The 1,093,023-nt window shown below is 46.2% G+C and overlaps 7 protein-coding genes across 31 annotated transcripts; 2 read left to right on the top strand and 5 right to left on the bottom strand.

Annotated features, from left to right (window-relative positions):
- Window positions 1-11,223: 11,223 nt before the first annotated feature.
- EI24 (EI24 autophagy associated transmembrane protein) lies at window positions 11,224-27,935 on the bottom strand. 4 transcript variants are annotated; one of them, XM_088481780.1, is made up of 11 exons: window positions 27,830-27,935; window positions 26,847-26,996; window positions 26,448-26,593; window positions 23,022-23,082; window positions 19,654-19,720; window positions 19,031-19,155; window positions 16,885-17,004; window positions 15,545-15,656; window positions 15,023-15,134; window positions 13,273-13,347; window positions 11,224-12,154 (listed from the first exon to the last, which is right to left on the bottom strand). In XM_088481780.1, the coding sequence occupies exons 2-11, from the start codon at window positions 26,886-26,888 to the stop codon at window positions 12,010-12,012; spliced, it is 1,005 nt and encodes a 334-aa protein (XP_088337906.1). In that variant the 5' UTR covers window positions 26,889-26,996; window positions 27,830-27,935; the 3' UTR covers window positions 11,224-12,009. The 4 variants fall into 4 exon arrangements, with proteins under 4 accessions (XP_088337906.1, XP_088337905.1, XP_088337907.1 ...); XM_088481779.1 differs by having other exon boundaries at window positions 27,826-27,930; XM_088481781.1 differs by lacking the exon at window positions 27,830-27,935 and adding an exon at window positions 27,806-27,824.
- Window positions 27,936-28,014: 79 nt separating this feature from the next.
- On the top strand, window positions 28,015-168,503 carry FEZ1 (fasciculation and elongation protein zeta 1). Of its 6 annotated transcripts, none has more exons than XM_088481775.1 (11): window positions 28,015-28,098; window positions 43,521-43,638; window positions 109,242-109,602; window positions 122,593-122,692; window positions 134,904-134,990; window positions 138,099-138,267; window positions 148,413-148,687; window positions 148,774-148,854; window positions 149,758-149,833; window positions 162,406-162,471; window positions 167,582-168,503. In XM_088481775.1, the coding sequence occupies exons 2-11, from the start codon at window positions 43,626-43,628 to the stop codon at window positions 167,596-167,598; spliced, it is 1,245 nt and encodes a 414-aa protein (XP_088337901.1). In that variant the 5' UTR covers window positions 28,015-28,098; window positions 43,521-43,625; the 3' UTR covers window positions 167,599-168,503. The 6 variants fall into 6 exon arrangements, with proteins under 6 accessions (XP_088337901.1, XP_088337903.1, XP_088337902.1 ...); XM_088481776.1 differs by lacking the exon at window positions 28,015-28,098 and adding an exon at window positions 28,268-28,308; XM_088481777.1 differs by lacking the exon at window positions 43,521-43,638 and having other exon boundaries at window positions 28,076-28,098.
- Window positions 168,504-180,485: 11,982 nt separating this feature from the next.
- On the bottom strand, window positions 180,486-681,459 carry PKNOX2 (PBX/knotted 1 homeobox 2). 10 transcript variants are annotated; one of them, XM_088481787.1, is made up of 16 exons: window positions 576,457-576,528; window positions 553,583-553,635; window positions 506,948-507,058; window positions 451,092-451,153; window positions 371,345-371,407; window positions 353,747-353,819; window positions 332,259-332,368; window positions 307,017-307,153; window positions 283,425-283,596; window positions 261,219-261,407; window positions 238,495-238,627; window positions 235,087-235,184; window positions 213,508-213,627; window positions 196,847-196,923; window positions 193,247-193,425; window positions 180,486-181,406 (listed from the first exon to the last, which is right to left on the bottom strand). In XM_088481787.1, exons 7-16 carry the CDS (start codon window positions 332,343-332,345, stop codon window positions 181,192-181,194), a joined length of 1,407 nt encoding a protein of 468 aa, XP_088337913.1. In that variant the 5' UTR covers window positions 332,346-332,368; window positions 353,747-353,819; window positions 371,345-371,407; window positions 451,092-451,153; window positions 506,948-507,058; window positions 553,583-553,635; window positions 576,457-576,528; the 3' UTR covers window positions 180,486-181,191. The 10 variants fall into 10 exon arrangements, with proteins under 10 accessions (XP_088337913.1, XP_088337910.1, XP_088337911.1 ...); XM_088481784.1 differs by lacking the exons at window positions 353,747-353,819; window positions 576,457-576,528 and adding an exon at window positions 681,410-681,459; XM_088481785.1 differs by lacking the exons at window positions 353,747-353,819; window positions 576,457-576,528 and adding an exon at window positions 616,123-616,270.
- Window positions 681,460-790,239: 108,780 nt separating this feature from the next.
- TMEM218 (transmembrane protein 218) lies at window positions 790,240-849,103 on the top strand. 6 transcript variants are annotated; one of them, XM_088481844.1, is made up of 6 exons: window positions 790,240-790,416; window positions 814,183-814,234; window positions 814,801-814,860; window positions 816,647-816,757; window positions 818,486-818,588; window positions 848,820-849,103. In XM_088481844.1, the coding sequence occupies exons 4-6, from the start codon at window positions 816,648-816,650 to the stop codon at window positions 848,952-848,954; spliced, it is 348 nt and encodes a 115-aa protein (XP_088337970.1). In that variant the 5' UTR covers window positions 790,240-790,416; window positions 814,183-814,234; window positions 814,801-814,860; window position 816,647; the 3' UTR covers window positions 848,955-849,103. The 6 variants fall into 6 exon arrangements, with proteins under 6 accessions (XP_088337970.1, XP_088337972.1, XP_088337967.1 ...); XM_088481845.1 differs by lacking the exon at window positions 790,240-790,416 and adding an exon at window positions 803,766-803,793; XM_088481841.1 differs by lacking the exon at window positions 814,801-814,860 and having other exon boundaries at window positions 790,241-790,416.
- Window positions 849,104-861,909: 12,806 nt separating this feature from the next.
- On the bottom strand, window positions 861,910-906,888 carry LOC148513492 (high affinity cGMP-specific 3',5'-cyclic phosphodiesterase 9A-like). The gene is made up of 17 exons (XM_088481824.1): window positions 906,820-906,888; window positions 896,686-896,852; window positions 896,541-896,584; window positions 896,286-896,340; window positions 889,599-889,669; window positions 887,003-887,087; window positions 885,531-885,612; window positions 883,966-884,040; window positions 881,329-881,415; window positions 880,767-880,871; window positions 880,358-880,440; window positions 877,262-877,418; window positions 875,296-875,409; window positions 874,299-874,403; window positions 872,243-872,371; window positions 865,296-865,391; window positions 861,910-863,906 (listed from the first exon to the last, which is right to left on the bottom strand). Exons 1-17 carry the CDS (start codon window positions 906,886-906,888, stop codon window positions 863,838-863,840), a joined length of 1,593 nt encoding a protein of 530 aa, XP_088337950.1. The 3' UTR covers window positions 861,910-863,837.
- A 7,716-nt stretch (window positions 906,889-914,604) lies between these two features.
- SLC37A2 (solute carrier family 37 member 2) lies at window positions 914,605-975,446 on the bottom strand. The gene is made up of 18 exons (XM_088481794.1): window positions 975,235-975,446; window positions 954,072-954,153; window positions 947,534-947,624; window positions 944,503-944,581; window positions 942,212-942,347; window positions 940,581-940,657; window positions 934,224-934,390; window positions 930,475-930,512; window positions 930,045-930,206; window positions 929,868-929,958; window positions 927,069-927,131; window positions 923,507-923,592; window positions 922,413-922,461; window positions 922,252-922,325; window positions 921,978-922,056; window positions 919,124-919,221; window positions 918,894-918,958; window positions 914,605-915,064 (listed from the first exon to the last, which is right to left on the bottom strand). Exons 1-18 carry the CDS (start codon window positions 975,291-975,293, stop codon window positions 915,049-915,051), a joined length of 1,512 nt encoding a protein of 503 aa, XP_088337920.1. The 5' UTR covers window positions 975,294-975,446; the 3' UTR covers window positions 914,605-915,048.
- A 39,339-nt stretch (window positions 975,447-1,014,785) lies between these two features.
- CCDC15 (coiled-coil domain containing 15) lies at window positions 1,014,786-1,061,936 on the bottom strand. 3 transcript variants are annotated; one of them, XM_088481847.1, is made up of 10 exons: window positions 1,061,663-1,061,935; window positions 1,049,051-1,049,200; window positions 1,048,436-1,048,651; window positions 1,037,003-1,037,113; window positions 1,035,262-1,035,429; window positions 1,032,821-1,032,940; window positions 1,023,032-1,023,135; window positions 1,017,597-1,017,755; window positions 1,016,923-1,017,071; window positions 1,014,790-1,015,768 (listed from the first exon to the last, which is right to left on the bottom strand). In XM_088481847.1, the coding sequence occupies exons 1-10, from the start codon at window positions 1,061,846-1,061,848 to the stop codon at window positions 1,015,653-1,015,655; spliced, it is 1,479 nt and encodes a 492-aa protein (XP_088337973.1). In that variant the 5' UTR covers window positions 1,061,849-1,061,935; the 3' UTR covers window positions 1,014,790-1,015,652. The 3 variants fall into 3 exon arrangements, with proteins under 3 accessions (XP_088337975.1, XP_088337973.1, XP_088337974.1); XM_088481848.1 differs by having other exon boundaries at window positions 1,014,792-1,015,768; window positions 1,035,271-1,035,429; XM_088481849.1 differs by lacking the exon at window positions 1,032,821-1,032,940 and having other exon boundaries at window positions 1,014,786-1,015,768; window positions 1,035,271-1,035,429; window positions 1,061,663-1,061,936.
- Between the last annotated feature and the right edge of the window lie 31,087 nt (window positions 1,061,937-1,093,023).

A 1,093,023-nucleotide genomic window follows, 5' to 3' on the forward strand; every position in this document is an offset into this window, starting at 1 on the left:
CACCCATTACCAAGTACCCCAAATTTGAGGGCCATAGTTATTTTTCCCCAAAAAAACTTCTAAATACTCTTCTACATCACCTTCTTCAAAGCCGCACCTGCCGCGACTATTTAAAAACCCGACTTTCTTCTGCAGGCAAAAATGGGGGTACCCATAGTAATCCCCCAGGTCTGGACATCCTTAGGGGCATCCTACAATTAGTTCCCGAAAATTCCTGTATTTTTTTCGCCGATCAAAGTTTTGCCGGTTCCCGATTTCGCCTACTTTGAAATTGAATACGGGGAATAGCGGGCACGCGCGCAATACTTTTCACCTCAAATTGAATACGGGCCATAGTGTGTATTGTACAGACTCCCTCATACCCAGTATATTATATAGTGTGTATTGTACAGACTCCCTCATACCCAGTATATTATATAGTGTGTATTGTACAGACTCCCTCATACCCAGTATATTATATAGTGTGTATTGTACAGACTCCCTCATACCCAGTATATTATATAGTGTGTATTGTACAGACTCCCTCATACCCAGTATGTTATATAGTGTGTATTGTACAGACTCCCTCACCCCTAGTATGTTATATAGTGTGCATTGTACAGACTCCCTCATACCCAGTATATTATATAGTGTGTATTGTACAGACTCCCTCATACCCAGTATATTATATAGTGTGTATTGTACAGACTCCCTCATACCCAGTATATTATATAGTGTGTATTGTACAGACTCCCTCACCCCCAGTATATTATATAGTGTGCATTGTACAGACTCCCACATCCCCAGTATGTTATATAGTGTGTACTGTACAGACTCCCTCATCCCCAGTATGTTATATACTGTGTATTGTACAGACTCCCTCATACCCAGTATGTTATATAGTGTGTATTGTACAGATTCCCTCATATCCAGTATGATATATAGTGTGCATTGTACAGACTCCCTCATCCCCAGTATGTTATATAGTGTGCATTCTACAGACTCCCTCACCCCCAGTATGTTATATAGTGTGTATTGTACAGACTCCCTCATCCCCAGTATGTTATATAGTGTGCATTCTACAGACTCCCTCACCCCCAGTATGTTATATAGTGTGTATTGTACAAACTCCCTCATCCCCAGTATGTTATATAGTGTGCATTCTACAGACTCCCTCACCCCCAGTATGTTATATAGTGTGCATTGTACAGACTCCCTCATCCCCAGTATGTTATATAGTGTGCATTCTACAGACTCCCTCACCCCCAGTATGTTATATAGTGTGTATTGTACAGACTCCCTCATACCCAGTATATTATATAGTGTGCATTCTACAGACTCCCTCACCCCCAGTATGTTATATAGTGTGCATTGTACAGACTCCCTCATCCCCAGTATGTTATATAGTGTGCATTCTACAGACTCCCTCACCCCCAGTATGTTATATAGTGTGCATTGTACAGACTCCCTCATCCCCAGTATGTTATATAGTGTGCATTCTACAGACTCCCTCACCCCCAGTATGTTATATAGTGTGTATTGTACAGACTCCCTCATCCCCAGTATGTTATATAGTGTGCATTCTACAGACTCCCTCACCCCCAGTATGTTATATAGTGTGTATTGTACAAACTCCCTCATCCCCAGTATTATATAGTGTGCATTCTACAGACTCCCTCACCCCCAGTATGTTATATAGTGTGCATTGTACAGACTCCCTCATCCCCAGTATGTTATATAGTGTGCATTCTACAGACTCCCTCACCCCCAGTATGTTATATAGTGTGTATTGTACAGACTCCCTCATCCCCAGTATATTATATAGTGTGCATTCTACATACTCCCTCACCCCCAGTATGTTATATAGTGTGTATTGTACAGACTCCCTCATACCCAGTATATTATATAGTGTGTATTGTACAGACTCCCTCATACCCAGTATGTTATATAGTGTGTATTGTACAGACTCCCTCACCCCTAGTATGTTATATAGTGTGCATTGTACAGACTCCCTCATACCCAGTATATTATATAGTGTGTATTGTACAGACTCCCTCATACCCAGTATATTATATAGTGTGTATTGTACAGACTCCCTCATACCCAGTATATTATATAGTGTGTATTGTACAGACTCCCTCACCCCCAGTATATTATATAGTGTGCATTGTACAGACTCCCACATCCCCAGTATGTTATATAGTGTGTACTGTACAGACTCCCTCATCCCCAGTATGTTATATACTGTGTATTGTACAGACTCCCTCATACCCAGTATGTTATATAGTGTGTATTGTACAGACTCCCTCATACCCAGTATGTTATATAGTGTGTATTGTACAGATTCCCTCATATCCAGTATGATATATAGTGTGCATTGTACAGACTCCCTCATCCCCAGTATGTTATATAGTGTGCATTCTACAGACTCCCTCACCCCCAGTTTGTTATATAGTGTGTATTGTACAGACTCCCTCATCCCCAGTATGTTATATAGTGTGCATTCTACAGACTCCCTCACCCCCAGTATGTTATATAGTGTGTATTGTACAAACTCCCTCATCCCCAGTATGTTATATAGTGTGCATTCTACAGACTCCCTCACCCCCAGTATGTTATATAGTGTGCATTGTACAGACTCCCTCATCCCCAGTATGTTATATAGTGTGCATTCTACAGACTCCCTCACCCCCAGTATGTTATATAGTGTGTATTGTACAGACTCCCTCATACCCAGTATATTATATAGTGTGCATTCTACAGACTCCCTCACCCCCAGTATGTTATATAGTGTGCATTGTACAGACTCCCTCATCCCCAGTATGTTATATAGTGTGCATTCTACAGACTCCCTCACCCCCAGTATGTTATATAGTGTGCATTGTACAGACTCCCTCATCCCCAGTATGTTATATAGTGTGCATTCTACAGACTCCCTCACCCCCAGTATGTTATATAGTGTGTATTGTACAGACTCCCTCATCCCCAGTATGTTATATAGTGTGCATTCTACAGACTCCCTCACCCCCAGTATGTTATATAGTGTGTATTGTACAAACTCCCTCATCCCCAGTATGTTATATAGTGTGCATTCTACAGACTCCCTCACCCCCAGTATGTTATATAGTGTGCATTGTACAGACTCCCTCATCCCCAGTATGTTATATAGTGTGCATTCTACAGACTCCCTCACCCCCAGTATGTTATATAGTGTGTATTGTACAGACTCCCTCATCCCCAGTATATTATATAGTGTGCATTCTACATACTCCCTCACCCCCAGTATGTTATATAGTGTGCATTGTACAGACTCCCTCACACTCAGTATGTTATATAGTGTGCATTGTACAGACTCCCTCATCCCCAGTATATTATATAGTGTGTATTGTACAGACTCCATCATCCCCAGTATGTTATATAGTGTGTACTGTACAGACTCCCTCACACCCAGTATGTTATAGTGTGTATTATACAGACTCCCTCATCCCCAGTATGTTATATAGTGAGCATTGTAGACTCCCTCACCCCCAGTATGTTATATAGTGTGCATTGTACAGACTCCCTCACCCCCAGTATGTTATATAGTGTGCATTGTACAGACTCCCTCACACCCAGTATGTTATAGTGTGTATTATACAGACTCCCTCATCCCCAGTATATTATATAGTGCATTGTACAGACTCCCTCACACCCAGTATGTTATATAGAGTGCATTGTACAGACTCCCTCACCCCCAGTATGTTATATAGTGTGCATTGTACAGACTCCCTCACCCCCAGTATGTTATATAGTGCATTGTACAGACTCCCTCACCCCCAGTATATTATATAGTGTGTATTGTACAGACTCCCTCATACCCAGTATGTTATATAGTGCATTGTACAGACTCCCTCACCCCCAGTATGTTATATAGTGTGCATTGTACAGACTCCCTCACCCCCAGTATGTTATATAGTGTGCATTGTACAGACTCCCTCACCCCCAGTATGTTATATAGTGCACATTGTACAGGCTCTCTCATCCCCAGTATGTTATATAGTGTGCATTGTACAGACTCCCTCACACCCAGTATATTATATAGTGTGCATTGTACAGACTCCCTCACACCCAGTATATTATATAGTGTGCATTGTACAGACTCCCTCACACCCAGTATGTTATATAGTGTGCATTGTAGACTCCCTCATACCCAGTATGTTATATAGTGTGCACTGTACAGACTCCCTCACCCCCAGTATGTTATATAGTGTGTATTGTACAGACTCCCTCATCCCCAGTATATTATATAGTGTGCATTGTACAGACTCCCTCATTCCCAGTATATTATATAGTGTGTATTGTACACACTCCCTCATCCCCAGTATATTATATAGTGTGTATTGTACAGACTCCCTCATCCCCAGTATGTTATAGTGTATTGTACAGACTCCCTCATGCCCAGTATATTATAGTGTGCATTGTACAGGCTCCCTCATACCCAGTATGTTATATAGTGTATATTGTACAGACTCCCTCACACCCAGTATATTATATAATGTGTATTGTACAGACTCCCTCACACCCAGTATGTTATATAGTGTGTATTGTACAGACTCCCTCACACCCAGTATGTTATATAGTGTGCATTGTACAGACTCCCTCACACCCAGTATGTTATATAGTGTGCATTGTACAGACTCCATCATCCCCAGTATATTATATAGTGTGTATTATACAGACTCCCTCACACCCAGTATGTTATAGTGTGCATTGTACAGACTCCCTCATACCCAGTATGTTATATAGTGTGTATTGTACAGACTCCCTCACACCCAGTATATTATATAGTGTGCATTGTACAGACTCCCACACCCCCAGTATGTTATATAGTGTGCATTGTACAGACTCCGTCATACCCAGTATGTTATATAGTGTGCATTGCACAGACTCCCTCATACCGAGTATATTATATAGTGTGCATTGTACAGATTCCCTCATATCCAGTATACCAGTGGTTCTCAAACTCAGTCCTCAGGACCCCACACAGTTCATGTTTTGCAGGTCACCCAGCAGGTGCACAGGTGTATTCATTACTCACTGACACATTTTAAAAGATCCACATGTGGAACTAATTATTTCACTTACGATTCTGCGAGGAGACCTGGAAAACATGCACTGTTTGGGGTCCCGAGGACCGAGTTTGAGAACCTGTGCAGTATACTATATAGTGTGCATTGTACAGACTCCCTTGCCCCCAGTATGTTATATAGTGTGCATTGTAGACTCCCTCATACCCAGTATGTTATATAGTGTGTATTGTACAGACTACCTCACACCCAGTATGTTATATAGTGTGCATTGTACAGACTCCCTCGCCCCCAGTATGTTATATAGTGTATTGTACAGACTCCCTCACCCACAGTATGTTATATAGTGTGTATTGTACAGACTCCCTCATCCCCAGTATGTTATATAGTGTGCATTGTACAGACTCCCTCACCCCCAGTATGTTATATAGTGTGTATTGTACAGACTCCCTCACACCCAGTATATTATATAGTGTGCATTGTACAGACTCCCTCACCCCCAGTATGTTATATAGTGTATTGTACAGGCTCCCTCATACCCAGTTTATTATATAGTGTGTATTGTACAGGCTCCCTCATACCCAGTATGTTATATAGTGTGTATTGTACAGACTCCCTCATACCCAGTATGTTATATAGTGCATTGTACAGACTCCCTCACCCCCAGTATGTTATATAGTGTGCACTGTACAGACTCCCTCACCCCCAGTATGTTATATAGTGTGCATTGTACAGACTCCCTCACCCCCAGTATGTTATATAGTGCGCATTGTACAGGCTCTCTCATCCCCAGTATGTTATATAGTGTGCATTGTACAGACTCCCTCACACCCAGTATATTATATAGTGTGCATTGTACAGACTCCCTCACACCCAGAATGTTATATAGTGTACATTTACAGACTCCCTCACACCCAGTATATTATATAGTGTGCATTGTAGACTCCCTCATACCCAGTATGTTATATAGTGTGCACTGTACAGACTCCCTCACCCCCAGTATGTTATATAGTGTGTATTGTACAGACTCCCTCATCCCCAGTATATTATATAGTGTGCATTGTACAGACTCCCTCATTCCCAGTATATTATATAGTGTGTATTGTACACACTCCCTCATCCCCAGTATATTATATAGTGTGTATTGTACAGACTCCCTCATCCCCAGTATGTTATAGTGTATTGTACAGACTCCCTCATACCAGTATATTATAGTGTGCATTGTACAGGCTCCCTCATACCCAGTATGTTATATAGTGTATATTGTACAGACTCCCTCACACCCAGTATATTATATAATGTGTATTGTATAGACTCCCTCACACCCAGTATGTTATATAGTGTGCATTGTACAGACTCCGTCATACCCAGTATGTTATATAGTGTGCATTGCACAGACTCCCTCATACCGAGTATATTATATAGTGTGCATTGTACAGACTCCCTCATATCCAGTATACCAGTGGTTCTCAAACTCAGTCCTCAGGACCCCACACAGTTCATGTTTTGCAGGTCACCCAGCAGGTGCACAGGTGTATTCATTACTCACTGACACATTTTAAAAGATCCACATGTGGAACTAATTATTTCACTTACGATTCTGCGAGGAGACCTGGAAAACATGCACTGTTTGGGGTCCCGAGGACCGAGTTTGAGAACCTGTGCAGTATACTATATAGTGTGCATTGTACAGACTCCCTTGCCCCCAGTATGTTATATAGTGTGCATTGTACAGACTCCCTCACACCCAGTATGTTATATAGTGTGCATTGTACAGACTCCCTCACACCCAGTATGTTATATAGTGTGTATTGTACAGACTACCTCACACCCAGTATGTTATATAGTGTGCATTGTACAGACTCCCTCGCCTCCAGTATGTTATATAGTGTATTGTACAGACTCCCTCACCCCCAGTATGTTATATAGTGTGTATTGTACAGACTCCCTCATCCCCAGTATGTTATATAGTGTGCATTGTACAGACTCCCTCACCCCCAGTATGTTATATAGTGTGTATTGTACAGACTCCCTCACACCCAGTTTATTATATAGTGTGTATTATACAGACTCCCTCATACCCAGTATATTATATAGTGTGTATTGTACAGACTCCCTCACACCCAGTATGTTATATAGTGTGCATTGTACAGACTCCCTCACACCCAGTATGTTATATAGTGTGTATTATACAGACTCCCTCATACCCAGTATATTATATAGTGTGTATTATACAGACTCCCTCATACCCAGTATGTTATATAGTGTGCATTGTACAGACTCCCACTTACCCAGTATGTTATATAGTGTGCATTGCACAGACTCCCTCATACCGAGTATATTATATAGTGTGCATTGTACAGACTCCCTCATATCCAGTATACCAGTGGTTCTCAAACTCAGTCCTCAGGACCCCACATAGTTCATGTTTTGCAGGTCACCCAGCAGGTGCACAGGTGTATTCATTACTCACTGACACATTTTAAAAGATCCACATGTGGAACTAATTATTTCACTTGCAATTCTGCGAGGAGACCTGGAAAACATGCACTGTTTGGGGTCCCGAGGACCGTGTTTGAGAACCTGTGCAGTATACTATATAGTGTGCATTGTACAGACTCCCTCACCCCCAGTATGTTATATAGTGTGCATTGTACAGACTCCCTCACCCCCAGTATGTTATATAGTGTGTATTGTACAGACTCCCTCACCCCCAGTATGTTATATAGTGTGCATTGTACAGACTCCCTCACCCCCAGTATGTTATATAGTGTGTATTGTACAGACTCCCTCACCCCAGTATGTTATATAGTGTGCATTGTACAGACTCCCTCACCCCCAGTATGTTATATAGTGTGCATTGTACAGACTCCCTCATATCCAGTATGTTATATAGTGTGTATTGTACAGACTCCCTCACACCCAGTATGTTATATAGTGTGCATGGTACAGACTCCCTCACCCCCAGTATATTATATAGTGTGCATTGTACAGACTCCCTCACACCCAGTATGTTATATAGTGTGTATTGTATAGACTCCCTCACACCCAGTATGTTATATAGTGTGCATGGTACAGACTCCCTCACCCCCAGTATATTATATAGTGTGCATTGTACAGACTCCCTCACACCCAGTATGTTATATAGTGTGCATTGTACAGACTCCCTCATCCCCAGTATGTTAGTGTGCAATGTAGACTCCCTCACACCCAGTATATTATATAGTGTGCATTGTACAGACTCCCTCATATCCAGTATACCAGTGGTTCTCAAACTCAGTCCTCAGGACCCCACACAGTTCATGTTTTGCAGTTCCCCCACCAGGTGCACAGGTGTATTCATTACTCACTGACACATTTTAAAAGATCCACATGTGGAACTAATTATTTCACTTGCAATTCTGCGAGGAGACCTGGAAAACATGCACTGTTTGGGGTCCCGAGGACCGTGTTTGAGAACCTGTGCAGTGTACTATATAGTGTGCATTGTACAGACTCCCTCACCCCCAGTATGTTATATAGTGTGTATTATACAGACTCCCTCACACCCAGTATGTTATATAGTGTGTATTCTACAGACTCCCTCATCCCCAGTATGTTATACAGTGTGTATTGTACAGACTCCCTCATCCCCAGTATGTTATATAGTGTGCATTGTACAGACTCCCTCACACCCAGTATGTTATATAGTGTGTATTCTACAGACTCCCTCATCCCCAGTATGTTATATAGTGTGTATTGTACAGACTCCCTCATCCCCAGTATGTTATATAGTGTGCATTGTACAGACTCCCTCACCCCCAGTATGTTATATAGTGTGTATTATACAGACTCCCTCACCCCCAGTATGTTATATAGTGTGTATTCTACAGACTCCCTCATCCCCAGTATGTTATACAGTGTGTATTGTACAGACTCCCTCATTCCCAGTATGTTATATAGTGTGCATTGTACAGACTCCCTCACCCCCAGTATGTTATATAGTGTGCATTGTACAGACTCCCTCATCCCCAGTATACTATATAGTGTGCATTGTACAGACTCCCTCATCCCCAGTATGTTATATAGTGTTCATTGCACAGACTCCCTCATCCCCAGTATGTTATATAGTGTTCATTGCACAGACTCCCTCACACCCAGTATGTTATATAGTGTGCATTGCACAGACTCCCTCATACCGAGTATATTATATAGGGCTCTATTTACTACAATACGCATTGGTAATGCAGATTGTAGTGTGATATTACCGAGTGAATTCGCATTGCGAATTCAGGCAATATCACAGGGATTTACTACAATTCCCTTGCAGGGACAAAGCTTGTGATAAATCTCTGTCCCTGCTAATCCCCTTCGGAGCCTTATCACGGTATTTTCGCAAAAAATACAGTGATTAAGTGCCCGCGCATGCGCCGACAGTTCGCCGCAGCTACCCCCCGATCCGGCGCTAAGCCCCTCCCCCCACGATCGTGGCCCCCCCCCTCCCTCACCCCGCGATCCCCCCTCCCTTACACACACTTACCTGCATGCTCCAGGCCTCCGGTGATGTTCTCCATTCCTCCAGTCAGGTGATCTCCCATACTGCACTGGGGCCCGATCATCTGATGACCGGGCAGTAGTGCACTATGGGAGACCAGCTGACCGGAGGGGAGTCATCACCAGTCCCTGGAGTCAGGTAATTTTTTTTTTTACTATTTTTTTTTTACAGTAATCAGCTTGCGGTCTGTTTAGACCACACAGCTGATTACTGGGACCGACTCCCGGCTCTGCTCTCCCCGTTAGAGCAGGGCAGGAGGCCGGTAACCGGGGGAGACCCTGGATAACGCCACTTCCAGGTGGCGTTATTATCACAGGGCTTTCCCCGGTATTTTTTTCACATTTATTTTTAGTAACTATGGTCAGATCACATTTCCCATTACAGTTATGGGAAATGCGATCTGCTTTACTAAAAGTAAGTGATACTTAGGGGTTGGAGTAGAATTTTATGAATCCTACTCCAATTGCCCTGTAATAACTATAGGTGATACTAAAATAATGTGAAAAGGGTGTGAAAACACCCTTTTTCACATTATTTTAGTAAAAATAATGTTGATAAATAGAGCCCATAGTGTGTATTGTACAGGCCCTCTCATTCCCAGTATGTTATATAGTGTGTATTGTACAGGCCCTCTCATTCCCAGTATGTTATATAGTGTGCATTATACAGACTCCCTCATACCCAGTATGTTATATAGTGTGTATTGTACAGACTCCCTCATACCCAGTATGTTATAATGGACGCGCCAGCGGACTGTAACACTTGTATACATCTCAATCAGCATGTGAAATGCTATGATGCAGCAACCGTAGGTTTCCACAGACTCAATATACAATGGCACATATCACATTCATCTGTACAGGCTCCTGGAGTGTCCTAGTCATATTACAATTTATACCTCTTTTCCACCAAAAACCTGGGTTCGACATGGGTTTTTAGACATGGTTCCAACCCTGGTCAGACACCGTTTACACAGCACCATCGATTTGGGTTATTCCCAGGTCAGCCCCGTTCACACTGAACCTGGGTCTGCCCTGCTAAACTTGTGAGGTCATAAAACATGGGCGGTGACTGCTCCACAACCACCAATCAGCTCATTTTAGGCATGACCCAGGTTGGATAACCCGGGTCACACCGTTTACACTGCACCATTACCCAGGTCCATCCTGGGTCCGTCCCTGGTAGATACCTGGGTTGGATTGCTGGGTCACTTGACCCAGGTTATTTTTCAGGGACCCTTTTACACTGAGCTGCGACTCGGGTAGACCCAGCAAAAACCCAGGTTTTTGCTCTGGTGTAAAAGGGGGTATTAGATGCATTTTCAGCAAAAAAAAAAAAAGCCGGGAAACACTAGCAGAGTTGCACAGGACCTGACGCCGGGCATATCACGCGGCATCGCGTATTGACGCCAGATGAGCAAGGACACATCTGTACAGGTCTTTCCCCGTTCTAGTAATGATGGTGGTAACTATAGACATTCTGTCTGAGCCATATATGTCTTTCTCTTCCTCCTTTGCACCTAATGCAGTTATGCTTCAGGATGCGCAATAGTCTGCAGGAAGTAGAGGGGAGGCGCAAACAACTGGTACAGATAAAGAGTTACTGCCGAGATACAAAATACGGTCATACACCAGAAAACACAAGTCACATAAAAATTGTTCATTTGCTGCTTTTTAAAATCACAAAATGGTCAAATTCAGACATATTTTGTCCATAGCTCAATTAGACACAAATAATTAACATTAAAAACAGGAATTAACTCTTCATCCCTGAATGCTGAAGCCGTAGTGCTTAGTAATTAACAGGACATCCACTAAATATCTGCTGTGCTACAGCCGGGAAACCCACCTGTGACCCACAAAATGTGAGACCGATCTCACAGACCGGCTGTCAGTGCTCAGAGACTCATATTTATCAAGGAAACTACCTGGCGGAGGTCACCACATATTCACATGTAACACAGGATGGATTATTCTCCTCTCGTTTCATACAAAATATCACAAGGTCAATTCATGAACAGGCAATTACCCAAAGTACCCAAAACTGCCTGACGTGGTCCAAGTTCCTGTGCTGTAAACTAAAATAGGCATAAATACAACTCAGAAGAACCTCTGTACTTAAACATCAGCACCGGTGGGTTACTCTACAGGAATAAAAACGTTGGGGATGGCAAGTTGAAGTTGTCAGATTTTTCTACAAACTGTAAAAAGTGGGTGGTCCGGGGGGGGCGGCATGACCGACACAGACGTCGCTATTTTGACACACTCCAGACATTCACAAACTTGCAAGAGCGCTGGGGGTGAGGGTGGATGGATGGTATGGGCCCAGCAACATGGGAGAAAAACAGAAATAACCAGCGTGGCACAAGACTTGTGCCAGTCACAAAGGGTTAAAAACACGGCGGAGGGGATGGACTTCTTCCGTTGTAGATCAGTGTCCCGAAGTGACCTTGTGTTTGGCGGGTGACTGGTGTGGACTGGGGGAGGCGCTCAGAGTAGACTGCAGGTAGACGGTCTTGTGAAAGAGACGGTTACTGAGGAAGACGACCAGCGAGAAGAGACGCAACTGGAAGTGACTGTGAATAGAGGGGAGAGAATCAGATGGCAGCAATATAGAAGGTGTGTGCTAAGCTACCCACATACCAATACATGCTACCCGCTGTACCCACTACACCAGGCTAATGCCAATACATGCTACCCACATACCAATACATGCTACCTGCTGTCCCTGCTACACTGGGCTAATACCCACACATGCTACCCGCTGTCCCTGCTACACCAGGCTAATACCCACACATGCTAACCGCTGTCCCTGCTACACTAGGCTAATGCCAGTACATGCTACCCACTGTCCCTGCTACACCAGGCTAGTACCAACACATGCTACCCGCTGTCCCCACTACACCAGGCTAATGCCAATACATGCTACCCGCTGTCCCGACTACACCAGGCTAATGCCAATACATGCTACCCGCTGTCCCTACTACACCAGGCTAATGCGAATACATGCTACCCACTGTCCCGACTACACCAGGCTAGTACCAACACATGCTACCCGCTGTCCCTGCTACACCAGGCTAATGCCAATACATGCTACCCGCTGTCCCTACTACACCAGGCTAATGCCAATACATGCTACCCACTGTCCCGACTACACCAGGCTAATGTCTACACTTTACCCTGTCCCCGCTATAGTAGGCTAATGTCAATACTTTCTACCTGCTGTCCCTGCTACACCAGGCTAATGCCAATACATGCTACCCGCTGTCCCTGCTACACCAGGCTAATTCCTATACATGCTACCGAATATTCCTGCTACACTAGGCTAATGTTATATACTTTACCCCGTCCCCACTACACCAGGGTAATGTCAATACATGCTCCCTTGTATACCAAGCGAATGCTAATATACCCGCTGTCTCCAGTCTAGAAGACTAATGCCAACATACGACCGGTACTGTAGATATGGGTTCTTCTGCGCACTGAACTCGTGGTTTTATTTACTTTTACTATACGACCGGTATTACAGTTCCCTGCCCTGACCACACAGCACATTACCCGCTAGTCCTTGGTGTGCACAGGACTCATTCTGTACGTCTGGAGCAGCAGCTAATCTGTGCATTATATACAGCATCTGCCCTCCCACCCCCAGCAACAAAGAGACCTATATGGTGTATACCCCCGGGATACTTACTACGCTTTCCCAGGGGTCTTTGCTTCGTTAGCACTGATGATGAAGAGCGGGAAGAGAATGGAGAAGAGACAGCCACTGCAAAATACATCCGTGTTCAGTCCAATGAAAAAGCAGTGTACAAATAACAGCTTTATAGTAGGTTACCTGTTACCCGGGCAATGTATTACACCATGGTAATTACCAATATAATCTCAAAGCCCTGTGCGGGTAAGAGGGGTAATATTCTAATCCCGAGGTTACTATACATTGCTCAGAAGGGGCGAATGTGCAGTAACCTATGGCAACAAAGCAGCTTGTATCCCTCCAACACAAAATTGGACAATGGCAGCACATGTGAGAGAGGGGTTGCCATGGTTACCTGTAGGATTGCACCTTTGAACAATGGGCCTGATTCAGAGCCGCTCGTAAGCGGCCACTCGTTCGCTCCGAGCGATGTTTGCCCAACTGCGCATGCGTACGGATCGTAATACGCATGCGCGAACCAGTCAGTGCGGCCGAAAATCGTGTGCTCGCTATATAGCGAATGCCTGCTATTTTGAGTGACAGGAGGAGGCGTATGTGGGTGGTAACAGGGGAAGGAGCTTGAAAACGGGGAGTGGAGATCAGAACGCAGGCGTGCCAAAAGGTCAAAACGGGCGTTTTAAGGGTGAGCATAATTAATACAGCAGCGTCAATGACCACGTCACTGGGTTATTTTATAGCCCGAACTGCTCGCAAAATTGTGGTAGCAAAAACCAACCACAAGTATAGCGAGCAGTTCATACGCTGTTCGATGTACTCGATTAATCTAATAAATAGCGGACATGACGTAGGATGCGAGCGGCCAGGGGGCGTAGTTATCCAAAAAACGACCGCAAGTTTTGTTCGCTCGTTCAGACAGAGAGGCGTGAACAGACCGCAAAGAGCGAACGGTTCATTTGAATAGCCACCCCTATTTTCAGAACGAGCGAGCGCAAATAGCGTCCGGCTCTGAATCAGGCCCAATGTTCGTTACTAATCACAACCAGGTCACCTTGTTAATCACTATTCCTTCCTCTCCCGGGAGATAATGTGTAACCTTACTGACCGGGGACAATGGTCTGGTGCAAACATTATCTTTACTATTTACAGGGCAATAACCCAGATCCTCATCCTTTCTGTATAGGGGGGGATCGATACGGGTTGGGTTTGAATAGCCGCCAGCTCATTTCCAGATGCCGGAAGCCCGAACAGTTAAGATGCTACCCCTTTCCCCCCCTAACCCTCCATTAGTGGTGCCTAACCCTAACCTCCCCCCGGGGTTGCCTAATCCCCCCTCTCTGTAACCTAACCCTCTCCCCGGTGGGTGCCTAACCCTAATCTCCCCCTGGGGTCCCTAAAACGAACCCCTCCCCTGCGGCCAACACCTTACAGGGCTCCGCCGGCTGTCGGGATTGTGGCGTCTGGCTAAAGATAGGTCGGGATTTTGACGTCAGGATGTCGCCGGTAAATTAACTATATCCCGATTAATACCACCCCCAGATTGCTACCCTGAGCCAATACCATCCCCATGAGGAAGTGCAAAACACTCTCACAGTTATCTTCACTATACCATTGGTGAAGGGATGGAAGGGGGTAGGGGGGGGGGGGGGGGGGGAGGTATTACACTGACCTGTGCCCCCCAAAAAAAGAATTTTCCAATGCGGATGCCCAGTAACCTGGTAGTAGCTCAGGGAGGACAGGATTTCATCTCGATCACCTTCATCAACGAAGCCGGGCATTAGCAATTTACCTGATGATATAGGATGACTGCATGGCTGTCAGGGAGGCCAGGGGTAAACCGAATCCAAAGTAATAGGGCCAGTTGCGCTCAATGTTGGATAACCGCTGATGCATTTCCACCCCTGCCAGAGAGAGAGAGCGAGAGAACGGCTGCATGTGACAGTGCGTAGTTATGTGCGACATAGACAGGAACGCCAATCGCAACTTCATCATTTACACCAGGGGTTCTCAACTCCAACTCTCAAGTGCTCACCAGCAGGTCAGGTTGTGAGGATTTCTGTGTGCGGAAGCAGGTGGGATAATTACGGACCCAGAAAAAAATAAATAAAATAGATCAATTCACCTGTGCATGATTTAAGAAATCCGCAAAACATGGCCTGTCGGCACTGGAGTTGGGAACCACTGATTTAGTATTAGATTATAGTGAGATTTTAGAGCAAGAGTCTATGGATCAAAAGCCAGACCCTCGGAAGCACGAGCTGCTACACTGAAGTCCCTGTGGCTTCCGGCTATGAACGTAGCATCTCATTACCTTTGTTGAACCATCGATACTCAAAACAGTAGAGTGAGTAGAGCAGAGACATGTGGAGAAGACTGATGAGCTGTCCGATGACATCGATTGGGAAGAGACTGACAAACATGCCCTGCGACAGAACAGACATAGGACATGGTTTTCTCCTCAGTATACAGCAGGAGGCAACTAAAAAAGTTCTACGTTGTCATAATAAGAAAAAATAAATAAATGTCCCCCTTGATGCAAACATTGGCCCTGATTCAGAGCAGGACGCTCTGACCAGAGCGCTCGCTCTGAATCAGGGCCCACCTCCATAATTATGGAGCGTCCTCCTGGACGCTCGTATAGCTGTGGGTCACCACCCACAGCATATAAGAGCGTGCAGGATGATGGTCGCAATGGTCTTTGACCATCGCCACTGCGAGCCGAAGCCTGCGGTTGAGTTTCTCAACCGCAAGGCCCGGAGTGATTTTGGCTCTATCAGAGCCAAAATCACTCCCACTGACATCACTAGTGATGTCAGTGGGGCCGGCTTCTGACGGTAGGCGTTCCCTTGGGAACGCCCCCGGCACGCCCACCAAAGGGGGCGTGCTGTCAATCAACATCGACAGCACGCCCCCTTTGATCAGACACAACGAGCGAAGGAAAGTCCTTCGCTCATCGCGTCTCGCGCATGCGCACGACGGAGCTCCCTCCGTTGTGCGCATGCGCAGTGCACACCATCGACCCACTTGCGAGCGGACAGCCGCTCGCGAGTGGGTCTGAATCAGGCCCATTGCTCAGTCCGTAGGCATTAAACCTGCTCACTTTTTTTATATGTAACGGAGAACAAATGTAGCAATGAATATAGCGTATTACAGATGTATCAGTCCTCAGGAAATATAATAATAATGTTATTATATAGCACTTTTCTCCTAACAGGACTCAAAGTGCTTCACATTTGCCTTTACAGCACAAAATACAAAACAAGCTTAAACTCTGGTCATTAGTGAATAGGGGAGTCTTGGGTCTATTTTCTCTAGAGTGGAGGTCTCTGGAACTGTGCGGGGAAGAGAGTTCCATAGAGTCAGAGCCACAAAGTTGAAAGCTCGACCCCCCCAGATGAATTCCGGGAGATTCTAGGTACTGTTAATAGTCCTTCATCAATGGATCGCAATAATTGAGTGGGACAGTAAGGGATCAGAAGCTGCTTCAGGTACCTTGGGCCCTGGTCATGTAGGGGTTTGAAAGTTACCTGTGGCCGTGGGTGAAGCCGATCAATATAGAGATCCAAAATGCAGGATCCCTGAGCTATACGTAACCTATTGTTCATACTCTATGGCTATAAGTGTAATGAATAGGATACTACGTGACAATACCTGGATGAGGAAGAGAGCCTGCAGCAGCAAGTTAAACAGCATGTCAGCAATGATCTTACTGACACTGGGGAAAGGCTGTGCTTTTCTTCCAGACATCTCAAAGGCCAAATCTGCAATGTCCTGCAAGGTACAGGTAGAGTGTATCTCAACGTTACTGGTCATTGAAGGCCTAGCTAATGTACAGCCATGGCCAAAAGTTTTGAGAAGGACACAAGTATTGGTTTTCACAAAGTTTGCTGCGTCAATGTTTTTAGACCTTTTTGTCAGATGTTACTATGGTATACTGAAGTAACATTACAGCATTACATACGTGTCAGATGTTACTATGGTATACTGAGGTAACATTACAGCATTACATAAGTGTCAGATGTTACTATGGTATACTGGAGGTAACATTACAGCATTACATAAGTGTCAGTCTTTTATTGACAATTACGCAAAGTTTATGCAAAGAGTGAATATTTTCAGTGTTGACCCTTCTTTCTCAAGACCTCTGCAGTTCGCCCTGGCATGCTGTCACTCAACTTCTGGGCAACATACTGAGTGATGGCCGCCCATTCTTACCTAATCAATGCTTGGAGTTTGTCAGAATTTGTGGGTTTTTGTTTGTACACCCGAGTCTTGAGGACTGACCACAAGTTCTCAATGGGATTAAGGTCTTGGGAGTTTCCTGGCCATGGACCCAAAATTTTGATGTTGTGTTCCCCGAGCCACTTGGTTATCACTTTTGCCTTATGGCAAGGTTCTCCATCATGCTGGAGAAGGCATTGTTCCTCACCACACTGTTCTTAGATGGTTGGGAGAAGTTGCTCTTGGAGGATGTTTTGGTACCATTCTTTATTCATGGCTGTGTTCTTAGGCAAAATTGTGAGTGAGCTCACTCCCTTGGCTGAGTAGTAACCCCACACATGAATGGTCTCAGTATGCTTTACTGTTGGCATGACACAGGACTGATGGTAGCGCTCACCTTTCCTTCTCCGGACAAGCGTTTTTCCAGATGCCCCAAACAATCTGAAAGGGGATTCATCAGAGAAAATAACTTTACTCCAGTCCTCAGCAATCCAATCCCTGTACCTTTTGCAGAATACCAGTCTGTCCCTGATGTATGTCATGAAGAGAAGTGGCTTCTTTGCTGCCCTTATTGACACCAGGCCATCCTCCAAATCTTTGTCCTGTGTCATGCCAACAGTAAAGCATCCTGAGAACATTCATGTGTGGGGTTACTTCTCAGCCATGGAGTGGGATCACTCACATTTTGCCTAAGAACACAGCCATGAATAAAGAATGGTACCAAAACATCCTCCAAGAGCAACTTCTCCCAACCATCCAAGAACAGTGTGGTGAGGAACAATGTCTTTTCCAGCATGATGGAGCATCTTGCCATAAGGCAAAAGTGATAACCAAGTGGCTCGGGGAACACAACATCGAAATTTTGGGTCCATGGCCAGTAAACTCCCCAGACATTAATCCCATTGACAACTTGTGGTCAATCCTCAAGAGGCGGATGGACAATCAAAAACCCACAGATTCTGACAAACTCCAAGCACTGATTAGGCAAGAATGGGCGGCCATCAGTCAGTATGTGGCCCAGAAGGTGAGTGACAGCATGCCAGGGAGAATTGCAGAGGTCTTGAAAAAGAAGGGTCAGCACTGTGAATATTCACTCTCTGCATAAACTTAATGTAATTGAAAATAAAAGCCTTTGACAAATGAAATGCTTGTAATCTTACTTCAGTATACCATAGTAACATCTGAGACTTATGTAATGCTGTAATGTTACCTCAGTATACCATAGTAACATCTGACACTTATGTAATGCTGTAATGTTACACAGTATACCATAGTAACATCTGACACTTATGTAATGCTGTAATGTTACCTCAGTATACCATAGTAACATCTGACACTTATGTAATGTTACCTCAGTATACCATAGTAACATCTGACACTTATGTAATGCTGTAATGTTACCTCAGTATACCATAGTAACATCTGACACTTATGTAATGCTACCTCAGTATACCATAGTAACATCTGACAAAAAGGTCTTAAAAGACTGAAGCAGCAAACTTTGTGAAAACCAATACTTGTGTCATTCTCAAAACTTTTGGCCACGGCTGTAGCTTGTAATACAAATGTGTCCCACCTGGAACCAGATGGCGTTGACCACTTTGCTGAGAACAAACAGAGGAAGGACCCAGAGGGCACTAAACACCGACGTGAGGATGAACTCCAGCCAGGTCCAGACATCTCCATGCAAGGATGGGTCACCTGCCAAGACATGTTATAGTCAGAAGAGAAAATGTGTGGTGACCCCTCCTCAAGACAATATGTATAATTATAAGTGTACATGATCAGACATCAATATGTAATATAAATGTACTTTATCAGACTGTGGTACAAACTGTTTGTCAATCTTAGGAGGGGTCACCCATACAGCTCTTCAAAGTACGTTGGAATTCTATGACATTATTATAATACATGTCTGTATAATGAATGAGCAGAACCTGGTGTGCATTAGTCTCCTGAGAAACTTGAGGTCAAAAAGTACCCTGCATTCGCCCCAGTGTATATGCCTGTCCGCGGACAGGATAAAACCGCGGAGAGCTCATAATCGTGGTGGCACAGTAGATGCAGTGAAGAAACGCAAGTTTATACATATATTAAAATGCAATTTATAAATCAGAACGAGACCGCTTTCCAATGTATTCCGATTCCAAAACCATTCCAATCAGGTGACACAAGGAGCAGAGTAACGAGGGAACTCACCAATTATCCGCGCAGTGACTGACTGGAGCAATGGGATGAACATTCGGTAGAACAAGAAGAGACTCAACTACAAACAGAAGACAGGATTGAATGTCCTAAGTGCAGGGGAGAACGTGCAGCACAGTTTCCTGTATAACATACTACATACGTATAGTAGGACTTTGTCCCCAACAGCAGAAATGCTAGATGGTGACCACCAGCAGGGGCATATATTAATTCCCGAGGGCCGCCCCCTCCTCTGATCAGTGCTCCCGCCCCTCACCTGGTGCTGGCAAGCGGGTCCCCCCTCCTACAGTACACGCTGTCACCTTCCCACTGATAATCGAAGATTGGAGCACGCACACAAGATAGCAAAGGTTTTTGCTTTCACTGCGTGGCGCCATCTTTTTAAAGAAGTCACTGGGAAAATGTTGCAGCGTTAGGATGGGGGGCGCACTTGCTGGCAACAGGTTGGGTGCAGGGTATGCGGTGCGAGGCGCCCATGGATCCAGGGGCCCGTGTGCACCGCACACCCTTCACCCACTGTAAGTCCACCTAGGATCACAAGCATTAGCGCTACAAATAACAGTAACAAAGATATAATGTTGATGTCTAGGTATCAGCATAGGATATTCAAGTCATACTGATGGGGCCTCCAAAGGATACAGTGGTTGGGCCCATTTGTCTAACAACTGATCTATCTAATTTGGCCACCTGTGAGGCTATACTGTACAGAGCTAGTTATTACACGATAAGGTCCTGCCAGGGTAACCAAATGTACATATATTGTAAAAGGCGGACACTACACTATGCCTTTTAATCTTCACATGAAACAGAAAGTCGCTTTCAGGAGTACAAGAAGAACATAAGATACTATAATAGTCTACTTCTCTTGTAATAACCGTAAACACTATTTATAAATATCAGCTTTATACTCGAATATGAGCCAAAACATTGTGACCACCTAATACGCTGATGCAAAAAAGTTACAAGAAAGAAGAGAAAACGTTCAATGTGGTTCACTGAGAAATATGGTAATTAAAACAGAACCTTTATTTCAACAATTTCATAAAGTCCAGTGAAATTTAAAAGTCAGAATATCGTGTTAGTTAGAAAAACGTGATTTAAAATTAGCATGCGCACTCGTACTGGACCTCCACTAATTGTAGCAATAAAGTATCTTATATACATGGCGTCCTGATGTCTCTCAATTGTTAAGGATTCTCATTTACCATGAGATCCTTCTAATATCCTTGTTTTCAACTATATTGTCCTGTGTACATTGATCAAGATGAGATCATTCTTATATTTATATTGTTTGGGTCCTATACTCAAGACATCTATTAATTCCTCGCAGGTCTCTCATTCGGTATATGAACATATGAATCAGGGTATCGCCACTTAGTAAGTGACACTTGGCTGGTCCTATAACTTTATGCCAAATTGGAATCATTTTTATTAATGATCTGATCCTGTCATCATTCTCTCTTGTCATAAAATTATCCAAAATCTCCATTGGATAAAAACTCAGCAAACCTAGAGATTAGGATATTCGGAGTTATGTAGTGCGAGTTAGTGGGATCTCTCCGTGCTGGCTTCAAACAATTCTATATTATATATCAGACCACTGTAAAACAAAAACTGAGTGTATTCCATTAATAACTATTATGATCAAAGCAAGTGGTCATTATCACCCCTAATGTAAACGGATGTATCCAAGTGATATTATATATTTGTTAAACCCTCATTCATTCACTATATATATAGTCCTTCGTATGAGGACTATAATTATCTTTTTTCACATCACCCGTGGCTGGTTTTCCTGGGAGATAAATATGCAAACGATTCAGTATGTACGATTGCGTTAGGGAAATGAATATGCAAGTTGTGCAAGTGTGCAGACCGCCCAGGCTGTATGCTGTGGTGTTTGATATCCACTATTAACAGGCTATAAAGAGAACGAATACTAGACAGGCAGTCCTGATCACTCAGCTGCCTCCCAGTGACACCACGCTACTCCCAGTGACACCACGCTACTGCCTGCTAATGTATATCACTATCGTCAGTGTTCAAGTACTCTCAGGATATGCTCATATGGTTTCCGCTACAGTCACATAATAACCACAAACAGTAACATGTTGTTAGAACATGGGACCTGATTCAGAGCCGATCGCTCGCGACCCAGCGTATGCAAATTAGGCTAAGTGACGACATGGCAGGCGATCACACTGCAAGGCATAAGCACGCCCACTATGTATTGGCGACCGAGCACTTTGCGAATGTAGACGCCCATTAGCGTGTCTTGAGACGCCCACTAGAGCATCTCATCTCCAGGAAGTGTGGGCCTCATTCAGAGCCGGACGCTCTGACCAGAGTGCTCGCTCTGAATCAGGGCACTCCTACCTAAAAATGGAGCGGCCTCCTGGCCGCTCGCATAGCTGTGGGTGACCACCCACAGCTTATGCGAGCGGCCAAAAAGATGGGTCGCGATGGTCAAGACGATCGCGACCATCGGGCTTGCGACGAGACCCTGCGGTAGGGTCTCGCTGCCGCAAGCGCTGGAGTGATTTTGGCTCTATCAGAGCCAAAAGCACTCCGACTGACATCACTAGTGATGTCAGTGAGGCCGGACCCAGACGGTAGGCGTTCCCATGGGAACGCCTCCGTCTGGGCAGCAACGCCCCCGGCACGCCCACCAAAGGGGGCGTGGTGACACTCACCATCGACAGCACGCCCCCTTTGGTGCGAGACCCATAGCGACAGCATGCGCACTAGGGCACCATCGACCCGCTTGCGAGCGCTCATCGCTCGAGAGCGGGTCTGAATCAGGCCCAGTGTTCACTGTCGGTTGGTACTCGCCACAGCTGACCTGGAGCACCCACAAGCCTTGCCGATTCGGAAAATGCTCTGGCTCTGGTCGTCTGACCATAACTATTTTGGCCCTTATCAAAGTCACACTGGACCTTACAGCTACCCATATCTTCTGCATTCAACACCTCAACTACGGGTTCTTCTGTCAGCTTACTGTCCCATATATCAGTGACCTTTACATGCTCCATTTTTCGGGATAGTCAACGCCTTTCGCTCCATATGAGAGTGGGGTCATAATGTTTTGGCTCATTAGTATAAATGTTTAGCTCCTATAGACAGTGCCCTCTCTTCCTCTGCCAATGTAATTATGAAGTCTGCAGATAAGTATTATGTCATGAAGTATATCTGTATGTCTGTTCAGATGTGAACCGGTCTATAACTGTCCTGTTTTTATCCCTATGTGCTGCAGAGGTTTCCTTTACGTTCCATCCACTACGTACGGTGCTATGGAACCCTTGTGAATAATAATAAGATATATCTGATAGTTACAGTATAAAAAAAAACCAAAAACTACATACCCAGAAGACTCCACCATTCCAAGCACAACACTGAAAGATACGAGTGACAATACGAGGCTCACTGGGGACAAGAGAAATACAGAGTCAGAACAGGATCTATGGAACGCAATCTGTATTAGAGAGCTACAATAACACAACAAGGAGATGAAGAGCTAAATAGACAGTGAGAGTGCACGGGCAGGGTGAGGAGTAATAACCGGTGATCTGTAGGGTGAGATGTTAAGAGGTCACTTTCTCACAACCTCCAATGCTTGCAATGATGCCCCTACTCATTATCTCCTTAGAGCTTTGGTCCCCATACCTTAGGCTTGTCTTGTCTAACTCTCTCTCCATCTAGGGTTCCAGAAAATACAGCTCAGAATCACTGTCCAGACTCTGACCTGGTCATTTCTATGCATAAACCACCCGTAATATACACAACATGGGACTTGTGCACATTCATATGGCAAAGCTCTGAGATACATGTAACATATTAGCAACAGGAAGCGTTGGAGGCAATGAGAAGCAGCGCTGAGGACAATGGGCCGTTTCAGCAGCGATCGCAACTGCGATAACACACGCAAACGGCCGATTGTTGCCTTCTGCGCTTGCAACGCAGTGCGAGAGAACTCCACTCCGATCGCAGTGACTATGCAGACCCATTGCAAGGTGATTAACAGGAAGTGATTGACCGTTTGGGGGGTGGTGACAGGTGACTGTATACAAGTACAGTTACAGGGGCGTGCATAAATTAGCCACTGCAATGCCATACGCAGCTCGGGCTCGCACTGCGTGCGATGAGGTTAGCAATTCCTGAGTAAGGTCAGACCTTGGGCGAATGTGCGTGAGGCTGCGATTGTACTCAATGTTTTCGCAATCGGATGTATGTAAGGTAAGATGGGCGTCCTTATATTAGGCTACATATGGCATAGCGGTAGAAAGTCGCACAAAAAGACGCTTGGCGCTACAGAGTCACGCCACGGCATGGCGCGATTAGAAGGGCTGTTTAACGCGCAAAGAGGCTAGATGTATGAGGACACATTATTATTATATACACAAGTACACCGGTTATCCCATTTGGAAAGGGGGGGGGGGTTATTACATGTAATTAATAAGTATGTAGTAAGTATGAAGACATCATGGGGTATATTTACTAAGGTGCAGGTTTTTAGAAGTGGTTTGTTGCCCATAGCAACCAATCAGATTCTAGCTATTACCTTCTAGAAGGTGCTAGATAAATGTTAAGTAGAATCTGATTGGTTGCGATGGGCAACAAAACCACTTCTAAAAACCAGCACCTTAGTAAATATACCCCATGTGAGGAAAAGTAAGTACACACCATGGCCCTCATTCAGAGCCGCTCGCTATTTGCGGTCGTTCGTTCTAAAACAAGGGGTGGCTATTCAAATGAACCGTTCGCTCATTGCGGTCTGTTCACGCCTCTAAGTCTGAACGAGCGAGCAAAACTTGCGCTTGTAATTTTGAAAAATACGTCCCCTTGCCGCTCGCACCATACGTCATGTCCGCTATTTATTAGATTAATCGAATACATCGAACAGCGTATGAACTGCTCGCTATTCTTGTGGCTGGTTTTTTCAACCTCTATTTTGCGAGCAGTTCTGAGTAAAAAAAAAACAAGTGACGTGGTCAATGACGCTGCTGTATTAATTATGCACTCCCTTAAAACGTCCGTTTTGACCTTTAAGCACGCCTGCGTTCTAATTCCACTCCCCGTTTTCAAGCACCTTCCCCTGTTACCACCCACATACGCCTCCTCCTGTCACTCAAAATAGCAGGCATTCGCTATATAGCGAGCACACGATTTTCGGCCGCACTGACTGGTTCGCGCATGCGTATTACAATCCGTACGCATGCGCAGATGAGCAAACATCGGTCAGAACGAATGAGCGGCCGCTTACGAGCGGCTCTGAATCAGGCCCCATGTTTCACGAGAACCACCTTTAGCAGCTGAAACAAAGTAATTTTTTTTGTATTAGAATGAACCGTCTTTTGCAATATGTTGGAGGAAAAAGCCAGAATTCCGGTCAACATGGCATCAGGTCAGTGACGACTGAGAGCAATAATTACAGGGTCAAGCCTGGCATTTCACTTTCCTATTTCCAATCCTTGATTCTGTTCTTCAGCCACTCAGTTGTGGATTTGCTGGTGTTTGGGATCCTGGTCTACAGTTTAAATTGTTGGACTCTTTTATAAAGAGGAGTTCAAGGTGGACTCAATCACTGCGAGATGTCCAGTCTGCAAAACTACCCCAAGTCACCATCTCTCCACTCCCATGCTTGATGGTCAGGGTATTGGGTTTTTGTGATGACACACGGTTTTATTTATCAGAATTGTGCATTAATGTTAAACAACTCTACTTTGGTCTCACCTGTCCAGAGGACATTGTTTCACAAGTCTGGCACTTCATTCAGATACAATGTACAAAGCACCCACCTATTCTGCAATATTTTTATTGATTTTTTTTTTTTTTTATAGAGAGAAAAGCTTTCTCCTGGCTCCAACTCTGTGAAAGCCTTTCTAGTTCAGTCTTTATTCACTGTGCTGACAGAGGCCTGTAGACCCCTGGATGTAGATTTTTGGTCTCTGTATGAGTTCTTATGTAAATATATGGTCTTTGGTTGAATTTTCTGAGGCACCCACTACGGAGGAGATTTCACAGCTGTCTTCAATGTTCTCTGTTGATAAATAGCCTCTCTCACTGTTGGGTTATGGATTTCAGTGGTTTGGAAATCGTCTTGTAACCCTCTGAAGACTGAGGAGCTCCAACAATTGGTTCTCTGAGATCACTGCAGACGTCTTTACACCTGTGGCATAATGAAGTCCATTGGAATAACTGCACCTGGTTCAAACGTACCTTCTTTATAGCTATGGAAGCCGTGAGGGTGTACTTACTTTTTCCGGGATGCGGTCATAATACCGACCACTTGGATTCCGGCACCGTTATCCCGGCACCTGTCAGACACCAGGCGCCAGCATCTTGACCGCCGGAATCCCGAAGGTAAGTAGCGGGGTTAGGAGGAGGGTCTGCTTTAGGATTAGGCACTTGGGGAAGGGTTAGGTTTAGGCACTAGGGGGAGAGGGTTAAGGAGAGGAAGATGGTTAGGATACCGACCGGTGTCGGTATCCGGTCGGGATGCTAGCGTCTGGATTCTGACCTCCGGGATCCATACCCAACCCCTTTTTCCCATGTAACTTTTTCTTATTGAATGAAAGAAGGACGAGATAAGTAAAATCTATTGTAGGTCATTTGTTACAGGAGATTAATCTAATTGTGGGACTTGAGGCGAGTACTGGATGGTTGTTTGATGTGTAATAACACAGATTGTGTGCGTGATCTTCCCCATTTCTGTGGCCTGCACTGCTGCCTGTACGTTGGGACACTCTCCATGTATCAGAGATAATGAGGGGTGAGGAAGAGTCACTCACCTCTCCGGCTTTCTCTCCTCACTCTGCGCCCGTCTCTGCGCCAATGCACTATTCGCACGCCTCTTCCGCTGCTCCTCCCTCCTCTGCTGAATCCGTGCATCGAGCTTGGAGATCGTACAAATTCCCCAAATGGAGTCTTTAATACCCTACATGATATAAAAGGTTAGTGAATTATTAATAACTCATTATCCAGTAAATGGCTCCTTAAAAGCACAGAACAAAGCTAAAAAGGAAGCCCCAATATAATAGAACCTTACAAGACATATCTGTATGCAGAATATCAAGATATAATATTGTAATTAATGCTCTCATGTCTGTCTGCTCTTGTATTACCAGTTTATCTTGTATGTAGCAACAAATGGATATAAATATCTGTACACGTCTATGGACAGAGCTTACCCGGGCAAGGTCCTGGAGGAAACTCTTCAAGCTGTCGGCCATTTTTTCACCTCCTAACCGTTCACGTTAGTTGAGTATCAGCTGTATGGAGAGATGAAGAGAGATGATCCAGAACAGGTCATCATGAAGGAAGCGTGGGCTCCACCAGGCCTGGAAGACAGGAGAAGGGAGACACTGTCATTTTCAGAAGAAATTGAACAAGTTAAGAGGGAACAAGCACAACATACATACATACATACATACATACATACATACATACCACCTACATCACCGCAACCACACATGTAACCTATATGTCAACACAAAAATAACACAACCCCACCTACGTAGCACACAGAATATATATGTAACACACACTATAGATTGTAAGCTTCCGAGCAGGGCCCTCTTACCTCTATGTCTGTCAGTTATTACCCTGTTTTGTTCTATCAATGTTTCCAATTGTAAAGCGCAACGGAATATGCTGCGCTATATAAGAAACTGTTAATAAATAAATAAAATAAATCATGTACAACCCCCCCACCCACATAACCTGGACCACAATAACACACAGCATGTATACAAACTCCACAGAGCATTTTATATATAATACATACATATCACACTGTATATATACACCTCCCTCTCCCTCCTATATGGCATAAATAATATACATAATATATACACACCCCATTAACATAGCAAAAATTAAATGATAAACAAGTCAGTATGATATATACTTAAGACATATATATATATATATATATATATATATATATATATATATACACACACACATGTACACCCCATTTACATGACATATACAGTATATACTTAAGACACAGTATATACACACATATACAAACACACACCCCATTTACATATGACACATGATATATACATGATAAGGCACAGTATATATGCACACCCCATGTACATGACGCACACGATATATACATAAGACACCACAGTATACAGACATTGGACTCTGATTTCTCACCTACAGGAATCTGTCTGTCTACAGCTGGTTCACAACACCCGGGCCCCGCCCGCAGTGCGCATGTCCCATCCCGCAATGCCTGCCGGGGAATGGAGTCCCTCTCCGCCCGCTGCCTGCCGGGAATTGGAGTCCTCCGCGCGCGGGGCATGCCGGGATGTGGAGTCTTTGTGTGGAATGGAGGCGGGAAAGGAGGAATCGGATGTGAGGGAAGGAGGCGGCTCCGTGCTCTGTGGTGCTGCTGCCGGCCGGGTCACCGGGTGTATGAGGCGCTCTGTATGTTTTCCCCCCGGGCTCACCCACATCTCAGTTGTTATGTGACCCGAGAAGCGGTTCTGGTCCTAATGATCCGGTTCCCCCCCCATTATGTACCCACTACCCAGCTGCCTGACTCTATGTATGGCTGTGGTGACGTCCCTTGTGTATATATACAGTATATTCTAGTAGGCATTTATACCTGGCTTTTATCCCCAGGATATTTTATCTGTACGTATAGATTTTATATGTATATACAGTGTAATAATTCTGATCATGTAACATATCTTAAAAGGTATGCAATTGGAAGCACTACAAGTTCCAGCATGTCCTGCCACTGCTGGAAGGTTATCTTGCCCCTCTGATGGCAGCTGCTATTATCTGTGTTATGTTGGTGCCCCTGTAGTCCGGCCTGCCGGGCACACGTTCTAGGACGCCGCCATTTTCCCAGTATTATTGACATTCCCGCAGTAGAAAGTCTCGGGGTGCTCTGAAATGGAAACGTAGAACCTTCTTCAGGATGTAGTTTGGAAGCCGACGGTCTAAATGCCGAAGGCTGGTTTCCCGACTCTCTAATCCGGCATGGTATTAGTGACAGGCGTTGGAAACTCAATGCCTGTCATTAACCAGACGCCGGAAGACCGACGCCCGGCATACAGAACGAAGGTAAGCCGGGCGTGGACAGCTGCAGGGTGTAGGTTTAGGGTTCCTGGGGGGACTTAGGGTTAGGCACCCCCCCCCTCCCCCCCGGGAGGGTTAGTCTAGGGGAAGGTTTAGGGTTAGATGGGGGGGGGGGGGAATTAGGTTAGCGATACTTACCTTAGGGACGATTATTTTCACCCTTGTCGGGATTTGAACCGCCGGACGCATGGCCTACTACACCCCCTTCCTGCAATGGGAACGGCATAAAAGTTGGGAGTGTTGTGCTTGTGGCCGCTTCTGTCCAGTTCATCCCAAACAGCTGTGTGTAGCCATCTTGTTACTCTCCTGGATGGTAGCTCTGACCAGGGCTGTAACTAGGGTGGTGCGACGTGTGCCATGGCACTGTTCGGGCCGGTCACTTTTCTGTTTATAATAAATCATTCCAACTTGTATCTTCCTTTTTTATTCCCGGCATTTCCTAGCCGTCCCTATGTCCTCCGTGGCCAACTCTAGGGATGGCCTCGACTATCAAGGATTTGTAATCATCAATGGGTTATGGCAGATGTCAAATGTTTTTTCCATCAATGGTGATAACCAGATGGTTTTCCTCCATCGATGGAAGAACATAACCGAATAGGGTTTGTTTGTTTTTGTTTTTTTTACAAAGTGCCGTCAACGGAGCATAGCTTTGACACCTGTGAAGCCATGCCCCCCGATTCTGATTGGCCCATGGACCAGTCAGTCATAGAGCAGGGATGACCGTCGGTTGATGAAGCCATCGATGGTCATCCATTGCATAGTTGGCTACCATCGATGGCCACTTTCTATTTTGCCGTTGATGGTAACCATACCGATGGCAATCCCTAGCCAACTCCCCAAGCACCTTCAGTCACATCCTCTTTTACTTACGCACACATTTCAAAATAGTCACAGCCGGGACTCAAACCCATCACCGGTCATGTGGAGGTCAGACACCTAACACATGGAGCTATCTGCCCCACAATTTCTAATTGCATAAGGCTGCCAGCAGAAATTGTGGATATTTTGGGTGCGCGTCCTATGTCCCTATTTGAAAAACGGGGGGGGGGCACCAATGCTCAGAAGATCTAGTTACGGCTCTGACATAGGTAGGTTTTGGGTCATTGTCTCGCTGTAGGATGAAACCTTAATCAACTAGGCTTATACCAGATGGTGCTGCAAAATGTCTTTTTGGTGCAGACTCAGTGCAAGTCGTAGAGATGGACTTCGGGAGCCCCTTGTCGAATGGTGGGCCGGGTTTCCGCCCTTCGTATGTTGCGATGCGATTGTAGTTAACCATCGCATCACAAGCATCCGATGGAAAATCCATTGCAATGGTTAGCGCAATTTGTGCATGTGTAATACCCGCGCGGCCTGCCAGAGTTGAACTGTCACTGGAGGAGGTGGAGCGGGATAGGAAAGTGCCGCCTCCACCAGTGACTGACAGCTGCATAACAAAGCAGTCCTCAGTGCAGGGGAGAGGGTGATAATAAGTCCTGCGGGCTTTCTGATAGGGAAATGTGTCTCCTGGAGTCTGGGAGGAGGAGGAGGACGGGCTGCCTGGGTCTGTGTTCCTGGCCTCCCTCCCAGCCGAGACACACACACAGTGAGTATGAAACCTGATTGCACAATCCACACACACAGCACTGTGACTGTCACGGTGATTGGGACCCGTGCTGCTGAGCTGACTGAGGGGTAGATGTACTAAGCCGTGGAGAGAGAAAGTGGTCGAAAATAAAGTACCAGCCAATCAGCTCCTAACTGCCATGTCACAGGCTGGGTTTGAAAAATGACAATTAGGAGCTGGTTGGTTGGTAATTTAACTCCATCCAAAGCTTAGTAAATAGATCCCTTAGGGCCGTATTCAATTGCCGGGAAAATAGTTTTTGCCGATGACGTAATTTCGCCAGTCTTTCCGCCGTATTCAATTGCAAAGACTTTTTGCCGGTGCGAAAAGTCTGTGCCTTGTAACCAGCGGAAAAGATTCGCCCGTGAATGGAGGTGGAAAAAAGTGCAGAATTGGGGGTTAGGGGTGCAAAGTTGCGGGAACACCCTGCAGCCTTAGGACAGTCCCCCACAGGTAAACTGCGTCAAAAAAAGTAAAAAAAAAAATACTTTACAAAACCCCCCAAAAATACTTTCGTTTTGGGGGGGAAAAAATCAAAAACTAGTGAATCGACTCCTGGGGTCCCCCAAGTATGCCCAAGTTTTTTTTTGATTGCAGGTGTATGCTGGAGGTGTGTTTTTTAAAAAAACGCACTTTAGCTAATTTTAAGCATGCTTGCACCCATTTTCATGTACCCCAAATTTGCTGGGACTACTTATTTTTGCCAAAAACCCCCTGCAAAATACTACTCTTCACCACTTGTGCAAAGATGCTAAAAAGCACCACGTGAGAGCATTTAAGCACCCCAAATACCTTCAGCAGGGCTATTCGGGGGTATCCATAGTGACCCCCTATGTCAGTGCATCTTTTGGGGGGTGTCAGGGTGATTTCCCCAAATCTGACAGGACTTTTCGCCGATTTGAGTTTTGCTGGGACGTGTTTTTCCGTCCTTTGGAATTGAATAGGGCGAATCGCGGTGACGAGCGCGATACTTTTCCGGAGGCAAAACAAACATTGACGGCGAAAACTCCGGCAGGCGAAAAATCTGGGAACTTTTCGCGGTAATTGAATACACATTATCTCTTTCCAAGGCTTAGTACATAGACCCCTATGTGCCTGTTACAGTTATATTAAAAAAAAAAAGCTAACCATCAGAACACCATCAAATCATTACCATTTACTGGTGGCAAACATCAGATTGTAAAAGTAACCATCAAAAGGAAAACATTGATGGTCTGTAAACATCGGCCATTAATGTGAATTACTAGCAAGTCACTAATTGGGGATCCAGCAAGAGAGCCCCAGACCATCACTCTTCATCCTCCATGTTTCACAATTGGTTTTATTTACTAAGCAGCGACTTGTAAAAGCCGCCTCTTCCCAGTGTATGTAAGTCCCAAATTTCAACAAATGATGCTTTTAGCAGCAAAACATGGGGTGTTATGCTGTGAAAAACATTGCACTTAAACACGCCGAGAAGCTGCCGCTTTTACAAGTCGCTGCCGCTTAGTAAATAAACCCCAGGGAAACTAGGGAAGAATCCTTTTATCTATACACACAAAAATCCTGCGTGATGATCCAAAGATTTCATACTTTTGATTAATTGGTTTATGAGACCTTCTCCCAGTCTTCAGTTAGCCTATGGGCATTGTATCATGGCCCAGGTAGCCTATTCTCATTGCTGCAGAGCAGCTGTAAAGCGGCATACACACGTAAAGATTTTCTGTCCAACCATCCAACTAGTTGATTGGTTGGAATGAAAATCTGGTAATGTATGGGAGTAACTGATGATCAGCAATTTGCTCCTAAATGCCAGAAAACAGATGACAATGGTCGGTCAGACAAGTTTGTTAAATGTTTGATCTAAACTATTTGTTCAAGCAACAGACACTGTGTGTTTGTAACAGGCGGCTGTGTGTTTGTAATAGCAGCCAGCTAATGAGAGTCAGACAGACTCTCATTGGCTGCTGCGTCATCCGCGGAGGCACCCGGCTGGAGCTCACTAACGAGCTCCGTGTGCCGCCTCCCCCCGCAGCATGTGATGGGAGATACGTCATGACGTCTTTCCCATCCAGGACTCAGAGCGGACAGCGGCGGTTGCGTCAGGAGCGGGGATCAGGTAAGTTGAATTTTCTTTTCTTTGTGTGTGTTTGTGTAAGCCTGGCACTACAGAGGGGGCACTGAAATAGGGGGTGGCCGCTACTGGGGGCACTTTATGGGGGGGGTGCCCACTACTGAGGGGGCATTGTATAGGAGTGGCCACTTCTGGGGGTGGCCACTACTGGGAGCACTGTATAGGGGTGGCCACTACTGGGAGCACTGTATAGGGGTGGACACTACTGGGAGCACTGTATAGGGGTGGCCACTACTGTGGGCAAGTTAGGGGGTGGGTGGCCACTACTGGGGGCACTGTATAGGGGTGGCCACTACTGGGGGCACTGTATAGGTGGGGACTACTACTGGGGGGCACTGTATAGGTGGGGACTACTACTGGGGGGCACTGTATGGGGGGGACTACTACTGGGGGGCACTGTATGGGGGGCTACTACTGTGAGCACTGTATAGGGGGGCTACTACTGGGGGCAATGCAGCATAGGGAGGATTACTATTGGGGGCACTGCATAGGGGGGGGGCGCCAGTCCAGTATATTGCCAGGGGCGCTTGAATCACTAGATACACCCCTGGGGGGATAGTTTACTGTCCCTGCTGTGCTGGACATCTGACACTGGTAGCTTTTATGCTACACTTCATACATTGCACCTGTAATCCTGTTAATATTCCTGCTGGGAAATAGTAAAGATGGCTGACTCTCTGTTACAACTCCTCCAGTCTAATGCCTCTACTCAGAGGCTTCTTATTAATATTAAGCTTGGTGGCTTAATGGCTGTATCCCAGTGTTCTGTAGCAGCTGTATCTACGGCTTCTATAATGGAGCAACCTCTGGATTTATCCTGTTCACTGGTGGTGCTCACTTCTGAACTTAGGGCCTGATTCAGACCCACTCGCGAGCGGCTGTCCGCTCGCAAGTGGGTCGATGGTGTGCACTGAGCATGCGCACGACGGATGGAGCTCCGTCGTGCGCATGCGCCAGACGCGACGAGCGAAGGACTTTCCTTCGCTCGTTGTGTCTGATCAAAGGGGGCGTGCTGTCGATGTTGATTGACAGCACGCCCCCTTTGGTGGGCGTGCCTCCCAGACGGGGGCGTTCCCAAGGGAACGCCTACCGTCAGAAGCCGGCCCACTGACATCACTAGTGATGTCAGTGGGAGTGATTTTGGCTCTGATAGAGCCAAAATCACTCCGGGCCTTGCGGTTGAGAAACTCAACCGCAGGCTCCGGCTCGCAGTGGCGATGGTCAAGACCATCGCGACCATCAACCTGCACGCTCGTATAGGCTGTGGGTGGTGACCCTCAGCTATACGAGCGTCCAGGAGGACGCTCCATTTTTATGGAGGACGGCCCTCATTCAGAGCGAGCGCTCTGCTCAGAGCGTCCGGCTCTGAATGAGGGCCTTAAAACCTTCTCAGCACCTGGGTGCCAAAACTCTGTTGTGACTCCTTCGAAGATCAGTCCAATCGGGTTGAAGCTACAGGATTCATGCTAGAATGTTTTGTTCTATTCCATGTGTCCTTGAATGGTCGGGAGTCTTCAGAATTTATTGTTAATGTCTTATGTGTATTCTTCTTTATTTTCTTGGGGAGTCGGGGATGGGACATTCTCGCAGGTGACTGAGGCTTGGCCGGACTAATATTAATATATTTTTTTAAACTGTCGCTTTGCATTAATATTTCGTCATTTTCTCGAACTAATTGCTTGATTTTTTATGTTAGTTGGATACCAAGTATATTATTTGGGAGGAATGCCTTTTTTCTGTTAGTATAGTGGGAGAGTTGGTTTAACCTAGCTGGGGTCATTAGTATATTGCCTCTGTAAGTTATTTTTGTTTGCTATCCTTCAACAGGGGGGGGGGGGGGGGGTTATGCCAATTTAGTGTAGTTTAGGGGGATGGGGAGGGCTTTTAGGGATCCAGGTATGCCTGGGTTGGAGTTAGGCCTTACATGGTGGGGGGGGGACACATGGGGAGGTTTGTTTTGTTTAGTTTTTTTTTTTTAGGGGTATATGTATAATTTTGATATTTGGATAGATGTGGATACTCTCTGTTGCTTTGATATGTGATCCTTATATTTAGGTTTGTCGTGGTGGGATACCTGTATTATCTACATTTTTGTAGTTCTTATGCTTGCTTATTGTACTTCTTTTATCTCCGGATCTATGTGCTCAAATGGTGCCTTCGATTTTTTTTTTTTTCTTTCAATTTCTGGGCTGTATACAATTAGATGCGAAAGGCCGAGATCCGCAATAAAGTATCGCTGATTTAAACTTTTTGCCTGTTGGAAACTTAACTCCGTAATCAATTCCAAATACTTTTTGTCTACGCGGAAAGTCAATGCAATGTAATAAGCGAAAAAGATTCGCCTCTGAATAGCAGGAGAAAACAAGTGTTTTTTTTTATTTTGGGGTGCAAAGGCGGGGAAAATACTCAGAACCCTTGGGACAGCCCCTCAAGGACAACTGCTCCAAAAAAATCCAGAAAAAAAACTTAAGAACACCCAAAAAAATACTTTCATTTTGGGGGCGAAAAATCACAAAGTGGGGGGGGCAAATTTAAAAAGTAGCTAAATAATGTGGGGGTGCTCTAAGAAGGGGCCAAGTGTTTTTGGGGTTGCAGGTGCTTTTATGACAGAGGAAAAATTAACTTTAGAGACATTAAAAGATTACCCATTTTCAGGTACCCCAAATGTGACAGGACTACTTATTTTCTCCAAAAAATACAGCTTTATGCCATTCTTTACCACTTGTGCAAAGACGCTAAATAGAGGCAATTTTGCGAACTTATGTACCCCAAACAGTTTTATTAGGACTAATCGGGCACTACTACATTGACCCCCAATGTTTCTGCATCTTTTGGGAGGGTTCAGGCTGATTTCCCCGATTCTGACACCACTTTCCGCCTGTTCTGACTTCGCGTGTCGCCGTTTTCGCGTCTTTTGAAATTGAATACGGTGAATATCGGGGACGCGCTTATTAAGTTTCTGCAGCCAAAAGAGGCGATGTAGGCGAAAAGTCCGACATGTGGAGCTTTATCGCGTGTGCGAAACTAATTGAATACGGGCCTATATGTTAAGGAGTACTCTATATCCTGTTATGTAGGTACCATATCCTACTCTTATGTACACTGCTATATGCTTCTACCTACCGTCTGCTATATTTGTTTTTCACATCTGCCTCAATTCAGTTGTTTTATATCTTTTATTTAATGTTGGGTGTAAGTTTTGTAACTTCAATAAAAAATACTCAATTAAAAAAAATAAAAGTGGGTGTGTATTAAAAGATAGACCGTAAAAAGGTCGACAATGTCTAGATCACAGGTTCTCAAACTCGGTCCTCAGGACTCCCAACAGTGCATGTTTTCCAGTTCTCACAGAATCGCAAGTGAAATAATTATCTCCACCTGTGGATTTTTTTTAAATGTGTCAGTGAGTAATGACTACACCTGTGCACCTGCTGGGTGACCTGCAAAACGTGAACTTTGTGGGGTCCTGAGGACCGAGTTTGAGAACCACTGGTTTAGATAGACTCCAGATGTTAGACAGTCAGTAGGTCGACAGGGACAAAAGGTCGACACACTTAAAGTCGTCACGCAAAAATGGTTGACACTTTTTTTTTTTTTCCCCCTATCCCTCCCTCCTGGTCCATAACCGTCAGGGTGGGTGCCCTACCCTAACCGTCCTTTCTACTTCAGGGTCCATAGGGTATCCACAGGATACCTTGGGGTATAGGTGTGACGTCAGTCATCGGACACCATAGAGTTAAGCTTTCAGCCTCCCAGGATGCACTAGGGTCCCCCTCCTATACCCCGCCCCCGAGCCAAGGCACCTCTGTTTAGTTTGGTGCACCTGTTGGAGTGGGGGCTAAGAAGAGCCCCTGAAGCTTTCCTGTATGCAGCTGTGGCTGCACATCTGGATGTACAGCATGGACAGTCAGTCCTGACGTCCATGCTGTCTTCCCTACACCCCCGCCGGTACCAGAACGCCGGTACCGATCCGGGGATGCTGGTGAGCATCTGGGGTCACAGCTAGCGGTGACCCCAGATGTTCCGGACCATGGCCGGATTCAAGGGGGACAGCAAGGTAAGCAGCGGGGTCCCGCGGTGGGTCCCCGCTGTTACATGGTCCAGAGACCCCAGGCAGGGGGCTCACTGGGGACTGGCTGCAGCGTGGAGCCAGGTAAGAACCTGCGCTTCCACTACCCCCCTGGGACAGTGGACCGCAGCAGAGCAGTAGCGCTGCGGCGTCCTGGGGGTTAAATGCATGCCAGGGGAGCGCGCCTTCCCTGTCACACAGCCGGCGCCTCCCCCGCTGCACACAGCCCTCTCTGCCGACTGACCCTGTGGCAGCGCTCCTCCCCCAGGCCAGCCTCCTCTCTGCTCCTCGGCGGCCATCTTCCTTGAACGCATGGTGAACGCTGCTGGAAGCCTGGAAGGAAGCATCTTGGTCTGGTTCCCCCCGCATACCTCTCCTCCGCTGTGGTCAGGTCTGTGTATGCAGCGCTGTGTCCTACCAGACCCTGTGTCTGCGTAGTTGAGTGATCAGCGCTGGTTAGTGCAGGAATTGATTTTCTTTGCATTGTATGTGACTGTGCTAGCGCTGCTGCCTGTATCTTCTATTCTGACTGTCAGCTTTATTACTGTCCCTGTTCTTTCTGCTAAGCCCTTGCGGTGCGGTGCTGCAGGGTGGTCTCTCACCTCTTTAAAATACAATTGGTGAGAGGGGTCACATACTTGGTGCCATCATGTCTGAAAGTGATTTTCCTCTCCGGCTACAGTGTACTACGTGTAAAGTACCGTTAGCGGAGGGGGAGGGTAGCGCGGAGGGCCTCTGCCGGCAGTGTTTGTCAATGACGCGGCCTATTATGGTTACAGCACCAGTACAGGAGCCGCCCTGGGCTTGTTTCGCTCAGGCGCTTACGACCTTAGTGGGCCAGTTAGCTCCGCAGCCCGCGTTTCCGCAGATGGGTTTGTCCCAGCAGTCAGTGGTGTCGTCACCCATGCAGGGTTTCCCACGACAATTGGTGGTACCCCACAGTCTAACTATTTCCCCGCTCCCGGTTTCTCAGGAGCCGGCATGGGTTAACTCCCTGACGAGTTCTGTACAGCATTTGTCGGATGTGTTGCAAGGGGAGTCTGTGATGCGGCCACATAAACGGCCGGTGGCGTCTCTGTCGGCTCCTTATGAAGATGACGAAGGGACGTCTGATGATGGGGAGATTCTGGATCCTTACGATCAGGAACCTCTCCATACGAAGGACGCTGACGCTAAGTCCAAAGTATATATTCCTGGACTTATTCGGGCAGTCCGCACAGCCTTGGTGATTGAGGACGAAGTTCCCCCAGCGGCTAAATCCAAGTATGCCTTTTTTAAGGATGTGAAGGGCGATGCCACAGTCTTTCCTCTTTCGGGTCAGTTAGTGGACCATTTAGAGGAGGCGTGGAAACAGCCTGGCAAACGTTACCAGCCGCAGAGGCGCCTGGCGGTGGCTTTTCCGTTCGCGGATAATTATTTTGCAAAGTGGGAATCCCGTCCACAGGTGGATTCTCACGTGACCCGTCTTGTCCATAGTGCCACATTGCCGATGCCATCCATGTCCTCCCTTAAGGATGCTACGGACCGCAAGGTGGAGATCTGTCTGAAGTCCGCTTATTCCCTTGCGGGGGGGGGCAGCACGGCCGGCTATGGCCATTTGCTGGGTTGCCAGAGCGATGGAGCGCTGGGCGGATTCATTAGAGGCGTCTTTTGATTCCGACTGTCCGGCCAATCAGGCGGAGTTGATTGGTAATCTCCGTGATTCGGCCACTTATATCAACGAGGCGGCCTTAGACATTAGTACCCTGGTGTCTCAAATTTCTTCAGCAGTGGTGGCTGCTCGTCGCACCTTGTGGTTGCGATCCTGGAAGGCGGACGCTGATTCCAAAAAGGGTTTGGAGGCGTTGCCATTTACCGGAGAAGTTCTCTTCGGTCCGGATCTGGACAAGATTGTGGCCACGCTGGCGGCAGCCAAATCGGCATGTCTCCCGTCGGCCGCTGCTCCTTCTGGTTCTGGACCATCGTCCTTTCGCTCTCATAGGGCCCAGGGCAGGCCCAAACCACAGTCTTTTCCTCGACAGGCTGGTCCTAAGAAATCGGCCAAGCCTCGGAAGCAGGCATGGAGTACCAGACGTCCGGCCCCTAAGCCAGATGACAAGCCTGCGGCCTGACGGTCCGGGCATCCCTTTGGGGGATCCCAAAGTGGGAGGCCGCCTGCTGCAGTTCGCCCGGTGTTGGTCGGTTACCACGACAGACACTTGGGTTCTCGAGGTGGGTCCCAAGGGTACGCCCTCTCTTTCCGGCACAGACCCCCGGCTCGATTCTTCACCACGGGTCTACTATCAGACCGGAACAAGGCCACGGAGCTGCGGAAGGTCTTGCACACTATGCTCCAGGCTGGAGTTATAGTGCCTGTTCCATTCTCCCAGAGGGGCCAGGGTTTCTATTCAAATCTTTTTTTGGTGCAGAAACCCAATGGGTCGTATCGTCCGATTCTAAACCTCAAAGCTCTCAACAAGTCTTTGCGGGTGCCGAAGTTTCGGATGGAGACCCTACGGTCCATCATTCTGGCGCTGGAACCTGGGTACTACATGGTGTCATTGGACATACAGGACGCTTACCTGCATGTCCCTATTCTTTCGCGCCATCAACAGTTCTTCAGGTTTGCAATCCGCAGCGACCACTTCCAGTTTCGGGCGTTACTTTTTGGCCTGGCGACAGCACCACGGGTGTTCACCAAGGTGATGGCGGTCATGGCGGCTTCTCTGCGGCTGCAGGGAGTCCGTATGTTGCCGTACTTGGATGACCTTTTATTAGTGGCAGGATCTCCCGAGCTCCTTCTACGCCACTTGGACCTGACCATTGCACTCCTGCAACGGCACGGCTGGTTAATCAACTGGCAGAAGTCCACTCTAATCCCGTCTCGGCGGATTCTGCACCTCGAAGCGTTATTGGACTCAGGACAGCAAAGGATCTTCGTGACGGGGGAAAAGATCTCTGCTTTACAGTCGAGGGTGCGCAGTTGTCTGCACAGCCGCCGGGTGTCTCTACACTCGGCGATGAGGTTACTGGGCTCCATGGTGTCGGTGTTCAACATGGTGGAATATACCCAGTTTCACTCCAGACCTCTGCAGCACCTGATCCTGTCCAAGTGGAACGGGCTGCCTCAGTCTCTGAAGTCCCAAACGATTGTGCTCAACCCGGAGGTTCTCCTGTCCCTTGCCTGGTGGTTACAGACGACCCATCTCAGCAAGGGACGTCCGTTCTGGGTTCCAAATTGGGTCCTGTTGACAACGGACGCCAGTCTTCGGGGCTGGGGAGCAGTTTCAGGTCCACACTTGATCCAGGGCAGGTGGATGCCGACAGAAGCGGAGCTTCCAATCAATATCTTGGAACTCCGTGCGGTCTTCAATGCTCTCCAGCAGGCACATCGGGTTCTCCAGGGTCGTCCGGTACAGGTCCAGTCGGACAATGCTACCACCGTGGCCTACATAAACAGGCAAGGAGGAACCCGAAGTCGGGCGGCTCTCGTGGAGGTCTCTCGGATCCTGGTATGGGCGGAGCGCAATCTTCCGGCCATATCAGCGGTCTTCATCCCGGGAGTGCTAAATTGGGAGGCGGACTTTCTAAGTCGCCAGGACTTTCATCCGGGGGAATGGTCCCTGCACCCGGACGTTTTTCAACTGCTGGTGGACAGATGGGGTCTTCCAGAAATCGACCTCATGGCGTCCCGGCACAACAACAAGTTGCTGGTGTACGGGTCTCGCACAAGAGACGAAGGGGCGTCTCTGGTGGATGCTCTGTCCGTCCGGTGGACGTTCCGGTTCGCATACCTGTTTCCTCCGATTTCCCTTCTTCCACGGGTAATCCGGAAATTCAAACAGGAAGGAGAGACGCTCCTGTTGATAGCTCCTGCGTGGCCCAGACGGCACTGGTTCTCAGACCTTCCAGGTCTGTCCGTGGACAGTCCTCTGCGGTTGCCGCTACGACCGGACCTTCTGTCACAGGGTCCCTGTCTTCACCTGGACCTGACTCGGCTGTCTTTGACGGCGTGGCTGTTGAGACAGCCATGCTGAGGTCCAGGGGGTTTTCCATCTTTGTGGTGCGTACCATGTTACGAGCTCGGAAGCCGTCTACCGCGAGGATATACCATCGCGTGTGGCATACGTTCTTCCAGTGGTGTCGACCGGAGGTTATGCACCGCGGGAATTTCGTCTGTCTCGGATACTCGCCTTCCTACAAGCGGGACTAGATCATGGGCTTCGCCTTGCTTCTTTGAAGGTACAGGTTTCGGCCCTGTCTGTCTGGTTTCACCGTAGGATTGCTACAATCCCGGATGTACGCACCTTTATGCAAGGTGTTCTCCGCATTCAGCCCCCCTTTGTTCCACCTGTGGTGCCTTTGGATTTGGCTGTGGTCCTGAGGGCTCTCCAGGGACCGCCGTTTGAACCACTGGGCTCAGTGGATCTTAAATGGCTAACAGCTAAGACTGTTTTCCTTCTGGCCATAGCTTCGGCCAGACGTGTTTCTGATTTAGGGGCTCTCTCTTGTAGACCCCCTTTCTTGATTTTTCATGGGAAGAGGGCAGTGCTCCGCACTCGACCTGAATTTCTTCCCAAAGTTGTTTCCCAGTTTCATGTTAACGAGGAAATAGTTGTTCCGGCTTTTAACTCACCTGGTCTTTCTGTGGGTGAGGCCACTTTGGATGTTGTGCGGGCCTTAAGGACTTATGTTGACCGCACTTCTTCTTTTAGGAAGTCGGACGCCTTGTTTGTCCTCTATGGCTTCCGTAAAAAGGGTTGGCCTGCTTCAAAGCAAACTTTGGCAGCCTGGATCCGTATGGCTATTTCTGAAGCTTATCTTCAGGAAGGCCTGCCGGTTCCTCCTTCTGTGAAGGCTCATTCCACTAGGTCTGTGGGTCCTTCGTGGGCAGCTCGACGTGGTGCCTCTGCAGTCCAGATCTGCAAGGCTGCTACGTGGTCCTCTGTCCATACCTTCGTGAGGTATTACAGGTTTGACACCTTCGCCTCTCAGGATGCTTCCTTCGGGCGGCGGATTCTCCTTTCAGCACAGGAGCGTCCCCACCCTTAAAGGATACTGCTTTGGGACATCCCCAAGGTATCCTGTGGATACCCTATGGACCCTGAAGTAGAAAATATGAGATATGGTAAGAACTTACCATTGTTATCTGTATTTCTACGAAGTCCATAGGGTTCCACAGGACTCCCGCCCTGTCGCACCTGTGCTGCAGATGGGCTTTGCTCTGGTCACCGGTTTTTCCGTCTCCCTCTGGTGAGAATGTGATTCTTGTGTGTGTCCAGATCTTTTTTCTCTCTCTTCCTTCTCCTCCTCCGGCCTATGGCTTGGTAACTAACTGAGGTGCCTTGGCTCGGGGGCGGGGTATAGGAGGGGGACCCTAGTGCATCCTGGGAGGCTGAAAGCTTAACTCTATGGTGCTCGATGACTGACGTCACACCTATACCCCCAAGGTATCCTGTGGAACCCTATGGACTTATCTCATATTATTGTCCATTAATGTATATAATGGGGTTGACAACTGTGTATTACATGCTTGTGATTATTGATGATAAATTGCTGGGCATAACATATGGGTCATTAAATGTACACGGCATTGCCTTCAGAAGGGCAGCACCATTCTGCCATTGCTACATGCTTTGTGATGGCATATAACTTTGTTCACCATGTAAAGCATGGCAGCCGGGTGCATGCTTGGAAGAGCTCTGTTATGGTACCAGTGTACGCTGTGACATCACAAAGCATCGGGAACCCGCTGTCGGAACAATGGTTGCAAGCGTCAACCACTCAGAATAGAACAATTGCCATAGTTTCAGAAACACTGATGTTTCCAACGGTCAGGTGAACTCCATGGGGTAAATTTAATAGCCTGCCACTGGCAGGCATCGGAAAGTCCGCCCAATCTTTTAAATTGGCAATTAAAAGGCAAAACCAACGGGCTTTTAAATTAGTCATGTGGTGGAGGGTGAGGGGAGCAGGGGTACGTACACGGGAAAATGCCCCACTGATGTAATTCTTATTCATAAAGGAGTACATGTCTCTTGCACACTATGGTAATATTGCAGCCTTGGAAGATGCATGCACATTATAAGGGCTATGTTATGTTGTGCTGCTGATCATTACATTCACAACTGATTATCTGCTATGTGTTTGTAGACCTGCTGTGTTCATTCTCTAATAAGGGGTAAGTACTGGACATTGGGCCTGATTCAGAGCCGTTCGCTATTTGCGGTCGTTCGTTCAAAAACAAGGGGTGGCTATTCAAATGATCCGTTCGCAAATTGCAGTCTGTTCACACCTCTAAGTCTGAACGAGCGAGCAAAACATACGCTCGTTTATTTGATAAAAACGCCCCCTGGCCTCTCGCACCATACGTCATGTCCGCTATTTATTAGATTAATCGAGTACATCGTACAGCGTATGAACTGCTCGCTATTCTTGTGGTTGGTTTTTTCAACCGCTATTTTGCGAGCAGTTCTGAGTTAAAAAAACCAAGTGACGTGGTCAATGACGCTGCTGTATTAATTATGCACTCCCTTAAAACGCCCATTTTGACCTTTAAGCACGCCTGCGTTCGAATTCCACTCCCCCGTTTTCAAACACCTTCCCCTGTTACCACCCACATACGCCTCATTCTGTCACTTAAAATAGCAGGCACTCGCTATATAGCGTACAAACGATTTTCGGCCGCACTGACTGGTTCGCGCATGCGTACTAAAAACCGTACGCATGCGCAGATGTGCGAACATCGCTCGGAACGAGCGTACGGCCGCTAGCGAGCGGCTCTGAATGAGGGCCATTGTTGCTTAATAAGGATTAAGTCGCAGCTGATCCCATCCATGTACCTGGGTATAGCAGCTTTATTACCCCTGTAGCTCACCTTACCTATGTCCTATAACATGCTGCACTCAGATTGTCCTCTCTGGCTCATGCAAGGTCTATTGCCAGTTTCATTTATAAAGCTCTTAAAACCTTGTTCTCTTCTCTCTCCACTCAAGACCATTCCACACCCAGGGGAACACTGGTCACTATGGAAACTGCATATAATGGCTGCACGCGCCGCTCTGTGAATGGGAGCAGGGTGCATTGTGAGATAACACGTGATGTATAAGGAAGGTGAGTGTAGTAGCAGTTCTGTGACCTGAATTTCTATACCACACAATAGTCTGAGACCGTCTTTCTCCCCTTTGTGTTTGGATGGCAATAGAAAATTGATTTGTAATCGGATAAATAGTTGGTGTTATAGCACCACAATATACTGTAGATTGTAATTAAAGTGATTCGCAGAATTCCATCCATGAATGAGCAAAATCAGTTTTACATAAATTGACTGCAGGGGGCGCCACACTCCCCCCCTTCATGTGGGAGCCTGCTGCAACAGCTGTGATCTAGTGTGGTGGAAACTAATGCAAAATCTCAAGCATGGTCCTGAGGAGTAGTGTTTGTATGTCTAATAAATATATATATAGTGTTTGTGTTTTATTATGCTATATTTACAGATAAGTGTTACCACTCCATGGACTAATGCTCCACTCCGTGACACCACAGTAATGGAGCATACTCACGGTCAGATTTTTCTTCAGATCTGAACGATAACGATTTAAAAAATCGTTCATATCTGAAGGAAAATCTGACATGTCCGATTTGGACGATTCCATTCATTTTAATGCAGTCAAAAATCGGTCATAGTTCAAATCGTTCAGATCGTTGAATCGTTCATCTAACACATCTGACAAATCTGACCGTGTGTATGCTCCTTAACTGGACACATATTAAGACCCCAGCAAGGATGAGAGGGGCTCTTTATAAATAGGCTTGCCATAATATCCCTTTAATTCGGGACACCTATGATTTACCCAGGTTCTGTGGCCGATTAAAACCAGGTGAAATCCAGGCTTTACTTTAGCAGAACAAAGAACCTGTGTAATTCATATGTGTCCTGGATTAAAGGGATATCCTGGCAAGCCTATTTATTTATAAAGAGTACCTCTCATCCTTGCTGGGGTCTTAATATTTGTCCCTAGTTACTGTGGTGTCACGGAGAGGTAGTCTGCACATATAGGGTAACACTGCGTATATATAATATATAGGCTTGCCATATCATTCCTTTAATTCAGGGCACATGTGAATGACAGCGTAGCCCGTCGCTGGCAGCAGGTGAGCGGAGGACGATGCTGGACCTCGCCGGCAAGGTAAGAAATGATGAATACCAGTGGCATATTAGTTTGTATTACTGCAATACTAATCAAAATATGCCGCTGGTATTTAGGATCGTTGTTAAATGGGGCCCTTGAAGTCAGCAGCCACAGAACCTGTGTATTTCATGTGTCCAGGATTAAAGGGATATTATGGCAAGGCATATTTATAAAAGGCTTTTTGAAAAGAATGACTTTACAAGTACATGTAAAGTATGTTATGTAGAAAATGTTCATTCTGTCTCAGCACAAAAGTTGGGACAGTAGCTTACTGAAAATGAGGATCTGTGATGTAGTGAATGGTGCGTATAACCTGTGAAAGTAACCAGTCAGACCTGACATAGATCGTTCACATTAATACCCCTTTAGGACAGTGCCGGAGTCAGGGCCGGCGCTAGGCTGTGCTGCGCCCAGCGCCGTCCTGTGTTGCCGCCCCTTCCCTCCTCCGCTCCCTCCCAGCTGAGCTTAAATATATCCCATAGCGTTGGGAGGGAGGTGGGCGTTTCCTGCGAACAGTAGCGCTCCGGGCGACGGACCGGCTTGCCCGTGCCTGGAGCCGCTACTGGCCGGAGTTCCTTGTATCCATGAATCCACCAATCTGTTAGAGAAGCCCCTCGCATGCTGCAGCGGTGTGACAGAGAAACACGATGGCCATACACATGTATATTATTTAGCTCTGTTACTATCACATATTGGCTTTACCTGCATTAAAAACAAAAATACGTTCTTATAAATGTTCTGCACTCACCTATTACATTAGAAACTGCATTTAGGGACCTATGTATCAGAAAAAGTATTAACCAATTAGCTCCTAACTGTCATTTTTCAAACACATCCTATAAAATGTAAGTTAGAAGCTGATTGGTTGGTGATTTATATCTCACAATTTTATCTCTCATCAAGCTTTGATACATAGGCCCCCTAATTTTATAATCAGGGACTATTATTTCCACAAATTGCAATATATGTATAAGCCGGCCAAAGTCTTCCCTTCTGGCCAGTCCTACACTGAGAACATGACAGTAATATGCTTCCTACCACACTAGAAATCGCACAGATTAAACCCAAGCTTTGCTCTTTTGTGTGGGTTGAGGGCTGTCAGCCCATAGGCTCAAACAGACAAAGCCTTCCCCAAGCATAGCAATTAGCGGACACAAATTGGCTGGAACTGGGCTGACATGGGAAAATGTGGCCGCAAAATTGTATTAAGCTGCATACACACGGTACGATCTGCACCACCAACGATATCGCTGGACGATTTCTCTTGAACTTTCTGCAGTGCAGGACAAACGATAGTGGGTGTACACACTTATATCTACGATAGATATCTTTCAGTGAAGTCATCCTGCCACATCTCTGAACAGTCAAATAGTGATGAAATCGTCCAAGTTGGCCTGCATGTACGGACGGCAATAGATATCGTTATCGTCCATGTGGAATCTTTCACCAATATCGTTTATACAGCACATCGTGTGTATGCGGCTAGATTCACAGCCTATGACAAGAGGGTTTCGCCTCTTCAGGACCAGTGAAAATTTTCGTTTTTTTTTTTATTTTTCTCTTGTGATTCTAGTTCTGTAGCCTTTGTGTTTTTTTTTGTTTTTTTTTATGGAAGTTGTTGGGGCTATCTTTTTATTCTTTTGGTAACATACATTAGTATGTTATGGTTTTGATTTAGAAATTATAATTTTTAGAGACAGAGGTATACCTTTTTTTTTTTTTTATGCTTGTTGAAAATATATTGCAACTGCCTGCACATTATTACAAGGTATTCATGCACATAGATGCTCGGTTTGGGGTGGAATGGCAGGGGGTTCGCAAACCAATATTGGGGTGATGGCCCACATTGGGCGACAATTTTAGCTGTCTGTGGTGACTGCAAGAAAGCCCTATCTACCAAGATCCAAAGAGATTATCTTTTTAGAGCTTGGCCCTGTTAGCTAATGCCATCTTTCAATGTGTAATCCCAACCATATCCAACGTATTATGATCGGCGTCGCACTAACGGTAAATAGCCCTGAATGTAAAGAATGTTTCTTTTCTAGGCTCGGCCACATTTTGTTACATAGGCCCCCAGTGAGTACAGAATTAAATAACTGATAACATTGCTTCAAATAAATACATTTTAATAAAACTTCACAATATCTATATTATTGTCCAACAGTGAATACAGGCGATAACCCGTGTTAACGCACGTGTTTAATGTGCGTTTACAAGGCTATCGGGTGAATGTAGGAAGCGAATTGAATAGCCCCAGGCGTTAAAGACCGAGGCTACCTCCCGTTATTACCTGTGGTAATTTACCGCTGTTAATTGAATTCCACCCTGGGGCTGTATTCAATTGCCAGCAAAAAGCCGAGATCAGCGAAAAGTTCTCGTTGTTGACGTCATTTCGCCAGACGAGAACTTTCCCCGTATTCAATTGCAAAGAGTTTCCGCCGGTGCGAAAAGTCTGTGCCTTGTAACCAGCGGACCGCCTTGTAACCAGCGGACAAGTTTCGCCTCTGAAAGAAGGCGGAAAAAAGTGCAGGTTTGGGCTGCAAAGTTGCGGGAACACCCCTGCAGCTTTGGGAGAGCCCCCCAAAGGTAAACTGCATTAAAAAAAAGTTTATAAAAAACTTTAGATCACCCCAAAAAGTACTTTCGTTTTGGGGGCGAAAAAAAACAAAGTTGGGGGTCAAACTTAAAAAGTAGCGAAATAGACTCCAGGGGGTCCCCCCAAGTATGGCAAAGCTGTTTTTTTGTTTACAGGCGCATTTTTTTTAAAAAACGCACTTTAGAGATTTTTAACCATGCTTATACTCATTTTCATGTACCCCAAATTTGCTGGGACTACTTATTTTTCCCCAAAAAAAACCTGCTAATTGCTATTCTTCACCACTTGTGCAAAAGAACTAAATAGCACCAATTGAGAGGATTAAAGCACCCCAAATACCTTCAGCAGGGCTATTCGGGGGTATCCATAGTGATCTCCCATGTCAGTGCATCTTTTGGGGGTGTAAGGCTGATTTCCCCAAATCTTACAGTACTTTTCACCGATCTCAGTTTCGCATGGACGCGTTCTCGGGTCCTTTGCAATTGAATAGGCCGAATCTCGGTCATATGCGCGATACTTTTCTGGAGGCAAAACTGGCAATGACGGCGAAATCTCTGGCATGTGAAAAGCCCAGGACTTTTCGCCGGTATTGAATACGGGCCCTGGTGTTAAATGGGCCCCTATGTCACAACCGCCGGCATAGACAGGTGATTGTAACATCACCAGCTCAAGTTTAATATGGCACGGGAAGTTGGATGAGTAGATTGTACATTGGATGAGTAGATTGTGACTATAAAAAAATATTATTAATGCGAGTATCCCGGGTTCCACAAAGGACACCATTGGTGTCTGTTATTACAGATGTAGGCATTTGGTGCGAGAAAGATGCAGGGATGGGAGGGCAGGCCAAGGAAGGTGGACCATTGGAAAGAGGCAATACCCAACACACAAATAAAAACTTCCTGGAGAAGGCACATAGGGGCTTATGTAACAGCAGGATTTCAGCAAGATTGTTGCAAAATTTAAAGCAGCAGTTATAAGGCTGGTTATGTGACTGGTTCCGATTTTACTGAAGTGTCGGGAATTCAGTGAGGTTGCCTCTACAATTAAACTCATTTCTGATCATGGTTACCTCTTGTCCAGCTGTGCCCGTGCCCATATTTGAACAGGACATTGCTGACTCTGACTACATGCAGAATTTCCGGACTATTGCCAGAGTATGGAAATACATTTTTATTTAATCCTATGTGTTTTTTTTTTTTTACTTGCATACACACACAACGGTTTTTTGACGACTGAACGATAACGATATCGTTCAGTCGTCCAAAAAATCTTTCATTTTCAGCCCCAAAAGGATGAACGATAACTACCAATGCGTGCTCCCGTTTGTAGTTGGTAGTTATTGTTCATCGCCCGAAACCTCCCATCCAAGCTGACGATATTGTCAGGTTGATCATGTTCGGGGATGAGGGAGGGTGGCCGGCACTGAACGAAATCGTTCTAGATTTCGTTCAGTGTTTCGGCTCAGTGTCGTTAACGACACTGAGCACACCCCTGCTGGGGACACACTGGACGATGGCGCTCTTGGAGCGAATCGTCCCGTCTGTTTGCACCTTTAGTAGAAGTGTTTTTATATTGGATTTGGTAAGTTACAGGCAGCCATTATGAGGACTGACAGATCAGAGCAGCAGTTTTGCGAGGAAGATGAGTCTGATCGCGCTGCATTCAGAATAGATTGTAATGGTGACAGTCTGGTTAGGGGAAGACCCTAGTTCTCTCTCTGTCTTGCGTCTCTGTCTTTGTTTTGTCTGCTCCTATCACAGCCACTTCTCAAAATATCTAAAACCAAACTTATTGTATTTCCCCCATTCAAGGTCCTTCACTCCACACATTGTCCTAACTCACACTCACCTCTGTCCCTCAGGTCTGCTGCCTGGACGTCATCATGGTCTCCTCCCTCTCTGCTTCACTCCTCACATTGTCCTAACTCACACTCCCCTCTGTCCCTCAGGTCTGCTGCCTGGATGTCATCCTGGTCTCCTCCCTCTCCTTCACTCCTCACATTGTCCTAACTCACACTGCCCTCTGTCTCTCAGGTCTGCTGCCTGGATGTCATCCTGGTCTCCTCCCTCTCCTTCACTCCTCACATTGTCCTAACTCACACTCACCTCTGTCCCTCAGGTCTGCTGCCTGGATGTCATCCTGGTCTCCTCCTTCACTCCTCACATTGTCCTAACTCACACTCACCTCTGTCCCTCAGGTCTGCTGCCTGGACGTCATCATGGTCTCCTCCCTCTCTCCTTCACTCCTCACATTCAGTCTAACTCACACTCACCTCTGTCCCTCAGGTCTGCTGCCTGGATATCATCCTGGTCTCCTCCCTCTCCTTCACTCCTCACATTGTCCTAACTCACACTCATCTCTGGCCCTCAGGTCTACTGCCTGGACGTCATCCTGGTCACCTCCCTCTCCTTCACTCCTCACATTCAGCCTTTCTCACACTCACCTCTGTCCCTCAGGTCTGCTGCCTGGACGTCATCATGGTCTCCTCCCTATCTCCTTCACTCCTCACATTCAGTCTATGTCACACTCACCTCTGCCCCTCAGGTCTGCTACCTGGATGTCATCCTGGTCTCCTCCCTCTCTCCTTCACTCCTCACATTCAGTCTAACTCACACTCACCTCTGTCCCTCAGGTCTGCTGCCTGGATGTCATCCTGGTCTCCTCCCTCTCCTTCACTCCTCACATTCAGTCTCTGTCACACTCACCTCTGCCCCTCAGGTCTGCTACCTGGATGTCATCCTGGTCTCCTCCCTCTCTCCTTCACTCCTCACATTCAGTCTATGTCACAATCTTGCCACTTTCAACCTTTGCAATATCTCTAGACTATGACCCTTCCTCACCATGGACCGGATGTACACCACCAAAGCTCCCATTCATACACCTGTCATTTCCTGCCTTCATTACTCCCGTAACCTCCTCCTCTCTGGCCTTCCTTTCACTCGTATATCCCCAATGTCCCTGGAATTAAGTTTTCTTCTTCAGGGTCCATAGGGCTCCACAGGGAGACATGGGGTGTAGGTGGTGGATAGAAAGACCGGACACCAAACAGTTAAGCTTTTGCAATCCCAGAATACTCCGGTTCTTTCCCCCTATACCCTCCCCTGAGCCTGAGGTAATCAGTTTAGCTTGGTGTCCGGCAGGAGCCGGATCACTATTAGAACAGGGGGCTGCATTAAGCAGCCCAAACTTTTATTTTTATGATTTATTTTATTTTTAATACTGACAGGCGAGCAGCACTAGACTGTCCTCCGGACGTCTGTGCTGCCGCTCCATCACCCCACCGCGACTCCAGCCCTCTGCTTGGTACTCTCGGCGGGGCTCCCGGGGACCTTGCTAGCGGGCCACGCGGGTGGACCCCAGACTGCAGCTGGGTCTCCACGGGACAAGTAACCCGCGTATTGGCAGTTTTTTCTCCGGTCTCTGGGGACAGACCGGAGCTGCTGACGTGGACACCGGTCCGTCCGGGACTCCACTAGACCACCAGGGCATATATACTGGTGCTAGAGACCAGGGAACTGGTGGTTAAAAGTCAGCCTGAGGATGTCAGCTCTCTAGTAATGGGGCCCCTCCCCCAGCTCAGAGCGCCATTCCACTGCGGTCTTGCCGCCCATAGCTTATCCTCCGCCCCCTCAGAGCTCTCCGGCGGCCATTTTCTTTGTGCAGCAGCCACAACTCTCTCTGGGAACCCTAGGTCCTGTCCCCTTACATACCTCTCCTAGGAGCCATGTTATGTAGAGCTATAGCCACTGCGGTCTGCGTAGCTGATTGTAGTGCCCTTTGCAGTTATATTGATTTCTGCATTGTATGTGACTTATGCTAGCGCTGCTGTCTGTGTGTTTTCACTATACTGTCAGATTATGCCTTTCCCTTTTGTCTCACTATAACCCTAACATACCGGTGTATAGAATGTCCACTGTACTTCACACCTACTTGTATTTGTGAAGGCTGTCACATACCATGTGGTTGCGCTCTTCTCAATGCCATATTCTGTGCTGTGTTCTCCTGCAGCTGTATCTAAGCAAAGGCAGGGTCACTGTACTGCATACCCACGCATTTGTAAAAGCTGTCACATACTTGGTGGTTGCACGCTGTTCAGTGCCATATTGTGTGCAAACACACTGGTAATGCTTTGTAACTAGCTGTATTGATAAGCTGGTGCATTCCACAAACTGCATAGATAGATATATACAACATCTCTGAATAAGATTAACAAACAAGTGTGATTGCTAACCTTCCTATAAGAGCTCATTGATTACAATGCTATGAAACATGACATTAACTTGCGGCAGTAATTAATTGCTGGCTTAACAGAAGGAACTTGAGATATCACATTCACAAGTATCAGTAAAGAACAAGTGCAGTCCATAAACCACAGAGAGAGCTACTGTACAATGTCTCTGAATGAGAGTAATAAAGAATTATGACTACTAACCTGCCCACAAGAGCTCAATGATTGCAATGTTATGATACATAACACTGTTTTGTGACAGTAGTCAACTGCTGATTTAGCAGAACCTATTTGGTAGATAACAAATACTTTTAAAATACAGTATACTGATATATTATATCAGATTGTTCTTCTGTGCTCAGATAACCAGCTTTAATATGCATAAGGTATTTACCATTTTCTAGGGTCTTTCAGAGGGACTATTCTAATACCGCTTCTACACCGAAATTCCGGGTCTGACCCGGAGTTGGAACAGAGGGCCTGATTCAGAGCCGGACGCTATTTGCGGACGGTCGTTCAAATAAAGGGCCCGGATATTTAAATTGAGCGCTCGCTCTTTGCTGTTTGTTGACGCCTCTATGTCTGAGCGAGCGTCCGAAAAATGCGCTCGCTATTTTGTAAAGATGCCCCTTTGCCGTTCGCATCTCGTCATCTCCGGTATTTATTAGATTAATCGGGAACATTGAAAGGCATCTGAACTGCTCGCAGTGCTTGTGGTAGGATTTTCTTACTGCTATCACTGCGAGCAGTTCAGGCTAAAAGACAACCAAGTGACGTGGTCGATGACGCTCCTTTAATAATTATGCACTCCCATTAAACGCCCTTTTTACCGTTAGGCACGCCTGCGTTCGGATCTCCACTCCCCGTTTTCAAGCACCTTCCCCTGTGACCACCCACAAACGGTACATTCTGTCAAATTAGCAGCCCCTTGCTGTTTTACGAGCGCACGATTTCCGATCGCAATGACTGTTTTGCGCATGCGCATTAAGACCCATACGCATGCGCAGTTGTGCGAACATCGCTCAGAGCGAATGAGCGGCCGCTTACGAGCGGCTCTGAATCAGGCCCAGAGGCCCTGTGTCACGACCAGGGGTGACGGGCTGCTGAGATCGCGGCGCTTACCGCTCCGGGCGCTGTGGCATGGTGTTTCCAGCAGAGGTGCAGGTTCCTGGAGAATAGCGCTGGGTGCTGTGAGTCTCCGCAGACCAAGGGCTTCCATCTGGAGGCAGGTGAGAGGGGCTGAGACTGGCAGCGCTTCCACACTGACCACTGGGTGCGGCCATCTTGGATTTGGGTCACATGTCGTTTCTGGCCAATCAGGTTCAGTCTGGGCTGGGGAGGCTAGCAACCAACCCTGCACTACCTGAGGGTACTAAAGGGCTGTCAAGAGGCTCTTTAGTTGCCAGTGCAATGTCCATCACAGCGTATGCTGTGAGCTAGTTTTCTGTGCTCCTTTGCTCATTTAAAGTGTCATTACCAGTGTGTTTCTGCAGACTCCCCTCTCAGCCTTGGTGCAGTTTGCTCCTGTTACTACCTGTCTCCTGATCCCGACTACCTGCTATACCCAGCCTACCCCGGGTCTCTTGAGTTCTGCCAGTGTCTCGCAGCGTGCCACTCCTTCATGAGTCATACTCCCCTAAGGCTGGCTGCCTTCAAGTACCAGCTAACAAGTCCTCATTCCTCATCCGACTCCACTCCGGGTCCAAGCGCACGCCAAGCCGTGACAGTTTGCACTGGCCACATGGATTCGGCCAGTGGACAGGATCTGAGGGCCGACTTGCTCCAGGGTATCGCCAGTCGCCTAGAGGGACTAGAGGCGTCTCAGCGCCAAATGGCTCAGTTCCTGCAGGAAATGTCTCTTCGTCAGGATACGCTGCAAGCTTCCCTGGTTACTGTTAATTTGCCTGCTGCCACCAACCAGCCAGCAGCTCCAGCTGTCCCTGTTCCACCTGCACCTTCTCATTTGCACCTTCCGACTCCCAATAAGTTTGACGGGAACCCCAAGTTGTGCCGAGGGTTTCTCAACCAGTGTGACGTCCACTTCACACTACAGCCTGTGAACTTTCCATCTCCAAAATCCAAAGTGGCATATATAGTGTTTCTACTGACCGGTTCTGCCCTGGACTGGGTTTCGCCTCTCTGGGAGAGGTCCGACCCGTAACTAGACAACTACTCTGAATTCCTCACGTCCTTCCGGAGGATTTTCGACGAGCCCGGCAGAACAACCTCCGCGGCGACGGAAATCCTGCAACTTCGCCAAGGGAACCCTTTGCAATAAAGTGGATTTGCGGTACAGAGAACGCCACAGTGAGAAAACTAGGGGAGATCGCTTTAGGTTCCGGCCGACCATTACTCCAACCCTCCCTCCGTCTGAACCTGCGGGTGACGAACCCATGCAGATTAACCGGGCCCGCCTCACGGTAGAAGAACAGCAAAGACGCCAACGAGAAAATCTATGCATGTACTGCGGGGAGACGTGGTTGCAGCCTGCCCACGTCGTCCGGGAAACTCCCGATCCTAATCTGTGCCGGAGACGCCAGGTTAGGAGTGATGTCTCCGTCTCCGTCAAAAAATGAATCTACCCTCTCCATTACTTTTGAGATCTCCACTGGTTCTAAGACTGTTCTTTCTCTCCTCAATTCAGGGGCCGCTGAAAATTTTATCACCGCTGAACTTGTCCAGAGGCTCCGGCTTCCTGTCTCCTCTCTCGACCACACCATCACTCTATCTGCTGTAGATGGCAGTCAGATTACCAATGTAATCGTCTCTCAACGTACCCTTCCTGTGCCAGTTCGTATCGGAGCTCTCCACACTGAAACTATCCGATTCCTAGTAATTCCCAAAGCCTCCCATGAAGTCATCCTTGGATACCCCTGGTTACGCAAGCACTCCCCCAATATTGATTGGGGCACCATGCAGATCTTGTCCTGGGGAGAAACTTGTCAAGTATCCTGCCTTCCTCAAATCAAACCCGTCAAAGGTAGTTACATTGCAACCACTACTCCAATTCCATACCAGTATCGCTCCTTCTCCGATGTCTTCTGTAAGACCGGAGCCGATATTCTGCCTCCTCACCGGGAGTGGGACTGTCCTATTGAGTTGATTCCTGGCAAAACTCCTCCGCGAGGTCGTACTTAGCCACTCTCCCTACCCGAGACTGAAGCCATGTCAGCATACATCCAGGAGAATCTGCGAAAGGGGTTCATTCGACCATCCTCCTCACCGGCAGGGGCAGGATTCTTTTTTGTGTCTAAGAAGGATGGAGGCCTGCGTCCTTGCATCGATTACAGGGGCTTAAACGATATAACCATCAAAAATCGCTACCCGATACCCCTCACTACCGAACTTTTCGATCGAGTAAAAGGTGCTACTATTTTTACCAAGCTGCATTTAAGAGGGGCCTACAATCTCATTAGGATACGAGCCGGGGACGAATGGAAAACAGCCTTCAATACTCGAGACGGGCATTTTGAATACCTGGTAATGCCTTTTGGTCTCTGTAACGCTCCTGCTGTGTTCCAAAACTTTGTGAATGAGATCTTTCGGGACTTACTATATATCTCTGTGGTAGTATACCTCGACGATATTCTGATATTCTCCTCCAACATTGTCAGACATCGATCCCAAGTCAAGGAGGTGTAAACTCGCCTACGAAAGAACCACCTGTACTGCAAAGCTGAAAAATGCGTATTTTAAGTTCCCTCAGTTCCCTTTTTAGGTTACATCGTTTCAGGTGCCGGTCTTGAAATGGATCCCCAGAAAGTTCAGGCAATATTGGACTGGTCTCGTCCAAATTCTTTGAAGGCAGTACAAAGATTTTTGGGCTTCGCAAATTATTATCGAAGGTTTATCAAAGGATTTTCCACTGTCATGGCACCCATTTCCGCCCTAACTTGCAAGGGGGCAAATCCATCCCGATGGCCTCCAGAGGCTGAAACTGCCTTTCAACTCTTAAAGCAAGCCATCATTTCCGCCCCTGTGCTGAGACAACCCAACATTAACTACCCATTCTTTCTTGAGGTAGACGCCTTTTCTGAAGCGGTAGGGGCAGTACTATCCCAGAAACTCGAGGATAGCAAGTTTCATCCCTGTGGCTTCTTCTCAAAGAAATTTTCCCAAGCAGAAAAGAATTATCCCATTGGAGAGCAGGAATTATTGGCTGTGAAACTAGCTTTTGAAGAGTGGCGTTATCTTCTTGAGGGCGCGATGTATCCCATCACCGTTTATACAGATCATCGGAATCTCCTATAACTAAAAAATATTCAGTGCCTGAGTTCCCGCCTGGCTCGATGGTCAATATTCTTTTCTCGTTTCAATTTTACTTTAACTTTTCGCCCAGGCTCACTAAATCAAAAAGCAGATGCTCTCTCTCGATCACTCTCCTCCGACGCATCTTCCGAAGGTCATAAGGAAACTCCAGTTCTAGACTCCAGAGTATTCACTACCACTTGCATTCAACCTCCTCCCGGGAACACATTTGTGGCCTCAGACATGCGCAAGCAGCTTTTGAAGTGGGCTCATACCTCTCGTTTTGCTGGACACCCGGGCATACGCAAGACCTTGGAATTCCTGCAACGATCATACTGGTGGCCTGCTATGAAGTCGGAAATTGAAGCTTTTATCGCCTCCTGTCCACAGTGTGCTCAACATAAAACATCCAGACAGGTTCCTGCCAGCACACTCCTACCTCTGTCAGTACCAACCCATCCTTGGACACACCTTTCCATGGACTTTGTAACGGATCTACCTGTTTCTAATGGGTTTACCACCATCTGGGTAGTAGTGGATCGTTTCTCCAAAATGGTTCATTTCGTTCCCCTCAAGAAGTTGCCGTCTGCTCCAGAGCTGGCTCAGTTATTCATCGACAACATCTTCCGTCTCCATGGACTTCCAACTGAGATTGTTTCTGATAGAGGGGTACAGTTCGTAGCCAGATTTTGGAGAGCTATATGTTCTATCTTTCAAATCAAACTGAATTTTTCAACAGCTTACCATCCTCAGTCTAACGGGTCTACAGGGAGGGTCAATCAAGACCTTGAGACTTTCCTAAGAATTCACATGTCTTCATCACAAGAAAACTGGGCGGACACCTTACCCTGGGCCGAATTTGCCCATAACAGCTCCTATCATTCATCCATTCTTTGTAGTTTTTGGACTGTATCCCAGAGTACCAGAGTTTCAAGAATTGCCAGTCTTCGATGTACCAGCAGTGACCTCCACCCTACAGAAATTCTCTCAGATTTGGACTCCGGTCCATTCCTCCTTACAAAAAGCCTCTCTTCGATATAAATTAACAGCGGACAAAAAAAGGAGAGCCCAACCTAAAAACAGGTGACTTAGTATGGCTATCCACTCGTAATCTTCGCCTTAAAGTGCCGTCTATGAAATTTGCTCCTCGTTTCATCGGTCCTTTTCCCATCGTTCAAGTGATCAATCCAGTAGCCTATAAATTAAAACTTCCGTCCTACCTCAAAATACCAAATTCTTTTCATATTTCCCTGCTGAAACCTCTCATCCTGAATCGCTTTCGCAAGACTCTGCCACGCTCCACCAAAGTCTTGACTGAGAGGGGTGTAGAATTCGAGATCAAACAGGTCCTGGACTCTCGTTTTCGTTATGGGCAACTCCAATATCTACTGGATTGGAAAGGTTACGGTCCCGAAGAACGTTGCTGGGTGAAAGCTGAGGATGTCTACGCTCATCGCCTAGTGCTTAAGTTTCACTCTGAGAATCCTGGTAAACCCAAGAAGTGTCCAGAGGCCACCCCTAAAGGAGGGGGTACTGTCACGACCAGGGGTGACAGGCTGCTGAGATCGCGGCGCTTACCGCTCCGGGCGCTGTGGCATGGTGTTTCCAGCAGAGGTGCAGGTTCCTGGAGAATAGCAATGGGTGCTGTGAGTCTCCGCAGACCAAGGGCTTCCATCTGGAGGCAGGTGAGAGGGGCTGAGACTGGCAGCGCTTCCACACTGTGACCACTGGGCGCGGCCATCTTGGATTTGGGTCACATGTCGTTTCTGGCCAATCAGGTTCAGTCTGGGCTGGGGAGGCTAGCAACCAATCCTGCACTACCTGAGGGTACTAAAGGGCTGTCAAGAGGCTCTTTAGTTGCCAGTGCAACGTCCATCACAGCGTATGCTGTGAGCTAGTTCTCTGTGCTCCTTTGCTCATTTGAAGTGTCATTACCAGTGTGTTTCTGCAGACTCCCCTCTCAGCCTTGGTGCAGTTTGCTCCTGTTACTACCTGTCTCCTGATCCCGACTACCTGCTATACCCAGCCTACCCCGGGTCTCTGAGTTCCGCCAGTGTCTCGCAGCCTGGTTCTGATCCCGTCGCGTGCCACTCCTTCATGAGTCATACTCCCCTAAGGCCGGCTGCCTTCAAGTACCAGCTAACAAGTCCTCATTCCTCATCCAACTCCACTCCGGGTCCAAGCGCACGCCAAGCCGTGACACCCTGATTCAGAGCCGGACGGTCTGACAGAGCGCTCGCTCTGAATCAGGGCCAGCCTTCTTGTTTTTTAGAGCGGCCTCCTGGCCGCTTGCATAGCTGTGGATGACTACCCACAGCTATAGCGAGTGGCCAGGAAGATGGTCGCGATGGTCAAGACCATCGCGACCATCGGGCTTGCGACGAGACCCTTGTGGTAGTCTCGTTGCTGCTAGCCCCAGAGAGATTTCGGCTCTTACAGAGCCGAAATCACTCCCACTGACATCACTCGTGATGTCAGTGGGGCCGGCCCCAGACGGAGGCATTCACATGGGAACGCCTCCGTTTGGGCAGCCGCTCCCCCGGCCCGCCCACCAAAGGTTGAGTGACAGCACTCCCCATCGACAGCACGCCCCCTTTGGTACGAGACCCGGAGCGACGGATTGCCCGTTGCTATTCGGGTCTCGCACATGTGCACGACGGAGCGGGCTCCGTCGTGCGCATGCGCTCTGGGCCACCATCGACCCGGTTGCGAGCGCTCTACACTTGCGACCGGGTCTGAATCAAGCCCAGAGTTCCAATCCGGATCAGACCTGAAATTTCCGCGGCGCCAACCCACGATATTCCTGAGTTTGCTCCGTTCACACCGGAGCTGGGTCATTGACCCGGTTTTTCCGGCGTTGAAGTGGACACTTGGAGATGACGTCATCTAAAAGCGCCACTGAAGCCGGGCCAATTGGCCAACATGCGGCGTGCTCCAGGTCATCGTGACCCGGAGCACGCCGTTCATACTGCAGGGTTTCACAGGTTATTCCCGTGTTAAACCCTGCAATTTACCTGGGTTGGATTGCCGGATTACTCAACCCGGCATTCCAACCCTTTACCCTTTTACATCAAGGAGCTACCCGGGTTAACCCTGCAATAACCCGGGTTTTAGCTGTGGTGTAAAAGGGGTATGACTTTGTTTGCACCTTGATAAAGACCCTAGAGAAGGATTGAAATGCGTTGGTGGTTTGGACGTAGGACCCCGGTGTATGCTGTGATCGCTTACCGTGGTGGATGGAAACCTTGGCCGGCTGCTCACCCGGGACAGACGCTGGGGATTGAAATCCATATATGCTGTTAAAGAACTGACTGTTGTCAGCTCTTTTGGATCATCTGGTAATTGCTGTATTTCAGCTATGTGGGGATTTCTATGCCAAAGAATATTTTGCTGCTTGTATTATGTGTATTTTTATGCATTAAACTGTGTTACACTATATAATTTTTTTTCTATTTTCATGAACATACGGCGATGTGTTAATGAGGATTAATCCAGGAGTTATTAGCGCTCCATCTGATGATTGGTGGTGAATTCCAAATAAGAACTACAAATTATAAGGCTGTGGTTTGATATGTTATCTTATCTATTTATGTGATAGCGCTGGTGTAGCTGTGTCGTATCTATTTTTCATTGTTATGTCTTGGTGGAGGGAAGGAAAAAACATCCTGGGACATTTGCTGTCCTAGCTGCTGTCTTTACATTGCACACTTTTTAGTTCTTCACACACTCTCCTTATCAAGGGTAGCAAGCAAGCTGCTGCACCTATACTGCTCTCTTGCAGATCGCAGCAGGCTTAACTGAGGAGGATTTAATTCTGGATGGGCTATGTGTATCTTGTTATAATACACCAGGCCAATCAGCCCCTGCTCAGGAACCCCCTGGGCTTCTTTTTCACAGGTGTTGGCTACAATTCCAGACCACCTAGCAGTTTCGGCAGTAATTCCCTCAATGGGATTGCCACAACAGGTACATGCGATACAAGTACCTCCTATGCCTCCTCCATGGGTAGACATACTCTCTAACTCAGTACAGAGTCTAGCGACTACCTCCACTGCCTATCGAAATATGTTGCAAGGTGAGAAGGCCCTACCCAATAAATCTACTGTACTATCCTCACAGTCTACACAACTCTCTGATTTTGAGGTGTTATCTGAGGAAGCAGATCTCTCTCTCCGAGTCTCCCTCAGGGGAGGAAGAGCCTCAATCTAAAATAAATGTACCTACTTTAGTTCGGGCTGTCTAATCAATTCTTCAGTTAGAAGATGCTGAGCCCGCTCCCAAAACAGAGAAAAAGAAAAAGTGGTTTAAGCGGAGATTCCTCATTCGCATCAGATTTCTGAACTCATGAGCGAAGCTTGGAATCCTCCCAGTAAAAAGTTTCAGCCTCCAGAATGCCTGATTTCTCTTACCCTTTTCCAGCAGCTGATTGCGCTAAATGGGAAGCTCCCCCAGCTGTTGATTCCCATGTCACATGTCTGATTAAAAGCTCTACTTTACCTATCCCTATGACTTCCTCCTTTAAAGGACACGATGGATAGGAAGATTGAAGCTTGTCTCAAGCCTGTATTCTCTTACAGGAGCTATTACTCATCCAGCAATGGCCACTGCCTGGGTAACAAAAGCCATTGAGAGCTGGGCTGATGCTCTAAAGGAATCATTTCCCTTGGATGCTTCCCGGGAACAGCTGTCCTACATCTCCCACATCAGAGATGCAGCCTCCTATTTAGGAGATGCGGCTTTAGATACTGGTCTCTTGGCCTCCAAAGCATCTGATACTTCGGTGGTAGCTCGCCGTATACATTGGCTTCCTTCATAGAAGGCGGACTCTGACTCTAAGAAGGCCTTAGAATCACTGCTCTACAATGGGGAGATCCTTTTTGGTCCGGAGCTGGATAAGATTGTAGCTACCTTGGCGGCATCTAAGACAGCCTTTCTGCCATCAGCATCTACACTGAGGCCTCGGATGTCCTCCTTTTAGGTCCTATCGTCCCAAGGGAAAAGCTAAAGGCCAGTCCTTTCCTCAGAAATCCGCTTCCACAAGGGCCTCCAAGACCAAGCAGGACTGGGCCACCAGACGTCCTGCTACTAAATTCGAGGTCAAGCCTTCAGCTTGACAGGGCGGGCCTCCCCCTGGGGGATCCCAGAGTTGGAGGCCGACTTCTTCAATTTGCACAGTTGGCGTCAAACCACCACAGATGCTTGGGTACAAGAAGTGGTCTCTCATGGGTACGTCCTCATTCCTGAGATGCCCCCCCCCCCAACAGTTCTTTTACACAGGCCCTCCATCAGACCCGAGCAAAGCCCTGTTCCTCCAGAAGGCCATTCAGTACTTGCTGCACGCAGGGGTAATAATTCCAGTCCCGTCATCACAGTGAGGAAACCGTTATTATTCCACACTTTTCCTGGATCAGAAGCCCAGTGGGTCTCATCGGCCTATCCTCAACCTCAAATCTCTGTTTTTATCAGGGTGCCCAAGTTTTTGTATGGAAACTCTCCACTCTATTGTCATAGCTATGGAGCCTGGGGACTGTATGGTGTCTCTGGACATTCAGGACGCTTACTTACATGTACCTATAGCGCCATCTCATCAGCGGTATCTTCAATGTGCTGTCCTACAGCAACAATTCCAATTCCAGGCACTGCCGTTTGGGCTTTCTACAGCTCTGTGGATCTTTACCAAACTCATGGCAGTTATGGAAGCCCACCTGTGTTGTCAGGGAATCGGGCTGCTCCCATACTTGGACGAACTCTTGCTCATAGCACACTCTCCAGAGGTTCTTCACCACCAGCTTCAAGTAACCATTGCCTTTCTACAGAGAGACACGGCTGGTTAATCAACTGGAAAAGTCCTCCCTGACCCCTTCACATCTGGGAGCTCTTCTGGATTCTCAGGCCCAGAGAATCTTCCTGACAGCAGACAAGATCTCAGTACTGCAGGAATGGGTGCGCAGGTTACTCCACGGTCACAGAGTGTCAATTCACTCAGCAATGCAGAACTTTGGGGTCCACTGTATCCACCTTCAACATGGTGAAGTTTGCTCAGTTCCACTCCAGGCCCCATACAACACCTAATCCTATCCAGGTGGAATGGGCTGCCTCATCTGATTAGGTCTCAGACAATGTTCATCTCGCTGGAAGTTCACCTGTCCCTCTCCTGGTGGTTACAGAAGTTCCCACTTGAACAAGGGTCGCCCCTTTTGGATCCCGGAATGGGTACTCCTCATCATGGACGCCAGCCTCCGCGAGTGGGGCGCAGTGACCGGCCAGCACTCCTTCCAAGATCGCTGGACTCCGGCCGTGATGTCCTTAACAATCAACGTCCTAGAAATCCGAGGATCTGCAGAGCTCTCACTCCGTCTCAAGACAGGGGCAGACCAGTACAGTCTGACAATGCCACGGCGGTGGCCTACCTCAGTCACCAGGGAGGCAAAAAGTCGGTCAGCAATGGCAGAGGTGTCACGCATTCTCACATGGGCAGAATGCCATCTCCGCTGTATTCATCCCCGGGATTGTCAATTGAGAAGCGTATTTCCTCAGCCGTCACGACATGCATGCCGGGGAGTGGTCTCTACACCCAGAGGTCTTTCAACTCCTGGTGGACAAGTGGAGCCTCCCAGAAGTGGATCTCATGGCCTCTCGACACAATCGCAAGCTTCTGATGTACGGATCCAGGACAAGGGATTCCGAAGCAGCCTTCATAGATGCCTTATCAGTAAAATGGACCTTCCATTTGGCGTACCTATTTCCACCGGTCTCCCTTCTTCCTCGAGTTCTTCGGAAGTTCAAGCAAGACGGAGGCACTGTCCTGTTGGTAGCTCTGGCTTGGCCTAGACGTCATTGGTACTCTGACCTTCAGAGCCTCTCCATAGATGTTCCTTTCCAACGTCCGGACCTGTTGTCTCAGGGTCCATGTCTACATCCGGACCAGGCTCGTCTGTCTTTGACGGTGTGGCTCTTGAGACATCCCTCCTAAGGTCCAAGGGTTTTTCTCGCTCTGCCCGGATCTATCACAGAGTATGGCATACATGCATCCAGTGGTGTGCTGCCAGAAGCCTTGACCCTCAGGTTTTTCTGGTTTCTAGAATACTTGCCTACCTTCAAGCTGGATTGGATCTCTGATTCCGCCTAGCCTCTTTGAAGGTGCATGTCTCTGCTCTCTCCATCTGGTTCCAGCGCAGAATTGCTCCACTGTCGGATGTTCACAACTTCGTTCAGGGTGTCCTCCGTATTCAACCTCCCTTTGTCCCTCCAGTGGCTCCGTGGGATTTGTCAGTGGCTCTCCAAGCACTTCAGGGCCCTCCGTTTGAACCCCTGGATTCAGTGGACATCAAATGGCTCACTGTGAAGACTTTTTCTTCTGGCTATCGCGTCTGCCCATAGGGTCTCCGGTCTTCGATGCATTTGCCTCTCAGGATGCTTCCTTCCGGCGCTGGATTCTCCTCTCAGCTCAGGAGCGTCTCCACCCTTGAACAACTGCTTTGGGACATCCCTGTTGTCTCCCTGTGGAGCCTTATGGACCCTGAAGAAGAAAAGGAGAGTTATGGTAGACTTTTTGTTAACTCTCTTTTTTCGAAGTCCATAGGGTCCACAGGGCACTCGCCCTGATGCACCTGGTTCTGTGGGTTACGTTTCTTGGTCACGGGTTTCCTTCTCCATTGTGTGATTCTTCTGTGTAGCAGTCTTCCTTCTCTCCTATCCTGCTCCTGGCTTGTTGACAAACTAATTGGCTCAGGGGCGGAGTATAGGGGGGAAGGACCGGAGCATTCTGGGATTGCAAAATCTTAACTGTTTGGTGTCCGATTTTCCTATCCACCACCTACACCCCATTGTCTCCCTGTAGACCCTATGGACTTTGAAGAAAGAGCGTTAACAAGGGTAAGTCTACCATAACTCTTTTATTATTATTATTATTATTCTTTTTTTGTTTATCCCTTGTATTTTTGCAATATATATGTCATTTATTTGTAATTGAGTTATCACTGTATGTTGCTGTGGACACCTTGGGGCGCCCCATCAATACAAGTGAATAATAACCAGTAAGGAGACTATTGCAGTAATCACGTGGGAGATAATGACTGCATGAATTTGAGATTTTGCAGTGTCTTGTGTGAGAAAGATACGGGCATACTCTGTATAAGACAGGATTTGGAAACAGATTGAAGGTGGGGAGTAAAGGATAGTTCTAGTCGAGGATGACACCTAGCTAGGCAGCGAGCTTCAGGGGTGGGATTTGTTGTCGTGATGTCAACCTAGAGATCCCGGATAAGTTTCAGCTATTGACTGGTGGAATATTATTAGTTCTCTTTTTGAAAGACCGAGTTTGAGGTGGCGAGTGCATCCTAGATGAAATGGCAGAAAGACGGTCAGCAATGGGCACCATTACGGAGTCTGAGAGATCTGTGGAGGATCAGTAAATTTGGGTATGATCTGCTTAGAGATGATACTGAAATACAAATGAGCTTATTTGTTACAATGCTGACTTCCCTGGATGTTCTATATCATTTAACACTGTCTGATTGAGGGCATCATTTTATTGGATGTGAGTGTATGTGATTCAGTAACCAAAAGCCCTCTTCTCGTTGGGCCGCCTGCTGCTACTTCTCCTGGCCATTGGGTTTGAATTGCGTGATTGCGCCTGTAAGTATAACGCCACCCTAGGATGTAAAAGCTTTTTGCTGTTGGAACAATCAGTGCCACAATTACTTGTCACAGACTGTGACTTATACTAGTAGATCATAGACTGTGACTTATACTAGTAGATCATAGACTGTGACTTATACTAGTAGATCATAGACTGTGACTTATACTAGTAGATCATAGACTATGACTTATACTAGTAGATCATAGACTGTGACTTATACTAGTAGATCATAGACTGTGACTTATACTAGTAGATCAGAGACTGTGACTTATACTAGTAGATCATAGACTATGACTTATACTAGTAGATCATAGACTGACTTATACTAGTAGATCATAGACTGTGACTTATACTAGTAGATCATAGACTGACTTATACTAGTAGATCATAGACTGTGACTTATATTAGTAGATCATAGACTGTGACTTATACTAGTAGATCATAGACTATGACTTATACTAGTAGATCATAGACTGTGACTTATACTAGTAGATCATAGACTGTGACTTATACTAGTAGATCATAGACTGTGACTTATACTAGTAGATCATAGACTGTGACTTATACTAGTAGATCATAGACTATGACTTATACTAGTAGATCATAGACTGTGACTTATACTAGTAGATCATAGACTATGACTTATACTAGTAGATCATAGACTGTGACTTATACTAGTAGATCATAGACTGACTTATACTAGTAGATCATAGACTATGACTTATACTAGTAGATCATAGACTGTGACTTATACTAGTAGATCATAGACTATGACTTATACTAGTAGATCATAGACTGTGACTAGTAGATCATAGACTGTGACTTATACTAGTAAGCTGTAGAGAACGGAACAGCGTCAGTATAGTGGAGGGGAGTACCCCTTTATGTTATACACAGATCATTGTGCTGTGACAGTGCCTAGTGTCAGTTTAAGTGTCTCTTGACATTCTAGATATCTGCCAATATTCGCAAACCCTCCTTGATATGGATGTTTGTGAATACTATAAGGACACAACAGTATATGCAAACTTGTGACAAGTGCATCAGTTAAGAGACTTAGGCCCGTATTCAATTTGAGACGAAAAGCCGGAATCGGCGAAAAAGTTTCGTCAATGACGTCATTTCACCAGGCGGAAAAGTTTTGCCGTATTCAATTTGAAAGACTTTCCGCCTAGGCGGAAAGTCAATGCAATGTAATAGACGGAAAAGTTTCACCTATGAATAGCGGAAAAAAGTGCAGAATTGGGGTTTGGGGGTGCACCCTTGCGGGAAACACTTAACACCCCAAAAAAATCACTTTCATTTTGGGGACGAAAAAAAAATATGTTGGGGGACAAAATTAAAAACTAGCGAACTAGACTGTAGGGGGGTCCCCAAGTATGCCCCAGGTGTTTTTTTCTCATTGCAGGGGCTTGCGGCAGGTGGATTTTCACGATTTTTTTTAAACTTAACTTTAGCAACTTTAAAATATGCTGACCCCCATTTTCAAGTACCCCAAATTTGCTGGGATAAGTTATTTTCTGCAAAAAAACCTCCTGAATACTATTCTACATCACGTATACAAAAACGCTATTTAGCAGCTATTGAGCCTGTTTAAAAAGACCAAATACCTTCAGCAAGACAAATCGGGGGATACCATAGCTAAACCCCATGTCAGACACCCCCCATCTTTTGGGGGGTGTCAGGCTGATTTCCCCAAATCTGACAGTACTTTCCGCCTGTTTAAGTTTCGCCGGGTCCCGTTTTCTCGTACTTTCAAATTGAATACGGGGTAAAGCGGGCACGCTCGTGATACTTTTCCGCCTACAAAACAGGCGAAGTAGGTGAAAAGTCCGGGAAGCGGAAAAGTATCGCTGGTCCGCCCAAATTGAATACGTGCCATAGTGGTCTATTTACTAAGCTTTGTTTGGAGATAAAGTGAACGGAGGTAAGGTACCAGCCAATCAGCTCCTAACTGCCCATCTTACAGGCTGTGTTTGAAAAATGTCAGGAGCTGATTGGCTGGTACCTTACCTCCAATCATCTCCTAACAAAGCTTAGTAAATAGACCCCTTGGAGTATTGAAGTTTGGTCACATAGTCATTAGCTATGAGTAGATCACATTTGCCTAAACCCATTGTGTTATTTTCTGCACTCCTAGCTAGCTATGATTGGTTGTTACGTTATTTTCATATGCGAGTTGACATGTTCTATTGTCCGTGTGTTGCATACCTGACTCACCATTTCCCACGTTACTTCCTTTGCACAATATACCGGTCTGGTTTCCACAGTTATTTTGTATCCTTAAGTCATTGTGTGTGTTGGGGTTTGAAATTGATTGGGCAGGGGATCTCCTGACTCTCCCTTTGGTGATCCTGTCCCAGAAGAGGACAAGTATCAAGTATTAGTCACTCATCGTAAGCACCTCACACCGGTAAGGCCTAGTAAGGGGGTGTAACACAGTTATAATATTCCTCCCATACAGTGTCAGTGACTAACACATTGCTACGGCCCCATGACAATCAGTCCCCAATTTCCTTTAAGGCATTTGAAGATACAGAATAATTTCCATGTCCCTTCTGCACATTACGTCTTTGAAATGAAAGCATAGGGCCTCTGTTATTCTCAATCTATACCTCCTCTCTTGGCAAACTAATCAGCTCTTTTGGATTTCAGTAACATCTGTATGCAGATGATACTCAAATCTACCTATCTTCCCCAGATTTATCACCACCTGTATTGGTCCGTGTCACTGAATGTCTTTCTGCAATTTCATCTTGGATGTCATCTCGCCACCTGAAACTTAATTTATCCAAAACAGAATTAATTATATTTCCACCGGCCAATAACAGTTACCAACCTGATCTCTCTATCACTGTTGACAACTCGACAATCCACCCTGCCCCACAAGCTCGCTGCTTTGGTGTCATCCTTGACTCTGAACTGTCCTTTGTTCCCCACATTCAATCTGTCTCAAAATCATGTTACATACATCTAAAAAACATATCCAAAATTCGACCATATCTCACACAACACACTGCAAAAACTCTAATCCATGCACTTATTATTTCCCGTATTGACTACTGCAATAGCCTCCTTACTGGTGTTCCCAAAAACAGTACAATCTCCATTACAATCCATTATGAATGCAGCTGCAAGGCTTATCTTCCTTGCCAAACATTCATCGTCTGCTGTTCCCCCGCTCTGTCAGTCCCTCCATTGGTTGCCGGTTTTCTACCATATTCAATACAAAATACTCTTACTTACACATAAGGCTATTAACCAAACCACACCAACATACATCTCTTCACTCATTTCTTAATATCTCCCTACCCGACCTCTCCGCTCAGCACAAGCTCTGCGTCTCTCATCCCCACGCATTACTTGCTCCCATTCACGGTTACAGGACTTTCTTCGGGATGCACCCACTGTATGGAATGCCTTACCACGCACAATACGAGTTTCCTCTAGTCTCCAATCCTTCAAGCGATCCCTGAAAACTCACCTCTTCACCTCGTCACCCACATAACCTTCATAGCCTCCATATGTAATTACATCCCCTTTCACAGTCCACACACAACCTCACACATCGTCTTTCTCTCACATCCTCATGACATTTAGCCGACATTCCGGTGTAAATGGGTCATGCAACTGTGCATTCTGGCTGGACCAAAATGCAATATATAGCACCTATCCTTGTGTATCAATGCCTATTTCCCTATAGATTGTAAGCTTGCGAGCAGGGCCTTCCTACCTATATATCTGTCTGTTATTACCCAGTTTTGTTCTATTAATGTTTCCAATTGCAAAGCGCAACGGAATATGCTGCGCTATATAAGAAACTGTTAATAAATAAAATAATAAATAAATAATAAATGTGAGGAATTTCCAGTTGTGCTGCCATAACGAGGGAGAGTCACAGGTTACATACTGGCTGTAATTACATGGGGAATATGTCTGTGCTGCTTTCCTACAGATGAGCCTCTGCTCCTCTCCTCTCACACAGAGATAATAGTATAAGGCTCATGTCCCCAGCGCCCATCCTCCTTTGTCTTAGAATACACTGCGGTATTGTTGTGACTGAATGCAGGATATTAGTCAGCGACCCCCCCCCCCCCCCTTCAGACACTGGTGACAGGACTGCGCAGTCGATAGACGGTAATACAATTTTATCAGGCTGTTGGTCGCTGATTACAATTCACTCCTGTTCTAGGTTTTCTTACCATTAACATAGGTTCCCAGTCCTGAAAGAAGAAAATCCCATTTCCAGATGTTGAGTATTCTTCGTGTTCCTCTATTCCATATAAATATATTTTCTATTGCAGGCGATATGGGATCATCCCTTCCATACACCCCACCCCCCTATTTTGTTCTGTACAGTTACGGTCCTATGTAACAGTATAATGATCACTAACCTGTTGATGCGATTGTCTGGAATGGGTTTCGGGGAGGCTACTTTGTCAGACTATCTGCCACCAACCTTCAGAACACGTATGTAGGTGATCCTATTAGTAACAGATCATTTGTTATGTCTGCAGGTAGCAAAAACAGTGCATGGTCGTTACACAGTTAAACATGCAAATATGCTGATAATCCATGGCCCAGTCCCTCACCTCAAACGCTGGAAGGAATGTTCAGAGTATTGCAAATAAGGTACCAGATACATGTTGCTCCTATGGTTACTGGGTCCAGGAACTTCTATTGTCTGCACTTGTTCCCAGATTAATGGGAGAGAAATATTAAGTCAAAGTTTAGGCTAAAAACAAACGTGACAGTCAAGTGGGTCCCCCTTTTTTTTAGACATATAGAGGACAGTTTAATTTTTTTTCACCGTGATAATTAATGGGTGCTAAGTGTTGCAATTTAATAGTTCCGGTGCCCATTAATTATCACAGTCTTCATGCCCTAGATCGGGTTTAGCTGTGTAAGACTGCTAAACCCATCTAGAGTCCTGGTTAGGGTGCCCTACAGTGGCGTAACTACGGCCCCCGCAGCTCCCACGGTGGCTTTGGGGTGTCGGGGACCGTTTCTTCGCCACTGCAACTGTCAACGGTGGCATCAGTAGTGACTGGAGGCTAAGGAAGTCTCCAATCGCTTCAGAGGCCGGCTTTCCCAGTGATACAGTGCGCGGGTGACGTCATCCGGGACGTGAGGAGCCTGCATGGCTGCACCAGCAGGTTTTTTTAACCCTGACGACGGCAGTGTGGAGTCAGGTAAGTACTGGGGGGGGGCACAACTACAGGGGCACTAGTTCAAGGGGCACAACTACTGGGGGCCCTGCATAAGGGGCACAACTACAAGGGGGCACAACTACAGGGTCGCCCTGCATAAGGGGAACAACTACGGGGGGGCCCTGCATAAGGGGCACTGCTACGGGGGGGCATTGCACAAGGGGCACTGCCAGGGGGGGGGCATTGCATAAGGGGCACTACAACAGGCGGCATTGCATAATGGCACTGCTACAAGACATTGTATAAGGGGCACGGCTACAGGGGGCATTGCATAAGGGGCACAACTACATGAGGACTACTATGGGGGGCACTGTATAAGGTGGCACACACAGTTTACTGGTTATAAGCTATGTTCTCAATAACCTGGTTCTACACGGACATAGAAACTGTGCAACCTGTCTCGAGCTGAGGTGACAGACTGGCAGGAGCGGAGGGTTGGTGAAGTAGATCTTTCAGGGTGGGATGTAATGGGCATTACTGTGTGGCATAATGTGCAAGGGGCATTACTGTGGCACAATGTGCCATTAGGGGTATTAGTGTGGCATAATGTGATAAAGGGCATTACTGTGTGGCATTATGTTGTAAGGGGCATTACTGTGGCATAATTTGTTATAAAAGCATTACTGTGTGGCATAATATGTAAGGCATTACTGTGTGGCATTATGTGTTGTAAGGGGCATTACTGTGGCATAATTTGTTATAAAAGCATTACTGTGTGGCATAATGTGTAAGGCATTACTGTGTGGCATTATGTGTTGTAAGGGGCATTACTGTGGCATAATTTGTTATAAAAGCATTACTGTGTGACATAATGTGTCAAAACTTTTTTTTTTTTGTCAGGGGGGAGCAAAATTTATAGTTACGCCACTGGTGCCCTAACTGCCATTTGGGCGCCTTAACCATGGGTTTATTGCACATTTTTGCTTGCACCCCCCCTGAGGATGCAAACAGAAATACCCGCGGCTATCGCGTCCAAACGAAGCAACAATTGAATTGCTCCGTCGGGCGCTTTAAAAAAAAATAGCATCAGGATAAACAATTGCAACGCTCCCATAAAGTAAATTTGCATGTTTCTTTCTTTGCCATGTACAGCTGATAAAGCGACTCCCTTATGGGGAATGATTGTATGTTACAGTGTTCAGTAGTTCTCGCTATGCAGGATTGTTTGACAGAGTTACATAGATGAGGTGAATACAGATTTTTCTATTTTGGCAGAACTGGTGTGTTTAGGTGAACCCCAGTGATGTAATGGAGGTCTGTGCGTAGTTCAGGCTTTTGCCGGCAATACTTCGGTGGGCCTTGTTTGGCTGGAACACCTTAAGGGATTTCTGTATCCATGGTAACCGAGCCAGGGGCCGCGTTGCTGAGAATGCAAATGTGATTATTGCTCCACAGAATATTACATGGCTAGGACCAAGACTACGCGTGAGAATTGCAAACAGCTGATGTTCATTAATACTGACTGCTCTGTAATGTTTATTTACTGCTGATATTCCAGTCCTCCTATCCTAGCCCCGGCTCACTGCAATGTACGAAACAGAAAATGTTCAGAGCATTTGATAACATGTCTCGGTGATGGAAAATGGGACCATTCTTGTAACTAATCAGTGTGTGTTTTGCATCCCCCCTAGGGAGAATCTCTGTAGCTGGGTCTCTGCAGGTTTTTCTTGCCTTTTATTCACATGGAATTCCCTACTGCAGCTCCTGATCTGTAAGGTGCGAAAATAAGATGTTTAGTAAGCAGACCCAAACCTAGTTTGTAGTGGTAATCATGGCGGCCAGCATAGAGTGTTTCTAGTGTTGCGACTGTTTAGTACATAGGGCCTGATTCAGACCCGCTCGCTAAGCTGCGTTTGCTCGTCGTTGGCCGATTATCGCTAACCGCATGCGTAGCAATGCACGTGCGCGAACCACTGCGAAAGATCAGGAAGCATTCGCTCGCCCAGCATAGACTGCCCAGCTGAATGAGTGACAGGAGAGGCCGTTTGTGGGTGGTAACAGGGGCAGGCCACTAGAAACGGGGGAGTGTACATGCGAACGCAGGCGTGCCTGAGCGTCTCAACGCCGTTACAGAGGCGTGCAGAATTAACAGGCAGGTCATTGTACATGTCACCTGGTTGAATTTCACACTGAAGGGATCGCAGTGCTTGCGGCAGGGTATAGTCTACCTCAAGCGCTGCGATCGCATTCGATGGTGCTCGATGTACCAATGGTTTCATGCACATCCAGGAGATGACGTGCGCAAGTGGGCGTCTTATGAATGGCTGGTGGGCGTCTGCATACACTAAGTGATCGCACGCCAAGACACAGTGGGTGTGCTAATGCCTTGCCGTGCGATCGCCTGCCTTGCTGGGGGAGCGCACGATTTGCATACGCTGGGTGCGAGCGAACGTATCTAGCGACCAGGTCTGAACGAGTACCATAGTTCGTTAGGATCTGCACAACTATAGCTACGTACATGCTGGTGTGTGCAATGTGTTTCCCGCAAATAAACAGCATCTTAAAATGAAAACAATGGCGTTGCCTTGTTTAAAGCCTATACATTCGGAATATGTGACGCGTCTCATGTATAGATTAGTATTGCTGCAGAATGCCTGCGCTAGGCACGCGATCTTGTTTGGTACAATGATTTTTACCCTCACAGCATCTCTACTTGTGCTTCTATTAAAAACGCATCTTAAATGCAGACTATTAACACCGGTGAGCGCGCATATCCTTGCACATCTATGTATGTGCAATTGTGTATACATTGCCTAGTCTGCACATACATATGTTCCTGCCACCAGTGAGAGCAGAACAGTCCGTCTAATGTACGTGGTCATGGCAGCTGGGAACTCTGCAGCTCATCAGCTGTATGAGATAAGTGTGTGCTGCCACCACTCAGTTACCCTATAACTGCTGTCTGCACCTTCTATGGCAACAGTCCGTTGGCATGGCATGAGATCAAATGGCTTCGTATGTGCACCTTGTCCGCCCATGCCAGAACCTTTAATGACATTGTTCTGAAAGTCCTGTTTCCAGAGATGGATGAGAAAGTAAAGTGCATTATTACACCTAACCTGTAGCACTTGGGAACTCCCAGGATTCGTTTTGCGCAAAATGCTTCCGTTAAAATTGCTGCAAGACTTTTATGACATCACAGGCGCACTTGTAGGTAGTCAACATTCTATCGCTTTAGGAGAAATTTGTGTTTCTCGCAGTCACCCCCAGAGACACCATGACAGTGCGACATCTGTAATCCAGAGCTTGTCTGGACGGGATAAAGCCCACCTGCTCAGGATGAATCAAGCTTGGGAGAATGGGGCTGCGACCACATCTGCATCAAAGCCCCAAGTGCACGCCAGATATCGAAGAGGCCGAGCTCTTTAAGGTGACTATTGAAGCTGTTATGGGCAGGTTTACTAGACTTAAGGACTCAAGAATATGATCTCTGCTTTGTGTTATGATCCTGTTTATGTCGGTGTGATCTCTTTTAGACACAGTTCTTGACTAAAACCAGACCAGCGGTAAAGGTGTACATGCAAGGGGGCCTCACCTTGGGCTGTGACCTTGCGTGCAAAGATTCTGCAGCTAGCCAAAGTGTACCTACGTGTTGCACATATCTCAGGATACTTCCAACTATGGCCCGTATTCAATTTGAGGCGAAAAGTCCGGTTCAGCGATACTTCTTCACCGATGACGTCATTTTCGCCTGTTTTGCTTTTACCCCGTATTCAATTTGAAAGACTTTTCGCCTAGGCGGAAAGTTAATGCAATGTACTAGGCGAAAAAGTTTCGCCTATGAATAACAGGCGGAAAAAAGTGCAGAATTGGGGTTTTGGGGTGCAATGTTGCGGGAACCCCCCTGCAGCCTTCATACAGTCCCCCAAAGGTAAACTGTGTCAAAAATGAAAAAAAAAAAAAACACTTAAGGACACCCCAAAAAATTACTTTGAATAAGGGGGCGAAAAAAAAAAGTTGGGGTACAAAGTTAAAAGCTAGCGAACTTGACTCTGGGGGGGTCTCCAAGTATGCCCCAAGTGTGTTTTTTTAATGCAGGTGCTTGCGGCAGGTGGATTTTTCACCATTTTTTTCAACTTCACTTTAGCAACTTTTAAATATGCTGACCCCCATGTTCAAGTACCCCAAATTTGATGGGATATGTTTTTATTCTGGGAAAAATACTCCTGAATACTATTCTGCGTCAGGTATAGAAAACACTATTTAGCAGCTATTGAGCCCATTTAAAAACACCAAATACCTTCAGCAAGCCAAATCGGGGGTAACCATAGGGAACCCCCATGTCAGAGCATCTTTTGGGGGGTGTCAGGCTGATTTCCCCAAATTTGACAGGACTTTCCGCCTGTTCAAGTTCCGCCGTGTTCTGTTTTGAAATTTGAATACGGGGATACGCGGGCACGCGCGTGATACTTTTCCGCCTACAAAACAGGTGGAGTTGGCAAAAAGTCCAGGCCGCAAAAAAGTATCGCGGCTCGGCTCAAATTGAATACGGCTCTATAAATGGCTGCATTCAAATACATATTGTTACGCCCAATGATGGAGTAGATGTCCATCTAATAGGTTGGTTCAAATAGACACAGTCCAGTCTCTAACAACTGGTGGTCTCTGGTTTCCCACCTCATGCAAATCCTAACAGTTGGTCATTAATGTACATTTTGTTGCTTGAAGTCTCTGCGGTCCATAAGTTGAGAATGCCTGTTGCGATCTCTACATCGATGTTACCGAAATACTGTTGAGAGAGTACACATCAGTACAATACCAAACATGACTTACTTATCACATATAAAACCTTAGTTACAAAATAATCTTTATTTTATAGCAATTATAGTAAATGTGCATACTTGAATCTTATGCCTTAAAGCTTATGGAACCTTGTATGTAAATATGTAATGTGTGAGTATGTGGGGTTTGATGTAAAGAAGCTAGTCAGGTTTATCTGATTTGGGGCAGATGTGCATGCATGCAGCTAATAAACAGCGTTCGCATGCAGGATATTGTGCATTCGCTACTGAGCGTCATGTTAGCAGCTTAACTGTGCGTAATGTGCGGTGTTCATGCATGAGATTCCATACACATATATATATATATATATATATATATATATGTGTATACATATATCTATACACGTGTGTGTGTATATATAATATATATACATACACACACACATCTCATTCCTTATTTACGGTTTCAAACTGTAATGCAAATGTGTTACCCCCAGCTGTGAAGCCGGGGGCCATTCTGTCTGGGTGTGGGACTAAAACCTGTTTAGGATTCAGACAAATTCAATTGTGTAGATCAATGCCTGGGTTATATTACAATTGCCACAACTATACTTGCCTAAATACAGGGATTCCCAATTTGTATGTAAAACACTCACAGTATCCTGGTGCATTGTCTATTCTATTTACTTTTCTCAGGGGCTGCATTTCTAGTTGTTTTTGGTAGATTATCAAAAACATTGCTATCTGTACTTAGCTCGTGAGTTGTAACTTAAAATGGCGCTGGTCGCAAAATGGCGTCTTGCAGATTCTTGTTTCTAAAATGGAGTCTAGCTTCCATTCGCAAGATGGCGTCACGCACGCCAATTTCTACGCTGATTCCGTCTCAGCCACAAATCCAGCTTCGACATACCTCTGCCTGTCTTGGGTGTCTCCTGCCGTTTTAGTCATCTTGCATACGCAATCCAGCGTACTGCCGCTTGTGTTATATCGGTGGCACACGCCGTACTCCAGTGTCTCCTGCCGCTTGTGTCATCTCGGCGGCACAGGCCATATCCAGCGTCTCCTGCATACGCAATTTGGCGTACTGACGCTTGTGTCATCTCGGCGACAAGTCGCACACCAATGTCTCCTGCTGCTTGTGTCATCTCGGCGGCACAAGTCACACCTTGCCAAACCATACAAGTCCTCAAGGCTGCTACACGGCCCAAAGGCCGCACCTTGCCGAGCTCTACCAGCCCTCAAGGCTGCTACATGTCCTAAAGGCTGCACCTTGTCAAGCGCTACCAGCCATCAAAGCTGCTACACGGCCCAAAGGCCACAACTTGCCAAGTGCTACCAGCCATCAAAGCTGCTACACGGCCCAAAGGCCACAACTTGCCAAGTGCTACCGGCCATCAAAACTGCTACACGGCCCAAAGGCCACAACTTGCCAAGTGCTACCAGCCCTTAAGGCTGCTACTCGGCCAACGCCGCATCTAGCCAAGTTCCACCAGCCCTCAAGACTACTGCTCGGCTCAAGCCGTACCTCGTCAGGTTATTCCTGCCCTCAAGGCTGTGCTGGACTTTGCTCTTGGTATACCTCAGTCATCATAACAATATGTCATTGTACATCTTTATTCCTGACCCCTGGTTCCTGTACATTATACACCCGCACAGAGTGTATCTGAGGATGCAGCCACGTCTAATCATGTTGCCCTTACAGCTGACCATGCTCCTTACACCTCTCCAAAAATGTAATTTTTTAAAAATGATCAAATTAAATAAAATCCTGAGGTTGAACTCTGCAAAGAGGTGGCCAGATGTAATTCTGCTGTGCGTTGTGGGAGAACCGCCAACAAATCTATGCAAGAGTGGTCGGTATCAGAACAATAAATGCTGGAAGGAGATTCTGTCACCTGCCATCGTGAAGCTGGATGTTACGGAAGTCTGGGTTGAGGCTGGGTGGTAAGGAAGTTTGTGTCCTTATAGCAGATATCTATTGCAAAAGTTGGGGCCTTTGCAGTATTACAGAAGACTTATATTTATAAAGGAACCTGATGTTTACCTGTTCTGCCTACACGTATGATATTCCCTATCTATATCCAGTGTTCCAACTGTACTGCTAGCCTGGAGACTTGAGACTTATTGCGGGGTAGATTATCGGCCCAAAAGAAACTAGAAAATGCCAACCGAAGATGACCTAAAGATGTGACCAGCTGTGATTGGGAGATTCTGCACACCCTATAAATACTTCTCTGGGGACACGTGCATCTTGAAGAAGTGCCATAAGAGTATGCATTGTGGCCATCCTAATGCAATGCCTGTAACCTTCACATCAGGCTCCCATATGCCGCTTTTACCGTCCAGGTTTTAAAGATATCCATGCTTGAGGCAAGGTAGTTACATCAAATTGTCTGAGGTACTAATTAAGTCACCTGTGCTCAAGCATGGATACCTTCAAAACCTGGACTGTAATGGTGGAGTTTGGGAACCTCTGTCTTTAGACCGTATAAACCAATCACAGGACTAGACAGACCTGCAGGTAATGTGATGTGTTACCAGTAGAATGGGGATGCAGTCAGTCAGGAAGCCGACGGATGAAATGCCGACCGCCGGCTTCTCGACTGTAATCCCGCCAGGGGTCTAAAGACACGTGTCGAAATCCCGACGCCTGTCATTTTACCTATGCCGGGAGCCCGATTCCCGGCATACCAAACAAAGGTGATGCGGACAGCCGCGTGGTGGTGGGTGGGGGTGGTTTAGGAGCTCCCGGGGAGGACTTGGGTTAGGCACCCCCCCCACCGGGAGGATTAGGGTTAGGCTAAGGGAAAGGGAGGTCAGGTTTAGGCACCCCCCGGGGGAGGTTAGGGTTATGCACCCCCCAGGAGACTTAGGTTGTGGGGAAGGGGTGGGTTAGATTTAGGCACTTACAGTAGGGGTTAGGGTTAGGCACTTTTGGGGGGGGGGGGGGGTTAGGGTTAGGCACCCCTAAAGGGAGGTTAGGGGGATGGGGTAGAGTTAGTAATAGTTAAAATACTTACCTGTCGGGATCTTCACTGCCGGTCTTCCAGCGTAACAGAACAAATCACCAAACATTCAACATTACAGGCATGCACCAAGCTACTGTATAACCAATCTGTATATTTATGGTACAAGTGTAGCAATGTTGCCACATTTTCCAAATATTGCAGCATTTGTTGTGACACAGTGATTGGCATGACTACATATCAGGCGATTATTTGGAAAAGAAATTAGCCTGATATGCCCTCAAGATCTGTGTCTTAGTTTGACAGATGCCATCTGCTAATTACAGAAACGGGTCCAAGCACAGAATGAATGGGTCTCTCCAGTTTGGGTCTTACGCTTATGTAAATTACAAAACCTGACCCGTGGCCTGAGTAATGGAAGCAGCCAATTTGTGGGCAGCATTAGAGCTGTCCCAGAACAAGAACAACTAGTACGCAGTGAGGCGAATAACCATCTCCGGAATTAGCCAACCTGAAGCCAAGTAGCGGATTAGTACATTCACAGTATTGCAGTAGAAATGGACAGAAATTATATGTATGACTTAGAAATCCTATATCCACCTTCATCAGCATTATTCCTGCCACTGGGGGATCTGTGATCTAGAACAGGAGAAGTCATTAAACTATTGGCAGGTCCTATAGGTGACAGCAGTGTGTAACTGAGATTAGTCCACTCCCTAGATTACTTAACCAGGTTTTAGGTTTATTAACCAGGCAGAACATGTTTACAGGATGACACAGGGTTAATGCAGCAGGTATGTATAACAGGTACACATCGCAGTGTATGATGTGTGCACCAGATACAGCCAGGAATATATAGATGGGTGCAGGTGGTGTGTCACAGGTGGGAGCAGGGATTTAACTAGAAGTGTGCGACCGGTACCGCCGTACAGGGCTCTGTGGGCGGCACCGTTGCGGCCCCACAGCCCTTGCTTCTGGCTAGCAGGGTACCTGGAATAGCATCCCGCAGCAAGTGCTACCCCTAGCGTCTTTGGAGAGCTACAGGCAGGCAACCTACCATGTGTACGGCTGCCCGGAGTCTCTTGAAGATGCTTTGGGCACTGCCCCCTATGCATGATGCCATGCGCAAAGGGGGCGGGGCCAACACAGGCAGCTGTTAGCCCTATTACTGCCATGGGTGGGAGCACATACGCCTGTGTCTGTACGCACACTGGTTCTGTAAGTATAGCAGTGGTCCCGCAGTGGAACAGACATAGGTCAGTAGCCTATTTAATGCCCTTACCGTGAGCATAGCCTGGAGATTCTCAGGGGCACGTCCTTTAGCATGGAGGGCAGAGCCGCAGCACAGTTGCAGTAGCACATGAGGATCGGTACGCACAATTTACTTCACTTTACTACATTTTTTTCTGAATTTCTCAATGTAAAATTTTTGGCTTAGGGGTGCCATGAAAAGAATGCCGATACTCTAGGGCGCCGTGATTCAAAAAAGTTTGGGAACTACTGGTCTAGACAGTGATGACAGAAAAAAAATAATTTCCTGTTACCACCAGCAGCATTGCAAAGCCCCGCCCTATTCAACCTCGGATTTCTCTATCTCTGCCCATCCAGCCCCCTGCTCATTCACCTTGGCTATCTGAAGCACTGCCCATTCATCCAGTAGTCTGAAGCCCCGCCCACCCTTTCAGGTCAACAAATGCCCGCCCCCCATGGCACCTTAAGCCCTCCCCCCTTGTCACCTAAAGTCCCCTCCATACACTTTCCCCAATGCCTCTCGAGAGAGACCTTAAGCAACTGAGTTGGCGGGCCCTTGGCACTGAATTTATGAGAAAAGTGTAGCCACAGAGCTTTACAGAATGATGAGGAACAGATGGGCACTGGGCAGCTGTGGAAGTCTACATGCATCCTAGGTTAATGTATACCAAGTGGAGCCCAGGGTGAGATTTTCCTTTGGGGTGCCCACCCTCCCCTTCACACACAAGTTGCCCCCATACCCTCACACACACGCTGCCCCCATACCCTTACGGTAGTTGCTAGATCCAAGTTGGAGAAAGGACCTGTCTGACGTCACAACAACGTGACCGCTGCAGCAGCCAGACCGCTACCACTGTTACTATCCACATGAGCATAGAGGGAGAATCTAAACCTGTGGCGAGCAAAGCGAGCCACCGTGCCCAAAGCGTGGCGAGCGAAGCGATGCCCATGAGCCAGAAGTTGAGGCCAGCGTGGCCCGGGCCAGATGTTCATCCGGTGGCTTGGAGTGTAGGGCTGGCCTGTCAGTTTATGCCTTACGCTGCCCCTGCCAGTATATTTATTTTATAAAATAGATATTAAAAAAGATGGGTGCTAGAATAATCCAATGTTTAAGGGTAAGAGATGGAAGGAGAAGAAATCCTGAATGTCCACATTGTCATAGCAGTCTCATCAACATGCTGAATCGGAGATATCTGCTGCGGCACCGCCGTCTAAAATCCTGACTTAATATTTGCACATACCCCAAAAAACAGTTTTTTTCTCGCTGCAGCACTGGTCACACCCCCTGCAGCGGCACACTATAGGCCCTTCATACATTTCAGCCCCAGGCCCATGCGAACCTTAATCTGCCACTGATGGAGGGATGGTGTTTTCCATAAACATAATATAAACGGTCATCGGTGAGGCCTTACTGTGTCTATGGTGACTTTCCCTGACCACTCTGCATGTCTCTCGGGAAATCTAGGAAGGGGCTGGCCTGCATGAATGGAGAGCGCAGTCCAGCGGAATCACGATATTAACATGTTGGGCATGTTGCAAATACTTTCGCTTTAAGTTTGTTCCAGAATTTATATATAACAAATAATACACACTTTTTAAACTGGTTTTCTAAAAAATTTGGGTTTCAGTTTATTTCCCAAGAACTATGATTTATAACACGATCGTTGTGGAGATCTAGGGGACATTTATTTATCAATTCTGCCCTTAGATCATGTGGATACTGCTGTTTGTGCATGTTTAAGAGCAGAATGAAGTGTTGCTGGTATGTAACCATACAGAACGCAGGAGATTCCAGAGAGATCTCCTGCTTTCTGCCCACCAGCCCTCCCCATAGTTTTGTATGAGGACGGTATTAAACAAGATCCGCAAAGTAATGCGTTACCTTCAGTGGGGCGGCCCCGCCAGAGAGGGATATTGCAATCTGTGCATTGCGTTTTCTTCTGTATTGTGCATGAGCAGCCGAATAGCCAGGCATGCGCCATAGTCCGCATGGTGCACGAAGGCATTTGTGATCACATCTTACTGATCGTTGATAGTATCGGAGCCCGTGTCCTGGCAATGTAAATTAATACATTTTGAACTAAACAAGAATCATTATTGCTATGACATGTGGCAACAAGGATTCTTGATTTTCGGGGGCACACCACATATAAGAAATATGCTCCTTAGTAAACACAAACAGTCTGTATACATTAATGTTCTAATCTATAATGCCAACCAATTTGTTGTAGAGACCAGCACTGGAAGAGTTGTAGCTGCACCCAGCTAATGTTACAGATGTACCAGGTAATTATTATTCTTATCCTTTATTAGTATAGCGCCACAAGTGTTCCTCAGCGCCTTACAGAGTACATAGACAAATAAGTGAACAAGAGTAATTGGAGAAGGAAGCGTCCCTGCTGTCTATATTACACAATATAATAAAATGAATTGGATCAGAGACGTCCTTTCCGCTCCTGTGAGTTGGGCCTGCAGTGGTTGCTGCCGGTGTTTGGGCTTCTACTAACATGAATGCCCATTCTGAGTCTGGTGGCTGAAAACAGCTCTACTGTCAACCGATCGTTCCCTATATCCAGAATATGCCATTTATACTTTCTGTATTCCTAAACTTTACCAGTGTAGCTGAGTGTTCTGCCACTAGAGAATGCTTATTCAGCCGTGGCTGGTAAAGGGCTGTGCTGTCCCTAGTTATTGGTACTATAGGGGGAGCCTTCTCATATAAGTTACCTGAATACAAATAACTTGCAGTGATTGCATTCACATGTTCATAAAGTGGGATATTTAAAGGAACCTTTAAGTGGATCCTGTTTAGCAAGGAATTGTGACACTTCCACACAAGCACTGGGGCAACTTAAAATATTACAAACTCGGAATAATTTATGAAGCATAAAAATCCATATATGCTGTGGAAATGCTTTTATGGTTACATGTTCAGTTTAAAGGGAAGGAGCGGGGATGCATGTGAGGATAGTTTTCCATTGCTAAATTTTACATTAGGTCCCTGAATAAGTCTTTTTTAAGGACCCAGATGAGAAGCCCTGTTATATTTGTACCCAACCATTACTGATTTTGTTGAAACTAGAGTAAGACCCTGTGTGTATCTGGCACTCCTTGTAAGATGGCTTTAGTATTGCCTTTATAGGTGGGTTTGTGTCAATCTGAATGAACAGCGTGAAGGACATCTGGACAGGCCTGAATAGGAAGTAGGCAACTTATTTGGTGAGGCTTGAAAATACGTGTAAGGATTGTGGAAGCGTGTTCTTTTTCATGGCTGCTTTGAGGAAATAAGCCGTAATGTTGTCTTTGCTGGTGCCGCTTGTGATTCTAGCAGAGAGGTATTTATTCCTACTGACTTTTCTTTTTAAATCTGTTTAGGTTTGCAATGTAGAATCACAAGTAACCACAACAAAGTTGGAGCATGGTAGTTAAACGTACAACATTTGTGTAGCAGTGTACGATAACAGATAAGGCAATCAAAATGTAACACTGGGTTATTATGCCTACTGACTTCTATAGATGGAAAAGGCATGGAAGAGAACGGGCTGCATAATGAAGAGTACAGTAGCATATCATCTCCAAGTGCACCAACCTTATCTTCTTGTTGGCTTATTGTTGCTCAGCATGCATCTTCTGAGTTGTGCACCAATTTTCTAGTTTTACAGCACCCATATGAATATATATGTAATAGGGAAGCTAGGTTCATTGTGAAATAACAATTATAAGTTCCCCTACTGTCAAATGGATGCTTAAATATTGTTTCTTCCTTTTATGGGAGTTGAACCAAGTTGGGAACGAACGTTTACCATCGTTTGTAGAATAGTTATATTCTCTAAAATGTTCTGCAGGCTCTTAAAGAGCGATAGAGCTTGTTTTACTGATGTTTAAAAGAGACGATAAAGGTTTTGGTGTGTTTCTGCTGAGTACTTTGTCCAACAGTCCACCACATGTATCACCATGCTTATAATTCTGCTTGATCTTGAAATGGAGAAGCTCTGAGATCCAGCCAACCAGGCCCAATGGTTACATTACTACATGTGCACCACCGCTCTGACAGCAATCTCTTCAAGGAGATGATTTATTTGTTCTGTCTTCAACCATGCTCTATGTGATTTGTAAATTATCCCTGAAAATAGATCTCCAGTACCTTTTGTGAAGTGGTCTCCATCTTCGTAATCCTACATTATTGTGGGTTCAGTGTAATTGTTATGAGTCAGGGAAGGAAATATCGAGTGAAATGGGGGCCTGGTCCATGAATGTACAGTAGTGACACCAATTTCCAATTTAGACATGCTGGGAGGAATTTTTTTTAGGAATCTGGTAAATTTAAACTAATGATTAGCTTAAGGATATTTAGAGGTAAATTTCCTAAAGTGAGAGTTTTTAGAAGTGAGTTTTAAAAGTGATGTTGCCCATAGCAACCAATCACATTCTACTTAATATTTAACTAGCACCTTCTAGAAGATAATAGCTAGATTCTGATTTGGTTGCTATGGGCAACATCACTTTTAAAACTCCCTTCTAAAAACTCTCACTTTAGTAAATTTATCCCTTAGAGTGAGAAGAGTAAGGGGAGATATTTACTAACCATTGTTTTTGAAAAAAATGGCAAACCGACCAAAACCGCAAATTTGACAAAAGCCCAACCCGACGGGATTCTAAAATACCAATGTTGTTTAGAACACTCAATCGATAGTAAATTTGGGTGCTTCTATATAAAACTAACGGTCAGATTGTAAAATGACTCCTCTTGGTAAAACAGAAAAAGAACTCTGACAGGAATACATACGGACAATACTGTACAATATGTTCAGCGCTAATGTCGAAATGACCGTCCCCACGTGGGTCACTCTCATAGGAGTCTAGGGGGAAGCGCTGATTGGCTAATATCATTCAGCTCTAAGACGTTAAGTAGACATTGCCATAGAAACTGTCCACTGATTGGCCGGGAATGTCCAGCTCTTAGCTAATCAGTGCTTCCCCCTAGACTCCGATGACCGCGAGCCCCTTTGGAACTGTCATTTCAGGAAGCGCTGTACATACAGCCTGTCAGTGGGATGGGGTCACAAAGGGTTTATTATTTTACCAAGATGAGTGGACTACTACATGGAGAAGGGGACTGAGCAATCCAAGGAGTATGTAAGTCAGTTCCCGTGTCCTGACATTTTTAATATTTTCCTCACTGGGACTACAGGTGCCAGCAGGCCCTTAATGTCCGGGCATGCTGGCAGTAATAATTTCCACAAGTGCTGGTATGCCAGGCAGGCTTGCTGTAAGGAACAATATCATTTTTTTATTTTACTCAATTAACCCGGCTTCCAACTCCTCCAGGGATGCGGGAAACGCTGATACATCATCTGGAGAATTGGGACCCCAATTAATTTTTGGGGTCCAGATTTTCTGAGGATTTTCAGCCCCAGGCTGACCAGTTTGGGGCTAGTTTTATGTGATGGTAGGGGGACCCCATCAGTGTGTGCGTCCCTGTCATGACGTAAGCCCCTCTGCTGGTTCAGCCCGCTGCTGTTTATAGGGGGGAACCACACGGCAGTTTTTCCCCCTATTTTCCTGCACTAGACCAGACTTGAAAGGACCAGGGCTGGTTATGGATGTAAGGGGGACCCCAGGCCAGGTGGTTTTTTTTTTTTTAACCCTTTCTTTTGTAGTAAGGAAGCCTACACAGATCATAGTGATCGGTGCAATGCTTCTTTTTGGGCGGGTTTACTGTTGTGTTCTAACATGTACAGTATATGCCGTTGATTTTAAACTGAAAGCTAAAAACTGATGGCATTTAGAGCTGCAAACTAACGACAGACATCAATTGAAGGTGGAACCCGACGGCTGATAATCTGCCGTTTTTTACACCGCAACCCTATGGCGTTAGCAGTTTCCATCGGTTTTCAAACCGACGGCAAACCGACCTTGAGTAAATGTACCCTTAAAGGTGCATACACACACAAAGATTATCGATAATGATATCGTTTAATCGTTGAAAAAATCGTTCATTTTCGGAGTTAAAACGATGAACGATTATCGTTCATGCGCGTTCACGTTTGCAGTTCAGTCAAACTGACCAACTTAACGATTTTCAGAAAGGGAATATGCAAAAATCGTTTGTAGTTCAATAAAATCGTTCATTACATTTAGTAAATGAACGATTTTAGTAAACGATTTTCCCTTGGAAAAAATGAACGAAAATCGTTTACTAAAATCGTTCATTTACTAAATCGTTGTGTGTATATATGTGTGTATGTGTGTGTGTGTATATGTGTGTGTATGTGTGTGTGTGTGTATGCAGCTTTAGAGTTAAATCCTTAATTGATTGGCTTAATTGATTTGGCTTTGATCAATTTATCACAATATAGCACTGTTCTAAGCTTGCATAATGCCTGAAATTGTAGCCGAGGTATGCAAGATGAAGATGAAGTGTCTAGAGGGGAGGGAGGGTGGGGGGGGGTCCAAATTATTATTAAGCTCTCCACCCAAAACAAATCTATATTAAGTTCTCCGCCCACAACAATATAAAGCTATAAAAGTCTCTGCCCATAACAACTATACATTCTTCCCACACAGTTTTTTTAAAATCAGAGATAAAAATTAGCCCTGCCCAGTATTTGGTGAGAATATATTATTGATTGAGGAAATGTTATTGTAGATTGCCCCCTTACCACAAAGAAGTGGCTGTGTGTGTCACACTGCTACCACTGCAGGGTACATAGGAGCTCATTCAGAGTCTGGCGTGAGCACTGAGCGCTCACAACCAACTCGCTGCTGCCCCACAGCGCATGCACACAACGGAGCCGGCTCCGTCGTGCGCATGCGCGAGACCCGGCTAACGACGGGCGCTCCGTCATTAGGGGTCTTGTAGTAGACGGGACGAGCTGTCGATGTTGTGTGACAGCTCGCCCCGTTTGCTGGGCGGGCCACAGGCGTGCCCGGCCAAACGGAGGCGTTCCAGTCGGAACGCTTGCCGTTTGGGGACTGGCCCACTGACAGCATTGCTGATGTCAGTGGGGGAACTTCCTGCTCAAACAGAGCAGGAAGCTCCCTGAGGCTTACGAGTGCCCAGACCCTACCCGAGGGTCTGGTCGTAAGCACCGATGGTCGCGATGGTCTTGACCATCGCGACCATCACCCATGTTGGTCGTTAGAGCTGTGGGTGTTAACCCACAGCTTAACGATCAACAAGGAGGCAGCCATTCAGGATGCAAGCGGCCGCCCTGATTCAGAGCGACCGCTTGCATCTACCGACCGCCTCTGAATGGGGCCCATAGAGAAGAAAGTGAAATCACTGTCAGGTTGAGGATAATGCTACGATCGTCTGATTGTTGTGTATTACACTGATACCGCCAATTAGACAGGGACTGATGTTGGTTTCTAAAGCTAGGTACATACCGTACGACGATGCGATGTAACGATACATCTCGCGCACCATACTCCTTTGCACGACGGCCCGATATGTCGTTACATGCTGCATGTAACTGCAGTGTCATTCATTGCATCATCCTGTCTGACGTGCAAAACAGCAGATGGACCATTGCAATGAATGACTGATCTGGCGCACACCGTGGACCTGACTCAGACCTGCTCGCTAGGATGCGGCCGCTCGCACTGACCGATAGTCGCCCGTCTGCGTATGCATATAATTCGCAGTGCGCAAGCCAGTCTTTGCGAGGGGAAATCATCCGCTCGTAGTACACAGACTGGCCGCTACTTTGAGTGACAGTGCCGTTTGTGGGTGGTAACAGGGGAAGGTGCTTATGAAATGGGGAGTGGTGCTGTGGACGCAGGCGTATCTGGCGGTCAAAACGGAGTTTTGTGGGTGTGCATAATTAGCAAAGAAGTGTCAGAGTATACGTCACTTGGTGTTTTTTTACACTGAACTGGTCGCAGTGCTTGCGGGTGGGTAGAGTCTACCACAAGTGCTGCGATCGCTTCCGATAGTCCACGATGTACCAATGTTTACACACAGTTCTTGGAGATGACGTGCGCTAGTGGGCGTCTCTACACACGCTATTGGGCGTATATTTACACAAAGTGATCGCTCGCCATGACACAGTGGGTGTGCTTATGACTTGTCCTGCGAGCGGATGCCTTGATGTCACTTAGCCGAATTTGCATACTGCGGGAGCGAGCGATTGCATCTAGCGAGCGGGTCTGAATTAGGCCCTGCATACGATGACGATGTGTACGATATATCATTCCAATCTGCATGATATATCGAACGATTCATTGTATAGAGTTTACCCAGCTTTACAATAGCAACTGAGGGCACACAAGATGGCCGCGACTGTAAATATGTAAAGTTATTTGAGCCCTGTTGGGTGAATGGCGTTATGTTAATAATTATGACAAAAAGGTGGCTGATATCAAAACAACTCACAGTCTCAGGAATTGAAGCCGTGCAGCTGGTGGGTGTAGCGAAACCCATGGAAGTGTAGACTGATCTGTCCACAGGTCACGATGTGATGTATTTTGTCCTCCGCAGTGACTTTATATGAAGGGGGAGGAGAGAAACAGGTGACATTCTGTAATGGCAAAGATAGGGCGCCGTGTCCCCCATCTTTGCCATGGAAGACGGTAACTTAATCAGAGTTGCCATAGGCTCTTGTAGGACAGATGGTCAGTAGATCTTTTCTCTTTATGATGGGGCCTGACAGTGCCCACGGGGGTCCTAAAAGTCTCTGAGGTCATGTAAAACATCCTTATACAGATTAAACCTTTCTCCGCAATCCTCCGTACACGATACAGCGTGAGATGCCTGGCGTGAGTGAGCCGCTGGCTCCTGTGCAGTTCTGCTAACGTTGGGCGTCTTTTTTTGCGTCTTTTTTTAAATCAGCAATCGGGAAACCACAATTGAACAATTTGAAGATTTGTTACCTGATTTTATGATTTCCCATTCTAGCAATCTGCGCCCATACATTACAGATCTTTTTGATTTGCAGATCGCTTTCAGCAAATACAGATCTCTCAATCTTAAAATTCTCCATCCTTTTACTAGTAACGATATGCAAGTCTGCCGATTGTTATCATACACTAGCAATCTACAGCCCCAATCCATCTGTGACATCTAACATGTTAGACAACCTGAATTACCAATTCCAATCACTTTTTGATTGAAATCTGCGATCTGTAATCCCCATACATTGCAGATTTTTTTGTTACACAATCATCTGCAAAACGCAGAATTGTCACAATCGATTGATGTATGGGAGCCTTTAGTCACAATGTGAGGTGACTAGGGCGCACCAGAAGACTATGCTGATTTAATTTGGTAGGCGACACTTGTATATCTGTGTGCGTCTGATTCAGTAAATAGGTGCGCTAATCAGCCAGTTGCTATATCTTATTTAAACGGGCCGCTAAAGGCCCCCATACATCAGAGATTGATTGCAGCAATCGTGCAATTTGCAATCGATTATGTATAAAAATCTTTCCCTTTTTCAATCGATTGTGGCAATTCTGCAATCGATTGAAAAAGGGAAAGATTTTTATACACAATCGATTGCAGAATTGCCACAATCGATTGAAAAAGGGAAAGATTTTTATACACAATCTCTGATGTATGGGGGCCTTTATACAGCAGGTTCTGCACCTGCTAAAAACTAGGGGTGAGCGGGTTCGGTTTTACTCGGATCTTTTTATTGGCTATCGCCGATCACGTGTTTTGGATAGCGAATGAAATCGAGCCGAAATTGCGGTAAAGTGGCGATAAGAACCGAGTAAAACCGAGTAAAACCGAACCCGCTCACCCCTACTAAAAACATGAAGAAAGTGGGGGGCTAGTTACAAGTAGTGACCTCAACTATATTAGAAAAATGTATTTTTAAAAAACAAGTGACATATAAAAAAAATGCAAACAAAGACACGGTTACACACTATAGCAGAATGGACAGTAGCCTTTTGTGGTGCAAAGTCAATGGGGAGCAAAATTAGGACACAATAGGATCGAATACAGGACAGCAAAGATCAGGAACCACGTCAGGTGTACATAAGCAGTAGTGACTCCGTCTCTAGGCAGCGCTGCGTCTGTGAACGTAGTAATCCTTAGCGCTCCGTCTCCTGTCGGCTGTCTCTTAGCAAATCCATCCAGTGAAAGAGAAAGTTGTCCGTGCCTAAAATAATCCTTATCCTTGACGTGTTTCCCAGGGTTTAGAGCTCTCCTGGTTTCATCAGACGGTTTGCTTACACACGGGGGTAGGTGTATTATAGCGGCACTTAACGTGCCGCTATAACGCTTCCCGCTTCGCCTCTTTACCAAGGCGAAGCAGGAAGCACTACCGATCTCATCTCATCGGCCGGAGAGGGGGAGCGTTAACTCCCCCCTCCGGCGCTACCCGCTAGAGACAGCAGCGCATTAGCCTAGTGCTGATGCGCTGTCTCTCTCTCCCGGCCGGCTCCACTGAGGCCGAACGGTCATGCGTTATGACCGTTCATACATAGCCCTGCCATCGGCGCTGCTATCTTGTAGATAGCAGCGACGATAATGACAGGGGCGCATAGTGCCCCTGTCATTTACCGCCGAGACCCCCGATCATACATCGGGGAGAAGCGGTATCAGCGCACATAAAGTGCGCTGATACCGTTTCTGGGCTTCGTACATCTCCCCCAGGGAGAGCTGTAATAGCATTCTACACTGCAGAAAGTTACAGGAGACTGACTTTGCAGGAGTTCCGTATTCTGTCCTATTGTGTCCTAATTTTGCTCCCCATTGAATTTGCACCCCAAAAGGCTGCTGTCCATTGTTTTATAGAGGTCCAGATCATTATTAAGCTCTCCACCCAAAACAAATCTATATTAAGATCTCCGCCCACAACAATATAAAGCTATAAAAGCACAGACGGTGTAATGGTTAGCGTTACTGCCTCACAGCACTGAGGTCGTGGGTTCAATTCCCACCATGGTCCTAACTGTGTGGAGTTTGTAAATTCTCCCTGTGCTTGCGTGGGTTTCCTCCGGGTGCTCCAGTTTCCTCCCACACTCCAAAAATATACTAGTAGGTTACATGGCTCCCAACACAAGTTAACTCTAATGTGTATGTGTGTGCACATGTGATAGGGAATATAGATTGTAAGCTCCACTGGGGCAGGGACTGATGTGAATGGTCAAATATTCTCTCTGTAAAGCGCTGCGGAATATGTGTGCGCTATATACATAACTGGTAATAATAATAATAAATAAATAATATAAAAGTCTCTGCTCATAACAACTATACATTCTTCCCACTCAAAAATCGGAGATAAAAATTAGCCCTGCCCAGTATTTGGTGAGAATATATTGATTGAGGAAATGTTATTATAGATTGCCCCCTTACCACAAAGAAGTGTGCTGTGTGCCACACTGCTACCACTGCAGGGTACATAGAGGAGAAAGTGAAATAACTGTCAGGTTGATGATAATGCTGGGGGACGTCTGATTGTTGTGTATTACACTGATACCGCCAATGAGGCATGGACTGATGATGTTGGTTTCTAAAGTGACGAATAGTCCCGGGAAGGAGCTCCCGAAGCTATACAATTCGGCGCGTTGTTAAGTTGGAGAATGCCGGTCCTCGCAACTTAACCTGGGTGTATAGTCGCAAGAACCGGCATTCTCCGACTAAAGTGCCGGCCGTGAGGCGTTAAGCTGGCTGGATTTCTCCTCGCATCCCCAGGGGGGTGCGAGAACAAATCTTTTAGTTGGACCAAACATCGCGTTGAATTGAATATCTTAGGGAGTTCCCTCCCGGGGCTATTCATCATCGCATTGAATTGCGGCCGAGTGACATTTAACCCTTTTTGTCCTTGGCATTTTCTGACATGTTCTAGGGACATGAAGTGGACATGCACCTAGACTCGCTTGTGTTATTACTTCATAACTTACTTTTATTGTATGTAACTTTGCTAGTTTATTCAGATTTATGCATGCTATATAGATTTGCTGGTCATTACACAGGTTTCCTCCTAAGGACCAGAGACCTACTGGTGGGTAAGTTGGCCCTGGTCTGTGTGTTAGTGCGCTCTGGGCCTGATTCAGACACGGTCGCAAGTGCTGAGCGCTCGCAACCAGGTCGATGGTGGCCCAGAGCGCATGCGTCGTGCGCATGCACGAGACCCGGAGAGCGACGGGCAATCTGACGCTCCGGTTCTCGCAACAAAAGGGGCGAGCTGTCGATGTGGAGTGACAGCTTGCCCCCTTTGGTGGGCGGGCCGGGGGGGTGGCTGCCCAAATGGAGGCGTTCCCATGAGAACGCCTGTCATTTGGGGGCGGCCCCACTGACATCACAAGTGATGTCAGTGGAGAGCTTCCGTCTCTGTTAGAGCCGAAAGCTCTCTGGGGCTTGCGGCCACGAGACCCTACCACAAGGGTCTCGTCGCAAGCCCTATGGTCGCGATGGTCTTGAACATCGCGACCATCTTCCTGGCCGCTCGCTGTAGCTGTGGGTGGTCACCCACAGCTATGTGAGCGGCCAGGAGGCCGTTCTGAAAAAAAAAAAAAAAAAAGCCCGGCCCTGATTCAGAGCGAGCGGGTCTGTCAGAGCGAGCGGGTCTGAATCAGGGCCTCTGTACGGCTCTGCAGAGGACGTTGGTGTTCTATAATAATGAGCTTCAGACACAAGCCCCTAATTCAGGCCTAGCATCCATGTGTGCATGCAGCTACTGGTATCAATGTGTCTGCATGCAGTGACAGGCCGTGCCTCCCATCGTTACCTAGTTCAGCAATATATAGTAGCAGATGATAAATACTGGTTCCAGGGATCTGGGATTGAAATTTGAAAAAAACAAACCCCGGATCCCCCCATTCCTATCAGTGTGTCGGCATAAGCTTTGGTCGCCTTCCCAGGACTGCACCCCCCTCCCTCTCTCACTGAGGACAATCGCGGCTGTGATTGCAGTGAATTAGACACATCTCACTGGTTCTATCTGCAGCTATTCATGCTCCTGCCTATCTCTGCCCGCCCTGGGAGTGACTATTCTCTTGTCAACAGTGCTGTGGAGGCAATGAATATTCATGAGCAGCTGAGGCAGGGCTGAGCTGGTGGATTGCTTGCTTCTCCCAAGCAAGCCTGAACCATCATCACCATTGTACGTTCCATCGCCTATTCCAGCTAATGCAATAGACGCAGGCAGGACCCGGAGAAGATACAGGGAATAGGATGCTGAGCTAGGAAAAGACCTCTGTTCCCCGGCAGCCTTTCGTACTGATGCTGGTGACGACTGGTCCTGTTCTCTTTACAGGTGATGGTTTCTTTCATTCTCCTGCAGCATCTGCCCTGCGTGCAAAGGAGCCTTTATCTGCAGATGTGCTCATATTGTATATGGGAGGCTGTCAGACACTGGGTGCCTATGCCATTGTAGGCTTTCAGGGTGAGCACAGTGGTTGTCTGATAATTATTAGGGTCACTGGTCTGCTTTCTTACTAGTAGTGACTGTGTTGTGTCACATTGTATATCACTGTTTGTGTGTAGCCACTATGTAAACAGAGCAGCAATAATCTGTGTATAGCCGTGACCCAGTATACTGTGTTGTAATGTGACTTCTGTGCTGTAATGTGATATAGATGTATAATAAGCTCTGGGGTAGCGGCATCAGGCAGGACCAGACAGGTGTACACACACAGCCCTGCCATTATTACCTCTGCACACAGGGCAGGACCAGACAGGAGTACACACATAGCCCTGCCATTATTACCTCTGCACACAGGGCAGGACCAGACAGGTGTACACACATAGCCCTGCCATTATTACCTCTGCACACAGGGCAGGACCAGACAGGTGTACACACAGAGCCCTGCCATTATTACCTCTGCACACAGGGCAGGACCAGACAGGTGTACACACACAGCCCTGCCATTATTACCTCTGCACACAGGGCAGGACCAGACAGGTGTGCACACATAGCCCTGCCACTATTACCTCTGCACACAGGGCAGGACCAGACAGGTGTACACACAGCCCTGCCATTATTACCTCTGCACACAGGGCAGGACCAGACAGGTGTGCACACAGCCCTGCCATTATTACCTCTGCACACAGGGCAGGACCAGACAGGTGTGCACACATAGCCCTGCCATTATTACCTCTGCACACAGGGCAGGACCAGACAGGTGTACACACAGCCCTGCCATTATTACCTCTGCACACAGGGCAGGACCAGACAGGTGTGCACACAGCCCTGCCATTATTACCTCTGCACACAGGGCAGGACCAGACAGGTGTACACACATAGCCCTGCCATTATTACCTCTGCACACAGGGCAGGACCAGACAGGTGTGCACACATAGCCCTGCCACTATTACCTCTGCACACAGGGCAGGACCAGACAGGTGTACACACAGCCCTGCCATTATTACCTCTGCACACAGGGCAGGACCAGACAGGTGTGCACACAGCCCTGCCATTATTACCTCTGCACACAGGGCAGGACCAGACAGGTGTGCACACATAGCCCTGCCATTATTACCTCTGCACACAGGGCAGGACCAGACAGGTGTACACACAGCCCTGCCATTATTACCTCTGCACACAGGGCAGGACCAGACAGGTGTGCACACATAGCCCTGCCATTATTACCTCTGCACACAGGGCAGGACCAGACAGGTGTACACACATAGCCCTGCCATTATTACCTCTGCACACAGGGCAGGACCAGACAGGTGTACACACAGCCCTGCCATTATTACCTCTGCACACAGGGCAGGACCAGACAGGTGCACACACGGCCCTGCCATTATTACCTCTGCACACAGGGCAGGACCAGACAGGTGTACACACAGCCCTGCCATTATTACCTCTGCACACAGGGCAGGACCAGACAGGTGTACACACAGCCCTGCCATTATTACCTCTGCACACAGGGCAGGACCAGACAGGTGTGCACACATAGCCCTGCCATTATTACCTCTGCACACAGGGCAGGACCAGACAGGTGTACACACAGCCCTGCCATTATTACCTCTGCACACAGGGCAGGACCAGACAGGTGTACACACATAGCCTTGCCATTATTACCTCTGCACACAGGGCAGGACCAGACAGGTGTACACACAGCCCTGCCATTATTACCTCTGCACACAGGGCAGGACCAGACAGGTGTACAAACAGCCCTGCCATTATTACCTCTGCACACAGGGCAGGACCAGACAGGTGTACACACAGCCCTGCCATTATTAACTCTGCACACAGGGCAGGACCAGACAGGTGTGCACACAGCCCTGCCATTATTACCTCTGCACACAGGGCAGGACCAGACAGGTGTACACACAGCCCTGCCATTATTACCTCTGCACACAGGGCAGGACCAGACAGGTGTACACACGGCCCTGCCATTATTACCTCTGCACACAGGGCAGGACCAGACAGGTGTACACACACAGCCCTGCCATTATTACCTCTGCACACAGGGCCGTGCTTCTTCCCCTCAAAACCTTTACATGCATGAACCCTGTGCTACAACGTGTCCCAGTGACATGAATGGGGGCAATGTGTTTGTATCTGGAACGTGATGATTTGTCACAAGCCGAGGGATGAATGGGAATGTTTGTGCTTTAAAATGCGACTCGTGGATGAACATATTGCATTGTGGTGGTATTATCTGTAATAGTGTCTCCTGTCCATTCGTATGAGGAATTTGGCCCTGGAAAAGAACACCTCTGTTGTCCATTGTCCAATATGCCAGGTTGTCGGTGTTGTAGGCCGGTGTCTTTAGGTTTATAGTAAAATATTTTTATATACTTTTTAGTTATTTTGCACATTTTTGTTATGGTTTCAGGTGGAAAATGATGTATTGTATCTAACCTATATACATGTGAGCTAGATATTTCTGTGTCTAGTCTTTTCTATTTATTGTTTTTCTCACAGATCCTTCATCCCATACCTTCCCCAATTTACAACAGTGCGCTCTCTCTCTCTCTCTCTCTCTCTCTCTCATATAATTTATTTTTTTCATTTTGCTGTACTCTGTGAATCGTTAAACCTTATGCTAGACGCGGATGCCTTGACAGGAGGCCATATGTGTGATTCCAAAATTAAAACTGTGCAAAATAATGATCCCATTGAACATTTGGAGATCTTTTTGGGAATGCCGGCATGCCCCAGTGACACAGGAAGTGATCTGGCTATGACTAGTCAGCCCATGCACCTAGTGGCCAGATCTAGTTACACTTAGCTGCCCACGTCTTTCGCGAAATTAGACAATTATCTTGTTGCTTGGCCAAGGGCTGGGAAGTACAGGCCTGGATAGAAGCTATGTACTAATGCTTTCCCAGCAAACCGTCTGTAGATTAGAGCAAATTAACTTAAAAATTAGTAGTGGACATTTCATGTTAGCTTAGAACATTGTACCCAAGGCGAAGGATTCGCTGCATCGGAGGGATGGGACTGGTGGGTTTTCATGGGCGGTAATGGAAGACTGGAGAATTGTTGAGATAGGATGGCAGGAACAATGGGGAAGCAGAAGTTATGTTAGATGACACTGGAGGAATGATCAGACATGGGATGAGTAGGGGAATGGTAGGAATCACAGAGGACACAGAGTTTATGGCAGGGGTGGGGAACCTTTTTTCTGCCGAGGGCCAATTTGATATATATAACATTAGTCGCGGGCCCGGTGCCTGGACATGGCCCCTCCATGTGATGTCTTACAGGGATGTGGCCACAATCGCCAGTGATTACAGCAATGCCTGGAGCATCCTGAGGATGCTCCGGGGAGCTGTGAGGGCAGCGGTGTGACCATCTGAAGCGTCCTAAGCACACTCCAGGCGCACTGCTGTATAGATTTTGGCTGCATGGTGCCATTATAGGCACCCTGCTAGCCAGATGAGGCTAGTAGAAAAAAAAGCTCAGGGTGCCAGACCAAATGATTCCGGGGGCCTTATACGACCCCCGGGCCTGAGGTTCCCCATCCCTGGTTTATGGGGAGACTGCGGGGAGGAGGGGGGGAGCACATGTAGGATTGAAGATACACTATTATTATTTTAAGTTCTGCATTTTTGTGCTTCACATAGTAGCAATAAAGCATAGGTCCATATACAGATCTTTGCGCATCTTGCAGCTGCTTAGGCCTAATGCTGTGTACTCACTGGCCGATCAATTGATCGGCCGATACATCTGCTACCTGACGGCCAGTGTGTACAGACGATATGTCTGTGAACAACGTTGCTCATATCGCATTGGCTGTGCTGCACAGCCGATGGAAGGATATGTCTGCAGACCGCCCGTACACATGCAGCGGCAGCTCCCCCGACTCGCCTTCCCCTGCCAGCGCGACCGCAGCTCCCGGGTAGATGATGGTCGTACACTGCCTAACCCTAAATCCCCCCCCCCCCCCCGGGGGTGCCTAATCCTCCCTCCCCCTAGCCTAACGCCAACCCTCCCGGGGGTGCCTAACCCTAAGTCCCCCCCGGGTGCGCTAAACCTACCCCCCCCCCCCCCCCCCCTGCGGCTGTCCGCTCACGGTGCCCGGCGTCGGGAAATTGGCAGGCGTCTAGATAAAGCAGTCGGGAAGCCGGCTGTCGGGATCCTGTCAGCCGGTTTCCCGATTGCATCCCCAGGAGCATAGTCCTGTATATAACGTAATTGTTCACATAACTCAAGTAGACCTGTTGGGAGGTATATCTCTTGCGGGTTCTTCAGCTGGTGCAACAATACACAATGATTTAAATACCGGTCAGAAGCACTGTCTTGCCGCTGCTGATTGCATGAACCTATGGTTATTTCTTCACATTATTTCACTGACATTTACATTTGGACTACTACAGGAAGGATTTGTACAAGAGAAAACAAAGTACATTTATTTGTAATATTTTTTTTATTTGTAGTGTTTGTATTTAATCACCTGCTCAATTCCTTCTCTGATTCCTCTGCCACCTTCTCTTCATTTGATCTCACAAATGAAGGGGAAGTATCTACACTCTCTTCTCATCCTCCTACTGTACTACCTCTCCTCCTCATCCTATACCCTCGCAAAGCAGTGTAGATCGGTCTCCTTCGCTCATCCTAACCTTAATTAAAATCTGTTATCCTATTCCAAAATACCCACAAAATTCTGACCACCGTTCTCTCTCAAATTACCCTCCCATCTCCCAGCTCCCATGCCCCTTCAAGCCACTTGAGAGACTTGCCTACATCTGCCTCACATACTATCTTCACTTACACAACTTATTGCACCTACTTCAGTCAGGCTTTCGTACCCAACACTCAGAGACCTCACTGACTAAGGTAGCGAATGATCTGGTCACTGCCAATATCCCTTTTCCTCCAAAAACCCAGCTTCAATCCTGGACACTAACCATGGACTGAGCACGGGTTGGAGCCAGGTTTTACCCCTTTTACACTGGCTGGACCCGGGTTACTCTCGGGACCAGCTGTTCAATCCAGACTCTGGTCTTCAGGTGTTACAGTGGATGCTTGGAGATGATGTAATCTCCAATCTCTGCTGAAGGTTATGTGTGGGCTGTATAGAGGGGATGTAATTGGGTAGGATAGCTTATGGAGGATATGTGTGTGTTGTATAGAGGGGATGTAATTGGGTAGGATAGCTTATGGAGGATATGTGTGTGCTGTAGAGAGGGGATGTAATTGGGTAGGATAGCTTATGGAGGATATGTGTGGGCTGTAGAGAGGGGATGTAATTGGGTAGGATAGCTTATGGAGGATATGTGTGTGCTGTATAGTGGGGATGTAATTGGGTAGGACAGCTTATGGAGGATATGTGTGGGCTGTATAGAGGGGATGTAATTGGATAGGATAGCTTATGGAGGATATGTGTGTGTTGTATAGAGGGGATGTAATTGGGTAGGATAGCTTATGGAGGATATGTGTGTGCTGTATAGAGGGGATGTAATTGGGTAGGATAGCTTATGGAGGATATGTGTGGGCTGTATAGTGGAGATGTAATTGGGTAGGATAGCTTATGGAGGATATGTGTGTGCTGTATAGAGGGGATGTAATTGGATAGGACAGCTTATGGAGGATATGTGTGGGCTGTAGAGAGGGGATGTAATTGGGTAGGATAGCTTATGGAGGATATGTGTGGGCTGTATAGAGGGGATGTAATTGGGTAGGATAGCTTATGGAGGATATGTGTGGGCTGTAGAGAGGGGATGTAATTGGGTAGGATAGCTTATGGAGGATATGTGTGGGCTGTAGAGAGGGGATGTAATTGGGTAGGATAGCTTATGGAGGATATGTGTGGGCTGTAGAGAGGGGATGTAATTGGGTAGGAAAGCTTATGGAGGATATGTGTGGGCTGTATAGAGGGGATGTAATTGGATAGGATAGCTTATGGAGGATATGTGTGTGTTGTATAGAGGGGATGTAATTGGGTAGGATAGCTTATGGAGGATATGTGTGTGCTGTATAGAGGGGATGTAATTGGGTAGGATAGCTTATGGAGGATATGTGTGGGCTGTATAGTGGAGATGTAATTGGGTAGGATAGCTTATGGAGGATATGTGTGTGCTGTATAGAGGGGATGTAATTGGATAGGACAGCTTATGGAGGATATGTGTGGGCTGTAGAGAGGGGATGTAATTGGGTAGGATAGCTTATGGAGGATATGTGTGGGCTGTATAGAGGGGATGTAATTGGGTAGGATAGCTTATGGAGGATATGTGTGGGCTGTAGAGAGGGGATGTAATTGGGTAGGATAGCTTATGGAGGATATGTGTGGGCTGTAGAGAGGGGATGTAATTGGGTAGGAAAGCTTATGGAGGATATGTGTGGGCTGTATAGAGGGGATGTAATTGGATAGGATAGCTTATGGAGGATATGTGTGTGTTGTATAGAGGGGATGTAATTGGGTAGGATAGCTTATGGAGGATATGTGTGTGCTGTATAGAGGGGATGTAATTGGGTAGGATAGCTTATGGAGGATATGTGTGGGCTGTATAGTGGAGATGTAATTGGGTAGGATAGCTTATGGAGGATATGTGTGTGCTGTATAGAGGGGATGTAATTGGATAGGACAGCTTATGGAGGATATGTGTGGGCTGTAGAGAGGGGATGTAATTGGGTAGGATAGCTTATGGAGGATATGTGTGGGCTGTATAGAGGGGATGTAATTGGGTAGGATAGCTTATGGAGGATATGTGTGGGCTGTAGAGAGGGGATGTAATTGGGTAGGATAGCTTATGGAGGATATGTGTGGGCTGTAGAGAGGGGATGTAATTGGGTAGGATAGGTTATGGAGGATATGTGTGTGCTGTATAGAGGGGATGTAATTGGGTAGGAAAGCTTAGGGAGGATATGTGTGTGCTGTATAGAGGGGATGTAATTGGGTAGGAAAGCTTAGGGAGGATATGTGTGGGCTGTAGAGAGGGGATGTAATTGGGTAGGATAGCTTATGGAGGATATGTGTGGGCTGTATAGAGGGGATGTAATTGGGTAGGATAGCTTATGGAGGATATGTGTGTGCTGTATAGAGGGGATGTAATTGGATAGGACAGCTTATGGAGGATATGTGTGGGCTGTAGAGAGGGGATGTAATTGGGTAGGATAGCTTATGGAGGATATGTGTGGGCTGTATAGAGGGGATGTAATTGGGTAGGATAGCTTATGGAGGATATGTGTGGGCTGTAGAGAGGGGATGTAATTGGGTAGGATAGCTTATGGAGGATATGTGTGGGCTGTAGAGAGGGGATGTAATTGGGTAGGATAGGTTATGGAGGATATGTGTGTGCTGTATAGAGGGGATGTAATTGGGTAGGAAAGCTTAGGGAGGATATGTGTGTGCTGTATAGAGGGGATGTAATTGGGTAGGAAAGCTTAGGGAGGATATGTGTGGGCTGTAGAGAGGGGATGTAATTGGGTAGGATAGCTTATGGAGGATATGTGTGGGCTGTATAGAGGGGATGTAATTGGGTAGGATAGCTTATGGAGGATATGTGTGGGCTGTATAGAGGGGATGTAATTGGGTAGGATAGCTTATGGAGGATATGTGTGGGCTGTAGAGAGGGGATGTAATTGGGTAGGACAGCTTATGGAGGATATGTGTGGGCTGTATAGAGGGGATGTAATTGGGTAGGATAGCTTATGGAGGATATGTGTGGGCTGTATAGAGGGGATGTAATTGGGTAGGATAGCTTATGGAGGATATGTGTGGGCTGTATAGAGGGGATGTAATTGGGTAGGATAGCTTATGGAGGATATGTGTGGGCTGTAGAGAGGGGATGTAATTGGGTAGGATAGCTTATGGAGGATATGTGTGGGCTGTATAGAGGGGATGTAATTGGGTAGGATAGCTTATGGAGGATATGTGTGGGCTGTAGAGAGGGGATGTAATTGGGTAGGACAGCTTATGGAGTTTGTGTGGTGGTTCTGGAATCTGATTAGCTCTTAGCTGCCTGAATAGGTGAGTTCTCAGGGAACGCTGGAAGGTTTGGATGCTAGAGGAATGTCGTGTTGCACGAGGGAGGGCATTTCACAGAGTGGGTGCAACCTGAATACAGCCCTGTAACCGTGACTGGTATCAGATAATGAGTGTGGATGAGAGCCAAAGAATTTTATCCCTCAGACTCCCCACCCGTGCGCTCCACACCTACAGCACCTACCTTCCAGGGCTGCATTCCAATAGTTCTAGGTCTTGCGATGTAATTCATGCTATAATGTAGATGTTCTCCTGACTACCTGACCTGCATGTTTCATTGCGTCACCTTATTTCTTGTTATGTGTGTGGGTATTCTTGGAGAGTTTTGGAATGTTTTTTGGCTTTATACTCTTCAGCCGAAATCCTGATTAATGGAGCACCCTTTGACACCATTACCAGTCTAGGCATCTTTATCCTGGTGAAAGCAGATTAGGGTCCATGCTTCTACATGTCTCCCTTCAGGACAAAAAATCTCTAGTAACAATTTTTAACCGTGATCAAATGCTTGGGAGCGTTTATAACTTCTAAATATTAAGTTGTTTATCAGGAACATTTTCCTCCTTTTTTCCCCCCCAAATTTCATGCTGAATTAACCTCTTGTAGTCTAATTATCCCTAGGTGGTTGTAGCTATTATATCTCTAGATGGTAGTAGCTATTATCCCTAGGTGGTTGTAGCTATTATATCTCTAGGTGGTTGTAGCTATTATATCTCTAGATGGTAGTAGCTATTATCCCTAGGTGGTTGTAGCTATTATATCTCTAGATGGTAGTAGCTATTATCTCTAGATGGTAGTAGCTATTATCCCTAGGTGGTTGTAGCTATTATATCTCTAGATGGTAGTAGCTATTATCTCTAGATGGTAGTAGCTATTATCCCTAGGTGGTTGTAGCTATTATATCTCTAGATGGTAGTAGCTATTATCCCTAGGTGGTTGTAGCTATTATATCTCTAGATGGTAGTAGCTATTATCCCTAGATGGTTGTAGCTATTATCCCTAGGTGGTTGTAGCTATTATATCTCTAGGTGGTAGTAGCTATTTCCGAAGCTCGCCGTCACAGTTCCGCTAACTTTGTTAAACAACATTCAGAAACCTCATGTTCAATTTACAGTACTTGCAGCAGACCCCCAAGAATCTCCTCAAACATACCTAAAAGAAACCTATATCCAGTGGAGGAAGGGGTCCACCTGATATAAAAATCTTATTATCTTGCAGCACATATCACACACATGGTGGCTACCTTTACCCCTCCAGGATTGATCTCCTAGATGGATATTGAATCTAGCCTCCTGACATTGCAAATGGTATTGATGGGAAAGCTATGCCTTTTTGCAGATGACACAAAGGTATGCAACAGAGTAGACACACCAGGAGGGGTAAAACAAATGATTGATGATCTAGGTCAGTGGTCTCCAACCCGTAGCTCGAGGGCTACCGGTAGCTCGCGGTCTTAATTTTGGTAGCTCACCTAGCCTCAGTACTACTGAGTAAACTAGAAGGAAGTGACCTCTGACACGTGCTCCCCCGTGGTGTCAACACCATGGGTGAGGACACAGGGAAGCACGTCAGGTGATTGCCGCAGCTGTGCTTCACTGTGGTACCACCCACGGCGTCTATGCTACGGCAGAGTGAGTGACTCCCGCCCTGCCCTGCCAGAAAATCACACAGCAGCCCTGCTTATACAGGATCTACTGCATGTACCTCCTTGGAGCTGGTAATTAACAGTGAAATGTGCCTGTGCATAAATTTTATTTACAAACTACAACAATATCACTGTAATAATTAAATGCATTGTTGTTTTCTATTAAACATTTTTTTTACATTTTCCTTAGATTACCTTCAATTGTTCGGTTATTAGCCAGATTTTTTTTTTCTTTAATTTTAGTAGCTCTTCATGAGGTTTCATTTTACTAAAGTAGCTCACACCTCAATTAAGGTTGGCGATCACTGATCTAGGTAGACTAGAGCAGTGATTCCCAACCTCGGTCCTCAAGGCACACTAACAGTCCTGGTTTTAGTGATATCCATGATTGTGCACAGATGGTTAAATCAAATAACTGAGGTACTAATGAAGTCACTTGTGCTCAAGTATGGCTATCCTTAAAACCTGGACTGTTAGTGTGCCTTGAGGACCGTGGTTGGGAACCCCTGGACTAGAGGAATGGTCAAGAATGTGGTAACTACAGTTTAATGCCAAAAAATGCAAGATCATGCACTTGGGTCTCAAAAATCCAAAGGCTAAATATAGTATTAATGGCACTATACTGGAAAGTACTGAAGAGGAAAGGGATCTAGGAGACACTGGCCCTGATTCAGAGCCGGACGCTCTGACAGAGCGCTCACTCTGAATCAGGGCCGGGCTATTTTTTTTTTTAGAACAGCCTCCTGGCCGCTCGCATAGCTGTGGGTATAGCGAGCGGCCAGGAAGATGTTCGTGATGGTCAAGATCATTGTGACGAGACCCTTGTGGTAGGGTCTCGTTGCTGCAAGCCCCAGAGAGATTTCGGCTCTAACAGAGCCGAAATCTCTCCCACTGACATCACTTGTGATGTCAGTGGGGCCGGCCCCAAATGGAGGCGTTCACATGGGAACGCCTCCGTTTGGGCAGCCACTCCCCCGGCCCGCCCTCCAAAGGGGGCGTTCTGTCACTCAACATCGACAGCACGCCCCCTTGGTACGAGACCCGGAGCGACAGTTTGCCTGTCGCTATCCGGATCTCGCATGCGCACGATGGAGCCGGCTCCGTCGTGCGCATGCGCACTGGCCCACCATCGACCCGGTTGCGAGTGCACAGCGCTCGCGACCGGGTCTGAATCAGGCCCACTATTTCAGGTGACTTAAAGGCAAGCAAACAGTGTAACAAAGCAATGAGGAAGGCAAGTCAGATGCTTGGCTGCATAGGGAGAGGAATCAGTAGCAGAAAGAAAGAAGTGATAATAGCACTGTATAGGTCCTTGGTACGTCCTCATCTCCAATACTGTGTTCAGTTCTGGAGGCCATATCTCCAGAAGGATATTAATACATTACAGACTGTACAAAGAGGGGCAACTAAAATGGTGCAAGGTCTACACCACAAAACGTACCAGGAAAGACTAAAAGATCTTATTATGTATAGTTTGGAGCAGAGAAGGGAAAGGGGGGACATGATAGAAACGTTCAAATATATAAAGGGTTATAACAAGGTAAAGGAAGGAGACATTCTTCAAAGAAAGAGAAGTATTAGAACAAGAGGACATGATCTGACACTGGAGGGTGGTAGGTTCAGGGGACATTAGAGGAAAAATGACATCACAGAAAGGGTAGTGGACAAGTGGAATAGCCTCCCATCAGAGGTGGTAGAGGGTAAGACAGTAGAGCAATTTAAACATGCATGGGATAGACATAAGGATATCCTTCAGAAGAAGTAAGGATCAATAAGGGTTGAAGTAACAATATGTTTAAAAATGGGGCAGACTAGATGGGCCAAGTGGTTCTTATCTGCCGTCAAATTCTATGTTTAGATCTAATTTATCTCACACATGGGCTACATAGACCTGCCCATCACACCTTCCACCAATGGTGACATTTTACAATAAACCCAGGGATCAGTATCTGTTTTGTGATCTGTCCACTCCTACCTCTGTCTCCCATGTGGGACAATCCCCCGACCACAGCAGTAGTGTCTGTTAGGGGATTTACTATCTGGATCCCAGTAGGCCCTAATTACCCTGTAGGCACTACTAAAGGGGAGCAATGTTTCCACCTATCAGACAAAGATACTACTGACTATTTCATTTCATCCAAACACAGAACTTTGGCCCTCATTCAGAGCCGTTCGCTATTTGCGTTCGTTCGTTCAAAAACAAGGGGTGGCTATGCAAATGATCCTTTCGCACATTGCAGTCTGTTCACACCTCTAAGTCTGAACGAGCGAGCAAAACATACGCTCTTTTATTTCTTAAAAACGCCCCCTGGCCGCTCGCACCATACGTCATGTCCGCTATTTATTAGATTAATCGAGTACATCGAACAGGATATGAACTGCTCGCTATTCTTGTGGTTGGTTTTTTCAACCGCTATTTTGCGAGCAGTTCTGAGTTAAAAAAAACCAAGTGACGTGGTCATTGACGCTGCTATATTAATTATGCACACCCATAAAACGCCCGTTTTGACCTTTAAGCACGCCTGCGAACGGATCTCCACTCCCCGTTTTCAAGCACCTTCCCCTGTTACCACCCACATACGCCTCATTCTGTCACTCAAAATAGCAGGCACTCGCTATATTGCGTACAAATGTTTTTCGGCCGTACTGACTGGTTCGCGCATGCGTACTAAAAACCGTACGCATGCGCAGATGTGCGAACATCGCTCGGAACGAGCGTACTGCCGCTAGCGAGTGGCTCTGAATGAGGGCCTTTGTGTCCTCTCTTCCGTCAATGGAAACTCTGCTCTTTAGAGATAGCCAGACCTGCCCACACACCCCACAGTCTATGGGTGATATACTCCCTTTCTCTTTGAAAACGGAATTACACTCGATTAAGAAAATCACAGGTTACAGGTTTTTATTTTATTAAACAACTATAATATAAACATCCTACTCTGTTTTACAGTTCTTAATATAGCTATAGGCGATGAGCTATGATATAGCTCATAATATATGCCTGACCTAACCACTTTATGCTCTGAAATGTTTTTTCTTCTCCAATGTAGGCCCGTATTGAATTTGAAGCGAAAAGCCATTTTCGCGTGTTTTGGGCGAAAACTTATCGCCGATGATGTGATTTTCGCCTGTTTTGATTCTACTCCGTATTCAATTTGGAAGACTTTCCGCCTAGGCGTTAAGTCAATGCAATGTAATAGGCGGAAACGTTTTGCCTATGAATAGCAGGCGAAAAAAAGTGCAGAATTGGGGTTTTGGGGTGCAACGTTGCAGGAACCCCTGTGCAGCCTTCAGACAGTCCCCTAAAGGTAAACTCTGTCAAAAAAAAATTACAAAAACACTTAAGAACACCAAAAAAATTTCACTTTAATTTTGGGGGCGGAAAAAAATTGTTGAACAAAGTTAGAAGGTAGCGAACTTGACTCTGGGGGGGTCCCCAAGTATGCCCCAAGTGATTTTTTGATTGCAGGTGCTTGCGGAAGGTGGATTTTTCATGATTTTTTCAACTTCACTTTAGCAACTTTTAAATATGCTGTCCCCCATTTTCAAGTACCCCAAATTTGCTGGAATAACTTAGTATTCAGGAGTATTTTTTCCTGAAATATTCTGCACCACGTATAGAAAAACGCTATTTAGCAGCTATTCAGCCCGTTTAAAATGCCCAAATACCTTCAGCAAGCCAAATCGGGGGGTACCATAGGGAACCCCCATGTCAGTGCATCTTTTGGGGGGTGTCAGGCTGCTTTCCCCAAAACTGACAGGACTTTCTGCCTGTTCAAGTTTCGCCAGGTTCCGTTTTTGCGTACTTTCAAATGGAATGCGGGATAAAGTGGGCACGCGCGTGATACTTTTCTGCCTACAAAACAGGCGAAGTAGGCGAAAAGTCCGGGCCGCGAAAAAGTATCACGGCTCGGCTCAAATTGAATACGGCTGTATGGGTCTTTATTACTCTTTTATAATTTAGTATTTGTTCCTTTTTGGCGTCCTCGGATCCCATTCTAACTGTCAAAAATGAAAAAAAAAAAAACACTTAAGGACACCCCAAAAAATCACTTTGAATTGTTGGGGTACAAAGATAAAAACTAACGAACTAGACTATAGGGGGGTCCCCAAGTATGCCCCAGGTGTTTTTTTTTCATTGCAGGTGGATTTTTCACGATTTTTTCAACTTAATTTTAGCAACTTTTAAAATATGCTGACCCCCATTTTCAAGTTCCCCAAATTTGCTGGGATAAGTTATTTTCTGCAAAATAAACTCCTGAATACTATTCTGCACCACTTATACAAAAACGCTATTTATCAGCTGTTGAGCCTGTTTAAAAACACCAAATACCTTCTGCAAGCCAAATCGGGGGGTACCATAGGGAACCCCCATGTCAGAGCATCTTTTGGGGGGTGTCAGGCTGATTTCCCCAAATCTGACAGGATTTTCCGCTTGTTTAAGTTTCGCCGGGTACCGTTTTCGCCTACTTTCAAATTGAATACGGGGATACACGCGCGATACTTTTCCGCCTGCAAAACACGCAATGTAGGCGGAAAGTCCGGGAGGCGGAAAAGTATCGCGGCTCATCTCAAATTGAATACGGGCCATAGTTTGTTTATTCCATTGAATTCACTGTAAATCAAGGTCTGTTCAACAGTTTTCACCCTTATCGCGTTATTATGATTTTCTTGTTGGCCTGATGATAACATAAAGAATTATTCAGATAAAGATATGAGATACAGCATAGACCCATGTATGGATGAAATATGAAGGTATTATTCAGTGTGTACAAATAATATAAACAATAAAAATGTGAGCAAATCTTCCATCAAGTTCTACAACTGATTTAGGACCTCATTCAGAGCCGGTCGCACAGAGCGTGCGGTCGGTCTGAATGAGGGGAGGACGTCTTGAATTTTCAAGACGTCCTCCTTTGCGGTGGTTAGGCTGTTGGTTAACACCCCCAGCCTTACGACCGCCTAAGGTGATGGTCGCGATGGTCAAGACCATCGCGACCATGGGTTCTTACGACGAGACCCTAGGGTAGGGTCTCACTTATCGTAAGCCCCGGAGAGCTTTCGACTCTGTCTGAGCCGGAAGCTCTCCACTGACATCACTAGTGATGTCAGTGGGACCGCCCCCAAACGGTAGGCGTTCCCATGGGAACGCCTCCGTTTGGGCTGCCACCCCCCCCGGCCCGCCTTCCAAACGGGGCGAGCTGTCAATCAACATCGACAGCTCGCCCCCTTTGGATCGAGACCCGCTACGACCGGTGCAGTCGGTCGTAGCGGGTCTCACGCATGCGCACGACGGTGCCGGCGCCGTCGTGCGCATGCTCTGTGGGGGGCCATCGACCCGGTCCGAGCGCATCGGCGCTAACGACCGGGTCTGAATGACCCCCTTAGTAGCGGTACACGATTGTTACCCTCCATTCTGTGACATCCTCCAAGGCCGATCCCGTGCCCGTTCCTCTATGTCATTATATATGTTTCCGTTTAGTGCCATAAATATGTTGCAAATCCTTAAAAGGAGGAAAGACCTATTCAGTTACAGGTATGACGCATGTATTGTAGAACAGTCCTTCCCTTGTTTAAAGACACTTTTGCCCAATTCCAATTTTATACATTTAAGCTTCATTAAAAACCCGTACATCCATAAAAATATCTATAAGCATATGACACCTTTATCATGGGATCAGTGTTCAGCAGACTCGCCACGCCGACATACCGATGAGGAAGAATTAGCGCATATGCTGCATTTTTGTCGTTTTTGTATTTCTTTCAGTAGTTTGCGCCCATTTTGCTGCCAACACTGCATTGGCCCCATGGGGGCCCATTTATTTAATATTTGCAAATATATACCCCGAAAACAGGTTTTTGGGGAATAGTCGGCTGATGTACCATGGCGGGATCGCAGCTGATCGCTCCGATATGGTCCCTCAAGTTCCGTCAGCAGCAGCCACAACCCATAGGTTTCTATGGGGGATGCGATGCTGTCAGATTTACCAAGCTCCGGAATGCGATACCCCGCAGCTAACGCCATCTGAAGATGGCGTTGTGCTGCTGTAACCTAGGGGCTACACTTCGTAACATTTACCGGCAATGGCTGCAGTGCATGTGTGGTCTGTAGAGCGTGTATGCATAAGAGTGACCCTCTGTCCCTGCGGGTGCCATTTCGTATATTCCTGCACCGTCATCGCATCCTGCAATGTGATCACGGGTGCTAATATTGTGCCCATATCGCATTGACAATGTGATTTTTGGGGTGTAGTAGGTATTACCGCCGGACGTAGGGCCGGCAGTTCAAATCCCGACAGCAGCAGCCTGGCAAGGGTGAAAATCCCGATCGTCCCTAAGGTAAGTATCGCTAACCTAATTCCCCCCCTAACCCTCCCTTAGGTGTGCCTAACCCTAACCTCCCCCCAAGTGCCTAAACCTAACCCCCCCTTACCCGTAACCTAAACCTAAGTCTCCCGGGGGGGGGTGCCTAACCCTAACCTCCCCCCAGGGGTGCCTATTCCCCCCTTCCCTTAGCCTAAACCTATCCCTCCCGGGGAAGTGTCTAACCCTAAGTCCCGCCGGGAGCCTTAAACCTAACCCTCCCACCCGCGGCTTTGTTCAGAATTCCGGGCGTCGGTCTTCCGACGTCTGGTTAATGATAGACCTGTCATTAGTACCACGCCGGAATTAGAAAGCCGGCGGTCGGCATTTAGACCGTCGGCTTCCAAACTACATCCCGATTATTGCTAGTATTAATTAAACCCCCCCCCCCCAATGTTAACCACCAAGCTCGTGTTCAGTTGGAGGCATTAGAGAGCGCTTAGGATCAGAAGGCAACAGAGAGCGCGAGTCCAGCTTACAGCTCGGCGCAGCGAGTCTGCTGAGCGACAGTGCACAAGTTAAAGTAATGCACTTTGGAGCCATTAAATCAGATCTTGTGGTATGTAAAGACGATCAGCTCCATTTACAACTGCATATAATGAAGTTTACGAGCTGTTTGTGTAACATTTGTTGCACCACGTATACGCACATCTTGCACCGACCTTGTATTTTGCGCTCATAACGCCTTGTGCTTTGGGTGAGTGATGCAGTTCTGTAAGGGCACGCAGCTGCAAGTTAATCGCAGCCCTTTATATTGCATTTCCATTTTGGATATTTTTAATAAGGCTTTTAGCATTTGTATTATAAGGGCCATGGTTTTGCTCCGATACATTTAATTTTAGTTTGCACGTACCTTAATATATGCCCATATTTGCTATTATGCAAACCGTGCCTCTTTACATGCAACTTTTACAAGATGCCCATTGTTAGCAGGATGCTACACCTATACTGCCATCAGTTTTGTACATGTGAAGATGTAATGTTAGTGTGACCAGAACAGTCCTATGTATACACTAGTGCGTGTCTCAGATGGGGATGTTCTGTGCAGAGATCACTTAAGGTAATTGAGCAATTAACAGCAGCGCAGGAGAAACTCAGACCTCGTCCTGAAATGACATTAGCGTGCTAAGATAAAAAGGATTTGTTATTCTAGCTTGCAGCTTCTTAAACGGATGCCCCTTGGAGTATAATGCCAGGCTGATGGGCAGCATTAATGTGCCGTAACACATGGCAATAATGGTTAAATGGGCGATTATGTCACAAGGACGAGGCTTTTTGAGGACAATTTATTTTACTCCTATCTTTTTGTGTTCACACAGGCAAACTGAAAGTGACTGAGTCCTCTCTGCCTCCACCCCTGAGGCGCTCAGAGATGGAGGCCCCCTTGGTCTGCCTGGATGAGGAGTTTGAGGATGTTAGGTCTTACTCTGAGGATCGAGAAGACAAGTCGAGAAGTATCTACATGTCACCGTCTCGACATATGGAGGACGCATCTCTATCCGAGCTGGAAAACTTTAGCTCCGAGATCATCAGCTTCAAGTCCATGGAAGACCTGGTCAACGAGTTTGACGAGAAGCTGAACGTTTGCTTTCGAAATTACAACACCAAAACGGAGAACTTGGCTCCTGTGAAGAATCACCGGCAGATACAGGAGGAGGAGGAACGGCTCAGGGATGAGGAGTAAGTGGAAGTAGTGAATGGAGCCCCATTGTTCGGGTGACTGGGAACCAGTGTAAATAAAATAGCGATTACACTAAGAACATAGCGCTCCCCCGGTCACTATATTTGCATCAAAAATAAAAATTTCAGAGTGTTATTCACACAGCGAAGGGTAAGAAAGTGTCACCGTAAATACTTTTTCAAATAACACAGCACAGGACTGTTCCGTGTAAGCTTGAATGGGAAAATCCCTTTTATAATAGGTTGTTTTAAAGACAAGAATGTAATAACACGTTGCACTTACAATAAAATTGACACAAAGCGTATAAGTGACTCCTCAGTGGCACACAGCTCCCAGAAGGATGATTCCTGAGATCCCAAGATATAGATTTAGGGTGGTAGGATAATGACTCCAGATACCAAAGTCCACACAAACGGGTGCACACCACTACCCAGAGTCTGGTCACTGGAGTCTTCAGCACATAGGAGCCATAACTTGTAGCTTTACGCGTTTCTGACCAATGGCCCTTCCTTAGAAGCATAATTTCTGTTCCTATGGACATCCTAATATATCCCTCCTAATTACAGGGTATCTGTTGTTGATCGCCACTAATCGGCGTACACCGCGCATTTGCACAATGACCGGAAGTGGGACGTGGAATTGCCATTTGTGTTCCACCCTCCAGAAATGGTTACTTTTGAGTTCCACGTGCGTTCCAGCATCCAGGAAGTAGGCCAAGGTAGATGGGGGGGCCGGTTTTTGACCATATTGCTGTCCATATTGGCAATTATTATAAAACAGAATACCTCCCGTCCATATTTAGTCCTCATAGAATGGCCATAAAACATCAAAAATACATAACAATTTAAAAACTAGCAAAAAAAAACAAGTACAATAAAAAATATCCATTTATATATTTTATCATAAAATATGCAAATACCAAAAAAGTGCAGAAAACGTGCAGGGTGTGCAAAATACATGCAAATAAAGTGCAACAAGTTAGATATAGGGGTTCAGATAAGGGGGGCAGAGGGGGATCCTTTAGCTTAAGAAATTCTTGATTTCAAACACCCCATTTAGCCCCTTGGGTACAAGGGTCCCCAAATGATGGATCCACTTAATTTCTGTCTTGGGAGAGCCTCTTATCCACATCCCTTGTTCACCATTTAGGTCGAATCTGCTGAATGCCCCCCAAAAATTTGATATAGCACTCCTTTATACCATGGTGATCTTTAAAATGGGCTGACACTGCATGGGTTTCTAGCCCTTTCCGAATATTGTTGATGTGTCCAGCAAGTCGTACCTTTAAGCACCAGCTGGTTTTCCCAACATAAGGGAGACCACATGCACATTCCAGTACATAGATCACATTCCTGGAATGGCATGTTATAAACTCCCTAATGGGATACGTTTTACCATTCACAGTGAAATCTGTCATTTTGCGAATATTCGATCTCACTGTTCTGCACATAAGGCAACTTCCACACCAGTGGAAGCCTTTAGTTCTCTCACTTTGCCTACTTTAAATTTCAATACCGCTACCGACCAATTTATTTTTTGGAGGAGGAGCTTTTCTGTAAATAAAAACAGGTCTATCCGGTATTGCATTTCCTATTATTGGATCTTGTTTTAAACAATTTTTCTTAAAAACATTCTCTATTTCATTAAAACTGGTGTTAAACCAACTGATAAAAGCCCACTGAAAATTATTACCTATATCAGATTTCTTAATTTTTGGTTAAAGAGGGTCAGTTCTATAAGTCTGATCAATCTTTAATTTTGCTTTCTCTAGGACACTGTGTCAGTAACCTTTAGCTTGAAAACGATCTGATAGTTTTTTTTCATTTGTTTCTCACAGACCTCCAAATCAGTACAGTTATGTTCTATTCTTGAGAATTGACTAAATGGGATTTTTGAGTGATGTTGGCTGGATCTATCAATAAAACTGTTCGAACAGAATTCTGTGTAATATATATATTAAAATCTAAAAATGACACTTCTTTATCACTATAGGTACATGTAAAATTAATAGAATAAGGATTCAAATTCAGGGCAGTTCAAAAAAAGTTTAGGGATTCTTTGTCCCCCCATCAAATAAAAAAATAGAATCATCAATAAAGCGTTGCCAGGACACCAAGTTCGCCACCAGGTCATCATCTAACCATATATGATGATCCTCCCAGAATGCCATAAATAAATTTGCATAACTGGGGGCGAACCTGGTGCCCATAGCTGTGCCCACCATCTGTAGGTAAATTACACCATCACACCATCAAAATAAAAATAATTATTAGATAAAATAAAATCAATACCTTCAAGGATAAAAACTTTTTAGTGTTAGTATCATAATCACTCTTGTTTAGAAAATAGGAGGTTGCATTTAGGCCCTTCTCCTTATCATTAATGGTGTACAAAGTACTGACATCAGCACTACAGAGAAGATCACCTTCCTGTCAGGTGTAGTCTAAAATTTTCTTAAGTACATCACTTGTGTCTCTAAGATATGCTTTAGTCTTTTGCACAAGCGGTTGCAAGTAAAAGTCCAACATTGCAGAAAGGTTACTTGTTAGGCTATTACAGCCCAAGATAATTGGTCGACTTGGAGGGAGGAGGGGGTCCTAATATACTTTTGGGATTACATAGATTGTAGAAATCGATGGATCTTTTATATTCAAATAATCAAACTCACTCTTAAGGTGCCTATCCGCTAGACGATTAAAATAAGCGATTGAACGATATCGTTCGATAATCGTTTGCAGATCGTTTAAAAAGTTGGTCTTTTAGACATCTATCATCATGTAAACATGCTGGTCAACCTGATGATAACGTCAGGTTCAGCATGTTTGCAGATGATTGATTGTACCTACAGTGAACACCTGCTCGTTCAGTGCAGGCTCATCACAGACTGACAAACAACTGCACGATTACAATGTCGTAATCGTGCAGTCTTTTGCCTGTCTTCTAGTGGATAGGCACCTTTAGTGATAGTATTATTGTTAAGGGCTTTTGTAGTTAAAGCCCTTAAGGCATTCACAATCCTAGTAGCGGGGTCATGTTTCAATTTCTTGTAAGTGATGCCCTCATTCAATTCTCGATAGATCTCATTCATACTCATATAATTCTCCCTTGTCATAAGGACCACCCCTCCTCACCTATCTGCCGGCTTTATAACCACATTTTTATCTTCCCTAAGGGATTTGTCAGCCTCAAATTCTTTCTTACTTAAATTTAATTTGTTATTCTTTTTCTCTTTCTGAATTATTTTCTCTACTCCCTCGCATACAACGTTGCTGAAACAATCTATGCAGCTTCCTTTTGACTGGGTAGGATAAAAAGTAGAGGGTGGTCTGAATCTAGATCTCTCACCCTTTTCTTTATCCATATTTAAGCCCTCTTTAATAGTTTTAATAGTTAGTTTCCGGACATATTTTTGGATATCCAGAAAAAATTCTAAGGATTTGGGCTGATTCCAAGGTGCAGAATTTAATCCCTTTTGTAAAACACTTTGGGCCTGATTCAGACCCACTCGCGAGCGGCTGTCCGCTCGCAAGTGGGTCGATGTTATGGACTGAGCATGCGCACGACGGATGGAGCTCCGTCGTGCGCATGCGCCAGACGCGACGAGCGAAGGAAAGTCCTTCGCTCGTTGTGTCCGATCAAAGGGGGCGTGCTGTCAATGTTGATTGACAGCACGCCCCCTTTGGTGGGCGTGCCTCCCTGACGGGGGCGTTCCCACGGGAACGCCTCCCGTCAGAAGCCGGCCCACTGACATCACTAGTGATGTCAGTGGGAGTGATTTTGGCTTTGATAGAGCAAAAATCACTGCGGAGCTTGCGGTTGAAAACCTCAACCACAGGCTCCGGCTCGCAAATTTGATGGTCGCGATGGTCTCGACCATCGCGGCCATCACAATGCACGCTCGTATAGCCTGTGGGTGGTGACCCACAGCTATACGAGCGTCCAGGAGGACGCTCCATGAAAATGGAGCCCGGCCCTCATTCAGAGCGTGCGCTCTGCTCAGAGCGTACGGCTCTGCATGAGGGCCTTTGTTCGTGTATACTCAAAACATTGTTCGTAAGATTAAAGATTTTTCCTTTATATAGTAAGTCTTTCTCGTTATTTTCTATTGGGGATATAAATATTTTCGATCGCTTTCTGTAATTAAGCCCTTTTAGTCCCTGCTCTTTTATCTCTAATATTCAATTTGAGGTGAAAAGTCCGGATCCGCGATACTTTTTTTGCCGATGACGTCATTTTCGCCTGTTTTGCTTTTACCCCGTATTCAATTTGAAAGACTTTCCGCCTAGGCGGAAAGTCAATGCAATGTAATAAGCGGAAAAGTTTCGCCTATGAATAGTAGGCGGAAAAAAGTGCAGAATTGGTGTTTTGGGGTGCAACGTTGCAGGAACCCCTGTGCAGCCTTCAGACAGTCCCCTAAAGGTAAACTCTGTAAAAAAAAATTACAAAAACACTTAAGAACACCCCAAAAAAAAAATCACTTTAATTTTGGGGGCAGAAAAAAAATGTTGGACAAAGTTAAAAGCTAGCGAACTTGACTCTGGGGGAGTCCCCAAGTATGCCCCAAGTGATTTTTTTATTGCAGGTGTTTGCGGCAGGTGGATTTTTCATGATTTTTTCAACTTCACTTTAGCAACTTTTAAATATGCTGTCCCCCATTTTCAAATTTGCTGGAATAACTTAGTATTCAGGAGTATTTTTTCCTGAAATATTCTGCACCACGTATAGAAAAACGCTATTTAGCAGCTATTCAGCCCGTTTAAAATACCCAAATACCTTAAGCAAGCCAAATCGGGGGGTACCATAGGGAACCCCCATGTCAGCGCATCTTTTGGGGAGTGTCAGGCTGCTTTCCCCAAAACTGACAGGACTTTCCGCCAGGTTCCGTTTTTGCGTACTTTCAAATTGAATGCGGGATAAAGTGGGCACGCGCGTGATACTTTTCTGCCTACAAAACAGGCGAAGTAGGCGAAAAGTCCGGGCCGCGAAAAAGTATCGCGGCTCAGCTCAAATTGAATACGGCTGTATGGGTCTTTATTACTCTTTTATAATTTAGTATTTGTTCCTTTTTGGCGTCCTCGGATCCCATTCTAATAAAGGATGTCCAGATGTAGAAGGGTCATGATTTTCCTCACCAAGTATAGCGAATCTATTGGAGGTATGAGTGTCAAGAGGTTGTTTCAAATTCCATTTATTACGTGTAGGGAATCTTGTTTCCCAATCTTTAGTTGGTCTAAATGTGTCTCTATCATTTTTATCTCTCCTTTGCATTCGTTTAGAGCGCTGTATAGGGGATCTCAAATGATTTGGATCAGACCTGAAAGAGTGGCTTGAATCATACTGTACGTTATTATATTTCTTTCTCCAAAAAGGAGTTTTCTTATTAGTGTTAATAGAAAACTCTAATATTTCATATGGGTGAGGGAGATCTAACGTTCTCTTTTATTCCCGTAGATAGATTAATATCTCTTTTTTTAATATTTTTTTTATTTTTTTTATCCCTTAAATCCCTCGTACTTTTATAAATTTTCCCTAATAGATCCTTTTTAAATATTCTGAAATCTTCCAACTCTTTTAAGGGATGTATCATAATTTGTAGTACATTGATTTCTTTATTTAATTTAGACAATGTACTCCTCCTTTCTCTTATAATTAAACCAACTAGAGAAAGTGAACAGGTGTCTAAAATAGAGGAATTAAAGGATGGGGGTATGTTAATTTTCAACCCTTTAGGAACAACTTGGGCTGCTTGATACTGTTCCAAGGCTGCCACTTCCCACCACAATTTATTCTCTTTAACCATATTCAATTTTTTTGAAGACAGATTCCAGATCATCATCACAAATGTCCCCATACCTTCAGCTGATTGGGAGAAGGTACTTTTAATCAATATAGACCAAATAAAAAAAAATGATATATATATCTATATATATATAGATATATATATATATATATATATATATATATATATATTACACCCAAGGGAGCGCTGGATTAATTGATAGTAAATTTTATGCATATATAACATTACATATAAATACATCAAATTTCCTAGTTTCTCTAAATGAAAACATACTTGCAGCAGCACTTTCCCCAGCGGGATGTAACAAACTAGGAAATGCAATACCGCATAGACCTGTTATTATTTACAGAAAAGCTCCTGCTCTAAAAATAAATTGGTCAGTAGCGGTAGTGAAATTGAAAGTAGACAAAGCGAGAGAACTAAAGGCTTCCACCGGTGTGGAAGTTGTCTTATGTGCAGAACAGCGAGATCTAATATTCGCAAAATGACAGATTTCACTGTGAATGGTAAAACGTATCCCATTAGGGAGTGTATATAACGTGCCATTCCAGGAATGTGATCTATGTACTGGAATGTGCATGTGGTCTCCCCTATGTTGGGAAAACCAGCTGGTGCTTAAAGGGACGACTTGCTGAACACATCTACAATATTCGGAAAGGGATAGAAACCCATACAGTGTCGGCCCATTTTAAAAATCACCATGGTATAAAGGAGTGCCTTAGAATGTAAGCTCTCACGAGCAGGGACCTCTTCCCTCATGTGCTTCTCTTTACATTTTCTTCCACTCTCTACTCCCCATTAGGGCACCTAACACGGGACTGCCAACTCCCGGCAGCTTATTGTGAGTGCTTTAATCACTATTTCAGCAATGTATATAAGTTGTGTCCTTGTCCTGCACTGTAATGTACTATAAGTTACTTGTTTCTTGTTCACCTATTAGTTCTATGTACGATGTAAGGCGCTGCGGAACACTTGTGGCACCATATAAATAAAGGATAATAATAAAAATAATATATAAAATTTTCTCAAGGGGCGTTCAGGAGATTCAACCTAAATAGTGAACAAGGGATGTGGATATGAGGCTCTCCCAAACAGAAATGAAGTGGATCCATCATTTGTGGACCCTTCTACCCAAGGGGCTAAATGGGGAGTTTGAAATCAAGCGTTTCTTAACCTAAAGGATCCCCCTCTGTCCCCCTTATCTGAACCCCTATATCTCACGTGTTGCACTTTATTTGCATGTATTTTGTACACCCTGCACTTTTTCTGCACTTTTCTAGTTTCTCCTTATTTTATGATAAATTCTATAAATGGATATATTTTATTATACTTGCTGATTAGCTAGTATTTAATTGTTATGTATTTTTTGGATGTTTTATGGCCATTCTATGAGGACTAAATATGGACGGGAGGTATTCTGCTTTATAATAATTGCCAATATGGGCAGCAATATGGTCAAAAACTGCCCCCCCCTGCCTACCTTTGACTTCTACTTCTTGGATGCTGGAACGCACGTGGAACTCAAAAGTAGCCTTTTCCGTAGGGTGGAGCGCACATGGCAATTCCACGTCCCGCTTCCGGTCATTGTGCAAATGCGCGGTGTACGCCGATTAGTGGTGATCAACAACAGATACCCTGTAATTAGGAGGGGTATATTAGGATGTCCATAGGAGCCAGAACTTATGCTTCTGAGGAAGGACCATTGGTCAGAAACGCGTAAAGCTACAAGTTATGGCTCCTATGTGCTGAAGACTCCAGTGACCAGACTCTGGGTAGTGGTGTGTACCCGTTTGTGTGGACTTTGGTATCTGGAGTCATTATCCTACCACCCTAAATCTATATCTTGGAATCTCAGGAATCATCCTTCTGGGAGCTGTGTGCCACCGAGGAGTCACTTATACGCTTTGTGTCAATTTTATTGTAAGTGCAACGTGTTATTACATTCTTGTCTTTAAAAGGATTTCTGCCCTATTTCCTTCTTATGTGTCTTCCCTGATTAATGTTACTGTGAGGTACAAAGAGAAGGGAGGCACGGTCTTTCAGATTGTGGAGGAATGAATGAAGAACACATCTAAATTACAACCAACCTGTTATAAAAGGGATTTTCCCAATCAAGCTTTAGTTGTGTGAATAACACTGGAACTTTTATTTTTTTTATGCAAATATAGTTACCGGGGGAGCGCTATGTTTTTAGTGTAATCACTATTTTATTTATTGTGTCTTATTTGAGTAACATTGGATGTGTTTACTCGGGTTGCACTGACTAAGCTGCACTTCCAGTTTGATTGCGCACCTTTCCAGCTTTTCCCTAATATACTGGGAACCGGTGTAGCCAACTACCTGCTCCCATATTTGCTTTCCAGTGGGACTTAATCAAGATGAGATAAGTTTGATTATAGCTAGTCTCGATACCTATTAGTGCTGCTACTTTACCATCTCTAGAACAAAGGGATGTTCTAGAGATGGTATGTTCTTATTCTGAGTGGGGAATAAAGTAAGAAAGCTGTCCAGCGTCTGTGAGCTACATGCAACAGCAGCCAGTATTTACCCTGCCTGCAGACATAATCACTGTGTTTGCCCCTGTTCCATTGCAGCGTGGTTTGTCGAGGTGCACAGCTACTGGCTCTATCTTGCTTTATTCCCGAACTCAGAATCAGGCCCACAGTTAGGAAGCCATAACCCACCTCATGTGAGGAAAATCACATAATGCAGCAGCGCAGCCGATATCCAGCATATGTTAAGGGTCATATATCATGGAATCAAAATGTGCTCAGGAATTCTTAGCACCGCTGAGCACTAAATATCCTGTAATGGTCATAAAGAACCAAACATAAAACAACTCCAAAGCGGTTTCCTAATTACAGTACAACACAGACAGTAATTTATTGCATTAGTAGTCACCCCTCTGGTTTATATATTTGGTACTGTAGAAGAACTTTATCTACAGTTTATCTGGTCTCTTCCAGCTTTGCTCCCTGGACACCACAGCTTTCTTCTCTTACACTAGGACTCGGGTGGCAGGGAGACCATTGGTGAATGGCACAGGGGGACCATTGGTGAATGGCACAGGGGGACCATTGGTGAATGGCACAGGGGGACCAATGGTGAATGACACAGGGGGACCATTGGTGAATGGCACAGGGGGACCATTGGTGAATGGCACAGGGGGACCAATGGTGAATGGCACAGGGGGACCATTGGTGAATGGCACAGGGGGACCAATGGTGAATGGCACAGGGGGACCATTGGTGAATGGCACAGGGAGACCATTGGTGAATGGCACAGGGAGACCATTGGTGAATGGCACAGGGAGACCATTGGTGAATGGCACAGGGGGACCATTGGTGAATGGCACAGGGGGACCATTGGTGAATGGCACAGGGGGACCATTGGTGAATGGCACAGGGGGACCATTGGTGAATGGCACAGGGAGACCATTGGTGAATGGCACAGGGGGACCATTGGTGAATGGCACAGGGGGACCATTGGTGAATGACACAGGGAGACCATTGGTGAATGGCACAAGGAGACCATTGGTGAATTGTCTAAAGGAAGGCATCTGTCTAGCACTAATGTAGTCTTATTTAGGGGACATTGGATATTACCTAGCAGTATGTTTTTCCCACAATTATGTAGGGTTCCAGAGATTAATTTAAAATCACATAGAGTGGCCCAAAACAGAAGGTTATGATGATCTCTAGAAGCAGGGATAGCTTGTTCCCTATGTTGAGTACGAACTGTAAACCTCACAACTCATTGCCACTGTAAAGTACTGTAGGTATGCTATTTTTCCTTTTTGCGGACAGTTTTAGATCAACTGAAGCTCTGGGTTAAAATCAACAGTGAGTGCCTTAATTGATTAGTCATATTTCAGAACCCAGTGCACAAGCACATGGTTCAGTATATAATGCTGAGCCAAATCTGCTTCTCTGTATAATATACTGAGCAATGTCTGGTGACAAGGCTATAAACCAGAGCAATACCTGCTGCCGAGTATATAATACTGAGCCAAATCTGCTTCTCTGTATAATATACTGATCAATATCTGGTGACGAGGCTATAAACCAGAGCAATACCTGCTGCCGAGTATATAATACTGAGCCAAATCTGCTTCTCTGTATAATATACTGATCAATATCTGGTGACAAGGCTATAAACCAGAGCAATACCTGCTGCCGAGTATATAATACTGAGCCAAATCTGCTTCTCTGTATAATATACTGATCAATATCTGGTGACAAGGCTATAAACCAGAGCAATACCTGCTGCCGAGTATATAATACTGAGCCAAATCTGCTTCTCTGTATAATATACTGGGCAATATCTGGTGACGAGGCTATAAACCAGAGCAATACCTGCTGCCAAGTATATAATACTGAGCCAAATCTGCTTCTCTGTATAATATACTGATCAATATCTGGTGCCAAGAATATAAACCTGAGCCATACCTGCTGCCGAAAGGGGCGTATCTATAATGGGTGCAGGGTGTGTGCACACGGCCCCCGCACCGCACACCCTGCACCCATAGTATTACTTACATCTCCAGAGTTCCACGTCGGCGCGGTGGTCCGGTGCTGTAAAAACGACTGGAAAATGGTAGCCACGGACATTTTCCCGTCATTTGCTCATGCGTAGTACAGGGTAAATGGCCGCCGCGGCCATTTTCCCGGTGACCTACGCATACTCTTTAGACTATGGGAGCACTCTAGTGCCCAGAGTCTATAACTCCGGCGCTGGCCACGCACAGCTCAGTGCGCTGCCGGACAGAGAGGAGGGGGCCCATGTCGGAGACTGTACACGGGTCCCCTCTTCTCTAGAAACGCCCTTGGCTGCCGTATAATACTGAGCCAGATCTGCTTCCCTGTATAATACACTGAGCAATATCTGGTGCCAAAAATATAAACCTGAGCCATACCTGCTGCCGAGTATATAATGCTGAGCCAAATCTGCTCCCCTGTATAATATACTGAGCAATATCTGGTGCCAAGGATATTATCCTGAGCCATACCTGCTGCCGAGTATATAATGCTGAGCCAATCTGCTTCTCTGTATAATATACTGAGCAATATCTGGTGCCAAGGATATAAACCTGAGCCATACCTGCTGCCGAAAGGGGCGTATCTATAATGGGTGCAGGGTGTGTGCACACGGCCCCCGCACCGCACACCCTGCACCCATAGTATTACTTACATCTCCAGAGTTCCACGTCGGCGCGGTGGTCCGGTGCTGTAAAAACGACTGGAAAATGGTAGCCACGGACATTTTCCCGTCATTTGCTCATGCGTAGTACAGGGTAAATGGCCGCCGCGGCCATTTTCCCGGTGACCTACGCATACTCTTTAGACTATGGGAGCACTCTAGTGCCCAGAGTCTATAACTCCGGCGCTGGCCACGCACAGCTCAGTGCGCTGCCGGACAGAGAGGAGGGGGCCCATGTCGGAGACTGTACACGGGTCCCCTCTTCTCTAGAAACGCCCTTGGCTGCCGTATAATACTGAGCCAGATCTGCTTCCCTGTATAATACACTGAGCAATATCTGGTGCCAAAAATATAAACCTGAGCCATACCTGCTGCCGAGTATATAATGCTGAGCCAAATCTGCTCCCCTGTATAATATACTGAGCAATATCTGGTGCCAAGGATATTATCCTGAGCCATACCTGCTGCCGAGTATATAATGCTGAGCCAATCTGCTTCTCTGTATAATATACTGAGCAATATCTGGTGCCAAGGATATAAACCTGAGCCATACCTGCTGCCGAGTATATAATGCTGAGCCAATCTGCTTCTCTGTATAATATACTGAGCAATATCTGGTGACAAGGCTATAAACCAGAGCAATACCTGCTGCCGAGTATATAATACTGAGCCAAATCTGCTTCTCTGTATAATATACTGGGCAATATCTGGTGACGAGGCTATAAACCAGAGCAATACCTGCTGCCGAGTATATAATACTGAGCCAAATCTGCTTCTCTGTATAATATACTGGGCAATATCTGGTGCCAAGAATATAAACCTGAGCCATACCTGCTGCCGAAATGGGCGTATCTATAATGGGTGCAGGGTGTGTGCACACGGCCCCCGCACCGCACACCCTGCACCCATAGTATTACTTACATCTCCAGAGTTCCACGTCGGCGCGGTGGTCCGGTGCTGTAAAAACGACTGGAAAATGGTAGCCACGGACATTTTCCCGTCATTTGCTCATGCGTAGTACAGGGTAAATGGCCGCCGCGGCCATTTTCCCGGTGACCTACGCATACTCTTTAGACTATGGGAGCACTCTAGTGCCCAGAGTCTATAACTCCGGCGCTGGCCACGCACAGCTCAGTGCGCTGCCGGACAGAGAGGAGGGGGCCCATGTCGGAGACTGTACACGGGTCCCCTCTTCTCTAGAAACGCCCTTGGCTGCCGTATAATACTGAGCCAGATCTGCTTCCCTGTATAATACACTGAGCAATATCTGGTGCCAAAAATATAAACCTGAGCCATACCTGCTGCCGAGTATATAATGCTGAGCCAAATCTGCTTCCCTGTATAATATACTGAGCCATACCTGCTGCCGAGTACATAATGCTGAGCCAAATCTACTTCTATGTATAATATACTGGGTAATATCTGATGCCAAGGATATTATCCTGAGCCATACCTGCTGCCGAGTATATAATACTGAGCCAAATCTACTTCTATGTATAATATACTGATCAATATCTGGTGCCAAGGATATTATCCTGAGCCATACCTGCTGCCGAGTATATAATACTGAGCCAAATCTGCTTCCCTGTATAATATACTGGGAAATGATGCCAAGGTCTCAACACCTTGAAAAAAAACCCCAATGGTATTTAGAATATTATCATTATTATTTAATATTTTGTTTCATTTTCCTGTCTTGTTTGCAATCTGGTGTTTTTTATTAGTATAACCATATATCTGTTATTGCTTTAGCTCATTAGTTTCCTTACTAACTGAAGATAATTTATATGACTGATGTTGTTCATGTCTTTGATGTCTACACTGCAGCCTAATTGTTTATTATGTACTTATCTGAATGGTGGATGTGACTCTGTCAGACAGCTCAGTTGTTCCCCTCACTGCTTCTGCAGATTTTTGGGCACTGATGTCATTATCCTCAGGGTAGAGCTGGTCCAGCCGCCTGTTTCTGACATGTTTCTTCCATTCACAGAGTCTGGGACGCCCTCACCGACAACTACATCCCACTAAATGGGGAGAAATGGAGAGAGCATAGCGAGGAACTGCTGAATGGCAACCTGTCCGACTCTGAGGTATGTCAGACTCTGCTGTGCCGTATACTGTATTACCTTATGTGTATACATAGAGAGGTGTGTCAGTCTATGCTGTGCCTTATACTGTATTACCTTATGTGTATATAGAGAGGTGTGTCAGTCTATGCTGTGCCTTATACTGTATTATCTTATGTGTATACATCGAGAGGTGTGTCAGTCTATGCTGTGCCATATTCTGTATTATCTTATGTGTATACACAGAGAGGTGTGTCAGTCTATGCTGTGCCTTATACTGTATTACCTTATGTGTATACACAGAGAGGTGTGTCAGTCTATGCTGTGCCTTATACTGTATTACCTTATGTGTATACATAGAGAGGTGTGTCAGTCTATGCTGTGCCTTATACTGTATAACCTTATGTGTATACATAGAGAGGTATGTCAGTCTATGCTGTGCCTTATACTGTATTATCTTATGTGTATACATCGAGAGGTGTGTCAGTCTATGCTGTGCCTTATACTGTATTATCTTATGCGTATACATCGAGAGGTGTGTCAGTCTATGCTGTGCCTTATACTGTATTATCTTATGTGTATACACAGAGAGGTGTGTCAGTCTATGCTGTGCCTTATACTGTATTACCTTATGTGTATACATAGAGAGGTGTCAGTCTATGCTGTGCCTTATACTGTATTATCTTATGTGTATACATCGAGAGGTGTGTCAGTCTATGCTGTGCCTTATACTGTATTATCTTATGTGTATACACAGAGAGGTGTGTCAGTCTATGCTGTGCCTTATACTGTATTACCTTATGTGTATATAGAGAGGTGTGTCAGTCTATGCTGTGCCTTATACTGTATTATCTTATGTGTATACATCGAGAGGTGTGTCACGTCTATGCTGTGCCTTATACTGTATTATCTTATGTGTATACATAGAGAGGGGTGTCAGTGTGTCAGTCTATGCTGTGCCTTATTCTGTATTACCTTATGTATATACATAGAAAGGTGTTTCAGTCTATGCTGTGCCTTATACTGTATTATCTTATGTGTATATAGAGAGGTGTGTCAGTCTATGTTGTGCCTTATACTGTATTATCGTATGTGTATACAGAGAGGTGTGTCAGTCTATGCTGTGCCATATTCTGTATTATCTTATGTGTATACACAGAGAGGTGTGTCAGTCTATGCTGTGCCTTATGCTGTATTACCTTATGTGTATACATAGAGAGGTGTGTCAGTCTATGCTGTGCCTTATACTGTATTACCTTATGTGTATATAGAGAGGTGTGTCAGTCTATGTTGTGCCTTATACTGTATTATCGTATGTGTATACAGAGAGGTGTGTCAGTCTATGCTGTGCCTTATACTATATTACCTTATGTGTATACACAGAGAGGTGTGTCAGTCTATGCTGTGCCTTATGCTGTATTACCTTATGTGTATACATAGAGAGGTGTGTCAGTCTATGCTGTGCCTTATACTGTATTACCTTATGTGTATATAGAGAGGTGTGTCAGTCTATGCTGTGCCATATTCTGTATTATCTTATGTGTATACACAGAGAGGTGTGTCAGTCTATGCTGTGCCTTATACTGTATTATCTTATGTGTATACAGAGAGGTGTGTCAGTCTATGCTGTGCCATATTCTGTATTATCTTATGTGTATACACAGAGAGGTGTGTCAGTGTGTCAGTCTATGCTGTGCCTTATACTGTATTACCTTATGTGTATACACAGAGAGGTGTGTCAGTCTATGCTGTGCCTTATACTGTATTACCTTATGTGTATACATAGAGAGGTGTGTCAGTCTATGCTGTGCCTTATACTGTATTACCTTATGTGTATACATAGAGAGGTGTGTCAGTCTATGCTGTGCCTTATACTGTATTATCTTATGTGTATACATCGAGAGGGGTGTCAGTCTATGCTGTGCCTAATCCTGTATTATCTTATGTGTATACAGAGAGGTGTGTCAGTCTATGCTGTGCCTAATACTGTATTACCTTGTGTATACATAGAGGTGTGTCAGTCTATGCTGTGCCTTATACTGTATTACCTTATGTGTATACACAGAGAGGTGTGTCAGTCTATGCTGTGCCTTATACTGTATTATCTTATGTGTATACAGAGAGGTGTGTCAGCCTATGCTGTGCCTTATACTGTATTATCTTATGTGTATACAGAGAGGTGTGTCAGTCTATGCTGTGCCTTATACTATATTACCTTATGTGTATACACAGAGAGGTGTGTCAGTCTATGCTGTGCCTTATACTGTATTACCTTATGTGTATACATAGAGAGGTGTGTCAGTCTATGCTGTGCCTTATACTGTATTATCTTATGTGTATACAGAGAGGTGTGTCAGTCTATGCTGTGCCTTATACTGTATTATCTTATGTGTATACACAGAGAGGTGTGTCAGTCTATGCTGTGCCTTATACTGTATTACCTTATGTGTATACACAGAGAGGTGTGTCAGTCTATGCTGTGCCTTATACTGTATTATCTTATGTGTATACAGAGAGGTGTGTCAGTCTATGCTGTGCCTTATACTGTATTACCTTATGTGTATAGAGAGAGGTGTGTCAGTCTATGCTGTGCCTTATACTGTATTATCTTATGTGTATACATAGAGAAGTGTGTCAGTGTGTCAGTCTATGCTGTGCCTTATTCTGCATTACCTTATGTGTATACATAGAGAGGTGTGTCAGTCTATGCTGTGCCTTATACTGTATTATCTTATGTGTATACAGAGAGGTGTGTCAGTCTATGCTGTGCCTTATACTGTATTATCTTATGTGTATACAGAGAGGTGTGTCAGTCTATGCTGTGCCTTATACTATATTACCTTATGTGTATACACAGAGAGGTGTGTCAGTCTATGCTGTGCCTTATACTGTATTACCTTATGTGTATACATAGAGAGGTGTGTCAGTCTATGCTGTGCCTTATACTGTATTACCTTATGTGTATACATAGAGAGGTGTGTCAGTCTATGCTGTGCCTTATACTGTATTACCTTATGTGTATATAGAGAGGTGTGTCAGTCTATGCTGTGCCTTATACTGTATTATCTTATGTGTATACATCGAGAGGTGTGTCAGTCTATGCTGTGCCATATTCTGTATTATCTTATGTGTATACACAGAGAGGTGTGTCAGTCTATGCTGTGCCTTATACTGTATTACCTTATGTGTATACACAGAGAGGTGTGTCAGTCTATGCTGTGCCTTATACTGTATTACCTTATGTGTATACATAGAGAGGTGTGTCAGTCTATGCTGTGCCTTATACTGTATAACCTTATGTGTATACATAGAGAGGTATGTCAGTCTATGCTGTGCCTTATACTGTATTATCTTATGTGTATACATCGAGAGGTGTGTCAGTCTATGCTGTGCCTTATACTGTATTATATTATGCGTATACATCGAGAGGTGTGTCAGTCTATGCTGTGCCTTATACTGTATTATCTTATGTGTATACACAGAGAGGTGTGTCAGTCTATGCTGTGCCTTATACTGTATTACCTTATGTGTATACATAGAGAGGTGTCAGTCTATGCTGTGCCTTATACTGTATTATCTTATGTGTATACATCGAGAGGTGTGTCAGTCTATGCTGTGCCTTATACTGTATTATCTTATGTGTATACACAGAGAGGTGTGTCAGTCTATGCTGTGCCTTATACTGTATTACCTTATGTGTATATAGAGAGGTGTGTCAGTCTATGCTGTGCCTTATACTGTATTATCTTATGTGTATACATCGAGAGGTGTGTCACGTCTATGCTGTGCCTTATACTGTATTATCTTATGTGTATACATAGAGAGGGGTGTCAGTGTGTCAGTCTATGCTGTGCCTTATTCTGTATTACCTTATGTATATACATAGAAAGGTGTTTCAGTCTATGCTGTGCCTTATACTGTATTATCTTATGTGTATATAGAGAGGTGTGTCAGTCTATGTTGTGCCTTATACTGTATTATCGTATGTGTATACAGAGAGGTGTGTCAGTCTATGCTGTGCCATATTCTGTATTATCTTATGTGTATACACAGAGAGGTGTGTCAGTCTATGCTGTGCCTTATGCTGTATTACCTTATGTGTATATAGAGAGGTGTGTCAGTCTATGTTGTGCCTTATACTGTATTATCGTATGTGTATACAGAGAGGTGTCAGTCTATGCTGTGCCTTATACTATATTACCTTATGTGTATACACAGAGAGGTGTGTCAGTCTATGCTGTGCCTTATGCTGTATTACCTTATGTGTATACATAGAGAGGTGTGTCAGTCTATGCTGTGCCTTATACTGTATTACCTTATGTGTATATAGAGAGGTGTGTCAGTCTATGCTGTGCCATATTCTGTATTATCTTATGTGTATACACAGAGAGGTGTGTCAGTCTATGCTGTGCCTTATACTGTATTATCTTATGTGTATACAGAGAGGTGTGTCAGTCTATGCTGTGCCATATTCTGTATTATCTTATGTGTATACACAGAGAGGTGTGTCAGTGTGTCAGTCTATGCTGTGCCTTATACTGTATTACCTTATGTGTATACACAGAGAGGTGTGTCAGTCTATGCTGTGCCTTATACTGTATTACCTTATGTGTATACATAGAGAGGTGTGTCAGTCTATGCTGTGCCTTATACTGTATTACCTTATGTGTATACATAGAGAGGTGTGTCAGTCTATGCTGTGCCTTATACTGTATTATCTTATGTGTATACATCGAGAGGGGTGTCAGTCTATGCTGTGCCTAATCCTGTATTATCTTATGTGTATACAGAGAGGTGTGTCAGTCTATGCTGTGCCTAATACTGTATTACCTTGTGTATACACAGAGAGGTGTGTCAGTCTATGCTGTGCCTTATACTGTATTATCTTATGTGTATACAGAGAGGTGTGTCAGTCTATGCTGTGCCTTATACTGTATTATCTTATGTGTATACAGAGAGGTGTGTCAGTCTATGCTGTGCCTTATACTATATTACCTTATGTGTATACACAGAGAGGTGTGTCAGTCTATGCTGTGCCTTATACTGTATTACCTTATGTGTATACATAGAGAGGTGTGTCAGTCTATGCTGTGCCTTATACTGTATTATCTTATGTGTATACAGAGAGGTGTGTCAGTCTATGCTGTGCCTTATACTGTATTATCTTATGTGTATACACAGAGAGGTGTGTCAGTCTATGCTGTGCCTTATACTGTATTACCTTATGTGTATACACAGAGAGGTGTGTCAGTCTATGCTGTGCCTTATACTGTATTATCTTATGTGTATACAGAGAGGTGTGTCAGTCTATGCTGTGCCTTATACTGTATTACCTTATGTGTATAGAGAGAGGTGTGTCAGTCTATGCTGTGCCTTATACTGTATTATCTTATGTGTATACATAGAGAAGTGTGTCAGTGTGTCAGTCTATGCTGTGCCTTATTCTGCATTACCTTATGTGTATACATAGAGAGGTGTGTCAGTCTATGCTGTGCCTTATACTGTATTATCTTATGTGTATACAGAGAGGTGTGTCAGTCTATGCTGTGCCTTATACTGTATTATCTTATGTGTATACAGAGAGGTGTGTCAGTCTATGCTGTGCCTTATACTATATTACCTTATGTGTATACACAGAGAGGTGTGTCAGTCTATGCTGTGCCTTATACTGTATTACCTTATGTGTATACATAGAGAGGTGTGTCAGTCTATGCTGTGCCTTATACTGTATTACCTTATGTGTATACATAGAGAGGTGTGTCAGTCTATGCTGTGCCTTATACTGTATTACCTTATGTGTATATAGAGAGGTGTGTCAGTCTATGCTGTGCCTTATACTGTATTATCTTATGTGTATACATCGAGAGGTGTGTCAGTCTATGCTGTGCCATATTCTGTATTATCTTATGTGTATACACAGAGAGGTGTGTCAGTCTATGCTGTGCCTTATACTGTATTACCTTATGTGTATACACAGAGAGGTGTGTCAGTCTATGCTGTGCCTTATACTGTATTACCTTATGTGTATACATAGAGAGGTGTGTCAGTCTATGCTGTGCCTTATACTGTATAACCTTATGTGTATACATAGAGAGGTATGTCAGTCTATGCTGTGCCTTATACTGTATTATCTTATGTGTATACATCGAGAGGTGTGTCAGTCTATGCTGTGCCTTATACTGTATTATCTTATGCGTATACATCGAGAGGTGTGTCAGTCTATGCTGTGCCTTATACTGTATTATCTTATGTGTATACACAGAGAGGTGTGTCAGTCTATGCTGTGCCTTATACTGTATTACCTTATGTGTATACATAGAGAGGTGTCAGTCTATGCTGTGCCTTATACTGTATTATCTTATGTGTATACATCGAGAGGTGTGTCAGTCTATGCTGTGCCTTATACTGTATTATCTTATGTGTATACACAGAGAGGTGTGTCAGTCTATGCTGTGCCTTATACTGTATTACCTTATGTGTATATAGAGAGGTGTGTCAGTCTATGCTGTGCCTTATACTGTATTATCTTATGTGTATACATCGAGAGGTGTGTCACGTCTATGCTGTGCCTTATACTGTATTATCTTATGTGTATACATAGAGAGGGGTGTCAGTGTGTCAGTCTATGCTGTGCCTTATTCTGTATTACCTTATGTATATACATAGAAAGGTGTTTCAGTCTATGCTGTGCCTTATACTGTATTATCTTATGTGTATATAGAGAGGTGTGTCAGTCTATGTTGTGCCTTATACTGTATTATCGTATGTGTATACAGAGAGGTGTGTCAGTCTATGCTGTGCCATATTCTGTATTATCTTATGTGTATACACAGAGAGGTGTGTCAGTCTATGCTGTGCCTTATGCTGTATTACCTTATGTGTATACATAGAGAGGTGTGTCAGTCTATGCTGTGCCTTATACTGTATTACCTTATGTGTATATAGAGAGGTGTGTCAGTCTATGTTGTGCCTTATACTGTATTATCGTATGTGTATACAGAGAGGTGTGTCAGTCTATGCTGTGCCTTATACTATATTACCTTATGTGTATACACAGAGAGGTGTGTCAGTCTATGCTGTGCCTTATGCTGTATTACCTTATGTGTATACATAGAGAGGTGTGTCAGTCTATGCTGTGCCTTATACTGTATTACCTTATGTGTATATAGAGAGGTGTGTCAGTCTATGCTGTGCCATATTCTGTATTATCTTATGTGTATACACAGAGAGGTGTGTCAGTCTATGCTGTGCCTTATACTGTATTATCTTATGTGTATACAGAGAGGTGTGTCAGTCTATGCTGTGCCATATTCTGTATTATCTTATGTGTATACACAGAGAGGTGTGTCAGTGTGTCAGTCTATGCTGTGCCTTATACTGTATTACCTTATGTGTATACACAGAGAGGTGTGTCAGTCTATGCTGTGCCTTATACTGTATTACCTTATGTGTATACATAGAGAGGTGTGTCAGTCTATGCTGTGCCTTATACTGTATTACCTTATGTGTATACATAGAGAGGTGTGTCAGTCTATGCTGTGCCTTATACTGTATTATCTTATGTGTATACATCGAGAGGGGTGTCAGTCTATGCTGTGCCTAATCCTGTATTATCTTATGTGTATTCAGAGAGGTGTGTCAGTCTATGCTGTGCCTAATACTGTATTACCTTGTGTATACATAGAGGTGTGTCAGTCTATGCTGTGCCTTATACTGTATTACCTTATGTGTATACACAGAGAGGTGTGTCAGTCTATGCTGTGCCTTATACTGTATTATCTTATGTGTATACAGAGAGGTGTGTCAGTCTATGCTGTGCCTTATACTGTATTATCTTATGTGTATACAGAGAGGTGTGTCAGTCTATGCTGTGCCTTATACTGTATTATCTTATGTGTATACAGAGAGGTGTGTTAGTCTATGCTGTGCCTTATACTATATTACCTTATGTGTATACACAGAGAGGTGTGTCAGTCTATGCTGTGCCTTATACTGTATTACCTTATGTGTATACATAGAGAGGTGTGTCAGTCTATGCTGTGCCTTATACTGTATTATCTTATGTGTATACACAGAGAGGTGTGTCAGTCTATGCTGTGCCTTATACTGTATTACCTTATGTGTATACACAGAGAGGTGTGTCAGTCTATGCTGTGCCTTATACTGTATTATCTTATGTGTATACAGAGAGGTGTGTCAGTCTATGCTGTGCCTTATACTGTATTACCTTATGTGTATACAGAGAGGTGTGTCAGTCTATGCTGAGCCTTATACTGTATTATCTTATGTGTATACATAGAGAAGTGTGTCAGTGTGTCAGTCTATGCTGTGCCTTATTCTGCATTACCTTATGTGTATACAGAGAGGTGTGTCAGTCTATGCTGTGCCATATACTGTATTACCTTATGTGTATATACAGAGAGGTGTATCAATGTATGATTGATAATATAATTGATCACACAATACATTGATGCCAGTTATGTCAGTGGGTTTGTTGTGGTATGTGATAAAGCTGTCTTACTGTTCTGGAGCAGTGGTGAAGTAACGCGTTCATTAAGCATTTATTACTCCGTGTGACACTATGACCTTGACAATCCCCCACCTATAGGCTACCTGTGACCGGATGATCTCACTTTCCGGCCGATCATAGATTGGGGTTTGATCCCCACTGGATCTTGGGCTCTCAGGGATTCCCACTTACAGTCAGTAACCGCCTGTCACGGACTCCAACCACGGCGCAGTGGGCGTGTAACGATGCTGCCACCTTCAAATTCTACAATTGGCGTTTGGAACCGCTTCTTACGTACAACCAGGCTCCTACCGCCGGCACCTGGAAGTGCTTCTCCTGCGTATGCGTTGACTAGCTGCAGCCAGGGGCGCCGAGAGGGGGGGGGGGGAGCGGGTACAGATTACCCGGGCCCGGGCTTTCTGAGGCGCCCGGCGGGGGCCCGGGTCCGGCGCCGCCCCCCCCTCTCACAGCAGCCCAGTACTGTGAGAGGGTGGCCTGGCTGCAGCGGCACCTCCTGATTGGTTCCGGCTGATTCCTCCTGATCCCTCACAATGGACCAGGCTCTGCACGGTAGCTGGCAGAGGGCTTGAGCTCGGAGGCACTTGGGCTCAATCCAGAATACCCGGAGAACAGAATTCTGTTGTCGCAGGACTCTGATGCAGTCGTCGTAAATTCAAAGATGTTTATTGCTGAGTAGTCTTAAAAAACTCTTCCCTCAGCTTTAAGGGGGTCAGCATACAAAGATGTTTACAGCAGTTCAATCATTGATGGTCAAGAAGATACACACATAGGGCTCACATGCCCCCTGTGTTCCTTTTTACCAATCATGCTTCTCACAAAATATAAATAACCACATCTTACATTTCAAAGGAGTCGCCCAATTTCCTCCTTTCTAATCTACCACATAAAATCGTTAGCACGCACTGCCCGAAATAGAGCATATACACTTCAGGTGCGTACACACGGTCAGATTTGTCAGATGTGTCAGATGTGTCAGATGAACGATTGAGCGATTTGAACTACGAACGATTTTTGACTGCATTAAAATTAATGGAATCGTCCAAATCTGACTGCAAACACATCAGATGTCAGATATCGTTATCTGACCATCGGGAACGTGCACCGTTCATCGTTCAAACATGTCAAATATGTCAGCTTTTCCTCCAGATATGAACGACTGAACGATTTTTTAAATCATCGTTTAGATCTGAAGAAAAATCTGACCATGTGTATGCTCCATAAGCGATTTAGGCCCTCATTCAGAGCCGCTCGCTATTTGCGGTCGTTCATTCTAAAACAAGGGGTGGCTATTCAAATGAACCGTTCGCTAATTGCGGTCTGTTACGTGTGTACCCAGCTTTAGAGGTTACCAAACTTCCTTATACTTTTTTGCGTTCCTGGTTTTTGTACCCGAGCTATAGACCGGTCGAGCTATTCTGAGATCGGATTAGAAACGCCGATCTGCCGGTCGGCATTTCCATGGCCATCGATGTTCCGCTATCCGTCATAGGATATGTGAAATCTTTCATGTTAAATTTCACCGTTGTGCAAATCACGATCATATTTTGATTGTGATCGGAAAATCCGTGACATCCAACATTTCACCGATCCTGCAATGCCGGGTTACAGGAACGCGGCAATCTGTCGGTAGTGTATGGGTCCCTTAACACTGTGACAACCCTCTTCCACACTATGGCCACTGTATGGAGTTCCTGCCATATTGGATACAGGAAGGTGTATGATCAATGGCTCTTCCGCACTATGGGCCTGATTCAGAGCCGGACACTCTGACCAGAGCGCTCGCTCTGAATCAGCGCCCTCCTACCTAAACTTGGAGCGGCCTCTTGGGCGCTCGCATATCTGTGGGTTACCACCCACAGCTTATGCGAGCGTCCATGATGATGGTCGCGATGGTCAAGACCATCGCGACCATCGGGCTTGCGACGAGACCCTGCGGTAGGGTCTTGGTGACCGCAAGCCCTGGAGTGATTTTGGCTCTATCAGAGCCAAAATCACTCCCACTGACATCACTAGTGATGTCAGTGGGGCCGGACCCAGACGGTAGGCGTTCCCATGGGAACGCCTCCGTCTGGCAGCCACGCCCACTAAAGGGGGCGTGCTGTCAATCAACATCAACAGCACGCCCCCTTTGGCGCGAGACCTGGAGTGACGGCTTCCCCGTCGCTCCCCGGGTCTCGCGCATGCGCACGACGGAGCTCCCTCCGTCGTGCGCATGCGCACTAGGGCACCATCGACCCGCTTGCGAGCGCTCAGCGCTCGCGAGCGGGTCTGAATCAGGCCCTATGGTCACTGTATGGAGTTCCTGTCATATTGGATACAGGGAGGTGTATGATATAATGGCTCTGGATGGATTAGTACTTACCCTGGAAATTACCCGTTTTACCGGCCTAAGTGTAGGAAGATTCTGGTATAAGAGACGATGCAAATGACATTGTTATCGGAGTAGCAGAGAGTGGAGAACATTATAAAAGAGGCCTGAGGACTCTAATCTATTATTCAGGCCCATCAGCAATTCTGTTTTGCATATTGTAATCTGTGTCCATGGTAGGGAATGCTGCGGGAGGATTGCACTCCCGGGCGCTCTTACTGTACTTTGCTTTCTTGCTGTTCTAAAGGGAATTCTATAAATGGGATGTAATGTGCCGAGCTTCTTGTGTAAGAGCCGGATGCTGCTTCCACGCCGGCCTTCTAGTCGGAAGCCATTAACTGGAAGACAAGACGCTGAATCAGTTATCGCTACATCGTACATCACAGTTACTGACTGGGCAGCGAATGGGGGCATTTAAAAAAAAAACGCTATCACTACTGTATTCATTCTGCAAAACTGGTCCCAGTCTGACATGCCTGGTGCAATGAGCAGCCAATCACAGCTTCAGATGTTGACGGCAACACAAAGAATTTGATGTTGGGAAACTTTTGTGTATCTATGTCTAGGGATGTATGAGTGGGAGGCGCTAAGCCAACACACAGCCAATGCCATCCCACATTGTAAGTGCTAACAGCAGCACAGAGTATTTCATGCCAGTAACATCTTGTGTATCTATGTCTAGGGATGTATGAGTGGGAGGCGCTAAGCCAACACACAGCCAATCCCATCCCACATTGTAAGTGCTAACAGCAGCACAGAGTATTTCATGCCAGTAACCTCCTGTGTATCTATGTCTAGGGATGAGTGAGTGGGAGGGGCTAAGCCAACTCTTACCCAAGCCGATAATGTAATGGAAAGAGCAGCACAGAGTATTTAATGTCAGGATATTTTTGTGCATCCATGTCTAGGGCTGTATGTAGTGGGAGGAGCTAAGGCAGGAGTTGTCCAATAGCTGCATCATATAGGAGCAGAATTTAGCATTCGCTGCTGGAGGTGTTCGGCAGGGTTAGGCCGTTCCTTGCAGAATACAGAGTAGGCGCACCTGAGCACCCAACGCAGGGGGAAGAGCAGAGATCATGTAGCAGATTACGGAAATTAAATAAAGGCGTGGGGAGGGGGTATATAGGGGCGTTTCATGGTGTGTGGTCAGGCATTGTACCAGTCCTGAGCTGGTGATACTGGTTGTTTGTGCCGCATTTGGTGCTGGTGTCTGCCCCAGAGAGAACCTGTAGAGGGTGCTGATTTTTCCATGCACGCGGTTACAGATGTACAGAAGAGCCGCCATGTGTAGGTTTACGTATCGCTGTGAATAAAATGCCTCCATCATCTCATTACAGTTCCATGAGAAAGAGGAGGAGGAGATGAATGAGAAGAGTGAAAATGACTCCGGCATTAACGAGGAGCCCTTGCTGACCGCAGACCAGGTAATGCTCTGACCGACGGGGAGACACACCGCCATTGCTTGTTTCTCAGACCTCTCCTCATGGATACTCAACAGGTCATGTTTTCAGGAGTTCCCTGTATGGGGACATTGGGCATAATTGCTGGTTTAGTCAATTATATTCACACCCAAAACTGTTTTATCTGGAATCCGGCGTTAGAAGATATCCAGGTGATGCCATGGTGTGTTCTCCGTCCTGCGCACACCTGCTGGCAGCGGGTTGTCTGTGGAAAATGTGCCAGTTGTCTGAAGAAAGACAGAGCTGGCAGGAGTGACGTCTGCCACACGCGTTGGCTTATAAATAATGGCTCTGCTAGTAAATGTCTAATTTAGAGTTTCTATTAAAATGACTCTGTAATAGGTGTCCAAACTACGGCCCCAGCGACAAGCCCACCCCTGCAGCAATGCGGCCCTAATGTTCTAGCAGGGTGCTTGTGTGAGACTGCAGGAAGCGCCATGCGGAGCCTTCACACGAGAGAGCCACACAGCGTATTAGGGCATAGGAGTGCCAGCACCTTTATACAGTGTACTCAGTACATAAGTTATGTGTGAATTAAATAATGCAAAAAATGAACTACTGTTGCAGACTGATCGTTGTTGTCGGTTATGTGGGCGCCCTGTCCTGGCAGATGTCGCCGCACTTTGTATGCGATAATACTGGAAGACCTAAATAAAGCCGGTGTCCGGTCACATGTAGATGTGAGAGCTGGAGAGACCTGGGAGTAGTGACCCGTGGTCTGTATATGGCGAATATGATACTACATCATACAGTGGTCTATGTACAGTACTATACACAGGTACATTAGAGCCAGGCTGCCCGTGTAGTCGGTTGACTGAGGACGTCATTACATCCCAGTGTGTGCGGACAGATTGCTGCCATGGAAACTAATCAGACCCCAGTAATGTATCACGCAGTGTCACATCTCCCTCTGTATGTACCCACCAGCGCTGGATCTTCTGTAATTGTGTCACAGCGACAATGCTGAAGATTTATTCCTCCGTGTATCCCATCGCTCATAGGCCTGTCACCCTGAGCACGGTGCAGCTGTGTCATTTACTAACAACACAGGTCTCCGATCACCAGTAACAACAGGGCGATCTCCAGCTCCCTCCGCACAATGCAATCTCCAGCTCCTTCCGCACAATGCAATCTCCAGCTCCCGCCACGCAATGCAATCTCCAGCTCCCTCCACGCAATGCAATCTCCAGCTCCCTCCACACAATGCAATCTCCAGCTCCTTCCGCACAATGCAATCTCCAGCTCCTTCCGCACAATGCAATCTCCAGCTCCCGCCACGCAATGCAATCACCAGTTCCCTCCACGCAATGCGATCTCCAGCTCCTTCCACACAATGCGATCTCCAGCTCCCTCCGCACAATGCGATCTCCAGCTCCTTCCACACAATGCGATCTCCAGCTCCCTCCACACAATGCGATCTCCAGCTCCCTCCACACAATGCGATCTCCAGCTCCCTCCACACAATGCGATCTCCAGCTCCCTCCACACAATGCGATCTCCAGCTCCCTCCACACAATGCGATCTCCAGCTCCCTCCACACAATGCGATCTCCAGCTCCCTCCACACAATGCGATCTCCAGCTCCTTCCGCACAATGCAATCTCCAGCTCCCTCCACACAATGCAATCTCCAGCTCCTTCCACACAATGCAATCTCCAGCTCCTCCCGCACAATGCAATCTCCAGCTCCCTCCGCACAATGCAATCTCCAGCTCCCTCCGCACAATGCAATCTCCAGCAACTTCCACACAATGCAATCTCCAGTTCCTTCCACACAATGCGATCTCCAGCTCCCTCCACACAATGCAATCTCCAGCTCCCTCCACACAATGAATGTTATGTAGTGTTGTATACACTACAATAGTATCTTGTTTATATCAAGTATAATAATGTTCTGCCATAACAGGGCGCAGTGTATAGCTCTGTAGACACCGCATAGTCACCTGTATGAAATGTACATTTGGTGCAGCTTTTAGCCTCATGATTTCTGCACCCCAGCACTTGCCATATACATATATATATATATATATATATATATATATATTATATATATATATGTGTGTGTGTGTGTGTGTAAACACTGCTCTCATTGGGAGTGTGATCATCACGTTATTGCGTTATTGCCTGCGTTTCTGGAAAACATTTTGCCCAAGGCAGCTCAGCTTTACACTGTCTCTACGACCATACTGGCCCGCAGCGATACAAGATCACTTACAGCTTTGGCGAGCCGGTCTCTGCAGCTGTGCGTATGAGCGAGCCAGGTAGTGATGGAACCGACAGCCCAGATTTGTTCTTACAGTTATATAAATGTTATAAACTTGGAAAAAAAATCGCTAACTTCCCTTCAGTCAGAGTTACATCATTTGTAAACGTGGATTCTCTATAATGCTGCATTCTGACAGATATGAGCTCTGGTATCTTGTCTGTCTGTCTGTCCTCACCCAGGGGCCTATGTATTAATAATGTCAGTACCGCCTTGATTATTAACTGTCCAACTCGCCGGGGATATTTTCTATTTTAATAAAAAATATCGCCGGCTATGTACTACTGGGAACTTGCTGGGACAGCGTTTGCGGTAACCACTGTCCCCGCGAGTAACAGAAGTGAAAGACCTCTCCCGGGGAAGCTGATACTGCGCACGCGCACAGCGTCAGCTTCCGGAACTGGCCGGGGGTTGCGGTGGAGAGATCAAAAGCTCGCTCTCCTCCCCCTGAAGACCCCATAAGCTTACAGCAGTTTACACCATCTGAAGATGGTGTAAATTACCGGTGCTAAACTTTTGGATTTTAGCACCTAGGGGTCAGGACATAGTCCCCATTGATAATAATGGGGACTGCGATCTGCAGCGCTAATTAGCACTTTGCCGGAGATTTCTGTGAATTCTCCTGCATTGTGCTATTAGTACATAGCAGCAAAACATAAAATGATGCAGAAACTACAGTTTATGCTTAATTTATGTAAATAACGCCTTGATACATAGGCCCCCGGGTGCTGTACGAGGAAGGAGGACGGGGCATTGGTACTTCCAGCCATGTACACTATAAGCAGCGGAAAGCTGTGCCTTATGATTGCAGGTGATCGAGGAGATTGAGGAGATGATGCAGAACTCCCCGGACCCGGAGGAAGAGCTGGATGAGGAGGAGGAGAAGGACCTTGAAGACATCAGCTCTCACTCCGACGCTATCCTCCTCCAGGAGATGCAGGCTCTGAGCCAGGCCTTCAACAACAACTGGACCACTGAGGGTAAGGCCTTATCCCCAGATCAGTCACAGTCACCCAAAGTACTGAGACGCAGAGAAGCTATTACTAATTCATGTTATCGGCATGCAGAATGGGCTGGTGCACTGAGCTCTACACACAGATTAATCACATTACCAGGGCACATCCATAATCTTCAGTGTTAATGTATTTCCAGGGCTGCAAAGTGTTGTCAGGCTGCCCCCTGGTGGGTGTTAGCTGTAACAGATAAGGCTTCTTTAAACAAAGGACAACACTACAAAATCTGCTGTCAATAAAAGCGTGAAATCCCTGTAATTACCAGTTTTATGAAACATTTACTATATTATAATAGCTAAAAGTAAAAAATAAATAAATGTATAGATAACCTAGAATAACAAACATCCATTTTATCCTCAGAAGCTGGAGCCCGGATGATGTCATTAGTGATTTTCAGGATTTTTCCCAACCTCTACTTCCTTGCAAATCACCGGGGCCTTTGCCATGATGGTGCCATACAGTACATATGATGGTGCCATACATTACATATGATGGTGCCATATAGTACATAGTGGGCCTGATTTAGACGTGCGCAATGCCGTTATGCACACAGTCGGCCCATGTTGGAAGTACTGCGTCCAAGTTGCTCTGCGCCTGCGTCCCGATGGTTACTGCCCGGAGAGGAAGAACAAATTTGGACACGAGCTGTGGATTCCAATGGGGGTACCTTGGAGCTAATGGGGGTCGTTAGGCAGACGCGGGCATGACGCTGATAGCGACGCGCATCCGATGGTGGCGGCTAAAGACGCTGCACGTGTGCGTCTCAGTATTACTAGAATCAGTTGCGTCATTCACATAATGACGTAGACGACAGCTGCAGCAGGTGACATAATACATTATTACATGTCGTGTTATATTGTGTTAAGTAACGCAGTTTAATGGGTGTTGGTTTACTTTGGTGAGAAAGGTTTCAGCTAAATGGTGGTGGTGGGGTCTATGTCTGTGTAAGAGTAGGGTGGTGGGAGTATGGGGAAATCACATTTGGTAAGGTAGAAATCCCTATTGGGGAACCAGTTGGAGAGATTCAGGTCATGGAATAGTTTTGGCAGAGCCTAAAGAGAAAGCTTTGTGGTCAGTAATGCACATTATATAGTATAACAACCGAGTGTCCCACATGTGTAGGGTAGCCGAGATTGCGCTGGGGCTGTGGGCAAGGGCTGGCCAGCCATTGTGGGGTCTGTATTAGGTCCTCAATAGGGTATTCTGTGGCTAGGGCTTTCTCTACATCTACCTACCCTTTCAAGGGGGCATGATCGGATCAAAGTATTACCAATTTTACTTTTATTTCTTTCTAGACCACTCCATTTTATCCACATCCCTTTTGACCAGAATAAATGTAATTTAACTTTTCCATTTCAGTTTATTCCCATAAAGTGCTTGGCCTGAGGCGGTTGGTTGTTCCTAGTTGTCTAGAAGCCCCATCTCTATATGCCCTATAAATTATACTTTTAATCTCAAGGACCTTATTTCTCCAATACTTGTCACTCTTTACTAAGTAATGTCTGTGATGAAGAGGTCACCGTGAGCGTGTCCTCATCTGGTGTGGTCTGTCTGACGTGGCGGGGGCCTGGTCCTTCTCCCTGGATCTTCGTTTTAGTGTCTCCTGAAATCCCTGGGAACTGGTTGAATGCAATGAGAAGAAAGTAGAAAAATCCTGATAGCAGTTCCAGGGTCAAATTCTTATAAGATTGTGACTTGAGGTTGGCACTTAGACTGTCCTGTCCTATTATTGTAATGTATCCCTCTGGAGTGCATTAAGTTTCTGTGCCTGGCTCTCCTGTGGCTATTTTGTGCAACCTGTCTTTAGTACTTACAGTGTCAGTAGCCCATAGAACGTTTGATCACTACAGAATCCCAGGATACAGGGCAGATCGTTCCTACAGTAGATCGAAAGGAATCGGCTTCTATATTCAAAGACCGTAACTGAATCCAGAGATTACGCTGGATTAGGTAAAGAGAAATATAGAGAATAGAATACAGGAAATAATGTTATTGGTTCCACATGCTGAATAAAATGGCAATAGCGTCCACTCCTTCTTGTAAATGTAGTAATTTCCCCCATTCTGATCTGCAGAACACAACGGAAACTTGAAAATGACAGGATCTAGTACAGAACCCCTGAAGTAGTTATATGACCTCCAATTATGATTGTTGGATATACAAATTGGGGTTCTCCAATAATATTGCGCCCATATATATGTTATAAGCGGGTATATACTGTAATTTCCCCTATCTCAGGGCTGACCATGCGACTAATTACATCATAAAAGTGTTTGTGATGTCACCCAGCCACAGAACACACAGAACAGTCCGTTATCAGCTGTATAGTGTGTACTGTATATAATTCTATTTCTGTCACTGTCTGCTAAACTTATCATCACTTTGTCTAAGGTAAGACTGTTTTATATCGTTTAAAGTGTTATTCACACCTACAAAGATATAATATAGATTTCAGTATGTCACTAGTTGAATCATTTAATTATAATGTCTTAAACCTTTCTCTGTTTAACAATGTAGGCATCGTAAGGGTCTAACCTGAGTAACAGATTTGACATAATAATTATATCGATCAACATAAGTCTTATAAAGGGTTGAAATCAAATTATTCAAAACCGACCATAAACAATATATTTATTATCTGTCTGGTTTCAGCTTCAATTGAAACCCGGCGTCGATGTCAGTAGGTTTTTTGCAGTTCTAAATGGCGTCGGTTTTGATCATTCAGTTCAAAGTGGACGGCAAATATAAGTTAAAATATGACAACAAACCCGTCCAAACAGAAGCATTGCACAGATCACTATGATCTGTGCAGGCTTCGTTAGGTTGCACAAGTAACAAAATGTTAAAAATAAGTAAATGCGGGGGAAAAGATAGCGTGGGACTGCCCCAATTTTCCTATAATCAGCACTGGGTTGGACACCTCGGTGAGGGGGGGTTTGAGATTCCAAATATTATAAAGAAAGAGAAAAAAAATACAACATACGAAGACTTCAGTTCAAAAAGTGAAAACACAGCAAACATTAAACAGTTGAGAAAAGCTCAAAAGAGCCATCACTGTAACCATAGTAATATGGAAAATATAATAAAACACCCATGCTTAAGAAGTTTTTCTCTTTTTTTCTTAACCAAAAAAAACAAAACGTGACCGTCTCTGCAGCGTTATCCAGAGAGAGTCAGGTATAACCTGAACAAGAACTATAATAAGAAGGCAATTATGTAAAAGGGAGAAAACCTTAGGGTTGGGGTGGGGGGGAGAGGGGTCTTTAAACCTTTCTCTGTTTAACAATGTAGGCATCGTAAGGGTCTAAACTGAGTAACAGATTTGACATAATAACTATGGCGATCAACATAAGTCTTAGCAAGGGTTGAAAACAAATTATTCAAATAGAAAGTTCAGAGAATGAAGAGATGAATGTACAATAGGATTTTGGTGATTACCGATAAATCCCTTTCTCCGATTCCACAGGGGACACTGGAGCATAGACACCGGGGTAGTGTGGTAGAGTAGCGCCTGGTACTTTAATTAATTTAGAATTGTGACTGGCATTTTTAGTATATGTGCTGCCAAAGTGAGCACATTATATATGCAGTGCATCCGGAAAGTATTCACAGCGCGTCACTTTTTCCACATTTTGTTATGTTACAGCCTTATTTCAAAATGAAATAAATTAATTTTTGTCCTCAAAATTCTACACACAGTACCCCATAATGACAATGTGTAAAACGTTTTCACAGCCTTTGCCATGAAGGTCAAAATTGAGCTCAGGTGCATCCTGTTTCCACTGATCATCCTTGAGATGTTCCTACAGCTTAATTGGAGCCCAACTGTGATAAATACAGTTGATTGGACATGATTTTGAAAGGCATACACCTGTCTATATAAGGTCCCACACTTGACAGTGCATGTCAGAGCACAAACCAAGCATGAAGTCCAAGGAATTGTCTATTATAGACCTCCGAGACAGGATTGTCTCGAGGCACAAATCTGGGGAAGGGTACAGAAAAAAATCTGCTGCTTTGAAGTTCCCAATGAGCACAGTGGCCTCCATCATCCGTAAATTAAAGAAGTTCGGAACCACCAGGACTCTTCCTAGAGTTGGCTGTCCATCTAAACTGAGCGAGCGGGGGAGAAGGGCCAGAGCCAGGGAGGTGATCAAGAACCCAATGGTAACTCTGTCAGAGCTACAGCATTCCTCTGTGGAGAGACGAGAACTTTCCAGAAGGACAACCATCTCTGCAGCAATCCACCACTCAGGCCTTTATGGTAGATTGGCCAGACGGAAGCCACTCCTTAGTAAAAAGCACATGGCAGCCCGTCTGGAGTTTACCAAAATGCACCTGAAGGACTCTCAGTCCATGAGAGACAAAGATTGAACTCTATGGCGTGACTGCCAGGCTTTATGTTTGGAGGAAACCAGGCACCGCTCATCACCAGGCCAATACCATCCCTACAGTGAAGCATGGTGGTGGCAGCATCATGCTGTGGGGATGTTTTTTATCGGCAGGAACTGGGAGACTAGTCAGGATAGAGAGAAAGATAAATGCAGCAATGTACAGAGACATCCTGGATGAAAACCTGCTCCAGAGCGCTCTTGATCTCAGACTGGGACGATGGTTCATCTTTCAGCAGGACAACGACCCTAAGCACACAGCCAAGATATCAAAGGAGTGGCTTCAGGACAACTCTGTGAATGTCCTTGTGTGGCCCAGCCAGAGCCCAGACTTGAATCCGATTGAACATCTCTGGAGAGATCTGAAAATGTCTGTGCACCGACGCTTCCCATCCAACCTGATGGAGCTTGAGAGGTGCTGCAAAGAGGAATGGGCGAAACTGCCCAAAGATAGGTATGCCAAGCTTGTGGCATCATAATCAAAAAGACTTGAGGCTGTAATTGCTGCCAAAGGTGCATCCACAAAGTATTGAGCAAAGGCTGTGACTACTTATGTACATGTGATTCCTTAGTTGTTGTTTTTTTATAAAATTTGCAAAAATCTCAAAAAAACTTTTTACACGTTACAAGGATGATCAGTGGAAACAGGATGCACCTGAGCTCAATTTTGAGCTTCATGGCAAAGGCTGTGAAAACTTTTTACACGTTGTCATTATGGGGTATTGTGTGAAGAATTTTGAGGAAGAAAATGAATTTATTCCAATTTTGGAATAAGGCTGTAACATAACAAAATGTGGAAAAAGTGACGTGCTGTGACTACTTTATGGATGCACTGTGTGTGTGTGTGTGTGTATATATATATATATATATATATATATATACACACATACATGCATACCAGATGCCCATGGGTTGTTAGCCCTGGTGCCTGAGAAGTATATACTTAATATAGATATATATCATATGCAGCATAAGAGGAACCGCAGGAGACAGCACACCCGGAGGTCAATATATAAGTTAAGACCTATTGTGAGTCATGTCCAGCCTGGGGCCGGGACAGAGTCATCTGTTGGAAATACAAGACAGCAGTAATGCTAAAATATATAACAAGAATGACCACGCTAAATAAATGTCAAAATAAAATCGTGAACAAATGAAATCATATAATATACACATTTTTGAGTAAACTGGAAAAGGATGCTGCTATCAATAACCAGACGGTCACTTGGTGATTGTATCAAAGGAAAGAAAGTGGTGATAGCGCAAGCTATATGTAATGGTAGAAAAAGATGGATCGACAGTGTGTATAAGGATTCACATATTAAATAACCTATCACTAGGCAGATGCATATAAAACATATATTTAATGGTAATAATATAAAATATAACAACCTGATATATTGAAAATATCAGGTGATGAGTACATAAAATCAACCTAAAAGGTAAATCGGTGAAAGACTCAAATCATATAAAAACATATAAGAAATGTGACAGATTTAGGCATGTGCAGAAATGAAAAAAATTAATGAATAAATAAATATAAGAATAAATGGGATGAATATATCTAAATTCAAAAAATAAAGAAAAAATTGTATATATGTATAAAAATGCTGCAGCGCGTCACTGTATAGTAAAAAAGAGTTGCCCTAACCTGCAGGTTGGTATAATTAAAAATCCATGTCTCATGCTATGTTGGATGGACTGTAATTTCTCCCCAGAATAGGATCAGCGGAGTGGCTGGACAACTGGATGTAATAATCCAAAGGAGGTTTGTAATCCTATGGAAGGTTTTGTCGGCATTCCATGTCCCACAGATTTGCGGAGATGTTACAAACAGGTGGTATCTCTCAATGATAATAGCCGCTCAACACCGGACAGTATGGTGGATGGTGCAGTAGGAGATTCTATGATCCTGTATGTATGTATGTATGGCCACAGTCCAGCTGAATCGTCGGCAGTAAGCGGAGCAGGATAGTGTCCAGTGAGCAGTGTGCAAAGTCTATATCCAAAAATTTGTGAGTGGAGTTCCCCTAACGGGTTTCTCTGTGTTACAATGCTAACCCTGCGCTAATTATCATTTATAGAAAAAAATGGCGGGCTGTTGTGTGAGCGCGCACACCATAGAAAAGCGCACCCGGCCTCCTCTGAAGATACCGGACTCTAAGGGAACTGTGCTTCAGTGACTGTGTGTGTAGAGCGCAGACATTAGTCTTGAATCAATTTTGGAACATATTGATTTGACATCTGTGGCCAGTGTAGACCATCACAAGCCTTTGTATTCAGCCTGACTGGGTCTAAGGTTACTGACAAGAGGGAGGTTGCAGCTTACATACATTGTCAATTATCACAACATAAATAACCTGTAGCTCACCAGCTGTTGTTCACCATATTTCTGACAGGTAATGCTGGGCCATGTACTTCCACAATGGCTTGAGCACGACCGGTTGAGAAGAGTGGTCTATTTCCAATTTGTCACGACTAGCCGGCCGACTCTCTGAGAATCGCCACCAGTGACTTATGGTTACCTCAGCACATGCGGTTAATCAAACTCTGTACTGCCACCACCAACGATGTTCACGGGAGTCGTTAGGTTCTCCCCTCAAATATTAATATTTCACACCCACTTACATATAGGCACGTAGCTTCGACCTTACAGGCTCATGAATTCAACAAGGACACGGAGAATACACTGGATTAAGAATGACACCACTTCTCCTGCTGCTCTCTAGTCTTGGGGCCTCACCTTCTCCCACACCCCCTAGCCTGGGGGTCGCCATGGTGGTGGTGAGGGGGTCCTTCTATCTGCCAGTTATTTCTGCCAGCTAATACCCTCTGAACCATCCCTTACATTCCCCACATTTGAGGTTCATGCTATACACCTCTTCCAACCAGTAGCTGTCAGAGTAGCTGTCATTTACCGTCCCCCTGGCTCGCCCTCCAAATTCCTTGACAACTTCGCTTCCTGGCTTCCTCACTTTCTCTCCTCAGACCTTCCCTCCATTATCCTATGTGACTTTAATATTCCTATTGACATTCCCACAGAATCCTCTGCCGCTAAACTCCTTACCCTCACCTCTCCATTTGGTCTCGCCCAATGGACCTCATCACCCTCCCATGTGAGTGGGCACTCACTTGACCTGGTCTTTACTCACCGCTGTGATATTTGTGATTACTCCAATTCCCCATTCCTCCTCTCTGACCATCACCTTCTCTCTTACAACTTATCCCTCTCTCCTTCCCCACCTCTACCTCATAAGGCTACCATTACTAAGCGTAACATTGAGGCTATTGGCACTGTTGCTTTTTCCTCCCTGCTGGACTTTCTTCTCTCCCCTATCCTTTCTCTCTCCTGTCCTAAACAAGCCACTTCCCTGTACAATTCCTCCCTTACTTCTACTCTTGCCTCTGTTGCTCCAGCAATAACTACTCACCCGCGGAGGTCCACACCACAACGCTGGCATTCCAAATGCACCAGATACCTACAAAAGTATTCACGAATTGCCGATTGTCAGTGGAGGAAATCGCGCTCTAGGGCTGACTTCTTTTCAAATTTATGCTCGCATTCTATAGTGCTGTCCTGTCCCTCTCCACACAATCATATTTCAAGAACCTCATATCCTCTTGAAACCCCCAGAGTGCCCTTGACTTTGCCACCTACTTTACATCTAAAATTTACACCATACGTGAGGACATCATATACCATCAAACCCTCAGCACTCCTGCCCCTCCTTTCCCTGACCACCCTTCCCCATCTGTCTCACAAACTCTGACATCCTTCTCCCCTGTTTCTGGAGAAGTCATGGCCCTCATCTGGTCCTCCCCTCCTTCCACCTCTCCCCTTGACTCTATCCCTTCCCATCTCATCTGTTACCTGTCTCCTTTTGCCTGTTCCCATCTTGCCCACCTCCTCAATCTCTCCCAGTCATCTGGCATTGTCCCTTCTGCATTAAAACATGCCCTTGTCTCCCCCATTCTTAAAAAAACCTACCCTTGATCCTAACATACTCTCCAACTACCGACCTATCACTCTCCTCCCTTTTGCTTCCAAACTCCTTGAGCGTATTGTTTACAACCGCCTTACCACCTTTCTTTCCTCCCACTCCCTCCTTGACTCATTTCAATCTGGCTTCCGTTCTCTCCAGTCCACTGAAACTGCCGTCACGGAAGTCAGCAATGACCTCCTTGCTGCCAAATCCAAGGGCCACTACTCTCTGCTCATTCTCCCTGACCTCTCTGCTGCATTTGACACTGTGGACCACCCTCTCCTTCTGCAAATCCTTCACTCTCTTGGTCTATGTGGCACTGCCCTCTCCTGGCTTTTCTCCTACCTCTCTGATCGTTCCTTCTCTGTCTCCTCTCATGACTCCTCTTCCCTCCACTTCCACTAACAGTAGGAGTTCCCCCAAGGTTCTGTTCTTGGACCTCTTTAGGTGAGCTCATAAACTCCTTTGACCTCCAATATTATCTCTATGCTGATGATACTCAAATCTAGCTTTCCTCCCCTGACCTCTCCCCCTTGCTCCTTACCCGTATCTCCACTTGTGTCTCTATCTCTTCATTGATGTCCCAGCGCTTTGAGCTGATCATCTTCCCACCCTCTTCCATTACCTCACTTCCCACATTATCTATTGATGGCACAACAATCTTCTCTGGCCCCAAAGTGCGCTGTCTTGGAGTTATCCTAGACTCCTCCCTCTCCTTTAAACCACACATTCAGCGCCTCTCGCAGTCCTGCCATTTCCACCTAAAAAATATTTCCAGGATTAGACCCTTCCTCACCCCGGATGCTACTAAAACCCTCATCCACTCACTGGTCAGCTCCAGATTGGATTACTGTAACCTTCTCCTAGCTGGCCTCCCAGTCTCTCACCTCTCTCAATCGGTTCTCAATGCTGCTGCTCGGCTCGACTTCCTCTCCAGACGTTCTACATCTGCTTCCCCTCTCCTTCAAGCCCTACACTGGCTCCCCTTCCCCTTCAGATGCCAAATCAAGGTTCTTACACTCACCTACAAAGCCCTCACCAAATCCTCTCCAGCATACATTTCAGACCTTCTCTCCCTTCACACTCCCGCCCGTCCACTTCGCTCAACAAATGCATGCCGCCTCTCTTGCCAACTGATTACTTCTTCCCACTCCCACATCCAAGATTTTGCCCGTGCTGCTTACTGCCTTTGGAATGCTCTCCCTCTCCCTATCAGACTCTCCACCTCTCTACAAATCTTCAAACAGGCTCTCAAGACCCCACTACTTCATCAAGGCCATCCAGCTCTCAACCTAACCCACTTCATGCTCTTTCCTCCCTATCTACCCCTTCTGTGTCACGCCTGTCTGTCTGCCACTCCCCTTCTGTGTCACGCCTGTCTGTCTGCCCCTCCCCTTTAGAATGTAAGCTCTCACGAGCAGGGACCTCTTCTCCTTACATTTCCTTCTATTCCTTACGCCCCATAAGGGCACCTAACACGTGACTGCCAAATCCCTGCTGCTTATTGTGAGTGTTTTATCGCTATTGCAGCAATGTATATAAGTCGTGTCCTTGTCCTGCACTGTAATGTACTGTAAGTTACTTGTTTCTTGTTCAACTATTAGTTTATGTACTATGTAAGGCGCTGCGGAACACTTGTGGCGCCATATTAATAAAGGATAATAATATATCATTAAATGATGTGGTTACAAATGTATTAGATTGAGAAGTCTCACGTTCCCGCTTGTGTCACCTCCAGCAGGTCTTCAACACATGAATATCCTGGAGCTGACGCAGCTGCTGGACCGCGTGGAGCGAGCGATCTGCGACTACTCTGAAGAGCTGATACAGCAGCTGGCCCGGCGGGACGAGCTGGACTTTGAGAAGGAGGTGAAGAATTCCTTCATCACGGCTCTCCTGGAGGTCCAGAACAAGCAGAAGGAGCAGAGAGAGCTGGTGAAGAAGAGGAGAAAAGAGAAAGGCCTTAGCTTGCAGGGCAATCGCCCGGAGAGAAACGGGCAAATGCCCATGAAGGTACCCGAGTAATAATATCCCAGATAATGATACCCCAGCCGTTCTCTCACTGTATCCATTCTGACACACGGTGTCCTCTTCCCCAGCGTTTCAGCATGGAGGGGATCTCCAATATTCTCCAGACCGGAATCAGACAAACGTTTGGTAATTCAGGAAATGAGAAGCAGGTGAGCGCAGTGGACCCTCATACAATGGGCTTTTGGGAATATGGGAAAACAGTCATGTAAAACTATTGCAGCATCTGGTTAAACTGACTCGGATAAGCCGACTGTGGGCCTGATTCAGACCCGCTCGCGTGCGCACATCACTCGCAAGCGGGTCGATGGTCCCCCACTGTGCTTGTGCACGCCGGAGCCGGCTCAGTCGTGCGCATGCGTGAGACCCGGCCAGCGACAGGCTCTCCGACGCTACGGGTATCGCACCAAAGCGGGGCAGCTGTCGATTGTGATTGACAGCTTGCCCCGTTTCGGAGGCAGGCAGGGGGGGGTGACTGGCCAAACGGAGGCGTTCCCGAAGGTACGCCTGCCGTTTTGGGGAGGCCCCACTGACATCACGAGTGATGTCAGTGGGTGAGCTTCCGGCTCTATTAGAGCAGAAAGCTCACTGGGGCTTGCGGGAACGAGACCCTACCACAAGGGTCTCGTCGCAAGCCACGACGGTCGTGACCATTGCGACCATCACCTAGCCGCTCGCTAAAGCTGTGGGTGGTCACCCACAGCTTAGCGAGCGGCCAGGAGGCCGTCTTTAAAAAACAAAACAAAAAAAAAAACAGGGACGCCCTGATTCAGAGCAAGTGCTCTTAAAGAGCGTCCGACTCTGAATCAGGCCCTGAGTCTCTTCTCTCAGTCCTTACCTTGCCCTGTCTCATGCTGCACCATGTATTCCGTTGTATGCTGTGTTAGGTAGTTACTGTCCCCTGCGTTTTCTCCTTGTAGTAGAGGATAAAACTGCGACACAGAAACGCGTCCGAGCGTTAGCTGGATAAATATTCTCCCCGTGATGAAGGGATTTTAGTGACGTATGTACATGACACTGACGTGTGGGCCTGGTGTTGTGGCCGTCTCTTGCAGTACCTGAACACCGTCATCCCGTATGAGAAGAAGGTCACACCGCCGTCTGTTGAAGACTTACAGATGCTGACTAACAGTAAGGCTGCCCCTTGTGGCATGGTACAATTCATTCATTAACAATAGTATAATACAGAAGTGTCCTTATACATCTTTGCTGCAGTCGCCCTAAAAAGCCCTTTCTCAGCGAGCCAGGTCCTGTGAGGCTCTGCTAGCCCCGGGCGTCTTGTCTAAGTGGCAATGCAATGTGACTAGACGCAGCAGCAGACTGTGCTGATTAATGCGACATGCGACACTTACATCTGTACACACAGTGCTACAGTGTAGCGGCTTCTTTCTTTCTAAGTTTAATTGCGGTTCATATACAGACTCAGGTGCATACAGATTACAGATACAGATGCGCCCAGTTACATTGTTGCTGATCACGCCACAAACGTGCACACGCATCGCGCCATGCGTTTCCTTGCGCCTGCATATGCAATCCTATGGAGGTGCGGGTGCGATCACAGTGCGTGTATCCTCTCACACTATACGTGGCGCGATTTTCCGCAGCAGCAGCAAGGATGTAGCCAAGTGTCACATATCAAATTAATCGGCACAGTCTGCTGGCGCGTCCTAGTCGTATCACATTGTGACTCAGACGCTTTTTCGCCAAAAAAAGACGCCGGTAGACAGCTGAGTAGCACCGGACCTGGCGGCTCACTCACGCCAGGCAAGTTGCGTTGCGTGGCGTACTGAGGCTAGATGTATGAGGACACAGCTGTACATGTTGGTTTTCATTGACTAGATACCAGATAATTGCTAATTGACTGCTATAGTGCAGAATTTCACATTCTTATTTTGGTGAAGCGCTACCAGGGAGCCCTCAACAACATGGCGCCCCCACAAGCTCAGTCACCTGCCACAAAAGATATATACCACATGGTGGGGGTCTGGGCACCAGCACAGAACCACAACTGACAGTGAGGCCGCTAGAGCTCCTTTCCCTGATGCCCCTCAAATCTTACATTTTACTAATGTTTTACTCCTCTCTTCCCCGAATGTGGCAGCGCACATTGCAGCAATGATGGGCGTGACAATTTACTATTACACAGCTACTGTCTGTACCCTGTAGATTGCTTCAATCTGATACCACAGCTTGAAAAGTACACCAGGCCACAAATACTCACACCCCGCTGCAATACTCACACCCCGCAGCAATACTCACACCCCGCCGCAATACTCACACCCCGCCACAATACTCACACCGCGTCGCAATACTCACACCCTGCCACAATACTCACACCCTGCCACAATACTCACACCCTGCCACAATACTCACACCCCGCCACAATACTCACACCCCGCCACAATACTCACACCCCGCCACTTACAAAGACTGGAGCACTCCGCTAACAGCTCTGCACTAATAGGTGGGAAAAACTTCCCTTCCGTCACATTCGCTTCACTGCTCGTACCGCCCTCTTTAAACCAGGGCAGCCCCCCTGGCTCGCTTTACACACTCTCCCCCCCCCCCCCCCCCTGCCCCCTGCAATGCCACATCCACCCACATCCCCTGCCACCAATTTAAAAAGTAAATAAATAGATAACAAACATAAATCACAGAGCCTCCATTCGGACCCATCAGGCCTTTGGCCAACTTAAAAAAAATTCCCAGTAAGCTTTATGGCCAATTCTTTTACCAATGTGTGTACTTAGGCCCCAGGGTGACAGTTGTTTGGTAGTAAATGCAAACAATTTTTTTATACAAATTTTTTAATAAACAGTTGTTGCCCACAATGAAATTGCTTCTGCCAACATTTGTCTTATTTGAGATGTTGTAGTGTTGTAATTGTATTGCTTTGTATAGGGACCCTGTCGTGGGAGTGGCCCACGTGACCAGCAGCGCTATACAGACTGGTGACAGCAGCGCCTTCACCCACCACTCACACCAATGTCACTATGTGCCCTGTGCACAGACTGGTGACAGCAGCGCCTTCACCCACCACTCACACCAATGTCACTATGTGCCCTGTGCACAGACTGGTGACAGCAGCGCCTTCACCCACCACTCACACCAATGTCACTATGTGCCCTGTGCACAGACTGCTATGTAACCTCTCCTATTCACCCACCACTCACACCTATGTCACTGTGTGCCCTGTGCACAGACTGCTATGTAACCTCTCCTATTCACCCACCACTCACACCAATGTCACTATGTGCCCTGTGCACAGACTGGTGACAGCAGCGCCTTCACCCACCACTCACACCAATGTCACTATGTGCCCTGTGCACAGACTGCTATGTAACCTCTCCTATTCACCCACCACTCACACCTATGTCACTGTGTGCCCTGTGCACAGACTGCTATGTAACCTCTCCTATTCACCCACCACTCACACCTATGTCACTGTGTGCCCTGTGCACAGACTGCTATGTAACCTCTCCTATTCACCCACCACTCACACCAATGTCACTATGTGCCCTGTGCACAGACTGGTGACAGCAGCGCCTTCACCCACCACTCACACCAATGTCACTATGTGCCCTGTGCACAGACTGCTATGTAACCTCTCCTATTCACCCACCACTCACACCAATGTCACTGTGTGCCCTGTGCACAGACTGCTATGTAACCTCTCCTATTCACCCACCTTTCACACCAATGTCACTGTGTGCCCTGTGCACAGACTGCTATGTAACCTGTTCTATTCACCCACCACTCACACCAATGTCACTGTGTGCCCTGTGCACAGGCTGCTATGTAACCTCTCCTATTCACCCACCACTCACACCAATGTCACTGTGTGCCCTGTGCACAGACTGCTATGTAACCTATCCTAATCACCCACCTCTCACACCAATGTCACTGTGTGCCCTGTGCACAGACTGCTATGTAACCTGTTCTATTCACCCACCTCTCACACCAATGTCTCTGTGTGCCCTGTGCACAGACTGCTATGTAACCTCTCCTATTCACCTACCAGTCACACCAATGTCACCCTGTGCCCTGTGCACATACTGCTATGTAACCTCCTATTCACCCACCACTCACACCTATGTCACTGTGTGCCCTGTGCACAGACTGCTATGTAACCTCTCCTATTCACCCACCACTCACACCTATGTCACTGTGTGCCCTGTGCACATACTGCTATGTAACCTCTCCTATTCACCCACCACTCACACCAATGTCACTGTGTGCCCTGTGCACAGACTGCTATGTAACCTCTCCTATTCACCCACCACTCACACCAATGTCACTGTGTGCCCTGTGCACAGGCTGCTATGTAATCTCTCCTATTCACCCACCACTCACACCAATGTCACTGTGTGCCCTGTGCACAGACTGCTATGTAACCTATCCTATTCACCCACCTCTCACACCAATGTCACTGTGTGCCCTGTGCACAGACTGCTATGTAACCTGTTCTATTCACCCACCTCTCACACCAATGTCTCTGTGTGCCCTGTGCACAGACTGCTATGTAACCTCTCCTATTCACCTACCAGTGACACCAATGTCACCCTGTGCACAGACTGCTATGTAACCTCTCCTATTCACCCACCACTCACACCTATGTCACTGTGTGCCCTGTGCACATACTGCTATGTAACCTATCCTATTCACCCACCACTCACACCAATGTCACTGTGTGCCCTGTGCACAGACTGCTATGTAACCTCTCCTATTCACCCACCACTCACACCAATGTCACTGTGTGCCCTGTGCACAGACTGGTGACAGCAGCGCCTTCACCCACCACTCACACCAATGTCACTATGTGCCCTGTGCACAGACTGCTATGTAACCTCTCCTATTCACCCACCACTCACACCAATGTCACTGTGTGCCCTGTGCACAGACTGCTATGTAACCTCTCCTATTCACCCACCACTCACACCAATGTCACTATGTGCCCTGTGCACAGACTGGTGACAGCAGCGCCTTCACCCACCACTCACACCAATGTCACTATGTGCCCTGTGCACAGACTGCTATGTAACCTCTCCTATTCACCCACCACTCACACCAATGTCACTGTGTGCCCTGTGCACAGACTGCTATGTAACCTCTCCTATTCACCCACCTTTCACACCAATGTCACTGTGTGCCCTGTGCACAGACTGCTATGTAACCTGTTCTATTCACCCACCACTCACACCAATGTCACTGTGTGCCCTGTTCACAGGCTGCTATGTAACCTCTCCTATTCACCCACCACTCACACCAATGTCACTGTGTGCCCTGTGCACAGACTGCTATGTAACCTATCCTAATCACCCACCTCTCACACCAATGTCACTGTGTGCCCTGTGCACAGACTGCTATGTAACCTGTTCTATTCACCCACCTCTCACACCAATGTCTCTGTGTGCCCTGTGCACAGACTGCTATGTAACCTCTCCTATTCACCTACCAGTCACACCAATGTCACCCTGTGCCCTGTGCACATACTGCTATGTAACCTCCTATTCACCCACCACTCACACCTATGTCACTGTGTGCCCTGTGCACAGACTGCTATGTAACCTCTCCTATTCACCCACCACTCACACCTATGTCACTGTGTGCCCTGTGCACAGACTGCTATGTAACCTCTCCTATTCACCCACCACTCACACCTATGTCACTGTGTGCCCTGTGCACATACTGCTATGTAACCTATCCTATTCACCCACCACTCACACCAATGTCACTGTGTGCCCTGTGCACATGCTACTATGTAACCTCTCCTATTCACCCACCACTCACACCAATGTCACTGTGTGCCCTGTGCACAGACTGCAATGTAACCTCTCCTATTCACCCACCACTCACACCAATGTCACTGTGTGCCCTGTGCACAGACTGCTATGTAACCTCTCCTATTCACCCGCCACTCACACCAATGTCACTGTGTGCCCTGTGCACAGGCTGCTATGTAATCTCTCCTATTCACCCACCACTCACACCAATGTCACTGTGTGCCCTGTGCACAGACTGCTATGTAACCTATCCTATTCACCCACCTCTCACACCAATGTCACTGTGTGCCCTGTGCACAGACTGCTATGTAACCTGTTCTATTCACCCACCTCTCACACCAATGTCTCTGTGTGCCCTGTGCACAGACTGCTATGTAACCTCTCCTATTCACCTACCAGTCACACCAATGTCACCCTGTGCACAGACTGCTATGTAACCTCTCCTATTCACCCACCACTCACACCTATGTCACTGTGTGCCCTGTGCACAGACTGCTATGTAACCTCTCCTATTCACCCACCACTCACACCAATGTCACTGTGTGCCCTGTGCACAGACTGCTATGTAACCTCTCCTATTCACCCACCACTCACACCAATGTCACTGTGTGCCCTGTGCACAGACTGGTGACAGCAGCGCCTTCACCCACCACTCACACCAATGTCACTATGTGCCCTGTGCACAGACTGAAATGTAACCTCTCCTATTCACCCACCACTCACACCAATGTCACTGTGTGCCCTGTGCACAGACTGCTATGTAACCTCTCCTATTCACCCACCACTCACACCAATGTCACTATGTGCCCTGTGCACAGACTGGTGACAGCAGCGCCTTCACCCACCACTCACACCAATGTCACTATGTGCCCTGTGCACAGACTGCTATGTAACCTCTCCTATTCACCCACCACTCACACCAATGTCACTGTGTGCCCTGTGCACAGACTGCTATGTAACCTCTCCTATTCACCCACCTTTCACACCAATGTCACTGTGTGCCCTGTGCACAGACTGCTATGTAACCTGTTCTATTCACCCACCACTCACACCAATGTCACTGTGTGCCCTGTTCACAGGCTGCTATGTAACCTCTCCTATTCACCCACCTCTCACACCAATGTCACTGTGTGCCCTGTGCACAGACTGCTATGTAACCTCTCCTATTCACCCACCACTCACACCTATGTCACTGTGTGCCCTGTGCACAGACTGCTATGTAACCTCTCCTATTCACCCACCACTCACACCTATGTCACTGTGTGCCCTGTGCACAGACTGCTATGTAACCTCTCCTATTCACCCACCACTCACACCTATGTCACTGTGTGCCCTGTGCACATACTGCTATGTAACCTATCCTATTCACCCACCACTCACACCAATGTCACTGTGTGCCCTGTGCACATGCTACTATGTAACCTCTCCTATTCATCCACCACTCACACCAATGTCACTGTGTGCCCTGTGCACAGACTGCTATGTAACCTCTCCTATTCACCCACCACTCACACCAATGTCACTGTGTGCCCTGTGCACAGACTGCTATGTAACCTCTCCTATTCACCCACCACTCACACCAATGTCACTGTGTGCCCTGTTCACAGGCTGCTATGTAATCTCTCCTATTCACCCACCACTCACACCAATGTCACTGTGTGCCCTGTGCACAGACTGCTATGTAACCTATCCTATTCACCCACCTCTCACACCAATGTCACTGTGTGCCCTGTGCACAGACTGCTATGTAACCTCTCCTATTCACCCACCACTCACACCAATGTCACTGTGTGCCCTGTGCACAGACTGCTATGTAACCTCTCCTATTCACCCACCACTCACACCAATGTCACTATGTGCCCTGTGCACAGACTGGTGACAGCAGCGCCTTCACCCACCACTCACACCAATGTCACTATGTGCCCTGTGCACAGACTGCTATGTAACCTCTCCTATTCACCCACCACTCACACCAATGTCACTGTGTGCCCTGTGCACAGACTGCTATGTAACCTCTCCTATTCACCCGCCACTCACACCAATGTCACTGTGTGCCCTGTGCACAGGCTGCTATGTAACCTGTTCTATTCACCCACCACTCACACCAATGTCACTGTGTGCCCTGTGCACAGACTGCTATGTAACCTCTCCTATTCACCCACCTTTCACACCAATGTCACTGTGTGCCCTGTGCACAGACTGCTATGTAACCTGTTCTATTCACCCACCACTCACACCAATGTCACTGTGTGCCCTGTTCACAGGCTGCTATGTAACCTCTCCTATTTACCCACCACTCACACCAATGTCACTGTGTGCCCTGTGCACAGACTGCTATGTAACCTATCCTAATCACCCACCTCTCACACCAATGTCACTGTGTGCCCTGTGCACAGACTGCTATGTAACCTGTTCTATTCACCCACCTCTCACACCAATGTCTCTGTGTGCCCTGTGCACAGACTGCTATGTAACCTCTCCTATTCACCTACCAGTCACACCAATGTCACCCTGTGCCCTGTGCACATACTGCTATGTAACCTCCTATTCACCCACCACTCACACCTATGTCACTGTGTGCCCTGTGCACAGACTGCTATGTAACCTCTCCTATTCACCCACCACTCACACCTATGTCACTGTGTGCCCTGTGCACAGACTGCTATGTAACCTCTCCTATTCACCCACCACTCACACCTATGTCACTGTGTGCCCTGTGCACATACTGCTATGTAACCTATCCTATTCACCCACCACTCACACCAATGTCACTGTGTGCCCTGTGCACATGCTACTATGTAACCTCTCCTATTCACCCACCACTCACACCAATGTCACTGTGTGCCCTGTGCACAGACTGCTATGTAACCTCTCCTATTCACCCACCACTCACACCTATGTCACTGTGTGCCCTGTGCACAGACTGCTATGTAACCTCTCCTATTCACCCACCACTCACACCTATGTCACTGTGTGCCCTGTGCACAGACTGCTATGTAACCTATACTATTCACCTACCAGTCACACCAAAGTCACTATGTGCCCTGTGCACAGACTGCTATGTAACCTCTCCTATTCACCCACCTCTCACACCAATGTCACTGTGTACCCTGTGCACAGGCTTTTATTGACAATTACATGAAGTAGCCAGATTGTTTTAGGTGGGAAAAATGATGTGTGTGTCCTCCTCCCATGGCAGTTGGTGACAGTTGGCTCCCCTTGGAGCAGGTGCCCAGGAGTCCAATCCAGTCACTGGCACACAATGACTTTGCTTTAACCCATATTTGAATAAAATACGCCACATTTAAGAAAAACGTGTCTAACTTGTAGAACAATTAACATAAATAGGCACTGCATAGAATAACATGCACAAATAGAAACAATAAATAATTATAAACTGATAGGCATCAAAACAATGACAGTTCAGGGTACACAGAAATGGGCGCTGGACCACAAGTGCCCTCATGTTTTATTCACACCTCGTGGTTTCACACCCTGGCATGCTGTCAATCAACTTCTGGGCCACATACTGACTGACGGCCGCCCATTCTTACCTAATCAATGCTTGGAGTTTGTCAGAATTTGTGGGTTTTTGTTTGTCCACTCGCCTCTTGAGGATTGACCACAAGTTCTCAATGGGATTAAGGTCTGGGGAGTTTCCTAGCCATGGACCCAAAATTTCAATATTTTGTTCCCCGAGCCACTTAGTTATCACTTTTGCCTTATGGCAAGGTGCTCCATCATGCTGGAAAAGGCATTGTTCCTCACCAAACTGTTCTTGGATGGTTGGGAGAAGTTGCTCTTGGAGGATGTTTTGGTACCATTCTTTATTCATGGCTGTGTTCTCAGGCAAAATTGTGAGTGAGCCCACTCCCTTGGCTGAGAAGCAACCCACCACATGAATGGTCTCAGGATGCTTTAGTGAGGAGAGAGGTGAGGGGAGGAAAGTTAGATCTGAGTATCATCAACACAAGATTATATTGGAGGCCAAAAGAGCTGATGAGTTCACCTAAAGAAGATGTTTAGAGGTAGAATAGGAGAAGTCCAAGAACAGAACCTTGAGGAACACCTACTGTAAGAGACTGTGGGGGGAAGAGGAGTCATGAGAGGAGACAGAGAAGGATCGGTCAGAGAGGTAGGAGACCAGTGTCATGTAGACCAAGGGAGTGAAGGATTTTTAGGAAGAGAGGGTGGTTCACAGTGTCAAAAGCAGCAGAGATGTCGAGGAGAATGAGCAGAGAGTAGTGGTCCTTGGATTTGGCAGCCAGGAGGTCGTTGCTGACTTTTGTGAGGGCAGTTTCAGTGGAATGGAGAGAACGGAAGCCAGACTGAAGGAGGGAGTGGGAGGAAAAAAAGGAGGTAAGGTGGTTGTAAACGATACGCTCAAGAAGTTTGGAGGCAAAAGGGATGAGACAGATGGGTCGGTAGTTAGAGAGAGCGTTAGGATCAAGGGTAGGTTTTTTAAGAATGGGGGAGACCAGTGCATGCTTGAATTCAGATGGAGCAGTGCCTGATGAGAGGGAGAGATTGAGGAGGTGGGAAATGTCGCAGGTGACCTTTGCATGCGTCTGAGTCGCACTGCGCACGCGTCGTGTCATTACCAATGTCGCTTGCAGTGAGGGTTTATTCTCAAAGTGATTGATGGGCAGGGACCGTTTGTGGGCGGGAAAGGGGAGGTGGTGACTCAAACGCAGAGTTGTTGCTGCTGTTTTTGGGGTGTGCCTCTGCCTACAGCTGCGATACCATACGCAAATTGCTCTGACGTCTGTTACAGTGGCCAAATTGCACGAGCATAGGGTTACTCAGAGTTTTTACAATCGCCTGATCTGTAACTGAGCTGCGTCTTTGTATATAGTCGCTTGGATTTGTAACGCCTGACAATCGTCTTAAGTACAAATCTTGGTGGCTGCGACATTTGAATATTTTCACAGAGCCACTGCGTAAAAATCTGCGGCGGCGGGTTTAGCGTACATATTTGAATCCAGCCTTGAATATGCACCCCTATAGGGCTGCAAACAAAAATACGCAATTTTAGGGTGAATTGTCGTTTCTGCTCAGTTGCAGCTGTTCATCACCGGCATCACCCGCAATTCACCCCTAACATTTCCTGCACTTATCTGTGTCTATCACAGGGAATGTATATATTGGACATGGTTCTATGTTCTATATGCAGGCTATGGGAAAACCCAATAGGGTACCTCTGTTACCACTTTGCCTGGTCTCTACCATATTCTTTTTACTTCTCTTGACAAACCCATCCCCACAATGGCATCTCAACAAGCCCGCATAATGGACCTCATTCAGAGGCGGTCGGAGGATGCAATTGGTCGCTCAGAAACTGGGCGGCCACTTGCATCCTGACCGCTCGCCTGTTGCGGTCGTTAGGCTGTGGGTTAACACCCACAGCTCTAACGACCGCTCCGGTGATGGTCGCGATGGTCAGAGACCATCGGGGCTTACGACGAGACCCTAGGGTAAGGGTCTCCATTGTCGTAAGCCCCGGAGAGCTTCTGGCTCTGTCTGAGCCGGAAGCTCTCCACTGACATCACTAGTGATGTCAGTGGGGCCGCCCCCAAACGGTAGGCGTTCCCATGGGAACGCCTCTGTTTGGGCTGCCACCCCCCCCGGCCCGCCTTCCAAACGGGGCGAGCTGTCAATCAACATCAACAGCTCGCCCCCTTTGGATCGAGACCCGCTATGACCGGCGCTGTCGGTCGTAGCGGGTCTCACGCATGCGCACGCCGGCGTGCGCATGCTCTGTGGGGGCCATCGACCCAGTCCGAGCGCTTCGGCGCTAACGACCGGGTCTGAATGACCCCCAATGTCCCAATCTTGATGATTATGTCACCTCAGTTAGACTGACCGGCGAGATCTGTTTAATGTAAGCATTAAGGGATGGATGTGTATAAATATTCCTGTTAGAGGATGTGATCTAGATTGTATGGGGCAGATTCAATTGGCTAATTGCCGCGCTGGCCCAATTCAATTACCGGGCATTTCTCACGTGGGAGTCCCCGAGACCTCGTGCTCAAGTCCCTGCAGTCGGACTTTACCTTGCAGCTCATGGAGGTGCGAGGTAAAATCCACTTTAAAACAACCAAATCAGCCTCGCGTACGGGGAAAAACCACATTGATACCAGTTTACGCGGAATCAATGTGTTTACGCGTGTGAGTCCCGATTTTCCGGTGCGGGAAAAATACTATTTAATTGAATAGCTTTTCCCCGCGTAGCGGGGATTTTGGACGGCAATTAGTCGCGGGGAGAACCATGCGGCTAATTGAATCAGCCCCTATGTTGGCGCTTTTGAAGAGCTGTCCCTTCTGCCTTGCAATGGGAGCTACTGGGGCACGCGTCACCAACCTCCATTAGGCTTGAATAGATCATATGACTTATGTTTACACCATGTGATCGGCTACTTTGTCCGATCATATCAGGTATGTATATTCATTTAAATACTGGGTTTTTATTCCAAATAGTGAAGTTACATTCATTATATGAATTCTAGACATTTTATATGTATTTTCATTATTTGTCAGTGCTGAAATTCTATACGGCTTGGTTGATTATGTTAATAATGAGCTACAGCTGCTAATTTCATTCACATAAGGGTTTATAAAGCCCTTCTATGGACATTTGGGGAATATGCTATTGAGGAAGCTGTTGGTCATTCCACAGCGAAACGCGTTTGCCATCCCACGGATATTGGTTATCTAATCATTGAGTGCTCCACTTATCGACACGCCATTGCAGCATCATCTCTGCAGGCTACTGAGACATGAATTTCATCATAAGCAAGCCTGGTAAATATTAGATAAGCTGGATATTCACCCGGATAATCATATTGAGGCCAGTGACTGTGTTGTACTTAATGCCGATTTCCACATCTAAGAAAAACTTTTTAACAGAAATTCGTTACATAGTTTATTCAATTCATTCTTTCAATCATTCATGTTTTTTAATTATTCGGACTATATTACGGAATACCAAATTAATTTTGTGTATGCTTTTTAATTATGAATTGCAGTAATAGCTTTTTTTCCTCAACCAAGCCATATAGCTACATATATTATATGCTATATTTTATGCAAATGATCAATTTTTTTATTGAAATTGTTTGTTTATTATGGTTTATTTACTTTAGAATATTAATTATATAATATTTTATTTTATTGTTGCATGGTATATACATAATAGATAATATTAGCGCTGTTCAATTTTTGTTTCTGTATAAATATTCCTGTTAGAGGATGTGATCTAGATTCTATGTTGGCGTTTTTGAAGAGCTGTACCGTCTGCCTCGCAATGGGAGCTATTGGGGCACGCGCCCAGGCTTCCACTGTATGCATGTTGAGGTGATGGGACAAACCTTACACAATTATCAATCATATAGATGTCCTATAGCAGGAATAATTTAATGTAAATATTAAGGGATAGGTGTGCATAATCTAAATTTAAAGGGAAATTAAAACAATATATATATATATATATATGTCTGAAAACATGCTAAGGTGCTTCGTTTTGGGAGAATAAGGGATTTTATAATAAAAAAAAGAAAATAGTTAATGCCTATATGGAATTAATAGTCAATTCTTACAAGCAAAACATATTAAGAAGTTTATATTTGTGTGGATTAGACGGTGACGTCTGCAAATCATATTAATCCCAGTGAAGAATGTGAATACTGTCCTAATTACTGCTGTGGATACTGTGCATTGTCTGTCTTATTGTGTATTATTCACACATTATTATCATTAATACTTTATATTGCTTCTGCAGTATTGTCAGGAATGCTTTCTATTGCTTGTTGCCATTATCATTAATATCTTGTCTTATGCCCATATTAGTAGTGTTTTATATTTTGTATAGTCCCTTTTTATTGTGTCTCCAGCATTGTCAGTATGTTGTTATTGTATTCACAGTATTATTTGCAATGAAAGAAGACAGCGAGAAGGTTCCTACACTATTAACAGACTACATTTTAAAAGGTAAAATTTATTTTTTCAGCCAAAAATATTTATAAACTGTCTATAAAATGATCAAACACTTGAAATTAGACCAAACCAGTCCTAGTTTAAATTAATTTAAAATTTGAACAATATTAACACTATTTTTAGACTTTATATGTCATCTAGTTAACACCACTTTTCTAGGATAATTCTGTAAATCCCAGCCCTAAACATGGCTTGCCTGCTATTGCTCCTCTCGCTCCTGCTGGCACCACGTGTTTGTTGGTTGGTGCCGAGTGTCCAAGGAAAGACCAGGTCGGCAGGAGGCGAGAGTCTTGTGATGTCTACCGCACAGACCTTACCTATCCCGACGTGGTCTTTTTACACACAGGCAGTGGCAGTAAGCATGGCAGCAGGGGGCCCACTGCTAATGTTGGGTGACCACCAGATCGCATGAGCACTGGATCCACATGTAACTAATCTTTTAGGATCAGGTAACTATGTGGTATTGTCCATATCAATCAGACATGCTTTCATTATCTACACTGTGGTAACAACAATAAAGACTTAATATGTCTGCAACTACTGTATGATGAGACTTCAAGTAATGAAGCAAGAAAATAATGTGCAGTACTTACTAGGGACTTCCTCTGGGAAGACATGGTTCAGGTGGGTGTCTTCCTATTCCTGTCTGGGAGAGGGGAACTGACAGTCACGGTCAATCCTCCATTAAATGAGGCCAGGAGGTTTAGCAGGTGGTGGCCCCCTGGCATGGTATCTCCATACTAGGCACAGTCTGGCCGTTAAAAGCTTGTCCTCTAGGGCAGTGGCCATGTGATCTGGGATTTGGGTGGAGGTTCTAAATCCTAGACCGCTCAGCACCTCCTTCTTGGTTGACTTCCTCACAAAGGCAAGTCCAGCAGAACATGCAGACAGTGGCATATCAATAATGGGTGCAGGGCACATGGGCCCGCGAGTCCAGGGGGGCCCGCAACGCACACACTGCACCCATATTATTTTAAACTTACCTGTCCGTGGTCCCACATCGGGTGTCAGCGCTGCTCAGAACACCGGAAAATGGCCACCGTGGCCATTTTGCCAGTGTTCTGCGCATGCGCAGTAGACTCTGGGCACACTCTAGTGCCCGGAGTCTACAAAGGCTCCGGTGGCTGGCCAGCCGCATCAGTCGGCTGCCGGCCACTGGGGAGAGAGGAAGGGGCCCCACGGGAAGTGCACACGGGCCCCCTCCTCTCTTAAGACGCCCCTGCATGCAGACCTATACATCCCCTTCTTTCCTCTTCTATACTTTCTTCTGCAGGGAAGTTCTAGATCAAAGGGGTGTTTTGTTCTGGATGGATCTTGCTAGGGTCAGATGTCTGTTTTGCAGACGCACAATCACTTATTTGATTGTGCTGTCTTTTTTTTACCACTTTCTCGGTTATGTTGGATCAGATAAAGGGAGTTATCGAAGAGTCACGTCTGGAGGAGTGATGTCAGTGACAGTCAAGTGAGAACACCTTATGTGCAGCTTCCAAGGCTAAGGGACAGCTGCTCCACATACTCACTGATCTGGAATAACCACCCTGGGCTTAGCTTTTGGCCCAATTTAATGTGGAACTCACACAACTCGCTGCACGCCCCTGAGGGGTGAGTGATGTCATCTCCATTCTGATTCCTGCACTAAATCCTCAGGGAATGACTTGATTGATCTGAAAGCTCTTGGCTAGAGGTCTTTGGGCTCCTCAGCAGTATGGTTTTGTTAAGGTTTCATCTTCTTTAGAAAGGAGCCCAGGAGCAGATGCTCCTGCTAGGCTGGGCCAGAGTTCAGGTATTGCTTAGTCATGAGGGGGTATCAGACCCCAATGACCTTTCTCAGAAAGCAGATGAGGTGGTGGAAGCTTTTAACTGAAAGGATTCCTTGTACTTTGCCATAATCACCTCCACACCGCCACCTAGAGGAATTGTTGTCACACAAAACATTTAGTAAGGCAAAAGCTGTTTAAAAGGAAGAAGAAACAGTAAATCCTTTAACTTAAAGGAATAAAAAAAAGGAAATTAAATGTTAAGCATGGATCAAACCAAAATGAAATGTATGGGTCTTGTGCAGGTAGCAAAACTTCTCTCCCAAGTGAGCATAATGATTGTCCCAGGCCACTACTAGTCAAATTCCAAATGTTGTAGCCCGGATAGGAAATTCAAGATCACCCTTAAGTCGATCTACGCTGGAGCTCTTATACCAGCTTGGGTTGCACAAGATGGTGGAAAGGAAAGTTGCTTGGAGCAGCTGTTGGAAGGCTGGCAGTCAGGAAAACCCAGGACAGAATTGCTGACCTAGGGCCTGATTCAGACCCACTCGCGAGCGGCTGTCCGCTCACAAGTGGGTCGATGTTATGCACTGAGCATGCGCACGACGGAGGGAGCTCCGTCGTGCGCATGCGCCAGATGCGACGAGCGAAGGAAAGTCCTTCGCTCGTTGTGTCCGATCAAAGGGGGCGTGCTGTCAATGTTGATTGACAGCACGCCCCCTTTGGTGGGCGTGCCGGGGGCGTGCCTCCCTGACGGGGGCGTTCCCACGGGAACGCCTCCCGTCAGAAGCCGGCCCACTGACATCACTAGTGATGTCAGTGGGAGTGATTTTGGCTCTGATAGAGCCAAAATCACTCCGGAGCTTGCGGTTGAAAACCTCAACCGCAGGCTCCGGCTCGCAATTTCGATGGTCGCGATGGTCTCGACCATCGCGCCCATCAAAAAGCACGCTCGTATAGCCTGTGGGTGGTGACCCACAGCTATACGAGCGTCCAGGAGGACGCTCCATGAAAATGGAGCCCGGCCCTCATTCAGAGCGTGCGCTCTGCTCAGAGCGTACGGCTCTGAATGAGGGCCCTAGTTGGGCTTTCGGCATCTGATAGAGCTATTGATGCTGGACTCACTGAGGCTAGGATTTCAGTTTTAGTGGTCTTGGTGTGCCATATACTCTGGTTTAAGGATGGTGTAGTGAGAACGGTCTAGTGCCAAGCTTTTTCTGGAAAGGTCTTGTTTGGTCCAGATCTGGATTCAATTATTGGCCATGCCATGGGTAGAGTTACTGTGTCCCCATAATGCTCCAAAACCTAGGGCTCCTAGTCTTCTTTCCCTGCAGAAGGAAAGGACAGAAACCTATCACACAGGTTTGGCCAGTTAAGCAACCACCTTTTAGACCCACATAAAAATTGCTGGCACGAGGGGCACTCTGCCCACCCGGCAGCAACTATGGTGGGAGTCTTTCAACTGTTTTTCAAGATCAGTGGTTCAATTCCACTTCAAATTCCTGCAAAAGGAACATAGATCATTAATGTATTCTAGATCTACTGAAGTCCCCACCCAGACGTTTCTTCAGCACTGGGGACAGGACAAGATGATTAGCTCTGCAGGAAGCCACTCAGTCATTAATTCCCTCAGGGGTGGTCATTCTAGTTCCAGGAGAGGTTATTTACTTACCTGCTGAGATGTATCAGTTGCTTGCACTAGATGCCCATTGCACATTAGAGCCATAAGTTGTTATACAGGGCATGGAAAAGTGTCATTACATTGATGCTGGCCATCATTCACCCAAAGCTTTGAAATGGTAAATATATAGAGGAGATAACAACTGTATAGAATACTTCGATATAACATCTATTGGATGTAATACAATTTAGGTGTCTGCGGTCTCCCCTGAGATGAACTATGAAAGTAATTGGCAAGCCTTCATATAACCTCCTTTATTGTGTTTTAGCTAAGAGTCAGTCTCATGCTGGTAGGAACACGGCACTCTTCATCGGCTTTCCGTGTCCGATGCGCGGGGTACTAATACCCTGACACAGACAGGACTATACGCTGTAAATCCGATGTGCGGGGTACCAATACCCTGACACAGGCAGAAGTGCAGTCTGCATAGATTTATTTACTTGGACACGTTATTGCTTGTTTTAGTGCTTGAAGTTTCCTACTTATTCCAACACTGTTGAAATATATGAGAGATTAACCCCTTTGCGGTGAAGGACGAGTCCCACTTGTCAGCTGCTTGTACACTAATCTGCGGAGGGCGAGAGGGTGTTTCCAGGAAATGCCGGCACTGTAGTGTATATAAAACAATGAATCAAAATCTTGTGGGGTGGGGGGGTGGGTAGGTAGGTACTTTGACTCCCTCTGTCTTCCCCACTGTATAAGATAGAAATATAGGGGCTCCCTCCTTTGAAAGAAGAAAGCCCCCTGTATAAAACCATGTGCCCCCATAGAAATGTATGGCTAGTGATTAGTGTGGTCACTTGGTATTACTTCCTTCCCCCATCCCCCCCAAACCAGTCCTCTATAAAATCAGGGGCACCCACATTTGGAAGAGGCGGATACCCTCTTTCAGATGATGTGGCCCCTAGTTAGTTCTGGTGATCCCCTTTGATGTATACTTTGTATGGGTAATGTACAGAGAACATAAATCAGTGATGGTGATGTTGGAAAATGGCCTCAGCACAGGGGTGAGAGAGCTCAGCAGTGAAGGGGTAAATGCAATCACTTCTGTTATATGGGGGCATTCTATGAAAGTCGGGAAATCTGATAATATGCTAAATCTTTTTAGCCCTCCAAAAAAAAAAAAAAAAAAGAATAAATCCATATTTCCTATTTGTTTCAGACAAGAAAACTTACTACAGGTTTGTGGAGCTCTGATTCAATGACCACAAAAACCCATTAACATAACTATACAATTTCATATAGTCTATGAGTGAACTTTTACTGTGACCGTAACCAAAGCGCTCCCCATGTGATACCCCTCCGCATAAGGGTCGGGGAAAATGCCCGTTGTGTGATATTGTAGGAGGACTAGAACAAAGGATGATCTTACGTTACGTCAAAATGTCCATTTGTCCTTTCTATAGAATATCCTTCTTCATGATTAGACCTATACAGCTACATTATGTAATTCTCCTCCTGTCTGAGGCCACATGACTGTAGCCATCAGATGTAAGTAGACGGAACACCCTCTCCCTGAGCACAGCAGCTGTGAGGGAAGTATTGTCTGGGTCACACAATTGTCTTTTGGTGGGGAGAGAGGGGGGGGGGGGGGGGGGGTGTTATATTGTTACAGCCGGAGGCCTTATTTGTAACATTCATTCTCTTTTGTGTTTCCCTCTAGTGCTATGCCCAACCTAACGTGTGCCAAGGAGAACGCCAATCAGGGAGGGACATACGCGTTACATCCGGACTGCATGACATAACATTTACATTTTGCATTGAATTAATCTGATTTACAGGCCGGTATGGATCATTACCTATTGCTTTCTCGACAGTTTAACCACTATCTGCTCAGAGGAACCCGGGATTTAACCCCTGCTATTTTGTGTTATTCATGAGCCCCCCCCCCCCGAGTAGTCTTCTGCCGGGACATCTGCCCCCTGCTGGAAGTAGGCGGTAGTCAGGTGTCTTCTGGCAGAACCCTACTTGGGGGACAAGTTGTACCTTTATGGCCACGTAATGTGATATTTTAGGACCGTTTTCTGCTGTGTACAGAAGTGTCTTTCTGTCATGTGTGAACCCTGTAAATGACTTCCCGTGGAACAAGCTGAGGAGATGAATTATTGTCTGTACCTGTTCTGTGAGGTGGGGGGGGAAAGACGATGACCCGGAGCACATCCTCGCGGTAACCCATCTATAGTGCGCAGCATGGCGGGAAGGCGCCTCCGTGTCATTGTAATCACAGGGGACACGTGTCCTCCGGGTCCGTTATCTGTAGCAGTCCATATTGTTTTACTGACATCAGCCCTCTCTCTAACGGTATCGCTGAGGTAGTGACCTGTTCCGTGTAATAGGCCATTTTCTGCTCCTCCCCGGAGAGGACACCGGAGTACATGTGTAACATTGACCGCTGTGATGGAAGGTCTTTCTGACAGGTGGGAGTATTGCCACCTGCCCTCTCTCACCGGCATAAAGCGGCAATGTGGTTCCTGAAGACGGACGGAGGCGGGGACTGGCGCACGGAAGGCCTTTGTACATTGTAGTGTATTAGAACATGTCTTGCCATGTATTATATGATAGCTAAATAAATCTCATGTAGAGTATTGTGCTGTGCGTTACATGTGATTACCGGTATGAAGGAGAACGACCGCCTTCTGCTCAGTGAGAGGACGGAACCGAATGTTCTATTTACCAGTTATTCCCGGCTGTCTGGGATGAATAGTGATTTCCTTTATTATTCCTGGCCCTGCTCATCGTATAGATGCACTTGATTGGGGGGGGGGTCACACAGGATTGGCAGAAGCTCTGACACGCACAGCGGCTGCTCATAGTCTCACAATAAGGGGTCTAACGCTCGGGACAAAACCAGCGCTGAGACCGACTAATGAATAAAGAGACAACGTTCTGCCACAGCGACGTCACTCACCCAGGTGGTCACTCAGGTCATTCCCCATACTCATACTCCTGGACCTGTGTGTGTCACTATTCATTACCACCCTCCCCTGCTCCCAGCCTACCTCATCTACTGGGGAACAATCTCCCCCTTCACCCTCCAGCAGCCCCTCTACGCTGACAACACCCAAATCTCACCCTCCCCTTGTGTTCTGTCTCATCTAGCCACATCCATGTCCCAACATTAAAGCTTAACATGTCCAAAGTGAAGGTTCTGTTCCCTCCTCTCGTCATCACCTCCCCTCTCCCAATCCTGCTGCCTCGGGGTCACAGTGCCTCCCTTGTAGTCCTGTTGCCTCCACCTTAGAACTATGCCATGATCTTATCTCACCATGTGCTGCCTATAGCAGATGGGGCATTTCCTCACTATAGTCCTTCTCTTCCCCTCACATCTGAGGTCTGGAGGACACGAGGAGCAGTGCAGGGATTTGCAATTATAATTACTCACCGACAAAGCAGTCACCAACACCACCCTTCATACATACCAAATTACTCTCCATCGCCCTGTTACAGCTACCTCTGACCCGAGCCATCACTCACTCCTGCCCTCTAGGCATCTCCTGTGCTGCTACCTGCTACGGAATACCCAACCTCGCCCAATCACTGTCCCCTCTCTGAAAGCCCATTTATTTATTAGAGCTTACACTACTTCCACATTACTAATTCACTTCATACCTACTGTACTCCTACCTACAGTATATTACTCACACTAATGCACCCACTCCCACCTATACTACTCACACTCGTACACCCTCACACCTCCCCTACTCCTACCTATACTACTCACACTGGTACACCCTCACACCTCCCCTACTCCTACCTATACTACTCACACCTCCCCTACTCCTACCTATACTACTCACACCTACCATACTCCCACCTATACTACTCACACTGGTACACCTTCACACCTACACTACTCCCACCTATACTCACACTGGTACACCCTCACACCTACCCTACTCCAACCTATATTACCCACACCTCCCCTACTCCTACCTATACTACTCACACCTCCCCTACTCCTACCTATACTACTCACACTGGTACACCTTCACACCTACACTACTCCCACCTATACTACTCACACTGGTACACCCTCACACCTACCCTACTCCAACCTATATTACCCACACTGGTATACCCTCACACCTCCCCTACTCACACCTCCCCTACTCCTACCTATACTACTTACACTGCTACTACTCACACCTCCCCTACTCCCACCTATACTACTCACACTGGTACACCCTCACACCTCCCCTACTCCCACCTATACTACTCACACTGGTACACCCTCACACCTCCCCTACTCCTACCTATACTACTCACACCTACCCTACTCCCACCTATACTACTCACACCTCCCCTACTCCTACCTATACTACTTACACTGCTACTACTCACACCTCCCCTACTCCCACCAATACTACTCACACTAATACACCCTCACACCTCCCCTACTCCCACCTATACTACTCACACTGGTACACCTCCCCTCCTCCCACCTATACTACTCACACTGGTATACCCTCACACCTCCCCTACTCCCACCTCCCCTACTCCTTACACTGGTACACCCTCACACCTCCCCTACTCCCACCTATACTACTCACACTGGTACACCCTCACACCTATACTACTCACACTGGTACACCCTCACAACTCCCCTACCTCCCCTACTCCTACCTATACTACTTACACTGCTACTACTCACACCTCCTCTACTCCCACCTATACTACTCACACTGGTACACCCTCACACCTCCCCTACTCACACTGGTACACCCTCACACCTCCCCTACTCCCACCTATACTACTCACACCTCCCCTACTCACACTGCTACTACTCCCACCTCCCCTACTCCTACCTATACTATTTACACTGGTACACCCTCACACCTCCCCTACTCCCGCCTATACTACTCACACTGGTACACCTCCCCTCCTCCCACCTATACTACTCACACTGGTATACCCTCACACCTCCCCTACTCCCACCTCCCCTACTCCTTACACTGGTACACCCTCACACCTCCCCTACTCCCACCTATACTACTCACACTGGTACACCCTCACACCTATACTACTCACACTGGTACACCCTCACAACTCCCCTACCTCCCCTACTCCTACCTATACTACTTACACTGCTACTACTCACACCTCCTCTACTCCCACCTATACTACTCACACTGGTACACCCTCACACCTCCCCTACTCACACTGGTACACCCTCACACCTCCCCTACTCCCACCTATACTACTCACACCTCCCCTACTCACACTGCTACTACTCCCACCTCCCCTACTCCTACCTATACTATTTACACTGGTACACCCTCACACCTCCCCTACTCCCGCCTATACTACTCACACTGGTACTACTCACACCTCCCCTACTCCCACCTATACTACTCACACCTCCCCTACTCCCACCTATACTACTCACACTGGTACACCCTCACACCTACCCTACTCACACTGGTACACCTTCACACCTACACTACTCCCACCTATACTACTCACACCTACACTACTCCCACCTATACTACTTACACTGCTACTACTCACACCTCCCCTACTCCCACCTATACTACTCACACTGGTACACCCTCACACCTCCCCTACTCCTACCTATTCTACCCATTATACTGCACCCTTACAGCTGTCCCAATATCCACTCTGAGCAAACATGCTCATTTTATCTGATCTCTGTTATAGATTGTTCAGGTGCACATTTATCACATACTGCAAAGCAGGATACAGTTCATTTACCGGCGTCCGGAATACTGGACGTCAGCATCCCGACTCTGTACTAAAAAGAGGCGTCTAAATACTGACCCCCTATGTTCAGCCAGACGCCGAATTCCCGACGCCCGGCAGGGGCTTTTAGCTGTTAGGCGCGGGGGCGGCTGCAGAGGGTTAGTTTTAACCACCCTTCGGGGGACTTATGGTTAGGCACCTCTCAGGGAGGGTTGGGCTAGGGGAAGGGGGGTTTGTGTTAGGCACCAATAAAGGAGGGGTACTTACCAGCCCCAGTCGGGATCCTGACGGTTCGTGCTTCCAGCGTCGGTATTTAGTCCGCCAGCAATACATCCGATGGCATTACATAGCGATTCCTGCAAAGCGATATGGCCCATGGTCTTATTGCGATAAGCATGCTGCAATGAGAATGTACGATATAGATGAGCGCCCGTCGGTACGATATAGAACACGCACAGAGCCCGTCCCGGTGAAGTGTCCGGGTCCCGGCGTTGTGCTCGGAGTGAAGTGACCTGTGTCTTCACTCCTCTCGGGACTACTGCGCATCCTACTAACCACGCATGTGCAGCGGCCATTAGAACCCTCTCCCAGTCATTTTTGCACTGTGCAGTATGGGCTACAGCAGCACAACGTCATCTTCAGATGCGCATTCTGGAGCCTGGTAAAGCAGAAACCATCGCATCCCCCATAGAAACCTACGGGGGCTGCGGGTGCTGTCAGAAATGCAGATATCTGCTGCGATCCCTCCATAATACATTCAAAGGATACTTAATATTTTCAGGTATCCCCCGTTTCTACTTCAGGGTCCATAGGCTCCACAGGGAGACCTTAGGGTATTGCTGGATCTGGATCCCGGGCACCACGCAGGTAAAAGCTTTGCTCCCAGGATGCACTGGTCCATCCTCCCTGTACCCTGAGCCAGAGACACCTCAGTGTAAGTTGGTGCCCGGCCGAACTTGGGTCAGTTTGCGCAGAGGGGCTGATTAGCAGCCCCAAAGCTGGTTTTATTTCATGATTTCATTGTTTTTGATCATCTTCAGAGCGGGCAGCAGCAGATTGTCACAGGACGTCTGCGCTGCCGCTCCGTCACCCCGCCGGCGCCAGTAAAGATCTGGGCTTCTCTGCACTAGCCGGCCCCCACGTGACATCCCGGACTGCTGTCTGACGTACGGGGACAGGTAAGAGCAGATCACTGCTTGCGGTGACCCGCGTATTAAGCAGTCCTAACCTCCGGTCTCGGGGGACAGACTGGAGGTGCTGGCTGTGGAGGCAAGCACACAATACCCTGCACTCCACTAGACCACCTGGGACTTGTAGTTGGTGCGGGAGCCAGCGTCACGGGGGTTAATTGCCGGCCAGGGGAGGCAGCCTTCCCTGTTTAGCAGCTCCTCCCCCTCAGCTCAGCGCGCCTCTGGCTTTGCTGAGCTGTTTCCTCCTGCGACCACGCCTCCTCTGAGGTCTCCGGCGGCCATTTTCTTTGGATGGTGCAATGCAGATCTCTCAGGACAGCATGTAGTCCAGTCCCCCTGCATACCTCTCCCTTGGGTTAGTGTATACAGCACTATAGCCTTCCCAGACACTGAATCTGGGCAGATGATTGCAGTGCCATTTGCAGTATGTGATACAATGCAGATATATATGTGACTTATGCTAGCACTGACTGTCTTTTTTCTGATCTGTCATTATATTTATCCCTTTACTTTACTACCAGCCCTAAGAGGTGTAATTAGGGTGGTTCTTTGACCTCACATATATACATTCAAGCATTGTTGAGGTCTGTCACATACGGTTGTGTGTGGCACGGTGCCATATTGTTGGACCAGTGATTTGCATACATTGTGAGTGCCCAGTATGGCGTTTCCTGATTTTCCTATATATGTAAATATATATTGTCAGACATGTTTGACAAGGAGGTCGAGTGCAATGCTGCACCCTTTCTGCTCTCCTGTAGGCTCTGTGCTGCAGGGGTGAGTAAGGAGGATCTCAGGCCTCTATTGCGAGTTGTCTGGCGGTCCCGGCTGTTTTACCCCATATTGGGTTACCGCAACAAACCATCCTTCCCTCTCAGGGTATCCTGCATTGTTTGCAGTCTATTCCTGTACCAGAGTCTGTCACTTCCTACCAGAGATTCCCGCAGTATATGCAGTCCCCTTCGGTATCGCAACAGTCTGTCATTCCCTTCCAGGGACTAACACAAGCTGTGCAACCACCCTGGGTGGATGTTTTCTCTAGTTCAGTTCAGAGTTTGGCAGCTTCATCTACGGCCTTTCAGACCATGTTGCGGAATGAAAGACCTTAGAAGGCATCTAAACGCCCTGTATTGTCAGCCCAGTCTACGCAGCTATCGGACACAGATGTATAATTATGATGGGGAAGTGGCTGATGCGTCTGATTCCCCTTCATAGGAGGTGGAGCCTAAATCAAATAATGTTCCGGCTTTGGTGCGGGTGGTCTGATCCATACTAGATATAGAGGATGATGTTCCTGCCCCTATATCCAAATACCCTCAGTTTAAACAGGTTAATGTGACTTCGGCAGTTTTTCCTCTCTGTGACCAGCTGGTAGACCATATGGCGGAGGCTTGGCAAGCACCTAGTAAGAGGTATCAGCTGCAAAAGCATTTGGCCTCATGTTATCCATTCCCTGAGGGGCACAAGAAGTGGGAATCACCTCCTGTAGTGGATTCTCATGTTACTCGCTTAATAAAAAGTGCCACACTACCCATGCCTTCCATTTCTTCCTTGAAGGATTCCACGGATAGGAAGGTGGAGATGTGCCTGAAATCTACTCTCGGGAACAGTTGCTTGTCCGTCCATGGCTATCTCATGGGTGGCTAAGGCAATAGAAGGTTGGGCAAATGTCCTGGAGGACACTTTACCGGAGGAGGCTCCTGAAACTCATAAGTCTTTGGTGAGCCACATTAGAGATGCGGCTGTTTATATTGGTGAGGTTTCTTTGGATGCCAGTCTGCTGACCTCTAGAGTCTCGGCCATGGCTGTGTCTGCTCGCTGCTCCCTGTGGCTTCGCTCCTGGAGGGCGGATGCTGATTCCAAAAAGGGCCTGGAGGCCTTGCCCTACAATGGGGAGATATTATTTGGCCCGGACTTGGACAATATTGTAGACACACTGGCAAAATCTAACTCAGCATCTCTGCCATCAGCATCTGCACCTTCCAATTCTAGAACCTCTTCCTTTTGGTCCTTTCGTCCTCAAGGAAAACCCAAAGGACAGTCTTTCCCTAGACAATCAGCGATCAAATCTACCACCAAGCCTAAGAAACCCTCAGCCTGATGGGACGGGCCTCCCTCTGGGGGATCCCAGAGTGGGAGGCCGACTTCTTCAGTTCGCCCAGTGCTGGCGTCAAACCACCAAGGATGCGTGGGTAAAAGTAGTGGACTCTCAGGGGTATGCTCTCTCATTCCGGCAAACACCTCCCCACCAATTTTTCTGCACAAGCCCTCCTTCCGACAACAACAAAGCCTTGCGGATCCAGGAAGCCATAGAGTCCTTGCTGAAAGCAGAGGTAATTGTGCCTGTTCCACTATTTGGGACTGGTTATTATTCTACTCTGTTTCTGGTTCAGAAGCCGAATGGGTCTCCTCAGCCTATCCTCAACCTCAAATCTCTGAACAAGTTCCTCAGAGTGCCCAAGTTCAGGATGGAAACTTTACGTTCCATCATTTTGGCTATGGAACCTGGGTATTAAATGCTATCCCTGGACATTCAGCGTTATCTACGATTTGCTATTCTGCACCAACACTTCCATTTTCGAGCACTGCCCTTTGGCTTATCCACGTCTCCAAGGGTCTTTACGAAAGTTATGGCTGTCATGGCAGCCCATCTGCGGAGTCAGGGTATACGACTCCTGCCATACCTGGACGACCTCCTCTTGCGGGCAGGTTCTCCAGAGATGCTTCAACACCACCTACACCTGACAATCGCTTGTCTACAAGCACACTGGTGGCTAATAAATTGGAAAATGTCCTCCCTAATTCCTTCACAGAGGATGGTTCATTTGGGAGCTTTTCTGGATTCTCACCAGCAGAGAATCTTCCTAACTCCAAAAAAGATCTCCTTGCTGCGAGTGCGCAGATTCCTCCACAGTCGTCGGGTGTCAGTACACTTGGCGATGCAGGTTCTAGGGTCCATGGTGTCCACATTCGATATGGTGGAATATGCTCAGTTTCATTAAAGGCCCCTGCAGGGGCTGATCCTCTCCAGATGGAACGGCTTAGCCCACCGGATCAAGGCTCAGACGATGGTGCTCTCTCCGGAGGTGCGCCTGTCTCTGTCTTGGCTTCTATCACCTCATCTCACCAACGGTCCCCCCTTTTGGATCCCGGACTGGGTTCTCCTCACGACAGATGCCAGTCTCCGGGCTGGGGCGCAGTGACCGGTCCGCACTCATTTCAGGGCTGTTGGACAGCAGTCGAAGCAGCCCTGTCCATCAACATATTGGAACTACGGGCCGTGTACAGGGCCCTCAGGATGGCAAGTCACATTCACGGAAAATCCGTGCAGGTTCAGTCTGACAACGCCACCACTGTGGCTTACATCAACCATCAGGGAGGCACTCTAAGTCAGCAGCAATGACAGAAGTGTCACAAATTCTGACGTGTGCGGAATTCCACCTCCCGGCAATTTCGGCAGTGTTCATTTCAGGAGTTCTCAATTGGGAAGCAGACTTCCTCAGCCATCACGACTGCATCCAGGGGAATGGTCTCTTCACCTAGAGGTGTTTCAACTCCTAGTGGACAAATGGGGCCTCCCGGAGGTGGACCTCATGGCCTCCCGACACAATCACAAGTTACCAGTGTACAGGTCCAGAACAAGAGAGGCCGAAGCAAACTTGATGGACGCTCTGTCAGTAAAGTGGGTTTTCCAGTTTGCGTACCTCTTTCCTCCGATATCCCTGTTTCATTAGGTTCTTCGGAAGTTAAACCAAGATGGAGGCACATTCCTGCTGGTGTCTCCAACTTGGCCCAGACGTTATTGGTACTCGGATCTTAGGAGTCTCTCCATCGACACTCCGTTCCTGCTGCCTCAACGTCCGGACCGGTTATTTCAGGGTCCTTGCCTTTTCCCCGCACCTGGATCGTCTGTCTTTGATGGCGTGGCTCTTGAGAAATCCATCCTAAGATCCAAGGCATTCTCAAGCTCAGTCATCGGCACGATGCTCCGAGCACGTAAGCCTGCTTCGGACAGAATATACTACAGGGTGTTACATACATATTTCCAGTGGTGTCGCTCTTGGGATTACGACCGTCAGGTGTTTCGTGTTTCCAGGATTCTGGCATTCCTTCAAGCAGGATTGGACCTCTGCCTTCGCCTGGATTCATTGAAAGTACATGTCTCCGCACTGTCAGTGTGGTTCCAACGAAGGATAGTTCTGAATCCGGAGAACACCCTGTAGAAAGGTGTGGATATCTGGGTGCAAAGTCCCTTTGTCCCACCTGTGGCTCCTTGGGATTTAGCGGTTGTTCTTCAGGCCCTCCAGGGTCCTCCATTTGAACCACTAGATTTGGTGTATCTCAAGTGGTTAACGGCTGTGACTCTTTCTCCTGGCAATTGCTTCTGCCAGGAGGGTGTCAGAATTGGGGGCGCTCTCCTGTCGTCTTCCCTTTCTGATATTTCACCTGGACAGGGCTGTGCTTTGCACTCGCCCTGAATTTCTTCCTAAAGTGGTTTCTAATTTCCATATTAATCAGGAAATTATTGTACCGGACTTTCAGTCACCTGATCTCTCGGCAGGTGAGGCCTCATTGGTCCGTGCTCTTTGATTTCTGAAGAGAACTGGTCCGGTCCACATAAATCCAGACTCCTTATTGGTGCTCTATGGATTTCACAAGAAAGGATGGCCAGCCAATAAACAAACATTAGCCAGATGGCTTCGTATGACTATCTCAGAGGCTTACACACAGGCAGGCCTTCCTGTTTCGGCTTCTGTTATTGCTCATTCTACTCTGTCTGTGGGCCCCTCGTGGGCAGCTCGCCGTGGCACCTCGGCTGTTCTGCTTTGTAAGGCGGCCACGTGGTCTTCCATTCAGACCTTTCTAAGGTTCTATGCATTTGATACCTTCGCCTCTCATGATGCTTCCTTTGGGCGCCGGATTCTCCTCTTAGCGCAGGAGCGTCCCCACCCTTAAAAGAGCTGCTTTGGGACATCCTCAAGGTTTTCCTATGGAGCCTATGGACCCTGAAGAAGAAAATAAGAGTTATGGTAAGAACTTACCTTTGATAACTTGCTTTCTTCGAAAATCCATAGGGTCCACAGGGCACCCGCCAAGACGCACCTGGCTTCATAGGGGCTCGGTCACCGGTTTTCAGTCTCTTTCTCTGTGAGTGTGATTCTCGAGTGTTCCAGTCTTCCGTCTCTCTTTATCCTCCTCCGGCCTTTGACTACTTACCAACAGAGGTGCCTCTGGCTCGGGGGAGGGTTATATGGAGGATGGACCAGCTTTTAACTGCGTGGTGTCCGGGATTCAGCTATACCCCAAAGTCTCCCTGTGGACCCTATAGACTTTGAAGAAAGAGTTAACAAAAAGTAAGTTCTTACCATAACTCTCATTTTAATGATAAATAGGCCTCTTAATATCTCACATGAGCACTGCTCTTACCCACCCTGTGTTTCCAAGTCTGCATTTAGTTTGTCTACTTTGCTGGCCCGTGTTTTATGTACGCCCTGCTTTCTCCACTGTCAGACATTGTGGGACCTTACAAATCTACGATAATCAGAGTATCAACAATTAATTAAAATCCAGCCCTAATGGGACTGTGTACCCTCCCCCTTCCCGATTGCATTTCTGGCAAAGTCTAGGTGGGATTTCATGTGAGTAGTTGCCAAGGGTAGTTTTCGGTTTGCCTCTCCCCATAATAATGCAGATTAGTGCTGTGTCCAGCTGTTGTTGGACAGTTTCACCCACCTCTGCCATGGAAGACTGGTACAGTTACTGTGTAGGCTTCTGGTGACTTCCTAACAAATTTTCCTCTCAAAACGGATGCTCGGTTTCGGAGGGCGGCCTGTTCTGGACAGATAACTCTACATCTTTGTGTGATGGACCGGACAGGATGATACTGGAAGAGAACAATTCCTGAGGGAACAGGAGGAAGAGGTAAGAAGTACCAGACGCTAGGAATGCTCACACGTTTCCTGATGGCGCGATCAACGTTACCATGATGAACCCTAGATCCAGCTAATTATTCTGTAGCTGTGGGGAGGAAATGGATCATAGAAACAATTTAAGACTGAATTTGCTGCCAAACTATTTGAGCTGCACATTTTGCGTATCCGTCTAGCTCCGCTTCATAAACGAGGCGGGTAGGTGAATATATAAACTTCTAACCAGCTGACGAGTAGTTAATACATGGAGAGAAAGCACCACAAAATTCTGTAACTCCAATATGTTTAATAACTGATCTGGGGGATTCCTGGACGCAGCACTTACACTAATGATGTTTTGTGAATGTGTAAGTTGGGATGCGAGATGGTGATATTATATAACAACGTGAGGCTTTTATAATGCAAATATGCACAGTTCAAATGTTTCATAGTGCACTTCACATTAGTGGCAAATGGTTATTAACTGCATATTCCTCAGCTAGGGGTGCTAAATCTTCTCCAGGACGCATTATATTGGTAACATATAGGTATCCATTTAGTCTCCAATCTCCTGCTGGTCTGATAGTTTTGCATTAGCGGAGATAGAACAACCTGTAGATCGTCCGATTGCTCACAGAAGCAGATAAGTGGTTGGGAGGCAGTGACCTGTCTACAGTGTGAACTGGGCTGCATGTGACCTGTGTAATTGGGGGAATAACGAGGCAGCAGGAAGTCACAGACTGAGAGGTATATAGTGGGAGGAGCAGGGTCCCCAGCAGCACAGAGTATATCAGGAGATGAGTGATGTGTTAGTGAGGACAGGGCTGCATGTGACAGGGGCAGTGACATGATGTGAGGAGGGGAATGGAGGCAGCAGGAAGCCACAGACTGAGAGTTATATAGTGGGAGGAGCAGGGTCCCCAGCAGCACAGAGTATATCAGGAGATGAGCGATGTGATAGTGAGGACAGGGCTGTATGTGACAGGGGCAGTGACATGATGTGAGGATGGGAATGGAGGCAGCAGGAAGCCACAGACTGAGAGTTATATAGTGGGAGGAGCAGGGTCCCCAGCAGCACAGAGTATATCAGGAGATGAGCGATGTGATAGTGAGGACAGGGCTGTATGTGACAGGGGCAGTGACATGATGTGAGGATGGGAATGGAGGCAGCAGGAAGCCACAGACAGAGTTATACAGTGGGAGGAGCAGGGTCCCCAGCAGCACAGAGTTTATCAGGAAATAAGCGATATGTTAGGACAGGGTTGTGCAGAATCTGTGTGTGAGATTATTGGTGGAAAATATCACATATGGACCTTCCAGCTTTTCACCTAAGAATAAAACAACAGAACCCCCCCCCCCCAATTTCCTTTTATCCCGATCTATGGATTATATATAATCTTATGACTTCAACAGGACAAGACTTCACCTTGTGTGTTACAGGCTACCCTATAAAATGTACCTAAAGTCCAGTTAGCGCCTGCTATGTGCAAGTACACAGTCTCCAATCAGGAACGCCTCCAAGTATGTCTCTACGGCTCTAGCCCTTAGAGTTTAGCAGAACAGAATTTCCGTTTAGCCCCCTTGCAGATTGGGCCCACCACAAGCAGAAACGCCATATTACTGCACTATCCCTGCGCACTGTTCATTGCAACGGGAAAACGATCTCACAAAAAAAAGCAAACAGCCTCCGTTTTACCACTCTACGTCCAGAAATGGCTGCCGCTGCCATGGGGCATGAACCCACGGGCGCGCGCACACACACAGGCAGTTTTATAATCGTCATACTCTGTTTATATGGAAATTTCATAAAACAGTTTACTTGCCAAAATAGATGTCTGATAATATTACATCATTTGAAATTCCGGGGTGGAAATGCGGTTCCACAATTTTACACACAAATGTCAGTTTTGTTGGTGGGAAAACCATTTTGATATAGACATGAGAAGTTTATAGATGTCCGTATATAGATACACATGTGCATACAGTATATCTATAAATACACCCAAAAGGGCGATCTTATAACCTAAACGTTTCAATAGCATTCAGTCATAATACAGAAAAAAGCTAAAAACAAGTAAAGTTCTTTTAAAAAAACAAAACAGAAAACAAATTGGCCACAACATGTGGCTTTGTAAACATGTGTCCGTCACTTAAATAACAGCCGGGAACGGGGAGTGGGCGCTGACAGACGTGGGACAGGTGCCGATGAAGGGCGATGAGTATTTGCATTCCTCTGTCTGAAGAACGGTACAAGAAACTGCGTTATACACGGGTTCCAGCTTCCAGATCCTCGCGGTGAGAGATCATGTCCCATTACGGTGCTTTACTTTCCACCAAATGTGCAGAGGAAGGACAAGAGTCTCCCACCCGAGCGGCTGCAGTAACTCGCAGAGGACTCAGTCATTACCAATGATACTGCAGGGCGCAGGTCGCATCAGTTCTATTACGCGTGTCAGTGTCGCTCAGACAGTTCACTACTCCAGGGAGTCACTTTGTTCTAAGCCCAGGTCGCTGACATTTGTTGTTTGAAGATCTTCGCTGTCCTCTTCCAAGTCATCCTCTTCCATCTCCTCCTCCTCGTCCTCTTCCTCTGTCCCGTCCAGCGAGTCGTCATGTGCCGCCATCAAGGCTTGCTGCATAGACAGCGCGTCCGAGGACAGAGCCTGCAGGTTGTCCATGTTCATAGAACCTGTAAAACAACAACACGCTCAGTATACAATGTGACAACACTCACTATACACAGTGACAACATACACTCACTACAACACTCGCTCAATATACACCACAACAATAGACTCGCTATACATGTGACAATGCACGTTCACTATACACAGTGACAACATACACTCACTATATACATGTTCACTATACACCATAACAATAGACTCGTTATACATGTGACAATGCACGATCACTATACACAGTGACAACATACGCTCACTACAACACTCGCTCAATATACACCATAACAATAGACTCGCCATGTGACAATGCACGATCACTATACACAGTGACAACATACACTCACTACAACACTCGCTCAATATACACCACAACAATAGACTCGCTATACATGTGACAACACACGATCACTATACACAGTGACAACATACACTCACTACTACAACTCGCTCAATATACACCGTAACAATAGACTCGCTATACATGTGACAATGCACGTTCACTATACACAGTGACAACATACACTCACTACAACACTCGCTCAATATACACCGTAACAATAGACTCGCTATACATGTGACATTGCACGTTCACTATACACAGTGACAACATACACTCACTACAACAATCGCTCAATATACACTGTAACAGTAGAGTCGCTATACATGTGACAACACACGATCACTATACACAGTGACAACATACACTCAGTATATACATGTTCACTATACACCATAACAATAGACTCGCCATGTGACAATGCACGTTCACTATACACAGTGACAACATACACTCACTACAACACTCGCTCAACATACACCGTAACAATAGAGTCGCTATACATGTGACAACACACGATCACTATACACAGTGACAACATACACTCACTACAACACTCGCTCAACATACACCGTAACAATAGAGTCGCTATACATGTGACAACACACGATCACTATACACAGTGACAACATACACTCACTACAACACTCGCTCAATATACACCGTAACAATAGACTCGCCATGTGACAATGCACGATCACTATACACAGTGACAACATACGCTCACTACAACACTCGCTCAACATACACCGTAACAATAGAGTCGCTATACATGTGACAACACAAGATCACTATACACAGTGACAACATACACTCACTACAACACTCGCTCAATATACACCGTAACAATAGACTCGCTATATATGTGACAATGCACGTTCACTATACACAGTGACAACATACACTCACTATATACATGTTCACTATACACCATATCAATAGACTCGCTATACATGTGACAATGCACGTTCACTATACACAGTGACAACATACACTCACTATATACATGTTCACTATACACCGTAACAATAGACTCGCTATACATGTGACAACACACGATCACAATACACAGTGACAACATACACTCACTATATACATGTTCACTATACACCATAACAATAGACTCGCTATACATGTGACAATGCACGTTCACTATACACAGTGACAACATACACTCACTATATACATGTTCACTATACACCATAACAATAGACTCATTATACATGTGACAATGCACGTTCACTATACACAGTGAAACATACGCTCACTACAACACTCGCTCAATATACACCATAACAATAGACTCGCTATACATGTGACAACGCACGATCACTATACACAGTGACAACATACGCTCACTACAACACTCGCTCAATATACACCGTAACAATAGACTCGCTATACATGTGACAACACACGATCACTATACACAGTGACAACATACACTCACTATATACATGTTCACTATACACCATAACAATAGACTCGTTATACATGTGACAATGCACGATCACTATACACAGTGACAACATACGCTCACTACAACACTCGCTCAATATACACCATAACAATAGACTCGCCATGTGACAATGCACGATCACTATACACAGTGACAACATACGCTCACTACAACACTCGCTCAATATACACCGTAACAATAGACTCGCTATACATGTGACAACACACGATCACTATACACAGTGACAACATACACTCACTATATACATGTTCACTATACACCATAACAATAGACTCGCTATACATGTGACAATGCACGTTCACTATACACAGTGACAACATATACTCACTACTACAACTCGCTCAATATACACCGTAACAATAGACTCGCCATGTGACAATGCACGATCACTATACACAGTGACAACATACGCTCACTACAACACTCGCTCAACATACACCGTAACAATAGAGTCGCTATACATGTGACAACACAAGATCACTATACACAGTGACAACATACACTCACTATATACATGTTCACTATACACCATAACAATAGACTCGCTATATATGTGACAATGCACGTTCACTATACACAGTGACAACATACACTCACTATATACATGTTCACTATACACCATATCAATAGACTCGCTATATATGTGACAATGCACGTTCACTATACACAGTGACAACATACACTCACTATATACATGTTCACTATACACCATATCAATAGACTCGCTATACATGTGACAACACACGATCACTATACACAGTGACAACATACGCTCACTACAACACTCGCTCAATATACACCATAACAATAGACTCGCCATGTGACAATGCACGATCACTATACACAGTGACAACATACGCTCACTACAACACTCGCTCAATATACACCATAACAATAGACTCGCCATGTGACAATGCACGATCACTATACACAGTGACAACATACGCTCACTACAACACTCGCTCAATATACACCGTAACAATAGACTCGCTATACATGTGACAACACACGATCACTATACACAGTGACAACATACACTCACTATATACATGTTCACTATACACCATAACAATAGACTCGCTATACATGTGACAATGCACGTTCACTATACACAGTGACAACATATACTCACTATATACATGTTCACTATACACCATAACAATAGACTCGCTATACATGTGACAATGCACGTTCACTATACACAGTGACAACATACACTCACTATATACATGTTCACTATACACCATAACAATAGACTCGCTATACATGTGACAATGCACGTTCACTATACACAGTGATAACATATACTCACTATATACATGTTCACTATACACCATAACAATAGACTCGCTATACATGTGACAATGCACGTTCACTATACACAGTGACAACATACTCACTACAACACTCGCTCAATATACACCGTAACAAGACTCGCTATACATGTGACAACACACGATTACTATACACAGTGACAACATACACTCACTATATACATGTTCACTATACACCATAACAATAGACTCGCTATACATGTGACAATGCACGTTCACTATACACAGTGACAACATACAGTATACTCACTACAACACTCGCTCAATATACACCGTAACAATAGACTCGCTATACATGTGACAACACACGATCACTATACACAGTGACAACATACACTCACTATATACATGTTCACTATACACCATAACAATAGACTCGCTATACATGTGACAATGCACGTTCACTATACACAGTGACAACATACTCACTACAACACTCGCTCAATATACACCGTAACAATAGACTCGCTATACATGTGACAACAGACGATCACTATACACAGTGACAACATACACTCACTATATACATGTTCACTATACACCATAACAATAGACTCGCTATACATGTGACAATGCACGTTCACTATACACAGTGACAACATACTCACTACAACACTCGCTCAATATACACCGTAACAAGACTCGCTATACATGTGACAACACACGATTACTATACACAGTGACAACATACACTCACTATATACATGTTCACTATACACCATAACAATAGACTCGCTATACATGTGACAATGCACGTTCACTATACACAGTGACAACATACAGTATACTCACTACAACACTCGCTCAATATACACCGTAACAATAGACTCGCTATACATGTGACAACACACGATCACTATACACAGTGACAACATACACTCACTATATACATGTTCACTATACACCATAACAATAGACTCGCTATACATGTGACAATGCACGTTCACTATACACAGTGACAACATATTCACTACAACACTCGCTCAATATACACCGTAACAATAGACTCGCTATACATGTGACAACACACGATCACTATACACAGTGACAACATACACTCACTATATACATGTTCACTATACACCATAACAATAGACTCGCTATACATGTGACAATGCACGTTCACTATACACAGTGACAACATACTCACTACAACACTCGCTCAATATACACCGTAACAATAGACTCGCTATACATGTGACAACAGACGATCACTATACACAGTGACAACATACACTCACTATATACATGTTCACTATACACCATAACAATAGACTCGCTATACATGTGACAATGCACGTTCACTATACACAGTGACAACATACTCACTACAACACTCGCTCAATATACACCGTAACAAGACTCGCTATACATGTGACAACACACGATTACTATACACAGTGACAACATACACTCACTATATACATGTTCACTATACACCATAACAATAGACTCGCTATACATGTGACAATGCACGTTCACTATACACAGTGACAACATACAGTATACTCACTACAACACTCGCTCAATATACACCGTAACAATAGACTCGCTATACATGTGACAACACACGATCACTATACACAGTGACAACATACACTCACTATATACATGTTCACTATACACCATAACAATAGACTCGCTATACATGTGACAATGCACGTTCACTATACACAGTGACAACATACTCACTACAACACTCGCTCAATATACACCGTAACAATAGACTCGCTATACATGTGACAACACTCGATCACTATACACAGTGACAACATACACTCACTATATACATGTTCACTATACACCATAACAACATATTCACTATACAGGATGTGTCCTCAAACTCCTAGGGGTATATTTAGTGAGATTTTTTTAGAAGTGATGTTGCCCATAGCAACCAATCAGATTCTACTTCACATTTAACTAGCACCTTCTAGAAGATAATAGCTAGAATCTGATTGGTTGCTATGGGCAACATTCCACTTCTCATACACTAGGACAGAGGTTCCCAATCACGGTCCTCAGGGCTCCCCAACAGCTCAGGTGTTAGAGAAATCCATGGCTGAGCACAGGTGATTTAATTAGTACCAAAGTTAATTTGATATAACCACCTGTGCTTAACCATGGATATCTCTAACACCTGACCTGTTGGGGAGCCCTGAGGACCGTGATTGGGAACCTCTGCACTAGGGGGTATATTTACTAAAGTGAGAGTTTTTAGGACACATCAATGCAGTCAACTGCTGCACGAGACTGCACGGATACATGTGATATGTGACGCTTGTGTATCTGTGAGCGTCTGTATAACGGAACTTGGGGTGGCCGCTGCATCATAGCACATCGTATACAGATTCAGACTCGGTCGCACTCAGATATACAAGTGTCGCATATCAAATGAATCAGTGCCGTCTCATAGAGCGGTTTTGACACCGTGTTGCGATTAAGACGCACATTCAAGTCAACAAGGCAAGAGAATAATGCTCTATGCAAGCCAGGTCGCACGGAAGCTGGTGCACCGAGGCTGTTTGGTGCGACTGTGGCAATAGTGTATGAGGACACACATCTGTACACATGCTCACTATATATGTCACAACACACGCTCACTATACACAGTGAAAACAGATGCATGCTCACCATACACAGCGATTATGCTTGTTCACCACACAGTGACTACGCACGCTCACTATATATAGACTACATTCGCTCATTACACACTCACAATACATGTGACAAGACACGCTCACTATACACAGTGACTACACTTGCTCATTATATACACGTTAACGACAAACACTTACTCTACAGAGACAGTACTTGCTCATTACACACCGTAACATGCTTACTGTACATGTGACAAGACACGCTCACTTTACACAGTGATAATGTATGCTCACTATATGTATGCTTACTATACACGGTAACAACATGCTTACTGTACATGTGACAATACACACTCACCATACAGTGATGACACTCACACTCTGCACACACAGAAACCGTAAAACAACATGCTCACTATACATATGTTCACTATACAGTCACTCAAGGTCAGACTGGCCCACTGGGAAACAGGGGAAATCCCTGGTGGGCCCCACTTCTCTAGGGGTCCCCTATCACAATAATGTAGTTTATATAGTCAGGATTGCCATCATGTGCTTTATTGTTATACCTATGTTACATTATACTGCATTCCCAGGGCTGTAGTATATTCACTACAGTGCATTGCTGTTATCAGTCTGGTACATTATCATGCATGCACTCAGTATTTATTAGGCCCAGACCATGCACTCTGTACTGGATAGCCAAGCCTCTGTGGTGGCTGGCCACATCCCCTCTGGTGGCTCACCACATCCTACCGCTGCATTCCCCCGCTGGGCCCTTCATAGCCCAGTCCGACAATGCACTCACTCACTACACACCGTAACACGCTCACTATACATGTGACTATGCACGCTCACTACATGTTCACTATACAGTCACAACATACTCACTCTACAGAGACAACGCTCGCTCACTACACACCATAACACACTCACTATACATAATGACTAAGCTCGCTTACTTCATGTTCACTATACATTCACAACATACTCACTCTACAGAGACAACACTCACTCATTACACCACATAACACACACTCACTATACATGTGACTATGCTCGCTCACTACATGTTCACTATACAGTCACAACATACACTACAGAGACAACACTTGCTCACTACACACCAGAACACACACTCACTATACATGTGACTACGCTTGCTCACTACATGTTCACTATACAGTCACAACATACTCACTCTACAGAGACAACGACACCATAACACACTATACATGCTCACTATACATAATGACTAAGCTCGCTTACTTCATGTTCACTATACAGTCACAACATACTCACTCTACAGAGACAACACTCGCTCACTACACACCATAACACTCACTATACATGTTACTACGCTCACTATATGTTCACTATACAGTCACGACATACTCTACAAAGACAACTCTCGCTCACTACACACCATAACACTCACTATACATGTGACTATGCTCGCTCACGATACACAATGACTACGCTCGCTTTCTTCATGTTCACTATACAGTCACAAAAACGCACACTCATTAAGTCACCACTATAAGTATCTTCTGTATGCTTTACTAACCCAACACTTCGGTTATGGTGTCCCCTGGGGACCAGTGTTACTGATGTTGCATTAATGAAGCAGCATGAAGGATATGTAATAATTTCAGTTTTTTTTCTTGCAGTTTACAAACCATATCAGGTGATATGTACTAAACTAGGTTGGTTTACCATTATTTCCTATTGTCACTAGAAAGCTATAATTCAAACCCGCCGATGATCACCGAACTGCGGAATAGTAGATATACGCCATATCTCATGTAGTGTTCAGCTCCAAATTGTGATTTGCCATGCTATAGTGGTTTGAAAATTCCAGTTTATGTTCAATGGAAGGCACTAGATATTTTTTAAAGTATACAATAAGGAAAATTTTACTTAAACAAGCAGTCCAACACTTAAGGCCCCCCACACACGGTGCAATTTGCAAATGATCCAATCTCGTTTGCGATTTCCCTTGAACTCCTGAACACTCCCGGACAAACGATATTGTGCCTACACATGGAACGACTGTACAAACGATATAGATCAGTCGTTAAGGACTGCAGATCGATATATCGTTTATAGCAAACAACCTCACAATGCTGGAATTTAAATAATGGGAGGAAAAGTGACAACATCGTCCATCGCATCGTTCATTGTGCACACAGACAAAACGATGTTTGGCAAATCATGAAAGAGAGGTCGATATCTTTCTGCAGGTTCAACTGATCAGCGACAACGGGAGCGCACATCTGCATTATTGCCATGGAGACACACCACACTTTTTAAACAATTTGTCGTTCCAATTGGTCGAAAACGGCCAAATAGTTTTTTACAAAATTGCACCGTGTGTGGGGCCTTTACTGTACCCACTCTCATGACACAGTGGAATTGTGCACTAGGTCATGCTGGAACTTTTAGTGCCAAAAGAGCAGGCACTATATTTGAACATTTTAACCCTGCTACCTGCTGGCCAGAGATACCAGGAGGGACCAGTTCTATTTTTTTCTTCTCTAACTGGAGACCAGCGGGACGACATTGTCATAAAATGCATGCAGGAGGAGTGCAGCAGCTTAAGTCTGACTGCATTGCCCATTCTCCTTTCCCCTATAACTCATGCCTGCCATGGGAGCTTTATGGTAAGTGCCCCAGGATGGTGGGGAATACTTTGGGCTGCTGGTCAGACTTTTGTTTTTATTTCCTAATTTTACTTTCCCTAAATCGTCTGCAGAGAAGCTCCGCACAGCTCTCCCTGGGGATAGAGGTACTATAGTGTTAACTCCGTGGCCAGAAAGACCCTGGAATCTATGGAGAGCAAGGTCACTAATGCGCACTGGAGGCGTTGACTCCAACATAAGTAAATCCCCTCCACGTTGGGAAATGTTTTTTTTTTTCCGTTAAGTAAGATGAGGTGGTCTCTAGGACCAGCAGGTCTAGTATGGCTTGTGCCAGGTTGTGAACAAATGGACAGATGACCTTCCTGAGGTCTTGCAATAGATCAAGAGCAGAATCACAAACTTTGATGGAGTATTCACTGTACTCCCTAGAGTACTTGGCTGATGGAGCTTTGGATGACAGTCATCAAATCCTGAGACATAGGATGTGGCGTCTAAGATGACTCTGGAATTGCTCCCGTACTCAGGTGGGGATTTTTTCAGTCCAGAGCTGGATAAGATTTATGTGCAGACTCCTGGGTCAAGAGTTCCAATTGTTTTTGCAGCTAAGGTGTCCAGCTTCCAAAAATCTTGATAAGCAGTTGGGATGACGTGAATGACACCATTTGCTCCTCTTCTTGGATCAGTAGTTCAATTCCACTCTTGATGCTTGGGTAAGAGGCCTTGTGATCTGGGGATAGCATCTTTCTCTGCGGGAAGAGATTTAGTCTATATTGTACTTGGGTGTTGTCATTCCAGTTCTGGACTAACTTAAGGTTGGCGTTTTATTTTTCTTTCTGATGTAGAAATCAGACTGCTAAATTTCATCCCATTCCGAATTTGAAATCCTGGGACATCCAAACTCAGGTTGGACAGATTCAAGATCGAGTCACCGAAGTAATTTAAACACAGCATGGAGATGTACAACTTTTGGTGTCTATGGACATAACTTATAATAGCACGTCCCTATATGGGAGGTATATCAATATGCCTTCACCAGTTTGTGGTTCAGAACCAGTATTACCAAGTTCAGGGCGCTTCTGCTTGGTCCGGCAACCGCTCCATAAGTGTTCACAAAAATCATGGCCGTGATCTTCTGCAGTCCAGGGGGTCACTGGAAGTTTCCCAACTTTGCCTCAGACTAATGTGCTAGACACAGTGCAGATGATGAATTCCCATGGGTAGATTATCAATTCCAATCAGCCAAAATTGACTCTTACCTAGTGGATGGTTTTCCAAGGGCTTCATTGAACATCCAGTTACAGTTCATGTTTCTGCTTGAGGACAAGATCTTTGGTTTTATGTTTGGTGAGGTCTTTGCTAGCTTCAACACATATGTTCAATAATTATATGTCTGGAGAAAAGAGTTTTGATCTTCAAAATAGTCGACAGTAGGCACAGTTTCACTCAAGGGAGTTCCAGTTCAAACTCATTCTGAAGTATAACAATTCTCATTTGCTTGTTCCCCTCAAGTGGTGATGCTCTCGAAAGTGCCCAAATAAATGTAAAGGGAAGGCAATCCAGTCATCCTGGTAACTCCAAATTGAATATGGAGGAGATCAGAGTTTACAGAGGCTGGCTTTAAAGGCAAGGTTGTTGAAGCCATGATCCTTAGAGCAAAGGGTTTGCCAGGATAATCGATTCACGGGAAGCAGACAGACGGAATCCCGACCGCCGGCTTCCCGACTGTAATCCCGGCAAGTGTCTAATGACATTAGACCTACGCTGGGAGCCCGACACCCGGCTTACCGATCAAAGGTAAGCCGGGCGCGGACAACCGGGGGTGGGGGGTGGGGAAGGTTTAGGGCTCCCAGGGGGGTGACTTAGGGTTAGGCACCCCCCCGGGATGTTAGGCTAGGGGAAGGCGGGGTTAGGGAACCCGCCACCCCCGGGGGACAGGTTTAGGCACTTGGGGGGAGGTTAGGCACCCCTAAGGGAGGGTTAGGGTGGGGAATTAGGTTAGCATACTTACCTTAATGGACGATCCAGATTTTCACCTCTGTTGGGCTGTCACATGCGGCCGGCGGTAAATCATACCGATCCCCGGTTCACACTACACTTAAGGCAAGGAAACTAGTCTCAACCAGAAATTACCACAGAGTATGGAAGACCTACATAGCTTGGTGTGTGTTTCCTACATCGTCCTTCATAAGTTGCCCATGTTTCTATTCTTATATGTGCATCGGGAACAGGTGGTTGATTCATGGCTTTCTTTCATGGAAAACTGTCCCGGTCATTGGAGATCCAGACATTTCTACAGAGCAGTGTTCCTCACCTCAGGACTAGATTTTTGACTATTTCATTAGAGAGAAGAGTTTGGCATGGTCTTGTAAGTCTCCATATCCATGAGGATTGAGCAGTCCTTTGGACCAAGCTCTCATCATCCTAGTGGTTTCTCATTTTAAAATTAAACAGGAAACCGGTTATTCCGGCTTTGGATAGTTGTAGGCTTACAGAAGAAAATGGTTCTCTTTGTTCCTTGGATGTGGTTAGGGCTTTGTGGACTTATGTTTGGATGACGAGTGATGTGTGTAAGATGGGTGATTTCTTGGTCCTATGTGATTCTCAGAAAAGGGGTTGGAACATCTTCCAAGCAGCCCATTGCTGGGAACATTACTTCCATCATTAGTCAGGCTTATGGTGAGGCTGGGCAGACTGTTGCTGAAAAACACTGGGCCCCTGCCCTTTATGCTCTTCTGCTTTTGTTCTATTTGTGTTTTAGGAGGATGTTATTCTTCTCTATACCCTCTATACCCTCCTGTGGGGCTTTGTAAAACCTGAGTGCGCCAAGCAAACATGGTGTATAGGAGGCAGTATCACAAAGAGTTTCGGAGTTAAAGTGCCCACACTCTTCCACCACCCACTCAACTGTCTGTCATCCTTCCTCCGTGACATGCTTAACGCTTATCCTGTTACAGTCCCAACCACTTGTGTACTAAGCAGTGCTACTGTATGTAGATTGTCTGCTCGTGGACACAATTTACGCCTAAGGTTTTATCGCATATAGTGTCCAACTCCAGCCTTGGACAGGGCACTAATGTTGATATAGTACAGCCATAATTAGACACACAACCTTTATTAATGAGGGACCCCTGAGCCCAAAATAGAAGTTGGTCTAATATGGTCCCATTTGGCGACATATGGGTGGCCCTGTTGGTAAGTGGCCGTGTTATCTAGCTGATTGCAAGACATTGTCCTCTAATATCAACTGTGTTAGGACCTGAAAAACTTCCTCCAAAATTGGTTGTTGGTTTAAAAAACTGGAAATCTGCTGTGTATAGAAAAACAAGTTTCTAAAATATTTAACATCTAGCTCTTTACATAAAGCTGCCTATATTGACGATTATTAGTGGATCTTCCTGACAGTGTACACAGGCCCAGCGGTAGGAATAAACCCTCCTTCTGCCGTAGCTCACCATCAGGATTGGTCCCAGGTAAAATCCCTTGCTGCTGTAAGACTCCGGCTGCAATTGAGTTGGGCCAGAACCGCTGAGTTGGCCGGTGCTGAGACTTTATCTTCTTCGCTTTTGGTGCTGGATCGGGATTACTGGCATCTAACATTGGCTGCAGGATGCGCCGCCTTGCATTGATGAACCTAGAACACACACCACAATCGTTTCATGACATTCCTCTTGTCTCTTGTTACTGATTCCTTACCGCATCAACCCTGAAGGAAGCTAAACTGGTAAAACATGATTAACTCTGCATTTTAGTACTTTGTGTGAAGCTGAATGAATTAACTCCAAACAATATACATGATACTAAACTACGATTAGACAAAGTTCCTCTATGTCTGGCCAAACTTCCTGTTTCTGAGAAACTACTTATTAAATCACAAAGAACCGAGGCTTTACATAAAGTTTATAAAACTACAATCTTTATACACAAACTGATGCATGTGTAAATATTTAGTAGATAACCTGCTGGCAGTTCTAACTCTGCCCACCAGAGGGAGCACAAAGCATTACAATGGAAACACCAGTTAACCACTGATGTCATAGAAACATAGAATTTGACGGCAGATAAGAACCACTTGGCCCATCTAGTCTGCCCTTTATGTCACAAAATAAACATTTCACTTACACTATATGTCAACAAAAAGAAAAAAGTTTTGTACCCGTTGCTTTACGGCAAGGATCCTGAACTACTTCTTCAGTTTGTATGACCCCACATTAGGGGTACATACCGCTATATGGCAAGTTGTGCGATTTGGGACAGATCACAATCATACACTGGAATCTGCCCAGATCATGTTTGTTAGTTACACTGTGGGCATGGCCTTATCCAAAAAGTCCAGAAAGAGTGACTGAGAGCAAGAACACAGGAGTCAGATAGAAGCCCTCTGATAACATGAAACAATGGGCAGTACAAATATTGCCATGTGCCAGGCACAATCAGTGGCAGACCTATATTTTGGGGCTCTGAAGCTTGAACTGTTATGGGGGACCCTTTGCAACCAGCAACAATAGGGCAACATCCAACAGGGTCCAAAGGGCCTTGCTGTCCTTGGAAGCACCTTGAGGCCCAAATGGCAGAGATGTAGAAACCCCAGAGAGGGAGAGACTGTAGATAGATAGATGTAGAAACCCCAGAGAGGGAGAGACTGTAGATAGATAGATAGATGTAGAAACCCCAGAGAGGGAGAGACTGTAGATAGATAGATAGATGTAGAAACCCCAGAGAGGGAGAGACTGTAGATAGATAGATGTAGAAACCCCAGAGAGGGAGAGACTGTAGATAGATAGATGTAGAAACCCCAGAGAGGGAGAGACTGTAGATAGATAGATGTAGAAACCCCAGAGAGGGAGAGACTGTAGATAGATAGATAGATGTAGAAACCCCAGAGAGGGAGAGACTGTAGATAGATAGATGTAGAAACCCCAGAGAGGGAGAGACTGTAGATAGATAGATGTAGAAACCCCAGAGTGTGAAAGACTGTAGATAGATGTAGATATTCCCCAGAGAGTGAGACTGTACATAGATAGATGTAGAAAGCCCCCAGAGAGTGAGAGACTGTAAATAGATGTAGAAAGCCCCCAGAGAGTGAGAGACTGTAGATAGACAGATGTAGAAAGCCCCCAGAGAGTGAGAGACTGTAGATAGATGTAGAAAGCCCCCAGAGAGTGAGAGACTGTAGATAGACAGATGTACAAATACAGAAATATAGGAGATAAATCTGCTGTAAATTCACACACAAACACAGAAAACCAGAATCTATACTAAATATATAGGGAAAGCAACATCTGTTCTCTCTCCCTATATAAATGAAAGAGAAGTACATAAAATACATTGAAATAGCCTCGGTTTTCACATAGCACTGGGCTGGGAAGGGCGGTCAAAGAGCAGGGAAGGGCACTGGACTGTGGGGGGGCAAGGCAGGCTGGCCATCTTGACTATGGCGGGGGCGCAGGGAAGGCTGGGCAGACTGGGGGGGGGGATGGGACAGTGCAGGAAAGGCTGGCTGGACTGAAGGGGGCCTGGTATAGAAAGTGATTATTTTTAGTGCACATGAACACATGGATACCATACGATCACAAACTTTTACAACATCAGTTATTATTTTATGGAATAACAAATGATAACCGGATAATATGAAGCAGCTTTCTGGTTATAAAACTACTGCACAATGTAAAGTACATAAACTTAGCACTGCTGCCTCTCTGCACTAGGACCCTGGGATCTGTCCTGACCAGGGCACTAGGTGTATGTCCGTCCTCCATGCGGTTTCCAGAGAAGGGCCCCAGGTGGCAGCAATAAAAGAACATCTGCAGCATTGGAAATATGGAGCCATCCATTAGGCAATCACAGCTCGTGGAATGACAGCCAATCAGGAGCGGCCGCTACGGCCATTCCGAAAGGCTGTTATTGGCTCGCGGCCGACTCCATATTCCCAATGCCGCCCGTACACTTTCTCCTTGGCTGCCGCCCGGTGCATTCAGCTTCGCTAGTAACCAGTCCCGGGCCCCCTCGCTCTCTGCGCCCCGGGACTTGAGTCTCGACAGTCACCCCTCCCTTCCTGTTGGCGTCCCTGCTGATGGGGGAAGGGGGCGTTCTGGGTACTCGGAAACCCCCCTTACATGCACTACTGAAGAGCATTTTGTAAGGTCAATATTAAGTATTTCATCCCATTGGCTTATGATTCTATTACTAAAATAACCTTATTTTAATAACACACTTAAAAAACTCAATTGATTTTGTTGAAAAATTCACTCATTAAAAGAAATGTGCTTCAGGGCCCCTCTGGGATTAGCTTCATTAGTTTCACAGCAGATCCACCTCCGGGCACAATTACGCACATAACAGTTGTGACGTTAGTGTCCCTTTAAATCTGGTGAGTTCAGCAAACCCCTCACCCTGAGATCTGGCCGGCTCAGTAAGTATACTACAGACTGGTGTACGCCAGACATGCACGGGACAATAGAGGAGGACATGCCGGAGAGGACGGAGAATAATGAACCAATAAATATTTAGGTCTATTATTACAGATAGATATTACATATTTAAATTAATATTTTGTACTAAACTAGTTCTGGTCTCAGCGTAGGTCAGAATTATTATCTGTTGCAGCTTTTATTTGATTTTTTTTTTTACTGTAAAGAAAATAGCACAATACAGGAATGATGCTGGAACATACATCCACAATGCCCAAAATGCCAAAACAACATTATGAACAAAGATATACAAGAGCACATAATGAAAATGACGAGGCATGTGCAATAAAGGTATTGCAAGACAGGAGTAGCATATAAGGGGTTAATGCCACAAAGGGGAAACGTAAAGGATAGGGAAGGCAGTTGGGAGCAGGGGATGGGGTATGTGTCTCAGAGGTAATGGGATGCCATTGTTACACCGGGTAATAAATATACTCGCTGGAAGAAGCCGCACCCTATAATGATGAGAGTGTAAAGATGCCACTCGTCCGGCTTATGTCGGTTGGAACTTAATTTATTGTCCATAGACCCTTTAATAAGACTTGAAGCACAGACCTCACCGGGGAAGGGGGGGGCGGCACTCACCAGTTGTTGACTTGCAGCAGAGTAAGGTTTGTCTGCGCAGCGATCTGCCGCTTCTCATCCTCTGTCGGGTACGGGTGCTGAAACAAACAGTATGTCAGTCAGTGACAGGGGCACCGTATAGTATAGTACAATAAGAAATGGATAATATAACTGTGCCTCATGCTTTGGTGGGGTCACTAGTTCATAGTTAATCATGAAGGTGGCTGGCTGGACTGTGGTACTCAGCACCTCAGACTGATGTGTATATTTTCAATTTATTTTGAACCCTAAAATCCCAAATCTGCCTGAGAGGTTACATTTTAACATTTGTCAGTGCAGAAGAAGCAGAGATGGACGAAATGCGTCGCTGCCCCACTAGCAGACTGTGAATGTGAAGTTAGCAGCACTAGAAATATAAAATGACGGGGAAGCGGTTCCAATACAACTACGACCTGTGAGAGCCTCCAGCACTTGGCATAGCTGGTGTCCTACTGCAGGTGGTGTCTTGCAGAAGTCTCCAACTGCTCTTTCCACTACGAGGGATATGGAGCAAGCAGCCTCCGCATTGGTCACGGACCCCTGACAGCCTATAGTGTGTCTCCGGCATGGCGACAGCCTCACACCACCTACAGATCTCCGACCGTGACATCCGCCATTCAGGTGTCAAATGGAACGATGCAATGTACGATATGGTGCACATCGTGTAGTGTGACCGCACGTAGTGTACAGGAGAAAAGATTATTTGGATACAGTCCCCAGACACTATATATTGTGCAGTCATTTTGAAGATTGCATAGTGTGTATGCTCAAAATTGTGTGTTCTGGGATCGAAATTGTATGGGCCGTCGCATGGTTTGTTACATCGTTCAGGTGTGTACCTAGCTTAAAGCTGAAGACTTAGGGCTCGATCCAATTAGGTGTGATTTGCAAGTAGCGAGTTTGTTTCTTTAAACTTGCACACTTTGCCGCGAAGTGCGCTCCAGAGAATTCTCCAATCCAATTAAAAATGCCTATTCGCACTACTCGTAGCGGAGGAGTGCGAATTGACTGCTAAATGAGATTTGCAACAAATGCATGAAAATGTGGGGAGACCATCCTGGACCCCCCAAAATGGATAATTTCGTTAGCAGGACTGTATATAGATGGCTGTACGTGGCCATTAGGAAGTTACTGTAGGTTTTGAAATGGTGTCAAATGGCTGAGTTCTTTTTTTTATTTTTCTAAATGCAAGACAATGATAAAAACACATTTTTTTCGTGTAATCTCAAACAAATGAAACAAAAAATGCAAAAAAAAAAAATGGTGATTTTGGGGTACTTTGAAAAAAATAAATAAGTTATAAAAATAATTATTCATCAACTAAAAAATGATTGTAATTAAATTTTGGGTGCCTAAGCTAACAAAAAAGTTGACTTTGGGGTAATTTAAGGACATTTTTTTATTACCCCAATAAATGACATGTAATTATTGGACTAAATGAGCTAATTAGAAACTTCCAAATGCCTAATTGGTCATTAGGGGTGGGGGGGGGGGGGGCAGTGGAAAGCTGCGAATTCAGTCTGACTAATCAGTGTGAGTTGCTAATTTAAATTGCATAATGAATTCGCTACGCAAATTCGAAGTGACAATTGCAACTTGCATCTCGCAATTCGCACCTAATAGGATTGACCACTTAAGGCCTTCCATCATCATTAAGAGATCAATCCTCTTGAACCACAGAGATTATAGGGGATTGGAGGCGGAGGACCTCCGAAGACCAAGGAGATGGTTGTTAAGATATTCAAGAAGTGGTTTATTAAATTGTGAGATTGTTGAGTCCATTAAATTCAAAATCTGTTACTTGGAAGTGAGAGCGAGTGGGAACCCCGTTAATTCTTCTGAACCATTTGCCAAAACCCCTTATAAAAAGGATCACTACCACCAGATATGAGGTTACTCAGGACTGTCTACATCTCCAACAAAGGTCAGAGGGGCTGGGAATCATCCTCCCGGGTGGTGGTGCCACCTTGTAGGAATTTTATATTGCACCAAATCACCTTCACAGAACTGTTTAGGGTGAATTAAAATATACATTCCCACTGCTCCTTGTCCATATTTAGTTACAATGGTTCATTCTAGGCTAATGCAAAGGCAGGAAGGGAGGCAGAGGCCATATCTAGGCATAATTTGTAGCGTTGAGAAATGAACTGCTGATGGGGGTCCCCTGCCAGACCGGCAGATTTGTGTTTTGTGGAGTGAACAGGAATTGGGAGAGAGAGTAGATAGCGTTGCAGTTGGAAGTAAAGCCAGAGCGAGCGAGTTGGAAGGCAAAAGGCGCTGAGTCTCAGCAAGGATTTTATCCCTCCTAAATCCACTAGCAAGAGCAGTCTGTGCACACCAAGCCATGACACCATATTCTATTAGGTATAAAAGATGCTTTGTTTTCAGGTTGTGTTACCCTTACTGCAGGTGTTGACACTCGGGATACAAATACTAGTGGATGCATCTACAGTAAGTGACTAGGTCATAGGGGAGATTCCTACAATAAATTAGGTCTGTAGTAGTTTCCCGGCGATATATAGCTGATGTACAATTCAGTGAGAGAGGCCATGAATATATATTTGAAGTCAACTACACATATATAAATCAGGAGTGGGCCGGCCTCTCTCACTGCCATGGCAACATACATTTAGGGGTTAGGTGGATTATTAACGAGCAATAAAAGAAATGTGATATAGAGCATAAGCTCTACTGAGCAAGGCTATTTCCATGTTTGTTCCTGTATTACACTGGCCTATTTAATTATAGGTTATACAGCACCAGCATGTTCCACAACACTGCACAGGTCCCTGTTACTCATTACATGCAGGCGGTATTCACCATAATGACCAGAACGATCTCTGAGTTTTCACTCTACATTGGCTTCGCCAGGTTACTAATTGTATGTATTATTATCTTTTATTTATATGGCGCTACAAGGGTTCTGCAACGCCTTACAAAGTGCATAAACAAATGAGCACACAAGAAAAACAGTTATTAACAGTATAAACAATGCAGGATAAGGACATAGCTTATACACATTGCTGCATAACACTGAAATAAGCAGCAGGGCATCAGCAACCAAGTGTTAGGTGCCGTTGTGGGGAGTTAGCAGTAAATGGTAGTGTAAGTAAGGCAAGGAGAAGAAAGTCAGGGAAGAGGGCCCTGCTCGTAACATTCTTAACTGGAGGGGCAGACAGACAAGGGTGACACAGATGGGATTAGGATGAGAGCTGGGAGGCTTTGAGGAAGAAGTGGGTCTTGAGAGCCCATTTGAAGATTAGGAGCCAGGAAGCAAAGTTATCAATGAATATGGGGCTAGGGCCATGGGGACGATAAATGACAGCTACTCGAAGGTGAAAAGGTTGGAAGAGGCGAAAAGCATGAACCTTGAATGGTAAGAATGAAAGGGAGGGTGCAGATGGTATGAGTTGGTAGGAGTGACCAGAGGTTAGAGGGACCCTAACACCACCACCATGGCGACCCCCAGGCCGGGGTGTGTTAAGAGAATGTGTAGCCCTCAAATGAGATGTCTGCAGGAGAAGTGGTTTCAGAGGGGGAAATCCAGGAATTGGTGATGGCTAGGAGATTCAGGGGGCTGAAGATGAAGTGGTCATGGATGGGGACCAGTTTATAATAGACAGATCTGGCAATTCAGAGGGCACAGGAGAGAGGGAGAGAGATAAGAGGAGAGATGGGAATGAGATTATAAGGGTTCTTGTAGCGTGGAGGCAAGATTGAATAGAGCAGGGGGGTGAGGCGGGCTTCTGAATGAGGAAGGGTGACAGCAGGTGGGCAACGTGGAGGTTTAGTGTGATGTGGTGGAGGAAAGGAGAGGTGACTTGGAGAGGAAGGAGGGTGCAGGGCTTAGTGGTTTATATATGTGATTTCTTATGAATTATGTGTTTCTCATAGTCACTGACAACTACATCATTGTACATACATGGGTTTTCATACTACAAAAGGTTATCAAATGGCCAATAAGACTAGAGACTAAAATACAGTCTGCCATTATATGATCATTTCAATTTATGTTGTTTACATTTCTGCAAAGGTTATTTACTGATGTTCACAAATGTACCTGCCTAAGCTCAATATTTCCTCTTGTTGTAATCAGTAGTTTAACAAGTTAAAAGTATCCATACAAAATTTTAAAAACTTTTAAAAGAAAAAAAATGTTATCTCAAGATTGGACACTAGATGGCAGACTCAACAAGGACGAAAACAAAAAGAAAATGCCAAGGGTCGCTCTACTACTGCTACATCAGTGTCTACTATGGAATTCCGTCTTTACAATACAATTTGCTCCCAAGTGTCATAACTACAAAGCATTGTGGTCTATAGAAATGAGTAATGTTTTGTATTACTGACAATATGATGCATTAGCTGGCAGTGGGACTTTGACATGACATGCATGACAGGCACAACCTCACGCAGCCACCAGTCACAACCTGCTTCCCTAAAACCCTGTCGTTCTGTCCTGGAGACAAAAAGATACCATGGACGGTGTCAAATACAGGAAGGATAGAGAACATGTTGGAGTATAGCAACAGCTATAGGCAGGATGCTATACTGCAGCGACAGTACGTGGAGCTGTATCATAAGTTATCACTATGCAGTTTCCCTCTTAGGGCCGAATTCAGTTAGCATCGAAAAAGTGCCGTCTGGCGATAAGCGGACTGAATTCGCCTGTTTTGAAGCAATGTTTTCTCCATGCGCGTCCCTGCTCTTCACCCTATTCAATTGTAAAACAGGCGAAAACACGGATAGGCGAATGTCTTACAAAGCGAAACTAGCGAAAAGGACATCTGTTTTTTGGGGGAAATCAGTCTGTACCCCATAAAAAGCTTCAGTGACCCTGGGAATCTATATATATATATATATATATATATATATATATATATATATATGTAGTAATAGCCCTAATAAAAGTATTTAGTGGCAAAGGGCTGTTATAGTAATATTTGCATATGTGTGATAGAAAGCAATGTTTTTTTCAGTAAATTAAGTACCACAGTTACATTTGGGGTACATTTAGATGGGTATTACAGGTTGAGTCTCCCATATCCAAATATTCCAAAATACGGAATAATTTTGGCATGACTGAGATAATGAAACCTTTGATTTTTGATGGTTCAATGTACACAAACTTTGTCTAAGGCACAAAATATTAGAACTATTGTATAAAATTACCTTCAGGCTGTGTGTATAAGGTGTATATGAAACATAAATACATTCCGTGTGTATATTGGGGTCCCATTCCCTAGATATTTCATTATGATATGCAAATATTCCAAAATACAGAATATTACGTTATCCAAAATACCCCTGGCCCAAGCATTTTGGATATGGGACACTCCACTTGTAGTATATTTTGATGTCTCTTTAATGAAGATTTATTAATGAAGATTTTTAAAAAAATCTCAAAAATACACCTGCTGCAATCTCAAAAATACCTGTCATTAGGGGGTGTCTAAAGGGTTCTGAACCAAGTCTCCACATTTGTACCCCAAAATATAGATTTTGCACTTCTTTTCCCCTGCCTTTTGCTGGAGAAACTTTTTCGCCTGTTTTTGCCTAGGCGAATACTCCTGGGAATTGATTACTCCTGGGAGATGCTTTGAATATAGGTGAAAAGCGCGAATCGGCGAAAACTTTTCTCCATATGGCACTTTCCACGGTTAATTGAATTTGTCCCTTTGTTGTGAAAGAGTACTCTATAATAACATCTGTTTATCCTTTATAATATAAAGTTTTACATGTTCTATTAATGCAATTGCAATCTCTTATGGATCGCAGTTGTTAAAATATGCTAAGCGTAAACATCGGTAACATCGACACAGATCGGGCAGCACATGCGGCAGATTTCTCTGTAAAGCGCTGCGGAATATGTGTGCGCTATATAAATAACTGGTAGTAATAATAATAATAATAATCTGATCTGTTTCAAACACTGCAGCTCTCCTGACATGCACAAAGCTCTCATGCTGCGAAGAAGATCTCAACGGCTAATATACGCACGCCTATGAAACAGAGTTTAAACGGTCCCAACATGCCTGCGTTTGCCTAGCCACCCCCAGTTACCTCCCCCAAAAGTACCTGTCACTCAATTTGCGAGTGAATACTGTGCAATACTGATTGAGGTGACATTGCTGCACGTGCAGAGGGCCTAATTCAGACCCGCTTGATGGTGCCCTAATGCGCATGCGCACGACGGAGGGAGCTCCGTCGTGCGCATGCGCGAGACCCGCATAGCGACAGCCAAGCTGTCGCTCGGGGTCTCGCACCAAAGGGGGCGTGGTGTCGATGGTGAGTGACAGCACGCCCCCTTTGGTGGGTGTGCCGGGGGCGTGGCTGCCAGACGGAGGCGTTCCCATGGGAACGCCTACCGTCTGGGTCCGGCCCCACTGACATCACTAGTGATGTCAGTGGGAGTGATTTTGGCTTTGATAGAGCCAAAATCACTCCAGGGCTTGCGGCAGCGAGACCCTACCGCAGGGTCTCGTCGCAAGCCCGATGGTCGCGATGGTCTTGACCATCATGGACGCTCGCTATAGCTGTGGGTGGTAACCCACAGCTATGTGAGCGTCCAAGAGGCCGCTCCATTTTTAGGTAGGAGGGCACTGATTCAGAGCGAGCGCTCTGGTCAGAGCGTCCGGCTCTGAATCAGGCCCAGAGATCGGTATTCTCGCATGTGCAATGTCAAACAATTGCTCATTCTGCATAAATATCAGCTTTGCATAAATCTTGAAATCAGGCCCTATGTTTCCAGACACTGCACAATGTGAGAACAAAAGCAATCTTACAGTGAAACCTGCAGAGTGTATGTGAGTAACTAAGCACTGTATTTTAAAAGAAAGCACAAATACAAAAATATGGCCAGCAGCACAAATCTTAAATCACCAGTGTCTAATCTGAACAATGATAATTATCAGCTGCGGAAAGTTAAGGTTGAGATGCTACTATCCAAACAAAACTTGTGGAAGGTTATTACTACAGACAGACCTGAGTTTAAAGGTGCCCACACACATAGCGATCTGCACAGGATCCCACGATGTGTGCGATTTCCCCTGAACTCTCCCCCGGCAGCTCCTACACACGATTTGGAGTAAAAAGCATCCAATCTGACTTTAAATGTTTTTCTTTTTTTCCAGTGCATTGTGTCCCAGATTGTCAGATCTGCAATACTGCACAGGCAGATCTGACGATGCAATGTGCAACCAGTGGAGACGCGCATCGCAACGTGAGTGGGGACTCACGATTTACTCTCAATTTGGCCATATTTTACACGATCTGTTGTTCCAATGTGTCGGACTCGGCCAGATCGGGTAAAATATCGCTATGTGTGTGGCCAACTTAATAAACAAAAATGTCCATCTTCATGTGGAGTTCCCACGAAGGTGGCAAGCTATCTACATAAGATACAAGTCTACTGCAAAAGACATGTAGGATGCATTACAGAAGTTGCATGAAAGATCCAGACTCTGGCAAAGGGAAAGACATGCAGGATCAGATATATGAAATGCTAGAAACAGTAGCACAACTAGTGTCAATAAAAAGCTGCTTTCTTCTCATTCTACTCTACTAACAAATCAGTCATTCCCTGTATCCTGTGCTCATCCCAACCTTAACTGAAATCTGTAATCTATCTGTACTGGTAGCTTTCCAACATTATTCCAGAATGCAGTGATTACTCCTAAAAGAAGTAACAAAAAACAACTCTGACCCAAACACTCTCAAATTACCATCCCATCTCTCAGCACCTTTGCCCCTCCAAGCTGCTTGACTACACCCACCTTACTCACTTTCTTGCCTCACACACTTTACTGGGTCCCCATTAGCCTGACTTTCCTTCCCAACACTCCATAGAGACTGCACTGACTGATTTAATCACTGCTAAGTCTAAAGGCCATTACTCACTTCTACTTTCCTGTATATTACTGAATTGAATACCAAATATTTCTACTTTCACATAAGGCTATTAACTAAACTGCAGCAACATATATATATATTCTCTTATCTCAAAATATCTCGACCTCTCCGCTCTGTGCAAGATCTGCACCTCTCATCCACACTCATTACCTGCTCCCATTCACAGTTACAGGGCTCTTTTCTTCTGTACAATCTACCTGACAAATCCAGTGCACTGATTAATGCACTAGGAACAAGGCCCGGAGCAGAAATAACGCTAGATTTTATGAAAACCTGGCTTATAAATGAACACTAGCTTGGAAACGGCAACAAGGAAAGTGAAACCAGATTGACCGTTAAAGTCACAGAGAAATGAAGTTACACAATACGGAAACGAGTGCATGCCTCAGGTGCAAAAAACAAGGACACCAAGAAAGATTGTTCAATTTGGAAAGTAGAGCAACAGATAATTCCCCAAGGAGCCCAAGCAGAAAGTCAAAACCAACCTTGATGATACATTTGCAAATCATTGGAGTTGGACTTTGAAGCAACAAAAGGTTGTACATCAGACTGTAGGTGCATAGATTGGGAGCAACAAATCACAGGACTATGGATAGAAACAGGACAGAACCTAACCTGTATCACAAAAGTTTATCACCACTGAAGTGCAGTCTACTCGTGTGCTCCAATACAAGGGGGTGCTCTATGTTCCTAGCTTGGAAGACAGACCACCTGTACTCCTCTCATAAAGAGCATATGCATATACTATACACAAACCTACATTTTTAAGAAAGGGAAGTCAGATGGACGAAAGCGGCTGAAGAGAAAATAAAGTCCAAACACAACAACCAAACATGGATTCTCAGAGAGAGAACAGACGTAGTCTGCAAATGGACATTCAAATGTAAGTGCAACACAGATGACAGAGATGAAGGGTGCAAAGCCAGGCTAGTGGCCATGGGATACTGACAAAAGTATGTAGAGAATTTGCTCCACTACTCCAGGGCCGGACGGCCCATATGGCAAATACCAGAAGGGCCGATCTAGTGTTAAAACCTTGCCGAGCAGCTCCGCCTCCCGATGTTCTGCTTGGCCGAGATATTGAAAGACGGGGAATACTGTGAGGCCAGGCCCCCATGACTTTCAGCACACCCCCATGAGACGTAACCATTTCCCTTTTGTGGCGAGGCCATGCCCCTTTTGCGAGCGCATGTGCACGGGGACTGCCACGGCTGATCAGAAGCCACAGTACGTCCCTGCGCTGCGTCAATAGTCAAGCAACTACAAATCAGGATTCTGCTTTGATTGCGTTTGCATGGTGTGCTAAAGGAATGACTTAGGGACTCTCATAGGCCAAAACTTGTATGCACACCCTAGAAAAGTATCTATGTCTAGAGAATGCCGTGAGGGCATTGGAATATCAAAATAAATGACGTGTTCATAAAGGAGGATTTTGTGAGGAGCAAAGTAGACCGCCGTTTCTACATAAAGAGACTGGCTGACAGGTGGATCTATCTACTGATGTATGTGGAAGGTCTTGTAGCCTATTTTGAGCAAGAAAGGGATGAAATTGAAATACTACAATCCTTAAACCATGATCCTGAGATAGAAGACCTTGGGAACATAAGACATTACCTGGGTCTTAAATCAGAGAGACAATATGCATCAGATCATTGAGGAATTGGAATGGAAGAAGCAGAATCTGTTACCACTCCCAGTATCTTAAAGTTGGGTTCTAATATTGAGCCGTAAATGTCTAACTCATGAGTAGTTAGGTCTAAAGACCACAGAGATAATGAGGTCTGTCCCTCAGGAATAAAAATGTTTGATACTTTGTGACTATTGCTCTGAGCATTTCATCTGCCTCTTTCCATTAAAGAACTTAACTTATCTAGACTCAACTTTAAAACTATAAACCCACCCACCACCATTGCTACTACCCACCACCACTGAGGGGAAGCCCATCCTGGCTTACAATTCTCTACCACTACACATTACTACACTATCTGCACGGTAACAAGACCCCCTCCAATTTCTTCCCCCTCACATCCCAAGCACCTTTCCTTTTTTTGTTGATTATAATACCCAGAATCAACATTATTTTTATTCTCGACTATACATCAGAATTCCCTAATAGCCTTTGTACTATAACAAACTGCACTATGAGTGCACTTACAGTGTCCTCTGTGTATGATGCATTTGTTTTATGTATTTACTTGATGCTGTTAATGAATACATTATGAAATCATGTTCTAATGTCCACTAAAAATAGACTGGTTGTGCCATCATCAAACGTGAGAAGTAACGTAACTGCCTACAAAGAAGACATGATAAGTAACGTCACTGCGTACAGAGGAGACATGAGAAGTAACATCACTGCGTACAAAGGAGACATGAGAAGTAACGTCACTGCGTACAGAGGAGACGCGAGAAGTAACGTCACTGCGTACAGAGAAGACATGAGAAGTAACGTCACTGCGTACAAAGGAGACATGAGAAGTAACATCACTGCGTACAAAGGAGATGCGAGAAGTAACATCACTGCGTACAGAGGAGACGCGAGAAGTAACATCACTGCGTACAGAGGAGACGCGAGAAGTAACGTCACTGCGTACAGAGGAGACGCGAGAAGTAACGTCACTGCGTACAGAGGAGACGCGAGAAGTAACGTCACTGCGTACAGAGGAGACGCGAGAAGTAACGTCACTGCGTACAGAGGAGACGCGAGAAGTAACGTCACTGCGTACAGAGGAGACGCGAGAAGTAACGTCACTGCGTACAGAGGAGACGCGAGAAGTAACGTCACTGCGTACAGAGGAGACGCGAGAAGTAACGTCACTGCGTACAGAGGAGACGCGAGAAGTAACGTCACTGCGTACAGAGGAGACATGAGAAGTAACATCACTGCATACAGAGAAGACATGAGAAGTAACGTCACTGCGTACAGAGAAGACATGAGAAGTAACGTCACTGCGTACAGAGGAGACGTGAGAAGTAACGTCACTGCGTACAGAGGAGACGTGAGAAGTAACATCACTGCGTACAGAGAAGACGTGAGAAGTAACGTCACTGCGTACAGAGAAGACGTGAGAAGTAACATCACTGCGTACAGAGAAGACGTGAGAAGTAACATCACTGCGTACAGAGGAGACGCGAGAAGTAACGTCACTGCGTACAGAGGAGACGCGAGAAGTAACGTCACTGCGTACAGAGGAGACGCGAGAAGTAACGTCACTGCGTACAGAGGAGACGCGAGAAGTAACGTCACTGCGTACAGAGGAGACGCGAGAAGTAACGTCACTGCGTACAGAGGAGACGCGAGAAGTAACGTCACTGCGTACAGGAGACGCGAGAAGTAACGTCACTGCGTACAGAGGAGACGCGAGAAGTAACGTAACTGCGTACAGAGAAGACGTGAGAAGTAACGTCACTGCGTACAGAGAAGACGTGAGAAGTAACGTCACTGCGTACAGAGGAGACGTGAGAAGTAACGTCACTGCGTACAGAGAAGATGTGAGAAGTAACGTCACTGCGTACAGAGAAGACATGAGAAGTAACGTCACTGCGTACAGAGAAGACGTGAGAAGTAACGTCACTGTGTACAGAGAAGACGTGAGAAGTAACGTCACTGCGTACAGAGACGTGAGAAGTAACGTCACTGCGTACAGAGATGTGAGAAGTAACGTCACTGCATACAGAGAAGAGATGAGAAGTAACGTCACTGCGTACAGAGAAGATGTGAGAAGTAACGTCACTGCGTACAGAGAAGATGTGAGAAGTATATCCATTACACACACAGCCTTGGGAGGGTGTAATATTAGGCTATAGTCTACAGCTGGGAATTGTACTAGAGTGGTCAGTACCGGTGTCTGCTGGGTGTAAGACACTTAGGGCCTAGAGCAGGGGTCTTCAACCCATGGGGAGCTGTTCCCCGCGGCCAGCCAACAGGCTCCATTTGACGGGCGCCTCCTGAGATTTTGTTACCAGCGGGCGCCCGGCTCCCTACCTGAACCACCAGTCGGAGACTGAAGCTCACTCCTGAGCTTCGGCTTCCAGCTCCTGCAGTGCACTATGGGAGAAACGTCATGACGTCTCTCCCACAGTTCAGACAGAAGAGCAGTCGGGCGGACCAGAGGCAGCAGACGCGGGAGCTGGGTTTAAGGTAAGGAGTAGTTTTTTTTTTTTTTTTAGTAAGCGGCTTTACTACTACTAGGGGGCATTACTATTAGAGGCACTACTACTAGGGGGCATTACTATTAGAGGCACTACTACTAGGGGGCATTACTATTAGGGGCACTAATACTAGGAGGCATTACTATTAGGGGTACTAATACTAGGCTGCATTACTATTAGGGGCACTATTACTAGGGGTATTACTATTGGGGGCACTACTACAAGGGGGCATTACTATTAGGGACACTACTACTAGGGGCATTACTATTAGGGGCAGCAGTAATAAATACTAGGTGGCAATACTATTAGGGGCACTACTACTAGGGGCATTATTACTGGGGGCACTAATACTGGGGCACCACTAATGGGGGTACTGCAAAAGGGGCACCACTCCTGGGGCACTACCACTACTGGGGACACTGCATAAGGGGCATTAACACTGTGGGCTCTACATAATGGGCAGCACTACTGGGGGCGCTGAATAAGGGGTACTACCACTACTGGTGGCACTACAAAAGAGGCATTACCACTAGGGGCACTGCATAATGGGCAGCACTACTGTGGGCACTGAATAAGGGGTACTACCACTACTGGGGGCACCACATAAAAGGCATTACCACTGTGGGCACTGCACTACCACTACTGGGGGCACGGCATATGGGGCACTACCACTACTGGGGTCACTGCATAAGGGGCATTGCATAAGGGGTACCACTAAAGTGGGCATTGCATTATCGCACTACTGCTGTGGGCATTATGTGTAAGGGCCACTACTACTGTGGGCATTGTGTAAAAGGGGTACTGCTGTGTGTCATACATGAATAAGGGACACGACTATGTGGTGTAATGTGAATTGGTTGAATCAAGATTGTGCTACTGTGTGGCGTATAGCTTAGTGGCCCTCGGGCTTCTTGAATTTTTTTAATGTGGCCCACACTGTGTAAAAGGTTGAAGACCCCTGGCCTAGAGGTAACTCCCTGTGGGCTCCAAATTATTTTGTGATTATAAAGCTTAAATGAAACGTTAATATCATGGACGATATCTCTTATTTCCGTTCTCACTGTATTCCCGGACATTGAAGGGATAATGTGAGGAACTAGCAGGAAAGCTGTTAAACGTGCAGCCAATGGCTCTCTGCTGGGATAATGAATATTAAAGGTTCACTGACATTTAAGATCTCATTACTTTGCTCTAACGTAAAGCCGTCCTTAGATGCCCCAGTGGCTTCACCATCTCTGCGTTCCCAGAGAAGTTATACAGAAAAGGGACTAAAGTGGTGCGGAACCATTTCAGTTTATATTGCCGGGACACTAATAATACACCCACTCACCATTTGTGACCAAGGATTAATAATTAGACTCATGGGCAGGCGCACTGGACTCAAACAATACTACTCTTGGCTGTAAAGGTAAAGTCATTTATTATGGCTGGGTATCAGCTAGTGAAAACCACATTTTAGAGACCACAGCTTCTCATGAATGAATTAGGCGGCGCCAGGGATTCTGAAATCTTCCTCTGAATCACCTGCTAACACATGAAGCTGCCAGTGACAGTCTGCACCAGCAGCTGGAAGCTATAGAGTGGGGTACGGGCATTCCATGCAAGGTACAACATGGGGGCACCATGAAGTCTAGTCTTACAGAGCAGTGCACTAACTAGATAATGTGGTGTAACAACTCTGAAATGAGATCATAAAGGCATGATGTGGGTGAGTTTTTGTGGTGTTCCCTGTAGCCAGCTCTGAGCTGGTAGAGATAGTCTTGCATCCTACACCGTTAATGGGAAGCATTTTGCAGCTTCCAGTTGCCCTGGAATAACGCAGCATACTTCCAGGTTCACTACGTTCCAACCACACAAAATGCCACATGCAATGAAGGCAGCCCTGATGTCCACTCACTTATGTTCATTGTAATCCATAGATGAGGCCAAACTGACCAGTATTTTAGAAAACTTAAAAGTAGTATTCAATGAAATCGACAGAAAGATGGACTCATTGTGTGACATTTACACTTTTGCACAGTGTTCTGCCACAGGCCTCTGTATCTCCAGACAGTACATAGCAGGGCGTCCACAGTGATGTGCGGCAGAAGGCAGGCTATTCAAGCGCACAAGGTCTTTACTGTGCACCATAAATGAGGTCCTACGATAGCATTCCAACCTGGTCCATTTTCATCTGTTACATTCCTTATCCCACAAGACCCAGGACGATTCAATGAAGGACAGTACCAGACAAGGTTTCTAGAGCAAGACCACCTATTTCAGACTCAACAACGCTCTAAGAAATGTTTTGAGTGCTTCAGTATCAGATTTTGAAGGCAATGTGGATTCACTTGACCAACATTATCAGTGTTCTACAATTACAGTGCAAGTCGGGTCAGCTAGATCAGGTACGGTAAATGTGTTGTGTAAAGTAGGCAATGTTTCCTCTGCCATTAATATCCCTGTCACGGACACGTGGGGTTTGGCCTGATGTTAAATCCCAAGATCCCACAGTATTGCACCAGGAGTCAGGGAGCACTGAATAGGCAGCAGGTAGGTGCCCTGGGATTAGGAGCTGTGGTTATCCGTGTTCTTGCCCCTCATTCGGAGGCTTTGCTTCTTTATGTTGGTTTATGAGGCTTACACAGCGACCATGGAAGACTTGCAGGGCAGGTGATAAAGACTGTGGATTTCTAGTGGCATTTACTTGAAAAAAAAAAAAAAAAACCAAGGAGGCGATTCAATTGTTTAGCCGGCGGCTATTTGTTTAAGGCGCCCGACAGAGCAATTCAATTGTAGCTCCGCCTGAGCGCGATGCCGGCATTTCTCCTCGCACCCTCAGGGGGCTGGGTGCAATTACTGAGCGAGAAACCCGTGGTTAAGGCGCCCTAACCAGGACTTTAGACGTTTTACAAGCCTAAACCAGGTCTAATAGTCCGAGCGATAATTAATGAGTGCCCAGAAGAATATAATTGCAAAACTGGGCGCTCACTAATTATCGCCGCCCACGCAACAATTGAATCGGCCCTTAAGAAACCTATAGTAAAACAGTGACCGATGCTGGGCACATATCAGGTATCTTCTGCTAAAATATAAATATGAGAGAGAAGCAAATGTGCTGGCCTTCGTCAACAGCAGCCATCCTTCTTATCACAATCATAAACCACAGCAGTCAACGCCTCAATAATGCGATAACACATTGCTCAACAATGGGAGCTTTACAGTATAATGGAAATATGTATGTATATTGTATATCTCAAATAAATAGATCTTTCTTTATGACTTCCCTTTATTATTGTTAGCTCGGCTGTCTAATTAAGCAGCCTTCAGTCTTTCATAGTCAGAAACTATCTGCGGGTCTAGAATTGAAGGAGTTAATTTGTCGGCTCGTTTGTACAAGTCTATTCTCAGACTTAATTTCCCTTTTGTCTGCGACAGTTTAATTTACCAGGGAATTTATGCCTTCGTTAAAGGCTCCTCTTCCTGGTGACTTTTAATGGCTGACTTTAATGTTCTTGCATAATGCTCTTCATGTGGTTGTGTTGTAGAATTCAGCACTCAGGATGCAGAGTAAATAAAAGATGGTATCTCAGCGCTGCGGTCTAGTGAATGTGCGACCACCGCAGTCCGATTCTTTTTACGGGAGACTCCATCTCCTGGAGACATTTACAGTGACCAAGGTGAAGCGTGGAAAGCTGACCGTTGTAATTTCAGGACCATTTATTTGCAGGCGTGACAATGACATGGAAGTAGTGCCGGTCTCTCCCTGAGTCTTGCCGTGGTGTAATTGTGAGAAAATGCTCATATGTTCAGCACCTACATTATGAGGCTGCAGTCCCCTGTAAGAGGACAGCTCCCCGCTATATACATGACAACTATTCCTTACTTGATGTAGGGAGCATTATATGGGAACAGGTTTCAGCAACTAGCTGATTAGGGAATGGAACCCTTATCAGTGACACACACTAATTACACATTTCCCCTACTACATTCCCAACTAGACACTATTACACTGAGGGAGTGAAGCCATAAGGTCGACAATCTAATTGTCGACATTGATGAAATGTTGACAGGCAACATAGGCACTAGGGGGAGGCTAATGGGGAAGAATACTTACTGGAAGCGCCGCTCTGTCCACATGTGACCGCCTGGACCCAGAAGACACTGCTGCCCCTGGGAGCAGGTAAGTTACCGCAGGGAATGGTTTGCCGACATTCTATCATATCAACATTTCAGAAGTGTCCACATGATGAATGCTGAGCTTACATACCACACCTACACTGAGATATTTAATAGCTGGGAATGTACTAAGCAATACTAATGTGTTAGTGACTGGGGGGGGGGGGGGGGGGGGAATGCACCAAGGGCACAGAGATTTACCAGTGTATTCCCTTTAAGCAACCTCAAAAAGGTATAATTACCCGATTGGTTTCCAAGACCGCTTTGGCTCGGAATCGCAGGACAATTTCTGCAATACCGCATAGTCATGGGCACTGAGGGTCGGAAACTGTGAGAAGCTAATGTAACACTAAGGGGCGTTTATACTGCCACAATGTGAGGGTATTACTGATTAGCAGGCAGAATAAGTGGCTCTTTCTTACCATTAGGTGCTGGAAAAGCCACGAGCGCATTATGTTGGTGGCGTGCTTCGGAAGGACTCCACGCTTGTTTTTAGACTTTTTATCTTCCCCATCAAGCAGAGAGGTCAGTTCCAGATTGACCTGTGGGACAGGAGAGAAGCTTGAAGTTTACATACAGCAAATTTGTGAGTCCTGGGAGAACAGAATGGGACATAGCCTTTCACGTACAAGCAATCGACTAGCTGTAGGTAGCAAAAACTGCAGATGACCAGACATTTCTCTGACTATTTCTACCCCCCATCTATGTTGGTAAGAGGGGGTGTAGCACTATTTAGCCACATGTAACCCTGCCAGAGATGAGGTATGACAAAGAGGGCAGAAACTTGTAGACCCCCAGGCAACACATTAACCTACAAATCATACAAAGACCACCAAATACTACAACATGAGAATGGCTTAGGGAGGAACGTTGCAAAAGCTTTTCTTGTGCTACTGTGTAGTCTAAAACATTCTTCCCCAATCTTCCATCCTATCTATATCCATTAGTATCTATCATTTACCGAAGATCTTTAAAAGCGAATTCAATAAATCCAAATAGTACTGGTATCATGGTGTTGGTTGCAGCCCTACTTTCCAGCCTCTGCCAGCTAGAACTGTGCCACGGTTTGCAGGGAGGTGGCAAGGTCTGAGAAACCAGCTCAGCTTACCCTCCTCTATGGCTTACAGTAACCATGAGACTCAGGGGACATCTGGACCTTATTACATGTGGCACTTTGCTGTGTTTGAAGCTTTATTTGCCCAAAGTGTACCCAGCATTGAGCTTCTCCACTAGATAGCAACTTATAGGAGCAAAACGCGTCCAATGGAAAGACCTCACCTCTGCCAGGTCGGAGCTGCCTGCAAAAGTCAAATGGCCCCAGAAAAAGCATCCTATCCATCCCATTACCTAATTTCAATCATTTCAATCTGCTCCAGAAAGCTAGGCTTCATAGCTCACACTCGCCTCATCCAGCGCCTCTCATCGGCAGGAATCTCGGCGCACATTGATATGGGGGAGTATATGGATGTTGTAAATGAGACGAATGCAGCCGCACTGTTCAATGCCTCTCTCAGGCATCCTGAATTGAAGCACTGTGTCAGCACAGTTTATTGCTTGTCCACAGTACAGGTTGACTGCTTATAATTATTTACAGTGCTTTATTGGAACAAGAAGACGGATTGTTTCCTGCAGACCTGTGGTAAAGTCCATCCTGCATCCTGATGGATTAGTTTGTGTTGTTGGTCTCAGAAAGACTTATCCTATAAGCTGCTCTATCTTCCCAGGAAGTCAGGCTTTATAAGGTAGCATGCGTTGTCATGGAGACCACCTTCCCGGTCCCCTCACAATAGCATCTTCGTTCTCATGGTGACGGTGGAGGTGAAGTAAGAAAGACAATGTGTGTGTCCGATCACTGACAGATAATCCTGCATTATAGACGGGGAAAAGTCATTCACATCGCACCCAGGTGATGCAATAGAGACTATTACTGGTTTACTGCAATGTGGAGACTCGTCCATTCCCTATAGCTGACTGTGTATCAGATGTATCATGCAGCATTACACGTATGTGAGGTCATTGCAAATGTGGCTAGGAGATATGTTATGTAGCACCGCATTTATGAAGTGATGTCATTGTGAGATGTGTTATGTAGCAATGCATATGATGTCATTGTGGGTGTGGCTAGGAGATGTTATATAGCACTGCATTTATGAAGTGATGTCATTGTGGGTGGAGCTATGATGTGTTATGTAGCAATGCATTTATATGATGTCATTGTGGGTGTGGCTAGATGTTATGTAGCACCGCATTTATGAAGCGATGTCATTTGGGTGGAGCTATGAGATGTGTTATGTAGCAATGCATTTATATGATGTCATTGTGGGTGTGGCTAGGAGATGTTATGTAGCACTGCATTTATGAAGCGATGTCATTGTGGGTGGAGCTATGAGATGTAGCAATGCATTTATATGATGTCATTGTGGGTGTGGCTAGGAGATGTTATGTAGCATGGCATTTATGAAGCGATGTCATTGTGGGTGGAGCTATGAGATGTGTTATGTAGCATTGCATTTATATATGCCATTGTGGGTGTGGCTAGATGTTATGTAGCACGGCATTTAGGAAGTGATGTCATTGTGGGTGGAGCTATGAGTTGTGTTATGTAGCATTGCATTTATATGATGCCATTGTGGGTGTGGCTAGGAGATGCACCATGTAGCATCAAATTTATGTGAAAAAATCTTATTCCCGTAACATGCAAGAAAGGAGAAATCTTATTTTGTGAATAGTTCTCTAAGAAGATAAATAGAAATAATGTGTTTCTAACGTGGAACTCTCGTTAATTCAGGTTTCTTATATTGTTCTTTAATCAGTGTAATGTTAAAAATATAAATTTACATTTGTAAATTTTATATATTAGTAATGCAGTGTTATTATTGTGTGATTAAAATATGGTTAATATATTTAATAAATACACATTTATTTATAACTATATTTTATAAATATGTCTTAAATGTATTTTCCAAGAAAGTCAGTACAGGTACTATGAAAAGACTGCGTGAAAAATTAGCTTAGTGTCCTAGTTATAGTGTCCTGGTTTATGGATTGTGATAGTCTAATCTTCATCAGAGTGTAAATAATGTGATACACTATGGTATGGGTGGACTGGAGAGAGGTTAGTTACAAGCAGGGTTGGCTGGTTTAAACCAAAAGTTTAAAAAAAAAAAAACCTCTCTTTTTTTATTATGCTGTGACTACAGGCATGTGCCGTGACATCTTAAAAACACCTATTATAAGGGAATCCCCTTGATTTATTACACATTCTTGTTGCTTGTGGTCTACTTTTGAGTAAGCTGAACCAATACAGTCAATTCACTCACAACTAAATATGCCTAGCATTAGCGAAGACTCCACAAACTCCTCCCCTAACAATCCTATATGACAGGAGAAAAGCACAAATAATATTCTCAATGTTAGAGGGTAAACAACTCCAACACAGTAAAGAGGCAATACACAGAGAAACATCTCATGGCTTAATCACCTTCATGATTATTTAAATTCTAAACCTTCAGTCCTACTGAGATGAGTGGAAGGAAGAAAGACTTAAGCTGGGTACACACTGAGACGATGGTGGCATAATGACTTTCCGGCTGAATCGGAACGACATATCGGCTACACCGCTCAGTGTGTACAGCCAATATGCGTTCTACCATTTATATGGGGTGGTTTCCAGCCAATCCATCTGTAAGGCGTAGAATAATTTATTTCTAAACAAAGAAACTGATGGGGGCTATGGGCTGGGCCACATTTGGAGTATATTATTGCGGGCTACCACCGAAATTATCAGCAAAAAATTCTTGCTGTCATTTGGCGAGGGGACATTCGGGGGTAAATGCCTTATATCGTCCACTCTGCTGACAATGGGAGATAATTAATTAGATAAGAGGAAGCAAATCTATTAACAGATGTCCAAAATTGTCATATTAAGGGGAATTCCCACATACAATGTACAAAAGTTGTATTAGCTGCTCCACACTCAGAACAATCTCTAGTGTCCGACAAACCCATCACAAACCGTCTGGCTCTCTTTTGATGGAAAAAAAATGAGAGCAGAAAAGGATATAGAGCCCAGTGCAAAGGCATCTATACTAGTGTTTATATTCACAACATTTAATGCCAGTGGCATGCCCAGTGCTAATACTCATGTGTGTGTGTGTTGCTCTGAAAAGTGCTTTTGCATTCTCCATTTTGTATTACTATTCAGATTTATTTAGGGTCATTCCTCACCAAATCAACACAGGGTTTCAACCTGACCGTTTCAAATTGTAATGCAAGGCTGGACAAATCCCGGTCGCCAGGTCGCGGTGGCGACCAAGTTTTCAGACGTGGCGACTGGATTTTGTAGGGAAGAGAGAATTCATTAGAAGCTCTAGAGATCTCAGAAATAAGTTCAGCAGTCCCAGCATATCCTGTGGTTTCATATCCCAGCGGTCTCTGGGTCTCGGCATCCCCGGTGCGTCGGTCTATGGGTCCCGGCATCGGTGGTCTCTAGGTCCCAGCATACCTGCCTTTCTCAGGTCCCAGAAGCTTGGGAGAACCAGCGGTCCCAGGCATCCCCAGTGAAGAATCAGAGCAGCAGCAATCCAATACGGTAAGACACATGTACATCACACCACTGTCCTGACACCTACTATCTTGGCCTCCTGGTGTGCATTATTTGGTCCTGAAGCCACTCTGCTGGTCTGTCCAGCTACCCCTCCCCTCTCTGCTGGGCTTCATGGTTTTCAAATAATCTACTGCAGACATTTTATTTTAAAGTCTTCCACTTATAAAAGTATTATTAATTGGGGGCCCTGCTGTGTGGCATGCTATGAATTGGGGGCCCTGCTGTGTGGCATACTATATATTGGGCATCAGAGATGCATGTGGCTGGGTTTGATGGGCATTAAAGAGGCATATGTGGTGGTTAAATGGCATGTTGGGAGATCTGAGGGGCATTGAAGGTGCTTTTGTTGGTAGTGTATACAAAGCATCATATGTTTATGTTTGGGGAGGATGATCTGGCTTCTAAATTTTTAAGCTGGCTCCTAGATGTTAGAAAAATTTGTTGAGCCCTCTTGTAATGAAATCTGGTATATTAATTGATTTCTTGGGTGTGAAGATCAATTAAAAATCCAACCCATCAAGTAGCACCATCCATCCACAGCAGCAGCACCAAATGGTAATGATCTGTATTAAGCCTTCTTAAGGTGCCCACACACATAGCGATATTTTACCCGATCTGGCTGATTCCAACACATTGGAACGACAGATCTTGTAAAATATGTCAAAATCACGAGGAAATCGTGAGTCCCCACTCACGATCACGATGAGATGCACGTCCCCGCTGGTCGCACATTGCATCGTCAGATCTGCCGTGCAGTAGGGCAGATCTGACAATCTAGGATACAATACACAGTGAAAAGTCTGCATACAGGAGAGATCGTTTGAAGATTGGACACCAAATTGTGCGCAGATTGTGTGCAGATCTGCCGGGGAGAGTTTAAAGGGAAATCGTACATAAATCATACACATCGGCTGATCGTGTGCTCATCGGTATGTGTGTGGGCACCTTAACAGTGTGTGAAAAACAAAATTATCATAAAAGTTTTAAATATTTTAGTATTAACAAACTGTGTCATTGTACAATATACACTATACATCAAATGGATTGTTTTTAGGAAACACATTAAACAGTAAATAACAGGCCTAGACTGTTAAAATAAAGAAAATTAAAACTGTTAAAATAAAGTGAAAACCTCATGTAGCAGACAATCCAACAATAAAACTTTGGGGATTTATTAACAACAATATGAACAATTTTTTAGTTTGTTTTTTTTCAAAAATTTTTATTTACATTTTTTTTTTAAGAAAATCAAAATATTTTGATTTAAAAAAATTATTCTTATTGAAACATAATGCAGTGTTTTATAGCATATGAAAGCCCATAAAAATTGGTTTAAAATGAGACCTTGTACAACTCTCTATCTCAATTAGGAGAGCTGCAAAAGCAATTTAAAAAAAAAGAAAAATTAACAAATTGCAGTTTAAAGGCATAGAACTTCAAAACCAGTGTACTTATCAATCTAAGATTTGTTTTTTTTCTTTACACACGACAGAATTTATTATACCAAATTTCATTGAAATTAGAGAATGTAAGGCAGAATTAACATTAAACTTATTCTTATTTTGAATGTCATCTATCTCTGAGTGTACTTTTTAAGTTTTAATGTGTTTACTCCCATAACTGTGGACCTCGTGAGAGCCGACGACTGAGGGAAGCGGAAGTGCTGCGATTATGGTTTCCTCTGTCCGGGGAAGCGGGAGGGAGACTGGATGTCGGGGCGAGTGACTGTTCACCATAACAACGGGCCCAAGCCGCACAGGCTGAGGGCCCACCTGGCGGGTGTATGTACTGTGGTATGTATGGTGTGACACTACTGTGGTATGTATGGTGTGACACTACTGTGGTATGTATGGTATGACACTACTGTGGTATGTACAGTCAGGTCCATAAATATTGGGACATTGACAGAATTTTCATATTTTGGCCTCTATTCACCACCACAATGGCTTTGAAATGAAACAAACAAGATGTGATTTAGCTGCAGACTTTCAGATTTAATTTGAGGGTAATTACATCCAAATCAGGTGAACGGTGTAGGAATTACAACGGTTTCTATATGTGGCTCCCACTTTTTAAGGGGCCAAAAGTAATGGGACAAACTAAACAATCCTAAATCTAGCTTTCACTTTTTAATACTTTGTTGCAAATCCTTTGCAGACAATTACAGCCTGAAGTCTGGAACGCATAGACATCACCAGACACTGGGTTTCATCCCTGGTGATGCTCTGTCAGGCCTCTACTGCAAATGTCTTCAGTTCCTGCTTGTTCTTGGGGCATTTTCCCTTCAGTTTTGTCTTCATCAAGTGAAATGCATGCTCAATCAGATTCAGGTCAGGGGATTGACTTGGCCATTGCATAACATTCCACTTTTTAGCCTTACAAAACTCTTTGGTTGCTTTTGCAGTATGCTTCGGGTCATTGTCCATCTGCACTGTGAAGCGCCGTCCAATGAGTTCTGAAGCATTTGACTGAATATGAGCATATAATATTGCCCGAAACACTTCAGAAATCATTCTGCTGCTTTTGTTAGCAGTCACATCATCAATAAATACAAGGGAACCAGTTCCATTGGCAGCCATACATGCCCACGCCATGACACTACCACCACCATGATTCACTGATGAGGTGGTATGTTTTGGATCATGAGCAGTTCCTTTCCTTCTCTTCTCTTCCCATCACTCTGGTACAAGTTAATCTTTGTCTCATCTGTCAATAGGATGTTATTCCAGAACTGTAATGGCTTTTTTAGATGTTGTTTGGCAAACTCTAATCTGGTCTTCCTGTTTTTGTGGCTCACCAATGGTTTGAATCTTGTGGTGAACCCTCTATATTCACTCTTGTGAAGTCTTCTCTTGATTGTTGACTTTGACACATATACATCTACCTCCTGGAGAGTGTTCTTGATTTGGCCAACTGTTGTGAAGGGGTTTTTCTTCACCAGGGAAATAATTCTTTTGTCATCCACCACAGTTGTTTTCCGTGGTCTTCTGGGTCTTTTGGTGTTGCTGAGCTCTCCGGTGCGTTCTTTCTTTTTAAGGATGTTCCAAACAGTTGATTTGGCCACACCTAATGTTTTTGCAATCTCTCTGATGGGTTTGTTTTGATTTTTCAGCCTAATGATGGCTTGCTTCATTGATAGTGACAGCTCTTTGGATCTCATATTGAGAGTCGACAGCAATTGATTCCAAGTGCAAATGTCACACCTAGAATCAACTCCAGACCTTTTACCTGCTTAATTGATAATGAAATAATGAGGGAATAGCCCACACCTGTCCATGAAATAGCTTTTGAGTTGATAGTCCCATTACTTTTGGCCCCTTAAAAAGTGGGAGGCACATATTGAAACTGTTGTAATTCCTACACCGTTCACCCGATTTGAATGTAATTACCCTCAAATTAAATCTGAAAGTCTGCAGTTAAAGCACATCTTGTTTGTTTCATTTCAAAACCATTGTGGTGGTGAATAGTGGCCAAAATCTGAAAATTCTGTTAATGTCCCAATATTTATGGACCTGACTGTACATAGTAGTGTCACACCATACATACCACAGTACATACATACCACAGTAGTGTCACACCATACATACCACAGTAGTATCACACCATACATACCACAGTACATACATACCACAGTAGTGTCACGCCATACATACCACAGTACATACATACCACAGTAGTGTCACGCCATACATACCACAGTAGTGTCATACCATACATACCATAGTAGTGTCACACCATACATACCACAGTACATACATACCACAAAAGTGTCATACCATTCATACCACAGTAGTGTCACACCATACATACCACAGTACATACATACCTCAGTAGTGTCATACCATACATACCACAGTAGTGTCACACCATACATACCACAGTAGTGTCACACCATACATACCATAGCAGTGTCACACCATACATACCACAGTACATACATACCACAGTAGTGTCACACCATACATACCACAGTACATACATACCACAGTAGTGTCACACCATACATACCACAGTAGTGTCACACTATACATACCACAGTAGTGTCACACCATACATACCACAGTACATACATACCACAGTAGTGTCACACCATACATACCACAGCAGTGTCACACCATACATACCACAGTAGTGTCACACCATACATACCACAGTAGTGTCACACTATACATACCACAGTAGTGCCACACCATACATACCACAGTACATACATACCACAGTAGTGTCACACCATACATACCACAGTAGTGTCACACCATACATATCACAGTACATACATACCACAGTAGTGTCACACCATACATACCACAGTAGTGTCACACCATACATACCACAGTAGTGTCACACCATACATACCACAGTAGTGTCACACTATACATACCACAGTAGTGTCACACCATACATACCACAGTACATACATACCACAGTAGTGTCACACCATACATACCACAGTAGTGTCACACTATACATACCACAGTACATACATACCACAGTAGTGTCACCATATATACCACAGTACATACATACCACAGTAGTGTCACACCATACATACCACAGTAGTGTCACAACATACATACCACAGTACATATCACAGTAACACTTCAGGCAGCGCAACTGGAGTACAGGGCTGTCATCAGCAGGGCCGGGCTGGTTACACCTGTGCTGGTGAGGATACCCCAGGGCTGCCCCTCCACCTTGACTGTCACATGACCAGGAACCATCGGGACTGCCCCTCCAAGCTGGCTGCCCCTCTACTCTCTTCATATGGCCCACAAATTATTTTATAAATATCCAAATGGCCCTTGGCAGAAAAAAGGTTCCCCACCCCTGGTCTAACCACTTCACATTTATAGTACACGAATCCCCCTCCCCACCCTACAAAGCAAGTGTCCCTCCCTGTGCATCTGCAACCTCTTCACAGCCCCCATTTCAACTTTTCAGCTTTCCTACTAATAGACTGGCAGCTTAGCCTGATTTATAGCTTGTGAATCATGACAGTGAGGAGACATCGTGACTGTAATATAAGTGACTATATTGGGTGCAGAACACCTGTAATTGAATGAAGTGCACTAGGAATTGTGCTTCCCCGCCAAACTGCAGCACGCACTGTATATAACATGTGCCTCTCACTTATAGTATAGGCTAGCTGCGGGCAAATTCAAGTTATTACTGCGGAGATGAAATGCCCGTCTACACTGGGATACCCATAGACACGCAGACTCAGCACCCCTTAGTCTCAGCACCCATTTGCCTCATTTAAATGATTTTGAGAGTCCAAGTTACAATGCTGTAAATTAAAGGATGGATTTGCCCAGCCGGCCTGGTGACAGACTATATGTCAGCTTGACGACTTGCTATATAAAAATGATGCAACCACAAGTAGAATGGGAAACTCAATGTGACAAATATTCATATGAATGTGATTTATCCAGATGTGTGTGGATCTACCTCCTATACCCCCTAACATACGTTATTACCTACAGGATGGTCAACGCCATGCCCCAGTTGTTCACACTAAGGGACTGATATAAAGTCTCATGCAGTACGGCTGTACCTGCTTTGTTGTCCGCCTAAATACACAGTTGGCCATCCACCTTGGAATGTAGCCATAACCACTATCGTTGTGCGTTTGCACCAGCCCAATCCTGGTTGTAAGAGACAGATTTCTCCTTACGCACAACTGTAAGTAACTGTCACAGTGCGCCGTACATCGGCACCCACTTACCGGGTCCAACAATGCTGGTATCAGGCATTCCCTATAGGACAGAGGTCAGGAGGTCCCCGGCCAGCTCTCCCTCTTCTGCAGCGGCATAGTGCAGGCTGCTGTGGGTTCCCTTCGCAGCTCTTCCCCGGTGGTGCATTGTCCTCTACCTTCTAGGTACGGCTGCGGCTCCCATAGGGTCGAGCGTCCCGCTCAGTAATATTCTTAAAGATGGAGGCCGTCACATTGGTGCCAAATTCAAGTCTCCTCCTTTAAAAGGAGGTTCCTGAGTGCACTCCTTTTGCCAGAGAATAGGCTCACCAAGCTCCAGCGTTCTGAACTCTTCGTGCTTTCGGACACTTGTTGCTGACCTCGGCTAACTTTGTGACCTAATTTGATTTCTGATTTGACCTTGGCTAGTCTAGTGATCTGAATCTGTTTCATCCCTGGTACCAAGCTGTCCATCTGGTTCTGACTCTGCCTGTCAACTACGCTTCTGTACGACAGACGGCGATCCACCAGTTGCACTCCAGTGTATACCAGCACCTGGACTTGGGAACCCAGACAGAGGGCTGCGACCTACGTGTCAGGCGCAGCTAAGCCCAAACCACCTTGAGTGGGTTCCCGACAAGTTAGACTTCCACGTCTCTGTACTGGGTCTCAGGTAATCCTGAAGTACAAGCCAGCGTCCACTATCCTTCCATGAGTTGTGACAGTAGCCAGCAAGTGGAAAGCGACTGGGATGGGAAGGACTCTGAATCGCCTCTAGTTGCACAAAGTTTTGCAAGTGACATCTGACTCACAAGATAGGTCTGTGCAGTGGTCTTGCACGCAACTCCAAATCAGGCCGTAAAACGTCATTTAGACTTGGTGGCATCAGCTGAAAGAATGAGGATGCAGTGCTTGCCCCCTGACCGTTAAGTAAAGCCAGGAAGCTGTATCTCTGCAAAAAAGCCAGGACTTGCTCATACTGTAAGCAATCATGCTCATTAGGTATACTAAAGTGGTAAAAAAAAAAACCCTAGCTTTTATTTATCTCCAGCCAGCTGACTCTAGAGGGAATAAGCTCGATGTCCCTGGCGGCTAAGACTTACCCATGTAAAGCTTTATACGAGGGTTGTTCAAAAAGTAATGCCTAAATGCTCACAACTCAAATTTTATTATAGATACAGAGTTGAAGATTTGCAGTAAAATACTTTGAAGTCTTAGTAACAGAATGACTCTACTCCAAAAATTCACCATCTGCCCTCAAACATTTTCTCCACCTCTCAACCCAAGCTGTGAATCCACTTTGGAAAAATTCCAGTGGTTGGTGTTTGACCCAGGAACGTATGGTGTTTTTAACAACCTCTATGTCTTCAAAATGTTGACCCCGAAGACAGTATTTGAGAGGGCCAAGCAGATGAAAGTCAGAAGGGGCCAAATCAGGACTGTATGGTGGATGTGGCATTATTGCCCACCCCAGTTTAGCAATGGCCGCAGATGTTGCCATCGAAGTGTGAGGTCTGGCATTGTCATGGTGTAAGATGACATTTAACAGTGGAATTGTTGACATGTTTTTGCGGATGGCTTCTTTCAGCTTCTTAAGTATAAAAATTTATCGATCACTGTTGATTGATTGGTTTGGTTCCAAGTAATCGATGAGAAGAACACCTTGGCAATCCCAGAAGAATGTGGCCATGACTTTGTTTACGGATCGCTGTGATTGAAACTTTTTTTGACCTAGGTGAACTTAGGTGTTTCCATTGCTTTGATTGGGCCTTTGTTTCTGGGTCATAAAGGAATACCCAGGTCTCATCTCCTGTAATGACATTTTCCAAAAATGTCTCAGGGTTGGCTTCAAAGTTGGTCAAAAGGTCATTGCACACTTCCACCCTCTGGGCCTTATTATCCATGGTTAATTGCTTTGGAACCCATTTAGCACACACTTTATGAATCTAAAATCATTGATTAATGTTTCTACAGTGCCATGGATACATTCCAGTTCATCACTGATATCTCTGATGGTCACACAATGGTCTTTCTGAATCATGGCATCGACTTTGTGTCGGTTCTCTGCTGTCACTGCAGTTGATGGTCTGCCACCACGAGGTTTGTCGCACACGGACGATTCACCCTATTGAAAACGCTTCATCCACCTTCTGACATCGCTATAGTCATTTGTACGCTCACCATACACTTTGTTCAGTCTTCTGTGGATTTCTGTAGCACTGCAGCCTTCTTTTTCCAGAAATTCAATGACGGCTCTTTGTTTCATCTTGGATTCCATGATATTTCTTGGTCTACCTAAACAAAACTACATATATCGCTAGCAGACATATTAAACTACAAACTGACAAAGTTTCAAATAAATGTTGCGTATTATTTCAGAATTATGAGCATGTAGGCATTACTTTTTGGACAACCCTCGTACAATACCCTTTAGATTGTAAGCTCTCACGAGCAGGGCCCTCTTCCCTCGTGTGCTTTTACTTCCCTCATTTATACCATCACTATACCATCATCCCCGCTGCCTACAGCGGCACAGAACCTTTGGCGTTGGCTGCTACGCTGCTCATTTGGCTATTATGACTGCTGCAGCAAAGTTTATAAACCATGTCCATATCTGCAATGTGTTTGCTGTAAGTCACTTGTTTCTTGCTTTGTTCATACTGTTCCTGTTTATGTACTCTGTAAGACGCTGCCGACCCCTTGTGGTATCATAGAGATAAAAGATAATACTATTCTGCTTGTAATTGTAGATCTCACGATATCACATCATACTTTGTGTATTACTGTAGTCCCATAAGTGCAGGAATAATGTAAGAAGGACTCCGTCCAGCGTGCGCTGTGCGGTCAGGCAGTTTATGAATGTCTGGAAGATACAGCTTCTAGTTTCATGTTCTCAGCTCCTTCACCATGCAGCCGGCGTACGGGGATGGAGACATCAGTGCTGCAATGCTTAGACCAGGCTGTGCTTTTATAAACGCCTCCCTGGAGGTCATATTGAAATGCAGTATAACATTAATTTCATAACAAAAATGCTTTCATTTGTAGATGTTACAAGATTTTTACCATGTACAATGTTGCAGCTAAATCACCAGAGCGGGCTGCTTCGGGGCATCCTGCGAGGCGTTAGGTCTTATTGTAATTGGATACAAATTAAATTCTTTACCAGTGTGGTTAATTTCCTGCCGCTCAGCAAAGAGAATATGCGGGGTGATCATTAAAATATACAATTTCAAATATTAATGACGCAGTGTGGTAGCTCTGCATATGAATGCGCCCCTTGGCAGGTGACCTGAGGGGTGTATTTAGCAAAGTGCTTATCGCCTATATTGACCTATGGCCTTGTACAGCCAGCGAGCGCACAATGACTGAGAACCGCGTCACTGTCAGCCAGATAAGTAATTAGAGGCAGATGACAATTCATGCTTCCATTTAGCCCAACAACTAATTGGTGTTAGAGAGGAAATATGGAACCACCATTGTGTATGTTGGACGGGGCAGACAGGTGAAATTCTACAACTGACACAACAGTAGGAAATATACCAGGTCATAAGTTACATTTAATGGGGCTGAGGGGTCAAGTATGTCACAAGTTGTAAATATAGAGGAGGAAACCGAACATGGAATAAATCACAATTTCAGTTGTAAATGTTTTTAAATAGCCTCTAAGAACCGGCAAACAAGTGATAAGTAGGAAGGGACGCAGCCAAAATGTAACAGGTTGCTGCAAAATCTACCTAGTTTTGGCTCTCAAATGACTGCTACTATAAAACATCGGATATTCTCGCATGGGATACACCGAGGCTTAAAGTCCGCAGACTATTACATACTGTAGACCCCTAAGTTTGAACATAAAATTTCCTTAATATTTTTGATAATGAGGGTCGGTGCTGTCACCTCTACTTGCTATTGTTTTCACATTTACATTGATTTTCAAAATAAATAAATGAAAAATATGCCAACTATGACATATTTTACAACATACATAATCGTTCAGGCAGATGTTTTAGAAACAACAAACAGATAACACGATGAGCGGAACGTCTGTTATTCCCCCTTATTGGATTGTTTGGGACTTTCCGCTGTTACAGGATTACGCTACACTGGTGCCGAGCTCAGGAATACACGGTAAGACTATGTACATACACCACAGCACGCTACACATAATGATGATAATATATATATATATATATATATATAGATTAGATATACACATAGAAAGCCAGTGACCAACTATTGTGTCATATTCCCGTTCTTCTATCCATATACTAAGCAGTAAACGAAGGACCATAAAATTGTTCCCTTAGTGACCTTATTCACTTGGCAGCTTTATAGAAAACACTTATCTATCTGGTCTGCCCACGTCATAAACCGATAATAGCCCCATACAGAGAAAGGGCTCCTTTTCGCCCGATGGTGGGAAGTGAAGTGGGCAGCACCCAATCTTGGGGTTTCTGGATCGATACAGCTGGATATGCCGAAAGTTTACAATTGATGAACCTGTGTCTCTCTGTCATCATTATGAATGAAGCGCGGCTTATAATATAATAAAAGATCCATGATTTTAGTTCCTACAGCCAGGAAGTACGCGGATCTAGTGAATGAGTAAGCGGCAAGATCCTCGCCTTCGGAGCGGCCGTGCTTAGACGGACAAGGCCGGCGCACATGCTCTGTAGCCAGGATGGTGCGTTTGTCCTCTTACATTCCATGAGGAACTTTCACACAAACTCACCTCATCTCCGGCTTTCCCAGGAGAAACGATGAGAACTTTTTGATGAAATTGTGATTTATTTGTATGAAAACTTTGCTCTCCCGAGCCCCACTTTGTAGTACAGCAGTTTCATTTATGAATGGGTTTCACCAGCCCATCAAGCTGTTATGGACATAAACAAGGCTGGCATCCCAGACACCTTTATATTTCTTCATCCATCATTCAGTTTCTTGCAGGGGTGAAACACAGGCCGCCAATTCCGAAAGTACGTTCCTACTCAAAAAAAGCTGCTTCAAATGTGCTCTATTCAGCTGCAAATAAGCTGCCAGCTCTTATCAGGGAGCCTGGGGACAGCCCCTGAGACACAGAGCGCAGCACACATTATGCCTGGTGCTCTCTACGGGTCTCACATGCTGGTATCATCATCGCACGTTGTCTGATCATCTTTGTTGCTGGTGTAGTACAACAAGTAAACTAATGTCTAGTAGCAGCTAATCACCAATTGCCCAATAATACTACAGTACGGGATAATTTACCACCACGCGGACCTGAAACATCTAATTCCGATCGTGTCCACCCATATCCCCCATAGATTGCAAGCTTCGTCTTTACTACATGACTATCCTAGATGATCTCTACAGATGTATCCTAAAATCATTTATATTCCCTTGTACGTTGCTACACAAAACTTGCGGCGCTTTATAAATAAAAGATAATAATAACTGGATAAACGCGATGACAACAGCAAACTATTACGTACAGCACCTGCCAACAGTCACAGTTTTCGGAACAGAAAGGGGAAATGATCTCAACCAATGTGGGTGTGGTTTGGCCAGACCAATTGGAAGTCAGTTTTCTGATAAACAATGCCACCACTCAAACATAAATAGAGTCAAAAGAAAAAAACATGGGAGGGGTATGCACTTTCCCCTAAATGGATTCAGAGAAATAGTTTGGAGACCACAAATTCTCTTTTCCCCACGTTGGGTGCAGTGCTAACCTTGGAGTCATTCCAAAGCTGTTGGGCTACCCAGCTACCATATTATCCCTACAGATAGCAAAAATTACCAAAAATAAAATACAGATTTTATTACAAAAACTTATGTATAAAATCCTGCTTTTTGCAAACTCAGAAAGGCCTGTTAAAGCTGAAGCAAGAACCACAAAGTATTTTTTTTTGCATTGACCATTTTGGATCAATTTTGACGTAGAAGACAAAGTAAAACTATGAATGGTACTGTTATTTCTGGAAACCCCATTCCCCTCCCCCCCAGGTATATTTTTGTTGGTAAGCATCACAAGTGCAAATGTTGATAAATGCTCTCAGCAGGGGACTGAAAACCCACAGCAGCGAAACGGTAGTTTCTGAACACAAGAGGGAAGAGCTTATTCCTACGGCCTGAGAGATAATCCTGTCCACTTCTAGGCGAAAGGAGACACAACCATTGAAAGACAAAGGGTCTGATTCAGAGCCGCTCGCTAGATGCGATCACTCGCACGATGTGTATGCAAATTGCGTAGGCAGTGCTACTGCACAGCAGTACATTAGCACGCCCAGTATTTCTTAGAGAGCGATCACATAGCGTATGCAGACACCCACCAGCCTGTCTTAAGACGCCCACTTGTGCACGTCATGTCCAGGAAGTGTATGCAACCATCGGTACATCGGATGCTATCGCAGCGCTTAAGGTTGACCATACCCTGCCGCAAGCACTACGAGCACTTCAGTGTAAAAACCAGCCAGGTGACGTGTACTATGATGCTGTCTTATAATTATGCACACCTCTAAAACCCAATTGAGATGCTCTTGCACACCTGCGTTTGCACCTCCACTCCCCCGTTTTTAATGGCCAGCCCCTGTTACCACCTACAAACGGCTTTCCTTGTCACTCACTCTGCTGGGCTGTCTATGAGCGACGAGCGAATGTATTGTGAACTTTCGCTAAGGTATGCGTACGCACACCGCGATGCATACACACTGCATACCATCGGCAGCAGCGAGAGTATGCATCTTAGCGAGCAGGTCTGAATCAGGCTTAAAGCTTCTTTTGGACTCCATATCTCCCTCCTAGGTCCTATCCCACACAGCGAGCATCTAGCTCGCCATGGCTGAGATTCTGGTAAACTTGAAAGCAGTGTTCATGACAGCTTCTCCCAAATTCTCTGAGAGATGTTCCAGCAGCAATAAAGACTTGTATAAAAATCCCATTCACTGTTCATAACTGCTCTTTCGTCAAGGACACTGCATTCGAAAAAGTAGTAATGGTGGATTTAGCAAGACAGGCAATATGGGCATATAATGTAGGTAGGGTCTCCCATTTGCCCAAAATTGTCTCTGAGAAGTAATGTTGAACAAAAACAACCTCTTCGGAACCTGAAAAGCAGCCTCTTCCATTTCTGCAAGGCATCACCCAAAAGTTCTTTAACTTTGGAGGGCACAGGAAGGAGACCGTTTTCTCTTTATTAATAAGAAAATCTACTGAATCTCGGATTCCACTTGATCCAGAAAATTCAAGTCTATTTAATTGCTGTCTAACTCCTCGATACCCTGTCTGCTGGTGGGGTCATTGTCCCAGTCTGGGTCTACAGAAATCTAAACTTCCTCTATTGAGGACGATTCCAAATAGGAGTACCCAACATTTGCTGGATGACAAGATTTCAAAGAATCTCTCCAGTGAGGGATATATTTTGGCTAAACCTTTTATTTCCAGGTTACAGGTCCTTGGAGAGTGAAAACGATTTTACTCAGGCTGACTCCACCATCTCAAAAGCGTCCCTCCAGACCTGCAAAATTGCTCTGCAAATTGCAAATGCAATCTGCAGAGATACAAAATAAGTCCCACATTCAGAGCAAAACTCATCTATTGCTGAATATAGCTGCCTGACCATTCTGGCAGACTCTGGCCAAAGAGGAGATGCTACTACTGGAGAAATACACCTGATGCACTGTCCAGGTTCTGGGAAGTTATCAACGATGACCATAGCTTGTACCAAACAGTCGCATACCACAGAAATAGGCCTGGCCAACATGTGGCTCTCCAACTTTTGTGAAACTACAAGTCCCAGGATACCCTCCATTGATCAGCTGGTAAAGCATGTTGGGATTTGTAGTTTCACAACAGTTCAAATGACCAGTGTTCCAGCCACCAGAGGACCTGCAATGTCACAGATGCAGCCAGGATAGACCGCTACAAGCTCCAAGTTCCAAGTCATCTCCTGGAGTGCAGTCTCTGGGTTGTATAACGTGAGAAATTCTATAGTAAGTGTTACAGAATTCACCACTTTCCCTTATGATTAGAGAGACACAAATATTTAATTTCTATGCATTCATTGGATACTGTGCAGTCCATTGACACATGTAGCTGAGGCAGATCTTCATTAGCATCCTGGAGTTACTATTCACAGCAACTATACCTTTATGTCACTGGGAGCTGAATCCCCGCACCCCACATATGGCCATCACACTACAATGGACGGTGGCCACTTCCTGCGATCTGGGTCACACCAAAATCTCAATTGGCATTATATAAAGACTGCAGAGGTATGGCTGACTCGCCGCTGCTTCCATGGGCAGGATGCAGGGCACCCCTTGTATCTATGTCTTACATACTAGAAATTGTGTGTCTTGCAGATGCTATTATGTTTAATCTTAGCGTTTATTGTAAGAAACAGATCATTGCAGCGTGATGTAGTTATCAGCATTGTAGCTTTATATTAGGACAATGGAACTATGGCTAGACCGTCGGCTTCCTGACTGCATCCCGGCTAAGGAATCAGTATGAATGACCGCCAGCCCTATGGCCGGAGGTTCAAAACCCGACACAGGAAGACCGGCAGGAGTGAAGATCCCGACAGGGGATTAAGGTAAGTAAAACTAACCATACTCCCCCCCCCCAACCCTCACTCAGGGGTGCCTAACCCTAACCCGTCCCCGCAGCCTAAACAAAAGTCTCCTGGGGGGGGTGCCTAACCCTAAGCTCCCCCCCGGTGTGCCTAACCCTAACCTCCCCCTCTCCTAGCCTAACCCTCCCAGGAGGGGTGCCTAACCCTAAGTACCTCCCTGGGAGCCCATAACCTAACCTTCCACCCCCCGCGGCTGTCCGCACCTTCATTTGGTATGCCGGGCGTCGGGCTCCCGTCGCAGGGATAATGGTAGGGGTCGGGATTTTGACGCCTATCATTAGACCCCTGCCGGGATTTGACAGTCGGGGAGCCGGTGGTCGGCATTTCGACCGTCGGCTTCCTGGCTGCATCCCGGCTAGACAAGTATGAATAGCGCATGGAAATATCGTGTATGAAGGTTTCTGTGATACACAGCTGCATACGGTGATCAGATAGCAAACAGGTGTTTGGCATATGCGTTTGCTATTTTACTGTGCTGAAATGATGGCAATGGTGTTTAGCAGGTATTAGTGTAGTTTGTATGAACATATTGATAGAAGCAATGTGGTTTTTTTTATACATATATTTGTGGCATAGTATAATGTAGAGACACAATTGGCTGTATCAGGAGTTTGATCTTTCCAATATGGTGGACGGCAATGGTCAACACAATGGGCAGCATTCAATACACCCCCCCCCCCCAGTGCATGTTTATACTGTTTATTTATGTGTACCATTGTATGGAGCTTAGACTGTATATGTATCTTATCAAACAACAGGTTCCATGAGGTAAGATGGAGCTGCCAGTCAAAAGATGCTGGGATACACCCTCACCGAGCCACATACACCCCCTCCTCACAATCTGTGTCCACCTCTCTCTGTATCTATCTTTCCCTCTTCCCTCACACAGACACACACAAGTATTTTGAACATATACAGTATGATAAATTGGTTACACTTTGTATGTCTCAAACGAGTAGTAATAAAAAGTTATGAAATAGGCATTTGTACATCTGCTTCACTACTATATGCTTAAAGAAAAAGAGAGAGCGAAAAAGCACACTCCTTACCAGTACGTAATGTCACTACATCCAAATCAGACATCAACAAAACCAGTACCCAAAGGGGTAATATAGCACACAGCTCACACAAGGCAGCAGGAAAATAACACACCTTTCAAAGGACCACCATACGCAAAATACAACCATACCCAAAAAGGACCACCATACGCAAAATACAACCATACCCAAAAAGGACCACCATACCCAAAATACAACCATACCCAAAAAGGACCACCATACCCAAAATACAACCATACACAAAAAGGACCACCATACCCAAAAAGGACCACCATACCCAAAATACAAGCAGTCTTAGAATAAAGAACCTCTTAGTAGCCATAACACTCATCTATGTATAAGTTTGCAAATTATGACAGAACAAAAAAACATTTGGTATTACGTACATATGCATTCAGTGAGGATCAGACATGAGCTGTATCATTGCGATATTAGTCCCTGTGGAATTTTCCCAGTATCACAACTTTTTCTAAAAAAATCTTTATGTCTGACAATCTCCTGAAACTTATGTGCACATTTTAGAGAATGTTTGTAGAAACTTTTCGGGCCCTATTTATCAAAATCTGCCATTTAATTGCGGTTATCCAATGATAATGATTATTATGGCATTGCGAAAATCGAAGTTATCACACGGATGTATAAACATCTGCACGCTGTGACATAAGCTTGCGGTGAAGCTATGTCCCGGCGAATCCTCACCGCAGACTTTTCACAGCATTTTTCGTAAAAAAAATATAGTGAGATAACTCTGTGCATGCGCCCGCCGGCTAGCGCTAAACCCACCCACACACACACACACACACACACTACCCCCTTGCCCCACTGATTACCTGCCCGGTGATTGGTGGGCATTCTCCTCCAGTCAGCTGGCCTCCGTGTTCCTCCTGCACTGTGACCCCGGACAGCTGATGCTGTAAACTGACGGGCCGGTTTACAGCACAGCTGACTGAGGTCACAGTGTAGTGCAGATGCCCGAATGAGAGAGCTCACCGATCACCAGACCCCTGGAAGCAGGTAAGTGTTGTTGTTTTATTTTAAACTATTTTTTTTCCAATGATCAGCTTCTGGTCCAACTACTCCAATTGCTCTTTAATAAATTTATGTGATACTAAAATAATGTGAAGATGGTGTGAAAACTCCCTTTGTCACATTTTTTTAGTAAAAAATAATATTGATAAATAGGCCCCTTTGTAATTTAGTGTATGATATTTAGACAAGGAACAGACATGTTGTGACATTGAAAGGTAATAGCATGTCTATTGTAATCATCAGAAAGCGGGTGAGAAAAGTCGGAATGATGATAAAAGGTGAGATACACCACTTTTACACTAATAGGTGTAACAAAACATTTCAAATAATTCTACCTTTTTGCTGATTAAAATGAGAAATTCTCAGCACTGACTGAAGTTATTAATATGATCCTCAGCATTGTAATTAAAGGGGGGCAGAGGGGGCTGTGTACTGTCCAGCACGGAACTTTTGCTTTTTTTTGCACTAAGAAGAAATTTGGGGTAAACTCTTTAAACCATAATACAAATATACTGCACTCACCTGAACCCCAGTTATAGGGCACACGTCAGATGTTATACTGTGTTGAAGAAGATTTATGGAACCATACCATCCTCAGGGAATCAGCAGAAAATAAAATGTTGCTCTCTTGCTATCTGGTCGTCTCCACCAACTTTGTGTAATGCAGAATACTAATGAGCTGTTGGTGGGGGCAGTTCTGTGAGCTATAAAACCTATGATACTTTGAAACTTGCAAATGACGTGCTCAGTATGTTACAGGAAGGAATTATCAAAGGGGAAGCCTTTTGGCTTGAAAAAGGGCCAAAACCCAGCATCCTAAAAACAGACACCGCTGCTGTAAGTGGGAAGTCTGAGGTTGGTGTTGTCTCACATGAAAAAAAATATATAGTCCACCCAAGAGAGGTAGACCTAAAATATGGGAATGATCCTAAGAACATAACCATATCTGTCAGTGGTAAAAACAAACACACTCAAAAGGACACACAATACTCTATGAAAACTCACCTGAGCATTCTGGATCTGGATTGCTCCCTGTGGGATAGCTTGAGTTACTACTTGTCCCTGGGATGTTACCATGGTAACAGGTTGGTAAAGTGCACCACCTACAAGACACAGGAGGAGAGATACCAAGTGAGGTGAACAAAAATAACCATTAAGTCACATAAACAGACCAAAGTGCTATGATGTCACACACCACTGATGTTATTGTAGCAATGTTCTTATAATAACCGGTAGGTAGGTGCCAGTAGTACCCTCTACTACAGATAAGGATATTAGAAAGCATATTGGAGTCTAATGAGCCTACAGCAATGGTTTCCCAAACTGTGGGGGAGATGTATCAAACCTTCCATAAAATGGACAAGCTGAGAAGTTGCCTATAGCAACCAATCAGCTTCTACCTATCATTTTTAGAATGTACTTGATATATGCTAGGTAGAAGCTGATTGGTTGCTATGGATAACTTCTACAGACTTTAGAAAGTCTGATACATTTCCCCCTGTGTGCCGCTACCCTAAGGCTTCACAGCCCACTTGCAGATGTGATCCAGTGGGGTGGTGTGGTCCCAAATCAAATAATTTAGGGCAGCATATTTGTAGCCTTAGAGAGGCAGTGCACAGCAATTACACAGGTTGCACTGCTGAGTGTGTTCTGTGCACCACCACTCGTTCTTGCACCTTCCCTCTTCCTCCACATAATGCTGGACTCCAGGCAGAAGGCAGACCCCAATGTAAGCATGGTCACCTCTTCTCCACTGCTTCCTTTCCCATAATGCTTCCCATCCTGTGTCTGTCGACATCTTTGTGTTAGTCCCTCTGTCTTCAATCCGTGTGTATACTTCTCTCTGTTTACTTGGCTTTCCATTTCCCCCATGTGTGCCTCTCTGCCCCCCCATCCCATCTGTCCCCTTCTTTTTCTCCCATCAGATCACTCAACCCACTGTCCATTTGCACCACAACTCCTCCGCCCTCATCTGCTACTTCTCCTCTATAAGCTCTTATCTCCTCCTCTTCTGCTCAATAGGCAAAACCAATGCTAGTGACCAGGGCTGCCGAGACTGCCGGCAGGGCCCAGATACTGAAGGGGTGTGGTCAACTTTTTGAGGCTTGGTCACATCCACTCCGGAAAAAATAATCCAGTGCGCTACACAGCGGGACATTTGTCACCTTCAGCAGCTGGCCCGAGCCTCCGTTGGGCCCCTTGAAAAGGCCCAGGCCTAGGTAATTAGTACCCAGTCCCCCACTCTTGGCACACCTGCTAGAGACTACAGATCAGAGGGACAAACACAAGTGCAACCATGTACACCAACACTGTAAGCATATCTCCCTTATTGTAATAAGTTTTGCAGTTTCTAGAGCACCGCGATCCGAGATAGTTTGTGAACCACTGCCGTATAACCTTGAACTTTATAATGTTGGAGAACGGCACAGTGACTTCTGAGATCCTTATAATGTAAGCTAGGGAACAAATTAGAACATATATTTTTTTATATCAATAACATTTTGTAGCAAAGTGGAGTTTTTCTGCAGGTCAGTGCAAACACACACAATCCATTGAGGACAGCCTTCAGTACGGTATACAGTGCTAGCGTTGTGGCTAGCAATGGGTTAACACAGCAGCAAGTTTTTCCCACTTGGAGAATTTAGCCAGGCAAAAAAAAACAAAAAACAAGTTCTGGACCAACCAAAAATGACTCATTGTACGTTGCCCACAGTCTCATCCCTTCCAGTTATTTAGAATAAATAATAAATAGTGTGCAGCGAATGTTTATTCCGATTCTGCCGTTTATCTCCAACTTGCGCCTCTGTGTGGGAAGGCCGAGTGACGCTCAGCAATCCATACTGATGGAATGGAGAGAGATATTAGACAGGGGACATATACGGGACACACCCCAGGGACATGTCGCGTTATCGCTTTTACTATGCTGCATTTACTTAACATGACTCATAATCAAGTAGTAATTTCCCTCTACAGAAAGCAAAATTAGCAAACACAGTATCACTAAACCCGCAGCTGCTTGACATGTATCCCGTTTGCTTGCACGGAAGATATTGAGACTGTAAATGCAGCCATTATGGTACAAAAAAGTGGTCTCGGAGGGGTTAAAATGTTCCCTGAGGGATCCAGATCTCGCGTTCATGAATAATGCATCCACATTGAGAGATGTTAGTATCATTTTTCACATGAGGCCTCCTTTCCTCCAGGAGTACGAAAACAGTAAAGAGAGAAAATATTGCGCGGAGACGACAGTCACTCACAGCCAAGACAAGAGGCAGATAAACTTTTACTGATGGAGGCCTGAGACGCCGTCACCCAGGACCCACACTCTAAGCCCAGAGGCGCCGTTACCCGAGCCCAGAGGCGCTGTCACCCAGAGCCCAGAGGCGCCGTCACCCAGGACCCACACTCTGAGCCCAGAGGCGCCGTCACCCCGAGGCGCCATCACCCAGGACCCACACTGAGCCCAGAGGCACCGTCACCCCGAGGCACCATCACCCTGAACCCACACTCTGAGCCTAGAGGCACCGCCACCCAGAACCCACTCTCTGAGCGCTGAGAAGCCGTGACCCAGGACCCACACTCTGAGCCCAGAGGCGCCGTCACCCCGAGGCGCCATCACCCAGGACCCACACTGAGCCCAGAGGCACCGTCACCCTGAACCCACACTCTGAGCGCTGAGAAGCCGTGACCCAGGACCCACACTCTGAGCGCTGAGAAGCCGTCACCCCGAGCCCAGAGGCGCCCTTGCTTAGAACCCACACTCTGAGCCCAGAAGCGCTGTCGCCCAGAACCCATACACTGAGCCCAGAAGCGCAGTCCCTCAGAACCCATACTCTGAGCCCAGAGGCGCCGTCACCCCGAGCCCAGAGGCGCCGTCACCCACGAGCAGCTGTCACCCTGAGCCCAGAGGCGCAGTCACCCTGAACCCACACACGGAGCCCAGAGGCGCAATCACCCAGAACCCACACACTGAGCTCAGAGGCGCAGTCGCCCAGAACCCACACACTGAGCCCAGAGGCGCCGTCGCCCAGAACCCACACTCTGAGCCCAGAGGCGCTGTCACCCAGAGGTGCTGTTACCCACAACACAAAAGGCAGAAAATGTATGACTGACAAAGCCCATAGGTTCTGCAACAGATAGAGCCCATGGCCACTGCATCTGACAGAGGCCACGAAATCTGCACAAAGTAACAGAGCCCACAGATACCGTTACACATAGACCCTTAGATGCCACCACCGACAGTGCCCACTGATGCATATGTAAAGGCCCGTTTATTTTCTCAATCTCTTATTATAGAGAAGAACGCATGTACAGACCAGGCTACCTGTACACGCACATTTTAGTGTCATATAGTATATGCTATATTTGCAGCCCCAGCAGTACAATATGTCATTTCAGAGTCACATTTCCCACCTGTCACAACCTGCGACGAGTTGACTGTGGTCATGGCGAGACTGTTTTGCTGTAAAGCGGAGGACGGCACAACAATTCCTTGCGGGTTATTGGATAAAGCCGTCATTGAGTTGGGAGAGCTCTGCAACAGATCCTAAAATGACAAGAGAAAGAGATTTCCAAGGATCCCACAGTGAGAAACTGCCTACAAGTTTAGGAATAATCCCGTACATTACTGTATAATGACATGATACAGATACACCCTGGGTTATTTAAGCATACAACCTCTCATGTACCTCACTGGCACCCCTGTGTGGCCCAAACTGTTCAAGGCACCAGGGGAAATGAGGTGTGTAGTAAACCCAGCTACTGAAAGGAGGAAACACCCCTTATCCGTGCAGGATCCACATTCACCATCACATACTAAAGGTGTATAGGATTATTGTGCCCGTCTTCACTGCCAGCGCTGATACCTCTCACCTCTCCCAGTAGTCACCACTGGCAGCGCTGATACCTCTCACCTCTCCCAGTAGTCACCACTGGCAGCGCTGATACCTCTCACCTCTCCCAGTAGTCACCACTGGCAGCGCTGATACCTCTCACCTCTCCCAGTAGTCACCACTGGTAGCGCTGATACCTCTCACCTCTCCCAGTAGTCACCACTGGCAGCGCTGATACCTCTCACCTCTCCCAGTAGTCACCACTGGCAGCGCTGATACCTCTCACCTCTCCCAGTAGTCACCACTGGCAGCGCTGATACCTCTCACCTCTCCCAGTAGTCACCACTGGCAGCGCTGATACCTCTCACCTCTCCCAGTAGTCACCACTGGCAGCGCTGATACCTCTCACCTCTCCCAGTAGTCACGACTGGCAGCGCTGATACCTCTCACCTCTCCCAGTAGTCACCACTGGCAGCGCTGATACCTCTCACCTCTCCCAGTAGTCACCACTGGCAGCGCTGATACCTCTCACCTCTCCCAGTAGTCACCACTGGCAGCGCTGATACCTCTCACCTCTCCCAGTAGTCACCACTGGCAGCGCTGATACCTCTCACCTCTCCCAGTAGTCACCACTGGCAGCGCTGATACCTCTCACCTCTCCCAGTAGTCACGACTGGCAGCGCTGATACCTCTCACCTCTCCCAGTAGTCACCACTGGCAGCGCTGATACCTCTCACCTCTCCCAGTAGTCACCACTGGCAGCGCTGATACCTCTCACCTCTCCCAGTAGTCACGACTGGCAGCGCTGATACCTCTCACCTCTCCCAGTAGTCACCACTGGCAGCGCTGATACCTCTCACCTCTCCCAGTAGTCACCACTGGCAGCGCTGATACCTCTCACCTCTCCCAGTAGTCACCACTGGCAGCGCTGATACCTCTCACCTCTCCCAGTAGTCACCACTGGCAGCGCTGATACCTCTCACCTCTCCCAGTAGTCACGACTGGCAGCGCTGATACCTCTCACCTCTCCCAGTAGTCACCACTGGCAGCGCTGATACCTCTCACCTCTCCCAGTAGTCACCACTGGCAGTAAGCAGCTGGAGCCTGGTATTGATAAGGATACAGAGGAGCTGCGCTGAACTGTAAGTGGTTGTATACAGGTGTACGACTGTGCACATAGGCTCGCCATGTAGTTACAGTAGCTTAGACTCACTTTATAGTGTAAAGTGGTAAGGATTTATCACTCTTATTACTGTACGCAGTATACAGTACCATTACCTGTGAGGTCACGGCAGTAGTGTGATGAGGTAACTCGTTTACAGAAAATGTCACTAGTTACACTGATAATATTTAGCGGTAACAGAAGACATACTGTCATTACAGAGGAACATTCAGCATACTGCACTTAATAGGCAAGTAATAGGGGGGGTCCCACACTAAATAGTTAATAGGCACAGTAATATTAGCAATCTCTTTCTGTCTGTAACGTTTTCTCACATCAAAGCTGCACAGTGACAATTTCTTCACATTTAATGACACACATGAAATGCCAATATGCTGTAACTGTACAACACGGCGAGGTATGGGCTTCATATCATTGGTGGGCTCTAGGTCACCAGATTCAGCTATCACCATCTGTAACGCAGCATGAGCTGTCATTCCTAATAGGGAATTACATTTCTTAACCCTTTGTACTCATCAGCAATGATCCCTGGCACTGAGGTATCATCACTTAAATTTTTATTTTTAATGCCGGAACGGACGAAATTGCTGATTTTTGCTTAATCCAATCCAACACGGCATGGTCGTTTTATATCAGACTACCAGAAATGACACATTTGCTGAACTACAGTGAGAAAAAAAAATAGGGAGTGTGGAAAGTATTTTCATACTTCAAACATATGCCAAGCAATTGTTATCTTACGTAACACGTCACGGAGCAAACAGCAAAGTCTGCCACCAACACTAAAATCTACAGGCATATTCGGAATAGGCAGAGCCATATCCATACAGGCAGCGCCATATCCATACAGGCAGAGCCATATCCATACAGGAAGAGCCATATCCATACAGGAAGAGCCATATCCATACAGGCAGCGCCATATCCATACAGGCAGCGCCATATTCATACAGGAAGAGCCATATCCATACAGGAAGAGCCATATCCATACAGGCAGCACCATATCCATACAGGAAGAGCCATATCCATACAGGCAGCGCCATATCCATACAGGAAGAGCCATATCCATACAGGCAGCACCATATCCATACAGGCAGCGCCATATCCATACAGGCAGCGCCATATCCATACAGGCAGCACCATATCCATACAGGAAGAGCCATATCCATACAGGCAGCGCCATATCCATACAGGCAGCGCCATATCCATACAGGAAGAGCCATATCCATACAGGCAGCACCATATCCATACAGGAAGAGCCATATCCATACAGGCAGCGCCATATCCATACAGGCAGCGCCATATCCATACAGGCAGCGCCATATCCATACAGGCAGCACCATATCCATACAGGAAGAGCCATATCCATACAGGCAGCACCATATCCATACAGGCAGCGCCATATCCATACAGGCAGCACCATATCCATACAGGAAGAGCCATATCCATACAGGCAGCACCATATCCATACAGGCAGCACCATATCCGTACAGGCAGCACCATATCCGTACAGGCGGCGCCACATCCGTACAGGCAGCACCATATCCATACAGGAAGAGCCATATCCATACAGGCAGCACCATATCCATACAGGAAGAGCCATATCCATACAGGCAGCGCCATATCCATACAGGCAGCGCCATATCCATACAGGCAGCGCCATATCCATACAGGCAGCACCATATCCATACAGGAAGAGCCATATCCATACAGGCAGCACCATATCCATACAGGCAGCACCATATCCATACAGGAAGAGCCATATCCATACAGGCAGCACCATATCCATACAGGCAGCACCATATCCATACAGGTAGCACCATATCCATACAGGAAGAGCCATATCCATACAGGCAGCACCATATCCATACAGGCAGCACCATATCCATACAGGAAGAGCCATATCCATACAGGCAGCACCATATCCATACAGGCAGCACCATATCCATACAGGAAGAGCCATATCCATACAGGCAGCACCATATCCATACAGGCAGCACCATATCCATACAGGAAGAGCCATATCCATACAGGCAGCACCATATCCATACAGGCAGCACCATATCCATACAGGAAGAGCCATACCCATACAGGCAGCACCATATCCATACAGGCAGCACCATATCCGTACAGGCGGCGCCACATCCGTACAGGCGGCACCATATCCATACAGGAAGAGCCATATCCATACAGGCAGCGCCATATCCATACAGGAAGAGCCATATCCATACAGGCAGCGCCATATCCATACAGGCAGCGCCATATCCATACAGGCAGCGCCATATCCATACAGGCAGCGCCATATCCATACAGGCAGCACCATATCCATACAGGAAGAGCCATATCCATACAGGCAGCACCATATCCATACAGGCAGCACCATATCCATACAGGCAGCGCCATATCCATACAGGAAGAGCCATATCCATACAGGCAGCGCCATATCCATACAGGCAGCACCATATCCATACAGGAAGAGCCATATCCATACAGGCAGCACCATATCCATACAGGCAGCGCCATATCCATACAGGCAGCACCATATCCATACAGGAAGAGCCATATCCATACAGGCAGCACCATATCCATACAGGCAGCACCATATCCATACAGGCAGCACCATATCCGTACAGGCGGCGCCACATCCGTACAGGCAGCACCATATCCGTACAGGAAGAGCCATATCCATACAGGCAGCACCATATCCATACAGGAAGAGCCATATCCATACAGGCAGCGCCATATCCATACAGGCAGCGCCATATCCATACAGGCAGCGCCATATCCATACAGGAAGAGCCATATCCATACAGGCAGCACCATATCCATACAGGCAGCACCATATCCATACAGGAAGAGCCATATCCATACAGGCAGAGCCATATCCATACAGGCAGCGCCATATCCATACAGGCAGCGCCATATCCATACAGGAAGAGCCATATCCATACAGGCAGCACCATATCCATACAGGCAGCACCATATCCATACAGGCAGCACCATATCCGTACAGGCGGCGCGGAGCCATATCCCTACAGGCGGAGCCATATCCCTACAGGCGGCGCCATATCCATACAGGCGGCTCCATATCCCTACAGGCGGCTCCATATCCCTACAGGCGGCGCCATATCCATGCAGGCAGCGCCATATCCATGCAGGCAGAGCCATATCCATACAGGCAGAGCCATATCCATACAGGCAGAGCCATATCCATACAGGCAGAGCCATATCCATACATGTTTTTTTCCCACCCTCTGCAGTCGGCCAATGACCGCCACCTTTCCTCCACTCAGGTAACCACTTTGTTCTCCTGCATACAAGATTTCTCCCATGCTGCCCGGCATCACTGGAATGATCTCTCTCATTTTATCATGCTATTCGCTAGCCTCAATAGTTTTAAACAGTCATTGAAAACATACTAATCCACCACTTAACCACTTCACCATAAATATACCTGACACTTTGTCATCCTTCATCTCTCCCAACTCTCGCTCACCTCATGTGTCAACCGTCTCTCTGCCCCCTTCCCTCTGGATTGTAAACTGTATGGAGCAGGGCCCTCTTCTCTCCTGTTTCTCATTACCTACAAGTCATACTCACAGACTACAGCTGCACCTCCTCTCGTCACCCCTCACACCTCTTTCACTGAGACGATATGTCGCTCAGTGCAGGCACCCTCCTTCATCCCAGAACATGCACAATCTGATGATCGCGTCAGGTTAGCCTGCACGTTCAGGCGATGACACATGCCGACAACGACCAGCGGGACCGAGCATTGCTGGTCATTGCCGGCAACTTACTGTACGATAAATGAACTATAACGATGTCGTAATTGTTCAATCGCATTCTCGTCTAGTGGATACGTGATGTGTGCAGAGCAATATCTGGTGTTAAAACTAATATGCAGAGCCATATTTTGTGCTAAAAGTAGTAGGGTCAGCTAGATGTCGAAAATATGGAGAATGGAAATTACAAAATATAATACGTATAAAAGTTAATCAAAAAGTATGTAGTAGTCCTGCCTGCCTACTCTCATCTGTATTCACCCACATGCACAATAATCTGTGTATTTAAATCAGGGATGGGGAACCACAGGCCCGGGGGCCGTATAAGACCCGTGGAATCATTTGGTCTGGCCCTTGGAGCTTTTTTCTGTTAGCCTCATCTGGCTAGCAGGGTGCCTAGAATCTATGCAGCAGTGCCACCTGGAGCGCCCTTACGATGCTTCAGACAGTCATACCGCTGCCCTTACAGATCCTGAGGATGCGCCGGGCATTGCTGTAATCACAGGCGATTGTGGACCCGGCAACGTGTTATGTTACACGGAGGGGGCGTGAACTGCACCAGGCCCGCAAATAATGTTATATTTCTTAAAATTGCCCTCTGCAGAAAAAAGGTTCCCCACTCCTGATTTAAACGTATGTGATTTAATGATGTGCTTGTAATTGGTATTACTTGTTCTGTGAATATTCCTTAGGGTAGTATAGTTTATTGAGCATGTGTTTACTAGACACAGTGTAATGTATCTGCTTTGATCAGCTGACCATTTGAGTTCAGCTGTAATTAGCCATAATCAGACAAACTATTTCTTTAGAATCAGTAGGGTCAGCTAGATGTGGAAAATACAAAGTGTGGAAAGTACAAAGTGTGATATGCAGAACAGTTAATCAAACCGATGAACAAACACTGAACAACAAGTGAGACCAGAAAATATTAAATCGTTGTCATTGATTTATTGTGTTGGCTGAACATGGTTAGGATTACGAGAGGCACTAACAAAACTCTTAGAGCTATGGACCTCATTCAGAGCCGCTCGCTAGATGCAATCGCTCGCATCCAGTGTATGCAAATTTTTCAAAGTGACGCCATGGGATGCGATCGCTCTTCCAAGGCATAAGCACACCCACTTTGGCTGTGCGAGCGATCGCTCTATGTATGCCGACACCCATTAGCCTATGTATGGACGCCCACTAGCGCACGTCATCTCCAGGATGTGTATTAAAACATTGGTACATCAAACACCATCGGTAGCGATCGCAGCGCTTGTGGTTGCCTTACCCTGCCACAAGCACTGTGAGGACTTCAGTGTAAAAAAACAAGCATGTGTCATGTACTATGACGCTGCCTGTTAATTATGCATGCCTTAAAAACGGTGTTGAAACACTCAGGCACGCCTGCGTTCGCACCTCCAATCCCCCGTTATTAGTGTCCTGCCCCTGTTACCACCCACAAACGGCCTCTCCTGTCACTTATTTCACTGGGCTGTCTTTGCTGGGCGAGCGAGCGGGCTGCGATCGCACAGAGTAGTTCGCGCACTCGCAAAACGAAGCTTACACATGTGCGCTCACAAGCCATCGGGCCGCTTGCAAGTGGCTCTGAATGAGGTCCTATATGTGCAAATGCTTGGAGCTTTGGATATAAAATTTCAGAACTGCAATAATGACAATTGGTGATCGGGATATTGTGGCTATTACGGAGTCATATCCTGGATACTCTCATCACTGCACCTCGGTGACCTGTCCCTGAGTATCTATCCACATACCCTTTCCCCCACTCTTACCATAACACTAATACCCAAAAATCCTTAACCCCCGTCCCTAAGAAATCTTTAACCCTTTTACCTTAACACAACCTTAACCAACGACTAACAAACCCTTAACCCTAATATCCTAACTTCCTAGCACTAACCCCTAACTCTAATACCGTACCACTAATACCCAAACAATCTATAACCACTAACAACCTACCTTAACCCCCAACACTAACCTAACCCATCCCTAAACCAAAAAGGGCAGACTAGATGAGCCATATGGTTCTTATCTGCCGTCAAATTCTCTGTTTCTATATTTCGTGCTGAAACTAATGTGTAGATCTGGTGGCCATACAACTCTGGGAGGCCAAATCTTGTATCAAGCCAATGTACAAGGTCAGAGTTGATTAGCATTCCTGCTAGACTGTTTCTGCGGGGCGCCGCACCCTGCTCTATGAAGGGCAGAATGCATCCTGGCCTCCAGCGCGGCACCCCTATGAAACAGCCTGCGGGTTCTGTCCTCCAGCCGCAGAGTCCCACGGGTGGGGAAACCGGCAGAGCAGCGGTCACCGCCGGTGAATGGACGCCGGGCGCATGCGTCTGGCATCCATTCACAGTGACCGAGGCACTTGTTGGCTGCCCGGAATGTCCGTAAGTGCCGGGCACGCCACCAAGAGTGCCGAAAAGGGGACGCGTCATAAAGACACGCCCCCTTTTTCGGATGCGCGCAGATGTGCCCTGGCTCTAGGTTCGGCAACCTGCCTGCCGCTGGACCTAGAGTGAGCACTAGTTGATGGCATACAAATAACTGGATTGCCTGATTCAGCAAGGAACGCATTTGCTTATATGCACGCAATCGGCCAATTAATTCGCATTGCACATGCATCGCAGTGCACATGGACAAACCGGTCGCTGAGATCGGGACTGCGATCGCAGAGGATATGCAAACCCACGGCAGAGTGAATGACAGGAAGCGCAGTTTGTGGGTGGTGACTTGGGGGGGTTTCGGGCGAACGCAGGCGTGCCAGTGCGTTTGAACGCCGTTGCAGGGGTGTGAATAAATTAGCCACTGCGATACCAGATGCCACCTGAGGTCTCATAGCGTGCCCTGAGGAAAGAAATTCCTGAGTAAGGTCTGACCTGCATTAACTGTGCATATGGGTCCAATGTTACCGATTGTTTCTCTATGTTGGCCAAGTATACGGATGTGAGTAAGGGGAAGAGGGCATCATTATGTCAGGCTGCGATCGCAATGCGAATGCAAACATTTACATATCACCGCCGATATTAGCAACTACGTTGCGTGCGTATAAGCAGAATATCGATCTGCAGTGAATCAGGCAGTGTAGGATAGGAGTGAGAACAGCTATTAGACAATGCCTGCTTCATCCGATAACTGAGGCTCAGTGTAGGTTAGGAGTGAGAACAGCTATTAGACAATGCCAGCTTCATCCAATAACTGAGGCTCAGTGTAGGATAGAAGTGAGAACAGCTATTAAACAATGCCAGCTTCATCTAATAACTAAGGCTCAGTGTAGGATAGAAGTGAGAACAGCTATTAGACAACGCCTGCTTCATCCAATAACTGAGGCTCAGTGTAGGATAGAAGTGAGAACAGCTATTAAACAATGCCAGCTTCATCTAATAACTAAGGCTCAGTGTAGGATAGAAGTGAGAACAGCTATTAAACAATGCCTGATTCATCCAATAACTGAGGCTCAGTGTAGGATAGGAGTGACAACAGCTATTAGACAACGCCTGCTTCATCCAATAACTGAGACTCAGTGTAGGATAGGAGTGACAACAGCTATTGGACAATGCCAGCATCATCCAATAACTGAGGCTCAGTGTAGGATAAGAGTGAGAACAGCTATTAGACAATGCCTGCTTCATCCAATAACTGAGGCTCAGTGTAGGATAAGAGTGAGAACAGCTATTAGACAATGCCAGCATCATCCAATAACTGAGACTCAGTGTAGGATAAGAGTGAGAGCAGCTATTAGACAATGCCTGCTTCATCCAATAACTGAGACTCAGTGTAGGATAGGAGTGACAACAGCTATTGGACAATGCCAGCATCATCCAATAACTGAGGCTCAGTGTAGGATAAGAGTGAGAACAGCTATTAGACAATGCCAGTTTCATCCAATAACTGAGCCTCAGTGTAGGATAGGAGTGAGAAAAGCTATTAGACAATGCCAGCATCATCCAATAACTGAGACTCAGTGTAGGATAAGAGTGAGAGCAGCTATTAGACAATGCCTGCTTCATCCAATAACTGAGGCTCAGAGTAGGATAGGAGTGAGAACAGCTATTAGACAATGCCAGCTCCATCCAATAACTAAGGCTCAGTGTAGGATAGGAGTGAGAACAGCTATTAGACAATGCCAGCTTCATCCAATAACTAAGGCTCAGTGTAGGATAGGAGTGAGAACAGCTATTAGACAATGCCTGCTTCATCCAATAACTGAGACTCAGTGTAGGATAGGATTGAGAACAGCTATTAGACAATGCCTGCTTCATCCAATAACTGAGGCTCAGTGTAGGATAGGAGTGAGAACAGCTATTAGACAATGTCTGCTTCATCCAATAACTGAGGCTCAGTGTAGGATAGGAGTGAGAACAGCTATTAGGCAATGCCAGCTTCATCCAATAACTGAGGCTCAGTGTAGGATAGGAGTGAGAACAGTTATTAGAAAATACCAGCTTCATCCAATAACTGAGGCACAGTGTAGGATAGGAGTGAGAACAGCTATTAGACAATACCAGCTTCATCCAATAACTGAGGCTCAGTGTAGGATAGGAGTGAGAACAGCTATTAGACAATGCCTGCTTCATCCAATAACTGAGGCTCAGTGTAGGATAGGAGTGAGAACAGTTACTAAACAATGCCAGCTTCATCCAATAACTGAGGCTCAGTGTAGGATAGGAGTGAGAACAGCTATTAGACAATGCCAGCTTCATCCAATAACTGAGGCTCAGTGTAGGATAGAAGTGAGAACAGCTATTAAACAATGCCAGCTTCATCTAATAACTAAGGCTCAGTGTAGGATAGAAGTGAGAACAGCTATTAGACAACGCCTGCTTCATCCAATAACTGAGGCTCAGTGTAGGATAGAAGTGAGAACAGCTATTAAACAATGCCAGCTTCATCTAATAACTAAGGCTCAGTGTAGGATAGAAGTGAGAACAGCTATTAAACAATGCCTGATTCATCCAATAACTGAGGCTCAGTGTAGGATAGGAGTGACAACAGCTATTAGACAACGCCTGCTTCATCCAATAACTGAGACTCAGTGTAGGATAGGAGTGACAACAGCTATTGGACAATGCCAGCATCATCCAATAACTGAGGCTCAGTGTAGGATAAGAGTGAGAACAGCTATTAGACAATGCCTGCTTCATCCAATAACTGAGGCTCAGTGTAGGATAAGAGTGAGAACAGCTATTAGACAATGCCAGCATCATCCAATAACTGAGACTCAGCGTAGGATAAGAGTGAGAGCAGCTATTAGACAATGCCTGCTTCATCCAATAACTGAGACTCAGTGTAGGATAGGAGTGACAACAGCTATTGGACAATGCCAGCATCATCCAATAACTGAGGCTCAGTGTAGGATAAGAGTGAGAACAGCTATTAGACAATGCCAGTTTCATCCAATAACTGAGCCTCAGTGTAGGATAGGAGTGAGAAAAGCTATTAGACAATGCCAGCATCATCCAATAACTGAGACTCAGTGTAGGATAAGAGTGAGAGCAGCTATTAGACAATGCCTGCTTCATCCAATAACTGAGGCTCAGAGTAGGATAGGAGTGAGAACAGCTATTAGACAATGCCAGCTCCATCCAATAACTAAGGCTCAGTGTAGGATAGGAGTGAGAACAGCTATTAGACAATGCCAGCTTCATCCAATAACTAAGGCTCAGTGTAGGATAGGAGTGAGAACAGCTATTAGACAATGCCTGCTTCATCCAATAACTGAGACTCAGTGTAGGATAGGATTGAGAACAGCTATTAGACAATGCCTGCTTCATCCAATAACTGAGGCTCAGTGTAGGATAGGAGTGAGAACAGCTATTAGACAATGTCTGCTTCATCCAATAACTGAGGCTCAGTGTAGGATAGGAGTGAGAACAGCTATTAGGCAATGCCAGCTTCATCCAATAACTGAGGCTCAGTGTAGGATAGGAGTGAGAACAGTTATTAGAAAATACCAGCTTCATCCAATAACTGAGGCACAGTGTAGGATAGGAGTGAGAACAGCTATTAGACAATACCAGCTTCATCCAATAACTGAGGCTCAGTGTAGGATAGGAGTGAGAACAGCTATTAGACAATGCCTGCTTCATCCAATAACTGAGGCTCAGTGTAGGATAGGAGTGAGAACAGTTACTAAACAATGCCAGCTTCATCCAATAACTGAGGCTCAGTGTAGGATAGGAGTGAGAACAGCTATTAGACAATGCCAGCTTCATCCGATAATTGAGGCTCAGTGTAGGATAGGAGTGAGAACAGCTATTAGACAATGCCTGCTTCATCCAATAACTGAGGCTCAGAGTAGGATAGGAGTGAAAACAGCTATTAGACAATGCCAGCTTCATCCAATAATTGAGGCTCAGTGTAGGATAGGAGTGAGAACAGCTATTAGGCAATGCCAGCTTCATCCAATAACTGAGGCTCAGTGTAGGATAGGAGTGAGAACAGTTATTAGAAAATACCAGCTTCATCCAATAACTGAGGCACAGTGTAGGATAGGAGTGAGAACAGCTATTAGACAATACCAGCTTCATCCAATAACTGAGGCTCAGTGTAGGATAGGAGTGAGGACAGCTATTAGACAATGCCTGCTTCATCCAATAACTGAGGCTCAGAGTAGGATAGGAGTGAAAACAGCTATTAGACAATGCCTGCTTCATCCAATAACTGAGGCTCAGAGTAAGATAGGAGTGAGAACAGCTATTAAAAAATGCCAGCTTCATCCAATAACTGAGGCTCAGTGTAGGATAGGAGTGAGAACAGCTATTAGACAATGCCAGCTTCATCCAATAACTGAGGCTCAGTGTAGGATAGGAGTGAGAACAGCTATTAGACAATGCCAGCTTCATCCGATAATTGAGGCTCAGTGTAGGATAGGAGTGAGAACAGCTATTAGACAATGCCTGCTTCATCCAATAACTGAGGCTCAGAGTAGGATAGGAGTGAAAACAGCTATTAGACAATGCCAGCTTCATCCAATAATTGAGGCTCAGTGTAGGATAGGAGTGAGAACAGCTATTAGGCAATGCCAGCTTCATCCAATAACTGAGGCTCAGTGTAGGATAGGAGTGAGAACAGTTATTAGAAAATACCAGCTTCATCCAATAACTGAGGCACAGTGTAGGATAGGAGTTAGAACAGCTATTAGACAATACCAGCTTCATCCAATAACTGAGGCTCAGTGTATGATAGGAGTGAGAACAGCTATTAGACAATGCCTGCTTCATCCAATAACTGAGGCTCAGAGTAGGATAGGAGTGAGAACAGCTATTAAACAATGCCAGCTTCATCCAATAACTGAGGCTCAGTGTAGGATAGGATTGAGAACAGCTATTAGACAATGCCAGCTTCATCCGATAATTGAGGCTCAGTGTAGGATAGGAGTGAGAACAGCTATTAAACAATGCCAGCTTCATCCAATAACTGAGGCTCAGTGTAGGATAGGATTGAGAACAGCTATTAAAAAATGCCAGCTTCATCCAATAACTGAGGCTCAGTGTAGGATAGGAGAACAGCTATTAGACAATGCCTGCTTCATCCAATAACTGAGGCTCAGTGTAGGATAGAAGTGAGAACAGCTATTAGACAATGCCTGCTTCATCCAATAACTGAGGCTCAGTGTAGGATAGGAGAACAGCTATTAGACAATGTCTGCTTCATCCAATAACTGAGACTCAGTGTAGGATAGGAGTGAGAACAGCTATTAGACAAGGGGTAGCCAACCTCGGTCCTCGTGAGCTACCAACAGTTCACGTTTTCCAGACCACCTAGCAGGTGCACAGGTGTATTCATTACTAACATATTTGAAAAGATCCACAGGTGGAGCTAATTATAGCACATGTGATTTTGTGAGACCTACAAAACATGCACCATTGGTAGCTCTTGAGGATCAAGGTTGGCTACCACTGTATTAGACAATACCTGCTTAGTCCAATATTTGAGGCTCAGTGTAGGATAGGAGTGAGAACAGCTATTAGACAATGCCTGCTTCATCCAATAACTGAGGCTCAGTGTAGGTTAGGAGTGAGAACAGTTATTAGAAAATACCAGCTTCATCCAATAACTGAGGCTCAGTGTAGAATAGGAGAACAGCTATTAGGCAATGCCTGCTTCATCCAATAACTGAGGCTCAGTGTAGGATAGGAGAACAGCTATTAGACAATGTCTGCTTCATCCAATAACTGAGGCTCAGTGTAGGATAGACGTGAGAACAGCTATTAGACCAGGGGTAGCCAACCTCGGTCCTCGTGAGCTACCAACAGTTCACGTTTTCCAGACCACCTAGCAGGTGCACAGGTGTATTCATTACTAACACATTTGAAAAGATCCACAGGTGGAGCTAATTATATCACTTGTGATTCTGTGAAGAGACCTGCAAAACATGCACCGTTGGTAGCTCTTGAGGACCAGGGTTGGCTACCACTGTATTAGACAATGCCAGCTTCATCCAATAACTGAAGCTCAGAGTAGGATAGGAGTGAGAACAGCTATTAGACAATGCCTGCTTAGTCCAATAACTGAGGCTCAGTGTAGAAGATTTTGCTTGTTTATGTTTAAGCAAGTATTTTAGACCCTTCATTCACCAGGTCACTAGCTGTTGTGCCCAGCATTGCAGGGTTCTTTGTTTCCCTCAGTGTTTCCCCACCTTTCCACCTCTGTGTCCTCTCCACCGTTTGTGCCTCTCTCTCATCTTTGCTCGCTCCCTATCTGTCTCTCTCATCTGTCCCACCAGGCCACCATACCCCTGTATACCTCTCTTTCATCTCTGTCTCCCCCCCAGTCCGTCTCTCTCTCAACCCTCCACCCCGTCTCTCTCTAACATATCTCTGCGCCCACCCATCTCCCTTGTCTTGAACTCTGTACCACTTCTACACCGGGGTGGAAGTACTGGTTTGAAAACGATCATTGGCGATTCAGAGGTGGCTGGAAAATGTAGTAAGTTTGAGGGAAGTAAGTGGCTCCACGCCCTCTGCCCCTCACCCTGCAAATGTGTCTAATACACTTTTATACCAGGGGAGAAAACCTCTGCACATATAGCGGGTGTTCAGGTGTCTGAGATAAACACGTGTGACATCAGGATGATATAAAGGGAGAACTACTGTAGAGGTGATCTTGACATATTCTGATATTTCTTCCTTTATTTGCGGCTCCATAAAAGACATTTTATTTTTTTAATTAGGCACAAACTGTGAATGATTCAAAGTACGGGCAGCGAATCAATTCCACGTGAAGTAAGTTTGATTTGGAGCATTGTAGGGGGTGCCGCCAACAACTCGGAGGAAAAGATTATTTATTACCATTAATATATATTTAGTTTATGTTCTGATCTGGGATATTTGTGAAAAGTGTAATCCTCATTATGATTCCTGACCAATGCATTCTAATTAGATCAACAGTAATATATATATCTATCTATCTATATATTTATATTTCTCACAACAGCCACAGGACAGCTTTACATCTCATTAACTTCTCACTGACTATTTTCAGCAGAATTACTGATAAAAATGTGCATCTACGTTTTCCTGAGCTCGCAGCCTCATATCTAACATCTCTCTTGTCGCCCTGGATGCAAGCTGTTGCCATGACAACCCGCAATAATAGAAGCTAATAAATTACAAACGAGATGCTCGTTGAGCAATTATTGTCGTCCTTTATGCAAGTTTCTTGCTAATTTCGCTCATAAGGGAAACCGCAATAAGCAAAGAAGAGATGAGAAGTCTATTTCCAGAGGATATTAGCAAACAAGGAAAAAAAAAAGCTTTCTACCCACTTTTAAAATCAGTGATTAAGTGATTTTGTTATTCCAGGATGTCTAAATTAGATTTTTCGAGCCATTATTTGTTTGTATTTTTTGAGCTGATTGTAGAAGAAAGGTGAAAAATGACAGAAAATTGCTTATAATGGATCTATCTTTAATGTACGTGCCTCACCTGCTGCTGGCACGTGCTATATTTACATGTTCTCTCCGGCTCATACAGTGCGCAAGACAAAAGCTGTTGGAAGTGTTAGCGATGGAATGATGGATGACGAGAAGTGATCCAACAATCGTTACAGCATCTAGTGTGGAGGTAGAGTACTGTGCAGGACTGTATCGGTGTAGGCCTCAGGTGTACATGCCGCACCTGTATGGTCCCGGTAATATATGATCCTTCCACCTCTTGGTCCATAACTGAGGCAAGCTAACGAATATCACCATTGCCTGTTACCAAATGCCCACACTCCACTTAATACAGGGCCAGAATGAAATGTAGCTGTCTATCAACAGATATATATATATATATATATACACACACACACACACACACACACATACAGCAGGTAAAATAAGTATTGAACACATCAAGAATTTTTCTCAGTAAATATATATTTGTAATGAGGCTATTGTAATGAAATTTTCACCATGCAATCCACACATGCAAAGAAATCAAACCATAGATGTCCATAAACTAGTTATGTGTAATAATATGAAATGACACAGGGAAAAAGTATTGAACACATGAAGAGAGGGAAATGCAAAATCGCATGGAAAGCCAAGACACCAGCTGAAAACTATCAGTAATTAGAAAGCAATCCTGCCCTTTGTCAGTGCAAATTAATATAAACTAGTTCAGTCCCAACTGATGGCCTATAAAAAAGTGTCTCATTACCAAGGTATCAAACACGAAACATCTCATGATGGGTAAAAGCAAAGAGCTCTCTCAAGACCTTATTGTTGCAAAACATACTGATGGCATTGGTTACAGAAGGATTTCTAAACTTCTGAATGTTCCAGTGAGCACTGTTGGGACCATAATCCGGAAGTGGAAAGAACATCATTGCACCATAAACCGCCCACGACCAGGTACTCCTCGCAAGATTTCTGACAGAGGAGTGAAAATAATTATCAGAAGTTTGCTGCACAACATTTCTACTAGCCTGTGAAATACAGGAAGAATAGAGTCTGGTCAGATGAGACCAAAATTGAACTCTTTGGATGCCATAAAACACACGTTTGGAGAAATGGCACTGCACATCACCCCAAAAACACCATACCAACAGTGAAGTTTGGAGGTGGGAACATCATGGTGTGGGGCTGTTTTTTAGCATACAGTACCGGCATACTTCATATAATTAAAGGTAGGATGAATGGAAAAATGTACAGAGACATTCTTGATAAAAATCTGCTGCCACCTCCCAGGATGCTGAAGATGAAATGAGGGTGGAAATTTCTGCAAGACAATGATCACAAACACACAGCCAAGGACACTCTCAAGTGGGGCAGCACAAACGGTGTAATGGTTAGCATTACTGTCTCACAGCACTGAGGTTGTGGGTCGATGCCCACTACGGCTCTAACTGTGTGGAGTTTGTATATTCTCCCTGTGCTTGCGGGGGTTTCCTCCCACACTCCAAAAATATACTGGTAGGTTAATTGGCTACTAACAAAATTACCCCTAGTGTGTATGTGTGTGTGTGTGTGTGTGTGTGTGTGTGTGTGTGTGTGTGTGTGTGTGTGTGTGTGTGTGTGTGTGTGCATGTAATAGGGAATATAGAGTGTAAGCTCCACTGGGGCAGGGACGGATGTGATTGGCCAAATATTCTCTGTAAAGCTCTGCGGAATATGTGTGCGCTATATAAATAACTGGTAGTAATAATAATAATAATTGGTTTCAGAGAAAGAAAATAAAGCTACTAGAATGGCCCAGCCAATCACCTGACTTGAATCCAATTGAAAATCTATGGAAAGAACTAAAGATCAGCGTTCATAGAAGAGGCCACGGAACCTTCAAGATTTGAAGAATTTGGGCGGTTTGACGGCGGGTTCTATTCTGTTCTAAACCCCGGCGGTTTGGTGGCGGGTTCTATTCTGTTCTAAACCCCGGCGGATTGGTGGCAGGTTCTATTCTGTTCTATACACCGGTGGTTTGGTGGCGGTTTTGCAGTGGATTCTAAATGACAGCCATGTTCTATTCTATTCTATAAAGTGTTTTGATGGCAGTTTTGCAGCGGTTTTGGCCTTAGTAAATCTGCAGATAGCAAAACCGCCGCCAAACCACAGTCGAAACACATTTTAGAATATAATAGAATAGGGCTGTCATTTAGAAACCGCTGCAAAACCGCCACCAAACCCCCGGGGTTTAGAACAGAATAGAACCCGCCACCAAACCGCCGGGGTTTAGAATAGAATAGAAACCGAGATCACACCTGAGCAATGCGTGCGACTAGTTTCTCCATACAGGAGGCGTCTTGAAGCGGTCATTACCAACAAAGGCTTTTGTACGAAGTATTAAATAAAATTTCATTAAGCGTGTTCATACTTTTTCCCTGTGTCATTCCACATTATTACACATAACTTAATTTATGGACATATATGGTTTGATTTCTTTGCATGTGTGGATTGCATGGGTTGTTGCTGACATTGGTGAAAAACAATAACCCCATTCAGGGCCGGCTCCAGGGGTCTGAGCACCCTGTGCCGACCCTCCCCAGTGCGCCCTATATTCGCACGTGGTGAAAATGGGTGTGTGGCCTAATTACCATAGGCCACGCCCCCTATTTGACGTTATTAGGAGGCGTGCCCACCTCCAAATAACATCAGGCTGGGGGGAGCCTCACTAGCTGGGCTTCCCCCAGCCCCTCTTCCGTCACTGAATGAATGTCGCGCGCATGCGCACAGCATCCATTCAGAGTCTCCGGGTTCTGGCACCGCCGCACAGCTGCGGTGGTGGGGGTCCCCAACCTCCCAATTTGACCACCCGCGGGCCACTTCGGTCCACGGGTGGAACAGCAGGGACAGTACTGTCCCGCTGAAAACGGGATGTTGGGGAGGGGTGCGCCCTCTATGGGTGGCGCCCCTGTGCGACCGCACAGGTCGAACACCCCTAGAGCCGGCCCTAGCCCCATTAGAAATATATTTACTGAGAAAAATGTTGATGTGTTCAATACTTATTTTACTCGCTGTATGTATGTGTATATAAAAAATATATATATATATAATTAAATTACCTGACTCACTAGCGTCCAGCCCAAACCCCTGGACCTAGACACATGAAAATCCCACTACGAAGGGAATTTTCAAAATTCGACTGCTAAGGGGATGAAAAGTGCTAAAATGTTTTCTCTCCCTGTGCAGTGTCCTGCCTGACTGACTGTGCTACAGCCACGATGAGTCAAACGCTAATGGTGCGTACACACTGGGCGATATTACTGTGCGAATGCACAATTACGACATCGTAATTGTGCAATTGCTCAGTAATCGTGCACTATAATGTCAGAAACGCCCAGCGATGCGCGTTCCCGCAGGTCGTTTCCGACATTGTCCATCGCCTGAACATGCAGGCCAATCTGCTGATAATGACAGATTGGCCATGTTCAGGAGTGATGGAGGGTACCTGCACTGAACGACTGATCGTTCAGTGTAGGCACTACAGGGGGATCAGGAACGACTGCACGATTACACTGTCGTAATCGTACTCTTTCCTAATCGCCCAGTGTTTACACACCTTAACAGTCATCCCAAGTGCTGCCGAAAAGCACTGGCAGTTGGTGTGGTTCCCTATTTGAATAGTGAGGGAAGGGAATGTGTTACTACAGAGGTGAGGGAAGGTTATGTGTTACTACAGAGGTGAGAGAGGGGAATTTATAATGTGTTACTATGGGGTGAAGGAAGGTAATGTGTTACAACATGGGCGAGGGAGGGGAATAAGTTACTACAGGTGTGAGTGAGAGAAAGGTGTTACTATAGAGGTGAAGGAGTGGAATGTGTTAGTACACAGGTGAGGGAGGGTAATGTCTTACTATAGCAGTGATGTATTACTATAGAGATGAAGGATTAGTGTGTTAATGGAGTGGTGAGATGGAAAAGGTAAATATCTACGGTCTACCCGGGGGAAACCGGGTCCATCAGCTAGTGTAATATAAAAAAAGAATGCTGTTCACCACTTCCAAAATTTTCAAGGGGTGCACAGTAAAGGGCAACCAGGACACTCCAATTAAGTAAAAAGAAGAACAGCAGTCTCCAAAATAAAAAGGGCCCCCAAGTGATAAATTCTATGTAATATTGTGTGTCCCTTCCTCCAAAGAGTAAAATGGTCACACAAAGCCCCCTCTGCGATGTCTCCTTCCTGGATATCGTTTTTCAATGAGCAAATACCTCTTGGACTAATGTCCGACGCAATATATAACATGGCAGTGGAGATTATTAGCGGGAATAAAAAGGGACTCTCCACTGACATCTAACATTGTGCCGGACATTAGTCCAAGAGGTATACAGCCCAACTGCAAGCTTCAAAGAACCGGGTTTGGGACTTGCCCGATGGTTTTATAACATTTGGTAGGAGGACTGTACCTTGGTAATGGTAGGAGCATTTGTGGTTGCTATGAATAGCACTGCACTGTATCTACACGATTATGTGAGTTATTTGGAATAGTAAAATGTTATGTTGTGCCATACAGTGCTGCACCCGTGCACTTGTGTTCCTTGTCTATGTACGTGGAGGAGGATTTATAGGAGGGTCTTCTATTGAAACATGAAAGAGGTACCAGCAATTACTGATATGCTCATTGAATAACGATATCCAGGAAGGAAACATCGCAGAGGGGGCTTTGTGTGAACAATGTACTCTTTGGGGGGAGGGTCACACAATATTATTTAGAATGTATCACTTGTGGTGCCAATCCCACTAACAGTATTACACTGCGTTGTGTTTTTCATGTTATATGAATACACGTTGTCAGTGGAAGCACATCTGTACATCAACACTCAACATTAGACACAAGATAGTTCATACATCCAACTTATGTATGATCTTACCTTAGGCTATATAATGATATGTCTGACAGATGTAGTGACAGACATAAACAGAGAGTATATACAGTACACAGTTCCTGGCCGGTGGCTGATAAGTGAATGTTCTGTGACCGGCAAGAACCTGTATACCCTGGCTGTGTGACATCACAATCACTGTCTGATGTAATCAGTTACATGATCAGCTATTACACCCGCTGCCTCCTGTAATGGGATGGGAGGAATTACATGCCTGTTTAGAATGGACACTAACCCTTTTTTTTTGTTTTTAGATATTATTTAATCTCAGAATCCGATTTATGTTACCATTAATGTCCACTGTGAAATCATATTATTATTTCATGGATTTCTAACTAGTGTCTTCAGGTTATACCTCGTACCTCGCATTGGGGACTCATGCAGGAGATCTTTATCCTGGGTTCGCTCACATTTTTAAATGACAATGTATGATTACTGTACAATTTTACATGACATTATTTGTGTATATGGCAAATATACCATGTATAACCTTTTTGTGGATAAATGTCTGGTTACATAGCTGGGAAAAGCCGGGTCGTACAGATGCAAGTGTTTAGGTAATGTTGGAATAATATACTGTAAAGAGCCTGTTTAGTATTTCTGCAGTAACGCCAGAAAACATGTAATAAATCCCCTCTCACTTGTTTGTACATAGATTATTCCTATGTGTGGGGATAAAGGAATGCTCGTTTTCACATGTGACACTTAACCCTCGAAGATTAATTTGCCGTACAAGATGAAACGGCTCCATACATTGACTGCTGCGTACCTGGAACGGATGCTTACGTTATTCAGACTTGTTGGTAAGGATAAGCGTTGAAAATTGTTTTTGTTCTAATTCATATAGTGCATCTATAGTGCTGGCCCCATAATAATCCAGGTGAGGCAAATAGTGTTATATTTATCTTATATGTTGCGAATAGCAGGACACAGAACACTGTCCTCGAAAGCAGTTATATAGGACGCAAATGAGTTTTATGTGGTAAAAGCATAAAACAATATAAAACCCCACTCAGACGCTTTGCATGCATACAGCCACCTCCGCCGTGTGGGCGTAGATACAGAAATACTAGGACTGGCCCCTTCTGGGAAATAGACAAATGTCATTCATTTGGATTTACAATATGAATGGTGACATTAATCCCTAATACCTATTGACAAGCATTGGCCAGGCTTTATATTAATATATTGAACTCCATTCCATTCATTTCATTTGGCAATTGTATAACTTCCAGCAACTGTATTCAGTGATCTCTACAACAGCAGCGATCGTCAATCAATAGCGCCAAACGCCAGATTCCCGTTATGCTTCTCTGCATGAGTGTAGATGCGTCCGTCTTACATTTGTAGCCAACTGCCTCCTGCTTATTAGGAAGGATTGGTGACGGATTCTAGTAAAATATTATGGGGTCTATTCATAAAGTAGTGAAAAGTCCTGTTTAGCTGAAAATATGGCTCTTCACTGCATTTGGCGATTCATGGAGGGGGTTACCGTGGAGAAGGTTATTCCTGCTTTGTGTATGAATCGCATCAATCTGCTCTCTGTTCCTTCTAATGCGGTACAGATTGGCTGTCTGAGGGTGGCATAATCTGTACCGCAAGCACAAACAGAGCAGGGAAAGCTGCATACTTCCCTGTTGTCTACCTGTCGCTGGCTCCGCCCCCTTTTCCCAGTGTCCTTTGCAGCAGGTCTGACATGACCTGCTGCTCTGGGACGCCGTAGCATGCGCAGCGAGAATACAGACTCCCAATATGGTAGTGGATAGATCCCTTTCCGTAGATGTACCCTGACGTCATCAGTTACTGTCCAAAGTCATTCCTTTCCATCCACGGACATAGAGGGGCAATATAAACCTGTGGCAAGCAAAGCGAGCCACCGTGCCCGAAGCGTGGCGAGCGGTGGAGTTAATGGGCATGGAAACCGCACTTCCGCCCTCACTCACGTCACTTCCAGGTACAAATACTGAAGGAGATCTATACACAACCCACCCGATATGTCTGTCTTCTCGCTGATTTACGGAGGGGACGGATACCGCCTGAAGACGCCGGGCAGGTAATGGCTACTAAACATCACTATGTATAACATCGATGTGATGTGATGCGATATATAGTGATATTTTCAGAAGCCACATCATCTGCTACATGAATAGACCCGTGCTTTTCTGCAAATAACAATCTAACCGTGCCATGCTTTCATGCAACATGTCTGACCGTCTCATATCAATGGGGTCTTCAGAATACCAGAGCTAGCATGGAATCATGCAGTAACAACACAACAGATTAACAGAAATAAGAGCTAGAAATACATTACGGAGTCCTGTAACCCAGGTATCTGCGTAGCTCAGTTTTTAACTTTTTTTTCCCCTCTTATTTATGCAGTTTAAAAAAATGAAAGCAAATGAATGACTGGATATAATGGGCATCACCTCAATGCCATCACACAGAGCTAAAGGTGGCGCCCCCTCCAGTTACTGCACAGAAAGGATTCCTTACAGTCACAGCAGTAAAAGAAAGTGTACATGTTATCTGACCTGTGCATGAAGGCTGTTGGAGGGCTGGTTCGGGGAATAGGGTCCTCCCAAGTCGTTCCTGAGCAGATTATCACTGTGCATTTTGGTTTTCAGGCAGGTGATATACCGGTTGCAGAAATCCTTGCACAATTCATTCACCTTCTCTAGTTCTAGCAGATGGATCCTGAGAACCTGAATCGCCTTCACCATCTGAAAGAGCCAAGATATTCCATGATACAAACTAGCACCGTGCCAAAACAGTTATATATCAAATTATCGTAAGAAAACAATGACTGTAGAAGGTGATTATTGTCTAGCTGATACAATGCAGTGAATAGAATACTAGCGTTATTAACCAGTGACCAGTGCTCCTTAGTCCTTATACCAATAGGCACTTGATTTGTGTTATAAATCTTAAAGGATCCAGTGAAAGTGACAGATCTAAATGTATGTGACATGTGGCTGTTAGCTGTGTTTCCGATCACATTCTCAGAGGTCCCTGGAGGTTGCCTTGGCCTCCCCAATGTATTCAGTTGTAGCAAACCCAATGGATGGATCAGGAAGAGTAAAAAATAAACCCCACTGCTACAAAGCTTCCAAACAGGAGTAATGCAGCAAGTGAGTATAGAGATACATGAAAGTATGGTTTCCATTAATGCTACGAGTGAGTATAGGGATACAGGAAAGCATGGTTTCCATTAATGCTACGAGTGAGTATGGGGATACAGGAAAGCATGGTTTCCATTAATGCAGCAAGTGAGTATGGGGATACAGGAAAGCATGGTTTCCATTAATGCTACGAGTGAGTATGGGGATACAGGAAAGCATGGTTTCCATTAATGCTACGAGTGAGTATGGGGATACTGGAAAGCATGGTTTCCATTAATGCAGCAAGTGAGTATGGGGATACAGGAAAGCATGGTTTCCATTAATGCAGCAAGTGAGTATGGGGATACAGGAAAGCATGGTTTCCATTAATACTACGAGTGAGTATGGAGATACAGGAAAGCATGGTTTCCATTAATGCTACGAGTGAGTATGGGGATACAGGAAAGCATGGTTTCCATTAATGCTACGAGTGAGTATGGGGACACAGGAAAGCATGGTTTCCATTAATGCAGCAAGTGAGTATGGGGACACAGGAAAGCATGGTTTCCATTAATGCAGCAAGTGAGTATGGGGATACAGGAAAGCATGGTTTCCATTAATGCTACGAGTGAGTATGGGGACACAGGAAAGCATGGTTTCCATTAATGCAGCAAGTGAGTATGGAGATACAGGAAAGCATGGTTTCCATTAATGCTACGAGTGAGTATGGGGATACAGGAAAGCATGGTTTCCATTAATGCTACGAGTGAGTAAGGGGATACAGGAAAGCATGGTTTCCAATAATACAGCAAGTGAGTATGGGGATACAGGAAAGCATGGTTTCCATTAATGCTACGAGTGAGTATGGGGATACAGGAAAGCATGGTTTCCATTAATGCTGCAAGTGAGTATGGGGATACAGGAAAGCATGGTTTCCATTAATGCAGCAAGTGAGTATGGGGATACAGGAAAGCATGGTTTCCATTAATGCTACCAGTGAGTATGGGGATACAGGAAAGCATGGGTTCCATTAATGCTGCAAGTGAGTATGGGGATACAGGAAAGCATGGTTTTCATTTCCACATCCACATGAAATAGACCCCAGTAGGGATGATACCTAACAGGCAGACGAGACCTAATGCAATTTGAAAAACAATAAAAAATGTAGTATGAGAAAGAAATTCTGGGTATTGTACACTGTGATATAAGTTTCATAAAGCATCATCACATGTGTGTACAGCTGCATCTCTACAAGAACCTTGCACAGAAGTCAAATCTCCACTGGAATATCCCTTGCACTATTCACTCTGCTAATCAGGCTCAGGTTACACAGACCGTAGACAACAGCATAACCCCAAAAAGTAGGTTCATGGCTGAAAATTGACTTTTTTGTTTTAAATATTAGGCCTATAATTAGGATTGTGGGTATGATTAACATTCTCAGCTGATTACTATGAATACAAAACTATGAAATAGAGAACTAATCAGTCTTAAACTTTAAATATTCACAACATACTTTCATTACACCGTCCATTTAATGGTTGCAGCAATACACCCCGGGAGCCCACCATTGCCAATACTGGCTGTAGTTAAGATACTGAATGGTCAGCAGTATGAACATACTATTCCTCTGGGTATTAATGATGTGCTCATGGACCCTTTGTAAGCTGCTTGCATAGACCCTGGTGTAACTCTGCCTCTGACTGTGGTGAGATGTATACTGGGCCAGGTCACTGGTACTACACATGAAGAAGCACTAATTGGACAGTTAGCTGAATGGGCAGCCACATCTTATGGCTTGTACTATGTGTGAAATGCGTGGGGTAACAAAGGTTGATGAAGTGTTAGTCCTGTAAGCTCCTGGGATAACAGCTCCCTTCATACACAGCTGTAGCACGCTAGCCCTTCAACACCCAAGTACCCACACCAATCTCACGCTGCCCTTTTAGATGCAACATAGCATGTATCAGTGGACACGTAAAACCTCATTGGCACACTGATCTCCACTCTGTGCCTGTTTTGTGTGGAAGCCCTCTATAGATTGTAAGCATGCGAGCAGGGCCCTTATACCTCTATGTCTATCTGCTATTACCCAGTTTTCTTCTATTAATGTTGTTTCCAATTGTAAAGTGCAACGGAATATGCTGCGCTATAAAGAAACTGTTAAGGTGCGTACACACTGGGCGATTAAAGTGGACGACTGAACGATAACGATATCGTTATCGCTCAGTCGTCCACTTTATCGTCCATTTTTAACACCAAAACGATGAACGATAACTACTATGCGCGTTCCTGCGGGTCGTTCGTCATTATCGTTCATCGGGTAAACATGCAGGCCAACCTGACGATATTGCCAGGTTGCGGCATGTTGGGGAATGGGGGAGAAAGCTGGTCGCTAAACGATATCGTTAATTATATCATTCAGCGGGTGTGCTCAATGTCATTAACGACATTGAGCACACCCTGCCAGAGACACACTAGACGATATCGCTCAGGGAGCATATAGTCTAGTGTGTATGCTCCTTTAGTCTGGAAACATTATTATTACTATCTTTTTTTTTTTTTTTTTTAACACAAACAGACCCAGAGAGTGTTAAAAGAAGAGAGTGAGAATATGTAGTCCTCCACATACTGTGACGTCTGACATGTCATCTGTCAACTTAATTTTAAATTTCCAGAGTTAAAAATCCTTTGTGCATTGATGATTTTATTAAGACTAATTTTTTTTTTTTTTCTATAGAAATTCATGAAAGGAGTCTCTTCATTTAACTCTCTAACATTAAAGCCTATGTTAGAGCCTGCAGACCCATGCTCCAACACTAGGGGTGCCGTGTGGTAGACCCCGGTGAATATATATTGCTAGGATTCCCTGCTTGCCTGAGGTCTAATGTGAGGTATAGTGCACAGTGATCGCACCCCTGTATGTTACGCAAAAGATATTCAAGAGGATTCAAAATGATGCGCAGGACATGTAGGACTGATGAGAAGGATGTCAGAGGACAAAGGCTGGTAGAGGACAAAGGAATTGTGTAAACAGGACCAAGGGAGGGGGGTGACATATCTGACTCCCCTGGTATCATAGCATTAAATCTCCAACATGCAAAACTAAGCCATTCATGTTAATGGGAGCTCTACCAGTCCACATTTTAGAAAGAATAAAGATTTGTAAGTGTAAAAGATTTTACAGACACAATGCCCCTTTAAAGCTAGAGGTGCTGTTCATTTCAATTTACAGTGGAAATACTGTGTGAGCGAGAAAGGACAGAAAGATCTATCTATACGGCACAGACACTGAGTGACATAAATCTCTCAATTAGCTCAGATCATTTGTTGAGCTCTCATTTATGTCGCTGCCTGGCCAAGCAGTATATCTGTCCCCCTGAAGAGTTACAGGCCACTGCAGGACGTGCACAGGATTGTAAAAAACACAGATGCTGAATTAATTGACTGCGTGGCACTCTGCGGCTGATTGAGTTGATAATGGCAAGATCTGACCTTTTTCTATTTTCTAATTATGTGCATCTCGGCTGTGAGGAATACATGATTTCTCTTCTAATGATGGCTAATGTCGCTGGCCTTTTCATCATCTTTACGCCAGAACAATTTTTCAGGATTTACATGGCAGCAAAATAGGTAGAACATAAGGTGGAGACATGGATTTAGCATACTGGGGGCCGAGAGCCATTTCCGGTCAGTTAATATCCCAGCGATGATGCCCAGCACAAATAAATGGGCAGTGCAACAAAAGGTCAATGTCTGAGCATAAAAAAGAGTCTAACTTCTTCGCATCCTTACACAAACTACAAACTTTTCTGCCTCTTATTCACCTCTTGGATATAAACTCACCAGGTACCAGAGACCATAATAGCACTCAGATAATACATTCTAGCTTCTCTTAGAATACATATACTGTGAATTTGATGTTCCACTGTTTCCTAAAATAAAAGATATTATAAACCTGTCTCTTTATATAATGCTCAATCCATAGAATGCTGAATGAAATCTGCAGAAGATGAAAAGTGCCCTGTCCTGTCCCAGAGGATGGACACCTCCTGTCCTGTCCCAGAGGATGGACACTGCCTTGTACTGTCCCACAGGATGGACAATGCCTTGTACTGTCCCACAGGATGGACACTGCCTTGTACTGTCCCACAGGATGGACACTGCCTTGTACTGTCCCAAAGGATGGACACCTCCTGTCCTGTCACACAGGATTGACACCTCCTGTCCTGTCCCACAGGATGGACACTGCCTTGTACTGTCCCAAAGGATGGACACCTCCTGTTCTGTCCCACAGTATGGACACTGCCTTGTAGTCCCACAGGATGGACACTGCCTTGTCCTGTCCCACAGGATGGACACTGCCTTGTCCTGTCCCACAGGATGGACACTGTCTTGTACTGTCCCAGAGGATGGACACCTCCTGTCCTGTCCCAGAGGATGGACACTGCCTTGTACTGTCCCACAGGATGGACAATGCCTTGTTCTATTTCAGAGTATGTATCAATGCTGCTCTCGATTCTCAGGAGGAATCTGGCACTGCCTTTCCAGCCTTTTCCTGTCCCAACGGATGAGTCCTGCCTTTTCCTGTCCCAGCGGATGAATCTTGCCTTTTCCTGTCCCAACGGATGAGTCCTGCCTTTTTCTGCCCCAGCAGATGTCCTGCCTTTTTCTGCCCCAGCAGATGTCCTGCCTTTTCCTGTCCCAGCGGATGAATCCTGCCTTTTCCTGTCCCAGCAGATGAGTCCTGCCTTTTCCTGTCCCAGCAGATGAGTCCTTCCTTTTCCTGTCCCAGCGGATGAGTCCTGCCTTTTCCTGTCCCAGCGGATGAGTCCTGCCTTTTCCTGTCCCAGCGGATGAGTCCTGCCTTTTCCTGTCCCAGCGGATGAGTCCTGCCTTTTCCTGTCCCAGCGGATGAGTCCTGCCTTTTCCTGTCCCAGCGGATGAGTCCTGCCTTTTCCTGTCCCAACGGATGAATCTTGCCTTTTCCTGTCCCAACGGATGAGTCCTGCCTTTTTCTGCCCCAGCAGATGTCCTGCCTTTTCCTGTCCCAGCGGATGAATCCTGCCTTTTCCTGTCCCAGCAGAGAAATCCTGCCTTTTCCTGTCCCAGCGGATGAGTCCTGCCTTTTCGTGTCCCAGTGGATGAATCTTGCCTTTTCCTGTCCCAACGGATGAATCCTGCCTTTTCCTGTCCCAGCAGAGAAATTCTGCCTTTTCCTGTCCCAGCGGATGAATCCTGCCTTTTCCTGTCCCAGCGGATGAATCCTGCCTTTTCCTGTCCCAGCGGATGAGTCCTGCCTTTTCCTGTCCCAGCGGATGAATCCTGCCTTTTCCTGTCCCAGCGGATGAATCCTGCCTTTTCCTGTCCCAGCGGATGAATCCTGCCTTTTCCTGTCCCAGCAGAGAAATCCTGCCTTTTCCTGTCCCAGTGGATGAATCCTGCCTTTTCCTGTCCCAGCGGATGAGTCCTGCCTTTTCCTGTCCCAGCGGATGAGTCCTGCCTTTTCCTGTCCCAGCGGATGAATCCTGCCTTTTCCGGTCCCAGCAGATGAATCCTGCCTTTTCCTGTCCCAGCAGATGAATCCTGCCTTTTCCTGTCCCAGCGGATGAATCCTGCCTTTTCCTGTCCCAGAGGATGGATAAATACTGACCCCTACTGTCTTAAATAAGAATCTTTAAGCAAAGGTGGCTGCAACTAGATCACATATCGCAGCTGTAAAATGAGTTTACTGAAAAACAAACAAAAAAAGACACCAGTAGCACGTGGTGGTCTACGTCATAAATGCTACCTGCACTTATTTATTTTTCTTGCGGAATCCACATTTGCTATTAGACTTCACTAAAACGTAGAAAACCTCTCTCATACATCACATACCACTCATTATGTACTAAAAAGAAATTTGCAAGAACACGCACACAAAAGCATGCACGGACATTTCAGCTAACCACAAGCACTTCACTTGCAACAGTCATCATCATAATTATTGTTCATTTACACTTGTTTTGCAAAACCCTGGAAAAATATGACTTGTACAAGCGTATAGAGTATACCTCCCTGTGCCTCCCTGCATGTTAGCAATTACACAAACACGCCTATGTCAGCCCATCCCTACCTGGTTCCCGCCTCTACAGGTGCAAGTGTTCAATGGCGCATATGAACACGGCCTGTTATCTGGGCCTGCGCAGAGCGATTTTACCCTACTGGAGCGGTTCTCACTGTGCATCAGCCCCACAGTGCTTTTCCCCACACACATTTTTTTGTCCATGTACACAGAGGTGGGAACAAATAGGCCTCAGCCTATACCAGTGGTTCCCAAACTTTTTGAAATCACGGCACCCTAGAGTATCAGCATTGTTTTCACGGCACCCCTGGGCCAAAAGTTTATTAGAAAATTCTGAATAAAATGTAGTAAAGTAAATTGTGTCATCCTTATGTTCAGTTATGTGGTGGGGACAGGTTTGTGCTTCTGTTTGTCCATATATTTACATTACATAGACCATAAATCATTTGATTTAGTGCTGGACCACCAACCTGAGGCACCCCTGCAAGTGTCCCGAGGCCCCCCAGGGTGCCTAGGCACACTGTTTGGGAACCACTGGCCTATACTATGAAAGGAAACACTTTCAGATGCACTAGACCTGGTTATATTAGGAACGTGCTCTTTTAGGTGCAATTTGGCAAACATAATAAAAATTAAGACAATCTTGATGTCACCTTACGCTCATGTTATATTTAAGTCAAGACTGAGGCTAAACCAAGCAGTATTTTAGGTGAAACCCAGAAACACTGAAATGAATGAAGGTGATGGGACCTAAAAAGTTTCAGTCTTGACTTTGAGGTGATGTTTATACTTTTTCCACCGTGCACGTTTCCAGACAGACTGGTAACTCGCAAAAGGTCGTGTGGTTTGCAAATGACCTCTATTGTCCACGTTACTGGGCACACTACGGACAAATGCTGGGCCTGACAATCCAGCGGAGAGTCCGTCATACTAGTGAGATGCACTCACCTAGATCTCTAACACATGCAAAGTACTGGTGATCACGATCCCAGGAAGCGTCTGGGAGATAGCAGCTTCATCATTTAGACGTTTGCAGGATCAGTGATTAGGGAAGCATGGCAGGTACTAAAACACAGTTGCCAGAGCGTGTACACAAACTCATTGAGATTTGTAATCTGGCCTGCCTTCTAAACTAGAAATTACCATTTGGTTTACTAAAAGCCAGTAGTAAACATTGATCTAATAAATCACAGCGAAACCGCTGACTGCAATGTTTCCTCCACCCAACGTAACCAACCGGCTTTACCCTTGATGTGGACATCCCTCACTGTGAAGACAAAGTGTTACCACTTCTCCCCCTGTTACGCTATTTAATCTTTACTGCCCACATCCATACACGATAAGCTCTTTTACGCAGCAATATCAAATTACATTTTTATTATGTTTTATTTAGGCAGCTCCAATATATTCCGCAGAGCTGTACACCTTATTTCATAATCAGGGAATTCTATGGCCACAATACAAAATGTGCATCCCGGATGTACCAACTCCTACACAGAAGAGGGGAAAGAGAAAGCTAGGTACACAATATGCAATAATCAACCTGTGCAGTTGATTTTTGGCTGTTCGGTCCGATAATAGAACAGTTTACACACAGCATCCAGCGCCGATTACCAGTTACAAACCAGGTTGTTGCTTAGGAATGAGCAGCACAGTGTATAATGACCACAGTTGTTGGTTGTGACATCACTTAAGGTCAGATACAGAGCGTGCACCTGAGTTACAGCGTTGAGCATTGATATGTATAATGACACGGATGTTGGTTGTGACATCACTTAAGGTCAGATACAGAGCTTGCACCTGAGTTACAGCGTTGCACATTGATATGCACAATGACACGGATGTTGGTTGTGACATCACTTAAGGTCAGATACAGAGCGTGCACCTGAGTTACAGCGTTGCACATTGATATGTACAATGACACGGATGTTGGTTGTGACATCACATAAGGTCACCTGAGTTACAGCGCTGCACATTGATATGTACAATGACACGGATGTTGGTTGTGACATCACTTAAGGTCATCTGAGTTAGAGCCCTGCACATTGATATGTACAATGACACGGATGTTGGTTGGACCTGGAAGGAATGATACAATCATTCAGGAATATGCGGCAGATTCCGCACAATGCTACACAGCCTATGACATGAGCTGTAGTGTGGACTGTCCTGCGGAGAATAAGATTTCCTCATCCCCAGGATGCTGCAGGGAAACTTGGGCACACAAGCAAATTTGCATAGCCGTGTAGGTGGGTATCCGGTCTGCAGATATACAGTAAAAAGCTAGACAATGTCTTGATAGACACCAGATGTTAGACAGACAAAAGGTCGACACAGTAAAGGTCGACAGTGTGAAAATGGCCGACCTGAAAATGGTCGACACATGATGATTTTTTTTATGGTTAGGTACTTACAATTACAATTCTATTTTATTTGTCATTGACCGCACAAGTGATGCCAACGAAAAAACAATACAACACATACCATATAGTAAGACAGGCAGCAAAATTACACTGTAATACAACACCATATAACTATTTAAGCTAACCGTTTAACATACGCACGGCTGCAGGAAAAAAACTATTGTGCCAACGCCTTGTGCGAGTGCGCAACGCTCTAAAACGCCTATTTGATGGCAATTTCTCAAAAAGAACGTGATTAGGATGGCTGGAATCTGCTAAGATAGAAGTAGTTTTCTTCCGGAGCCTTTTATCATATATCTCCTGTGTGCACGGTAGCACCACTCCAATGATTTTACTATCTGTTCCAACCACCCTATTCCACGCCCTCCGCTCAGCCACAGTACAATCCCCGTACCAAGCAACAATACCATAAGTCAAAACGCTTTCCACAATGCTCCGGTAAAAATGTAAAAGGGTTCCCCTACTCACACACGCAGATCGCAAGCGGCGCAGAAAAAACAAACGTTGATGCGCCGTCTTAACCAAGAAGGCTGAGTTTAAGGACCATGACAAAGTGTTTGAGACATAAAACCCCAACAACTTAAGGGAGGGTACTACCTCAATGGTCAAACCGCCTACACACACCGGGGTCCTTCTAGTAGTACTACGCTTCCTAAAGTCGATAATCATTTCTTTTGTTTTCATAGTGTTTAAAAGGAGGCAATTTCCCCTGCTCCACTCAAACATACTATCCATCTCAGCTCTATAAGCAAGTTCATCCCCGTTGGTTATTAGACCAACGATAGTGATATCATCCGCAAATTTAATGATCTTAACAGACCGAGACTGGGACACACAATCATGGGTGAACAAAGAATACAGAGCAGGGCTCAAAACACACCCCTGCGGGACTCCCAACATTCAGCACCAACTCCTTGGAGCTACTTTTCCCCAACTTGACCACCTGGGGTCTGTCAGATAAGAAATTTAGCAACCATCTACAAGTAAACCCATTTAGGCCTAAGCCAAAAAGCTTAGTAATCAAAGCACTAGGTACAATAGTGTTAAATGCTGAGCTAAAATCTACACATAAACTCCTTGCATAGGTATCCCTAGTTTCTACGTGGTCTTGCACCTGAAGTAAAACATTTAGGATTACGTCCTCCGTTGATCGATTCGCCCTAAAATCAAACTGCCACGGGTCAAAGCCTGCTACGAACTGAGACTTTACATGGTTTAGCACTAGCACTTATCCCAACGGTTAGGGTTAGGCACCAGGAGGGATGGTCAGGCACCTACCCCGACGCTTAGGCACCAGGAAGAAAGGGTTAGGCACCAAGGGGAGAGTTAGGGTGAAGATTAGGGTTAGATAAAAACAAACAAAACACGTGTCTACCATTTTCATGTTGACCTTTTGACACTGTTGACCTTCCTACATGTCGACCTTTTGTCCCTGTCGACCTATTGCCTGTCTAACATATGGTGTTAACTAGACATTGCCTACCTGCTTTACTGTAGATCTTTCAATCATAACCGTGTAGGTGATGAAAACAACACTCCACATGAAATGTCAATGGCACACTATTTGCTCAGTAATGAAGCATTTGAAGACACTTTCGTGTCATTATACTCTGCAAATATTCCTAAAATGGAATATTTTGGTGTTTAATTACAAAGGCTTTAAATCTCCCATGCCTGCATGAAGAATATAATACCAAAAAAGACCAGCAATATTTAAAAACCAACATAGCGAATTACGTGGTGCTCTGTATGTGTTACGTTTATTACTATTATAAACTTCTGCATGTAACCCACAGATGCTGGGCAGCTTTATCTTTACACTGCAATTTAGGTTTGAATTGGGACACGCCCCTCCCACATCTCCCCACCTGCAGCGCAGCATGGTTCTGCTAAGGTGCAATGTTACCTGCTTTCTGAATGTCTGATAAAGCTTGGGAGAAATCCTGGGGGCGGGCAGGAGACGAGGCGACAGTCACTGACAGAGCGAAGACTGCAGGGAGGACGGTGCTTGGTGAGGGAATAAGGATTGGGGTACATGGAGGAGGAGAGTAGTTGAGGACTTTGTAGATGAGTTTGGGAAAGAGGTCATTGGATGGGTGAGGAGGGAATTATTTGCATGTAGTGTGATACTTTACATGGCATCCGGAAAATATTCACAGCGCTTCACTTTTTCCACATTTTGTTATGTTACAGCCTTATTCCAAACAGGAACAAATTCATTTTTGTCCTAAAAAATTCTACACACAATACCCCATAATGACAATGTGTAAAGTATTTTTGCAAATTTGATTAAAAAAAAAAACAACTAAGAAATCACATGTACATAAGTATTCACGACATTTGCTCAATATTTTGTTGATGCACCTTCGGCAGCAATTACAGCCTCAAGTCTTTTTGGATATGATGCCACAAGCTTGGCACACCTATCTTTGGGCAGTTTCGCCCATTCCTCTTTGCAGCACCTCTCAAGCTCCATCAGGTTGGATGGGGAGCGTCGGTGCACAGCCATTTTCAGATCTCTCCAGAGATGTTCAATCGGATTCAAGTCTGGGCTCAGGCTGGGCCATTCAAGGACATTCACAGAGTTGTCCTGAAGCCACTCCTTTGATATCTTGGCTGTGTGCTTAGGGTCGTTGTCCTGCTGAAAGATGAACCGTCGCCCCAGTCTGCGGTCAAGAGCGCTCTGGAGCAGATTTTCATCCAGGATGTCTCTGTACATTGCTGCATTCATCTTTCCCTCTATCCTGACTATTCTCCCAGTTCCTGCCGCTGAAAAACATCCCCACAGCATGATGCTGCCCCCACCATGCTTCACTCTAGGAATAGTATTGGCCTGGTGATGAGCGGTGCCTGGTTTCCACCAAACATAACGCCTGGCATTCACGCCAAACAGTTCAATCTTTGTCTCATCAGACCAGAGAATTTTGTTTCTCATGGTCTGAGAGTCCTTCAGGTGCATTTTGGCAAACTCCAGGCGTGCTGCCAAGTGCTTTTTACTAAGGAGTGACTTACGTCTGGCCACTCTACCATACAGGCCTGATTGGTGGATTGCTGCAGAGATGGTTGTTTTCTGGAAGGATCTTCTCTCTCCACAGAGGAATGCTGTAGATCTGAAAGAGTGACCATCGGGTTCTTGGTCACCTCCCTGACTAGGGCCCTTCTCCCACGATTGCTCAGTTTAGACGGCCGGCCAACTCTAGGAAGAGTCCTGGTGGTTCCAAACTTCTTCCATTTACAGATGATGGAGGCCACTTTGTTCATTGGGACCTCCAAAGCTGCAGATATTTTCTGTACCCTTGCCTAGATTTCTGCCTCGGGACAATCCTGACTCAGAGGTCTACAGACAATTCCTTGGACTTCATGCTTGGTTTGTGCTCTGACATGTTATTGCTATCTCTCTGATGGGTTTGTTTTGATTTTTCAGCCTAATGATAGCTTGCTTTCTGCTAGTGACAGCTCTTTGGATCTCATAATGAGAGTCGACAGCAACTGATTCCAAATTCAAATGTCACACCTAGAATCAACTCCAGACCTTTTACCTGCTTAATTGATAATGAAATAACGAGGGAATAGCCCACACCTGTCCATGAAATAGTTTTTGAGTTGATAGTCACATATAGAAACCGTTGTAATTCCTACACCGTTCACCTGATTTGGATGTAATTACCTTCAAATTAAATCTGAAAGTCTGCAGTTAAAGCACATCTTGTTTGTTTCATTTCAAAGCCATTGTGGTGGTGAATAGAGGCCAAAATATGAAAATTCTGTCAATGTCCCAATATTTATGCACCTGACTGTATATCTCTTTTCTAGCTTCAGAAATATCTCCCAACTTCACCTCTCATCCACAGAACGTTTTGCCCATTGCAGTCTAGGAACCAATATGTACTATTTGATTTTTCCCTCTTTCTCGTGGTTATTATCCCTCTGACAATAAATACACTGTATGCCCTTTAAAATGCAATCCCACTCGAAATGAAAACGGGATGGCTATTGAAAGGAAAGTCAGAACCATTAACATTTAGCCAAACAACAAATAAAAACTAGTGACCGTAGAATGGCTGCGACTTTTAAAGACAAAAGGCTTAATTAAGAGAAATTCATTTGAAGTGCTGCTGTAAGTTAATAACAGTATGCTCAACGGAACACATCATCAATAGAATAATCTCCCTAAGAAACTAAGAGAATCCTGTAACTGTGTACAGCTGCGATATGCACCTTGTTATGCGACTTGGGATTCGATGGCCGACATATAGGGCGGTCCCCACACACGGAGCGATCAGGTGGCCGCTGGCCCCCTCCTCCCCCACCCGCATAGTGCGCAATAGGATCGTACATCGCATCCCCAGATCCAGTGACCATGCAGTAAGATCTAGAGGTGCGATGTACGACCCCACGGGAGCGCACACTGGCCATTATCATGCCCCCACACGGTACGATATAGTAGCGATATCGTACCAATCCATCGGATCGGCTGCTATATCGCACCGTGTATGGGCACCTAAACTGTTATGTGGTGGTGAAACACTGCTGTCATCCTGCACAACAGACAACCTGTACTAAGCCTATAGTGCTGTCACCTATACCATACATTTAGTCACTGTGCACAGCAGACACCCTGTACTAAGCCAATAGTGCTGTCACCTATACCATACATTTAATCATTGTGCACAGCAGACACCCTGTACTAAGCCTATAGTGCTGTCACCTATACCATACATTTAGTCATTGTGCACAGCAGACACCCTGTACTAAGCCTATAGTGACGTCACCTATACCGACCATTTAGTCATTGTGCACAGCAGACACCCTGTACTAAGCCTATAGTGCTGTCACTTATCCCATACATTTAGTCATTGTGCACAGCAGACACCCTGTACTAAGCCTATAGTGCTGTCACCTATACCATACATTTAGTCATTGTGCACAGCAGACACCCTGTACTAAGCCTATAGTGCTGTCATCTATACCGTCCATTTAGTCACTGTGCACAGCAGACACCCTGTACTAAGCCTATAGTGCTGTCACCTATACCATACATTTAGTCATTGTGCACAGCAGACACCCTATACTAAGCCTATAGTGCTGTCACCTATACCGTCCATTTAGTCGTTGTGCACAGCAGACACCCTGTACTAAGCCTATAGTGCTGTCACCTATACCGTCCATTTAGTCGTTGTGCACAGCAGACACCCTGTACTGAGCCTATAGTGCTGTCACCTATACCGTCCATTTAGTCGTTGTGCACAGCAGACACCCTGTACTGAGCCTATAGTGCTGTCACCTATACCATACATTTAGTCATTGTGCACAGCAGACACCCTGTACTGAGCCTATAGTGCTGTCACCTACACCGTCCATTTAGTCATTGTGCACAGCAGACACCCTGTACTGAGCCTATAGTGCCGTCACCTATACCGTCCATTTAGTAATTGTGCACAGCAGACACCCTGTACTAAGCCTATAGTGCTGTCACCTATACCATACACTTAGTCGTTGTGCACAGCAGACACCCTGTACTAAGCCTATAGTGCTGTCACCTATACCGTCCATTTAGTCGTTGTGCACAGCAGACACCCTGTACTGAGCCTATAGTGCTGTCACCTATACCATACATTTAATCATTGTGCACAGCAGACACCCTGTACTAAGCCTATAGTGCTGTCACCTATACCGTCCATTTAGTCATTGTGCACAGCAGACACCCTGTACTAAGCCTATAGTGCTGTCATCTATACCGTCCATTTAGTCACTGTGCACAGCAGACACCCTGTACTAAGCCTATAGTGCTGTCATCTATACCGTCCATTTAGTCACTGTGCACAGCAGAGACCCTGTACTAAGCCTATAGTGCTGTCACCTATACCATACATTTAGTCATTGTGCACAGCAGACACCCTATACTAAGCCTATAGTGCTGTCACCTATACCGTCCATTTAGTCGTTGTGCACAGCAGACACCCTGTACTAAGCCTATAGTGCTGTCACCTATACCGTCCATTTAGTCGTTGTGCACAGCAGACACCCTGTACTGAGCCTATAGTGCTGTCATCTATACCGTCCATTTAGTCGTTGTGCACAGCAGACACCCTGTACTGAGCCTATAGTGCTGTCACCTATACCATACATTTAGTCATTGTGCACAGCAGACACCCTGTACTGAGCCTATAGTGCTGTCACCTACACCGTCCATTTAGTCATTGTGCACAGCAGACACCCTGTACTGAGCCTATAGTGCTGTCACCTATACCGTCCATTTAGTCATTGTGCACAGCAGACACCCTGTACTAAGCCTATAGTGCTGTCACCTATACCATACATTTAGTCATTGTGCACAGCAGACACCCTATACTAAGCCTATAGTGCTGTCACCTATACCGTCCATTTAGTCATTGTGCACAGCAGACACCCTGTACTAAGCCTATAGTGCTGTCACCTATACCGTCCATTTAGTCATTGTGCACAGCAGACACCCTGTACTGAGCCTATAGTGCTGTCACCTATACCGTCCATTTAGTCGTTGTGCACAGCAGACACCCTGTACTGAGCCTATAGTGCTGTCACCTATACCATACATTTAGTCATTGTGCACAGCAGACACCCTGTACTGAGCCTATAGTGCTGTCACCTATACCATACATTTAGTCATTGTGCACAGCAGACACCCTGTACTGAGCCTATAGTGCTGTCACCTACACCGTCCATTTAGTCATTGTGCACAGCAGACACCCTGTACTGAGCCTATAGTGCCGTCACCTATACCGTCCATTTAGTAATTGTGCACAGCAGACACCCTGTACTGAGCCTATAGTGCTGTCACCTATACCATACATTTAGTCGTTGTGCACAGCAGACACCCTGTACTAAGCCTATAGTGCTGTCACCTATACCGTCCATTTAGTCATTGTGCACAGCAGACACCCTGTACTGAGCCTATAGTGCTGTCACCTATACCATACATTTAGTCATTGTGCACAGCAGACACCCTGTACTAAGCCTATAGTGCTGTCACCTATACCGTCCATTTAGTCATTGTGCACAGCAGACAACCTGTACTGAGCCTATAGTGCTGTCACCTATACCGTCCATTTAGTCATTGTGCACAGCAGACACCCTGTACTGAGCCTATAGTGCTGTCACCTATACCATACATTTAGTCATTGTGCACAGCAGACACCCTGTACTAAGCCTATAGTGCTGTCACCTATACCGTCCATTTAGTCATTGTGCACAGCAGACACCCTGTAATGAGCCTATAGTGCTGTCACCTATACCATACATTTAGTCATTGTGCACAGCAGACACCCTGTACTAAGCCTATAGTGCTGTCACCTATACCATACATTTAGTCGTTGTGCACAGCAGACACCCTGTACTAAGCCTATAGTGCTGTCACCTATACCATACATTTAGTCGTTGTGCACAGCAGACACCCTGTACTAAGCCTATAGTGCTGTCACCTATACCATACATTTAGTCATTGTGCACAGCAGACACCCTATACTAAGCCTATAGTGCTGTCACCTACACCGTCCATTTAGTCATTGTGCACAGCAGACACGCTGTACTAAGCCTATAGTGCTGTCACCTATACCATTCATTTAGTCATTGTGCACAGCAGACACGCTGTACTAAGCCTATAGTGCTGTCACCTATACCGACCATTTAGTCATTGTGCACAGCAGTCACCCTGTACTAAGCCTATAGTGCTGTCACTTATACCATACATTTAGTCATTGTGCACAGCAGACACCCTATACTAAGCCTATAGTGCTGTCACTTATACCATACATTTAGTCATTGTGCACAGCAGACACCCTATACTAAGCCTATAGTGCTGTCACCTACACCGTCCATTTAGTCATTGTGCACAGCAGACACGCTGTACTAAGCCTATAGTGCTGTCACCTATACCATACATTTAGTCATTGTGCACAGCAGACACCCTATACTAAGCCTATAGTGCTGTCACCTACACCGTCCATTTAGTCATTGTGCACAGCAAACACGCTGTACTAAGCCTATAGTGCTGTCACCTATACCATACATTTAGTCATTGTGCACAGCAGACACCCTGTACTAAGCCTATAGTGCTGTCATCTATACCGTCCATTTAGTCACTGTGCACAGCAGACACCCTGTACTAAGCCTATAGTGCTGTCACCTATACCATACATTTAGTCATTGTGCACAGCAGACACCCTATACTAAGCCTATAGTGCTGTCACCTATACCGTACATTTAGTCGTTGTGCACAGCAGACACCCTGTACTAAGCCTATAGTGCTGTCACCTATACCATCCATTTAGTCGTTGTGCACAGCAGACACCCTGTACTGAGCCTATAGTGCTGTCACCTATACCATACATTTAGTCATTGTGCACAGCAGACACTCTGTACTGAGCCTATAGTGCTGTCACCTACACCGTCCATTTAGTCATTGTGCACAGCAGACACCCTGTACTGAGCCTATAGTGCTGTCACCTATACCGTCCATTTAGTCATTGTGCACAGCAGACACCCTGTACTGGGCCTATAGTGCTGTCACCTATACCGTCCATTTAGTCATTGTGCACAGCAGACACCCTGTACTAAGCCTATAGTGCTGTCACCTATACCATACATTTAGTCGTTGTGCACAGCAGACACCCTGTACTAAGCCTATAGTGCTGTCACCTATACCATACATTTAGTCGTTGTGCACAGCAGACACCCTGTACTAAGCCTATAGTGCTGTCACCTATACCATACATTTAGTCGTTGTGCACAGCAGACACCCTGTACTAAGCCTATAGTGCTGTCACCTATACCATACATTTAGTCGTTGTGCACAGCAGACACCCTGTACTAAGCCTATAGTGCTGTCACCTATACCATACATTTAGTCGTTGTGCACAGCAGACACCCTGTACTAAGCCTATAGTGCTGTCACCTATACCATACATTTAGTCATTGTGCACAGCAGACACCCTGCCCTTATTATTATCAACCTTTATTTATATGGCGCCACAAAAGGCTCCGCAGCGCCTTACACAGTATATAAATGAGCACAGAAGAGAAACAGTTAATAGTAATACAAAACAATGCAGGACAAGGACATGGTTTATAGACATAGCTTCGCTGCATAACACAAGCAGCAGGGCGTCAGCAACCAAGTGTTGGGTGCCAATTGGGGAGTTAGGAGTAAATTATACTATAAGTAGGGGGAGTAGAGTGAGGGATGAGGGCCCTGCTCGTGTGAGCTTACATTCTAAAGGGGAGGGTCAGACAGGGGTGAGACAGATGGGGTAGTGAGGAAGGAAACAAAAACAAGCAGTCTAGCGCTGAAATTAATATAATATGAAAGACACAGCTGTTTTTTAAAAAGACCACAAGACTGCAGCTTCAAATATCACGACAGGCTGTACTTTACCTGTCGATATGGACAACAACTAATACTAATAGAACAATGAAGCGTGATCTCGATATCAAATATTTATTAATATTCATATAAAATTATATATATATATATATATATATATATATATATATAATAATGTCACAATGGGAAAAATTGCCTCCTCTAGATAAATCCTAACTTAGAATCCAAATGGATATTAGACTGAACATAATAGAAATAAATATTTTAAAAAATATGACAACTGAACTTAGTTAACATATAAAATTCTGACACAAGAAAGGTCAAATAATGTATCCAAAGAAGTCCAGAATTATTGAGGTAAGATATTTGTTAATATCTGTAAATCCGCATAAGTAAAGAAAACAAAATATCTGAAGTATAAACACCTTAGATAGTTTGTTGCAATGGACTGATAGATAGCGAATATCTGTAAATTGTTTCAATGTAGCTAGCTCTTATTTGCGCTGTATTTGCTTCAATCCAATAATGAGTCAATACATATATATTGTGGACATACTCCTCCAGGAGGGTAAAATACTGCACAATCAGTCCGTATAGAAAAGGTATGCTGTTTGACAATACGTGGTGCACTCGCGTTTGTAACGAATACCAGGTTTTCCTCCCTCTGTTATCCAGAGGTTTGTATACTTGTATTCTCTGCAGCAATAGCTGATAAGGGTGTCAGGTAGACTGAGCCTGCACAAAGTACCGGGTCTGTCTCCTCTATCCACCGGAGGCCTGCACACCTGTAGTCTCCACGGCGGCAATGTGTCAGACACCTGTACGTCTGTGTTCTCCGCAGCGGCAATGTGCAATACGGATATCGGGCTGACTGAGCCGGCACACCAACGGACAGTGTGATCACACGGACAGTATAAAGCTTACTGCCGTCTATTCTTCTACGCGTTTCTCCGCCTGTATAGAGATCAGCGGCTTCATCAGGAAGTGAATAGATGTGTGGCTCAAAATTTCCCATGTTTAAATAGTACCTCAATTGCCATCAGCTGCATATTTTTAAGAGTTACAGATGTCAATCAACACAGCTAGACTTGTCTTGCACAGGGTTTGTTCATTTGCCAAACTCTTATATAGTAGTATTAACGTTAAAGCATTGTTTAACATATATATACATATTCTCATATAGATATATCAATACTAACTAATTGCAAAATAAAAAATTTAAAGATTAAAAATTAAAAATATATACAATTGACACCAATTAATTTATATATAAAAACGAAAGAAATATAGACATATAAAATGATATAAATAGCTCAGCACTAGTATTAGTGAGGAAGGAGCATGGAGGAGTGGGCTAGGATATGTGCTGCGGGATGTGTGTATATAAGATGACCTGATGTTATGTCAAAATTAAGTCCTTCATTCCTCTATCTCTATGACAGAAAATAGATACTGTTTATGTGTTATTTACATGAGAGATTTACAAAATAAAAAAAGTTGCACTTTAATTTGTGTCTGTTACATTTTAGCATCTAAATACATCCAGCTAAAAATGCAGCCATTATGGGACTGTCCCGCCATCCTAATACAGTAAGTGTAGATTTTAGTCCCAGCTGCTGGGTGCTATGCCATGCTCCTGTGAGTGGGTGCTTCCCATATGATAGACCCACCCACAAATGGGTGCAGCCATACCTTTCCACTGTAGTGAGTCTGCAGTGCTGTCACCTGTACCATTCATTGCTGTCATTGTGCACAGTCCACAGCAGTCACCCTGCCCATCCACTGTAGTTAGTCTACAGTACTGTCACCAATAGCATTCATTGCTGTCACCTGTCCCGTCCATTGCTGTCACCCTGCCCATCCACTGCAGAATGCCTACGGTGCTGTCACCTACTCCGTCCACTGCTGTCACCCTGCCCATCCACTGCAGAATGCCTACGGTGCTGTCACCAACTCCGTCCACTGCTGTCACCCTGCCCATCCACTGCAGAATGCCTACGGTGCTGTCACCTACTCCGTCCACTGCTGTCACCCTGCCCATCCACTGCAGAATGCCTACGGTGCTGTCACCTACTCCGTCCACTGCTGTCACCCTGCCCATCCACTGCAAGAAGTCTACGGTGCTGTCACCTATACCATCCATTGTTGTCACCCTGCCCATCCACTGCAGAATGCCTACGGTGCTGTCACCTACTCCGTCCACTGCTGTCACCCTGCCCATCCACTGCAGAATGCCTACGGTGCTGTCACCTACTCTGTCCACTGCTGTCACCCTGCCCATCCACTGCAGAATGCCTATGGTGCTGTCACCTTCTCCGTCCACTGCTGTCACCCTGCCCATCCACTGCAGAATGCCTACGGTGCTGTCACCTACTCTGTCCACTGCTGTCACCCTGCCCATCCACTGCAGAATGCCTATGGTGCTGTCACCTTCTCCGTCCACTGCTGTCACCCTGCCCATCCACTGCAGAATGCCTACGGTGCTGTTACCTATACCGTCCATTGCTGTCACCCTGCCCATCCACTGCAGAATGCCTACGGTGCTGTCACCTGTCCCGTCCACAGCAGTCACCCTGCTCATCCACTGTAGTTAGTCTACAGTACTGTCACCAATAGCATTCATTGCTGTTACCCAGCACAGTCCACAGCTGTCACTCTGCCCATCCACTGCAGAATGCCTATGGTGCTGTCACCTTTTCCGTCCACTGCTGTCACCCTGCCCATCCACTGCAGAATGCCTACGGTGCTGTCACCTGTTCCGGTCACTGCTGTCACCCTGCCCATCCACTGCAGAATGCCTACGGTGCTGTCACCAATACCATCCATTGCTGTCACCCTGTCCATCCACTGCAGAATGCCTACGGTGCTGTCACCTGTTCCGGTCACTGCTGTCACCCTGCCCATCCACTGCAGAATGCCTACGGTGCTGTCACCTGTCCCGTTCACTGCTGTCATCCTGGCCCTCCACTGCTGTCACCCTGCCCATCCACTGCAGGAAGTCTACAGTGCTGTCACCCTGCCCACCCACTGTAGTGAGCTTAGAGTCTTATCGCTTATATGGACAACTGGTTTTCAAAACTGCATCACCCTGTACCATTGTAACCAGATACCGTCCACTGCAACCATCCTACATCATCATTACCCTCCTCTGTAATCACCTGGTACCATCCACTATCACCATGCACCGTTCAATGTCATCACCCCAGTACCATCCTCTGCCATCACCCTGTACCTTCCACTGTCTTCACCCTATACCATTATCTGCCAGCATCCCGCCCCTCTCCTGCAGCCCACTATGCGTATAGTACATACTGCATACGTTTACACTGCAGAGGAGAGACAGAAGAGTCTATTGTGTCCTGGACGTGGCTCTACACTGAATACTTGTCCATTAATTTGGGCTCTATATTGCCAGGAGATTATCATCAGAACTGAACACTGCATTGTATACTGGTCAGACAGGACAGCCTTGTACTCAATGTCACTATGAAATTGCACATTTATGAAATGTTACCAGATGTGTGAAGCTACAGCCATACACAGACAACGTCCCTTGTTATAAAGTGGAATTATTACTGGCTCAATGTACCCAAAATTAACATCTCTCTTTGCTTGTACTTCATGCACCAAAAAGTAGCCAATATTAAATGGCTGGAGTAAGTACATGCACAGTCAGAAGGATCAGGGCAGCCTAGTACCGTTTGATCCTACAAGCACAATATCTGGTGTTTAGCTGACCGCAGACATCAGCTGAGGTGACCTTTTCAGTAATTGCTGATGGAAATCATTACCAGGTTGTCCAGCTCAGGGTCTTCACTGAAGAAAGGTTTATGCTCTTGTTCCTGCTGGTGGACAAAGTTCTCGATATCCACATCAAAGCTGGCAGACGTAATGCACTCAGAGCCCTGTGTGGCCTGCTCGCACTTCTCAAACAGCAACGTCAGCAGCGGGAACAGGGGGTGTCTGGGGGGGACACAGAACATATTCGCATTAGCAGAGACCATGACATACAATGGAGGCAACACACACAAAAAGAGCCCAACAGTGGAAATCCCACTCCAAGCGCTATGAATCAATCATATACAGTCTATGCAGGACATCTTATCATATTGAGATAAATGACTTCCGTAAGTGTTATAACACAGCCGGTACAGACTGCAGATAGTTATACAAACGGCAGTTCTGTCCAGGTTGGTCCGTTCAGAAAACATTATTCCTGTCTTACAGTACTTATATGATTTGCTCATACTACCATCATTTGTCACTGCAATAGCTGATGGGTAAAGGAAATGTGGTGCCATGGTTCTAGAAAAAAATGAGCGGATTACTCATTATCCTTGCTGGGAAGCAGAGGATCCCCCACAGTGTCTCAGCCAATGTAGACGTGTCCTAATCAAAATCAGTAGCAGTGGGTTAAGTGAGATTTTCCACGTGACCCTGCGGATTCCTGAAGGTGGAATGTTATGGCCGCTGCATATATAAGGACATGTAGATCAGGAAGTCCTGGGATCGCACAGGAGTTTGGTTACTCTACAGATATCTAACTGAAATAAAAAGGAAAATTTCCGCCTTTTAGAAATACGTCCATAGTGTAAAGATGGTCAGGGGCAAAGGTAACAAATAGCTGTACGCTGATGCCAGTGCCTTACCCTGGACATAATGCCTTCTCTCTTAACTAAAAAGGGATATTCATGTGAAAAAGGGCCATTTACGTATCTACTGTATATCGTTTGTAAGGCGCTATTAGAATCACTCTAGATCTGTTTTAGTGAAAATAAATAAATAGTTTAAAAAACTTATATATATATAAAAATATATTTTTTCAAATTAATATAATATTCACACTCTAAAATTGCTGCCCTATACCAGAGTAGTCTCTCTGGGAGAAAATATACATAAACAAAAGGTGAAGCGATAACGGCGCATGTGCGACATCTATAAATTATATATCAAAAAGTCGTGTGGATATCTTCATAAATGCACAATTTATTATACACAATAAAACACTAAAAAATATATATAAATATATACACACACACATATATATATATATATATATATATATATATATATATATGTAATACAAATGCACAATAAAGAATAAAATTGCTAATTAGCATATATGCAATAGAGCATGATTGTTCTTTCTCAGAGGTACATCTCCCACAAATTGGTTTTAAGAATGTGATGATAACATGTAAAGTTCCATATAGTTACCGGTTTTACCACTCTTGTAAATATAGATGAGATACGGGATGTGTCCAAGGTGGGTTATTAATATCCTGCAGTCCCTTTTCCCTTAGTTTCCAAAATCACAGTTCATAACAGCGGGTTCCAGATGACTGGGTGTGCAGCCCGTGTGATCTCAGTGTCCCGCTCTCCCAAATGCCACAAGATGTGCAAGTGTGGCTTCAGCATATATTCCGGTTTGAATAGGATATTCCAAAAGTGAAATTTAGTAGATTCCGTGTAGGGCATACTTGCCTACCCTCCCGATTTGGTCGGGAGCCTCCCGAAAATCGGGTGCCGCTCCCGACCTCCCGGGAAGGCAGGCAATTCTCCCGGCTGCCGCTCACCCTTCCTATCCCCCCGCTATAACCCCTGTAACCCCCGCAGCGGGGGGGCCGGTGACGCGATTCGCGTCATTTTGGCCCCGCCCCCTGCTGCACAATGCCTATTTTATCGGCATTGTGCAGTGGGGGCGGGGCCAATCTTCCCCGATCGCGTGACTCCGCCCCACCACGCCCACAAGTTACGTCACCCGACCGGCCACTCCCCCTTGTCTCGGCCACGCCCACCCCGTCCTGCCGACCTGGCTGCTCCCTCCCGGAAGGAGCAGCCAGAATATCGGCAGGTATGGTGTAAGGATACCTCTCTGTTCTCCGCCTGACGCGTTTCTCTGTACCAGACAGCTTTATCAAAGGCAATGAATAGTCTAAGCTTAGTTTGTGTATATAAATATCTCTTTCAATTAAGTGAAAGTATTTCCACCTGAAGTTTAAATTCCAACAATGACTAAAAAACATATAAAAAAGAAAGAAAGAAGAAATCCACACGACTGAGGGTTTTATCTTTATAATCAGAGACAAAATTGTATACAAATTTACGTATCTGAAAACCTTCGCTGCACAGTGCACACCCAGCTGTCTACCAGCCTCGGGTCTTTGATTTGCAGCCATCTATAGCTCTGCCGCCATGCACTGAGCATGACGATGGCATTTGGAAGTTGGCAGGGGTAAAGGTGTTCCTAGCAAAGTATACAGCAGGCACATTAGCAGCGCAAGATACAAGCATTCATTTTGCACAGCAAGGTTACCGTTATGATGTCATTATTAGGAGCGTTCTTAGGTGAGCAGCGGCCATGTCCGCTAAGCAAAGAGACAGGAGACTCCCCCCACTCACAGCTGACGCTGTTTGGGTACTGTATTATTGGGTTGCATTCTGCCCCTCCATGGTGCCATATGTAATAAATACAGCCAACAGTATATTAGGCTAAATTCAGCAGTGTTGTAGCATAAAATATATATTATAAACATAATAAAAAGTGGGGTGGGATGGCAGGATGGTAATGTTCTAAAGTGGACTCTGTGGCGATTCCATTTTACAAAGAGTGTCTTAAAAACTTTTTCCTCCTTTCCGCACACCTTGGCGCTCTTCTACACTGCAGAGGAATGTACTGAGGGCAGACGGCAGGTATGTGCTGAATGTGCTTTGTCAATGGTCTCATGTCTGTATAGTCAGAAAGCAACGCACTGCTCTCTGTTACAGTACAAGTACAACACACTGCTCTCTGTTACAGTACAAGTACAACACACTGCTCTCTGTTACAGTACAAGTACAACGCACTGCTCTCTGTTACAGTACAAGTACAACACACTGCTCTCTGTTACAGTACAAGTACAACACACTGCTCTCTGTTACAGTACAAGTACAACGCACTGCTCTCTGTTACAGTACAAGTACAACACACTGCTCTCTGTTACAGTACAAGTACAACGCACTGCTCTCTGTTACAGTACAAGTACAACGCACTGCTCTCTGTTACAGTACAAGTACAACGCACTGCTCTCTGTTACAGTACAAGTACAACGCACTGCTCTCTGTTACAGTACAGGTACAACGCACTGCTCTCTGTTACAGTACAAGTACAACGCACTGCTCTCTGTTACAGTACAAGTACAACGCACTGCTCTCTGTTACAGTACAAGTACAACGCACTGCTCTCTGTTACAGTACAGGTACAACGCACTGCTCTCTGTTACAGTACAAGTACAAAGCACTGCTCTCTGTTACAGTACAAGTACAACGCACTGCTCTCTGTTACAGTACAAGTACAATGCACTGCTCTCTGTTACAGTACAGGTACAACGCACTGCTCTGCGTTACAGTACAAGCACAATGCACTGCTCTCTGTTACAGTACAAGTACAACACACTGCTCTCTGTTACAGTACAGGTACAACGCACTGCTCTCTGTTACAGTACAGGTACAACTCACTGCTCTCTGTTACAGTACAAGTACAATGCACTGCTCTCTGTTACAGTACAAGTACAACACACTGCTCTCTGTTACAGTACAGGTACAACACACTGCTCTCTGTTACAGTACAAGTACAATGCACTGCTCTCTGTTACAGTACTAGTACAATGCACTGCTCTCTGTTACAGTACAGGTACAACGCACTGCTCTGCGTCACAGTACAAAGCACTGCTCTCTGTTACAGTACAAGTACAACGCACTGCTCTCTGTTACAGTACAAGTACAACACACTGCTCTCTGTTACAGTACAAGTACAATGCACTGCTCTCTGTTACAGTACAGGTACAACGCACTGCTCTCTGTTACAGTACAAGTACAACGCACTGCTCTCTGTTACAGTACAGGTACAATGCACTGCTCTCTGTTACAGTACTAGTACAACGCACTGCTCTCTGTGACAGTACAAGTACAACGCACTGCTCTATATTACAGTACAAATACAAAGCACTGCTCTGTTACAGTACAACGCACTGCTCTCTGTTACAGTACAAGTACAACGCACTGCTCTCTGTTACAGTACAACGCACTGCTCTCTGTTACAGTACAAGTACAACGCACTGCTCTCTGTTACAGTACAAGTACAACGCACTGCTCTCTGTTACAGTACAAGTACAACGCACTGCTCTCTGTTACAGTACAAGTACAACACACTGCTCTCTGTTACAGTACAAGTACAATGCACTGCTCTCTGTTACAGTACAGGTACAACGCACTGCTCTCTGTTACAGTACAAGTACAATGCACTGCTCTCTGTTACAGTACAAGTACAACACACTGCTCTCTGTTACAGTACAAGTACAATGCACTGCTCTCTGTTACAGTACAGGTACAACGCACTGCTCTGTTACAGTACAGGTACAACGCACTGCTCTCTGTTACAGTACAAGTACAATGCACTGCTCTCTGTTACAGTACAGGTACAACGCACTGCTCTCTGTTACAGTACAAGTACAACGCACTGCTCTCTGTTACAATACAAGTACAACGCACTGCTCTCTGTTACAGTACAAGTACAATGCACTGCTCTCTGTTACAATACAAGTACAACGCACTGCTCTCTGTTACAGTACAAGTACAATGCACTGCTCTCTGTTACAGTACAGGTACAACGCACTGCTCTCTGTTACAGTACAGGTACAATGCACTGCTCTCTATTACAGTACAACGCACTGCTCTCTGTTACAGTACAAGTACAACGCACTGCTCTCTGTTACAGTACAAGTACAATGCACTGCTCTCTGTTACAGTACAGGTACAAAGCACTGCTCTGTTACAGTACAGGTACAACGCACTGCTCTCTGTTATAGTACAGGTACAACGCACTGCTCTCTGTTACAGTACAAGTACAACGCACTGCTCTTTGTTACAGTACAAGTACAACGCACTGCTCTCTGTTACAGTACAAGTACAACGCACTGCTCTCTGTTACAGTACAAGTACAACGCACTGCTCTCTGTTACAGTACAAGTACAATGCACTGCTCTCTGTTACAGTACAGGTACAATGCACTGCTCTCTGTTACAGTACAGGTACAACTAACTACTCTTCTAAAAATGGAGAAGAATCTAGTTTTAGCAAAAGCAGAAGCTTAAGAACAGAATGATTTTGGTTGGTGGCTGTCGAAGCTGAATAATTGGCTGAGACAAGTTCAGTTTAAAATTTAATCGCAGCGACGCCATCTTGCGAATGGCCGCAAGACTCCATTTTAGAAATGCGATCGCAAAACGCCATTTTGCGAATGGCCGCCTAAGCGCCATTTTAGGTGAACTCACAATATAGTACATGTGGCGATATTTATATTAGCACTATGCGAACGCTTCTTTCATCATTTCTTATACACACAATAATACTCACAAGAGCGCTATTAACTAGTCGCATATTAGCGAATGCATAAGACTTTGTATGAAACCGCTGTTTTATTAGCTTTCTGCGCACGCATCTGCCCCAAGTTAACTAGCGTCCTTATACCAAACCCTGAACACCCACACATTTCATATTCACTCATAAGGTTCAATAAGCATCAAATGTATGATTCAAGTTGGTTTAGTTAGTTTAAATGCTGAGAAATAAAGGTTTTTGATAACTAAGGTATTATACATGATAAGCAACTTGTGTTTGGTCTTGTTCTAATGCGTACGTTTTTTACAGCATCCCGGTGTTATCGGTGGAGAGATCGCATCATGCAAACTCAAGTTATGGATCGCAGAACCTACAAGCAACAAAATGTTTAGCTGTTGGAATGTTACAGGAGGCATTATTAGAAAGATTCCCCTGCTGTTAGAGGCAGGGGGAGTCTATTTGAACCAGCCTGTTAAATGTGTTATAACATATGCTTCTCCTCTGGGAACCAATGACATCAGCAGGAAATTTCCCCTTTGTCCTGTTTTAGTCTGGGGGGGGGATAAATACATGTGCCCGAATACTGGATTTTTAGTCCATGCTGAAGGTTGTATGAACTGAGGGTCTCTAGTCTGAGGTCTATCTCTGGGTCCGGAGGCGCAGTGTATGTATACTGTACTTGGGTCTGTAATATTTCCTTTTACGCCTAAATTGTGTATGTATCAATAGCGTGTAACTGACTGTACTTTTACCTGAATAATACTTGTGCGTTGGAACCACAGATTCCACTCCTGTCTTTATTTGCGGTCAGACTGTGTACACAAATTAGCGTTATTCTTAGAGGTTTATAGGAAGGATATTTAGAAGGTATAGGCAGGGGTATATAAAGATTCTGATCCAGTTTTGTTAGGCACATATGACCAGAATTCTAGATCCTCATGTGTATGTAGGTCTTTTGTTAAATATACAGTCAGGTGCATAAATATTGGGACATTGACAGAATTTTCATATTTTGGCCTCTATTCACCACCACAATGGCTTTAAAATGATACAAACAAGATGTGCTTTAACTGCAGACTTTCAGATTTAATTTGAGGGTAATTACATCCAAATCAGGTGAACGGTGTAGGAATTACAATGGTTTCTATATGTGCCTCCCACTTTTTAAGGGGCCAAAAGTAATGGGACAAACTAAACAATCCTAAATCTAACTTTCACTTTTTAATACTTTGTTGCAAATCCTTTGCAGGCAATTACAGCCTGAAGTCTGGAATGCATAGACATCACCAAACGCTGGTTTTCATCTCTGGTGATGCTCTGCCAGGCCTGTACTGCAAAAGTTCCTGCTTGTTCTTGGGGCATTTTCCCTTCAGTTTTGTCTTCATCAAGTGAAATGCATGCTCAATCGGATTCAGGTCAGGGGATTGACTTGGCCATAGCATAACATTCCACTTTTTAGCCTTAAAAAACTCTTTGGTTGGTTTTGCAGTATGCTTCGGGTCATTGTCCATCTGCACTGTGAAGCGCCGTCCAATGAGTTCTGAAGCATTTGACTGAATATGAGCATATAATATTGCCCGAAACACCTCAGAATTAATTCTGCTGCTTTTGTCAGCAGTCACATCATCGAAAAATACAAGGGAACCAGTTCCATTGGCAGCCATACATGCCCACGCCATGACACTACCACCACCATGCTTCATTGATGAGGTAGTGTGTTTTGGATCATGAGCAGTTCCTTTCCTTCTCCATACTCTTCTCTTCCCATCACTCTGGTACAAGTTGATCTTTGTCTCATCTGTCCATAGGATGTTGTTCCAGAACTGTAATGGCTTTTTTAGATGTTGTTTGGCAAACTCTAAATCTGGTCTTCCTGTTTTTGTGGCTCACCAATAGTTTACATCTTGTGGTGAACCCTCTATATTTACTCTTGTGAAGTCTTCTCTTGATTGTTGACTTTGACACATATACACCTACCTCCTGGAGAGTGTTCTTGATTTGGCCAACTGTTGTGAAGGGTTTTTCTTCACCAGGGAAATAATTCTTCTGTCATCCACCACAGTTGTTTTCCGTGGTCTTCCGGGTCTATTGGTGTTGCTGAGCTCTCCGGTGCATTCTTTCTTTTTAAGAATGTTCCAAACAGTTGATTTGGCCACACCTAATGTTTTTGCTATCTCTCTGGTGGGTTTGTTTTGATTCTTCAGCCTAATGATGGCTTTCTTCACTGATAGTGACAGCTCTTTGGATCTCATATTAAGAGTCGACAGCAACTTATTCCAAATGCAAATGTCAGACCTAGAATCAACTCCAGACCTTTTACCTGCTTAATTGATAATGAAATAACGAGGGAATAGCCCACACCTGTCCATGAAATAGCTGTTGAGTTGATACTCCCATTACTTTTAGCCCCTTAAAAAGTGGGAGGCACATATAGAAATTGTTGTAATTCCTACACCGTTCACCTGATTTGGATGTAATTACCCTCAAATGAAATCTGAAAGTCTGCAGTTAAAGCACATCTTGTTTGTTTCACTTCATGGCCATTGTGGTGGTGAATAGAGGCCAAAATATGAAAATTCTGTCAATGTCCCAATATTTATGCACCTGACTGTATGTTTAAACATAGAAGACAGATGATTCCTTGGACCTTCCTCCTATAATACCCTCCCTACTGTATTAATAAACACTCCCGAACCCTGATATCCAATATAATTGTAGTGGTCAAAAGTCATATAGATATGAACTACTAAATATCCCAGCCCCCTTAATGTCATCCTTATTTAGCTTCTATGGAAAAGTAACATATTACCTCCATGACAGGGAACATGTTTTTGGACACGTGTAGATCCCACTGATCTTCACTGACATATAGATTCAGCCGTAAATTTCCCCAGATTACAATACACAGGAACCAGATCTCTGAATAAGACCCAAAAAGGACCCCACAGTCCATGTGCCACTTTACGAAAAAGGAGGAGCTTAACCTTTCATCTTTATACTCAACGATATTCAATATGGTGTACCCACCCCGTTCTCCCATCCCCACCTGATCACGACCCCTCCTATACTTACTATGATTTGTATTCACGCGACAGACATGTTTGTCTTATGATGTATAACGCTTACCTAAAACAAAAAAGGCTGTACAAATTGTATATAACTTTTTTCACTATTTAAATCAGTGGTCAGGGAACAGGGGAAAATTACCACACATGGGGTAAAAATTTAATTCCTGGGGGTAATGGACGGACAGCCGGGCATGCATATGAATCATTCTATAATGAATCATATGCATGCCCGGCTGTGCCGCAGGGAGGCTCTAAGCCGTAAACCCACTGAGATGTTATTACCAGCGGACGCCCGGCTCCTTCCCTGCAGTGCCGCGTTAGCCGGACGCTGGAGTTCTCTTCTGAACTCCGGCTCCCGGCACTCTCCATGCGCACTATGGGGGAGACGTCATGACGTCTCTCCCATAGTTCCGAGAAGCAGCTGGTGTAAGATGAATCTCATGCCATTGGCGGCTATACCTCGCTAGCTTCCATGATTGATGACACTACTATGGACTGGTGGTAATTACACCAGAGTGAGAGATGTAAGGTGAGTCTCATGCCATTGGCGGCTATACCTCACCAGCTTAACTGACTGATGACAACTCTGGGCTGGTGGTAGTTATACCAGAGTGAGAGATGTAAGGTGAGCCTTGTGCCGGTGGCCGCTATACCTCACTATCTTCCATGACTAATGACACTACTATGCGCCGGTGGTGGCTATACCTCGCTAGCTTCACTGACTGATGAGGTGTATAAGGAACAGAGCGAGAATATGAACCAAATATGGGTCATGGGCTGGGTAATATTGTCTCTTGCAATTTTTTACAATATGTGAGATTAGTTCTTCAGGCAGACAAGAGCGACATTCAGGTGACGTAATCTGTCTTCACTAAACCGACCCCTAACTCCTCAAAACAATGCACCTCATCAATGACACACATTGTAAATTGCTTTGGTGTTGCACCAAGATAAAACCCATTGTACATGAAGGTGGAGGCCTACATTCCCCCGCTACCGGAAGTGTGCCTTGGTGTACGGAAAGGTACAAAAGGAGGCACTGTGAATAAGCATAAAAGTCACATCAACCTCCAGCCTCTTTAACACCATCCCTTTCTTCTAAATACACTTTTCAGTTTTGCTTCTAAACTACTTCCTTAATCATGTGGAGTTATCATAACATGGCACTTGTGTGCTTGCAGATTTGTATTATTACTTTGTTTGATGTGTGCCTAGAGATGTGCTTCTCCGCCAAAGAGAAACTGGAAGGTGCAAAGTGGTTCTTATTAAAAATGGAGGACGAGACCTCATCTCTGAACTGGAGGAAAATGTAGGGCTGTGCGCCCCTTCGTACAGCATCTAGCAACGCAAAAATTCTCCCTCGTGACTGCTTTATGGATTTCAGTAATCTTAAACCACAAACTATGTCCTACTCTGTAAAACTAACTGCACCTACCCAATACAAGGGACGCCTTTCACTACCCAACTCCTTCCCTCGGGTGGTGACTATTTCTGTTCCTCCACAAAATTGATCCACTTTGACAAATTCATCCACCAAAGTGGTCTATGGATAACATCTCAGTTGCTCACAGCATTTTAAATGGGGCATTTCCGAAGGCAAATGCATTTGCACTGTTGCATCTGGCTGTGCGGCACCTAGAAACAAAAATTCTGCCCAATCTAGCGAGCCAGTCTCAGGCAAGAATATAAGCCCTCGCTCAGGGAGCCCTGAGTGCAGTCGTATCAAGACGCCAGCCTACAGCATTTCCATCCGCTTGCCTGTGAAATGCTAGCAGGTCTGCAAAGTGCCCTAGTCAGGGAATGAAATACACCAGGCTCTGGGATGAAAGGGTTAAAGAGTGTGCACGGTCTAATTTGCAGGCTCTAATGCTGCATCATATTATAGAGTAATCTGCACTGATCCCAGTTTAATGCAAGGCTCTGAGTCCATAACAGAGAGTATAAAGCACGGCCTCGCCTGCCGTAATTTAGGCAGCCCTGCAGGGGCTTAGCCCAGGGATATGAAAGACAAATTCCAGACTGTGTTATGAATTATTGCGCCTTATGAACCTTCCAACTCTCAACAGATGCCTCCTGCCATTTAAACAGCCACTAGATCAATTAGAAATGAAAAGGCACAAATCGACCCGGTGCAAGGGCACTAAATTACCAGAAAGTAATAATGCAAGCAGCAGAGCCAGGTGGTGGGAGTTCAGAGGCGAGCCCCAACCTCTGCACAACTTTATGGAGAGAATTAAACTGCGAGAGAGGGCTGTGGAGAGGTGTAATCCAGAAACCACGGCAAATTCCATGCCAGTGATTTATTTATAGGAGTGATATAGATCCTGGCGCTAATAATATCAGGGAACCACTGAGAATGTGCTGGTGTAACTGGAATCAGGTGAGCAGGCATCAATTACAGAGTCATTAGGTTTACACCCCACACATGAACCCATCAATCACACAAATATTCAACCACACAAACAATAGCCGTAAGGACCCCATACACTAGCGGACGGATTGCCGGTTCCTGCAAATCGCATAGGAAATGCCCATCCGCTGGTCGAAAATGGCGACCGATGGCCATCGATGTTCACGATCCATCGGAGGATTGTGAAAATATACATGTTCAATTTCACCGATTTGCAAATCATGATCATATTTTGATGGTGATTGGCATATCTGTGTAAACCAACATGTAGGATTTCACTGATTCTCCAGCCCGGCATATTAAGATCGCAACGTCGCGACAATCCGTCGCTAGTGTATGGGGCCTTTAGACATACCAGCACTGTATAGTGATCCCATCAAGGTGAGGCCTCACTCATATATGGGGTAATACACATCCCTGCAGATTATAGTAAAGCAGGGCGAAAAAATTTATACAGGACACTCCCCCACTATGAAGACGCCAGATGCTTAAGGGGTGATCGTCACTACGCATATATTGGGGATTAATCAGAGTTGGGAGCAAAGCAGAAAACAGGAAGTAACTCAGCACCTTGATAAAACCTAAAACCATGCTGCACTGCAGGGGGGGGCAGATGAACGCGCAGAGATTTAGGTCTGGGAGGGACATGTCCCAAATCAAATCTAAATAAAGCGGTCCAACATTTGTAGGCTACATGCAAAAGCAGCCAGTATTTAATGTACCCTGCATACAAACAAATAAATGTATTTGCCCCCTTAAATTGCAACATGGACTGTTCCAGGTGCAAAGATACTTGCTGTTTTTTTTTTTTTGCTCGGAACCCCGACTCAGAATCAGCCAATAATATCACTAATAAGTTTTAATCGTAGTAATTCTTCCAAATGGAGCAAATGAAGGTACCGTCTAGCGCTGATCATAATAAGGGTTGTGCAAAAATCAGGAGGTTTTGTTTGCCCAGAAAAGCTCAGAACACTAAGATCTGCGCCAACCACCATTACTATTTCATTCCAATATCTCATCCAGCAACGCAGGGCATGTAAGAACCAGGCGCGTTTCTGGGACACTGCCGGGAGCAATCTGATGTACCCAGCTTCTCTCAGCTAAGGGAGTACCATAATATAGCCCGCAGGTCCCAATGTGTGTACATTTAGAAGCAGACACAATTGTGCAATTATAGATACAACACACACAAAAAAATGTCATGAATAATAGATTACCTTCATTATGAAATTATAAGTCACTTATGAATGGGTTAATGACCAGGGAAGATTGTATGATTATTGGTTTTCAATTAAATAAAAAAAAGTAGATTATTACATTATAAAGTTTATACACACGTACCCCAGTGAGGGGTATAAGGCTTCTGCCGACTTCTGTCTAGCAATACAATACGGAAACTGCTAGACGTGGCGTACCTGCAATGCCTTTTAAATACAATGTAATAAAATACTGACTAAATGTGGGCCGAGATGGAGATACAGCATTTATGGGGCGAGAGGGTTAACATTCTGCAGTATTTGAAAGGTAAATAATTCTCTCCCTTTCTCCACTATTTCTGGGGCGAGTTTGATCCTCGTCAGCGCAGAACAAATAAAAGGGCTGAACTGGCATGACATTTTACTGCAGACGAAGGGTCGTTTGCAGCCACTAATAAAAAGGATTTGACACAGGCTAATTAAGAGGAATGCATTTCTCTAATGGCCTAATTGAGCGCATTCAGCACTGCTCTGCCTGGGAGCCAGCACGGGAAATGAAAGCCAGAGGCTCGCCTACATTTAAATGCTTCCTCGGTGTATTTCCTCTACAATTTCGGTCCCAATGAGGAAAATTAAAATGGTCAGGAGGAGGGATGGGTACATTACAGCAGTGAGGTGGGAGTACGGCATGTGTATAGCCACCAACATCCTCAATGTGAGTGCACTCCACCAATTTGCCTGTCTCCCCAAATTTGCTTAAAGTCCAACAATGATTAATCACACAATGTCACAATGACAGCACTCCATCTTCCCCAAGTGCCACTTTGAAGTCACCACACTAGTTACCCCACCTCTGGGAGGAAAGCCTGTGCTCTCGTATTCCAGCCTTCATGGTCAGACTTTACAAATGTTTCCCTACAAGTTTCGGAAGGGAGGAGGTGTACGGCTGTACCGACAATACGGCTATATAGTGTAGTATACTATACAGTAGGTACACTAGTGTTGTTGGTTTATTGAAGTATAGTAGGTGCAGCCGTACTCACTATTACATGCACACTGGTAATGGAGCGGAACTTGAGCGGGGTGGAGTTCTATACAGCTCACCAGCAACCTGTTTGCAGAGAGTGCTGCAAACAGGTAGCGGTGCAGGGATGCTGGAACAGCTTATAGGCGTGTATTAATCAGGTCTCTCATAAGAGCTACGTAGGAGACTTCTGTCTCCCACCATGTCACTCTGCACTCATCACTGTTTATCTCTACATATCACGGCAATAAACAATGTCTTTTCTGGGCTATTAAGTAATGTTGTTGCCAGAAGTGATAATTACCACGCTACCGCCAAGTTCAAACCTGCTTACCTATAGGATCTGGTGCCGGTGAGACTAACAGGCAGTGTATTCTCCATGTCTCCAAGAGTAGGCCCATGATTAATAATTAGGAGGCAAAAAGCATTTCAAACCACCGCATTACGGAGCCACCACAATTTCGATGAGCACAGATTTTTTTTTGCTACCGCATGGGTGTGAAGATCACTACACGTCTGAAAAGGGGGAGCAGTCGCGCAATGCTGGGGGTGTGATGGCATTATGTTGTGGACTTGCCGCATTCATCAGGTAGCACTCGTAATGCGCTTTTCTCTATTGCTCCCTAATACCACCTCTGTCATGTGTAACTATTAGGTACAGTACTTCTTCATTTATTATCTTTACTGTACATAAATATCACTTAACAGACATATAAGGTGGTTCAGGAGAGATTTCGTGCCAGCAATCCACATAAGAAACTCTTTACTGAAAATACTGGTAACTGTTGCGAGTGCACGTGGCAGCCGTGACATAATTATACTGGCATTAATTAGGATTTCTGCTATGAATCCCTGTAAAAGCGCTCATTCCGTTTTACAAGGCGACACAATATTACTACCCAATTAGTATTAATTTTATGTACGGTGGTGGCACAGGCTCGGATGACCTTGCAGTATATTCTTTGCTGGGAACACTTTGTGGGCTAGAGTCCAAATGCCTAGGAAGGAGCGGATATATTTGCTGGTATCACACTGTATAAGGCTGAGAACTTGGGAATTCACCATCAGAAAACCCGGCATGCTCCTCAGTCAGCACATTTATCCTGCTGCCTCCAGCATCAAACCGTAACTCAGATGTGTTTTATGTTTCCCTGGATTAGAGCAGCATTTGCACAGTTGGTCGGACAAATGTACCTACCGCTCAGGGTGCAAATAAGTGATGGAAACATGACATTAAGCAGAATTTTAGTAAGCGGAGGATTAGACAGCTGTAATCTAACAGAAACTTTATTACCAAAATGACTGTCCGTGAGTTGACCTGGACAGTGTACCCAGTGATAGGCCCGCCCCTGCTGCCGTTTTGTCACCCGGTAAGGCACCAGCTGACTGGCCGGTGGTTCCGTTGCGCGGGTCAGAAAGGTTTTGCTGTGTTTAGGTAAGGGAAATCTATTTTATTTACACCTACTGCTGGTATTCACCAAGTCCATATTAGTCCACAACATTTTTTCTCTTTTATCTATGCCGATACTATGGAGCGTGAAAGCCTCAGAGACCGTGTGTTAATTTGAATTGAATGGGGCCTTGTTAAATTTATTGACATGAAATGAAAAATCCCCACTGTGGTATTGAACTGTCATGCTACCCAGAGGCAAGAAAATTTAATAAAAAAAAAAAAAAATGAATAAAAAAAAAGAGGCATCCCTCCTGCCTCTCCGTCCCCTCATGCCTCCCTCCGTCAGTGCCGTAAGGAACCTGCATATTATTAGCATTTGTTTCCTGATTATACCCTGATCAGGTGACTTCTTCAGAAATCCTGTAGACAGAAGTCCATGGACAGGTCCAGACAGGCTACCAGGGACAGAACTTATGTCTTATTCCCAAACTGTATACCTGAAACACATCCTGCTGCTAAATCCTACACTGAAACCTGAGACAGGTCCTACTGATCATTCCTACACTGACACCTGAGACATGTCCTACTGATCATTCCTACACTGACACCTGAGACATGTCCTACTGATCTTTACAACACTGACACCTGAGACATTTCCTACTGACCATTCCTACACTGACGCTTGACCTACTGATCATTCCTACACTGACACCTGAGACATGTCCTACTGATCATTCCTACACTGACACCTGAGACATGTCCTACTGATTATTCCTACACTGACACCTGAGACATTTCCTACTGATCATTCATACACTAACACCTGATACACGTCCTTCTGATCATTCCTCCACTGACACCTGAGACCTGTACTAATGATAATTCCTACACGGACACCTGAGGCATGGCCTACTGGTCATTCCTACACTGACACCTGACCTACTGATCATTCCTACACTGACACCTGAGACATGACCTACTGATCATTTCTACACTGAAACCTGAGACCTGTACTAATGATCATTCCTACACTGACACCTGATACATATCCTACTGGTTATTCCTACGCTGACACCTGATACATGACCTATTGATCATTCCTACACTGACACCTGAGACATGTCCTACTGGTCATTCCTATGCTGACACCTGAGACATGTACTAATGAACATTCCTACACGGACACCTGAGACATTTCCTACTGGTCATTCCTACACTGAGACCTAAGACATGTCCTACTAATCATTCCTACACTAATACCTGATACACGTCCTTCTGATCATTCCTACACTGACACCTGAGACCTGTACTAATGATAATGCCTACAATGACACTCGAGGCATGGCCTACAGGTCAGTCCTACACTGACACCTGAGACATGACCTACTGATCAATCCTACACTGAAACCTAAGACCTGTACTAATGATCATTCCTACACTGACACCTAATACATATCCTACTGGTTATTCCTATGCTGACACCTGAGACATGTACTAATGATCATTCCTACACTGACACTTGAGACATCTTCTACTGATCATTCCTACACTGAAACCTGAGACCTGTACTAGTGATCATTCCTACACTGACACCAGATACACGTCCTACTGATCATTCCTACACTGACACCTGAGACATGTCTTACTGGTCATTCCTACACTGACACCTGACACATGTCCTACTGGTCATTCCTACACTGACACCTGAGACATGTCCTACTGGTCATTCCTACACTGACACCTGAGACATTTCCTACTGATCATTCCTATAATGACATGTCCTACTGATCATTCCTACACTGACGCCTGAGACATGTCCTACTGATCATTCCTACACGGACACCTGATACATGTCCTACTGATCATTCCTACAGTGACACCTGAGGCATGTCCTACTAATCACTCCTACAGTGACACCGGATACATGTCCTACTGATAATTCCTACACTGACACCTGAGACATGGCCAACTGATAATTCCTACACTGATACCTGAGACATGGCCAACTGGTCATTCCTACACTGACACCTGAGACATGTCCTACTGATCATTTCTACACTGACACCTGAGACGTGTACTAATGATAATTCCTACACTGACACCTGAGACATTTCCTACTGATCATTCCTATAATGACATGTCCTACTGATCATTCCTACACTGACGCCTGAGACATGTCCTACTGATCATTCCTACACGGACACCTGATACATGTCCTACTGATCATTCCTACACTGACACCTGAGACATGGCCAACTGGTCATTCCTACACTGACACCTGAGACATGTCCTACTGATCATTTCTACACTGACACCTGAGACGTGTATTAATGATAATTCCTACAATGACACCTGAGGCATGTCCTACTGGTCATTCCTACACTGACCCCTGAGACATTTCGTACTGATCATTCCTATAATGACACGTCCTACTGATCATTCCTACACCGACACCTGAGCAATAGCCTACTGATAATTCCTACACTGACACCTGAGACATGTCCTACTAATCATTGCTACACTAAGACCTGATACATGTCCTACTGATAATTCCTACACTGATACCTGAGAAATGGCCTACTGGTCATTCCTACACTGACACCTGACACACGTCCTACTGATTATTCCTACACTGACACCTGAGACCTGTACTAAGGATAATTCCTACAATGACACCTGAGGCATGTCCTACTGATCATTTCTACACTGACACCTGAGACATGGCCAACTGGTCATTCCTACACTGACACCTGAGACGTGTATTAATGATAATTCCTACAATGACACCTGAGGCATGTCCTACTGATCTTTCCTATAACACCTGATACATGATACATGTCCTACTGACCATTCCTAAACTGACACCCGAGACATGTCCTACTGATCATTCCTACACTGACACCTGACCCTACTGATCATTCCTACACTGACACCTGACCTACTGATCATTCCTACACCGACATCTGAGACATGACCTACTGATCATTCCTACACTTGCACCTGAGACATGTCCTACTGATCATTCCTACACTGACACCTGAGACATTTCCTACTGATTATTCCTACACTGATACCTGAGACATGTCCTACTAATCATTCCTACACTGACACCAGATACATGTCCTAATGATAATTCCTACGCTGACACCTGAGACATTTCCTACTGGTCATTCCTACACTGACACCTGAGACATTTCCTACTGGCCATTCATACACTAACACCTGATACACATCCTTCTGATCATTCCTACACTGACACCTAAGACCTGTACTAATGATAATTCCTACACTGACACCTGAGGCATTTCCTACTGGTCATTCCTATGCTGACACCTGAGACATGTCCTACTGATCATTCCTACACTGACACCTGAGACCTGTACTAATGATCATTCCTACACTGACACCTGAGACCTGCACTACTGATCATTCCTACACTGACACCTGAGACATGTCCTACTAATCATTCCTACACTGACACCTGATACATGTCCTACTGATAATTCCTACACTGACACCTAAGACCTGTACTAATGATCATTCCTACACTGACACCTGAGACATTTCATACTGGCCATTCCTACACGGACACCTGAGACATTTCCTACTGGCCATTCATACACTAACACCTGATTCACGTCCTTCTGATCATTCCTACACTGACACCTAAGTCCTGTACTTATGATAATTCCTACACTGTCAACTGAGGCATGTCCTACTGATCATTCCTACACTGACACCTGAGACATTTCCTACTGATTATTCCAACACTGATACCTGAGACATGTCCTACTAATCATTCCTACACTGACACCAGATACATGTCCTAATGATAATTCCTACGCTGACACCTGAGACATTTCCTACTGGTCATTCCTACACTGACACCTGAGACATTTCCTACTGATCATTCCAATAATGACACGTCCTACTGATCATTCCTACACTGACGCCTGAGACATGTTCTACTGATCATTCCTACACTGAAACCTGAGACCTGTACTAATGATCATACCTACACTGACACCTGATACATATCCTACTGGAAATGCCTACGCTGACACCTGATACATGACCTATCGATCATTCCTACACTGACACCTGAGACATGTCCTACTGGTCATTCCTACACTGACACCTGAGACATGTCCTACTGGTCCTTCCTACACTGACACCTGAGACATTTCCTACTGATCATACCTATAATACATGTCCTACTGATCATTCCTACACTGACGCCTGAGACATGTCCTACTGATCATTCCTACACGGACACCTGATACATGTCTTACTGATAATTCCTACACTGATACCTGAGACATGGCCTACTGGTCATTCCTACACTGACACATGACACACGTCCTACTGATCATTCCTACACTGACACCTGAGACCTGTACTAAGGATAATTCCTACAATGATACCTGAGGCATGTCCTACTGATCACTTCTACACTGACACCTGACCATTCCTATACTGGCACTTGAGACATGATCTACTGATCATTTCTACACTGACACCTGATACACGTCCTACTGATCATTCCTACACTGACACCTGAGACATTTCCAACTGACCATTCCTACACTGACGCCTGACCTACTGATTTTTCCTAAACTGACACCTGGGACATGTCCTACTGATCATTCCTACACTGACACCTGAGACATGACCTACTGATCATTCCTACACGGACACCTGAGGCATGTCCTACTGATCATTCCTATAATGACACGTCCTACTGATCATTCCTACACTGACGCCTGAGACATGTTCTACTGATCATTCCTACACTGAAACCTGAGACCTGTACTAATAATCATACCTACACTGACACCTGATACATATCCTACTGGAAATGCCTACGCTGACACCTGATACATGACCTATCGATCATTCCTACACTGACACCTGAGACATGTCCTACTGGTCATTCCTACACTGACACCTGAGACCTGTACTAAGGATAATTCCTACAATGATACCTGAGGCATGTCCTACTGATCACTTCTACACTGACACCTGACCTACTGATCATTCCTATACTGGCACCTGAGACATGATCTACTGATCATTCCTACACTGACACCTGATACACGTCCTACTGATCATTCCTACACTGACACCTGATACATGTCCTACTGATCATTCCTACACTGAAACCTGAGACCTGTACTAATGATCATACCTACACTAACACCTGATACATATCCTACTGGTTATTCCTACGCTGACACATGAGACATGTCCTACTGATCATTCCTACACTGACACCTGAGACCTGTACTAATGATCATTCCTACACTGACACCTGAGACCTGCACTACTGATCATTCCTACACTGACACCTGAGACATGTCCTACTAATCATTCCTACACTGACACCTGATACATGTCCTACTGATAATTCCTACACTGACACCTGAGACATTTCCTACTGGCCATTCCTACACTAACACCTGATACACGTCCTTCTGATCATTCCTACACTGACACCTAAGACCTGTACTAATGATAATTCCTACACTGTCAACTGAGGCATGTCCTACTGATCATTCCTATAATGACACCTGAGACATGTCCTACTGATCATTCCTACACTGATACCTGAGACATGTCCTACTAATCATTCCTACACTGACACCAGATACATGTCCTAATGATAATTCCTACGCTGACACCTGAGACATTTCCTACTGGTCATTCCTACACTGACACCTGAGACATTTCCTACTGATCATTCCTATAATGACACGTCCTACTGATCATTCCTACACTGACGCCTGAGACATTTCCTACTGATCATTCCTACACTGAAACCTGAGACCTGTACTAATGATCATACCTACACTGACACCTGATACATATCCTACTGGAAATTCCTACGCTGACACCTGATACATGACCTATCGATCATTCCTACACTGACACCTGAGACATGTCCTACTGGTCATTCCTACACTGACACCTGAGACATGTCCTACTGGTCCTTCCTACACTGACACCTGAGACATTTCCTACTGATCATACCTATAATACATGTCCTACTGATCATTCCTACACTGACACCTGAGACATTTCCTACTGACCATTCCTACACTGACGCCTGACCTACTGATTTTTCCTAAACTGACACCTGAGACATGACCTACTGATCATTCCTACACGGACACCTGAGGCATGTCCTACTGATCATTCCTATAATGACACGTCCTACTGATCATTCCTACACTGACGCCTGAGACATGTTCTACTGATCATTCCTACACTGACACCTGATACATGTCCTACTGATCATTCCTACACTGAAACCTGAGACCTGTACTAATGATCATACCTACACTAACACCTGATACATATCCTACTGGTTATTCCTACGCTGACACCTGATACATGACCTATCGATCATTCCTACACTGACACCTGAGACCTGCACTACTGATCATTCCTACACTGACACCTGAGACATGTCCTACTGATAATTCCTACACTGACACCTGAGACATTTCCTACTGGCCATTCCTACACTAACACCTGATACACGTCCTTCTGATCATTCCTACACTGACACCTAAGACCTGTACTAATGATAATTCCTACACTGTCAACTGAGGCATGTCCTACTGATCATTCCTATAATGACACGTCCTACTGATCATTCCTACACTGACGCCTGAGACATGTTCTACTGATCATTCTTACACTGACACCTGATACATGTCCTACTGATCTTTCCTACACTGACACCTGAGACCTGTACTAATAATAATTCCTGCAATGACACCTGAGGCATGGCCTACTGATCATTCCTACACTGACACCTCAGACATGACCTTCTGATCATTCCTACACTGACACCTGACCTACTGATCATTCCTACACTGACACCTGAGACCTGTACTAATGATCATTCCTACACTGACACCTGATACATATCCTACTGGTTATTCCTACGCTGACACCTGAGACATGTCCTACTGGTCATTCCTATGTGGACACCTGAGACATGTCCTACTGATCATTGCTATACTGACACCTGAGACCTGTACTAATGATCATTGGTACACTGACACCTGAGACCTGTTCTAATGATAATTCCTACAATGACACCTGAGGCATGGCCTACTGGTCATTCCTACACCGACACCTGAGACACGTCCTAGTGATCATTCCTACACTGACACCTGATACATGTCCTACTAAACATTCCTACACCGACACCTGAGACTTATCCTACTGATAATTATTACACTGACACCTGATACATGTCCTACTGATCATTCCTACACTGACACCTGAGACCTGTACTAATGATCATTGGTACACTGACACCTGAGACCTGTTCTAATGATAATTCCTACAATGACACCTGAGGCATGGCCTACTGGTCATTCCTACACCGACACCTGAGACACGTCCTAGTGATCATTCCTACACTGACACCTGATACATGTCCTACTAAACATTCCTACACCGACACCTGAGACTTATCCTACTGATAATTCCTACACTGACACCTGATACATGTCCTACTGATCATTCCTACACTGACGCCTGAGACATGTCCTACTGATCATTCCTACACTGACACCTGATACATGTCCTACTGATCATTCATACACTGACACCTGAGGCATGTCCTACTAATCATTCCTACACTGACACCTGATACATGTCCTACTGATAATTCCTACACTGACACCTGAGACATTTCCTACTGGCCATTCCTACACTAACACCTGATACACGTCCTTCTGACCATTCCTACACTGACACCTAAGACCTGTACTAATGATAATTCCTACACTGTCAACTGAGGCATGTCCTACTGATCATTCCTATAATGACACCTGATACACGTCCTACTGATAATTCCTACACTGACACCTGAGAGCTGTACTAATGATCATTCCTACACTGACACCTGATACCTAATGATCATTCCTACACTGACACCTGAGACATGTCCTACTGGTCATTCCTATGCTGACATCTGAGACATGTCCTACTGATCATTCCTACACTGACACCTGAGACCTGTACTAATGATCATTTCTACACTGACACCTGAGATCTGTACTAATGATCAGTTCTACACTGACACCTGAGACCTGTACTAATGATCATTCCTACACTGACACCTGAGACATGTCTGACTTATCATTTTCAGACTGGGACATAACATAAAAGAGATATTCCTCATTCCTACATTGTCCTATCTAAAGGCCCCCATACATCAGCAATTGATTGCAGCAATTGTGCAATTTGCAATCGATTGAAAAAGGGAAAGATTTTTATACACAATCGATTGCAAATTGCGCAATTGCTACAATCAATTGCTGATGTATGGGGGCCTTAACAGAAAGAGAAAACAGCAAAAATCATATCAGGATCATATTAGCATGGATGAGGCTATTGTCATGTCCCTATAAAAAAATTACAATACTGCAATAGTAAATATATAAAAATATATTATACCTACTTTTTTAATGTTAAAATGTGTCAATACATAATGTACTATTGGAAAACAGAGACTCATCAGCGTGATACATCTTGCTTTAATAAATAGGCCCTAAGATCTACAGTACTTAATGGGGGTCCCTGAATATAGGTGAACCCCTCCATACTGGACACTGCTGACGCATCTACACACCGGTTCCTCCACCTGCGTCTGGCGTCATGAGGGCTGCACTCAGCGCCCGACACGTTCACTGATCTCCTCGGTCTTTAATCTCATTATAAAGGCATGTTGTTGAGGAAAAGAAAAGAAGAGAAAGACGCAATGACAAGTACTGCTAATACAAAACCCATGCTGACAAGCCAGCCTGCGGCTGATTCACACTGTACCTTGGCACATCGCTATGGAGCTGCACATTAGCATTTTACAGAGTCTGCAAGAAGCTCTTTCAAGTACCTGTAGACAGCTCGCTTGTCAGCTTCCAGCTGCGCCTGAGGGTCAATTGGAGCACCAGGGACAGGGTTTGCTGCCGCAGAGGATGCTGGGAGGTGGACTGGTTGGGCCTTGGCAGTCTGCTGAGCCGTGGCTGTCATCTGCTCAAAGACAAGTATGGCACTGTTAGTGATTATTGGGCAAGTAAATCAATTCTATATCATAATGAAAACTCTCTCTAGATGAGGCTACAACAGCACAACCTAAGTACTAGACAACACGCACACTATAAACGGGAATTTCAGGCGTTCGTAAATCTAGAAAAATCCAGGACGGTGTCCCAATAATATAAATATTGAACTGAATATTCTGACGGAAGAATATTCAACAATATACACGGATCCGCAGATTTCAGATAAGCAGTTTTACACAAAGTTACACGAGCATTTAGCGGCTTCTTTACAATATTTTAAAGTATAGTACCATATTGATATGGCGCACTATGAGCCAGGGGTGAAGGAAAGGGGGCTGCGAGCGGTGCCGTCCCACAGGGTGCGATGGCAGCACCACTGTTGCTCCACAGCCCCTGCATATGGCGATCAGACGTCAAATGTATGGGGCCGGCACATATATATATATATATATATATATATATATATATATATATATATTAATTACACCCCACACGCGTCAATACACAAACATTTACCACACACCCCCATCCACTTGCAGAAGTAGCTGCCATTCACTACCAGCGCACATGTGCACCAGCCGTGTCCTTGCTGACATCAGCCAGACTGAGTACGCACGACACTACATAGTCCATAATTCTGCCTCCACAACATGGCTTCAGAACAGCGAATGCCGTCCAGTTATACCCAATCAGCTGCAAAAGGCGATGTGTATAACTATGCTCGACAAATGTGTCCTCGTGCCCCAGCTAATTTACAGGTAAAAGTGATCCTGTGAGAAGGAACCATTTTCCAGAGATCTCACCCTAATCCAGGGCTCTCCTGGTGAACAGCCGATTTATGGTAGGCTCTATACTATAAATAAACGGCTAACTACTGTATACCAAAACATACTGTAGTAAAATGGTAATAAGAATATTCAAATGTCTCATTTCAAGATATTACTAAATTGTATGGAAAGAGATTAAGAAGCAGGAAGAGGGATGTTACTTTTTAGATCGCTGGAGTTCTGGAGGTACATTACTATCTTTCGAGAGACTGTACAAAAAAAAGACATTCGCAGAAGGGGTAGTAATTGGTGCACGGGTTGCGCTCCTTTTGTGCTATTACGTATCAGAGCTGAGTAAACACTAAAAAAGAAGTATAATTTACAGTAGAGGTATATAGGAGGAATATCAAGCTGTGGTTTATCTATGTAATGGATTTGTGAGATATTACTATACTATAATAGTCACATTCTACAGAAAGAAAGCCAGGGAGATACGTTGCACAGTCTCTGGGAAACCTCCATATGTATTAATATGAATAACAATGTCACTTTGCTGCGAGGTGCCCAGACACTAAACCAGTTCTCCTCTACCATACTGGGTCAAGTCCACATAACTCATCTTTCTGGACTTTATTATTCATGTTGATAAACAAGTGGGAATTAAACGGCTGCATAAACTAACTGCTTAATATACCACCTAACATGCACTGAGCCATCATTAGTTATTTACCACCAGTTATGTATATAGCGAACCAGAGGCGTATCTATAATGGGTCCAGGGGGGCCTACATCGCACACCCTGCACTCATAAGTTTAATAACTTTCCTCTCCGGAGTCCCATGTTGGCGCTATCACCGAAAAATCGCCTGGAAAATGGCTGCCGCAGTACTGTGCTCAGTGCGCTGCCCGCCACCGGAGAGAGAGGAGGGGGCCCCCTCCTTTCTTAATACACCCCTGTAGTGAACCCAAATACTGCTGCGTGTTACAGAGAACTCTTGGCCATACACATCAGTCCCTGCCCCAGAGGAGCTGACACTCTATGTTCCCTGTCACATGCTCACACACATACACACAAAGGCTAATTTTAGTCAGGAGCCAATTAACCTGCCAGAATGTTTTTGGAGTGTGGGAGAAAACCGGAGCACCCGCAGGAAACCCACGCGAGCACAGGGAGAAGATACAAACTCTACTCAGTTAGGGCCGTGGTGGAATCAAAGCCTGGACCTCAGTGCTGTGAGGCTGTAATGCTAACCACTATGCCAGCCCTGCTGTCCGTGCTAAATATGAGGATGTCTAAAGCCCAATTTTTAAGTTGCACATCACAAGAGATTACAATTCCTGCATGAAATTCAACACGAGTTATGAAAATGTGTCATTGGTCGGAAAACTAGTGATATTCACAACCACTGACAAAAAGCTCCAATGTCCCATCAACACTAATCCGTTGTATGAAAGGCGTGGCCGTCCTCCCTCCTGTTCTCACTACCTACTGCTCGTACACACCAGCTACACACCAACCCCTACAGGAACCACTGCATCACTCCCTCCCCACCTTTAGCGGCTATAAGCCTGTTAGTTGTGCCCACACTAAGGAGTACAGGTGCACTTTCCCTTAAAGCACTTAGTTCCACAGCTGTGTTGAGAGTATTGCTGTTTGTTGTTGCTGTAATGTACTGTTTACTCTCGGTACGGCGCTGCGGGCCAATGTGGTGCCCTATAAATAAAGTATAATAATAATAATAATGATAATGAGTGCTAGATTACAGCTAACATGGTTGGGATACTTGGAACTCTGTTGCTCCTAACTGCATTGCCTGTAGTGATTTATCCTCCTGCACAGATTTAAATGCAGATTATTTCACCACAATACCATCTAACGCAGTGGTCGGGGAACAGGGGTAAATTTCTGGGGGTAATGGACGGACAGCCGGGCATGCATATGAATCATTCTATGCATGCCCAGCTGTCCGTCCATTACCCCCGGCTGTGCCGCAGGGAGGCTCTAAGCCGGACGCACGCTGAGATGTTATTACCAGCGGGCGCCCAGCTCCTTCCCTGCAGCGCAGCGTTAGCCGGAGGCTGGAGTTCTCTTCTGAACTCCAGCTTCCGCCTCTCTCCATGCGCAAACTACAGGGGCATAACTATGGAGGCACTACTACAGGGGCATAACTACGGGGACACTACTACAGGGGCATAACTATGGAGGCACTACTACAGGGGCATAACTACGGGGACACTACTACAGGGGCATAACTATGGGGGCACTACTACAGGAGCATAACTATGGGGGCACCGCTACAGGGCATTATATGGGGACACAACTATATGATTTCCTTCCTTTCAAATCAAGGGGGTAACGTCGGCGTATCTAAATATATTTTGGGGTAAAAGGTAAAAAAGTTCCCTGACCTAACGCATACCACGGAGTTCCTTCTCAGTTGATCTCTGTGGCTTACACCAAGTGGGCAAGGCAAGGTGCACAGTATGACAATGACTGCCAACCTTGGGCTAAAGAACTTCCCTTGCCAACTTATTGATGGGTCAGATATGTCTTCAGCCCGCAGCATAGTGGACACAATGGCTCCAGTTATCCATTTTATAGAATGTACTAGATAAATGATAGCTAGAATCTAATTGGATGCTATGGGCAGTTTCTCCACCCTTTAGGAGGCTTGATACATCCGCCCTAAATAAGTAGAAATATCAGTCCTGTTTGATGCTGTAAACCTCGTGGTATTTTGTGGGGAGTGAGACGATGCCCCTCTGTGCGCCTATAAGCTAATGAAGGCGTTGATGTGGTAGGCTAGCTCTCCATCCAGAATTACCTTGTGTTACAGGGGTCCAGATTCACCATAACTCACACGCGCCTACTCTGCCGAACCGGCCGGGAGGCTTCCGAATCTCAGGTGCTGCTCCCGACTGCCCAGAAGAGCATTCAAGTCTCCCAGAGGCTGACCCACGCCCATCCACAACTGCCCTTTTCCCATGTTAAGTGAACGGTCTGGGAGTGCGATGACGAGATTTGCGCTGAATCGAGGCATCGTAGCCACTCCCTCGCTTTACAATGTCTGCATGGTATAGCGGGGGCTTCACCAGTTTCTGTATCTGTGGGCCGTCAAAAATCCCTGCCTTTCATTTTTCAATACTAAGAAATGTTCGACAAATATACGTGAAACAATCGTCTGACTTGTCCAATGCTTTTACAAATTGTTTCATTAAACCCAGTTTGATATGGAGAGGCGACAGTATGATTTTTTTTTCCTATCAATTAAGGGCTCATGAATAATGTTGGCTTCTCCTAGAGTTATAATTTCTCTTGGAGGCCATACAGTTTGCTGACAGTGCTTTTGTTTTGCACGACTATCCCATACGCATATGTGACAAGGATACCTAGTATATCCACTTTACTGCCCAAGAAGAAAGTTTACCATTTTAAAATCGACACAAACAGACCACTGATGCTGAGAATAAGCAATTTTTTCTAAGACTAACTTGATATTTTCATACTGTTCTTTAAGTTTTGTTGAATGACCGATAGGAATCGGCGCAAATTTAATCCCATTGTGCAGTAATACGCATTTTAAGCTCCTTTAAGAACTAACCAAAGAGAGCCGCCAGTCTTCTGCTCGATATTCTGGTAAACTCATCATCTGGAGAAGTTCCGGAATATTGTTGCAGTACACAAGATTATTATCTTGGCTAAAGAACGGCAGTATGGCTTGCTCTCTATTGCGATACGTTATAGTACCATCCGGCTCAGGACTGCGCTTTTCTTGAAGTCTGGATGCTAAAAGCTCAGCTCCTTTTTTCGATAAATTCAAGTCACGAAATAAATCGTTTAGTTCCTTTTGAGGAAATTTGTTTGGAGTAGAGGAACTTTCATCTGCGTTGTCACTTGCACTGGATGAAATGAACATTTCCACATCATCACATTCAACTTCGCACAAAGAACTGAATGACGATACAGGTAAATCTTCGCTATGTGGTATCGGTTGTTTTGCAGAATTCATACTTGGGTATTCCTATTTGTATTTCTTAAATCGATTCATACCCGTCACATTTACAGCACAAAAATACCAGTCACTCAAGTGATCTTTTGGCTCACACCGCATCATAGGTATGCCGAAATGAAGTCTTTTTCCATCACCTTTAGTCCAGTTGCGGAGTGATTCCACGCAGGTTTTACAAACTTTGTGCGGCATCTAAATCTTGTCTTGCTGGCTTATGTGACGTCCAAAAAAAGCCCGATACGCTTCTTTTATGAATACAGTTCTATATTTTCTCTTTCTTTTGCAACACTATATTTGCCACAAATATAACAAAAAACATCAGAGTTGTTAGTACACCGTCTCTGAAAAGAAATTATTTTTTCGGCAAAAACGTTTTGTTTCATACATTCAGTGCTAACTCCCAACAAAAGCCGAGGACAAAACAAGCCCAACTGGTGGGAAATTGGTTATGGTGGGACAGAGAGAGCGGAACAAAGGAACAGGTGGTGTGCTAACCGCGTCACTCGGTCCTTTCTGTATGCTGGGAGGAGGGGTGGCTGTGGCCTGAGGATGTCCCAGCCGGCTCAGCAGTGCATTGCTCCCCTCTGTATGCTGGGAGGAGGCGTGGCTGTGGTGTGAGGATGTCCCAGCAGGCTCAGCAGTGCATTGCTCCTCTCTGTATGCTGGGAGGAGGCGTGGCTGTGGCCTGAGGATGTCCCAGCCGGCTCAGCAGTGCATTGCTCCCCTCTGTATGCTGGGAGGAGGCGTGGCTATGGTGTGAGGATGTCCCAGCAGGCTCAGCAGTGCATTGCTCCTCTCTGTATGCTGGGAGGAGGCGTGGCTGTGGTCTGAGGATGTCCCAGCAGTGCATTGCTCCTCTCTGTATGCTGGGAGGAGGTGTGGCTGTGGTCTGAGGATGTCCCAGCAGTGCATTGTTCCTCTCTGTATGCTGGGAGGAGGGGTGGCTGTGGTATGAGGATGTCCCAGCAGGCTCAGCAGTGCACTGCTCCTCTCTGTATGCTGGGAGGAGACGTGGCTGTGGTGTGAGGATGTCCCAGCAGGCTCAGCAGTGCATTGCTCCTTTCTGTATGCTGGGAGGAGGGGTGGCTGTGGCCTGAGAATTTCCCAGCAGCCTCAGCAGTGCATTGCTCCTCTCTGTATGCTGGGAGGAGGCGTGGCTGTGGTCTGAGGATGTCCCAGCAGTGCATTGCTCCTCTCTGTATGCTGGGAGGAGGCGTGGCTGTGGTCTGATGATGTCCCAGCAGGCTCAGCAGTGCATTGCTCCTCTCTGTATGCTGGGAGGAGGCGTGGCTGTGGTCTGAGGGTATCCCAGCAGGCTCAGCAGTGCATTGCTCCTCTCTGTATGCTGGGAGGAGGCATGGCTGTGGTCTGAGGATGTCCCAGCAGGCTCAACAGTGCATTGCTCCTCTCTGTATGCTGGGAGGAGGGGTGGCTGTGGTGTGAGGATGTCCCAGCAGGCTCAGCAGTGCATTGCTCCCCTCTGTATGCTGTAAGGAGGCGTGGCTGTGGCCTGAGGATGTCCCAGCAGGCTCAGCAGTGCGTTGCTCCTCTCTGTATGCTGGGAGGAGGGGTGGCTGTGGCCTGAGGATGTCCCAGCAGCCTCAGCAGTGTGTTGCTCCTCTCTGTATGCTGGAAGGAGGCGTGGCTGTGGCCTGAGGATGTCCCAGCAGCCTCAGCAGTGCGTTGCTCCTCTCTGTATGCTGGGAGGAGGCATGGCTGTGGTGTGAGGATGTCCCAGCATGCTCAGCAGTGCGTTGCTCCTCTCTGTATGCTGGGAGGAGGCGTGGCTGTGGTCTGAGGGTGTCCCAGCAGGCTCAGCAGTGCATTGCTCCTCTCTGTATGCTGGGAGGAGGCGTGGCTGTGGTCTGAGGATGTCCCAGCAGGCTCAGCAGTGCATTGCTCCCCTCTGTATGCTGGGAGGAGGCGTGGCTGTGGTCTGAGGGTGTCCCAGCAGGCTCAGCAGTGCATTGCTCCTCTCTGTATGCTGGGAGGAGACGTGGCTGTGGTGTGAGGATGTCCCAGCAGTGCACTGCTCCTCTCTGTATGCTGGGAGGAGGCATGGCTGTGGTCTGAGGATGTCCCAGCAGGCTCAGCAGTGCATTGCTCCTCTCTGTATGCTGGGAGGAGGGGTGGCTGTGGCCTGAGGATGTCCCAGCAGCCTCAGCAGTGCATTGCTCCTCTCTGTATGCTGGGAGGAGGCGTGGCTGTGGTCTGAGGGTGTCCCAGCAGGCTCAGCAGTGCATTGCTCCCCTCTGTATGCTGGGAGGAGGCGTGGTTGTGGTGTGAGAATGTCCCAGCATGCTCAGCAGTGCACTGTTCTCTCTGTATGCTGGGAGGAGGCGTGGCTGTGGTCTGAGGGTGTCCCAGCAGTGCATTGCTCCTCTCTGTATGCTGGGAGGAGGCGTGGCTGTGGTGTGAGGATGTCCCAGCAGCCTCAGCAGTGCACTGCTCCTCTCTGTATGCTGGGAGGAGGCATGGCTGTGGTGTGAGGATGTCCCAGCAGGCTCAGCAGTGCATTGCTCCTCTCTGTATGCTGGGAGGAGGCGTGGCTGTGGTCTGAGGATGTCCCAGCAGGCTCAGCAGTGCATTGCTCCTCTCTGTATGCTGGGAGGAGGCGTGGCTGTGGTGTGAGGATGTCCCAGCATGCTCAGCAGTGCACTGTTCTCTCTGTATGCTGGGAGGAGGCGTGGCTGTGGTGTGAGGATGTCCCAGCAGGCTCAGCAGTGCATTGCTCCTCTCTGTATGCTGGGAGGAGGCGTGGCTGTGGTCTGAGGATGTCCCAGCAGTGCGTTGCTCCTCTCTGTATGCTGGGACGAGGCGTGGCTGTGGTGTGAGGATGTCCCAGCAGCCTCAGCAGTGCACTGCTCCTCTCTGTATGCTGGGAGGAGGCATGGCTGTGGTCTGAGGATGTCCCAGCAGGCTCAGCAGTGCATTGCTCCTCTCTGTATGCTGGGAGGAGGCGTGGCTGTGGTCTGAGGATGTCCCAGCAGGCTCAGCAGTGCATTGCTCCTCTCTGTATGCTGGGAGGAGGCGTGGCTGTGGTCTGAGGGTGTCCCAGCAGGCTCAGCAGTGCATTGCTCCTCTCTGTATGCAGGGAGGAGGCGTGGCTGTGGGCTGAGGATGTCCCAGCAGGCTCAGCAGTGCATTGCTCCTCTCTGTATGCTGGGAGGAGGCGTGGCTGTGGTCTGAGGATGTCCCAGCAGTGCATTGCTCCTCTCTGTATGCTGGGAGGAGGCGTGGCTGTGGTCTGAGGGTGTCCCAGCAGGCTCAGCAGTGCATTGCTCCCCTCTGTATGCTGGGAGGAGGCGTGGCTGTGGTCTGAGGATGTCCCAGCAGGCTCAGCAGTGCATTGCTACCCTCTGTATGCTGGGAGGAGGCGTGGCTGTGGTCTGAGGATGTCCCAGCAGGCTCAGCAGTGCATTGCTCCTCTCTGTATGCAGGGAGGAGGCGTGGCTGTGGGCTGAGGATGTCCCAGCAGGCTCAGCAGTGCACTGCCACGCCTCCTCCCAGCGTTAGCGCGGAGATGAATGTGTTATGTGTCTCAAACGTGACTACCAGCTACGTTATCACAAATAAAACAAATTCTTGTTATTGTTGAAAGAGGGTAGTTGTTAAAAAAGCAAAACTAAGTCGATTCTATTAAGTAGCGCTGGCCTAGACTATTAAGGTACTTCAAATTGAGAAAACAATTTAATTTTATAATTTTTTATTAATTTTAAAACTGGAGCCAATTCAGCTATAGCGAAGATCTAATGCGAAAATAGGACCAGCAAGTACTCTCACACCGATCTTACATCCTTGGCAAGAAAAAAATATATTATTTTGTTCCCCAGTGTAATGATTGCAGTGTGAACACCTAGAATATTAGCGTGTCTCACCTCCTAGTATGTTCCAATAGATACCAATATGCCTGTGTTATGGCTAAGTTTCCTACTGGAGGGAAAGAACTAGAGCCAATTCGAAAAAAAACCACTTTCATATTTTAATTCAACCCCAAATTTTATTTAAATATCCATGGCAACTAAACTATTTTTTTTATTTCTTTCTTATTTTTGTTGTTCCTTTATATTGCGCCACCAATATGGAACTACACGTATAGGGGTATTCAATATGGGTGCGATAAGTCAGTTTTTTGTGTTAATATCACTGGTTTTAGTTTTACACCGTATTCAATTTCAAAGACTTATCGCAGTTTTGAAAAGTCTTTGATAAAAAACGGTGATAACTTTTCACCATTGAATAGGTGTCGAAAAAAAGTGCAGAATTGGGGTTTAGGGGTGCAGGCTTAAAAAAAATAGCCTGCACCCCTGAGAATGACATTTAAAAAAGAACTGTGTCAAAAAAAGTAAAAAAAAAAATAGGGACACCCCAAAAAATTGGGGTGCAAAAAAAAAAATGGGAAAAAATTGTTTAACAATACGGAAATAGGGTCAGGGCTATTCTGCAAGTATGCGGCAGGTGTTTCTAGAATAGATTTATAGCGGCAGTTGCACAAATGCAGAATTTTTAAAGCTTTACTTTTGGGACATCAAAATATGCTAGTACCCATTTTCATGTACCCCAAATTTGATGGGACCACTAAAAAAAAATGAAAAAAATAACTCTTCTGCATCACTTCTTCAATGTCGGGGAAAAAAACACCTGCTGCGGCTATTTAAATCCCCGACTTTCAATTAAAGGCTAAAACGGGGGTACCCATAGTGTTCCCCCATGTTTTTACAACTTTAGGGGGGTCTTACAATTATTTTAGTTTACGGAGTTTCCCGTTTTCGTTAATTTGATATTGAATACGGGGATAAGCGGGAGCGCGCAGCAGACTTAACGCAGAAAAAAACTCCGTTATGAAACGTTAACTTCGGCAGTGAAGTTAACGCTTCATATTGAATACCCCTCGTAGAGTTAAATTTTCCACTTTTTCTTATTTTACTTCATGGAGATATCATTTTGTATTTATCGTGCTTATAATGAATAGGATGCAGTTTGCATTTTCTCAGCACAGGTATCGCAAAAGGAGGGTTTTATATCGCAAAAGGAGCGGTTTATATCACAAAAGGAGGGTTTATATCGCAAAAGGAGGGGTTTATATCGCAAAAGGAGGGTTATATCGCAAAAGGAGGGTTTATATCGCAAAAGGAGGGGTTTATATCGCAAAAGGAGGGTTTATATCGCAAAAGGAGGGTTTATATCGCAAAAGGAGGGTTTATATCGCAAAAGGAGGGTTTATGTCACAGCTGAACTGGATGTCACAGCATTCCTCAGTGATCTGACAAGGCCATCAGATCAGGTCGACAGAATCTGTGTTGAATGCATATTAGGTGTGGTCCAATTGCGTATAGGAATTAGCTAATATCAAGATGTACCCAGAAGGGTGTGGTATATTTTGCCAATGTTCATAATGTCAGCACTGACGAAATGTCGACATGATTAGAATGTCGAAAAAAATTCCCTGGTGGTCTAGGGGTGACTTACCTGCTACGGCGGGTATGGTGGCTCCAGTGTTTTCCGGGTCCGCGGTCAGCTGATGACGAGTTCCAGCTCATTCTGTGCATCTTCTCTCGGTAAATATAACTAATCCTAATCCCAAACCCTCCCTCTAGTGCCTAAACCTCCCATTTCGTAGCCTAACTGTAACCCTCCCCTGCCGCTTCGACCAGAAAGTGGGCATTTTGTCAACATTTCAGCAAAACGGTTGACCTTAAAACTATACCGCCCTCAGTGACTTATGTGACCACCATTGTTGCCAGTGACCTGTAGCCGCCTCAGGGCCTGTCCTGGGGAGTGGCTGTGATGAAGGACAGGACAACAGAGTACCCGTTTTGCTCACCTTTGTGGGAGCGATCAGACTCAGGAGGGAGGAAAACATGAGTTCAACACCAATCAGGATATAGTAAAGGGTGGTGGTTCCTGTGGGTGGGGTGATGGATGCTGGGGGGCATATAAATATAAAGCTTGCAGTAACTCCAGTTCTTCGGTCACGCTCAGCAATCCCATATGGTGGCTGTTGTGTCATACCTCCCAACATGACCCTCTCCAGGAGGGACACGATGCTCTGTTCCTGGACTTCCCTGGTAATAAATGATTGGCGGAGGCTCCAGGGGTGGGGCTGCAGCACAGTCCAAAATTCTAATAGGGGAGTCACACCAACTGCCAGTGAGTCCCAGCCAGTGATGTTTGGCAGTGTGTGAAATGACAGTTGGTGACTCCCCTACTTGAATTTTGAACTGTGCTGCAGCCCCACCTCTTACTAGGGAAGTCCAGGACCAGAGCACTGTGTCCCTACTGGAGAGGGTCATGTTGGGAGGTATGGTTGTGTGCACAATGTGCGCAGGTATGGTTACGTATGGGAATAGGACGGATGGGTGATCCAGCTGCAAACTGAAACACGGATCCCAGCATTGCAGCTCTTACTATGTAACTCAAACCAGAGTGAGGTATTTTGTACTTGTCGCCTCACATTTGCCTCCTCTCGCACTGGGCCTGATTCAGTGAGGACTGCAACTGCGATTACGCACGCAATAGGCCCATTGTTGCGTTCTGTGCATGCATTTTCATTTAAGTGCGTGTGCGCGAACACTCCACAGCAATCGGGACTGGGACCGCAGTGGCTACGCAGACCCATCACTGGGTGATGGGCAGGAATTACCGTTTGGGGGTGGTGACGGGGGAGTGGTCGTTGAAACACAGGAGTGCCAGTGCATTTTAATGCCGTTGCAAGGACGTGCATTAATTAGCCAGTGCCATGCCATACGCAGCTGAGCTCTCACTGCGTACCGGAATGTTAAGTATTACGGATGTGTGTAAGGTAAGGTGGGCGTCCTTATGTTGTGCTGTGTCCGCATAGCGATCGCAGTGAATTAGCATATCTTTGCAGCAAGACTGCGTGCGGAATCGCTATTGCGAACCTTACTGAATCAGGCTCACCGTCCAGCGCTGGCTTTATACTGTTGGGTAAGCCTGGTTGCACAGGACTTTGCTGAGTATTTATTGGCTTACAAGCAGTTGGCTGAAGAGATGTTCGATGGCTTTTAAATAGGAAAAATTAGAAAAAGGTGAAAAATGTAAAATGGATTTTCCATCCCTTATAAATAAACCGCTTAAGCACTAATCTCCTAAAGGGCGACTTAGAATGTATATTGCTGTCCAGCTGGAGACCTGTAGACCAAATATAAGAGCTTTTCTGCGGCCCCCAGTTTCCATGACAACATGCATATATTCTCCTGGACAATGTATATTTATTACCGTATACGTGGCCTGCTTCTTTTTAAAATGCTAGATTGTTATGTCTATATATAAAAAGTGGGATGAGTGCAGATATGAGTACACGGAGCCAGGCCCAGATCCGGCTCACTTCATCCACGTTCCAAGGTCATCTTATGCTGGTCTCCGCTCTCATTCCAAAGATGGAATAATACAATATTGGGAGATTATAGTAATGGGTGTGGTATGTCGACATTGACTACATTGCCATTCATCATGTAGACACTGATGAAATGTCGCCCTGGTGGCCTAGCGGTGACTTACTGTACCTTCTCCCCATGGATACATCGGCTCCTGCAAGCGTCTTCCAGGCTCCCAGTGGTAATTCGAGTGTCACTGCCAGCTGAGCCATCTGATTGAGCAGCGCTCTAGTGTGTATTCTTCCCTTATTCCTAACCCTAATCCCTAGCGCTCCCCCTAGTGCCAAACCCTAACCTTCCCGTCCAGCAACCTAACCCTAATGTCGACATGGGGCTGCTGCGAGCGCTGACACTATTGATAACGATTATGGCGGTGGATGGGAAAACAGCGGGCAGTGTGAGTTCCCGCATGACGCCACACGGATCCTCGCTTTAGGCCCATGAACCGAGCATTAGAATAAGGTAACAAATCTGTCTTCTAGCAAATACAGCCTCTCTACATCCAACTCTCAGGCCCTGTAATGTAGCCTGACCCATGCGAACAGCGTAAGTGTGAGCAAGAGAACGCACATCCACCCCAAATACAGAGAATAGAAGAGAAACGTTCATTTACAGGACGTACTAGAGACAAGGTCACTGTGATAAGTCCTAGAAAGTCCTTGTGATGGAGTATTTACATCTGAGTGTAACAAGCGAGACGTAAACATGCCACCCGGCGCTTGCAGATTTCCTTCATCGCTCACTCTGTTCTATATTAGTCCATATGTGGGCCATTATTCTAATCTCTGCGCAATCTTCATAGTGTGATATTCCGCACACCTCAGACCTGCGTGATAGGCTTCCTCTTCCTCCTTTGTCGGAGCTCTAATTGAAAAGGACAGAGGCAGCGGAGATAAAAGGAGCAGCGACCGAATGCAATGAAAATGTAAATCTGGAGCCAGCCAGCTCCCAGCTTCAAAACAAGCACCAGCTGAGACGCTGTTATTGCATCTTGCTCCGGGATGCTTCAGATTTACAGAGCTGCTGGGGGCCTATTCAGTCAGCTCCTCGCTGCATTGTCACGGCTGCTAGCAAAAGTGTTTATCTCTAAATAGATTCCTCTTTCCTGTAATAAATCCTTATTTGATATCAGCTGGATCAAAAATGTAGGGAGAGTGGAGGATTTAAGGGTGACCCCTCATGTAATCCCCCCCAGCTGGGAAAGCCAGATCATGCAAGCACAATTAGCTGGGCAAGGATTCTGGTTTTAATAATACGACAAACTCAATAAAGTTGTGAAGAATCCCATAAAATAAACAAACCATATTACAGCGAAATGTCCTAAGCAGAAAAGGTCAGCTGACTGCTGTAATAACTGGCATATAAGGGAAACGGTCCTATGAATGGGAAGACCTATGTACAAGGTGTGTACCGCCCATGCTGTGAATGAGCACGCTGGTTCACGTTCCGACAGGAAGGGGCTGGGTGTATTGGGGGTTTCTTGCTGAGTGCAGGCTGCAAATACTTCATTTAAATAGGAGATTTCATGTTTCAGGAGATTATTACTTACAAGGGGGTGGAAGGTGAATTCAGAGTTTCGTAGGGAGGGTGCAGAATGAACTTAATGTTACACGTCCTTGGAGGTGGTGGACATCTGGCCTCGTCCTGTACTAGGGGCGTCTTCTGGCTCTTCCCACTGCATTTCTAGGATCATCACCATCTTTAATACTTTATCAATAGAATAGAAACATTGCCACATCTATTAAGAACAGAACCCCATGCCTCTCTAATTATACAGCAAAAGCAGACGAGAGATAAAATAATTGAAGAGGCATGTCCTAAAGTGCAAGTAGGAAGGACTTTAAAATTATCATTTCAAGTTCTCAATGGGATTAAGGTCTGGGGAGTTTCCTGGCCATAAACCCAAAATGTTGATGTTTTGTTCCACAAGCCACATAGTTATCACTTATGCCTTATGGCGAGGTGCTCCATCATGCTGGTAAAGACATTGGCCCTGATTCAGAGCCGGACGCAAGGGGCTGCTCGTTCGCTCCGAGCGATGTTTGCCCAACTGCGCATGCGTACGGATCGTAATACGCATGCGCGAACCACTCAGTGCGGCCGAATTTCATGTGCTCGCAAAATAGCGAATGCCTGATAATTTGAGTGACAGAAAGAGGCGTATGTGGGTGGTAACGGGGGAAGGTGCTTGAAAACGGGGAGTGGAGATCAGATCGCAGGCGTGCTTAAAGGTCAAAACGGGCGTTTTATGGGTGTGCATATTTAAAACAGCAGCGTCATTGACCACGTCACTGGGTTCTTTTATAGCCAGAACTGCTCGCAAAATTGTGGTAGCAAAAACCAACCACAAGAATAGCGAGCAGTTCATACCCTGGTCGATGTACTCGATTAATCTAATAAATAGCGGACATGACGTAGGATGCGAGCGGCCAGGGGGCGTATTTTTCCAAAAAACGAACGCAAGTTTTGTTCGCTCGTTCAGACCTAGAGGTGTGAACAGACCGCAAACAGCGAACGGTTCATTTGAATAGCCACCCCTTGTTTTAGAACGAACGACCGCAAATAGCGAGTGGCTCTGAATGAGGGCCATTGTTCCTCACCAAACTGTTCTTGGATGGTTGGGAGAAGTTGCTCTTGGAGGATGTTTTGGTACCATTCTTTATTCATGGCAAAATTGTGAGTGATCCCACTCCCTTGGCTGAGTAGTAACCCCACACATGAATGTTCTCAGGATGCTTTACTGTTGGCATGACACAGGACTGATGGTAGCGCTCACCTTTTCTTCTCCGGACAGATCGCAGATTGCAACCAGAAAGTGATTGGAATTGTTAAATCAGATTGCCCAACATGTTGGATTTCACAGATCGATTGGGGCTGTAAATTGCTAGTGTATGGACATGATCAGTAGTGTATGGACATGACCAGCAGATTTGCAGACCGTTACTAGTAAAATGATGGGCCTTTCAAGATTATCAGATCTGTGTGTGCTGCAATTTATGGGCGCAGGTTGCTAGATTGGGAAATCCTAAAATCGGGCAATAAATCTTCAAATTGTTGTATGGGGGCCTTCAGAATGTTTTACGCCCACCTGTCTCTGATGTTTTTAATTAGGGACCCAGCATTTGCTGACTGCCCTGTCTGTATAGCAAAGCCACAGGTAAGAACTATATGCATTTAGAACTACAGTATATAGCAATGAGTTATGGGGTGAGTTATGGGGAATCACAACTTAACACTTATTTTTAACACTATGGGCCATATTCAATTGCGTCGAAAAGCTGTTATCGGCGAGACTTTTTCACCGATTACGTCATTTTCGCAAATATGGACTTATCCCCTTATTCAATTCTTCCGACTTTTCGCCGGTGCGGAAAGTCAATGGATAGAACCCTGTGAAAAAGTATCACCTAAGAATAGGTGCCGGAAAAAAAGTGCAGAATTGGGGTTTTGGGGTACATACTTCCAGAAACCACCCAGCACCCCTTGGACTGTCCCCCAAAGGAAAACTGTGTCAATTTTTTTTTTTAAAGTTACCCTGGACACCCCAAAAAAGAACTTTAGCTTTGGGGGCGAAAAAAAAAACCAGTTGGGCGACAAACTGCTAAACTAGACTAAACTAAACTAGTGAAATAGACTTAGAGGGGGTTCCCAAGAATGCCGCAGGTGTTTTTTTTTATTGCAGGTGGATTTCTCAAGATTTTTAAAAGTTCACAAGGGCCACTTTAAAATATGCTTGCGCCCATTTTCATGTACCCCAAATTTGCTGGGACTACTCTTTTTTTTCTCAAAAAAAACTTGCTAAATGCTATTCTTCATCGCTATATCAAAGACGCTAAACTGCACGTTTTCAGACCATTTAAAGACCCAAAATACCTTCAGCAGGGCTATTCGGGGGTACGCATAGTGAACCCCCATGTCACAGAATCTTTAGGGGGTGTCAGGCTGATTTCCCAAAAAATGACAGCACTTTTCGCTCACTTTGTTTTCGCCGATTTAGAATTGAATACGGGGATACGCAGGGACGAGCGCGATACTTTTTCGCACCCAAAACCTCAGATACCGGCGAAAAGTCTGGCAACAGACTTTTCGCAACTAATTGAATATGGCCCTTTATATCACTGTTTGCTGTTTATTTATGTAACATTTTCACACATTTTCCATTTTTCTAACACTTTAAACACTAAGCAGCCACTTTCACTTACCTAACACTTTACTGCTATTTTTTTATGGTGCCCTGGGGTGGTTTGGCTGGGATGGTTTGTGGTGGGTTCCCCACGCCCCAGACATGAACCCCATATAGTGTTAGGGACTTACCCGATGAGGTTACCTTGACGTTTGTGGGTAAGCTCATAACTTTGGCCAAGTTTATCCCAAAAACCTGGCATATGATGTATAATTATTAATGGTAGTATGGTGCATCTGGTCTTTCTTTTTGTCTATGTTAAGAGCTGTCCAATGCCTGTGCTTCATCCACAGTGTGAACTATATATTCTTTATGGTTTTCCATATACATCGGGCCATTCCATATTGGAACTGAAGTTTAAGAAGCGTCAGAACCACCTATTGCTACATTATACTACCCTTGAGGAATCCTGTTGAAAGGCTTCTGCTGTTCTTGGCTGCACACTTTAACCCTCGTCCCCAGGATATCTATTGGTGCGAGTCATCTCTAGGCCTTGATATATCAAGGAGCGAGAGGCTCTAAGAGGCCCTAGGGGGGAGGTTAGGTTTAGGCATAGGGAAGGGGGTGTTAGGTTTAGGGTGTGGGGAAGGTTAGGCTTAGGCACTAGAGGGGGAGGGGAGGGAGGGTTAGGGTAGTGGTTAGAAAAACACTTACCTGTCTTCCCTAAGGGTGTCGGGATCCCGCTGTCGGTATTCTTATCCGCGGCATCCCGACAGCCGGGTTTTCATACCCAACCACTGGCAGGATGTAGCCGGCTATATTTTCTTTATAAATTGTGGAAATCAGGGACTTTTTAATTATTGTGATCAGCTGCTTTTAATTGGTGAAGCGCCCGTTGCTGAATGCTGGCCATAGTAACACACCTAAATCTACGCACAAACACTAACCAGATTCCATCTCACTGGAGCAGATAACGCAATCGGCTCCAGGGGTGGAGACCGCACACTTTGCATTTGTGCCAATATATAGGCTTTCTATATAACCCCCATAGATGTGCAGGACGGTTTAGAGGTTAAGGCCCCCATACATCAGAGATTGATTGCAGCAATCGTGCAATTTGCAATCGATTGTGTATAAAAATCTTTCCCTTTTTCAATTGATTGTGGCAGTTCTGCAATCGATTGAAAAAGGGAAAGATTTTTATACACAATCGATTGCAAATTGCACAATTGCTGCAATCAATCTCTGATGTATGGGGCCCTTCAGGGATATTGGTAAATCCATTTTTACCAAAATGTGAGGCAGTCATTTGCTAACGAGATGCAACTGATATAATTGAAATGTTATTCTCTTATCTTACGTGCGTTTCAGCCGCTTGGCTATACTTACCTGCAGAAAACCACTTGACACTAAATCCCATCACTAACATGTCTGTGAGCCAGGTACCGGGGACAATCCTTTCTCGTTAAACACTGAGCGCGGAAGCAGAATACACTTTGTTACATTCTGACCTTTTCCCATAAAAATGCACAGAAACATGTTTATGAATATTTATTACTAAACACAGCAAGCGATGGTATGCAAATGAGCGAGCAAAGCTCAATAACGAGAGAATCAGTGCTAATTATCAACAGCTCGGAGAGAAGCACAAATAATGCCATTTCTGTCATGAAAGTTTTATTAATCCCAAAATGTTTAAGGACCAGGTAAAGTTTGTTAGGTCCGCTGCGTTTATTTTATATAACAAGGCTTCAAAAACATCTCACTTTGGTTATTTGCTCAAATTAATCCCAATTATTATTAGAATACTTTTTTAATTGATGTCTCATCCACTGAGCATCTTCGTTGCTCGCTGGATAGTTATGTGCAAGTTTTCAGACATTTAAATGGCCGTGTAGAACTCTATCCGCACGTATGTCTGCAGCCCCAGAGATCTCTCATTGGGTGCAGAGAGACAGGGTGACTCAGACCTTGCTGGATTATTCACAGGACATTCATGTTTGCAAACAACATCTGCATATATGTCAGTGATCATGTATGACCACATGCAGATGTGTACGATGAGAGCAGTCAGGGAGCATACCTTGCACAAATGATGCCATCACCCATAAGGGCAGTCCTTTATCACCGTTGGCCTGGTCCCACCATTTATGCAATCATGACTTATTATTTTCCCTCTTGTCAAATAAGTAATATATTCTATTCACTCTTTAGTTTTAAACATTACTTAACATTTGTGCGCGGTGCCTGACTTATACCTGCTGCTCTACCGAGAGTAAGAGGTCATGGGGGGTGAGGGCATGTCTGGGCATTTAGCTTGGTGTAAAAGCCCAGTGATGCGCGCGCCCCCCCCCCCCCCCCCCCCATAGCATCAGGAAAAGCTTTGTGAAACGCTGTTTTTGGGGCTCTCACAACACATCAGGACATGCAGAAACAAGCCGTCCCTTAGAGCACCAACAATCCAGCTCATCTAACGGTATAATGGCAGTCCTTTACCATGTGAGCCACCACGGGGATTTAAATAAAACACCTCACATTCCTCACTGGCCCATGGGATGGGGAGCGTGTGAGTACTGAAACTTAATTGAGCACAATCTACGCCAACAACGTTTAGTGGCGCCGCCGCAGGAGTCTTCTCCGTGTCAGTGATAGGCTGGGAAAACGGTACTGTGCCGTGACATCGCCAAGCAGTCACCACATTCCCACGACCCTGTGCACATGTGCCGTGCCGGAAAAGGCAATGGAGTAACAGCTGGTAATAATCGTAATACTGGCTGCACCTTTTATATAGCATGAAATTACGGATTCCAAAGCAAGCGCAAGCAACAGCCGAACGTCAACCCCATAATGGCTGAGGGCATCTGTAGAGCTAGTAATGCACGGGCCTCAGTAGCAATGAATGCTGTAATTACCACGCTACAGCCCTGGTGTATTTCATATACATTCAGATACAGGTGGGAAAGCTGGTCTAATAAAACCTGCCGGGAGGGACTGGCCATACCAACCCTTACAAGGGTGCTGAGGAGTTAGAGAGGAGGAGGAGAAGGGGTGCAGATTCCCTGGGGTGGGCAGGGGCCGTCGCTCAGCAGCTGTGATGAGTTTATTTGCATTAAAATGTGAATTTAATTAGACTCTTCACACTTAAGTAACTCTTCTATTTCTGCAGATCTGAGGTATTTGATTCTCTCAGCTAATCCTTTTAGCCCTAAACCTCTTCCAGCTGCTGGTGAATCTGTGCAAACTCCAGCATTTCCATCCTCCACAGATGGATAAGGTTGTACGAGACAGAGTATAAAGTTCTTCCCCTTGGGAGCGCTTGGCACATACAGTACTATAGAAATGTGGTTAATCCAGTGGCGGACTGCCGTGGTCCGCGTGTTATACCGGATGTCCTAATGCCTCAAATCTTGGAAAACCATAAGTGCTGAACTCTCCAAGAAAAAGAATCAAGATGCAGAGAAGGTAGATCTGAGAGAAGCAGCCTCTACCGCCTTTCCCCCTACACCAGGGGTCTTCAACCTTGGCCCTCCAGCTGCTGTGGAACAACACATCCCAGCATGCACTGCCATAGGTTTAGCATGCTGTTCTATCAAAAAGGTGGCAGTGTATGCTGGGATGTGTAGTTCCACAGCAGCTGGAGGGCCAAGGTTGAAGACCCCTGCCCTACACCAACACAGTAGGGGCAGCATCGTGATTGGCAGCTGTGCAATCTGAAGGTAGAATCTGGGGCTGATCATGGACTACCAATGGCGTCGCTGCCCTCAGGACTGGGGCCTTCGGTTGCAGGGTGCTGCCAGTATGTTCTCTCTGTATGTGCATGAGTTTTCTGCAGATTCCTCCCACAGTCAAAACAATATACATCTACTGTAGGTTAATTGGCCTCTGACTAAACTGGCCCTAGGGTGATACAGGGCATTAGATTGTAACCTCCACTGGCCCAGGGACTGAGGAGTCGGAATAAAATTTTACAAAGATGAAGAATTGTGTAAACTAAACAGAACAAAAAACGAACTATTTCTGGGTTATCCAAATGAGATCTCAACATTTCAGAGTGTTTAGAGCAGTGGTTCCCAAACTGTGTGCCTAGGCACCGTGGGGTGCCTCGGGACACTTGCAGGGGTTTGGTGGTCTAGCACAAAATAAAATTATTTATGGTCAATGTAGTGTAAATATATGGACAAAAAGAAGCGTAAAACCTGTCCACCACCACAGAACTGACCCTAAAGATGACAAGTAAGCACAACTTACTTTACTACATTTTTTTCAGAATTTCTCAATTACAAACATTTGGCTTAGGGGTGCCGAGAAAACAATACTGATACTATAGGGCGCCGTGATTCAAAAAAGTTTGGGAACCACTGGTATAGAGTATTAACATGTTATATCACCAAATACCTATAACAAGGCCGATGCACCCTGCTGTGCATTTAATAAAAGCCCAATTTAAGTTAAGAATGACAGCACATATCTAGAAAAGACAGAAGAGTGAGTGGTGTGACATTGAGCTCTGCTAAAGATATAAATACTGTAGATCTAAACGCGGATGTTGATGTTCTGGGTTAAGATTGTTTAAGCGTTGCAAGGTTCAGGAAACCGATGCCCTTGAGTAACATAGACAGAAATGTGTAAGAAAGGTGACGATGGGCAACATCGCACCAAAAGAGCCAATGCTAGATCTCAGGAGACAGAAGTATCTTTGCTCTACCAGTCAGGAGGAACAGGCCTGGCACCTCTTACGCATGTTACAGTAATGAATACCAGCAGGGATGCTGTGAATGTCACCTATAGGCAGAGTCATCTGAGTGACTACAAAGGCAGCTTTTCACGGTGGAGCTTAATCAGAGTAAATTATATATATATATATATATATATATATATATATATAGTGTAGCAATGAATGAAAGACTTAAAACTCATTACTACATATCAGCGTATTAGAGAGTAAAACCTTTTTTAATCACATTACATTAGGTCTGTCCCATTCAGTTTTGCTGTTTGTTTTCTGATAACCACTATGGGTTCTTTTCCTAGAAGTGTATAAAAGTCCTCAAGAGCATTTCCAAACATTTTTTATTTTATAATGATATTTAAGTGGATGTGGTAATGATACAAGAGCATTTTCGGAATTTAGAGGGCATATTCAATTAGGTGCGAGAATAGCAAAAATCTCAAGCTGCTGGGTTTCTCCTGCGGGTGCGAGAATTTTGCTATACAATTGGGCGAGGGGATTTTGAATTTTTTGAGCGGCGGAGGATTTATTTTCCGCAGCCCCAGAGCACAACCATTTTTTCCTAAAGTACGTATATTTACGAATTATGGTTGGGAATTGCTCTGGAACTCCTGCGGAACCCCCTGCCCCAGTGACTACTTAAACAACTGGAAGTTTGAAATTGACTTAATTAGTCCTTAATTACTCTCCTTCCGCAGCACTGCCTCCTCCTCCGGTTCTCTTCTCCAGCGTCAGACAGCTTCCAGGGACAGGTCAGGTACAGGGCAGGTACAGGACAGGTATGTACTACCCCCTTGCCTACCCTCCCTGTACACAACACAGTACCTCTCACCCCCATCCCCTTCAACACTACACTACTGCCGCTACCGGGTCCAGCAGTCAGAGGATGCAGCAGCCGGACCACAAATGGCAGCTGAGCGTCTGGAGCAGGCGACTTCTTCCAAAATTGGTTGCAAGGTCCGCGTAAGTTTTTACGTGGAAATCCTCGCAGCCAATTGAATGTGCCCCTAGGAGTTGCCTATTTGTGACTGGCAGAATGAGAGCAACACCAGTGTGCGAAGCATAAAATAAGATTGCATTAATCTGACACCTGCGACCACTTGCGCACAGAGCGACGGGCCACACTACTGCCCGCAAAGCACAGTAAAGGCAAGTTTGCGGAATTGTGAACAGATGTAGAACGGCACAGAGATGAATATACACCAGTCTGAGCCCGATCATTTGCGGGTTCTAGAGAGCAAGTTCAAATACACAATGCTGTCACCAGCACTAGAAAACCGCTAGCGTTTGGCTGATGGCGAATGCACGGCTGATGCTGAAAGGTAATTTCTTCGATTCTCATCAATATGTTATGACGTGCATGTTTACACACTATTTGTCTTTTTCATACACCAGATGGAGCGTGCAGGCCTATCTGGGTTATTTATGTTTTATTGAAGCTTCACAGAGAATGCGTACTTTGCAAGCAAAGCAAATGGTTAAAACACGGTTGTGCGACGTAAACGATACGCATGCTGGCGCTAGCTGAAGCTTGCATATATCCATCATTGCGTTTCTTTCAGTGAACACAGCTTACGTCCACGATTTGGTGCACAACTGTGTCCAACTAAGCATCAGCATGTTCCACAAAACAGCGTCCAGCAACAGAGATAGAGACTACTGTAAATATATATATATATATATATATATATATAAATAATAATGTAAATAGCTTTTTAAAGGTATAACATATGCAAAACATAATTATAGGATGACAGCCAACTGAAAAAATCGTCCAAAAAAATATATGTTTTTTCTTTCTTTCTTACATAGGAAGGAACCTTTATATTTGTAATTGCGACAATAAGTTTTCTATACTAAAATGTTCATTTAAGGGTTGTTTTTCTTCCATAAAAAGGTACAAATTAATTATGTGCCCATGTTGAAGTAATGGTACCGCATTTCCCTGCCATCCACACAAACAGAGGTTTTCTCTCTGCAGACCCAACACCTTCAGGTGCGGAGGCTGGCACTGTAAGTTACATCTCACTGACATGTCGCCTCTAGACACACCTTCAGGTGCGGAAGCTGGCACTGTAAGTTACAGCTCACTGACATGTCCCCTCTATACACAGCTTCAGGTGCGGAGGCTGGCACAGTAAGTTACATCTCACTGACATGTCGCCTCTAGACACACCTTCAGGTGCGGAAGCTGGCACTGTAAGTTACAGCTCACTGACATGTCCCCTCTATACACAGCTTCAGGTGCGGAGGCTGGCACTGTAAGTTACATCTCACTGACATGTCGCCTCTAGACACACCTTCAGGTGCGGAAGCTGGCACTGTAAGTTACAGCTCACTGACATGTCCCCTCTATACACAGCTTCAGGTGCGGAAGCTGGCACTGTAAGTTACAGCTCACTGACATGTCCCCTCTAGACACACCTTCAGGTGCGGAAGCTGGCACTGTAAGTTACAGCTCACTGACATGTCCCCTCTATACACAGCTTCAGGTGCGGAGGCTGGCACTGTAAGTTACATCTCACTGTCGCCTCTATACAGCTTTGTACTTTTACACATGCACAGCAAAATGAAGAGAAAACACAGACGCCAACGTCTGAATGAGTAGTGGGGCGGCTGGAGGCAAGTATTATTATTTCACTATGTACTGTCTATGGGCACACAGGGCCTGAGTCAGCAGAGCATGGTTGGGAATCTGTGCAGGCGCCAGACCCGTTCTGTGCATGTGCAGAACGGGTCTGTGAGGCCGCACGCAAACTGGCAGCAGACTGTCAGTGATTGACAGTCAGCTGCCCTCTGTGGGCAGGGATGGGGCGGCAGTACCCTTGGTTTCCTGAAACGGAGGCGTGTCGCCACCTTTGTGGGGGAGGGAAGAAGCCAGGATCTTCGTCAGCCGTCGGGGATTTCCTGGCCTCTACCCCTAAACTACGGCGGCCGGCTGCAGGACCCCTTGGGTCACCGCAGCCAGCCGATGGTACGCAGATTAACAGATGCAGCTCAGATACGTAAAGCAGCAGGAGGCGTGATGTTCTCCTGCTGCATTACCATAATTGCAAGGATTGCTATTGCAAAGCTGCCTGCGTGCATCCATCATATATCTATAGCCTGCGTGCATACATCATATATTTATAGCCTGCGTGCATACATCATATATCTATATCCTGTGTGCATACATCATATATCTATAGCCTGCGTGCATACATCATATATCTATAGCCTGCGTGCTGCTTTACAATTGCGGTCCTTGCTGAATCAGGTACGTAGTTCTTTACACTTCTCTGGAGTAACACTTGCTTGCTATTCTATATTACAGATGTGGTGATGTTATGTCTAGGATATGGACCTGCATTAGCAGTGTTAGCTGTAGAATAAGGACTTGTTTCTGTATCAGATAGAGCTGGTATTCCATGTGGAACGAGGTCTTCCTTGCTATTTTATACAAAGCTGGTGTAGGAGTAGAATAGGGTCCTGCTTGCAGTCCTGTAAGGGATAGTTCTGGTATGACAGTTGTGTATCAAATAGTGCTGGTGCTAGAGTATGGGATGAGGCTCTGCTTATAGTCAAGTAATGGAGAGTGGATATTGGAAATCAGACAGAACTGGTGGTAGAGGTCAGATGAGGCCCTTCTTACTGTCCTGTATTTAAAGAGAGGATATTGGATACCAGATAGGACTGGTGATAGAGGGCGGATGAGGTACTGGATGTATGAGTGTCCTGTATATTGGATATCAGACAGGATTGGTGTTGGAAGTGGGAAGATGAACTGCATACAGTCCTGTACTGGAGAGTGGACACTGGATATTAGACAGGTCTTGTATTGGAGGTGGGATGAGGCCTTGTCTACAGTCATATATTGGAGAGTGGATAATCAGTAAGGATTGGTGGTAAAGGTGGGATGAGACCTTGCTTACAGTGTGGGGTAAGGATCTGCTTACAGTCCTGTATTGCACTGTTAATGCATATTACATAGCCGATAGGGCTGGTATTAGGAGGGGCAAAAACCTTTCCATTCAACACACCCTGTTCTAGATGTTTCTCTGCACTCACCTGCGGACTCTCTTGGTAAGGGGGTGGGGGCACACTCTGGGTGGCCATCATTGACAGAGCTGGTGCTGGGGACACATGTTGCATCATGGGATTGATTCACATCTAGAGCCCTGTTGAAGGGGAGAAAGCTTGCATTAAAAAAACTTGTCTTTGGATGAAAAAAAAAAAAGTGTTTAATAATCACAAATAATGTCTGTTTTCAGCTGAGGTACATGTGAAAAAGGTTTGTTTGTTTTTTTGATGATGCATCATGTGAACCCAGGGCCAACAATTAGGGGGAGACATGGAATTTGCGCTACTGTTTTTGTGTGTGTGTTAGTTTGGGTGTTTACACGCGCATCTAGAGTATAAAAAGTATCAACCTAGAACAAAAACATTACACCTTTATGAGAAGCCTTAGGTCAGCTTAGATTACACTGTGACTCCCACAAACCCCACAAGACACAATTGCAAATACATATTTGTAAATAATAAAATATTTACATTTCATTTTCATTTCTAGGGAATCATAGAAATCTAGTAAGTTTTTAGCATATGGTCTTTAAATCAATATGAAAGTGTGTACACGTACTGACTGAAAACCTTTAAACTAAGGAACCACAAAAGCGCTCAGAGTAGGTGTTCAAGTGTGGTGAGGATGCATTTGTAGCACGGTTCCTTGTGTGTGGCATTTCCCTCTCTGTTGGAAGCCTGGGGTAATTAAAAGGATTGTGACACTCTTTAGCATTCCAGTAGTCCCAGTATAAAGGGCAGGACCTCCCTGTTCTTTTATTTATCTATCTACAATATATAAAATAAAAAATGGTAGCGATATAGCGCTACACCCACAGTGTCTGTATTGGTGTCATTTTCAAGATACTCCTTCAAAAGAGACTCTTCAAATACAACTCCCTGTATTTAAGGTGGCTGCTGATATTCTCATGGGAGACTCTTCTTGTTGTGTTTTAAATAATGATAGATTTCTAAGCAAAGGGTGAGAATCAAGCACTCTCTACTGTAATAGTTTTAGTGATATCATATAACCAAGGAGGTTAGTATTATGCGTACCGCAATTCAGTAGTTTAAGAGCACATCAAAATGGGTCTTTACAGAACCAATGCTTGTGATTGGTTGGTGGTGAAGGCAGATCTTGGATTTGTTGGCTTTTTACTGCTTGTTGGTTGGGTCAGTTTTTAATGGGAATTATCTCTTTCCCCCATATGTACTATGATGAATAATTTTTTATTTATTTGCTGAGAAAGGCTTTTGAGGAGTTGTTTGTTAAACATTCTGGGAGAGAAGGCAAGTATGGTACACATGATGCATGGGAAGGTGATAAATGGGTGTTTTATACTGACATGGATGAAGAAGCTGCAGAGGAAATTACTATGCTGCAGGTACTGAAGTCATATTAGTAACTTACTGCTTCCTAAAACTGAATCAATGCAAATGGATCTAATGCCTGACACTCTAATATTGCCTATACACCGCACAACCTCACTACTTGGAACAAATTGAACAAATGGGCGAATAAGTTATTTCTGAAATCATAATTTAGACCCTTTTAAAGACTGAATTGTACAGATCTGGTTGTTAGTGCATAGGGCAAAACACATGGATCACGAGTACAGGGAGCACTTCCTAGGTGACCCCGTACAAATTACACTAATAGTCCTGTCGACCTTTTCAGATGGCGCAGAGCAGGGATCACAGAACACGGCTGACCACGTCTGCACAGAAGTTCCCATCATTATATTATACAGTCACATTGATTCCACCAGCATGAGACAAACATGCAGTGAGCAGAGCAGTACACCAAATATTTCACCTGCTTTTTTATTTATCAACAACTATATGGAGCAATTAATGTGTTTATCAGAGCAGGCCTACATAAGACTGTAAAGCGGGGGAGTCTGCAAAAAGAAGAACATTTGGGTAGTATATGCTGCCTTTTGGGCATTTATAGGTTTCAGCTTTGCAAATGAAAAGCTCAGTTTCTTGGGACTAGTGCTGGCCGCTCCTCAGGTATCCCTCACATCAGCAAAGAGCACTGGTCCTGGGTGGCCCTCGCATGGGTCTCCCTGTCTGGGACTAGTGTTGGCCGCTCCTCAGGTATCCCTCACATCAGCAAAGTGAGCTGGTCCTGGGTGGCTCTCACTGCCTGGGACTAGTGCTGGCCGCTCCTCAAGTATACCTCATATCAGCAGAGAGCGCTGGTCCTGGGTGGCTCTCACTGCCTGGGTGGCCCTCGCGTGGCTCTCACTACCTGGGACTAGTGCTGGCCGCTCCTCAGGTATACCTCTCATCAGCAGAGAGCGCTGGTCCTGGGTGGCCCTCACTGCCTGGGACTAGTGCTGGCCGCTCCTCAGGTATACCTCTCATCAGCAGAGAGAGCTGGTCCTGGGTGGCCCTCACTGCCTGGGACTAGTGCTGGCCGCTCCTCAGGTATACCTCATATCAGCAGAGAGCGCTGGTCCTGGGTGGCCCTCACTGCCTGGGACTAGTGCTGGCCGCTCCTCAGGTATACCTCTCATCAGCAGAGAGAGCTGGTCCTGGGTGGCCCTCACTGCCTGGGACTAGTGCTGGCCGCTCCTCAGGTATACCTCATATCAGCAGAGAGCGCTGGTCCTGGGTGGCTCTCACTGCCTGGGACTAGTGCTGGCCGCTCCTCAGGTATACCTCATATCAGCAGAGAGCGCTGGTCCTGGGTGGCTCTCACTGCCTGGGTGGCCCTCGTGTGGCTCTCACTGCCTGGGACTAGTGCTGGCCGCTCCTCAGGTATACCTCATATCAGCAGAGAGCGCTGGTCCTGGGTGGCTCTCACTGCCTGGGTGGCCCTCGCATGGCTCTCACTACCTGGGACTAGTGCTGGCCGGTCCTCAGGTATACCTCTCATCAGCAGAGAGAGCTGGTCCTGCGTGGCTCTCACTGCCTGGGGCTAGTGCTGGCCGCTCCTCAGGTATACCTCTCATCAGCAAAGAGAGCTGGTCCTGGGTGGCCCTCACTGCCTGGGACTAGTGCTGGCTGTTCCTCAGGTATACCTCATATCAGCAGAGAGCGCTGGTCCTGGGTGGCCCTAGCGTGGCTCTCACTGCCTGGGACTAGTGCTGGCCGCTCCTCAGGTATACCTCTCATCAGCAAAGAGAGCTGGTCCTGGGTGGCTCTCACTGCCTGGGACTAGTGCTGGTCGCTCCTCAGGTATACCTCATATCAGCAGAGTGAGCTGGTCCTGGGTGGCCCTCGTGTGGCTCTCACTGCCTGGGACTAGTGCTGGCTGTTCCTCAGGTATACCTCATATCAGCAGAGAGCGCTGGTCCTGGGTGGCCCTAGCGTGGCTCTCACTGCCTGGGACTAGTGCTGGCCGCTCCTCAGGTATACCTCATATCAGCAGAGAGCGCTGGTCCTGGGTGGCCCTAGCGTGGCTCTCACTGCCCGGGACTAGTGCTGGCCGCTCCTCAGGTATACCTCATATCAGCAGAGCGCGCTGGTCCTGGGTGGCCCTCACGTGGCTCTCACTGCCAAAGGCTTCATCTGCTACCATGAAAATATTAATGCACGCCATGAAAAGCAGACAGGAAAAATAATGAGCTCATTATACATCTGCTAACTTGGGTGTGTTGACAATAAACCCATTAGACCAATTAACATCCTGTTACCGGTGCTAGCGTTTGTCAGGTCACCGAGGGGTTAATAGTGTCTGGTAATTATCAGGCTGCTGTGTACCTGTGAGACTGTACCCTCCACACAACACACAAGGTGTAACTGAGAGAGCCTGGTGCCACAGCAGAGTGATCGGGAAGGAGCCAAGTCTGGCACAGGGATCAGCGCCTCCCTAGCACACAGCGGGCGCTTCTGACACCTCGCGACGTGTAATGAGTTAAATGAATGGCAGCTTTGGAAAATTGAACATGAAGTAAACAAAACACAGCTGGGGAAAAAAAAAAAAACAGTCTATACAATCATCAGACTGGGACAGTCCTAAGTAACGTAAAGGCTTAGCCGTGTTCCAAATAAATAAATGCCGCTCTCATGCAATGCGGATAGCTTGGCTCATGTACACGTCTGGATGTAATGCATACACGCGTGTTCTGCAGGCTGTAGGTAGAGGTCCAGTCACTTGTATCCATGCACCTACATTTCTCACCATTAATACATTACCCTCAGTAACACACTGGAGGTGTCATCACTGGGAAACAGGGACAACACATATATAGGACCTGCCTCCAAAAGTAAAATATGGCAGTAAGCTGTGTGCCAGTGAGTACTGGCGCCAGCTTGATGTGCCCAGTAAACGGCTGGCGCAAACACCGATATAAGGTTAATCGATACAAAATTGATACATCTCATCCTCCGGTAACAATACTTTCCTAGTAATACCATGGTTCGCAGTCCCTTTTCACCCTCCCACTCAGTACTTAAGCAGACATCAATGAAAGGGTTAATACACCCCTCCAAAAGAGAGAGGGAAAAGAAAATCTGGAACGCACTCCGCGGGCGAGCTGTGTGCAATCAAGAGAGATTGTTTTGCAACATGTCGGTGGCAGCCACCAAGCAGGGATAATGGCATGTGTTTGTTTTACTGCAGGCACAACACGGGGGCAAAGCCTGGCTACGGGGGCTTCCCACAAATCCGCAGCTGAAATAATCAAAGCGTAATTGCAGATGAAGACACAGCCCGGCTGGAGCAAGTGATTTCTAATCAAGAAAGAAAAAGAAATATTGGTAGAGGGATTACCATAAATTTCAGCAGACCAGGGTATTTATTACTCTCATGTGGCTCAGGTGGAAGGAAAGGCAGAATATTCATTTCTGGTACATATGGAGAGACTACGAGAATCTCTGTTATTAATCCATTGTGCTCTACAGGAAATAGGATATAACAAACAGATACACATTTCTGGAAAAATAGATAAATATAATGCTATATACAGTATACACACGTCACACGTGTAAAGGAGCCGTACTCTTCACGTAAGGCCAGTATTACAATAATAACCTGGAAACCGAGCCTCACCGATTTATATCATCAGCCATGAGTCCATACACCACTGTGTGTGCTCCATCCATCCAGGATATCAGGCGAGTCCTCACTAATTCTACGTTTTCAGAGACGCACACGGCACATTCGCCCCGGAAAGTGAAATCTAGCGCTGCAATGGGGGCTTAAGGCCCCCATACATCAGCAATTGATTGCAGCAATCGTGCAATTTGCAATCGATTGTGTATAAAAATCTTTACCTTTTTCAATCGATTGCAGAATTGCCACAATCGATTGAAAAAGGGAAAGATTTTTATACACAATCGATTGCAAATTGCACGATTGCTGCAATCAATTGAAGATGTGTGGTGGCCTTAAGTCAGGCTTCTCCCAATGACTAAAATCCAGTGCCACACCCAGTTCTAATACAAACTACTGGTAGGTCACACACATTCGCAATGCACGTGCGCAAACTAGCTATTACGATCAGAAATTGCTCTCTCCTTGAACACAGCCAGGTCGTTAGTTTGAGTGATAAGATGAGGCGCATCCTCTCCTCGCTCGTCCAGCTAACTATCCCATCTTAAAGACGCAACGTGCGAGCGCTTCATTTGCATATCCAGCCCCTTTTACCTTACGACTGAGCTGCCGCAACGACCGACCCTGAATGAGGTCCTAAGTGTGTACCAGCTACAGATTCCCACACTCCGTGTGGACCAGCTACAGATCCCCGCACTCCGGGCTTTATTCAGAGGCGGCCGTGCGGTTTGTCCAGTGCGCATGCGCACAAGGGAGCCGGCTCCTTTGTGCGCATGCGTGAGACCCGCTACGACCGACAGCGCCGGTCGTAGCGGGTCTCTTTCCAAAGGGGGCGAGCTGTCGATGTTGATTGACAGCTCGCCCCGTTTGGAAGGCGGGCCGGGGGGGTGGCAGCCCAAACGGAGGCGTTCCCATGGGAACGCCTGCCGTTTGGGGGAGGCCCCACTGACATCACTAGTGATGTCAGTGGAGAGCTTCCGGCTTTGACAAAGCCAGAAGCTCTCCGGGGCTTACGACAAGTGAGACCCTACCCTAGGGTCTCGTCGTAAGCCCCGACGGTCGCGATGGTCTATGACCATCACGACCATCACCCTAGCGGTCGTTAGAGCTGTGGGTGTAAACCCACAGCCTAACGACCGAAACAGAGGCGGGCGGTCAGGATGCAAGCGGCCGCCTAGTTTCTGAGCGACCGCTTGCATCCTCCGACCGCCTCTGAATGAGGGCCTTCGTGTGGACCAGATACAGAGCCACACTCCGCGTGGACCAGATACAGAGTCCCACACTCCGCGTGGACCAGATACAGAGTCCCACACTCCGCGTGGACCAGATACAGAGTCCCACACTCCGCGTGGACCAGATACAGAGTCCCACACTCCGCGTGGACCAGATACAGAGTCCCACACTCCGCGTGGACCAGATACAGAGTCCCACACTCCGCGTGGACCAGATACAGAGTCCCACACTCCGCGTGGACCAGATACAGAGTCCCACACTCCGCGTGGACCAGATACAGAGTCCCACACTCCGCGTGGACCAGATACACAGGACCTCATTCAGAGCCGGTCGCACAAAGCGTGCGGTCGGTCTGAATGAAGGGAGGACGTCTTGAATTTTCAAGACGTCCTCCTTTGCGGTGGTAAGGCTGTGGGTTAACACCCACAGCCTTACGACCGCCTAAGGTGATGGTCGCGATGGTCAAGACCATCGCAACCATCGGGGCTTACAACGAGACCCTAGGGTAGGGTCTCCCTTGTCGTAAGCCCCGGAGAGCTTTCGGCTCTGTCTGAGCCGGAAGCTCTCCATTGACATCACTAGTCACTAGTCATCACTAGTCACTAGTGATGTCAGTGGGGTCGCCCCCAAACGGTAGGCGTTCCCATAGGAACGCCCCCGTTTGGCCTGCCACCCCCCCGGCCCGCCTTCCAAATGGGGCGAGCTGTCAATCAACATCGACAGCTCGCCCCCTTTGGATCGAGACCCGCTACGACCGGCGCTGTCGGTCATAGTGGGTCTCACGCATGCGCACGACGGCGCCGGATACAGATCCCCACACTCCGTGTGTACCAGATACAGATCCCCACACTCCGTGTGTACCAGATACAGATCCCCACACTCCGTGTGTACCAGATACAGATCCCCACACTCCGTGTGTACCAGATACAGATCCCCACACTCCGTGTGTACCAGATACAGATCCCCACACTCCGTGTGTACCAGATACAGATCCCCACACTCCGTGTGTAGCAGATACAGATCCCCACACTCCGTGTGTAGCAGATACAGATCCCCACACTCCGTGTGTAGCAGATACAGATCCCCACACTCCGTGTGTACCAGATACAGATCCCCACACTCCGTGTGTACCAGATACAGATCCCCACACTACGTGTGTACCAGATACAGATCCCCACACTACGTGTGTACCAGATACAGATCCCCCCACTCCGTGTGTACCAGATACAGATTTGCAGCCGCATTTTGTACTGTGATGAACTTCACAAGCAGCCTGTGAAGCTGTCATACAGTATCTATAAGCGGGCTGGAGAGCCCAGACATAACTGAGCAGCGTGTGCAGGTGATCTCAGGCTGGCAGTGCTAGGATTTCCCCTTCAGGTGGCAGTCTCTCTCCTCAGAATGGCTGCATGCACAGTATATACTCTTTATGGTGCCCCTCTCCTCATTACGGCCTGTGCTCGCTGACCATTAAATGATGACTCATTTTACCTCGTTGAGCCACAGTCTAGTTGTAGAATAATAAGAACTGTCCCAACTCTCTAGTTATCTATAGATGATGTCCCTATGTCATCTTTATTGCAATATCCTCGGCATGTACTTAAATGGCTCTTGTACCACAAAATAAATGTATATGTACTGTGTGTAGATTCCACGGTCACAGTCGTTATGAAATGGGCATTTATGGGTGTCAAATAGGCAGAAAGTGGATGTATGCATAACTTGAGAACCGACTCACGGGACAGTGTTACATTGCCAAAAGGTAATGCCTATTTCAGACGTAACTTTTGCACCCAATAAAACAGTATAGCGCAGTGCAGGCGATTTGTTCAGGTGACAGGCTGAGGCCTGGGTGTGTGCCTAGTTATATAGTACAGTGCGGGCAAATTGTACAGCTGACAGCCTACCAGAGTGCTGGGTGCGTACTCTGCCTAGTTATATAGTACAGTGCGGGCTATTTGTGCGGGTAACAGGCTACCAGAGGGCTGTGTGCTCTGCCTAGTTATATAGTACAGTGCGGGTGAATTGTGTGGGTGACAGGTTACCAGAGGGCTGGGTGCATGCTCTGCCTAGTTATATAGTACAGTGCGGGCTATTTGTGCGGGTAACAGGCTACCAGAGGGCTGTGTGCTCTGCCTAGTTATATAGTACAGTGCGGGTGACAAGTTAGCAGAATGCTGGGTGCGTGCTCTGCCTAGTTATATAGTACAGTGCGGGTGAATTGTGCGGCTGACAGGTTACCAGAGGGCTGGGTGCTCTGCCTAGTTATATAGTACAGTGCGGGTGAATTGTGCGGGTGACAGGTTACCAGAGGGCTGGGTGTGGGCTCTGTCTAGTTATATAGTACAGTGCAGGTGAGTTTTGCAGCTATCAGGCTACTAGACTGCTGGGTGTGGGCTGTGCCTAGTTATATAGCACAGTGTGGGTGAACTGTGCGGGTGACAGGATACCAGAGGGCTGGGTGCATGCTCTGCCTAGTTATATAGTACAGTGCGGGCTATTTGTGCGGGTAACAGGCTACCAGAGGGCTGTGTGCTCTGCCTAGTTATATAGTACAGTGCGGGTGAATTGTGTGGGTGACAGGTTACCAGAGGGCTGGGTGCATGCTCTGCCTAGTTATATAGTACAGTGCGGGCTATTTGTGCGGGTAACAGGCTACCAGAGGGCTGTGTGCTCTGCCTAGTTATATAGTACAGTGCGGGTGAATTGTGTGGGTGACAGGTTACCAGAGGGCTGGGTGCATGCTCTGCCTAGTTATATAGTACAGTGCGGGCTATTTGTGCGGGTAACAGGCTACCAGAGGGCTGTGTGCTCTGCCTAGTTATATAGTACAGTGCGGGTGAATTGTGTGGGTGATAGGTTACCAGAGGGCTGGGTGCATGCTCTGCCTAGTTATATAGTACAGTGCGGGCTATTTGTGCGGGTAACAGGCTACCAGAGGGCTGTGTGCTCTGCCTAGTTATATAGTACAGTGTGGGCGATTAGTGCGGGTGACAAGTTAGCAGAATGCTGGGTGCATGCTCTGCCTAGTTATATAGTACAGTGCGGGTGAATTGTGTGGGTGACAGGTTACCAGAGGGCTGTGTGCTCTGCCTAGTTATATAGTACAGTGCGGGTGAATTGTGTGGGTGACAGGTTACCAGAGGGCTGGGTGCATGCTCTGCCTAGTTATATAGTACAGTGTGGGCGATTAGTGCGGGTGACAGGTTACCATAGGGCTGGGTGCTCTGCCTAGTTATATAGTACAGTGTGGGCGATTAGTGCGGGTGACAGGCTACCAGAGGGCTGGGTGTGTGCTCTGCCTAGTTATATAGTACAGTGCAGGTGAGTTTTGCAGCTATCAGGCTACCAGAGGGCTGGGTGTGTGCTCTGCCTAGTTATATAGTACAGTGCGGGCGATTAGTGCGGGTGACAGGTTACCATAGGGCTGGGTGTGGGCTCTGTCTAGTTATATAGTACAGTGCAGGTGAGTTTTGCAGCTATCAGGCTACCAGAGGGCTGGGTGTGTGCTCTGCCTAGTTATATAGTACAGTGCGGGCGATTAGTGCGGGTGACAGGTTACCAGAGGGCTGGGTGTGGGCTCTGTCTAGTTATATAGTACAGTGCGGGTGAGTTTTGCAGCTATCAGGCTACCAGAGGGCTGGGTGTGTGCTCTGCCTAGTTATATAGTACAGTGCGGGCGATTAGTGCGGGTGACAGGTTACCATAGGGCTGGGTGCTCTGCCTAGTTATATAGTACAGTGCGGGCGATTAGTGCGGGTGACAGGTTACCATAGGGCTGGGTGCGTGCTCTGCCTAGTTATATAGTACAGTGCGGGTGATTAGTGCAGGCCCATCATCCTCAGTAACATATTATAACCATTAGCGCAGGGAGAACACAGAGCAGTGACGATCTGGTCAGTGAGAGTCTGGTGTATTGTGGAAGCGGGGCGGTAAACAGAGTAGCACTAATTGATTATTTATAAGCTCATTAGAAAGTTGTATTTATAGGGCAAGCTTCTCTGTTTGTGCTCTAGTAAACCAGAAAATACTGTACAACTCAGTACACTGCTCTCCAGCTTTTCCTTCTCAGCAATCTGTTTAGTAGTTAATCCTTCAGGCACTGAATAAAGGGTCAAAAAGTGTAACTGTGCAGCTGCATACTGTATACTATGGTATAAATGACATACACGTGGTACCAGCTAGATTTCCGCACATAACAAGCGGATAACAGAGGTGATAATTTGCACCAAGGACCTGGAAGCCGTCACCTCTTTATGTCTTACACTAGTTATGTGAAGATGCTTCTGGCTACATCTCATTGGTAGGTTCTGTATAATATGGATTCTGGCTGCTCCTTGACATATAGACTCACTGATGATCTCCATCTCGCTATAAAGCCACTGGGGCTGCTACAGCGTTAGTGATAAAAATGATCATAAATTACACACAAAACAAGCGCCCATGTGCAGAGCTGTACACATCCGACATGGGTCTGACTCCGCATCACTGATATATAATCATCCTCATGTGTATGTACCTGTCCTCTAGTAAGTGCAGAGCTGTACACATCAGACATGGGTCTGACTCCGCATCACTGATATATAATCATCCTCATGTGTATGTACCTGTCCTCTAGTAAGTGCAGAGCTGTACACAACCGACATAGGTCTGACTCCGCATCACTGATATATAATCATCCTCATGTGTATGTACCTGTCCTCTAGTAAGTGCAGAGCTGTACACATCTGACATAGGTCTGACTCCGTATCACTGATATATAATCATCCTCATGTGTATGTATCTGTCCTCTAGTAAGTGCAGAGCTCTACACATCCGACATGGGTCTGACTCCGTATCACTGATATATAATCATCCTCATGTGCATATATCTGTCCTCTAGTAAGTGCAGAGCTGTACACATCCGACATGGGTCTGACTCCGTATCACTGATATATAATCATCCTCATGTGCATATATCTGTCCTCTAGTAAGTGCAGAGCTGTACACATCCGACATGGATCTGACTCCGCATCACCGATATATAATCATCCTCATGTGTATGTATCTGTCCTCTAGTAAGTGCAGAGCTGTACACATCTGACATGGGTCTGACTCCGTATCACTGATATATAATCATCCTCATGTGTATGTATCTGTCCTCTAGTAAGTGCAGAGCTGTACACATCTGACATGGGTCTGACTCCGCATCACCGATATATAATCATCCTCATGTGTATGTATCTGTCCTCTAGTAAGTGCAGAGCTGTACACAACCGACATAGGTCTGACTCCGCATCACTGATATATAATCATCCTCATGTGTATGTACCTGTCCTCTAGTAAGTGCAGAGCTCTACACATCTGACATGGGTCTGACTCCGCATCACTGATATATAATCATCCTCATGTGTATGTATCTGTCCTCTAGTAAGTGCAGAGCTGTACACATCTGACATGGGTCTGACTCCGCATCACTGATATATAATCATCCTCATGTATATGTACCTGTCCTCTAGTAAGTGCAGAGCTGTACACATCTGACATGGGTCTGACTCCGCATCACTGATATATAATCATCCTCATGTGTATGTACCTGTCCTCTAGTAAGTGCAGAGCTGTACACATCTGACATAGGTCTGACTCCGTATCACTGATATATAATCATCCTCATGTGTATGTACCTGTCCTCTAGTAAGTGCAGAGCTGTACACATCCGACATAGGTCTGACTCTGCATCGGTGGTATATAATCATCTTTATGTGTATGTATCTGTCCTCTAGTAAGTGCAGAGCTGTATACATCTGACATGGGTCTGACTCCGCATCACCGATATATAATCATCCTCATGTGTATGTACCTGTCCTCTAGTAAGTGCAGAGCTGTATACATCTGACATGGGTCTGACTCCGCATCACCGATATATAATCATCCTCATGTGTATGTACCTGTCCTCTAGTAAGTGCAGAGCTGTACACATCCGACATAGGTCTGACTCCACATCGGTGGTATATAATCATCTTTATGTGTATGTACCTGTCCTCTAGCAGGTGCAAGAGCAGAGAAGCGTTGTAGCAACTACGAGGACCCGTGTGCAGCAGCACAATTCTAGAGTTTTTATTGTCTCTGGTGCCAGCGCCATCTTTCCAAAGACATTATCAGAAAGATGGTGCCACAGTCTGGGTGCAGGGTGTGCGGCACAGATCTCCCTTTGACTCACAAACTGTGCGCACCTCACACCTTGCACCCATTACAGACTCCTCCAATGTGCAGAAGATGCGTCTCCTAACAGGCATATGTGTGTTTCCACAGGTCTGCATGAGTCGCATTCATGGCTTATTAAAGTAGCAGTCACAAAAACTTAAGGCATTTGTAAAATTTAAAACTAAATTCATGATCATGGTATTTGTACCTGCCTGGTCCATGGCCGCAGTCTCAGCTAACCCCAGGTCTATGGCAGCAGTCTCCGCTAACCCCAGGTCCATGGCCGCAGTCTCCGCTAACCCCAGGTCCATGGCCGCAGTCTCCGCTAACCCCAGGTCCATGGCCGCAGTCTCCGCTAACCCCAGGTCCATGGCCGCAGTCTCCGCTAACCCCAGGTCCATGGCCGCAGTCTCCGCTAACCCCAGGTCCATGGCCGCAGTCTCCGCTAACCCCAGGTCCATGGCCGCAGTCTCCGCTAACCCCAGGTCCATGGCCGCAGTCTCCGCTAACCCCAGGTCCATGGCCGCAGTCTCCGCTAACCCCAGGTCCAAGGCCGCAGTCTCCGCTAACCCCAGGTCCAAGGCCGCAGTCTCCGCTAACCCCAGGTCCATGGCCGCAGTCTCCGCTAACCCCAGGTCCATGGCCGCAGTCTCCGCTAACCCCAGGTTCATGGCCGAAGTCTCCGCTAACCCCAGGTCCAAGGCCGCAGTCTCCGCTAACCCCAGGTCCATGGCCGCAGTCTCCGCTAACCCCAGGTCCATGGCCGCAGTCTCCGCTAACCCCAGGTCCATGGCCGAAATCTCCGCTAATCCAACATCCATGTCAGCTAACTACGCTAATCACAGGTCTATGTAGGGAGGCTATGTTAAACCAAGGTCCATGCATTTAGGATATGCTAATCCTAGGTCCATGCGTGCAGGATATGCTAATCCTAGGTCAATGCGCGCAGGATATGCTAATCCTAGGTCTATGCGCGCAGGATATGCTAATCCTAGGTCCATGCGCGCAGGATATGCTAATCCTAGGTCCATGCGCGCAGGATATGCTAATCCTAGGTCCATGCGCGCAGGATATGCTAATCCTAGGTCCATGCGTGCAGGATATGCTAATCCTAGGTCCATGCGCACAGAATATGCTAATCCTAGGTCCATGCGCGCAGGATATGCTAATCCTAGGTCCATGCGCGCAGGATATGCTAAGCCCAGGTCCATGGCCGCAGTCTCCGCTAACCCCAGGTCCATGGCCGCAGTCTCCGCTAACCCCAGGTCCATGGCCGCAGTCTCCGCTAATCCAACATCCATGTCAGCTAACTACGCTAATCACAGGTCTATGTAGGGAGGCTATGTTAAACCAAGGTCCATGCATTTAGGATATGCTAATCCTAGGTCCATGCGCGCAGGATATGCTAATCCTAGGTCCATGCGCGCAGGATATGCTAATCCTAGGTCCATGCGCGCAGGATATGCTAATCCTAGGTCCATGCGCGCAGGATATGCTAATCCTAGGTCCATGCGCGCAGGATATGCTAATCCTAGGTCCATGCGTGCAGGATATGCTAATCCTAGGTCCATGCGCACAGAATATGCTAATCCTAGGTCCATGCGCGCAGGATATGCTAATCCTAGGTCCATGCGCGCAGGATATGCTAATCCTAGGTCCATGCGTGCAGGATATGCTAATCCTAGGTCCATGCACGCAGAATATGCTAATCCTAGGTCCATGCATGCAGTTTATGCTCCTTCCACATCTGTGCTTGCTGTCTCTGCTATGGCCAAGTCTATGTCCATGGCTTCTGCACCTGCCAGGCCCATTCCCGCTGCCTGTGCCCCTTCCTAGGTCCATTCCTGCCTGCAATACCTCTCACAGGTCTGTGGCCGCTGTGTTTGCTCCTTCCTGTTCTGTACCCAAAAGCCTTTGCTCCTCTCAGGACTGTGCCTCTGCTCCACTCGCTCCTGCCAGGCCCCACTCTGAATTTACTATAGTTGTGTTAAAGTACATAATTAGTGCAGTGTGCAGCTGCAGTTCAATGGTTAAATAATAGTAAATTATTTTTATCAATATTTCATACCCATAATTTATTGATAATGTGCCTTATAATTCCACAGCGCAGTAGACACTAGGTGTTATTGGTAATAACAGGATGCACACTCGTTTATACACTAGAAAGTGCATGTTACAGATACAAAAGAAAAACTATCGAAAGGTAAACAACGACAGACCACTGCAAATCCCATTGTGTGGTCTATATAGTCCTTATGATCCTGGGTTGACATACAGACACACACACACAATTTTTTACCCTAACTGCATTGCAATTTGTTATCACAGCAATCTGGAAGAACCAACAGTCTCAGGGATACAAGTTGAGAACTCAGACATCTGCAAATAACTCTCCATAGAGTGCATGTTATGTACAGCCATGGCCAAAAGTTCTGAGAATGACACGAGTATTGGTTTTCACAAAGTTTGCTGCCTCAGTGTTATTAAACCTTTTTGTCAGATGTTACTATGGTATCCTGAGGTAACATTACAGCATTACATAAGTGTCAGATGTTACTATGGTATACTGAGGTAACATTACAGCATTACATAAGTGTCAGATGTTACTATGGTATACTGAGGTAACATTACAGCATTTCATATGTGTCAGATGTTACTATGGTATACTGAGGTAACATTACAGCATTACATATGTGTCAGATGTTACTATGGTATACTGAGGTAACATTACAGCATGACATAAGTGTCAGATGTTACTATGGTATACTGAGGTAACATTACAGCATTACATAAGTGTCAGATGTTACTATGGTATACTGAGGTAACATTACAGCATTACATAAGTGTCAGATGTTACTATGGTATACTGAGGTAACATTACAGCATGACATAAGTGTCAGATGTTACTATGGTATACTGAGGTAACATTACAGCATGAACGGGCAGCTATCAGTCATTATGTGGCCCAGAAGTTAATTGACAGCAAATTGCAGAAGTCTTGAAAAAGAAGGGTCAACTGCAAATATTGACTCTCTGCATAAACTTAATGTAATTGTCATAAAAGCCTTTGACACTTATGAAAAGCTTGTAATGTTACTTCAGTATACCATAGTAACATCTGATAAAAAAGGTCTAAAACCACTGAAGCAGCAAACTGTGTGAAAAAACCAATACCTGTGTCATTCTCAAAACATTTGGCCATGGCTGTAGTGGGTTAGAAGAAGAGGTGCTAAAGGGTTAACTAATTAGCCAGGATAACCTTCATATCAGAGATTTGGGAACCTCAGCTGCTATCAGAACATTGTTAAATCCTTTACATTCCTTCTTTAAACACCCTGTGCTATCTCATCCGGCGCATCAGCCAAACAGCTGCACTCAGCTGCCGTCATCTCCAACTCCCCTCACCCCAGCCTCAGCTAGAAGATCCAGCACTGTGGTCCCTGTATCCCATTGTTTCTCTCTACCCCAGCCTCTGCTACAAGATCTAGCACTTTGGTCCTTGTATCCAATTGTTAATCCTCTCCCCAGCCACAAGATTCAGCACTGTGGTCTCTGTATCCCATTGCCCCTCCCCAGCCTTAGCTACAAGATCCAGCACTGTGGTCCTTGTATCATTGTTTCTCTCCTCCCCAGCCTCAGATACAAGATCCAGCACTGTGGTCCTTGTATCATTGTTTCTCTCCTCCCCAGCCTCAGCTACAAGATCTGGCACTGTGGTCCTTGTATCCCATTGTTCCTGCCCTCCCCAGCCTCAGCTACAAGATCTAGCACTTTGGTCCTTGTATCCAATTGTTAATCCTCTCCCCAGCCTTAGCTACAAGATCCAGCACTGTGGTCCCTGTATCCCATTGTACCTCCCATTACCAGCCTTAGCTACAAGATCCAGCACTGTGGTCCCTGTATCCCATTGTACCTCCCATTACCAGCCTCAGCTGTAAGATCCAGCACTGTGGTCCCTGTAACCCATTGTACCTCCCATTCCCAGTCTCATCTGTAAGATCCAGCACTGTGGTCCCTGTAGCCCATTGTTCCTCCCCTTCCCAGCTGTAAGATCTAGCACTGTGGTCCCTGTAGCCAATTGTTCCTCCCCTCCCCAGCCTCAGCTGTAAGATCCAGCACTGTGGTCCCTGTAACCCATTGTTCCTCCTCTCCCCAGCCTCAGCTGTAAGATCTAGCACTGTGGTCCCTGTAGCCCATTGTTCCTCCCCTCCCCAGTCTCATCTGTAAGATCCAGCACTGTGGTCCCTGTAGCCCATTGTTCCTCCCCTTCCCAGCTGTAAGATCTAGCACTGTGGTCCCTGTAGCCCATTGTTCCTCCCCTCCCCAGCCTCAGCTGTAAGATCCAGCACTGTGGTCCCTGTAACCCATTGTTCCTCCTCTCCCCAGCCTCAGCTGTAAGATCTAGCACTGTGGTCCCTGTAGCCCATTGTTCCTCCCCTCCCCAGCCTCAGCTGTAAGATCCAGCACTGTGGTCCCTGAAACCCATTGTTCCTCCCCTCCCCAGTCTCAGCTGTAAGATCCAGCACTGTGGTCCCTGTAACCCATTGTTCCTCCCCTCCCCAGCCGTAAGATCCAGCACTGTGGTCCCTGTAACCCATTGTTCCTCCCCTCCCCAGCCTCATCTGTAAGATCCAGCACTGTGGTCACTGTAGCCCATTGTTCCTCCCCTCCCCAGTCTCAGCTGTAAGATCCAGCACTGTGGTCCCTGTAACCTACTGTACCTCCCCTCCCCAGTCTCATCTGTAAGATCCAGCACTGTGGTCCCTGTAGCCCATTGTTCCTCCCCTTCCCAGCTGTAAGATCCAGCACTGTGGTCCCTGTAACCCATTGTTCCTCCCCTCCCCAGCCTCAGCTGTAAAATCTAACATTGAGCTCTTGAATCCATGCATCCTGATGCTACCTATTCTCACTTAATTGACAAGATCGAGTATTATACTTTCTGTATCCCTAATTCACACTTCCACTACAAGACCCAGCATCGTGTTCCCTGAATCCATGTGTCCCTAAATCTCATACTCTACACTTCTGTTGCAATATATTGTACTCTGTGAACCCATGACCCTTCCCAATTCACAGTCAGCTAAAGGATCCAGTGTTCCTCTCCAAGAATTCAGCTGTTCCTGACTCTTCCACTCCCCAGCTACAAGGGTACATACTGTTTACATACTATACAATGTATTGTACGCAGGGCCCAACTATCTATGGAATATATTGTTTCGACACGGATCGGAACATCACATCGTAAACATCGTACAGTACGGTGCGTGCAACGTATCGTTACATCGCGCACCGCATCGCTGGGACGCACCGTTATGTGGAGTGTACCCAGGTTAAGTCTATCTGTTCTGAAGATTCCTGATTGCAGACTCCATGGCAAGATACAATAATGTGCTCCCTGAATCCATAGGCTCCAACGCCACCCTGTCCTGCTCTCCTCACTCACATGGACTGTGCTCCCCCTCCATGAGCCCAATCTATTTCCTCACACAGAAAACGTGATAGCATGGTGCAGGGCTACCAATTATCCACCCAAATCTCATTGCCATAATCCAGTGCAGAGGGTGTGATTCAGCAGCGGACGCAATGCTGATATTTTCGCAGATCGAGCGATTGTTTGCAATTGCACAAGTGCAATCGCCGTACTGTGCATGTGCAGCAATTGCGTTGCGATTACGTCCGTACAGAGGAACCATTCAGGTAGACAGCGTTTTGGGGACGTAACGGGGGATGGATAGGCAAACGAAGGCATGTTTAAATGCCGTTACATGGGCGTGCACAAATCAGCTACTGCCATCTCCTTCGCAGCATGAGAGCGCTCTGCGCGTCAGGAGAGCTGCAGTGTTTGCGGCTGGCCAGACGTGTCGTACGTATTGCGTGACTTGTGATGTTACCGATAGTTACCCTGTTGCATGTCGTCGGATGGAAATGAGCAAGCAGCAGTGGGCGTCCCTACACTCGGGTAAGCTATGGAAGCAGCATATTTTTGCAGTTGCGTTTCATGCGGAATTGCAGCTGCGATTGGATTAGCATCCGCTGCTCAACCAGGCCCTGAATACGAGTGCATGGAACAGGTTGCTTTGCTGGCTGACGTTTAACCAGATTTTTCCCCAAACAAGGCGCCGTGTGACCTAAGGTCAGATTTATTATCTTTGCTGGATGATTTCACTCCTGCCTACTAAGACCATCGTTTCAGCTGAGGAAGTGAAAAAAATACAACTCCCTGAGATCAATTAGCTTTACATACTTTAGGACTTGTGATTAGTGACAGAGCTGGGTTATTTATGAGTCTGCGGTCTGCTCAGGATGGATGAGACCAGCCTTGTAGAATTTACTCTCCAGGAAATGATGGAGCAAATTCCCTCAGCTAATCCTCTTGTACAGCATATGATAGATTTCCAGCAAGACATACAAATCCCTTTTACAACCCGTGGCAAAATACAATTTTAGCACAGATACATTTTCCAAGGTTTAGGAGAGATGAGAGGGAGGGTGGGGACAGAGCGGGGTCTCCCGCAGTAAATCACGTCACTGTATCACTGTACCAGTCTGGGAGGACACAACCAGCACAACACACGTTTCTAAGAGGAGACATGAAGGATATATAACATCCAAGGAAGCGACAAAAAATGTCCCTAAGTTCTACAAAATGTTGCGGCCTTCTCTGTACTACAGGTGCCACCACAACAAGACGCACAATGACAAACCACTATATACAAAGGCAATCCCTTATACAGTATATATAACAGGAATAAACCCAAACCAGCACATCATCAATACCTCCACTTACAAAGTGCTACAAAATATGATTCCTCATGTTCTCCATTCACAGATGACAAAAAGAAACGAATAACAAAACTAGTAGTGTTTCCCACAGTCCTCAGGGCACCCCCCACAGTCCAGGTATTAGGGATATACACGAGTCACCCATGCCCAATCATGGCTTTCCTTACAACCTGGACTGGTAGGGTACTCTGCATACATTAGAAACATGCTTATATAATGTATCACAGTTTTAAATAATAAAATATAAAAATATTGTGTTTACTTCTTTTTTAAAGTATAGGGGCATATATATTATTTATCAGATTCTGAGACCCAATATTTATCATTTCTTATTGTGGTAATAAGAAATGACGTATGGCAGGGACGTAGCATTACAGACGTGCAGGGACAGGGCACAGATAGCTCATCCCTGCCATGTGCAGACAGGGCACAGATAGGAGCTCATCCCTGCCATGTGCAGACAGGGCACAGATAGGAGCTCATCCCTGCCATGTGCAGACAGGGCACACATAGGAGCTCATCCCTGCCATGTGCAGACAGGGCACAGATAGGAGCTCATCCCTGCCATGTGCAGACAGGGCACACATAGGAGCTCATCCCTGCCATGTGCAGACAGGGCACAGATAGGAGCTCATCCCTGCCATGTGTAGAAGTGAAATGATCGCTGCGGATGCCAGCTTCGCACTCCGGAGCTTGGTAAATCTCACACATAATAGTCCCCATAGAAACCCATGAGTGCTGCTATTGCCATGAACAACAGAGAGATCTGCTGCCGTTGTCCCTTAGATACATCCAGGGGATACTGTTAATTTGCGGATGGATATTCCCCGAAATCTGGTGTTTTCGGCGGATATCCTGCAAATTTAGAGAAATAAGATTTAAAAAAAATTTGACTTTATTTTTTTTAATAGTAACAAACATGCATGTAATATCACTACCCGCAAGCTGCTTATTTAGAGGCTGATTCTGAAGTGGCTGCATCTATTGCAGCAGTCGCTACATCTTTATGCTAATGCCGCTGGCGTACATCCGTGAGTGCCAATATGCAAGGCCTGAGACACCCACTGTCAGCGTCCGTAGATGCTGAAATACCCCTTGGACACCAGCATTGAAACACATCAGTCCTATGGCAGGTGCAGGTCTCGGTCCGTGTATGGTCTCCTATGAAACCGGTTGAGCATCTTCATACGCTGTTCTCTCGTTGCGCCAGATAAAACCTCCCGGCGTGCCAGGTCCCGTACATGTCAGTTGGGCAGCTTTATTGCGCGAAATGTGCATCTATGTCACATACAGATGGGCCCATCTAGTTTGTTGCTCCGTGCACCATGTAGCGGGTCATGCATCTCACGCCTAACTGGACGCCTTGAATCGCGCCATTCAGAATTAATCGTAACAGAACGTACCGCGGCACAGGAAAATGTAATAATTTGTAATACAACTTTTTGTCCACCAGGTGTCGCTTTTCCTAAACTACATTGCGCATGCGTCCGATATACAATGCATTTTCTGTATCACCGCCCGATGATTGGCTGACAGAAACTGTGATTCGGTTCACTATAGTACATCGTTTTCCTCATGGAGTCAGGGCTTTAGAAGAATGTGTAATACAGTTTTAAAACATTACATTAAGTGTGTGATTCATGTACTTTTAATGATGCGCGATAAATATTCACTAATGCTCACCAACCATCATTCGCTTCTATTCAATGACGCGGAACTCAATACCTTGTCCACAACTTCCAACCACCTGGCATTTTTATGCTGCTTTCTGCCACTGTACTGCTGATGCACTGTGTGCTCGCTCCATACAGTACGCCACGTAGCGCCATGCAAGTCACGCTATGCTGTGGCGTATGGAGTCTCATAGTACTGCGCAGGCCCAGTGAAGCCGGTCGGGAGTGACACACAGTGCATCAGCACTAGGCAGATCCACTGTGTGCTGTACACGTCAGGTGCAGCTTTCGACATGGCTGGCGTGTGTGGGTTAGAGGTTTGGGTGAGTACCTTGCAGAGTGGGCGTCCAAGGTTTGAGACCTGGTAAGGGACAATTTTTATTTTTTTATTTTTTTTTTAAATCTTCACTACAAAGAAATCACTTGGTGGTGTGTGAGTTCTGTCATTTATACAAATACACATATATATATATATATATATATATATATATTTATATATACCCAATATTCAGCGGCACTGAAGGTCTTAATTAATCAAGCTCTTTATTGTTCCACCAACGTTTCAGGGCTTCTATGCCCTTTTGTCAAGGTATCAAAAGTAAAAAAGACAACAGTCTTACCTTTATAGCACCCAAGTGTATCACTGCTTCCCCAGAGTTGCCCGCGTCTGCACGCTGCAGGGTGCGTCTCCCTCTGAAACGTTGGTGGAACAATAAAGAGCTTGATTAATTAAGATCTTCAATGCCGCTGAATATTGGGTCTATTTACAAATTTTGCGGAGGGCACGGAGGCAACGAGATTACCGTTTGGAGTAGTGCCGAACCAGTTTGGATTTGTTTTACATATATATATATATGTGAGGAGCACTGAACAATATGCAGTCAACACGGCTGCACTCCGGAAAAAACACAAACACACGGCTGATTAGTCAAAAACAGCCGAGTGATGTTGGTGTTTTTTCCGGAATGCCGACGTGTTGATTATATATATATATATATATATATATATACATACACAGACATATATATTATGTATATAGGAACCAGAAGCTACCCGGCACTCAATCTACATGAGCTATGCTCCAGTGCCCTTCCAGACAAAACAAATGTAGGATGTAGAAACAGGACGGCACACAATGAGACTCCATGAATAATCCAAACCACTCAACTGTACTGAGGGTCAGTTGCGTGGTTTGGATTATTCATGGAGTCTCATTAAGTGCCGTCCTGTGTCTACATCCTATATATATATATGTATATAAATATATTTATATACATATATATATATAAATATAAAGAAACTGTATATATACATATTTACATACTACCTACTGCCGATGCACCATGTCTCACTCCCGACCGGCTCCACTGGGGATGCGCAGTACTATAAGACTCTATATGCCACAGCGTAGCTCGACTAGCAGGGCTCTACATTGCATACTGTATGGAGCGCTGCACACCACTTTCTTGAGCACACAGTGCATCAGCAGTACAGTGTCATAAAGTAGCATAGAAATGCCAGGTGGTATTAAGTTGTTAACAATGTATTGAGTTCGGTAGGCTTGGATGATAATACTGAACTTCAATTGCTCGGTCTTTATGCAATGCTGGGAGTGCGTCTTTTTGGTCAGCACAGAGACCTGTATAAATGACAGAACTCACACACTACCAAGTGATTTATTTTTAATCCTGTAGAGAAGATTGAAAAAAAAAAAAAGGTTTTTATTACCAGGTCTCGAACCCAGGATGACCACTCTGCAAGGCGTTCACCCAAACCTCTAGCCCACACACCAGCCATGTCAAGAGCCGCACCTGTCATGTATGTGATGTGACGTCTGCGAATTACAGCAGACAATGTGTACAATGTCAATAGCAGGCTCATCCTTTTGCACTACACCCACTCGCTGCTGTCTTTAATAATAAAAAATGTGTCTTCCTTTCAAAATATTACACTACTGTAGCACATGTAAACATAGTACTCCACTATTAGAGAATAATTATTCCCGTCTCAATGAAAGCTGTGTGTGCAAACCATTAATGTACACTATCGGTTATACGGTCATAAGAACATGGCAATTACACTACTGTATTTATGTATGTGTACTGATTTGTGTCCCATTCAAAGAGCTTCTGCGATATTATTAAATAGATTGGTTGTGCGAACATGCAACATGCAAATACAGTACACTGCGTGAACGGGACTGGCCCAATTGTCAGGGATATCTATTAACTTCTATAGTATGGTATTGAGTAGTACAAAATTCATCAGTGGTGCACTTGCCACCCAGCGGTTAAGCGGAGTATTACATGCCGTGGATTTTCTTTCGTTATAGAACGCCACGGTGCGTCACAGTACAGCCATCACGTAACGTTTCATGGCTCGACTCAGAAGCCTGAATGTTGCGCTATGAGCAACAAACTAGTTGGGCCCATCTGTATGGATGTTTTATTTATGTGACTAACCTACATTTGCTTGCGCACTGGGATTTGCGGTGCTTGAACATCTGTGGGCGGCTCTTGACATGGCTGACGTGTGTGGGCTAGAGGTTTGGGTTAGCGCCTTGACGAGTGGTCGTCCTGGGTTAGAGACCTGGAAATTAACTTTTTTTTTTTTTTAATCTTCACTACAGGATTATTATTGAACGAGTCAGAGTCTGTAAAAAGGGTTTTAGCATGGGCATCCGTGGCTTTTTCTCTCGTTATTGTGCTTCATCTGTGACTTTGTACGTGTGTTATACCATTGTCTGTGTGCAGAAAGTCGCAGCCTAGTGCCTCTGGTAAACTGCGAGTGGCTTTTAACTGTGTCTGCAATGCGACAGATGCAAAATTAGGTATGCTACTTGTTTTGGAGCGTCTCAGTTGCATCGGACGTCTTGTGTTATATGGTACAAAGAGGCCAGGTTTAAGAGGCCACATCTGTATGTATGCATCCGCTCTCAGCAACTTGCCCGCAAAACTCTCATAAGACGCAACATCTCTCTGTGCGTCCTGCACACATGACAAACTCTAAGGAATGCAGACTCTATACAGAGACAGAAGGAAGTCACGTGTAACAATGCATTATTACTACACAGAACCCTGAGATCCTAAATCCATCCTGCTACGTATTCCATCATCTGTTTTTCTGCAACGATGGGTAGATTTGCTTGTCTAGAGGACAGATCTTGGGGCACAGTTGGGTATTTTGACAGAAAAGGGCAGATTTGGTAGTTCCAAGCGAGGGGGTATGGATCAGTTGATAATTATTAAGACATATCTAGATAACCTGGGGGACAGATTTGTTGGTTGTTCAGATAGAAGTGGGTGCAAGATACAATCGATATAGAAAAGCTTGTGACATTCACTATCAAGACAGGAGGAAAAAAATATAAAATTTTGCAGCAATTAAATGTGACCAGTAGCAGACACCCCAAAAACTGAGCACCAAGCAATGTACAGTGCCTCCGGAAAGTATTCACAACACTTCACTTTTTCCACATTTTGTTATGTTACAGCCTTATTCCAAAATGGAATAAATTCATTTTTGTCCTCAAAATTCTACACACAATATCCCATAATGACAACGTGTAAAAAGTTTTTTGAGATTTTTGCAAATTTTATTTAAAAAAAAACACTAAGAAATCACATGTACATAAGTATTCACGGCCTTTGCCATGAAGCTCAAAATTGAGCTCAGGTGCATCCCGTTTCCACTGATCATCCTTGAGATGTTCCTACAGCTTAAATTGGAGTCCACCTGTGGTAAATTCAGTTGATTGGGTATAATTTTGAAAGGCATACACCAGTCTATATAAGGTCCCACACTTGACAGTGCATGTCAGTGCACAAACCAAGCATGAAGTCCAAGGAATTGTCTGTAGACCTCCGATACAGGATTGTCTAGAGGCACAAATCTGGGGAAGGGTACAGAAAAATATCTGTTGCTTTGAAGGTCCCAATGAGCACAGTGGCCTCCATCATCCGTAAATGGAAGAAGTTCAGAACCACCAGGACTCTTCCTAGAGTTGGCCAGCCGACTAAACAGAGCAATCGTGGGAGATGGGCCATAGTCATTGAGGTGACCAAGAACCCGATGGTCACTCTGTCAGAGCTACAGCATTCCTCTGGGGAGAGAGGAGAACCTTCCAGAAGGACAACCATCTCTGCAGCAATCCACCAATCAGGCCTATATATTAAAGTGGCCTTATGGAAGCCACTCCTTAGTAAAAAGCACATGGAAGCCCACCTGGAGTTTGCCAAAATGCACCTGAAGGACTCTTCAGGACTGGTCTGATGAGACAAAGATTGAACTCTTTGGCGTGAATGCCAGGTGTTATGTTTGGAGCAAACCAGGCACCACTCATCAACAGGCCAATACCATCCCTACAGTGATGCATGGTGGTGGAAGCATCATGCTGTGGGGATGTTGTTCAGCAACAGTTACTGGAAGACTAGTCAGGATAGAGGGAAAGATGAATGCAGCAATGTACAGAGACATTCTGGATGAAAACCTGCTCCAGAGCTCTCTTGACCTCAGACTGGGGTGACAGTTCATCTTTCAGCAGGACAACGACCCTAAGCACGCAGCCAAGATGTCAAAGGAGTGGCTTCAGGACAACTCTGTGAATGTCCTTGAATGGCCCAGCCAGAGCCCAGACTTGAATCCGATTGAAAATCTCTGGAGAGATCTGAAAATGGCTGTGCACCTACGCTTCCCATCCAACCTGATGGAGCTTGAGAGGTGCTGCAAAGAGGAATGGGCGAAACTGCCCAAACAAACGTGTGCCAAGCTTGTGGCATCATATTCAAAAAGACTTGAGGCTGTAATTGCTGCTAAAGGTGCATCAACAAAGTATTGAGCAAAGCTTGTGAATACTTATGTACGTGTGATTTTTCTTAAGTCTTTTTTTTTATAAAATTTGCAAAAAATCGCAAAAAAACTTTTTACATGTTGTCATTATGGGGTAGTGTGTGTAGAATTTTGAGGACAAAAATGAATTTATTCCATTTTGGAATAAGGCTGTAACATAACAAGATGTGAAGTGAAGCATTGTGAATACTTTCCGGATGCACTGTATTTCACATTTGCAGCACACCTTATCAAAGTACATGGGGACCAAAATGTAACTGCTGATGAAGGAAAGACACATTCTCTGTCTGTATGGCAAGGGTAACTGAATGCTCTATCCCTACAGTAACCTGTATGGAATGCTGAATGCAGACACTGTGCTCTTGGGCTTGGAATCGATCTCGTAAATTGCACAGCCATGCTGAGCAATGGGTCCTGTCCATCTTGCAGTTACATGACATCAGTGACTGAAGCATACATACAGCCACCTTCAAAGCAGTCTTTACCATAAACTAGAGGTGGTCATCAATGGTCGATGTTGGTGAACAGTCGGTGGTTGCGATCAGATGGAGATGGAAGTGTCATTTGAATGGGGCATTGCAATAATCTCCTCAGTGGCGTATCTATAATGGGTACAGAGTGTGTGGTGCACCCATACAGTCCTCCTCACCGTGCACCCATTGACTATACTTTTATCAATGCTGCCATGGGATGAACGTGGGATGGATCTGGCTGTTCCATGGGATGAATGTGGGAAGGGTCTGGCTGTTCCATGGGGTGCATGTGGAATGGGTCTGCTGTTACATGGGATGAATGTGTGATTGGTCTGGCTGTTCCATGGGATGAATGTGGGATGGTCTGGCGATTCCATTTGATGAATGTGGTAAGGGTCTGGCTGTTCCATTGGATGAATGTAGGAATGTCTGGTTGTTCCACTGGATGAATGTGTGATGGGTCTGGCTATTCCACGGGATGAGTGTGGGATGGTCTTGCTGTTCCACGGGATGAGTGTGGGAAGGGTCTGCCTGTTCCATGGGAAGAATGTGTGATGGGTCTGGCTATTCCATGGGATGAATGTGTGATGGGTCTGGCTATTCCATGGGATGAATGTGTGATGGGTCTGGCTATCCCACGGGATGAATGTGGGATGGGTCTGGCTATTCCACGGGATGAATGTGGGATGGTCTTGCTGTTCCACGGGATGAGTGTGGGAAGGGTCTGCCTGTTCCATGGGAAGAATGTGTGATGGGTCTGGCTATTCCATGGGATGAATGTGTGATGGGTCTGGCTATTCCATGGGATGAATGTGTGATGGGTCTGGCTATTCCATGGGATGAATGTGTGATGGGTCTGGCTATTCCATTTGATGAATGTTGGGAGGTCTGGCTGTTCAATTTGATGAATGTCGGAAGGTCTGGTTGTTCCAATGGATGAATGTGTGATGGGTCTGCTGTTTCATGGGATGAATGTGGGAAAAGTTGGGCTATTCCATGGGATAAGCTTGGGAAGGGTCAGGCTGTTTCATGGGATAAGCTTGGGAAGGGTCAGGCTGTTCCATGGGATGAGTGTGGGAAGGGTCAGGCTGTTCCATGGGAATAATGTGGGAAGGGTCTGCCTGTTCCATGGGATGAATGTGGGAAGGGTTGGGCTGTTCTATGGGATAAGCTTGGGAAGGGTCAGGCTGTTTCATGGGATGAGTGTGGGAAGGGTCAGGCTGTTTCATGGGATTAATGTGGGAATGGTATGCCTGTTCCATGGGTTGAATGTAGGAAGAGTTGGGCTGTTCCATGGGATATGCTTGGGAAGGGTCAGGCTGTTTCATTGTTTCATTGGATGAGTGTGGGAAGTGTCAGGTTGTTCCATGGGATGAATGTGGGAAGGGTCAGGCTGTTTCATGGGACGAGTGTGGGAAGGGCCAGGCTGTTTTATGGGAAGAGTGTGGGAAGGGTCTAGTGGTTTCCAGCAATGAGTATGGGAAGGATCTGGTTGTACCAAGAGATGAGTTTGAGAGGATCTGGACATTCCAAAGGAAAAGAGAGATGGTTGGGGCTGATAGGTTAGTGGTTCATATGCAGAAATTAAATTACAAATGATTCAGGAATGCATGCCCAGACACTAATATATAGCCAGGAATTAATGTTTTGTCACAGGAGTATCAGGCAATTAATTTAGGGTAGTTTCTGTAGTCGCCTCTGCCACTTTATATAATACATCAGTATTCTATGTACAAAATGTAATACCGATCCCTAACCAATATGACACATTAATGATAACTAATATTATGCTCCATCACTGCACACCATACACAATAAGTGATGAGCAGGTATACATCTCACAGGAAAATTACATAAAATATGGCTAGAAATAGAAATCACACTGTTGCCGAAATCTAGAGCAGACTATCACAGAGATATGACCAGGATCAGGGTGAGGAATCCCAGCAGAGACCCAACACATGCTCAGTCCACAGGGCTGACCAGTGTGATCCATGGAAGATGGAACAAGCAGCTGTTCTCTGGTTTATCTTACTCAAACCTGAAGACCTTCCAGTAAATGTTTGATCAAAGTGAGCCCTCTGGGCCAGACCTTGCTGGAGAGGACCAAGTACAATTGCAGAAAGAAAGTCCACAGCAGCCGAAAAGATGCTCTCTAATTATGAACTACGGCAAGTCAATCCAGTTATGCCTGCCGGGCACACAGCTACTAGAGGAGTCATTATTTTAAATTAATCCTTCACTGCCACAGGCTTCAGCAATTGCGCACAATTCTGGTAACCAAGTTTATTCAATGAAAAACCTGTTATGTTACAGTTAGACATTAACTAGTTCAGTGACAGTATTCATTGGCCAGTCAGAAGTCAACAGAGGTGACATCTTATACGTAAAGACACAGCACACTATTCGCTTGTCATGGTTAATTGCTTTAGTGGCAATATGATGGACAGTTTTGCGTAAACATACAATTAGGCAAGTGACATAAAAGACATTGGTGTTATTTCAATCGGTGGCTTGTCCACGATGTGCCATTCAGAAGGACACATTGCAGCAAGTAACACTGCTAGTTTTTCCTCATACTCATATGCAGGAAACCAACTGATGCTCAGCCCACCATAACAGGCAAATATAAAGACTTCACACAGTATAGGCTGTATATAGGCTTATATTAGTATAGTGACACTACAGATGGAAAGATGACACCATACTGGCTGGTTATATAGTATTATCCTTTATTTATATGGCGCCACAAGTGTTCCGCAGCGACTTGCAAAGTACATAAATATGTGAAGAAACTTACAGTACAATACAATGCAGGATAAGGTTATACACACTGCTGCATTAGCCATCATAACACTCAAATAAGCAACATAGTGTACGCAACCAAGTGTTAGGTGCCCTAGTGGGGAGTAAGACATAGATGAAAGTATAAGTAAGGAGAATCACAAGAGGGTAGAGGGCCCTGCTAGCGAGAGCTTACATCCTAACAGGGAGGTGAATTTGGTCCCTGCAATACCAATTGGCATCAGGGACCACCTAACTCCCTATTCAAGATCTTTAACAACCCACTACTATACTTTCATTTCTGTGGACACCAGCTCTCCCACTCTCTCATCACTTGTCCAATACAGGACCAGATGTACAACAAGTGAAAGCAGAAGTGGGGGACACTTGCGTGCCTTACTTTTACTTATTCATGTGCAAACAATAACATAACCTGTGTTCATTTATCTGCCCAAATGTAAATGGTGATAATAAGAAAGTATTCTGCCCATAGCAGCTAATGATATACATATATCTTCAGAAACACTATTGTGTATATGCGATAATACTTGATTTGAAGATAAGAGATAGGTACAAAGGTTACTTTTACAGTTGAACTTGGGGATACGAACCCCCATGCACACACAAAGTTGTTGCTTGTGGATTCCTAACCCTATAGTCAAATTATATGATCTCTCACTTTTTTTCCACACCTGGTGAAATTGTCTGCTTCATGGCTAAACAAAGCGATTGTTGTTGATGAGACATGCAATATTTTTATGTTAAAAAAGTGATTATGATTCGAACAAAAATATACAGGGAAATGTGCAATATCTATGCACTTTATATTAATTGACACATTGCTGGAAAACGCTATATTGCCATAATCAATTGCCTTTAATAACCAATTGTGTTTTATTTGATGTGATCTGTGCAATACTTCTATGTGACAAATGATAGTACATTCAACAGGGATATCTGCAATATATATGATCTGAGATATTACAGTGATATGTGCAACATTTTTGTCATATGTCACACCTGCAATAGGTGCAATATCTAAACGTTTTACATAAATTAGCACTTTACAGAGAGAAGTGTAATATTGCTATTATTAACTACAACTTTTTCAGGGGCATGTGCAACTATGTGGATTGTGCTGAGTAACGTTATAAGAGGGTTATATTTTCCCCTGTCACTTACCTGTTGAATATAGATAACAGTGATTGATAATTTTCCTTTCCCAAGGTGACTATTATTAACATACAACTGTAATTGATTGAGTGTAATTTTGTCCTATCTTTTTCTGATTTTTATATATGTTCGCCTCATAATAATTTGTCTATCCATGTAGTGACGTGTTTTCCCGTCACTTATTTTTTAAGTAAATTTAAATAAAAGGTAGGTTTTAAATATCTACAACCATATTATAGATTTATATACATAAAGAGTGCCCCAAGCAAGGAAATTTTATTTTTTTGCCTGTGCAAAACCAAACGAAATATCCTAACGGGGAGAGGCAGACAGGTGACACAGATGAGGTAGACAGGGAGGAAGAAGAGTGACGTAGCGGGCTAGGATAAGAGCTGGAAGGCTTTGATGAAGTTTAGTGACGGCTGATCGTATATTAGTATAGCGACACTACACATGGAAAGCGTAGTTGCGGGTCCTTTCATACTATTACTGTTATTACAATAGTTTGCATGAACCTTCAAAAAGAAACACAAGACAAGGATGTGACTGGGGGGAATCTAGCACCTCTGTGGAAATCTGGAATAGAATGTTTGGAAAGACTGATAATGAAATTTAGAATAGATTTCCGAGCTCCTGAGAACCATCATTAACACAAACTCTCTTCCAATGTTACAGACCTTTTCCGACAGAATAATTCCTTCTTTTACTACAGTAACTTTGTAGTAGTATTTTCAAAGGCTTATAATGACACTTCCTAACGAGCGCTTATCCGCTTGGCAAAGAACAGAATAAATCACTCGGATGACCTAATGGGAGTATGGTATACAATGATTAAATAGCATAAGATGGTCATATACTACAAATCAGAAGGCGGCAAAGGATATATTTAACATTTGGGATGAGGCATCAGGCCCCGACACGGCATCTATGTGACGATCCAATGCTGTATGCCGATAAGCTATGTACCGAGTCCTCTCTGCTAGCCTCTTATATGCCAGCATGCGCAATTCATTATTTAAAGGTCTGTGAATGCAGAATATGAAAATTGCCATAAAATCCAAATGCCCCGTTCATATTTACCAGCTACGGAACTTTGGCTACAGGTTTACAATGGAATCATTGCACATTGCTTAACTCCATATTCGCAGTGCTTTCCAGACAGAGGGGGCCCAGCTCATTACACAGCTTACAGTCTATATGGTATGTAACAGCTGAAACAAGAGTGAGTGACTGTAGCCTGGGACCATGGTGAGGGTGCATTAATGGGGGGGGGGGGGGGGAGTACAATTGAGGGCTGTTGGAGAGCCTGATGAGGAGAGTAGGAAATTCTGTAAGCATGGGAGAACCCTTGAACGTGTCAGTGAGAGTTGCTTACCAGAGACACAAAGCAGGTGAAAGTTAGATCTGAGAGGCCAAGGATGAGGCTTGAAGTATAAAGTGTGCTGTTGCTGAGGGCTTTGTAGGTAAGAGTTGGGAAGGATTCTGCAGGACGTGGGATGACAGTGGATGGAATTGCAAAGCGGTACGGCGAAAGTGGAGTGGCGAGAGGAATTCTTGCTGCAGCTTTTAAGATGGATTAAAGTGGTGGTAGATACGTGGGGCGAATGCCAGAGAGAAAATGGTTCCAGTAGTAGGAAATAGGGAGTGAATAAGAATGTATTGTAATCCAGCAAACGGTGCAGACTTTGCACCTGGAAAAACCATTATGAGCTGTATGGAGGGGGGAGGGCAAGAAATGCACAACGAGATTCTGTATTATAGGAGATGCATGGCTTACCACAACTCTACAATGCAGAGTAAACACTGAGATGGCCAATAGGTGCCTGCAGCATACAAAATCATACCCACGTCTTGCTGCCCACCACGGCTCGCTATGCACCACGGCTTGCTTGGCTGCAAATCAGCCCCGTAGTCTCCACCCTTTGTGAAACATTATCACATTCCATCTTGCGAAATAAAACTGTTCTCATCAATTGTTGTTCCTGGACCATAATTCATAGGTAACACCCTAATCCTCAGGCCCTACCTATCAAAGCCGAATTTAGCACCATCTTGGCATACCTGTAAAACAAGGCGTGACTGCGAGAACTCCTAGGCTACTCCTAGAAAAAAAAAGAAGCCCTTGCTCTGTGCCTCGATAATGTTTTATGTTTGTAAACAACCTACTGTGAAAGTTTTTAACCAAGTACACGATGCGCACACGGGAAAAGCCTACTCTGTGCTCTTAGGAGGACCACTGCGCAAAACTGAAGCTTGCAAAATTTGAGTCGCCTTCTTGAATGGAAATGACTGTGCGGCCCTTTGCTAGGAACTTCCAATGAAGCGCAACAGAATATGCTGCCGCTATATAGAACAAATGTTAATGAACTCCTGTTCATAAAACTCCCTTTGTCTGTGCAAACTTCTGTTACTCTACCAATACTCCCAGCTTGCTCCATAGACCCATACACCTTGGCAAAACTTTAGGCACACATCTAAGGGTACAGCGGGATCCAGAACCTGGTAATACGCTGCAAAGCAGATGTTTGACGAAATTTGGAAATTAACTCCAACGTCATAGGCCTTTTATTGTAGGAAAACAAATGAACAGAGAACAGAGGATTAATCTGAGTGCGGTGAAAACTTATTGCAGTCTCATCAGGTGTGGGGCAATTTTTAGCAGAATCATTGACAAAAACTCCGTCACTAGAGCACGATCATGATACAAGCCTTTGTATATATTGCCGTTTTTTACTTGGCATCCAGACAAGACGTCAGCTGCCATAGCATATAATATTACAGGACCTACGTCTTCCCCGTTAATGCTGGCTCTGGGTTAAAGCACCATTTCTAAGTGGAAGTAAACGACTGCCCCGTTACACCGACCTTCTCCTGCTGCAGCAAAAGTTTTTCTTTTTGGGGGGGGGGGGGGAATAATAATAATAAAAAAAGTAATTGACTTTTTTTTTAATAAACGTTTTAATGCAGTAACTTTATTGGCAATCAAATTTGACAGAGCTCATTAAAGCATTGTAAGCCAAGATTCTAAATATACAGCCGGATTCTGGCAGCACTTTAAAACACTCTCCTTTATAGAAAAGCATTAACTCGCTTTTTGGGCCTTGACATCGAAATGAAAGTCAGGTCAATAAAAAAAGTGGAAGAAGTTGCTTTTATTTCAATAGAGTTTGTCGAGTCCAGTTCACTGTGTTAAAATTAAACGAGAGTGAGGTTTACAGCACTTACTAATAAATACTCTGCGGACGCAGAAAAACATGTTCCCACTTTATGAAACGCACAATACGATTTTGGTGAGCGAATTACATTACCAATAATTGTCCCCGTTAAGGGGTTTTCTTTTTTTCTGGCAGTGGACTACGTGGTATGGCATTTAATGTGCATGTAATAATCACGTAACGGGCAGCCCCAGCACAGAGAGAGGTTACTGTACGTATTGATGTGTAGTGTTGCTTTGTGACGCTGGAGCCACACACTTGGTAAGACCAGAGTCTCTGGAGCTTCTCCTGGACCCACCCTCTTTATCAGAGAACGTCACTGCAGCGCCCGCCATGATGGTGGGGAGAGTTTTACTGTTTGTCTTTTTAAATTAAAGTGGACATGTCACGTCCACAAACTGGAGCCACTGTGTGAGCTAAATACCTATGAGAATGCAGCCAAGGAATACACCAGTATCTCTTGAATAAAAGTCAGACTTCATTGTAAGTAGTTAGGCAGTGTCTCAATGATGTCACTTAACAATCTGTGCAAAGTGTTCTGTATCCTAGCAAATGACATCCGTGGTCAGAACTTATGTGAAATGTTTGTGTTTACTAAGTTCATGGCATGTAGTCACATCAATGTTCTCCCAGTCAGTGTAAGATAAAATCCATGGACACTAGAATCTACTGAGCAACGGAGACCCCTGGATCAATGAGGTCTACGTAGATCTGGAGAAGAGGGTCACAGACACAACAGTACATGTGGCCTTGGTGACTAACTGAGGCTGCACACTGTGGCTGTCTACATAAGATGTAAATGAAAGTAAATATTGCACTTTATAAGAGCACAGTAACATTTATATTTTGGGAGACTTTTTAAATAAAAACGTAGGTTCTGACAATTGCTTGGACACAACTTTAATTCTTATAACTAGTTCTAGAAACAGGAAGGAATCAGTGAAATCACTTTCAGAAATGAATAAAACAACATACATACCAACCTCCTGCAGCGGTGACCCAGAAATGGGTGTGTCCTCACAACACTAGGGCATAGCATTGTGACACGGGGTACGTCTGTACATCACACCCCCATTACTGGCACTGTTTAGATGCCGGGTGCGCAGCAGGGACACAGTGCCCCAAACCAGTGGGGCTGTGAGTTACTTTAGATTAATGGGCTCATTTCAGGTGTAAAGCAGAAATCTACTCCCAACACTAGTGCATAAGAGTATTCACACAATAAACATTAATCGATCCAACGGCAACACACGCCGTAGTCTGTAATACCTTGTGGTCAGATTAGAACAGAATTATTAATTTTTTAAAGTAATTATTTTTTAAAAAGTAGAACAAACTGAATGTAAAACCAGTATAATTCCACAAGCATATATGTCAAGATACAATAGGTATGTAAAGAAGTGTCAGAGGTCAGAACTAAACATGAACATAATGTATATCTGCATTATCTAATAAAGTAGGAGATACCTAACCAGATGCTACAGAAGAAGGAAACGATAACTAATGTAAAAGAAATGTACAGGTAGTCTGAAGAATGAATATGGAGCAGAAATAGATCAGATGAATGAAGGTGAGTGGAGGACAGATATGGAAAGGGGCGGAGAAGGAGAATTGGCCAAAAGGTCACGTTAGCAAGATATTAGAATGAACAATCTGAGGGATCTGCCTCTGAAACAGCAGCTCTCAGCCCTCAGATTTTCCCAACAGGCCATGTTTGGAGGATTTCTGTCTGCAGAAGCAGGTGGGATAATTACTGACCCAGTAACATAGATTAGCTCACCTGTGCACGGCTGCAGACATCCACAAAACATGGCCTGCTGGTGGTACCCGAGGAAGGAGTTTAGAACCCCTGATCTAATTCCTTTGCTCCTCATTTTGATATAGCCATATTATGGGGGGGATTTGCTAAGCATCGCATCCGCCATGCCGTACATATATAGAGCAGGATGTAGCGGGTACACACCGGTGAATAATATCGCTGGTATGCAGCTAGAAAATTGCTAAGGACAGTTATCGTGGTAAGAGCTGTCCTTTGCGATAGCGGCACTTTCAGGTTTATGACCCTGAAGTCCCTCTGTCGCCCTTCTGCGCATGCGCAGAAGGACGCGTGTGCGCCACGGGAGGAGCTGTGGTGGATCCTATTGGAACCATCTCAGGGGGCGTCCCAAAAATAATCCCATAGTCTTCTATTGGTTAACACCATGTAATGATGACGCTACTCACCGGGACGATGCACTGAAAAGCCTTGATTCCAGTGCTTAATACATATGAGAAATGTATTATTTATTTATTTATTACCAGTTATTTGTATAGCGCACACATATTCCGCAGCGCTTTACAGAGAGAATATTTGGCCATTCATATCAGTCCCTGCCCCAGTGGAGCTTACACTCTATATTCCCTATCACATGTGCACACACATACACACTAGGGATAATTTTGTTCTGAGCCAATTAACCTACCAGTATATTTTTGGAATGTGGGAGGAAACTGGAGCACCCAGAGGAAACCCATGCAAGCACAGCGAGAATATACAAACTCCACACAGTTAGGGCCATGGTGGGAATTGAAACCATGACCTTATTGCTGTGAGGCAGTAACGCTAACCATTACACCGTCTGTGCAGTAAAACCTTTGAAAACTGCATTTTTCGAGGGTTTTACAGCATTTCTGCCCTTAGTACATCTCGCTCTATGAGAAGAAAGGATCAGTAAGAGTCTTGTTATGGCAGTCTGCGTTTATGTATGATAGACCTTATCCCGAAAACTATTTTCCTGCACTCCCAAAAGTAGTTGTGTAGATTACTATTACAACGTTTATACATCAGACATGTGCCCGACTCCTCAGATATAAGAGGTTTCCCCTGAGAGGGGGAGATATATGGTGTGTTTAGCAGTTTGTAGGGCAGAAGATTCTTGTCATAATATGTCAGGAATATATCAGGTTAGGGATTAACCAGCCCCAGGCTTCATAAATCTTATTACACCGTTCGGATTTTGCAAATCTCCATAAGTGAAACTGACCAGAAATTTGCTGGTAAAACCATCAGAGGCTGCCGGTGAGCGGAGGACATTAGAAGTAACGGTAATGGCATTACCGTAGGTCTAAGCTGCAGTTACATAAAATAATCTGAGGGGTGGGTTTTCCTTTAAGAAAGGGATACATGCCTTCTTCTCTCAATAGTAGATATGTACCATCACTGGTTGTCCCAAATGATATCCAACATGTTTAATGTAATTAGTGACAGAGCCAGCTGCTGAATGTAACCATTCTGAAGTCAGCTGGAAAAGGGTGAAAGCACTTGTTCTGTACAGGCCTCACAGCAGAGTATATACGGGCTTGGAGAAGACACGGGGGCAGCAAGGACTACCTTTACCCAAACACAACATTGGAATGTTATCTTTCACCTCAGACAGCGCTTGCACATCCATGTCTAGGCAAGGTCCAAGTGAAAGGGACTAGAGCACTATGTAGTTAAACTGGGCATCTAAGCATGAACAACAGAACACATCTGGAGTTATCCTGGACTCCTCCCTCTCATTCAGCGCCTCTCGCAGACCTGCCATTCCCACCTAAAAAATATTTCCAAGATAAAACCCTTTCTCACCCTGGAGGCTAATAAGACCCTCATCCACTCACTGGTCATCTCCAGATTGGACTACTGTAACCTCCTCCTATCTGACCTCCCTGACTCCCATCTCTTTCCATTACAATCTGTCCTCAATGCTGCTGCTCAGCTCATCTTCCTCTCCAAACGTTCTACATCTGCCTCCCCTCTCCTACAATCCCTACACTGGCTCCCCTCTCCTACATGCCCTACACTGTCTCCCCTCTCCTACGTGCCCTACACTGCCTCCCCTCTCCTACAATCCCTACACTGGCTCCCCTCTCCTACATGCCCTACACTGTCTCCCCTCTCCTACAAGCCCTACACTGGCTCCCCTCTCCTACAAGCCCTACACTGGCTCCCCTCTCCTACATGCCCTACACTGGCTCCCCTCTCCTACATGCCCTACACTGCCTCCCCTCTCCTACATGCCCTACACTGGCTCCCCTCTCCTACATGCCCTACACTGGCTCCCCTCTCCTACATGCCCTACACTGTCTCCCCTCTCCTACAAGCCCTACACTGGCTCCCCTCTCCTACAAGCCCTACACTGGCTCCACTTCCCCTTTAGAACCCAACTGAAGTTCACTTACAAAGTCCTCACTCAATCCTCTCCTATTTACATCTCTGACCTTATCTCAAGTCACACTCCCGCCCGCTTCACTCAACAAATGTATGCCGCCTCTCCTGCCATCTAATAACTTCCCTCCACTCCGGCCTCCATGATTTTCCCCATGCTGCTACCTACCACTGGAACTCTCTCTTTCCCCCCATCAAACTCTCCACCTCTCTACAAATCTTCAAACAGGCTCTCAAGACCCACTACTTCATTCATCAAAGCCTTCCAGCTCTCATCCTAAAGGTGCCCACACACATACCGATGTCCTCACGATACGATTTTATGGCCAATTTCCTCATGAACTTTCACGGGAGCTCCCTTGCCGTCGTGATCACGATTTGGAGTTAAAAATGTCCAATCTGACTAAAGATCTATCTTGCAGCCAATGCATTGTATCCCAGATTGGCTAATCTGCCCTACAGCACGGCAGTTCAGAAGATGCGATGTACGACGAGCGGGGACGCGCATCGGCATCGTGCTCGTGAGTATAAACTCACGATTTGTACTTTTTTTACCCGATTCGTCGTCACGATTCGTCGAAATCGGACAAATCGTTTAAAATGTCGCTATGTGTGTGGGCACCTTAACCCGCTGCTACATGCTCCTTCCTCCCTGTCTACCCCATCTGTGTCACGCCTGTGTCTGCCCCTCTCCTTTAGAATGTAAGCTCTCATGAGCAGGGCCCTCTACCATGTATGCTTCTCCTTATACTTTCATCTACTACTCACTCGGACACCTTACACCTGGTTGCTTATTTGGGTGTTATGATAGCTAGTGCAGCAATGTGTATAAAGCTTGTCCTTGCCCTGTATTGTATTGTACTGTAAGTCACTAGTTTCTTGTTAACTTATTTGCCTATGTACTTTGTAAGCCGCTGCGGAATACTAGTGGCGCCATATAAATGAAGTAGCATAATAACCTGCTGTTCGGTAGGGAGCTGAGTTGACGGCTTAGTGTGAAACTGCGCTGGGTCCTGCTGGAGGCCCAGTTGGAAATAGACATATCTGTCCCAATGAGCATTGGATTCCTCCAGACAGGAGTTTAGGAGAGTCCTGTGAGAAGAGACACTAGATCTCTAGTATGTAACATGGAGACAGGAGCTAGTCCTGTTACTGAGTAGCTGGAACCACAGCGAGTGACTTCAGGGGTGCAGGGGCAGTGCATTTCCAAGCCCATTGATAGAAAAGGGGAAAGCAGTAATTTTTGCGCTCCCTATGGTGGCTCGATCTGTTGTTTTCTTGAAAACAGTTTATTTTTGCTTTACCGGCGCTGATAATTAAAGTCAATTTATATCCCAAACTCTGAATTAACTTCTATTAGCCTCAGCATCCCCATGGGCCGTGATGGGCATTATGCCACAGAATTGAAGAGATGGAAAGATCTGATGACGCTTGGCATAAGCTTTATACCCCCGTGCACTCTGAATTTTCTAACCCAGGAACCACGAAGTTAGTAGCAGAAGCTAAAAATGGTATAATTAACGGATTACATTTACCAACCTTTTGTAATTTCTGCGCGGTGACACAGGAAGCAGAATCGTGACACAGCGTTATCCCATACACCTACAGAGACACAAAACGGCGACAGCTCTCGTTAAGACACATCGTCATCTACATACAGTATGTCCTGTCACAATTATTTCATACAATTAAAATTATTACATTGACAAAGTTAGTTTTCATTCATAAGGTTTCATTTATGGAATTAACTGTCGGAGCCTCATATATATATATATATATATAACATTGTATTTTACTACTCTAACATCTCGCTGAGCGTCACCACTATGGGACATTGCAGCTGTATGAATTGGCCCCAAAGTGTTCGTTGGGCCTTCCCTCATATGCATCAGGTGACAGTAAGCATTTATAAGCTTACTATATAGTAGCTGCTGTCTGCACAATACAACAGCAGCGATTTATCGATCTCTAGGTTATGCCGGCATGCCGCACTTACAATTGGCAATGATATATGCACCATGGGGGTTATAGCATGAAAATGATGCAGACATACTTGGCCTGGCATAGAAATCAATACGTTTCTATGCTATAGTTGTTCCCCAGCCGTTTTTATGTGTTACATTTGTAACGTGACAAAAGAAAGCTCCCATGTGGATGAGCTCTATGTAAGTTTTACTACATCTTTCTGGATATCAAAGTTCAGTGGATAAAGCGTAACACTCATGGAATTGCAACAAAACACCAACATTAATAATACAGAGTGAATAAATACATGATCTGTAATTCCCCCATACTTGGGGAAAGAAATCAGCACTAAGGCGGTGCCAGCCCTTTTCTGTCTTCTACTTCCTGCTCCAATGTCTCGGTTATTTATATGTACTGTTCATATGTCATGCCTGGTGTCACTAGTCTCATGTGATCACTCAGAGCCAATCACGAGCCTGGAAGACATCCAGCAGTCTGTATTGGCGCAAAGTTTCCCCTGAATCCCGGATGCTGCTCCCAGCTGCCCTGGAGAGCTTTCGAGTCTCCCGACCCTGTGCCATGTCTGTCTGGCGCCGCCCACTTCCCGGAGGGGGTAAGCAGAAAGTTGGCGAGTATGACATACACTAGGGGTTATTTAAAACCAATAAACCTGCCAGTATATTTTTGGAGTGCAGAAGGAAATGCAGAACCCAAATGGAGATCATACAAACGCCACAAGGAAGGAGGCTTGTTCGGGAACTGACCTCATTGCTGAGAGGTAATGATAAACACTACGTCACCACGCTTAATGTATGTTAATGACAGCTTCATGACGTGAAGAAGCCATTAAATTGCAAACATACATTGATACAATAGGAAATAACCTATTCAGACATTTACATGTTACTCATATTTGTGACATTTCCACAACCCTGACAGAAGTAGAGATAAATAATGCTACATTTATAATTACTATGTTACTCTCATTGTTATCAGTTATTTCAGACACTAGTCTCCTTCAAGGGTCACAAGTGCTAAATACATGTGGCTCAAAAATACTCATACAGATGAAAGCTGTACGTTATGGTATCTAACCCTACATCGGGCTCACATCTTTACAAACCTTTCTCTAAGTACAGCAGGAATCCCTACACATTGTGCATCAATCTGATCACCGCGCTCTCCTTCCTGTCCCTATATTTCTCACTCCGGCAAGTAAGGTATTCTCACTATGAGAAGCATTACCACTCGGGGGACGGAGGGGCTTGTAAGTCCCCTGCAGAGCTAAACACACAGGGTATATAATAATGACATCACTCAAAGGTCTTCTTTCTTCACCTAACATACCTCCCGTGTGTAACAATGGGGGGGATCCTCCTGGGGACCCTGTGGCTGCACCTGAGGACTCAATTTATCCAGAGCTATGAAGATCTCTATTAATGGCACATAACGTATATATAGAGTATAGTGCTGCCCAAGTAGAGCCATTCCATTACTACTCCCTTATGTCACAGATGTGATTAGTGACGGTGGCGTCTGACTGGTGGACAGGCAAATACTATACATATAAAAGCACTGTGTGATTTACATACAGGCAGGTTACTGCGCCTCCACCATTGCCTCTGTCCCCTCTACCCCTGACACCAATTCCATGACTGCACCAGCTCTCCATGTATATGGAATGTGTGGGTTATAGCAGGATAATGTGTATTAGTAACACAGAAAACCGTCCGTACAAACAGGATGTAGTTCTGAGACCGGCGGCCGCATGGATTAGGGGCTCTAGCGGGGACAGTGTTAGGTTTGGGGGGGGGGGTAGGTTAGGGTTAGGCACACACCCCCAGGGGATAGGGATAGGTTTCGGGTGCGGTGAGGGAGGATTAGGTTTAGACACCCCTGGGGACGACGACTTCAGGTTAGGCACCACCCTGGGAGTTTAGGGTTAGGCACCCCTAAGGGAGGGTTAGGTAACTTTCCTGATGCGGTCGGGATTTCATCCTCTCGGGCTGGCACTGTTGGCTAAACAGCCGCCAGCATTTCAATCCCAATTCCGTACAAACTGCCAATATGTCGGCCAGTGTGTGCCCAGCATTAGCCTCTATCACCTCTGACGGGTGACTATTTCACTTATCCACTATTTTGCTTTTCACGTCACATAGGGCTGTATAAAATAGAATATATACAGTATTTATGGATTTTATTTGGAGTATAAAAGTGAAATAACTTTAATCATAGTTCTGCCCTTTGTTACTTTATGCAATTAGTGCAACCCCTGAAGCTATTCAGTAACTGCTGCAGTTCTGAGCTGGCAAATGTGCACCGTCCTTATTATAGGTTATACCTATTTATGTGACAACTATGTGTTTCCATGGCGTGCTTCTTCTATTAGGGCCATATCCAATTAGATGCGATAAAGCAAATACTTAACGAGGGTGAACTTTTCGTACACTTCCGTCCTTTTGGAGCAAAATTTTCGCAACTTTTTGTCTGTGCGCAATCCTGTTTTTCGCACTATCCTGTTACAAAAGACACAATGCGACATTTACCCGAAACGGTCAGTGGTGTAACCTGCGACAAGTACAGCAGATTTTGGGGAAAACTGTCTGCACCCCATAAAAAGGCTAACTGACCTAGGAAATCACTTTAGAAGTGTATTAGTGGCCCTAATAAAAGTATTTGGGGTTCTTAAATTGTGTAAAATGTCTGTTATTTGCAACTTTGTGTAATAGTGGAAAAATTATAGAAATCAACTTATTTATTTTTTGGGGGGAAAAACAATTGCTGCAGTTAAATTAGGGGTACAATGAAATGGGTGCAAGTATGATTTTGTGTCATAAAAGTGCACTTTTAAAAAATGTTACAAATACACCTGGTACTGGATCGCTATGAATTACCGCCGTACGCATGTTCAAATCCCGACGCCGGAAGACCGGCAGTGAAGATCCCGACAGGTAAGTATTTAATCTATTACTAACCTAACCCTCCATTAGGGGTGCCTAACCCTAAACTCCCCCCAAGTGCCTAACCCTCGCCTCCCTGTAAGTGCCTAACCCTAACCCCCCTGAAGTGCCTAACCCTAACCCCCCTTCACCGCAGCCTAAACCTAAGTCTCCCAGGGGGGGCCTAACCCTAACCTGCCCCCGGGGTTCCCAACCCTAACCCTCCTGGGGGGGAGGTGCCTAACCCTAAATTTCTCCCGGAAGCTCCTAACTTAATCAGTCCGCGCCCGGTTTACCTTCGATCGGATCGGTATGCCGGGCATCGGGCTCCCTGCATAGGTAAAATGACTGCCATTAGACCCCTGCCGGGATTAGACAGTCGGGAAGCCGGTGGTCGGCATTTTGACCGTTGGCTTCCTGACTGCATCCCCCTGGTACAGCAACCTGCAATGTTTAAAACACATGCCCCCCAAAATACCAGACCCACTACCATGAAACACTTTTGAATGTTTCATCACAAAAACGACAGTCATTATTGGCCAAATTAAGCTATTTAAAAAATTAGTTTTGCCTAAATTTGTCGTCAGGAGGGGTGTCCAAAGGATTCTGAACCAAGTTCTCACATTTTTTAGTCCAAAATATGGGTTTTCCACAACTTTTCACCTGCTCAGAGATGGTGAAAGATTTTCGCCGGTTATTAGTCTATGGAGAATTCGCACATTGGAAAAGTTCGCCAATAGGATTGCAAGATACGGATTTTGTGCAAAAAATTTGCATCGGCGAACACTGCGCAAAAACGTGGCTTTTCGCGTCTAATTGAATTCGGCCCTTAGTATGTTAACAGATGATCTAATCATCATTGCTGTGAGAGCACCTATCTGGAATATATTGTCGTCACCGGGAACCCTGAGGCTCTGCAAGCATAATAATATTCAGGAACCAACTGAAATGGTAACTGGGTCAGGGTCTGCACAGCTCTGGTGCAGGATGGGGACCGATCTACAGCAGTGAGTATATGCACCATCAAAGGAGGAAAAGACATTGGCCCTCATTCAGAGCCACTCGCTAGCGGCAGTACGCTCGTTCTGAGCGATGTTCGCACATCTGCGCATGCGTACGGTTTTTAGTACGCATGCGCGAACCAGTCAGTGCGGCCGAAAATCATTTGTACGCAATATAGCGAGTGCCTGCTATTTTGAGTGACAGAATGAGGCGTATGTGGGTGGTAACAGGGGAAGGTGCTTGAAAACGGGGAGTGGAGATCCGTTCGCAGGCGTGCTTAAAGGTCAAAACGGGCGTTTTATGGGTGTGCATAATTAATACAGCAGCGTCAATGACCACGTCACTGGGTTTTTTTTAACTCAGAACTGCTCGCAAAATAGCGGTTGAAAAAACCAACCACAAGAATAGCGAGCAGTTCATATCCTGTTCGATGTACTCGAATAATCTAATAAATAGCGGACATGACGTATGGTGCGAGCGGCCAGGGGGCGTTTTTAAGAAATAAACGAGCGTATGTTTTGCTCGCTCGTTCAGACTTAGAGGTGTGAACAGACTGCAATGTGCGAACGGATCATTTGCATAGCCACCCCTTGTTTTTGAACGAACGAACGCAAATAGCGAACGGCTCTGAATGAGGGCCATTAACATGAATGCATTATATTAACATATATTTACAATTGCATGCAGCATAAAAAGAGATTTAGCTGGTTAGGGAAAAAACAGGGACAATACCAAGGACAAAATGTAAAAGGACAAGTCTTGAAATAAATGGGCAGCTGGACAGTTTGCAAAAGACCACCTGCCGCATGTCTCGGGACAGACACGGCACCATCTAATGTGGTCCCTGGTAATAAGGACACCATTAGATGTAACAGACTCACAGTCATGGCTGCACAAACACAGGCCAGCAGCAGCCACACGTTCTATGGATTCAGCATGGCCTTTAGCATCCAAATCGCTCTCTGATCCCAGAAAAACACCAAATGTTATTACTTCAATAAAAGTCAAGAACGTTTCCAGAAACATTTGGGCTCATTATGACCACGTGAAAAAGTTTCCACAAGCAGACGAGGGCCAGTCACAGCCATGGCCCAAGCAGAAAGCATTGGCAGTCATTGCAGTGAGCTCCACGCAGTGAGGTGCCTATTCTGGCAGGGTCCCGGGGGAGCTCATTTTCTGCACAGACCTCTACAGGCGAAGACTTGCAGGCTGCAGCCATAGCAAACTCCACAGTTGCCAGGAGCTGGATGAGCTCAGCGCATACACAGTGTGGTGTCAGGAGGCGCTGTATACAGAGGCAGAGTATAAGGGAAGCAATGTAACAAAACTCTGATCACACATTACAGATGATCCCTCCCTGGTACACGTCTTCTGCATCTATCACAGCACAAGTTACCTGCAGGAGAGTCACACAGAGCTCTCTCACATACCTATCTATGCTGCAGTTACTAATGATTACTTAGGGATGCGGGCATGAGAAACAGGACCTGCTGGAGCACAGCAATGTCACTTCATGTAAATTCATCACAGTTTAGAAGGAATCGTTGTGGTGACCCAATGTAACGCTGTCCTATATGCCCCACATGGCTGCAGTATAACCAGTGCCATGGTAGGGAGGAGCAGACGCTCTAGGTAGCATTCTGGTCCTGATATAGAGATGGTTGCAAATTGCGCCTAAGAGGCAGGTGTAAACTTGCCAGACAAAACAGATGCATTTCGCTTGCAAAACTGAAGTCAGATGACTCTGCGAGGGTAGAATATAGGCTACTGGGATAAAACAGGAGCATGGGGACCAGGAGATGTAGCATGTGTGTTTTAAGGTGCATACGCACACAACGATTTTTTGAACGATTATCGATATCGTTCAAAAAGAATCAAAGATGAACGATTATCGTTCATGTGCGTTCACGTTTGTAGTTCAGTCAGATTGACCAACTCAAAGATTTTCATTAAGGGAATATGCAAAAATCATTTGTAGTTAAAAAAAAAAAATCGTTCATTACACTTTAAAAAATCTGACAGAAAATCGTTAAGAAAATCGTTGGTAACAAAATCGTGTGTGTATGCAGCTTTAAAATGCATACACACGTAACAATTTTTTTAACGATTTAACTATAACGACGTCGTTATCGTTCAATCGTTGAAAAAATTGTTCAGTCTCTGAGTTATAACGATGAGACATTATCGTTCATGCGCATTCCCATTTGTAGTTCATTCTGACTGACCAACTGAACGATTTTCATTAAGGGAAATTCCAAAAAATCGTTCATTACACTTTAAAAAAATCTGACAGATAATCTGACAGAAAATCGTTCATAAAATCGTTGGTAACAAAATCGTTACGTGTGTATGCACCATAATGGAGCATACACACGGTCAGATTTGGCAGATGAACGATTTGAACTATGAACGATTTTTGACTGCATTAAAATGAATGGAATCGTCCAAATCTGACTGCAAACACATCAGATGTCAAATATCGTTATCTGACCATCGGGAACGCGCATCGTTCATCGTTCAGACATGTCAGATTTTCCTACAGATATGAACGATTGAACGATTTTTTAAAATCTGACCGTGTGTATGCACCATTAGAGTTACAGTTCACAGTATGCACTCAAAATAGTAATTGAATCCCTTATATCGCTGAGCGTTCTCTCTTTTGGCAGTTTTCAATACAACAACAATAATCAGTAATACGTTTGTGCAGTGCCCACATATATAGTTTGCGTGTTTTCTCAGAAGTCTTTGAATTTTCAGAAAATATAATGTATTTGCTAATTTCTCCTGACAAGGAAATGTTCCCAAACTGGGCCAAAAAAAGCGTTAATCACAGGGCGGTAAATAGGGGTATGCCTGGAACAGCGCTCCGCAGCCAGTATCGCTGTTGCAGAGCTGCCCAGAGCATGCTCTAGACCAGGGATGGGGAACCTCAAGCCCGGGGGCTGTATAAGGCCCGCGGAATCATTTGGTCTGGCCCTCAGAGCTTTTTTCTGCCAGCCTCATCTGGCTAGCAGGGTGCCTAGAATGGCAGCCAGAATCTATGCAGCAGTGCCGCCTGGGGCGTCCTTAGGACACTTCAGACGGTCACACCGCTGCCCTTACAGCTCCCCGGAGCATCCTCAGGATGCTCCGGGCATTGCTGTAATCACCGTCGATTGTGGCCCCGTCCTCGTGTGACGTCACATGGAGGGGGCGTGGCCTGGGACCGCAAATAATGTTATATATATTAAAATGGCCCTCGGCAATAAAAAGGTTTCCCACCCCTACTCTAGATACTCCAGGCACACACTCTGCATACTGTACATCCAGCCAGAGCGCCTTGAGGACACTATGGACAGTGCTGTACTTGCCGATGCTGGAGGCTCTGCACCCTTGATATGACGTCACAAATTCAGGGGGCATGGGCGCAATAGGGTGCAGTGCACCCTTCCTTTCCAATACAGCAAAAAGCAGGATATTATACAAAGACTTTCAGAATTAAGGGCCTGATTCAGAGCCGCTCGTAAGCGGCCGCTCGTTCGCTCCGAGCGATGTTTGCCCAACTGCGCATGCGTACGGATCGTAATACGCATGCGCGAACCAGTCAGTGCGGCGTAAATTGTTTGTTCGCTAAATAGCGAGTGCCTGCTATTTTGAGTGACAGGAGGAGGCGTATGTGGGTGGTAACAGGGGAAGGTGCTTGAAAACGGGGAGTGGAGATCCGAACGCAGGCGTGCTTAAAGGTCAAAACGGGCGTTTTATGGGTGTGCATAATTAAAACAGCAGCGTCATTGACCACGTCACTGGGTTATTTTATAGCCAGAAGTGCTCGCAAGATTGTGGTAGCAAAAACCAACCCCAAGAATAGCGAGCAGTTCATACCCTGGTCGATGTACTCGATTAATCTAATAAATAGCGGACATGACGTAGGATGCGAGCGGCCAGGGGGCGTATTTTTTAAAAAAACGACCGCAAGTTTTGTTCGCTCGTTCAGACATAGAGGCGAGAACAGACCGCAAAGAGCGAACGGTTCATTTGAATAGCCACCCCTATTTTCTGGACGAGCGAGCGCTAATTGCGTCCGGCTCTGAATCAGGCCCTAAATCTTCACTTTATTTCACCATTTTGAATGAAACACATCAGATGTGTAGTAATAACACGGTATCCCAATAAGCAGAACATTCTGAAAACCTGCAGCACAAAATTAGAGGAATATTCTGTTTTTATTTAACTCAGGATGGGAAAAATCTGCTCATCAGAATATCGCTGCATATAATCCCACTCCCATGAATATCACTGTATATTAATACCACTATCAGGTATATTGCTGCATATAACACAACTCCCCAGAATATCGCTGCATATAACACCACTATCAGGTATATTGTTGCATATAACACCACTATCAGGTATATCTCTGCATATAACACCACTGTCAGGAATATCGCTGCATATAACACCACTATCAGGTATATCGCTGCATATAACACCACTATCAGGTATATCGCTGCATATAACACCACTATCAGGAATATTGCTGCATATAACACCACTATCAGGTATATCGGTGCATATAACACCACTATTAGGAATATCGCTGCATATAACAGCACTATTAGGAATATCGCTGCATATAACACCACTATCAGGAATATTGCTGCATATAACATCACTATCAGGAATATTGCTGCATATAACACCACTATCAGGTATATCGGTGCATATAACACCACTATCAGGAATATCGCTGCATATAACACCACTATCAGGAATATCGCTGCATATAACATCACTATCAGGAATATCGCTGCATATAACACCACTATCAGGAATATCGCTGCATATAACACCACTATCAGGTATATTGCTGCATATAACACAACTATCAGGAATATCGCTGCATATAACACCACTATCAGGAATATCGCTGCATATAACACCACTATTAGGAATATCGCTGCATATAACACCACTATTAGGAATATCGCTGCATATAACACCACTATCAGGTATATTGCTGCATATAACACCACTATCAGGAATATCGCTGCATATAATCTCTCTCCAAGGAATATCGCTGCATATAACACCACTATCAGGTATATCGCTGCATATAACACCACTATCAGGAATATCACTGCATAAAACACCACTATCAGGAATATCGCTGCATATAATCTCTCTCCAAGGAATATCGCTGCATATAACACCACTATCAGGTATATCGCTGCATATAACACCACTATCAGGAATATCATTGCATAAAACACCACTATCAGGAATATCGCTGCATATAACACCACTATCAGGAATATCGCTGCATATAACACCACTATCAGGTATATCGCTGCATATAACACCACTATCAGGTATATCGCTGCATATAACACCACTATCAGGAATATTGCTGCATATAACACCACTATTAGGAATATCGCTGCATATAACATCACTATCAGGAATATCGCTGCATATACCAGCACTATCAGGAATATCGCTGCATATAACACCACTATCAGGAATATCGCTGCATATAACACCACTATCAGGTATATCGCTGCATATAACACCACTATCAGGTATATCTCTGCATATAACACCACTATCAGGAATATCGCTGGATATAATACCACTATCAGGAATATCGCTGCATATAACACCACTATCAGGAATATTGCTGCATATAACACCACTATCAGGTATATCTCTGCATATAACACCACTATCAGGAATATCGCTGCATATAACACCACTATCAGGAATATTGCTGCATATAACACCACTATCAGGTATATCTCTGCATATAACACCACTATCAGGAATATCGCTGCATATAACATCACTATCAGGAATATCACTGCATATAACACCACTATCAGGAATATCGCTGCATATAACACCACTATCAGGAATATCGCTGCATATACCCACTGTCCGGAATATCACTGCATATAACACCACTATCAGGAATATCGCTGCATATAACACCACTATCAGGAATATCGCTGCATTTAATATATCTCCAAGGAATATCGCTGCATATAACACCACTATCAGGAATATCGCTGCATTTAATATATCTCCAAGGAATATCACTGCATATAACACCACTATCAGGTATATCGCTGCATATAACACCACTATCAGGAATATTGCTGCATTTAATATATCTCCAAGGAATATCGCTGCATATAACACCACTATCAGGAATATCGCTGCATATAACACCACTGTCAGGAATATCGCTGCATATAACACCACTGTCAGGAATATCGCTGCATATAACACCACTATTAGGAATATCGCTGCATATAACACCACTATCAGGTATATCGCGGCATATAATATCACTATCAGGAATATTGCTGCATATAACACCACTATCAGGTATATCTCTGCAAATAACACCACTATCAGGTATATTGCTGCATATAACACCACTATCAGGTATATCGGTGCATATAACACCACTATCAGGAATATCGGTGCATATAACACCACTATCAGGAATATCGGTGCATATAACACCACTGTCAGGAATATTGCTGCATATAACATCACTATCAGGAATATCGCTGCATATACCAGCACTATCAGGAATATCGCTGCATATAACAGCACTATCAGGAATATCGCTGCATATAACACCACTGTCAGGAATATTGCTGCATATAATACCACTATCAGGAATATTGCTGCATATAATACCACTATCAGGAATATTGCTGCATATAATACCACTATCAGGAATATTGCTGCATATAATCTCTCTCCAAGGAATATCATGACATATACTAACTCTTCTAGGACTATTAACATCATGCATGTTTCCAGCAGAGGGTCAGCTACAAAAGACGACATCCTAAAGACCAAGATAAACTAATGTTTGCTCAGAAGGAAGTATATCTATGTAATGATTTAAAAGTCATATTTAATTTCTAGCCTCATATAAAATTTACTTTATGAGTAAATGTTACTCTGCCAGGAAGCTGTTCCCATTATCACCAGCAGTCCCTCATCTGTTCTAGTGCAACCAGTACTGAAAACAAGACACTGGCCTGGAATTCCCAGGTTCTGCTGGACTTTTGCAGTCAGAAGCGAAGGAAGGGTCAGCATTAAAATGAGCAGTGCGGTTTGCATTGTCCTTTCTTGTGTGGAAGTCAGGAGTTCTCTACCTTTTACTAGAAATGAAAAACAGGATTCAAATCGTATTCATTAATTGCATCTTAAAGCCCAGCAGTATAAAGTTCCAGGTGTGCATTTAGATTGAGAATCAGATGTAGACGAAAACTGCAGCAATTCCTTGCAGCAAACTGCCCCAGAGGCTGCAAAGCGGCCGCTAAAACAGCCATCAGCCATCATTTCCCCTAACGCCTAATTAACAGCCAGACTGCCAGTTCTTCATCTCCATGGGAGGCCCTTTGTATGGCCTGGAAACATAGTGAGAGAGACTGAGTGGGCATCTCGCAGGGAAATCAATGCCATTCCCAACTCTCCTGTGTGGCTGCATTCTGAAGGAGTGAGGATTTATTAAGCGTACACATTTGCACAACTGCAAAATGCTTTCAGCAACAAGCAGAGCACACAAAATATAGTATAGTATAGTGATAGGATATCGGTAAAGGGCAGCCAATGTACATAGGCACAAAACATGGAAGTGAAATATGCAGAGCAATTGTAATCGCCATGGTCTTGTTACCGGACTAATGGATTTAACCATTTTGTGTGGCTATTAAAACAGGAACTATTTGCAGTTACTGTATCAGAAATGAATAAGACTACTAGTGGCAGATAATGACCATCTTGTTGGAGCCCTGAAGAAGTTGTGCAGAGGTTACTCAAGAATGGCAACCTCCCAAGCCACCGGAACAGGCAGCCCAGAAAGTAGGTATTTTTGAGGTATCTTTATTACAAAATCGAAGTATGTGCTCTCTCTCTCACAACAGATAGACGTCACAGGAGAGACCTATGTAGTATTAATCTTGGTGACGTAGAGCCTTTGGACTGTGACGTGGAACACAAACAGGATCTAACTAAGTACAACCTGGATATCGGAATAGAAGAGGAAACTGCCATACTCTGTAACTTGCTCAAGCTTGTGTATTATCAAGTTTACTTTACTTTATTTAATATCATACAGTACAGGATAAAGATTTTCTAGCACTGCACGAAAATCTTTATGTCCAATTTATCAATCTAAATTGTCCAATCAATCAAACAATTAACTCTTGGTACGCTCTTAACTTTCATCATTACAAAGTTTCTGACGTTCCTACATCGAAACAAAATAATCTGTTTAATAGTATCCTAAATGGGGCAACCACCCAGTCCTGCATCGTTGCCAACCTGGGACAGCTCTGGCCTACGTCTACAACTAGAGCTCCATTTTCCTCTACAGACATTGCCAAGATCTTAGCTAATCCGCTGAACGCTCTTTTTCCTTCCAAAATTCAAGTCGGTTTTGCTCCCGTTCAACGTCGATTAAATTCAGACTCTAAACAGAAGCAAGCTCTGTTCCCTTTTATTAGCTCTGGATGTCAACAATGCGTTCAACCAGATCTCCTGGCCATACATGTTCTGGCTTTTATGGGAAGCATCCTTATGGGTGTCTCTGGGTTAAATAGCTTCCTGTAATTGGTATAACCAATGGTAGGAGGAAGGCTGGCCTCTCTCTCTTTTAACCTTTGGGTTGGTACATGAGCCCTTTGCGTCGAATATTTGTTCCAGCCCAACCATCTGTGGCACCAAATTGAACATAAAATCACCCTATATGCCAAAAATATCCTCTTTATAGTCACATACATGCAACATTGGATTTCACCTTATGCCTCAACTCAAATTCTCTCTGGAATCTAAAATTCCCTCTATATGGCCCAACAAAAAGCAAGTCTCTTATATTTATATACAGTAACAAAACAATATTGTCAGCTCTAAGAAGCAATTTACCCTCATCTCTGTGCCTTTGCTATCCTTTGGAAATATAGAATTCTGGCTATTTTCCATTATGCTTTTCTATGACCATTTGTTTTGATATGTTTCTTTTGGTTTTCATTGAAGTTAGAATATTTTTTTCATTTTCAACTTCCACTGTGCGATGATTATATTAAAGTTTGTTGAAAGAAAAAAAAAAAAAAAAAGTAAATCTCTTGCCTGGGTAAATGATAGATGACATCAGTAAGAGTATTGTTACCACGTCGTCAGAAAGGCAAGGTCCCATAGGCGCAAGCGTTACCCAGCAAAGCCGGGTCACGCGTCCGCACTGCAATGGAAGCCCGGACCTTGAATTCTAATTATTTTAATATATTTTTCAAACTAAGAAGAAGAAAAAAAGTTTGTGTTAACAATAAAGCATTTTCTTTAAGTCTCCTGCATCTCTCTGCTATAGCCATCCTGAGCCGGCAACAGGACAAGAGCCGGCGGCACGTGAGCCGCCACTGTCCACGCTAAACACGCGATAACTAGTAAGAGTTTAATAGCTTTCTGTAATGATATGGAGAAACATTTGGCCTGTAGTCTCTTCTTCCAAACAGTGAATTTCCTGAAATTAAAATGAATTAATGTCACTACTCCAAGACCACTAGGATGAGGGACCAAGTGTGGGGGGGAAGCACAATTCAGAATTTATATGATTTACAGCCGGACCCCTGGCCGGCGGTTCAAATCCCGACAAGGATAAAAATCCTGATCGTCCCCAGGTAAGTATTCACTAACCTATTCTACCCCCTAATCCCCTCCCTTAGGGGTGCCTAACCCTAATCCCCCCTCTAAGTGCCTAATCCTAAGCCCCCCTTCCCAGTTGCCTAAACCTAAGTCCCCTCTGGGGGAGCCTAACCCTCCCACCCCCTAGCCTTCCCCTAACCCCCCTTCCCCTAACCTCCGTGACAGTACCACGTGCAATGTTGGGAAGCCCCAGCACAGGAGCAGTGTTTCATGATCATGTGACCGCACTAGCATCTATTAAGATAAGTAATATATACCGCTCTACAGTAAACCAAAATACTGCATTGGAAGGGATGTGTTCAGGAGATTCCTTGTTTTATTTTATATATTTCCCTTTGTGGCTCCTTCTGTTATGTATCCATCAGTATATTATGTGCCTGGATTTGCACCTGTAGCAGATGAGCTCCTTCCATGCTCTCATTCCGCAAACATTTTCAGTTTTACCCTCTGACGTGCAATCTAAGGTCTGTTCAGACCGGGGAATATGATGTCGCAATAAGACGTAGGACAGCTCCGTGAAGCATTCAGACACCTTGTGCCGAGCTTGGGTGCTGCAAGGACGGCCAGCAGCGTATTTCAGCCATTAATGCTGGATCAGCACAGAATCATTTACAGTCCCGAAAATACCCCATAGTAGGAATACACCTAAAACAGAGCATTTCCCGTCTGCCAGGCCATATGTACTCAACCAAGCACTTGTGTGTGTCGACTGGTGGAGGAGAAATCTGAATAAGAAGAATCTATAGTAGTGCAGCACATTATAAACTCATTGCTCTGCAGGTAAAAGGTGCAGATGGTCTTAACAGTTCTACACTAAGTATCCCAGGATAATGTAGCAGACGTGGCATGCAGGACAGGACACCTAGGAAATGCCTGTTCTTGACTGGACTCGGGGCCCGGATCAGCACATTAGCCACTGCTAGCCCTGAGGGGGAAATCTGACAAGTCAGGAATGAATGTCAGGAATAAGGGAGGGGTAAGGGGGGGGGGGGGCACAGCGTTACCTCTCCCTGTCTCACTGCACAAGGCCAATAAATAAGAGAAAGTTAAAGCACCCTGAAGTAGTGAGCACCACACTGTTTGGCCTCAGGCGAATGAGAGGTAGAGAGAGAGAGGAAACGCGCTGCCCGCTAGCTCTGAAACAGTGGGATTAATAACGCATCAATTTTAATGCAGCGGCCTTTTTCTCTGCTTCACAAACAGCAAAGTGAATGTTTGAGCATCTCCGCGGGTGGCTAATGAGCAGTCTGATTACTTATTCAGATTTCTACACACGCAGCCATCTTCCATTGTGGGGAGAGGGGGGATGGAGAGGGTAATACACAGAATAGCCTGGAAAGGACACAGCTAGAGTACATGACTATATGCCCCTCTTCTGTGTAATGATGGGTCACACACAGATCTCAGGTGGTGAATGACAGCGCTCGGCTCTGACCAGCTCACAGGGATGTGATGAGAGTTGTATTTTCAGTTCTCCAACAGCAAATGGCTTCATAACCTTCCATAATGCTGATCTGCTGCAAAGCAGAGATATCTGTACCCTGTGTGAGGCGGCTTTGTCCTTATAATTAATGTGAGGGCTTTATACTGGAAGTTGCTCATTGCAGGAATTGTTTAGAAAGCTGAGGTGCATGTAAGTATTGCACTAAACACTATTTATTGAAGTGTTGTAGCTATAGTGTGTATACATACAAGCCCTTTATGCTGGAATGATGACAGCAACAGTGTAACTCAGAACTGTCACTGACCCAAGGTAAATCCTGACCCCAGGCCTGTGCCCATGGAAAAAGTAGTACGTTATTGGGCACTCTGACACTTATGTCACACTGCCAGCAATAACCCAGGTTATTTGGCTTGAGCGCGCAGTAACCCGGGATATTGCTCAGTGTGAAAGGGCCCAGTTGAAATAAGCAGGTGAAGGGCGACACAACATTTCAACCCAGGTAACGAGCAGGTGCAGTGTGAACGGGTAACCTGGGTTGATGCTACCCGGACCCGTTCACAGCATAGGAAGCGCTTGGAGATGATCTCGGCACGTGATGGCGGGTTGGGTCGCCAGTCTAAAAAGGGGTCTAAACTGGGTTGCATCCGGGATGGACCACTGTACAAAATCCCGGGTGCGACTTGGATTCGCGGTGTGAAAGGGGTATTACATTGTGCTACCCCAGGCTGGGCACTGCACAAGCTCACAGCCCAATTCAGAGGGGATGCGTATGTGATCCCAAGGTCGTAATGCCGGCGATCAGAATACCAACAGCGGCATCCCGACCCAATTAGGCAACTGTCCTAAACCTCCCCCTAACCCACCTTCCCCGCAGCCTAACCCTGCAGTCTAACCCTAACCTTCCCCCTAACCCCCCTTCCCCGCAGCCTAACCCTGCAGATCTAACCCTAACCCTCCCAGCAGCCTAACTCCAACCCCTAACCCACCTTCCCCGCAGCCTAACCCTGCAGTCTAACCCTAACCTTCCCCCTAACCCACCTTCCCTGCAGCCTAACCCTGCAGTCTAACCCTAACTCTCCCAGCAGCCCAACTCAACCCCTAACCCTACCCCTAACCCACCTTCCCCGCAGCCTAACCCTGCAGACCTAACCCTAACCCTCCCAGCAGCCTAACTCTAACCCTCCCCCTAACCCACCTTCCCCGCAGCCTAACCCTGCAGACCTAACCCTAACCTTCCCCCTAAGCCACCTTCCCCGCAGCCTAACCCTGCAGACCTAACCCTAACCCTCCCAGCAGCCTAACTCCAACCCCTAACCCACCTTTCCCGCAGCCTAACCCTCCCACCTGCAGTCTCACCCTCTCCCTAGCCCACCTACCCTGCAGCCTAACACTCCCACCTGCAGTCTATCCCTAAACCTCCCCTAACCCACCTTCCCCGCAGTCTAACCCTAACCCTCCCAGCAGCCTAACTCTAATCCCTAACCCTAAACATAACACTCCCACTAACCCTAATACTTACCATCGGGATGCCGTCAGTCGGGATTCCGACAGCTGTTTGGATTACGGTGTCATCCGTCGCCGCCATATTGCTTGCCAGGACGGTAACTACATCCCCATTCAGAGGTGTATGCTACTGCACTCGCAGATGTGAACGTAGCTGCGAAAATATGCTAATGCCTTCCAAAGCTTACCCGAGCATAGGGACGCCAACTGCTGCCTTCTCATATCCGTCCAACAGCCTAAACATCGGTACCATTGATGCACATCGGACAGCCACGCAGCATGTACGTCAAGTCTGACCAACCGCAAATATTGCAGCTCTACTGACTTCCAGGGAGCTCTCATGCTGCGAAGGAGATCACAATGGCTAATTTATACACAGCGCAGCACGCCTACATTCCCTCTCACTGTACCAGCTGACCTAGCTTCTCCTGCAAAAGGGACTCATGTGGCCTGCCACTATAGCCTGCATCTTAAGCATGTCATCTGAAGCATGGAGTTAGAACCGCAGTTTGAACTGGATTTGGACTTTTGATTGCTTTGTAACCAAAAATTAAATCATTTCCCAAACACAGCAGCACAGGAATGCAGCCCCTCCACCTTCATTTACACTCCCCTGAGACTGGGTTCGGGGGCTGTCAAATGCTGCAGCCAAATCGAACTCCACAAACTGCTGGATGCAACAAGACCACACACTCGAGTGAAGGAGATGCTGTGGCTTTTTCCAGATCACTATAATTTTTAATTTCTGATTAAGTTTAACATGGTTTTTAACTTATAATGTGGTCATTTTTTTTTTCTCCACCTGGACTTTATACTTCCGCTACTTGCACACCCTGCCAGATGTAACCTACACAGTGCGCCCCAGATGGCTGCCTGGGATGGTTCTTTCTTGGGCAGGATGAACAAACACGTGGATCTATTCATTCAGTGCATTTCATATTTCAAATGTTTCAGTCACCCGTATACAGTCAGGTGCATTAATATTGGGACATTGACAGAATTTTCATATTTTGGCCTCTATTCACCACCACAATGGCTTTGAAATTAAACAAACAAGATGTGCTTTAACTGCAGACTTTCAGATTTAATTTGAGGGTAATTACATCCAAATCAGGTGAACGGTGTAGGAATTACAATGGTTTCTATATGTGCCTCCCACTTTTTAAGGGGCCAAAAGTAATGGGACAAACTAAACAATCCTAAATCTAACTTTCACTTTTTAATACTTTGTTGCAAATCCTTTGCAGGCAATTACAGCCTGAAGTCTGGAACGCATAGACATCACCAGACACTGGGTTTCATCCCTGGTGATGCTCTGCCAGGCCTCTACTGTAAATGTCTTCAGTTCCTGCTTGTTCTTGGGGCATTTTCCCTTCAGTTTTGTCTTCATCAAGTGAGATGCATGCTCAGTCGGATTCAGGTCAGGGGATTGACTTGGCCATTGCATAACATTCCACTTTTTAGCCTTAAAAACTCTTTGGTTGCTTTTGCAGTATGCTTCGGGTCATTGTCCATCTGCACTGTGAAGCGCCGTCCAATGAGTTCTGAAGTATTTGACTGAATATGAGCATATAATATTGCCCGAAACACTTCAGAATTCATTCTGCTGCTTTTATCACATCATCAATAAATATAAGGGAACCAGTTCCATTGGCAGCCATACATGCCCACGCCTTGACACTACCACCACCATGCTTCACTGATGAGGTGTTACGTTTTGGATCATGACCAGTTCCTTTCCTTCTCCATACTCTTCTCTTCCCATCACTCTGGTACAAGTTGATCTTTGTCTCATCTGTCCATAGGATGTTGTTCCAGAACTGTAATGGCTTTTTTAGATGTTGTTTGGCAAACTCTAATCTGGTCTTCCTGTTTTTGTGGCTCACCAATGGTTTACATCTTGTGGTGAACCCTCTATATTCACTCTTGTGAAGTCTTCTCTTGATTGTTGACTTTGACACATATACATCTACCTCCTGGAGAGTGTTCTTGCTTTGGTCAACTGTTGTGAAGGGGTTTTTCTTCACCAGGGAAATAATTCTTCTGTCATCCACCACAGTTATTTTCCTTGGTCTTCCGGGTCTTTTGGTGTTGCTGAGCTCTCCGATGCGTTCTTTCTTTTTAAGAATGTTCCAAACAGTTGATTTGGCCACACCTAATGTTTTTGCTATCTCTCTGATGGGTTTTTTTGTTTTGATTATTCAGCCTAATGGTGGCTTGCTTTACTGATAGTGACAGCTCTTTGGATCTCATATTAAGAGTCGACAGCAACTGATTCCAAATGCAAATGTCACACCTAGAATCAACTCCAGACCTTTTACCTGCTTAATTGATAATGAAATAACGAGGGAATAGCCCACACCTGTCCATGAAATAGCTTTTGAGTTGATAGTCCCATTACTTTTGGCCCCTTAAAAAGTGGGAGGCCCATATAGAAACCGTTGTAATTCCTACACCGTTCACCTGATTTGGATGTAGTTACCCTCAAATTAAATCTGAAAGTCTGCAGGTAAAGCACATCTTGTTTGTTTCATCTCTTCTAGGCGTAACCTATTCCACCCAAGGTAATCGGTGGTCGATGGTGGACGGAGCCGGACCGCCAGCCAGTTGAGTAAGCCTTAACTTATTCAGGCTGGCCAGCTTGCGAGGCCAGGACACTGTCGGTTGACGCAGTCCCTGATCTTGCCACTCCCGGAAAATGGGGCGAACACACCCCCATTTCCATGAACACCAGCCGCCCCCGCACTTTAAATGCCTCTGCCTGCCAATCAGGCTGAGGCATCGAAGGGGCTGCGTGTGACTATGGAGGACCCATTCTGCACACTCGCAAAATGGTTCCTGCGCAAGCGCAAATTCCCGAAATCGGGCCCTGTGTATATAGAAGGTGCACTAATGCAGCATAAAATAACGTTACGCAAATGCATTAATGCGCAAGTCCACATCACTTATACATGATGCAGTCTGCAGGACTTGTTGTGCACTCAGAGTAGAGTGCTAGCTCCTGTGCTGACTTCCTCTGTGCCTGCTCAGCAAGCTGGAAGGCCTCTGCCTGCGAGACAGCACAGTGTAATAACGCTAATAAGCACAGTCTGACTATGGTTCTTTCATTACTGCCACAGGATCAGGCAACACAGGAATTCCTCCCTTACGGGACCCAAATTACGTGTCTGAGTCAGCTTAACTAATTCACTTTACAGTAATGTACATTATTTTAATTACTCTACTACTGTTGTCTTCAAATTAATTACACTACTGATAAAAAGAAATAAAAATAGGAAACTGTGATAGTGTACAGGTTAAGACTATAAAAATAGGATTAATTGGTGCATAATGTTGCTGTACACACGACTTGCCACAGAGAACCTCTATCCAGCACTTTCTCCAGTTTAGTAATGGGATAACGGGAGAGAAATCATAGATTATTCCTGTCCTAACCTATTTACTTATTGCTTATAGTCCATCTATAAACGCCATCTCACCATGATGTTACATATCTTTAATATGGATTCCAGTGCCACCGGAAAGCTCGTGCTGGACTCCTTACTGGGCCACATCGCTATGCACAGACATTAGCTGCACATAAACGTAAACTAACAAGGACGTGACTAATCACGCACAGCGTTAGGCTGCCAAGTAAAAGCATTTAACTATTACCAAGGGCGTAACTAGGGGGTTTGGCGCCCAGGGCAAGCAGGAAAAAACTGTGCCCCCCCATTTATGTGGCTTATTGTCCAGGATCACTTATGGCCTTAGGAGCATGGGCCTAATGCCTGCCTATCAGTGCCACAGGCCTGATTACCACAACGGGCCTAGTGCCCGACAACCCGGTGGTCTAGGTAGGGAGTAATGATAGGAGGCCTCAGAGGGCCTACCTTCCAGTGGGAGAGGATGCAGTTGGGAGCTTCGTTATCTCTTTCCTACCACTGCAGCACTCTCCAGTAGTCATCCGCATTCTATGGCACTGACCCGTCCTGGTCAGCGACAGCGCCGCCGGAGCTCTTCTCTCATGAGCCCGGCTCTTTGCGTGACGTCTTCATCCTCCGCCCCCCCTATCGCCAAATTGTCTCTTCCATCCAGCTGCTCTCTACAGTGTGATGTTGTAGGAACTGGGCTTTAATGGTGAAGATAATTGCTTTATCTTCTCCATTAACCCATTCCTGAACAGCTGGTAAACTTAAATCATGCGGAAACGTTTTAAGTGACCCCTAACTGACCATAGATTATTCACCCAACATTTCGCTCCTTTAGACAGATTTGTCCAAGCCTCTACACTTCCCAATACTCCTTAATCCCCCCTGCGCCTCTACACTCCCCAATACTCCTCAGTCCCCCCTGCGCCTCTACACTTCCCAATACTAATCAGTCCCCCTGCGCCTCTACACTTCCCAATACTCCTCAGTCCCCCCTGCGCCTCTACACTTCCCAATACTCCTCAGTCCCCCCTGCGCCTCTACACTTCCCAATATTTCTCAGTCCCCCCCTGCGCCTTTACACTTCCCAATATTGCTCAGTCCCCCCTGCACCTCTACACTCCCCAATATTTCTCAGTCCCCCCTGCGCCTCTACACTTCCCAATATTTCTCAGTCCCCCCTGCGCCTCTACACTTCCCAATACTCCTCAGTCCCCCCTGCGCCTCTACACTCCCCAATATTTCTCAGTCCCCCTGCGCCTCTACACTTCCCAATACTCCTCAGTCCCCCCTGCGCCTCTACACTTCCCAATACTCCTTAATCCCCCTTGCGCCTCTACACTCCCCAATATTTCTCAGTCCCCCCTGCGCCTCTACACTTCCCAATATTTCTCAGTCCCCCCTGCGCCTCTACACTTCCCAATACTCCTTAATCCCCCCTGCGCCTCTACACTTCCCAATACTCCTTAATCCCCCCTGCGCCTCTACACTCCCCAATACTCCTCAGTCCCCCCTGCGCCTCTACACTTCCCAATACTCCTCAGTCCCCCTGCGCCTCTACACTTCCCAATACTCCTCAGTCCCCCCTGCGCCTCTACACTTCCCAATATTGCTCAGTCCCACCTGCACCTCTACACTCCCCAATACTCCTTAATCCCCCCTGCGCCTCTACACTTCCCAATACTCCTTAATCCCCCCTGCGCCTCTACACTCCCCAATACTCCTCAGTCCCCCCTGCGCCTCTACACTTCCCAATACTCCTCAGTCCCCCTTGCGCCTCTACACTTCCCAATACTCCTCAGTCCCCCCTGCGTCTCTACACTTCCCAATATTTCTCAGTCCCCCCTGCGCCTTTACACTTCCCAATATTGCTCAGTCCCCCCTGCACCTCTACACTCCCCAATATTTCTCAGTCCCCCCTGCGCCTCTACACTTCCCAATATTTCTCAGTCCCCCTGCGCCTCTACACTTCCCAATACTCCTCAGTCCCCCCTGCACCTCTACACTTCCCAATATTGATCAGTCCCCCCTGCGCCTCTACACTTCCCAATATTGCTCAGTCCCCCCTGCGCCTCTACACTTCCCAATACTCCTCAGTCCCCCCTGCGCCTCTACACTTCCCAATATTTCTCAGTCCCCCCTGCGCCTCTACACTTCCCAATATTGCTCAGTCCCCCCTGCACCTCTACACTCCCCAATACTCCTTAATCCCCCGAGCCTCTACACTTCCCAATACTCCTCAGTCCCCCCTGCGCCTCTACACTTCCCAATATTGATCAGTCCCCCCTGCGCCTCTACACTTCCCAATATTTCTCAGTCCCCCCTGCGCCTCTACACTTCCCAATACTCCTCAGTCCCCCCTGCGCCTCTACACTTCCCAATATTTCTCAGTCCCCCCTGCGCCTCTACCCTTCCCAATACTCCTCAGTCCCCCCTGCGCCTTTACACTTCCCAATATTTCTCAGTCCCCCCTGCGCCTCTACACTTCCCAATACTCCTCAGTCCCCCCTGCGCCTCTACACTTCCCAATATTTCTCAGTCCCCCCTGCGCCTCTACACTTCCCAATACTCCTCAGTCCCCCCTGCGCCTCTACACTTCCCAATATTTCTCAGTCCCCCCTGAGCCTCTACACTTCCCAATACTCCTCAGTCCCCCCTGCGCCTTTACACTTCCCAATATTGCTCAGTCCCCCCTGCACCTCTACACTCCCCAATATTTCTCAGTCCCCCCTGCGCCTCTACACTTCCCAATATTTCTCAGTCCCCCCTGCGCCTCTACACTTCCCAATATTTCTCAGTCCCCCCTGCGCCTTTACACTTCCCAATATTGCTCAGTCCCCCCTGCACCTCTACACTCCCCAATACTCCTTAATCCCCCGAGCCTCTACACTCCCCAATACTCCTCAGTCCCCCCTGCGCCTCTACACTTCCCAATACTCCTCAGTCCCCCTGCGCCTCTACACTTCCCAATATTGCTCAGTCCCCCCTGAGCCTCTACACTCCCCAATACTCCTTAATCCCCCCGAGCCTCTACACTCCCCAATACTCCTCAGTCCCCCCTGCGCCTCTACACTTCCCAATACTGCTCAGTCCCCCCTGAGCCTCTACACTCCCCAATACTCCTTAATCCCACCGAGCCACTACACTCCCCAATACTCCTCAGTCCCCCCTGCGCCTCTACACTTTCCAATACGCCTCAGTCCCCCCTGAGCCTCTACACTTCCCAATACTGCTCAGTCCCCCGAGCCTCTACACTCCCCAATACTGCTCAGTCCCCCCTGAGCCTCAACACTCCCCAATACTGCTCAGTCCCCCCTGAGCCTCTACACTCCTCAGTCGCCCACGAGCCTCTAAAAAATCCCCAATACGGCTCAGTCCCCTGATCCTCTATACTTCCCAATACTCCTTAATCCCCACCGAGCCTTTACACTTCCCAATACTACTCAGTCCCCCCTGAGCCTCTACACTCAATACTGCTCAGTCGCCCACAAGCCTCTAAAAAATCCCCAATACGGCTCAGTCCCCTGATCCTCTATACTTCCCAATACGCCTCAGTTCCCCACAAGCCTCTACACTCCCCAATACTGCTCAGTCCCTTGAGCCTCTACACTTCCCAATACTCCTCAGTCCCCCACGAGCCTCTACACTCCCCAATACTGCTCAGTCCCCCACGAGCCTCTACACTCCCCAATATGGGTGCACAAAATATTAATCAATTCCGCACATGGCCACCAAATGTTGCACTTTTTGCAGGCGTAACATGTACTTAAGTCTTACTACCCCTACCCCCAACCACATCACACAGCTGTATGATCATGGCTGGCCAAGACTATAATACCACTGCTACTTTATATACATGGCGCATAATGATGCAATAGGGAACTGGAAAACTAATACAGAGTGTGACAGTCAGGGCATTGTAGAGATGAAAATATCTTCCATTAATAATTCAATCATTGCTCAAATGATGACAGCATGGCCCCGCTCCCCTCACCCACCCCGTCGTTGCCGCCATCGGCAAGTGTGTATGCACCCTGCCACTGCCGACACATCGTCCAGTGTAAACGCACCTCAACTAATCACACAACCTTGGATGGACGCAGAGTTGATTAGCCAGCCACCCATCCACCAGATATAAGGGGAAGACAGTTCATGGGGACCTTTTGCTCCATGTCAGACTCTGGGGATCAATTCTGAACTGAAACCTCTACCGCCATTTTCCTGCGTACGTTTTTCCTTTTTATTTTGAAAATGCAATACATGTTTGTCTATATAATCTGTAACCCTTTTATTTCTATTATTTCTGTAACTAAGCTTTGTACTTATTTTGTGAATAAAATGTGCCTTTATTAGTCTATATTCATATATGCTCCGGAACCCAGTGTTATTTATTGCTAGAAGCAGGAGGAAACCAACTAAGTGCGTGCTAATTTCTTCCGCGGGTGATGGCAGTAAAGAGAGGTGTATGGTATGCAGGCAGAGTGACACAATAGTCATTAGTAGTATTATATTAGACTCAGCACTGGCTACATCAGGACCTGGGGATCTGCACGATCGCAGTACTGACACTGGTGTAGTACCAGTCAGGGTAATACAGTCATTGACTCCGACCTAGCCAGGACCAAATCAGGGATACCTACTGGTGTCCCTGACACAGGGACTCTGCAAAATAGCCAGTTCACAGATTTCCCCTTACATTTCAATCCGGTTTCCTTTTGTATTACAAGCATTAGAGCAGGGCCCTCATTCCTGCTGTGCATCCCTGCCATGTAATTGCTATAATGCTCTGTATGTAGAGTTTAATATGTGCATCAACTCCACACAACCTCTGTCTGATGTGATAGAGTCTTTATACGGATATGTTCTACAGCTCCCTACCGAATCCGATATCTGTACCCCCATTTGCATAATCTTCAGGTTAGATGGTCAAGAGACCTTCCTGAATTACTGTAGGAAACATTCAAGAATTGCTTTCTCATAGGTACTATCCTGAAAACATTAGGATCCTCTAGATTACAAGAGGTCCATATCAAATCCATACAAAGAGCATTTATTCCGCAGAATCAACGAAAATATATGATTTCGGGTTCCACTGGTCAATGCATCTTATATTCATGCTTTCTGGTTTTGTTATAAGATCAAAAAATTCTGGCGTAAGGTATTACATTTTATTAATCAAACTTTTGATATTAATCTGCCCTTTTTACCTATCCCAATTTTATTTGTACATTTCCAAGCATGGAAAGAGGGAACACGTATACGGCATATTTTACCGCTCTTAGGGCCTCATTCAGAGGCGGTCGGAGGATGCAAGCAGTCGCTCAGAAACTGGGAGGCCGCTTGCATCCTGACCGCCCGCCTCTGTTGCGGTCGTTAGGCTGTGGGTTAACACCCACAGCTCTAACGACCGCTCCGGTGATGGTCGCGATGGTCAGAGACCATCGCGACCATCGGGGCTTACGACGAGACCCTAGGGTAGGGTCTCCCCTGTCGTAAGCCCCGGAGAGCTTCTGGCTCTGTCTGAGCCGGAAGCTCTCCACTGACATCACTAGTGATGTCAGTGGGGCCTCCCCCAAACGGTAGGCGTTCCCATGGGAACGCCTCCGTTTGGGCTGCCACCCCCCCGGCCCGCCTTCCAAACGGGGCGAGCTGTCAATCAACATCGACAGCTCGCCCCCCTTTGGATCGAGACCCGCTATGACCGGCGCTGTCGGTCGTAGCGGGTCTCTCGCATGTGCACGACGGCGCCGTCGCCATCGTGCGCATGCTCTGTGGGGGGCCATCAACCCGGTCCGAGCGCATCGGCGCTAACGACCAGGTCTGAATGACCCCCTTAATCCTTATAGTCACGATAGCAAAAAAAGCTTATACTTGAAAAATGGATTAAAAGAACAGCCCCTTCCATTGAAGAACTTAAAGCAATGATATTGGAACATATATATTTTGATAGGCATTATGGGCCTGATTCAGAGCCGCTCGCTATTTGCGGTCGTTCGTTTAAAAAAAAGGGGTGGCTATTCAAATGAACCGTTCGCACTTTGCGGTCTGTTCACGCCTCTAAGTCTGAACGAACGAGGAAAACTTGCGGTTGAAATTTTTAAAAATACGCCCCCTGGCTGCTCGCATCATACGTCATGTCCGCTATTTATTAGATTAATCGAGTACATCGAACAGCGTATGAACTGCTCGCTATTCTTGTGGTTGGTTTTTTCAACCGCTATTTTGTGAGTAGTTCTGACTAAAAAAAAACAAGTGACATGGTCGCTGACGCTGCTGTATTAATTATGCACACCCATAAAACGCCCGTTTTGACCTTTAAGCACGCCTACGTTCTGAATTCCACACCCCGTTTTCAAGCACCTTCCCCTGTTACCACCCATATACGCCTCCTCCTGTCACTCAAAATAGCAGACATTCGCTATTCTGCGAACAAACGATTTTCGGCCGCACTGACTGGTTCGCGCATGCGTATTGCAATCCGTACGCATGCGCAGTTGTGTGAACATCGCTCAGTGCGAACGAGCGGCCGCTTACGAGCGGCTCTGAATCAGGCCCTATGCTCTTTCTGATACTGGACAAGGTGTGCGGAGATTCTATACTAAGTGGGAGACGTAACTTCTCACTCTCCCATTACAAGTGCAGACTGGTATAAATAATGTATTTGAAAATACGACCTGGTATCTTCTCCAACATGTTGTATGGCATAATGCTGTATCCATTGACATCTCCTTTTGATTCTTTCAATATCCAGACATATCTGAATGGTTTAATTGTATGGGCAATACTAATGTCGCTTTTTATTTTTGTTCTTCATTTTAATTTTTACCCCGGTTATGGTTTTTCTTTTTCCCCTCAGACTGACCTCCCTCTTCCTTTGTTCCTATTTTCAATCTAATTGGTAAGCTCAGCTGATAATATTGTATTGTATTACGTTGGGAACAAGTACAAAAAAAAATAACATCAACATTCACCCTATTTTTAAGTATAAATGAGGTTATGGGCTCTATTTATTAACATTATTTTTACTAAAATAAAGTGATAAAGGCTGTTTTGTTTTGTCACACCCTTTTCACATTATTTTAGTAACACCTATAGTTACTAAAGGGCAATTGGAGTAGAATTCGTAAAAATTCTACTCCAACCCCTAAGTATAACTTATGTTTAGTAAGCATATCGCATTTCCCATAATTGTAATGGAAAATGTGATCTGACCAAAGTTACTAACAATAAATTGTGAAAAAATACCGGGGAAAGCCCTGTGATCATAATGCCACCTGGAGGTGGTGTTATCCAAGGTCTCCCCCGGTTACCGGACTCCTGCTCCGCTATGACGGGGAGAGCAGAGCCCGGAGCCGGCTCCAGTGATCAGCTGGGTGGTCTAAACAGACCACACGCTGATTCACTGTAAAAAAAAAGTTAAGTAAAAGGAAAAAAAAAAAAAAAAAAAAACTTACCTGACTCCAGGGACCGGTGATCAGGGCTCCGGTGATGTCCTCCCTCCGGTCAGCTGGTCTCCCATACTGCACTGCGGCCCGGTCGTCACCTGACAGGGTCCCAGTGCTGTATGAGATGTCAGCTGACTGGAGGACATCACCGGAGCCCAGATCATGCAGGTAAGTGTAATTAAGGGAGAGGGGGGAGTTTGTCGCGGGGGCGGGGCTTAGCGTCGGGGAGGGGGTAGCAGCGGTAGCCGGCACTTGTCACAGTATTTGTTTGCAAAAATACCGTGACTAGTGTGCGGAGGGGATTCGCAGGGACAGAGCTTTCTCACAAGCTCTGTCCCTGCAATGGATTAGTAAATCCCTGTGATATTGCCTGAATTCTCAATGTGAATTCAGTTGGTAATTTCACACTACAATCTACATTACAAATGCAGATTGTAGCAAATACAGCCCTATATCTGTTTCGAATATATTCATATTTATGTTGTCACTACTAACCTTGTGAGTTTCAATAAAATGTTTGAAAAAAATTAAAATATGTGCAGCTCACAACACGGGTCTCAGAAGGCTTGGAGCATGCAGTGGTCAGCACAGAGAGAAAAGAACATTACAGCTCCCAGCAGCAGGAGAGGCTGCAGCCACTAAGCTCTTCGATAGAGATACATTTTAATTCCATAGCCATTTGCAGGCTGTAACTTTTATTAAACCGTATATTGACTTCCAGAGCTCCTTTTCTTCAATTACAGAATGAGCAGGATGTGTATAACCCATTCAGGGTCTGAGGCAGAGGGACAGCAATTGTAATCCTTATCACAGGAAAATCAATATCCTCACTCGTGGCCGGGCGGACATTAATAAAGCCGAATACAGAAATCCCTTGTATCATCTGGAAGAAATGCAAAACATCATACAAGTTTTCACAGGAGACGATATATAGATTCCTGTACTATGAGGATTGAAAAGTAATGGGAGTGCCTCTGTATTTCTGTCCCATAGGTAGATGTGGCAACGCTATGCTGGTTATTGTGAAGCTCATACATCGATGTGTCTGAACCTGCGGTTGGACTGCTGTAGTCTTCTCTGTTTGGTCACAGCGAGTGGAAGATCTTCATACTTTTCCTCATGGCGGATGAGGAAGACGTATCTGTGAGATTATGTCAGAGATGTGTGATTGAATTTTGTGTTAAACTTAGAAAAAGCGGAAAGAAAACTCATGAAATGTTACGGCAATCGTACGGTGGAGAAACAATTAGCCGTGCTGCAGTATTTTGGTGGTGGAAGAACTTCAAAGATGGTAATACGTGAGTGACTGATGAAACGCGTTCTGGGAGACCATCCGCCGCGGTTACAGATGTCACCATTGCTAAAGCTGCGGAGATGTTGCAAAATGACAGGAGGTTATCTTTACGCAAACTTTCGGCTTCACTTGGCATCTCATTCCAGCGGGTTCAGCATATTGTGCTAAAGGAACTGAAAATGCATCGTGTGTGTGCCAGATGGGTACCCAGAGACTTCACAGAAGAGCAGATGTAACGACGCGTTAAATCGTTCAAGAACGATTGAATGTCGCAGAGGATACCCGATTTCCTGACATCGATTGTGACGTGTGACGTAGTGAGGATTTGTCATTATGATCTGGAATACAAACAACAGTCCAGTGTATGGAAACATGCGAATTAGCCTCTGCCCAAAAACTTCTGTGTGATTCCTTCGGCGTGTAAAGTCATGCATCCGCTGTTCTTTGTTGCACACGGTATGATCCTACAGCGCTGGGTTCCCTGTGGACAGACAAGTAATGGTGACTACTATGCAAACGTCCTGAGAAAGAAACCCATTTGCCTGGAGCCATGATGAAGAAAAGACATTTGCTGAAGAAACAGTGGTTTTTGCTCCAAGACAAAACCCGACCCCATGTTGCTGCTGTTACATTGGCAGCACTGACTGAGATTAATGGGACAGCACTGGAGCACCCTCCATATAGCCCGGACTTAGCGCCCTGTGATTTCTGGGCATTCCCAACCCTGAGAAAACAACTGCGCAGAAAGACGTTCTCAACAGAAGATGACGTGAAAAATGTCACAGCTGCAACATTAACAGCGATGTCACAAAACAATTGTTGTTGAAACGCTGCAAAAAATTTATTGAATGTGAAGGACGCTACTTTGAAAAAGAAAAATGTTCAGATCCTGTGAAGTCATCTGATTCTGAATGGAAAAAAAAAAATCTCTTATTACTTTTCAATCATCCCACAAATAATATAACTTGCATCTTTTTCACCATCAGCACAGGCAGAGCCGGACTGCCCATCCGACCCTCCTGCTAGGCCGGGGATACTGGGCGTGTGCCACGAGGCCACACCCTGTAACTGGAGACACGCCCCATGAGGAAAGAGTCACGCTGCTTTTGCCATGTATTACGACACCACACGCTTCTCAAACAGTCTGCACAAATTGTATTATCCACAGAGCACAACCCCTATAGAGCAATGAGAACACCGTGCTCTCTCTGTGCTCTACATTTCTCAGAGCTGGTGGGTGAAAACACAGCAAATGAATAAATACAAGGGTTAATAAATTGATACACACTTTACACAAAATTACTACCCTGCAAAACATGGCTGAGCGGGGTGTGCGTCTGCCAAGAGACTCGTCCTCATCCACTGATTGGGCTTAATTAATCAGCTGGGTCCTCATTATTTCCTCTAAGTTGCATTTGAAACTAAACTCAATAATTGTGATAGTCTGATGAAGGCAGCCAAGCAGGTGAACCCACAATGCATAATGATAGTTTCTCCTTCCTTGTGTCAGGTAAATACATGGAGAGAACTAAGGCAAGGAGGGTCCATAAAATCTGCACAAGGTTACTGAAATCCTGGAGCCACTCTTTAGACCTGTTCTCTCTGTATTATACATCTACATAAAGGTAGCAGCCTGCACTGACACCTACTCTACTGAATACATATATACAGAAACACTCTGTCACAGCATGAGTGGCAATATACAGCTTCATTAAATATATAATATATATATATAAAAGATACATGCAATATTTTATATATGTGCAGTGCGTACATTATGGTCCTGATGTGCAGATTAGAGGGGAACACAGATGATATCTAACAGTCTAAAGCCACATTATCTGCTGGTTTCAGCTTGTCACATAAACTGTCTGTCTGTCTGACAGTGTGAGCCTGGCATTAGGTAATTGCAGCCTTAGCGCAGGCTGGTGCCTAAACCTAACCTTAACCACCCCACACACCCCCGTGCTGCCTAAACATAACCCTCCCCCCTGCGGCTAACAGCTTACCTGCGATCGGGATGCCGTCTGTCGGGATTCCAAGGCCCGTATATAGGCTGCCGTCGGGATTTAGCCGCCTATGGCCCTCATTCAGAGCCGTACGCTCTGAGCAGAGCGCACGCTCTGAATGAGGGCCGGGCTCCATTTTCATGGAGCGTCCTCCTGGACGCTCGTATAGCTGTGGGTCACCACCCACAGGCTATACGAGCGTGCTTTGTGATGGCCGCGATGGTCGAGACCATCGCGACCATCGAAACTGCGAGCCGGAGCCTGCGGTTGAGGTTTTCAACCGCAAGCTCCGGAGTGATTTTGGCTCTATCAGAGCCAAAATCACTCCCACTGACATCACTAGTGATGTCAGTGGGCCGGCTTCTGACGGGAGGCGTTCCCGTGGGAACGCCCCCGTCAGGGATGCACGCCCCCGGCACGCCCACCAAAGGGGGCGTGCTGTCAATCAACATTGACAGCACGCCCCCTTTGATCGGACACAACGAGCGAAGGACTTTCCTTCGCTCGTCGCGTCTGGAGCATGCGCACGACGGAGCTCCCTCCATCGTGCGCATGCTCAGTCCATAACATCGACCCACTTGCGAGCGGACAGCCGCTCGCGAGTGGGTCTGAATCAGGCCCTATGTTGTTTAGTCCCGGGTCGGGATTATGACGCTGGGATTTAAACATACAGCATCTCGGCCATCGGTATTACAGCTACATCCACATTTACCTACAGAATTATCATATGTCTTACTGGGGTGGGTACGGGATACCGGTGCTCGGGATCCCGGCGGTCAAAATCCCGACACCGGCATCCCGACAGGGTTTGGAAACCAACACCCGTCAGTAGGTATCCTAACACTCTCCCCCTCTCCATACCCTCCTTCACCTATACTTGCACCTAACCTCTCCCGTAGCGTAGTGACTAAACCTAATTTCCCCCTCCCGGCACCCTAAACCTAACCCTCCCCCCCATAGTGCCTAACACTACCACAAACCCAGTTACTTACATTCGGGATGCCAGGGGTAGAGATGCCGTTGCCAGGATTCTGGCAACGGTATTCTAAGCGCTGGCATCCTCTGTGCTGGGATACTGAAGGAATCCCCCACCTTACTAGCAGGACACCCATGGTCTGTGTCTATGGGATACCCGAAGTAACCAAGTAATTCAAAGAGAAAGAAAGCCAAGAAGTGCCGGTACATATAGTGTGTTGTGAGTGCGTTGTGTGTAGTGAAAGTGTTGTGTGAGTGTGTGTACACATACAGACATACACAATTAGTTTGAGTGAATACTAGAACGCATTTGAAAATGTAAGGATGTTTCCCCACAAAAGTCCTGTAAAACCCCAGCTCTCTGTGTACTGTAGCTGAAGAAAAAAAGAAGCCGCTGGGAGTGAGTGGAGAGAGATGGGGAGATGGGCTGCTAGGTGCCGCATATCACTGACTATTACACTCACACAGTGATAATCAGTGAGTCACAGCACTGGGAGAGGAGAGAGATGGGGAGATGGGGAGATGGGCTGCTAGGTGCCGCATATCACTGACTATTACACTCACACAGTGATAATCAGTGAGTCACAGCACTGGGAGAGGAGAGAGATGGGGAGATGGGCTGGTAGGTGCCGCATATCACTGACTATCACACTCACACAGTGATAATCAGTGAGTCACAGCACTGGGAGTGAGTGGATAGAGATGGGGAGATGGGCTGCTAGGTGCCGCATATCACTGACTATTACACTCACACAGAGATAATCAGTGAGTCACAGCACTGGGAGAGGAGAGAGATGGGGAGATGGGCTGCTAGGTGCCGCATATCACTGACTATTACACTCACACAGTGATAATCAGTGAGTCACAGCACTGGGAGTGAGTGGATAGAGATGGGGAGATGGGCTGCTAGGTGGCGCATATCACTGACTATCACACTCACACAGTGATAATCAGTGAGTCACAGCACTGGGAGTGGAGAGAGATGGGGAGATGGGCTGCTAGGTGCCGCATATCACTGACTATCACACTCACACAGTGATAATCAGTGAGTCACAGCACTGGGAGTGAGTGGATAGAGATGGGGAGATTGGCTGCTAGGTGCTGCATATCACTGACTATCACACTCACACAGTGATAATCAGTGAGTCACAGCACTGGGAGAGGAGAGAGATGGGGAGATGGGCTGCTAGGTGCCGCATATCACTGACTATTACACTCACACAGTGATAATCAGTGAGTCACAGCACTGGGAGTGAGTGGATAGAGATGGGGAGATGGGCTGCTAGGTGGCGCATATCACTGACTATCACACTCACACAGTGATAATCAGTGAGTCACAGCACTGGGAGTGGAGAGAGATGGGGAGATGGGCTGCTAGGTGCCGCATATCACTGACTATCACACTCACACAGTGATAATCAGTGAGTCACAGCACTGGGAGAGGAGAGAGATGGGGAGATGGGTTGGTAGGTGCCGCATATCACTGACTATCACACTCACACAGTGATAATCAGTGAGTCACAGCACTGGGAGTGAGTGGATAGAGATGGGGAGATGGGCTGGTAGGTGCAGCATATCACTGACTATTACACTCACACAGTGATAATCAGTGAGTCACAGAACCGGGAGTGAGTGGATAGAGATGGGGAGATGGGCTGCTAGGTGCCGTATATCACTGACTATCACACACACACAGAGATAATCAGTGAGTCACAGCACTGGGAGTGAGTGGAGAGAGATGGGGAGATGGGCTGCTAGGTGCCGCATATCACTGACTATCACACTCACACAGAGATAATCAGTGAGTCACAGCACTGGGAGTGGATAGAGATGGGGAGATGGCCTGCTAGGTGCCGCATATCACTGACTATCACACTCACACAGTGATAATCAGTGAGTCACAGCACTGGGAGAGGAGAGGAGAGAGATGGGCTGGTAGGTGGCGCATATCACTGACTATCACACTCACACAGAGATAATCAGTGAGTCACAGCACTGGGAGTGAGTGGAGAGAGATGGGGAGATGGGCTGGTAGGTGCCGCATATCACTGACTATCACACTCACACAGAGATAATCAGTGAGTCACAGCACTGGGAGTGGATAGAGATGGGGAGATGGGCTGCTAGGTGCCGCATATCACTGACTGTCACACTCACACAGTGATAATCAGTGAGTCACAGCACTGGGAGAGGAGAGAGATGGGGAGATGGGCTGGTAGGTGCCGCATATCACTGACTATCACACTCACACAGTGATAATCAGTGAGTCACAGCACTGGGAGTGAGTGGAGAGAGACGGGGAGATGGGCTGGTAGGTGCCGCATATCACTGACTATCACACTCACACAGAGATAATCAGTGAGTCACAGCACTGGGAGAGGAGAGAGATGGGGAGATGGGCTGCTAGGTGCCGCATATCACTGACTATCACACTCACACAGAGATAATCAGTGAGTCACAGCACTGGGAGTGGAGAGAGATGGGGAGATGGGCTGGTAGGTGCCGCATATCACTGACTATCACACTCACACAGAGATAATCAGTGAGTCACAGCACTGGGAGAGGAGAGAGATGGGGAGATGGGCTGCTAGGTGGCACATATCACTGACTATCACACTCACACAGTGATAATCAGTGAGTCACAGCACTGGGAGAGGAGAGAGATGGGGAGATGGGCTGCTAGGTGCCGCATATCACTGACTATCACACTCACACAGAGATAATCAGTGAGTCACAGCACTGGGAGTGAGTGGAGAGAGATGGGGAGATGGGCTGGTAGGTGCCGCATATCACTGACTATCACACTCACACAGAGATAATCAGTGAGTCACAGCACTGGGAGAGGAGAGAGATGGGGAGATGGGCTGCTAGGTGGCACATATCACTGACTATCACACTCACACAGTGATAATCAGTGAGTCACAGCACTGGGAGTGAGAGGAGAGAGATGGGGAGATGGGCTGCTAGGTGCCGCATATCACTGACTATCACACTCACACAGTGATAATCAGTGAGTCACAGCACTGGGAGTGAGTGGAGAGAGACGGGGAGATGGGCTGGTAGGTGCCGCATATCACTGACTATCACACTCACACAGTGATAATCAGTGAGTCACAGCACTGGGAGTGAGTGGAGAGAGATGGGGAGATGGGCTGCTAGGTGCCGCATATCACTGACTATCACACTCACACAGAGATAATCAGTGAGTCACAGCACTGGGAGTGGAGAGAGATGGGGAGATGGGCTGGTAGGTGCCGCATATCACTGACTATCACACTCACACAGAGATAATCAGTGAGTCACAGCACTGGGAGAGGAGAGAGATGGGGAGATGGGCTGCTAGGTGGCGCATATCACTGACTATCACACTCACACAGAGATAATCAGTGAGTCACAGCACTGGGAGAGGAGAGAGATGGGCTGCTAGGTGCCGCATATCACTGACTATCACACTCACACAGTGATAATCAGTGAGTCACAGCACTGGGAGTGAGTGTAGAGAGATGGGGAGATGGGCTGCTAGGTGCAGCATATCACTGACTATCACACTCACACAGTGATAATCAGTGAGTCACAGCACTGGGAGTGAGTGTAGAGAGATGGGGAGATGGGCTGCTAGGTGCAGCATATCACTGACTATCACACTCACACAGTGATAATCAGTGAGTCACAGCACTGGGAGTGGAGAGAGATGGGGAGATGGGCTGGTAGGTGCCGCATATCACTGACTATCACACTCACACAGAGATAATCAGTGAGTCACAGCACTGGGAGAGGAGAGAGATGGGGAGATGGGCTGCTAGGTGGCGCATATCACTGACTATCACACTCACACAGTGATAATCAGTGAGTCACAGCACTGGGAGTGGAGAGAGATGGGGAGATGGGCTGCTAGGTGCCGCATATCACTGACTATCACACTCACACAGAGATAATCAGTGAGTCACAGCACTGGGAGAGGAGAGAGATGGGGAGATGGGCTGCTAGGTGGCACATATCACTGACTATCACACTCACACAGTGATAATCAGTGAGTCACAGCACTGGGAGTGAGAGGAGAGAGATGGGCTGCTAGGTGCCGCATATCACTGACTATCACACTCACACAGTGATAATCAGTGAGTCACAGCACTGGAAGTGAGTGGAGAGAGACGGGGAGATGGGCTGGTAGGTGCCGCATATCACTGACTATCACACTCACACAGTGATAATCAGTGAGTCACAGCACTGGGAGTGAGTGGAGAGAGATGGGGAGATGGGCTGCTAGGTGCCGCATATCACTGACTATCACACTCACACAGAGATAATCAGTGAGTCACAGCACTGGGAGTGGAGAGAGATGGGGAGATGGGCTGGTAGGTGCCGCATATCACTGACTATCACACTCACACAGAGATAATCAGTGAGTCACAGCACTGGGAGAGGAGAGAGATGGGGAGATGGGCTGCTAGGTGGCGCATATCACTGACTATCACACTCACACAGTGATAATCAGTGAGTCACAGCACTGGGAGTGGAGAGAGATGGGGAGATGGGCTGCTAGGTGCCGCATATCACTGACTATCACACTCACACAGAGATAATCAGTGAGTCACAGCACTGGGAGAGGAGAGAGATGGGGAGATGGGCTGCTAGGTGCCGCATATCACTGACTATCACACTCACACAGAGATAATCAGTGAGTCACAGCACTGGGAGAGGAGAGAGATGGGCTGCTAGGTGCCGCATATCACTGACTATCACACTCACACAGTGATAATCAGTGAGTCACAGCACTGGGAGTGAGTGTAGAGAGATGGGGAGATGGGCTGCTAGGTGCAGCATATCACTGACTATCACACTCACACAGTGATAATCAGTGAGTCACAGCACTGGGAGTGAGTGTAGAGAGATGGGGAGATGGGCTGCTAGGTGCAGCATATCACTGACTATCACACTCACACAGTGAAAATCAGTGAGTCACAGCACTGGGAGAGGAGAGAGATGGGGAGATGGGCTGCTAGGTGCAGCATATCACTGACTATCACACTCACACAGTGATAATCAGTGAGTCACAGCACTGGGAGAGGAGAGAGATGGGGAGATGGGGAGATGGGCTGCTAGGTGCCGCATATCACTGACTATCACACTCACACAGTGATAATCAGTGAGTCACAGCACTGGGAGAGGAGAGAGATGGGGAGATGGGCTGCTAGGTGCCGCATATCACTGACTATCACACTCACACAGTGATAATCAGTGAGTCACAGCACTGGGAGAGGAGAGAGATGGGGAGATGGGCTGCTAGGTGCAGCATATCACTGACTATCACACTCACACAGTGATAATCAGTGAGTCACAGCACTGGGAGAGGAGAGAGATGGGGAGATAGGGAGATGGGCTGCTAGGTGCAGCATATCACTGACTATCACACTCACACAGTGATAATCAGTGAGTCACAGCACTGGGAGAGGAGAGAGATGGGGAGATGGGGAGATGGGCTGCTAGGTGCCGCATATCACTGACTATCACACTCACACAGTGATAATCAGTGAGTCACAGCACTGGGAGAGGAGAGAGATGGGGAGATGGGGAGATGGGCTGCTAGGTGCCGCATATCACTGACTATCACACTCACACAGTGATAATCAGTGAGTCACAGCACTGGGAGAGGAGAGAGATGGGGAGATGGGCTGCTAGGTGCCGCATATCACTGACTATCACACTCACACAGTGATAATCAGTGAGTCACAGCACTGGGAGAGGAGAGAGATGGGGAGATGGGGAGATGGGCTGCTAGGTGCCGCATATCACTGACTATCACACTCACACAGTGATAATCAGTGAGTCACAGCACTGGGAGAGGAGAGAGATGGGGAGATGGGCTGCTAGGTGCCGCATATCACTGACTATCACACTCACACAGTGATAATCAGTGAGTCACAGCACTGGGAGCAAAGGCTCTCATCCCAGCAGGAGGTAGAGGGGCACAACAAGGACCAGCAGAAACACACACATACAGGGAAAATAAAGGAAAGTATAATGATTGTTATGACTAGTTTGTACAATACATTTTAGCTAAGAACTTTTTATCCAGTCAGTATTAAAGATGGGAGCAAGGTATATGCGATTTTTATGTATACGATTTTCGTTTGGATTTTCCCCTAAAAAAAAGTGAACGATTTTTACAGCGATGAACGAAACATGTTCCTTCCCTTAATGAAAATAGTTATGTTGGACAGTCTGAAATGGAAGATGAACGATAACTACAAACTACAAATGGGAGCGAGCTTGAACGATTATCGTTCATCGTTATAACTCAGAAACTGAACAACTCGTTAACAAGGCGTTCAAAAAATCGTTACGTGTGTACGCACCTTAAGTCAGGGAAAGCCTTTATAAGCTGCAGGAGAGGATATTCTACTACGTGTGTCACTGTCTGTATTGGAATAAAGGAGACGGCTTACTTGTGACCTTTTCTAGAAATTGTCATAATCATTTTTCTAGGACGAGGGAGCTGCTAAAATATGCAAAGACCTCTGCATAGTAATCCCCCATTCTTCCTAGTATAACTTCACCTAATCAGCAAAGACCATACTGAAATGTCTTGTACCAGACAGACAGGTCCATTGTTCTCATTACATTGTTGCCAAGTGTATAGGTAATTCCACTTGAGTGGCACAAGCTCACAGCCAGGCCGGTGCTAGGGTGTTTGGTGCCCCTCTGCACACTATAAATTGGCGCCTTTCCTCCCATTTTCCTATAAAGGGACAGAACGCGCATTGGCGCATGCCGCAAAAAGGGCGTGGCCTCACAAGAAAGTGGTCACACAATAGTATCCCCAATTCAAATTACGCCACACAGTAGCACAATCTTATTAACACCATCCATAGTGCCCCTGATTCACTTTACACCACATAGTATTGTCCCATATTCACATTACGACACAGTGGTGCCCCTTATACACAATGCCCACAGTAGTAGTGCCCTTTATACACATAATGTCCCCATTAGTAGTGCCCCTTTATACACATAATGCCAACAGTAGTAGTGCCCTTTATACACATAATGTCCCAAGTAGTAGTGCCCTTTATACACACAATGTCCACAGTAGTAGTGTCCCCAGTAGTAGTGCTCCTTTATGCAGTGCCCTCAGTAGTAGTGCCCCTTACATATAAAGACACAGGGAAGGATCTGCAAGGCGCCCGCTAGTAACAAAATCTCAAGTGTCGCCCGTCAAATGGAGTAGGCAGCAGCGGCGTCTCTCCAGCCTGGAGCCTCGTTGCGGCGCAGGGCCAGCTAAGCGAATTTCGCCGGCCCTACTTACAGCTGTCCAGTAAGGAGTCGGGAGACACTAAGTGCCTCAGATCGCTCCTCAAGCACACAAACGAGGTGTGGCTATTTCATAACGAGCCTGTACATGTGAAAAATAATCCATAACGTGTGAGTTAAAAGAGACTGGGGGAACATTGACCTTGGACTATCCCAAAACGGTTTTGCAAGTTACACCTCTCTCGCACAGATAATTTGCCATCACAGTGCGTTTGAAGAAGTTGCGTTTTCCCGGGCATTGTAAAAAAGCAAAGTTCAAAAGTAGAGTAACGCGTTAACTTAAAATGTTTAGCTACATTGAACAAAAATGCCCACCGAATCGCTCCATATGATAAACGAAGCTTACAGGGAAGATTGTCACGTGCACGTGCATTTGAGTGGCACAAAAGATTAAGTGATGGTCATGAGGATGTCGAAGATGATGTACGTCCCGGATGGCCTTGCACATCACAAACAAATGAAAATGTGGGAAAACAATTTAGAAAATTGTTCAGATTCACAGTTGACTCAGCATCCGAATGATCGCAGAAATGGTAAATAACATTGACATAGACACTGTCGGGCAAGTTTTGCATTAAGATCTTAACATGACAAAAGTTTGTGCTAAGATGGTTCCCAGGCTTCTCACTGCCGAGCAGAAAGAATATGGAAAGCGAATTTGTACAGACATTTTGGAACAAATTCAAGCGAATTCACATTTTTTTTTTTAGATAAGGGCCCTCATTCAGAGCCGTACGCTCTGAGCAGAGCGCACGCTCTGAATGAGGGCTGCCCTCCATAAAAATGGAGCGTCCTCCTGTACGCTCGTATAGCTGTGGGTCACCACCCACAGCCTATACGAGTGTGCAGTTTGATGGCCACGATGGTCTTGACCATCGCGACCATCAAAACTGCGAGCCGGAGCCTGCGGTTGAGGTTTTCAACCGCAAGGCCCGGAGTGATTTTGGCTCTATCAGAGCCAAAATCACTCCCACTGACATCACTAGTGATGTCAGTGGGCCGGCTTCTGACGGGAGGCGTTCCCGTGGGAACGCCCCCGTCAGGGAGGCACGCCCCCGGCACGCCCACCAAAGGGGGCGTGCTGTCAATCAACATCGACAGCACGCCCCCTTGATCAGACACAACGAGCGAAGGAAAGTCCTTCGCTCGTCGCGTCTGGCGCATGCGCACGACGGAGCTCCCGCCGTCGTGCGCATGCGCAGACCACAACATCGACCCACTTGCGAGCGGACAGCCGCTTGCGAGTGGGTCTGAATCAGGCCCAAAGTTATTACCTGTGAAGAAACATGGATCTTCCAGTACGACCCTGAGACAAAACTACAGTCCATGCACTGGAAAACTTCATCAGTTATGTTAATTGTTTTCTTTGATATCAGGGTGTTATTTAGGAAAAGTGGGTACCAGAAGGTGCAACTGTGAATGGACATTACTACAAAAATGTTCTAGCAACTTTGCGGAAGAGAATCAGTAGAGGCCAGAATTGTGGAATAATTATTATTATTTATTATTTCCAGTTATGTATATAGTGCACATATTCCGCAGCGCTTTATAGAGAATATTTGGCCATTCACATCAGTCCCTGCCCCAGTGGAGCTTACACTCTATATTCCCTATCACATGTGCACACACATACACACTAGGGTTAATTTGTGTTGGGAGCCAATTACCCTACCAGTATATTTTTGAAGTGTGGGAGGAAACCCACGCAAGCACAGGGAGAATATACAAACTCCGCACAGGTAGGGCCGTGGTGGGAATCAAACCCATGACCTCAGTGCTGTGAGGTAGTAATGCTAACCATTACACCGTCTGTGCTGTAAAAAATAATAATGGTTTCATGCTCCATCAGGACAACACACCGGCCCACACAGTTCTCTCTGTGACGTAGTATTTGGCTGAGAAACAGATTGCAGTGCTAGAGCACCCTCCATACCCGCCAGACCAAACACTGTGTGACTTCTTTCATGTCCCTAAAGTCACATCTGTACTCAAGGGAACCCGTTTTGCATCAGTTATTAAGTAAAGAAGAAAAAAACGGAGCTACAGCACGTCTCTGACCAATGGAAAGTAAGACTGCAGCGGTGTGGGGATTCAGAAAGGGAGAACATATATAACTTATATAATTAAACATAAATTATAGCATCAGTCTCATTATTTAATAACCACACTTCATATTGCATGACCGCAGCTGACTGTACGTGCCAGGACCTTGCTGAATATAGCAAACAGTTGGCGCCATTGGAAGAGTCTCCCCCTCTCACCAACGAAGTATCAGTACTACTCACAGAGACTTGGCATGTTTATAAGTGCCGGGCACGCTCCCAAGAACTGTGATAGGGGGCGCATCTTAAAGACATGCCCCCGCAGCGTAGCCAGTCTCCCTGCATGTGCTGAATGATACATCCGGGCGCTATGATCGCATACTGCAATGTGATCATGGGCGGTAATATCATGCCCAGATCGCATTGCAATAGCAATCATTAATAAATGGGAGCCTTGGAATCAAGTTTAAACTACTCACCCTCACTTACAAAGCCTTAACCACTTCACCCCTCTGTAGATCTCAGACCTCATCTCTGCCCACGCTCCAGCCTCCCTCTCCTCATCTGACCACCACCTTATCTCCACTCTGGCCGCTTCCTCTCATGCTGGTCTCCAAATTGTTGCTTTAGATGCCCCCATTCTCTCTGGTCTCCTCCCCTCAAGCGATTCTGAATATGACTTTTCGCCTATACATTGAGCATAGGATCACAGAACACAATCAATTCCCACCTGCGACTCTTGCTAGCTTTAGCTACCTGTTCTACCCTTTCCCTGTCATCTGTCCTACAGAGTCTGTAGTGTGATATAAAGCAGGGTTGCATAAAAAAAGTATTTTTAAAAAAAAAAATCAAAACTAATTTATTTGATTTAAATTAGATTTTTTGGAATTAAATAGAATTTTTTATTAATAATTTTTTTGAAGTTAACATTTTAATTTTTAAACGTTTACATAAAAAAAATTGTTTATAAAAAATCCTAAGTAAACGTTTTACATTTTTAAACGTTTATTTAAAAGAAAAAAAAAATTATAAAAAAGAACCTATTTAAATCAAATAAATCCAGTATTTTTTGTTTGGTTGGTTTTTTTTAAATCCAATTTTATGCAACCCTGAATTTTTTGATACTCAAGGATTGTACTTATGTACTGATACTCTGGGCCTCATTCAGAGGCGGTCGGAGGATGCAAGCGGTCGCTCAGAAACTGGGCGGCCACTTGCATCTTGACCGCCCGCCTATGTTGCGGTCGTTAGGCTGTGGGTTAACACCCACAGCTCTAACGACCGCTCGGGAGATGGTCGCGATGGTCAGAGACCATCGGGGCTTACAACGAGACCCTAGGGTAGGGTCTCACTTGTTGTAAGCCCCGGAGAGCTTCTGGCTCTGTCAGAGCCGGAAGCTCTCCACTGACATCACTAGTGATGTCAGTGGGGCCTCCCCCAAACGGCAGGCGTTCCCATAGGAACGCCTCCGTTTGGGCTGCCACCCCCCCCGGCCCGCCTTCCAAACGGGGCGAGCTGTCAATCAACATCGACAGCTCGCCCCCTTTGGAAAGAGACCCGCTACGACCAGCGCTGTCGGTCGTAGCGGGTCTCACGCATGCGCACTGGCAAAACATCGAGGCGGCCGTGCGGTCGTAGACCGTACGGCCGCCTCTGAATAAGGTCCTCTGTTACTGTTACAAAGTGTACGGTGCTGCTTACACTTTGTGGTGCTTTGTAAAAACAAATAACAGCCACCGCAGAAATACTAGTAGAGCTGGAAGATGAGAGAGGGTACTCAACATATCCAGTCTCCCTTATCCTGACAACTATACACTTGGGGGCACCTTCATTTGAAAGAAGGGGTCCTCCCAATCACACAATGTGTCCCATTTAGTATTTCTTTTCATCAGACCTAACAGCCTATAGTAAAGAAAACATTAAGAAGTCCAGAGATGAGGGGTTCTAATAACCCAATCTCCCACATTCTGGAATCAGCAAACACAGGGGTCCCCAATGTGGAATTTTTATCCTCCCTCTGCTCAACGTAGTTTATCTTATGGGACTAAAGTTCTCCTGGCACGAGTATCGGCAGCAGCAAAAAAAAGACTATTCTTTCACATAGTACTTTGTTGTACTCAGGTTACCCAGATTATCCTTCCCTTTTCACATGGACTGAACAGAAATATAAGGAATAGAGAAGGAAGGCAGTTGAATCTGGCTTCCCTGTGCTCGCACCCTACCTACCCCAACCAAATCTGCTCTTAAAGCTGTCATCCATTTAACCTCTTGGTATAGTTTAGCATTATTGGCCCAGGGCTCGCCTCCTTTCTGACTTTCACCACCTGGTTACTGCAGCTTTGCGGGAACCCTCTCCACCTCTTATTTCTTGAAACCTGTGTTGTGATGCATCATTTCTTTAGTTTGGTATCATCTTGAATTCTACTGTTGTACACATTCTTTCCATGATACCTTGTGGCTTTTGTGACTTCACTGGCTGTATGCTAAATGAACCTTACAATAAAAAAAAAGTGGTCCTGCATCATAAAAAGGCAACAAACTTTGCGAGAAAAAAAGGTACCTTGGAGGTATCCTAAAATGTAAAAATATATAAAACTCAATAGAAAGAGGTAATTTCAATCAGGTGCAACTTAGTTGTGTCCCCATAGGGCTGCATTTAAAAACCCACGAGTCTGGGGTGAGATTGGGCCACAAGGGGGGAGAGTTGTGGGGCCATTGGAGGCGTTTCCACGCCATTACAAGGGTAACTTGCCCCCCCCAGCGCATGTGCGCCTAAGTGAATTGAACCCAAAGATTTGTCTGATGAACTTTTCATACCAAGGATCATAGCACTATGACTAATGGGGTCACGAACTGCAAATGACAGAAGGGAGGCTCCAGAATAAGAAGGGAGGCTCCAGTATAAGAAGGAAGGCTACAGTATAAGAAGGGAGGCTCCAGTATAAGAAGGGAGGCTCCAGTATAAGAAGGGAGGCTCCAGTATAAGAAGGGAGGCTCCAGTATAGGAAGGGAGGCTCCAGTATAGGAAGGGAGGCTCCAGTATAGGAAGGGAGGCTCCAGTATAGGAAGGGAGGCTCCAGTATCAGAAGGCTTCATTTTCTGTAAGCTGAGGTGGTGACGACAACAAAAGCAAAACCTGCATCAAATGGCTTAGTTAAAAGAAAGATTATATGTAGCTTAAACACATAAAATTATATTATGGGAGTATTTATCGGACCACCTCCCCTCTTCCTGACAGGGTAAAAGGTCACCTGGGTTTTTGTCACTGGTTTCCTATGGATCAACACAATAAAGGTGCCCACACACATAGCGACATTTTACACGATTTGGCCGATTTCGACGAATCGTGACGACGAATCGGGTAAAAAAAAAAAGTACAAATCGTGAGTTTATACTCACGAGCACGATGCCGATGCGCGTCCCCGCTCGTCGTACATCGCATCTTCTGATCTGCCGTGCTGTAGGGCAGATTAGCCAATCTGGGATACAATGCATTGGCTGCAAGATGGATCTTTAGTCAGATTGGACATTTTTAACTCCAAATCGTCATCACGACGGCAAGGGAGCTCCCGTGAAAGTTCATGAGGAAATTGGCCATAAAATCGTATCGTGAGGACATCGGTATGTGTGTGGGCACCTTTGGAGTGTGAGAAAAGCTGAACTTTGTATAATGCATGTTTATTTCCCATCTTTACTATGTAAGAAGAGGACAGAGAGCCCCTAAAGTATACAGTTAATGGTGGGGCCATGTAGCCCACACAGGTTCTCAGAAACATTTCTAATCTGCAAAGAGAAAAAAATTAGACTTTAGAGAATCATCGTCATATTATTTGTATAAATATTTAATGCCAAACGAAGCACCAGGGGGATGCCACGGATTCAAGCAAATGTGAAATGCGGAGACCGATCTTTAAGCCATGTGAATATGGTGAGCATACTGTCCTGTAAATGTTCTCATAAGTGAAATACTCTGTACAAATTATTAATGCTGTGGTCCATTGCTGCCTGCTTTACGTTCCCTAATGTCCTTTATAGAGACGTAAACTGCCTAAAACTGCACATCATACTGAGGGAGAGCTCTAACCGGGGACTGAATTATGGAGGCAGATTCACGTCCTCCTCTATCCTCTAATATCTTTTTCTACAAAGTAAAACGCTCCTGGATTTCACAGATTAGGGACACTGAGCCTTTTGTTTCTGAAGATACTGTATGGCCAACAAGCACTGGGGATACTCAGTCCCATAATGATACATACTGTATGGCCAACAAGCACTGGCGATACTCAGTCCCATAATGATACATACTGTATGGCCAACAAGCACTGGGGATACTCAGTCCCATAATGATACATACTGTATGGCCAACAAGCACTGGGGATACTCAGTCCCATAATGATACATACTGTATGGCCAACAAGCACTGGCGATACTCAGTCCCATAATGATACATACTGTATGGCCAACAAGCACTGGCGATACTCAGTCCCATAATGATACATACTGTATGGCCAACAAGCACTGGGGATACTCAGTCCCATAATGATACATACTGTATGGCCAACAAGCACTGGGGATACTCAGTCCCATAATGATACATACTGTATGGCCAACAAGCACTGGCGATACTCAGTCCCATAATGATACATACTGTATGGCCAACAAGCACTGGCGATACTCAGTCACATAATGATACATACTGTATGGCCAACAAGTATTGGCGATACTCAGTCCCATAATGATACATACTGTATGGCCAACAAGTATTGGCGATACTCAGTCCCATAATGATACATACTGTATGGCCAACAAGCACTGGGGATACTCAGTCACATAATGATACATACTGTATGGCCAACAAGTATTGGCGATACTCAGTCCCATAATGATACATACTGTATGGCCAACAAGCACTGGGGATACTCAGTCCCATAATGATACATACTGTATGGCCAACAAGCACTGGCGATACTCAGTCCCATAATGATACATACTGTATGGCCAACAAGCACTGGCGATACTCAGTCCCATAATGATACATACTGTATGGCCAACAAGCACTGGCGATACTCAGTCCCATAATGATACATACTGTATGGCCAACAAGCACTGGGGATACTCAGTCCCATAATGATACATACTGTATTATTAACAAGCACTGGTGATACTCAGTCCCATAATGATACATACTGTATATTGTGCTGAAATAGTTAAAGAGCCACATATTTAGCTTTAGGAAGTAATTACATTTCTTCTGCAGTAATTAGTGGTGATATGATGGGTATGTGTTGAAGGCTCACACTGATCCGCATTTGTGCTAAGTGCTGTTCTGGTCTCCGTGATCCAAGCTAAACAACACATTTTGTGTTCTGTACATGACACCAGATGTGCAAAGCTCTGGATAAATTGTTCCATTTTATTGCATTTCTCCAGTCTGCAGTCTCACTTACAGGAGCTGAAAGTCAAAAGGCCGCTGATTTTTCATCGGGTTGCCGAGAATAGCTCCAGCGACACTTTTTTGTGTTGTTTCATTCCAATCTCTCACTTAGCTGGTACACTGCGAATGTCACAGCAGAAATGTCCTTGTTGGAAATAATACCAACAGCTTATCTGGTTACCAAGCACCCGGACAATTATCAGCATGAGAGAAATGTGTAAACTCCCAATATGTGTCACTCAGTGATAGTGATTTTGGGATTATAATACAGAATAGTGCCTGTTAGGAACCAACTGATTCACATCAGACTAATTAAATACAAAGAATACTGGGCCTGATTCTTAGCCGAACGCTCTGACCAGAGCTCTCGCTCTGAATCAGGGCCCTCCTCCATGAAAATGGAGCGTCCTCCTGGACGCTCGCATAGCTGTGGGTGACCACCCACAGCTTATGCGAGCGTCCATGATGATGGTCACGATGGTCAAGACCATCGCGACCATCGGGCTTGCGACGGAGACCCTGCCGCTGCCGCAAGCCCTGGAGTGATTTTGGCTCTATCAGAGCCAAAATCACTCCCACTGACATCACTAGTGATGCCAGTGGGGCCGGCTTCAGACGGTAGGCGCTCCGTCTGGCAGCCACGCCCGCGGCATGCCCACCAAAGGGGGCGTGATGTCAATCAACATCGACAGCACGCCCCCTTTGGTGCGAGACCCGGAGCGACGGAGAGCCCGTCGCTATCCAGGTCTCATGCATGCGCACGACGGAGCTCCCTCCATTGTGCGCATGCGCAGTGGGGCAACATCGACCAGCTTGCGAGCGTCCTGCGCTCGCGAGTGGGTCTGAATGACCTCCACTGTGTTAAATTGCAGCAACCCTCTCGATGCAAATCGTCAAATGTCAAATCGTCAAATGTCAAATGTTTTAATGTAAAGACTTAAACCCGAGGGGTGTAGTCAGAATCCAGACGGTCAGAGTACTGGACCCAGAATACCGGCGTTCATCAGAATATCTGTTTCCGAATACCGGAATCCTGATGGTAAATATTAGGGTTAGGAGTTAGGTTTAGGGTTAGGCACTAGGAGGAGGGTTAGAGATAGGCTGCGGGAGGGGAGGGTTAGGGCTAGGCTGCGGGAGAGGAGGGTTAGGGCTAGGCTGCGGGAGGACACGGATAAAGTGAAGCTGCGGAAGGGGAGGGTTAGGGTTAGAATACTCACCAACATGTGTCAGGATTTTGGCCATCGAGATTCCAGAGCCGGCATTGTGACCATTGGAATTCTGAACGCCGGGATCCTGTACCCAACCCAAACCAGAATATCATGGAGGATGCAAAAGAACATCTGGGCAAAGATATGGAAACAACAACTACACAACTTAAAGTGACAGTCGTTACATGTCCAGAGCCTGGCTGAGCTGCAATGTCTGTACAACTAGATGAAGAGAGCATGTGTGTGTGTGTGTGTGTGTGTGAGACTGTGTGTGTGTTTATAGTGTGTGTATAAACATAATATATGCTGCATGATCAGGGGGATTATTGCATAGCATAAAGTGAAAGGCAATGCTAAGCGCCCCTGATTCCATTAGACCACCCCTCACCTGGATACAAGTCATTCTGAAGGCCACTTTGATGACGAAGCCTGATTTTTGCCTGTCCAAAGTGACCCTTAAATATCAGATGTGTATAGTGTTTGAGATGGGTACTACTTGTACACCTTGAATACAGTTTGGAAAATTTGTAAACAAAAAAACTCAAACAAAAACAAAATCAAGACAAATATTTCATATCAGAAAAAAAAAAAATTCTAATCTAGAAAGTTGTGGACCTAACACCATACTTGTCTACTTTTAAAAAAGCATTTCAGGGAGATTGTGAAAGCAACGCCTATGAGCGGGTGTTACAGTGGGCGTGTCCTGATAAATCTGAGAGGCGTGTCCTAAACCTGACTTACATCCAAATGTAAACCAGCCCAAAAGCAGTTAGTAAGATCTGTTTATTAATGAAAACACACTAATACTTTTCAGAAATTCATAGGGATCATTGGCCCTCATTCAGAGCCGTACGCTCTGAGCAGAGCGCACGCTCTGAATGAGGGCCGCCCTCCATAAAAATGGAGCGTCCACCTGGACGCTCGTATAGCTGTGGGTCACCACCCACAGCCTATACGAGCGTGCAGTTTGATGGCCGCGATGGTCGTGACCATCGCAACCATCGAAACTGCGAGCCGGAGCCTGCGGTTGAGCTTTTCAACCGCAAGGCCCGGAGTGATTTTGGCTCTATCAGAGCCAAAATCACTCCCACTGACATCACTAGTGATGTCAGTGGGCCGGCTTCTGATGGGAGGCGTTCCCTTGGGAACGCCCCCGTCAGGGAGGCACGCCCCCGGCACGCCCACCAAAGGGGGCGTGCTGTCAATCAACATCAACAGCACGCCCCCTTTGATCAGACACAACGAGCGAAGGACTTTCCTTTGCTCGTCGCGTCTGGCGCATGCGCACGACGGAGCTCCCTCCGTCGTGCGCATGCTCAGTGCAGACCATCGACCCACTTGCGAGCGGTCAGCCGCTTGCGAGTGGGTCTGAATCAGGGCCATTGTGTCTTATAATAACCAATGCAAGGAAATGACACTAATGATCCCATTTGAATGTATATATCTCTGTTTTTTAATATAACAGCTTCATAATGGGGGTAAGGATGACATGAGGGAGATTGCTAGACTCTTCAGGGAGATTGCTACTATTTTAGGGAGTCTCCTTGACAATGAGGGAGAGTTGGCAAGTATGCCTAACACATGACACCCAAAGAGCGCCGCCCTGCCTCTAAGGGAGATGGCAGCATCTCAGGGATTAAATTTTGAGACCCACCATAATCTCTTTGCCCCCATTGCTACTGGAGGTTTGGACTCCCATCACAACATATTAGTACTCAGAAAACAGAGGCTTTCTACTAGCAATTAAAAGGATAGTCTATAATAATGAAGACATTTAAAAAAAAAATTGCATTGCAGATAAACGGCAAGTAGTTGCGGCCTTTGCAGGAAGCTGGTCCTCAGCGCATCCGGCTGCACAGATATTCGCACTACACCACTTTGGGGAACGTTACAGGGAAATGCTCAATGCAGAAAATTCCTTGGTAAACAGGAAGCCGATAATGGGGGACAGGATTCACCATCCAGGGGAGCAATTATCCAGACACAAAGTACAAGAGTAACACATTGTACTCAGCTCCTCTATAGCTGCTAAGCGTCTAATCCTTCCACTGGATTTTTCTTTTTTTTGTAAAATAATAAGAGTTTGCAATGAACTTTAAAACAGTAACAAAGAGAAATAAAAAAAATAAAAAAATAAAACAGTTATGGAACAGAATTTGATTAGGTGTAAAGAACTTTTTTTTGGCGTCTTTAAAACAATAATGTTCAAACCACCATGAAACAAATATCATGCCGGCAATTGCTTCCTCCAGGACTTTGAGAATGTATTGCTGCATAAACAGAGCCAACTTTGGCAGCACTGGAAATGCAAGTGAGGCGTGAGCTCACTGCCCCTACAGTGGATCTAGTACCCCTGCTGTGGCACATCTGCTCAGTACAGAGAGCCGAGCTTATCCGCCAGCCAGCAGCCTTCCCCACTTCTTAATGGCAGCAAAAAAAATAAAAAATAGATTACGGAACTGAGTGGAAATGTTTTATGCAAGTTATTAAGTTTGGAGAGTGTTATGGAGTGCTGTGCTGTGCTCCATGATTGCTGCCATCTAACAAAGCTTCACAAGGAACATTTCTAGCAAGTAAATTAAGGAAAGTAAGCAAATTTGTTTCTTATAAACTGTTCTGGGATTACATGTTAGGGCAGCCGCCTCTGTGTCCGGCAGATCAATCTTAGAGGCAGCTGCTACACCCGGTGTTGGATCAAAATGCAAACTCTACACATTGAGAGAAATACGCTGCAGAGATCCGCACATAGGACTTGGCTACGGATGAAATAGCTCATCGCGTGTGGATCTGCTGTTCTCTCCGTCTTGGATCAGGCTTTTGATTTCAATAGATATTGTATTTTTAAAAAGTAAATGAAATTAATTGTAACAAATTAGCTACAAAAGGCTGTTGTCCCATGAAAGATGAATGAAAATAAGCAAAGAAATAAAAACACATAAAATAATAATAAAAAAAACAAACAACTTGTCCACATTATAATACTAACACTCAATGAATGTTACAAATGTCACACAAGGCAATAACCGGGTGTCGGTAGTAAGTATGGGATACGGTACATAGACAAAACACCATCATTCCTGGCACACTTCCTATGTAACAATCTACTAGTTAGTGCATCATAACTGATTTAGCCGGGATGTTTGATATTCTTGTGTTAGGTCAGAGCCCTTGGGCTATCTACTGCACATAGAGGAGGAGAAGTAGGAGGAAGCACAAGATAGGAGGAGCGCATCACAGGCAGATACCATTTATCCAAATCAGCCAATGGGCATCTCAGGGGCATGATGGTTAGGCCGCACAGAGCAATGGAACCCAGTCATTGCTGACAGACATTGTGGCACTACTCTGGGTGGAGGAATGCCAAAAGGTGGGGCGCCCTCTTTAATGCTTGTTCTTATGTGTAATAAAATATGCCACGAGCAGGGATCGCCATGCTGGAAGGGGGAGAGAGACCAGCTTGCCATAATGAGTAGAATGTTTTGCAATTTGGGTAATAAAGCCCCTCAGCACGATCTGCACCGTTACCACCCAGAGGCTCAGCTCCACAATGGTCAAAGCTATGTCTGATCCAACAACAAATGTAGCAACAGAGGTTAGAGAATAGCATGGAATGAAGAATGGGACAAGATACCACGTTACCATGGCCTTCTGTCAAGCTTCTAAAAGGCTAGTGTTATAATTGCACCTGTTCCCACTCACCAGCCTCATTAAAAGAATTCACACACGACTCTATTGTATACTACTGGTGAGACAGATGGGAAATAAATCTGGTGTAAAGAACTGTAAGAGAATCGCTCACCAACATACGCATTCTTCAGGACACTGAGGGGACAGCAAAACCCTGATAACAGGGGTAAGGGCTGGGCAGCAATCCTGGGCCTGATACAGAGGTGTACACCATGATATGCATAATCTTTGGACACAGAAGCGATGCAAAACTAAGGAAATGCCACAGGAGGTGTCTGAAGGCAAAAGACGCCCACTGCTGGCATTGCCGATCCGGGTCAGCTCACATCTACAGTCTACAAATATTACGGTTATATCCCATACTTATTCATCACATACCACTCTGCTACAATCACACAAAAACATCACATTAAACTAAAACTACCGCAGAGGCCACATACAGAAAGAAAGAAAGAATGAGGGTGTCCTAAAAAGAATAATAGTACAAATGAAAAGTAAAAATGTAATGCGAAATATAAACTACATAATAAAAGCAAGCGCTGGTTAAAAATTGATTTGCATGTGTGCACGTCAGACCCATCGCCAACTCTACACTCTGATCATTGCGCAGCCTAGCCCCGCACCATACTAATACGAGATAATGACACTAGCACAACCCAGACATGTGTATGTGCGCACGCCAGACGTGTGTGTGTGTCACACCTTTCGCCAATTCTACACTCTGGGCACTGCGCAGCCTAGCCCCGCCCCTAATACAGGAGAGAAACAGACAGGGGCAGGAGAGAAACAGACAGGGGCAGTAGAGAAACAGACAGGGGCAGGAGAGAAACAGACAGGGGCAGGAGAGAAAGGGACAGGGGCAGGAGAGAAAGGGACAGGAGAGAAAGGGACAGGAGAGAAACAAGACAGGGGCAGGAGAGAAACAGACAGGGGCAGGAGAGAAACAGACAGGGGCAGGAGAGAAACAGACAGGGGCAGGAGAGAAACAGACAGGGGACAGGAGAGAAACAGACAGGGGACAGGAGAGAAACAGACAGGGGACAGGAGAGAAACAGACAGGGGACAGGAGAGAAACAGACAGGGGACAGGAGAGAAACAGACAGGGACAGGAGAGAAACAGACAGGGGCAGGAGAGAAACAGACAGGGGCAGGAGAGAAACAGACAGGGGCAGGAGAGAAACAGACAGGGGCAGGAGAGAAACAGACAGGGGCAGGAGAGAAACAGACAGGGGACAGGAGAGAAACAGACAGGGACAGGAGAGAAACAGACAGGGGCAGGAGAGAAACAGACAGGGACAGGAGAGAAACAGACAGGGGCAGGAGAGAAACAGACAGGGGCAGGAGAGAAACAGACAGGGGCAGGAGAGAAACAGACAGGGGCAGGAGAGAAACAGACAGGGGACAGGAGAGAAACAGACAGGGGACAGGAGAGAAACAGACAGGGGACAGGAGAGAAACAGACAGGGGACAGGAGAGAAACAGACAGGGACAGGAGAGAAAGGGACAGGGGACAGGAGAGAAAGGGACAGGAGAGAAACAGACAGGGACAGGAGAGAAACAGACAGGGACAGGAGAGAAACAGACAGGGACAGGAGAGAAACAGACAGGGACAGGAGAGAAACAGACAGGGACAGGAGAGAAACAGACAGGGACAGGAGAGAAACAGACAGGGACAGGAGAGAAACAGACAGGGACAGGAGAGAAACAGACAGGGACAGGAGAGAAACAGACAGGGACAGGAGAGAAACAGACAGGGGACAGGAGAGAAAGGGGCAGGAGAGAAACAGACAGGGGCAGGAGAGAAACAGACAGGGGCAGGAGAGAAACAGACAGGGGCAGGAGAGAAACAGACAGGGGCAGGAGAGAAACAGACAGGGGCAGGAGAGAAAGGGACAGGGGCAGGAGAGAAACAGACAGGGACAGGAGAGAAACAGACAGGGGCAGGAGAGAAAGGGACAGGAGAGAAACAGACAGGGGCAGGAGAGAAACAGACAGGGGCAGTAGAGAAACAGACAGGGGCAGGAGAGAAACAGACAGGGGCAGGAGAGAAACAGACAGGGGCAGGAGAGAAACAGACAGGGGCAGGAGAGAAACAGACAGGGGCAGGAGAGAAACAGACAGGGGCAGGAGAGAAACAGACAGGGGCAGGAGAGAAAGGGACAGGAGAGAAAGGGACAGGAGAGAAAGGGACAGGAGAGAAAGGGACAGGAGAGAAAGGGACAGGAGAGAAAGGGACAGGGGCAGGAGAGAAACAGACAGGGGACAGGAGAGAAACAGACAGGGGACAGGAGAGAAACAGACAGGGGCAGGAGAGAAACAGACAGGGGACGGAGAGAAACAGACAGGGGACGGAGAGAAACAGACAGGGGACAGGAGAGAAACAGACAGGGGACAGGAGAGAAACAGACAGGGGACAGGAGAGAAACAGACAGGGACAGGAGAGAAACAGACAGGGACAGGAGAGAAACAGACAGGGGCAGGAGAGAAACAGACAGGGGACAGGAGAGAAACAGACAGGGGACAGGAGAGAAACAGACAGGGGACAGGAGAGAAACAGACAGGGGACAGGAGAGAAACAGACAGGGGACAGGAGAGAAACAGACAGGGGACAGGAGAGAAACAGACAGGGGACAGGAGAGAAAGGGACAGGAGAGAAACAGACAGGGACAGGAGAGAAACAGACAGGGACAGGAGAGAAACAGACAGGGACAGGAGAGAAACAGACAGGGACAGGAGAGAAACAGACAGGGACAGGAGAGAAACAGACAGGGACAGGAGAGAAACAGACAGGGGCAGGAGAGAAACAGACAGGGGCAGGAGAGAAACAGACAGGGGCAGGAGAGAAACAGACAGGGGCAGGAGAGAAACAGACAGGGGCAGGAGAGAAACAGACAGGGACAGGAGAGAAACAGACAGGGGACAGGAGAGAAACAGACAGGGGACAGGAGAGAAACAGACAGGGGACAGGAGAGAAACAGACAGGGGACAGGAGAGAAAGGGACAGGAGAGAAACAGACAGGGGCAGGAGAGAAACAGACAGGGACAGGAGAGAAACAGACAGGGGACAGGAGAGAAACAGACAGGGGACAGGAGAGAAAGGGACAGGAGAGAAACAGACAGGGGCAGGAGAGAAACAGACAGGGGCAGGAGAGAAACAGACAGGGACAGGAGAGAAACAGACAGGGACAGGAGAGAAACAGACAGGGACAGGAGAGAAACAGACAGGGACAGGAGAGAAACAGACAGGGACAGGAGAGAAACAGACAGGGACAGGAGAGAAACAGACAGGGGACAGGAGAGAAAGGGACAGGAGAGAAAGGGGCAGGAGAGAAACAGACAGGGACAGGAGAGAAACAGACAGGGGACAGGAGAGAAAGGGACAGGGGACAGGAGAGAAAGGGACAGGAGAGAAACAGACAGGGACAGGAGAGAAACAGACAGGGACAGGAGAGAAACAGACAGGGGACAGGAGAGAAACAGACAGGGGACAGGAGAGAAAGGGACAGGAGAGAAACAGACAGGGGCAGGAGAGAAACAGACAGGGGCAGGAGAGAAACAGACAGGGGCAGGAGAGAAACAGACAGGGACAGGAGAGAAACAGACAGGGACAGGAGAGAAACAGACAGGGACAGGAGAGAAACAGACAGGGACAGGAGAGAAACAGACAGGGGACAGGAGAGAAAGGGACAGGAGAGAAAGGGGCAGGAGAGAAACAGACAGGGGCAGGAGAGAAACAGACAGGGGCAGGAGAGAAACAGACAGGGGCAGGAGAGAAACAGACAGGGGCAGGAGAGAAACAGACAGGGGACAGGAGAGAAACAGACAGGGGACAGGAGAGAAACAGACAGGGGACAGGAGAGAAACAGACAGGGACAGGAGAGAAACAGACAGGGACAGGAGAGAAAGGGGCAGGAGAGAAACAGACAGGGGCAGGAGAGAAACAGACAGGGGCAGGAGAGAAACAGACAGGGGACAGAAGAGAAACAGACAGGGGACAGAAGAGAAACAGACAGGGACAGGAGAGAAACAGACAGGGACAGGAGAGAAACAGACAGGGACAGGAGAGAGAGGGGGAAGAGAGCATGAGAGGAGCCATGCAGGGAGTGAAAGGAGGCAAGAAGCAGTGAGAGAGGAGGAACAAAGAAACAAGGAATAGAGAGAGGGGAGAGACTGACAAAGCGAGTAAGAAATAGAGGTGAGAGGAGAAAGATGGGGAAGAAAGAGGAGGAGAAAAAGATGGGAGAAATGAAAGAGAGAAGGACAGAGAAAGAACGAGGAAGTAATATCCCAGGCAGCACCAGGGACAACAGATAGTCATCTATAATTACATGTAGATAGGTAACTTATGCTGGGTACACACTAGACGATGTGTACCCAGCCCGACAACTGCCATCAGAAGTTGCGGGGCCCGGGACTGACAAAACAGGCGGTGTGTTCCAATCCCCCACCCCACCCCCCCCACCCCGCTACCTTATTCATACCAGACCCTCCCCTGGTTATTAAGTCCAGTCTCTGCCCAGCTTTTTTTTTTTTTTTTTTTGACATAGTGACATAGTGGCTACACACAAGACGATTTGAACAATATGTCGTACCAATGCGTCAGAATTGGCCAAATCATTCAAAAAATCGTTTAGTGTGTACCCAGCATTATTCTATAGTTTAGCCTCACAGAGCCACGGGCTCCATCTATTGGGTGGACATCATCTGTGCTCATGGCACTTCAACAAAACGCTACCATTATGCAGACATAACATTAATCTGATTGGCTGCACCTAGGAGGTCTCCGTGTTCTGTCAGTCATAGCAGGACTATATGTGATGCACAATAAACCAACTGCAGTGGTGCCTATTTAGAATTGGGAAAGCCACCTTCTTTTACCTAAGTGCCTTCATGCCTATGATATGTTACTGTATGGGATTGGATGTAAAATGTGCTTTAGTTTTTTTTAGATTATTCTCGTTTACAAAGTTTTAAAGTATATAGCATCCAGAGGCTACCGATTATATGGCTCAGGTGACCAAACACTTCTGTTTTTCTTGATACAAGATAACAATACCCTATGTCAGAGAACAATACGGCCGCTCATGGTAACGCCGGACACGCACCACGTGATTTCAAAACAAAACTGGCCAGAGAGTGAAATTTGACATGAACAATGAAATTGCACAGCTGGCAGCTGTGTTGGAAGAGGCCCGTATTGAGGAGTGTGTTCAGTGATCTGGCCCCAGAAAGTACGGGCCCTCATGGTAAGCACTGTCTGTCCTGCTCCGGGTGATCAGCCCGACCTCGAAACAACTGGATACGACCAATTTAAGAGAATTCAATTTACAGACTAAACCAAATCAAAGTGTTAATACCAATCCGTGGTTACAATTAAAGGCTCATTTCATTATTTACTAGCTTCCGTCTCAAACTGCTAGTACAAATAGGATTGCTAAACCAGTTTAAGTCCCTGATGTCTGGAGAAGGCATGGCTGTTTATGAATGAATGAATGAAGTTGGATAACCTGAAATAGTCTGTGCTGCTGTTATAATTACAATGCACCAATTGGCTAAAGGATGTTCTAAAACTCCCAACTTTGGGCCTGATTCAGAGCCACTCGTAAGCGGCAGCTCGTTAGCTCCGAGCGATGTTTGCCCAACTGCGCATGCGTACGGATCGTTATACGCAAGCGCAAACCAGTCAGTGCGGTCGAAATTCATGTGCTCGCAAAATAGCGAATGCCTGATATTTGAGTGACAGAATGAGGCGTATGTGGGTGGTAACAGGGGAAGGTGCTTGAAAACGGGGAGTGGAAATCCGATCGCAGGCGTGCTTAAAGGTCAAAACGGGCGTTTTAAGGGAGTGCATAATTAATCCAGCAGCGTCATTGACAACGTCACTTGGTTGTTTTATAGTCAGAACTGCTCGCAAAGTAGTGGTTGAAAAAACCAACCACAAGAATAGCGAGCAGTTCATACGCTGGTCGATGTACTCGATTAATCTAATAAATAGCGGACATGACGTATGGTGCGAGCGGCCAGGGGGCGTATTTTTCAAATTTACGTTCGCATGTTTTGCTCGCTCGTTCAGACTTAGGGGCGTGAACAGACCGCAAAGTGCGAACGGTTCATTTGAATAGCCATCCCTTTTTAGAAAACGAACGACCGCAGATAGCGAGCCGCTCTGAATGAGGGCCTTTATCTCCTGTTTATTGTGTTTGTAAACAGCAGTGAAGAATGGCTGCAATATGTGCTGTAAAGCTAATGAGACACATAAAGGTGTCGCGTGCCTGTGGCTTTCTCCTTAGAGTTATAGGAAAAACCTAAAAAGTTTATTAATGTTTATTCCTTAGAACAGCAAATCTCAGAGAGTAAAATCAGGCCCGCAAACTGTGTGCAATTTGCGAATGTAAGAATTAGGATAAAAACAGGATTTTGGTACTTACCGTTAAATCCCTTTCTCCGATTCCACAGGGGACACTGGAGTCTCAGTACAGTGGGTATAGATGTGGGATAACTGGGAGCTGGTACTTTAATAAACTAGAATAGTAGCTAGCTCCTCCCCCTCTATACCTCCCTACAGGTCAGTCTTAATAAACTGTGCCCGAGGAGAGCTGGAAATAGAATAACAGAGAAGAGAACTAGAACATATATAAACAACAAGCAAATATGCCAACAAATCAAGCAGACCTTGAAGAAAAAAAACTGACTGTCCAAACCCGGCATAACAATAACAAATGCCAGCGGAACAGCGCCAGGTGGGTGTCCAGTGTCTCCTGTGGAATCGGAGAAAGGGATTTAACGGTAAGTACCAAAATCCTGTTTTCTCCTCCATCCACGAGGGGACACTGGAGTCTCAGTACAGTGGGGACATCCCAGAGCTCACATCCCGGGCGGGAGAGCGCTGATAACCCTGTAAAACAGCACGGCCATACTGTGAAGCAGAAGCCGCAAACGTGTCAAAACGGTAAAACTTTGTAAAAGTATGCCGGCCCGACCAAGTGGCCGCTCGACAAAGCTGGGTCAGGGAAAACCTGCGAGCAGACGCCCAAGAAAGGACCCACCGAGCGCGTAGAATGCGTTGCGATTGTAGTAGGTGGCTGCTTTGATGCAGCCAGATAGGCTTGTCAGACGAATCCATCTAGAAATAGTAGCCTTAGAAGCCAGCCAGCCCGGCCGCGCCATATCATATTGAACAAACAGCGTATCCGACTTCCGGAGGGATGCCATCCTATCAACATAAAGACAAAGAGCCCGGACAAAATCTAGGGACCTGGCAGCCGAAGAATCCTCTTTAAACACCATAACCACGATCGGTTGGTTGATGTGAAACGCAGACACTACCTTAGGCAAAAAGGATAACTGCGTGCATAGCTCAGCCCTATCTTCATGAAAAATGAGGTAAGGCGGATGACAAAAAAGCGTCCCTAGCTCAGACACATGCCTAGCAGAGGAGAGCGCCAACAGGAGAACCACTTTCCATGATAAAAATTTTAATTCTACTGTTTGTAAAAGGTTCAAATAGGGAAGATTGGAGAAAAGAGAGGACCAAATCCCATGGGGCCGTAGGAGGTACAAACGGAGGTTGTAATCTGACAACCCCCTGTAGAAAAGTCTGGACATCCGGTAATAATGCTAGACGCTTTTGAAAGAAAATCAACAAAGCCGATACTTGAACTTTTAAAGATCCCAGACGAAGACCTGCTGATAAACCAGCCTGTAGAAAAAGAAGCAGCCTGGCTAAATTGAATTCTGACGGAGACACACCCTTGCGTTCACACCAAGCGACATATGCCTTCCATATACGATGATAGTGCTTAGAGGTAACTTCCTTTCTAGCCCTTAACATAGTAGGAATTACCTTCTTTCTTAAGGGCTACCTTAAGAAAGAAGGGATACCCTTCTTTCTTAAGGTAGCCCTTTCAACAGCCACGCAGTCAAACAAAGCCGCTTTAAGTCCTGATAAATAAACTAACCCAGTAGATCTTCTTGCAGAGGAAGAGGCCACGGGTTATCGATCAGTAGAAGACGTAGGTTGGAATACCACACCCGTCTGGAGCTACCAACAGAACCTTTACCCTTTCTCGTTTGATTCTTTGCGGCAGACGAAGGAGTGGGAGTGGTGGAAACAGATCGACAAACTGAAACCGCCAAGGAGTTGTTAGAGCATCCACCGCCACTGCCTGCGGATCTCATGTCCTAGAGCAGTAACGTGGCAGTTGATGGTTCAGTCTTGACGCCATAAGATCTACCTAAGGAAGACCCCAAGGCTGAATCAGTTGTTGGAAGACCTGCGGTTTGAGCATCCACTCTCCTGGATGAATGTCCTGTCAACTGAGGTAATCAGACTCCCAATTTTCTACCTCTGGTATGAAAATTGCTGATATCGCTACCGCATATTCCTCTGCCCAGAGAAGAATGTGGCTTACCTCCCTCATGGCGGACCGACTCTCAGTACCGCCCTGTTTGTTGATGTACACTACAGCCGTGGCATTGTCGGATTGTACTCTTATGGCCTGGCCCTTCAACAGAGGATGTGCCACCTGAAGAGCATAGAATACGGCCCTTAGCTCCAGAATGTTTAAGGGCAGTATTGCCTCCAGCCGAGTCCAGCGGCCCTGAAAGTGGCTTCCCTGAGTCACTGCCCCCATTCTCTCAGACTGGCATCTGTGGTAAGGAGAATCCATTCCCACAATGCAAACCTCTTGCCTGCCAATAGGTGAGAGGTATTCAGACACCAAAGGAGAGATGTCCGAGTCCTGGGTGACAGTTGAATTCGCTGGTGAAGGAAGAGGTGGGACCCTGGCCACTGAGAGAGGAAGTCCAGTTGGAATGGATGGGCATGGAACCTCCCGTATTGGATGGACTCGAAGGACGCAACCATCTTTCCTAGAAGGAGAATACACAGGTGCACTGACACCCTGCGATGTCGCAGTATCAATCGCACCATGTATTGGTTGGAGGTGACTTTTTCCTGCGGAAGAAATACCTTCTGCTCTACTGTGTCCAAAATCATCCCTAGGAAAGGCAGACGCTGTGTAGGCTGCGGATGAGAATTTTGGTAATTCAGGATCCATCCGTGTTGCAACAGTAGACTGTGTTACCCGGATGTCCTGCAGTAATTGAGAGACTGATGAAGCCTTGAGGAGTAGGTCATCCAAGTAAGGGACGATAGTAACCCCTTGTATCCGAAGGGTCATCATTACTGCCATGACCTTCGTGAACACTCTTGGTGCTGATGAAAGACCAAAAGGTAAGGCATGGAATTGAAAATGAGAGGCCCGCACTGCGAAATGAAGGAATGCCTGATGAGAAGGCCAAATGGGTATGTGGAGATAAGCATCCTTTATGTCTAAGGATACGAGAATCTCGCCCCTCTCTAGCCCTGCAATGATGGATTGCAGGGACTCCATCTTGAACTTGAAAGTCCGCAAATAAGGACTGAGATGTTTCAAGTTCAAAATGGGTCTCACAGAGCCATCCGGCTTGGGAACCACAAATAAGCTGGAATAAAAGCCTTGACCTTGCTGGTGGATAGGGACATGCACTAATACTTGAGAAGACAGTAGCTTTTGCTTTTCTATTGCCTCCTTTAGAACAACCTATTTGTCCGCAGATGCCGGCAAACTGGTTGTGAAAAAACGAGGAGGAGGTTGGATCTGAAAATCCAGCTTCAAACCCTGAATAATGATGTCCCGAACCCATAATTCTTGGCAAGACTTGATCCAAACTTCTTTGAAATTGCAAAGGCGAGCTACCACCCTGGAGTCCCCCAGGAGAGAAGGGAGCGCGTCATGTTGGAGGCTTAACTGAAGCCTTATCCTGCTGGGAGGAGGATGCAGTGGCTCTATCCCTGCCTCTGGAACCACGGGAGATAGCGGGAGCGCCTCTGCCATGGACCCTGAATCTCCCTGGAATACGAAAGGACCGAAAGGACGGTCCGGCAAAGGGCTTCCTGAGGGGAGGAACAGCAGATGGGAGATAAGTGGACTTACCACCTGTGGCTTGAGATATCCACTTATCCAGTTCCGTTCCAAAAAGAGCCTCTCCTGTAAATGGAAGCGCTTCCACGGCTCTCCTGGATTCCGCATCCGCCTGTCATTGTCGCAGCCACAGAGCTCTGCGGGCTGAGACCGCAAAGGCCTAGGTCCTAGAGGAAAGACTACAAATATCCGTAGAAGCCTATCCAAGAAAAGCAGCAGACTCTACAATTTGTTCCGCTAGAAGAACCAGTTCCTCCGCCGGAGCCCTAGTCTTAAGGCCCTCAGCGAGCTGCGTAGCCCATGCTTCCACCGCCTTGTTGACTCAACAGCTGACTAATGCAGGTCGAAGAGACACCGCTGCTACAGTGTACATTGACTTCAAGGTAGTTTCTAACTTCCTGTCAGAAGGCTCCTTTAAAGACACTGCCCCTGGAACAGGGAGCACTGTCTTTGACAGATGTGACACTGAAGGAGGTGTTTCACATAATTTCCTGCTTTCTGCAGGAAAGGGATAGTATGATAAAAGCTTTCTTGAAATCTGAAACTTTTTAACAGGGTGTTTCCACGCTGAGGTAAGGATCTCGTCCAATTCTTCAGACTCTGGAAAGGAGGCTGCCAGTCTTTGCTTTTTATTAAAGATAGACGGCCTAACCTCTATAGGATCCCTGTCCTCAACATGTAACACCTGGCGTATAGCTGCAATCAGTGCCTCTACCCCCTGATATACAGGCTCAGGTTCCTCTGGCGCCTGTTCCTCTATAGGGTCCTGTACCTCCGCTTCCTCCGTATCAGGCATGTCGTCCTCTTCCGGATCATCCCACATAAGAGGATTCGGTATTAGTCTCCTGGCAGGGACACTAGAGGACAATGCCACGGGAGGAACCTGGGATGACATAACTCTTGTGAGCCCTTCCACAGACCAGGCTAAAGACCGCGCCCAGTCTGGTTCAGAGAAGGCAGACTTTCGAGATTTTTCAACCTCTTTCGCCCTGCTTCTAGCTCTGCAAACATTTGAGACATGACTGATGTAATTTGATCAGTCCATGAATTTTGTTAGGATGTTGCAGTCTGTGTCTCTGAAACACACTTCTCACACAACAGGGAACTGGATGATAGTCCCTGTGTAAATTGCTCTGCACAATTCTTACAGGAGAAAGTTTTTAGTGCAGCTTTAGATCCCTTAGATGTCATTCTACCACTTCACCGTACACAGACAGAGAGAAAAGTAGTGATACAGACACACAGAGAAAGACTGTTTGAAGAAGAGATAAGGGCATAGAGGGAGATTATGCTATCAACCCCGCCCAACCAGCGCTGCTTCAGAGACCAGCGCTATTAACACAATATAATGCTGTAATCACTGTGTAAACACAGTCCGACCTGGTCTTCACAATTCTATCCCCACTGTGCAGACAGGTCTCTTTCTCTGCGTGTGTCAGCTGCCTTGATTTAAAATGGCCACCAGCCTCCTTCTGGAAGCGCTGGGGCAGAACTGTGTGTTAGGCTCCGCCCACTCCATTCTGGCGCCTTTCAGCGCTGCTGCTTTGTGTTTTTAATGCCAGTTTGTCATTTCCTCCTGGTCACCCTGCTACTCAGAGTGCCAGGAGTCACTAACCTTCTGCTGAAAAATGCTGCCGGCAGCGGTCTTGTTAATGGGGGAGCGCGACGAACGTCGCACGCAGTGCGTCTGGCTACCCCCCAGAGACAGTGGTCTCTGTAGCTGAAGACCCCAGCGCGCGCTGCAAGCAGCGGCGGTGAGGTCTCTCTGCAGCTCCAACGAAGCAGACAGGCAGGGTCAGTGAGCTGCCTGTCTGATCCTCATGCTGATCGAGGATCCATTGATTTTTTAGCAGAGGGCTTTGTATGAGACCAGCTCCCTTGGCACAAAATTAAGACTGACCTGTAGGGAGGTATAGAGGGGGAGGAGCTAGCTACTATTCAAATTTATTAAAGTGCCAGCTCCTGGCTATCCCACATCTATACCCCACTAGTGTTCCCTCTAGCTCTGGCGCGAGGCAGGGTGCCGGAGCTAGAGAGTGCGCGTCCGAGAAGGGGGCGTGGTCATCAAAAAGGGGGCGTGTCTATAAGACGCGTCCCCTTTTTGTCACTCTTGGGGGCGTGCCCGGCACTTACGGACACGCCGGACAGCCCCCAAGCCCTGCAGACAGGGAGAATAGATGCCGGGCGCATGCGCCCGGCGTCTATTCTCCGGCGGTGACCGGGTTACCGCACATTTCTTCATACGCGGGACACTGCGACCCGCGGGTGAAGACAGTTCCCGCAGGCTGTTAGGGCAGGGCGCTTTTTGCCCTCCTTCTGGAGGGCAGGGCGCTTTTTGGCTTCCAGAAAGAGGGCAGGGCACCGCGCCCCGCTAAAACAGCCTAGCGGGAACGCTACCCCACTGTACTGAGACTCCAGTGTCCCTAGTGGATGAAGGAGAAATACTGAAAGTCTCCTTAATAATTTGCATGCCCGCAGAACGTAAGGCTCTTTCTTGCTCTCTCCAGCACAATTTGTGTACCCTGGAAAATGTTGTAAATTCAAGCTTTAATAATAATAAGAAGAAACAGTTTGAGAGTAAAATAAACCCAGAATATATTAAATCAGGGAAATACTTGTAAGAGTAAAGTGGAGGAGATATTGGGGTAAGAGCGCAGCTCTGGTTATGGGAATCATACACATCTGGAATGTATTATTATGGCGGGTGTGTTTCATATCACAAACAGGTACTTGGTTGTGCTGGTAGCAGCCGGCTCTGGGTGGGCGAGGGATTAGGCAAAGCTTTGACATGACGGAGGGCTGTGGGCCACGGTGCTGACATGTCTCTAACACCGCTCTAAACCTCAGGGGTAAGATCAGAAAAAAAGAAAAAGGCCCAAAATATGAAACGATTTATTACGCAGCTGATCCCTAAATCAAGCCGTTAACAGCCCTATCAAAAATAGTAAACGGCTAAAGGAATGAAATCCTTTCCACAGCTGCAGGGGAGGCTTTCCACAAAACACTCGCTTGCTGCTTAAGAAGAAAATTGCTTTGGAAAGATCAGCGAGATGTCGGGTCTGTAGGGGCCGCAGCGCCCCGGGGGGAGATGTTCCCCATTTCAGTGACTTCACTAATATTTACAACACAAATGTACCTAAATGTGCTAATCCAATGCTAAGCATTTGTTATAACACTATTCCAATCTCAGAGATTACAGAAGATTATAAAATAGACGTCACCAGCAATTGCATCCACTAAAGTATCATTACTAATATCCCAGTGATTGGTCCCAATGAGCTCTATAGGGCTGGCTATATGCCCATCTCCTGGGCTCAGGTTATTACCACTGGATCAAGATCATCAAAATGTACAGATGTGCCCTAGCTAGCCGCAATACGCCATGTTATGCGAGACGCCTGGCGCGAGTAAGCTGCCATGTCCAATGCAACTCTGCTTGCGCCGAGCTTCTTTTTTTTGCCCGAAATTGCATCTTCGTCGCAGCCCAATGCAACCACGAGACAGCGCTAATACAAATGATATGTGACACGTGTATATCTGTGGCCTGGAAAAAAAAAAAGCCGCAGTCTCTGCATCGTAGCACTTACACAGATTCCCACTCAATCGCACACAGATATACACATAACAAATGTACAGTCGCCTGGTCCATCCTAGTTGCATCGTGTTGCAACAGACACATTTTTGGGTGAGAGAGAGACTTGGCGCAAGCAGAGTCGCACCGGACCTGGGGTGCAGAGAGGGAACATTTGGCGCGACTGTAGCAATAGTGTACGAGGACACATCTGTATGCATAGCATTAACGTAAAATACTTAGGCCTAACAGCTGAAGATCATAAAACACAGCAACACTAGATTTTATTATTTATTACCAGTTATTTATATAGCGCACACATATTCCGCAGCGCTTTACAGAGAATATCTTACCATTCACATCTATCCCTGCCTCAGTGGAGTTTACAATCTATATTCCCTACCACATGCTGGCAAACATACACACTAGGGGTTAATTTTGTGTGGAGCCAATTAACCTACCAGTATATTTTTGAAGTGTGGGAGGAAACCGGAGCATCCGGAGGAAACCCACGCAAGCACAGGGAGAATATACAAACTCCACAAAGTTAGGGCTGTAGTGGGAATAGAACCCATGACCTCAGTGCTGTGAGGCAGTAATGCTACCATTACACCATCTGTGCTGCCCCAGATGTTACACTAGATATTATTAATAATAATAGAGACTTCCCAGAACAAGAAGTGTGGAAGGTGTGAGACCATAGAGATGGAAAGAGGGCTTCCGCTTATGCATTAAACATATATGTCCCATACATTACTTGCTCATAACTGTATGAAATGATCTTTGGTGATATAAATCTGTAATTGGGTTATATCTGCCATGTATTTAGTGGGCACTATACTTCCCAACTGCTCTGGTACAGCCAGGATAGTCCTGACCCAGGGGCAGATTGGGCTGCCGGGACACCGGGCCGGTTCCTGCTGGGCCAGTCCCTTTGGTGGACAGCGTCTGCCCAGCCTGCCCTTCAATGGTTCACCCCTCCCCGGTCCTCCGCTCCCCCGTCCCGCTGCCGCGATCGGAGATCGGGCAGATGTAGAGCTTCTGCGTATGTGCAGAACCATAGAGAAAGTTAAAAAAAATGGCCGCGGCCCACCTCCAGCTTGGCCACAGTGACCAGACAGTTACAGGCACCGACTGCAGCACAGTGCCTGCCAGCCAGCCGAGCAGTGACCAGCCCGAACAGAGGAGGGATGCGGCCTGCCAGATATCGTCAAAATACGAAAGGTAATGATATATATATATATATATATATATAAACTTTTCATCTTTAAATATGCACACATATATATGTATATATATATCATATTTATTATATATAATATACATATTAATATATACAGTACTGTATTGCAGTGTTTTACACACACACACGCAAATATATATATTATATATATATATATATATAAAACATCTTTTGTGAAGACAGTATGCTGCCCTTTTACTAGGACCCGCCCCCAACAGACTCCACCCCCATCATCGCTGCTTCCTTTAATTTCCCGGTCTGGTTTTCAGACCCAATCCGCCCCTGTCCTGACCTGAGGGAAGAGTCTGCCGGGAATGCTGGGAGGAACATTTCACTCATACTGCGGTGGGAGTAAAGCAAAAAACAAGTAACTGTGCACATAGACAAACCATGGTACAGTGCAAGGGGGGCAAATACATGTATTACTTTGCATGCAGGTGTAATACTGGCAGCTAATGCATGTAGCCCATAAATGCTGGACAGGTTTTTTTTTTGCACTGCAATTTAGATTCCAGTTTGGAACATACTTGCCTACACTCTCGGAAGTCGCGGGTGGCACGCAATTTTTTTTTTTGGGTAGTCCCCCGCACCCCTGGAGGTGTAGGCAGATCTCCCGCATCCTGCCTACTTCCTAGTGAAGCGGGCAGGATAGGGAGATTTACGGGGGAATTTGCTGGTCCGTGAGGAGGGGTGGGGCTGATTTGCATCATTTAGCCACACATCCCCTCGCAGACCCGCGAATCGCAGACTTTGACCGGGACAGGGGCGGGGTCTAACTACAGCAAGCCGGGCTCCCCCACGAACCTGACTATAAAGATATTATAGTGTAGAAAACGCTGTCATGTGTCAGTTTTCCAATCAGCTGCTAGAGGGAGGTAGTCAGCCTCCTATAGAGCAATAGAAACAAGTGATAGGCAGCGCTGATATTGAAAATGTATACAATTTAATATACATAAAAATTACACTAAATGCAATAAATGCAATATAAAAACCATAGAGATTGAATCATATGAAACATCAAAAGGTCACATGTGACACGGAGAGATAAAAACACACTTGAAAAAGCTGCTTGTGTGCAGTGAAACGCGTTGGTGCTTTCCCCTGGCTAACGCCACTTAATATTTGGACATCAACATTTACCAAATTGGATTTGGGACTTTGGCCCTCATTCAGAGCCGTACGCACGCTCTGAATGAGGGCCGGGCTTCATTTTCATGGAGCGTCCTCCTGGACGCTCGTATAGCTGTGGGTCACCACCCACAGGCTATACGAGCGTGCTTTGTGATGGCCGCGATGGTCGAGACCATCGCGACCATCGAAATTGCGAGCCGGAGCCTGCGGTTGAGGTTTTCAACCGCAAGCTCCGGAGTGATTTTGGCTCTATCAGAGCCAAAATCACTCCCACTGACATCACTAGTGATGTCAGTGGGCCGGCTTCTGACGGGAGGCGTTCCCGTGGGAACGCCCCCGGCACGCCCACCAAAGGGGGCGTGCTGTCAATCAACATTGACAGCACGCCCCCTTTGATCGGACACAACGAGCGAAGGACTTTCCTTCGCTCGTCGCGTCTGGCGCATGCGCACGACGGAGCTCCCTCCGTCGTGCGCATGCTCAGTGCATAACATCAACCCACTTGCGAGCGGACAGCCGCTCGCGAGTGGGTCTGAATCAGGCCCTTTATTTATTGTTTCCAGCACTGACTGTTAAGAGGCAACATCCCTTGTGTTGGATTTTCGCTGGCTGTGATGCCATCGCTAATTTCTGGATCCGCAATCATCTTGGTCTAAGCTGGGAAAACTATTGCTATACCATTGGATTTCTTTCACAAACTTCATCCTACCCTCTCCTTGAATGACGTTTCATTGGTGTCCATTCCAATACTATTGCAGCAGCATTTAGTGCCTACAGGGTTCATCTGTTTGCATGAGATTAAATATCATGTGTTTTTATCTCTCCGTGTCACATGTCACCTTTTGATTTTTCCTATGATTCCATCTCTATGGTTTTTATATTGCATTTATTGCATTTAGTGTAATTTTTATGTATATTAAATTGTGTACATTTTCAATATCAACGCTGCCTATCACTTGTTTCTATTCCCCCACGAACCGGCCAGAAGAAGCAGCTCTCCAGGCTGCTCCCAGAAAGCACTAATACAAAGTCGCTAAGTATGGTTCGGACATGTCCACCCTAAAGCTAAACCTCTCTGCACAGTCTACCACTGCCCCATCTCATACTTACTGACTTTCCCATCATCCGCTCCGGGAGTAGCCCCTAGAGGAGACATTGCTATCAGCTTCGGAGGGCGAGGTCAGACTGTAGGCATCATTAGGCCCCGCCTATTTTACAGGAAAAGACCACGATTTGCGGGTCTGTGATGAGGGGGTGGGGCTAAATGACGAGATTTGCTTCACTTAGCTCTGCTCGCTCCCTACAGACCTGCAAATTCCCCATAAAATCTCCCCATCCTGCCCACGTCACTAGGAAATGGACAGGATGCAGGAGATCTGCCTTCTCTTTCGGGGGAGCGGTGGGCTACCTGAAAAATTGGAAGCATCGTGCAACTTCCGGGAGAGTTGGCAAGTCTGCCCCCCCTTCAGGGCAACACTGCTTTACCAAGATGCACAGTTACGGCTCTTATACATCTGCAATCAACTGGGGCAATTTGGCGTTTTGCAGCTGATTACCCACCCCAAAAAAACGGCAATGTATGGGGTTCACCGATTGCCGATTTCAATCAAAAAATAATCGGAGTCCCTAATTCAGGTTGTCCAATATGTTGAATTTCAGCGATCAATCGGGGCTGTAAATTGCTAGTGTATGGAGGCGATTTGCTGAGCGTTACTAGTAAAATGATGGCAGACCAGGATCATGCCCACTGTGCGCCCCTGCCACTGGTGTGTGCCATAGTCCAGGGCTTTTTATAGGGGAGGGGGCAACCTAGCAATCTGGAAGCCTTAGGCAATTTTTGGAAGTACAGTACACCTACAATAATGAAAGAAGTTACATACAGATGCGCCCAAGTTCATTGTGGCTGATCGCGCCACAAACGTGTGCACGCATCACTGTATGCTATGGAGCATCCATTCAGTCCTATGGCGACGCGAATGCTCTACGGAAAAAGGATGCAGCTGGGCGTATCTGTACATGCACAATGTGCGACAGAAACTTTTAGCTGGTCTGGCACCGCAGCCCGATCATTTCTTTATATACAGAATATGACCTCGGGTCTCTGGAAGACGGAGTGTGATGATTACGTAGGTTGTTCTAGGGCGGATTATACACTGCGTATAATTATAGATTCATTTGGTATCACTGTCATGTTTCAGATGCCATCTATAATAATTTAGGTGACAAACGGATCGCCATTACCAATTAACAGACAACGGATCAGCACAGAGATTAGTGTAAGATCCAACCTGCACTTGTCAAACAAAAGCTGCCAAGTGATCGTTTGCTATAAGCAAAAGCACAAACATGACAGCACCCAGCGTGGCACTGCCAGTGACACATAGTAACAGTCCTCAGAGTCTATGTATCCTGCATAGTCAGCTACCATGGGGTGTATGTACTATGGTAAATATTGGGGAGAAAGTCTTATTTCCACTCTTCCTCCAATAGTTCCCTCCTCTGGGGCGCTTTGTGCGGCTATTTGCCTGGAGGATCCTCGTCACCTCTATGCCATAAATATTACACACTAATCTACTATAACCAAATGTGGCATGTGGCACTGCTCTGCCCCACAAACATGCACAGAGAGCCCGGTTGTGGTAGGGTGTAAAAGAAGCATCCGCAGAATGGCTTTCTCTTCCCCATATGCCCCCATGGTAGTGCTCCATATGCCCTGACCACAGTAGTGCCCCATACGGCTCTGACCACAGTAGTGCTCCATATGCCCTGACCACAGTAGTGCCCCATACGGCTCTGACCACAGTAGTGCCCCATATGCCCTGACCACAGTAGTGCCCCATACGGCTCTGACCACAGTAGTGCCCCATATGCCCTGACCACAGTAGTGCCCCATATGGCCCCGACCACAGTAGTGCCCCATACGGCCCCCGACCACAGTAGTGCCCCATATGCCCAGCCAGTCATTAGTGCCTTATATGCCATAGCCCCGACAGCGTGGTTGGTAATCCACAGTGACAAGTATAATAAGCATCAGGAATCCCAAAGCCAACATGAGACACACACGAGTTTTGCGGATTATCTTCAGACATATTAGCTAATTTGCTGCTGCGAGTCATTGCAAACGGGAAGAGTGACAGATGCTGCTGTGCCCCAGCCCCTGCAGCTGATCAGACCGTCACGGTCTGTCTACAAATGGTGGGCTGAGGGCGGCAATCTGCTTCTGCCGCAACGTATATAGCTGCTAAACTCGTCCCACCTGCGATGATGGAAACGAAGCACAGGAACAAAGGTTCTATCCTGCACTGGTTAAAGGAATATACACCGTGTGGAACTTCAGGATATGACCCTGATGTTGTATATATGATATACAGCTTAGCCCGCTGCAGAACCATTATGGTGGAGGTGGTCCAGTCCAGGGAATGTGTCCAGGAGTCTTACTTAGTCAGCTCCGTGGTGCGCCTGCATTGCACCCGTCCAACGGGCCTTGAGCTGTCCCTGCTTGATGACATCATCTCCAAGCGTCAACTGTTACGGCTACCACTGAAACCATGGATGGCAGCCGTCCTTGTCAGTAAATATTACCAGCTGTAACATGGCGACCATGCCATATGCATCTTTATAATGGGTGCAAGGTGTGCTGTGCACACAGGCCCCTGGGACTAGGGGGGCCCACACCGCACACCATGTACCCATAGTTAATAATACTTACCTCTCCACAGATTGCGATGTACTGCTACGCAGCGCCGAACCGGCGCTGCAGAGCAGCAAAAGATCACTGGGAAAATGGCGGCGGACATTTTCCCAGTGACCTGTGCAGAAAAAGGATGTCCTCTGGAAAATAGGCGCGGGCGCCATTTTCCCGAAGACCCGCGCATGCGTAGTAGATTCTGGCATGAAGCCAGAATCTACCATGATCAGTGCGCTGACAGAGATGAGGGGGCCCGTGTGCAGCCTCCGTTTGGGCCCCCTCCTCTCTTAAAATGCCCCTGGTCCGTCCCATCTGAAAGGACCCATCTATTTACATAGTTCACTAAAATTAGTACAAAACCGGTGTGTGTGAAATAGCCCTTAGACAGGAGACCCAGGTCCAGTGTGAAGGGTGATGACCCGGAAAAAAGGGACCATCACCCAGGTGTGAAAGGGGTTTAGTACTGAAACCCTGGCTTCAACCCGTGTTCAGCGTCCGGAGTTCCGAGCCAGGTTAAAGCCAGGATTTATAACACAGACTGGTGCTGCCGGAGAATACAAAAGCTTAAGCCATACAATGAAACCAGGACCTATACCAAACTGTGATAATACACCCCACAAGAGCAACTATTATACAAAATCAACCGCCTTGGCGGCATATACTGTATGTAGATAGGAGTAGAGACTTCTGATAATAGTCGATTAGTGGACATGAAGTCAATTTGGTCATAGTGAACAAACTCCAAAATATATATCCTTATATAAATGAATCCGCAGTATTTTGTCGTCAGTGGACAGCAAGGACATAAGGCTATAGGAGTCCGAATAAGCCAGATTCTTACTGGGCTTTGGTAGAACCCCTTTTAGGGCCTCTGACATACAGTAGAGGAAGACCAAGAGCCAACAGCAAAAAGTTCATTATACATCTCAAGCAACTTAGGGAACATAAAAAACACACACACTGATATGGGTCTTCTAAAGCTCAATAGGAACACAGGGCCTGATTCAGAGCCACTCGTAAGCGGGCGCTCGTTCGCTCCGAGCGATGTTTGCCCAACTGCGCATGCGTACGGATCGTTATACGCATGCGCGAACCAGTCAGTGCGGCCGAAATTCATGTGCTCGCAAAATAGCGAATGCCTGATAATTTGAGTGAGAAAGAGGCGTATGTGGGTGGTAACAGGGGAAGGTGCTTGAAAACGGGGAGTGGAGACCCGATCGCAGGCGTGCTTAAAGGTCATAACGGGCGTTTTATGGGTGTGCATAATTAATACAGCAGCGTCATTGACCACGTCACTGGGTTTTTTTTAAGCCAGAACTGCTCGCAAAATTGTGGTAGCAAACACCAACCACAAGAATAGCGAGCAGCTCATACCCTGCTCGATGTACGTTAGATTAATCTAATAAATAGCGGACATGACGTAGGATGCGAGCGGCCAGGGGGCGTAGTTTCCCAAAAAACAACCGCAAGTTCTGTTCGCTCGTTCAGACCTAGAGGCGTGAACAGACAGCAAACAGCGAATGGTTCATTTGAATAGCCACCCCCTTTTTCTGAACAAGCGAGCGCAAATAGCGTCCGGCTCTGAATCAGGCCCACAGTCTACACCAGGAGACTTACCACTAAGAAAATATTTTATAGCATCCGCAATCTCTTCTAGGGAGGTGGGGGAGTCCAAAAAGATACGACTGGCAGGTGACAAAGATGGCAGGGGTATATTGGGCCTGGGAAACATAAACATCAACAAAATGATGATAAAGCACCCTAGCTATAGATTGAGTAGTGGTATGAATAACAGCATCTGCATCGATCAGTCTGTACACAGTAGGGAGGACAATGCATAGATTTGTGGAGCAAGAAGGCGGCACGTGAGGATGAGCACACGGTCATACCAGTTGCACCTAGTCTAGCAGAGCAGCACAAATATGACATTTCAATTTCTAGCGTGAGATTGCTGTAATACAACAGAGGATGGGCCTCATCTTATGCCTTTAATAGGTCATATTTTGTGCCTTCCAGAGAAGAGGACACTACAGGAAATGTGATAAAAAATCTTTAAAAACATAAGAGTGCTACAAGTAGTAAAGGCAGAGCCTATAGCACCTCACCCTCATGTTCCATCATACCACAATGGAGAATAGGCAGCACAGTATTTTAGGATAAAAAGTTATATTTCACTCTTGAAAGGACACTCACACTGGGCGCCTCTTCAGATGTTTCCACTTCTCTGCGCACTTCTAGCTGGTGAGAGCACAGAGCAGAGATTAAGCGTGCATAATGGCAGTGGTACAAAGGCCCTGATTCAGAGCCGGACGCTCTGGCAGAGTGCTCGCTCTGAATCAGGGCCGTCCTTCTTAATTTTAGAGAGGCCTCTTGGTCGCTCGTATAGCTGTGGGTGACCACCCACAGCTATAGCGAGCGGCCAGGATGATGGTCGCGATGGTCAAGACCATCGTGACCATCGGGCTTGCGATGAGACCCTTGTGGTAGGGTCTCGTTGCTGCAAGCCCTGTAGTGCTTTTGGCAATATCAGAGCTGAAAGCACTCCCACTGACATGTCAGGGGGGCCATCCTCAGACGGTAGGCGTTCCCATGGGAACGCCTCCATCTGGGCAGGCACGCCCACCAAAGGGGTGTGTTGTCACTCAACATCGACAGCACGCCCCCTTTAGTGCGAGACCCGGAGCGACGGTTTGCCTGTCGCTATCCGGGTCTCGCGAATGCGCACGACGGACCCGCCTCCGTCGTGCGCAGGCGCACTGGGCCGACATCGACCCGCTTGCGAGTGCTCAGCGCTCACGAGCGGGTCTGAATTAGGCCCAAAGTGTGAGGGCACAGAGCAGAGATTAAGCGTGCCTAATGGCAGTGGTACGGTACAAAGTGTGAGCGCGCTTTGTGAATGGTCAGTAATGTACACTGCGTCCCGGAGCCTATACGGTGTCATTATACCGGGGAGAAGCAGTTCTGATTGAAAGTAAACAATCTCCTGGAATGAGGACGGCTCCTGGTTTGGTGGATTGACTGACAGTGGAAGATGGTAACAAAGTTTTCCTCAATCAGGGCTCAGCCTGACTAATTACACTGTAATGGTATTTATATGCTGCTGAGATACATTACCTGCAGCACATCAATATTAATGCTCTATCCTGCATGCAAATAGTCTGGCTCATCTCCCACTCATGGAGCTTACAGGCTTACAGTCCCCCCTTCAGGGCACGGTCATACCTATCCACTGTCAGTGCTGTACAAGCGTTAATAGACACATGAAGGTTGCATTGGAGATACTGTAATACAAATCAGTGGTAATGGTACAATGGTTTTCTATCATGTTGAATTTGCATATAACGTTGTAGAACTTAGAAAACTCTAAGCTGTGCTGTGGCAAGCAATAAAAGAGCATCTGATGGGAGCAGTAGTGATAATTTACCTAGTATAATACTCACTACTATAGACAGTACAATAGATAGTATTGATAAGAGCACATGAAAAGCGTATGGAAAACAAGTTAAAAGCGTATGACAAAAATGTATGCCATCCTTCCCAATTTACCATGTGTGAATGAGCCTTCAAGGGACAATAGGACACACGAAAAGGAATAAAATACACCCACAGTACATCCATTCCTCAACAACGTGATTCACAAGTAGTAACAATGAAACAATGTTGTTGTAAAAGAAGAGTACCGGGGCTCTCAGAGCGGGGCCCACTCACTCCATGATATACAACAAATTCCTTCAGCAATACAAATTTACATCCATTATCTATTAATAAATGCAAAATATATTCTATTCCAGAGTAACAATCTATCACTGGAAGCAGCATGACGCAATCACCTGACAGGGTCTACGATATGGGGGGTAACACTCTAATGTCTCGGATAATTAGATCCCACAGACAGGGGACAGGGGTTGCCAAACCAAGTTATCAATATGGGATAATGCTTTATACTGTATGTTTACCAAGCATTGCCTATTAATCTGCACTGCCGAGAAAACCGTACCAAGTCCACATACAGAACATGCTGACACACTGCTGTGAATGGCCAAATAGTCTCTGTAACACGCTGCGGAATGTGTGCGCTATATAAATAACTGGTAATAAATAAATATATAAATGTTGTACGTGCAGACATTGTGGTGTCTCTATAAATGACTACGATAAAACATACCAAACCCGTGTAGCAGGTCAGTATATCCTGCGATGACTTTACCCTCCGGCTTAGGATAGTAACCCTCCGGCTAACTGACACGCGACGACCCCACTACAGCATGTATGGGTGGACCCTCTTTCCACATGATAATATACACTATGGTCTCTGCATGAAATCACTATGCATTAATATAAAGATGATTGTACTGTGATCCTGCTGAATACATAGCGTTTAGTTGTTCCACACACACATACTGTACACAGCAGCACCACGGCAGGCCAGCACTAGCTGCACACACACATACTGTACACAGCAGCACCACGTCAGGCCAGCACTAGCTGCACACACACATACTGTACACAGCAGCACCACGGCAGGCCAGCACTAGCTGCACACACACATACTGTACACAGCAGCACCACGGCAGGCCAGCACTAGCTGCACACACACATACTGTACACAGCAGCACCACGGCAGGCCAGCACTTGCTGCACACACATATTGCACACAGCAGCACCACGGCAGGCCAGCACTAGCTGCACACACACATATTGTGCACAGCAGCACCACGGCAGGCCAGCACTAGCTGCACACACACATACTGTACACAGCAGCACCACGGCAGGCCAGCACTAGCTGCACACACACATACTGTACACAGCAGCACCACGGCAGGCCAGCACTAGCTGCACACACACATACTGTACACAGCAGCACCACGGCAGGCCAGCACTAGCTGCACACACACATACTGTACACAGCAGCACCACGGCAGGCCAGCACTTGCTGCACACACACATACTGTACACAGCAGCACCACGGCAGGCCAGCACTAGCTGCACACACACATACTGTACACAGCAGCACCACGGCAGGCCAGCACTAGCTGCACACACACATACTGTACACAGCAGCACCACGGCAGGCCAGCACTAGCTGCACACACACATACTGTACACAGCAGCACCACGGCAGGCCAGCACTTGCTGCACACACATATTGCACACAGCAGCACCACGGCAGGCCAGCACTAGCTGCACACACACATATTGTACACAGCAGCACCACGGCAGGCCAGGACTAGCTGCACACACACATACTGTACACAGCAGCACCACGGCAGGCCAGCACTAGCTGCACACACACATACTGTACACAGCAGCACCACGGCAGGCCAGCACTAGCTGCACACACACATACTGTACACAGCAGCACCACGGCAGGCCAGCACTAGCTGCACACACACATACTGTACACAGCAGCACCACGGCAGGCCAGCACTAGCTGCACACACACATACTGCACACAGCAGCACCACGGCAGGCCAGCACTAGCTGCACACACACATACTGTACACAGCAGCACCACGGCAGGCCAGCACTAGCTGCACACACACATACTGTACACAGCAGCACCACGGCAGGCCAGCACTAGCTGCACACACACATACTGTACACAGCAGCACCACGGCAGGCCAGCACTAGCTGCACACACACATACTGTACACAGCAGCACCACGGCAGGCCAGCACTTGCTGCACACACACATACTGTACACAGCAGCACCACGGCAGGCCAGCACTAGCTGCACACACACATACTGTACACAGCAGCACCACGGCAGGCCAGCACTAGCTGCACACACACATACTGTACACAGCAGCACCACGGCAGGCCAGCACTTGCTGCACACACACATACTGTACACAGCAGCACCACGGCAGGCCAGCACTAGCAGCACACACACATATTGTACACAGCAGCACCACGGCAGGCCAGCACTAGCTGCACACACACATACTGTACACAGCAGCACCACGGCAGGCCAGCACTTGCTGCACACACACATACTGTACACAGCAGCACCACGGCAGGCCAGCACTTGCTGCACACACACATACTGTACACAGCAGCACCACGGCAGGCCAGCACTAGCTGCACACACACATACTGTACACAGCAGCACCACGGCAGGCCAGCACTAGCTTCACACACACATACTGTACACAGCAGCACCACGGCAGGCCAGCACTAGATGCACACACATACTGTACACAGCAGCACCACGGCAGGCCAGCACTAGCTGCACACACACATACTGTACACAGCAGCACCACGGCAGGCCAGCACTTGCTGCACACAGGGATGCGCACACAGCAAAGGAGGGATCTCCATCTGCAGAGCCAAAAATGCTGATATACCATTTGGCATTCTGGGCCTGATTCAGACACGCTCGCAAGCGCTATGTGCTCGCAAGCGGGTCGAAGGTGGCCCAGTGCGCGTGCGCAAGACCCGGATGGCGACGGGCAAACAGTCGCTCCGGGTCTCGTACCAAAGGGGGCATGCTGTCGATGTTGAGTGACAGCACGCCCCCTTTGGTGGGCGGGCCAGGGGCGTGGCTGCCCAGACGGAGGCGTTCCCATGGGAACGCCTGCCGTCTGGGGCCGGCCCCACTGACATCATATGTGATGTCAGAGGGAGTGCTCTCGGCTCTGTTTGAGCCGAAAGCACTCTTGGGCTTGCGGCAACGAGACCCTACCACATAGCTGTGGGTGGTCACCCATAGCTATGCGAGCGGCCAGGAGGCCGTTCTGCAAATCCAGAGGGCCGGCCCTGATTCAGAGCGAGCGCTCTGTCAGAGCGTCCGGATCTGAATCAGGCCCTCTGTACTGTGTGGAATAGGTCAGACACCAAAAGGATCTGATTTCTGCATTTAGGGACTGCGGAGAGGGGGGGGTCTTGTCCTATGCTGGTAATGGGATGCATTTTGGGACTTATTGTTGCACTTAGAAGAAAAGTGAAGTTGGACTTTTCATGTGGCGCATTTCCTAAGTTTCTGCCTCCCCACATACCGAGGTGCACCTGTAGATTGCAGTGTTGTCTCCGCAGAACTAATGCACGACAGGAGGACCAACTACCATCTATAGCAGTGATTCCCAACCTCGGGCCTCAAGGGACACTAGCAGTCCTGGTTTTAGTGATATCCATGATTGTGCACAGATGGTTAAAGCAATATAACTGAGGAACTAATTAAGGCCCTCATTCAGAGCCACTCGCTAGCGGCAGTACGCTCGTTCCGAGCGAAGTTCGCACATCTGCGCATGCGTACGGTTTTTAGTACGCATGCGCGAACCAGTCAGTGCGGCCGAAAATCATTTGTACGCAATATATATATAATAATATGTACTCGATTAATCTAATAAATAGCGGACATGGTGCGAGCGGCCAGGGGGCATTTTTATCAAATAAACGAGCGTATGTTTTGCTCGCTCGTTCAGACTTAGAGGTGTGAACAGACTGCAATGTGCGAACGGATCATTTGCATAGCCACCCCTTGTTTTTGAACGAACGCAAATAGCGAACGGCTCTGAATGAGGACCTAAGTCACTTGTGCTCAAGTATGGCTATCCCTAAAACCTGGACTGTTAAGGTGGCCACATACATGGCGATCTGCACACGATCAGCCGATGTGTACGATTTCCCTTGAAACTCTCTTACTCCCCAATAGGGCAACCAACACTCGGCTGCTTATGTGGGCGTAAAGGTCGCTAATATAGCAATGTTTATTATACATGTCCATGTCCTGCTTTGTATTATATTGTAAGTCGCTGGTTACTTATTTGTTTATGTACTTTGTAAGGAGCTGCAGAACACTTGTGGCGCCATATAAATAAATGATAATAATAATAACTCTCCCCGGCAGCTCTGCACACGATCTGCACACAATTTGGTGTCCAATCTTCATACGATCTCTCCTGCTACAGACTGTCACAGTGCATCGCTTCCTAGATTGTCAGATCTGCCCTACTGCACGGCAGATCTGACGATGCGATGTGCGTCCAGCTGGGACGCGCATCGCATCGTGAGTGGGGACTCACGATTTACTCAGGATTTGGCCATATCTTACACGAGCTGTCGTTCCAATATGTCGGAATCGGCCAGATCAGGTAAAATATCGCTGTGTGTGTGGCCAGCATTAGTGTGCCTTGAGAACCATGGTTGGGAACCCCTGATCTATAGTACAACTCCGAGCTACACATCCAATTTATTGACATTCCAATAGCGTTTTGCGACTGAATACTTTCCCCAGCAAGTTCTGGCGCTGACAGGCAATGGGTTCGTCTCCAGGTACAAAACAAAGACTAATAAAAAATAAATAAAAAAAGGATTACCTATCTGTAGCGCAATGTGCACTCCCCGCTTGATCAAAGCATCACAAATGTTCTCTTCACACCTGAGGGAGAAAAAAAGTTATATAAAATTTTATGAACAGGTAAATAAACTGATAGAATCAAACATTGATATACATGTATCAATACAAAAATGCACTGCAAGATACTAATGCTACATACATCTATAATCAGATAGTGGAACTAGAGGTCAGCAGTCTTTCATTGTAACATATAAAGGATAATTCTGTAAGTTTCTTGATGATCATTAAATGTCAGGGCACAGAAGGAGAAGGAAGCAATGAGAGAGGAAGGTACATGGTCAGCCGATATAGGAATGGCGAGTGTGGGCGCCACGGCACCGGGCAGGACAGAGTGGCAGATACAGGGCACTGGATACACATTATGCAGGTAAGAGGTAGTAAGAGGCAAATGACAGATAGATGAAGATTCAGCCACATGAGGGACAATATAGAAGTAGTAAAGATAATTTAGCAAATGAAGCAAATCATTCTCCCAGCTGAATTATTGTAGTGAGAACACAACCTATAAGTGGCAGAATGACCTGTCTGAGATACAGGGTTTAGGAGCCGAGCTTGTGATAACATTATGAGCAGCAGGAAAATTCCCTGGTCCTGGTATGCTGGCAATGACATTAGCGAATAGCACAGAGCATAAAACCGGTCATTATTCATAGCACAGAAGTGATCATATTACCACTTGACATTAACAATAAGAAAGACGGGTACATCTAATATTACACTTCACACTGATAGGCAGAGCGTGTGCGCTCTCATTACACAGCTGTCACTGGCTGCAAATAATAGGAAAACAACCATTTGATAGAAGTCTGTGCACTAGACAGACTGAATGTGATTTCATGTAGAGGACACATCTATCATTATGTCAGTAATGGGTGAAATCCATGTAATTCCTTCCATTTGTTTGTGTGCGCCATATGCAAGTGTTATTGTGCACTCAGCACAACAACCACAAACCGAGACTCACAAATAACCATCTACATTCACAGGAAAACTGTACAGTACAATAATATACATTATAATACAATCCCATGCCACATCACTAAGTACTGTACAGTGCAATAATATACATTATAATACAATCCCATGCCATATCACTAAGTACTGTACAGTGCAATAATATACATTATAATACAATCCCATGCCACATCACTAAGTACTGTACAGTGCAATAATATACATTATAATACAATCCCATGCCACATCACTAAGTACTGTACAGTGCAGTACAATAATATACATTATAATACAATCCAATACCACATCACTAAGTACTGTACAACAGAGGCTGGCAACCTTTTGCTAACAGTGTGACGGCTGAACTATAGTTGTGACAGTTCTATACACACACATACATACACACACATACATATACACACAAACACACACATATACACCAACACATACATATACACATACATATATACACAAACACACATATATACACACATATACATATACACAAACACATACATATATACATATACACATACATAAACACATACATACATATATACAAACATATATAAATATACACAAACATATATACATATACACATACATATATACAAACACATAAATATACACAAACATATATACATACATATACACAAATACATACATATATACAAACACATACATACAAACACACACATACATATACACATATAAATACATAAACACACACAAACACAAACATACATATACACAAACAAGAACACACACACACACACACACACATACATACATACATACATACATGGGTAATTTTAAATTAAATTTACTCTATTTTAAGCATTGTGTTCTAAATGACAGAATGGGGTAGATGTATGATAGCTGCACTTAACGTGCTGCTATCATACATCTACCCCATTCTGTCATTTAGAACACAATGCTTCCCACTTTGCCTCTTTACCGAGGCGAAGCAGGAAGCACTACCGATGAGATGTAAGAACATCTCATCGGCCGGAGAGGGGGAGCGTTAACTCCCCCCTCCAGCGTTACCCACTAGACACAGCAGCGCATCAGCCTAGTGCTGATGCGCTGTGTCTCTGTCCCGGCCGGCTCCACTGAGCATGCGCGGGATCTCGCAAGTATTGAGAGATCCCCGCGTGGAGCCCTGGAGCCGACAGCCGCCGCAGCAGGGACAGCGCTGTACCTGCTGTGGGTATAGGCTAGCTCCAGGCTGTAGCTGTCGATAACCACAGCTACAGCCGGCCGAACGGTCATGCGGTATGACCGTTCGTACATGGCCCTGCCGCTCGGCGCTGCTATCTTGTACATAGCAGCGCCGATAATGACAGGGGCGTATAGACCCCCGATAATATATCGGGGAGAAGCGGTATCAGCGCACATAACGTGCGCTGATACCGCTTCTGGGAGTCGTACATCTACCCCAATATCTCCTAATCGGGAAAACCCTACATCCCAAAAATTGGGGACAGAAGAACCTGCACCTGTATACTGTTCGGGTTATTACACATCAACTTAAACAATATGTAATTACGTCTTTACAGTAGGTTTCACAATGTTTATTTGCACTTTCTATACCAAATGGACATTGCAGGTGACTACAACTATTTACTATATATTTTCATGGGCTGGGTATGGGATGCTGGCGCTCAGCATTCCGGCGGTCAGAATCCCGAAGCCGGCATACCAACAGGGTTAGGATCACCTGTCGGTAAGTAACTTAACCATTTACCAACCCCTAACCCTTTCTCCCCGTAGCCTAAATCTAACTCCCCCCCCCCTGCAGCTAGCCCCAAACCCTCCCCTCCATCCCCCCCGCAGCCAGCCCCAAACCCTCCCCCCCATCCCCCTCCCTCCGAAGCCTAACCCTCCCCCTAACACCAATACTTACCGCCGGAATTCTGACTGGTGTCGGGATTCCGGCACTGGCAACTCGACTGTAACTTGTTTTTATCTCATATAGTTTACTAAATGTCCCCATCAGTGTGAATTGTTTGACAAATGTGAAGCAGGCAGCTGCGGGCTCTGGAGTCGGTAGGGACCTGGCCTTGCATGCATTGACAAGACAGTGATTTGGAAAAATGAATGTGTATCACAGCAACCTATCAGATTCTCACTGTCATGTGTCTGCTAATAGAAAACATCTGATTGGTTGCTATGGGCTGGCTGGAGAAGTTTTCCTGTGCTTGTACTGTGCAGTTGACCCATCAGAAGAGTAGGAAACCCTCTGCAATGTTGGCTTCACGGCTTCACACTGTTCCTGTGTACAGATGTACTACGTGCACTGTTTCTGTATTGTGTACCAAGCACCTAGAGATGAACACAAAGCTTTCGTATTGATGCCATCTGGATCCCTGTAACAGACTGCAATGGGATATACTGTTTTTAGTAAATGTTTCAGAAATTCACCTGTGACTGACTCCCACTGTTTGCATGTAAGACTGTCTATCATCTCTGTGTCCAATTTCTTTCTTCAAAAGATGCTTCTTCACCTGATCAGTACCTGGACAGTAGTTACATCCCTCTATAGAGTGCTACTGAGCTGCGGGTGTACATATCACCTGATCAGTACCTGGACAGTAGTTACATCCCTCTATAGGGCGCTCCTGAGCTGCAGGTGTACACATCACCTGATCAGTACCTGGACAGTAGTTACATCCGTCTATAGGGCACTCCTGAGCTGCGGGTGTACACATCACCTGATCAGTACCTGGACAGTAGTTACAACCGTCTATAGGGCACTCCAGAGCTGCGGGTGTACACATCACCTGATCAGTACCTGGACAGTAGTTACATCAGTCTATAGGGCGCTCCTGAGCTGCGGGTGTACACATCACCTGATCAGTACCTGGACAGTAGGTACATCCGTCTATAGGGCACTCCTGAGCTGTGGGTGTACACATCACCTGATCAGTACCTGGACAGTAGTTACATCCCTCTATAGGGCGCTACTGAGCTGCAGGTGTACACATCACCTGATCAGTACCTGGACAGTAGTTACATCCCTCTATAGGGCACTCCTGAGCTGCGGGTGTACACATCACCTGATCAGTATCTGGACAGTAGTTACATCCCTCTATAGGGCACTCCTGAGCTGCGGGTGTACACATCACCTGATCAGTACCTGGACAGTAGGTACATCCCTCTATAGGGCACTCCTGAGCTGCGGGTGTACACATCACCTGATCAGTACCTGGACAGTAGTTACATCCCTCTATAGGGCACTCCTGAGCTGCGGGTGTACACATCACCTGATCAGTACCTGGACAGTAGGTACATCCGTCTATAGGGCACTCCTGAGCTGCAGGTGTACACATCACCTGATCAGTACCTGGACAGTAGGTACATCCATCTATAGGGCATTCCTGAGCTGCAGGTGTACACATCACCTGATCAGTACCTGGACAGTAGTTACATCCGTCTATAGGGCACTCCTGAGCTGCGGGTGTACACATCACCTGATCAGTACCTGGACAGTAGTTACATCCGTCTATAGGGCACTCCAGAGCTGCGGGTGTACACATCACCTGATCAGTACCTGGACAGTAGTTACATCAGTCTATAGGGCGCTCCTGAGCTGCGGGTGTACACATCACCTGATCAGTACCTGGACAGTAGGTACATCCGTCTATAGGGCACTCCTGAGCTGTGGGTGTACACATCACCTGATCAATAACCGGACAGTAGTTACATCCGTCTATAGAGCACTCCTGAGCTGCGGGTGTACACATCACCTGATCAGTACCTGGACAGTAGTTACATCCCTCTATAGGGCACTCCTGAGCTGCGGGTGTACACATCACCTGATCAGTACCTGGACAGTAGTTACATCCGTCTATAGGGCCCTCCAGAGCTGCGGGTGTACACATCACCTGATCAGTACGTGGACAGTAGTTACATCCGTCTATAGGGCACTCCAAAGCTGCGGGTGTACACATCACCTGATCAGTACGTGGACAGTAGTTAGATCCATCTACAGAGTACTCCTGAGCTGTGTGTGTACACATTACCTGATCAGTACCTGGACAGTAGTTACATCCGTCTATAGGGCGCTCCTGAGCTGCGGGTGTACACATCACCTGATCAGTACCTGGAAAGTAGTTAGATCCATCTACAGAGCACTCCTGAGCTGTGGGTGTACACATCACCTGATCAGTACCTGGACAGTAGTTACATCTGTCTATAGGGCGCTCCTGAGCTGCGGGTGTACACATCACCGGATCAGTACCTGGACAGTAGTTACATCTGTCTATAGAGCACTCCTGAGCTGCAGGTGTACACATCACCTGATCAGTACCTGGACAGTAGTTACATACGTCTATAGGGCGCTACTGAGCTGCAGGTGTACACATCACCTGATCAGTACCTGGACAGTAGTTACATCCGTCTATAGGGCACTCCAGAGCTGCGGGTGTACACATCACCTGATCAGTACGTGGACAGTAGTTACATCCGTCTATAGGGCACTCCAGAGCTGTGTGTGTACACATCACCTGATCAGTACCTGGAGAGTAGTTAGATCCATCTACAGAGCACTACTGAGCTGCGGGTGTACACATCACCTGATCAGAACCTGGACAGTAGTTAGATCCATCTTCAGAGCACTCCAGAGCTGCGGGGGTACACGTCACCTGATCAGTACCAGGACAGTAGTTACATCCGTCTATAGGGCACTCCAGAGCTGCGGGTGTACATATCACCTGATCAGTACGTGGACAGTAGTTACATCCGTCTATAGGGCACTCCAGAGCTGCAGGTGTACACATCACCTGATCAGTACCTGGACAGTAGTTACATTCGTCTATAGGGCACTCCAGAGCTGCGGGTGTACACATCACTTGATCGGTACCTGGACAGTAGTAACATCTGTCTATAGGGCGCTACTGAGCTGCGGGTGTACACATCACCTGATCAGTACCTGGACAGTAGTTACATCCCTCTATAGGGCACTCCTGAGCTGCGGGTGTACACATCACCTGATCAGTACCTGCACAGTAGTTACATCCGTCTATAGGGCACTCCAGAGCTGCGGGTGTACACATCACCTGATCAGTACCTGGACAGTAGTAACATCTGTCTATAGGGCGCTACTGAGCTGCGGGTGTACACATCACCTGATCAGTACCTGGACAGTAGTTAGATCCATCTTCAGAGCACTACTGAGCTGCGGGTGTACACATCACCTGATCAGTACCTGGACAGTAGTTAGATCCATCTTCAGAGCACTCCTGAGCTGCGGGTGTACACAACACCTGATCAGTACCTGGACAGTAGTTAGATCCATCTTCAGAGCACTACAGAGCTGCGGGTGTACACATCACCTGATCAGTGCCTGGACAGTAGTTACATCCGTCTATAGAGCACTCCAGAGCTGCGGGTGTACACATCACCTGATCAGTACCTGGACAGTAGTTACATCCGTCTATAGGGCACTCCTGAGCTGCGGGTGTACACATCACCTGATCAGTAACTGGACAGTAGTTACATCCGTCTATAGGGCGCTCCTGAGCTGCGGGTGTACACATCACCTGATCAGTACCTGGACAGTAGTTAGATCCATCTACAGAGGAAGCCTGAGCTGCGGGTGTACACATCATCTGATCAGTATCTGGACAGTAGTTACATCCCTCTATAGGGCACTCCTGAGCTGCGGGTGTACACATCACCTGATCAGTACCTGGACAGTAGGTACATCCGTCTATAGGGCACTCCTGAGCTGCAGGTGTACACATCACCTGATCAGTACCTGGACAGTAGTTACATCCCTCTATAGGGCACTCCTGAGCTGCGGGTGTACACATCACCTGATCAGTACCTGGACAGTAGGTACATCCGTCTATAGGGCACTCCTGAGCTGTGGGTGTACACATCACCTGATCAATAACCGGACAGTAGTTACATCCGTCTATAGAGCACTCCTGAGCTGCGGGTGTACACATCACCTGATCAGTACCTGGACAGTAGTTACATCCCTCTATAGGGCACTCCTGAGCTGCGGGTGTACACATCACCTGATCAGTACCTGGACAGTAGTTACATCCGTCTATAGGGCACTCCAGAGCTGCGGGTGTACACATCACCTGATCAGTACGTGGACAGTAGTTACATCCCTCTATAGGGCACTCCAGAGCTGCGGGTGTACACATCACCTGATCAGTACGTGGACAGTAGTTAGATCCATCTACAGAGTACTCATGAGCTGTGTGTGTACACATTACCTGATCAGTACCTGGACAGTAGTTACATCCGTCTATAGGGCGCTCCTGAGCTGCGGGTGTACACATCACCTGATCAGTACCTGGAAAGTAGTTAGATCCATCTACAGAGCACTCCTGAGCTGTGGGTGTACACATCACCTGATCAGTACCTGGACAGTAGTTACATCTGTCTATAGGGCGCTCCTGAGCTGCGGGTGTACACATCACCGGATCAGTACCTGGACAGTAGTTACATCTGTCTATAGAGCACTCCTGAGCTGCAGGTGTACACATCACCTGATCAGTACCTGGACAGTAGTTACATACGTCTATAGGGCGCTACTGAGCTGCAGGTGTACACATCACCTGATCAGTACCTGGACAGTAGTTACATCCGTCTATAGGGCACTCCAGAGCTGCGGGTGTACACATCACCTGATCAGTACGTGGACAGTAGTTAGATCCATCTACAGAGTACTCCTGAGCTGTGTGTGTACACATTACCTGATCAGTACCTGGAGAGTAGTTAGATCCATCTACAGAGCACTCCTGAGCTGCGGGTGTACACATCACCTGATCAGAACCTGGACAGTAGTTAGATCCATCTTCAGAGCACTCCAGAGCTGCGGGTGTACACATCACCTGATCAGTACGTGGACAGTAGTTACATCCGTCTATAGGGCACTCCAGAGCTGCGGGTGTACACATCACCTGATCAGTACGTGGACAGTAGTTAGATCCATCTACAGAGTACTCCTGAGCTGTGTGTGTACACATTACCTGATCAGTACCTGGAAAGTAGTTACATCCCTCTATAGGGCACTCCTGAGCTGCGGGTGTACACATCACCTGATCAGTACGTGGACAGTAGTTACATCCGTCTATAGGGCACTCCAGAGCTGCGGGTGTACACATCACCTGATCAGTACGTGGACAGTAGTTACATCCGTCTATAGGGCACTCCAGAGCTGCGGGTGTACACATCAGCTGATCAGTACCTGGACAGTAGTTACATCCATCTACAGAGCACTCCTGAGCTGCGGGTGTACACAACACCTGATCAGTACCTGGACAGTAGTTAGATCCATCTTCAGAGCACTACTGAGCTGCGGGTGTACACGTCACCTGATCAGTACCTGGACAGTAGTTACATTCGTCTATAGGGCACTCCAGAGCTGCGGGTGTACACATCACTTGATCGGTACCTGGACAGTAGTAACATCTGTCTATAGGGCGCTCCTGAGCTGCGGGTGTACACATCACCTGATCAGTACCTGGACAGTAGTTAGATCCATCTTCAGAGCACTCCTGAGCTGCGGGTGTACACAACACCTGATCAGTACCTGGACAGTAGTTAGATCCATCTTCAGAGCACTACTGAGCTGCGGGTGTACACATCACCTGATCAGTGCCTGGACAGTAGTTACATCCGTCTATAGAGCACTCCAGAGCTGCGGGTGTACACATCACCTGATCAGTACCTGGACAGTAGTTACATCCGTCTATAGGGCGCTCCTGAGCTGCGGGTGTACACATCACCTGATCAGTAACTGGACAGTAGTTACATCCGTCTATAGGGCGCTCCTGAGCTGCGGGTGTACACATCACCTGATCAGTACCTGGACAGTAGTTAGATCCATCTACAGAGGAAGCCTGAGCTGCGGGTGTACACATCATCTGATCAGTACCTGGACAGTAGTTACATCCGTCTATAGGGCGCTCCTGAGCTGCGGGTGTACACATCACCTGATCAGTAGCTGGACAGTAGTTACATCCGTCTATAGGGCGCTCCTGAGCTGCACGTGTACACATCACCTGATCAATACCTGGACAGTAGTTACATCCGTCTATAGAGCACTCCTGAGCTGCGGGTGTACACATCACCTGATCAGTACCTGGACAGTAGTTAGATCCATCTACAGAGCAAGCCTGAGCTGCGGGTGTACACATCATCTGATCAATACCTGGACAGTAGTTACATCCGTCTATAGAGCACTCCTGAGCTGCGGGTGTACACATCACCTGATCAGTACCTGGACAGTAGTTAGATCCATCTACAGAGCAAGCCTGAGCTGCGGGTGTACACATCATCTGATCAGTACCTGGACAGTAGTTACATCCGTCTATAGGGCGCTCCTGAGCTGCGGGTGTACACATCACCTGATCAGTACCTGGACAGTAGTTACATCCGTCTATAGGGCGCTCCTGAGCTGCGGGTGTACACATCACCTGATCAGTACCTGGACAGTAGTTAGATCCATCTACAGAGGAAGCCTGAGCTGCGGGTGTACACATCATCTGATCAGTACCTGGACAGTAGTTACATCCGTCTATAGGGCGCTCCTGAGCTGCGGGTGTACACATCACCTGATCAGTACCTGGACAGTAGTTACATCCGTCTATAGGGCGCTCCTGAGCTGCGGATGTACACATCACCTGATCAGTACCTGGACAGTAGTTACATCCGCATATAGGGCGCTCCAGAGCTGCGGGTGTACACATCACCTGATCAGTACCTGGACAGTAGTTAGATCCATCTACAGAGCAAGCCTGAGCTGCGGGTGTACACATCACCTGATCAGTACCTGGCCAGGGACTTGCTGGCACTATACTAAGCAAAAACAAATAACCAAGGGTAAGCCCCCCCCCCCAGTTACTCCCATCTGCCACTGCGCATGACCCATAAAAGTCAATGATGCTGCCTTGGCATAATTCTGCGTCGACACTGTACAGCGCCGGCCCTTCTCTATCACTACCTGAGTTAGTCCCTGCTGCCGCGGCCACCGAGGAGGAGACTGGAGTAGGAGGATGAGCCGAGCTGGCCTGAAAGAGGCGACCTGGCATGGCCAACCAAGCAGCAGAAAGCAACAGGTCAACTGCACAGCGGCACTGCATAAACCCTCCCCGCTCCTGAGGCAGCCGCAGCACAGCAGCGTACCCAGTACCAGGCCAGCGGTACCTGTCCATCAGCACTGACCAGTGAGTCTTCTGAGTAATGTCTACTGTCAGACTCTACAAAAAGAAGCACACACTGACGGGTGGAAGCCTGCACCAGAGTTTCTATAACAAGCCTTGGTTCTGATCTTTTTCAATAAAATGGATGTGTGGGTGCAGGGGTCAATGGTGGTGCGGGGGTGGGGGCCGCAGAGACATTAGTGTACTGGGCCCCGACATTTCTATTGCTGGCCCTGCACACACACACACACAGAATGCGCACCACTCTCACCTGCTAAGACACAGGCTTTATGATGCAGCTCACTACAGTTTTGAAATCCCAATTTCCCTGTTGGTCGTTTACTTTTCAGCTGCTCATAAGTCTCTTTCAATTTACCAGGAATTAGCGTATACTGGGCCTGATACACTATGGATCGCTATGACGATCGCAGCAGAGATTACGCACGGAGGTCTGCTGCAGAAATATGCTAATGAATGCAATCACAAAGCCGTCGCACAGCCAGCATTAGAGACGCCCACAACCGATCTCACCTCTCTCGTACTATCCGAAATACCTCGCAGTCCTGCGTATACATCGGGAACATCGGTATCATCGGCCCCTCGTGCACAATTACAGCAGCCCTGACCTTACTCAGAAATTGCTATCCTCATTGTACGCAGTGAGTACTCCATCGCGGTGGCTAATTTATGCACGCCTACGCAACGGCGTTCAAATGGACAGGCACGCCTGCGTTTCTCCGACCACTCCCACGTCACCCCCCCCCCAAATGCAGACCTCCTGTCACTCACTCTGCGATGGATTTCTTTCTGCGCGAGTGATCGCAGAGCAATCGCAATGCTAACTCGCGCACGCGCACTGCGGTGTTTACGCATGCGCAGTTCGCACCATCAACTGATCTGCGTACGCTGTTGCAATCCGTGATGAATCAGGCCCACTGAACATAGTCGCTGTGATCCGCTCCTTCACTTAAATCACTGGATTGCTAAGGCATGCAAGGCCACGTCCAGGGCCCCGGATCTGCCGGCTTATATCTGTCATAACAATTCACTCTGATGAAAAATAGGAACAAAATAACTGCATACCATGATCTGCAGAAACCACATTCACGTTATCAACAAGCCATCCCATTAGTTAATAAATCGGGACAGGAATCGGTTAGAGGTGGCTCTTCAAACCCCAGAAAATTCCAAAGGAACCATATCCTTATTTTATAAAATATTCAAAACTCCTTATTACTGCGGCTACTATGAAACCGCTATAACTCGCTGGCAGAAACACTTCCCGGATCTTAGCGAGTCAAAAATTCTAAAAGCACTTCTATATTCTAATAGAGTTCTGACAGCAATCACATACTGTAGCAAGAAATGTTTTTTAAATTATTTTACAGGTGATATGTATCACCTTCTCGTAGCCATTTAATTGGTCTCTCTTCTTCAAACTGCCCAAAATGCACTAGCTCGGAAGCTTCACTCTATCACTGTCTATGGGACTGTATTTCCATTAAAAGATTCTGGTACCAAATAAAACTGGCAATTTCAGAGTTAATAAATGATCTACCATTGACTCCTGAATGGGCTCTCTTTGGAATCTTAACACCAGATTCAAGGATTTCACCAGGGTGCCGAAAACTGCTCTTGATACTCTCGGCCGTAGCGAGGAAATGTATACTCCAGCAGTGGATACGTCCCCCCCCGGCCTCCATGCAAATGTTCAAAGAAAAGCTTTTACATACTTTCAAAATGGAATGGATGGAAACATCATTACACAAAGAACAACGAATAGAAAAGTTCTTTGAAATTTGGGAATCCTGTATTGACACTTTCAGTATATCAATTAAACAATAAATTCATAGTTTTCAAACAACTCTATGGTATGAAACTAGAGTGTTTCAGTTGGCTCCTATTCTATTCAGTTGAACTAACCGATAGCGAATTGTGGAAGGAAGCTGCAGATGATCCCTCCCCTTCCTCTCTTTCTCTACTTACCTCTTTACTCTCTTTCCTTTCTTATTTAATTTTAATGCTAAAAAATCTTTTTGGATTAATAATAATTGATACAAGTATGTGATCTTTTTTTTTTTTTTTTAAATATTATATTACATGAGTTATGTATTTTATATGTCAACGAAAGTACTGCTGTATCAATATCTTGTTGTTATAATATGTATAACTAAAATGTTTGAAAACCCAAATAAAACATTCTGAAAAAAAAAATGAAATAAAAATCGGGACAGTTTAGCTGAAATCAGAATCATTAGGATGAAAATATATAGCTAAATTAAAATGTTTTGCCGTTCCAGAAAATTCTATACTGCCCGATAAAACGGAGCCACCGTGAGGACTTGTCCGGGGCTAGAAAAAATGGCTGTACAATAACTTTTCTTCGCATTTGAAACAGCTCATCCAGGGTTTCTGTTCTGACATGACTCCGGTTTCAGATTTGGTAATACATGTTGACGTGCGAGTCTCTACACACACACAAAGGAAGCTATTCTCATTGTGGAGCTGTTATTCAGCTCATCATTTCACCAGAAACTAGTGACATCATGCCGTGATGTCACTGCTTCCTAGGAAAATGATAGTGGGCATTCTCATAAATAGTGGCACAGGCCACAAATGGCGGCCTCTATACTGTGTGAGATAAACATATCACATTTGTGTTACGGGCAACTGTACAGCCGCCGATACATTGTATTATTACCTGGTCCTAACGGCTGCTGCCATTCTGGTCAGGCTGAGATACACTGCTCAGTATGGTGCCAGGGAGATGTATTACAGACACGGAGTAATGCGATTACTATCCCTCCCCTCCAGTCCCAACGGTGAGCATTTCCCACAAATGGCTGCTTTCTGAGCGCTGTTCTGGATATTTCAGCACATCAGAGGGGTTATTGCGAGTCTCATGAGCCTGCAGCTGTAGATTTCGCTCTATAAGCTTCTTTTACTTTACAAAATGTGTCAGTGATTTCAAATATTTTTTTGTAGATGTTTAGAACAGAATAACCAGGGGATTATTTTTTTGAGCCTTGGCGCAGTCTGTAATGCAGATGAATCTCTCAGTTGGGGAGAGAGGAATGTAATATCAATGGTTGAGTAGGACACTTTATATGGTTTTTTTTTTTACAGAAACCAATTACTCCCCTGCAGAGCTGACACTCTAATTTTTGCGTCTAATGAACAAGCAAAATAAAAGAACTCGCCCGAAACCAGGACTACGATTGGAGCTGGGTTCGCAATGACCTTGCTATTAAACGGCTCCCGCTGTGCTGAAACTTCCACAAATTCAGACTCTGTTTCCTGCCTCGGTCATTTACGCAGCGCGATCGACGGGAAAGCACATTTTATTTCGCACTTTACATGGACAAACATACAAAGCTAGCTGCTGTTTATCCAAAATTATCTTTTCAGCTAAGTTGAAGCAATTATGTAAAAAAAAAATATATATATAACTTTCCATAGTACAACTTTAAAAAAAAAAAAAAAAGAGCGCGAGGATAAGCACCAGCAGCTGTAGAAAATTAAACGGTCGGGGGGATTTAGGAGATAATTAACTTACAAATGTCATCCTATAGCAAGCCCTGGGCAAGCAGAAAACGCCAGAGTCAGAGTAATTGATGCGATGTAGAAAGACGAGCGCTAGCCAGACATGCCCTCATACAAGTAATGGGATTTTACCAGCTCAGGGCAGCAAAAGCAGGATAGGTACTACATACAGAATGCTACAAGTGATACTCCTGAGGTTAGGTGCTAATATAAGTTCTAGAACACACATGCAGGAGAGCATGCCACGTGTTCACGGCCTGCAAGCCACTAAAGGTTGACCGCACCTGCAGGGGCGTAGCCTCCTCCTCCATCTGAGTCATTATGGGTGAGGAAAGTGGGTGCGTGGACCAATAGCTTCTAACTGGCTGTGCGGTCACATCCCTTCAATTGTGCAAACAGGCATTTGCAAGCCTGCAAGGGAGGGTCTGTCTCGCCCTCTATTTTCTTTTAAACACAGGACTGTACCCGTTCATTCTGCTACAAGAGGTGGCAACAAAAATGTTGCACTTTTCCTTTTCACAAACGGATAACAAACTGGCTAATACAGAGTAGGTTTGGGTCATGTTTGCGCACAAGATGCACATTTTCGAGCTAGTCATGTGCACCACGGCAATGAATCAGCATCCAAGTTTTGCCCATATAGAGATTTTAGTGCACTCACCATGCTTTACTCTCAGCTCAAACCAGCCCCAATGTGTACACAGACAGCTGGACAAATTAGTGGAGTGTGATTTGCTCAAATTGACAGGTTTTTTTTTTTTTTGTAATGATATTTGGCAATTTTACTAGTACAAAGTCGCTGAAAAATTGTCGCAAAACAATATCCCTAAATTTGCTAGCGAACCAATGGAATTTAAAGTTTATAACCAGTTTTTATATTTTAATGTAAGTGCAAACCTGTGTATTAAAATGTATGTTTGCCTGAGTAAAAGAAATTGCACTAAGTTGCACTTTATTCTCTTTCTCATTCTACCATAAGAGAACCCATTCTATAGAAGTTGGGGACAGGACTATGATAAGATCTCTCTAATCTTGTACAGGTTGAGTCTCCCATATCCAAATATTCCGAATTACGGAATATTTTTAGCATGACTGAGATAGTGAAATCTTTGATTTTTGATGGTTCAATGTACACAAATTTTGTTTAAGGCACAAAATAATAAAAAATAAAGTATAAAATGACCTATAGGCTGTGTGTATAAGGTGTATATGAAACATAAATAAAATTCATGTATGTACATAAACTTTGTTTTGGCCACAAAATTATTGAAAATATTGTATAAAATTACCTTCAGGCTATGTATATAAAGGTGTATATAACACATAAATGCATTCGGTGTTAAGATTTGGGCCATATTCCTAAGACATTTCAATATGGTTTGCATATATTCCAAAATACGGAATAATCCGATATCCAAAATACCCCTGGTCCCAAGCATTTTGGATATGGGAGACTCAACCTGTATTATGTAAGGGTATTTCATTCATTACCACTGTGGAGTTAGCGTGGAACCTCTTCTATTTTGGAATAAGGAACAACTAATAAGGACAAGATGATTACTTTTTTTTTATAATAATGTATTAAGGGTAATACACCATATATGTTTTTTTTTGTTTTTGTTTAGAGAGATCAAATGTTTTCTATGCTATAGTAAGAGAAGTGTTCACAGCAATGGAAAAAGTAAATGCAAACTTAAATGCTACTGTAAGTAGCAATGGCCCCATCCTGTTATCACTGTTAAAGAATAAAAAAGTGCCCCCTTAAATAAATAATTTGCTGTTGGTATCCGCATAATAATTTTTAAGATATTTCCTTTAATAAATTGCCCATTATTTTTATTTTTTTGTACAAGCTCTTTATTCAAAAGTTTTAGCAGAATAGAAGTGAGACGGACGGAGGACAGAAGGCAAAATAGGAGAAAGGGGGAGGGGTACAAATGAATAAACTCATCTAAATAAAGGCGTGGCTTTATCATCTGCGATACTAGAGATATGCTGCAGTTGGTAAATAAACCATATTGCTTCTCTAATAGAGTCAAAGGAATGCAGTAATGCCAATTTCCAATGAAATTCAACATTTCACTGCATTTCATATGTGCCAAGTGAGTTTTTGAGTGTATTATGGACTTCAGGATTGGGCCAAGGCAAGAGAGAATAGGGTAGGTGTAATTAGGATGACCTGAGTAAAGAGGAGGTGTACCCTAGCACACAAAAGGTCAACTTCGGGCAGTATCAAAACATGTGGTACAGGAGTGCCCTTGCCCCCTTATATTTGTTAATATATGGGTCATCCGCACTATATATATATATACAAAAAATGAACAAAGGGGGTGCACTCACCAGTCTTCTAAAATGAGTTTTTATTTCATCTTTTTAAAAAAAATTTACAGCATCATAGTAAAGCTTTACTATGATGCTGTAAATTTTTTTTAAAAAGATGAAATAAAAACTCATTTTAGAAGACTGGTGAGTGCACCCCCTTTGTTCATTTTTTGTATGCAGGGATACAGGTGATCCCATTTGGGTGGCTACCCCAGCAATTGGATTTTCAGACGTGAGTGTGGACTAATACTGGACTTATTTTTATATATATATATATATATATATATATATATATATATATATATATATAAAATAAAAAAAACTTGAAGTTTATTATTTCACTGTTTACTGTTTAATGAAGCATCAGTTCCACTAGATTATATATGTATGTATATATATATATATATATATATATATATATATATATATGCACCCCTATAACAAGAGATTTTCTCTCTTACCCATAAAGAGAGTGTCCACCACCGTACAACATAGATGCCCGCCAGAACGTAATGTTTATTACTGTGGACGAATGGCAGCAGAGCAATTGCCAAATTTAGTTTGTTTAAATATATGTATGTTTTACATTTGCACAATATATAATAAATAAAGAGCACAACTAAAATGATCAAGAACAAAGGTTGTGCCCGTAAGATAACCAGTAAAGGAACATGTATTATTTAAAAAGAAAAAGACAAAATCATAAGCAGGATAAAATCATCATCTTTCAACATCTGAACATGGGAAAAGAAGAATAGCATTAGTGTGATGTAGCTTCAGCATATCAAATAAAAGATCAAACATAAAATGAATAGGAGCAAAAATACAGAAGAATTGGGGGGAGGGGGGAATATAGAAATCGGATGCACCAACATCCTATAGGCAGAGATAAACAGCAAAAACACATCCGAAAGCATATCTTATAAAGCAGTGTTGGCTAACCTTGACACTCCAGCTGTTGTGGAACTATATATCCCAGCATGCCCTGCCACAGTTTTAGCATGCCCTAATAGCAAAACTGTAGCAGTGCATGCTGGGTTATGTAGTTCCATAACAGCTGGAGTGTCAAGGTTAACCAACACTGTTATAAAGAAAACCCAGTAAGGCAGACACATAAGGCTGTAGCATAACAGCAGTAGCACTGGTATTGATCGCAATCCCAATGTCAATAGTGACAGTAATAGGTACAAGAGCACTAGTATAAATATTAGTCACAATTTGCATACATTAGCGGTAATAATTATGCTTCTATTACTGTCCTTGCCGATGTCATCCTCAAAGTACAGAGGTAAATATATAAAAATAGCCATGTGCAGAGATTATTCCCAAAATACATAGTGGGTCAAATATGGTCAAAATAATATAAAGGAGGACACATCATAATTAAGAGAGCACCTTATGAATCATTCTCCAATTGCCGCTATAAAAACCAGTGGGTAGACTTCAAATAACCTAAGAATATGATTTTGGGTGGAGATATCCAGACTAGCCATATAGAATCCCCACTTATCATAGAACGCCATATCCAATATCAGGAAGGGTACATCTACCAAAATAGTAGGATACACTTATCACCAGGTACAAACGATGGAGAGTGGCTTTGTTTAGCTACAGTCTCTACGGTGGTAAGAATTGGGAGAACATTCTGTTTCTGGGGGTCAAAGTTAGAGCACTATGGGGCGAAAGGACCTTTATATAGGCAAAGGAAAAAAAAAGGAATAAATAAAAGCAGTAACTTTGTCCCAAAAATCTTCCCACGCTCCCAAACAAAAGGTGGCTATAGAGAAACATATGTATTTAACAGATTTGAAATACTACAAAATTATAGAGCAAAGTTAAAACTTTTCTTATTTATATGAACCAAACAAATGTCCTGAAACATACGGCACGGCATAAAATGTGAGAAAGGTATAAAGCACCCACCGATCTGGAACAGAAAACGTGCACCTTTCTCACTGATCTAGAAAAATTCAACACAGGTTCAAATAGTAAAACATCCTAAAATGTATATAAATTCATATAAAATATGGAAAAAATTCTACACAGGTTCAAATAGTAAAACATCCTAAAATGTATATAAATTCATATAAAATATGGAAGAAAAACTACACAGGTTCAAATAGTAAAACATCCTAAAATGTATATAAATTCATATAAAATGTGGAAGAAAAACTACACAGGTTCAAATAGTAAAACATCCTAAAATGTATATAAATTCATATAAAATGTGGAAAAAATTCTACACAGGTTCAAATAGTAAAATGTCATAAATTCATATAAAATATAAAAACCAGGTATATAGAATGGAGTTAATCAGACATTACATGTATGCAATTTATTTACCATAATCCTTACAAAACCATAGAGTTTCCCAAAACCAGAGCGACTCTCGTCAGTGTATGATCTGGAACACGTGCAAGCATCTTACAAATAGTTTATCACTTTATAGAGCTGCAGGCTGATGGCAGAGAGAAGAGTTTATTATCTTCCTGTTGCATAAACACGATTGTTTTATGAAAGCATTTAATGGAAATACAACAATTGGATTGAAAAGCAATCATTGTTCATCACAAGTTGTTGACAAATGAACACGAAAAACTACCCAGCAAGAAACCTGTACAGCTGTCAAGTCCCAATAAATCATGATCATGAAGAGGAAAAACTTTCCTCAGGTGCCGAGGCAGTGAGGATGGCACGGTCTGCTCACACAGCCAGAGGCACCATCTGCTCCTCGAAGCAGGAAAGTCGCGGAGGACCCTATTACACACTACTGTGACCACTCTATAGCGCCGATCAAGGATTATTTATGATGGACGCTACATGTGTGGCACAATTACCACTGGCTATACATGTCATGTAAAGCTTACATTTAGGGGCATATTTAAGAAAGGTGGCAAAAGGCCCCCTAGTGCTCCCATTTTTTGCCAGCGATAGAGCTCATTTATGTGTCTTAGTATTGTAAAGCCTGCTTAGCAAGTTTTGCAGCCGTACCCGTAACCCCACGATGCCTGTTCTGTTATATCCATCTATACAAGGCGAGAACAGATCATAAGCATCTTAAAATGAAGCATTGAAAAAAAAACAACTACTACTTAAAATATTTATTTCATTAAATTAAAATAAATTGCATCTATTTTTTATCATTCAGTGTAACTTTTTTTTCTTTACATAAGTGGAACTGTCCAGACTTCAGTGTGTAGTGGTTTATGCATATACACATCTGCAAAGACGGGCCCAGAGACAGTGTCATTTACCTATTACCAGTTTAGGCTCAGCTGCACCCCCCCCCCCCCCCCGCATTTATTTTTATTAAATTCCGACTGCACGTCAGATGGGACGACGATGCTGACAATGGCACGCAGGTGCATGCTGGATGGAAGGGTATATTGCGCGGCCGTACAACGCTTCGGGCAGTGTGCCGGCCAATGGGTCGACTGGGATACATGCCGTTGTTATGATGTGTAACCAGCCTTATTCTCGCTCTATACTCAAGCAACCCTCTGACCGCCAAACCCACAATACTGTGTGATAGGTTCACTGAGCCACCAGGCACTTTTCCTCTTTGCGGTCTGGCTCAATATGCTCCATGTGTCACTCAGCTTCATGTATCAAACTCCTATTGTCTTATAGATATTAAGTGTGTGAGAGCTGCACCCCTTACCCATCTGTCGGCTAACACCCAGTCTCATTAATACAGAACTGTTGCTGGTGCCATGTAAATAAATAGTAACAATAATATTCATAACAGTGACTTAAGAAAGAAAAATATTAAAATTTAAAGTTGGGATAGTAAAAATCACAGGCAATGGTGTGTCAACATGCAACCAAACCAAACATAAAAGCGATGTAGCCGACATGGCAAATTCAAGTCCGCGGAAGAAGATAGGGTCACACAAAGGCATTAGGCAAATTTCAAATGATAAAAAAAGGTCACGGTTAATGCTGCCAGTAGAGCAAGGTCAATGTCACGGATAGACAACTGCCGGCAGAGAGCAGAGACCAGAAAAGTGAGAGGTCAGAGCATGAAAATCCAGCTAAATGGGTCTACAGAAGTCTGATACGGAAATCTGCCAAGATGGATCTTACAATAAATGACTGAGGAGCCTATGTATTAATAATCACGACTGACTTTTTCATTTTTACAAAAATACCCTGGCTATCAATTGTAACGGGCAGGGACAGCGTTCGCGATAACTGCTGTCCCTACGAGTTACATCCCCAGCATATGGGGGTCTCTCTCATTTGGGAAAGACTCCTCCGGGGGAATCTGACACTGCGCATCTGCACAGTGTCATATTCATGAGCCGGCCGGAGGCTGCAGGGGAGGGACACCAAGAACCCTCTCCTCTGAATACGCCTCCATAGACACAAAGCAGTTTGATGAAGTAATCCAACGGGTCCAAACTCGGAATTGGGGACTGCAATTTGTAGCACTAATGAGCCTTTTACAGATTTAGGTGAAATCTCCAGTATTAGGCTGTTAGTACATACAATTACAATTATCCAGAAACTACTGTTTCTGCATAATTTTATGAAGAATGGACTTGATAAATAGAACCACTAAGTGTCAGGAATCTTGGTTGCACAAGACGGACATCCAGACACCTGAAGATCAGCACGTTCCAGCCTTCAAAACACACTCCAGAATGCAACACTATCTGTCAACTACACAGATACAAGTTTAGTGTAAGAGCCAAGAGGACGTCATGGACTTGCTCACAATTTAAAGAAGTGTGTTGTCTGCTCAACCACATCTGTGTTCTTACTCCCCCTTGTGGACATTTCTTGAATCTCCAGTTTATTTAACACATAGATACCCCTGTATGCATTATTGGTACAATACATCTTAATTTTCTATAGTATTTGACATTTGAAAAAGGACTTGGCTGAAAACAGACAAAGGGCCAAATTCAGCACAAATCGCAATTGCGACAGCAGCTGCATAATGGCACGCCATGCAGCTGCGAAAATATGCTAATGTCTGCCACCGCTCAGTCAGCATAGAGACGCCCATTACTGCTTTCTCACATCCGTAATACCTCGCAGTCCTGCGTATACATCGGTAACATCGAAGCACATCGGGCCGTCACACACAATTACAGCAGCTCTGACCCGTCACAGAAATGGCAAGTCTCGCCGCACACAGAAGGCTCTCAGGCTGCGTATGACATCGCAGTGGCTAATTTATGCACGCCCATGTAAAGGCGTTCAAATGTACAGGCATGTCTGCGTTCCTGCAGCCCCTCCCCCACCACCACCCCCAAGCGCTCATGGACTGTCACTCACTCTGCGATGGATTCCTGTCTGCGTGCATAATCGCAGTGCAATCGCCGCACATGCGCAGTGCAGTACGCAACAACCTGCGTATGCGGTTACAATTGCGATCCGTGCTATCAGGCCCAAAAACATTAATATAATCTGCCTGACAGTGGTATATAAAGCACATTCCTGTATATCTGGGTCTGCGCTGGCAATTGGTAGGAGATGTCTGCGGCGGAATAGCCTAACCCTAACCCCCCCACACCCTAAACCTAACCCTCCCAGGGGGGTGCCTTACCCTAACCTCCGCCCAGTGGTACCTAAACCTAATCTCCCCCAGGGGTGCCTAACCCTAACCCCCGGCTAACTGCTCATACTTACCAACGTTCCGGCATGTCAATATCCTGAAGTTCGTCAGGGTATCGCCATTATGCCGGTCGGAGGGATTATGGCGGCAGTATTTCGACAGCCGGCATCCCATCCACCGGCATATAAACTACATCCCCTGCTGAGTATTACACCAAAGAAACCAGAATCCTGGCCTGGATGTTGCAGAAAGTAACCCGTGCAAACTTTCAGACCTCTAGTCTTCAGCATCTCATTAGCACAAGATGCAGGTTTTAGCAGTACGTTGGGAAATTATTCAATTATCTGTTCTCCGCACATTTCCTAGCCCTAGGTGTGGTTTAATTAAAGTAATCTAAAGTCACAGAGGGGAGAGGTGCTGTTTCGCACATCAACCGAGCGACCACATACCGGTACGGGAAGGGGAAACCTTGATTAGTACATTTATTTTTCACTCCTAGTTTGCAGGCAAAGCTGAAAGTTCAGTCTGATTTTATTTTCCTTTCGCTGCATAAAGGAGAGAAATATTAGCTAATCTTCTAATCTCCGCCAGTTGTTCCTAAAACAGGCTTGCCTGCCGGTGACCTTTTTTCAGAACAGGCTGTTTCTATGACAACTGGACTGTCGGCATCAGCCTATAAAAGGGTGGGGGGGGGGGGGACAGCGCTTGGTAGAAAAGTGTTTAATTCTGCTAACGTGTTGGCAGGTTTAAGGGTAAATTCACACTCTTTAATTTAACTGTCCTCAGTTACGTTGTTGATTGAGACTGTTTAGGGCTCTTGCAACGTCTGGAGTTGGTGTCTCATTATTCATGGTTAAACATAGTAACACAGCGACAATTTTCACCATGGAATGTAAGTGATGAGAAAAGATGTAACGTAAACGTTATAAAATCACCAGGCATAGAATTATGCACAAAAACACTTACTGTAGATTAAATAAAATAAAAAAAAAATGTAAAAAAACAGACACCTCCTCACATCTATGTAAATATGCAGTCCTTCGTGGATCATACGTGACAAGCTTGAATAAATGGTTATATGCACGCTAACGTCACATATTGTTTGCTTAGCTGTGTATAGTACAGGTAAAGGTCTATAATCTATAGCAATATGTGGTTTTAGACTGGGAGGAAATTATGGACCTGTGTGGATTTGTAGTAGCTGCAAGTTTAAGAACACTATTACGGAAGTTAAGAAAAGTCCTTCAATAGTAAATGACTGCAGATTCACCTCTGGCCACAGCCAACAGGGTCCACAGTAAATACAATAATAAACAGTACACTACGAAGCAAAGTGCCAGCAGGGCAAAAGCACTTACAATAACTATATATACGGATATATCACTGTAGTCTGATACAGCTTTTTCCCCACATACAGATGTGTCCTTGCCATAATACGCCATGCAACACAATATGTCTGGCGTGAGTGAGCAGCCAGGTCCCGTTCAACTCTGCTAGCGTCCAGCGTGTTTTAGGACGTTCCAGGAGACTGAGCTGATCCCTTTGATATGTGACACTTGTATATCTTTGTGCGACTGAGCCTGTAAACACACTTAGAGAGATAGAGAGACTGATAGAGAGACTCAGGTGCACATAGACATCCAAGTGTCACATATTAAATTAATCAGTACAGTCTCTTGGTGCGTCCTAGTCGCATCATATTGCTAGTTAGACGCATTTTTGGAAAGAGAAAAAAAAAAGACGTCCGGCACTAGCAGATTGGTCTCGGAGCTATGCAATTCACCTCGCAGTTTGGTCCAACTACATACACTTAAGTCGGGGAACGCCGGTTCCCGCGACTTATCCTGGGTTTGTAGTTGCAAGAACCGGCATTCTCCAACTAAAGTGCCGGCCGTGAGGCTGTTAGCGTCACGCTAAGCTGGAAAACAGCCTCGCGGCCGGCACTTTAGTCGGATTTCTCCTCGCACCCTTAGGAGGGTGCGAGGAGAAACCCTTTAGTCGCCCTAACAGCACGCTGAATGGAATAGCTCCTGGAGCTACCTCCCGGCGCTATCAATAGTTTGCTTAATGGAATCTGTACCATTGTGTCCTGTTTGCATACTGCATACCTGCAAGATACCATATAGTTTATGCACTTCTATTACGGATAGGAAACCCAGAAATATACACAGGTACAGTATAAGGATGGGCATTCTATTCCCCAAGACATGGGGTTATTTACGGGTTGGGTATGGGATCCCAGCGGTCGGAATGCCGCCGGTCAGAAAAGCTAAGCCTAACCTCTACCCCTAATCCTCCCCGGAGTCTAAGCCTAACCTCCTCCTTCCCGATGCCTAACCCTATCCCTCCCCCCTTAGTACCAAGTCCTAACATCCCTCTTCACGGTGCATAAACCTAACCCTCCCCCTAAACCCCGATTCCCACGGAATGCTGGCATTCGGGAATCTGGCGTCACACTGTCGTCATTCCGGCGCTGGTATTTCCATCGTCATCACCCCGCACGCTGAGATGCTGACTACATCCCATTATTTACATGGCCATTCACATTAGATAAATGTCTTCTAACCTACTGCAAGACACTTCCTAACGTCTGTAAAGATGTTATTACTGCAAGCTTAGAGATACATTGTTTCAGGCTACAGCCATAGGTGGACACAGATGGGTGTGAAATGTCAGTGTATATAGTTACTTTTAATGATATTGTCCTGTTGGCACTTTGCTAAGAGCCATACTATTTATTATTTTATCCACACTTTATACCAATTTCATTGCGACAAAACCACTAATCCTAAATATTTATCAAGGAGTGATATTCTTGTTATCACGCGTTACTGATCACTAATGGGGCTCCAACCAGTCAGCTCCTGTCAGGTGTTTGTAAAATGACGGTTAGGAGCTGATTGGTTGGAGCACCATTTAAGATTAGTGACGAGTATCAAGAATATCGAGTAACAAGAATATCACTCCTTGATAAATCTGGGCCTAAATTCAGGAAAAAGTATGAAAGTCCAGAAATTGCTATCAGTGACATAAGGTACAAAAAGGAGAAGTGTCTGAGGACACATCTGTAGATGAGGGTATAAAAAGGGTGTTCGTATTTACACCTATACCTTAGAAGTAATGTACTGTACAGCCGATCAGTAACCCCTTTCCATATTTTTATTTTATTATTTAACCACGTAACATTCTCTGCAAAAAAAAAAAAAAAATTATATATTTTCTTAAAAAAGCTTTAATGAAATTTACAGAAAACATAAAACATGTTAAAAATATTGTTCTCAAAATGCTCCACTTTTGTCTGTATGCACCATAGCGATCTGTATTACCCCACCAGGTTCATCCTTTATCGCATTCAAAATAACCTTCATCTTATAAAGTAAAATCTTCATTTTATTTGGCAAAACTGTTTATTTGAATAAAGTCTCTGGAGGTTTCTGTCCGGCCTGAGATCATGTTAAAGATTAAATGGAATAACTTGAATCCAATTACAACTGCTTTTACACACGGTAATCCTGGAAGGTATGACGTATATGTGTATAAGCCAGTATTGTGAGATGGGCAATATTTCCAGGCAGTGAAATTCCCTAACACATAAAAGATTTCAGATAACACGGACGCCCTGTGTCTCCACGATCCAATGACGGCATTTCTCTAACAGGAGATTAGGAAGGGCTTCCAGTACATCAGTTTAGTCACTAGACACATTAGGAATAGTTTCATGATGAGAGCCAGAACTGGGAATCAGATGATGACACTTGCTCTTGTTAGAGGATGATGGGTGCAGTTGTTGCGGCACAGGCTGAGGTAACAAGACTCTGTGAGTGACGCAGAATGCATGGGATCTAAGCTGAAGACAGGTATTAAATGACTCCTGTGCTCTGCCAACACCTCTAACAGGAAAATTGGCAGCCTCTCCATACCAACACCTCCGACGCTTCTCTACTTTATTAGCCACGAGTTCTCCCCGAGAAGAGCCAGTAAAGTAGGTGCAGATGGAGATCAGAGTGGAAGAGGTGCCAAATGAAGCCATGCGAGGGGGACACAAGCGCTCCCTCTGTTTATGTACTGCTGGAATATGGCCACACGTGATCGCTGTAATACATGAGAGCCCATGTATCACTGAGCTATGTAATGGAACTGAAGCTGTCCTGCAAACTGCCTGCCCCCGTTCCCAAAACTGACAGATTCTCTAATGTACAGTACAGCACAGAGCCCCAAGTCTGAGGGAGTGCAGTTCCCCTGCTACATGTAACTAGCCTGCCCTGTACAGGCTGCTGGTGGTACCAACGCCGACAGCTTCTCTAATATACAGTACAGCACAGAGCCCCAAGTCTGAGGGAGTGCAGACCCCTGCTGCACGTACAGTAACTAGCCTGCTCTGTACAGGCTGCTGGTGGTACCAACGCCGACAGCTTCTCTAATATACAGTACAGCACAGAGCCCCAAGTCTGAGGGAGTGCAGTCCCCTGATGCACGTAACTAGCCTGCTCTGTACAGGCTGCTGGTGGTACCAACGCCGACAGCTTCTCTAATGTACAGTACAGCACAGAGCCCCAAGTCTGAGGGAGTGCAGTCCCCTGCTGCATGTAACTAGCCTGCTCTGTACAGGCTGCTGGTGGTACCAACGCCGACAGCTTCTCTAATATACAGTACAGCACAGAGCCCCAAGTCTGAGGGAGTGCAGTTCCCTGCTACATGTAACTAGCCTGCTCTGTACAGGCTGCTGGTGGTACCAACGACGACAGCTTCTCTAATGTACAGTACAGCACAGAGCCCCAAGTCTGAGGGAGTGCAGTCCCCTGCTGCACGTAACTAGCCTGCTCTGTACAGGCTGCTGGTGGTACCAACGCCGACAGCTTCTCTAATATACAGTACAGCACAGAGCCCCAAGTCTGAGGGAGTGCAGTTCCCTGCTACATGTAACTAGCCTGCTCTGTACAGGCTGCTGGTGGTACCAACGCCGACAGCTTCTCTAATGTACAGTACAGCACAGAGCCCCAAGTCTGAGGGAGTGCAGTCCCCTGCTGCATGTAACTAGCCTGCTCTGTACAGGCTGCTGGAGGTACCAACGCTGACAGCTTCTCTAATATACAGTACAGCACAGAGCCCCAAGTCTGAGGGAGTGCAGTCCCCTGCTGCACGTAACTAGCCTGCTCTGTACAGGCTGCTGGAGGTACCAACGCCGACAGCGTCTCTAATATACAGTACAGCAATGAGCCCCAAGTCTGAGGGAGTGCAGTCCCCTGCTGCACGTAACTAGCCTGCTCTGTACAGGCTGCTGTAGGTACCAACGCCGACAGCTTCTCTAATATATACAGTACAGCACAGAGCCCCAAGTCTGAGGGAGTGCAGCCCCCTGCTACACGTAACTAGCCTGCTCTGTACAGGCTGCTGGTGGTACCAACGCCGACAGCGTCTCTAATATACAGTACAGCACAGAGCCCCAAGTCTGAGGGAGTGCAGTCCCCTGCTGCACGTAACTAGCCTGCTCTGTACAGGCTGCTGGTGGTACCAACGCCGACAGCGTCTCTAATATACAGTACAGCACAGAGCCCCAAGTCTGAGGGAGTGCAGTCCCCTGCTGCACGTAACTAGCCTGCTCTGTACAGGCTGCTGGTGGTACCAACGCCGACAGCGTCTCTAATATACAGTACAGCACAGAGCCCCAAGTCTGAGGGAGTGCAGTCCCCTGCTGCATGTAACTAGCCTGCTCTGTACAGGCTGCTGGTGGTACCAACGCCGACAGCGTCTCTAATGTACAGTACAGCACAGAGCCCCAAGTCTGTGGGAGTGCAGCCCCCTGCTGCATGTAACTAGCCTGCTCTGTACAGGCTGCTGGTGGTACCAACGCCGACAGCGTCTCTAATATACAGTACAGCACAGAGCCCCAAGTCTGAGGGAGTGCAGTCCCCTGCTGCATGTAACTAGCCTGCTCTGTACAGGCTGCTGGTGGTACCAACGCTGACAGCTTCTCTAATATACAGTACAGCACAGAGCCCCAAGTCTGAGGGAGTGCAGTCCCCTGCTGCATGTAACTAGCCTGCTCTGTACAGGCTGCTGGTGGTACCAACGCTGACAGCTTCTCTAATATACAGTACAGCACAGAGCCCCAAGTCTGAGGGAGTGCAGTCCCCTGCTGCACGTAACTAGCCTGCTCTGTACAGGCTGCTGGAGGTACCAACGCCGACAGCGTCTCTAATATACAGTACAGCAATGAGCCCCAAGTCTGAGGGAGTGCAGTCCCCTGCTGCACGTAACTAGCCTGCTCTGTACAGGCTGCTGTAGGTACCAACGCCGACAGCTTCTCTAATATATACAGTACAGCACAGAGCCCCAAGTCTGAGGGAGTGCAGCCCCCTGCTACACGTAACTAGCCTGCTCTGTACAGGCTGCTGGTGGTACCAACGCCGACAGCGTCTCTAATATACAGTACAGCACAGAGCCCCAAGTCTGAGGGAGTGCAGTCCCCTGCTGCATATAACTAGCCTGCTCTGTACAGGCTGCTGGTGGTACCAACGCCGACAGCTTCTCTAATATACAGTACAGCACAGAGCCCCAAGTCTGAGGGAGTGCAGTCCCCTGCTGCACGTAACTAGCCTGCTCTGTACAGGCTGCTGGTGGTACCAACGCCGACAGCGTCTCTAATATACAGTACAGCACAGAGCCCCAAGTCTGAGGGAGTGCAGTCCCCTGCTGCATGTAACTAGCCTGCTCTGTACAGGCTGCTGGTGGTACCAACGCCGACAGCTTCTCTAATGTACAGTACAGCACAGAGCCCCAAGTCTGTGGGAGTGCAGCCCCCTGCTGCATGTAACTAGCCTGCTCTGTACAGGCTGCTGGTGGTACCAACGCCGACAGCGTCTCTAATATACAGTACAGCACAGAGCCCCAAGTCTGAGGGAGTGCAGTCCCCTGCTGCATGTAACTAGCCTGCTCTGTACAGGCTGCTGGTGGTACCAACGCTGACAGCTTCTCTAATATACAGTACAGCACAGAGCCCCAAGTCTGAGGGAGTGCAGTCCCCTGCTGCATGTAACTAGCCTGCTCTGTACAGGCTGCTGGTGGTACCAACGCCGACAGCTTCTCTAATATACAGTACAGCACAGAGCCCCAAGTCTGAGGGAGTGCAGTTCCTGCTACATGTAACTAGCCTGCTCTGTACAGGCTGCTGGTGGTACCAACGCCGACAGCTTCTCTAATGTACAGTACAGCACAGAGCCCCAAGTCTGAGGGAGTGCAGCCCCCTGCTGCACGTAACTAGCCTGCTCTGTACAGGCTGCTGGTGGTACCAACGCCGACAGCTTCTCTAATATACAGTACAGCACAGAGCCCCAAGTCTGAGGGAGTGCAGTCCCCTGCTGCACGTAACTAGCCTGCTCTGTACAGGCTGCTGGAGGTACCAACGCCGACAGCTTCTCTAATATACAGTACAGCAATGAGCCCCAAGTCTGAGGGAGTGCAGTCCCCTGCTGCACGTAACTAGCCTGCTCTGTACAGGCTGCTGGTGGTACCAACGCTGACAGCTTCTCTAATATACAGTACAGCACAGAGCCCCAAGTCTGAGGGAGTGCAGTTCCTGCTGCACGTAACTAGCCTGCTCTGTACAGGCTGCTGGTGGTACCAACGCTGACAGCTTCTCTAATATATACAGTACAGCACAGAGCCCCAAGTCTGAGGGAGTGCAGTTCCTGCTACATGTAACTAGCCTGCTCTGTACAGGCTGCTGGTGGTACCAACGCCGACAGCGTCTCTAATATACAGTACAGCACAGAGCCCCAAGTCTGAGGGAGTGCAGTCCCCTGCTGCATGTAACTAGCCTGCTCTGTACAGGCTGCTGGTGGTACCAACGCCGACAGCTTCTCTAATGTACAGTACAGCACAGAGCCCCAAGTCTGTGGGAGTGCAGCCCCCTGCTGCATGTAACTAGCCTGCTCTGTACAGGCTGCTGGTGGTACCAACGCCGACAGCGTCTCTAATATACAGTACAGCACAGAGCCCCAAGTCTGAGGGAGTGCAGTCCCCTGCTGCATGTAACTAGCCTGCTCTGTACAGGCTGCTAGTGGTACCAACGCTGACAGCTTCTCTAATATACAGTACAGCACAGAGCCCCAAGTCTGAGGGAGTGCAGTCCCCTGCTGCATGTAACTAGCCTGCTCTGTACAGGCTGCTGGTGGTACCAACGCCGACAGCTTCTCTAATATACAGTACAGCACAGAGCCCCAAGTCTGAGGGAGTGCAGTTCCTGCTACATGTAACTAGCCTGCTCTGTACAGGCTGCTGGTGGTACCAACGCCGACAGCTTCTCTAATGTACAGTACAGCACAGAGCCCCAAGTCTGAGGGAGTGCAGCCCCCTGCTGCACGTAACTAGCCTGCTCTGTACAGGCTGCTGGTGGTACCAACGCCGACAGCTTCTCTAATATACAGTACAGCACAGAGCCCCAAGTCTGAGGGAGTGCAGTCCCCTGCTGCACGTAACTAGCCTGCTCTGTACAGGCTGCTGGAGGTACCAACGCCGACAGCTTCTCTAATATACAGTACAGCAATGAGCCCCAAGTCTGAGGGAGTGCAGTCCCCTGCTGCACGTAACTAGCCTGCTCTGTACAGGCTGCTGGTGGTACCAACGCTGACAGCTTCTCTAATATACAGTACAGCACAGAGCCCCAAGTCTGAGGGAGTGCAGTTCCTGCTGCATGTAACTAGCCTGCTCTGTACAGGCTGCTGGTGGTACCAACGCTGACAGCTTCTCTAATATATACAGTACAGCACAGAGCCCCAAGTCTGAGGGAGTGCAGTTCCCTGCTGCACGTAACTAGCCTGCTCTGTACAGGCTGCTGGTGGTACCAACGCTGACAGCTTCTCTAATATACAGTACAGCACAGAGCCCCAAGTCTGAGGGAGTGCAGTTCCTGCTGCATGTAACTAGCCTGCTCTGTACAGGCTGCTGGTGGTACCAACGCTGACAGCTTCTCTAATATACAGTACAGCACAGAGCCCCAAGTCTGAGGGAGTGCAGTTCCTGCTGCATGTAACTAGCCTGCTCTGTACAGGCTGCTGGTGGTACCAACGCTGACAGCTTCTCTAATATATACAGTACAGCACAGAGCCCCAAGTCTGAGGGAGTGCAGTCCCCTGCTGCACGTAACTAGCCTGCTCTGTACAGGCTGCTGGTGGTACCAACGCTGACAGCTTCTCTAATATATACAGTACAGCACAGAGCCCCAAGTCTGAGGGAGTGCAGTCCCCTGCTGCACGTAACTAGCCTGCTCTGTACAGGCTGCTGGAGGTACCAACGCCGACAGCTTCTCTAATATACAGTACAGCACAGAGCCCCAAGTCTGAGGGAGTGCAGTCCCCTGCTACATGTAACTAGCCTGCTCTGTACAGACTGCTGGTGGTACCAACGCTGTCAGCTTCTCTAATATACAGTACAGCACAGAGCCCCAAGTCTGAGGGAGTGCAGTTCCCTGCTGCATGTAACTAGCCTGCTCTGTACAGACTGCTGGTGGTACCAACGCTGACAGCTTCTCTAATATACAGTACAGCACAGAGCCCCAAGTCTGAGGGAGCGCAGTTCCCTGCTGCATGTAACTAGCCTGCTCTGTACAGACTGCTGGAGGTACCAGTGGGATGAATTATAAGGACACTTATCTCTGAAGATTTTGAACTGGTGAAAGTAAAAGGACAGATAAGAGTGTAGTAATGGGATAAACGCATTGTGTCATACTGTACATTGCCACCTATGCTATATACCTATCAGGTACCAGTGTGTTGTAGTGAGTGGTCATATAATATGAAGGCAGATAAGAACCACTTGGCCCATCTAGTCTGCCCCTAGTTTAACCATATAGTAACCTAAAACCCCATTTGATCCTTAGTTCTCTGTAAGGATATCCTTATGCCTATCCCAATCATGTTTAAGTTGCTGTACAGCATTAGCCTCTACCACCTCTGACGAGGGCTATTCCACTTATCCACCACTATTTCTGTGATGTTGTGTTTCCTCAAATGTCCTCTGAACCTTCTTGCCTACATACAAGTCACCTGAGAGTGTGACTCCTAGATCCCTCTACTCCCCAGTAGTGCCCATTATAGCACCGTTATACTAGATTTAGCCTTTGGGTTTATGCAAGTGCATGATTTTGGCATTAAACTGTCCATCCAGGGCTTCTTCATGTTGCTGGGGATCCGAAATGGGAGAGGTTTTATGATCACCAGTTATCTCTGGTATTATCTCCATCCGGCATAATCACACGTACTCCCAGCATTATCCTCACTTGTGTGCCTCCATCTCCCTGGCTCTTCCACCAATCACTATAAGCCTGCCGCAGCTATTTCATTCAGTTACTGGTCTGTCTGCCCCAACCTGTAAGTCTCTCACCCCCTGGCTCATCATTACTTATCTTTCCCCCCATTCATTATAATGCTCATCTCCCCAAGCCAGTGTCCCCCTAGTACCTGTCCCAGTACCATTTAACCTGTACCCCTCATACTGTCTGCATCATAAATAACCATTTATCCCCCAAAACACATACACATCTCAACACCCGTCTCATCAAGCTCAGTCTGTGTCCCTCTCAGTACCTTTCCTATCACCCCCATCCAGTACCTCTTACTCTCTGAATCATCGCCCTTTTACCATCAAATGGGGGCACAGTGTTGAAACTGGGACCACTGTGAGACACACTATGGGAACTGGGGGCACTGTAAGGCTCACTATGGGAACTGGGGGCACTGTGAGGCTCACTATGGGAACTGGGGGCACTGAGGCTCACTATGGGAACTGGGGGCACTGTGAGGCTCACTATGGGAACTGTGAGGCTCACTATGGGAACTGGGGGCATTGTGAGGCTCACTATGGGAACTGGGGGCAGTGTGAGGCTCACTATGGGAACTGGGGGCACTGTGAGGCTCACTATGAGAACTGGGGCACTGTGAGGCTCACTATGGGAACTGGAGGCACTATGAGGCTCACTATGGGAACTGGGGGCACTGTGAGGCTCACTATGGGAACTGAGGGCACTGTGAGGCTTACTATGGGAACTGAGGGCACTGTGAGGCTCACTATGGGAACTGAGGGCACTGTGAGGCTCACTATGGGAACTGGGGGCAGTGTGAGGCTCACTATGGGAACTGGGGGCACTGTGAGGCTCACTATGGGAACTGGGGGCACTGTGAGGCTCACTATGGGAATGGGAACTGGGGGCACTGTGAGGCTCACTATGGGAACTGGGGGCACTTTTAAAATGGCCTAATATTTGAGATTTTAAGCTTGTGGATGCAAAACAAGAGCAATTATAGCCGACTTGCATCCTACTTGGCATCGTCCCTACATGTCAAACCTCCAACCACATGACAGTGCAGGCAGCGTATTCTCATACCGTTTGGAATGGGGAATATCAGGAGCAGACTGAGTACATTGTCCTCACCTATAACCTGGATAACAATGCATATTAGGATTAAGTGACAGTGCAGGCAGCATAGTCTCATACCGTTTGGAATGGGGAATATCAGGAGCAGACTGACTTACACAACTGAAATTAGTATAGCTACCAAATAACTTGAGTTTCAGAAATCACTGCAGAACAGAGGGGGTGATTCAGCAGAGGATGGAGTTACTAATATGTTAGCAGCTGCGATAGCTGTAATATGGTAATACAAGCAGGAGGCGTTACTCCTCATGCATGCATTACTGATCCAAACAATGTCCAAGGACGCAGCATCGGATCATCTGTGATCCCTTCAGCTGGACTATGGAGCCGGCCACCACATATGAATAAAAGAGGCCAGGAAATCTCCTTCAGCCGATGAAGATCCTGGCCTCGTACGGGATCGCAGTACGGGTCAGGCTCATGCACAGATTTCCGTAATTGGGATTCTGAGTGATCCTTATCACCGCGTCCGCAACTAATTCACCCCCTGAAATCCCTTTGCAGGCCAACATTGAAAACCATGTCTAGCAGGGCTGCCATCAGGGGGTGAATGCTGGGACTGGAGTCACGTTCCCGGAGAGAAGGGGGCACGCCCACTGAGGCACTATATGGTTGCGATCAATCTCCCCTGCTGTTTGTAATCTCCATATGCTAAGCTTTGCCAGGATCAATGGTTGTGGATTGATTATGCTGTCTGTTACAGTCTGAATGTATCCAGAGTAATGTATCAAGTGCTGAGCAGTTCATGAGCCTCAGAGCGTGACACTGTGTGTATGAAGCCAGCCGCTCAGGCCCAGAACCTGTATAATTTAAGTGTGTCCCAGTTTTATGGGATTGTGTAACAGTGTGTGGCCCTAAAGTTCAAACCTAGGCAAAAAATTTAATCCTGGTCAAACTACACCACCATACCAAATTTGGTGGAAATAGGGGCCTGATTCAGACCCACTCGCGAGCGGTTGTCCGCTCGCAAGTGGGTCGATGTTATGCACTGAGCATGCGCACGACGGAGGGAGCTCCGTCGTGCGCATGCGCCAGACGCGACGAGCGAAGGAAAGTCCTTCGCTCGTTGTGTCCGATCAAAGGGGGCGTGCTGTCAATGTTGATTGACAGCACGGCCCCTTTGGTGGGCATGCCGGGGGCGTGCCTCCCTGACGGGGGCGTTCCCACGGGAACGCCTCCCGTCAGAAGCCGGCCCACTGACATCACTAGTGATGTCAGTGGGAGTGATTTTGGCTCTGATAGAGCCAAAATCACTCCGGAGCTTGCGGTTGAAAACCTCAACCGCAGGCTCCGGCTCGCAATTTCGATGGTCGCGATGGTCTCGACCATCGCGGCCATCACAAAGCACACTCGTATAGCCTGTGGGTGGTGACCCACAGCTATACGAGCGTCCAGGAGGACGCTCCATGAAAATGGAGCCCGGCCCTCATTCAGAGCGTGCGCTCTGCTCAGAGCGTACGGCTCTGAATGAGGGCCTAGGTACACAACTCTGGCCGTACATAAAGGACAAACAAACAGACAGACACTTTGTTGCTTATTATATAAATTATCATATACCTATTTCTGCTGAAAGCTTACTGTATCAGTGGGCTGTGTACAACACCAACCACCCCCTCCTGACAAAGTCCTGGTAAAGAAAGAGCCTTGGCATGGTTTTTAAAATGAATCACTGCAGTCATCAGTCTATCGTGTATGCTGCAACAGTACTGTGCTACACTTCACAGTATTAAATATATGGTACGTGTTTTGTAATAAAATCAGGTTTTACATCACAATTTAATTTAGAGATTGGCATGGTCCATGGAGATCATCTGACCAGGAAGTGGAGGCTGAAGAGAGACGTTTTGGTGCTTCAAGAAGCCTATTACACACGGAGCACTAACAGAACCATACTGGACTATGAACTAATGGCCGTGTGTGTGGGTGATTAGCGCACAGTATTGTTTTGTTTAGATTTAAAAGATTTGTGTTATCAAAATGTTCTTGATTTTACCTATTTGCAATGATGGTGCCAATACCTCTTTACAGAGCTCAGATTTCAGTAGAGATACTACGGTTTGTCTTCTATTTCCCTTAATTCTTTTAAAATCCCCAGACCTCTGCTGTCAGCCTTATTAAGGTGCAATTCACCCTAATGTTCTAGACAAACCAGAATCCCTTTTTAATACTCATTAGTCCGATCAGTTCTAAAAGCGGTAGCAGCGTTGGGCGTCCACAAATGTAACCTTTTGGTAAAATATGGAATTCAGTGCAATCCTTTAATCTAGAAAGAATCCAGTCTGGATGACTATTGTGCCAGGTGAGTGGATGAAGAATTAGTGGCGGCTGGGAACACTCTCCCCCTTTCAGTGAGAAGAGAAAGGCGTCTGTTGTCTGAGTTGGCAGCCACCGATCTCAATGAGCAGCATGTTCTGAGACAAAAATAAAAATGTTGACATGGGATGTCCTTACTGCAAGCAATTAACGGGCTGCCCTAAGCTTGTAATATGAATAGTGTTGCATCACTGATATGAGGGGAGCTGTGAGCACTAAATCTGGACGAAGGAAGCACTAGAGTCATCTATTTGGCCTAGGGGGGACTTTATGGCCAGTTTTGCAGGAAGCAGGAATGATAAAACCAGCTGCTCTATACATTTTAAACTAGATGAAAATGATGTGGAGGCAGAATATAATTAGTTTAGCAATGAAACCTAATCAATCTGCTAATCTCCTATTCGATGATACAGAAAAATGCTTTTATACGTGTATATACACAATACATACATACACATATACTCAGCAGTTTCTGAGATACTCAAAAAAAACCCTGTCTTTAACAGTCATTTCACAATCACTTTTCCTCCCCATACTGGTGTATGGTGTGAACAACAGCTGCACCTCTTGACCACACCTGCATGCTTATAAGCAGTAAGTTGCTGCCACATGATTGGCTGAATAGATATTTGCATTAACAAGCAGGTGTACCTGATAAAGTAGCAATTAAGTGTATATTATGTGGTGACATCCTGATTGAGAGCTGATTAAATAATAGGCTGAGACACACAACTATGGAACACAAAGCATGCTGCAAAAATGAAAGACGTGTGACCAGGCACTGGGGCTATATACTAGGAGTAGGTTAATGAATGTACAGTATTCCTCATTTTTTGTCAAGTCAAGAGGTGAGAATCATTACCTCTGAAAAGGCCAATGCTGTCCGGTTGAATGTTTACGAATCCCATTCACCTAAATACACGCATTACATACATGTGGTCTTACTCAGGTAAAGATATACTGTAGTTACAATGCAGCTTAAAACGCTTTGGTTGCAGAATTACATTAACACAGCCATAAATACACAGGTGGCAATCAGATGGACAAAAATGTGATTAATAAGAGACCGTATATAAAGATCACTGACATAACGGTGCTAGTGACACCACCTGTAATCATGGTGACCTGTACACTCACACTGCCCAGCCTCATCTGATAACTAGACTGTAACTTAAGGTGTATTCAGTATATAAAGGTCACTGTGACATAACGGTGCTAGTGACACCACCTGTAATCATGGTGACCTGTACACTCTCACTGCCCAGCCTCATCTAATTATACTGTAAGGTGGATTCAGTATATAAAGGTCACTGTGACATAACGGTGCTAGTGACATCACCTATAATCATGGTGACCTGTACACTCACACTGCCCAGCCTCATCTGATAACTATACTGTAAGGTGGATTCAGTATATAAAGGTCACTGTGACATAACGGTGCTAGTGACACCACCTGTAATCATCGTGACCTGTACACTCACACTGCCCAGCCTCATCTGATAACTATACTGTAAGGTGGATTCAGTATATAAAGGTCACTGTGACATAACGGTGCTAGTGACACCACCTATAATCATGGTGACCAGTACACTCACACTGCCCAGCCTCATCTGATAACTAGACTGTAACTTAAGGTGTATTCAGTATATAAAGGTCACTGTGACATAACGGTGCTAGTAACACCACCTGTAATCATGGTGACCTGTACACTCACACTGCCCAGCCACATCTGATAACTATACTGTAAGGTGGATTCAGTATATAAAGGTCACTGTGACATAACGGTGCTAGTGACATCACCTATAATCATGGTGACCTGTACACTCACACTGCCCAGCCTCATCTAATTATACTGTAAGGTGGATTCAGTATATAAAGGTCACTGTGACATAACGGTGCTAGTGACATCACCTATAATCATGGTGACCTGTACACTCACACTGCCCAGCCTCATCTGATAACTATACTGTAAGGTGGATTCAGTATATAAAGGTCACTGTGACATAACGGTGCTAGTGACACCACCTGTAATCATGGTGACCTGTACACTCTCACTGCCCAGCCTCATCTGATAACTATACTGTAAGGTGGATTCAGTATATAAAGGTCACTGTGACATAACGGTGCTAGTGACACCACCTGTAATCATCGTGACCTGTACACTCTCACTGCCCAGCCTCATCTGATAACTATACTGTAAGGTGGATTCAGTATATAAAGGTCACTGTGACATAACGGTGCTAGTGACATCTCCTGTAATCATGGTGACCTGTACACTCACACTGCCCAGACTCATCTGATAATTAAAAAAATATATATTTGTCCAATAATAATAGGGTATGCGTGTAATTATTTTAGGGGATGTAGGGAAAGCGAGGAGTACGCTGTAATAACCTGTGTCATGGAAATCACAGGAAATATTCCCATACACAGGACTACTGCAGGAGACTGAATTGCAGGAATGATAAGTTAGTGAGCTGGTCACTTCCTTTACTATCAGTTTTCCTCTGAGTTACAATTTCTTACAGCGGACAATCCTCTCTGACGAGGACTAATGAAATTACAATGATTCTCTACAGAAGCAAAATACTGTGCCAGGAGATCTGGATCACAAATGCTGTAATAATTGTTTCATTGTTTTATGTAAATACAATACCAGCAAAAATCTAATTGACAATAAATAGTGTGTGTGTGTGATCACAGATTGCGCAGCAGATGCTGGCAGAGGGCGGCTGTCACCGTTCTGTGGAATTAGAGCCACATTCTCTGTGACAATCTTCCCTATTTTAAATGCTTAATCCTGGGCGGGTCTGTGTGTGGGACCAGCGTTTGCTCCAAGGCGGCAAAGTGTTAAAGAACTTGATATTCAGCACACGTTCATTAAGGAAGATCTATGCAATAAAATGAGAGACGTGACATGACAAGGTCACAGCCAGTAGTCTCACCTCTCAGGGAAGATAATCTCAGATTTTCTCAGAAACTAAAATAAAAACATGGGGGAGCAAAGACTTACTAAGTTATTGGCAGAGCATTGCCTGGCTTCCACACACTAACAATGACATACAGCGCCTCTGTTATCATAGATCAGGGTGCTAGATCACATTAGGGGGTATGTAACAAATACTAAGTTATTGGCAGAGCATTGCCTGGCTTCCACACACTAACAATGACATACAGCGCCTCTGTTATCATAGATCAGGGTGCTAGATCACATTAGGGGGTATGTAACAAATACTAAGTTATTGGCAGAGCATTGCCTGGATTCCACAGACTAACAATGACATACAGCGCCTCTGTTATTACATATCAGGGTGCTAGAACATATTAGGGTCATTCCGCATCAAATCAACACAATTTCTGAAAAAAATTCTACTTTACATTATCCAATATAAATAAATCCCCCAAATCTTAGGCTGATAAGTACAATGGCTTTGACGTTATATGCCTTTAAAACTGCAATTTTTTAACAAACAATGTGCGTTTAACACATTTAAATAGCTTTTGCAGCTCACCTAATTGAGCTAGAGTTGTACAAAGGTCTCATTTTAAACTCTTTTTTTTTTCTGGGCTTTCAAATAATATAACACAGCAGTATGTTTCAATAAAAATAAAAAAAATATTTTCAAATCAAAATTTTGATTCTCAAAAAGTAATTTATTTTTTTTTTTTATTTAAAAAAAAAACCCCTTAGAAAAATTCTTCATACTTTTGTTAATAAATCCCCAAAGTTCTATTTTGGGATGATGATGGGATAACTTGCTATAAGAGCTTTCATTTTTGAGTGATTCATGAAAATTGTATTTATTAAAGGAACTACACATCTGAGGAAATAAACAAAACAATATATTTTCCAGGTAACTTCAGTAGAGAAATGCACGTTACACTTTAGATGTGTTTGGGGATAAAACTCTACAAACAGAGCCTGCTCCCACTTTTGCGCAGACGTGCAAACTTAAGTGGAAAGATACTCCGTGTAGAACTAGAAAGACACTTCAATTATGTTGAATAGGCCCGCCTTTTACTACAAGTGGTCCAGGGAAAGGTGAGGTTTGGGTGAAGAAAAGAAGCCTTAGTCACCCGGCCAGGCAGAGAGGAAAAGGTACAGCCCATGGGGCTGCTGCTGATCTCCACAGGTCAGAGGAGCACGTGATGGGCTCCTGCAGTCAAAGCTCAGCACATACTCCTCTCACTCCTCAGCAAAGTCTCATGAGAACTATTTCCCAGTAGTGCATTGCCCTAGTAACTGCTGGACCCCAATAACCCTCCTGCCATCTGCAGCCACTGCCGGGACAGTAAGACAGCTGTGATAACTAAGTAGCTGCACCGCACCCTGAACTCTGATTAAGCGACCAGCGCAGTCGCCATGGTCCCATAAAGACCATAGAGGGTATGTAACCGCTCTCTGAGAAGACAAATGGTGGCTCGCATTTATTCTAGAGAAAAGATGACAACATCGAAGTGTAAGTGACATTACAACATACAGCACCATCTTTTCCAAACCAAGGGAAGCCAGATGTTTTATGGATCCCCATGGTAAACGTTCTGTGTAAGGTGAATCTGGTAACCGGTGGAACGTACACCCAGTTCTGAGATGGAAATACTAAAAACAAACGAAGCCTTCAGCCAGTTCCAACCCATCAAGTAGCACCATCCACCCACAGCAGAAGCACCAAATGGTAATGATCTGTAGTAAGCCTTCTTACAGTGTGTGAGAGACATACAATCATAACAGTTTTACATATTTTAGTATTAAAGTACTGTGTAATTGTACATTATATACATCAAAGGGATTGTTTAAGGAAATAAATTAAAAAGTAAAGAACTGGCCTAGATTGTTAGTGAAAAACTCATGTAGCAGATGATCCCATTATGATCCCAAAATAATACTCTGGGGATTTATTAACAACAGAAGGAACTATTTTTTTGGAGTATTTTCAAACATGTTAAAATATGGCTTTTTGAGAAAATCCAAATTTTGATTTAAAAAAAAAAAAAAATTGTACATAGAAACATACTGCTGTGTTATAGATCATACGAAAGCCCATAAAAAAAGGTTAAAATTAGACCTTGCTCAACTCTCTTTCTCAATTAGGTGAGCTGTTAAAAGCAAAATTTTTCGTTAAAAAAATGGCAGCTTTAAAGGTATATAACTTCAAAACCAGTCTACTTACCAGCTTAAGATTTGGAATTTATCTTTACACCCACAGAATCAATTGATATACAGGTTGAGTCTCCCATATCTAAATATTCCGAAATACGGAATAGTTTTGGCATGACTGAGATAATGAAACCTTTGATTTTTGGTGGTTCAATGTACACAAACTTTGTCTAAGGCACAAAATTATTACAAATATTGTATAAAATTACCTTCAGGCTGTGTGTATAAGGTGTATATGAAACATAAATGAATTTCATTTCTGTACACAAACTTTGCTTGAGCCACAAAATGATTGAACATATTGTATAAAATAACCTGCAGGCTGTGTATATAAGGTGTATATAACATATAAATGCATTCCGTGTGTATGTCACGGTCCCATTCCCAAGATAATTCATTATGGTATGCAAATATTCCAAAATACAGAATATTCCGTTATCCAAAATACCCCTGGTCCCAAGTATTTTGGATATGGGAGACTCAACCTGTACCAAATTTCATTACATTATCCAACGGTCAGGTTGAAACCCTGTGTTAATGTGTTGTGGAATGACTCGTATGAAACAAATACTAAGTTATTGGCAGAGCATCGCCTGGCTTCCACACACTAAAAATAACACACAGCGCCTCCTGTTATCACATATCGGTGTGCTAGAGCATATAAGGGGGAATATAGCAAATACTAAGTTACTGGCAGAGCATTGCCTGGCTTCCATACACTAACAATGACATACAGCACCTCTGTTGTTATCACATATCAGGGTGCTAGAACATTTTAGGGATATGTAGAAAATACTAAAGTTATTGGCAGCGCATTGCCTGGCTTCCACTACCTAATAATGACATACAGCGCCTCTGTTATCACATATCAGGGTGCAAGAGCATATAAGGGGGGATGTAGCAAATAACTGAATTATAACTAAACGATAATTTTGTTTTTTTGAATACTTCATGTCAGCCTTACCCCTGAGATTTCATCCCTTTCCCTTAGACTGAGACAGGAAGTTTGTCCCTCCTTAGGGTCAGTCCACTCCGGGTACAGTATATAGGTTCCCTCCTCAGTCTTTTGAATGTCTCCTAAACTATAGGGGGAAAAAACACATAAGGGAGGGTAATTTATAGCCTGCCATGAAGTATTTAGAAGAAACAAAACTATCGGTAAGTTATAATTTGCAGTTTTCTTCTTCCTACTTCATGGCAGCCATTACTCTTGAGATATTCCAAAGCATAACTATATGGGAGGGAAACAAATAGTCTATAGCAAAAATCATCCTTAAATGATTGAATTTATTCAAGCCACTGCTCCTCTGAGGACATGACTTCTAAAGTGGGCTTCTGCAACAGCCAAAGCACAGTGCCTTGAGAAGGTATGAACACATGACCAGGGAGCTGCTCCACAGATATCTTTCACAGATACTTCAGCTTCCTTTGCCCATGAAGCCGCCATTGCCCTGGGCGAGTGTGCTTTCAGATTTTCTGTAGCTTTATGTCCCTTCATACACAAACGTAACTAATTGTTTGATCCATCTTGCAATTGTCTGTTTCGTGGGTGCCCCACCTTTCCTTGCACCTCTGTGCAGGACAAACAGATGTTTAGTCTTCCGAAATCCTTTAACTCTGTCTAGATAGACAGAAATCCCCCGCACCAGGTAAAGTGATTTCTTGATTTAGATGAAAAGTTTATACCACTCTTGGCAAGAAACTTGGATTTGTCCAGAGGACAACTTTATCTGGTAGAATATTCAATTAGGGCTCTTCTGCCCATAATGCTTGACGTTCACCAATTCTTCTTGCTGAAGTGATAGCGGTAAGGAAAACTACTTTCCAAGTCAGTAGTTTTATCGGAATTTCATGCAATGGTTCGAACAGAGGGCCTGATTCAGACCCACTCGCAAGCGGCTGTCCGCTCGCAAGTGGGTCGATGTTGTGCACTGCGCATGCGCACGACGGCGGGAGCTCCGTCGTGCGCATGCGCCAGACGTGACGAGCGAAGGACTTTCCTACGCTCGTTGTGTCTGATCAAAGGGGGCGTGCTGTCGATGTTGATTGACAGCACGCCCCCTTTGGTGGGCGGGCCGGGGGCGTGTCTCCCTGACGGGGGCGTTCCCAAGGGAACGCCTAACGTCAGAAGCCGGCCCACTGACATCACTAGTGATGTCAGTGGGAGTGATTTTGGCTCTGATAGAGCCAAAATCACTCCGGGCCTTGCGGTTGAAAAACTCAACCGCAGGCTCCGGCTCGCAGTGGCGATGGTCAAGACCATCGCGGCCATCAACCTGCACGCTCATATAGGCTGTGGGTGGTGACCCACAGCTATACGAGCGTCCAGGAGGACGCTCCATAATTATGGAGGACGGCCCTCATTCAGAGCGTGCGCTCTGCTCAGAGCGTCCGGCTCTGAATGAGGGCCAGAGTCCTCGTTAATGCATTCAAAATCAGGTTCAAATCCCACGGTGTCAAGTTCGATCTCACTTGAGGTCGTACTCTTTTCATTGCTTGGCAGAACATTTATTTTCTTCAGATAATCTCCTATCCAACAAAATACTTAATGCTGCTATTTGCACCATAATGGTTGAAGTTGCTAGACCTATGTCAAACCCATAATGTAAAAACTGTAGTACGTGCGGTGTACTAGCCTTCAGCACATCAAATCTTGATCCGGACCAAAAATTAACCGTTTTCAGGATTCGATAACAGATATCCAAAGATACAGTTTCTGTTGCAAGCAAGAAAGAGTACCACTTGTTCAAACACTCCCTTCTTTCTTAGTAGTTCCCGTTCAATTTCCACGCCGTCAAATGGAGAATTTGAAGATATGAATGTAACAACGGTCCTTGGTATAACAGACCTGGCGTGAATGGTAAAGTCCATGGCTCTTCCACTGCCATCCTTACTACTGTCGGGAACCACACTCTTCTTGGCCAAAAAGAGGAAACACTATTATCACCTCTACCCTCTCTTCTCTGATTTTCCCTAGCATGCGAGGAATCATAGTAAACGTTGAGAACACATATCACAGTTTGAACTTCCATGGTATAGAGAACGTGTGTACTTGTTTGCGGTAGGTGGTATCTGCAAAAGAAATGTGGTACATGTGTTCTGATGAGTTGCCATCAAATCTATCTGTGGACGACCAAATTTTTTCACTATTTTCTGGAAAACTTGGACATCCAATTCCCCTTCTCCTGGAAGCACCTTGTGTCTGCTAGCAATTCCTTCTGACAATCATCACAGAATTTAGCATCCCAGCTACTAGAAAAAGGCTCATCCCCTGCAGGGCAAATGTCAGGATGAGGATTGGGATCGGCCGCTACTCACCCCTATGCCGGCGTCTGCGTGTTCTGAGGCGTATAGATGTAAAGTCTAGGAACCGGTAGTGGCTGAGTATTCTCCCCAGGGTCTGCTAGGATCCTCATGTGCGCGTCTTGGTTGCCACTGGTGCGGACATGGGCGCCGCCATGTTGGTTCGTGTCATCTGACCAGTACCCTCCCCTGGAAGCCTGCGGTCGATCAGCTGCCTCATTCAACCAATGACCAGTTACCTAAGGGTATTTAGTTCAACTCCTGGAACAGGAAGTTGCCTGTGCAACTTCGCTTCTCTAGTGTTCATTTGCTGAGACTGCGTACTAGGCTCTACACTACTCCCTAGTGTTCTCCACTTAGTTGCAACCTTTGTGTTTCCCATCACTATTTAGCGTCTGGATACCTTACCAGCTAACATCGCTATTCAGTGTCTGGTTCATTCGAGCTGTCGCCCATCGCTATTCAGCGTCTGATACCCAGTCACCAAGAAACCTCCATTACACGTCATCAAAACCGCCACACTGTTACCCATCGCTATTCAGCGACTAAACCACTAAAGCAGTATTCTTCACCATTTATCGTGGAGTTCCTCCAGTACATTCGTGTCCTTGTCTTCTTGCTAATCCCAGATTCCTACTCCGGGGGCCGCGACCTGTTCACTTGGTGCAGCGAAACCCATATCCCGCTTGGAGGGGTCACTGGTGAACACCATCAAGTGGATTAGACTCTGCGCCTTGGAGTAGGTCTCGACAACATCTGCAAGTAGCTTATGAGGAAGACCTATTCTGCCACCCTGTCTCCTACCTCCAACTCTGCCTAGCCCCCGGCTAATGAATCCTTAGTGGAGGACAAATTATACCAGGGCCTGACAGTAAACACTTGTTAGATGCTTCTTCTTGCAAGTTTTCTTCCAAGCTCCTGTCACAGCTGGAGACACACTGTAGAACAAAAACACTTTTTTTTTTATCAAGTGTTAGTGAGTGTAGTTAGTAAACATCACCAAAGTGGCTTCTATATGAGGACTTGCCTCTTTTGGGCACTCATAGTTGTTTGGGGAGAAGGCTCTTTATCCATAGCTTTTATCCGAGGTATACTGGAGTGCAAATCAACTCCATCTTCTCCGGTGCGCTGCGCCAACTAAAGTCCTCTCACCCCTTGACCTCGGGTGAACTCCTGCCGCAACTCCCGCTGGGTACGGCCGGGTATGCTGGGACGGCCGCGTCATCAGGACTTCCGCCCACCGCAAGCCATCCTCAGCCACTACTATGAACCGGCACTTCCGCCTACCATCTACGTGGGGGAAGACTGTTTAGCTGGCGGCTATTCAACAATAGCAGGGGAACACTGGAAACAACCCTGTTCTTCTCCACGAAGGAGAAACATCAGCCGCCGGACCACCGTGAGAAAACACCAGATCTCTCTCGGGCGCGCGCAGGAGCCCATTAGATTAAGCCTCACCCAAGGGTACTACCCTCCTCCAGATCGCGGCTACCAGATGCGCATTTTTCATGGGAATCCATGAAGTAGGTTCTAGCTTTCAAAAAATAAAACTTCTACACTTCCTTCTAAGAGACAGGAAAAACCTAAGGAGGGCTAGGAGGAAGGTACCTATATACCTGTCTAAATCTAGGGGAAAGGGATGTAATCTCAAGGGTAAGGCTGTCATGAAGTAAGAAGAAGAAACTATGTTACTGGCAGAGCATCGCCTGGCTTCCACACACTAACAATGACATACAGCGCCTCTGTTATCACATAACAGGGTGCTAGAGCATATTAGCGGGTATGGAGCAAATACTAAGTTATAGCAGAGCATTGCCTGGCTTCCACACACTAACAATGACATACAGCGCCTCTTATCACATAACAGGGTGCTAGAGCATATTAGGGGTATGGAGCAAATATTAAGTTATTGGCAGAGCATTGCCTGGCTTCCACACACTAACAATGACATACAGCGCCTCTGTTATCATAGATCAGGGTGTTAGATCACATTAGGGGGTATGTAACAAATACTAAGTTATTGGCAGAGCATTGCCTGGCTTCCCAACACTAACAATGACATACAGCGCCTCTGTTATCACATATCAGGGGGTATGGAGCAAATACTAAGTTATTGGCAGAGCATTGCCTGGCTTCCCAACACTAACAATGACATACAGCGCCTCTGTTATCACATATCAGGGTGCTAGAGCATATTAGGGGGTATGGAGCAAATACTAAGTTATTGGCAGTGCATTGCTTCCAGTTTTTCCAAACCAAGCAAAGTTGCCATCTGCGTTTGATAAATCTGCCACATATTAAATGTAAACTAACTGATTAATAATGAGTGTTTGTGAATCTATTTGAGGAAATGAAGAGCCTTAGCGCTCAGTTGTCATTCAAAAAGAAAGATGACCAAATTACACTTATAACATCCATTTACAGACAGCTACCGACAGTAACCAAACCAGAAAATGACAATGTACGACTGGCTCTGGCAATGGTAAATGGAGATCATGGACCTACAGATATAAGCAATGGCCTACAATCCTCTCGTCATTAAGGTGATTTTACGTCTGCTTTACTGCAAGCAATATGGACACGTTACATTTTCGTCTTAGTCATGCTAACATCCAGTCAGTGAGCACCTGATTACCCGAACTATGGTATGCACGGGGAGACCGAGAACATAACACACAAACACAGTTGATAAGGGGAGAGCATGTAAACAACTGTATAAAGCAATGTAGAGCAGGTAAGTGAACTTATCACGCATCCTCTGTGTTTTTGCCCAAAATAGGATTTTGTCATGCGGTAAAAATGGAGGGTAATTGAATTGCCCCCCCAAAAAATAATTGCGGTAAAATCCCATTCTTACCACACGGAAAATGTATGTGATCAATTGAATTCCCCTTCCCTAATGGAAAGCTCCTCATATAGACCAGAAAACCACTTTTACTCACAGAGCTGCAATGTGGAGATGGAAAGCCGCCATATGTGGCTGACAAGTGAAAATAACAGTATGAAATAAAATTACTACAATACTAAAAAACAAAAACAAATTAGCAATCCCACTGGACAAATATTCAAAACAATTATTTTATTACCAATTATTCATATAGCGCACACATATTCCACAGCGCTTTATAGAGAACATCTGGCCATTCACATCAGTCACTGCCCATGTGGAGCTTACAACCTATGTTCCCTATCACATGGTCATACACTTGTATTAATCTTTCTTGGGAGTCAATTAACCTACCAGTATATTATTATAGTGTGGGAGGAAACAGGAGCGCCCGGAGGAGACCAATGTAAGCAGAGGGAGAACATACAAACTACATGCAGTTATAGCCGTAGTGGGAATCAAATCCGCCACCTCAGTGCTGTGAGCCAGTAATACTAACCATTACACCGTCTGTGCTGTCCAGACCCGACTGAGGCCCAGCACAGTCAATTATGACTACAACTTTACTAATATTCATTTGTTTCACTACATTTTCTAAAAGTTATATATATTCTGTGATCCGTTTAGCTTTCCTAAGATGAACCTTCTATTAGTGGCAAAAGGCATGGATCAGATGTCAGACTCGACTCCTATAATCCAGCATATAAATAAACTTGCCCAACACCTTTCCTGACACATTAGGGTAAACCCTGACCCCTGCAGCCAGCTACCAAACACACTTCTAGAGAAGTGATGCACTTACTACCCTTAATGTCAGTGACCACGGGAGCACCAAAAGTTCTGACCGACACAGAAACCCCCTGACTCACCGCACAGACCCATGGATACAAGGACTAGCAGCACTGAACATGACAGGCACTAATCCACAATAAAGCATCACCACTGTTATCACTGACCTCATTCTCACCAGTAATAATTAAATGTAATTTTAAAATAAATTCATTTCAACTGTACAAGCAGAAATAATTGCTATAATAGCCAAAGACTGTTAAATTGCACCCTCTGCTCACACATGCTGACAGCAGCCATTCATGAGAAGGCAGAACGCTATATCCCAGCAGTTCCCACTGGCTGGGACCAGGATTAGCTAACAGGGGACGCTCACTGCTCACTACGGTCTGTGCACAAGTACAGCCAATCACTGATCCTTACACATCCAGCACAATTCTCTAGTTCAGCTCTGCATACATTCTATGGCTGCACTACTGGGGGTCACAGCAAGGGAAAATAGTCACAACCTAGGACATAAACAGCTGCATGTAGTTCATGCACAATCCTATACTACATTAATCATCATGGGAAAATAATCGTATACATATGTGTGTGTGTGTCAATCTTTTCTATATTTCTGTACTACAAGATTGTTCATATATATACTTATATATATATATATATACAGCAAATTACCATGACGACCGTTAAGAAATGAATATAGCTTCAGTCTTATGTCTTTAAGGCATGTCCTTAGTGTCTCCTTCCCCCCTCCTCCAAACCTTGCCTCCCCTCCTGAGCTGCATACCCTTTAGCTGAGCTAACTGCAGGACAGGGCTGAGTAGGGGGATTGTTCAGAGAAAGTGGCCCTTTGGATGGTTGCTATAGTAACCGACATACCACAGCTCTGACCCCTGAGAGGTTTTAACACTCTCCCTCAGCGGGGATGCCAGCAGCTGGACGGCAGCTGTTAGTGAGGCCAGCACAAAAGCAGGAATCCCGGCCACTTACTCTGAAAAATAAACAGTAATCCTGTCCAACCAAACATCAAGGACACTGCCTGCAATCTACAGGGCTACACTGCAAATAAGATCTATACATTGCACAGATAAACTGCTATATGGACATGATCACACAGTATTCTCTCTGCCATAGCTGCAAAAACAGGACTTGTTCTCTGCTAGACCATGCCACATCTGTATAATGACAGGGATATGCTCTCATACACCAGGGTAATGTGTTATACAGGACACATCTGTATAATGACAGGGATATGCTCTCATACACCAGGGTAATGTGTTATACAGGACACATCTGTATAATGACAGGGATATGCTCTCATACACCAGGGTAATGTGTTATACAGGACACATCTGTATAATGACAGGGATATGCTCTGTCACACACACGGGGGTAATGTGTTATACAGGACACATCTGTATAATGACAGGGATATGCTCTGTCACACACACCGGGGTAATGTGTTATACAGGACACATCTGTATAATGACAGGGATATGCTCTGTCACACACACACCGGGGTAATGTGTTATACAGGACACATCTGTATAATGACAGGGATATCCTCGGTCACACACACACCGGGGTAATGTGTTATACAGGACACATCTGTATAATGACAGGAATATGCTCTGTCACACAAAACCGGGGTAATGTGTTATACAGGACACATCTGTATAATGACAGGGATATGCTCTGTCACACACACCAGGGTAATGTGTTATACAGGACACATCTGTATAATGACAGGGATATGCTCTGTCACACACACCCCGGGGTAATGTGTTATACAGGACACATCTGTATAATGACAGGGATATGCTCCGTCACACACACCGGGGTAATGTGTTATACAGGACACATCTGTATAATGACAGGGATATGCTGTCACACACACACCAGGGTAATGTGTTATACAGGACACATCTGTATAATGACAGGGATATGCTGTCACACACACACCAGGGTAATGTGTTATACAGGACACATCTGTATAATGACAGGAATATGCTCTGTCACACACACACCGGGGTAATGTGTTATACAGGACACATCTGTATAATGACAGGGATATGCTCTGTCACACACACACCGGGGTAATGTGTTATACAGGACACAGCTGTATAATGACAGGGATATGCTCTGTCACACACACACCGGGGTAATGTGTTATACAGGACACATCTGTATAATGACAGGGATATGCTCTGTCACACACACCGGGGTAATGTGTTATACAGGACACATCTGTATAATGACAGGGATATGCTCTGTCACACACACCCCGGGGTAATGTGTTATACAGGACACATCTGTATAATGACAGGGATATGCTCCGTCACACACACCGGGGTAATGTGTTATACAGGACACATCTGTATAATGACAGGGATATGCTCTGTCACACACACCGGGGTAATGTGTTATACAGGACACATCTGTATAATGACAGGGATATGCTCTGTCACACACACCGGGGTAATGTGTTATACAGGACACATCTGTATAATGACAGGGATATGCTCTGTCACACACACCGGGGTAATGTGTTATACAGGACACATCTGTATAATGACAGGGATATGCTCTGTCACACACACCGGGTAATGTGTTATACAGGACACATCTGTATAATGACAGGGATATGCTCTGTCACACACCGGGGTAATGTGTTATACAGGACACATCTGTATAATGACAGGAATATGCTCGGTCACACACACACACCGGGATAATGTGTTATACAGGACACATCTGTATAATGACAGGGATATGCTCGGTCACACACACCGGCCAGATTACAGATGATGGTTGTCCAGTGTTTATGAACAACCATTATCTGCAGATATATCGGATAGGTGTGTACCCAGCTTAAGGTATACTGTACTGAGCAAATCTAGTAAGAAACAAATAAATGCTTCTCAGGTGTTTAGCTAAAGCCAGTAACTGAATTCATGGTTATAACCTGTAGAATAAAATATCACCCAGCAACTAAATAATCATCTGCAGCTCATTCATGTAGTAGATATCAATGAACCACTAGTTATGAGATCACTGTATTACTTGATCACTAGTGGAGTAGAAGTGAGCCAGTAACTAACTTATTAACTACCTGCTTATTATAGCTGAATATTGGGCACACAAAGTGGGAGGTGACTGCTCCACAGCCGCCAATCAGCTCATTTTAGGCATGACCCGGGTCGCACCTTTGACACCACAGGTGATTTGTTGATAATACTAGTAGCTACCAGGGTCGAGGCCCTGGCAATTTGGACACGGGTAGACCCTTTCACACACATAGATAAAGGACACAGGTTTCCCTGGCATTATACCAGGTCTAAATCTCTGTGTGAAAGGGGTATAGCTGTGGTACTAAACATTTGCTTAGGATGACTCGGAAGAGCCTGCTGCCATCTGATTGGACAACAGTCAGCAGAGGATATGTTACGGCTCCTAACTTTTTGATTTGCCCAGGCAGGTAAAGATGTGACTGTCCATAATATGGAGGAGTGGAAGGGAGCGAGACAGCCAGTGATGGGTACTGCAAGTGGCAGGAGCAGAAAAACAAAAAAATAAATAGATGGGTTAAAAAAAAAATAGACTGCTGGTGGAGGACAGACGTCCAAGGCATGGGGAAAGTATAATTGCTGGGAGGAGAAAAAAAAAAGAGCACTGGTTAGAGGAGAGAGAGAGCTGGGAGAGGAGCGCTGGGGAAAGGTGATCTATATGATTGAAAAAAATATAATATTTATTTATTACCAGTTATTTATATAGCGCACACATATTTCGCAGCGCTTTACAGATAATATTTGACCATTCACATCAGTCCCTGCCCCAGTGGAGCTTACAATCTATAATCCCTATTACATGCACACACACACATACACACTAGGGTTAATTTGTGTTAGGAGCCAATTAACCTACCAGTATATTTTTGGAGTGTGGGAGGAAACCTGAGTACCCGGAGGAAACCCACGCAAGCCATTGTGGGAATTGAACACACGACCTCAGTGCTGTGAGGCAGTAATGCTAACCATTACACCGTCTGTGCTGCCCAATAAAGCTAGAAGATAGAAATAGTGAGTGGGGCCTGTAAAAAGATGGTGGGTAGAAGAGAACAAGGAGAAGAAGGAGCGAGGAGCGTTTGCGCTTTGAGGAGGAGAAGAGAGTGAGCGCATGGAAGAGGAAAAGAGTGAATGGAGGAGAAGAGAGAGAGCTTGGAGGAGAGTGTATGGAGGAGGAGAAGAGAGAGAGCTTGGAGGAGAGTGAGCACATGGAGGAGGAGATAAGAGAGAGCTTGGATGAGTGTGTATGGAGGAGGAGATGAGAGAGTGAGGACATGGAGGAGGAGATGAGAGACAGCTTGGATGAGAGTGAGCACATGGAGGAGATGAGAGAGCTTGGAGGAGAGTGTATGGAGGAGGAGATGAGAGAGAGCTTGGAGGAGAGTGTATGGAGGAGATGAGAGAGTGAGCACATGGAGGAGGAGATGAGAGAGAGCTTGGATGAGAGTGTATGGAGGAGGAGATGAGAGTGTGAGCACATGGAGGAGGAGATGAGAGAGAGCTTGGATGAGAGTGTATGGAGGAGGAGATGAGAGTGTGAGCACATGGAGGAGGAGATGAGAGAGAGCTTGGATGAGAGTGTATGGAGGAGGAGATGAGAGTGTGAGCACATGGAGGAGGAGATGAGAGAGAGCTTGGATGAGAGTGTATGGAGGAGGAGATGAGAGTGTGAGCACATGGAGGAGGAGATGAGAGAGAGCTTGGATGAGAGTGTATGGAGGAGGAGATGAGAGTGTGAGCACATGGAGGAGGAGATGAGAGAGAGCTTGGATGAGAGTGAGCACATGGAGGAGGAGATGAGAGAGAGCTTGGAGGAGAGTGTATGGAGGAGGAGATGAGAGAGAGCTTGGAGGAGAGTGTATGGAGGAGGAGATGAGAGAGAGCTTGGAGGAGAGTGTATGGAGGAGGAGATGAGAGAGAGCTTGGAGGAGAGTGTATGGAGGAGGAGATGAGAGAGAGGAGAGTGTATGGAGGAGGAGATGAGAGAGAGCTTGGAGCAGAGTGTATGGAGGAGGAGACAAGAGAGCTTGGAGGATAGTGTATGGAGGAGGAGATGAAAGAGAGCTTGGATGAGAGTGTATGGAGGAGGAGATGAGAGAGTGAGCACATGGAGGAGGAGATCAGAGAGAACTTGGAGGAGAGTGTATGGAGGAGGAGATGAGAGAGAGCTTGGAGCAGAGTGTATGGAGGAGATGAGAGAGAGCTTGGAGGAGAGTGTATGGAGGAGGAGATGAGAGAGAGCTTGGAGGAGAGTGTATGGAGGAGGAGATGAGAGAGAGCTTGGAGCAGTGTATGGAGGAGATGAGAGAGAGCTTGGAGGAGAGTGTATGGAGGAGGAGATCAGAGAGAGCTTGGAGGAGAGTTTATGGAGGAGGAGATGAGAGAGAGCTTGGAGCAGAGTGTATGGAGGAGATGAGAGAGAGCTTGGAGGAGAGTGTGTGGAGGAGGAGATGAGAGAGTGCTTGGAGGAGAGTGTATGGAGGAGGAGTACTTGCACTGTACACAATATCATTTGGTTAAACACAGTGGGCCTCATTCAGAGGCGGTCGGAGGATGCAAGCGTTCGCTCAGAAACTGGGCGGCCACTTGCATCCTGACCGCCCGCCTCTGTTATGGTCGTTAGGCTGTGGGTTAACACCCACATCTCTAACGACTGCTCCGGTGATGGTCGCGATGGTCAGAGACCATCGCGACCATCGGGGCTTACGACGAGACCCTAGGGTAGGGTCTCCCTTGTCGTAAGCCCCGGAGAGCTTCTGGCTCTGTCAGAGCCGGAAGCTCTCCAATGACATCACTAGTGATATCAGTGGGGCCGCCCCCAAACGGTAGGCGTTCCCATGGGAACGCCTCCGATTGGGCTGCCACCCCTCCGGCCCGCCTTCCAAACAGGGCGAGCTGTCAATCAACATCGACAGCTCGCCCCCTTTGGATCGAGACCCGCTACGACCGGCGCTGTCGGTCGTAGCGGGTCTCACGCATGCGCACGACGGCGCCGTCGTGCGCATGCTCTGTGGGGGGCCATCGACCCGGTCCGAGCGCATCGGCGCTAGCGACCGGGTCTGAATGACCCCCAGTGTCTTTCTTGAAGCAAAATTGTTTTACTTACGCTTATGTTTTGTTGCTTTACTTTAAGGGCAGCGCATTCAGAGACCCCACTATAGAAATCATGCAGTGTAAACAAAATGTATTATTTTAAGCTTAATTTATTATATTTAATTTATTATTATATTTATTATACAATAAAGGAGTAGTTTAGAACTAATCAATTAATGATTGTCTAATTACTTTCTATTATCGCTAATAAAGCACCAACATATTTCACATGAAAAAAAGATGGCAGTGATGACCCTGCCCAAATGAGCTTACAATCTAAGACATGTAGGGCACAAGTGGTAAATACGGTATTGGATTACAAATTGTAGCTGCAAGTGGGGAAAGTGTGTGTGTTACTACTAATAGGCAGAATCATCATCAGCCACCAATGTTAAAACAGCTTTCTGTGTCACAGAGGTCAGCATAGCAGTGGCTTTCACTTACTGCTGGGTGCTTGGCCGACATTAGATGCAGTCAGTAAGCCGATGGTCGAAATGCCGAACGCCGGCTTCCCGACTGTCAAATTACTGGTCCTACACTTCAGATAATTAGTAGTCTAGTTACTGGGCTAAATATAGCGGGCTCTTATTTACTGATATGAAACGATGTTAATTGAAATATTAGTTACTAACCAGACACAACTTCACCAATAATTAGCAGGCTGGTTATTTAATTAGGTCCTGAATAGATGACTGAGTTATTACATCACTGCATCATGCATAGAGGCCACCTGCAGACACGAGTTATTGGTATGCACAGGTAATACAGTACTTACCGAGTCTCTGCCAATCTGCCTATTACGTCCACTTCAACATGAAACTGAACAACTGGCTGGAAAATAGCCAATCATTTTAAATGCATTTCAAATGGTTGTGAAAGATTTTCCGGTACACCTTGATCCAATAACATACATTTTCCAGTCATCCAATTTGCTGAAATTCTATATATTCCTCTGCATTTTAGTCTCCCCAGCACAGCGAGAAGGCAGAGCTTCCAACCAGACAAGAAATTGTCCGGAGGTATTAGGAACGCATGGGGACTGAGGGACATCTATCTCCTGATCTCATGTGTCTAGCAGGTGAACTCATAGCCGCTATTATGCAATTATGGCTAAAATATGTAAAATGCCTCTCGCCGCACTCCAGTGCGCTCCTAATGATATCACAGGCCATTGTTGGGACCCCCTGAGGTGGGCTAAGCACATGGATGGAAGCAAAAATGGAATGTTATTAAAAACCGAAGAATCTGCAAGTGAAAGGACTTGTGATAATCTCCACTGTACAGACTGGGGAGAAACCAGGGACCTCACCCTCTACTAATGGCTCACCGGGGCCCCACAAGTATAGGGGAATGCAAGTAAGAAAGAGATGGATCTACACTACCCTCTGGTAACTAGAATAACTTTAAATGTGTCAAGAGGCAATAAATGAAACAATACACTAGATTACCATGATTTGCTGTGCTCCAATGCACGTATTAGGGACATCTCTCAGCGGAAGTGGCAAATATACCCAACTCTTATGGACCTAAATGGCAAAGGCGTTTGCCACCTATATCTCGCCAATGTAATTCCTTCAGCAATTTTTAATGCCTATAATTATACTCAGACTGATCAAAAATACAGTAGTTAATTTCCGGTGCATTCCAAAACACATCTGCAGACAGGTTCAATTTAATATTAAAATGTAAGTCTATCCATAGACTTTATGCGTTGGTAGCTGATCGGGACATATCTGCAAAGATCAGAGAAAAAGAATTCCCACCTTGTTTGGCCCTACCGGCTTTCCATAGTATAACAGTGAAGACATCTTCTCATGCGGAAGCTGCAATATCAGCAGCCCCCAGCTAGACACAAATGGACCTTCTAGCAGGACTAACAAAACATTCTTTACTGCCACCACCAGGGATCAGAGAATCTTTGTGGGATTAGACCCAGCCGGCGTTGGTAGTTGTTCCCGACTCTCCAGATCATTTATGAAAGTATGCTGTGTATCAATCACCTCTACATACTCTAAAAAGAGCTTAAAGACACTATCATTTGCATCTAGTCAGCATAAATGCTGTGTCATAAATTTTATTTTTACTTCGAAACTTTAAATCATTTTGTTTCACCAACTCTTTCATTTATGCACAATTAAGAGATTTTTGCATGTATTTTTACTCTGCTTAAACTTGTATACCAAATACACAAAAACACTGGAGAACACAAAGGTACACTCACTAGTTCTCCAGTGATGAAGATTGTCATCCAGACAGACAGACGGTATGATGTGTTACTTGCAGCTCATTACAAGGACTGTACCGTGTCCAGCTCATACGCATCGACACAAACCTGCCGAGAGTAAAGAATGATAATAAAAAGAAAGAAAAAAAATCTCATAGCAAAGCATAAAAAGCAGCATCTTAAAAAATATGCAGCGCAAGAAAGCAAATTAGCATCCCCAGAATAGCAATTAGCCGGCAAACCAGTAAACAAAACACATATCCGCTCTCTCCCAGGGCCCCCAAATGCTTTTATGGTCCATGGAAACCAAGCATGATTTCAATCACTTAACTCTAATATCGGGAATGGGGGCTGCTGCACCTAATGAGTTTCTCTAAATATAACTAGTGCTGCAGAAGAATCTCTCTCAGCAGAAATTTCAAACACACGGCATTCAAGGAATATGGGGTCTGAGTACACGGTTACATGTGGACACTTCCTTCAGCAAAAACAAAACAAAACATACAGATGGAAACAATGATAAGTTAATTCAACAATAAAAGTTTATTTTGTAAATAAAGTACAGCTTCTAGTTTTGAATGTTTCAGCTAGTATGTCTCTAGTGATAGGAGATCAAACAATGTCCTCTAATAGCCCTTCTACACCACATCTAATAATTCAGGCTATTGCAGGGTTAACCCGGGTTGCTGCTAGGTGTAAAAGGGGCAAGGGTTGGATTCTCAGGCCGAGTTACCTGGCAATCCAACCCGGGTAACTGACAGGGTTTAACAAGGGAACGACCCGTGAAAACCTGCAGTGTAAACGGGTAATCTTGGACGTCCGACTCGGGTCCCGTTTACAGCATGGGGACTTCCTGATTTATCGGCACTTGGAGATGATGTCATCCCCAAATGCCGGGAGAAGTGTTCCTCTGCACCCGTGTGCAGTGTAAATGGCGCCGACCCAGGAATAACCCGGATTGGCACCGCAGTAGAAAAGGGGTTTGCCATGGGTCTGACCTGTTTTTGAACTGTCCTAAATCTCGGGTCAGACCCAAGATTTAGTTGGAAGAGCGGTATTAGAGAGCAAAACACTTTGGACACTGAGTCTGGGCCTATTATTGTGGTCTACATGCAGAGCTAGATCAGCTTCCATTATCTGGCTTCATGCTGACAACGTTTATTCTCGTACATCACAAACTGACCAACACACTGCAATGTAGTCAAACTGACCTAACACATTAATTTCCTGGATTACTATAGTTTATCGCAAATGTGTGCAATGTAAGAATACAAGTAGCCTTAAGTAAGACTGTATTTTTCCTGTAAAGTGGTTTTTCCATCAGGATTTTTATGCCAAGAACGATACATCCTTGCTTGGTGTAAATTAGAAGCACCTCTAACAGGCGGAGCAGTGGGAAGTGCAGGGTTAGTGCTACTGGTGAGAGCAACATACCTGGGATCACCAGGCTACTGGTCACAGTGACATAATCCCCAGTTTCTGCTTTTTACATTAGTTTTATAATTGCAATAACCTAGCACGCCCTTATCTCCATATAATCTACTCTGCACAGGTGACTGCAATGGGAAAACACATGTGAAAAGCAGGACCTGCTTTATCTCACTGTGGAAAGGAGTCAGGCTGGCAGGTGTGGGGCGTACACGAAGAAAATGTAAACTGCGCACAGCTTCGCCCAAACACGCAATCTATAACGTGACAACTCGCTTTATCACCAGCGAATATTCTAAACGAGATGAGGGGGAACATAAGTGACTCCTGATCTGTGGTAATCACATTTCTGGGAGTTAATTGAGCTGTGCAGTAACAGATGTCGACATTTCCCCATCACACATTTGCAGAGTGAGCAACGCTTCACTCGTGGCACAAGGAGAGCGAGATGGAGACAGGACCGGAATGAAGCGACTCTCATATACCTTAGCAATACACAATAGGGAAGGCCTTACAGAGAGTGACAGGGAGAAGCTACGCACAGCACGATGGGGAGCACTGACAGCAACACTAAGCTCTGCCTGATGGGGAAAACACTTTCACTTTCTTCACAATGTAGTTGTCAACAGCAGTAATGCTATTCGTAAATATTACATGTTTTACCTACACAGAATATTTTTACATTTCAACCGCTTTTTAAAGATTGTAAGCCACACCCCCAACAAAAAAACAAAAACAAATAAAAGTTCTAAAATTTTGAGAAAAAAAAGCCCATTGCAACACTGACATTTTGTTGACAATTACTCCACATTAAACACCACTTTCATCTAATGCCAGAAACATGACTGAATAAGCTCTTACGAGCAGGGCCCTCCTCCCACATGTACTTATCTTTATTATTATCCTTTATTTATATGGCGCCACAAAGGTTCCGCAGCGCCTTACACAGTAAATGAGCACACAAGAAAACCAGTTAATAGTAATACAAAACAATACAGGACAAGGATATGGTGTATAAACATAGCTGCATAACACAAGCAGCAGGACATGAGCAACCAGGTGTTAGGTGCCGTTGTGGGGAGTTAGGAGTAAATGATACTATAAGTAGGGGGAGGCGAAGCACGTGAGAGACGAGGGCCCTGCTCGTGAGAGCTTACATTCTAATCTTTCCTCACTCACACCATCATCTCCTCCCCACCTTTGGCCTTGGCTGCCCCATACTATGCTACTGCAACAATGTTTATAAACCATGTCCTGCAATGTTCTAACACGGTTTATTGTTTTGTTCATAATGTTTCTGTACTTTGTAAGGCGCTGTAAACCCCTTGTGGCATCATATAAAAGATCCGCTGGGGTAGGGACTTATGGGAATGTCTGACATATCCTTTGTAAAGCACTGCGTATTGTGTGCTATATATAAATAACTTAATAGAACGCATTTGTGTGTCCGCGCTACAACAGTTGTCTGGGAATGACGGAATTATGCCAATAGTGTGATGATTTCAGGCAATTGCTTTCAGTGAAAATCCACAGTGTGCCAGGATATTATAAGTGCCCCCATATATGCAACTTTAATATCTGTCTGAAGTGCTACTCTGAGGACTGAGAGCTAAGTGTGGGGTAAGGATAACAAGACCTGGAAAAATGAGACAGCGTATAAAACAGAGCTAAGCCTCCGAGCCCTGACTGTCTAAGTTAAGGCTGTTTTTCTTGGGCCTCAAAGGGAACAGGCTTCAGCCTTTCACAGTTTTAGGTTACACTCTTTCTGGCCAATTAGAAAGATAGTGCAGGAGAAAGTGATCCACCGGCAAGCACTAGGTCTGATAACCAGGATAGGAATGGAATTGTCTGCAATTAACCAACATGTAACTGTTCCCCATGGACATGTGGTCTGGGGCTGAAACGGATCCTCCGTCTATGAGAAAAGCACATATCCTGGCCACAATCCATGTTTACATGGGAGACTAACTTTCTTTCCAGTTAGACATTCCTGCCTAGAGATAAGCCACCTTCTGCACGGCCTCCCAATTACTGCATTTAGTGGGGCAATTCTATTGTAACGGACACTGTGGGCACAGCCTGGATGAGGGGGGTGGGGAATGTCGTGCGGGAAGGTGCTAATTAAACATGAGATTTAGGCACATTAAACATGTTTTTGCTTCTAGCTCCCCACAACAGAACGGCCACAGAAGCAGCGAACGCTGCATTCCTGGTAAATTGCTCTGAAAAGCGATCTCAGACGAATCTGATCATTTCGGGACGGGATACAAGGAGCGTTTCTGCTGTATATAATAAAATAAATGTACCCAAGTCTGCTCCTCGAGGTTCATCTTAGCGTCTCCTTCACAAAGATCCTTTTTCAAACAAGGTAAAAGTGATCCCTACGTTATACATCAAAGGCGTAAGGAAATAATCAAAGGCTGGGTACACACGTAAAGATTTTCTGTCCGACCATCCAACTAGTTGATTGGTCGGAATGAAAATCTGGTAAGGTATGAAAGCAAATGACAATCAGCAATTTGCTCCCAAATGCCGAAAAATGGACAAAAACTGTTGTGGGAACAAATTGTTTAGATCAAACATTTAACAAACTTGTCTGACCGACCATTGTCATCTGTTTTCTGGCATTTAGGAGCAAATTGCTGATCATCAGTTACTCCCATCAGTTACCAGATTTTCATTCCAACCAATCAACTAGTTCGATGGTTGGACAGAAAATCTTTACGTGTGTATGCAGCCTAAGTCTTTCGCCCAGAGCTCAAAACCATCATGTTACAGACGGAGAGATTTAATATCATCGGATTGAAGACAATTATAAAAAAGTTTTATCAGTTTACAAAAAAAAAAAAAAAAAAAAAAAATCATCAATTAAATGTGTGTGTCTTATACAAAGGCGTAAACACACGTTTTTGTGCTGTTGCTGCAGGAGCGAACGTTTGTGACGCAATTGTTTTAATGATCTGATTGGTTGGCCTTGCTAATCATGTGACTGTTCGCATGCTTGCTGCAAAGTTGCGCACAAGTGACTGACTTGGAGAAGAGAATACAGTAGCAGTTACAACAGACACCCACATCCAGAATGTAACTAAAATCAGAAGCAATACGTTGTGGATCCTGCACTGTGCAGGGACTGTAACCTACGTAGACAAGTGGACTATATATGCTCTGACAAATGATAAGAGACCTAGGGGATGTGCCAGCCACTTCTTTGCCTGGTCTATGTCCTATAAGCAGCCTTGGCTCAAATAAGGCCATTCATATGTAGCCACTAATCCACACCATCAGAATACTGTATATCAGACCTGACTAAAAGCACCCAACTACACCCCAGGTCTGCCGCTCAGTGAGTTAGTTTAAGACTTCACTGACCACAAATTACTGTACAGTGTCTATTTGCCTCTGATCCTGCTCAACAGCCGATTGATGTCATTCAGAAGTCACAGGAACATTGACCTGCACCAGGGTGTGGCTGTTCCTTATGACCACCTCCTAGGTCTCTGCAAAAGCACAAAGCTGCCTGAATGCGGTGTCTGGTGTGACTGCATTTACCTGTCCACCTCCTGCCGACATTGGGCTCTAGGAGGAGACACAGAAATTATAGGGAAGAGTGCACAAAGTACCAACACCATTCAATGGCGACATCTGCACACTTATTACTTGTAGGTCAGGCATGTCAAACTCAAAATACCAACCGGGGCGAATATTCAAGGTCTAAGAGTGTGTGGGCCGCAAGAAAAAAAAAAAAAAGTCTTAAAAGGCAATTTTGAAAGGATTATTATTGATAAAAATGAATGTAGTGCCTTTTATGCAATGCTCCCCTGTATTAGAGCCCCTTATGCAATGCTCCCTGTATTAGAGCCCCTTATGCTATGCCCCCTGTATTAGAGCCCAATATGCAATGCCCCCTTGGTATTAGAGCCCCTTATGCAATGCCACTGTAGTTGTGCCCATTATGCAATGCCCCCTCTATAAGAGCCCCTTATGCAATGCCCTCTGTATTAGAGCCCCTTATGCAGTGCCCCCAGTAATACCACTTGTTGTACCCCTTACGCAATGCCCACAGTAGTGCCCATTATGCAGTGCCCCAGTAATGCCCCTAGTAGTACCCCTTATGCGGTGCTCCCTATGTTGTGCCCTCAGTAGTGCCCCTTATACTGTGCCTCCTCCCAGTGTAGAACAGGCCCCAATGCAGTACATACCTCTCTCTTACTTACCTCTCTTCACTCTGGCACTGGGCACCGCTCCCGCGTAGATGCTGCCGCTGACTGGATCTAACTAGATCCAGCAGACGCAGGCTCCTCTCATCGCGGGTGACGTCATGAAGCCAGTGATCGCTTCTGGCCTCTGAAGCGATCACTGGCTTCTTTAGTCTCTGATAGCTTTAGAGACCAGAGTTCCCAGTTTTAAATACAGTAAACACTGCCCGAACGGAGCTGAGCTCCAATCGCGGCAGGGGTTTGGGCCGCATTATATTTGTATTTGGGCCCACAGACGCGAGCCGCATAAAATGTTTATTTGGGCTGGATGCGGCCCGCAGGCCGCATGCTTGTCATGCCTGCTTTTAGGTTATATAAACAAAATAGAGGAAATAAAAAATACAGGGCGAGAGGTACCTTCGGCCTTATGGCGAGTGATAAAGGTCATCTTTCTATTACGCTGCTGTAAGGTCTACGGATTCTGTCTTCTCCCAATTACTTCCATATGACAACACATCTAGTACTAGGAAACCAGAAACAAGCCTAAAATTAAGCATTTCTGCAAAATCTAACACAAAGGTCTTGTATGGTCCATCAAATGGTGGATAGTTTATTTCATACATACAGATGTGTCCTTGCACACTCCCCTAGCGCTGGATTTTTGTTTTGCGCCTATTTTTGCCACAATCCGATGCGACTAGGGCGCACCAGGAGTCTGTGTTGATTCGTTTGCTTTTCGACACTTCGACTCTTCATACGAAGTGCTTAGATGCAACGGCCGCAGCTTTTTTCCTACGCCACTTTCCGTTTATAGACTCAGGTGCACGCAGATATACAAATGTCACATAAATTAATCAGCAGAGTCTCCTTGCGCGTCCTAGTGGCATCGTGACTAAGACGTATTTTCGGCGCCTGACGCAAGCAGAGTTGCACGGGACCTTTCGGCTCACTCACCCCAGGCATATTGCGCTGCATGGCGCATTGAGGATGGACGTAGAATCCCACTTGCAAACATACAGATATCAGATGGTTCCGTGCTGAATTTTAGAATGCCGCAGCTCTAAGATACAAGCAGAGGTCACTGACTAATGACAAGAATCCCACAAGCGACTTTCCAAAAAAATAAAATTATAAAAAAAAAAAAAAATCCTTCACCTCAAATAAGGCCACCAAAATAAAGAAAATATTGCAGAGTCTGTGGCTGAATAAAAAGCGAAGCTGTTTAAACGTCTCACTTTCAAGCCAGGCCCCACCGCGCGGGAGCTGAGAATACATTAGCCTTTAATGAAGTGAGACTCTCATCTTGCTGGAGCCACCTCATTTAGTGCAATTGTTTCTGAGCCATTATGGAAAGACAATTACAAGGAAGCGGTGAGAGTAATTGGAATTGCTAGCAGGAGTTTGGTGAAATGATCATAAATAAAAAATATTCAAACTAATAAGCTTCCATGAGGGGGTGGGTTGATGAAAATCAACATAATTACAAGTGAACCTTAGCAAGGAAAAACAGACAGCGGGGTAGCAAGTGCTCAGCTTGCACAAAGCAGAAAAGGGGGGCGCTGACGATATGAAATTAACACGATTACTCACTCGGTCTGGACTAACTTGGGGAGAGAGTGTGAGGACAGCTTAATTGCCACATTCACAAGAAAGGATTACATCCAGGGGGTGTCACAGCATTCAGAACCCCCAAACTGTCTGAGAGCTGGACACTGGCACAAATGCACTTACACAATGGATATGTGATAATAAAGCAAAGAGGAGACTTGTCCCAAAGACAGAAAAGTCCAGATGTGGGCAATGGCGTTCCTGTAACCCTATTCTACCTCACAAGTGCACCCCTTACTAGATAGAACAGACCACAAATCATTTCCTAGTAGACTTGTTTTTACATAAAGGCTGTAGGAAAGGCAGCTCTTACCATTTTTACTTGGTTTGTTTCCTCAGGCTGCTACTGACAATTTATTGCTCTGCATCACAGACCGCCATGGCAACCACAGTCATGTGGCACCTGATTTAGTGAGCAGAGGCACAGGGAAAACCCCTATGTGCTCTAAAATCTCCTTCCCCCTCTAACTTTACATGCTATGCCGAGCTCTGTGAGCCTGTGTGTTTGCAACTGGCAGACCGTCCGGAGAGATTATGAAAAGGAGACACAGGATAGCCAAGAAAAAACAAACAGTCTATGCGGAATTGCTGCTGTAACAGCCACAGTGACACAAGATATAGAATTACCATCTGCCTAAAATAATACCTCTCTCTAAATGAGTGTTCAACGCACTGAGGCACGGGCTTTTATTTATATTAATGTACACAAGTGGATTTATTTGCTCATATTCTTGTGCTTGCCCCATGTAGATTTCAATTATTTTACTAAACTAAACCCCCATCATATTAGGAGGATTTCCTGTGGATATGACAATTCTGCTGCTGCTTTATGGCTCAGTTTCATAAGGATTCTCAGGACTTGTTTAGATGCCGCCTAAAGAAGTTTCCTTAGTGCCCTTACACACAATTGGGAGAGATTTATCAAATCTTGGTGACCGAGAGAGATAAAGTACCAACCAATCAGCTCCTAGCTGTCATGTTACAGGCTGCGCTAGATAAAAGTGTGTATAATCTATTCATATCTGTAAATATGCAATGTGTGCGAGGGCTGTGTAAAAAGGAGCGTGTGTGTACGTGTAGAATGCGTGCGTGTACGTGTAGAATGCGTGTGTGTATATATAGAATGCATGTTTGTTTAGTTATTAACTCATAGTGCCACTGGTGGTGTGTACAGCACATTACATGTACATACATAGGGAATTGGAATGTGCACAGCACAGTACTCTATCACTTGCACCGCACTCACATCTGTACTACAGTACGTGTACTTGTGTATGAGGATCAGGATCATGCCTGCACGTTTAGGGTGACTGCATGACTAGGGCGCCGGACCTAGAGCTAGGACACTTCTGCGTGCGCCCAAATAGGGGTCGTGGCCAAAGAAAAGGGGGCGTGTCTTTATGACGTGTCCCCTTTTGGTCGCTCCTGGGGGCGTGCCCGGCACTTACGGACATGCCGGGTAGCCCCCCAAGCACTGCGGTCACAGTGAATGGATGCGGGGCGCATGCACCCGGCATCCATTCATCGGCGGTGACCGCTGGGCCGCCGTTTTGACCACCCGTGGGACACTGTGACCCGCGGGTGGAGACAGAACCGGCAGGCTGTCTCAGGGGGGCGCCGCGCTGGAGGGCAGGGTGCTTTCTGCCCTTCAGAAACAGGGCTGGGCGCAGCACCCCGCTAAAAAAGCCTAGCAGGAATGCTACATGACTGTATGGGGATCAGAGAACCTGCATGCAGATGGGAGTTTTCTGTGTGTATGAGGTCTGGAGCCTGATTGTGTGCGCGCGTGTGTGTGTATAATTGGAATTCATGATCCTATGTATCAATGGTTTACTTCTAAGATGATGTGTACAGGACTGGCCACGTATATGTGCATAGGAGTCAAAATGCATATTCATTAGGGCAGCTCACAAAATATATGTGATGTTCTAAATACATGTATGTAAGGATTAGAGTGTGGAGTGTGCGTGTGTATATATGAAGTGCCAAAAGTCATGGGATACCAGTATGTAAATGTAATAGTAGGTGGCGTCGTCGTCGTACTGTGACATCTTGGAGATGCCCAGGCCTGCATCAGTTGTCATCTGACATCTTGTGAGTCAGTATGAACACCGGCAAGGCTGCTCATGGCAAGGCGATGTGAATTATCGGCGTTCAAACGAGGCCTGATATTGGGTGCCTGACAGATGGGACATTCCATTTCCGAAGTTGTGCGGACATCAACCTTCCTCGATCTACGGTGTCACGGGTGTACCAGGAATACCTCATGGAAGGCATTACCACCCACTGTGCACAGCGCAGTGACTGACCACAGGTGCTTAATGATAGTGACAGCAGTGTATGGCCAAAATTGTCCGTGGTAACAGACCAGCAACACTGGCTCATATCACATCCACATACAATGCAGGAGGTACCAGACGCATATCCATCAGGTCAGTGCAGCCTTCTTTAGCTTCCATGGGATACTGGAGCAGAAGACCCACCAGAGTGCCCCTGTTACCACTACGACACCGGACACAGCACCTCACCTGGGCTCTTGATGTCGCTAATTGGACCCTGGGAGGACTGGGAACATGTGGTGTAGTCCGATGAGTCACTGTTTCAGTTTTTTCGGGATGATGGTAGGGTTTGGGTGTGGTGCAGGCACCATGAGTCCATGGACCCCAGTTGTCAACAAGGCACCGTACAGGCTGATGGTGGGTGTGGGGTGTATTCATGTCTCATGTATTGGGTCCGAAGGTCCATCTGAACAAATAATTGATCGCTTATCGTAACGTTGCATTGCTTGACGACTATTTGCAGCCCTTCATAAACTTCATGTACCCCCACAACGATGGAATATTCCAGTAGGATAATGGACCATGTCATCAATCCCAAGATGTACAGAACTGGTTTGAGGAGCATTCTAAAAAGTTCCGACATTCGCCCTGAACCAAATGGAGCATTTATGGGCTGTGGTGATGAGGTCCTATAGCACCCAAGCTCCTGCACCTACAAATATCAGGGAGCTGTGGGAAACTACCAAGACGCCATCGGTCACCCATCTCTCTAATTAGTGCATGTGTGTATAGTGGTCGGCACATGCGTCTGCACAGAATTCGGCAAACAAAAAAACCCCATCTTCACTTAAATAACACAATATTATCCAGACATCCTGTCATGCTACACGGACAAACATGCCCCTCTAGAACCCACAACTATTCTGTGCGACTCTTCTTTTCTCACAATGCAGGGTATACATTCATGCACATGATCTATCACTACATACAGAACGCCTGTGGACACCAATCACAAAGCTATATCCAATAAAAGTAATAGATATGAATTCATGTGTCAAACTGGACCTTTACTACTAGAAATATAGAATGACATCTAAACAGCTCATTTTACTGAATTAACAACTTAAATACTTTGCACATTTTCAACTCAGTAAGTGGCTTTTTGTATTGTTTATTACCTAACTGAAAGCAGAAAACACTCAGAGTATACTACATCCCTATTGTACTTATACTCAGGGGGTGTTGAGCATAAGTTCTACCTAATGATTTTAGCCATTCTGGATTCTTTGCAACGATCAATACAAAATACATAAATAATGCAAATTAATAGGCATCTCTAAAGGTTTTTCTAAATCATACAAGGAAAACCAACAATGACTGATCATATACATTACCTCCCTCTCTCAATTTAATACTGTACGTGGTAAGGGCACATTTAGTTGCAGTTACAGCTGTGTGCCTATCTAGGTCTCTACCTACCTCAGTCACCATCTGGGCCCTGCCATTCTCGGCAGTATCACTGTAGTACCGTCTGGTTGGACTGTAGGTGATCCGTAAGTATGAAATCATTCCTCTCAATGGACTGAGGCCCCGGGCTTTACCTGGGCCACTTCTGATGCTTTATAATTACCTTAAAAGCAACATTGAAAGCTCCTTGATACTCATCATAACATTCCTAATTAGGATACAGTAAACAACTCTGGAGCCTCTAATTATCCAAACAATGGGCTCGATTCAATTCAGCCCGACGCTGAATAGCCCCGGAAGGGAGCTCCTGGAGCTATTCAAGTCACCGCGCTGCTTGGTCCGACAGTTGCCAGTTAAGTCGGAGAATGCCGGTTCTTGCGACTTAGGGCCGTAAATTATTAGGTGCGAAAAGTCACGTTTGGCGACAAGCACTTGCATGGCGAAGTTTCTTAATGCGCGTTCCCGCTTTTCGCCCTATCCAATTGCAAAACACTCGAAAACGCATATGTGCGATAATTGCGCATGGCGAAACCAGCGAAAAGTACAGCACATTTTTGGGAAATCAGTCTACACCCCATAAAAGCCCATAGAATGCCTGACACTGGAAATCATTATAGAAGTGTATTAATAGCCCTAATAAAAGTATTTTGGGTTCTTAAAGTGAGTCAAAGGGCTGTTATTGTATATGCATGTTTGTATTAGTGTGGAAAAATGATATAAAGTAATGTGTTTTGGAAAAAATAATTACTGTAGTTAAATTGGGGGGGTACATAAAAATGGGGTCTAGTATATTTATCTGTCTATAAAGTACACTTTTACATTTTTTTAAAATACACCTGCTGCAGCCCCCTGCAGTCCTAAAAACACCTGTCCCATCCATACAGCCCCCCAAACACCTGTCCCATCCATACAGCCCCCCAAACACCTGTCCCATCCATACAGCCCCCCAAACACCTGTCCCATCCATACAGCCCCCCAAACACCTGTCCCATCCATACAGCCCCCCCAAACACCTGTCCCATCCATACAGCCCCCCAAACTGTCCCATTCATACAGCCCCCCAAACACCTGTCCCATCCATAAAGCCCCCAAACACCTGTCCCATCCATAAAGCCCCCAAACACCTGTCCCATACACACAGCCCCCCAAATACCTGTCCCATCCACACAGCCCCCCAAATACCTGTCCCATCCATACCACCCCCCAAAATATCTCACCCAGTACTTTAAACCCAGTTTCCAAAACTTTTTACATTTTCACACCAAACATGACATGTAATTTTTAGGGGGAATTAAGTTAATTTTTAAATTGTTTTGCCTAATTAGTCCTTAGGGGGAAGCAAAGGGTTCTGACCCAAGTCCCTAAATTTTAAGCCAAAAATAGAGATTTTGATAATTTTATCACCTGCCTCTCAGATGGTGAAAACTTTTCACTGGTTTCTACCTAGCAAGTTTTCGCACCTGCAAAAACTGTGGCAATTGGATAGCGCGATACACACACATGCGCGAAAAGTTAGCACCAGCGAACGCTTTTTGCCAAACGTGACTTTTCGCACCTAATTGACTACGGCCCTTAAGCTGGGTGTTTAGTCGCGAGAACCGAGTGCCGACCGCGAGGCTGTTTTCACCGGTCTAGCCGGAAAACAGCCTTGCGCCCAGCACTTTTGTCGGCTTTCTCCAGTCAACCAGTGCGCTGAACTGAATCGAGCCCAATGAAATGTGTGCACACTACCATCTGCGAGAGGCCTTGCTAATGCAGATCGGCTTTACCATCAGACAGGTATTATTTGTCGACCGGCTGGTCATTATACCGGATCTGTATTTAATAAAATGCACCTAAATATCATCCTCATTAGGTGATTAGCAAATGAGCTCTATATCCACAGATAACATTGTCTATGTTACCGGATAATTATCTGGACTCACATGTGGTCTAATTCTCCTTATTAGGGTCCCCAGTGACCGTACTGATGACTACAACTGGATTTATATGATATACTGTGAATGCATGAATTAATTAATATTTTTCTTGCTTTTTAATGTGGATTTATAATACATTAATAATAAATATTTTTGTCCTTTATCTACCAAGCCACTTGAAACATCTTAATTTAAAATTTTTTTGGTGTCTGAACATTTTGATTTTATCCCCAAAGTGCTGTTTGATCAGAGATTGACACTTCCCTACGAATAGCTGCTATTTGACAAGCGCTGTTGTGGTCCTATTGGTTTGTTTGTATACATGGTCAGATTCAGTTAGCTCCGAGGTGTTGTCATTACCTTGTGTATAGCGCAGCCGTGCACCTTTCCGGTTGTTACGGTAGGTAAAACCGCAATTATTTTTATAGCCGGTCCTATATCTTTAGAAGGAAGGTTATCCTAGGGACAATTTGCCTCAACTTTCATACATTATTCTCCAAGTGAACAAATGCAGCTTTTATACTGACAGTTCTAATTGCTTCATATTACGCCAGTTGGAAAACAGTCTTGTCCTACGACGACATTCAATCTGATCATTAAACTTAAGCTTCACCACAAAGCCTACTGATATTACAAATGCAACATGGATAATTTCAATTTTAAGGAGTTTGGTACACAATCCAAGTGTATACATCTGTCAAAGCCACTAACAGGCCAGAGAGGAGAAAACCCAATGAAATTTGACTATTTATTTGCAAATAGATGGTTTCTCTTCCATAAGATTAACACAATGCGAGAGCTTCCGTGGGAGCCCTGTGATTGCCAAGGGTCGTACAGCGCACATTAATGCCTTGTAAAAATCAGCTGCATTGTGCTGCTGGCAGCAGGGTCAATAATTACAAGCAGCCCATTAGTACAAGCGGTGCCTGATCCAGTCATTGTGACATTTTGTATTCACACTAGTCTAGCCTGCCCTGGGACGCAAGCTGCGACCTCCCTGCCAACACGGCACTGTTAATGTTATCACCGACATTTATTTTACAGCTTTCCATCCCTGCGCTTAGAGCAAGAGAGATGATAGAGAGAGACATTCTTGGATACAATGTATTGTTGGCATCACAGACTCCTAGAATATTGGCTTGCAGCGATCTCGTCTAAAGTCAGCTCTTTAGATATTTGTTATAAGATGGAAATATCTGCAAAGCGGATAACAAAGGCCAAGCAATGAAAATACCATTTGAGGGATTGAGCAATAACGTCACACAAATATCCTTTAGCATTGCAGGTAAACCTAAACTCTTCATCTTGCAGCTAGACATAAGCACAATTTACCTTGTATACTACTATCCATGCTCTGTAGCACCTGGAATATACCACTGCACCCTATGACCTTTTGCTGGCTGCAGCAGGCACCTCTGCCGAAAGGAATGTCCTATGGCTATGGGCATGGCTGGAACACCCCACAGTACAGATGCCTATCCTCATATCGCCTCTAATAGCCTCATTAGGAAAAGCTGTGTATTATAAAGGAATAGGGCACAACTAAAATCATGTATTATGGATGTTACAAGTCACCTTGTATTTCTGCGACCTGCATGTTAGTTCTCCAGCAAAATCCTGATGCATTTACATGGTCATGTAACGTCACTAAGCCTTCAACTTTCAGATATGTCCTCTCGCATCTATGCTTCGTACATGGCAAATCGTGGCTAGAATGGCCCAGCCAATCACATGACTTGAATTCAATTGAAAATCTATGGAAAGTACTAAAGATCAGAGTTCATAGAAGAGGCCACGGAATCTTCCTTCAAGATTTGAAGACTGTTTGTGTGGAAGAATGGGCCCAAATCACACCTGAGCAATGCGTGCGACTAGTTTCTCCATACAGGAGGCGTCTTGAAGCTGTCATTACCAACAAAGGTTATTGTACGAAGTATTAAATACATTTCAGTAAGTGTGTTCAATACTTTTTCCCTGTCTCATTTCACATTATTACACATAACTTAATTAATGAACATCTATGGTTTGATTTCCTTGCATGTGTGGATTGCATGGGTTGTTAATGAAAACTTCGCCAAATGTCAGCAATAGACCCATTACAAATATATTAACTGAGGAAAATGTTGTGTTCAATACTATACATAGATTGAGATTGATTGATTTATATATATATATATATATATATATAAATCAATCAAACAAGTGTCCATAGCGAAGGACCAGGCGGCACTCACACGGGCTTCATATAATCAGGTAACCTTAATTTATTGCCAACGTTTCAAGGCTACGCAGGCCTTTTCATCAGGGTGAAAGAAATGCATACAGTAAATGTGCTTACCATATATAAGGGGATATGATCCCAGAAATGACCGAGGGATCCTCAGTCTCTCGCCGCCAAAGCCGGCATCGCGTGTGACATGACTTAAACAAAAAGGTGCAAAACGGCACAGCAGTGCTGAAAGGGTTGCCAAGGAAACCAGGATGCAACATCAACTGGGGTGTATACCACGGCATCCAACAAGAGGGGGAGAGAGAGGGAGAAGCGCTGGCCAAAAAAAAGTTATAACAAAAACATATTAAAAAGCATATATAAGCTTACATGCACAATAAATATATGAAACACTGTTACAATGGAATAAACAGTGTTTTAAAAAAAAGAAACATTACAGCTTAATTAAAAGAAAAACATAAAAGTGGTAAAGAAGAGAGAAAACATGATAGTGATGAAACAGAATTGTATTATATCATAGGGGCTTCATATGTCTGGAGATTTATATATTTACATTTTTATTCTGTTTCATCACTACCATGTTTTCTATCTTCTTTACCACTTATGTTTTTCTTTTAATTAAGCAGAAATATGTTTCTTTTTTTAAACACTATGTTTATTCCATTGTAACAGTGTTTCATATATTTACTGTGCATGTAAGCTTATATATTCACCTTTTTATTTACGTCACGTCACACTCGGCACGGCTTTGGCGGCGAGAGACGGAGTATCCCTCGGTCATTTCTGGGATCATATCCCTATATATAAGGTAAGCACATTCACTGTATGCACTCCTTTCACCCTGACGAAAAGGCCTGCGTGGCCTTGAAACATTGGCAATAAATTAACGTTACCTTATTATATGAAGCCCGTGTGAGTGCCGCCTGGTCCTTTGCTATGGACACTTGCCTGTTGTATTCTATCTAAGGAAGGCACCCCGTCATTTCAATTATCTGATCCAAGCGTGTCCCTCTACACGACTAGTATATATATATATATATTATATATATATATATATATATATATATAATCACACACATTCACACACACACAAAATCCCCATATAACATTATCAGACAGACGCAGTACTTTGTCTGGTAATACCCAGTCTTGCCCCATTACAGTGTTTATTTCCCATTGTAAGGCGCTGTGATTATTGCTTACGCTATATAACTGAATGCTAATAAATGAATAGGAATAAGTGAGGGGGCTTTGTGGAAATTTGCAGCTGAATTACGGATCTATGCAGGGCAGAAGGGGTCATGTCTGGCTGCACTCATGGAAGCGGGAATATGATCAGCAATGGAGTCTCATTTGTGCACGGTTTAGACAGAAGGAACAGGCATTCGGTTAAAAACAGCTTTTCACTATTAAAAACTGCACTCAGCAGCCGGCTCAGCACTTTTCTGCTTGATCTTAACAGCAGAGCCAACATGTGCTGCACTGAGCAGTGCTGCAGTCAGAAACTTTCCCAGAGAACATCCAGTGACACAGCCAGGATGAATATCACCATGCCCAATAAGTGGCGTTCTGCCCTTACGCAGCCTAGTGACATGGCATATGAAGTGTAAGCAATGGTGTATATAGTGGCTGCACAGTACACTAAACACACGACATGTGCAGGTATTCAGTCGGGAAGCCGGTGGACCTAATCCCGACAGCCGGCTTCCCGACTGTCATATCCCGATAAGGGTCTACAGACAGGCGTTGATATGCCGAAATACACCGGGAGCCCGACATGCCGATCGAAGGGAGGCTGGGCGCGGATAGCCGTGGGTTGAGGGTTAGGTTTAGGGTTCCCGGGGGGGACTTAGGGAAGGTCACCCCCCCGGGAGTTTAGGGTTAGGCTAGGGGAAGGGTTGGGCACCCCCCGTGGGACTTAGGTTTAGGTGGCGGGAAAGTGGGGATTAGGGTTAGGCACTGGGGGGGAAGGTTAGAGTTAGGCACCCCTAAGGGAGGGTTAGGGGGTAGAAATAGGTTAGTTAATACTTACCTTAGGACGATTGGGATTTCCCCCTCTGCCGGGATTCCAACCGCCGGGCATGGGTCCGACGGTAAATCATACAGATTGCAATGCGACACGGAGTGCACGCAGACCTTGCAGAAGACACCACACCCAGGGTCCCATTCAGGAGAATACACAGTGCTGCTCACTCCAGTCATGTATATATGTATGTATTCAGGTATATATGTACGTATGATGCAAACCAACACATTCAGACTGCCAGTCATTGTGAGCCGTTCCGCCATGCAGCACTGCCGCCCTCTCTCCCCATAATGTCTATTACACCGGGGCATGCAGGAGTGACATGCCAATTACAGAAGGCAGGCACTGGTTGTCAGTGACATGACCGCAGGAGAGGAGAGGAGCGATCCCACCTGAGTGCTACAGGGAAGGGATGTCAGAGGTGACCATCACTCTAAAAGTCTGGATACTGGAAACAATAAAGGGGGAATGGCATCAAATCAGAGTGACCGGCTGTAGAAGAAGTGACGGGGGAAGCGTAGTACAAATTGCTGCGAACATGGAGGTTCATCAGGAGTGGTCGCTCTGGACACAAGGTCATCCACCCGAGGAGACATTTTCCAGCTCAAAATGTATTGGGCCAGGAATACATTGCCACACGACAGTCTAGTAATGGCCGTCTACTTCTCACAATACAGTGCAGTAGGTTAGAAAGTCTCAGGTCACAATAAAAAAAGGTCATGCTCTATTTCAGTGGTTCCCAAACTTTCTTTACTTACTGTGCCCCTGAGTATCAGCATTTCTTTCATGGCACCTCTAGGCCAAAAGTATCTTATGGAGAAATGTAGAAAAATATGATTACATTAAGGTACTTGCGCTTACCGGTCATCCTTTGGGTCAGTTATGTAGTGGTGGACAGAGGCTGGGTACAGGATGCGGGGGGTCAGAATCCAGACGCCGGCATCCAGACAGGGTTAGGATACCAACACCTGTCGGCAAATAACCTCACCCTTCCTCCATGCAGCCTAAACCTAACCCTCCCCTAGCAACCTAAACCTAAATTCAGCCTAAACCTAACCCCCCCACGCAGCCTAAACCTAACCCTCCCCCCGCAGTCTAAATCTAACCCTCTCCCCTAGTGCCTAAACCTTACCCTCCCCCCCAGTGCCTAAACCTAACTCTCCCCCCCCAGTGCCTAAACCTAACCCTCCCCCCCTAGTGCCTAAACCTAACCCTCCCCCCTAGTGCCTAAACCTAACCCTCCCCCCTAGTGCCTAAACCTAACCCTCCCCACAGTGCCTAAACCTAACCCTCCCCCCATAGTGCCTAAACCTAACCCTCCCCCCATAGTGCCTAAACCTAACCCTCCCCCCATAGTGCCTAAACCTAACCCTCCCCCCATAGTGCCTAAACCTAACCCTCCCCCCATAGTGCCTAAACCTAACCCTCCCCCCATAGTGCCTAAACCTAACCCTCCCCCCATAGTGCCTAAACCTAACCCTCCCCCCATAGTGCCTAAACCTAACTCTCCCCCCATAGTGCCTAAACCTAACCCTCCCCCCATAGTGCCTAAACCTAACCCTCCCCCCCAGTGCCTAAACCTAACCCTCCCCCCCCTAGTGCCTAAACCTAACCCTCCCCCCCCTAGTGCCTAAACCTAACCCTCCCCCCCCCTAGTGCCTAAACCTAACCCTCCCCCCCTAGTGCCTAAACCTAACCCTCCCCCCTAGTGCCTAAACCTAATCCTCCCCCCTAGTGCCTAAACCTAACCCCCCCCTAGTGCCTAAACCTAACCCTCCCCCCCTAGTGCCTAAACCTAACCCTCCCCCCCTAGTGCCTAAACCTAACCCCCCCCTAGTGCCTAAACCTAACCCTCCCCCCCAGTGCCTAAACCTAACCCTCCCCCCCTAGTGCCTAAACCTAACCCTCCCCCCCTAGTGCCTAAACCTAACCCTCCCCCCCTAGTGCCTAAACCTAACCCTCCCCCCTAGTGCCTAAACCTAATACTCCCCCCCTAGTGCCTAAACCTAACCCTCCCCCCCTAGTGCCTAAACCTAACCCTCCCCCCTAGTGCCTAACCATGCTACTTACTGTCGGGATGCCGGCAGTCGGGATGCTGGCATTGGGATTCCGGACAGCCGGGAATTAAACTACATCTCGGTGGACAGGGTTAAACTTGTTTGCCGACATATAGAATGATTGGCAACCACCAGAACTGGTTTTGCCTATCACAATGACCATAAATAATTGAATGGTGCTCTGTGGCAGCACAGGGTACCACGGCACTAGCTTGGGAACCGCTGCTCTATTTGGAGGTATTGTCCGTGCAGAAGCACATCCCCTAACTACCTACTGGAAGTGTAGCCAGCAGGGAAGACCGACTGAATTACAGAAATCTAGAGGATTAGCGCAACAAACAGAAAGCCCTTACTGAAAAACACAGATTGCCATTAGTCATCTGAAACCTGGATTTGTATGTACTGGCCTGCTAAATATCCTGAATATCTGGTGGACACTTTAGGACTATCTAATTTCTGTAATTTAATGCTCCCTTTTCTAAAGGATTTATTATTTTTAATGAAATCACTGCCGATATTCATACTAATCAAGTCTTCAATCCTATAGCTTCTGGAGAGCAGATCAGCTTCACAACCTGGTTTTAGAATAGGGAGGTGTATCAAGCAGTACATAGCTTTCCCGCTAGGCTGTTTTAGCGGAGCACCAAGCCCTGCCCGATTTCAAAAGAGCAGAAAGCGGCCCCTGATTATTTTGGCGTTGCCCCGCTAAAACAGACTCCGGGTGCCGTCCCCACCAGCGGGCTATAGTGTCCAGCGGGTAGGGAAAAATGTGGTGTAGCGAACACCACCGGTACATAGATGCCAGGCGCATGTGCCCGGCATATCTTCACAGAGAAGGAAAAAGCTTGGGGGCTGAGCAAGCCCCCAAGAGTGATGGACGGGGGCGTGTCTTAAAGACATGCCCCTTTTCTCATGACCACACCCCTTTTCAGGATCACGCTGGAGTGCCCTTTCTCTAGAGTGAACTAAGTATGTTCTATAAAACGATAGGTAAATGCCGATTGGTTGCTATGGGCAACGTCCCTTCTGGTCCACTTCTCGACTGTGTACATTGCTCGATACTTCTTCCTGTAGAAATACTGCTTCTGTCAGGTCTTGCTCCTGTTATCACATCAATTGCTACAAACAACTAAACATTAACACTACAGCATGTGTTGCAGCAAGACACCTGCTTGCTGGGCAGTGTTAGGGCAGATCCCAAATGTAAACAGGATTCTATGTTATATCTTCCGCTACCCCTGTTTCTTCCTGAAAGAAAGCTGAACCTCTCCAAATGAAAGACGGTCCCCCGAATAACCTCCCTCCCCAATGTGTGACAATCTGAGATTTGGGTTGCCATGAAGCCATCACTGCACATCTACAAATTAATTCTCTTCGTTCACTCAACATGTTTTAGAATTGATGTATTCCCAAGGAAGTAGATGAAGGTTTGTTTCTGATATGATAATCGCGCACTTATCGCTGCTGGTAAGACAAGGCTATGTCATTAGCTGCCTCAATTATTCAAATAACTTTATTTCTCTTCCAGTTTATAGCGCCATCAAAAGTTTGGTTTATTTTTAGCACCCTGCCATATCTGGAACTATAATGTTCCCAACAATAATTCCAATCTCCCATAATCTATACACTTGCAAATTGTCTAGCCATGCTTCACTTTACATGCTATATAAATGCAAATTATGAATACTAGGAAACAATGGAAAATGAACCACATGAGATCTCTCACAGAGCTGATAAATGCTAAAAAAAAAAAAAGGGTGCCCATATAGACAACACAGAATAATTCAGCATAAGTGGAATGTTTTCTAGACATATCTCTAGAGAACACAGGGCCGTAACTAGGGTGGTGCGGCTGGTGCGCCTGCACTCAGTGCACATGCCCGGTGGGCGGAATCGGCCGCCTCCACTTGCGATCACGGCCACTACCTCTTCTACCGCCTGCTACAATATATAATAGTAGCGGTGTGCCCGGCTCTTTATCTGCTACTAATACACATTACAGTGGGCCGTGCAGCGCTGCACCTGCCTGCCTCTGTGGTCCGCCCCCTCCGTTTCACTAGTGTCACTGTCTCAGGGAGGGACTGGGAAAGACGTCATGACGTTTCTCCCAGTCCAGTCCCCTGCGCCGAGGAGCCGCGGTGGTGGCGATGCTGTTGTTCCGTCGGCTCCTGCCGGATACAGATACTGCGGCTTCCCCCCGGCTCCCACCTGCTGAGAAACTTTGTAATGAAGGCAACTAAGTACTGCTTTTTGGAAAGAGACCCGGGGGAGGGGGGATCTGTACTGTGTGGTCAAAATGTGTAATTGGCATTACTACTAAGTGGCCATAATGCGTAAGGGGCATTACTACTGCGGGCGTAATGGCATTACTACTGTGTGGCATAATCTGTAAGGGATATTACTACTGTGGGCATAATGTGTAAGGGGCATTACTACTGTGTGGCATAATGTGTAAGGGACATTACTACTGTGGGTGTAATGTGTAAGGGACATTACTACTGTGTGGCATAATGTGTAAGGGACATTACTACTGTGTGGCATAATGTGTAAGGGACATTACTACTGTGTGGCATAATGTGTAAGGGACATTACTCCTGTGGGCGTAATGTGTAAGGGACATTACTACTGTGGGCGTAATGTGTAAGGGGCATTACTACTGTGTAGCGTAACGTGTATAAGGAACTCTACTATGTGGTGTAATGTGAATAAGAGGCACTACTGTGTCTCGTAATGTGTATTGGGGGAACTATAGTGTGGCCACGCCCTTTCCCTACAAGACCACGCCTTTTTTTCAGCCATGCGCCTGTGACGCGCACTGTCCTTGTTTACAATATGGGAGGGGGGGGCACCAATGTACTTTCTGGCACAGAGCACTAAAATGTCTAGTTACGGCTCTGATGCCACCACATATACACTCTCCCAAATCCAATAATGATCATATAATAAAATATCCCCGGCCTACAGTAAGAAAAACAGAACTTGCTTGATGTAGAATAGGGTGTTACTCTCTAGTGATCAACACAAAATAACTACTACAAAGGGCACAATGTTTGAAGGTGGGGCCTGTGTTCTTTCAATCGAAGGTGTCCCCGGGTGTGACAGGAAGGGGGGATACTGGGCATGTTAAAGGCCCCGACCGTCTGTCAGCACTACTAATATTTCTGCAGTGTAAGTTGATAGTGTCTGATGATCACAAGTGATAACCAGTAAATAACTACTAAGGGGCCACATCATTTGAAAGAGGAGACTGTGGCTCTCATTTAGCAATGAGTTTTATCATTCACAACGAGTGATAAAACTCGCTGCATATGATAAATGGTGCTCCAGCCAATCAGCTCCCAACTGACGATAGAACCAGTTGATAAATGAGGCCCTTTGTTTACAGTTAACAGAAGCCAAGAAATATGGGAAATATCCCTCTGTCTCTGGACTTCATCATTATTTATGGGGTGCAATGGCAAAGACCCCTCTTTGAGATGACAGTAACCCAACTGTAGGGGCAAAAAATGGGGGAGAAAGTTAATGATCTGACTAATGATGGCTTTTAACCTTTTCTCGTGTTTTGCATAGAGGATATATGACATACTTGGTATATGATGTGAACATTTCATACTTTGGTGTCACGTAACAAAAAAAAAAATCTAAATCATTTTCTCATTCTATTATTAGTTTATAATGTGATAATTTGAATTAAATCTGTTCTAATGGGATAGAGAGATCCGCCCAGACTGTTTTCAAGGTCAGTCAAAAAAACCACTGAGCCCCAGTCCAGAGGATGGCCATGTCATTTTTTGATGGCAAGCCCTCAAGAAAAATTGTTAATGTATAAATATATGTCTCACTAAATTACATCTCACTAAAATACGCCGCTGCTGTTATAACATCCAGAGTGACATCTTCTTAACTCCCCTGAATACATGTAGTTATTACAGCAAACATTGGGGTGTTGGAGGACCTAAGCAGGCGTGTATCGCTGTGTGCATTACAACAAATGTATACAAGTATAAAATGCATCTAGTCCAGACAATAAAATATTTAGAATATGATGTTGTGGGTGTCACCGCTGATTTATCTCTATTTGTGTATGCTGCTGACAACAGGATTTAAGGCCTAGAACTGCCGGACAAGCAGAAAGTTTGGTTACGCCACAACAGCTTCCAATTTCATTGCAACATTTTTTTTTTATTATTTCATGACAAATGGTCCACAACTTTATAATAATAATTACTGCTAAAGAAGCAAATTTACAGTGAAAATAAATACAACTGAAATGAACTAGGTTAGCACATCCTGATATAATGTAGTGTAACATACCGCCAATAAATAGCTAGTATAGTGATGAATATTACTCCAAGGACTGACAATAAATCCCCGCTCTCAACTTCCAAATCCTTCTTTTTAGCCTCCACCTTCAGCCTCACCAGGTGCACCAATCTGGACAATCTTACCTTCCTATGGTACAAACATCAACCATGAATTCTAACCCAAAGAACTAGCCAGAACAATCTTAATCTAATCTATAGCACTCACTTCTATCTACAAGAACTTTATTACATTTTAAATCTCTCCTGATCAGCAAGGAATACAGCCATCAGGGGGTAAGCTGTCTGCTTGACATCGGACATGACTTATATAATATAATGGACTGCTGATAAAAATGAGGTCATCAAGCTTCCATGACCTCTGACCCATGCCACCAGTGTCAGTAATGTTACAGGAAAGTGAAGGGACGGTGAGAGAGAAACACAGTGGAGGGAAAAGGGAAACAAAAAAAAAAAAAAGAGGTGGGGAGAAAGAGTTGAGGTAGCGGAGAGGGGGGGGGACAGAGAGGAGTTGGTAGAAAGTGTTGGGGGAGCAAGTCGGGGGTGGAGAGGAAGAGCGATAGCAAGAAGAGAGGGGGGATGGTGAGAGAAAAAAAAAAAAAAGGAGACAGGCAAAGCTTGTATCACAGCTAGTATCTCATATGCACCTGCCTCCATAGGTCATTCCATGGTAACTTACGATACAAAGTGAAATAACAAAACAATTAGCAATTCCTGTATACAGTTCTTCAAAGCATGGCCTCATTATTTTCTTAGTGAATAAAATGAATTTCGCATAAATTCCTTTTGCGGTTGATAGAAGGGGATAACAGCCTAACACACTCCATCCCGAACATTAGATTTCCAAACACAAACATTAAGAATGAAGGGATGGATAAGGACATCCTCAGAATTTGATTTGCTCAATGCAGCACATCCTGTAATTCTAGTAATGTACTATTTAGCATAGGCCAATAAAATCTAGTATTAATCGCTGTCAGCCAATCTCTCTCATCATATTGATCAGTTTCTCCAAAGCCATGTCAAAAGGAAGCATAGATTAATGGCATACATTCTACACACACTGAACAACATAACCTGGTCCATAGACATCACAGTTCGCTTCTAGTGATGCCACCTAATGGAGACTGATCATGAACAATCACCGTAGGCTACACTGCATTCTGCATGCCCAAGATGGCTGCCTTACCCGGTACTTTCATGGGTAGGATAAAGTATCCTTTGAGTTATGATTCAAAATGGTTACTTCAACCCTGTATTATATTCATTGTTTTCTTTAAGTCTAAACCTTTATATAATGTTTATGGTTTCTGTATTTTCTGCAAATCTGAACCTCTGTATTAGGTTCATGATTTCTGTAAAACGCCTTGAGGCCTTCTGGAGAAAAGCGCAATATAAATAAAATTATTACTATGTGGTTTCTTTCTGCTTCACAGTATAAAGTTTATACTAAAGTATAATTATTTTTGGTTTTGGCATCACCACTACTTACAAGAGTGGGACAGGCATGGGGACCAGATTTGCCCCAAGTTATGCTGATCTCTATGATTAAGTGGGAAGATTTAATCTGGTGTCATGGCAGAGGTACACGGACAATGTATATTTATGTCAGGTTAGGGAGAAGTCATTTATATAAATAAGAATTATCTCAATCTCCACTATATCATCTTCATTTCAAAACAGTAAATAAATGAAGAATAAGCCTGAACCTGCTTTTTCTTTGTTTTGCCACTTGCTGGGTATAGCTCTTTGGAGAGAATCTACGTCTGGACAGAGATCCAGGAACTGTCTGAGAATTACAGCAAGATGCAACATGCAGGCATCAACTACAGTCAAAGGATGGGAAGGAATTGGCACTATTTGTATCTAACCACAATAGCTAGTAATACAGTGGTATATTAAATAAGTATATTATCTAACTACATGGTAGAGCAGTCTGCATGACGAGGGGTTAATATGCAAAGCATTGTAGTGTTCACTCTAGGGAAAGCAGGGCGGCTATCTAAGAAGGGCCCTTCTGCACGCACCATGTGCCCCCTAGCTCTCTAAGCAGTGTAAATAGATGGAGTGCATATACACTCATTACTCGCCTACGATGGTTTCACCAGAACATTTGCGGGACACTGCAGCCTGTGGGTGGGGGCAGCTGGTTTAGCAGGGCGCCGCCATAAGGGCAAGGTGCATTTTAGCACTTTCAAATCGGACAGGGCCCCGCTAAAAAAGCCTAGCGGGAACACTACGGCAATGTATGATGGTAGATAGTTTCATAAATAGTGTACAGTAAGCTACACAATGAAATTCAGCAACTAAATAAATGTTTCTTTATTAAGGCATCACATTTAATCCTGAAGAAAATACCTGAGTTATAGCCAATACTATATACTGATCATTACTGTTAGGAAGATCCCTGATGTACTGTGAGCAGACAGAACACACAGCACAAATTACCAATAAATAAAACCTAAAGCGATGAGAGCGTACATGTCATTTAAAGGACGCACTTGGATGAACATAGTGGGCCCAATCCTGAATCGGACGCAAAACACCGGCACAGGCGTCCATCTGCGGCTGCCAGCTTTACTATCTTGTGCTAATGTATCCGTCTATGCGAGTATCGGATCGTTTCTCTGCTCACTGTTTTTCCATCAGTCATCATTAGTACTGATATTTTCAGCCACGCCATGCTGGGCGCAAAATATCCACCTCAAACAAGCGTCCTATCCCATACACATGCCTCACACAAGCAGTCGGGCTACATGCCACCGACACTCCCATCCGCGTGGTAACTGCCCAGAAACGCCTATTTCATGGGAAGAGGGATAGGATGACACGCAGGGCGAATCATCCGCTCTCATATCCTCCATCTAGGTGTGTATGCGCAGTCTGCGATGGCCATCTCCAGCGGATGTGCAATCTGCTGACAATGGCGGGATATATCTGCTTTTGGACTCAAGCCCAGAGTCTTATTCGCATGAATAAATCAACTGGGAGCAACAAAACCACATTGCCGGCTTGAACTGATCAATCTGATGTGCGACATTTGTACATCTGTGTACGGCAGAGTCTGTGTAAGAAAGGTTCCGATGCGAGCATCTGCGGCTTTTCCCCACCTTGGGTTCCGATGTGCTTCATCTGCGACTTAGTACACATGTAAAACCACTTCCTGTGCGGTTAAAGTCACATGGGAAACACCAAGGAGAGCCAGAGTTCTGCTCGCAGTGCTTAGTGCTGTCTGTAGAGACGCACTGTAGCTTTAAAATGTGGTTGATTTCCCATAGAAAGTTGCAGCAGACATGGAATAATTTAATACAGTGAACATCCACACTGAGTGGAACTCTGAAGCAGCAAATTAAACTTCATTACCCCAGACCCTAGCGACTGGAAGTCATTATCTCCTACACGCTGAAACATCCTGCAATTTGTAAAATTTTAATTTTTATGACATCGGTTTGGCAGTTGAGCGTTGTGAAATGTTTATTAAAAATTTAGATAACTGTCGCACAACCTACAATAAAATACTGACTTATTCAGTTTTTCTTTTTCTCCTTCCATTAAAAATCAATCAGCTTTCATTTCCCAATTTGGAAGAAAAGTATACACATGGCAGATCACTAGATGCACAATCGTCGTGGTTACAGAATATCTGATAACGCTATTTTATACCCCGCTACCTATGGCTGAATACACTGGCCAAACTGGTCATCTAGGATCCTGTACGTAACCGATCTCTCTATTCACTGGTCCCATGAGTACAAGTTAACCCATCGCCTACACCATGGGCTGCCGCTTTTGTGGGCTGATCTTATATTTAGGAAGACATCAAATAATTAGGAGCTAGTGACCTCATTGAGGCATAAATACAATACAAGCAATGGCAGCCTCCACAATTACATCTAGGTAATGCATCAAAAACTACCTATCATACCTGGTCTACTCATAGCTGTAAAATAACTCTTCAGCACCTAATGTCACGGGACCCTATGCAAAGGAGACTAGGGAGAAAGCATCACCTGACTTACAGTCACGTAAAATATTAGTTATAATAAATTTTATATATATATATAATATATATTATATATACATATACATACCTCTGTTACCTGTTATTATTTCATTCATTGAACTCTGCAACACAGCTTTTCCACAGGTCATCAGTCCACGTATGGCAGCCCTGTTTCTATGTACAGTATCCATATTTTAGCATATATTTCAAGCCATTTTTATCCTTGGGCTTTATAGCGCTCTAAACATATGTTCCAACATTCATAAAGACCCATCGTGACTCACTATAGTACTTCGCTCTCTTTGATGGATAAAGGGGGCGGTGACTACAACCTGCTCATCTGTCTGGTAAGTGTTAGGGGCCATAACTACACAAGTGAAATGGTGGGATAGTAGAGCTGGGAAGAGAAAATAGGTACCGACTAGAGTAGACTAATACAGTCTTGCACGAACAGCTTAAATAAATAATAATTAAAAAAAAAATGCTTCTTGGATGGAGCCCGGATTTGGAAGACACCCATATCATGGGAGCTTCAGTCATAGGAATATAAAGTGCATTTCAATGTTTTTGTCTCTTAGCACACGCTTGCTATGATGATAACACGAGGAGGAAAACAGTGATGGACACGTTTGAAAAAAGGAAAGTAGCACGCAGGTAGTTCTGTTATTTCAGTGATACAATTATACATAACTAAATGGAACAAAATTATCATTGCATGTGCCATTAGCCCCCGTGAATTGTGCTTTTGAACAGTGAAAAATGCTAGTTGTAAAAACTAAGGGCCTGATTCAGAGCCGGTCGCTATTTGCGCTCGCTCGTCCAGAAAATAGGGGTGGCTATTCAAATGAACCGTTCGTTGTTTGCGGTCTGTTCACGCCTCTAGGTCTGAACGAGCGAACAAAACTTGCGGTCGTTTTTTGGGAAACTACGCCCCCTGTCCGCTCGCATCCTACGTCATGTCCGCTATTTATTAGATTAATCGAGTACATCGAACAGGGTATGAGCTGCTCGCTATTCTTGTGGTTGGTTTTTGCTACCACAATTTTGCGAGCAGTTCTGGCTATAAAATAACCCAGTGACGTGGTCAATGACGCTGCTGTTTTAAATATGCACACCCATAAAACGCCCGTTTTGATCTTTAAGCACGCCTGCGATCGGATCTCCACTCCCCGTTTTCAAGCACCTTCCCCTGTTACCACCCACATACGCCTCATCCTGTCACTCAAATTAGCAGGCATTCGCTATTTTGCGAGCACATGAATTTCGGCCGCACTGACTGGTTCGCGCATGCGTATAACGATCCGTACGCATGCGCAGTTGGGCAAACATCGCTCGGAGCGAACGAGCTGCCACTTACGAGTGGCTCTGAATCAGGCCCTAAGTTATTAGTCATAATGGCAAATTTGCAAACACTACATTTATAAAAAAAAAAAAAAAAACAACTCTTAAATAAGAGTACAGAATTCATAGTGTAACTAGATATCTTATGACTGGGCTAAAATGCTGAGACCTCTGCAGAGATCACGTCATCAAAAAGTGACCTCTTGGGGTGCAAAAGGACAACACACAATCAAGTAGTCTCAGCAGCTGACCGAACTAGGGCTCCAACCGGGCGACTCACTTTTGTGCACCACAGGAACAGGACTTTGGCAGAGAGTCCGGACCTCTTCCATGCTCTGCTAAAATGTGAACTGCAAGCTTTAAAAATAAATGGAAGACTGGCAAGTTGGCTTGAAGGAACCTTAAAAACTGGATTTTATATTTAACAGAAAACACTTTGGGAAACAGAACAGTGTGCCGTCTCCATGAGATGCATCTGAAAATCAAGGCTGAAACCATCTCAACAGGTGGCCTGAAATCCTACACTTTGAGCGAGGACAACTGATTAAAACGCCTGGCTGAATGCCCAGAATCCTGTTCTTACTATAGACGGGACGCTAGATGGAGGAATGGGGGGATGAAAGGTGGGTTGGGAAATGTGATATGAAGCTAAAGGTCTGAAAATCAAAGGAAGACAAAGAGAAAATATCCCTCTCTGATCATGAATGAAGATTCTGTTAGTGCCAGCTATAAAATTAATTCTGGGCATTCTGTAAATACTTCAAGCCATGTGGTGGTAACCTGGCTTCAGAAAATACGAATCATCTGTGCATTATACCCGGTCTTGATATATCAGGGTAGATTTGCCATTTAATCTCTTAGCTGCCAAACAAATCACTGAAATGTTACTGTATAAGGCAAATTCACGATAATATATTTAATTTCAATCATATAAAAGTAGAACAAGTTTTTGTTTTTTAAAATTCCCCACAAATATTTAGTTAGTGGTTGAATATGTGAGGTATGTCCACATAAACAGGAGCTATAAGGACAGGTTACCACAGTCCATGCAAGCAGCAGCTACAAGGAAGTGTTACAGCAGTCCACAAAGACAGGAGCTATAAAGGACGGTTACCACAGTCCATGCAGGCAGCAGCTACAAGGAAGTGTTACAGCAGTCCACATAGACAGAAGCTATAAAGGACGGTTACCAAAGTCCATGCAGGCAGCAGCTACAAGGAAGTGTTACAGCAGTCCACAAAGACAGGAGCTATAAAGGACGGTTACCACAGTCCAATGGGGCAGCAGCTACAAGGAAATGTTACAGCAGTCCACATAGACAGAAGCTATAAAGGACGGTTACCACAGTCCATGCGGGCAGCAGCTACAAGGAAGTGTTACAGCAGTCCACAAAGACAGGAGCTATAAAGGACGGTTACCACAGTCCATGCGGGCAGCAGCTACAAGGAAGTGTTACAGCAGTCCACAAAGACAGGAGCTATAAAGGACGGTTACCACAGTCCAATGGGGCAGCAACTACAAGGAAGTGTTACAGCAGTCCACATAGACAGGAGCTATAAAGGACGGTTACCACAGTCCATGCAGGCAGCAGCTACAAGGAAGTGTTACAGCAGTCCACAAAGACAGGAGCTATAAAGGACGGTTACCACAGTCCAATGGGGCAGCAACTACAAGGAAGTGTTACAGCAGTCCACATAGACAGGAGCTATAAAGGACGGTTACCACAGTCCATGCAGGCAGCAGCTACAAGGAAGTGTTACAGCAGTCCACAAAGACAGGAGCTATAAGGACAGGTTACCACAGTCCATGCGGGAAGCAGCTACAAGGAAGTGTTACAGCAGGCCACATAGACAGGAGCTATAAAGGACGGTTACCACAGTCCAATGGGGCAGCAGCTACAAGGAAGTGTTACAGCAGTCCACATAGACAGGAGCTATAAAGGACGGTTACCACAGTCCAATGGGGAAGCAGCTACAAGGAAGTGTTACAGCAGTCCACAAAGACAGGAGCTATAAAGGACGGTTACCACAGTCCAATGGGGCAGCAGCTACAAGGAAGTGTTACAGCAGTCCACATAGACAGGAGCATTAAGGGATGGTTACCACAGTCCATACGGGAAGCAGCTACAAGGAAGTGTTACAGCGGTCCACAGAGACAGGAACTATAAGGCGCGGTTACCACAGTCCATACGGGAAGCAGCTACAAGGAAGTGTTGCAGCGGTCCACAGAGACAGGAGCTATAAGGCGCGGTTACCGCAGCCCACAGACAGAAGCCACACAGAAAAGTTACAGCTGTCCATGGGGGCAGGGCTACAAGGAAGTGTTACAGCAGTCCACATTTACCTCTTCTGGTATATTTTACAGAGTGTAGCTCATAGGCTATAGCGGCACACCATCTGAAGACGGCATTAGCTGAGGGGGACAAACTCTTTGATTCTTTGCATTCCAGAGCTTGGTAAATCTGACAGCATCGCATCCCCCATACAAACCTATGGGGGTTTCGGCTGCTGTCAGAAATGGAGGGACCGTCTGCTATTTAATATATTTGGCCGATAGGATCGCATACTGCAATGCGATCGTGGGACCTAATATGTCCAGATCGCGTTGAAGTGATAAATGGGCCCCTGAATGAGGGCAGGACCAATGATAATGGTTATGGCAAACCCCATTTGCAGGAGCTACCACTAAGGATCGCAGAGCTCCATTTGGGCAGGAGCTACAACAAGGAACAATTATTGCAATCCATGCAAGCAGGAGATACCATTGTGAGCTTACAGTATGCCATACAGTGTGATATCCCTGGCATGAGTTAGCCGTCAGGTACTGCGCAACTCTGCGAGCACTGAGCGTCTTTTTTTTCCAAAACTACGTCTGGGGCCTGTATTCAATTAGAGACGCAAAGTCTGAAAAGTTTTGCCTGTCTGACTTTCCGCCTCCTTCGCCTGTTTCAGTGGCGGAAACTTTACGCGCGCGTCCACGCTTTTCTCCCTATTCAATTTCTAAACAGGCGAAAACGGAAAGTGGCGAATCCGGAACAGGCGGAAAGTACTGTTAGAATTGGGGAAATCAGTATGTACCCCAAAAAATGATGCACTAACATAGGGAACCAATGTAGATGTGTCCTAACAGCCCTAATAAAAGTATTTGGGGTACTTCAGTAGTTTAAATTACTTCTTATTAGCGTCTTTGTAAAAGTGGCAAAGAATGGCATAAAGCAGTATTTATTGGTGAAAATAAGTAGTCCAGTCAAATTTGAGGTACTTAAAAATGGGTGAAAGCATCTTTTAATGTTTCTAAAGTGAACTTTTAAAAAAAAAAACTTAAAAAATGCACCTGCGGCATGCACCTGCAATCCCAAAAACACCTGACCCATCCTTGCAGACCCCCCAAGAAGTCTATTTCGCTAGTTTTTATGCTTATCCCCACACTTTTTACTTTATCGCCCCCAAAACAAAAAAGTACTTTTTTGGGGTGTTCTGAGGCAATTTTTTTTTTCATTTTTTGTTGATTTGTCCTTTTGGGGGGCTGTCCCAAGGGTTCTAAGTCGTTTCCCCAAGTCTGCACCCCAAAATATGATTTTGGACTTTTTTTTAACCTACTATTCATAGGAGATACTTTTCCGCCTATTACAATGCATTGAGTTTCCGCTTAGGCGAAATTATCCTGGAATTGAATATGGAGATACTTTGAAAACAGGCGGAAAGTCCGAATCCGCGGAAACTTATCTCCAAATGGCACTTTTCGCCTCTAACTGAATCCGGACCTAAGCGGCAATTTGATGCGACTAGGACGCACTAGGAGACTGTGCTGATTAATTTAATATGTACTTGTATATCTGTGTGCGTCTAGACTCTAAACAAAACTTAGCGTCGAAAAAAGTTGTGGCTGTTGCATCGCAGCACTTCGTATGTTGATTGATAGACTTAATCGCACACAAATATACCAGTGTCACATATCAAGACCAGGCGTGCCGAGAGGGATTAATTGGCGCAACTGCAGCAAAGAGGAGTGAGGACACATCTGTATAAGAAAGACCTTTATTTATTTTCAGCCTCAATGTATTTATGAATTTTAGAACCATTCCTCGCCTGCAATTACCATCTGATCAATAAAAAAAATAAAAAACTAGGACAACTGCTTAATAAACTATTTTGTTTTTTTCACTGTGCAGCGTTGACCTGGCTCACAATTCTCTACTTTAAACTAGCCCTAAACCCCACCACCGCACAGCCTGGCTCTTGTCAGTGCCTATTCCTAATCTCTTTACTGCTACTGGCCACCAGCACCAGGTCCTCGCAGTTACCTGCTTTGAAGTTAATTGCAGGAGATTTGAAAGCTAGGGACATTAGTCAAACGTAGATGCTTTGGGAAAGGGAGAGGTCTGCATACAATACTCATTATATAAAGCAAACAGCTGAAACCTAAAGAGTACACATTGGAGGGATGAGCATTCGAATTTGGATCGCTGTTCCGTCCTTCATTAACTTACTACAGGTCGCTAGTGATATCGCTAGGTTTGGTGTGCAGCACATCAATCCTAGTGACCGCGGAATAGCCGGCACACACTGAGCGATGAAGGCGATTTGTTGTTACGAAACGGCAAATCGGCCATGCATCGCTCCAGTGTGTACACAGCTTTAGGTAAGCATCAGATACGCTCTGCTAGAGGTTATAACTGACCAGCTGCGACAGCTATTCAGAAGCCCCTGTTAAAAAAAATAAAAAAGAAGTACCCTATCAATCGCCAATGCCAATGCCAATGTCATTGCAGAGGACACCTAGCAAATACTAAGGCTACTGTGAATGTAACACTGTTCTACTGAAGAGAAATGACCGCTATGCATAGAACACCCGCAAACATAACATAACATTGAAATGTCTTTAATATATTCCTCTGCACAAATACAGTAGGAGCTTCAGGGGCATGTGCCCACGGAATGGGTATGAAGTCCCGGCGGTTCATATCCCGACACCGGCAACCCGAAGGGAGAAGATCCCGCCAAAGCAGGTAAGTACTCTTTCCCCCCCTCTAAAGCTAACCCTCCATGTGGTGCATGTATAGAAGGAGACAGCAGATGAGTTAATATGTACAAGCTCCAATCAAATGTATAAAATGCAGGACGTGCAGGTAACCCAGCACCGGTCTGATTACTGGCACTTAGAAAATGCTAAAATAAGGAATAAAAATAAAATTGCAGGTAGCAGGACCACAACTGTCCATTACATCTGTTTGTAAGTACGAGGACTCGGCAAGCGAATGCTTGGTGGACAAGCCACAGGGGGAATGAGAGTGGTAGGCAGTCTGGAATTAAAGTGCCTTGTAAAACAAGAGAGGTTATTAAAAGTGGTCTCGGAAAACAAGGTACCTTTTCACTGCTGCAAAAAAGAAAAGAAAACTAATTAATTTTAAAGCCTGTGCTAAAAACACAAAGAGCCATGTTTTGCCATCCTGGAGTAGAAACACTTCGCCCGTGGGGCTCAGAAATCCTCACTTCCCTGCAGCAAAAAAATACACTATCCGAAAAAAAAAAGATTTAATTAGTGAAATCTCGTTAAGCAAATAAAAATTATCCAAAAGACAATACTAATCTGGACAGGGGGTATGATTAAACCAAGTCACTTACTTCATGTGCTGGTACACTGGGATTAAGGCTATTTGGCTGTTATTCTTCTCTGTTCAGGACCGAGCGTTTAAAACTTTCAAGGATTGAAACCAGGCCCCTTAGTTACAGCGTGGTCATATCTACCTCCAAAAAATAAGGGTGTACAAGAGCCCCCTTCAGTGTCTTGTAACCAGGGAGAGGAATCAGCGTGATCATCTCTAATTCTATTGAATAAATATTTCTCAGGCGCTCTTAGGCACGTAATCAATTCGTTTCACAACAGCGATACTTTTTCGCATCCCGGACTTTTCACCTATATTGCGTATTTTAGCTGCAAAAACTTATCGTGCGCGCCCCGCTATACTCCGTATTCAAATCCAAAACACGTGAAAACGCAACCCGCCGAACGCAAACAGGGCGAAAAGTGCTGTCAGAATTGGGGAAATCAGCCTGACACCCCCTAAAAGATGCACTAACATTGGGAATCAATGTACATGCCCCCGAATTGCCCTAATAAAGCTATTTGGGGTACTTAAAGTGTACAAATTTCTTCTAATTAGCGTATTTGCTCTAGTGGTGAAGAATAGCATTAAGCAGTTGTTTTTGGTTAAAATAAGTAGTTTTGTCAAATTTGGGGTTCTTGAAAATGGTGCAAGCATGGCTTAAAGTTGCTAAAGTAAAGTTTAAAAAACGTGAAAAACTCAGCTGCAGCAAGCACCTGCAATCCAAAAAAAAACCCCTACTTGCAGACCCCCCAAAGATTTATTTTGCGACTTTTTAAGTTTGTACCCCCACTTTGTGAACTTTTTCGCCCCCTTTTTCAAAGTCATTTTTTGGGGTGTTCCCCTATTTTTTATTTTTTTACACAGTTATACTTTGGGGGGCTGTCCCAAGGTTGCAGAGTGCTTTTCCCACCTCTGCACCCCAAAATAGCGATTTTGCACTTTTTTTCGACACCTATTCACAGGCAAATCTTTTTTGCCTATTACACCGCATTGCATTTTCGCGTATGCGAAAAGAATTTGCGATTGAATACGGAAATAAGTTTCCGCCTGGCGATACTTTTTAGCGGATTCCGACTTTTCGTCGCGAATTGAATACGTGCCTTAGATAATAAATAACAAGGGTTCCGAAGCACTGTATTTAACAGACGGAATATACAGCAAACTTGCATTGTACATGGGTCAGCTACAGACAAGTTCACAACTGTACAGATACACATGTATACCACAATTATAATGTGCAGATTACCTACCATAGAACCACAGTAAGAGGGAGGGATCGTCTCACAGAGTTTACATTCTAGAGGGGCTATAGTTGGATACATAAAGGGAGAGAAGACCAGAATTGGGGATTGCATAGGAGGGGTGATAGGATTGGATAAAGAGGGCCAACTTATTCTGATCTGGTCTGAAGTCCTTTGAAGCTTCTGTATCCTAAACCCAAGACAAAGGTCTGTCAATGTTATGTGTGAAGCAATCGTCTGCTAACGTGTTTTGTTTTTTCTTTCTTTTTTAATGGGTTGCAAAGTGTGCGCCATAATGAATGTGAAACCACCTTGACTTTATGGCCAGCCTGACTATCCCGCCTGACTAACAGAAATGCAAATAACAATATACAAAGAAATTCACAGAAAGTCAGTTCCTGGACTAGCAAATGGGAAAAACGGTACCTCACCAAATCATTATCCAGCCTCGGTACCAAGCCGAGCTCTGGACCCCACACCTCCATAAAACACGGCTCTGGCCGTCTGCTGCTTGATATTAAATCTCTGTGTCTCGAGAGAAATTAAAATGTGCTTTTCCAAAGAAATCTGAAACTCACAGAACCATTAATAAACTGGAGAGCCAAGACTACTCCTCACCACTGATAAAATTCCTTAATAAAACCCATTAAAAAAAAAAACGCATGATTTTCACACCACTGAAATCCCCCATTCAGTCTGCAAGAACCAGGAGAGAGGACCGCCTGAGAAACAAGAGTTCAAAGAATCAAGATTTCCGGCTGACCAGATTCTTAATAGGTCATTTAAAATGGCATAAACCCCATACAATAAAATACCATTTCATTCTTCCACACTGAAATGAATTGATCCCCTGAAGTACTTCTTCTCTGCTAGTGTATCGATATTTCATTATTGCTGTTGCACTTGTATACAGCTGTGTAAACACAAGCACTCAGTCAATGCTGGGGGCAGGAGTAATTGAGAGGACCATTACATGAAAGCTGTGCCTGTCCACAGGTGACCGGGGAGCGGATGGGGGTGGAAATTCTGGGGTTCAGTTAAAAGAATTAGGAGTTTGTATGTTATAAAATGACCCCATGTGCACTTTGTCTTTGGGGAAATTGAATAAATGCAATGTGCACTTTCTCATGGCCTTAAAAACAATTTATCACAACATAAAGGAGACTTATTTGCTAAAATAATCCGGCCCGATTCACTCCCGATCGCATCGCAACTGCGATTACTGCGCATGCATCGCAGTGCGCGAACCGGTCACTGCGGTCGGTACTGCAGACCCATCGCTGACTGATTGCCAGGAAGTACCGTTTGTGGGAGGTGATTGGGAAAACGCAGGCGTGCCAGTGCGTTTGAACACCAATGCATGGCGTGAGGCTGCGATGGTACTCGATGTTACCGATGGTTTCACAGTCTTGCTAAGTATTACGAATGTGTGTAAGGTAAAGTGGGCGTCCTTATGTAGTGCTGCGACGGCATAGCGATCACAATGGATTTAGCATACTATCGTTGTTGAACTGCGTGCGTAATCGCTGTTGTGATCGGTAGTGAATCAGGTCCTCAGAGTCCATTGGTTTAGAATACATTAACCACCTGAAAGCACAGCCTGTGGCACCTGCTAGTCAGCCTGAACCCAGATCTGCCCTCACTGCAGCATCGTCCCTAACGCTGCGTATCTACTAGACGATAAATTGGACGATTCGAATAACTATATCGTCAATCGTCCGCAATATCATCCAGTGGATATGCCGTCAACGACCAGCGATGCACGCTCCCGCTCTTCGTTGACGCCAGGTTCTGCAAGTACGGGGATAAGGGACGGGAACGTCACTGATCGATATCGTGAACAATATCGTTCAGTGTCAGTGCTCAATGTCGTTAACGTTAACGACATTGAGCCCATCACTGCCGGGGAAACACCAGAAGATATCGCTCATGGAGCATATCCTCTTGTGGACGCCCACCTTAATACTAGGGTTAGCAGAGCACCACGGTGGCGTGAGGCCCCACCTGGATTCAAACTCACTTGTATGTAGCGCAGGGGGAACATCAGCAGAGCAAACTACATGCAGCAGTGAGGAATTCTGTGCTAGAACCTAGATAACTGTCCATTGGCAAAAAACCCCAAAAACTTTGATTGCACAGCTCACCAATATCGTTGCCCGGTAAAATCTCTAGTTTCCTGACAAATCCCTTTATCTAGTCAATCACAATGCTGCGATGATAATCCTCTCACAATACGGCAGTCTGGGGGCATTGCCTGGTGCACGGTGCGGCGACTGACGCCACATGGACATAGAAGACTCTAACAAATGTTTATGAGCTAATAACTAAAATCATGACAAGAAAACTAAAATGCTTGCTCTGGATTTCCCCTTCGCACAAACAAGAAGAGGAAAGGGATGAAATGTCCCTATTGGTGCACATAATTAGATTTTAAAATATAACTTTTATTATTGAATATTAAGAAGAACAGCGAAAATTGGTTAAAAAATATAGAAGTGAATGTGAAAATAAAGAAATGTGATTAAAAAAGCGGCACATTAATACCCCATAAATCTACGTCACAATGTGATAATTACAGTAAGTTATGACATCCAACATGTATCACATACAATTTGAGTGTCTGATTATACAAGTATGTATATTTTTTAACCAATTTTCGCTGTTCTTCTTAATATTCAATAATAAAAGTTATATTTTAAAATCTAATTATGTGCACCAATAGGGACATTTCATCCCTTTCCTCTTCTTGTTTGTGCGAAGGGGAAATCCAGAGCAAGCATTTTAGTTTTCTTGTCATGATTTTAGTTATTAGCTCATAAACATTTGTTAGAGTCTTCTATGTCCATGTGGCGTCAGTCGCCGCACCGTGCACCAGGCAATGCCCCCAGACTGCCGTATTGTGAGAGGATTATCATCGCAGCATTGTGATTGACTAGATAAAGGGATTTGTCAGGAAACTAGAGATTTTACCGGGCAACGATATTGGTGAGCTGTGCAATCAAAGTTTTTTGGTTTTTTTTGCCAATGGACAGTTATCTAGGTTCTAGCACAGAATTCCTCACTGCTGCATGTAGTTTGCTCTTGGGCATCACATCAAATATATAAGGATGATAGACTGCATTTTAGTAAAGTGACCCAATACATGTATCACTATAACCATATTAGTGATTTATGAGAATCACCTTTCAATTGATTATCGTTGTATGTGTACTAAATGATAGAAATATTTTGAATACACTTAGGGGACATATTATTAGTTTTGTCCTAGTTATTGAAACATCATTTGAGAACTGACAACATAACAACACATGGGTGACTCCTTGTGATTTAATATAAGTTTATTAATATTGAATAGAATCCTTGATAGCCTTATTTGAGACTATCATATACATACTTGTATAATCAGACACTCAAATTGTATGTGATACATGTTGGATGTCATAACTTACTGTAATTATCACATTGTGACGTAGATTTATAGGGTATTAATGCGCCGCTTTTTTAATCACATTTCTTTATTTTCACATTCACTTCTATATTTTTTAACCAATTTTCGCTGTTCTTCTTAATATTCAATAATAAAAGTTATATTTTAAAATCTAATTATGTGCACCAATAGGGACATTTCATCCCTTTCCTCTTCTTTTTTGGTAACTATATTGTAGATGTCCTTGGTAGCACCCCTCATTTGATGATATTGATTTTTGGAATATATAAATGTGAGGGTCTTTATTCTCTTTTTTAGGAGTTATTCTTGTGCGACTAGATACTTGTTACCCTTCGCACAAACCACTGCTTACCTACAAACAAGCTCAGGTGAGGATGGGGTATAGGAACACCTTCCTGTGAGTACAAGGTCGGCCCTAAAGGCTCTTTATCTATGGCTAATCTAACGTATGCACCTCCAAATGGGGTAAGGGGGGAGGCTGATTGCACACCAGGCCAAATGCACAGAGCGAGTGGGTCACTAATGGTGTTATAGGAACAGATAAATGAAACACACACACACATATTAATGGTAACATCTTAACCCAGTGTCGCAAATGTCTAAACATTACGCCGACCACAGTGCGGTGACAAAAGTCATCTGACAGTTCTGAATGTGGCTATAAAACAAGACTGAGGCAAATGTAACACTATGTTTTGACCTAAGGGCTCTATTAATTTAAGGGAGGTATCCAATTAGCCCTGATATTTATTCAGAAGAAAATATAACAAAAAAAAAAAAAAAAGGGGGATTTTTCGCCAATCCCCTTTTTCGCGAATTTTTGTTTTCAACCCATCCTATTGGTTTCAGGAGAATAAACAGGATTAATTGCCCAAAAACACACAGGATCCGTGAATTGTTCACGGATTTGTGTGTTTTCGCCATTGCGCTGACAAAATCACTGCACTTTTGGGGATTATTTTTCAGGACACACATCAAGTCCCAAAAAAAAAAAAACCCTGATAAGTGCTGGTGTTGGACCAGACTTCGGGGCTAACTGAATAGCCCTGGGGGATCCATTAGCGCCCGAATAATGTTCATACCGCCCATAGAGAGAAGATCCCTAAATACAACCTGGATTTGGCTTTTAAATTATTGCTAAGTGGAAAATCTTGGCAAAACCACCATAACTCATGCACTACATATTACATCTAGAACTATACACACCCTGTTCATGGTTGCTGCAAAACCTTTTAAGCTATTAGATAAAACAAAATGTAAAAATGTAGCGTGTCTCATATACTAGAAGACATATAGGCAGGTTCCATACGTAGCACTACCACAGGTCAGCTCACATTTAGGGCATAGATCACTGTTTATTAAAAGTGGCCCTTCTGCTTCTGCCAGGGCAGTATATACAGATGTTTCCTCATACACCATTACTGCAGTCGCGCCAAACAGCCCTTCTCTGCGTGCCAGCCTGCGACACACAGCTTTTCTCATGGCCACTCCCCCTTTTCGCGTGCCGCAGTGCACTTTCTCTAGGCCTGGCACCGGACCTAGAGTGAACACTAAAGCTACTTCAGGAGACCACACTGATTAATTCGATCTGTATATCTGTGTGCAACAGAGTTTGAATCTGTATACAAGCTGCTACAATGCAGCGGCTGTGGCATTTCCGCACGCCAAGTTCCGTTGTGCTTCGTATGCAGACTCAGTAGCACATCGAATTAATCAGTGTGCAAAGACGACGCTCTGCGCAAGCTGGGGAGAGCTTGGGACCTGTCGGCTCACTCGCGCCACATGGCGTATTAAGGCTAGGTTTATGAGGATACATCTGTAGCCATGTTAAACACTCTTGGGGCAATATTTACTAAAGCGGGCGAGTGATTGACAGGAAGTGGCACTTGTGGGTGGTGACAAGGGTGGTCGGGCGAACGCAGGCGTGCCAGTGAGTTGAAACAGCATTGCATGGGCGTGCATAAATTAGCCACTGTGATACCAGACGCAGACTGAGGCCTCATAGCGTGCGCTGAAGAAATTCCTGAATTAAGTCTGACCTGCCTTAACTGTGCGTTGGTGGTCCGATGTTACCGAATGTTTCTCTATGTTGGCCAAGTATACGGATGTGAGTAAGGGGAAGAGGGCGTCATTATGTCAGGTTGCGATCCTAATGCAAACATTTACATATCACCGCTGATATTAGCAACTGCGTTGCGTGCGTATAAGCAGAATAGAGAATCCGTAGTGAATCAGGCCCTGAGAGCGGTCCGTGAAGGTGGCGAGATGCAGTTGCGGTCATTTTAACTCTGTGGCAACAGCAACTCACACCCTTTCCCTGCAGGGAGCGACAGATTGGGCGTACAAACTATAAAATATGTACAAAATATCGGTTGGATCCGCATCGGAACAATATATCAGATTATATATTGTATGGCAGTGGTTCCCGAACTGGGTGCCGTGGCACCTGGGGAGCCTCGGGGGACCTACAGGGGTGCCACAGGTTGGTGGTCCAGGCCCGAATCATATTATTTATGGTCCATGTGATAGACAAAACCAGGGCTGGTGGCTGCCAATCATAAAATATGTGCGCAAACAGAAGCTCTGCCCTATCCTCCGCCACATAACTGAATCTAACAATGACAGATAAGCAAAATGTACTTAATTTAATCATTTTTGTAGATATTCACAATAAAAAAAATTTTGGCTTCGGGGTGCCGTAAAAAAAATGCTGATACTCTAGGGCGCCGTGATCGAAGAAAGTTCAGAAACCACTGTCGTATGGTGTGTACCCAGCCTAACTAAAAAGCAGCAATGAGCGAGTACCGCCAATCCGATAGTACAAATGTGACACTTGCCGCCCACTGACTTATTTCTCTTCTCCAGAATTACATAACGAAAGAAAGAATGAATAAGAAAAAATAAGTTAGGGGGTCAATGTTTTCAATTTGTTTTTGCAAACCCACAATTTAAAGCACATTCTTTTGCGCAGCTTTTGAACTATACAATTTATTTTAAAAAAAAGTTGGATTTCTTGAAACTGGCAAGCGCAATTCACGATTGCAAATGGAATCTTTACAAACGGTGCAATGTATCAAGCCGAAACATTGGTGAGACTGGTCAATATAAGTATAAAAAGTCTGATTTACAGGCGATTGCTGAAAATATGGCCACATGTAAAAATTTGCTTATATAAAAACCTAATACCTACAACGTTGTTTACAGTCATCATAATCATCAAGTAAATTTACACCAGAGTTGTCGGACTCACAAAGATCTGCCTCCAAAAAGGAGCATCTTATAGATACAGCATAATAAACAATGGACGCATCACTGAGGATTAAATCCGTTGAAATCAGAAAAAAAACCAATTTTTACACAATGTTTAGGCTGCAAACCACCAATTTGCATCTTTTTCAGTAAGGGTTCACTAAAAGCATTAAGCCAGTGGTTCCCAAACCGGGTGCCGTGGCAATTGCAGTGGTACCACAGGTAGGGTCTTCAGAAACTTTTGGCCTAGGGGTTCCATGAAAACAATTCTGATGCTCTAGGGCACCGCGATTCAAAAAGGTTTGTGAACCACTGCATTAAGCAGTGCAGCCTCTTTTAAAAACGTCACACACCTGGGGCGGGATGCACTAACATCTTGTCATACTTATCGCTGGACACCGCCTCCCTGCTGATCGCATATGCACTAACATATGCGATCAGCAGAACAAAGGACAGCTCTTCCGATAAGAGCTGTCCTTTGCGATCTGCCCTGCGCCGTGGACTTCCGGGTTTGTGACCCGGGAGTCCATCTGCGCATGCGCAGAGTGACGCGGCGGCCGCGGGGCATGCTGGGATGGATCCGATCGGATCCCTCATAGCAGTGCGATGCGGGTGAAGCCCATAGCCTTCTATAGGGTAAGGCCAGCAAAAGCTGGTGTTACCCTCCGCATCGCAGCCCGGTGGCCAGCTGATTGATGCATTTGGAAAATGCGGTAAACAGGGGTTTTACCGCATTTTCTATTTAGTGCATCCCGCCCCAGATGCGGCTTTAAACTGAGTGCAGATTACTAAATAATGCGGGATGATTAAAATCACATTTTAAACTGGGCTTTATTACATCCCCCTTTGACAATCAAAAACATTCTCATTCATCTGGCGTTTATGATCTGCATTTATTATACAAATTAGGAGACCAAAAGTTGAACTAAATGTCGCAGTTACAACTTGGGTGTGAAACAGTTCGGGGGGGATTAATACAATCCAAGGAGAACACAGAATGAGTATCCTGTGCATTTAATCTATAAATAATGAATAAAGTGCAGAAAAGACAAAGTCCCCAGGAAGGTCCTCACAACACTCATGTAAGGTTACATTACAGAGAATAAAGAATTATAGAATTACGTAGACCTGCGCGCAAAACCTGGTGTTTCCTCAGTGTTGTCTCCACTTGCACCCATTGTACATAATCCCCTATTTACCCCTGGGATTTCCGGACGTTCTATGTCCTCCTGGCCAAAGGCAGGTATTACTAGAATGGGCCACTTGATTTCAGGTGGTGTGTTTAAGTCTTTTAGAGATCTGTCGGCTGAATCAAATTTAGGCACTCACGATTATTGGTTCTACCTACAGATCCGCCACTTTGCTTCTTCTCTGAGAGGTCTTGCTAAATTCAATAGAGACATGACTCCTTTTGAGAGTGTGTTCTCATCCTAATGCTCCTGTCGATGTAATTTCTGGCATATATCAAATACTTCTGACATCCCATCGACCTGATAGTCTGGCATTCCAAGCTGTTTGGGTACGGGAGTTTCATTCTAGGGGTATATAGATTCATTGGGAGAAGTATATCAGACTACTAGCACCTGTTCTTCAAGTCTGGAAGTTGTGGAAACACAATATAAAGTATTGTCAAGGTGGTATCGTTGCCCGATTACATGACATAAATTTTCTCCAGGAGTGTCTCCGCTCTGCTGGCGATGTCATCAGGATCGGGGTTAGTTATTCCACATATGGTGGGATTGCCTACTGATTGTCCCATTTTGGAGAATGATTATAGACTTGGCATCAGAGATTCTGGGTTCACCTGTCCCGGCTGGGTCTGATTTTTGGCTCTTATCGAACTCCGATATACCCATATCTAAATATAATAAATCTTTAATCAAACATCTGAATAATGCAGCCAGAGTAGTGATTCCAGTTAGTTGGAGTTCTTCTGTTCCTCCTTCACCATGGGATTGGTACCAACGTATAGGATTTCTTTATGTCAATGGACGAAATTTTTTATTCGACCCCCGAAAAGCACTCGGACTACTGTATGTGACACTATTGTTTGGTTGGATGGACTTTAAATCTTCTTCCTCCTGCAGGAATTTGATACCCCGAGACCAAGTATAAGTAACAGTTTTCATGGCCTATAATATGTAGCTTTGATTATACATTTTCCAACCAGACCATACTTTTAGGTTTATTTTTATTATATATTGGTTATCTGTGTTCTGCTTTAAATTATTTCTTATGCCCCCCTCCTCCTTTTTTCCCTTGTGTATCCCTGTTGTATGTCTTGTATTATGTTTATATGTTTTTGATTGTATAATTTTTTTGCAGTTTTATGGATATATGCAAATTGGATGTCGCACTGGTATCTTTTTGTGTATCTTGTTTATTATACTGAATTACATAGTTTGTTTAGTATTTCTTTTTCTCTGTTCTGCTATTGTATATGTTTATTGAAAACCATAAGAAAAAATGTGAAAATAAAGAATTTATAAAAAAAAAAAAAAAGAATTACGTAGATCCCAGTCTGTTTTCTGTAACGGCCACCCACATAGTAAGGAGACCGAAGTTACAGGGAAGTATCACTACATTCGTGTGGGTGTAAATATTACTCAGAGGTTCACATCATGCTGTACAGCCAGGCGTTCAGACAAACAGTGTAAGAACTAAAAAGCTAACTTTGGCTAGTTGGATGTACAGAGAAGACTCTCTCCTAAATGCATGTGTGGGAATCAATACTCATTGTAGGCCAGGGCCATATAAAAGTTACATGTGTGGGATATGTCCCTTTTATACATGCCCACCACGTGAAATGACTTTTTCTTCAGCCAAACAGTCGCCGCAGCGGGCTGAGGTCATAGTAAAATCCATGGCAGCCTAAGCTAGCAAGGACTGGACTCCAAGCTACAGCATTCTCCTGCCAAATTCAACCATAGCTTTGGCTTGCTCATACTGTATGACGGGAGATGTCTGGGCCCCTTGCCAAACTGAAGGACAATGACAACCTAATCATGAGTGAAGAATCTCCCTGGGCTCTTGCCGATGTGGCCTCTCTGATGCTTTGCCCTCAGCTATGAGGTCTGGGTTAGCTCATAGCCTGATACATCACCTTAGTAAGTAGGGAACCTGCTCCCTAGTACACATCTCTGTAGGGCAGAGGCATATACCATGCACTGTTGGCAAATCATAGATAAACCACACTACGAACGAGGCTGATCTACTAATCAGCAACAGCTACTGATCTTACCACAAGCTGACGGCCACCGCAGAACCACATAATTTCATCGTTAGACTTAACTTGTTTAGCCCACCCACAGGCAAAACCTATCTGGCTACAGCAACCCTACAAGTTGAGTGTTTATTGTTTGTTGACCTTTTTAATGTAGATCTATTAACTGGAACCCTCTCATTACATACTTCAAAGTCTCATTGGCATAATTAACCATCTTAAGTACAGTAGTATTAGTACATTTCTTTTTCTTGTACTATATTTAAAGCAGAATATTCCCTACACTTAAGTTGTCTTTAGTGGGGGGGGGGTTAATGTGCTTGTTCTTTTCTGGTAACTGTACAGTCTTATTTAGCTGGATTCTCTGGGCAGTGGCTCCATATATAATAATTTATGAATGCGTAATATGTTCTCTTACTGCCTACCATTGATGTAAGACCTTGCCCTGTACAGCTGCAATTTTGCGCTTGCACAATAAGCTTATAGTGCACTAGGAGACCTGGGAGGTTTATATAGTGCGAGATTAGTATCTGTTCTGTCACATCTACCTGGCCTGCCGATAGCAAACAGCAGCCTAACGCCAGCTTACCAAGAGAGCGGCAGTTAGAAAAGCATTTCCATACATTATGAAGGGTGTGATTTCGCTGGAGAAGGACTTGCACAATTTCTGAACAATAATAATACAATATTCACAGTATTAGGGCTTACTCACATATCAGCGATTTTATACAATTGTCCTGCATTTGTCTTCACCTGAAATACAGCTATCCTGTTTCTAGACCAAACACATTCTGTCGCTCTAGAGTGGAGATAGGCCAGATGAAGCTTCCAGTGTGTCCTTCTGCATGAAGGCAGCTAGGGTAAGGTATGTCCTGGCAAGTCACAGGTAGTATAAGCCTGCTCTAGGATTGCCTACAAATACACCCTCACTGTGACACTGTTTTACCACATCCCCATAATAAAGTGATATAGGTGTCATTGACTTACAGTGCTCAGGACCACTCTGTGAACATTGCTCCGTGGCTGGAAAGTCCTGTCATCTGCGGGAAGAGACAAAGCAGAATTAGCATATCCCCCTCCAAAACTCCCTCAGCTAATGCAATGTCAGCAGTAACAATATTACTAGCCGGTGAATCATAACTACGTGTGTGTGATCAGCAAGACACCATTCCAGGCCGGCCGCATGCAATAACTTCCTGACAGTTCATTATAAGGACAGAATGGATATAGAGATAGACAGGGAGAGCGAATACAGTGTACAGTATATGTTGCAGCTGCAGATACACCAAAACTACTGCTAATGTCCAGTGAATATAACACCACGCTACCCGGCTTCTCTCCTTCACACTAGCCCCAGGGTGTATACACAGGTATTGTAATCTATTCAGGAGGCACAGTACAGGAGGAGGAGCAGTAGTACAGGTGGAGGCGCAGTAGTACAGTAGGCGGCGCAGTACAGGAGGAGGAGCAGTAGTACAGGTGGAGGAGCAGTAGTACAGGAGGCGGCACAGTACAGGAGGAGGAGCAGTAGTACAGGAGACGGCGCAGTACAGAAGGAGGCCCAGTAACACAGGAGGAGCAGCAGTAGTACAGGAGGAGGAGCAGTAGTACAGGAGGAGGAGCAGTAGCACAGGAGGCGGTGCAGTAGCACAGGAGGCGGTGCAGTAGCACAGGAGGCGGCGCAGTAGCACAGGAGGCGGCGCAGTAGCACAGGAGGCGGCGCAGTAGCACAGGAGGAGGAGCAGTAGTACAGGAGGAGGAGGAGCAGTAGTACAGGAGGAGGAGGAGCAGTAGTACAGGAGGAGGAGGAGCAGTAGTACAGGAGGAGGAGGAGCAGTAGTACAGGAGGAGGAGGAGCAGTAGTACAGGAGGAGGAGGAGCAGTAGTACAGGAGGAGGAGGAGCAGTAGTACAGGAGGAGGAGGAGCAGTAGTACAGGAGAAGGAGGAGCAGTAGTACAGGAGAAGGAGGAGCAGTAGTACAGGAGAAGGAGGAGCAGTAGTACAGGAGAAGGAGGAGCAGTAGTACAGGAGAAGGAGCAGTAGTACAGGAGGAGGAGCAGTAGTACAGGAGGAGGAGCAGTAGTACAGGAGACAGCGCAGTACAGGAGGAGGAGCAGTAGTACAGGAGGCGGAGCTGTAGTACAGGAGGCGGCGCAGTAGTACAGGTGGAGGAGCAGTAGTACAGTAGGCGGCGCAGTACAGGAGGAGGAGCAGTAGTACAGGTGGAGGAGCAGTAGTACAGGAGGCGGCACAGTACAGGAGGAGGAGCAGTAGTACAGGAGACAGCGCAGTACAGAAGGAGGCCCAGTAACACAGGAGGAGCAGCAGTAGTACAGGAGGCGGCGCAGTACAGGAGGAGGAGCAGTAGTACAGGAGGAGGAGCAGTAGTACAGGAGGAGGAGCAGTAGTACAGGTGGAGGAGCAGTAGTACAGGTGGAGGAGCAGTAGTACAGGTGGAGGAGCAGTAGTACAGGTGGAGGAGCAGTAGTACAGGTGGAGGAGCAGTAGTACAGGTGGAGGAGCAGTAGTACAGGTGGAGGCGGCGCAGTACAGGAGGAGGAGCAGTAGTACAGGTGGAGGAGCAGTAGTACAGGAGGAGGCGGCGCAGCACAGGAGGAGGAGCAGTAGCACAGGAGGAGGAGCAGTAGCACAGGAGGAGGAGCAGTAGCACAGGAGGAGGAGCAGTAGCACAGGAGGAGGAGCAGTAGTACAGGAGGAGGAGCAGTAGCACAGGAGGCGGAGCAGTAGCACAGGAGGCGGAGCAGTAGCACAGGAGGCGGAGCAGTAGCACAGGAGGCGGAGCAGTAGTACAGGAGGAGGGGCAGTAGCACAGGAGGAGGGGCAGTAGCACAGGAGGAGGGGCAGTAGCACAGGAGGAGGGGCAGTAGCACAGGAGAAGGAGCAGTAGCACAGGAGGAGGAGCAGTAGCACAGGAGGCGGCGCAGTAGCACAGGAGGCGGCGCAGTAGCACAGGAGGCAGCGCAGTAGCACAGGAGGCAGCGCAGTAGCACAGGAGGCGGCGCAGTAGCACAGGAGGCGGCGCAGTACAGGAGGAGGAGCAGTAGAACAGGAGGAGGAGCAGTACAGGAGGCGGCGCAGTACAGGAGGAGGAGCAGTAGAACAGGAGGAGGAGCAATAGTACAGGAGGAGGAGCAGTAGTACAGGAGGCGGAGCAGTAGCACAGGAGGCGGAGCAGTAGCACAGGAGGCGGAGCAGTAGCACAGGAGGCGGAGCAGTAGTACAGGAGGCGGCGCATTTTAGCACAATGATGAGGGATAACAGCAGGAACAACCATAGTAGACAATCTTACTGGTTGCTATGGTATCAGCACCTCTATTACTGTTCCCAATGTGTCTTAACATAAAGGGTTAAATGGTGTTTTGCGATGTGTGTGCGAGGCCTGGCAGGTGCCTCATATACATAGCTCTGACCTGCCGTGTCCTGGAGACGGGGTTAAGTGTAATGTAATTCATATCATATGTCTGTCATCAGCCTCACATCTGATCCACCAGCAGAAACACTGAAACATATATGAAGGACCCTATGCCACAAGGGCAGAAACAAATAAATGTATATATTGTATACATACATGCAGTGTATAAATAAAAAATGTAACTACTAGTGAAATAATGTATAACTATAGACGTTGTTCAGCCACTAAGCCTAAATAATCATTACTCAAAGAAATGAAGAAAACATTTATAGGCAGGGTGGATTTCACTCCATCCTTCTCTAGCAGTTCAATATAACATAGGCCTTGTTATTACGTCACCCAGTAATATCAGTGTATCAGTATCAGTGGCAAAAATGCAAAACAGCTCCTCATCCGTTGATAAATATCCAGCGTAGGTCTCGTACACATATATGTGCTGCCACAGGGGGTAAAAACGCAAAAAATTATTGCGCACTTTAGTAGTGTCCATTCTAGCACGTTGCACCTGTCCCAACCCGTGCAGTTCCTCTTTCCTGCCTGGGGTGTCGCTCTTGCTCTGGTGTTTCTAGCACACTCAGCTAATGCAACAAACTGCTGAGATACAAACTAGGGAACTGCTGGTGCGGGTTGCTAGAATGAACACTACTTTAGTGATGTGTTTAGTACATCTCTCATGCGCCATTCATGCGTTTCCCTTTTCCCATTGCACCGGCTGGCAGCGTGCATTAGTGCACGAGAGAGGGTCCTGGCAACTTCTAGAATGTAAAAGACAGCATTACAATTTTAGACTGTAATAGTGGGAGATACCTCATAAATAATGGCAATAGGAGGGGGGAACAGTACTGAACGGGGGTAAGGGGGGGTTGAGTTGCGGGTTATGCTGTATTCTGCAGTATGGCATCATTACCCACATACTCCGCCGGCCCCGCAGAAGGGTCAACAGGCGATGTCGCTAGCGACCCGCAGGAGCACGCATATGATGGGTACACACTAGACGATGTACCCGATACGTCGCCCTGATCCGTGGTATCGGACAACATATCTTCTAGTGTGTACCCAGCTTTAGTGACGGTAATCCATCCTAATAATTCCCAGCAAAAACATTGGGGGCAGAACGGGGCGTATTATAATCTTGGTACATAATCCATTTCTCGGGACAGAGGTGAGTGTAATAATATGTGGGGTGTGTTAAACTCATTTTAAACTTTTTTTTATTCTCCATCACAGACTGCCTTATTGCGATGTGTAATATGTTGTACGCAAGCTATGTAGGTTGTTTGGGCTATTTAGAAAATCATTTTTAAAATATTTGCTATTCAATGTAAATATGATACTGTCGCCTGCCAATCTACCCTTTAAAAGTCCTATCAGGCTAGAAAATATTCCATTACACACATACTGGAACCCACATTTATTCCTTTTCCCAAACACTCACTTTTAGGGGAACAGAATAGCAGAGCTGGTGCTCACTATGGACCATAAATCATATCATTCCCAAACATCCAAAACCAGCCGGCCCTTCTGTACAGAGAGCACAGAATGGACACAAGTGTCACAGAGACTTAGAAAGTGAGAACAGATCCAGAAATTCTTCAATATGGAAGCACATTATAACAGAAATCATTGGGAGCAGTAGCTAAAAGCAGCCCAACAGCTCACAATCTACTAACGCTAGTGAATTCCTGAAAGAAAAATGTCAAGGTCACAAGCAATAGACACTATGGATCTTATTCAGAGTCGGTCGCAAGCGCCGATGCGCTCGTCACCGACTCGATGGTTAGTCCTGCGCACGCGCAGCAGCCGCACTGCGCGTGCGCAAGCCACGGAGCGACAGAGAAACTCTATCGCTCCGGAGCTCGCTACCAAAGGGGCGGCTGTCGATGTTGATCGACAGCTTGCCCCGTTTGGTAGGCGGGCCGGGGGGGTGGTTTCCAAAACGGAGGCGTTCCTTAACGAATGCCTACTGTTTTGTGGGCGACCGCACTGACATCATCAGTGATGTCAGTGTGGAGCTTCCTGCTCCATCAGAGCAGAAAGCTCCCTGGGGCTTACGAGTGCCCAGACCCAACCTTAGGGTCTGGTCGTAAGCCCTGATGGTCGCGATGGTGATCACCTTCGCAACCATCAACCTGGTCAGTCGTTAAGCTGTGGGTGATGACCTACAGCTTCGCGATCGACCAAAAGGAGGTCGTTCAGGATGCAAGAGGCCGCCCTGATTCAGTGCGACCACTTGCAACTAATGACCGCCTCTGAATGAGGTCCTATATGTGTGGTACATAAATGGTCAAGAACGGTGGTGTTATTATCCACCAATAAAACACATGACTTAGCCAATATGTGGTGTGTTGGGAGGTAGATACCATAACAGGTAATAAATGCTCAGACATGGCAGCTATACAATATTCTGTGATAAAGATTGAATGTTGCTTAGCATAGCACGATGTGATGTCAACTAAGGGGAAGAGAAGCAAAACACTGTAATCCAGACACCGGACCACCAGTAAGACATTATAGTAACTGAGATTTATCTTCAATAATGAAGACAGCATTACATGGTATATCTTATATATCATAATCTAGTGCATATACTGTATATTTTAAAGTGAAAATTAAAATGAAACAGCTGACTTGGAACCACTTGCTGAATGTATCCCATGATGGTGAACCATAGCTTTGCATTGAGAAATGAATGTCTGCCTGCTCCTATGTATAGCTTCATATTACTGCAGGTCAAGTACCCTGCGCCATGGATTGCACTGCTTACATCACTAATTACCCGTTTATATGCTCCCTAATCTTCCCAGCGACTCCTTTTCTCCATTCAGCTACTGATTGGCTCTTTCAAAGCAAGATCCCAGGTGGACCCTAATGCTGATTGGTGGAGAGGGAGTACAGAGGTGGTCAGGTAGAAACTGCAATGTCCCCACTGGTATCACTCAGGTCACAATATAAAGTTATACATAGGAGGAGGTGGGAGACATGTTTAATGCTGGGCAAACACTGGCCGATATATCGGCCGTTCAATTGAACGGCCGATATATCGTGGGTGAATCGGCCACTGTGTACAGACAAACGTCGTTCACAGAGGTCGCATTGACTGTGCAGCGCAGTAGATGGCAGATATATCTGCTCATCGTGCTGTGTGTATGGGCGGTCAGCGGGGCGCAAAGCGATACCTGGCCAGCGGGACCCGGGGCCAGATGGCAGATGATGGTTGTTTAGTGTGTATGACCAACCTTCATCTGCAGATAGATCTTTTAGGTGTGTACCCAGTTTAAGTGTGTACGAGTAATTATATAATGAGACTGTACTTGTAAAAAATAAAATATATAAGTTAAAAAGGAGAGGAGAACCCTGGACCTTGGACTATCCCAAAACGGTTTTGCAGGTTTCAGCCCTCTCGCACAGACAGTTTGCCGTCACACAGAAGTTGTGTTTTCCCGGACATAGTAAAAATGTGGAGTTCAAAAGTAGAGCAACGTGGCAACTTAAAATGTTTCGTTAAATTGAACCAAACGCCCACCGAATCTTTCTGTATGCAACCGAGGCTTACGGGGCAGATTTTGTGTCACGTGCGTTAGAGTGGCACAAAAGGTCCAGTGACGATTGTGAGGCTGTCGAAGATGATTAAGGTCCAGGAAGGCCATGCACGTCAAAAACAAATGAAAATATGGAAACAATTTAGTACATTGATCAAATGTAGATCAACTCCGGATCCAAATGATAGCGGAAATGGTAAAAAACATCAACATAGAAACTGTTGGGCAAGTTTTGCATCTTAACAAGACAAAAGTTTGTGCTAAGATGGTTCCCAGACTTTTCACTGCCGAGCAGATAGAATATCGAATTTCTACAGACATTATGGAACAAATTCAAATTCAAGCTGATTCGCATTCTTTTAGATAAAATTATTACCTGTGATGAAACATGGATTTTCCAGTACCATCCTAAAGCCGGGCACACAATGACTAGACCATATGTTGTCCGATCCTGCGGATCAACATATCATCCACATCGGGCAGTGTGTACCCACTATGTCGCTGATGATGATGCGCGCTGTCTTCGCCTGTTGGGCCTGCACGCAGATGCAACAGGCGATATTGTCAGCAGGGGCCATGCTGCCGAAAACAGCAGCATGGCCCCCGCTGTTGCTCCCGGCATTGGCAAGTGTATACACACTTGCCGATCCCATGACCTGCCGCCTATTATATCGTGTTGGGTCCACATCAGCTAATGTGTAACCAGCACAAGACAAAATAACAGACCATGCACTGGAAAACACCATCATCCACAGGAATGAAGAAAACAAATCCAAATTCAAAGCCATGTTAAATTATTTTCTTTGATATCAGGGTGTTATTTTGGAAAACTGGGTACCAGAAGGAGCAAAGTGAATGAAGGTTACTACAAAACTGTAGTATCAACTTTGTGGAAGAGAATCAGAAGAGGCCAGAATTGTGTAAAAATGGTTTCATCCTCCATCAGGACAACGCACCGACCCACACAGCTCTCTGTGACGTAGTATTTGGCTGATATACAGATTGCAGTGCTAGCACACCCTCCATACTCGCCAGACCTAGCACTGTGTGACTTCTTTCATTTCCTTAAAGTCACATCTGTACTAGAGGGAACCCGTTTTGCATCAGTTACAGAGGTAAAGTAGAAAACGACGGAGCTGATGACAGCTGACAGATAATGAGCTACAGCGCGGCTCTGACCAATGGGAAATAAGAATGCAGCAGTGTGTGGGGACAGAAGGGGAGCACAAAGATGGGGAACGGAGCAGGTGAGACAGATGACAGATAATGAGATACAGGCTCTGACCAATGGGAAATAAGAATACAGAGGTGTGTGGGTAAAGAAGGGGAGCACATAGATGGGGAACGGAGCTGGTGAGACAGATGACAGATAATGAGATACAGGCTCTGACCAATGGGAAATAAGAATACAGAGGTGTGTGGGTACAGAAGGGGAGCACATAGATGGGGAACGGAGCTGGTGAGACAGATGACAGATAATGAGATACAGCGCAGCTCTGACTAATGGGAAATAAGAATACAGGGGTGTGTGGGGACAGAAGGGGAGCACATAGATGGGGAACGGAGCTGGTGAGACAGATGACAGATAATGAGATACAGGCTCTGACCAATGGGTAATAAGAATACAGGAGTGTGTGGGTACAGAAGGGGAGCACATAGATGGGGAGCGGAGCTGGTGAGACAGATGACAGATAATGAGATACAGGCTCTGACCAATGGGAAATAAGAATACAGAGGTGTGTGGGTACAGAAGGGGAGCACATAGATGGGGAACGGAGCTGGTGAGACAGATGACAGATAATGAGATACAGGCTCTGACCAATGGGAAATAAGAATACAGAGGTGTGTGGGTACAGAAGGGGAGCACATAGATGGGGAACGGAGCTGGTGAGACAGATGATGATATACAGCGCGGCTCTGACCAATGGGAAATAAGAATACAGAGGTGTGTGGGTACAGAAGGGGAGCACATAGATGGGGAACGGAGCTGGTGAGACAGATGACAGATAATGAGATACAGGACGGCTCTGACCAATGGGAAATAAGAATACAGCGGTGTGTGGGTACAGAAGGGGAGCACATAGATGGGGAACGGAGCTGGTGAGACAGATGACAGATAATGAGATACAGGCTCTGACCAATGGGAAATAAGAATACAGAGGTGTGTGGGTACAGAAGGGGAGCACATAGATGGGGAACGGAGCTGCTGAGACAGATAATGAGATACAGGCTCTGACCAATGGGAAATAAGAATACAGAGGTGTGTGGGTACACAAGGGGAGCACATAGATGGGGAACGGAGCTGGTGACATAGATGACAGATAATGAGATACAGGACGGCTCTGACCAATGGGAAATAAGAATACAGCGGTGTGTGGGTACAGAAGGGGAGCACATAGATGGGGAACGGAGCTGGTGAGACAGATGACAGATAATGAGATACAGGCTCTGACCAATGGGAAATAAGAATACAGAGGTGTGTGGGTACAGAAGGGGAGCACATAGATGGGGAACGGAGCTGCTGAGACAGATAATGAGATACAGTGCGGCACTAACCAATGGGAAATAAGAATACAGCGGTGTGTGGGTACACAAGGGGAGCACATAGATGGGGAACGAGATGCTGGTGAGACAGATGACAGATAATGAGATACAGGCTCTGACCAATGGGAAATAAGAATACAGAGGTGTGTGGGTACAGAAGGGGAGCACATAGATGGGGAACGGAGCTGGTGAGACAGATGACAGATAATGAGATACAGGCTCTGACCAATGGGAAATAAGAATACAGAGGTGTGTGGGTACAGAAGGGGAGCACATAGATGGGGAACGGAGCTGCTGAGACAGATAATGAGATACAGGCTCTGACCAATGGGAAATAAGAATACAGAGGTGTGTGGGTACACAAGGGGAGCACATAGATGGGGAACGGAGCTGGTGACATAGATGACAGATAATGAGATACAGGACGGCTCTGACCAATGGGAAATAAGAATACAGCGGTGTGTGGGTACAGAAGGGGAGCACATAGATGGGGAACGGAGCTGGTGAGACAGATGACAGATAATGAGATACAGGCTCTGACCAATGGGAAATAAGAATACAGAGGTGTGTGGGTACAGAAGGGGAGCACATAGATGGGGAACGGAGCTGCTGAGACAGATAATGAGATACAGTGCGGCACTAACCAATGGGAAATAAGAATACAGCGGTGTGTGGGTACACAAGGGGAGCACATAGATGGGGAACGAGATGCTGGTGAGACAGATGACAGATAATGAGATACAGGCTCTGACCAATGGGAAATAAGAATACAGAGGTGTGTGGGTACAGAAGGGGAGCACATAGATGGGGAACGAGATGCTGGTGAGACAGATGACAGATAATGAGATACAGGGCGGCTCTGACCAATGGGAAATAAGAATACAGAGGTGTGTGGGTACAGAAGGGGAGCACATAGATGGGGAACCGAGCTGGTGACATAGATGACAGATAATGATATACAGAGCGGCTCTGACCAATGGGAAATAAGAATACAGGGGTGTGTGGGTACAGAAGGGGAGCACATAGATGGGGAACGGAGCTGGTGAGACAGATGACAGATAATGAGATACAGGCTCTGACCAATGGGAAATAAGAATACAGAGGTGTGTGGGTACAGAAGGGGAGCACATAGATGGGGAACGGAGCTGGTGAGAGATGACAGATAATGAGATACAGCGCGGCTCTGACCAATGGGAAATAAGAATACAGAGGTGTGTGGGTACAGAAGGGGAGCACATAGATGGGGAACGGAGCTGGTGAGAGATGACAGATAATGAGATACAGCGCGGCTCTGACCAATGGGAAATAAGAATACAGAGGTGTGTGGGTACAGAAGGGGAGCACATAGATGGGGAACGGAGCTGGTGAGACAGATGACAGATAATGAGATACAGCGTATTGATAGCATACAGAAAAGAGAGCCAAGCGTTTGGGTCATATTTTTATAGAAAGGGGCATTAATGAAAGCGTGGGTATACAGGCAAGTCTTGAGACTTTCTCCCATTGTGAGGGAGACGAAACAGACCTAGGAGAAGAGGACCAGCCACCGGGGGACAAGGTAGGTAAGGGATGTGGGGGCAGGACAGATATCCTATTGTGAAAATATAAAAGACACCTTCCATATGTCATAATATACAGAGACCCCTCCTATATGTCATAATACACCAACACTCCTTCCATATCTATATTATAATCATTTAAATTCTGTCCTATTTCCAGCATGCATGAGCAGCGAGACCCAGGGTGTATGACGCTAGGGAGACGCGAGACCTAGCCAGAGAAGAGGAAAACCTGCTGGGCTGCAAGGAACAGGGTAAATATGGGGACAGGGTGGAGTAGGGAGCAGAGGAATACAGCAGCAGTCAGAGTGGGGGCGAAGCAGCAGAGCGTGACGAGAGATCGGGGGCAGACTGAGGAGACCCAGCATATGTGGTGTTCCTTTTATAGTGTCCTAGTATACTAGGTCACACTATACAGACACCCCCCTCCCTAGGTCACACTATACAGACACCCCCCTCCCTAGGTCACACTATACAGACACCCCCCTCCCTAGGTCACACTATACAGACACCCCCCTCCCTAGGTCACACTATACAGACACCCCCCTCCCTAGGTCACACTATACGGACACCCCCCTCCCTAGGTCACACTATACGGACACCCCCCTCCCTAGGTCACACTATACAGACAACCCCCTCCCTAGGTCACACTATACGGACACCCCCCTCCCTGTGTCCTACTATACAGACACCCGCCACCCTGTGTCCTACTATACAGACACCCGCCACCCTGTGTCCTACTATACAGAAACCCCCTCCCTGTGTCCTACTATACAGGCACCCCCTCGCTGTGTCCTACTATACAGATGCCCCCTCCCTATGTCCTACTATACAGACGTCCCCTCCCTGTGTCCTACTATACAGACGTCCCCTCCCTGTGTCCTACTATACAGACATCCCCTCCGTGTCCTACTATACAGACGTCCCCTCCGTGTCCTACTATACAGACGTCCCCTCCCTGTGTCCTACTATACAGACGTCCCCTCCCTGTGTCCTACTATACAGACACCCCCTCCCTGTGTCCTACTATACAGACACCCCCTCCCTGTGTCCTACTATACAGACGCCCCCTCCCTGTGTCCTACTATACAGAAACCCCCTCCCTGTGTCCTACTATACAGACGCCCCCTCCCTGTTCCCTACTATACAGACACTCCATCCCCATGTCATAATATACAGACACGCTAGTGTTCACTCTAGCTCCGGCGGCAGGCAGGGCGCCGGAGCTAGAGAGGGCAACCTTGTGCGCGCGCGTCCGAAAAGGGGCGTGGCCATGAAAGGGGGCGTGTCTATAAGACGCGTCCCCTTTTCGGCATACTTGGGGGTGTGCCCGGCATGTGAGGGCAGGGCGCTTTTTACCCTCCTCCTGGAGGGCAGGGTGCTTTTTGCCCTGCAGAAGGAGGGCAGGGCGCCGCGCCCCGCTAAAACAGCCTAGCGGGAACGCTAACACTCCATCCCCATGTCATAATATACAGACACCCCCTCCCCAAGTCCTACTCTACAGAAACCCCCTCCCTGTGTCCTACTATACAGAAACTCCCTCCTTGTGTCCTACTATACAGAAACTCCATCCCCATGTCATACTATACAAGGACACTCCTTCCCTATGTCATACTATACAAGGACACTCCTTCCCTATGTCATACTATACAAGGACACTCCTTCCCTATGTCATACTATACAAGGACACTCCTTCCCTGTCATAATATACAGGGACACTCCTTCCCTATGTCATACTATACAAGGACACTCCTTCCCTATGTCATACTATACAAGGACACTCCTTCCCTATGTCATAATATACAGGGACACTCCTTCCCTATGTCATAGTATACAGGGACACTCCTTCCCTATGTCATAGTATACAGGGACACTCCTTCCCTATGTCATAATATACAGGGACACTCCTTCCCTATGTCATAATATACAGGGACACTCCTTCCATATGTCAAAATATACAAGGACACTCCTTCCCTATGTCATACTATACAAGGACACTCCTTCCCTATGTCATAATATACAGGGACACAGCTTCCCTATGTCATAATATACAGGGACACACCTTACCTGTAATTATATACAGGGACACTCCTTCCCTATGTCATAATATACAGGGACACACCTTCCCTATGTCATAATATACAGGGACACACCTTCCCTATGTCATAATATACAGGGACACACCTTCCCTATGTCATAATATACAAGGACACACCTTCCCTATGTCATAATATACAAGGACACACCTTCCCTATGTCATAGTATACAGGGACACTCCTTCCCTATGTCATAATATACAGGGACACTCCTTCCCTATGTCATAATATACAGGGACACTCCTTCCATATGTCAAAATATACAAGGACACTCCTTCCCTATGTCATACTATACAAGGACACTCCTTCCCTATGTCATAATATACAGGGACACAGCTTCCCTATGTCATAGTATACAGGGACACTCCTTCCCTGTCATAATATACAGGGACACACCTTCCATATGTCAAAATATACAGGGACACACCTTACCTGTAATTATATACAGGGACACTCCTTCCCTATGTCATAATATACAGGGACACACCTTCCCTATGTCATAATATACAGGGACACACCTTCCCTATGTCATAATATACAGGGACACACCTTCCCTATGTCATAATATACAAGGACACACCTTCCCTATGTCATAATATACAAGGACACACCTTCCCTATGTCATAATATACAGGGACACACCATCCTTATGTCATAATATACATACTTTTATTATTATCCTTTATTTATATGGCACCACAAGTGTTCCGCAATGCCAAACAAGGTAAATAAACAACAAGAAAACAGTGACTTACAGTACAAGATAATGCAAGACAAGGACATGGTCTATAAACACTGCTGCATCCGCGGCCATAACACTCAAATAAGCAGCAGGGTGGCAGACACCAAGGGCCGTTTGCAGTAGATGATAGTTTGCAGTAGATGATACAATAAAGTACATTGGGGAAAAGGGCCCTGCTCTTCCATATGTCATAAAGCAGACACCTTCCTTATGTTCTATTATACAGAGAGACATTCTCTATATCAGAATACAGACACAACTTCCATATGTCATGATGGAGACACTCCTTTCCAGTGTTCTCCCCAGGCTGTTTTCTGCGGGCGCATCACCTGGCAGAAACAGCCTGCCGCCCGGCACTTCCCCCGCCGACCTCCACTGTGGAACGCTGGCCTCTGAAGTGACTGGAGGCTAAAGAAGCCCCCGATCGCTTCCGAGGCCAGTGTTCCCAGTGATGCACTGCGCGGGTGACGTCATGACGCCACCCACAACGTGAGGAGCCTGCCCCGCACGCCTGCTGGATCTAGTTATATCCAGTCAGCGCAAGGCAGCGGCGAGCGGCCAGCAAGTAAAGGTAAGTCTGGGGGCACTGCATAAAGGGTCACTTTAAGCCTGGGGGCACTGCATAAAGGGGCCAGCCTGGGGGCACTGCATAAGGGCAAAGCTACACTACAGGGGGCAATGCATAAAGGGCAAAACTACAGGGGGCACTGTAAAGGGTACAAATACAGGGGGCACTGCATAATGGGCACTCTTGACTGAGAGCCAGTGGGGGAGCAGCCTGAGACATGTCAGGCTGGATTGGTAAGGGAGATACCCCTTTTGCCGGAGCGCGCATAATTACGAAGGCCCCCATCCGGCTACTTTTGGATGCCACCCGGCTGGAAAAAATTTCTGGGGAGAACACTGCTTTCCTATGTCATACTATACACCAGTGGTACCCTAGAGTACCAGCATTTTTTCCAGGGCAACCCTGGGCAAAAATGAAGCAAGATGCTAATATGTCACCCTAAGGGTCAGTTATGTGGTGGGTGACAGGGCTACGCTTCTTTATGTCCACATATTTGATTGCCAGCCGTTAGCACTGGTTTTGCCTATCCCACAGACTAAAAATAATTTTATTTGGTACTAGACCACCAACCCGAGGTACTCCAGGGAGCCATGGCACTCAGTTTGGGAACCACTACAGAAAAACCTTCCATAAAGTATACCAGGGGTGGCCAACCCAGTCCTCACAGGTCACATTAGCCAGACCACCTAGCAGGTGAAAAGCTGTACTCATTACAGACTGCCACATTTAAAAAAAAATGTGCTGCCCACATTCTACAGATCTGGTCTGGAAAACATGAATTATTAGCGGTCTTTGAGGACAAATTGGGCCACTCCTGGAATATAGAGACAATTTATAGCATTCCCGCTAGGCTGTTTTAGTGGGGCGCCAGCCCCTGCCTGATTTCACAAGGGCAGAATGCGACCTGCCCCTTTGGTGGCCCACCGCTAAAACAACATGCTAAAACATCCCCAGTGGCCCACAGGTGGGAAAAATTGCGGTGCTGCGATCACCTCCGGTGAATAGATGTTGGGTGCATGTGCTTGTGGGCAGCCCGGGATGTCCTTAAGTGCCGGACGTGCTCCAAAGAGTGATGAAAAGGGGTCGTCTTAAAGACATGCCCTTTTTCTCATGACCACGCCCCTTTTTCAGTGCTCCTTTCTAGGTTCGGCGCCGGACCTAGTGTGGACACTAAGGGCCTGATTCAGACCCACTCGCGAGCGGCTGTCCGCTCGCAAGTGGGTCGATGTTCTGGACTGAGCATGCGCACGACGGAGGGAGCTCCGTCGTGCGCATGCGCCAGACGCGACGAGCGAAGGAAAGTCCTTCGCTCGTTGTGTCCGATCAAAGGGGGCGTGCTGTCAATGTTGATTGACAGCACGCCCCCTTTGGTAGGCGTGCCGGGGGCGTGCCTCCCTGACGGGGGCGTTCCCACGGGAACACCTCCCGCCAAAAGCCGGCCCACTGACATCACTAGTGATGTCAGTGGGAGTGATTTTGGCTCTGATAGAGCCAAAATCACTCCGGAGCTTGCGGTTGAAAACCTCAACCGCAGGCTCCGGCTCGCAATTTCGATGGTCGCGATGGTCTCGACCATCGCGACCATCAAAATGCACGCTCGTATAGCCTGTGGGTGGTGACCCACAGCTATACGAGCGTCCAGAAGGACGCTCCATTTTCATGGAGGCCGGCCCTCATTCAGAGCGTGCGCTCTGCTCAGAGCGTACGGCTCTGAATGAGGGCCTAAATTTCCATTTCGATATAATAATGCACCAACTGATCTTAATGCCACAATGGAAGGACGGAACAGACCTTAGCGTATTACACAGGGTAAGGAACAGGAATGGACCTGTTGCACGACGAGTCCAAAACTTGCTAGTATATAGACAACATAATGACTGATGACTCAATTTCTAAAGTTATGTTTTTTCATTGAATATAAAAAAAAAAAAAAAGAATTACATATCCACAATCTGTCCAGTTTCTGGCAGCAGCACTGAATGATTAATATCGGTCCTGGGTAAAAGCGACACAGAAAAAAGGAAATATCATTATGTGAGTATATAATCCGTTTCTCTCAACTGTTAAGGAACGCAGATGGATTTGTACATGTACCAGTTACAGGATACATTGTGATAACTTGCCGTGAAGTACAAGCTTGTGTTCAGCGGGGCCTCATGTCCGCATGGCCGGAAAGCATCGTTCCTTGCCCTGTGCTTTCTGCACCATTACAATCACTTTAGCACCCGCCGCCCTTACTTCCCGCAGAAATTGGATTTAAAAAAAAAGTGTTTTGTTAATTGTAAAAACCAAATGGGAAAAGGCATTAACAAAAGAAGAAAAAGTGTAATGGCCATCCGGACAGCTATAAAGCAAAATTAATGATGCATTGGAAGGAATTATACCCACTAAATACCAGTTCCGAAACTCTTGGAGAAAAATGGTCTGGATTATATTGCTAGTATTTTATTTCCAGATGTAAATTGTCAATGCAGTGTGCTACAGAACACATAGAGGGCTACTAAGCAGCCCCTAGCAGCTACAGCAGGGATGGGTGTCCAACTGGCCAGAGGTAACCAAGGCCCGAGGGCCCTACCACCACATACTGAAAATTATTTAAACCACAGCTTTTGTGTAAATTACAGTGAACCCTTTTCCAATCCTCCTGTAACTAACGGCACCATCAGATTTTTCCACGGCGCCAATTCCCATTGCCCATTTACAGCGAGTCTATTGCCACCAATAGCCGTGGAGTGGGGAGGTGAAGCCCGGCTACCAGCTATGCATCAGCTTGTGTCCTTCTCATGATAAAGGTGATCAGGAGTTTCAAATTGCACTTCATCTGACTAGAGCATTTTTAAAGGTCATAACCATTCCACTAATGTGCTTAATAGTCCAGCAAGGAGGGGTCGTTATTAAGAACGGACTATCCCTTAGGCAGCAGAGAACAATGCACTTCCCACACTCTAAAGCCAGCCAGTCCCATATCACCACACCAATGTTTCCAGGGATCGGTCAACAAGAACCTAGATAAATAGATAACGCCAAACATCTACTCCATCTGTACGCTTCAGCTATACTAAAGAACCAGCACCAGTCTAGTAGTGACAAAGCTAACTGGCTTCATCCAACCCTTTTATCATAAACATCAGTCATGATTCAGTCATATGAGGGTTAATAAGACGGTAAAGGAATTTGTAGGAATGGTATTTAGGTCTGTATAACCTAAGTGTCAGGTAACACCTACACACGTGTTCTCATATACTCAGGAGCGAGTGAGACGTGCCTAGTTGATTTGATATGCTTCACGTGTATATCTGTGTGCGACAGCCTGAATCTGTATACAAAGCACCCTGGGGTGCCCTGGGACACTTGCAGGGGTGCCTCAGGTTGGTGGTCCAGCACCAAATCAAATTATTTATGCTCAATGAAATGTAAATATGTGGACAAACAGAAAGGCAAACCTGTCCACCACCACATAACTGACCCTAAGGATGACAGGTCAGCGCAATTACTTCACTTTACTGAATTTCTCAATAACAAACAAACTTAAGGGGTGCCATGAAAACAATGCTGATACTCTAGGGTGCCATGATTCAAAACAGTTTGGGAACCACTGGTTTAAGAATTTGTTTTATTTTGTTTACTTTAAAGCGTAGAACCCCCGTCTTTGATTTTACATAGATCTTGCATTGAAAAGGCATATTATTATAGATATAGCCAAATATTCCCCTAAAAAAAGTTAAATTGTTGTTTACAACATTGAGTGAAAACTTACCATTCCAGGGTGAACAGGGACATAGCGAGATCCAGGACAGTTGGGGGGGATCCATACTTAAATGTGCCCGCTACACCGATAAAATAAAAAAGACTCCACTTTTCCTCCGTCTAATAAAGCCGGCCTAACCCCTTGGCTAACAGCAGGCCAGGTGGTGTTCTCACATTTCCTCCACAATCAGCACCAAAAACTTTGTATTTTCGGAGGTCTTTGGCTGTGGATGACTTTGCGTGCGGAGGCAGTACAAAATGGTGCCAAAGGACTCTGCGTAACGATCAAACGAGTAGGTGCCACCACTAACCCTGCAGAGCTACCCTGAAAGGGTGCCAGCCTTAAAAAAAAAAGGTGGTAGGTCCACCTGGGCCACAATATAAAGGATTAGATATGTACTGTTTTCGTTTATAAGTACAATAAGCTTCATGTATATAAATTAAAAAAAAACGCACACAATTTTCATACCATCATTATCCTTGTCCACATTTATCTCCAAGACATAAAACGGGCAATTTCTAGTGTATCGTACACCTAGTGCATCATTTTCTTGCACTTACTGTATTTACCATCTTTGCTTGTAAGTGCAATTAGGGCCATACAATTTAATACTTCTAACATTTTTCATTTTTATTTGCCTCACATTCCATGAAGATCAAAGGAAACACTTGGCATAAGCATCAGTGATTACTATTAAACTATACACGATCTCCAGAAGTAAAAAACAGCAGTCTGCACCAGCCAGTGCCCTCCCAAACAGCAGTCTGCAGCAGCCATGCCCCCCCCAACAGCAGCCTGTACCAGCGAGTTGTCTCCCAACACCACATTGCACCAGTCAGTGCCCCCCCCCTCCCTACAGCAGCCTGCGCCAGCCAGTGTCCCCTCCCAACAGCAGCCAGCACCAGCCAGTGCCCCTCCAACAGCCGCCAGCACCAGCCAGTGCCCCCCCCAACAGCAGTCTGCAGCAGCCATGCCCCCCCAACAGCAGCCTGTAACAGCGAGTTATCTCCCAACACCACATTGCACCAGTCAGTACCCCCCCCTCCCTACAGCAGCCTGCGCCAGCCAGTGTCCCCCCTCCCAACAGCAGCCAGCACCAGCCAGTGCCCCTCCAACAGCCTCCAGCACCAGCCAGTGCCCCCCCCAACAGCAGTCTGCAGCAGCCATGCCCCCAACAGCAGTCTGTACCAGCAAGTTGCCACCCAACATCACATTGCACCAGCCAGTGCCCCCCCCTCCCTACAGCAACCTGCGCCAGCCAGTGTCCCCTCCCTCAACAGCAGCCTGCACCAGCCAGTGCTCCCCCAACAGCAGCCCGCACCAGCCAGTGCTCCCCCAACAGCAGCCCGCACCAGCCAGTGCTCCCCCCAACAGCAGCCAGCGTCCCCCCCAACAGCAGCCAGCACCAGCCAGAGCCCCCCCAACAGAAGCCTGCACCAGCCAGTTCTCCCCTCCCCAACATTAGCCTTCGTCAGCCAGTGTTCCTCCCCCCCCTCCCAACAGCAGCCTGCACCAGCCAGTGTTCCCCGCCAACAGCAGCCTGCGCCAGCCAGTGTCCCCTCCAAACAGCAGCCAGCACCAGCCAGTGCCCCTCCAACAGCAGCCAGCACCCCTCCAACAGCCGCCAGCACCAGCCAGTGCCCCCCCCCCCAACAGCAGTATGCAGCAGCCATGCCCCCCCCAACAGCAGCCTGTACCAGCGAGTTATCTCCCAACACCACATTGCACCAGTCAGTGCCCCCCCTCCTCCCTACATCAGCCTGCGCCAGCCAGTGTCCCCTCCCAACAGCAGCCAGCACCAGCCAGTGCCCCTCCCCAACAGCAGTCTGCAGCAGCCATGCCCCCAACAGCAGTCTGTACCAGCAAGTTGCCACCCAACATCACATTGCACCAGCCAGTGCCCCCCCTCCCTACAGCAACCTGCGCCAGCCAGTGTCCCCTCCCTCAACAGCAGCCTGCACCAGCCAGTGCTCCCCCCAACAGCAGCCAGCGTCCCCCCAACAGCAGCCAGCACCAGCCAGAGGCCCCCCCAACAGAAGCCTGCACCAGCCAGTTCCCCCCTCCCCAACATTAGCCTTCGCCAGCCAGTGTTCCTCCCCCCCCTCCCAACAGCAGCCTGCACCAGCCAGTGTTCCCCGCCAACAGCAGCCTGCTCCAGCCAGTGTTCCCCCGCCAACAGCAGCCTGCTCCAGCCAGTGACCATCCAAAATCACCCTGCGCAAGGCAGTGGCTCCCCATAGCACTACAGGTTCCAGCGGGCCCTGCACACCCAGAGCCTTTATATCGAACAGTTTAAGGCCATCAGGGCTTGCAGAACTACCACATAAATGTTGATTTCTTATTATTTATTAATCAACACCTTCTAGGCACGGGTGTTGGGAAAAGCCCTGGTGCTTTCAGCATTGGACAACCGTTGGCTCACTGGATGCAGTAAGACTACAAGCCTTGACCTTCTATATTCATCATAACAGGGGCATTTCTATTTCAGTCCTTATAGGGATAATCACTATTATATGAGGGGCTCCATTTATGGTGCACAATTGTAGCCATGTGCATACTGACTCTTGTAGAGCGAAACCAGTCAACACCACTCATGTACAGGTAGAACTATATTCTGACATTTATACCCTGGTAGCCGGGGTACAAGGAGGGAGACACTGCCACTCAGCGTCACTGTCTAGGCCCAATCATTTTCTAGGGTGGGCAGTAAAGGACCGTAAGGGGTTCGATATCCGCAGGGTTTGGCCTAAACTGCATGCGGTCAAAGTTTTCAGCCACCAAGCTGCAGTATAGCAAACTCTGTAGTTTGGATTTGAAAACTGCAGATAATGGGTGACCGTTTACTACCCAAATACTAAGATCTACCTTAACAAATCTCCCCCCTGTGTCTATACAACAAAAAGGGGAATAGACAGGATGACTTTACAGGTTCTAGTAGTTCTTCGTGCGATCGCCATTTCCAGGTACTCTACGCTCAATATGTTCTTTTATGTCCTCAGTCTCAGAAGAGTATTTATATTTTAGGACAAAGATAGTTTAGATCTAATAGACAAAACTAAGTGACCGATTTATATCTCGTAATCCATTACATGGAATAATGAAAATCTTGCAGCAGTTAAAAGAATTAATTAGCGTACACTACAAACCAATAACGCAGGGAGGTAAATTAGAAACAAATACCAAACTAAAGCCACTTAACTCCGCTTCCAACAGCACGCTGGTTGGTGAATAACAGCGATTAAAGTACTAGAACTTTAATCAATAGACCTTACAATTTAATCAAAATTGTAACAAATATAAATGTGTGTTTAAATACAGTTAGTATTATATGGAAATAGAATTTTGAAGCGCAGTCTTTTATTATTATTTTGGGAACAATGTTATAATGTTCTTAATTTGCAGGGCTGCAAACATTATTTCTATAGCTTTTTTCCCCTCAATTGTCGTTTACAACAGGGTGAAAACTACCAACTCCACGGTGAGCAAGATTCAGTACAGTTGGTGGTTATCCATACTCAAAATGTGCCTGCTATACCAATACAATAATGCTCATAGACTCCACTTTGCTTCCATCTAATGAAGTCTGACGAATGGTATGCACATACGTAGCGATCTGCCAGCATTACGATATCGCTGGCAGATCGTTATGCACCCTCCCTGGTATGCTGGATGATCAATATCAATCATCCAGCACACCACCAACTTACCGCCGACTAATGCGATCCGCAATCGGCAAACGCGGGTCCCTATAGTAACTTGCTCAATATCGAGCAAGTTGACCGGCATGCACGGCTGATGGATGATATCGCTATCGTCCATACGTGGCCGCGCATCGCTGGTCAAAGGTAAGTTGGTAGGGACCATATAAAAGAACGATTTGAATGATAACGGTAACGATACCGTTCAAATTGTCCTTTTAAATTTCTACGTGTGTACGCACCATTAGGCTAGGTACACATCAGAACTACTTGTATCCCAGCCAATCTGACCCCAGAATGAAGGCTAAACCAGGGAGCCATACACACTGCACGGTCCGGTGTACGACCACGCAATATACCCTTCCATCCAGCATTCACCTGCATGTCGTCATCAGCATGGACCGCCCATCTGACGTACAGCAAATCATAAGGGACGACCTTAAAAAGGGTGGCCACAACGTCTGGTACACATACAGAAACAAATTCCACTGAAATTAAATTCTATGGGGGAGATTAAATTGTTGTTTGGGTGCCCAATGAAGCTATTCAAGTTTTGCTCCGATCAGGCACGAATGTCAAGAATTCTGATCACACCCCAAGGCAGCGAGCAGCAATCCACAAAAAAGTCAAGTGTTTGGGCACAGTAACCAGGACTTTACGTGTCTAAACCCAGAGCATTTGGGAGTGATAAGCAATGGGCGTCCGCTGCACTCACGCTCATTAGCATAAAACAATTGATTCCCCCCTAAAAGAACTGTTTTTGTTTACAAGTGCAATGAGCTTCATGTATTGTATAGGCTTACCATACTAGCCCTTTAAACCAGGACACTCATGAATTACACAGGTTCTGAGGCTGATTAAAACCACAGAACCTGTGTAATTCACGAGGGTCCCGGTTTAAAAGGGATAGCATGGGAAGCCGGTATGCAGCCAGTAAGCCGGCGGACCTAATCCCGACAGCTGGCTTCCCGACTGTCATATCCCGGCAAGGGTCTGAAGACAGGCGTCGATCGAAGGGATGCCGGGCGCGGATGGCCGCAGGCAAGGGGGGGATGGGAGGGTTAGGGTTGACGGGGGGGGGGGACTTAGGGTTAGGCACCCCCCCCTCCCGGGGGACTTGGGTTTAGGTAGCGGGGAAGGGGGGGTTAGCACCCCTGAGGGTTAGGGGGTAGAAATAGGTTAGTATATACTTACCTGGGGACGATCGGGATTTCTTCCGATGCCGCTGTCAGGATTCCAACCGCCGGGCATGGGTCCGACGGTAAATCATACCGATTCTGGTAAGCCTATTTATGTATATAAATGTATTATTGAAAATAAAAAAGAACATGCAATCATTCACACTGCCATTATCTTTGCCCACATTTATCTCCAAAACATAGAAACGGGCCGTTTGAAGGGTGGTACACCTCGTGCATCATTTCCTTGCACTTGTTTACCATCTTTGCTTGGAAGTGCAATGGTGGCCATAAAATCTATTACTTTTAAGATTTTTCTTAAATCTGACTGATTGCACCAAGATTTATTGCATTTTAAATTCTTCCACTTATAAATACCTACAAAATGAATTTCTGAGAAAGCCATGACCGAGGTTTGCATTCAATGTGCATTAAAAACAAAAACAACAAGAAGCTGCGCAATATAAAAAAAAAAAAAAAAGGAACATTCCCATTGATAAAAAAAATAATAATTAGCACTGTCCCTGGAAAATGGGGACAGGAAAATGGGGACAGGAAAAGCCCCCCCCCCCCCCCCCACAAGTCACTTCATGGAGGATCTCAGATTAGTTAATGGGGTATGTAATTGACATAATTTACATAGTGACATGGCAGCAGCCACACCACCTGAGAACCAAGTGAGAGAGACTAGAGTGAGTGTGTGTGATGCCTCCTGCCTCAATGCCTCCTCCTCTCTCCTCACACGGCGCCCTCACCAGCTATTACCACACAGAAAGACCGGCAGCTCGGCGGGCCGTCTGGGTGTGTCCGTCCTTTGCCTGGAGCGCTCTGATTGGTCCTTGTTGGGCCACGCTCTCATTTACCCGATATTGTGCTGCGCTCTGACTGGCCGCTCCCGCTGCCCATCACCGTGTGAGAGGACAACATTGGCGGTTACCATGGGAATAGAGAAATGGCGGGCTCCCTAGTAATACGTCATAAGTAAGTACTGTACGTCACTCAGTGCTGTCCATTACAGGGGCTATAACCCTGGTCACTATGTTATCATAGTCATGAGGAATAAGCTTATAGGGATTCAGTAACAAAGCAGGGAGAACCTATGAATTCACGAAGAGCTGGTGGCGTCACTGAGGCATTGGGCGCCTCATGCCTCAGTCATCTCATCCAGTCTAGTGAATTAGCAGGCAGCCTTCTCATAAATATTGTTAGCCACTGAACTGCATTGCCTTGCAATTGTCATTTGTTGAGACCATGTGCACCTGAAAAGGCCCTCCAGCTGCGCCAACCACTGTGCAACCATGTCACATCAGCTTCCGCCCCCACCTACCATTGTTATCCCTTTCATTATAATTCCGGCTGCTCAACTCCTTTCTGCGTCAATGGCTGCTCTGCAGTGCCGCCATCTTGTACCAGAGACTGTGACATATTCAGGGGGATACCTACAGATGTGTCTGTACATCTCTCCTCCGTGCGCGGAGCACCGCGTGACTCGGTAGCATGGAGCCTCTTTTCATGCAACTTTTTACCTTCGAATGCGTCTTATTTGTACAGTGATGTGAATAGGAAGCAGCTTCTGCTGAGTAAAATGATATGCGGCTTGTCTATATTCTGTGTGCGACCGCGGCTGTATGCTAAATGCTACGTTACAGTGTTACAGCCGCTGACACTGTAACGTAGCATTTCCCATACAGATACAGCCGCGGTCGCACACAGAACATAGGCATGCCGCATATCATTTTACTCAGCAGAAGCTGCTTCCTATTCACATCACTGTGCGATTAAGATATATTTAAAGTTAAAAAGTTGCACGAAAAGACGCTTGGCGCTACCGAGTCACGGCATGGTAGTGTTCACTCTAGCTCCGGGGCGTGGCCATTGAAAATGGGGGCGTATATAAGACGCGTCCCCTTTTCGTCACTCTTGGGGGCGTGCCCGGCACTTACGGACACGCCGGGCAGCCCCCAAGTGCTGCCGACAGGGAGAATAGATGCCGGGCGCATGCGCCCGGCGTCTATTCTCCTGCAGTGACCGGGTCACCGCACATTTCCCCACCTGAGGGACACTGCGACCCACGGGTGAAGACGGCACCCGCAGGCTGCGAGGGCAGGGTGCCGCGCCCCGCTAAAACAGCCTAGCGGGAACGCTACATGGCGAGTCTAGAAGGGCTGTTTAACACGCAATGAGGCTAGATGTATGAGAACACCTCTGTGCTACAAATACAAACCCTATCTCTCCTGAAACGATTTTATAGAATTTCTCTGAAAAAATGGTGCCGGTACCCACCTGAAGTTACAAGGGGGTCAGTTTTTTGTTTTTCTTTGTAGTACGTAGCTCTATTAAGCTGCAAGTAAAAAGAAAGTTCAGCATGTGGCCACACTCACGTGGCGAACTGCCTCGCAGGTTATTAAATCAGTCCCAAGATGTATAGCAGCTTCCAGACTCTTCATAAGTGTTCAGATGCTTATTTTATTCATTTCTGGAATTAATTGATTTCTTCCTGTATCTGAATTTATAAAAATGACCTAAAAAAAGAAAAAGGTGCTGGTACTACGTACGCCAGGGTAGGGATGACTGTCCATGGTTTTGCGCGAACCACTCAGTGCGGCCGAAATTCGGGCGTTTTATGGGTGTGCATATTTAAAACAGCAGCGTCATTGACCACGTCACTGGGTTCTTTTATAGCCAGAACTGCTCGCAAAATTGTGGTAGCAAAAACCAACCACAAGAATAGCGAGCAGTTCATACCCTGGTCGATGTACTCGATTAATCTAATAAATAGCGGACATGACGTAGGATGCGAGCGGCCAGGGGGCGTATTTTTCCAAAAAACAAACGCAAGTTTTGTTCGCTCGTTCAGACCTTGAGGCGTGAACAGACCGCAAACAGCGAACGGTTCATTTGAATAGCCACCCCTTGTTTTAGAACGACCGCAAATAGCGAGTGGCTCTGAATGAGGGCCAATGTTACTTCCCTTAATGAAAATCATCACGTTGGACAGTCTGAAATGAACGATAACTACAAATGGGAGTGCTTATTTGTGATTATCGTTCATCGTTATAACTCATAACCTGAACGATTATTTTGAACGATTTAACGATAACGACGTCGTTATCGACAAATCGTTCAAAAAATCGTCACGTGTGTATGCACCTTAAATGTTTAGGTATGCTTATTATGCCCATCTCCCAGCCATCAGTGGTTTTCTGCCAATTGTTTAAAACCATCAATGTTGGAGTTGTCGATGCCCCGCCCTGCCCCAGAGTGCCACCATAAACAGTCAGGGAAACCGGCATGATTTACCGCCGGGCCCCTGGCCGGCGGTTCAAATCCCGGAAGCGGCTGGCCGACAAGGATGAAAATTCCGATCATCCCCAGGTAAGTATTCACTAACCTATTCTACCCCCTAACCTTCCCTTAGGGGTGCCTAACCCTAACCTTCCCCCCAGTGCCTAAACCTTACACCCCCCTTCCCCGCCACCTAAACCTAAATTCCCCCCGGGGGTGCCTAACCCTCCCTCCCCCCACCCTAACCTCCCGGGGAGGTGCCTAACTCTAAGTCCCCCCCGGGAGCCCTAAACACAGCTTCCCCCCGCGGCTGTCCGCGCTCGGCGCCCGGCATCACTCCGATCGGGATGCCAGACGCCGGTCTCCCGGCGTCAGTAAAATGACAGGCGCCTAGATTTAGATGCCTGTCATTTAACTTCCCTTAATCCCTCGCCGGGATTAAGCAGTCGGGAAGCCGGCTATCGGGTTTAGTTCTGCCGGCTTCCCGACTGCTTACCGTTCATTCAGATATAACAAACCACCTCTCATCAAGTAGTTTAAATAGTGATGGTAAGAATTTGCCACAATGGGCACGATTCAATTCAACGTGAATTGAATAGCGCAGTGAAGGAGCTCCCAGAGCTATTCAATTCAGCGCGCTGTTTTGTCGGAGAATGCCGGTTCTCCCACCTTAAACATGGTATTTAGTCGCGAGAACTGGCATTCTCCGACTAAACTGCCCGGCGCGATGCTGTTTCCGCGGTGTTAAGGGCAGAAAACAGCATTGCACCTGTAGTTTTGTCGGATTTCTGCTCACACCCCAGGAGGGGTGCGAGAAGAAGTCCTTAGTCGGGCTTAACAGCGCTCCAAATTGAATAGCTCCTGGAGCTCCTTCCCGGCGCTATTCAGTTCGCATTGAATTGAATCGAGCCCAATGAGAGTTGTGTCTACACCAGTGGTTTCCAAATTGGGTGCCACAGAGCGCTTACAGGGGTGCCACAGAGCGCTTACAGGGGTGCCACAGAGCGCTTACAGGGGTGCCACAGAGCGCTTACAGGGGTGCCACAGAGCGCTTACAGGGGTGCCACAGAGCGCTTACAGGGGTGCCACAGAGCGCTTACAGGGGTGCCACAGAGCGCTTACAGGGGTGCCATAGGTTGATGGTCTAGTGCCATAACAAATTATTTATGGTCAATGGGATAGGCGAATCCAGTGCTGGCAGATGCCAATCGTAAAATATGTGGACCTGCCCACCACCACGTAACTAAACCTAAGGATGAAAGAAATGCCGATAGTCTAAGGAGCCGTGATTCAAGAAAGTTTGGAAATTATTGGCCTACGAAGCTAAATCCTGACCGGGAACGGGATACCGGTGTCAGGATCCCGGCGCCCATATCTCAGGCTCATATTGTAAAGCCTGGAGACTATTCTTTCATTTTGTCAGGTTCTTTCAATCACCTCCCCCAAAGGCTTTGAATTGTACACATTTACATATAAAACTAGTGATAAACTGTGTGGCAGCTCGTAGCTTCCTGCTTTGTAACAGCTAACATATAATTACCGCATGTTCTACATTGCACTGTTAAAAAGATCAGCATATTACAACAGCATATAAAGGTGGTCCCCATGTCACGCTGCTTTAGCCTTGGTGCCCCAAGGGGGCAATTCAGGTAAAAGCGATGACTGTGACTTGCAGTCATTCGGAACGTTTCCCCAGCAACTTGCTGCCACAAACGTCAGAGACTTTAATTCGCAGCCCCTGAGGTGGTAGGAAAATCTGTGAGGTAGCTCTATTGTAATTCTCACCATTGTTCACAGTTGCGCACATCTCCAAGAATTGGGATATGCCGTGCTACTTACAGCAGTTAGTGCTGCTCTCTGCTAAATTATTTTCCCAGCCATGACAATTGTTTGCACCTGTAATCATTTCTGGGCATCAGGCTATTGGTTTTCTTAAATGCTGATTCAATATGGTGTTTGATTATGAATGTTATTGCAGGCCTGTGTGATGTGATGTTATTGGGAGTATGAAGTACAGTCCAGTGGTCTCCCCAGCAATTCCCCAAAGCTGGGCGGCACCATGAGTGGAGGAGAGGGGGGGGGGGGCAGCTCATCACAGGAGGCAAGCAGCGGCCCACCACACACACCACTCCCACCTGGCGAGCTCTGGGCAGGAGAAGGGCGAGTCTGTAATGTCTGCAGCTTAGGGATGGACATCGATGGTCGAGGTTTGCCGACCCTCAATGTTTTTACCATTCGATGGCGGCATTCCGATGTTTACCGCCATCGAATGGTAATGATTTGATGGTGTTGTAATTTTTACTGGTTATTTTTCTTGTTTAATGCTGAGAGCTGCGTTGTCCCTTTCTGCAGCTCTCAGCAGTGGGCATCTTGCCCCCAGTGCCGTCCCCTGCCAGCTGTGAAATAGGGCTATTGCGCATACACTGACACGCCTGCATTTTGTCGACCAATACTCCAAGTCCCCCCCCCCCAAACGGACACTACGAACGCAGTGAGACCTTCGCATACGCGCACTGCAATGCATGCACAGAACGCAGCAATAGACCATCTACGTGCGTAATCACAGTTGCGGACTTGCGGCCCGTAATGAGGCCCTATGGCTAAACTTGCAAAGTGTCCGTCACCAGAGCCAGGAGATTACAGCACTGTGACACCAGCGCCTAAACGTAACTATCTGGAGATATTACTTGATTCACACCTGTTGTTCAATTTACATATATAGATGTGCCCTCCAACTCACCTTGGCATATCAGATGCATTCTTCCACAGTATTGCAATGTGACTACAATACGTAACACTGCAGCATCCTATAGGACTTAGAGGGGTATTCAATATGAAACGTTAACTTCACTGTCGAAGTTAACGTTTCATATCGGAGTTTTTTCCTGCGTTAAAGTCTGGTGCGCGCTCCCGCTTATCCCGGTATTCAATATAAAATTAACGAAAACGGGAAACTCCGAAGTTGGATTTGCGTAAAGTTACGAAATTTTCCTTAAAATATTTGTAAGACCCCCTAAAGTTGTAAAAACATGGGGGATCACTATGGGTACCCCCGTTTTAGCCTTTAATTGCAAGTCGGGGATTTAAATAGCCGCAGCAGGTGTTTTTTTCCCGACATTGAAGAAGTGATGCAGAAGAGCACTTAGGTTATTTTTTTTTTTTTTTAAGTGGTCCCATCAAATTTGGGGTACATGAAAATGGGTACTAGCATATTTTGATGTCCCTAAAGTAAGTTTTTAAAAATTCTGCATTTGTGCACCTGCCGCTATAATTCTATCTAGAATACACCTGCCGCATACTTGCAGAATAGCCCTGAACCTATTTCCCTATTGTTTAACAAATTTTTCCCATATTTTTTTTTTTGCACCCCAATTTTAAATTAATTTTTTGGGGTGTCCCTATTTTTTTTTTTTATTATTTTTATTTTACTTTTTTTGACACAGTTCTTTTTTAAATGTCATTCCCAGGTGTGCAGGCTATTTTTTTTAAGCCTGCACCCCTAAACCCCAATTCTGCACTTTTTTTCGACACCTATTCAATGGGGAAAACTTATCACCGTTTTTTATCAAAGACTTGTCAAAACTGCGATAAGTCTTTGAAATTGAATAGGGTGTAAAACTAAAACCTGCGATAATGACGTCATAATTGCGATATTAACGCAAAAACGATGTTATCGCACCCATATTGAATACCCCTGATAGGCTGGATATGCTCTGACTCTTCTCACCCATGCAGCACACAGCATATATCACCTATCTACATCCAAAAGTCTGATAATGATTCCTACATACATTAAACAATCTTATCACTCTACATTTACTTATCAGGCTACATAGAACTGGCAGCATCTATCAGAGGGTTTAATTCTGCCTCCAGCCTACCATTTTATAACATCTGTCATTTTGAATTATATGTGTATAATTGTAACGCAAAATCGCCTTTTTATATCCAGACTTGTATACGATGGACACAGGGCTTGAAAATAAGAGGTAATTCAGAATGTATTTCTTCCTGGCTAGACATTTTGTAAATGAATAAATTATATCACCGGGGTTTCTAGCAATCACAGAATTAGAACTATGGCCCTCATTCAGAGCCATACGCTCTGAGCAGAGCGCACGCTCTGAATGAGGGCCGTCCTCCATAACTATGGAGCGTCCTCCTGGACGCTCGTATAGCTGTGGGTCACCACCCACAGCCTATACGAGCGTGCAGTTTGATGGCCGCGATGGTCTTGACCATCGCGACCATCGAAACTGCGAGCCGGAGCCTGCCGTTGAGGTTTTCAACCGCAAGGCCCGGAGTGATTTTGGCTCTATCAGAGCCAAAATCACTCCCACTGACATCACTAGTGATGTCAGTGGGCCGGCTTCTGACGGGAGGCGTTCCCTTAGGAACGCCCCCGTCACGGAGGCACGCCCCCGACACGCCCACCAAAGGGGGCGTGCTGTCAATCAACATCGACAGCACGCCCCCTTTGATCAGACACAACGAGCGAAGGAAAGTCCTTCGCTCGTTGCGTCTGGCGCATGCGCACGACGGAGCTCCCTCCGTCGTGCGCATGCTCAGTGCAGAACATCGACCCACTTGCGAGCGGACAGCCGCTCGCGAGTGGGTCTGAATCAGGCCCTATATTCGCACATTGTCATTTACATGTTTGGAGCTCTAGTCGGTGGAACTGGAAATAGCAGTTCCATATAAACACAATGAAGTGGTCACTGGGCCAAATTCAATTCAGTACGATGTTGAATAGAGGGAGCTCCCGCAGATATTCAATTCAACGCCCAGTTTGGGTGGCTAAAGGATTTCTTCTCACACCCCCCTGGGGATGCGAGGAGAAATCCGACAAAAGTGCCGGACGCGCAGCTGTTTGCTGGCTTAGCTCGGCGCTAACAGCCACGCGCCCGGCACTTTAGTCAGATAATGCCAGTTACCGCGCCTTGACACCCAGGTTAAGTCTCGATAACCGGCATTCTCACACTTAGGCCCTGATTCAGAGCCTCTCGCAAGCACTGTGCACTCGTAAGCGGGCCGATGGTATGCGTACGGGCATGCTTCGTTCTGCGCGTGTGTGAACTACTCTGTGCGATCGCAGCCCGCTCGCCCGCCCTCCAGCAAAGACAGCCCAGTGAAATGAGTGACAGGAGAGGCCATTTGTGGGTGGTAACAGGGACACTAATAACGGTGGAGTGTAGATGAGAACGCAGGCGTGCCTGGGTGTTTCCACGCCGTTTTTAGGGGGTGCATAATTAACATGCAGCGTCACAGTGCACATCACATGCCTGGTTTTTACACTGAACTCCTCGCAGTGCTTGCAGTAGGGTAAGGCAACCACAAGTGCTGCGATCGCATTCGATGGTGCTCGATGTACCAATGTTTTAAAACACTTCCTGGAGATGACGTGTGCTAGTGAGTGTCTACATACGCTAGTGGGTGTCTGCATACACAGAGCGATCGCTCGCACCGCCAAAGTGGGTGTGCTTATGCCTTGGCGAGCGAGCGCTTCCCATGGCGTCACTTTTGCAAATTTGCATACTCTGGATATGAGCGATCGCATCTAGCGAGTGGCTCTGAATGAGGTCCTTAACCCATTCCCGACAACGCTAACAGTGCGTTGAATTGAATAGTTGCGGGAGCTCCCTCTCGCGGCTATTCAACATCACACTGAATTGATTTCGGGCCACTGTCTTTAGAGGCCATTTACAAAAGTAGAGAGCTCAGGCCCTGACCATCGCGACCATCGGGCTTGCGACGAGACCCTTGTGGTAGGGTCTCGTGGCCACAAGCCCCAGAGAGATTTCACCTCCGTTTGGGCAAGCAACCCAGCCGGCCTCCCCCCCCCCCCGGCCCGCCCACCAAAGGGGGCGAGCTGTCACTCAACATCGACAGCTCGCCCCCTTTGTTGCGAGACCCGGAGCGACAGAGTGCCCGTCACTATCCGGGTCTCGCGCGTGCGCACGACGGACCCGGTTGCGAGTGCTCAGCGCTTGCGACCGGGTCTGAATCAGGCCCACAGTGTGAGAGGGTGGGGGTTCAGTTATCAGATCACTATTTTATTCTCATTTTTATTAGCATTATCATTTATTTATAAGGTGCCAGGCTTGGTCTGCAGCGTCATACAGGCAATAAACTGGTAACAATGAAAATAGACTTATCAAAGCTACAGTCCATGTAATTTGACAGAATACAAAGCAAGTTACTGACAAAGTTGGTAGGATGGGGTAGCCTAGCCCCCATAAGGCTGTACCCAATGAGAAACCAGCACACAGGCAACAAGGATAGTGCCGGGATGAACAAGAGGCTGGAGGGCCCTGCCTGTGAGAGCTTATCTGTTAAGGGGATGGGTGAAATAGGGAGATTGGGGAGGACGGATAGAAGAGGGAAGGTTTTGGTGAGAAGGTCTGAGAGTTTGAAGATGCTGAGAGTGGCAGAAAGTCTGACTTTACATGTGAGTGAGTTTCACCGGAGGGGGCCAAATCTAGTAACTATCCAGTATACTTATTACCAGTTATTTATATAGCGCACACATATTCCGCAGCGCTTTCACAGAGAATATCTTACCATTCACATCAGTTTAGTTTCTAAGTTATTCAACTTTAAAGTTATATAATAATAATAATAATCTTACCTTAGACTGTGTGATAATAAATCTGGCAGATGCAATGACAGAATATATAAAGTGCACCCTATACAGCAGATAACTGACTGTTCTGTGTCCAGCAATAGCCTTTCTACCTGGGTTGGATGACATCACAATCACTGTTTATGATGTAATCAGTCACATGATCAGCTCATTTGCATCTAGGTAAAGACAGTATAAGGGGACTGTGGATAGGATAAGGTATGGGGAGAGTAAAGTTTGGAGCCTACATTGGGTAACATAATGAAGTCTTTGGTATGATACGTTTGTTGAGCACAATGACAATAAAATGTAGGGGGTACCGTGGATGTCATTGCAGTGCAGGGGCTGGTGTAACAATATGTGTGACCTACCGCTATAATAGTATAATGAGATGTAGGCAGTGCGCAGTTTACTGATATATAGGCACAGTGCTGGTATTATGATGTAAGGGTACAGTGGTTGGCATAATGGTTTCTGGGCACATAGACACAAAGAGAGCACAGTGGCTGGCACTGTCTGTTTATAGTAAGACTCATTGTGGGGAGCACAGTTGCTCACACAATAATGTTTGGGCACAATGAGACTCCTATTGTAATCTGGGAAGCACTGTGGCTGGCATAGTCATTATGGATACGGTGCCCAGTATAATGTGTGGGTACAGTGGCTGGCACATTGAGACTCATATTGTAATCTGGGGAGCACTGTGGCTGGCATAGTGATGTATGGGTACGATGCCCAGTATAATGTGTGGGTACAGTGACTGGCACATTGAGACTCATATTGTAATCTGGGGAGCACTGTGGCTGGCATAGTGATGTATGGGTACGGTGCCCAGTATAATGTGTGGGTACAGTGACTGGCACATTGAGACTCATATTGTAATCTGGGAAGCACTGTGGCTGGCATAGTCATTATGGATACGGTGCCCAGTATAATGTGTGGGTACAGTGGCTGGCACATTGAGACTCATATTGTAATCTGGGAAGCACTGTGGCTGGCATAGTGATGTATGGGTACGATGCCCAGTATAATGTGTTGAATGGATACGGTGCCCAGTACAATTTGTGGGCACAGTGACTGGCACATTGAGACTCATATTGTAATCTGGGGAGCACTGTGGCTGGCATAGTGATGTATGGGTACGGTGCCCAGTATAATGTTTGGGCACAGTGACTGGCACATAGAGACTCATATTGTAATCTGGGGAGCACTGTGGCTGGCATAGTGATGTAAGGGTACGGTGCCCAGTATAATGTTTGGGCACAGTTACTGGCACATTGAGACTCGTATTGTAATCTGGGGAGCACTGTGGCTGGCATAGTGATGTAAGGGTACGGTGCCCAGTATAATGTGTGGGCACAGTGACTGGCACAGTGAGACTCATATTGTAATCTGGGGAGCACTGTGGCTGGCATAGTGATGTATGGGTACGGTGCCCAGTATAATGTTTGGGCACAGTGACTGGCACATAGAGACTCATATTGTAATCTGGGGAGCACTGTGGCTGGCATAGTGATGTAAGGGTACGGTGCCCAGTATAATGTTTGGGCACAGTTACTGGCACATTGAGACTCGTATTGTAATCTGGGGAGCACTGTGGCTGGCATAGTGATGTAAGGGTACGGTGCCCAGTATAATGTGTGGGCACAGTGACTGGCACAGTGAGACTCATATTGTAATCTGGGGAGCACTGTGGCTGGCATAGTGATGTAAGGGTACGGTGCCCGGTATAATGTGTGGGCACAGTGACTGGCACAGTGAGACTCATATTGTAATCTGGGGAGCACTGTGGCTGGCATAGTGATGTAAGGCTATGGTGCCCGGTATAATGTGTGGGTATAGTGGCATACTATATAACATAGTAACTTATGCTGGATGTGCTGTGTTGCTGCTCGCAATATTAAATAAATGAAAGTAGAAATGAGGTATTAGTTCTCCGCTGTGCGGCGCCTGAGAGCCCCTTCCTGATTTACTCTGTGCTGCTTTTTCTTTTACGCACTGTAGATTAAGGTGTTGGTCATTATTGGACATGCTTGTCTTTACTTTGTGTCATTGGTTGGTAATTACTGCCCATTTTTGTACAGTCGTATTCTGGCCTACACAGCTATGCAGCATACGTAACGTCAGATGGATATTTGTTACTAGTAAGCATTAGGAGAATTACTTACCTAATGAAATGCACAGAAAGAGCAAATTAATAGGGGGCGAAGCGATGTATCTGGAGAGATCCCTAAATCATTTATGTCTCTGAAGTAGGAGTTTTGTTGAACAAAATGTCAGTCACATGGGAAACTGAATACAAAAAAAAATAAGCCACGTGCAGATTTGTTGGAAGTATCTCCTGTCTCGTTTATAAAACTTTCATTTGTAACATTAGCCACCGTACGGATTCGCTGGTGTCATGTTATCCCCCCGCCCCCCCGGGTCATTGAGAGGGTCCGCACAACAACAAGAACAGCTGATAAAAACAGCTGCCTCCTCCAGGCTGGATCCCGGGATGGATGTGACGATACATCTGACCCATTGTGCGGCCCCAAAGGTGTATAGCAAGTTCCAGCAACTCGCAATGTGACACTTTGTGATGGCCTCTGCGGGTACACAGGACACACTGAGAACATGTGGATCATTATTTATGTATGAGGCACAAGTTCTGCCTTGTATGCCATGCGTAGGGAATCTAACACGTTCCTGCTTAAAGTGATACTCGACCTGATCGGGGCCCCATACTGAACATCCCCATTCCCCAAACACCCAGAGACGCTCTCCTCTGACACAGCATTTCTTACATTCCTCATAGCAGACACTCACTAGGTCTCCTTTCACAAGCGTTGATTGTGCGACCATCCGCATCGCTGAGCCGATCAGCAGTATGAAGTGTGTTTGTAAAACCTATTATTTAATTCCAACACTTTTTTTTTGTTCTTCTGTCTTCTTGGCATAGGGGCTCAATAGATAACATGGTGTACACTAATGCTGGGTACACACTAGACGATATGTCCGATCCGGCGGATCGGAGCAACATATCGGGCACATCGTCTAGTGCGTACCCACTATGTTGCGGACTATGCGCACTCCTGCGGGCCGTTGGCGACATCCTCCGTCAGCCCTACATACAGGGCCGATGAGGGATGTGGTTAGCGAGGACCATGCTGCCGAATGCAGCATGGTCGCTGCTGCATCGTCAATTGCCGGTGCCGGGTCCCGTCGCTGAAGATGTCGGGCTGGGTACGTATCGGCTAGTGTGTACCCAGCCTTAGAACGTTTGATGTGGTGACACATTTTGTGCAAATGGTTGCTAGACAAGTTGCATGGTGTGCAGAAATAGATAATAAAATACCCAAAATGTCAATTGCCGTCTGCCAATGGCACATTTGATCTATAGTAATCAATGCACATGACTCAAGGCATAGCCACTTTGTATAGAAAGCCTATCATTTGCCATCGTTATGTTTAGTGAGCTCGGAAACTGAATTAGCACGGGTGGTGTAATGGTTGGGGAGGTGGGATCCAGGACAGTGGCCTACTATTCTGGGCAGACATTCCAGGAGAGAACGCAAGTACGTCTTCAATAGTAAGTATGTGTTGTTCTACATGTAAGAGGAAGCTAAAGACCTGTGCATCATCTAAGGAGGAGTATCTATAGAAAAGACACCGTGTTTGTGAGTATTTGTGCTATTCCTAAGGAGGTGATCACTATTGCCTAGTCATCTGTAGACTTTATTTTTAAAGAGGAGACTCCTGTCTCTCACTTTGCAGGTATTGTGGTGGGGGAGATATAGTGACATAAAGTTTTCGTTTATATTCTTTTTATTACTAAAGTGATGTCACTTCCCGCTGTGCGTGGTCCGGTGCCCATACCCCCCACGAGTGGGGTCAACGTGCGCAGCCTTAAGATATTTGCAAAGGGCGAGGCCCTTTCATCCTCTGCAGCAAAGGGGTAAAAACCTATGTTAACCTGTTATACCACATCCACACCCCCACGATGACAGAATATAACCGTGACTTTGTGTAACATCTCATATATCAAGGGTGGGGAACCTTTTTTATGCCGAGGTCCATTTTGATATATATATAACATTATTCGCGGGCCCGGTGCAGACCACACCCCCATGATGTCACATGGGGGCTGAGCCACATTCGCCGGTGATTACAGCAATGCCTGGAGCATCCTGAGGATGCTCCAGGAAGCTCTAAGGGCAGCGGTATGACCATATGAAGCAACCTAAGGACGCTCCAGGTGGCACTGCTGCATAGATTCTGGCTGCAGGGTGCCATTCTAGGCACAGTGCTAGCTAGATGAGGCCAGCAGAATAAAGCTCAGAGGGCCAGACCAAATGATTCCGCGGGCCTTATACAGCCCCCGGTAGGAGGTTCTCCATCCCTGTCATATATGCTCCATGGTATCCCTATTGCCAAGGATACACATTGCACTCTACACAAAGTTTCAGAGTAAGCTACTGCATTGCATTTTACCAAGCACTCTCCATATGAATTTTACTCTAGATGTCCTTTAATGAGTAATTATTAACTCCGCATGTTGTGCTGTTCTGGTCACGGTTGCTCAACATGTAAAATATGTGCGATTTGACACACACATCAACACAATCTCTTTTCTAATTAGCCTTCCCAAACACCTTATTCTTTTTTTTTTTTTCTACTCTGACCAACGTGAGAAGTGTGTAATATATAAACGCCGCCATTCCTCCAGTAACTTGGATGACAACACCGTCTAATATTACCCGAGTAGAACAGATCTCGCTCAGTATTTGTGCTGCGCAGAAATATTTCCCTTTACATTGGACGCGCACGTGGCGCTGTCCAATCAGACGACGGTCGCGTGTCACTCCACACTTGCGCACACAGCTAGAAAATGTCACACGGAAAGTGTTGCAGCTAGACAGACAGGGGACTACACAGCGTGTCATTGAAACATCAACCACGTTAAACACACAGTTATTAGCACAAACTTCCCTCAAATACGTCTGCTGCGTTATTAATTAGATTAATACAAAGCCCGTCTTGTTGGGATCACTCGCCCTGACCAAACGCTGCGCTCTCTAAACAGGAAACAAAGAGTGCAAGTCGTGTCTGGTAGCATTCAGAGCATGGAGAAAAGCCAATGTGACTCGTGTTTTTTTTTTTTTGCCGTAGCCGAATAAAAAGGCTTATTTGCAGGAAAGTCTGGCAGTGAACTGGTTAATTGCAACACAACAGGATGCAGACGGCGCTGTAGACATTTTTTTGGCCGGTACAGTAGCTGCAGTCATCAGGCAACACTTACATACAACTACTCATTTCAAGAGTACAAGTCTGTCAGTCATAACTGCGTGGCGTGAGCAAAGCGAGGACATTGTCGCTGCACGGACGTAGAGAGAAGTCGCCAAAGGAAGAATACTGTACTGAACCCTCGTACTTTATATTGGAAGCGTCCTGCAGCATTTATGTCACCTTGGAACATTATAAAAAAAAAAAAAGAAGCCTGTAAACTTAGTACAAGAACCTAGTTTGCACGGCTTGGTTGCTTTAATCAATTAATGTCCTACAGAGGCCTCTTACCAGCAGTAATGGAAATAATGAGAGCAGAAGATTGAACACTCAGTGGGGCAGGTAGGATTCCTCCCCTCCTGCTCCGGTCCCCTCGGTTTAACTCTTTGTGGCCTTAAGCGTCCTTCAGTAGTTTTCCGCTTGACGTGAATTTTTGTCATCACAGAGCTAGATTATTATAAATGCGCGATGCCCTCTGAGAATTGTGCGGTTTGGTATACTAAGACCACTTTTTAAATCTGTTTTTCTCAGGACAATCTCTGCTCCTCACCATGTCCTAGAGCAGTGGTTCTCAAACTCGTTCCTCAGGACCCCAAACTGGTCACGGTTTCCAGATCACCCAGCGGCTGCACTGGTATAGTCATTACCTCACTTGACACCTTTTAAAAGATCCACAGGTGAAGCGAATTATGTCACTTGTTATTCAGGGCGGGATGTACTAAGCATCGCATACATGATGTGGTACATCCCGCTTCCCTTTTGGGTACATACCATGGCTGATTACCGCGGTATGTAGTTAGAAATGCGGTGTACATCGCAAAGGACAGCTCTCCCTCTCCGGTAGAGGAACTTCCGAGTTTAACACTCAGAAGTCCCTCTGGCGTCCTCTTGCGCATGCGCAGAAGGGGGTGTGGGGGGGGGGTGATGGGAGCGTCCCGATAAGATTATGAATTAGTAAAGAATATATATTGGGTAACGCCACCTGATGAAGTGCTTTGTACATATGGGGTATGCAGTAAAACCCCCGAAAACAGCATTTTCGGGGGTTTTACAGCATTTTTGTGTTTAATACTTCCCGCCCTCTGTAAGGAGACCTGGAAAACATGCACTGTTTGGAGTCCAGAGGACCAAGTTTGAGAACCTGTGTCCTAGAGAATCCTTTGACACTCCCAACCTTGACTTGTGGCAGTGTCATAGGCGTGTATCTAAAGCAAAGTGTGGTTCTGAGGCGTTGCATATGGGGAAGGGAAGATACTTATGTTGATGGTTGTGACAGCTGGCAAAGACAATCAATGGGCGGCATGGGCTTCAGTTTGCACGATTAGTTGATCGGATACTCTCATTAACACGTTAGTAAATCAGGCTATGGCGACTGCCCGCAACTACAGCCACTTTGCGGGCGATTCAGAATTAACCCCATTACTCGTATTTTAAATGTTCCTATTCTGATTGGAAGTCAAAATATATCATCATTTTAATATGAGACTTAAAGGCCTTTACTGTGCATGCACAATGTAGGACATGTGTTGGATCTGTGGCCTTTAACCTCATGATTACTATACACACATTTCCGTCAGCGTTAGGCTGGATCCCTTGTGACATTGGGAAAATGGTGGTGACACCGCACTGGTGGTGATCTGCACTTGCAGTCGGCAGTGTCAGTGGAGTATACATGAATACATAGAGTAGGTAGTGTCTGTATGACAGCACCTCTATTCATAACTGCAAGTGGATGTGGGATCAATGGAACCAAGGAGAGGCCATAATAAGACCATTTTCACATGAAACCTTTACAACAAAAACTAGTTCTTGCACTTTTCAAATCTCTAACTACTAAGCAACAAACACATAATCTATAACTACTAAGCAACATTTTATATATATATATAATCTATCTCTCTCTCTCTCTGTCACTGATCAAGTTGTGGCATGTGTTGCCTATAAAGGAATAGACTGGGCCTGTCTTCTGCGCCAAATCCGTACTGGGACAGATGACCTACAAGAACTATTATTCACATAGAATAAAAAGTTGCATCATGAACCAGAGAAGAGCGATAAGAAATCTAACAAACTGATTTTCCAACCTTTCATATCTATGTAAATAGGTCGAATCCATTCGAGACCCTGCAGTCTCTTCTACAGACATAACATAACATTTTATCGCTGTATCAGACTAAGGGCCGTATTCAATTAGTTTCGCAACAACGAATAAGTTCCGCCTGCCCGACTTTTCGCCGCCTTCGCCTGTTTTGGAGGCGAAAGCTTTTTGTGCCCGCTCCAGATTTACTCCGTATTCAATTAGCAAACAGGCAAAAACAGGACCCGGCGAAAGTGAACCAGGCGAAAAGTGGAGGAGGAATTGGGGGAATCACTCTGTACCCCAGAAAAAGATGACAATGGAAATCATTATGGTAGATTAGTATTAGCCCTAATTGAACTAGTTGGGGTATTTAAGAGGTGGTAATTGCTTGCTATTAGCGTCTTGGTAAAAGTGGTGAAGAATGACATAAAGCAGGTTTTTTAGAGAAAATAAGTAGTTCCATCAAATTTGGGGTACATGAAAATGGGTCCTAGCATATTCTAATGTCTCTAAAGTGAAGTTTTAGAAAAAGTGAAATTCCTCCGTTATACAAGCACCAGCAATCCCAAAAACACTTAGCCCCCTCTTAGAGCACCCCCAGAAGCTTATTTCGCTGGTTTTTGAACTTGTCCCCCTACTTTTTTCATTGTCTCCCCCCCCCCCCAAAAAAAATTTCTAAGGCTATTTTGAGGTGTCCCTGGAATTTTTTTTTTTTTTTTCGGTGAATTGTCCTTTTGGGGGGGGGGGGTCTACCAAGGATCCTGAGTGTTTTCCCAACATCTGCACCCCAAAATATAGTTTTTACACTTTTTTGCTCCTGCTATTCTGTGGAGAAAAAGTTTTGCCTATTTCAGTGCATTGACTTCTCGCATGGGCGATACATTTTCAGGCAAAATTTTCGGCAAATTACGGGCGAAACCGGCTTTTCGCTCCTAATTGAATACGGCCCTAAGTATGTAATTTGTCTATAGGGCTGATTCACAGAAGCATAAACAATTTGGCCTCGTCTGCAGCAAGATTGCATGCTCAGAAATAACTGCGGAACTGTGTGTTCTATCTTGGACGCCACGTTAGGCTCATTTGGTGCACGTCTAATGCATGTTGCAGCGCACAGCTAGCAGTGACTGGATAAATGCTTTGGTTGCAGCTGACGTTACACCTTTCTCCTGCCTGTGGTGTTCTGTATATGTGGTCAGTATGTGCAGGGGTGGCTTAAGAGAGGAGGGGGCCGCTAGCTCTCTCGTTTACTCTGGCAGTGCCAGAGCTCGCGGTACATGGCCTGGTCTCCAGGAACATCTACAAACTGAGTCATGATTGCCAAACAGACCTTCTGGATCTATCGCATTCAATTGTGAAGAAAAAGTGACCACAAAGGGACATTTCCATTAAGTAGGCTGAGCATCGGCGGTGGGAGATCTAGTATAAAGTAAGCCTTTTATACAAACACAGCGAAACCAAACCACAACACACACTGATCCATTCAAATGGAAAGAAACCAATTAAGTTAAAATGAGATATTTCTAGTTTTACCTTGGATAATGTGACCATGCCCAATGTTTAATGGAAGGGAAGATTTATGATGGTGTTCCTTTTAAATGAATGGTTTGTGCGATCTGTCTGTCACACACATTACCTGTTGTTTACCATGTGCTCCAGCAGATGCTATCAGCCGCAGTGATACATGGTGGTCATTAGTCAGAAGAGTGCTGGGGCCTCCTCACAGCTCGGTGACCGGGAGAGGACATTAATCTCGCCACCGGCCGGCTCAGACTCTCTCGCCGGTAGCGCTTGCTGTACGCTTTCCCAGCACTGACAGTACTTCTGGGCCACTTGGCCATCATGTGTGAAAGACTAAAGCTGGGATGGAGTTTAACCTAATCCTGGCTGCCGCTGTATCGCATCTCCTGAGGGAAATATTAGATCTGTGTTGTAACGTACATCAGTAGACACTCACACTTTTGCGTGAATGAGGTGGCAGGAAAGCTCCAAGTGATTACATGCTTGTGCAAGAGCTAAGGACAGCCTAGGGAGCATTACAGTACATGCTTTAGGTTCCAGAAGTAGTTATGGAATGGATGTATATGTTGCTATAAATACATATTCCTGTAGGTATTGTACCTTTTATGCAAGCATACCCATAGAGACTACTGCTGGTGGGATTACTGCTATGCAATATCTCGGACCTCACTGGCTACTCACTAGATCGTGCAATTCAGAAACCCTTTGTCTCAGTTTTTCTTGTATTATGGGCCTGATTCAGAGTTGGGAATAGAGAGAGAGATAGCACTTAACTGTGTACCTGGGCAAACCATGTTACAATGCAAGGGGTGTAAATACATAAAAAATTTTGCATGTAGTGTAAATACTGGCTGCTTTTGCATGTAGCTCACAAATACTGCACAGCTTTATTATTAAACTGCATTTTAGATGTCCGTTTGGACACGTCCCTCCCAAATCTAAATCTCTGCACATTTTAAATCCCCACCTGCAGTGCAGCCTGGTGTCACCAAGATGATTTCTCTATTCCCAACTGAATCAGGCCCTATGTCTTCCATGTGATTTAGATCTCACTGACCCTAAACGTCTCGCTGTGATTATATGCAGTGTTATTGCCTGTCCTTTTAATGCCACAGAGATTGCTGGCACTGCTTGTGGGAATACGGCTTTTGAGATCTCTCCGGCCTCGCTGAGATTTCTGTCAGGATTATTAATGAGATGTCTCACGTTTTGCTGAGAATACACCGGTGTATTATTCCTATGAGATCTCTCACTTGTACTGAGACAACAGGTGAGAATATTACCACGATAGGTCTCTTCTTACTGAGAGTGCTCACTAGTTTATGTCATCGAGACTTTCTAGATCTCACTTATTTTACTGATGGGGAGTACTGCCTTCACTTATCTCACATCTTGCTGGTACTACTGATGGGAGTACTGCCTTCACTTATCTCACATCTCGCTGGTACTACTGATGGGAGTACTGCCTTCACTTATCTCACATCTCGCTGGTACTACTGATGGGAGTACTGCCTTCACTTATCTCACGTCTCGCTGGTACTACTGATGGGAGTACTGCCTTCACTTATCTCACATCTCGCTGGTACTACTGATGGGAGTACTGCCTTCACTTATCTCACATCTCGCTGGTACTACTGATGGGAGTACTGCCTTCACTTATCTCACGTCTCACTGGTACTACTGATGGGAGTACTGCCTTCACTTATCTCACGTCTCGCTGGTACTACTGATGGGAGTACTGCCTTCAAATGCCTCACATCTTGCTAGTACTACTGATGGGAGTACTGTCTTCAGATGCCTCACATCTCACTGGTACTACTGATGGGAGTACTGCCTTCAAATGCCTCACATCTCGCTGGTACTACTGATGGGATTACTGTCTTCAGATGCCTCACATCTCACTGGTACTACTAATGGGAGTGTTGCCTTCTGATGCCTCATATCTCACTGGTACTACTGATGAGAGTACTGCCTTCAAATGCGCCTCACATCTTGCTAGTACTACTGATGGGATTACTGTCTTCAGATGCCTCACATCTCACTGGTACTACTGATGGGAGTAATGCCTTTAGATGCCTCACTTCTCACTGGTACTATTGATGGGAGAAATGCCTTCAGATGCCTCACATCTCACTGGTACTACTAATGGGAGTACTGCCTTCAGATGCCTCATATCTCACTGGTACTACTGATGGGAGAAATGCCTTCAAATGCCTCACATCTTGCTAGTACTACTGATAGGATTACTGTCTTCAGATGCCTCACATCTCACTGGTACTACTGATGGGAGTAATGCCTTTAGATGCCTCACATCTCACTGGTACTACTGATGGGAGTAATGCCTTTAGATGCCTCACATCTCACTGGTACTATTGATGGGAGTACTGCCTTCAGATGCCTCACTTCTCACTGGTACTATTGATGGGAGTACTGCCTTCAGATGCCTCACATCTCACTGGTACTACGAATGGGAGTACTGCCTTCAGATGCCTCACATCTCACTGGTACTACTGATGGGAGAAATGCCTTTAGATGCCTCACTTCTCACTGGTACTGCTAATGGGAGTACTGCCTTCAGATGCCTCACATCTCACTGGTACTACTGATGGGAGTAATGCCTTCAGATGCCTCACATCTCACTGGTACTACTAATGGGGATAATGCCCAAGGTATCTGATATTATGGTTACTACCATGAAAATATTGTTTTGAGATGTCTCAGATTTAGTCAAACAACTTGTGGGATTTTGACATTGAGGGGTATATTTATTTACTAAAGTGAGAGTTTTTAGAAGTATAGATGTTGCCCATAGCAACCGATTCTTGCTATTATCTTCATGAAGGTGCTAGTTAAATGTTAAGTAAAATCTGATTGGTTGCTATGGGCAACATCTCCACATCTAAAAACTTCACTTTAGTAAATATACCGCTGAGACTCTCCATCATTGTCATGTAGGTTTGAGGTGTCACAGACCTCACGTAGGGCCTGATTCAGAGCCGCTCGTAAGCGGCCGCTCGTTCGTTCCGAGCGATGTTTGCCCAGCTGCGCATGCATACGGATCGTAATACGCATGCGCGAACCGGTCAGTGCGGCCGAAAATCGTTTGTTCGCTAAATAGCGAATGCCTGATAATATGAGTGACAGGAGGAGGCGTATGTGGGTGGTAACAGGGGAAGGTGCTTGAAAACGGGGGAGTGGAGATCAGAACGCAGGCGTGCTTAAAGGTCAAAACGGGCGTTTTATGGGTGTGCATAATTAATACAGCAGCGTCACTGACTACGTCACTGGGTTATTTTATAGTCAGAACTGCTCGCAAATTTGTGGTAGGAAAAACCAACCACAAGAATAGCGAGCAGTTCATAACGCTGGTCGATGTACTCGATTAATCTAATAAATAGCGGACATGACGTATGATGCGAGCGGCCAGGGGGCGTTTTTATAAAAAAACGTCCGCATGTTTTATTCGCTCGTTCAGACATAGAGGCGTCAACAGACTGCAAAGAGCAAACGGTTCATTTCAATAGCCAGCCCCTTTTTCTGAACGAGCGAGCGCTAATAGCAACCGGCTCTGAATCAGGGCCTTAGACCAATGATGGGGCTATTGTCCTGTAAATCCTCAGCCCTCACTGATATTACTGTATAGATTGTGGTTTTGAGGTGCCTCAGACTTCTACATCCAAAATTGTTTACATATTTGTATTTTTTTTACATACACCCAACACAGAAAACCCTTTCTCTCCAAAGAAGTCAGAAACTTTAGAATCAATTCTGCAGCTACGAATTTTGGCTAGAAACCTGCGCTATTTCCTATTTGGAACAAGTCAATCTGCGCTTGAGATGACACCGCTATTAATGTCATGTGATCCAAGCCTCAAAAAAATTGTGATAATGTTTTTTACATTATTATTATTAGTAGTAGTAATGCAACATTATTATTACCAGTCTGCTGATGTCTAGAACTAATTTGCCTTTTGCAAGAAAAACACAACATATAACATATTATGCTGTAGTCTACATAAAAAAAAAAAGAAAAGCTGATTGAGTGGAACTCGCCCCCAGCAGTGTCTTATCCGCCTCCCTCTCAGCCTGCGGGACTGCGTGTGTGTCTCTCTCATGTCTGTTAACAGTCCCTGGCATGTTCTTGGCACAGTTGACATAAACAGAAGGCTATATTTAAATGGAAAAATTAACAGCTTGAAACAGTAAAAATATAAACCTTCCCACAGAAGGATGCATAAGTACTCTATAGAATTTTATATACATCATAAATTATAGCTTAGAAGGGAATACTGCGCCTCTCATTTGTAGGGGGAGGGGGAGTTAGATTTATCGTCTGGGAGTATTGAAATGACTGCAACCGCTAACATACACCATCCCAGCGTGCGCTTGCCAGGGGACAGGGAAGACTGCAATTGCTGCTCTAAAACAACAGCACACCTGAAAGAAATGTCAGAAGACAAGTCTTTTAAAGGCTTCACGAAGGGCTGTAAAACTTTTCCCAAGGTAATGAAAGGAAGGGCCCTAAGGTCTGTAGAGGGGCAAATGATTGTGTGCTGCACGATCGCTTGTGGTACCCCCTAAGCTGCAAGCATGATTGACATGTTGCAGCCATTTGGGGTCGTGGAGGAGGCGGCAACTACTGTGGACTGCTGTAACACTGTGGCTCCTGCCCTCATGGACTGCGGTAATCTAGTGTTTACGTGGACTGCTGTAACACTGTGGCTCCTGCCCTCATGGACTGCGGTAATCTAGTGTTTATGTGGATTGCTGTAACACTATGACTCCTCCCCTCATGGACTGCGGTAATCTATTGTTTATGTGGACTGCTGTAACACTGTGGCTCCTGCCCTCATGGACTGCGGTAATCTAGTGTTTATGTGGACTGCTGTAACACTGTGGCTCCTGCCCTCATGGACTGCGGTAATCTAGTGTTTATGTGGACTGCTGTAACACTATGGCTCCTGCCCTCATGGACTGCGGTAATCTATTGTTTATGTGGATTGCTGTAACACTATGACTCCTCCCCTCATGGACTGCGGTAATCTAGTGTTTATGTGGACTGCTGTAACACTATGACTCCTCCCCTCATGGACTGCGGTAATCTAGTGTTTATGTGGACTGCTGTAACACTATGGCTCTTGCCCTCATGGACTGCAGTAATCTAGTGTTTATGTGGACTGCTGTAACACTATGGCTCCTGCCCTCATGGACTGCGGTAATCTAGTGTTTATGTGGACTGCTGTAACACTATGGCTCCTGCCCTCATGGACTGCGGTAATCTAGTGTTTATGTAGACTGCTGTAATGAGGTAGTTCCTGCCCTCATGGAGTAATCTAGTGTTTACGTGGACTGCTGTAACACTATGGCTCCTGCCCTCATGGACTGCGGTAATCTATTGTTTATGTGGACTGCTGTAATACTATGGCTCCTGCCCTCATGGACTGCGGTAATCTAGTGTTTATGGGGACTGCTGTAACGTGGTAGTTCCTGCCCTCATGGACTGCGGTTCTCTAGTATTTATGTGGACTGCTGTAACACTATGGCTCCTGCCCTCATGGGCTGCGGTAATCTAGTGTTTATGTAACTGCTGTAACATGGTAGTTCCTGCCCTCATGGAGTAATCTAGTGTTTATGTGGACTGCTGTAACACTGTGGCTCCTGCCCTCATGGACTGCGGTAATCTATTGTTTATGTGGACTGCTGTAACATGGTAGTTCCTGCTCGCATGGACTGTATCTGTTTATTAACCTTTATTTATATAGCGCCAACCTATTCCGTCGATCGGATTTTGTAGGCATGCTGCTGCCATGGTCTTCATCTTCCAACACAAATTTACTGGTTCCGACAGCCATTCTGAGTAAGTTTAGGCTTATTCAGATGGCCGATGGTGACCGGGTGCTGCGTCTTAAGATGTATGTGTGTGTGCTTTTTTTTTTAATGCAAATATATATATATAATATATATATACACACACAGTCAGGTGCATAAATATTGGGACATTGACAGAATTTACATATTTTGGCCTCTATTCACCACCACAACGGCTTTGAAATGAAACAAACAAGATGTGCTTTACCTGCAGACTTTCAGATTTAATTTGAGGGTAATTACATCCAAATCAGGTGAACGGTGTAGGAATGACAACAGTTTATATATGTGCCTCCCACTTTTTAAGGGGCCAAAAGTAATGGGACAAACTAAACAATCCTAAATCTAACTTTCACTTTTTAATACTTTGTTGCAAATCCTTTGCAGACAATTACAGCCTGAAGTCTGGAACGCATAGACATCACCAGACGCTGGGTTTCATCCCTGGTGATGCTCTGCAAGGCCTCTACTGCAAATGACTTCAGTTCCTGCTTGTTCTTGGGGCATTTTCCCTTCAGTTTTGTCTTCATCAAGTGAAATACATGCTCAATCGAATTCAGGTCAGGGGATTGACTTGGCCATTGCATAACATTCCACTTTTTAGCCTTACAAAACTCTTTGGTTGCTTTTGCAGTATGCTTCGGGTCATTGTCCATCTGCACTGTAAAGCGCCGTCCAATGAGTTCTGAAGCATTTGACTGAATATGAGCATATAATATTGCCCGAAACACTTCAGAATTCATTCTGCTGCTTTTGTCAGCAGTCACATCATCAATAAATACAAGGGAACCAGTTCCATTGGCAGCCATACATGCCCAGGCCATGACACTACCACCACCATGCTTCACTGATGAGATGGTATGTTTTGGATCATGAGCAGTTCCTTTCCTTCTCCATACTCTTCTCTTCCCATCACTCTGGTACAAGTTGATCTTTGTCTCATCTGTCCATAGGATGTTGTTCCAGAACTGTAATGGCTTTTTTAGGTGTTGTTTGGCAAACTCTAATCTGGTCTTCCTGTTTTTGTGGCTCACCAATGGTTTACATCTTGTGGTGAACCCTCTATATACACTCTTGTGAAGTCTTTTCTTGATTGTTGACTTTGACACATATAAACTTACCTCCAGGAGAGTGTTCTTGATTTGGCCAACTTCTGAAGGGGTTTTTCTTCACCAGGGAAATAATTCTGTCATCCACCACAGTTGTTTTTTGTGGTCTTCCGAGTCTTTTGGTGTTGCTGAGCTCTTCGGTGGGTTCTTTCTGTTTAAGAATGTTCCAAACAGTTGATTTGGCCACACCTAATGTTTTTGCTATCTCTCTGATGGGTTTGTTTTGATTTTTCAGCCTAATGATGGCTTGCTTCACTGATAGTGACAGCTCTTTGGATCTCATATTGAAAGTCGACAGCAACTGATTCCAAATGCAAATGTCACACCTAGAATCAACTCCAGACCTTTTACCTGCTTAATTGATAATGAAATAACGAGGGAATAGCCCACACCTGTCCATGAAATAGCTTTTGAGTTGATAGTCCCATTACTTTTGGCCCCTTAAAAATTGGGAGGCACATATAGAAATTGTTGTAATTCCTACACCGTTCACCTGATTTGGATGTAATTACCCTCAAATTAAATCTGAAACTCTGCAGGTAAAGCACATCTTGTTTGTTTCATTTCAAAGCCATTGTGGTGGTGAATAGAGGCCAAAATATGTAAATTCTGTCAATGTCCCAATATTTATGCACCTGACTGTATGTAGGTACTCCTGTCAGGAGGTGTATCTCTTGGGGGTCAGGGAGGCCTGGAGTAACGATATGCAGTGATAATGCTATACTGTCTATATCTTTCTGATTGGCTGATTGTGCATTAACCCTTCCTACTATATGATATGAATTTGAAGTCATCTATACTGTCATTTCCATTTGGTCTATTACAGGAATAGAAGATTCCCATTAGATTTGTAAAGGGGAAAACAACAGATGTTTGTATTTAATGTAACTGAAGTTCATTTAATTTCATTTGTATTTAATTACATTTTATTTGGAAATTGCAACTTTCGCATATGTCAAGGCAATATTCTCTCCTGTGTGCATGACGCTCAGTATATTGCCATGTTGCATATCAATAGAGAGGATTCTATAGCCAGTAAAGGGGTTAACGCTGGCGGCTTTAGAGGCATGGAGTCTTTACCAGGGACCACCATGTGGTGGTATGGCCTTTGCTGCTGGGAGCATGCTGGTCTCGCTGCCCCCTTTTAATAGGACTAGCTGGGCTATAGAGGCGTGGTAAGTAGCGTGGCACATACATTTGTTGGCCAAGGGCACAGATTTAGATACAATATACGGACAAGGGGTAGTCGAGGGGCATAGGCACAGGTTCAGGGTCAAACAACAAGCAATGATGCGGTACACAGAAGAGGAAAGCATGAAATATAACGCTGAAGCAAGGAAATACAACCTAATACGCTGGTACTTGATCAGTGCTTAGACCCGCCCAATGTTTGTCCCGTTCTATCAGAAGAAGAGCCACACACCCACCCCTTAGAGTTCCGGCAACCAAGGAATGAGACGGGAGAAGCGTGTTTCTTGGCCCCGCCCCCCGCTTCACAATGCCGCCATTTACGTCATCTTGCAGTGACGGCAGGGCCACAATGACGTGATGCGCAGATTCATCATCGGTTGTGAACCCCAGGCCCCTGTACACCTAGGTCACTCAGCAAAGTTTTGTAATCTAATGGATAAAACCTCTGCAGACTCTTCCTAATCATCCTGAAGAAAGAATGAAGGAAAACTCCTCACTGCCTGCTTTATGCCTGCCAACAAAAGTGATGGAATTAACTCTTTCATTCATTCTGTCAGCGCGGGAGTTGTGTTTCTCACTACGCTGCGCTCACTTACTGGAAAAGTATATTCCTAGACTAACAGGACAGAAGCTTCTAATTTATTGATACACGACACAGGAGATGAGGTTTAAGGTCGCAGGTGCTTGTTGTCTGTTCCAAGGATTCACTTCTCCTGTTCTCTGACCCCCCCCCCCAAGACGGGCAACTTTGCGCAAACTAATATATAATATTTTAGGGACTTCTTGCATAAAGAATATTGTAACTACTGCAAACTTGCAGCCACGCCTGAATATGGTGAACAGACAGAGGGCCTGATTCAGCAAGGAACGCACGGCCGCTGCGAGAATAAGTGAATAAATGCATACGCACGCCAATCGCAGCAGAATAAGCAGATGCCCAGCACTGCATAATACCACCCACTTCCCTTTACTTGCGTCCTCTATACCTGGCAAGACATCGAGAACCATCGTACCCATACGCACAATAGTGGTTCTCCCACAGACATAGCGAGACTTCCCGTGTTTAAATAGCCCTCAGGCTGCGGCTGCCGCAAGGGCTAAATTATGCACACCCCTGAAACGCCGTCCAAACGCACAGGCATGCCTGCGTTTGCCCGACCGCTCCCCCGTCACCGCCCGCAAACGGCACTTCCTGTCAATCACTTGTCCCTGGGGCTGCGGACTCCCTGCGTACGCATACTCCATCGCACTGGCAGGTTCGTGCACTGCGATGCATGCGCAGAGCAAAACCATTGACCGATTGCGAGCGTCTGCATCCGTGCGTTCCTTGCTGAATCAGGCCCTGAGATAGAATATACAGTGTTCTTATGATAAGCAGTAATTGTTCTCTATTAGGCAATTAATTAAACATTCAGATGATATTAGGAAATATCTTCAGGTGATTATGTCTAGAAATATGTTTCATATAATTGGTTTTATCTTCCACAAGAATGGCGTAATGGCAGGAACGCGCTGCCTGCATTTGTTTAATGTTCTTTGAAACAATACATTTGTATTTAGGAGCTGCATTTATCATCTGCAGCAGTTGGTCTACAGTATAGCGTGGGCACACATTGCATCGCCACCCCTAAGCTGAAGTCTGGTGATTGCGTGCTATGTACCCGCGTAGCCTTTTGTGCTGTTACTTGGGTACTGCTTCTGTTACGTTGTAAACTGCGTCTCAGTACAGTGGGGTAACAGGAATTACGTTACATGTCTTAATAGAATGGGATACAGACAGTATCCCAGCAGCCGCGATGACGGCGCTGATATTTCCGGCGCCGGAATCCCGATGCCTCTCACAATACCGACGCCGGAATCCCGACTGGTGGGATACTGAAGTTAAGTGGTGGGGGGGGGGGGGGGAGTTAGGGTTAGGCACTAAGGAAGAGGGAGGTAAGGGTGTGGAGAGGGGGGGTTAGGGTTAGGCACCAAGCAGGGTGGGTTGGGAGAGGGGCAGGGTTAGCATGCCGAAGTACAAATGTCTGTATGCTAGCCCTGTCGGGATACCGGTGTCGGGATTCTGACAGTCGGCATCCCATATACCCAACCCAATAGAACATATAGTAGTCCTGTGGCAAGTCTTGTAGCAGCAGCAACCTACACTCCATCTTTACTTTTCCTATTGATAAATCGTATTTATTCTACTTAACTCATTATTGTTTACAGATTTGCTACAATTCGTTGACAATGGACTATCTCGCATTGGACTGCTCTTTTTTAAAATTTTCCGTTAAGTTAAATTTTGTGGGTTCCATATTATACTGTCCTATAAATGATTGCAAGCCAGCTACAGAACCGTCCCATGCCGTGAATAGTGTTCCCGCTAAAACAACATGGCGGGTACCGTCCCCATCCGCGGGACCACTGCGAAATGAAAAATAGCAATGCAGCAATCGCCGGCGGTGAATAGATGCCATGCGCACGGCATCTATTCACAGAGAGCGGAGAGCTTGGGGTGCAGCGCAGCACGTCCGTAAGTGCCAAGCACTCCACCCAAGAGTGAGGTAAAGGGGGCGTGTCCTATAGACGCGACCCTTTACTTGTGGCCATGCCCCCTTTTTGGACGCACGCATCAGTGCCCTTTCTAGGTCTGGCTCCCTGCCCAATAAAGGACCTAGGGCCTGATTCAGAGCCGGACGCAATTAGCGCTCGCTCGTCCAGAAAATAGGGGTGGCTATTCAAATGAACCGTTCGCTCTTTGCGGTCTGTTCACGCCTGTAGGTCTGAACGAGCGAACAAAACTTGCTCTCATTTTTTGGATAAATACGCCCCCTGGCCGCTCGCATCCTACGTCATGTCCGCTATTTATTAGATTAATCGAGTACATCGACCAGCGTATGAACTGCTCGCTATTCTTGTGGTTGGTTTTTGCTACCACAATCTTGCGAGCAGTTCTGGCTATAAAATAACCCAGTGACGTGGTCAATGACGCTGCTGTTTTAATTATGCACACCCATAAAACGCCCGTTTTGACCTTTTAGGCACGCCTGCGTTCGGATCTCCACTCCCCGTTTTCAAGCACCTTCCCCTGTTACCACCCACATATGCCTCATTCTGTCACTCAAATTATCAGGCATTCGCTATTTTGCAAGCACAACGATTTTGACCGCACTGACTGGTTCGCGCATGCGTATAACGATCCGTACACATGCGCAGTTGGGCAAACATCGCTCGGAGCGAACGAGCGGCCGCTTACGAGTGGCTCTGAATCAGGCCCCTAGAGTGAACACTACAATGATGATGTGCCACAGATGTGGTGAGGGTCTTTTTGTGTTAAGTTTTTTTGTTTTTTTCCTCATCTATCCATATAATCTTGCAATCATGCTTCATGGACCATTTAGTTGTCCTTGAGTTGTCCAGTCCACCTCTACGGTCTGCGGTAGATAATCCAATGGAGAGGCCTGTCTATGTGTGCGGTTATGTGGCCCCAATCTAAACCATCCAACAGGCCTGAAAAAACTGGATTTCACCCTGTTTCAAAACTTAGCAAGGGATCCTGCCACCTGGCGTTTCTTTGGCAATGTATCTGTTGGTGGAGGATATGCAAGAACTATAAAGGAGTTTAATGATGAGAAACAAAAAAACATTTATATATGCTGGTATAGCTGGCAACAACCATTGGGCTACATTTATAAAAATGTATGTACAGAAAGATTAAAAAAAAAATAACGCTCTCTGTAAAGAAACCTAAATATATATTCATCTTTTGGGGATGTATGATATTTAAACTTCTTTTGCACTTCCCTATGGAGACTACAGGAGGTGGTGGTGGATTAATACAGATGATTGATCGATGGCTCTTGCTGGTCATCCCATGGCGCCTGTGCTGTCACCTTGCTCTCCTGTGCTCTGTGTTTCTCCTGAGATGACGTGACTGTTCTCCTGCATTGACAGCCAGACGAGTTTTGGTTATCGACAGTCTGTGTTCCTTAGAGCTGGGGGGGAGGTGATCCCCAAGTGATTCAGGGAATCCTTTTAGCTGTCCTGGGATGTCCCAAACTCCACAGACAGCGCTGTCCACCGAGTGGACAGATGATAAATATAGATTTGGTCAGACCGCATCTGCCATCCCTCTTGTTTGACATTTGACTCTACATCAGTCACCGATCTGGACCACATTGTTTATGTGCTTCTATACATAGCGATTTGCGACTAATTCACTTGTCAGCAGGATTGCAGCATCTACGTGCAACTTACGGGTTGACAAGTGATGTACATTTCACTACAGGTTTTTTCCCTAACAGAAAACTGGGTTTCAGCAGTATACCGGTTTGCAAAAAAAAACAATTGTAGCTTAATCTAAACAGGAATAAAACACTGAACTCCTCCAATGTCCTCGCATGCGCCTCATAAATATGTAATAGCGCCTCGGCTGACAACTCAGCCACAGTGCCGATTCATACGATGTGCCGGGTCGGGGCTGCCGGGTTCATTAGGATGAGTCCGTATCTTATTTTCCGAGTCGAGAATTTGTGTTAATTTTCATCCACTTGGCTTCGTAGCTTTGACTGTAACTCATGTTGATGTTTTTTTCCTGTTTCACTCTGGCTGAGTTAATTTATGTGCATTTGAGTTAATTCCAAGCCATCTGTCCAGAATCCTTTCAGCTTCATTGCTCTGTCAATTTGCATTATTTAGAAACAAATGGGAAAAAAATAACCATAAATATTTGATTTTTTTTTTTCCTGGACATAACATTGGCTCCATATTTTCTACACACTTCACCAAAACACACCCTGCTTTTTCCCAATGCCCCAGGTGTGTCCGCCAGTGTTTGTTTTTTTTTTATAATGATTTATTTGGTGGAATTGGATGGATGCGTTCTACATGACAAACACACATGGTAACAATATGCCGTTTCAGTTGGGAAACTGAATTGGACACTTCCCAACCACTATTTAAATGTTATTAGGCAGTCAGTCGCAAATGGCTGGATGCTGCCAATATAGAACATGCCATATCGGTAAAAACGGGTAGAAAGTGATTCTAAAATTGTGTGAGACAATTGAGATTGCAGTATAAATGGCACTTATTTATCTTGCACTTTTTTCTTGCAACTTTTCTAATCATTTCTCCACCAAACTATCACTGCTGTTTAAAATGACAATCCGTGATAGTTCATGGGGTGTATAGTGCACCAAGGGGTGCACTTACTTTAGTCCTAGTCATCATCATTACTGTTCACTACTTTTTTAACGCATCATCATAACCCAGTCTGTGTAAGTGAAAATGCAATCACTATCCGTCTGACTGTATAGTGCCCATTTCTGGAAAATGTACATGGCAAATTCAGGCAAGCTACACTACGCAAAGCGCCTTGCATTCTACCCATCAGCCCCATTGTTATTTACATACCTGCTCTAAAACCGCTGAAAATAAAAAGTAACAGATATAAAGCTGACCGCAGGCAAGATATTGGGTCGATTTTGTTTTATCCAAATCAAAGAACTTGTACGTGGCTTCATGTTAAAAAAATAAACTTTAAAATCCTATTTCAAGCAGCATATTGGAACATTAGAAGTTGTAGTGACCCACTAACACCCTGTGAGGTCATCTGCCAACGCTTACATGTTATTATAGCAAGCGCAGCCAACATTTATTCCAGTCTGTGGAATTCTGCTCTTCAGGGGGATGATTATGGGAGTAAAGCAAGAAAAAAAAATGCCAGAAAAAAAAATGCCAGTAACTTTACACCTGGGCAAACCATGCTGCAATGCAAGGGGGGGCAATACACTTATTTTTTGCAGCTTGGGTAAGCGCTGGCTGTTCTTGCATGTAGCTCGCATTTGCTGGACAGCCTTATTTTTTACCACAATTTAGATTGGAGTTTGGATACACCCTTCCCAGATCTTAGGGCTCAATCCACTTAGGTGCGAATTGCAAGTTAGCGAGTTTGTTTCTTTAAACTCACACGATTCGCCGCGAATCGCGCTCCCGAGAATTCTCCAATCCAATTAAAAATGCCTATTCGCACTACTGGCAGCGGAGGGGTGCGAATTGACTGCCAAATGAGATTTGCGAGAAATGTGTGGAGACCATCCTGTACCCCCCAAAATGGATAATTTCATTAGCAGGGCGTATAGACGGTTGTTTGTGGCCATTAGGAAGGTACTGTAGGTTATGAAATGGTGTCAAATGGCTGATTTGTGCTTTTTTATTTTTTTTTAAATGCAAGAAAATTATAAAAAACAAACTTTTTTCGTTTAATCACAAACTAATTAAACAAAAAATGCCAAAAAAGGTAGGAAAAGGGGTGATTTTGGGGTACTTTGAGGGCACCTTGAAAAAATGGGGAAAAAAAATATTAAAACAATAATTTTTCAACTAAAAAATTATTGTAATTAAATTTGAGGTGCCTATACTAACAAAAATAGTTGATTTTGGGGTAATTTGAGGACATTTTTTTTTTTTAACCTAAAAAAAAATTATATGTAATTATTGGACTTAATAAGCTAATTAGAAACTTCCAAATGCCTATTTGGTCATTAAGGGGGGTGTCCAAGGGGTTCAGCACAGTGGGCCTGATTCAGAGCCGGACGCTCTTTGAGAGCGCTTGCTCTGAATCAGGGCGTCCCTTTTTTTTAATTGTTTCAAGCCGGTCTCCTGGTGATGATCGCGATGGTCAAGACCATCACAACCATCGGGCTTACGACGAGACTCTTGTGGTAGGGTCTTGTGGCCGCAAGCTCCAGTGGACTTCCTGCTCTAATAGAGCAGGAAGTCCACCTACTGACATCACGAGTGATGTCAATAGGGCCGCCCACAAAAGGAAGGCCTCCGTTTGCCCAGCCACCCCTCCAAAACGAGGCAAGCTGTCAATCACCATCGACAGCTGCCCCGCTTTGGTGTGAGACCCGTAGCGACGGAGCACCCGACGCTGGCCGGGTCTCGCGCATGCCGGAGCTGACTCCGGCGTGCGCATGCGCAGTGGGGGACCCAGTGTCCCCACATTTTAACCTTAAAATAAAGATTAAAGATTTTCCTTTCCATCTCTGCGAGTGGAAACTTGTGAATTCAGTCTGACTGATCAGTGCGAGTTGCTAATTGGACTGCAAAATGAATTTGCTATGCGAATTCGAAGTGAAACGCGCATCTGGCAATTCGCACCTAATTGGATTGACCCCAGCACGGATAACAAGTCTGCAATCGCACGCACCTGCTCGCTGCAAAATTATGCAAATGAATGTGATCGCAGCACTATACCACGATGCCACAAGTCAACAAAAACATCGGTGACATCGAGTAACATCGGTCCCCTACGCACAGTTGTGGTTAAGCTGACCCTGCCTCACAAACTGCGAAGCTTCCTGTCGCCATCTAGACCTCTAGCTGCGTATGCCATCGCAGGGGCTTAATTATGCACGCCCCCTGTAACGGCGTTCAGACACGCCTGCGGTCCTTCAATCACCCCCAAACCGCACTTACTGTCAATAATTTCTCGATGGCTCTGCGTGTCCGCTGCAGTCGCTTTCTAGAGATCGCAGCGGCCAGGTCGCGCACATGCGGTGCATGCAGAACACAAAAATCAACCGGGTACATGCGTCTGCAGACTTCCGATCCAAGCTGAATCAGGCCCAATATACATCTGCCTCACCTGTCGTGCAGCATGGATTAACCGAGGTGCAAAGTTACTTTTTTCTTCCCAAGTTTGAATCGGCCCTAGGTACATATCCCAATTTTTCACAGACTGGATTTAAACCTTCTAGTTACGTTATTTGTCCTGTACGGTTTCCTATTTTGTTACATATTTGTAGAGAGACATTAATAGTTTGTATCAAGTTAATTGGTAGAATTTCTATTGCTGATTAAAAGATTTACACTGGTACTGTCCTGATAATATAATCTTAAATATATTATATTTATCTTCTGCACGCAATCCTGCTTCCCCTGACCTCTCCTGGTGATCTCTCCTATTTCGGTAGTGGGTGCCATTGGGGAGGGGGGGGGGTTCTGTCGCCAATTTCAATGCTCATGATGGTGACTGGATAGATCATCCTCGCTTGGTAATACAATTTATCACATTATAAAATGCCAGAGATATTCAGAGAACCAGGAGAAGCTGGAATCTATAAGTACAGTATCGTCATAGCATAAGAGTTATGCCTTCAGCTGTTGCTGTTAGCACTGGATCACAGATAGAAGGTAAATAAGGCTCTTCTATGGGATTGCAAAAATAAAATAGGATTTTTAATCTCTTATTTATGTGAATGGAATTTATTTCAAAGTTAACTTTTTTTTTTCTTTTTTTTCTTTTCCAAATCAGCAATAATTAGGGTCGATGGTTACACTCATGTAGTTTTGTCACATTTTATTTTACAGGCTGGACATAGATGTGAAAATCTGTGCCCTCTGTGTCAGTACAGTAAAGTAACTCTGTGAACTGTATCTGCGTTGTATTAATAGCAAACACAAGAAAAGGCCTACCTTGCCCCGGGGCCCTACACACCATTAAAACTAATACTTGTGTCAACATTTGATGACAATAAATTCAGCCACAGAATACCCAGCGAATCACGTTCTCTGAAGTGTTTTTTTCGCCATTCCTGTCTCTAGAACATGGAATAAGGTCTCCGCAGTAAAGTAAGGAAACTTGCACTGTAAACCCAGCAAAGCTGTAAAATATGTTTCATGGTGCTTGTGGCACCTTATTAATGTTAAAAGCTAACCCATAACATTAATCGTGGCTTCACCACTACTTTTGTTCCATGACACCTTCCAGAAATAGAAGCCGCTGATGCAAGCTCTGTTCCTCTGTTTCAAGCGCGCACAGAAAAATGAAGATATAGAATTAGAAGGATTAGTCATCAGAATACGGAAGGATTTCCATTCCATGCCCCTATAAACTCTTGGTGCACTCTTATCACTTCCACCAACTAAAGGAGAGTGCGGTACACGATATTGGTTCACTGTGGCAGAAGTCACAATTCGCAGATGGGTACTTGTAATTATTTATACTGGTGAGAGTTTTATTTATTTATTTATTTATTTATTTATTATTAATATTGTTATTATTTTACGGGCCATTTAGCCTTCCAGAAGAACTCCACTGAGAAAATGGAGTTTGTCACCTAAAGCTAGCAGAGTCAAGTCTTTCCCTATGGGGTGAGGAGAGGCTTGGTAGAGGTAGATACTCATTTTTAAGTGGCCCATATTCCTAACAACAGTTCATTTTTAAGATATGTTATGAAAAAAGGGGTGTGGTCACACAGAAAAGGGGGCATGTCCTCGAGATGCGCCTCCTATTCATCACTGTTGGGGGCGTGCCCAGCACTCACAGAAGTACCGGGCTGTCCCCAAGCTCTCCCTCACTGGTTACTGTTGTACTGGCACAAGGGAGTGTATGGAAGTATAACTAAAAGTGGTACTCAAGTCCTCCAGCATTGCCATCTTTAGTTAGGCTGGGCATTCAGGGTTGCACTGTTCCTGTACATAGGCCCGCTAAGTTTAATTTGCAGTTTCTCCTTCTTTTGAGTCAGTTCTCTTTTGCAGAGTGGTCGACAGGAAGTAGTCGATCTGTGGGTGCTGGTCGGGGAAATGCAGATGTGCCAGTGCATGGGCATGCATAAATTATCCACTGCGATGCCATACGCAGCCTGAAGAATCATAGCGTGCGCTGAAGTTAGCACTTCCTGAGTAAGGTCAGAGCTTGTGTAAGTGTGTGTGAGGATGTGATGGTACTCATTTATTTTATTTATTACCAGTTATGTATATAGCGCACACACATTCCGCAGCGCCTTACAGAGAATATTTGGCCATTCACATCTGTCCCTGCCCCAGTGGAGCTTACAATCTATATTCCCTATCACATGCACACACACACATACACACTAGGGTTAATTTGTGTTGGGACCCAGTTAACCTACCAGTATATTTTTGGAGTGTGGGAGGAAACCGGAGCACCCGGAGGTGCAGTGCGTGAACCGGACGCTGTGATCGGGAAGCGATCGCAGTGAGCATGCAGTATAAATAGCATAGTGATTGACATGAAGTGACCGTTTGGGGGTAGAGACGGGGCGGGGGGTGTAGGCGGAACGCAGACGTGCCTGTGCGTTTGAACACCGTTAGAGGGGCGTGCATAATTAAGCTCCGGCGACTGTATACGCTGCCAGAGGTCTAGAAGGTGACGGAGTTTAGTAGCAGTTTGTGAAGTAGGGTCAGGTCAACCACATCTGTGCGATTGGTTCCGATGTTACCGATGTTTTCGCTGACTTGCGGATACATGTCATGGGAAGTGGGAAGCCTTTATACAGTGATGGGCGCCTTGGTATAGTGCTGCGGTTGCTGCGCGATTGCATTCATTAGCATATTTTTGCAGCTAGCGGGTGCGTGCGAACGCAGCAGTGCGATCCGTGCTGAATCAGGCCCACAGTGCTTCCTTCAAATAACACCCATTTACAATTCAGGCTAACGGGCCTATGTACTACAAAGTGGGTGATACCAACGATTTGCAACAACGCTCATCACTGTGATAGAAATTCTTGTGTCGCCGCGTTTACTGAGAAAAGTCATCCGCTCCCTGGTGATAGTGTCTGGCAGAAGCAAGAGGAGGCGTACTGCTTCACCAGCCAATCCTGCATGTATCTATGCACGTAGGCGTGTGTAGATACATGCTCCATGGACTGGGCACCTGGACTTCCAGTTCCAATTTCAATTAAAGAAAAAAAAAAAAATATATATATCTTCAACTTCGTAAAACTGCGTAATGGTAATTAAAATTTCTGCCTATAGAAAATCCTCTGCTTCGCCATCCTAAAATAGCAAAAAGAGAGAGAGAATTGCAGAGGTACATGTAGATCCTTCTCTAACCAGAAAACACGGTGATGGCTTGTCACCTTATGTATGAAATGACTTCACATAATGTCGCAATGAATACATAAATATATATATTTTTTTTTTTATTCAGCCCCAGAAATGCGAAACCAGACTCAATTACTTACATATGTTTAGCTTTTCTTCTCCAGTTGCTTTTTCCATCCTGCCTGACTAATGAAGCAATGAAATAACTAATTAGAGGTCATTTGTTTTAACCAGGAAACAAATTCCAATACCCATTAGAAAGTCTGATGTAAAGTTAGTAGGATCGCATTCCGTTGTCGTGCCTGCTGCAAGTGCTTTCACTCTTATCTCTGGGATCATTAAAACCAGACCCACTGAAGAGTGGCTGCAAGTTAGTGACAAATTAAATATCAGATTGTCCTAATAGCCTGCTTTCATTATCAACTTTCTGGAAGCGATAGGAGCTTGAGGACCCGTTCACATATATGCGCCAGGAAAATGGCGAAAAGCCCACGGAATGAGCAGGCGCTTCAGATATGGGTTTTTCACGCGCTTTTCATGTATTGAACTTTCATATTTTTTTTTGCTTGTAGCACGCAGCAAACCATAAAAGAATAAATATGCCATCTAAAATGTATATAAATAAATCAGATACACGCGGTTTCACCCGGGTAGACCTTAGATACTGTTTCCATCTCACCACTCCAATAACACGTTAATCCTTTCCCTTCTACAGTAATGCATCACTGCTATAGTAAGACATTACCCTCCCTCACCTGTGTACTAACACATTCCACTCCCTCACTTTTGTAGTAACATTTTCTCTCCCTTGCCCGTGTTGTAACACATTCGACAATCCCCTCCCACACCTGTGTAGAAATACAATCCCTCACACCTGTATTAACACATTACCCTCATTCACACCTGTAGTAACTTATTCCCCTCCCTCACCTCTATAGTACACATTTTTCTCTCTCACCTCTGAAGTAACACATAATCCCGCTTACCCCTGTAGTAACACATTCCCCTCCCTCACCCATGTTGTAACACATTCCTTTCCTTCACCCCATAGTAACACATTTCATATTACCCTCCCTCACCTGTGTAGTAACACATTCCTCTCCCTCACCTGTGTAGTAGCACATTCCCCTCTCTCACCTCTGTAGTAACACATGTCCTTCCCTCACTATACAAATAGGGGAGCCACACCAACTGCCAGTGATGTTTGGCAGCACTTGGAGTGACAGTTGGTGTTTGAATATGAACTGTGCTTCAGCCAAGATGAGACAGTCAGTCAGTACATTGCACAGGGGGAGGAAGCATTTTAGCCCTTTTCACCCCCTAAGGAGTCGAATTTTGAAAAAAATCCCTTCTTAGTGGGTACCTACGTCATGAAAGGTATATACTCCCCAATTTTCATGTTTCTAGGTCCAAGGGTTTGGGCTGGGCGTTGATGAGTGAGTCAGTCAGTCAGTCAGGACATCTAATTTTATATATATATATATATATATATATACAATATAAAAGTTTAGAGGGCATTAAATGTGATGCAGTCAATGTGCAGTTATTGCCCCTACATTGTGCATTTTATCTCACACCCTCATTGAGCTACATGCATGATGTTGGGTTACTGTACTTGCAGGTGCTATGTGCATTGTAAATTGCCCGTACATTGGGCTATGATGTTACATTGTATTTAATTGTTCACCCCTTAGAATGCAGTTTTGTGAAGGACACCATTGCCTACTTTGTGCCATAACATTTGCATTAAAACCACTTGCCTAATATGTGTAGGTCCCCCCCATGCCACCCAAATCTAACACATCCCACCGATGCTTGATCAGATTGATATCTAAGTAATTTGGAGGCCAAGTCAACACTAAACTTTTTGACATGTTCTTAAAACCATTCCTGAACCATGTTTGCAGTGTTGCAGGGCGCATTATCCTGAATGAGGCCATTGCCATCAGGGAATAACGTTGGCATGAAGGGGTGTACTTGGTCTCCCAACAATATTTAGGTGGTAAGTGTCAAAGCACCATCCTCTTGAATGCCAGCAACTAAGATTTTACGAGCAGAGCATCACATTGTCTGTGCCAACTTGCCGTCTTCCAGTAGTGCATCCTGGTGCCATCTCTTCCCCAGGTAAACCAGGCACACGCACCTGCCCATCCTCGTGATGTAAAAGAAAACCTGATTCATCAGAGCAGGCCACCTTCTGTCATTGCCTCATGGTCCAGTTCTGATGTCGCGTGCCAATGGTAAATGCTTATGGCAGTGGACATGGGTAAGCATGGGCGCTCTGAGCGGCCTGCGGCTATGTGGCCACATACGCAGCGTGCTGCAATGTACTGTATGTAACTTATTCAGCAATTTGTGCTACAGTAGTCCTTCTGTGGGATAGGACCAGACGGGCTAGCCTTCACTCCCCACGTGCATCAATCAGCTTTGGTCGCCTATGTCCCTGTCACCAGTTCACCGGTTGTTTTTCCTTGGACCACTTTTGATAGACCGTTATACCGCCACAACGGAGAAACGCGTTAAAGACTCTATGCAGGATTGTCCGCTAACGCTGGATATTCTGGTGATTGCCTGGAACCTATTGGAACACTTTTGGACACAAGTTATATGCCCTTAATATTTGCACAAGCCACTTCCCCCTCACCTGCTACCGGCCGATGACGTGTTGCTTCTACACACGCTGTCCTACCATATACCAGGTGGGCGTCTCTTACATCACACGGGGAGCGTAATTCACTGAGGTATTGTTCTTCCACCGCTGCTACCCCTACACTGGAACCAGAGATTAAGATCTGCACCGGAAGTGAGCAGAACACACGTTAGGGAGGTCGAGTATTACGTTGGCATTTGGGCTTACTGATGATTACAATATCTTGGATTATCTATTTGTCCCATTTAAAACTGGAGTCCTAACTAGACTGGAACCTTAAATCGGAGCGAACCCTGGGCCTGATTCAGAGCCGGACACTATTAGCGCTCGTTCGTCCAGAAAATAGGGGTAGCTATTCAAATGAACCGTTCGCTCTTTGCGGTCTGTTCACGCCTCTGTCTGAACGAGCGAACAAAACTTGCGGTTGTTTTTTGGAAAAATACGCCCCCTGGCCGCTCGCATCCTATGTCATGTCCGCTATTTATTAGATTAATCGAGTACATCGACCAGCGTATGAACTGCTCGCTATTCTTGTGGTTGGTTTTTCCTACCGCAATCTTGCGAGCAGTTCTGACTATAAAATAACCCAGTGACGTGGTCAATGACGCTGCTGTATTAATTATGCACACCCTTAAAACGCCCGTTTTGACCTTTAAGCACGCCTGCGTTCGGATCTCCACTCCCCGTTTTCAAGCACCTTCCCCTGTTACCACCCACATACGCCTACTCCTGTCACTCATATTAGCAGGCATTCGCTATTTAGCGAACAAACTATTTTCGGCCGCACTGACTGGTTCGCGCATGCATTTTACGATCCGTACGCATGCGCAGTTGGGCAAACATCGCTCGGAGCGAACGAGCGGCTCTGAATCAGGCCCACTATTTTGTCAGGACAATAAACTTTTTTCCTTTTTTATATGTATTTTTAACATTTCAGGTCTATAGATTGTCAAGTGGTTTTTAGACTTTTTACATATATTTACGGTGTATTGTATGCCTATCTAATTATGCTGTATTAAATAATTATGTAATTCTTCTTTAGCGCTCCCTTTTGTGCTTTTATGAGTTGGATTGTTTATTAGTGTTTTCAAGACACTTGTTGGGAGCTGCAGTTGGATAACATCTGCTTTTATTTAATTGATTCCATCTATTGCGCCTAATCTAGATAGTTTATATCTGTGGTTACATATTGTCACTTTTGATAAGTACTAACCACTGCATACCGGGGTTTCAGAAAGAGGCAAAACGACAAAAGTCCATGAAAGATAATGTGATGTTTTGTCTCTTTCTGACACCCGATTTTTGGTGGGAAAATCCAAACTTAACCGAGCCTGCACATTTCTAGTTTGAATGTTGTGGCTGATCGGTGTATGTATATATAGTGGCTTGCAAAAGTTTGCAGACCCCCTTCTCTATTACAGATGACACACAGATTGTTTCAGACTGTATAAACAATGAAACATGTTTGCATAAGTATTCACCCCTGCCCTATGGAAACTCGAAGTTAACACAGATGAAAGATGTTAGGGTAGATCTATCAAGCAGTGAAAAGATTGGAGAAGTGGACTGGCAACCAATCAGCTTTAAGGTAGCATTTATCAAATACATTCTATAAAATGATAGGTAGAAGCTGATTGGTTGCTATGGGTATCTGCTCTACTGGTCCATTTCTCCCCCTCTTTTCACTGCGCGATACATCAATCCCATTGTCCTAATAATTGCCTTTCAATTAGCCTCTACTCAAGTACTGTGAATCTGAAGCAAAGCTGCAAAAATGAAGACCAAAGAGCATACAACAAAAATTAAAGACCAAGGAGCTCATTCAGACCCACTCGCAAGATGCGATCGCTCACTGGCAAAAAGGGGCCGGATATTTAAATGAAGCGCTCGCACTGCGTTGCGTAAGGACGCCCACTATGTTTTAGCGAGCTACGGCAAAGTGCGCTCGCAAATGTCTGATGACGCCCCCTTGCCTCTCGCAACACACGTCATCTCCGGGAAATGAAGGATTAATCAAGACCATCGTGAGCCATCGGAGCTGCTCGCAGCCCTTGGGGTTGCCTTAGCCGGCCGCAAGCACAGCGATCAGCGCTGGCTGAAATACATGCAGGTGACGTGTACAATGACGCTACTTTGCTAATTATGCACGCCCTTTAAACTGCGAATTATACGCATGCGCCGATGGGAGAAAATCGCTGAGAGTGAGCGATCGCGCCTTAGCGAGCGGGTCTGAATCAGGCCCCAAGTTATAGATGTGTACACAATGGGCAAAATGCTACAAAATAATATCCATTGCTTGGATATTCCAGTGAGCACTGTTAGATCAATTGTGAGGAAATGGAAGCTGCTTTAGACCACCCAGGCACTGCCTAAACAAGACCGGCCCTCACACTTCAGTGTACGAGAGGTAAATGTAATAGCCTGTGTGATTCAGGCATCAGCAAGTTCATAACGAGTTTGCCTAATGTCTTAATTTTAAATACACAAACCAGCCAGATTTTGCCTTTTTAAAACGGTGAGCAGACTCGCCAGGAGCTCACCGATACTATTACATTTATCATGGAGACTTGTGAGGGAGCCACAGAGAGACAAACTATCACTTTGGAGGAGCAACAGAGTTCAGTGGCTGAGACTGGAGTGAAGGTGCACCAGTCACCCATATCTACATACAATGGCCTGTGAGGGAGGGGGACCAGAAGAAAAATCACATTAGCTAGAAAACACCACAGTGACTTAGCTAAAATGTGTGCGGGAATAAGTTTTGAGCTTTTGGCCCCAATTCACTACACTGCACTATGGACCTCATTCAGAGCCGCTCGCAAAATGCGAGCGCTCGCTCTAAATGAGGGCGGCCGCTTCTTTATAATGAGCCGGCCTCCTGGCCGCTCGCTAAAGCTGTGGGTGACCACCCACAGCTTTAGCGAGCAGCCAGGTTGATGGTCGCGATGGTCAAGATCAGCGCGACCATCGGGGCTTGTGACGAGACCCTTGTGGTAGGGTCTCGTCTGCCGGAAGCTCACCACTGACATCACGAGTGATGTCAGTGGGGCCGCCCACAAACGGCAGGTTTGGGAACTCCTCCGTTTGTGTAGACACCCCCCGCCCTGCCTACAAAACGGTGCGAGCTATCGATCACCATCGACAGCCGCACCTTTTGTAGTGAGCCCCGGAGCGAGAGAGAAATTCGGCCGGGGCTCGTCATCGACCCGCTTGCGAGTGCTCAGCACTTGCGAGAGTGGGTCTGAATGAGACCCTATGTGTAGTGCAGACCTAACATTGCCCATTCCTCAGCATACACCATCCCAACAGGGACGTAGAGGTGGTGACGTAGGGGGTGACCACATCATGTTGTGGTGATGCTTTTCCTCAGCGGTATTTCTTTTCCTTAAAACTGAAGAACAGGTGGATAGTGCAAAATACATGGAGATACTGCAAGACACCCTGCTTCAGCCTATTAGGTAACCCAAACTTAGGGAGATAGGTGACCTTTCAGCAGGACAACGACCCCAAGCTCAAGGTCAAAGCAATACTGGTGGTAGTACAACAAATGGGACTGTTCTACAATGGCCAAGTCACAGCACAGATCTCAATCCAAGTGTAAATCCGCGGCACTATTTGAAAACTTCAGTCCATCTGCAAGAAAGAATCGTCTAGTTTCCTGGGGTTGAATACTTTTAAGCTGCCCACACACACAGCGATATTTTACCCGGTCTGGCCGATTCCGACACATTGGAACGACAGATCGTGTAAGATATGGCCAAATCCTGAGTAAATCGTGAGTCCCCACGCAAGATGCGATGCGCGTCCCCACTGGTCGCACATCGCATCGGCAGATCTGACAATCTAGGAAAGCGATGCAGGAGAGATCGTTTGAAGATTGGACACCAAATCGTGTGCAGCGCTGCTGGGGAGAGTTTCAAGAGAAATCGTACACATCGGCAATTTTCATCTATTTATATGTGTAAATCTACTGTAAGAGCCGCTCTGTGTATGTGCTGATAACATTTCATTTCAGTGATTTAAGAGACGTATGTAAGGAAGCTCCTCCTGTTCATCATCAGCCATGCACTACGGCACCATGTATATTCCATCTGCACACAACAACATTACCTAGAGCTAACTGCAAAACAACAGACAATCCCAGATCCGGCAATGATCACATTCGTCAGACTCCGGCAGCGTCTATGAATGTAATGAGGTTAGAGTAGGTTAAGGGTCTATTATCAGGAGAATGAGAAGTGCCCAATACATCATATATTAACCAGACAACACAATAATTGACTCTTTAGTAATTATATAATACACAAGTGATGTGAGTATATGTGTAAAATCCTGTAAGTAAAATCTCTATAATCTGAGAGTTCTGTCATCATTTCAGGCTTCACTAGGACATTCTGTATAAAGCACAGTATACCCCCAAACTGTACATTATTAGTATTATTAGTCACCTTGGACCTTTAACCATAGGCATTGGACAGTGGAGCTCATTCAGACCCGATCGCTGAGCAGCGGCCGCTCGCTTGCAAAAGGGGCGGGGTTTGCAAATCACACGATCGCACTTTGCGGTGTAAGGAAGCCCTCTATGTCCTAGAGAGCGACGGCGGTGTAAGGAAGCCCTCTATGTCCTAGAGAGCGACGGCGGTGTAAGGAAGCCCTCTATGTCCTAGAGAGCGACGGCGGTGTAAGGAAGCCCTCTATGTCCTAGAGAGCGACGGCGGTGAACGTACGCAGGACTATAAAACCTCCCAACTGTCACTCCCTGCACACGTAATATCCAGGAAGTGTGTATTTAATCGGGAACAAGCTCGCAGCGCTTGTGATAGACCCTACACTCCCGAAAGCAGTTCAGGCTAAAAAGCAACCAAGTGACGTGTTCAATGACGCTACTTTGCTAATTATGCGCACCCAATAAACTCCCTTCTGACGCTCAGACACGCCTGTGTTTGCACATCCACACTCCCGTTCACAAGCACCTTCCCCTGTTACCACCCACAAACGGCACTATCTGTCACACAAAGTAGCGGCCAGTCTGTGTGCAACGAGCGCTCAATTTCCGATCGCTAAGACTGGCTTGCGCACACGCATTGCGAATCATGCGCAGATGTGCGATTATCGGCAACATCGAGCGCCGCTGCTTAGCGACCGGCTCTGGATGAGCTCCAGTGTTTTTTACATATGTTAGATTTAAAACATCAACTCTACAACTTGGCCAGATGCCTACACTGCGGGCATCAAGAAAAAATGTTTTTAGGCTAAACAAACCTATTGGGGGTCGTGGGCACTTATGTTAAGATGCAACCACATTCACAGCATGGCATAGCCACGCCGCCATCCCAGTTTTCCACCTCCAAAAGTTGTGAGTTGTGCATGCAGTGGACAAGTTTATAATATGAAGTTGTGTAAAGGAGGTAGGAGAGAAGCAGAATGAACAACAATATCTCACTACATGCAGAAAATAGATTTTCCAGATGGCCTGTCTTTTCCACTTAATGTTACTTTCTGATTCATAAAACTAGTAGCAAGCAATATAACTGACAATAATTAGGCAGAAAAAAAATAAATAGCCATCGCATACTTTGTAGCCACAAAAAAAACCCCAGGAATCCACAAGGAACATAGGCCCTCAATCAGAGCCGTACTCTCTGAGCAGAGCGCACGCTCTGAATGAGGGCCGCCCTCCATAATTATGGAGCGTCCTCCTGGACGCTCGTATAGCTGTGGGTCACCACCCACAGCCTATACGAGCGTGCAGTTTGATGGCCGCGATGGTCTTGACCATCGCGACCATCGCCACTGCGAGCCGGAGCCTGCGGTTGAGGTTTTCAACCGCAAGGCCCGGAATGATTTTGGCTCTATCAGAGCCAAAATCACTCCCACTGACATCACTAGTGATGTCAGTGGGCCGGCTTCTGACGGTAGGCATTCCCTTGGGAACGTCCCCGGCACGCCCACCAAAGGGGGTGTGCTGTCAATCAACATCGACAGCACGCCCCCTTTGATCAGACACAACGAGCGAAGGAAAGTCCTTCGCTCGTCGCGTCTGGCGCATGCGCACGACGGAGCTCCCTCCGTCGTGCGCATGCTCAGTGCAGACCATCGACCCACTTGCGAGCGGACAGCCGCTCGCGAGTGGGTCTGAATCAGGCCCATAATCTTATATTACTAGTGCACACTAACGCTAGGGAGTGGGAGACCTAAAACTTTAGTGATGCGTCTCCTTTGCATTTACAAAACTTCATTATTTTATTTTTAAGAATTGTCTAATGGTGCATACACACGGTCCAACTTAAAAGAACGATATAGTTTATATTGTTCTTTTTTTCAAACCCTCTAACGACCAAACAATGGACGATTTGCGGGCACGGATGATCGATATTGGCCAGGTTAGCCTGTTTGTTCTGGGGACCCGCGAATGTTGATCGCGGGATCATTAAGTCGTTAGGGGGTTGGTGCATGTTGCTGGATGTTCGATATCGAAAATCCAGCACATGCAGGACGATCAGAAAATTATATCTGATCTTTGATCGACCTGTGTGTAGAGGCGGGAAGCTGACTGCCTAATTACCGGCAGCCAGCTTCCCGACTGTCTTATCCCGGCATGGGTGAAATGCCGGGCGTCTGGATGTAGACACCCACATTTCCCCAACACCGGGAGACCGGCGCCCGGCATCACGATCGTAGTGATGCCGGGCGCCGCGAGCGGACAGCCGTGGGGGGGGGAGGGTTAGGTTTAGGGCTCCCGGGGGGGACTTAGGGTTAGGCACCCCCCCGGGAGGATTAGGGGGAGGGAGGGTTAGGCACTCCCCTGGGGGACTTAGGTTTAGGCAGCGGGGAAGGGGGTGGTTAGGGTTAGGCACTTGGGGGGAAAGTTAGGGTTAGGCACCCGTTAGGGGGGTTAGGTTAGTCTATACTTACCTATCCTCGATCGGGATTTCCAGCGTTGTCGGGCTTCCGCTGCTTCGCACTCTGCTCCTGTCGGGCTGCCGCTGATGGAATCGAACCGCCGGCCATGCGGTATATCATACCCATTCCGTAGGGGCCATTATAATACGTATGTTGTATTCAGCAATAAAGCTACCTTGTGTATTAGGTAATCCTCATACCTCTTACACTGTAAGCCCATCTTGTCGCCTGTTTTGTGCCACTGAATGAATGTAGGTTAAATAAAGGATAATGCTAATACATGTTACTACTATCGCCTAGGTTGCATTGTGGAAGGAATAATTGTTTTGGATTTAGCAAGGACCCCAGATGTGTTCCATGTGCCCTTTTGTTCAGTGTTAGTGAATGTTATTAATAGTAATAGATAGATAGCGGCTACATTGCGCAGGTGTGCGACCTTACCTAACGACTGTTCCCTGAGCTTTTAACCTTTTCCTTTCTGGTGCAGTTCTGAGGCGTGTTACTATTTTTGGATATCGCTTTTCGTAGCTGATTTTTTTTTTTTTTGGAGCCTCACAAACTTTTATTGTGCATCCTTCAATAACCTTGATGTTTTTATTAGCTTATTACTCGAGGACACTGACAAATATCGGCAAATGCCAGTTCTGGCACAATACGAATTTCTTGTGCAGGAACGGCTGATGATCCTGTGACGGGCATGTAAATGAATGCAGCCCACTGTCTGTGAGATTTCCTGCTTTGTGAACTAAATCAATGCATCACTATTTCAGATCTCTTTGATAAATTTACACTAAGAGACTCATTTAAAATGCCTCCCGGCATCGGTTTAACTGCAAAAACACTGTTTTGTGATGCCCCATTGAGTTGCAAATATCTGAGCCCCACTGCACAACTTGATCATAAGCTGTTTAATACAGTGAGATTTAGGGCCCTGCCTCAGCTATCTGTCTGGGGTACTCATGATTTGTTGCTGCGATTACAGATTTGTTTTGAGTTTATGCAGTAACCCTTTCAGGGCCTTTGTATCCTATTTCTTTTGTATTCTGAACGTGTGTGTGCATGTGTGTGTGTGTGTGTATATATATATATATATATATATATATATATATACACACACACAATCTATCTGGTTGTCTGGAAGGAAATATTTGTCAATTCAAAGGGATTTTTTTTTTTTTTTTTAAATCATCCTTTTTTTTTTTTTTTTTTTACACCCCCCTCCTCCCCTACCATCACACCATTCCATCAGTGGGGTCCCTCAGCAGAGTCGTGCTATTTACAGTAACTTGGCAGTACTGTGATGAAATGATAGAGACTGACCAGCTGGAATCCCCGGTGTCAGGACACTGATTTTGTGAAGCTGTGAATGTCTAGGGGGGGGGGGGGGGGGGCAAAACAGTGTAATACAAAGGTGGAAAACCCATTTACTTGACTACAGTTAGTGTTCCATAGGAATGTGATGTTTTCTATTGAAAAGCAGAGAGTGTCTACTTTGTCTAAGATTATATTTATTGATGAATGAGGTGTCACTTAAGACATATACGAGAGGCTCTCCACAATAGCGGAGATCTCCCAACTGTTAGGTTAATGGTTCATTCATACAGGCGGATCACACACAGCTCCAGATTATTACTGGAAAACTATATTCTAGCTAGCCCATTGCAACAAAGCCTTTGTTACTATCAATGTATCAAAACCGATCTTTGGTACCCGGAGATAGATACAGACCAATTACACCAACTTCACTTTTGAATGGATTAGCCTCAGAATATACCTATATTAATTTTCATTGATTTACAGTTTGGAATTTTAAGCTACATTAACTACATTTTTGTTCCAAATATCTACAGCTCTCGGCAGAATATTTTTTAATTTCCAAGCGCCCCCAAAACACTACTCTTCTTTCATGGTAAGCTTTGTGCCGAAGGTCCTGCATCATTATTGTGGCACTTCTTTGGACATTCTCTATATTACTAGTAACTGTGGAGCCCACTGTCACAGTTGTGAGGTTCAGTGCAAATTTTAGTTGCCTCTAATTTTGAAATACTGGCTGGTAGATATGCCACGCAGCTGTTCAAATACGTTGCTGGCAGGTTGAGACCGGGGTTCAAGGTCTTGGCATGATTTTAGTACAACTGCACATGTGCAGTCTTTCAACCTGTCTGTGCAGGAATCTCCATCCTCAAATGCTTTAAAAGGAGAATCAACCTAGCATTCAGTGCTAGGTGATTGTTCTGCCTTTGCAACTGTGCACCCACAAACGTTGAAAGTGATACTGGCTTCTGTCTTTGCTTTGTTAGCGAATTACTCTTCTGCCTGCTCTTTGTCTGCTAAACAGTTGCTCTACTGATTCTGGATTGTCTGACCACATGCAGAATCCTTCCAAGACAGGTGAGGTGCAAACCGTTTCCTGTGATTGTGGTTGCTCATTTACTATTGCCATATTTGAGAGGATCTCTACCATTTGAGTTCAACATCAGAAATGAGGGATAATGTGCTGTTTTATATGTGACAGAAGGATAAGACCAGAGTACTGTGGGATTTAACTTTAGCTCTACGGTTCATGTCTAAATACTTTACCTAAACACCAAGTACTCTGCGAGTATTCTACGCTTGTAGCCACAGGTTCCTTGTTTTATATTGATTGAAAGAATCATCCCAGTCTTTTTTTTTAAATCCCTGTGTCACAGTGAAGTGAATATTCAGACCAAATATTGTTCACCCTCGTCAGACAACCTTCAGCTCTTACATACATAATACGCAGATTAGAACTTTCTAGTATCTGGGTATCTCCCAAGAAATGACTCAGATGGCTAGTATAATATACAGCTTATCCATCACTTTTTTATTTCCTCCAGGGAGCTACACAAATTACCTGTGTGGAACAGCAGCTTCACTTACAGTGTAATTGTCTACCATCAATGACAACTATCTGTACTGGATGCGAGACCCATTGTAGAAACTGATCAAGCAGGGGTATTCAACATGCCCTTTTGCTTCTGTGGAATTGCATATCCCAATATACCCTGCCAGCTAGTAGCAAAACTATAGCAGGGCATGCTGTAGTTTCACATCAGTGATGTGCGGTAAGGTCAATAGCTGGGGAGGCACACATGGAGATGGTTCTAAGTGCTGGGAGCCTGTCTCACCCCCTACTCACTGTAATTCTCCCCTAACTACACTAAGCTGCAGTGTCCATTGATTCTCCTACCTGCATCACTGTGTCATCTCTTGCTGCTGCTGACAGCTCCGATCTCTAAACACTGCAGTGCACTTCCTGGTCACATGACACATCCAAGTGGTCAAGGCATGCCCCCCATACTCAGAGGCATGCCTCCATTAGCTCTCTTTCTGTGTAGCTTACTGCCCGTGGTGTAGCCCCGCCCTCAGCTCTGCAAGCAGTGTCTGACTATACAGAAGCGAGGCAGAGCTGCTGCTGCCTCATCTCTCATCTCCCTGCAGTCCCAGGGAGCTGCACAAAGCTGGTGAGTGTTAACTATAAAAATGATTACGAAAAATAAGAGTATGTTTATAAGGTATAAATATCTTCTTTGTGTTATTCTAATAATTTTTATATCAAATCTCAGGAGTATGACAGGGGAGGCTCTGCCTACCGTGACTGCACAGCCCTGTCCAACAGCAACTGGAACACCACATGTTGACTACCCCAGTGATAAAGCATATAGATTACATCAATTATCAAGTAAAGTTGCAATATTCTTATGTAACACATGAATTTGAATCAGGGAAAAATAGGTGCTTTCTGCATGTTTCTTTGTATGAAAGTAGTAATCTGTTTTGATCACTCAGACAATATCTAGTATGAAAGTAACAGCTGTGAAAAGAAATGTCTTGTTTTTTTTTTTAATGTTTATTGTAGCTCGAGATGCATTCTCTATTCACCCAATGCCGTGCTGGTTGGGGGCTCAGGTTTTTCCCAAAAGGAAAATGGTACATTCCTCTCCTTCCCCTGGGTCTTCAGGGGGATTAGAGCTGCCTAAACTACAAGGGACCCCTTGCCATCCCTGGCCTCTGGAGTTTAACCCCATTGCTGTAGAGGACAGTCGGGCTTTTTCTCCAGGTGTACCTTAATACTGCAGAGAACACACCAGGCTCGTCCTCTACTACAAGGGGCTTAGCAACAAAAAGATGTTTTTAACTCCCCCACACGCAGCTGCCGGGCAGGATGGAGAAGGGACGCTGGCACGCATATCTTTAATGACAAAAATAAATAAATGGAAGAGAATGTTGGGGGAGGTACTTTAAGTCCCCCTCCCACAATGCAACATAGAAATATGGGGGAGGGGCTTATTTCAAAGAGAGGGATCACATCTTCAAGTTGCTCAATAACTGTTAATGTCTGATCATCAGTGTGATCTTCAGACATGAAAACCATAAAGATGGGAAAGATCTCCCCAACCTGGATTACAACAATGAAGGGGCACATCGATCATCGGAGTTGTACATAAATCATCGGGTTTGCGTACAATTCTGAATCGGCCCCAATCTTACTATGCAATGTTTCTCGTATATGGGGGCAGGAGTGCACTACATGTCCTATAATGCCCATAATTGCACCTACAACCAAGGGGCCCCCACATTGGAAAGAGGGGCAGTACCCTCTTTCAAATGATGAGGACCCGTAGTAGCTATTGTCTGGTGAACTACTGTTCTGGACACTTTGGTTACATTTTCTTTTGTTGGAGTGAGGAAAAAGACTCATGATATTTTCTGATAATACAAAGTCTTCTGAATTTATGTGGATGATGCAGAAGACATCAGCGATATTGTTGTTGGAATGAGACGAGTGCAAACACTGAATAATGTCCTCAGCAGAGGGGTGAGAGAACTCTCAGCTGTGAAGGGGTTAATGGCTACTTAGGGTTAATGGGGTCTTCAGGCCCACCACCACTACAAGGCTTGGGTGGCCCCTCTTTTCCCGATGTCACCAAAGCTTAGCCTCTAACAACTGAAGAGCAGGATGGCCCATGAGAGTAGATTTGTCCATCATGAAGGGGGTCCATCATGAAGGGTAACCCGCACCCTAGGAGAACAGATACTTGACCTTAGCTAAAAGAGCGAGAAGTGATTTATTTCATGCGGTACATAGTTTAGACTGTAAGCTCTATTGGGTCAGGGACTGAAGTGAATGATTAGCTGCTCTCTGCGTAATACGTGGGCGCTGTATAAATAACGGCTAAAGAAATAATGGGCCCTGTGGTCACCACAGGTAGCAGCTGTGGGCAGTCTGGGAAACAAATGATTGAGCAGCTTCTACACAAGACCCTCCTTATTCATCAATTAAAGGCAAGTCATAACGATATTTACTGACTGCTGAGGAACTTAACATAGAAAATCTGCCTCACTGGTATTAGGGGTAGATGTGATTTCTGGTATTTCAGCCAAAAACATTATTTGTTAGTCATTCAATCAATCAGATGTGTAGATGAAATGCAGGAAAGACCCATAGGCGTATTTACAGTGCGTGCAGGGAGTGCAGTGCACATGAGCCCCCGATCCAGGGACCCCCCCGCACTGTACAACCTGCACCCAGATTATATTAACTACGCGCCGGCAAGCGGGCGCCTCCTAGGCGGTGCCAACTTCCCAGTGACCTCTTCAGGAAGATGCCGAGCACTGCGCAGTAAAAGCAACAACTTTAGCGCTGCCCCCGAGACCTTGCTCTCTTGCGCGCATACGCCATCTTCCCGAATACCACTGGGAAAATGGCACCGCATAGGAGGAGAGACCCGCTTGCCGACACATGGTAAGATGTGCGGCTGAGGGGGGCGGGACACTGCACACGGGCCCCCTCGCGCATTAATATGCCCCTAGGAAGACCCCATTGTGCAAAGCCATGCCATCTCATAGAGCGTCCCTGGCAGGTTACATATAAGTATTATTACAAGCAGGAACATTTCCCCCAGTTACTGTGAGGTCGCACAGCTATTTATGTTCCCCAAGGATAGTAATTGACAAGTGAGGAATGTTTCCCCATGAGGATGTCATCGTTATTTGACTTAATGTATCCTGACATTTCCCTTCAAACAGGAGGAAATACACGGAGGCATTCTGGCACAGAAAATAATTGCAGCATAAATTATTAGAGGTGCCGTGTAAAATTTAATTAATGATGCTGAGATTTGCCCATTCTGTGTTGGAGGCTGACTCCTTCATCTTCCATTCATATTAATCAACTGATTTGGATTCCTGATTTAGCAAAGTTATATCTGAGTCAGACGCAGCATCGAGAGCCACGAGGGTCTAATATGCGAAAAGAGGGAGTGCTAGGTTAAATATGAATGGTTTGTAAGCACTTAGGACCTCATTCAGAGTCAGTCGAAGCGGCCGCACGGTCGTACGCCACCGATGTTCGCTATACTGCGCATGTGTAAAGTTCGCAATGCGCGTGCGCAAGCTAGCCGCTACGGTCAGAAAATTCTCTCTCCTTGAACACAGCCAGGTCGGTAGTTTGAGTGACAGATTGAGGCGTTTGTGGGTGGTAACAGGGGAAGGTGCTTGAAAACGGGGGAGTGGAGATCTGAACGCAGGCGTGCCTAATTATGCGAATGGCGTTTTATGGGAGTGCATACGGTTTATGGGAGTGCATAATTAAGAAAGTAGCGTCATAGCACATGTGACATGGGAGGTTTTTACACTGACATGATCGTCAGCTTAAGAGAGGGTATGGTCAACCTTAGGCTCTACGACCAGTTCCGATGGTTACCGATGGTCTCGATTAATCCTTATATGCCCGGAGATGACGTGCAATGCGTACGAGAAGGGGGCGTATTTTTTTTAATTCCGGCCGCTTCCTCCCCTTGGTCGGCCAGCTACCGATCCGAACTTAGGGACACAACTTGCGAGGGAATCATTTGAATATCCGGCCCCTTTTCCCGCACGACCGTGCGGTCGCTTCGACCGACTCTGAATGAGGTCCTTACAGCCTCCAATGTATTGATTGTCCCGGTGTTGGAGGGAATGTAACACGCATGAATTATATGTGGGCAGTAAGGAGTGCACACTTACTTGACGAGACCGTAGCAAAGTTTTGTTGTATAACCAAAAATAATGAATTTGTGTATTCTGTACAACACTGAAGGGGAGATGTGTCAAGCCTTGGAGAGATATAAGGTGACAAAACAACCAGTCAGCTTCTAACTGTCATTTCAAAGACTGTGCTAGATAAGTGACAGTAGCTGATTGGTTGCTCTGCACAATCTCTCCCCACTTTAACGCTCTCCAAGAATTGATACATCTCCCCTTTTAGAATGTTACATTTGCCAACAGAGAGCCAATTACATTCATAGCAGCACATTAGTAGGGCATAAAACATGAACTTTTATGAGGAAGTTTCATAAAGCCACAAATTAAAAGTCAACTATGTTACCATCTAGACACACTGTACATGAGGTGGGGGGGGGGTTACTCTACTGTAGATCCTGGACCACCCAGAGAAATTATATTTGCAGCCAATGTAGCTTACATTCCTGTGCTGGTATACAAATAGGAATGATAGTACTTATATAGTATTTGCATAGTGTAGTATTGTAAAATAATGGGCATATTCCTTCATTTGTATCCATCAACCAGTGGGCATGACTTCTACAGTAAATACTTAAACATGCAGATTCTGATGGTGGTTTTATAAACATACTGTACTATGAGGGTCTTTTTCTGGGATTTCAAAAATATCCTATCAGTCTTAACCAGATATAATCATTAAGCAGCTGTCACCAAGACGTGTGGTTTATCAGGTGTTTGTAGACATTGATATAATAACTTCAGAGAAAGTACTGATGAATCTTGTACCAAGAGGTGAAAGTTTTTGAAGAGAGAGAGAGAGAGCTGGTAAAGTTACGTCATTGGATTGATATCATCCCAGTAGCTGATCATGAAAGTGATGACAATTACGCTTCATTTGCAATGACCTTCATAATGGTAACAATTCTCTTGACTTAGGCTTTGAGCTGACCCCTTCTCCACATTGATACTGCTGGTAACCATAACTAGACCAAACTTCAAGAAGTTTTGGTGTTTGAGGTTAGAAGATCAGATCACTTGTCAGTCCACAGTCGCGTTAGCCCAGATTGCTTGTGACTATACATACATAACTGGCCTAACGTGTGTCATGTCAAAACTGCACTGTCTAAAGACCCAGCAGGAGAATTCACCCATTTAGACCTCCAACAACAACTTGGTTTCTCCAAATTATGGAACACAAGCTACTCCAAGCCCTAGTCAAGCTCTGAAAGCCCAGTATATAAAAAAACACTCATGTAAACAGCCATGTAAATAGATTTTAGCAGAAGTAATTCCTGAACAGAAACAATTTTTTTTGCATATTATCTTTGAGAAGAAAGTCTTTTTAGTCCTTTTCCTTGGCGTTATGGCTGAGCAGCACAATATTTTAAACCCACCTGCTTATAATGCTTTGGTCTTTCCTCACTTTTTTAATTTTTGTTTTATTATGTAACACCAGCACTTCATGTTTTATTGTCCCATCTTCCAAAAGGTATGGGTGAAACCCTTAAGGGCACCCAGCTCCTCCTTCAGTAGGGAGATGAAGATTCAGTTCCCCAAGAAAAGCATTGGCTGGCCTAGTTAAGCAAGAGCACCTTGAAAAAGGCTACAGTGTAGTAGCAAAACGCGTCGGTGGAGGAACAGCTGAGGACTAGAAGGGAATTTACCATCACACACTGCTGCAGGACTGAGGGGACTTTGGCCCTGATTCAGAGCCGGACGCAAGTGGCTGCTCGTTCGCTCCGAGCGATGTTTGCCCAACCACTCAGTGCGGCCGAAATTCATGTGCTCGCAAAATAGCGAATGCCTTATAATTTGAGTGACAGAAAGAGGCGTATGTGGGTGGTAACAGGGGAAGATCCTTGAAAACGGGGAGTGGAGATCCGATCGCAGGTGTGCTTAAAGGTCAAAACGGGCGTTTTATGGGTGTGCATATTTAAAACAGCAGCGTCATTGACCACGTCACTGGGTTATTTTATAGCCATAACTGCTCTCAAAATTGTGGTAGCAAAAACCAACCACAAGAATAGCGAGCAGTTCATACCCTGGTCGATGTACTCGATTAATCTAATAAATAGCGGACATGACGTAGGATGCGAGCGGCCAGGGGGCATATTTTTCCAAAAAACAAACGCAAGTTTTGTTCGCTCGTTCAGACCTAGAGGCGTGAACAGACCGCAAACAGCAAACGGTTCATTTGAATAGCCACCCCTTGTTTTAGAACGAACGACCGCAAATAGCGAGTGGCTCTGAATGAGGGCCTTTATCCATTAACTCCCCTAGAAAGAACTGTGTTACTTACGGTGCTCTCCCATATGGTAGGAAGCCTAATTCCTGTTTTATGTCTAATGGATGTGTACCTGGGTATGTTTCTGCATTCTGACCTATTAAATGTGACCTATTAAACTTTCATGCCTTTATTAAAAATGATAATACGCTATATGAGTCTGTTTCTTTTTCCTACTATCATATGTTCAATAATAATATTTGTAGAGTGGATGAAAAATTTAAGTTTTCCCTGGATAATGTGGGATTCAAGAACCTATATTGTGAGCTTTTTACCAATGGGGCTGCTGCTTTGTTTACAGGAATGTATCCAAAGTAGGGATGTGCAGGCTTGGATAGGTTCGAGTTTGCACGTTGAGTTCGGATTTTTCCCTCCAAAAAAACGGAACTCAGAAAGAGGCAAAACGTCATCTTGCATGGACGAACATCATCATTCCTGGACTTTTGTCCAGGAATGATGATGTTCGTCCATGCAAGATGACGTTTCATCTCTTCTTGGACAGCTTCCACTCTTCTTGGAAAACTTCCCACAAGGAATTGCAGGGTGTCTGTGGGAATTTGTGCCCATTCATTCTGTAGAGCATTTATGAGGTCAGGCACTGATGTTGGACGAGAAGGCTTGGCTCGCAATGTCCATTCCAGTTCATACCAAAGGTGCTCAATAGGGTTGAGGTCAGGGCTCTGTGCGGGCCAGTCAACTTCTTCCACACCAAACTAATCAAACCATGTCTTTGTAGTCCTTGCTTTGTGCACTGGGGCACCGTCATGTTGGAATAGAAAAGGGCCTACCCCAAACTGTTGCCACAAAGTTGGAAGCGTAGCATTGTTCAAAATTTCTTGGTATGCTGAAGCATTAAGATTGCCCTTCACTGGAGATAAGGGGGCCTAGCCCTAATCCTGAAAAGTTCCCCATACCATTATCCCTCCTCCACTAAATTTCACAGTTGGCACAATGCAGTCAGACAGGTAATTTTCTCCCGGCATCTGCCAATCCCAAACTCACCCATCTGATTGCCAAACAGAGAAGCGTGATTCGTGACTCCACAGAACACCTTTCCACAGTCCAGTGTCAGTGTGCTTTACACCACTCCATCCAACGCTTGGCATTGGACTTGGTGATGTGAGGCTTGCATGCAGCTGCTCGGCCATGGAAACCCATTCCATTAAGCTCCCGCCGCACAGTATTTGTGCTTACATTAATGCCAGTGGAAGTTTGGAACTCTTCAGCTATGCAATCAGAAAAGCGTTGGCAACTTTTACGCACCATGTGCCTTAGCAGTCGTTGACCCCACTCTGTGATTTTATGCGGTCTTCCGCTTCTTATTGGTGTTGTACCTAAACGCTTCCACTTTCTAATAATATCACTTACAGTTGACCATCTTTTTGCAAAGGTGGCTTCCTATCACAGTACCATGCTTCCTATGACAGTACCACGCTTCCTATCACAGTACCAGGCTTCCTATCACAGTACCATGCTTCCTATCACAGTACCACGCTTCCTATCACAGTACCACGCTTCCTATCACAGTACAAAGCTTGAAGTCACTGAGCTCTTCGGAACTACCGATTTGTATCACAAATGCAAATGGAGACTGCATGACTAGGTGCTTGATTTTATACACCTGTGGCAACGGGTCTGATTGAAACACCTCAATTCAATAATTAATAGGTGTGGCCAAATACTTTTGTCCATATAGTGTATGTTAATGTCTGCGATCGCCATACCACATGCAGTCTAACATAAGGACACCGACTTTACCTTGCACACATCCGTAATGTTTAGCAAGAATGCGAAACCATCGGTAACACCGAGTACTATCGCAGCCTCACGCACACTTGCACAAGCTCTGACCTTACTGAGGAATTACCTCATCACACGCAGTGATTACACAAGACTGAGAGACCATCAGTAACATGGCGTACCATCACAGCCTCACACACACTTACACAGGCTCTGACCTTACTCAGGAATTACTAACCTCATCACACACAGTGATTACACAAGACTGAGACAACATCAGTAACATGGAGTACCATCACAGCCTCACACACACTTACACAGGCTCTGATCTTACTCAGGAATTACTAACCTCATCACACGCAGTGACTACACAAGACTGAGATACCATAAGTAATATGGAGTACCATCACAGCCTCACACACACTTACACAGGCTCTGACCTTACTCAGGAGTTACTAACCTCATCACACACAGTGATTACACAAGACTGAGAGACCATCAGTAACATGGAGTACCATCGCAGCCTCACACACACTTACACAGGCTCTCACCTTACTCAGGAATTACTAACCTCATCACACACAGTGAAAGCCCAAGCTGCGTAAGGCATCGCAGTGTCTAATTTATGCACACCCCTGGAACAGAGTTCAAACGCACTGGCACGCCTGCGTTTCACCAACCAACCCCCGTCACCTCCCCCAAACGGTACTTCCTGTCAATCACTTTGATATTGGTCTGCGTAGTGGAGGGTTTGCGCACCCATACAGCGATGCATGCACAGGATGTAACAATCGGCCGATTGCGTGTGTAATCGCAGTTGCTGATCGACAGTGAATCAGGCCTGATATCTGCGCTATTTGTAGTATTCCGCAATAGTTTTTGGGTTTTTTTTCCATTTAATGTACAACCTCAGAGAGGATACTGAAAAATAATCATCTCTGCCCCATCAATCAGATAATCTCTGTGTGATGGACAATCGGTGTGAGCTAATTGTTGATCCACTGCACTGTATCTTATTGTATTTTTTGGTATTTAGTTTTGATAACACCTGTGATCTGTATGAAAAACCTGAGAAATAACGCTATTAACCTATTGGTAAGAAAGGGGCTTACCCAAGACTTTAAAGGCCCGGGGACTCAGGAACTAAGGGGCCCCTATAGCTTTGAGAAAAGTCTGCTCAAAGACTATAATATCCTAGGGCACCTTTTGGCTATGGGGGCTGCAGTGGGCTCTTTCTGTGTTAGGAGAGGGTCTAAAACCATTTTTTTTTGTTAATATCGAGTGTAATAACATCTTAGCGTGGGTTAGAAAGCGACCTCAAGAATTACCACTCCACCTTAATAAAGATTCCCCCCACCCCCAAATATGCAGTAAAATATAGTAAGAGATTAGGCTGTAACCGCCTCTAGTGCTGAGTACAGAGCACATCCTGCAGCCATAAGTAGCCGGTTTTATTCTCTAGTTTAGTTTTAATCTCTTTGTAAAAGTGCAGCCTGCTTTTATTATCATGTTTATAGGATGATGCCAATGCATTCAGCATAGCTACCCAATAACTTTATATAAATATCAGGCCATATATACAGTATAGCTTGCTGTATATAAGTACCAGACCATGCTTTCAGCATACCTGCCTAATAACTATACAGGAATCAGGCCATGTATTCAGTATTACTGCCTAGTAACTGTGCTGTATATATGTACCAAACCATGCAGTCCACATAGCTGCCTTGTATCTGTATATAAGGTTCAGGTCATGCATTTATTATAGCTACCTAGCAACAAGAACCATCCTATGCATTCACAATAGCTGCCTAGTAACTTTACTGAATATTAGGAACAGGCTATATATAAGAATCAGGCATAATCTCTAACACCCCCCTAGGTTACTACTGCCACCACCTCTTTGCACCTTCCACTCACTTTTCTTGCGAACTGCTCCTCCTCCCCTTTCTCTCACTCCCTATGACTTTGGCATCTATGAAGTGTCTGGTTTAATCTAGACATCTCACCGTACAAGTTGTCCACTTAGCATAATTTGCTCACAACTTCTTCACTTCCCCAGGCATGCCTGCCTCTAGCTCACCTCCTCAACCTTCTACACTTCCCCCTGCATGCCTGCCTCTAGCTCACCTCCTCAACCTTCTACACTTCCCCCTGCATGCCTGCCTCTAGCTCACCTCCTCAACCTTCTTCACTTCCCCCTGCATGCCTGCCTCTAGCTCACCTCCTCAACCTTCTACACTTCCCCCTGCATGCCTGCCTCTAGCTCACCTCCTCAACCTTCTACACTTCCCCCTGCATGCCTGCCTCTAGCTCACCTCCTCAACCTTCTACACTTCCCCCTGCATGCCTGCCTCTAGCTCACCTCCTCAACCTTCTACACTTCCCCCTGCATGCCTGGCTCTAGCTCACCTCCTCAACCTTCTACACTTCCCCCTGCATGCCTGCCTCTAGCTCACCTCCTCAACCTTCTACACTTCCCCCTGCATGCCTGCCTCTAGCTCACCTCCTCAACCTTCTACACTTCCCCCTGCATGCCTACCTCTAGCTCACCTCCTCAACCTTCTTCACTACCCCCTGCATGCCTGCCTCTAGCTCACCTCCTCAACCTTCTACACTTCCCCCTGCATGCCTGCCTCTAGCTCACCTCCTCAACCTTCTACACTTCCCCCTGCATGCCTACCTCTAGCTCACCTCCTCAACCTTCTTCACTACCCCCTGCATGCCTGCCTCTAGCTCACCTCCTCAACCTTCTACACTTCCCCCTGCATGCCTGCCTCTAGCTCACTTCCCCAACCTTCTACACTTCCCCCTGCATGCCTGCCTCTAGCTCACCTCCTCAACCTTCTACACTTCCCCCTGCATGCCTGCCTCTAGCTCACCTCCTCAACCTTCTACACTACCCCCTGCATGCCTGCCTCTAGCTCACCTCCTCAACCTTCTACACTTCCCCCTGCATGCCTGCCTCTAGCTCACTTCCCCAACCTTCTACACTTCCCCCTGCATGCCTGCCTCTAGCTCACCTCCTCAACCTTCTTCACTACCCCCTGCATGCCTGCCTCTAGCTCACCTCCTCAACCTTCTACACTTCCCCCTGCATGCTTGCCTCTAGCTCACTTCCCCAACCTTCTACACTTCCCCCTGCATGCCTGCCTCTAGCTCACCTCCTCAACCTTCTACACTTCCCCCTGCATGCCTGCCTCTAGCTCACTTCCCCAACCTTCTACACTTCCCCCTGCATGCCTGCCTCTAGCTCACCTCCTCAACCTTCTACACTTCCCCCTGCATGCCTGCCTCTAGCTCACCTCCTCAACCTTCTACACTACCCCCTGCATGCCTGCCTCTAGCTCACCTCCTCAACCTTCTACACTTCCCCCTGCATGCCTGCCTCTAGCTCACTTCCCCAACCTTCTACACTTCCCCCTGCATGCCTGCCTCTAGCTCACCTCCTCAACCTTCTTCACTACCCCCTGCATGCCTGCCTCTAGCTCACCTCCTCAACCTTCTACACTTCCCCCTGCATGCTTGCCTCTAGCTCACTTCCCCAACCTTCTACACTTCCCCCTGCATGCCTGCCTCTAGCTCACCTCCTCAACCTTCTACACTTCCCCTGCATGCCTGCCTCTAGCTCACCTCCTCAACCTTCTACACTTCCCCCTGCAGGCCTGCCTCTAGCTCACCTCCTCAACCTTCTACACTTCCCCCTGCATGCCTGCCTCTAGCTCACCTCCTCAACCTTCTACACTTCCCCCTGCATGCCTGCCTCTAGCTCACCTCCTCAACCTTCTACACTTCCCCCTGCATGCCTGCCTCTAGCTCACCTCCTCAACCTTCTACACTTCCCCCTGCATGCCTGCCTCTAGCTCACCTCCTCAACCTTCTACACTTCCCCCTGCATGCCTGCCTCTAGCTCACCTCCTCAACCTTCTTCACTTCCCCCTGCATGCCTGCCTCTAGCTCACCTCCTCAACCTTCTACACTTCCCCCTGCATGCCTACCTCTAGCTCACCTCCTCAACCTTCTACACTTCCCCCTGCATGCCTGCCTCTAGTTCACCTCCTCAACCTTCTACACTTCCCCCTACATGCCTGCTTCTAGCTCACCTCCTCAACCTTCTACACTTCCCCCTACATGCCTGCCTCTAGCTCACTTCCCCAACCTTCTACACTTCCCCCTGCATGCCTGCCTCTAGATCACCTCCTCAACCTTCTTCACTACCCCCTGCATGCCTGCCTCTAGCTCACCTCCTCAACCTTCTACACTTCCCCCTGCATGCCTGCCTCTAGCTCACTTCCCCCTGCATGCCTGCCTCTAGCTCACCTCCTCAACCTTCTACACTTCCCCCTGCATGCCTGCCTCTCGCTCACCTCCTCAACCTTCTACACTTCCCCCTGCATGCCTGCCTCTCGCTCACCTCCTCAACCTTCTACACTTCCCCCTGCATGCCTGCTTCTTGCTCACCTCAACCTTCTTCACGTCCCACTGCATGCCTGCCTCTTGCTCACCTCCTCAACCTTCTACACTTCCCCCTGCATGCCTGCCTCTAGCTCACCTCCTCAACCTTCTACACTTCCCCCTGCATGCCTGCCTCTAGCTCACCTCAACCTTCTTCACTTCCCCCTGCATGCCTGCCTCTCGCTCACCTCCTCAACCTTCTTCACTTCCCCCTGCATGCCTGCCTCTTGCTCACCTCCTCAACCTGCTTCACTTCCCCCCTGCATGCCTGCCTCTAGCTCACCTCAACACTCTTCACTTCCCCCCTGCATGCCTGCCTCTCGCTCACCTCCTCAACCTTCTACACTTCCCCCTGCATGCCTGCCTCTCGCTCACCTCCTCAACCTTCTACACTTCCCCCTGCATGCCTGCCTCTAGCTCACCTCCTCAACCTTCTTCACTTCCCCCTGCATGCCTGCCTCTTGCTCACCTCCTCAACCTGCTTCACTTCCCCCTGCATGCCTGCCTCTAGCTCACCTCAACACTCTTCACTTCCCCCCTGCATGCCTGCCTCTCGCTCACCTCCTCAACCTTCTACACTTCCCCCTGCATACCTGCCTCTTGCTCATCTCCTCAACCTTCACTTCCCCCTGCATGCCTGGCTCTAGCTCACCTCAACCTTCTTCACGTCCCCCTGCATGCCTGCCTCTAGCTCACCTCCTCAACCTTCACTTCCCCCTGCATGCCTGCCTCTAGCTCACCTCCTCAACCTTCTACACTTCCCCCTGCATGCCTGCTTCTAGCTCACCTCTTCAACCTTCTTCGCGTCCCCCTGCATGCCTGCCTCTAGCTCACCTCCTCAACCTTCTTCACTTCCCCCTGCATGCCTGCCTCTAGCTCACCTCCTCAACTTTCTTCACTACCCCCTGCATGCCAGCCTCTAGCTCTCAACCTTCTTCACTTCCCCCTGCATGCCTGCCTCTCGCTCACCTCCTCAACCTTCTTCACTTCCCCCTGCATGCCTGCCTCTTGCTCACCTCCTCAACCTGCTTCACTTCCCCCCTGCATGCCTGCCTCTAGCTCACCTCAACACTCTTCACTTCCCCCCTGCATGCCTGCCTCTCGCTCACCTCCTCAACCTTCTACACTTCCCCCTGCATGCCTGCCTCTCGCTCACCTCCTCAACCTTCTACACTTCCCCCTGCATGCCTGCCTCTAGCTCACCTCCTCAACCTTCTTCACTTCCCCCTGCATGCCTGCCTCTTGCTCACCTCCTCAACCTGCTTCACTTCCCCCCTGCATGCCTGCCTCTAGCTCACCTCAACACTCTTCACTTCCCCCCTGCATGCCTGCCTCTCGCTCACCTCCTCAACCTTCTACACTTCCCCCTGCATACCTGCCTCTTGCTCATCTCCTCAACCTTCACTTCCCCCTGCATGCCTGGCTCTAGCTCACCTCAACCTTCTTCACGTCCCCCTGCATGCCTGCCTCTAGCTCACCTCCTCAACCTTCACTTCCCCCTGCATGCCTGCCTCTAGCTCACCTCCTCAACCTTCTACACTTCCCCCTGCATGCCTGCTTCTAGCTCACCTCTTCAACCTTCTTCGCGTCCCCCTGCATGCCTGCCTCTAGCTCACCTCCTCAACCTTCTTCACTTCCCCCTGCATGCCTGCCTCTAGCTCACCTCCTCAACTTTCTTCACTACCCCCTGCATGCCAGCCTCTAGCTCTCAACCTTCTTCACTTCCCCCTGCATGCCTGCCTCTAGCTCACCTCCTCAACCTTCTACACTTCCCCCTGCATGCCTGCCTCTAGCTCACCTCCTCAACCTTCTTCACTGCCCCCTGCATGCCTGCTTCTAGCTCACCTCCTCAACCTGTCTTTCTTTAGTGGCACATGCCCTGCTCCTTTACAAATCTCACTAAGCTGAAAGAAGCCATCTCTCAGCCCACATCTCTCCCCAACTTACTGCTCAATTTCCCGGTTTTATATTTTTTTTTATGTTTTAAGAACGGTTAACAACATTTTTCACAGACATGTTAGGTTGGCCCCTATAGCGCAGCCGATGCCGATATACCATAAATCCGTCTGTGTGTTTGGGCGACCTGCTGCTCACCCGCACACTTGCTGCAGGAACTGCCAGCACTCACATCACAACTGGACGGGCACATTTAAATGCCTGCTCAGTTTTGATGTCAGGTCAGACATATTGAGTAGCCAACTGGTAAATGTGTACAGCCAAGTATGTACCCAGCTTAAGTTGCAAACAGATGTACAAGTACCGCAAGCTCCAGTGGTTGTACGCTAGCAATGTCGTTTTGTCACTTCTTGTAGTTTTTTAGCAGTGCGAATAAGACACAAGTTTTGAAAAAAGAATGCTAGCCACGTCTAAGTCGCGAGGACCCTGGCGCGCCAAGAGGGACTTTTTTGGCGCACCAGGGTCAAGAAAGGCATAATTTATTGTTTGTGTTACCACTTCTATGTCAAAAATAATTTTATATCGTCATTTGTAAAGGGATCTATTTTCAGAGGGCACTACCTCAATTTTGCTGCATTGAATATTACAAACAGAAAAGAAGGACTTCTCTCATAATGGAACACCTGGAGGCCACATAATCATATTTAGAGAGTGTATTTCGCACTGGTAAATTTATTATCTATATTGCGTTGTAATTTCCTCTAATACTTGGATTTTCTATATCTCTGTTACTAATCTTTTATGCCATAAAGTATTATTTCTTCTGACACCATAGGGTGCTACCGCTGATAGTACATTGCCAGAATCAAACTGAGACCGTATTTTATACTGAAAATTGGTGATAATATAGAAATCTCAGGGGATTAAGACCAACAGCAGAAAGTTCTCTCCCGTATTTAATTTATTCTTAATCCACAATTTCTGTGTTTTCTTTTCCTGTCACAAAATCTTTCTGTCATTTTAACCCCTTTTGCCTCTCAGGGTTTTCTCACCTCAGTGCTGAACCTATTTTGGCACTTTGTGGGCTCATATTCCTACATTAATATCAGTACCCCCCAAAAAATGTCCCCCCCTTCCAAAAGAATTTGAATATCCAAAAAATACCATTACTCCCAACCTGGCAAATAGAGTCTACACAAATAAGTGTCTAAAAAAGTGTGTGGGGGTGGGGGGGGGGTTGTTATATTTCAAGAACTAACATCAAATACATTTACAGATATGTCCTCATACATCTAGCCCCATTACACCACATGGCGCGAGGTAGGAACTTTGCTAGCGCCAGGCTACTTTTTTGTGTTTTTTTTTTTTTTTTTTTGCAGAAATTGCAGTTTACTGTACTAGGACACACCAGGAGACTGTGCTGATTAATGTGATATGCAACAATTGTATATTTGTGTGTGACTGAGTCTGTATATGGAGCACAATGGATCTGGTGTGGAAAAAAGTGTTGCATATTAAATTAATCAGTGCAGTCTCCTGTTGCATCCTAGTACATCAAATTGCAACTTAGATGCATTTTTGGCAAAACAAGATACCCGGCACTAGCAGAGCAGCCCGGGACCTGGCGCGCCGAGAGGGGCTGTTTGGCGCGACCAGCAGCGATGTATGAGGATACATCTGTATCACTTTTGTTTTTTTAAATGCCACCAAGAAATACTTTGTGGTTCTTGATTTGGCATTAATCCACCTCTCCAAAACAGCAAGTAGCTGGATTCTACACTTAGGTTTCCAAAGTAACATCTGCATTTTGTTTTTGCTAGCTTTCATTTGTCTTGAATGGAACACTTGCAATGTATAGGAATAATGTGGTAACCTCACAAGGCGTACTATTTAAAAAAGAAAACTTACCGCCATGAATGAACCCAAGGTAAAGACAATCTGTGCATGAGAATCCCCCATCTCTGGAAAACGTAATGTTTTCTATAGTGTTTGGTGTCATTGCTTGGTGATCACATGTGGTAACTGGACAATAACTATTAAGGAGGCAGTGTGATTTTATGGGGGGGGGGAGAGGGTATTTTTACTGCACTTCCCCTATCTCTGGAAAATCTCCTCCATCCCCAAACTTCTTTAATTTCCTGCAGTGTGGGGGTTGTTTGGTGATCAAAACATTGTACGGGGCACATAGTTTGAAAAGGGGGGGTGGGGGGTCACCTCTTTCAAACATGTCTCTTGGTGCTAGAAACTGGATGATAGTGGACTTCAAATCGCCAGCACCAGAATTTTTCTCCCCGTAATGCAAGGTAAGCCCCACCCCTTCTGTGATGTCATTGTGTGCAGTGACGTCAGTAATGTGCCGCCTCTCTACCACTCCTAACCTGTAGTAATTACCAGTTTGGGCCGGAATAGTAAGTTTAGCTTACATTGCTGAGTACTCTTCCTCAGCATTTTTGGTGTGCATGATAAGGACGAGTCAGACTCATCCTTAGTTGTCAAATCGTTAAATATTTCACCTAATCTACAACCCATTCACATTGTTATTTTAGCATATAGGCAAAAAGATTAAGATTGAAATAAATTATTGTGGGGTTTCATATGCGTCGCTATTGGATAAAGTATTTTTCCCTCTGTTTGTACTATACTTGCCTACTATCTTGCAGTGTACATGAGACTTCTTACATTTGGAAGCTCTCCCTGACTATTGGAAGAGTAGGGCCATCATCCTGAAAATTTTTACCTCCCCCTTGGCAGAATATGGATGGAAATCCGGGGGTTCAAGTGCCACCACTTGGGCAGAACAGGGCATAATCATCTCAGCGCTGGTTATGTGAATTGCAGCACTTCACGACCTACACTAGCCTAACCTCTAGGATATCCCAGAGGAATAGTAAAATATGGCAAATATAGTTTCAACCGTTCAGCAAACTATAATCATTCTATGCTTGGTGCCTTTGCTTCTTGCATCCTAACCTTTCATGTTCTACAATATATATATATATAATATAATGAGTTCCATAAAAAATGCCACAATGGACAGAGTAAGTGACATGATGTGAGGAGAGGAATGTGGGCCTGGGGCTAAACGTTAGATAATTTAAAGAGCAGGGTCCTCCATCAGCGCTTAGTAGTTATGTGAGGCTCCTCTCACATTGATACAGGAAGACTGGTATCAAAAATACCTTTTATAATATGAAACTTGTTTTTAATTTTTATCAACATTCAGATGTCTTGCTAGATTTGCAAAACGTATTTACTGACTTAAATAAATTGATTCTAAATAGGCTCTATACAGACCTCCTAACAACATACTTGCCTACTTTAAGTTTTTCCTCCCCGGGGAGAAGAAGCAGGTGGGTGGTGAGGGCAGGGCCGGATGGTTTGCAGTGCTAAGCCCCGCCTCCTCGTGGTCAATTACAGCGCATACTGCATTTTTAAGTATGGGAGGGGCCAAATGACACGATTCTTACAGAATCTCGCCATTAAGCTCCGCCCCCGACCGCCAGTCCCCAGGAAAATTCTCTGAGTTCTGCAGTGGTCAGAATGCAGTAGAGGTGCCCACTCTTCCGGGGGTGCGGGGGGGAGGTTACCTGAAAAAACGTGAGCCTCCCGCAGTCCCGGGGAGAGTAGGCATGTAAGCCTAACAATTTGTATAAATTGGGACATTTTTGGCTACGTCCAAATATCTGCCAGTCATGTACCTATGTTGACCCATAAAGGGTGGACAGTTGGGGAGCGTGTGTACTCAATTAAAGTAAAAAAATATGCCCAGCAACCAATTACCCCAATACTTATTAGCCCTTGAAATAGAAGAATATAAACAGCAATAAATATTGTTGTACAATGCCAAGAGATTCTACCAGGAACCTGAATTTGCCATTTTATACTTCACTCCCAATAAATAACTTAATAATACATGTAGCTTCCGGGTATGGCTATACATATGAAGGGCACTGTAGCTTCCGGGTATGGCTATACATATGAAGGGCACTGTAGCTTCCGGGTATGGCTATACATATGAAGGGCACTGTAGCTTCCGGGTATGGCTATACATATGAAGGGCACTGTAGCTTCCGGGTATGGCTATACATATGAAGGGCACTGTAGCTTCCGGGTATGGCTATACATATGAAGGGCACTGTAGCTTCCGGGTATGGCTATACATATGAAGGGCACTGTAGCTTCCAGGTATAGCTGGTGCCACAAGAGCGTTGACAGGTTGTAGAGAACCAGGAGATATTGGGCTGAGGAAACTTGGCTCCAGAGCTTAATCACTCCCGTGTTTCAGGGGAAGAGCATTCCCCATTTGGTCCAGTGTGTCACCAAAGAAGAGATTGAGCACTAAAAGCAGCCTAGTGCATTTGTAACTGGAATAATACCAGTGTGACCCAGTAGCCAGGTGATGTGTCTGCAATTTGAAATAATAACTAAATATTTTAGACAGCCATAAATCCAATGTACAATCCAGATTGTGCTGCCTGCGGACCTGCCGGGATGGTTAGCATGGGCCGCACTGGGGAGTGTATGCAGAGAGCACAGTAACAGCAGCCTCAAAGCTGTATCAATCCAATGTATGTGTAACCATAACCTATAGAAACGTATAGTGTGTATTGCTGTCTCGTGTGGATATTTTGCAACCAAAGGACCACGCTTACTGCTATGAACAAATCCCACTATGGGAGCACATTTGTCACTAGAAACACCATGTTATTTGCTTGCAGGGATACTGCCTGCCTTTACATATAGCGCACAGATACGGGGCATCTACACAATTCAGTGGGGAGCTAGGACGCACCCCTCCCAGCTCTTAATCTGTCCATACATTTAAAATGTGCCCTTCCCCTGCGCATACTTGGCTATATTTATTTTCCCCTTCCCTGGAGAGTACCCAGTGGGGAGATGCTGATGGGGGCTGGCCGAGCGCTTCTCGTCAGTAGGGCCTGCCCCCTCACTGCATAATGCCACAAATCGCTGGTCTATAAAGAAGGGGTGGGGCCAAAATGAAGACTTTATAGAATTATGACATACTGGCCCCGCCCTCTGACCCTGGACCTGCACGTTCCAGCATTGTGCTCCCTGTCCTGCCCATTTCAATAAGAAGTGGGAAGTGGACTACTCTCGCAGAAGTCCGGGGAACTCTGAAAATTTGGGAGTCTCTTGGATGTTGTGGAAGAATAGGTATGCCCCTAATGCTGAGGCTCACAGTCTCAATCTACTATATTTTACTATTATTGCTATAGCCACAGCTGTATTGCAGTTGCTTTGTCCAAGTCTGTGTCTGATAAACAATAGGTTACTGGTATTATCACTACTTAGATCTTGGTATTATCAAAGGGCTGTTCTTTGTATTATCACTGTGTGAAGTCAGGAGAGATCTATGCACACACAATCTTTCTAGATTAGTAACACACAAAGGAAATTGGTCACTTTTACTATGATAATGATAACAGGCAGCATCCTAAATTCACACGCCTAAAACAGAAACTGCAAGTGTCACAACCCTAATTTTTTATGGGTTCGGACTAGGACCCAGGAATGTAGCTTCATGAGTGGGAGAATAGCAGAGGCCTTAATAAGACTCCTTCCAGTGGCAAACGCAGGATTTCCAGAGGGGGGTTTCCAAATGCTAAATTTTAGAGCGAGTGTGGCCTGTCAATGAAGAGGGCAGAATTGGTACTTAATGAGCTTTAATAAGCGTCATACATAGTGTATTGTGTGTAATAATTCCAGCATATACAGGACCAGTGATCACAGTAAGCCATTATATGTGTCATACATAGTGTATTGTGTGTAATAATTCCACCATATACAGGACCAGTGATCACAGTAAGCCATTATATGTGTCATACATAGTGTATTGTGTGTAATAATTCCAGCATATACAGGACCAGTGATCACAGTAACCCATTATATGTGTCATACATAGTGTATTGTGTGTCATAATTCCAGCATATATACAGGACCAGAGATCACAGTAACCCATTATATGTGTCATATATAGTGTATTGTGTGTCATAATTCCAGCATATACAGGACCAATGATCACAGTAACCCATTATATGTGTCATACATAGTGTATTGTGTGACATAATTCCAGCATATACAGGACCAGTGATCACAGTAACCCATTATATGTGTCATACATAGTGTATTGTGTGACATAATTCCAGCATATACAGGACCAGTGATCACAGTAACCCATTATATGTGTCATACATAGTGTATTGTGTGTCATAATTCCAGCATATACAGGACCAGCGATCACAGTAACCCATTATATGTGTCATACATAGTGTATTGTGTGTCATAATTCCAGCATATATACAGGACCAGTGATCACAGTAACCCATTATATGTGTCATACATAGTGTATTGTGTGTCATAATTCCAGCATATACAGGACCAGTGATCACAGTAACCCATTATATGTGTCATACAAAGTGTATTGTGTGTCATAATTCCAGCATATACAGGACCAGTGATCACAGTAACCCATTATATGTGTCATACATAGTGTATTGTGTGTCATAATTCCAGCATATACAGGACCAGTGATCACAGTAACCCATTATATGTGTCATACATAGTGTATTGTGTGTCATAATTCCAGCATATACAGGAGCAGTGATCACAGTAACCCATTATATGTGTCATACATAGTGTATTGTGTGTCATAATTCCAGCATATACAGGACCAGTGATCACAATAAGCCATTATATGTGTCATACATAGTGTATTGTGTGTCATAATTCCAGCATATACAGGAGCAGTGATCACAGTAACCCATTATATGTGTCATACATAGTGTATTGTGTGTCATAATTCCAGCACATACAGGACCAGTGATCACAATAAGCCATTAGATGTGTCATACATAGTGTATTGTGTGTCATAATTCCAGCATATACATGAGCAGTGATCACAGTGACCCATTATATGTGTCATACATAGTGTATTGTGTGTCATAATTCCAGCATATACAGGAGCAGTGATCACAGTAACCCACTATATGTGTCATACATAGTGTATTGTGTGACATAATTCCAGCATATACAGGAGCAGTGATCACAGTAACCCATTATATGTGTCATACATAGTGTATTGTGTGTCCTAATTCCAGCATATACAGGACCAGTGATCACAGTAACCCATTATATGTGTCATACATAGTGTATTGTGTGTGATAATTCCAGCATATACAGGACCAGTGATCACAGTAACCCATTATATGTGTCATACATAGTGTATTGTGTGTGATAATTCCAGCATATACAGGACCAGTGATCACAGTAACCCATTATATGTGTCATACATAGTGTATTGTGTGACATAATTCCAGCATATACAGGAGCAGTGATCACAGTAACCCATTATATGTGTCATACATAGTGTATTGTGTGTCATAATTCCAGCATATACAGGAACAGTGATCACAGTAACCCATTATATGTGTCATACATAGTGTATTGTGTGTCATAATTCCAGCATATACAGGACCAGTGATCACAATAAGCCATTATATGTGTCATACATAGTGTACTGTGTGTCATAATTCCAGCATATACAGGACCAGCGATCACAGTAACCCATTATATGTGTCATACATAGTGTATTACGTGTCATAATTCCAGCATATACAGGACCAGTGATCACAATAAGCCATTATATGTGTCATACATAGTGTATTACGTGTCATAATTCCAGCATATACAGGACCAGTGATCACAGTAACCCATTATATGTGTCATACATAGTGTATTGTGTGTCATAATTCCAGCATATACAGGACCAGTGATCACAGTAACCCATTATATGTGTCATACATAGTGTATTGTGTGTCATAATTCCAGCATATACAGGAGCAGTGATCACAGTAACCCATTATATGTGTCATACATAGTGTATTGTGTGTCATAATTCCAGCATATACAGGACCAGTGATCACAGTAACCCATTATATGTGTCATACATAGTGTATTGTGTGTCATAATTCCAGCATATACAGGACCAGTGATCACAATAAGCCATTATATGTGTCATACATAGTGTACTGTGTGTCATAATTCCAGCATATACAGGACCAGCGATCACAGTAACCCATTATATGTGTCATACATAGTGTATTACGTGTCATAATTCCAGCATATACAGGACCAGTGATCACAATAAGCCATGATATGTGTCATACATAGTGTATTACGTGTCATAATTCCAGCATATACAGGACCAGTGATCACAGTAACCCATTAGATGTGTCATACATAGTGTATTGTGTGTCATAATTCCAGCATATACAGGACCAGTGATCACAGTAACCCATTATATGTGTCATACATAGTGTATTGTGTGTCATAATTCCAGCATATACAGGAGCAGTGATCACAGTAACCCATTATATGTGTCATACATAGTGTATTGTGTGTCATAATTCCAGCATATACAGGACCAGTGATCACAGTAACCCATTATATGTGTCATACATAGTGTATTGTGTGTCATAATTCCAGCATATACAGGACCAGTGATCACAGTAACCCATTATATGTGTCATACATAGTGTATTGTGTGTCATAATTCCAGCATATACAGGACCAGCGATCACAGTAACCCATTATATGTGTCATACATAGTGTATTGTGTGTCATAATTCCAGCATATACAGGAGCAGTGATCACAGTAACCCATTATATGTGTCATACATAGTGTATTGTGTGTCATAATTCCAGCATATACAGGACCAGTGATCACAGTAACCCATTATATGTGTCATACATAGTGTATTGTGTGTCATAATTCCAGCATATACAGGACCAGTGATCACAGTAACCCATTATATGTGTCATACATAGTGTATTGTGTGTCATAATTCCAGCATATACAGGACCAGTGATCACAGTAACCCATTATATGTGTCATACATAGTGTATTGTGTGTCATAATTCCAGCATATACAGGACCAGTGATCACAGTAACCCATTATATGTGTCATACATAGTGTATTGTGTGTCATAATTCCAGCATATACAGGACCAGTGATCACAATAAGCCATTATATGTGTCATACATAGTGTACTGTGTGTCATAATTCCAGCATATACAGGACCAGCGATCACAGTAACCCATTATATGTGTCATACATAGTGTATTACGTGTCATAATTCCAGCATATACAGGACCAGTGATCACAATAAGCCATTATATGTGTCATACATAGTGTATTACGTGTCATAATTCCAGCATATACAGGACCAGTGATCACAGTAACCCATTATATGTGTCATACATAGTGTATTGTGTGTCAGAATTCCAGCATATACAGGACCAGTGATCACAATAAGCCATTATATGTGTCATACATAGTGTACTGTGTGTCATAATTCCAGCATATACAGGACCAGCGATCACAGTAACCCATTATATGTGTCATACATAGTGTATTACGTGTCATAATTCCAGCATATACAGGACCAGTGATCACAGTAACCCATTATATGTGTCATACATAGTGTATTGTGTGTCATAATTCCAGCATATACAGGACCAGAAATCACAGTAACCCATTATATGTGTCATACATAGTGTATTGTGTGTCATAATTCCAGCATATACAGGACCAGTGATCACAGTAACCCATTATATGTGTCATATATAGTGTGTTGTGTGTCATAATTCCATCATATACAGGACCAGAAATCACAGTAACCCATTATATGTGTCATACATAGTGTATTGTGTGTGATAATTCCAGCATATACAGGACCAGTGATCACAGTAACCCATTATATGTGGCAGTAGGGTCATCTTGCCTGAGCTGAATGTATTTATTTTAGATGTGGGCGCCATTCCAGACTATTGGAGCAAGTCCGGGAGTCTGGAGGAGCAGCAGAGAAACCTAGCACTGCTCAGGACATATATGTATATATTGGGCTCTAAAGCAGTGCATCTCTAACAGTGCATGTTTTCGAGATCTCCTAGTTGGTGCACAGGTTATTTATTACTGGCTGATACACGTTAAAAGATTCACAGGTGGTGCTAATTATTTCATTTGTGATACTGAGAAGAACATGCAGCGATAGTAACATTCTATTATATTACTATTTCTATTGCGGTCATGGTGTGGTCTGGGGAGGCTGGTTTCCAGGCAGACGGAAAAACCCCCCCCCTGCGTTTGCCTATGCCTTCACACGAGACCAATACATGTATGGTATTGGTGTGACTGACTGAGTATGAAGCTTGATCAATACAGTACTCAGAACTGCCAAGCAGGACAGGTAGTAGGAGTGACCACAATGGAGTGCCTGTAGTACCAGTGACAGCCTGCAGGAGAATGAATCATGATTTGCTGCACTATGCTGTAGGTAGGACATAGGTGAAGCTCCAGGGTATAATGGGACACCTGCAGCATTAAGGGCCTGATTCAGACCGCAAGTGGGTCAATGGTGCCCTAGTGCGCATGCGCACGATGGAGGGAGCTCTGTCGTGCGCATGCGCAAGACCCAGATAGCGACAGCCAAGCTGTCGCTCCGGGTCTCACACCAAAGGGGGCGTGCTGTCGATGTTGAGTGACAGCACGCCCCCTTTGGTGGGCGTGCCGGGGGCGTGGCTGTCAGACGGAGGCGGTCCCAATATTGATGAGATATGGGGAGTGCCGCAGCCTGGCAAACAACACACTCTCTTCTTACAAGCAACTCCATGAAACAATGCAACAAATGCATTTCCCTGGCATCCATAGTAGACGCCCCTAGTCCCCTAGCTCCACACATCCTAGTAAAGGGGTCAGGGAACTATTTTACCTTTAGATTTAGATATTTATATTTGAAAGGAAGGAAATCCTATAGTAGTGCCCCCATATAATGCTCCTGTAGTAGTGCCCCCATAGTTATACTCCTGTAGTGGTGCCCCCATATAATGCCCCTGTAGTAGTGCCCCCATAGTTATGCCCCTGTAGCAGTGCGCCCATAGTTATGCCCCTGTAGCAGTGCCCCCATATTTATGACCCTGTAGTGCCTAGTGCCACTTGTACAAAAAAAAAACTTAACTAAATCCCCGCTCCTGCATCCGCCGCCGTCCTGTCCGCCCGGCTGCTCCTCGGAACTATGGGAGAGACGTCTCCCATAGTGCGCATGGAGAGAGGCGGAAGCTGGAGTACGGAAGAGAACTCCAGCCTCCGGCTAATGCGGCGCTGCAGGGAAGGAGCCGGGCGCCCGCTGGTATTAACATCTCAGCGGGCGTCCGGCTTACAGCCTCCCTGCTGCGCCGGGCTGGAGGTCACTGACGCTGGGTGCACCGCTGCACCCAGTGCCAGTGACCTCCATTCCTGGGGGTAATGGACAGACAGCCGGGCATGCAATGATTCATATGCATGCCCGGCTGTCCGTCCATTAGCCCCAGGAATTTCAGTTTTACCCCAAATGGGATAATTTACCCCTGTTCCCCGACCACTGTCCTAGTGTATAGGGCTGGGTACTAGGCATGCGCAGCAGTGATGAAATGCAGAACCATTTATGTAATGGGTGGCCGCCAGCTTTTCTGTGTATACATAAGTGCATGACTAGTCAGGTTGTCACTTTATAGCTCACTATGTAGGTTATTATGTCTGATTACAAAGAGGCAGATATGTGTATGTGACTATCCTGCTGGCTCTTGAGAATGTGGTGCAATAAGACAGGACGAGAAAAAAGCATCTGTATTGTCCTATATGGGGGAGAAAGCAAAGAGAAGCAGATTGTGAGACCCTATTTGTGACATATGCCCCAAAAACGCCCACTGTATATGGACGAAATGCGTTGAGGCTGTTTCCTATTGGACCTGACTCTTCCTCTGGCCGTTGGGATTCCTATTTGTACACATAAGCTCTTAATGTACCTCTTTAATGTGCATCTTTATAACAACTTGCCTGGCACGGCCACATTAGATGTTACCACGCCAGACTGGGCTTTAACTGACATGGTCACATCTGATTTGACAAGTCAGATACAACCACTAGGTGGCTGCCGATCCCTCTGCACCCGCGGCTCCCCCGGCTTTTGTTTCCCGATCACTGCTGGCCACAGTGATCGAGCACCCAGCGGCCCCACCCTCCCAGCATGGCTGCAAGAACAGCCGTGACATCCATAGAAGCTGCGGCTCCTGGTAGCCACGGCTTCAGCCCCTCTCCCCGGCGCTGCGCTGTGTCCTGCCAGCGGGGGACCCCCTCCTTCCAGTTCCTTTGCAGCTGTCTCTGCACTAGGTGCAGCGCTACCTCTCCCCAATGTGCCAGATCACCGTGACCAGTAGTGTGTATCTATATATATATATACATATATAATATGAGCATGTATATATATTTATATATACAGTATATATACACTTACATAGGTATATATATATATATATATATATATATATATACACAGGTTGAGTCTCCCATATCCAAAATGCTTGGGACCAGGGGTATTTTGGATAACGGAATATTCCGTATTTTGGAATAATTGCATACCATAATGAAATATTTTGGGAATAGTACACACACAATGCATTTATGTTTCATATACACCTTAAACACAAAGCCTGAAGGTAATTTTATACAATATTTTTAATAATTTGTGCCTTAGACAAAGTTTGTGTACATCGAACCATCAAAAATCAAAGTTTTCATTATCTTAGCCATGCCAAAAAAAATTCTGTATTTCGGAATATTCCGTATTTCGGAATATTTGGATATGGGAGAGTCAACCTGTATATATATACAGACACATACCCAGCTAATTTTTTCTATTTATTTTTTTAAACTTCTGCCAAAATGGTCTTTTTTTTCTATTATCACATTATGTAATTATATTTAAAGTTGATTTTAAATATTTGTCTAAAAATATATAGTAAATCAGATTTAAATAGTTCCTATTAACATAATTTGCTAATAAAAAAAAAAATTGCCGAGGACATATTTTGAAAAAAATATTAACCAGTTAAGTGGTTAATGTACTAATATTTATTTTTGTGAAATGCATGCGTTTTTAAAACGTATTACACTATATGTTATGTTTTTTTTTGGAGTCTCTAAATTCGTTGGGAGTTATTCAAGTCACTATGCACATCGAAGATGAATTATCACGGATCAAGGACTTACTTAAGGCACGTTTATCTATTCTATATGGTACGTGTGCATTTGGAATAGCTTTGTTTCATAAAGTCTCTACATTATTACACAACACTTTTGCCCAGAGGGAAGATGGAGCAGCAGGTATCTTATGGGGGCGGGCACTTGTCCCCTTGTGGCATACTGCAGCATTTCATGGGTCTGTGGGAAGGAGACGGAAACAAAATGAAGCGATTCTCATATTTTTTCCCATGGCCAGTATAAAGACCGTGGGCCTGAAAGCAGATTCCATTCTGCGAGTGCTAATTCGCTCGCAGACTATCAGTGATTGACAGTCTGCTGTTGTTTGTGGGCGTGGAGGGGGCGGCGATGCCCTCCGCTTCCCGAAACGGAGGCTTGTCGCTGCCATTGCAGGGGGGGGGAATAAGCCAGGATCTCCGTCGGCTGACAGAGATTTCCTGGCCTCTTCCTCTAAACTGTGGCGGCCAGCTGCGGGACCCCATGGGTCACCGCAGCCGGCTGATGGTATGCAGATTATCCGATGCTGCGTTGGACAACGCAGCTCGGATAAGTAATGCACAGGAGGCGCGATGCCTCATGCTCCATTACCATATCTGCAAGGATTGCAATTGTAAAGCTGCCTGCGTGCATACATTCTATATGTATAGCCTGCGTGCATACATCATATATCTATAGCCTGCGTGCATACATCATATCTATTAGCCTGCGTGCATACATCTTATATCTATAGCGTGCATACATCCTATATCCATAGCCTGCATGCATACATCATATCTATAGCCTGCGTGCATACATCCTATATCTATAGCCTGCGTGCATACATCCTATATCTATAGCCTGCGTGCATACATCATATCTATAGCCTGCGTGCATACATCATATATCTATAGCCTGCATGCATACATATCTATAGCCTGCGTGCATTACATCATATCTATAGCCTGCGTGCATACATCATATATCTATAGCCTGCGTGCATACATCATATCTATAACCTGCGTGCATACATCTTATATCTATACCCTGCATACATACATCCTATATCTATAGCCTGCGTGCATACATCCTATATCTATAGCCTGCGTGCATACATCCTATATCTATAGCCTGCGTGTAGCTTTGCAATTACGATCCTTGCAGAATCAGGCCGAGTGTCTCTATTCTAGAAATACAAAACAAATTGGTCCATCAGTGCATGTGAGGATGTCAGGGTATTCAGACCCCCCCCCCCCCTTTTTCCTGTGTGTGCCAATGAAAGTATACCTATTTCAAGGTAAAGCATTCTTTGCAACCACTGAAGGAAAAGCTATGATGTACCATAACACAATGTGACCCTGTGCAGGTGTGATGAAAAGGAGCCATTTGTCATATCGCCATCTGATCACAGGCTTGAGAAGTGAGCAGGAGGTGTGAAGGCGGTATGCTGGAGCATGATGTAACCACCGTTGTGTGAGCAGGACTGAAGTAGGAGCTGAGTGTATACCTTTTGTTTTTATTATGTTGTAACCAAATACAAGTGCTGTAAAAGTGTACCTTGTGATAAGAGATGGTCTGGCACCCAAGTTATTGTCAGAAGGGATTGGTTATCTCTGGCGCAGGAAATAGATCCACAAGGAGAATTTAAACAGTCAGTTGTTTAGCGAGAATCTTCAAACCCTTCTATAATCTGCGATCTAAGGGCCTGATTCAGAGCCGCTCGTAAGCGGCAGTACGCTCGTTCCAAGCGATGTTCGCACTTCTGCGCATGCGTACGGTTTATAATACGCATGCGCGAACCAGTCAGTGCGGCCGAAAATCGTTTGTTCGCTATATAGTGAATGCCTGCTACTTTGAGTGACAGGAGGAGGCGTATGTGGGTAACGGGAAGGTGTTTGAAAAAGGGGAGTGGAATTAAGAACGCAGGCGTGCTTAAAGGTCAAAACGGGCGTTTTATGGGTGTGCATAATTACAACAGCAGCGTCATTGACCACGTCACTGGGTTATTTTATAGCCAGAACTGCTCGCAAGATTGCGGTAGGAAAAACCAACCACAAGAATAGCGAGCAGTTCATACGCTGGTCGATGTACTCGATTAATCTAATAAATAGCGGACATGACGTAGGATGCGAGCGGCCAGGGGGCGTATTTTTCCAAAAAACGACCACAAGTTTTGTTCGCTCGTTCAGACCTAGAGGCGTGAACAGACCGCAAAGAGCGAACGGTTCATTTGAATAGCCACCCCTATTTTCTGGACGAGCGAGCGCTAATTGCGTCCGGCTCTGAATCAGGCCCTAAGTCTGAAGATGTATGTATTTGCCCGTCAGCTGTGTGGATTCGAGGTCAAAGGTAAGGAACACCTTTCTTACTCATAACTTATTGAACTATTTATGGAGATTGTCCATCCAGTATTCGTTCTCATTCAAATTGACTTTATTAAAATATTTACACAATGAATTAACATTTTCAGGTTTATTACAGTAATCTTACACTTTAGTGCATACAATATTAGATTAGATCTATTGACTATGTTTATTGATGTAAGTCATATTATTCATTACTGGACTTGTCTGTGCGTTTGCTAGCACTGTGCGCGTTCATTCACTGGTAATTGCTGTACCTCTCCTGTTTGTTGGTTGCAAAATTATAATCATTCCCTCAATCTTTGAACCAGAAATGTATTTTAAAATTATACATAATGATGATGGAACATGCTTCAAAATAGTATTTATGTTGTATCTCCTACATACACCATCCCCTTAAATATGACACCACAAGCTAGTCAGGGTAAGAGATACCAGGGCCGTAGCTAGGGTAGTGTGGTCGGTGCCATCGCACAGGGCACCACAGCTCAGGGGGCGCTGTTTGGGCCTGTCAAATTTCTGTTTATTATCATTCTGACTTGTAGCTTCCTCTTATTTCATCCCCAGCATCTCCTGGCCTCCCCTATCTCTTCCCGGGCCCTTCCTCATGAGGTCATTCCCCTTTTTGGGTGCATTATGTCCCTTTGAAAAATTAGGGGGGCGCCAATGCTCTTTCTGGCACAGGGCACCAAAAAGTCTAGTTACGGCTCTGACAGATACACACTAGCCACACATGCACCTTACACCACAAGCTAGTCAGGGTAAGAGGTGCACACTAGCCACACATGCACCTTACACCACAAGCTAGTCAGGGTAAGAGGTGCACACTAGCCACACATGCACCTTACACCACAAGCTAGTCAGGGTAAGAGGTGCACACTAGCCACACATGCACCTTACACCACAAGCTAGTCAGGGTAAGAGGTGCACACTAGCCACACATGCACCTTACACCACAAGCTAGCCAGGGTAAGAGGTGCACACTAGCCACACATGCACCTTACACCACAAGCTAGCCAGGGTAAGAGGTGCACATTAGCCACACATGCACCTTACACCACAAGCTAGCTAGGGTAAGAGGTGCACACTAGCCACACATGCGCCTTACACCACAAGCTAGCCAGGGTAAGAGGTGCACACTAGCCACACATGCGCCTTACACCACAAGCTAGTCAGGGGAAGAGGTGCACACTAGCCACACATGCGCCTTACACCACAAGCTAGTCAGGGTAGGAGGTGCACACTAGCCACACATGCGCCTTACACCACAAGCTAGTCAGGGTAAGAGGTGCACACTAGCCACACATGCACCTTACACCACAATCTAGTCAGGGTAAGAGGGGCACACTAGCCACACATGCACGTTACACCACAATCTAGTCAGGGTAAGAGGTGCACACTAGCCACACATGCACCTTACACCACAAGCTAGTCAGGGTAAGAGGTGCACACTAGCCACCCATGTACCTTACACCACAAGCTAGTCAGGGTAAGAGGTGCACACTAGCCACACATGCACCTTACACCACAAACTAGTCAGGGTAAGAGGTGCACATTAGCCACACATGCACCTTACACCACAAGCTAGTCAGGGTAAGAGGTGCACACTAGCCACACATGCACCTTACACCACAAGCTAGTCAGGGTAAGAGGTGCACACTAGCCACACATGCACCTTACACCACAAGCTAGTCAGGGTAAGAGGGGCACACTAGTCACACATGCACCTTACACCACAAGCTAGCCAGGGTAAGAGGGGCACACTAGTCACCCATGCACCTTACACCACAAGCTATGCCACACATGCACCTTACACCACAAGCTAGCTAGGGTAAGAGGTGCACACTTGCCACACATGCACCTTATACCACAAGCTAGCCAGGGTAAGAGATACACACTAGCCACACATGCACCTTACACCACAAGCTAGCCAGGGTAAGAGATGCACACTAGCCACACATGCACCTTACACCACAAGCTAGTCAGGGTAAGAGGTGCACACTAGCCACACATGTACCTTACACCACAAGCTAGCCAGGGTAAGAGGTGCACACTAGCCACACATGCACCTTACACCACAAGCTAGCCAGGGTAAGAGGTGCACACTAGCCACACATGCACCTTATACCACAAGCTAGCCAGGGTAAGAGATGCACACTAGCCACACATGCACCTTACACCACAAGCTAGTCAGGGTAAGAGGTCCACACTAGCCACACATGCACCTTACACCACAAGCTAGCCAGGGTAAGACGTGCACACTAGCCACACATGCACCTTACACCACAAGCTAGCCAGGGTAAGAGATACACACTAGCCACACATGCACCTTACACCACAAGCTAGTCAGCGTAAGAGGTGCACACTAGCCACACATGCACCTTACACCACAAGCTAGCCAGCATAAGAGGTGCACACTAGCCACACATGCACCTTACACCACAAGCTAGCCAGGGTAAGAGATGCACACTAGCCACACATGCACCTTACACCACAAGCTAGTCAGGGTAAGAGGTGCACACTAGCCACACATGCACCTTACACCACAAGCTAGCCAGGGAAAGAGGTGCACACTAGCCACACATGCACCTTACACCACAAGCTAGCCAGGGTAAGAGGTGCACACTAGCCACACATGCACCTTACACCACAAGCTAGCCAGGGTAAGAGGTGCACACTAGCCACACATGCACCTTACACCACAAGCTAGTCAGGGTAAGAGGGGCACACTAGCCACACATGCACTTTACACCACAAGCTAGCCAGGGTAAGAGGTGCACACTAGCCACACATGCACCTTACACCACAAGCTAGCCAGGGTAAGAGGTGCACACTAGCCACACATGTACCTTACACCACAAGTGTAACCAGGGTAAGAGGTGCACACTAGCCACACATGCACCTTACACCACAAGTGTAACCAGGGTAAGAGGTGCACACTAGCCACACATGTATCTTACACCACAAGTTTAACCAGGGTAAGAAGTGCACACTAGCCACACATGCACCTTACACCACAAGCTAGTCAGGGTAAGAGGTCCACACTAGCCACACATGCACCTTACACCACAAGCTAGCCAGGGTAAGAGATACACACTAGCCACACATGCACCTTACACCACAAGCTAGTCAGCGTAAGAGGTGCACACTAGCCACACATGCACCTTACACCACAAGCTAGCCAGCGTAAGAGGTGCACACTAGCCACACATGCACCTTACACCACAAGCTAGCCAGGGTAAGAGGTGCACACTAGCCACACATGCACCTTACACCACAAGCTAGTCAGGGTAAGAGGTGCACACAAGCCACACATGCACCTTACACCACAAGCTAGCCAGGGTAAGAGGTGCACACTAGCCACACATGCACCTTACACCACAAGCTAGCCAGGGAAAGAGGTGCACACTAGCCACACATACACCTTACACCACAAGCTAGTCAGGGTAAGAGGGGCACACTAGCCACACATGCACTTTACATCACAAGCTAGTCAGGGTAAGAGGTGCACACTAGCCACACATGCACCTTACACCACAAGCTAGCCAGGGTAAGAGGTGCACACTAGCCACACATGTACCTTACACCACAATCTAGCCAGGGTAATAGGTGCACACTAGCCACACATGCACCTTACACCACAATCTAGTCAGGGTAAGAGGTGCACACTAGCCACACATGCACCTTACACCATAATCTAGTCAGGGTAAGAGGCGCACACTAGCCACACATGCACCTTACACCGCAAGCTAGTCAGGGTAAGAGGTCCACACTAGCCACACATGCACCTTACACCACAATCTAGTCAGGGTAAGAGGTGCACACTAGCCACACATGCACCTTACATCACAATCTAGTCAGGGTAAGAGGTGCTCACTAGCCACACATGCACCTTACACCACAAGCTAGCCAGGGTAAGAGGGGCACACTAGCCACACATGCACCTTACACCACAAGCTAGTCAGGGTAAGAGGGGCACACTAGCCACACATGCACTTTACACCACAAGCTAGTCAGGGTAAGAGGTGCACACTAGCCACACATGCACCTTACACCACAAGCTAGCCAGGGTAAGAGGTGCACACTAGCCACACATGTACCTTACACCACAATCTAGTCAGGGTAATAGGTGCACACTAGCCACACATGCACCTTACACCACAATCTAGTCAGGGTAATAGGTGCACACTAGCCACACATGCACCTTACACCACAATCTAGTCAGGGTAAGAGGTGCACACTAGCCACACATGCACCTTACACCACAAGCTAGTCAGGGTAAGAGGGGCACACTAGCCACACATGCACCTTACACCACAAGCTAGCCAGGGAAAGAGGTGCACACTAGCCACACATGCACCTTACACCACAAGCTAGCCAGGGTAAGAGGTGCACACTAGCCACACATGCACCTTACATCACAATCTAGTCAGGGTAAGAGGTGCTCACTAGCCACACATGCACCTTACACCACAAGTGTAACCAGGGTAAGAGGTGCACACTAGCCACACATGTATCTTACACCACAAGTTTAACCAGGGTAAGAGGTGCACACTAGCCACACATGCACCTTACACCACAAGCTAGTCAGGGTAAGAGGTGCACACTAGCCACACATGCACCGTACACCACAAGCTAGTCAGCGTAAGAGGTGCACACTAGCCACACATGCACCTTACACCACAAGCTAGCCAGCGTAAGAGGTGCACACTAGCCACACATGCACCTTACACCACAAGCTAGCCAGGGTAAGAGGTGCACACTAGCCACACATGCACCTTACACCACAAGCTAGTCAGGGTAAGAGGTGCACACAAGCCACACATGCACCTTACACCACAATCTAGTCAGGGTAAGAGGTGCACACTAGCCACACATGCACCTTACATCACAATCTAGTCAGGGTAAGAGGTGCTCACTAGCCACACATGCACCTTACACCACAAGCTAGCCAGGGTAAGAGGGGCACACTAGCCACACATGCACCTTACACCACAAGCTAGTCAGGGTAAGAGGGGCACACTAGCCACACATGCACTTTACACCACAAGCTAGTCAGGGTAAGAGGTGCACACTAGCCACACATGCACCTTACACCACAAGCTAGCCAGGGTAAGAGGTGCACACTAGCCACACATGTACCTTACACCACAATCTAGTCAGGGTAATAGGTGCACACTAGCCACACATGCACCTTACACCACAATCTAGTCAGGGTAATAGGTGCACACTAGCCACACATGCACCTTACACCACAATCTAGTCAGGGTAAGAGGTGCACACTAGCCACACATGCACCTTACACCACAAGCTAGTCAGGGTAAGAGGGGCACACTAGCCACACATGCACCTTACACCACAAGCTAGCCAGGGAAAGAGGTGCACACTAGCCACACATGCACCTTACACCACAAGCTAGCCAGGGTAAGAGGTGCACACTAGCCACACATGCACCTTACATCACAATCTAGTCAGGGTAAGAGGTGCTCACTAGCCACACATGCACCTTACACCACAAGTGTAACCAGGGTAAGAGGTGCACACTAGCCACACATGTATCTTACACCACAAGTTTAACCAGGGTAAGAGGTGCACACTAGCCACACATGCACCTTACACCACAAGCTAGTCAGGGTAAGAGGTGCACACTAGCCACACATGCACCGTACACCACAAGCTAGTCAGCGTAAGAGGTGCACACTAGCCACACATGCACCTTACACCACAAGCTAGCCAGCGTAAGAGGTGCACACTAGCCACACATGCACCTTACACCACAATCTAGTCAGGGTAAGAGGTGCTCACTAGCCGCACATGCACCTTACACCACAAGCTAGCCAGGGTAAGAGGGGCACACTAGCCACACATGCACCTTACACCACAAGCTAGTCAGGGTAAGAGGGGCACATTAGCCACACATGCACTTTACACCACAAGCTAGTCAGGGTAAGAGGTGCACACTAGCCACACATGCACCTTACACCACAAGCTAGCCAGGGTAAGAGGTGCACACTAGCCACACATGCGCCTTACACCACAATCTAGTCAGGGTAAGAGGTGCACACTAGCCACACATGCGCCTTACACCACAAGCTAGCCAGGGTAAGAGGTGCACACTAGCCACACATGCGCCTTACACCACAAGCTAGTCAGGGTAAGAGGTGCACACTAGCCACACATGCGCCTTACACCACAAGCTAGTCAGGGTAGGAGGTGCACACTAGCCACACATGCGCCTTACACCACAAGCTAGTCAGGGTAAGAGGGGCACACTAGCCACACATGCACCTTACACCACAATCTAGTCAGGGTAAGAGGGGCACACTAGCCACACATGCACGTTACACCACAATCTAGTCAGGGTAAGAGGTGCACACTAGCCACACATGCACCTTACACCACAAGCTAGTCAGGGTAAGAGGTGCACACTAGCCACCCATGTACCTTACACCACAAGCTAGTCAGGGTAAGAGGTGCACACTAGCCACACATGCACCTTACACCACAAACTAGTCAGGGTAAGAGGTGCACATTAGCCACACATGCACCTTACACCACAAGCTAGTCAGGGTAAGAGGTGCACACTAGCCACACATGCACCTTACACCACAAGCTAGTCAGGGTAAGAGGTGCACACTAGCCACACATGCACCTTACACCACAAGCTAGTCAGGGTAAGAGGTGCACACTAGCCACACATGCACCTTACACCACAAGCTAGTCAGGGTAAGAGGGGCACACTAGTCACACATGCACCTTACACCACAAGCTAGCCAGGGTAAGAGGGGCACACTAGTCACCCATGCACCTTACACCACAAGCTAGTCAGGGTAAGAGGGGCACACTAGTCACACATGCACCTTACACCACAAGCTAGTCAGTGTAAGAGGGGCACACTAGCCACACATGCACTTTACACCACAAGCTAGTCACGGTAAGAGGGGCACACTAGCCACACATGCACCTTACACCACAAGCTAGCCAGGGTAAGAGGTGCACACTAGCCACACGTGCACCTTACACCACAAGCTAGTCAGGGTAAGAGGTGCACACTAGTCACACATGCACCTTACACCACAAGCTAGCCAGGGTAAGAGGGGCACACTAGTCACCCATGCACCTTACACCACAAGCTAGTCAGGGTAAGAGGGGCACACTAGTCACACATGCGCCTTACACCACAAGCTAGTCAGTGTAAGAGGGGCACACTAGCCACACATGCACTTTACACCACAAGCTAGTCACGGTAAGAGGGGCACACTAGCCACACGTGCACCTTACACCACAAGCTAGCCAGGGTAAGAGGTGCACACTAGCCACACGTGCACCTTACACCACAAGCTATTCAGGGTAAGAGGTGCACACTAGCCACACGTGCACCTTACACCACAAGCTAGTCAGGGTAAGAGGTGCACACTAACCACACGTGCACCTTACACCACAAGCTAGCCAGGGTAGGGGGCGCACACTAGCCACACGTGCACCTTACACCACAAGCTAGTCAGGGTAAGGGGTGCACACTAGCCACACATGCACCTTACACCACAAGCTAGTCAGGGTAAGAGGTGCACACTAGCCACACATGCACCTTACACTACAAGCTAGCCAGGGTAAGAGGTGAACACTTGCCACACATGCACCTTACACCACAAGCTAGCTAGGGTAAGAGGTGCACACTTGCCACACATGCACCTTATACCACAAGCTAGCCAGGGTAAGAGATACACACTAGCCACACATGCACCTTACACCACAAGCTAGCCAGGGTAAGAGATGCACACTAGCCACACATGCACCTTACACCACAAGCTAGTCAGGGTAAGAGGTGCACACTAGCCACACATGCACCTTACACCACAAGCTAGCCAGGGTAAGAGGTGCACACTAGCCACACATGCACCTTACACCACAAGCTAGCCAGGGTAAGAGGTGCACACTAGCCACACATGCACCTTATACCACAAGCTAGCCAGGGTAAGAGATGCACACTAGCCACACATGCACCTTACACCACAAGCTAGTCAGGGTAAGAGGTCCACACTAGCCACACATGCACCTTACACCACAAGCTAGCCAGGGTAAGACGTGCACACTAGCCACACATGCACCTTACACCACAAGCTAGCCAGGGTAAGAGATACACACTAGCCACACATGCACCTTACACCACAAGCTAGTCAGCGTAAGAGGTGCACACTAGCCACACATGCACCTTACACCACAAGCTAGCCAGCATAAGAGGTGCACACTAGCCACACATGCACCTTACACCACAAGCTAGCCAGGGTAAGAGATGCACACTAGCCACACATGCACCTTACACCACAAGCTAGTCAGGGTAAGAGGTGCACACTAGCCACACATGCACCTTACACCACAAGCTAGCCAGGGAAAGAGGTGCACACTAGCCACACATGCACCTTACACCACAAGCTAGCCAGGGTAAGAGGTGCACACTAGCCACACATGCACCTTACACCACAAGCTAGCCAGGGTAAGAGGTGCACACTAGCCACACATGCACCTTACACCACAAGCTAGTCAGGGTAAGAGGGGCACACTAGCCACACATGCACTTTACACCACAAGCTAGCCAGGGTAAGAGGTGCACACTAGCCACACATGCACCTTACACCACAAGCTAGCCAGGGTAAGAGGTGCACACTAGCCACACATGTACCTTACACCACAAGTGTAACCAGGGTAAGAGGTGCACACTAGCCACACATGCACCTTACACCACAAGTGTAACCAGGGTAAGAGGTGCACACTAGCCACACATGTATCTTACACCACAAGTTTAACCAGGGTAAGAAGTGCACACTAGCCACACATGCACCTTACACCACAAGCTAGTCAGGGTAAGAGGTCCACACTAGCCACACATGCACCTTACACCACAAGCTAGCCAGGGTAAGACGTGCACACTAGCCACACATGCACCTTACACCACAAGCTAGCCAGGGTAAGAGATACACACTAGCCACACATGCACCTTACACCACAAGCTAGTCAGCGTAAGAGGTGCACACTAGCCACACATGCACCTTACACCACAAGCTAGCCAGCGTAAGAGGTGCACACTAGCCACACATGCACCTTACACCACAAGCTAGCCAGGGTAAGAGGTGCACACTAGCCACACATGCACCTTACACCACAAGCTAGTCAGGGTAAGAGGTGCACACTAGCCACACATGCACCTTACACCACAAGCTAGCCAGGGTAAGAGGTGCACACTAGCCACACATGCACCTTACACCACAAGCTAGCCAGGGAAAGAGGTGCACACTAGCCACACATACACCTTACACCACAAGCTAGTCAGGGTAAGAGGGGCACACTAGCCACACATGCACTTTACACCACAAGCTAGCCAGGGTAAGAGGTGCACACTAGCCACACATGCACCTTACACCACAAGCTAGCCAGGGTAAGAGGTGCACACTAGCCACACATGCACCTTACACCACAAGCTAGCCAGGGTAAGAGGTGCACACTAGCCACACATGTACCTTACACCACAATCTAGCCAGGGTAATAGGTGCACACTAGCCACACATGCACCTTACACCACAATCTAGTCAGGGTAAGAGGTGCACACTAGCCACACATGCACCTTACACCATAATCTAGTCAGGGTAAGAGGCGCACACTAGCCACACATGCACCTTACACCGCAAGCTAGTCAGGGTAAGAGGTCCACACTAGCCACACATGCACCTTACACCACAATCTAGTCAGGGTAAGAGGTGCACACTAGCCACACATGCACCTTACATCACAATCTAGTCAGGGTAAGAGGTGCTCACTAGCCACACATGCACCTTACACCACAAGCTAGCCAGGGTAAGAGGGGCACACTAGCCACACATGCACCTTACACCACAAGCTAGTCAGGGTAAGAGGGGCACACTAGCCACACATGCACTTTACACCACAAGCTAGTCAGGGTAAGAGGTGCACACTAGCCACACATGCACCTTACACCACAAGCTAGCCAGGGTAAGAGGTGCACACTAGCCACACATGTACCTTACACCACAATCTAGTCAGGGTAATAGGTGCACACTAGCCACACATGCACCTTACACCACAATCTAGTCAGGGTAATAGGTGCACACTAGCCACACATGCACCTTACACCACAATCTAGTCAGGGTAAGAGGTGCACACTAGCCACACATGCACCTTACACCACAAGCTAGTCAGGGTAAGAGGTCCACACTAGCCACACATGCACCTTACACCACAAGCTAGTCAGGGTAAGAGGTCCACACTAGCCACACATGCACCTTACACCACAATCTAGTTAGGGTAAGAGGTGCACACTAGCCACACATGCACCTTACATCACAATCTAGTCAGGGTAAGAGGTGCTCACTAGCCACACATGCACCTTACACCACAAGTGTAACCAGGGTAAGAGGTGCACACTAGCCACACATGTATCTTACACCACAAGTTTAACCAGGGTAAGAGGTGCACACTAGCCACACATGCACCTTACACCACAAGCTAGTCAGGGTAAGAGGTGCACACTAGCCACACATGCACCGTACACCACAAGCTAGCCAGGGTAAGAGGTGCACACTAGCCACACATACACCTTACACCACAAGCTAGCCAGGGTAAGAGATACACACTAGCCACACATGCACCTTACACCACAAGCTAGCCAGGGTAAGAGGTGCACACTAGCCACACATGCACCTTATACCACAAGCTAGCCAGGGTAAGAGATACACACTAGCCACACATGCACCTTACACCACAAGCTAGCCAGGGTAAGAGGTGCAGACTAGCCACACATGCACCTTTCACCACACGCTAGCCAGGGTAAGAGATACACACTAGCCACACATGCACCTTACACCACAAGCTAGCCAGGGTAAGAGGTGCACACTAGCCACACATACACCTTATACCACAAGCTAGTCAGGGTAAGAGATACACACTAGCCACACATGCACCTTACACCACAAGCTAGCCAGGGTAAGAGGTGCACACTAGCCACACATACACCTTATACCACAAGCTAGCCAGGGTAAGAGGTGCACACTAGCCACACATACACCTTACACCACAAGCTAGTCAGGGTAAGAGGTGCACACTAGCCACACATGTACCTTACACCACAAATGTAACCAGGGTAAGAGGTGCACACTAGCCACACATGCACCTTACACCACATATGTACAAGGGGAGTTGTAGGATCAGGCATAATAAAGGTAGATACACATCTATCTTTGAAAAACATATAAAGCACAATAAAATGTGCAGTAAATATGCCAAATGTAGAAAAGACAATAGAAAATTTAATCCTAATACTAACCCGCTCCCCTATACATGTCACAGCATCATCTCACTCCAAACACCTTATCCTCAAACGTCCTGGCACAGAAGTCTCATTAAGTGGTACTTGAAGCCGTATAGCGAGGAATATGAGCTTGCTGATATACAGGCGGATCATGGTGCTGATGGCGCGTTGAACATAAGTCTATGTGCTGGGCGTATCTTGCAGTTTCCCGCTCAGCACATGCTCCGGAATAAAGCATACGCAGCTATGGGCCATACATAACTCAGTCACAGGTAGGCTAAGATCTGTGAGAGCAGAATTCCAGGCTGTGCAGACGCATAAACACTCCTGTGGCATGCACAAATCACAGGGCAGATGTAAGTGCGCAGTGATAATGGGGCCATAATGTCACGATACGCAGATCTATGGAGAGGAGACTGGGGGGGGCCTATTCATTATACCTAAAATACAGATGGAGGTAATTAGGTTTAGAACTGGCATGGAGTTCTACCTAATTACAGGAGGAATCCATCATTCCTCCTCCCCATCACTACCTATTCCGAAAAGCTGTCATTTTTGCGATGACAGCTTTTCAGGAAATAGATACTTTTCCCTCACTACACAGCATTACCGCAGCTGGAAAGAGTGCTGCGAATGCGCTGTTACATCTGTAAAACCAGCGCATGCGCAGCACTGCCTACAGATGCGGTAAGTTAGTGTCCCTCCCCCCCTGTTCAGCACTTACCTGACCGCACAGCAGCCTCCGGCTCCGTCTGCTGTGCTGTCACATGGTCTCCCAGCAGAGCACACTGGGCCTCATTCAGAGGCGGTCGGAGGATGCAAGCGGTCGCTCAGAAACTGGGCGGCCGCTTGCATCCTGACCGCCCGCCTCTGTTGCGGTCGTTAGGCTGTGGGTTAACACCCACAGCTCTAACGACCGCTCCGGTGATGGTCGCGATGGTCAGAGACCATCGCAACCATCGTGGCTTACGACGAGACCCTAGGGTAGGGTCTCCCTTGTCGTAAGCCCCGGAGAGCTTCTGGCTCTGTCTGAGCCGGAAGCTCTCCACTGACATCACTAGTGATGTCAGTGGGGCCTCCCCCAAACGGTAGGCGTTCCCATGGGAACGCCTCCGTTTTGCCTGCCACCTCTCCGGCCCACGTTCCAAACGGGGCGAGCTGTCAATCAACATCGACAGCTGGCCCCCTTTGGATCGAGACCCGCTACGACCGGCGCTGTCGGTCGTAGCGGGTCTCACGCATGCGCACGATGGCGCTGTCGTGCGCATGCTCTGTGGGGGGCCATCGACCCGGTCCGAGCGCATCAGCGCTAACGACCGGGTCTGAATGACCCTCACAGTACTGTTTAGGGAAAAAAAAACAATTTTTTTTTTTTTCCTAAACTTTATTGTGTTCTGCCTGGAGAACACAATGTCAGCATAGCAGACGGAGCCACCAGAGGAGAGACCAGAGCGCCGGAGGGAGACGCCGGGGGACCTGCACACGCTGATACAGGTAAGTGTTACCTGCTATTCGCCACCTCACAGTGGCGGATAGTAACTCCATCAAATTCTGAAAATACATAATTTTCGGAATTTGATGAATACCATAATTTCCATATCCGTATGGGGAGTGTGGAAATTAACGCAGGGGGGCTTAGCAAGGAGATATCAGTGATATCTCCTGTGCTAAGTGTGTTCATGAATACCAAAATAACGTTATTTAAGGAAAATGTCCTTAAAAACGTTATTTTAGTGTTGATGAATAGGCCCCTGGGTCAGAATGTTGCGGGTTGACATAGCTTGCGAGAGCGTCTAATGTAGAGATGGAGGCAAAGCTGTCTCCTTCTCAGGAAAAAATACCGTCTGTCGGGGGATGTTTCTGGCCACTCAGAATATCCCCCTTCCCCCTCCATGCGCCTCTAATGATGATGGTAGTAAACCAAGAATATGCATAGTAAAGAATATAAGCCCTTAATTACGCTCACACAATGTGGAGCAGTTTTGGCAAACGTGCATTCAACTCTGCATTGTCCCCCATGTGAGCAGGATAGGTGCTTCTTGGTAAAATAGACATAACTAGCAGCGTCAGCGTCTATATTAACTTTGACATAACATCAGGTCATCTTAAACACACACATTCCGCAGCACATATCCTAACCCACTGCTCCATGCTCCTTCCTCACTATTTACCCCATCTGTGTCACCCCTGTCTGTCTGCCCCTCCCCTTTAGAATGTAAGCTCACACGAGCAGGGCCCTCATCCCTCACGTGCTTCTCCTCCCCCTACTTATATTATCATTTACTCCGAACTCCCCACAACGGCACCTAACACCTGGTTGCTGAGGTCCTGCTGCTTGTGTTATGCAGCTATGTCTATAAACCATGTCCTAGTCCTGCATTGTTTTGTATTACTATTTATTGTTTCTCTTGTATGCTCATTTATGTACTGTGTAAGGCGCTGCGGAACCTTTGTGGCGCCATATAAATAAAGGATAATAATAATAACACTGTACAACAATGAAAATGTTTCCGATGTGAAAATAGTTACTTCTAATTGATGTCAGCATGCAGAGAATGAATATGACATGTAAAACTCTCAGTTAGCTCTGAGCTCTGAGATATAGCCCATTTATGACGATGTCGGGGTATTCCTAGTGACGTGGGCAGAATGGAGAGAATCTTACCAGCAATCTGCGTTCTGCGCAGAGGGGGCGGGGCCTAATGACCCAATTAAATGAATCAGTTATTTGTCCCCTCCCCTATTCAAATATATGCGATTCACAGGATTACCCACACAAGGTAACTGTGGTGCACTGAGTGACAGCATAGGGAGCGATTCCACCAAGACATCTCAGCAATGGTACAAAGATATCAGGGGAGGTGACAGTGACAAGAGATGCCCCAGAAGAGGAGTACAAGCGACAAGCAAAGAGAAAGCTCCCCCATGAATAGGCCACTATATTACATAGTACTTTCCTATGCTGTATGTGTGTTTCCTATGCTGTATGGTTGTTTCCTATGCTGTATGGTTGTTTCCTATGGTGTATGTATGTTTCCTATGCTGTAGGTATGTTTCCTATGCTGTAGGTATGTTTCCTATGCTGTATGTGTGTTTCCTATGCTGTAGGTATGTTTCCTATGCTGTAGGTCTGTTTCCTATGCTGTAGGTATGTTTCCTATGCTGTATGATTGTTTCCTATGCTGTATGTTTGTTTCCTATGCTGTATGTGTGTTTCCTATGCTGTATGTTTGTTTCCTATGCTGTATATATGTTTCGTATGCTGTATGTTTGTTTCCTATGCTGTATGGTTGTTTCCTATGCTGTATGTGTGTTTCCTATGCTGTATGTTTGTTTCCTATGCTGTAGGTGTGTTTCCTATGCTGTAGGTTTGTTTCCTATGCTGTATGTATGTTTCCTATGCTGTATGTTTGTTTCCTATGCTGTATGTATGTTTCCTATGCTGTAGGTGTGTTTCCTATGCTGTATGTATGTTTCCTATGCTGTATGTATGTTTCCTATGCTGTATGTATGTTTCCTATGCTGTATGTTTGTTTCCTATGCTGTATGTTTGTTTCCTATGCTGTATGTATGTTTCCTATGCTGTATGTATGTTTCCTATGCTGTAGGTGTGTTTCCTATGCTGTAGGTGTGTTTCCTATGCTGTATGTATGTTTCCTATGCTGTATGTGTGTTTCCTATGCTGTAGGTGTGTTTCCTATGCTGTAGGTGTGTTTCCTATGCTGTATGTGTGTTTCCTATGCTATATGTATGTTTCCTATGCTGTATGTATGTTTCCTATGCTGTATGTTTGTTTCCTATGCTGTATGTATGTTTCCTATGCTGTATGTTTGTTTCATTTTGTATTATTATTTGTGATTGATTGAATTAAAACAACTGTTATTTATTTTCTATCAAGGAAATATCAGATTATTTTAAAATAGCTTTTCACTATGACTATATTACTAATGTACATACAGTATAGTGCAAGAAGTGTAGCTCAAAAAATAGAGCTAGTAAAAACATCTGAAATCATTTTAGTTTTTCTTGACCTCAAATTAGTAATGTATGACTATTAGCAATGTATGACTATTTTTAGAAAGGAAACAAATTAAAAGTATTAATTTGTTGTACAGTGTAATATATATATTGTAGGACTAAACGTACAATAATTATCACTGTGTCTGTATCAGCAGGGTAATGTTGTGCAGGATACAGATGCACCTAAGGCGACATGTGAGAGATTCTCCTGTATGGTATACAATTAGCACCGTAATCATTCTTCTCACATGCCGTCAGATACTCGCTTCAGCTGATCCTTACCGCCATATGCCGTCACTGACTCTCACCCACCAGCAGCAGGAATGACTTACAGTGATAATACATCAGCGACCCAGTCATCTCCCACATCAGCAACTATACTAAATCTAATTTTAGACCTGGGTCACATTGTTATTCAGTTATTCAAATTTCCGATAATGGTGGAGACTTTTCCAACTGCACCGATGTGTATGCCTGTGCCTATCTATGTCTGCAGCTCGGTGTATGCCTGTGCCTATCTATGTCTGCAGCTCGGTGTATGCCTGTGCCTATCTATGTCTGCAGCTCGGTGTATGCCTGTGCCTATCTATGTCTGCAGCTCGGTGTATGCCTGTGCCTATCTCTGTCTGCAGCTCGGTGTATGTCTGTGCCTATCTATGTCTGCAGGTCGGTGTATGCCTGTGCCTATCTATGTCTGCAGCTCGGTGTATGCCTGTGCCTATCTATGTCTGCAGCTCGGTGTATGCCTGTGCCTATCTATGTCTGCAGCTCGATGTATGCCTGTGCCTATCTATGTCTGCAGCTCGGTGTATGCCTGTGCCTATCTATGTCGGCAGCTCGGTGTATGCCTGTGCCTATCTATGTCTGCAGCTCGGTGTATGCCTGTGCCTATCTCTGTCTGCAGCTTGGTGTATGCCTGTGCCTATCTCTGTCTGCAGCTCGGTGTATGCCTGTGCCTATCTATGTCTGCAGGTCGGTGTATGCCTGTGCCTATCTATGTCTGCAGGTCGGTGTATGCCTGTGCCTATCTATGTCTGCAGCTCGGTGTATGCCTGTGCCTATCTATGTCTGCAGCTCGGTGTATGCCTGTGCCTATCTATGTCTGCAGCTCGGTGTATGCCTGTGCCTATCTATGTCTGCAGCTCGGTGTATGCCTGTGCCTATCTATGTCTGCAGCTCGGTGTATGCCTGTGCCTATCTATGTCTGCAGGTCGGTGTATGCCTGTGCCTATCTCTGTCTGCAGCTCGGTGTATGCCTGTGCCTATCTGTGTCTGCAGCTCGGTGTATGCCTGTGCCTATCTGTGTCTGTAGGTCAGTGTATGCCTGTGCCTATCTGTGACTGTAGGTCAGTGTATGCCTGTGCCTATCTGTGTCTGTAGGTCAGTGTATGCCTGTGCCTATCTGTGACTGTAAGATCAGTGTATGCCTGTGCCTATCTGTGACTGTAGATCAGTGTATACTTGTGCCTATCTGTGTCTGTAAGATCAGTGTATCCCTGTGCCTATCTGTGACTGTAGGTCAATGTATGCCTGTGCCTATCTGTCTGTAGGTCAGTGTATGCCTGTGCCTATCTGTCTGTAGGTCAGTGTATGCCTGTGCCTATCTGTGTCTGTAGGTCAGTGTATGCCTGTGCCTATCTGTGACTGTAAGATCGGTGTATGCCTGTGCCTATCTGCGACTGTAGATCAGTGTATACCTGTGCCTATCTGCGTCTGTAGATCAGTGTATGCCTGTGCCTATCTGTCTGTAGGTCAGTGTATGCCTGTGCCTATCTGCGTCTGTAGGTCAGTGTATGCCTGTGCCTATCTGTCTGTAGGTCAGTGTATGCCTGTGCCTATCTGTCTGTAGGTCAGTGTCTGCCTGTGCCTATGTGTGTCTGTAGGTCAGTGTATACCTGTGCCTATCTGTGTCTGTAGGTCAGTGTATGCCTGTGCCTATCTGTGTCTGTAGATCAGTGTATGCCTGTGCCTATCTGTCTGTAAGTCAGTGTATACCTGTGCCTATCTTTCTGTAGGTCAGTGTATACCTGTGCCTATCTGTCTGTAGGTCAGTGTATGCCTGTGCCTATCTGCGTCTGTAGATCAGTGTATGCCTGTGCCTATCCGCGTCTGTAGGTCAGTGTATGCCTGTGCCTATCTGCGTCTGTAGGTCAGTGTATGCCTGTGCCTATCTGTGTCTGTAGGTCAGTGTATGCCTGTGCCTATCTGTGTCTGTAGGTCAGTGTCTGCCTGTGCCTATCTGTCTGTAGGTCAGTGTATGCCTGTGCCTATCTGTCTGTAGGTCAGTGTATGCCTGTGCCTATCTGCGTCTGTAGGTCAGTGTCTGCCTGTGCCTATCTGCGTCTGTAGGTCAGTGTATGCCTGTGCCTATCTGCGTCTGTTGGTCAGTGTATGCCTGTGCCTATCTGCGTCTGTAGGTCAGTGTATGCCTGTGCCTATCTGCGTCTGTAGGTCAGTGTATGCCTGTGCCTATCTGCGTCTGTAGGTCAGTGTATGCCTGTGCCTATTTGTCTGTAGGTCAGTGTCTGCCTGTGCCTATCTGTGTCTGTCGGTCAGTGTATACCTGTGCCTATCTGTGTCTGTAGGTCAGTGTATGCCTGTGCCTATCTGTGTCTGTAGATCAGTGTATGCCTGTGCCTATCTGTCTGTAGGTCAGTGTCTGCCTGTGCCTATCTGTCTGTAGGTCAGTGTCTGCCTGTGCCTATCTGTGTCTGTAGGTCAGTGTCTGCCTGTGCCTATCTGTCTGTAGGTCAGTGTCTGCCTGTGCCTATCTGTGTCTGTAGGTCAGTGTATACCTGTGCCTATCTGTGTCTGTAGGTCAGTGTCTACCTGTGCCTATCTGTGTCTGTAGGTCAGTGTCTGCCTGTGCCTATCTGTGTCTGTAGGTCAGTGTCTGCCTGTGCCTATCTATGTCTGTAGATCAGTGTCTGCCTGTGCCTATCTGCGTCTATAGGTCAGTGTCTGCCTGTGCCTATCTGCGTCTGTAGATCAGTGTCTGCCTGTGCCTATCTGCGTCTGTAGGTCAGTGTATGCCTGTGCCTATCTGCGTCTGTAGGTCAGTGTATGCCTGTGCCTATCTGTCTGTAGGTCAGTGTATACCTGTGCCTATCTGTGTCTGTAGGTCAGTGTATACCTGTGCCTATCTGTGTCTGTAGGTCAGTGTATGCCTGTGCCTATCTGTGTCTGTAGGTCGGTGTATGCCTGTGCCTATCTGTCTGTAGATCGGTGTATACCTGTGCCTATCTGTGTCTGTAGGTCGGTGTATACCTGTGCCTATCTGTCTGTAGATCAGTGTATACCTGTGCCTATCTGTCTGTAGATCAGTGTATACCTGTGCCTATCTGTCTGTAGATCAGTGTATGCCTGTGCCTATCTGTCTGTAGATCAGTGTATGCCTGTGCCTATCTGTGTCTGTAGATCAGTGTATGCCTGTGCCTATCTGTCTGTAGATCAGTGTATGCCTGTGCCTATCTGTGTCTGTAGATCAGTGTATGCCTGTGCCTATCTGTCTGTAGATCAGTGTATACCTGTGCCTATCTGTCTGTAGGTCAGTGTATACCTGTGCCTATCTGTCTGTAGATCAGTGTATACCTGTGCCTATCTGTCTGTAGATTAGTGTATACCTGTGCCCATCTGTCTGTAGGTCAGTGTATGCCTGTGCCTATCTGTCTGTAGGTCAGTGTATACCTGTGCCTATCTGTCTGTAGGTCAGTGTATGCCTGTGCCCATCTGTGTCTGTAGATCAGTGTATGCCTGTGCCTATCTGTGTCTGTAGATCAGTGTATACCTGTGCCTATCTGTCTGTAGGTCAGTGTATGTCTGTGCCTATCTGTGTCTGTAGGTCGGTGTATGCCTGTGCCTATCTGTCTGTAGATCGGTGTATACCTGTGCCTATCTGTGTCTGTAGGTCAGTGTATGCCTGTGCCTATCTGTCTGTAGATCGGTGTATACCTGTGCCTATCTGTGTCTGTAGGTCAGTGTATACCTGTGCCTATCTGCGTCTGTAGGTCAGTGTATACCTGTGCCTATCTGTCTGTAGGTCAGTGTATACCTGTGCCTATCTGTGTCTGTAGGTCAGTGTATACCTGTGCCTATCTGTGTCTGTAGGTCAGTGTATACCTGTGCCTATCTGTGTCTTTAGGTCAGTGTATGCCTGTGCCTATCTGTGTCTGTAGGTCGGTGTATGCCTGTGCCTATCTGTCTGTAGATCAGTGTATACCTGTGCCTATCTGTGTCTGTAGGTCAGTGTATACTTGTGCCTATCTGTCTGTAGATCAGTGTATACCTGTGCCTATCTGTCTGTAGATCAGTGTATACCTGTGCCTATCTGTCTGTAGATCAGTGTATGCCTGTGCCTATCTGTCTGTAGATCAGTGTATACCTGTGCCTATCTGTCTGTAGGTCAGTGTATACCTGTGCCTATCTGTCTGTAGATCAGTGTATACCTGTGCCTATCTGTCTGTAGATCAGTGTATACCTGTGCCCATCTGTCTGTAGGTCAGTGTATGCCTGTGCCTATCTGTCTGTAGATCAGTGTATACCTGTGCCTATCTGTCTGTAGGTCAGTGTATGCCTGTGCCCATCTGTGTCTGTAGATCAGTCTATGCCTGTGCCTATCTGTGTCTGTAGATCAGTGTATACCTGTGCCTATCTGTCTGTAGGTCAGTGTATGCCTGTGCCCTTCTGTGTCTGTAGGTCAGTGTATCCCTGTGCCTATCTGTCTGTAGGTCAGTGTATCCCTGTGCCTATCTGTCTGTAGGTCAGTGTATACCTGTGCCTATCTGTCTGTAGGTCAGTGTATCCCTGTGCCTATCTGTCTGTAGATCAGTGTATACCTGTGCCTATCTGTCTGTAGGTCAGTGTATGCCTGTGCCTATCTGTCTGTAAATCAGTGTATACCTGTGCCCATCTGTGTCTGTAGATCAGTGTATCCCTGTGCCTATCTGTCTGTAGGTCAGTGTATCCCTGTGCCTATCTGTCTGTAGATCAGTGTATACCTGTGCCTATCTGCGTCTGTTATATATATGTACCATGTGTATTTATGTTTTGGGTCTCTATACTATGTATGTTCATGTATATTTGATTTTGTGTTGATATTTTTTAGATGAGTAAAAAAGGATGAAGGAGGTGACGCTAATGACTGTGCAGGATGGGTAATAATAAAGGGTCTCACGTTTCCCCCACAACAGCTGAATGAAGCCAGAACTGGACTTTCTCCCTTTGTTCAAATCGTTGCCGTTTACATTCTTTACATTTAGTTATCAGCTAAATACTCCTCTCAACAAAACATGAAGACCAAAATGAGTATATGTGATTCTACGTGTGACTGGTAAACTGGCGTGTAATAAGCTGCTTTAGTGTCATGATTTGTGCTGGTCTAGTTTTGATTGCCAGCGGCGGCAGTAGTGGTAGCTAGAGCCGCTCTTATTGTGCCTCTCTACGGCAGGATGGCACCCCGGAGACCAGATCACTGCTCTCATTCCTCTCGTTACCAAGAAGCTAGACTATCGGAGCCCTGCAAATAGAGCAAGGCTTACACATATAGAAATAGCAGGCCCTGAGGACAAAGCAGGGCCCCGTAACCCTTTGTCGTCTGCGTTACTGTAGAGCCATTTATTAACGAACAGCAGCGTGCAGTGTTTGTAGCCACCTATTAACATGATACAGTATTTAGCATTCTTGCGACCAAGTCACTGAGGCCTTAAATATCGATTTCGCACTCTAAGCATTAAAAAAATAATGGCTGAATAAAGACTATTTTATTTTTTATATTTTGAAATGTTTATTTCCCTCCGTTCTTCGCAACCTTGCTATCGGCAGATCTAAAATTATATATATATTTTTTTTATTTTTTTTCTGAACGATATAATGTAAAACTTTGTAGTGATGTCCAGTTGCGTGCTCTCTGCTGTCAGTCTGATGAGCAGGACGGGGAGCCCAGCTGGGTCATATCGCTTTACAGCCCCTTGTACAGGTTGTTATATTAATAACCGTAATTACTACAACACAGTATATAGTTATGTGACTGATTGCACCCACACGGGAAACGCTTGGCCTCCTGCAATTGGGACGAATTCTTCAAAAGAATATAGTACCGTGTTACATTTCCCCTTGTGGGTACGCCGTGGCTGTTATTTTACTATTAATATCATCATTTATTTATACGGTTCCGCAGCACCTTACAAAGTATTTAAACACTATTGCCTTGTCTTAATATATAAATCTATTCTACATAAAGTAATAGGACTAGAAAACATTGCTTTCTAAGTTGCACTTTCTTGTGACAGTTTACAAAATCGTCATGTATAATGTATACTGTATAATAGGTTACTGCATAACAGGCAAAGTACCAGCACATAGACCTTTGTTGTACAGAATTGTATCATTTAAGTCAATCATGTAAAGTAACTCGGCAAGCTTTCTATACCTATTGCTTTATACATGACTGCAAAGGATTGCTCATCTTTTACATTCATCCCATTTGGGAAGCAACGCAGCATATGCTGGCGTTATATATGTAATAATAATATAGTCTCGGCAGTTTATAAATATTGCTTATTAATAACGATAGCCAGAAATCTGACTTAATGCATTATTGTAACAGATAAATTGTCTTTACTGGGTTTATTGTTCCCAAACAGCTACTTGTCCTTTGCAAGAATTAATCATTTAGTTTTTGCACTTTAATCAATTGTCACTGCATGTATATTTATTTTAGATATTGTAATTCTTATTATATGACATTAATAATAGTGTATTGTGACACTTACATAAGATAGACGCTTCTTTTACTATGAAGATGGTCTCCTAAAGGCCCCTAGTGTGATAACGTTTTGGGAATCCATAGTATTATGTAATTGTGTGCTGTGTATTTTAATGGGTGGAGGTCACTACGTTCGAGCCCCCCTCCCCTGTAGCTTGGGCTTCTGGGGCTCAGCAATGCCCAGCGGATTGAAAGACTCATTAGATTCCTGCCGTCACTTTAAAAAAAAAAGTTTAGCACCAACTAGGATAGAACCCCTAGATAGACCCCTACCAGCATAAATAAAAGGATATTGCACCCACCACCCTCCATTCACGTATCCTTATCTCTGACCGTGGTCTTACAAGCTGGGGGGAAACATATCCCACCATTCAGTGTAGACCAGGGGGTTACTGCAAAGAAGTGACGGGGAGTTTGGGAAGGTCCCTGTATTGTGACATCTCTGTTCTGTTCCCCTCACAACATACAGAGTAATAATCAGAAAGGGGGGGGTGGTGGTTCTACTGGTTCATAAAACAAGTTATCATTACATTAAATACACAATAATATACTTTGACAATATTAATTATGTGTAAATAATTATTTTCAAGAGACATGTTCCTACTGGCACAGACCACAAGACTAAAGATACTTTACTACTTTAGGATAAATGAGGAAGCTTCGTGTTATGTAATATTCCAGCACGCTAGTTATCAATAGATGTGCGATATTCCTGTAATATGCCATGTGATATTCCTGTAATATGCCATGCGATATTCCTGTCATATGCCACTCAACTGTAAATAAGTGAACATTAAAAAAAAGTTAGGTGAAGTTTTACCTAAAAGTTTTTTTTACCCCAAGACACCAAGAGGAAAAGCTTCAAGGCAGCATATGGGGTGTGGAGGATATTTATCAAAGCTAGGACAGAAATAAAATTGTAAAAATATAAATTACCAACCAATAATCTCCTAACTATCATTTTAGAAACACAGCCTGCAAAATGTGAATAGGAAGCTGATTGGTTAGTACTTTATCTCTCACAATTTTAGCTCTCTCCCGGCTTTGATAAATACCCCCGTGATCCTGTACAGCAAGTGCCATAGTAGCACTATCCGGATCTCGGTGAGAGCCCTCCCTCCCCTCCCCGCAGCAGATGTAGCAGAGTCCGCAGCCATACAACGCTGTTTCCTTCCTTCTTAATTGCTACAATTAAAATCCTCGGGAAAAAAAAAAAATTATTACCACACGACCCATCTGTAGAATGCAAATGAATGCCGTTTAAACTGTGTATTTCCACAAATTAAAGCCTCTCCATGAAAGACATAGAAAAAAAAAAACTGTTATGAGCTCTCAATGGATTCAAGAGGGGAAAAAGTTTTACCAAGCGAACAATATTTTTTTTTTCGCTCACAGCCCTAATGTGCGACGACTGGCAGGCAAGGAAACCATTTACTTTTTGTCATTTACTTCTTTTTTTTTTTTTTGCATTTGTTATGACCAAACTTTCACTGTACATCACACAAAGATGAAAAGTTACAGCGTAAAGATGAATGCACACATGTGGCCCTTCACATCAGACTCTCCCTGTAATTAATCAGATTAACCTCTTGTCAAAGCCGTGACCGGCACCTGATTGCGTCCCCTCAGCTCGTTATTATCCCCAGCTTTGTATTGGGAAAGTACTGCGATGCGTGCATAATCAATAGTGTTGTCAATTAAACAGAGAACGTCGGGGGATGTCACAGGAGTAGGACCTGGTATATTTCATTATCCTAAACTAAGGAGCACCTCGGAAATCTCTGGCCTGTAACCACCGCTGCACATAAATGTTATTTTTCTGAATACATCTCCATACTTTAAGTGGACACGGCAGCGCAGGTAATGACAGAGTGTAAAAGTCGCACTAAAGTAAAAGAGTAACAGCTGAAACTGCTCAGTATGGGATTAGTCCGATTTTAATTAGAACAATATTAGAGGACCCCCCCAGTGCCTCAATGGAAGACCCTTACTCTCACAACAAGGAGCCGGACCCTTCAGCTGCAATGACTGGATTAAAGACAAGTTTAGAAAACAAAACTGTAACACGTCACGGGGGTCCCAACAGTTCTACAAGAGATTCTCCGAGACGGACACAGAGAAACATCAATTTCACCTTATTACATTATACACAGGGATGGATCTGGTAAACACCACTCTCCTCTCTAATAACATCCCTCTATCCTCTCTGACATTCTGGTCGGGTTTACGATTAGTAATAATGTGTATTTCCTATAAGCATAGAGTAGCTAAAACATTGCTGTCACATTAACATATTGCCATTGTCTACGTTACTTAACTTCACATGGCTGCATTTGTTACCGGTAAGCTACGCTCTTTAAGTTCCAAACCCGTCTCAGCAGATGCTAAGCAATAAGGCACAAACACATACACACAAAACACTACACACCAGAATATCACAAGATAACAATATATTTCAGTGTTACAGCAGCTTTCCCCCCCTGCGTGCTCTGTCATTACTGCATTTGCAGAAGTAGAAGGGTCCAATCGAGCATTGATTAAAAAGAGAGGAAAAAAAAAATGCAACCAAAATAATATTCAAAAAAGACAGCGGAGAGTTAAAAAAAACGTAAAAAATAAATAAATAAATGTACAGAAGGAAATTGTCAACATTGCCAAAAAGGTTCCTTCGGTGCTTCATATCGGAAAAGTGTATATACAGTGTATATAAGACAATAGTTATCACATGAAGGAGAACTATTGTTTGTATTTGCATATATAAATATTGTGTGTTTTTTATATGTGCGGGTTGTGTGCGTTTGTATATTAATATAAAAGTGGTAATAAATATGTATATATGAGATAGAAAAGTCTGTATTAATATAAAAGCGTGTATTAAAATGTGTGTGTGTCTATATGTATATGAGTGTGTGTATAGATATATTTAGATGTGTGTTTATATATATATATATATATGTGTGTGTGTATATAAATAAATATTTGTGTGTATATATAATCTTAATTTTAAAAAATATATTAATATAAAAGTGTATAAATGTATCTATATAAGATACAAGTGTGTGTATATATTTATATTGAGTAGATATACATATATAATATGTGTGTGTATATATATATATGTGTGTGTACAGATAAATATACAGCTATGTATGAAATCCGCGCTGGCATAGATCCGGGCGGTGAGGAGTAATTGCATTAGCAGTGAGGTTGCCCTGCGCTGCCTCCTCCTCCTGTGCCCTGCCTGTATGAAGAGCTCCGACTATGGGACTGTAAAAAAAAAAAAAAAAAAAAAAAAAGAGAGAGAGAGAGGGAGAGAGAGGGAGAGGCACACACTGCAAAGACAGCACACACACACAGCGGCTGCAAGCAACAACAGCGACGGCAGCAGCCCGCAGCCTGGAAAGCAGCTCCTGACATTGAGAATGAATGACAGCTTACCTGAGTGCCAATCTTCATCAGACTGACACTGGCGTGACAGCACAGCCTATACTTCCCAGCAAAGGCTGTGACGTCACTGGAGGGGGGTCTAAGCACACGCCCCCATCTCCTCCAGCTTTTGGCTTTACACATTGGGGCCTGCTCATTGTTAGGTTATTTCCGCCATCTAGTGGACACACTGATAGATCATCCTTCGCCTACATTCCAGTTTTGATTGACTTCTTGTGACAGCTGGAGAAATGGCTTGCCATATTTACTCCCATCTACGGGGGAACAGTTGTCCGAATGAATTGTTTTTGTTCATTGAGAAAGTATCGAGAAATGTAACTGACCGAACAGGGGGCTCTCGTGTGCCGTCCTTTGCAGCTGATATAGAAAAATCTTTTTGCTCTGTACCGTTCCCTATGGGAGAGATGGGCTGATTTACGTCTGCGTTGTTTTATTGGACATTTGTGTATGGGCAGTAAGGGGTCTATTTACTAAGCAGTGTTAGGAGACAGAGTGAAAAGTGATATGGTGCGTACACACTGGGCGATAAAGTGGACGACTGAACGTTATCGTTATCGTTCAGTCGTCCACTTTATCGTCCATTTTTAAGCCCAAAAAGATGAACGATGACGATGACGCGCATTCCCGCGGGTCGTTCGTCATCATCGTTCATCGGGCTGACATGCAGGCCAACCTGACGATCTCGTCAGGTTGCTGCATGTCAGGGAATGGGGGAGAGAGCCCGGCGCTGAACGATATCGTTAATGATATCGTTCAGCGGCTGTGCTCAATGTCATGAACGACATTGAGCACAGCCTGCCGGGGACACACTAGACGATATCGCTCAGGGAGTATATCGTCTAGTGTGTACCCACCAATAAGGTGCCAGCCAATCAGCTCCCAACTGTCATTTTTCAAACACAGCCTGTGAGATGACAGTTGGGAGCTGATTGGCTGGCACCTTATCACTTTTCACTCTGTCTCCTAACACTGCTTAGTAAATAGACCCCTAAGTGTCCAGAGGTTCCCTTTGGAAAATGACGGAGGCCCCAGAGACGTCCTCTAGCTTGTGAAACTCTGGCAATTCCGTAGAAAGGAACATTAGACAAAATGTAAAATGACCTTGGTGCACAATATACTATATTATACTGTGTTATATCAAGAAAAGTCATGCAAGATTGTAAATCTATGTTATAGATTATAAAAGCCCCTTCAAAACGGAGGGAGTTATTTTTAAAAAATACATAGACAATAAGACATAAACCGTCATTCTCTACGATGTTAGTCACCTTGTGATTGCTTTAATCACGTGTTTATCTGTAATCTCAGAGAGACAATTAAAGTGTACTGCTATGAGGCACTGAAATTTAAGAGGGCTATACCTTATATTTATATGCAGTTTATGGATATATATATTTACATTTCTTATATTGAGTACTTTCTATAGGATTTTTGTGAAACCTGGCCAAAGGGAGTCAGACTGTGACTAAATTCAACAACTTCTAAAATTGCATTTTTGCGTTCATCTTCTTACACATGGAAGTGTACTAAATCCGACTTTACACTTCAAATCTTTATAGTATGATCACACCAGGCCCACATTAGAACAAGTCCCAGCTGTTTCCTTGTTACACTCTGGTAGTTTTATATAAGAAAACTTATTAGTTGGATGTTTCTGAAGTAAGGAACTATAAAGCAGACAAAGGCCCAGATTTATGAACGAGTGAGATTTTTTAGATCTGTTCAGTAATTTCCCAGATATTGCATTTCTTGCTTAAGAATCAAAGGCCCAGATTAAGCGAGTGATATTCTTGTTATCACTCGTTGCGAATCTCAAATGTTGCTCCAACCAATCAGCTCCATGACAGTTAGGAGCTGATTGGTTGGAGTCTCATATAAGATTTGCAACGAGTGATGAGAAGAATATCACTCGTCGATAAATTTGGCCTATAATATGTCAAGGGGAGAGTTCACCAGAGATCAAGTTTGTCCCATAACTGTAATGAAATGTTCTGAATAGTATCCACAAACTTTCAGACCTGAGATTCTCTGAGTTAATACGGTGAGGTCAGCACATTTCCCCACATACAGAGACCGTGTCTGCAGACCCACCTATCGGCCAAACTATGCAACTCCCAGACAATCATTCTACTTTGAGATGAAACTCTTCACTATTTATTTTAGGTATATAAGAACAAAAAAGAAAACTCCGCACAGGATATAAAGAATATTAGGTCGATCATAGATAAACTAACATGTGTCTTAGATACTTTGGATAAATCCTTTCTAGTTGAATGGTTGGCGGTGCACCCCAGGAGTTAAACAGAATTTAAGAACAAAAAAAACCCGTATTCTCCTGTGCAGCAGGAGAATAAAGAAGAACTCCTTCTTGGGGTCACGCTTATTAAAGTTATAACAGATGAAATTATGAAATTAGTTTAAAACATAACTTTACTAAGTATACACTTAAAAGATAGAGCTTCTAAACACTTAAAAACTCTCTATTCCACAATTAAAAAATTGTACTAGTGGTTCAGAGAGACATTGTAATAACCACAAAACAATAAACATATAATAAAGATCTATAATAGAATAACTAGATACACATCATTGTGTTTCACAAACCCCCTGGAGTGCTTCTTAGGGAGAGAAAAAGGCAAATGTGTTTGAATAAAGAATGGTACCAAAACATCCTCCAAGAGCAACATCTCCCAACCATCCAAGAACAGTTTGGTGACTAGCAATGCCTTTTCCAGCATGATGGAGCACCTTGCCATAAGGCAAAAGTGATAATTAAGTGGCTTGGGGAACACAACATAGAAATTTTGGGTCCATGGCCAGGAAACTCACCAGACCTTAATCCCATTGTGAACTTGTGGTCAATCCTCAAGAGGCGGGTGGACAAACAAAACCCACAGATTCTGACAAACTCCAAGCATTGATTAGACAAGAATGGGCGGCCATCAGTCAGTATGTGGCCCAGAAGGTGAGGGACAGCATGCCAGGGCGAATTGCAGTGGTCTTGAAAAAGAAGGGTCAACACTGCAAATTTTGACTCTTTGCATAAACTTAATGTAATTATCAATAAAAGCCTCTGACACTTATGAAATGCTTGTAATCTTACTTCAGTATACCATAGTAACATCTGACAGAAAGGTCTAATAACATTGAAACAGCAAACTTTGTGATAACCAATACTTGTGTCATTCTCAAAACTTTTGCCCATGGCTGTGTACATCTCTGTTTTTTTTTTTATATAACAGCTACATAATGGGGGGTAAGGTGCAATCAGGAAGACTCTTCAGGGAGACAGGGAGATTGCTACTATTTCAGGGAGTCTCCCTGACAATGAGGGAGAGTTGGCGAGTATGTGTTGTAATCATGTATGTGAACAGTATTTCATGTATAATGTTAGAGATTCGTCACAACATAACAGCCAGCTTTCTAATACATAAACACGTTGGTTAACTCCAGGAGTTTGTAAGTGAACGGAGTAATATGGCGAATACACAGTTGTGTAGAAGTTAGAAGTCGGCTTGTCCGTTCAGGAGCCAGTGATGAGGTCTACCCATTGGGACCTATTAAAATGTCCTGCTAAACCTCAATCTCCATGGATACTACACACCTGGGATTGGGCCAGGCCTGGTAAATGGCTGATGGCCTGCACTGCTTCCACATTCATAACAGAAAGTTAGGTTATATTTCCACCTAAATGTGCCAGGTTGCCTGTAAATTGAGCAGCTTTGAGTTCTATATAGGGGTGATTTAATCTCTGTATGTTCCTCCCACTGAGATCATCACTTCTGCCCAGTGACTTAGACCAGGTTACTTTGCAGGTCGTCTTATAATTAATCAAAATAAGATTTCTTATTCATCTTACAGTATGTACATCATTACAATGTACCAATGTATTCCGTATTGTTATCTGTTATTTCTATTGTGGGATATTATTCGGAAAGTTAAATTTTATACAATTGTCCTTAATTCTGTACAAATCATAATAACTATTCTGAGAAGTCTTTGGTAGCCAGGTAGTAAAATAACAAGACAGGTGCTATATTATAATATGTGTACAGCATATATTATAACTATAAGTATCACATGACCCATAGGGCCTGATTCAGACCCACTCGCGTGCGGCTGTCCGCTCGCAAGTGGGTCGATGGTGTGCACTGCGCATGCGCACGACGGAGGGAGCTCCATCGTGCGCAAACGCGAGACGCGACGAGCGAAGGACTTTCATTCGCTCGTTGTGTCTGATCAAAGGGGGCGTGCTGTCGATGTTGATTGACAGCATGCCCCCTTTGGTGGGCGTGCCTCCCAGACGGGGGCGTTCCCAAGGGAACGCCTACCGTCAGAAGCCGGCCCCACTGACATCACTAGTAATGTCAGTGGGAGTGATTTTGGCTCTGATAAAGCCAAAATCACTCCGGGCCTTGCGGTTGAGAAACTCAACCGCAGGCTTCGGCTCGCAGTGGCGATGGTCGCGATGGTCAAGACCATCGCGACCATCATCCTGCACGCTCGTATATGCTGTGGGTGGTGACCCACAGCTATACGAGCGTCCAGGAGGACGCTCCATAATTATGGAGGTGGGCCCTGATTCAGAGCGAGCGCTCTAGTCAGAGCGTCCGGCTCTGAATCAGGGCCATAGCCAATGACTGGCTACTGGATTGTGAGTGGAACTACTAGTACAGGGGAATGTGTCATCACCGGATCAGTGCAATGTGCCTATCCATTGGTAGCTGATTTGGACATTCAGCTTTCAGATCCAACGGCCGGATTAGAATATTTGTGTCACGCTTGTGCTAGAGTTTGTTTGTGGAGTCGCTGGTTGGATTGGATTCTGGAGCACGAGTATAAAAACTAGATGGTCTAATATAATTCCAGCTCATGAGATGTAATCTATGACTGAAGGAAGCTAAATAGTACTGAGGAATTGGCTGAGACCCAAGGCAGAGGTGTGGAGTCTAAAACGCCTCTGGTTTTCACCAGGGACCCCCGCAAGGGGATTTGGGTTTAGCTGCGCCCGACGTGCTGGTCACGGTCCTCTGTTTGGGTTTCCCTGTACTAGCAAATGACGACTGAATATCTGGTATCGAACTGGTTTGGATAAAACCGAGATTGGACCCAAATTTGAATAACACCAGGTTGGAACAGGACTAGATAACACCATGATGGAACCAGACTGGATACAATGGGATGGAACTGGACTGGATGACTCAGAGATGGAAACGGACTGAACAACACCGGGAGACCTTATATACCCCTGGCTAGTCAGGGATTGGATGTGAATGTCAGGTGACTAAAGAGAGGCACTCCATTGGGAGTTGGACAGTCAGCTGACAGTGACTGTCATGGTGGCGCCCAGAGACTGGATCCAGCAGGAGTACCTCCATGTGGGAAGCCGGATCACCAGCTGCACAGCCACCAGAGGAGACAAACAGGACGGCCTCAACAGGAGAGCAGGAAGGAGGGCTGGAACATGCCGTCGCACCAGTGATGTGCAGTCAGGTGAGCCAATGTCTTTCATGTCATACTTACTTATACTCCAGAGTTTTGACTATAAAAATTATAAAAACAATTTAACTAAAATATGAAATATGTTTGTATTGTTCTAATCAATTTTATAGTCAAAATTGAAGTAAAAAGTGTATAGCAGGTGAGGCACTGCCTCCCCAGTCTACCTTTTCCGCATATCCCTGATCAAAAGAAACACCAAATTTCCAGTACTATATACTGCTGCACCTTTGTATATTACCCACATGAACCCTCAGGTTCATATATGTATCTGTAAATCTGGCTGTAATACTAGCCAGTGCCTCCCCAGCCATTTACCTCACCGCACGTCACTGCCAGTGCCTCCCCAGCCATTTACCTCACCGCACGTCACTGCCAGTGCCTCCCCAGCCATTTACCTCACTGCACATCACTGCCAGTGCCTCCCCAGCCATTTACCTCACTGTACGTCACTGCCAGTGCCTCCCCGGCCATTTACCTCACTGCACATCATTGCCAGTGCCTCCCAGCCATTTACCTCACTGCACATCACTGCGTTGCACCTGCAAGTGACCGGCGGCAGGTCAGAACCACGGGACCAACCGCAGCTGCAGAAGAATTGAGGACACGCCAAGAACCCTGGGCACGTTGAGACCGCACCCAGAGAGGTAAGTGACGGGGTCTGATTCTGGGGTCCCAGCTAGGATTGTGACAATTTGCTTGTGTCGTAAGAGTAAACAGACTGAAAAAGGAACCTAAGGTTAGATTACTTCTAGCACATTCCTTTCCATATGCAGTACGGACAGAAAATGGAGCTGGCGTGTTCGCCATTAATGTACACACCCCTAAAGCTGGCACCAGCCTGAATGACACCATGTCATAGTAAAATGTTACAAGCAGCATTATTTCAGAATGAGAGAGAATCCTAATTAGAAGAAACTGACTTCTCATCATTACATTTTGGAGTATATTCAGCAAGCAAACTTTCACTTAAATCATGCGGGTACATTAATTTCCGCATGATTTAAGTATCCCAGCTATGCAGGAACAGGATAAGTGAGAAGATAATGTATCTTCTCTGTTAAAGCCAGATTCCTGCAATATGGCATTGTAGAGAGCAAGCCAAACTCTACAGCGCCTAACGTTTTCTGATATTCAGGTAGCAGAAAAAACGTAAAATCCTTAGGCTCACCTTATATAATGCCATCCGAGGATGGCGTTATATCCTTATCTCAGACGAAAATTGCATATAAAGATGGCTCTCGTCCAATCAGTACCTGCAGGTGGCTAAAGCTCCTCCCACATAAAGTGTATATATTTATATGTACACTATAGCCCTTCTCGGTGCTCATGTGCCTTGCATCCATACTGCTTCCTCCCCCACACGTTTCTTCATAGAAATTCAGCCTAGGAGATAGAGAGCGTGTGGGGGAGGGAACAATATGAATTCAAAGCTGACTATAATATATATATATTTATTTTCCAGGATGCTATACCTCTACAGGTTGCACGTCCTGCCAGATGTAACTTACGCAGTGCGCCCAAGTTGGCTGCCTCAAATGGTGCTGACATTGGCAGGATGAGCAACTTGTTTATCTATTCATGCAGTATATATCACACCACACATGTTTCAGTGACCCGTATTTGTTCCTTGTTTGGTATCGCACACATTGTAACCTTCGTGGTGCGCCTAAGATGGCTGCCTCACCTGTTACACCCGTGGGTGGGATGAAAAAATACTTGGATCTCTTGGCTATGTAAGGTCTCTGCTCTTAGATTTACTATGCCGCAACTTCCCCATTGTGTGTTATCTTTCCTAAGTGTTACCTATTCCACCCAGCGTAACCTATGTAGCGCGCCTAAAATTGCTGCCTCGCCTGGTACCCTTCATGAGTTGGATATATAACCCATGGAAGTTATTACCCAAAATGGCTCCACTAACCCTGCATTATTCCCCCATTATGTTGAAGGTTTTTGGTTTGTTTTCTTCTTTCTGTAATACTAAACTTCTGAATTGTTTTTGATGTTATAAATCGACTTGGTCTTCTGATGGAGAAAAGCGCTATATAAATAAAATTATTATGTATGTATATATAGGGCCTTATTCAGAGCCGCTCGTAAGCGGCCGCTCGTTCGCTCCGAGCAATGTTTGCCCAACTGCGCATGCGTACGGATCGTTATACGCATGCGCGAACCAGTCAGTGTGGCCGAAATTCATGTGCTCGCAAAATAGCGAATGCCTGATAATTTGAGTGACAGAAAGAGGCGGATGTGGGTGGTAACAGGGGAAGGTGCTTGAAAACGGGGAGTGGAGATCCGATCGCAGGCGTGCTTAAAGGTCAAAACGGGCGTTTTATGGGTGTGCATAATTAAAAGAGCAGCGTCATTGAGCACGTCACTGGGTTATTTTATAGCCAGAACTGCTCGCAAAATTGTGGTAGCAAAAACCAACCACAAGAATAGCGAGCAGCTCATACCCTGGTCGATGTACTCGATTAATCTAATAAATAGCGGACATGACGTAGGATGAGAGCGGCCAGGGGGCGTAGTTTCCCAAAAAACGACCGTAAGTTTTGTTCGCTCGTTCAGACTTAGAGGCGTGAACAGACCGCAATTAGCGAACGGTTCATTTGAATAGCCACCCCTTTTTTTTGAACGAACGACCGCAAATAGCGACCGGCTCTGAATCAGGCCCATAATACATACATATTGTGGTGGGAGGGATTGTCTCTCACCTGAATTACCCACATTCTGGTGGAATCCGCTTCCTCCAGGGGAGACTGGAGTGAAACCTGTGCGCTCTGCATTAGCAGTGGAGGTGTGGAATTCCAGGGTTTCACATTTACACAGACCCAGCTGTTATAATCACTGGAGCACAGGAAGGGTTTAAAACTCTCACACAACTGTTGATCGTTGCCCTGATGCTGAGTAGCAGCCAGGAACTAGGGACATAATGTTGTAGTGCCAGGGTCCAAGGGCTATGCTGGGAGAGCATGCCCAAATTGTGGCTGCAAGCCACTGCTGACTGATTAGCACATGGAGTGCTGAGACTTTTATGGTTGCTTGTGTATTTATGTTATGTGCCGCTGTGTCCAGGCCTAACCTCACGTATGTTAAGGTGCAGTGTCTGCTACCATTAACAAGACACTGCTTTACCAAGTACCTAGAAAAAAAGGGGTTGGTTCCGGCGCTTCCGTAGGATCTATGGATATCTTGGTGTTCCCCGATCTGCACTACTGATATTATGGTAATGATCCCATATTATCAGTAGTGCAGATTGGGGAACACCAAGATATCCATAGATCCTACGGAAGCGCCGGAACCAACCCCTTTTTTTCTATCGTCTGTTTGAGGAGCACTGTTGAAAAGCCCCTGCTGTTCATGGCTGCATATCCAATTGCATCACATTTTGTATAAAACTCAGCGCCAGTCACACATCCCCAAATCACATTTACCAAGTACCTGCCTGTCTGGAGTCCTCATTTCTATACCCCGTGTTACAATATAAATATTTACACTATTTATATATATGTATGCGTAATGCAGGACAGTCTTTTTGGACAACCAAAAAGACTGCGGGGACTTCACAGGGACAGTGTGTTCATGCAACCTCTGTCCATGAGAAGATTGTTGCTGAATAGCGGCAAAAAATTAATAGAGGGGAAAAAAAAAGTCAATGTTGGCCGAAAATATTTGGGCCAATATCGACATGGTTGCTAGATAGACACCTATATCCCTCTATACTTGTGTCAACGTCTATCGCTAGCAGGCCCAGTATGGGGAGAGATGCCTTCTGCTGGCGGTGTCCTGTGCAAATGAATAGACCAAACCACTCTGTATATGAGAGATCAATAACCACCGAGCGACAGTGGAGTAAATCACGTTGTAAGGCAGACTTCATCCATTTCAAATGTTTGCTCTCATCCTACAGTGCTGCCCTTTACCTCTCTAAACAGTTGTATTTCAAGAACCTCACCTGCTTCCAGTCCTCAAAGTCCCAGCATCTCTTTGCCACTTTCATCTCCTTCCACTGCCCACCCCCTCCTCACCTCCACTCCTCACTTTCTGCCCTTGACTTTGAGACCTACTTTACATCTAAAATTGACTGCATACATCAGGACATTATATCCCACCAGACCCCCAGCACTCCATCCCCTCCTTTTCCAGACCACCCTTCCCCATTCCCCATCCATTTTACCAACCCTGACATCTACCCTGTATCTGGAGAAGAAGTCATGGTCCTCATACACTCCTTCCCCTTGACCCTATCCTTTACCACTCTTGCCTGTTTCTATCTTGTCCATCTCCTCTATACATCTTCTTTAGCTAAGCTCATCAGCTCTTATAATCTCCAATATCATCTCTGTGCTGATGATACTCATATGTACCTTTCCTCCCTTGACCTCTCCCCCTCTCTCCTCACTCATAACTCCAACTGTCTTTCTGCTATTTCTTCCTGAATGTCCCAGCACTTTCTTAACCTTAACTTGTCTAAGACTGAGGTGATCATCTTCCCACCCTCCCGATTAAACCTCATTTCCCACAATTTTGTTATATATTGATGGCACAACCATCTCCGTTAGCCCCCAAGTGCTCTGTCTTGGAGTTATCCTTGACTCCTCCTTCTCCTTCATACCACACAATCAGTACCTTTTGCAATTCTGCTGTTTCCAGTTCAAAAATGTCTCCAGGATCAGACCTTTTCTGCCCTGGGATGCTACTAAGACCCTCATCCAGTCATTGGTCATCTCCAGATTGGACTACTGTAACCTCCTCCTATCTGTCCTCCGTGAGTCCCTCCTCTCCAATCTGTCCTTAATGCTGCTTCTCGGCTCATTTTCCTCTTCAAATGCTCTACATCTGCCTCCCCTCTCCTACAAGCCCTACACTGGCTCCTCCTCACATTCAGAACCCAATTTAAGCCTCTCACCCTCAATTACAAAGCCCTCACCCAATCCTGTCCCATTTACACCTCTGACCTCATCTCCCTTCACACACCTGCCCTCTCACTTCGTTCCACAAATGCACGCCGCCTCTCATGCCAACTGATTACTTCCTCCCACTACCGTCTCTAAGGTTTTGTCCGCGCTGCTCCTTACCTCTGGAACTCTCTCCCTCTATCAGACTGTCCACCTCTCTACTAATCTTCAAACGGTCTCTCAATACCAACTTCTTCCTCAAAGCTTTCCAGCTTTCATCCTAACACTCTGCTTCATGCACTAAACTCACGGTCTACCCCATCTGTGTCACCCCTGTCTGTCTGCCCCTACCCTTTAGAATGTAAGCTCTCACGAGCAGGGTCCTTTTCCCTCGTGTGCTTCTCCTTCCCTTACTTATACATTCATTTACTCCCCAGAAGGGCATCTAACACTTGGTTGTTGATGCTGCTTATTTAAGTGTTAGGATCGCTAATGTAGCAATGTTTATAAACCATGTCCTTGTACTGCATTGTTTGGTACCGTTAATAACTGTTTTCTTGCCCGCTCATTTGTTATGTATTTTGTAAGGCGCCATATAAATAAAGGATAATAATAACCAGGCAAATTCTTCTTTCCGGCTAACTGTGGGCCTGATTCAGCAAGGAACGCACGGATGCAGACGCACGCACCCGTCCGCGAGAATATGATAAAACCGCAGCACAATTTGCAGACGCTCAGCCCCTTACTAAGCCGCCCATCTCCCTTTACTTGCAGCCCGATCAGCACGCAAGTTAGCGTAAACATCGGTAACATCGAGAACCATCGGACCCATTAGCATAATAGTGGTTGACCTGACCTGCCGCAGGATTTTGTCCGCTTCCTGTGTACATCTTACGGTATGGCTGCTTATGCCGCCGCACTACCTTAATTATATACGCCCCTATAATGGCATTACGCCTGACCCCTCCCCGTCACCACCCACAAATGGCACTTCCTATCAATCATTTTCGGAAGGGTCTGCGTACACACTGTGTGCAGTCTGCGTACCATGACCCGATCACACTGGCTAGTTCACGCGCACGCTGTGCTATTCATGCGCAGTGCAAAAACCGGCCGAGTGCGTGCGTTCTCTTCTTTGTGTTCCTTGCTGAATCAGGCCCTGGAGTGTAGCTTACTGTCTGGGATTTCTATACTTGCACTATACGGTGACTATAAACAATCTGAGCTCTTTATCGGTGTCTGTGTGGGGAGTTGGGGTGGGCTTGTTAACAAATGAGTCTGGCAAAGGACTATGGACCTCATTCAGAGTCGGTCTTAAGCGGCCGCTTGGTCGTACCCAGCGATGTTCGCAAAACAGCGCATGCGTAAGTTTCGCAATGCGCGTGCGCAAACTAGCTGTTGCGATCGGAAATTTCTCTCTCCTTCAACTTGGCCAGGTCGGTAGTTTGAGTGACTGGATGAGGCGTTTGTGGGTGGTAACAGGGGAAGGTGCTTGTGAACGGGGGAGTGGAGATCCGAACGCAGGCGTGCCTGACTATGCAAACGGCGTTTTATGGGAGTGCATAATTAACTAAGTAGTGTCATGGCACATGTGACATGGGAGGTTTTTACACTGACTTGATCGTAGTGCTTAAGAGTGGGTATGGTCTACCTTAAGCTCTACGACCAACTCCGATGTTCTCGATTAATCCTTATATGCCCGGAGATGACGTGTGTTGCGAACGAGAAGGGGGCGTGTTTTTAGTCTTACGGCTGCATCCTCCCCCCGTTCGTCCAGCTAACGATCTCATCTTAACGACGCAACTTGCGAGCGCTTCATTTGCATATCCGGCCCCTTTTCCCTTACGACCGAGCGGCCGCAATGAACGACTCTGAATGAGGTCCTATATTATTGCGTGCAGTGTGTACGTTATGAAATGTGTTTTCCCGACCTGCGAATGCAGCCCCTCTCATGTAATTCAGTTTGTGCAGAGCGATTATAGGGCCATTCCCATAACCTCAGACACATATATTTACTGACAAGTGACATTTTACAAGACATATCATTTCTTTTAATGGCCTAATTCAGATTTGTTCTCGCTGACGCATTTAAAGGGAAATCATGAAAATCCCTTCTGTTGAGCTGGGCATGGTCTCTGGGAGTAATATCCTAAAAGCTGGCTAAGAATTGGGATATTAATAAAATAAGTATGCTAACATAAAGCACAGCTGTTGTTGGAAAATATGGCATTCCATGGGTCCTGTTCTTTCGTGTAAGCTAATAAGGGCTTTATGACAGAAAATTGCATCTGAAAGACCGTGGCATAAAAGGGATTTTTTATTGTCAGCAAGTCTGACAGAGAATTGGAGCTTGCTAGAGAAACATGCAGTGAGTTTAGATGGCTCCTATTCACCATATTTATATCATGATTTTATGATGAGAAATCTACGCTCTGTTATCACAAAATGTACTGGGACATTGTCAGACGGCGTCTCTGGTGAAATTGGCCAATAAGGAGCACAGCTGAAACTTACTTTCCCATCTTCGAATAACCCATCTGCAGCATTCTAGCCATCCCAATATGCATGTCCCTTCTCCGCTCTACGCTCACCAGGTTTTGCAGCAAGGATGGCCACTTCAGGACTGAGCGTTAACCTATGTGCAACCACTGCTCCCCCCCAACACACACACTTGGGGGTAAATTTACTAAGCTGAGAGTCTGGGAGAGTTTAGGCATAATTTCCTACTCTCAAATTTACTGATGTCAAACTCGGGAGAGAGATCTCCTTTGCTACGGGAAAATACTGGAGAGTTATCAAACTCTCTTCAATTCACCATCGACAAACTCGAGAACCTTTTCACTAGTGAAGATAGAATTCGGGAATTTACCAAGCAGAGAGTTTCTAAACTCTCATGAGAAGGGAGAACTCTCCTGTAAAAACTCGTGAAAAGAATTCACCTGCCTGTGATCTGCGAGTTTGGCAGAAACATACACAGATCACTGTGATCCATGTATGTTTCTGCCTGTAAATAGAGAAAAAAAGGTTAAAAGTTTTTTTAAAAAATGACATAGGGTCCCCCCCTAAAGCTTAACCAACCCGGACTTCCCAGCCATCCTGGTTTCTAAAATTACGGGGAACAAAATGTGTAGGGTTCCACCGTAAATTAGAAACCAACACCAGGCTGCAGGGCCAGTCCTGGTTTAAAATATGGGGGGGGGAAATTGCGTAGGGTAACCCCTATATTTAAAACTAGGGCTGGCCCTGCAGCCTGGTGTTGGTTTCTAAATTACGGTGGAACCCTACTCATTTTGTTCCCCGTAATTTTAGAAACCGGGGTTGGTTAAGCTTTAGGGGGGGACCCTATGTCATTTTTTTAACAAACATTTAACCCGTTTTTTTTACAGCTACAACACAAGCAGCTTACACATATCTCACTGATATGTGCAGGCTGCTTGCTCGAGAGAGTTAGGCAGAGAGAAAACACTGCAATCTTGGGTGAGTAATCTCCTGCAAAACGTGCTACTCAGGGGAGAAATCTCGTTCTGCTTCACCATCGGACATCTCACTCTCAGCTAAACTCACTTCTTGGTAAATTTGAGAGTCTCAGGAACCTCAAATCACCCGAGTCTCGGCGAAGCTAATCAAGTTGAAAAAAAGCAAACTCTCTCAGACTCGATTCTTAGTAAATTTACCCCTAATAATGCTATAGTAGCCCCTGCATTTGTGATGTATTCAATACCCCTCACCCCCGTACCTGCCCAATAATTACATTCCCTTACTTTAGACCACTTGTGTCTAGGTGTTTGGTATATAAATTAGACAATCACAATGTCGTCATTCATCATGTTGACAAGAGAATTTATGATCGTAATTTTCAAATGTTCAATATGTTGACACTGACCGTGTTGACGTCCAGCTTGCTGATGCTGATGTTATATCCACATTGTTACAATGTTGGCATACTGCTTTTCCCCTTATCTTGTCCCTATTGCTAACATTAATATGACTGGCATGTGAGTCCATGCACTTTAAACTGCGGGTAAACTCGCACCTTGTAATGCGACTTTCATTGCAAGGTTCCAAGTTTGACAGAAGCATGCACAGATCAGTGAGATCTGTTAATGCTTCTCTGTGTAAATGCTAGTAAAATGTTCCAATGTAAATGAAAAATTATGTGGGGTCCCCCCTAAAAGTGCTACCAGCACCGGGCTGTGTCAGTCGGTTCTGGTTGTGAAAATACGGGGGGAAAAAGACATAGGGATACCCCTTATTTTCAACAGCCAGCACCAGGTTCTGTGAGCTGGTCCTGGTTGTGGAAACACAAGGGACAAAATGAGTAGGGGTCCCCTGTATTATCCACAACCAGCACAGGGCACTTTCTAGCTGGGGTGTAATGCTGCAGCTGTGGGACCTGCTTCACTGGGTCCCCTGGTGAAAGCATTCATCAGTCCATGCTAGTCAGCCCAGGCCTGGGAAGGTGGAGACCGTTCCAATAAAGGGCTTCCCCCTCTCCTGGGCACCTCGGGCCTAGGTTGATAGCCTGGGGCTATCCCTGGCACCTCTGGGAGGTGGGTGCCAAGTTGATTGTGTAAAAAATAGATAAAATAATATTGTACTGTAAGAGGAGAACTATAGATCCCAGCAAGCCTTCCCCGCATACTGGTACTTGGAGAACCACAAGTACAAGCATGCAGGGCATTAAGGGCCTGCTGGTTCAGTATCTCTAGTTCACCTACAAAACAAATATTTAAGAAAAGACACATACACTCACACGCACTCACACAACATACTTACCTTGTCCCTAGCGCCGATCTGCCCCTTCTCCAGTAGAATCAGGATTAGTACCTGTAAAATAAAATAAAAAAAAGAAAGGTGTGAACAATTCCCATCTGAGTGCCTTCCTTCTATTTAGTCTGAGTAAACACTCTATTTTAGTTGTTTCTGTTGTGGAAAATTATTTGCTGGGTGGTTTCTGCCTATCTAAATATAGATAGATAGATAATATACTGAAGTGCCTAAAGTCATGGGATATGTGCCTGGTATCCTGTAGGACCCTCTCTGGCCCGGCAAAGTGCAGAAACTCGACGTGGTATCGATTCCACAAGTAGATGGAAGACCTTTGGAGAGATGTTGATCCATGCTGTTTGGATAGCTTACCACAGCTCCCTGATACAGGTGTGTCCACATACATCTATCATCCGTGGACTACAAGTCCCGTTACACGTAACGCATGAGTGCTGCGTGACTTTTTCCCTTCAAATGCGTCTTATTCGAACAATGATGCGAATAGGACGCACATGCAGTTTCGGCTGATTAAAATGATACATGAAGTCTATGAAGGGCTGCAAATGGTCATCAATCAATGTAACATAGCGTTTACGGGTCAATGATGTGTTCAGGCGGACCCATGCCATGTGAACACACACCATTATGGAGCCGCCGCCTGCATGGTACCTTATTGATAACGGGCCCATAGCCTCATGAGGTCTAAGCCACACCTGAACCCTACAATCAGCCCGGAACAACTGGAACCGTGACAACTGGATGGAAGACCACGCCACATGTTGCCAATCCACCCGGGTTCGATCTGCCCTCTTTCTTCTCTAGTACACATCACCATCTGTCCTATCTACTGTGCTATAACCTCACCTCATGCCCTTCCTCATGTTGTGTAAGCTTTTGTTGTCCTGTATTCTAGCCATGTTCCATTTTCAGAGTCCTCCTCTTTTTTGTCTACTCTACCGTTCTGTGGGCCTGATTTACAGATGTACGCTAACCCAATGGTTAGTGCACGTCTCCGATGGTTGGAGGGCTGCGCATGTGCAGCCCTCCGTCTGCGAGTTAGCTCGCAGAGCCTCACAGCCGAAGCCCAATTGACAGGCTGCGGCATTTAGGAGTTGGAGTGGGGGTGCTCCTGTGCAGCTTGGAGGGCCTCGAAAAGCTGCCAGAACCCGGTCAGGCTGCGGTAAGCTTCAGTTACCGCAGCATGGCCGAAGGGACAACAATCCTCACCGATGGTCACTATTGTTCCGATGGTGATCCCAGGATGCAACCTTGGTCGCAGCACTGCGATCATGCGAGTCTGACACCTCCATTTTGTATTTTAAATGGGCTTATGTGCAGCTGTGGAATTCTGTCCATCTCTGAATTAGGCCCTTTATCCCTTCCCTTCATCCATGTACAGTATTTCCTCCAGACTTACTTTGTGGTCTCTCTTCTGTCTTCCAGCATTATTATTATTATTACTACTACTACAGTTTCCACAGCTCCGGACTGTCAGTGGTGGGGTTCACTTAGCATATCAATAGCTACCAGCATTCACAACAAATGCACCTCCTGACAGGTGTATATGTGTCTGCGTCTAGGCTTCTTTGATCCACAATTACTACCCTCTGTCCACCAGCATCTCTATCCCCTTTCCTTCCCTCTGTCCACCAGCATGTCCATCCCCTTTTCTTCACTGTGGGCCTGATTCAGACCCGCTCGCAAGCGCTATGCGCTCACAAGCGGGTCGATGTCCGGGCAGTGCGCGTGAGCCCTGGAGCGAGCGAGAAATCACTCGCTCCGGGGCTCACAACAAAACGGGGTGGCTGTCGATGTTGATCGACAGCTCGTCCCATTTTGTGGGCGGGGAGGGGGGATGGCTGGCCAAACAGGCGTTCCCGAAGGAACGCCTGCTGTTTGAGGGCGGCCCTACTGACATCACTCGTGATGTCAGTAGTTGAGCTTCCTACCACAAGGGTCTCGTTGCAAGCCCAATGGTCGCGACCATCACCTGGCCGCTCGCAAAAGCTGTGGGTGGTCACCCACAGCTTAGCTCCAAAAAATACAAAAACGCCCTGATTAGAGCGAGCGCTCTGAAAGAGCGTCCGGCTCTGAATCTGGGCCTCTGTCCACCAGCATCTCCATCCCCTTTCGTTCCCTCTGTCCACCAGCATCTCCATCCCCTTTCCTTCCCTCTGTCCACCAGCATCTCCATCCCCTTTCCTTCCCTCTGTCCACCAGCATCTCCATCCCCTTCCTTCCCTCTGTCCACCAGCATCTCCATCCCCTTTCAATCCCTCTGTCCACCAGCATCTCCATCCCCTTTCCTGTTCTCTGTCCACCAGCATCTCCATCCCCTTTCCTTCACTCTGTACACCATTATCTCCATCCCCTTTCCTTCACTCTGTCCACCAGCATCTCCATCCCTTCTCCTCTGTCTACCAGCATCTCCATCCCCTTTCCTTCACTCTGTCCACCAGCATCCCCATCCCCTTTCCTTCCCTCTGTCCACCAGCATCCCCATCCCCTTTCCTTCCCTCTGTCCACCAGTATCTCCATCCCCTTTCCTTCCCTCTGTCCACCAGCATCTCCATCCCCTTTCCTTCCCTCTGTCCACCAGCATCTCCATCCCCTTCCTTCCCTCTGTCCACCAGCATCTCCATCCCCTTTCCTTCCCTCTGACCACCAGCATCTCCATCCCCTTTCCTGTCCTCTGTCCACCAGCATCTCCATCCCCTTTCCTTCACTCTGTACACCATTATCTCCATCCCCTTTCCTTCACTCTGTCCACCAGCACCTCCATCCCTTTTCCTTCTCTGTCTACCAGCATCTCCATCCCCTTTCCTTCAATCCATCCACCAGCATCTCCATGCCCTTTCCTTTACTCTGTCCACCAGCATCCCCATCCCCTTTCCTTCCCTCTGTCCACCAGCATCCCCATCCCCTTTTCTTCCCTCTGTCCACCAGCATCTCCATCCCCTTGCCTTCACTCTGTCCAGCAGCATGTCCAACCCCTTTCCTTCTCTCTGTCCACCAGCATGTCCATCCCCTTTCCTTCACTCTGTCCACCAGCATCTCCATCCCCTTTCCTTCCCTCTGTCCACCAGCATCCCCATCCCCTTTCCTTCCCTCTGTCCACCAGCATCTCCATCCCCTTTCCTTCCCTCTGTCCACCAGCATCTCCATCCCCTTTCCTTCCCTCTGTCCACCAGCATCTCCATCCCCTTCCTTCCCTCTGTCCACCAGCATCTCCATCCCCTTCCTTCCCTCTGTCCACCAGCATCTCCATCCCCTTTCCTTCCTTCTGACCACCAGCATCTCCATCCCCTTTCCTGTCCTCTGTCCATCAGCATCTCCATCCCCTTTCCTTCACTCTGTACACCATTATCTCCATCCCCTTTCCTTCACTCTGTCCACCAGCACCTCCATCCCTTTTCCTTCTCTGTCTACCAGCATCTCCATCCCCTTTCCTTCAATCCATCCACCAGCATCTCCATACCCTTTCCTTTACTCTGTCCACCAGCATCCCCATCCCCTTTCCTTCCCTCTGTCCACCAGCATCCCCATCCCCTTTCCTTCCCTCTGTCCACCAGCATCTCCATCCCCTTGCCTTCATTCTGTCCAGCAGCATGTCCAACCCCTTTCCTTCTCTCTGTCCACCAGCATGTCCATCCCCTTTCCTTCACTCTGTCCACGGGATTCTGACAAGTGTTGGGAATCTGGCGCTGGCATTCTGAGCACCAGAATCCCCCTGGTGAATAGACTCCTTTATGAGAAGATGCTCTGTTTACTGTGTCATCTATTCAAAGTTCACCAGGTATCATTGCTGACTTCTTCATTCTCCACGTACTGAGGGCCTGATTCAGCAACAATCGCAGTTGCTAAGCTGCACGCAGGCTATAGATATATGATGTATGCACGCAGGCTATAGATATGATGTATGCACACAGACTATAGATATGATGTATGCACGCAGGCTATAGCTATATGATGTATGCACGCAGGCTATAGCTATATGATGTATGCACGCAGGCTATAGATGTATGATGTATGCACGCAGGCTATAGATATATGATGTATGCACGCATGCTATAGATATATGATGTATGCATACAGGCTATAGATATGATGTATGCACACAGGCTATAGCTATATGATGTATTCATGCAGGCTATAGATATGATGTATGCACGCAAGCTATAGATATGATGTATGCACGCAGGCTATAGCTATATGATGTATGCATGCAGGCTATAGATATGTATGCACGCAGGCTATAGATATGATGTATGCACGCAGGCTATAGCTATTTGATGTATGCACCCAGGCTATAGATATGATGTATGCACCCAGGCTATAGATATGATGTATGCACGCAGGCTATAGATATGATGTATGCATGCAGGCAGCTTTGCAATTGCGATCTTTGCAGATATGGTAATGCAGCACGCCACCTGTGCATTACTTATCCGGATAATCTGCGTAACATCGTCCGGCTAAGGTAACCCATGGGGTCACGCAGCCGGCCGCCACATTTGAGAGGAAGAAACCAGGAAATCTCCTGGCCTCTTCCCTCCCCCCCCCCCAACAGCAGTGACATGCCTGCGTTTCAGGAAATGGAGGCCATCGCCGCCACCTCCCCACCCACAAATGTCAGCAAACTCAGTCACTGCCAGTCTGCGAGCGGGATTGTATACCCGTTATGCACATGCACAGAACAGGTGATGCGCCTGCGCAGATTCCCAAACATTGGGATTACCAGGAACATGTAATGATCAAATCGTGGCACCAATGGAAGTATTAAAACACCATGTTTTGTACCACCAACAGGAATGTTTATTCTATTGTCTTTAGTGAAAATATGGTGCAAACCTGCATGGGAAGATTGTACAGTGTTTGTGATTAATTGCGAAGTGTTTGTTCTGCTTTTTGCCATTTTAATTAAATTATTGGAGGTTTTATTATACATTAGATGTGAAATAATACATATTTTTCCAAAGATATCAATATTAAAAATATACAACAATGTACAAGAGCATCCTATATATGTGCAAGGTTAAAGAATAATATGTAAGATGAATATTGCATAATGCATTATTTGCTTTTGTAATTAATTGCATCACTGATTATGGAAATGAAGCCTTAGGGAATGTGCTCTTTTAATAATACATTATGTCTCTGAATGATGATTGCGCTACCCCCTGCTGTTCCACTTGTCAAGAGGATGAGTGACGTTTCCTAGCCAGCCAATCCTATTTCTTTCATTGGGAAGAGGAATTGCCGGAGAGCTTACAGATCTATCTCACTGTCAGATGGGTTTTTATTAGCTTATATGTGATGTTATTTATACAGAATGCTTTGTGCTTTGCAAAGTTATGTAACTGTTTCCAGAACCGTTCCACATTATGAAAACGTTTTCTACTAATTGTAGATAGCATATAATAGACATTATTCGTATAATTCATCAGCACACGCCTTATATGTAAACACAGTCAAATAATTGTTTTTTTTTTACTTTGATGAGGTTTTCATTTCACATTTTCAGCAGTTTGCATTATACTGTTTAGTATTTTTAAGCTGATATATTTTTTTTTAATAGCTCCTTCATCTATTGCAAACAGAGATCGATACATGGGCGTAACTAATATAGGGGTGCAGGTGCTATGTGGCCCAGAGCTCAGGGGGGCCCATCTTCCTTGTCATAGTTACATGTGTTCTATAACTTTTTCAATATTGGGTGGTATGTAGGTGCCCTTACATACTTTGGGGGCCTTCAAATACCTATTTACGCCCCTGGATCGATATGTTGGGTATTGGTGTCATCAAGAACAAAACAGCATATTAACCAGGGGAGGATTTAACAGTCAGGCCGCCCCTAGGCATAATCTACAGCATACATGCCGACATTCAGCTCCCTCCTTCCGGGAGGGAGCTGAATGTCTGTACACGTGGCCGGGTGATGATGTTGTTTTAGGGGCGGAGTCACACGATTGCGTCATCGTGGCTCAGCCCCCTCTTCACAATGCCGAAAATATTGGCATTGTGAAGCAGGGGGCGGAGCCACGATGACGCAATTCAGCCGCGAATCGCGTCATCGGGCCCCCCGCTGCGGGGGTTTCTTGTAGTAGTTGGGAGGGGTCAGGCGGCAGCCTTTCCGGGGGGTCAGGAGCGGCAACCGATATTCGGGAGGCTCCCGACCAAATCGGGAGGGTAGGCAACAAACCTACAAGTCAAATTGGCAGTTAATTAGGTATACTATATGTTTGCACATACGTAATTTGTGTGACCACTGAACTATAATTATTCTTTATTTATATGCTTTACAAGGGGCCCACAACACCTTACAAAGTTCCTAAAAAGATACAGTGTAAACCTAGCTGGATGTAAAGTGCATAAAAATTACAGTACGAACAAAGAAACAATGCAAAACAATATAAACAGTCAATAACTACGTAGCCACAAAATCACTGCTAACTGAGCCCAGTGAAGTGCGGGCAGGTGAGGCAGAGCCTTTCCTGTTATACGTAGGTATACTCCACAGGGTTTACTATACAAATTATAAGAAAAATGTAAAGAAAATATTATAAATATCTTCTTTGTATTATTCTAACCATTTTAATAGTCAAAACTCTGGAGTAAAAAGTGTATGACAGGTGAGGCACTGCCTCCCCTGCCTATACAAAAATATGCAACAGGGCAAACATACCTGGAGGGGTAAGGACAAATGATGGAGGATCTAGGTAGACTAGAAGAATGGTCAAGAACATGGCAACTACAGTTTAATACAAAAAAATGCAAGATCATGCACTTGGGTTTTAACTTAAGAACCCAAAAGTTAAATATAGTATTAAGGGTACTCTAATGGAAACTACAGAGGAGGAAAGGGATCTAGGAGTCACTATTTCAGGTGACGTAAAGGCAAACAGTGTAACAAAGCAATGAGGGAGGCAAGTCAGATGCTTGGTTGCATAGGGAGAGGAATCAGTAGCAGAAAGAAAGAAGTGATAATACCACTGTATAGGTCATTGGTTATGTGATGATGCTCCCGCCAATCCACTGAATTGCGACACATGGTATGCAGCCGGGAAGCCGGCGTACCTAATCCCAACAGCCGGCTTCCCGACTGTCATATCCCGGCAAGGGTCTAAAGACGGGCGTCGATATGCCAACATCTGTCATTAGACATACGCCGGGAGCCCGATGCCCAGCATCCCGATCGAAGGGACGCTGAGCGCGGATAGCTGCGCGGGGGGGGGGGAGGGTTAGGTTTAGGGTTCCTGAGGTGGACTTAGGGTGAGGCACCCCCCCAGGAGGTTAGGTTTAGGCCAGGGAAAAGGGGGGGTTAGCGTTAGGCACCCTCGGGGGAACTTAGCGTTACGCAACCCCCCGGGGGACAGGGTTAGGTGGCGGGGAGGGGGTGGGTTAGGTTTAGGCACTTAGAGGGGGGATTAGGGTTAGGCACTGGGAGGGAAGGTTAGGGTTAGGCACCCCTAAGGGAGGGTTAGGGGTAGAAATAGGTTAGTATATACTTACCTTTGACGATCGGGATTTCTTCCTCTGACAGGATGCCACAGTCGGGATTTCAAATGCCGGGCATGGGTCCGGCGGTAAATCATACTGATTTCCGACACATACCCCGTACATGCCTTGTAACAAGAAGTACTGCTGTGATACTTTTTAAATAGGCTTCCCCATACAAAGGCAGTATTACCATCAGCATTGGGTTACCGCTTGCAATGTCAGCATTATCCCCAGCAGTAAAGCCTTTAGAGTGAGAAAAAAAATCCTCATGATTTAATAAAAGGAAAATTGTGCTCCCCTGCCACACTTAGGTTCAATTATACGGTATTAAACATAGTTGTGCGTAAGGAACAGATGGGATAAAGGGAGACATACACGTAAAGGGGAGAGAAGGAAAGTAACAATTGGGCAGGTACTCACTTGGATAGTGGGGTACATATAAAATGAATGACACACACAGGGTGATATATCTATACCGTTTATATTGCTACCTTTCTGGACTGCATTGTGCACAGTGAGAGGATACTTGGGGGAGTACTAGATGAGGGTAGTAGTGAAACATAGTGAGGTTTACCTGCTGCACTGCCACTAATACACACGTAAAGATTTTCTGTCCAACCATCCAACTAGTTGATTGGTTGGAATGAAAATCTGGTAACGTATAGGAGTAACTGATGATCAGCAATTTGCTCCTAAATGCCAGAAAACAGATGACAATGGTCGGTCAGACAAGTTTGTTAAATGTTTGATCTAAACAATTTGTTCAAACAACAGTTTTTGTCCATTTTCCGGCATTTGGGAGCAAATTGCTGATTGTCATTTGCTTTCATACCCTACCAGATTTTCATTCCAACCAATCAACTAGTTGGCTGGTTGGACATAAAATCTTAACGTGTGTACCCAGCCTAAGGTGTTACCACTGGTCTGGCGAGCCCCCGTGCAAGGGTGACTTAGTAAATGTGCTCTCTGTGGGCCTGATTCAGAGCCGCTCGTAAGCGGCCGCTCGTTCGTTCCGAACGATGTTTGCACAACTGCGCATGCATACGGATCGTAATACGCATGCGCGAACCAGTCAGTGCGGCCGAAAATCGTTTGTTCGCTATCGCTGTTGACAGGAGGAGGCGTATGTGGGTGGTAACAGGGGAAGGTGCTTGAAAACGGGGAGTGGAGATCAGAACGCAGGCGTGCTTAAAGGTCAAAACAGGCGTTTTATGGGTGTGCATAATTAATACAGCAGCGTCATTGACCACGTCACTGGGTTATTTTATAGTCAGAACTGCTCGCATGATTGCGGTAGGAAAAACCAACCACAAGAATAGCGAGCAGTTCATACGCTGGTCGATGTACTCGATTCATCTAATAAATAGCGGACATGACGTAGTTTTCCAAAAAACGACCGCATGTTTTGTACGCTCGTTCAGACCTAGAGGCGTGAACAGACCGCAAAGAGCGAACGGTTCATTTGAATAGCCACCCCTTTTTTCTGAACGAGTGAGCGCAATTAGCGTCCGGCTCTGAATCAGGCCCTGTGTCTCTCCAGTAATCTGTCAGTACCAATGATCCTGGCCATGCCTACTCACATTATATGGGTAGAATTATTAATGTCAGCGGGCCCCTACATCTGTACCCCCCTGATGGCTGTCTTGTGTTCCAGAGTGGGGGAGTAGTGTAGTGTAGTTAAAATCCTGAAGGCACGAGGGGGAAGCGAGGCTGTAGTCATTGGGAGCGTGAAGTGGCAGGTGAGAGTGACCATACATACATACATACATACGGTGAGTGTGAGGAGTTTTACTTGTACTCTGTAGGGGAAGGGAAGCCAGGGTAGGGTGTGGTGAAGAGGGGGGGGAGGGGAGGCAGAAGCAAAGTGGAGAGAAAGATGAGAGATGGGCGATGGGCTGATAAGAGAAGGTTGCTATAGTCCAGTGGAAAGATGACCAGTGTGGATGGTGGATATTGTGGAGATTGGGAGAGGCCCTGAATGTGAGCTGTGACATAGGAGGTGGAGTTGAGGAAACCACCCGAAACGACGGACTTGTAGGACAGATGAGATGGTGATGTTATTAAATGATAGTGAGGAGGAGGGATGATGAGAGGGGATTCGGGAGGTTGGAAACGATGAGCTCGGTTGGGACATCCTGGAAGAAATAACAGAGAGACAGCTACAGACGTGACAGAAGGGGACAAGTCACAGAATGGGAGGTAGATTTAATGGAATCGGTATGTAATGCCGGCTGTCGGGTTGCCTCCTGTCAGAATACCGAGGGAGTCGGGTAAGTATAATTATCTAACCCTCCCTTCTTGTAGCCTAACCTTCCGCACCCTAACCCTCCCCGTTAGTGTCTAACCCTTCCCCCTTCGTGCCTAAACCTAACCCTCTCCCACCCCCGGCTAAGGGTGCCCCAGACTTACCTCATTCGGGTTGGCATTCCGGCGCCGGGATTAAGATAGGAATCGGTATTTCGACACCTATCTTAAATCCCTTTTCGGGATTTCCCTGTCGGTATTGAGACCGGCGGCATCGCGGACGCCGGTCTCATACCTGCAGTACATCACGATTTAATAACTACAGTAATAGTGTCCATGGTTACTATCACATATTACACAGTACTAACCGCTCAGCATTTATACGCACAGCCTGAGGTCCAGACGTTTGTCAGACTAGGATTAGATCTAATAATCTTTCCCAGACCCTATCCTACACAGGTCTCTGCTGAGAACTGACGCAAGTGGCGATTATCGGTTCTTCATCCAATGTTCTCTCGGTATATGTAGGAAAATACATTCTACAATAAAAGTAAATCAATCATTTCACTATATTTAAGTATAGGCGGATTAAAGCACCCATTATGCTAAGCTGGATAATGGTCCATTAACCACCCACTGATACACCTCAGGTCATTGAGTCTGTACCCCGCAGTGTCTCCGGCAAATAAATGATGTTTGCACTACAGACAATTTACGTGAATAGAAGCCAAACTGGGAGGATGTTCCTGCGATCTGCATTTAACCTCTTGCTGCCCACAGCTGACCTATCTGACAACCAGCAGTGCTGCATCCTGTATTAGTATTGGCTTTATTACTGGGACTGTAATTCATTCTTCCAAAGGGATTATCACTAAAGGGCTGATTCTGAGTCAACTGCTCTTCTGGCAGCTGTGGAAGTCAGATTTACTACCTTATACTAATGCGAAGATCCGTGTGTCTGCAAGCGGGAAGCCACCCTACCCACTGGTTCTCCACCAACCGCCGCAAACATCATCATTAGTATCGCCACTTGCTCTAGCCCCATACTGGGTGCAAAAGAACCATCAGAAACAGATTTCCCTTCTCGGTATGCAGGACGCATAACCGCACGGAGCTTTAGACACACGCCCAGGCCACTCCCACATGTTAGGGCAGTCCCGTGCGCTCCCATTGTCACCGCTCTGTGAGAGCCTCTAGGGGCCTCATTTATCAACAAATTGTATAATTCGCAATGAGTGATAAAACGTATGATAATGGTGCTCCAGCCAATCAGCTCCCAACTGTCATCTGTTTGAAAAATTAGTTGGGAGCTGATTGGCTGCAGCACCATGTATCCTACGCAACGAGTTTTATCGCTTGCTGTGAATGATTAAACTCGTTGATAATTCAGGCCCTTGTTGTAAAGTAACAATGGCAAGTTCATGTTTTATTGATTTGGAATTGCTGTGTGTGCAAGTTACCGTTTCCACAAGACATTTGTGCAGCAGCCAGCTCTCACTTTATGACATCTCTTGCTCTCGTCATATATGTAACGATCCATGCTACCTAAATTATTAGCAGCACAATTAGTTAATTACTGATCAGCTCTGCAGTGTGCTTTGTCACCTATAATGACCACAAAGCGGATCGATTGCCCAATCTCGGCGGTTAGCGCAACTAATTTTTACTTTTTTTCTGCACAAAATACCTGTCAGAAATGTACTTTGAAAGGTTACACTAAAGATTTGTTGTCTGAGAGTAACAACAAATTATGATCTAATTATATAAACGTATGAATAAATCCCCCCCCCATCACAGCCACTGAGACTGCCAGTCAATCAGTGGCCGCTACCATGGTAACAGGCCGCTGGTTGGATGAGACTGGCTATTACTCAGCCAGCGCCTCCTCATTTATTTATTTTGGTAGCATTAGAGGTGTATCTGATCTTTCAGAAACACATTATTGCTCTTTAAATATATATAAAGAGCAAGATAGTCCAAATATATCATGATAATGTGTTTATGATAGATTAGATACACCTCCAGTGCTACGGAAACAAGAAATAAAAAATATATATACTGTATGTATATGTATGTGTGTGTGTATGTATATATATATATGTGTATATGTGTATGTATACATGTGTAACTATATATATATATATATATACACACACACACATATATATATATATACACACACACACAGGGCAGCACGAAATGGTTAGCGTTACTGCCTCACAGCACTGAGGCCGTGGGTTCGATTCCCACCACGGCCCTAACTGTGTGGAGTTTGTATATTCTCCCTGTCTTTGCGTGGGTGTCCTCCGGATGCTCCGGTTTCCTCGCACTCTCCAAAAATATACTGGTAGGGTAATTGGCTCCCAACAAAAAATTAACCCTAGTGTGTATGTATGTGTGAGCTTGTGGTAGGGAATATAGATTGTAAGCTCCACTGGGGCAGGGACTGATGTGAATGGCCAAATATTCTCTGTAAAGCGCTGCAGAATATGTGTGCGCTATAAAAATAACTGGTAATAAATATATATATATATATATATATATATATATATGTGTGTGTGTGTAGCACTGGTGGAGGTGTATCTGATCTATTTTAAAGACGTTATTATCTTGCTCTCAGTTTAAATGTATCATGAATTTGGGAGGGAGCTATGGGGTTGGGGTAGGTGTAAGGGGGGTGATATATTTAAAGAGTATATATCTTATCACTGTCATGTAAGGGGAGAGGGTGATATATGTTTTATCACTGTCATATTAGGGGGGGGTGATATATTTAAAGAGCATATATTTTATCACTCTGTCATCTTAAATAATTTAACATGTCATAGTGATAAAATATATGCTCTTTAAATATATCACCCCCCCTAATATGACTGAGTGATAAAATATGTGCTTTTTAAATACAGTATATCCTCCCCCCTCAGCACCTACCCTTTCCCTCCCCACTCCTACCCCCAGCAATGATCCCACCCCACCCTCATAGGGCTTGGCTTGCACTTGACAGACACTATAATGTTTTACTGCCAGTGTGTCTGCCACAGCCCACAGAGCCACTGCTTATCTCTCCCGGCCACTCTCCCCGCAGTCAGTGGCAGCGGCCGCGCTGATTTCATGGCACGGTGTCCACTGCAAGCCGCCAGTGCCTTGCAGTATCCGAGACAGTCTCGACTCCTCAGGCAGGCAGGCACAGGGTCGTGAGCGGTCACATTCTATGTGACGTCCGCTATGTGAGACCACAGGGCCTGATTCAGAGGCGCTCGCAAAAAGCGAGCGCTCGCTATGAATCAGGGCGGGCGCTGTTTTTTTTTAGGAGCGGCCATGATGATTGTCGCGATGGTCAAGACCATCGCGACCATCTGGCTTGCGACGAGACCCTTGTGGTAGGGTCTCGTGGCCGCAAGCCCCAGAGAGCTTCTGGCTCTAATAGAGCCGGAAGCTCTCTCACTGAAATCACTGGTGATGTCAGTGGGGTCGCCCGCAAACGGCAGACGTTCGTTTGGGAACGCCTCCGTTTGTGAAGCCACCCCCCAGCCACGCCTACAAAACGGGGCAAGCTGTCGATCAACATCGACAGCCGCCCCTTTTGTAGTGAGTCCCGGAGCGAGCGGTTTTTGCTCTCGCTCCGGGGCTCGCTTGTGCGCACTGGGCCACCATCAACCCGCTTGTGAGCGGGTCTGAATCAGGCCCCCAGAGTGCAGACATGGAGGAGGAGCACCGCTGATGCTGATCGGCGCTCAGCTCAGCGGCTCCTCTGTTTTGGAACTACTTAGAAGCCGGACAGCCGGTAGGACATGATGGAACGGCCGGGACCCGGGTGATAACGGAGAAGGTGCCCCCTACAGGGCTGGCACCCGGCGGCAACTGACTCCATTGTCTCCGGGAGTTCCGCCACTGTTGTCGTGTTACCATAACGAGCTGAAATTCAGAGTACGGACGCAAATGGCCCTGCTGCTGCGTTTTTTTGTATGCCGCTGCTGTATGAAGATATGCATATGTCGCAGCCACCGGGACTTGTATTGAGACGTCCACCAACAGCGTCTCAAATACGCAGCCATCGGTTGATCATCAAACTTCAGAATAATCAAACACCCCCGTACCATTGCCGCCCACAAATGGCCCCTGCTTGTCAATCACTGCGAATAAATCCTTACTGTAACCACCGTCGAAGGACCGTGACGGCACATGAGCAGTGTGACTTTACACGTGCGCAGTAGAAAAAAAAACGACCATTTGCAAAAACCTTGCATTGCGACCATCTCTAAATAAGGTCCTACTGTAACCTCCTCCTCTCTGGCCTTCCCAAATCCCACCTCTCGCCTCTCCAGTCTGTCCTCAATGCTGCTGCTCAGCTCATCTTCCTCTCCAAACGCTCTACATCTGCCTCCCCTCTCCTACATGCCCTACACTGGTTCCCCTCTCCTACAAGCCCTACACTGGCTCCCCTCTCCTACATGCCCTACACTGCCTCTCCTCTCCTACATGCCCTACACTGGCTCAACTCTCCTACATGCCCTACACTGGCTCTCCTCTCCTACATGCCCTACACTGGCTCAACTCTCCTACATGCCCTACACTGGCTCCCCTCTCCTACATGCCCTACACTGCCTCTCCTCTCCTACATGCCCTACACTGGCTCCCCTCTCCTACATGCCCTACACTGCCTCTCCTCTCCTACATGCCCTACACTGGCTCCCCTCTCCTACATACCCTACACTGGCTCCCCTCTCCTACATGCCCTACACTGCCTCTCCTCTCCTACATGCCCTACACTGGCTCCCCTCTCCTACATGCCCTACACTGCCTCTCCTCTCCTACATGCCCTACACTGGCTCCCCTCTCCTACATGCCCTACACTGGCTCCTCTCTCCTACATGCCCTACACTGCCTCCCCTCTCCTAGAACCCCTACACTGGCTCCCCTCTCCTACAAGCCCTACACTGGCTCCCCTCTCCTACATGCCCTACACTGCCTCCCCTCTCCTACAAGCCCTACACTGGCTCCCCTCTCCTACAGGCCCTACACTGGCTCCCCTCTCCTACATGCTCTACACTGGCTCCCCTCTCCTACAGGCCCTACACTGGCTCCCCTCTCCTACATGCTCTACACTGGCTCCCCTCTCCTACATGCCCTACACTGGCTCCCCCCTCCTACATGCCCTACACTGGCTCCCCTCTCCTACATGCCCTAAATCTGCCTCCCCTCTCCTACATGCCCTACACTGGCTCCCCCTTCTACATGCCCTACACTGGCTCCTCTCTCCTACATGCCCTAGACTGGCTCCCCCCTCCTACATGCTCTACACTGTCTCCCCTCTCCTACATGCTCTACACTGGCTCCCCTCTCCTACAAGCCCTACACTGGCTCCCCTCTCCTACTAGCCCTACACTGGCTCACCCCTCCTACATGCTCTACACTGGCTCCCCTCTCCTACAAGCCCTACACTGCCTCCCCTCTCCTACAAGCCCTACACTGGCTCCCCTCCTACAAGCCCTACACTGGCTCCCCCCTCCTACATGCCCTACACTGGCTCCTCTCTCCTACATGCCCTACACTGGCTCCCCCCTCCTGCATGCTCTACACTGGCTCCCCTCTCCTACATGCTCTACACTGTCTCCCCTCTCCTACATGCCCTACACTGGCTCCCCTCTCCTACATGCCCTACACTGGCTCCCCTCTCCTACATGCCCTACACTGCCTCCCCTCTCCTACAACCCCTACACTGGCTCCCCTCTCCTACATGCCCTACACTGGCTCCCCTCTCCTACATGCCCTACACTGCCTCCCCTCTCCTACATGCCCTACACTGGCTCCCCTCTCCTACATGCCCTACACTGGCTCCCCTCTCCTACAAGCTACACTGGCTCCCCTTCCCCTTCAGAACCCAATTCAAGGTTCTCACACTCACTTACAAAGCCCTCACCCGTTCCTCTCCCATTTACATCTCTGATCTCATCTCCCTTCACTCTTCTGCCCGCCATCTTTGTTCACTTAATACACGCCACCTTTCATGCCAATTGTTTACTTCCTCCCACTCCCGCCTCCATGATTTTGCCTGCGCTGCTCCCCACCTTTGGAACTCCCACCCTCTCCCTAGCAGACTCTGCACCTTTCTACAATCTTTCAAATGAGCTCTTAAGACCCACTACTTCATTAAAGCCTTCCAGCTCTCATCCTAACTTGCTGCTACATCTTCCTCCCTCCCCGCCTACCCCATCTGTGCCACTCCTGTTTGTCTGCCCCTCCCTTAAAGAATGTAAGCTCTTTTGAGCAGGGCCCTCTACCCTCTTGTGCTTCTCCCTACTGTAATTTAATTTATCTCTTACTCCCCACTAGGGCAACTAACACTTGGCTGCTTATGTGGGCGTAAAGGTCGCTAATATAGCAATGTTTATTATACATGTCCTGCTTTGTATTGTATTGTAAGTCACTGGTTACTTATTTGTTTATGTACTTTGTAAGGCGCTGCGGAACACTTGTGGCGCCATATAAATAAATGCTAATAATAATAATAACTTAACAGTGGTGTTAGTGTGTTAGAGTGCCATCTAGTGGAACAGTGTGACATTCTTACAAATTGGAGATAATCATGTCCAGAATCGAAATTAAACATCACAGGATGCAGTTAAAAAAGAATTAGGGATGCATGCAGCTAATCGATATATGTCAACCTATAATGTTAATATGGTTCTGTGTGGCACAATACATTCATCATTACAGTATTGATATTCCTCTATTCTATGAAGCATGTAGCAACATTTTGGCTAATGGGTGTATTTCTGGGGCTGTTTGAAAATGACCCTGAATAATTTCATTTGATGTTGTCCAGAGTCAGTTCAGCTGATCACTTACTATAGTGATGTTATTTTGTGCATTGAATGGTACTGCCAGACAGGCCTGATGTCTGGGGGATATGTGACATTGTAGATATACAAGTGTCACATGTGACACTCTTGGTGCCTTGTAGTCGCTTCGCAGTTTGTGCCTGATTCACTACCGATCGCAACTGCCAGTGCAATAGCGATTACGCACGCAGTCTCACTGCGATAGTATCCTAATCCATTGCGATCGCTATGCCATCGCAGCACAACATAAGGACACCCATTTTACCTTACACACATCCGTAATGTTTAACAAGACTGCAAAACCATCGGTAACATGGAGCACCATCGCAGCCTCACGCAAATTTGCACAAGGTCTGACCTTACTCAGGAATTGCTGCACGCCATGACTGCTCAAGCTGCGAAACGGCATCGCAGTGAATAATTTATACATGCCCATGCAACTGCATTCAAACGCCCTTTTTACCCAACCTATCTCTGGTCTCCCTAGTTTTACCCAACCTATTTCTAGTCTCCCTAGTTCTACCCAACCTATTTCTAGTCTCCCTAGTTTTACCCAACCTATCTCTAGTCTCCCTAGTTTTACCCAACCTATCTCTGCAGTCTCCCTAGTTTTACCCAACCTATCTCTGTAGTCTCCCTAGTTTTTACCCAACCTATCTCGAGTCTCCCTAGTTTTACCCACCCTATCGCTGTAGTCTCCCTAGTTTTACCCACCCTATCGCTGTAGTCTCCCTAGTTTTACCCAACCTACTAACCTATCTCTAGTCTCCCTAGTTTTACCCAACCTATCGCTGTAGTCTCCCTAGTTTTACCCACCCTATCGCTGTAGTCTCCCTAGTTTTACCCAACCTACTAACCTATCTCTAGTCTCCCTAGTTTTACCCAACCTATCGCTGTAGTCTCCCTAGTTTTACCCAACCTATCTCTGTAGTCTTCCTAGTTTTACCCTGCCTATCCCTGTAGTCTCCCTAGTTTTACCCAACCTATCTCTAGTCTCCCTAGTTTTACCCAACCTATTGCTGTAGTCTTCCTAGTTTTACCCAACCTATCTCTGTAGTCTCCCTAGTTTTACCCAACCTACTAACCTATCTCTAGTCTGACTAGTTTTACCCAACCTATCGTTGTAGTCTCCCTAGTTTTACTCAACCTATCTCTAGTCTCCCTAGCTTTACCCAACCTATCTCTAGTCTTCCTAGTTTTGCCCAACCTATCTCTGTAGTCTCCCTAGTTTTATAACCTATCTCTAGTCTCCCTAGTTTACCCAACCTATCGTTGTAATCTCCCTAGTTTTACCCAACCTATCTCTAGTCTCCCTAGTTTTATTACCTATCTCTAGTCTCCCTAGTTTTACCCAACCTATTTCTGTAGCCTCCCTAATTTTACCCAACCTATTTCTGTAGTCTCCCTAGTTTTACCCAACCTATCTCTAGTCTCCCTAGTTTTACCCAACCTATTTCTGTAGTCTCCCTAGTTTTACCCAACCTATCTCTAGTCTCCCTAGTTTTACCCAACCTATTTCTGTATTCTCCATAGTTTTTCCCAACCTATCTCTAGTCTCCCTAGTTTTACCCAACCTATCGCTGTAGTCTCCCTAGTTTTACCCAACCTATCTCTAGTCTCCCTAGTTTTACCCAACCTATTGCTGTAGTCTTCCTAGTTTTACCCAACCTATCTCTGTAGTCTCCCTAGTTTTACCCAACCTACTAACCTATCTCTAGTCTGACTAGTTTTACCCAACCTATCGTTGTAGTCTCCCTAGTTTTACTCAACCTATCTCTAGTCTCCCTAGCTTTACCCAACCTATCTCTAGTCTTCCTAGTTTTGCCCAACCTATCTCTGTAGTCTCCCTAGTTTTATAACCTATCTCTAGTCTCCCTAGTTTACCCAACCTATCGTTGTAATCTCCCTAGTTTTACCCAACCTATCTCTAGTCTCCCTAGTTTTATTACCTATCTCTAGTCTCCCTAGTTTTACCCAACCTATTTCTGTAGCCTCCCTAATTTTACCCAACCTATTTCTGTAGTCTCCCTAGTTTTACCCAACCTATCTCTAGTCTCCCTAGTTTTACCCAACCTATTTCTGTATTCTCCATAGTTTTTCCCAACCTATCTCTAGTCTCCCTAGTTTTACCCAACCTATCGCTGTAGTCTCCCTAGTTTTACCCTACCTTTATGATCTCCATAGTTTACCTCTGTATCTCCACTTTCTAATCTCCATAGTTTACCTCTGTATCTAACCAAACTGCTGCCTTGTCCCTAGTTTGGGCAATATAGGTTAAAAAATCTACTTTAGTAATCTTCCCTACTTTAAACATTATTCTCTAAACTGGAGCACCCACAGAAACACTGGGAGAACATGCAAACTCCACACGATAGGGACCTGGTCAGAATTTAACCCATGACATCAGCACTGCGAGATAGCAATACTATCCACTACATGCTTTTGATTTCTCCTCTCCGGGAGAAGCCAGGAGAGGAGACGCAGCTGACCACTTTAGGGGATGTGGCTGGACTCTCACATCATTAATTGTGTACAATAACGCAACTCTCAGCATTTTATCTTGGCATCCTCTTTATGTTACCGTGATTCACAGCCTTTTCCCTCTTTCCAGAGGGCTGGAGTTTCGGCCACTCTTCCAGGGGTGCGGGGGACTGTCTGAAGAAAATCGAGAGGCTCGTGCACTTTCCGGGGGAGTACTATGAACCACTGTCTGCTTGATGTGTGCCTGACCTCTATGCATAAAATGTGATCAAACTACTAGTGGCAAAGTATATATAAAAAAAGCTGCTCTGCTATTTTGGTGTCATCGCCTCTGATGGTGTTAACCGGTGCGAGCCGCACCCCCCTAGTGACACCACTGGCGCTCAGGCTTCTAGTTACGACAATGCCTATTGATCTCTCTACTCTGCCACCAGTTTAAATACCATTTCACCACCATCAGCGGCTCAGCGTCAGATGCACATGCATCACAAGTGGGATGTTGTCAATAGGTGAACACTTACATTGTCTACATTCATAATGTCGACATTGTATAAATGTTGACATGCAACATGTAGATCTTCTAGGTTTAGGCTGCGTGAGGGTTAGGGTTAGGCACTAGGTGAGGGTTAGGCTGCATGTGGTAAAGTTAGGGTTATAAACTAGGGGAGGGTTAGACTGCGGGTGGTAAAGTTAGGGTTATAAACTAGGGGAGGGTTAGGCTGCGGGTGGAGGCTAGAGTTAGGCATTAGGGCAGGGATGGGGAACCCGGAATCAGGGTCCGTATAAGGCCCCCGAAATCATTTGGTCTGGCCCTCTGAGCTTTTTTCTGCTAGCCTCATCTGGTTAGGGTTAGGCAATAGGGAGAGGGTTAGGGCTGCGGGTGGAGAGGTTAGGGTTAGGCACTAGGTTGAGAGTTAGGCTGTGGGTGGTGAGGTTAGGGTTAGGCAATAGGGAGAGGGTTAGGGCTGCGGGTGGAGAGGTTAGGGTTAGGCACTAGGGGGAGAGTTAGGCTGTGGGTGGTGAGGTTAGGGTTAGGCACTAGGGAGAGGGTTAGGTTGTGGTTGATGAAGTTAGGGTTAGGCACTAGGGAGAGGGTTAGGCTGTGGGTGGAGAGGTTAGGGTTAGGCACTAGGTTGAGAGTTAGGCTGTGGTTGATGAGCTTAGGGTTAGGCACTAGGGAGAGGGTTAGGCTGTGGTTGATGAGGTTAGGGTTAGGCAATAGGGAGAGGGTTAAACTGTGGTTGATGAGGTTAGGGTTAGGCAATAGGGAGAGGGTTAGGTTGTGAGGTTAGGGTTAGGCACTAAGGAGAGGGTTAGGCTGCAGGTGGAGAGGTTAGGGTTAGGCACTAGGGGGAGAGTTAGGCTGTGGTTGATGAGGTTAGGGTTAGGCACTAGGGAGAGGGTTAGGCTGTGGGTGGAGAGGTTAGGGTTAGGCACTAGGTTGAGAGTTAGGCTGTGGGTGGTGAGGTTAGGGTTAGGCACTAGGGAGAGGGTTAGGCTGCGGGTGGTGAGGTTAGGGTTAGGCACTAGGGAGAGGGTTAGGCTGCGAGTGGAGAGGTTAGGTACTAGGGAGAGGGTTAGGCTGCGAGTGGAGAGGTTAGGTTAGGCACTAGGGAGAGGGTTAGGCTGCGAGTGGTGAGGCTAGGGTTTGACACTAGGGAGAGGGTTAGACTGCGAGTGGTGAGGTTAGGGTTAGGCACTCGGGAGAGTGTGAGGCTAGGGTTAGACACTAGGGAGAGGGTTAGACTGCAAGTGGTGAGGTTAGGGTTAGGCACTAGGTAGAGGTTTAGGCTGCGGGTGGTGAGGTTAGGCACTAGGGAGAGGGTTCGGCTGCGAGTTTTGAGGTTAGGGTTAGGCATTAGGGAGAGGGTTAGGCTGCGAGTGGTTAGGTTAGGGTTAGGCACTAGGTATAGGGTTAGGCTGCGAGTGGAGAGATTAGGGTTAGGCACTAGGGGGAGGGTTAGGCTGTGGGTGGTGAGGTTAGGGTTAGGCTGCGAGTGGAGAGGTTAGGGTTAGGCACTAGGTAGAGGGTTAGGCTGTGGGTGGGGGGGTTAGGCACTAGAGGGAGGGTTAGGCTGCGAGTGGTGAGGCTAGGGTTAGGCACTAGGTAGAGGGTTAGGCTGCGGGTGGGGAGGTTAGGGTTAGACTGCGGGTGGTGAGGTTACAGTTAGGCACTAGGTATAGGGTTAGGCTGTGAGTGGAGAGTTTAGGCACTAGGGAGAGGGTTAGGCTGCGGGTGATGAGGTTAGGGTTAGGCACGAGGGGGAGGGTTAGGCTGTGCGTGATGAGGTTAGGGTTAGGCTGTGAGTGGAGAGGTTAGGGTTAGGCACTAGGTAGAGGGTTAGGCTGCGGGTGGTGAGGTTAGGGTTAGGCACTAGGTAGAGGGTTAGGCTGCAGGTGGTGAGGTTAGAGTTAGGCACTAGGTATAGGGTTAGGCTGCGAGTGGAGATGTTAGGGTTAGGCACTAGGGAGAGGGTTAGGCTGCGAGTGGTGAGGTTAGAGTTAGGCTTTAGGTATAGGGTTAGGCTGTGAGTGGAGAGGTTAGGGTTAGGCATTAGGGAGAGGGTTAGGCTGCAGGTGGTGAGGTTAGGGTTAGGCACTAGGGGGAGGGTTAGGCTGTGGGTGGTGAGGTTAGGGGTAGGCTGCGAGTGGAGAGCTTAGGGTTAGGCACTAGGTAGAGGGTTAGGCTGCGAGTGGTGAGCTTAGGGTTAGGCACTAGGGGGAGGGTTAGGCTGTGGGTGGTGAGGTTAGGGTTAGGCTGTGAGTGGAGAGGTTAGAGTTAGGCACTATGTAGAGGGTTAGGCTGCGAGTGGTGAGGTTAGGATTAGGCACTAGGGGGAGGGTTAGGCTGTGGGTGGTGAGGTTAGGGTTAGGCACTAGGTAGAGGGTTAGGCTGCGAGTGGTGAGGTTAGAGTTAGGCACTAGGTAGAAGGTTAGGCTACAGGTGGGGAGGTTAGGGTTAGACTGCGGGTGGTGAGGTTAGGGTTAGGCACTAGGTAGAAGGTTAGGCTATGGGTGGGGAGGTTAGGGTTAGACTGCGGGTGGTGAGGTTAGGGTTAGGCACTAGGTATAGGGTTAGGCTGCGAGTGGTGAGGCTAGGGTTAGGCACTATGGAGAGGGTTAGGCTGCGGGTGGTAAGGTTAAGGTTAGGCACTAGGGAGAGGGCTAGGCTGCGGGTGGTAAGGTTAGGGTTAGGCACTAGGGAGAGGGTTAGGCTGCGGGTGGTGAGGTTAGGGTTAGGCACTAGGGAGAGGGTTAGGAGTAGGGTGGAGAGGTTAGAGTTAGGCACTAGGCAGAGGGTTAGGAGTAGGGTGGTGAGGGAGAGGGTTAGGAGTAGGGTTTAGGAGAGAAGAGCATGGGATATCTCATTTGGAATTGAGGGTCACATGACCGCAGGGACTCGGGAGCCACTGCAGCCACCAGGAGCAGGTAAGTCACCTCTGGGCTTCCAATGACGATATGTCAGGATTCTAACATGTCAACATTTCATCAGTGTCTACATGATGAATGTTGACATTATGACTGTCGACATTATTATTCTTATCTTTAATTTATATGTCACCACAAGGGCTTCACAGCACCTTACATAGTACAGAAACAGTATGAACAAAAAAAAAATATGAACGAAAGCGACATACAAAACAGAACATTGCAGGACAAGGTCTTTGAACATTGCTGCATCAGCAGTCATACAACTCACATAGTCAGCAGGATGGCAGAACCCAAAGGTTGGGAACCATTGTTGGAAGTAGGGAGGATATGGTGGTAGAAGCAATTTGAGGCAAAGCACATGAGGGTAGAGGGCCCTGCTCGTGAGAGCTTACAGTCTAAAGGAGGGGCAGACAGATAGGGGTGACACAGATGGGGTAGTCAGTGAGGAAGAAGCATGTAGCAGTGGGTTAGGATGAGAGCTGGAAGGCTTTTATGAAGTAGTGGGTCTTAAGAGCCCGTTTGAAGTTTTGAAAAGAGGTGGAGAGTCGGAGAGGGAGAGAGTTCCAGAGGTAGGGAGCAGCACGTGCAAAATCTTGGAGGCGGGAGTGGGAGGAAGTAATCAGCTGGAAGAAGAGGTGGCATTCATGGGTGGAGTCAGGGCCGGCTCCAGGATTCTGAGCACCCTGTTTCCCGGCTCTTGAGAGAGCGCCCTAACCTAACCGCACACAACCGATTTTGGGAGCGTGGCCCAAATACCATAGGCCATGCCCCCTGTGTGACGTTATTTGGAGGCGTGCCCGCATGGCACGCCTCCAAATAACATAAGGCTGGGGGTAAAGCCCAGTACTCCGTCACTGGCTGGGATTCCCCCAGCCCTCTCCGTCAGTGAATGGTTGCCGCGCGCGGCATCCATTCACTCTCTGGGGGTCCGGCACCGCCGCACAGCTGCGGCGGTGGGGGTCACCAGCTTCCCGATTTTACCACCCGCGGTACTGTCCCGCTGGAATCGGGATGCTGGGGAGGGGTGCCGCCCTCTACAGGTGGCGCCCCTGTGTGACCGCACTGGTCGAACACCCCTAGAGCCAGCCCTGGGTGGAGTGAAGTGGACAGGTCTACAAAGGAAGATGAGGTCAGCAATGTGAAGAGGAGAGTATTGGGTGAGGGCTTTGTAAGTTAGTGTGGGGAGTATGAATTGGGAAAGGGGAAGGGGAGCAAGTGTAGGGCTTGTAGGAGAGGGGTGGCAGATGTACTGTAGTGCATTTAGAGAGGAAGATGAGCTGGGCAGCTGTATTGAGGACAGACTGTAGCAGAGACAAGTGGGAGTCATGTTGCAGTAGTCCAGTCTGGAAATTCTTGATAAAAGTCCTCACCGACTGAAACGTCGAACCCTATACCCCTCTTGTGTACCTGAGTCTCATTTTACTAAGTCCTGTGAGTGCCGCTGTTTTCTACACGTTCATACATCAGGTTCTCCTACCTCAGATGGCACCTGGGCTAGTATTGATTGGTATTGTGGAGTGCCGGCTCCAGTGACCGTCATATATATATAGCTGACAGCTGTGCTTCATATTATTTGTCCCACCCTGAGTCAGACTCAGTCTCCTTACCTGCGCAGCGAGCGTTACAGTGGCTGTTGTACAGTGACTGTGGGCTGTGGCTGGGCCAAGATGGAGGCGGAGGCGGAGCTGTGAATTGGTGCTCACGGCTCTGCTCCGCAAAGGCCCATGGGAGATGTGGCAACGGCTGGGCAGCATGCCCTCCCGCGGCCATCTTAGCTCCTCCGACCTGTACTGTCAGAATGAGCTTCTATGCAGAAGCTCATTCTGACTAAGGGGCCGGGCGGATGCGGATGACAGTCACATGACCGGCCGCCACCTGGCCATCCGCTGCGCTGCCCGATCGGAGAGCTCCCATCGCGGCAGCGCGCTGGGGGGTTAGCTGTGCCGGCGGGGCGGGCTCTCCCGGCTCTAGGTAGGTGCCGGTGGGACTGGGAGGGAGCAGCGGCTAGCGGCAGTTGCCGGTGGCGGGGCGCAGAGCTCAGCCCTGCTTGATGGAAAATGCCCCTAGCATGCAGAGTCGCCCCTAGGCATCTGCTTATCTATGCCTATGCCTAGGGCCGGCTCTGGCAGTGCAAAGCAATCACCCAATTGCGTGTGTATTAGCAGCTGCGATCCAAGCTGAATCAGGCCCTTAGTTGCCTCCAGGTTGATAAAGGGTCTAATCCTATCAATGTGTTTGAGTTGGAAACGGCAGGACTGTGAGAGGTGTTGGATGTATCGTATCACATCCATCGCACGCTTATGACTGGAGCCCTAGCATATGTCACCCCGGTATGAGATGTGTGAGGAATCATAGATAAATAGAGAGCAGGACATTAAACCTCCCTTGTGCGTTTTTCTTTTTTTCAGCGTTGAAATCAAAGTTGGCTGGGTCAGTGTCACCTCAGCTGCTGTACAAGGGGTTAACTCCCCCCCCCCCCCTGCACTTCCCATGGCAGAGCAATCAGCAGGTACCTGATTCAAGGCTGCAAATTTGCCAGTTTGACAGCCCTCTGCCTCTACTGCACCCAAGACATGAGCTATAAATCAGAGGGGAGGATGGACATGTTCCCGAGGCTGCAAGAGTCTCATGTCAGCATGAAAATGATCATTTAAGGAGTGACTGAGAGAAGCTTTTCTTTCCCTTCTCTGTCACCAATTCTGCGGAGATTTGGAGAAGTGACAATTTACAGCTAGTTCTTGTCATTTACACTGTGAGTTACAACGGCTGCGGTGTGTGCGACTTGTAAATCACTGTCCTAACACCGCCATTAATATTCCACAGGAGAGACACGCGATGTGGGCGCATAAACTCACATTACAGAAGTCTCTGCGTGCCCCCCTCTGCTGGCACACGGGAGGAGAGAGGAAGATTATTCTGATCTCTGGGTTATTTGCCTGAGAAATAAACCTGTATTCTTGCATATTATGGCACCAGTCTGAAGCAATAATGAAGTCATTCATGGATGTTCAAAATCCAGAGCAGTAAACTTCAGGGTGGTCAAACAGAAAGGCTACACTTTGCCATAAATTTGCCCACCAGGGATGTGAGAATTATTGCTTCCACCATGTCAAATAGAGATTTGTACCCACAACTTACCCCCTGCCCTCCATAACAGCCAGCCAAGGGGTAGCAGGGGTAAACCCGGCCGCAAGCCCCTCTCCCTGTAGTAACTAGCAAACTACTACTTGTACCACTGGTCTCCTTGTTAAGTAGACTTCACTATGCTATGAGAAACCTTTACCAGAGAGTATAATTAATTGCTAGACTCCCATATCATTACTTGTAGCACACAGTAAGGGATACAAATCAAAGAGGTTCTCCCCATTTCCCTTTTGGTTAATATTATTATTCTTTATTTGCACAAAGTTTCTGTGTGAGGGCAGAGAGTGGGGAGCAGTGATATGTGATGGCACTGTGGGAGCAGTGATATGTGATGGCACTGTGGGAGCAGTGATATGTGATGGCACTGTGGGAGCAGTGATATGTGATGGCACTGTGGGAGCAGTGATATGTGATGGCACTGTGGGAGCAGTGGATATGTGTTGGCACTGTGGGAGCAGTGATATGTGATGGCACTGTGAGAGCAGTGATATGTGATGGCACTGTGAGAGCAGTGATATGTGATGGCACAGTGGGAGCAGTGATATGTGATGGCACTGTGGGAGCAGTGATATGTGATGGCACTGTGAGAGCAGTGATATGTGATGGCACTGTGGGAGCAGTGGATATGTGATGGCACTGTGGGAGCAGGGATATGTGATGGCACTGTGGGAGCAGTGGATATGTGATGGCACTGTGGGAGCAGGGATATGTGATGGCACTGTGGGAGCAGGGATATGTGGTGGCACTGTGGGAGCAGGGATATGTGATGGCACTGTGGGAGCAGGGATATGTGATGGCACTGTTCGAGCAGGGATATGTGATGGCACTGTGGGAGCAGGGATATGTGATGGCACTGTGGGAGCAGTGATATGTGATGGCACTGTGGGAGCAGGGATATGTGATGGCACTGTGGGAGCAGGGATATGTGATGGCACTGTGGGAGCAGGGATATGTGATGGCACTGTGGGAGCAGTGATATGTGATGGCACTGTGGGAGCAGGGATATGTGATGGCACTGTGGGAGCAGGGATATGTGATGGCACTGTGGGAGCAGGGATATGTGATGGCACTGTGGGAGCAGTGATATGTGATGGCACTGTGGGAGCAGTGATATGTGATGGCACTGTGGGAGCAGGGATATGAGTGCAGTATGTGGGTAACAGTTATATATGAGGGCAGTGTGTGGCAGTAGTAATATGTGATAGAAGTGTGTGGGGAGCAGTGATATGTAATGTAAGTGTGTGGGGATCAGTGATATGTGATGGAAGTGTATGGGGGGACCAGTTATATGTGATAGCAGTGTTTGGTGAGCAGTGATATATAAGGACAGTGTGTGGTGAGCAGTGATATGTGATGGAAGTGTATGGGGGGACCAGTGATATGTGAGGGCAGTGTAGTGAGCAGTGATATATGAGGACAGTGGTGAACAGTGATATGTGATGGAAGTGTGTGGGGACCAGTGATATGTGAGGGCAGCATGTGGGGAGCAGTGATTTGTGATAGCAGTGTTTGGTGAGCAGTGATATATGAGGACAATGTGTGATGGAAAAGTAATGGGGGGACCAGTTATATGTGAGGGCAGAGTGGTGAGCAGTAATATATGAGGCCAGTGTCTGGGGAGAAGTGATATGTGGCGAAAGTGTGCGGTAAGAAGAAATATGTGATGGCAATGAGTGGGGAGCACTAATATATGATGGCAGTGTGTCTGGGGAGCACTAATATGTGAGGGCAGTGTGTGAAGAGTAGTGATATGTGATGGCAGTGTCTGGGAAGCAGTGATATGTGATGGCAGTGTCTGGGGAGCAGTGATATGTGATGGCAGTATGTGAGAGTAGTGATATGTGATGGCAGTGACTGGGGAGCAGTGATATTTGATGGCTGTGTGTGAGAGTAGTTATATGTGATGGCAGTGTCTGGGTAACAGTGATATGTGATGGCAGTATGTGAGAGTAGTGATATGTGATGGCAGTGTCTGGGGAGCAGTGATATGTGGTGGCAGTGTGTGAGAGTAGTGATATGTTATGGCAGTGTCTGGGGAGCAGTGATATGTGATGGCAGTGTGTGAGAGTAGTGATATGTGATGGCAGTGTCTGGGGAGCAGTGATATGTGATGGCAGTATGTGAGAGTAGTGATATGTGATGGCAGTGTCTGGGAAGCAGTGATATGTGATGGCAGTGTGTAGAGAGCAGTTATATTTGGGAGCAGTGATATGTGAGGGCAGTGTGTGAGAGTAGTTATATGTGATGGCAGTGTCTGGAGCAGTGATATGTGATGGCAGTGTGTAGAGAGCAGTTATATTTGGGAGCAGTGATATGTGAGGGCAGTGTCTGGGTAACAGTGATATGTGATGGCAGTGTCTGTGGAGCAGTGATATGTGATGGCAGTGTGTAGAGAGCAGTTATATTTGGGAGCAGTTATATGTGATGGCAGTGTCTGGGTAACAGTGATATGTGATGGCAGTGTGTGAGAGTAGTTATATTTGGGAGCAGTGATATGTGATGGCAGTGTGTAGAGAGCAGTTATAGTTGGGAGCAGTTGTATGTGATGGCAGTGTCTGGAGCAGTGATATGTGATGGCAGTGAGTAGAGAGCAGTTATATTTGGGAGCAGTGATATGTGATGGCAGTGTCTGGGTAACAGTGATATGTGATGGCAGTGTGTGAGATAGTTATATGTGATGGCAGTGTCTGGGGAGCAGTGATATGTGATGACAGTGTCTGGGGAGCAGTGATATGTGATGGCTGTGTGTGAGAGTAGTTATATGTCATGGCGGTGTGTAGAGAGCAGTTATATTTGGGAGCAGTTGTATGTGAGGGCAGTGTCTGGGGAGCAGTGATATGTGATGGCAGTGTGTGAGAGTAGTTATATGTGATGGCAGTGTCTGGGGAGCAGTGATATGTGATGACAGTGTGTAGAGAGCAGTTATATTTGGGAGCAGTGATATGTGATGACAGTGTGTAGAGAGCAGTGATATGTGATGGCAGTGTCTGGAGAGCAGTGATATGTGATGGCTGTGTGTGAGAGTAGTTATATGTGATGGCAGTGTCTGGGGAGCAGTGATATGTGATGGCAGTATGTGAGAGTAGTTATATGTGATGGCAGTGTCTGGGGAGCGGTGATATGTGATGACAGTGTGTAGAGAGCAGTTATATTTGGGAGCAGTTGTATGTGAGGGTAGTGTATTGGGAGCAGTGATATGTGATGACAGTGTGTAGAGAACAGTTATATTTGGGAGCAGTGATATGTGATGACAGTGTGTAGAGAGCAGTGATATGTGAAGGCAGTGTCTGGGGAGCAGTGATATGTGATGGCTGTGTGTGAGAGTAGTTATATGTGATGGCAGTGTCTGGGGAGCAGTGATATGTGATGGAAGTATGTGAGAGTAGTTATATGTGATGGCAGTGTCTGGGGAGCAGTGATATGTGATGACAGTGTGTAGAGAGCAGTTATATTTGGGAGCAGTGATATGTGAGGGCAGTGTATAGGGAGCAGTGATATGTGATGACAGTGTCTGGGGAGCAGTGATATGTGATGACAGTGTGTAGAGAGCAGTGATATGTGATGGCAGTGTCTGGGGAGCAGTGATATGTGATGGCTGTGTGTGAGAGTAGTTATATGTGATGGCAGTGTCTGGGGAGCAGTGATATGTGATGGAAGTATGTGAGAGTAGTTATATGTGATGGCAGTGTCTGGGGAGCAGTGATATGTGATGAAGTATGTGAGAGTAGTTATATGTGATGGCAGTGTCTGGGGAGCAGTGATATGTGATGACAGTGTGTAGAGAGCAGTTATATTTGGGAGCAGTGATATGTGAGGGCAGTGTATAGGGAGCAGTGATATGTGATGACAGTGTCTGGGGAGCAGTGATATGTGATGACAGTGTGTAGAGAGCAGTGATATGTGATGGCAGTGTCTGGGGAGCAGTGATATGTGATGGCTGTGTGTGAGAGTAGTTATATGTGATGGCAGTGTCTTTGGAGCAGTGATATGTGATGGAAGTATGTGAGAGTAGTTATATGTGATGGCAGTGTCTGGGGAGCAGTGATATGTGATGACAGTGTGTAGAGAGCAGTTATATTTGGGAGCAGTGATATGTGAGGGCAGTGTATAGGGAGCAGTGATATGTGATGACAGTGTCTGGGGAGCAGTGATATGTGATGACAGTGTCTGGGGAGCAGTGATATGTGATGGCAGTGTGTGAGAGTAGTTATATGTGATGGCAGTGTCTGGGGAGCAGTGATATGTGATGACAGTGTCTGGGGAGCAGTGATATGTGATGACAGTGTGTAGAGAGCAGTTATATTTGGGAGCAGTGAGATGTGATGACAGTGTGTAGAGAGCAGTGATATGTGATGGCAGTGTGTGAGAGTAGTTATATGTGATGGCAGTGTGTAGAGAGCAGTTATATTTGGGAGCAGTGATATGTGAAGGCAGTGTATAGGGAGCAGTGATATGTGATGACAGTGTCTGGGGAGCAGTGATATGTGATGGCAGTGTGTGAGAGTAGTTATATGTGATGGCAGTGTCTGGGGAGCAGTGATATGTGATGACAGTGTCTGGGGAGCAGTGATATGTGATGACAGTGTCTGGGGAGCAGTGATATGTGATGGCTGTGTCTGGGGAGCAGTGATATGTGATGACAGTGTCTGGGGAGCAGTGATATGTGATGGCTGTGTGTGAGAGTAGTTATATGTGATGGCAGTGTGTAGAGAGCAGTTATATTTGGGAACAGTGATATGTGAGGGCAGTGTATAGGGAGCAGTGATATGAATGTGTTGGGAGCAGTTATGTGATGGAACTGTGAACTACTCATTGGTAAGATGTCACTGGAATAAAGAATTACTTTGTTGCAAATGTTTATTTCAAGTGTTAACAGAGTTGTGCAATTTCAAGCAAGATAAACACTGAAAGTCTGTCGGCGAAGTAAAATAACTAGCTGTGTGATCAATAGTATTGATCATCTGTTAAATTTGCTGTATAAATAGCGTTATTGATTGTAAACTTGTTTGGTGTGTCAAGGCTGTTAGTAAAACATGTAATATTTAAATAATAAGGAATCAGCATTGATTTGCATTATTATATTACATGCAATCACATTAGTTTGGACGTTTTCTCTTGTGAAGGTGATAAATTGTGAATTTTACACTAATCAGAGGAATAGCTCCATGTTTTCATGTTACTGCTTCAGGTGATGCAAACAAATCATCTTTTTTTGCTTTTACTAGATATGGGAATTGTAATGGAACATCTGAATGTTTCATTTTAAGCATTCACTATAGTGGAACTAAACTTAAAAAATTAAAGTACTGTAGTTATTCAGAAATATTGTAGGCATTTGCGCATACTTGTAAAAGTGATATGTATTACCCCCTTTTATGCAGTTTCTCATGGTGCAGTCCAAGTTTTTAGAGCCAAGCGTATCTGGTACAGATCTGGACATGGTCTGGCTAAATTTGGTACGCAGCTGAAATCATGCATATTTTGGTATTGGCGGTGTCTGTAAGTAAATGTGGCTGCATATCCTTGCTGACTGTAAGCTGGCATGATCTATTTATCCCAAAGTGGATGGTACTGTACTTTAGATACCAGGATCAATGAAGTGTATGTTATAGTGGAAATATTTTGCTCTCATTGACATTTTTTGAAAATCCAACTTTTTACACTGGTCTTCTGCAAACCCTGAAATCAGGGCCTGATTCAGAGCCGCTCGTAAGCGGCCGCTCATTCGCTCCGAGCGATGTTCGCACAACTGCGCATGCGTATGGGTCATAATGCGCTTGCACCAACCAGTCATTGCGGTCGGAAATCGAGCGCTTGCAAAATAGCGAGTTCCTGCTAATTTGAGTGACAGGATGAAGCATTTGTGGGTGGTAACAGGGGATGGTGCTTGAAAACGGGGAGTGGAGATCCGAACGCAGGCGTGCCAAACAGTCAAAACGGGCGTTTTAAGGGTGTGCATAATTAACAAAGCAGCGTCATCGACCACGTCACTTGGTTGTTTCTTAGCCTGAACTGTTTGCATGATTGCGGTAGGAAAATCCAACCACAAGCACTGCGAGCAGTTCATACGCCTTTCAATGTACTCGATTAATCTAATAAATAGCGGAGATGATGTAGGATGCGAACGGCCAGGGGGCGTCTTTACAAAATAGCGAGCGCATGTTTCGTTCGCTCGCTCAGACATAGAGGCGTCAACAGACCGCAAAGAGCGAGCGCTCAATTTAAATAGCCGGCCCCTTTTTCTGAACGAGCGAGCGCAAATAGCGTCCGGCTCTGAATCAGGCCCTCAGTTCGATGCCAACCTTTATACACTTACGCTATTCCCCTATTCTGTGTCACATTGCCTGCTGGCTACATACAATACTTACTGGGCGTTAGCAGTGCGAAATATTAACACATTAATCTGTTATGTAGCACAGACTGCCCAGGAGAATTTGGTTCACAATACCAATAAAGGCAAGATATATCAGGAGTTTGGTGCTGGCAGCTGACCGTTTAGTGATTGAGGGACATGTTTGCTATTTTTTCCCATGGTTCAAATCTGTTGACAGAATTAAACACGACTTTCTGACTTGGAGTCATTAAAATGTCAGTTTTGGTTTAAATTCCCCGGTGCAGACAATTATATTGTGTAGAATAGTCGCATAATTCTTTCCCACATTTCACGTCCAGCACAAAAGGGACAGCAGAGTTTTATTGCTTCAATTTACACTGAAAAACCCCACTGTGAGTGTCTGACTTGTGGGGAGTCTGCCTGGAAGACTTGTCCTGGTTTCATCTCTAGAACGGTTTCTCAGAGGAGCCCCGCAGAGCCAGTGGTGACTGAGTTTTTACTTACAGTGTATTAAAGCCATAGAGTGTGAAAGAGCAGATTTTACGCTGTCAAATGCAACAATTCATAGAAGACGTGTCTACAGCGTTACGCAGTGCAGGCACTATGGTGGTCATTTGCTACAATTGGCGCAACCAGGGGCGCAGAGATGGGGGGGCGGGTACTAATTACCTGTGCCCGGACTGCTGGGGGGGCTCGGCTCCTGTGCCGCCCCCCTCCCTCTTAAACATACTTGCCTACCTTTCAGAATCTCTTCCCGGGAGAAGCCCGGGTAAGAGAAGCAGCAGGGGGCCGATGGGGGCGGGGCCTAACGTATCGCATCATTCAGAATCACATCTTAAGCCCCGCCCCCTTCACGGAGACCCGCGATCGCCGCGGGTATTCTCCTCATTCTGCCCACTTCACTAGGAAGTGGGCAGAATGCGGGAGAAATGCCTACCCTTCCGGGGGTGCGGGGGGTTACCCGAAAAACCCGGAGGGTAGGCATGTATGCTCTTAAATCACAGCAGCCCAGCACATGCCGTTGCAGTGGGAGAATGCTCATGGCTGCTGAGCGGCAGCAGCCCCCCCCCCCCCCCGAGCGGCTTTTTAGCCGGGGTGAGGGGCTCACAGCGGCGCTGTAATTCTTGTTTTTTTTTTTAAATCCTAAGGGGGTCACGCCTTCCACGATTAGGTCACGCCCCCTTCACCCGGGCTCGGCCAGGCTCTCTACGCCCCTGGGCGCAAAGCTCTTTCTTTGCAGCGGCCTGTGATTGCTTCTGCTCTAAGATGAGTCCCTTTTTCTCAGCTTGTTTATTATGGGATCTATCATTACGGACACATTGTGTATTGCCGCATGTGGCAGCGATACAGAGGGGCCCGATTCGCTGCGTTCTTGTGCACAGCGGCTGTGTGATAATATATTAATGTGTAAATAGGACGCCTCCTGCCGGCTTCTCTGATCTGCTGCTGCCTCCAAAGATTCAGCATTGGATCATCCGCTTGAACACTGGTCATCCGGGTGACCCTCAGGTTACTCAGGTAGACCGGGGGGGGGGGGGATTCACGACGATGAAGCCAGAGAAGCTGCGTCCAAGGATGCAGCCACTGGCTTCAGCATACCCAGAAAATGGCGACGACATGCCCCCCGTTTTCTGCAACGCTGCCTGTCGCCGCCCCCCAAATGGCCGCAGCCCTTCAATCAGGCTGCGGTGTCCAGGACACTGCGAGCAATCTCGCAGAACAAGCAGTGCGGGTTCTGCACATAGGCAAATGTCACACCATCTGAGATGTACGGAACCATCGGGTTTGCGCACATCTCTGAATTAGGCGCTGAATGCGTTTGCTCCTTTATTAACCAGTTCAGGGCTTATCATAGCTGAGGTTTTCTCCCTCTCACAGACGGCTTGATGCTGACGGCATTAGGTGGTATTTATTATTATTATTTCTTTATATGGTGCTACAATGGGTCTGATGTGCTGTACAAAGAACATACAGCAATACAGTAAATTAATGACAGAACTTACACTGTAACATACAGCTATGAATAACAGTACAAACAGGAGCAGAGCAAGCAGCACAGTCACCCGTAAAAAAGGCAATTTGCAGGCCAATGAAGCGGACACGGGGCCTGATTCAGGAACGCAGTTGCAAAGACGCACTCGCAGTCGATTATTTCCCTATGTTGCCCGAGTATACGGATGTGTGTAAGGGGAAGGGGGCATCCTTATGGTAAGCTGTGATCGCAATGCGATTGCAAACATTTTGCATTTCACCGCTAATATTAGCAACTGCGGTGCGGGCGTTCTAGCAGAATAGCCTCCTTGCTGAATCGGGCCCATGCTCCATAAAATAAGTTGTGCCAAAGAAGTTATATAATGCTAATATATAGTATTTTTAAGTGCATTTTATTTATTTCATGCTTTGATTGTTAGTATTTTTTTTTTATTAGTTTTGCTTTCCAAAAAAAAAAAAAAAAAAATGTTTATTAGTTTACATTGACTTTTTTATTTTTTTTATTTAAATGTTTTGAATCTCTTTATTTGTAAACATAGTTGAAAGAGAATACAGCATTCAAAAATAAAGAATAAACAGATAGCGTGTACAATATATTACAAATAAAACATTAAACCCAGTAAAAAAAAATACGTACAGCTTAATTGTTTTTCAACTATTAATTTTACAAATATAAAATCAAATCTATAAAAACAATAAAATTGTAACAGACAAATTAGTCATAAAATGGAAATGGGTAGTAGGGGGGATTGGAAGGAGGGACAAGTGACAAGGCACGTCGGGCGGGATGTAATAGAGATCGAGTCTGCCGAACTGGCTTTGCCTTGTAAATGACTGCGACTTTAAAAAAACGATCGAGAGCAGTCTGCATCCTGCACCTCCGGCAGACTCGATCTCTATTACATCCCGCCCTACAAGTCCAGAGAAGACCAACTTCATTCCAAATTTTTTTTTCTTTTTTAACTCAATCTAATTTATTATTTCCTAATGTTATAGATCACTAAGCTACTATACTCACTTTATCCCAGAATTGGTGGCAAAGAGCAACGGCACTCGGAGACTTCCAAATAGACTTGTAATGAATGAATCACATACCAAAACGGCAACGCAAGCCTCTTTGGCAAGGTGAGTACTTTGCGTGCCCTGAAAGGTTGGTTGTTTTGGTATGTGATTCATCACGTTAAAAGTCTATTTGGAAGTCTCCGAGTGCCGCTGCTCTTTGCCATGCTACATTACACATTCAGAGGGCACCGGAGCAAGGATCGCTGTTTGAGCAGAGTGCCGGTATTGTGACTACTATATATATTATATCTATATATATATATATATATATATATATACTTTCTTCCTACTCTCTCTATATAATTATATATATGTATTAAAGCGGGCGAATGCTGAAGCTGTTACTAGCATTTGTGATATGCTTTTTTAACTTTGAAATAATGCGAGTTCATTGTATAAATGGGATGTAGTTTATAGACCAGCGGACTAAATGCTGCCGGTCAATATCCCGACAGCAAAAGCCCGACAACAGACTTAAGATAGGCGATGAAATACCGACGCCAGAATGACGAAGGACGCCGGTCCGATCAAGGTAAGTCCGTCCATCCTTAGCACTTGGCTGCGGGGGGGTTGGTTAGGTTTAGGCACCCCCGGGGGTACTTAGGGTTAGGTACCCCCCAGGATGGGTTAGGCCAGGGGAAGTGGGGTTAGGGTTAGGCGCCGCAGGGGGGGAGGGTTATGTTTAGGCACCTCCGGGGGGGACTTAGGGTTAGGCCCCCCCCAGGAATGGTTAGGTTAGGCTAGGGGAAGTGGGGGTTAGGGTGGGGGAGGGTTATGTTTAGGCACCTCCGGGGGGGACTTAGGGTTAGGCACCACCCCGGGAATTTTAGGGTTAGGCACCCCTAAGTGAGGGTTATGGGGGGTGAAGGGCAGGGTTAGGGGATTCTCCTCTATCGGGCTTCCGGCATCGGCATTTCATCCCGTCGGCTATTGAGCCGTCAGGATTTCATAGCCAAGCCGTATAAATAAACCCTGATTTCTTATATGAACGGTATTGCACTATTCTGTCTCTTTGTTTTGAGAGTCCATATCCTGACAAATAAATGAAAAGTGGAATCCTTGTAAGATAGGATAAATAAAGGGAGTTTCTTCAACCTCATGCTGACCAGTTTGTGGCAATTTATTGCACATCATTGGATAACTGGAACAAAGTAAGTACCTTTGTCCTGTGTTGTGCTGGAGATTTGGACTGTATTAATGTGTTACCGCGGCGAAGTGAGACAAACTATTCTATATTCATTTGTCGTATTTAAGAGAACAGTGAAGGCTCTTTTGTACCACTTGGCTGCAGTTTCAATTGTTTGCGCCTATTTATTATTGTCTGTCCTATTACAAACAAAAAACCTCTCTCAGAGCTCCCAATTCCCTTTCTCTTATGGTTTATAATTTAAGTTTCGCAGGTCCACCACTACACTTTGACTGTTCTGGCCTCCTTACCTGCTCAGGGTATGTCTACAGCTGGCCACACACTAGACCAACTTTCACCCAACCATCCAACTAGTTGATTGGTTGGAATGAAAATCTGGTAACGTATGGCAGTAACTGATGATCAGCAATTTGCTCCTAAACGCCAGAAAACAGATGAAAATGGTCGTCAGACAAGTTTGTTAAATGATTGATCGAAACAATTTGTTTAAACAACAGTTTTTGTCCATTTTCCGGCGTATGGGAGCAAATTGCTGATTGTCATTTGCTTTCATACCTTACCAGATTCTCATTCCAACCAATCAACTAGTTGGATGGTAAGTGTGTGGCCAGCTTAACACCCTGGACTTGGTGTTTCAAAGTAAAACTATTCTGTCTAAAGTTATTTCATATTTTTACACTACTCTGCATGTTCCTAATTATGACAAATGTAGTCATAATGGTGTTCACCAATGGCTTTCTCAGTTTCCCCATCTAGATGAAAATATACTTGTGACTCAATCGCTTTATACAAACAAAACCCTATAAGCGTCTGCGTATAAAGAAATGCAATTCCAACTGTTTTATAGAGGTTACTTATCCCCTTCCAGGCGGAGCTGGATGGGATCACAACCTCATTTGTCCAGTCCTAAATGTGGACGCCTCACTCTTTCATTGTTTGTGGGACTGCCCATTAGTTAAAAGGTTTTGAGTGCAAATTAAAACCTTTGCTATTGACCATCTTCTTAATTATTTCACACTGCCACCTGAATGGGCCATCCTTGGAGTGAAGTCTCCTGTATCAAGATATACCAAAGGTAGAAGGTAGGTGTGGAGTTTGTATATTCTCCCTGTGCTTGCGTTGGTTTCCTCCAGGTACTCCGGTTTCCACACTCAAAAAATATACTGATAAGTTAATTGGCTCCCAACAAAAATGAACCCTAGTATGTGCGTGTACATGTGGTAGGGAACACTGGCCCTCATTCAGAGGCGCTCGCAAGAAGCAAGGGCGGCCGCTTCTATTTTAAGGTGCGGCCTCCTGGTCGCTAGCTAAGCTACCACCCACAGCTTAGTGACCGACCAGGGTGATGGTCTTGACCATCGCGACCATCGGGGCTTGCGATGAGACCCTAAGGTTGGGTCTCGGCAGCCGCAAGCATCTGCTGATGTCAGTGCGGCCGCTCACAAAACGGTAGGCGTTCCTTAAGGAACGCCTCCATTTGTGAAACAACCCCCCCGCCCCGCCTACAAAACGGGCCGAGCTGTCGATCAACATCGACAGCCGGCCCTTTTGTAGTGAGCTCCGGAGCGAGAGAGTTTCCCTCTCGCTCCGGGGCTTGCGCAGGCGCAGTGCGGCCGCTACGCGTGCGCAGGGTCTAACCATCAACCCGGCTGTGAGCGCTCAGCACTCGCGACCGGGTCTGAATGAGACCCATAGAGTGTAAGCTCCACTGGGGCAGGAACTGATGTGAATGGACAAATATTCTCTGTAAAGCGCTGCAAAATATGTGTGCGCTATATAAATAACTGGTAATAATAATTAATAAAATATTATCTCAGCTGCTGTAAACAAAGCAGGTACTCCAGCAATGGGTTCATCCCAATTCTCCTAGTTTATTCCTTTTTCGGGAAAAGCTGTTTTTCCTCTTTAAGATGGATTGGCTGGAGGCCTTGCTTCATAAGGGTTCACAACTTTTTTGAATTGTGGGATAGATATGTAGACACCCTGCCATCTGCCACACAATTGCAAGTTAAAACTTGCTTTCAACGCACGGGTTGGTATGAAACCAGAATATAGTTGGAAGATGAACCTATTCAAGTATAACTGATTTGATGTTCTATGTGTAGGGTAGAAGCCGCCCCCTTGGGTATTATTCCCCTCCCTCCCTCCCTTTCCTCCCTTATTTGCTTTTTGTTTATTTTTATTTTTGTATCTTCATTACAGCAGGGCAGAGAGTATACTGTAGGTGTCCAGTAAAATAGAGAGTAGAGTTGTACAGTACATACACTACAGGAGAGGGTACAGTTGTACAAGAGATGAGATAAAATAGTTGCAGTGTCGGACTGGAGCATGAAGGGCCCACCAGGGGAATGCAGTGGAAGGGACCCATGGTTAAGGGGTGAGGCCAGCCACCACAAATGCTTGGTTAACCAATAAGCAAATCTGGTGTAGTATCTATAGAAAAGAACCAATCACCCATGATCAGTGGTACTACTCCACCAGGTAACTGACTATCTAATAGAGTAACAATGTATGGTTTGAGGTCTGGAACCTGGTACCTAGAGGAGTGGGTGGGCCCCCAGGCAGTGGGGCCCACTGGAGATTTCCCCTGTTCCCCTGTGGGCCAGTCCAACCCTGAATAGTTGTATAGTTCACAGAAAAGAGATTACAGTATAGTTGTACAACTCAGGGAATCAGTATGAAATACCGGCTGACGCATGGCCGGCAGTTCGATTCCCGGCAGCGTCAGTCCGACAGATGCAGGGATCCCGGCAGCAGCAGCCCGACAGTGCTGGAAATCCCAATCGTCCCTAGGTAAGTACAAACTAACCTAACCCTCCTTAGGGGAGCCTAACCCTAACCTCCCCCCCTGTGCCTAACCCTAGAGACACTTGCCCACCTCATAAATGTTACAGGTTGCTCCAAATGAAAATATTTGGTGATCATAGGGCCTACAGCATAAACCAAGGAAATATCCCAACAGTGGAACAGTCTTATATAAGTACATTCTATTTCCAAGACAATTTACAATTCGGATGAGGAAAATCCAGTATAATCTCCCCCAGCTGAACACATCAAAAAGCAAATGTTCTGCAGAAATGTTGGGGTGAGGTTTTGCTATTCCGATAAAGCCCGGTCAGTGCTTCCCAGGATTTACAGCACACGCGGGATGAGTGAAATGTGATTGTAGAAATGCAGAACATCAAAAATGAGGCTTAATAGCCAGATATCTGCAACTTTACTTACATAATATCTCACTGTAATGGTATATCATTTGTGTATAAATGCACTGGGTCACAAAAACTGTTTAGTTTGCGGGACTGTTACAGATGAAAACAATAATAATTTAGGTGAGTGTATAAAGAGCTTTGCAGGAAAGCGTAAGGATGTGAGCGGACACCGTGCTAACAAATGCATGTGGTCTCTGCCTATCCAACGTGCGTATTGTCATATATTTATACATTGCTCATAGGGCCTGATTCAGAGCCGGACGCTATATGCGCTCGTTCGTTCTGAAAATAGGGTGGCTATTCAAATGAACCGTTCGCTCTTTGCGGTCTGTTCACGCCTCTAGGTCTGAACGAGCGAACAAAACTTGCGGTCGTTTTTTTGGAAACTACGCCCCCCTGGCCGCTCGCATCCTACGTCATGTCCGCTATTTATTAGATTAATCGAGTACATCGACTAGCGTATGAACTGCTCGCTATTCTTGTGGTTGGTTTTTCCTACCGCAATCATGCGAGCAGTTCTGACTATGAAATAACCCAGTGACGTGGTCAGTGACGCTGCTGTATTAATTATGCACACCCATAAAACGCCCGTTTTGACCTTTAAGCACGCCTGCGTTCTGATCTCAAGTTTTCAAGCACCTTCCCCTGTTACCACCCACATACGCCCTCCTCCTGTCACTCATATTATCAGGCATTCGCTATTTAGCGAACAAACGATTTTCGTCCGCACTGACTGGTTCGCGCATGCGTATTACGATCCGTACACATGCGCAGCAGTAGTGCGCGCGGCAAAGGCATTTGTCTGGAAAAGGGGGTGTAGCCTCGTGGGTAGGGGCGTGGCTTGATGGGTAGGGGGCCCGAACCCCGTTTTAGTCACTCGGGGGGTGCCGGAGATGCGGACTGCCCCCCGGGGACCAGTCTATTTGCAGTGCCGGCTCCCTCACTGTGTCAGGAGCCGAGTGCTGCACGTAATGGTCCTGTCACTGAGGAGGGGTCGGCACTTTGGTGTCACTCCTCGGCATGTGACACCCGGGTGTGGCCAGCACCTCCCTTGTGACGCCCAGGGCCGTCAAGAGCTGGAGGGGTGTGAGCTAATCGCGGAGGCCATGCCCACTTAGACTTAAATTTTTATTTTAATTATCATTTTTGTAGCACCGCATAGCCGCTCTACGCGCCGGGAGGGGGGCGCTGTGAGCCCCTCAGCCCAGCGCATAGACAGTGGGGTGCACGATCAGTGTGATCGCTCCCCTCCCGCAGGCATAGGAGGCAGCCGCAAGCAGTCTCCCGCTGCAGTCCAGCACACAGCAGCATGTTCTGGGCTGCTGTGTGATAAGGGGGGGGGGGGTCGCCAGGCCCATCTAGCAAGCCCGGGCCCTGGTAATTACCAGCTCCCGCCCCTGGTGACGCCATTGCAACCAAAGAAGATAACTGGCAAAGCATTTTCCGAGCAACTCAAGGTACTGAAGATCAGTTGGTGTTTCGGTCATAGATGACACTAATAGCGTCCTGTCCAGATGGTATCAGAGCCCTTACAAAAGTGTTCCTGCCAATCTCCGCAAATCGCTGATCGTGTAATAGCACTGTTGGGACCCCACTTCATATCTGGTGGGATTGTCCTAAATTTGCAATCCTTTTGGGAAGGAGGGGTCTCCATTTTGAGAGAATTTTGGTCCCTTGCCTTGCAGGTTATCCAAATTTTTGGCTTTTGAACCTGACAATAATACCCCTATGAGTAAAAATCGCACAAGCTGAATGTACAGTAACCATTAGTTAATAACCTTCTCTAAAACCCATATTGTCAAAATGTATGTTACTCTTTCAATAATAGTGAAACTTTCTCGCACCCTTAAGATCATCAATCAGTGCTTTGTCCAAATGGACACACTTTGGGCCTGATTCAGACCCACCCGCGAGCGGCTGCCCGCTCGCAAGTGGGTCGATGGTGTGCACTGCGCATGCGCACGACGGAGGGAGCTCCGTCGTGCGCATGCGCGAGATGCGATGAGCGAAGGACTTTCCTTCGCTCGTTGTGTCTGATCAAAGGGGGCGTGCTGTCGATGTTGATTGACAGCATGCCCCCTTTGGTGGGCGTGCCGGGGGCGTGCCTGCCAGACGGAGGCGTTCCCAAGGGAACGCCTACCGTCAGAAGCCGGCCCCACTGACATCACTAGTGACCCACAGCTATACAAGCGTCCAGGAGGACGCTCCATAGTTATGGAGGTGGGCCCTGATTCAGAGCGAGCGCTCTGGTCAGAGCGTCCGGCTCTGAATCAGGGCCTTTATTTTCTTTGTAAGAGCTTACCAATACCACAGTAAAATAAATCTTTGTTAAACTATTTACAATGTGGTGGGCCTGATTCCAATGCATTAGAGTCCTCCCTCTCCCCTTGCAGGATTGGAATTCTGTAGTAGATCAGTGGATGACCTCTTGTTATCTGCAAACAAACAATGTAATGACTGTTGCTAGTGGTGACCATCAGCCATCGATGATTCCAAATCAGCAATGGTTTATTGCTGATGATGGTTTTTTTTTTTTTTTTTACCATCGAAGGCTAAGAGCCAATGGTTCTTAGCCGTCGATGAATGAAAGCCGATGTGGTAGACGATTTTTTTTTGTTTCGGGTTTTTCTGGGACGGGACGGAGCTTAGCCCCACCCGTGTAATTTGATTGGCCCGCAACGCTCCATTCTCCCCCACAGCGGTGGCCATCGAGAGGTGCAAGCCATCGATGGTTCGCCATATATGGTTTGTGTGCCATCGATGGTAACCATCAATGGACACCCCACCGATGGCCATCCCTAACTATTGCTCACTCCTTTGAAGATAACTAGATTGGATTTACGTATAAACATATGCAATGGAAATTAGCTACCTGGGTAATAAGATTCTTACTCTGACTACAGATGTGTCCTCATACATCACTGCCGCTGTCACACCAAATAGACCCTTGGCGCGCCTAGCGTTATTTTGGCCCGAAAATGCTTCTTAAGCTGGGTACACACTGACAGACATATTAGCCGATCAATTGATCAGCCAATATATCTGGTGCCCGTCGGCCAGTGTGTACCAGCGATATGTCTGTGAACGACGGCATTCACAGACATATCGCGTCGACTGTGCTGCACAGCTGATGGACAGATACAGTATATCTGTCCATCGGCAAGTGTGTACGGGCGACATGCAGTGGCAGCCGTGGGGATGGGACCAACGGTTGCCTGGAAGATGATGGTCATTCAGTGTATATGAACGACCATCATCTACAGGGGTTGGGTATGAAATCCCGGCTGTCGGGATGCACCTGGTCAGAATACCGACAGTGGCATCCCGACACCCATAGATAAGAGTGGTAAGTATTTATCTAACCCTCCCTCCCCAGTGCCTAACCCTAACCTCCCCCCTAGTGCCTAACCCTAACCTCCCCCCCTAGTGCCTAAACCTAACCTCCCCCCCTAGTGCCTAACCCTAACCTCCCCCCCTAGTGCCTAACCCTAACCTCCCCCCCTAGTGCCTAAACCTAACCTTCCCCTCCCTGCACCCTAAACCCTCTCCTTGGTGTCTAACCCTCTCCCTAATGCCTAACCCCACTACCTAACCTCCCCCTAGCACCCCAATACTTACCTTTGAGATGCCGGTGGTCGGGATTACGGGGCCGGTCTTCTGACCGTCGGCATCCCGCACACCAGGATGCCGACTACATCCCCATCTACAGATATATCTGCTAGGTGTGTACCCACCTTTAGTCACAATACGATGTGCCTAAGATGCACCAGCAGACTGCACTGAGTAATGCGACACTTGTATATCTGTGTGCGACAGAACTGAACTCAGCCGCACACAGATATACAAGTGTTGATTATCAGATTAATCAGGTGCAGTCTCCTGGTGCGTCTTAGTTACATCACATTGTGAATAAGATGCATTTTTTGGGCAAAAAAGAAGCTCGGCGCAAGCAGAGTCACAGCACCGCAGGGGCAAACGCAGGATTTCTAGAGGAGGGTTTCCAAATGCCTGATTTTAGAGCAAGTGTGGCCAGTCCATGAAGAGGGCAGAATTAGTACTTATCCAGCTTTAATACAATGTGTATTGTGTGACATAATTCCAGCATATACAGGACCAGTGATCACAGGAAGCCATTACATGTGTCATACATAGTGTATTGTGTGTCATAATTCCATCATATACAGGACCAGTGATCACAGTAACCCATTATATGTGTCATACATAGTGTATTGTGTGTCATAGATCCAGCATATACAGGACCAGTGATCACAGTAACCCATTATATGCGTCATACATAGTGTATTGTGTCTCATAATTCCAGCATATACAGGACCAGTGATCACAGTAACCCATTATATGCGTCATACATAGTGTATTGTGTGTCATAGATCCAGCATATACAGGACCAGTGATCACAGTAACCCATTATATGCGTCATACATAGTGTATTGTGTGTCATAATTCCAGCATATACAGGACCAGTGATCACAGTAACCCATTATATGCGTCATACATAGTGTATTGTGTGTCATAATTCCAGCATATACAGGACCAGCGATCACAGTAACCCATTATATGTGTCATACATAGTGTATTGTGTGTCATAATTCCAGCATATACAGGACCAGTGATCACAGTAACCCATTATATGTGTCATACATAGTGTATTGTGTGTCATAATTCCAGCATATAGAGGACCAGTGATCACAGTAACCCATTATATGTGTCATACATAGTGTATTGTGTGTAATAATCCCAGCATATGCAGTACCAGTAATCACAGTAACCCATTATATGTGTCATACATAGTGTATTGTGTGTCATAATTCCAGCATATACAGGACCAGTAATCACAGTAACCCATTATATGTGTCATACATAGTGTATTGTGTGTCATAATTCCAGCATATACAGGACCAGTGATCACAGTAACCCATTATATGTGTCATACATAGTGTATTGTGTGTAATAATTCCAGCATATACAGGACCAGCGATCACAGTAACCCATTATATGTGTCATACATAGTGTATTGTGTGTCATAATTCCAGCATATACAGGACCAGTGATCACAGTAGCCCATTATATGTGTCATACATAGTGTATTGTGTGTCATAATTCCAGCATATACAGGACCAGTGATCACAGTAACCCATTATATGTGTCATACATAGTGTATTGTGTGTCATAATTCCAGCATATACAGGACCAGTGATCACAGTAACCCATTATATGTGTCATACATAGTGTATTGTGTGTCATAATTCCAGCATATACAGGACCAGTAATCACAGTAATCCATTATATGTGTCATACATAGTATATTGTGTGTCATAATTCCAGCATATACAGGACCAGTAATCACAGTAACCCATTGTATGTGTCATACATAGTGTATTGTGTGTCATAATTCCACCATATACAGGACCAGTGATCACAGTAACCCATTATATGTGTCATACATAGTGTATTGTGTGTCATAATTCCAGCATATACAGGACCAGCGATCACAGTAACCCATTATATGTGTCATACATAGTGTATTGTGTGTCATAATTCCAGCATATACAGGACCAGTGATCACAGTAACCCATTATATGTGTTATACATAGTGTATTGTGTGTCATAATTCCAGCATATACAGGACCAGTGATCACAGTAACCCATTATATGTGTCATACATAGTGTATTGTGTATCATAATTCCAGCATATACAGGACCAGTAATCACAGTAACCCATTATATGTGTCATACATAGTGTATTGTGTGTAATAATTCCAGCATATACAGGACCAGTAATCACAGTAACCCATTATATGTGTCATACATAGTGTATTGTGTCATAATTCCAGCATATACAGGACCAGTGATCACAATAACCCATTATATGTGTTATACATAGTGTATTGTGTGTCATAATTCCAGCATATACAGGACCAGTAATCACAGTAATCCATTATATGTGTCATACATAGTGTATTGTGTGTCATAATTCCAGCATATACAGGACCAGAGATCACAGTAACCCATTATATGTGTCATACATAGTGTATTGTGTGTCATAATTCCAGCATATACAGGACCAGTGATCACAGTAACCCATTATATGTGTTATACATAGTGTATTGTGTGTCATAATTCCAGCATATACAGGACCAGTGATCACAGTAACCCATTATATGTGTCATACATAGTGTATTGTGTGTAATAATTCCAGCATATACAGGACCAGTAATCACAGTAACCCATTATATGTGTCATACATAGTGTATTGTGTCATAATTCCAGCATATACAGGACCAGTGATCACAGTAACCATTATATGTGTCATACATAGTGTATTGTGTCATAATTCCAGCATATACAGGACCAGTGATCACAATAACCCATTATATGTGTTATACATAGTGTATTGTGTATCATAATTCCAGCATATACAGGACCAGTGATCACAATAACCCATTATATGTGTTATACATAGTGTATTGTGTGTCATAATTCCAGCATATACAGGACCAGTGATCACAATAACCCATTATATGTGTTATACATAGTGTACTTTTAATCATCTTCTGGGTACTGTTGCCTTACACTTTGCGCTTTGGTTCTTTCCCATCCCTCTTCCCTCTTGGCCTGATTCTAAGTCGCCCGCATCCACGGCTGCATTTCCACAAGGTCATGGCATGCTACTTCATTCCTTCTGTTAATGCAAAAATCCGCCCGTGCATTCCAAAGTTTTGTGCGTCTGTCTATCCCGCACACTGTTTTTACGTCTGGAGGTGCAACCTTCATCATTGTCACCATGCTAAACAATTTCTGAACGCACACTACGATCTCGAGCCCTGGTGCCAGCTTACATGCCCATGACAATCCCACGAGGCGGAACAGTGTGTGTATTCCTGATCCAGGCAGGCGCAGTCGCCGGTTTCTAGCATTTCCACTTGCGTCCAACGTATAATCGGGTTATTGATGTATTACCTTTCATTACTGTTACTAGTCTTGTTTGCTATATCAATCCACTGGTCATTTACATCAATAAATAAAAATACATAGCAACGATCGAAATGCAATCTCAGTACAACATAAGGACGCCCACTTTACCTTACACACATCCGTAATAGTCAGCAGAATAGCGAAACCATCAGACACATCGAGTACCATCGGCCCCTCACGCACACTTGCACAAGGTCAGACCTTGCTCAGAAATTGCTAACATGAACGCACGCTATGGGAGCTGAACCTGCGTAGACCCTCGCAGTGGATAATTTATGCACGCCCCTGCAACGGCGTCCAAACACACTGGCACGCCTGCGTTTCGACGACCACCCCCCGTCACCACCCACAAACTACACTTCCTGTCAGTCACTCAGCGATGAGTCTGTGTAGTCACTGCCATCGCAGTCCCGATCGCAGTGACCGTTTCGTGCAGGCGCACTGCGGTACATGCGCAGTCCGTAACAATCAGGCCGATTGCGTGCGTATTAGCAACTGCGTTCCTTGCTGAATCACGCCCCCTGTATCACACCAGATCCCCATGTCCCCACGCTCTCTCATCATTCCTCATACACGAGAAAACCGAGAATCCTGCTAAAATCGTTTGCTGCTTGGGTCATTTCTCTCCCATCTACAAGATCCAGATTATAGATCTGAGGGGTCTATTTACTAAGCAGTGTTAGGAGACAGAGTGAAAAGTGATAAGGTGCCAGCCAATCAGCTCCTAACTGTCATCTCACAGGCTGTGTTTGAAAAATGACAGTTGAGAGCTGATTGGCTGGCACCTTATCACTTTTCGCTCTGTCTCCTAACACTGCTTAGTAACTAGACCCCTAAGCCATATACAGTACATGGTTACACATCCCGAGCTGAAAAATGGCTACTAAAGAGAGGCAGAGAAGTCAGGAGTCCCAGTTTGACCACAAATGTTTAAAGGGTTGATTTAAGATGCTAAGAGACCTATGTATCAAGCTTTTGTTTTTATCTTTTTTTTCATAAAATTTGTGTAGAAACAGCCGGGGATACAACTCGCAGGGACAGCGGATACCGCAACCGATGTCCCTGCGAGTTCCCTTTCGTACATAGCGGGGATATTTTCATTAGAACTTAAAATATCCACCACTATATAAAACCTTAATAATTGTCGCTGCATTTCCGCGATTATTAATACATAGGCTCCTAAATCTTTTGTTGGTCAGTTCCCCGAAAATAGCCATTTTCAGATGATCTCCGCAATATTTATGTCTCAGTGTGCCGGAGCCCAGCTCCCTCTTGTTGGCTCTCCAAGGGCGGCTGCAGCTTAGTGGCGAGCAGGTGTCGGTCTACGGCCATCTGGCACTTGCCTCGGTAATTGTCTCCTCGCTGCCAGCGCTCCCTCTCCCCAGCTGCTGTGAGGCTACTGACATCTCCTCTCCCCCTGGCTCCCTTTGGAAGCAAGCATTCCCATAGAGACGTGCGTGCCACTCTGTTCCAAAAAGGTGCAAAAGGTGATGCCACATTGGCACCAAATTTTAATTTCCTCCCTATATAAAGAGGTCTCTGGGCACTATTCAGTGCCAGAGTATTAGGCTCACTACCTGATCTCCAGTGTCTCTTCTGCTAGAACTCCCAGTGTACTTACCTGTGTTCTGACCTGGTCTGTCTGACGATTCTCCTCACCTTTTCCCTTAGTACTACTTCTACTGACTTCCTGGTTCCAAGTTTGGCTTTCTTCAGATCTGATTCTGCCCGTCCCCTGGTACCGCATTAACCACCTGTTTCTGATCCATTTCTGATGACCACTCTTCAGTGTGCCTCACGGCCCCCAATTTAATGCCTACCGCCAGTTCCTCTAGAGTCCACCAGCCCTGTACATTAGGAACCCAGTCAGCAGGTCCCTGGTGAAAATCACCGATATGTTAGACTCCGCACCTCTGCTCTGGGTATTTGCAAATCCTACTAGTACAGCCAACATCCATATAATCCCAGCGAGAGTTGTGACAATTTAATTATGAGGGTTCCACAGCAGATATCCATAGAGATACCTGTGGCGGACCTTCTGTTTCCAATCACAGAAGCAATCTCCATAGCTTCCTATGCCCAAACTTCACCCCGAAAGTTACTACCATCTTTTGACCACCATATAATACAGACTGCATAACTGTGACCGCCATATAATACAGATAATATCACTGTCCTTGACATATAATACAGACTACATCACAGTGAAAACCATATCATACAGACTACATCACTGTGACCACCATATAATTCAGAGAACATCACAGTGACTGCCGTATAATACGGTATCATCATTGAGACTGCCATATATATAATACAGAAAGCATCAGTGACCGCCATATAATACTGAGAGCATCAGTGGACGCCATACAATATATAAAGCAACGGTGACCGCCATATAATACAGAGGATCACAGATGCAACTCCGGATCCACTGCTGGCACCCTCCTCCCTCTGTCACCCAGGTAACATTTGATCTGTCTGTATAATAGCCCCAAGCTGCATGTTACAAGGTGAATCATTGTCTGCCATCTTCTTTGAGGTCAGGTGCCATTAAAGCTGTGACTCCTATGACTAGGTCTTGGAGATTGCTGTTGATTCTCCATATTGAAGATTTGCCAGGGTGCATGGGCACCGTTACTTTACACTTATTTTAATTATGCATGGTTATTTTTTACTTTGTAGAAACACATAAACGAGTTATTATTATATGTATTTATTTCACACAGATAAAACACATTGTAGTTGGAGCTATAGAGTAGGGTGGCAGGTATGGCGTGTCACTGAAAGAGCCCCAGGGGGGGCGAGATGTAGATCCAGCCCTAATTTGGGACATTAAATGCATTGTGTCAGGCGTTACATTAACTGGGGAAGTTCAGAAGTTTTCTTAAGCAGGAAATCTGTTGGCGTCACAACAAAGCCTCTTCTGAGCCTAAATAGAGTCTCAAGGCTGGACGTGTGTATATATATCATTATATGTGTCGATATACCGGAAATGCAGGTTCAGAATGTGTCTATTTTAATTCGCTATCTCTTTGGGGTGCGCTATTGTTAGCAGTTATAAATGGAAAAGTACATCCGCCTCTATTGTCATCAAAATAAACATACACAAAATAATTGTAACGCTGCACTAGCACGTCACATATATAACTCTATACCTAGCGTGTGAATTAGGCCTAGTTATTACTCTGCATCGTCTCTACCATTCTCTCTTCGGAGCTTGCCAGGTATAAATATAATACGCAAGGGCTCAATTATCACCAGGCCCAGGCCTACAGTGACGCAGTGTTAGACCCTTATCTCAGATAGCACAACTGCGGAGGATCACATTGCCTTCCTGCCCCAGTATCTCTATGTCCCGATGCAGTCACTGTGACTTTCCTCATACAGTAACTTCAGGAGGAAGCGCGCAGTGACACATAATACAGTATGAGACGATTCAAAGGAGGAAGATTACTGTCCATCTCCACTAGTTCTGTCGTCTGTCACCATGCTGTTCGGGTAGATAACTGCAGGAGGAAGACCACAGTGACACACAGCACAGTATGCTTCCTCCTGCAGGCAGTGAGCAACATCATAAATAGAAATGGACATAAAGGGGTCCATTTATTCATTATTGGGTTTTAGACCCATTAATTATAATTTCTTATTGCCCCAATACAAAACTATTTACCCCCAGGATGTATTAAAATACACACGCAAGCATGTCATGTATGTATGTCTTTTACAACCCAGTAAAATGTTAATGTTGATTCAAATTGTAAAGCGCAACGGAATTTGCTGCGCTAAATAAGAAACTGTTAATAAATAAATAAATAAAATTCCTGCGATGTGTAAAAGTAAAATCGATTGCCAATGGGATCACTTTACTTTCAGTTTCCGGGGCTGTCTGCACTACTGTGCATGCATGGTCATCAGACTACACATGTGCAAGTGTTTATTGTCAGGGAGACTCTCTCTGTAACTTTTGCAGAGTGTAGCCTGAAGATGGCGTTTGATACCGCTGCCAAGTTCCGGAATTCTCCGCTAGTTGACTTTAAAAAAAAAACATGCAAATAAATTTTCCTTTACATTTTTATTATTCCAATAACATTCAGTAAGGTCACATGATCACACATTAATAGTATTGTGTAAACCGGTCATGTCACACATGCAGCCAAATGCACATTTTACGCAGCCCGGTTGGGATTTTGAGTTTGACATGCCTGCTGTAAACAGCAACTGTGTCTATATTTTGTGACACTTACTTGAAAATCTGATAACATCCTATGAAAGTGATTGTAGCAGATATACTGTTGGATTTCATGAAGACATTGAGTTTGATGCAGATATCCATGTGAGGCTGTATTATCTCATACTGAGGAACAACTAAATTAATATGGATTAAAACATTATATGCACATTAAAGCCCAGAGAAGGACAAGGGTTTTAATCAGATTACAATAAATGTCACATAGAATTATTCATGGATGGCCATATTTTTAAAGGCTCATCAATAAATTTTCTGTGCCTCAATGCATCTGTTGGAAAGTATTCAAGTGCAATTATCATCCATTTTTGCCATGAGGAATTTGCAGCACTTGAATCCTTCATTCCACGGACAGAAAGGCGAGGGATCGCGCTTATAATGAATTCACCTGGATAATATCACACCTGAGAGGAGTCAATGAGATACAGCAGGGAATTGAAGCTGGTTCCTGTCTGTCATCAGCTGGGACATCTGTTCTGTGTGCAAATGATTCTGGCCGGGTTGTGTAATGCCATTTACAGGTCAGAAATATCTGATACTGTAATGCTTTTCGCAATTATAGGAAGTCAGCTTTATTTCCATTATTTAAAGGACCACTAAGCTCCAAAATTGTCATTTTTAGAGACGGATAATGAAGGTGAAATACATTCTGCTGCAGTTCCGTGAGAAGAAGTAACACCTGGCTCCTGCAGTTCTGTGAAAAGCAGTAACTCCTGGCTCCTGCAGCTCCGTGAGAAGCAGTAACTCCTGGCTCCTGCAGTTCCGTGAGAAGCGGTAATTCCTGGCTCCTGCAGTTCTGTGAGAAGCAGTAACTCCTGGCTCCTGCAGTTCCGTGAGAAGCAGTAACTTCTGGCTCCTGCAGTTCCGTGAGAAGCAGTAACTCCTGGCTGCTGCAGTTCCGTGAGAAGCAGTAACTCCTGGCTCCTGCAGTTCCGTGAGAAGCAGTAACTCCTGGCTCCTGCAGTTCCGTTAGAAGCAGTTACTCCTGGATCCTGCAGTTCCGTTAGAAGCAGTAACTCCTGGCTCCTGCAGTTCCGTGAGAAGCAGTAACTCCTGGCTCCTGCAGTTCCGTGAGAAGCAGTAACTCCTGGCTCCTGCAGTTCCGTGAGAAGCAGTAACTCCTGGCTCCTGCAGTTCTGTTAGAAGCAGTAACTCCTGGCTCCTGCAGTTCCGTGAGAAGCAGTAACTCCTGGCTGCTGCAGTTCCGTGAGAAGCAGTAACTCTTGGCTCCTGCAGTTCCGTGAGAAGCAGTAACTCCTGGCTCCTGCAGTTCCGTGAGAAGCAGTAACTCCTGGATCTATAACAGGCAGCTGAAGCCCCTTCCGCATCTTTTGGATAGTGTCCAAGTATTTTGCTTTTTAACATTTTTGATATATGGACAGGGGTTTTGTCTAGGGATGCTAAGACGGGAAGGGAATAACAGGGAACAAAGGGCCTTATTCAGATATGGACGAATAGTGATTTTTACGCAGAATGAGCGATTGTTTGCCATTGCGCATGCGTATAAGCCGCACTGTGCACGCCTTACTATTGTCTTGCGATTCTGCAGGCACAGAGAACCCATTCGCAAAGTGAGTGACAGGTTGTAAGCGGTGGGGGAGGTAATGGGGGGTGGCCAGAAAAATGCAGGTGGTTCTTACCCTGTAAACACCGTTACATGGGCGTGCGTAAATTAGCCATTGTGATTACATATGCAGCATGAGAGCCATCTGCGTGTCAGGAGAACTGCATGATGGCCGCTCTATGAGCATTGATGTTACGGATAATTATGCAGGTAAACGATGTTGTACGCATATGAGTAGGCAGCGTTGGGCGTGGAATCGGTATGAGTTCCCAGCAGCGGAAGCCCGACAGTGCTGGAAATCCCGATCGTCGATAGGTAAGTATTGACTAACCTAACCCCATAACCCTAACCCTCCTTAGGGGTGCCTAACCCTAACCTCCCCCCCAAGTGCCTAACCCTAATCCCCCCTCTAAGTGCCTAACCCCCCTTTCCCCGCTGCCTAAACCTAAGTCTCCCGGGGGGGTGCCTAACCCTAACTTCCCCCCGGGGGTGCCTAATCCTAACCCTCCCTCCCCCTAGCCTAACCCTCTCGGGGGGGTGCCTAATCCTAAATCCCCCCCCCGCTGGGTGCTCTAAACCTACCCGCCCCCGCGCAGCTGTCCGCTTGCGGTGCCCGGTATCCCTTCGATCAGGATGCCAGTCTCCCAGTGTCGGGGTAATGTCAGGCGTCTACATCTAGACGCCCAGCATTTCACCCTCGCCGGGATATGACAGTCGGAAAGCCGGCTGCCGGTATTAAGGCAGCCGGCTTCCCGATTGTATACCTTGGGCGTCCTTATGGTCTGGTAAGCTTTGGAACTATTAAGGCATCATTGGGCGTCATAAGTTCATGTCCAGTATATTTATATATTATTAATATTATAATAAATATATTTTTTTATGATTCAGAAATAGCAGCTGCAGAATATAAAATGTTGGAGTGTTTTGCTTAATTCAACATTCTGTAAATTAATAAAGTTTATTTTCTCTTGCCACTTATAACTCTGACTAAAACCAGGGCCATAACTAGGGGTGTGCGAGCGGTGTGGCGGCACAGAGCGCAGCGCTCCTCGGTCGGCACCGCCGCTCACCAACAGCTCCTGCATCTGGCTAGCAGGGTGCCTGTAACGGCCAGAATCTCTGCAGCATCCTTAGGACACTCTAGATCAGCGTTTTTCAACCACTGTGCCATGGCACAGTAGTGTGCCACGTGCGGTTGGTAAGTGTGCCGCGGTGGTCAGCTCAGAGTACTAGTAGCGTAGTGTGTTTTATTCCTGTGAAGGCCAATGTAGTGTGTTTTATTCCTGTGGAGGCCAATTTGGTGTATTTTATTCCTGTGGAGGCCAATGTAGTGTGTTTTATTCCTGTGGAGGCCAATTTAGTGTATTTTATTCCTGTGGAGGCCAATGTAGTGTATTTTATTCCTGTGGAGGCCAATGTAGTGTGTTTTATTCCTGTGGAGGCCAATGTAGTGTGTTTTATTCCTGTGGAGGCCAATGTAGTGTGTTTTATTCCTGTGGAGGCCAATTTGGTGTATTTTATTCCTGTGGAGGCCAATTTAGTGTATTTTATTTCTGTGGAGGCCAATGTAGTGTGTTTTATTTCTGTGGAGGCCAATGTAGTGTGTTTTATTCCTGTGGAGGCCAATGTAGTGTGTTTTATTCCTGTGGAGGCCATGTAGTGTGTTTTATTCCTGTGGAGGCCAAAGTAGTGTGTTTTATTTCTGTGGAGGCCAATGTAGTGTTTATTTTTATGTGGGGGCCAATATTTATGGTTTTTTTTATTAGTCATGCACACCGTATAGCTGGATAGTGTGCCTCGAGTTGAAAAGGTTGAAAATCACTGCTCTAGATGACCACAACACTGATCTCACAGCACCCCGGAGCATCCTGAGGATACTCCGGGCATTGCTGTAATCACCCGGTGCCGGATACAGGCCACGCCCCTCCACATGACGTCATGATGTTTTATAAATATTTTTTATAGAGGATATTTATCCCCCTCCTTTTGTAATATAATTGGACTCTTTTTGTGAGGTTCTGAATTTGTTGTGGACCCGGGGTGGTGATAGGAGCAGACACAGAAGCAGACTTAAATGAAAAAGTGGAGTTTTTAATAAGTGACTTAGAAGACATGGGAATGGCAAAATAAAAGTCCAGGTATAGCACTAAAGTGCACTTGATAACTGTAGTGGGGGTTAATGGGAAATGTCCAGATAGTGACAGGCAGGAACAGTCCAGTATACAAGTATGGTGAGCTGTAACAGAGTGCAGGTATGATGAGGTGTAACAGAATGCAGGTATGGTGAGCTGTAACAGAATGCAGGTATGATGAGCTGTAACAGAGTGCAGGTATGGTGAGCTGTAACAGAATGCAGGTATGATGAGGTGTAACTGAATGCAGGTATGATGAGCTGTAACAGAGTGCAGGTATGATGAGGTGTAACAGAATGCAGGTATGGTGAGCTGTAACAGAATGCAGGTATGATGAGGTGTAACAGAATGCAGGTATGGTGAGGTGTAACTGAATGCAGGTATGATGAGCTGTAACAGAATGCAGGTATGATGAGGTGTAACAGAATGCAGGTATGATGAGCTGTAACAGAATGCAGGTATGATGAGGTGTAACAGAATGCAGGTATGATGAGCTGTAACTGAATGCAGGTATGGTGAGGTGTAACTGAATGCAGGTATGATGAGGTGTAACAGAGTGCAGGTATGATGAGGTGTAACAGAGTGCAGGTATGATGAGCTGTAACAGAATGCAGGTATGATGAGCTGTAACAGAATGCAGGTATGATGAGGTGTAACAGAATGCAGGTATGATGAGCTGTAACTGAATGCAGGTATGGTGAGCTGTAACAGAGTGCAGGTATGATGAGGTGTAACAGAGTGCAGGTATGATGAGCTGTAACTGAATGCAGGTATGGTGAGCTGTAACTGAATGCAGGTATGGTGAGCTGTAACAGAATGCAGGTATGATGAGCTGTAACAGAATGCAGGTATGATGAGGTGTAACAGAATGCAGGTATGATGAGCTGTAACAGAATGCAGGTATGATGAGGTGTAACAGAATGCAGGTATGATGAGGTGTAACAGAATGCAGGAATGATGAGCTGTAAGTGAATGCAGGTATGATGAGCTGTAACAGAATGCAGGTATGATGAGGTGTAACAGAATGCAGGTATGGTGAGCTGTAACAGAATGCAGATATGATGAGGTGTAACAGAATGCAGGTATGGTGAGCTGTAACAGAATGCAGGTATGATGAGGTGTAACTGAATGCAGGTATGGTGAGCTGTAACTGAATGCAGGTATGGTGAGCTGTAACAGAGTGCAGGTATGATGAGGTGTAACAGAGTGCAGGTATGATGAGGTGTAACAGAATGCAGGTATGATGAGGTGTAACAGAGTGCAGGTATGATGAGCTGTAACAGAGTGCAGGTATGATGAGGTGTAACAGAGTGCAGGTATGGTGAGCTGTAACTGAATGCAGGTATGGTTAGCTGTAACAGAATGCAGATATGATGAGCTGTATCGAGTGCAGGCTGAGGTAATGAAGTCCAGCTGGGAGTGAAGGGAGGCAAGGTGCAGGGAACAGCAGGTTCAGGTACTCAGGCAAGTGAAAGGTATGTGGAGGGTGCAGGGTAAATCCAGCAGCTTGGAGCAGGCAAGGTTCAGGCTAATAGTGAACAGACAGGCAGGCAGGTAAGGCACAGGTACTCTCTGTCAGCCGCAGCTGGGAAACACGTTGCACTGGCAAAGGAAGGAAGGCTCTGGACCTTCCTAAATACTCAGTGCCGCGCTGTGACTGGCTGGAATGAGCACATGACCTACCAGGATTGGACAGCCGGAATCACATGGCCGCAGGCAAGATGGCGGCGCCCATGCCAACGGAACGGAAACACCTCCAGACCTCACCAGGCCTAGTGACAATGTGCCCGCACAGAACCACGCGCAGCCAATGCCAGTCACCAAACACGAGCACCTATGCCAGAGACCCCCCACCATAACGACTTCAAAGGTAATACCCGGTGATTACCAAGCTGAGAAACCCTGGCCGTGACACTTTTTCTCGTAGACTTGTCCGAAATGTGCTAGACAGGTTGCTTCCCTCTAGCATTGTTTTTGGGATTGTACCTCTATTAAAATGTTTTGGCTTCAGGTTAAGCAATGTGCTCTTTCCGAAATACATGGTTAATTTTGTACACTTGCCCCCAGAATGGGCCATTTTTGGTATTTTGACAACTACTTCCAGGATCTCCCCGGGTTGCCACAAACTGATTTTAATCCTCTCAGCCCTGGCCAGAAATTGTATATACTCCAGCAGTGGATACACCCTGCTCCTCCTTCTATGCAAATGTTTAAAGATAAACTCTTTCATGTGTTTAAGATGGACTGGATGGAAAATGCCTTACACAAAGAACGACGACTTGAAAAGTTTTTCTCCATCTGGGAATCTGTTATTGATACTCTGAGCACTTAGATTAATCAACAAATTCGTAATTGTTGTCGTAATACATTATGGTATGAGACTAGATTATTTATGTCTGATCCTCATGTTCAACTTGGTTAACAATGTTGTCGTTTTTTTTTTTAGGGGGGGGGTGTTTGGGCCACAGACGATCTGTCCCCCAATTCCCTTTATCTTTTCCTCCTTCTTTTTCCGTTACTCTTCCTTTGTTTTTCTTTTTCTTCTATTTACTAAGCGTTTCAATATAACATGCATACTGTATGTATTACATGGAATGTAATACATACACCACAAAAACACCTACAAAAACTGCCTCTTAAAGTAGAATGTCAGTGGCGTAAATCTTAATTCAAATGACTTCCACACCTACTGTAAAATAGGAATCCAGCCATCTGTCATCCTAACCCTCTGTCCCACGCTCACTGTCTACCCCATCTGTGTCACCCCTGTCTGTTTGCCCATCCCCTTTAGAATGTAAGCTCTCACGAGCAGGGCCCTCGTTCCTCTTGTGCTTATCCTTTCTTTACTTATATTATCTGCTCTATACTCAAAAGCACCTAACCCCTGACTTTTGCCATCCTGCTGCTGTTGCAGTAATGTTTATATACCATGTACTTGTCTTGTAGTGTCTTAAACTGTATGACACTGTTTTCTTGTTCTGCTCAACTGTTTATGTACTATGTTTATGTATTATGTTTACGTACTATGTTTATGTACTATGTTCATGTACTATGTTTACGTACTATGTTTATGTACTATGTTTATGTACTATGTTTATGTACTATGTTTATGTACCATGTACTTGTCTTGTAGTGTCTTAAACTGTATGACACTGTTTTCTTGTTCTGTTCAACTGTTTATGTACTATGTTTCTGTACTATGTAAGGCGCTGCGGAACCCTTGTGGCGCCATATAAATAAAGGATAATAATAATATTATTCCTTTCATATAGTTGGTTCTATTAGTTCTTAGCTTATTCTACAATGTTTGCAACATTAATATTTTTTATCTGTAATTACTACTATAATTGAATTTTTGACTTATTTTTGTAAACTATCTGCTAAAAATATTCAATAAAAACATCTTAAAAAAAAAAAAATTCAATAAAAACATCTTAAAAAAAAATAAAAATATTCAATAAAAACATCTTACAAAAAAAAGAAAAAGTTCAATAAAAACATCTTCAAAAAAACCAAAAACATATGTTCAATAAAAACATCTTAAAAAAACATGCATTCTTCAACAGCCTGATGAAGAGGACCTGCGCTTTGAAATGCGTTGCGTCTGAGAAGTGAGATGCCATTTTATAACTTCTTTTCATTTTCTGCTTTATTTTCCATTGTTTTCATGTATTTGGTATTTGTAATTACTGTGTGCTTCCAGAAACGTTTTATTGATTTATTTTTGACACATTTGACTCTTAACTGTTATTGTACAGCCTATGTTATTTACTATGAAACTGAAGTGCCCACAAATGGGTATTATTTTATTTAATTGAATCTTCAATAAAAGTAAGAGGGAGATTTGTCACATCTTGTAGTTAATGTGGGGCAGTTACCCATAGCAACCAACCAGCTTCTAACTGTCATTTTACAGGCTGTGCTAGAAAAATGACAGTAGCTAAATGGTTGTTATGAGCAACTTCTCCACTATCTTTCTAAATCTCCCCCAGGTTGGACATTGGTACATAATGTATCTCTCCATTTGTGAGTAAACATTGTTCACTGTTCAGGGTTGTAAATAGCACATCCCCATTGTAGACTAATTTCACTGAAAGCAATATTTGGTGATTTCAGTCAGTGGCCAAGTTATCTCGGCAAATATAGAGATTTCCCTGTTGAGCTGGAGATATCTCATTTCCTCCATGCCTGTGAGGTTTGGTAAACTAACACCATCTCCGAAAAGTGAAGCCTTTCAGTGCTTGCTAAATAGTTCCATATCGGCGACGCGTCCCCATAGAAAATCTTTGGGACCGCTCCGGGGTTCTATTTACTACTGAGCGCAGGAGATATCTCTAATATTTCCTGCAGTAATTCTGTAATTATTATTATTATCCTTTATTTATATGGCGCCACAAGTGTTTTGCAGCGCCTAACATAGTACATAAACTAATAAGTGAACAAGAAACCTGTGACTTACAGTACAAGACAATGTAGGACGAGGGCATGGTTTATATACATTACTGCATTAGCGATCATAACACTCAAAATAAGCAGCGTCAGCAATCAAGTGTTAGGTGTCTTTGTGGGGAGTCATGCTGGGTACACACTGGCAGATATATTGGCTGATCAATTGATCGGCCAATATATCGGGTGCCCGTTGGCCAATGTGTACCAGCGATATGTCTGTCGCATCAGCTCTGCAGCATGGCCAATGCCCAATGTATCTGCAGACATATTGGGGTAACGTGCTGTGTGTACGCAGGGCCGGTGCAAGGTTTTAGGCAAAGTTTAACTATGCCACCCCTGCTTCCCCCAAACCCTCCACCCAGCCCTTCACCGACATATCTACTCCAGCTCCCTAATAGTACACTGTCGCAAGTCAGACTGTATTTGCGAAAAAAAATGTCTAGACTCAAAAAACGCAAATTGCAGCCAAATTGCAAAGCGGATGGATAGATGGATGGATAGAAAGATATGGGATAGATAGATATCAGACGGATGGATGGACAGACATGGGGCGGACAAATGACAGACAGACAGACATGATAGAGGCATGAGACAGACAGACAGGGACAGATAGACATGAGAGGGGATACGTTTAGGAAGCCGGCGGCCGCAATCCTGACCGCCAGCTTCCTGAATCCTCTATCCAGCCTAGGGTTAAATGACAGGCGTCTAAAATATAGACGCCTGTCATTTTCCCGACGCCGGGAGACAGGCGCATGGCATCCCGATCGAAGGGATAGCGGGCGCAGCGAGCGGACAGCCGCCGGGGGGAGGGTTAGGTTTAGTGCACCCGGGGGGGAATTAGGGTTAGGCACCCCCCGGGAGGGTTAGGCTAGGGGGAGGGAGGGTTAGGCACCCCCGGGGGGGACTTAGGCTTAGGCAGCGGGGAAGGGAGGGTTAGGGTTAGGCACTTAGAGGGGGGAGGTTAGGGTTAGGCACTTGGGGGGGAGGTTAGGGTTAGGCACTTAGAGGGGGGAGGTTAGGGTTAGGCACTTGGGGGGGAGGTTAGGGTTAGACACTTAGAGGGGGGAGGTTAGGGTTAGGCACTTGGGGGGGGAGGTTAGGGTTAGGCACCCCTAAGGAGGGTTAGGGGGGTTGGTTAGGTTAGTAAGTACTTACCTTAGGGACGATCGGGATTTCCAGCGCTGTCGGGCTTCCGCTGCCGGGCTCTGCTCTTTTGTCGGGTTGCCGCAGCCAGGAATCGTACTGCCGGTCATGCGGCAGCCGGCTTTTCATACCGAATGCACGTGAGAGAGACATAGGACAGACAGACATGAGAGACATGAGACAGAGATGTGATAGACAGACATGGAATAGATACACATGAGAGAGACATGAGACAGACAGACAGGAGATAGATAAACATGGGATAAATAGACAGCCAGCTGCAGGGAGGCACAGTGCAAAACAGAGCAAATAAAAGTAAATTGCAGTTGTTGGTTTACATTTCTGACACAGGAACACGGCACTTACCACCAGGGTGTCACTCTCCAGCAACTTAGCTCTCATCCCAGCACAGGCTCCTCGACAGGGCCGGATTAAGGTCTGTGGGGGCCCCTGGGCAACAAACATGGATGGGCCCCTATTAAATGTGGACAAACTGGGGGTATGCGCAATGGGGACCTCATGCAGAGCCCACAGTAGTGGTGCCCTTATGCAGAGCCCACAGTAGTGGTGCCCCTTATGCAGAGCCCACAGTAGTGGTGCCCCTTATGCAGTGCCCACAGTAGTGGTGCCCCTTATGCAGAGCCCACAGTAGTGGTTCTCCTTATGCAGTGCCCCCATTAGTAGTGCCCCTGTACTCATGTCACCAGTAGTAATGCCCCCAACAGTAATGGTCCCTGTAGTAATGCCCCAAGTAGTAATGTCCCCTGAGTAATGCCCCCCCAGTAGTAGTGCTCCCAATAGTAATGCCCCCCCAGTAGTCATGCCCCCTGTGGTAGTGCCCCCTCTAGTAGTGCTCCTGTGTAAATGCTCCCAGAAGTAATGCCCCAGTAGTAGTGCCCCCTGTATAAATGCTCCCCAAGTAGTAGTACACCCTGTATAAATGCCCGAGTAGTAATGTCCCCCAAGTGTTGCCCCCATTACTAGTGCCCTCTGTAGTAATGCCCCCCTGAGTATTGCCCCCAGTACTAGTGCCCTCTGTAGTAATGCCCCTCGAGTATTGCCCCCAGTGCTAGTGCCCTCTGTAGTAATGCCCCCCCGAGTATTGGCCCCCAGTACTAGTGCCCTCTGTAGTAATGCCCCCCCGAGTATTGCCCCCAGTACTAGTGCCCTCTGTAGTAATGCCCCTCGAGTATTGCCCCCAGTACTGGTGCCCTCTGTAGTAATGCCCCCCCGAGTATTGGACCCCAGTAATAGTGCCCTCTGTAGTAATGCCCCCCGAGTATTGCCCCCAGTGCTAGTGCCCTCTGCAGTAATGCCCCCCCGAGTATTGGCCCCCAGTACTAGTGCCTTACCTTGAGCCCCGCTCCCGCTGCCGTCCGGTCCGCTCGATTGCTCCAGCTCATCTGCACTATGGGAGGGAGACGTCATGACGTCTCTCCCATAGTGCTCTGTGGAAGCCAGAGCTTGAGCTCCAGCCTCCGGCTCCAACTGCCGCTGCAGGGAGAGAGCCGGGCGCCCGCTGGATACGACATCTCAGCGGGCGCCTGGCAAATAGAGCCTCCTTGTGGTTCCGTCTCCTCCGGCCCTTTACGTGTGGGGGCCCAGGGATGACGGCCACTGTCGCCCCCCATGTTAATCCGGCCCTGCTCCTCGAGTCTGTCTCTTCTAGGGGGCAGAGCTACTCTGTGCCTGGCTGCCTGTTAGTGAGGGAAGGGGAGGGAAGGAAGCTGTAGGGGACAGGAGCTGTGCTGTACGATGTCTGGCTGCCGCTGTCTGTGTGAATAGTGACAGTCTGGCAGCCTGGCCCCAGCCCCAGCCTAGTGAGACAGAGCAGGGGAGAGCAGTGACTGCTCCTGCTAACCCAAGCCGTTTCTAGCAGCATGATGTACTGTAGGTAGATGGAGGATCTCTCGATCAGGGACATTCTTCATTCTAGTGGTAGGCTGATTCAGTGGCGCCCTCTAGTGGACGGCACCCATTGGCTGCTCTCTAAAGCTGCCTAACGGTAGCGTCGGCCCCGTGTGTACGGGCGGTGAGCTGGCCGCCCCTACACTTGCAACTGAGGCTGCAGGGAGGGGAGCGCGATGCCCCCAGCCAGCAGGACCCGCGGCCAGAACACAGATGAACGTTGTCCATCACATGCCGATATGTCTGGAGATCGCGCAATCTGCAGATATACTGTATCTGTAAGGTGTGTACCCAGCTTAAGGAGTAGATGAAAGTATAACTAAGAAGAAGCACATGAGGGAAGAGGGCCCTGCTTGTGAGAGCTGACATTCTAAATAAAGGCAGCCGATTCTACACTTCCAAAAGTTATGCAGAAAGGGCAGTATAGGCATTAGTCTACAGCAGTGGCCTCCAACGTTAATTGAGGTATGAGCTACTTTAGAAGAATGAAACCTCCTGAAGAGCGACTAAAATTGTAGAAAAAAATATCTGGCTAATAACCGAACAATTGAAGGTAATTTAATGAAAATGACAAAAATGTTTCAAAGAAAATAAAAATGTATTTAATTATTACAGTGATATTGTTGTAGTTTCCGACAGGGCTGGGTGGGAGTCACTCGCTCCGCTGTAGCGTCACCGCCGTGGGTGGAACCACGTCAGGTGATTGCTGTACAGTTTGCCGCAATCACCTGACGTGCTTCCCTGTGGCTCCACCCATGGCGTCAATGCCACGGGGGAGCACATGTCAGAGGTCACTTCCTTCTAGTTTACTTGGCAGTACTGCAGCTAGGTGAGCTACCAAAATGAAGACCGCGAGCTACCGGTTGGAGACCACTGGTCTATAGAATAGAACAGCTTAATAAATAGGCTAATTTTTTCATATAGAGAATGTACTAAATTCATTGGGATAAACACAGTATTTCATACATCCATCGGCCTACAGTGTAATACCAATATAAAGTGAATATTACATCATAAGACACTAATGAGGTAGATATCATTGACATCATTATACCAGTCTAATGTGTGCAATTAGCTTAATACCGATCGATGCTAAGTACATGCAGGAAAGGATAAGTGCGATCAATAAGGTTATGTGAGGTTGTAGTAACAACTCTTATTCATATCACAGGGCTACAGTGCATTGTGCTTGCAGCAGGTCGAGGCCACGCAATTAAATAGTTACTGAGGAATAATTCTATGTATATAAACTACTACACCTGATTGGTAGATTGTTTGATACACTGAGAAATTAAACGGTGTCAAGTTTGCTCAGTTTATAAACTGAATTCACAAACGTGGTGCTAAAATGTCCATAGAAATGGCTTAAATGTAACTACTGTATATGAGCAACAAATGGACACATAGCAAAACCTTTATGAAGTTAACTCATTCAATACATTGGATATACAGTATGTGTGGTTTTAGTACCAAATGCATGAACCCTTTCTATGCCTCGAGATATTGCCCATGAGTTTCGCCTCCAAACCATATTGGATAGTAAAGGACTTGCCATCATACAGTGGTCGGAAAAACGCAGGCGTGCTTGGCCGTTTGAACGCCGTTACATGCATAAATTAGACACTGCGAAGGCATACGCAGCTTGTGTACTCACTGCGTGCGACCAGACTTGCAGTTTCCGAGACAGGTAATTGTGCGTGAGGGGCCGATGTTACCGATGTGTACGCAGGACTGCGAGGTATTACGGATATGAGAAAGCGGTAGTGGGCGTCTCTATGCTGACTGCAGTTGCAGACATTAGCACATTGTCGCAGCAGTACTGTGTGTGATTACGCAGCCGCGATCGCAATACCGATCCGTAATGAATCAGGCCCTTTGTACCCAACGTAGATAAAGAGACTTTTTCATTAGTGAAGCAAGTAGTGGTAAGATCCCGTGCACCTGCCCCCAAAGCTCACACCAATGCATACATGCCTACCCTCCCGGTTTTCATGAGAGGTCCCCGATGTTTAGGGTAACCCCCGCACCCCCGGAAGGGTAGGCACTTCTCCCGCATTCTGCCCACTTTCTAGTGAAGTGGTCAGAATGGGGAAAACTTCCTCGGCTATCGCGTGTCCCCGTGCATGAATCGTGTCATTTAGCTCTGCCCCTATGTAAATGTGCGCCAATCACGGCTATTTACCACGAAGGGGCGGGGCTTAATTATGTGAACCCGTCAATCCCCGCCCGCGTCACAACCAACCTGCTTCTCCCGGGAGGAGAAATTAAAGGTAGGCAACTATGCACCAATGCTGGAAGTTTCTCATCCAGATGATCTTATCAACTCCAGTCATAGCTCCAGGGACTAGAGCTGAGGGGGGCCCATCTTCCTTGTCAAAGTTACATGTGTGCTATACATTTTTCACCATTGGGTGGTACATAAGTGCCCTTAAACATTTTTGCTATGGGGGCCTTCAAATACCGAGTTAAGGTGGCCATACATCAGCGACTGGTAGTTGCGATCCGTCGATGCGATGGGAAATGCCGGCGTTTCTGGGTGGAAACGCCGACCTCCCACCATCGATGTTCTGCGATCCGTCGCCGGATCACAGGAATTTGCCATGTTAAAAGTCGGGGAATTGACTATCGCGATAATTTTTTGATCGCAATCGTCAAATCGGCAAAATCCAACATGTTGGATTTCTACGATGCCGGGTTGCAGCATCGCGGGATCGCGGCAATCCATCGCAGATGGATGGGGCCCACCCATTACACCCCTGGCTCCAGCCTCAAAAGTATTAAGTGTGGTAATTTAATATATGTATTACATGCGTACCAGAGAAGAAGAAGTTCCACACTTATCTCTATTTCCTTTTCTCCTCAGTCCTTTCTTTTTATCCGGTATATCTGGATGTGGTATAAACCATAAAAAAGGGGGAAAAAACTGTATAGTACGGATATAAGAATTGCTAGTGCTCTCATGCTAAAGGATTCGTGAAAAAAAAGTTTTCCCAAAAAGTAATAATAATAAATATAAATAAAAAAAAAAATCACCCATTGTGGGTAGAGCACTCTAAGCTGTGCAATATAGATTACTCCAAGGAGTTGATTCAGATGCGATCGCTCGTAGCTGGCCGATAGTTGCAATCTGCTCATGCATCGCAATACGCGTGCACGAACCAGTGCAATCACTCAGGAAGCAATCCCACGCTGCGCATAGACAGCCCAGCAGAATGAGTGCAGGAGAAGTCGTTTGTGGGTGGTGACAGGGGCTGGCCACTACAAACGGGGGAGTGGAGGTGCGAATGCAGGCGTGGCTGAGTGTTCCCAACGCTGTTTAAGAGGCGTGCATAATTAAAAGGCAGCGTCACAGTACACGTCACTGAAGTCATCGCAGTGCTTGCGGCAGGATATAGTCAACCTCACGCGCTGCCATCACATCCGATTTCATGCACTTCCAGGAGATGACGTGCGCAAGTGGGTGTTGCATGAATGTCTAGTGGGCGTCTGCATACACTAAGTGATCACACGCCAAGACATAGTGGGCGTGCTAATGCCTTGCCGTGCGATCGCCTGCCTTGCTGGCGTGCGCTGTTTTTGCATACACAGGCTGCGAGCGAACACATCTAGCGAGCGGGTCTGAATGAGCTCCCGAGTACCAAGAGTAACAATAATTCTGTACCAGTTCAATATTAAAGTAGTTGCATATAATAACTGAGCCGTGGTTCTGATTTTCCAACTGAGGACAAAAGAGAGTTTCCAATAGTGTATTACGTGTAATTTATTAACGTAAAAGGCGAGCATTAGTAATGGACTCATACGCGTTTTGTCCTCTATACTATTTTAGGACTTCCTCAGGAGATGTAGGGTCAGGCGATCGCACCACTGGCCACCACGGTGCAGCAAATTATAGTTTCTAAAGGTATTTTTTTTGGACCAGGGCCCGTCAGTTCTCATCGGCCCTGCTCGCCGTCTCTCAGTTTGGCTCCTTAAAGCTGTATGTGCTCATTGGTGGATAGCTGCAGGGCCGTAGAGAGCTGTGCCGAGCCCGAGTAATTTCGGGAGGCGTGGCCTTATGTAAGAAGGCGTGGCCATCAGTGTTATCGTTCCCCATCCCCCACACAACCAGAGTGGAGTTCTGCTGCTGACCAGCGCCAGAAGCCCCCCTGGACCCAGCACACAGCAGCTTGTGCTGGGCTGAGGAGGAGCCGGTGACTGTATGTTGGCAGCGGTGCAGGATTCTAGCAGTATCAGCGCTATGAGTCTAGCAGTAGACGGCGGCGGGTCTGAGCTGAGTGGTACAATATCTGTTCCCCTCTGGTGCTGTAACATAGTGACAAAGTGTTTTCATGGTTGTCCCAAGGAGTTAAATTGGAATGTGCTGTATCAGATACCAGTAGGAAACTGTAATATCAGACGGAATGAGTATGTAATGCCAGCTGTCGGGATGCCTCCTGTCAAAATACCGACAGCGGCATCCCAAAGGTTGGTATCCCGACAGGGGTCGGGTAAGTACAGTTACCCTCTCCCCTTCTCCCCCTAACCCTCCCTTTTTGTAGCCTAACCCTCCCCACCCTGCACCCTAATCCTCCGTTAGTGCCTAAACCTAACCCTCCCCCCTTCGTGCCTAACCCTCCCCCCTTCGTACCTAACCATAAACTCCTCCCTTAGTGCCAAACCCTAAACCTCCTCCCTTAGTGCCTAACCCTCCCCCCTTCGTGCCTAAACCTAACCCTCCCCCCTTCGTGCCTAAACCTAACCCTCCCCCCTTCGTGCCTAACCATAACCTCCTCCCAGTGGTGCCAGGGTTAACACTAAGGGTGCCGAGCTTACCTTTGTTCGGGCAGCTGCCCTTCTGTTATGGCGTCGGGATTAACATAGGTGTTGGTATATTTCGACGCCTATCTTAAGTCCCGTGTAGGACTTTTAGTGTTGGGATTGAGTATGTGTACACAATTAGTCCGTCCTGACAACAGACCATAAGCAGATTTGGCAGCAGGCAACAAGCAACATTAGGGAATGCAGGTTATCTGTGGAAGTAGACAATAAGCAGAGTCGGGGTACACAGGCAGTGGTCAGGCAGCAGACAATAAGCAGAGTCGGGGTACACAGGCAGTGGTCAGACAGCAGACAATAAGCAGAGTCGGGGTACACAGGCAGTGGTCAGACAGCAGACAACAAGCAGAGTCAGGGTACACAGGCAGTGGTCAGGACAGGCAGCAGACAATAAGCAGAGTCGGGGTACACAGGCAGTGGTCAGGCAGCAGACAATAAGCAGAGTCGGGGTACACAGGCAGTGGCAGGCAGCAGACAATAAGCAGAGTCGGGGTACACAGGCAGTGGTCAGGCAGCAGACAATAAGCAGAGTCGGGGTACACAGGCAGTGGTCAGGCAGCAGACAATAAGCAGAGTCGGGGTACACAGGCAGTGGTCAGGCAGCAGACAATAAGCAGAGTCGGGGTACACAGGCAGTGGCCAGGCAGCAGACAATAAGCAGAGTCGGGGTACACAGGCAGTGGTCAGGCAGCAGACAATAAGCAGAGTCGGGGTACACAGGCAGTGGTCAGACAGCAGACAATAAGCAGAGTCGGGGTACACAGACAGTGGTCAGACAGCAGACAATAAGCAGAGTCGGGGTACACAGGCAGTAGTCAGACAGCAGACAATAAGCAGAGTCGGGGTACACAGGCAGTGGTCAGACAGCAGACAATAAGCTGAGTCGGGGTACACAGGCAGTGGTCAGGCAGCAGACAATAAGCAGAGTTGGGGTACACAGGCAGTGGTCAGGACAGGCAGCAGACAATAAGCAGAGTCGGGGTACACAGGCAGTGGCCAGGCAGCAGACAATAATCAGAGTCGGGGTACACAGGCAGTGGTCAGGCAGCAGACAATAAGCAGAGTCAGGGTACACAGGCAGTGGTCAGGCAGCAGACAATAAGCAGAGTCGGGGTACACAGGCAGTGGTCAGACAGCAGACAATAAGCAGAGTCGGGGTACACAGGCAGTGGTCAGGCAGCAGACAATAAGCAGAGTCGGGGTACACAGGTAGTGGTCAGGACAGGCAGCAGACAATAAGCAGAGTCGGGGAACACAGGCAGTGGTCAGGCAGCAGACAATAAGCAGAGTCGGGGTACACAGGCAGTGGCCAGACAGCAGACAATAAGCAGAGTCGGGGTACACAGGCAGTGGTCAGGCAGCAGACAATAAGCAGAGTCGGGGTACACAGGCAGTGGTCAGGCAGCAGACAATAAGCAGAGTCGGGGTACACAGGCAGTGGTCAGGCAGCAGGCAATAAGCAGAGTCGGGGTACACAGGCAGTGGTCAGGCAGCAGACAATAAGCAGAGTCGGGGTACACAGGCAGTGGCCAGGCAGCAGACAATAAGCAGAGTTGGGGTACACAGGCAGTGGTCAGGCAGCAGACATTAAGCAGAGTCGGGGAACACAGGCAGTGGTCAGGACAGGCAGCAGACAATAAGCAGAGTCGGGGTACACAGGCAGTGGTCAGGCAGCAGACAATAAGCAGAGTCGGGGTACACAGGCAGTGGCCAGGCAGCAGACAATAAGCAGAGTCGGGGTACACAGGCAGTGGCCAGGCAGCAGACAATAAGCAGAGTCGGGGTACACAGGCAGTGGTCAGGCAGCAGACAATAAGCAGAGTCGGGGTACACAGGCAGTGGTCAGACAGCAGACAATAAGCAGAGTCGGGGAACAAAGGCAGTGGTCAGGACAGGCAGCAGACAATAAGCAGAGTCGGGGTACACAGGCAGTGGTCAGACAACAGACAATAAGCAGAGTCGGGGTACACAGGCAGTGGTCAGACAGCAGACAATAAGCAGAGTCGGGGTACACAGGCAGTGGTCAGACAGCAGACAATAAGCAGAGTCGGGGTACACAGGAAGCAGTTGGTTCTGGCAGGAGACAATATGCAGAGTCGGGGTACACAGGCAGTGGTCAGACAGCAGACAATAAGCAGAGTCGGGGTACACAGGCAGTGGTCAGGCAGCAGACAATAATCAGAGTCGGGGTACACAGGCAGTGGTCAGGCAGCAGACAATAAGCAGAGTGGGGGTACACAGGCAGTGGTCAGGCAGCAGACAATAAGCAGAGTCGGGGTACACAGGCAGTGGCAGGCAGCAGACAATAAGCAGAGTCGGGGTACACAGGCAGTGGCCAGGCAGCAGACAATAATCAGAGTCGGGGTACATAGGCAGTGGCAGGCAGCAGACAATAAGCAGAGTCGGGGTACACAGGCAGTGGTCAGACAGCAGACAATAAGCAGAGTCGGGGTACACAGGCAATGGTCAGGCAGCAGACAATAAGCAGAGTCGGGGTACACAGACAGTGGTCAGGCAGCAGACAATAAGCAGAGTCGGGGTACACAGGCAGTGGTCAGGCAGCAGACAATAAGCAGAGTCGGGGTACACAGGCAGTGGCAGGCAGCAGGCAATAAGCAGAGTCGGGGTACACAGGCAGTGGCCAGGCAGCAGACAATAAGCAGAGTCGGGGTACACAGGCAGTGGTCAGGCAGCAGACAATAAGCAGAGTCGGGGTACACAGGCAGTGGTCAGGCAGCAGACAATAAGCAGAGTCGGGGTACACAGGCAGTGGCAGGCAGCAGACAATAAGCAGAGTCGGGGTACACAGGCAGTGGTCAGGCAGCAGACAATAAGCAGAATCGGGGTACACAGGCAGTGGCAGGCAGCAGACAATAAGCAGAGTCGGGGTACACAGGCAGTGGCAGGCAGCAGACAATAAGCAGAGTCGGGGTACACAGGCAGTGGACAGGCAGCAGACAATAAGCAGAGTCGGGGTACACAGGCAGTGGTCAGGACAGGCAGCAGACAATAAGCAGAGTCGGGGTACACAGGCAGTGGTCAGGCAGCAGACAATAAGCAGAGTTGGGGTACACAGGCAGTGGCCAGGCAGCAGACAATAAGCAGAGTCGGGGTACACAGGCAGTGGTCAGGCAGCAGACAATAATCAGAGTCGGGGTACACAGGCAGTGGTCAGGCAGCAGACAATAAGCAGAGTCGGGGTACACAGGCAGTGGTCAGGCAGCAGACAATAAGCAGAGTCGGGATACACAGGCAGTGGCCAGGCAGCAGACAATAATCAGAGTCGGGGTAAACAGGCAGTGGTCAGGCAGCAGACAATAAGCAGAGTCGGGGTACACAGGCAGTGGTCAGGCAGCAGACAATAAGCAGAGTCGGGGAACACAGGCAGTGGTCAGGCAGCAGACAATAAGCAGAGTCGGGGTACACAGGCAGTGGTCAGGCAGCAGACAATAAGCAGAGTCGGGATACACAGGCAGTGGTCAGGCAGCAGACAATAAGCAGAGTCGGGGTACACAGACAGTGGTCAGGCAGCAGACAATAAGCAGAGTCGGGGTACACAGGCAGTGGTCAGACAGCAGACATTAAGCAGAGTCGGGGTACACAGGCAGTGGTCAGGCAGCAGGCAATAAGCAGAGTCGGGGTACACAGGCAGTGGCCAGGCAGCAGACAATAAGCAGAGTCGGGGTACACAGGTAGTGGTCAGGCAGCAGACAATAAGCAGAGTCGGGGTACACAGGCAGTGGTCAGGCAGCAGACAATAATCAGAGTCGGGGTACACAGGCAGTGGTCAGGCAGCAGACAATAAGCAGAGTCGGGGTACACAGGCAGTGGCAGGCAGCAGACAATAAGCAGAGTCGGGGTACACAGGCAGTGGCAGACAGCAGACAATAAGCAGAGTCGGGGTACACAGGTAGTGGTCAGGACAGGCAGCAGACAATAAGCAGAGTCGGGGAACACAGGCAGTGGTCAGGCAGCAGACAATAAGCAGAGTTGGGGTACACAGGCAGTGGCCAGACAGCAGACAATAAGCAGAGTCGGGGTACACAGGCAGTGGTCAGGCAGCAGACAATAAGCAGAGTCGGGGTACACAGGCAGTGGTCAGGCAGCAGGCAATAAGCAGAGTCGGGGTACACAGGCAGTGGTCAGGCAGCAGACAATAAGCAGAGTCGGGGTACACAGGCAGTGGCCAGGCAGCAGACAATAAGCAGAGTTGGGGTACACAGGCAGTGGTCAGGCAGCAGACATTAAGCAGAGTCGGGGAACACAGGCAGTGGTCAGGACAGGCAGCAGACAATAAGCAGAGTCGGGGTACACAGGCAGTGGTCAGGCAGCAGACAATAAGCAGAGTCGGGGTACACAGGCAGTGGCCAGGCAGCAGACAATAAGCAGAGTCGGGGTACACAGGCAGTGGCCAGGCAGCAGACAATAAGCAGAGTCGGGGTACACAGGCAGTGGTCAGGCAGCAGACAATAAGCAGAGTCGGGGTACACAGGCAGTGGTCAGACAGCAGACAATAAGCAGAGTCGGGGAACAAAGGCAGTGGTCAGGACAGGCAGCAGACAATAAGCAGAGTCGGGGTACACAGGCAGTGGTCAGACAACAGACAATAAGCAGAGTCGGGGTACACAGGCAGTGGTCAGACAGCAGACAATAAGCAGAGTCGGGGTACACAGGCAGTGGTCAGACAGCAGACAATAAGCAGAGTCGGGGTACACAGGAAGCAGTTGGTTCTGGCAGGAGACAATAAGCAGAGTCGGGGTACACAGGCAGTGGTCAGACAGCAGACAATAAGCAGAGTCGGGGTACACAGGCAGTGGTCAGGCAGCAGACAATAATCAGAGTCGGGGTACACAGGCAGTGGTCAGGCAGCAGACAATAAGCAGAGTCGGGGTACACAGGCAATGGTCAGGCAGCAGACAATAAGCAGAGTCGGGGTACACAGACAGTGGTCAGGCAGCAGACAATAAGCAGAGTCGGGGTACACAGGCAGTGGTCAGGCAGCAGACAATAAGCAGAGTCGGGGTACACAGGCAGTGGCAGGCAGCAGGCAATAAGCAGAGTCGGGGTACACAGGCAGTGGCCAGGCAGCAGACAATAAGCAGAGTCGGGGTACACAGGCAGTGGTCAGGCAGCAGACAATAAGCAGAGTCGGGGTACACAGGCAGTGGTCAGGCAGCAGACAATAAGCAGAGTCGGGGTACACAGGCAGTGGCAGGCAGCAGACAATAAGCAGAGTCGGGGTACACAGGCAGTGGTCAGGCAGCAGACAATAAGCAGAGTCGGGGTACACAGGCAGTGGCAGGCAGCAGACAATAAGCAGAGTCGGGGTACACAGGCAGTGGCAGGCAGCAGACAATAAGCAGAGTCGGGGTACACAGGCAGTGGACAGGCAGCAGACAATAAGCAGAGTCGGGGTACACAGGCAGTGGTCAGGACAGGCAGCAGACAATAAGCAGAGTCGGGGTACACAGGCAGTGGTCAGGCAGCAGACAATAAGCAGAGTTGGGGTACACAGGCAGTGGCCAGGCAGCAGACAATAAGCAGAGTCGGGGTACACAGGCAGTGGTCAGGCAGCAGACAATAATCAGAGTCGGGGTACACAGGCAGTGGTCAGGCAGCAGACAATAAGCAGAGTCGGGGTACACAGGCAGTGGTCAGGCAGCAGACAATAAGCAGAGTCGGGATACACAGGCAGTGGCCAGGCAGCAGACAATAATCAGAGTCGGGGTAAACAGGCAGTGGTCAGGCAGCAGACAATAAGCAGAGTCGGGGTACACAGGCAGTGGTCAGGCAGCAGACAATAAGCAGAGTCGGGGAACACAGGCAGTGGTCAGGCAGCAGACAATAAGCAGAGTCGGGGTACACAGGCAGTGGTCAGGCAGCAGACAATAAGCAGAGTCGGGATACACAGGCAGTGGTAAGGCAGCAGACAATAAGCAGAGTTGGGGTACACAGACAGTGGTCAGGCAGCAGACAATAAGCAGAGTCGGGGTACACAGGCAGTGGTCAGACAGCAGACATTAAGCAGAGTCGGGGTACACAGGCAGTGGTCAGGCAGCAGGCAATAAGCAGAGTCGGGGTACACAGGCAGTGGCCAGGCAGCAGACAATAAGCAGAGTCGGGGTACACAGGTAGTGGTCAGGCAGCAGACAATAAGCAGAGTCGGGGTACACAGGCAGTGGTCAGGCAGCAGACAATAAGCAGAGTCGGGGTACACAGGCAGTGGTCAGGCAGCAGACAATAAGCAGAGTCGGGGTACACAGGCAGTGGCAGGCAGCAGACAATAAGCAGAGTCGGGGTACACAGGCAGTGGCAGACAGCAGACAATAAGCAGAGTCGGGGTACACAGGCAGTGGTCAGGCAGCAGACAATAAGCAGAGTCGGGGTACACAGGCAGTGGTCAGGCAGCAGACAATAAGCAGAGTCGGGGTACACAGGCAGTGGTCAGACAGCAGACAATAAGCAGAGTCGGGGTACACAGGCAGTGGTCAGGCAGCAGACAATAAGCAGAGTCGGGGTACACAGGCAGTGGTCAGGCAGCAGACAATAAGCAGAGTCGGGGTACACAGGCAGTGGTCAGACAGCAGACAATAAGCAGAGTCGGGGTACACAGGCAGTGGCCAGGCAGCAGACAATAAGCAGAGTCGGGGTACACAGACGTGGTCAGGCAGCAGACAATAAGCAGAGTCGGGGTACACAGGCAGTGGTCAGGCAGCAGACAATAAGCAGAGTCGGGGTACACAGGCAGTGGCCAGGCAGCAGACAAGAAGCAGAGTCGGGGTACACAGGCAGTGGTCAGGCAGCAGACAATAAGCAGAGTCGGGGTACACAGGCAGTGGTCAGGCAGCAGACAATAAGCAGAGTCGGGGTACACAGGCAGTGGCCAGGCAGCAGACAATAATCAGAGTCGGGGTAAACAGGCAGTGGCCAGGCAGCAGACAATAAGCAGAGTTGGGGTACACAGGCAGTGGTCAGGCAGCAGACAATAAGCAGAGTCGGGGTACACAGGCAGTGGTCAGGACAGGCAGCAGACAATAAGCAGAGTCGGGGTACACAGGCAGTGGACAGGCAGCAGACAATAAGCAGAGTCGGGGTACACAGGCAGTGGCCAGGCAGCAGACAATAAGCAGAGTCGGGGTACACAGGCAGTGGCCAGGCAGCAGACAATAAGCAGAGTCGGGGTACACAGGCAGTGGTCAGGCAGCAGACAATAATCAGAGTCGGGGTACACAGGCAGTGGTCAGGCAGCAGACAATAAGCAGAGTCGGGGTACACAGGCAGTGGTCAGACAGCAGACAATAAGCAGAGTCGGGGTACACAGGCAGTGGCAGGCAGCAGACAATAAGCAGAGTCGGGGTACACAGGCAGTGGCCAGGCAGCAGACAATAATCAGAGTCGGGGTACATAGGCAGTGGCAGGCAGCAGACAATAAGCAGAGTCGGGGTACACAGGCAGTGGTCAGACAGCAGACAATAAGCAGAGTCGGGGTACACAGGCAGTGGTCAGGCAGCAGACAATAAGCAGAGCCGGGGTACACAGGCAGTGGTCAGGCAGCAGACAATAAGCAGAGTCGGGGTACACAGGCAGTGGTCAGGCAGCAGACAATAAGCAGAGTCGGGGTACACAGGCAGTGGCAGGCAGCAGGCAATAAGCAGAGTCGGGGTACACAGGCAGTGGCCAGGCAGCAGACAATAAGCAGAGTCGGGGTACACAGGCAGTGGTCAGGCAGCAGACAATAAGCAGAGTCGGGGTACACAGGCAGTGGTCAGGCAGCAGACAATAAGCAGAGTCGGGGTACACAGGCAGTGGCAGGCAGCAGACAATAAGCAGAGTCGGGGTACACAGGCAGTGGTCAGGCAGCAGACAATAAGCAGAGTCGGGGTACACAGGCAGTGGTCAGGACAGGCAGCAGACAATAAGCAGAGTCGGGGTACACAGGCAGTGGTCAGGCAGCAGACAATAAGCAGAGTCGGGGTACACAGGCAGTGGCCAGGCAGCAGACAATAAGCAGAGTCGGGGTACACAGGCAGTGGTCAGGCAGCAGACAATAAGCAGAGTCGGGGTACACAGGCAGTGGCCAGGCAGCAGACAATAATCAGAGTCGGGGTAAACAGGCAGTGGTCAGGCAGCAGACAATAAGCAGAGTCAGGGTACACAGGCAGTGGTCAGGCAGCAGACAATAAGCAGAGTCGGGGTACACAGGCAGTGGCAGGCAGCAGACAATAAGCAGAGTCGGGGTACACAGGCAGTGGCAGGCAGCAGACAATAAGCAGAGTCGGGGTACACAGGCAGTGGTCAGGCAGCAGACAATAAGCAGAGTCGGGGTACACAGGCAGTGGTCAGGCAGCAGACAATAAGCAGAGTCGGGGTACACAGGCAGTGGTCAGACAGCAGACAATAAGCAGAGTCGGGGTACACAGGCAGTGGTCAGGCAGCAGACAATAAGCAGAGTCGGGGTACACAGGCAGTGGTCAGGCAGCAGACAATAAGCAGAGTCGGCGTACACAGGCAGTGGTCAGACAGCAGACAATAAGCAGAGTCGGGGTACACAGGCAGTGGCCAGGCAGCAGACAATAAGCAGAGTCGGGGTACACAGACAGTGGTCAGGCAGCAGACAATAAGCAGAGTCGGGGTACACAGGCAGTGGTCAGGCAGCAGACAATAAGCAGAGTCGGGGTACACAGGCAGTGGCCAGGCAGCAGACAATAAGCAGAGTCGGGGTTCACAGGCAGTGGTCAGGCAGCAGACAATAAGCAGAGTCGGGGTACACAGGCAGTGGTCAGGCAGCAGACAATAAGCAGAGTCGGGGTACACAGGCAGTGGCCAGGCAGCAGACAATAATCAGAGTCGGGGTAAACAGGCAGTGGTCAGGCAGCAGACAATAAGCAGAGTCGGGGTACACAGGCAGTGGTCAGGCAGCAGACAATAAGCAGAGTTGGGGTACACAGGCAGTGGTCAGACAGCAGACAATAAGCAGAGTCGGGGTACACAGGCAGTGGCAGGCAGCAGACAATAAGCAGAGTCGGGGTACACAGGCAGTGGCCAGGCAGCAGACAATAAGCAGAGTCGGGGTACACAGGCAGTGGTCAGGCAGCAGACAATAAGCAGAGTCGGGGTACACAGGCAGTGGTCAGACAGCAGACAATAAGCAGAGTCGGGGTACACAGGCAGTGGTCAGGCAGCAGACAATAAGCAGAGTCGGGGTACACAGGCAGTGGCCAGGCAGCAGACAATAAGCAGAGTCGGGGTACACAGGCAGTGGTCAGGCAGCAGACAATAAGCAGAGTCGGGGTACACAGGCAGTGGTCATTCCATGAAGCAGACAATAAGCAGAGTCGGGGTACACAGGAAGCAGTTGGCTCTGGCAGGAGTAAAAACTGCTCCTGAGCCAGAAAGTCTCATATTATCTCCAAGAAATGCGTCATGTGAAGGTGACGGGATCGCTCTCCAATGCACTCCTTCAAAATAAGAAACAATAACCCAGAACACATGCAATACAATAACTAATATATCACATCTCACATACCAATCAGGTATATGAGGGGAAAAGACATGATATAAATGAAAAAAAGAGAATCTTCATGACCAGGTGTTAAAGGAACGCTGGGGGCATTTGAGGGTTTGAAGTCCAAGGAAACCACTTTTTATTAAAACTTTTGGAAGAAGACTCGTCATGTATTCCATAGAATATATACAGTATGCCATACCTTGGCTACGTCCTCTCTTATTCTAGGGACATCAGTTTTTTTCCAAGCTGCAGCAATGTTACATGCACTCCCACAACGAGCGAAGGAAAGTCCTTCACTCGTCGCGTCTGGCGCATGCGCACAACGGAGCTCCCTCCGTCGTGCGCATGCGCAGTGCACACCATCGACCCACTTGCGAGTGGACAGCTGCTCGCGAGTGGGTCTGAATCAGGCCCAAAGTGTGAAGAAGGGATCTAATCTCATTCCTAAAAGGACCAAGTTTTGGACAGGTCCACCAAGTGTGCAAGAAAGTTCCAATATCAGTGCCACACCTCCAACATAAATTACAGGCATCTGAGGACACTTTGTGTGATCCTGATGGGACATAACGTCTATAAAAGAGTTTATAAGCGTTTTCTTTTATATGTACACAAACGGAACTGGAAGCCACATTACCCACAATCAGCCCAATCTTCACTTTTAAGGGTTTCACCTATATCCGCCTCCCAAGCCAGTTCATGTGGGTCTTTCGAGTCAGAACCAGAATGTTAAAGCTCTGAATATAATGTTGAGACAAGACCCTTAGTACTGGTACCACAAAGGGTTAATGATCCACAGACTGTTAAGGTGCCCATACATCAGCGACTGTTTGTCGCGATCCAGCGATGCGATGGGAAATGCCGGCGTTTCCGGGAGGAAACGCCGAACTCCCACCATCGATGTTCTGCGATCCGTCGCCGGATCGCAGACATTTATGTTAAATGTCGGCAATATGACAATTGCAATCATTTTTTTATCGCCATCGTCAAATCGCCGAAATCCAACATGTTGGATTTCTGCGATCCTGTGATGCTGGATTGCAGCATCGCGTGATTGCAGCGATCCATCGCTAACTTATGGGGCCCATTAGTTATCGGTTTGTGAGACGATGTTTCATGGTGGAGTGAAAATGGCGCAGCTGTAGATATTGGTAACAGTGTCTGTGTGGTACATAGCGGGTCGATGGTGCCCTAATGCGCATGCGCACGACGGAGGGAGCTCCGTCGTGCGCTTGCGCGAGACCAGTATAGCGACAGCCAAGCTTTGGTGGGCGTGCCGGGGGCGTTGCTGCCCAGACGGAGGCGGATAGAGCCAAAAGCACTCCTGGGCTTGCGGCAGCGAGACCCTACCACAGGGTCTCGTCGCAAGCCCGATGGTCGCGATGGTCTTGACCATCGCGACCATCTTTTTGGCCGCTCGCATAAGCTGTGGGTGGTCACCCACCGCTATGCGAGCGGCCAGGAGGCCGCTCCGTTTTTAGGTAGGAGGGCCCTGATTCAGAGCGAGCGCTCTGGTCAGAGCGTCCGGCTCTGAATCGGGCCAATTGTCCATTTTTGGGAATGTTCTCTTTAATTAAATATGTTCATTTAATAACAGTAAACATCTAAAGGATTATTCTCCCATCATTGTCATTGCTTTATATTTTCTCATTTACCGACCATATTTATTATAATTTAAGTATAAAAACTGAAAAGCTTCTACTAAACCATTTTGTCCTGGTCTGCGAGAGATACGAAGGTTAGACTGGATTGGCCCTGACTATCAACACCGGCCTCAAGCTACACAAGGAATATACAAGACAGTAACTTTTCCTGTTAGTGCTGCAGTTTCCATTACTTCAATCACTATTGATATTCTGTATAGGAGCCAACTGGATATTATTATCACCCCTGACATCTCTCCTCGCCGCCATCTAGTGGTCTCCTACAGATTGTACGGCTGTTTGAGAGAGAGTAATTTAACGCCATTCCCAACAAACCTTTATCTCTGCAACCCATGAAATTACTTCTTGCCTCAAATGTGCAGCTAATAAAACTATTTACTTATACCTCACTCATATTAGTGGCAGGATATTTATTCCTCGCCTCAGTGCTGCTTTATTTTAATTCTTCAGTTTAGTCGCCTGTACTGGAAACTTTGCGTCAGCTCCGTCTTCGGGCCTTTATTAGTTTAGTTTTCAAATCAGTGTCTATGACTTCTCTGGTTTGCAGGCAGCGACGGCTGACAGCTGAATAAAACATATACTGTATACTGATGCAATACATAAACGTTCTGTCTGTGTAACGGTGCAGATAGAGAAATACGCCGTCCTCAGTACAGAATAAGCAGACTAGAGAGTCACCGTCTCCTAAAATCTCACCTAAACATGTAGATTAATAGTTTTAATAAGTAAATGTGTTGTGGAAAGTGAGATTGTTAACAGAGAGCATCCTATTTATTAAGTCTAATTGCAAACGTGTCTGTGTGAATTTAACGGCTTGCAGCAAGTTGTAGGGCGCCTACTGGATGAATTACAGAACAGAGAAAGACAGGCTATATGACAAATTATCCTTATATGCAGAGAGATTTCTCCACCTGTATCTGCAAAATTATCCAACATTGCGCTTTAATTAGAAAAAAAAAAAAAGTGAGTAGGGCAACATGTTTCTAACCAAAAATTCAGTCCCACCCTGGATTTGCCCAAAACCTGCCCTGATCCGCACAGGAACAACCACTTTTGGCCTGAAACCGTTAGTCCACTCACTTCTGTAAATCGGGATTGTTTCGCAAAAATCAGAACAGTTGAGTTGTGCCTAAACGGTCTGATGCCTGAGTACAACCTTCTCATCACTTGTGCAAGATATCACCAACATTTCTATACGAGTCGTGTACATTCTAACTAAATGCTTCATATTGTAATGTTACGTAAAATCCACTCCAAACTGTCCTCAGTGCTTCTGCCCGGCTCATCTTCCTCTTCAAACGCTCTGCAACTGCCTTTCATCTCCTACAGGCACTGGCTCCCCTTAAGAATTCAATTTATACTCCCCATACTCCCAAATCCCTCACCCAATTCTCTCCTATTTACCTATGACCTCATCTCCCTTCACACACCTGTCCGCCCACTTTGCTCCACAAATGAACGCCGCCTCTCCTGCCAACTGATGACTTCCTCCCACTCCTGTCTCCCAAGATTTTGCCCGTGCTGCTACAGTACCTACCACTGGAACTCTCTCCCTCTCCCTATCAGATTCCAACTCTCTACTAACTTTTAAATGGGCTCTCAAGACCCACTTGTTTATCAAAGCCTTCCAGCTTCCATCCTATCGCTTACTCGCTTTCTCCTCTGTGTGTGACCGCTCTCTGCTACTCCCCTTTAGAGTAGAAGCTCTCACGACATACCTACCGACCTACCTACCCTTTTTAAAGGTGTGGAAGACTCACGATTCAGGTACCCCCGTAAGAGTGGGTGGAACTCCCACATCCTGCCCACTACCTAATGAAGTGGACAGGATGGGGAGATCATATCAGGAATCACAGCTCCACAGGGAGGGGACGGGGCTGAAATTGTGCAAACCACGTAGTTTTAGCTGTGCTCCTCCCAACAGAGCTGTAATTTACAGCATTTTGCTGCAACGTCAGCGGGGCCAGGGCTGGATTAACGGGGAGGTGACCGGGGCAGTCGTCCCTGGGTCCCCAAACCCATCGGGGATAAAGTGGGCCGGAGGAGACGGAAGCAGTTTCGGCGCCGCAGGGAGGCTCCATTTGCCAGACGGCCGCTGAGATTTTGTTACCAGCGGGCGCCCGGCTCCCTCCCCACAGCGGCAGCCGGAGCCTGGAGCTCACTCGTTAGCTCCCACAGTGCACTATGGGAGATACGTCATGACGTCTCTCCCATAGTGCAGAGGAGCACCCGAGCAGACCGGATTGCAGCGGACGCGGGAGCAGGGCTTAAATAACTATTAGTTTTTTTTTTTGTGCAAGCGGCTTTACTACTGGGGGCACTACTACTGGGGCATTACTACTATGGGTATTGCATAAGGGTCACCACTCCTGGGGGCACCACTACTGTGGGCTCTGCATATGGGGCACTACCACTGTGGGCAATGACAACTGGGGGCACTGCAAAAGGGCACCACTACTGTGGGCTCTGCATAAGGTCCCCATTGCGCATACCCCCAGTTCGTCCACATTTAATAGGGGCCCCCAAATGTTTATTGCCCAGGGGCCCCCACACACGTTAATCCGGCCCTGAGCGGGGCCTAGTGATGTAAAGAAATAGGCAAGTATGTATCGCGAGCAGGGCCCTCTTTCCTCATGTGCTATTCCTTCCCTCACTGATACCATAATCACCTCTGTCAGCAGCGGCACCTAATCATTGGGTTCAGCTGGTTCTGCTTATCCTGTTATTAGGACTGCCGCTGCAGTAATGTTTATTCATCTTGTAGTCCGTGTCCTGCAATGTTTTCTACTGAAGTCTCTTTTTTTTCTTGTATTGTACATTTTGTTTCTGTACTTTGACAGGCGCTGGGGACCCTTTGTAGCATCATATACATAAAGGATAGTAATAATTTATTAAATCTACCAACAACACTAATATTATATATGAGTAACTTTGTAAGTTTTGCCGTGGAAAAGCCCATTCTACATTTGCGCAAAGTTTCAGAATACGACTTTTGTGACCCGGTCACATTTTTGCACTGGTTTTGTACATCCACATAACATTACAAGTTCTGATCAATCCTCCTGTGTGGTAAAGGTTCATGTCGAACTGGGAAAACTTGAAAAGACGTCCTTCCAGTTTAACGTACATTTGCCGTCAACAGCGATATATTATGCACAACGGTTTTAAAAAACTCCTCCCATCTCTCGTCTCGCCTGGGCATGTGAAACAGGTAATAATGGAGGTGACTGAATAAAACTTTGCCAAAAAATAAATAAATAAAAATATGCAGGTAGACTGTATAATAATGACACATTTCATATTCTAGTTCCTATCAGTTATCATTTACAAATGACAATAAATATTTATGTAAGAAATGTGTCAGTAATGTGTTTCTTGATCTACTATAACGATTACGCTGTGGCATAGAACACTGTTGTTATCAAGTTTCCAGCATTTTGAACAGAGAGAGTTAGAGAGAGAAGCTCCGGGTTAACAGACGGACGCCCTTTGTACAGCACAGAATTTCCCTTACGAAGTAGAATTGAAAAGCACAGGAATTTCTAATTCCCATTAAATGAAAATATTAAGACTTTGTGCTTGGTGGAAATCCATCGATGGTTTGATTTTTCCCAGATGACCCAGCCATCTGCTGCGTCTGAGAAGGGCCCAACGCAATCAATGAACATGCAGTAACATTGACTTATTCTCTGTCACACAGAGGGGGGAAAGGAGGAACATTAAGAGGGAACGCGGAAATACAGGGTGGGGGGCACGAGCGATAAGCGACTTCTATATGGTCACACAGTAGGAGTGGCAGAGATAGGATGGTAACACTGAGTGCCCTCATCTTCCACAGCTGTTGTGTTCTAGACATTAAGTTGCGCCAGCAGCGTCTGCCGGGCTCCGCTTGGAATGGCTTCCAACTTGGGACATTTCCAAAACAATTTCCAAAGTTACTGAAAAGCACAAACTCGTACTAAACTCTTCTCGTTTCCTCAAAATGAACAGAATCACAAAATAGTTTGGTTCAAATTGTGCCCGTGTCAGAACAGTTTGGGTGAAGAATGGTGGTAATACACAATGCCGATATGCAGCGCAAAGCATAATATGCCCAACATTTCTTCAGTCCCGAGGTGGCTACCTTCATATAGTATATTCTCAACTGAGGATAACCAATGCATTTTTGCTGGTTGCATATCTAAGGTTATTAATATACACTGTTTATCATCTCATATCAAGGTAATCATAAAAAAAAAACCTAGCATGCACCCCATGATGTCACCAGCCCAAGTCCTGGTAAAGCCAATGGCCGATCCGCACTGACCCGTCCAGCAACACCCCCAATATGTCTTTTGTAAAGTGGCCTAACTGGTTCAGACATGGCAAATCTGGCGGATGTACATGTGCAGTCCACAGGAGGCACTACTTATGGGAGCATTAATATAGGGACATTACCAATGGGAGCATTACTAATGAGGGCATTACTATAGGGACATTACCAATGGGGGCATTACTACTGTGGGCACTACTACTGGGGGCATTACTACAGGGGGCACTACTACTGGGGGCATTACTACTGGGGGCACTACTACTGGGGGCATTGCATAGGGAGCACTGCATAAGGGGAACCACTACTGGGGGCACTGCATAGGGGGCTCCACTGCTGTGGGCATTGTATAAGGGGCACTACTGCTGTGGGCATTGTATAAGGGGCACTACTACTGTGGGCATTGTGTATAAGGGGCACCAATGTGGGCATTGTATAGAAGAGGCACTAATGTGTGTCATAAAATTAATAAGGAACTATTGTGTGTGGTAAATTGCACGGGTAGTTTAAATTTTGTTCATACATACTATTACACATTGTGCATAAGCAAGTTTATGCCCAGATGCCTTGTTATTTATATTAGTTATTGTTATTTATATTAGTTATTGTTATTTATATTAGTTATTGTTATTTATATTATTTATTGTTATTTATATTAGTTATTGTTATTTATATTAGTTATTTTTATTTATATTATTTATTGTTATTTATATTAGTTATTGATATTTATATTATTTATTGTCATTTATATTAGTTATTGTTATTTATATTAGTTATTGTTATTTATATTATTTATTGATATTTATATTATTTATTGTCATTTATATTAGTTATTGTTATTTATATTATTTATTGTTATTTATATTAGTTATTGTCATTTCTATAAAACACTTGAAGTACACAATAAAGTGTAAGTTGCAGGCTTATTCTGGTCAGACTTTTTTGTCATTGGTTTTGTCACAATTTGGAATCCCCCCTTTCAAAATCCTGCGTTTGCCGCTGAAAGCAGCCGCAAAAATATGCTAATGATTGCAAAGATCACCCGAACATAAGGACGCCCACTGCGGCCTTCATACCTGCGTATGACGCCACTTGCCTGCGGAAACATCGTTGGACATGGAGCGGTCATCTTCCCCTTTGCGGCAGGTCTGACCTGCTGCAGACTTGGCAGCTCTCCTGATACGCAGCGCAGCGTAGGCGATCACAAGGGCGCATTTATGCAGGTCCATGTAACAGCATTCAGACAGTCAGACACGCCTGCGTTTTACTGATCACCCCGTTACCACCCCCAAACCCTGACACCCTGTCACTCAGCAATGGAGTCCTCTGTGTGTCCATAATCACAATGCGGAGTGCAGCTTATACGCATGCGCAATGGCAGGCAATCTCTAGATATGCGTACGCAATCTCCCATTTGCTTCCAAAAATCCCCCCCAAAAAACGGGATGCAACACGTATTTAACCAATATGTCTGAACGACCATTTTTATCTGTTTTCCAGTGTTTAGGGGCAAATGGGCGATTGTCACATGAAATGTTACAAATAGTGTTTTCATTTTTCTGCTGTTGTTCATCTGAGAATGATTGTCAGCGCCGTAGGAGAATGATTGTCAGCGCCGTAGGAGAATGATTGTCAGCGCCGTAGGAGAATGATTGGCAGCGCTGTAGGAGAATGATTGGCAGCGCTGTAAGAGAATGATTGGCAGCGTTGTAGGTGAACAATTGGGAGCGCTGTAGGAGAATGATTGGCAGCACTGTAGGAGAATGATTGGCAGCGCTGTAGGAGAATGATTGGCAGTGCTGTAGTGGAATGATTGGCAGCGCTGTAGGAGAATGACTGGCAGCGCTGTAGTGGAATGATTGGCAGCGCTGTAGTGGAATGATTGGCAGCGCTGTAGGAGAATGATTGGCAGCGCTGTAGTGGAATGATTGGCAGCGCTGTAGGAGAATGATTGGCAGCACTGTAGGAGAATGATTGGCAGTGCTGTAGTGGAATGATTGGCAGCGCTGTAGGAGAATGATTGGGAGCGCTGTAGGACAATGATTGGCAGCGCCACAGGTGAATGATTGGGAGCGCCGTAGAGTGATTGGCAGCGCCGTAGGAGAATGATTGGCAGCGCCGTAGGAGAATGATTGGCAGCGCTGCAGGAGAATGATTGGCAGCGCCGCAGGAGAATGATTGGCAGCGCTGCAGTGGAATGATTGGCAGCGCTGCAGGGGAATGATTGGCTGCGCTGCAAGAGAATGATTGGCCGCGCTGCAGGAGAATGATTGGAAGCGCTGCAGGAGAATGATTGGCGGCGCTGTAGGAGAATGATTGGGGGCGCTGTAGGAGAATGATTGTCGGCGCTGTAGGAGAATGATTGGGAGCGCTGCAGGAGAATGATTGGCAGCGCTGTAGGAGAATGATTGGCAGCGCTGTAGTTGAATGATTGGCAGCGCCGTAGAATGATTGGCAGCGCCGTAGTAGAATGATTGGCAGCGCCGTATGAGAATGATTGGCAGCGCCGTAGGAGAATTATTGGGAGCGCCATAGAATGATTGGCAGCGCCGTAGGAGAATGATTGGCTGCGCTGTAGGAGAATGATTGGCTGCGCCGTAGGAGAATGATTGGCAGCGTCGTAGGAGAATGATTGGCTGCGCCGTAGGAGAATGATTGGCAGCGCCGTAGGAGAATGATTGGCAGCGCTGTAGGAGAATGATTGGCAGCACCGTAGGAGAATGATTGGGAGTGCCATAGAATGATTGGCAGCGCCGTAGGAGAATGATTGGCTGCGCCATAGGAGAATGATTGGCTGCGCCGTAGGAGAATGATTGGCAGCGCCGTAGGAGAATGATTGGCAGCGCCGTAGGAGAATGATTGGCAGCTCTGTAGGTGAATGATTGGCAGCGCCGCAGGAGAATGATTGGCAGCGCCGTAGGAGAATGATTGGCAGCACCGTAGGAGATTGATTGGCTGCACCGTAGGAGAATGATTGGCTGCGCTGTAGGAGAATGATTGGCTGCGCTGTAGGAGAATGATTGGCAGCGCTGCGCTGTAGGAGAATGATTGGCAGCACTGTAGGAGAATGATTGGCAGCGCTGTAGGAGAATGATTGGCAGCGCTGCAGGAGAATGATTGGCAGCGCTGCAGGAGAATGTTTGGCAGCGCTGTAGGAGAATGATTGGCTGCGCTGTAGGAGAATGATTGGCAGCGCTGTAGGAGAATGATTGGCAGCGCTGCGCTGTAGGAGAATGATTGGCAGCACTGTAGAAGAATGATTGGCAGCGCTGTAGGAGAATGATTGGCAGCGCTGTAGGAGAATGATTGGCAGCGCTGCAGGAGAATGATTGGCAGCGCTGTAGGAGAATGATTGGCTGCGCTGTAGGAGAATGATTGGCAGCGCTGCGCTGTAGGAGAATGATTGGCAGCGCCGTAGGAGAATGATTGGCTGCGCTGTAGGAGAATGATTGGCAGCGCTGTAGGAGAATGATTGGCAGCGCCGTAGGAGAATGATTGGCAGCACTGTAGGAGAATGATTGGCAGTGCTGTAGGAGAATGATTGGCAGCGCTGTAGGAGAATGATTGGCAGCGCTGCAGGAGAATGTTTGGCAGCGCTGTAGCAGAATGATTGGCTGCGCTGTAGGAGAATGATTGGCAGCGCTGTAGGAGAATGATTGGCAGCGCTGCGCTGTAGGAGAATGATTGGCAGCACTGTAGAAGAATGATTGGCTGCGCTGTAGGAGAATGATTGGCAGCGCTGTAGGAGAATGATTGGCAGCGCCGTAGGAGAATGATTGGCAGCGCTGTAGGAGAATGATTGGCAGCGCTGTAGGAGAATGATTGGCAGCGCTGTAGGAGAATGATTGGCAGCGCTGCGCTGTAGGAGAATGATTGGCAGCACTGTAGGAGAATGATTGGCAGCGCTGTAGAATGATTGGCAGCGCTGTAGGAGAATGATTGGCAGCGCTGCAGGAGAATGATTGGCAGCGCTGTAGGAGAATGATTGGCTGCGCTGTAGGAGAATGATTGGCAGTGCTGTAGGAGAATGATTGGCAGCGCTGCGCTGTAGGAGAATGATTGGCAGCACTGTAGGAGAATGATTGGCAGCGCTGTAGGAGAATGATTGGCAGCGCTGCGCTGTAGGAGAATGATTGGCAGCACTGTAGGAGAATGATTGGCAGCGCTGTAGGAGAATGATTGGCAGCGCTGCGCTGTAGGAGAATGATTGGCAGCACTGTAGAAGAATGATTGGCTGCGCTGTAGGAGAATGATTGGCAGCGCTGTAGGAGAATGATTGGCAGCACTGTAGGAGAATGATTGGCAGTGCTGTAGTGGAATGATTGGCAGCGCTGTAGGAGAATGATTGGGAGCGCTGTAGGACAATGATTGGCAGCGCCACAGGTGAATGATTGGGAGCGCCGTAGAGTGATTGGCAGCGCCGTAGGAGAATGAATGGCAGCGCCGTAGGAGAATGATTGGCAGCGCCGTAGGAGAATGATTGGCAGCGCTGCAGGAGAATGATTGGCAGCGCCGCAGGAGAATGATTGGCAGCGCTGCAGTGGAATGATTGGCAGCGCTGCAGGGGAATGATTGGCTGCGCTGCAAGAGAATGATTGGCAGCGCTGCAGGAGAATGATTGGAAGCGCTGCAGGAGAATGATTGGCGGCGCTGTAGGAGAATGATTGGGGGCGCTGTAGGAGAATGATTGTCGGCGCTGTAGGAGAATGATTGGGAGCGCTGCAGGAGAATGATTGGCAGCGCTGTAGGAGAATGATTGGCAGCGCTGTAGTTGAATGATTGGCAGCGCCGTAGGAGAATGATTGGCAGCGCCGTAGTAGAATGATTGGCAGCGCCGTATGAGAATGATTGGCAGCGCCGTCGGAGAATTATTGGGAGCGCCATAGAATGATTGGCAGCGCCGTAGGAGAATGATTGGCTGCGCTGTAGGAGAATGATTGGCTGCGCCGTAGGAGAATGATTGGCAGCGTCGTAGGAGAATGATTGGCAGCGCCGTAGGAGAATGATTGGCAGCGCTGTAGGAGAATGATTGGCAGCACCGTAGGAGAATGATTGGGAGTGCCATAGAATGATTGGCAGCGCTGTAGGAGAAATATTGGCAGCGCCGTAGGAGAATGATTGGCTGCGCTGTAGGAGAATGATTGGCAGCGCTGTAGGAGAATGATTGGCAGCGCCGTAGGAGAATGATTGGCAGCGCTGTAGGAGAATGATTGGCAGTGCTGTAGGAGAATGATTGGCAGCGCTGTAGGAGAATGATTGGCAGCGCTGTAGGAGAATGATTGGCAGCGCTGCGCTGTAGGAGAATGATTGGCAGCACTGTAGGAGAATGATTGGCAGCGCTGTAGAATGATTGGCAGCGCTGTAGGAGAATGATTGGCAGCGCTGTAGGAGAATGATTGGCTGCGCTGTAGGAGAATGATTGGCAGTGCTGTAGGAGAATGATTGGCAGCGCTGCGCTGTAGGAGAATGATTGGCAGCACTGTAGGAGAATGATTGGCAGCGCTGTAGGAGAATGATTGGCAGCGCTGCGCTGTAGGAGAATGATTGGCAGCACTGTAGGAGAATGATTGGCAGCGCTGTAGGAGAATGATTGGCAGCGCTGCGCTGTAGGAGAATGATTGGCAGCACTGTAGAAGAATGATTGGCTGCACTGTAGGAGAATGATTGGCAGCGCTGTAGGAGAATGATTGGCAGCGCCGTAGGAGAATGATTGGCAGCACTGTAGGAGAATGATTGGCAGCACTGTAGAATGATTGGCAGCGCTGTAGGAGAATGATTGGCAGCGCTGCAGGAGAATGATTGGCAGCGCTGTAGGAGAATGATTGGCTGCGCTGTAGGAGAATGATTGGCAGTGCTGTAGGAGAATGATTGGCAGCGCTGCGCTGTAAGAGAATGATTGGCAGCACTGTAGGAGAATGATTGGCAGCGCTGTAAATATTGAAGGACGACTTGGTGACGAATGGGACTGACTGACTTGGAAGTTGCAACTACAGTTATTTAAACACTTTGCTTCCTAGCTTAAATGCTGACTTCCTTTACTGCTCAGCGTCTTGCCTAGCACGGAACGATGTATCTAGGTAATGGCAGGCCTGAGGATTGAGCGCGGAAATGTTTTCTCACTGTGTAAGCCGCACACCGCTGATTGCCAACTCTCCTTGGCTCCGTGTCAGCTGCTTTTTGTCGAGCTGTAAGCATCTTGTGCCAATCAAGGGCCACAGGTGTGGAACGCAAGTGTCACAAAGGGGACACAAAAAGAAAATGATCTCAGCTAAATCCATGAGATTAAAGCTAAACAGACAAAGGTCTGATGGTTCCAGCATGAGAACGGTCAGCACTTGTAGTCCCTTCCCACTGTGGCACTGTGTCATAGCAATGACTGAAGGCCGGGACACTCAGCAAATTACTCTATGAATTCTCCATAATGATGGTATTTCTGCGGCACTGTATAATAAGGAAGGATATTACAGCTTGTATAAACTAGGAGACATCAGAGCTGTGTAACAAAGCAGACCCCCCCCCCCCCACCTGAGAGCTATAGGAAGGGAATGTGAATACATAAGGTAAAGGTTGGGACTGTAAATTTGGACCATACAGTTGGTGTCGGCAGTAGAGGGTCGTCCTAAAGTGTTTGTAGGGTGAGCATAAAACGGATCTTTCTATTTCCTCCATGGACATATTATTCTGGTCAGGTGTATCCGGAAGCCCACAAAATTAGGTTCAGTTTAGTTTTTTTGGAGGGGGCAGTTCCGGGGTCTGTGAAGAGGACGTGCCCTCTCATATGTGTTAGGCAGACAAGTAGATGTCATATATTGTGCTAAAGCTCCTAAATGGTCCATGCGAACATTTTGCCCCATAAACCTAAGTACATAAGCTAACTGCAGCTGGCATATTGGTCCTAGTGATTTCTTCAAACATGAAACCCCCACACAAAAGCAGGAGACAGACCAGATTCCTCCATTGGAGTGTGTATGCAGAGACGGGAGTGGCCTGGTGGCACTGCAGAATTGGAATGGGGCTGCAGCTGAACTGACAGGGCAATGGACAGGGGCCCTGCCCTACAGAACATGTGACATCATGAAGAGACATTGCAGGAGGCCGAGCCACCAGGACCAGGGAGAGACGAACGCACAGAGCGTAGTAAAAACGCTTCGGGTGGCTCTGCAGGTGCCATTGGGCAGCAATAGTGCCACCCCTAGACCAGTGGTGGCGAACCCTGGCACTCCAGCTGCTGTGGGACTACATACCCCTGCATGCCCTGCCACAGTTTTAGCATTCCCTAATAGCAAAACTCTGGCAGTGCATGCTGGGATTTGTAGTCCCACAGCAGCTGGAGTGCCAGGGTTCGCCACCACTGCCCTAGGCCCTGCGCCCTGTGAGGTGGCATCACACACCCATATTATGGCCCTGGCATGGTCAGTCCTCCCTTCTACTCTGTGTCTGTAATGACAAGTTTGACCCAATCATGTAAGTGTGCACCAGGGGGATGAAGGATGTGTGCTGAGCTCTGATTGGAGGAGCCCAGCACATGCTCCTCTGACATATGGTGCTCAGTCAGTGTAACATGATCGATACAGTCAAAGGCTCATATGTAAAAAGCTGTTGATCCTGGCATGATTTCGGCAAGATAGCATCTAGATTTAAAGTAGCAATTACTTTTAAAGCAGTCTATTACATATAGTGTTATTGTGTAGCTGGAGGAGCATCAAGTAAATGGTATTTTGAGGCACACTCGGGACAGGAGAGTCATGTAGGGCATAAACTGATTAGTATCAGGCATGGTGGGCAAGGTGTGGCCTGTGAGAAACTCTGACGTGCAGGTGGTGGCATGTGAGAAAACCTTGTGTGCAGGTGGTGGCATGTGAGAGAAAAGCTGGTGAGCAGATGGGCTTGTGAGCAGGATACTCTTAGGGGTATATTTACTAAAGTGCAGGTTTTTATACGTGGCGGTTGCTTATAGCAACCATACAGATTATGCTAGCACCATCTAGAATATTATAGCTAGAATCTGATTGGTTGCTGTGGGCAACATCGCCTTTCAAAAAACGTGCACTTCAGTAAATTTACCCCTTAGTATGTTACGCAGTTTTGTTGTATGACAGAGTATGCTGGTGTTATATAAATAATTGTTAATCATAATGATGATAAAAATAATAATGATGTGAGAAAAGCTGATGTGCATGGGAAGCAGGGCCGCCATCAGGGGGGGACTGTGGGGACTCCAGTCCCGGGCCAAGAGGGGGCCCAGGTAGCAGAGGTGTGGAATGCAGGGATGTGCAGTACCGCACGTCACTGGTGGAATGCACTGGCAGCCAGAGCAGATTCTTGGTGGCATTTAAAACATGGAACCGGCCGCGAGCCAATCACAGCTCACAGAACGGCATCCAGCCAATCAGCAGTGGCCGCTGCTGATTGGCTGCAATTCCGCGAGCAAATCACAGCTTGTGGAACAGCAGCCAGCCAATCAGTAGCAGCCGCTGCTGATTGGCTGCCGTTCGACGAGCTTTGATTGGCTCACGTCCGACTTCATGTTTTAAATGCCACCGAGACTCTTCTCTTCTTCTCTGGCTGCTGGTGCATTCCACCAGTGACGTGCGGTACCACACATCAGTGCATCCCACACCTCTGCAGCTCTGCTACCTGGGCCCCCTCTCTCTCTTCGGACATGCATCTGATGCTTTTTTCCCTGGTTGCCGGTGTCTACCAACATTTATACGGTTAGATAACACAGTGCTTGAAAGTATTTTATTTCCAATTGCTGCAGATCTCGAATATAATTAAAAAATAAATAATGACATAATAATATACCAGCCTTCCCTGCACCTCCCAGGTCCATCCCAGTACCCCTCCCACCTTGGCCAGCTTTCCCTGCACTGTCACCCCCCACCATGTCTAGTCATTCCTGTACCCCCAATAAGTCCAGCCCTCCCTGTCCCTCACCCCTGAAGTAGCTCCACCCACATCCACAGCTCCACCCACCTCTTCCCCATACCACGGGGGGAGGGGGCCCTGCCTATTTTGTCAGTACTGGGCCCCACAATTTCTGATGGCAGCCCTGTTGGGAAGGTATTTGATAGCATAGCTGTGGGTAGGAGTGACATGTAAGAGAAAAGCTGTGGGGAATATAATAGCTGATGTGCATGGGTAGGTATGTGATAGAATAGCTGTGGGCAGGAGTGACATGTGAGAGAAAAGCTGTGGGGAATATAATAGCTGATGTGCATGGGTAGGTATATGATAGCATAGCTGTGGGTAGGAGTGACATGTAAGAGAAAAGCTGTGGGGAATATAATAGCTGATGTGCATGGGTAGTTATGTGATAGAATAGCTGTGGGCAGGAGTGACATGTGAGAGAAAAGCTGATGTGCATAGGTAGATATGTGATAGAATAGCTGTGGGTAGGAGTGACATGTGAGAGAAAAGCTAGTGGGTGGTGAATACAGGATTGAAGAGCCTCTGGGGGGCAGGTGTGGCGATATCTGTGTGTATCATAGGAGTGTGATCTTTGTATAGTGATCAGTGTGTATCAGGTAATTGATAGAGTGTTCAGTTTGTATAAGGGGTGTGATAACATGCATAGTGATCAGAGGGGTGTGGTATATGTCAACAGTCATAAAATGTAACATAATGTCGACATTGATCATGTTGACATTCCTCACATAGACACTGATGAAATGTAGACAAGTTAGAATGTCAACATATGGTTCCTAATGGCCCAGCGGTGACTTACCCCGCTCCCGACAGCTCCAGCAGCTCCCATCGCTGCACTCAGCGGTCATGTGGCCGGCAGTTCAGACCTTTTATGATGCAGCATTAAAATGGCGGAAGCGACCAGCAATGCGCACTCCCGCTCGTCGTTTCTGACATCAATCATCGCCTGAACATGACAGTCAATCTGCCGATAACGATATATTGGCCATGTTCGGGGATGAGGGAGGACGCCTACACTGAATGACATTGTTCAGTGTAGGCAGTACAGGGGATGAGGAACGACTGTTCGAGTACAATGTTGTAATCATACTGTCGTTCCACTATCTGCAGCTTAAGTCTAACCCCAATATGTTGACAGGAAACAGTTTAACAATGTTGGCATCATAAATGTCAACATTGTAAAGGTCAATCTATTGACTACATCCCTGATCAGTGTGTAATATGGTGTGATCTCCCACCCGCCCATGCCGCTCCACTAATACATGCCGCCTCTCCTCCCAAATGATTACTTTCTCCCACTCCCGCCTCTAAGACTTTCCCCATGCTGCTCCCTACCTCTGGAACTCTCTCCCTATCAGATGCTCCATCTCTCAACAAAACTTAAAACAGGCTCTCAAGACCCACAGCTTCATCAAAGCCGTCCAGCTCTCATCCTAAAGCACTGCTCCATCCTGTCACGCCTGAGGGTTGGGGTTGGCTTGGGCAGGCGTGTGAGGCTGAAGCAGGAACATGAATGTTGCTGGGGGGCTTAATCCAGCTCTTTCTCATGAGTTGAGAGATGAAAGGAGGCAGTGAAACTGCTGGTAGTGGACTAGATGAGAACCGATGGAGTACTAGCAGTGGTTAGCCCGAAGGCGTGTACCGGTACAAAGCTTTACCAAACTGGAACTGTAGTAGATGAGACCATCCAGGTAGTGGTGCAGTAATGCGAGCTGGATGGATGGTTAAGTGGACTTCAGGCAGAAACCGATGGTAGGAGATCGGACAGGAGCTGATGAAGCAGATATCAGACTGGAACCAATGATGCAGATATCAGACTGAGGGGGTCATTCAGACCCGGTCGTTAGCGCTGATGCGCTCGGACAGGGTCGATGGTCCCCCACAGAGCATGCGCACGACGGCACTGGCGCCGTCGTGCGCATGCGTGAGACCCGCTACGACTGACAGCGCCGGTAGTGATGTCAGTGGAGAGCTTCCGGCTCAGACAGAGCTGAAAGCTCTCCGGGGCTTACGACAAGGGAGACCCTACCCTAGGGTCTCGTCGTAAGCCCCGATGGTCACGATGGTCAAGACCCACAGCCTGACCACCGCAAAGGAGGACGTCTTGAAAATTCAAGAGGTCCTCCCCTCATTCAGACCGACCGCACGCTCTGTGCGACCGGCTCTGAATGAGGTCCTGAATCCGATGATGTAACTATCGGTCTGGAACCGATGATGTAGATATCAGGCTGAGACAGATGATGCAACTATCGGTCTGGAACCAATTATGTAGATATAGAGCTGGAACTGGTGATGTATTACTAGAAGCAAATCAAGTGTCAGTGAGTAATGAGTACACCTGTGTTCCTGTTGAGTGACCTGGAAAATGTGATCTGTGTGGGGTCCTGAGGACCAAGTTTGAGAACCTCTGCGCTAGTTAGATCAGACTAGAACACTGTGGTAGATGGTGACTTGCATACACCAGACTGGATTAGGATTCGGCCAGACTCCAGACTTGTACAGATACAAAATACCTGGGAGCTCAGCACATAGCTGTAACTACAGCAGGAGCAACGTTGTACTGGCAATTTGGGCCAGTCAGGATATGTAACTTATAGGGCTGAGCGTTCAGTGATTAGATGCTGCAGTCAGCTGGTCTGGGAGCAGCCCTCTGAATGGTGAAGGAGAGTCAGGTGATGGAGTTCAACATGGCTGCGCTGATACAGAGCTTTTGGAGGGGACTCTGGTGTGCCTCCTGAGCACTACCAGGCTGTGTAAACAAACGTGCATGGTCAGTGCATATCAGGTGTGTAATATCAGTGACTTGTGTATAGTGATCAGCAGTGTGTATAAGGTGTGTGACCTGTGTATCAGGTGCAGGGCTGCCATCACAAATTGCAGAGCCTGGGACTAACAAAATAGGAAGGGGCCCCCCAACCCCCATGTCTGCAACTCCAGCTCTGCAGTGTCTCTCCAACTAGCTCCCCTTTGGTCTCCCCAGCCAGCACCACTTCTGTCCCCCCACTGTATCCCCAGCCAGCCCCACTTCTGACTCCCCAGCTAGCCCCCCTTCTGTCTTCCCAGTCAGCAGCTCCTTAGTCCCCCCTTCTGTCTCCCCAGCCAGGCCCCCCTTGTCTCCCCAGCCAGCCCCCCTTCTGTCTCCACAGCCAACCCACCTTCTGTCACCCATCAGCACCCCTTCTGTCTCTCCATCCAGAACCCCTTGGATCCAGCAGCCCCTCATCTGCCTCCCCACCTTTAATGTCACCAGCCAGCCCCCCTTTTATGTCACCAGCCAGCCCCACTTTATTGTACATCCCCCCCCCCCCAATGGAGGCTCCAATCAGGTGTCTGACCTGTGTATAGCGATCAGTGTGTATCTGGTGTGTGATATCAATGTGACCTGTGTATAGTGATCTGTGTGTATCAGGTGTGTGATATCAGTGTGTCCTGTGTATAGTGATCAGTGTATGATATCAGTGTGAACTGTGTATAGTGATCAGTGTGTGATATAAATGTGAGATGTCTATAGTGATCAGTGTGTATCAGGTGTGTGATATAGGTGTGACCTGTGTATAGTGATCAGTGTGTGATATAAATGTGAGATGTCTATAGTGATCAGGGTGTATCAGGTGTGTGAAATCAGTGTGTATAGTGCTGTGTGTATCTGGTGTGTGATATCAATGTGACCTGTGTATAGTGATCAGTGTGTGATATAAATGTGAGATGTGTATAATGATCAGTGTGTATCAGGTGTGTGATATAGGTGTGACCTGTGTATAGTGATCAGTGTGTGATATCAGTGTGACATGTGCATAGTAATCAGTGTGCATCAGGTGTGTGACCTGTGTATAATGATCAGGATGTATCAGGTGTGTGATATAGGTGTGACCTGTGTATAGTGATCAGGGTGTGATATCAATGTGACCTGTGTATAGTGATCAGGTGTGTGATATCAGTGTGTCCTGTGTATAGTGATCTGTGTGTATCAGGTGTGTGATATCAGTGTGACCTGTGTATAGTGATCAGTGTGTATCAGGTGTGTGATATCAGTGTGTCCTGTGTATAGTGATCTGTGTGTATCTGGTGTGTGATATCAATGTGACCTGTGTATAGTGATCAGTGTGTGATATAAATGTGAGATGTGTATAGTGATCAGTGTGTGATATCAGTGTGACCTGTGTATAGTGATCAGTGTGTGATATAAATGTGAGATGTGTGTATCAGGTGTGTGATATCAATGTGACCTGTGTATAGTGATCAGTGTGTGTGACCTGTGTATAGTGATCAATGTGTGATATAAATGTGAGATGTGTATAATGATCAGTGTGTATCAGGTGTGTGATATCAATGTGACCTGTGTATAGTGATCAGTGTGTGTGACCTGTGTATAGTGATCAGTGTGTGATATAAATGTGAGATGTGTATAATGATCAGTGTGTATCAGGTGTGTGATATCAATGTGACCTGTGTATAGTGATCAGTGTGTGTGACCTGTGTATAGTGATCAGGGTGTGAGATGTGTATAATGATCAGTGTGTATCAGGTGTGTGATATCAGTGTGACCTGTGTATAGTGATCAGTGTGTGATATCAGTGTGACCTGTGTATAATGATCAGTGTGTATCAGGTGTGTGATAGTGTGACCTGTGCATAGTGATCAGTGTGTATCTGGTGTGTGATATCAATGTGACCTGTGTATAGTGATCAGTGTGTGTGACCTGTGTATAGTGATCAGTGTGTGATATAAATGTGAGATGTGTATAATGATCAGTGTGTATCAGGTGTGTGATATCAATGTGACCTGTGTATAGTGATCAGTGTGTGTGACCTGTGTATAGTGATCAGGGTGTGAGATGTGTATAATGATCAGTGTGTGATATAAATGTGAGATGTGTATAGTGATCAGTGTGTGATATCAGTGTGACCTGTGTATAGTGATCAGTGTGTGATATAAATGTGATCTGTGTGTATCTGGTATGTGATATCAATGTGACCTGTGTATAATGATCAGTGTGTATCAGGTGTGTGATATCAGTGTGACCTGTGTATAGTGATCAGGGTGTGATAACAATGTGACCTGTGTATAGTGATCAGGGTGTATCAGGTGTGTGATATCAGTGTGTATCAGGTGTGTGATATCAGTGTGTCCTGTGTATAGTGATCTGTGTGTATCTGGTGTGTGATACAGTGGCGGAACTCCCGGAGACAATGGAGTCATTTGCCGCCGGGCGTCAGCCCTGAAGGGGGCACCTGGCTCCATTGTCCCCGGGAGCTGCATGAAGAAGGAGCGCCGCTGATCGGCGCTCCACCTCCATTGGCGTAACTACGGAGGGTGCAAGGGGTGCGGTCGCATCCCCTGCACCCTCCATTTGCCGGGCGCCTGCTGAGTGTGTTACCAGCGGGCGCCCGGCTCCTATGCAAACCCCTGGTGGAAGCCAGAGGACGGAGCTCCCTCCGTCTTCCGGGTCCCGCAGTGTACTATGGGAGTGACGTCATAACGTCACTTCCATAGTGCCGAGGAGTGGACGCCGGGGACGGAGCTCAGGAGTGAGCTCAGTCTTCCGGGTCCCGCAGTGCACTATGGGAGTGACGTAATGACGTCACTCCCATAGTGCCGAAGAGCGGACGCCGGGGATGGACGGCAGCAGCACTGGAGCGGGGATAAAGGTAAGTGGTTTTTTTTGTGTGTGTGTGTGCGCGTGCGTGCGCGGTGGGGGCCATCACTACTGGGGGCAGCTACAGGGGGCAACTACACGGTACTCACTACTGGGGGCAACTACACGGTGCTCACTACTGGGGGCAACTACACGGGGCTCACTACTGGGGGCAACTACAGGGGCCTCACTACAGGGGCCTCACTACTGGGGGTAACTACAGGGGCCTCACTACTGGGGGTAACTACAGGGGCCTACTACTGGGGGCAACTACACGGTGCTCACTATTGGGGGCAACTACAGGGGCCTCACTACTGGGGGTAACTAGAGGGGCCTCACTACTGGGGGTAACTACAGGGGCCTACTACTGGGGGCAACTACACGGTGCTCACTATTGGGGGCAACTACAGGGGCCTCACTACTGGGGGTAACTAGAGGGGCCTCACTACTGGGGGTAACTAGAGGGGCCTCACTACTGGGGGCAACTACACGGTGCTCACTATTGGGGGCAACTACAGGGGCCTCACTACTGGGGGTAACTAGAGGGGCCTCACTACTGGGGGTAACTAGAGGGGCCTCACTACTGGGGGCAACTAGAGGGGCCTCACTACTGGGGGCAACTAGAGGGGCCTCACTACTGGGGGTAACTAGAGGGGCCTCACTACTGGGGGTAACTAGACGGGCCTCACTACTGGGGGCAACTACAGTTTGCTCACTACTGGGGCAACTAGTTTGCTCACTAGTGGGGGTAACTACAGGGTGCTCACTACTGGGGGCAACTACAGGGTGCTCACTACTGGGGGCTCACTACTGGGGGCAACTACAGGGGGCTCACTACTGGAGGCAACTACAGGGGGCTCACTACTGGGGGCAACTACAAGGGGCTCACTACTGGGGGCAACTACCGGGGGCTCACTACTGGATGTACAGCATAGGGGGACCATTACTGGGGAGCACTACATAGGCGGACCACTACTGGGGGCATTATATAAAAGGAACTGCATAAGGGGGGCGGCGGCAGCTGGGGCTGGCATAGGTGCTGGGGGGTGGTACATTTTAGTTTTGGGGGGGGCACCAACATTTATCTTTCCTCCGGGCACCTGGGATGAAGTTACGCCACTGGTGTGATATCAATGTGACCTGTGTATAGTGATCAGTGTGTGTGACCTGTGTATAGTGATCAGTGTGTGATATTAATGTGAGATGTGTATAGTGATCAGGGTGTGATATCAGTGTGACTTCTGTATAGTGATCAGTGTGACCTGTGTATAGTGATCAGTGTGTGATATCAGTGTGACTTCTGTACAGTGATCAGTGTGTGATATCAGTGTGACCTGTGTATAGTGTTCAGTGTGTGATATCAGTGTGACCTGTGTATAGTGTTCAGTGTGTGATATCAGTGTGACCTGTGTATAGTGATCAGTGTGTGATATCAGTGTGACCTGTGTATAGTGATCAGTGTGTGATATCAATGTGAGATGTGTATAGTGATCAGTGTGTACAAGGTGTGTGATATCAATGTGACCTGTGTATAGTGATCAGTGTGTATCAGGTGTGTGATATAGGTGTGACCTGTGTATAGTGATCTGTGTGTATCAGGTGTGTGATATCAATGTGACCTGTGTATAGTGATCAGTGTGTGATATCAATGTGACCTGTGTATAGTGATCAGTGTGTGATATCAATGTGACCTGTGTATAGTGATCAGTGTGTGATATAAATGTTAGATGTGTATAGTGATCAGTGTGTATCAGGTGTGTGATATCAGTGTGACCTGTGTATAGTGATCAGTGTGTATCAGGTGTGTGATATAGGTGTGACCTGTGTATAGTGATCAGGATATATCAGGTGTGTGATATCAATGTGACCTGTGTATAGTGATCAGTGTGTGATATCAATGTGACCTGTGTATAGTGATCAGTGTGTGATATCAATGTGACCTGTGTATAGTGATCAGTGTGTGATATAAATGTTAGATGTGTATAGTGATCTGTGTGTATCTGGTGTGTGACCTGTGTATAGTGATCAGTGTGTGACCTGTGCTTAATGATCAGGGTGTATCAGGTGTGTGATTTAGGTGTGACCTGTGTATAGTGATCAGGGTGTGATAACAATGTGTCCTGTGTATAGTGATCTGTGTGTATCTGGTGTGTGACCTGTGTATAGTGATCAGTGTGTGACCTGTGTATAGTGATCAGGGTGTGATAACAATGTGACCTGTGTATAGTGATCAGGGTGTGATATCACTGTGACCTGTGTAAAGTGATCAGTGTGTGATATCAGTGTGACTTCTGTATAGTGATCAGTGTGACCTGTGTATAGTGATCAGTGTGTGATATCAGTGTGACCTGTGTATAGTGTTCAGTGTGTGATATCAGTGTGACCTGTGTATAGTGATCAGTGTGTGATATCAGTGTGACCTGTGTATAGTGATCAGTGTGTGATATCAGTGTGACCTGTGTATAGTGATCAGTGTGTGCTATCAATGTGAGATGTGTATAGTGATCAGTGTGTATCAGGTGTGTGATATCAATGTGACCTGTGTATAGTGATCAGTGTGTATCTGGTGTGTGATATCAATGTGACCTGTGTATAGTGATCTGTGTGTGATATAAATGTGAGATGTGTATAGTGATCAGTGTGTATCAGGTGTGTGATATAGGTGTGACCTGTGTATAGTGATCAGTGTGTATCAGGTGTGTGATATAGGTGTGACCTGTGTATAGTGATCAGTGTGTGATATCAATGTGACCTGTGTATAGTGATCAGTGTGTGATATCAATGTGACCTGTGTATAGTGATCAGTGTGTGATATAAATGTGAGATGTGTATAGTGATCAGTGTGTACAAGGTGTGTGATATCAATGTGACCTGTGTATAGTGATCAGTGTGTGATATAAATGTGAGATGTGTATAGTGATCAGTGTGTACAAGGTGTGTGATATCAATGTGACCTGTGTATAGTGATCAGTGTGTGATATAAATGTGAGATGTGTATAGTGATCAGTGTGTGATATCAGTGTGACCTGTGTATAGTGATCAGTGTGTGATATCAGTGTGACCTGTGTATAGTGATCAGTGTGTGATATCAGTGTGACCTGTGTATAGTGATCAGTGTGTGATATCAGTGTGACCTGTGCATAGTGATCAGTGTGTGATATAGGTGTGACCTGTGTATAGTGATCAGGGTATATCAGGTGTGTGATATTAATGTGACCTGTGTATAGTGAAAAGGGTGTGATATCAATGTGACCTATGTATAGTGTCAGTGTGTGATATCAATGTGTCCTGTGTATAGTGATCTGTGTGTATCTGGTGTGTGACCTGTGTATAGTGATCAGTGTGTGACCTGTGCATAATGATCAGGGTGTATCAGGTGTGTGATATAGGTGTGACCTGTGTATAGTGATCAGGGTGTGATAACAATGTGACCTGTGTATAGTGATCAGGGTGTGATATCACTGTGACCTGTGTAAAGTGATCAGGGTGTGATATCAGTCTGACCTGTATATAGTGATCAGTGTGTGATATCAGTGTGACTTCTGTATAGTGATCAGTGTGACCTGTGTATAGTGTTCAGTGTGTGATATCAGTGTGACATGTGTATAGTGTTCAGTGTGTGATATCAGTGTGACCTGTGTATAGTGATCAGTGTGTGATATCAGTGTGACCTGTGTATAGTGATCAGTGTTTGATATCAGTGTGACCTGTGTATAGTGTTCAGTGTGTGATATCAGTGTGACCTGTGTATAGTGATCAGTGTGTGATATCAGTGCGACCTGTGTATAGTGATCAGTGTGTGATATCAGTGTGACCTGTGTATAGTGATCAGTGTGACCTGTGTATAGTGATCAGTGTGTGATAGTGTGACCTGTGTATAGTGATCAGTGTGTATCAGTGTGACCTGTGTATAGTGATCAGTGTGTGACCCGTATATAGTGATCAGTGTGATATCAATGTGACCTTACTAGTGAAAATACAGGAAAACAATTATAAAGTATCGTGTTCATAATACAGTTTTTAATAATCAAAAAATTAAACATACACCTGATGGTCACAAAATCCCAGTCAACATTTGTTTTAATTATCAGCATCCATGGTCCTGTCAGTGGTCTGTGGGAGGCAGCCTGCTTCCTCACGTCACTCCATGGAGGATTGAAATTATTGTGATGAGTTTGGTGACACAAAAGTCTAAAAATCCCGAGAAAAATTAGCTGATTTATATTTAACAAAAAAGTGTTACTACTCCTGAACTGTATAATGTCTGGAATGTTGCTTGAGCTCCCTCTAGTGGTAGGTTGTGTATGGACACGGCAATTAATCGTCCTTCTCTGCAGAAAATGAACTGAAAAGTCTTTGCTATGGATAGTGAGAGATTGCCAGACATTTTGCAGGTCGCTATAGTAAACGGGCTAACCTGGTCGATAACATCATGCTTGCACAGACGACGGTAGTTCATCGTCAACTACCATACGTGGACGCACATCGTCCATCGTATAGTAGTTAGCAGAGCTCAGAAACTGTCAGATTTTAACTAAAACGATAGGTTCCCTATCGTTATCGTTGAAATCTGACAGTTTATCGTACCGTGTGTACGGGCCACTAAACTTCCTACCTTGGTGAGATTATCAGCTCTTCTGGCCTCCAATATAATCTCTATACGGATGATATTCTGATCTACCTCCTCACCTGACCTCTCCCCCTCTCCTCACGGGTGTCTCCAGCTGTCTCTCTGCTATTTCCTCCTGGATGTCCAAACACATTCTTAAACTTAACATGTCTAGGACTGAGCTGATCATCTTCCCACCCTCCCAAGTAGCCCTACTTCCCTCCTTTCCACTTTCTATTGATAACATCACCATCTCATCTATCCCCAAAGTGCCCTGTTTAGTAGTTATCCTCAATTTCATCCTAACAAACTCAAAATTCAGTCCCTCTCTCTGTCTTGTCCCATCCACCTTCACAACATCTCCGGGATCAGACCCTCCCTAACCCTGGATGCAATGAAGACCCTCATCCACTCACTGGTCATCTCTACTCTGGACTATTGTAGCCTCCTGTAATCTGTCCTTCCTGCCCCCCCCCCCTCTCTCCAGTCCATCCTCAATGCTGCCGTGCGGCTCAGCCTTCCCTCCATCCACATTGCTTCTGCGTCCCCACACCGCCAGGCCATATACTGGCTCCCCTTCCCCTACAGGACCCTCATACTCATCTATAATTACATCATACCATTCCTCCCTCCCTAATACATCCATAACCTCACCTCCCACCACTTCACTCTGCCAGCTATTGCCTCCTTTCTTTCTAACTGATTACCAACTCCAGTGCTGCTCCTACCCACTACCGGAACTCTCTCCCTATCAGACTCTTCGGGGCTTGTGCAATAGCTTGTGGCCTTCAGCCGCTGTGGCAACTCCTGACTCACTCCACGCCATCACCTACATCTTTGCAGTTCGGGGGTACAGCACGGATCCACGAGGTTTGCACACTGTCCTAGGAGTCTGGGAGGTCTCCCAAAATTCTGGTAGCCTACCACACATTCCGTGAGATTAGGCGACAATAATGGGGAAAAAGCATTATCCTTTATACACTATAGATCTACAGCTGAATCTCACACTTCCATTCTGTGCTCAGGACAATCTCGCTGGCTAGTTATTCTGAGGATACATGGGGCCATTACTTCCCCACTCTTCTGGAATGTCCATGAGGCACCTTGTGGTACAGGATTTGCACTTGGGCAGCACTAAATTAGGGATGGCACTAAGGCCCACCCCAGGCCCCTGATTGGCCCACCACTCGCTTTATAGGACAAGCAGGGATGTCCATTGATGGGAATGGGAGGGTTCACCATTGATAGTTAACCCAGTGATGGCCATCTCTAACCTGAGCAAAGATGTGTAAAAGTTATTCTGGATTTGCAGCCAACTTTACCGCACGGCTAACCTTGGCCAAGAAAGGGGAAATCGAACATGGGGTATATTTATAATATGAGGCTAATATTTCCATATGATCATTTCTATGTGGGTACGTTACTTTTCAATGGCTATAACAAAGGCATGAGCCCTGCGGTATATGAGACATATGAATGTTCCTCTGTGTGATGTGACCTCACATGGTGATGATATAACCTATATAGGGTAAGGATGTAATGAAGGCATGGTATATGAGACATCTGAATGTTCCCCTGTGTGATGTGACCTCTCTCGGTGATGACATAACCTATTTAGGGTAAGGATGTAACCATGGCATGTCAATGGTACATATGTCTCGTTGTGTGATATCGCCTCACATGGTGAGAATATAACCTATATAGGGTGGTGTGGTATATATTATATGATAGTGTCTCCCTGTGTTATCGGATGTCACCACACACGGTGAGAATATAACCTACAGTATATGTGGTGTGCTATATAATACATGAATGTCTTCGTGGTATCGGATGTTACCTTACACATGGTGAGGATATAACCTATATGCGATGAGGTATATAATACATGATAGTGTCTCCCTGTGTTATCGGATGCCACCTTACACACGGTGAGAATATAACCTATATGTGGTGTGCTATATAATACATGATAGTGTCTCCATGCATTATCGGATGTCACCTTACACACGGTGATGATATAACCTATATGCGGTGCGGTATATAATACATTATGTAACCTACATGCGGTGTGGTATATAATACATGATATAACCTATATGTGATGTGGTATATAATACATGATCTAACCTATAGGTGGTGTGGTATATAATACATCATATAACCTATATACAGTGTGGTATACAATACATGATATAACCTATAGGTGGTGTGGTATATAATACATGATCTAACCTGTAGGTGGTGTGGTATATTATACATGATATTACCTATAGACTGTGTGGTATATAATACATGATATAACCTATATACAGTGTGGGATATAATACATGACATAACCTATAGGTGGTGTGGCATATAATACATGATATAACCTATAGGCGGTGTGGTATATTATACATGATATAACCTATAGACTGTGTGGTATATAGTACATGATATAACCTATAGGCGGTGTGGTATATAATACATGATATAACCTATAGGCGGTGTGGTATATAATACATGATGTAACCTATAGGCGGTGTGGTATATAATACTTGATATAACCTATAGGCGGTGTGGTATATAATACTTGATATAACCTATAGGCGGTGTGGTATATGATTGTATATGATATAACCTATAGGTGGTGTGGTATATAATACATGATATAACCTTTAGGTGGTGTGGTATATAATACATGCTATAACCTATAGGCGGTGTGGTATATTATACATGATATAACCTATAGACTGTGTGGTATATAGTACATGATATAACCTATAGGCGGTGTGGTATATAATACATGATATAACCTATAGGCGTGTGGTATATTATACATGATATAACCTATAGGTGGTGTGGTTTATAATACATGATATAACCTATAGGCGGTGTGGTATATTATACATGATAGAACCTATAGGCGGTGTGGTATATTATACATGATATAACCTATAGGCGGTGTGGTATATAATACATGATGTAACCTATAGGCGGTGTGGTATATAATACTTGATATAACCTATAGGCGGTGTGGTATATGATTGTATATGATATAACCTATAGGTGGTGTGGTATATAATACATGATATAACCTTTAGGTGGTGTGGTATATAATACATGTTATAACCCATAGGTGATGTGGTATATAATACATGATATAACCTGTATACAGTGTGGGATATAATACATGACATAACCTATAGGTGGTGTGGGATATAATACATGACATAACCTATAGGTGGTGTGGGATATAATACATGATATAACCTATAGGCGGTGTGGTATATAATACATGATATAACCTATAGGCGGTGTGGTATATAATACATGATATAACCTATAGGCGGTGTGGTATATAATACATGATATAACCTATAGGCGGTGTGGTATATAATACATGATATAACCTATAGGCGGTGTGGTATATAATACATGATATAACCTATAGGCGGTGTGGTATATAATACATGATATAACCTATAGGCGGTGTGGTATATAATACATGATATAACCTATAGGCGGTGTGGTATATAATACATGATATAACCTATAGGCGGTGTGGTATATAATACATGATATAACGTATATACAGTGTGGTATATAATACATGATATAACCTATAGGTGGTGTGGTATATGATTGTATATGATATAACCTATAGGCGGTGTGGTATATAATACATGATATAACCTATAGGCGGTGTGGTATATAATACATGATATAACCTATAGGCGGTGTGGTATATAATACATGATATAACCTATAGGCGGTGTGGTATATAATACATGATATAACGTATATACAGTGTGGTATATAATACATGATATAACCTATAGGTGGTGTGGTATATAATACATGATATAACCTATAGGCGGTGTGGTATATAATACATGATATAACCTATAGGCGGTGTGGTATATAATACATGATATAACCTATAGGCGGTGTGGTATATAATACATGATATAACCTATAGGCGGTGTGGTATATAATACATGATATAACCTATAGGCGGTGTGGTATATAATACATGATATAACGTATATACAGTGTGGTATATAATACATGATATAACCTATAGGTGGTGTGGTATATGATTGTATATGATATAACCTATAGGCGGTGTGGTATATAATACATGATATAACCTATAGGCGGTGTGGTATATAATACATGATCTAACCTATAGGCGGTGTGGTATATAATACATGATATAACCTATAGGCGGTGTGGTATATAATACATGATATAACCTATAGGTGGTGTGGTATATGATTGTATATGATATAACCTATAGGCGGTGTGGTATATAATACATGATATAACGTATAGGCGGTGTGGTATATAATACATGATATAACCTATAGGCGGTGTGGTATATAATACATGATATAACGTATATACAGTGTGGTATATAATACATGATATAACGTATATACAGTGTGGTATATAATACATGATATAACCTATAGGTGGTGTGGTATATAATACATGATATAACCTATAGGCGGTGTGGTATATAATACATGATATAACCTATAGGCGGTGTGGTATATAATACATGATATAACCTATAGGCGGTGTGGTATATAATACATGATATAACGTATATACAGTGTGGTATATAATACATGATATAACCTATAGGTGGTGTGGTATATGATTGTATATGATATAACCTATAGGCGGTGTGGTATATAATACATGATATAACCTATATGTGGTGTGGTATATAATACATGATCTAACCTATAGGCGGTGTGGTATATAATACATGATATAACCTATAGGCGGTGTGGTATATAATACATGATATAACCTATAGGTGGTGTGGTATATGATTGTATATGATATAACCTATAGGCGGTGTGGGATATAATACATGATATAACGTATATACAGTGTGGTATATAATACATGATATAACCTATAGGCGGTGTGGTATATAATACATGATATAACGTATATACAGTGTGGTATATAATACATGATATAACCTATAGGCGGTGTGGTATATTATACATGATATAACCTATAGGCGGTGTGGTATATAATACATGATATAACCTATAGGCGGTGTGGTATATAATACATGATATAACCTATAGGTGGTGTGGTATATAATACATGATCTAACCTATAGGCGGTGTGGTATATAATACATGATATAACCTATAGGCGGTGTGGTATATAATACATGATATAACCTATAGGTGGTGTGGTATATGATTGTATATGATATAACCTATAGGCGGTGTGGGATATAATACATGATATAACGTATATACAGTGTGGTATATAATACATGATATAACCTATAGGCGGTGTGGTATATAATACATGATATAACGTATATACAGTGTGGTATATAATACATGATATAACCTATAGGCGGTGTGGGATATAATACATGATATAACGTATATACAGTGTGGTATATAATACATGATATAACCTATAGGCGGTGTGGTATATAATACATGATATAACGTATATACAGTGTGGTATATAATACATGATATAACCTATAGGCGGTGTGGTATATTATACATGATATAACCTATAGGCGGTGTGGTATATAATACATGATATAACCTATAGGCGGTGTGGTATATAATACATGATATAACCTATAGGTGGTGTGGTATATAATGTCTCCCTGTGTTACCGGGTGTCACATCACACGCGGTGAGGAATGAGCTATAACCGTATTGGCACCGGGCCTGTTCCCTAGTAACGCCAAGCCGCCGTTGTGTTGCTAGGAGACGCGACTCTGCCAATAAATGCACGAGTGACGAATGAGATCTGTAATCTGATTGGGGCAGCTGTGGTGGGGACAATGTTAAAATCATTTTAATAGGTCGCTTACGCTGTAGCGTTTCAACTACATTTGTTAGTGGTATACAGACCACTTCCATACAGACAGCGGCCAGGTATATATTGGGGGAGTCACAGGGAGAGGGACATGGGGGCCCGGTATAATGGGGGAGTCACAGAGAGAGACATGGGGGGGGGGGCGGTATAATGGGGGAGTCACAGGGAGAGGGACATGGGGGCAGTGTATAATGGGGGGTCACAGGGAGAGGGATATGGGGGCCCGGTATAATGGGGGAGTCACAGAGAGAGACATGGGGGGGGGGGGCGGTATAATGGGGGGTCACAGGGAGAGGGATATGGGGGCCCGGTATAATGGGGAGTCACAGGGAGAGGTACATGGGGGCAGTGTATAATGGGGGAGTCACAGGGAGAGGTACATGGGGGCAGTGTATAATGGGGGAGTCACAGGGAGAGGTACATGGGGGCAGTGTATAATGGGGGAGTCACAGGGAGAGGTACATGGGGGCAGTGTATAATGGGGGAGTCACAGGGAGAGGTACATGGGGGCAGTGTATAATGGGGGAGTCACAGGGATTGATACATGGGGGCAGTGTATAATTGGGGAGTCACAGGTAGAGGGACAATGGGGGAGTGTATAATGGGGGGGTCACAGGAAAAGGAACATGGAACCCGATATAATGGGAGAGGGCCATGGGGGCCAGGTATAATGGGGGAGTCACAGGGAAAGAGACATGGGGACCGGGTATAAAGGGAGAGTCACAAGAAAAGGGAAATGGAACCCGAAATAATGGGGGAGTCATGGTGCCAGGTAATTTGGGAGAGTAACAAGAAAAGAGACATGGGGGTCAGGTATAATGGGTGAGTCACAGGGAGGGTCAAGGTCAGGATATTTCCTGGGCTGGGGAATAGACTCACCTGCCACATTTCCTCCATCCTGCAACTAAGGGGGTAAAGGTGGATAGTGACAGGTCAGTGATAGAGGGCTGTGGGTGTGTAGGTTGTAGGTAAGTAATACTTTGCGTAATTGTATTACACATCGCACAGTGCTGGTAGATGAGCATTGTATATTCCGGGATTTTGCCTCTGATGTATAATGTATATGGAAACACTCTTCTATTGCCCCAGGCTATATTATTATTACATATTCCAGTTCAATGTACTGTTCGTAGCTCTGTACAGGAAGATGCGTATATTATATAAGCTAGTGCTGTATGTTGCCGTGGACAGAAAAATGTCTGACACTTATCCGACAAGGATAAAAATAGTGTAAATTGCTTTTAAAGTGCTTTAAGCTGCATTTGTAACCGTGTCGTCATAGTGCTGCTGATGTAGTCTTGTCTATCTCCTCCTTGCGGAAATAATAATTGCCGACATCATGAACGTATCCCTCCCCGCTGCGCTTTAGCGTTGGTACAGTAGTATGACAGGATTGTGTATTAGCAGACAGACGCAGCGCCTGATGCAGACCAGATGAGACACCGATGCTCACTGAGTTGAATGAGTTTTTGCAAATGCACGAAAGTTCCTGAAAACTGATTAGCGCAGGCGTTACACTGGTTACGCACACAGGCGCTGTTGTGACTGAGATGCACTGTATCAGAAATGTCTTGGAAAAGTGCTGGGAGATGGCTAAACAGACACACTGAGATGGTCCGTCTTATAGGAGTGTTACTTTGCGCACATATATTCGCTGAGGGGCGTAAGTCCATACCAGGAGCCCAGAGACTTGATAGTTGTTGTTGCCCCCCCTCCCTTTCTGCTTGCATTCAATACCAACACACCAGCAGCACCCAGACACACACGCTCATCCCCCTGCATTCACTGCCAGCACACCAGCAGTACCCAGACACACACTCTCAACCCCCTGCATTCACTACCAACACTCCAGCAGTACCCAAACACACACTCTCAACCCCTTTCCCCTCCAAATTCACTTCCAAAACCTCAGCAGTACTCAGACATATACTCTCATCCTCCTGCATTCACTGCCAACACCCTAGCAGCACCCAGACACACACCCACCCCCCTGCATTCACTGCTAACACCCTAGCAGCACCCAGACACAACCTCTCTCCTTTGCAATAACTACCAACAACCCAGTGTAACCCACACACCCTCCCCCCCTGCATTCACTGCTTACATCCAGCAGCACCCCCACACACACCCCTTGCATTCACTGCTAACACCCAGCAGCACCCACAGCCACCCCTGCATTCACACACTTACCTCCCCTGCACATTCATTTCCAACACACCAGCAGCGCTCAAACATACATTCCTCCCCCAAATTACTTACTACCAACACCCCAGCAAACAAACACTACCTGTTTCTGAAATAAGTCTTCTGTTCTTGCTATTTGCTGCTCCAACAACAACAGCAGAGGCAGCAGGTCCCACGTGTGTGATGAGGAAGAAGCAACAAACCAGGGAGAGGCCATGTACTTCAGCTTCTGCCCTGCTTCTTTTATGCACATTAGTGCAGTTTCCTTGATGTTGATAGATTCCCAGACTGCGACCGTACTCCGGAGTGGGGTCTCTGGAAGAGGGAGGACCACGACACCTGCCCGCTGGGCTCCCTTCTTCCTCCTGCTCTGCGGCTCATAAAGCAGAACCTGGAACAATGGAGGAGGTCAGTGTGAAACCCTTCAGGGCTGGCGCCCGGAGGCGATCGCCTTCCATTGTCTCCTGTATTGACGCCCCTGTATAAGCTCAGTCACTGTGAAGGCCGTAGTCAGAAGGAAAAGTCTGCCCCTGCCATAGGGCTGTTGGAAGTTTTTGATGGTGCAACCGAATTTGGCTTCTAAAAAGACAGGCGGAACAACAGCGTTATTGCCAACAGTGAAGCATCCTGAGACCATTCATGTGTGGGGTGGCTTCTCATCCAAGGGAGTGGGATCACTCACAATTTTGCTTAAGAACACAGCCATGAATAAAGAATGGTACCAAAACATCCTCCAAGAGCAACTTCTCCCAACCATCCAAGAACAGTTTGGTGAAGAACAATGCCTTTTCCAGCATGATGGAGCACCTTGCCATAAGGCAAAAGTGATAACTAAGTGGCTCGGGGAAGAAAACATGGAAATTTTGGGTCCATGGCCAGGAAACTCCCCAGACCTTAATCCCATTGAGAACTTGTGGTCAATCCTCAAGAGGCAGGTGGACAAACAAAACCCCACAAATTCTGACAAACTCCAAGCATTGATTAGGTAAGAATGGGCGGCCATCAGTCAGTATGTGGCCCAGAAGTTGAGTGACAGCATGCCAGGGCGAATTGCAGAGGTCTTGAGAAAGAAGGGTCAACACTGCAAATATTCATTCTCTGCATAAACTAAATGTAACTGTCAATAAAAGCCTCTGACACTTATGTCATGCTGTAATGTTACCTCAGTATACCATAGTAACATCTGACACTTATGTCATGCTGTAATGTTACCTCAGTATACCATAGTAACATATGACACTTATGTCATGCTGTAATGTTACCTCAGTATACCATAGTAACATCTGACACTTATGTCATGCTGTAATGTTACCTCAGTATACCATAGTAACATCTGACACTTATGTAATGCTGTAATGTTACCTCAGTATACCATAGTAACATCTGGCACTTATGTAAAGCTGTAATGTTACCTCAGTATACCATAGTAACATCTGACACGTATGTAATGCTGTAATGTTACCTCAGTATACCATAGTAACATCTGACACTTATGTAATGCTGTAATGTTACCTCAGGATACCATAGTAACATCTGACACTTATGTAATGCTGTAATGTTACCTCAGTATACCATAGTAACATCTGACACTTATGTAATGCTGTAATGTTACGTCAGTATACCATAGTAACATCTGACACTTATGAAATGCTGTAATATTACGTCAGTATACCATAGTAACATCTGACACTTATGAAATGCTGTAATATTACGTCAGTATACCATAGTAACATCTGACACTTATGTAATGCTGTAATGTTACCTCAGTATACCATAGTAACATCTGACACTTATGTAATGCTGTAATGTTACCTCAGTATACCATAGTAACATCTGACACTTATGAAATGCTGTAATATTACGTCAGTATACCATAGTAACATCTGACACTTATGTCATGCTGTAATGTTACCTCAGTATACCATAGTAACATCTGACACTTATGTAATGCTACCTCAGGATACCATAGTAACATCTGACACTTATGTAATGCTGTAATGTTACCTCAGTATACCATAGTAACATCTGACAAAAAGATCTAATAACACTGAAGCAACAAACTTTGTGAAAACCAATACTTGTGTCATTCTCAGAACTTTGGCCATGGCCAATATATATAAGAGTGTATGTGACGCACGGTACTGTCAGTGCTGCAATGGGGACGTCACAGGCTGCCTGAGGACAGTTGTTCTGTTCCTATATTTTGGAGAATTATGTTCTTACGTTCGGTTCATCTCCTTCATGCCGGTAATCTGGCCCTTATGTATTTCACTTACTAGAGCGGCTGTCTATCACCACTCTAATTATTTTTTCTACTTCAGGGTCCATAGGGTATCCACAGGATACCTTGGGGTATAGGTGTGACGTCAGTCGCAGGGCACCAAAGAGTTAAGCTTTCAGCCTCCCAGGATGCACTAGGTCCCCCTCCTATACCCCGCCCCCGGGCCAAGGCACCTCAGTTTAGTTTGGTGCCCGGCCGGAGTCGGGTGCACCTGTTGGAGTGGGGGCTAGAAGAGCCCCTGAAGCTTATTCTTCATGCAGCTGTGGCTGCACATCTGGATGTACAGCATGGACAGTCAGTCCTGACGTCCATGCTGTCTTCCCTACACCCCGCCGGTACCAGAACGCCGGTACTGATCCGGGGATGCTGGTGGGCGTCTGGGGTCACAGCTAGCGGTGACCCCAGATGCTCCGGACCATGGCCGGATTCAAGGGGGACAGAGGTAAGCAGCGGGGTCCCGCGGTGGGTCCCCGCTGATCACATGGTCCTAAGTCCCCAGGCAGGGGGCTCCCTGGGGACTGGCTGCAGCGTGGAGCCAGGCGACCAACCTGCGCTTCCACTACCCCCTGGGACAGCGGACCGCAGCAGAGCGGTAGCGCTGCGGCGTCCCAGGGGTTAAATGCATGCCAGGGGAGCGCGCCTTCCCTGTCTCACAGCCGGCGCCTCCCCCGCTGCACACAGCCCTCTCTGCATGCTGCCGACTGGTCCTGTGGCAGCGCTCCTCCCCCAGGCCAGCCTCCTCTCTGCTCCTCGGCGGCCATCTTCTCCAGAACGCATGGTGAACGCTGCTGGAAGCGCTGGACGGAAGCATCGTGGTCTGGGTCCCCCCGCATACCTCTCCTCCGCTGTGGTCAGGTCTGTGTATGCAGCGCTGTGTCCTACCAGGCCCTGTGTCTGTGTAGTTGAGTGATCAGCGCTGTTAGTGCAGGAATTGTTATTTTTCTGCATTGTATGTGACTGTGCTAGCGCTGCTGCCTGTAATCTTTTCTTCTCTAAACTGTCAGCTTTATTACTGTCCCTGTTCTTTCTGCTAAAGCCCTTGCGGTGCGGTGCTGCAGGGTGGTCTCTCGCCTATTTAATACTTAATTGGTGAGAGAGGTCACATACGTGGTGCCATCATGTCTGAAAGTGATTTTCCCCTCCGGCTACAGTGTACCACGTGCAAAGTACCGTTAGCGGAGGGGGAGGGTAGCGCGGAGGGCCTTTGCCGGCAGTGTTTGTCCATGGCGCGGCCTATTACGGTTACAGCACCGGTACAGGAGCCGCCCTGGGCTTGTTTCGCTCAGGCGTTAACAGCTTTAGTGGGCCAGTTAGCTCCGCAGCCCGCGTTTACTCAGATGGGTTTGTCCCAGCAGTCTGTGGTGTCGTCACCCATGCAGGGGTTCCCACGACAATTGGTGGTACCCCACAGTCTCCCTATTTCCCCGCTCCCGGGTTCTCAGGAGCCAGCGTGGGTTAACTCCCTGACGAGTTCTGTACAGCACTTGTCGGATGTGTTGCAAGGGGAGTCTGTGATGCGGTCTCATAAAAGGCCGGTGGCGTCTCTGTCCGCTCCTTATGAGGATGACGAAGGGACGTCTGATGATGGGGAGATTCTAGATCCTTACGATCAGGAACCTCTCCATACTAAGGACGCTGATGCTAAGTCCAAAGTATATATTCCTGGACTTATTCGGGCGGTCCGCACAGCCTTGGTGATTGAGGACGAAGTTCCCCCAGCGGCTAAATCTAAGTATGCCTTTTTCAAAGATGTGAAGGGCGATGCCACAGTCTTTCCTCTTTCGGGTCAGTTGGTGGACCATTTAGAGGAGGCGTGGAAACAACCTGGCAAAAGATACCAGCCGCAGAGACGCCTGGCGGTGGCTTATCCGTTCGCGGATAATTATTTTGCGAAGTGGGAATCCCCTCCACAGGTGGATTCTCACGTGACCCGTCTTGTCCGTAGTGCCACATTGCCGATGCCATCCATGTCCTCCCTTAAGGATGCTACGGACCGCAAGGTAGAAATCTGCCTGAAGTCCGCTAATTCCCTTGCTGGGGGGGCAGCACGGCCGGCTATGGCCATTTGCTGGGTTGCCAGAGCGATGGAGCGCTGGGCGGATTCATTAGAGGCTTCTTTTGAATCCGACTGTCCGGCCGATCAGGCGGAGTTGATTGGCAATCTCCGTGATTCGGCCACCTACATCAACGAGGCGGCTCTAGACATTAGTACTCTGGTGTCTAGAATTTCTTCAGCAGCGGTAGCTGCTCGTCGCACCTTGTGGCTGCGATCCTGGAAGGCGGACGCAGATTCCAAGAAAGGTCTGGAAGCGTTGCCGTTTACCGGAGAAGTTCTCTTCGGTCCGGATCTGGATAAGATTGTGGCCACGCTGGCGGCAGCCAAATCTGCCTGTCTCCCGTCGGCCGCTGCTCCTTCTGGTTCGGGACCATCGTCCTTTCGGTCATCTAGGGCCCAGGGCAGGCCCAAACCACAGTCGTTTCCTCGACAGGCTGGCCCTAAGAAATCGGTCAAGCCCCGGAAGCAGGCATGGAGTACCAGACGTCCGGCCCCCAAGCCAGATGGCAAGCCTGCGGCCTGACGGTCCGGGCCTCCCTTTGGGGGATCCCAGGGTGGGAGGCCGCCTGCTACAGTTCGCCCGGTGTTGGTCGACCACTACGACAGACACTTGGGTTCTGGAGGTGGTTTCCCACGGATACGCCCTCTCCTTCCGGCACAGACCCCCGGCTCGCTTCTTCACCACGGGTCTCCCATCAGACCGGAACAAGGCTACGGAGCTGCGGAAGGTATTGCACACTATGCTCCAGGCTGGAGTTATAGTGGCGGTTCCATTCTCCCAGAGGGGCCAGGGTTTCTATTCAAATCTATTTTTGGTACAGAAACCCAATGGGTCATATCGTCCGATTCTCAACCTCAAAGCACTCAACAAGTCTTTGCGGGTCCCGAAGTTTCGGATGGAGACCCTACGGTCCATCATTCTGGCGCTGGAACCTGGGGACTACTTGGTGTCATTGGACATACAGGACGCTTACCTGCATGTCCCTATTCTTTGGCGCCATCAACAGTTCCTCAGGTTTGCAATCAGCAGCGACCACTTCCAGTTTCGGGCGTTACCTTTTGGCCTGGCAACAGCACCACGTGTTTTCACCAAGGTGATGGCGGTCATGGCGGCTTCTCTGCGGCTGCAGGGAGTCCGCATGTTGCCGTATTTGGACGACCTGTTATTGGTGGCAGGATCTCCAGAGCTCCTGTTACGCCACTTGGACCTGACCATTGCACTGCTGCAACGGCACGGCTGGCTAATCAACTGGCAGAAGTCCACTCTAATCCCGTCTCGGAGGATTCTGCATCTTGGAGCCTTATTGGACTCGGGACAGCAAAGGATCTTCGTGACGGAGGACAAGATCTCTGCTTTACAGTCAAGGGTGCGCAGTTGTCTGCACAGCCGCCGGGTGTCCTTACACTCGGCGATGAGGTTACTGGGCTCCATGGTGTCGGTGTTCGACATGGTGGAATACGCCCAGTTTCACTCCAGACCTCTGCAGCACCTGATCCTGTCCAAGTGGAACGGGCTGACTCAGTCTCTGAAGTCCCAGACGATTGTGCTCACCCAGGAGGTTCGCCTGTCCCTTACGTGGTGGTTACAGACGACCCACCTCAACAAGGGACGTCCGTTCTGGGTTCCAAATTGGGTCCTGTTGACAACGGACGCCAGTCTTCGGGGCTGGGGAGCAGTTTCGGGTCCACACTTGTTCCAGGGCAGGTGGACGCCGACAGAAGCGGAGCTTCCAATAAATATCTTGGAACTCCGTGCGGTCTTCAATGCTCTCCAGCAGGCACAGCGGTTTCTCCAGGGTCGCCCGGTGCAGGTCCAGTCGGACAACGCTACCACCGTGGCCTACATAAACAGGCAAGGAGGAACTCGCAGTCGGGCGGCTCTCGTAGAGGTCTCTCGGATCCTGGTTTGGGCGGAGCGCAATCTTCCGGCCATATCAGCGGTCTTCATCCCGGGAGTGCTCAATTGGGAGGCGGACTTTCTAAGTCGCCAGGACGTTCATCCGGGGGAATGGTCCCTGCACCCGGACGTTTTTCAACTACTGGTGGACAGGTGGGGTCTTCCAGAAATCGACCTCATGGCGTCCCGGCACAACAACAAGTTGCCGGTGTACGGGTCTCGCACAAGAGACGAAGGGGCGTCTCTGGTGGATGCTCTGTCCGTCCGGTGGACGTTCCGGTTCGCATACCTGTTCCCTCCGGTCTCCCTTCTTCCACGGGTAATCCGGAAATTCAAACAGGAAGGAGGGACGCTCCTGTTGATAGCTCCCGCGTGGCCCAGACGGCACTGGTTCTCAGACCTTCAGGGTCTGTCCGTGGACATTCCTCTGCGGTTGCCGCTACGACCGGACCTTCTGTCTCAGGGTCCTTGCCTTCACCCGGACCTGACTCGGCTGTCTTTGACGGCGTGGCTGTTGAGACGGCCATGCTGAGGTCCCGGGGGTTTTCCAGCTCTGTGGTGCGTACCATGTTACGAGCTCGGAAACCGTCTTCCGCGAGGATATACCATCGCGTGTGGCATACGTTCTTCCAGTGGTGTCGACCGAGAGGTTATGCACCGCGGGAGTTTCGTCTGTCTCGGATTCTCGCCTTCCTGCAAGCGGGACTAGATCATGGGCTTCGCCTTGCTTCTTTGAAGGTACAGGTTTCGGCCCTATCTGTCTGGTTTCACCGTAGGATTGCTACAATCCCGGATGTGCGCACCTTTATGCAGGGTGTTCTCCGCATTCAGCCGCCCTTTGTTCCACCTGTGGCGCCTTGGGATTTGGCTGTGGTCCTGAGGGCTCTCCAAGGACCGCCGTTTGAACCACTGGGCTCAGTGGATCTTAAATGGCTAACAGCTAAGACTGTTTTCCTTCTGGCCATTGCTTCGGCCAGACGTGTTTCTGAGTTAGGGGCTCTTTCTTGTAGACCCCCTTTCTTGGTTTTTTATGGGAACAGGGCAGTGCTCCGCACTCGGCCCGAGTTTCTTCCCAAAGTTATTTCCCAGTTTCATATTAACGAGGAAATAGTTGTTCCGGCCTTTAACTCACCGGGTCTTTCCGTGGGTGAGGCCTCTTTGGATGTTGTGCGGGCCTTAAGGACTTATGTTGACCGCACTTCTTCGTTTAGGAAGTCGGACGCTTTGTTTGTCCTCTTTGGCTTCCGTAAAAAGGGTTGGCCTGCTTCAAAGCAAACTTTGGCAGCCTGGATCCGTATGGCTATTTCTGAAGCTTATCTTCATGAAGGCCTACCGGTCCCTCCTTCTCTGAAGGCTCATTCCACTAGGTCTGTGGGTCCTTCGTGGGCAGCTCGACGTGGTGCCTCGGCAGTTCAGATCTGCAAGGCTGCTACGTGGTCTTCTGTCCATACCTTCGTGAGGTATTACAGGTTTGACACCTTCGCCTCTCAGGATGCTTCCTTCGGGCGGCGGATTCTCCTTTCTGCACAGGAGCGTCCCCACCCTTAAAGGATACTGCTTTGGGACATCCCCAAGGTATCCTGTGGATACCCTATGGACCCTGAAGTAGAAAATATGAGATATGGTAAGAACTTACCCTTGTTATCTCTATTTCTACGAAGTCCATAGGGTTCCACAGGACTCCCGCCCTGTCGCACCTGTGCTGCAGATGGGCTTTGCTCTGGTCACCGGTTTTCCGTCTCCCTCTGGTGAGAATGTGATTCTTGTATGTGTCCAGATCTTTGTTCTCTCTCTTCCTTCTCCTCCTCCGGCCTATGGCTTGGTAACTAACTGAGGTGCCTTGGCCCGGGGGCGGGGTATAGGAGGGGGACCTAGTGCATCCTGGGAGGCTGAAAGCTTAACTCTTTGGTGCCCTGCGACTGACGTCACACCTATACCCCAAGGTATCCTGTGGAACCCTATGGACTTCGTAGAAATAGAGATAACAAGGGTAAGTTCTTACCATATCTCATATTTTTCTCTTCTTCCAGGGTTTATACCAAATATTTGTGGCACCTGTGTACCCAATGGTCTGTATAAGAGGTAAGAGGGTCAGTGTTGTGTCAGTAACAGTGGGGGGTATAACCTACAGTAGAGAATAGTTCTATCCTCCAGAAGTGCAATATCACCTCCAGCTCATGTGACAGCCGGACCACCCAATATATGTGAACACCTCTGCGCTTGCACGGAAATGGGGAGTGGCCTCACAGGAGGGGGCATGGCATTGCCACGGCCCATTTTTATCACTCTGGGGGGCATGTACCCCCAGGCTCAGCTCACTGCACTGTTTAGATGTGAATAACATCTATTCCTCCCCGCCGTGCAGAGCAGTGGTGAGCGAGTGCTCCGACATATCCCCCTACTCCCACAGGAAATTGTAGCCCCGAGGGTGGGATGGCAGTACAGTGCCCGAAAAGAGGGACGATTGGGGGTATATATAGCTGTTGTCCAATATTTACTTTCTACAATCTATTAAATGAGATCTACACCCAAACTCACAATTACTTTATTATACCTATTTACTTTTAGTCTGTGTTGTTATGACAAAAACTATATGAGATAAAATCATACGATTGTAGATTAGTAATCAGCTGTAATGTCTCATCTAGTAACAAGTCCAATCAAAATGAGGAAACTTTAGCTTAATCTGACCCATCATATCCGGCCTGGTAAGCAGACTGCTTGTTTTCATGTTCTACGTTTATTTGAACCTGGAAACACTATATGTTGGTGTTGGTGTTGCTGTCTATGTGATATAATGTACCGTCACTCGTTGTCACTTGTTCTACTATTGTCTTGTGGACTGTTAGCTCTTTGTGGGCATAAACCTGGCTAATAACAGTGACCTGCTTCCTAGCATTGTAAGAGGGTCTGTGATCTGGTGCTGGGGGTCCCTGTGCCCTCTGGGCTCTCGTGTTTGAGCACTGACGTTGACAGAGACATTGATAACATAATGTTCTGAGCTGAGAAGAAGTTGGGTAGAAATGTTTGCGTTATGCCACTATCTGAGAAGTGAGAGACCCCTGTGGCCTGTCCTGTGGCCCTTATCTGGGCACTGTATGATACAGTCTGCAGGTCCCACCAGGTAACGCTGAATGAGTGCTGTACGTCTCACAGTGCCGGCATGTTATCTGTGTCAGATCCATTGCTAAAGGCTGATCTGTGTTCTCACCTAGCACTTGCCAAGTTCTTCGCACCACAGCGAGTCAGTGTGAGCTCGGCTAAATTAATAAGCAATTGCTGGAAATCCTGGCCTACCGACCCCTGGCAACACAACGTGTTATGGGGGTTATGTAATAGGGCTCGAGTTTTTCAGGTGCAGTGGCTGCAGATTTAAAACTGAAATAATTTAAAAGGTAAAAACCAGTCTGGTTTTGCCATTTAAATGACCGCAGCTTTAAATCTGTAGCTGTGATCTCCGAAATCGCGCTGCTCGGGCCCTATTACATAACCCTCTATATGTTTTCTACTACAGTACTTCATATGCCATCTAGTGGTGGCACATGAAATTGTTTTTTAGTGCTCTCTTGTCTTTATTCTGGCTAAATGTCCTTCAGGAAATGTTTGCACAAAATTATTAATGCTGTGATTTTCCAGTAAAGGAAGGGGATGAGAGATATTAAACATAATATAAGGATAACGGAACAGTGGGCCTGATTCAGATCCGATAGCGAGCGCTATGCGCTCGCAAGCGGGTCGATGGTGGCCCAGTGCGCATGCGCGAGACCCGGATAGCGTACCAAAGGGGGCGTGCTGTCGATGTTGAGTGACAGGACGCCCCCTTTGGTGGGCGGGCCAGGGGAGTAGCTGCCCAGATGGAGGCGTTCCCATGGGAACGCCGACCGTCTGGGGCCGGCCCCGCTGACATCACAAGTGATGTCAGTGGGAGTGCTTTCGGCTCTGGTAGAGCCGAAAGCACTCTGGGGCTTGCGGCAACGAGACCCTACCACAAGGTTCTCGTCGCAAGCCCGATGGTCGCGATGGACTTGACCATCTTCCTGGCCGCTCGCTATAGCTGTGGGTGGTTACCCGCAGCTATGCGAGCGGCCAGGAGGCCGCTCTAAAAACAGAGAAGGCCGGCCCTGATTCAGAGCGAGCGCTCTGTCAGAACGTCCGGCTCTGAATCAGGCCCAGAGTGCTCCGAGATCAGTATAACACTGTGATCTGTATGTGACATTGTAATGCACACTGTATACACTATAACACAGATTTGTGTTGAGCGGTGGAGCACATATACCTGTTCTGAAAGCAGCGCTTATATGGTCTGTCTGTCAGGAGGAGCTCTGTTAAAGGCCTCGCCCACTTACTTAGTTGTGATTCAGCTGAGAAACTTTTTCAGCAGAGTAAAAGAATATTCACCTTTAGCCTAATGAGAACAGTAAGACGTACAGATAGTACATGATCATTTTTGTATGTAATGCATTGAATTATTTCTTATTTACATCTGTCCTGTAGGATGGCTACCACGGTGCTGGGAGTGGGCACAGGAGTGTTTGTGCTAGCTGTTATTTGGGTGATAGCGCTGCTGTTGTGCATTCTCCTGTTTCGAGCGTCTGGAGCAGCGCGGTAAGAGACTTATTACAGATCTCTCCCATTACGCAATGCACAAGTGAAGACTGTCCCGCTAGTGTGCACCACAGGCTTCTCACTCTGAGGATACTTCAGCCAACACCTAGTGGCCTCTTAGAGCTACATATATTTTCTGAAAAATATATAAACTAACCCTGTGACAATCTCAGATGGATCTTGGGCAGGTCATACAGCAACAAATCATATAAGTGAGTGTAAGAACCTGGAATTGGGTTCTGAAGCGGAAGGTGAACCAGTGTAGGGCTTGTAGGAGAGGGGAGGCAGTGTAGGGCTAGTAGGGGAGGGGAGGCAGATGTAGGGCTAGTAGGAGAGGGGAGCCAGTGTAGGGCATGTAGGAGAGGGGAACCAGTGTAGGGCTAGTAGGAGAGGGGAGGCAGTGTAGGGCATGTAGGAGAGGGGAGGCAGTGTAGGGCATGTAGGAGAGGGGAGGCAGTGTAGGGCTTGTAGGAGAGGGGAGCCAGTGTAGGGCATGTAGGAGAGGGGAGGCAGTGTAGGGCATGTAGGAGAGGGCAGCCAGTGTAGGGCTAGTAGGAGAGGGAAGCCAGTGTAGGGCATGTAGGAGAGGGGAGCCAGTGTAGGGCTAGTAGGAGAGGGGAGCCAGTGTAGGGCTAGTAGGAGAGGGGAGCCAGTGTAGGGCTAGTAGGAGAGGGGAGGCAGTGTAGGGCTTGTAGGAGAGGGGAGGCAGTGTAGGGCATGTAGGAGAGGGGAGCCAGTGTAGGGCATGTAGGAGAGGGGAGCCAGTGTAGGGCATGTAGGAGAGGGGAGCCAGTGTAGGGCTAGTAGGAGAGGGGAGCCAGTGTAGGGCTAGTAGGAGAGGGGAGCCAGTGTAGGGCATGTAGTAGAGGGGAGCCAGTGTAGGGCATGTAGTAGTGGGGAGCCAGTGTAGGGCTAGTAGGAGAGGGGAGCCAGTGAAGTGCTAGTAGGAGAGGGGAGCCAGTGTAGGGCATGTAGGAGAAGGGAGCCAGTGTAGGGCTAGTAGGAGAGGGGAGCCAGTGTAGGGCTAGTAGGAGAGGGGAGCCAGTGTAGGGCTAGTAGGAGAGGGGAGGCAGTGTAGGGCTAGTAGGAGAGGGGAGCCAGTGTTAGGGCATGTAGGAGAGGGGAGCCAGTGTAGGGCATGTAGGAGAGGGGAACCAGTGTAGGGCATGTAGGAGAGGGGAGCCAGTGTAGGGCTAGTAGGAGAGGGGAGCCAGTGTAGGGCGAGTAGGAGAGGGGAGCCAGTGTAGGGCGAGTAGGAGAGGGGAGCCAGTGTAGGGCGAGTAGGAGAGGGGAGCCAGTGTAGGGCTAGTAGGAGAGGGGAGCCAGTGTAGGGCATGTAGGAGAGGGGAACCAGTGTAGGAGAGGGGAGCCAGTGTAGGGCTAGTAGGAGAGGGGAGCCAGGGGAGGGCATGTAGGAGAGGGGAGCCAGTGTAGGAGAGGGGAGCCAGTGTAGGGTGTGTAGGAGAGGGGAGCAAGTGTAGGGTGTGTAGGAGACGGGAGGCAGATATAGGGCATTTGGAGAGGAAGATGAGCCGAGCAGCAGCATTGAGGACAGATTAGAGTGGTGAGAGACAGGAGGTTACAGTAGTCCAGTCTGTAGATGACCAGTGAGTGGATGAGGGTCTTAGTAGCATCCTGGGAGAGATCCTGGGGTCATTTCTGAAATGGAAACTGCAACTTATTTTACCTTGTGTTCCACAGTTTTTAATTTCTTTTTTCCTTGTCCAGATTGTTGAGCGTTTTGCTTCTCTTCCTGGCCGTGATCATCACGGTTATTCTGGTGTATTTCCCACGAGAGAGCCAGACTCCCTCACCGGTAGCGGAAGTTCAGGTATTTTGTGTTTTGTTGTTTTTGTTTTTCTCTTAATATTTACTTGATGTTGGTTTTACTTTGACATATTTGTGGGGAGAATTCTCATACTTCATAAACAGGACAAGTGGAGGTATTGAACTTAGCAACCAATCAGATTCTAGCTGTCATTTTTATACACTGTACTAGATAGCTAGGCTCTGATTGGTTGCTATGGGTAACATCCTCCTCTTGTCCTCTTTCTACTTCAGGGTCCATAGGGTATCCACAGGATACCTTGGGGTATAGGTGATGACGTCAGGCACGGACACCACAGAGTTAAATTTTCAGCCTCCCAGGATGCACCAGGGTCCCTCTCCTATACCCCACCCCCAAGCCAAGGCAATTCAGTTTTCGTGGGTGTCCGGCCAGAGGACGGATCACATTCACAGAGGGGGCTGTAATAGCCCCAGAAGATTTCTTCAGAGTGCAGCTGTGACTGCACAAGATGAGCCTTACAGCATGGACAGTCAGTACTGACGTCCATGCTGTCGCTCCTACACCCCGCCGGTACCAGAACGCCGGTACCGATCCGGCGATGCTGGTAGGTAGCTGGGGTCACAGTTAGCGGTGACCCTGGCTACCTGGACTGTGGCCGGATGTACGGGGGACAAGGTAAGCGGCGGGGTCCCGCGGTGGGCACCCGCCGGTAACAATTTTTGGTCCTCAGGAAGGGGGCTCCCTGGGGACCGGCTGCACGTGGGGCCAGGTACTGATCGTGTGCCTTCCACTAGACCACCAGGGACAGCTGACCGCAGCATGTGCGGTACAGCGCGGCGTCCCAGGGGTTAATAGCAGGCCAGGGGAGAACGCCTTCCCTATCTCACAGCCGGCGTCTCCCCCGTTGCACAGTGCCATTCCACAGCGGTCTGAGCGGGCTGTCAGCGCTCCTCCCCCGGGCCCGCCTCCTCTCTGCTCCTCGGTGGCCATTTTCTCACTACATGTGCTGGGGATGGCAAACGCTGCTGGAAGCTGATACAGATGCCATTGCGGTCCGGGTCCCCCGCATACCTCTCCTTCAATTAAGGTCAGTGTATGCAGCACTGTTTCCTACCAGGCTCTGGTCTGTGTAGTTGATCGCAGTGCTTGTAATGCAGGATGTTATCTTTGCTTTGTATGTGACTTAAATGCTAGCGCTGTTTGCCTGTACTTTCATTTCTGACTGTCAGCCTTTTCCTATCCCTGTTCTTCTTTTGCTATAGCCCTTGCGGTGCGGTGTTGCAGGGGGTTTATTACCTCACAGTAAACGTGGTTTTTCTGTGTGGGAGGTCACATACGCTCTGTTCACACTCCTCATGTCTGAAAGTGAACGAGGATATCCTCTTCCAGCTATAATGTACTGATATCATGTGCAGTTAGTGGAGGGATATGTAGACGCTGAGGGTTTATGGAGGGCATGTTGTATTATATATCACGCCCCATTTCTGTCACTGTGCCTGCACAAAAAGGGACCGCCCTCGGTTGGCTAAGATGCTTACAGCCCTTGTGGGCAACGCTCCCTGTGTTTCCCCATAGGGGTTATCGCAGCGAGTCTTGGTCTCATCACATGCAGGGGTCCCTGGGCAGTTGATGGTACCCCAGTGTATCCTGTTTTTCGCCCCCCCCCAGGTCTCGCAGGAGCCTGTGTGGGTGAATTTATTGTCCAAATGGTATAGCACCTGATGGACGTTTTACAGGGGGAGTCACCATTTCGGCCTTCTAAACGGCCTTTCGGGTCTCAGACGGCTAAGGATCATGTTGTCTGATGACTGTGACATTATTGACTTTTTCAGACACAAGCCCCTTAGTGCAGAGGAGGCGTAGTCTGGGTCTAAAGTTTATATACCTGGCCTTATACGGGCAGTCCGTGCGGCTTTGGTTATTACATATCCCACGTGGCTAAATCCAAATATGCCTTCTTTAAGGATAAGGGTGTTGCCACTGTAATTCCTCTATCTGGTCAGGTGGATCATTTAGAGGAGGCGTGGAAAATCCGGGTGAGCGGTTCCAGCCTCAAAAACGGTTGACCTTTTGCATACCCCTTTGCGGATAAATACTTTTCCGAACGGGAGTTACCTTTACGGGTAGATTCTCATGTTACACGCCTAGTGAGGAGTGCTACGTTGCCCATGCCCTCCAGATCCTCCTTGAAGGAGGTTACAGATTGCAAGGTGCAAATATATCTAAAATCCAATTATTCCCTTGCTGGAGGGGCGTCCAGGCCGGCTATGGCCGTGTGCTGGGGGGCCAGAGCCATGGAGCGCTGGGTAGGTAACTGGATCTCTGCACACTGACTCTCCAGCAGAGCAGGTGGATAGTGGCAAATTCTCAGAGACTTAGCCACGTTCATAATGAGACAGTCTTACATATAGCCTGCTCCTTTCCAGAATCTCCTCGGCAGCAGTAGCGGCTCGGTAGCAGTAGCGGCACGCCGCTCCCTGTGGTTGCGCTCTTGGAAAGCGGACGCAGATTCCATTCGGAATGCTTTGCCTTTTACGGGACAGGTCCTGTTTGGCCCTCATCTGGACACAATTGTGGCCCCGCAGGCAGCATCTACGTCTGCTTGTCTGCCATCGGCTACAGTCCCATCGGGGTCTGGGGCTTCGTCTTTTCGGCCCTGTGAGGTCAGGGTAGGTCTAAAATACAGCTTTCCAAGACAGTCAGTAGCCAGGAAATCTGCTCAGCCATTAGAACAGGCTTGGAGTACAAGACGTCCTACTCCAAAGTTGGACTATAAGCCTTCAGCCTCACGGGACGGGCCTCCTCTCGGGGGACCCCAGAGTTGGACGCCGGCTTCTCCAGTTCGCCCAGTGCTGGTGTCTGACCACCACGGACACTGGCGTAAGAGAAGTATTTTCTTGAAGGTATGTCCTCTCCTCCCGGTAAAGGCCTCCCAGCCGGTTTTTCGTTACAGGTCTTGTCAATTCAAGACAAGGCCCAGTAATTTTTGAGGGTGTTACACTCTATGCTCCAGGCAGGAGTTATAGTACCTATTCCGTTGCCCCAAAGGGGAATGGGGTATTACTCCATCCTCTATCTGGTACAGAAACCCAGTGGGTCTTACCAGGACATCCTCAACCTCGAATCCTTCAACAAAATCTTAAGGGTTCCTTGGTTCAGGATGGGGACCCTGCATTCCATCATTCAATGGAGTCTGGGAATTTTGTGGTGTCGTTGGATATATTCAGGGTGACTACCTGAATATCCCTATTTTCTTAGCACACCAATGTTTTCCTCAGGTTTGCAGTGGTCAATAAGCATTTCCAGTTTCTGGCAATGCCCCTTGGTCTGGCCTCCGCGCCTCACGGTTTACCAGGGTAATGGCAGGGGGTCCGCTTGTTACCCTATCCGGGTGACCTCCTGTTGTTACCATGGTCTTCAGAGATACTTCAGTGCCATCTGCAACGGACAATATCTGTGTTGCTACGTTATGGCTGACTAATAAACTGGAAATGGTCCTCTCTGATTCCTCACAGAGGATGCTCCATATCCCAACATCTGAGGATCTTTGTGATTGAGGAAAAGATCTCTGCATTACAGGCAAAGGTACGCAGTTGCCTGCAGAGTCGCAGAGTGTCTATTCACTCGGCAATGTGGTTCCTGGGTTCCAGGGTGTCACTGTTCGACATGGTGGAGTGTACCCAGTTTCACTCTGAATCTCTAGAAAAAAAAAAAAAATTGATCCTCTCCGGATGGGATGGGTTGCCCCATAGGATAAAGTCAATAGTGCCTTCCCCGGAGGTTTGTCTCTCTCTGGCCTGGTGGCTGCGGAAAGCTCACCTAAACAAGGGGCACCCCCTTTGGGATTGCGGACAGGGTCCTTCTGACGACGGACGCCAGTATCCGTGGCTGGGAAGCAGTGATGGGTCCACACTTGTTCCAGGGCAGGTGGACACCAGCAGATTATGCGCTTCCCATAAACATCTGAGAACTCTGAGCAGTATTCAAGGTTCTCCGGCATGCAGGACAGGTCCTCCACGGAAATACCGTGCAGGTACAGTCTGACAACGCCATCATGATGGCTTATGTAAACCACCTAGGAGGTTCGAAGTCAGACGACACTAACAGTGGTGTCCTCGAATTCTGGCTTGGGTGGAAGGCTATATCCCTGCCATCATCGGCAGTGTTCATTCAGGAATCCTCAGATGGAAAGCAGGCTTTCTTAGCCGTCAAGACGTGCATTCAGAGAAATGTCCGCTTCATCCGGAGGTGTTCAATCTTCTGGTGAACAAGTGGAGCCTTTCAGAGATGAGACTCTTCTGGTAGAAGTATGTAGGTCCAGTGGACCTTCCAAGTTGTGTACCTCGTCCCTCCATTATCCCTTCTTCCTCCAGTAATAGCAAGAAGAAGGCACGCTCCTGCTGATAGCTCCAGCGTGGGCCAAACGGCACTATTGCTCAGATCTTCAGAGCCTCTCAGTTAACACTCCGAAGCTGTTGCCTCTACGCCCGGACCTGTTGTCTCAGGATCCTGGCTGATACCCAGACCTGGGTTGTCTGTCCTTGACGGTGTGGCGGTGGAGACTGCCCTCTTAAGGTCTAGGGGTTTTCCAGCTCTATAGTTAACAGGGGCTCTGTCCATGCTAAGAGTTCGGAAGCTTTTATCTGCAAGAATTTACCATCAAGTATGGCATACTTTCTTTCAGTTGTGTCGCCCTAGAGGCTATGCTCCTCGGGTATTCCGGATATCCAGAGTGTTGGCTTTCCTACAGGTGGGCTTAGATAACGGTCTTCGCCTTGCTTACCTGAGGGTGCAGGTTTCTGCCCTGTTAGTATAGTTTCATCGTAGGATTGCTACTCTTCCTGTGGTCCGCACCTTTGTGCAAGGTGTACGTTATATTCAGCATCCCTTTGTTCCACCGGTGGCTCCTTGGGATTTGGCTGTGGTCCTTAGGGCTCTCCGTGGACCGCCATTTGATCCACTGGGCTCAGTGGATTTCATATGACTTACGGCTAGGACTGTATTCCTTCTGGCCATTATTTGGCCAGTAGGATCGCAGAATGGGGGGCTCTGTCTTGTAGACCTCCCTTTTTCTCATCTTTCCTGGGAACAGGGCAGTGCTTCGCACTTGCCCTGGTTTTTTGCCTACAGTGGTGTCTAGTTTCCTCATCAATGAGGAAATTTATAGTACCAGCCTTTACTTCCCCAGTCTTGTCTGCTGGTGTGGCCTCCTTGGATGTGGTACGGGCTCTACGAATTTAAGTTGACCGTACCAGTCCATTTAGGAAATCAGACTCTCGGTTTTGTCCTTTCTGGTTTCCATAAAAAGGGTTGGCCTGCCACTACGCTAACTTTGGCAGGATGGATTCACAGGTCTTCCTGTTCCATCCTCCTATTAAAGCTCTTCCAGTAGGTCTGTGGGTCCTTCGTGGGCAGCTCGACGTGGCGCCTCAGCGGTTCAGCGGTGATTGGCAGCCACGTGGTCATCTGTCCATATTTTTGTAAGGTATTATGCTTTTGATACCTTCGCCTCTCAGGATGCTTCCTTCGGGCGGTGGATTCTCCTTACAGCACAGGAGCGTCCCCACCCTTAAAGGATACTGCTTTGGGACATCCCCAAGGTATCCTGTGGATACCCTATGGACCCTGAAGTAGAAATTATGAGATATGGTAAGAACTTACCCTTGTTATCTCTATTTCTACGAAGTCAATAGGGTTCCACAGGACTCCTCCCGCCCTGTCGCACCTGTACTGCAGATGGGCTTTGATCTGGTCACCGGTTTCTCCGTCTCCTTCTGGTGAGAATGTGATTCTTGTGTGTTCCAGACTTTCTTCTCTCTCTTTCTTCTCCTCCTCCGGCCTATGGCTTGTTACGAAACTGAATTGCCTTGGCTTGGGGGTGGGGTATAGGAGAGGGACCCTGGTGCATCCTGGGAGGCTGAAAATTTAACTCTGTGGTGTCCGTGCCTGACGTCATTACCTATACCCCAAGGTATCCTGTGGAACTCTATGGACTTCGTAGAAATCGAGATAACAAGGGTAAGTTCATACCATATCTCATATTTTGTAAAGTTAGAGAGAGTTGAACATTACTCGATATGATAGAAAATATTCGCTAGCTGGTTTTTATTACTATTCACGAGTTATAGAGGAGATCAGCTAGATACTAACGGCCTGAACAACCTCCGTACTCCCCAGTGAGGTCTTATTCATGTGGGTAAATGAGGTTGTAGTTATGTGTGTGTTAGAGCCAGTCCTGTGCGCCTGTATCTGCGGTTGCTGCACACAGGGGACGTGCGTGGCCCAGTGCATGAGATTGCTGTGATATCGCCCTGCGCTTGCGGCAGCCCAGGTGTGTTATCTCACGCCAGCTGCCCTTGTCTGAGAACTAATTACAAGATGTGTGATCGCCTCCCCTTCCAAACATAGCACTATAGCCTCTCAATAATACATAGCTTTGTGCACTGAAGGGCCACTAATTGGCTAATTAAAAAGCGAAGCGTGTTGTCCGGATAAACAGGTCATCCACTAGAGGCTTGTTCTGTGCTGGAGCCAAGGTCAGGCTTTAGCAGGGACTCCTCAGGCTGACCTGCCTTGTTATAGCAGCATCGGGTCCGTTCCCTGGAGCCGGCTCACAGCTCAGATCACCTCTCATATTCCCACTACTTTCATGTCCAGCAGATTAGACATTACTCTTGTTAGCACTGGATGGTGCGTTCTTCTGTCACTGGTAATGCTCAGTAAGGAGTATACTGTCCTAAAATAATAATAATAATGTTATTTATATAGCGCTTTTCTCCTAAAGGACTCAAAGTTCTTTACATTTGCCTTTACAGTACAAAATACAAAATAAGCTTCAACAAGGGACATTAGTGAAATGCTTGGGTGAAAACAAGTTCACATTAACACTACATACTCTGACGACTTTACTGTCACACCGTATATTATTACCAACATGTTCTAATACTGTATAATACACCGGTGCTGTGTATACTGTCACACCGTATATTATTACCAGCATGTTCTAATACTGTATAATACATCGGTGCTGTGTATACTGTCACACCGTATATTATTACCAGCATGTTCTAATACTGTATAATACACCGGTGCAGTGTATACTGTCACACCGTATATTATTACCAGCATGTTCTAATACTGTATAATACACCGGTGCTGTGTATACTGTCACACCCTATATTATTACCAGCATGTTCTAATACTGTATAATACACCGGTGCTGTGTATACTGTCACACCCTATATTATTACCAGCATGTTCTAATACTGTATAATACACCGGTGCAGTGTATACTGTCACACCCTATATTATTACCAGCATGTTCTAATACTGTATAATACACCGGTGCTGTGTATACTGTCACACCGTATATTATTACCAGCATGTTCTAATACTGTATAATACACCGGTGCTGTGTATACTGTCACACCCTATATTATTACCAGCATGTTCTAATACTGTATAATACACCGGTGCTGTGTATACTGTCACACCCTATATTATTACCAGCATGTTCTAATACTGTATAATACACCGGTGCAGTGTATACTGTCACACCCTATATTATTACCAGCATGTTCTAATACTGTATAATACACCGGTGCTGTGTATACTGTCACACCCTATATTATTACCAGCATTTTCTAATACTGTATAATACACCGGTGCAGTGTATACTGTCACACCCTATATTATTACCAGCATGTTCTAATACTGTATAATACACCGGTGCTGTGTATGCTGTCACACCCTATATTATTACCAGCATGTTCTAATACTGTATAATACACCGGTGCTGTGTATGCTGTCACACCCTATATTATTACCAGCATGTTCTAATACTGTATAATACACCGGTGCTGTGTATGCTGTCACACCCTATATTATTACCAGCATGTTCTAATACTGTATAATACACCGGTGCTGTGTATGCTGTCACACCCTATATTATTACCAGCATGTTCTAATACTGTATAACACACACGGTGCTGTGTATGCTGTCACACCCTATATTATTACCAGCATGTTCTAATACTGTATAATACACCGGTGCTGTGTATGCTGTCACACCCTATATTATTACCAGCATGTTCTAATACTGTATAACACACACGGTGCTGTGTATGCTGTCACACCCTATATTATTACCAGCATGTTCTAATACTGTATAATACACCGGTGCTGTGTATGCTGTCACACCCTATATTATTACCAGCATGTTCTAATACTGTATAATACACCGGTGCTGTGTATGCTGTCACACCCTATATTATTACCAGCATGTTCTAATACTGTATAATACACCGGTGCTGTGTATACTGTCACACTGTATATTATTACCAGCATGTTCTAATACTGTATAATACACCGGTGCTGTGTATGCTGTCACACCCTATATTATTACCAGCATGTTCTAATACTGTATAATACACCGGTGCTGTGTATACTGTCACACCCTATATTATTACCAGCATGTTCTAATACTGTATAATACACCGGTGCTGTGTATACTGTCACACCCTATATTATTACCAGCATGTTCTAATATTGTATAATACACCGGTGCTGTGTATGCTGTCACACCGTAAATTATTACCAGCATGTTCTAATACTGTATAATACACCGGTGCTGTGTATACTGTCACACCCTATATTATTACCAGCATGTTCTAATACTGTATAATACACCGGTGCTGTGTATACTGTCACACCCTATATTATTACCAGCATGTTCTAATACTGTATAATACACCGGTGCTGTGTATACTGTCACACCGTATATAATTACCAGCATGTTCTAATACTGTATAATACACCGGTGCTGTGTATACTGTCACACCGTATATTATTACCAGCATGTTCTAATACTGTATAATACACCGGTGCTGTGTATACTGTCACACCGTATATTATTACCAGCATGTTCTAATACTGTATAATACACCGGTGCTGTGTATACTGTCACACCGTATATTATTACCAGCATGTTCGAATACTGTATAATACACCGGTGCTGTGTATACTGTCACACCGTATATTATTACCAGCATGTTCTAATACTGTATAATACACCGGTGCTGTGTATACTGTCACACCGTATATTATTATCAGCATGTTCTAATACTGTGTATACTGTCACACCATATATTATTATCAGCATGTTCTAAAACTATATAACACACCGGTATATATTGCATATACGGTATACTGTCATACCGTATATTATTACCAGCATGTTCTAATACTGTATAATACACCGGTGCTGCGTATACTGTCATACCGTATATTATTACCAGCATGTTCTAATACTGTATAATACACCAGCGCTGTGTATATTATCCTGTATACTGTCATATCATATATTAGAACCAGCATGTATAAACTGTATATCCACCTACTGTATAATACACCAGTGCTGTGTATACTATCCTGTCTACTGTCATATAATATATAATTACCAGCACTGTATTTATTGTACCAGCTGTTGCTCGCAGCTTCGCCACAATGAAATCTCTCCTGCCAGCATTTTCTATATTTAAGGTGTTCTATTTGTATTGCATTGCATAGGGGATCTGTCGTGGTAGTGGCCACGTGACCAGCAGCGCTATACAGACTGGTGGCAGCAGCACCTTCACCCACCACCCACACCAATGTCACTGTGTGCCCTGTGCACAGACTGCTATGTAACCTCTCCTATTCACCCACCTCTCACACCAATGTCACTGTGTGCTCTGTGCACAGACTGCTATGTAATCTCTCTTATTCACCCACCTCTCACACCTATGTCACTGTGTGCCCTGTGCACAGACTGCTATGTACCCTATCCTATTCACCCACCACTCACACCTATGTCACTGTGTGCCCTGTGCACAGACTGCTATGTAACCTCTCCTATTTACCCACCACTCACACCAATGTCACTGTGTGCCCTGTGCACAGACCGTTATGTAACGTATCCTATATACCCACCTCTCACACCAATGTCACTGTGTGCCCTGTGCACAGACTGCTATGTAGCCTATTCTATTCATGTGACCGCAGGCCCAAAGCACCTCTCCCCCCACCCCTTACCGACCGTCCACATGGTGCCGCAAATATCTCACCAATGTCACTGTGTGCCCTGTGCCGAGGCCTCTATGTAGCCTATCCTATTCATGTGACCACAGGCCCAAAGCACCTCTCCCCCCACCCCTTACCAGCCACACACATGGTGCAACACCTATCTCGCCAATGTCACTGTGTGCCTTGTGCACAGACTGCTATGTAACCTCTCCTATTAATGTGACCACGGGCCCAAAGCACCTCTCCCATAACCCCTGACCAGCCGCATGCTTGTGTGTGCATGTGTATACAGAATAATAATAATAATAACAGGGTTGTGTGTATCCATCTGCTGTATATACAGTATAATAATAACAGGGCTCGTGTGTATCCATCTGCTCTATATACGGTATAATAATAATAACAGGGCTCGTGTGTATCCATCTGCTCTATATACAGTATAATAATAATAACAGGGCTCGTGTGTATCCATCTGCTCTATATACAGTATAATAATAATAACAGGACCTGTGTGTATCCATCTGCTGTATATACAGTATAATAATAATAACAGGGCTCGTGTGTATCCATCTGCTCTATATACAGTATAATAATAATAACAGGGCTCGTGTGTATCCATCTGCTCTATATACAGTATAATAATAATAACAGGGCTCGTGTGTATCCATCTGCTGTATATACAGTATAATAATAATAACAGGGCTCGTGTGTATCCATCTGCTCTATATACAGTATAATAATAATAACAGGACCTGTGTGTATCCATCTGCTCTATATACAGTATAATAATAATAACAGGGCTCGTGTGTATCCATCTGCTCTATATACAGTATAATAATAATAACAGGGCTCGTGTGTATCCATCTGCTCTATATACAGTATAATAATAATAACAGGGCTCGTGTGTATCCATCTGCTCTATATACAGTATAATAATAATAACAGGGCTCGTGTGTATCCATCTGCTCTATATACAGTATAATAATAATAACAGGGCCTGTGTGTATCCATCTGCTGTATATACAGTATAATAATAATAACAGGGCTTGTGTGTATCCATCTGCTGTATATACAGTATAATAATAATAACAGGGCTCGTGTGTATCCATCTGCTGTATATACAGTATAATAATAATAACAGGGCTCGTGTGTGTCCATCTGCTGTATATACAGTATAATAATAATAACAGGGCTCGTGTGTATCCATCTGCTGTATATACAGTATAATAATAATAACAGGACCTGTGTGTATCCATCTGCTGTATATACAGTATAATAATAATAACAGGACCTGTGTGTATCCATCTGCTGTATATACAGTATAATAATAATAACAGGGCTCGTGTGTATCCATCTGCTGTATATACAGTATAATAATAATAACAGGGCTTGTGTGTATCCATCTGCTCTATATACAGTATAATAATAATAACAGGGCTCGTGTGTATCCATCTGCTGTATATACAGTATAATAATAATAACAGGGCTCGTGTGTGTCCATCTGCTGTATATACAGTATAATAATAATAACAGGGCTCGTGTGTATCCATCTGCTCTATATACAGTATAATAATAATAACAGGGCTCGTGTGTATCCATCTGCTCTATATACAGTATAATAATAATAACAGGACCTGTGTGTATCCATCTGCTGTATATACAGTATAATAATAATAACAGGGCTCGTGTGTATCCATCTGCTCTATATACAGTATAATAATAATAACAGGACCTGTGTGTATCCATCTGCTCTATATACAGTATAATAATAATAACAGGACCTGTGTGTATCCATCTGCTGTATATACAGTATAATAATAATAGGACCTGTGTGTATCCATCTGCTGTATATACAGTATAATAATAATAACAGGGCTCGTGTGTATCCATCTGCTGTATATACAGTATAATAATAATAACAGGACCTGTGTGTATCCATCTGCTGTATATACAGTATAATAATAATAACAGGGCTCGTGTGTATCCATCTGCTCTATATACAGTATAATAATAATAACAGGGCTCGTGTGTATCCATCTGCTGTATATACAGTATAATAATAATAACAGGGCTCGTGTGTATCCATCTGCTGTATATACAGTATAATAATAATAACAGGGCTCGTGTGTATCCATCTGCTCTATATACAGTATAATAATAATAACAGGGCTCGTGTGTATCCATCTGCTGTATATACAGTATAATAATAATAACAGGGCTCGTGTGTATCCATCTGCTCTATATACAGTATAATAATAATAACAGGGCTCGTGTGTATCCATCTGCTCTATATACAGTATAATAATAATAACAGGACCTGTGTGTATCCATCTGCTGTATATACAGTATAATAATAATAACAGGGCTCGTGTGTATCCATCTGCTCTATATACAGTATAATAATAATAACAGGGCTCGTGTGTATCCATCTGCTCTATATACAGTATAATAATAATAACAGGGCTCGTGTGTATCCATCTGCTGTATATACAGTATAATAATAATAACAGGGCTCGTGTGTATCCATCTGCTCTATATACAGTATAATAATAATAACAGGACCTGTGTGTATCCATCTGCTCTATATACAGTATAATAATAATAACAGGGCTCGTGTGTATCCATCTGCTCTATATACAGTATAATAATAATAACAGGGCTCGTGTGTATCCATCTGCTCTATATACAGTATAATAATAATAACAGGGCTCGTGTGTATCCATCTGCTCTATATACAGTATAATAATAATAACAGGGCTCGTGTGTATCCATCTGCTCTATATACAGTATAATAATAATAACAGGGCCTGTGTGTATCCATCTGCTGTATATACAGTATAATAATAATAACAGGGCTTGTGTGTATCCATCTGCTGTATATACAGTATAATAATAATAACAGGGCTCGTGTGTATCCATCTGCTGTATATACAGTATAATAATAATAACAGGGCTCGTGTGTGTCCATCTGCTGTATATACAGTATAATAATAATAACAGGGCTCGTGTGTATCCATCTGCTGTATATACAGTATAATAATAATAACAGGACCTGTGTGTATCCATCTGCTGTATATACAGTATAATAATAATAACAGGACCTGTGTGTATCCATCTGCTGTATATACAGTATAATAATAATAACAGGGCTCGTGTGTATCCATCTGCTGTATATACAGTATAATAATAATAACAGGGCTTGTGTGTATCCATCTGCTCTATATACAGTATAATAATAATAACAGGGCTCGTGTGTATCCATCTGCTGTATATACAGTATAATAATAATAACAGGGCTCGTGTGTGTCCATCTGCTGTATATACAGTATAATAATAATAACAGGGCTCGTGTGTATCCATCTGCTCTATATACAGTATAATAATAATAACAGGGCTCGTGTGTATCCATCTGCTCTATATACAGTATAATAATAATAACAGGACCTGTGTGTATCCATCTGCTGTATATACAGTATAATAATAATAACAGGGCTCGTGTGTATCCATCTGCTCTATATACAGTATAATAATAATAACAGGACCTGTGTGTATCCATCTGCTCTATATACAGTATAATAATAATAACAGGACCTGTGTGTATCCATCTGCTGTATATACAGTATAATAATAATAGGACCTGTGTGTATCCATCTGCTGTATATACAGTATAATAATAATAACAGGGCTCGTGTGTATCCATCTGCTGTATATACAGTATAATAATAATAACAGGACCTGTGTGTATCCATCTGCTGTATATACAGTATAATAATAATAACAGGGCTCGTGTGTATCCATCTGCTCTATATACAGTATAATAATAATAACAGGGCTCGTGTGTATCCATCTGCTGTATATACAGTATAATAATAATAACAGGGCTCGTGTGTATCCATCTGCTGTATATACAGTATAATAATAATAACAGGGCTCGTGTGTATCCATCTGCTCTATATACAGTATAATAATAATAACAGGGCTCGTGTGTATCCATCTGCTGTATATACAGTATAATAATAATAACAGGGCTCGTGTGTATCCATCTGCTGTATATACAGTATAATAATAATAACAGGGCTCGTGTGTATCCATCTGCTGTATATACAGTATAATAATAACAGGGCCTGTGTGTATCCATCTGCTCTATATACAGTATAATAATAATAACAGGGCTCGTGTGTATCCATCTGCTCTATATACAGTATAATAATAATAACAGGGCTCGTGTGTATCCATCTGCTGTATATACAGTATAATAATAATAACAGGGCTCGTGTGTATCCATCTGCTGTATATACAGTATAATAATAATAACAGGGCTCGTGTGTATCCATCTGCTCTATATACAGTATAATAATAATAACAGGGCTCGTGTGTATCCATCTGCTCTATATACAGTATAATAATAATAACAGGGCTCGTGTGTATCCATCTGCTCTATATACAGTATAATAATAATAACAGGGCTCGTGTGTATCCATCTGCTCTATATACAGTATAATAATAATAACAGGGCTCGTGTGTATCCATCTGCTCTATATACAGTATAATAATAATAACAGGGCTCGTGTGTATCCATCTGCTGTATATACAGTATAATAATAATAACAGGGCTCGTGTGTATCCATCTGCTCTATATACAGTATAATAATAATAACAGGGCTCGTGTGTATCCATCTGCTGTATATACAGTATAATAATAATAACAGGGCTCGTGTGTATCCATCTGCTGTATATACAGTATAATAATAATAACAGGGCTCGTGTGTATCCATCTGCTGTATATACAGTATAATAATAATAACAGGGCTCGTGTGTATCCATCTGCTGTATATACAGTATAATAATAATAACAGGGCTCGTGTGTATCCATCTGCTGTATATACAGTATAATAATAATAACAGGGCTCGTGTGTATCCATCTGCTGTATATACAGTATAATAATAATAACAGGGCTCGTGTGTATCCATCTGCTGTATATACAGTATAATAATAATAACAGGGCTCGTGTGTATCCATCTGCTCTATATACAGTATAATAATAATAACAGGGCTCGTGTGTATCCATCTGCTCTATATACAGTATAATAATAATAACAGGGCTCGTGTGTATCCATCTGCTGTATATACAGTATAATAATAATAACAGGGCTCGTGTGTATCCATCTGCTGTATATACAGTATAATAATAATAACAGGGCTCGTGTGTATCCATCTGCTGTATATACAGTATAATAATAATAACAGGGCTCGTGTGTATCCATCTGCTCTATATACAGTATAATAATAATAACAGGACCTGTGTGTATCCATCTGCTCTATATACAGTATAATAATAATAACAGGGCTCGTGTGTATCCATCTGCTCTATATACAGTATAATAATAATAACAGGGCTCGTGTGTATCCATCTGCTGTATATACAGTATAATAATAATAACAGGGCTCGTGTGTATCCATCTGCTGTATATACAGTATAATAATAATAACAGGGCTCGTGTGTATCCATCTGCTGTATATACAGTATAATAATAACAGGGCTCGTGTGTATCCATCTGCTGTATATACAGTATAATAATAATAACAGGGCTCGTGTGTATCCATCTGCTGTATATACAGTATAATAATAATAACAGGGCTCGTGTGTATCCATCTGCTCTATATACAGTATAATAATAATAACAGGGCTCGTGTGTATCCATCTGCTGTATATACAGTATAATAATAATAACAGGGCTCGTGTGTATCCATCTGCTGTATATACAGTATAATAATAATAACAGGGCTCGTGTGTATCCATCTGCTGTATATACAGTATAATAATAATAACAGGGCTCGTGTGTATCCATCTGCTGTATATACAGTATAATAATAATAACAGGGCTCGTGTGTATCCATCTGCTGTATATACAGTATAATAATAACAGGACCTGTGTGTATCCGTCTGCTCTATATACAGTATAATAATAATAACAGGGCTCGTGTGTATCCATCTGCTCTATATACAGTATAATAATAATAACAGGGCTCGTGTGTATCCATCTGCTCTATATACAGTATAATAATAATAACAGGGCCTGTGTGTATCCGTCTGCTCTATATACAGTATAATAATAATAACAGGGCTCGTGTGTATCCATCTGCTCTATATACAGTATAATAATAATAACAGGGCTCGTGTGTATCCATCTGCTGTATATACAGTATAATAATAATAACAGGACCTGTGTGTATCCATCTGCTGTATATACAGTATAATAATAATAACAGGGCTCGTGTGTATCCATCTGCTGTATATACAGTATAATAATAATAACAGGGCTCGTGTGTATCCATCTGCTGTATATACAGTATAATAATAATAACAGGGCTCGTGTGTATCCATCTGCTGTATATACAGTATAATAATAATAACAGGGCTCGTGTGTATCCATCTGCTGTATATACAGTATAATAATAATAACAGGGCTCGTGTGTATCCATCTGCTGTATATACAGTATAATAATAATAACAGGGCTCGTGTGTATCCATCTGCTGTATATACAGTATAATAATAATAACAGGGCTCGTGTGTATCCATCTGCTGTATATACAGTATAATAATAATAACAGGGCTCGTGTGTATCCATCTGCTGTATATACAGTATAATAATAATAACAGGGCTCGTGTGTATCCATCTGCTGTATATACAGTATAATAATAATAACAGGGCTCGTGTGTATCCATCTGCTCTATATACAGTATAATAATAATAACAGGGCTTGTGTGTATCCATCTGCTCTATATACAGTATAATAATAATAACAGGGCTCGTGTGTATCCATCTGCTGTATATACAGTATAATAATAATAACAGGGCTCGTGTGTATCCATCTGCTGTATATACAGTATAATAATAATAACAGGGCTCGTGTGTATCCATCTGCTGTATATAATACAGTATAATAATAATAACAGGGCTCGTGTGTATCCATCTGCTGTATATACAGTATAATAATAATAACAGGGCTCGTGTGTATCCATCTGCTGTATATACAGTATAATAATAATAACAGGGCTCGTGTGTATCCATCTGCTGTATATACAGTATAATAATAATAACAGGGCTCGTGTGTATCCATCTGCTGTATATACAGTATAATAATAATAACAGGGCTCGTGTGTATCCATCTGCTGTATATACAGTATAATAATAACAGGCTCGTGTGTATCCATCTGCTGTATATACAGTATAATAATAATAACAGGGCTCGTGTGTATCCATCTGCTGCTATATACAGTATAATAATAATAACAGGGCTCGTGTGTATCCATCTGCTGTATATACAGTATAATAATTAATAACAGGGCTCGTGTGTATCCATCTGCTGTATATACAGTATAATAATAATAACAGGGCTCGTGTGTATCCATCTGCTGTATATACAGTATAATAATAATAACAGGGCTCGTGTGTATCCATCTGCTGTATATACAGTATAATAATAATAACAGGGCTCGTGTGTATCCATCTGCTGTATATACAGTATAATAATAATAACAGGGCTCGTGTGTATCCATCTGCTGTATATACAGTATAATAATAATAACAGGGCTCGTGTGTATCCATCTGCTGTATATACAGTATAATAATAACAGGGCTCGTGTGTATCCATCTGCTCTATATACAGTATAATAATAATAACAGGGCTCGTGTGTATCCATCTGCTGTATATACAGTATAATAATAATAACAGGGCTCGTGTGTATCCATCTGCTGTATATACAGTATAATAATAATAACAGGGCTCGTGTGTATCCATCTGCTGTATATACAGTATAATAATAATAATAACAGGGCTCGTGTGTATCCATCTGCTCTATATACAGTATAATAATAATAACAGGGTCGTGTGTATCCATCTGCTGTATATACAGTATAATAATAATAACAGGGTTCGTGTGTATCCATCTGCTGTATATACAGTATAATAATAATAACAGGGCTCGTGTGTATCCATCTGCTGTATATACAGTATAATAATAATAACAGGGCTCGTGTGTATCCATCTGCTGTATATACAGTATAATAATAATAACAGGGCTCGTGTGTATCCATCTGCTGTATATACAGTATAATAATAATAACAGGGCTCGTGTGTATCCATCTGCTGTATATACAGTATAATAATAATAACAGGGCTCGTGTGTATCCATCTGCTGTATATACAGTATAATAATAATAACAGGGCTCGTGTGTATCCATCTGCTGTATATACAGTATAATAATAATAACAGGACCTGTGTGTATCCATCTGCTCTATATACAGTATAATAATAATAACAGGACCTGTGTGTATCCATCTGCTCTATATACAGTATAATAATAATAACAGGACCTGTGTGTATCCATCTGCTCTATATACAGTATAATAATAATAACAGGACCTGTGTGTATCCATCTGCTCTATATACAGTATAATAATAATAACAGGGCTCGTGTGTATCCATCTGCTGTATATACAGTATAATAATAATAACAGGGCTCGTGTGTATCCATCTGCTGTATATACAGTATAATAATAATAACAGGGCTCGTGTGTATCCATCTGCTGTATATACAGTATAATAATAATAACAGGGCTCGTGTGTATCCATCTGCTGTATATACAGTATAATAATAATAACAGGGCTCGTGTGTATCCATCTGCTGTATATACAGTATAATAATAATAACAGGGCTCGTGTGTATCCATCTGCTGTATATACAGTATAATAATAATAACAGGGCTCGTGTGTATCCATCTGCTGTATATACAGTATAATAATAATAACAGGGCTCGTGTGTATCCATCTGCTGTATATACAGTATAATAATAATAACAGGGCTCGTGTGTATCCATCTGCTGTATATACAGTATAATAATAATAACAGGGCTCGTGTGTATCCATCTGCTGTATATACAGTATAATAATAATATCAGGGCTCGTGTGTATCCATCTGCTCTATATACAGTATAATAATAATAACAGGGCTCGTGTGTATCCATCTGCTCTATATACAGTATAATAATAATAACAGGGCTCGTGTGTATCTATCTGCTCTATATACAGTATAATAATAATAACAGGGCTCGTGTGTATCCATCTGCTCTATATACAGTATAATAATAATAACAGGGCTCGTGTGTATCCATCTGCTCTATATACAGTATAATAATAATAACAGGACCTGTGTGTATCCATCTGCTCTATATACAGTATAATAATAATAACAGGACCTGTGTGTATCCATCTGCTCTATATACAGTATAATAATAATAACAGGGCTCGTGTGTATCCATCTGCTCTATATACAGTATAATAATAATAACAGGACCTGTGTGTATCCATCTGCTCTATATACAGTATAATAATAATAACAGGACCTGTGTGTATCCATCTGCTCTATATACAGTATAATAATAATAACAGGGCTCGTGTGTATCCATCTGCTCTATATACAGTATAATAATAATAACAGGGCTCGTGTGTATCCATCTGCTCTATATACAGTATAATAATAATAACAGGGCTCGTGTGTATCCATCTGCTCTATATACAGTATAATAATAATAACAGGGCTCGTGTGTATCCATCTGCTCTATATACAGTATAATAATAATAACAGGGCTCGTGTGTATCCATCTGCTCTATATACAGTATAATAATAATAACAGGGCTCGTGTGTATCCATCTGCTCTATATACAGTATAATAATAATAACAGGGCTCGTGTGTATCCATCTGCTCTATATACAGTATAATAATAATAACAGGGCTCGTGTGTATCCATCTGCTCTATATACAGTATAATAATAATAACAGGGCTCGTGTGTATCCATCTGCTCTATATACAGTATAATAATAATAACAGGGCTCGTGTGTATCCATCTGCTCTATATACAGTATAATAATAATAACAGGGCTCGTGTGTATCCATCTGCTCTATATACAGTATAATAATAATAACAGGGCTCGTGTGTATCCATCTGCTCTATATACAGTATAATAATAATAACAGGGCTCGTGTGTATCCATCTGCTCTATATACAGTATAATAATAATAACAGGGCTCGTGTGTATCCATCTGCTCTATATACAGTATAATAATAATAACAGGGCTCGTGTGTATCCATCTGCTGTATATACAGTATAATAATAATAACAGGGCTCGTGTGTATCCATCTGCTGTATATACAGTATAATAATAATAACAGGGCTCGTGTGTATCCATCTGCTGTATATACAGTATAATAATAATAACAGGGCTCGTGTGTATCCATCTGCTGTATATACAGTATAATAATAATAACAGGGCTCGTGTGTATCCATCTGCTGTATATACAGTATAATAATAATAACAGGGCTCGTGTGTATCCATCTGCTGTATATACAGTATAATAATAATAACAGGGCTCGTGTGTATCCATCTGCTGTATATACAGTATAATAATAATAACAGGGCTCGTGTGTATCCATCTGCTCTATATACAGTATAATAATAATAACAGGGCTCGTGTGTATCCATCTGCTCTATATACAGTATAATAATAATAACAGGGCTCGTGTGTATCCATCTGCTCTATATACAGTATAATAATAATAACAGGGCTCGTGTGTATCCATCTGCTCTATATACAGTATAATAATAATAACAGGGCTCGTGTGTATCCATCTGCTCTATATACAGTATAATAATAATAACAGGGCTCGTGTGTATCCATCTGCTCTATATACAGTATAATAATAATAACAGGGCTCGTGTGTATCCATCTGCTCTATATACAGTATAATAATAATAACAGGGCTCGTGTGTATCCATCTGCTGTATATACAGTATAATAATAATAACAGGGCTCGTGTGTATCCATCTGCTGTATATACAGTATAATAATAATAACAGGGCTCGTGTGTATCCATCTGCTCTATATACAGTATAATAATAATAACAGGGCTCGTGTGTATCCATCTGCTGTATATACAGTATAATAATAATAACAGGGCTCGTGTGTATCCATCTGCTGTATATACAGTATAATAATAATAACAGGGCCTGTGTGTGTCCATCTGCTCTATATACAGTATAATAATAATAACAGGGCTCGTGTGTATCCATCTGCTGTATATACAGTATAATAATAATAACAGGGCTCGTGTGTATCCATCTGCTGTATATACAGTATAATAATAATAACAGGGCTCGTGTGTATCCATCTGCTGTATATACAGTATAATAATAATAACAGGGCTCGTGTGTATCCATCTGCTGTATATACAGTATAATAATAATAACAGGGCTCGTGTGTATCCATCTGCTGTATATACAGTATAATAATAATAACAGGGCTCGTGTGTATCCATCTGCTGTATATACAGTATAATAATAATAACAGGGCTCGTGTGTATCCATCTGCTGTATATACAGTATAATAATAATAACAGGACCTGTGTGTATCCATCTGCTGTATATACAGTATAATAATAATAACAGGGCTCGTGTGTATCCATCTGCTCTATATACAGTATAATAATAATAACAGGGCTCGTGTGTATCCATCTGCTCTATATACAGTATAATAATAATAACAGGGCTCGTGTGTATCCATCTGCTGTATATACAGTATAATAATAATAACAGGGCTCGTGTGTATCCATCTGCTGTACATACAGTATAATAATAATAACAGGGCTCGTGTGTATCCATCTGCTGTATATACAGTATAATAATAATAACAGGGCTCGTGTGTATCCATCTGCTGTATATACAGTATAATAATAATAACAGGGCTCGTGTGTATCCATCTGCTGTATATACAGTATAATAATAATAACAGGGCTCGTGTGTATCCATCTGCTGTATATACAGTATAATAATAATAACAGGGCTCGTGTGTATCCATCTGCTGTATATACAGTATAATAATAATAACAGGGCTCGTGTGTATCCATCTGCTGTATATACAGTATAATAATAATAACAGGGCTCGTGTGTATCCATCTGCTCTATATACAGTATAATAATAATAACAGGGCTCGTGTGTATCCATCTGCTGTATATACAGTATAATAATAATAACAGGGCTCGTGTGTATCCATCTGCTGTATATACAGTATAATAATAATAACAGGGCTCGTGTGTATCCATCTGCTGTATATACAGTATAATAATAATAACAGGGCTCGTGTGTATCCATCTGCTCTATATACAGTATAATAATAATAACAGGGCTCGTGTGTATCCATCTGCTGTATATACAGTATAATAATAATAACAGGGCTCGTGTGTATCCATCTGCTCTATATACAGTATAATAATAATAACAGGGCTCGTGTGTATCCATCTGCTCTATATACAGTATAATAATAATAACAGGGCTCGTGTGTATCCATCTGCTGTATATACAGTATAATAATAATAACAGGGCTCGTGTGTATCCATCTGCTGTATATACAGTATAATAATAATAACAGGGCTCGTGTGTATCCATCTGCTGTATATACAGTATAATAATAATAACAGGGCTCGTGTGTATCCATCTGCTGTATATACAGTATAATAATAATAACAGGGCTCGTGTGTATCCATCTGCTGTATATACAGTATAATAATAATAACAGGGCTCGTGTGTATCCATCTGCTGTATATACAGTATAATAATAACAACAGGACCTGTGTGTATCCATCTGCTGTATATACAGTATAATAATAACAACAGGACCTGTGTGTATCCATCTGCTGTATATACAGTATAATAATAATAACAACAGGACCTGTGTGTATCCATCTGCTGTATATACAGTATAATAATAATAACAGGGCTCGTGTGTATCCATCTGCTGTATATACAGTATAATAATAATAACAGGGCTCGTGTGTATCCATCTGCTGTATATACAGTATAATAATAATAACAGGGCTCGTGTGTATCCATCTGCTGTATATACAGTATAATAATAATAACAGGGCTCGTGTGTATCCATCTGCTGTATATACAGTATAATAATAATAACAGGGCTCGTGTGTATCCATCTGCTGTATATACAGTATAATAATAATAACAGGGCTCGTGTGTATCCATCTGCTGTATATTCAGTATAATAATAATAACAGGGCTCGTGTGTATCCATCTGCTGTATATACAGTATAATAATAATAACAGGGCTCGTGTGTATCCATCTGCTGTATATACAGTATAATAATAATAACAGGACCTGTGTGTATCCATCTGCTGTATATACAGTATAATAATAATAACAGGGCTCGTGTGTATCCATCTGCTGTATATACAGTATAATAATAATAACAGGGCTCGTGTGTATCCATCTGCTGTATATACAGTATAATAATAATAACAGGGCTCGTGTGTATCCATCTGCTGTATATACAGTATAATAATAATAACAGGGCTCGTGTGTATCCATCTGCTCTATATACAGTATAATAATAATAACAGGGCTCGTGTGTATCCATCTGCTCTATATACAGTATAATAATAATAACAGGGCTCGTGTGTATCCATCTGCTCTATATACAGTATAATAATAATAACAGGGCTCGTGTGTATCCATCTGCTGTATATACAGTATAATAATAATAACAGGGCTCGTGTGTATCCATCTGCTGTATATACAGTATAATAATAATAACAGGGCTCGTGTGTATCCATCTGCTGTATATACAGTATAATAATAATAACAGGGCTCGTGTGTATCCATCTGCTGTATATACAGTATAATAATAATAACAGGGCTCGTGTGTATCCATCTGCTGTATATACAGTATAATAATAATAACAGGGCTCGTGTGTATCCATCTGCTGTATATACAGTATAATAATAATAACAGGGCTCGTGTGTATCCATCTGCTGTATATACAGTATAATAATAATAACAGGGCTCGTGTGTATCCATCTGCTGTATATACAGTATAATAATAATAACAGGGCTCGTGTGTATCCATCTGCTGTATATACAGTATAATAATAATAACAGGGCTCGTGTGTATCCATCTGCTCTATATACAGTATAATAATAATAACAGGGCTCGTGTGTATCCATCTGCTCTATATACAGTATAATAATAATAACAGGGCTCGTGTGTATCCATCTGCTCTATATACAGTATAATAATAATAACAGGGCTCGTGTGTATCCATCTGCTCTATATACAGTATAATAATAATAACAGGGCTCGTGTGTATCCATCTGCTCTATATACAGTATAATAATAATAACAGGGCTCGTGTGTATCCATCTGCTCTATATACAGTATAATAATAATAACAGGGCTCGTGTGTATCCATCTGCTCTATATACAGTATAATAATAATAACAGGGCTCGTGTGTATCCATCTGCTCTATATACAGTATAATAATAATAACAGGGCTCGTGTGTATCCATCTGCTGTATATACAGTATAATAATAATAACAGGGCTCGTGTGTATCCATCTGCTGTATATACAGTATAATAATAATAACAGGGCTCGTGTGTATCCATCTGCTCTATATACAGTATAATAATAATAACAGGGCTCGTGTGTATCCATCTGCTCTATATACAGTATAATAATAATAACAGGGCCTGTGTGTATCCATCTGCTCTATATACAGTATAATAATAATAACAGGGCTCGTGTGTATCCATCTGCTGTATATACAGTATAATAATAATAACAGGGCTCGTGTGTATCCATCTGCTGTATATACAGTATAATAATAATAACAGGGCTCGTGTGTATCCATCTGGCTGTATATACAGTATAATAATAATAACAGGGCTCGTGTGTATCCATCTGCTGTATATACAGTATAATAATAATAACAGGGCTCGTGTGTATCCATCTGCTGTATATACAGTATAATAATAATAACAGGGCTCGTGTGTATCCATCTGCTGTATATACAGTATAATAATAATAACAGGGCTCGTGTGTATCCATCTGCTGTATATACAGTATAATAATAATAACAGGGCTCGTGTGTATCCATCTGCTGTATATACAGTATAATAATAATAACAGGGCTCGTGTGTATCCATCTGCTGTATATACAGTATAATAATAATAACAGGGCTCGTGTGTATCCGTCTGCTGTATATACAGTATAATAATAATAACAGGGCTCGTGTGTATCCGTCTGCTGTATATACAGTATAATAATAATAACAGGGCTCGTGTGTATCCGTCTGCTCTATATACAGTATAATAATAATAACAGGGCTCGTGTGTATCCGTCTGCTCTATATACAGTATAATAATAATAACAGGGCTCGTGTGTATCCGTCTGCTCTATATACAGTATAATAATAATAACAGGGCTCGTGTGTATCCGTCTGCTGTATATACAGTATAATAATAATAACAGGGCTCGTGTGTATCCGTCTGCTGTATATACAGTATAATAATAATAACAGGGCTCGTGTGTATCCGTCTGCTGTATATACAGTATAATAATAATAACAGGGCTCGTGTGTATCCATCTGCTGTATATACAGTATAATAATAATAACAGGGCTCGTGTGTATCCATCTGCTGTATATACAGTATAATAATAATAACAGGGCTCGTGTGTATCCATCTGCTGTATATACAGTATAATAATAATAACAGGGCTCGTGTGTATCCATCTGCTGTATATACAGTATAATAATAATAACAGGGCTCGTGTGTATCCATCTGCTGTATATACAGTATAATAATAATAACAGGGCTCGTGTGTATCCATCTGCTGTATATACAGTATAATAATAATAACAGGGCTCGTGTGTATCCATCTGCTGTATATACAGTATAATAATAATAACAGGGCTCGTGTGTATCCATCTGCTGTATATACAGTATAATAATAATAACAGGGCTCGTGTGTATCCATCTGCTGTATATACAGTATAATAATAATAACAGGGCTCGTGTGTATCCATCTGCTGTATATACAGTATAATAATAATAACAGGGCTCGTGTGTATCCATCTGCTGTATATACAGTATAATAATAATAACAGGGCTCGTGTGTATCCATCTGCTGTATATACAGTATAATAATAATAACAGGGCTCGTGTGTATCCATCTGCTGTATATACAGTATAATAATAATAACAGGGCTCGTGTGTATCCATCTGCTGTATATACAGTATAATAATAATAACAGGGCTCGTGTGTATCCATCTGCTGTATATACAGTATAATAATAATAACAGGGCTCGTGTGTATCCGTCTGCTGTATATACAGTATAATAATAATAACAGGGCCTGTGTGTATCCGTCTGCTGTATATACAGTATAATAATAATAACAGGGCCTGTGTGTATCCGTCTGCTGTATATACAGTATAATAATAATAACAGGGCCTGTGTGTATCCGTCTGCTCTATATACAGTATAATAATAATAACAGGGCTCGTGTGTATCCGTCTGCTGTATATACAGTATAATAATAATAACAGGGCTCGTGTGTATCCGTCTGCTGTATATACAGTATAATAATAATAACAGGGCTCGTGTGTATCCATCTGCTCTATATACAGTATAATAATAATAACAGGGCTCGTGTGTATCCATCTGCTCTATATACAGTATAATAATAATAACAGGGCTCGTGTGTATCCATCTGCTCTATATACAGTATAATAATAATAACAGGGCTCGTGTGTATCCATCTGCTCTATATACAGTATAATAATAATAACAGGGCTCGTGTGTATCCATCTGCTGTATATACAGTATAATAATAATAACAGGGCTCGTGTGTATCCATCTGCTCTATATACAGTATAATAATAATAACAGGGCTCGTGTGTATCCATCTGCTCTATATACAGTATAATAATAATAACAGGGCTCGTGTGTATCCATCTGCTCTATATACAGTATAATAATAATAACAGGACCTGTGTGTATCCATCTGCTCTATATACAGTATAATAATAATAACAGGGCTCGTGTGTATCCATCTGCTCTATATACAGTATAATAATAATAACAGGGCTCGTGTGTATCCATCTGCTCTATATACAGTATAATAATAATAACAGGACCTGTGTGTATCCATCTGCTCTATATACAGTATAATAATAATAACAGGACCTGTGTGTATCCATCTGCTCTATATACAGTATAATAATAATAACAGGGCTCGTGTGTATCCATCTGCTGTATATACAGTATAATAATAATAACAGGGCTCGTGTGTATCCATCTGCTGTATATACAGTATAATAATAATAACAGGGCTCGTGTGTATCCATCTGCTGTATATACAGTATAATAATAATAACAGGGCTCGTGTGTATCCATCTGCTGTATATACAGTATAATAATAATAACAGGGCTCGTGTGTATCCATCTGCTGTATATACAGTATAATAATAATAACAGGGCCTGTGTGTATCCATCTGCTGTATATACAGTATAATAATAATAACAGGGCCTGTGTGTATCCATCTGCTGTATATACAGTATAATAATAATAACAGGGCTCGTGTGTATCCATCTGCTGTATATACAGTATAATAATAATAACAGGGCTCGTGTGTATCCATCTGCTGTATATACAGTATAATAATAATAACAGGGCTCGTGTGTATCCATCTGCTGTATATACAGTATAATAATAATAACAGGGCTCGTGTGTATCCATCTGCTGTATATACAGTATAATAATAATAACAGGGCTCGTGTGTATCCATCTGCTGTATATACAGTATAATAATAATAACAGGGCTCGTGTGTATCCATCTGCTGTATATACAGTATAATAATAATAACAGGGCTCGTGTGTATCCATCTGCTGTATATACAGTATAATAATAATAACAGGGCTCGTGTGTATCCATCTGCTGTATATACAGTATAATAATAATAACAGGGCTCGTGTGTATCCATCTGCTGTATATACAGTATAATAATAATAACAGGGCTCGTGTGTATCCATCTGCTGTATATACAGTATAATAATAATAACAGGGCTCGTGTGTATCCATCTGCTGTATATACAGTATAATAATAATAACAGGGCTCGTGTGTATCCATCTGCTGTATATACAGTATAATAATAATAACAGGGCTCGTGTGTATCCATCTGCTGTATATACAGTATAATAATAATAACAGGGCTCGTGTGTATCCATCTGCTGTATATACAGTATAATAATAATAACAGGGCTCGTGTGTATCCATCTGCTGTATATACAGTATAATAATAATAACAGGGCTCGTGTGTATCCATCTGCTCTATATACAGTATAATAATAATAACAGGGCTCGTGTGTATCCATCTGCTCTATATACAGTATAATAATAACAGGGCTCGTGTGTATCCGTCTGCTCTATATACAGTATAATAATAATAACAGGGCTCGTGTGTGTGTGTGTGTGTGTGTGTGTGTGTGTATCAGTCTGCTCTACAGTCAGGTGCATAAATATTGGGACATTGACAGAATTTTCATATTTTGGCCTCTATTCACCACCACAATGGCTTTGAAATGAAACAAACAAGATGTGTTTTACCTGCAGACTTTCAGATTTAATTTGAGGGTAATTACATCCAAATCAGGTGAACGGTGTAGGATTAACAAATGTTTCTATATGTGCCTCCCACTTTTTAAGGGGCCAAAAGTAATGGGACTATCAACGGAAAACCTATTTCATGGACAGGTGTGGGCTATTCCCTCGTTATTTCATTATCAATTAAGCAGGTAAAAGGTCTGGAGTTGATTCTAGGTGTGACATTTGCATTTGGAATCAGTTGCTGTCAACTCTCAATATGAGATCCAAAGAGCTGTCACTATCAGTGAAGCAAGCCATCATTAGGCTGAAAAATCAAAACAAACTCATCAGAGAGATAGCAAAAACATTAGGTGTGGCCAAATCAACTGTTTGGAACATTCTTAAAAAGAAAGAACGCACCGGATAGCTCAGCAACACCAAAAGACCCGGAAGACCACGGAAAACAACTGTGGTGGATGACAGAAGAATTATTTCCCTGGTGAAGAAAAACCCCTTCACAACAGTTGGCCAAATCAAGAACACTCTCCAGGAGGTAGGTGTATATGTGTCAAAGTCAACAATCGAGAGAAGACTTCACAAGAGTGAATATAGAGGGTTCACCACAAGATGTAAACCATTGGTGAGCCACAAAAACAGGAAGACCAGATTAGTTTGCCAAAAAACATCTAAAAAAGCCATTACAGTTCTGGAACAACATCCTATGGACAGATGAGACAAATATCAACTTGTACCAGAGTGATGGGAAGAGAAGAGTATGGAGAAGGAATGGAACTGCTCATGATCCAAAACATACCATCTCATCAGTGAAGCATGGTGGTGGTAGGTGTCATGGCATGGGCATGTATGGCTGCCAATGGAACTGGTTCCCTTGTATTTATTGATGATGTGACTGCTGACAAAAGCAGCAGAATGAATTCTGAAGTGTTTCAGGCAATATTATATGCTCATATTCAGTCAAATGCTTCAGAACTCATTGGACGGCGCTTCACAGTGCAGATGGACAATGACCCGAAGCATACTGCAAAAGCAACCAAAGAGTTTTTTAAGGCTAAAATGTGGAATGTTATGCAATGGCCAAGTCAATCCCCTGACCTGAATCCGATTGAGCATGTATTTCACTTGATGAAGACAAAACTGAAGGGAAAATGCCCAAAGAACAAGCAGGAACTGAAGACATTTGCAGTAGAGGCCTGGCAGAGCATCACCAGGGATGAAACCCATCATCTGGTGATGTCCATGCGTTCCAGACTTCAGGCTGTAATTGCCTGCAAAGGATCTGCAACAAAGTATTAAAAAGTGAAAGTTAGATTTAGGATTGTTTAGTTTGTCCCATTACTTTTGGCCCCTTAAAAAATGGAAGGCAGATATAGAAACCATTATAATTCTTACACCGTTCACCTGATTTGGATGTAATTACCCTCAAATTAAATCTGAAAGTCTGCAGGTAAAACACATCTGGTTTGTTTCATTTCAAAGCCATTGTGGTGGTGACTAGAGGCCAAAATATGAAAATTCTGTCAATGTCCCAATATTTATGCACCTGAGTGTATGTACAGTATAATAACAATGCTTGTGTGTAGCCATCTGCTCCTGTATACAGTATAATAATGTAACCATTACTGTGGTTAGAATACATTGTTACCCATCAGTATAATAACACTGTTGTATTCTGTGTGATGTAGATCGTGGACACTTTCTTCATTGGCCGCTATGTCCTGATATCCGTCATGAGTCTGGTCTTCCTTGGGAGCCTGTTCCTGGCTGTCGTCTACCATATTCTGGAGCCGGTCTATGCCAAGCCTCTTCGGGTCCGTTAATGCCGGAGGAATGGAGAAGCCTATTTCTGTTACATGATGACTTTGTACTCATTTACTTTGGAGATTAGCTCCTGAGTTGATTCTTGTATTGTGCATTCTGGTACCTGCAATCATAGCAATAATCATAAAGTCTACGTTTGTAATAATAACCTTGCGGAGTTTATGTTTAATAAGAAATGCTGTATTCTGCCATTCTCTCGTGAGCGATCTGTTATGGCGCTAGCTGTAGGTGTCCTGGATTCCTTTCTGCTTCTCGCTTTTCAGCCATGTTCATAGGGTTCTGCTTTGGTTCTATTTCTTCTCAGGCCTTGGCTGTAACCATACACTGAGCAGATCTGAGTCTACATTATTCCAATGGCAAATTTATTTCCAAATCCCAAACTTTCGGGATCACCAACCTACAATCACGGGATCTGTGCATTCATTTCGGGATTGGGATTAAGAGAAAAAAAAAAAACAAAGAAAAATGGTAAAACGAAGTAAGATAGAAAGGAACGTACAAAGTAACATAGAGAGGACGCAGGACGCTCGCAAGCGGGTCGATGGTGCCCTAGTGCGCATGCGCACGATGGAGGGAGCTCCGTCGTGCGCATGCGCGAGACCCGGGGAGCGACGGGGAAGCCGTCGCTCCAGGTCTTGCACCAAAGGGGGCGTGCTGTCGATGTTGATTGACAGCACGCCCCCTTTGGTGGGCGTGCCGGGGGCGTGGCTGCCAGACGGAGGCTTTCCCATGGGAACCACTACCGTCTGGGTCCGGCCCCACTGACATCACTAGTGATGTCAGTGGGAGTGATTTTGGCTCTGATAGAGCCAAAATCACTCCAGGGCTTGTGGTCACGTCGCAAGCCCGATGGTCGCGATGGTCTTGACCATCGCGACCATCATCATGGACGCTCGCATAAGCTGTGGGTGGTAACCCACAGCTATGCAAGCGTCCAAGAGGCCGCTCCAAGTTTAGGTAGGAGGGCCCTGATTCAGGGTGAGCGCTCTGGTCAGAGCATCCGTCTCTGAATCAGGCCCATAGAAAGGAACGTACAAAGTAACGTAGAAAAGAACGTACAAAGTAGGGTTAGTTTGTGCTGTTGCCATAATATAAAATTCCACTGGTCGCCCTGAAAGTATTAGTGTGTTTTCATCAACAAATAAATCTTACTAACTGCTTTTGTCACTCATTCACATTTGGATGTTTATGACACGCCACTCAGATGTAGCAGTACACGCCCATCACATGTATGACACGTCCCTCAGATGTAACAGTACACGCCCATCACGTGTAGGACACACCCCTCAGATGTAACAGTTCACGACCATCACATGTAGGATACGTTCCTCAGATGTAGCAGTGCACGCCCATCACATGTGTGACACGCCTCTCAGATGTAGCAGTACACACCCATCACATGTAGGAAACGCCTCACAGATGTATCAGTACACGCCCATCACATGTAGGACATACCTCTCAGATGTAGCAGTACACGCCCATCACATGTAGGACACGCCTCTCAGATGTAGCAGTACACTCCCATCACATGTAGGACACGCCTCTCAGATGTAGCAGTACACGCCCATCACATGTAGGACACGCCCCACAGATGTAGCAGTACACGTCCATCACATGTAGGACACGCCTCTCAGATGTAGCAGTACACGCCCATCACATGTAGGACACGACTCTCAGATGTAGCAGTACACACCCATCACATGCACACCCCTTAGATGTAGCAGTACACACCCATCACATGTAGGACACGCCTCTCAGATGTAGCAGTACACACCCATCACATGCACACCCCTTAGATGTAGCAGTACACACCCATCACATGTAGGACATACCCCTCAGATGTAGCAGTACACGCCCATCACATTTAGGACACGCCTCTCAGATGTAGCAGTACACGCCCACTTTACCGCCGCACTCATAGGTGCTGCTTTCACAATCTCCCTGAAAAATGCTTTTTCAAATGTAGACAAGTATGTTACAAATTGCTGTTTTTCGAATATGGAACAACAATCTACAATTACCGAGATATTGTGTAACAACACTTATAATGGTTTTGGTTTTCTTTTTACTATGCTTTGGTTTGGGGTTCCTCTTCATCTATGGCTGAGGACTCAGGGGTGTATCTACAATGGGTGTGCGGGGAACACGGGCCCCTGGGTCTAGGGGGGCCCCGCACCGCACATCCTGCACCCATAATATTACTTACCTGTCCGGAGTCCCACGTCGGCGCGGGGTTCCGGCGCTGTAAAACGACTGGAAAATGGCCGCGGCGCCCATTTTCCCGTCGTATGCGCAGTACAGGGAAAATGTCCGCCGTGGCCGTTTTCCCGGTGCCCTGTGCATACACTATAGACTCTGGGCACCCTCTAGTGCCCAGAGGCTATAACTCCGGTGCTGGCCACGCACAGCTCAGTGCGCTGCCGGGCGGAGAGGAGGGGGCTCGTGTCGGAGACTGCACACGGGCCCCCTCCTCTCTAGAAATGCCCCTGTGAGGACTTGATAGTGCATTTGGCAGGTCCCTATGGTCAGTATTACAGGATGTGTACAGATTGGCCATTGATGAATGTTAGCAGCTGGGGAACATCGGGGACGCGGTATGTACAGCACTGGGACATCTGCTTACAAATGAACCATTCTGAATATTTCTACCATATGAAAGTAAACTGTAAAGGTCAGCACTGTATTACTAATAACATAGGCAAACTGCAGAAACGGTCACGTTACCCGGAGCAGCCAATCATTTGCTTTCGCCTTATTAATCCTAAAAAATAAAAAGTATGATTACTAAGACGAAAGTCTACGATTGGCTGCTATGGGTACCTCCACCATTTTGTCGCTCACCCTTGCAACAGATAATAGTAAATGCCCCCTCCCTCCACCCCATACCTTTCTGGCGCCATAGAAGTGGACCCGTGTTCCCTGCCCAGCGGCGATGCGAATTTACGCCTTTTTGCGTATGTCTATCCTATTCTGAGTTGGACCCAACTTTGCTGGAATTGACTTTCCGTGAACATGGGAGTTTCATGGCGGTAACTGAGCGGCCGCAGTGTGATCGCACGGAACCGCCCTGTCTTGTGTGAGGAGGCTGCAGCCATCTTGCCAGGCGCGCTCTATCTTAGGTCAGCAAGTTACTACAAGCATGGACGTGGGGAATGTTCTGTCCATATGATACATAACCGTCTGTCCATCCTATGTAACTATATCTATGTGACAGGATGTGTTCTGGTGATGTGTAAGGGATCGGGTGCTGGCTGTGCACACAGGGCCATAGAAGCCATTGTTATTGTTGCGTTGGTATTGGGTATTTTAGGGACTTAGGGGACCTATGTATCAAAGCTTGATGAGAGATAACATTGTTAGATATAAATCGCCAACCAATCGGCTTCTAACTTACATTGTATAGGCTGTGTTTGAAAAATGACAGTTAGGAGCTGATTGGTTAATTCTTTTTCTCTCACAGTTTTATCTGTCAGCAAGCTGTGATACATAGGCCCCTTAGTATATGCTCTAGTCCAGTCCTGGCCATCCCCTGACCCGCTGCTGTTCTCATACCGTCAGGGGGCTGAGAGTGTGGAAATTGCCCGAATTGCTCAGCTCAGCCGTCCAAGATAATGCAAAGTCATTTACTCTGGCTCCGGAGCAGGAATGCAGGGCGAACTCATGAGATTTATGTGCGCAGGGAACGCTGAGAGCGGGGATGTGAGGTTGCCAGCTGGCCGTGCCGCCATTATCATAACAACTGGTTAAAGTTTCACATACCCAAGGGGAATATTCACAGAAATCAAACAGTACTTATCACTTCCTTGCAACTATCAACAATATCTAGGAATGACTCCTGCAAAAAACGCTGTTTATTTATTTATTCTTTCTCTCAAACAGAAATATCCTGTCTGAGGAGTTGTTGTAGGACAGAGGGCGGTGAGGAGTGTGGCTGGGACTTGGCTATGAACTCTGCTATAATCCCTCTGGATACTGACAGCCCGTGTATGCTGAATAAGTGCAGTATAGAGGTGTGAGGCTAGGAGACGTAGCTAGTAACCGTACCCCATTAGATGTAGCTAGTTACCGTATCCCATTAAGTGATGTAGCTAGTTACTGTACCCCATTAGGTGATGTAGCTAGTTACCGTACCCCATTAGGTGATGTAGCTGGTTACCGTTCCACATTAAGTGATGTAGCTAGTTACCGTATCCCATTAAGTGATGTAGCTAGTTACTGTACCCCATTAGGTGATGTAGCTAGTTACCGTACCCCATTAGTTGATGTAGCTAGTTACCGTATCCCATTAGGTGATGTAGCCAGTTACCGTACCCCATTAGGAGACGTAGCTGGTTACCATACCCCATTCGGAGATGTATGCTAGTTACCGTACCTCATTAGTTGATGTAGCTAGTTACCGTATCCCATTAGGTGATGTAGCTAGTTACCGTATCCCATTAGGTGATGTAGCTAGTTACCGTACCCCATTAGTTGATGTAGCTAGTTACCGTATCCCATTAGGTGATGTAGCCTGTTACCGTACCCCATTAGGAGACGTAGCTGGTTACCATACCCCATTCGGAGATGTATGCTAGTTACCGTACCTCATTAGTTGATGTAGCTAGTTACCGTATCCCATTAGGTGATGTAGCTAGTTACCGTATCCCATTAGGTGATGTAGCTAGTTACCGTATCCCATTAGGTGATGTAACTAGTTACCGTATCCCATTAGTTGATGTAGCTAGTTACCGTATCCCATTAGGTGATGTAGCTAGTTACCGTACCCCATTAGGTGATGTAGCTAGTTACCGTACCCCATTAGGTGATGTAGCTAGTTACCGTATCCCATTAGGTGATGTAGCCAGTTACCGTACCCCATTAGAAGACGTAGCCGGTTACCGTACCCCATTAGGAGATGTAGCTAGTTGCCGTACCCCATTAGGAGATGTATGCTAGTTACCGTACCTCATTAGTTGATGTAGGTAGTTACCGTATCCCATTAGGTGATGTAGCTAGTTACCGTATCCCATTAGGTGATGTAGCTAGTTACCGTATCCCATTAGGTGATGTAGCTTCTGTACCCCATTAGGTGACGCAGCTAGTTACCGTACCCCATTAGGTGATGTAGCTAGTTACCGTATCCCATTAGGTGATGTAGCTACTGTACCCCATTAGGTGACGCAGCTAGTTACCGTACCCCATTAGGTGATGTAGCTAGTTACCGTATCCCATTAGGTGATGTAGCCAGTTACCGTACCCCATTAGGAGATGTAGCCAGTTACCGTACCCCATTAGGAGATGTAGCCAGTTACCTTACCCCATTAGGAGATGTAGCAAGTTACCATACCCCATTAGGAGACGTACACGGTTACCGTACCCCATTAGGTGATGTAGCTAGTTACCGTACCCCATTAGATGTATGCTAGTTACCGTACCTCATTAGTTGATGTAGCTAGTTACCGTACCCCATTAGGAGATGTAACTAGTTACTGTACCCCATTAGTTTTAACTAGTTACTGTACCCCATTAGGTGATGTAGCTAGTTATCGTATCCCATTAGGTGATGTAGCCAGTTACCGTACCCCATTAGGAGATGTAGCCAGTTACCGTACCCCATTAGGAGATGTAGCCAGTTACCGTATCCCATTAGGTGATGTAGCTAGTTACCGTATCCCATTAGGTGATGTAGCTACTGTACCCCATGAGGTGACGCAGCTAGTTACCGTACCCCATTAGGTGATGTAGCCAGTTACCGGACCCCATTAGGAGATGTAGCCAGTTACCGGACCCCATTAGGAGATGTAGCCAGTTACCGGACCCCATTAGGAGATGTAGCCAGTTACCGTACCCCATTAGGAGATGTATGCTAGTTACCGTACCTCATTAGTTGATGTAGCTAGTTACCGTATCCCATTAGGTGATGTAGCTAGTTACCGTATCCCATTAGGTGATGTAGCTAGTTACCGTATCCCATTAGTTGATGTAGCTAGTTACCATATCCCATTAGGTGATGTAGCTACTGTACCCCATTAGGTGACGCAGCTAGTTACCGTACCCCATTAGGTGATGTAGCTAGTTACTGTATCCCATTAGGTGATGTAGCTACTGTACCCCATTAGGTGATGTAGCTAGTTACGGTACCCCATTAGGTGATGTAGCTAGTTACCGTACCCCATTAGGTGATGTAGCCAGTTACCGTACCCCATTAGGAGATGTAGCCAGTTACCGTACCCCATTAGGAGATGTAGCCAGTTACCGTACCCCATTAGGAGATGTAGCTAGTTACCATACCCCATTAGGAGACGTAGACGGTTACCGTACCCCATTAGGTGATGTAGCTAGTTTCCGTACCCCATTAGGAGATGTATGCTAGTTACCGTACCTCATTAGTTGATGTAGCTAGTTACTGTATCCCATTAGGTGATGTAGCTACTGTACCCCATTAGGAGATAACTAGTTACTGTACCCCATTAGATGTAACTACTTACTGTACCCCATTAGTTGATGTAGCTAGTTACTGTATCCCATTAGGTGATGTAGCTAGTTACCGTACCCCATTAGGTGATGTAGCTAGTTACCGTACCCCATTAGATGTATGCTAGTTACTGTACCTCATTAGTTGATGTAGCTAGTTACCGTATCCCATTAGGTGACGTAGCTACTGTACCCCATTAGGTGATGTAGCTAGCTACTGTACCCCATTAGGTGATGTAGCTGGTTACCGTATCCCATTAGGTGATGTAGCTAGTTACCGTACCCCATTAGGAGATGTATGCTAGTTACTGTACCTCATTAGTTGATGTGATGTAGCTAGTTACTGTATCCCATTAGGTGATGTAGCTAGTTACTGTATCCCATTAGGTGATGTAGCTACTGTATCCCATTAGGTGATGTAGCTAGTTACTGTACCCCATTAGGTGATGTAGCTAGTTACCGTACCCCATTAGGTGATGTAGCTAGTTACTGTATCCCATTAGGTGATGTAGCTAGTTACTGTATCCCATTAGGTGATGTAGCTACTGTATCCCATTAGGTGATGTAGCTAGTTACTGTACCCCATTAGGTGATGTAGCTAGTTACCGTACCCCATTAGGTGATGTAGCTAGTTACCGTATCCCATTAGGTGATGTAGCTAGTTACCGTACCCCATTAGGTGATGTAGCTAGTTACCGTACCCCATTAGGTGATGTAGCTAGTTACCGTACCCCATTAGGTGATGTAGCTAGTTACCGTACCCCATTAGGTGATGTAGCTAGTTACCGTATCCCATTAGGTGACGTAGCTACTGTACCCCATTAGGTGATGTAGCTAGTTACTGTATCCCATTAGGTGATTTAGCCAGTTACCGTACCCCATTAGGAGCCGTAGCCGGTTACCGTACCCCTTTAGGTGATGTAGCTAGTTACCGTACCCCATTAGGTGATGTAGCTAGTTACCGTATCCCATTAGGTGATGTAGCTAGTTACCGTACCCCATTAGGAGATGTATGCTAGTTACTGTACCTCATTAGTTGATGTAGCTAGTTACCGTATCCCATTAGGTGAAGTAGCTACTGTACCCCATTAGGTGATGTAGCTAGCTACTGTACCCCATTAGGTGATGTAGCTGGTTACCGTACCCCATTAGGTGATGTAGCTGGTTACCGTATCCCATTAGGTGATGTAGCTGGTTACCGTACCTCATTAGGTGATGTAGCTGGTTACCGTACCCCATTAGGTGATGTAGCTGGTTACCGTACCCCATTAGGTGATGTAGCTGGTTACCGTATCCCATTAGGTGATGTAGCTGGTTACCGTACCCCATTAGGTGATGTAGCTGGTTACCGTATCCCATTAGGTGATGTAGCTGGTTACCGTATCCCATTAGGTGATGTAGCTAGTTACCGTACCCCATTAGGTGATGTAGCTGGTTACCGTATCCCATTAGGTGATGTAGCTGGTTACCGTACCCCATTAGGTGATGTAGCTAGTTACTGTACCCCATTAGGTTTTTCCGGTGGAATGATCATATGAAGTGTATTTAGGTGTGTTGGGTTTATTAACCTCCCTAACATTTGCTCAGTCTAACAATCGCCAACGATTGTGTAGTGCCCGAAAGCGTATAGCGCGCAATATCCGCCATGCCCTGACTGGCTGTGGATGCCTGGTCAGGAGCCTGCTGTCACCTAGCAATGCATACATATCATCCAGAACGTAGCCCCCCGTTGGATTCTGCGCCTATTGTAGGCCCCATAATAGTCCCATCTCCTTCTCTGATTATTTCTCTGTCCCAATCATGTGGAGCAAGGCTGTAACTCTGCTGTCAGTTGAGCTTAGTGCAGAACATCACAGTTATGATCCCTACTGAAGTGCTTGTGTGGGGTGTAAAAAAAAAAAAGTAAGATTATACGATTAAATACAGTTTATTGCCAGGGGACGGTGGCGTTATATGCTCAGCCCGTGTTCTATTGTTCTGTCATAGCGCTGCATACGGCGTCCTCTCTCGTAGTCGTTCTTGTAGAACAGTAGAAAAGACCTCTCTCTCTCTCTCTGGTAAATGATGGATACTGATATAAGTAACTTAGGCCTTCATTCAGAGGCGGCCGCCTCGATGTTTGTCTAGTGCGCATGCGCACGAGGGAGCCGGCTCCTTCGTGCGCATGCGTGAGACCCGCTACGACAGACAGCGCCGGTCGTAGCGGGTCACTTTCCAAAGGGGTCGAGCTGTCGATGTTTATTGACAGCTTGCCCCGTTTGGAAGGCGGGCCGGGGGGGGGGGGGGGTGTCAGCCTAACCGTTTGGGGGAGGCCCCACTGACATCACTAGTGCTGTCAGTGGAGAGCGTCCGGCTCTGACAGAGCCAGAAGCTCTCCGGGGCTTACGACAAGTGAGACCCTACCCTAGGGTCTCGTCGTAAGCCCGATGGTTGCGATGGTCTCTGACCATCTCGACCATCACCCTAGCGGTCGTTAGGCTATGGGTTTACACCCACAGCTCTAACGACCGAAACAGAGGCGGGCGGTCAGGATGCAATCGGCCGCCCAGTTTCTGAGCGACCGCCTGCATCCTCTGACCGCCTCTGAATGAGGCCCTTAGTGTTGGCAGACGAGCTGGATATATCAACCTCACTTCTTATACAGGGTATGTAGGACAAGGGAGCTGAAATAATTGTTTCTATTCTTTACTGCCAGAAATGAGAGAGACAGAGACACACACTCACTCTCTCTTACACACACAGGCTCACTCTCTTACACACACACTCACTCTTGCACACACTCACTCTTACACACACACACTCACTCTTACACACACTCTCACTCTTGCACACACAGTCACTCACTCACTCTTGCACACAAACACTCACTCTTGCGCGCACACTTACTCTTGCGCGCACACACACTCACTACACACACACAATCTCTTGCACACACTCACTTTCTTGTACACTCTTACACACACACACTCTTTACGCACTCACTCTCTTGCACACACACTTACACACACTCTTATACTCACTCTCTTACACACACACACACACACTCTTACACTCATTCTCATACTCACTCTCTCTCTTACACACTCACTAAAGTCTGTAAACTCATCCATAAGGAATAGATTACACGCAGGAGAGGAGAAATCAGGGATCTACATACGGATTTGCCATTTTTTAAGCAAACTGCGGCGTCTGCATACTTAGAGCAAGTACGCGCCATACAGCATCAGGGGGATCTCCGTCGTGTCTCCAGCTGCGGGTGAGCGGTGGTGACGCCATCCTCACACGTAGGATAAGTGTGTCCTTTGCGTGTAGACGAAATTGCTGGCAATTCAGAGGTGAGCGTGCGCAGAGATCCGTCCGCCTTCAGACGCATTTGCAGCGCTGATGGCGAGGACGGCTGTTCTTACAAATGGGTGGCGGCGGTCGCACTTATGTGGCTGATTATGGATACAGAGACCGGCTTTACATGCAACTCTGAATCCGGTCCAAAGTCTTAATGAGAACCGATACTGCGAATGCCGCGTGTATAAATCCACCGCAATCCAGTGTATATCTACAAAGCTGTCAGTCATTCTGTGCCTGCTCTAACACATCAGGGATGACAGTGTGACATTGATATGTACAGCGCTCCGGCTATTTCCTGTACTATTCACCTCAGTAACACAAACGCCTGTCACATGTATTATCATTTTATATGGCACCACAAGTGTTCCGCAGTGCCTTACACAGTACATAAACAAATAGGTAACCAGTGACTTACAGAACAATACAGGACAAGGACATGGATAATATACATATACATAACACCCACATAAGCAACAGAGCAAAGTAACCAAGTGTTAGGTGCCCTAGTGGGGAGTAAGAAGTAGATGAAAGTGAAGTAGGGAGAAGCTCAAGAGGGTAGAGGGCCCTGCTCGTGAGAGCTTACATCCTAAAGGGGAGGGGCAGACAGACAGGCATGACACAGATGGGGTAGGCAGGGAGGAGGGAGCATGGAGCAGGGAGTTAGGAGAGAGCTGGAAGGCTTTGATGAAGTAGTGGGTCTAAAGCCGCGTATCCACTACACAATATAAATGGACGATTGACTGATAATAACATTGTTATCGTTCATTAATCGTGCAGTGAATATGCCGGCAACGACCAGCGATGCGTGCTCCCGCTGGTCGTTGGCATTTATCATCGCCTGAACGTTCTGCCCTTCCTGATGATATCGTCAGGTTGTACATGTTCGGGGAAGAGGGAGGAGCCTGTACTGAGCGACATATCGTACAGTGTGGGCACAATATCCACTGCACAGGATGGTGAACGATTGAACAATGTCGTTATCGTACAGTCGAGCAATAGTCGTGTAGTGGACATTTGCGCCTTTACTGGTAAACAGCGGCTTTGATAGATCTTTAGCGCACTCGCGGGCTCGTTCAGAGTTTGGGCAAGTCAGCAGCAGGTATTACTGGGGGGGATAAAGGTGCAGAACGTTGTACCTTGTATTTCTTTGTATGTTCCTGCTCTGTGTTCTTTGGCCTATGCACAAGCATGTGGGTATCTGAGATAATTAGCACCTTGGGTGCAGCCCAGCCGAGCACTGTAAGTAGGAAATAGTGATATTGATTTAACCTTGAAAGCTGCTACAAAGTGACTGAGAATAACACTGAGAAATAATAATAGTGGGCCGTTATCCAGCAGCAGCTTATTCTGGCATCAGCTATGGACTTAGCGCCTATATTATCATTGTGTTCTCTTATTGTCCAGACGCGTTACACTTACACCGGGACATTACACATTTCTATCTTTCCTTCCCCACGTTCCATTTCCGCGTCCCCATTGTTTCTCATGTTTCATGGACTTGAAGTGTTTCCTGAAACCTAACCTGTCCTGTTATTTCTCCTTTTTGCTGGCTGGCACCATTGTGAGGTGCCCGCTTTACCCAGAACATGATGCTGACGTGTGTAATCTGATGTCGGCACCCAGGTATATTGCAATAACATAGCATCTGAGCACCATTTGTAACTAACCTTTACGGGATGCTGGTCTGGGGGTCTCCTCGGTTTTGGTGTGAGTCTTGAAGGTGATAGAATCAGAATCTGAATGTTCACAGCAGCACGTATTATTTCAGGAATTGATCATGTAGACTGCAGGCATCTGTCCATAAGTGAAGACAGGGCTGCCTGCGACAGGGGCCATGACATGATACGGGGAGGGGAATGGGGGCAGCAGGAAGCCACAAACAGAGTTATATAGTGGAAGGCGTGGAGTCCTCAAGCAGCACAGAGTATATCAGGAGATGAGTGATGTGTCAGTGAGGACAGGGCTGCATGTGACATGATGTGAGGAGGGGAATGGAGGCAGCAGGAAGCCATATCCTGAGAGTTATATAGTGGAAGGTGTAGAGTCCTCCAGCAGCACAGAGTATATCAGGAGATGATCGATGTGTTAGTGAGGACAGGGCTGCATCTGACAGGGGCAGTGACATGATGTGAGGAGGGGAATGGAGGCAGCAGGAAGCCATAACCTGAGAGTTATATAGTGGAAGGAGCAGGGTCCCCAGCAGCACAGAGTATATCAGGAGTTGAAGTCATATGTTAGTGAGGACAGGGCTGTATGTGACAGCAGTAGTATATCAGGAGATGAGTGCATACACCTGGTCTCCAGGCATTCTGGGGAGGTCCAGGTGGGATGGATTGGGGTGTGGCGCTATCGCTCTCCCTCTGTCATTTGCTCTCTTTCTCTTGTTACGGGGGAAGTGGGCAGGATGTGGGAGGGTTGCCCACTATCTTAGGAGACAGGAGAACTCCCCCAAAGTTTGGAATCTCTCCAGTAGAAAACTTGATGGTGGCTAAAGACCGAACCTTCAGTTTCTCTAAGCCAGGGATGGGGAACCTCAGGCCCAGAGGCCATATAAGGCCCCCGGAATCATTTGGTCTGGCCCTTTGAGCTTTTTTATGCTAGCCTCATCTGGCTAGCAGGGTACCTAGAATGGCACCCTGCAGCCAGAATCCTTAGGATGCTTCAGACAGTCACACCGCTACCATTACAGCTCCCCGAAGCATCCTCAAGATGCTCCTGGCATTGCTCTAATCACCGGTGATTGTGGCCCCGCCCATTGTGATATCACACGGAGGGGGCATGGTCTGCATCTGGCCCACAAATAATGTTATGTTATATATACCAAAATGACCTTCAGAAAAAAGGTTCCCCACCCTTGCTCTAAACTTTGCAAAGATGTTGTGGTTGTCACAAAATGACATCGTGGGCTGCCAGAGAAATCGCGTCCTGGGCTATGAAATCTAATGTACAAGTTGTTGCAGAAGTAAAAGTTCTCTGCTCTCATTCATAAGGAGAGGTTTATAAGTCACATTAGCTGGCAGGAGCGGAGCCCTTAATTCCTAAAGCATCTTTCCCTCCGCAACCTGCAGACCTTTGGGGTTCTATGGCGATTATATCATACACATACACTATAACAGATTGTGTCATTATTTATTCATGACAATAATAAGTGCAGATGTGTGAGAGAAGTACTCCCATGACTTAGAGTTTGTAGGACTATCTGTAACAGCAATCACTGCTAGTAACCGGGGTCTCTATGCGTTTATCAGTTTATATTATTGAAGAATTTGGTGGACTCACACCTCTGGTTCAGGTCATTGGTGTCTGAGGTTGCTAAGTTACGGTCCCATTACACACATTAGTAGGCTTGAGGTCCAGACTTTGCCTTGGCCATTCCAAAACATGAATTATTTTCTTTTAAGACGTACAGTACAGTTGTAGCTTTGGATCAGTGCCCCGTTGCACAAACTGATTTCAGCTCCATGTCGTCTTGTTTGCGCTTTTATGTGTGATCAACGGTCACTCTGGTTCCTTCGGTATAATGTATCCGTAATTCCTTGTATCATGTGCTACATGCCTCTCTACACCTAAAATATAACTTGCTGTACATAAAAATTAAGAAATTCCTGATAAGATTAATAAATATACAGTATACGTGTACAACTTTCCAGGCCTATATATAACTTGATGATTTGACATGTAGGGGTCCATTCAATGAACTCGCCCCCGCATGCGAGCAGGGAGAGTTGCCGTTGTAACAGCGCCCGAACTTGCCCCCACTCGTGGGCAAACTCGCCCTGAACTCGCTGGCTTTTGTACACCGTCCTATGGGGCTGCAAACAAGATTCAGCCACACTTGCGGGCGTGAGATGATTAGGGACGAGTTCCATGAATCCGCCCCGTAATGTGAATTTATTACGCAGCTGGCGTCCTAGGCCTCTTTTCTGCAAACGTTGGCGTAAGGTGTCTGGCTGCTGGAATCGCTGAAAGGAAGCGTGCTGTGCGCAGGAAAATGTTGTCCCCCTCAGTCAAAACTGTCTGTGAGATAATGCAACGGATTGTCAGCTCTGTGGCTGCCATTAGGGCAGAATCAACAGTAATATATTATTTTGCTATCAAGCTGGAGGATTTAGGTAACATGTCTCAGGCCAGTGTGAGCAGTATAGAGAAAGGCGGGCGCATACACATCCATACTGGCGTAATGGCGCCATGGGTGGAGCCACAAAATGAAAGGGACCATTACTGAGCATGTGGGCAGATCTCACCCCCCATGGTGATGGTCGTGTGCGGGCAGATTGGAATGTGACCCTGGTGCTTTCCCTCCAGCTTGGGGCAGTGATGCTTTCCCTTTTTTTTTTTACATTGCAGAAGCAGTTACCTCTTTGAGCCACATTAATATATGAGGATATAGTGCACAAACATATATTTACTTCCATGCGGTGGAGTTTTTAACGCACATTTATAAGGCCGAAGGGACCACAAAAATAATGTTATGTACTATGTATACTAAAATAAAAATCTTATATGGAAACTAGTCAGCACAACGATCTGAGACGGGAACAGCTGGTTCTTACACCAGATATATTGTTACTGGGATTACGAGTGTAAGTCATTTGGATGTACAGTATGAATATGTGTCAGATTTTTAAATACTCATACAAGATAAATTACACTTCTGCAGCTGGCGGGTGGGAGCATGAATTCATTGTTGATTTTAGGGGATCCTGTCTACGGCCGGGGAGTAGCGGCATTTTCATTCAGTGAATGTGATGATCTCTCAGCTAGGAGCTGTTATTCTAACCTGGTGTCTCAGCATTGAATGGCCTAATCCTTATTTAATGACTCCCAACGTATTCCACAAAACACTGCGTCCAAGAAACGGAGCGCTGTAACCCCGCTGTTAAAGGCACACAACTGGCAAGGCGAAGGAGACTTTTGAATGCAACATCAATTACGTACTTAGGAAAATAGTCTGAGCGCCAATACATGCGGGGGGCTGGAAAGGTCATAAAGTGATATTAATCATCGCCTCGTTCCTACTACTCGCAACGGGGGCTCGGGGCTGCGCCAGCCAGGTTTACACTCTGTGATATATACGCGCAGAGCTACACCGCCTCTCCAGTCCGTACGCCTTTGCCTCCGCCAGTCAGAATCTCCGTTTTCCTTTGCTGGACCTGCAGAGAGGACAAAAAAAAAAAAGAATCTTATTCCCTGCGGGCGGAGAACGGTTTCTGATCGACTCTGGGCAGAGAAACTTTCACGGCCAATTACATAAGTGAACATTTATGATGCAGGGACGAACACTAAAGCTTCAAAGTCTATTTAAAACCTATTTACCATGAAAATACTTTAATGTTTACATTGCCCCCTACTGGTGTATGTACATTGGTGCACCTGCTACCTAGAGATATTTCACAGTTCTACTGCAATACCAGATACCCCTGATGCTTTGACAATAGGATGCAGTCACCGTGCCAACAATCACAATGTCACCATTGTTTAAATGACGACATGGAACACGTTGATGTGTAATGTCGACTTTCTGCAGGGAGTGGAGGGTTAGGGTTGGACACTAGGAGGAGGGTTAGGCACTAGGGGTAGGGTTAGGGGTTAAGTTTAGACACTAGGGGGAGGGTTAGGCACTAGGGGTAGGGTTAGGGGTTAAGTTTAGACACTAGGGGGAGGGTTAGGCATTAGTAGGAGTAACCTGCGCCGGCTCTCTCTAGTGCGCCCTGTAACTGTCCATCCTCGTATCTACGTCATTTAACAGCCAAATCAATGGGGGGGGTGGGTTTATGTAAAATGTGTCACAACTCTATGGGGCCCGTTTATCAACAATCACATTCTGGACGCGATATTAGCTGTGCATTATATGATAATACCGCCGGAATGTATATATCACATGCCTCAGTGGTCTCATTACCCACCTATAGCGACTCCTGTGCGTGCACGGTCTACTGACCACACATGTGCGGCAGCCTTTGCCAGGGAGGGTTCTGGAGGAAATAGTCTACCTGTAAATTTTGCGTAGTGTAGCCTTTAGCGGCTAACGCCATCGCATCCTCCATAGAAACCTATGGGGGCTGCGGCTGCTGTCGGAATTGGAGAATCCCCCCCTACATACATTGGGGTGATACTTAAATATTTGTGCCATATTCCCCCGAAAACACAAGTTTTCATGGAATATCCGCAAATATTTAACGATAAATAGACCCCTATATGAGGCCTTGGTGCTATAATGCAGAGCAAAATTAGAATCCGTTCTCAGGAAAACACTTCCCTAATTACAGTAATATTTGGCACAGGGTGAAAATAAAGCTAATGGCGCCACCTAGTGTGAGCACAATGCAACTGAAAGAGACAGCTGAGTGAGAAGGAAGTTGGGAAGCAATGAAATGTTATAATACAGTCAAAGTTCCTCCTTCTGGCCAGCGGAGATCCCGGTTACATTGGCTGTACAAAGAGAAGGCGATTCTGTAGCCAGATGTGCAAATCCATCCCCATGCAGCAGCAGGCTCTGCAATTACTAGTTATGGGAGTACTCCCCTATGGTCATCACTCACGTCCGCCATTGCCTCCTCCAGCTGCACAAGCTCCTCATAGTGATCTCTCGCCTCCTGCAGGGGCCGCACCATCACCTCCTCTATCTGTGGGAAGAGCTGCAACAGGTGCCAGAGTCACCATACTGGGATAATGTGTATGGGAGACACTAGAATAGATGCACAGACTGACGCTGCCCTAAATGGCTTTATCTCGGGGGAAGATCGGTGCTCATCCTAAGCAGTGTTACATTCATTACTGCAGCTTCTCCACCACATCTCCGGGAAGCTTGTGCCGTACATCTGCTACTCTGTCTGCAAAATTCATTTCCCTAATGTTACTCATTAGTGTCAGAGACTGTGGGGCTGCGTCTCGCTTGCCGGTCGCACGTCTGTGACTTTATGCAAATGCCGCTACACACCCTTCCCTGGGGCACAACCGTGCCTCTGACTGTACAGGGACTGAAATACCGGCTTGGTGTAACTTCTCCGTCAGAGCATGGCCTCCAATGTGATCGATGAAGCGGCATGTCAGCGTCACGCCTGCGACACTCCCATAACACGCCCATAGATGAATCATTATCCTGTGCATCCGCATAGCAAGCTCATAGGAACGCTCAAAATATATCTCAAAACATGTCTCAATCTCAGCTGCGACTCTGCGCACGGACTACGGAGGCGTGCGCAGCGCGACTTGGATAAAAATTGCACAACTGCATCTGACAGCAGTGCATGCAACGCAGAATCAGGCCCCGCCCCCCCTTGTTCTGGAACCGTACTCTGGAAAAGGTTTTGCCTCTCTGCTGTAGTGAGACGTTCCCCAATATGAACTGTACATACTGAGATCCTCACAGGCTTTCATGTAGACTCCGGCATTCTGGACCCTCTGCCTATCCAGCCATGTAATCTCCTGCCCTCTGTGTATCTCCTGATCGCAATCTTTATATAGAGATATACAATTGTGTCACTAAGCTTCTGGTACAGGGGTAAAGATCTAATTCTCTGCTGCAGACAATGTCATTATTATATATTTTAATAGCAGTTAAAAGTACAGTAAATTCCTCTGAATCGTATTTATATTCTAACTAATATCTTGTAGCCATAGTTACATGGCGTCACTGTGTTCCTCATCGTGCTATAGTGATGTGGCCCCGGCAATGCATTGTGGGTATATTTATGGACATTGCTGATGCGCTGGGTATATAACTCTGCTCTGATCACAATTCATGTAGTTTATTATAAAGCAGAGCCGCCTCCCGCTGGGTGAGGGCACGGTGCCAGCTGTAACTATGTAATTATCAAGGGGTGAGGGCACGGTGCCAGCTGTAACTATGTACTTATCAAGGAGTGAGGGCGCAGTGCCAGCTGTAACTATGTACTTATCAAGGGGTGAGGGCGCGGTGCCAGCTGTAATACGTACTTTTCTTCAGGGTCCATAGGCTCCACAGGGAGACCTTGGGGTTTAGCTGATGGCAAGGACATCCGGGCACCACGCAGTTCATTTTTTTTCTCCCAGGATGCAACGGGCCTCTCCCTATACCCCGCCTCCGGGCCAGAGGCGCCTCAGTTTCGTTTGGTGCCCGGCCGGAGTCGGGTCACTGTAGCGCAGTGTTTAAACAGCCCCTGAAGATTTCTACTGTTGTTTTTACTAGGGGTCAGCGTGGACAGTCCAAGGAACGTCCGCGCTGCCACTCTAAACTCCGCCGGCGCCGATACTGATCTAGGGATCGCGACGGAAGCCCGGGGTCTGTGCTAGCCAGACCCTGTGGGACTCCCTGGACTGCTGCCGGATTCACGGCGAGGCAGGTAAGCAACAGCGGTGATCCGCTTATTGCAGTCCTTCCCCCCGGTCTCAGTGGAGAGCAGTAAACCTAAAAACTGTGCTTCCAGCGTCCTAAGCTGGCCAGGGGAGGCAGCCTTCCCTGTTTACAGCCGGCTCCTCCCCACTGCACAGCGCGTCTTTCCACTGCGGTCTGGCTGAGCTGCATTACTCCCATGGAAACGCCCCCTCTGAGGCCTCTGGCGGCCAATTTCTCCCTGGCAATGTCGCTGATCTGTCAGGAGCCTGGTCCCCCTACATACCTTTCCTCCTGGTCAGTGTACGTAGCGCTATAGCATACTAGACACCTAGTCTGGGTAGTTGAATTGTAGTGTCACTGTGCCGGTGTTATTCTGCATTATATGTGACTATGCTAGCGCTGGCTGTCTTTATTTTGTAACTGTCCGCCATTATAACAATACCTTTCTTTTTCTGGACCCTTAGAATTACAAGTGTTGTCAGGGTGTCTATTATACCTCATATATATATATATATATATATATATATATATATATTGCGGTGTGGTGTGTCGCAAACAAGTGTACACTTCCATCATTGCTGTGTCTGTAAGTGGGGATGTTGTGCACGATTCCTCTCCAGTCCTGCTCAAGTCATGTAAATCTTGTGCTGCGGAAGGTGTTGGGGACTGGGCCTTAGAGGGATTATGTTTCAGATGTCATAATCTTCCAGCCCCTTCTGTAGTCCCAACTACTACGCAAGAGCCATTAATTACCCTGGCGGGGCGATGGGCAGCACCCCCTGTGTTTGCACCAGATGGGGTTCACACAGCATGCAGTTTTGCCCTCACAGGGCCAGCCCTCACAGATTTCACCCATGTCAGGTTCAATATGTGCAACCGCCATGGATGGATACACTGTCTACTACAGTGCAGAACCTGAGGGATACCTCTGTTACCCTTGAGCTATGCTGCAGGGGGATAAACCCTTTAGACTGGCCAAACTGCCCATGCCGTCATTGCAATCTACAAATATGATGATGATGACACTGATACCGGGGAGATGGTAGAGGAGGATGACTCAGACTCCTCCTCTCACTGAGAGGGCTCAAAGTCAAAAATCAATATACCTGCTCTGATACGTGCTGTTCGTTCAACCCTAGATGAACCTTCTGCTCCCCGAACCAAACGTGCGTTCAAAGAAATAAGGACTACTTCTGCAGTATTTCCTTTATCTGACCAGCTAGTGGAGCATATGGAAGTGGCGTAGAAATCGCCTGGGAAGCGATTTCAGCCTTAGAGCCGCCAAGCTTATGCCTATCCTTTTCCTGAGGAACATTGTACTAAATGGGAATAACCGCCGGCGGTGGACTCTCTCTCGTGACGAGCTTAATAAAAAGTGCTACTCTACCTATGCCATCCATTTCTTCCTTAAAGGATACCATGGATAGGAAGGTAGATGTGTGTTTAAAGTCAATGTATTCTCTTTCAGGAGCAGTTTCCAGACCAGCTATGGCTATCTCCTGGGTGGCCAAGGCTATGGAGTTCTGGACAGACTCCCTAGAGGAGTAGTTTCCGTTGGATGCTACCGCAGATCAAGTGACTCTGGTGGGTAACCTCCGTGATTCGGCTACATATATCAATGAGGCTGCTTTGGACATCACATTTTTATCCTCCAGGATTTCGTCTGCTGTGGTGTCAGCTCGCCATTCCTTATGGCTGCGCTCTTGGAGAGCAGACACGGACTCTAAGAAAGAATTAGAGTGTTTTCCTTATAATGGTAAGATCTTGTTTGGTCCAGACCTGGACAAGATTGTGGATACGTTGGCAGCAGCTAAGTCTGCGTGTCTGGCTCTGGCGTCTGCTTCGTCAGGATCTCGGACCTCGTCCTTTCGGTCCTTTTGACCTAAGGGTAACCCTTAGGGTCAGTCCTTTCCTAGACAGTCAGCCCTCAAAAAGACTACCAAGCCCAAGAAGCAGGCCTGGAGTACCATACGTCCTGCGGTCAAGTCTGATGACAAAGTCCTTAGCCTGATGGGATGGGCCTCCCCTTGGGGGATCCCAAGGCGGGAGGCTGACTTCAGTTCGTCCAGTGCTGGTGCCAGACCACAACAGACACTTGGGTAAGAGAAGTGGTCTCTCATGGGTACACCCTTGCCTTCCGCGGAAGGCCTCCCCGGCAATTTTTCTGCACAAACCCTCTGTCACAAAGACAAGGCATTACAGATCCAGAAAGAAATACAATCCTTGCTTCAAGCAGGAGTTGTCATCCCGGTCCCGTCTCCTCAAAAAGGAACGGGTTACTACTCCAGTCTTTTTCTGGTCCAGAAACCGAACGGATCATTTCGCTCTAACCTCAATCTCAGTTCCCTGAACAAGATTCCTCAGGGTACCTCGGTTCAAGATGGAAACCCTCCGCTCAATTATACTGGCTATGGAACCAGGGGATTTTATGGTATCACTGGATATTCAGGATGCATACCTGCATATTCCAATTGCTTCATCTCACCAGCTTTTCCTCCATTTTGCTATAGAGCAACAACATTTCCAGTTTCGGGCTCTGCCATTTGGTCTCTCTACAGCTCCTTGAGTGTTTACCAACGTTATGGCTGTCATGGCAGCCCCTCTACGGCATCAGGGGGTTCGACTGCTACCTTACCTGGACGACCTCTTATTGTTGGCAAGGTCTCCAGAAGTACTTCAACACCACCTACAGCTGACAGTGTCTGTGCTTCAGGCTCACGGATGGTTGATCAATTGGACAAAGTCCTCCTTGACTTCATCTCAGAGGATGCTCCATCTGGGAGCTCTGTTGGATTCCCAACAGCAGAGAATCTTTCTGACCACAGAAAAGATCTCCACTTTGCAGACGCAAGTACGCAGATGCCTCCACAGTAGCCGAGTGTCAATCCACTCAGTAATGCAAGTACAGGGGTCCATGCTATCGATGTTCGACATGGTGGAATATGCCCAGTTTCATTACAGGCCTCTGCAGAAATTGATTCTCTCCAGGTGGAACGGATTACCCCATCGACAATCGAGGGTGCTCTCTCCAGTGGTGAGTCTGTCCCTTGCCTGGTGGCTGCAGATGTGTCACCTCACCAAGGGGCGCCCTTTTTGGATTCCGGAATGGGTCCTCCTGACGATGGACGCCAGTCTCCGGGGTTGGGGCGCAGTGACAGGCCCACACACCTTTCAGGGGCGGTAGACAGCAGAGGAGTCGGCTCTACCAACCAACATAATGGAGCTTCGGGCGGTCTTCAGGGCCCTTCAGCAAGCCAAACTCATACTTCACGCAAACCCCGTGCAAGTTCAGTCGGACAACGCCATGACAGTGGCTTACATCAATCATTAGGGAGGAACTCAAAGTAATGCGGCAATGACAGAGGGGTCACGCATTCTAACATGGGCGGAAGGCCATCTACCAGCCATATCGGCAGTGGTCATTTCGGGGATCCTTAATTGGGTAGCAGACTTCCTCAGTCGTCACGACGTGCATCCAGGGGAATGGTTCTTCACCAAGAGGTGTTTCAACTCCTAGTGGACAAGTGGGGCCTTCCAGAAGTGGACCTCATGGTCTCCAGACTCAACCAGAAGCTGCCAAGTTACGGGTCCAGGACAAGAGGTGACAGGACACTCCTGGTCGACGCTCTGTCAGTAAAGTGGACCGTCCAGTTTGTGTACCTGTTTCCTCCAGTCTCCCTTCTTCCTCAGGTCATTTGAAGGTTCAGGCAAGAGGGAGGAATGGTCCTGCTGGTGGCTCCAGCGAGGTCCAGAAGACATTGGAGAGACTCCGAAGATCTGAGTACCATCGACACCATTGCTGTTGCCTCAACGTCCGGACCTGTTGTCTCAGGGTCCTTGCCTTTACCCGGACATGGGTCGTCTGTGTTTGCCGGTGTGGCTCTTGAGACTTCCCTCTTAAGGTCCAAAGGTTTTTCCAGCTCTATGGTCAGTACCATGAACCACTGGCCTCAGTGGATCTCAAGTTGATAGCTAAGACTGACACACGTCTGGCCGAAGCAATGGGCAGAAGATAAACAGTCTTAGGGGCGCTTTCCTGTCGTTTCCCATTTCTGATTTTTCACCAGGACAGGGCGGTGCTTCGGACTCGCCCTGGGTTCCTTTCTAAGGTGGTCTCTACTTTCCACATTAATCAGGAAATTATTGTTCCGGCCTCTCAATCTTCAGACCTCTCGGCAGTTGAGGCCTCATTGGAGGTGGTATGTGCTCTCAGGATTTATGTGGACCGTACCAGTTCCTTTCGGAAATCACTCCTTGTTTGTCCTCTACCGTTTTTCCGAGAAGGGATGGCCAGCCAATAAACAGATATTGGATAGGTGAATTCGTATGACGATATCTGAGGCTTACATTCAGGAGGGCCTTCCTGTACGCCTTCTGTTACTACTCATTCTACTCGGTCTGTGGGTCCATCGTGGGCGGCTCCCCGGCTGTTCAGCTTTGTAAGGCGGCCACGTGGTCTTCTGTCCAGACCTTTTTACGGTTCTATGCTTTTGATACATTTGCTTCTCAGGATGTTTCCTTCAGGCGCCGGATTCTCCTGTCAGTTCAGGAGCGTCTCCACCCTTGAAGGACTGCTTTGGGACATCCCCAAGGTCTCCCTGTGGAGCCTATGGACCCTGAAGAAGAAAATTAGAGATATGGTGAGAACTTACCTTGTTATCTCTCTTTCTTCAAAGTCTATAGGGTCCACAGGGAACCTACCCTGGCGCTCCTTGCTTCAGATGGGCTTCGCTCTGGTCACCGGTTTTCCGTCTCCTTATATGTGATTCTTGAGTGTTTCAGACTTTCTTCTCTCTCTTTTATCCTCCTCCGGCCTTTGGCTTGTTACGAACTGAGGTACCTCTGGCCAGGGGGCGGGGTATAGGGAGAGGCCCAGTGCATCCTGGGAGAAAAAAAAATTACTGTGTGGTGCCCGGATGTCCTTGCCATCACCTAAACCCCAAGGTCTCCCTGTGGACCCTATGGACTTCGAAGAAAGAGAGATAACAAAGGTAAGTTCTTACTTCTTACCATATCTCTTATTATCAAGAGGTGAGGGCGCGGTGCCAGCTGTAACTATGTACTTATCAAGGGGTGAGGGCACGGTGCAAGATGTAACTATGTACTTATCAAGGGGTGAGGGCACGGTGCAAGATGTAACTACGTACTTATCAAGGGGTGAGAATCTCGTACCTTCATGATGGACTCAAACATTGGTATTAGCACAAACTTGATGAATCCGATCTGGGCTTTGGGTTTTGTCACTTTATCGCGGTCCATAAAGGGGGTGACTGGGAGCCCCTCCGATTTCTCCCGATCACTCTGTATAATACAACATGAGCTGTTACTGATCAGAGAACTAGCATTAAGTAATGTCCACGTTTCCTGTAGTATGACTCTATATCCGTCACTCACTGCAGCCCTCTGTCATTGCGTCTCTGGGAGGGGGCTTGTGAAGGTTCTGTATCAGGGTGCGTAATTCACAGTTATGTGTCATCATGAATGGTATTAAAGTGTCATTATTATAATATACACACTTGAACATGGAAATCACTTTATGTGAGAACTGATGTCATTATTTTGGTATTGAATTTTTAGAATGGAGGCAGTCTTCATTCTGTTGGGCAGCGCCTTGCCATCGCCTGTAGGTGTCGCTATTATCAGTCTGTGGGTGTTTGGGGTGAGTGCAATAGGTAGATTTTTAAAGGAAACCTAACTGTACAGAAGAGGACATAGCCTCAATGTAGGCTCACACACGTTATGTACATGAGACAGTAACGGTGGTAATGGGATTCTGACACCATTTGTCAGACTGCTGGGGCCGAATGAGTGACTGTAACCTGCTCTCCCAAACTATATGGTCTGTGCTGTACTGCCACCAGGGATTTAGGGACCTGCATGATTTCCTGCCACCAGAGATCTGTCTGTATACGGGTCACTAGAATACTGTGTACACTGATCACACAATGCCCTCTGTATTATAGTGCGGGGATGGGCAACCTGACATTCTCCATGGGCCACACATTCAGATCTTCAGCCTTGAAAAGGGTCACACAATATGCTGTAATTTAATGATTACAAACCAGCCCCAAAACGACCTTGGCAGTGGCACCCCCATCAGTCATCCTCACTTGCTCTAAAATGTCATCACATGCCACAAAATTCCCCACATGCCAATCCAACCTCCCCATGGCATACACATAATGACCCGCACACACACATCCCCACTCACTAGCTGAGCCAGTGAGCTCTGGTCAGAATACAGAGGTCCAGTCACACAGGGGTCCAGCCACACAGGGGTACAGTCTGCAGCTGCAGAGGACGGAGGTAGCGCAATGGTGCTGAATACAGCTCATCTTACTTCTCCTTTTGGATGTCCTACATGATCCCCTGCTGTGTGCACACGAGGTCACTTGACACAGAAGCCATTTTCACTTGTCCTCTGCTTTATAAGAAAGCAAAGACTAAGACTGAACAGGGTTTTGAGCACAGCACAGAGTTGGGCTCACAGGCGACGTCAGGCCAGGTCACCTGTTGCCCAGCACTGGTATTGTGTTTACAAGAGTGTTCTGTGTGTTGTATATTGGTCTCTAAGGGGGAATTCAGTTTGTGATATCAACGTGAAGTGTCTTTCCAGAATGGCACATTGTGTCCTGCCGGCATTGCAAGTTCTGCCTTGAACTTCTGCCATGACCCGTTACATAATGATCTGCTCCTGAACATCTCACCAGGCCCTCTGCCATGACCCTTTCCACCCGTTACATAATGATCTGCTCCTGAACATCTCATCAGATCCCCTGCCATGACCTCTTCCACCTGTTACATAGTGATCTGCTCCTGGACATCCCACCAGATCCCCTGCCATGACCTCTTCCACCTGTTACATAATGATCTGCTCCTGGACATCCCACCAGATCCCCTGCCATGACCTCTTCCACCTGTTACATAATGATCTGCTCCTGGACATCCCACCAGACTCTCTGCCATGACCTCTTCCACCTGTTACATAGTGATCTGCTCCTGGACATCCCACCAGACTCTCTGCCATGACCTCTTCCACCTGTTACATAATGATCTGCTCCTGGACATCCCACCAGACTCTCTGCCATAACCTTTTTCACTCGGTACATAGTGATCTGCTCCTGAGAAACAGGTTTTTTTACATTTTGGGTGGGCCCTCACAGTAAAATTCATCTGGTGGCCCAAGGTGGCTCATTCTAATACTGACAGATGTTCTCATTGTACAAACCTGCATGAAATATTCTTCAAGCAGACAGTCCACCCAGGGCTCAGCCACCTCTGTGGGGCGAACTTCATTGGAGATATCACAGCATTTTATCAGCACCATCTGCAGCTTCATGAGAGACAATTGTGGAGAAGCTGTTAGAGGTCCATCTAGATGAGGCTATAATCCAGCTGGAATATCACTGGTCTTCTGGTCTAAATTTGATACATTGCAAAGGAAGCACACTGCTACCGCCCCAGGCGGTTCTAAGAAGATCAGGTCTGTTCACTCAGATCAATCAGTCAGAAGTTGTAAGCTTGCGAGCAGGGCCCTCTTACCTTTACGTGTGTCTTTTATGTATGTATGTCTATTTTTTACAACCCAGTAAAATGTTAATGTTGATTCAAATTGTAAAGCGCAACGGAATTTGCTGCGCTAAATAAGAAACTTAATAAATAAATAAATAAGTTGCTCGCTGCACGTTGTCACGTTTCTGTCTACTTCGACCCCACAACTCCTGACACTTACTTGGAGATAATGCATACATAATACATAAGCTACATTCTCATCAGCAATTTCTAAATCAGCAACAGCCGTCGCTTGTTTATTGATCTTCATGTTTGTTTTTTTTATTGTTTTTCAAAAACAAACAAACACAAATTCACAGTACAGAAACAAAAAGTTTTTTTTTTTTTTGCTATTAGACAATCCAGACATTAGTACAGGGGTAGGCAACCTGTGGCCCTCCAGCTGCCGTGGAACTGCACATCCCAGCATGCCCTACCCCAGTTTAGCATGTCCTAACAAAACTGTGGCAGGGCATGCTGGGTTGTGTAGTTGCCCAGCATCTGGAGTGCCCCAGGTTTGCCTACCCTTGCATTAGGCTATGGCAGCATTGTCTCTCACTCAGGCATCGCCCGTCGGTCACTGTCGGGTATAAGAATACGTCCCTGTTACACGCCACTATTCCAGAGGCGTTTTCATGGATATAGTTACTCGCTGATATCAGACTCACACTTACAGTTTTCACATGTTCCTCATCCGAGAAGCTAAAGTTGGAATTGATCAGTTTAAAAGACTCCAAGATGTCACTATGTCGCGCCATGTCCGTCGCTAGGATCAGGCGAATGATCGACTGTAAGGAGGAGAATTAATGACCAAATACAGATAAGTAACTGGCTACATTTACACACATTACGGATGTTGTACAGTTTCCTGTATGACAGTATAGGCAGCAGCAGTACACGTTACATGGGTCACCTCTGGTCGTACTAATTACTGGCTTCCATTCTTTTTGCCTTTCCTATCTATCCCAGTGACCGGTTAGACCGGACAGAGGGCCTGATTCAGAGCCGGACGCTCTGAACGAGCGCCCGCTCTGAATCAGGGCGTGTTTTTTTTTTCCGTCCGGCCTTTTGGACGCTCGCATAGCTGTGGGTTACCACCCACAGCTTATGCGAGCGTCCATTATGATGGTCGCGATGGTCGAGACCATCGCACTTGCGATGGAGACACTGCGGTAGGGTCTCGCTGCCGCAAGCCCTGGAGTGATTTTGGCTCTATCAGAGCCAAAATCACTCCCACTGACAACACTAGTGATGTCAGTGGGGCCAGACCCAGGCGGTAGGCGTTCCCATGGGAACGCCTCCGTCTGGCAGCCACGCCCCCGGCACGCCCACCAAAGGGGGCGTGCTGTCAATCACCATCGTCAGCACGCCCCCTTTGGTGCGAGACCCATAACGACGGCTACCCCGTCGATATTCGGGTCTCGCGCATGCGCACTACGGAGCTCCCTCCGTCGTGCGCATGCGCACTAGGGCACCATCGACCCGCTTGCTAGCGGGTCTGAATCAGGCCCAGAGCTCAATGGCCTCTCCGTAATAGTCACGCTGGACATATATTTGTGTTATACGTATTGGGACTGATGCAGCATTACACGTATGTACACGTATGTAGGCTGCAATAGTAAATACACTGTGTACACAGAAATAAATGAGAATATTTGCCCCAATCCATCCCATTGTGGATGTGGCTGTTGTCACTATACGCGCATACTTGTACCAGCACTATATCCCAGAATTCCGCCTAGTCGCCCACCACGCGCCCTCGCAACACCTATCCTACGTGTGATTAACGCCAAGTTCCTCCGCAACAACTGAAGATGCGTCAGAGCTGCAGGCATTTCTGAATTTCCCACAGTCGCTCGCAGTTGCGCACTTTGCCCTACGGAGCATGCGCAGTGCTAAAAATGGCGAGGTACGACGGCAACATGGAGTAGGGTGCGCCCTCTGCATCCGCTCCATGGTAATCACTCCGTATCATCAGTATACATACTCAATAACAATCTCATCCAAATTGGATAGTATTTGGTCCCATTCCTAAACTCGTTTGACAGATGCGTTATGGCGGCCTGTGCACGAGGCGATCTGCTGGCAGCAGTAACCGGCCCGCGGCAGTCGATGCCCTAAGCCTTAAGGTGCCTACACATTTGGCGATCTGTACACGATCCCACGATGTGCACGATTTCCCTTGACACTCCTCCCCGGCAGCTCTGCACATGATTTGGTGTTTAATGCGTCCAATGTGACAAACGATCTATCGTGCAGCCTACAGCACGGCAGATCTGACGATGCGATGTGCGACCAGCGGGGACTCGCATCGTGATCGTGAGTGGGGACTTACGATTTGAGCATATTTTACACGATCTGTCGTTCCGATGCGTCGGAATCGGCCAGATTGGGAAAAATTTCACCAAGTGTGGTAGGCACCTTTAGTGCACGGCCGCTCCAACTCACCATCGGCTCTCGTTAAAGTTGGCCACCGATGTGTGAGGACAAACCGAGAAGTAATTATGTTGCTCAGCGACTGGATAAATAAAAATAATAATAATAATGACAAAGCCGCTTTAATTCCAGTATTCATCCACCATGGTTACCAATATGAGAAGAACCGTTTCTCGCCCCACACACCCCACCAATATCCCGCACCTGTCGGATCTGTCTGAAGAGCGCGGGAGGCACGTTGGCGAAGATGTTGTTCTCCGGCTGCGCCAGGATTTGGAATGCCACAGCGCAGTGATGGTTCTCAAGGGGAGACATGTCATTGTATCGGATAGCGAGCTCCGTGTGGGCGTTAATCTGGTACCTGAAATGACAAGTTATAAAAGTGTGACGCATCAATATCCTGTTAGTTACAATCTTATTTATATACCAACGTAATTACCAACAGCATTACGAGTAATAATATCCTATTTATCTACTGTTGTAATTACCAACCGCGCTGCGAGTAATAATCTATTATGTCTCCACCGCTGTACTCACTAACCGCGCTGTAATAATCTCTTATGTATCCACCGCTATATATACCAACTGCGCTGTAATAATCTCTTATGTATTCAACCGCTATATATACCAACCGCGCTGTAATAATCTCTTATGTATCCAACACTGTATTTACCAACCGCGCTGTAATAATCTCTTATGTATCCACAGCTGTATTTACCAACCGCGCTGTAATAATCTCTTATGTATCCACAGCTGTATTTACCAACCGCGCTGTAATAATCTCTTATGTATCCAACACTGTATTTACCAACCGCACTGTAATAATCTCTTATGTATCCAACACTGTATTTACCAACCGCGCTGTAATAATCTATTATGTATCCAACACTGTATTTACCAACCGCGCTGTAATAATCTCTTATGTATCCACCACTGTATTTACCAACCGCGCTGTAATAATCTCTTATGTATCCACAGCTGTATTTACCAACCGCGCTGTAATAATCTCTTATGTATCCAACACTGTATTTACCAACCGCACTGTAATAATCTCTTATGTATTCAACCGCTATATATACCAACCGCGCTGTAATAATCTCTTATGTATTCAACCGCTATATATACCAACCGCGCTGTAATAATCTCTTATGTATTCAACCGCTATATATACCAACCGCGCTGTAATAATCTCTTATGTATCCACCGCTGTATTTACCAACCGCGCTGTAATAATCTCTTATGTATCCACCACTGTATTTACCAACCGCGCTGTAATAATCTCTTATGTATCCACCGCTGTATTTACCAACCGCGCTGTAATAATCTCTTATGTATCCACCACTGTATTTACCAACCGCGCTGTAATAATTTTCTTATGTATCCACAGCTGTATTTACCAACCGCGCTGTAATAATCTCTTATGTATCCACAGCTGTATTTACCAACCGCGCTGTAATAATCTCTTATGTATCCAACACTGTATTTACCAACCGCGCTGTAATAATCTCTTATGTATCCACCGCTGTATTTACCAACCGCGCTGTAATAATCTCTTATGTATCCACAGCTGTATTTACCAACCACGCTGTAATAATCTCTTATGTGTCCACAGCTGTATTTACCAACCGCGCTGTAATAATCTCTTATGTATCCAACACTGTATTTACCAACCGCGCTGTAATAATCTCTTATGTATCCAACACTGTATTTACCAACCGCGCTGTAATAATCTATTATGTATCCACCACTGTATTTACCAACCACGCTGTGAGTAATACAGTGGTGGATACATAATAGATTATTACTCGCAGCGCGGTTGGTAAATACAGCGGTGGATACATAATAGATTATTACTGTTAGCGCGGTTGGTAAATACAGCGGTGGATACATAAGAGATTATTTACTAACCGCGCTGTGAGTAATAATCTCTTATGTATCCACCGCTGTATTTACCAACCGGGCTGCGAGTAATACAGTGTTGGAAACATAATAGATTATTACTCGCAGCGCGGTTGGTAAATACAGTGTTGGATACATAAGAGATTATTTACCAACTGCGCTGTAATAATCTATTATGTATCCACCACTGTATTTACCAACCGCGCTGTAATAATCTCTTATGTATCCACCGCTGTATTTACTAGCTAGCTGGCATGTACAGAGACACAGAGAGAGTAAGGTCAGGCCATCCTCGTGGGTGGGAATTCAGCTACGTCCTCAATGACAATGTGACTGTGTGTACCAATTACTTCTTATTGCTCTAAACCAGGGATGGGGAACCTCCAGGCCCGGGGGGCTGCATAAGGCCCTTGGAATCATTTGGTATGGCCCTTGGAGCTTTTTTCTTCCAGCCTCATCTGGCTAGCAGGGTGCCTAGAACCAGGGCCATAGCTAGGGTAGTGCGGCCGGTGCCATCGCACAGGGCACCACAGGTCAGGGGGTGCTGTTTGGGCCTTTCAAATTTCTGTTATCATTCTTACTTCCCCATGAAGCCATGGCCCGTTTTTGGGTGCATTATGTCCCTTTGAAAAATGAGGGGGCGCCAATGCTCTTTCAGGCACAGGGCACCAAAAAGTCTAGTTACGGCTCTGCCTAGAACCATAGAGCCAGAATCTATGCAGCAGTGCCGCCTGGAGCACGCTTAGGACGCTTCAGACGGTCACACCGCTGCCCTTACAGCTCCAGGGAGCATCCTAAGGATACTCCGGGCTTTGCTGTAATCACCGGCGTTTGTGTGTGAGTATATTATACTATGCCGCGTGCGAGTATATTATACTATGCCGCGTGCGAGTATATTATACTATGCCGCGTGCGAGTATATTATACTATGCCGCGTGCGAGTATATTATACTATGCCGCGTGCGAGTATATTATACTATGCCGCGTGCGAGTATATTATACTATGCCGCGTGCGAGTATATTATACTATGCCGCGTGCGAGTATATTATACTATGCCGCGTGCGAGTATATTATACTATGCCGCGTGCGAGTATATTATACTATGCCGCGTGCGAGTATATTATACTATGCCGCGTGCGAGTATATTATACTATGCCGCGAGCGAGTATATTAAACTATGCCGCGAGCGAGTATATTATACTATGCCGTGTGCGAGTATATTATACTATGTCGTGTGCGAGTATATTATACTATGCCGTGTGCGAGTATATTATACTATGCCGTGTGCGAGTATATTATACTATGCCGTGTGTGAGTATATTACTATGCTGTCCTGGTACATCCGCCATCCCCTCATTCCTGCTGCCATCATCTCGGCTGGGACATTGGAATAAACTTACGTGTTGTTATAACCTGGATGGTCAAGGTCGTGACAGACAGCAGCCGTCATGAGGACGCCCAACTCCAAGAGTGGCAACTGCTCCTGCGCAAGATGGAGACACAGAGGTGTAATGATTATGGCTGCAATACACTATACTGTGCTAAAGGACAAATAACGTATTTATATTATTAGGGCTACATCGTATTATACAGAAGGAAAGTCTGTTATCGCTCTACATGTTACACTTCCAGCCCTCCCTGGGCAATAGCAACGCCCTGACAGCCATCTCATAATGAGTCTACAGATCGGAGCAGAGGTCACACTGATTACTGTTATAATCTCCATAAGCCACAATGCAGCCAGCGCTGGGCTCCTCCTGTGCCCGCTGGCTGCCATCTATGATGCAGGTTGCTCTGTGTCATACAGACCTGCAGCCCGCACAGGTGAACCATCCCGTACATCATCTGCGTCACACAGAAGCAATGGCGGAAGTTGTGGAACGGGTTAGTGCGGTAATTTTCCTGGATGCACAACTGGAAGAAAATGAGAATCTGAAATGTTATTAAATTTATATTGTGTGTATATATATATATATATATACATACACACACATATACACACACACATACACACACACACACACACACACGTCCTGAAGAAAATACGCGCTGTGGTCTTGAAACGTTGACACAGTTTGTGTAATATGTACAGTATATAATACAAGCTTTTTTCATCATTGCCGCCTATCATATTGCTTTGGGGCTTGTATAGCTCCTGAGGAGAAATCCTATATATATAGTATTGTGCAAAAGTTTTAGACAAATGTGGGAAAAAATGCTGCAAAGTGAATGAACAGAAGAGAAACCTAAATCACATCAGTATTAGGTGTGACCACGCTTTGCCTTCAAAACAGCATATTGGACTTTGACTTCAGATTTTTTCTTTAATTAAATCTCGAGTCTCAAGGATACCAGTATTTTCGGTACGTACCAGCCAATGCTTCAGCGTGATGGGGTTCATGTTAAATTCCTGAACAAGACCGAGGTCGTGATACATAAACTCCAGACAGCTCAACATCTATGTGGACACAGAACAGAAATTACATTAATGGTCCTAGGAGCTGCTCATTGCTTCACTACTACTGCCTCTATCCCCGGTACATACGGCGTGACCTGCCTTTATCTCCGGTATATACACCGTAACCTGCCTCTATCCCCGATACATACGGCCTGGCCTGCCTCTATCCCCGGTAAATACGGCGTGACCTGCCTCTATCCCCGGTAAATACAGCGTGACCTGCCTCTATCCCCGGTACATACGGCCTGACCTGCCTCTATCCCCGGTACATACGGCCTGACCTGCCTCTATCCCCGGTACATACGGCCTGACCTGCCGCTATCCCCGGTACATATGGCCTGGCCTGCCTTTATCTCTGGTATATACACCGTAACCTGCCTTTATCCCCAGTACATACGGCGTGACCTGCCTCTATCCCCAGTACATACGGCCTCTATCCCCAGTACATACGGCCTGACCTACCTCTATCCCTGGTACATACGGCGTGATCTGCCTCTATCCCCGGTACATACGGCCTGACCTGCCTCTATCCCCAGTAAATACAGCGTGACCTGCCTCTATCCCCGGTACATACGGCCTGGCCTGCCTCTATCCCCTGTACATACGGCCTGACCTGCCTCTATCCCCAGTACATACGGCCTCTATCCCCAGTACATACGGCCTGACCTGCCTCTATCCCTGGTAAATACGGCGTGACCTGCCTCTATCCCCGGTACATACGGCGTGACCTGCCTCTATCCCTGCCCTGGTACATACGGCGTGACCTGCCTCTATCCCCGGTACATGCGGCGTGGCCTGCCTCTATCCCCATATATCCCATTCCTCTGATAAATGCACAGCCCCTCATTAGATGGTACAGTATGTGTTCCTGTGTGTCAGAGGTGACTACTTTACATTTAATGTTCTTTGGCACAGATTCTGGTGCTAATTAACCCCTCGGGAGCGGATAGTCACTATCAATGTTCTCTGTGCAGTAATAAGCAGCCCCTGGGGCAGGGGAGGTGTAATACTATAGTGATATATCCTGTAGATGCTTGGTCAGGACAAAGGTGATGAATTGTGTGTAATCCGCCTGTACTACAGTGAGGGTCTCATTCAGCAAGGAACGCAGAGGCTTATACGCACGCAATCGGCCGATTGTTGCGCATGCATATGCATCGTAATGCGTGTGCGCGAACTAGCCACTGCGATCGGGACTGCGAATGCAAAGGCTACACAGACCCTTGGCAGAATGATTGACAGGAAGTGCCGTTTGTGGGTGGTGACGGGGGGGGTGGTCAAATGAACGCAGGCGTGTCAGTGCACCGTTACAGGGGCGAGCATGAATTATCCACTGCGACCCCATATGCAGCCCGAGCACTCACTGCGTGCAGGAAGTTTAGCAATTCCTGAGTGAGGTCAGGTCATCCACTATATTGCGTATGGGTCCGATGGTACTCGATTGTACCGATGTTATTGCAATCTTGCTAAGTATTATGGATGTGAGTAAAGGGAAGGGGGCAGCTTCATGTAGTGCTGGGCGTCTGAGTATTGTGCTGCCGCGGCATTGCGATCGCATTCATTTGCATATTCTCGCAGTGGCCGGGTGCATACGTCTTACGTTCCTTGCTGAATCAGGCCCTGAGCGCACAGACGGAGCCGCGTTTCAGTTCTACCCTCCAGGTAACTTTACAGCTTTAAGCATTTCACGCGGTTTTATTGCGCCTAACAACATACAGGGCCTGAGTCAGAGTCAGGGGGATATTTACTAAGGACGCAGTTTGTCAATGTCACGATCATCGATGGCTCTAACTAATCATTTTAATATGGCAATAGAAATAAACGCTACACCTTTGTTTTTCTAGTGCCGATGATCAGCGCTCTGACAAACCGCGCTAAATATAACACTTGGGCCCGTATTCAGTTTGAGCTCAGCTGCGATACTTTTTCGCCTCCCGGACTTTTTGCCTACATCGCGTGTTTTGCAGGCGGAAAAGTATCGCCCGCGTGCCCACATATCGCCGTATTCAATTTGAAAGTAGGCAAAAACGGGGACGCGGCGAAACTTGAACAGCCGAACATACTGTCAGATTTGGGTAAATCAGCCTGACACCCCCCAAAAGATGCTCTGATATGGGGGTTCCCTATGGTACCCCCCGATTTGGCTTGCTGAAGGTATTTGATGTTTTTAAATGGGCTCAATAGCTGCTAAATAGCGTTTTTGTATACGTGGTGCTACTACAGGGGCATAACTATGGGGGCACTACAACAGGGTCATTATATGGGGGCACTACTACAGGGGCATCATATGGGGATACTACTACAGGGGCACTATATGGGGACACTACTGCAGGGGCACTATATGGGGACACTACTATGGGGGCACTACTACAAGTGCATTATATGGGGGCACTACTACAGGGGCATTACATGGGGGTACTACTATATGATTTCCTTCCTTTCAAATTAAGGGGGTAACGTCGATGTATCTAAATATATTTTGGGGTAAAAAAGTTCCCTGACCCCTGTTCTAGTGACTCGGGAGGGGGATATGTACATTTCACAACAAACCTCGTTATATTCCCAGTGCCAGACGTCAAAGGTGGGTTTCTTCAGGGCTTCAATGGTTTCTGAGGATAACGTGTACTGTGGAACCAAATCATGATGTCACTGACGTGTTACATACATGAGATTAATCACAGGGAGTTCCAGACATCAGTACATGCTACAAGTACACACGGTAGTGGATAGATCCCATATAGTATTTGTACCCTGACGTCATCAGTTACTGTCCAACATCATTCCTTACTATCCATGGACAAAGAGGGGGAATATAAACCTGTGGCGAGCAAAGAGAGTCTCTGCGCCCGAAGCGCGCCCACGAGGGGACAAGTTTCTTCTTTTGGTGGACTTTATGGGCATGGGACCGCACTTCCGCCCTCACTGCACGTCACTTCCAGGTACATATACTGAAGGGGATCTATACACTACCTCGCACACATGGACAGCAGTTTCCCCCAACACAGAGCTCAATACATTTTGTTCCGTTGCAGTTTACCCATAACCTCCCCACAGCGCTGGCAGCCATTTATGGGCTGAACCAATACTTATGAGGTCGCAGCCTATGGCCTTATTAGGAACTGTACACATTGTGAGCCTCGTGCCTCAGCTACGCCTCATGTTCTTTGTAAACCAATAGGCTGAGTATGTGCTGAGGCCACAGAATGGTTTTTTTTTTACAGTCATAATATAGGGCCTAATTCAGAGCCGGTCGCTATTAGCGCTCGCTCGTTCAGAGAAAGGGGGTGGCTATTCAAATGAACAGTTCGCTCTTTGCGGTCTGTTGCCGCCTCTATGTCTGAACGAGCGAACAAAACATGCGGTCATTTTTTTGATAAAAACGCCCCCTGGCCGCTCGCATCCTACGTCATGTCCGCTATTTATTAGATTAATCGAGTACATCGACCAGCGTATGAACTGCTCGCTATTCTTGTGGTTGGTTTTTCCTACTACAAATTTGCGAGCAGTTCTGACTATAAAACAACCCAGTGACGTGGTCAATGACGCTGCTGTATTAATTATGCACACCCATAAAACGCCCGTTTTGACCTTTAAGCACGCCTGCGTTCGGATCTCCACTCCCCGTTTTCAAGCACCTTCCCCTGTTACCACCCACAAACGCCTCCTCCTGTCACTCATATTAGCAGGCATTCGCTATTTAGCGAACAAACGATTTTCAGCCGCACTGACTGGTTCGCGCATGCGTATTACTATCCGTACGCATGCGCAGTTGGGCAAACATCGCTCGGAACGAACGAGCGGCCGCTTACGAGCGGCTCTGAATCAGGCCCATAGTCCTCAAATACATCCCATCATGATTAGGACATGTATCATATGTGTCACATAGCTGTGCTCCAATGATTATAACAATTGCTATGGAATAAAGGTGCCCCATTCACTTATCCATTACTCCAATGCCCGATAAATTACTAGCTTTCGTACATGTGGTAGGACGCTGACCCCAGATAGTCCCCATCAACCTGTGCATCATCTTCCACTACCAGTCCCTACAACCAGCCCTGTGCCTGATAAGGAGGCCCCTGGGCACTCAGTGTAGTGATAGATGAAAGCCTCACCTTGGGGTAGCTGTGGACATCTCTGCGTACTCTCAGCTGGACATTGTCCTCCAAGAGGTAATAGTTACATGAGCAGGTCAATCTGTTGGAATATTGATAACTATGATGCAGCTGAATGAGTGACACCTGTCAATCACATAATATCTAAGTATCTCAGCTGCGCACCACACACTTTTCAAGATTATTACAAACTTTCGCTTTGGTCACAGTTACACGCCCCGTCCCGGCTCCGTTAGTGCACTATGGCCCGTATTCAATTTGGAGGGAAAAGCCGAGATCGGCAAAAAAGTTTCGCCTATGAATAGCAGGCCGAAAAAAAGTGCAGAATTGGGGTTTTGGGGTGCAACGTTGCGAGAACCCTCGTGCAGCCTTCAGACAGTCCCCCGAAGGTAATCGGTGTAAAAAAAAACACTTAAGAACACCCCCATTTTGGGGGCGAAAATAAAAAAAAAGTTGGGGGACAAAGTTAAAAACTAGTGAACTAGACTCCAGGGGGTTCCCCAAGTATGCCCCAGGTGTTTTTTTCATTGCAGGTGCTTGCGGCAGGTGGATTTTTCGTGATTTTTTTAAACTTTAGCAACATTTAAATATGCTGACCCCCATTTTCAAGTACCCCAAATTTGCTGGGACTACTTATTTTCTGCAAATGTATTCTCCTGAATACAATTCTGCACCACTTATACAAAAATGCTATTTAGCAGCTATTGAGCCCGTTTAAAAACACCAAATACCTTCAGCAAGCCAAATCGGGGGGTATCATAGTGTACCCCCATGTCAGAGCATCTTTTGGGGGGTGTCAGGCTGACTTCCCCAAATCTGACAGGACTTTCCGCTTGTTTCAGTTTCGCCGGGTCCCGTTTTCGTGTACTACCAAATAGAATACAGGGATACGCGGGCACGCGCACAATACTTTTCCGCCTCCAAAACAGGCGAAGTAGGCGGAAAGTCCGGGAGGCAAAAAAAAGTATCGCGGGTGCGAATCAAATTGCTGGCCATGGGCGTGCAAGAAGTTTTGTGGCGCGTGTGTAGTTGATAAAAGTGCAAATTGCAGGGGAAAAAAATACGGTTGCATCCAACTCTACCTGAGCCCCAAAGGGTCATAGGAGACCCAGCTCTGGTGGAAACCTCTGCGGGTCATATTCTAATAATTTAAGACCCAAAAAGCTGGTAATGACCCTTTATCAAGGAGACTTACGGGAGGTCCCCTCTCTATCCCTTCACAGTCTGGGGGGGCTGAAATATATATATTTGTTGTTTTTCAGTAGCTAGAAACTTTTTTTTTTTAAACAGAATTTACATTTATTTTATGGGTATATCATATACGACCAGGGACTGACACTGCGTCCCCCTTACTGCATCAATCTTTACTAAACAATACTGTGCTAGAAACTAGAAACTTTTTATTTGTTTTATTTCTTTCCTTCTGAATTGTTACCGGGCATCAAGCTTTTGAGAACAGTATGACCTCTGACCTGTGGCTCCTCGTCTCCATCTCGTCTCGGAGCTTCTTAAGGTCCGTCTTACACTTGTCGATGTCAATAACTTTCCAACCTTCAGCTGGAGGGAGAACACAGGAGACTGTGTATCAGGACATGATGTTACCGCACAGACAGACCCACCAAACCAGAAGCTTTCATGTTATCACAACAATGAGCTATTGATCCAAAGTCACAAAAGTATACCGCCGTTACTGGCCGCCTTTTGGAGACAAAGTCAAATACAAATTTTTTGAAGATTTTTTATTTTTTTTTCAAAACTATAAAATCAACTTTTGTGGATTTGGTCCATCATATTTTTTGGGGGGAAAAAGTTCAAAGCCAAGTAAAACTACGCTTAAGGGATTTGTGCTGGCGCAACAGCTTCCTTTTGAAACTTCACCCTCACAGAGGTGAACACACGAGGGTCAATAGACTGTCCCCCACCCGATCCCCACCGACGGCAGGCGGGTTACACACCGCATGTTCACTATGACGGGCATACTGGGCAATAACAGAAATCATTTCATTTGTATGGCGGCTTTCTCCAAAAGGGCTCAAGGGTAACCTGACCAATAACAGTTCTAGATCCAGGGTAAGTGGGAGCAAGTGGTGCTATAGCGGGATGTAGTTATGGGACCTTGCAGCCGCCGGTCTCATCAGAGCCGTAACTAGGCTTTTTGGTGCCCTGTGCCAGAAAGAGCATTGGCGCCCCCCTCATTTTTCAAAGGGACATAATGCACCCAAAAAAGAGGAATGGCCTCATGGGGAAGGGCCAGGGAAGAGATAGGGGAGGCCAGGAGATGCCGGGGATAAATAGGGACATAATATAGTGCACCTGAGAGAGGGCCATGGCCTCATGGGGAAGGGCCAGGGAAGAGATAGGGGAGGCCAGGAGATGCTGGGGATAAATAGGGACATAATATAGTGCACCTGAGAGAAGGCCATGGCCTCATGGGGAAGGGCCAGGGAAGAGATAGGGGAGGCCAGGAGCTGCTGGGGCCAGAGAAGAGATAGGGGAGGCCAGGAGATGCTGGGGATAAATAGGGACATAATATAGTGCACCTGAGAGAGGGCCATGGCCTCATGGGGAAGGGCCAGGGAAGAGATAGGGGAGGCCAGGAGATGCTGGGGATAAATAGGGACATAATATAGTGCACCTGAGAGAGGGCCATGGCCTCATGGAGAAGGGCCAAGGAAAAGATAGGGGAGGCCAGGAGATGCTGGGGATAAATAGGGACATAATATAGTGCACCTGAGAGAGGGCCATGGCTTCATGGGGAAGGGCCAGGGAAGAGATAGAGGAGGCCAGGAGATGCTGGGGATGAAATAAGAGGAAGCTACAAGCAAGAATGATAATAAACAAATTTGACAGGCCCAAACAGCGCCCCCTGACCTGTGGTGCCCTGTGCGATGGCACCGGCCGCACTACCCTAGCTACGGCCCTGGGTCTCATAGCACCTCCTTAGCAGGCCAGTGGCCGCACACTATATAGATGTGTCTGGATCGGAGCATCTGGGCCTCATCCTCTGCCCGGCTCCCAGGTATAGCCATGCAGCGTATGGGCGCAGCAGGACACTGATGGGTGGTTGGCACTGGTCATTCACCAGAATGCAGGAGGGGTGAGGTTATCCCAAATTCTCTCCCACCCTAACGCTCCCTCCGGTTCCGCCGCACTGTTTAGTAATTACAAATACATCCAGTTTTGGGGCTGTCTCTGGCTTTGGGGGATGCAGTGCCCCTATCAGTGTCTCTGCGTCGCTGGAACGGTGCAACATTTGCTGATCTCCATGGAGGTTAGAAGTGTCTGGTAAGTTTTGGTACAAATACGGTAGAAGGGGATCCGGCAGAACTGGGGGGGGGGGGGGGTGGAGAGTTGGTTAAAGAATAAAAAACAAAGGGCCTGATTCAGAGCCGGATGCTATTTGCGCTCGCTCGTTCAAATAAAAAGGGGTGGCTATTCAAATGAACCGTTCGCTCTCTGCGGTCCGTTCACGCCTCTAGGTCTGAACAAGCGAACAAAACTTGCGGTCGTTTTTTGGAAAACACCGCCCCCTGGCCGCTCGCATCCTACGTCATGTCCGCTATTTATTAGATTAATCGAGTACATCGACCAGCGTATGAACTGCTCGCTATTCTTGTGGTTGGTGTTTGCTACCGCAATCTTGCGAGCAGTTCTGACTATAAAATAACCCAGTGACGTGGTCAAAGACGCTGCTGTATTAATTATGCACACCCATAAAACGCCCGTTTTGACCTTTAAGCACGCCTGCGTTCTGATCTCCACTCCCCGTTTTCAAGCACCTTCCCCTGTTACCACCCACATACGCCTCCTCCTGTCACTCAAAATAGCAGGCATTCGCTATTTAGCGAACAAACGATTTTCGGCCGCACTGACTGGTTCGCGCATGCGTATTACGATCCGTACGCATGCGCAGTTGAGCAAACATCGCTCGGAACGAACGAGCGGCCGCTTACGAGCGGCTCTGAATCAGGCCCAAAGTCCACATCTCATTGTAAATGTCCTTGTACATGGGGGTCCCAGTAATGTCACATCTATGCCTCCATTCATACCGGTGTACAATCACCTCACCTTCCACTCTGCGCTCTAACGCTGTCAGACGCTCACTGACCTCTCTCTTCAGGTCACTAATCCTGAACGCTCTGGTGAGAGGAGAAAACACGGTTACTGTGTATTTCACGCAAGAAAGACGGTGCGAAGATCAAATATACCGAGGTGCCCCTGTAGTCAAGGGGCAGCACCACATTACAGAATGTATTTAGAGTAATTAGGGGGGGGAGATGGACCAAGCCTTGGAGAGAGTTAGAGTGGAGAAGTTGTCCTAAGAAACCAATCAGCTTCTAACTGTCACTTACTGTATCTAACACAGACTATGAAATGACAGATACTGCTCCACTTTATCTCTCTCCAAGGATTGATACAGCTCCCCCTATGACTCCTAAACACACACATATGGTCTGATAAGATATGTGCAACTTCAAATCGCTCATGTACATAGGTACAGCACAAATATGCCTCTGTCACCATCACCACTAACCTGCATCAGGTGTAAGGGACACACAATGATACATCACTTACAGTAAGGCGCATCATAAAGACATATAGCACAAAATGAGATGTTTCTACTTCAGGGTCCATAGGGTATCCACAGGATACCTTGGGGTATAGGTGATGACGTCAGGCATCGGGCACCATAGAGTTAAGTTTTCAGCCTCCCAGGATGCACTAGGGTCCCCCTCCTATACCCCACCCACGAGCCAAGACATCTCAGTTTCGTGTGGTGCCCGGCCGGAGTCGGATGCACCTGCTAGAGGGGGGCTTAGAAGAGCCCCTGAAGTTTCTTCATTGCAGCTGTGGCTGCACATCTGGATGTACAGCATGGACAGTCAGTACTGACGTCCATGCTGTCTTCCCTACACCCCCGCCGGTACCAGAATGCCGGTACCGATCCGGGGATGCTGGTAAGCATCTGGGGTCACAGCTAGCGGTGACCCCAGATGTTTGGGACCATGGCCGGATCTAAGGGGGACAAAGGTAAGCAGCAGAGGTCCCGCGGTGGGACCCTGCTGAACATGGTCCAAAAGTCCCCAGGCAGGGGGCTCCCTAGGGACTGGCTGCAGCGTGGAGCCAGGTATTAACCTGCGCTTCCACTACCCCCCTGGGACAGCCGACCGCGGCACAGCGGTAGCGCTGCGGCGTCCCAGGGGTTAAATGCATGCCAGGGGAGCGCGCCTTCCCTGTCTCACAGCCGGCACCTCCCCCGCTGCACACAGCCCTCTCTGCACACGCTGACTGTCCCTGTGGCAGCGCTCCTCCCCCAGGCCAGCCTCCTCTATGCTCCTCGGTGGCCATCTTCAGTAACGTATGGTGAACGCTGCTGGAAGCCTAAGATCTGAGAGCATCGTGGTCTGGGTCCCCCTGCATACCTCTCCTCTGCTTGGTCAGGTTTGTGTATGCAGCACTGTGTCCTACCAGACTCTGTGTAGTTGAGTATCAGCGCTGATAGTGCAGGATTTATTTTTCTTTGCATTGTATGTGACTGTGCTAGCGCTGCTACCTGTACTTTTACTTTCATTACTGTCAGCCTTATCACTGTCCCTGTTCTTTCTGCTAAAGCCCTTGCGGTGCGGTGCTTGCAGGGTGGTCTCTCGCTATACTAACAAGTATTGTGAGAGGGGTCACATACTTTCTGCCATCATGTCTGAGAGTAACTTTCCTCTCCAGCTTCAGAGTACTACGTGTAAAGTACCTATAGCGGAGGGGGAGGGTAGCGCGGAGGGGCTATGCCGGCAGTGTTTTTTATTGGCGCAGCCAATTACGGTCACAGCACCGGTACAGAAGCCGCCCTGGGCTTGTTTCGCCAAAGCGCTTACAACCCTGGTGGGCCAGTTAGCTCCGCAGCCTGCGTTCTCACAGATGGGATTGTCCCAGCAATCAGTGGTGTCGTCACCCATGCAGGGTTTCCCGAGGCAATTGATGGTACCCCACAGTCTCCCTATTTCCCCTCCCCCGGTCTCTCAGGAGCCTGCGTGGGTTAATTCCCTGACTAGTTCTGTACAGCACTTGTCGGACGTGTTACAAGGGGAGTCTGTGTTGCGGCCACATAAGCGGCCGGTGGCGTCTCTGTCTACTCCTTATGAGGATGACGACGTAACGTCTGATGATGGGGAGATTCTGGATCTTACCGACCAGGAACTTCTCCATACTAAGGAGGCGGACGCTAGGTCCAAGGTGTATATTCCTGGACTTACTCGGGCAGTCCGCACAGCTTTGGTGATTGAGGACGAAGATCCTCCGGTGTACAAATCTAAATATGCCTTTTTTAAGGATGTTAAAGGTGACGCCACAGTGTTTCCTCTTTCGGGTCAGTTGGTGGACCATTTAGAGGAGGCGTGGAAACAGCCTGGCAAATGGTACCAGCCGCAGAGGCATTTGGCGGTGGCTTATCCGTTCGCAGATAATTATTTTTCTAAGTGGGATTCCCCTCCACAGGTGGATTCTCATGTGACACGCCTGGTCCGTAGTGCTACGTTGCCCATGCCCTCCATGTCTTCCCTTAAGGATGCTACGGACCGCAAGGTGGAGATCTGCCTAAAGTCCGTTTATTCCCTTGCGGGGGGGGGCAGCTAGGCCGGCTATAGCCATTTGCTGGGTTGCCAGAGCTATGGAGCGCAGGGCTGACACTTTGGAGGCGTCCTTCGATTCCGACTGTTCGGCTGAACAGATGGAGTTGATCGGCAATCTCCGGGACTTGGCCACTTATATCAACGAAGCGGCCTTGGATATCAGTACCCTGGCGTCTCGCATTTCTTCGGCAGCTGTTGCTGCTCGTCGCACCTTATGGTTGCGATCTTGGAAGGCGGACGCTGATTCCAAAAAGGGCTTGGAAGCGTTGCCTTTTAACTGAGAAGTTCTATTTGGTCCGGACCTGGACAAAATTGTAGCCACACTGGCGGCAGCCAAATCGGCATGTCTCCCGTCTGCTGCAGTTCCTTCCGGTTCAGGTACTTCGTCCTTTCGGCCTTATAGGGCCCAGGGTGGGAGACCCTACGGTCCATCATTCTGGCGCTGGAACCTGAGGACTACATGGTGTCATTGGACATACAGGACACTTACCTGCATGTCCCTATTCTTTTACGCCATTAGCAGTTCCTCAGGTTTGCAATCCGCAGCGAACACTTTCAGTTCCGGGCGTTACCTTTTGGCATGGCGACAGCACCACGTGTTTTCACCAAGGTGATGGCGGTCATGGCGGCTTCCCTGCGGCTGCAGGGAGTCTGCATGTTGCCGTATTTGGACGACCTTCTCTTAGTGGCAGGATCTCCGGAGCTCCTTCTACGCCACTTGGACCTGACCATTGCGGTACTGCAACGGCACGGCTGGTTAATAAACTGGCAGAAGTCCACCCTGATCCCGTCTCAGCAGATTCTGCACCTCGGAGCCTTATTGGACTCCGGACAGCGAAGGATCTTTGTGACGGGGGAAAAGATCTCTGCCTTGCAGTCGAGGGTGCACAGTTGTCTGCAGAGCCGCCGGGTGTCTCTGCACTCGGCAATGAGGTTACTGGGCTCCATCGTGTCGGTATTCGACATGGTGGAATATGCCCAGTTTCACTCCAGACCTCTGCAGCACCTGATCCTGTCCAAATGGAATGGACTGCCTCAGAGTCTAAAGTCCCAGACGATGGTGCTCACTCCGGAGGTTCGCCTGTCCCTAGCCTGGTGGTTGCAGACGACCCATCTCAACAAGGGTCGTCCGTTCTGGGTGGCGAATTGGGTCCTGTTAACAACGGACGCCAGTCTTCGGGGCTGGGGAGCAGTCTCGGGTCCACACTTGTTCCAGGGCAAGTGGACTCAGGCAGAAACAGAGCTTCCGATAAACATTCTGGAGCTCCGCGCGGTGTTTAATGCCCTCCGACAGGCACATCAGGTTCTCCAAGGTCACCCAGTGCAGGTCCAGTTGGACAACGCTACCACCGTGGCCTACATAAATCGGCAAGGAGGAACCCGAAGTCGGGCGGCTCTCGTAGAGGTGTCCCGAATCCTGGTATGGGCGGAGCGCAATCTCCCGGTCATATCAGCAGTCTTCATCCCGGGAGTGCTAAACTGGGAGGAGGACTGTCTCAGTCGCCAGGACGTTCATCCGGGGGAATGGTCCCTGCACCCAGACGTTTTTCAACTGCTGGTGGACAGGTGGGGTCTTCCAGAGATCGACCTCATGGCGTCCCGGCACAACAACAAGTTGCCGGTGTACGGGTCTCGCACAAGAGACGAAGAGGTGGATGCTCTGTCCGTCCGGTGGACGTTCCGGTTCGCTTATCTGTTCCCTCCGTTTTCCCTTCTTCCACGAGTAATCCGGAAATTCAAACAGGAGGGAGGGACGTTTCTGTTGATAGCTCCCGCATGGCCCAGACGGCACTGGTTCTCAGACTTTTGGGGTCTGTCCGTGGACAGTCCTCTGCGGTTGCTGCTACGACCGGACCTTCTGTCACAGGGTCCTTGTCTTCACCCGGACCTGACTCTGCTGTCTTTGACGGCGTGGCTGTTGAGACGGCCATGTTAAGGTCCAGGGGGTTTTCCAGCTCTGTAGTGCGAACCATGCTAAGAGCTCGGAAACAGTCTTCCGCGAGAATATACCATCGCGTGTGGCATACGTTCTTCCGGTGGTGTCGACCGAGAGGTTATGCACCGCGGGAGTTTCGTCTGTCTAGAGTGCTAGCCTTTCTACAAGCGGGACTAGACCATGGGCTTCGCCTTGCTTCTTTGAAGGTGCAGGTATCTGCCCTGTCTGTCTGGTTTCATCGTAGATTGCTACAATCCCTGATGTGTGCACCTTTATGCAAGGTGTTCTGCGCATTCAGCCACCCTTTGTTCCACCTGTGGCGCCTTGGGATTTGGCTGTGGTCCTGAGGGCTCTCCAGGGACTGCCTTTTGAACCACTGGGCTCAGTGGATCTTAAATGGCTAACAGCTAAGACTGTTTTCCTTCTGGCCATACCTTCGGCCAGACGTGTTTCTGATTTAGGGGCTCTCTCTTGTAGACCCCCTTTCTTGATTTTTCATGGGAACAGGGCAGTGCTGCGCACTCGTCCTGAATTTCTTCCCAAAGTTGTTTCCCAGTTTCATGTTAACGAGGAAATAGTTGTACCGGCTTTTAACTCACCCGGCCTTTCAGTGGGTGAAGCCACTTTGGATGTTGTGCGGGCCTTAAGGACTTATGTTGACCGCACTTCTTCGTTTAGGGAGTCAGACGCCTTGTTTGTTATCTATGGCTTCCGTAAAAAGGGTTGGCCTGCTTCAAAGCAAACTTTGGCAGCCTGGATCCGTATGGCGATTTCAGAAGCTTATCTTCATGAAGGCCTGCCGGTTCCTCCTTCTGTGAAGGCTCATTCCACTAGGTCTGTGGGTCCTTCGTGGGCAGCTCGACGTGGTGCCTCTGCAGACCAGATCTGCAAGGCGGCCACGTGGTCCTCTGTCCATACCTTTGTGAGGTATTACGCGTTTGACACCTTTGCCTCTCAGGATGCTTCCTTCGGGCAGCAGATTCTCCTTTCAGCACAGGAGCGTCCCCACCCTTGAAGGATACTGCTTTGGGACATCCCCAAGGTATCCTGTGGATACCCTATGGACCCTGAAGTAGAAAATATGAGATATGGTAAGAACTTACCCTTGTTATCTCTATTTCTACGAAGTCCATAGGGTTCCACAGGACTCCCGCCCTGTCGCACCTGTGCTGCAGATGGGCTTTACTCTGGTCACCGGTTTTTCCATCTCCCTCTGGTGAGAATGTGATTCTTGTGTGTGTCCAGATCTTTTTTCTCTCTCTTCCTTCTCCTCCTCCGGCCTATGGCTTGGTACGTAACTGAGATGCCTTGGCTCGGGGGTGGGGTATAGGAGGGGGACCCTAGTGCATCCTGGGAGGCTGAAAACTTAACTCTATGGTGCCCGATGCCTGACGTCATCACCTATACCCAAAGTATCCTGTGGAACCCTATGGACTTCGTAGAAATAGAGATAACAAGGGTAAGTTCTTACCATATCTCATATTATATCTAATGGACGAGGTTACCTTGTGTCTCCAAGCCCTGACGGTACTAAATTAACATGTGAATTCCCCTAATCCACCTTATATACATGGTATATTCTACCATCAGTATAATAACGCATACACGAGTCACCATACTACCCACTAAACCCCAGATCTCCTCTAACCCCTGTGACCTGCGCCCTTGTTGGTGCTCGACCCTTCTGCACTCCAAGCTTTCAGTTTGTACATCTGTATTACACTGTGCAGTGCTGCAAACAAAGGCCTAGACCAGAGGTTCCCAAACGTGGTTCTCAAGGCTCCCCAACAGTTCAGGTTTTAGAGATATCCATGAATGAGCATAGCTGGTTAGAGTCAAATTGACTGAGGTATTAATAAGTCACCTGTGCTCAACCATGGATATCTCCAAAACCTGGACTGTTGGGGAGGCTTGAGGACCGCGTTTGGGAACCTCTGGCCTATACTCTGTCTGGTGTAGCCAGCAATGGGCACCCCGGGCAACATTCACTCTAAACCTAAAATCAGGTAGCACCCAATGCTAGTCACTTGGGCCACAACACAGTGAAATGCGTCAGTTATCAGACTGGCAGGTGTGACTCAGTGAGATACACTGTACCTACTGGGAAAACTCTTCTGTAACTTGGGAAACAACACAGTGAAACGCGTCAGTTAATCAGACTGGCAGGTGTGACTCAGTGAGATACACTGTACCTACCGGGAAAACTCTTCTGTAACTTGGGACAAGAGAGTCTGGAATCCATCTTCCTTTTCTGAAAATGTAAAGAATAGTTTGGATTAATCTTTAGAACTACAAATGTGCCCCTTATATTATCACACCACCCCCATTTCCTTTTTCTCCCAGACCCCCTTTTTTAAAATTTTCTACAAATGAGACTGATTAAGTCGTGTTCTAGTAGTGCAGCCATTAGGATGTGCCAATGGCTTCCCCCACAGACCTGACCATACAGACCTGGTCCCTGAGCCACAGCTTGGGAGATGATCCGATATGGGGAACTGAAATAAGTACAAATATATCAATTAGTTGGTAACAGGTATTTGATCTGCTCAGAGAGACGCACATTGTGTCACATGGGGGCACTGGGGTAAGTACTTACGTCTTACAGTTGGTAGGAATAGTGTGGTCGGTGGCAATGATTGTACCTTTTTTGTCAACAAGGACAATGAGCGTCTGCCTTTGAGTAGGAAACAATAGACATGTAAGACACGCATGTAGAGAATTACATGTAGGTCTCTCCTGACGGTAATTGTATAATATAACATACTGCAATGTACAAGAAACAGAGGGTGGTCCATAAGTGTGGAAACACCCTTATAAAAAAGAAATGAGTATGGAAATATGAATCCAGTTTCTACACATGTGATATGAGAGTGGGGAAAAACTTTTTAGGGTATGTCACCAGTATGGTGGCCATCTTGAAGTCGGCCATCTTGAATGCAACTCTAATTTTTTTAGTTGGGAAGGTAGTCATGTGACACACAACAGATGCAGACTTTCATAAGAAAAACAATGGTGCTCTTCGATTTAACGCATCTTTTATTCATTCACGAAATTTTGACTGACAATGACACTAACACTAACAGAACGTGTTGAGATGCTCCTGCTATCTGGAGAATGAAGCACACGTGTTAGTGCAAATGATTTCAATCAATGTCACCCAAATAGGTCACCGGTTACTCACAGTGCAGTTGCCAAACTCCTTGCCAAATGTAAGGAAACCGGATCAGTTGCAGATAAACCAAAAAGTGGACAAACAAAAACTGTTACAGATGAAGCAACAACAACTGCTGGCGTAATTTTCATAGACCCCAGAACGTAGCACTCGCCGTCTGTCTCCTGAATGTGGGGTTAGTTGTGCGGCCATTTGATAATTGTGGCTACACATAAATGGCTCCCCTACAACACCTGACTGAGGATGACCCAGACCGTCGGGTGGAGTTTGTACACTAGGTAACACACAGCACCTTCAGCTGAACCCTCATTTCCCACACCAGGTATTGTTTAGTGATAAGACAAATTTCTTCGCCAATGGTGAGATAAGCAAACAGAACCACAGGTACTGGTCAGAGACAAACCCTCACTGGATGGGGCCTGTAGGCTTGTAGCCTCGGCAGAACAGTTGGTAGGGTGTGTGGGGTACCCGTATTGTGGGACCATTCTCATTGATGGAACAGTAACAGCAGCACGTTACAAGGGGTTGTTAGATGAAGAGATTTTTCTGTTATTATTATCAGAGGATGGGTTATATCCTAATTTCTTACAGCAAGATGGTGGCCCCCTCATTATGGACTCATTGTCAGGGAATATCCTGATGTGCAGTTTCCCCCTATGGTGGATTGACCGTAGAGGTCCAGTCCAGTGGCCACCAAGATCCCCAGATTTACTAGCGTTGGATTCTATCTGTGGGGTCACCTGAAGGAACATGTTTATGCTGTGACGATATTAGATCGTTATCATCTGCAACAAAGAATTGTTGATGCTTGTGCTCAGATTCAGCCAGACATGTTGGTTAAGGTCCATCAGGAATGGGAAAAACCTTAACACTGCAACAGGGTGGACAGTACTTCCAACATATCCTATAAACTATGTTAAAACCCGAGAATGATTAAAAATACATTACAACGAGGAACACCATTGTTTTTCTTTTGAAATTCTGCATTTGTCACATGACTACCTTCCCAATTAAAAAATGAGAATTGCATCCAAGATGGCCAACTTCGAGATGGCCGCCATACAGGTGACATACCCTAAAAAGTTTTCCCCCACTCCCATATCATGTGTGTAGACACTGGATTAATATTTCCTTACTCATTTCCTTTTTATAAGGGTGTTTCCACACTAATGGACCACCCTGTGTAAGTGACATAGCAGAATCCTGAGGAATAAACCAAACGACAGATGTGACAGAACAGATAAATGATTTGTCTCAGTATAATTAGTGAAATGAACATTTACACAGGAACGTTACCAGGGCAGGCCAGCGCTTGTGCTCAGAATCTGTTTTATCTCACTCGTGCTGCTCTGCTGGCTGAAAATGATCTGTAAAACCAGATACCACCATTATTAACATAAATCACAGAATAACAATGTACAGGGGGTCATGGGTCAGTCTTGCGGACACACAGATGGCACAGGACAGTCTATATAAGCTATGGATGGTCAGAAGGTAGCAGGTCAGTCTGTATGACACACAGCTGGCACATGACAGTCTATATAATCTATGGATGGTCAGAGGGGTCACAGGTCAGTCTGTATGATACACACAGATGGCACAGGACAGTCTATATAATCTATGGATGGTCAGAGGGTCACAGGTCAGTCTGTATGACACACAGATGGCACAGGACAGTCTATATAAGCTATGGATGGTCAGAAGGTAGCAGGTCAGTCTGTATGACACAGATGGCACAGGACAGTCTATATAAGCTATGGATGGTCAGAGGGTCACAGGTCAGTCTGTATGACACACAGATGGCACAGGACAGTCTATATAAGCTATGGATGGTCAGAGGGTCACAGGTCAGTCTGTATGACACACAGATGGCACAGGACAGTCTATATAATCTATGGATGGTCACAGGTCAGTCTGTATGACACACAGATGGCACAGGACAGTCTATATAAGCTATGGATGGTCAGAGGGGTCACAGGTCAGTCTGTATGACACACAGATGGCACAGGACAGTCTATATAAGCTATGGATGGTCAGAGGGTCACAGGTCAGTCTGTATGACACACAGATGGCACAGGACAGTCTATATAAGCTATGGATGGTCAGAGGGGTCACATGTCAGTCTGTATGACACACAGATGGCACAGGACAGTCTATATAAGCTATGGATGGTCAGAGGGGTCACAGGTAACTGTATGACACACAGATGGCACAGGACAGTTTATATAAGCTATGGATGGTCAGAGGGGTCACAGGTCAGTCTGTATGACACACAGATGGCACAGGACAGTCTATATAAGCTATGGATGGTCAGAGGGTCACAGGTCAGTCTGTATGACACACAGATGGCACAGGACAGTCTATATAATCTATGGATGGTCACAGGTCAGTCTGTATGACACACAGATGGCACAGGACAATCTATATAAGCTATGGATGGTCAGAAGGCAGCAGGTCAGTCTGTATGACACAGATGGCACAGGACAGTCTATATAAGCTATGGATGGTCAGAGGGTCACAGGTCAGTCTGTATGACACACAGATGGCACAGGACAGTCTATATAATCTATGGATGGTCACAGGTCAGTCTGTATGACACACAGATGGCACAGGACAATCTATATAAGCTATGGATGGTCAGAAGGCAGCAGGTCAGTCTGTATGACACAGATGGCACAGGACAGTCTATATAAGCTATGGATGGTCAGAGGGTCACAGGTCAGTCTGTATGACACACAGATGGCACAGGACAGTCTATATAATCTATGGATGGTCACAGGTCAGTCTGTATGACACACAGATGGCACAGGACAATCTATATAAGCTATGGATGGTCAGAAGGCAGCAGGTCAGTCTGTATGACACAGATGGCACAGGACAGTCTATATAAGCTATGGATGGTCAGAGGGTCACAGGTCAGTCTGTATGACACACAGATGGCGCAGGACAGTCTATAGTATACAGAGGACATTATATATGATACACAGAGGGTCAGAGGACAGATTATGCTATAAGGAGGTCACAGGTCAGTCTATACTATACAGAGGACATTATATATGATACATGGGGTCAGAGGACAGACTATGCTATAAGGAGGTCACAGGTCAGTCTATACTATACAGAGGACATTATATATGATACACAGAGGGTCAGAGGACAGATTATGCTATAAGGAGGTCACAGGTCAGTCTATAGTATACAGTGGACATTATATATGATACACAGGGGGTCAGAGGACAGACTATGCTATAAGGAGGTCGCAGGTCAGTCTATAGTATACAGAGGACATTATATATGATACACAGGGGGTCAGAGGACAGATTATGCTATAAGGAGGTCGCAGGTCAGTCTATAGTATACAGAGGACATTATATATGATACACAGAGGGTCAGAGGACAGATTATGCTATAAGGAGGTCGCAGGACAGTCTATAGTATACAGAGGACATTATATATGATACACAGAGGGTCAGAGGACAGATTATGCTATAAGACGGTCACAGGTCAGTCTATACTATACAGAGGACATTATATATGATACATGGGGTCAGAGGACAGACTATGCTATAAGGAGGTCACAGGTCAGTCTATACTATACAGAGGACATTATATATGATACACAGAGGGTCAGAGGACAGATTATGCTATATGGAGGTCACAGGTCAGTCTATAGTATACAGTGGACATTATATATGATACACAGGGGGTCAGTCTATAGTATACAGAGGACATTATATATGATACACAGAGGGTCAGAGGACAGATTATGCTATAAGGAGGTCACAGGTCAGTCTATATTATACAGAGGACATTATATATGATACACAGAGGGTCAGAGGACAGATTATGCTATAAGGAGGTCACAGGTCAGTCTATAGTATACAGAGGACATTATATATGATACACAGAGGGTCAGAGGACAGATTATGCTATAAGGAGGTCACAGGTCAGTCTATAGTATACAGAGGACATTATATATGATACACAGGGGGTCAGTCTATATTATACAGAGAACATTATATATGATACACAGAGGGTCAGAGGACAGATTATGCTATAAGGAGGTCACAGGTCAGTCTATAGTATACAGAGGACATTATATATTATACACAGAGGGTCAGAGGACAGATTATGCTATAAGGAGGTCACAGGTCAGTCTATATTATACAGAGGACATTATATATGATAGACAGGGGGTCAGAGGACAGACTATGCTATAAGGAGGTCACAGGTCAGTCTATACTATAGAGATGACATTATATATTATACACAGAGGGTCAGAGGACAGATTATGCTATAAGGAGGTCACAGGTCAGTCTATATTATAGAGAGGACATTATATATGATACACAGAGGGTCAGAGGACAGATTATGCTATAAGGAGGTCATAGGTCAGTCTATAGTATACAGAGGACATTATATATGATACACGGAGGGTCAGAGGACAGATTATGCTATAAGAAGGTCACAGGTCAGTCTATACTATACAGAGGACATTATATATGATACACAGAGGGTCAGAGGACAGATTATGCTATAAGGTGGTCACAGGTCAGTCTATAGTATACAGAGGACATTATATATGATACACAGGGGGTCAGTCTAGTATACAGAGGACATTATGTATGGTACATGGAGGGTCAGAGGACAGACTATGCTATAAGGAGGTCACAGGTCAGTCTATACTATACAGAGGACATTATATATGATACACAGAGGGTCAGAGGACAGATTATGCTATAAGGAGGTCACAGGTCAGTCTATAGTATACAGTGGACATTATATATGATACACAGGGGGTCAGAGGACAGACTATGCTATAAGGAGGTCGCAGGTCAGTCTATAGTATACAGAGGACATTATATATGATACACAGAGGGTCAGAGGACAGATTATGCTATAAGAAGGTCACAGGTCAGTCTATACTATACAGAGGACATTATATATGATACATGGGGTCAGAGGACAGACTATGCTATAAGGAGGTCACAGGTCAGTCTATACTATACAGAGGACATTATATATGATACACAGAGGGTCAGAGGACAGATTATGCTATATGGAGGTCACAGGTCAGTCTATAGTATACAGTGGACATTATATATGATACACAGGGGGTCAGTCTATAGTATACAGAGGACATTATATATGATACACAGAGGGTCAGAGGACAGATTATGCTATAAGGAGGTCACAGGTCAGTCTATATTATACAGAGGACATTATATATGATACACAGAGGGTCAGAGGACAGATTATGCTATAAGGAGGTCACAGGTCAGTCTATAGTATACAGAGGACATTATATATGATACACAGAGGGTCAGAGGACAGATTATGCTATAAGGAGGTCACAGGTCAGTCTATAGTATACAGAGGACATTATATATGATACACAGGGGGTCAGTCTATATTATACAGAGGACATTATATATGATACACAGAGGGTCAGAGGACAGATTATGCTATAAGGAGGTCACAGGTCAGTCTATAGTATACAGAGGACATTATATATTATACACAGAGGGTCAGAGGACAGATTATGCTATAAGGAGGTCACAGGTCAGTCTATATTATACAGAGGACATTATATATGATAGACAGGGGGTCAGAGGACAGACTATGCTATAAGGAGGTCACAGGTCAGTCTATACTATAGAGATGACATTATATATTATACACAGAGGGTCAGAGGACAGATTATGCTATAAGGAGGTCACAGGTCAGTCTATATTATAGAGAGGACATTATATATGATACACAGAGGGTCAGAGGACAGATTATGCTATAAGGAGGTCACAGGTCAGTCTATATTATACAGAGGACATTATAAATGATACACAGAGGGTCAGAGGACAGATTATGCTATAAGGAGGTCACAGGTCAGTCTATATTATACAGAGGACATTATATATGATACACAGAGGGTCAGAGGACAGATTATGCTATAAGGAGGTCACAGGTCAGTCTATAGTATACAGAGGACATTATATATGATACATGGGGTCAGAGGACAGACTATGCTATAAGGAGGTCACAGGTCAGTCTATACTATACAGAGGACATTATATATGATACACATAGGGTCAGAGGACAGATTATGCTATAAGGAGGTCACAGGTCAGTCTATACTATACAGAGGACATTATATATGATACACAGGGGGTCAGAGGACAGACTATGCTATAAGGAGGTCACAGGTCAGTCTATAGTATACAGAGGACATTATATATGATACACAGGGGGTTAGTCTATATTATACAGAGGACATTATATATGATACACAGAGGGTCAGAGGACAGATTATGCTATAAGGAGGTCACAGGTCAGTCTATAGTATACAGAGGACATTATATATGATACACAGAGGGTCAGAGGACAGACTATGATATAAGGAGGTCACAGGTCAGTCTATAGTATACAGAGGACATTATGTATGGTACATGGAGGGTTAGAGATCAGACTATGCTATGAGGAGGTCACAGGTCAGTCTATAGTATACAGAGGACATTATATATGATACACAGGGGGTCAGAGGACAGACTATGCTATAAGGAGGTCACAGGTCAGTCTATAGTATACAGAGGACATTATATATGATACACAGGGGGTTAGTCTATATTATACAGAGGACATTATATATGATACACAGAGGGTCAGAGGACAGATTATGCTATAAGGAGGTCACAGGTCAGTCTATAGTATACAGAGGACATTATATATGATACACAGAGGGTCAGAGGACAGACTATGATATAAGGAGGTCACAGGTCAGTCTATAGTATACAGAGGACATTATGTATGGTACATGGAGGGTTAGAGATCAGACTATGCTATGAGGAGGTCACAGATCAGTCTATACTGGAAGAATATCAGAACACCCAATGGGATATGGGAGCTGGTGAATGAGCCCCACTGCCCATACAGAGATAGGCAATGCAGGGAGTAAGGATGAGAGACAGTACTGGAAAGTCATTGCCCTTGTCTGTTGAATACATGTTGTTTTGCGTGTTGCTGGGTGTACTAAGACATGGACATAACCGTGTGTCCACGGAATCCTCCTGTACGGAGTCCACAATGCAGGATAGCGGCGGTGTATTCCATCTATCACGCTTTGGGCCCGATTCTGAGATGGATGCAGAAACGGCTGCAGCCGCGTCTATTGGCGGACGCCCCTCTGCGACTTTATACAAATGCTGCTACATAGCCCATCCCTGGTGTCGGTGCGCACCTATAACATGTGCCAGGACTGAGACGCCCGCTGTCTGCCTCCGTACACCCTGGAAGTCCTGCTTCGTGCACCCTCTAAACGTGCGTCAGTCCCACGGCGGGTGCAGCTTCTGTGTCAGAGTACGGCCTCCTACGATAGCTGATGAGCGTCTCTGCGCAAAGCCACAGCCGACACGCCAATAACACGCACCACGTCCATGCATGCTCTAAGACACCCCCCTTTCCCCACCAGGGAGGGCCCATTACACCAATACACTTTAATGCAACTCTGTACGGACACAGGGCCTGATTCAGCAAGGATCGCGAGTGCAGAAACGCACGCACCCGGCTGATTGTTGTGCTCTGTGCATGCATCGCAGTGCGCGTGCCCGAAACAGCCACTGCGATCGGACTGTTGACAACGCACACCCATCGCATAGTGACTGACAGGAAGTACTTTTTGGGGGCAATGGTGACTGGCTGGGGGGTCGGCGAAACGCAGGCGTGTCAGTGTGTTTCATCGCCATTACAGGGCAGTGCATAATTAAGCCCCTGCGGCGGCATACGCAGCCTGACCTCTATATACAGACATGAGGTTTAGCAGTTTGTGAGTGAGGTCTGACCAGCCTTAATTGTGCGCGAGGCTCCGATGGTACCGATGTTTTAGCAGACTTGCAAGGTATTACGGATGTGAGTAAAGGGGAGTGGGCGTCTCTCTGTTGTGCTGCAACGGCATTGCGATCGCAGTCCTTTGCATAATTTCGCAGAACTGCGTACGCGCTTGCTGCCGCGATCGCATCAGCGATCCTTGCTAAATCAGGCCCACAATCGGGATGCTTGTATGGTAGCAAAAATTGCTCCACTACGGCCGACATCGGCGGTAAGAACGTCTCTGCACCAGGCCGTTTGGATCAGTTATTGCGAGTAGAGCGACGTTTGAATGTCCCCGGTGTGAATATCATTAGCAGTCACCTTGGATACTTCCCTATACATGGCAGTAAGGCACCTATCCGAGATAGTCAGCAGGATAATGAGCCGCGCCGCGAGACAAGGAAAATCCATGGATTGGCTACGAGGAAATAACCGCAAATTCGGTTTAATACAACGACCTCTCCAATCACCAGCTCTCAGCCTAATCATACGTCTGGGGTCTGAGATGGAACAAGCTATTCGGAAAGATCCGTCATCAGCGAAGACACAACAGCTATAAAACGCATAGCGGGGAGCGTTCCACGTCTCGTTTAATCCACGCCACAGTGAATACAGGCTGCATGGAGGCAAATGGTGGAGCAGCTCACAGTTAATTAAATAATCTGGCCACATGGTGAATTTTGGCCCTGATTCAGAGCCGCTCGTAAGCGGCCGCTCGTTCGTTCTGACCGATGTTCGCACATCTGCGCATGCGTACGGATTTTAATACGCTTGCACGAACCAGTCAGTGCGGCCGAAAATAGTTTGTTCGCTATATAGCGAATGCCTGCTATTTTGAGTGACAGAAGGAGGCGTATGTGGGTGGTAACAGGGGAAGGTGCTTGAAAACGGGGAGTGGAGATCCGAACGCAGGCGTGCTTAAAGGTCAAAACGGGCGTTTTAAGGAAGTGCATAATTAATACAGCAGCGTCATTGACCACGTCACTTGTTTTTTTTTTACTCAGAACTGCTCGCAAAATAGCGGTTGAAAAAACCAGCCACAAGAATAGCGAGCAGTTCATACGCTGTTCGATGTACTCGATTAATCTAATAAATAGCAGACATGACGTATGCTGCGAGCGGCAAGGGGCGTATTTTTCGAAATTACAACCGCAAGTTTTGCTCGCTCGTTCAGACTTAGAGGCGTGAACAGACCGCAATTAGCGAACGGTTCATTTGAATAGCCACCCCTTGTTTTAGAACGAACGACCGCAAATAGCGAGCGGCTCTGAATGAGGGCCTTTGTACGCTAAAATATTTTTTTTCCTGTTAACATTTACATATAAATGTTAAAAAGGATTTAAAAAAGAAAAAAAAGTGATTTAAAAAGTTCTGTGAAAAATTTGCACCATTTATTGTACAAATATCTTATAGGTGAAAAAAAAAAAAAAAATCTCACTGATTTTGTACAATTTTTATTGTGCCCCCAAAATATTAAATGTGTCCTGACTGTAAAAAAAAAAAAAAAAACCTGTTAATTTAAAAGTCGATGATTCTTTTTTTTTTTTTTTAGAGCAAAATATTATTTGTCTACTGTCATATTAGTAAATCCACTAGACATTAGCACCTCTCCATTTAAAATTTGGGGTATTTATTTTTGCGCCATTTTTTATGCCATCCGCACATTCAGAGAAGACCCTACAAATAGTCTGACCTTACCTTCTGGACCTTTCCGTCCACCTCCAGGAATATGGTCTTCTGCTTCTGGCCTGACGCCGCGGAACCCATCTCGTCTGACGAATGATGGTTTTATAATTTTATAAATTATTCTTCTGCGAGCCGATCACTTGCAGAAATGTGGCACTGTGAGATCTCCAACGCTCAGCGCGTTTTATCTGTAATGTGGAGGTTCTCTCGGTGATTGCCGAATCCCTGTTCTGCTACTTATTAATATACAGCAGCTTTGTGTCCTCTATCCTCTGGCCGAGGCTTTGATCTGTTATTATTAGAAGCTAAATATGCCAGAGGAAAAAGTGTCATTATTTTGCAGCCTAGCACCACAATACACTTGTTGTCATGGGAGAGGGTGTAATGAGCCCTTTAAATGCAGACACCTGGAACACTGCGATTATAGAGGTTTGCACAGTAGGGAAGACACTGGCGGAACCACCTGGGGTATTGGGAACACTGAAGAACTCGCCTGGCCCCTGTTGCATGCTAGGTAACCTGGACTTATACTCCTTCCCGCAGGCTGCTATAGTGCTTGCCGATGGTCCTTGTACATTATACCTTTCACCTAATGCTAAAACCATATGCAGACATGTTTACTATCAAACCAACACAAACACGTACATGTACCATCAGTTTATAGGACCAAGGGCCCTATGTATCAAAGCTTGATGTGAGATAAAATTGTGAGATATACATCACCAACCAAACAGCTTTTAACATACATTTTGCAGGCTGTGTTTAAGAAATGATAGTTTGGAGCGGATTGGTTGGTTATAAATATTTCACAATTTTATCTCACATCAAGCTTTGATACATAGGATTAAAAATGTAAATAATATTTAAAAAATTGGCTAAATAAATCTACAGACATGGCCAAGCAAAGAGAGACGATGGAGAAACATATTAAGTATCCGCTGCAAAACGTGAGAAGCAACCACTTCAGAAGTAGCAAAAGCGCCTCCCTTCGCGCTACAAATGCGCCAGGAGCAGACGCGGCAGGAATACTACTACAGGAGGTGCGGCTTCATTGTGTCTACTAAAAATGCTAAATATCACCGCACACAACTCATAGACGTTACAGTAAGTGGCCGGAGACGGCAGAGAATACGGACCCAACTAGGCGGGAGTCCGTTAAGAGAATAATGTTCAAGACGCAAATATAAACATTGTTTAAGTCCTAATAACACATCCGCAGCCGTCCCCTTCCCAGGCAGAGCAGTAACATGTTTTATTGTTCAGTACACTGTAATCACATCCGCAACACTGTTACTTCATTTGTATTATTGGGGGTGGGTCTTAGGTGCATTCAGCCAATCAGACACGTCCTGCGGCCGTTCTAATCGGTCGCTCCCAGCTTACACCAGGATTTGGGTGCCGGTAAGTTATATCCCTCCAAACCGCCACATCTGCACGTTTTCACCGGCCATCCTGGGTGCAATTTGCGGCAACATGCGCTCGCAGTACTTTGGCCGCATATACAGTCCCCCCTCAAACGGTTATGATTAGAATAGAGGGCTGCAGGGGACCTGTGACGTCACACCCACATGACCCGGCTACGCTCGCCACGCTTCGGGCACGGTGGCTCGTTGCGCTCGCCACAAAAACTTATTCCCCCTTTATGCCCTCGGGGATGATAATGCAAGAGCGGTCCAGCCTTCCTCCAGCGGGTCATGTGGTTGATACTTCACAGAGGTCCTTTCTCCACCTAGGATCTAGCAGAAGATCACCATCACAACCATCGTAGCTTACAGAGCCGGGATGTCAGAACCCCTTTGCCAGGTCCAGGAAGTCTGCGTTTGATGGATCGGACATGATTTTTGTCAGACAAAAAAAACAGCCTCTATAGGGACAGGACGGAGCCAGGGACAAAGTACCATCATGTGGATGAGGAAGACTCGGGAAAACCATTATAAAGGTCCCATCGTCACTGAGACTGGTAAAGTACACTGGGCGTATTTCCCAAACCACTCGTAGAATAGCACAGGAATAGGGAACTGGCTAGCGACGGCCCATCCCAACCCCGGATATCCAGGAGAAGACAATGGCCTGAGCAGAGCTGGTGGATGTACGCATGAGCCACTGGTGAGTGACCCATCACACTCCTCCCGGATATCCCTGCAGCATGACACAACGTGGGCCTAGATATATGGGAGATCAACTAAAGATCTTCACAGGGTTCTGGATTGAAGCATGTTCTGGCAAGTGATGGAGATTATCATTTGGGATCCAAAGGGAAATGCGCAAATATGGAGCTTTAAGGTGCCTACACACATAGCGATGTGCTCACGATCCGACCCGAGGCACGATTTCCCCTGAACCCTCCCCCGGCAGCTCCCCGGCAGTCGTGGTCACGATTTGGAGTAAAAAATATCCAATCTGATTTAAGATCTATCATGCATCCAGTGCATTGTGTCCCAGATTGGCAAATCTGCCCTACAGCACGGCGGATCTGAAGATGCGAGGTACGACGAGCGGGGACGCACATCGCATCGTGATCGTGAGTAGAAACTCACAATTTGGTCATAATTTACAAAATTTGTTGTCACGATTCGTTGAAATTGGGCAAATCGTGTAAAACAAAAAAAAAAAATCGCCATTTATAGGACGCTGTGATCGCTACACCGGCCGCTTACTACATTTATAGGATTCTGTGATCACTACACCGGCCGCTTACTACATTTATAGGATGCTGTGATCACTACACCGGCCACTTACTACATTTATAGGATTCTGCGATCGCTACACCGGCCGCTTACTACATTTATAGGATTCTGCGATCGCTACACCGGCCGCTTACTACATTTATAGGATTCTGCGATCACTACACCGGCCGCTTACTACATTTATAGGATGCTGTGATCACTACACCGGCCGCTTACTACATTTATAGGATTCTGTGATCACTACACCGGCCGCTTACTACATTTATAGGATTCTGCGATCGCTACACCGGCCGCTTACTACATTTATAGGATTCTGTGATCACTACACCGGCCGCTTACTACATTTATAGGATTCTGCGATCGCTACACCGGGCGCTTACTACATTTATAGGATGCTGTGATCACTACACCGGCCACTTACTACATTTATAGGATTCTGCGATCGCTACACCGGCCGCTTACTACATTTATAGGATTCTGCGATCACTACACCGGCCGCTTACTACATTTATAGGATTCTGCGATCACTACACCGGCCGCTTACTACATTTATAGGATGCTGTGATCACTACACCGGCCGCTTACTACATTTATAGGATAGTGATTAGTAGACTCTTTAGGGAGCTGGTTATATAGTTATTCCTCTACTGCGGAGCCCCATGTAGCAGCTGCACCTTCTAGCTGTATCCAGGACGCCACACACCTTTTTATGTGCTGCCTCCACAATCTGAGACCTGTCACTGGCAATAATACATAATACATACATTATGCTATAATACATAATCCTGGGTCATATCACAAGGACTTATAAAGTCAGATTCTGGGTGATTTGGTAAAACAGATGTCAGGCTGTACGTCCTGCATGACCTTATAACCCCTTATATCCGCTGCTGGGATATAATAAATAATTCAAGCAATTAAAAGGTCATTTTTAGGGGCCCATATTACCACGAGTAAACGTACTGATAAATCTACAATGCGCGACCCGGCGAAAGAACTACATCTCTCAGCACCCACCTCTCCTCCAAGCAGCCTCCTGGCCTCTCAGCAGCCCCCTCCCCAGTGCAAAGATGGAGGGGAGATGACGGAGCCATGGAGACCAACGGACCGGTATTATTTTTTTTCAATTCCCGTTTTTACCGCAGGATTGTCAGTGCTGAAAACCCCACGTGCATTTTTTTCTTTTTAATTGAATACTGCGGGTATCGGGAGCGCACATTCCCACGGTATTCCACATTAGGGCGCGTGAAATCCGCGTGATTTTTTTGCAGAAGAAATTTGCTCCCAATTGTATATGCCCCATAGAGTACATGTCGTCGGTATTGGTTGTCGCTAGATCTTTGCAGCACTACTGAGCGGCAGAAACGGGCCGGACTCAGACGGTACATCTCCTCCCCGCCCTCTAGGTGGCAAGTTTCTCCCAGTAACTGATGGGGCGGAGTCATGTAAAGGACGTAAATTAACCTCAAACTCAAATAAAAAATACCATCGCATTTACCGCCTGGTGACAACCAAAAAATGCCTCAAAATTGCAGGTACAAAGATTTATTGTTTTTGAAATAGATTATGGAGTTAATTAACCTGCATTTCAGAGACACTCTGCTAAGTGCAGTTGTACAAGATAGCAGCGCAGAGCGGCAGGGCCATGTATGAACGGTCATAACGCATGACGGTTCGGCCGGCTGTAGCTGTCGTTATTGACAGCTACAGCCTGGCGCTAGCCTAACCCCACAGCAGGGACAGCGCTGTCCCTGCTGCGGCAGCTGCCGGCTCCAAGTCTCCACGCGGGGATCTCGCGATACTTGCGAGATCCCGCGCATGCTCAATGGAGCCGGCCGAGACAGAGACACAGCGCATCAGCACTAGGCTGATGCGTTGCTGTCTCTAACGGGTAGCGCCGGAGGGGGGAGTTAACGCTTTTCCTGCTTCACCTCGGTAAAGAGGCAAAGCGGGAAGCGTTATAGCGGTACATTAAGTGCAGCTATAATACATCTAACCCCAATGGATTACATGGGGGTGCAGGTGGGACCTGATTTTGGCTCACGGTTATCAGTTTCCCTGTTGCCTCACGGTTTTATAAGTGGTGAGAACCATTACAGGGGCACTGATCACAGCGTAGCACATAAAACCTGAGGAACGATGGTTATACTTGGTATTATGTTAAAAAAAATAATTATATTTTCAAAAGATGTATTGAAACGTTATTGTTGAAAAACACATCCCGAGCCCCCACCGTACAGGTCCTTAGATTAGCGATGGTGGAGGGGATTGGTAGGAAATATGGACAGAGACTTTATTGGAGGTAAGATGGTGACCGTATGGTTATGGCGGCGTACAATCACCGGCTTTTATTACTATTATTTCTCTTACAACAGATAATTATACAACAGAAAGTAACTTCTACATATTTATAACACCAGATACATGAATATTTGTATAATATATCCCTTGTTCTTGTCACTGGTTCCGGCCCTGTCATCAGTGAATTATCATACACCTGAGTGGTTGCCGCAGATAGGCTTTCAGTGCCCATCTTATCACCAACATTCCCAGTCTTTATCCGCTCCCACTCCCCACTTCCTGTTGGGTAGGGGTTTTGTATAAAGTGAGTAACTATAGATAAAAAAAACAAAAATAGATTCCTGCCACCCCCTATAGTGCCACCCTTATACTGGTGGCAGAGGATAGCAGGCCTGGCACCCGTACTATACCAGTGTGTGTGTGGCACAGTATACCCACTTACCACATGGATGGTGGTTTTATTGTTGCAGATCAGTATTTTCTTTAAATATGAGAAGACCTGAAATTATAATTTCTATGCACAAGTAAATATCTGCAGACAGAGCTCCCCGGTGCCACACGCCGCCCTCACCGTCACAGCCTTATCGGGATAGAACAGTTCCGTCCGGAAAATCTCTCGTACAAGTCTCGTTAGTGACTCTCCCAGCACCAATTAGGAGAATTAGACATGCTGTAACTAGTAGGCCTGTAACTCCTCGCCCCAGCCTCCCAGGTGTGCAGAAAGGTCAATTACTTCTAATGCGTAGCGTTCAGGAATAGAACCAGCCAGGACCATGAAACCAGCATCAGCGCTAATTAATACCGCGCAGAGGTCACAAACAAACACTTTACATTCTATATTCCAATTTCTCTAACCATTCAGGATAAGGGCCTTTATATCTAACAAGAGCAGGTGCTTTCCATAATAGCACAACTAGTAATATCCTCAGTTCTAGGTGTAAAACTGGGATGTGAGCAACATGCGAGTCCCTGGAAGACTACAGAGAGAGATTGCAGCCAAATATAAACATATAACAAATATATAGATCAGTCAGGTTTACCCACCAGTGGAACATTCTCACCGACACACTGCAAGGTGCGCTGTTTCCACGGCAACAGAACGCTGGACCCAAGTCCCTGTGAAAGCCATTTGTAATATGTAAGCGCGGTATAAACTGCAAATGTCCTATATCATACATTCTCCCTGCCAATGGCTGTTGTAGGATTAGCGTCTGACAAGGGTTCTCCCTCGCGGCCTGTGTATGACGTGCTCCTCACATCTCATAGATTGTAAGCTCCTTTGGCTAGAGTCACCTTTACCTTCTGGGTCATGTTATTAACCTGCATCACGATCCCCTTAATGTACGGTGCTGTGTCATATGTCAGTGCTTTAAATATCAGACCCTCTCTCTGGATGCAATGAAGACCCTCATCCACTCACTGGTCATCTCTACACTGGACTATTGTAACCTCCTGTAATCTGTCCTTCCTGACCCCCCCCTCTCTCCAGTCCATCCTCAATGCTGCTGTGCGGCTCAGCCTTCCCTCCATCCACATTGCTTCTGCGTCCCCACACTGCCAGGCCATATACTGGCTCCCCTTCCCCTACAGGACCCTCATACCCACCTATAATGACATCATCCATTCCTCCCTCCCCAATACATCCATAACCTCACCTCCCACCACTTCACTCTGCCAGCTATTGCCTCCTTTCTTCCCAACTGATTACAGACTCCAGTGCTGCTCCTACCCACTACCGGAACTCTCTCCCTATCAGACTTCACCTCTCTCGAAAGCTTCAGAGGCCCTCACAGATCACTTCTTTATTAAAGCCTTCCCTCTGTGTCACTCCTGTCTGTCTACCCGCCCCTCCCCTATAGATGTAAGCTTACAGGAGCAGGGCCCTCTTCCCTTATGTGCTCTCCCTTTAGTCACTTATACCATAATCTCCCGCCCCTTCCCCGCACCAGCACTGAGCCTCCCGGTTTAGTTGTCGCTGTTCGGGTGTAGGTACGATGACGCTATGTGCAGTAATGTGGACATGGCTTGTATCCTCCTGTGCTTATGTTTAAGGAGGATTGTCCTTGTAAACAGCATCTTTCATTGTTCCCCATAAGTAATAATCTGCCGTATGTCCTTTGAGAATAATCTGTCTCCATAGCTCAGCAGCACCACAGGGACACGAGCTGCCGAGGCACCCCAGGGACACGAGCTGCCGAGGCACCCCAGGGACACGAGCTGGCGAGGCACCCCAGGGACACGAGCTGGCGAGGCACCCCAGGGACACGAGCTGGCGAGGCACCCCAGGGACACGAGCTGCCGAGGCAGCGGACCTATACTGCTGGAAATTGCATCAAAGAATATCATCCTCAGGCCAATGACTGGGTACAGGGTCACTTCACAATAACGTTCCGAATTTATGATGTTTTCAAAGGAATATGAGGCCAATTATCCATTTTCAAGAAACCACCATGTACATAGAACATATGTGCCTAGTTACAGCACCAGGCAAGTTAATCCCCTACCTGACCCATCTGTAAACACTGAATATGTAGATCGGTATCTGCTGACTCATCAGCATAAGCCCTAACAAAAGCCCCTGTTCTGTGCTGCTGAGTATTGGGACCCACTAACTGATGAAATCACACACAAAGTTCTGAAACGCGCTGTTTGTATGGAAATACATATAAATGCTCCCTCGCACATACTGCCAGAGTCTTCTCCTCCTGGGGAGTGTGAGACCATTACCAGGACCAGGACCTCTTGTTATTTCACCACTACAAATAGAAGATACAGGGATACCTACTGGGATTCAAAACCGGGACCAAAGAAAGGGTCTTGGCATTATTATTATATAATCAATACTCCAAGCCAAGTACACAAACACATACAGTTTATATACAGTACAAGCTCAAAGACAAAGTTCAACAAAGGTAGACACAATGTAAAACTTTCAAAAGACATTTTAAAATCACAGAAGAAAGTATAATTACATGGAAACATGGGAAATGCGTTCTGTACAGATGTGTGATGATTCTAAAAGTCTTTGTCCCAATATTTTTTTTCATTTTTTTGAGGCGTAAAATGGTCAAATAATCTTTCTACCGAAATCCTGACATTCGAATAGAAGAAAAAACAAAAAAACAAACCAAAAATAATAAACAAAAAAACCCACAACTTCCAGTGTCGTCTGTAGTTAAATTAGCAGCAGGAGAGCTGAACCGGCCAGCAGGGAACGGAGGGGCGGTGGGGAGTCACGCAGGCTCTCACATCATCACATCTCCCTAAACCTGGAAACAAACAGAAGGTAGATTTTCTCCAAAGACGCCATGCCGGGCAAGGCAGGGGTGACGTCTCACCATTCTTACATTCAAATCATTTTGCTTTCAAATCTTCAAAAGGGTGAAGCTCAGATCAGTTTATCAAAAGCTGAAATCAGGATCAGTTTTTACTTACAAATCAAGTTGTACCCAACACCACATTATAAATACATTTAAAATCATTGCTGCATTGCAATCAGTACAGATACAAGCAGTGACCTTTTACACCAAAGCACATGTCTCTCAATGCATTGATAGAGGGGGGGGGGTGGAGGGATAGGGACACAGCTGTGGCAAAGCATGTATGGCCCATCAGGAATTTGACATCTCCAATTATATCATGTAAATGATTGTTTAGTATTATATCCAGTTGGGGGTATTCTGTACAAACATTGTTCTAGAAAATAAATTATTATTTGGCCAAAGTAAATGTTGTCTATACTCTTACTCTTCTTTAATCCAATGGAACCCCCGAATTGCCCCATTAGTGTCATAGCCTCAATTTGTAATCAATCATCTGGTGAAAAAGCCTCAGACATTACTATTATTATAGCCAAGAACTACATGAAAGATTATTAAAGACGACATAAGCAAGAATCTGAAATCAGTCCATATAAATCAGGAAATCAATATTCACATTAAAAGGCCATTAGAGATTGCAGACGAGCCTTTGAACAGATGCAAGACTTAAAACATGTTTTGGTAATGGGTTAGCCATGTATCTAACAGACGTAATTAGTGGGTAAATACATGTACCCCATTTTACCCAAGTTCCTATTGATTGAAAAATATGCATTGAGCCCAATTTTTACCACTCTTGCCCATTACTATGAAATTTAAGTGAAATGCAAGAATGGTGCTGCAGTCTGAATGCAGAAACACAGCTGGACAAGAGTCCATGCCATGGTCAAAAGTTTTGAGAATTACAAGTATTGGTTTTCACAAAGTTTGCTGCTTCAGTGCCAACAGTAAAGCATCCTGAGATCATTGATGTGTGGGGTTGCTTCTCAGCCAAGGGAGTGGGATCACTCACAATTTTGCCTAAGAACACAGCCATGAATAAAGAATGGTACCAAAACATCCTCCAAGAGCAACTTCTCCCAACCATCCAAGAACAGTTTGGTGAGGAACAATGCCTTTTCCAGCATGATGGAGCACCTTGCCATAAGGCAAAAGTGATAACCAAGTGGCTCGGGGAACAAAACATCAAAATGTTGGGTCAATGGCCAGGAAACTCCCCAGACCTTAATCCCATTGAGAACTTGTGGTCAATCCTCAAGAGGCGGGTGGACAAACAAAACCCCACAAACTCTGACACACTCCAAGCATTGATTAGGCAAGAATGGACGGCCATCAGTCAGTATATGGCCCAGAAGATGACTGACAGCATGCCAGGGCGAGTTGCAGAGGTCATGAAAAAGAAGGGTCAACACTGTGAATATTCACTCTCTGCATAAACTTAATGTAACTGTCAATAAAAGCCTCTGACACTTATGAAATGCTGTAATGTTACCTCAGTATACCATAGTAACATCTGACACTTATGTAATGCTGTAATGTTACCTCAGGATACCATAGTAACATCTGACACTTATGTAATGCTGTAATGTTACCTCAGGATACCATAGTAACATCTGACACTTATGTAATGCTGTAATGTTACCTCAGTATACCATAGTAACATCTGACACTTATGTAATGCTGTAATGTTACCTCAGTATACCATAGTAACATCTGACACTTATGTAATGCTGTAATGTTACCTCAGGATACCATAGTAACATCTGACACTTATGTAATGCTGTAATGTTACCTCAGTATACCATAGTAACATCTGACACTTATGTAATGCTGTAATGTTACCTCAGGATACCATAGTAACATCTGACACTTATGTAATGCTGTAATGTTACCTCAGTATACCATAGTAACATCTGACACTTATGTAATGCTGTAATGTTACCTCAGTATACCATAGTAACATGTGATAAAAAGGTATAATAACACTGAAGCAACAAACTTTGTGAAAACCAATACTTGTGTCATTCTCAGAACTTTGGCCATGGCTGTACACAGGTGTTAGGGGGGCACATATACAGATGACATGTAACAAACGTATTTAGTTTGAGATAACCAGAGATTGTTAAAAAATATATTATAATAGGAGTGATTTATTTTTATTTTTTTTAAAGGAGCCGCATATATTACACAATATACCTGTCACCTATAAGACTATTCATAATTTGCAGAGTGGTAAAACTCCAATATTTGTTATGTTTAGTTTGCATCTGAAACAGGCCCCATTACAAGCAGCAAAAAGTTGAATATCAGCAGCAACTGCACCAGAAAAGCTCCGGAATAAGCGATATATACTCACAATGTACATTAAACTACTCGGCTATTCCAGAGAGATTGTGCTTTAATGTCAGACTATTGCTATAAAAACAGTAAGAACAGTTCAGATAATATATTACCGCTCCCAGCCCCCATTCCACCTCCGATATAACACGGTGCCACAAAGTTACCTTTTGTCATAACGGAGACCCCCCTCTGCCCCATAGAATTACCCATCCTCCTACCCTAGGTCCTCTGACAAATCACTTCCCCCACATGGATGCCTAGGAGAATGGGCCGGCCAGAAAGGACTAAGCAGTGGTACCAAGTTGGGAAGGACAATACATCATATTATATAGGCCAAGAGAAGGATGGAACCTAGATTCCCCTATCAATTCATATCACCGAATGACCAGAAGCTTAAAGGGCCTCTTTAGTTTTCCCATGGAGCTTAAACTCCACCTAAAACAAAGGTTGGAGCAATGAAAATCTAAAGGTGCGTACACACTAGACTATGTGCTCGCGATGTGATATCGTGAGCAATATCCCTTGAACTCTCCCCCGCTCTCCAGGACACGATGTGTCACAAGATCTATCGTGCATGATCTAAAGATTTGCCAATCTTTAGAGCGTGCAGGATAGATGCTTGTGCAGGATAGCAGACAGATGCTTGCACGGATCAGGGATATCCGTGATGCATGCATCGGTCTGAAAAAAATAAACACAGATGCACAGACAGAATCATTGAGATCAGTCTGTGCTGAAAAAAAAAAAGCATCTGTCTGCTATCCTGCACGATATAAAGATGGTGCGGGTAAGTACAGGGGGACCCTACAAATTTTTTCCCCCTGTATTTCCTAAACCAGGACCGGATCAGAGCCCAGTGCTGGTTGTGCAAAATACAGGGGACCCCTACAATTGCTTGTCCCCTGTATTTTGGCAACCAGGGCTGGTTCTGTCTAGCCCGGTGCTGGCTGTGCTTAAATACGGGGGACCCCTACATCGTTTGTCCTCCATATTTTGCACACCCAGCACTGTGCCATTAAACCAGAGGCTGGTTGCTCTTTGGGAGGGGGGGGTGGGTCATTCATTACTTAGACACAGATGCACGGAGCTCCCTGATCCATGCCTGCCAGCATCGTATGCAAATCCGAATTTCGTACAGGCATGAACACTGTACAATATGCCGCCGGATCGCGTACGAGATTGGCAGATATTGCCTGCTGTAGGCAAGATCTGAAGACGCAATGTACGACCCGTGGGGATGCGTATCGTGTTCGTGAGTGGACACTCACGATTTGGACATATTTTACATGATCTGTCGTTCCGATGCGTCGGAATCGGGCAGATCGTGTAAACTATCATCTAGTGTGTACGCACCTTAAGACCCCTGAAAAACAAGGATTAGCTGACAGCCTGATCAGAGTCTCCCCTGAGGTGTAACTCATTAATGAGGAAATCTTACCCTCTGGCCTTCCTGAAACAAGTGCATAATTCTTTAATCTCCTTGTAGACCAGACGTGACAATAACTGGAAGAAATTAGGAGTACAGTCAGTCAATATTCTGTGGGAATTCCCCCATTTGTACCCACAAGTCATCAATACGTTGACCCCTCCCCCATCTCCCATAATTCAGGCAGAGTTATTCATGTTTAACCGTAGCCAACCCCATTATCAGCGTCTCCGTAAACTTACCAAAAAAGCGCAGAGATCGGACGCTATCAACATGTAGAAGACGTAGTTCCAGCCCCGGGAGGAGAGCACAGAGGCGAGCGTTGGTCCCAGAGCAGCACCTGGTTAACACAAACCAAACCCGGGTCAGCACCGTGATCTCTCAGAACATCTAAAAAGAGACCACCCATGGTCAGGAGACCCCCATATTGGAGCCTCTGAAACCGTATATATAAATTGCATGAATGTACAGATTATATTTTTTTCACAATGTGGGACCTTGTTGGTTTTCTTCTAGTCTAGATTAACCCCTCCCTTACATGTACCAGTGATGGACCAATACATGGATTCGTGCAAGTACCATTCTATGGATCACTGTTTTTAGAGGCATAGATGGGATCAGTAGCTGGAGGGTATGCTGATCATTGTAGTGCCATATTGGCGGATCTTGGGGTGCCTCAAAGCGAGTTGGATCTCAATTCAAAAATATATAAATGTATGACCCAAGGTAGGTGCTATTATCATGTAGTGTAGATCCAGAGCAGAGACGCCGTGCCGTGGCTGGTGGCTTACCATATGTTTGCCAATGTGTGTAACTGAGATCTATGAAATGCTATCATCATGTATGATGTAGGTCTCTTATAAATGGTCCATTACAGTGTGCTGGGTAACTTGTTTTTCTAGTCAAGATTAACCCCTCGCTTACATGTACCTGGGATGTGCCTATAAATTGATTTAAGAAATGACCATACGGAAGCCCCATACACACTGGACGATCTGTTTGAACGATACGATTGACAATGATATATCTTTGAATATTATATTGTTCAAATCGTCCAGTGTGTATGCACTTACCGACGTACGATGCGCGCTCCCGCGGGACGTTAATGATATTCCCAGTCTGTACACGGAGTCCAATCTTGGGAATATAGTTAGCGATGCCATATGCAGCATGGCCCCACGCCGTAGTTCATCGTTCCCGGTATCGGCAAGTGTGTATGCACTTACCGATGCTGGCACCCCCGCTGGGTCAGCTGCATCAGACATCGCTGGATACACACATTTGGCCCGATGCAGACCCGCTCGCTGCCGGAGGCAGCTCGCAGGTCTGATGGGCTTTTTTTTTTCTCCAGCCCGCTCGCAAAGCTGTGGGTGACCACCCACAGCTTGCGCGAGCGGCCTGGAGTCCATCGCGATTATTGCGACCATCGGGCTTGCGAGGAGACCCTGTGGTAGGGTCTCGGCTCCCGCAAGCCCGAGTGGACTTCCTGTTCTAATAGAGTTGGAAGTCCACTACTGACATCACTAGCATTTGTGCAGCCACCCCCCCTCCACGCCTACAAAACGGGCGAGCTGTCACTCACCATCGACAGTCGCCCAGTCTTGTAGCGAGACCCGTAGCGACGGAGCTGCCGTCACTGGACGGGTCTCGCGCATGTGCACTCCGGAAGCGGTGCATGTGCAGTGGGGACCATTGACCCGCTTGCGAGCGGGTCTGAATCAGGCCCATAGTCTAGTGTGTATCCATGTATGATGTTCCTTAATACCAGGAAAAAAACACACACACAAAGTGCACAATTATGTCCTAGACCAGCCAGATCTTGATTTGTTTATGTGGGCCTAGATTTCAGTCGTGTGGGTTTGGTGTGCAAGACGGCGGGTGTTTGTGCAGAACAGAAGCTCGCACAGCAATGGGAGGAGGTGGCCAGACGGAGATAATTGTTACAGAAGTGTGGCGTTGTTAAACCCGATTGTACGGAGCAGAGGAGACATGAGACCGTGCCAGACTGAGGAAATAAACTGGTGGAGAGCATCAGGGGTATTAATCTCTGGGGAACACACTCCGATTAAATGAATCCACAATCAAGCTAATATTTCAGGAGAAAACTGGAAGAGTTTGTTTCAATGAACGGGCCGGCTGTAACGTGGGAGAAGATTGGACACCTCCAAGAAGAGGGACAAACCTTCGTTGTCTACTGGGCGCACCAGCCAGGGGCAGCGGTGCACAGCCAGAGTGTTTCACAGTGTGGACTGAGTGACTGACCGTCTGCTGCCGTGTGTGTGTGGGGGGGAGGGGGCGGCGATGGCCTCAGTTTCCTGAAAAGGAGGCGTGTTGCTGCCATTTAAAGAAGCCAGGATCTCCGTCACCTAAAGGAGATTTCCTGGCCTCTTACGCTCAACTGCGGCGGTCGGCTGCGTGACCCCATGGGTCTCCTTAGCCAGCCGATGTTACGCAGATTATCCAATTGCTTATCTGCAAAGATCGCAATAGCAAAGCTGCCTGAGTGCATGAATCCTATATCTATAGCCTGTGTACATACATCATATATCTATAGCCTGCGTGCATACATCATATATCTATAGCCTGCGTGCATACATCATATATCTATAGCCTGCGTGTATACATCATATATCTATAGCCTGCGTGCATACATCATATATCTATAGCCTGCGTGCATACATCATATATCTATAGCCTGCGTACATACATCATATATCTATAGCCTGCGTGCATACATCATATATCTATAGCCTGTGTGCATACATCATATATCTATAGCCTGCGTACATACATCATATATCTATAGCCTGCGTGCAGCTTTGCAATTACGATCTTTGATGAACCAGACCCTGAGTGTACTTCGTAAAAGGAGTGTGTAAAAAAAACCAAAAACAATTATATAGCTATTTGTTAGCAGGGACTACGTTCCTGAACCACTCATTAACTAGGATGTAATGTCCTGGGCCAAAGTGTATTTTCCATAACATTAATATCATATATATATATAGTGATGTAGTAATATTTTTCTACAATGTCTCCGCTATCTTTTTATTGGCACATTGATGGTATGGCACGGAGTGTGACCATCACACTGACCTATTGATCCGGATCCATCAATAATGGCAGTGACTGTAGAGAGAGCCTTGGCGTTTCCATGCAAAGATTCATGTGTTCCCTGGGGGAAGAATAAATCACAGCAGAAAATTATGAACCAGATTGGGGACCCTCCATCGGACTCCGTCAGCCCAAACGTCCCCATAACATTATCAACTGATCAACATTCATTAGGAGTCAGACAGATGGACATTGTAGAACATTCGGGTACAATGACATCCAACGTATTTTGGAGAACGGGTACACAGGATCTTACCAAATCGGCAGACACCGCGGTGGTGATAAGAGAGTATGGTCCGTTCACCAACATCCCGCATATAACTAGCATGGCTGGGGGGGGAGAAGAACCAGCATTGTGACATTTTATACATAGAACAACGTTACAGACGCAACACACGTACAGCGAGAGACACTTACCGACCGTGGTGGAAACGGACGTCTGCCCAAACTGGTTGTATATGAAGAGCTAGAACGTAAAAGGGAGAGTCTCACACTGGGGAAAGGTGGAATTGGGGGACACCTGGCTCTTTACCAGCAAAATAACCCCCATATGTGGACCAAATACTCGTCTCGTCTTTAGTTACATATTTACTGCCCGGAAGAAAATATTGGCCTACGGGTTACCCTAAAGTCACAGTGATACAGAGGTGTCCTCATACACTAATGATGCGGTCGCGCCAAATATCCTCTCTCAATGCGCCAGGTCCCGTGCGACTTGAATTACGTAGAGCATTTTTTTTTTGCAGCTTTTCACTCGCGTCACGAGACTGCACTGATTCATTTGATATGTGACACTTGTACATCTGTGTGCGACAAAGTCTGAGTCTGTATACTGAGTGCTATGACGCAGCGCCACCGGCTTTTTTTTTTTTTTTCACGCCAAGTTCCTTTATGCTTCGTATACAGACTCCGGCGCATACAGATATACAAGTGCCGTATATCAAATTAATCAGTGCAGTCTTATGAAGAGGTTTCTTGCATCCAATTGCGATTAAGACGCGTTTTCAGGAGAAAAACACACTCGACGCAAGGCAAGTCGCACGGGACCTGGTGGCTCACTCGCCCCAGGCGTCTTGCACAGCGTGTAGGTCTCATTCATCGGGACAGTAATAATTCTAAATGACATGCCAAAACGGTCAGCATGTAACCTGCCGTAAGAGGGGGAGGCAGGTAATAATCTTTGCTTAGCCAATAAGAGTGTAGTACAGAAAGTAAACCTAGGGGGAATATTACTCAGATTATATGCATATTCCACTTGGAATAAGCTGCAATATATGTCGGTACCTTGGCATCTTATTCAGAATAGTTGGGTGATACAGCAACAAACCAGTAGGGGGCGCAGAAGGTGTAATGGGGTTACCCAATACCAGATGTACTTGTCTGGAAATGACAACCTCTCTTGTAGGTCAAATAGAGGAGGGGTCCCTGCTATATAGGACCCAACAACCCAGCGTGTTCCGGTCAGTCACTACTAGAGTTTTAATTAAATGTAATAGCTAGTGGGCACTCACCATGGGGGCAGTGAGAATCAGCATGACAGAGCAAGTGATGGCTCTTCCACCCGTGTAATCGGATATCGCCCCGGCCAAGATGCCACCTGGAAGAGATTTAATGCAGAACTTAGTGGCGTAAAGTGGGAATGGACAGTACTGTGGAATAGATTTAGGGCTGGCACAAGCCCCCCTCCTGACAGCAGCAATGTGCTCTGTGTCCAGCAGCTGTACACACCTAATGGCTGCATTCACCACAGGAGAGAGAAGCTTTTCTGTATCCAAACCCCTTCTTCCGGCCGATTCCTTATACCCTCCTCATCCTAATCCTCATCCTCTGCACAGAGAACCAGTTTTACATGTAAGTGTAAAGAGACTCCAGGGTTGGACTGGCCCACAAGGGTATAGGGTAAATCCCCGGTGGGCCCTAGGTGTCAGGTTCCAGACCTTGAATTATAGACTTTTTACTCTTTTAGATGGTCAGTTACCAGGAACACTGATCAGTATTAGGCATGGGTGCCGAGAGGGGGGGGGGAGTGGGTACAGTTTACCTGGGCCCGGGCTTGCTAGAGGGGCCCGGGTCCGGCGTTACCCCCCCCCCCCTCCCTCACAGCAACTCAGCACACAGCTTGTGCTGGGCTGCTGTGTGAGACTGCTGGCGGCTGCTGCAGCAGCCGGAGCAGTCTCCTATGGCTGTGGGGGGGAGCGATCACACTGATCGCGCCCACCCCCTGCTTAGCACCGGGCTCGGGGGCTTACAGTGCCCCCCTCCCCGGCTCTCAGTAATTGTTTTCTTTTTCAAGGGGGCGTGGCCACACCTCCCGCGATTAGGCCACGCCCCCTCCATTACCCGGGCCCGGCCAGGCTTTCAACGGCCCTGGTATTAGGTGCTTGGTTCCCTTCTATAGAAACTACACCAAGATTTGCCTATTGGTTAGCCAAGCATTTGTGGTGGCTGGCCACACCCCCTCTGGTGGATGACCACACCCTTCAAGCATGGACCCCTTCCACTGTTTTCCCCCGGTGGGCCCTTCATATCCCAGACCGACACTGAGAGACTCCATCATATGTTAATGTCTCCATCCCCGGGGACTTGTACACCTGCTCCTAGCCCCCAATTTCCCCTCTGTATTTAATGATCAGGACACTGAATGTAATACATTAGCACATTGGATAAAGATCTCTCAGGCCCATTATCATTAAATATTTGCGGCATATTCCTAGAAAACACCCATTTTGGAGGGATACCCACAAATATTTAGTACCCCCTGAATGTATTATGGAGGGATCGCAGCAGATGGTCCCACCAATAGCTGCAACCCCGGTACGTTTCTATGGGGGAGGCGATGCGGTCAGATTTACCCAGCTCCGGAATGCTTGGCACCCGCAGCTTACATCATAGGAAGAGGTTTTTGTGCTGCCATAGCCTATGGTCTACACTACACAAAATTTAAAAGGGAGAGGGGTCCAGAGAAACCCTCTCCGGCAATGGCCGACACTCATGCGTGGTCTGTAGAACGGGTATGCGCAAGCGTCCCGGCACAGGAGTAAGGTCACTCCTAGCACATCGCAGGACTTGTCCCTGCAGGTAGAACTTCATACAATCCTGCACTGCGATCATCCCGCCAGTCAGTCCTAGTTAGCCAGTGTAGTGCCGACCGCAGTGAGTTCGGCCAGCACTACACATTTACTCAGGACCGGTGCTAGGCTACCCTGCACCGTCCTGTGCTGCACAGCTGAGCCCCTTCCCTACTCCTGAGCGCTTACCCAATAGTACCAGGCGGAGGGTGGGAGGCGGGCTCAGGCTGGTGTATTTACACACATCACCGCCAGCGCATCACATTGGCTGCTGCGCCCACTGCAAGAGCCGGGCTGGAGCTCAGTCTTCCCGCTCCTGCAGTGGGTAATGGGAGAGACGTCATGACGTCTCTCGCATAATTCAGAGCGGGCCAGCCCGGTAGGACTGATGTGCGGACGGTGGCGGGAGCAGTAGCCGGAGCGTGGATTGGAGGGGGGGCTGAACTACTACTCCTGTGGGCACCACTGGAGAGGGGGGAACGACGACTACTACTGGGGGCACTGCATCGGGGGACGCTACTACTGGGGACACTATATAAAGGGCACTGCATAGGAGGGACCACACTCTGGGGGCACTATATAAGGGGCTTACTACTGGGGGCACGAGGGACACTGCCCTGGGGGCACTGAATAGGGAGGACCACTACAGGAGGCACTGCATATGGGGGGGGGTGTCTACTACTGGGGGAACTATATTGAGGGGCTTACTGCTGGGGGCACAAGGGACACTGCACTGGGGGCATTGAATAAGGAGGACCACTACAGGAGGCTCTGCATAGCGGGAGGGGGGAGGGGGGGGGGAAGAGTCTACTACAGGGGGAACGATATAAAGGGGCTTACTACTGGGGGCACAAGGTACACTGCACTGGGGGCACTGAATAGGGAGGGCCACTACAGGGGGCACTGCATAAGGGGGGGGGTCTGCTACTGGGGGAACTATATAAAGGGGCTTACTACTTGGGGCACAAGGGACACTGCATTGGGGGGGGACCACTACTGGGGGCACTGAATAGGGAGGACCACTACAGGGGGCAGTGGATTGGGGGGAGGGGAACCACTACTGGGGGCTGCATAAGAGGGACCACTACTGGGGACATTGCATACTGGGGGTACTGTATAAGGGGCACTTCATTAAGGTGCATATGGAATGGAAAGGAATGTACAGAGTGACGAGAAAGTGACCACGCCCATTTTTTTGCAGTGCACGCACATAGAGGGGGGGGGGTCCCTCCATTTTTACATTTGCCCTGGGCTCCAAATACCATAGTTACGCCACTGAAATGGGCCCCTGGTGGAGATGGCAAGTTTCTGTCCGTGCAGCCATGAGTGGTGCTTGGTGGTTCCTCCAATTCTCCACTGCGCTACAGACTGGTAAGGAAAGAGTAACGATCTGCAGTGAGGACGGCGAGTGTTGAACACAGTGCAGGAGGGAAGGGACTTACATGCATGTAAAAGGTCTTCTCTGAAAATAAGAGAACATTGATGAGATCACCCTTCCCAATCCCGAGGACCTGCTCAGATCTTCTGGGCGTATAATAGCACAAGTCTGCGCATGGTCAGAAGCTCAGAGGCCATGGCGTGGACGGGAATGGGCGTTGTCGTGGGCCGGAATGCCTTCTGTAGATAAATACCTATAATCTACTCATAACTGGGTTACAGTGAATATACTATGCGTTCTGCTGGGCCATAACGAAGGGACACGGAAATGACCCATAGAGATCTCACAGAGCGATATAATTCCCCCTCCTACCCATTGTGCTAGTGCGGCCAACTCTCTCTCACATCCATCACCCATTACTCAAACACCTGATCCTCAGCATCTGCACAATGCGGTCCTCAGACCCTTGGGCTCCTGCCATCGCTCTGTGTGAGCCAAGGTCTGTGCTCCTATTGTACCCAATGCCAGGAAAGACAACACTGTGCCATCTGTTTTGTAGTGACCATTATGTCAGGGGGTGATAACAAAGATGTACGCAGACACCCGATAGGAAAGGAGACCTCTTACCTACAATGCCGCCAGCGTCAAACAGAGTGGACAAGTCTCCGGCCTTTTTGGGATCAAAGTGAGCTGGAAGAAGAAGAAGCTACATTTACGTTACTGGATAAATACTGAATTACGCAGCGCAAATCCTGAGACCAAAACCTACAATCCCTGCAAAATATCAAAAGGAGAAAGTGCAAACTGCAGTGTATAGTATAAGTATCACAGCATATGGGCCCCTGGCTCATAGATCGCTTCTAGACTACATTTCTCCAATGGATCCAATAAGGAAAAATCTAATAACTATGTAACAGGACTGAAATATGGGGAGACAGGCCGCAATCTTAGTAATATTCCCTTTATAGGGCCCTTTATAACACTAAAGTTCAGTATCAAACATTATAGTCTCTAGATCACTTGTTTGTTTTTTTAATGTACAGAAATGCTTCATCCTTTTCTATTCTACAGGCCCAGCGTTATCCATTCCTGCTTTGCACAGATCTGTATTATCCATTCCTGCTTGGCACAGATCTGTATTATCCATTCCTGCTTTGCACAGATCTGTATGATCCATTCCTGCTTGGCACAGATCTGTATGATCCATTCCTGCTTTATGCACAGATCTGTATGATCCATTCCTGCTTTATGCACAGATCTGTATGATCCATTCCTGCTTTATGCACAGATCTGTATGATCCATTCCTGCTTTATGCACAGATCTGTATGATCCATTCCTGCTTTATGCACAGATCTGTATGATCCATTCCTGCTTTATGCACAGATCTGTATGATCCATTCCTGCTTTATGCACAGATCTGTATGATCCATTCCTGCTTTATGCACAGATCTGTATGATCCATTCCTGCTTTATGCACAGATCTGTATGATCCATTCCTGCTTTATGCACAGATCTGTATGATCCATTCCTGCTTGGCACAGATCTGTATGATCCATTCCTGCTTTGTACAGATCTGTATGATCCATTCCTGCTTTGTACAGATCTGTATGATCCATTCCTGCTTGGCACAGATCTGTATGATCCATTCCTGCTTGGCACAGATCTGTATGATCCATTCCTGCTTGGCACAGATCTGTATGATCCATTCCTGCTTGGCACAAATCTGTATGATCCATTCCTGCTTGGCACAGATCTGTATGATCCATTCCTGCTTTGTACAGATCTGTATTATCCATTCCTGCTTGGCACAGATCTGTATGATCCATTCCTGCTTGGCACAGATCTGTATGATCCATTCCTGCTTGGCACAAATCTGTATGATCCATTCCTGCTTGGCACAGATCTGTATGATCCATTCCTGCTTGGCACAGATCTGTATGATCCATTCCTGCTTGGCACAGATCTGTATGATCCATTCCTGCTTTGTACAGATCTGTATTACCTATTCCTGCTTGGCACAGATCTGTATTATCCATTCCTGCTTGGCACAGATCTGTATTATCCATTCCTGCTTCGCACAGATCTGTATGATCCATTCCTGCTTCGCACAGATCTGTATTATCCATTCCTGCTTCGCACAGATCTGTATGATCCATTCCCGCTTTGCACAGATCTGTATTATCCATTCCTGCCAGATCAGCCGGGTGAGAGGCAGTTTATAGCGTCAGACCGCACAACCAGACACCGCGGCGCACACTTATCACAAGGTTGTGTCACAGTGACTTCACTTTCAGACTCTATGGACGTGACCCTCTAGAGTGTGTGTGTGGTGGGGGTCCCTGCTGACATAATGCTTTAACAGCCCGATATAATGACATGTAGGATCCCGCGCCCCACAAGCAGCTGCGAATCTCCCTACTATACCCAGTAATAAAGGAGTAGTTGTCCTGATATTTGAGCTGCCATGATGATGGGGACTTCTATTAATGTGGACCCATATAAATAGAGGTGGGGTATTGGAGGAAAGACCCCCATAAATCAGCTACTGGGGGACGAGATTTCCACACAAACATTATTTTGATCCAACAGCAAAAGTTATAATAATCTATCTGTAAGTATGATTGGGCAATTGCACACAGTGCTCGTGTAGGGAGGCTCTGCATGTCACAAGCGCGCACATGGGGGAGGCTCTGCATGTCGCAGGCGCGCACATGGGGGAGGCTCTGCATGTCGCAGGCGCGCACATGGGGGAGGCTCTGCATGTCGCAGGCGCGCACATGGGGGAGGCTCTGCATGTCGCAGGCGCGCACATGGGGGAGGCTCTGCATGTCGCAGGCGCGCACATGGGGGAGGCTCTGCATGTCGCAGGCGCGCACATGGGGGAGGCTCTGCATGTCGCAGGCGCGCACATGGGGGAGGCTCTGTACTGCACAGGCACCCACATGGGGGAGGCCCTGTACTGCACAGGCGCACACATGGGGGAGGCTCTGTACTGCACAGGCACCCACATGGGGGAGGCTCTGTACTGCACAGGCGCACACATGGGGGAGGCCCTGTAGTTCACAGTCGAGCGAAAAACACATTGGGGGGCTCTGAACAGTATGAAACAAGCGCTTTAAAGTTACTTTTTTTTTTCCCCATAAATTTCTTTGGTTATCAGAATGATGAACTATCAAGAATTCAGACATTCATTTTATATAGAAGAATTTCCAGTGGGGGAGGGGGAGAGGGAGACACAGTTAGGAGCAGGTTTGTTGGGACTTTATCTCAGTCCACTTAATCTCTCCAAGGATTAGTACATGGACCTCACAGTGACCAGCTAATACAGCCCCGGCCACTTGTTTGCTGTGATTACGGAGCCCCTATAGCAGAACAGTGAGGGGTCCCAGGACCCCGAGCCCACTGAATACTGGGAGACACCTTACCTACATTGGCGATGTACAGCGGCAGCCAGTATAGGAACGTATAGCTGACCAGCTTAGCAAAGAGCAGACACAGCGAGAACTCCACCACTCCCTGCAGAGAGAGAGAGAGGGGGGACTGGTCAGCAGATCACGGTACAGAGGTCACATACACTATCCGTGCGAGGGGACCCCGCTTACCGGAATCATGAGGGCCCCACAGAAACTGATGGCTTGCGGGTGCTCCACAGGCTCTTGTGGAATCTCAGCATCCTCCATCTTGTCCTCAGCCTGATGCTTACATATGTTCTCTATGCTACTGTTCATCACTTGGGTGTCTTCCAGCTCGTCCTGCGCCCCATCCTACAATTGAAAGAGATTTATTTTAATGTTCATCACCAAGATGGTCGGCTTACAGCGACGCATTTCTGTGACCGCAGACATGGAAGGGACGTCCCATAAAGATCGCTGTGTGGAGAAACTGGGGGTATAGCGACACCCCCAGCGACAGCTCAGCCCCTAGCTGGTCCTTCGGGTCTCTGGACACCCAACAGAGCAGACAACATGGTTTCCGAGCTTTACATGGCGTTGTGGGGCAAATACAATTAGCTGTACGCAAAACACAACTCACGTTCTGATCGGGAGAGAGGCAGCCGACGTCTTCTGGATCTGCCCAGATAAGATACAGAAGCATTAGTGTAAGGTACAGGACGGTACACACTGCAGTACATTAGTATGATGACATAATGAGGGTAATCAGCCAACAAAATTCACTTATAAAAGGATTTTAAGCCAAGCGTTACCGGGTCCTCCAGCTTTATATTCTGCTTTATTACAGGATGACGTGCGTATGAGAACACGCAAGGAACCCGTCTAAGTCAGCGCACTATGGTCAGTTACAGCCCGGTGTCTACACGTCAGTGTCACCTGGGGTGCGTCTGCCAGGAAGAGGGTACTGTCTGCAGCGCAAAATGCTCTCACGCAGGGCAGAAGCCATAATGTGCAGAACGCGGTCATATAACGCTGGAGGACGCCATGACAGGAACAGCTCTGTGCTATTGCGCTAACAGTACTTTGAGCATGTCGGATCTTTTAAAATGTGGTTTCTTGTGGAATGCCACCAATTAAACAAATGCAAAACATCACTTTCCTGCGCTGCGACTATCCAGGGGCAGCCGCGGTCAGGGGGCACGGTCATGTGTCTGAGCTGCCTTGGTTGGAGCATCCGTGAGTTTGTCCACCACTAATACACCGCTGGCAGGAGTAACTACATTGAACATGTTGACCTGTGAAGTGTTGACATCCCGTAGAGGCCTCAGGGTTAGGCTACAGCAGCAGAGGGTTAGGCACTAGTGTTTTCCAACCTCAGTCTGCAAGGCACACGAACAGTTCATGTTTTAAGGATAGCTATACTTGAACACAGGTGACTTAATTAGTACCTCAGTCCATTTGATTTACCCATCTGTGCTCAAGCATGAATATCCTCAAAACCTGAACTATTAGTGTGCCTTGAGGACCAAAGTTGGGAAACACTGCGCTAGGGGGAGGGTAAGGCTATGGTAGGAGATGTTAGGGTTACGCTGGGTACACACTGATAGATATACAGTATCAATGGAACGGGCGGTATATCTATAGTGCAACGTCGTTCACAGACACATATGATTTGCCATGCAGAAAGCTATAGATTGGTCACCTGCTGGTGTGTACGGGCGACCTGCCAAATCATCCATACACATGCTGCAGGGAACTGGCGGTGACTGACAACTCAACAGGGCGGGCAAACTTAAATGGCAGACGATTGGCTGACCCGCCAACCTATTTAGGCTGCATGAGGAGAAGTTAGGGTTAGGCACAGGCACTAAGGGGAGGGTTAGGGATAGGCTGCAGGAGGAGAAGTTAGGGTTTGGCACAGGCACTAGGGGGAGGGTTAGGGATAGGCTGCAGGAGAAGAAGTTAGGGTTAGGCACTAGGGGGAGGGTTAGGGATAGGCTGCAGGAAGAGAAGTTAGGGTTTGGCACAGGCACTAGGGGGAGGGTTAGGGATAGGCTGCAGGAGAAGAAGTTAGGGTTAGGCACTAGGGGGAGGGTTAGGGATAGGCTGCAGGAAGAGAAGTTAGGGTTAGGCACAGGCACTAGGGGGAGGGTTAGGGATAGGCTGCAGGAGGAGAAGTTAGGGTTAGGCACAGGCACTAGGGGGAGGGTTAGGGATAGGCTGCAGGAGGAGAAGTTAGGGTTAGGCACAGGCACAAGGGGGAGGGTTAGGGATAGGCTGCAGGAGGAGAAGTTAGGGTTAGGCACAGGCACAAGGGGGAGGGTTAGGGATAGGCTGCAGGAGGAGAAGTTAGGGTTAGGCACTAGGGGGAGGGTTAGGGATAGGCTGCAGGAGGAGAAGTTAGGGTTAGGCACAGGCACTAGGGGGAGGGTTAGGGATAGGCTGCAGGAGGAGAAGTTAGGGTTAGGCACAGGCACTAGGGGGAGGGTTAGGGATAGGCTGCAGGAGGAGAAGTTAGGGTTAGGCACTAGGGGGAGGGTTAGGGATAGGCTGCAGGAGGAGAAGTTAGGGTTAGGCACAGGCACTAGGGGGAGGGTTAGGGATAGGCTGCAGGAGGAGAAGTTAGGGTTAGGCACAGGCACTAGGGGGAGGGTTAGGGATAGGCCGCAGGAGGAGAAGTTAGGGTTAGGCACAGGCATTAGGGGGAGGGTTAGGGATAGGCTGCAGGAGGAGAAGTTAGGGTTAGGCACTAGGGGGAGGGTTAGGGATAGGCTGCAGGAGGAGAAGTTAGGGTTAGGCACAGGCACTAGGGGGAGGGTTAGGCTGCAGGAGGAGAAGTTAGGGTTAGGCACAGGCACTAGGGTGAGGGTTATGGATAGGCTGCAGGAGGTGAAGTTAGGGTTAGGGATAGGCACAGGCACTAGGGGGAGGGTTAGGGATAGGCCGCAGGAGGAGAAGTTAGGCACAGGCACAAGGGGGAGGGTTAGGGATAGGCCGCAGGAGGAGAAGTTAGGGTTAGGCACAGGCACTAGGGGGAGGGTTAGGGATAGGCTACAGGAGGAGAAGTTAGGGTTAGGCACAGGCATTAGGGGGAGGGTTAGGGATAGGCTGTAGGAGGAGAAGTTAGGGTTAGGCACTAGGGGGAGGGTTAGGGTTCGGCTGCAGGAGGAGAAGTTCGGGTTAGTCACTGGCACTAAGGTGAGGGTTATGGATAGGCTGCAGGAGGTGAACTTAGGGTTAGGGATAGGCACGGGCACTAGGGGGAGGGTTAGGGTTCGACTGCAGGAGGAGAAGTTAGGGTTAGGCACAAGCACTAGGGGGAGGGTTAGGGATAGGCTGCAGGAGGAGAAGTTAGGGTTAGTCACTGGCACTAGGGGGAGGGTTAGGGTTCGGCTGCAGGAGGAGAAGTTAGGGTTAGGCACAGGCACTAGGGGGAGGTTTAGGGTTCGGCTGTAGGAGGAGAAGTTAGGGTTAGGCACAGGCACTAGGGGGAATGTTAGGGTTCGGCTGCAGGAGGAGAAGTTAGGATTAGATCTCCCTGCTGATTGCCAACAATGAAAGAGAACGTGAAGCTAAGTAGCATTCTGTGTTAGATTTCTTACTGGGGAAACTGCCTGATAAGGAGTGGACTACAGGTACCAGCAAGTGACGGCGATTAAATGCTGCTCTACAGCTATAATAACGGCAAATACAGGAGGTAATAACATTCATACCTAAATTAATAACGGAAGTTTATTAATATTTTCATGGCCATTTGAACATTGTGCTATTTAAATTTTGTTCCCTGCATATATATGGACATACAATAGTTCTATGTAAGTCCTACAAGTAAGCCTACGGAATCAGCTTGTGGGCTTATCAGCGGTGATTTTACACAGCGATATTTCCTCCAGCTGGACGCAGTCACATTCATTTATTTTCACACTGGAGCTGTGGGAATATTGCTACTATTGTTGCATTTTAGACATATAATATTGTTACATGTTTTAGTGTATTGATACAAATCCTATGTTGTGTTGTATAAGCATTCATTACTTTTTATAGGTTTTCTTTATGCATACGTGTTTGGATAAATTATATTCTATGAAACTGTGGGTACATCTTTCACTTTTCACAGCGCTGTGTTTCTGATAAGTCACTTAGTTGCACTTAAGTATAGCTCTGCATTTATAGTTGGGCTATATTTTATTTACACATAGAACCCAAATTCATTCAGTTTTACTTGATATATTGACATAACTGCAATTCGGGAGGAGACACCTTCTCAGGTACTACTCACAAATAAAACCAAACCATCCTGAAACAGACAAAATATGGCCCAAAACTGGCGTCGACCACTAATACATCCCACTCTAAACACAGACCTAAAGTTTAAATTTAATAACTTACATTCAACTAGGAAAAAGAAGCAGATTACTCCTAATGAAGCGATTATAATTCCTGGCACGATGAAAGACAATCCCCAGGCAGAGGATACAAAAGCCCCCGCAATTAAAGACCCCAATATATTCCCAACGGCCGTGTGAGAGTTCCAGATCCCCATGATGAATCCTCTCCTGTAAATGACACAGGTCAGTTAGCGATGTTACGTGGTCTGTACTCAAACACAAAGGAAAAATAAAAGGTTGGGTTAATGTAAATATGAATGGTGCCAGTAATTCTGATTGTAGTGCTGATTAGCCCGTACAGTCTCATTGTGTCCCTTCTCTTCTCCAGAATGTAATAATCTCCTCCCAGAGTGCTCTCATCTGTCTTACTAATGCAGGACACAATACAATAGCTCTGTACTATAGGTAAAGGGTATAGGTGACAATATAGGGGGCAGTGCGTGTGTGATTGGTGAGGAGACTGAAATATGACAGTCGGCAAAGAAGGCACTTCTTCCCGTCCACAGCAACCAGATTCATGTTCCAGATCATTAATAGACAGAATCTGATTGGTTGCTATGGAAACACCTCCCACTTTAGTAGATTTACCTCACAGAGTCAGCAAGGAGGGCAATTAAATCAGATATTCCCATGCACAACTTCATTCTAATGCTGGCCATACACGCTACAATTATCAGGGCGATCCGCCCGATATCCGCGGATCGCCCTGATAATTGTAGTGTGTGTGCGGGCGACCGAGGGTTAAATATCGCACGGTTGGGCACGCCGGATCGTCCAGCATGCTAGTCCGATGCAAAGTTTAGGAATTAAATGTCGGCCACATCGGGCAGTGTATGCCCAGCCTCGGCCGGCAGAGATGGAAATGTCTCCTCCCCCGGGGGCATAGCACAGATGTCGGGGCTAATACACTGAGATATCTCACAGTATATGCCGCGGACATCTGCAGTCTGACAGGGGATTTATTTGGACGTGTATACCCAGCTTTACAGATGGGTGTAAATCCTTCATCACCCACCCGCACTGCACACTAGTAACCAGGAATAGAGGGAGGGCTGTATTGTTCACTAGCTGACAGAATAACCCATACCCACCCTGATGGGGGCATTTACAGAAAGACGTTACATGGGCAGAGGGCGGTAATACAATGCCACATACAGAGGTGTCCAGACATCTAGCCTCCTTGTGCGTTAAACAGCAATTCTAGTCGCGCCATGACTTGGCGTCACTCGGTAGCGATGAGCATCTTTTTGTGTGACTTATGATGCACAAGCAGCTTATGCTGATTAAAATGATATGCGGCATGCCTATATTATGTGCGTGACCGCTGGTGCATCTGCATGGGAATGCTACGTTACAGTGTCACAGCCGCTAACACAGCCAGTCACAGCCACAGCCACAGCCGCTGACACAGCCACAGCCGCTGACACAGTCACAGCTGCTGACACAGCCGCTGACGCAGACACAGCCGCAGACACAGCCACTGACACAGCCGCTCACACAGCCGCTCACACAGCCGCAGACACAGCCGCAGACACAGCCGCAGACACAGCCGCTGACACAGCCGCTGACACAGCCGCTGACACAGCCGCTGACACAGCCGCTGACACAGCCGCTGACACAGCCGCTGACACAGCCGCTGACACAGCCGCTGACACAGCCACAGCCGCTGATGCAGCCGCAATCACAGCCGCTGACACAGCCACTGACACAGCCACTGACGCTGACACAGCCGCTGACACAGCCGCTGACACAGCCGCTGACACAGCCGCTGACACAGCCACAGCCGCTGATGCAGCCGCAATCACAGCCGCAGCCACAGCCGCTGACACAGCCGCAGCCGCTGATGCAGCCGCTGACGCAGCCGCAGCCACTGACACAGCCACTGACACAGCCGCTGACGCAGCCACAATCACAGCCACAGCCGCTGACGCAGCCACAGCCGCTGACGCAGCCACAATCACAGCCGCAGCCACAGCCGGTGACACAGCCACAATCACAGCCGGTGCCACAGACGCAGACACAGCCACAGCCGCTGACACAGCCACAATCACAGCCGCTGACACAGCCACAGCCGCTGACACAGCCACAATCACAGCCACAATCACAGCCACAATCACAGCCGCTGACGCAGACACAGCCGCAGACACAACTACAATCACAGCCGCAGCCGCTGACACAGCCACAGCCGGTGACACAGCCACAATCACAGCCGCAGCCACTGACACAGCCGCTGACGCAGCCGCTGACGCAGCCACAATCGCAGACACAGCCGCAGCCGCAGACACAGCCGCTGACACAGCCACAATCACAGCCGCTGACACAGCCACAATCACAGCCGCAGACACAGCCGCAGACACAGCCGCAGCCACAATCACAGCCGCAGCCACTGACACAGCCACAGCCGCTGACGCAGCCACAATCACAGCCGCAGCCACTGACACAGCCACAGCTGCAGACACAGCCGCTGACGCAGCCACAATCACAGCCGCTGACACAGCCACAATCACAGCCGGTGACATGGCCACAGCCGCAGACACAGCCACCGCCGCTGACACAGCCGCTGACACAGCCACAGCCGCTCACACAGCCACAGACACAGCCACAGCCACTGATGCAGCCGCAATCACAGCCGCAGCCACAGCCGCTGACACAGCCACAGCCGCTGACACAGCCGCTGACAGTCACAGCCGCTGACACAGCCGCAGCCGCTGACACAGCCGCAGGCACAGCCGCAGTCACAGCCGCTGACACAGCCACAATCGCAGCCGCTGACACAGCCGCAGACACAGCTGCAGCCACTGACACAGCCTCAGCCACTGACACAGCCGCAGCCACTGACACAGCCACAATCACAGCCACTGACGCAGCCACAGCCGCTGACGCAGCCACAATCACAGCCGCAGCCACAGTCGCTGACACAGCCACAATCACAGCCGGTGACACAGCCACAGCCGCAGCCACAGCCGCAGCCACTGACACAGCCGCTGACACAGCCACAATCACAGCCGCAGCCACTGACACAGCTGCAGCCACAGCCGCTGACACAGCCACAGCCGCTGACACAGCCACAATCACAGCCGCAGCCGCAGACACAGCCGCAGACACAGCCACAATCACAGCCGCTGACACAGCCACAATCACAGCCGCAGCCACTGACACAGCCGCTGACGCAGCCGCTGACGCAGTCACAATCGCAGATGCAGCCGCAGACACAGCCGCAGACACAGCCGCTGACGCAGCCACAATCACAGCCGCTGACGCAGCCGCTGACGCAGCCACAATCACAGCCGCAGCCACAGCCGCTGACACAGCCACAGCCGCTGACGCAGCCACAATCACAGCCGCAGCCACTGACACAGCCACAGACACAGCCGCTGACGCAGCCACAGCCGCTGATGCAGCCACAATCACAGCCGCAGCCACAGCCGCTGACACAGCCACAATCACAGCCGGTGACACAGCCACAGCCGCAGACACAGCCACTGACGCAGCCACTGACGCAGCCACAATCGCAGCCACAGCCGCTGACACAGCCACAATCACAGCCGCAGCCGCTGACACAGCCACTGACGCAGACACAGCCGCAGACACAGCCGCAGACACAGCCGCAGACACAGCCACAGCCACTGACACAGCCACAATCGCAGCCGCAGCCACAATCACAGCCGCAGCCACAGCCGCTGACACAGCCACATCCGCTGACACAGCCACAATCACAGCCGCAGACACAGCCGCTGACACAGCCACTGACGCTGACACTGACGCTGACACAGCCACTGACGCTGACACAACCACTGACGCTGACACAACCACTGACGCTGACACAGCCACTGACAATGTAACATAGCATTTTGCATGCAGATATAGCTGCACATACAGATTATAGGCATGCCGTATATCGTTTTAATTAGCATAAGCTGTTTGTGCATTTTATTTAAATCGATTTGCGAATAAGACGCATTTTAAAGGGAAGAGGCTGCACAAAAAGATGCTCAGCGCTCCCTAGTTACACGGCGCTCACGCATTCTGTACCGCATGGAGGATACATTTATGTGGACACATCTGTATGTACTAAGTATCCGTACTCGCTATGGTGAGAATCTGCGGCTATAACAGGTAGTGCCGGTTTCTTTAGGACAGAGAACCACACATAAAATGACACACTACGGCCTGTACTACAATTGGCCACACTTTACACTACATAATTCCAGCATTATCTCTATATAAAGATCCTCAGCATTACTTTCCATGTAATTCCCCATTAGTAATCCTGCCGTTACCAACACTGCGGACACTGGGCCTGAATATTTCAGTATCGTTCAGTTTTCACATCCCCACCACCCTCGTCGCAGCCATTATATGCTTTATATAGCAGCGGACTTTACGATGCAGTGTTTGAGGTAAGTCATGTGTCTGATATTACAGGGAGCAGACACAGGTCTCTAGCTGATAAATCTGCAGCGCTCAGGAGAGCCGCCATTGATGGTGTTCTCATTAAGGGCTTGATGCAGAGGTGCACGCAAATCCCGTCGCGGCTGCGATTCCGTATAAAGTTTTTCTGCAAAAAATATGCTAATGATTTAGCGGATATCTTGTGCGCAGAGACGCCCACCTCAGACGCCTCACATCCACCGCTATTGTACAAGAGACAAAATATCGGGCGCACATAAAACATCTGAGCAACCCTATGCGGTCTCAGAATAAGCTTCTCACATAAGATCCAGAGTCCTCTGCAGTGGCGTACGAATTTGCAGGGGATGATTAGAGCACGCCCAGAAGACAGTCCTGCTTTTTTCTACTCACCCCCCGTTGTCTCCCCCAAATGCTTACGACTTGTCACTCTGTATTCTAAGAAATCCTCTGCGATCTTGGTCTCAAACCCATCGCTGCGCCTGCACAGAGTGGCTTTGGCGCATGCGCAGTAGCCAAAAATCACTCCATTTTATTCAATCAGAAACTATGCCTTTACCCTCTCCTAAAACTCTCCTGCCAGTCTTACTGAGGGCTGATAATCAACTCAGAGTAGCTTTAGGGAGCAGCCTTCTGCCAGGGTCTATATGTGATGTCAGGGAGGGGTAGGACGTCACCTGGGGAGGTGTCAGGTCCATAAGAAGAAAGATAGATAGATACATCTCTTCCCCTCTAGTGATGTATGGCAACAAACACCATAAGAAAGAGGAAAAGAGATGCTGCACTCCCAAATCGAATGGTGAAAAAGGTCTAAATGAACTTAAACATCAGTACAGATTAGATCAACGTTTCAAAGCCTTACGGCCTTTTCATCAGGACTGTACTTGTTGATGTTTAGCGTATTCACTGGAAAACTCCTACCATGTCCTTTTTGAGAAAAATATTGATTTGTCGACTAGTACAAATATGTTAGCATAATGTTGCTAGGTCCGGCAGCAGCGTGTGGAACGCCGACGCGCGTTTCGCTGACTAGCTGCTTTTTCAAGGCAGTGAATACGCTAAACATTAGGGACAATAACAGACGAGGGCAGGATAAGCTGAAACTGTACGGAGATCAGTGTTCAATTGTAACACATGCCTATCTCTACACAATGAAATAACATCAAATGTGAATATAATATAGTAACCATATTGTTAGAGACACTAGGGGAAGTAACTAGATATTGTTACTAAATAACAGTACAACGTTGTCATAACAATCTACTACGTATCCGTGTGAGAAAGACGATGCTTCTCTGAATTATAAAGACAGAGAGAAAACCAGGATTTTGATATACAGAATATTAAGAGATATGTAGCATCTATCACTGTATACATATAACAACTTTGTAATTTCTTACTTTTCTCTGAATTATAAAAAGAGATACAGTGAAACGGGAATTTGGTATAAAGAATATTGAAGACATGCGGTATCTAAGTAACACGAAGTACAAACGAATATATCATTTCACTAATAAAATGATAATGTAACAATCTACCCTTGATTAATCTGTACCCACTCATAACTGAATATCACCCCATAAAGTTATTACGAGAATTTAAATACTGGACTATTATAAGTCCGACAGCAGTAGGAATCAATTTTAATTCTATATCACATTTTTTCTTTATATCAAATACACATATCTAGTTTGATTTTATAATATTTCGGCTAATTCTTGGACAATTAAAATTTTAAATAATAACGAATAAAGATTAATATTTTATTATTTTTCCAGAAAGATTTTTTGAAGGAGGATAATCCCTGGGTTTAACTAGTGCACTTATAAAATCTTGCTTTTTTTCTTCTTTTCAAATACTAGTCTCTGTATGTATGTATGTATGTATGTATGTATGTATGTATGTATGTATGTATGTATGTATGTATGTATTTTTATTAATAACTTACTTTCCTTTACCAAACCAGTTTCCCATGCAGGCAACCACTGACGGCCACCCTGTAGTTTGCGCCAATCCATTTAGTATCTGTAGAACGATGAACACTATGTGATTATTGATACATTGTCTATATGGAAACATGAAGATTATTTACAGGCAGAATTTACAATCAATCAGGAAGGAGCCGAAAACCATTCCTAATGCACGGATCAGAATTCCTCACATTGGGCCGGATTCAGAGGCGCACGCTATCGCAGCCGCAATGGCGTATTTTTTCGCTAACGCTGAGGGACTTTGCACAAAGACTTCCGCAAACTGTGGCGCTAATCCGCCACCGTGCAGACTAAAAACTACCAACGCACGCACCATCAGGGATTGCGCCAGCCCTATTAGGGAGAAGCATCTCCGTCTGAACATGGCCACTTGTGTCAGTTTAACTGCGGCAAAAGACACTGTCGCTGACCGCGGCATGCCCGCTTCTGACTAGCCACCCCCATTCCCACTCAGGAACACTCACCGAAATGGACTCTCTCCATGTCTAAATTCGTTGGCATCCTCCGGCGATAACCATCAGAAATCATGTGCAGTTGGGCTCGGACGCATCCACAGGCTGAAAACATCGTCTGCTTCCATGCCGCAGTGACAGAACGTGCATCTCTGAATCAGACCCATAAAGGTCAAATGCCGAAGACCCCTCCCCCCTTTCCACCAAGTTGGGGATGAAATACCAATCCCGACGCTGCAAGTCAGACGGAGCAAAATCCCGACAGGTGAAGGTAAGTAACCTAACCCTCTCTTAGTGGTGCCTAACCCTAACCTCCCCTTCCTGCAGACTAACTCTAACCCTTCCCAGGGGGTGCCTAACCCTAATTTCCCCTTGGGGTACTTAAACCGAACCCCCCCTCCCCCGGGCTAACATGCTTACCCGGATCCTAAGTTTGAAATTACAGCGGTAGGGATGCAAATGCCTGTATCCTGATCCCATTCGGGATAGTGGTGTCTGCATTTTGCCGGGCAGCGGGATTCCGGTGTCTGTAGATTTAGTACATCCCCTCCCCACTAGAAGCACCCCAGTTTCCAGTCTATTAGGCAGATCTATCCGCGCGAGCACGCAGTGTTAGATTGCGGGTATCGTCTGATCACATTTTATGGCAATTATGGCACTGAACTGATGGTGAAGTCTTTTGTGAGCTGGGTCCTAACTGCCCGTCAGAGCCTCAGCGTTAAATGACCAACTTCATTGCGTTCACATCACTGTACAGCTAGTCAGGCAGCGGCCTCATTGATCAACGAGTGATATTCTCTTTATTACGAGTTACTAATCTTAAATGGTGCTCCAACCAATCAGCTCCTGTCATTTTTAAAACACATGACAGTTAGAAGCCGATTGGTTGGAGCACCTTTTAAGATTACTTACGAGTGATAACAAGAATTTCACTTGTTGATTAATGAGGCCCTAAATTTGCTAATAAATATAGTTACACTGTACTATACAACCTGCTTCTGTAGAGTCCTGTAAATTTTTGGTTACGTCGAGGCCTGGTAATGGTTACAAAATGAGAGAAAGAAAATATATCTCATTGCCAGCAAATGCCCTCTGGTCGGGGCTGGTCACTTCCAGGCATTAAATAACAGTCTCACCTGGAACAGAATAAAGTACCATAGGCCATGAATATTCCAGTAATATCCCAGTCCCAGGAAGGCTGTGAACACACCGGAAATTATCATCCCACCAGACAAGTAATAGCGCAAGGGGAGGCGCTCGCCAAATATACCACTGAAAAGAAATCATCAATTACTCCAGGACAAGCAATAAAAATACACATTTGTTTCAGTTTGCTGAGATACCGCCTGAGGTTAGACAGGACCAGGACGCATCCAGTTTGTGGACTGAACCGTGAATCAATTTGTTAGGAACCAGGGACATGACTGAGGCACGCCTATGGAGATGTAGGTTCAGCACAGCAACTAGGGGACAGGTTCACTTTAACGGAACCTGGCTAAGCCTTGAAAGAGAATCCTAAAGGACTGGCCAAGATTTGGCACAGGCACACACTGGGACATCAGTAACCGGATTGGCGGTCTCGCTGCTTCACCATCCACCTACTCTGCCAGCTGTACCCAGGAGGAGGAAACTGCAAATCATGCAGTGCCCAGTTTATCACACCATGTTTGGTCGCTACATATTAAGGGGGGGGGAATTCAATTAGATGCAAAAACATTAACTTTTTGAAGGTGTAAACTTTTTGCTCGAATGTGTCACTTTTCACGTCTCCCTGTTTTCACGCAATCCTATTGCAAAAGACGCAAAGTGGCATTCGTACCACAAAAAAAAAAAAGTTTAACAAAAATAGGGTAATAGTGTAGAAGTGTTTTAGGAACCATAATCAAAGGGTTTGGGGTTTTCAATTTGGGTCAAATGGCGGTTATTATTTTATCACTGTTACAGAAAAATGCATAGAAGAAGCAATATATTCTTGGGGAAAATAAATGCTGTAGTTAAATTAGGGGTACATTAAAATGGCTGTAGGTATGTTTGTGTGTCCTAAAAGTGCATTAAAAAAAAATAAAAAAAAAGTTAATACACCCGTCACCTGCAATCCTAAAATCACCTGTCCCATCCACACATCCCCCCAAAATACCTAACCCAAATTCCAACACTTTTTAAATTTTCATCCCAAAAATTACGTAGTTATTAGCCAAATAAAAAAAATATTTTTTGCCTTACTAGTCATTATAGGGGGTGTCCAAGGGGTTCTGAACCCCAACATTTTTTATCCAAAAAATAGGTATTTTGCACTACATATCCCATACTCTGAGATGGTGAAAACATTTTGCGGCTTTTGCCTATGGAGATTTCGTACCTCCGAAAAGCCGCGTTTAATAGGTTTGCACGATAATCCATATTTGTGCGAAAAGTTCTCACTTATGCAAAGTTAATCGCACAAACGCGGCTTATCGCGGCTATTGAATTCGGTGCCTAGTCTCCATTTTTTTATTTTGAATGCCAGTAAATACAGCAAGGAGGATATACTGTAATCTGTTGGCCGAGCACTCAAAGAAAACGTAATTTACTGTATTCTATTTTAGCAACCTTTATAAAAGTGCAAAACAATTACAATTTAGCCTTCCCAGCACCCTGTTATTTACAATGAGCCCTTTCTGGGAGGCTGTTGTAGTGTAGTATAGCTAATTATACAGTATGATGAAGAATGTAATACCTTACAGCTCTAGCGAGTATAATAAACGCATTGTTTGGGAAATATAAATATTACACTCCCCAGATTTGAGCGTCGGTACAGGTACAAATATCAAATGTCTCCTTCAGTAGCCAAGTGGTAGTTGTCCCTCATTACAGTTCTATAAGTAATCACCTACCTAGGAGAATGACATGGGCGCTTAGGGTTAAATGAGGATATTGGACAGGTTCCTTTTTAGGTATTAGGGACTATTTAAGGAACATTGAGACTTTGCGGATGTGGCCTAAACTCCAGTTTTGTTCCTCGGATACAGGCTGCCCCTTGTTGAACAACGGTTTCTTGTAGATTTTACTATTTAGTTTGTGTCACTAGGATTTCCATACATGCGTTGCCATGGGTTATATTGTGTTACAGGGAACAGGGGCTGTCTGGCAGCTGGGCACGTGAACATTGGCAGAGGGCCCTCTCCCCGTATCTTATATTTAGCCCAATGTCTCCCCGCAGGGCCTGGATGTCAGGTGATGCTAGAACTGCAGTAGGCATTTACTAAGCCTTGGATGGAGCTAAAGTGAGCGGAGATAAAGTATCAGTCAACCAGCTCCTAACTGCCAAGTTACAGGCGGTGTTCGAAAAATGACAGGAACTGATTGGTTGGGACTGTATCTCCGTCCAAGGCTTAGTGAATAGGCCCCTTACAGCTATAGAAACATTGTAGCGTCTTTTCCCACCAACCTGATGAACATGCCGATGGCGTAGGCCACCAGGAACGCGGTGTCCAGGGAACCCAGGAGCTCTTTGTAGTTGGACTGGTCTGAGGAGAAAATAAAACAAAAAGCAGTTTGTAAGCAGGTGGTTGCTGCAAGCGGCAGGGCCGGCCCTAGCCCAAATTTTTTGGTAAGTGAGTATATTTTTTGGCGCCCCCCTATGCAGTGCCCCTTTTACAGTGCCACCGGTAGTGGTCCCCCATGGGCAGTGTCCCTTGTGCCCCCAGTAGTATTCCCCTTATATAGTGCCCCCCAGTAGTAGTCCCCCTATGCAGTGCCCCCAGTAGTATTCCCCTTATATAGTGCCCCCAGCAGTAGTCCCCCTTATGCAGTGCCCCTTGTGCCCCCAGTAGTATTCCCCTTATATACTGCCCCCAGTAGTATTCCCCTTATATAGTGCCCCCAGTAGTAGTCCCCCTATGCAGTGCCCCTTGTGCCCCCAGTAGTATTCCCCTTATATAGTGCCCCCAGTAGTAGTCCCCCTTATGCAGTGCCCCTTGTGCCCCTCAGTAGTATTCCCCTTATATAGTGCCCCCAGTAGTAGTCCCCCTATGCAGTGCCCCTTGTGCCCCCAGTAGTATTCCCCTTATATAGTGCCCCCAGTAGTAGTCCCCCTATGCAGTGCCCCTTGTGCCCCCAGTAGTATTCCTCTTATATAGTGCCCCCAGTAGTAGTCCCCCTATGCAGAGCCCCCAGTAGTGGTACCCCTATGCAGTGCCTCCAGTAGTGGTCCCCCCTGTGCAGTGCCCCTTGTGCCCCCAGTAGTATTCCCCTTATATAGTGCCCCCAGTAGTAGCCCCCCTATGCAGCGTTATTGAATTAATGCTGAGCCGGAAAATATTCTATAATTAGTGACGGAAAATCTGACAATGTGCCTCGTGCCACTTCCCCATACCGGATGAGGTTCCGCCTGGCGGGTCACCTGCTGCCGGGGGGTGCAGATGAGGATCGTGTATAAAGTTTTTCCAAGGAAATTAGTGTTTCAAGAATGGAAACATGTCCTATAAATAAATGACCATATTTATCACCCTTAAGGAAGGGAAGGGAACATTCTGGAGAATATATTGAGAATTCCTCATTAAGTACTAATGCAATTTGTAGAAAAGGACACAGGTATATGCACTGGAAAAGCATTATAATAGGATATAGCCGACATGGAGGAAGGGTGCCAGTTCCAGCCCCTAGTTCTGATCCGGATGGGGGTAAGGGGGCGAATGTGTTTAGGGGGGGCATTGGCATTGCTGGGTTATTGCAGAATTATCCATTATTTAATTTGTGGGAAATGACCCCCCTCAGATCCAGGACTCGGATCACCTGCTCAGGACAGTGGGACGGAGGTCAGAGGCGCAGGTTGATGATTGGGACATTTAGTAGCCCTACAGAACCAGGAAAGGGTTATCTAGTAAATAGGTTTACATTAAGTGAGTCATTATCGGACTTTAATGATAGGGAACAATAAACGACAAACAGAAATAACTGATCACCTTTCATGCTCTGTTCCTGCCAATATGCCTAGCAATTTACACTATCAAAAACAAATCCCTCTCTTTTAATTAGTTAGAATTAGATAACTACTTTCTACCGTTTCCTAATGACCTCCTTACTCACTAAGACTAACCCCTGGACAAACCATTCTGCAATGCAGGGGGGGATAGCGTATCTCTGTGCATGGGCGTAAATGGCGACTTTCAGTATACAGCACATGCGCAGATGGAAGCTTACACATTTTTGCGTATGTTTGTCCTATTCGGAGTTGGACGGGTCATTGCCAGATTGTCACCGGCCAGTTCCCGCCCCCGAAAGACCAATGCGATCGCACGATACTGCCCTGACCTGTGGGAATGTGGAGGACGCGCAGCTAAAGCACAGCGCGGTTCTGAGTCCTGTGTACGGGAAAAGGGGAGCCTGCTGCTGACGGATTTCTCGCATCCATCATGGGACAGGTGGAAGTGCGAATGATGACAGCTGCGGCAGTTGGCGTAAAAATCAGTGGGCGGAGCAGCTTCCCGCTGGCAGATGCACGGACCCCCGCATTAGCTATACGGAATCTTGCATTAGCATATGGCGGTAAATCAGGCATCCACGGCTGTCGGCAACTATGGCACTTTGCATCTGACTCAGAATCAGGCCAAATACTGGGCAGCTTCAGGCGTACACGGTGACTTATCGTCGCACTCAGGCGCAGCCCTCTACCACCTCTAAATCCACCCGGAAATGTTAAATTAAACAATGCCCCATCCTCATTAGCTGATGAAGGGGTAGAGGGGGGTGTTTTCAATAATTAATTGAACTTGCGTGAAACCTGCACGCTCTGTGCCTCGTGCTGTAAGTAGAATTATAGTCAGTTCCTCGCCTGCAGCCAGCACGAGGTACGAGGTGGTGTGTAAAGCCCATACACGGTGCGATATGAACCTTGTGATGCGACTTGTGATCAGACGACCGACATATCGGGCGGTCCCCACACACTGATCAATCGGGTACCTGACCGCCCAATATGCCGGCACCCCCCTCCCCCACACACATAACCTGCGTGGAATGGTACATCACATCCCCAGATCAAGTGAACCTGCAGTAATGCTGAATACACACGGTCAGATTTCTTATCAGATATGAACCATAACGATTGTAAAAATCGTTCAGATCTTTGACGTGTAGGGCATGCAACGATGCGCGTGCCCACATGTCAGATAACCAGATTTGACATAGACTGTGATTGCAGTAAGATTTGGACGATTTAATTCACTTTAAATAGTGTCAGAAATCGTTCATCGTTGACAAAATCGTTCATCTAGCTAGTCTGACCGTGTGTATGCGCCATAAGATCTGGAGGTGCAATGTACGACCGCATGGGAGCGCACACTGGCCGATATCATGCCCACTCACGGTACAATATAGCAGCAACATCGTACCAATCCGGCTGCTATATCGCACCGCCGTAAGGTTTCAGGCCAGACTAATGACAGTGTAGTGAGTTGTCAGATGGGTCAGTTTCCACTTACCGAACGGCGCCCAGTTACACCAGGTTGTATCATTTGCAGAGATATTTGCCGGAGGGTTGGGAAGCTCGGAACAGTTTCGGTGCAGCTGACTCTAGAGAGCAGAAGACAGGGGGTTATCATGTGAGTGCCATAGACGTGAGCATGTGAGTGACATACACGTGTGCATGTGAGTGACTGCTGTGACCAGCGTATGGTCCACGGCTGACAAATCTGCAATGATCTTCTGTGTCCTGCCAGCTCCCTGCAGATTCCACTACAGCGGCCTCCGGACATGTATTACATACACTGAGCCCTTCCAATGAAAACATGTACGGCGAGGTTTTATCTCGGATTTGTTGAGCTAAAACTCGGTGTATTGAGTTTGTGAACCGGCAGAGCGTTCACGTAGACAGATCTGCTGGCCCTAGCGCCCCCCTGGCTCCGCACGATGCCTCATTATTATTATCAGGCTGATAGAGGTGCCCCCATACACCGTGGCTCCGGTTGCGCCAAACAACCTCTCTTGGTACGCCAGGTCCCTGGCGTATTGGACATGCCCCTTTCTTGCTCAAAATGCGCATCTTATTTACATAAAACAACTGGAAGCTACAAAACTACTTTGCTAGACTACGCTGATCAATGTGATCTGCCACATTTGTACATCAGTGTGCGACCGAGTCAGAGTCTATATACAAAGCGCTACGATGTGGCGGCCGCGGTTTTTCTAATCATACCAAATTCTGTCCAGACTTTGTACGCGCTTACAACTAATTCCTGTGCAGTTAAAGTCGCAGCCCAGCGTCTCCAGTGTTCCGCTGCGCCAGCAAAGCGAATAAAGTGCAAACGGTAAACAAAAAGACGGAATACTAGGCTTCTTCGTGCGGCTTAGTCGCGCCAGCATCGGACACCGAATGGTGTATTAACACTACAGTAGGTGTATGAGGACACATCTGTACATGGGAAATATAGAGCAGAGACTCAGAAGTGATCCTGGCTATATACATTATATACAGTACTAGAAGTTCCTGGTATGGTCTCCGTTTATCCCTACCGTCTGTCTTTACTCGCTCTCTATGTTAGCGCTCCACACCCCCCACCCGGTTTCTCTCCTCCTCTCTCCCCCTCTTACTTCACCTACAGTATCGCTTCCCCCTCGTCTGTTTCTCCTGTGAGCACTTGATTCTAGGACATAGTATATCCTTAGCGTAACGTTTGTTCCTTCCGTGTGTAGCCTGTGATAGGTCAATATAAGACGTGTTGGCTGGGAACTATGATCATCGAGCACTGGATCCGTGCACCGCCCCGGTATTGCTACGGGAGGCGCCTCTCACGGCTAAAATCATGCCAACACCGGATGGGTGTACAGTTCTATGGAAGGCGCCTCTCACTGCCAAAATCATGCCAACACCGGGTGGGTGTAAATGTCAGTAACAGAGAAGTCTATTTGTTCTCTATGGTTCAGTAGCAGAGTCCCCATCATTCCAGCATGTAACCATTTACCATTATTTACACAAGAGCTTTAAAGTCATTAAATCAATAAATTAAACAAAAAAAAATAAATAGTTTGACGAGATTTACGAGCTTGATCCAAACTTAGAAATCAGTAACTTTTCCTTTCACTTCACCTGGAAAGACGCCTTAAGGGAAGAACACACACGTATGATGACAGACATGTTATATAACAACACCCAATATACACATCATATAAGCTAGGACGGAAGGCGTCTGACACGCCAGCGATTGGAGACGTCTGCTGTATGTCGTCCCTCTCTGTAGGACTGCGGTTACTTTGCATTCTCACTAGTGAAAGTCATCATACCCCTCTTCCTGGAGAACGGTGACCCTGACACCCGCACTGCAGCCCCTGGGCTTCCATGCGCAGTCTGAGACATTGAGACCAATCTCATTCATAGAAATGCTGCGATATGTTCCCTCACAACCTCCCCCTCCCCAATATACAGTACAGGGCACTGTAACAGTGTTAATAGTAATTCTGCAATGTGTTCCCTACCCCCCATACAGTACAGGGCACTAACAGCGTAACTAATAATGCTGCAATGTGTTCCCTACCCCCATACAGTACAGGGCACTAACAGCGTAACTAGTAATGCTGCAATGTGTTCCCTACCCCCATATAGTACAGGGCACTGTAACAGCGTAACTAGTAATTCTGCAATGTGTTCCCTACCCCCATACAGTACAGGGCACTAACAGCGTTACTAGTAATACTGCAATATGATCCCTACCCCCATACAGTACAGGGCACTAACAGCGTAACTAGTAATGCTGCAATGTGTTCCCTACCCCCATACAGTACAGGTCACTGTAACAGCGTAACTAGTAATGCTGCAATATGATCCCTACCCCCATACAGTACAGGGCACTGTAACAGCGTAACTAGTAATGCTGCAATATGATCCCTACCCCCATACAGTACAGGGCACTGTAACAGCGTAACTAGTAATGCTGCAATATGATCCCTACCCCCATACAGTACAGGGCACTGTAACAGCGTAACTAGTAATGCTGCAATATGATCCCTACCCCCATACAGTACAGGGCACTGTAACAGCGTAACTAGTAATGCTGCAATATGATCCCTACCCCCATACAGTACAGGGCACTGTAACAGCGTAACTAGTAATACTGCAATGTGTTCCCTACCCCCATACAGTACAGGGCACTGTAACAGCGTAACTAGTAATTCTGCAATATGATCCCTACCCCCATACAGTACAGGTCACTGACAGCGTAACTAGTAATACTGCTATATGTCCCCCCATACAGTACAGGACACTAACAGCGTAACAAGTAATGCTGCAATATGTTCCCTACCCCCATACAGTACAGGGCACTGTAACAGCGTAACTAGTAATGCTGCAATATGATCCCTACCCCCATACAGTACAGGGCACTAACAGCGTAACTAGTAATACTGCTATATGTCCCCCCATACAGTACAGGACACTAACAGCATAACTACTAATGCTGCAATGTGTTCCCTACCCCCATACAGTACAGGGCACTGTAACAGCGTAACTAGTAATGCTGCAATGTGTTCCCTACCCCCATACAGTACAGGGCACTGTAACAGCGTAACTAGTAATGCTGCAATGTGTTCCCTACCCCCATACAGTACAGGGCACTGTAACAGCGTAACTAGTAATGCTGCAATATGATCCCTACCCCCATACAGTACAGGGCACTTACAGCGTAACTAGTAATGCTGCAATGTGTTCCCTACCCCCATACAGTACAGGGCACTGTAACAGCGTAACTAGTAATGCTGCAATGTGTTCCCTACCCCCATACAGTACAGGGCACTGTAACAGCGTAACTAGTAATGCTGCAATGTGATCCCTACCCCCATACAGTACAGGTCACTGACAGCGTAACTAGTAATACTGCTATATGTCCCCCCATACAGTACAGGACACTAACAGCATAACTACTAATGCTGCAATGTGTTCCCTACCCCCATACAGTACAGGGCACTGTAACAGCGTAACTAGTAATGCTGCAATGTGTTCCCTACCCCCATACAGTACAGGGCACTGTAGCAGCGTAACTAGTAATGCTGCAATGTGTTCCCTACCCCCATACAGTACAGGGCACTGTAACAGCGTAACTAGTAATGCTGCAATGTGTTCCCTACCCCCATACAGTACAGGGCACTGTAACAGCGTAAATAGTAATGCTGCAATATGATCCCTACCCCCATACAGTACAGGGCACTGTAACAGCGTAACTAGTAATGCTGCAATGTGTTCCCTACCCCCATACAGTACAGGGCACTGTAACAGCATAACTAGTAATGCTGCAATGTGTTCCCTACCCCCATACAGTACAGGGCACTGTAACAGTGTAACTAGTAATTCTGCAATATGATCCCTACCCCCATACAGTACAGGTCACTGACAGCGTAACTAGTAATACTGCTATATGTCCCCCCATACAGTACAGGACACTAACAGCGTAACAAGTAATGCTGCAATATGATCCCTACCCCCATACAGTACAGGGCACTGTAACAGCGTAACTAGTAATGCTGCAATGTGTTCCCTAGCCCCATACAGTACAGGGCACTGTAACAGTGTAACTAGTAATGCTGCAATATAATCCCTACCCCCATACAGTACAGGGCACTGTAACAGCGTAACTAGTAATGCTGCAATATGTTCCCTACCCCCATACAGTACAGGGCACTGTAACAGCGTAACTAGTAATGCTGCAATATGATCCCTAACCCCATACAGTACAGGGCACTGACAGCGTAACTAGTAATACTGCTATATGTCCCCCCATACAGTACAGGACACTAACAGCATAACTACTAATGCTGCAATGTGTTCCCTACCCCCATACAGTACAGGGCACTGTAACAGCGTAACTAGTAATGCTGCAATGTGTTCCCTACCCCCATACAGTACAGGGCACTGTAACAGCGTAACTAGTAATGCTGCAATGTGTTCCCTACCCCCATACAGTACAGGGCACTGTAACAGCGTAACTAGTAATGCTGCAATATGATCCCTACCCCCATACAGTACAGGGCACTAACAGCGTAACTAGTAATGCTGCAATGTGTTCCCTACCCCCATACAGTACAGGTCACTGTAACAGCGTAACTAGTAATGCTGCAATGTGTTCCCTACCCCCATACAGTACAGGGCACTGTAACAGCGTAACTAGTAATGCTGCAATGTGATCCCTACCCCCATACAGTACAGGTCACTGACAGCGTAACTAGTAATACTGCTATATGTCCCCCCATACAGTACAGGACACTAGCAGCATAACTACTAATGCTGCAATGTGTTCCCTACCCCCATACAGTACAGGGCACTGTAACAGCGTAACTAGTAATGCTGCAATGTGTTCCCTACCCCCATACAGTACAGGACACTGTAACAGCGTAACTAGTAATGCTGCACTGTGTTCCCTACCCCCATACAGTACAGGGCACTGTAACAGCGTAACTAGTAATGCTGCAATGTGTTCCCTACCCCCATACAGTACAGGGCACTAACAGCGTAACTAGTAATGCTGCAATGTGTTCCCTACCCCCATACAGTACAGGGCACTGTAGCAGCGTAACTAGTAATGCTGCAATGTGTTCCCTACCCCCATACAGTACAGGGCACTGTAACAGCGTAACTAGTAATGCTGCAATGTGTTCCCTACCCCCATACAGTACAGGGCACTAACAGCGTAACTAGTAATGCTGCAATGTGTTCCCTACCCCCATACAGTACAGGGCACTGTAGCAGCGTAACTAGTAATGCTGCAATGTGTTCCCTACCCCCATACAGTACAGGGCACTGTAACAGCGTAACTAGTAATGCTGCAATATGATCCCTACCCCCATACAGTACAGGGCACTGTAGCAGCGTAACTAGTAATGCTGCAATGTGTTCCCTACCCCCATACAGTACAGGGCACTGTAACAGCATAACTAGTAATGCTGCAATGTGTTCCCTACCCCCATACAGTACAGGGCACTGTAACAGCGTAACTAGTAATGCTGCAATGTGTTCCCTACCCCCATACAGTACAGGGCACTGTAACAGCGTAACTAGTAATACTGCTATATGTCCCCCCATACAGTACAGGACACTAACAGCGTAACTAGTAATGCTGCAATATGATCCCTACCCCCATACAGTACAGGGCACTGTAACAGCGTAACTAGTAATGCTGCAATATGATCCCTACCCCCATACAGCACAGGGCACTGTAACAGCGTAACTAGTAATGCGGCAATATGATCCCTACCCCCATACAGTACAGGGCACTGTAACAGTGTAACTAGTAATGCTGCAATATGATCCCTACCCCCATACAGTACAGGGCACTGTAACCGCGTAACTAGTAATGCTGCAATATGATCCCTACCCCCATACATTACAGGGCACTAACAGCGTAACTAGTAATGCTGCAATATGATCCCTACCCCCATACAGTACAGGGCACTGTAACAGCGTAACTAGTAATGCTGCAATATGATCCCTACCCCCATACAGTACAGGGCACTAACAGCGTAACTAGTAATGCTGCAATGTGTTCCCTACCCCCATACAGTACAGGGCACTGTAACAGCGTAACTAGTAATGCTGCAATGTGATCCCTACCCCCATATAGTACAGGGCAATGTAACCGCGTAACTAGTAATGCTGCAATATGATCCCTACCCCCATACAGTACAGGGCACTGAAACAGCGTAACTACAAATGGTCAGGTCTGGAAGGAAACTTGTGGCGGGGCCACTCACACACCATGATAACCTCCATGATGCACCCGCGTGGGTCAGTACCCGATAATAATGACATGAGCAGGAATCTGGCGCTTTGCTGTGAATTATTTATACCATCAGTATTGGTCACATCATGGAAGCTCCTAGATACATTGGTTATGAAGCCATATTCCAGCCCCCTTGTAGCTGTATACAGCCTTAGCTGCAGGTTGGAGTTCTCCCCAATCTTTACATTATGTTCTCCTGAATACTCGGAGCCCATCGCTCTCCTTGTGCTACAGTACAGTGTAACGAGACACAACTCACCTTTACAACGCTGATCGGCTTTCTGGACAGGTGAAAACTTGTGTAGAATAAAAATGTCAGAATGATAATAAACCCCCGATACCTGGAATATAAAGCAGAGAACAGACTTAGCCAGAGCTTCCCCTCATTTACAGCATTAGGTTGTATCATGGATTGTGGTCCTATAGATATTTCACACTCAGCGGCTCCAACTATCCCTACCCCAATACGTTCCCCAAATACTCCACTAAACACGTGTTTACACATACGTTCAGGGTTAGCATATTTAGGGGTCTATTTACTAAGCAGTGTGAAGAGACAGAGGGCCTGATTCAGAGCCGGACGCTATTTGCGCTCGCACATTCAGAAAAAGGGGCAGGATATTTTAATTGAGCGCTCGCTCTTTGCGGTCTGTTGACGCCTCTATGTCTGAGCGAGCGACCTAAATATGCGTTCGCTATTTTGCAAAGACGCACCCTGGCCGTTCGCATCATACGTCGTCTCCGCTATTTATTAGATTAATCGAGTACATCGAAAGGCGTCTGAACTGCTCGCAGTGCTTGTGGTTGGATTTTCCTACCGCAATCATGCGAACAGTTCAGGCTAAGAGACAACCAAGTAACGTGGCCGATGACGCTGCTTTGTTAATTATGCACACCCTTAAAATGCACGTTTTGACCATTTGGCACGCCTGCGTTCTGATCTCCACTCCCCGTTTTCAAGCACCTTCCCCTGTTACCGCCCACAAATGCCTCATTCTGTCACTCAAATTAGCAGGCATTCGCAATTTTGCAGACACACGATTTCCTACCGCAATGACTGGTTGGCGCATGCGCATTACGACCCATTCGCAGATGTGTGAACATCGCTCGGAGCGAATGAGCGGCTGGTTACGAGCAGCTCTGAATCAGGCCTAGAGTGAAAAGTGATAAGGAATTGATAAGGTGCCAGCCAATCAGCTCCCAACTGTCATTTTTCAAACACAGCCTGTGAGAAGACAGTTGGGAGCTGATTGGCTGGCACCTTATTACTTTTCACTCTGTCTCCTAACACTGCTTAGTAAATAGACCCCTTACTTACTGTCCCTGGTAGCCCCTCCATTACACTGGGTAAATCACTAAAAACCCTATTGCATTTCATTGATTGGCCTTTAAGTGTAGGGATTGTAGAGCGCCCACTGAAGCCTGAAGCTGGTTGAATTGAGGTGGGAAGACTGACATCAGGGTGGCATGGGGGGGCAGAGATTGCCAATGGTCTGTGCTGTGTTATCAGGGTGCACACAGACCCACATCCACCATACCAGTGTCTAAATATCTGACACTACAGATCTTCCCCATATTGATGATAATATTTATATTGAGGGTCTCTCCCAAACTCTAACAAGAGCAGAACACACAGCAGGAAGAGTCTCCGGACCTCAGGAGCTTAAATGACACAAAACACAACAAAAAAACAAAAAGTTCCTGACAGATTAAAAACCATCGTCCAGATTTAGAAGATGAATGCGGCCCCTCCGCACGTCCATGACGTACAGCACTGTGAAAAGTAACCTGGCGCCAAGGTGGACTGAGCATAGTTACCAAGATCAGCACCACCATGTACCTGGGTTGGGGGTCCGGTCATATGGTCGATAATTGCCATGTCGACAAATATAATGTCGTCACGGTTCAACGCGTCTACAGGCAGCATCTTGGCATCCTCAGAATGCCAAAGGTTAGGGTTAGGCTGCGGAAGGGGTGGGTGAGGGGGAGGCCTAGAATACTTACGAACATGCATTAGAATTCTGTCCGTTATAATTCCGGGGGGTTCGGGGGTTTGGAGAGCAGGTGGAGGGGTGAATTAGTAGTAAAATACTCACCAGAACATCGCTCCGTTACAAGAAGTCTTCGCCGGAAATGCTCCTCACATGGCTGCCCGCACCAGGTAAGGGGATGCAATCGGGATGCCGGCTGACATTATACCGACAGCCGGCTTCCCGACTGTCATAACCCGGCGAGGGTGAAATGCCGGGCGTCTAGATGTAGACGCCGCTCATTTCACCGACGCTGGTAGACCGGCGCCCAGCATCCCGATGGAAGGGATGCCGAATGCCGCAAGCAGACAGCCACGAGGGGGGGGGGACTTAGGGTTAAGCATCCCCCATGAGGTAAGGGTTAGGCTGGGGGAGGAAGGGTTAGAGTTAGGCACCCCCAGGAGGGACTTAGGGTTAGGCACTTGGGGGGGGGGAGTTTAGGGTTAGGCAACCCTAAGGAGGGTTAGGGGTGTTAGGTTAGTCATTACTTACCTTACAACGATTGGGATTTCCAGCGCTGTCTGGCTCACGCTGCCGGGATCTGTTCCAGTGTCGGGCTGCCGGGAACCTAACTGCCGGCCATTTCATACCGATGCACCAGGTAAGGGACCGCTAGACCACCAGGGACGTTAGAATACCGAACTATCATGTCGACATTTCATCTGTCGAGACATTATCAATGACGACATGCTAAGATTGTGAACATTTTGACCAAGCCGACATTCTCATGTCGACCTGATGCATGGTGACATAAGAACAATCAAACATTCCACACCCCATGGTTGTTACAAAATGATAAGGCGTGGGGTCACTTATTTAAAATGTTGGGAGCAAAGCAAAAAAAAAATACTACAAGTCAGTGACTTTGCCCCTGGGTAACACTGTGCTGCACTGCAGGTGGGGGAGATGTAACATGTGCAGAGAGAGTTACATGTGGGAGGAGCGCGTCCTTGCTTAGATCTAAATTACAGTGTAAGAATAAAGCTGTCCAGCATGTGTGGGCTACATGCAAAAGCAGCCAGTATTTACCCTGCATGCAATAACCCCCCCCCCCCCCCCCCTTGTATTGCATGGCTAGTCCAGATGCAGTTACCTACTTTCTTTTCCCCATAGCTCCCAACATAGAATCAGCCCCTATGCATGTATAAATCATTGGTGTATCTATAATAGGTGAAGAGTGTGCAGTGCGCATATGCCCCTAGGTCCAGGGGTGCCCATATCGCACAGCCTGCACCCATATAATTATACTTAGCTCTCCGGAGTACCATGTCGGCCGGTTCTGCAGACTGAAATCACCGTGGGAAATGATGCGGCAGCCATTTTCCCGGTGATTTGCGATTGCACACTACAGAAGCCTCCAGGAACATCGCACGGGCGCCATGTTCCCGAAGAGCTGCGCTACAGAAGAGGGTCTGGTACGGAGGCTGCACACGGGCCCCTCCTCTCTTAAATGCCCCCGGTATAAATGATAGATATAGTGTGGTAGGTGTGATCTTTGATGGGATGGGAGGATTTAAATGCCATCTCTGATGCCCGGGAGGAGAACCGGAATTACTGTGGTCTCAAGTTTGAGTTGACGGTACAATCAGGGGTGAAACTAGAGCTTTGTGGGCCCATAGCACAATTTTGAAGGGGTCCCCAATGCCTCTAGGGAGCCAAATCTGTTTTATTGGCCTCTTAGGGGGCGATTCAGAGACAGACGCTAATAACATTGCTTTGGATGAATCTGGAATGCTAAAATACAGGGAGGCGTCTGAGGACTAAAGACGCCTCCTGCCAGCATCGCAGATTCGAGTCACCATCACCTAAGCTTACTCAGATTGGCTGCCAGAACTTCTCAGACGGGGCCAGGTAATCTGCGTCATAAAATGCAGACCCTGCGGCCATCTTGGTTCATGTGCTTCCCTTATACGCCCAAGCACATAGGCGCATGGCGGCCCAATATGGCATACGCACTGCATGGGCACATTGCCGGGGGTTTGGAACACATTCTTAGGGTCTCTTTAAAATATAAAGTGTAACTACTGTAAATCAGTGTATCTCTCAATCCGAAGTCTATTAACAAAGACCCCACATCGATGTAGAAGGCAGCAACACGCCCAGGAACTGTGGGCCTGATTCAGAGACGGACGCTCTGAAAGAGCGCTCGCTCTGAATCAGGGTGTTTTTTTTTGTTTTGGGGCGGCCTCCTGGCCGCTTGCATAGCTGTGGGTGACCACCCACAGTTATAGCTAGCGGCCAGGTTGATGGTCAAGACCATCGGGCTTACGACGAGATCCTTGTGGTAGGGTTTCGTGGCCGCAAGCCCCAGGGAGCTTCTGGCTCTAATAGAGCCGGAAGCTCTCCCACTGACATCAATGGTGATGTCAGTGGGGCCGCCCCCACAAACGGCAGGCGTTCGCTTGGGAACGCCTCCTTTTGTGAAGCCACCCCCGGCCACGCCTACCAAACGGGGCGAGCTGTCAATCACCATCGACAGCTCGCCCCCTTTGGCGCGAGACCCGGAGCGACGGAGCACCCGTCGCTAGCCGGGTCTCGCGCATGCGCACGATGGAGCCGGCTCCGTCGTACGCGTCTCCAGTGGGCAAACATCGACCCGGTTGCGAGCGCTCAGCGCTTTCGACCGGGTCTGAATCAGGCCCTGTGTCCGCTTTAGGGTGATGTACTAAAATGTCATGTACTAATGTGCTGCTCCTGCCGGTGCCTAAAATTAGAGATGGTTTCGGAAACCCAGCACAGATCAGTCGCGTGACTCAGGCGATGAATCAGCAAACCACAAGCAGACAGACTATGGGTCACACCGAGCGCTATGTACAGGATACGTCTATTCCTCATATCTCAGGGCCCCTCTTCCAAAGCCCTCCACAAGACCACGCTCAGTGCTAAGGGAGGAAGCCATCAGCAGCAGCTTCCACCAACGGCAAGAGGAAACATGCTAAACAAGCCTAATATAGCATTTTATTCCTAATGCGGTTTTAAAATGTGGTCCTTTTATTTTATTTTAGTTTTTTATATAATAGATGTGTGCACACGTAATTTTGTTTACTTTAGGTTTCTGTTTTTTGTTTTTCTTTCTAAGGTATTGTATTGCGGTGCCTTTCTACGCAATATTTATATTATTTTTTCTATCTTATTTTATTTGATATTTTTGTATTTTATAATATTACAAACTATGTAATATCTTTGCTATTATGATTGTAAAATACTGTTTATTATTGTTGTTTATGATTTGAGATGGAAATTTCTTTCCTCTGATAAAAAATTACTCTGCCATATGGTGCCTTTACCGGCCCATGACCCTTATGTTATTCTGCCATATGGTGCCTTTACCGGCCCGTGACCCTTATGTTACTCTGCCATATGGTGCCTTTACCGGCCCGTGACCCTTATGTTACTCTGCCATATGGTGCCTTTACCGGCCCGTGACCCTTATGTTACTCTGCCATATGGTGCCTTTATCGGCCCGTGACCCTTATGTTACTCTGCCATATGGTGCCTTTACCGGCCCGTGACCCTTATGTTACTCTGCCATATGGTGCCTTTACAGTCATGTGGTCCTTATATTACTCTGCCATATGGTTCCTTTATAGGCACGTGGTCATTATATTACTCTACCATATGGTGCCTTAAAAGGAGCCTATCCATTACGAGACCTGAAAAACTGAACGTCTAGCGTTCAGTCCTTCAGGTCGCCGGGAGCAGTGCCCGCACTGAACGTCATTCAGTGCAGGAGACCGACCTCCCTATCTGCTAACATGTGGAACCTTACGAGCGTTGTCAGGTTCAAGGCCGAAACTAGCATATCCGTCACCCGATGCATGGCAGCAAATTTGTGCCCTCTCCCTTCCTGTACCTGGATTTTGTCCTTGCACCTCCATAAGGCAGTGCACTACTCAGATGTCCCTGGTATAGTGACTTACATTATTCCACACATCATAATGCCCATTACACATTATGCCACACACTGTAATGCCTAATACCAAAGTGCCACTTACATATTTGCCCGACACCATTTTATATCCCACAGTAAGCCTTCTAATTACTTTAAAATTACCTGCTCGTTGCCAGGGGGTTTATGCTCATTGCCAGGGGTTACATGCTTGTTGCCATGGGGTTTCATGCTCATTGTCAGGGGATTTATGCTCGCTGTCAGGGCTGCCATGCTCATTGCCAGGGGTTACATGCTCATTTCCAGGGGGGTTTATGCTCATTTCCAGGGGGGTTTATGCTCATTGCCAGGGGTTACATGCTTGTTGCCATGGGGTTTCATGCTCATTGTCAGGGGATTTATGCTCGCTGTCAGGGCTGCCATGCTCATTGCCAGGGGTTACATGCTCGTTGCCAGGGGTTACATGCTCATTTCCAGGGGGGTTTATGCTCATTGCCAGGGGTTACATGCTTGTTGCCATGGAGTTTCATGCTCATTGTCAGGGGATTTATGCTCGCTGTCAGGGCTGCCATGCTCATTTCCAGGGGGGTTTATGCTCATTTCCAGGGGGGTTTATGCGCATTGCCAGGGGTTACATGCTTGTTGCCATGGGGTTTCATGCTCATTGTCAGGGGATTTATGCTCGCTGTCAGGGCTGCCATGCTCGTTGCCAGGGCTGCCATGCTCGTTGCCAGGGGTTACATGCTCGTTGCCAGGGGTTACATGCTCGTTGCCAGGGGTTACATGCTCGTTGCCAGGGGTTACATGCTCGTTGCCAGGGGTTACATGCTCATTGCCAGGGGTTACATGCTCATTGCCAGGGGTTACATGCTCATTGCCAGGGGTTACATGCTCATTGCCAGGGGTTACATGCTTGTTGCCATGGGGTTTCATGCTCATTGTCAGGGGATTTATGCTCGCTGTCAGGGCTGCCATGCTCGTTGCCAGGGGTTACATGCTCGTTGCCAGGGGGCTTATGCTCATTTCCAGGGGGGTTTATGCTCATTGCCAGGGGATTTCACGGGAGAAGATGCAGCTTTCAGCATCTTCTCCCGGCAGCGCCAGCGTTACCGGCACTTCCGGGAATGCTGTGTGCATTGCACTCTGCTAACAGACACTAGAGGTCCAGTGGGACCTCTAGCATCTGTCTCTTCCTTGGCGGTGGCCATTTTTGGATGGCCGTTTTCAGCAGAGTCCATGCGGACGGCTAAAAAGTAATTGGACTATCAACTCAAAAGCAATTTCATGGACAGGTGTGGGCTATTCCCTCATTATTTCATTATCAATTAAGCAGGTAAAAGGTCTGGAGTTGATTCTAGGTGTGACATTTGCATTTGGAATCAGTTGCTGTCGACTCTCAATATGAGATCCAAAGAGCTGTCACTATCATTGAAGCAAGCCATCATTAGGCTGAAAAATCAAAACAAACCCATCAGAGAGATAGCAAAAACATTAGGTGTGGCCAAATCAACTGTTTGGAACATTCTTAAAAAGAAAGAACGCACCGAAGAGAGCTCAGCAACACCAAAAGACCCGGAAGACCACGGAAAACAACTGTGGTGGATGACAGAAGAATTATTTCCCTGGTGAAGAAAAACCACTTCACAACAGTTGGCCAAACCAAGAACACTCTCCAGGAGGTAGGTGTATATGTGTCAAAGTCAACAATCAAGAGAACACTTCACAAGAGTGAATATAGTGGGTTCACCACAAGATGTAAACCATTGGTGAGCCTCAAAAACAGGAAGACCAGATTAGAGTTTGCCAAACAACATCTAAAAAAGCCATTACAGTTCTGGAACAACATCCTATGGACAGATGAGACAAAGATCAACTTGTACCAGAGTGATGGGAAGAGAAGAGTATGGAGAAGGAAAGGAACTGCTCATGATCCAAAACATACCACCTCATCAGTGAAGCATGGTGGTGGTAGTGTCATGGCGTGGGCATGTATGGCTGCCAACGGAACTGGTTCCCTTGTATTTATTGATTATGTGATAGCTGACAAAAGCAGCAAAATGAATTCTGAAGTGTTTCGGGCAATATTATATGCTCATATTCAGTCAAATGCTTCAGAACTCATTGGACGACACTTCACAGTGCAGATGGACAATGACCCGAAGCATACTGCAAAAGCAACCAAAGAGTTTTTTAAGGCTAAAAAGTGGAATGTTATGCAATGGCCAAGTCAATCCCCTGACCTGAATCCGATTGAGCATGCATTTCACTTGATGAAGACAAAACTGAAGGGAAAATGCCCCAAGAACAAGCAGGAACTGAAGACATTTGCAGTAGAGGCCTGGCAGAGCATCACCAGGGATGAAACCCAGCGTCTGGTGATGTCTATGCATTCTAGACTTCAGGCTGTAATTAATAGGATTTGAAATCAAATAGGATTTGAAACAAAGTATTAAAAAGTGAAAGTTGGATTTAGGATTGTTTAGTTTGTCCCATTACTTTTGGCCCCTTAAAAAGTGGGAGGCACATATAGAAACAGTTGTAATTCCTACACCGTTCACCTGATTTGGATGTAATTACCCTCAAATTAAACCTGAAAGTCTGCAGTAAAAACACATCTTGTTTGTTTAATTTCAAAGCCATTGTGGTGGTGAATAGAGGCCACAATATGAAAATTCTGTCAATGTCCCAATATTTATGCACCTGAGTGTGTGTGTGTATATATATATATCACACACACAGTACCGTACCAGTCAAAAGTTTGGATACACCTTCTCATTCAATGTTTTTTGTTTATTTTAATTATTTTCAACATAGTGGATTAATACTGAAGACATGAAAACTATGAAAGACCACATACGGAATTATGTTGTAAACAAAAAAAAAAAAAAGTGTTAAATCAAAATAGGTTTTATATTTTAGATTCCCTTTTGCTTGGATGACAGCTTTGCACACTCTTGGCATTCTCTCAATCAGCTTCATGAGGTGTCTCCTGGAATGGTTTTGAATTTACAGGTGTGACTTGTCAGGAGTCAGTTTGTGGAATTACTTGCCTTCATACAGGGGTATTCAATATGGGAGCGATAACATCGTTTTTGCGTTAATATCGGAGGTATGACGTCATTATCGCAGGTTTTACTTTTACACCATATTCAATTTCAAAGACTTATCGCAGTTTTGAAAAGTCTTTGATAAAAAACAGGGATAACTTTTCACCATTGAATAGGTGTTGAAAAAAAGAGCAGAATTGGGGTTTAGGGGTGCAGGCTTAAAAAAAATAGCCTGCACCCCTGGGAATTACATTTAAAAAAGAAGAACTGTGTCAAAAAAAGTTAAAAAAAATAGGGAAACCCCAAAAAATTAATTAAAAAATTGGGGTGAAAAAAAAAATAAAAATGGGAAAAAATTGTTTAACAATAGGGAAATAGGTTCAGGGCTATTCTGCAAGTATGCGGCAGGTGTTTTCTAGAATAGAATTATAGCGGCAGGTGCACAAATGCAGAATTTTTAAAAACTTACTTTAGGGACTTAAAAATATGCTAGTACCCATTTTCATGTACCCCAAATTTTATGGGACCACTTAAAAAAATAACCTAAGTGCTCTTCTGCATTACTTCTTCAATGTCGGGAAAAAAACACCTGCTGCGGCTATTTAAATCCCCGACTTTCAATGAAAGGCTAAAACGGGGGTATCCATAGTGTTCCCCCATGTTTTTACAACTTTAGGGGGGTCTTACAATTATTTTAAGGAAAAATTCGTAACTTTACGCAAATCCAACTTCGGAGTTTCCCGTTTTCGTTAATTTTATATTGAATACGGGGATAAGCAGGAGCGCGCACCATACCTTAATGCAGAAAAAAACTCTGATATGAAACGTTAACTTCGACAGTGAAGTTAACGTTTCATATTGAATACCCCTCTTAATGTGTGTGAGACCATCAGTTGTGTTGCGCAGAGGTAGGGTTAGTACACAGTGGACACCACTATTTGACTACTGTTGTAATCCATATTATGGCATCAACCATTCAACTCAGTAAAGAGAAACAACAGTCCATCATTATGTTAAGATATGAAGGTCAGTCGATACGGAAAATATAAAGAACTTTGAATGTATCCTCAAGTGCAGTTGCAAAAACCATTAAACGCTATGATGAAACTGGCTCTCATGAGGACCGCCCCAGGAAAGGAAGACCAAGAGTTACCTCTGGTGCAGAGGATAAGTTCATTAGAGTTACCAGCCTCAGAAACCGCTACTTAACAACACCTCAGATTAGAGACCACATAAAGTCTTCACAGAGTTCAAGTAGCAGACAAATCTCAACATCAACTGTTCAGCGGAGACTGCGTGAATCAAGCCTTCATGGTCGTATTGCTGCGAAGAAGCCACTACTGAGGATGAACAACAAGAAGAGGAGAATTGTTCAGGCCAAGAAACACAAGGAATGGACATTAGACCAGTGGAAATCTGTACTTTGGTCTGATGAGTCCAAATTTGAGATTTTTGGTTCCAACAACCGTGTCTTTGTGAGACGCAGAGAAGGTGAGCGGATGGTTCTGCATGTGTGGTTCCCACTGTGAAGCATGGAGGAGTTGTGATGGTGTGGGGTTGCTTTGCTGGTGACACGGTTGGTGATTTATTCAAAATTCAAGGCACACTTAACCAGCATGGCTACCACAGCATTCTGCAGCGCCATGCCATCCCATCTGGTTTGCCCTTACTGGGACCATCATTTGTTTTTCAACAAGACAATGACCCCAAACACACCTTCAGGCTATGTAAGGGCTACTTGACCAAGAAGAAAAGTGATTGAGTGCTGCGTCAGATGACCTGGCCTCCACAATCACCCGACCTAAACCCAATTGAGCTGGTTTGGGATGAGTTGGACCACAGAGTGAAGGAAAAGCAGCCAACAAGTGCTCAGCACCTCTGGGAACTCCTTCAAGACTTTTGGAAAACCATTCCTGGAGACTACCTCATGCAGCTGATTGAGAGAATGCCAAGAGTGTGCAAAGCTGTCATCCAAGCAAAAGGGGCTACTTTGAGGAATCTAAAATATAAAACATATTTTGATCTGTTTAACGCTTTTTTGTTTACAACATAACTCCATATGTGTTCTTTCATAGTTTTGATGTCTTCAGTTTTAATCTACTATGTTGAAAATAATTTAAATAAACAAAAACCATTGAATGAGAAGGTGCGTCCAAACTTTTGACTGGTACTGACATAGATAGATAGATAGATAGATAGATAGATAGATAGATAGATAGATAGATACTTGATTATTTAGGGACAGGTACACTAATTAGACCCTTCAGCTCAGCCAAATAGCAACACCCATAACCAGCGTAGCACGGATTTCCAAGAAGACTTTCTATACTATATCTGAATCAGGCCCATTGTCTTGAAACAGTTCTGTAATCGAACGAAACGCATTGACAAGGAAGTAGCCACCTACTAAACCACAACTTTAATGGAACATTATCACCCGGCGGACTTGCTTTCACTGTGCTCCACTAATGAATTGAAGCCGCGGCTGTACAACTGCTGAACTCACTATCATTCACTGAGCTCCCCGTCTCGCACTTATCCTGAGCAGCGGACAAAGCCTCAGGCCAGCAGCTTGGAGAGAGGCGCGGGGTGGACCGGGGACCTCCATGTGCACCAGAGGTTTCACGTACATTTGGAAACCACTCGCATACTGCGACTCCCACAGAGCTGAAACTGAGGGACAGTGAGACCAATAGGCGTTGACGAGACCCACAACAATCCCCCTAGTAAAAGGAATCCCCCTGCCATTTACAGAGCCTGCTTGCGGTGCTTTGCACTTTGTAGTATTGTAACAGGTGAACTCAAAGATACATGCATCTCTATATCTAAGGGCGGCTACAGTATGGGGGGGGGGGGGATTCAATTGTTTTATCGCACCCTATATAAAGTGACAGGAGATCGGGGTGCAATATTCAGGGAGTTTAGGTGCTAATGCATATGGCGTCCAAATACAGTTTTGATGCATAAAACGGCTAAACCCGTCCAGCCCAAAGTGCAGACTTATCGCACATTCCTGCTCGCCTGCCCGGGGGGGCTGTATGCGCTCCCTCAGCTGTACGCGCGCGAATAAAGCAACAACCGAATTGCTCTGTCGGCGTCCGGCACAATCAGTCATGAGCAAAAAGAATTTAATTCTCCCCCTAAGAGTCTAAATAATCTTCATATAATAGACTCACATGGAATGGTGTAAATATATTTGTGTTTTAATAAAAGGTTCTTTTTTAGTATGTTTAGTGTGTAATAAATACTGTAAGGTAAAGAGAAGCCTCTTGTAATTATATATCAACAAGCAAACAAATAAAACTCCTTTTCTATATACAATTATTACCAATTTAAAGGCAGTCAGTTCTATTTTTATTTTCGCTGACTCCCACTCATGTAATGTTTGACCCCAACCGCAAAGGAGCTAAATAACTGATCATTATTTTCAAAATGAATATTTGTTTTGGAGAGTCAACTATAACAACCTGTTCTCCAGTCTTATTTGTGGAGGCGTTCCTACTTAGCAAAGCCGGTGAGAGACAGGGGAATGAAATCACCCAACCTCCACCGGTAGATAGAAGAAAGTTTTACACAAAGAAGGGCCTTGCTCAGCATAAATAAACCATGTATGCTACCCAAATTCCCTCTACTTATCAAGGTTATACTTATTTGAAGAAACTCAAGTAAAAACATTGTAAGAGGCATTTGCCAGATCAGCCAAGGTCTCTGATGTAACGGTCTCACATCGCTCTCCTCTATACTTGCAATGAAAGTACAGGTTGAGTCTCCCATATCCAAAATGCTTGGGACCAGGGGTATTTTGGATATCGGAATATTCCGCATTTTGGAATATATGCATACCATAATGAAATATCTTGGGTATGGGACCCAAATATAAACACAGAATGCATTTATGTTCTATATACACCTTATACACAAAGCCTGCAGGTCATTTTATACTAGATTTTAATAATATTAGGCATCAAAAACAGTCTGTGTACATACATGAAATTCATTTATGTTTTATATACACCTTATACACACAGCCTGAAGGTTATTGTATACTGTATTTTAATGATTTTTTGCTTTAAATAAAGTTTGTGTATATTGAACCATCAGAAAGCAAAGGTTTCAGTTTCTCAGTCATACTAAAAATATTCCGTACTTCGGAATATTCCGTATTTCGGAATATTTGGATATGGGAGACTCAACCTGTATATATACAACAATCGCGATCCACGTTAAATAGGGCTCCCTGAGAATCAGAGTGACTTCCACAGGTCACAATCGTGAAATACAGAAGAAAAAATAAAATAAAAAAAGAGTGTTCTCATGCGCACCTGATGGGAAATGATGAATAGTTTTTCAGAACAGAAAATATTTCTCTATTTATAGTGCCCTTAAGTCAATGTGTGGTGTTATTACACCACTAGATCGACCTGACGAAGGTGTGGGCATTTCCACACAGAAACGCGTTGAGCTTGCTAACTACACCGTACATGTGCAGTGCATACTGATATCTCTATGCTGAATCTACTCTGGGAGGACTTTAAATCACTGTGGACATTCCAACAGGATCCGGACCAGTACATATTTCCCTTCTGAGACACCACTGGAATATCCCTCCATAGGAGGACATTACTGCGAGGACATCTTGCTAACCAGGATTGGTAACGTCTCTTTTAATACTGGAACATTCTCCGGAATCTATAGACTAACGTCTACTACCTACACCAGTGCCTCCCTTATGAGTAAGACATCAGAGTCAATTGACTGATACATATATATTTGTGATATCATATTTGTGCAGCTATATTACTACTCCAATGCAGGGAGCAGTTTATCAATACTGTGTTTTATATATGATGGAATAAATGCTTTTTTAACCAAGCCAGATGCGAATATATTTGTTATAGATTAGTAATATTCAGGGTGATTTCCTGAACCCCATTTAGAACAACACCTCCCACGCTAGCGCTGTTTATTTTCTATTTCTTATCTATTGATTTGCATTAAGGAGATTAACACCCTCCTTTTTACAGCCGCTTGTTGATAAGCGCCACTCCTAGCTTTTTCCACTAGATCGATCACAGTCCAATATTACTGTATGAATATCACTCTGTCTCCAGTAGTTCACCGTAACTCCAATAATAACAAGACGTGACGTCACTCCAAGCTTTGGTTAAAATCCTTCATCCACGGCCAACCTCCTGTGTGTAAACTTTCTCAAATATGCATTTATGCAAGACAAAAGAGGGTTGCAGCAATAGTGTAAAATCTTCACAGTTTTATTAAACTTTTAACCAAAGCTTGGAGCGACGTCTTGATATTATTGGACTCTTTTTTTTTTCTCCTCTATAATTACCTACAGGATGAGGCATTATATTGGGCGAGGCGCTGACACCCGCTAGACTTCCATGGAAGAGGGCAACCAACAGTTTTACAGTGCAAATAAAGTACCAAGCCAGGGCCGCAACTAGGTGCACGTGCACCGGGTGAGCCGCTGTACCTGGTGCCAGTGACCTCCAGCCCGGCGCTGCAGAGAGGCTCCAAGCCGGACGTCCGCTGGTAATATTTATTACCAGCGGGCGCCCGGCTCCTTCTCTGCAGCGACGCGGTGTAGCCGGAGCCGGAGGCTGGAGTTCTCTCCCGAACTCCAGCTTCCGGCTCTCCCCACGGGCACTATGGGGGAGATGTCATGACATCTCCCCCATAGTTCCAAGGAGCAGCCGGCGGACCGGACGCGACGCTGGATGCAGGAGCGGGGTTCAAGGTAAGTATTTTTTTTTTTAATAAGCTGCACTACAGGGGCATTATTATGGGGGCAGGGGCATTACCACAGGGGCATTACTATGGGGGCATAGGCAATAAGGGGCATTACTAATGGGGCATGAGCACTACAGGGGCATTACTATTGGGGCATGGGCACTACAGGGGCATTACTGTGGGGGCATGAGCACTACAGGGGCATTACTGTAAGGGCACTACAGGGATATTACTATGGGGGCATGGGCAATACAGGGGCATTACTATGAGAGCATGGGCACTACAGGGGCATTACTATGAAAGCATGGGCACTACAGGGGCATTAATATGGGAGCATGGGCACTACAGGGGCATTACTGTATGGTGGGCACTACAGGGGCATTACTATAGGGGTATTAACATATGGGCATTACAATATGGGCACTACTGCAGGGGGAATTACATGGGGGGCGCCAAATTACTGTCTTGCCCCTGGTGACAAAAATCCTAGTTTCGGCCCTGACCAAGCGACTGCTCCTTTCCCACAAGAGGAGAGACGGAGGAGCGCAGTATGACCAGATCATGCCAGCCATTGGGTCCCCGGCAGATCTGGCACATGGCATGCCCCCCCTGGTTTTATAACTTAGCTCCACCCAAAGCAAGTTTTTAGCTACGAGCAGAGTTCTCCTTTAGGGGCCCATTTATCATGAAATATCATCCCGTATGAAAAAGGGACCACAGCAGGTATCGGGGATATCGGCTGCCATCTGTCCATTTCCGCCAGCAGAAGCAAACCCCTGTAGCTTTCTTTTTTTTTTATTAATATTTTAATTATTACACATTTTAAACAGAGAATCCATTTCTGGATATAAATATAACAATTCAATGACTTATGCTGGGCATACACAGCAAGATAAAATGTCTGGCAGACCGACAGACATTTTATCTGGCTGGTTGCCAGCCGCAGATGTCCGTGGCATACACTGTGAGAGAAATCTCACAGTGTATAGCCCGACATCTGCACTCCGCCCCCGGGGAAGAGACATTTCCCTGTTCCTTCCGTAGGAAGGAACACAGGAAATGTCTGTCTGTCGGCCGCGCTGGGCATACACTGCCCGATGCGGCCGACAGTTACCGGGTAAATATCGCATCGGACGGGCATGCTGGACAATCCAGCATGCCCGACCGAGCAATATTTAACCCTCGGTCGCCCCCCCCCCCCACAATTATCGCGGCGATCCGCCAATATCGGGCGGATCGTCCCGATAATTGCAGCGTGTATGGCCAGCAATAGTAATATAGAGAAGGCTAGGATGTATGTCATACAATAAAAGATAGATTCTCCACCTAGTAATCAGCAACTTATAAAGATAATACTTAGAAAATAGCAAGAACCAGATAGTGACTGTATTATGCAAAAAAAAGACTCCAGCACAACATAATGAACTATCAACAATATGATTTACCCTCAGAATGGTGGATGACCTTTCACAAGTATCTCCGTATTATACCACGTGGTCATAATTACTATTTTACGCATCTTTTCTTTAATAGATGAAGATAGAGTACTGATATAAGGGAGCCATATCTCAAAAAAAAAAAAAAATTTTCCACTATTTTCAATAGCAAGAGAACTTTCTACCCAGTCCATCTGATAAAGATACATTAATCTTGGTAACATAAGCGTTAAGGGAATAGAATTAGAATTGATCCACTGTGACAGGATAGTTTTCTTTTGCTGTTCCCGCGACTCTAGCTAATAAGCGTTTTCCCCTCGATATTCTCGGTTGAGTTGTGTTAGAATGATGGTTCCACAGCGCCCATGCCATAGATATCTCAAAGGGGATATTTAATATATTATTTATATAAGACTGTACATCTCTCCAAAATGTCTGAACAATCTCACAGGACCAAAAGCAATGTACTATGGGCCTGATTCAGAGCTGAACGCTCTGACCAGAGCGCTCGCTCTGAATCAGGGCCCTCCTACCTGTTTTAGGAGCGTCCTCATGGACGCTCGCATAGCTGTGGGTTACCACCCACAGCTTATGCGAGCGTCCATGATGATGGTCACGATGGTCAAGACCATCGGGCTTGCGACGGAGACCCTGCGGTAGGGTCTCGCTGCCGCAAGCCCTGGAGTGAATTTGGCTCTATCAGAGCCAAAATCACTCCCACTGACATCACTAGTGATGTCAGTGGGGCCGGCTTCAGACGGTAAGCGTTCCATGGGAACGCCTCCATCTGGCAGGCACGCCCCCGGCACGCCCACCAAAGAGGGTGTGCTGTCAATCAACATCGACAGCACGCCCCCTTTGGTGCGAGACCCGAAGCGATGGAGAGCCCGTCGCTCTCCGGGTCTCGCGCATGCACACGACGGAGCTCCCTCCTTCATGCGCAGTGGGACAACATCGACCCGTTTGCGAGCGTCCTTTGCTCGCGAACGGGTCTGAATGACCCCCTATGTCAGCATTGGGTGTTGAGCATTTAAAACAATTAGAGTTGTCTGATGTTCCTGGTAAGTGTCTAAGTTTTGGTGTATAATATGCTCTGTGCAATATTTTGTAGTGCATCTCAGCATATGAAGAAGATACCAATTGCTTATTTAGTGTGGTACAAGACGTAATGACGTATTGAAGCGTCAAGTCTGGAAATGCATCTTTCCATTTAGCCAAACCGGTATCAACTTTGGCAAGATACCACCGTCTTTGTATATAATCAGAAAGCATTGAAGTAGAGCATGGCCTCCCCTTCCCACTCCTCACCACAGTATCTAAAACATTAACTTTATCCAGTTGATCAAGATGTGACAATGCTTTTAAAATATAACTTCTTATTTGAAAATATGCAAACACTGGAAAATTAATATTGGGATAGCACTCCTTAAGTGTAGACAAAGACAGTATTGCAGAGCAGTCTTCATCTAAAAATTGATAAACCAAACTAAGGGCCTAATTCAGACCCGCTCACGAGCGATGAGCGCTTGCAAGCGGGTCGATGTTAGCCCAGTGCGCATGCGCACGATGGAGGCGGCTCCATCGTGCGCATGCGCGAGACCCGGATAGCGACGGGTTTTGCTACAAAGGGGGCGTGCTGTCGATGGCAAGTGACAGCACGCCCCCTTTGGTGGGCGTGCCGGGGGCATTGCTGCCCAGACGGAGGCGTTCCCATGGGAATGCCTACTGTCTGGCGCCGGCCCCACTGACATCACTAGTGATGTCAGTGGGAGTGCTCTCGTCTCTGATAGAGCTGAAAGAACTCCAGGGCTTGCGGCAACGAGACCCTACCACAAGGCCTTAGGCCCTGATTCAGAGCCGGACGCTCTGACAGAGCGCTCGCTCTGAATCAGGGCTGTCCCTCCTACCTTTTGGAGCGGCCACAGCTATAGCGAGCGGCCAAAATGATGGTCGCGTTGGTCAAGACCATCGGGCTTGCGACGAGACCCTTGCGGTAGGGTCTCGCTGCCGCAAGCCCTGGAGTGCTTTTGGCTCTATCAGAGCCAAAAGCACTCCCACTGACATCACTAGTGATGTCAGTGGGGCCGGCCCCAGACGGTAGGCGTTCCCATGGGAACGCCTCCGTCTGGGCAGCCATGCCCCCGGCACGCCCACCAAAGGGGGCGTGCTGTCAATCACCATCGACAGCACGCCCCCTTTGGTGCGAGACCCATAACGACGGCTTGGCCGTTGAAATTCGGGTCTCGCGCATGCGCACGACGGAGCCGCCTCAGTCGTGCGCACTTGGGCAACATCGACCCGCTTGCGAGCGATCAGCGCTCGCGAGCGGGTCTGAATCAGGCCCTAAGTCCCTGGAGATTCCAATCCCTGAAAACTTTTACAGATATATCATCTTGTAAAGTAAGATCACAAAAAATTGGTTTAAACAAAGACCTCATGTGTGAAAGATTGAGTCGTTTCCTCAATAGTCGCCAAGCAGAGCAAGGAGTTTTCAAAAGAGGGTTAAGTTTAATAACCGGATCAATGTGTAAGGGTGGGGTATGCAATAAGTTAACCAAATTACATTCAGGACTACAGGCCTGATCTAAGTCCCTATGTGCAAAGTAACTGCTATTCCCTATCCAGTCCAGGACATATCTATAATTGGCAGATTCACCCCTCCAAGTGATAGTGGCTGTTGTAACTTTAATAACGAAATTCTGGGGCGTCCCCTGTAGCTTTCTATGGGGAATGCAATGTGGTCTGATTTACCAAGCTCCAGAATGAGAGTTCCTCTGGAACCCTCCCAGGTAATGGCCGCCCCACGAGTGGTCAGCAGACTGCCCATGTGCAGGTATCCCAAGAGAGGAGTGAAGAGACCGCTGATGGGCAAATCGCAGGGACGGGCTCGCCGGCCTGTGCATGCGCCATTTCATACATCCAGGCAGTATAATCGCATCCTGCAGTGCAATTTTGGGCGCTAATTTGGGGCCAGATCGCATTGCAAGTGCGATTATCAATAAATGGGCCCCTTAATCACAATTCTGGTTTCACTGATGGCATCTCTCACACAGGTGTGTGCTAGAACATAATAGCCTGTGCGGCAGCAGTGTCACAGCGCCAGAAGGGTCACGACCCACTGTGTGGCATCTGAAACATGGACTAAGATGTGCTGCCCATCTGATAGCCCGGGAGAGGTGTGTAAGAGCCTGTGCTCAGGTGCAGTTTGCCGAGCTGAATGGGTTATTGTCCTCCTGGAATCTGCTGCTGACATCAGGCAAAGGTTTGGTACAGAGATTACAGGCTGCGTCTGCTGGGAGTAGTCACAGTAACCGCCGCCGCCAATATTACCGGGACATTTCCACCAACCCGTGTTTTATTTGCAGCTGTCATTTAACATGCAACAGTGCAACTCCCACACGGAGAGTAGCAATATGGTCCCAAAGCAGCCAATCAGATTCTCGCTATCATTTTATAGAATGTACTAGATGAATGAGGGCTACTACCCTGTGACAGGTTGCTATGGGCGACAACTCCACTTGTGCTTTTTAGAAGCTTTGATACATCTCCCCCATACTAACCCAACCACCACAACCAATATGGTTCTGTAATCCATCCAACACTGCAGAACCATATTCTACAGATAGCATACGCTGAAAAGCTACACAATACACCCATACCTATATAACGTTTACCAGCGTATGCTTTTATCTTCCGGCCTCCTGCTGTGATTTTCATCCAGGTGTCTCTATCATCAGGCTCAGTTCCTTATATCTACAGGCTTAGATACAGTACGAAGCTGCTATATGGATACCACTGTATCAACGCAGAAAGTTCTACTAATAGAAAAAAAACACAGACTGCCTGATAATCCAAAAGCTTTGCTGAAAAGCACAGAAGGGAGCCAGAAAGATAAAGCAGCGTAACATATAAACTAGATTGGTGGAGAGTCATCTTATCAGCCACAGAACACACACTTGTCGGGCAGAAAGACAAGCGAGCCATTTGCTTACATAGGCCACTTATTGCAGCCTTGTTTGAGAAAGGAGAAATACAGGCAGTTTCTAGATGTCGTAACACTGATAGAGAATAGCCTTAATTAAACATCGAGACTTGCTGAGCATTAGAGAAACCTTCCGGCCTCTCAGCCTCAGAGATACCCCCTCCCCACTATCCCTGGCCAAATGCTAGAATGCATAGTGACAGTGATATCATCTTATATCACAGCTGCATTCCAAGAGGGATCTGCTGCAATGTCCAACGTACAGATGACAGAATACCTGAGACAAACCTCCAGCACCTCTGGACATTACCGTAAGGCAGCAAAATATAAGGAGGACTTAGTTTAAAAAAGGGGATTGGGGGACCACAAAATACAATTTGCAGAAAAGGAAGGAGTATTTTTTTTTTATTTCTAGATTTTTTTCCCAGACCACAGAAATATCCTTTCATTGTAGTATTAATTTAGAAATTGCTGCATACAGCCTGTGCCTTTACGTAGAGCACTTACTAGATTGCAAGTTCTGCTGACCACTAACCCAGTCATAGATTCCAACTGGTTGGTGTTGTTCATATGGTTAAAGGAACAAAGAACACATTCCTGCCCATACAGCCCAGTGCATCTTATCGTATCCATTAGCCTTTATTTATTATCAGTTATTTATATAGCGCACACATATTCCGCAGCGCTTTATAGATAATATTTGTCCATTCACATCAGTCACTGCCCCAGTGGAGCTTACACTCTATATTCCCTATCACATGTGCACACAATCACACACACACTAGGGGTTAATTTTTGTTGGGACCCAATTAACCTACCAGTATATTTTTGGAGTGTGGGAGGAAACCATCAGCACAGGGAGAATATACAAACTCCACACAGTTAGGGCCGTCCCTGTATGGCAGGAAGACAACTTGTAAAAGTGTAGAACTTGTTGACCGAAGACACGTTAGTAAATGTGAGATGTTACTGTATGTATCAAAGATGCAGGAGACACAAAACTGGGCAATATTAGGGGGGGGATTTCTATATAAACCTATAGAACAATTGATCCCAGCATTGGTAAGTGTACAAGGAATGCATGCAGCTTATCCTCATCCATATTAATCCTGGTTGGTAACAGTGAGATGACACATTGCAGATAGCGCAGGATCTGTGCATTCATTTTGCAGATTGCCCATGTTACCCTTGGCAGCATCTGCCCACAATAGATCCAGCAATAGACATGTGGGTACATCCCTCCCATGCAATTTACAACACCCTACAGACAAGACACAATGCACTTCTCACCAGCTGTCTCTGGACACAGAGTGGAGCAGCCTGATGGCTGGAGCCAGGGAGGACCTCATGGCTGGCAGTGATGCTGAGTGGGTGATGGGCAGGGAGGGCACTCGTGTGATGGCTTCTGGCTGCACACTCACATCTCAGCTGGGGTCCTGGGCTTTATACTGCACAACTCACCCTCCCAACCCAACAACAACACACAATGAATGGGTATTAGGAGTCACCATGTGACCACAGCAGTCACGTCATTGAAGTGGGCGGGGACTAGCATGGACACCCCCCCTCCCCCTCATTAACCCCCTGCACAGTCTGGACACTAAGCAATATCTAGTAGTCATCAGTTGACACATATTACAAGTGTTGTGATTCTGATTTATGTCTTGTGAAATAACAGATTGTAAACTCTGCAAAATAGCATTATACAGCTGGGTCTGTTATCACTTCTCTATGAGATAAGCAACTTACTCTCCAGCTGTTGGGAAGGGTGGCAGGCAGGGCATGCTGGCAATTGTAGTTCCACAGCAGCAATAGGAGGATTTCAGTTATATAGAAAGTCATGTTGTGGGATTTCAGATAATCCTATCATTAGTAATGAGAGCAGTCTATTATTTATACCCCTGTCACACTGCCAGCAATAACCCGGGATATTGCTCAGTGTGAAAGAGCCCAGTTGCAATAACCAAGGATATTGCTCAGTGTGAAAGAGCCCAGTTGCAATAACCAAGGATATTGCTCAGTGTGAAAGGGCCCAGTTGCAATAACCCATTATGTTGCTCAGTGTGAAAGGGCCCAGTTGCAATAACCAAGGATATTGCTCAGTGTGAAAGGGCCCAGTTGCAATAACCCATTATGTTGCTCAGTGTGAAAGGGCCCAGTTGCAATAACCAAGGATATCGCTCAGTGTGAAAGAGCCCAGTTGCAATAACCCGGGATATTGCTCAGTGTGAAAGATCCCAGTTGCAATAACCCAGGATATCGCTCAGTGTGAAAGAGCCCAGTTGCAATAACCCGGGATATTGCTCAGTGTGAAAGGGCCCAGTTGCAATAACTCTGGATATTGCTCAGTGTGAAAGATCCCAGTTGCAATAACCCGGGATATCGCTCAGTGTGAAGGAGCCCAGTTGCAATATATTGGGATATTGCTCATTGTAAAAGAGCCCAGTTGCAATAACCCGGTATGTTGCTCAGTGTGAATGAGCCCAGTTGCAATAACACGGGATATTGCTCAGTGTGAAAGGGCCCAGTTGCAATAACCCGGGATATTGCTCATTGTGAAAGAGCCCAGTTGCAATAACCCGGGATATTGCTCAGTGTGAAAGGGCCCAGTTGCAATAACCCGGGATATTGCTCAGTGTGAAAGGGCCCAGTTGCAATAACTCTGGATATTGCTCAGTGTGAAAGATCCCAGTTGCAATAACCCGGGATATCGCTCAGTGTGAAAGGGCCCAGTTGCAATAACCCGGGATATCGTTCAGTGTGAAAGAGCCCAGTTGCAATAACTCGGGATATCGCTCAGTATGAAAGGGCCCAGTTGCAATAACTCGGGATATTGCTCAGTGTGAAAGAGCCCAGTTGCAATAACTCGGGATATTGCTCAGTGTGAAAGAGCCCAGTTGCAATAACTCGGGATATTGCTCAGTGTGAAAGAGCCCAGTTGCAATAACTCGGGCTATTGCTCAGTGTGAAAGAGCCCAGTTGCAACAACCCGGGATATCGCTCAATGTGAAGGAGCCCAGTTGCAATAACCCGGGATATCGCTCACTGTGAAAGAGCCCAGTTGCAATAACTCGGGCTATTGCTCAGTGTGAAAGAGCCCAGTTGCAATAGACCACAGTATTGCTCAGTGTGAAAGGGCCCAGTTGCAATAGACCACAGTATTGCTCAGTGTGAAAGAGCCCAGTTGCAATAACCCGGGATATTGCTCAGTGTGAAAGAGCCGAGTTGCAATAACTCGGGATATTGCTCAGTGTGAAAGAGCCCAGTTGCAGTAACCCGGGGATATTGCTCAGTGTGAAGGAGCCCAGTTGCAATAGCCCGGGATATCGCTCAGTGTGAAAGAGCCCAGTTGCAATAACCCGGGATATTGCTCAGTGTGAAGGAGCCCAGTTGCAATAACCCGGGATATTGCTCAGTGTGAAAGGGCCCAGTTGCAATAACCCGGGATATTGCTCAGTGTGAAAGGGCCCAGTTGCAATATATTGGGATATTGCTCATTGTGAAAGAGCCCAGTTGCAGTAACTCGGGGATATTGCTCAGTGTGAAGGAGCCCAGTTGCAATAACTCGGGCTATTGCTCAGTGTGAAAGAGCCCAGTTGCAATAACCCAGGATATTGCTCAGTGTGAAAGGGCCCAGTTGCAATAACCCGGGATATTGCTCAGTGTGAAAGAGCCCACTTGCAATAACCCGGGATATAAGCAACTTACTCTCCAGCTGTTGGGAAAGGTGGCAGGCAGGGCATGCTGGCAATGGTAGTTCCACAGCAGCAATAGGAGGATTTCAGTTATACCCCTTTTACACCGAAGCTAAAACCCGGGTTATTACAGGGGTAACCCGGGCAGCTCCCTGGTGTAAAAGAGAGGGTTGGATCGCCGGGTCGAGTGACCCAGCAATCTAACCCAAGCAAATAGCAGGGTTTAACACGGGCGTAGCCCGTGAAACCCTGCTTTGAGAACAGCGCACTCCGGGTCACGATGAACTGAAGTGCGCTGCTAGCCGGCCGATTGGTCCGGCTTCAGTGGTGCTTGGAGATGTCGTCATCTCCAAGTGTCCACTTTCATGCCGGTAAAGCCGGGTCTATGCAGACCCGACTCCGGTGATCTCATCTCCAAGCGCTGGCTGAGCAGGTGATGGCGGTGACGGCTTATTGCCTCCAGTCTGATAGGGGTCTCAGCCAGGTCGCACCGAGGATAGACCCGTGTACAAGATCCCGGCATTGCAATGCGAAAGGAGTATTATTCATCTGTCCACAAAGTGGCGCTGTATTATCTGAATCTATAAGGGTAATTTATATACGAAAATTAACCGCTACTTCAGATATAATAAGCAGCGATGTTATGCCCTATATCAGTGATTCCCAACCTCGGGCCTCAAGGCACACTGATACCCCTTTTCCACCAAAATTCTGGGTCTGACCCGGAGTTGGAACAGGGTTCCTATCTGGATCAGACCCGGAATTTAGCCAGCGCCGACTCGGGATATTCCCGAGTCGGGTCTGCATAGACCCGGCTTTTCCGGCGTGAAAGTGGACGCTTGGAGATGACGTCATCTCCAAGCGCCACTGAAGCCGGACCAATCGGCCAGCTTGCGGCGCACTCCAGGTCATCAAGAACCAGAGTGCGCCGTACACACAGCAGGGTTTCATGGGTTACTCCCGTGTTAAACCCTGCTATTTACCTGGGTTGGATTACCGGGTCACTCAACCTGGCGATCCAACCCTCACCCCTTTTACACCAAGGAGCTGCCCGGGTTAACCCTGCATTAACCCGGGTTTTAGCTCCGGTGTAAACGGGGTATAACAGTCCTGGTTTTAGGGATATCCATGCTTGAGCACAGATGGTTAAATAAAAATAACTGAGGTACTAATTAAGTCACTTGCGCTCAAGTATGGCTATCCCTAAAACCTGGGCTGTTAGTGTGCCTTGAGGACCGTGGTTGGGAACCCTGTCCTATATTGTGCAAATGCTCCAATTTACTAGGAGGCTTCTGGATCTGTGCATAGAGAAGATGTTGTCTGGGGCAGGCACCAGGGTGGATCAGGATGCCCCTAGGTGACTGCAGACTGGGCACACTGATGAGCCTTGTATCGCACCCATATGTAGATACAGCATCTCATTTTGTGAGACGGGTATTTCAGACCCTCCAACATGACCCCTTCCATTAGGTACAAAATACTCTGCTCCTGGACTTCCCACCTAATGATTGCAGTCACCTGTGGTGAAACACCTGTCTCCTCAATTACCTAGTTCAACACAGGTGGCTGCAATCATACATTAGTTGGGAAGTCCAGGAGCAGAGTATTTTGTACCTAATGGAACGAATCATGTTGGCGGGTAGGGCATTTACATGACTCAGGTCATACAGTACTTCCCAACATGACCCTCTCCAGGAGGGAGAAAATGCTCTATTCCTGGACATTTTTTTTTTTTTAACTCTTTTTATTGAGCAAATCACATGAAAACAGTACATTCCAACATTCAAAAATAAGTTACAGCACATAACATACTTTTATAATAGGAACTATAATATTTCAGAACAATAATATAATAATACATTTTCTCAGTATAAGAAAATAGAGAACATAGAAGCAAGAAAAATATCTTGCAGCAACGGTGTGGTAAAGCTTAAAAGTAGAAAAAAGATAAAAAAGATAAAAAAGAAAAAGGGAAAAAAAACCTTAAGAAAAACAAGGGAGAATAAGAGGAGAAATGGATGGGTGGGCTCTATGTAGGATAACGCTGTTTCAATCTAAATATGATAGAAAAAAATAAAGGAAAATGTAAATGTTGAATGGAAAGGAAATGTTTTGGTATGTCAGCCAAGGGGACCATATTTTCTCAAAGGATTTTGATGTATTACGTAATAAAGCGGTCATGTATTCCATCTTGTATATATACCAGATACGTGATAATATTGCCTGCATTGGAGAAGGATGAGGGTTTTTTCAATCCGCTGTAATTTGGCAGGTCATAGCAGATACTATATGTCGGAATAACTTATTCTGATATCGGGATAGGGAGGGTAAATGCTGAGGATCAGAGGGAATCGTGATCTCGAAGAGGCTCTAGAGGAGATCGACAACCTCCTGCCATATACTGGCTAGTTTGGGACAAGTCAACCGGATGTGCAAAAAATTGCCCTCGCCACCACAACTTCTCCAACATCTATCCGAAGCGTCGGGAAACATTACTTGTAGCCGCGATGGTACAGATCAATGGCCTGTCTGGTGTTGTCCGATGCCTGACGTCCAGGTACAAACCTGACCTGATCCGGATGTATCAAATAAGAAAGCAAGGGAGCTAACCAAGTCGCTAGGATTTTATCATAAATTTTCAGGTCGTTTAATAATTAAATCGGTCTATAGTTAATACAATGAGTAGGATCACGATCAGGTTTAGGGATCACTACAATATCAGCCCGAGTCATATCAGGAGCAAAAGTAGCACCCTCCAAGATATAATTAAATAAAGATGTAAGATGTGGGGCAAGTTCCTTTGCAAACAGCTTATAATATTGGGCTGTAAACCCATCGGGGCCTGGGGCAGCAGTGGAACGCATTGATCTAATAGCAGCTATTGTCTCTTCATCTGAAATACGGTCATTAAGAGTGGATAATTGGGATTCTGAGAGACTAGGTAGGGGGGTAGAGGACAAATATGAGCGTACCCCCTTGGCTCCAGCAGAAGTGGGATAGGAAGAATCTGATAAATTATAAAGGGAACTATAAAAGGTCCGAAACTCCTCAGCCATAACTTCAGGATCATAGGTAAGAGAACCAGAAGATGGAGAGTATAATTTATCTATCACACATAATGCTTGTCTGCGACGCAATTTATTGGCTAATAAAGAATCGATTTTGTCAGTTTTATCATAAAAGCGTTGACGAAGTTTTTGCAAAATAAGCGCAGCGCGACGAGACAGAAGGGCATTAAGCTGACCTCGTAGTTTCTCAATTTGGGTTAGCACGGAGGCGCTAGGGGATGTCTTATGTTGAATCAATAGTACTGAGATTTGTGACTCAAGGGAATTAATTTCCTATGCAGCCGCTTTCCTAACCGCTGAGGTTTTAGAAATGAGAAAACCCCGTATAGTAGCCTTATGGGATTCCCAGAGGATACTAGAGGTAATATCAGGAGAGTTATTCTCCTCAAAGTAGCGGGTCACCGCCAATTTTATATCTAGCAGAGCGGGGGGATGCTGTAAAAGGGGAGTCATCAATATAGACACCCGCATGGTCTGTCCATGTAAAGGGGGAAATACCTGCTTCCGTAACCAGAGAGGTAATAGAGGAGGAAATATGGATCATATCTATCCTGGAATAATGTTGGGACTTCCTGGTAATTTATGATTGCCGTCACCTGTGTTGAACTAGTTAATTGATAAGAAAGGTGATTCAACACAAGTGATGGCAATCATAGGTGGGAAGGCCAGGAGCAGAGCATATGGTCCCTCCTGGAAAGGGTCATGGTGGAAGGTATGCTCAGGGAGTCGATGAATTCCAGCTGGGAAGGCGCAGAGCACCCATCTCCCAGCAGTGGGACTGTATATGTGTCTCAGGAGGTTTGGGTAAGTGGGAGTCAGTAGGGCAGCATTGGTACCAACCAGCTAAGCAAATATATTGACAAACCACCATTTAATCAAAAGCTAAATATGTTAGAAACATATATAAAATAATAAAGAGTGATGAATACAGCTGGAACAAGCAGTATTTTAGGAGACCAAGAAAAAAAAAGGTTAAAATGAATTAAGGTGACCTAAAGCCGCCTATCCACTACGCGATGTTACTGAGCGATTACACAATTATGACAATCGGGCACTATAATGTCAGAAACAACCAGTGATGCGCGCTCCCGCAGGTCTCTTCCGACATCAATTATCTACTACACATGCTGGTCAATCTGCCGATAACGACACCAAGGCATAACCTTGGCCATGATTATGCTATGTCTGTTTCTGTGCCTGCAATTAGTCTCATCAGGTAGCACCTCCCATCATATATATATATATATAGTCAGGTTGTGCAGTCCAGAAATCTTTCCCATATGCTCCATTTAATGTGCTTTATTGCATTTCTGAGGGAAAAGAGACGCCCTCATTCTGGACTAGCACCCTTCCTTATTGGTTTAAAAGCATGGAGTATGGTAATGTATATGCACACTGTATTAGGCACAATTCTAGATAAGTCCTACAAGTGATATACTGTAGTGCAACTTTGGTTCATTTTTGGGGTGTGGGTCCCCCTGGATTGCGTTGGTTAATCTGTCTCAGGGCACCGCATTATAACACATTTTCCTTTGAACACATTTTAACCCTTCACTGTGTGTGTTTAATATACATGTACTTCACTTTTTTATTTTCATTCTTTATATGCAGCTGCAGCTGCTCCTAACTATCTGTTTACACTGCACTTTTCTTACTATGGTGGTGCCCTGGGGCGGCTTGGCTGGGCCAGTTTTGGGGGGTCCTGCGCTTTGGATTTGAACCCTAGTATGTTAGGGACCTACCCGAAAGAGGTTACCTGGATATGGTGGGTAGGCCCATAACCTTAGCCATGATTATGCTAAAAACCTCTATTGATTGCAAAATTTTATTGCATTTATATATATTATTAATAATTTGGAGTTGTGCACCTGAGATTTGTCTGTTTCTGTTCCTGCAATTAGTCTCATCAGGTAGCACCTCCCATCATATATATAGTCAGGTTGTGCAGTCCAGAAATCTTTCCCACTATTACCTACTCTCCCAGCTGGTCACATCTAGCCCTACTTACCTACTCTCCCAGCTGGTCACATCTAGCCCTACTTACCTACTCTCCCAGCTGGTAATATCTAGCCCTACTTACCTACTCTCTCAGCTGGTCAAATCTAGCCATACTTCCCTACTCTACCAGTGTGACAAATCTAGCCATACTTACTTTTTCTCCCAGTTGGTCTAATCTAGCCATACTTCCTACTCTCCCAGCTGGTCAAATCTAGCCCTACTATCCTACTCTCCTAACTGGAGAAAGGTCCTGTAACCGTGAAAGGGAGCAAGTCATTAGCGTGGATGAGAGACGCAGATCTCGTGCTGCGCAGCGTGGTGGGAGGGTTGGGAGATATTTTGAGATGAGTCAAGAGATGTATGTTGGTGTGGTTTGGTTAATAGCCTTATGTGTAAGTAGACGGTCACAGCGCTGCCCAGGATGCTCAGGGCATTGCTGTAATCACCGGCAATTGTGGCCCCGCCCCATGTGACGTCACAGTGAGGGGGAGTGGCCTGCACCGGGTCCGCGAATAATGTTATAGATATCAAAATGGCCCTCTTCAAGAAAAAAAGTTCCTCACCCCTGCACTATAAAGTATGCTTCAGTAAACCCCATCGCAAACACAGGTAATGACTAATGACTATTACTAGCAAGTCATAAAAAGATGCACATACGTTAAAAAACAGATGAATAGCACAGGTTGAAAATGCTCGTTGGAAGATGCACAGAGCTGACAGATGAAAATAAAAGAAAGATGATTAGTCCAGTTTCATGCAGGATAGAACTGTTTTTTTAACTGTTCAGAAAGCACACTTAGGCGGTCATTCAGACCCGCTCGCGAGGGAAGGTCGCTCGCAAGCGGGTCGATGTTGGGCGAATACGCATGTGCACGACGGAGGTAGACAAGAAATACGTCGCTCGGGGTCTCGCACCAAAGGGGGCGTGCTGTCGATGGTGAGTGACAGCACGCCCCCTTTGGTGGGCGTGCCGGGGACGTGGCTGCCAGACGGAGGCGTTCCCATGGGAACGCCTACCGTCTGAGTCCGGCCCCACTGACATCAGTAATGATGTCAGTGGGAGTGATTTTGTCTCTGATAGAGCCAAAATCACTCCTGGGCTTGCGGCAGTGAGACCCTACCGCAGGGTCTCGTCGCAAGCCTGATGGTCCCACAGCTATGCGAGCGTCCAAAAGGCCGCTCCACATTTAAATAGGATTTAGTTTATCCACACTACGTGCACAGCCACATCATGTTGAATGCGTGGAGGGGCTGTGAAGACACGGCAATAAGGACGTGTAGATGCAACCAAAGCACAGTAATGGCGTAATCTGGGTGTGATGATAAAATGGCCGCCTGGAGGGACTTGACGTACCTGGTGCAAGTTGCGAACCGATGACTATGAGAGTCGCAGGCTGCATCAGAATGGATGAAAGTGAGGGAGCTACACAGGCACAAGGAATACATATAACTGATATATACGTCTGGTCCACATCTGGCTATATATTATACACAGAGACATATAGGAAGAACATACACACATCTGGCTTGTGCTATACAGTACATGGCAATGCCGCTGCCAGAGGTAGGTTAGATAGTAACCCCCGTCTACACCTTACACACATTACGGAGGCTGATTTAGGGCATGAGACGCATAATAGGAGCTTAGTCTACTCTCTTGGGAGTTCGGGTATTTCCCAATATTCTGAACCTAGCCTGGCAGCTTAAAAAGGAATGGGGCTTGGGCAAGGCTGCCAAGACATAAGGCAGGCCCCTATGCTAATGTAAGGGCGTGGCCAATTGTGGGGGCATGGCCAGGTCCCCCTCCGTATATTGGGCCCGATTCACTAAGTAATGCTATTGCGACCACAGCTGCGATTACGCGTATGCGGTCGCAGTGGCTAATTTATGCACGCCCGTGCAACAGCGTTCAAAAATGGACAGGCACGCCTGCGTTTTTTTAAAGCACTCCCATGTCACCCCCAAACGCTGACCTCCTCTCGCTCACTCTGCGATGGCTCTTTCTGCGTGAGTGATGGCAGAGCAAGCTAACTCACGCACGTGCACTGTGACGCATACGCACGCGCAGTACGCGCCATCGACCAATCTGCGTACGCTGTTGCAATCCGTGATGAATCAGCCCCATTGTCCACTACTACAGATGTGCACGCTAGCCAGGGTAAAGGCTGGGGCACGGGCAATCTGGACCAGCCCCGCACCCTATAAGCATTTCTGGGCTTGGGTATAACCTCTTTAAGTGGAATAGGGATCTTGGGGATATAGGAAATATAGAACAATAACTGAGGGGGGAGGTGGAAAAAAAGAAAAAGGGGGAGGGGATGTCGAGTCGCATAAGAATCAATATTTGTATAATTAGCCAGAGTCTGGGGGCTCACAGTCTTACCTCCCCAAAGCCTGAAAAAATACTAGAACTACCAGTTATTTAATACGATGTAGACACAGGGGCATATCTATAATGGGTGCAGGGTGTGCGGGGCACACATCCTGCACCCATAAGTAAATATACTTATTATTAAATATACTTATATACCGCCGATTCCCGAAGTGCTGCTCCGCAGCGCCGGACCGGCGCTGTAGAGCAGCAAGCACTCACTGGGAAAATAGCAGCGGCCATTTTCCCAGTGATCTGCGCATGCGTAGGAAAGATGTCCCCGGGAAAGTAGGCGCGGGCGCCATTTTCCCGTAGACCCGGGCATGCGCTGTAGATTCTGGCTTCAAGCCAGAATCTACAGCGCTCAGTGCCGCTGAGCCGCTGTCAGAGAGGAGGGGACCCAAACGAAGGCTGCACACGGGCTTCCTCCTCTCTTAAAACTCCCCTGTGTAGACAACACTTTAATATAGGAAAGTTATGGGAACCCTAAAGCCGTGAAATAAAAAGGAGGAAACGTGTATGCTTATGGGTAGCGTAAGGCTGACCGTCTGCCCTCCCCTGTGGCCAAGAATTGAGATATTGGGCCTGATTCAGACCCACTCGCGAGCGGCTGTCCGCTCGCAAGTGGGTCGATGTTATGCACTGAGCATGCGCACGACGGAGGGAGCTCCGTCGTGCGCATGCGCCAGACGCGACGAGCGAAGGAAAGTCCTTCGCTCGTTGTGTCCGATCAAAGGGGGCGTGCTGTCAATGTTGATTGACAGCACGCCCCCTTTGGTGGGCGTGCCGGGGGCGTGCCTCCCTGATGGGGGCGTTCCCACGGGAACGCCTCCCGTCAGAAGCCGGCCCACTGACATCACTAGTGATGTCAGTGGGAGTGATTTTGGCTCTGATAGAGCCAAAATCACTCCGGAGCTTGCGGTTGAAAACCTCAACCGCAGGCTCCGGCTCGCAATTTCGATGGTCGCGATGGTCTCGACCATCGCGGCCATCAAAAAGCACGCTCGTATAGCCTGTGGGTGGTGACCCACAGCTATACGAGCGTCCAGGAGGACGCTCCATGAAAATGGAGCCCGGCCCTCATTCAGAGCGTGCGCTCTGCTCAGAGCGTCCGGCTCTGAATGAGGGCCATTGTTCTGTGCCAATTTTTACTATGTTTTTATTTTTTGCTGGCCATACTCAGACGGATAATGTGCACCAAGCCTGGGGCTGGTAGACGTTTTGATGGTGCGACTAATGGTTGCATCTAAAAGATGCACCAAGCGTACTTGAGAATCTGAAAGTGGACGCCTCAGTCCTTGTACATACAGACGCACGGACGTACACCAGGGAAAAGTTTGTAGCTGCATTTGCATAATGTTGCAGACTTAACGACTGGTAAAAGACGCAGACACGGACTACGCTGCTTACGACTGAGGTTATTAATTCTTCCATCCCCAGGCTTATTCTTGTACTGTAGCTTGTCTGACTTCTAGCCAGACCCGCTCATTAGAACTCCTGATGTTGACCATCTGTAAGTCCCATTATGCAGGAACCTAAGAAGCTTCTACAAGTATCTCAAGTTGGAAAATAATATAAGGGAAAGGGAGGGCTAAGGGGGCTCTGAGCTGGCATATAAAGAGGCATGAGGTGGTTCTGAGGCATATAAATGGACACGGGGAGGCTCTGAGGCATCTACAGGGGGATGAGGAGGCTCTGTGGAATCTAAAAAGGACATTACAAGGCTCTGAGGCATTTCTAGGAGCATGAGGGGGCTTTGGTATATAATGGGGACAGGCCAGATAATGGCATAATAAGTACACATGCCATAAAAGGTACATGTAGGGGGTTCTGATATATGGAGGGGCATGAGGGAGTCTGATGCCACATAAAGGGGCATGAGGTCTGTCTGGCATATAAAGAAGGATGAGGGTGCTCTGATGGCATTTAGAAGGACATGAGGGTGCTCTTTTATATAATGGGAGCAGGCCAGCTAAGGGCATATATAGGGTGATGAGGGGACTCTGATGTCATATAAAGGGGCATGAAGGGGTTATGATTACTTACAAGGGTGCATGTAAGGGGCCACTGGAGGAGCCTAATGATAATGGCATGAAATCTTACTAATAAATTGGTTGTGACTTAATTGTGGTAAGGAGGCATTACAGGGACTATTAGCTCTGGGCTCCACTTGGTCTGAAACTGGTCCTGATCGTACCCATGGGAATCAGTCTGCATGTGAAAGTGAGTAACCTGAGTAATGACACCATCTGCCCAAGCATTACTTTACTTGCTATTAGGCATTTGGTAACTGTTATAGCCACCTTTGTAACCTTACAGTCTGGGAGCCAAATTCGCCAATGCTCCCTTAGTCAACGACCACACCGGCCTGAACGAGCAGGGCCTGTCAGCAGATAAATAGCTTAAGCAGTGAGCAGTCCAGGCCTCTAAGTGCTAATGCAAAAAGGAGCTGAATGCTTTATAATGTGAACAAGAAATTGCACAACCCATGGACAGTCATCTGTCAACAAAAACTTGTCCAACAATTTTCAAACTCATGAGCTTAAACTATTGTGGTGTATTGCAGTCAGCAGCACTTGAGACAATAAAGTGCATGAATCTGGCAGCGTTGTCCAGATGAAAGAATGAGGATTTGATTGTGGCTGACACCTGATGTTTAAGGGTCAGACTACAATCCATGACAGCACCAAGATCTGTACATGGTCAGTGTCTTGCAACTCCGAACCCCCAAGTGTAAGTCCAGTTGGTTGGCTATGCTGTAGTTTTGTCCTTTAATGGTGAGCTCCTACCATAAGGACCTCTGTTTTATCAGGATTCAGTCCTAGTCAGGGGTGGATTGGGATGGAAAACCAGCCCGGAAAATTTATGGAAGCAGCCCTAATGGCACGGGGTCAGTTGAGGGGGTGGGGTCTCTCAAGGGGGCGGGATCCCCCTCCCCATAATGCCATGAATCTGTACTGCAATGCTGTACGAGCACCATAGGGGAAGCATACGCGGTGCACAGTGAGCTACTCAGTCTCACACAGGAGAAAAGGTGGATGCCACTACAAGCCCTGCACACTCTGGAGGACCCAGAGGGTAAATCCTGTCTAAACTCCAACAGCAGAAGCATGGGTTGGAGGATGGGACCCCTGAGCTCCATGTGGACCTGGCTGGTGGTACCATGGTGGGATGGCAACCCAATTGAGCTGGGCAAGTGGCTTTATGTCTGTGATACAGGGCTGTGAGGTAAAACGTCTCGGGAAAGGGACAAAAATAGAGAAAAAGGGAGACAGAGCCACGGGAAGAATCAGGGAAGAGTGATAGAGAGCCACAGGCAAAGGGGGAGAGAGACAGATAGAGAGAGGAGGCAGAGAGATGGAGGAGAGAGATAGAGGGGGGAGGCAGAGAGATGGGGAGAGAGAGAGGGGGGAGGCAGAGAGATGGGGAGAGAGAGAGATAGAGAGAGGAGGCAGAGAGATGGGGAGAGAGATAGATGGGGGAGACAGAGATGGGGGAGAGAGGAAGAGGGGAAAGCAGAGAGATGGGGGAGATTGAGAGCTAGAGAGAGGAGGCAGAGAGATGGCAGATAGATGGGGGAGAGAGAGAGGGGGAGGCAGAGAGATGGGAGAGAGAGAGAGAGAGAGAGAGGGGAGGCAGAGAGATGGGGGAGAGAGATAAAGAGAGGAAGAAGATAGAGGGGAGAGGCAGAAAGATAGGGGAGAGAGAGGGGGAGGCAGAGATGGGGGAGAGAGATAGATTGGGGGAGGCAGAGAGATGTGGGAGAGAGAAATAGAGGGGGGAGGCAGAGAGATGGGGGAGTGAAAGGGGACAAGGTGCAGATATAGAGATATTGGATAAGGCAAGGATTTAAGCAGGAGGAAGGAGGGTAGAGAGTTGGGAAGATGGAGGAAGAGAGAATAAATAAAACTCTGCAATGCTGGGCACAACAATAGCGACCCAGGAAATGACTGGTACAACATACTAGTTTTATATAAAAACATATACAAACAAGCTAGCATGGAACCTTTTGTATCTATATTTAAATATATTTTATATTAAACCAACATTATACAGCTCTGTTGGATATATATATAAAAAAAGTATACTTAATATGTGTGATCTTCATGCGGTGCCACACCTCTATTGATTTTAAACAGTATGGGGAGTAATACGAGACAGTTTTACATTTTATATTGAGACAGCTGAGCAGGGACATATTAAGTGAGGAGGGGGACCGTGTGCATTCCCCACCTGGGGCCCCCTCCTTTCTCCCCAGCAGCTGGCAGCACACTGACCAAAGCAGTAGACTCTGGGCACTAGTCTGTACTCCGGTAGAGGCCTGGGGAGGACAAGCAGATGGGCTGTGATGTGGGCGGGGCCTGATGGGTCACATATTTAAGCCCCGCCCCTTTGCGGCAAATTGACACGATTGGCCTAAATTTAAATAGGGGTGAGGCTAAATGACAATAATGGAGAATTGTGTCATTAAGCCCCGCCCCCTACTCGGGGACCCGCGATCGCCGCGGAAATTCTGCCCACTTCACTAAAAAGTGGGCAGAATGCGGGAGAAATGCCTACCCTTCCGGGGGTGCGGGGGGGTTACCCGAAAAATCGTGAACCTCCCTCAAAAACTGGGAGGGTAGGCATGTATGGTACAGAGTTTGCAGTGTGGGCCCCCATGGACCCATGTGCACCGCACACCCGTGCATCCATTATAGATACACCCCTGCAGCTGAGGGTGGAATGACCTTGTACAATATGTTAATCCCACACAGCCTGTAAGGTACACAGATAACTGCATAAAATAAATGAAAACAAAAAGAAATACAGTGTAGAAAATGTGACCCAGGCCACCACCAGCCACAAGTACAGAAAATGATTGTACATTGATTGGGCACACTGTCAGTACACCAGGCAGCTATTAATGTAATGCAGATCACATGACATTGTGATCTGCAGTATACGATTAGGTAAAGAGAATTTCTGTTGGGACATCCAATTATATAAAATACACTATATTATCATTATTATAAAAATCTAGACACACACTGACTTATGACACTCACTAGTGGTTGAGACACATTGGAATCCACATTTGGACCAGTATCAGGCGCAAGAAGCTTCATGGACCAGGAGACAAAGGACCAGAACCTTCCTTCGGCAGAGACAGTTCAGCCCCTGAGCTGCACCTGACCACAGGGGGAGAGTGAGAATAACACACAGCAGTAGAGCCAGCCAGTGTGCGCAATCATTTATCGGCATAAGAGGAAGAGAAGGTATTGTTTCAGCCAAAGGAATGTGATCTATGTGTGTATTATGAATTGGGGTGGGAATGGGGATTTAGGGCACTCCTGTATTTATACTTGTCCCGCCATCTGCTACGTTCTCCGATGGTCTAATAATCTGGGAGGAAAAAAAAAGCAGTACTATATCAGCCAGGATGGCTCCCCTGTCAACCTCGGCACCCCGAGCACTAGTTAGCTGCCTCACTTGCACAGCCCATGCTACGCCACTGCCTCCAGCAGCCCAAGGGGAAGCCCGACCAATTACAGAGAGAGAGAGGGGATGGATAGGTGTCAGGGGCTGAGGGAGGGGACACATGAGCTTACTGGTAACACGGCCCCTGCAATCATAGGAATTGGCGCTGACCGGCTGGCTCCGTCAGCCGGCCCGGCAGAGTGGAAGGTGGGACTCGCCCAGCGGGAACTTTCCCGGTGGCCCAGTTCGCCCCTGGTCCTAGTCACCTGGCATCATCCACACCTGGAGCTCAGCTAGACAGTCATTTAGGACTGGTATTGGGTACTCAGTACCCAGAGCAAAGGACAGGTACAGTTGTGTATCATCTGCAGTGGTAGACCAGGCCATGGCACTAATGGAGTATACCCCAGAAGAATCTCTCTGTGACCTGCCAGTGAGAAACGATATGAACCAGCTAAGGACTGTGCCATCCAGTCCACAGAAATGTTTTACAGTAGATGCTCAGTTACAGTAGAAGGTCATGGGCCATGGGATCAAATGCTACTGAGCAAGCAGGAAGGAGTGAGATTGAGCCATCAGAATATCATTAAGCACAGTGGTGTCACAATGGGGGTACGGGCCACACCCAAGTGTCATCCGCCAACGGGTGACACCAAAGTGCCGACATTACGTGCAGCACTCGGCTCCTGACACAGAGGGAACCGGCACTGCACATAAACCGGTCCCCGAGGGCAGTCCGCTTCTCCAGGACCCCCGGAGTGACTAAAACGGGGTTTCGGGTCATGAGACCACACCTCCAACCCGCAAGGCCACACACCTTTTGCCGGCACGCGGCTTTCGCTGTGTTCACTACAGCCATCTCCACACCGTGTGTCACCTAGTGCAGGGATGCCACTGATTATATCAGATCCAAGCCATCCCTTTTATGAATCTTTTGGTAAGCTTCCGTCCCTAAAGAGGTTCAGAGTATTACGGGCACGTATGAGTCGCCTGAGGGTTCGTATTCCTCCATCTGCTGTGCGCATGCTGAATGCTATGAATGTATCTTTTTAGCTAACTTAGTATTACCATTTGTGTATTATTTAATTGTTTGTAATAAGCTCTACCATGGATTGCTGCTTCACTGTTTTTTAGTGTGTTTTGTGCAATGTAATTTCGTCTGTCAAATTTGTTTGCTGATGATAACAAATAAATTAAATTTGATTAAGCACACACACCAGGGCTATTCTATATTGTCCCCTGAATCCTGACTGGCATGGGTGGTCAGACGGGTTTTCAACCCCCAAACGCTGACTACCTGTCACTCACTCTGCGAGTGGTTAATGTGTACGAGAGTAATCTCAATGCAATCGCTGCGCATGTGTAATAGCAAACAATCGCTCGATCTGCGAAAATATTGGCATTGCGTCCGCTGCTGAGTCGGGACCAGGGCCGGACTGGGACTAAAAATAGTCCCTGGCATTTAAAGAGCAAACAGGCCCAACTTGCGACAGCATCTGGCTCCTGGCATAGACTCATCCCCTTACTATTCCTGGCCCCTCCCACTTTTTAGTCTATGTTCTTACAAATATAATTAATATTAGAAACAACATACAAGTACACATCATTCTCTGTATTAAAAATGTAATACCTACAACAGACATCATCCTGCAGGGGATTCAAACATGTGCCATAGTCAGGTATTACTGGTGTAGGTCACACGCAAAGTAAAGGGAAGGCATTTTCCCAAATGACCAAGCCCTAGCTTAGCAGTTGTACAGGATTAGATAGTGTTCACTGCAGGAATTTTTTAGGGCAGAGGTGCTGAACGCAGAGGACACATCTGTGCACATTTTAACAAAAGATCGTTTGTGCCGCAATCCACAAGTGAATCCAGGTATGGTCTCACTGGGAAGGTGTGTAACCACATAGTAGTACCCCCAAAGTAAATTATGCCACACAGTAGTGTATCTTAGTCACATTATTATTATCCTCTATTTGTATGGTGCCATAAGTGATCCGCAGCACCTTACAAAGTACATAAACAAATAAGTGCACAAGAAACCACTGACTTACAGTACAATACAGGACAAGTATATGCTGCATTAGCGATCATAGCGTTCAAAATAACCAGCAAGGAGTCAGCAATCAATTGTTAGAGCTCTTTTGAGGAGTAAGAAGTAATAGAAAGTATAAGGAGAAGCACGAGGCAAAAGGGCCCTGCTCGTGAGAGCCTACAATCTAAAGAAATTACACCGCACAGTAGTGCCTCTTCATTACATTACACCGCACAGTAGTGTCCCTTTTTCACATTAAATCACACAGTAGTGCACCTTTTTCATGTTACGTCACACAGTAGTGTCCCTTTTTCACGTTATGTCACACAGTAGTGCACCTTTTTCACGTTACACAGTAGTGTCCCTTTTTCACGTTATGTCACATAGTAGTGCCCAATAGTCACGTTATGTCACACAGTAGTGTCCCTTAGTCACATTACACTGCACAGTAGTGTCCCTTATTCACATTACGTCACACAGTAGTGTCCCTTCATTACACTACACTGCACAGTAGTGTCTCTTATGCACATTACGTCACACAGTAGTGTCCCTTCATTACACTACACTGCACAGTAGTGTCTCTTATTCACATTACAGCACACAGTAGAGCCCATTCACGTTATGCCACCCAGAGCCCATTCACATTATGCCACACAGTAGTAGTGCCCCTTATACATTATGACACACACAATAATGCTTCTTATAACACATTATGCCACTCACAGTAATACCCTGGCATCTGCAGATGGCGTCTGTCAGCAGATCATGAGGTGTCTGAAGATTGCATCCAGTCCTTCCAGTCAGCTTCTCGTCCGCCCTTGCCGTGCTTCTCATCCATCGGCCAGCCGCGTCATGACATTATCGCGGCCGCACGTGACACTCCAGTGACTCCACCATGTCGTCAGCATGGTGCCGCCAGGCAATCGTACTGGCAGCTCACAGGAGCTGTCAAAATGTCATCCAGCCATTCCTCCCAGGTTACTCCCGGGCCCGGCCCCGACGCGCATCTCCTACCCGGCCGTGTCACTATATAATGATGTGGCCAAGGGCCGGATTAAGACTTGTGGGGGCCCCATCAATAAAATTGCCAGGGAGAAGAAAGGGGGAAGGGAGAGAGACAGAGAGAGTGAGGGAGGGGAGAGAGTACAGAGAGAGAGGGACAGGGAGTGAGATACATAGTGGCCTATTCATCGTCACCTAATTTTTACAAAAGCAGAGGAAAATGAACATTTTCACCTGCAATTGTAGAAATGAGGTGTTTGGGCCATTCATCAAGAAGGTAAAGCAGGAGCTCTCTTGTGCGCATGCGTGACCCGTAGGTCACACATGCGCACTTGTCTTATCTGAAAGGAACAGTGAAACACTTTGGGGAGACAGATGATTTTCGGATCAGCTGTCTCCGCGCTGGAGCAATGATGAATTGCTCCGGCGCTTGCGTAGCGTTAGAATGTTAATTATCAGGGTCCGATAATTAACAGCAAATAGACCCCTAAGAGAGGGAAAGCGGTGAGGGAGAGAAAGACAGGGAGGTGGGGAGGGGGAGAGGGAGGGACAGGGAGGGAGACGGGGTACTGGTGCGTACACACGTTGCGATTTAAAAGAACGATTTGAATGATAAAGATATCGTTACTGTAATCTTTCAAATTGTTCTTTTAAATGGTCCTTATCAACTTACCGTCGACCAGCGATGCGCGGCCACATATGGACGATAGCGATATCGTCCATCGGGGCCACATATGGACGATAGCGATATCGTCCATCGGGCTTGCATGCCAGTCAATTTGCTCGATTTGGAGCAAGTTACTATAGGGACCCACGATCGATGATGGCAGATCGCTATAGTAGTTCGGTAAGTTGGTGGTGTGCTGGATGATCGATATTGATCATCCAGCATACCAGGGAGGGTGCATAACGATCTCCCAACGATATTATATCGCTGGTAGATAGCTACGTGTGTACGCACCATAAGAGAGGGGGGAGAAAGTGAGGGAGATGGAGAAATAGAGAGGGGAATTCAGTTGCAGGCAAAGGGTGCAAATTGCCGTTGCCACGGCGTTTAAACGCCAGCAACGGCAGTCCTTCTCGCACCCTTCGCACGGTCAGTCGAATGCTCGATTCGCTCAAAAGTGCTCATTACCCTATGGGGTAGCGAACACTTTTGAGTGAAATCCCACTGCCGTTAAGTGTGGCAGCTGCCGCGCAGATTCGACCGGGCGAATGTAATTGCTCCTAATTGAATTCGCCTCAGAGAATGGGAGGGGGGAGGGAGGGGGACAGACGTAGGGGGCAGTGGCCCTGATTCAGAGCCGGACGCTCTGAAAGAGCGCTCGCTCTGAATCAGGGAGTTTTTTTTTTTGAGCGGCCTCCTGGCCACCTCGCTATAGCTGTGGGTGTAGGTGGTGACCACCCACAGCTATAACGAGTGGCCATGATGATGGTCAAGACCATCGCAACAATCGGGCTTGCGACGAGACCCTTGTGGTAGGGTCTCGTTCATCGCAAGCCCCAGAGAGCTTTCGGCTCTAACAGAGACGGAAGCTCTCCACTGACATCACTCGTGATGTCAGTGGGCCGCCCCCAAACGGCAAGCGTTCCCTCGGGAATGCCTCCGTTTGGGCAGCCACCCCCTGACCCGCCCACCAAAAGGGGCGAGCTGTCACTCAACATCGACAGCTCGCCCCCTTTGGTGCGAGACCCGGAGCGACGGATTGTCCGACTCTAGCCAGGTCTCGCGTGTGCATGCGCTTTGGGCCACCATCGACCCAGTTGCGAGAACTCAGCGCTTGCGACTGGGTCTGAATCAGGTCCAGAGAGAGAAGTTGAGGGAGTGAGGAAGACAGATTGAGAGGGAGGAAAGCAGTGTGTGCACGCTCAGTCGTTACCTCAGGTACCATCTTTTCAAAAGGAGGCGGGCATTTCGCGGCACAAGGCCCCACCCCATAATCACCCGCAAATCGCGGGCATTATTTCATCAAAGGGGGCGGGGCTTTCTAAATCAGCCGCGATCATCACATGGTCTCTGCTGCCGGGAGGCAGGAGCCAGCCAGGGGGCGTGCCTATAATCCGACCCTGACGTGGCCGGCGCGCAACATAGCAACAGGGGAAGCAGGGCTGCCGGGCTGACAGTCCTGCGTGTTGACAGCTCGCAGGAGCTGTCTCACTAGCATCCACGTGCCTGAGTGATGCTGCCTAGGAGGGGCTAGGTGCCGGCCACGTCATGACACGACTGCGTCATGGTGTCATTACGCAATGACGCGACCGCACATTGCAGAGCATGGCGCCACCCGGGAGATTGTTCTCCCGAGTAACCCATGCTCCGTCAAACTGGCCCTTGTGACCATCGGCCCTTCTGGCATTTGCCAGAAGTGCCCGATGGCCAGTCCTGCCCTGCTTCTCACTCCTGCCCCCTGCATCTCACCACAACCCCTGCTTCTCACTCCTGCCCCCTGCATCTCACCACAGTCCCTGCTTCCCACTCCTGCATCTCACCACAACCCCTGCATCTCACCACAACCCCTGCTTCTCACTCCTGCCCCCTGCATCTCACCACAACCCCAGCTTCTCACTCCTGCCCCCTGCATCTCACCACAACCCCAGCTTCTCACTCCTGCCCCCTGCATCTCACCACAATCCCAACTTCTCACTCCTGCCCCCTGCATCTCACCACAACCCCAGCTTCTCACTCCTGCCCCCTGCATCTCACCACAACCCCAGCTTCTCACTCCTGCCCCCTGCATCTCACCACAACCCCAGCTTCTCACTCCTGCCCCCTGCATCTCACCACAACCCCAGCTTCTCACTCCTGCCCCCTGCATCTCACCACAACCCCAGCTTCTCACTCCTGCCCCCTGCATCTCACCACAACCCCAGCTTCTCACTCCTGCCCCCTGCATCTCACCACAACCCCAGCTTCTCACTCCTGCCCCCTGCATCTCACCACAATCCCAGCTTCTCACTCCTGCCCCCTGCATCTCACCACAACCCCAGCTTCTCACTCCTGCCCCCTGCATCTCACCACAACCCCAGCTTCTCACTCCTGCCCCCTGCATCTCACCACAACCCCAGATTCTCACTCCTGCCCCCTGCATCTCACCACAATCCCAGCTTCTCACTCCTGCCCCCTGCATCTCACCACAACCCCTGCTTCTCACTCCTGCCCCCTGCATCTCACCACAACCCCTGCTTCTCACTCCTGCCCCCTGCATCTCACCACAACCCCAGCTTCTCACTCCTGCCCCCTGCATCTCACCACAACCCCAGTTTCTCACTCCTGCCCCTTGCATCTCACCACAGTCCCTGCTTCCCACTCCTGCCCCTTGCATCTCACCACAACCCCAGCTTCTCACTCCTGCCCCCTGCATCTCACCACAACCCCTGCATCTCACCACAGTCCCTGCTTCCCACTCCTGCATCTCACCACAACCCCTGCTTCTCACTCCTGCCCCCTGCATCTCACCCCAACCCCAGCTTCTCACTCCTGCCCCCTGCATCTCAGCACAATCCCAGCTTCTCACTCCTGCCCCCTGCATCTCACCACAATCCCAGCTTCTCACTCCTGCCCCCTGCATCTCACCACAACCCCAGCTTCTCACTCCTGCCCCCTGCATCTCACCACAACCCCAGCTTCTCACTCCTGCCCCCTGCATCTCACCACAACCCCAGCTTCTCACTCCTGCCCCCTGCATCTCACCACAATCCCAGCTTCTCACTCCTGCCCCCTGCATCTCACCACAACCCCAGCTTCTCACTCCTGCCCCCTGCATCTCACCACAACCCCAGCTTCTCACTCCTGCCCCCTGCATCTCACCACAACCCCAGATTCTCACTCCTGCCCCCTGCATCTCACCACAATCCCAGCTTCTCACTCCTGCCCCCTGCATCTCACCACAACCCCTGCTTCTCACTCCTGCCCCCTGCATCTCACCACAACCCCTGCTTCTCACTCATGCCCCCTGCATCTCACCACAACCCCAGCTTCTCACTCCTGCCCCCTGCATCTCACCACAACCCCAGTTTCTCACTCCTGCCCCTTGCATCTCACCACAGTCCCTGCTTCCCACTCCTGCCCCTTGCATCTCACCACAACCCCAGCTTCTCACTCCTGCCCCCTGCATCTCACCACAACCCCTGCATCTCACCACAGTCCCTGCTTCCCACTCCTGCATCTCACCACAACCCCTGCTTCTCACTCCTGCCCCCTGCATCTCACCCCAACCCCAGCTTCTCACTCCTGCCCCCTGCATCTCAGCACAATCCCAGCTTCTCACTCCTGCCCCCTGCATCTCACCACAATCCCAGCTTCTCACTCCTGCCCCCTGCATCTCACCACAACCCCTGCTTCTCACTCCTGCCCCCTGCATCTCACCACAACCCCAGCTTCTCACTCCTGCCCCTTGCATCTCACCACAGTCCCTGCTTCCCACTCCTGCCCCTTGCATCTCACCACAACCCCAGCTTCTCACTCCTGCCCCCTGCATCTCACCACAACCCCTGCTTCTCACTCCTGCCCCTGCATCTCACCACAGTCCCTGCTTCCCACTCCTGCATCTCACCACAACCCCAGTTTCTCACTCCTGCCCCTTGCATCTCACCACAGTCCCTGCTTCCCACTCCTGCCCCTTGCATCTCACCACAACCCCAGCTTCTCACTCCTGCCCCCTGCATCTCACCACAACCCCTGCATCTCACCACAGTCCCTGCTTCCCACTCCTGCATCTCACCACAACCCCTGCTTCTCACTCCTGCCCCCTGCATCTCACCCCAACCCCAGCTTCTCACTCCTGCCCCCTGCATCTCACCACAACCCCAGATTCTCACTCCTGCCCCCTGCATCTCACCACAATCCCAGCTTCTCACTCCTGCCCCCTGCATCTCACCACAATCCCAGCTTCTCACTCCTGCCCCCTGCATCTCACCACAACCCCTGCTTCTCACTCCTGCCCCCTGCATCTCACCACAACCCCAGCTTCTCACTCCTGCCCCTTGCATCTCACCACAGTCCCTGCTTCTCACTCCTGCCCCCTGCATCTCACCACAACCCCTGCTTCTCACTCCTGCCCCCTGCATCTCACCACAGTCCCTGCTTCCCACTCCTGCATCTCACCACAACCCCTGCTTCTCACTCCTGCCCCCTGCATCTCACCACAACCCCAGCTTCTCACTCCTGCCCCCTGCATCTCACCACAACCCCAGATTCTCACTCCTGCCCCCTGCATCTCACCACAATCCCAGCTTCTCACTCCTGCCCCCTGCATCTCACCACAATCCCAGCTTCTCACTCCTGGCCCCTGCATCTCACCACAACCCCTGCATCTCACTCCTGCCCCCTGCATCTCACCACAACCCCTGCTTCTCACTCCTGCCCCCTGCATCTCACCACAACCCCAGCTTCTCACTCCTGCCCCCTGCATCTCACCACAACCCCAGTTTCTCACTCCTGCCCCTTGCATCTCACCACAGTCCCTGCTTCCCACTCCTGCTTCTCACTCCTGCCCCCTGCATCTCACCACAACCCCAGCTTCTCACTCCTGCCCCCTGCATCTCACCACAGTCCCTGCTTCCCACTCCTGCCCCTTGCATCTCACCACAACCCCAGCTTCTCACTCCTGCCCCCTGCATCTCACCACAACCCCAGCTTCTCACTCCTGCCCCCTGCATCTCACCACAGTCCCTGCTTCCCACTCCTGCATCTCACCACAACCCCTGCTTCTCACTCCTGCCCCCTGCATCTCACCACAACCCCAGCTTCTCACTCCTGCCCCCTGCATCTCACCACAACCCCAGATTCTCACTCCTGCCCCCTGCATCTCACCACAATCCCAGCTTCTCACTCCTGCCCCCTGCATCTCACCACAATCCCAGCTTCTCACTCCTGCCCCCTGCATCTCACCACAACCCCTGCTTCTCACTCCTGCCCCCTGCATGTCACCACAACCCCAGCTTCTCACTCCTGCCCCCTGCATCTCACCACAACCCCAGTTTCTCACTCCTGCCCCTTGCATCTCACCACAGTCCCTGCTTCCCACTCCTGCTTCTCACTCCTGCCCCCTGCATCTCACCACAACCCCAGCTTCTCACTCCTGCCCCCTGCATCTCACCACAACCCCAGTTTCTCACTCCTGCCCCCTGCATCTCACCACAGTCCCTGCTTCCCACTCCTGCCCCTTGCATCTCACCACAACCCCAGCTTCTCACTCCTGCCCCCTGCATCTCACCACAACCCCAGTTTCTCTCTCCTGCCCCCTATATCTCACCACAACCCCTGATTCTCACTCCTGGCCCCTGTATCTCACCCCAACCCCAGCTTCTCACGCCTGCCCCCTGCATCTCACCACAACCCCAGCTTCTCACTCCTGCCTCCCTGCACCTCACCACAACCCCCTGCATCTCACCCCAACCCCAGCTTCTCACTCCTGCCCTCTGCATCTCACAACCCCTGCATCTCACCCCAACCCCTGCATCTCCTCACAACCCCTGCTTCACTCCTGCCTCCCTGCACCTCACCACAACCCCTTGCTTCTCACTCATGCCCCCTGCATCTCACGATCGATCGTATCACGAATCGTCGTATAGGGGCGAATGATCGTATATACATCGTGTGTCAAAAAGCACCAAATTGTGTGGCTGGGACTGCCGGGGAGTTCAAGAGATATCGTATGCTGAATCGCATCTTATGCTGGTTGTATTAGTGTATGGCCAGCATAACTGTGAAATCAATCGGCTAGCACACTATACAGCTGCTGGTGACCAGATTCCCTGTTCAGGGAGTCTTGTAGTTGGGGCTAGCTCTGAGTCTCAGGGGATTCCTTTCCAGTTCTGCAGGTCAGGGTGTGGGTTCCAGTTCTGTTTGTCTCAGTTCTGAGTTCTTGATTCCAGTCCTAGCTTTACTCTATTCTGAGTTTCTGAGTCTTTATCTTCCCAGTAGTGGGTTTCAGCTCCTATGTACCAGGATGCAAGTTTTTGAGTTCTCCACAAACTGTTCCAGTTCCCTAAAGCTGTGGATTCCAGTTCCGTGTTTCAAGCACAGACCCTGTTGATAGGTTTCCTTCCTACCTGCAAGTGTTACTCTGGGTTTGGCCAGTCCACACCGTTATTTCTCAGCACTTCACTAATGAGCAGAGGCTCCCAGATTCAGCTATACTTCTGCCTCAGTTAGACCAAAGAGTCCCTATATGTATCAGCAAAAACAGACATTCGTGACAGCAAGTTAGCATAACATCAAGTGCACATGCAGCAGGAATGCGATGTACCACTACAGGAGAGCGCACAGTGATACAATATAACAGCACAACGTACATATGTGTCCTTATTGACATAGCGTTTTTCCACTAGAGCCAACAAGGGCTGGGGTACCGAGGGCGTGGTCAAATATGGGAGCCATGGCCATGCACTTTCCAAAAAAATGTAAAGGGTTTCCATACTACTGTATGCGCGGCCGCAAAGGGGAACATTTATCTCCCTCAGCAGCTGACCCAGGCCAACCCCCCCCTCCCCCCAGCAAACCCAGGTCTGGGTAATTAGTACCCCCCTCTTTGCGCCCCTGACTATATTGCACAACTCAGAAGATGCGACACGGATAGCTAGCTTCAGACTTTTGTGCTTTAGAATCTATTTGCATCGCAGACGCACACAAAGGACTGTAGTGTACTGAGGGGCAGATTCACAGATGTACGCTAATAGCATCGCTGCAGCATTGGTGCTAATATATGGTAACGCCACAGGAGGCATTTGAAGAAAGATATCGAGTGCTGCGCCCGAAGACGCGGCATCAGATCACAATCGCCCACCTGACTAAAGGCCCCCATACATACGCAATTTATTGCAGCAATTCGGCAATTTGCAATCGATTGAAAAAGGGAAAGATTTTTATACACAATCGATTGAAAAAATATAAGATATGGTAAGAACTTACCCTTGTAATCTCTGTTTCTACGAAGTCCAAAGGGTTCCACAGGATACCTTGTGGTATAGGCGATGGCGGCAGTCATCGGGCACCTCAGAGTTAAAGTTTTCAGCCTCCCAGGATGCACTGGGTCCCCCTCCTATACTCCGCCCCCGAGCCAAGGCTTCTCAGGTTTCGTAACAAGCCATAGGCCGGAGGAGGAGAAGAGAGAAGAAAGTTCTAGAACACACAAGAATCACATTCTCACCAGAAGGAGACGGAAAACCGGTGACCAGAGCAAAGCCCATCTGCAGTACAGGTGCGACAGGGCGGGAGTCCTGTGGAACCCTATGGACTTAGTAGAAATAGAGATAACCATGGTAAGTTCTTACCATATCTCATTCTCTACTTCAGGGTCCATAGGGTATCCAGAGAATACCATGGGGATGTCCCAGAGCAGTATTCTTTAAGGATGGGTACGCTCCTGTGCTGAAAGTAGAATCCGCCACCCGAAGGAAGCATCCTGAGAGGCGAAGGTGTCAAATGCATAATACCTCACAAAAGTATGGACAGAAAACCACATGGCAGCCTTGCAAAGCTGAACAGCAGAGGCACCACGTCGAATTGCCAACGAAGGACCCACAGACCTAGTGGAATGAGCCCTAACAGAGGATGGAACAGGAAGGCCTTCATGAATAGAAGCCTCAGAAATTGCCATGCAAATCCATCCTGCCAAAGTCTGCTTAGTGGCAGGCCAACCCTTCTTCCGGAAGCCATAGAGGACAAACAGGGAGTCCGACTTCCTAAATGAATTGGTACGGTCAACATAAATCCTTAGAGCCCGTACCACATCCAAGGTGGCCTCACCAACCGAGAGGTCTGGAGAATTAAAGGCTGGTACTATGATTTTCTTGTTAATGTGGAAACTAGATACCACCTTAGGGAGGAAACTAGGGCGAGTGCGAAGCACCGCCCTGTCTCCATGAAAAATGAGAAAGGGAGGCCGACATGAGAGGGCCCCCAATTATGAGACCCTTCTGTCCGAAGCAATGGCCAGAAGAAATACAGTCTTAGCTGTAAGCCATTTCAATCCACTGAGCCCAGTGGTTCAAATGGCGGTCCTTGGAGAGCCCTCAGGACCACAGCCAAATCCCAAGGAGCCACTGGTGGAACAAAGGGAGACTGAATACGAAGTACACCTCTCAAAGGTACGGACATCAGGAAGAGTAGCAATCCTACGCTGAAACCACACTGACAGGGCAGAAACATGCACCTTCAGAGAAGCAAGGCGAAGACCATGGTCTAAGGCTGCCTGTAGGAAAACCAACACCCTGGATATCCGGAACACCTGAGGATCATAGCCTCTAGGGCGACACCATTCAAAGAAAGTATGCCATACTCTGCGGTAATTCTTGCAGATGCAGGCTTCCGAGCTCTGAGCATGGTGTTAACCACAGAGCAGGAAAAACCCCTGGACCTTAAGAGGGCTGTATCAACAGCCACGCCGTCAACTCAGGTCCGGATAATAACAAGGACCCTGTGACAACAGGTCCGGACATAGTGGCAACAGCATCGGTGTGTCTACGGAGAGACTACAAAGATCTGAGTACCAGTAACGTCTGGGCCACGCCGGAGCCATCAACAGGAGTGTGCTGCCTTCTTGCTTGAATTTTGGAACCACTCAAGGAAAAAGGGAGAATGGAGGGGAGAGGTACGCAAACTGGAAGGTCCACCAGAAGAGCCGCCATGTCTCTTGTTCTTGACCCGTACACAGGCAGCTTGCTGTTGTGGCGGGAGGCCATGAGGTCAATCTCTGGAAGGCCCCACTTGTCCACCAGGAGTTGAAACACCTCCTGGTGTAGAGACCATTTTCCTGGATGCACGTGTTGACGGCTAATAAAGTCTGCTTCCCAGTTGAGGACTCCCGATATAAAACACTGCCGAGATGGCAGGGAGATTGCCCTCCGCCCAAGTCAGGATGCGGGACACCTCTGTCAGCGCCACCCGACTTTGGGTTCCTCCTTGGCGGTTTATGTGTCGAAGCTGGATTATTGGCTGAGACAAGATCAGTTTAAAATTGAATCGCAGCAACACCATCTTGCGACTGGCCGCAAGACGCCATTTTGCGAATGACCGCCTAAGCGCCATTTTAGATAACTCACTCTTTAGTACATGTGGCGATATTACTATTAGAATCATGCGATTGCATCTGTGACCATCGCCATAAGTTACGGCGATTCACCAAAAGCCTATTTCATGACTTTACGTAGTTTGGGTGCTCTGGATAAAGTGTATATTATTATAATTCCCCTAACGGATATATTGCATTAGCTGAACAGAGCAAATGGCCATGTGACAACTAGTTTGTGTAGACAAGCTTCCTGGATACAACGTCTGCTCTCACTCCAGGTGGCCCTGCTCGAATACACACCTTACATTAGCAGGCTTCCTGCAATAAAAATACCTTCAAAGCCAAGAGTGTTATCTTAGGTTTTGGGTCTTGTAGCTGTGCTAATTTGCATTTTACACAAGAGTCTGGGAGAACAAAGGACGTTACTTTTGAGCCTGGAAAGGGTGGGGGTTGCTGAGAGAGGGGGGCGTGTGGAACTATAAGGATCAGCATTTCACACTGCTAGGTGTTCATTTAGTTTAAATGAGATGTAAGTACCATTTCTCATACACATTAATACGCACAATTGCGCTGGTAACTAATCGCATATTAGCGAATGCATAAGATCCTATATGAAAAAGCTGTTCATTAGCTTTATGTTAACTAGCGTCTTTATATCAAACCCCGCATACTCATACATTACGTATCCACATACAAGGTTCCATAAGCTTTAAGGGATAAGATTTAAGTTCGTTCATTTAATATAAATGCTGTGAAATAAAGATTATTTGGTAACTAAGGTTTTATACATGCTAAGTAAGCAGTGTTTGGTTTTGTACTGATGCGTACTCTTTCAACAGATTTCCGGTATTATCGGTGTGGAGATCGCATCATGCATTCTCAACTTATGGACCGCAGAGACTTCAAGCAACAAAATGTATATAATATGAACAACTGTTAGGATGTTACATGGGGTGGGAAACCAGAGACCCTCAGTTGTTGGAGGCTGGGTTGTGTCTATTTGATTCAGCCTGTTAAATGCTCTGTAACAGATGTATCCCCCTTGGGAACCAATGGCATCAGCAACAAACTTCTCTATTGTGTTGTCTATTTCTGGCGGGTATAAATATGTGTGCTCCAACACTGGGTCTTAGTCTTCTTGCTGAATGCTGATTGACGAAGGGGTTTCTTGCTGATGCCTAACATCTGGTCCGGAAGCGCTGCGTATGTATACTGTATTTGGGTCTGTATAATTCCTTTGTGCCGAATTGTGTCTGGATCAATAGCGTGTAACTGACTGTACTTTTACTTGAATAATACTTGTGCTTTGGAACCACAGATTCCAGGTCTGAAGTCTTTATTTACTGTATGACTGCGTACGCAAATTAGCGTCATCCTTAGAAGGTATAGGCAGGATATTAGAAGGTATAGGAAGGAGTGTATAGAGGTTCTAATATAGGGCCTGACTCAGACCCACTCGCAAGCGGCTGTCCGCTCGCAAGTGGGTCGATGTTGTGCACTGCGCATGCGCACGACGGCGGGAGCTCCGTCGTGCGCATGAGCCAGACGCGACGAGCGAAGGAAAGTCCTTCGCTCGTTGTGTCTGATCTGCTGTCGATGTTGATTGACAGCATGCCCCCTTTGGTGGGCGTGCCTCCCTGACGGGGGCGTTCCCAAGGGAACGCCTACCGTCAGAAGCCGGCCCACTGACATCACTAGTGATGTCAGTGGGAGTGATTTTGGCTCTGACAGAGCCAAAATCACTCCGGGCCTTGCGGTTGAAAACCTCAACCGCAGGCTCCGGCTCGCAGTTTCGATGGTCACGACCATCGCGGCCATCAAACTGCACGCTCGTATAGGCTGTGGGTGGTGACCCACAGCTATATGAGCGTCCAGGAGGACGCTCCAGAATTATGGAGGGCGGCCCTCATTCAGAGCGTGCGATCTGCTCAGAGCGTACGGCTCTGAATGAGGGCCATAGATTCCTTATATGTAAGCCACCGTGGTAGCATTGTCAGACTGTACATGCACGGGTTTTCCATGGAGAACAAGTTTTGCTTGCTAGAGAGCTTTGAATACCACGCAAGGTTCCAAGATGTTTATTGGAAGCGCAGATTCTGCCGGGGTCCACCAGCCCTGGAACAAGTGTGGACCCGTCACTGCTCCCCAGCCTCGGAGACTGGCGTCCGTCGTCAGAAGGACCCAGTTTACACCTAAAAGGGACGTACCCTGTTCAGGTGAGTCGTCCACAACCACCAGGCCAGAGACAGACGTACCTCCGGAGAAAGCACCATGGTCTGTCTTTATGCGATGGGGCAACCCATTCCATCTGAAGAGGATCAACTTCTGCAGAGGTCTGGAGTGAAACTGGGCATATTCCACCATGTCTAACAGTGACACCATGGAGTCCAGTAACCTATTCGCTGAGTGAATACACTCTCGGTGGCTCTGAAGGCAACTGCGTACCCTTGCCTGTAATGCAGAGATCTTTTCCTCCGTCACAAAGATCCTCTGTTGTTGAGAGTCCAACAGGGTCCCGAGATGGAGCACCCTCGGTGAGGGAACCAGGGTGGATTTCTTCCAGTTTATTAACCAGCCGTGATTCTGCAACACAGAGATTGTCAGTTGCAGATGGAGCTGGAGGACCTCTGGAGACCCTGCCAACAACAGAAGGTCGTCCAGATAAGGCAACAAGTGGACCCCCTGCATCCGCAGGTGGGCTGCCAGTACTGCCATGACCTTGGTAAAGACTCGAGGCGCTGTTGCCAGACCAAAGGGCAGTGCCTGGAACTGAAAATGTTGGTCAAGTACTGCAAACCTGAGGAATTGCTGGTGTGTTAAGATAATGGGGACATGCAGGTAGGCATCCTGAATGTCCAACACCACCATGAAATCCCCAGGGTCCATTGCCAGACTAATGGAAATAATTGACATCTTGAGAATTAGGAATTTTTTTTTACTAAGCAGCAGGTTCGTCCACGTTTTTAAGCTGATGGACGTCATCGGGGATCGACAGCAGGTTGATGGCTAAAACCAACAAATTTACTTAAGGTCATTTTGACTTTCGAATACTTTTCTTTTTTTAACTGCCTTATAATTGAAAACATGATGGAAAATGATCAGACTGACTGTTGCTGCAGCCTTGTTCCAATGATGTACACACAATGGAAGTATGAACTTTCCTTACCACAGATGGTGCCTTTGGCATCACAATCCTCCTTCTCAAACAGGGTCAGTATAACAGAGGAGGGGCCCCGTGTGCAGTCTCCCTGTGGGCACCCTCCTCTCTCACAGTCACATGTCCCCAGTACACTAACACTGTGCGGGCACCATTTTCCCGGTGATTTCAACACATGCATGAAGATTGATTAAAAATATAATGAACTGACAGACTGGCCCCATTCTCAGGTAATTTGTGTGCAGAAGTGTTTTTCTTTCTCTTTCTGTAGCCAAACTTCTTTCACCACTTGTGTAAAAAGATGAAAGCTCCATCTGTGGTCATCACAATCCTCTAAGGTTCTGAGAGGGACACTTTAGTATCTTTCAGTCTTGTCCTCTGTCACTAAGTTTGAGGAGGTAAATTTAAAATGTAGGGAGGGCACAGTCACCCTATATACCTTCCGAGGTGAAGGGAAGAAGACACGCTATATACCTTCTGAGGTGAAGGGAAGGAGGAGTCTCACCATATAGCTCCTGAGTTGAAGGGAAGGAGGAGTCTCGCCATATTTTGTTTCTGAGGTGAAGGGGTCTCGCCATATAACGTCCAAGGTGAAGAGGAGGAGTCTCGCCATATAGCTTCCGAGGTGAAGGAAGGGAGGAGAGTCTCGCCATATAGCTTCCGAGATGAAGGTAGGGAGGAGAGTCTCGCCATACAGCTTCTGAGGTGAAGGAAGGGAGGAGTCTCGCCATATAGCTTCCGAGGTGAAGGAAGGGAGGAGAGTCTCGCCATATAGCTTCCGAGGTGAAGGAAGGGAGGAGAGTCTCGCCATATAGCTTCCGAGGTGAAGGAAGGGAGGAGTCTCGCCATATAGCTACCGAGGTGAAGGAAGGGAGGAGTCTCGCCATATAGCTTCCGAGGTGAAGGAAGGGAGGAGTCTTGCCGTATAGCTTCCGAGGTGAAGGAAGGGAGGAGTCTCGCCGTATAGCTTGCTAGGTGAAGGAAAGGAGGAGTCTCGCTATATAGCTTCCGAGGTGAAGGAAGGGCGGAGTCTCGCCATATAGCTTCCGAGGTGAAGGGAGGAGTCTCGCTACTTACCTTCCAAAGTCTTATTCCTGTCTCCGCTCAGCTGACTAAGGTGTTAAACGTAAATGGCTGTAATGCTCTTTAAAACAAAAAGTAGTTTTAGATGTTGGTTTCATAATAGCATTACAAGAATATGCAATAAAATTATTTTCTTATTCTGCAGCTGGATGCTGACCTATGTATACAATGTATTTTGGAAATCTAGATTTGTATTTTGCAGTGGTGCTTGAAAGTTTGTGAACCCTTCAGAATTTTCTAGATTTCTGCTTAAATTTGGCCTAAAACTACCTCAGATGTTCACACCTAAAAGCAGATAAGGAGAACCAAATAAACACGAGACAAAAAAAATTAGACATGCTCATATTTTTATTGAGGGAATTTATCCAATGTCATATATGTGAGTGGAAAAATGTGAACCTTCTAAACGTTTCCGGTAATTGTTGATTAGTCCCGGACATCGGCTTGGAGGAATTTTACCCCAATCCTCCGTACAAAACAGCTTCAACTATGTTATGTTGGTGGGCTTACTCCCATGAACTGCTCGCTTCAGGTCATTCCTCAACATTTCGATTGGATTAAGGTCAGGACTTTGACTTGGCCATTCCAAAACGTTAAATGTATTCTTCTTTAACCATTCTTTGGTCAAATTACTTGTCTTGCTGCATGACCCACGTTCTCTTGAGATGCAGCTCATGAACAGATGTCCTGACATTTTCCTTTAGAATATTCTGGTATAAGTCAGAATTCATTGTCCCATCAATGATGGCAAGCCGTCCTGGGCCAGATACAGCAAAACAGGCACAAACCATGATACCACCACCACCGTGTTTCACAGATGGTATGAGGTTTTTATGCTGAAATGCAGTGTTCTCCTTTCTCCAAACAGAACACTTCTCATTTAAACCAAAAAGCTCTATTGTGGACACATCTGTCCACAAAACAATGTTCCAATAGTCTTCTGGCTTGACCAGGTGATCTTTAGCAAACTGCAGATGTGCAGCAATGTACATTTTAGAGAGCACCATTGTTGTTCAGTGTCCTCCTGATGGTGGACTCATGAACATTACCTATTGTGAGAAAGGCCTTCAGTTGTTTAGAGGTTACCTTGCATTTCTTTGTGACTTTGCAAACTATTAGACGCCTTGCTCTTAGCATGATCTTTGTTGGTCGACCACTCCTGGGGAGGGTAATAATGGTCTGGATTCTCCTCCAATTGAACACAATCTGACTGTTGATTGGTGGAGTCCAAACTCTTTAGAGATGGTTTTGTAACCTTTTCCAGCCTGATGAGCATCAACAACTCTTCTTCTGAGGTCCTCAGAAATCTCCTTTGTTCGTGGCATGATACACTTCCACAAACATGAGTTGTGAACATCAGACTTTGATAGATCCCTGTTCTTTTTTTAAAAAAAACAAAAACATTTTGTCCACACACATCCGACTTTCATCCCATAGATTGAAAATGCCTGACTCTAATTTCACCTTCAATATCGTCTAAGCCTAAAAGTTCACATACTTGCTGCACAAGGGGGTCATACCAGATACTGAAAGCAAAGGTTTATATACTTTTGACACTCACAGCTATGTAATATTGGATCATTTTCCTAGAAAAAAAAAAAAATGAGCATGTCTAATTTTTTTTGTCTCATTGGTTTGATTTGGTTCTCTTTATCTACTTTTAGGACTTGTGTGAAAAACTGAGGTAGTTTTAGGCCAAATTTCAGCAGAAATATAGAACATTCTGAAGGGTTCATAAACTTACAAGCATCATTGTTTGTGCCTTATTATATTGTGCTTAGATGAAGAAGGGACCTGTTAGAAAATGTTTCAGTCTCCTGGTCCAGCCTAGACCGCGCTCATTCTGCAGCACCATAAATAACCAAAACACCTTGTCAAACAAAGAGAAAAAACCCTAACAAAACACACACGATTTCATTACGCAGCAATAAAACAGAGGCGGTTTTGTTTTGATCATTTTAATAAAATGTTATGAGTGCAGGTTAATTATTATATTGTTTTCATTAACCATACTTCCTTACAGTGTTCAGACGAGATCTTATTTGCTAGTCACACATACATAGAGAGGTATATGAATACAGTATAAAACTAAGTTTAATCTGAAATATTTACTAAAAAGAGACTTGTATGAAACAAATGTATGATAATTTAATGTAGTAACAAGAAACAGAAATTATACTGTAGAAAGAAATCAAGATAAACCATATATTTTGTTTATTAACTTAAGTCATGTTGGAAATGAAAGGTCTGATAGGTGTGAAAATAGGAGATTCTGGGCATGGGTACGTGTCAGCCTGTGAAAGTTCAGGACAACTGGTAATAAGAGCGACCACTTGGGAGAGTTCCTGTAAGATGCATGAGAATCTTACTCAGCGGTATCTTGGTGAAAACTTCTAATATGCTTCTCAGGGAATGGGAAGGTTCTCGATTCTAACTTACAAAATATAAAGACCGACCAAGACCATGTGCTCTCTATTATAACAGAGGTGTTCAGTATATAGGCTTAGAATAACTCAACCAATTTAGGTGGGGGATCGAGAATATAATTATGCTGTCCAAAGCCCAGTTGTACATTAAGTGCACAGAAGGAGACTTCATAGAACCCTGCATTGTGATAGACAAGTGCAGACATCTTGAGACGCCTATCTCAGAGGGATTGGAATTCACGGCAGACTGATAATAGTTATTGACAAACAACAAATAAAGGATTAATATAGATGAGCTCTATTCTAAAATAAATATAATGCCTTACATTTCACAACAAATATAAATAAGGTGATATTGTGCTCATTATAGAATGAATGGTAATAGGCAATATACAAAGGGTTCCAACCTCAATGATGTTTTGATAATCAGTGTAGTGTACAAGAAAGACAAAGTTTCCTCCGATATACAATTTGTGCACGTTTCATGGGAGTACAGGGAACTTCTTCTAGAAGAGTGACCTAAATCAGCAATGACCAATGAGTAAGATGCTTTTAATGGAACTACTGAGGTCCTGCTAAATGAAAGTGGACCTCACAGTATATATGATTGGACATCGCTCACTTGTTCTTTCATGAAACGCGTAGAAGTGATATTTCAGATGAGAGTTTCTTACACACTGCGCCGTAGGCCCGATTAAGAGATGGACGCTAATGCTGCTGTTGCTGCATGTGTGTACGCAGTGGATGTGCGAAAATATGCAAATATCGCAGATGCCTAAATTCATATTGAGGCACCCACCAGCGGGCTTTGCAAATCCAAATGTCTGCTTACATCATCGCTCGCAGATCCTTCGATAATCAGCCTCCTCGGTAATACCATGATCACGCAGAATGGGCACAGGAACGGAGACTCAGGAGCCATGTTTTCTGCGCACGGGATCGCAATCAGGGATCTGAAGATCCTGCTTCAGTCTGCGAGAAAACCAAAGCTTGGGAGAGTTCACCTTTCAGCAGGACAAAGATCCAAGCACAAGGCCAAAGCACCAGTGCCATGGCTGTACAGCACAAAGGTGACTATTCTACAATGGGCAAGTAAAAACTCCAGATCTCAGTCCAATGAAGAATCTGCGGCATTAAAGGTCATCCAACCAACCTGAAACCCCCCCCCTGGGGCAAATCTGCAGGGAGAATCAGCAAACGTTGCTCCAAAACAGTGTGCAAACCTGGTAACCACTCGCCCCAACAGATTTATAGCCGTTATTAAAAGCAGCAAAGTGTTTTTACCAATTTCTAGTCTGTAGGGGCTGAATACTTAAGCAAATAGCAATTTCAGTTTTTGTGTCAAATTTTGTATTTTTTCTTTTAAATAGCAGATAAATAATAAGTTATGAGCCTACTGGCTGGCAATAAAAAAACACTGGGCCTGTTTCAGACCCGGTCGCAAGCGCTGAGCACTCGCAACCGGGTCAATGGTGGCCCACAGCGCATGCGCATGATGGAGCCGGCTCCGTCGTGCGCATGCGCGAGACCCGGCTAGCGGCGGGCAATCCGTCTCTCCGGGTCTCGCACCACAGGGGGAAAGCTGTCGATGTTGAGTGACAGCTCGCCCCCTTTGGTGGGCGGGCCGGGGGGTGGCTGCCCAAATGGAGGCGTTCCCGAGGGAACGCTTGCCGTTTGGGGGGTGGCCCCACTGACATCACAAGTGATGTCAGTGGAGAGCTTCCGGCTCTGTTAGAGCCGAAAGCTCTCTGGGGCTTGCGATGAACGAGACCCTACCACAAGGGTCTCGTCGCAAGCCCGATGGTCTTGACTATCGCGACCATCATCATGGCCGCTCGCTATAGCTGTGGGTGGTCACCCACAGCTATGCGAGTGGCCAGGAGGCCGCTCCAAAAATGAACAAAAAAAACGCCCTGATTCAGAGCGAGCGCTCTTTCAGAGCGTCCGGCTCTGAATCAGGGTCATTGTCTGGAACAATCTGTGTAAATGTAATTTGCAATATAGCAAAATCTGTTGACTTTTCAGGGGGTTGTATATTTTTGAAAGCCGTTGTACATATAACACCTTTCACCATAAGTCCTCGGGGTCTCACCTCTACGAGCAAAACAAAACAGACATTTATTCTCCCTACAGGCATTTTTATATTTTCCTGAAAAAATCAGCAAAACTACATTTGTCTTTTATTTTTTTTTCCCCATAATTTTCTGATAGCAGAGACGTATAATATTACATAACCAAACATGGCGCCAGGGAGAAGAAACGAGTGTGCTGGTATTGCTGCACAATATATCTCCAAAACAAGGAGGAATACGCTGCACCCATCCCAGCAGTGCACACAGAACACGCCACACCCATCCCAGCATTGCACGCAGAACACGCAGCACCCATCCCAGCAGTGCACGCCACAGCCATCCCAGCAGTGCACGCAGAACACGCAGCACCCATCCCAGCAGTGCACGCCACACCCATCCCAGCATTGCACGCAGAACACGCAGCACCCATCCCAGTAGTGCACGCAGAACACGCCGCATCCATCCCAGCAGTGCACGCAGAACACGCCACAGCCATCCCAGCATTGCACGCAGAACCCATCCCAGCAGTGTACGCAGAACACACCGCACCCATCCAAGCAGTGTACGCAGAACACGCCGCACCCATCCAAGCAGTGCACGCAGAACACGCCGCATCCATCCCAGCAGTGTACGCAGAACACGCAGCACCCATCCCAGCAGTGTACAAAGAACACGCAGCACCCATCCCAGCAGTGCACGCAGAACACGCCACAGCCATCCCAGCATTGCACGCAGAACACGCAGCACCCATCCCAGCAGTGCACGCCACAGCCATCCCAGCAGTGCACGCAGAACACGCAGCACCCATCCCAGCAGTGCACGCAGAACACGCCGCATCCATCCCAGCAGTGCACGCAGAACACGCCACAGCCATCCCAGCATTGCACGCAGCACCCATCCCAGCAGTGTACGCAGAACACGCAGCACCCATCCCAGCAGTGCACGCAGAACACGCCACAGCCATCCCAGCATTGCACGCAGAACACGCAGCACCCATCCCAGCAGTGCACGTCACACCCATCCCAGCATTGCACGCAGAACACGCAGCACTCATCCCAGCAGTGCACGCAGAACACGCCGCATCCATCCCAGCAGTGCACGCAGAACACGCCACAGCCATCCCAGCATTGCACGCAGAACCCATCCAAGCAGTGTACGCAGAACACGCCGAACCCATCCAAGCAGTGTACGCAGAACACGCCGCACCCATCCAAGCAGTGTACGCAGAACACGCCGCACCCATCCAAGCAGTGTACGCAGAACACGCCGCACCCATCCAAGCAGTGTACGCAGAACACGCAGCACCCATCCCAGCAGTGTACGCAGAACACGCAGCACCCATCCAAGCAGTGCACGCAGAACACGCCACAGCCATCCCAGCATTGCACGCAGCACCCATCCCAGCAGTGCACGCCACAGCCATCCCAGCAGTGCACGCAGAACACGCAGCACCCATCCCAGCAGTGCACGCCACAGCCATCCCAGCAGTGCACGCAGAACACGCAGCACCCATCCCAGCAGTGCACGCCACACCCATCCCAGCATTGCACGCAGAACACGCAGCACCAGTTACTGGCTAACACATTGAAAAAAAAAAAAAAAAGAAGATCCACAGGTGGATACCAATTCATTGACTTGTAATTCTGTGAAGACACTTGGATAATATGCACTGTTAGGGTTCCCCTAGGACTGGACTAGGGGAACCCAGCAATATGAAGTATTTCAATTAAGTTATTAGGAAAATTAAACTAAACCCAGCAAAATCCCAAGACTATTGGTAGCACTCTACGTGGTCACACTTCATGCTGATAGCGATGACACATCCTGTGCCATGTAGGTGCTTCTTCCCTACCAGGTAGATTGTGTATAGGAATCATGGTAATGTGATGTCTTCACACAAATGTAAAATAATTTTTATTGTTTGTTTAGATGGAGTAATATTATGAACAACACATTAGTCAGCCCCCTTAATACTAAGGACAAGTAGGCCTCATCCTCCGCATAAACCACAAAAGTACTAAGGACGAGTCGTACACTGAAGGAATTCAAACAACTAAAAGTTTAAGTACTTACCAATCCCTCACCAGCAGTTACTGGTGACAGGGGGTCATGGGAGGAGCTGACAGATTAGTTGCCCAACCCCTGTACTGCAGAAAGAAACGCAGAGCTAGGACATGGGGGTCCAATCTCCCCAATCCTAGAATTTACACACTTACAGGCACCCTCTTTTGAAAGTGGGGAACCCCTGTGTTTGTTTTGTCTAGTGATGTGTGTGACCACCGACACTAACCCCCTACACTACAGAAATCATTTAGTATAGATTATTCTTCTACATTTCGTGTATTTCATCAAGACTGTGCAAAGTAGAAAAAAAAAACATTATAATCTTCAAAAGTAGATTTTATTATGAAAGAGTTTATGTAAAATCTGGCATTTTATGGTTTTGGAAATGTGCATTGATGGCAGATACAGAGGTATTTCTTGCTGGTGTGTAGTAAAGAAAACAATCCAGACATCCCACACACACACACACACACACACACACACACACACACACACACACACACACACACACACACTTCTAATGAACTTATTATGCTATTTCAATAATAAAATAAATGAAAGACACTTTCTTGTCCATGTTGGATACATTTCTTTACTATGGCAGGAGGCCAGCAAAATAATAGCATTTCCTTAGAATAAGACCAGGTATAATTTGCATGGGTACTGCATACACAGGATACTGTGCTGGAATGTGACCAGCCCGAATAATTAAAAAACAGGCTCAGCACAGGTGTGAGAGAAGGCTTTATGGTAGGGGTGGGGAACCTTTTTACTGCCGTAAGCCATTTTGATATATTATTTTTTTGAGGGCCTGGTGCAGGCCACGCCCCCTCTGTGTGATGTCACACAGGGGCGGGCCCACAATCGCCGGTGATTTCAACAATGCTCGGAGTATCTGGAGAGCTGTAAGGGCAGCGGTGTGACTGTCTGAAGTGTCCTAAGAACGCTCCAGGTGGCACTACTGCATAGATTCTGGCTGCAGGGTGCCATTCTAGGCACCCTGCTAGCAAGAAAAAATTCAGAGGCCAAGACCAAATGATTACGGGGGCCTTACATGGCCCTCGGGCCTGAGGTTCCCCACCCCTGGTTTACGGCAAAGGGTTGCGGTCAGCTCAGTACCCGAATGCTGAATAACATGAGATCTGGATCTGTACATGGGACTGGGCTTCCTTTACATCCATAACTAGAATAATTAATCACTCAATGTCCTCGATCAATAAATAACTGCACATAGAGAATTGTTTTTATCCAGAGCTGATTTCCAGGTTAGTTGATGGCCCGAGGTCGTGACGAGCTGATGTTACCGGCGGAGAATCTGGAGCTGGCGCTTCCATCCCACGTATCTCGAGACGAGAGGACTGACTGCAAGGCCCGAGTGTACGCTGACAGTGAAAAACATCCAGGTGGTTAAGACAAACAAAGTATGAATATTAAGGCGACGGCGGGCATCATTTATCCAGCGGCCAGTTATAACCATCCAAAATTAAAATATTACCTTGACTTTCCGCTGCTTCCGTGTTACATCCCCATTCCACAATGGCAGCTGAAGCCCCTCCCACTTCTATAGATGTCCTGATACTATCAGCTAATAAATCAATGGTCCCACCCTTGGCTATGAATCCACCAATCCACACTTTGCATTTGTGTAACGCAAGTCAGCAAAGATGTCACTCACACTCTGTCTACTCTGTTTGAGAAGAACCTCCCCCTAAGAGGTCACTCACACTCGGTCTACTCTGTTTGAGAAGAATCTCCCCCTAAGAGGTCACTCACACTCGGTCTACTCTGTTTGAGAAGAACCTCCCCCCTAAGAGGTCACTCACACTCGGTCTACTCTGTTTGAGAAGAACCTCCCCCTAAGAGGTCACTCACACTCTGTCTACTCTGTTTGAGAATAATCTCCCCTAAGAGGTCACTCACACTCTGTCTACTCTGTTTGAGAATAATCTCCCCCTAAGAGGTCACTCACACTCTGTCTACTCTGTTTGAGAAGAACCTCCCCCTAAGATGTCACTCACACTCTGTCTACTCTGTTTGAGAAGAACCTCCCCCTAAGATGTCACTCACACTCTGTCTACTCTGCTTGAGAAGAACCTCCCCCTAAGAGGTCACTCACACTCTGTCTACTCTGCTTGAGAAGAACCTCCCCCTAAGAGGTCACTCACACTCTGTCTACTCTGCTTGAGAAGAACCTCCCCCTAAGAGGTCACTCACACTCTGTCTACTCTGCTTGAGAAGAACCTCCCCCTAAGAGGTCAGCCTGCGGCAGAGGAGAGATACGGAGCAGGATTCATTCACTTATGTATAAAACCTTCAGTTACTTCATGTCAATTATTCAACTCAGTAATACACAGATTTGTGTACTAATATGGAACCGCTGCTCTTTTAGCACTTTATAGTTGTTTTTTGTTGAATTTTATTTAATTACTCTTCTATACCCAGGGCAGTGATTCATATTGATTAATAAAAGTCCGGCTACAGTCTATACCTCCCATTGTTCACCTGCACAAGGTACCTCACTAACACTACATAGTACCTTTGGGGTTCTTGTAAAACATACAGTTATTGGCACAGGTGTCGGGATGGGCGTCCCAGAAATCCGAACCACAACAGCACAACGGAGGCAGCTCAATGTTATGCAGAGTCATCTTGTCTTTCATCTGGGCTCGTAAAGCTTCTACATATCTGGAACAGAGGGCATAGAATGGCGTCAGTGTATGCACTGTACACTAGCTGGGTTATCGCCGTTATCAGCGAATTAGTGATAACATAGCTATTGCTTGTAATACAGCGAAAATGGACAGAATATAGGAGAAAATCTGTGTAACATTGTATATACACAATACATTCCAGCTACAGCCTCCTGGTTTATCCCTGAGATTCACCATAATTGTCCCATCATTTTGTTTCACTGGACAGTGTGGAAATCCTTAGGAGAGGGTACAGTATCACTGGCGTGTACAGAATAATCATCATGGGCTAATTACAAAGTATTGTATAATTAAGAACAGACTGGAACAAAGGGTACAGAATGGCTGTTACTGAGTGTTTATAACATGTTATATCAGATCATAATAATAATTAATAAACTCTTTCCCACAAGTCAGTGAAAGGTACAAAAGCATCGGATGGGGGATCAGTTACCCCGATATTTTCATCTAACTGCAAACTTTTGTGAACACGTTTGACGGACTTTAGCCGACAATGTACCGGTTGTGTTCTCTGTTTTTCTGGGTTCTCTCTCTATGTTGTTCGGTCACCTCCAGGAGCATCTCCAACTGGCGCAACTTTCTCTGTGTATTGGGACGCGCAGCGCTGCACAATCTCTGCTCCTCCGCGTGTCGCTCGGCTTCTCGCTCCCGTTTCATTCTGTGGGAAAAGGAGACACTATAAAGTCCTGTTCCCTACAAATTTCACGTGGTTTGTGCTGGGCAGAACAGTCTGAAAGTAAAAAAGTGATCAGATGATGGCGAGTAGAAGAGCAGGCACCGCGCTGGCGCCACGAACGGGAAGCTTAGCATTTATCAAGTCATTTATAGACAAGGTCTGTTTTGTTCGTTTTTTAAATCGGAGATTGAACAATGGCCCTGATTCAGAGCCGCTCGCAAAAAACGAGCGCTCGCTCTGAATCAGGGAGGCCGCTTTTTTTTTTTTTTAAACTGCCTCCTGGCCGCTCGCTAAGCTGTGGGTGACCAGTGTTACTTCTGGGACTATTATATACCTGCATAATTTAGTTAAAGCCGACACATCTCATGTACAGCAACTGTTTGCTTTACTGAATACTATATACTATACCAACATGATGGGGATAACGTGGGCTGTAACCCTGAGTGAGCAAAGTGTGGTCTGACAGCCAGACTTCCAGGAGCGCTCACTCCGGGTCCACCTTCCCCTGCACGTCGCAGCTCTACCGCTGTGCAATCCGGAGGCACATAGCGCAAGCCCCGCTGATCACGGAGATCTTCTCTTATTAAGCCCTCCGAGAAGTGTCCCTTGCTAAGTTTCTCCTCCCCCCAATTAGGCCAAGGTACGCGGGCCCACCAGTACTATATAAATTACTTTATGAAGAAAACACATGCAATACTGAAAATACACAAGCATTATTACAAGTTACAGATAGTAGTAATGTTTTCCTACATCTGGCATGGTATAGGGATCAACTGAGACAGATCGAGAATAGAGGGCGGTAAAGGAGCCTGGAAGAAAAAAAAAAAAAAAGTTTCCCTCCTGTAAGTGATCGCGTTATTAACGAAGCCCCAGAGAAGAGAATAACAACCAACATAACAGTTTATCAATTTGGGAACCTATAAAACTGCAATAAACTAGAGTAACAAGAAAAGAGCATAAAGAGAGGAGCACAGCGTTTCCTAATTGAATTTAACGCAACAAACAAACATCTTCCATTCCCTTCCTTCCAATCTGGAGACACTGTGACATTGCAAAGCTGGCATTCCGGGAGGGCGCACTCCACATTTGCCAAACGCAAATCAACACACTGATTTTACCTCACCAGCTCAGATTTTGCTAAAATTTGGTATATGGAGAGTATATATGTAGACCTAGAAAAATACTAAATATTATTTAAATATCTCATGCCGTTTCCAAAATATGGCTAAGTAACGTTTTTAAAAAAAAATCTGTAAAAAACGCACAACCGCCATAATATCAAACCGCCTTAGCAGCTCCCCTAATTACGCCAGAGAGGTGGGAGTGGTATCATTTTACTGTTTTATTTATGCCCTTTCCTGTGATATACACCACAATAGGCTTTGTCAAGAAAAACTTTTTCCAAATTCAAACTGAAATATTTGATCGTGATTATCTCAAAAAGTGTGTGGTCAAAAAAGTTCAAGAAAAATCTGGAAATATAGTCTATACCAATGTTAAATGTTTGTCAAAATGTAAAAGTGGGAGGATAATGGATTCATAGTTAATGATAATGGATTCATAGTTAAAAAAAATTTTAAAGCAAGGTAGTAATAGATTTGATGGCTTCTTTAGTTTAATTATATAAATCAAGTTGAATAGAAAATACTTGACATTGTATTAGTCAGTCAACAATGTTAGCTGAAGATAGTTTGACAACACCTCAGTGGTTTTTAAAGGGCCATCAGGAGACATGACAAATTCTTCCAGTTGGAGTTATAGGGTCGACTTTGCATAAGACATCTATTAGAGGTATCCCTAGTACATCAGGATTCCTTGGATAGAAGAAAGATAGAAGAATCTTCTCATTCTCCTTGACCTCTCTGATGCTTTTGACACTGTGGACCACCCTCTCCTTCTGCAAATGCTTCACTCCCTTGGTCTACGTGACACTGCCCTCTCCTGGCTGTCCTCCTACCTCTCTAACCGATCCTTCTCCCCCACAGCCTCTTACAGTAGGTGTTCCCCAAGGTTCTGTTCTTGGACCTCTTCTATTCTCCCTCTATACATCCTCTCTAGGTGAACTCATCAGCTCTTTTGACCTCCAATATCTATGCTGATGATACTCAGATCTGCCATCTCTTCCTGGATGTCCCAGCGATTTCTTAAACTTAATATGTCTAAGACTGAGCTAATCATTTTCTCACCCTCCCACATAACCACATTTCCCACTATTTCTTTATCAATTGATGGCACAACTATCTCCTCTAGCCCCAAAGTGCGCTATCTTGGAGTTATCCTGGACTCCTCCCTCTCCTTCAAACCACATATCCAGAAACTCTCGCAGTCCTGTCTTTTTCATCTTAAAAATATTTCCAAGATTAGACCCTTTCTCACCCAGGATGCCACTAAAACCCTCAAACTCACTGGTCATTTCCAGATTGGACTACTATAACCTCCTCCTATCTGGCCTCCCCAACTCCCATCTTTCCCCTCTCCAGTCTGTCCTCAATGCTGCTGCTCGGCTCATCTTCCTCTCAAAACGATCTGCATCTGCCTCCCCTCTCCTACAAGCTCACCACTGGCTCCCCTTCCCTTTCAGAATCCAATTTAAAGGTTCTCACACTCACTTACAAAGCCCTCACCCATTCCTCTCCCATTTACATCTCGGATCTCATCTCCCTTCACTCTCTTGTCCGCCCTCTTCGTTCAACAAATGCACGCCGCCTCTCATGCCAATTGATTACTTCCTCCCACTCCCGCCTCCAAGATTTTGCCTGCGCTGCTCCCCATCTTTGGAACTCTCTCCCTCTTCCCATCAGACTCTCTACAATCCTTCAAACAGGCTCTCAAGACCCACTATTTCAACAAAACTTTCCAGCTCTCATCTTAAATTGCTGCTATATACTCCTTCCTCCCTACCCCAACTGTGTCACACCTGTTTGTCTGCCCCTCCCTTTTAGAATGTAAGCTCTTACGAGCAGGGCCCTCTACCCCTCATGTGCGTTTCCTTACTGTACTTTCATCTACTTCTTACTCACCACTAGGTCACCTAACACTTGGTTGCTTATGCTCTGTTGCTTATCTGGGTGCTATGGTCGCAAATGTAGCAATATATATTATCCATGTCCTGTATTGTATTGTACTGTAAGTCAACCTATTTGCCTATGTACTTTGTAAGGCGCTGCGCAACACTTGTGGTGCCATATAAATAAATGATAATAATAACAACAATAATAATAAATAAATAATAATAATGATGAAAGCCCAGCTGGATGAAGGAAGGTCACTTTTAATTCGTCTTCATTCTTGTCCATCAAGCCACCATTTCTTGTTATACACAACGGATATATAGCCATTTATTTGTGTGAACTGGAGTTTGTCTAGAGATTTTGTAACGAATACTGTAGGTTTTCACAGATATTATTGATGTACTTGAATCAACAGGTATAAAACCATGATACTGTTGTGCTCCCTGAATAGTTACTGACTGGCTTAAACGATCATTCAAAATGTTATCAATAGATACTGTTGTTGGTTTTCAATAAAATCAGATTGCACAATCACACTGTCTGGGAGACCTTCAGCTTTTTTTATGCTGTTAAAGCCAATTGAACTACATCCTGATGAAGAAAGGGACTCTCATCATAGGAGGAAGCCACCAGAACAAATTACAGTCATCCTTTGGATGTCTGACTACCATGACCACCTTGGTCAGTGTACCACAACAAGTATGATCCGAACCCTTTTTTCTCAAACTTTCTGAGGACCAATGGGCTGAAATGGCATCCACTAAAAATGCGTTTAGATTAGGGATGTGCAGGCTCGGTTCTACTCGGTTCCGTTCGGTTCTTTTTACCGGATCTTATTGGGTTTCAGCTGTCACGAGTTTTGGATAGCCAATAAGATTCGGTAAAAAGAACCGAACGGAACCGAGTAGAACCGAGCCTGCACATCCCTAGTTTAGATCCCACTTTGCTGTTGAACATGGAGGCCATTATGTGAATATCTGGGAGGCCATTATGTGAATATCTGGTTGACCCCACTTTGGTACAAACTGATATCTGCAGTGAAAAATAGGTCTAGTACCCAATTTTCCACCCATGGATTGAGCACTTCCGAAATTCGTGGAACCTTCTGTTCTGCCCAATGATTAATCTTAATCTGCTTTCCTTGCCTCCCTGAGGGTTGATGAATGCTCATCTGTATAACTGTGCAATTAAATTTGTATGTCCTTCCCTCATCGAAGAGCATGTCTGGTCTGAGTAGACACTAAAGTTCTTACCAGACTGAGACATGCAGATAGGTGTCCTTGATATCTATGGAAGCTAGAAACTCCTCCTAGCATATGCCATTTATTGCTAATTTTAAAGACTCCATCTTGAACATATTTATACAAAGATGAGAGTTTAGGACCTTCAGCCTCACTGATGGATTGAAATTTCATGTCTGGTTTCTTGAGCAGATTGGAATAAATTCCCAACCCCTCTCTATACTCTTCCGGAAACGGGATTAGCACGTCTGAGAAGAAAGTGTAAGGTACTGATCTTTTTGCCCTGTCTCTAGGAAAGCCGGTAGGGAAAAACTTCACAGGTGAAGTTTCCAGAAGGCCCATGATGTAGCCTAGCTCCATCATTCCTCACCTAGGCTTCTGAAGTTGGAGCTGGACCACTGATCCTGGAAGAGATGTAGCCAGGCTCCCCCCCTACAGGAACTCCTATTATATATCACGGTGTATGAATTTGCTGGTTACTTGGCTAAGCAAACTCATTTCATGCCATGCTCCACATGAGAAAAAGAAGAGAGACCTAGGGTCTCCCACACTGCAGGACAAACGGAGAAACACAAAGGATATATCGGGCCTCTAGACCTAGCAACAATAACAGGTAGACTGGAGCGCTTTCCTCCCGTGGTCTGACTGATAATTTGGTCGGACCATTATTCCCAAGGGACCCCTCCCTTCTGGAGCACCTAGATAAAACCGTAGAGGGTCCCCAATGGGAGGTTTTTGTTTTTTTTTAATTTGTGGTGTATTGATATAAAGGGCCTAATTTATGGACCAGTGTTTATTCCCATCGTCAGTGACCTCAACTGGACATGATAAAAAGTGTGTCGTCATGTGAGGACATGCAAGATTAAATAACAGTACGTAATGTACACATAATGAGAACCATAACATGGGCCCTGTCCTTATAATTAAGCCTTTCTGCAGGTGGAAGGTCAGAATCACATAGGAGAACAACTGGAGATTATAGATGAAGGAACTATATTGCTCTTACTTGGATATTTTCCTCTCGTGTTCCTTCTGCCTTCGTGTTTCTTTCACTTGTTCTCGCTCAATGTCCATAAACAGTCTTCTATACATGAGGTACTGATTCTGCCTCTAGGACACAGAATATAAAACATGTCAGAGAGCCACATATTGAGAGGAACATAATCATCAGCCCCGAGCTGCTCCACTCATCAGCCCCGAGCTGCTCCACTCATCAGCCCCGAGCTGCTCCACTCATCAGCCCCGAGCTGCTCCACTCATCAGCCCCGAGCTGCTCCACTCATCAGCCCCGAGCTGCTCCACTCATCAGCCCCGAGCTGCTCCACTCATCATGGAGCAACGATATTGTAGACAATAGGAATAACTTATGGTAAGGACAGACATATATAGATATAAAATATATACTGCACCTCAGAGAGAAGGGGGGAGGGTGTCGAGAAAGGTCAACCTCTTTATTTTGGCCATGTGAAGGAAAGTGCTGTATAAAAACACAATCTCTATTTTTGATAAATATGTCATGTTTATTATCTAATTTAACGGATCGTGCAGCTGTCTTTTATTACTTAGAGGAGGTAAATTAAATTAAATATAGAACATTAAAATTGTGTTATAATAGATGTGTTTTGTATTAAGTCGCTCTTTTCACTAGTTATATATGATTCTTGATTATTACGCATTAGTGTATTTGGCATGTGGTCCCATTAGGTTAGTATAAATTGGGTCAGATTCAGTAGCGGACGTTATCGCATAGCCGCAGGAAAGCGCATGGAAGCGGCTGTGTGGTACCGTCCAACTAAAAGGCAAATGCAGCAGGAGGTGCCCGTAGGGAATAGACACCTGCTGGCTGCATCTGCGATCAGAGTGCTGTGTCCGCAGACGCTGCCTCGGATCACCATCGTGTCCATCGCTGGTGACGGTCACTGCCCTTGGCCAGTCTAAGTAAGTGAAGCTTGCTCAGCCTGGGCCAGCGGAACCCCTCTGCCGAGTCCAGGAAGTCAGTGGACGCAGTTCCTGGGCTCGGCGCGCCTACAAAACAGCGACATTCCCCCGTTCTGCATACAAATCCGAATCAGGCCCATTGTTACTATACAATATATAGAAGACGGTTTTTACATCACTAATTACATAGGATTGGCCTAGTATTATTAGCACAATAATTGGCAGCATTGATTTGGGATCACATTTTACATCTTAAAAGATTAATTTATAGATTTAATTTTACTATAGTTTCATCTCAATACTAACGTGTTTATCATCTTGCAATGTTGTACATCTCTTGTATGTATTGGCTAGTTAGTAGCTACATAAAGCCAAATTATAAACCGCTGGAACTTAGATGGTATTATAACATCATTATTTTGTATTTAAATATTCTAATTCCAATGTATAGGGTTGTATTTTAATATTACGGGCGCCTACTTCCCCTTGATCTATAGGAGAGACTGCTCCCATGTAATAAGTACAGGCTTTCATCACGTATCACTCACTTTCTGTACCGTGTACCTAAGTAACGCATGATGCCAAAACCGTAGCTTAGTAGCCGGGACTGCGGGTAATCGCACTCACAGGCCAGAAATATACACAGCACGATATAATGAGCAACACAGATTATCTCCCCAAGCTGTATGATTAGAACAATTAAATAACCCTCAATAGCCAACCTGCCACTTATCTATGGCACAGTCACAGCCTATTACACAATCAGATATTGTATTTACACAAAACACCGTGTAATTCTAGGGCTCACAACTGTGTCTATAACCTATGCAAAGTGAAGACGTGGTTCACTCTGATGGCCAGCAAATGCGGAATGTATCCCACCAACATCTCACTTCTGGAGAGGCCTTCTGGTATATACACCTAATACATGGGTAAATCTGCACATCAGAAAACAGTCACATTCAGAATCACAAGTAACGAGTTAGAGAAGATAAATAGGGGCCTTAATCAGAAGACTATAGACCGCTGAAATGGGACCCTGCAGGCTGTACGAGAGAATGATTGGGCCTAGTGAGGGTGCCGAGCAGCCATTCCCGGCATTACTGAAGCTGTTTGGTGTAAATATAGGTGGGATAAACAAGTGTACTGGTATAAATATGGGTGGGATAAAAAAAAGCAGACTCAATGAACCCAACAGAAAGCAAAGTCATATAGAACTTTGTTCTGGCCACGTGAGCTGGCAATCTAGGGATAAGCCCAGCCTTTGGAAGACCTGGAGCAGCATAGAAGTAACAGAGAACGTTTTGGAAGAGTGAAAATCTCCATCTCTCTATCCTGGAGGAAGATCAGCTAAATATCAGGAAGTCATCAGAACTAATTGTGATGATGACAAAACACTCCCTGGATAATGACACACCTTTTATATCTTTTTATGGCCTTCAGCGCTAGGAGAGATCAGGGTGACATACACATTGGGCACATATCAAACTGCCAGCAATAGAGATTAATGGAAGGGGGGGGGGGGGCGGGCGGGGGTGTAGAACGTAACGTGCTGCGCTGATGGGCTATGGTTTATCAGTCAGATTAGGATGGCGGTGTGCGGGATAATCTGCAGAGTCTGGCATCAGCAGGAGGGATTAGAGTAAAACCAGTGTGGTGCTTCCTCACTGGGAAACTAACTTAGCAGGAAGATCTTAGGGTTCACACGCTGCTGAGTCTATAGGGTGTATATACGCCCCTTGTAGCGGATGCTTTGCTTCAGTTTTTCCGCTGGGTCAAAATGAGTAAATCTCATTAGCTATGGAATAATGTAACACTTATTGGAAACAAGGCTATTATAAGTCACTGTGGCGCATGGGGTGACTTAATATCTGTAAATATTTGCAGTTTGGGGTCTTAAAAGGTTTTGTTCGCACTATGGCTGGATTTCTCTACATAGTGGGCCTGATTCGTAAGCGGCCGCTCGCTCGCTCTGAGCGGATGTTCGCACAACTGCGCATGCGTATGGGTCGTAATGTGCATGCGCAAACCAGTCATTGCGGTCGGAAATCGTGCGCTCGCAAAACAGCGAGGGGCTGCTAATTTGATTGACAGAATGTACCGTTTGTGGGTGGTAACAGGGGAAGGTGCTTGAAAACGGGGGAGTGGAGATCCGAACGCAGGCGTGTCTAACGGTAAAAAGGGCGTTTAATGGGAGTGCATAATTAGTAATGGAGCGTCATCGACCACGTCACTTGGTTGTCTTTTAGCCTGAACTGCTCGCAGTGATAGCGGTAAGAAAATCCTACCACAAGCACTGCGAGCAGTTCATACGCCTTTCGATGTACCCGATTAATCTAATAAATACCGGAGATGACGTGTGATGCGACCGGCAAAGGGGCGTCTTTACAAAATAGCGAATGCATTTTTCGTTCGCTCAGACATAGAGGCGTCAACAAACCGCAAAGAGCGAGCGCTCAATTTAAATAGCCGGCCCCTTTTTTGGAACGACGGTCCGCAAATTGCGTCCGGCTCTGAATCAGGCCCAGTGTCCTAAATGTTTTCCTTAAAACCGGGTTGTATAAATAACAAATGAACAGATTTCAAAAAGAGACTGTCAATGTTTCATTGCAATAACGCATGTATTGGAGACATTAATAATGTATTACTTTATAAAGTACATAATGAAATACTAATAGTAATTGTGCAACCACATGTAAAAATATTGAAAGAGTGTGTAAGATTTTACACTGGGGAATGTTTTTGTTTAGCAGACTTTAACAAATTATGTTTTTGGATTTTTGATAGCTGCTCAAAGAAATATTGGAAGCGCAAGCTATCTATATACCGTATATACTCCAGTATAAGCCGAGTTTTTCAGCACATTCTTTGTGCTGAAAAAGTACCCCCTCGGCTTATACTCGAGTCAAGTGTAGCGCTGACCGGACGGCGTTCGGTCAGCGCTACACACTGCCAAACACACAGCCGCCGGAGCCGGCAGCTGCGTGTTTGGTGTAATCAGCAGCCGCTGAGAGTCTGTCAGACTCTCAGCGGCTGCTGCTGCTCCCACTACGGGAGCCATCTTCCGGCTCCCGCAGTGGGTGATGGGAGACACGTCGTCATGAGTAATAACGTCTCTCCCATGCAAAGCGGCCGGAGGAGCTGTTAGTGGCGGGACCAGGAGCGGGGGTTTCAGGTAAGTGTTTTTTTTTATTTTATTCTTACGACATCTCTCTTTACTGGGGGTGGGGGGGGACTACAGGGGGCACTACCAGGGGGGATTAATACAGGGGGCGATTACTACAGGGGGAACTACCAGGGGGGGGGGATTACTACAGGGGGAACTACCAGGGGGGGGGATTACTACAGGGGGAACTACCAGGGGGGGGGGGGATTACTACAGGGGGAACTACCAGGGGGGGGGGATTACTACAGGGGGAACTACCAGGGGGGGGATTACTACAGGGGGAACTACCAGGGGGGGGATTACTACAGGGGGAACTACCAGGGGGGGGGATTACTACAGGGGGAACTACCAGGGGGGGATTACTACAGGGGGAACTACCAGGGGGGGGATTACTACAGGGGGAACTACCAGGGGGGGGGGGAGAATTACTACAGGGGGAACTACCAGGGGGGGGGGGGATTACTACAGGGGGCACTACCAGGGGGGGATTACTACAGGGGGAACTACCAGGGGGGGGGGAATACTACAGGGGGCACTACCAGGGGGGGGGGGGGATTACTACAGGGGGCACTACCAGGGGGGGGGGGGTTTACTACAGGGGGCACTACCAGGGGGGGGATTACTACAGGGGGCACTACCAGGGGGGGGGGGGGATTACTACTGGAGGCACTGAAAGGGGGGATTACCATTGGGGGCACTACCAGGAGGGATTACTACTGGGGGCACAACCAGGGGGAATTACTACTGGGGGCACTACCAGCTGCTGCCATTTCCCACCCTAGGCTTATACTCGAGTCGATAAGTTTTCCAAGTTTTTTGTGGTAAAAGTAGGTACCTCGGCTTATATTCGGGTCGACATACTCGAGTATATACGGTAGTCAGTAAAACGGACTAAAAAATGTGAATTGGCAAATTGATAGAAGCGCTTGTATTTCACTAAAGCATGTAGTTTAAATGAAAAATAATAGGGTGCTTAACTATATGGGTCAGTAAATTTAGCAGGATGCGTGAATGTGCAGTAAAAATCAATAATTCTGAGTACAATATAAAGTGTAATGAAAATAAATATATCATAAGAAATAAAAAAAATAAAATAAAAATAAATGTGGGCAGTATAAATGAAAAATAATAAAAAGATACCGAAAAAGAATAGGACCGGCAATGCCTGAAAAAACAATGCATTTAATACATAAATAATAGGATTGTTGGGTACTTACTGTTGAATCCTTTTCTCCGAGTCAGGCTTCGGGACACTGGACCATGGGTTGTAGGGGGGGGGGGGGAGGCGTGAATTTGGCACTAACACTGAAATCTATAACTCCTCCCCTCTGCAACCCCTGACTTCAGCAAAACTTCAAAAGTGCCTGGTAAGGAGAAGCAATACTCAGTGACAGGGTCACTCCGAAAAATAAAAATTAAAATGACGGTCAGTACGACCCAAAACAAAAAATCATATTCAATACCGCGGAGCGTGAGGGAGGGAACGCAGCGTCCCCCAGCCTGACTCAAAGAAAAGGATTCAACGGTAAGTAACCAAAAATCCTATTTTCTCTTTCGTCTAGGCTGGGGGACAATGGACCATGGGATGTTCAAAAGCCGCCCCCATGGGAGGGAACGCTCAGATTGAACGACCGGAGAACTGTATGCCCAAAATGGGCATCCCCGGTGGCAAAAACATGAAACCTGTAGAACCGCACAAATGTGTGGACAGAGAACCAGGTAGCTGCGCGACAAACCTGTTCAGCCGAGGCCCCGTGATGCGCCACCCGTGACACGCCATTCCATTAGGGCCGCCACGGCCCTAGTGGAATGAGCCAACACCCTAGCTGGTGCCGGGCGCCCCCGCCTGAATAAGCCCTTGAAATCACTGAGCAGAGCCATTTTGCAATGGTCTGCTTTGTGGCTGGCCAGCCCCGTTTGTGGGCATCGTAGAAAACCAATAGAGAGTCCGTCTTACGTAAGATCGAAGTTCTGTCTAAATAAACGCGTAGGGCCCGAACAACATCCAAACAGAGATAGATCGTCCTGGTCCCCTGAGAAAACAGGAAAAACAATCTCCTGGTTTAAGTGGAAAGATTAAACCACTTTCGGTTGAAAAGAAGTAACCGTCCTGAGCACAGCCCTATCGTCATGGAAAACAAGAAAAGGTGGTTTGCAGGACAAGGCCCCCAACTCAGAAACCCACTGAGCCGAAGCAATGGCCATCAGAAAAAAAAACCACTTTCAATGTTACGAACCGAAGGTCCACAGATTCTAAAGGTTCAAACGGAGCCTGCTTAAGTGCCGACAGAACCAGGGGCAAATCCCATGGCGCTACTGGTGGTTGAACCGGAGGCTGTAATCGCAAGACCCCCTGTAAAAAAGTCTGCACCTCTGGGAGGAGAGTAAATGGAAAGAGACGAAATCTGTACCTTCAAAGACTGAAGCCGTAAGTAGGCCTCCAGACTGCCCTGCAGAAATGCTAAATACCTTGGGGGAACTGGGCAGTATGTACTCCCCGCTGCTCACACCATACAATATAGGTTTGCAAACCCTGTGGTAGTTCTGCGCGGAAACCTGCTTCCGCGCTTGGAGCATGGTCCTGATGACTGAAGGGGAAAAACCCCTGGCCTTCAAGAGCCCGGTCTCAACAACCAGGCCATTGAAGCCAACTGAGGTAGGCCTTCGTGACAGAATGGCCCCTGTAGCAGAAGATCTGGATGCAGAGGCAGACTCCAACCCGGCCCTACGGCTAGCCTGAGAACTGTGGCGAACCACAACTGGTGCGGCCAGTTTGGAGCCACTAGGATGACTGAAACCTGCTGCTCCTTGACTCGACGGAGTACTCTTGGTAACATGGGAATTGGAGGAAAAATGTAGGCCAGACGGAAGTTCCAGGGAACTGTCATGGAATCTACTGCAAATGCCAAAGGATCTCTGGACCTTGCACAAAATCGAGGGACCTTGCAATTGTGGCGAGACGCCATCAGGTCCACCTCCGGCAACCCCCATCTCTGGACCAGCTGCTGGAAAACCTCCGGGTGGAGAGTCCACTCCCCTGGCAGGAACGTAGTCCTGCTGAGGTAGTCTGCCTCCCAATTCTCCACCCCCGGTATGAAGACTGCTGAAATTGACGGGAGGAACGTCTCCGCCCAAAAGAGAATGAGACTTGCCTCTGCCATGGCAAGTGCGCTTTGGTTCTGCCCTGTTGGTTTACATATACCACTGCCGTGGCGTTGTCAGATTGGATCCTCACTGGTCGGCCCGCCAGGAGGGCCTGAGCCCTGCAGTGCCCAATAAATGGCCCGTAGCTCCAGCATATTTATTGGGAAACCTACTCTGATGACGACCAGGTTCCCTGGAGACAGAGGTTGTCAGTTACAACACCCCAACCTCTGAGACTTGCGTCTGTGGTGACAATAATCCAGTTGGGAGTCACCAGGGACTGACCCTGGAGAAGGTGATTGGTAATCAGCCACCAGCGAAGTGACAGACGAGTGCTGTCTGACAGAATCAGCAACTGAGAAGAAAGGTCGTCTGAGCGACCCGTCCAATTCCTTAGAATCTCCCACTGGAGAATCCGTGAATGGAAGTGGCCGTACTGGATGGTCTCGAAGGTAGAGACCATCGTGCCTAGTAACCTCATGCCCAGCCAAACGGATGGCAGAGGGACAGACAGCACTTTCCTGACTAAGTTCTGAAGGGCCCGGGCTTTGGGCTCGGACAAGAAAACCCTTTCCAGTGCTGTATCGAAGATCACCCCCAAAAACGTCAGATGTTGGCACGTCCTGAAGTGACTTCGAGATTCAGTAGCAACCCATGATGCTATAACACGGGCACCAAGTGATCCAGGTGGAGCTGAAGTTGGGCAGCAGAATCCAACTTTACTAGCAAATCGTCCAAATAGGGAATCAACGTTATTCCCTCGGAATGCAGTAAGCTTGCCATTGCTGCTATGATCTTTGTGAAGACCCGCGGAGCTGTATCCAAACCGAACGGCAGACCCTGGAACTGGTAATGGGCTCTTCCGACCACGAACCTGAGTAGAGACTGATGCCGTGCCCAAATCGGTATGTGGAGATATGCATCTCTGATGTAGAAAGACGCCAGAAACTCATTAGCCGACATACCCTGGATCACTGATCGGAGCGACTCCATGCGAAACCGATCTACCCACAAGCTGGCATTCAAGTCTCGTAAATTCAAAATCGTCCGATAAGTGCGGTTGGGTTTCTGGACTAGGAACAAGTTGGAGTAAAATCCCTGTACCTGTTGAGACTGTAGAACAGGAACTATAACCCCTTCTGAACAGAGGGAACTGATAGCCTGGTTTAAGCCAGTCTCTTCTCCGGCTCCCTGGGTAATGCTGTAGCGAAGAAACGTTATGGCGGCTGCCCCTTAGGTCAATCACATAACCTCGGGAGACAATGCCCCTTACTGTTGTTTGTTAAATGTTTGATCTAAACAATTTGTTCTAACTTGTCTGAACTTCCAATTTCATGTTTTCTGGCATGTACAGTAGGAGCAAATTGCTGATCATCAGTTACTCCCATACATTACCAGATTTTTATTCCAACCAATCAACTAGTTGGATGGTTGGACAGAATATCTCTACGTGTGTATGCAGCTTTACACTAACGCGTTACGTCATTTAAGACTTTTTCAAGGTGCCTGTGAGGTGAACTCGGCCTCCTTTTATTCCTGAGGGACTGTTTGGATTGGCTGCTACATTAAATACATTTATTAACGCCTTAAATCCCTCTTTGAATGTTTTTAGGAGTTTAAAATAAATGGCTGTGTTTTTAAATGAATACTGCATGAAAAGAAAGAAAATGTGTGATAACAGTGTACTTTACTGTTTTGTGGACAAAATATAAAATAAATGGGTGTATTAAAATAACGATTAGCGTGTTATGTTCTAAAAATAAGATGGCTACAAAAGAGACCTTATTTCTAGTATCAACAGAGTGCAACATTGTATCCAGATTATTGCCGGGTCCTTTAATAACAAAAAGGGTGTAATTAAAATGTACGGTGTACAAAACAAATATATAAAATAATAATAAAATAAATATGTTATTCTATCAATTTGCCAATTCACATTTTTAGTTAGTTTTACTGACTAAATAAATAGCTGCTCAAACAAACATTGGGAATGCAAGCTATCAAAAATCCAAAAACATAATTTGTGAAAGTCTGCTAAACAAAAACATTCCCAAGTGTAAAATCTTACACACTCTCCCATTTTTTACATGTGGTTGCACAATTACTATTAGTATTTCATTATGTACTTTATAAAGTAATACATTATTTATGTCTCCAATGCATGCGTTATTGCAGGTGTGACCAACCAGCTGTTGCAAAACTACAAGTCCCAGCATGCTTTACCAGCTGATCAGTGGGAGGGCATGCTGTGACTTGTAGTCTCAACAGCTGGAGAGCCACAGGTTGGCCAGGCCTGCTTTATTTGGTCCGCCTATGAGCAGAGCCCATGGCCAATGGTACACTGCTTGTAGGAATGTTATTGGGAGTATACAGCACACAGGTGGAGTTGCCCCTTTAAGAGAGAAAGCAGGAACAAAGATTTGGAGCTAGTTAAAGGTGAATGGAGGATTTGACAGTCAGCCAAGAGCCGATCCCTTAAAATATTGAGATCACATTAGAATTATAAGAAATAATAACAAATTAATTAGTCATTGTTTTTCCACATACTTGTTTTCGGTTTTCCTCCTCATCAACGCCCGGGCGAAGTACAAGAGCCGCATGATAATCTGTGTTAAATGCCGGAGCTGGCCCAGTGGGATAAGGTTCCTTCATCAACCGATGACATATCTGAAAATTCAATCATCAGAATAACCAGATGGTACAGTAATGGGGGTAATGTAGTCATGCCCCAGGAAGAAGAGATCAGATAGTGTACACTAGAACCACAGTGTGTAGTAATGGGGGTAATGCAGTCATGCCCCAGGAAGAGGAGATCAGATAGTGTACACTAGAACCACAGTGTGTAGTAATGGGGGTAATGCAGTCATGCCCCAGGAAGAGGAGATCAGATAGTGTACACTAGAACCACAGTGTGTAGTAATGGGGGTAATGCAGTCATGCCCCAGGAAGAGGAGATCGGATAGTGTACACTAGAACCACAGTGTGTAGTAATGGGGGTAATGTAGTCATGCCCCAGGAAGAGGAGATCAGATAGTGTACACTAGAACCACAGGGTGCAGTAATGGGGGTAATGCAGTCATGCCCCAGGAAGAGGAGATCAGATAGTGTACACTAGAACCACAGGGTGCACTAATGGGGGTAATGCGGTCATGCCCCAGGAAGAGGTGATCAGATAGTGTACACTAGAACCACAGTGTGTAGTAATGGGGGTAATGTAGTCATGCCCCAGGAAGAGGTGATCAGATAGTGTACACTAGAACCACAGGGTGCAGTAATGGGGGTAGTGTAGTCATGCCCCAGGAAGAGGTGATCAGATAGTGTACACTAGAACCACAGGGTGCAGTAATGGGGGTAATGCAGTCATGCCCCAGGAAGAGGTGATCAGATAGTGTACACTAGAACCACAGGGTGCAGTAATGGGGGTAATGCAGTCATGCCCCAGGAAGAGGAGATCAGATAGTGTACACTAGAACCACAGTGTGTAGTAATGGGGGTAATGCAGTCATGCCCCAGGAAGAGGAGATCGGATAGTGTACACTAGAACCACAGTGTGTAGTAATGGGGGTAATGTAGTCATGCCCCAGGAAGAGGAGATCAGATAGTGTACACTAGAACCACAGGGTGCAGTAATGGGGGTAATGCAGTCATGCCCCAGGAAGAGGAGATCGGATAGTGTACACTAGAACCACAGTGTGTAGTAATGGGGGTAATGTAGTCATGCCCCAGGAAGAGGTGATCAGATAGTGTACACTAGAACCACAGGGTGCAGTAATGGGGGTAATGCAGTCATGCCCCAGGAAGAGGTGATCAGATAGTGTACACTAGAACCACAGGGTGCAGTAATGGGGGTAATGCAGTCATGCCCCAGGAAGAGGAGATCAGATAGTGTACACTAGAACCACAGGGTGCAGTAATGTGGGTAATGCAGTCATGCCCCAGGAAGAGGAGATCAGATAGTGTACACTAGAAGCACAGGGTGCACTAATGGGGGTAATGCGGTCATGCCCCAGGAAGAGGTGATCAGATAGTGTACACTAGAACCACAGTGTGTAGTAATGGGGGTAATGTAGTCATGCCCCAGGAAGAGGTGATCAGATAGTGTACACTAGAACCTGGTGAGAACCACAGGGTGCAGTAATGGGGGTAATGTGGTCATGCCCCAGGAAGAGGTGATCAGATAGTGGGCCTGATTCAGAGCCGGTCGCTATTTGCGCTCGCTCGTCAAGAAAATAGGGGTGGCTATTCAAATGAACCGTTCGCTGTTTGCGGTCTGTTCACGCCTCTAGGTCTGAACGAGCGAACAAAACTTGCGGTCGTTTTTTGGGAAACTACGCCCCCTGGCCGCTCGCATCCTACGTCATGTCCGCTATTTATTAGATTAATCGAGTACATCGAACAGGGTATGAGCTGCTCGCTATTCTTGTGGTTGGTTTTTGCTACCACAATTTTGCGAACAGTTCTGGCTAAAAAAAACCAAGTGATGTGGTCAATGACGCTGCTGTTTTAATTATGCACACCCATAAAACGCCCGTTTTGACCTTTAAGCACGCCTGCGATCGGATTTCCACTCCCCGTTTTCAAGCACCTTCCCCTGTTACCACCCACATACGCCTCATCCTGTCACTCAAATTATCAGGCATTCGCTATTTTGCGAGCACATGAATTTCGGCCCGCACTGACTGGTTCGCGCAATGCGTATAACGATCCGTACGCATGCGCAGTTGGGCAAACATCGCTCGGAGCGAACGAGCTGCCGCTTACCAGTGGCTCTGAATCAGGCCCAGTGTACACTAGAACCTGGTGAGAACCACAGTCGGAGTGTGCAGTTATGATGGGGGTATTTGTGCAAGTAACTAGTTTCATTAGCATTCAATGGAATGAACCTGGAAGTGATGCCAGCCTACTGTAAGTGATGGGCCCTCCTGTGCACTGCTGCTTTCCTGCATGTAATATATTGTAATGTCACAATAATGATATAGTGTGCTCACCATACTCACAGGTTTTCCATGCGGCACTGCGTTTACATTCTCCCGAAGCTGCTCCTCTGAATTGTGAGCAAGGAGCTCCACAGGAAGGTCATGATGTCCTCTCAGAAGGGACTCATCCTCCTCAGCTCCTGGCCTATGTAGGATTGGGGACCTCCGAGAGATTGGATTCTGCAGAAAAATATAAACAAACCGTTAAAATACCTCAATCAAGTTGTCATAGTAGATATGCAAATTGCCAATTAGCGCATCACGCCTATTGCCAACTAGCGTGCAGGGGCAATGCACATACCTCCTATGCCAACTAGCGTGCAGGCAGCAATCCACATAACTATGCCAACTTGGACAATAATTTACAGGCTTACTTCAGTTTGTCTGCATATATAACATAATAATGAATCTGTTTGCGGATCATATCTTGTGTTTTCGCTCTGTGCATGCTCAGGGATCGGGGACAAAGCTTATGCAAGAACGGGAGATGCACAATGGACGCATCTCAGCGACACCTCCACTTACAACTGAGGGGCGTTCCCACATAGGCAATGAGGGTGTGTCGACAGGAACTGAGTGCTGTGCAGAGCTGTACACCAGGGATAGGGCTGCTCTGCTCCCGACGACGGCTATGAAACCAAGCGTACAGATAGTGGTGGTCTGGCCGGACAGATCTGTACAATTCTATGTATACTGTAAAAGTTGCAGTAGGGGGCATATAGGCCCTACTGGGTCACAGACTAAGCTGACTGGCTCCTGAACTATTCTGTGATCTCTGCATTAGAGTCATTCAAAGGTGTGCAAATGTGGGAGAGGAAAACCCCCCACGTATTCATCAGTACTGATAATGAGAAGTCCATTGTGAGGCAATCTAGTCTGAGAAGGACCCAGTGAAATACCCAGTCCCTTTATCTGCACAAGGCAGACACTGTCCATGTCAAAAGTCCCTGAGAATTTGCTTCTGAGGGACCGCTTACATCAAACCATAATGAGTTTACTGACTCTCCGCCACTATAGTCCGCTGTCTGCATATCCCGGACACTTCTCACGGAGCTCCCTGCAAGGAGCAAATCACTTTGCCTGCCACTATTTCTGGTTACTTTTATTTCCGTGGACACCGGGGCAACTCTCTGAATCCGGTACAATCCTGGTAAATCCATGACGCGTAGCATCCCTACCCTAATCCTGATAGGAATACCCTAACCCCACACTGTAAAGCCAAACATCACCCTAACCATAACCCCTAAGCCAACCCTAATACCCTAACCCTAAAGGGCAGACTGGATGGGCCTTGTGGTTCATATCTGCCATTCTATAACTTTTTTTTTTTTATCAAGAAGAGAGAGAGACTGAAGCAATAGCCCAAAATACTGTATTACACCCTGTCCTCCGGGAGTCTGTTCTGCTGTTGACAGAGGTAAAAGACTGGGACAGCCCAGAGAGGCAGGAGAGATGGGCAGGATGGAGGAAGACGACCTAGATATTGTGCGATGGAGAATGTCTATTACTTTTATCGCTGAGATACCTGCAGAGTGAATGGCTAACATTGGTCTTGCAACATACAATTACTTGAATAAAAGATTTACGAGCTGTAGCTCTCGGGGATATAAAGACATCATAAACTGGGAATTTGGGACTAGGTGTTTCAGCCCCTGTAAGACACACTGTTGACATTGAGCGGTTTGGAGGATGTCATTACTTTGCCCTTTGGAATGGTGTACAGTAATAGGCCATAAAATATTATTGCACTCACGTCTCTGGTGGTAGAGACCTTCCAGATGCCGCCAGGCAGGGTTAACTCCTCGCTCTCCACAGTCTTCAGAGCGGCCAGCCTGTCGCGCACGTGGCGCATGGATTTCTTCAGCTGTTTACAAAACAAGACAGATACATTAACTACACGGAGAAAATTCCCCAGATCTTTCCCTAGTGATCTGGAAAGGATAGTGTTAATCCTGCATGCCATAGGAAGCTCTCTCATACACACACACTCTCATGGTTGGATCAGCCGGATTAGCGGTAACCCTGTCAGGTGTATATTACCGCAGATAGCCAATATGCAATACTAAGAACATGTCATTGCAGCTAGAATGGAGCCCATTTGCTAATAATAACAGAAATAATGATCTAATAACTAAAAATAGCGGTAATCGGAGTTATTGAAGTTTCTAAAACGCCTTCATCTAGCACATTAGCAAACTACGGGACCTTAGGACTTTACCAGCTGTCAGTGATCTCGGTTATAGTTAGCTATTACATGCATCGCCTTCACGTGAGGATTAGTTCTGTTTATGTACAGCCGTCCCAGGCTTTCATTTTACTTTCATGATTCAGGTCATGGGCACAGAGAGGGACAGTTCTGCCTCTATATATGTATTTATCATGGGGCTCATCTCACCATTGTAAAGGGAAAATACAAACTATAGATATTAGGAATCTTTGATGTCTACACACAGTTTACACTTATATTAAATGTTATTCTTCTCCAGTCAACCCAGTTAACTAATTTCCCGCTACACAGCCATTTATGACCCCACCACACACCTCCAACACTTACGCTCCCAGCAGTCTGACAGATCTCTACCTGCGCTATATGCAAAATCCCTATGCAGACACAGATCCTGCCAGTGCGCATACCGCTTACCGCTGCTGGTAATGTATAGTTGAAATGAATAGAACATCCTAAATCAGGCCCATATACCGGATAGGATATGGGCCTGATTGCCTGATGGGCCATATACCGGAATGCAATCGCCTACGGATCGCAGTTGCTAAAATATGCTAATTCCTGCCAAAGCTCAGCCGCCATAAAGACGCCCTCTGCTGCCTTCTCATATCCGTCCATCGCTCTTCTGTATAAACATCGTACCATCGCCGCACATCCGGCAGTCATGCAACATTTACGCCAGGTCTGACCAGCCGCAGACACTGCGAGTCTCCTCGCACGCAGAGAGCGCTCACGCTGCGTATGCAATCGCAGCGGCTAATATATGCACACCAATGAAACGGCGTTTATAAGTACAGACACGCCTGTGTTCTTCCAAACCCATCACCGCCCCCAAATTCTGACAGCATGACACTCACTTTGCGATGGATTCCTCTGTGCGTCCATAATCGCAATCCGATCGCTGTGCATGTGCAGCTTGTACACGCATGCGATTGGCTAACAATCGCTCTATCTGCATCCGTAATCACAAATGCGTACGCTACTGAATCAGGCCCTATGATCATAAAGACGACATATGTAGGCAGACTATTTTTGGACGAGACCTACTCCCCTCCGGAACAGAAATCCGCATGGCTAACGTTATGTCATAGTAGACAATTGGCAGGTCGACAAATTCCCCCGCGTCCCCCTATCCACGCACACATCATTCAGCGTTATAAAGCTCAGGTTTGTGATCCACAATTGTGACTAATATTGATGGGCTGCCTGCTCGTACAGCATTAATGTGCACGGCATTCCAGCCTAAGTGCTGACCCGGTATTAGGCAGCCTCTTCTATGTTGTAGCGGCTGTCACACTGTAAACCAGCGGCCTCGTCTCTGCCCGAGATGTACTAACCTTGCTTAGCTCAATGACATCAGTGATCACAGTCGCTTGTATGATGCGGTGGATGTTCTATACACTGTTAATGTAAATGGCCAGCCTTATCTAGGTCAGAGCTACGTGAAATAGTATAATCCTGTCTAAATGGTACCTAAGTGTGATTGGGCAGCATTAGTCCCTGTGTCGCCAGCAAAAGACATAGGGCCTGATTCAGACCTGTTCGCTATATGCGTACGCTCGCAAGCGGCCCGATGTTCTGGGTACGCGCATGCTTCGTTCTGCGCGAACTACTCACTGCGATCGCATACCGCTCGCTCGCCCTGCAAAGACAGCCCAGTGTAATGAGTAAGAGGAGAGGCTGTTTGTGGGTGGTAACAGGGGCAGGACACAACGGGAGGTTGGAGATGCGAACGCAGGCGTGTTTCACGCCGTTTTAGAGGCATGCATAATTAACAGGCAGCGTCATAGGACACGTCACTTGCCTTTTTTTTTACACTGATTTCCTCGCAATGCCTGCGGTAGGGTAAAGCTACCACACGCGCTGCGTTCACATCCGATGGTGCTCGATGTACCAGTGTTTTAATACACTTCCTGGAGATGACCTGGTGCTGGTGGGCGGCTCTGCCTGTGCGATTGGGCGTACGCATACACAAAGTGGCCGCTCGCTAAGACATGGTGGGCGTGCTTATGCCTTGCCGAGCGTTCGCTTCCCGTGGCATCACTTTGACAAATTTGCATACGCATCCAGCCAGCGTACGCAGATAGCGAACGGGTCTGAATCAGGCCCATAGTACATAGTGCGAACGAGAGGACACCAGTTGAATTCAGCAGTGATCTGGGCGGTGTGTGTAAAACCAGCCGAGTCCAGGATCTACTCCCAGACCTCAGGTTTACAGAACAAACACGTTCCAGTAATAACAGCCCACAACACATTAATAACACACAATATTGTGATCATTGCACAACAATTATTATTAATTCACAAAAGCAGATAATCATAGTATTGTTATTATCTTTTATTTATAAAGGCGCCACAAAGGTTCTGTATCGTATATTAAAACAGTACACAATCATCCGTTTTATTCTTTCCAATAGAGCAGTGTGTGCAGTCACAATACTGTCTGCACTGTGTGACTGATTATCAATCACTGTGGGAGCGATGCAATTGATTTTGCCGGCGGCTGGTAGTGCCAGGCGTCCAACGGAGAAATTCAATTGTTGCTCCTATAGAGCAGGAACAGCCGCCGGCATTTCTGCTCACCCCTCCGGAGGGGACTAGCAGAAATATGCAATAAATCCTGATTTGGGGTCCCAAACCTGGACTGTAGATGGATTTAGGCGTTTTACGCGGCTAAACCCAATCTAATTGGCTGTGAAGAGTGCGATTAATTGGCGCCCAAAACAACTGAATTGCAACATCCGGCATCCGTTAATTACCGCATTGTGAAAAACAGTTGAATCGCACCCCTTGCGTCAAGGTCAGCCAGGTCTCACTGTATGTCTGGCTCCCTTCACTTGTGTCACTAGGCTACAGCTACAGAGGTTACCGGCAATAACACTACTAAGTAACGATTGTCTGCAGCACAGTAACTATGGCACAAGCTATCAGGAAATGAAACTGCAGCGCCAATAATAGAACTGTAATAATGTAAAAAGCTTCCCCGTAAATAGATCCCAACTTTACGCATCAAAGTAGGTTTAAATACGTGGGCTGATTGAAAAGTAATGGGAGTGCCTCTGTTTTTCGGTCCCATAGGTAGATGTGGCAACGCTATGCACCTGGTTATTGTGAAGCTCATACATCGATGTGTCTGAACCTGCGGTTGGACTGCTGTAGTCTTCTCTGTTTGGTCACAACGAGTGGAAGATCTTCGTACATTTCGTCATAAAGGACAATGTGTCTGAGATTATGTCAGAGATGTGTGATTTAATTTTATGTTAAACTTAGATATAGCAGAAAGAAAACTCATGAAATGTTACGGCAAGCATATGGTGGAGAAACAATTAGCCGTGCTGCAGTATTTCGGTGGTGGAAGAACTTCAAAGATGGTAATACGTCAGTGACTGATGAAACGCGTTCTGGGAGACCATCTGCCGCGGTTACAGATGTCACCATTAACAAAGCTGCGGAGATGTTGCCAAACGGCAGAAGGATAACTTTATGCAAACTTCAGCTTCACTTGGCATCTCATGCCAACGGGTTCAGCATATTGTGCCAAAGGAACTGAAAATGCATCGCGTGTGCCAGGTGGTTACCCAGAAATCTCGTAGAAGAGCAGACGTGACGACGAGTTAAATCCTGCAAGAACACAGTTCGAATGTCGGAGAGGATGCCCGATTTCCTGATATCGATTGTGACGCGTGACGAATCGTGAATTCGTTATTATAATCCGGAATCCAAACAGTCTTGTGTATGGAAACATTTCCAATTTTTGCAAGTTTAACACAAAATTCAATCGCACATCTCTGACATAATCTCACAGATACGTCTTCCTCATGACACCTCCATGACGAAACGTACGAAGATCTTCCACTCGCTGTGACCAAACAAAGAAGACTATGGCAATCCAACCGCAGGTTCAGACACATAGATGTATGAGCTTCACACAGCATAGCGTTGCCACGTCTACCTATGGGACAGAAAAACAGAGGCAGTCTCATTACTTTTCAGTCAGCCTCGTATTATGCACAATTTAATGCATAGTATCCCACTGCAGGAAAATGACTGAGAAGCATCATTTATTCTCTGGGGAAAAAAGGGTATTATCCACTAAATATGGAAAAGAAGGGAGCGCTGATAAAGATCATAAACCATTTAATTGAAATACATAGATAAGAGAAATAAAAATAAGATTCAATTCACATAATAAAAAACATAAGGTATTTGTACATTTGTCGAAATGGAGACTGATTCTCATGCAAATGAATAGTTGCACAGTGGCAATGTTAATATATGAGTTATGTCCGTAGTTTAGAAGATAATGTTGCTGTTATAAATAACTTATATAGGATCATAAATGTCCAATCATAAGTGAATGATTTCAATTCCAGACAGACAAGGAAACACTGTGAACCAGTGCTATCCTGACTAGTGTTCTTGTGCTGGGATATAAAAAAGGGGAGGTATTCCAGTAAATGAAAAAATAAAAAATAAACAAGGGTTAACCCAGAAGATTGAGATGACTGTATTAAGTAAGGATAATAGAACCAGTACTTAGCTGATGAATGAAATTAACCAGACCGATCTCAGTGACAATCAGTTGGTAATCCTCCTAGTCCCGTCTTCTCGTGGCAGGCAGTGTCCAGAATGCCGCTCTGGGGTGACCTGGGATCGGAAGACAGCGGTGAAGGATAGTGCTCAGCCTGAGCTGCTCCGTGGGTATTGGAGCGTAAGATGCAGTCCTCGCTCTTTCTGGTCACACCGCAAGTGGAGCGGGTGAAGCCGGTGTAATGCAGCTCGTCTTAAGTGGATGGAGTGCAGCGGCTGACTAATAAACCAGCCGGGCTGAATGGAGCTTTAACATCTTAGCAATCCTTTGGGTCAAGGAAGGTGGTGGCTGAGTGAAAGCCGGTCAGGCTAAGCAGAGAAAGCTCGTGGAGGTCTGGGCAGTCCTGCTGGGGGGTAAACTGTGGATGGTGAGAATATAGGATATCCTAACGCGTTTCTCTGCCTGTGGTGGTCCGGCAGTTTCCTCAGAGGTATTGTTTCCTACTTCTCACACAGACTTAATTATACTCTTAATAATTCAACAGAATTGGGTACCAGGTGTGGTCTCAGTTGTTACTCATGTGTCATAATGAAGGAGAGATTTATTCTAACATTGCTAGATGCATAAAGAATGCTTGAAAGACATTTGCTCTTAGTCAATAATTCGAACACACAATACTTGTACATATACTTCAAATTATTTTTATAACTGTATTTAAACAATTCATTTTAAATTACTTATTTTTTTAAAATTTTTTATATAAGTAGTAAATCCAACACAGAAAATAAAATATATAATATAAAAATATAAAAGACCAAAGAGAGGGTCCAAAAATGAAATGATCATAACATGACAATCGTAGTAAGAGCGCATAAAAAATGATTGATGCATATATTATTATACAGAAAAAACTAAAAAAGCTACAAAGTAAAATATTTATAATGTGAGGTTAGATGTCAACTACTAAGTGTTTGTGACATAATTGTAAAATAGGAAGGAAGGAATAAATGGAAAAACATATGGTCTAATCAGAATAAAACCGTAATCAGAAGGTAAATACATTCGTAAAAGAAAAGTAAAGTAAAAAAGAAGAAACATAGTGATAATCGTAATAATTAGAAATAAGAACTCTTGTGATAAGAGAATAAAAATCAATAGATGTAAATAGGGTATAATTAATTGACTTAGAAACATCGCAAAAGAGACTTAAAATGGATAATGGAATAATTGTAGGTAAGTTGATGAAAATGAATATATGAATAATAGTATTACTAATATAGAAAAATTATATACAAAAAAAATGATAATAAAAATTACTATACCCTAGTAAGCAAAGCTAAATAGTATTAAATGTATGTAATGCACCAATAGAATTAAATACAGAGAAGGAAAAATTAAGTAATTAGGGTCAGATATTTAAAGAGTGTGAGTATGAGATACAGATAAAGATTCTAGTAAGGAAAATGTAGAACCAATAGCAATGGGTGAGTGAGCTGATAATGAATCCAAGTGGGACAGATGTGGAAGAAAGTGCAGCGTCGGCATCTCCACGTCTCTGAGATATATTTAGACTCAGAGTATGGGGACATGCCGACGGTGCACCAAATCCAACTAGACAACTAAGTAATATGGCCGTAGAGAATCATCCTATGTTAACCCAAAGTGAGCCCACAGGGAACTGTGGTCGCAGACTAGGGAGAACATACAGGGATGATTTCAAATGTTGTTTAATTTGACCGTGTCGTTAAGACCTAATGGAGTCATCGTGTTGAGCTTAAAACTCCAATAGGCTTCACGTCTACATAAAGTCTTAAACCTATCGCCACCTCTTGGTGTACATTTAATTTTTTCTATGGCCATGACTGTCATACTTTTCTTAACATTCTGACGACAATTATTAATGTGATGTGAAAGGCTATGTAATTTGTAGCCCTTTAGAACATTTCGTCTATGCTCCAAAAACCTAATGTGTAGGCTCCGAATAGTCCTGCCTACATATTGGATGCCGCAATTACATTGTATTAAGTATATGACAAATTGTGACCTACAGTTCAAAAAACTGGTGACGTCAAACCTTTCTTTAGTGGTAAACGAAATGAAAGTCGTGCAGTTCTTATTTATATGTTGGCAGGTAATGCATCTATCTCGTCCACATTTAAAATATCCCTTGGGTTTAGGTGGTAACCAATCTACAGATGTGTCTATGTTAATGTTGGAAAAAATACTAGGGGCTAATTTCTGTTTTAGAGTCATCGCTTTTCTAAAGACAACTTTTCTTTTTACAGGAAGAAGTGAAGCTAGATATTTGTCATGTTGTAAAACTTGTGTGTTTCTGTTTATAATCTCTGTGATTTTACTTGCTGCTGAATTGTATTATCTGTCATATTTAATATTCTACTTTCCACCTTCTTACTGTTTGAATGTTTTTTATGTAATAAGGTCTCTCTTGAACACAACTGAGCTTCACAAAGGGCTTTATCCAAAATCTGGTGGGGATAGCCCTTAATTTCGAAGGCTTTATACATCTCTTTAGTTTGTTGGTTAAAAGATAATTCCGTGGAACAATTCCTTCTTAAACGCAGGAATTGACCTTTCAGTATGTTATCTTTCCAAGGTTTATGATTACTACTTTTATAATTGAGATAGTTCTGACAATCTACTTCTTTAATATACGTTGCCGAGTGTAATTTTCCAGCAGAAACATGAACTTTGATATCCAAAAAATTAATTGTTTCGTAATGGAAATTATAAGTGAATTTTAACCCATATGGAAAGACACTTATATTCTACTAACTTGTGATGTAGAATCATTATATACAAATATTCTACATGAATTTGGATTGATTGCAGTAACAACATTAGAAATCATCCCTGTATGTTCTCCCTAGTCTGCGACCACAGTTCCCTGTGGGCTCACTTTGGGTTAACATAGGATGATTCTCTACGGCCATATTACTTAGTTGTCTAGTTGGATTTGGTGCACCGTCGGCATGTCCCCATACTCTGAGTCTAAATATATCTCAGACGTGGAGATGCACTTTCTTCCACATCTGTCCCACTTGGATTCATTATCAGCTCGCTCACCCATTTCTATTGGTTCCACATTTTCCTTACTAGAATCTTTATCTGTATCTCATACTCACACTCTTTAAATATCTGACCCTAATTACTTAATTTTTCCTTCTCTGTATTTAATTCTATTGGTGCATTACATACATTTAATACTATTTAGCTTTGCTTACTAGGGTATAGTAATTTTTATTATCATTTTTTTCTATATAATTTTTCTATATTAGTAATACTATTATTCATATATTCATTATCATCAACTTACCTACAATTATTCCATTATCCATTTTAAGTCTCTTTTGCGATGTTTCTAAGTCAATTAATTATACCCTATTTACATCTATTGATTTTTATTCTCTTATCACAAGAGTTATTTCTAATTATTACGATTATCACTATGTTTCTTCTTTTTTACTTTACTTTTACGAATGTATTTACCTTCTGATTACGGTTTTATTCTGATTAGACCATATGTTTTTCCATTTATTCCTTCCTTCCTATTTTACAATTATGTCACAAACACTTAGTAGTTGACATCTAGCCTCACATTATAAATATTTTACTTTGTAGCTTTTTTAGTTTTTTCTGTATAATAATATATGCATCAATCATTTTTTTATGCGCTCTTACTACGATTGTCATGTTATGATCATTTCATTTTTGGACCCTCTCTTTGGTCTTTTATATTATATATTTTATTTTCTATGTTGGATTTACTACTTATATATATATATAAAAAAAAATAAAAAATAAGTAATTTAAAATGAATTGTTTAAATACAGTTATAAAAATAATTTGAAGTATATGTACAAGTATTGTGTGTTCGAATTATTGACTAAGAGCAAATGTCTTTCATGCATCTAGCAATGTTAGAATAAATCTCTCCTTCATTATGACACATGAGTAACAACTGAGACCACACCTGGTACCCGATTCTGTTTAATTATTAAGAGTATAATTAAGTCTGTGTGAGAAGTAGGAAACAATACCTCTGAGGAAACTGCCGGACCACCACAGGCAGAGAAACGCGTTAGGATATCCTATATTCTCACCATCCACAGTTTACCCCCCAGCAGGACTGCCCAGACCTCCACGAGCTGTCTCTGCTTAGCCTGACCAGCTTTCACTCAGCCACCACCTTCCTTGACCCAAAGGATTGCTAAGATGTTAATGCTCCATTCAGCCCGGCTGGTTTATTAGTCAGCCGCTGCACTCCATCCACTTAAGACGAGCTGCATTACACCGGCTTCACCCGCTCCACTCGCGGTGTGACCAGAAAGAGCGAGGACTGCATCTTACGCTCCAATACCCACAGAGAAGCTCAGGCTGAGCACTATCCTTCACCGCTGTCTTCCGATCCCAGGTCACCCCAGAGCGGCATTCCGGACACTGCCTGCCATGAGAAGACGGGACTAGGAGGATTACCAACTGATTGTCACTGAGATCGGTCTGGTTAATTTCATTCATCAGCTAAGTACTGGTTCTATTATCCTTACTTAATACAGTCATCTCAATCATCTGGGTTAACCCTTGTTTATTTTTTATTTTTTCATTTACTGGAATACCTCCCCTTTTTTATATCACAGCACAAGAACACTAGTCAGGATAGCACTGGTTCACAGTGATTCCTTGTCTGTCTGGAATTGAAATCATTCACTTATGATTGGACATTTATGATCCTATATAAGTTATTTATAACAGCAACATTATCTTTTAAACTACGGACATAACTCATATATTAACATTGCCACTGTGCAACTATTCATTTGCATGAGAATCAGTCTCCATTTCGACAAATGTACAAATACCTTATGTTTTTTGTTATGTGAATTGAATCTTATGTTTATTTCTCTTATCTATGTATTTCAATTAAATGGTTTATGATCTTTATCAGCGCTCCCTTCTTTTCCATATCTTCTTTCATAGGGGCTAGCCACCCCTCAGGTGTAGCTGCTCTTAGATTTCATTTTTTCCAGACCACAGCGCCCGGTCTCTTGTATTTTATCCACTAAATAGTCTATGGTCTATATTCCTATACTGCCACTAGGGGAGCTGTCCTGTTACACTATATACAGATAAATGCTCTCATACAATAAGACGCTAACACATCTGATACTGCCACTAGGGGAGCTGTCCTGTTACACTATATACAGATAAATGCTCTCCTACAATAAGACGCTAACACATCTGATACTGCCACTAGGGGAGCTGTCCTGTTACACTATATACAGATAAATGCTCTCCTACAATAAGACGCTAACACATCTGATACTGCCACTAGGGGAGCTGTCCTGTTACACTAAATACAGATAAATGCTCTCCTACAATAAGACGCTAACACATCTGATACTGCCACTAGGGGAACTGTCCTGTTACACTATATACAGATAAATGCTCTCCTACAACATCTGATACTGCCACTAGGGGAGCTGTCCTGTTACACTATATACAGATAAATGCTCTCCTACAGTAAGACGCTAACACATCTGATACTGTGATACTGCCACTAGGGGAGCTGTCCTGTTACACTATATACAGATAAATGCTCACCTACAATAAGACGCTAACACATCTGATACTGCCACTAGGGGAGCTGTCCTGTTACACTATATACAGATAAATGCTCTCCTACAACATCTGATACTGCCACTAGGGGAACTGTCCTGTTACACTATATACAGATAAATGCTCTCCTACAACATCTGATACTGCCACTAGGGGAGCTGTCCTGTTACACTATATACAGATAAATGCTCTCCTACAACATCTGATACTGCCACTAGGGGAGCTGTCCTGTTACACTATATACAGATAAATGCTCTCCTACAACATCTGATACTGCCACTAGGGGAGCTGTCCTGTTAAACTATATACAGATAAATGCTTTCCTACAATAAGACGCTAACACATCTCATTGGATTCATCAGATGCCGACTGGGGCTGGAGGAAAACAGAATCTGCTGATGACCGCAGGCTGTCAGTAGGTTTGAGTAACTGCACCCACAGGCCTGGATACCAGGCCACTGGATCTCTCCAAGTGGGTCACTTGTGTGGATAGACAAGCCAAGTGCTCAGTGTCCTGGCAGGATCACCATGCCCGCCTGTACATTGGCAGTGTTACATTTCCAGTACAGAATTAGCCAAGATGCAATTCCCATGCCGAGCATACGCAAAATATAAGGCGGCAGGAGGATGGACGCAACATCTGACCACTTTCCTACATCAGGTCACATAATAGGTCCTACAGAAGTGGCCTTTCCCGGCTAGGTCTAATGATGGACACCGTGATATCAGGACATCTACGCACAGGCCTGACGCGGCTGACCACCACTATCCCGTCACAGACATCGGAAAACACTCACCATTTTAGTATGCTGCTTAAATAACTTATTTCCATGTTCATCTCTTTCCTCCTGGTCCTCCTCAAGGTCGCTGTCAATCTTCTGCGCCGGCACACAGCGGGCACGAGGGCAACAAATGGCAACTTGCGTATTACGGTAAATACAAGTGTTCCTCTTCGGGGTAAAGGGCACGGCAGCGTCAGAAGACTGTTTGACGATAACACCCTCCCTGGCGAGCTGAGCGAGAGAGTCATGGTTAGACAAGTCCATCGCTTCCATTCTGATGTGTCAGGCAGCAGTAGGAGCAATGTATACAACCTACTTACCTGCCCTTAGCGGGGAACCCATCCCTATTCTAGTACTGCACTCATATCGGGAGCACTCTTACTTCACGGTGCTGCTAAGGTAGGGCTCAACAAATTTTTCTAAAATCTAGGAGCCAGGACAAAAGTGTAGGAGGCACAATACATGATGGAGCAGACTGGGCCAGGCATACACTTATGATACAGGGGAGAGGGAGCAGACAGAGAAGGCAGACACTGCATATAACACAGGGAAGAGGGAGTGTGACCGAATCAAGTAAACCCTATACATTATACAGCTATACGGAAGTAGGACAATACTTTCACAACTTACCGCATCATAGGATTTCTGGAGCTGTTGCCTCTTACGCTGTTTGGCATGCTGATTAACCCTACGCTTCACCTCCCCTTGAAAGCGTATCAATCTCTGCTGTTTCTCCTGTTGATAGTGAATTAGTTGTTCTTCAACTTGTTCAGCGGACACCTGTAACAAGGCGATGCAGAGGGTCGAGTGAGACAGCCCAGCAACATGAAACTAGGACTACAGTAGATTATAGCAAAGACTCATCACCATCTGTCCCAGTGACAGTGACTTAGAACAGTAAAGGTAAGTACAATGGTGTCAATTGGCACATATATATGGCAATAATAATTCACAGAACTGTTCAACAATTCCAGGATAACAAGAGTTAAGGGGGGGTATCCACTAGACGATTTAGTTGAACGATTGAACGATAACGATCGTTTGATTGTTCAATCGTTTGCAAAAGTGTCTAAAACGACCAGCGATGCACGTGCCCGCTGGTCGTTTAGACATTATCATCTTTACAATATGTTGGTCAACCAGACGATATCGTCAGGTTCAACATGTTTCCAGATGATTGATAACCCTGCACTGAACGACTGCTCGTTCAGTGCAGGCTTATAACATGACTGACAAACGACTGAACGATTACAAATGTCGTAATCGTGCAGTCGTTTTCAGATCTTGTAGTGGATACCCGCCTTTACTGTAGTTTTATTTACTGGTCTCCAGCAAAGGACTAAAAACCATGTAAATATGCCATCTAATGGCTGCATCTAGTACTACATCCAACCTGTCATCACACAAACCAGAGAGATTATGCTACAAGAAATGATTATTACCCAAACTCTCACCAGTGAGGCATAGATAGAAGTTGGGTGTAAGAACCTGGCTTCTAATAGCAGGAGGCATGTTTTACCCAATCTTCCTGGACTGGTCTGACAGCAGCCTCACTGATTCTTTGATTGTCTACATGTTGGGCACGGGATGTAGTCTAAAGCCCGGCTGTCAGGATGCCGGCACCGGAATCTCAACACCAGTCAGAATCCTGACGGTAAGTAACGGGGCTAGGGGGAGGATTAGGGGTTAGGCACTAGGGGGAGGGTTAGGATTAAGCAGTAGGGGGAGGTTAGTTTTAGGGTGCAGGGAGGAAGGGTTAGGTTTAGGTGTTAGGACCTCTAACCCCTAAACATCCAAGGTTGAATACTACTTGGAGCCACTTGCAGTAGAGGACCAAACATCAGATAGAATTGGAGGAAATGGAGCTAACAGGTCCTAGACACCGGTGGTCTCTCTCCTCTGTCAGGTAGTCTCTAGACCTGTATGTGGCCCTTGCAAGGATAGGATGTCAGTCACTTAATGCGTTTCAAACGGCACAGTCCTTCATCAGAAGCGCGATGGACTGTGCAGTCCGAAATGCGTTAAACAGGTGACTTCCTATATAAGGTTGTTAATCATTTGATCCATTACTGCAAGTGGCACCAATTAGTATTCCATTACATAGCTGGTGCTATATGCTTTTAGCATGTTATGAAATGCGAGTGCAATTGTACATTTTTCTTTGTGTTTATTATGAAGAGAAAGGTGGAGGCTCGTTTTGTATCACAGGCTGCCAGCAGAAGTTGTGTGCACATATCTGGATCATTTAACGTATCCATCACCTTGAACTCTGCCATGTTCCTCTAACCATTCCTGAGCAATATATGCCATGTGGCTGAGCGCATTATCCTGCTGAGAGAGACCATTGCCATTAGGGAATACAGTTACCATGAAGGTGTACTTGGCCGGCAACATTGCTTAGGTAGGTGGCACATGTCAAAGTAACATCCACATGAATGGCAGGACCCCAGGCTTCCCAGCAGAACTTTGCCCAGAGCATCACACTGCCTCCGCTGGCTTCCCTTCTTCCCACAGTGCATTCTGGTGCAATCTTTTATCCCGGTAAAAGAAGCACAGGCATTTGGCCGTCCAGGTGATGTAAAAGAAAATGTGATTCATCAGACCAGGCCACATTCTTCCATTGCTCCATGGTCCAATTCTGACGTTCGTGTACCCATTGCAGGCATTTTCACGTACCCATTGTAGTGCATGGGCACTCTAATCCCATACGCTGAAAGCTACAATGTATTGTGGAGATGTATTTTAACTCTTCCTGCTTTGCCTCGCAAAGCAGGAAGCGGTACAGACAAGATGCATGAACATCTCGTCTGCCGGGGTGAGGGAGTGAAAACTCCCCCATCAGCATCCCTGACAGAGCCCACAGCGCATCAGCCTAGTGCTACTGTGCTATCTCACCTCCTAGCCGTCTCCAGGGGGCATGCGCGAGATCTCACGTGCAGCCCGGAGCCAGCAACCGCCGCAGCCAGGGACGATGCTGTCCCTGCTGTGGCGTTAGGGCAACGACAGCCGCAGCTGTGAAAATCGATAGCTGCAGCTGTCAGAACGGTCAGTGCATTGGATGGACATCAGCATGCTATATCGTAAATAGAAGTTCTGATAATGATGGGGGCACATAGCGCCCCTGTCATTTAACACCCAGCCCCCACATTAATACATAGGGGAGAAGCTGTTTAAGCGCACATAACGTGCACTGACACCACTAAACCCTCATATCAGCTCTTCATACATCGGTGTGTTCTGACTCCATTCATAGCCAGCTATTTGTGCCACAGTAGTTCTTATGTGGGATTGGACCAGACGGGCTAGCCTTTGCCCCCCACACGCATCAATGTGCCGCTGGCACCCATGATCCTGTCACAGATTCACCAGTTGGCCACTTTTGGTAGGTACTTACCACTGCGTACCGGGATCATTCCACAAGACGTTCCGTTTCGAAGATGCTCTGCCCCATTACAGGTCACCATTCATCAGAGATGGTAAACACCAGCGCAATTTTTATACAAACGAAAAATCCACTGGTATTTACCAATACTTACCCCTACGGCGAGATCCAGCTAAATCCTCCTCCTCTGCGAGGTCATTCGCTGGGCTGCTGGCAGCCTAGCACTGCCAGCGATGGAGATCTTGTGTAATGCGCATGCGCGATGGTCCGTCTGTGCATATGCATGACACAGGGACTCGACCGTGCCTAGAAGGCTTTTCTGAAACCGAAAAAAGGCAGCGCCAGGTTCCCACTGCTGGGAATGGGGAGCGCATCACTCTCGATATCTAAAAAATAGCGAAAGTAATGCATAACAGAGGTAATTTTAGATTACCGCTGTTTGTTAAATCCAGACAGGGCAGCATAACCCCTTAAGCGGGCACTAAAGGGGTCATACTTCGATGATAAATGGGGCCTCAATTGGGTTGTCACAGTCACTGAGATCCTTACGCTGCACATTTTTCCCGTTTCCAGCACATCTATTTCAAAAACAGAGAGTTCACTTGTTGCCTCATATATCCCAGCCCTAGTTAGGTGGGTATGGGGGTGATGGGGTGCAACAGTGTATTAGCACAGCTGGGGGTGATGGAGTGCAGCAGTGTAGTAGCACAGCTTGGTATGAGGGTGATTGGGTACAGCAGTGTATCAAGCATAGCTGGGTATGGGGGTGATGGGGGGCAGCAGTGTATTAGCACAGCTGGGTATGGGGTGATGGGGGGCAGCAGTGTAATAGCACAGCTGGGTATGGGGGTGATGGGGGGCAGCAGTGTATTAGCACAGCTGGGTATAGGGGTGATGGGGTGCAGTAGTGTAGTAGCACAGCTGGGTATGGGGGTGATGGGGTGCAGCAGTGTAGTAGCACAGCTGGGTATGGGGGTGATGGGGGGCAGCAGTGTAGTAGCACAGCTGGGTATGGGGGTGATGGGGAGCAGGAGTGTATTAGCACAGCTGGGGTATGGGGGTGATGGGGAGCAGCAGTGTAGTAACACAGCTGGGTATGGAGGTGATGGGGAGCAGCAGTGTATTAGCACAGCTGGGTATGGGGGTGATGGGGTGCAGCAGTGTATTAGCACAGCTGGGTATGGGGGTGATGGGGAGCAGCAGTGTATTAGCACAGCTGGGTATGGGGGTGATGGGGGGCAGCAGTGTATTAGCACAGCTGGGTATGGGGGTGATGGGGGGCAGCAGTGTAGTAGCACAGCTGGGTATGGGGGTGATGGGGGGCAGCAGTGTAGTAGCACAGCTGGGTATGGGGGTGATGGGGGGCAGCAGTGTATTAGCACAGCTGGGGGTATGGGGGTGATGGGGATCAGCAGTGTAGTAGTACAGCTGGGTATGGGGTGATGGGGTACAGCAGTGTATTAGCACAGCTGGGTATGGGGGTGATGGGGTGCAGCAGTGTAGTAGCACAGCTGGGTATGGGGGTGATGGTGTGCAGCAGTGTATTAGCACAGCTGGGTATGGAGGTGATGGGGTGCAGCAGTGTATTAGCACAGCTGGGTATGGGGGCAACAGTGTATTAGCACAGCTGGGTATGGGGGTGATGGGGAGCAGCAGTGTATTAGCACAGCTGGGTATGGAGGTGATGGGGTGCAGCAGTGCATTAGCACAGCTAGGTATGGGGGTGATGGGGTACAGCAGTGCATTAGCACAGCTGGGTATGGGGGCAACAGTGTATTAGCACAGCTGGGTATGGGGGCGATGGGGTACCGCAGTGTAGTAGCACAGCTGGGTATGGGGGTGATGGGGGGCAGCAGTGTATTAGCACAGCTGGGTATGGGGGCGATGGGGTGCAGCAGTGTATTAGCACAGCTGGGTATGGGGGCGATGGGGTGCAGCAGTGTATTAGCACAGCTGGGTATGGGGGCGATGGGGGGCAGCAGTGTATTAGCACAGCTGGGTATGGGGGCAGCGATGAGGGGCAGCAGTGTATTACCACACCTGGGTATGGGGGTGATGGGGTGCAGCAGTGTATTAGCACACCTGGGTATGGGGGTGATGGGGGGCAGCAGTGTATTAGCACACCTGGGTATGGGGGTGATGGGGGGCAGCAGTGTATTAGCACACCTGGGTATGGGGGTGATGGGGGGCAGCAGTGTATTAGCACACCTGGGTATGGGGGTGATGGGGGGCAGCAGTGTATTAGCACACCTGGGTATGGGGGTGATGGGGGGCAGCAGTGTATTAGCACAGCTGGGGGTATGGGGGTGATGGGGGGCAGCAGTGTAGTAGCACAGCTGGGTATGGGGGTGATGGGGGGCAGCAGTGTAGTAGCACAGCTGGGTATGGGGGTGATGGGGGGCAGCAGTGTAGTAGCACAGCTGGGTATGGGGGTGATGGGGGGCAGCAGTGTAGTAGCACAGCTGGGTATGGGGGTGATGGGGGGCAGCAGTGTATTAGCACAGCTGGGTATGGGGGTGATGGGGGGCAGCAGTGTATTAGCACAGCTGAGTATGGGGGTGATGGGGGGCAGCAGTGTATTAGCACAGCTGGGTATGGGGGTGATGGGGTACAGCAGTGTATTAGTACAGCTGGGTATGGGGGTGATGGGGTGCAGCAGTGTATTAGCACAGCTGGGTATGGGGGTGATGGGGTGCAGCAGTGTATTAGCACAGCTGGGTATGGGGGTGATGGGGGGCAGCAGTGTATTAGCACTCCTGGGTATGGGGGTGATGGGGGGCAGCAGTGTATTAGCACAGCTGGGGGTATGGGGGTGATGGGGGGCAGCAGTGTAGTAGCACAGCTGGGTATGGGGGTGATGGGGGGCAGCAGTGTAGTAGCACAGCTGGGTATGGGGGTGATGGGGGGCAGCAGTGTATTAGCACAGCTGGGGGTATGGGGGTGATGGGGGGCAGCAGTGTATTAGCACAGCTGGGGGTATGGGGGTGATGGGGGGCAGCAGTGTATTAGCACAGCTGGGGGTATGGGGGTGATGGGGGGCAGCAGTGTATTAGCACAGCTGGGTATGGGGGTGATGGGGAGCAGCAGTGTAGTAACACAGCTGGGTATGGGGGTGATGGGGGGCAGCAGTGTAGTAGCACAGCTGGGTATGGGGGTGATGGGGGCAGCAGTGTAGTAGCACAGCTGGGTATGGGGGTGATGGGGGGCAGCAGTGTATTAGCACAGCTGGGGGTATGGGGGTGATGGGGGGCAGCAGTGTAGTAGCACAGCTGGGTATGGGGGTGATGGGGGGCAGCAGTGTATTAGCACAGCTGGGGGTATGGGGGTGATGGGGGGCAGCAGTGTAGTAGCACAGCTGGGTATGGGGTGATGGGGTACAGCAGTGTATTAGCACAGCTGGGTATGGGGGTGATGGGGTGCAGCAGTGTAGTAGCACAGCTGGGTATGGGGGTGATGGGGTGCAGCAGTGTATTAGCACAGCTGGGTATGGAGGTGATGGGGTGCAGCAGTGTATTAGCACAGCTGGGTATGGGGGCAACAGTGTATTAGCACAGCTGGGTATGGGGGTGATGGGGAGCAGCAGTGTATTAGCACAGCTGGGTATGGAGGTGATGGGGTGCAGCAGTGCATTAGCACAGCTAGGTATGGGGGTGATGGGGTACAGCAGTGCATTAGCACAGCTGGGTATGGGGGCAACAGTGTATTAGCACAGCTGGGTATGGGGGCGATGGGGTGCCGCAGTGTAGTAGCACACCTGGGTATGGGGGTGATGGGGGGCAGCAGTGTATTAGCACAGCTGGGTATGGGGGCGATGGGGTGCAGCAGTGTATTAGCACAGCTGGGTATGGGGCGATGGGGTGCAGCAGTGTATTAGCACAGCTGGGTATGTGGGCGATGGGGGGCAGCAGTGTATTAGCACAGCTGGGTATGGTGGCAGCGATGGGGGGCAGCAGTGTATTACCACACCTGGGTATGGGGGTGATGGGGTGCAGCAGTGTATTAGCACACCTGGGTATGGGGGTGATGGGGGGCAGCAGTGTATTAGCACACCTGGGTATGGGGGTGATGGGGGGCAGCAGTGTATTAGCACACCTGGGTATGGGGGTGATGGGGGGCAGCAGTGTAATAGCACACCTGGGTATGGGGGTGATGGGGGGCAGCAGTGTATTAGCACACCTGGGTATGGGGGTGATGGGGGGCAGCAGTGTATTAGCACACCTGGGTATGGGGGTGATGGGGGGCAGCAGTGTATTAGCACAGCTGGGGGTATGGGGGTGATGGGGGGCAGCAGTGTAGTAGCACAGCTGGGTATGGGGGTGATGGGGGGCAGCAGTGTATTAGCACAGCTGGGTATGGGGGTGATGGGGGGCAGCAGTGTATTAGCACAGCTGAGTATGGGGGTGATGGGGGGCAGCAGTGTATTAGCACAGCTGGGTATGGGGTGATGGGGGGCAGCAGTGTATTAGCACAGCTGGGTATGGGGGTGATGGGGGGCAGCAGTGTATTAGCACAGCTGGGTATGGGGGTGATGGGGTGCAGCAGTGTATTAGCACAGCTGGGTATGGGGGTGATGGGGGGCAGCAGTGTATTAGCACACCTGGGTATGGGGGTGATGGGGGGCAGCAGTGTATTAGCACAGCTGGGGGTATGGGGGTGATGGGGTACAGCAGTGTAGTAGCACAGCTGGGTATGGGGGTGATGGGGTGCAGCAGTGTATTAGCACAGCTGGGTATGGGGGTGATGGGGGGCAGCAGTGTATTAGCACAGCTGGGTATGGGGGTGATGGGGGGCAGCAGTGAATTAGCACAGCTAGGTATGGGGGTGATGGGGGGCAGCAGTGTAGTAGCACAGCTGGGTATGGGGGTGATGGGGGGCAGCAGTGTAGTAGCACAGCTGGGTATGGGGGTGATGGGGGGCAGCAGTGTATTAGCACAGCTGGGTATGGGGGTGATGGGGGGCAGCAGTGTATTAGCACAGCTGGGTATGGGGGTGATGGGGGGCAGCAGTGAATTAGCACAGCTAGGTATGGGGGTGATGGGGGGCAGCAGTGTAGTAGCACAGCTGGGTATGGGGGTGATGGGGGGCAGCAGTGTAGTAGCACAGCTGGGTATGGGGGTGATGGGGGGCAGCAGTGTAGTAGCACAGCTGGGTATGGGGGTGATGGGGGGCAGCAGTGTATTAGCACAGCTGGGGGTATGGGGGTGATGGGGATCAGCAGTGTAGTAGTACAGCTGGGTATGGGGTGATGGGGTACAGCAGTGTATTAGCACAGCTGGGTATGGGGGTGATGGGGTGCAGCAGTGTAGTAGCACAGCTGGGTATGGGGGTGATGGTGTGCAGCAGTGTATTAGCACAGCTGGGTATGGAGGTGATGGGGTGCAGCAGTGTATTAGCACAGCTGGGTATGGGGGCAACAGTATTAGCACAGCTGGGTATGGGGGTGATGGGGAGCAGCAGTGTATTAGCACAGCTGGGTATGGAGGTGATGGGGTGCAGCAGTGCATTAGCACAGCTAGGTATGGGGGTGATGGGGTACAGCAGTGCATTAGCACAGCTGGGTATGGGGGCAACAGTGTATTAGCACAGCTGGGTATGGGGGCGATGGGGTACCGCAGTGTAGTAGCACAGCTGGGTATGGGGGTGATGGGGGGCAGCAGTGTATTAGCACAGCTGGGTATGGGGGCGATGGGGTGCAGCAGTGTATTAGCACAGCTGGGTATGGGGGCGATGGGGTGCAGCAGTGTATTAGCACAGCTGGGTATGGGGGCGATGGGGGGCAGCAGTGTATTAGCACAGCTGGGTATGGGGGCAGCGATGAGGGGCAGCAGTGTATTACCACACCTGGGTATGGGGGTGATGGGGTGCAGCAGTGTATTAGCACACCTGGGTATGGGGGTGATGGGGGGCAGCAGTGTATTAGCACACCTGGGTATGGGGGTGATGGGGGGCAGCAGTGTATTAGCACACCTGGGTATGGGGGTGATGGGGGGCAGCAGTGTATTAGCACACCTGGGTATGGGGGTGATGGGGGGCAGCAGTGTATTAGCACAGCTGGGGGTATGGGGGTGATGGGGGGCAGCAGTGTAGTAGCACAGCTGGGTATGGGGGTGATGGGGGGCAGCAGTGTAGTAGCACAGCTGGGTATGGGGGTGATGGGGGGCAGCAGTGTAGTAGCACAGCTGGGTATGGGGGTGATGGGGGGCAGCAGTGTAGTAGCACAGCTGGGTATGGGGGTGATGGGGGGCAGCAGTGTATTAGCACAGCTGGGTATGGGGGTGATGGGGGGCAGCAGTGTATTAGCACAGCTGAGTATGGGGGTGAGGGGGGCAGCAGTGTATTAGCACAGCTGGGTATGGGGGTGATGGGGTACAGCAGTGTATTAGTACAGCTGGGTATGGGGGTGATGGGGTGCAGCAGTGTATTAGCACAGCTGGGTATGGGGGTGATGGGGTGCAGCAGTGTATTAGCACAGCTGGGTATGGGGGTGATGGGGGGCAGCAGTGTATTAGCACTCCTGGGTATGGGGGTGATGGGGGGCAGCAGTGTATTAGCACAGCTGGGGGTATGGGGGTGATGGGGGGCAGCAGTGTAGTAGCACAGCTGGGTATGGGGGTGATGGGGGGCAGCAGTGTAGTAGCACAGCTGGGTATGGGGGTGATGGGGGGCAGCAGTGTATTAGCACAGCTGGGGGTATGGGGGTGATGGGGGGCAGCAGTGTATTAGCACAGCTGGGGGTATGGGGGTGATGGGGGGCAGCAGTGTATTAGCACAGCTGGGGGTATGGGGGTGATGGGGGGCAGCAGTGTATTAGCACAGCTGGGTATGGGGGTGATGGGGAGCAGCAGTGTAGTAACACAGCTGGGTATGGGGGTGATGGGGGGCAGCAGTGTAGTAGCACAGCTGGGTATGGGGGTGATGGGGGCAGCAGTGTAGTAGCACAGCTGGGTATGGGGGTGATGGGGGGCAGCAGTGTATTAGCACAGCTGGGGGTATGGGGGTGATGGGGGGCAGCAGTGTAGTAGCACAGCTGGGTATGGGGGTGATGGGGGGCAGCAGTGTATTAGCACAGCTGGGGGTATGGGGGTGATGGGGGGCAGCAGTGTAGTAGCACAGCTGGGTATGGGGTGATGGGGTACAGCAGTGTATTAGCACAGCTGGGTATGGGGGTGATGGGGTGCAGCAGTGTAGTAGCACAGCTGGGTATGGGGGTGATGGGGTGCAGCAGTGTATTAGCACAGCTGGGTATGGAGGTGATGGGGTGCAGCAGTGTATTAGCACAGCTGGGTATGGGGGCAACAGTGTATTAGCACAGCTGGGTATGGGGGTGATGGGGAGCAGCAGTGTATTAGCACAGCTGGGTATGGAGGTGATGGGGTGCAGCAGTGCATTAGCACAGCTAGGTATGGGGGTGATGGGGTACAGCAGTGCATTAGCACAGCTGGGTATGGGGGCAACAGTGTATTAGAACAGCTGGGTATGGGGGCGATGGGGTGCCGCAGTGTAGTAGCACACCTGGGTATGGGGGTGATGGGGGGCAGCAGTGTATTAGCACAGCTGGTATGGGGGCGATGGGGTGCAGCAGTGTATTAGCACAGCTGGGTATGGGGCGATGGGGTGCAGCAGTGTATTAGCACAGCTGGGTATGTGGGCGATGGGGGGCAGCAGTGTATTAGCACAGCTGGGTATGGTGGCAGCGATGGGGGGCAGCAGTGTATTACCACACCTGGGTATGGGGGTGATGGGGTGCAGCAGTGTATTAGCACACCTGGGTATGGGGGTGATGGGGGGCAGCAGTGTATTAGCACACCTGGGTATGGGGGTGATGGGGGGCAGCAGTGTATTAGCACACCTGGGTATGGGGGTGATGGGGGGCAGCAGTGTAATAGCACACCTGGGTATGGGGGTGATGGGGGGCAGCAGTGTATTAGCACACCTGGGTATGGGGGTGATGGGGGGCAGCAGTGTATTAGCACACCTGGGTATGGGGGTGATGGGGGGCAGCAGTGTATTAGCACAGCTGGGGGTATGGGGGTGATGGGGGGCAGCAGTGTAGTAGCACAGCTGGGTATGGGGGTGATGGGGGGCAGCAGTGTATTAGCACAGCTGGGTATGGGGGTGATGGGGGGCAGCAGTGTATTAGCACAGCTGAGTATGGGGGTGATGGGGGGCAGCAGTGTATTAGCACAGCTGGGTATGGGGTGATGGGGGGCAGCAGTGTATTAGCACAGCTGGGTATGGGGGTGATGGGGGGCAGCAGTGTATTAGCACAGCTGGGTATGGGGGTGATGGGGTGCAGCAGTGTATTAGCACAGCTGGGTATGGGGGTGATGGGGGGCAGCAGTGTATTAGCACACCTGGGTATGGGGGTGATGGGGGGCAGCAGTGTATTAGCACAGCTGGGGGTATGGGGGTGATGGGGTACAGCAGTGTAGTAGCACAGCTGGGTATGGGGGTGATGGGGTGCAGCAGTGTATTAGCACAGCTGGGTATGGGGGTGATGGGGGGCAGCAGTGTATTAGCACAGCTGGGTATGGGGGTGATGGGGGGCAGCAGTGAATTAGCACAGCTAGGTATGGGGGTGATGGGGGGCAGCAGTGTAGTAGCACAGCTGGGTATGGGGGTGATGGGGGGCAGCAGTGTAGTAGCACAGCTGGGTATGGGGGTGATGGGGGGCAGCAGTGTAGTAGCACAGCTGGGTATGGGGGTGATGGGGGGCAGCAGTGTATTAGCACAGCTGGGTATGGGGGTGATGGGGGGCAGCAGTGTATTAGCACAGCTGGGTATGGGGGTGATGGGGGGCAGCAGTGAATTAGCACAGCTAGGTATGGGGGTGATGGGGGGCAGCAGTGTAGTAGCACAGCTGGGTATGGGGGTGATGGGGGGCAGCAGTGTAGTAGCACAGCTGGGTATGGGGGTGATGGGGGGCAGCAGTGTAGTAGCACAGCTGGGTATGGGGGTGATGGGGGGCAGCAGTGTATTAGCACAGCTGGGGGTATGGGGGTGATGGGGATCAGCAGTGTAGTAGTACAGCTGGGTATGGGGTGATGAGGTACAGCAGTGTATTAGCACAGCTGGGTATGGGGGTGATGGGGTGCAGCAGTGTAGTAGCACAGCTGGGTATGGGGGTGATGGTGTGCAGCAGTGTATTAGCACAGCTGGGTATGGAGGTGATGGGGTGCAGCAGTGTATTAGCACAGCTGGGTATGGGGGCAACAGTGTATTAGCACAGCTGGGTATGGGGGTGATGGGGTGCAGCAGTGTATTAGCACAGCTGGGTATGGGGGTGATGGGGGGCAGCAGTGTATTAGCACACCTGGGTATGGGGGTGATGGGGGGCAGCAGTGTATTAGCACAGCTGGGGGTATGGGGGTGATGGGGTACAGCAGTGTAGTAGCACAGCTGGGTATGGGGGTGATGGGGTGCAGCAGTGTATTAGCACAGCTGGGTATGGGGGTGATGGGGGGCAGCAGTGTATTAGCACAGCTGGGTATGGGGGTGATGGGGGGCAGCAGTGAATTAGCACAGCTGGGGGTATGGGGGTGATGGGGGGCAGCAGTGTATTAGCACAGCTAGGTATGGGGGTGATGGGGGGCAGCAGTGTAGTAGCACAGCTGGGTATGGGGGTGATGGGGGGCAGCAGTGTAGTAGCACAGCTGGGTATGGGGGTGATGGGGGGCAGCAGTGTAGTAGCACAGCTGGGTATGGGGGTGATGGGGGGCAGCAGTGTATTAGCACAGCTGGGTATGGGGGTGATGGGGGGCAGCAGTGTATTAGCACAGCTGGGTATGGGGGTAAAACATTATATACCTGATGGACTTGGTGAGGGTCATGTAGCTCTTCGCACTCCGAGCTCCACTTACCAGTGGCCGGGGCTCGGCTCCCCAGTCAGCCGCCTCTATCCAGGCTCCCACAGGCACAACGGACCCCGGGTTCCTCTCCGCCAGCACCGCCTGGTTTACAACTAGTCTGGACGATTTCCGCTTCTCGGGCTCCGGGTTGTCCCGGGTGTTCCTCCGCCTCTCAGAGACCGGAGCGGGCGGCGCCATCTTCCCTCTTTCAAACCGCCGCGTCCTGCAGTTCCTATGGCAACAACAGCCTCCGGCTTCCGGTGTGCAGGGGAGTGGAGATAGACGGCTCATTCAACCAATCAGGGATCATCAGCAGAAAAGCAGATCATGAGCCGTTATTTTATTATTCGCCTCTCACCTGATATTGTTGTTGTATGTATTACCCCAGTGCACAAATATAGCTCCCTCATACAGTATCTGCCACTATATCACACCCTCATACAGTATCTGCCACTATATCACACCCTCATACAGTATCTGCCACTATATCACACCCTCATACAGTATCTGCCACTATATCACACCCTCATACAGTATCTGCCACTATATCACACCCTCATACAGTATCTGCCCCCATATCACACCCTCATACAGTATCTGCCCCAAATCACACCCTCATACAGTATCTGCCCCAGACCACACCCTCATACAGTATCTGCCCCAAATCACACCCTCATACAGTATCTGCCCCAGACCACACCCTCATACAGTATCTACTCCAGAGCACAACCTCATACAGTATCTGCCCCCAAATCACACCCTCATAAGGTGCATACACACTAAACGATATGCTCCCTGAGCGATATCGTCTAGTGTGTCCCCGGCAGGCTGTGCTCAATGTCGTTCATGACATTGAGCACAGCCGCTGAACGATATCATTAGCGATATCGTTCAGCGCCGGGCTCTCTCCCCCATTCCCTGACATGCAGCAACCTGACGAGGTCGTCAGGTTGGCCTGCATGTCAGCCCGATGAACGAGGATGACGAACGACCCGCGGGAACGCGCGTCGTCGTCATCGTTCATCTTTTTTGTGTTAAAAATGGACGATAAAGTGGACGACTGAACGATAACGATATCGTTATCGTTCAGTCGTCCACTTTAATCGCCCAGTGTGTACGCACCAATACAGTATTCCCCCATATCACACCCTCATACAGTATCTGCCGCCACATCACACCCTCATACAGTATCTGCCCCCAAATCACACCCTCATACAGTATCTGCCCTCACATTACACCCTCATACAGTATCTGCCCCCAAATCACACCCTCACACAGTATCTGCCCTCACATTACACCCTCATACAGCATCTGCCCCCAAATGACACCCTCTTACAGTATCTGCCACCATATCACACCCTCATACAGTATCTGCCGCCACATCACACCCTCATACAGTATCTGCCCTCACATTACACCCTCATACAGTATCTGCCCCCAAATCACACCCTCATACAGTATCTGCCCCCAAATCACACCCTCACACAGTATCTGCCCTCACATTACACCCTCATACAGCATCTGCCCCCAAATGACACCCTCTTACAGTATCTGCCACCATATCACACCCTCATACAGTATCTGCCCCCAGAGCAACCCTTTTACAGTATTCCCCCAGATCACACCCTCATACAGTATCTGCCCCAACATTACACCCTCATACAGTATCTGTACCCAGATCACACCCTCATACAGTATTCCCCCAGAGTACACCCTCATGCAGTATTCCCCCAGATCACTCTCATACAGTATTCCCCCAGATCACACCCTCATACAGTATTTCCCCAAATCACACCCTAATACAGTATCTGCCCCCAGAGCACACTCTCATACAGTATTCCCCCAGATCACACCCTCATACAGTATTCCCCCAGAGCACACCCTCATACAGTATTCCCCCAGATCACTCTCATACAGTATTCCCCCAGATCACTCTCATACAGTATTCCCCGAGATCACACCCTCACAGTATCTGCCCCAGATCACACTCTCATACAGTATTCCCCCAGATCACACCCTCATACAGTATTCCCCACAGATCACTCTCATACAGTATTCCCCCAGATCACACCCTCATACAGTATTCCCCCAGTACACACCCTCATACACTATTCCCCCAGATCACACCCTCATACAGTTTCCCCCCAGAGCACACCCTCATACAGTATTCCCCCAGAGTACACCCTCATACAGTATTCCCCCAGATCACACCCTCATACAGTATTTCCCCTATTCACACCCTCATACAGTATTTCCCCAAATCACACCCTCATACAGTATCCGCCCCCAGAGCACACCCTCATACAGTATTCCCCCAGATCACACCCTCATACAGTGTTTCCCCAAATCACACCCTCATGCAGTATCTGCCCCCAGAGCACACCCTCATACAGTTTTCCCCCAGATCACACTCTCATACAGTATTCCCCCAGATCACAGCCTCATACAGTATTCCCCCAGATCACACCCTCATACAGTATTCCCCCAGATCACACCCTCATACAGTATTCCCCCAGATCACACCCTCATACAATATTCCCCCAGATCACAACCTCATACAGTATTCCCCCAGATCACACCCTCATACAGTATTCCCCCAGATCACACCCTCATACAGTATTCCCCCAGATCACACCCTCATACAGTATTCCCCCAGATCACAACCTCATACAGTATTCCCCCAGATCACACCCTCATGCAGTGTCTGCCCCCAGATCACACACTCTCATACGGTATTCCCCCAGATCACACCCTAATACAGTATTCCCCCAGATCACAACCTAATACAGTATCCCCCCAGATCACACCCTCATACAGTAGTCCCCCAGATCACACCCTAATACAGTATTCCCCCAGAGCACACCCTCATACAGTATTCCCCCATATCACACCCTCATACAGTATTCCCCTAGATCACACCCTCATGCAGTATCTGCCCCCAGATCACACCATCATGCAGTATCTGCCCCAGAGCACTCCCACACGCAATATCTGCCCCCAGAGCACGCTGTCATACAGTTTCTACCCCAGAGCACACCCACATACAGTATCTGCACCCACATCACACCCTCATACAGTATCTGCCCCCAGAGCACACCCACATACAGTATCTGCTCCCAGAGCACACCCACATACAGTATCTGCGCCCACATCACACCCTCATGCAGTATCTACCCCCATAGCACCCCCACATACAGTATCTGTTAATTTCTGTTTTAAGAAAAATTATTAGCATCTATATTTATTTGTATGAACATTATACCTTTTTCTATATGTCCAGTGTTCTCCCCAGAAAATTTTGCCAGCTGTGTGGCATCAAGAAGTAGCTGGGTGTGACCTTTGTAATAACGAAATGTTGTTAAAATCCAGCCTTTGTATTGATATCAACTCGAGATTAACATTTATATATTAATTCTTCTTAGAGACTCAGGGCTCGATTCAGACACGCTTGGTAGATGCGTACGCTCGCACCCAGCGTATGCAAATTTGGGAATACAGGCGATCGCACGGCAAGGCATTAGCACGCCCACCAGGTCCTGGCGGTCAATCGCTCAGTGCATGCAGACGCCCACCAGCCTGTCTTTAGATGCCCACTTGTGCACGTTATCGCCAGGAAGTGTATGCAACCATCGGTACATCGGGTACCATCGGATGCGATCGCAGCGCTTGAGGTTGACCATACCCTACCGCAAGCACTGCGAGCAGTTCAGTGTAAAAACCAGCCAGGTGACGTGTACTATGATGCTGCCTATAATTTATGCACGCCTCTGAAACGGCGTCCAGACGCTCAGCCACGCCCCCATTTCTAGCGGCCAGCCCCTGTGACCACCCACAAACGGCTTCTCCTGTCACTCATTCTGCTGGGCTGTCTATGGCACAGCGAGCGATCGCTTCCCGATCTCTCGCTGCGATATGCACATGTGCACAATGCGAACATTGGCCGGCTATGAGCGGATGCATTCTAGCGAGCTGGTCTGAATCAGGCCCTCAGTCATCTGCAGCTTCTTCATAATCAAAGTCTGTAGGATCTGGTCCCTCTAGTGACATCTGCATTATGTAGTGTGCTCTGCTACAGGTTCTAATTAGTTTTAGAATAGAAAAGCCTTAGAGCTGACCAGATAATGGCCACTTACTTTTTTGACACAATAATTTTAACAGCGCCCCAGATACTGCCCCACTTCCTATCTGGACACAGATGGCAGTGCTGCCCAGATACTGCCCCACTTCCTATCTGGACACAGATGGCAGTGCTGCCCAGATACTGCCCCACTTCCTATCTGGACACAGATGTCAGTGCTACCCAGATACTGCCCCACTTGCTGGCTGGACTGATAGAAAGCCCAGATGAGGTTAGTTTTAGGCACTATTGGGGGGGAAAGGGTTAGGATACTTACCGACAGGTGTCAGTATCCAAACCCTGTCAGGGTGCCGTCATTGGGATTCTCACCACAGGGATCCCGAGCATCGGTGTCACAGCGCGCTGGACACCGGCTGTCACTTACCGGGTCCGGCGGCGCTGGAGTGTGTCCCCGGCGCCTGCTGTCCTCTGCTGTCTCTCCCCCGGTGATTCTGATTCGCCGCTCTTTCTCCCCTGGCGGCTCGCCACTGTGTGCAGGCAGACGCGGCTCCCATAGAGACACGGGCTGCTCTGCTTTAGATTTAAAGGGACAGGCATAGGAAGTAGGTGGTGCTGATTTAGGCTGGTTGGACCCTTACCTATTTAAGGAAGTTCCTGGGATTGATCCAGTGCCAGAGTATAGGCTCCATTACCTTACTCCAGCATTCCAGTGTATATCCTCTTAACGTTCCCGACCTTTGGCTTGCCTGTGACTCCGATTTTGCCTGATCCTTGGTTCTGCGTTTATATCTGGTTCTGACCTCGGCTATTCCCTGTGACCTGCTTTTGTCTGTTTGGTCCTGACCCGGCTTGTCGACTACGCTGAATATTCCCTATGCTCCATCCAGAATTCCTAACACCTGTATAGAGGAACCTATCCTGGGGGCCGTGACCTGTGTGTCGGACGGAGCCAAGTCCATACCTTCTTGCGAGAGTCCCTGCTGAAAACCGCCGGCACATTAGACTCTGCACCTCAGGAATAGGTCACGTCAATTCCCTAAATACGGGCCGCATCCATAATCTACCCGAGAGTTGTGACAGAATACTCTGGCCAAAAAAACATGGATGCTGCTGGAAGTCCGTCGCCACGAGACCTGCTCGAGAACCTTCTTGCTAGGGTCGAGAAACAAAAACAAGAACAGGCTCAGATTATGCAGTGCGTGCAGACCCTAATGCAGCAAGTCGGAACTGCTCAGCCTCCGGTGCAGTTAACCACCCCTCCTATGGTGACTGTACAAGCTGTGGGCGCTACCGGCTCATTACGCATACCGAATCCTACGAAGTATGATGGGGACCCCAAAGGCTGTCGAGGTTTTCTGAACCAATGCTCAATTCAATTTGATGTCCAAGCAGCAAATTTCTCATCAGAGAGAACGAAGGTGGCTTACGTGATCTCCCTACTGACCAGTCAGGTATTAGCCTGGGCTTCACCGTTGTGGGAACGGAATGATCCCTTGGTCAATAACAGCGCAGAGTTTTCGGAGGGTCTTCGATGAGCCTGGACGAGTATCCTCTGCAGGATCAGCTATCTTACAGCTGAAACAAGGCAGTCAATCTGCAGGACAGTATGCTGTGCACTTCCGAACCCTTGCTTCAGAATTAGGGTGGAATAATGAAGCATTGATTGCCACATTTATGCAAGGGCTGTCTGAAAAGATCAAAGATGTACTCGCATCCAGGGAATTGCCAACCACATTGGATGACTTAATCTCCTTATGCATCCGTGTAGATCTTCGCCACAGGGAGAGAGCAAGAAAGAGGGAACAGTCCTGTCGCTTAACCTTCAATCTCACACCACACTTCACGGCACCAGTGGAACCTCCTGAGGAGCCCATGCAGGTTGGGAAGTCCCGCCTTCCTGCCGCAGAGAGGGAGAGAAGGTTTAAAAACAAACTCTGTCAGTACTGTGGTGAGCTAGGGTACCTTCTTTCTGGATGCTCAAAACGTCTGGGAAACAACAAGGCCTAATTGATCGAGGGGTGGTCAGATTAGGTACATTTCAACACACCCCAAAAGACTGTACTGTTCCTCAGTTTACCATTGACGTAACTCTGGTCCATGGAAATTCCTCCGAAGTCACTAAAGCTTTTTTAGATTCAGGTGCCATTGGTAATTTCATATCGGCAAAAAAGGCCAAGGAACTAGGAATCCCAAGTCTGCCTCTACAAACACCCCTTTGTATTTTTGGAGTGGATGGGAATAAACTTCCCACAGCTACCATCCACTCTCGGACGACAGAGATTTCTATGCAAGTAGGGGCGCTCCATCAGGAACAGATTGCGTTCTATATACTCCCGTCAGCTGAGAATCCGGTCATCTTGGGTCTACCTTGGCTCCGCAAGCATGCCCCTGTTCTGGATTGGAAGGAACCTCTAATATTGTCATAGGGTCCTCAATGCCACCGGTCTTGTCTGTCGTCTGTCAGACCTCCACACAAGTTATGCGGAGTTCAGTCGTCTCCACGGGAACAGCTTCCAGCCCCATATCAATCCTTCAGTGATGTATTTAAAAAGGCAGCTGAGACGCTTCCTACCCACAGAGAATGGGATTGCGCCATAGATTTGTTACCTGGGAAAGTGCCTCCTCGTGGAAGAATTTTTCCTCTCTCTCTTCCCGAATCCCAGGCGGTCACAGAATATATTAAGGAGAATGTGGAACGTAGTTTAATCAGGGAATCCAAAACCCTACTGGGGCTGGCCTATTTTTCATTAAAAAGAAGGATGGAGGTTTGCGACCTTGCATTGATTACCGAGGTCTCAATGCGATTACTATCAAAGACAAGTTTCCTTTACCTCTGATCTCTGAGCTCTTTGATTGGATAAAAGGAGCAAAGATTTTCACAAAGCTGGACCTTCGTGGGGCTTATAATCTAATCAGGATCCGGTCAGGAGACAAATGGCAGACGGCCTTTAATACTCAGGATGGCCACTACGAATACCTTGTTATGCCATTTGGTTTGAGCAACGTTCCCGCAGTCTTTAAAAAATATATGAATCATATATTTCGGGACCTGTTATACAAGTACGTGGTGGTATACCTGGACGACATCCTGATTTTCTCTGAGGATATAGTGAGTCATCGTCAGCATGTATGCAAAGTGTTGTCACGACTTAGGGCTAACCAGCTTTTCTGCAAGCTTGAAAAATGCTCCTTCGAACAGGAAGAATTTACATTTCTGGGATTCATCGTTTCAGGGTCTTGCCTTCGGATGGACCCAGAGAAGCTTTCCGCCATTGTCAACTGGCCTCATCCATTTGGATTAAAAGCCATTCAACATTTCCTGGGGTTTTGTAATTTCTATCGTCAATTCATCAGGAACTACTCATCCATCGCAGCTCCAATCACGGCTAAGGGCCAGAGTACTAGAGTATGGCCTTCTAAGGCAGAAGAAGCTTTCGCTCTGCTAAAACAATGTTTCCTGTCAGCACCAATTCTAAGGCAACCAAATTGTGACCAACCATTCTTCCTGGAGGTGGACACCTCTACGTTGGAGTGGGAGCGGTGCTGTCCCAAAGAGATGAAGAAGACAAGTGGTATTCTTGTGGGTTCTTCTCCTGTAAATTCTCGGCTCCGGAGAAGAATTATGCTGTCAGGGATAAAGAACTACTAGCCATCAAGTTGGCTCTTCAGGAATGGTGGTATTTGTTGGAGGGAGCTAAGTTTCCAGTGACAGTCTATACTGATTATAAGAACTTAACGTACCTTAAGACAGCGAATTGTTTGAATTATCGTCAGTCCAGGTGGTTATTGTTTTTTGACTGATTTCATTTGGTGATTACCTATCGACCAGGTAATAAAACCATCAAAGCTGATGCTCTGTCCCAGGCATTTAGTACTGCTGAAATGGAGGAAGTAAAGGAAGATAAGCCCATTCTGAACCCTGCTTGCTTTGTAGCTGTCACCAGCAAGGTCAAAATTCTGCAGGGGAAAACATTTATAGCTTCCGAACTTCGCTCCAAACTACTTCAGTGGGCACATTCATCACGGTTCAGTGGGCACGCAGGAGTCAAAAAAACCTTGGAGCTAACCCTCAGAAGATACTGGTGGCCAACGGTTCGGCAAGATGTTAAGGACTTCGTGACAGCTTGTCACACGTGTGCACAGCACAAAGTTCCATCGCACCCTCCAACTGGTCCTCTGATGCCACTATCAGTACCTGATTGTCCCTGGACTCACATCTCTATGGACTTCGTGACAGATCTCCCTTTGTTCCAAGGGTACAACACTATCCTGGTGGTAGTGGATAGATTCTCCAAGACCGCGCATTTTATTCCTCTAAAGGGTCTACCTTCAGCACCGAAGTTGGCAGAGGTGTTTGTTAGAGAAATTTTTAGATTGCACGGATTTCCAAAAGACATTGTTTCCGACCGAGGGGTACAGTTTACTTCTAGATTCTGGAGAGCATTATGCAGGTGCTTTGGCATTAAGTTGAGCTCCTCCTCGGCCTACCATCCCCAGAGTAATGGCCAGACAGAGCGAATAAACCAGGATTTGGAGAAGTTCATTCGGATGTATGTCTCAGCCAATCCAGATGACTGGGTCTCTCTGTTACCATGGGCTGAATTTGCCCACAATAATTTGTATTATGAAGCATCGGCGCACTCTCCATTTTTTGTGATATACGGCTTGCATCCTACAGTATGTTACCAGAACTACCAGGTCTTCTATCAGCATCGTGTCCAGCTGTGCATGGTACAGTAAGCTGCTTCCTTAAAGTCTGGAAGGAGGTAAAGAAGAATCTGTGCGAAGCCTCTTCAAGATATAAAATTGTCGAAGCTGAATAATTGGCTGAGACAAGTTCAGTTTAAAATTTAATCGCGACGACGCCATCTTGCGAATGGCCGCAAGACGCCATCTTGAAAATGAGATTGCAAGACGCCATTTTGCGAATGGCCGCCTAAGAGCCATTTTAGATAAACTCACATTTTAGTACATGTGGCGATGATACTATTAGCACCATGCGATTGCATTTTTCACCATTTCTCATAAACACATTAATACACACAATTGCGCTGTTAACTAGTCGCATATTAGCGAATGCCGAGGACTTTGTATGAAACCGCCGTTTTATTAGTTTTATGCGCACGCATCTGCCCCAAGTTAACTAGCGTCCTTATATCAAACCCTGAATACCCACACATTACATATTCACACATAAGGTTCAATAAGCTTTAAAGTGTATGATTTAAGTTGGTTCAGTTAGTTTAAATGCTGAGAAATAAAGGTATTTGATAACTAAGGTATTTTACATGCTAAACAAGTCGTGTTTGGTCTTGTACTGATGCATACTCTTTTTACAGTATTCCGGTGTTATCGGTGGGGAGGTCGCATCATGCAAACTCAAGTTATGGATCGCAGAGCCTACAAGCAACAAAATGTATATTTCATGAACAACTGTTAGAATGTTGCAGGGGGCGTGAAGAGGAAGATCCCCAGCTGTTAGAGGCAGGGAGAGTCTATTTGAACCAGCCTGTTAAATGTGCTGTAACAGATGCTTCTCCCCTGGGAACCAATGACATCAGCAACAAACTTCCATATTGTCCTGTTTATTCTGGGGGGGTATAAATATGTGTGCACGAACGCTGGTTCTCAGTCTTCGTGCTGAACGCTGTATGACTAGGGGTCTCTTGCTGATGCCTATCTCTGGGTCCGGAAGCGCCTGCGTATGTATACTGTACTTGGGTCTGTATAATTTTCCTGTTGCGCCTAAATTGTGTCTAGATCAATTGCGTGTAACTGTCTGAACTTTTACCTGAATAACACTTGTGCTTTGGAACCACAGATTCCATGTATAAGTCTTTATTTATGGTATGACTGCGTACGCAAATTAGCGTCATCCTTAGAAGGTATAGGCAGGACATTAGAAGGTATAGAAAGGTGTGTGTATAGAGGTTCTGATCCAGTATCGTTAGTTGGGGGCTCGTAGTGAAGTCACTTACCTGCTCACACGGTACATACGTCTATCAATATTTCAGCAAAGGGTGGAGTGGCCACATGCAGGGTTTGCCTGCAACCGCTTTGTGCTGAAAGATCGCTATCCGTCTCCGTGTGAATCAAGGAAGCTGACTAGAATCCAGGGACAAGAGAGGAAAAAGTTTGTTTTCCTCTGTTGATAGAACCTCACGTTTAAAGGGGTGTCGCAGTACTGAGTACGTGGCTAAGTCGCAGGTTTGCGCATAGCAAAGACGCACTTTTGCGTACGCAGTTAAAAAGCCATTATACGGTTGTGTGGTAGTCGCATTATTGTGTATGCGACTGGTCGCACAATAGCGTATACGTACTTCCGGTTATGCTGCCACGTGTTTGAACAAATCCATTGAGGTTTACATTTTTTTCTATTACCAATATCTGGGTTAACGTGTATTTTTCTGCGCAGGAAAAAGTGTAACAGTGAATATTTGTTGAACAAAGTTAAGGGTATCGCATGATCCTTAAGGGCTAGGTGCAAGAGTTAGTCTAGCCGCTCGGTAAGCAGCTTTACCGTTCTATACACAGTAGCAGGTGTACATGTTGTCTTTGTTGTAGAGAGGTGCGTGAGAGTAGCCGACATATAAACTCTCATAGGTGTGGAAGTTGCCTTACTAAATCTTATCCGGGTGTGGAAGTTGCCTTTTTCAAATCTTATCCAGGTGTGGAAGTTGCCTTACTAAATCTTATTCAGGTGTGTGGGCGCCGCTGACTTAAATCGTCCACAGGTAAGTGAAAGTGTCTTGATTGTCTTTCACCGGTTTAAATCTTTATTTCAAAAGCGTAGGAGTTGTCTCAGAATGGGAGCCACGCAAACAGTAGAGATGTTAGTCAATGATGTGCTGCTAATGGAGGCGCCGATCGGATCGGCCCGTCGTATCAGGCATACCAAGTACGGTACTTATGCAATAAGGTATTGTGATTTATGGTTTAATATGACGAGGAAGAGTGTTAGACCATTTCCCAGAATTGGTAGTTTTGATAAAAATGTGTTAGACAATGTCTGGGATCACATCAGTTTGATGCGTTTCCAAGAGAAAAAGGTTAAATATTTTGAATGTTTAAAACTGTGGCAGCATGAAGGGGATGCGTGGCTTAAAAACGTGCAAACGACGCAAACTAGCGTCGTGAGCACATTGCCAGAAAATACATCCGCGACGCTGAATTGCAATACGGGCGAGCCGCAAAATGGCGCCCACGTGCGGCAAGGTAGCGTCGTGGAGAGTATTGCCAGCAGTTCACGCTCACCTCCCCCACCTTACGTGGATGGAGGTGCAAGTACAGTTACCAAAAATACCCATAAAATGTAACAAGCAACTTGTATCCTCTCTTAAGCAACTATAAAGAAAATGTTCATGATGCGGATGATGAGCCTATTGTAATGTCTGCCATTTCCCATGCTGTGCAGATGTTAGATGCTGCATCACCACAATCACGAGTGGTGCCTCCATCTCCATCGGTAACAGCAAGGGAAGTGTTAATGCCATCTGCACCCGTAGAGGAAGTTGTTCATACTATACGTAGCAGCAGCAGACTAAACCCCCAGCCAGGTAATCAGGTCAAAGGTAGCAGCGCTACCGGTCTGCATCCCATTCGGACAATGGGCCTGATTGAGAGCCGCTCGTAAGCGGCCGCTCGTTCGTTCCGAGCGATGTTCGCAAATCTGCGCATGCGTATGGGTTGTAATACGCATGTGCGAACCAGTCATTGCGGTCGGAAATTGTGTGCTTGCAAAATAGCGAATGCCTGCTAATTTGAGTGACAGAATGAGGCGTTTGTGGGTGGTAACAGGGGAAGGTGCCTGAAAACGGGGAGTGGAGATCCGAACGCAGGCGTGCCAAAAGGTCAAAACGGGCGTTTTAAGGGTGTGCATAATTAACAAAGCAGCGTCATCGCCCACGTCACTTGGTTGTCTCTTAGCCTGAACTTTTCACATGATTGCGGTAGGAAAATCCAACCACAAGCACTGCGAGCAGTTCAGACGCCTTTCGATGTACTCGATTAATCAAATAGCGGAGATGACGTAGGATGCGAGCGGCCAGGGGGCATCTTTACAAAATAGCGAGCGCATATTTTGTTCGCTCGCTCAGACATAGAGGCGTCAACAGACCGCAAAGCGCGAGTGCTCAATTTAAATATCCGGCCCCTTTTTCTGAACGAGCGAGCGCAAATAGCGTCCGGCTCTGAATCAGGCCCAATAACTTCCAAATGGAAATGCAGACGCAAACGGTATAGTGCCCACGAGGGAAGTAGTAATGCATTGTCCTTGGACAAGAGCAGAACTAAATTCCATCATAAATGATTTCCCCGATCCCAAAAAGGAATTAGCCAAATGTCAAAGATTTTTGAGAAATTTGGGTAGTTCACATGAACCCACTAATAAAGATTGGCGTGTGGTGTTAAGGGCCTGTCTGCCACGCAATACCGACGTGACAAAATTTATCACTGATTGTGTATTGGATGGTGACGTTCCCTTAACAGACCAAGTAAACCAAGGTAACATTTCCCGCATTGTAACTCAATTGGGTATGTATTTTCCAGTAGTAGTTAACTGGAACAAAATTTTCACCATTAAGCAGAAAGAGAGTGAGACTGCAGAAGATTATTGCGATCGGGCTCTGCAAGCTATCACCCAGTACACTGGGATAGAGGATATTAAAGATAGCACTCACCACCGGGGGATGATAGTCACAGTACTTGTGGACGGTCTGAAAGAGAGTTTAAAAACTCGGGTTCAGACCTCACAGCCTGGCTGATGGGGACTCACAATAGATACCCTCATAGAAACCGCCATTGAACATGATAAAAACATCTCCAAAAAGAGAGAAGCCCAGAGCGAAAAGCTAATGGCTGTCAGTATACAAGCTCTGGAGGGAATGACGGTAACATCACAGCCAACAGACACACTTGCACACACACTCACGTCTGAACAAGTATGTGCTCTCACTAACCCCACTCAACAACAAACACAACTCTATCCCACTAACCCGATGCAACCACAGGTCCCAGGCTATCCACCAACTTATTATCCCCCACAATACCCTTACCCTCCCTATCCTTACCAATATCCACCACCTTTACCCTCTGCGCAAACCTCACAACACCACATGTCTTCACCCGAAACACGAACATGTTTTAACTGTAAACAAAAAGGACACTTAAGTAGAAACTGTACAGTAAAAGGAGTAGGGATCCCACATCAGGGAAGACCTACATATCCCCATAAGGGATGTGCACAGAGGCCAGCAAATGTTCAGCAGGCACCAGCTCCAATTGTAGCCGTAAATGCTTTATTGGAGAATGGTAGCCAACGCTAGGGGTCAGGTCATACCTGTAGTCTACAGATGGTCAGGTTAACGGGAAGTACTAGGGAAGAACCGGTCATGATGGTTGATGTAGCTGGTACTGAATATCCTTTTCTTGTAGTCACAGGGGCGACCAGGTCGGTGATAAAATCTCCCGTTAATTTGCAGGTAACAAACGAGACAGTAACAACAATGGGTGTAACAGGTAAAGTGGAACATTATCCTTTAACAAAGTCCACAGAGGTTACTATTGGGCAGTTGCATACCAGGCATTCTTTTCTCCTGGCTGCTGCGGCTCCTACTAACCTACTGGGCAGAGACTTGTTATGTAAGATGGGATGTGTTATATATTGCACCCCTGATGGTGTATTTTTAGATATCCCAGAAAGAATGGTATACGAGGTGCGGGATATGTTAGACACTCCTCAAAGGATAATGTATCACTCTACCGTTTTAAATGAAACTCCATCACAGGTAGATGAAATGTCCCGAATTCCAGATTCCTTTGGACTAAAGATGGACAGGACACTAGATTAATGGCAAACGTAAGCCCAGTAATGGTACATTTAAAAAGCGGAAGGCAAGCTCCAAAAATTCCCCAGTACCCACTAAAACAGGAGGTAGAATTAGAGGTTTTTCCAATAATTGAGCGATTATTGCAACAAGGAATTTTCGTTCATACAGCTAGTGTAGCCAACAGTCCCATCTTCCCGGTAAAGAAGAGTGGTGGGAGGGGTTATAGGCTGGTACAAGACCTTAGAGGTGTTAATAAGGTAGTAGAGAGCCAATTCCCTGTAGTGCCAAATCCAGCTGTCATTTTGATGCAGATCCCACCAAATGCAACCCATTTCAATGTCATTGACTTCTGTTCAGCTTTCTTCTCTGTGCCTCTCCATCCTGACTGTCAGTATCTATTCGCATTTACATACAGAGGTTTACAATACATATGGACACGATTACCCCAAGGTTTCATAGACAGCCCCAATATCTTCTCCCAGGCATTGCACGACTGTTTACAATCTTTTCAACCTGCCAATGGATCTGTTCTAATACAATATGTGTTCGATTTATTGCTATGTTCTGACTCGTTTATGTCATATTTGAATGATACTAAACTTTTGTTACTTCATCTCTCACAAACAGGACACAAGGTGGCTAAGGACAAACTACAGCCGTGCCAATCCAGAGTAAAATATTTGGGACACTGCCTAACCCAGGGGTTACGACACCTCACAACAGATAGAATCCAGGCCATACAAAACATGACACTGCCGCAGAATCAATAGCAAATTCGTACCTTCTTGGGAATGTGTGGATATTGTAGAATGTGGATACCAGGTTTTTCTAGTTTGGCCTTACCTTTACAGGAATTAGTCTCTTCCTCAAAGCCCGATCGTGTCATACACACAGAGGAATCAGAACAGTCTTTCCTTAATCTTAAGGACAGTCTGACAAGAGCTCCTGCATTGGGAATACCTGATTATGAAAAACCTTTTGATTTGTATTGTACGGAACCGATGGTTGTGCTGCAGGTGTCCTTACACAAAAACATGGTGATGCCAGTAGGCCCGTAGCATACTACAGTGCCCAATTGGACACAGTAGCAAGATCACTCCCCACCTGTTTGAGAAGTGTAGCAGCTACCGCTCTATTGGTGAGTAAAAGTGAGGACGTAGTATTGGGCCATGATATGATTGTCTACACTCCCCATGCTGTATCTGCTCTGTTGAACTCAGCTCAAACCAGACACGTCTCCTCGGCTAGGTTCACCAAATGGGAACTAGCTCTAATCGCTCCTGCAAATATTACCGTTAAACGTTGCAGTATGCTGAATCCAGCAACATACCTACCATATGTACAACATGATGTACAAAGGGTGGAAGGAGAGGAGTTGCTGGCGGGAGGTGAGTTCGGCAGACATAATGATACGCACGATTGTATGACATATCTGAATCAGACCTTTACTGCTAGACCTGACATACATGACACACCTTTAGAGAATGTGGATGTAACTTTTTATATGGATGGGAGTTGTCATAGACAAACAGACACAGGTGAATTATGTACAGGTTATGCTGTTGTAAATGACAGAGACATCATAGAAGCTAAACCTCTCGGTCTTCCTCACTCAGCCCAGGTGGCAGAGTTAGTAGCACTGACTAGAGCATGTGAACTGGCAGCAAGCAAATCTGCTAACATTTACACTGACTCGAGGTATGCGTTCAGAGTGTTGCACTATTTTGGGGCTCTATGGCGTCTGAGAAATTTTATGACAGCAGCAGGCACACCAGTTGCACATTCCCGACACATAAAACATCTTTTAGAAGCAAATCAACTGCCCAAAGCAGTGGCGGTAATTAAATGCAAAGCCCATACATGTGAGTATGATCCGGTGTCACTGGGCAACAACAGAGCTGATGAAGCTGCAAAATGGGCAGCAGGGTTAAAAATGTTTTCTCCAACTGAAACAATTATGTCATTCCAAACTATTGATATGCTGAAATTAATTGAGATGCAAAATTTGTGTTCAATTCAGGAAAAATCCATTTGGAAGTCCAAGGGATGTGGGCAAGAGTCCTCTGGGCTCTGGAGGGCCGGACATGGTAAGCCAGTAGCCCCCAAGGCATATTACCCCAGCCTGGCTGAGGCAGCACATGGTCTGACTCATCTGGGTAAACAGGGTATGTGCAAGTTGGTGAGGGCATACTGGTGCGCACCAGGTTTTTCTTCACAAGCAGAGAAGATAGCAATGTCCTGTCTGACCTGCTTGAGAAAGAACACAGGGAAAGCGATCCCTACCGAACCGTCCCACATTCCACCGACTGATGGACCTTTCCAGGTGATACAAATTGATTTCATCCAATTACCACCCTGCAGGAACCTTAAGTATGTATTAGTGTGCACAGACGTATTTTCTAACTGGGTTGAGGCCTACCCAGCGGCCACTAATACTGCTGTGTTTACTGCCAAGAAAATAGTTCAGGAATTTGTATGCAGGTACGGTATCCCTAAAATCATCGAGAGTGATAGGGGTACCCATTTCACAGGTGATGTTTTTCAAAATATGTGTAAGCTGATGGGTATTAATAGCCGACTTCACACCCCATACCGACCGCAAGCCAGTGCAAAGGTAGAGAGGATGAACGGGACTATTAAAAATAAGCTAAGTAAAATCATGACTGGACTAGGATGGCCAGAAGCGTTACCTTTGGTCCTACATAGCATAAGGACCACTCCTAGACCTCTGAATCTGTCCCCATTTGAAATATTGTTCGGTAGACAACCTCATTTGGTTATAAGTCCACAGGAAGATCTAAAGGGTAAGAAAGAGGTAACTGTGAAGTATCTTATATCAATGAGTAAGCAGTTAAAGCAACAGCAGCAGAAACTGAAATTGTTGTCTAATGATATGCCTGAAACGAACTGTCATGATGTTGAACCAGGAGAATATGTAATGATCAGAAATTTCTTGCGTTCGGGTTGTTTGACTGATCGGTGGGAAGGTCCGTACCAGGTGCTACTGACAAGTACTACATCTTTGAAGGTGGGCGAGAGAGATAACTTGGTTCATTCCACTCACTGCAAAAAGGTCAATCAACCGGTGGAGAAACAAGTCGGAGACAAAGCTGATAGCGTGGACCTGTCGCTCGCGAGCTTGTTCCGGAAGGATTGAAAAGGTCCTAGTAAGATACCTGAACTGAGAGAAATTTGCAGGTCTTGTTGTGACAATGGACGGGCCTGCTGTGTTCATTTTCATATTCTCTTTTAGAGTGTTCACCATCCTGGTCAGTTCGGGAATACCCAGTGTCTGTGATGGGGAACCTATTGAGGAAACAGGAGCTGATGGCAGTGCTGATGGAGTGGAATCAGGAGGAGTGCAATGCCAATCGGGAGTATCTGACCAATCTTTAGTACTGTTATTGTTAAGAGAGCTGTCATTCCGGATACTCGGGGAAGGTGTGAAGGTTTATCGTCTGAAGATTCCTGTATTTGTGAGCTTTGTGGGTCCCTAGTTGATGAGAACTGTATCCAACGGTGCCAACCTAAATATAATCCGTACTGGGGTGGGTATCCTCTAGAGGATTATCATAGCATGGTAGGCAAGGTGTTAAATCAAACCGATTGCTGGGTGTGTTCACATGTGCCACAGGGACAGCATAATGTAGGGTTGGTGCCATTTCCGCTGAATATCACAGAAATTTTAGAATTGCAAAAAGGGAAAACATTGGATGGAAAATTCCTCTCATCCAAACCATCTCATTTCAAACTCCATCAATTCCAAGTAGATAGATCACTTTTGTGTCTAAACATAACCAACCCCAATAAACCCGGGAGTTGGGAAGTGACGGGGAATAATCAGACGATGACCTTCTCACAAAGAGCTGATAATGAGTCCATAAACCATGATCTGCTGCGCTCCATTAAGTCTGGTGGGAAACTTTTTAGGTATCGGTATACATTGAGTTCCACCAAAGAAACTATTGGTAAGGTGCCAAATGGTTATTGTGCTAAAATAATACAGCCAGAAACTTGCATGTACCAGATGGAAGAACCAGAAATAGGATTGTTTGCAAGGGAAATGTGCTTAATGATAATGATGCATACCATTCCTTATGTTCTCCCTGATAATGTAAATTTCTTCTGTGGAAGAAAAGCGTATAAATGGCTCTCCCCGAGTTCCGAAGGTATGTGTTACCTGGGAAGAATAGTCCCAGAAGTTATGGCCCTCACACATGTTGAAATGCTGGGTATACATAAAAACACACCGTCACCATATCTTCACACACAATATGAACACAGAGGAAAAAGAAATATGGTACCTGGTGATATACATAAAGCCACTCAGTTAATCAGTGAGACAACTGGCTTTCAAGTTCTGGTCGCATTGGACCCCACCAGGATCGATCGGGGTGCATAAAATTTTAGATATATCCAGGAACTTGCCAAATTGATAGATAATATCACCGAGATGTACGATGACACATTCAGGTATACAGGAAGAGAATTGCAAGCGTACAAGAAAGAACTGGTGCAACACAGGCTAGTGTTGAATTATTTAACTGCTGTTACTGGAGGGTATTGCGTAACATTGGCCACCCAATTTGGAGTAAAATGTTGCACCTATGTCACCAATGATACCAGCGACCCTAAGGAGGTGATAGACCGGAAGATGGATGAATTTCTGCAGCTAAAATGGGAATTTCGTAAGAACCATAATGCTTCAGTGGCTGAAGTAGGGGAAAAGATAGAAGGATGGGTGTCATGGCTAAACCCAGTGAAATGGTTCTCAGGTCTAGGGGAATGGGTCCAGGAAGTGATCGCCAGCATAGGCAAATTCTTAATATTTATACTAATTGTCATCATAATAAATTGGCATATGCGTCCGGTGTGTTCCTATTGTGTTGAAGTGTGGAAAATGTAAAAATAGAGTAAAACAAAAGAATGAAATCATGATGGTGGCCAGTATGAATACCGAGGTAAATACAGAACTGCATTACAACCCTGAGCTAGGAAACACCATTATTTAATGTATTATATTTAGACATGCATAGAATGTATTATTGAAATGTTATTCAAAGAACACCTCAGATAATGTAAAGTCTCAATTCCCCTTCAAGACTGCTTTTATAAGACTGGTGCATTCCCACACCTTTCACATGATCTTCCAAGATCCGCGGTGTGCGTATAATAGTAGTTTTATGTCCCCACTCAGAGACACATTATTGATGGATTAAGAACCACCTTGTGCCATCCCATAATAACACCAAATAATATGTAATGTAAGCCTAAATTAAATTCTCATAGCAGATTGTGATAGCATGTTGTTTGCTATCAAAGGGTGGACTGTCAAAGCTGAATAATTGGCTGAGACAAGTTCAGTTTAAAATTTAATCGCGACGACGCCATCTTGCGAATGGCCGCAAGACGCCATCTTGAAAATTAGATCGCAAGACGGCATTTCAGATAAACTCACATTTTAGTACATGTGGCGATGATACTATTAGCACCATGCGATTGCATTTTTCACCATTTCTCATACACATTAATACACACACTTGCGCTGTTAACTAGTCGCATATTAGCGAATGCATAGGACTTTGTATGAAACCGCTGTTTTATTAGTTTTATGCGCACGCATCTGCCCCAAGTTAACTAGCGTCCTTATATCAAACCCTGAATACCCACACATTACATATTCACACATAAGGTTCAATAAGCTTTAAAGTGTATGATTTAAGTTGGTTCAGTTAGTTTAAATGCTGAGAAATAAAGGTATTTGATAACTACGGTATTTTACATGCTAAACAAGTCGTGTTTGGTCTTGTACTGATGCGTACTCTTATTACAGTATTCTGGTGTTATCGGTGGCGAGGTCGCATCATGCAAACTCAAGTTATGGATCGCAGAGCCTACAAGCAACAAAATGTATATTTCATGAACAACTGTTAGAATTTTGCAGGGGGCGTGAAGAGGAAGATCCCCAGCTGTTAGAGGCAGGGAGAGTCTATTTGAACCAGCCTGTTAAATGTGCTGTAACAGATGCTTCTCCCCTGGGAACCAATGACATCAGCAACAAACTTCCCTATTGTCCTGTTTATTCTGGGGGGGTATAAATATGTGTGCACGAACGCTGGTTCTCAGTCTTCATGCTGAACGCTGTATGACTAAGGGTCTCTTGCTGATGCCTATCTCTGGGTCCGGAAGCGCTGCCTATGTATACTGTACTTGGGTCTGTATAATTTCCTTTTACGCCTAAATTGTGTCTAGATCAATTGCGTGTAACTGTCTGAACTTTTACCTGAATAACACTTGTGCTTTGGAACCACAGATTCCACGTCTAAGTCTTTATTTATGGTATGACTGCGTACGCAAATTAGCGTCATCCTTAGAAGGTATAGGCAGGACATTAGAAGGTATAGGAAGGTGTGTATAGAGGTTCTGATCCAGTATCATTAAAATATTTGCAGATAGGAAAAGAAGAAAGGTTCCAGCATTCAGGCCTGGTGATAAAGTCTGGCTGTCAACCAAACATCTGAGATTGAGAGTTCCTACGATGAAATTTGCTCCCAGATACATTGGTCCCTTCCCGATTCTACAGGTGATTAATCCAGTGGCATTCCGTCTGAAACTTCCTAATACACTTAGGATCCCCAATGTATTTCATGCGTCCCTTCTAAAACCCCTGGTCCTTAATCGTTTCTCGGCACCTGGCAGTCCTCCTCCTGTGATTGCAGTGGATCAGCTGGAGGAGTATGAAGTGAAACAGATCCTGGATTTCAGGGTTTCTAGAGGAGCTGTTCAGTTCTTGGTGGACTGGAAGGGGTATGGACCTGAGGAGCGCTGCTGGGTCAATCCATGCGCCCCATCTTCTTCAGAAATTCCACCAAAGTTTTCCCAACAAACCATTTGTGAGGTGCTCGGTGCCCACAGCGCGGACACTCTGTCACTTACCGGGTCCGGCGGCACTGGAGTGCGGTCAGTGTGTCCCCGGCGCCCGCTGTCCTCTGCTGTCTCTCCCCTGGTGACTCATCGCTCTCTCTCCCCTGGTGGCTCGCCACTGTCTCTCCCCTGGTGGCTGTGTGTGCAGGCAGACGCGGCTCCCATAGGGACGCGCATGCTGCTCTGCTTTAGATTTAAAGGGACAGGCACAGGAAGTAGGTGGTGCTGATTGAGGCTGGTTGGACCCTTACCTATTTAAGGAAGTTCCTGGGATTGATCCAGTGCCACAGTATAGGCTACATTACCTTACTCCAGCGTTCCAGTGTATATCCTCTAAACGTTCCCGACCTTGCTTGCCTGTGACTCCGATTCTGCCTGATCCTTGGTATTGTGTTATATCTGGTTCTGACCTCGGCTATTCCCTGTGACCTGTTTTTCGTCTGCTCCCTGGTAGCGTATTGTCTGTTTGGTCCTGACCCAGCTTGTCGACTACGCTGAATATTCCCTACGCTCCATCCAGAGTTTCCTAGCACCTGTATAGGGGAACCTATCCTGGGGGCCGCGACCTGTGTGTCGGACGCAGCCAAGTCCATACCTTCTTGCGAGGGTCCCTGGTGAAAACCGCCAGCACATTAGACTCCGCGCCTCAGGAATAGGTCACGTCAATTCCCTAAATACGGGCCGCATCCATAATCTACCCGAGAGTTATGACAGATGGCATCCCGTGCAAAAACCCCATACATCTGCCCCATGGTGTGAAATGCACCTCTGTAGGGAACAAACATCATACATACAGATTCTTTACTACAGATGTAAAACCTCCGATAACTGAAAGTATGTGTTATTTCTGAAACTGCTGCAACACAGCTACAGAAATATCTGCACGCCCCATAAGTGGAACATTGTTGCAAATGAGAGACCATTTTTATGATACCTGTATTGTTATAAATGTGCCTGGTTATTCCCAGGAATAAGAGTGTGGGTGCTGGGGCTGAGCTGCTCTGCGGGTTTGATATTTGGGTTGCCTCTCTTTTCCCTAGCTGTAAATGTTATTGTGTAATATGTCCTTGTCAGGAAGCCAGCGACTAATGATAGATTAATGCTATCAGTTATGCTGGGCAGCCCTCTCATTGTGATTCCATCGCCTGGCTAATGTCACACGTCACATAAATTGTTATTAAACACAGCAATAAAGCGATAACAATAATGATTACTTTGCCAGTCCCATTCATCGTGTTCTCCCACGAGTCCGCGCTTCCCGCTACAATACAGATTGTGCCGTAAGGTTTAAAGAGACATGCTTGGACATATGATATATTATCATATTATATGCGGTCATGTAGCGCAGACTCCGTCTTGTGACGCCATGCTCCTGTGCTCCTTTCTCAGGTTCATACATGGCTTGACCTGTGGCAGACTAGGCGAGCAATTTGGTTTTTACATGTTCTGGTCATTGGCAGAGATGAGGACTGTACCATCAATGGGCTGTCGATATATATTGGCCTATGAACATTCTGGTAGAGTAGGAAAGTATACTTTATTGTCTCTCTGCAGCGATTCACACACCAACACTGTGTACTGTATTGTTACCCTAGCTCATTGCTAACATCCAACCGCCAACCTCAGCCTATCTCTCCACTGTCTAGAACGGTAGATGTGTCTGCAAAACACTGGCTTCTATCCTGAGGAAGGGGGGTACAAGGTATCTGGGCCTCTGTAGGGGCCCGGGAGTGCAGGGGAGACATTATTACACCTCCTCGATGCTGTGCCCATGCTTCCCGCTGTGCGGCGGTGTGCACCATAAGAGCTTACACCACAACGGAAATTATCCAGGCCCTGTATGGTGGCCATGCCCACCAGTACTCAGGCCCGCCCAATGTCGTCTTACCCACCAGTACTCAGGCCTGCCCAATATCTTACCCACCAGTACTCAGGCCCGCCCAATGTCTTACCCACCAGTACTCAGGCCCGCCCAATGTCTTTCCCACCAGTACTCAGGCCCGCCCAATGACTTACCCACCAGTACTCAGGCCCGCCCAATATCTTACCCACCAGTACTCAGGCCCGCCCAATGTCTTACCCACCAGTACTCAGGCCCACCCATTATCTTACCCACCAGTACTCAGGCCCGCCCATTGTCTTACCCAAAAGTACTCAGGCCCGCCCAATGTCTCAGTGGCCTTGTCTATCCATGTCCATTTCCTCTCTTACTCTTTCTCCTTGCCATTAATGCAACCCGGCTCTTTCTGCGGCCCTCTCCCACGGGGTACAAAGTAGATAGCAAGAAGAGTGAGCGCAATTGGGACACATATAGAGAATGTATTTATTAGTGGTAAACCATATACAGTAGGTTTATTGCAAGATAAAATCATAAAAATGTAAACCGTGGCCCTTATTCAGCAGCGCAGCAAAATGTACGTGTCTGCCCCGTACACGTCATCTCCAGGAAGTGTATGATTAATCAGATACATCGAGAGTCAGCAGGGCTGCATGCAGCGCTTGAAGTAGACCCTACCCCACTGCAAGCACTGCGATCACGGCAGACTGAAATACAACCAGGTGACGTGTACAATGGCGCCTCCATGCTAATTATGCACACCCATAAAACTGCATTTGACGTCCAGACACGCCTCCGTTCGCAGCACCTTCCCGTTACCAACCACAAACGGCGCTGTCACTCAAAGTAGCACTCAAACTTTGTGTTAAGAGCGCACGATTCCAGATCGCAATGACTGGTTTGCGCACTGCGATGCATATGCATGCGCAGACGGGTGACAGTCGCCCATAGCGTGCGTTCGCGGCTTAGCGTCCGGGTCTGAATCGGGCTCACAGTCTCTGTATTATTACATGTTCTTTCTTTGTATTAGGCTGGTCTGCCTGCGGTTGGGAGGCCTCTGTGCTGGACAATGTTTTCCCAGACACAAATCATCCCGTGAATGAGCCGCAGAGACAGACTCTGAACACTCCTTTACCCTTTCACTGCTTTGGGCTTCTCAGAAGACTGTTCCCCTGTGGCTGAGAGTAACGCGACTTTTAGTGAGGATCATTATTTCTGTATGATTTCCAGCTTGTAGCATCAGGGTCTTCAGAAAACAAGTCCCCCCTTCCCCCCAAAAATAATATGATATTCTTATAAACTGATGGACACGTGTAAGAATTATAAGTATCCATTGCAGATTGCTGAATGGCTACATGATAAGGTAAGGAGGTGGAACTACAGAGGGAGAAGACTATTGATTGTTTTATCAGCTAATCACTTTTATATTAGTGTAATGGATGCCTGCCAGCATTATAGAGCCATAAATCAGAGATCCTTGCACTAATCATTTATTGACTTCCTATGCAGTTGGTATAGCGGAGGTGATGGTATTGTGGTTCTGAGACAGGGAGGAAGAATTGACGGAGAGGTTAAATGTTGGCTGTGAGGAGACAGAGGGCCTGATTCAGAGCTGAACGCTCTGACCAGGGCGCTCGCTCTGAATCAGGGCCCTCCTACCTTTTTTTGGAGCGTCCTCATGGCTATAGCTATAGCGAGCGTCCATGATGATGGTCGCGATGGTCTTGACCATCGCGACCATCGGGCTTGCGACGGAGACCCTGTGGTAGGGTCTTGCTGACGCAAGCCCTGGAGTGATTTTGGCTCTATCGGAGCCAAAATCACTCCCACTGACATCACTAGTGATGTCAGTGGGGCCGGCTTCAGACGGTAGGCGTTCCCATGGGAACGCCTCCATCTGGCAGGCACGCCCACCAAAGGGGGCGTGCTGTCAATCAACATCGACAGCTTGGCTGCCGCAGTCTGGGTCTCGCGCATGTGCACGACGGAGCTCCCTCACTAGTGATGTCTGTAGTGGACTTCCTGCTCTATTAGAGCAAGGAGTCCACTCGGGCTTGCGGCAGCTGAGACCCTACCCCAGGGTCTTTGTCGCAAGCCCGATAATCGCGATGGACTCCAGCCCGCTCGCACAAGCTGTGGGTGGACACAGCTTGTGCGCAGCCGATTTCGATAGGTCTGTGAACAAAGGCCCTGATTCAGAGCCGGACGCTCTGACCAGAGCGTTCGCTGTAAATCAGGGCCGTCCTATTTAAATTTGGAGCGGCCTTTTGGACGCTCGCATAGCTGTGGGTTTCCACCCACAGCTTATGCGAGCGTCCATGATGATGGTCGCGATGGTAAAGACCATCACGACCATCGGGCTTGCGACGAGACCCTGCGGTAGGGTCTCGCTGCCGCAAGCCCTGGAGTGATTTTGGCTCTATCAGAGCCAAAATCACTCCCACTGACATCACTAGTGATGTCAGAGGGGCCGGCCCCAGACGGTAGGTGTTCCCATGGGAACGCCTCCGTCTGGCAGCCATGTCCCCGGCACGCCCACCAAAGGGGGCGTGCTGTCAATCACCATCGACAGCACGCCCCCTTTGGTGCGAGACCCGGAGCGACAGCTTGGCTGATGCTATCCGGGTCTCGCGCATGCGCACGACGGAGCTCCCTTTGGGTACCATCGACCCACTTGCGAGCGTCCTGCGCTCGCGAGCGGGTCTGAATGAGACCCAATGTCGATCACAGTCATTTTGGGGTTACACATCCTCCGATGCGCTTGAGATATATCACCCAGTGTGTACCCAGCTTTAGATTTGGGAGGGCTGTGACCAAAGTGAAATGCAAATTGCAGGGTCAGAATAAAGCTGTCCAGCATCTGTGGGCTGCATGCAAGAGCAGCTGGTATTTACCCTGCATGCAGTATGGTTTGTCACAGATACAAAGTTACTGGCTTTGTTTTAGGGACGGACATTGCAAGCCCACCATCAAATGATGACTGCGCTTCCACCATTGAAACTTGATGTGATGGTGAGTAACTATTGCTTCAAAAGTATTCAATAAAGAAAATAGTAAATTGATTTGCACATGCGCAATACCCCTGTAGCGCCTGGCTGGCAGAGGACAGGACCGAGGGCCAGGCAGGGGGTGGGATTGAGGGTGAGGCAGGGGGCAGGGCCAAGGCCCGCTGCTGTTACTGTGTACTGTGTTGCCCGATTCACAAAGCTGTAGCCAGGAACAGTGCAACTCTCAGCATTTGAAGAAAAAAAAGTAACCATTGGAACACCATCAGAACATTACCATTCGATGGCGGGAAACATCGGAAAGCCGTCATCGCCTGTCAAAAAAACTCCCAACATAAGAAAAACATTGATGTTGGTCAAACATCGACCATCAATGTCCATCCATACTTTGTTTGCTTTGCTCCCACCTCAGAATCAGCCCATCTGTGTCTAGATGCCCCAACGCACTAGTTTATTTTGATTACCTTTATGGTGGTTTCTGAGAGCGGCACTGGGATTTCTCCATGTAGTTCAGTAGTGCTTATATATTATCTGTTACATTTGAGCTAACCCCTACCCAGGGATTGGAAGTTGGGGTCCCAGGTTGGGAAAGGAACAGGAGGTGAGGGGCCTGGATGTATGCCTTCTTCATCCACAAGCCCCGGATGATGGCTAGACCTGACCAAAGGCGTGGAGTCTAACTTATTGGGAGGTGTTCACCAGTAAGCAAGTCATCCCCCTTTGGTCAGGTATCCGGCACAAGTGGGAAACGGAAGAACATAATCGCAGGAAAAGCACTGGAGAATAATGCTGGGAGTTTACACTTGAATGACTTACTGAGTATGCACACTGTGGATCCATACGCAGAACTGGCACAGGAGAATGACACTTATGATATGGTATTTGGATGACGTGCTGAGTACGCACACTGTGGATCCATATGCAGAACTGGCACAGGAGAATGACACTTATGATATGGTATTTGGATGACGTGCTGAGTACGCACAATGTGGATCCATATGCAGAACTGGCACAGGAGAATGACACTTGTGATATGGTATTTGGATGACGTGCTGAGTACGCACACTGTGGATCCATATGCAGAACTGGCACAGGAGAATGACACTTATGATATGGTATTTGGATGACGTGCTGAGTACTCACACTGTGGATCCATACGCAGAACTGGCACAGGAGAATGACACTTATGATATGGTATTTGGATGACGTACTGAGTACGCACACTGTGGATCCATATGCAGAACTGGCACATGAGAATGACACTTATGATATGGTATTTGGATGACGTGCTGAGTACTCACACTGTGGATCCATACGCAGAACTGGCACATGAGAATGACACTTATAATATGGTATTTGGATGACGTGCTGAGTACGCACACTGTGGATCCATACGCAGAACTGGCACAGGAGAATGACACTTATGATATGGTATTTGGATGATGTGCTGAGTACGCACACTGTGGATCCATACGCAGAACTGGCACAGGAGAATGACACTTATGATATGGTATTTGGATGACGTGCTGAGTACGCACACTGTGGATCCATACGCAGAACTGGCACAGGAGAATGACACTTATGATATGGTATTTGGATGACGTGCTGAGTACGCACACTGTGGATCCATACGCAGAACTGGCACAGGAGAATGACACTTATGATATGGTATTTGGATGACGTGCTGAGTACGCACACTGTGGATCCATACGCAGAACTGGCACAGGAGAATGACACTTATGATATGGTATTTGGATGACGTGCTGAGTACGCACACTGTGGATCCATACGCAGAACTGGCACAGGAGAATGACACTTATGATATGGTATTTGGATGACGTGCTGAGTACGCACACTGTGGATCCATATGCAGAACTGGCACAGGAGAATGACACTTATGATATGGTATCTGGATGACGTGCTGAGTACGCACATTGTGGATCCATACGCAGAACTGGCACAGGAGAATTACTCTTATGATATGGTATTTGGATGACGTGCTGAGTACTCACACTGTGGATCCATACGCAGAACTGGCACAGGAGAATGACACTTATGATATGGTATTTGGATGACGCGCTGAATACTCACACTGTGGATCCATACGCAGAACTGGCACAGGAGAATGACACTTATGATATGGTATTTGGATGACGTGCTGAGTACTCACACTGTGGATCCATACGCAGAACTGGCACAGGAGAATGACACTTATGATATGTTATTTGGATGACGTGCTGAGTACGCACACTGTGGATCCATACGCAGAACTGGCACAGGAGAATGACACTTATGATATGGTATTTGGATGACGTGCTGAGTACGCACACTGTGGATCCATACGCAGAACTGGCACAGGAGAATGACACTTATGATATGGTATTTGGATGACGTGCTGAGTACGCACACTGTGGATCCATACGCAGAACTGGCACAGGAGAATGACACTTATGATATGGTATTTGGATGACGTGCTGAGTACGCACACTGTGGATCCATACGCAGAACTGGCACAGGAGAATGACACTTATGATATGGTATTTGGATGACGTGCTGAGTACGCACACTGTGGATCCATACGCAGAACTGGCACAGGAGAATGACACTTATGATATGGTATTTGGATGACGTGCTGAGTACGCACACTGTGGATCCATATGCAGAACTGGCACAGGAGAATGACACTTATGATATGGTATTTGGATGACGTGCTGAGTACGCACACTGTGGATCCATACGCAGAACTGGCACAGGAGAATGACACTTATGATATGGTATTTGGATGATGTGCTGAGTACTCACACTGTGGATCCATACGCAGAACTGGCACAGGAGAATGACACTTATGATATGTTATTTGGATGACGTGCTGAGTACGCACACTGTGGATCCATACGCAGAACTGGCACAGGAGAATGACACTTATGATATGTTATTTGGATGACGTGCTGAGTACGCACACTGTGGATCCATATGCAGAACTGGCACAGGAGAATGACACTTATGATATGGTATTTGGATGACGTGCTGAGTACGCACACTGTGGATCCATATGCAGAACTGGCACAGGAGAATGACACTTATGATATGGTATTTGGATGACGTGCTGAGTACGCACACTGTGGATCCATACGCAGAACTGGCACAGGAGAATGACACTTATGATATGGTATTTGGATGACGTGCTGAGTACTCACACTGTGGATCCATACGCAGAACTGGCACAGGAGAATGACACTTATGATATGGTATTTGGATGACGTGCTGAGTACGCACACTGTGGATCCATACGCAGAACTGGCACAGGAGAATGACACTTATGATATGGTATTTGGATGACGTGCTGAGTACTCACACTGTGGTTCCAAATGGGTTCCGGACTGTAGATAGACATTAATTAGTTAGACAATGTCTAGATAGACCCCAGATGTTAGACAGTCAATAGCTCGACAGGTACAAAAGGTAGACACACTAAATGTCGACAGGTACAAATGGTCGACGGTCAAAAAGTCGACATAAAAAAGGTAGACACATGTTTGGGGTTTTTTTTATGGTTGGGGTTAGGTTTAGGGTTAGGCACTTACTGGAGGGTTAGGGTTAGGCACTTACCAAGACAGTTAGGGTTAGGCACCAGGAGGGAGGGTTAGGGTTAGGAACTTACCGGAGGGTTAGGATTAGGCACTAGAAGGGACAGTTAGGGTTAGGCAACAGGAGGGAGGGATAGGGTTAGGCACTTACCGGAGGGCTAGGCACTAGAAGGGACGGTTAGGGTCAGTCACCTACCCTGACAGTTAGGTTCAGGCACCAGGAGTGAGGGTTAGGGTGAAGATTAGGGCTAAAACCCCCCCAAAAAAACTTGTCGATCATTTTTGTGTCGACCATTTTCATGTCGACCTTTTGACCCTGTTGACCATTTGTAACTGTCGACCTTTTTACATGTCGACCTTTAGTGTGTCGACCTTTTGTACTTGGCGACCTATTAACTGTCTTAACATCTGGGGTCCATCTAAACATCATCTATCTAATTACTGTCTATCGCATATACCACACCCCTGAGTACACACACTGTGGTTCCAAAAGCAGAACTGGCACAGGAGAATGACACCTAGGAGATGGTACGTGGATGCTGTACTGAGGGCCTGATTCAGCGCTATGCGCTCGCAAGCGGGTTGATGGTGGCCCAGTGCGCATGCGCGAGACCCGGACAGCGACGGGCAAACCGTCGCTCCGGGTCTCGTACCAAAGGGGGCGTGCTGTCGATGTTGAGTGACAGTACACCCCCTTTGGTGGGCGGGCCGGGGGAGTGGCTGCTGTGAGAACCTAAATCTCTCTGGGGCTTGCGGCAACGAGACCCTACCACAAGGGTCTCGTCGCAAGCCCGATGGTCGCAAGCCCGTGGCCGCTCGCTATAGCTGTGGGTGGTCCATTTTTTTTGTTTTTTTTTAGAACGGCCTCCTGACCACCCACAGCTATAGCGAGCGGCCAGGAAGATGGTCGCGATGGTCAGGACCATCGCGACCATCGGGCTTGCGACGAGACCCTTGTGGTAGGGTCTCGTTGCCGCAAGCCCCAGAGAGATTTCGGCTTTAACAGAGCCGAAATCTCTCCCACTGACATCAGATGTCAGTGGGGCCGCCCCCAAACCCGTCGCTATCCGGGTCTCGTGCATGCGCTCTGGGTCAACATCGACCCGGTTGCGAACGCTCAGCGCTTGCGACCGGGTCTGAATCAGGCCCTAAATACACAGACGCAGAACTGCACAGGAGAATGGCATGCAGATGCCGTACTGAGTACACACACTGTAGACAAACACCAGAATATCACTAGATGAACGGAGCTTGGAACCTGGAACGCTGCAACAGCAAGTATCACTGGAAGTAACGACGTTGTACAGGCAACTTCCTGTTGTCCAGAGCCCGGCTAAATACCCTAAGGTAGCTGTCCATTGGAGGACAGTGTCAGCTGATAGCAACCAATGCTACCATTGGGTAAAGAGCTAATCAGGTGATGTAGACTGTCATGGCTGCGCCCATGACGGTAACCGCGGAAACCAAATCACGGCACAGCACATGGATGTCCTAGCAGACGCCAGGCATAATCCTCAGCGCGTCACCCGCCGCCACACCTAGCGTCTGACCGCTGAGGTAAGTAACGTCCGATCCTAGGCCGCAACCTGACAGCATCCTAGTAAGATAGTGCCATTGTAATGGCCATTTAGTTAGCTAAGTCTCTGGTTTTATATAATATAACAGCATCTTTTCTGTTCCACAATGCAGGGACAAATCTGCAGCTACACAATGTGTAAAGTAAGATGTGACAGTAATGCTGGGTACACAACATCTGGAGGCCCTCATCCATTAGTCTCACAATTACACCGATTACATAGCTCGGACAACCAATGTATTGCATAGACTAACATAACTTCCTGTATATCGCCCTGTATTTCAGATTGTGTGTGTATGTGTGTGTGTGTGTGTGTGTGTGTTATGTGTGTGTGTATGTTATGTGTGTGTGTGTGTGTTATGTGTGTGTGTGTGTTATGTGTGTGTTTGTGTATGTTATGTGTGTGTGTGTGTTATGTGTGTGTGTGTGTTATGTGTGTGTGTGTTATGTGTGTGTGTGTGTGTGTGTGTGTTATGTGTGTGTGTGTGTGTGTGTTATGTGTGTGTGTGTGTGTGTGTGTGTGTTATGTGTGTGTGTGT

The sequence above is a fragment of the Taudactylus pleione genome, unplaced genomic scaffold, assembly GCF_031769625.1.
Source record: "Taudactylus pleione unplaced genomic scaffold, aTauple2 ptg000278l, whole genome shotgun sequence".
NCBI lineage: Eukaryota > Metazoa > Chordata > Amphibia > Anura > Myobatrachidae > Taudactylus > Taudactylus pleione.

Excerpts from the sequence above, each read along its gene's own strand:
- EI24 (XM_088481780.1), bottom strand. The coding sequence starts at position 26,888 with ATGGCCGACAGCTTGAAGAGTTTCCTCCAGGACCTTGCCCGG. Across the intron at positions 26,594-26,846 it reads TCCTCCAGGACCTTGCCCGG|GGTATTAAAGACTCCATTTG; the intron begins GTAAGCTCTGTC and ends TATATCATGTAG. Across the intron at positions 19,721-23,021 it reads GGAATGGTGGAGTCTTCTGG|TTGAGTCTCTTCTTGTTCTA; the intron begins GTATGTAGTTTT and ends TTCTGTTTGTAG.
- CCDC15 (XM_088481847.1), bottom strand. The coding sequence starts at position 1,061,848 with ATGGCGCCGCCCGCTCCGGTCTCTGAGAGGCGGAGGAACACCCGGGAC. Across the intron at positions 1,035,430-1,037,002 it reads AGGTCTCTACCACCAGAGAC|AATCCAATCTCTCGGAGGTC; the intron begins GTGAGTGCAATA and ends ATTTTTCTGCAG. Across the intron at positions 1,015,769-1,016,922 it reads GTTTTACAAGAACCCCAAAG|CGTACACTCGGGCCTTGCAG; the intron begins GTACTATGTAGT and ends TTTCACTGTCAG.
- PKNOX2 (XM_088481784.1), bottom strand. The coding sequence starts at position 332,345 with ATGATGCAACATGTGTCCCCAGCACCAGCTCTGTCAATGATGGCCACC. Across the intron at positions 307,154-332,258 it reads CTTACCAAGAGAGTCCGCAG|ATGACAGCCACGGCTCAGCA; the intron begins GTGAGTGCAGAG and ends GTCTTTGAGCAG. Across the intron at positions 238,628-261,218 it reads CCAACAGCCTTCATGCACAG|GATCTGTTGCAGAGCTCTCC; the intron begins GTCAGATAACAT and ends TTGTCATTTTAG.
- FEZ1 (XM_088481773.1), top strand. The coding sequence starts at position 91,759 with ATGCTGGTGACGACTGGTCCTGTTCTCTTTACAG. Across the intron at positions 122,693-134,903 it reads GCAACCTGTCCGACTCTGAG|TTCCATGAGAAAGAGGAGGA; the intron begins GTATGTCAGACT and ends ATCTCATTACAG. Across the intron at positions 138,268-148,412 it reads CAACAACTGGACCACTGAGG|CAGGTCTTCAACACATGAAT; the intron begins GTAAGGCCTTAT and ends TGTCACCTCCAG.
- LOC148513492 (XM_088481824.1), bottom strand. The coding sequence starts at position 906,888 with ATGGGTTCCGCGGCGTCAGGCCAGAAGCAGAAGACCATATTCCTGGAG. Across the intron at positions 896,585-896,685 it reads ATTCCTACCAACTGTAAGAC|TTCCCCATATCGGATCATCT; the intron begins GTAAGTACTTAC and ends TACTTATTTCAG. Across the intron at positions 863,907-865,295 it reads TGGAGGAGGCAATGGCGGAC|GTCCAGCAAAGGAAAACGGA; the intron begins GTGAGTGATGAC and ends TCCTCTCTGCAG.
- TMEM218 (XM_088481844.1), top strand. The coding sequence starts at position 816,648 with ATGGCTACCACGGTGCTGGGAGTGGGCACAGGAGTGTTTGTGCTAGCT. Across the intron at positions 816,758-818,485 it reads CGAGCGTCTGGAGCAGCGCG|ATTGTTGAGCGTTTTGCTTC; the intron begins GTAAGAGACTTA and ends TTCCTTGTCCAG. Across the intron at positions 818,589-848,819 it reads CACCGGTAGCGGAAGTTCAG|ATCGTGGACACTTTCTTCAT; the intron begins GTATTTTGTGTT and ends TGTGTGATGTAG.
- SLC37A2 (XM_088481794.1), bottom strand. The coding sequence starts at position 975,293 with ATGAGGTCCTCCCTGGCTCCAGCCATCAGGCTGCTCCACTCTGTGTCC. Across the intron at positions 934,391-940,580 it reads AACTGGTTTGGTAAAGGAAA|GAGAGGATTCATCATGGGGA; the intron begins GTAAGTTATTAA and ends TGTCATTTACAG. Across the intron at positions 929,959-930,044 it reads GTGGGGCCCTCATGATTCCG|GGAGTGGTGGAGTTCTCGCT; the intron begins GTAAGCGGGGTC and ends CTCTCTCTGCAG.